This window comes from Lissotriton vulgaris, chromosome 2_1 (genome assembly GCF_964263255.1).
Source record: "Lissotriton vulgaris chromosome 2_1, aLisVul1.2, whole genome shotgun sequence".
NCBI classification, from domain to species: domain Eukaryota; kingdom Metazoa; phylum Chordata; class Amphibia; order Caudata; family Salamandridae; genus Lissotriton; species Lissotriton vulgaris.
Window position 1 is genome coordinate 308,163,335 of NC_141687.1, and position 1,153,433 is coordinate 309,316,767.

At 46.7% G+C, this 1,153,433-nt stretch overlaps 1 protein-coding gene across 1 annotated transcript; it reads right to left on the minus strand.

Moving 5' to 3' along the window:
- Positions 1-22,688: 22,688 nt before the first annotated feature.
- On the minus strand, positions 22,689-855,159 carry LOC147730242 (multidrug and toxin extrusion protein 2-like). Its single transcript, XM_086955003.1, has 17 exons — positions 854,829-855,159; positions 753,385-753,486; positions 744,395-744,463; positions 733,257-733,405; positions 715,923-715,965; positions 651,673-651,717; positions 641,682-641,779; positions 604,457-604,554; positions 539,274-539,387; positions 539,121-539,188; positions 491,901-492,009; positions 463,441-463,516; positions 358,933-359,002; positions 260,572-260,704; positions 235,771-235,865; positions 147,261-147,342; positions 22,689-24,501 (listed from the first exon to the last, which is right to left on the minus strand). The coding sequence occupies exons 1-17, from the start codon at positions 854,994-854,996 to the stop codon at positions 24,290-24,292; spliced, it is 1,731 nt and encodes a 576-aa protein (XP_086811129.1). The 5' UTR covers positions 854,997-855,159; the 3' UTR covers positions 22,689-24,289.
- Between the last annotated feature and the right edge of the window lie 298,274 nt (positions 855,160-1,153,433).

Genomic DNA, 1,153,433 nt, shown 5'->3' on the forward strand with positions numbered 1-1,153,433 from the left:
AAGCAGTACATTCATTGTTTTCAGATTGAAAATATTATGCTGCTTTTGATGCTGAAGATTTGTATTTAAATTCTGCCAATTATGCTGATCTCTTTTGTGATCAGCATTTTGGGCATCACTTTTTACACAAAACAAACATGTTACGACCTGTTCACTTAATGGGAACATTGTCCTACTCCCATAGAAGGGAGTTCTAAAACTCTTATGGATAAGTTCACATATTTTACATATTATGACGCTTCTAACCCAGGATCCTATTTCTTTAAACTTCTATTGTCATTTCAATCCAAATTTATATTAACCCACACTAAATTGATTTACGCCAACTCATTTAGGACTAAATTATCTACACATGGTTATGATCCCTGTAAAGAGACCGTTGATTTGAAATGAACCTGGGGCTCAAAGCCTTGGCAGGTTCAGGGAACTGAGGCTTGTGCATCATGCCTGCCTGATCCCAGCTCAAATTTGTTTTTTGAATGATAGTGTACCAATCCACTTGTTTTGGCCTGGAAACTGTGAAAAATATAAATACCCGATTCATTTCGTCCTTAGCGGAATAGGATGATTGGCGCACCCAGACAAATTACACTATCGATGGATTACAGTCTTTTTTCTAAACAAGACCTTCAATGTGTCTTAAATTGATTTGTCCGGGTGGTTGGTTTAACTAAAAATGACATGCCTGCCAATTGCGTTTTTATAATGTAACATCTGGTTTCATTCAGACTAGACCGGATCCTAATTACCGCCTTACACATTCGGTTACCACATACTCGGTGGGTAAATTATGCCAACAATGGTTGGAACACACCACCTTAGCATCAGTGAAACAACACCTCACATTCTTGTTGAAAGATATCAATCTGACTGACTTCATCTTAGGACCTAGGACTCCTAGATCTAAGAGATTTATTTAAGCCGCTTACAACGAAATTTGAAGACTTTTGCAGATTGAGGCAGCTCTTCGTCTGCTCCAAATTGATAGAGCGAATTTAGAAAAAGTTCTTGCAGTGGTAGACAATAGCATCAATCAATCAATCAATCAAAACACTTGATTAGTGCACAACTCACCCGGAAGGGTCTCAAGGCGCTTGGGGAAGGGGTCCGCTACTGCTCGAGCAGCCAGGTCTTGAGTTGTCGCCTGAAGGCGAGGTGGTCCTGGGTCAGCCGAAGGTGGATGGGCAGGGAGTTCCATGTCTTGGCCGCCAGGTAGGAGAAGAATCTGCCTCCGGCGGTGGGTCTTCGGATGCGTGGTACGGTGGCGAGGCTAGTAGACCGTAGCTGGAGGGTGGGCGTGTAGAAGGTCAGGCGGTCGTTGAGGTACTTGGGGCCCAGGTCATGGAGAGACTTGTGTGCATGGGTGAGGAGCCTGAACGTGATCACTTCATCAAGCATTTATATGTTGGATAACATTGTTTCATCTGTTATTGATATTGTTCAGTGATGTGTCTGTGTTGTATCATGGTCAAAATCAAGTAAGATCGGTTATGCAGTTCGCATGGACGTTACAGACTCTCAAAATGGGTAAGGTCCTTTGGGATTATTTGAACGCTTCTGCTTTGTTTTTACCATTTACTCTGACTGATAATCAGAGGTTTAGGTCTATGGAAGATGCTGCATACTCACTGACAAATATTGAACAATTGGAGCCCTTACTATTCTCAGTAGCGGAAATAGACTCTGCTGTTTGGTTAATTCATGGGTCATCGCTCTCCCTTTTTCGCTGTCTCAATTTAAATCATGCATGCAACATTTTCCGAATGGCCTTTTTGAACCACTGGGTAGTGCCTTTCTTCATGAATTATGGTCCCTAACTTGTCAGCAGGAGGATAAGAAGTTTTTCTTACAGGGGAGGACTGAGATTCCACAGTGTGACATTCCCTGGTTTGTAAACACGTTAAATTGCATGGCGCGTGTAACGTATCAGTACCGAATCTGGCTTTTTAAAAAAAAAATAAAAATAAAAAGGAACACCAATGCCATCAATAATTCTCGATTTTACCTTGCTTACTAACGGCAGTTATCTTATTTTGAACAACCAAGACTGCTATGGTTTACGGGCATTAATCCCGTATTTAGTAACAGTTTCACAGCGAGTAACTTGTTGTAGAAATGTGCTTTTTCCACCCCCAAATGGGAGTCTAGATAGTTCACTTTGCCTTCCATTCAGAATTTGAAAACAGATTTCAACAAATTGAGCTGGCTCGAAGCACTATTATTCCAACAAGAAGTGGCTCTCACTTCCGCTCGAGAGACCTTCGAGTTACAGGTAGCTAGGACATCTAGCGAGATTCAGTCCCTTCTGAACACTAACCTCACACTTCACTTTTCGGAGATTATACTTCAAATATTTAATGCGTCTTACACTAAAGGCCATGCACATTTTTTTTTAAACGTGTGGGATCCTGCCTTGTGACTTCTTTTCAGACTATATTTGGAGTAATACCGGCTTTTATTCATTCTATTTTTCCAGCGCCTTCGAGGGTTCCCCTTAGTATTGTGGTAAAGTGGTGGAATCCTGCTTCTTCTGTTCCTGCTGCGCAATGGCTGCTCAAATTGTGGTAATGCACAGACCAAGCCAATTGCAGCTGTACCGTGATCGAATTCAACAGGTTTTTGGATGCTTGCCATTAGCGACGCTTGGCATGAGATATGGATTAACTTTTCGCTTTGCCTTCTTTACTTGTGTGCAACCAGTGTTCTACTTTCGGCAATGCCCCTTCCATTGGGCTATGGATATATGCCTCTTCAGCAAGTCATGTCCAGGCACTGATTTTAATCAGTTAATAGGTCCCTTAGAGGCCCATGACCAGGCTTGTTCTGGGGATGGCGATATGGCGCATGCAGCAGCACTTGGAGTATTGGTTGAATAGGATGTCTGTGCGGCTGCGCAGAACGTCCTGCTTCGGAGTTTCATCAAAAATCACGCAAGTTGTCCAGTTCAGCTTTTGGAAGCATCTGATTGCGAGGAGTACGTTTGTTCCTTCGACCTACTGAATTGGATGGCATACCTTTTTTCTGCCGACAATAGGGATGAACTTTGAGGGAATTGCATTCTTAGGGTCACATACTTTGATGGATTGACAACCTCCTTCATAATACCTTTATTATCCTGGACACAGCACTCTTTCAATACCCCTAATAAAAGGAAAATGCTACTTACCAGTATGCATCTGTTCTTGGCATGTAGAGCTGCAGAGTCCTACACTTAGCAATAGATCGCCACCTGGTGTTGGGCTCGGATGATTGCAGGTTGTTGTCTTCTTGGAAGAAGTCTTTGTAGTCATGAGATAGGTGACTCCTCCCTTGGACAATACTGCGCATGGTCATCGACTCCATCCTCAGATTGTTTTTCGCCATGATGGGAAATGATGGAGTTAGTAGAAGTCAAGAGAAAGGATGCGTGTGCATCTAAGTAAGATGAGTACTGGAACGGATACAAGTCCGGGGGAGGCGGGAGGGCGTGTAGGACTCTGAAGCTCTACATGCCAAGAACAGATGCATACTGGTAAGTAGCATTTTCCGTTCGAGGCATATGAGCTGCAGATCCTACACTTAGCCGATTGTGCAGCAGTGTCTCCCCTAGCGGTGGTCGCTTGTATCCGTTGCAGCATACTGAAATAGTGTTTTAAGTACAGCTTGGCCCACTGCAGCTTGCTGCTTGGCTTGCACATCAACACAATAGTGTTAAGTGAAGGTGTGTATTGTAGACCATGTTGCTGCCTTGCATGTCCTCTAGTGGTATGTTTTCTAAGAAATCCATAGAGGCTCCTAGTTTGCGAGTGGAGTGTGCTCTAGGAGGAACTATTAGTGTACGTTTAGCTTTTTGATAGCATATTTGAATACACTTTACAATCCATCTGGCAATTCCTCCTTTAGAGATGGGATTGCCTTTGTGTGGGGGAGAGAAAGATACAAATAGTTGTTTTGTCTTTCTGAAGGATTTAGTCCTGTCTGTGTAGTATAGTAGAGCTCTTCTAACATCTAAGGTGTGTAAAGCCCTTTCTGCAACAGAGTCCGGTTTTTGAAAAAAACACTGGTAACTCTACTGATTGGTTTAGGTGAAAAGGAGTAATCACTTTTGGCAGGAATTTAGGATTGGGTCTAAGAACCACTTTGTTAGGATGTATTTGAAAAAATGGTTCTTCTATTGTGAATGCTTGTATTTCACTAACTGTTCTGAGAGAGGTGATGGCAACAAGGAAGGCAGTTTTCCATGTTAGAAATTGCAGTTCACACTTATGTAAATGCTCAAAAGGGGGGCCCATGAGTCTTGTAAGGACCGCATTTAGGTTCCATACTGGAGCAGGTGGTAACCTAGGTGGTATTATTCGTTTTAATCCTTCCATAAATGCTTTTATTGCAGGTACTCTAAAGAGAGATAGATGTTGTCTATTTTGTAAATACACTGCAATTGCTGCTAGATGCAGGCGTATGGAAGAATAAGCCAAATTGGACCTTTGTAGGTGTAGAAGGTTGCAAATGATATTTTGGATGGAAACATCCAGTGGATCAATGTGATTGTTGTTACAGTATATTGCAAATCTTTTCCACTTAGCAGCATAACATGCTCTGGTAGTGGGTTTTCTAGCTTCTTTAATGATATTCATATAGTCTGGTGGTAAGTTTAAGTAACCAAACTCTAGGACTTCAGGAGCCGGATCGCCAAATTTAGCTGGCTTGGTTCTGGGTGCTTTATTTCTCCATGGTTCTGTCTTAACAGGGATGGCGTGAGCCGTAATTTCTGATGTGGAACCAGTGAGAGATCTCGTAGCGTGGTGAACCACAGCTGGCGTGCCCATGTGGGGGCCACTAGTATTAGTTTGAGAGACTGTTGTCTGAGCTTGCGTATTACTAGTGGAATGAGTGGGAGAGGCAGAAAAGCGTACGCAAATTTGCCTGACCAGTTCATCCATATTGCATTCCACTCCGACCATATGTGTGGGAACCTGGCGGCGAAGGTTGGGTATTTTGCATTTTGGTGGGTGGCAATTTGGAAGAATGGTTGTAGAACTTGTGGGTGCAACTCCCATTCGTGAATCTGTTGTGACTGACGACTCAACAGATCTGCTATCTGGTTGTGAATTCCTGGAAGGTGTTCTACTGTGAGGTGTATGTTTTGAGGGATGGCCTATCTCCAAATGCTTTGTGCAAGCTGGGACAGTTGCAGAGAGTGTGTCCCCCCCCCACCCGTTTTTGTATATAATACATGGCTGTCATATTATCCGCCCGGACTATGACAGCTTTGTTTTGTATTTGTATTTGAAAAGTTTTGAGTACTAGGAAAATTGCAAGCAACTCCAAATGGTTGATGCTGAACTGTTTGTTGATTGTTCCACTGACCTTGTGTGGTATAATGCAAGAGATGGGCTCCTTATCCTGTGAGGGCTGTATCTGTCGTGAGCACTGTCTGTGGAAAAGGGTCTAGGAACGGCCGTCCCTTTGTCAAGTTTTTGGTGTTCCACCATTGCAGAGAGCGATATGTACGGCTGTCTACCAACACCAGGTCTGTGAGCTGACCTTGAGCCTGATTCCACTGATGTGCTAGACATTCTTGTAGTGGGCACATTTGCAGTCTTGCGTGAGGAACTATAAAGATGCAAGACACCATCATGCCTATTAGTTTCATCAACACTGGCTTGGAGAGCGTGCTGGCATTGAAAAAGGGAGACGAAGTTCGGAATACTTTGAATCCTGGCTTGACTGGGATACGCTAGAGCTGCAGATGTGTCTATGGTAGCTCCTAGATATTGATGAGCGTGCGAAGGCTCTAGGTGCGAATTGGTGTAGTTTATCGTAAACCCTAAGTCGTGCAATATTTGAATTGTTTGTTTTGTGTGTTGTACACACTGGTAGAACGATCTTGCTTTTATGAGCCAGTCGTCGAGGTAAGGGAAGACATGTATTTGTTGTCTTCTGAGATGTGCTGCTACTACTGCTAAGCACTTTGTAAACACTCGTGGTGCTGGTGTCACTCCAAATGGAAGGACTTTGAACTGATAGTGTTGTCCTTGTATGACAAACCTTAGATACTTCCTGTGCGCAGGATGTATAGGAATGTGAAAGTTGGCGTCCTTTAGGTCTAGTGTGGACAGAAAATCTCCCTGTTGTAGTAATGGGAGTACTTGTTGTAAAGTGATCATGCGAAAATGATCCGATTGTATGTAGTGGTTGAGGGGCCTGAGGTCATGAATTGGTCTTAATGTCCCGTCCTTTTTGGGAATTAGGAAGTACAGGGAGTAAACTCCTGTTCCTTGTTCCTCTAAAGGAACTACTTGAATAGCATCTTTTTGTAGAAGTGCTAGAACTTCCTGTTGAAGCAGAGTTATATGGTCTGTGGACATTGGACGCTGCTTGGGTGGTATGTTTGGGGGGGTTGCTGCGAGTTCTAGGCAGTAGCCATGTTGGATAATTTGTCTTACCCACCTGTCTGTTGTGATGGAGTTCCACTCAGGTAGGAACTGTGAAAGTCTGCCCCCCACAGGAGTGGAATGCTGTAGGGGAGGCAGAGGGAAGTCACTGTTTGGGAGTGGAAGAGGAGTGGTTGTTGTTATTACCTCTGCCTCTTCCCTTGTTGTTGTTGCCTCTGTATCCTCCTCTAAAGTAGCCTTTGTTAGAGGAGGTTTGTGTGTTTGTTTTAAAAAATGATGTGATCTTTGTGCCTGTTTCCTTTGAGCCTCCTCTGTAAAAGGAGTGGCGAAAAGAACTTTTATTCTGGGTGGATTGTAATGCACCCATAGACTTAGCTGTGTCCGTGTCTTTTTTCATCTTCTCTAGTGTGTTGTCTACCTCCGGTCCGAACAACTGGTTTTGATTGAAGGGCTGGTTCAGGATGGTAGTTTGTACCTCAGGTTTAAAACCTGAAATGCGTAACCATGCATGACGTCTGAGAATCACACTAGTATTGACTGCTCTGGATGCTGTGTCAGCTACATCTAGTGCGCATTTAATTGAGGCATTAGATCGAATATGCTTCTTACCAGTATGCATCTGTTCTTGGCATGTAGGGCTGCTGACATTCATATCTGTGCTTAGTGTTGGGTTCGGATGATCACACATTGTTGTCCTGGAAGAGTCTTCGAAGTATCACGAGATAGGTGGCTCCTCCCCTGGACTACAGTGCGCATGGGCATCAACTCTATCCCCAGATTGTTTTTAGCCATTGTGGCAAAGATGGAGTGTAACACTGTGAGTGATGACCATGCTAAGAGTATTTCTGAGTGCTGCAGCCGCTATAGGTGCCGGGGAGGAGGGCGGGCGATATGAATGTCAGCAGCCCTACATGCCAAGAACAGATGCATACTGGTAAGTAGCATATTCGGTTCGAGGCATGTGGGCTGCTGAATTCATATCTGTGCATAGAATACATAGCAGTACCTCCATTAGCGGCGGCCGCCTGTGCCAGCTGCAGCAGTTTGAAAAAGTATTTTTAGAACAGCCTGCCCTACAGCTGCCTGCTGTTTGGAGTGCACATCTACACAGTAGTGTTTCGTAAATGTGTGTGTGGTAGACCATGTGGCTGCTCTACATATGTCTTCTAAAGGAATATTTCCAAGAAAAGCCATGGAGGCCCCCAACTTTCGGGTGGAGTGGGCCCATGGGGGGACAGTTAAAGTGCGCTTGGCTTTTTGACAGCAAATTTGAATGCACTTAACGATCCACCTGGCTATACCTTCTTTGGAAATGGGGTTGCCTTTGTGTTGTGGCGAAAAGGCAACAAATAGTTGTTTTGTTTCGCGAAAATCTTTGGTCCTATCAATGTAGTACATTAAGGCTCTCTTGACGTCTAGTGTGTGGAGCATTCTCTCTGCCACTGACTTAGGATTTTGGAATGACACAGGCAGTTCTATAGTCTGATTGATATGGAACTGTGAAACCACCTTCGGAAGAAACCTAGGGTTAGTGCGAAGCACCACCCTGTTGGAGTGAATTTGTATGAATGGATCTTGGATAGTTAGTGCCTGGAGTTCACTAACGCGTCTCAGCGATGTAATCGCTATCAGGAAAGCCACTTTCCATGTTAAGAACTGAATCTCGCATGAATGTAGAGGCTCAAAAGGTGGACCCATCAGTCTAGTGAGGACCACATTTAGGTTCCATTCAGGAGCCGGTGGAGTCCGGGGAGGAATGACTCATTTGAGTCCTTCCAGAAAAGCTTTGATGGCAGGCACTCTGAAAAGTGAGAGATGCTGCCTGTTTTGTAGATAAGCTGCTATTGCGGACAAATGTATACGAATGGAAGCATAGGCCAGATTGCATTTGTATAGATGAAACAGATAACAAATGATGTTGTGAGTAGATGCATCTAGCGGGTTGATGTTGTGATCAGCACAATAAATGACGAACCGCTTCCATTTCGCCGCATAACATGCTCTGGTGGTGGGCTTTCTTGCCTCCCTTATGATATCCATACAGTCTGGAGGTAAGTTGAGGTAGCCAAATTCTAAGACCTCAGGAGCCAGATCGCCAGGTTGAGCGGTTGCGGATCTGGATGCTGAATGTCTCCATGGCCCAGCGTCAAAAGCCTGGGTGTAAAGTGCAGCCTTTGATGCGGTACCACGGATAGTTCTAGAAACGTGTTGTACCATGGTTGGCGTGCCCACGTCGGAGCAATCAGGATGAGTGTCATCGAGTGTTGCTTCAGCTTGCGTGCCATCAGCGGTATTAGAGGTGCTGGGGGAAAAGCGTACGCAAATATGCCTGACCAGTTTATCCATATCGCATTGCCCTGTGACTGTGGGTGTGGGAACCTGGCGGCAAAGCTTTGGCATTTGGCGTTTTCCTTTGTGGCGAACAGGTCTATCTCTGGATGACCCCACTGCTGGAAGTACGGGTGGAGTACTGATGGATGTATCTCCCACTCGTGCATCTGGTGGCTGTACCTGCTGAGCAGGTCCGCCATCTGATTGTCTTTGCCTGGGAGGTGTTCCGCCATGAGGAAGATGTTCCTCTGAATGGCCCACTTCCACATGCTCTGCGCCAGATGAGACAACTGTGGAGAGTGTGTACCTCCCTGCTTCTGAATGTAGTACATGGCTGTCCTGTTGTCCGTCCGGATCAACACAACCTTTTTGCACAGATGTACTTTGAATGCTTTCATTGCCATGAAGATAGCCATCACTTCTAGAAGGTTGATGTGCATCTTCTTTTGCTGGGTTGTCCATAGTCCCTGCACTGTGTAGTGGAGTACATGAGCTCCCCATCCCTGGAGAGATGCATCCGTTGTCAGAATGATTTGTGGCACAGGCTCCTGGAACGGTCGTCCCCTGCAAAGCTTTTGTGGATTCCACCAATGCAGAGAGTTGTATGCCCAACCGGTTACCCACACTAGGTCTTTCAACTGTCCGTGAGCCTGATTCCACTGACGTGCTAAGCACTCCTGAAGCGGACGCATATGTAGTCTCGCGTGCGGGACTATGAAGATGCAGGAGGCCATCATGCCTATCAACTGCATGAACACTCGTGCTGGAAGCGAGTATTGCGGTCTGAATTTTTGTATCAGCAATTGAATGCCATTGATCCACACTGAATTTGGCTGTGCTGTGGTTGCCAGAGTGTCTATTGGCGCGCCCAGATACTGTCGTACGTGGGCGGGCTGAAGGTTGCACTTTGGGTAATTCAGTGAGAATCCCAGATCGTGAAGGTGAATGGTGTGGGACATGTGGGCGGCACACTGCTTGGCCGACTTTGCTTGGATAAGTCAGCCGTCCAGATAAGAGTAGGCGTGAATTTTCTGTCTCCGCAGGTGTGCAGCAACTGTCGCCAGGCACTTTGTAAACACCCTGGGTGCCGTCGTCACTCCAAAAGGGAGGACCTTGAATTGGTAATGCTGATGGTGAATGGTGAATCTGAGGTATTTTCTGTGCGACGGGTGTCGGGGAATATGAAAGTATGCATCCTTCAGATCTAATGTTGCGAGGAAATCTCCCTGACTGAGCAACGGTAGGACCTGCTGCAGTGTTAGCATGTGAAAATGTTCTGACAGGATGTACTGGTTTAGGGGTCTGAGGTCCAGTATGGGTCTGAGGGACCCGTCCTTTTTTGGGATTAAGAAGTACAGTGAGTACACTCCTGTACCTCTTTCTTCCACAGGCACGAGTTCGATTGCTCCTTTTTGCAGCATGACGAGTACCTCATGCTGCTATAAGTGCAAATGCTCTGTGGACATAGGACGGTGTCTTTGGGGTATGTTGGGTGGAGTGGATGTTAACTCCAGACAATAACCGTACTGGATAAGCTTCCTGACCCACCTGTCTGTGGTGATGGATTTCAAGACTGGCAGGAACTGTTGTAGTCTCCCCCCGACCGGTGTTGTATGGTCGGGGGGCAGTGACAAGGCGTCACTGTTTGTTAGTGGCGGAGGATCTGGAGCTGTTGTTTCCACAACCTCTGCCCTTGGCGCTGTTTCCACGATAGCCAGCTCTACTTTGTTAAGTGTATGTGGTTTGCGCGCCACCTTTATTGTACTGTGTTTGCTGGGACAGCTGGCCTCTGGAGACTCCTCTATTGCTTGAGCGACGAAAAGAACCACCCCTGAACTGCTGCGACTGGATAGCCCCCATAGACTTCGCAGTTTCAGTGTCCTTTTTGATTTTTTCCAAGGTGGTGTCCACCTCTGGGAAATGGTCAGGGTTTACAGGCTGGTTTAGTATGGTGGTCTGTATCTCTGGCTTGAATCAGGAGATTCTGAGCAAAGCATGTCGCCTCAACATTACACTTGTGGTATTGGCTCTGGCCGCGGTGTCTGCTGCGTCCAGTGCACCCTTGATAGAAGCATTTGATATGAGCTTTCCTTCCTGTATGAGCATCTCTGCTGCCTCCTTATATTCATCTGGCAAGTGTTGTAACAGGGTCTCAAGTGTATCGTAATGGGCCCTGTCATATCTGGCTAAGAGTGCTTGAGTGTTTAGAAATGCGCCAGATATTGGCCGCTTGAGCTGCCACCCTTTTCCCTGATGCTTCTAGCACTTTAGATTCTTTGTCAGGGGGAGGAGCATCACCCGTTGTTTGCGAGTTTGCCCTCTTCCGGGCATTGGAAACAACCAGAGAGTCCAACGGCAACTGTCCCTATATGTAGGTAGGGTCCCCAGGCGCCGGTTTGTACTTTTTTTCAATTCTGGGGTTTATCACCCTGGCCCTTGTGGGCTCTTTAAATATGTCTCCAGCATGTTTTAAGACACCCTTTAGCATTGGCAGAGTCTTGACAGTTCTCTCTGAGGTGGAAAAGGTGTCAAACAGAAAATCCACTTCAATAGGGTCAGCATGGAGGTGGACATCATGATTTTTGGCTGCCCTTTCAATAAGTGCATTAAACGCCGCCGAGTCTTCAGTAGGCGATGTTTTTACAGCATACACATGACTGTCCAGGGCAGTGTGTGGATCCCCTGGGTCAGCAGCGTCTGCCCAGGGTTCATTGTGATCTTCTGGATCAGTGTCCACAGGATAGCTGTACTCCTCATTGTCACCTTCCCCTGTCTCCACATCAGAGTAAGTGGGCGAAACAGGAGCAGTGTCTTGGCCACGTGTAGATATAGGTTCGACAAGAACGGGTTTTGTAGTAGAATCCTTCTTCTTTTTCAATGGGATTCTATATAACTCCATAGGCTGTTCCGGGGCGATCTTTCGTTTGTAAATTGAAAGTCTACCCGTGTCAGCATTGATTAATTGTTCCGACTGCTCTTCAAGCGAGGGTTGTCGATGCTTTGTGACCAGTACCGCAGTTACGAGCTTCGGCCCCGTGGACACCTTCTTGGACGCTTCGACGGCCATCTTCGGGGCGAAGGCCTTAGGTACCACTTTCGGCGGCAGCGTGAACTGGATGGGCACCAGCGATTTTTGAGGTTTACTGGCAGGCTTTGGTGGTGGAGTATCCTTTGGTCTGACAGCCGAAGCCTTTTCTTTAATTCGCTTCAGCGATTCAGACACCTGCTTCGAGAAGGAGGCGGACGGCTGCGTCGACTCGACGGGTTCCTTCGAGCCATCGCCAGTCGTGGAGTCGAGGTTCGTACCGCTCTTAGCCTTGTCTGGTCGACGCGTAGGATCGAGAACCTTTTGAGCTCCGAGTCCTTTGTCTGTGTCGACGGTCTTTGGCGTCGATTTTGTTGGGTCGACGTCTCTGACCAGTTTTTTCGGTGTCCCAGTCTTCGGCTCGACACCCTTTAGCGACCTCACCGGGTCGATAACACCTTCATGCTTCGTCGGTGCCGATAGTTCAGAGGACTTCGAGATGACCAAAGCAATACGCACTTTCGGTTTCGCCTCTAGTGCTTTTGGCTGCGTAGACACCGAAGCTTTCTCTTTCGGTTTCGATTTGGCAACCCGTGGCTCCTTAGAAGTGTCCGAAGCCGGGCCCGAAGGCGAGGCTGTAGAACCTAGTGTAAGATCTTGGGTAAGGCCATGTGGCGATCCCTCGACCTGAGCCTTATTAAGTGTTTAGGCCCCAGTATTAGCGTTCGGGCCTAGCTTCTCGCTTGAGCTATCTTCCATGGCCCCAAAGGCCCCATCGTCGTCTCCTACCTAGTCGACGACGTCTTCAGTATCGACCATTTCAATATCCGCGTCATAGCTGGAGTCGTTCTCCGATGCGGGATCAGACAGGTTCTCTCAAACCTCCCGCTCTGCTCCCTCATCGTCCTCGGCATCGAAGATGTTCACCGGTTCAGGTGCCGTCTGCCGGGCTTCCTTGCGCGCTGCGCGTCGAAGTCGAATCGTCTTTTTGGAGCGGAAACAAGAACACGCCATACAGCTGGCTTCATTGTGATCCGGCGACAGGCACTTGTTGCACACCGGGTGGACGTCGATGTGAGGATATTTCGAGTTACACACGGGACATCTCTTGAACGGGCTCCGTTCCATGATGAGTCGCCGATAAGGCCTCTGGCGTCGACCGGGCCTTCAATGCTGAAAAGCCACACGGCTCCTCTGGATGTCCGGCTCGGGAACTGAGCTGGAACAGTACTGGGCACCGATCGCAAGAATATACAGACGATATACTAAAGGCATTTTGGCCAAAAAGAAAGTTTTTTATCGATTCCGAACTTGAGTTAACAAATATGCATCCGAACCCAATGGCGGAAAAAAACAATCAGGGGATGGAGTCGATGGCCATGTGCACTGTGGTCCAGGGGAGGAGCCACCTATCTCGTGATACTTCGAAGACTCTTCCAGGACAACAATGTGCGATCATCCGGACCCAACACTAGGCGGCGATCTATGCACAGATATGAATTCAGCAGCCCAGATGCCTCGAACATTAGTTTGCCTTCTTGTAAGAGCTCTGCTGCCTGATCTTTGTATTGATCTGGGAGATGTACCACTAATTTTCTAGTTGGTCGTAGTGAGCCCTGTCGTAGCGCGAGAGTAAGGCTTGTGTGTTTGCTATGCACCATATGTTTGCTGCTTGTGCAGCAGTCCTTTTTCCCGACACATCAATAATCTTTGATGCTTTGTCAGGAGGGGGCGTGTAACCAGAAGTTTGGGAGTTTACTCTTTTACGTGCATTTGACACTACCAAAGAGTCAAGTGGCAGATGTACCTTAATATAGACCGGATCAGCTGGTGCTGGTCTATACTTTTTTTCTATTCTGGGATTTAGCCCCCTACATCTTACTGGAACTTTAAAAATGTCCGGAGCAGGTTTAATAACTCCTTTGATCATAGGTAATATTTGAGTAGACCTTTGTGACTGCTCAAAAGTGTCTAGTAAGAAATCCTCCTCAATAGCATCAGAGTGCATTGTCACTCCATGGTAAAGGGCAGCTCTGTTTAATAGATGATTAAACCCAATACTATCTTCTGTAGGGGAAGGTTTTGCTGGGTAGTACTGAGGCTCGGGGATGTCTGGTGTAAAACCATATGCCTCGTCCTCCTTGGGATATTGGGGGTTGACATCCTCATCTAAAGGGTAGGTTACGTCATTGCCCCCACCTAAATCATACTCTTCGTCCGTGTGGTGTGATGATGCAGGAGATTGAACTGGAGAAGTCATATGTTCAATGTAAGGATTAGGAGAGGAAGAAGGTGAAAGAGAGGAAGGGTGCATTGGAGAAGTTGCACAGTCCTTTTTGGCAGGAACCACAGGTGAAAGTGGGGTGTCTGCTGGTCTTTTGTTATAGGAATTGCTTCTGGTCTTTTTTTATATGGAATTGCTTGCACATGTCCAGTTTTTAGATTAATATAGACTTTTTTCTGTTTAGGATCTGGTTTAAACAGTTCTTCTTGTTCTATAATCTTTGTTGGCGTCGATTTTTTCAGTGCCGATAGAGGTTGTTTAGTGTTCTTTGCCTTAGGAGGAGTAATTGAGTCCTGTGGTAATTTTTTCGGTGCCTAAGGTTGTCTAGGCTTGTCCGTATCATGCCTTGGAGTCTTTGGTACCGATATCGTAGAGTTCGGCATGGATGCAGGTTTTGTTGGGCCTGCAGCGCCAGAATCTGGCTTCCCTTCTTTATTTTTGGAACCGGAGGGTTTTGGAGTCGAAGCTTTCGGGTCCGGTACGGTTCTTGGCTTCGGCACCGATGTGTCCTTTGGTTCAGGTGCCGGTGCTGAAGGGTCTTTGTCTTTGGGCACCGAAGGGCGTTTTGGCTTCGGTGTCGAAGTATGATTCGGTGCCAAAGGAGGAGGTGGAATTGGCACATGTTGTTTCAGTGCCGAGGCATCGGAAGGCGTAGTCTTTTTCCTCGGAGCCGAGCCCGAAGACGGGGAGTCGGAGGGTAAATTTCGGTCTCGACTGGGCCCCATGGGCGGAGTGCCGACACTGCCTTTGTCTTGGGTAGTGTATGTTGTGCGGGGGCAGTGGTACTCACAGGTTGTCAAGATGGAATCGAATCGTCAGAGTCCTCTGCCCCTGATATGATCTGGAGATCAGGCGAGTCTTCCTCTGTGACGAGTGGAGCCTCGTCCTCGGAGATATCTTCGATTGGATCTTCGTCCTCGGAGACGTCTTCTTTGACGATCTCCTCCTCAAAGATGGCCTCCGGTGCTGGCGCTGATATCCTCATTTCGTGTTGACAGGCCCTCGGATCCCAAATGGTTTTCTTCGATCGGAAGGAGGCACAGGCTGCCCAGGTCGACTCGTCGTGTTCTTGCGAGAGACAGAGGTTGCAGACCTCGTGATGGTCGCTATGAGGGAACTTTGCTCTTCATACCGGGCATCTCTTGAATGAAGTTCTGTCCATGAGGTGTAGGCGGTACAGCGCCGATAGGCCCAATGGCCCGAGTCGACGCACCGGTATGTAGTTGGTGATGTCGAAAAGTCTATTCGATGTCGAAATAAGTTTATCTAAAGTTTCTCGCTTCGAAAATGCAGAAAAAGTATTTTCTAGCCGGAGCGGAAAACTTTCATCCCAACGCAGTGGCGGAAAAAAACAATCCGAGGATGGAGTCGATGACCATGCGCAGTATTGTCCAAGGGAGGAGTCACCTATCTTGTGACTACAAAGACTTCTTCCAAGAAGATAACAACCTGCAATCATCCGAACCCAACACCAGGTGGCGATCTATTGCTAAGTGTAGGATCTGCAGCTCATATGCCTCGAACATAGTTATTTTATTTCAATTTTTTCCCCAAACATTTTTCATTGCTTTGAACTGCTTGACTTGTGAACTCTGTTTTTGTCCTTGGTCTATGTCCTTTGACCATACCATGGCGAGGGTATTATATGGCCCTGGGGACATTGTCAACATTGCTATGTTAGCATGAGCTTTGCTGCCATAATGCTGCTTTTGTGCACGTTACTACATGCCTTTGCTTTTGCAAGACTCCGTTTGTGCCTTTCAACTGAGAATGGTCTGCTTTTCACGTTCTCTGCTAAGTTCCTGGAGTTTAGTCTGAACACAATGTGCAAGGTTGATAAACAATGCTCCTTGTTATTCTGTTCTGGTCAGCAACCAGATATAACATGCTAAACACAGCTTCAATGCTGGAGACTCGTGCTTTGATATTATGGGGTTGCATGTTGTTTTAACACACTTGGAGAGAGACCTTTCCATGGAGAAGAGCTATGGTGTTCCTATGATGTAAACATTACATCCAGGCGTTAAGGTATGGGGTCTGCTGTCAAAGCCCAGAGATCTTCCTTTATATAAATAAACGTCTTCCAGTCCGGGTGAGGGGTGGTTAGGCCTTCTAGTCCTTTCCCACAGTCTTTATATAATGACTTCCCCCTTTGTACTCTGTAGAATTGTGTAACAATGCTAATTACTTTGAGTTTATGCATTTTGCTGCTGGTAGTGGCTCGTATACTGTATTGTAGAGCAGGATTGTTTCAATAAACAAAACTATTTCAGTGACTCTGCCAATTCTTATTGTGAACAAATACGAGTGAGTGAGCGAAAGACTGTCATGCTACAGCGATTCCTGAGAGAGTCTGGAGTGTTGTCTTCTGGGTTGTCTAATCATTTGTAGCTTCTTGATGTTTGGAGAACAAATGAGACACTATAGCTAGTCTGTTTTAGGATTTTGGGTACTAAGGTGATAGGTTGGTACACCCTATACACAGAGGTCCTGTTCTACTTTGCTTAGTTCTGGGTAGGTGCAGAATCCCAGCAACAGTAGATCAAGTGTTTGAATTAAGTGAAAAGGCGTGTTGATTTCTGGAAGAAACTGGGTTTGTCCGTAGTCGTACTTTATTTTGGAAAACCTGAAAGTAAGGTTCTTCTGTTGTAAAAACATGAATTTTATTGACCCTTCAGAGCGAGGTGATAGCCACCAGGACAGCAACCTTCCATGACAGGAACTCTAATGAATAGGAATGTAATGGCTCATAAGGTGTGGACATCAACCTGGTAAGTACCACATTTAGATTCCATGGTGGGAATGGTGGAGGAATTATTCTTTTTTAACCCTTTCATAAAAGCCTCAACCAACGACTGGTATACAGAAAAGGGACTGGTGTTTACAGTTTTGCAGGTATGCTGTAATTGCAGCAATATGCAGTCATTTGGAAGTGTATGCTATCCGTGATTTCATGTAACAAATTGCATACTATCTGTTGTACCATGGGAGAGCAAGGGTGTATGTGCTGGCTATACAATAATGCAAACACAAGGAGATGATGGATGGAGTGCTGAACCTTTTCAGACACTTACCCCCAGTCACAGATCTGGGGTGAATCAATAATCATTCTTTAGCTCACTTTGCTACCTCAGTTCAGACCCAACTATATGTAAATCAGTCTTGACCCTGTGCCTCATGGGAACAGTCCAGCCCGTACTGCCAAGCCAGGTTTTCCCTGAACCGGAAACAAGCCTCCTGGGTCTGGTTTCTGGGTAACACCCTCCATCAGCCAGGCTAGCTTGAATCCAGTGGCAAAGTGAGCAAGGGACTGGGCATACCCTGCCAACTTAAGGCCAACAAAGCAATCACAAGGAGATGATGGCCGGAGTGCTGAAACTTTTCAGACACCCCAGTCAAAGATCTGGGTTGAATTCATCATCGTTCTTTAGCTCACTTCACCACGTCAGTTATGACCTAACTATGTGCAAATCAGTCTTGACCCTGAGCCTCATGGGAACAGTCCAGCCTGAACTGCCAAGCCAGGTCTTCCCTGAACTGGAAACAAGCATCCTGGGACCGGTTTCTGTGTAACACCCTTTATTAGCCAGGTTAGCTTGAATCCCTGTGCCTCATGGGAACAGTTCAGGCCGAACTTCCATGGCAAAGTGGAACTGGATTCAAGCTAGCCTGGCTGATAAAGGGTGTTGCCCTGAAACCGGTCCCAGGAAGCTTGTTTCCGGTTCAGGGAAAACCTGGCTTGGCAGTTCGGGCTGGCCTGTTCCCATGAGTTCCTATCAGACTCTGTGCAATTCGATCTCTAGTATGTTGCGTCGACGTTTTGACTGTTGGTGATGCGCCTAAATACGTGCACCAAGGGCGGGTCTTCATCAGGACTGGGTAAGATATGGACAGCCTTATATTCTTTAGATGTTATCAGTCCGTTGCCCGTCAGCCGACTGGACACCCTGGAGGGGGGGGGGGGGGGGGGGGGGGGGTTAACTGCGCCTGTACTTGTTTTTCAATAACAGTGGGTACTGAAGTTGGGCGCCTTGGCAATTGCTCGAATGCTGGATAGGAGCGACCGTCTCCTGGGATTCTGCTTCACAAATGACATTCGTGAAGCAGAATCCCAGGAGACGGTCGCTCCTGATGAACACCCGCCACTTGATGCATGTATTCAGTGCATCACCAACAGGGTCGAAACGTCGACGCAACATACTAGAGATCGAATTGCACAAAGTCGGATAGGAAGTAAAGGAAACACTTTGCCTAAGTAGACTATTGTATTGACATTCGACAACCCCGAATATTTGTAATTTGTATGTAATTTTGTTTCAGTATAATCTGTGTTAGTCTTTCAATTTCACTGTGTATAGCACCGTGTGTATTTTATGTTTGTTTTTGAACAGTACAATCAATAATTGAAATGTTTAAACATTGGGAAAGTGGTTCAGTAAATAATTACTCTCTCATTCATTTGGGATCAGTGTCTAATGATTTATACTATTACGTATGTACCCCACCAGGGACACACAAGTTTGAGAACAGGTTGAAATACCGTGTTGAAGTATACTTTTCCTCCCGACAGAACCATTATTGTTTGTCTAATTACCCGCCCAGGTTCTGAGGGTTACCCCATTATTTCTAACTGTTCCCATGAGGCACATGGTCAAGACTGATTTGCATATAGCTGGGATTGATCTGAGGTGGCGAAGTCAGCTAAAGAATGATAATGGATTCAAACCAGATCTGTGACTGGAGGTAAGTGTCTGAAAAGTTTCAGCGCTCCGTCCATCTCCTTGTGCTTGCAATACAACAATGGACACACCTTTCCACTTAGCTACGTAACAAGCTCTAATTGTTGGGTGCCTTGCTTCTCTTAGAATGTTCAGACACTCCAGAGACAACTTTAAGTTTCCAAACTCTATGACTTCAGAATTCAAATTCTGAGGTTGAGTGGTTTGGGGTTGGGATGCTTGACCCTGCATTTGTGAGTGAGGAGGTCTGGGATGTTGGGGAGCTTATCGTAAGGTACAAGGGACAGCTCCAGAAGTGTTGTGTACCAGGGTTGCCATGCCCAAGTGGGTGCAACTAGGATCATCTTGAGAAATGTCTGAGTTTCCTGGCAAGGTAAAAAATGACAGAGGCGGAAAAACAAAAGCAAGTATCCCTGACCACTTCATTTATAGTGCTTTGCACATGGACTGTGGAAGGAGATATCTGTAGGAGATTTGGTTTTTTGTGCTTTCTGCAGAGGTACATGTCCAGCATCCCCCATCACTGGAAGAAGCGATGAAGGACTCTGGGATAGAGTTCCCATTCGTGGACTTGTTGTTCAACCTGCTTAGCAGGTCTGCCACAAATTGTCAACCCCTAGGAGATATTCTGCCAGAAGGTGTGTATGATGGCGAAGGGCCGAATACCAAATCTCCTGCGCTAAGCAAGACAACTGTATATAATGTGTTTGCCCCTTGTTTTCTGGATGTAATGCATTGTAGTCACGTTGGCTGACAAACGTTTGTTTGAGTAACATTGTTGATGAAGGCTTTTAGGGCAAACTGAATTGATAGGAATTCTAGCACATTGATGTGCAGGTTTGCTGGTGACCAGTTCACAAGCCCTGGACCATTACGTCCTCCATACGAGCTCGTCATCCTATTCGATACCACTTCAACTTGAAGAACATAGGCAAGATTGCCGCCGGGTAGGAGCTCTGTCCAAAAGCTCCCGGCTAGGGAATTCCTCTAGTCATAATTCCGGGGAATTTACTAATTTTTCGGACCCATACTCATCCTGGGACCCATGGACAGCTGGCCAGGGATTGCTCCACACCGAAGAGGATTTTGTTTGACCGGTCACTGCACACACCGTGTTTCCTGGACCGACTGGGGCTAGTGGGCATTGCATAGTCTCCTTTGCAAATCTCCTGGTGGGCGCAGGGTTCTCTTCCCCGTCCCCTGCCCTTCCGACCCCTGGCTGCTCCTCCCTTCCCGATGTTTCCCGGTGCAGCGCCCGTGGAGCAAATCCCGGAGTGGCCGAGGCCTTGGTTGGGTTGCCGTCGCAGTTGTGGGGGGATGGGCAGACAGATCTCCCCGCCGGCAGTCACCTGCCTTCCGGGCACTACTTTCGTTGTTTGGCTTCCCTCAAAGCCTCCTGGGACGTCCCACGGCACCGTCTGGGACTTCTACTAAGACGTACCACGCAATTGTAGCGCTACAGACAGATCAGCAATGAGAATTTCAACGATGCTGCCGCACTAGACCCCGGAGCCGGTTTTACGAGGGATTTGGACCCCATGACCACGATCTTGTTTTCCACGACGAGTAACAAGGGAGCGAGCCCTCCGGTCACCGTGGCTGCCGCTCCTCTTCGAGGTGGCTGCCAGGGTCTGGATTCAGATTTCCCCCGTCTCTACAGTAGGTCGGGTCGGGATGCTACTACCGGACTTCGACGACCCGAGAGACAGTGGTTCGAGTGATATCGTTTTCTAACAGCCTTCCTTCCTATCGATACTGCGCCTGCCTACCCCAACCAGTCCTGCTCCTTGAGGCTGGTTTTTCTTCACGGACCTTCTTTGGCTTGCACTTTGTTGATTTTGGGGGTCTGCCATTTTTTGCCGAGGCTGTTGGTGACTAACTCTGGGCCCACCATCTTGATTGCCTTGAACGACTCCTGGATCACTGCTTGCTGCCAGTCCACGCCTCTGGTCGCCTACCTGTCCATTGCCCCTGGCTGGCCCCCTCTCGACGCGCTCTCCCACCCAGACATTAATGGCCACTAATGAGGCTCCCTTTTTTCACCCTCTCCATGTGGTCCCCCCACATTGCCGAGATGTGTGGATGCTTGATCCTAGATTTTTATGATCCACAGTGTTTCAGCACTGAAATCTAGGATGAAATTCCAAGTTTAATCTTTGAAATATCAAATCTCAATATTATGGACTATCTGTTATTTTGATATCGTCTAATTTGTCATTTTCACTTTTTTTTCTGGTGTATTCATTCAAAACAATTTCAGTTTTTTTGTTTTTTATTGAGATATTGGTCCACTTGTTATGTTATTCTATTTGCGATGTTTTGAATATGGGATTCCTAAATCTCAGACGTATGAGTATGCGTGCATACATGCTTGATTGTTTGAATGACTCATGTGTGTGGAGTGGGATGTGCTTTATATTTCTTATTTACTGTCTATTTATTAAAAATCATGAATTTAATATAAATACATTTTGATATGTTTTTGATGCCCTAATTGTGGTATGCATTTGTTAGTTGGCCAGCTTCGTAGGAGTCTTTAAAATGGCGATGTATTGCGCATTTTGACCTACACAGGTAGAGAATTTTAGTTTGAGTAAGTTGCATATTACCCCTGTTTTTCTCTACCTCCATCATACCCAAGGCCCCCTTTGTCAGAGTAGTTCAAGTTTGCCCTTGAGTCGGATTGGGATCGATTCTGGTATCATCCTCTCTCGAATCAGAGGCGCTCTCCATGTCGACGGGAACCCGTAGCCAGTGGTGCACCAAGGCTGCGGTGGGAAAGTGGTGGGGGTAAGTGTTTTATGTACACAAAGGTCTGGTGTGCCTGGGTACTCACAGCCCTTGGAGTAGTCTTAGCTTTGGGACAGAGTCCCATGTTCATGGGTGCCTCAAGTATTTCCACAGCTGGAGGTGATGGTTCATCCTGGCCCTCCTCCTCACACTAATCAAAGTCATCGGATGGTACGAAGTATGGACTGCACAAAATGACACCACCGTCTTCCTCACTGACAGTGCCGACCTGTTATTCTTCCTCTGCAGAGAATTCTGTCTCTGCCATCATCTTCAGTGAGCAAGTCGTTAGTCGCAAACGTTTTTTTGTTCTTGAATAAGTTGTAGGTTGTGCAATCCTGTTCGTTATGCTCCAACGACAAGCAAAGGTTGCAGACGTCGTGTTAATTCAAGTATGCATACTTTGCCATGCTCCATGGACACTTTCAGAAATCCATTTCTCTTACCTTCCAACTCCCAGAGCAGAGTATTTTCAGTGGCACCGAGTGAGGGAGACGCACAAGGCAGCCGCCTCGGTAGACGGTACAGCGAAGGTCGTCGGATACAAATCCGATGGTCGATGAAGTTGATGGAGAACAGAAACACGCGATTGTCATGGAGAAATTGTTCCTAGTCCGTTTCGGGTCAAAAAGTCATGAGGGCGCCAAAGTTGCATGGAGCACCAGCATTATCCATCTGAAGCCGATGTTAGAAAACAAAATCAATCTAACAATGGGGCTGTTGAACATGAGCATTCACTTGAAGAGTAGTCACAATGTCACATCACCAACAAAACACTTATTCAAGAAAAACAAGTCAGGGCCCAACACTAGATAAACAGGAGTGTGCATAGAATGCATATCTGCAGCCAACAAATGCTACACATACAGAAAGTATTGTGAAGAACAAGCTCATGAAGACACAGAATGAGTGATAAGATGAGCACCAATTCATTGCTAACAGAACAGTTCCAGTCTTGAACCACAGCTTTGCAGGTGTTTTTGTTGTAAATAGACAGCAGGAGAAGCAGCTTATGATGTAGGGGCAAGCTGTCCACATTTTAAAGCACCAGCAACTAAATCCATCTTTATTTGATAGTTCGAGAGATTTGGACAATCAACCAACATCCAAATTAACAGAGACAATAGCAGTGAAAAAAATACAGATTTATTTGTAAATAATTTTATTGGTTTGAATTTGAACCATCAAGTCCGCTTCGCAAATAAAGCTGTAATAACATATATAAAGTGCTCTCTCTAATTGTGCGTCTAGGCAAAGTGCTTCAGAATGCCTCATTATGGAAAATGTATAAACTGCAGTTTCTTTTGATTGAAATGTTAACTGACGCTTTTATGACTGTGGAAAGTTCATCTACTTTCAATTAATGATTAACTGCTGCTATAAACGCAAATATTCTACATGTGTTTGACCAGAAGTTCTTCTATTCTGGTTTTGCAAAATGTTTCAGTGGTTTTGGAGATGTATATATAATGAGCGCCCCTTTCCTCTAGGGGCATGTTTTCTTTTGAAGAAGGGACTGGCATATAATGGCGATTTAGGTATACTATTCTGGGGTACTACATTGCAAACAGCAAAATGGATTCAAGTGAGCAAGGATCCAAGCCACTTTGGAAACAGAGGTAGATCAAAGTGACATACAGGTGCGCTACTGTCAAAAGGGCAGTCCTAAATAGTAATTTTACTGTCCGTGCGGGAATGAGGGGGGTAGAGGGTTCGTGAGCAATATTTTAAAGCAGCAGGATTACATACTGATGCACAAGTAGAAACAAAAAGTGATTCTGTACCCGCTTTTTTGGCAAATTGTGGGGAACACACAAAAAACATACAACATAGGACTGTGCACCCTGATCGTGGCCCAGTTCTCCACTTGCCTGCTTTGGGGTTTTCAGCCTGAAGAATGTGGCGAAATGGACAAATCAAGACCAGAACAATAGAAGCAGAAAAGGTACAGGTGAGGCCACAGAGAAATTGGGGTTGCCCTAACACAGGAGTTAAGCCAGGCAAGACAAAACAAGTGTGTCAAAATGCACGCTTTCTATCACATGCATGCAGCTGTGGGAGAGGAGTTGGTGATGAGACTGGTAAGAAGACCCGGGGTATTAAATTACCTCAGTGATAGAGGACTTTAACTATGATTTATGTTATGTCAAAATGTTGAAGTTACAGCATACTCAACCCAATACACTACTGACTAGTATGCCTGTCAATACCTAATTATGTTTTCTTCTAAAACCATACACAGCTCAGAGAACATATAAAATTATATGGTGCTTGAAATGTAATATACAAACCAAAATTATCATGTAGATTTCGGTACGATTTTAAAATGCAGAAAGTTATAATTAGAGAGATTGGTTTTGCTCAAGCTACTATGTTAAATAATGCATTCTTATCAAGATCATTAGCGTTCAAATAAGGTTTGAGTTGTATACTAAGTTTTCCACTTTAATACTGTTCTTGATTAGTTCTTGTACTGCCTCCTCACCACCAAAATGAACTTTTCAATTCAATGATCCACAAGAGCAGAGGATTGTAGGGACACAGTCATTTGGCTGCACTCCTCAAAATATGACACGTTACTCGCATATTCTATCGACCTGCCCATAGAAGTTCCAAGGAACATCAAGAAGGCTCACAATCCTCTTTCTGAAGTCCGGATTTTCATCTTTTCAATGGGTTTCGATTTGAAGTTGGTTCTGGTTTTCATCCAGCTTACCCTTGTTGGTTTGCATCACATCACTGTCATTTAGCCATTGCCAGTTAAGGTAAGTCTTATCAACAGCCCTACAAGCAACACTAAAACAGCAGCAACCAGAGCAACACTTCTACGAAGAAGGAGGGCTTGCACAGATAACACTTCCCCAACAGTTGTCACAGCACAAGGAGGGCTTTCTTCTAGAAGGCACTGGTCATCAGTGTGGCTATCAATCAGGAAAGTCTCATCATCTTCAATTTCCACTGCAGAAGAAAATGTGTACAATTATGAACAGACAAAATGACACCATCTGTAATCTCAAGATTTTGAATCCAATCAGAGATACTAAATTGCAGGGATTAAGCATATACTAATGTTTGTTTGTGAAAATGAAAAGGTTACAGTCATTAAATAGATTCTGATTGATACTTTGCATGTTGTTGAAGTTTGAAGTAGTCAATTCTTTATTTATGTTTTGGAACTCATAAGAGATCCACATGCAAGAAATACAACATACATTTATGCATACACAGACTTTGTATAATACAGGAAAAAAAGAGCAAATACAGACAAACATTTGATTGCTAAGCCCTCTAATAGATATCTAAAGAACATTTAAAAAAGTTAAATATATTAAAGCAGAACATTTCATTCGGCGGATTGTACAAAGCATTTAAGAAAGAGCTCGCCGTCATGAGACCCAATTTTAAACATATATGTCTAAACCACTTTCTACGTGATATCCGCAAGGCGGGGCATATAAAGAGGACATGTACAATATCCTGGGTGGACATATTACAAAGATGACAAATTGCAGGGGACCCATACCATCTAGATGTTAGGTTATTTAGAGGGAGGAGGTCCTGCCTCAAGAGAAACCAAAAACGCCGTACACCGTGAGGTATGTTCCAGGAAACATACGGTTGCATTTTCTTATATAGGCAGGAATCAATAAATGGAGAGGCCTTTTTTTGCAAGAATTGCCTCACTGTCTAGGCTGAAACTCAATTTCCAAGTGGCCAGTTTTAAAACAGCCTTCAGCTGGTCAGGGGACAATGTAAATAAAGTTACTTCGTCTAATTGCAGGTATTCAACCACCTTTCTAAAATTCCTCACAATTCTAGAGTGTTCTTTCAAGGATCCCAACAATTCTTTTTTCATAAGACTTCGCATGGTCCTGGATCCCCCCACGACACCCAGTGAACAATCCCTGCTAAAGCCTGCACCCAACTACTGCGGATTCCAAACTCTAATCCAAGGGCAGCCACTGTACAGGCGGTATTTACTGAGGCTAATTGTCGGAGGATTTTCCCTCTAGAGTATGCAGAAAAATCCATTGCCCCAAATCAATTAGTTCAACACCGTAGAGTAGGGATGCAGAAATCTTTGGGCGAAAAACCTCTAGCGAAATGTCCTTTTCCCGTTGCGCTAGAAAAGGCACTCTGACTTTTACCTTGAGCCAGAGCCTTTCGAGAATTGTTAGCAATATGATCCTTATCGCTCAAATTGGCAGATATTATCTTCCCTAAAAACACATAGGAATTCACCACCTCCAATCTATGTCCTCCCACCGTCCACTTAAAATTCTCATATTATGTCTTTCTCCTACCAGCCATACACATGATTTTACTTTTGGATACGTTTATTTTCAGGTGATGGTGTTCTGCATAGCCGTGAAGTGCTTGTAGACGGTTATTCAAGCCTTTCGGTGTTAAATCCAATATCAGGATGTCATCCGCATATAACATACAATCGGAGAGCCCCCTAATACTGGGGCATTACCATCACTTGAAGACAGAAACGAAGATAAATCAGAAATGTATAGGGAGAATAGTAGTGGCACTAATAAACATCCTTGTTTCAATCCATTTGCAGTAGGTATCGCCTGGGATAGCCCTTTATCGCCACCCATTAAAAACCTGCACCAGGTATCAGAATGGAGATCTCCAAGTCCAAAAGCAGTGAGAGCATTCCAAAGGAGGATAGCTTCCTCCACAGCAGGGGGCGATCGACTTCGTCGAATGCTGTGGAGAAATCTATAAACGCAGCATAAACTCTTCCGCCTCGGACCCCTATGTATTTATCCGAAATTATCTGTAAGGTGGATAAATTATCCATTATGCTGTGTCTCTTGAGGAAACCCGTCTGCTCCAATGGCAGTAACTGACCCCCATCTACCCAGTCAGAAATTAGTGTTAAAAGACATTTCGCAAATACTTTCCCTATAGCGTCAAGCAAAGCTATTTGTCGATAATTTTGGGGCGCATTCCTATCCCCCTTCTTGAACAGGGGTACCAATATACTCCCCCCTCCAAGAAGGGAGAACAGTTCTATTTCGAAAGCAAAATCTATATACTGGAAATAAGATTTTGCTCCATGATTCGGCATCCTGTTTTAGCACCGAAACTGGGAGCTCATCAGGGCCCAAGGCGCCAGAAGAGCGCAAATCCTTTATAGCTGATTCAATGATCTTTACGGCCCAACATCGCCCAACCTTCTGTCATCCTCAGCAGGCCCATTACCAGCATATAATTGCGCAACATAACCCACCCAATCTTTCTCGGCAATAGGGGGAGGAAGGGACCTGGTTCTTGTTCCACAACCCTCACCTATGAGAGACCAACATAGTCTTACATTCCCTCTATTTACAGCCTCCCTTAACTTTATCCATAAGGAATCTTCCCTCTCTTTTTTAATTTTTAACTTTACTCTACTTCTCCTTCTTCTTAGTAGGGTTATATTACGAGACCTTTCTATGGACCTATTCAAGTATTGTTCCCTAACCAGTGTGTTTATTTCTTTATTAAGCAAGCCTAGGGAACTGGGGACAGGAATCGTATTTCTGTGCGAATTAGATTTTCTTGCGACCAGGACTACCTCCCTCATAAACCCCGCAAAATACAATATTTCCTATCCTTTCCGCCTAGGGAGTTCTTTTACAGTTTTTTCCAGTACAGTAGACACACCCCTTAGGGCCCTTGTGTTCCAGAAACATCTCCCTGTTTTAAAAACCAAAACTAACCAGGTTACCATCTAGCGACCATGGATCCGTTTTAGGTGGATTTATATTAACAGTTAAAGTTATCACATTGTGATCGCTGTTTAGGGTTTTGGTGACTATCAGATCTTTTAGAAGATAGAAAGAATCATTATCCACAGCCACTTAGTCCAGAATGGACTCACTCTGATTTGAAGTAGTCACAGTTGCCAGATTAATTCCAGAAACCTGCAATGCTTTTGCCAAGCCAGCAAGCAGGAGGAACTTACTGCAACTTTTACATTTAAGAAGGAAGCTAGTTTCCTCAGGTATTTAGATACTTCTCAATAGAGAAGGGCCAAAAACATCCCCAGCTAAGCGAAGAAATGAGCATTAGGATAGAAAGATTATGCATAGGAAAACAAGCACCCATCAGAAGAACAAGTTACGTACCTATGGTAATGGTCTTTCTGGTACATACCTTATTTAACCTCAGATTCCCCATTTAAGAACACTCCCAGGCGCCAGACTAGGTACGGAAAGTTTTCTCCAACAATACTCCTCTGCACCAGTTAGGTTATTCTGTATGGCTACATACCACTCTGGAAGTGACTGTCAGGATTGAACGATAAGGACTCTGATCGGCATCAGCGTAAGCCAAGAACTACAGTACCCAGCATGCTTGAGATGTTTGTTGCGTGCTTGACGTGAAGCGCGCAAAACTTTCAGGAAGTAAAAGCGTCTCCCGAGGAAATGGCGGGGCCGATAATTCTTGGAGTGCTCAGAGGCTGTGAGTTGTACTTTTACTGTATACCAGTAAGACCGTTTGTTTGTTTAAGGAGCAGAGATCGGAGAACCCCTTACTGGATTGGGTTATTGGATCAATGTGTACTTGAGGTAACAAAGCTCCGTGTGCATGGTTTTCCCTGTTTGTGTTCTTTCGGCTGAAGGAACGGGTTCATAACGATTCCCCGTGGGTGGAAACCGGTCGACTTGAGGTTTCTTTACGGGGAATGAATTGGTGTCTATTGCAGAGGAAATAATAACTAAAGACACACGAGTGCAACTGTGAAGTGAATAATATATATTGGTCGGGGATTCGGCCAGCGTTATATTTTCCGCAAACAAGAATAACTTTGGACTCACTGTAAGGTGTTATATTTCAAGTCATTTTGGAGCTGTAGACATTAAGCAAGTGATATTAATAACTGATTAATACTTGCCTGCTGTGCTTATTTTTCCTTTACACTATTTGATGCACATCTTTATTCACAAGTACAGGAGTGTTGAACTGGGGGAGATACAGAGGGATTTATCGACCTTCAAGCTGTGAACCTTTGTATATATAGGTATGTTGTGTGTGCTTTGATAGGACAGACAGTACTCACAGTATAGGAGTTCTATTACATATTGTGTGTTCTTTATTTACAGTCGATGAATCATTGGTCTCACCTCATTCTAATCCCCTGATTTACAGTATTCATCTTTTTCTTTACAGGTAGGGAATAGGAGAACTTTAGGGTTGGCTAGATGTATTCTTTAGTGGTGTAAGACTAATTATCACATAACAACAGGGTGTAATGTGTTAGTTCTTGTCGTTTCAGGTCTCCTTCCCTGCCGTCCCCTTCCTTTCCTTCCCTCGTGCGATTATCCTAACAGTCTGTGTTTCATCTCCAGACTCTTGGGGACGTCGTGAGGGGGACGGTATATGTACTTCAGCACAACCCCGAAGGAAATAGAAGGTGGAGTCTGACAGTGACAGAGCGAGCTGCAGAGAAGCGCCACCCTTGTGAGCAGATAAGTTTCTTCTTTTTTTTTAAAATCTTTCCTCGCCCACTGTGGGTATCAGTGTGCTGATTCCCAATTTGGGACCTTTTTAGTTATTAAAGAGGTCCCTCCACGGAACGTGGCAGTGGGAGTCAATGCAGAATCTATGGTTAGACAGAGTGCACACCAGAAGGAGTTACAGAAGGTAACTAACTTGTCCTTTTGATGGCTATTTCTAACCACATATTCCTCAAATTACAATAGATACCAAAGCAGTACGTCTCCAGATAGGCGGGTGTGTGGAGTGGACTCAGACCAAAAAGTCTTGCAGGATCATGCAGGCAAAATGTCCTTCCCTCTGGACCTGGCTATCAATACAGTAGTAGTTTGGGAATGTATGTAACACCATCCACATTTTAGCCTGGCAGAACTCAAGTACAGGCTGTCTGTATACCTTTGCAGTGGTAGTAGCTTTAGGCCTGATGGAATGAGCTCTAAGGCCTTCTGGTGGCTGATTCTTAATCAGTTCATAGCAGCTCATAGCTCTTCTGCACAGCTTTCACTTCTGTGCACCGGAGAAACCTACAAACAGCTGATCAGCTACAAGTTATTTGGTATGATCAATATAAAGGCATACGCTCTTTTAGGGTCCAGCTAATGAAGGCCCTCTTCCTCTTTTGAAAGGAGAGGCGACAAAGAACACAGTGTGGAGGGAAGTCCCGACTTTAGGCAGGAAGGCCCCAGAGGTCTCAGCCAAAGTTCAGGGAAGAAGACCACCCGAGTCCAGTTTATCTGGGAATAATGTGGTGTAGGGCGGTTGCGCTGATAGGGCCTGAAGTTTACTCATGTTGCAAGCTGAAGTAATCACAATAAGGAACACAGTCTTTAAAGCCAGAAGACGCAGGAAGCAGCTATGCACCAACTTGAACGGCGTACGCATGAGAAACATTAAGATCAAATTAAGGGCTCACAAGAAATTGCTGATTCATGGCCCCCCCTCAAATAAATGGATGTGTATAACTAAGGGCAAACTAAAGCAGTTGGGTGGCAATTGCCACAGGTGAAGGGGACTGAGAGGACTGCTGTAGAGCTGGGAAAGACTGCCTTTGCCTAAACCTCAGCCCCTGGAGAGACCTCTGAACGTTTGAAGGAACTGCTTGGTAGGGATGAGCAGACTCAGGAAGCATGATGTGGCTGGACTTTCTTTTCAACACCCCAAGGCAGAATAGGTTTTTCCAACAAAACATGAGAGGTTTGTACATGGCTGGAAAAACCTGTGGACACATTGATGCATGTCAAAGAATGTCAATATTTGTGCCAATAGCCATTCCCAGGCGATGAGTAGCATCTCAGCCAGCGCAAATCACATATTTGGCGGCATCTTGTCCACCACAAATTATCTGAGCCAGAGAGGACCTAAGGTCTCCAAGTACTGCAGGCAAGATCTCCCTGTCCCAAAGGACATGTGTGTAGCGACCCAATAAACAAACATTAACCAATCACAACGGAAGGCTTGCTAAGGAGAACTTAGGTTTGTCAAATGTCGCAATACTCTTGGACTCCCACGCCAGAGGAGTAGTGGGGAACAAACAAGGGTTTATCTTACATGTTAAAGTTTCAACAACAACGTTCTCTGGTGTAGGATCTTAAGTAAGAAAATCAGGGTCACCAGGAGCTGGTCTGTGGTGCCTGGCCACCTGCCTATTAAATGTTTGGTAGGCGCAAGGCTTTGACCAAGTGGCCATCAACATCAAGTTATGGGGGAGGGACTTGTTAAATAGAAGCAAGGGCTGGCCCAAGATTAAAAATGTCATTAAGGATGTTTATTTTGGAATTGTATGAAGGCACCTTCAAATTGAGGACCTCAGATGCCTTTCAGCCTAATACTGAAAAAGATGCACTTTTTTCCATTGATGATCCTGGTGGCGTGTGAGACCGTGTTTCAGGTACGGTATTAAGCCACTGGCCTCTAGTATGCAAGCACATTTAAAAGTTGTCATCTATATAGTAATGAGGGAGAAAACAACTCCCACCCCTCCAACATCATTACCCCATCTAGGGTGTCCCTTGTTTAGATTATGTAGATAGAAGAGCCTCTGCTGGTGGGTGAGGAATGGCAATCCGTGATTAAAGAAGGAGGATGGTGCAAGACACCATCGTAAAAGACAATATTAGACACTGCCTACATGTAAGTGAAAAGCTGTGAGAAGAAACCCCGCAAGCTAAGCGTAGACCATTCTCAAGTGCAACAAGGGAAGAGTATCTTAAGAGACAGAAGTAGACTGTTATTACGATGCAGAACAACAGACAGAATAAATACACTACCAGTTAGTCTAGCAAGAATGGAGCACAGAGAAAGCAATAGTCCACCGCAGGACGGTATGAAAAGACTGGCACTACCCTTATTGTATTGTAATTGCATTTATATAGCGCTTACTACCCCATACGAGGCGTCAAAGCGCTTTTTCGGAGAGCTACTCCGGGACCCATAGAGGATTAGTGTTGAATTAGTGTAGTGAAAGATGCAAGTACATTTTAAGTGGTGGATAAGTTAGTCAGTTATTTGGATTTGGAATGATAGCAGAAGGATAGAGGAGGACAAAGGATTGTATTTATATAGCGCTTGTTGACGCACGCTATTCAGGAAGCCTACAAAGGATTAGTGGTGAATTAATATGGTGAAATATGAAGTAATTTCAGTGGTGGATATTAGTCAGTTACTTGGAGTGAGAAGGATAGCGGAGGGATAACAGGGGAAGAAAGATTTGCATTCATATAGCACTTGTTACCCCTGATGGGTGTTGAATCGCTTTTCTGGTGAGTAGCACGTCACTCCGGAACCCATAAAGGATTACTGTTGAAAATTAGTATAGTAATTGGAGTAGTGGATATATTATTCAGTTATTTGGGTAGTATATTAGCATAGTTTAATATGGGATTTGAGAAGTGAACATGTTAGCCTGTTAATTTCGATTTAAAAGGATAGTGGAGGGATAAATATTTTTTTTCTTCTTTTTTTAGGTCTTAGTAATAGGAGGAGGCTTTAGATGATTAAAAAGGAGTTTTGGAGGGGAGGACTCAGGACTCAGCGGAAAGATTTTAGAAAAGTTTTTTTAGGTTTGATACAAGGAGGGGTAGAGTAGGAGAGAGTCTAGAAAGGGTTATTTTGGCAATCATAGTAGTGGTTTGGGATAAAGGAGACAGTGGATGTAGAGGATATATTGATAGATGTATAGGATGAATGATAGGGTAGTGCATTGGAAGGAGTAGTAGTAGAAGAAGTTTGAGATGAGTCAGAAGGTTGGGCTAGAAGATATATTGAGCGAAGTATAGGCTGAGAAATAGGGTAGTGCATTGGAAATGCTAAATTAGAAGAAAGTGATAAATATGTAGATCCATAATTACATTGAAAGTATACGTGTTGCAAGAGTTACAAAGTGTGGGGGTGTGCAGAGTATGTGTTGAGCGTTAGTGTTATTATAGTAGAGATCAGCAATAGATCCAACTCATAGCAAGCGGTGGGCGGGTTAGAAGCCCACACGTTTTTGGAATTTCTCACAGCTACCTAGTACAGTACATATTGTTTTATTAATTTATTTTTTTGAAAACCTTTATTGTGCAGATAGTAGCATACAAATACGGGCCTACAACCAATTAGGCCGGCCACGAAACAATCTGAAAAGCACATGAATCAACAAAGGGGTTTCACAGCAGTCACCCAGTATATTGCAAACAAGTAGTTCAATCGTAGAGGAGCTGAGTGTGACCGCCGGATGCAGGATCAAAGAAGGTTAATTTTATAATAGAAATTATAGCAGGATCAGTTGCAGTTTAATCATCTGAGTTCCCATAGCGGGCCACGAATCAAGCATCAAAACATTAAGGCATAACTAAAAACGGTTATCATCAATAGTCAACAGCAATCAGAATATAGATGCCATATTTCCAATCAGAACCCATTGTAGCCCGCCACGTGCCCACCGACCACCAAATTATTATACTGGTACATAACTGAGGAACCATAACGGCAAAAGGAGTTACAGTCATTATCTATACTGACCCAGAAGATAAGAAAAAGGAGGGAGCACTAAAAAGGAAGAAAAGAAGGAACGCTGTGCTGCTGCACGCGCCCCCACAGCGATAAGGGCAAGCAAAGTGACTGAGGACCACGTTGTAGGGGGCGGGGCGTGCAAGTCAGGATATATGTGCAATCAATATCGTATAAAGTAATAGTAGCTCACCCCCCACCCCCACAAGCAATCACACCATGAGAAACACGCACAGCCACGGCGTCCTAAGAAAAGGACACAAAAGAGCCGTAGAAACTAAAAAACGGTCAGAAAGAGACCCCAACCCACCCACCCCACCCTGCACCCCTGCAGAAGGCTACGGCTTACCCCCCCAGCAGCCTGCCTGTCGCCCTAAATAGGAGACCTGAAATATAGGAAAAGTTAGAGAGAGGGAAAGGAAACAAAAGAGACAAAAAGGAAAAAGAACCAGGGGGAGAGGAGCCATCAATCGAACAATTCGGCCCCTACCCCCCGCCTTCACACACATTAATGCAACGCCAAAACGAAATCGACATAGTCTCGGGTATCATAAACCTTCTAAGGAATCGTCCATATTATCGTGGTTGAGGGCACTCCTCATCTCCATCCGGCAACCATTAGTCCTCCGGGTCCAGAACCGGCTCATCCCTGTCCTTTCTTAACCATCGCTACCATACGTGGTAGAGTAGTGGGCAGCAAACAAATCAAAGTGGAGAGGCCGTATGGTCGAAACAGGACAGACCAAGGGTGCAAACCAGAGGGCTCTGGCAACCAGCGGCCAAGCAAGGACTTTTTGCGGCAGTCTAGACTTTTCAACAACGACAACGGGAACAACAAACAGTGTGGGTGCAGTCTCACCGCCCAGGAAAGTAGAGTCGTCCCCGCAGGATAACAATGGTATCTCTTCGGGGCAGTTCGAATCGGCAATCTACGTTGTTCCCCGATCAGTCGAGCAGGAACGGGCCCCGGCGCGGCGCCCACGCCCGCGCCTGCCACAATCAAGGCGACCCTGGGATCCGGGGCCGCCGGTGTACAGTCCCGCCAATGCACAGCGGCAGCACTCCTCACAGCATCAGAGGGGGACGAAACAGCACACACTCGGAGTCGAGCCGCGTCCATGAGGGACGGCCCGACAGCAATGGCGGCCGTCCTTCTATCCAGCACAAGGGCGTCGAGGGCCAGGGTCGCGCGTAGAGTCTTTAAGGCGTCAAGAACATCACCAAGCGTGGGCTCACGCTCACACGACCAGGCCCCCGTACAATTCAGCGACACAAATTCGCCGCCCTGGTTCAGTACGTGACTCAGGGCGCCGGCCGCCATCTTGCAGATTCAGCTGCGTCCTCGTGCGCCTCAACTTCTGGAGCGGGCTCTCAAGCAAGGCCACCACGGGAGCCTCCTCGAGCCCCAGGAATGGCAATCTGGGTGCAGAAAGGAGAGCCACCAAAGGGGGGACCGCCACCGCCCCGCGGGCGCCACACGCCGACTCTGGGAGCAGGGCTTCAAGATGGCCGGACAAGGCAACAAAGGGGGGTGCCTCCTACACGGTCTTCCCCCGTCCACGGCGTGTCGCACCTCACCCCGGGGCCCTCCGGCCGCTGGACCGAGCCCGATCCGTTGCCATCGGCATAACCGCACAACGGCCTCTCCCAGCCGACCTCTCCTCTCCACCAGGGGCCGCCGTCGACACCATCTCGCCGGCTGACCTCCACAGGCAAGTCCCCGGTCTCTACGCCGCGGAGGCCCCAGACCAAGCAGGGGTATAACTTCGGATCCGCAGCTCGCAGGAGCCCCCGGGACAGATGGTAAGTACAAGCTTTCCTTCGTCTTTCCGTATCTTCCCGAGTATGTTGTCTCGGGGCAGGATGCATGTCAGGATATATGTGTTGGGCAGGAAGGCTAGCGGAGCCGAGCTACATTGCGGCCATCACGGTCGCGAGCTTGGCTCCTCCTACAGTCCATATTGTTATTTACATATGGCCAATATTACCGAATGGTCATCAATCAAAATGACCAACAAAATAATATTTCTTCCATTTTCCTTCTGTAGTGCAAACCGGGTAAAGGCGCCCACTAGAAATCTACCCTACCCTAAGCGCCCTGCTGCCCGGAGATACTTTAAGAGCCTGATTACGCCTGTCACTAGTGTGCCCCATCAGCCACTGGGGAAGAACTATGAATCCCTCCCCCTCCTTGCCTGCCGGAACAGGAATACAGCACAAGGGTTGTGAGGGGGGACACAAAGCAAGGCCTCGACTTTCTCTTGGTAGCTTTGTTTTGTTACCGCACTTCCTCACCTCTTGACTCCCTGCTTCATTACATACTCCTTCCTGCACAATTCCCAGCAACTCCAGGGTCAGGTAGCTGCCGGGCCTAGCACGCCATACCCACCACCAGCTGCCCATGGCCTTCTCCCACCCCGGCCATATGGGCTGGTCTTTTACAGAGGCAGTGGAAGCACCATGAAGAAGGACACTAATCGCCCCAGCTTCCAGACTCCGGATGTTGTGCCATGCAGCAGGTCCATTGCCGGACCCACGCTTTACAACAAGTAATTTTAGGACTGTCCTGCACTTCAGACGTGAGTGAGGAAGCTTTTGTGGTTACTGTCTTTGCTTCACCAGTGTTATGCTTGAGGAAGCTTGCAGTGTCGCTGTCAGTTTTGAAATGGCTGGCTGTGTGTACATGAGGTAAGCTTAAGTTTTCACTGCTTCTGTCCGTGCTCCACCTATACTTTGAGTGTGAGGGAAGCTTGCACCACTCCTGCCTATGTAGGTACTCTGAGCTGAAACCATGACATTCTGTTATCCATGGTGCACGGGCAGTGGCAGCTGACGCAACAAAAGGTTGTTGGGCGGGTGGAGGGGGAGCTGGGGAATGGGGCAGGAGGGGCTAATAGTAAAAAAAAATATGACAAAGCTGCCAGCCACCTCGCACCTCTGTGTTCCTCTGCCTCTTGGTCCCAGCAGAGACTGGAACAGCATCAGAGACTCCCTGTGCAATACCTGCGTTCCTCTCATGCAATTACCAAGCATAAGAGCAGCACGGGGATTGGCTTGAGCGGTCTGGTTTAATTCTCGCTCAGGCACAGGGAGTCTGCTGTTTCTCCAACCTGTCTGTGCATTACAACTGGGTGGAAGAAACCTATCTGTGCATGTCTGTCTGGCTGGCCGAAGATGGACCACCAAACAGACATGCACACTTAAAAGTGCACTTACCACCCCATTCATCCTCCCTCCTATGGCTCATCTCACCCCTTCATGCACACACTGGCTCAGCCAGCACCTGAAAAATAAAACAATAAAAAATATTGGGTTTTTTTTAGCTGCTGGTTTTGAGCCAGTGGGGCGATGCTCCTCTGCCATTACGGAGGAACCACCGCTGTGTACGGAATTCTGTTTGAGGGAAGCTCCGACTGTTGCTTTCTACCCTCTACCTTTTATGTGAATGGGGGAAGCTGCACATCTGCTATCATGTTGAGCCTATTCTGTGTACATAAGTAATCTTACCTTTCCGTGGCCCTAAAGGGAAGCATGTATTGTTCTTCCCCATGCATGGTTTATGTTTAAGAGAAGATTGCATGTCAGGTGCCTATGCTGTGCCTGTTCTGTCTGCATAAGAAAACGAGTACCACTGCAGCCCATGTAGTACTTGTGTGAAGGAAATTACAATATTAATTTATTTATTGTATCTGTACTCTTTGTGATGCAGGTTTGCTTTGCTGCTCTCCCTGATGCAGTGTGTCACAGTAACGACAGTGCATCTTTGCACCAACACCAAAATCAAAACTATTGTCAGTTTTCGCTTTCTGTGCTTTTCTGCGGTTACACTGCTATTTCCATTCAAAGTTACTTGCCCATCTAGTTCTTTAAACCTGTGCCTGATTGTTTTTTTCCTTTTCTCTCGAACCCACACAACATTTTTTTAGTAATAAAATAATAAATTCTTTATGTAACATCCAACTTAACTTGTCATTGTTTCCTCTTTCTCTATTTTTAACTGGATTGTTTTTACTTTGTATTTATATTCAAAAATAAAAGTAACATTTTCTTCATATAGACCCACACACTAGTGAAAAGTGGGGCCTACTTTAAAGAGAAGCATGCTTTGTGGTGATCAGTCAGAAAAAAGCTCTTGTAGGGAGCAAGTTGTGTACCCTTTACAGCACTCCTGCTACCTCTTTCTCCCTCTTGCTCTGGCAGTAGTGCATTCACTGATGCCTTTGCCTTGGCCAGCCCCTTTCAGTATCAATTGCTCTAGCACTAATATAGTGCAACAAATTGTTACAAAACACAAGGTTTTTAAAGTTGGCCTGGATGATTAAGTGAACGTAATACTGTGTCATTCCTGTTTATTGGGTTTATGTATTTCGCATAATTTTTGTCCTTCTCAAGCTTACGATTTAGGCATAATTTTCAGGAGGGTATACTGCCAATCAACCTTCATGTAGGTGACTACCAAGCTTATTATTAGTGATTTCAATTTTTTAAGGAAAATTGCATGTATTAAGCATGATATGAAACACGTATTTTCAAGCATATATGTTTTAGAGCCAATTACTGCATCTGGTCTCCAAACAATATTCCCACACATTTTTGATGTTGTTATTCATTATTACTGCAAGGAACAGCGAATATATATTTCACTTGCTTCCCGTGTGTGCAGTTTTAATCAATTCCTTCGCCTCTTGGTACTTCAGAATCCCTAAGACAGATCGAGGACTGTAACACGCTGGTTTTCCCTATCGCGAGAAGAGTGGGGTACTCTGACCTTCTCCGGGCATGAGTAAGTAGGAGTGATGTACTTTGCAGACTGAGGTTTTTCTCTATGGTGGTGCTTTCGAGGGTCCTGAGGCTGCTCTTCCAAACCTACCTAACTGATGTGAGGGTGACCTAAGTCAAGGGTTTTTGTTGTGGGGCATTCCAGGTCAGTGGCGGCTCCTCCGCTAAGGCAGTGGAACATCGCCCACTGCCAGTTAGCAGCAAAAAAATGAAATTAAAAAACAATAGCGCATTGTTATTATCATTTTATTCATTCCTCACGCTGCGGAAGCGTGCCTGAGGGGGGCGGGGTTGCAGAGCAGGAGAGTAGTGGCAGAACACTCCTGTGAGCAATTATTTTTTGGTCAGCCCTCTCGGGATGCCCAAAACCGTCATGCACACTTCCCTTTTCTCCATGCAGGCTACATTACAGCCTGCATGGAGAACATGGCCGCACCTACAGCTCCTGTCTGAGCTCCGTCAGGCCAAGCACAATGCTGCATTGCAGCACTGTGATTGGCTGCGGGCTTCCTTCTTCCTGTTTCTCACAGGAAGCCAGGAAGAGGATGGGACACAGGAGAGGGGGCGGTGGCCAGCCAGCTGAGAGGTAAGTGATTTTTGTTTTATCCTGATTTTAACCCCCCACCCCCTCCACCCCCACCCACCCCACTGCTTCTTATAGGCAGCAGCAGCAACTGTTCCAGAGGACTGCAGGACGTACATTCCTAAACCTAACCTGTGTGACCAAACACCTATGCTTTCCGTTTTTTAAATTCCAGTGGATTACCATATTAGTGAGGGGTCTTGTATTTTTCAAATTAAAATAGGTGTTTTGGGTGTAATTCAATGTTTCTGACACAATTTTTCTTATCTGATTTTTTTAGTTTCTAACCTAGTTCCTGAAAGAGCTGATGTTTTCCCTGGTTTCTTGCACTTGAGTGTGATCAGTCCTCATCTCGTTCAGTTTCTATTTTAATGTTTTAGAGGATCTTGTCCTTGTATCTACTATTTTTGCATAGCTGGTGTTACTTGGTGTTACATCCTATCTACTGTGTCCCCGTGTTTTACATTTTGACAAGACTCATCTTCTCTCAGAATTTCAATTTCCGAGGCCCTAAGTTTCCTGACTCCATCACCTCAAGGTTTTCTACACGCAATGGCCATTGCTACACTATTATGCCTTTGAGGCTCCCCAAGAATGCTGTGTAACATTATAAGGTATATCATTTATTTTTGACAGAAGCTTTGCCAAAGTACTCAGCCTCTGGAGGAGATGACCATGTACTAACCCATTAGATAAGAAAGGCACGGTCACTCCACATGGACCAACATATGCAGGAGTGCGACCACAGAGGCCAGCTGGATACTATGCCTCCTGACTAAAGCCAACTGCTAGATGCAATAAAGTACCCTCTGCTGTATTTTATGAGAATTTCCGAAGTCACAGAGCAGTTCTGTGACCATATAGAGGAATATGACCAAACGTTGAGTTCTCTTATAAGGCCATTGAACTTTAAAGTGACGTGAAATATCCTTTCAACACACGGTCGAGGGTACTGTCATTGTACTATATGGTCACACCAATCCCACCAACCACCTAAATATTTGGTGTCTTGTTCCTCCAAATGAAAGAGATGACCTGAGGACTGCCTGCTGAAGCTCTAATGTAAAATTAAACATGCCATAAAGCAGTTAGTAATGTGTAACTAAAACTTATTGGAATTATGTTAAAGAAAATCAGGTTAACAAAGGTAGCAGCTCAGAATGAAGAGTGACACGAAGAATGGTTCTTCCTTTCCTGTAATGAATTTCAGTTTTCAAAAAATAAACATATTGCTACAAATCTCTGCTTTGGGCTGATCACTGTTCATTTTAGAAAACCAGATTATAAAAACGAAAAGTGTTTAAACAACAGCGGTCATAAATGCTGTGACCTGCCTTTCACCTTGGATGTTGACTCCAGTAACATGCATTATGTCATAGCTCAACTGTACTATCCTATTGCAGTTGAGCAGCTACTTATTTTCTTATTACAACACACTAGAGATGTCACGACTCCACAGTAATAAGGAAATTATATGCATGGGGTTTTATACTGTAATTAATGCTGCAGTGTATTTATTTAATATTTTGGATGTCCCATTGTTGCAGTGGTGTTGTCCAGTGTAGTTTGGCACTGAATGGTAAGACGGGAGTGTTGGTATGTGCTGTGTCACAGTGTGATGTGGGAATTGATGGCGTGGTGTTATGGTGCAGTCACGTAAAAGGGGATTATTTCAGTTAAGGACCAAGAGGCTGGAATCAATTAAACAAGACAAAAAACAGGTACCTCTTGGACCTGGAATGCTACAATGCTCAACCCCAGATTATCTTTTATCTGCGGGTAAATTTGGTTAGTTAAGTATATTTAAAAATGTTGATTATCAGTAACACATATTAGAGCCATCATACGTATGTCTATTTACGAGCACCAAAACTCACAGTGTGATTTTATCAGAAACAATTTTTTTACTGTTTTTTTCATTTTCACAGAATCTTGACAATGGATTTTTCGACAAAACAGTTTTCAAATGGATCTATATACAGTGATAGGAAGACAAAACATATATTACCATCGAATTCATTTGTCTTAGTCTAAATCACTTAGGTAGTCTTACTATATTTCCAAAGTATTGGGTCTCTTTAATTTCAACGAGGTCTATACAAAAGAATTTCTAGGTTCAAGGTGGAGAGGTCAGGGAAAACCTGTCAAAATCAAAGACATGTAATCTGCCTCAATCCAGCTTATCTGAGAGTCGTTTTGGTATGTGGAAAATTTCAAACAGGGAAGCCCTTGGCCTCAGTGTGGGGGGTGCTGACGCATTTCGACCTTCAAGTAGGGACCGAGAGGATTTTCAGAAGGTTTTCCTCAGGGCTGGCAAATTTTGTGTAGGACTCTGTGGTGGGGAAAGGGGCGAATTAGTTTAGCAGTATTTAGGGGATACTTAATATAACACAGTTGAATCACATGTTTCTAGATCAATTTTAGGGGTTACCAATACTTAGTGCGTATCATCGGTTGGCTTGGACTGGTTTCCTGCTCTTGGGCATGTGGCGCCTCTTTGGGTTCTTGGAACTCCTCTTCTTTTGTTGTAGAAATTTCTAAAACATTAAGGGGAGTCCTGGGTGGGAGAAATTTGAGGAGTTTAGGGGCGTTTGATCATTTGTACATAGGGCCGTCATACTACGCATTGATGTTGGGCTTGTGCAGGGAGGACCTTTAAGAGTGTACCTGTGTTTTTTTTCTGGTGCTTTTACCAACATTACTTGCAAGACTGGGACAGTGTACTTTGTTGTTGCTTGTTTGTGTCCTCCGTTGTGATCTGGTGCCCAATTGTGGGTTATGTTCATGCCGAGTGCATGGTTTTTGGTCATGGTTCATAATACGTGCACCAAATTGTGCAGCACGAGTGGGAAACTGCTGGATTCTGGAAGCTATTGTTGAGCTAGAATCAGGTTCCAGGCCGGCACAAGAGAACTTTACCTTCTATCTCCTGGTATACAGTGCTGAAGCAAGGACCAGGACACACAGGGTGGCACAGTTGAGCATTCATGTGGGCTTGGTATGCAGGGCAGCAGCTTGCAGGGGGTGAGGGTCCATATTTTCTATGCCCAGAGCAGCAGGCTGCAAATGTCGGTCTTTTGTTTTGACCCAGTTGTGCCCTAGCTGGGAGAACATGGAGCTCAAGCAGAGCAGAGTGTCCGACCATGCTCATGGATGGAGAAGCAAATACATATTCATGATGTCAATTCACCTGTTGCCAAGGGAAAAATTGGATTTGAAAGTGTGGACTTCACAAGCTCAGTATCTACATAGGATATCTTGGTGTATGTGTGTTCTATAGGAATGAAAGGTATGGCTGATATTACACTAACAAACAAAAAATATAGAGAAAGAGCTGCAAACTACTTTTGGAACTTGATAACCAGTCTTCATTATTAACCAGCATCAACCAACTCTGGGACACTGAAAGAATGAGTTAAAACCTGCATGGAATCAAATATACGGCAGGTTACATGTTGTTGCTTGCATCTTGAGCATGAACTCACTTTAGGACAAGTCTCCTGGAGTTCACACAAGGATATCTGCAACACAAGCAATAACATTCTAAGTTGTCTAACAGAAATTGCAAAGCTGAAACAAGGCTTGACCCACACTCACTTAGCTGCATAATTTAGAATACAAATCGGTACTCGATGCTTTAGATGTAAAGCTCTGCATTAGATCATTAGAAACCATATGATCTACTTTATGATTATTCAAATTTAGGAGCAGATATTACACACAAATCTTTGGAATGTCAGTCCCATCGAGTTTCTATAAAAGATAATTACTGTGTATGATAAACATAGCACCACTGCGATTTTCACTCGGTCTTTTTAGCAGGTAGAAGCTTTTGCTCTGCAGTCCAGCATAAGGCGCAGTAGCCAGCTGCGCCTTGGGTCCTGCACAGCCCTTCCTTTGCCCACCCACCTCATTGAAATGTATCCCCTCCTCTGCACAGACTTCCGCTTGCAGGAGGCAGGGTATCTCACCTCAAAAAAGCATCTGTTGCGCACTGTACTGCAAATATTGCGGAGAATACTCCATCTAGGGAAAAAACTGCACACATTGAGGCCGAGTACCTCAGCTAGATGGGATCTACTCTACATTGAATTTCACATATTGAGGCACAGTACCTCACCCGGGGCGGGGGGGGGGATCTACTTCACATTGAATTTCACACATTGAGGCAGAGTACCTCACCTGGGAGGATCCACTCTGCACTGAAGTGCGCACATTGAGGCAGAGTACCTCACCTGGGAGGATATACTCTACATTGAACTGCGCACATTGAGGCAGAGTATCTCACCTGGAGGACCTCCTCTACATTGAACTGCGCACACTGAGGCAGATTACTTCACCTGGGAGGATCTCCTCTACGTTGAAGTTCACATATTGAGGCGGAGTACCTCACCTGGGAGGATCTACTCTACATTGAAGTGCGCACATTGAGGCAGAGTACTTCACCTGTGAGGATCTACTCTACACTGAATATCACACATTGAGGCACAGTACCACACCTGGGAGGATCTACTTTAAATTGAAGTGCGCACATTGAGGCAGAGTACCTCACCTGGGAGGATATACTCTACATTGAACTGCGCACATTGAGGCAGAGTATCTCACCTGGAGGACCTACTCTACATTGAACTGCGCACACTGAGGCAGATTACTTCACCTGGGAGGATCTCCTCTACGTTGAAGTTCACATATTGAGGCGGAGTACCTCACCTGGGAGGATCTACTCTACATTGAAGTGCGCACATTGAGGCAGAGTACTTCAACTGTGAGGATCTACTCTACACTGAATATCACACTTTGAGGCACAGTACCACACCTGGGAGGATCTACTTTAAATTGAAGTGCGCACATTGAGGCAAGAGTACCTCACCTGAGAGGATATACTCTACACTGAAGTGCGCACATTGAGGCAGAGTACCTCACCTGGGAGGATCTACTTTACATTGAAGTGCACACATTGAGGCAGAATACCTCACCTGGGAGGATCTACTCTACATTGAAGTGCACACATTGAGGCAGAGCACCTCACCTGGGAGGATCTACTCTACATTGAAGTGCGCACATCGAGGCAGAGTACCTCACCTGGAACGATATCCTCTTCATTGAAGTGCGGCATTGAGGCAGAGTACCTCACCTGGGAGGATCTACTTTACATTGAAGTGCGCACATTGAGGCAGAGTACCTCACCTGGGAGGATCTACTTTACATTGAAGTGCGCACATTGAGGCAGAGTACCTCACGTGGGAGGATCTACTCTACATTGAACTGCGCACACTGAGGCAGATTACTTCACCTGGGAGGATCTCCTCTACTTTGAAGTTCACACATTGAGGCAGAGTACCTCACCTGGGAGGATATACTCTACAGTCTTGTGCGCAAATTGAGGCAGAGTACCTCACCTGGGAGGATCTACTTTACATTGAAGTGCACACATTGAGGCAGAATACCTCACCTGGTTGGAGCCTCTTCTCAGATGAGAACTGCAGACACTGGGACAAGGTGCCTACACTAAAGGAAGCCTCTTATCTGCAGGGTGCCGCTATCAGTGGGACAGAGTACCTCACCTGGGAAAAGACTGTTCTACACTAAATTGCACACATAGTGCCAGGGTGATGTGTTGCGCTTCTGGGAGCTACAATCCCTGGGGCAGAGAGCGTCATGAAAAAAAACCATGTATTTCACACAATACTGAAATCATTGGTTCGGGGCACCTTACCTGGAAGGACCCTCTCCTCGTACATCATTCCAAACACTGAGGTATGGCGGGTCTCCTACACGACGGTGAGCTCAATCTAGAAAGCAAATAAAATCTACTTGCCAACAAGTTGCAGCCTCTGCTTTGCACAGACTTGCAAACATGGAGTATATCACCGTCAGGAAGTGTCTGTTAAACTGTTCTGATCAGAAGTTCAAATAAAGCTGCAAAGTGTGTCACTACATGATGCCATGGGGCAGTGCTACGACCACTAGTGCAAGAAGGTCTGGTCTGCATACCTCGAAGTTTCCTGTCTCACATGGGTTTAATCTCAGCTCCGCGTGTTTCTTTGCACGTGACCTGATTGCCCCTTTCAGATTCATCCTCTACGCTACACAGCCTCACATACAGCTGACAACTCGAGCAGAAGGCTCGAGTAGTCAACTGCATGTCAAGCGGCAGCCCCTCGGGCCGCTCCCTGAGTCTGGAGGGCCCGACCCTCCACCAGCAGCAGCACCACGGCCAGGGCTTCATCGTGGATATCATGCCCTCGCTGCGGGGCTACCCGCAAGGGACGGGGGGCGATCTCCTTGCCGCACCCAGGACTGGCATCCTTCCCTCCCTGTACCTCAACTACTCGCCTGGAAAGGCTCCCTCTACAGCTCGCCCTGCTGCCAGAACAGCAGCTCCAGTGCAGGGAGCTACCACTGCAACATGCAGGCGATGAGTCTGTACTCGGGAGAGCGCTTCCTGTCTTTGATTTCTGAACTATGCACCGCCACGACTTCTCCTGGCACTCTAATTCATACTCACTGGGTCACCCTCATGGACTTCTTTACGTTTTTTTCTTTTGTCCTAGCCGCCATTTTGTTGCTGTTCACGGCTGCTTTTCTCTGGACCCTGACCCGCCATCCTGTCCATTCCCTCGTCCTTTCCCCTTCTCTCTCGTTTCCCCCTTGACGATCCTTAAATGTTTCTTCATTTTTCTGATTTGCCTTTTCTCCATACCCTTGTATCCCTCCCACCCTCCCTTGGTGTTGTGACTGTGTCCCCCCTCCGACCCCACTTAATGGAACTCTGCTCTCCTCGTTTTTTGGGACTTGACCTGAGAAAATCTACTATTTGTATATCTTTGTATATTGAGATAACTCTAATCACTAGTATATGCAGTAGACATGTGTACTATCTACCATTCCTATGTGACTCTTAGAGTATATCCATTCATATCCCTTCCCTATGTATATAGAGATAACTAATCACTAGTATATGCAGTAGACCTGTGTACTATCTACCATTCCTATGCGACTCTTAGAGTATATCCATTTGTATCCCTTCCTTGAATGCTCCTCCTTGTGTTAATATAACTTGTACATTTGCAATTGTTTTCTGTTTGTATCTTTTATGCAACGCACGTAATCCTGAGTCCTTATGTATCGCAACTGGTTCTTATGTAAAGCGCTCTGACACCTTCGGTGTAATATTCGCGCTATATAAAATCGCATTAAATAAATAAATAAAAATCTTGTGAACACACGTAAACACAGCTTGTCCGTGGGTAGACGGTAGTGCTGTTCACCCCCAGCCCTGCCATGTTTCCAGGAGTTGTAAAATACGGACGCCCCCAGTGGTGGCATGTGGTACTGCTGGCTGACACGCCTCCCGCCTCTGTGGGACTCGCCTTTGTTGTGAGCTTCAGAGGCTGCAGGTGAGCGGCTTCAGTGGGACTGGAGGAGGTTACTCAGCACATGACTTCGGGCGATATATGTAACCCCGCGTCACGCCTCCTCCCTGCTTTCCAGCCCCGATCCGTAGTGACACAGCAGGCTTGTGTGCCTTATGTACGTGACTGGACTCTGGATAAAGCGGCGCTCCACCTTTCCTGCTATTATCCCCTGCCCACCTTTACTGCTGCCACCCTCCCTCGCCCCGCACCCCGTGCCGGAGAGGTGGTGGGCGTCAGAACAGATCCTGTGGGGCGCCTCCGCACCTCCTGGCCGCTGGGCACCCGTCAGAATCTGCACCCTAGTTCCAAAATGACACCAACCAAAGCCTCTAACCAGTTTTGGGTCCTACGTAATAGCTTAATGTGGCCAGGTGACTTGCACACAGTGCATAACCTTGCATAGCCTAGCCGGGCATACTATATCACACAGAGCGTAATGTAGCGTATGCAGGTATTGGGTAAAATACCATTACATAACATGACACAGCAAAATAATATAGCAAGTAGCAGCATAGCATAGAGTAACATAGTATAACAGAACATAGCTAACTTACCATAGCATGCCCTAGACACAGAGTAGCATAACAACATAGCATATTATAACGTAACACATTTTACAGCATAACACATCAAACTGTTGTGTAACATCATATATTAAAGGTAAGAAACATAGCATAAAGGAAAGCATAGCACAAAACGATACCAAACCACACCAGTGATTGGGCTTTTGAAATTAATGCGCGCAACTATAAAATAAGGTAGAAAATACACATTTTACCGCAGCTTCCGCCTCGCCAGCTGCGTGGTGTGCGTAGACTGCTACTGGAATTAATCGCTTCAGGAAATGAGCACAGATGGAGGAGCGGGTCTGAGCTGTGTAAGGCGCTTGGTCGTCTGGCGCTACGTAGAGAACCATAGTATACACTAGAAGGGGGCAGCTTACCCTGGAGACTGCCGCTGAGATGTCTCGCGCTCGTAAGACCTCGCAGGAGCCCGGACCCAACCAGGACTCGCCACAGGCTGCAGCTCTGTGCGTCTCGCAGGCTCCCCTGCGCACACAGGCAAGAGAAGAGATGACAATGAAGATTAATCTACTGGTGAAGGTCAAAGAAGAAGCATTGTTCTATAGGTAAGAAACCCTTGAGAAGGAGTCAGCTGCATTAAGGTAACAGAAACCTCTGAGAGGGAGTCAGATGTATTATGGCAAATCTCAAAGGGACGCAACATTGTGAGCACCTATGAAAGAAAAAAACAATGCTGTAAATGGGAGGCCAGCGAAGAACCCACTTGGCAAGGTCCTCGCAGAACGGGGAGGCTGGGTGGGCGTTAAGGAATCTGTGGCTAGACAACGTCTCTAACAGATACATCGTTACTGAAGGTAAGTAACTCGTACATCGGATGGAGACATCTAGCCGCAGATTTCTTAACTTAGAATAGAAACCACAGCCATACTATTGTGTTTTTATCTAGGAACCTGAATCAATATTACCATTTTATGCCCTTGTACGGCTATAATCAATAATATCCCTATAATGGCATAAGAATCAGATCCATATTTCAGTAAATCGCCCTTGCAGTCCAAGGCACGGCAAAAGCAACTTCCTTAGATTCCTAGAAAGCACAACGAGTTCTTTCAACACACCAAACTTCCAGCAACCTGGGAAATCCCCGCTTGCTTTGTTTTGATTTGTAATAGAACTCCTGCGAGCAATGTAAGAACTGCCAAACTCGGCACCTTTCAGGTATAAATATACCAATGTTGCCTTAAGCAAACACACGGTGGTGGTTTTGGAGCAGAGAAGCTAATCTACTTTCCGAGAGCCCAGCTGATGCGGAAAGCCCACAGACGCTGCCCCTCCTCTTTGACGCGCTGAGAAAGACGCTGTCTTTTCTCCTGCTGAGAAAATCCGGCTCCGGCGTTTCCAGCCTACCCTTGCGGGTGACTGGGATATCGAGTCCTGAGAGAGAGATACCAGACCTCCTACATTCTATTCCCAAGGTACAGTGCTGACTAAACCCTTAGAGAGAATTCTTGAGTCAGATTCTTGGCAAAACCAACTTAACTTAAACTGCTACTTATTTACTCCTTCCCACGTATTAGGCTTAGGTCAGGTACACTGGGGTAGGGGTATTTTAGAAGCACCAGTTGAGCACGTTAGCCTATGTATATGTAAATGTAAATGTGTTGTATTTGTATAGCGCGAACAGTAACCCGGAGGCATCCCGGCGCTTGTACTCCTACCACAAGGGAACCCCTCCTGGCTTTTCCTTGTGAGGTGTCCACTCCTGGGCATCCCATGGTGAAACCAGGCATCCCTTGTGCATTGGGGGCCGTTGTGGAGACTAAGCAAGCTATTGCCCAGAGTTGCAGCGTGGGGCCCATGCTTGGATTCGGCACTGAGGCGAGAATATCTGGTCCGAGGAATTTAAGCCCGATCCCGCCGAGGCGGGAATCGAACCCTGGTCCCTGGCCAGCGTTCTGCATCAAGGTCTGCCGCTCTAACCATTGAGCCACACTTCTCCACTATATATGTATGTATATATTTTATTCATTTTAAAGTGTCTTATGGCTAAGAAACCATAACAATGCTTTTACAGTATTATTTCATAATACTCCTTTTACTTACGTACTTTACTTTATATTAAGTATTGCAGGTGTGGCAAGTCATTTCTCTTGCATGAGAAGGAAGACTGCAAGTTGAGAAAGTAAGTATCTAGCAAACCAGTGATAGTGTTGTCGCCCTTATTTCAACCTCATTTCAAATATTATCTACATAGACAATAATGATTCACTTAGACAGTAGTATATCAAAAATATTTGATTGTTTTATTTTTCATTCTATTTATTTACTGTTTATATATTTCTTTCTCAATATTAGAAAAAAGTCTATATTTCTTTTAAATAGTGTGTTGATTAATTCATAAAAAGACATATATACTTCATAGCAATGACAATAAGTGACATACAATACTCATATTAACAAAGAACAGGACATTTTACACATAAATACAAAAGTGCTATACGATATATTCAGTCGGTGGAGGAAATTTATGAAGAAGGCAAATGCGGTAGAATGGAACACAACGCGTTTCGGCCTGAGGCCTTCATCAGGTGACCGTCATTCGTATTTTACATAAAAACTGGTGTACAACATAAACCTATACAGAAAGAGATAAAAAACATATAGGATACACAAATAAATATTTATAAATGACTGATAATAGTATGCTGTCTAAACATATATTACGAGGTTGAATGAAGGTATGTTGTTTTAACAACCTTTTGGTAGTTTAGGGTCAGTTATTTTTTATATATAGAAGGAAGACTGCTCAATAAATAATACCTTTTATTGAAAACGCCTGTCTCTCTATTCTCTGCACTTTGGTGAAACTGAGAATGCACATCTGACTGAGTGAAATAGGTGTCTATTGTTTTCACACGAGTCTAGAGATTTACTCTTATTCTGAGGGAGCAAAGTTGTCATGGTTATGCGGTTGTCGGAAGCTGAATCCCTTCTTGTCTGAGCCAGGGAAGCTGGTCCCTTCTTATTCATTCAAGAAAGTTTCCAGTGACCTCTGAGCTAGCTGGCGCAAACCTAAATTAAGTCTAACATAGTCAGTAGAGACCTAGAAGACCTCAGTCCTATGTCTACACTGCTGTTTATGTTATTCCAATGCGCAGAGCCTATTGGGAAAATAGGAACTACACTACATGGCGCCCAACGTTTGGTAAGGAAATAAAACTAAAGCAAGACGTTAGAGTAAATCAGTCGTGCTTTTTCACGCAGACCCTTTTTCCCGTAAATACTCTAATAGACGTCTGGAGTGGGTGAAAGGTTAAAATCCGCCGGAACTTAGTAGGAAGAGATTCCTATGTAGAGTTTTTGATTTAGTCAACGTTGAAGGATACAGTGTTCCAAAATATTGTGCACCTAATCTTTTGTTTCCTTGGAAACCTGCTCAGCAAACTTTCATTAAAACAATGTCAAATAACGGCAACAACAGCGAAACCGATGAAGCCGCAGTAGATGCGAATCAACGGGGTTTCGATGTTACAGGGTTTAATGAAAATGAACCGGGTGCAATTATCAACCCGGCAAACATAAGAGAAACTATAACTCTAAAACTTATAGAAAACGGACTGACATCACGAGGTGGTACAGTCATTTTCGTGATAGAGGCACACGAGTATCGGCAGACAGAGGTATTCTATTCATGGATAAACTTTCCAGCGGCAAACGCTACAACACACGAATTCCACTATTACAAAATAGAGGATCCTCCGGATGAATACACTCCTTTCGAGGATGTGGAAATTCCACTAAATTACCAAGAGCACCTGCTCTGGTTTAAAGGCGCCCTAAAACATAATGATCACATCACCAGGCTCGGTCCACTAGGTAGACCAGGAGCAACGTGGCCGGTTCTAGCCAGCTACACATCACATCCAGACATCGAAAAAATGTCAGACAAGGAACTTTTAGCCCAGCTAAAATTACTAATTAAAATTCACAGACAGTTAGTCCAATATGTAATGCGGACTGCAACAGTCCAACCAGCTGTTAACATTCCACAGCTGACCCCTCATCAGGGGAACACAAATAAAATTACACCACAGAACATACAATCATGTTTTGGTAAAATAACCGCAAAACGGGAACAAATTCCATTCTGGCTAGCACAGAAAATAACTCAAATAGAGGCGGTATTACCGAATACTACCCCTACTGAGAAACACAGAATTCTGACTATATGCCTTCCAATGGGGGTCGCACCACATGTGGAGGAATGTGACACTTGGGGCACAGTCTTTGCTTCCATTTACACAAAAACACATGGTGTTCCGTCTCTGGCGGTAATACCAGATGTGCTAGGATAGATTCAAAATGCTTTAACTCTTGGTATGAAATTACTGAAAGACTTCAAGCAGGTCTCGCCTATAATATTGGCCAACATAAAAGGAGAAGCAGCATCTGTGGCGATCCGCCAAAAATTGAAAGAAACAGATATAGCTGACCAACCAATTGAACTTTCCAGAATCATAGAAAAATCCTATGAAGAACTAGGCTGAGATAGTTTGGGTGGGAAACCGGTAAAACCCCAACTACTTGAAAATCCTGAAAAGATATTTATTAAAAATAATCTAAACACTCCAAAAAAGAGCTGGGATGGAAATAAACAATCCACTCCCAAAGAAAAAAGATTCCAGTCCAGAGGAAGGTCTCCTCGGCGGAGGGAAAGAACTCCGAACCGAGAACACCAGAGGAGCCCTCTGAGAAAAGATACAACCTTAGAAATAGGGATAATTTGAAAAAGCCTGATAGATATCAAAATATTGATACACGTCCCTCTCGATCGCAGAAATCAGAAAGAAGAGGACGGTCAGAACACAGGGAAGAGCACGTCAAGTTCAAAGACAAGGAACCTGCTCAAAGTAAAAAATTACAATTTCCAAGAAAGAAGGAAGCCAGTAATAAAATAATCGAACATGCTGAGGATACTGAGGACACAGCTGAAAAACGGAGAGTGGGCACAAACAATGCTAGACAGCGCAGCAGAAGTCACCATAGCTCGCAAGATCCTGATGAATCATCTGGAGATAGTGGACACGAATGAATACATTCAGGTGGAAACTGCAGATACCAGAGTTAGCGAACCTCATAAAATATACGAAATAACATTGCATATAGAGGGAGATAAGACTAGGAAAGTAAGGGGTCTGTTTTGGGATAACCTCTCAAAAGGCTATGACATCCTATTAGCTGAGAAAGACTGGCCACCAGAGTTTGTCAGGGAGTGCCCTCATGGCGAAGAAATGATTATGCCTGCCTTCTCAAATCATATTCCAATACATAGAAAATATATATATGCCAGAAAATGGGCAGTAGCTCAAGCACCTGCATTATATAAGAATCATGTAGGATGGGATGAGGACTCTCCTCCTCACAAAATCCAGTTAAAAAGTCAACCGACTGCACAAAGACAGTACCCAATTAAGCAAGAAGCTAAAAAACAGGTCAGGGAGATCTTAGATCAACTTGAATACCAAGGGGTGATTGAAACATGCACCTCTCAAATGAACAATCCTTTGTTTCCTGTTTCCAAACCAGACGATTCCTATTGTCTAGTCTTGGACTACAGACACCTTAACTCGTGTTGCAAAACATTTGCGGTACAAAATTCGCACACTGCGGCACTAATGAATAACATAGTTCGCAAAAAATACAAAACAACATTAGACATTTCTAATGGGTTCTTGTGTCAAAATATCGCACCGGAAAGCAGGTATTTAACCGCTTTCTCAATAATGGGGTCACAGAAAAATTTCTGTCGACTCCCACAGGGATTCAAGAATAGCCCCGGATTATTCTCAGCAAGAGTAACAGTTACTACAAACGTATGATGATGAGGCATTATCTTATGTCGATGGCATCTATCTCACAGAGGACGACTTGGATACTCACTTGAAAAGAGTGAACACCATAATACTTGGGTTCGCAGCAGAGGGTTACAAATTTAACTTTAAAAAGTCACGAATTGCCCATCTAACTGTCCTATTTTTAGGATATGAATAATGTGAAGGCAAAAGCCTAGCAGACAACTTCTTAGAGAAGTGCGCTGTACTCCAAGCACCAAAAACGCTGATGAACTTACAATCAATACTAGGCTTCCTGAATTTCGGAAGAACGTACATTCTAAATTATGCAGAGAGGGTTAAACCTCTCTACGAATTAATAAAACCTGATTTCAAACCAATAAATTGGACTCAAAAACACACAGAAATTTTGAGATCGCAGCAAACAGACATGTTAGCTAAAACAAAATTAGAAACACGCGACAATACACGCAACCTTGTAATCCGAGTCATCCGAGGAAGATGCGGATTCACGTACCTGACCTCTAATGAGGGAGAAATGGTGCCAATAGCTTACAAATCACATTTGTACACACAAGCAGAAAAAACATTCAGTCTTACAGAAAATACTGTAAAGGCGGTTCAGACGGCTATAGCAAAAGAAAGAGCCCTAGCCCAAGGCAAAAGAATAACTGTTTATTCAGCAGAATCAGCCTTTGAGGCATTATTCAGCCCAGTTAATCTAAAAACGGTGGCACTAGATCCAAAATGGATACAGTGGGAAAATTCTCTTGCTGCAGAAGACGTGACATACTATTTTGTCCCGAACATGAAAAAACTGAATGATTTGAAATATGAAGAAGAATATCCTCTGCCAATCGAAATTCTGCCTCTCCAACAGTACTCTTGTATAATCTATACGGACAGATTTGTACAGCATTACAATGTAGATGATAATTCCTACAATGCAGCCTGCGCGATTGTTAAAGGTCGCTGGCTCTGCGGTAAATTCAGACTAAAAATAACAAAAACGGAATCACTGAGAAACTGTTCGGCTCAGCGAGCTGAAATCAGATCTTTAAAGATGGCGCTTGAAAATGAATATCGTCTGCCAATCGAAATTCTGCCTCTCCAACAGTACTCTTGTATAATCTATACGGACAGATTTGTACAGAATTACAATGTAGATGATAATTCCTACAATGCAGCCTGCGCGATTGTTAAAGGTCGCTGGCTCTGCGGTAAATTCAGACTAAAAATAACAAAAACGGAATCACTGAGAAACTGTTCGGCTCAGCGAGCTGAAATCAGATCTTTAAAGATGGCGCTTGAAAATGCAGATCGTGAATTCCCGACACTAATAGTGTGAGATTCGCATTTCTGCGTCAAATCTTACAATAATGATTTGCAGAACTGGGTTCAAAACGATTACAAAGATGACACAGGTGTCACAATCAAGCATAAAATGCTTTGGAAACAGGTAGTTCTGTTACAGAAAGAACTACAGAAGTCTCACGTGATACATACTCTGAGTCATCAACGTGATGGCGTTCACGTTGCAGGGAATTCATTGGCTAATACAGCCACAGCGGAAGCAAGTAAACTAGCTTCCGTAGCCACAAAAAAGCGTTCAGAAAAATACATAGACGGGGAAACCATGCTGGCGGTAAAAACGTCTTCAAAAGGCAACTGTGCAGCACTACCCGTGAGCTATCCACTCAATTATACAAACGTAATTGACGCAAACTCCGTTCCTTTTGCTTGAATTCCATGAGTGGGGGATAGAGTAATTCCAAACATGAACAGGAGAGTCTTATTAATAGCAGACGCACACATGGGTGAAGGTCCTAGGCACAAACAGATCAAGGAATCTCTGACAGAATTACAATCAGAATACTTGTGGCCGGGGACGAGCCTGCACCATTATAAATTTGCAAAAAGCTGTCCAGACTGCAACAGAGATCGCAGTAACGAGCCAACTGGAGTATTGCCATGGCCATTTTGGAAGTTAGCATAAGGCTACCTATACGTAATATCCAGCGTCCCATTAATTCCTTTTAAGACTAGATTCACTTTGAAATGTGGCCCCAGCGCTCGGCTGACGCCAGAACTGTTATAAAAGATTTGCGAGTCTTTATCGGCACATACGCAATAGCCATACTACATTCTGACCAGAGTCCTGCTTTTAGCTCTCGAGCTAATAAGGAGACCATGACCAGCATGGGCATTGAGTTGGGGTAGCCTTGTCCCTTCCATCCTGAGGGAAATGGGATTGTGGAAAGAAAAAACCGAGACATAAAGCAATCTATAACGGCAAAGGTACTAGGTACGGGTGACGGGTGGGTCCAGCATTTAATAAGTGTCCAACGTAGTCTTAACAATCTGCCAAGAAATTCTCTAAAAGGTTTCAGCCCGTACGAACTATTGTTCGGAACGAGAATGTATATTCAGGATTTAGATAGTCAGACTTCAGTGGTAGAAGATAAGAAAACATGCTTTGACATCAAAGATCGTTTGGCTGTTTTGCAGGACCTAAATGAAACAAGAAAAGCCCTGAGCAACATAAAGTTAAAACAACAGCCAACAACCACTGAAGATACACCACCTGTCCCAACAAGACCTGTCTGGAATCCAAAGATTGGGGATCTGGTCAGAGAGAAGATAAATTTGGGCCTTCTTACAGAAAAGCAGTACCTGTCTTAGCTGTCAACGGAACGAGATCAGTTGTACTACCGCCCCTTGCTGGTAAAAAGGAGATCCGACCGGGTAAAACCACAATCATGTGGCCAATAATAAGTAGTAGGCCCAGTGGACTCCCAAGAAATAGCAGAATACCAAAATTTGCTACAATCCAAGAAGTTCAAACTGAGAGACTGATCACATTTGATAAACCTGCAGTGAATACAAAAGGACTATGCAACAATGCCATGGAACTTGTGCCTCTTGAAACCCAAATTGAAACATTTCGTCAAGAAATACCAGTCTACAACGATGTAGCCTCAGACTGTGCTAATGAGAGACAAATTGAGAAAGCAATTCTAACAATTGACAGAACTGCGTCTGGCTACTTCATCAATTTCGATAACTTTTCTGAAGATCAAAGCGACCCTGAAGTAACGCCAGCAACAAAAACTTTTAAAGACAAAGCAACAAAACTCTTTCATCAACTCAAAGAAACCTATCTTATTTCTCCATGGATAGAATTTTGGATTGTGTTAGGTGTACTTTTCCTCCTGCTTTGGCTCATCATGGTACTTTGTTTGGGAAAATTCATTGAGGGAAAATACAGTACAATGGACACAGCAAGTCAGAACATCAACTTGGTCCTAAAGCCACACAAGTCATCTCACATTGAGAAAAGAGAACTATCATCAGTGAATGTCACAGCCATTCCAATACCCGGCGGGGTAGTTTGGGACAAAACGGATTACGAAATCTATGGCCCGGTCGAACTCTTGAAATATCCTCATCAGTTTAAGGTTTCATTAAGTGACTTTGTAAAACCAAGTACAGTCTCTGATGATTGGGACTTTGAAAGCATAAATAATATGATGTCAGATTTAGTAATGGCAGCAAAATTTACAGAACATGATTATTTACAGGGTTCATCGAACTATGAACAGATGTATTGCTATAACCACTATGCACACCACTATTTGCACAAATCTGCTCAACCTAGAAATGTTGCTAAATATAATCAATGGGAACATTGTGCTACCCCACCTAAAAGCAGTTCGAAAACATTCTATGAGAAATTCCCATACTTCTCAGGGTTTAACACAAGCGATGCAGACATATTTTATTACAAACTGTTAGATAAAACAGGGACAAAAACCATGCTGACAAATACTAAATTGATTTATTCGGAAACAATTTATGAAAAAATGATTACATTTGGTTTTGATTTCTGGAAGAACAACATTGAAACAAAAACCATCTGGGGTACAAAAGAATGGCAGGTCCAAGGTTTGGAAGCATTATTTCGAGCCTGCATGATCCCAGAACAAATAATGTTCTTGAATGACACCATTCAACAGACTACTTGTCTTGGCCTAGCCAAGATTAAAGACTTAAACAAACCGTCTATTCCAAAGCCAATACCTGATAATACAACCACAGATATTGAGATAGACGTATCCCAAATTTTACATCAAAACAGAACACATCCTGATTGGAAACAGTGGTTAATCTGGCCAACAGACACAAATAACTGTCAAGATAGATTCCTGAACAAAATACAGGGGCTAAAAATGACCAGACCAGACCCTAGATACTCCCAGAGACAACATCCAGGGATAGTAACAACATACAGTTTAGGGAAATTATGCCTTGAATGGCTACAAACATCCACACTGGCAGAAATTAAGCAACACTTGACTTTACTTAAAGACGGTGCTGACGCGATTTCATAATGGGACCACGCAAACAGCGTCAGAAAAGTTTCATAGCGGCCAGTATATACGCTACGTACAACGAAGCTTGGAAAGTGACTCAAATTGAGACAGCAGAGAAAATACGAGAAATTGATCGTATTAATTTGGAAAAATCACTTTCTGTTGTGGACAATGGGTTAATGACTCCGTCCTCCAGAATATATTCACTGGACAGTATTGTATCATCTGCTATAGATATAATAGATCAGGACTTACTAATGTTACAACACAGTCAGTCCCAATTACGTTCTATTGTACAGCTAGGCTGGACGTTGCAAAATCTGCATTAAGGCCATGTGCCTTGGCGTTTAATCAACACAACGTCATTGTTCTCTATCTTTAACCTTACTGATAAACAAATCAGTTTGGCACAGAAAGGAGCAGACTATACGATTCTGAGCATTGAAAAACTTAAGAGATTGCCGTTGACAATGTCAGAAAGACCTGTCATTGAATGGATAATACACAAAATAATCACAATTCCGATAACACCTTTCCAATTTAAAAATTGCCAAGAGTATATACCAGCAGGCCAGTATGAAAGGTTGGGTAAAGGGTACATTGAGTCATCATGGAAATTACCTTATACACATACATGTTATAGTGACAAAAACCAGAATGTATTTCTTAGTGGTAATAATTGTAAACGATCACTAAGCGGTATACTTCTGTGCCAAGGTGTTAATTTACATGAGGCCTGTGAGGGGACTTCAAATAACCTTTCATGCCACCAGCACGGCACACCTGCAGCACAAATAGAGCCATTCTTTAGACAACTTTCTAACGGGAGTCACGTTCTAATAACGGATCACAGCTGTTGTGGCGTGGTGCCAGGGAAAGCATATCTCGTAAGCGTTAGTTCCATGGTCACTTGCTGTATCCAAACGTCCCTACTGATACAGAGGCGATGATTTGGCCTCCCTTGGACATCTCTTCTATACCAATTGATTCTTTAAGCAGAATGAAGTCTGTGCTTTTACAGACAACAGTGCCTATTACGTCATCAAAAGAAACGTATGATCTTCAAGATGCAAGGACAATGGCAGAGATACATACACTTTTATCAACTAATTGCCCCGTGCATTTCGTAGAAATGCTAAGCCAAATCCTAAATATGTCAGATGCCAGTGGTATCGCACATGTATTTAAGACAATTTTTTCGGGACTGTTAACACCCTTCGAAGCAGTCCTGGGCATCTTTCCCAATTTTGTCCATTCGGTCTTTGGCGGCCTACCACTACTTTTGGGACTCGTAGCAGGAATTTTATTTTTGACCCTTCTGCTCCGATATGGCAAGCCAAAACGCAGACAAGACTCCAGCAACAATGGAAGAAACAATCCTAGCTATACGCTATCGGACAGCATAACTAAAGTCCTTGGATTAGCCCGGCTAAGAGATCTGAATATGACCTGGTTTGTTTCATTCAGACCTATATGGCAGAACTGCATCTTACCTGTGCTTGGATGTATGCTATGCGGAGAAGAATGCGTGTTGGACACCTGTCTTACACTACAATCAGCAGTACCAATGGATATGGATACTTTGCTAAGTCCTGTAACGGCTCATGCATCGTGTTGTCCCCAGCGGTTACCAATCCTGATGACGGCATTCGTTGAAACTTCACCACTACGATTAGGTGGCAGTGAAGCAAGAAATGAGAGCAACATCACCCAGGTACGACCTTCTGTGAGCATTGCTGATCCAGACACCGATGATAGCAATCACTCTCACGACTTCCCGGTTACAGCATTTTCAACCATGGTCGAACTTTCACCTGAAGCTGTATACTGTTTTTTTGCACATCTGTCTGAAGTAATGTTCTCCCCTGAACCGAAATAATAACTTCTAAGCAAACCCGCACACAGCGTTCCCCTGAACTCTGAATTCGACCTTCAGCTTTGATAAACAAAAGCTACTGAAAACATTTGGAACAATTTTTTCCCCGAACACAAATTTTTTTTTTCCAAATTCCAAAATATATATATATTTTTTGGCACATGTACTCTACTTACAGTAGAACTATTCATAAAGAACAGAGCTTCTATTTTTAGTAATTCTAGAGACAATATATTACCTCAGCCTCTAGCACACTTACAAGTAATTTCATTTTTTTTAAAAATATATCTTTTATTGAAATCACAGAATAAAAGGCAACTCAATTGTTACATCGTGCGTTCGGTCACATCTCGAGGATGTCTGTCATAGTCACGGGACGTATCACAATTTACAATGGTACAGTATTGCATACAGTTCAGCGATGATGTAATATAACTGTTCCTGCCGTTGCAATATATTGAACAAAATTATATCAAGAAGGAAAAAAAAAATGAACAACATGGAACAGGAACTAAGCCTAAAAGGGGACTGAAGATGGGAGTGTGGTCATCTAACGCTCGGATGCGGTGCGTGTGATCTAGGACTGGGATCTGCCGTTACATTGCGGGGCCATGGATGCCTTGGGGTGGTGTCTGTGAGCTATCTCTCGGTGTCAGGGAGGGCCGAGGGCCCGGGGCAGTGGGTGCGGTGCACGCTCAGGATGTCAGGGGGGGTAACCCTGCGTCGGTCACGGTGTGTCTACACCAGCGGGTGCTTCGGTGGCATCCTGAGGTTGGGTATTTGAGTCCCTATCGGGGGTGTAAAGGGCGCAGTCTGTGGTCGCTGTTATGGTAGGCTCTGCTTGGTTATCTTTGTGCAAAGAGCTCAGCATTTCGTCCCATAATGTCGCAATCGGGAACTTCCGCAGTCCTGCAGTTTCCTCAGTGTGTAGGGTGATGCTTTCTGCCTTCGCCCAGTTGTCTAGGGAGACACGCCAATGCGTCATCAGGGTGGGGGGTGGGCCGTTTCCAGTGTTTCGTGATCAGCCGTTTGGCTGTGATGAGGCCTAGATCCCAGAAACGAGAGGGGACTTTATTGTGTTTGGTTCTTTTGTATATGCCTAGTATGCACGCTTCCCATGTGTGTGGTATTTTCATGTCGGTGCAGCGTTCCAGTGTCGGTAGTAGTGTCTGCCAATATGTCTGGAGATGTGGACAGTGCCATAGTATATGTAGTATGTCTGCGCCCTCCAACTCACACCGTGGGCAACCAGCTGTGGCACCCGGGAAGTACAAATTAATTTTGTCTGGAGATAGATACGCACGGTGCAATATGTAGAACTGGATCAGCTTGAATCGCGCATTTCGTGGGATGTTCTTCGGGTCCGTTAATATCATTGTCCACTCCCCATCTGTCCAATCCTTACCCTGTCAGCTGCCCACTTGTCTCGTAGTGGCTGTAGGGTATGTTGCGTGTGTGACAGCAGTGCGTGGGTCAGCCAAAGTACCACATGTGTGCCGTTCCCCATTACATGCAGGTGTTGTATCAGTTGGTGCGTGGGTGGTTCCTCTGCTATTGACCCCCATTTTTGCGTGTATGCCAGTACTATGGAGGCTTGTTGTAGAAACTGCCCCGCTGGGAGACCAGTGTCGTCGGCTAGTGTCACAAAAGGTATTAGTGCGCCATCGGCATATAGGTCCGCCATGGTATCTACCCCTGTGCGTGTCCAGTGTTCCAGTGCTGCTTCCGTGATAACAGACGAGATTATGGGTGTGCCCAGGAGTGGTAACGCGGGGCGTACGGTTTAGTGTGTTTAGTAATTTTCAGGCTCCTGGTCTAGCATGTAACAGCTATGGCCGTGTGTAGTTGAGTCGCTCTCCTGGCGGTTGCCAGGGGGTGGAAGAGGGAGTGGATCTGGGCATGTGACAGCATACCAGTGGCTGTGGCTGTGTCTTCCAGGTTTCTGCCTGCTAGCCAGGCCGTCACCCACTGCAATTGCGCTGCCAAATAATAGAGCTCTAGATTCGGCACTGCAAGGCCCCCGTCGCTGCCTGGGGTGTAGAGTTTCCTCAGGGCTACCCTGGGCCTGCCAGTATTCCATATCAGGTCCCTGACCATGGTTTCCAACTCTTTAAAGGTGCGGGCTCGGACATATGTTGGAATGTTGGCAAAATAGTACAAAAGTCTGGGCAAGACGATCATTTTTGTCAGTGTCACTCTGCTCGGTACATTGAGTGGGAGTGTCTTCCAGAAGAAGATCTGGGATCTTATGGATGTTATGGTGCGCGTGAGGTTACCATCTAGAATGTCCGGGGGTGTTCTGTAGATGTATATGCCTAAATACTTGAACGTGGTGCGGTGCCATGGTAGCCGTTCGCCTTGGATCACTATCCCTGTGTCTGGGGTGTCCGGATCAAAAGCATACGCCCCTGACTTGGCCCAGTTGACCTTAAGGCCTGACATGGACCCGAAGGACTGGAAGATTTCTGACAATTCTGGCGGTATGCAGGTGAGATCTTTGACATACAAAAGTAAGTCGTCCGCATATAGCGACACTATGTGTACGCCGTCCGCCAGAGGGATGCCCCAACGCGTGCCCCTGGCGCGCAACATCTCGGCTAGGGGTTCTATCGCTAGTGAAAACAGCAGTGGAGACAGTGGGCAGCCCTGCCTGGTGCCGCGTCGGACCCTGATGGAGTCAGACATCAATTTGCTGGTGCAGACTCGTACTTCCGGATGATTGTATAGTAGTCCGACTAGTTCAATGAAGTTGTCGCCTAGTTCGAATTTGCGCAACACTGACAGCAAGTAAGGCCATTTGACCGAGTCGAATGCCTTCTCTAGGTCTAGAACCAGGCAACCCGAGCGTGGCCATTCCTGTACTGCGTAGGCCTGGACACGGAACAGCCTGTGTATGTTATGGGAGGTGCACCTAGCGGGCACAAAGCCATTTTGGTCAGCGTGAACCAAGGCAGGCACCAGGGCTGCCAAGCGTCTGGCCAAGGTCGACGCCAATATCTTGTAGTCTGTATTCAGCAGTGCCAATGGTCTATATGACCCAAGGAGCGTGCCGTCTCGGTCCGGCTTGAGGAGAGATACCAACGTCGCCTCATTCATTGACTTAGGCAGAGCTGAGTCGTCCAGCGCCGCCGAATACACCCTGAGTAGTTCGGGGATGAGTATGTCGACGCAGGCTTTGTAGTATTCCGCTGGTAACCCATCTGGGCCGGGGGCTTTACCATTCGAAAGAGCGAATATGGCCTCTCGTAGCTCATCTGCCTCTAAGGGGGCACCTAGGTCGTCACGTTGGTCGTCCGTTATGACAGGCAGCACTATGTCATCTAGGTATGATTCGATGGTCGTACGTGTGGCCAGTAGCCGAGACTCATACAGCGCACTGTAGTGCGCCACAAAGGCCCTGTGTATTTGCGCCTGGGTGTATACCGCCTGGCCGTTGACCAGGCGAATCGCTGTCACGGGCGATGTGCGCTCCTCGCGTTGTATTAGCCAGGTTAACAACTTGCCAGGTTTATCTCCGACATGGTGTGTACGCGCTGAGTGGGCCGCGTAGTTGATGTGTTTAAACCGATCTATCAATCTATCGTGCTCCGCACGTGCTTCTAGTAAGGCAGTGCTGTCGTCAGTGGTCGCCGTCTGTTCCGCTTGCTGCAGAGTTGACTCCAAGCGCCGGAGGTCTGTTTCCAACTGGCGCCGGGAGTGAGCCTGGGTGCCCAGACAGTGGCCCCTGAGGACCACCTTAAACGAGTCCCACTCTATTTGTGGTGTCGATGTCGTGCCAGTGTTGTCCTCGAAACATTGCGCTGTTTGTGCAGCTATGGAGCTCCGGAGCGGGCCGTCTAGCAGCAGATCAGGCTGTAACCTCCATGTGGGTATCGGGGGTCGCGGTTGCTCCCATAACAGGTCTAGGTTGTGAGGGTTGTGATCGGAGTGCGTGCGGCCCATGTAACAAGTGTCAGTGATGTGTGGTAGGAGCTCGCTAGACACCATGAACCTATCTAGTCGCACATGCAGGGCGTGAGCCCCTGAGTAATATGAGTAGTGTCTAGTGTTTGGGTTGCGGCTGCGCCATGCGTCGTGTATATCCCATTGCGCGGACCATGTTTGGAGCGTGTTCGCGGTGCGTTGAGCCTGTGAATTGGGGGGTGGAGGGTGTGAGCGATCCAGGGCGGTGTCCAGTGTGCTATTGTAGTCTCCGCCTAGAACCCAGGGGACTCCATGCCAGGGGGCTAGTGTGTTGGACAGTTGTGTGAGAAAGTCTGCCAGCCCAGTATTGGGCGCGTACACCAAGACCAGAACCAGTGGATTACCGTCGAGTCTGCCATGTATTGCGACGTACCTCCCCTCGGGATCTATATGTGTTTCTAACGTCGTACAAGGAACGCCCGGTCTAACCCACACTAGTGTTCCCTTAGCATAGGACGAGAAACCTGTGGCATGCAGCTGTCCGCGCCACCTACGTCTCAGTGTGGGTACTTCCGTATTATTAAGGTGTGTCTCTTGGAGAAGATCAATTTGGACGTGGTGCCGTTTGAGGTAGGAGTAAATCTGATAGCGGCGTGTTGGTGTGTGTATACCTCGCACGTTACATGTGCACATCCTAACAGCAGACATCACATTTTGTAGCAAACCCCCCCGCCCAGACCCCTCCGCTCCTCCCCGTGCACCCAATGTTCGCTATCTGGCAGGTGTCACCCACAGTCGTGCTGAGACATATAAGCATAGACCACTTCAGTGTGAACGAGGAAGGGGGGGGGGGGAGAACATGGCCAACAGAACATGTAGCCATTGAACAGTATGAACTGCCAGAATACCGAAAGGTCGGATGCGAAACGTGCTCCCGTCCATACTCTCTAGGAGAGCAACAAAGTTTTAAACTTTAGGGGGGTGGATGTGCTATACGCAGTGTCAATAGTAGTGAGTCAATAGTATCTTCGTGAGTGGGATCGCCTCAATCCCGGGGGTGGCATACCAGTCTGTGCCGCCCATGCAAGCAGGGGACCCCATTAATACACATAGAAATCATCATACTTTACGTGTCTCTTGCCCTCTGTAACTGGGCGTAGCGCCTGTAGGGCAGTGTGGCAGCCTGACGCGGGGTTCCAATGTCACCCTTGGCCACTCGTCCACCAGGGCGGGGTGTGTTCAATGCGGGTTGGCCATCCATCTGGCTATGAGGGCCAAGGGCGTCGGCCATTGTTTCACGCACTGGCACATGGGTGACATCGGGTCCGGATTAGCGTGGCCTTCTTAGGCTATGTCTCTGAAAAGTGTTAGTCCTTGTTGTAGTTAGCCGATGTAGTCCGCTGTTTGTGGAGTGATGTCCGGTCTGTTCCCCGATGTTTGAGAGTCCGGTAGTCCATAAATGGCTTCGTCATCACTTGGGAGTTCCTGCACGCTGCCACTCGCTGCCTCGCTTTGTGCGGGGGATCTGCTAAGTTCCATGACAAGGCGGAGGGCGTCTTGTTTCTCCTTCCTCGCAGCGTCTGCCTGGGGGGGGAGTTTGACATGTCATTGGTGTCGGACCGTGTCTGTTGGCGGGGTCTGCGCCTTCGTCTGCTACTCCCGGGACGTCTCCGGGGCGCGGGGCCCGTGTGTGCCTTAGGGTCCGTGTCCACTCCGCTGTCTAGCCAGGCCTCCACGTCTGTAGGTTCAGTGAAGAAGTGAGTGCGGTCTCCCGCCACCACTGGCAATTTCGCAGGGAATAACAAGGAATATTGCAGCCCTAATTACCTCAGATGCTTTTTCACCTCCAGAAACGAATGCTGCTGCCGCTGTACTTGTATCGTGTAGTCCGGGAAGAACATCACGGTTGCATTTTCAATCCGGATCTCGTGGAGTTTGCGTGTTTCCCGTAAAATTGAATCCCTGTCGAGGTAATTCAATATGCGGAGCAGCATGGATCTGGGGTTGGATCCCGTCGCCAGTGGTTTGGTTGGAACTCTGTGGGCCCTTTCTATCACAAAGTGAGGGGATAGTGACCCCCTCCGGCAGCAAATCCCTCAGCCATTGTTCCATGTGTTTCTCTGGGTATCTCCCCTCCCATTTCTCCGGGACCCCTACTAGGCGCACGTTATTTCTTCGTGCCCTGCCTTCCGCGTCCTCGGCCCTGTCTTCGAGGAATTCCACTCTGTTCAATAAGTCCTGTATCTGTTTGTGCGACTGGTCCGCCTGTGGTTTGAGCGCCTTCATGTCACTCTCCAGAGTCGTGGTGCGTTTCGACAATTTTTTATGGTCTGCTCTCAGGTGAGTCAGGTCTATGACCACGCTATCAATTTTCGTGGCTAGGGACGTGCGGGTCAGTTGTATGGATTCCTCCAATCTCTCCATGGCCGCCAGCATGGTGTCCAGTTTCGTCGTCGTTTGGTCGGGGTCGGGGCCTTTTCCAGATTTGTCCATTTTGCCCTTTGAGTTGGAGCCGCTGGCCCCTGTTCCAGTTCCGGGCCCAGTAGACATCAGTCTTTGTGGTGCGCCACCGCCTCAGCTACACGACTTGTGCTGGGAGATCCGGAGAAGGTGGTCACCTTGTCGCCGTGGCTTGCAAGCGAGTAGGGGTTGGAGAGTAGGTGGGCGCGGCGTTGCTCCGTGTGGTCCGGCTTGGCTTGGCTGCTAAGAGTTTGGGTGCGTATAGCAATATGTCGGCGCATGGCCACCAGTCGCGCTGTTGGCGTGAGTATGAATTGCGAAGATGTCCACACTCTCCACGTGGCGTCGTAGGCCTCAGGTTCGCTATGCGCTCCGAGATGTAGGCGCCGGTGTGCCCCTGCTACTCTTCGCCGTGTGGCGGGTGTTCTGGCGCCCCGCGTATGCATCCGGGTCCGCCCAGCAATGGCGTCTGTGGGGCCGACTGGTACCGTCACTCCGGCTGTCGTCGTGTACCACCCACTGCCGGTAGCGCGTGCACGACTGACCTTCTTGGGCTGGATCTGGTTTCCCAGCTCGTATGGAGGTTGATGGTGAGGCGCCGAGAATGTTGCGCCTCTCCGCCTCGGGCCTTTGTTCTCCCAGTCGGCTCCGGTCTGTCACCTGTCGACTCCCGGAGGCCTCACAGTTCCGCTGGTGGGTCACTGCGGGTGGTGGTTTCGGATGAGCCGGGTCGTGTCCTGGGCACTGCTTGGCCTCTCCAGCGGCGTGCGAAGGTTCTGTGGGTAGGCCGCTGATTGGGGCCAGGGGCGCGTGGTGAAGCCCCGGTCTGGCCTGGTCTCTCGCCGGGGCCGGATGCAACGTGGGCGGCTCCGGCGTCACGGAATGCTTGGTGCGGCGTGGAAGCGCCGATCGCCTTCAAAGTCGGCAGGGAGTCGGAGAGTGGTGTCCCATTACCGCGCCGTCGGCACTCGGCTGGTCTTAGGTCTGATGTACCGGATAATTACACCGGAAAGGGGAGCTCGGAGCGGAGCTCTACCCCAAGGCGGCCATTCACGTTGCGTGCCTAGCCACGCCCCCCTACAAGTAATTTCATTTATATGTGATGAAATAGTCTCGAGCTTCATTTCTGTATTAAGAGACATTTCATGTGTAATTTTCGCAAATCGTTCAGCTAAATATATATGCATCCTTTTTTTAGTGAATGATTACACTGCTTAAAAATGTACAGTACCTATAATCTTTAGTGTATTTGGCATACACCATTTCGAATGCAAAATGTATTTTGGGGTGGGTTGGAATACACATGCACCTTTACATGTTTAATATTGCTTAGTTTTAGTAATTGATGGACATTAGATGGGTATTGTGTTTTTATCTAGGAACCTGAATCAATATTACCATTTTATGCCCTTGTACGGCTATAATCAATAATATCCCTATAATGGCATAAGAATCAGATCCATATTTCAGTAAATCCCCCTTGCAGTCCAAGGCACAGCAAAAGCTACTTCCTTAGATTCCTAGAAAGCACAACGAGTTCTTTCAACACACCAAACCTCCAGCAACCTGGGAAATCCCTGCTTGCTTTGTTTTGATTTTTAATAGAACTCCTGCGAGCATTGTAAGAATGGCCAGTTCTTAGTGACATTTTTATTGACGTCTTATGTCCAAACCATACGTCAAACTCAGCACCTTTCAGGTATAAATATACCAACGTTGCCTTAAGCAAACACACAGTGGTGGTTTTGGGCAGAGCAGCTAATCTACTTTCCGAGAGCCCAGCTGATGCGAAAAGCCCACGGACGCTGCCCCTCCTCTTTGACGCGCTGAGAAAGACGCTGTCTTTTCTCCTGCCGAGAAAATCTGGCTTCGACGTTTCCAGCCTACCCTTGCGGGTGACTGGGATATCGAGTCCTGAGAGAGAGATACCAGACCTCCTACATTCTATTCCCAAGGTACAGTGCTGACTAAACCCTTAGAGAGAATTCTTGAGTCAGATTCTTGGCAAAACCAACTTAACTTAAACTGCTACTTACTTACTCCTTCCCAAGTATTAGGCTTAGGTCAGGTACACCGGGGTAGGCGTATATTAGAAGCACCAATTGAGCACGTTAGCCTATGTTTATATGTATTATATATTTTATCCATTTTAAAGTGTCTTATGGCTAAGAAACCATATCAATGCTTTTACAGTATTATTTCATAATACTCCTTTTACTGTACATACTTTACTTTATATTAAGTTTTGCAATTGTGGCAATTCATTTCTCTTGCATGAGAAGGAAGACTGCTCAATAAATAATACCTTTTATTGAAAACGCCCGTCTCTCTATTCTCTGCACTTTGGTGAAACTAAGAATGCACATCTGACTGAGTGAAATAGCAGTTTTCACACGACTCTAGAGATTTACTCTTATTCTGAGGGAGCAAAGTTGTCATGTTTATGCGGTTGTCAGAAACTGAATCCCTTCTTGTCTGAGCCAGGGAAGCTGATCCCTTCCTACTCATTCAAGAAAGTTTCCAGTGACCTCTGAGCTAGCTGGCGCAAACCTAAATTAAGTCTAACATAGTCAGTAGAGACCTAGAAGACCTCAGTCCTACATCTACACTGCTGTTTATGTTATTCCAATGCGCAGAGCCTATTGGGAAAATAGGAACTACACTACAATACCCCAAAGGGGAGGTGGGTCTGCGACAACAACAGAAAGTGCTAAGCACTTGAGCCGGCAACAGAGTGATTGACAATGGGTAAGGCTGTGGCGGAACAGCCAGACAGCAACCCAAATAGTTCAGACGATCAAAAGATAACGGGATGCAAGATATCCCGAAAATGTCTTAATGGTGCTGCACCATACTTGTATAATGAAATGAAAAGAACATTTATAAAGCGCGGTAGCTACCCTTAGGCGTCCTAGCGCTGCAGACATCACGCTTATAACAAAAACAGTTCGGCAACTATTCTGGTTTGTTCAAAAGCAAGGTTTTTAGAAGCCCGAGAAGTTGAAACGGCACCAGCCCTATAAGGAAGAAGGACCATTCTTAGCACAATGGCGCACAATGTGAGCTCCGACCAAAGGTTGAGAAGAAATATGAAGAGATGCAACCAGAGCCTACCAGTCTATCCCACGGAAGGCAGGCCAGAGAGGCCACAGTAAAGAACCAAAGGTCAAGAGATAGAAATGAGTAAGGTTTTTAGAATTACAGGCGGAGACAAGAAACACGCCAAGTGCACACCCAGTCCCAAAAGGGGCGAACAGGGGCAAACAGTAACAATCTTAAACACGCTGATGTAGGCCACAACAGAAACATGAGCAGAGAAAACAGCTACAGAGACCATAGGGTGGTGTAGCTGCTAAAGAAAGCATAAGATTGCCCGACCAGACAGCAGGAAGACCAAGGTGAAAACCAACCTACGAATAGATATGCAGGGTGGAGATCTGGGACGACTGTATGCCTAGCTGATACAGTAGCACAGTTGAAGGAAGGTGCAGCAGAGGCACCAAAGTAGTAAGGCGTAGAAACGGAGGAAGAATCGCAGAATATCAGACCACACCCTCTGACTGGAAGGAAAGAAAGCCTTGTCCAGAAGAGAGAATCATTCAGTAACTGAACACGAAGAAGGGAGCAGTTTAAAACTAGAGAACCACCCCAGGAAGCAGAACGTAAAAAATGGGTCTTATTGGTAATGCCGCATGCATCATTGGAAAAGTCTCGGAATAGGAGACCCCGGACAAGACCTAGCAGCCTCGCAGAGAGGTGAAGAGTGAAGAAGAACAGTACCCATGAAACTCGTGTATATATATCTATGAATACATACATATATAGAAAAAACGGGTAAGCTAGCCACGACTATGCAACAAGGTTGTAAAGGAACACACCTGGTGCAGTAATGGCAGAACTGCCTTTAAAGCGTGATGAACACCCCGAAAACCCCGAAGGAGGAGAATAAAGCAAATAAGCAAGACGACCAATGACGTATGGAATATGACGCCAAGGCACAACATTGACCACTGTACAGCAGCAGATAAGAGCACCAGAGGACGCCTGGAGGCCAAAGGAACTCCTAGGCCTGGTTGACATAATCCGAGCTAACAAACAAGTACCCCACATGGAGTATGCACACTACAACAACGGGGAACACGTTTATTAGGGCAAGTCACAGTCAGAGGAACAATCTGTGAAACACTGCCAGTTTAAAACGCATAATGTATCAAAATGATGTTTAAATGAAAGTGTAATCACCTCTGACTATGCGAAAGGAAGACCTGAGGTTTACTATCAGCCTAAAACACGTAACTAAATGAAAAGGTATCGCCCAAAGAACAAACGCCTGGGGAACACAGGACTAAAGGGAGGAAGAAGGGAGGGGGCGAAAGCCCCCAAGGAGACGGTGAACAGCCGAGTCAGGGTGTGCATCAAACAATAAAACCCCATCAAAGGGTAAATCAACAAGACTCTCCCGGATATTTTCTGGGAAGATGCTATCCCGTAACCAAGCATGGCACCGCAAGACGATAGCTCGTCCTAAGGAATCAGCAGTATCCAAGGCGGAGCGGATTGTAAACTCAGCAAGGTCACGGTCATCCCGGAGAAGATGGAGGAGGTCAGCACGAGCGCCTTCAGAGGTGGCGAAAAACAGAGACTCTGCTGAGTCTCACAGGGTAGAGGTAGCCCGAGCCAACACACATACTGTATTGAGTGACCGTAGTGCCGCACTAGTGGAGGCAAAGACTCGACTCCCGTGAGGAAGCATGAGCCGGGACAAGGAAGGGAAGGCAGTTTGTAAAACAAACCCCTGCACGTCAGGATGCACAAATAAGCAGACTGGATCATGTTGAGCAGGACGGTGGCGGTGCAACACCGAACGAGTCACCGGGTCACCAGATGCTGCCCGAACCCAGGTACCCAAAAGGGCATCATAAAGAGTGGTTTCAAAGGGCATACAAGACTCCACATTCCCTTACCCATGAAGGACATCAAGTAAAGGGTCCACTGACAAGGGCGCCGAAGGCGGCTCCATGTTCAAAATCCGTGTGGCCAAAGAGATCACTCTGAGAAAAGCTGCACCAGCCTCAGTTGCTTCCAAGGAGGGGATAGTAGCTCATCAGTAAGAGAAGGCTGTAAGCTAACCCTCTCAAGACAGTGAGGGTGTGACCAATGCCCAAGTGAGGGGAGTCCCATTGACGAATGGGGGTCCCGATGAGGCTCTTGAGGAGGTGAAGAGCCTGCCGGGTACGGGTGCTCTTGATGAGGTGGGGATCCTGCTGGATGCACAAACTCCAAGGGAGGCACATGCAAGAATACCTTTGGCATTGCCGTGCGTAAGAGCAACGCCAAACTCTCTCACGACGCTTCCGGAGAAGAGTAAACAACCCGGCATCGATGTGGTGCCAACACTGCTTTAGTAGGCGCCGATCGAGCTTTGTCCGGGGCTGAATCCACAATAAGCTCCCCTTCCGAAGAAGAAGGCACCAGAGTTGGGGATGCAAGCCTTTTGCGCTCCACCGACATCGACTCAGCCTCAACCAGAACCGGCTCCGACTCCGAAGGAAGAAGAGCCAGGGAGGTGATAAGCCCTACTTCCGAAGAAGGAGAAGGCACCAGAGCCATGGAGGCAAGCCTCCGGCGCCGCACCGGCCTCAACTACAACAGGCTCCGACTAGGAAGTAAGAAGCGGACTTTACGGCACGCCTGCCCAGAAGGCCAAGGCATGAACAAAGCGAGGCTTTGAGCACCAGCAACCACCTGCGAAGCCACAGGGAGCCCCACAGGACTATGCAGCGCAGCAGGGGTGCAATGGGTCGTAGTGGGGGACCCAGCTGGGCCGCACACTGACTGCTCCATATGGATCGTAAAAGGGGACCTGACGTCCCTGGAGGGCAAGGGCTCATCTGACGCCGGATGCGAACCCACCGGCGAATCCGTTGGGGACCCCACAGCTAGCGGAGGCCCCGAGGATGCACCAGGGACGAGAGAGGACCCAAGGGAGGCCTGCAAAGCCGTGGCATAAGCCTCCATTTGGGCCAGAGTTGCACTTCCGGAATGTTCTGGGCACCAGTGTAACTGACAACAGATGTACGTGAGGTCGAGGACCTCTGCGACAAGCACCGCAACTCACCAAGAAGTGGTGAACGACGGACGGCCCCGGGCCCCTGAGGGCTATCGACGGCGAAACCGCGTGGAAGAGGCTGTTGGGCGAGACAACTCCGACCGGGAAAGCCGTGCCGAAAGAAGATTCATCCGGCTCTCCCGCCGGGACTTCGGCTTGAGGTGTTGGCAGGCGTCGCAGTCTGTGGAGTCGTGGTGCCCACCCAGACACTACATACAGATAAGATGGGGGTCCTTCGTGGACATTTGCTGTGAACAGGAAGTACAAGATTTAAAGCCCAAGGGCATTGCACAGTGTTCCAGACGTGAAGTGTCGAAAAAGAGCCTAAAAACAGGCCAGAGCAATGCTCAACTCCGGATCTGCTTTGCACGTGGAAAATAAGGAAACTGAAGTCAGTACGCCCGGCTGGACTTACATCACCTCGCTGACGCCACATATGTGTACAACAGCAGGGCGGGGTCGTGTGTCGCCATCCCTCGGCACGCAGAGGTACTGCTTCAAAAACAATTCCGGATCCAGTCTGATGCCTGGGGATATTTTAAGTTAAGTAATCTGTAGCTAGATGTCTATCAGATTGGTGCTATGTAAAGCGCTCCGATACCCAATACCTTCAGGTCAAGTTTGCGCTATATAAAACACTGTAAAGTAAATAAATAAATACATGAGTGAAATAGAGTCCCTCAGAGTGGGACATATGCGAGGGCTTCGACATCTAACGTTTAACATAAAACTTTGTTTCTAAGTCCCAGATAGACTTCAGGTGAATTTTTCGCACAACCGAGTCGCATCCCAAACCCAAAAACCAGAGATATACCTAGTGCCGGCCTGTGACCAAAATCTATTTTCTGTAGTCACAACATGATGTGAAACCTGTCATTTGAGGAAAGGACAACATGGACTAGCACCTTAATGTGTCTGTAAGTCACAATCTGGAAGGGGAGCTCCCAATCAGTGTTGGACAACACAGTAAGAAGGGAACTGACACCAGCATGCCGAGGTGATGCTTGTATGAGGCACCACTCCGTTACTTCAGGGATGGTACAAAGCCAATGCAAAGTTGCATGGAGAAAAGTTTCTGGATCCAGCCTCGAGAGTAGTCCAAGGTGAGCATTCTGTAGCTAGAAATTTCCATCAAAATTATATTAGTGAAGGTAACAGACTCTTTCTTTAAATGGATACAATTTCCTCTCCAGATTAAGTATTATATTTAGTATCCACATTTGGAAGGAAAATCCATTAAAACGTGTTCCCTCAAGATGAGTCGAACCACCAGTCTTACGAACAATGCAACACTTAAGCATTGGAGTGAAAGTAAGAACCAGAGGATAAACCATGCAGAGAGGACCACAGAGTAGTTTTACAGATTCTTTAAATTGCAGCACCTCTCACTAATGCGGTCAGAGAATTATGAATTGGTGGAATGATCCAGAATCCCATGACAGGCATCTATGTTTGCATTTCACCAGAAAATCAGCACTCAGTAATACAAGTCACTACAGCACAAGTCTCCTCTGCTTACCACCATTCCTCTGAAGGATCCATCACATTTTACAAATGACTGTATGCCCATACAATATAACTACAATCAGAATTACAAAGCACTAACTCTACTGACAACCACATTTTGCCAAGAGTTCTTATATGGATAATACTATGCATCTGTAGTCAAATGACCAATCCTACTAATATGGTTCTTCAACTTCTGCTTAATCAAGTAACAAGATCACATTATACCTTCCTGCTGGCATATGCATATGCACTGCAGTCTCTAAGCAGATGAAGTACAAAGCTCTTTGTATGGTAAAAATAAAGCGGTTTTGAAAATCATCCTTAATTCTTTCGAGTAACAATCCCACAAGACGTCTGGGGAAAATCCATCCTTGCTGCCCCCAAGTATGAACAAGTGAAATGAAAATGGAGAAAAAACCCTCTGTCTGTGCAGCCTCAAACCAGATCTCTATTAATCAGGACGTCTACAATTCCTCCACGTTTGTGTACATACAGAGTTACATTTCAGTAACTTAACCCCTTTACTACAGAAGTAGTGCTTGAGACGGCCGTTGGCCGACAAAAGCAGCGAACGGGTTAAGTGTCATTTTATGTTCCTATCCATCGGGTCCTGGCATACTCATATGGCTCACGGACTTACGTAGATCGCTGGCCGCGGAACACACGACACCCCCTAGCAACAACAAATCTCACGCAGTGGCATGAGCACTTAGCTGGCATAGATTAAAAACTGCAAACCATGGCATCTGACATACCATGACCCGAGCGTCAGATAGTATTCCCGTAGTGTTTCACAGGCCAAGTGCTGCATACAAAAGAGAATAAGTATTTAGTGCAAACGGACACATTTAGGTCCACCTCAAACAGTACCGCAAATAACCACATTGGTCACGGATTTGTCCCCCTCCCTCATATGCCTCTTGGTACACATATAGGCTTTCCTGTTTTCAGTTTTTATTTTGGTAAATTCTGGTGGGGTTTTTCAGTGTTTTCAATACCTTAAAAAATAGTGGCCATCAGTGGTTACAGATTTTCGAGCCATTAAAAACAGAAATAATGTTTTTCCGGTGTTTATGGAATGTTTTGCCTTTAATTATTGCTTGCTTTTTGCACTGATAGGGCATGTGTATATACAGCGCGTGTAGAGGGTATATGAGGTCCAAATAAATCCAATAGGTCCAAACTTATTGTAGTACACCATACAATACTTGTTTAGTGAGTCGTTGGTCATGCACGCTCGCTCATACTTTCCTATGTGAACGTTTATCTGTGAAAAGGCCCTCTCCACATTGGGACTTGAGATGGGCAAAGCCAAAACAGCCAGTATACAATTTGCTAACTCTGGGCAATGACATAGCTTTCCATGCAAATACAGGTGCACCTGAAGATTGTCATTCTCTGAGACATGTTCTGCAACATATGCGTTGAATTGGGTGCATATGCCTTCACTTATTGACACAGTCAAAAATGAAGCAGTACTTTTCAAAGTCTGGAGAAAATTCAGAACGGATCTAGAACTTGAGCAGAGTACCTCAGGGAGGCTTCATTAACTTCAAATGCCATGGTTGGTGAGGGGACATATCTATGCATCATTGCAAGAAATTTCCTGAAGACTGTAAAATAAAATTTCCTGAATTACTCATCCACATTTCTTTGCTTACAAGTGGCAAGAAATCTAACTTGGAGCATGGTGCAGTGCCAAAGGCACTAAAAGTGTCACCCAGCCTACTGTCACCAACTACGCTGAACACTTGGTAGACAAGGGTGTTTTCAGACTCTAGTATTTTGATTATGTCCACTGTAGCAGTCATGTTTTCCTGTAAAAACCTAAGCATGCTGTAGAATGTGCTTTTTTCACAATACTGTCAATATGTCACCAAAGATCATCCCAAAGATCATCACATTTCTTGCCTTTGGCATCATCACCAAGTATAAATTCTGTAAACGGTTGCCACATGGATAATACAGCATTCACAGCCTCTAGGACTGAGAACCACCAGCTAAATGACACAGTTCGGATGGCTCAATTTGATGCCACACAAAGAATAAAATGAGAAATATTTGCATTTTAGTTCCTGGGCATAATGAAACAGTGCACCAGAATAGACTACAAAGTCAATAGCATACTTCATTAACTCTGAAGATTGTAAAGATGCTTTCAGCATACCATCTAGCAAGTGACAAGGATCTCTATACACGGAAGCACTTAAACTCAAGTATCGATTTTGACAGGTCATCATACAACTTTTTCATATATCTAGTTGAATTACTGCAAATGCAAACAATATCACTCCAAGCTTTATTGAACTTGATAGGAACTTTTTGCAGCATTCCGAATGACACTGTGTACCATGTTTACCAAACGTCGGGTGTTATGTTTTCACCACTATCTCAGATGCTTGGTGACAACACTCTTTTCACATATACCCGTCACTACACCTTGCATTGAATGTTTACAGCCTCTGGTGTTTGGCAATTCACCTACAATCAAAACTGACTCGCTAGGAAAAGGGGACAAATGTATCAAAGGATTTCAACCATTCTCTGTCTGTGGGTAAATGTTATGGAACATATTGAGAAAGATTCTTCTGAAACAAGACAGACGTTTTACCTAGCCAAAATATCAAATATGATTTTGATATTTTCTGATTCTCTACAGTTTATTAAATAACTAAATAACACCTAAAACAAGCTTCTAAACACTGCATATTTAGACCAAACACCCCAAAACTGAAAAAGCAGAAGGAAGAAGAAACAATAATTTAGCGAAACAACAAAACTCAAGCAGAATAATCTTAGTCCGGTCTTTCTTAATGCTGCCTTGTATAACAAAGTTACATTGTATTGGCCCCTTCAGGAAGAAATAAAAATGACTCTTACACTCATCTTTTCCTTTGTTTGAATGGCACTTAGTTTGTGGTTCTAAAGGGGTTTCTTCAGTGTCTATATGTTTACACTGGTTCCAGGGCCGGTCACTCCACACGCTGCGCAGATTCCCTCGTGAGTGTGCCCAGACACCCCCCGCTACACTCACAGGTTCACCGCTGCTCCCGCAGCTGAGGACTCTGGGTCCTGTAGTCCTTGCGCCTCTCTGCCCGTGAATCGCTGCTGCTCCTGCAGCTGGGGATTCTGGGCTCTGCTCTGTGTTTTGCGCCTCTTTCTTTCCTGATTCTTTCCGCCCGTGTCTCTAGCTTGTTCACCCCTTTGCCTCCGGTTTCCCACGCTTTCCCTCCGCTCACCGATCCCCGCCGCTGCTCCTCTGCGTCCCCGTCCCCTCTCCCCAGTGCCACCTTCCCATTTGCCGCCCCGCTCCCGCCTCCCAGCTGCTCCTCCCTCCCACTTCACCATTTATGGCGGACTCCACGCGTACGCGCAGCGAACACGCGCAGCGGGCGCACCAAAGGCGTGCCAAAGGCAAGCCCGTCTACGCCTGTCCGCGCCTGGACCGCGCCCAGCGCCAGAACCCCTGGCCCTCGCCACTGCCGCCAGCCCACCCGGCTGACCTACAACGCCAGCACCCTCCATGGACTCAACGCCGACCGGAAGCCCGCCTGCTACCGAGCCACCCCAAGACGCACCCACGGACCCTTCGCCTGCCAGACATGCAAGTTCACCTGCCTTCTAACCCGCACCGCACCCGCCAAGCCAAGCACCAGCAACAACCACCTCAAGTGTATCCTGCTCAACACCCGCTCGGTCCACAGGCACCCTGTCGAACTCTGGAACCTCCTAGACACAACAGCACCAGACGTCGCCTTCCTCACCGAAACCTGGATGAACGCCTCCTCAGCCCCCAACATCGCCATAGCAATCCCGGACGGCTACAAGATCACCAGAAGGGACCGCGCCAACCAAACCGGAGGAGGCATCGCCATTGTTTACAGAAACACCATCCGCATCACGACAAATGCCGACAACACCCTCACCGCCGCCGAACACCTTCACTTCCAGATACACACCGACCCCAAGACCACCCTCAGAGGCACTCTCATCTACAGACCCCCAGGACCGCACACACAATTCAGCGAAGCCATCGCAGACTTCATCAGCCCACACGCTCTCACCTCCCCCGACTACATCCTCCTAGGGGACCTCAACTTCCACCTGGAGAACAACAAGAACTGCAACACCACCGCCCTGCTTGCCAACCTCGGACTCAAGAAACTGGGAAACACCCCCACCCACCTCGCCGGCCACACGCTTGACCCCATCTTCTCCAGCAGCAAACACATCACCTTCAGCCACTCCACTGGACTACATTGGACAGATCACAGCTGCGTCCACTTCAACTTCAGGAGACCCACGGCCCACCACCACCAGCTTCTACGGGGCCCCCGTAGAAGCTGGAGCAAGATCACCACCGACCAGCTCACCATCTCCCTCAGCCAGAACCACCCTGCCTACACGACGGACCCCAACGAAGCAGCCCGCAACCTCACACAGTGGCTGACAAACTGCGCCAATAACCTCGCACCCCTCAAGAACCCTACCAACAGATCAGGCAGCAAGAAAACCTCCTGGTTCACCATCGACCTCAACAACTCCAAGAAAACCTGCCGCAAGCTCGAGAAAGCCTGGCGCCACAACCAAACAGCAGAGAACATGACAGCCCTCAAGAACGCCACCCGCAAACACCACCAACTGATCCGCACCACCAAAAGAACAATCCTCAAAGATTGACTTGACAACACCCACAACAGCAAGGAACTCTTCAGCATCGTCAAAGAGTTCTCCAACCCCAGCGCCTGCAACATAGACATCACACCCTCACAAGAACTCTGCGACTCCCTCGCCCTGTTCTTTCACTGCAAGATCACTGACATACACAACAATTTCGGCGCACAGACCATGCACCCTACGACCGATCCAGCGCCCTCCTCCACCACCCTCTGCGCCTAGACCCCAGTCAGCACCGAAGACACCACCCGCACGATGAACACCATCCACGCCGGCTCCCCTACCGACCCCTGCCCACACCACATCTTCAACAAAGCCGACTCCATCATTGCACCCCAACTCCGGGACATCATCAACAGCTCCTTCACCTCCGCCACCTTCCCGGAGAGCTGGAAACATGCCGAGCTCACCGCACTCCTGAAGAAACCCACCGCTGACCCCACGAACCTCAAGAACTTTTGCCCCATCTCACTCCTCACTTTTCCTGCCAAAGTCATCGAGAAGACAGTCAACAAGCAACTCTTTGCCTTCCTCGAGACTCATGGATCCCTCGACCCCTCGCAGTCCAGCTTCCGTGCAAACCACAGCACCGAGACCACCCTCATCGGAGCTACCGACGACATCAGGACCCTGCTGGACAACGGGGAAACAGCGGCCCTCATTCTCCTGGACCTCTCAGCAGCCTTCGACACCGTATGCCACCACACCCTGATACAGCGCCTCAGCAACACTGGGATACAAGGCACGACCCTTGACTGGATCATCTTGTTCCTCTCCGGTAGAACCCAAAGAGTCCGCCTCCCCCCCTTCCAATCCGCAGCAACCAAAGTCATCTGCGGCGTCCCTCAAGGATCCTCGCTCAGCCCCACCCTCTTCAACGTATACACGAGCCCTCTCGCAGCCATCGCACTCCCCACCCAACCTAAACACCATCTCCTACGCAGACGACACCCAGCTGATCCTCTCCCGCACCAACGACCCCGACAGAGCCAGCTTCGAGTAAGGAATGAAAGACGTCGCAGAATGGATGCAGCTCAGCCGCCTGAAACTGAACTCTGACAAGACAGAAGTCCTCGTCCTGGGACCAGCCCCCTCAGCCTGGAACGACTCCTGGTGGCCCTCGGAGCTGGGCACCGCCCCCAAGCCCTCGAACCACGCATGCACGCAACCTGGGCATCATCCTGGACTCATCCCTCTCGATGACCAACCAAGTCAACGCCATCTCATCAGCCTCTTTCTACACCCTACGCATGCTCAGGTAGACCTTCTGGTGGCTCCCCACCGAAACCAGGAAGACGGTCACCCACACCCTAGTCACCAGCCGACTGGACTACGGGAACACCCTCTACGCTGGAACCACAGCCAAACTCCAGAAAAGACTCCAATGCATACAGAACGCGTCAGCACGACTCATCCTGGACATCCCCCGGCACAGCCACATCTCGGCCCATCTGAAAGACCTACACTGGCTCCCCATCAGCAAGAGAATCACGTTCAGACTTCTCACCCACGCACACAAGGCTCTCCACGACATGGGCCCGAGTACCTCAACCGCCGCCTCACATTCTACACACCCACACGCCAGCTCCGCTCCGCCAGCCAGGCCCTCGCCACCATCCCACGAATCCGCAAATCCACAGCTGGAGGAAGATCCTTCTCCTACCTGGCGGCCAAAACATGGAACTCCCTCCCCGCCCACCTACGACTGACCCAGGACCACCTGTCCTTCAGGAAACAACTCAAGACCTGGCTGTTTGAACAGTAGCGACCCCCCCACACCCCCAGCGCTTTGAGACCCTTGCGGGTGAGTAGCGCGCTATACAAATAATCGTGATTGATTGATTGATTGACTGGTGATGGCTATTTTCCTTTTGGTGGGGTTTTATCAGGTAATATAGGTCTTAACCTAAAACCAGATAGCCTACACACGCGCATAGGCGGAGGCCTGGTAGACCTCCCCCATGCAGGCATACATTGTGCATCCCCTGACATTAAGATTTAATCTTCTCTTCTTTTTCGATTATTTGTTAATAAAGTTGTAGATAGCATTCTCCGATATAAATATTGAGGTGAAATTAATGCATTTGTGATGGTATATTGCCATATTAATACTGCACTTGCTCTCTATTTGTCTCCACCAATGTATAAGGAAATACATAATCTTGTCAATATGTCACAGTATGGAGATTTTTGTTCCCTCTCCCTGTTTGTATTTTTTTCCTTCAAAAATCAATTAAGACAATCCAGCAAAAAAAGAGATCCTCTCTGTGAGCATCAACAGATCGTCTTAGATGACAATGTTCTGCTTCATAAAATTCTATAACAGAACATAAGTCTTTCCGCCTCCTCAGATAGAGGGGTGGGTGGAGCAGAAAGGAAGAGCTGGAAGCAACTGAATTAAAAGAAACACGCTAATTCTATCTGTAAGAACGAATGATTAATTTTCTTCATAAATAATATAATTGGCAAATCTGGTGACAATGCATTGCCGCCTACTTAGTCTTCTGCTCAAGGTACTGCAATAGCATCCACAATGACCAATTAATGTGTCAAAAACATTAAACAGTATGCGGTGTTGGCACAGATCCCAGCTCTGTCAGAACCGGCTGTGATCCTCTCCTTAGATGCGCGAATGGCCTTCAACATGGTCGAGTAGCCATATCTGTTTGCGGTATTGAGACACTTAGGACCAAAATTTTGTGCTTGGGTAAAACTCCTTTAAATGAATCCACTTGCACATGTCGTAGCCAACGGCCATATTTCCAGGGATTTCAAATTGGGCCGTGGTATGCGTCAGGGATGCCCCTTGTCGCCACTGCTCTTCGCATTAATCTTGGAGCCGTTAGCAGTGTGGATACGATGGGACCCCATGATCAGGGGTCTCAGGTGGACTGAGTCTTGAGAGGACCGCATATCGCTATATGCCGATGATATCCTTCTTTATTTAACTCTTCCTTGGCGTTCCCTCATAGTTCTTCTTAAAATTTGTGAGATTTTCGGGTGAGCCTCAGGATACACAATCAACTGGTCCAAGTCGGTGCTGTTTGTCCTTAAGGGGCCCCCACTACGCCTTCCGAACGGCTGCCCATTGGTGATCACTGATGGACCCTTTAAATATCTAGGGGTGTGGGTGACATCTAGTCAGGAGATTTTTTACCATCGTAATTTACTACCCCCACTTGAACGATTCCGCACGGATGTGAAGCATTGGCACACCCTACCACTGACCCATTTAGGCAAAGCGGCGTTATTTAAAATGATGACCTTACCACGACTGCTATATATCCTGGAGAATACTCCGTTTCTCGTGCCTCTAAAATATTTTACGTCCGTAAACGCATTGGTCTCTGGTCTCCTATGGGGGGACAAACCGGCGCGCATTTCCCGGCAAAAGTTGGTTCGGGGGTGGTCCGATGGAGGCATAGCGCTCCCAGATGTCCAATTGTACTACTGGGCAGCCCAACTAAAGATTATGAATCAAAGGCTCCACGCTCCACAGACAGAGCCGGAGTTCAAGGCAGATAGATACGACCTAGGGGGCGGAGGAGTAATGGCTGCGCTCTATGACCCTAGAGGTGCGGCGGCCCTGCTGGGCCCTACGGCTCACACGGTAAAGCTATGGTACCAGGCCTCTGCTCGCCTTAAATGTAAGAACATGATCACGCAGATGACGCCACTTTGGGCGTCGCGGCGCCTCGGTCGTCTCTGTAATAGTAAAGGTTTTGAGGCCTGGGACTGGATAGGCATCTCGACGGTTGGAGACCTCTATAGGCGGGGTGCAATCCTCACCTTTGACCAGCTGGCGGCCCAATTTAATTTGGTGGAGACGGATCGTTTCCGCTACCTGCAAATCAATCATGCCCTCAAATCTGTGCTCCCGATTGAAGGGAAGCTACCAGAATCCACTGGACTGCTCACGGAGAACATGCAAAAAAAGTCGACCTCGTTGGTCTACCGTAAGTTGGTCAACAATATGCCTGAGCCCATGGAAAGATTTAAGACGGCCTGGTCTGCGGAGATAGGTGAATTCGACGAGTTGGACTGGCAGGCCGCGCTCTCTTCTCCTCGGGAGGTCGCTGTGCCGTCGCGGCTCAGGCTGATACATTTGAAACTCTTACATCGAGTATATTATACTAGGATCACACTACACAGGATAGGTAGAATTGCACATCAGTATTGTTTGAGAGGCTGCGGGGAGGTGGGGACATTCTACCACACTATCTGGGACTGCCCATTGATTGCTGGTTTTTGGTCTAGGGTTATGCAGACTATGTCACAGGTGGTTCGCGTTTCGTTACTCCCCGAACCACGCCGCTGTTTGTTGAACATCTGGGAGCCTAACGAGCTTAGTAACCCCCTTCAAGATTGGGCAACAATTGGTATTATGTACGCTAAACGAAATGTGGCTAAGGCATGGAGGTCTCCCGTGTTACCGGCGCTTAGCGCCTGGAGTACAGATCTGGACTCAGCGATGGTTGCTGAAAAGGTGGCATATCTAAATCGGAAGTGTCCGCGAAAGTGGGCCCAAATTTGGGGAGCTTGGAATGAATATCGAGGGCATACTTGTGAACCACCTCAGTTGGATATTGATACTGATTCAGAGTGAAAAAGAGAAGAGACGGGATAATCAGGGTGTTTATATTGCATAAATGTCATGATTGCATTATTGTTCTATCCCTGAGATAATATGCTGTGTCCGCAATGTTCCGCCTGACTGATCATACTCTATTGCTGTATACAATGTAATTCTTGTAAAAGCCCAATGTTTATTTTCTACAACAATAAAAATTGTTTAAAAAAAAAAAAAAACATTAAACAGTTATGCACAGACTCAACTTGAGGATTCACTGAGTCAACATCACATTTACTGACTAAACATTGGGGCATTAGCTAGATGTTATGAATGAATGAATGAATGAATACACATTAATATAGCACGTGGCTACCCAAGGGCATCCCAGCGCAATTTGACACCTAGTCATTCTTCACTAATCATGTAAAAAGAAAGGCTTTCATCTGTTTCCTGAAACAGAGGTAATTAGATTCAAGACGAACAGAGTCGGGAAGCTGATTCCAGAATTTAGCCGCGTGAAGTGAAAAACGTTGGCCACCCATACGTGCCTGCGTAATCCTAGGAACTGTCAGAAGGTTTTTATTGTTAGATCTGAGTGTCCGGGAAACCTGATACAATTGTAGCATAGGTTGTATCAAAAGGGGACCATTGCCGGCAATGGACTTATGGACGGTACACATGGCCTCAAACCAGATTCGTTGCTGCACTGGGAGCCAGTGGAGCTGCCCGAGTGCTGACTTAGCATTGTGCTAAGGCACATTCATTAGAAGTCGGGCGGCACAGTTCTGAATAATCTATAGAATCTTAATGGTTCCCTGCGGTGCGCCCAGGGAGACCGCATTGGCGTAGTCCAGCCGCGATAAAATAAGGGCTTGGACCAGTAGACGCCTACCTACAAAAGGAAGGAGAGGCAGAATCTTCCTCATAAGTTTAATCAGGCCATAACAGGTAGCAACAACGTTACGCGACTATACTGAGAAACTAAGATTAGGGTCTAGCCAGACACCCAAATTCTTAATTTGTTTTTATAGGTAAAGGGGGAGGACCAAGACAGCTAGGCCACCAAGGATCTAAATTCGGGGGAGCCGCGTGTCCCAGCATCATAATTTCCGTCTTGGAACCATTGAGTCTGAGAAAAGACAGATTCATCAATGTGGATACCTTGACCAGACAAGAAGTCAGGTTCTTGTCACTACTATCATGTCGGCTGAGGGACACAACCAACTGGGTGTCATCAGCGTAGGTGACCAATTGGACCCCCCAGGGGAGCACGATGTCCGCAATTGACCTCATGTAGATGTTAAACATGGTAAGGCTCAAAGAAGATCCCTGGGGGACGCCATACAGCAAAGGAATCTGTTTTGAAAGAACACCTTCTTGAAGTACTGCAACGGATCGATCAGAGAGAAAGGACTGCAACCACTTATGGGCAGTCCCTGTTACATCCACCTCCCTCAATCTTTGAATCATGATACGATGATTAACTATATCGAAGGCTGCGCTGAGATCTAATAAAATAATAGCAGCCGCAGCCTCCGTTATCCACAATTTTTCTGGCTTCTTCAACCACAGCAAGAAGGGCAGTCTCCCTACCCTGCTTGCTTCTAAAGCCAGTCTGATTGTGGTGCATGCATTTGTTGTTCTCTACAAAAGCAGCCAGTACGGAGTTGACATGCTTTTCGGCCAGTTTGCTAATCCCTGGTAATAAAGAAATGGGGCAATAGTTAGCCCAATCCTCCGGATCTAAGTTTTTTTTTTTAAAAGAGCTTTAATTCTTGCTTGCTTCCACAGTGGCGGAACCACTCCGCTAGCAAGGGAGGAGTTAATTACATCCAGAATAACAGGGGAAACAATCTCAGAGACCAATTTAAGAATGGAAGGAGGCGCAACATCGGCCGGAGATCCAGACTTAAGATTCTCCAAGAGTCTCTGCAAGCTAGAGAGAGAGAGGGGAGCAAATTCCTCCAACCTTATTTGTTGAGCGGATGGAGGAAGTGGTACATCACAATCAGTTTGCTGAAACAGCGATTAGATATTAAAAACCTTTGAGGCAAAAAAATTAGTAATTTCATCACAACGTTGTTGAGCATTCATCGGATCAGTAAGAGGGCCGGGAGGAGTAGTAAAGGATTTAAAACATTTTTAAAATTCCCTAGGGGAATTGGAAGCAGAAACAATCTTTTCCTGATAATAGCTAGTTTGAGCAGCTTTTATTTTGCTTTTATAAAGCCTAAGTGCTGTTCTGTAATTGGACTTAATTCGGAAAAATCCTTCCTCCATTTCCGTTCGCACTGCTTACATGACTGTTTGAGCAGTCTGAGTTCAAGGGAATACCAAGCTTTTTTATTAGAGCCTGCTCGATGACAAAATTCTTTCTTAGGGAGGGTAAGGTCCAAAGAAGATTCCAGCCTACTATTAAAATAATCATTCACCTCAATGAGATTAGGGCAGAATGCAGGAGTGGAATTGTTAAGGTTAATTACCCAACTCTACAATGAAAGTTTTGACCAAGTATGACCCCGTTTTTTAGTCTTACAGAGGGTTGTAACAAATCTCGAGGGGTCCAAACAAAAGATAACAATGAATGGTCTGACCAGGGAACTAAAATGGTCTCATCCAAAATAATATCTAGATTAGTAAAAAAAAGGATCGAGCAAATGGCCTAACTTGTGGGTGGGGCCGTCACAATTTGTCTCAATTGAAAGGCTTCAAGGCCTGCCTTGAGATAGTATGAAGCGGAGGAGTCAGATTCATCAAGGTGGATATTAAAATCACCAAGAATCGAAAAATTGGGAGGGAGACTAACATGATTTATAGCAATATCAGGAAGATCATTGCAGAAACTAGCGGGTCCTACTGGAGGGCGATATAGAAGGATTCCTGAAAAAGTACAGGTAGGAGAGAAGCCAATAGCAAAAGAGAGGCTCTTGCAATCTGATAGAAAACACCTAGTCTATCTACAGCTGTAGGTGTTTGTATATGATTGCAATTCGCCCACCCCGACCGCTATCCCGATCTTGTCTAACGATGGTGTAATTAGGTGGGAGAGCCCGAACCACATCGGCATCAGAGGCCGTATTGGTCCATGTTTCAGTAAGAAAGAGTGTGTCAGGGCATCTCTCTTCTAAAAGCAGGCAGATTTTACTGGCGTGCTTAGGGAGGGATCGCAATTAAGAAGTAGCCAAGAAAAAGATTTAACTTTCCCAACTTCTGAGGGGGGGACCAGAAGGCTTAAATTTAAAATTGCCGAGAGGACAACAATTACATTCCTCCTCCAACGATATAATGTGCATGCAGACATCTCTTATCTCACCTCTAGCCCCAAACAGTAGGACCCTGGTGTAGCTAATGCTGCCAAGAAGAATTCGACCAGGGGATCCAGCCCCTAGCCCCGTCCTAGCGCGGACGGGCGCAGATGGGCTTGCCTTAGGCATGCTCGCTGGGCGGGGGGTGGGACATGCTAGTTAAATAGGCTGGGGTAACTAGAGCACTAACCTCCCTGTTCACTCCCCTCGTCAGCAGGCAGAGGAAAAATGGGGCCGCCTGCACCCTCCACACAATCGGTACAGACCGTGGTGGACCGGGGTGCGCAGCGATAACAGCAGAACATTAGGCAGGTAGGAAATGTGCAATGATCGCAATACTAACAGAGGCAAAATAAAAAGTATAAAATTGTATTTTTAAGATTTCCCCCACCAAGCTGTTTCCCAGTGCAGGAAGCCTGCAAGTGTAAGTAACGCAGCCAATAAACAGACTGCTTAAGTAAGTTAGGTGTACTAGAGCGCTAACCTCCCTGTCCACACCCCTCGCCAGCCGGCTGAGGACAAATGGGGCCGCCTGCACCCTCCACACAATCGGTACAGACCGTGGTGGACCAGGGTGCGCAGCGATAACAGCAGAAGATTAGGCAGGTAGGAAATGTGCAAAGATCGCAATACTAACAGAGGCACAAAAAAAGTATAAAATTGTATTTTTAAGATTTCCCCCACCAAACTGTTTCCAAGTGCAGGAAGCCTGCGAGTGCCAGTAACGCAGCCGATAAACAGACTGCTTAGGTAAGTTAGGTTCACTAGAGCGCTAACCTTCCTGTCCACGCCCCTTCGCCAGCCGGCAGAGGAGAAATGGGGACGCCTGCACCATCCACACAATCGGTACAGACATTTTATTTTTAAGATTTCCCCCACTAAGCTGTTTCTAAGTGCAGGAAGCCTGCGAGTGTCATGAAGCAATATATAGTGCAGATTAAAGAATGGAAGAGTCAGTCCTTTAACTAAAGAAGCCCTTCAGTAGTCATTGTTCAAGTACAAAGACTAAAAAGTAGATAGAAAACATCACAGTACCTTTTAAGTCACACAAACATCAGTTTCACTAAGCATAAAAATGCTTAGTATTTCCTTGATCAGCTCTGACCCCGATATCTAGGACTTTTAGACATTTCATAGCCCTATAATCTTAACTGCTCGAAACCAAGCATGTAGATGGACATGTTTCTAAACCGAATGCAGAACCTTGCTCTTGCCTGTGACAACACAAAAGGCTATATTGCAACCCACACATTCTAGAAAAGGTGAGAAAACCAAAGCCTTCTTGGCCACTTCAGTGCTACCAAAATCAGGACTGATCTGAATACCATTAACCTCCTTCAGAAACCGAACAGGTGAAAATTAATGAATTAAATGCTTGTTGTACTAATACTGCTTCTCGGAAAACTGTTGCTTCCTGAAAGATACTCTGAACCAAAATAAAGAAGATTTACAGCTGGGATGGGTAGCTAGCTGATATATTTGCAGGAACACTAACAAAGAAAATCCATAAAGGATTAGTGGTGAATTAGTATAGTGAAAATATGAAGGTAATTTGAGTAGTGGATATTTTAGTCAGTTATTTGGATTGAGAAGGATAGCGAAGGGGTAGAAGGGGTTAAAAGGTTTGCATTTATATAGCCCTTGCAACCCCTGATGAGGTGTTGAATTGCTTTTTCAACAAGCAGCAGACTACTTTGGAACCTATAAATGAATAGTGGCAAATTAGTACAGAGAAAAATAACCTTAATTAGAGTGGTGGATATGTTAGTTTGTTATTTGGATTGAAAAGGATAGTGGAGGGATAGAAGTGGAAGGATTAAAAAAATGTGTTTGTTTTGGAGCTCAAAGCAGTAGGGGGAGACTTGAGATGAGTAAAAGTGAGGTGGAGAGGGATGCGTAAAAAGGAGGTGGGAGGGGAAGAGTCAGAGGGAGGGTTTAGAAAGGCTTGTTTTGGAGGATCGAATATTAAAAAGAGGTATGAGATGAAGCAAGGAGGGGTGGAGTAGAGGAGTGTCTCAAAATTGAGTTTTTGCGATCATAGTAATGGTATGGGGTTTTGGATGAAAGATAGAGTGGAGTTAATGGATAGATTGATAGAGATATAGGGTGAGAAATAGGCTAGTGCATTGGAAAGAATAGTAGAAAGAGTTTTGAGATGAGTCAGAGTTGAGCTGGAGGATATATTGAGAGCCATATATGGTGAAAAGTAGGGCAGTGCATTGGATATGCTGAATTAGAAGAAAAGTAGTAAAGATATATAAAACTTTATAAATAAATAAATAAGTAAAAGTAATAAAGATATAGATCCATACGTACATGGAAGGTATAAGGATGCATAAAGGAAGGTAGTATATCTATATTCAAGATGCATTAAATAAACTCTGGTTTTCAAGTGTTTTTTTAATATATATATATATATACATATATATTGATGTGATCAAGCCACTCCGGTGGTGAAACGCGTTATGGCGGACTTATGAAAAAATAAACGCTACTTGCTTTTTGCACATGCTCGTGTCTGCTTCCTTGGTGCCTGCTGGAAACTCGTTGCTGCACCCGATCTTTGCAAGCAGTCTCTTGGAGATATATATATATATATATATATATATATATATATATCGCTCAGAAGTCCCTTTCCTCAAAAGGAACGACAGCACTCCGGGGGTGGTGAAAATTCACAGCGGTCTTTTTTAATGAAAAATCAACAACAAACGCGTTTCGGCGTCAGCCTTCGGCAGTGTCAATGACACTAAGCACGTGACTCAATTATAAAGCTCCTTCGTGGTGACAGACATAGGTAAAGGACTAACCCTAGGTCTAATATAAGCACCATTTTGTAGTGGATAAAATGTGCACATTAACACATACAATTACCCTTCAAGTAAAGAAATCATACCGTGTATCGGTTAGAAAAACAAGTGGTAAATGCAAAAATTAATAATTATACAAATTATATAATGTGACAACATCTAGCCGTGGATCGGCATAGGTCCATTCATTATCAGTCTGTCCCTATAAGAGTGAAGCTTGAATCAGCATGACAATCAAAAGAGCGAATACACCAATGATTATATACATATATACACAAAAATACACAGAGAGATGTATATACACTAAATGGCTAACCTGACTCAGATATCTCTACTTCATGTTATCTTGAGAGCTTAGGGTAAATATAGATGATAGCCATAATACGTCTTATCTCTGTCAAGCGGGGTTAAACAAATACCCCTACATTCATCTCTTCCATATAAGACAGACAAAATAGACAAAAGTAGAAAAAAAGAAGGAGTAAGGTAAAAGAAGGAGAGGGAAGGTGGAGAGGGGAAAAGAGAAAGGGGAAAAACAGACAATTAAAGAACTATAGAAGAGACGAACAATAGTGCTGCAATATATATATAAATATGTACATATGTAATGTAATGTAATGTAATGTAAGTATGCACTTATATAGCGCGGCTGTCACTCCAAGGAGCATCTTGGCGCTTATAGCCCGTAGCCTAGGTGGAAGGCCGGAAAAGTCAGTTCGCACATCTATCTCATCTATACTGAACACACTGTGTCTAAACCAGAGTCATACAGACCGTGTCAGAAAGGTTGAAAATCCAGGTTTTCAGAGCCTTACGGAAATTATTCTCAGCAGAGATCAGGCGCAGATTGGGTGGGAGTTTATTCCAAGCCTTTGCGCCCAGCGTTGCGAGGGATTTCCCTTCTCTTGTTGAGAGTCTGAATTTGGGGATCCGTAACAGATTCATGTTTGCTGATCTGAGGGAACGTGTTGGTGCATACTGTTTAAACCAGGGGAGAAAGTATTTGGGTCCTTGTTGGTGATATGCTCTGAAGGTAATCACTAAGATCTTGAACAGTATACGTTTGTGAATGGGTAGCCAGTGTAGGGCCTTGAGAGCAGCCGAGGCAGATGACCTCCTCGGCCATTTTAAAACCAGCAGCATTTTGGACAACCTGCAAGCTATGCAGGACAGATCGATTTAGTCCTGCATATAAACTGTTGCAGTAGTCCAAACGAGAAGTTACGAGTGCTACTGTCACCGTCTTCCTGGCTGTCAGAGGGAGAAAATCAAAAAACTTTCTGAGTCCTCTGATGATGTTAAAACAAGACCCTGCCACTGCCCCTGCCTGCTGTTTGAAAGATAGGGCACTATCAAACCTGATCCCTAGGTTCCGGGCCGTGGCGATGGTATCGGGAGGGGACTCCACATCCGCTGGCCACCATAGGCTAGGGGAAAAGGGGTTTTGGGGGCCGAAGGGTATAATTTCGGTCTTCCCGGTGTTACATTTTAGGTGGTCCTCACGCATCCAAATGAAGGTTGCGGTAAGGCAGTCTTTTAGATTTTCCTCTGCCTTTCCATTTTCCCTGTCTAGTACAACAATTGTGAGTCAGTCATTTCCCCTGTGTAGCAGCCCATGAGGAAGAGGCGTTGGCCTCGAAACGCGTCTGGAATCAAGAAGGGAATCGAAAAATGAAATGGATGCAAAAAGCTGCAAGCAGCCTCGAGGCTTCCAGACCGGATGGTAGGAGCTGCATCGTGTGACCTCTGTAAAGCTCAGGGCATTTGAGAGGATATATATATATATATATATATATATATATATTCTCCTTTGGTAGATCAATAGTGAAGGAATTGTAGATAAATAGTTATGATAAAAACATTTACTTATTCATGCAGTCACTTATATACATGTTAAAAACAGAATAACTTAACTATCAGTAACATGTATATTTGTTACGCAGAACTAATGAATATCTATATATAAAACATTTTTGACAAGTATTCTACACGTTTATTCAAAGCAATACACATATATAGGTACATATCTATTGTACAAATAAATGCTTATGTACAGGGAGATATGCTGTATATTTCTATCTGTTTAGGGGTTATGTGGGGAGGAGTAGTTTCCTGAAGATAAGGTGGTTATCCGTGGATGATATGTTGGTGGGAAAGAGTTCCATAGTTTTGCTGCTTGAACAGAGAATGATGTGTCACCCATTGTTTTCTTGTATCTTGGGATTTTGAGGTAAGGTGCCACTCTAGAGCGGAGGTTCCTTTGTTGAATGAGTTTGGTGATTTTATTCCTGATGAAGAGCTGTTCCATTCTATGTATCGCTTTGTGGGTCATAAACAGCAGCCTGAACGTGGATCTTCTGGCAACCAGTAACCAATGCAGGGCTCTCAAGGAAGGGGAGATGTGGTCTTGCGGTTTTAAATTAAAGAGAAGTCTGGCAACGTAGTTCTGAATACGTTGTAGTCCTTTCATGGTCATTAAAGGTGATCCGTGGTAGAGGCTACTGGCGTAATCGAGTTTGGAAAAACAAGGGAGATGGAAGACTGGACTTTGTGTGGAAATCCCAAATGGGGCAAGATTTGTCACAGATTTTTTATAGCAACAAAGCTTGATCTTGCTAGTCTGTCCACTTGGGCATTCATCAATAGCTAGGAGTCCATGGTCATTCTGAGGTTTATTACTTCCTTCGATATTTTAGCTGGAGTTCCCAGCTCATCAGGCCAAGTGGCGAGCTGATCATAATGTTTCCAATCGCCACAAGTGAGTAAGAAGTACTAAGAAGTAAGAAGACTTACCAAGACAAACACTTGAAAGATTTCAAGAAGATAAATACACAAATTCCTTGTATTCGGACGCCTTTCTGGAAGAGTAGGGCCATACAATAGAATCATGTCTATTACCATTCTCATGAACATAATCTTTGATTATACCAAATGCACTTCACTATGATAATTGTAAATAGGATAGCAGGGGTTTTCAAACTTTTGACTTTGACGACAGCCAGTGAATCACAGCTGAAAGCCAGCTAATCACCCTAAAAATTGAACCTCCCTTATAATACACAATAAAGTACAAAATATATGAACGTAGAATATCTACGTTACTCTGTACCTGCATATTTAAATATAAGGGTGAATGTACACTACACCAAGACCTTATATTTTATTCAGAAATCAATAGGCAATCCTGTGAAATCAGTTCTTGGCTAAAGTGCTGGGATAGAAGTAGTTAATGGATTGACATTGGCCTCAGTCAGTAAAAAAGGCAGCAATTGAGCTTGGTAGGGACAAGCTGGAGACCTTGCAGAGCTTTTGTGTCAAAAGGTGACAAAGACAGTGACTGCATAAAATCCTAGAAAACCAATATGCCAGAGTACATTACAGGGAAGTACTCAATGTCTGGAAATATTTCAGCTATCCTGAAAATTGCAGGCATATCCTCTTAAAATCCAAGCAGTGGATGGGAGAACGTGCAGTCTGGAAGGGCCTTTTGAGCAGTCTACCTTTCCATACATGCATAGATCAATAAGCAGTTAGAACTCCTGCTCTCAGAGTTTAGAGCGGCAATTAATACTAGTAAGCAGCTTCTGATGATAAATACTTTTTAAATACTTAGAATTTTTTTAAACCTATCTTTATCGGTTTTATTAATACAGATTTTAAGTAAGCATTACTGTTACTTGATGAAACTATTACCCTCTTATGAGGAACCACCTTTAAGAGCTTATTTAGTGCAAAATGGTTATAATTGACAAAATAATGGCTAGAGTTATATGGGTCCATGAACTACCATGAATAGGCGTCACAAACCACCAGGATTCCAAGGACCATAGGTTAAGAACTGATGCCCTAGAGAATGGAGTAGATGTAGACCTTTGCAGTAATACAAGAGTTGTTCCAAGGTGCTCCTTTTGTGTGCTAAGCAGTTAACATTGTAAAGATGTAAGGAGGTGATACATAGTGAAAGACAGCACCCTATCCACAACAAAGTTCGTGAAAACTGTTAAAGGAACGACTGCATCACTTTGAGTAATCTGTTGGAGCCAATGATCTTGGGGTCAATATTTCCCAAACCAACATGAAATCGTTCAGCGATGCTGTCTCTACACAAGTCAAATCTACAGCCAAAGAATCAATAGGATTTCTGGAACACCATAAGCCACATTTTCGCGCTACACTTTGACAACACTTTTGCTCTGTGTTTTTCTAATCCTATGCCTCTGAGGCTTCCTCGTAAACAAACTCTGATATGGCCAAAGAATTGATGAAAACAGATTTGGTGTTGCTGAAAGACCATGAAAATATGATGTGCATGGTGTGGTCCACTTTATGGTTTAAATCGTTTTATTACATTTGAGAAGTTAAGAAGGTCAAGCATTACAAAAGCCTCCACCTACATCCACCAGCCGGTGGGGATTATGGATTTAAACTAAAGCTGTAGCTAGAGAGAAAACAAATAGAGAAGGAAAGAGGATGTTGAGGTCCAGTCCATGTGTGAGGTGAGTCGGGCATGCATCCCATTTGTAAACCTAGCGATGGGCGGACAGTAATGTCTTATTCTTGTGGGTGAAGGGAGCTAGTGAGGCGAAGCACTCTGAGGTACTTTGGGCAAGTGAGTTCTGTGAATTCTATGGTGGCCCTCCATGTTTTATCGAACTTAGGGACGGAGAGTGTAAGGCCTGCCGTGATCTTTTCCATTCCCAGTAGTTCCCACATCTTATACAGCCAATCCAAGTGGGATGGAAACTCCTCAGTGCCCCATCTAGCTAGTGATACCTGCTTGGCTGCCCCCAATGCCAACGCAATCGTTCTACCTCGCCCTGATTTGAGGGAGTACAGGATAAAAGAGGGAAGCTTTGGCAGATCTGTATGATAAATTGAGTCAATGTCTCGAAAAGTTGCCTCCCAGAACGTCTGTATTTTTGGCCAAAACCAAGGGATATGAGTAAGAGGAGTAAGAGTACCCAGCTGCCCACAGTTACGCCGGCATTGTCCGGTGCACCCGGGTTTCCACTTAGGTAGCCTTTCTGGCGTAAAATACCAGTAATAGGCAATCTTTCAAAACATCTCCTTACCAGCTGTGCTGCAGGCGGAAGCTCCAGCCCTGTATACAATGCCACTCCACTCCTTGGGTGAAAACCCATACTTCAGTTCGCCCGCCCCCCCCCCCCCCCCCTCCCCCCCTCCCCGACGCTCTGTGGCGGATTTACTGGTGTGGATAGGGGTGTTTAAAAAGGTATAGATGTCCGATAACAGCTGTTTGTCCAATGTTCTAGTGGTGTACCATTTCTCGAATTTTGTTAGTAGACGACCAGTGTGAAAGCTCATCTGTGGCTGGGTAACTTAATTTCGAATAGCTAGATATTGCCAGTATTCCTGTCAAGTGACCCTGTATCCCTCAATGAGGCTGGAAAACCCCATCATACCATGTTCATCAAAATAAATTCCCTATACGTTTACAGTTGGCCTCTTGCCAGCGGAGGCAGCTATTCCCGGTGTGAGCCAGTGGGAAGTCGGGGTTACCAATAAATGGAGTCAGAGGCGACATCAGAGGAGACAAGCTAAGTGGCAGCTTGCAGAACTGGTGATACCTACACTCCGCTCGGACGGTGCTTTCAGGGGAGCTACGGGACCTTCCAGATGTGCATACCCGCTATTGAGCGGTTTATGAAGCACCAATGTTTCTCGGATTCGAGTTTATACCATTCAAGCATATATCTGACTTGTGTGGCCTTGAAATATCGCTCTAAGCATGAGGCCCATGTCTGCTTGCTTAAGGTATGTCAAGTGATGGGCCATTCGCGATCTCTTACCTCCCCAGCTAAAGGTGCAAATGAGATGTTGCATGTGCGCTAGCAAGCTAGGAGGGGGCTAAGCGGCAGCGTCTGCATCACGTACTTTATCTGCAGGAGCGGGTCATTTTAACGGCTGCTAGTCGGCCGAGCCAGGTCAGAGTATGTAGTTTCCAGCCTGTGCGCTCGCTTCGGATCCCGGACAGGAGATTAGTATAATTCACTTGTGCAGTTTTGGTCATGGGGAGAGCATCTGCAGGCCCAAGTACTGGACACCTTCCGTAGCTCACCGGAAAGGAAACAAGAGTAGAGGGCCAGCTGACCTGCTTGCAGAAGGGTCAAGCTAAGTGCCTGCGATTTATGAAGGTTCAATTTAAAGCCTGGGGCCAGGCCAAATACTTCTAGCTCCTCCATCAGAGAGGCCAATGAGAGCTCAGGTTCAGTTAAACAGAGGACCATATCATCCGCGTAAAGCAAAATTTTGTGCACCCTATCTCCCATTTTAATCCTGGAGATCCCCGGGTGTTGGCGGACACTCTCTGCGAAGGGTTCCATATAGAGTGCGAAGAGTAGGGGCAACAGGCACCCCTGTCTCGTGCCTCTCCGGATTTGAAATGGCCTCAATGTCACACTATACACCTGGATCCTCGCCTGTGGATCTGCATAAATGCAGTCCACCCACTTCAAAAAACAGTCTCCACCCCCAAACTTGCGCAACATCTGTTTCTAGTACGGCCAGTGCACCTGGTCGAAAGCCCTTTCGTCTTCAATCAACAGAAGGACTGCAGGCATCTGAGTACTATGGGACTTGTCCAGTAGATGGCACATGCGATGTGTCCCATCGCTGCAGTTGCGCTCCGGAATAAAACCAATATTGATCAGGGTCGATCAACTCCTGCATATGGGGTCCCAGTCTATGCGCCAGTATGGTCGTAAAGTTCTTGAGGTCGACATTAAGCCATGAAATGGGGCGATAGAAGGCGCAATCAATAGGGTCCTTGCCGGGAGGCAATTCTTGAGCAAAGGATTGATAAAATGTATTTGGTTGGTGCCTTTCCCGAAGTGAGGCCTGTTATGGCCTTTAGAACATAGACAATGCGAATGTCCCCATCTAAGCTAGCCACCTCTGTGCGTGTCAGATGTCCCTGGAACCTCCAGCACATATTCCCTTGCCGCCTCCGGGTCCAAGTCCTCTGCACTATATAGCTCTGTGTAGAAGGATTCAAATCTGCTTCCTATGTCTTTGACAGAGCTTAAGAGTCCCCCCTGAGTGTACCTAACTCTCTCAATCCTGCGCTCAGTCCTCTGTGCTTGCAGCTAAGTCGCCAGGAGTTTCCCGGCTTTGTTAGCATCAGCATAGTATCGCTGTTTGGTCCAGAGGAGCAAATACTCCGCCCCCGCACCAGGTGAGTTCCCTGAAACAGGCAGACATCACTACCAGATTCATTAAGAAGTGTCAATAGTACCCTCCTCTTCATTGGGGAGTTGAGGCCTCTGACATTAAGCCTCAAAATGCTAAGTTTAACTGTCACCATAGGGTCGTATCCAAGTCAACAAGCCGCTGTGGTACCTCTTCTGCGTGTATATCAGAACCCGGGCCCACAGTCCTGCCCCTGCCCTCACCATCTGCACCCGGGCTACCGCCATGAACACACCCCACCCACCCCCCATCCTACCTGAGTATTTGGTGCGGTCCTCGCGTTTCCTAAGAGAAGAAATAAGAAATAAGAACAGGCAGAAGGATGAAATCAAGACAAAAAGGGTGCCAGAGCTTTGGCTATACTCGCACAATCGTGCTTGGGTCCATGAGTCCGATGTTTCGACATTTCCACAACGTAGTGGAGCCCGACCCGCCGAGGCCAGTTTTCGACTTCTCTGGACCAGAGTTATGCATGTAAAAACAGGAGGTGAGCAGAACTATAGAATCTACTCTTCGGTAGCTGGGGCTTTCTCAGACCGCTCTCTGTTCTGGAACTGTCGCAGCAGCGCCTCTCTCTCATGATGGCTTTCTGTAGCCATGGGTTTTGTGGGTTTCCCTCTTCTGTCCCTGTTCAACCCTCCAGATTTCAGCTTGGTGAGTGGAGCATCGTCCCCCTCTGCAGCTCCTAAGGCATCATCTTCGGTCATTTCCGGGCCCAGCACTTCCTGTGCTTCCTTAAGGGAGCGTATTGAGTGAGTCTCTTTGTCCCACACAAAGGACAAACTGAAGGGGTGACCCCATCGATATCGAATTCCCAAGTCTCATAGGAAGGCAGTGGAGGGTTTCAGGGCCTTGCGTCTTTGGAGAGGGAGTGGGGACAAGTCTTGGAAGAGTCCAATCTGGAGGCCACTTGTAGGCTACGGTCGCTCTGTCCTTGGTAGCTGCTGTGATGATTTCCTTCTGCTGGAATGAGTGAAGGCACCTCAGCATATCCTGTGGTTGTCCTACGCCACGAAGCCCAGCCCGGAGGGTGCTGTCCAACATGATGTCTTTATCCCCTAATTGTGGCGCCACAGAGTTTGATCACTCAGTCCTCCAGCTTACCCCCATCAGCAAGGGTAGGAACTCCCTTTATGCGAATGTTGGATCTTCTCGAAAATCGCTCCCAATCTTCGAGCCAGAGAAGAAACTCTGCATTACTGACTTTCAGCTCCAGTAGCTCCCGGGAGAGTTCCGTGATCTCTTCCTCTCGTTGGTCCCCATTCCATTCCAGGGAGTCCACTCAGCCCCCAAGCTCCTGCATCTCCGCTCGGACAGGTTTCATGTCTGCCGCGACGTCCCGTCTCAAGTCTGCAAAGTCATCTGTGAGGGTCCCAAAGAGTTGCTCCAGGAGGCCATGTGTAATGGGTTCGTCCGCCTGTCCTCACACGGGGTCCATGTCTGGCCCCTGGCTTAAAGGGCCCTGCTGTTCCGCCTTCTTGGACCCAGGGTTCTGTAGGAGATCTTTGATGGTTGGATCTTTCTTCCCACGGTGGGCGGTCATCTTCAGGGGACCTGCATCTCTAGCATCTGCACTGGCATCCTTCCGAGTGTCCCCTCAGCTTCTCCGGTGACTTGGGGGCATGCTACTAGGCAACGTATGACTCTCACCCAGCCGGGTGTGCCTTCCACTCTGCTTCTCCTCCTGTTGGGGGGCCCCAGGTGCGTGAAGGCACTGTGGGCCCCGGTCCTTGTAGCCAGAACGATTAAGACCTATTGGGGGTCCCTCTAGGCGCTGCCAGCACCAACAGAGGTCTTCCTCTGGGGCTGTGGAGTGGACCCTTCTCCACCCGTCATCCTCCTCAGGTATCTTCCGGCTCTGAACAGTCCGGGTATTCATCGCTTGCCTGGGCCACCCCAGCGGATCTCCGCTTCTCCTCACTGGGCTTACCCTGATGCACAGGGTCCTCCGCTATTCACCCTCTGGGCGTGCTGCAGTATGGGTCAAGTGTGTGCCTCGGCCCAGTTACGGGCGCTGACCCAAACTGCAAATCTCCACATGTGGCGTGCAAATGCTCAGAGGGGCCTAGACCTCAATTAATTATGTCCCCGCAGGCCTAAGCGCTCCTCACCTCAGCCCTTTCGATTTCATGGGCGGCCCAGCTGGCCTGGCCCCGACTACTTCTCTGGCCGGCTGCTTCTGCTTGTGGGGTGCATGGCTAAAATGGCTCCTCGTGCCCCCCCCTGCCAAACCTCCGGGCCGGGTGCAGGCCTCCGCTATACAAGTCAGCCGTGTCAGGGGGCCGCCTCACTGCCTCCGGGTGATGTAATTCCGACCCCAAGGGGTCCAAGCCACGACTCCGAGGCAGATAGCCTAGCAGCTCCACACAAGTTTTTAGTGACAGCATCTCCCTCCCCAGTCGCAGGCCTCAACTCTTCGCTTCGAGCAACCCCCAGACACTCCTCCGGTCTCTCCTGGATGTGTGGCGGGTGAGGACTCCTTCCCCCGAGATCAGGGATGCATACCTCAGCAATGGGGCTACCACAGTCTGGCTCCGCGAGGCCGGTTATTAACTTTAAGAAACTCATTGCCATTGTGATGACCAGCTTTAATGATTATAGGCCTGATTTAGAATTTGGCAGATGGGAATTTACTCCAGCAAGGCTACAGAGTAAAGTACTCAGTCGCCCTGCGGGAGTACCCACCCACCATATTTTGAGATGTCTGCCTGCCCAGCATATATCTCTTTTAAAGTTTGACAGACGGCTCCATCAACAAAATGGAGCAGTCTGTCAAACGATCAACTTTTTTTTTATTTTCTAGAAGAAAATAGCAAAACAGGATTTTATATTTGAAAATTTAAAAAAACATTGGCCTCCCTTTCTATGGAAGATTTCTCCCATGGCATTTTGCAGTTTTTGTGCCAAACAGTGAAAACTGGCCATGTGTTTGTCCACTCTAAATAGGGCGGGCAAACACAAGACCCATCCTCTAATGGCCCTTCCTCAGAGGTGTATGTATGAGGAAGATACAAAATAGTATCTGCCATCTCCATAATGAAGTTCCCTCTGACTAATTGAGGTAAGGGATCTTCGCTTTGTCGAGAGGGTACTCCATCACTGTTGGGATGGAGTACTCTCTCCGCCAAAGTCTAAATCAGGCCCTATGTCAGTAATCCTCAGCTCAATTCTTTTTTTGATAATCAATTTTATTGGGTTTTTCAAAATACAGGAAATTCACAGCTCAATTCTATACAGCTTTCTCACAAAGCTAAACTGATTATATTGCTTCTCACCAGCCCATAAATAAATTTGCATAGCTGAGGGTGAAGCAATTGCCCCGTACAGTGCCCGATGTTTGCCTGAAACATTGGTCCTGAAACATGAAGATGCTGTATCTTACACAGAAGTCAATCAGAACAGTCTGCTATAGTGTGACGGCCAGAGGCTAGTAGGAAGACATTGATGTATTTATTGGCTCACGCTACAGCCCTTCAGAGTATCTGATAGGTATTAATTTAACATATAGTAAGCAGTATACCACAATACAATACAGAACCTGCTGAACACTGACATTATCAGATACTTGCGTATTGGAATCCCCCAGCCATGTCTAAATATAAATAGCCAAGAATTGGGCTCAATTATATTTTGCGAATTGTTTTAGAAACCATCACTTTTTGATAAAAGAGTACAATAAATTGAAACTAGTGACATGAACTTCAGTTGTTATTTCATTATTTCCAAGCCCTGAGGAAGTCTTGGTGACAAGGCCTAATGAACGTGTGTTGGCTAGAAGCATTTAATATGAACAAAATGGAATAAAGATTACTTACTGCAAAAACTATCTACATAAATTAGCTCAATTTCTCTTGTGTCCTTGCAAGGACTTTAAAATGCATTTTACATTTTGCATGAATTTGGGAGGTTTTGAGGTGACTGTTCTCTCTTTTGTTCTAGCGCAGCATGGGAAGATTTAGTGATTGGTTTTTTTTACACTTTGGGATGTTGCTTGAACTGACAGTGCTCTGGCCACTTCTATTAAGAACATTTTGATGTTGGACCTGTGCAGTCTGACAATTGCCATCAGAATAAGCAGGATCGGAGAAAAAGCATAGATAAATGGTGCAGACCAGTTGATTAAAAAGGTATTACCCACTGAGTTCTATGCATGCAAATTCTTGGAATTATTCAATGTCAAAAGAGGTTCTCTATGATTTGGACGTTCTGGGCCCATTTTCTGTTTTCTTGATGGTGTCAGATGCGAAAATCTGCTTGCAGGTTTTGACTCCCAGTGATTCTATGGATAGTAGTCTCGAGCTACTTCTCCCTTGCTTTTTCGTGTATTGTGTGGTGATGGTATTGTCAGTTTGAACAATGATGTTTAAGTGTTTTTAAGTTTTACAGAGGGTAGAAAAACCTTGAGAGCTAGGAAAACCATCTTCCGCTCTAATAAGTTATTGTGGAATATTCTCTTTTTGTTGGATCAAAAATTAATGGGGTGGGCTCTCCATCCTGTTAATAAAGAGCCCATTTATATAATTTGCTTTGGTGTTTTATTTTGAAAACGCTCCTTTTACCAGATTCTGTTCTTTTGCACCCACCATGCTAGAAATAGTATCAATTGCAGCGTTAAATATCTACGGCTTACCCAGTTGCCTCTCTTCTGAGACCACTGATCTTCAAGACACTGCTGAAGAGGTCGCAAATACAATCTTGGATTCAGAACTATGTAAATGCACAATTCCACTGAAATGATTAGGGAGGCAACTTCACAAGCCATGGGACTGTGGTTGTTCTTGATGTTCCAGCATTTCTTTTGGATAGATGAGACTCGCCTCCGAAAGACTCTCTGTTTCTTTCCTGTGTCTATCTTTTCTCCCAAGTATGTTAGACTTTGGAGTGTTTTAGCAGTGACTTTTCTAGACTGCTATTTAGACCTCGATTTTGTAAATTTATTGTGGACTAAAAAACAAGCGCTGCCTTTTGCCCAGTCTGCGTTCGTGAGCTAACTGTCTATGTATGGGTAAATATAAATCAGTTTTTTCCTCAAATGGGCAGCATTGATTGCCATGCACTTTGACAATGTTCTTGAAGCAGATTTTAGTCAGAAAGCGAGGAAGGCATACCAGTACTGAGCCTCTTTTACAAGGAATCTCAAGTATTTTCCATGTTGACGTGCACATGGAATGTGAAAATAACGGTCTATCTGATCTATGGAAGAGAGCCAATCATTCCTTCTGATTTGAAGGGAAATGTGGTAAGTGGCAAGCATTCTGAACCTTTCTTTGAGAATGTTTTTTTTTTTTTTTAAGTTTCAAAGCTTTATTCGACATATGTCATAAAAGCATTCACCTAGCCCTAATACAATAAATACTACATGTAAAATACTTTCTAAAATACATATTAAACATAAATAGTCGAATAAAATACATATTAAAATACAAGACATTTCCACAATTCATATAAAATATTATATTTAAAAAGCATAGTAATTCATATGACGAAATGGGGGAATAGTAATCGACATGATTCATTATGATGTGATAGACATTAGTGAACGAGTACAGATTGTCCATGCCCAAGCCAGAAATTTTGCTACACCAACCACAAACACAGTGGAACAATCGGATTCAAGTATCCTAAGGGCTACCGCTTGGCTACGAGTGCCCATATTTAGGCACACTGGCTTTAACCATTTGCGTCTTGGACTCGAATACGGTGGACAACAGAACAACAAATGGGAAATATGCTTGGATTGTTCTTTACAATGGTGACAATGTTCATCCCAAGTTGGGGACCAGTGTTTCTTAAAAGCATTCACTGGTAATGTACCTATGCGAAATTGGAAATATAATTTTCTATCATACGGTCGTTCAATAACGTCCCAAAATAGTTCGCATGAGGGTTACATTTTTATATCCAGAAAGTGAGTTGTTAGTTTTGAACTGGAACCATTACAAAACATTGTAAAATACACCATTTCCCAATATAGTTCTTTCAACTTTACTTTTGAGGGGAAACTAGCCACGTCTTTAGTGTCCCATAGGTGTTCCAATTTCAGTTTTACAAGTAGTCCACGGAGTTCCTTTAGCCATGGGATACAATGAAAACAATCGAACTTAACAACATCCATCAAGGCTGCGGCATAGTGGCTTAGTTCAGGAGTCACCAAAAGACGTCTCCAGTATAAAAGTGGCCGAAGCCTAGCTATGTCCTCTATACTTTTCCTACCAAGATCCAATTTTAATGGGATTATGAGTGTGCTTTGTGGAACCATTACAAGCCCTCGCAAAAAACTATTTTCTGCACGTCCCAGTTCTCCCAGGTTTGAAAACCCCCATAGTTCGGATCCGTATAAACAGGCCCCTAATACTTTCATGTTGTAAATTTCGAGTGCACAATTTACCGGCTTAGTTAGCGAGGCTCGATGTTTTAAAGCGATTGCGCCTGCTGGCTGTCTAAACTTCAGTACTGTTGTGTTAATGTGCGATTTCCAATTCATATTTTCCTGTAGGATGATGCCTAAGTAGGAAAAAGAATCCACCCTTTCTAAGGGAGTACCTTTATATTTTATTACACCTTTAAAGGTGGACTGCTGATTAAGGCACATGAATTTAGTTAGGGTGGTATTCAATTCAAGGCCCCTGTCATCACAAAATTCACCAAAGGCATCAACCACTTTTTGGAGACCGCTGGGGGTGCGTGAAAGTAAGAGCGTGTCGTCCGCGAACATCAGGACGGGGACGTGGGAACCTGCTATAATTGGGGCATCACTAGGGGTTTTCTGTAGGTGTTCGACAATGCCGTTAATATAAATTGAAAATAGTGTCGGCGCTAGGACGCACCCTTGTCTCACCCCACGCTCTACTGGAAAGGGATCTGTTACTTCTCCTTGCTTGCCCCACCTGATTTTGGCAAAATTATTTTCGTGGAGACGAACAAGGAGCGTAAGGAGTTCCTGACTTAGGCCTGCGTCCGCTAGGGTCTGCCACAGTTTTTCTCTGGGGACCAAGTCGAAAGCTGCTTTTAAGTCCACAAAAACTGCATACAATGTCCCCTTCTTTAGTGTAACGTTTCTCCAGTAGATAGTTAGGAAGTGTAAAACTTGATCTACACTACTGGTTAAGGGGCGGAACCCTGCCTGATATGATGACAGTATGTTCTTTTCATCGATCCATTGTTGCAGTTTATTTTGGACTAGGCGGCCCATCAATTTTTGGGCTGTGTCAATCAGACTAATTGGTCTATAATTTTTAGCCAGAGACACTGCTGAAGAGGTCGCAAATACAATCTTGGATTCAGAACTATGTAAATGCACAATTCCACTGAAATGATTAGGGAGGCAACTTCACAAGCCATGGGACTGTGGTTGTTCTTGATGTTCCAGCATTTCTTTTGGATAGATGAGACTCGCCTCCGAAAGACTCTCTGTTTCTTTCCTGTGTCTATCTTTTCTCCCAAGTATGTTAGACTTTGGAGTGTTTTTAGCAGTGACTTTTCTAGACTGCTATTTAGACCTCGATTTTGTAAATTTATTGTGGACTAAAAAACAAGCGCTGCCTTTTGCCCAGTCTGCGTTCGTGAGCTAACTGTCTATGTATGGGTAAATATAAATCAGTTTTTTCCTCAAATGGGCAGCATTGACTGCCATGCACTTTGACAATGTTCTTGAAGCAGATTTTAGTCCGAAAGCGAGGAAGGCATACCAGTACTGAGCCTCTTTTACAAGGAATCTCAAGTATTTTCCATGTTGACGTGCAAATGGAATGTGAAAATAACGGTCTATCTGATCTATGGAAGAGAGCCAATCATTCCTTCTGATTTGAAGGGAAATGTGGTAAGTGGCAAGCATTCTGAACCTTTCTTTGAGAATGTATTTGTGAGAAAACATAGGGCTAATGTTGAGCGATATTTGATTGGCGGTCTAGAAATATCTGGAGTACACTCCTTTGATTCCCTGATGTGATGGTGCTTTTCTGGCCAATAGAATTTGAATTGCTTGAACTAATATGGGTGGTTGATAATTCAATATTGGGTTTCGTAGAATAGGCAGTGGAATTGCCTTAAAGTGGATGAAGTAGTCCCTTTTTTTAATATTCATTACCCATCTATCTGATGTAAAAAATGTGTATTCTTTTAGGTGAGACCTCACGGCTTTCCCCCTGCAGGCATGGGTAACTGTTCGTGGTGTGAAGGGGTTGGAGTATCACTGGTGGTTGCAGGAGTAATTCCTTCCACTGAAATGTGTGGTTCTCAGGTGGCAATCCTTTCTTCTGGAACAGTCTTTGGTACTATTGTTATTGACTTTGTTTTTGTATTTATTAAGGCCATTTTGGATGTTGCAATCAGCTGGAAAAAACAATGTTCTTTTCATTCTGGTCAACCTCTTTCAGAATTTCCTTCCCGCTTTTCACTTCTGTATGGAGACCAAAGAAATCTGTACCCGAGAAAGGCAGGCTGGTTATGTGGATATGGGCTTCTGATTTCAAGGAAGATAGTTTCAGCTACGTAGTTCTTTTCAGCTTGATTCCATGGCAGCATTCAGTTGCAGAGTTCAGGCACATCCATTGCAATACTAATTAACTGAATGAATACCAGGGAGCCTTCATTTAACATTTCTAGGACATCTTGCTATATGTGCTTTGGCAGGTCTGCCAGGTGAGACTTCATTCAGTTCCAAATCATAGTAGTGCTGTAGGACTCATTCTTGAGATGTGCTGGCGTTGTTCCGTACATCATCTTTTCAATCATGTTGAATATTTTGCTTTCCCTTTCAGGAGAAGCATTTGACTAGCAGCTGATTCGGGTTTAGGGTCTACCCGGAGAATTTCAGGATCTTGCTAAAGTGGTCTATACTTTTTTTGTACTAATGGTGGTTTTGGTACTGCATTGTCTCTAAACTGACAGCCACCGATGGCTGAAGAGTCAAGTATTATATTAAGCTTTGGTGCCCCTCTAACCAGTGGGGCATGGAAGCTAATGATATTGTTTACTGGCAACACTCTGAAAGGAGACTGCACTGATTATCTATCGGTATAAAAAGACAGACCAGTATCAGAGCAGGGATATTGTGATGTATTGTAAGACCTGGTGGCTCCTGATGGAGAGCCCTTGGATGATGCAGCTCTAGATGTTGTGGCGAGGCTGGTTTCCACAAATGAAAGGAAACAATTAAGTGATTTTTGCCATTTTCCTGGAAGGTGACAAGTCCAAAGTTCCTAAAGGAGTCTGTAGTATATGCATAAATGCGATTACTGGAGTAACTAAATGATATGGCCATGGTGCAGGGTCTGGACACGTAACCTCCTCTCCGCTAGAGAGACAGATGTTGTTTCCTTCCTTTCCATCTTTCTAGGAGTTGAGGAAAATATCACCTGGAGAATCTGTAGAATAGATGGATTGCACAGTGGAAGGTATATGGACTAGGCTGTAGAGACTGGGAAAGTGAGGTTGTCAATTTGTGTATCTTCAAGTCAACAGTGATCTGGATGATGAAGAATGGTGACTTTTCATCATCAGTGGTGTATGATTAGAAGTAAACTGCGACTGTGTTTGTATTGACAACAACCCTGGTACCTTTGATGTAGACTGAAATATATGGAGCTGCCTCTTTGATGTCAAAGCTGACCAGTCTGTGTGTAGACGATGTGAAGACTTTGATCTCTTTCTTAACAGAGGGCAGGTCAGGCTGACAGCCTCAACCCGGTCATCAGTGATCCTGATGTTGGGTTTTGGGACCATCGAGAATGATGATGTTTGTCTCTGGTCAAGTTTATGCAGTTGCTACTTTTCCTTGTCTGGATGCAGAGGAGAGAAGAAAATTGGCATACTGGACTGTATTGAAGGCCATAACCACCTTGTGTAAGAAAGATGGGCAGGTCTGAAGAACCAATTTATCCAGTAAGAAAACTGTAAATGGTGGGTGAACTGAAAGGAACAAAGGCTCACTGACCCTGCAGATAGAAGTAATCACTGCCCAAAAAACTATATTTAGAGTTGGAATCCAAATCAGTCAACTGTGCTCAAATGAAGTTGCGACCAAGAAAGTAAAATTATATCACAGAAACAAGGTCTATATAGGACCAAATCATCAGCTCATTGCAACACCCACTATGTATTGTCATAAACATTTAATGTATATCAACAGGGCAAGACCAAATTCATTTTTATAAAATTGCTTTCATCTTAGCAATAATGTTTATTCAAAAAAAGCTACTAATAAAATATTTACATATAAGTGCTAAGTGTAGTCAGTGAACACGCAGTGCTCAAATGTGAAAAGACGGCATAAAAATTATCACAAATATGAAAAAAAGACAAAGAAATTTGTTTCACAGAGAAATAATAAATGTTTGAAGGATGACTAAATATTTAAGTCTATTAGTAAGGCATTTTAAATAGAGTAATTTTAAATGGCATTTCGACCCTTAATGGATGAAAGGATCATCAACAGGACATAACGAGTAGTAACTGAGTACAAAAAATAAAAGGTATTATGTGGGTATTTCCACGACTGCCATTGCCTTATTTCTATAACTCTTGTAGGACTGAGCTACAATGTGTCACTGTTAGGGCGGTAGAATATGTTCTGCAGAGGTTGCCGCCAAAGGAGCCATATCGGAATTTATCTAACCAACCACAAAACCCCATAGCAGGGATTCCGAATGTTTCCTTATGATGAAATTCATTAGAAGGCACAGCCTTCTATTATTACTTGCGTAAAGCAGTTGAAAGAAACCACCCTCACAGTTTGGGAGCCTGTCAGTTGAGCCATCACTGTGAACATTTCCCATTGTTGCACCCACTTTCATAGAAGAATTGCCACCCAATATACAACACAGGGTCCACGATCAATGGGGCCACCGAACCCAATCTAGTATATTAAAGGACAGTGGTGGTGGTGGTGGTGTTGTTGTTGTCTAATGGAATTTAGATGTTGCACCATGCAGTGAAAGGGAGGTAAGATAGACTGCCCCCTTGACCCACTAAAAGAACATTTATGTGCAGCAACTGCTCCGACATGTACCAGCAGCCTAATGCTGCACAGAGGAGAATCCCATCTAAGTGAGGAGGAAGCTGTGATCACAGATAGTTAATCTTGCAGCAGGTTGATAGCGCTCCCCCCTCTGGAGATTGGAGGGCCCATCCACCAATGCACATCTTGATGCACTGATTGGAAGATCTGCACATGAGCTGAGAGACTCCCTTGATATTGTGACCGCTGCTTCCTAATTCATCCATGATCTGGTCTGAGGCACCATCAGGATGAAAGAGGCCATGACGATAAGCGGGTGCAATACCCGCAGGATCAGGATCCAGCTCGAATGAGACGGATCAGAATCATAACCCCCAAAAAATGTGATCCTCTGTGGAGAGAACGTCTTTATATGTATTATGTCATGCACACCCCATTAAAAGTCAGACTTTGGGAGTGAGGTGGGACTTTTGGACACAGTAAAACCAGTGAATGATCACTAGCAGGAAATGTTCCTAGAACATGGTCAGGGACTTTTAACAGCTATTTGTCCAACTGAAAATGTAGGGACCGGACTATGAACCTCAACTAGCACCTGCTGGTGGGAGAGATTGGGGATGCAATAACAAAAGGCAATCTCCTAAGTTCTACGCCATAGAAACCATGTCTGGCAACCTACAGGATAACAACATGCTAGTCTGGCAAGTAAAAACGTATTCTGGACGCAAGATCCTCAGGTGGCTCCTAGTCATCACCAGAAGGGCCGTCTTGCAGGCCCTCATCACAAGCAGACTGGACTACAGGAACACACTTTACCTGGGAATCAATGCATGTCTCCTGAAGAGATTACAGATAATACAAAACTCAGCTGCAAGACTCATACTCAACATCCACAGAAGGCAGTAGCGGCTGGTCAGGGTGCTGGGGGGAATAAGTGGGTGGTGGGGAAAACAGACAATACACCGAAAAATAAAAACATACAAGGAACTTACCTGCCGACCATCGCTCTTTTCCGTGTCCTTGCTGCAGTGCAGGCTCTGGATTGGGTCTGCTTCCTCCCGGAGCTCTCCTCGGCTGACTCGTGTGGAAAAGGAATGCTCTAGTACAGCGCAAAACCAGATTGGTTTGAGTAGGGTAACCCAGCACTCATTTTGAGGCTGGGGGCCTGCAGCTGCAATCCCTCAACTGTTTCTCAGCCTTGGGTTTGCAGGCTCTGAAGTGAGCAGGTCAGATTAGTTTGCTGTAGGCAGCTGGCCAATATGACCCGCACACTGGCAGTTGACTGCATTACTAGTGCAATTGCACTAATCAGCCCCGCCCCCTGCCATCACGCTGTAACAGCGCTGAGACACATTAATAAAGAACAACTTACTTACCTTTGGTAATGCTTTTTTTGGTTAATACAGTATCTGCCAGTGCATTCCTCACCTAATGAATATCCCCTGCACCAGCATTCCGCGGAATTATTTCCTAGCTCTCCACACCGACGAGAACGTCTGCTCCGCTTGCGACTCCGTATGACGTCACAGGAGCCATAAGAGAATCTCATCGGCGTGATGAAGTCCGTTCCACCCATTTTTTTCCGTGCCTCCAAGGTGAAACAGGTGGACCGACATCAAACCATAGTATACACAGTACACAACATTTGTATTAATATACACAGTATAACAAGGAAAGTTAGCCCCTTCGCCGAGGCAAGAATCCTGCTGCGTTGCGGGGGGTGGGGGTGCAGGAGGGGATGGGTAGGGGGGCTGGGGGCTAGATGGTGGGCTTGGAGCTGCTGTGCTCCTAACGGCTCCCGGCTGGCATAAATCACAGTGGGCGTGTGCTCATGACGGCCGGGAGACGTCCGAACCCCGCCCACTAATTAATTCTCCCGGCCATCATGAGCACTCGCCTACCGTGACTCATGACGGCCGGGAGCCGTCATGAGCACCAAAGAGGCTAATGAAAATCAGCATTGCCTATAAATGTCCCAGATTGAAATAAGAGATAAAACACAGGGAGAGTTATGGACTGCCCAAATGGAAGGGAGTAACTACCTTCGGCAGAAAAGCAGCCCTGGTCCTGAGGACCATCCTTTCAGTGTGTATGGTCAAAAACTGAACTTTTGAACTAAGAGCTTGAAGCTCACTCACCCTCCTTGCTGAGGTAATTGCTCCCAGAAAGACGGTTTTAAAAGACAAAAGTCTCAAAGGGCAGCGAAGAAGGGGTTCAAACGGGGAACCCATGAAAAAATTAAAACAAGATTAAGATCCCATTGGGGCATAACAAAAGGAGTAGGAGGAAATCTATTGGTGAGTCCTTTGATAAATCTCAAAACAATAGGAGACTTAAATAAAGAGGGCTGATCAGGCAGACACAGAAAAGTCGATAAGGCAGACAAGTAGCCCTTAACTGTGGCGACAGCACAACCCTGCTGAGCCAAAGAAAGAGCAAACTGAAGAACATTTGATAAGTGGGCCTTTAAAGGGTCAATAGACCTCTCTCCACACCATTTAATAAATCTTGACCATCTATAGGAGTAAGTGGACTTGGAGGAGTGTTGCCTGGCCGATAAAATAACATCCACCAAGTCAGGTGGGAGAGAGAAAGAACTCAGGTTGCCCTGTTTAATCTCCAGGCATGAAGGTGCAAGCTCTGGAGGTGGGGGTGTAGAACCTGCCCCTGCGACTGCGAGAGGAGGTCTGCCTTGAGAGAGAGACGCGGCGGGTGCAAAGAGGTGAAGTAGATCTGTGTACCACACCCTTCTTGGCCAATCCGGGGCAATCAATATAACTTGGGCCTGGTCTTAGCGAATCTTCCTCAGAACCCGAGGAATCAAGGGTATGGGAAGAAACGCGTAAAGGAGTTGCGAGCTCCAACTCAACTGAAACGCATCCACCAACGCTCCCGGTCTCGGAAACTCAAGGCTGCAGAATGACAGGCAGTGGGTGTTCGAGAGTGGCAAACAGATCCACCAGAGGAGTCTCCCACGTCCTGAAGATGTGTCGAACTACCTCTGGATGAAGCCTCCACTCGTGGTCGGCGGAGAGCTGCCGACAGACTGTCCGCACGCATGTTCAGCACCCCGACCAGATTTGCCATCAAGCAAATCCGCTCAGGAGCAGAGCTGCAACGCCTCTCTGCAAAGACGGTACAACCCTACTCCTCCCTGCTTGTTGACATACCACATCGCGGTAGTGTTGTCAGTCAGGACCTGAACCGACTGACCATGAAAGGAAGGGAAAAAGGCCTTGAGCGCCAAACGTATCGCCCGTAATTCCAGAAGGTTGATTTGAAGCAACCCTTCCTCTGCAGACCAAAGACCCTTGATCTCCAGATCCCCTAGATGAGCACCCCACCTTAGGGTAGAGGCATCCGTTATCACTGTGGTCACCGATGGTGGAAGATGAAAGGGCTTTCCTTGAGACAAATTGCCCTCCACGCTCCACCAAGACAGATCTGCTGCAGCTTCTCTGGAGATCTTGAATGACTCCCTGAGATCTACGTTGTGCTGATACCACTGCCTGCGGAGACACCACTGGAGCGCCCTCATGTGCCAGCATGCGTGGTTGACCAACAGAATGCAGGAAGCGAACAGACCGAGCAGGCGAAGGACCTTCAGAACTGAAACAACTGCTCTATTGTGGAATAAAGGAATCATCTTCTTAATGTCGAGAATCCTGAGTGGAGGTGGAAAAGCTCGACACACAGTGTCCAGTATCGCCCCTATGCACAGGTTGCGCTGAGAGGGCACAAGGTGGGATTTGGGCACATTGATTGAAAAACCCAAGCCGAACAACAGTTGAAATGTTACCCGCAGATGATGAAGCACCATCTCTGGCGACTTCGCTTTGAGCAGCCCAGATAGGGGAAAACAGGAATCCCTGACCTTCTGAGATGAGCTGCCAAGCGGGAGGACCGCAAACTGGTAGTGTTGCGACCCAACCTTAAAACAGAGATACTTCCTATGCAACGTCAGAATGGGAATGTGAAAATACGCATCCTGTAATGCGATCAACACCATCCAGTCCTCTTCCTGCAGCACTAGAAGAACCTGCGCAAGGGTCAACATCTTTAATTTCCCCCGTTTCAAGTACAAATTCAAGATCCTGAGGTCCAGGATTGGAAGTAACTTGCCATCTTTTTGGGGGGTCAGGAAATACCGGGAGTAGCATCCCTGACCCCTTTCCTGCTCTGGAACCACCTCTATCGCAGCTTTTGAAGTAATGCAAGAACCTCCTTCAGTAGAAGAAGCAAATGGTCCTCCGAACAATAACCTTGGCAAGAAAGGGAAGGGCATACCCATTCTCCACAAAGTTTAAAACCCAAAGGTCTTTTGTGACTGATTTCCAACCTTGCAGAAAGTGAGACAGCCGACCCCCTACAGGACCCATATGTTCCAGGATGGGGAATCTGGGGCTGCTTTCCAGCGATATCAGAGGCAACAGGAGAGGCAGAAGAGGAGGATTAAAGATTACGGGCAGAACCACGTTGGCGACCTCCAGCTCTTTCTCTATAAGATTTATAGAGTGTATTTTGCTGCTGCTGCTGTTGAGGTTGACGGAAGTTGCGAAAGGAGGACCTTCCAAAGCCTAGATATCTCTTGAAGGCAAAACCTCTCGACTAGGTCTGCAAAACCAAGGATTTAGCATTGGGTCTGCTATCCTAAAGCTCTGCAAGACTGAATCTGCTTATTCCCCAAAGAGCAAATCAACAAGGGTAGCCTGGACATCAGGGAAAACCCCAGAGGAACAAAGCCAAGCTTGCTTTCTTGAGAAGAACAAAGCCAAGCTTGCTTTCTTGTGGCAATGGAGGAGCCCATAATGCAAATGCTACTTACCAGTATGCATCTGTTCTTGGCATGTAGGGCTGCTGACATTCATATCTGTGCATAGATCGCCGCCTAGTGTTGGGTCCGGATGATTGCACATTGTTGTCCTGGAAGAGTCTTCGAAGTATCACGAGATAGGTGGCTCCTCCCCTGGACTACAGTGCGCATGGGCATCGACTCCATCCCCAGATTGTTTTTAGCCATTGTGGCCGAGATGGAGTGAACTTTGTGAGTGATGACCATGGCATGAAATGCATGTAAACACTGCAGCTGCTACAGGAGGAGGGCCGGCGATATGAATGTCAGCAGCCCTACATGCCAAGAACAGATGCATACTGGTAAGTAGCATTTGCAGTTCGAGGCATGTGGGCTGCTGAATTCATATCTGTGCATAGAATACATAGCAGACCCTCCATTAGCAGCGGCCGCCCGTGCCAGCTGCAGCAGTTTGAAAAAGTGTCTTGAGAACAGCCTGCCCTACAGCTGCCTGCTGTTTAGAGTGCACGTCTACACAGTAATGTTTTGTAAATGTATGTGTGGCAGACCATGTGGCTGCTCTACATATGTCCTCTAAGGGAATGTTTCCAAGGAAGGCCATAGAGGCCCCCAACTTTCTGGTGGAGTGGGCTCTTGGTGGAATTGTAAGAGTGCGTTTAGCTTTTGCATAACAGATCTGAATACATTTCACGATCCACCTAGCAATACCAGCCTTGGAAATAGCGTTACCCTTGTGGTGTGACGCAAAGGCAACGAAAAGCTGCTTAGTCTTTCTAAAATCCTTGGTCCTGTCAATGTAATACATCAGGGCCCTCTTGACGTCAAGGGTGTGGAGCATCCGCTCCGCCAGTGACTCAGGATTTTGAAAAAACACTGGCAACTCAATTGTTTGGTTTATGTGGAATTGAGACACAACTTTGGGTAGAAATTTGGGGTTAGTGCGGAGCACTACCCTGTTAGCATGAACCTGGAAGAATGGCTCCTGAATTGTGAGGGCCTGCAGCTCACTAACCCTCCGTAGCGAAGTAATTGCTACTAGGAAGGCCACCTTCCAAGTTAAGAACTGAAGTTCGCAGGAATGTAGTGGCTCAAAGGGAGGACCCATCAGCCTCGTAAGAACCACATTGAGGTTCCACTCTGGAGCTGGAGGGGTCCGTGGTGGAATGACCCTTTTGAGTCCTTCCAGAAAAGCCTTGATAGCAGGCACCTTGAAAAGTGAAAGGTGCTGTCTATTTTGGAGATATGCGGCCATCGCAGACAGGTGAATGCGGATGGAAGTATATGCCAAATTACACTGGTACAGATGAAACAGGTAACAGATGATGTTCTGAATGGAAGCATCTAGTGGATTGATGTTGTGGCTTGCACAATAAATGACAAACCGCTTCCATTTGGCCGCATAACAGGCTCTAGTAGTGGGCTTTCTTGCCTCCCGAATGATGTCCATGCAATTTGGAGGGAGGTTAAGGTAGCCAAACTCTAGGACCTCAGGAGCCAGATCGCCAGGTTGAGCTGTTGCGGATCTGGGTGCTGAGTGTCGCCATGGCTCTGCGTCAGAAGGCTGGGTGTGAGATGAAGCCTTTGATGCGGTACCACGGACAGTTCCAGAAACGTGGTGTACCATGGTTGGCGAGCCCACGTTGGAGCAACCAGGATGAGGGTCATCGAGTGCTGCCTGAGCTTGCGTGCCACCAGCGGTATCAGGGGTGCTGGGGGAAAAGCGTACGCAAATCTGCCTGACCAGTTCATCCATATCGCATTGCCCTGCGATTGCGGGTGTGGGAACCTGGCGGCGAAGCTTTGGCATTTTGCGTTCTCCCTTGTGGCGAACAGGTCTATTTCTGGATGACCCCATGTCTGAAAGTACGGCTGGAGTACTGATGGGTGTATCTCCCACTCGTGCATCTGGTGGCTGTGCCTGCTGAGCAGGTCCGCCATCTGGTTGTCCTTGCCTGGGAGGTGTTCTGCCATGAGAAAGATGTTCCTCTGAATGGCCCACTTCCACATGCCCTGAGCCAGATGAGACAGGTGTGGAGAGTGTGTCCCTCCCTGTTTCTGAATGTAGTACATGGCCGTCATGTTGTCCGTCCGGATCAACACGACCTTGTTGCACAGATGTACTTTGAACGCCTTTAAGGCCATGAAGACTGCCATCAGTTCCAACACATTGATGTGCATCTTCTTCTGCTGTAGTGTCCATAGTCCCTGCACTGTGTAATGGAGTACATGCGCTCCCCAACCCTGGAGAGAAGCGTCCGTCGTCGGATATTCTGTGGCACAGGCTCCTGGAACGGTCGGCCCTTGCAAAGGTTTTGTGGATTCCACCAATGCAGAGAGTTGTATGCCCGACCGCTCAACAACACTAGGTCTTTCAATTGCCCATGAGCCTGAGTCCACTGACGTGCTAAGCACTCCTGAAGCGGGCGCATATGTAGTCTTGCGTGCGGGACAATGGAGATGCAGGAGGCCATCATGCCGATCAACTGCATGAACACTCGTGCTGGAAGTGAGTGTTGAGGTCTGAATTTCTGAATCAGCGATAGAACGCTGATTACCCTCACTGAATTTGGCTGTGCTGTAGCCGCCAGAGTGTTTATGGTCGCGCCCAGATACTGCCGTATGTGAGCGGGCTGGAGATGGGACTTTGGGTAATTCAGTGAGAATCCCAGATCGTGCAGAAGGTGAATGGTTTGGGACACGTGGTCGGCGCATTGTTTGTGCGACTTTGCTTGAATGAGCCAGTCGTCCAGATAGGGGTATACGTGGATGTTCTGACGCCTTAGATGCGCCGCCACTGTCGCTAGGCACTTTGTGAAGACCCTGGGCGCCGTGGTGACCCCAAAGGGCAGAACCTTGAACTGGTAGTGCTGGTTTTGAATGGTGAACCGTAGATACTTTCTGTGTGAAGGATGCAGAGGAATGTGAAAATATGCATCCTTGAGGTCCAGAGTTGCCAGGAAGTCCCCTTGCTGAAGCAGTGGGAGAACCTGTTGCAGAGTAAGCATATGAAAATGCTCTGACAGAATGTACGTGTTGAGAGGTCTGAGGTCTAGGATGGGCCTGAGAGATCCGTCCTTCTATTGGAATTAGAATTGACAGGGAGTAAACCCCTGTTCCCCTTTCTTGCAGTGGAACGAGCTCTATTGCCCCTTTTTGCAGCAGGACTTGAACTTCCTGCTGCAACAAGTGTAAGTGCTCCCCGGACATAGGACGGGTTCTTGGAGGTATGTTTGGTGGGATGGAAGTGAGTTCCAGACAATAACCGTACTGAATAAGAGATTTGACCCACCTGTCCGTGGTGATGGACCTCCACACGGGCAGGAACTGCTGGAGTCTCCCCCCGACCGGTGTTGTGTGGGCGGGGGGCAGTGACAAGGCGTCACTGTTTGCTGGCGGTGGAGGACCTGGAGCTGTTATTTCCACGTCCTCTGCCCTTGACGTTGTTGCCACGGTATCCACCCCTACCCTTGTTGGTATATGAGGATTGGGTGTTAGTCTTATAGAATTGTGTGGATTGTGACGCTTGACCCCTTGAGGTGCCTCTGTTATTGGAGCGGCGAAAGGAACCACCCCGAAACTGCTGGGACTGAAGGGCACCCATAGATTTAGCGGTGTCAGTGTCCTTCTTCATCTTTTCAAGTGTGGCATCTACTTCAGGTCCAAACAGGTGGTATGGATTTACTGTTTGGTTGAGGATGGTGGTCTGAATGTCTGGTTTAAAGCCTGATATTCTGAGCCATGCATGCCGGCGCAGCAGAACGCTAGTATTTATCGCTCGCGAGGCGGTATCAGCCACATCTAGAGCACACTTGATGGAGGCATTGGTAATGAGTTTACCCTCCTGAATCAGCATTTCCGCACACTCCTTATACTGATCTGGCAAGTGCTGTAGAAGTGTTTCTAGGGTGTCATAGTGTGCCCTATCGTAGCGTGCAAGTAGCGCCTGCGTGTTTGATATGCGCCATATATTGGCTGCCTGCGCAGCAATACATTTCCCTGATGCCTCAAACACCTTTGATTCTTTGTCAGGGGGAGGAGCATCACCCGTGGTCTGTGAATTGGCTCGTTTACGTGCGTTGGAGACAACCAAAGAGTCCAGTGGCAACTGTCCCTTGATGTATGTTGGGTCAGTGGGCGCTGCCTTGTATTTCTTATCAATGCGAGGATTGATGACTCTTGCCCGGGTGGGCTCCTTGAAAACCTCCGGCGCATGCTTTAGCACACCCTTGAGCATTGGCAATGTTTTGACGGTCTTTTCAGCAACTGAGAAAGTGTCAAAAAGAAAATCGACATCCACCGGGTCGGCGTGGAGGTCGACGTCATGGTTGGCCGCAGCCCTCTCAATTAAAGCGTTGAAGGCTGCAGAGTCCTCAGTTGGTGAAGTTTTTGCAGCAAAAAGCTGCGGCTCGTGTCCTGACTGAGGGTCCTCAGGGTCGCCTCCTGCAGACCATGGCTCATGGACGTCCTCTGGGTCCGAGTATGCTGGATAATTATACTCGTCCTCCTCGTCTCCGTCACCCTCCCCAGCGTTAGAGTGAGTGGGTGAGAGGCCCAGACCCTGTGGAGATGTCGGCTCCGCAGGGCCAGATGCACCGGCAGAGTCCAACTTCTTCTTAAGGGGAATATGGAAATGTTCCAACGCAGGCTCCGGGGTGATTTTCCTCTTGAGGAGAGAGAGCTTGCCTGTGTTGGCGTCGATGATGACCTCTCGTCGCTCCTCGTCTGCCAGTGGTTGATGCCGTGGCTTCGGCACCACCAATGATGCCTTCGGCGTCAAAACCAGCTTTAAAGGCACCCCGGCCCCATGTTTCGGAGCGAAGGCCTTCGGCGCCGTTCTCGGCGGTAGCGTGAAGTGAATCGGCGTCTGCGCCTGTGCCGGCTTCTGTGAAGGCTTGTGCGGCACAGTGTCCTTTGGCCCGGTCGCCGCGGCCTCCTCCCGAATCCGCTGCAGGGACTCCGAGACCTTCTTTGTGAAGGATGGGGAGGGCCGGATCGGCTCGAGCGAGTCCTCCGAGTCCGGATTTGGGTCGGCGACCAAAGCAGCCGTCTTCGGAGCCGACGCGGCACCTCCCTTTGCTTTCTCGACTGGGATTGGTGCAGTCATAGACTTGGGGTCGTCCTGACGCTTTTTCGGTGCCTTCTTATGGTCATCGACCTTCTTGGCGTCGACGCGACTCTTTAGAGCGTCGACCAGCTTCGGCGTCGACGCCGCCGCGTCGGGCGTCTTCGCCTTAGGCTTCGACACCGTGGTCTTCGGGTCGGCCACCTTGGCGTGGCTCTTGAGCTCGACGGCCATCTTGGATTTCTTCGGCGCCGAGGCCTCTGGCGCCTTTGATCCAACCAGTGCGACTTGCACTTTCGGTTTCGATCCTGATGGTGTTGACCCCGATGGCTTCACTATCGGTTTCTGGACCGGGAGTGGCGCATCACCAATGTCCGTGGCCGGGCCAGGAGGCGGGGCCGTGGGACGAGTATTGAGGTCTTGGGTAAGGCCCGAAGGCGATCCCTCGACCTGGGCCTTATGATGGGGTTTGACCCCGGAGTCAGTCTGAGGATGCTCCTCCTCCGAGCTATCCTCCACGGTGGCAATGGCCCCGTCGTCGTCCCCTACCTCCTCGAACTCTTCGTCTCCCGCGTCGTAGTATTCCTCGCCCTCCGACGCCGGGTTAGAGTCCGAAACATTTAGGATGGTGTCGTCTTCAACATCCTCTTCAAAGATGTTTGCTGGTGGGGGTGCCGAACTCTGGGCCTGCAGTCTTGCGGCCCGGCGTAGCTTGAGAGTTTTCTTCGACCGGAACTTGGAGCAGGCCATACACTTGGCCTCGTCGTGGTCCGGCGACAAGCACTTGTTGCACACTGGGTGCACGTCGATGTGCGGGTACTTTGAGGCACACACTGGGCACCTCTTAAATCGACTTCGTTCCATGTTGAAGTAGTCTGGAGCGTCGTGTAGGCCCGTCCGCGCCGACAGCACGCGGAAGGGCAGCAGTTGATCGGAGCCGATGAATAACCAACCCGACCGATAACAATACCGACGCGAGATCCTAAAGACCTTTTGGTCTCAAGTAAGGAAAGTTAAACAACTATCGATTCCGACAGAGGGAACCGAAACACATCCGAACCCAATGGCGGAAAAAAACAATCTGGGGATGGAGTCGATGCCCATGCGCACTGTAGTCCAGGGGAGGAGCCACCTATCTCGTGATACTTCGAAGACTCTTCTAGGACAACAATGTGCAATCATCCGGACCCAACACTAGGCGGCGATCTATGCACAGATATGAATTCAGCAGCCCACATGCCTCGAACTCCTAGCTACTGAGTCAGTCGTATCTAGACCTGACTGAATAACTTGTCTAGACGCCACCTGCGCGTCTAACAGAACCTCCATAAAGCTTCCTCTTTTCTCCTCAGGCAACTTGGGGGCAGAGTCCACAAAGCATGTAAGTAATGTCCTAGAAGACAAGTGGCATTGGTCGATTTCAGAGCCACACTAGAAAAGGAGAAAACCTTTTTAGCTGACTGATCCATTTTCTTTGAGTCTCGGTCAGCTGGGGGCTATGGAAAAGCACCTGAAGATTGCTTGGAGCAAGATGCCTTCACCACCAAACTCTCTGGAGATGGATGTGAAGAGAGAAAACCCGGATCCTCAGGTGCAGTCCTATACCTTCTGGCCACAGCCTTAGAAACAGCAGGCGAAGAGAGTGGTTTGAGCCAAACTTCGAGGATAGGATCCAACAAAAGACTCATTAAATGGTAATAGAAGTTCAACTGTAGAGGATGGTGCATGCAAGATATGCCAATAAATTTGGTTTGTATTCAGCAGTAGGTAACTGCAAATCCAAAAGCTCTGCAGCTTTCCTCATTACCAAATGGTAAGGCGCAATCTCCTGAGGTGGTGAAGCCCTTGTTGAAGAGAGTTCCCACTCTGCAGAGGTATCCAAACAGCTCGCCTCCTGAATTCCCTCAAATTCATCCAGAGACTCTTCCAACTCACCTTCTTCTACCTCCTCTCTACGGTACAGCTCTCTTTCCAAAAGTCTCGGAGCTTCTTTCCGTACCTGAATCCGTGGACACGGCGCTGGTGGCATCGAACGCGGCGTCGACTGCGCCGCAACCGCTGTAGAAGAAGGCTCCGAAGGAGGCACGAGATCGAGAGGAGGGCTCACCAGATTTAGCCGAGGATTCCATTAACGGCGTCTAGGCTCTCGGCGCCGGAAATTGCCATGACGGTGCCATCGACATGTAGGACATAAAGGTTGCCTGGGCATAGTGTTGAGGCACACCCAAATTGAATGCCAGCAGACCCACTGGACCAGAAGGTGCTCCGGATGGGTATGCCGCTTTTGTAAACATGCCGTACATTGTATTTAAGAATTCGACAGATCCGCACCTGGAGCGGGGAACTGTGGATATGGGTTGAAGCCAGTATCCAAACTGGGAGTGTCCGGCATCGAAACATTCGGATCCACTGCCGGATCCATAGGCTCAGGCTGAACTTCCTGAACTGACTCGGCGTCTGAAGCTGGAGAATTCTTCAGCGCTGAAGACTGCGCCGGAGTACTTCTATGCGAAGGAGACTTCTCCGGAGTCACACGAGGATAAGGCAAAGGAGATACTAAGTCCTTACGACGACGTTGAGGGACAGGTGAAGTAGACCCCGAAGCCTTACCCTTCGACGATCGGCACAGAAAGTCATATCCTCTTTTTTCTTATGTTTCCTCGACTTTGATGTATGTGAAGTCAAAGACTTCTACATATCTTGTTTTCACCCTCTATCCTCTTTCTTCGCCTTAGCCAGAAACAACTTGGCTTTCTGTTCTTTAAGTGCTTTCGGATGAATTTTTCTGCAACAGGAACAATCCTCCACATCGTGCTCCGAAGATAGGCACCATAAACAATCTTCATGGGGGTCAGTGAAGGACATGCGACCCCACATTCCCTACATGGTTTAAATCCGGTCTTCCTCGAGGAAGACATTCCTTCTAGCAACAGTAAAGCAGAATAAACTACAAAGCAACTCCACAAATATGGAGAGTGCTAGAAAACCGTTATGCGTCAACGGCGTGGAAAAAAGGGAACAGATGTCATCATGCGTCATACGGAGTCTCGAGCAGAGCCGACATCCTCGTCAGCACGGAGAGCTGAAAAAAAAGTCCGCGGAATGCTGGCGCAGAGGATATTGATAAGTTGAGGAATCCACAGGCAGATGTATCCATCAGAAATGGTATTTATTACCATTTTGATGTGTGTGCCTGCTGTACTCGGACCAGGCGGGGCGACCATCCGCCGCTGACAGAAGGACCCACGTTACACCACACCTCAAAAAGCCACACTGGCTCCTGATCCAGAGGAGATGCTAGTTTACAAAGCTGAACTACTCATACAAAGCTCTACACAACAAAGAACTAGCACACATCAGCAAACCCATCACCTTTCACCAGCCTACCAGACCCCTGATACCTCAAAGCTACAGAGGAGGGTGTTCCTTCTCACACCTGGTGACCAAAGCTTGGAATGATCTTCCCCTGCACCTCAGGACTGAATCTTTGCTCTAAGAATTCAGGAAAGGACTGAACAGAGCACCACAAGCAGCCAGCAACCCTGGTGCCTTCAGACCCTCTCACAAATTATAAATCTGATCGATTGAAGTAGGAAACAGAGCGGCTTGCCTGTGGTATCTGCAAGCAAAGTAGAAGACGAGCTGTCCTCATCCTCTGCCACCACCATGCTCCACGGGGACACAAAAAATACTGGACAGTCTGCTGCAAAGGTTGGGTAGATGCCCCTGACAGTAAGCTAGGCGCTGGGAGTAAGCCCTGAACTTTCTGGATTGTCGATTGAACTGACAGGACAGAGAGAGCAAGCTGGGGAATTAGACTTTTATTTTTAAATCTTTTGCCTTGTCAACAAATGGCCTGGAGTCATCAAAAGGCATATCAATGAGGGATGTTTGCACTTCCTGGATGGAACCCAAAGAAGCCAGCGGTGCGCATCCAGGCATGATGATGAATCACTACATCAGTTCTCATAGCCAGATGTACACAATCAGTGGTGTCCAGTCAGGCCTGTGAATTGTACTTTGCAGTGCAGTTTGGCAAAACTCTTTAGGGAACAGTGGGTGAGATCCCGTTCACCATATCCCACTGTACGCGACTGCTTCTGTCCAAAGAGTAGACTGTACTCCGTGAATGCAAACCAAAAACTGGTGGAGAACTCACACTTGAAATGCGCATCAATGCTGTTTGATGGTCTATCAGGTAGGGAAAGATCGAAGGAATTCAGGATGACTTTCCTGACAGAACCCTGCATCACAGGCCATTCTGGTGTGGGTGCAGAGTCAAGAAGACTGGTTGGAGGGGGTAGCAAATTGTCCACCTCGTCATGTACATAATGTGTAGTATTTTTCAAGCCTTGCACGGGATTGGAGTCAGAGGTAAACAGTACTTCAAGTCTTTAAAGATATGACATCGAGCCAGATGCACTGCCAGAGAGTCTTCAACCAGCAAAGGCTGCACCATAGTAATTTCACAACAGGACACTGGACTAGAAAAACAGGTTACTTATAGATTCCTTACCTTAGAATTACCCTAAAGACTCAGACTGGATCGGGAGAATTTTTCTTCAGCAGTACACCTGCGCATCAAAAGGTGGCGTTGTTCGGCTCCGCCTTTGCCGTTGGCGTCGTGGTAGCCAGGTTGATGTCACGGCAGCTACTTAGAAGCCGCCCTCACATGCTGACATCAGTTCTGTACATTACTTTCACGCCAGAAGCGCATAGCCATGCAAGACACTGACAACTGGTGCACAAAACTAGGGCCCTAGAAGTCAGTTCGCAGAACAGGGAGGATGGGTGGGGTGGTAAGGAATCTATAACTAACCTAGGTTTCTTACAGATATATTGTTACCCAAGGTAAGTAACTTGTTCATCTGAAAGAAACCGTTAGTTATAGATTGCTTACCTTAGAGTAGATGCCCCAGCAATACCGGAGGTGGGTCTGCGAACCAAGTTCACACCAGAAAGTCCTAGAGAACAGAACAGCCACAAAAAGCCGTCTCTCCTGACTTGGCTGTCCAGGAAGTAGTGTTTAGTGAACGTGTGCAGAGATGCCCACATAGCTGCCTGAATGATGTAATTGAGGGAGACTCCTTGTCCCAAAGCAGTAGTAGCTGTCGTCGCCCTGGTGGAATGGGCGCGCAGCCCCACTGGAGGCTCCTTCTTTGCCAAGGAATAGCAAGCCTTAACGCACATAACGACCCACCTAAAGATAGTCCATTTGTGAAAGGCTTGAACTCTCTTGGCGCCCAATTAGCCCACAAAGAGCTGGTCATCCACCCGGAATTGTTTGGTGCGATCCAAATAAAAGGAAAGCACCTGCTCTGATTCCAGGCAGTGGAGCCTCTCTTCTTCTTTTGAAGGATGCGGAAAGAAGGTGGGCAAAGTAATGGTTTGGCCTATATGGAAAGAAGGAAGAAAGGTCTGGTTCTTAGTACAACCTTGTCCGGATGAACAGCCAGGAAAGGAGGTTTCAAAGAAAGAGCCTGAAGCTCAGTCACCCAGCGAGAAGAGGTGATGGCAGCCAGGAAACGGTTTTTAAGGTAAGAAGTCTGAGAGGACAGTTATAAATTGGCTCAAAGCGAGCGCACATAAGGTAAGTCAGAACCAAGTTCATTGAGGCATTACGAAGGGAATAGGAGGAAAAAGATGCCCTTGAGGAAGCGATGTACAACGGGGGACTTGAAAAGAGAAGACTGATCAGGAAGCCTAAGAAAGGCTGAAATGGTTGAGAAGTAGCCCTTAAGAGTGCCCAGAACAGAGCCCTGCTGGACCAAAGAAAAGAGGAACAAGAAAACCTCAAAAAAAGGGGCAGAAAGGGGATCCACAGCCTTCGCTGCGCACCGTGCCCCAAATTTGTTCCATCTGCAGGAAAAGAGAAGGCTTATCAGGAAGCGGAAGAAAGGCCAAAATAGCCCTTAAGGGTGCCCAGAGCAGAGCCCTGCTGGGCCAAGGAAATAAGTAACTTTGCTGTGCACCATGCCACAAATTTGTTCCATCTACAGGAGTATACCGTTTAGGTGGAGGGACTTCTGCCTGCCAAGATAACATCACAGACTTCGGGAGGAAGGTTGAAGGCTGTCAACTCTCGCCGCTCAATCTTCACGCAAGGAGGTGGAAAATGAACAGGTTCGGGTGGAGGACCGTCCCTTGCTGTTATGACAGAAGATCGTCCCGAAGAGGCAGACGAATCGGAGGATCGATGGCAATGTGTAACTGCTCGGGTTACCAGACTCTTCGTGTCCAATCCGGAGCCACAGGAATGACTTGGGCCGGGTCAAATTTGATGTTCTATAGCACTCTGGGCAGAAGTTGTATAGACAGAAAGGCGTATAGAAGACCGCAACTCCACTGGCGATGAAAAGAGTCGCCTAGCAAGTGCCGCCTTGGAATTTCCAACACGCAGATTTGCTGACATTGCACATTCTCTTCAGCGGCGAATAGATCTAACCAAGGCTCCCCCACTGCTGACAGAGACTTTGCACCACCTCCAAGTGAAGACACCACTCGTGATCCATCATGCACCTGCGGCTGAGTTTGTCCGTCTTGGCGTTCAGAGAACCTGCCAGGTGTTGAACCACCAGGGATATGCCGTGATGTTTGAGCCATGTCCAGAGACGGAGAGCCTCTTGACATAGGGTCCACAACCCTACCCCGCCCTATTTGATGCAGTACCACATGGCGATGGTGTTGTCGTACACACCTGCACTACTCTTCCCCGAACAGAGGAAAGGAATGCCTTTAGGGCAAGACGAATTGCCCGGAGCTCCAGGAGGTTGATGTGGAGCCCGGACTCCGCCAAAGGCCTCTGATCTCCAGCTCTCTCATGTGGACGCCCCAGGAACTCACTTGGTAGCTCCCTTGGCCAAGAGAGCCGTAACTTCCTGTTGGAGAAGGGCTAGATGATCCTCCGACATGCGATGGTGCTGAGGCGGCATGACTGGAGGAGTAGTCTCGAGGCGGGGGGAGTAGCCCCTTCAGACTAGCTGCAAAACCCACCTGTCCGACGTGATGGTGCGCCAGTGGGGTAGGTGATTGGGAATCCTGCCGCCCACTGGTGATTGGTGGCCCTGAAAGGTTGGACTAGGAGGATTTGGAGGCTGCTGCAGAGGGGACGGTGGACTGGCATGCTCGCTGGCCCCCAAACCAACGATGGCGGGTCCCATGTCCCCGGCCGTGCAGGGTCCGAGTAGCGTTTGCCAGCCTGTGGCTCTGGGCACAATGTAGCTGGGCACCCCTTCCGTAGCCACTAAAGGCAGACTGTGCGGGACGAGTGGTGGAGAGGCCTAAGGACTTGACCAAAGCCCGAGAATCCTTGAAGTGCTCAGGTGCACCATCTGCCTTGTTGCCGAATAGGCGGCGGCCACTGAAGGGCATGTCCATCAGCGTACTTTGCACATCTCCGGAGAAACCAGTTGACCTCAGCCAAGCGTTGGATCGAAGGGGTACCGATGTTGAAATAGTTCTGCCTAGCGAGTGCGCAGTATCCAGTCCATAACAAATTTTAAACTTTGCTGCATCTCTCCCCTTGGCGACAGCACAGGAGAGCACTGCCCGGGCCTCCTCCGGACATTGAGGCAGCACCTGCGCCACTGTATCCCACACGGATTGAGTGTAACGGCCCAACAGACATGCAGGGTTTACGGAACGCAGTCCCAAGCTGGACGAAGAAAACCTCTTCTCCTCAAAAAGGGCCAGCTTTTTGGATTCCCCATCAGGTGGTGCTGTAGGGAAGGCACTTCCTTTGGACGTGGTGGCTTGGAGGGTGTGGGATGTTGGGAGAGGAAAATGGGGTCACCCCGGCCGGGCGGTGGCGTCGGGCAATCATCCTATCCACTGGAGCCCCAGTGTTGGGCCTGGACCAGGTGTCCAAAAGCACATCTATGAGGGCTTTGTTGAACGGCAGCGAGGGCTTCGTTGAACGGCACCAGGGGCTCCGAAGACCCCGCTGCCGGCTGAAGCACCTCTGTCAGGAGGTTAGTCCTGACTACACTCGTAGGTTGCTCGAGGCTGAGAGCCTTGGATGACCTATGCAACACCACTGCGTAAGACGCTCCCTCCTCCGAAGCCACAGTAGGAGGAGACAACATAGCAAGGTCTGGAGAGGTATCCAGACCACTAGTATCCCCCAACTCTTCTCTCCAGTCCTGATCACATCTCAACTGGTCAGTTAGAGGATCCCGACACCCCTCCCAGACCACCTCACGCTCCTCTAGTTGCCAATCTGGCTGAAAAGAACCAGGGTAGAACAGGAAAACAAAAGTACCCATTGGCGTTGGATCTGGCATCGGCCGACACCGGTCCAGCTCCATGTCTAGGTCGAGGTGGAGGCCGAGGTCAAGGTCGACGCCAGCTGGGAACACAAACGGCTGTTAGCGGACATGGTGCTAGTGGATTCGGCACCAGGGGAGGTGATATGAGGTCGACCGGTGCCGATCCGGATCTAGGCCTTGATCCAAGGGGACCCTGGGGTGCTGAGGCAAAAGTGGCCAAAGGCCTAGGGCCCCCAGCTGAGTCTGTGAGGCCTGAAGGCGCGCCAGGAGAGTCGGGATGCCCAAAGATGACATGCATTGCTTCGTAAAAAGCTTGAAGCTGGGCAGGGGTTTCTCCGGGTCCCGGGAACGGAGGATCTGGCCCTATGGGCTCCCCACTCCGAGCCGCAGGAGAGGCACCACCCACATCCCTAGTCTTGACGAATGACGGACGGGGGGAAGTCAAAGAGCGAATGTGCTTCTTCGACTTCTTCTTGTGCTTCGCCTTACCTGAGGAGCGCTAAGACTTCAAAGTCGAGTGGTGATGGTGGCTCCTCAATCTACCCAGGGACCTCAAATGGCACGGAGCGGACTGCCAGGCCTTGAGAATCTTTCAGGACTGCTCCCGCAAAGACTTCGGATTCATGGTCGGCTGTCGGATAACAACTTGGGGTCGTGGTCCCGATCCAAGCACCACAGGCACATGTCGTGCAGATCCGTCACTGACATCAGCAGGACCTTGAAACTGGGCATCTTTCGTGCACCAGGAGAATTTTGACTCAAAGACGGCGTCGACAAAAGTCGCAAAAGATTCAGTCAAAAAGTGACTGGAGGTACTGCTCTCTCCGGATCTGCGCTGGCCGCCGCGGAAAAAGAAAAAACTGACATCAGCGCATGAGGGAGGTGTCTAAGTAGCTGCAGCTGCATCATCCCGGCAACCACCACACCAACGACGAACGCGGAGCCGACCGACGCCACCATTAAACACGCAGGGTTACTGCTGACGAAGATTTCTCTGGATCCAGTCTGACACCTGGGGGTAATTCTAAGGTAAGGAATCTATAACTAACTGTTTCTTTCAGATCTAGCCAAATTCGGCTCCAGATCCAATATCGGAATAGTAATCAAATCTGGAACTAGGGCCACTGGAGCCAGAACCAGTGTGACTCTTGTAAAAAAAATAAAAAATAAAAAAATGTTTTTAAGTGGAAGTATGGCGAGGCCTGGTGCCAGAGAAGAGTCAGGTGGAGATCTAATGGGATCAGTCATTACTAGGGCAGGACCTGCTGGCAGAAGTCCAGAAAGTAACTCCAGTGGATCTATAAGACTCAACAGCCCTCCAAAAGCTGCAGCAATGCCTTCTTTAAGGTTTGTACCTGCAGCAGAGATGAGGATGGCTGAGAGAATTTGAGGCACATTGGCTCTAGCTGTGGAATCAGCCATTTAGATTGAGAATGGTGCGATCTCTTCCTGCAGTGGGAGCAATTGCGGGATGACTGGCTCGGCGCGTACATTACGTCCCGCTATTTACAATGCTTGGATATGAGACAAAGAAAAACGTCATGTGGGTACAGAATGGACAATGGTACATTGTCTGCAAGGCTTAAAGCCTATGGCGAGACATTTCACCCAATCACTGTCGAAATTCTAGAATTCTGTCTGTGAGACACAAAGACCGCATCAAACAGAGTTAATGAGGTGCAAAAAAAAAAACCGGAACTGACGTGCACTCGTAGGATCCTAATACACTCTTGTGACATTATCTATGGAAGTGAAGTTATGGATAAAGCAGCCTGTTACCACTTTGTGAAGTGACACTGGAGAGTCATTATTCAGGAGAGAGGAAAAAAAAATCGAACCAGTCTGTAGCCTGGAAAGAGTACTGAAAAGGTAAGAAATCTACAAAAAGGTGTATTGATATGCACTGCAGTTCGGTTTCAAGGTTAAAAAAAATAAAAAAATTGATGTCTGTCTATCTATCCATCCATCCATCCATCCATCCATCCATCCATCCATCCATATATATCTATATATATAGATGAGGTGGGGTATCAAACTTCATCTTGCGTGAATCACATTCACAGACATGAATGTGGAAGGACAATTGTAGTTCAACTTACAAAGATCAAACCAGATGAACAAGTTACTTACCTTCGGTAACGCTTTTTCTGGTGGATACAGTATTTGCCTGTGGATCCCGCACCTTGTGACATAATAGGGCCTCGTCCGCGTGATGACGTCAGTTCCGCCCCTTTTTTCCGTGCCAGAGGCACACGGACGGACCGACATAAACAAGTGTAGTATACACAGTACACAGTATTTGAACCAACACACATAGTGTGAAGACAACTCAAAAGGTAAACATAATTAAACATTTCCATTGGAAAATTCAACATGAATACAGGCAGAAGAGTGGACAACATGGAGGCGGGTGGACATGTGGGAAATCCACAGGCAGATACTGTATCCACCAGAAAAAGGGTTACCAAAGGTAAGTAACTTGTTCTTCTGATGGATACATCTGCCAGTGGATTCCTCACCTTGTGAATAGATTCCCACAGCAGTCCCCACTCCCGGAGGAGGGTATCCACCCTTAATTACCAGAAAATCTTGGAGGACACAACGAGCAAAGTGGCCGTCCCTCCTCACTTCGGAATCTAAGCAGTAATGCTTCGCGAAAGTGTGGAGGGAGGCCCAAGTTGCCGCTCTGCAAATGTCCTCTACAGGAACCCCCTAGACAAAGCAGATGCAGAAGACTTAGCTCTAGTAGAGTGAGCTCTTATACCCATTGGAGGTTCCTTACCAGCCAGTGCGTAGCAGATCTTAATGCACAAGATAATCTATCTTGAAAGTGTGCGCTTGTGCACCGCTCTTCCTTTCCGGCAGCCTGCAAATCCAACAAAGAGCTGGTCGTCCACACGATAGTCTTTAGTCCTAACGAGATAAAAGCTCACCGCCCTCTTAGGGTCGAGACGGTGAAGCCGCACCTCTTCCTTGGAAGGGTGAGAGGGAGGATAGAAGGTAGGAAGGGTAATAGACTGCCCCAGATGGAAAGGAGTCACCACCTTAGGCAGAAAAGCAGCCCTGGTCCGGAGTACCATTCTTTCAGCATGAATGGTCAAGAATGGGGGGTTCGAACTTAGAGCTTGAAGCTCACTCACCCTCCTTGCCGAGGTAATTGCAACAAGAAAAACAGTCTTGAAAGACAGCAGTCTCATGGGACACTTGTGTAAATGTTCAAAGGGTGAACCAATCCAGTAGGTTAACACAAGATTTAAGTACCATTGAGGCACAATAAAAGGAGTAGGAGGGAATTTGTTGGTAAGACTCTTAAGGAAACGTAACACAATAGGTGACTTAAAAAAAGACGGCTGGTCCGGCAAACAAAGAAATGCTGACAAGGCCGATAAATAACCTTTTACAGTAGCCACAGCAAAACCCTGCTGGGCCAAAGAAAGAGCAAATTGAAGAATATTGGACAAACGAGCTCTTAGAGGTTCAATAGATTTCTCTCCACACCATGAAACAAATTTAGACCATCTAAAAGAATAAATTGACTTGGTGGAAAGCCGCCTGGCAGAAAGAATAACATCCACCACGTCAGGTGGGAGAGAAAAATTATTCAGGTTTCCCCGTTCAATCTCCAGGCATGAAGGTGTAAGCTCTGGAGGTGGGGATGTAGAACCTGCCTCTCCATCTGAGAGAGGAGGTCTGCCCTGAAAGGGAGACAGAGCGGCGGGCACGAGGAGAGGTAGAGAAGATCTGTGTACCACACCCTTCTTGGCCTATCCGGGGTGATCGATATGACTTGGGCCCAGTCTTGGAGAATCTTCCTCAGAACCCGAGGAATCAAGGGTATGGGAGGAAACGTGTAAAGGAGTTGCGAGCCTTAACTCAACTGAAACGCATCCCCCAAAGCTCCCTGCATCGGAAAATGGAGACTGCAGAATAACGGGCAGTGAGCGTTCTCTTGAGTGGCGAACAGGTCCACCTGAGGAGTTCCCCACGTCCGAAAGACGTGACGAACCACCTCTGGATGAAGCCTCCACTCGTGGTCGGCTGAGAACTGCCGACTGAGAATGTCTGCACGCACGTTCAGAACTCCGGCCAGATTTGCTATTTGACAAATCGGATGGTCCTGAACCCAGGACCAGAGACGCAGAGCCTCTCTGCAAAGACACTGCAACCCTACTCCCCCCTGCTTCTTGACATACCACAACGTGGTAGTGTTGTCCGTAAGGCCCTGAACCGACTGACCGCGAAGGAAAGGGAGGAAGGCCTTGAGCGTCAGACGAATCGTCCACAACTCTAGAAGGTTGATATGAAGCAACCTTTCCTCTGGAGACTGAAGAGCCTTGATCTCCAGATCCCCAAGATGAGCACCCCACCCTAGAGTGGATGCATCCGTTATCACTGTGGCAACCGATGGAGGAAGATGGAAAGGCTTTCCTTGAGACAGATTGCCTTCCACACTCCACCAAGACAGATCCGCTGCAGCTTCTCTGGAGATCCTCACTGACTCCCTGAGATCTCCGTTGTGCTGATACCACTGCTTGCGGAGGCATCACTGGAGCGCCCTCATGTGCCAGCGTGCATGGTTGAGAAGTGTGGCTCACTGGTTAGAGCAGGCAGACCCTGAAGCAGAGGTCAGACCCGGGACCAGGGTTCAATTCCCGACACGGCAGGGTCTTGAGCTCAAATGTCCATGGACTCGATAGGGCTGCTTTGCTGCGGTGATAGGAGGGGAGGTAGAGGAAGAGGGCTGATGCCTGACCTAATCATGGGGATTCATAAAAGGGGGTGGTGATGAACAGAGTGTCTGAATTAAGCAGACCACTCTTACCCAGTCCAAAGATCAGGGCTTGATCCATCACCGTTTTTTAGCTCACTGCACCATCCCAGCTCAGAACCTGGCTATATGCAAATTAGTCTGTCCCTGGCCCAGTGCATCATGGGAACAGGGCAGACCAAACTACCAAGCCAATTCTTGTACTGGGAAGGAAACAAGCTTCCGGGGACCGGTTTCTGGCATAATCATGGGTTCACACTCTGCAACTCTGGGCATTAAGCTTGCTTAATCTCCACAACGGCAGGATGCCAGGCTTTCACCTTGGGGATGCCCTGTAGGGGCTATCTCACAGGGAAAAGCCAGGACAGGTTCCCAAGGCAAGCGCGGAGATACCCCTTCGGGGGTCGACTCAGGCGCTATATAAGAAACATAATAATAATAATTATAATAATAATAACAGATTGCAGGAAGCCACCAGACCGAGCAGACGAAGGACCTTCAGGACTGGAACGACCGCTCCATAGAATCATTTCCTGAATGTCAAGAATCCTTTGAGGTGGAGGGAATACTCGACAGACAGTAGTGTCCAGTACTGCCCCTATAAACAGGTTGTGCTGTGAGGGCACCAGGGGAGATTTGAGTACATTTATCGAAAACCCCAACCTGTAAAACAACTGGGTTGTCACTTGCAGATGATGACAAACCCTCTCCGCTTTGATCAGCCAATCGTCCAGATAGGGAAAAACTGGAATCCCCGATCTTCTGAGATGGGCTGCCACCACCGCCATCACCTTGGTGAAGACCCGAGATGCAGTAGTAAATCCAAACCTAAGGACCGTAAATTGATAATGTTGCGAACCGACTGTGAAATGGACATACTCCCTGTGCGACTTCAGCATGGGAATATAAAAATACGCATCCTGCAAGTCGATCGACACCATCCAATCTTCTTCCAGCAGTGCCTGAAGAACCTGCGCAAGGGTAAGCATCTTGAACTTCTCTTGCTTCAGATAAAGATTCAAGACCCCGAGATCCAGAATAGGATGTAATCTGCCATCCTTCTTGGGAATCAGGAAATACCGGGAGTAGCATCCCTGACCCCTCTCTTGCTCTGGAACCACCTCAATCGCACCTTTCTTTAGCAAGGTCAGAACTTCCTCCTGAAGGAGATGGAGATGTTCTTCTAAGCAAGTCCCTTGGCAAGGAGGGTAATTTTGAGGGAATTCCCGATAGGGAAGAGCATAACCATTTTCTACAAGATTGAGAACCTATAGGTCGGTAGTGACCGATTCCCAATCCTGAGGAAAATGAGTAAGCCGACCCCCTACAGAACCAACATGATCCGCAATGGGGAATCTAGGGCTGCTTTGCTGCGGTGATAGGAGGGGAGGTAGAGGAAGAGGGCTGATGTCCTCGAGGACGACCTCTACTTTTTCCTCTCTACGTGTATAGAGAATTCTGTTGTTGCTGCTGCTGACGAGGTTGACCATATGAACGAAAGGATGACTTTCCAAATCCTCTGTATTTACGAAAAGAACCTCACGGCTGAGCTTGCAAGCCAAGTGATTTTGCCATAGTTTTGCTATCCTTAAACCTCTCCAGGGCAGCGTCCGCTTTCAACCCAAATAGTCCCGAACCATCAAATGGTAAGTCCAACAGAGTAGCTTGCACATCTGTTGAAAAATCCGTAGACTTCAACCAGGCACCCCTTCTAGTAGCCACTGCAGAACCCATGATCCTTGCCACTGAGTCAGCTGTGTCTAGCCCACTCTGAATGACTTGACGTGCAGCAGCCTGGGTATCATCCAAAACCTCCAGAAAGTTCTTCCTGTCTTCCTCAGACAATTTAGGCAGCAACTGTTTAGATGAGTCCATCAAAGCATGGATGTACCTTCCCATCAAACAGGTAGCATTCGTAGATTTCTACACCATACTTGCAGAGGAAAATACTTTTTTGGCAGACTGATCAACCTTTTTTGATTCCCTGTCAGCTGGTACTTGAGGGAAAGCTCCCGATGTTCTCCTTGAGCATGCAGCTTGAACCACTGGGCTCTTTGGAGAAGGATGAGCAGATAAAAACTCCAGATCACCAGGAGCCACCCTATATCTTCTTGCTATAGATCTGGAAACTGGAGGAGCAGAAAGAGGCTTTCGCCAAACATCTAACACAGGCTCAAGAATAGCCTCATTGAAAGGCAAGAGAGGCTCAACAACCGAAGAAGGCGAATGGAGTACCTCCGTTAACAAATTTGACGAACTCAGTGGTAGGGAGTTGAATGTCCAATAATTGAGCCGCCTTTCTAACCACCACGTGATCAGGGGCTACATCCTTTGAAGGAGCATCAGAATCAGGAGAAAACTCCTATTCAGGTGAAATGTCTCGGCCACTGGCCTCTCTCAATTCAGCAAAGTACTCATCTGAATCACGCAGCTCACCTTCTTCCATTTCCTCACAATACCTCCTCTCTTCTAAAACCCTCTGGGCCTCAATCCTGGAACAAATCCTCGGCACAGGAGTCGACGGATCCATAACCGACTATCGATTCGGAGACGGTGCCATACACGGATCAGACGGCACACAGCTTGCGCCGAACAGACGGCGCCAGTGAAGATGGGAATGGCGTCGGAGTCCTCGGCGCCAGAAAACTCCAAGACGGCGCAGTCGGAAGGAAAGGCATGAAAGGGACCTGGGCATAGGCCTGAGGTACCCCCGAATTGAAAGCTAATGGACCCATGGGACCCGCAGCTGCCCCAGAGGGGTACATTGTTCTTGCAAATACCCCATACATAGCATTAAGGTAATGCGAAGGGTCTTGTCCTGGAGCAGGGAATGGAGGATAAGCTCCTGGTACTGACTCCATAGCAGGTGTTCCTGTATTCGAGCCAACCAGCGCCGATAACCAAACTTCTTGTTCTACCTGCTCTTCCGGCACAGGATGTTGCTGATCTGGAGCCGGAGAATGGAGCAAATCCGGTGATGGAGCCGGCGTCGGTGATCATCGCGGGGCGCTTCAGGTGAAGCCGACTTCTCTGGCGAAACTGGACTCGATAACGAAGGAGAGACATAATCTATTCTGTGACGTCGAGGCGAGGTCGACCTTGGCGCCGCTTCTTTATCAGATCGATGCCTTGAAGAGTGCTTCTTCTTCTTATGTTTCTTCCGCTTCGAGTGTTCCGACGTCTACTTCGAGTCCGACCTGGACCCGGAACGAGACCTCGACCTCAATCTCGACCTTCTCCTACCTGCTTTATTATCCTTCTTCATCCTGGCCATAAAAAGCTTTGCCTCTCTCTCTTTCAATGCTTTTGGGTTCATCTTCCTGCAGCTTGGACATTCATTGAGGTCGTGGTCGGAAGACAAGCACCAAATACAATCTTCGTGCGGGTCAGTGATGGACATCTGCTTACCGAACTCCCTGAAGGGCTTAAAACCAGATTTCCTCGCACACATCATCGAAAGAAACAAGAGAAACAGAGGGAAACAGCTAGATATACAAAGTAACTACGGAGAGTCCTTAAAATTCGTTGGCGTCGACGGTGCGGAAAAAAGGGAACTGACGTCATCACGCCGACGAGGCCCTATTATGGATCCACTGATGTCAGCGGGGTCGCGAGCGGAGTCGTACCCTCTGTGAAGTCGTCCATGACCTCGTCGGCGTGGAGAGCTACAAAAAATTCCGAATGGCTGCTGCCCAGGGGATATTCACAAGGTGAGGAATCCACTGGCAGATGTATCCATCAGAATTTTAGTTTTCTCAGTTTGTGCCTCCTGAGGCAGGCAACAACATTATTAGGAGCAGAAACCCCTCCTGAAGCACAGGAGACCACTTCAGATTTCGAGAGGGATTGTAACTACTCATCTTGGGTGAAGTGACGGGTGAAACACTATCACATTAGCACAAAGATAAAAAATGGCTAAAGTTAAAAGCTATTTATTCCAGCCCACTGTATCCATGAACACCCAAACTGGTGCCAGTACCATGTGAACTTCTGGTTTGGGAGATGGAAGTCCTTAGCAGGAGAGCAGAGGCCTAGAGATCAATCTATCACTCACTTCCATTTCACCCTCTCCAATGAAGGATCTGCCTCCTAAAGAACTTTGGCCCTCAAAAGGTATAACAAGCAGTTGCACCTGAACATCTTAAATGCTGGTTGTGCACATCCGTGAACGTCAACACTAAAATACTGCAGACCAAAAATGCGTGCCACAGAAACCACAGTACCGACTCCTTCTTGCATTGCATGCTTAGACTTATTCATTCACAATATTTACAGAGGTCATGGAATGGCTTCCTCTTCTGGAAGCCTAGGCACAACCAAAGCTGTTAATTCCCAAAGAGCATGACTATAGCTAGACAGTAAACAACCTACTTTGTTACCCAACCTTTAAGAGTCTCTCCTTATTTTACAACATGAAGTTTTCCAGCCTAAACTTAGAGGCAGATGCCTGAACAACTGAAATCTCTGGGACTGGATGTGAAGCCAAGTATGCCGAGTCTGTTGTAGCAGACCTATATTTCCCAGCCACCATTCTTGTAGCAGACCTATATTTCCTAGCCACCATTCTTGTAACTGCTGGGTTTAAGTAAGGCTTATCCCCAGTCTGTGTGACCTGTTGCACCAAGGCCTCGTTAAGTGGTGGAAAACACTATTGGCTGTTAACCCCCACAAACTCTCCAAAAAATAGACTACTTTTGTTCCCCAGTACGATAAAATACTTTAATTTGAGGTGTTAAAATCCTAAAAAGAGTGTAACGTACCAGCATGATGAAAACATCATAATTCAGATACAGAATAAAAATTATATTAAAACATTTTTCGTTGTTGTAACCCTGGTGTGATATTGAACCAAAGAACAGCGGATTATTATAACAGCAATGTAAACATGTCCATGCATTATGTTGTAAATAAAGTGCTAATGCCAACGGAAAATGGGGAGGGAGCAAAGTTCAGAACTGCTATGCATAATTTTCAGTCCAGTTTCTAAAGTCACTATAGTCTCCTATCCCGAACATTTACTGGTATGATTGTGTTTGTGCCTAGGGCTCGTCATAGAAAGGAGCTTTGAAAGAAAGGAAGCACAAAAAAAGTTCTGAAAAAGACTTAGGCCGGCTTCTTTACACCTTTGTACCAAGTTCTATTTTTGGTGCTGTGCTGTTTCTTTCTTTTCTAGTTCTTGTGCTACTAGTGACAAAAATTTCACAGGGTTGCAAGACAGTTGAACTGAAGAACCGCTAAGGCATTTAATGACGGCCGCTCTGCAAGTCCGGATTTGAGTTTCTCTTAGGATTGGCCTTAAAAGTGACATCGTTAGGTTACGTAATGCTGGACAGATGCATAATAGATGAAGTAGTGACTCTGCTCCGTTACCCTCGAGGCGGCAGTCCAGGGATGGCCAGGTCTGTAGCCATTGTGGAGTGAGATCTTTATTTGAAAAATAACTTAATCTCCGTAAGGTCAATTTCCGCTTGTAGTAATCTCTGAAGCATTCTTACAGATAGGGTTATGGTTTCATATGCTTATAGGATGGCATCAATGACCATGCATGACTTTTACCTGCAAATAATGTTTTATTGGTTTGAAACTATATTTCTTTTTATTGATTTGTTTGCGATTTTTTCAAAACAGGGTTTGACATGGGTGTTTGCCAGGCTACCTCTAGATTTAGCATTAGAAGCGCTTGTTTTAAACATGGACATATCAAATGTTTGTTCCTTGATTGCATTTCTACCTCCTCCCAGCAATGGTCGGCAAGCATGTTGTCTTCAGCAGCCCTTATTTGCCAATAATATTTGGAAAGGACACCTTGTCAGACCTGCGCCTGGTTCGTTAATCCATATTCCAGGCGTATCTGCGCCTGAGAAATGTGTTGCGGGATTAGAAACAGTTTTTTGAACAGTCTGGACTGGGCTAGATTAAGCATTTGCGAGTCCTTGGTATACAGCATTTCCGAGCCATATGTTATCGCTGGCAAAAATTTTGGAGCCACTACCTTTAGGAGATGGTTTGTTGAGCTGCCACTTAGGCTTTTCTGTAAAGTTTTGAAAGCAAATGATAATTGTTCGATTTTTGTGTTGGCATGTTCTAGGGGTTGTTTGAAACTCAAATGGCAATCTAGAAGAACCCCCAGATATTTATATACTTCCATCTGCGAAAAGATACTTGAGTTTATCCTCCAGATGAATTTGGGGCTTTTTTTTTTTATGAGTGCTGGAAAAACATAAAACGTTAGATTTTTTTATATTGATTATTAGTTGTTCTTTTGAAATGTATATTGCTAGTTGAGAGATCAGGTGCTGTAGACCAAGCGTAGTTTGAGAGAGTAACACAATGTCGTCCGCATATTGCAGACATGCTATTGGTGTCTTTCCCAATTTGGGTGGGTCTCCATGAATGAGACTATGGTTGCTTTCTAAATCAGCTGTATAGAGGTTGAAAAGACACGGCGCCAGAACGCATCCTTGCTTTAACCGTTTTTTTGTTGGAAATTTCTAGATTAAACTCAGGCCGTCCCATTTATTTTTATATCTGAAACCAGGTTTGTGAATATAGGTGGATTATTGCTTCTAGTAATTTGGGGGGTGGTTCCCCAAGCTTTCATTTTAGCCCATAGCTTGGCTCTTGGTACTTTATCAAAGGCTGCTTTAAGATCTAAGAAACGTGTGTAGAGGATGTTTGAATTGGTAATCGCTTTCTTTGCTAAGAGAGTGAGTGCTGAAATATTTGTTAAATTCCCAATGCCGGCTCTAAACCCAGCCTGTGTTTTCGGGATTAGACTTTTGCAGCTTAGCCATGTGTCCAAGTCTGCCAGTAGATTTGTTGCGTAGATCTTAGCCTCTATATCTATAAGGGCTATCAGTCTATCATTGCTGGGGTCGGAGCGTGTTCCTGACTTATAAATGGTTTGAAAGATGCTGCCCCTCCAAGAGTCGGGAATATTTCCAGTATCTAAGCTATTGGCGAACAGGGGGGTTAGATAGCAGGACCAAAACTCTGGGTCATACCTGAACAGTGCGTTCGGTAGACCGCTGGGGCCTGGGGCCCCATCCGATCTCAAGTGTTTTATTGAATACAGAATCTGCTTTTGTGTTATCTGTACAGGTTTGACTCTCTTAGTGCATGCCTGCTAAAAATGCTGCTGTCTTTCCGTACCGCTCTGATTTTGGTATGGAGTTTGGCGTTGGATAAAGTCTTTAAGTCGGTGACTGATGCGTCCATCGATGTCCATTTTTTAATACTCCGACTCCTGGCCTCTGATATTTTCTCCGGACTGATGCACCTATTAGTCTTGTTTGTATTGTCACCAGTGCAGACTGTGGTCTGTACAGTTCTGAAATAGTATGGTTCTTCAATATGAATGCTCCAAGGTTGTTCTGTTATGTCAGAGGTAAATTGGTGATGTTTGCCATTTAGCAGGAAGTTGATTTTTGCCCAAAACTGTTGTTTCGAGTTTCTCTGCTTATTTGGGTGGAGCAAGTTGGTCTCAAAATGTTCCTTGTATGTTCGTTTGGCCACCTTTATTTTGTGTTATCTATAATTATGAGAGTCTGTTGCTTAGGTTGGGCACCATTAGTTTGAATTAACCTAAGTTTGTTCAGTCGCGTTTTTATTGCCCGTATGTTTGGCGTGTACCATGGCCATGCTCCTGTTCTGGGTGTTTTATGATCTCTGTGGGTAGGTTGAAATTTGTTATTGATATTGTTTGTTTCATTCCAGATTAACCGTTTTAGGTTGTAGAGTTGTGTCATTAATGTAAGAGAGGTCTGCTCTGACCCAATTGGAGTGATGGTTAATGTGAAAGTTTGAGGGTAATGATCGCTTTCGACTCGATCCTGAATTTAAAAATCTGTTATGTATGGAAATAGATCAGGGTCGGCTAGCGTAAAATTGATTGTTGATCCTGTTTTAGATGCAACTCTCGTGAAGGCGGCTGGACTATCCAGGGGGCCTCTACTATTTAACTTGTGTAGGAAAAGGTCATCAAATTTTGCAGAACATTTCTTACCCCTAAGGTCTTGTCTGCTTTGGTTACCCTGTCTTGGCTGTATGAAACTCTGTAGGTTGCGCTCTTGGCCTTGGGTTCAGTTCATGTTAAAATCCCCTGTTATTATTATGTCGGCACTTGGATAGCTTTTGAGCCTTTTAATTGCGGCTATTAACTGCTCTATTCTTTGGTCCTTCTCCTTTCTTACTGAATGAATATAGAGATTCAATATTAATAGGTCCATTTAAGGTGAAAGATCTACTTTGGTACATTGCATCCATGAGGAGTCTAGGTCGATGCTTATGGTTTGCCAGGAGAGGTCAGTGGATATACAATTCGACAAGCCCCCTTTGGCCCTTTCATGCTGTGCCTCCTTTTTTGCTGGAATAATATATTCTTTGTAGCTCTCAAGTTTTTAGTTTATTTTATTATGATAAGGAACTCTTTATGAGGTCCACATAAAACAACATATACATACAAAACAAGAAATACATAAAATATTATTCCATCAGAATTACATGAGACATCTTAATACAGGTCCAAAAAACATTTTAAAAAGTTGTACAGTTTAAAAGCAAACATTTCATTAGGTGGGTTAATCAAGGCTGCCTTAAATGAAGAAGCAGATAATATGTTGAGTTGTAAGCAAATTGGTCTCAACCATCTACGCCTGCAAGACATCAGTACAGGACAAACAAACATGACGTGATCTAAGTCCTGGTCATACAATTGACAGAGATCACAGCATGCCGAATGACCATACCAACTGGCATGTAGAACTTTCAGCGGAAGCAGATTATGTCTTAATAAATACACAAGGCGTCTGACGCCATGGGAGATGTTCCAATACATATACGGTTGAGCTTTCCGCAGGGTATAAGATTCAATAACAGGCGTACAACCTTTTTTCGCTAAACAAAAGTCTCTATCCTGACAAAACCCCAATTCCCAAGAGACTGACTTCAGAACAGTTTTTAATTGATGAGAGGATAATAAAAATAAAGTCTCCTCATCCAGTTTCAATTGCCGCACGGCAAATCTGAAGTTTTTTACGATCAGGGAGAAATCATTAAAAGCTCCTAATAATTCATTTTTTATAAGATCTCTTAAGGTATTGGGTTCACCTTTAGATAAAGCTACTACCCAACGTATGATACTTGCCAGACCTTGAACCCAGCTGCTACGTAAACCCATTTCCTGTCTCAAGGAAGCAGTCGAATTTGCAGTACCTACAGACATTAAACTGCGTAAAATTTTCCCTTCCGCAGAGTTTAAAAAACTCCACTTTTTTAAATCAAGTAACTCAATTCCGTATAACAGGGAGGCCGGAACTTTCGCTCTGAAAACATCTAAAAGAATAGAAAAATGCCTTCTACCTGTGGCTTTATACAGGGCAACTAAACTCTTTCCCTGAGAAATAGCCTTCCGAGAGTTATTGTCAATGTGTAATTTGTCACTTAAATTATAAGTGACAATTTTACCTAGGAAGGTATAAGATTTCACACATTCCAGTTTTTTCCCCCCCCACAACCCATGGATAATTAAAGCATTTAGGCTTCTTTCTACCAGAAAAGCAAATCACTTTGCTTTTTGCCGTGTTTATTGATAAGAAATGACTTTCAGCATATTCGGAAAGTGCTTGCAACCGGTTGTTCAGGCCCTTTGGGGTGAGATCCAAGATCAGGATGTCGTCTGCATACATAAGGCATGCAATTGGAGCTCCGCCCAAGGATGGAGCAATACCGGCGCAAGCAGAAAGAGTGACGGGTAAATCAACTGTGTATAAAGAAAATAACAATGGAGCCAAAAGGCAACCTTGCTTCAACCCATTGGAAGTGGGAATTAATTTAGATACACCACGTTCACCTCCAAGTAAAACTCTGCACCAGGTGTCAGAATAAAGGGCGCAAATTAACTTAATAAGGGAGGGGGGCATGCCTAAATTAAATAACTTTCTCCACAGCAAAATTCTATCTTCTTTATCAAAAGCGGTGGAGAAGTCAATAAAGGCGCCATATACCTGACCACCACGAACTTTCACATATTTTTCATTGATAACTTGCAATGCAGTCAGGTTGTCTAAAGTTCCATGATTTTGTCTGAAACCTGTTTGCTCCATGGGGAGGATTTTATGTTCAGATACCCATTGATTCATTAAAATAAGCACACATTTTGCGAAAACCTTACCAATGGCATCGAGCAAAGCAATTTGTCGATAATTTTGTGGTAGGTCTCTTGCCCCTTTTTTATATAAAGGGACAATAATGCTTCCTTTCCAGGAGGGGGGGACTGTTCCACTAGAAAAACAAAATTTGAACACTGGAAATAGTATTTTGCTCCAAAGTTCACTCTGGTGTTTTAATACTGAAATTGGTATTTTATCAGGACCCATCGCACCAGAGGAGCGCATATTCTTAATGGCACATTCAATTTCCTTTTCCGTTGGACAGTCAAGTATACGTGAGACATTATCAAATTCAACATTAAAAACTTGGGAATTATTATTACTGTACAACTTCTCAATATAATGAACCCACACCTGTTCCTCAATGGCAATAGGCGTAGGACTGGCTCTGGTACCACAACCTTTGCCGATTAAGGACCAGAATGTCTTGGCTTGGCCATTGTAAGAAGCTTCCCTCAGTTGAATCCAGAGGGCATCTTCCTTAGAACGTTTTAAACGGGCCTTAAGCCTAACTCTCCTTCTTTTTAAAATAAACAACTTAGCCTTAGCTTCTTGGGTAAAGAATAAAAATTGTCCCCTTACAACTTTGTTTATTTCTCTATTTAGAGCCCGCAGAGGATGAGGGACTACGAGGGATTGTTTCACACCTGGTTTCTTTTTTGCACTAGCAGTTACAGAATCTAAAAAATTAATAAAACTCAACAGCTCTCTCCCTTCCCAGAGAGGTAAATTCTCAACAGTAAAATACAAAAGAGGCACCACATTTTCAACAGTACAAGGGTTCCAAAAGCATTTCCCTGAGCTGGAATCAAAATTCACAAAATCTGTATCCAGACTCCACGGATCCACTTTCTGAAGATTAACGGAGACAGAAAGCATCAATGCATTATGGTCACTAAGATTAGACTCAATGACCTTCATATCCTTCAGTAGGTGAAAACCGGCATAATCTACCATGATAAAATCAATAATAGAATTTCCCTTATTAGATTTACGAGTATAAGCTGCCGGGGTGTCAGACGGAAGCCTCCCATTTACTATTAAGCATTCAACTTTAAGTAAACCATCTAAAATAAGTTTACCTCTTTTGTTAGATTTAATTTTGGGGGGAAACTGGGCAGATGGTATATTCAAAGACTCTTCCAATTGAATATTTCTAAACAACTCCAACCCACAGTTAGATATATTACAATTTAAGTCCCCAAACATTAACACATGCGGAGTTGGGGAGATATCCAACACTTTAGTTAAAAAAGTGAACAGAGTTTTTAAACCAGCATTAAAACTACAATTAGGGGGAATATAAATATTAATCACAATCAACAATCTACTAGGGCAATCCTCAAATACATCTTTTAGGGTTATTGCTTGAAACAGTTTCCCTGGATCTAAATAGTGAGAATAGTTCCATTGCAATCTGTTAGATAACAAGCATGCTAACCCTCCCTTAGCATGGCCTCTTCTAGTGCTGGTTGCGCTGTATTCTAAAACAAAATAGTCTTTTTCCAAGGCTAATCTTCCTTCAACCCAGGTTTCTTGCAAACAGATTATGTCTGCCTTTTGAGAATGTAAGAAACCCAATTTCTCCTTATAATCCTTGAATCCGGCACTGTTCCATGAGATAAATTTCAGCTCTCTGTTAAAAATTGGAATGTTGTTTAGAACAGGGAGCCGATTTACTCGCTAGAACTCCAGGTAACCAACTCCATTTAGATTGGTCATCCTTCACTGTCTGCTTAAGGGGAGGGTTTTTGTATGAAACTAGCCTTTCATTCTTAGCCACACAAATTTTTAGGTCCTCTGATCTAAGATTAGACCAATCCGGCAACAGCACACCCAATCTGACACTAACTCGTTTTTTCTTAATAAGAGAACTTGCAAAAATGCGTTACAGTGTCAAAAATACATTCCGAACCCCCCACAAACTTTTCAAGTAAACTCAAAATCGAAGAAAGAATTGATTCCAAAGAGGACAAAGAATTAGAAATTAGCCTCCCATTAATATTTGGAGAACCCTCAGCTAAATTGTTCAACACTGAACCTGAACAAGATGTAAAGTTTAATTGTGGAAGGGAAAAATCTAGTTTATTAGAAGGTGTGCTACTTAGGGGACCAGTACTCGAAATAGTTATTGCTTCCTCTATAGGCACACCTTTAGGGTTCCCATGTAACGATCCCACCCGCGCCCTATGGGCTGTTAGATCAATGTCAGGCAATGTAAAATCATTCCCTACTACAGGGGATTTAACTAACGAAGCTGACAAAAAATCAGTATTCACTGAAACTTTAGGGACATCCATTAGTACAACTTGGGAGGGGACAGTTTTATCAGATTTTGAGGGCATATTACCCGAAGATTCAAAGGGAACATTCTGTTTCAGATGTACATTGTTTGACGCCAAAGGCGAGCTCCTTAATACTTCGGGACTAACTAGAATAGGCAAAGATTGACTAGCAACCAAGCTTAAACTAGAGGAAACATCAATGACCCCATTGACAGGCACCAAATCGTTAGAACCTGGGATTTCATTCGGGGACTGCCGATCAGTGGGTTTATCTTTCCCTTTGTCCCATAAATTGAAAAGCTGACATTGACCTTTCAATTGCATAGAGGCTGCAATTTTGTTCCGAAGGGGGTTAGATTTGGTTTTAGACCCAGATTTCCCTACAATCACTCGCCCAGAGCGTAGTTTTTTAGCCGTCATGAGGCTGTATTAAATGGGGAGAAAGAATCAAAGAAAAACAATTGTAAAATACGAGACCTAAAAAATCCTATAATACAAAACAAATCTATAGAGGCAATATCGCACGGATTTAATACCGGAGAACCAAGGGAGGGGGCCCAGCCCAGCCTTCTTCAGCCTCTGACGGCCTCAGACGGTCCCGCCCTTCTCCCGGCGCTCTCCCGCGCGCTCCCGCGTTGCGGTGTCACAAGGGAGGTTTATAGCCGCGCTGAGGCGGGGGAGGAGCCAGCAGGGAGAGCGGGTCAGCTGCTGGTGATTCTGAGGGTCAGGCGCTCCTGGGACTTGAAGTCCTCGCCTGACCGCGCTCGCAGCCCTGCACACACCACCGCCACAGAGGCTCTGTTTGATGAAATGCCTCACAGTCACAGCGCACTTCCAGCAGCGCTAGCAGAAAACCAGAGGCGAAGCGGGACCCGCGGAGCGGGTTCCGCGAGGAGTTGTTTAAAGAGATGAGAGGAAGAGCAGCTCCAGCGTGCTCGCAGTCCAAAGCTCCCTCTTTAGTCCACACAGGCAACAGGTGAGAAAACCAACAATGAAACTAACGCGCTGGTTTTAGCCGCGCTGAGGCGGGGGAGGAGCCAGCAGGGAGAGCGGGTCAGCTGCTGGTGATTCTGAGGGTCAGGCGCTCCTGGGACTTGAAGTCCTCGCCTGACCGCGCTCGCAGCCCTGCACACACCACCGCCACAGAGGCTCTGTTTGATGAAATGCCTCACAGTCACAGCGCACTTCCAGCAGCGCTAGCAGAAAACCAGAGGCGAAGCGGGACCCGCGGAGCGGGTTCCGCGAGGAGTTGTTTAAAGAGATGAGAGGAAGAGCAGCTCCAGCGTGCTCGCAGTCCAAAGCTCCCTCTTTAGTCCACACAGGCAACAGGTGAGAAAAAAAAAAGCTCTCTAATGGGGAGTTTTTTTGTTTGCCAGGTTTCTTGAAAAAGGAGTATGTCATGATGTTGGATACATTCCACAAAATCTTCTTCTAACTTTGCACTTATGCCCTTTTGCACCTTTTAAAGGGCTCCATTTCTGTGTATGTTGTTGTTATAATGGGCTAGGGTACCGCGGGGGCTCCACCTTTTTTATTTCTATGCCCCAATTTGAGAATTCTTCCCTATGCTGCAGGATCAAGTCTGTGAGGCTATAAACGGTACATGTTAAGATTGTAGAGTCTGGACTGGTTTGGAGAGGGGGTGTGGTTTAAACTCTATACTTTACAAGTCACTAGATTTTATATGACTCGTAGAAGGTCATTCTTCTAGTAATTTTAGTATTGATCCCCTGTTCAAGATGTCATGTGGTCCCCTTGAACTGTATTGCGGGATAAGCTCTACTTTATTGCTTGTGGTTAAGCGTAGTAAGTCTGTGTGATGTTTTTTTTCCCCTTTGCTTGATTTGACGTTGCAGCATGGATTAGATCTTGATCTGGGGTTGGGGGGGGGGGGGAGAGGGGGGAGAGGGGGGCAGGACTTTGTTGGTAGTGGAAGCGGTAGCTTGGGGGCACGTAGGGATCGAGGCTGGAACAGCCTTGATTCCCACCGTCGACTCCTCCAGTTTCCCCCCCCTTTGTACGTGCTGCTCTCAACTATATCCACTTGTTTACTAATTGCTGTCTCTTCTGTGATGGCGTGTCCACCCATTGATATTGGAGGATTTTTCTGAGAATCTAGGCTGGGTGGTTTGACCTTTTAATTCCCTGCCTGAGGGTACAATATACTGTACATTTTCATTGATTGTTGATTATTGCTGATGCGTTGAATTGTGCTTACTGTAGTTTTGTCCTCCTTTGTAGTGGGGTTGTAGGGAATCTTTGTCGTTGTCATGGGCCTATTGTTACTTTGAGTTTTCTCTCTATGGTGGACCCTTGTCTTTTGTCTCCGGCTAAATTTCTTGATGGAATAAATCGATCGACCCTCCGTTTTTTGTTTTACTCTCTCACTTTTCTCAGGCGTTTTCTTTCCCTCTTAGTGAGGGGAATCAATGCGATTGATTGCTTGGGGCTAGCTTTTTCAGACAGTATGGATTGTTTTGGGCTTGCGTTGTTAGGCATTTCCAATGCTTGATTAAATGACGCCGCCTCCTGTACTCCAGGGTGTGCTTGTTTGGTTGGGTCTTCTAGTCTCCTTAAGTGGTTTAAAGTGGGGACACTTAATATTGTGGTTGGTGGTCCCTCTTCTGCGCTAAGAACTCCGTCAGTACTGCCATTCTTCTGCTGGCCGTGTTGTTCGTCTGATGCCTGCTTAGGGGTTTTGTAGGACTCGAGGGGATTGTTTAAAGGCTGTTAGTATCTGTGACATCAAGATGGGCACTGTTGCCAATTTGTTGATTATCAGGGGGCAGGGGCACGTATGGTAGGTAGTATCCCTGTCTTGTTGTACCTTTTTAATCATTGAGTTCAGTTCATGCAGGTTTGCTTCTATTCCTTGCATATGGATAGCTAGGAGATTTAACAGTTCGACTTGGATATCAAGTTTGTCTGCATGATGTGTCATTGCTTTCCCAATCGTGTCCATTGTGTTTAATAGTTGGGGCCATCGGTGCTCCCTGGAGTGTTTGACCTAATTTAGGTGAGTACTCAAGAGGCTCCATATGTTCATTGTACTCACTCTGCTGTCTGTTTCTTTGTGAGGTTTTGAGTGGCGTAGCCCCTGCCTTTAAGATACTTAACTTAATGGTATCTTGGGGCTGGCGTCTGCTTCGTTTGAAATGTGGGTTTGGGATCTTTTGAGAGGAGGGTTGTGGGGTTTATGGAGCCTGATGGCAAGAGAAATGGTTGTATTTTTCCGCCCGACCCTCTTGTTCTAGTAGATGCTGTTTTGTCGTTAACAAGGGAAAATGGACCATTGCAAACAGTTCTGAGACATGATCCTGTTGATCTTAATTTAAATTGTCATTGTTCAATGAGGCGCCTTCAGATCCTGTGTTTGCATTTTGTAGTGATTGCGAATAAAGTTGTTGTTTAAAAAGGGAGTCCCAGCTTATGTCAGGCTCCCTATGAATTAGAGCGAGTGCTGACTGGTGGTAATGGACTTGTTGAGCTTGAGGAAGTGACAGTTGCAAAGGAGGATCTTATGTTTTGAGTGGTGATGGGCTGATTCGGTCTTCTAGTCCGGATGGACAGATATCAACGCTCCCCTAACTTGCCAAATTTCCAATGTCATAATTGCTGTTGATCTTGCTACTACACGATTTATCTTTGCATAATATTTTTTGTTTGGTATTGCTGGGTATGCTTTCCTTGGGTGTCCTTTCCTTGGGATCCTCGATGTCATCTTTTTCTGTGCCTTCCATGTGGTCCTTAAAACTTCCTGAGGAGAGTCTGTGACAGACTTTAAAAAAATCTGTTATTAGAGCCCGCATACTGGCTTTAAGACCGATGTTGTGGGCGCACCTGGTTCATCCACCTTTATTCCCTCAGGAATTTTTGCTGAACTGCCTTCTGCGTCAGCTGCGGTGGAAAACTTAGCTGCACTGGGGGCATGGCTCGACTCCCCTTGCTCTGAATTATTTGGAATTTTTAAAATATCTTTCCTTGGACCGATCACAGACTCAATTTCTGTTTCTGGTTTGGTCATTGGCCGGGATAGATAGTTGGGAGAGGCCGTGCCCCTGTTTGTGTTTGTGTCAGTGTCTGTATCTCGAGTGCCCCCTCTGCCTTTTTTTATTTTTCCCTCGGGTTTCCCTTCTCCGTCTCTGGATTTCCCTGATCTCATGGTGGGCACTCTGGAAGAAAGCCTCTTTTTTTTTTGGGAGACCAAATATTCTGGTGGTTAATAGTGGTTAGTGGTGGTTGATGGTGAATGGTTAATGATGGTAGTAAGTCACTGCCTCAGTTCCCTGATTTTGCTATTTCGCTGTTTTTTTGGGAAGAATGGGTGAACAATGCCCACATAGGGGACAGCAGGGGGGACCACACAAATCCCCTTTCTGTACTCTCAACGTCTACGTATGCTTTGTGCGGGCTGGGCTAGGCTGGACAGTGCAGGGCTGCTGAAAACTGCAGCCGAGAAATGCTGCCAAAGACTAACGGCTAAATTCTGAGAGTTATCTTCTGGATCTGACGGGCGCGCCTGGGAATGTCAAGACGGAGCTGAAGCCCAGGCACGCTCTCCGGTCCGGTCCTCGGATGCTTGATTCCGTTCTGGGAAGGACATGGCTTTTGTAGTTCGGACTGGACTGTTCCCATGGGGCACAGGGTCAGAGCTGATTTGCATATCGCCATTGTCTAACCCAGGGTGGTGTGGAGTGCAAAAAAACGATGGATTTGGGCCCAGATCTTTGGACTGGGGTGAGTGTGTGACATTGATCCACATTCGGTCCATCACCTGTTGTTTTTGCATATTCCGCCCTAACTGCGCTGGGGATGCCCAGACGTGGGTCCCAGGCACTCCACACCACTGGAGTCAAGCTAGCCGGGCTGAAGAGAGGTGTTACCTCGAAACCGGTCCGGTCCTCGGATGCTCGATTCCGTTCTGGGAAGGACATGGCTTTTGTAGTTCGGACTGGACTGTTCCCATGGGGCACAGGGTCAGAGCTGATTTGCATATCGCCATTGTCTAACCCAGGGTGGTGTGGAGTGCAAAAAAACGATGGATTTGGGCCCAGATCTTTGGACTGGGGTGAGTGTGTGACATTGATCCACATTCGGTCCATCACCTGTTGTTTTTGCATACTCTGTGGCTCCGCGGCTCGGCAACACACCGGCACCGCTACACCCCCCCCCTTCGCAGTCAAGCGCTGCCACGAGGTAGCAGGTAGCTGCGAGGTAGCAGGGGGCCCGTCCTGTGCTTTTAGCAGCTCAAGGCCTCGGTGCACCAACGGGGTGGCCTCAGGGCTCCTCAGGGCTTCACAGATGCACTCCGATGCAGGAACCCCCCTGCCACTGCCACCGCCTCTGCTCAGCTGCTACTCCTCCAGGGCACAAACAAAACCACGGAGTGGATTACCAGGAGCCAGTGGTCACTGGATGCTCTCCACTCTCCCAGGACCCGCCGAGACCCGAGGAGCAGCGGGAGCCGCCTGGGCCGCGGATCGGCGCTGCGTTTTTTCATGGTTGGGTGGAGGGGAAATGAGCTGCTGGACAAGCAGGGTGAGCAGGAGCAAGCGAACGAGCAAAGCAGCAGGGTCTGCAATGCCTGGTCCTGCTCGAGCTTAAGCTACGTGCTCTGTCTTCGCGGACTTCGTGTGCAAACTCCTCCTCCAATGGTGCAAGTCACTCAGCAAAGGGTTTTAGTAAGGCTTATCTCCAGTCTGTGTGACCAGTTGCACCAAGACCTAGTTAAATGGTAAAAAACACTGTTGGCTGTTAACCCCCACAAACTCTCAAAAAAATAGACTACTTTCGTTCCCCAGTATATCATTCAATGCAAAGACATTCAGCTGCTTTTTTCATCACATCAGATAATTTCGTCTAGCCATGCAAAGATCTGAACATGCCAAATCAGAGCTAAATGATCCCTTAACCTGCAACATGTGTGAGCACCACTTGACCAATACATACCGCTGGAAATAGTTGTTGTAGTACTAGAAGTGTTTGCATTTATATCCTCCTGCACCATTTTCACCCCAGCTCGAACTTGAGCCTAAAATGCATAAACATAACAGGTCACATAAAACAAACACTAGACAAAAAATACTTGTTAACTGAGGATTAATAAGACATACAGTGGTTTGGAGAACTTGCAGAACCATACCAGATTCACGAGGATTTGGAGCCAGTTCACATTTTAGGGTAGTTTAAAATCTAATTAACATTTAAACCTGGATATAACAGCTGAGAATATAACATCGGGTAATTGATCCATTCCTATTCAGTTTACATCAATCAGTGTGCAACCAGCCATGATTTAGATTCACTATTCCTGGTCATGACCCAATGCGAATAACTAGAATGGATTAATTACTTTTGGCAATGCTCTTTCTAGCGGATATTCCAATAGATTCCTCACATTGTGCCCCAGAATCAATCTGGAAACTCTTTAGTAATAAGCACTATTGGCAACCATCACAACCCTTACCTTCAGACATGACGACATGTAACACCTTGTGAATCAATACCAAAGTAATGCCCACTCCAAGGAGGTGGGTCAGAGGTATGGACTTCACACCAAAAAGACCGAGCAGCAAGTAGAGTAGTGCCAGGTGACAATATAGACAGATGACCATGTAGCTGTTGGACAGATGTCGAAAACATGTATACCTGAGCCAAGCCTATAGCCTTGGCTGTAAGGACCCAGAGTCAGTCAGCATTCTAGTGGTTTGAATGCAATTACACTTAACACCCACCCACCACTGATGTCACCAGTCAGGTGACACAGCTATAATAAAAGTGGCCGAGCGCACGGGCTCTGGGGCAGTTGCACCCAGTATCCAGTGTCTCCTGTGTCAGAGGTTCTTGCCAGCATGAGGGCCTAGGGCCCGACTCTACAATGGCGACGAGGGCGGACACTAGCCACGCGTGCCGTAGCTGAAAAACCCCCGAAAAGAAGGAGGGAACTGCCCATGCGAAGGACACCCCCGGGAAGCGGCGCCGGCCACTGAGAGGTCCGCGCATCGTGTGGTAAGTGAAGCTGCGGCGGAGGGTGAAGAAATGCAGAAGATGGCAAAGAGACCTTGCCGCGCCAGCCTAAGGCTCGTGTCCCGGCGCAGCCAGGGAGCGTGAGGAGCCTGCCGGGAAGGTCTAAGAACACCAAGGTACAGAGTGGACCCACTGCCACCAAAAGTGCGGGACCAAAGAGACAGCGTGGGTGAAGCTGCTCTGACTGAGAGAAGCACTGCAGTGCCTAAGAGTCATTTGCAGCAAAGTGCCGATCGTGCGTGCATTTTTCCACAAAGCACACTGACACTCACCAATGCTCCAAGGAACCCTCTGGTGGAGCCTCAACGGCGCCGTGTGCCACTCGACATGCAGTCCCAGGAAGAACTTCCAGCTCCATGCTAGCCAGAAGTTTCATGACACCACGCAGCACACAGCCAAGCACCGAAATAGTGAAGGACCCAGAGCAAGGGAAAGACTGCCAATGCCTGCCAAGGAGCAACCCTGCCATCTAGTGGATCTTTTCAGTATTGCAGCAAATGAAAATAAACAAGCCTGCAACAAGCCAAAAATCCGTGCAGCACCTCTAAGACATAACCTAGAGTAGCATCAGTGCACACAAGGGATGGTGACGCCTCTACAGGAGCGCAGCACAGCAGCGCCCAAAGGAAAAGCAACATTGTCCGGGAGACCACACATGACGTGTAACACAAACCAGTACACAAGGGAGGACTGCCCAGCATGAAGGTAAATGCACAGCAACGCTAACTACGGATGTAAAAGGCGACGGCGCAGGAGCGCGCCAGAAGCGCAAGAACGCCACAAAATCCCAGGAACGCACCAGAAGCGTGTCAGGAGTGCAGCAACTCCACGCAGGACATTCCAAAGGATCGCAAACAACAACCAACCAACAACGCACAGAAGAAGCAAGACCAGAGGAAGGTCAATGGAGTGGTGACGCAACCCTCCAGAAGCAACACTTCAGAAGCACCTACATCACGCCGCAAGAGAGCACAGCGATGCCTGGTGGCCACAGGCCATCGCTGCAGGAGAATGGAAAAACAGGAGCACCACCTCACGAACCGATGGTGGTTCTGGAACCCAACAACAGGAAAGGCAAAAGCGCATGACGCAAATGCACAACAGTGCAGACAGCACTAGCCCAAAGAAGCAAGTCACAAGAAAGACCCGACGAGCGCACCCAGATGCGCACCAAAGCAAGCCGAACTGCGACGCAAAGAAAACGGTTGCGCAGACAACCCGCAGCATTGAAGTCTCAACACACGAGCAACCTGACCACTCAGCCTGGTTACAAAGCACGAAGCCGACCAGCCAGCTGGTCGCACCAAGAAGTCGACCAGCCAGATGGTCTCACCACGAAGCCTACCTGCCGGACATCGTCAGAAGGGACCAGCACGAGGTCCAAGAAGCTAGCACCATAAAACCTACCTGCTGGACATCGGCAGAAGGGACCAGCACGAGGTCCAAGAAGCTCGCACCACGAAACCTACCTGCTGGACATCGGCAGTACGGACCAGCACAAGGTCCAAGAAGCTCGCACCATGAAGCCTACCTGCTGGACATTGGCAGAAGGGACCAGCACGAAGTCCAAGAAGTTCAGCCAAGGCGCGGTCCGCGAACATGGACCAACGAACTTCAACGTCACAAGTAATGGAAGCGACTGAAAGAGGATGTGAAGGTCGCGACGCTAACCCTGAGAGTTAAGTGACAAGAAGATAGTGTCCTAGGACTAGGACAAGACCAGGAGGACACGTGCAGAGTGCGTGAGCTGCATGGGGAAGCCTGGCCAGAGAAGATGAAAGAAGATAGGGCCAGGTTACGTCACGAGAAGAAGTAGAGTGACCACTGCCACTAAGAAAAGAAGGAAGAAGAAACCAGAGTGGCACACTGCCAATGCAAGAAGAAGGAAGGAGAAATCAGAGTGGCACACTGCCACTGCAAGAAGATGGAAGGAGAAATCAGAGTGGCACACTGCCACTGCAAGAAGATGGAAGGAGAAATCAGAGTGGCACACTGCCACTGCAAGAAGAAGGAAGGAGAAATCAGAGTGGCACACTGCCGCTGCAGGAAGAAGGAAGGAGAAATCAGAGTGGCACACTGCCACTGCAAGAAGAATGAAGGAGAAATCAGAGTGGCCACCGCCACTGGAAGAAGAAGAAAGGAGAAGTCAGAGTGGCACACTGCAAGAAGAAGGAAGGAGAAATCAGAGTGGCCACCGCCACTGGAAGAAGAAGAAAGGAGAAGTCAGAGTGGCACGCTGCTACTGCAATAAGAAGCCGCCCCTGCGGTAAGAAGGAAGGTGACAGGCACTGGAACACCTGAGTGCATTGGTAGACAAGACCTGGCAAGAGCACCGGCAGCGCAGACTAAAGACAACTACATACGAGCCATTCATCCACATGGCGATCGCAGAAGAGAGCAAGCTAGACACTTGGCGACATCTACCTCTGGGGTTGAACGGAAGATTGGATGGCGAGACTGCTCAGTCCTCCGGAAGCTGAGGAACTGACCATCTCCCACCAGCCCGTGGCTACCCAGAAAGCAGAGGCCTCAAGGACTCTGGGGGCAGCAAGTCCCGCACAGGAGACAGATCCACAGTTGCGCGTCTGCAGGACCCAAGGGGATAAAAGCCTCGCGAGCAAGGAAAAGAGTCGACAACCCAACCTTCAGGTGGAACTAGGACACAACGGTGAGGCTTGTGGAGCGCCCTGCTCACGGCCCGAAGGCTATGGTAGAGCAACAGGACCGACAACACCAGTCCAGTGGAAACCTGGTAAAGAGGTCCTCCCGGACGTCTTTTGAGAGAAGAACACCGGCGAGAGGGGCATCCTAGTGAGAGGGATGTTTGCACCCACTCTCTTCACCTGCCAAGAGACACACTGAAGCCTGCCCGGAAACATCACGGAAGCAGCACGGAGGAAAGAAGCCAGAAGACAAACACCCATGTCATCCATCTCTCCAACTATTCAGCGTCACCAAGAGAGCAAAGCAAAAGGCAGGGCTAAGAACAACATCCAGACAGCACGGACAAAGTATGAACCCGCCGAACAACTGCGTACCAAGCCACAGAGAACTGTTTATCCTGGATGCGGGAACTACACTGTCTGCGGCCTGCAAGCAGCCAAAGAGACTCGTTTGAAACCATGGGTCCACTGTTATATTGTGGTGTTTTCTTTTCCCCACAGGGTTTTGGACATTTTCCGTTTGGTTTGATTTTCACCAATTTTTGGGAAAGATATAAGGACCCAGAGTCAGTCAGCATTCTAGTGGTTTTTTATGCAAGTACACTTAACACCCACCCACCACTGATGTCACCAGACAGGTGACACAGCTATAATTAAAGTGGCCGAGCGCAAGTGCTCTGGGCCAGTTGCACCCAGTATCCAGTGTGTCCTGTGTCACAGGTTCTTGCCAGCATGAGGACCTAGGGCCTGACTCTACATTGGCCTCTGTCTTGGTGAAATGAGTCCCAATGCCTTCAAGAGGATAATTTTTGGCCAAGGGATAACACAGTCTGATGGACAGGATAATCCATCACAACAAGGTCTGTTTCTTAAACGCCATCTTTTTTCTTCACACCAATGAATTCGATTACAAATCAGTACGTGTTAATCGTATCAATGTAGGCACTAAAGTTCTACTGTAGATCAAACTGGTGTAGCCTCTCCTCTTCCGGAGAGGATTATGGCAGACAGACAAAATGCAGAGAGGGTGACGAAGTGCCCTCCATGAAGGACGAAACCACTTTCAGAAGAAAAGTACTAGCTTGTTAGGGAAGACAGTAGTAATGAGGTTGGACTGACTGCGCCTGCAGCTTGCTGACACCACAGGCAGATGTGACAGCATAGTCCTTGGAGTCAGAAGCCTTAGGGCATAGCTATGAAAAGGGCCCAAAAGAGTGCACGTTAAGAATGTCCACATTAAATTGATGTCCCTCTGTGTCATGATTGAGAAATTGAGAGAAACGTGCAAAAGCCCTCTGATAATGAATATGCTACTTACTAGTATGCATCTGTTCTTGGCATGTAGGGCTGCTAACATTCACATCTAGTGCATAGATCGCCGCATAGATCGCCGCCTAGTGTTGGGTCCGGATGATTGCACCTTGTTGTCCTGGAAGAGTCTTCGAAGTATCACGAGATAGGTGGCTCCTCCCCTGGACTACAGTGCGCATGGGCATCGACTCCATCCCCAGATTGTTTTTAGCCATTGTGTCAGAGATGGAGTGAAATAGCGTAAGTGATGTCCATGCTAATGAATGAATGCAAGAATGGTCTGCAGCCGCTATGGGTGCCGGGGAGGAGGGCGGGCGATGTGAATGTTAGCAGCCCTACATGCCAAGAACAGATGCATACTAGTGAGTAGCATATTCAGTTCGAGGCATGTGGGCTGCTAAATTCACATCTAGTGCATAGAATATATAGCAGTTCCTCCATTAACCGGCTGCAGAAGTATGAAAAAGAGATTTAAGAACAGCCTGTCCTACAGCTGCCTGCTGTTTAGAATGCACATCCACGCAATAATGTTTAGTAAACGTGTGTGGCGTAATCCATGTGGCTGCTCTACAAATATCCTCCAAAGGAATATTGCCCAGGAAAGCCATGGAGGCCCCCAACTTGCGTGTTGAGTGGGCCCTGGGGGGGACCGTTAAGGTGCGCTTAGCCTTATGGTAGCAAATCTGGATACACTTAACGATCCACCTGGCTATTCCAGCTTTGGAAATGGGGTTGCCTTTGTGCTGGGCTGAAAAGGCAACAAACAATTGTTGTGTTTTCCTAAAGTGTTTGGTCCTGTCAATGTAGTACATTAACGCTCGTTTGACATCAAGCGTGTGAAGCATTCTCTCTGCCATTGTTTCGGGGTTCTGAAAGAATGTGGGCAGTTCAATGGTTTGATTAACATGAAACCGTGACACCACTTTAGGGAGAAACTTAGGATTAGTGCGCAGCACCACCCTATTATGATGAATCTGAATGAATGGCTCTTGTACTGTGAGCGCCTGTAGCTCACTGACGCGCCGTAGAGACGTGATGGCAATGAGAAAGGCTACTTTCCACGTGAGGAATTGGATCTCACAGGAATGTAGGGGCTCAAACGGTGGTCCCATTAATCTGGTGAGGACCACATTGAGGTTCCACACAGGAGCTGGTGGGGTTCTGGGGGGGATGACTCGTTTCAGCCCTTCAAGGAAAGCCTTAATGGCAGGCACCCTGAAAACAGAGAGGTGCTGCCTGTTCTGGAGATAAGCCGCTATGGCGGATAAGTGTATCCGAATGGAAGCATACCCCAGATTACATTTGTAAAGATGTAACAAATAGCAGATGATATTAGGAATGGATGCATCTAGCGGGTTGATATGATGGTTTGTACAGTAAATGACAAACCTCTTCCATTTAGCTGCATAGCAAGCTCTGGTAGTGGGCCTCCTTGCCTCCCGGATAATGTCCATGCATTCTGGGGGCAAATCAAGGTAGCCAAACTCTAGGACTTCAGGAGCCAGATCGCCAGGTTGAGCTGTTGCGGATCCGGGTGCTGAATGTCGCCATGGTTCTGCGTCAAGAGCCTGTGTGTGAGGCGTAGTCTTTGATGCGGTACCACGGAGAGCTTCAGGAATGTGGTGTACCATGGTTGGCGTGCCCACGTTGGAGCAACCAGGATGAGTGTCATCGAGTGTTGCAGCAGCTTTCTTGCCACCAGCGGTATGAGAGGTGCTGGGGGAAAAGCGTACGCAAATTTGCCTGACCAGTTCATCCATATCGCATTGCCCTGCGAATGAGGGTGTGGGAACCTGGCGGCGAAGCTTGGGCATTTTGCGTTCTCCCTTGTGGCAAACAGGTCTATCTCTGGATGACCCCACTGCTGGAAGTACGGGTGGAGTACTGATGGATGTATCTCCCACTCGTGCAGTTGGTGGCTGTACCTGCTGAGCAGATCGGCCATCTGATTGTCCTTGCCTGGGAGGTGTTCTGCCATGAGGAAGATGTTCCTCTGAATGGCCCACTTCCACATGCCCTGAGCCGGATGAGACAGCTGTGGAGAGTGTGTTCCTCCCTGCTTCTGGATATAGTACATTGCCGTCATGTTGTCCGTTCGGATCAACACGACCTTGTTGCACAGATGTACTTTGAATGACTTCAGTGCCATGAAGATCGCCATCAGCTCCAAGTAGTTGATGTGCATCCTCTTCTGTTGTGTCGACCATAGTCCCTGCACCGTGTAATGGAGTACATGCGCTCCCCATCCCTGGAGAGACGCGTCCGTTGTCAGAATAATTTGTGGCACAGGCTCTTGGAACGGTCGGCCCTTGCAAAGGTTGTGTGGAGTCCACCAATGCAGAGAGTTGTATGCCCGACCGGTTACCAACACTAGGTCCTTCAACTGTCTTTGAGCCTGAGTCAACTGGCGTGCCAAGCACTCCTGGAGAGGACGCATATGTAACCTTGCGTGCGGGACTATGAAGATGCAGGAGGCCATCATGCCTATCAACTGCATAAACACTCTCGCTGGTAGTGAGTGTTGCGGCCTGAACTTCTGAATGAGCGATTGGATACTGTTGATCCTCGCTGGATTCGGCTGAGCTGTAGCAGTCAGAGTATTGATTGTCGCGCCCAAGTACTGCCTCACATGGGCAGGTTGAAGGTGCGACTTTGGATAGTTGAGCGAAAACCCCAGACTGTGAAGAATGTGAATAGTGCTGGACATGTCCGCGGCGCACTGCTGAGCTGACTTGGCCTGAACCAGCCAGTCTTCTAGGTAGGGGTAGACATGTATGTTCTGTCTCCTGAGGTGCGCCGCCACGGTCGCCAGACACTTTGTGAACACTCTGGGGGCAGTTGTCACCCCGAAGGGCAGCACTTTGAACTGGTAATGCCTGTTTTGAATGGTGAACCTGAGGTACTTTCTGTGGGATGGATGGAGTGGTATGTGAAAGTAAGCGTCTTTGAGATCCAAGGTTGCAAGGAAGTCTCCCTCTTTTAACAGTGGAAGGACTTGCTGCAACGTCAACATGTGGAAGTGTTCTGAAAGAATATACATGTTGAGCGGGCGTGGGTCCAAGATGGGTCTGAGTGAGCCGTCCTTTTTTGGTATTAAGAAGTACAGGGAAGAAACACCTGTGCCCTGTTCTTCTACCGGCACGAGCTCTATGGCGCCTTTTTGCAGCATCGCAAGAACTTCCTGCTGCAATAAGTGCAAGTGCTCTGCTGACATAGGACGGTGCCTTGGGGGAATAGTGGGTGGAGTGGACGTTAGCTCCAGACAATAACCGAACTGGATAAGTTTCCTTACCCACCTGTCCGTGGTGATGGACTTCCAGACAGGCAGGAACCGTTGGAGTCTCCCCCCGACAGGTGTTAGATGGTCGGGGGGCAGCGACAGGGAGTCACTGCTTGTTGGCGGCAGAGGAGCGGGAATTGTTGTTGCCTCTGCCTCTGCCCTTGGTGTTGTTTCCTCTGTAACCACCCCTACTCTGTTTAGTGTATGAGGATTGCGCACCACCCTTAGGAAATTGCGCCTGCTGTGCCACGTGTCCTCTGGTAACACCTCGATTGCCTGAGCGACGAAAAGTGCTTCCCCGAAACTGCTGAGACTGGAGCACACCCATTGATTTCGCAGTCTCAGTGTCTTTCTTAATTTTTTCAAGTGTGGTGTCCACCTCTGGGCCAAATAGTCTGTCTGGATTAACAGGCTGATTGAGAATAGTTGTTTGTATCTCTGGCTTAAACCCTGAGATACGGAGCCATGCTTGGCGTCTCAACATCACACTAGTGTTGATGGCTCTTGCTGCCGTATCCGCAACGTCTAGCGCACACTTAATAGCAGCGTTGGAGATGAGCTTGCCCTCTTGGATGAGCATCTCCGCACCCTCTTTAAACTCATCAGGGAGGTGTTGTAGAAGCTGCTCTAATGTATCGTAGTGTGCCCTGTCATATCTGGCCAACAGAGCTTGTGTGTTCGAGATGCGCCATATATTGGCTGCCTGCGCTCCGACCCTTTTCCCTGATGCCTCCAGCACTTTAGACTCTTTGTCCGGGGGAGGAGCTTCACCCGTTGACTGAGAGTTCGCCCTCTTGCGTGCATTAGAGACCACCAATGAGTCCAGAGGCAACTGGCCCCGAATGAAAGTTGGGTCGCCAGGTGCCGGTCTGTACTTTTTCTCAATTCTAGGGTTCACCACTCGCGCCCTAGTAGTGTCTTTGAAAATGTCAGTGGCATGTTTCATCATTCCTTTAAGCATAGGAAGTGTTTTTACAGTCTTTTCGGCAGTAGAGAAAGTGTCGAATAGAAAGTCCACCTCTACCGGGTCAGCATGCATTTCTACATTGTGGTTCGCAGCTGCCCTTTCGATTAAGGCATTGAATGCGGTTGAATCTTCTGTTGGAGAAGTTTTAGACCCATAGGCTTGCGGGTCAGATATAGGCTGGTGGTCCCCCTGATCCCCTGAGGGCAACCATGAGTCCTGTTGTTCATCAGGGTCAGTGTTCTCAGGAAAGGTATACTGTTCTTCCTGGTCGCCCTCGCCACTATCTGAACAAGTGGGTGACGGAGTTGGACTTCTGGTTGGTTGGTAAATAGGCTCCACCAGTTGAGGGGACCTTGGGAGTGGCTTCTTCTTCTTTAGAGGGATTACAAACGGCTCCAGAGGCTGTGAAGTAATCTTTCTCTTCTTGAGGGTCAGTTTCCCCGTCTCAGCATCGATAAAGTGTTCCGACTCGTCATCCAACAAGGGCTGACGATCAGAACCGCCACTTGGTTGAGTATGCCTCCCTTCGACAGAGTCCTTGGGCACCATTCGAGGCGCAAAAGCCTTTGGCACCACCTTTTGTGGCAAGGTAAAGTGATGCGGCATGGAGGCTGGCTTCCTTGGTACAACCGGAGTAGTCTCCGAGGGCGTCTTCGGGCCCGATGTGGAGTCTTTGTCCCGAATCCATTTGAGGGAGTCTTGTACCTGCTTCGTAAAAGAAGCGGACGGCTTCGTCGATCCAACTGTCGATTTCGATCCACCCCCTGGGGAAGACTGGAGCGTGGATGATGCCTTTTTTGGCGTTGGAGCTGCCGATGCGCCGTCGGCCGAGCTCTCGCCACCGCCTACGGCTCCATGCGTCGCTGTCGATGTCTTCATATCGACCGACTTTCCTTTCGGTGCCGGGACACCTGGCTTCGGCACGGCGCCCCTTTTGGCTTCGCCGACCGGTTTGTCGGCCGACGCGGTGGGCTTGACTTTAGGCGGCACCGAGGCCTTCTTTGAGCTTTGCTGCTCAACCACCTTTGGAACCTTGGCCACATCAACAGTCTTTTTTGGCCTTGAGGTATCCGAAGAAGATGGCGTCGATGACGTAGCAGACGCCTTCGAAGATGACGGCGTCGATGACGTAGCCGACGTCTTCGGTGTCGATGGAGTGGCGTCCATCTTGGTTTTGGTCGAACCCGAAGGTTTCACTTTCGGTTATGGCGGCTCCGCAGAGGTGTCCATAGCCGGGCCGACAGGCGGGGCGGAGGATCGAGGCATATGGTCGTGGGTAAGGCCTTGTGGCGATCCCGTGACCTGAGCCGTTGTAAAAGTTGGGACGGGGCATAGCTCATCCTCCGAGCTATCTTCCATGGCCCCAAAAGGTTCTCCGTCGTCCCCTACCTCCTCGATGTCTTCGTCGAGGTCGTGGTCCTCGACCGTTTCTCCGTAGTCGGTTTCGACCTCCGCCGATGCCGGCGAAATCTGCAGGTGAAGCTCCTGCTCATCTGTTGCGGGGTCGCCGAAGATGTCCGCTGGCGCCGGGGCCGATCGCTGGGCCTCAAGGCGCGCCACGCGCCGAAGCTTGATGGTTTTCTTTGATCGGAATCTCGAACAGGCCATACAGTTGGCCTCGTCATGGTCCGGCGACAGGCACTTGTTGCACACTGGGTGCACGTCGATGTGTGGGTACTTTGAACCATACACGGGGCAGTACTTGAACGGACTCCTTTCCATTTCATCAACGCCGGGGTCTTGCTGCGTCAACAGGGCCTCGATGATCGAAGAGTCACCGACTCACACGAAATCCCACTCTAAGAGTAGGAATGAACACGAGACCGAACGCGAACAATACCGACGATAGAGTAAAGCCTTTTGGCCTTAATAAAGTTGTTTTATCGATTCCGAACAGGAGACGTCGAAATCACATCCGAACCCAATGGCGGAAAAAAACAATCTGGGGATGGAGTCGATGCCCATGCGCACTGTAGTCCAGGGGAGGAGCCACCTATCTCGTGATACTTCGAAGACTCTTCCAGGACAACAAGGTGCAATCATCCGGACCCAACACTAGGCGGCGATCTATGCGGCGATCTCTGCACTAGATGTGAATTTAGCAGCCCACATGCCTCGAACAACACATTGCGATCGACGATTTGAATTAAGAGGGCTGGGTCAAAGATGACATAAATATTTCGAACATCGCCCCATATAGAGGGTCAACATGCTTCTCCTCGCACAAGGTGACCAATATGGACTAACAGCTTGAGTAAATCACGCTTACAGAAGGGTCGTGAGCAGCCAAAATAACATCCACCGCCTTGAACACCAGATCAAAACCTCTCGGCTTAATTTCGACACATGGAGGTACAGATTGTTCTTCTAGCCATAAAACGGACAGATGGTCAGTCATTTCTGGGATGTTGGAAGGTGCTGCTGAGCAGCACGAAGGGGGAGGTGTACCCCTTCTGGACAAACTGCAGACAGGACCCATCTGTCCGATGTTATGGCCCACCAATCCGGTAAGAATTGTTGAATCCAGCTTTCAACTCGGCGGCTGACCTCAATTAAGGGCATGCTAAAAGGGTTTGGCTAGTGGGGTCACTGGGGGATTTAGGGTGAGGTCACAGCAGACAGACTTGCGAGCTGTCCAACTGCAGGGGTCGGCGTGTGCTATGGCCTTGGCCGCTTGCAGAGGCTGGAGTGACAGTTGCTAGGGATACCTCTGCTGAAACTCCAAAAGGAATTGTAGGGTGGATGCAGCTGGTGATGTGTAGCAAATAAGCCCAGGAAGCATGCTGTGGCCCTCCTCTCTTTAAAATGCTCCAGAGCTGAACCCCTTGTGTGGAAACAGTAGAACGGCACCGAAGGGTATGTCCATAGTTCCCAATCTGAGGGCTGCAGCACGCGCAGTCAGGGCATACCATGGGCACCGCACACCAAGCACGGAGTTTGGGAGCCACTGTAGCTCAGATATAGAAATACAGAACAGTTAGTTAAAAGCATTTTGAAACTGCAACATAAGATGGCAATGTTACATAAACAAAGAACTGTGTTTTTTTCTGTTTCCATGCACGTTCTTCACCTTTTTCAAAGCGTGCATAGGAGAAATACTGTTTAACCTTAGCTGTTGCACTAAGTTTTAGAGGCAATGAAAATAAATAATCTTAAGGTCTGTGCACTTTCAAGACTTAAAATGTCTCTTCTTAAATCTGTTTACTATCTGGCCCAGTGATACATGGATGTCGAGGTGCTGATAGCATGGAGGGAGTGTGGTGCTTTCAAGTGAGGAGAGAGAGGGTGGATAGTTGTGTGGTGAAGGGGGCATGCAGATGGGCCATGCTGGACGCAGTGGGGGACCGGTGGTGAGGAGGAACGAGATGGCATCAGGGGTGTGCAGGCTGAGAATTCCGGATACAGAGAGAGGCAGGGTATGGGTGGTTGGCAGTGAGAGACTGCAGATGAGAGCAGTGTGGAGGGAGAACAGGAGAGATCGGATTGGGTTTTAAAATTGATTAGTCACAGCACACTTGTTGTTGCTCATTTGGCTGGTACTATTGACAGGGATTGGCAGTGCCAATGAGTGTAGCTTGTTTTAAGCATGTGTTCATTTTTTGTTACGTGTCTACATATGATGGTGGAGTATTCACAGAGTGCAGATTGCTGCTCTGATTTACTTGCAGGAGGGTGTCACTCATTTGGCAGTGGTGTGTCACTCACACACACTGAAGTCTTTTACATGGGCAGTCTGGAGGCCTGGTAAATATATACCCACATGGCACCACTGGACATATTTTGTGATTCATGTTGGGGGAACGAACACACACACACACACACACACGAACACACACACACGAACACACACACACGAACACACACACACACACACGAACACACACACACACACACACACACACACACACACGAACACACACACACACACACGAACACACACACACACACACGCACACACACACACACACACACACACACACACACACACACACACACACACACACACACACACACACACACACACACACACACACGCACACACACGCACACACACACACACACACACACACACAGGTTTTTTCCCTCCACTTGAACTTTTTTTTCTGAGGGGTTGTCCCGGGGGCACAGAAAGAGTTGAGACAGGGACTGAGACTGCATGTTTTGTCAAGGTGCACTTTGGAAAGGCGATGGTGTTCTGCAATCTTTCACATGTGGAACGGGGGGGAGAGGGGTAGGAGGGAACTGGGCTGCCTCGCGGATGCTGCACTGCATATTGATTGCAGTACCTTCATCAGCTTCATCCTGGTTGTTTTGGGGGAGAAGGAATTAGGTACTTCAAGGGCCAGTCTGCCATCCCCCACCTGCAAAGGAAGATTTGGGATGTTGGGGAGCCATGGCCAACAGCCAGAGGTTCGGGGGAGCTGTAGGTAGAAAACATTTGGGAACCACTGTGATAAGGGACTGTACATAGCCTGAAAAGCTTGTTGACAGCAACAAGGTGTCGCGATGGATTGCGACAGTAGTGCCAATGTTTCACTCTATGGAATCTGTGGTATCCAGGCCACAAAATATTAATTTGGCTGCGATGAAGCCGTGCAGGTGGAAAACGTTTGGGTACCACTGTCATAAGGGATTGGACATAGCTTGAAAAGCTTATTGACAGCAACAAGGTGTCGCTATGGATTGCAACAGAAGTGCCAATGTTTCACTCTATGAAATCTGTGGTATCCAGTTCAAAATATTAATTTGGCTGCGATGAAGCCGTACTGTAATACTTGGGTTAGGACAGGGCAAAGGTCTTTCGGGACACCTGGACAAATGGCTAGATTGCCGAAGGAAGGTTGGTGGTGCCTCACAATTTTACGTTTTATTGGGGGAGCAGAGCAAGATTTGGCGAAGACCCCTTGGAGGGTATCAGTGAGTGCCTCACTGAAAGGCAATAGGGGTCTGTAGTGGTAATGAATTATATGATCAAGACTATCTAGCTGCAGATTACTTACCTTTGGATTTCCCCAGCGTCAGGCTTGATCCGGAAAGCTTTTGCTGAGCGACGTTGGGTGGCTCAATTCGGCTCCGCGTGACGCCGTCGGCAGCGTCAGTTATAACATTGCGGTGCCTATATAGGCGCCACCCGGAAGTCAGTACTTTTTGTACTTTCTACGCCAGAAGCGCAGAGCCACGAAGTAACTGAACTGACGTAATCGTGTGCAAAACTAGGGCCCTGAAAAGGGGAACAACCGTACTCCTACAATATCAGTCGGCAAAGCGGGGAGACATGGGTGGCGCTGTATGGAATCTGCAGCTAGATAGAGTCTCTACCAGATAATGTGTTACCAAAGGTAAGTAACTTGTTCATCTAATAAAGACTTCTAGCTGCAGATTCTTTACCTTTGAATCAGATACCCGACTCATACCATCCCGGCGGTGGATTGCAGACTCACATCCTAGACTAAAAAGTATTGCAGGACTGAATAGGCAAAATGTCCGTCCCTGCGTACTTGCCCATCAAGGCAGTAATGTTTTGCGAACGTGTACAAAGATGCCCACGTTGCTGCATGACAGATGTCTTGGACTGGGACACCCCGAGCCAAGGCAGTATTCGCTGCCTTTTCCATGGTGGAATGGGCTCTTAATCCCTCAAGGTGCTGCTTCTTTGCCGAGGCATAACAAATCTTGATGCAGAGATGTTATGTTAAGTTTATGCGTATCCCACAAAGAGTTGGTCATTCACCCGCAACTCTTTTGTGTGGTTAAGGTAGAACGACAATGCTCTTTTTGGGTCCAGTCAGTGTAAACTATCCTCTTCCTTAGAGGGATGCTGAGGAGCAAGGAAGGTGTGCAAAGTGATGGACTGACACAGATGGAATGGGGTCGAAACCATTGGAAAAAAGGATGCCCTGGTGCAGAGCACCACCTTGCCCGGAAAGCCCATAAGATACGGAGTTGAGCTGGATAACGCCTGCGACTCTCACCCTCCGGGCCACTAAGAAGAATGTTTTGATGGTCAACATCTGGAGGGGACAATTGTGCAAAGGCTCAAAGGGAGCACACATCAGGTAAGGGAGGACCAAATTAAGGTCCCACTGCGGCATGACAAAGGGTGTCGGTGGAAACAAGTGAGCCAGCCATTTAAGGAATTTATTTGCAATTAGGAGACTTGAAGAGAGAGGGCTAGCCTGGCAGCCGCAAAAATGCAGACAGAGCAGAAAGCTAACCCTTGAGAGTTTCTAAGGCAGAGCCCTGCTGGGCAAGGGTTAGAATGAATAAAAGGACAGTAGAAAGAGAAGCAGAAAGAGGGTCAATGGACTTTTCTGTACAGTATATTACAAATTTCTGCCAATGGCAGGCATATACGTCTTAGTGGAGGATCGCCTGGCCGCCAGAATAATGTTACAGACTTCAAGAGGAAGGTCAAAGGCTATCAACTGTCACCGCTCAATCTCCATGCATTGAGGTGTAGCGTTGACAGGTTCGGGTGGAGAACCCACCACTGCTGCTGCAACATAAGATCCTGCCGAAGGGGCAGCCTGACTCTCCTAGCCCAGTCCAGAACCACAAGACTGACTTGGGCCTGGTCGCTCCTGATCTTCTGCAGAACCCTGGGTAGGAGTGGTATGGGCAGAAAGGCATACAACAGGCCTGAGCTCCACTTGCGACGAAAAGCATCACCGCGTGATAGTCTCCTTGGAAATTCCAGCACGCAGGATTGCTGACACTGCACGTTCTCTTCGGAGATGAAAAAAATCTAACCAAGGTTCTCCCCACTGTTGAAAGAGACCTTACGCCACTCGTGATCCGCTAGGCATAGCCGGCTGAGTGTTTCTGCCCTGGCGTTCAGAGAACCTGCCAGGTGTTGAACCACCAGGGTTATGTTCTGCTATTCCAGGCACATCCAGAGAAGCAGGGCCCCTCTACAAAGGGTCCACGGCCCCACCCTGCCCTGCTTGTTCAGTACCACATGGCAGTGGTGTTGTCTGAAAACACCTACACCAGCTTCCCCTTGACAGAGGGAAGAAATGCTTTCAATGCCAACCGAATTGCTCAGAGCTCCAAGAAATTTATGTGGTGCTCCGCCTATGCCGGAGACCAGTGAGCCCTGATCTCCTCCTCTCCCAGATGGCCACCCCATCCCAGAAGTGTCGCATTGGTCACGACTATGAGATCTGATTGGGGAAGGGGGAGTGGGAGGGGTCTCCCGTTGACCCAATAGCGGTTTATCAACCACCACTGCAAATCTTTCGCAGTTCCTTCGCAGGTCTGAACCATGTCGGTGAGATTTCCCCGATGCTGTGCCCAATGGAATTTCAAGTCCCACAGCAGAGCCTGCATACGCCATTTTGCGTGCCTTTACAACAGGAGGCACAAGGCTATGAGGCCCAACAACCTCAGAGTAAGTCTTGCCGAAATACAGGATAGAGGCTGAAATATCGGAATCACAACCTGAATATCATGGACTCGCTGCTCAGGAGGAGAAGCCTGAAACTGCTCCAGAACAGCTCTGATGAAAAGAAGCATCTGAGAAGGAGTTAGGTGTGCCTTTGGCACGTTTATAGAGAACCACAGCAAATGCAGGTGGTTTGTCGTAGTCTGAAGGTGGGAGATGACTGCCTGGGACGAGGACACCTTCAACAGCCAGTCGTCGAGGTATGGGGGAAGATCAACACCCCTAACTTGCGTAGATGAGCTGCAACCACTGCATCACCTTGGTGAACGCCCGAGGGGCACTGGTAAGACAGAAGCGGAGCACTGTAAACTGAAAGTGCTCGTGGCCCACCTTGAACGGCAGGTAACGCCTGTGGCCCGGCAGGATGGGAATGTGAAAATGCGCATCCTGCAGGTCCAATGCTACCATCCAGTCTTACTGGTCTAGGGCAGACAAGACCAGAGTGAGCATTTTGAATTTCTCCTTTTTGAAGAGATTGATGGTCATAAGATCTAAAATAGGCCGTAGCCCCTTGTTCTTCTTTGGAATCAGAAAGTAGCGGGAATAACAACCACTGCCTACTTCTGAAACTGGGACGCTTTCTATAGCTCCCTTGGCCAAACAAGCGGTTCCCTTTTGGAGCAACTTTAAATGATCCTCCGTCATCTGTTCCTGACTTGGCAGAATAGTAGGAGAAAAAGAAAGGAAAGGTAGAGAATATCCCTCCTGGATGATCTGCAAGACCCACTTGTCCGATGTTATGGATCTCTAGTGAGGTAGATGATGACGAATTTTCCCACCAACTGGAGAAGTCTGGTCCCGCAGAATCAGACTAGGAGTGCTTGGAGGCTGCGGTTGCTCGGGGCAGTGTGGTTGACAAATTCTGGCCTCCATTCTGAGATCCGAATGCACCATGTCCACGCACGGCTTGGGCAGTCTGTGAGGGACGGTGGCTGGGGTAGGGCTGATGCGGCTGAAAATCCCTTCCGTTGCCACAAAGGGGCAAAAGGAGCAAAAGGAAGACTGGCCACGAGGAATGGAGGAAAGGCCCAAGGATCTGGCCGTAGCACGCGAGTCCTTCAACCTGACCAGGGTCGAGTCTGCATTTTCCCCAAAAAGGTGTGTTCCATTGAAGGACAGGTCCATTAAATTTGCTTGGACATCACCCAAGAAGCCAGTAGTATGAAGCCAGGTGTGGAGTCTCAGGGCCACCGTTGTTGAAATCGCTCTGTCCAGCGAATCGGTTGCATCTAACCCACACCGTATGGCAAATTTTGCTGCATCTCGCCAGTCTTTGACAGCTTCGGACAGCACAGCCCGGGCCTCCTCCCCAACTTGTGGTAGCACTTGCGCAACCATCTCCCAAAGGGAATGGGAGAAACGGCCCAACAAGCATGAAGTATTCACCAAAGCAATGCAATGCAGGAGGAGGAAAAAATCTTCCCAAGTGATTCCAACCTCTTGGATTCCATTTCCGTAGGGGCGGAATGGAATGCGCCTTGAGATGTAGAGGCCTGCACCACCAAACTCTCCGGGGTGGGGTGTTGGCTGAGGAACTTTGCGTTGCCTGGAGCTGGGCGATGGCGGCGTGCAATCGTCCTATTCACAGGAGCCTCAGTGCTAGGTTTGGACCAAGTTCCTAGAAGGATGTCCTCCAGTGCCTCATTAAAGGGCAAAAGGGGTTCGGAAGTGGAAGCCCCAGATTCAAGCACCTTAGTCAGGAGATTAGTCCTGACTTGCACGGAGGGCAGCTCCAGTCCGTGGACCTCAGCGGCCCTCTTTACCACCATGGCATAGGACGAGGTGAGAGCATGCCAGTATCTGGGGAGGTATCCAGACCACTGGCCTCCCCAAGTTCCCCATACCAGTCCACATTCTCCTCAGAGACATCCTGGTTCTCAAGAGCGTTCCCAGACTCCTCCCATTCCTCTCCTGAGCCTAGCAAGTCTTATAAATGCTCAGGCGACAACATAGAACCTCTGGGCTCTGTCGAACGTCGGGACTGGCTCTGAATGATGCTGTTCTGGCTGTGTCGTCGGGGATGAGGATGGGGCTTAAGCCACCGATGGGCACCGGCGATGTTGCAGGCACCGACTTCAGGTTTAACACTGGAGAAGGTTGTGTTGGCACGACCGATGTTGAACCGGATCTAGGATCGGATCCCAGAGGGCCCGCCAGCGTCATGGCCGGAGACGACGCTGTCAAACCCAATGGGCCCCTTCTGACCCCGCGGGGCCCGAAGGCTCTCCAGCAGGGTCGTTCTGCTCAAATACGTGGTCTCATAAAATTATTTTATTTGAGCGGCAGTCGCTCCGGCTCCTTAAATGGTGAAAGGCGCCCAGTCGCCTCTGGCTCCGCAGAACCGTGCCTCGAGCATCGGTGCTCCTTACCTCTCTTGACGCCAGACGCCAGTTGAGTTGAAGACTGAGTCGAATGGGAGGAAGAGGACTTAGGGCTCCGGGAGCAGTCCCGGTCTTCTTTGAACGGGACCGTGACCTCCTCGGAGTCTCGCTTGGCGGTGTCTTCTGTCGGGCCGCAAGTAACTTCCTTGCTCGATCCCTCAAGGTCTTCGGAGCCATCGCAAGACAGTCCGAACACGACTTCGTATCTCGGTGGCGCTTGAGACACCAAAACATATGCGGTGGGGATCGGTAACCACCATAAACCTGTCTTTCTCAAAGACATCCCTCTCACACGAAGTCAATTCCCCAAATTTCGACAAAAGTCAAGAAAAAACCTGCCAAAAAGCAGCAGAGGGGTAGCTCCTACTGGATCGGCGCTTAACTGGCGTGGAAAGAAAAGAACGGACGTCCACGGGCCTGGGTGGTGCCTATATTGGTAACACAACGTCATAACCGACGCTAAAGATGACAACTTCACGTGGAGCCGAATGGGGCCACCCAACATCACGCGCATAGTGCATTGCTCAGCAAAAAGTTTCCGGATCCAGCCTGACGCCTGGGAAACTCAAAGGTAAGGAATCTGCAGCTAGAAGTCTCTATCAGATGGAGTTCTCCAGTCAGGACATTGTTTTTAACCTCTAAGGTTGTAGCAGAAGGTCAAGAATCTTGGTCGCCCTTTGCATGACCATTGTAAGAGAAGCACTTTCTTCAGTGGCAGGACCAGGGTGTGAGACAAGGCTGGAATCAGGAGAGGTATAAAGACCACAGGAATATCTGAGGTCATCATACCAGTTTTCTTTGAAGGAGGATTAGAAAATTTCATCTTTTTCATCAAAGTAATTATCTGAATCCGTCCCAAACAACAAATACAATATATGAGATATGCCTTGTGCAGGTGGGACAATAAGCAGTTCAGATGGCGAAAGGTACAATTCATTAGAAAGTTCAGCCTCGGTCAAAGTGGCGCTGAATAGGAGTCAGAGAGTACAATGGGCAATTTGTCCTAAGCGTTGGAGAAGTTGCCACTGGCTTTGGAGCTCCTGGAACCACATTGGGTCATGGAGCTGGAGGCGGTACAGGAGCCAGAGGAGGCCCAGTGATGGGTTCAGAGGGTCCAACTGGCAAAACCGCAAACAGTATGCCAAATAGAGGACATCTCAGATCCTTGGAGCTCATAAGTACGTCAGTGGGAGTCAGAAGGGATTGGAAGTGTTGGATCACGGCCTCAGGGAACTCATGCTCTGCCTCAGTGTCGTAGATGGGCCCCATAAACTTCAGCTATGCCTAGAACAAGTTGTAGGATGACGTCAGACATCGATCAACTTTGGGAGCAAGATCAGGAGGCATGGCAATGCCCTCAAGCCTTCTCAGGAGTATTAGAGTGGCGGAAAGGGGCAGAGCCCTGCTTGGATTATTTTATAGTTTTACTTCAATTTACCCAAAGATTTAGAGCAGCCGGCACCATTCAGGGGTGGAGAGATGGCGGGGGTGGGGGTGAGGTTAAATATAAATTCAACTTGGCTGCCTGACACATCTTCCTTGCTGCTCTTCCTGGTCGCGTCTCTCCTCCTCCCACCGGCAGAATCAGGAAGCAGCCTGGAAGCACCCAGGCTTCCCAGAGCCAATCATAACGCTGTAATGCAGCGCTGTGATTGGTCTGAGCGCCGTGACTCGAGACTCAGACGGGGAATGGGGGCCTGGGCATGTTCTCCACCCAGGCACTTTCCCCTCTTCTGTGTGGAGAAGAGGGGAAAGTGTGCAATACTGTTATGGTCGGTCTGAGATGGCCGACCAAACAGTCATGTGGCAAACCACTCCTCAGCTGCTCTGTCAGCCCTGCCTCGCAAAGTTGCTGCATACTGCTGAAAAAGCAGTGGGCCGTCGCTCCTCCGCATTAGCAGAGGAGCCGCCACTGTCCGGATCCAGTTTGATGCCCATAAAATATTCAAGGAATCTGCAGTTAGAAGTCTGTCAAAAACAAACCAGCATAGGTGTAATAGGGTGGGAATAAGTTATCCACATCCTCATAATCCTCTTCTTTAGGGGGAACTTGAAGAGCATCGGAATCATACCAAAAGAGGGTCTTCAGTCTCCTGAAATACAGCTTTTGAGGCGAGGTAAAAGAGGTGTCCTTATCAGCCGGAGACTGGCATGCGGACTGTTTAGTGCAACATGAGGTGCTCCCTACTCGGGGAGGAGGCACAGCCAGGTACTGGAGGCTAAACGGGCTGAGTTCAAACAAGGGTTGATCTGCACCAGGTTAAGGACACAATGGCAGACGGCCGACTGGACACACTGATGGATTTCTGGGAACGAAAGGCAACTAGAATCATCTTTAAGCGTTGCAGCATGGCTGCCTTTAAAGGCTACAATGTGCTGTAGGATTGATGATGGCCCATGGAATTCAAGGCACATCAGCTGCAGAAGCGGAATCTGACCAGGGTCGGATTGAAGCAAGACTTATACCCTTCAAGCATCAACTATGAGACCACTCCATGACGTGGAAGCATTGTGAATTTGACGAGCCACAATTGGAGTTTTTTTATTTTCTTTTGGTAAGGTCTTTCAGCTTCACCTGTACCTTGCCAGAGGATGGTAAATGGGAATGATATTGAGACGCTGAGCAGGACCAACCTTCTTTTTTATGTTGAGCTATGTAGAGGTTGGTTTCCCACTCCCTGGTGGCCTTCAGGTGCATCAAGGGGCATTTATCACCGAGTTTGGAACCATGATGGTGCCAAGACTCCAGATGTGCAGATCTGTGACTAACATTTTTCCACAAGTGTAGCACTGTTTAAATGCGGTCATTCTGCAAGTGATATCCCTTCACACTGTAAAAGGTTTAGAATATTAATAAAAGGGATGAAAAGCAGTAGGAGTGGTGCTCTGGATTCAACTTGAAAGAACTCTGAGAGGAACTGACGTTTGTGTGCAATGGCGGCACCTATATGTGGCTCTGTACCAAAAGTGAGATGGAGCCGGAACAGAGGACAACAGCACATACTGCAACGAGTTTTAGGATCCAGACTGGTATTTCGAGAGATTCACAAAATGATGACTCTGAGTTTAGAATTATTCATTAGATGTATATGCATTACCATTTTATCTAAAAGAGGATGAACTTGTCCTTGGGTTGAAAGTTAATAGTAAACATTTGTCAGATATGGAATACTCAGGACATTAGGAAATGTTACTTTCCTGCATTTTGAGGGCATATTCCCAGCAGAGAACAGCATGTAGTGAGAAATACACTGCGTTCATTATTATTTTTTTTTTTAACCAAACAAAAAAATAAAAGACAATACAAGGGAAAACCAAGATCGCAGGGGACGCTTACAATCCTCAATCACATGGCAAGGTACAGAATCAGTTGTTACGAAAGTCAATAATGGGATTATGGGGATTCCTGCGATCCAATTCCAACCTTGGCATAGGTGGCTCACAGATCTCACCTCAATAACGGTTCCATGCCCCCTATATTTTCCCCCACTTCTTCGGGCAAGCCCTGGCTACATACACTGCTTTCTCTTTAAACATGCACCAGTCGAGATCTTCCGCCCACTTAGTGACTCGGGGTGGCTGATAGGCCCCCCAGAGCTGCGCTATATTCCGTTTGGCAACCATATAAACTAGCGTCACCCATTGCTTCTGATACTCAGTTAGATCTGTGGTTCCCACACATTCAACAGACTTCTTCGGGCTTCTGGCCTTTTCTCCGTACCCAAAACTTTCCCCAGCTTATCATGAATCTTCGTCCAGTATGTATGTATCGCCACACAGTGCCAAAGAATATGTATTATGGTGCCAGTATCACCGCACTCTCTCCTGCACTCGTCACTCCCACTGCGTTCATTCGTAGCAAGCGAGGCCCAGTTACATAGGATCTATGCGAAATGTTCAACTGCACAAGGCGAAGTCGCATCTGGATGGCGACTACTTTCGGGGAGGAAGCTGCCGCCACCCTGTCTTCATCGTCTAGTTCTAACCCGTCTGCACTCCACTGTGTTCTAATGCGCTCCAATGGGTTCTCAATGTTATTTACCAGCTTCCTATATATCAAAAAAATAGTTTTCTCAGGAATGTGCCCATCTAGCACACGATCCTCAAGAGGCGACGCCTCCGGGAGCGTCGTGCTCCTGGGGACGTGGGAGGTGAGGACATGTCTCACCTGACGATACCTGTAATGTTCAGCATTGTGTAGCCTAAACAATTGTTGGAGAGATTCAAATGTACGCACTGAATCCTTCCCCCACACATCCTTTATCTGGGTAATGCACATAAGGTCCCATTTGTCAAACCCTTTAGTGTTCCAGAGACTACCCAGCTTCTCCAAGTTTAAGAAAGGAGTGGCCAACGTCAACCTGCCTTCCCATCCAAGGTACCTGTTGGCCGCGTGCCAAACCTGCACCGCGTGGGTGGTCAATGCAAATCTACCCAGTCTGGAATACAGAACTCTATCAATCATCCCACGCGGGGCCTGGCCCCGGTCCATGGCGTAGCCTGGATCACCTGGGAGTCCATAGACAATAAGATTCACCGCCGCCAATTGCGAAGCCCAATAGTATTTTCTCAAGTCTGGGAGTCTAATCCCGTCATCATACCACGGGAGAGTTCATTTCATGAACGCTATCCGGGCCCTGCCATCCCAGAGAAGTTTCCGCTGAAGAACCTCTGTCTTAAAATAGGAGGCCGGTACTGGATCCATCGAATTCTGCAAAGCATACAGGAACCGAGGAAGAGCCATCATCTTGAAAAGAGCGTCTCTCCCGAGCAGAGAGAGCAGAAGCGCCCTACAGCGCTCCGCATCTTTCTCGCACCTATTCAGCGGGGAAGCTAAGTTATTAGCATAGCGCAATTGGGGATCCAGCATGATATAAATACCTAAATACTTGAATCCAACCGTCTCAATCTGTATTGGGCACAAATCTAGGATCCCTGGGGGTCACCCACTAGGACATAGAGCACTGACTTTGCCCAATTTATGGCCTATCCGGAGCAAATGCCGAAAATGGCGAGTACATCCAAAAAGTTACGCAGGGATTCCTTAGGACTGGTATAAAGCGTGATTTTATCTTCTCAGTCCGTCAACCAACGTAAGCCCCGTATCGATCTATCCCATCTGACCCAGGCTGCCAAGGGTTCCATCGCGAGCGCGAAGAGCAGTGGGGACAGCGGGCATCCCTGCCTCGTTCCTCTCTCCAGTGAGAAGTCACCAGATTTACAATTATTGACAACCACCCTGGCAAGGGGGTTGGCGTATAGAAGGCGCACCCAGCTAATAAACTCACTGCCAAAACCCAGTTTTGCCAATACAGCAAATAGATATTGCCACTCCACTCTATCAAAGGCCATGGTGGCGTCTAGGGAGACCAGCACCGCCGGTTCGTGGATCTTTGAGGATCCCCCAAGGACACCGTGCAATCTCCGCAAATTCAGCACTGTGTTGCGATGACAATAAAACCGGACTGGTCCGGGTGAATCAGAGTCGTGATGACTTTAACTAGTCGAGTGGCAAGAAGTTTCGCTAATATTTTGGGTTCCGCATTGAGAAGTGATATGGGCCTATACGAGGAGCATTGCGCCTTAGGTTTACCCGCTTTATGTATAACCACTAAGTTAGCCACTCTTTGATCGTAGGGATGTTGACCCTTCTCCCTGCTTTCCAATACCATGGCTCGGACATGCGGGGCAAGTCTGGCGGCATTTAACTTGTATAACTCAATCGGTATCCCGTTGGGGCCCGTCGTTTTACCGGATTTTATCTGTCTGATGGCCTGAGCGACTTCATCATCAGAGAAAGAAGAGTCCAGGAAGTTCCTGTCTTCCTCCGACAGACTCGGCATGACAATGTCCTTAACCCTTTCGATGCTCATGACGAGCTCAGCTTGTCATGAGGCACAGTTGAGCTGTGCTTATGACGAACTGAGCTCGTCATGAAACCATAGAATTCAAGGAATTTTAGCACAGGAGGGGAAAAGTCACAGCAGCCAAGGTGTTAATCATATTGCCATTCTCAGCCTCGGAATACAATTGGGATATGTGCAGTATAACTAAGGCCGCCGGAATAGTCTTTTAGCAGTTGTTTTGACATCAATGTTGGACAAATGAAGTCCTTGTAGTTGAGTATAAAGTGACATCATACGATATGGATATCTTCTTACTGGACGTTTTTTGCTTTCTTGGTACACTTCTGAGGCTCTATTCTCCATGTTCAAGAAGATGCAGGAGACTATTACACTCCCATTAAAAAGTCAAAGATACCCTTACCGGGTTGGAATTATCACCGGTCAAGCGGTAAGTCACTACACAGATAATAGAATACATAGTCTTCAATGAAAATCACTCACCTATAATTATTAATTGATATCATATATATGAAATGCGTTACTTACCTGTAACAGCAGTTATCCAGTATTGGTATCTTTCATAGATTCACATGCCTGAATCATTCCCCGTCGTCGGGGTAGGAGTCCCCGGTAAATAACAATAGTAATGTCACATAGACATATACTTAGTACTAGGCCAGTGGCCTCACATTAGTAGCCTATCTAGGTCCTTATGTAAAAAGGACCAAACTTTGGCCAGGAGCCAATCAGCTACCATCACCCTTCTCACCTTCCTGGAAGGAGCCCTAGTCCCTCAGATTTTCGTAAGCACAGTGCTAAGTAGTACCTACTGAGAGGGAGAAGGTGAGCCCTTCCAGGGGAGGCGGGTGGGTTGCATGTGAATCTATGAAAGATACCAATACTGGATAACTGCTGTTACAGGTAAGTAACGCATTTCTTATCCAGTATTATGGGTATCTTTCATAGATTCACATGCCTGAATCAGAATAGCAAGCAATAATGAGCACATTTCGCATAATACATTCGTAAAGACATAGTAATCTTATCACAAGTTGTTACACAGTTTACATGATACTCACAACCTGATAAGAAATGTGCGATAAATTACCTGGAAGGTGGGATGATAGGAAGAAGGCTCACCACTAATGAAATAGATGACGTAGGACAGCCTGCCCCACTGCTGCATCCTTCATAAGTTCAGAGTCCAAGCAGTAGTGCTTGGTGAACGTATGTGGTGTCTTCCATGTCGCCGCTCTGCAAATGTCGACAATGGATACCCCAGCAAAGAGCGCCAAGGAGGTGGAAACCGCTCTAGTGGAGTGTGCTCGTACTTTTGAAGGCAGAGGGTGGCCCGCCTGTTGGTGACAGAAGGCGATGGCCGCTGAAATCCATCTGGAAATGCTCTGTTTTGTTAAAGCTAAGCCTTTCCTGGGTCTGCTAAATGCAACAAACAATTGGTTGGACTTTCGAAATTGCTCCGTCCTGTGAAGGTAAAATTTGAGACATCGTTTGAGGTCCAATGAGTGAAGAGATCTTTCAGCCGCAGATGATGGATTCGGGAAGAAAGATCGTAGGACAATAGGTTCGTTGAGATGGAAAGAGGACGGAACCTTCGGTATAAACTTAGGGTTAGTCCGTAGAATGACCCTGTCGTTCTTGAACTGGATGAAGGGGTCTTGCACAGAAAAAGCCTGCAGTTCACTCACTCTTCTTGCCGACGTGAGCGCCAGCAATAGAGCTGTCTTCCATGACAAATATTTTAGATCTGCTCTGTGGATTGGCTCAAACGGGTGTTTCATTAGTTGAGTTAGTACCACATTTAGTTGCCATGTAGGTGGAGGTGCTCTAACTGGAGGGAAAGATCTGAATAATCCCTTCAGAAACTGTTTGATTAGTCTGTTGGTCCATAACGAAGCTCCACACGAAGATCGTCTGAACCTGGAGATGGCCGCCAGGTGGACCTTTATTGAAGCGTGTGCCAGTCCAGAATTGGCTAAGTGGAGCAAGTAGGGCAGAATTTGTGCTGGAGTAGAAGTGAACGGATGCAAATTCTGAGCTCTACACCACAAACAGAACCTTTTCCACTTGAGGGAATACGTCTTATTAGTACTTTCAGCCCGAGCCCGGGCTAAGACGACCCTGCATTCCTGTGGAATATCTAAATCCTGGAACTCTCTGAACTCAGGAGCCAAGCTGATAATTTTAGAGATGTTGGATCCGGATGCTGGACTTGTCCCTGGTTCATTGTGAGGAGATGTGGGCATGTCCTGAATAGAATTGGAGGTTCCAGCGATAGAAGGTGTAGCTCCGTATACCAGTGTTGGCGCGGCCACGCTGGGGCTATCAGGATCATGGTACAACTCTCTGCTTTCAGTTTCCGCAGAACCCTGGGGATCAGGGGAAACGGTGGAAAAGCGTAAGCAAAGACGTTGCACCATGTCATCGAAAAGGCATTCCCTAGGGACCTTTTCTGGGGAAGCCAGCTTGCGTAATGTTGGCATTTCGCGTTCACTTTCGTCGCAAAGAGATCCAGGTGAGGTTTGCCCCAACGGGAGAACACCGAGTCGAGCGTCTGCTGGTCGAGCTCCCATTCGTGGCAAAGTGAACGCTGTCTGCTTAGCGAGTCTGCCAGGGTGTTGTCTACTCCTGGGACATACTCTGCCCGCAGAGAAATGTCGTGTTGTACCAGCCAGATCCAGATTTGCTGAGATTCTCGAGACAACGTCCTGGATCGAGTACCCCCCTGCTTGTTCAGGTAGTGCATTGTGGTGGTGTTGTCCGTCCTCACAAGCACTGGGGAGTTCCTGATACGGGGCAGAAATGCTCGAAGTGCCAGGCGCACTGCTCTCAATTCCAGCAGATTGATGTGGAGTTGTTTTTCTGCCACTGACCATTGACCGTGTACTTGCAGTTCCTGTAGGAACGCCCCCCATCCTTCCAGTGAAGCGTCTGTGGTTATCACATGAGGAGAGACTGGGAGAAGAAAAGGGAGACCCTTGTTTAAGTTGTCGCCCAGAAGCCACCATCTCAGAGCTTTCTTCATGACCTGAGTGATCCTGATCCAGTCGTCGAAAGACCCTGTAGATTGGATCCACTGATTTGTTAAGGCTTCCTGTAGAGGCCGCATGTGTAGGCGACAGTGAGGAATGAGAAAAATGTTGGAAGACATCATTCCTAGCAATGATTTGAATAGTCGAACTTTGACTCTCTGCTTGGCCTGAATGTGGACAGCCAGAGTCTTCAGCTTGACCTGACGTTCTCTGGAAGGAAAGGCTTTCTCTTGTTGTGTATCCAACGTTGCTCCCAGGAAATTGAGACGTTGTGACGGTTGGAGAGTTGACTTTTCCTGGTTGAGTGTTAAGCCCAGATTTTTGAATAGATGAAGGCAGGCCGAAGAGGACTTGGCTGCGCCTATCCGAGTCGGAGCTTTGATGAGCCAGTCGTCTAGGTAGGGAAAGACTTGGTGATGATGCTGGCGAAGGTATGCCGCTACTGGTGACAGACACTTCGTGAAGATGCGTGGAGCTGACTTCAGGCCGAATGGTAAAACCCTGAACTGGTAGTGCCTGCCTGCCACTGCAAACCTCAGAAATTGTCGATGACTCTTGTGAATGAGGACATGAAAATAGGCATCCTGGAGGTCTAAGGATACCATATAGTCTTTTGGATTGAGTAGGTGTAATACCTCCTGGAGGGTAACCATACGGAAGGACTGCTTCTTGAGGTATATATTTAGGTTTCTCAGATCCAGTATTGGTCTCCATTGCTTCTTCTCCTTTTTTCTGACCAGGAAGAATCGGGAATAGAATCCTCTCCCCTTCTGACCTCGAGGAACTCTCTCCACTGCTCTTTTCTGGAGCATTAGAGAGAGCTCCTGTTGAAGTAGGCGTAGATTCTTGTGCTGCATAGGACATGGTGGGTTCGGAGGAGGATGTTCCACAAACTCCAAAGTGTGTCCGAAGCGAACTAACTGCAGCACCCAACGATCTGTTGTAATTTGTTTCCAATTGTGAAGGAAGTTGGTAATTTTTCCTCCAACTGCGAATTGTGGAGAAGAGGTGGAGGTATGCTGGAGAAAGCAGTCATTGGCGTCTGTAATTATCCTTCTTTCCTCCTTTCCCTCGAAAGGACGACTTGTTGTAGGAAGCTCGTCCTTGTTGCTGTCTCTGCTGATATTGAGGCTTGTACTGCTGAGAAGAGTTATAAGCGGACTTGTAACCTTGATAGCTGCCCCTATTCTGCTGCCCTCTACCTCTGGATCCTCGAAAGGAATTAGTTTTGTATTGTAGGGTGCCTAAGGCTTTCGCCGTGTCGGTATCCTTCTTAATACCTTGCAGCATATCATCGATATGTTCACCGAAGAGCAGTTCGCCATCAAATGGCATGTCTAGAACTTTGGCTTGCACATCAGGCCGGAATGCTGTGGCTTTTAGCCAGCCCTGGCGTCTCAAAACCGCTGCTCCTGCCAGTTGACGAAATCCTGTGGAAGCGATATCTAAGGCCACATCGATCATCTCTGAGGCAGAGCGTTCGCCCTCCAGCAAAATTTTCTTAACCTCTTCTTTCTGGTCTTCTGGGATTGCCTCTAGATATGGAGCTATATCTGCCCATATCTGTCGATTGTAGCGACCTAGTAATGCTAGAGAATTTGCAGCCCTGACTGATAGGGCGGACATAGAAGAAAATCTTTTGCCGATGGCATCAAGTTTTCTCCCCTCTTTATCAGGAGGCGCTGTTATTGCCGCTGACGGGTTGCTAGACTTCTGCTGAGCGGCCTGTGATATAACTGAGTCCGGTTTAGTCTGGCCAGTTAAGCATGCGGGAGCAGTGTCTGGGGCTTTGTACTTCCTTTCAAGTCTAGCCGGCACTGGAATGAGTGAGGAAGGATTTTTCATAATTTTAAGTCCTTGCTCCCATATATAATCGATTACTGGGATGGATCGAACAGATCTTTTGAAGGATTCCTTAAAGTCATGGAGGAAACAGTCCTGCGTTTCCGAAGCTATTTGGATGTTGAATCTCGCAGCCGCTCTCCCTACTATATTATGGAATCCCCCTAAATCTTCAGGGGGAGAATCATCCTGTACTTGCTCTGGGGATGCCGGATCCTGGTTGTTGTTATCATCAGAATCCTCATCATGTATTTCACCTTCCTCATCTTGGACTTCATCATGTCTCACTTCTTCCTCATATTCATCCTCATCAGAAGAAATTTGAGGAGGCAATTTCTCATGCTCAGGATGCACAACCAGCGGAGGTGGTCGCTGGCGACGTTGAGGTGTTGGAGCTTCCTGCTGTGCTGGCACTCCTGAAGCAGGAGCAGAAGACGGAAATCTTTGTTTATAGTCTGAAATCAGAAACTGTAGGTCAGAGACAATTGAAGCCGGGAGGCATACCATAGGCTGAACAGTGGTATGCTGCCGAACTTCTTCTTGAATTGTCACCTCTTCGAGATCTTCACAGTCTGAACTCTCATGAACCTTAATGTTAAGATGAGAGGGACTGGATGCTATGGGAAACATGTTCTCCACGTCAGGGTCTTCTGCCTCCAGAAATTGCGTTGGCAGCAGTTGCTGGACTTTGCTAGGTGAAGTCATCTCCGGTGTCACCATGCATGATGACATCTTAAAATGGGTATAGGAATACTTCAGTGACGGAGAGCCCTTTGATTGTAGATTCATTGTAGCGTCTGATGGAGCGTCTACAATAGTTGACATGTTATCATACATTCTCATCGTCGACTGCATCGACGTCGATGATGTCCTCGTCGACGACAATGCCCTCGTCGACGGCGGCGTCGACACTGCAGAAATCAACGACGACGACGGCTTCGTCGACGGTGTCCTCGTCGACGGGCTCGACGACGATGGAGTCGTCGTCGACGGTGTCGTCGTCGACGGTGTTGTCGTCGACGGTGTCCTCGTCGACGGTGTCCTCGTCGACGGTGTCCTCGTCGACGGTGTCGTCGTCGACGGTGTCGTCGTCGACGGTGCTGTTGTCGTCGACGGTGCCCTCGTCGACGGAGTCCTCGTCGACGGTGTCGTCGTCGACGGTGTCCTCGTCGACGGAGCCGTCGTCGACGGTGTATTCGTCGTTGACGAGGAAGTCTTCGTCGACGGTCCCGATGTCGACGGTGTCTTCGTCGACGGTGGCTTCGACGACGACGAAGTCCTCGTCGACGATGAACTCGACGATGGTTTCTTCATAGACGCTGGAAGCCTTGTCTTCGTCGACGATGAAGCAGACGTCGACTGGAGCGTCCTCGGCGGTTTTGTGAGAGGAATAACAGAAGGTATTGACCTACCCATCGTCGACGACGTTGTGGCAGTGGAAGCCATGGAGAAAGTAGTCGCCGTGGATGTCGAAATGGAAACTGTTGACATCGTCACAGGCAGGCCAGAAGATACCACCGCAGGCTTTTTGAAGGCTGTCATCTGAAGAGAAGGCTTGACCTTAGGATGACCCTCCACAGATTTCGGCTTCTTGTGAGGAGGCACAGCAGACTGACCTGGAGATGTCTGTCGAGGCCTTTTAGGAGAGGAGTGGAAACTTCTGAAGGAACACTCACTCTCACCTGAGGAGACTTGGTCCTTGTTCCTCAGTTTCTGGAGCCACAGAAGCAGTCGCCCTTCCCTGTCTTTCAATGTCTTGACCGGGAGAGTGCGACAAATCTTACATTCCTTGGCAGAATGCTGAGGATAGAGGCAATACAAACAGTCCTCATGCTTGTCCTCTATGTGTAACCTCATTTTACTACATGAGGCACATGGCCTAAAAAGACCTTTTTTAGGAGTAGTAGACATATTAAATACTAATACTCCTTTTCCAACTGAACTTGAAGAAAAAGTAGTCAAAAAAAAACCAAAGATATAGGAAAAAACCTGAGCAGAGCTCAGTGGAGACTCCTCTGCACGACGTGCGGTAGAAAATCTGAGGGACTAGGGCTCCTTCCAGGAAGGTGAGAAGGGTGATGGTAGCTGATTGGCTCCTGGCCAAAGTTTGGTCCTTTTTACATAAGGACCTAGATAGGCTACTAATGTGAGGCCACTGGCCTAGTACTAAGTATATGTCTATGTGACATTACTATTGTTATTTACCGGGGACTCCTACCCCGACGACGGGGAATGATTCAGGCATGTGAATCTATGAAAGATACCCATAATACTGGATAAGTATATATATTCTAATAGGAACTACAATACACGCCCTTATAACGAGAAAGGTAGGATTACGCATGTCCTATATAAGACAGTTTTTTCTTGCTTTCACATCATGCAACAACGGTGTCGGGTCTATCTCATTTCCGTCGCGTCATAGAACGTGTGTTGCAGACACCTAGTTTGAATTGGCTTGGAACCTTTGACACCATTTCTTCACATCACGTTCTTCTTCCGTCTTCTGCCTCTTGTTGTGTATCCGCAGGCATGTTTGATTCTGTTTGATTTCTGAATTATTTCTTTCGTAAATTCATAAATAACATGGATTGTTCGGTCTGCCATAGGTGGACACATACATAAATGTTATAAGAGAAACGTCGCCGCAAACCAATCACACAGTCACTTTTCTATGGCATGGGCATGTCACACTCACAAGTGAATATGTTTTTGATGAATATCAATATAACTTTCGACGGCACTGTATATAGATACTTATTACTGTTTAAACGCAGTGTGAGGAACATGAATGATATCGGATTAGGATGATACTAAATGAGATCTCGGAGTTCCACCCTTTTATCAGTATTCTAATAGAAAATAATATAAGTAGTGTTGCCTCTTCGTCCCCACCCCCTGCGCTAGACTGTGTTTGGGGATGACAGAGACATTTGTGAGGTACAAAGTGAGACAATGTAAATACATTGGGAATCACATCACCTCCGTGTAAACTATTGTTACTATGATGTAAGGATGTATGACAGAGTACACAGTACAAACACCAAGTACATTGTACAATTTTGTTTTATTTCCAGCCCTGAAGAGTCAGAGTGACTTGTACTCTGATGAAACACGTGTCGACTGGCATGGTATAACTTGAGCAATAAAAAGAAACTATTGCTCTAACAAGAAGAAATGGATATCATTCCTTCAAGACTATTATATGTGATCTGTTAATTACACTACTTTGTGTTGGAATTCAATTGAGTGTGTGCGTGGGATTTGGTCATTTATTGTTCAAAGTGTTGTGAACCAACACCTTCTCGGAGTGGTTAAGAGGGTCTCCCCTCCCCTATAGCACCACAGCCTGCAACAGGAGCAGCCAGAAAGGCAGTCAGTAACATAGCAGAGCGCAAGTATTCCCTGTAGTTTTAGAAACCCTTTGTCTTTGGAGAACTGTCAGCCTCGGTGTACTCACTGCCGGCGCTGTAGACCTTTTGATAGTATACCGCAAACTCGTCCGCCACCGCCTGCGGATCCGTGATTCTAAGGGACTCCGTCCCCTCCAATTCCGGTACCAGCCGAGATGCCCGCTCCCCGTGCTCAAGCCAAGCGATCAGTTTGCCAGCCTTATCACCGTGCTCATATATACGGCTCTGCACTGCGTTGTTCTGAGCAATTGCTTTATCTCGGACAAGGCCCCTATATTCCTCCTGCCGGAGTCTTAGGAGGTGTAGCACCTCAGGCGTTGGTGACCTAGCGACTCTCTCCTCTAAAAGTAGGACCTCAGTCTCTTTCTGAGCCACCTCTGCCTGACTTTTCTTCTTTTTCCCCGCCACCAAGGACAGGACCTCGCCCCCTCGCCACTGTTTTATATGCCTCCCAAAGGGACTGCGCCAAGTTGACTGACCCCACATTTTCCAAGAAATAACGGTCTGACATCCTGAGTACCTCCTTTTTAATAGCAGGGTCTTGTAACTGCCAGGCGCTAATAGGAGCTATCCTGCCCACTGCCGGTCCACCAAGGGCAAGCTGCAACCACAGCGGGGAGTGGTCTGAGATACCCCTGCCAAGGTACCTCACCTCCTGAATCATAGTAGCCATCACTGCCGGCAGCAGTATGTAGTCCAACCTGGACAGGCTACCATGTGCTGCCGAAATGTGAGTGTAATGCATCAACGTTGGGTTGCGAACACGCAAACTATCAACTAACCTTAGCGTATCCAGGAACTCTGGAAGCCATCTCTGCGACTGCCCAATCGCTCAGTGTGGACTACAGTCAACTTTTCCATCTAACAAGGCGTTAAAATCGCCTCCTAGGACTAGGCCACCCAGGGGCAGCGCGAGAAAGATAGAGCCTAGGTCACGAAAGGTCTCAGCTTGGAGGCCCGGTGGTACATATATCGATAAGAAGGTAATCAATCTATCTCCCACTCACCCGACACCCCCGCATATCTGCCCCTCTGATCCAACCACGTAGCCTGCACAAACATGGGGAAGGAGTTCTTGACCAAAATCTCCACTCCCCTCGATGAACCCTGCATGTGCCACTAATTTATAGCCCCCTCTATGAAGGGCTGAACATTTGTTACCAACTAGGTGTGTCTCTTGCAACATTACCACATCTGGGGAGTGTCGCCTAATAAGCTGACTGACCATCGCTCTCTTGATCCTGTCGCCCAAGCCATTAACATTCCAACTCAGCACTCTCAACCCAGATCCACGACTACTCCGCGCCATTCACGCCACGCAGAGGACATCGCGCCACCTTAAAATCACCTAACTCAAAAAAAGAGGGAAAATAAAAGAAAAGAAAGGAATAACCACACAAATACCTTCCCAACCCTCCTCCCCCCGCCCTGCACCCCTGCTCACTGCATTCGCCAAACCCCCAATTCGCAGTGTGCCTGTCGCCCCATGGTCTAACTAACCAACTATCTAAATGTACTAAAAGTAGTAACGGGAAAGTAACCGTAGCCCTGCTCCCCCGCCTCCAAAATAGCCCCCTACACCCTATGCATATATACTTCCTAAAACAGCATCACAGAGGTGCATAGCTTAATTGTCCCGACATGCTAGTCTTGCCACTCATGCCGGCGGATCTCTAGCAACAGTCTTACTTTTCAAGTCCCCCATCGCTATGTCCGGATTCACATTCCACCGCCCCGACCACAGGCAAGCTATCCATCCAGTCCGCTGCCACTTTCGGATTATCAAAGAACCAGGCCTTGCCTTCCACTTCCTCACACAAACGAGCCGGGTACATCATAGCACCCGCAACCCATTATCCCGTAGCCTCCTCTTCACTGGAAGGAAACTCAGTCTTAATTTATGGACAGTCTGGGTGAAGTCCGGGAAGAAAGAGAGCGCCGCATTTTAATATCGTAGTGGGGGTCCCGTTCTCGCTGCCTGCAGAATAGCATCTCGATCTTGGAAGTTAAGCACTCTAGCAATAATCGGGCGAGGGGGCACCAGGTTTGGGTCTCCTCCCAGGTACTCTGTGGGCCCGTTCAATTGTGAACAAGTTGCTGAGACCTTTCGGCTTGAGGTGGTTTAGGACGATGTCCTCGACAAACAGGTCTGGCGCCATACCCTCAGAGCGCTCAGGCACTCCAAGAATGCGCACGTTATTGTGTCTGGCTCTCCCTTCGTAATCGTCCAGCTTCCGATCTGTGGCTTCCCGAGAGGCTTTGAGTGCGGCACCTCCTGCTGTAGTTCCGCAACATCATCAATCAGGCTCGCCGTCTTGATGTCTAATGACTTCACCTTTTCATTCGCTTTTCTGAGATCTGCGCGTATCAAATTCACCTCTATAGTCACTGTATCCAATTTATTGTCCAAAGACTCCATCTTGCCACCTAGGGAAGACTGAACTCCGCTGACGTCAGCCGCCTTCCCCAGCCTCGACTATCGGTGTATTCCACCACCGGATTAGCTCGCACACAGCTTGGTGTATGAGGGGTGGCACAGCTCCAGTCGCGGGTGTAGAGCAGGAGGCTGCATGACAGAGCCCAAGGTATTTAGTCCCTCCCACGGTAGCAGCGAAGGGCAGCACGAACCACAAAATGGTGCCCACCCACAGGCCTGTACGCGATGCTGGTCAAACATATCGCGAGCTAGAACCAACAGCCCTGGTCAATCCAATGACAATGGAGTGCTCCGCTCATAGTGCCGCTTTACCCCATCTGGCCGTGCCTCAGGGCCTGGGTCCTGTCTCTAGCACAGCTGTCAAGAGTCCGACCACACTTCCCAGCAGGGTGTCCCAAAGTGCCTCAGCCTGGACTCAGCCGCAATGCAGGGACTGCTGATGTATAAACATATTCCCGTGGGCGAGGCCGGGGACCGCTCCCCCCCTCCGGTCCCGTCGGGAAGTCCTCGGGTAGTGCGCTCCACCTACCGGCCCTCAGACTTGGCAGACCACCTCATCCGGTCCACCGCCAGCAGGAGCACCGACCTCGGGCCAGGGCGAGCTTCTACGCGGGGGTGCTGACCGACGTCTCTACCCTCTGTCAGGTGAGCCATCCGAAACGGGCTGCCCGCGTGGCAATGCAGTTCCGGCATATTCGCGGGGCAGGCCGGGTACTTCTGGTGGCCGGCCTCGCTGTTATTGCACTGCAGCCTGGGTCGGGAAATCAGGCGAGACCCCGCAAACCCCACAGCACAGAGGCCGCAAACCATCAGGCGACGTAGCTCCAGCCGGCAATGTCTGAGCGGGACGCAGAACCCAGCATTCAGGGTTGCTTGCCCTCCGCCGCCGATTTCTAAGGGTGAGGCACAGGATTTAGGGCAGGATGTCTCCAAAGGCGGCGGGATCCCTAGAGCTACTGGCTCACGTTGCCATCTTGGGCTCGCGCATGACGGCGTGGCCGGGCAAGATGGCCGACCGGACATAATCTGTTTCGGCTCCCGGGCTACGCTGGTGTTCTGGACATAGTTATGCCTTTCTTAGCTACCCTACCTCCAAGTCAAGGTGATCCTCTGATGGCTCTAGACTTGGGCAGACGAAGAGCTTGTGATCTCCCTCTGAGACCACCCCTGTGAGCCATGCGGTGGACCCGACCACGGAGCAGGTCAAAATGGCGACCGCCGCTCTCCGAGTCGCCTCGGACTGAATGGAATGGGGAGATCCTGGTGCTGGAACCTCGCTGCCGGCGACTGCAGCTGCGATCAGACTCCTGTTGTGCTTCTGTGACGCCTGAGGTGAGGAGTGCGCAGTCGAGACAGTCAGGTGGCGAGATGCTGCGACAGCCCCTGTTCTGGTGGAGATCTATATATTATATATATATATATATATATATATATATATATATATATATATATATATACATACATACATATATATATTCAATGAATAGGTTTCACACACGTTATAGTTAGGAATTAGCATTTAAAAAACCTTAGAAATTCACTGAAAAAACCATAGGTTTCACACATGTTATAGTTAGCTGGACATTTCACTCATACAAAACCATTGAAATTCCCCCGTTATAGTTAGTTCAGCTAACTAACTCGTGTGCTCGTAATGCACTGCTGATGACGTCACATCTTACATCACTCATGACATGGTCAGTGACATCACTCATGACATCACTAATGACATCATCCAGTGATTGAGTGTCTTTCTGAAAAATAAATATTTTTTTATATGTATATCTAAAGGTTGATGGAAGAATAAATGGGCAAATAAGTGTCTAAATGATGTTTTTTTGTGAAGTTGATTGTATAACTGACTTATTAAGTGTATCTTAGTGAATACATGTATTAGTGAGTAATGTTTAAATATGTAAATATTTGTATCAGTGTCTCACTTTGTGTATAAGTGGCTGCATGGGTTGGTGAGTAGCTACATGAATGTGTATATGGGTTATTAGTTTGTTTTTTTGAGTATCAGTATGAGTGTCTGTATGTTTTGGTGGGGGGTATTACTTAGCGCATAGATGCATGAATGAGTGACTCACTGTATGTGTTTTGAAGACAGCAAGTGTGAAGGACTGTATGGATGGATGGGTGTGTTAGTGAGTGAATGACTGTCTCAATAGTATCTTTATGAGTGACTACATAAGTTTTAATCTAGTATATGTGAGTATTGATGTATATAAGAGATTATATGTGAGAGTGAGAGATTGGAAGAGTTCCTGTATAAATAAGTATGTGTTTCTATGAGTGATTGTTTAAGAGAGTAACTATGTGTACGTTGTTTTAAAAGTAAGTGTAGTGGTGTGTGTATTGCTGTAAATGCAAATAAATGGATGTTTGATAGTTTATTTGCATGTGTGAGTAACTCTATGGATGAGTGTCGGTGTGTAACAGGATGTATAGGCGTATGACTACCTATGATGAGTGAGTACATGTATGAGTGACTATATAGAACTGTTGGTGAATGAGTGGATGTGTATGTAGATTGTGGAATTACTGAATAGGTTGTTGCAACTGGTATTGGTATCTCCATTTTTTGAAAATTTTGATTTCTATTTTTGAGTGTGTGTATATCAAAGGTTATATTACGCTGAGAGGATGTCTGCCACTCTTTCACAAGGATGATGTCATGAGTGATGGCATCTGAGATGTCATGAGTGATGCCACTGACCATGTCATGAGTGATGTAATATGTGACGTCATCAGCAGTGCATTGCGGGCGCGCAAGTTATAGTAAGCTGAACTAACTATAACTGAGGTATATCAATGGTTTTGTATGAGTGAAATGTCCAGCTAACTATAACGTGTGTGAAACCAATGGTTTTTTCAGTGAATTTCAAAGGTTTTGTAAATGATAATTTTTAAATGTATAAATGATTATATTTCTTTCTTTTTATACTAATTTCTTACATTTTTATTATAAATATTTATATATATATTTTTTTACATTATATTTCATATTCTTAATGTAAAATAATAACACTAAATCCCCCCAATTTTTGTTTATAAAATAATTTTTTCCCCAATATATTACAATTAAATTCTTTATAATTCCTTTTTCAATTTTTTTTGGTAATTGCATCAAACAAGTACGGTGATCGCACCACACTCTGTACGGTAAATCGTCCTCTGTGCGTAGCCGTGCACTCGTTACAGATACGCTTTGAACTTGCGCGTCGCATCAACGCTTCTGCGTGACATCATGTACGGCGCCCCGTAGGCATACGGCGCGAAAGTTTCTAATTGTTCAAAAACATATATTTATGTATTTAATGTACATATTGAGGGAAGACATTATCTGGGACAATCATGAAAATAGTTTTTTAAAACGTTTAATAAGCGATTATTACTTTTAAAAGCAATTACGCAAATTGCAGAGGTACGTCGTACGTACTCGCACCGTAAGAGCACAGTAATAGTACGCAAAGTCATGTGACCATAAAAGGAGAGGTTTGATTGGTTCACATTACTTCCTATTCAAACTGTTGAAAGACCCCTCTCATTTTGATCATCCTACTTGGACTTTCCCAGGAGAAACATCTATTCTGCTGAGCTGTAGTCTTTTAGAACAAAACTCTACAATGGCTGCTCTTTTTGAGACTTCATCAGTACAGTCCTCTGAGGAAGACTTTGTTGCTGAGCCACCTCAGAAAAAGGGAAAAGAAGCTTTTATTTGGAGGAAAAAAATGTCATATCCGGAGGGACAGAAACAGGTGAATGCGCCAAAAGTAACGTGCAAGATCTGTGAGGTTACACTTTCCAGGGGCGACCCAACTAATAAGTACTCTTTCAGGACAGCCTCAATGGTCCGCCATGTCAAAAATGTGCATCCAAATAATTTTGCAAGGATGGCAACACAAAGGTTCCAGGAGAATCCTCAACCTGCAGTTCCTTCAACCTCAACTGCACCACCACCTCCTCCGAGCAGTCCGCTTCCTATTATTGTGCCTCAGTTTGCGGATCTTACAATTCATTTTAAATTTTGCAGAGAACTCCTTTGTTACAGTCAGCATTCTATTGACCTCATTGTGAAGAGGAAAGAAGAGCACCGTTGTCCAAAACAATAATATATATTTTTCTCTTTTGTTCCTGTTCCACAGTTTTTTTGTTTCCAGTTTCATTTTTTTTGGTTTAAAAAAAAAAAACTAAAAACTTGTTGAAAAATTACAAAAAAAATAGAGAACTAAAAGAAAAAAAAACAGTTCTTTTCAGAACTACCTCCACTGGGCTTAAGTAAGAACTATATTTCTATATTAGTGTGTAAATGTTTGTCAGACTGAATGTGTAGTGCATAAATGAATGAATGAATTAGTAGTGTATGGTTAATGTGAAAGTGCAAAACTATAAGGAAGTGCCACAGCATAAATGTATAAGGTGTTTACTTATAGTATACTGTAGAACCTCCGAAGCACTTCAATGTTACATATCCATATAAATATGTTACAAGTCTATGCTTCAATTTGCACCGCTGGTGAACTGCCTGGGTGAATTTCTATGTGTTAGGAGCGGATTTACAACCCCCTTGTGCCTCTTTTACACATCTTTTCCGTCACTTTTGTGATACAGCTGTGGTGCAAAAGATGTGCCATGGTGTCTGAAATTTACAATGTGATGCATATGGAAGGTGCATCATACTTCTAAAGACCTGCGACAGAAAGAGGCTTTCCTGCGCAGGATGGGGGGGGGATGGTGGGGGGGGGGGAGGGGGGCAGGATGGTGGAGGTGTTCTGGCATAGGAACGCCTCCTAAAAGTGACGATTTCATTCCGCCACTTTTAGGCCTATGCTAGGTCAAAACCCTTCACCTGCTTGAAACAGGTGTAAGGATTGACACAGCATTGTAAGCATAGAGCCCCAAGAGCATTTCTGGAGCTGCGTTGCGCTTGGAACGCAAATCAAGCAATGCCCCAACTTTACAATACAAATCTGTGCAGTTTTTGCCCGATAATACACCACATTGTAAATACGGTGCATCCATTGTGGTGATGTCACAGTGCACAATAACCGGCATATCTCTGGGGATGTACCACTTAATGTACATCTGCTGATTACTGTTTGAATGTAGTGAATGGATTACTACACACTGATTAATGAGTCACTACAAAACTGTAACAGGAATGACAGTGCTTGGTGGAAGTGTAAAGATAAAGACTGGGGAATTCCAAATATAAAAGGTAAATTTGCAGGTGCATAGAACAGTACATGCATAGTAAATAGGAGTTTGAACCATATACTAAGGCCTACTTTACTACATGACTATTTGGGTACTGTCTGGATGATAAGAGTTCTGCAAGCAGCTGAATGTGTAACTGCTTCACTTTTAGAACAGTGCATAAATAAGCACAGCATTGTCAGAGTGTTTGCTGTAAGTATAAGGATACAGACTGGGGAATTGAAGGTATAAAAAACAAGTGTGCGGGTGCATAGAAGACTGCATGCATAGTTTATAGCGATTTAAAGCAGTCCATGGCCTAAGGCCTATTTTGCTCCATAATTACTTGGGTACTGACTGTATGATTACGATTCTGCAAAGAGACTGCATGACTGAATTTATAAGAGCTTCATTTTTAGCACAGTGCATAGATAAGGACATTCTGCTGAATACCTCAGTACAATACTGAATCAGTAATCACAGAGTGTTTGCTGGAAGTGTAAGGATATAGATTGGGGCATTGAAGGTATACAACACAAGTTTGCCAGTGCATAGAACAGTGCATGCATAGTCAAAAGGGGTTTTAAGAAATCCATGTTCTAAGGCCCACTTTACCCCATGAGTACTTGGGTACTGGCTGAATGATTACAATTCTTCAAGGAGACTGTCTGGCTGAATGTATAGCAGCTTCACTTTTAGAACAGTGTATAGATAAGAACATAGTCCTGTATGGCTCAATATAATACTGAAATAGTAGTGTGATAGTGTTTGCTGGAAGTGTAAGTATATAGACTGGGGAATTGAAGGCATAAAAGATAAGTTTACCGGTGCATAAAAGACTCCATGCAAAGTCTAGAGGAGTTTGAAGCAGTCTATGACCTAAACCCTATTTTAATGCATGAGTACTTACATAGTGAGTGGATGATTACAGTACTGCAAATAAAGTGCCTGACTGAATTTATAACAGCTTCAGTTTTACCACAATACATATAGAAGGAAATACTGCTGAATGGCTCACTACAATATTGAAATAGTAAAGTGAGAGTGATTCAGAAAGGTCTAATGATACAGACTGGGGAATTGAATGAATAAAAAACAAATGTGAAGCTACATAAAAGACTGCATGCATAGTCTATACATGTTTAAAGCAGTACATGGCCTAAGGCCTACTTTGTACCATGATTACTTGAGTACTGACTGGATAATTACAGTTCTGCAAGAAGAGGGTCTGTCTGAATTTAAAAGAGCTTCATTTTTAGCACAGTGCATACATAAGGGCATTCTGCTGAATAGCTCACTACAACACTAAATCAGCAATCACAAAGAGTTTGCTGGAAGTGTAAGACTATAGACTGGGTAATAAAAGCTATAAAAGACAAGTTTGCCCGTGCATTGAAGAGTGCATGCATAGTGTATAGGAGTTTTAAGCAGTCCATGCCATAAGGCCTACTTTGCACCATGACTACTTGGGTACTGGCTGAAATATTACAATTCTGCAAGGAGAGTGTCTAGCAGAATGTATAGCAGCTTCACTTTTAGAACAGTGTATACATAAACACATACTGCTGAATGGCTCACTACAATAATAAAATAGCAGTACCATAATGTTTGGAGGAAATGTAAAGCTACAGACTGGGCAATTGAAAGTTTGAAAGCCAAGTTTGCAGGTGCATAGAAAAGGGCATTTATTATTTATTAACCTTACCAAAGACCCAAGCGCCAGCACACCTTTCCAAGGGTAGGATTATGATTTACAAAAGCTAGCATTTTTTAAATTAAGAACCATAAAAATAACAAATATTAATCCTTTTTTTTTTCTTCTAATGATAACAATATTTTTTTTATACGTCTTCTATTTGGATGCTTTTAATCATGAAAATGCAAAGAACACAGTTTACCGACTAATACTTTTTAAACTCTCCAACGTATGTAGATAATAATACCTTATACGTGTTACTATCGAAATCGTAACCTTTACAGCTTCACAGTTGCAAAACGTGCCATCTAAATAGGCGGAGCCACATCTTCCTTCCATAGACTACTAAACAACCAAAAACTATATAAACCACACCTACTGTGCAATTAGTTTAGTTTTCGCGAGTTATTTCTGAATCGCCGATCTCTGTTGCAGGTTCCGTTTTCTAGCATCGGATTCTCTTTTTGCGTCAACAAACATATTCCGGAGTTGTACGTTGTTTCAATATGGCATAGGCATAGTACTTAGTGTAGTTATAATTTGAGGTTATTTGTCAATATTTAAACATTTATATGTAGAAAAAAATGTTATTGCATGTTTTTCGCTTTTTCACTGTAACATCACCAGCTTCTTTTTAGAAACAGATAGATTATAACAAATATTGCTCCTTTTCTGGCTCCTTTCATCTTATATATATAGTGACTTTTTATATTATAATATTGATACTGTACTTCTCTTGAGAGCTGATGCCGACCCGTCAACGCAAACCCTAAACATTTACAATCAACATCACCAATCTTCCACTTGTTATTGTGTTTTCCCCTCGAGATCGACTGTTAATATGTATATTATATCATTAACAGTCTTGGTGATCTTAGTGGAATTCCCAATCCGTCGTCACAAACAGTAACGTTAAGTAAGCAACGTTACCGGCTTGCGGCTTTCAGTCTATTTTCCCCTTGTGATCATGTGCTGTGAAAATATATACATATTATTCTCACCATCATGATCTCAGAGGAGTTTATGACCCGTCGCCACGAAGATCAAACTTTTCACCCCCAGGAGAAAAGAAGTTCAGTAAATAATTACTGTTCGACAGTATTCCATTAGGGCTGTTCTGTTAAATACATAACTTTATTTTCCTTTTCTTTTTACTGTAACAATGGTATCAATCATTATATTATAACAGATTGTCCTATTGCTACAGAAGAGGAATGGGAGATTTTTCAGCGCCCTCTGTAATATAATGATCAAATATTAAGAAGTACTTGATCAGAAATTTTTATATATATTAAACATATAGCTATCATGCATACTTTGTTACTTTAAATATTTAATAAACCCTACATTTCTGAATGGTATTTTCTAATTTTTATTCTTATTTGCAATTCCTATTCACCTTCTCCCTAAAGAATATATAGGACCTGTACTATATATTATAAGAGTACCATTCTATATATTCTTTAGTGAGTATGTGATTTATTAGCGGAACAGTGTGCAACCTGTAAGCACTCTGACAGCACGTTTCACACTCGGCAAGACAGTTTTAATGTTGTTTTCTCTCTCTCACTCTCTGACATCATTTCTCTTTTAAAGTTATAGACACTGCTGTCTACTTTAACGTGTAGAAGCAGAGTTGAATTGAAGTTGTGAACTCCGGTGGCCGCAGTGTTTATACAAGGTAAGCACAGCGGCCTAGATATACAATGCCTCCATTGCAAAGCATTAGAAATAAGTTGGCATATTTATAATCCCGTTGTGCCACTTTTGTGTCAGTAACACAGTAGGCACTTCCATATAAACACCACCTGAACGCGGGACTATAACAGAAGTGAAATGTACTAGGCACACTGCACATGTAAAATCGTAGTGTTACCTTCCCTTGTAACCTTATTTAGTCACATATACATAACTTTAAACTCTTTTTTTCTTTTTTGTTTTGCAGATTACCTACCCAACATCTTTTGGAGTCCACATCACAATTTGTTTATAATACTGTTTTATTAAAGTTATTTTTCTAGTTGTTTATTACATTTTCTTTAAGTTACGTTTACAGTTATTGTTGTTTTAATAAAAGTTAATAAAAAAACTATATACTTTTTTTTTGGGGGGGGGGGGTGGTTGGGGGGAGAGGGGGTTGACGGTCCACAACAAAAATAATATTTATAATTTGAAGTACTATAGTAAGATGTTTGACAGTAGGGTTGAAAAGTACTGGCTGTACAATAAGTTATATTTTCTCTGGACGGACTACAACATAGAAAGGAAACAAAGTAAAACAAAACAATGTGTACCACATTTACAAACCTCTTGCAACATTTTCGCGTGCAAACCTACCCCCCTACAACATTAACTATGTGGGCTTAAATGACAGCCCCTCAAACCACAAAAACGACCACCCCTGGAGATTCCTATATTGTGTGAGGGAGGCTGCGTGGCCCACCACCTGATGCCTCAGAGTCCGCCACACCAAGACCCGTTTCCTGCAGTGTCCTGGGGGGAAACAGCCATTACAACGCGGTCATAACCACGCGTGACCGTCACCACAAATTCATTAGCACGCATATGGCTTTACCACGTATGCTTTTACAACCAGAATACATTTACCATGCATGATAAAGGCATAAGCAGGATAATGGCTTTGTGGTGACGGACATGGGTTGTAATGGCTGTGGCTTACGTGCTTCAAATGAGATTTTAGGTATGCGTGTGACCAAGTCTGATAACATCAGAGGCCAAGGACAAACACCGTGGTGTCTGTGGCAGGAAATCTCATGGATCACAGCGAAGATAGGCGGAGGGTAAAATTAAAGTAACGGGTATAATCAAAATAACAGAGGAAAACTACTAAAATGGGGGTGGACGGAGTATGTAATCAACGTTTGGCGCCTCAGCAATACGTTTCAAATAAATATTGATAGAATATGATTATTAATTTTTTTTTACAAAAGTATAGCAACGGATGACACACACAGCCCGGGAAAAGCAAGCGGCAAATTTAATACCTAAAATGAGGACAGCTTTGCTTGGCGAACTTAAAGAAAAAGAAAGAAACATGGGCTTGGAAACGAGGCTGCACATGCATACAGAGTACAACTGGTGCAAAAAAAAAAAACAGAAAGTTTCACATACTATCACAGAAATGCAGCTCTTTTTTTCACCAGTAAAGTTAGTTTTCAAAAAGAACTTTTTTTTAGCCCCAATACGCCCACGATCCCAGACAGCTCCACGCGTCCTACGAGAGACGGCATTGCTTTGTCAGAGAGAGCAGCTTACATGCTGCTCTCTCTAACGAAAAGCAATCTGCTTTCCTACTTGAAAGAGAGAGCAGATTGATTTGCTCTCTCTTTCAAATAGGAAAGTGGTTTGCTGTGGTAAAGTGGGAACTGCGACGCTCCCGCACTACCATAGCAAACAGCAGTGTCCCGGGGGTAGGCACCCGAGACACTGCAGGAGCCGGTCCTGGGAGGCGGTGGTCCCCAGGACCATCAAGGGCTCCAGGAGGGGGGCCGCGCGACCCCCTCCCAACATTAAAAAGCCCCGGGGGTGTAGGTCCCCGGGGCTGAAAGGTCATTTTACATATTACTGCCCCAGGAAGGTGGCGGTCCCCGGGTGTGTATGGGGGAGGGGGGGGGGGTGGGTTGTGGTGGGAGGAAAAGGAGCTGAAAACATACTTTTTTTTTCTTTTTAAACCCCGATGGGGTCTTACAAGCCCCATTATGGAGAAAAAAATTCCCCTGGGACTTCTAGTTTTTTTTTCTTTTCCACTATACACGTACCCCGCAATTTCTTATTTTGATCCTGAAGATCCATGTGGGACCCCCTTAGCAGGCCTAGAGGGTCAGGAAGTTTCTACACTGCCCCCTTTCCTTATTTTTCAACATATTTTACTGTTTTCTTGTGACTCCGGTCTACCGAGGCACAAGATGGCTGCCAACATTTCCTGGTTTGGAGTGTTGACAGACAGTTGACATCCAATCAGCATGCAGCTCGTGCTCGTAATTGTACGGATTTCCATACGCGTGCAGTACTTTGTCTCTAGATATCACTATGATTTTACCTTTGATTTTCTCAGGAACTACCGAACAGATTTACACCATTTAACAAAAAGCACAATCTGTGAACTTAACTCTACCTCTCCGCCAAATTAGGTGTAATTCCGTTCAGCCGTTCGGGCTGTAGCCCTGGCTTAAGGTCCCTATGGAAAATTGCATGGGGAAAACACGTTTTGGGACACCCCCTTTTTTCTCGGCCCCCACTTGACGAATCACCCCCAAACTTTCAGGGAAGGAGCGGAGCAGAGCAGGCCATTTTCTTGCAGAAATTCGCGAAGATTTGTCCACCACCGCCAAAGTTATTCCAAATAGAATGTTGTGGTTTTCCAATGGAAAGTAGGTCCTAACTATAACTACCTAGTAGGTAATATATATATATATATGTATATATATATATGTATTCACACAAGGAGTACAGCACTCCTGGATGGTTCTCCAAGCTTATTTATTAAGCTTTTTACCCCACCAACGAGTTTCACCCACGCTAGGCTTTTGTCACGTGACAGGGGACCCACGGAAACGCGTGCAGTGTGAGAACACAGTCACAATTCACCATTAGCTTCTATGGGGAAAGTTGCGGTTGAAAATTTGAAGATTAAGGACACTTAGGAGAGGGATCTGAGCAAACCCCTTTAGACTTAAGGGGTTCTAGGGTCAACACCCACGGGAGCACCGGAGTACTCTAGTTACCTCACTCAGGGAAGCCGGGTGCAGAGGTGTCTTTTGGTGTCGAAAATTGTCGTTGATTTCAATGGCGTCCGGCGGGAGCTTCGGAGATGCAGACCAGCAAGATGAATCTTAGGTGCCTGCCAAGCAGGGGAGTAATTCCTTTACTCCAAGGAAATTTTACAGTCATCTGCTTGTGTAGATCGTCGAAGTTACAGGATATCTGTAGCAGAGTTTTGTCCAGGTGTAATATAAAGTCCTGTAGCCAGGGGTTCCTTTCTTATACCCAAGGAAGGGGTTGAACATACTCTGGGGAGCCACCTATGGGAGGGTGTGGAGAGGGGGGTGGTTACAACCATTTCCTTTGTCCAGTTTCGTGCCAGAGCAGGGGCTGGAAGCCCCTGAAACCGCTTTGAACTGGGCTATGCACAGGGACACCAAATGGGCCCCCAGTGCAGACTTCAAAGCGCTCTCAGAGGGCACCCACCCAGCCCCAATACACCAAAGCCTGTTTGGGAGGTGGTTATAACTCCCTGTGACAGGAAACCTATTGTCCAGCCCTCCCCTGTTGAGTTTCGTCCAGCAGCAGGAGGCCAGACTTGTGTCTGTGGCTGCAGCATCCATTTTGTGATGCCAGAGCTCTTTTAAACTGGTACCGGGTATACCAGTGTGGACATATCTCTCCCTCTTGAATGGTGGAGTTCTACCCCCACCGCCAGGAATGGCAGGGGGGTAGGATTCCAAAGTGTTTGACACCAAACACGACCTGTTTCAGTGCAGCCATTCCAAAGTTAGCATTTACAGCAAGGTTATAATGCACCTAAGAGTATATGGTCTGGTTACATCACAGAACAGAATGCTGCAGAGGGGCCCAGCTCATGCATGGACACCCTCTAACACAAAACCAAGCAACCTGCCATCAGGATTGATAAGGCCTGCCATAGGGGTTTATATGTGCTTTGAGTTAAGGTAGATATAGGTAACCTATATCTTATTAAGGGGTGCATGCACCACCTTACCTAGGATGCAGTAGCAGTCCTGTGGTGTCATTTTGGAAGGCTTCCCTGGGTGGCATAATACATGCTGCCGCCCCTGGGAGACCTCTGGGGCTATGCCCTTAGTACCTCAGGTACCATATACTAGGGACTCACAAGGGTACCCCCGTAACCAAACTGGAGTGTACCTATAGTACATGGAATCAATTTAGAGAGGAAGCAGCTAGGCTGGGGTCCTGGACAGAAGGCCCCAGCCAGACTAATGTGGAAAAACAGTGAAACATCAGCAAAATGTGGGGGTAACCATAAGAGCAGATCCTACTCTCCTACACTGGGTCTCTCCTTGGGCAGCAGGATGACACTACGCCGTGCCCATACACCGGGTCAGCCAGCGCCCGATCCACAGCAATCTCCGGCAGCAGATGCGCCACAGTAGACCGGGGCTCACACGCCCCTCCTACACCCAGGAGGCTGCTGTTACAGGCCACTCTCTTCGGTTCCCGGCGGAAACTCTACATCTCGCTCCAAAATGCTCACAATTGCTTCCGGTACTGGGGGCTACCAATTATGAAATGCCTTTCTCAGATAAATGGACTGATTTCTCCCCAAACGGATGCGATCGGACAGAGCTGCCTCAGGAAGCGGCCATGCTGCTCGACTGTTGGCAGCCCTCAAATTTGCATTTTTAGCAGCATTCAGAATTTTCTTTCAGGTAATTTTCTACTTATAACATCAAATTTGGTTTAATTCTGTTAGGAGTACAATTACATTTATTTTTAGGGTGTGTTTGGGGAATGGCCAGGCTTAATGTTAACAGGAATGTAGATAAGGGTTTCTCTGCAGGGCAAAATATTCCTGTGGAGAAAAAGAATGTTACAAAGCAAAAATGCACTTTTTGTAAGTGGAAATGAACACGTGCATGTGGTGAAGTGTAAAGGAATGTGTGCAATCCTGAAAATGAGCAAGGGTTGCAGCTTACTCCTAGAATCATCTGAGGACTGAATCGGATATTTACACAAACATAGCTATCAGCCTGCATGTGAAAATGACAAACTTTTGAATTGTTAGTTCTGTGACTACTCTCAGTTTTTGAATCATTGAGTATATGCCAGGCCTGGTTAGCCTCTTCTGACTAAATTAAATGAAGTTAGGAGATAAATACTTTGGCACTAGACAGAGCAAGTGCCACCACGGTACATGCCAATTCAGTCTTGATAACTCTGGTCATACTATGCTCAACAGTTTTTAGGTCACTTTGTAGTTTAGGATCTCTGTGACAAATGCAGTAACCCCCTGAACTACCCACATAAAATACTGTTCTGTGATATACAACAGGCATGTGTTAACCACCATCTGAGCTACTAGTGAGTCAAAGGTTAAACAAGACAACTCTGATTTCTATCCAGCAGGAACATGATTGATCACCAAGTTGTCTTTCCCTTACCAACGGAGTCACTGAGTGCTGGGTACATTTCTGCTGCTCAGCCTGGTCGCAGCAGCTGGGGCCTGTGGGGTCACACACTGCAGAGAGGTGCTCTGACAGTGTGATGTGCTGGAGATAGGAGTCAGTTACTATTTTGGTAAGGGTCGGCTGGCACAGTGACAAAGATGTTGATAACCTGTCTGCATGAGTAGATTGTGGGTAGGGTGAGGGGGCATGATGTGGCAAGCTGTGTTCAGAGATGTGCCGTACCCTTTAGAGACATGGTGCCCGTCATCAGTGTCGCAGCAGAGACTAAATCTGCTCGGCACGAGTTTCAAAGGCTGAGGCTGGCCCTTGCAAAAGCAGACAAGTAGTTAGTATTAGCCAGCAGAGCTGCAGTGCGGGTCTGACATTGGGCCAGCCTCGTCTGCCACAACCACTGTCCCTCAAGCTGTGGCCGGTGCAGTTAGAAAAAAGTTACTTACCCGTAACTGCAGTTATCCAGTATTGGTATCTTTCATAGATTCGCATGCCTGAATCATTACCCGTCTTAGTGGGAGTTCCACGGTACATATAACAAAGTAGAGAATAGTAAATAGTACATTCCATAAGCTATCATGGCGGTAACCATGTATTCAATAGCCTATTAGCCTCATTTTACCAAAAGGACCAAACTCAAAACACAACCAATCAGCAGCCAGCACCCTCGAGAACCTTCCTAAGAGAGGCTGAATCCCTCAGATTTTCCAGCACAAGTGTAGTTAGTACTTTAATGTAGAAGAGCCTCTCCTGGGAGGAGGGTTGGTTGCATGTGAATCTATGAAATATACCAATACTGGATAACTGCGGTTACAGGTAAGTAACTTTTTTCTTAACCAGTATTGGCGTAGATTTCATAGATGAAATCTATGAAAGCTACCAATTCTGGATAACCGCAGTTACAGGTAAGTAACTTTTTTCTTATCCAGTATTGGGATATCTTTCATAGATTCACATGCCTGAATCAGAATAGTAAGCAGTTCCTTTATTTGAGGACTGATATGCCTGCTAGGGCTCATACAGGGCTGAAATGTATTTAGTTTATCGTGCTTTCATCAATGGAGGGAATTTGGACACTACAACTCCCACAATACCACAACACTGCCTCATAGGAGCAGCCCCATTCTGGGGCATGTCACTGGATAAAAGGGTGGGGCAGTGCCAGCGATAGCACGCATCATTCGTCAGTCTGAGGAAGAAGAAACTTCGAAACGCGTCAGGGGCGACAGATTGGCTGTTTAATAATTCCAGCAAGACGAACTCGGCCCGTACCGGTTATTAAAGGTGTGCACCTTCACGCTGTTGTCCGAGTGCTTCTCATAAGTAGGGCAACCATCAAGCAATATATATATATATATATATATATATATATATATATATATATATATATATATATATATATGTAAACATATAAATATTCACTGACAAACCATAGGCTTCTGTGACGTTATAGTTAGTTAGAAATTTCACTCGTACAAAACAAGAGAAATTCGGCCGTTACAGTTATTTGAGCTAACTATAACTCGCGCCCTCGCAATGCACTGCTGATGAAGTCCCATATTAAATCATTCATGACATGATCAGTGACATCACTGATGACATCACCCATGACATCACTGATGAAATCATCCAGTGACTGTGTTTCTGTAAAGTCTAAATGTTATGATATCTCTCTCTCTCTCTCTCTATACATATATATATATATATATATATATATATATATATATATATATATATATATATATATATATATATATAGATATAGATATAGATGTAGATAGTGAAGCCATTCCAAAGTTTTATACAGTTCTAAGATGCTTTATTTTGCACAGCCAAGGATTTATCCGGTGATATCTGTAAATTAGAAATATTTATAATTTTATTTCTAAATGTTGAGTATGTGGTCACTTTTAAACGGCTAACTCTAAAGTTATTTTTCCGTATTTGCACATAGAATTGTATAGTATGTTGTCCATGTTCATGGTCACATGACCTGGTCAGAGGGTGGTTGTAGGCGGGCCACCAAGCATTATAAAATCAAAAAAGTTATAACCAGTCATTGCATGTGAACAAGGGCTTGCTCAGCCTGAAACGCGTTGTGCACTTTCCACCAGCTGAACTGAAATAAAAAAGAACCTTTAACTCGATCCAGTGGTCAGTCTCCTGCTTTCTGCTTCGCTGATCCGAGTGGGGATTAGAAGTGGCGTTTGAGTTATAGATATATATATTATATATATATATATATATATATATATATATATATATATACACCATGGTGTATTGAAGAATGAGTGGGTGTATGACTGTCTGAATGGATGATTTAGTAGGTGTGTGACTGACTGTATAAGTGAGTGTTTAAACGTGTCTTACTGAATGCATGGGTTAGTGACCAAGCTGTGTGAATATCTGTATTTGTCTGTGGGTGTGTAAGCGGTTGCATGGGTTGGTGAGTAGCTACATGAGTGTCTTTATGGGTTATTGATTGCTTGTCTGATTATCTGTATGGGCGTGAGTGTCTGTGTGGGTGGGTGGGGTGTGTGTGTGTGACTCACTGCATGGATGTGTGAGTGGGTGTTCACTGGGTGTATGGGTTCAAGAGTGTGTCTGAGGGGCTGTATGGGTGGGTGAGTGTGTGTATGGGTGTAATGGTGAGTGAATGAATAGCTCAGTGGTACATGTGTGAATAACTGCATATGTGAAAGGCTGTATATGTGAGTGTTGGAGTATATAAATGATTATATGTGAGAGTGAGTGTGGCTGTATGGATGAGTGTGTGCTTGTATCAGTGATTGTTAAAGAGTAAGTATGTGTTAGTATCTATGAATAAGTGAAGTGGTGTATAGGTGAGTGAATGGGAAGGAGTAGTTTCTGTCCTGTAACTCCAGTTCTGTAGTAGGGGTATCTCTGTTATAGTCATAATCTAGTGAATAGTCCCGCCCATGTGCGTGGACCCCGGCAATCAAAAATAATCTCTTAAGTTGTCAAATCATGCAGACACTGCAAGACACATAAGAGAGAATGTAAAGACAAACAATGCAACCTATATCCACAGGCTACACTGTCCAGTACTTCAACTAGAAATTCCACCAAACAACACAGCCCACAGTTTCTACCATAGAGAAACTTGCCTCCACCAGTAAAAGACTCTGGAATGATAGAGAGGAAGGCATGGACAGACAAGCCCCATAGGCTGCCATTATGTGGCTTAAATAGGATACTGTGCCTTTAAGAGAACTTTCCAGAACTTTCTCCCAGTATCCCAGAATGCATAGCAGGTCCCTCTTACTTTCAGTTCTTTTTGAAGGCGTAGCACGCCAGACCTGTAGCATTCCTCACATGAAGAATTATCTCCACCTGGGAGGAGGGCGGGCGCTTATGACTATAACAGATACCCCTACTACAGAACTGGAGTTACAGGACAGAAACTACTCCTTCTGTAGTAGGGGATCTCTGTGTATAGTCATAATCTAGTGAATAGAATGGCAAGCCCATCCCCACACCAAAGCGGCGGTGGAGAAAGAAATGAACACCACTATTGTGCGAACAAATTCCGCAGCGAAGCCTGTCCAACCTGAGCATCTGCCCGGGCATCAGTGTCCAGACAGTAATGCTTAGCAAAGGTATGAACCGACTTCCAAGTGGCTGCTTTGCAGATTTCAGCAATCGTCACGTTACGGAGCAAGGCTTTCGTGGCAGCTTTGCCCCTGGTGGAATGAGCCTTAGTTTTACCCCCTAAGGTCTTATTAGCTTTTTGGTAACACAATTGTATGCAGGACACAATCCACCTAGAAATGGACTGCTTAGAGGTAGCAAGACCCATCCTGACTGATCCATAATTGATAAACAACTGGTCAGACCTACGAATATCTTTGGTTTTATCCAGATAAAATTTCAACACCCTCCTAACATCCAGGGAATGGAGAGACCTTTCCCCTGGAGACAAAGGATTCTGAAATAACGTAGGCAAAGTTATGGTCTGGTTGACATGAAAATCAGAAATAACCTTGGGAAGAAATTTAGGGTGAGTACGCATAACAACCTTAGCAGCATGAAATACAGTATAAGGTTCTTGGCAACACAACGCCTGAATTTCACTCACCCTGCGGGCCGATGTAATGGCCACGAGGAACGCCGCCTTCCAGGACAGGTGCTGCAACGAAGCCTTATGAATAGGTTCAAAAGGCTCCATCAACCTGGACAGCACCACATTCAGTTCCCATGAAGGCGAAGGAAGCCTGACAGGAGGGAATACTTTCTTCAAGCCTTCCAGAAAATCTTTGATCACAGGGATCTGGAAAAAGGAAGTCTGTGAAGGGCATTTCCTGTAGGCAGTCAATGCAGCAAGATGAACCTTAATGGAATGAACATTAAGGCCCACATGCATCATTGTTTCATTTTGCACTTCCTAATTTGTGATTTTTAGGGAATCGCAAATTAGGAAATGCAAAATGGGATGCATGTACATTTTTGCAAAATATTTCAGAATCGGTAAAAATCGCAATTTTTACCGATTCTCAAATATTATGCGATTAGCAAAGTGCGAATTCGCAATTTGAAATCGCAATTCAGCAATGCATATCAAGGGTGGAGAGGGGGGTCCAAATGACCCCCCCTTCACCCATGAAATGTACTTTTGAGTATAAGTTACATACACACATGTCCTAAGGACATGTGTGTCTGTAACTTTACAGTTTAAAAAATGCATGTTTGTGCTTTTTTAAACAATTTCGCAAATTACCACGAAGTTCAACTTCGTGGTAATTTGCACTTGCAATTTCAAATTTCGCAATTTGAAATCAAATGATGCATAGCATTTTAGAAATCGCAAAATTGCGATTTCTGAAATGCTATCGCACTTTTAGAAATCGCAAAAAAGTTGTGATTTCTAAAAAAGCATGATGCATCTCAAAAAGCATTTTTGGAATCGCAAACGGCCGATTTTAAGGAATCGCACCGTTTGCGACTCCAAAAATGCTTGATGCATGTGGGCCTAAGTCCAGACTGCGCCAAATGTAGAAGGTAAGGAAGGATGACATCTTCCTTGCACGTCGTCGGGTCATGGTTCTTAGACTGGCACCAGATACAGAACCTCTTCCACTTGTAAGCATAAGAAGTCCGAGTGGAAGGTCTCTTAGACTCCTTCAGTATGTCCATGCAATACTCGGGCAGATTCAGATGGCCATATTGCATCTCAAATGCCAAACTCAAAGACGAGAGGTTGGGGTGTAACATCTGTCCCCCGAACTTCGTGAGAAGGTCCGGCCTGCCCGGCAGCCGAATGTGAGGAAGGAGAGACCGGTGAAGCAGGTCCGTGAACCACCACTGTCTGGGCCATTCCAGGGCAATGAGTATCATCCGAGTCCTGGACCGGGCCAGCTTGATGAGCACCACCGGAATCAGGGGAATGGGAGGAAAAGCGTACAGAAAGCTGTTCGACCAGTTGATCCATAACGCATTCCCCAGCGTTCCCTGCTGGTAGTACCTGGATGCGAAGTCTCGGCATTTGCTGTTTTCGGCGGTGGCGAACAGATCTACGTCTGGAGTTCCCCACCTTGCGAAGACTTCTCCAAGTACTTCGTCGTTTATGACCCATTCGTGGTTTTCCTGAACCAGTCTGCTCAGTGCGTCTGCCTGAACATTCTGCACACCTGGCAGATGGGTAGCCGTTACCGTCAGTCCTCTGGTCAGGAGCCAGTGCCAGATCGCCTGCGCCTCCTGCGACAGAGTGCGTGATCTCGAGCCCCCCTGCTTGTTGAGGTAATACATCGTGGTGGTATTGTCCGTCTGTACAAGCAGAGAGTTGGTCTGGAAGGACGGAAGAAAGGCCTTCAGTGCCAAGTGAACAGCTCTGAGTTCCAGGAAATTGATGTGATACGTGGCCTCCATCGGGGACCACGTTCCTTGAATCTGTAGGTTTCCGGAGTGCGCTCCCCACCCCAGGAGAGAAGCATCCATCACCTGTCCTTGTGGAAGGGAACCCCTCTGAGGAGATTCTCCGCTGAACACCACCACTTCAGAGACTTAAGAGCATGCGGAGACAGTCGTATCTTGTCGACCCAAGATCCTTTCCTCTGATCCCACTGGTCTTCCAAGCACTCCTGCAGCGGTCTCATGTGCAGCCGTGCGTGTGGCGTCAGGAAGATACAAGAGGCCATCGATCCCAGTAGAGAAGACATCGTCCTCACTGTTGTAGATGGAGTGGTCATAAGAGCCTGAGCCTTCCGAACGAGAGATAATTGTCGCTCTTCCGAAGGAGACACGCTTGCTGACAGCGTATTAATGGAGGCTCCCAAGTACTGTATGCATTGGACCGGAGTCGGGACAGACTTGGACATGTTGATGTGCAGCCCCAGCTTGTTCAAGAGAATGCACGTCTTCTGGAAGTGTGCTCGCGCTTCCGAGAAGGAGGATGCCTTGATCAACCAATCGTCCAGGTACGGGTAGACAAACACCTTGTTCTTCCGTAGGTGTGCTGCTACCACCGCCATGCACTTCGAGAATGTTCTTGGCGCAGACTTTAGTCCGAATGGGAGTACTGTGTATTGATAATGATTGGCGCCGACTTGGAACCGCAGGAACTTCCTGTGTTTGTGTGCAATGGGCACATGGAAGTACGCATCCTGTAGGTCTATAGCACATAGCCAGTCTCGTCTCCCTGTTGCAACTGAGGGTAAATCTGATGCAACAACAGCATGCGAAACTTTTCCCTGCAAATCCATCTGTTTGCCTGTCGCAAGTCCAGAATGGGCCTGAACTCGTTCTTGTCCTTCTTGCGAACCAGGAAGAACCGAGAGTACAGACCTCTTCCTCTCTGAGACAGAGGTACGTCTTCTATCACCCTTTTCCTTAACAGGATATCTGCTTCCGCCTGAAGCTCGCGCAGCTGAAACTGCGAGCTGACCGGTGGAATTGCTGGAGGCGGGCTGGTGAACCGAAGACTGTATCCATTGCAAACAATATTCAGCACCCACTTGTCCGGAGAATTTTTTCTCCACTCTGCCAGAAAAAATTGAATTCTTCCCCCTATCGGAGTGGGTAACAGATCCGGGGGAAGTAAGTGCTCAGGGCCTAGACCCGGCCGGGCCTTTGGTCGCTGGAGCCGATTGTTGGCCTCCTCTGCCCTTCTGGCGTTTCTGGAACGGCTTACGGAACTGTTGATGTTGCTGTGACTGTCCCGAAGGTTGGCCACGTCCTCTGCCCTGCCCACCGAACCGCCGTTGGAATGGGCGGTACGATTTCTTCACTTCTGTGGGCTTTTCCAGGCCCACAGCCGTGACCGTTTCGGCCTCCGCCTTCATGCAGGCCATTTCGGCATCCGCATGTTTCCCAAAGAGGGTCTCGCCAAATGGAAGGTTGGCTACCCTCTGCTGTGCGTCCGGTTTTAGTGACGTAAGGCGGAGCCAGGCGTGACGTTGCTGGTTAACACCATGGCAAAAACCATGTGCCGCTAAAAGGGATGAGTCTGCTGCAGCGCTGATAATCTGATACGCTACCAGCATCCCTTCATTCAGCACTTCCTGGAAGTCCTCCCGCTTCTTGCGAGGCAAGTGTTCCGCAAACTGCTGGAGGGAGTTCCAGAGGGCGCGGTCGTAGCGTCCCAACAAAGCCGTGGCACTCGCAGCCTTCATAGAGGTCGCCGATGTTCCACATACTTTCCTTCCTGCTGAATCCATCCATCTAGACTCTTTATCCGGGGGAACCGTGGATGACGGGGTGGTGGCATGTTGTTTGCGGGCCGCCGTCACAATCACAGAATCCGGAGGAGGTTCCGACCTTAGAAAGGCCGGGTCCGAATCGGGAGCCCGGTATTTTTTCAGCAATCTCGATGGAGCCGCCTTCGTCACCGCAGGGGTGAGGAAAAGGTCCATGGCCGGTTCCTCCAGGCCCGGCACCAGAGGCAGCAGTGGACGAGACAGGTGTTTCTGGTGCAATGTCTCGAAAATGACTGATGTCTTAGGCGTAGGCACCGTCAAAGATATACCCAACTTTGCAGCGCCTCTCAAAAGAACATCATGGAACGCCACCAGGTCATCAATCGGAGACACCCTAGTGCCTGGTGATCCCGACAAGGTCGGCGAGTAGTCCCTGGTCCCTGAGGACCTCGTGGGAGAGCGAGATCTGTGCCTCCTATGGCGGTGTCTCGACCGCGTGGACGATCTGTGGCGCGATCGCTCCTTCCTCCTAGAGCGAGAGCGTTATCTGCCAGCCCGTGGCCGCTCCACAGGTTTCCGTGGGGGAGTCTTCCTCGGTTCCTCCTGGGGTCTAGGTTTTGGTGTCCCCTTAGGAGGTGTCGGCAGAGGAGGTAATGACGTGGACCTCGGCGGAGGGACCGGAGGTATCACCGACCGAGGGGCAGGCCCATGCGGTGGAAGCGGTGGTAGTGGTCGGCCTGGCGGAAGTAGAGGGTTGGTGGGAGGGTCCTCCTTAGGTACAGGCGGAAGTGGCGACCTAGGCCGAGATGGTGTGTATACCACCGAGTACACCGAAGGGGGCTGAGATCCAGTCCCTTCAGCAGGCGATCGCTTCCTCTTGCGTCCTCCACTAGATCCAGTCTGACTTCTGCGCCAGAGCTCCTCTTGCGCCGCTTAGGAGAGGTGGAGTGACTCCTAGACGCCGATCTCTTCCTTCTCGACGCGGAGCGTCGCTTTTCCAGCGTCGGACGTCGCCTCTGCGACTCCGGCGTCGAACGTCGCCTCCGCGACGTCGATCTCTTCCTCCACGACGTCGAACGCCACCTCCGCAACGTCGACCTCTTCTTTCTTGACGCCGTACGCCGCCTTCGCGACGTCGAACGTTCCGTTCTCGACGACGAGCGTAGATTCCTCCTTCTCGAGGTCCTCGACGTCGACCGTTGTCTCGACGGCGATCGGCGGTGTCGCCTCGACGGCAAGTGCCGATGCTTGTCGCTCCGTCTTCGACGTCGACTCCGACGTCGCCGATGACGTCTACGGTGGTTTCGACGGCGGCCTATCCAGGCACGTCGAATCGTCATGCTGTCTCGACCCGGAGCCCCGGGGAGACGGGGAACACACCGTCGTCCTCCCTCTCAACGTCGTCGTCGATGCAATCAACGCCAACGGAGACCGGGACCGTTTGCTGGCCTTCCTGCCTCTGGGGAGCCCCCCAGAGGCCTCAGCAGAGGCAGAGGGAACCTTCCCAGCCTGCCCAGACCCACCTGCAGTCGTCTCTCTTCAAGGCCTTGAAGCCTAATCTTCAGCCTGTCCCTCAGGGTACTTGCTGAAAATTGCTGGTAGATGTCACAGTCTTCAGGGACATGTTCTTCAGGGAGACAGACGATGCAGACGTCGAGTGGATCACTCTTGGCCTTCTTCCTTCCACATGCTGGGCACTTGTCAAAAAGACCAGGCATTTTAGAGCCCTAAAAAGCCTGAACCAACACACAGGGGAGAAGAGAAGCACCAAGAAAGATAAACTCAAACACTTTTATACAAAAAAGTGACAAAAAATCCAATAAACCCTTGAAACAAGGGAGAGCTCAATGCCAGGGTCCTGTTAGCAGGAGCCGGAAAAAAGAACTGAAAGTAAGAGGGACCTGCTATGCATTCTGGGATACTGGGAGAAAGTTCTGGAAAGTTCTCTTAAAAGCACAGTATCCTATTTAAGCCACATAATGGCAGCCTATGGGGCTTGTCTGTCCATGCCTTCCTCTCTATCATTCCGGAGTCTTTTACTGGTGGAGGCAAGTTTCTCTATGGTAGAAACTGTGGGCTGTGTTGTGTGTGGTGTTGTTTGGTGGAATTTCTAGTTGAAGTACTGGACAGTGTAGCCTGTGGATATAGGCTGCATTATTTGTCTTTAAATTCTCTCTTAAGTGTCTTGCAGTGTCTGCATGATTTGACAACTTAAGAGAATATTTTTGATTGCCGGGGTCCACGCACATGGGCGGGACTATTCACTAGATTATGACTATACACAGATATCCCCTACTACAGAATGGGAATGATTCTTTGCATGATTGACTAGGTGTGTGAGTAACTATGGATGAATGGCGATGTGTGAGTGTCTGTATAGGTGTATGAGTGCAAATGATAGTGTTATATTAATAAGTGACTGCATGTATGAAAATTTTTGGGTGAATGAGTAGACGTGTGTGTAGACCTTGAAATTAGTGAGCGGGTATGTAGTCATTGGTATTGGTGTCTATGGTTTGAAAATGGTAGTCTGTATTTTTGAGTGGGTGTACCAAAGTTTAGATGAGGGTGTGAGGAGGTACATCAGATTAGCACGTGGATGATGTAATCATTAATGTAATTTGAGATTTCATCAGTGATGTCACTGACCATGTCATGAATGATGTAATATGTGACGTAATCAGCAGTGCATTGCAGGGGTGCGAGTTATAGTTAGCTATAACAACCTAATTTCTCTGGTTTTATATGAGTGAAATGTCCAACTAACTATAATGTCCCTAAAACCTATGGTTTCATTCAGTGAATTTCTATAGTTTTTTTAATGCTAATTTCTAACTGTAACATCCCTGAAACCTAGGGTTTCCAGTGAATTTCAAAGGTTTTTTTTAAATGCTAATTTCTAACTATAATGTCCCTGAATCCTATGGTTTTTTCAGTGAATTTTTAAGGTTTTTTAAATGACAAATTCTAACTATGCCTACAGAGGTAGGGCATGCGAACAAAAGGCACAGAAAGAACCAAGAGAAATGCTGAGAGAGGCAACAGAAGTCCAGAAACACGAAGAAAAGTTCAGGAAGAAGCAAGAGATAACCTACAGAGGTGCAGAAAATGGCCTTGTTGCAAAGTCATCCTGCATCCCCAACATTTTACTGACTGCTACTGGTGGTAACTGACTGACTAACCAGGCCCGGAGCCAGTGCTATGCTGAAAGACACTTAGAATACAGTGAAAACACCTAAAATCACTAGGGTACACTATGGGCTGGGGTATCCCTGTGATTGGCATGACCTCCCCTGTAATGCCCTAGTACATAATATGGTAGGGGGATTAAAACTACCTATAATCAGAGGTGCAGGAAGAGGCAAGATAAGTACATTAACAGGCAGGAAAGGTGCAGAAACTGGAAATGGGGTGCAGAAAGAGGCAAGTGAGGTGCAGAAAGAAGTAAGAGCAGTGCAGAAAGAACCAATAGAGGTGCAAAAAGGGGCAAGAGTGGTAACGCAAGAGGTAGGACAGGTACACAAAGAGGCAACAGAGGTACACAAAGAGGCAGGAGGGGTGCAAAAAGAAGGAAGAGAAGTGCAGAAAGAGGCAAGAGAATTGCTGAAAGAAGCAACAGATGTGTAGAAAGAAGCAAGAGAAGTGCAGAAAGAAGCAAGTGAGGTGCAGACAAAAGCAAAAGCAGTGCAGAAAGAAAAAAAGAGGTGCTGAAAGAGGCAACAGAGGTGCAGAAGGAGGCAACAAAGGGTACAGAATGAAAGAAGAGGACTGCAGAAAGAAGACACAAATGCTGAAAGAGGCACAGGATGCATAAAGAAGGAAGAGAAGTGCAGAAAGAAGCAACAGAGGTGCTGAAAGAGGCACGAAGGTTGCGGAAAGAGGCAAGAGAAGTGCAGAAAGAAGCAACAGAGGTGCAGAAAGTGGCAAAGGTGGAGCAGAAAGAGGGAAGAGAGGTGTAAAAAGAGGCATGGGAGTTGCACAAATAAGGAAGAGGGGTGCAGATGGAGGCAAGAGAACTGCAGAAAGAGGCAGGAGGGGTGCAGAAAGAAGCGACAGGTGCAGAAAGAAGCAAGAGAAGTACAGAAAGAGGCAAGAGAATTGCAAAAAAGCAATAGAGGTTTAGAAAGAAGCAAGAGAAGAACAGAAAGAAGCAAGTGAGGTGCGGCAAGAGCAGTGCAGATAGAAGCAACAGAGGTGCTGAAAGAGGAACGAAGGGTGCAGAAAGAGAAGACAGGTGAAGAAAGAAGTAACAGTGGTACAGAAAGAGTCAAGAGTGGTGCAGAAAGAGGGAAGAGGGGTGTAGAAAGAGGCAAGAGTTGCACAAAGAGGGAAGAGGGGTGCAGATGGAGGCAAGAGAACTGCAGAAAGAGGCAAGTGAGGTGCAGAAAGAAGCAAGATAAGTGCAGAAAGAAGCAACAGAAGTGCCGAAAGAGGGAAGAGTGGCGGGAGAGGCAAGAGGGATGCATAAAGAAGCAAGACACGTGCAGAAAGAAACAAAAGAAGTACAGAAAGAGGCAAAAAGGGTGCAGAAATAGGGAAGAGGTGCAGAAAGTACAAGAGCTTTGTAGAATGAGGTCAAGAAAAGTGCAGAAAAAGAAAAGAATGTGCAGAAAGAAGCAACAGAAATGCAGAAAGATGCGCGCAGAGGGAAGCAAGAGTGGCTTGCACACCATTAGTACAAATTTAACAACCATTTTTTGCAATAAGTAACAGGTGACCATTCTAGGTTTGCAAAGGGCCTTTCACCATGCTTCAACACTTGTCGCTGCATTTCTGGTAACATTTGAGCGGTTTGAGCTAGCAACAAGGCTTTTGTTTGTTCAAATCTGCAGATTAGGGTGCAGATGATGAATTATGTGGCTAATGCAGAAAATGTATAATTGTGCGAATGTCGGTACAGCCAAACAGTCACATAATTGCAGTGGCCCTGCTCATACCTCTGACTAGGTCCACAAGTGCTCCTCAGTGATTCCATCTTTTTTTTGTCTGACTGAGTTCATAGTTGAGCTTCTATGGAAACAAGGAAGACTAAACCTGAGGTTACCACTCCACAACACAGACTATCATACCACATAATTACTCTCCATAACACATAATTCCACTCTACATAATTCCTATACACTAAATACCATATACTTTCTATCCGCATAATTTCACTGCACAACATACCACATAATTCCACTACACACAACATAGTAAAAAGCTTTTGCATTTACAACGCCAATAGCTCTAATTGTCACAAATGCAAAACGTATTACATTGCAAACACATCTTTAACTAGTAGCCTTGTTTGCAGAGCGGTGGAGAAAGGGTGCTGGGCCTCAGACCAGCGCGCAGGAATTCCGCTGCCTAGAGCTTACAGGAGGTACAAGTAGGGCTTCTTGGACCCCTAAAGTCCCTCAGGAGTAAATTGGACTTTATCCTCATCCCGTAATCTGCCAGGAGGCGCGTTTGCAGAGTGGTGGAGAAAGGGGGGCATGACCTGCGAAGACGTTTTAGCAATCCCACTGTGTTGGACTTACTGGAGGTAATAAGAAGGGTAGTTGGCCCCCAAGGACATCCTTGGGGGCCAACTACCCCTCCTATTACCTCCAGTAAGTCCCACACAGCAGGATTGCCAAGTTCTCAGAGCAGACCATGCCCCCTTTGCCCACCACTCTACAAACGCGCTCCCTGGCACACTCTTGGACGGTGATTGAAGTCCCCTTTGCTGCTGGGGGTCCTTTAGGGCCAACTAGCCTACTTCCTACCTCCAGTAAGCCCCACACAGTGGGATTGCTGAGAGGTGGACAAAGGTCACATCCCCTTTCTCCACCACACTGCAAACGCGCCCCCTGGTGCGTTCCAAGTTGGGGGATTAAGTCCCCTTGAATACTAAAGGTGCCTGGGGGCCAACTAGCTCACCAGGTACCTCCAGTAAGGGGGAAAAAACCTTAACAACTAAGTTTTAATTACGACTCACCCGAACAACGACAATCCTTAACAACAACTTTCCTAAACCACGACTTTTCTAAACCACAAACGATCTAAGACTGACAAGGCCTGACACGAAAAGCTTCTACATTTGTGATTAAGCAATTTACAAATGTGTCTGCCTGAAACGTTTGAGGTTACGAGGAGCCACACACTTTAGTTAAGCCCCTCTCCTATGACTGCTAAAAGAGAAGCATCAGTTGTGACTCCTGTTTCAAAGTAATGTCAAAATGATAAATGCACATGCACGACCGGGCAGGTGTGCATTTCAGTCGGGAAAAAGAAGAGATAAAGCTATTTAAGTTGCTCTTCCTCTTTCCCGTTCTAAAGCCTTCTTGCTGCAGATAAACACTCTGCATCGTAGTCACTCCCCTTCGCCCCCACTGACCTGACACGCTCATCGACCCCTGGCATGATTCATTTGGCACTGCAGCCACTAGGCAGGCGGGCTCTGAGGAGCGCAGGGATGCAGTCAGCTTTCATCCTGCCAGTTTTGTAGCAACGTAGGGGGCACAGCGTTACTGGGAATGCTCTGGCCTCAGCCAATAAGGGAAGATGGGGTGTGTGTTTGGTCTCACCCCACAAATACATTGTTTAAATGAATCTATGATTAGATTTCTTTTATAAAAAATGTCAAACATGCGGATAAAAAAAAAGCGGTGTAAATGTGTACTTTAAATATTTTATCGTGGTTTAGGAATTCGTTCTAAAAAAAGTAGTGGTTTGGGATTGTTCGTTGTTTAGCCATCGTATTTGAGGAATGTGTGGTTCAGGCAGCAGTGGTTTAATCATACATCTGCAGTAAGCGCCACACAGCTGGGCTGCAGAGAGGAGGCCCGTGGCCACCCCCCCTTTTTACACCACTCTGCAAACGCCTCTTGGCGCACTGATGCTCAGGTTATTAGGTCCACTTGTGTCCTGAGGTCCTCAGGACACAAGAGGACCTCATCGCCCCACCAGCAGTGCGCCAAGAGGCACGTTTGCAGAGTGTTCCCGGGGACCATATCCCCCGGGGCCTGACCTCACCGTTGGGGACCACGGGGGGAGCCCCATTACCCCCCACTGTCCCACCGGCTCTCCGCCTCCTTCGGGAGCCGGCATTGCTTTTGCACAATGGGAGCTGCTGACATGCAGTTCCCCTTGTACAAAAGCAATTCTGCTTTGGTTTTTGGAAAACCAAAAACCAAAGCAGTGTTTGCTATGGCAAGGTAGGAGGCATACTCCCGCCCTGCCATAGCAAACCGCAATGTCCCAAGGACGGGCACCCCGGGACATTGCTGGCGGTTCCCAGGGCCATTGAGGGCTCCAGGAGGGGGGCAGTGTGGCCCCCTCCCCTCATTTACATAGCCCTGGGGAGGTGGTGGTCCCAGGGGCCCTTAAAGACCCCCATATTATCATAATCAAAGCCCCAGGGAGGTGGTAGTCCTCGGGGCAGTGTGGGGGGGGCTTGAGCCCCCATACAATTATTTTCAACTCCCCAGGCAAGTGCCGGTCCCCGGGGTCTGGGGGGGCTCGCGAGGACCCCACCCTTATTTCATTATGCCCTGGGGAGGTGGCAGTCCCCGGGGCTGCGGGGGGGGGGGGACCCGCAACATAAATTGGCATGCCCTCGGACCTGGCCCACCCAGGGGCCTAAATACAATGCAGCATGGGAGCCTGTGCTTCATTTTTTTAATTTTGTTGGCCGGATTCGCGATCCCAGCACGAATTCGGACGATTTAAAAATAAAAAGAATGCTTTCTTTGACCCTGCGGGTCCTTGTGGGAGATACAGAGCTTGTGGGTGTGTGGGATTTACAGGCACTCATATAGTAGTAATCACTAATTATCTTATCTAGATCAATTCTCTGGTGCATCCAAAATTTTGGATGCATCCTTGTAGGACACCCGAGCAGGCCTAGGGGTTGATGGTGTTTGTACCCTGCCCACTTTTCTTGTTTTTCACCTTTTTTGTTTTTGTGACTCGGTTACCGAGTCGCAAGAAGGCTGCCACCAATTCCTGGTTTGGAGTTTTGGCAGCCAATCAGAGTGAATCTCATGCCAGGGAGGGTCCGCAAACCCTCCTCGGTGCTCAGATATTGATATTTTTTTTAATTTCTCATGAAATACTGAACGGATTTACACCATTTACCAAAAAGGTCGCTTTCTGGACCGAGACCTACCTTTTTGACCAATCTGGTTTAAATCCGTTCAGCAGTTCAGACAGTAGCTTTGTCTAAATTTCCTTTTTGTTTAAAATGTTTTTCTTGGTGCATGATTTGACAGTCATATATGCCATATTTCATAACAATTAGCAATTAAACAGAAAAGCATATGAAAATAAAAAAAAAGAAAAAGGAAAGTAAGAAGATCATGCCCTATTGTATTTTGTTTATTCCCCTCCCCGCTCCCAACCCAGAATCGAATCCACCCACCCTCCGATCTCACCCACCAGGAGTTGGACGCGCTCAATTATCTTTAGTTTTTTGATAAAAAGTTAGAGATGAGATAGACAATTGGAGTTTACCTATACTACGGTGCCCACATTTTAAGACCTTTAGATCGAGAACGTGATCCTCTTTTTTCACAGATAGCCTTTTCAAAATTATAATTTGCCAGTAGCGAGAAAGCCATTGGTAAAATCCAGGAGGGGGTTGGATCTCACCATGCTGAAGCCAAACAAACGAAACATCATATTGCCTATAAACACCAGTTTTTCTCCTAGCTTCCCTTGCAGTTCCTGGCCCATCCCAAGTCCAATCAAGGAAGGGAAAAGGAGATATTCAATCCCAACCACCGCCTTAAAAAAATTTGAGATCTCTTGTTTTAGACTGTTTAGAGCACCGCAGGAGGCAACCGTGATTTAGATCCTCCTGGTATAAAGCACCCAGAGGGCATAAAGTTCCTCTCCCTGTCCCCCATTTAGCAATCTTTTTTGGGGTGTAATAAAGTGAAAAACAGGATTTATTATACTGAGCCTGAAGTCGGACGGAATTAAACAGCTGAGTGGAAAAATTGACTTTCCGGAATTCCTATCTCTCCTTTCTATTTTAAGGCTTGTGCCTCCAAGTCATCCGGCAATAATGAATTGAAGAGATTATACACAGCTTCAATAGATAACGGTCCATTCTTTCTCAGGTTATCTATGATATGATTATTGATAAAGCCAGATGGGTCACAATCTATCTTACTAAGAAAATCCTGAATTTGTAGATACTTGTAAAAATTCCTCCGATCTAGTTCATACTGCTCCTTGAGATTTTCGAAAGAGAGTATATCAATTAGGTAATAAAAATCGCCGAGCTTGGACTGACCCGTATCTTACCATTTTTTTAATAATAGAATCTTTACAAATTTCTGGCACATTAGGTTTATTACAAATCGGTATATAATAATTCAGGCGGCCAAACCTAACAATTTGCAAACTGATCTCATAATTCTATGCCCTCCAATCAAAGTTTTAAAGCGAACCTTCTTACAGTGACTATCATTCAGGAATCTCCAGACCCATTCCCATGCATCTTTGCCCATTATAAGTTCTATAGGTGTAGGTATTTCTTCTAAAGTATTGTCTACTGGCTTATCACGAATAAGAGTTAAATTAAATAGTAAAGTGGTAGTCCAATTACAGTGTTAAATTTGGTAAAGCCAGTCCACCCCTTTCTCTTGGTAAAGATAGATTCCCTTATATATTCTGCTGGGAAGGAGTAAAATGTAAAGCCAGGATCCCAGTTCTGACAAACTCCATTAGTCAGTAAGTGCCTGGTGGCGACAGTGACTTCAAAGCTCTAAATCCCTTTGGTTTCCGACCGCTATAAATCCAGTCATTATCAAGAGTTATATTTTGATTGGCAGGCAAATTTATATTAAAATCTCCGTAGATGATTATGGGTAGTGGCCAAGCAGCCAATTCATTATTCATATGATCGAATACTGCAGGATTGTCTAAGGTGCTACCATAGATAGTACATATAGTGAGTGGCTCCCCATTATCTCTACGACATTCTGTGATTACCCACCTCCCATTCTGATCAGCTAGTATCCAGATAAATTGGACAGATTGATTAGCCATCAAAATTGCTACACCACGTGTCCTTGAGTTGTGTGTCGTGGCCCCTACCACTGTGTACCCCAGTGTTTCCAATAAGTGTAGCTCTTTCGATATGCTTTTCCTGCACAAAAATAACATCGGCCTGGAGTAGCCAGAGCACCGCAGCAGTATTCCGCCGTTTTTTAGGATCATTGAGGCCGCAGATGTTAATTGTTGTTATACGCAGTTTACTCATTGCAGAGTGAAATCGCCCAAAAAAAACATAACCAAATAACAAAAAACTAACCCCCAAGGTGCCAACCCCTTCCCCTCCTGAACCTACACCCATCCGCCCCAGAGCCCACCCCCCTACCACCACCTACCACTGAGGCTACCGGGCACTGCAAGGTATGAGGGCATCTGAGCAGTCGTGCCCCCGTGCTCGCCCAACCCCCGGTCCAACACCCGCCCAGGACTATCCCTCCTTTGTGAAGCAGCCCTATTTAATTTACTATTTCTATACAGTAGTCATTGCAATTACTATTATTCAATGCTAAACCGAGATATCTTTTTTCCAGTGCCCATTTCCTCACCATACTAAGCAAGACATTTCCAAAGCAATCTAGCTAAATAGCTATTAAAGAAAGGGGAAGGGTGACATAAAAAATAAATAAATTAAGAGCTATATGAGAACTCTGCATTCGTACATTGAGAGATTGTACTCTAATCTTTTAAGTCCTTAGTCTTGTCTCTTCTTAAATCAGTGATCTCTCGTAGATCAGCCTGGGCCTGAATTTCAGATATGAAGCTTCGCGTAGTTCCCTTAAATATGACCTTTAGGCAGGCTGGATTCTGTAGATATACTGTGGCGCCAAGTTGTTGAAAGGGAGCGAAAACTTGTCTCATCCTCTATCTGCGCTCAACAGTGGCATGGGCAATGTTAGGCCTGGTGAAAAAGGTAATACCATTAAATTCTTTCTTATTTGATGGCCTTGCTAGATCACAAAGTAGCTGACACAGAAGAAAGATCCAAAGTAGAGTAGCATAGCTTGTGGGTAATATGCCAAAGACGTAGGGCGTTTGGATAATGTGTTAGTGGAAAACAATGAGCATGTTGTACCTCCTTATCCCAGTCCCAGGAGTGTAATTCTAGGAAAGCTTCCTTAAGAAGCGTGATCAAAAAAGTCCAGGGATCGTTCCCTTTCACTCCCTCCGGAATCCCAAGAACGCGAAGATTATTGCGACATAGTCTGTTCTCCTGCTCCTCAACTTCCAGCATTACATCTTTAACTATGCCATCATGTTCATCTCCTTGCGTCTTCTAAGTGACAACATCCTTTTCAAGGTTTTCCGTGCGTACTTCGACTGAGGCCATTCTGTCTGCGATTTCGACACACGTTCTACCCACTTTCCTTATTGTGCCTTGTAGTTGAGTGGTAAGGCGTGATCTTCGGTTATCCAGCTTGACCTCTTCTTGAAAGCTCTCAATTGACTGTAGCACTACTGAAAGGGTGGGCTCACTTTTATTGAAGTTTCCATCTCCAATACTGCCCATAACTGTATGGTTGCCACCTGAGCACACCGTTGGATCGGACAGAGTCGATAACTGACGCAGAATAGTGCCATCTGAGGTCTGCTGTGCTACCTTGAACCCCCTCTTTTGTGACTAATCTTTTTCCTCAGGGATTTCTTTTGTGCACAAGCTTTCATAGATAATTCTGAATCTGTGCTGCTGTTCCATTTAAGGCTCCCTCCATCACTGGAAGTAGATGCGCTAGCTTCAGAAATTTCTTATTCATCTGTTAATGAATACAATTTTTCCATGTAATCTGGCGTTTTTGGCGGAGGACAATGTATCTTTTTATTTTCTCTGTTTCCGCTTAAGCTGGCAACATCTTTGGAAATTGTCCCAGTTTCCCCTGCAGCGTTAATTTCGGAGTTTTGTGGGTGATCTAAGGGACAAGGGGTTGAAGATTTAGAACCAATCTAGTTTTGTGTCAATCCAAAACTGGAAGCTGGGGTTGATTGTAAAACAGGGACAGCAGAGGTATCTCCACTGCGACTTTATGGGAGGCAACAACATTGATTGTACAGTTGTTCCTTCAGGCCTCCTCCCCCAGCCGCCTCGGCCGTTAACACATTATGTGTTTTCCCATCAATCGAGCAAAATATGTTAGAGATTAGTGGCTTACTGATGTGAGCATTTTGGGCGGCTTGGCTGGTATCAGTGGCTTTAGCATTTTTTATTTGTGCTTTTTTCTGTTTAGCAGTGCGGTATTTCTTATCAATTAAGCACATTTTTTCAATCTGCTCCCAATTTCTTGCCCCTTGTGTTTCAGGGCGTTTCTGATAATTTTCCGCTAATGCAAAATTAGGCTGCAATGCTTCAATCCCAGCAGGAGCAACCAGATACATACTTTCAGCGATTTCGACACCCTCCTCGCCATTCTTACTTGTCTACATTCTAAGTCCTGGAGACAGTGTATCCTTCGTTCCCAGCTTACGGATCGGGGGCCGCTGATGTGCCTGTGTAAAATGTTTGTTTCCCTCGAAGTCTACAGAAGGCTGTGGAAGGCCGATAGTAACTTCTCCCAGGGGTGCGTCACCGGAAAATACCGCCGCAGGCCAGCACAGGTCGAGGATGTTGGAGCGGAGCAAGACCCTGCCGCGGATGTCCAGGGAGAGTGCCTCGCCACTGCACGGAGCCAAACTCGGTCCTGTCTTCCAGCGAGAGTCACTGTAATCTGCAGGCAATACAGAAAATCTATGTATCAAGGTATAGCAGGTATTTCAAAATTGTGTTATAGCATAACAAGGGTGAGGCAAGAATGCGTCTGAGTAGCCGCCGCATTAGCTCAGCTCCGCCGATCTGACTCCCAGAAGATTTCAAAAGCCCTTGTTATGCTACTATAAAACAATTTTGAAATCGCTTTGTCTAAATTTCCTATGGAAATTAACATGGAGAAAATACGTTTTGGGACCCCCCTTTTTTTGTGGCCCCCGCTTGACGAATCATCCCGAAACCTTTAGGACAGGAGCTGACTGGAGTCCCCCATTAGTTTTTAAAATTTCGCGAAGATTCGTCAAACGGTGCCAAAGATATTGGTAAATCAAAAAATGCTTTTCCTATGAGAAAGTAGGTCCGAACTATAACTACCTACTGGTGACCGCTAGTAGGTAATATGCGCATATAAATGTGTATATATATATATATATATATATATATATATATATATATATCCAGTCTTGCCAAACTTATCCGATAAGAAGAAGGCGCTGACACCATGAATCTGAATCCAAACTCGATTTATTCACTCAATGTCTGCTTAGACGCGTTTCGGCGTTGCCGCCTTGTTCACTACATATATATATATATATATATATATTTTTTTTGTTTTTGTTTTTCCAACAAGCATTTAAGTGGACGGTTGTAGTGCTAAAATAATCCTGAATGCAATGCTAATATTAAAGTCAAAGGCTTGAACATGAAACAGTGCTGCAAGGCATCAATTTCTTGAAGTACTTTATGGGAAAAAAAAATCATACACAGATAATTAAATATATACATATACTCTATCAGAAACCTATTCCGCAGGTCTGGAACATGCTCCGCTGTTAGGGAAATGTGGTGGTGCTTCAGCCAGTTCCATAATTGTTGGACGTCCTGTGACGGAGAAAGGGAATTTCTGCCTCCCTGTTTGTTGATGTAGAACATGCTTGTGGTGTTGAATACAGGGATCATCGGTGTTTATCCGCATGGAAAAGGAAGGAAAGCCTGAAGGGAGAGAAAAATGGCTTTTAATTCCAACCGGTTTATGTGCATTTGGCGTTGAGCCAAGGACCACTTCCCTTGAACCTGCAGGTCCTGAAAGTGTCCTTCCCAGCCTTCCATGGAGCCATCTGTTGTCACTATGTAGTCTGGAATAACCGGGAGAAAAGATAGTCCCTGTGATTTCTGAGCCCACCACTGGAAAGCCCCTCATTCGTGGAGTGATATTTACCACGTCGACCAAAGAACCTGTGGTTTGAATCTATTGGCATTGTAGTTCCTCCTGAAGAGGCCTAATATGTAAGCAAGCCAGCGGCACGAGATCTATTGGTGAAGAAAGCATTCCCAGTAGAGACTTGTACACTCTTACAGAAACACACTTTTTTTCTGGACAGTTTGAGTGCTAATGCTTGCAACCATTGTTGTCTTTCCTGGGAGAGGAAGGCTTTGTTCTGAATGGTGTTCAATCTGGCACCTAGCAATGTCATTATCTGGTTTGGAAGGACTGAAGAGTTTTGGTAATTTATTGAGAGACCCAACTTGCTAAACAGGATTAGACTGTTGCAGCTTCCACTAGATGAGCAGATGATGCCTTCAGCAGCCAATTGTCTAGGTATGGGAATACCTTATGACCTTTGCTCCGCAAGGCTGCTGTCACCGACAAACATGTTCATAAAAGTCTGTGGAGCTGGTTTGATACCAAATGGAAGGACTCAATCAATAGTGGGTACCAGCCACTGTGAACCGTTGGAACTTTCTGTGCTTTGGTCGAATAGGGACATGAAAGTGTGCATCTTCGAGATCCAATGAAGTCATGAAATTGCCGCTACTGAGGCGTCGTAGGATATCTGAGAAAGCGACCATCCTGAATGTTTGACTTTTTAAGAATCTCTTTATTTCCTGAGGTCTAAGATAGGTCTCCACTCCCCCATTTTTTTGCAAATTTGAAAGAAGCAGGAGTAGAAACCTTTCCTTCTCTGAGGAACAGGGACTTTTTCTAGTGCTCCTTTCTGAAGCATGATCCTTGCTTCCTTTTTGAGTAAGTGAAGATGAGAGGGTATGATCCCCTGGGAGGGGTTTGGGAGGGATTTGAGTAAATTTCGAAGTGTGGCCATAAGAGATGAGATCTAGGACCCACCTGTTGCGCCACTGGTGGATATGCTTGGATATTTTCGCACCGGTTGGGGGAAAAAGAAATGCAACTAGTACCCTGTCGCAATCACTGCGTTAGCAGCCCTGACAGGTTGCTGCCATTGAGGAAAATCTCTTTCCAATGGGGTCCAGACGTCGACCATTTTTGGCCAGTGGAGATGTGATGGGAGTACACTGATTCTTTGATCGTCTCTAGGCTGCTTGTGAGATTACAGAGTCAGGCTTGGGCTGACCCGTGAGACACGCAGGAGAGTCCTCTGGAGCTCTATATTTTTTGTCAAGTCTCGGTAGCACAGGAACCACCGAGGCTGGCGTCTTAATTACTTTGACCCCCCTCTTGCCACATGTGATCAATTATAGGTATTGACCCGACTCTCTTTCTCGATTGCTCTTTAAAATCAGACAGAAAACAGTCTGACTGTTGTACAATTGTTGGCAAGTGAAATCTATTGGTGGCTCTGTCCCTAATTTTGTGGAAACCTCCAATATCCTCTGGAGGCGAGTAGGAAGGACGATGCGGTGGTGGGGATGGTGTTGGTGCTATGTAATCATCTCATTCATAGGTGGTCGGAGGAGGATCATGGATTTCTCCTTCCTCAGGTTCTTCAGAGGTGGTAGGATCCTCCCAGGGAGGCAGAAGAATAACGGGATGTGGTGTTAACCCCGGTGTGGCAGGAGGTGGTGGTAGCAGTGTTTGAGGAGCTACGGGCAGAGGCAGGGGCACTGTGACATTGCCCTCTTGAGGAGGAAACCTTTTTATAATCTACTAACATATTTTGTAGGTCCAGTATTAGTGTATGAGGAAATTGAACAGGTTGTTGTTCAGGCTCAAAGTATTTGTACTGTTGATACGGAGCATGAGGGGCCGGATAGTGCTGATAACACTGTTCCTCATCCTCAGTCATCGTCCTCTTCTTGGTATTTTACGTTGAGTTTAGAAGGGCTATGTGCTGTTCCAAATTGGCCTTCATCTTCATCCGAATCCTCCACATCTATAAGATGGCTGGGAGGAAGCTGTGAAATCTTTGGTGTGCTAAATTCCATCTGTGCAAATTTTTGTAGTCGACGGTAGTACAGTCATAGACGGTGATATTGCCGTAGTCGGTGGGATTGCAGTCGAAGAAACAGCTGTTGTCGAGGATGGAGGGATCGTGGACGATGGTGTCGCCGTGGACAATGGTGTAGTCGTCGACAATAGCGTAATCGACGATGGAGTAGTCATTGAGGTCTTTGCCGACATCGAGGTTTTCGTTGACTGTCTCGTCGACAAGGAGCTCTTCGTCTATGGTGCTCTCATAGACGGAGTCGATGACAATAGAGGCAACGTTAATGGTATGGAACCCGTGATACTCACCGTAGATTTAGTTAACGCTGTCAACGTTCTTGACTATGATATAGTCACTGTAGTCGATTTTGAAGTAATAGGCGTTGACTGTGATCTTGAATTTTGGCTAACTTTACCTCTGGAATGGCCAGACTACTCTGGTTTTCTTTTTGATGTTCCTGAAGACTGAGGGGATCGAATCTCTGAGGAGACCTTAGGCTGTTTCTCCTGCTTAAGAGATTCCTTGGTCAGATGAAAGACTTCTGAATGTTTCTTTCTCTTGTCAGGCTCACCCTCAGGCAACCTCAGGCAACCTGGCCCTCCTGTGAGACTTGGAGGACGTATCACTATCCACATCAGATGAAGCACTCTGCTTCTTTTTAAGCACCAATAAAAGTCTTCCTTCTGTATCTCTCAAGGATTTGGTTGAGAAAGAGCAGCATATGTTACATTGTCTTGTCTCATGGTTGAGATAGAGACAATAAATGCAATCTTTCTGTGCATCATCCACATGCACTCTTTTTTCCCCAGGATTTACCAACTCTTAACCCCTTCCATGCTCATGACAAGGCCAGCTCGTCATGAGGCACGGTTGAGCTGTGCTTATGACGAGTTGACCTTGTCATGAACAATGATAAATACCACTTTCAGCACAGGAGGGGAAAACCCCTAGCAGCCAAGGTGTTGTTAATCCTTTTTTTATTAGACATTCTTCTTAAAGGTTTAAGAAATAAACTTACCTGAAAAAAGCTGAAGAACTGAGCAGGGCTCAGGGAGTCTCCATCAGTGGCGTAACGAAACTTGAGGGGGCCCCTCCACGTACCCTGCAGGGGGGCCCCCTCAAGTTTCGTTACGCCACTGATGAAGACTCCCTGAGCCCTGCTCAGTTCTTCAGCTTTTTTCAGGTAAGTACTTAATCTGTGCCTCCCCAGCCAAAGTGTGGTGCTGAGGAGGCCTATGGAGGTGTCAATGGTCTCTGGCGGAGAACAGCCTCCACATAAACCTGTTGGGAGCTGTGGCCTGTCCACCTAGCTTTAAAAGCCTTCCTACCATCGATCATTCGGATGCTGGTTCAGGTGTTCACGAACAACACCACCAGCATGAGAGTTTAAAAGTATAATGTTTATTATCTCCACTACTAAAAAGTACTTGAAAATATGGAAAAATACAAAGATGTCAAAAAGTGTTAAATAATAATAAGGTTTAGTTTACAAGTATTGGGAAGTGGTGATACATCTTCCCAATATACAATATATTTATATATGCAAATATTTAAGGAGAACTATGGTGCAATGGGCATTAGTAAATATGATAAATAGAATTTTAGGAAAATAAGTTAAAATGCTACTTAGAATTCATAAGCCAAATAGAGAAGAAACACAGGACAATAAAACAAGCAGAACAACAAACAAGTTACTTACCTTTGCTAACGCCTGTTCTGGTAGAGACTCAATCGAACGGCAGATTACTTACCTTAGACTATTCCACAGGCGTCAGACGGAATCCAGAAAGACCTGATGATACATGTGTGCCTGGAGGTGACGGAAACGTCTCCTCGTCTGCGCCGGATGTGAGGTCACACAGATGGAACATAGCCTCTGATTCCAGGGGTTTGGGATAGGTTAGATGCATTTACAGCATCCAGTACATTCTGACAACAAGCTATGAGGTATTTATTGGGTACTTAAATGTCTAATATTCTGAAATTAATCTTTGACCAGAGGGGATTAATTACAAAGGTCAAATTATGCAAGCATGAATATTTACTGCACGTTTTCACCAGGTTTTAGCTGCGGAAATAAACCAGCAGAGAATTACAGGCGGTGCGGTAATTACTTGGAATTGCGATATATAAAGTACATCAAAGTTCAATACCCAATTTGAAATTTTGGCTTTAGCTTGTAATGGTGCTACATAATGGATAAGCAAGACACTGCCATGTTTATCTTTCGATTCAGAAAAGGGGGTGGTGATGAACAGAGTGTCTGAATTAAGCAGACCACTTTTACTGCCCAGTCCAAAGATCAGGGCTTGATCCATCACCGTTATTTATCTCACTGCACCATCCCAGCTCAGAACCTGGCTATATGAAAATCAGTCTGTCCCTGGCCCAGTGCATCATGGGAACAGGGCAGACTAAACTACCAAGCCAATTCTTCACCAGAAAGGAGACAAACTACCGGGGACCGGTTTCTGGCATTTCAGCCGTCTTCGGCCCGGCTTGCTTGAATCCTGATGGTGCAGTGAGAAAGGGACTCATGTCTGAGTATACCCTGCCACACCTATAGTGGCCAAAAACGATTCAGAAAAGGGGGTGGTGATGAACAGAGTGTCTGAATTAAGCAGACCACTCTTACTACCCAGTCCAAAGATCAGGGCTTGATCCATCACCGTTATTTATCTCACTGCACCATCCCAGCTCAGAACCTGGCTATATGAAAATCAGTCTGTCCCTGGCCCAGTGCATCATGGGAACAGGGCAGACTAAACTACCAAGCCAATTCTTCACCAGAAAGGAGACAAGCTACCGGGGACCGGTTTCTGGCATTTCAGCCTTCTTCGGCCCGGCTTGCTTGAATCCTGATGGAGCAGTGAGAAAGGGACTCATGTCTGAGTATACCCTGCCACACTTATAAGAGTGGCAGGGTATGGCAGGGTATATGGGTAAGAGTGGTCTGCTTAATTCAGACACACTGTTCATCACCACACCCTTTTCTGAATCATTTTTGTCCACCATAAGCGTGGAAGGGTATACTCAGATGTGAGTCCCTAGCTCATTGCACCATCAGGATTCAAGCAAGCCGGGCCGAAGACGGCTGAAATGCCAGAAACCGGTCCCCGGTAGCTTGTTTCCTTCCCAGTATAAGAATTGGCTTGGTAATTTGGTCTGCCCTGTTCCCATGATGCACTGGGCCAGGGTCAGACTAATTTGCATATAGCCAAGTTCTGAGCTGGGATGGTGCAGTGAGCTAAAAAACGGTGATGGATCAAGCCCTGATCCTTGGACTGGGTAAGAGTGGTCTGCTTAATTCAAACACTCTGTTCATCACCACCCCCTTTTCTGAATCATTTTTGTCCACCATAAGCGTGGTAGGGTATACTGAGGTGTGAGTCCCTAGCTCATTGCACCATCAGGATTCAAGCAAGCCGGGCCGAAGACGGCTGTAATGCCAGAAACCAGTCCCCGGTAGCTTGTTTCCTTCCCAGTATAAGAATTGGCTTGGCAGTTTGGTCTGCCCTGTTCCCATGATGCACTGGGCCAGGGTCAGACTAATTTGCATATAGCAAAGTTCTGAGCTGGGATGGTGCAGTGAGCTAAAAAACGGTGATGGATCAAGCCCTGATCCTTGGACTGGGTAAGAGTGGTCTGCTTAATTCAGACACTCTGTTCATCACCACCCCCTTTTCTGAATCATTTTTGTCCACCATAAGCGTGGAAGGGTATACTCAGATGTGAGTCCCTAGCTCATTGCACCATCAGGATTCAAGCAAGCCGGGCCGAAGACGGCTGAAATGCCAGAAACCGGTCCCCGGTAGCTTGTTTCCTTCCCAGTATAAGAATTGGCTTGGTAATTTGGTCTGCCCTGTTCCCATGATGCACTGGGCCAGGGTCAGACTAATTTGCATATAGCCAAGTTCTGAGCTGGGATGGTGCAGTGAGCTAAAAAACGGTGATGGATCAAGCCCTGATCCTTGGACTGGGTAAGAGTGGTCTGCTTAATTCAGACACTCTGTTCATCACCACCCCCTTTTCTGAATCATTTTTGTCCACCATAAGCGTGGAAGGGTATACTCAGATGTGAGTCCCTAGCTCATTGCACCATCAGGATTCAAGCAAGCCGGGCCGAAGACGGCTGTAATGCCAGAAACCGGTCCCCGGTAGCTTGTTTCCTTCCCAGTATAAGAATTGGCTTGGCAGTTTGGTCTGCCCTGTTCCCATGATGCACTGGGCCAGGGTCAGACTAATTTGCATATAGACAAGTTCTGAGCTGGTATGGTGCAGTGAGCTAAAAAACGGTGATGGATCAAGCCCTGATCCTTGGACTGGGTAAGAGTGGTCTGCTTAATTCAGACACTCTGTTCATCACCACCCCCTTTTCTGAATCATTTTTGTCCACCATAAGCGTGGAAGAGTATACTCAGATGTGAGTCCCTAGCTCATTGCACCATCAGGATTCAAGCAAGCCGGGCCGAAGACGGCTGAAATGCCAGAAACCGGTCCCCGGTAGCTTGTTTCCTTCCCAGTATAAGAATTGGCTTGGTAGTTTGGTCTGCCCTGTTCCCATGATGCACTGGGCCAGGGTCAGACTAATTTGCATATAGCCAAGTTCTGAGCTGAGATGGTGCAGTGAGCTAAAAAACGGTGATGGATCAAGCCCTGATCCTTGGACTGGGTAAGAGTGGTCTGCTTAATTCAGACACTCTGTTCATCACCACCCCCTTTTCTGAATCATTTTTGTCCACCATAAGCGTGGAAGGGTATACTCAGATGTGAGTCCCTAGCTCATTGCACCATCAGGATTCAAGCAAGCCGGGCCGAAGACGGCTGAAATGCCAGAAACCGGTCCCCGGTAGCTTGTTTCCTTCCCAGTATAAGAATTGGCTTGGAAGTTTGGTCTGCCCTGTTCCCATGATGCACTGGGCCAGGGTCAGACTAATTTGCATATAGCCAAGTTCTGAGCTGGGATGGTGCAGTGAGCTAAAAAACGGTGATGGATCAAGCCCTGATCCTTGGACTGGGTAAGAGTGGTCTGCTTAATTCAGACACTCTGTTCATCACCACCCCCTTTTCTGAATCATGTTTATCTTTCCTCAATTGGTGTACCCTGGAAGTTGCTAAATAAGAACATATTGAGGATACCACAATAGGATAGGAAGAAATGCTTGAAATAAATGTTTTTGATGATTTAATATGAGCCGAATAGTTGGTGTTGTTTTATAACGAGAATCTCACACCCAGGATCTCTGAAATCTGCATCAAAAACTGGCTTCTGGTCTTTTTTTCATTGCGATTTCCACATTTTGATTTTGCTACTCAACCAAAATTAAAAGCCAAACATACATCTTTTTAATTTAAAAAAAAAAAGGAGCATGCAAATTCGACTTATGTAAAGTGCACCAAAACTGACATTTGTTTGAGGTTTTCTCGGAAATAACATAGTTTTGTATTCCAGCTTATGTGGAAACCCTGCTAACGAGGCTTGCATACCTCGAAGCATCACCCTCTACGTATGTGATACATTTCAACAATAAAGTGTTTTAGTCATTTATTAATTACATTTCTTTTCTGAATATGCAGTTTGCTCATTCCACTGCACGTCTTTTGCCTGTAACTCTCTGGTCATACCACTCCCTGCTCGTCCCTTGCTTAAACGTCGTCTCACTGCCCACATGTTTCAGCCAGCTGCCGTCCTACACAGTCTGTCTTGTCCTTGTCACCAGTTCTTCTCAGCCTGCACCCATCAGCAGCTGTCCCTGCCCACACGTCTGCTATCGCTGTCTGCACTTCTCCCTGGCCGTTCCTTTCTTAGTCTGCACTCTGTCAGCCAATTCCCTTCACAGCCAACTCCTTCTCCATACCTTTCTCAGGCTGCATCTCTCTGACCTCTACTATCTCCCTGCCCACACCTCTACATGCCCACTCTCTCCCAACCTGGAGCCCTTCTTGACTCTCGCTATCCTGCACCTTTCCCTGCACTGACTTCATGGTCACAGGTCTCATGTCTCAAAGCTTTCCCAAATCTTGCACATATTTCTACACCCCGTACATCTCATCCAAGCAGAGGGTGCTAGGCCGGTCGCCACACCACCCACGGACATTCCTGCTACAAGGCTCGCACTCTGACTCACCTGACCTGAGGGCTGGGGCTGGACTTACTTCAGTTAGGCGCGAGCAGGACGGCCAGGCAGCAGGGCAGGGGCAGGGCAAGGTTAGCCAGGCAAGTGCGGGGGCTAATAAATTAATTTAAATGATGGCCGTCAGTGGCGGACTTCGACAGTCCGGTTTAGGAGCGGCTGTGTCTTCTTCTTGGCATGCCTCACGCACACTTTTAATTGCGTGCGCACAATACGCATGTCTGGAGACAGACAAATTCAGATCACAGCATTGGTCAACAGCTCTGTCCCCTCCCTGAAGACCGCACACATGCGTCCGGGAAAGCAACTGCAACCGCCCGCTCGCATATTTGTTATAGAGAGAGTCAGAGGCCTCGGCTGAGGCAGCACACCATTTCTTAAAAGCCTCAGGGGCCCCGGCTGGGGCCCGCACCATTTATTAAGAGCTTCAGGGGCCCCGGACGGGGCCCTCAGCGCGCATGTGCACTGTGCAGCAGTTGTTGTTGCGCAAATTGTTCACCATTTAATCATTATTACCTTCTGAGGCCCGGCGGGGGCCCGGGCATGCATGCATGCCTTGCGCACCATTTAATTTATTAAAGCTGCCGTGCGCACCGCGCACTATAACCATTCAATACCAGATGAAGTAAGTGAAGGGGCCCTGCGGGGCCCCTGGAGCGCGAGGCCCCCCCGCAACACGGGGGCCTGTGTTACGCCCCTGGACTCCATTACAAACAAGTGCGGTGAAAATCTGAAGGATTCAGCCTCTCTTGGGAAAGTTCAAGAGGGTGCCGGCTGATGATTGGTTGTGTTTTGAGTTTGGGCCTTTTTGTAAAAGGAGGCTAATAGCCTATTGAATACATGGTGATCACCATGATAGCTTATGGAATGTACTGTTTACTATCTACTACTTTGTTATATGTTCCGTGAGACTCCCACTACGACAACAGGGAATGATTCAGGCATGTGAATCTATGAAAGATACCCCAATACTGAATAATGTCACATTTTATATTAGTATTTATGCATTTTTATATAGCCTTTACATGGACATGCATAGCAGACAGCTATGACTGCACTGTCAGAAGAGACAGGACCAAATGTTAAATTAAGGGTTAGAGAAATGAACGGAGAACCAAGGAGGCCCAAAAGCTGGCTGCACTCTCAACTTTAAAGTGCTAGGAAATCGTGCTTGCACGCACCACGGCAGCGAGGCCTTAGAGCTTAAGCAAGTGAAAGTACGCCGCAAATCAATTATGAGTGGACAAGTGGATAAGTGAATGTATCTGTGACGTTTATAGTTTATTAGTTATGCAGCAATTTTAATTGCTGATGTGCAGAAGTCTATTAGAAAGTGTGGCCACGCCATCAGATTACCATGTGAAAACGCCAGAAGTCCGCTACCTGCCTCCCGCACAGCTCCTGTCCCATGGCCCAGGAAAGAAGTATAACACAACAAGTGTTGTGAGGGTGCAGTACCACAGGTTGTCACTGTGTCCCGTGAGACCTCTTTAGTTCACATGAGGTACTGAACCCTAAAACAAGGCTAGGAAAAGGATACGGCAATGGTGAGAGCTGCCGACTCGTGAGCTGGGGATCCCGGTTCGAGTCTGATGTCCGCTCACAACCCTACGATAAATGAAAGCTATTATTTACAAGCATTTGCAATGCCATCAGTCTCGCCTTTGGGACCTTATATGTATTTAGCTATGCAGCACATTAGCCTGGGTGCTGAAAAATCTACTGTTCTTTAACATGGAGGGAAAGTAAGCACCAAACTGCATGACACGCCAGGTATGGGAACATTGCCTTTCAGTGGGAAATGGTATAGTCCAAAGCTGTTTTTAATATAAAATATGTAATATCAGATGATGACCAGGCAGATGGAGGAGTTCCATGCAGCCTAGAGGAAGACGAATGCTCAAGCTGGTAGCATTCAGAAGCCAGTTCACTAAATGTAAGTTATGATGGAGTATACTACTTTGGACTGGGAGAGAAGATCTTGCCTGCACTGCATTTTCATCTAGGACATATTCATACAAATTAGAACCAGGACCTTCCATTGTCAAGGAAATTCTGGCACATTCAGATTCATTCTGGTACTCAACTTTTTGATAGGGCCATAACGGTTTGCAAAATGAATGGAGGTATTTGGCTCAAGGATTATTGTTCGCTTCCAAGCAATGAGGTTGACATCATCCACATTCCTCAAAACATTTGGCCTAAAGTAAAAGTTTAAATGAGGTGGAAGGCAACCTGATTAATAAAAAAAGCACCTGCTGGATAAAAAATAGAGAAAGAAAGAATTGACATCTTGGGAAAATGCTAGCCATATTTAGGACACAGCCTCGGTGTGAGCAAAAGCAATCAAGCATCTGGGTTTTAAATGTTTAAAGTGACATATAATAACGTAGCAGACATGACCCGCTCTCGTACTAGTAGACGTTGCATTAGTCAGGCGTAAGATGGATAATGGAGTACCTTCAGTGATTAATCAATTTGGTAACCATTTTTGTATACAGTGTCAAATTAGGACAACAAATTACCCAAGAAGTTACTGGAGAGTACAAGCATCTTTTTTCTAACAAGGGGCTGCTTCATTGTGTCATTTGGCATGTGGGTTCAAACTAAATATAAGATTATGACATGCTGAAAATATATACGTGCTTACTAAGGGGTTAGTAGTAAGTTATTTAGGGCCTGATAACAAATATGGCAGTCCATCGGACCGCTGTAGTCACGGTGGGGGTCCGCCTCACCGGCCACCTGTGATACCTTGAATGGCAACCTGTCAACTAGAGAATCGCCTTCAAACTTCTCAGGCATGCCTACAAAGCCCTCTCAAACGCCGGACCTGCATACCTCAAACACCGCCTCTTCTTCAACACTCCCACCAGACATATCCGCTCCTCCCAACTAGCCCTGGCCAACAACCCACGGATCCGCAAGACCACGGCTGGAGGAAGATCCTTCTACCTTGCAGCAAAGACCTGGAACTCCCTGTCCCTGCACCTCAGACAATCGCCATCACTCATCACTACCACAATTAAGGAAGGACCTCAAGACACGACTCTTCGACTCAACTGCAGAACCCAGTGCATTGAGACCCTCACGGGTGAGTAGTCGTGCTTTATAAGAGTACTGATTGATAGATTGATTGACCGCCAGACTGGTGGTCCGCCAGTCTTAGTACGATCCTTGATCCTGTGGCGGTGGCAAAGTGGTCTGAGGGTGCAATATGCTGGCGGTCTCACTGCGGTGGTTGTTTTAGACACACCTATGTACCTAAGATATACACCCTAGGGGCCTCCAAAGCAGGTCTGCCCGGCCTGGATTTTAGTTTGAATCCGGCAGGTGGTCTGACTAAGGGTTTGGCAGTCTTGCAGTGGGGCGCTGGCATGGCAGCCCATTGCAAGACTGCCAAACTCATATTCTGGGCCTTAGTGTTTGCGGCCCAATTGAAATCATTCGGAAGTTGGGACATGGACTTCCTTAGCCTACACTGCACCGATTGCAGGCACCTTTGGATTTCTTGTTTCAAGATTAGACATAGCACTCAGAGTAATAGTACACATTAGGGAATATATAAATAATGGCAGTTTTGCCAGGGGATGACTTTGCCAATGCACAAGTATATCATCTTCTCCCCCCCCACCCATGACAATTATCTATATACTTTTTTATTGTGTATGTTGATTTTTAAACATATAAGAAACAATACAAAGAACATACCATGCCAATCGGTACTTTCATTTTTGTACAATCAAGTACGCCCATTATAACAACTGAAAAAATACATGTATGCCTTTGCCCCTTTTCACTGTAAACATGTAATCTGCAGTCTACCCAGAATATAGCCTTAGAATCCGAAACAATATGGTACCCCGAACTATAGCAATAACATCTTGACGTTAGTCCAATCACACCTATCATATCCTATCTCCCACAACAGGTATATTACTTTATTTCCACCTCCTCCACATGTGTTAATCCCCCATCTCTCTGACTACTATTTCCCTCAAGCTCTACATCTTCAGCTCGAGCAATTCCTGCTATCTACTGTTCCACCACCCTCTCCCTTTGTTTCTCTCGAGCCCAAGACAGAAAAGGTTCCCATATATCTTTAGGTCTTGACGCGGATGGCATCATTTCCCAGAACGTGGTCAATTGCGTATGCCTGAATGTGACATCACGTAAACATTTTTTATGCTGGGGGTACCCTTCCTCCCCCACTGCATTGCTACACATCTTTTAGCGAATAGAAGCAGCATTGCATGTAGCTTCCGGCTTCCAACCGGCGTGCCTTTTACGTATCCTAGTATTCCATGGATAGGGTCTGGGACCTCTTGTGTACCAATGATCTCATGTATTGTTAGAAAAAATGCTGGCCCAGTACGTCGCCACCGGAGGACAGCTCCACGCCATGTGCAAGAACGAGGCCGCCGCAGCACCACATCTCCAACAGCCATCCTCTTCTTTTAGACCTATACTATTTAAGATAACTGGGGTTCTACAAAAGCGATGGAGATTTTTAAAATGTACTAAGCAGAGTCGGTCGTTGGGTGAGAGGACAGTGAGTTGGCTACAACAGTAGGCCCATTGTTCGTCCGTAACTGGCTCTGGCAACTCATTAATCTACGCCTGCAGAGCTTTTGGATTCGTCAGGGGGCATCGTGTTACATATTGTTGTAAATACGGGTAATTACTCTATGGGGGGATTCTGATGTTTTACATGTAGCTTTAAATGACAAGTATATTTAACATCATGAAACCACTTTCGGTGCCCACACTTTATAACCAGTGTCTGGAAGTGGATTATTACTTGGGGTGGATTGTAGTGCAACCCAAGTAATGTAACTATTATTGAATCTTAATGTAAGAAATGTGTAAAGCGTTTAGAAGAATCGCTTAAAAATAGACGACCCAATAAAAATGTATATAAATTGAGAATAATTAAATGAACAAAGTGACAGAAATCCAATAGGAGGAAATCAATTACATGGATTTGTAACATTTTAAATAAAAATGCCAACTCCGGGCAGCTGGTCGCGCTAGACCAGCACAAGGTTAAGTTTGAAGGCCAACGACGAGGGAACGCAGGTCAGATATACAGGATGAATTTGTTCTGATAAGAGAGTTACTGTCACAATTAGAACATTTCAAAGAAGGTAGAGTCTTCAACCGGGGAAAGCTACAGGCTGGATCTGAGGACAAGCTCAACGACAACAAGTTGACAAAGAAGGCGGTCTTGGTGAAACCAACATCAAAGGGAGGAAAAGCTCCTAGCGGAAAAAAGTTCAGATCTTGCGCACAGGAAGTCGGCCATGTTGATCTGATGCTGCTAGGCATCAGCCATAGTGAATATTTCTACATTCAGAGTTAGACTCAATTCAAGACGTGGGATTTACTAAGTGGGGTAAGGCTGCATCTGAAGAGGGTTTAAAGTCGTCAGTCAGGTAAGTGTCAGGCCAGCTGAATCGAATTTTCTGCTGGGAACAAAAATGTAGCAGGAGCTGCAACAAAGTTAGCACATTGGCAATGCATTCTTGGCTGGTTGATTGGCAGGCTAATGCTGGTCCCAGGCAGAAATTTAGTAAAAGGTTTTTAAGTCCTAACTTTTAGGGTTAGGTAGGAGAAGTACACTCTGATGCCAGGCATGGGTTCCAGGACCTCAGAACAGTTCTTGGGCACTCACACCAACAGAAGCCAACAGCAAGGTCAAGGGTAAGTCTAGTAAAAACTGGTAAGCTGTGCTCTTTCAGGGAAGAGCGGTACAAAAGGGGGTGGTGATGGACGGAGCATCTGAATCAATCAAACACTCACACCCAGTCAAAAGATCTGGGTTTAATCCATCACCATTCTTTAGCCCACTGTGCCACCCGAGTTCAGACATGGCTATATGCAAATCAGTCTGACCCTGGGTGTGAGTGTTTGATTGATTCAGATGCTCCGTCCATCACTACCCCCTTTTGTACCGCTTTTGGCCGCCTTAAGTGTGGTAGGGTATACTCAGACGTGAGTCCCTTGCTCACTTTGCCACTGGATTCAAGCAAGCCGGGCTGAAGACGGCTGGAATGCCAGAAACCGGTCCTCGGAAGCTTGTTTCCGGTCCAGGGAAGACCTGGCTTGGCAGTACGGGCTGGACTGTTCCCATGAGGCACAGGGTCAAACTGATTTGCATATAGCCATGTCTGAACTGGGGTGGCAGAGTGGGCTAAAGAACGGTGATGGATTAAACCCAGATCTTTTGACTGGGTGTGAGTGTTTGATTGATTCAGATGCTCTGTCCATTACCACCCCCTTTTGTACCGCTTTTGCCCGCCATAAGTGTGGCAGGGTATACTCAGACGTGAGTCCCTTGCTCACTTTGCAACTGGATTCAAGCAACCCGGGCTGAAGACTGCTGGAATGCCAGAAAAACGGTCCTCGGAAGCTTGTTTCCGGTCCAGGGAAGACATGGCTTGGCAGTTCGGGCTGGACTGTTCCCATGAGGCACAGGGTCAAACTGATTTGCATATAGCCATGTCTGAACTGGGGTGGCAGAGTGGGCTAAAGAACGGTGATGGATTAAACCCAGCTCTTTTGACAGGGTGTGAGTGTTTGATTGATTCAGATGCTCCGTCCATCACCACCCCCTTTTGTACCGCTTTCAGGGAAGAGGGCTACTGGTAGGATTTGTGTCTCTGTAGCTTAACAGCAGGTCAGCCAACTGACTCTGAAGATTTCACTTCTTTATCAAGGGTACAAACAAGTGGGAGCAGGTCCATGCTCAACAGCTGGTGCATCCCTTCTTCTGTCTTCCACAGGTAAAGTAATACCCTGAAGAGGGTGCCCAGAGGTGTCACATGAATGTGGGTGTTGGTGACTTCCGCCCCACCCCAACCAACAGGGAAATAGTTCCCAGGGGTAACTCTTCCAACTTTTGCAGCGGTTACTGTGAGCCCTACCGCAATCAATCCTACTGTGTCCCTCTCTACCTACATCCAACATGACAGAACCTTTCTTCCCATGTGCAGAGCTCCTTTACCCACCTTAGTGGTGTGGTCAGTGAAATTAACAACCCATCCTCACTCAAAACTGGTTCTTGGGGCAACTCCTCTCAAACTGGGATTGGTGCCTCATTAGCTAGAGGGACAAAGAGAGGATGGCCTATGTGTCAGCAACATCTGCATGAGACAGGTTATGCCTCTTTGAAGTTAAATTCCTGGGCACAGCCTAGATGGTCATTGTATCAAAGGAACTGGACACCTCACACACCCAAACACTTTCTCTCAACTCTTGGAGCCAATTTAATCCTCATCAAGGAGCTATTCAGTTCCTGGATGACAGTTGGAAGCTCATGCAAATGGGCTTTTATGGCCTTTAGTCAGGTAAAAAGTGACTTTTGAAAAATATCTTTTGCAAAACTGTTACTACTGAATTGACTTTGTAATAAGCATTTTCAAAAGTCTATGACTGAACTATTTAGCGGATTCCTAGGCAGAGATAAAGTTATTACTTTAGTAATGCATCCCAATGCTTTTTTATGGAACAACTAACCATGCTACAGTGGAAATAGCTGTAACGGCCTTCTCACTGTATGCACATGTTTCCCATTAACATGTCCTACTTTTAAATACCATGCACCTTGCCTTACTGGTCATTAAGGCCTACTTAAAGATTGCATATTAATATTTCAAAAGATAGTTTAGGCCCATCAAAATGTATTATTTGAACAGGTTGAATTTGTATTTCTAAAACTGAACAATCAGGCTACATTAGTAGGCCTGCAGTCATGTTTTGGACTGTCTATCTAGCAGTGGCACAATATGTTTTGCAATCCACTAGTGACATTTATCTGACTGGTCCTGGATACACTTTACACCACATACTCGGGACTTACAGGTAAGTTAAATATGTCAATTAGAAGTACAGCCAATGCCAACATGTTTTAGGGGTCAGAGCACATGCACTGGCCACTGGATAGCAGTGTACTAGTGTGCAGAATCCAAAAACCAGTATTACAATGTAGCAAAAAATGAGGGTTCAGTAATCAAGTAATTTCTGAGATGAAAATCTAATAGAGGTAAAGGTTGCTCATATATTTCAGATGAACTTTTCAATGGCCAAGTTTGCCATCTGGGAAGCAAGCATTTGTGCTGAATCCTAAAGCAATCCCAAACTCCATTCTATGGAAACTCAGCAACATGCATAATGGACCTCTTAATGTGGGATTAGTGTGAAGGTATATTCTTGCAAATACAGGAAATAACCTATTTCACTCATTCACAGTAAGCTTTGATTTCCAACAAAGATTTTTTTCCAATGTTTGTTTTTATTCAATGTGTACCATAGCCAAGTGTTCCTTAGTGCTAAAAAGTACAGTCAGGAAGACAGTTACAGCAGTCAATGAGACACACAAAGATTTGCGGAACAACAGTTTTTTAAAAACTACATGCGAAAAAGCTAGCTAATGCAGTGTACTTTCACTTGTAAACCCCTGGTAAGATCTATTTGATGTAGGATAGTAATTTATCTCACTACAATGTGAATGCAGAACGTAGAGTCTAATGTTGGACCCATAAACTACATTTTATCGACAGAAGCACACCAATTCTGAACTGTGAAATATTGGTTTTGTAAAACGTGCATGCTTTGTAAGAAAAAGGAAAAAGAACAATTTGGTTTCACAAATTCTACAATATGTCTCAAAGGATCTTAAGTTGTGAACAGGAAAAGTAACAATACATTACCTACTGGAAATGCTAATTTCATGATCAACCTTAAATTTGCCTGCAATCATGAGACGAAATAGACAACAAATGCCATTTTAACACAGGTTGCTAACTAGTATGCATCAGTCAGGCTGGTACAAAGGCCCCAGCCGCTTAGAAAGGCACAGTTTAAATGACAAAATATCAATTTCCTTCAATTTAGTATTAATAACAATACCATTTTGAAACTGGTGGTGGCAGCATGTATGGATTTTGTGAATGGATAAGTAATTACATCAGAATAACTTATAATGGTGTACCTCCTCTGCGACCTTGGTCCAGTTCATCTTGAATATAAATATTAGAAAGGACACTGCTTGCAGTGAAACACAGATGAGCAATCCTGACCACAGGCCTACAAAAATAGAGAAAACAAAATATGAATGTGAAATGTGACTTCCAGACATAAAACACCAAATATCTAACATTCCTGACACACAGCAGGACACTTAGTGCAATACAGTGATTTAAGAGAAGAACAAGAGAAGGCACCCAAGAGAAAGACAGGTGAGCAAGAAAAAGGTGTGATATGAAAGAGTTTAAGTGGTACAAGTTTGGTAGCATGATGTAAATCGCCCATTTATGAGTGCACCTCATTGGTTTTGAGTAGTACATTTTTCTTGCCACTCAGTTAAAGGCCAAGACTTTGGAGATTCAAAGACAAATAGATCTGACAACCACTGACAGATGTTAGTAAACCATATAATAAATATACAGATTTACTTTAAGTTCTTATATAGTTGCTTGTAAATCATATTTTTGCTAAAACCTTTAAGTGTAAACATGACCCATAGGTTGAATCACAATGTTTCTTAGGAACCAAATCTCAAATGTTTATGTGTCTCTGTTGAAAAGGTGGTATTGAACACCAGATAAACAGAGAGTAAATTTAAAAACAAACATAACATTAAAAAATCAGTCAAAAACCTGTTGTAATTCAAGAAATCATAATTCAGTTCTCAACTCCATACATTGAAATAATCTTATGTAACAGACTAAGTAATACATGACCCGATGAGCGCAATTCTCATGAGGAAACACTGACAAGTTCAATAAATAGCTCAGTTTAATGTATCTGTTTCTCATTATGAGATGTATTTACTTCCTGATGAAAGGACGCTCCTCCTCTTGATTGGGTCTAAGTTATGTAGGTCTTCATCAGGACTATGTCTTTGCCTGTGCACAGAGATGGGTTAATTTTTTTATCCTTCTAATTCTTAACAGAAGACCGAAGATTCGGTCATTGATTCTCCTGGTAGTCAACTAATTCATTGAAGAGCCTGCACTGTACAGCTTTTCTCATGTATTAATCCAGCAGCTGGAAGGCATTGCGCCTGCATTGAGGTGTGATCATTATAGAGATTTTTGAGGATAGCCACAAAAAAATGCAGGATGCCAATTATATACTATGGATCTCTGCATATAGTGAACAACAAGGAGGGCTAGTTACCTGTAATCGTAGGTCTCCTTGAGAACAAGCATGAATAGATCATTCTTTTAGAATGGCTTTTTTTTTTTAAAGAATCAGCCTATTACAGGCTGTATTGCTATATTGGGCAATGTGTTTAAAAAAATTGCTTTTTAAACTCACTACATAAAAAAGTGACATGAAAGGCTCTTTCACAAACTTTTTTACAAAAAAGAAAATGGAGTGAAAAGCATGGAAATGTAGCTAGATAGACTGCTGGGTGCTTGGGGGGGAGGGGGAGGGAAGAGTGGTGTACTGCTCCTTTAAGTAAGCACAACCCACTAATTCTGTTCTTCTACTTATTTAAGGAGAGCGCGCTTCTGGAAGCAGGATCATCATAAACACGTAGTAGAATATCACGCACATACCACGTGATGTGGTTTAAGAAAAAAAAATATTAAGCTATGTCCAAAAAGATACTTAAATGAGGCTTGACCGACGTAGGCACCCACCCTGGCATCAGAGTTAATACAGTATTGTCCCATAAAGATGTGGATTGATGGTAACCTTACAGATCTATGCTATGGATACGTCCTTTGACAAGACAGTAATAACAGTGTTACCCTTACCGTAACAGGCTTTTTTATACCCAATAAGGACTGACTTGCATTTTGGTAAACAACACACTATGCTAAAGACAATCCAGCTGGATATGGACTGTTTTGAAGTACCTGTACTTACAGGTCCACAGTTCATAAATAAAGACACTGATTTACAGATTAATTTATCAGGAGAAAAGGTACTACCTCTCCTCAGATCATATGTGTGTAAAGAACTTTCAGCAGAAGGAAGAATTCTGAATGAATGTTGGAAGTAAAACAGTGCGAATTACGAATTCACTACATCTTTGCCATCGTCAGCTATCATTTCCACTCAAGCATGCACAACCGTAGAATAATGGCCCTAATTTGTGTGCGACCGTGGTGATTAGCCCATCAATAGCACTTGCCCATATATAGCATTAAAACATTTGTAGCCATTAAGGAGTTCTAAAATGCTTATTACTGTTCCGAAAATGCATTTTGCAATCTAAGTGTGAATCTGCAATTAAGTGCAATATAAGGATAACAAACATTTTCATTATCAGGGGATTAGCAAAGCGGCCTATTTAATTTAACATACAATGGAAGACTTTGGAAGGTATGCAATTTTTACGCAACTCTGCCGAGCGTTCTGGGCAGTCCTTCAGTTACAAAGTTAGATATCAACTAAATATTTGAAATGCTGACAGGGACTTTGGTATCACTGAACTGGCTCAACATGAATCCATTATTGAAAACGCGTCAGGTTCCCTTAGAGAGATAGACCCACGCCCAGCTCTGCAGAGGCGGGTATGGCACGAGCCAATGACATGGTATTTTCTCTGTTTGCGGCAAAACTAGGATGTTGGCACCCCAGGGTAATTCTGTTAGCCGGAAATGACTTGATTAATAAAACATGAGCGTGCACTCTTAAATTTCAAGTATCTCCTGTCGCCCTTCTCCCAGCCACTGATTACACAAGGCTGTTTATCCAATTAACTCAGTGTTTGTTTTATTTGAGGACAGCAAACGAATGCTGAGCTTCAACGCCATTTCAAGTTTGATTAAAAAAAAATTGTGACATGAGACTGGAGGTTCCCGGGTGAGTTTGAAAAAAATTAATTACCCAGCTTGAAAAAGAACTCAGATTGTAAATCTGTAAAGTATAAATAAAAGTAAGGTAAATAAAAGCTAATCACTTAAGGATTTTGACAGCAGCTTGTAAGTTGTGTTGAGTGCTATACTGTATTGGTGTGTAAAGTTACTCTTAATGTTTTTTTAAAATTTAGCTTTCCAAATTGCGAACCATGCGAATCTTAAACAAACCGCATTTTTAGTGTTCGCTTATGGCAAAGAGAAATTGGTAGCTGTTGCAAGTGACCAGCTCACAGATGGGCTGCCACTGCTTGCTGGCTGTCCCCCATCCTGTCTTGCTCCCTGCTCACACCACTGTGTACGTCGATCAATATGATCATATGTGAAACCTTCACAATTACATTCCCACAGGACGTTTAAACAACTTTACCATGCATCCTATTTTGAGCAAAGAACTGCTTTGGGATATAGAGGTAGAAGGACATTCCAGAGTAATCTTAAACAAACCGCATTTTTAGTGTTCGCTTATGGCAAAGAGAAATTGGTAGCTGTTGCAAGTGACCAGCTCACAGATGGGCTGCCACTGCTTGCTGGCTGTCCCCCATCCTGTCTTGCTCCCTGCTCACACCACTGTGTACGTCGATCAATATGATCATATGTGAAACCTTCACAATTACATTCCCACAGGACGTTTAAACAACTTTACCATGCATCCTATTTTGAGCAAAGAACTGCTTTGGGATATAGAGGTAGAAGGACATTCCAGAGTAATATGTTCATGTACCTCGGTTTATTCCTGTTTAGCATTTTAAGAGGAACATATTTGCAGCAACAGACAATTAAAAAGCTACCATAGCTTGAGCGGACTCTCAAGGGACATAGCCGTTCTAAAAGCACATCTGGTTTGAATTATCTCGCACACGTCTGGGCACGAGAATTCAAAACGGATGGTGCCTGTGTGGGTAACCGCAAGCAATAGGCAGTGGGCGGAGCAAAGGCGGGACATGCCCGATTGCGTGCTGTCTTTCGTAGAAAGACACACGCAAAGGCCAATAGTCTCTGAGCAAAAACAAACCACACGCACAAGCATGTTGTCAGATTTTGAAGCCCACTTACAAAAAGTATTGTAGAGCAACGCATTCGCGCTGGCTCAGGCGAGACCTAAAAATAGTAGGAGGCTAGTAAACATCCTTGTTTAAGGTCTTTAGTTATTTTTAGGTCTAGCGTTAAAGACTTGCACCACATTATTTTTTCCCCCCCAAAAATCATACAATACAGTGGGCTTCATTCTTTGTTCAATTTAAACTGTTATCCACATTTTGCTTTCTTCCACCACAGCACACAGGATTGGGAATCATTCAGACCACATTTCCCAATGACTCAAAAAGCCTGGGCATATTGCTCACATCTGCCTAAAAATAGCTCCTGCCTCCTTAGTGACAAAGATGGTTCAAAGTGTGCTTTTTAACTATATATTTTTATATTAATTTTACATACCAGCTACTTGTTTTCCCAGTAATAAGATTGTGGTTCATACTCGTTTTAATGTTGGTGTTATAATGTGTTTAAAGTGTTGTAGTGCAGTGCAAATCCAGACCTTGTGGAGGAAGGAGCCATTGTCAGAATTACAACGGAGGCAAGTAGGGGACTGAATAGCCCCCATCTTCCAAAGGCAAAGGCCTGTGTAATACACTCTGTGAAGATACTTTAACTGAATCAACCTGTACCTAGAGGAGACGGCAGCATACCTGGGGCTGGCAAGGGCCTGGGTCCAATCATTGTCAGTTGGGGCCGGTAAATCCACCTCCCTCGCTGCCTTAGTCCGGTGTATGCTCGTCTTGGAGTGCGTGGTCAGAGTTTTATATAGTTGGCGGATTTTGTGTCCTCCCAGATCCCCCATTAAGAGTCGGCCCTCTAGTGGGTGGAATTCGGGTAAGGACTTAAGGTGTTTTATCAGGGGGACAGGGCATGGCGGAGCTGAAGATACTTATGGAACTGAGACTTGTGTAGGCCAAACTCCTCCTGCAGCCTCTGAAATGGTTTAGGTGTGGACCCACGCATCACATCCCCTAATGTAGATATGCCTATAGTATCCCATCTATGAAATCCGGATAGAATGGAGACGGGCCGGAGTGCGTGCCCCGCCAAAGGGGAGTCGTGCATGTCAGCATGCCCCACCAGCCCATGGACCGGGACATACATTCCAGACCTGAATTACCGTGCGGCAGGCCAGGGGAAGAGCCTCCAAGGACGAGTTACAGTATAAGAGATCCAATAGCGGGTATTCTGCCAGGAAGAGCCGCTCCACTGCATAGGCCGGATCCACTTGAGGGTTGTACCACCATTCATTGAGGACTAAGAGCTGAGACGCCCAATAATATGCCTGTACATCCGCTGCTGCAATGCCACCACAATAGGTCGATTGGATACAGGTCACTAGAGCCACCTGGATCGCCCCTCCCCCCCAGAGGAATCTATTTAGGAGCGCATTGATTTGAAGAAACCACGCCAGATCGATAGGATATGGGAAATTCTGCAGCCTATAAAGCAAGCGCGGCATTGGACACCACTTTTAAAATAGCGGACCGGACGTATATTGATGAGGGAAGGTGGGACCATACAGCCGTCTCCTCACGTACCGCCTGGAAAAAGGGGGCTATATTGCGCGTCCTATTATATTTCAAATTTGGGTCTAATGTGTGAATCTAATTGGTAAAACCATTAATAGTTCTGGCACGCTTTCATGTAACATTATTATTTCCAAGTCACTTGCCCTTTCTAGTTCTATTTAAGAATTTTTTAAATAAAAATCTTTAACTCATCTGCTGTCAAGTCAATCATGTCTAACTGCAAGGAAGCAAAACTGTTATCTGTCCATGTAAGATGGTCTTGGATCATTTGTAGCAGATAAGGTGATAGTGTTTCTACCTGCAAGCTCCCTTAACATTTGCCAAAACATATATTTTTTAATCTTCTTGACACTTCAGTTACTAAAAGGCCTTGGCTCATGTTTAATTCTATGATAAATGTATTGCATTGTGATCAATCTTATCCTATATAGGTCATGTCTCTAGAAAACAGAAGTTCAATTTTGTTTACTATTATAGTTTCATTCATACACATCAATATAAAGTTACTCGTCCACCTACATTTCCCAAAGGTATTGTTTCTGAAATTTCTTGCCATTTTCAGTGTTGTAATTTTGCATATTTGATTGTTTTCCAAAGTGATTGAGAAAATGTAAATCTCTTGCCTCTCGAACAATGGCTGTACTACTGAAAGTTGTTGTACTAGTGCAGCCTTTTTCTACTCTCACAAGGTGGCACAAAAAAAGACATTGATTAATAAGACCACAACAGGCCAATGGAAATGAGCAAAAAGATCTGAGTTTAATCCATCACCGCTCTTTAGCCCACTCTGCCACCCCAGTTCAGACATGGCTATATGGAAATTAGTCTGACCCTGTGCCTCATGGGAACAGTCCAGCGCCGAACTGCCAAGCCATGTCGTTCCAGTGGAACGTGATGGATTAAACCCAGATCTTTTGACTGGGTGTGAGTGTTTGATTGATTCAGATGCTCCGTCCGTCACCACCCCCTTTTGTACAGCTTTTGGCCGCAATAAGTGTGGCAGGGTATGCTCAGACGTGAATCCCTTGCTCACTTTGGCACTGGATTCAAGCAAGCCAGGCTGAAGACAGCTGGAATGCCAGAAACCGGTCCTCGGAAGCTTGTTTCCGGTCCAGGGAAGACATGGCTTGGCAGTTCGGGTTGGACTGTTCCCATGAGGCACAGGGTCAGACTGATTTGCATATAGCCATGTTTGAACTGGGGTGGCAGAGTGGGCTAAAGAACGGTGATGGATTAAACCCAGATCTTTTGACTGGGTGTGAGTGTTTGATTGATTCAGATGCTCCGTCCGTCACCACCCCCTTTTGTACCGCTTTTGACCGCCATAAGTGTGGCAGGGTATGCTCAGACGTGAGTCCCTTGCTCACTTTGCCACTGGATTCAAGCAAGCCGGGCTGAAGACGGCTGGAATGCCAGAAACCGGTCCTCGGAAGCTTGTTTCCAGTCCAGGGAAGACATGGCTTGACAGTTCGGGCTGGACTGTTCCCATGAGGCACAGGGTCAGACTGATTTGCATATAGCCATGTCTGAACTGGGGTGGCAGAGTGGGCTAAAGAACAGTGATGGATTACACCCAAATCTTTTGACTGGGTGTGAGTGTTTGATTGATTCAGATGCTCCATCCGTCACCACCCCCTTTTGTACCATTAAATGATCTTTGGCAAGTGTCAGGAGGTTCGGCACAGAGCCTTGAGAGTGAGGTACTTTATTCAGGTTTTTTACAATCTAAAGCCTTCTGAGAATCTCTGCTGTTTTGATCTCCTCAAGAGGAGGAAGGGGATTTCTGCACTTGCAGACAGGGCAGAATCATGGAAAAGACTCTTTGTGGGAGAAATAAAATAATATGTAGTACGAGGCAGTACTGTTCTTCCAGTGCTGTAGGTCTGAGGATAACTAAAGACATGTCTGAAAAAATATTTATCAGCATTGATATATGCCAAGTTTTTGAAATAGCACTCAACCACCCCATTTCACAAGACTCATCGTCTCAGTTATTCACCTTCACCATTATGAAAGGGGTCTTGTAGGTTAGACTTTTCTATTATAGGAAAAGTCACAAAATCCTATCAAAGCCCTAGACATTGAAAGGATTACTAGTTAACAGGACACCCTGAGAATTCCACTCTTTAAGACTCAGTTTTAGCTTACTTTCTCGAAACCATGAATAATAACTTTGAATGCTGCAGCAAAATAGTTTCCAAGATACCTCCATCACTAATAAAGTCACATACACACATGCACACTAATTGCAGAGCTATTGAATTTACCTGGTCCCAGGTAGCTTCTCCTGCCCCGGTTTTTCTGTGCATTCTGTGCTTTGTAGTCCTGATTTTGTAATTGACTCACCGGCACTGCAAATCACAGAGGGCAAATACCAAAACGTGGACTGGATGAGCTATTCACACATCGAACTGGCAAACTTGAGAGCTCTGGATCCTTACATTTGATGTAAGGCACCATCAGCCAGTCCGGAGTGGCAAACTTGAGAGCTCTGGATACTTACATTTGATGTAAGGCGCCATCAGCCAGTCCGGGGGTTTTGAAAGAGCAGCTTCCAGATCACAAACATTAAGCCCCAGTTATAGCTAAACTACATTTCCCATAATGCAGAGTGTTGCTGGCCAAAAAGCCCGGCAGGGATTAAGTTATCACACATAAATCTAGGCAAGTAGGCCATTATGAATTTGTCAAACATTTGCAAGCACCCGTGCATATCAGCAGTAGGCTAGAAATCCTTATATGTGAGTCTAACTACCACCAGTAAATCATGCTCAGTCGGGCTGTAACATATGTTACCACTAACATCCAGACTGTTAAAATATATGAAACTAGTAGTGGAGCGAGAGTCCACCACCTATACATTCAGTGCTTAATTATCCGTCTAGACCCACCCTTAACTAGAACACAAAGGATGTTTGTGGGTTGTGCCTAAACCAGAGAGGCCCATCTGAATTTTTGGACCACCCCTTTCAATTACAATGCACGAGCACACAGATCCATGTTAAGAGGAGTTTTAAAGTGTGGAAACAACTTTCACTGCAACGTGCAGGTAAAATTCAAAGTTCCCAATGGGTATTTGTGTTTCATCTGCTTTCTATGATCCCAGCCCTCCTGCTCCTGCCTGCTTACCCTACTGTGACCTGGCATTTTGGCTCACATCTATTCGCAAAAAGAAAACTGTATGTACCAGAATGCAACGTAATGTAAGCAAAAAATTAGGACTAGCTGGCCATCCTCAGACCTGTGCTGTGGTTACTTGAGCACTCTTCCCACACCTTTTCTAGGTCTACTACAAATTGCAATAGCCTAAAGCTCTGTATTCCACAGAATCAAAATGTAAGCAGGGTCACAGGTTCAATCGGTTCCAGCTCATGTCAGTGGCAGCCAGTCGGTCCTAATGGCTGATTACTAGATTAAAGCAATCCTGGTTTTTAGTCAATCCCACGGGGTCTTGGGCTGTGCGGGCTCAATTATAAAGGGAAAATTGAAACTACATGTCCCAGCAGTTAGTGGTACAAACTGAAAACTAGCGAGGCTGGAAGTCATTCTGACATAAAACATTGGCAAAGCCAACAGGTCTAGGATTTGTGCGCTAAAACATTTATTTGCTCATGAAAGCGAGACACATGCAAAGAGCAAGCAGGAGACAGAAGAATAAAGTCGTAACGTAGTCCCACATACAGAACATACAAGCACAAGCGTAGCGGTGAAAGGATAACCTCAGATAGCCAATAAGAGGTGGCGAGAGAAAGCCACACCAGTGGTCGCAGGGAAAACGTGACTGAAAGTCGCAACCCAATTGCTGAAAGAGGCTGGTCGAAGAAAGCCAATGATTAAAAGGTACGTAACGTGCACTCATGCATATTGTTAGGCATACCTCTGTTTGACTCAGACCAAAAATGGGGCCATGTGGCAGTTGCCCAACGGTGCGTACCTGCAGAGTGCACTGGAGTATATGAGGTGGGTGTTCCTGAACAAACGCGTGCATGACTTTATTCTGTGGTGAAAAGCAACTAAGAGTGCTGCAAGGGAAGTTGAAGATAATCATGGGAAATATTCATGCTCTAATGAGTTATTACTAATGACTCAACACTGTTAATCTGAGGTAAATTCGAAACTGCAGCCCACATGCGTAGAAGTCACTGCATTCCTGTGGCATTCCGGTTTGCCAAACCTTCATACCTTTCCCACACAACGTGTACATATTTGCTTCCTGTAAAACCAAAGCCATTCTCTTTGTTTTCAAAAACGCAGGGCCATCGTTCACAAGCGTTCGTGAGTCACCTGAATGTATTATTTGGGTAATGGCGCTCGTCGGGATCAGAAAGTTACGCATCCCATCGGCAAGGACATCTGAATTACTGTAACTGGTGTTCAACTCGCGCGAGTGGGCTGGTTGCATTATTTGCCGGAGAGCGTTGCATAACGACATAATTTGCACCTTGTTGCGCAGTCACCCTTCCCACACGAACAGCTGGTTAACACTTCTGTCAAACATCACGTCTCATTTTTTGTAGCTGGTGGGATGATTGCTTTGAGAAAGCTTTCACAGTCTCCTTCACATAGAAACATGAAAGAAACGTGTGCTTATTGAAGGGATTATTTTGGTGTAAAGATGTAGGTTTAAGTAGATTGTTTTGAAAATGTCAAGCTTTTTTGGAGTTCTCTGACTTATTGAATGAGTTATATGCTGTCGAATAGTCAATGTAGTCTTCAGTTAAATCGCGTTTCATGCCGCTATTTTTCCAAACCAGGCACAAGTTATGTTAAAAAATAACTGCTGTTCAGTGCTTAGTCTAATTGCTTCGAAGTAACCAAATAAACCATTGGTGTGCGCGCACCACAGAAGAGCGGGCGGTAATCGAAACTAGTGGTACGCAAGCACCACAGAGGAGCGGGGCGAGGGAGCGCGGCAGCGAGGTGAACGCGCACTGCTGCGCGTAACAAACACCAATGGAAAGTGGGCGGAGCAGAGTCGGGACATGCGCCCGCCTTTACCCAATTGTGTGCTGTATTTTTTTTTTTTAAACGTACACTGAAGCCAATTGCAGCCAGCAAAAGTAAAAGTACACGCACAAGCGTGTGGTCAGCTTTCAGAATCCCCTACATGAGGTCTCGCACTGCGCGACAATGCTGCGCACTGCAACGCTAGGCGCAAGACCTAAAAAGCATTACTAGTAAAACAGCCACTCAGTGATTTTCTTTTAATATCAAATGTTCATTGCAAGCATAGGACAGTTACGTTTAGATGGTGTTATGTTTTCTTTTGATTTTTTGGCACATGCTTGTAATAAAAAATAACAAATGTAACCCCTGTACCCTGGGGTTCCTGATTGCAAAGCGATATACATGGTCCGAGGCCTCTCCTCCCTCATTGGCAGACTTGAGGTGAGACATGGACTACTACCACGCAGGTGATGTAGATAGTGTATACATCGATAGGTTGTGCCACCAAACATAACATGGGTGTGTGGCTTGATCATCACGGAGAAATGTGATGCCCAGGTGGGTTCCATGGCTGAGAAAATTTCTCTTTTCCATGAGTCGGCTTATTGAGCAGGGGTGTTTGCTTAATACAGATTTCCCTCTTTGAAATATGTATGATTCTAAAGGTTGTATTTATTTGCATAAAATAATAAAAACAATTATTTAAATATATATATATATGCTCTGGTGAGCAAGGCGGCAGGTTCGCTGAAACGCGTCAGATCGCGGCACCCTTGACACGATGAAAAGAAAAGAAAAAAACTCTGCCGCATCTATTACTGAATCCGGTGTCGTTTTTCTCCTGGAGAGTGCTGGCTTGTGCGGTGCGCTGTGGGAGTGTCAATATATATATATATATATATATATATATATATATATATATATATCCACAAAGTTTACCACAATGGAAGAGCCCAACAGGTAGGTGATATTCGCATATTTTAATTGAAGGCTGCAAGCAGATTTAAAAACCAACGTCCTCCTTTTCTCATCGCCAGACGCGTTTCGGATATTACTCCTTCCTCAATGGCGAGTGCGTGCTGAACCCAAGACAGGATAATGCAACCAGGTGTATTCATATTGGCCTGGCCCCGCCCAGATGGGCGTGGTCCCTCTCACGGCATCATGGTATTTGCAGTTGCATTCAGTAAAACCTCTAGTGAGTCCGTCTTGAGGTGCACCGTAAAGCCTTCAATTTAAGCCACAGTGGGATGAGGAAACGTTCATTTCTGCAATCCATTGTGGTAAACTTTGTGGATTCATGTTAGCGGCTTGCCAAGCCGCGGAAGAGCCCCGCCGCGTGTCAGCGGACCCTAGGAGATGCTACCGAGCGTCACCGATGAATGGGGGTAGAGCGCTTTTGGAGACTTTAAAAGGCATTTGGATTGCAGAAATGAACGTTTCCTCATCCCACTGTGGCTTAAATTGAAGGCTTTACGGTGCACCTCAAGACGGACTCACTAGAGGTTTTACTGAATGCAACTGCAAATACCATGATGCCGTGAGAGGGACCACGCCCATCTGGGCGGGGCCAGGCCAATATGAATACACCTGGTTGCATTATCCTGTCTTGGGTTCAGCACGCACTCGCCATTGAGGAAGGAGTAATATCCGAAACGCGTCTGGCGATGAGAAAAGGAGGACGTTGGTTTTTAAATCTGCTTGCAGCCTTCAAATAAAATATGCGAATATCACCTACCTGTTGGGCTCTTCCATTGTGGTAAACTTTGTTGTCTACACTACGACTCAGACTATGGCATGCACCAATATCATGACATGGAACATCCGAGGCATGCACACTCTGTGACGCCGGTACTCTGTCTTCGCCTACATGCAGAGGCATGCGGTGGGGATAGCACTCCTGTAGGAGACTCATATGTCCCGAGTGGAGCTGGATGCCTCCATAGACGTTGGAGAGGGCAGGTACACGGTACGACTTATTCAGCGCACGTGCGGGGTACCCTGGTTTGGGTAAGGGCAGGTGTCCCATTTATATGCACCAACACTCAGATAGACCCAGAGGGGAGGTACTCTCTAGTGCGAGAAAAGCTCAACGGGCAGGAGGTGCTTCTAGATTCCATATATGCCCCCAACACGGATCAGCCTGCTTTTTCAGAGTCATTAAATCCTGTCCTCCAGCACTATATGGGCCTTCCTTGGCTGCTGGGCAGAGACTTTAACATGGTCCTTGACACACATTTAGATCGATCATTCCCGCCCCTCTGGGCAGCGACAGTGACATCAACAGTGCAGGCTCTGCGGGACTGGTTAACACACTGGGACAGCACCCTACTGACAAAATATACTCATACTACTCGTCGGACTACATATCCGCCTGGACCGAATAGTGGGCTCCCAGTCTCTACTTCCGCTTCTGACTGAGTCGGAATACCTAGGCAGAACACACTCGGCTCACAACCCCCTGTGGTTCCGGCTCAGCTGGGGAGCGGACCGAACTCCGGTACCCACGTGGTAGTTGCAACCGGCGGCACAGGAGGACGCCGAGTTTAGGTCCTCGTTGGGCTCAGCTATACTGGCCTACTTTGAGGAAAACGAAGACTTGGCAAGCGACCCCCTGGTGAAGTGGGATGCCCACAAGGCGACTATCCCCGGGCACTGCATAGGTGCCACGTGGAACATTCGCTCGCAGGTATCGACCTCTTTGTCCCGCATAGAGTCTGAGCTACTACGCTATGAGAGGGAAGGGGAGGGGACTGGCAGGCATGCGATCAAACTCGGGGACCTCCGCGGAGAACACGCGGCTCTTATCGAGCGTCTGCGATGCCACTACTTGCAGCGCATACCGCCAAGACACACGCCAAAGCAGATAGAGCTGGTTGCCTACTGGCCTGGGTGACGTGGACAGCGGAGCGCAATGCCCCGATTGGTGCCATCCGTACTGGGGGAGGAACGGTGGTATACACGCAACGCGAGATTCATCACGCGATGACAGCCCTCTACCGAGACCTCTATACAGCCAGAGGCATTGGCCACGGGCACGCGCTGACTGACTTCCTGGAGTCGGTCGAACTGCCCACGGCCACAGACAGTCAGAATACAGACATCGGTGCCCCACTCACAGTGGAGGAGGTAGGGGAAGCAATCCAAGCACCTGCGGCCAGGAAAACGCCGGGACCTGACGGTCTACCAGCCGAGTACTATAAGGCAAATAAGGACATTCTGGGGCCTCCCTTACTTCAGGTGTACAGGGCGTCGATAGATGCGGGCTGCCTGCCTCCATCCATGCGGGATGCGTTTCTGGTGTCCCTGCCTAAACCTGATAGAGACCCTGTGTCTCTAGGATCCTACCGCCCGTTGGCAATGCTTAATGCGGATTACAAGGTGCTCACCAAAATCCTTGTGGAGCGCCTGGCGCCGGCGGTCCCCCACTTAGTTCACCCGGATCAGAATAGGTTTGTTACGGCAAGGTCCACAACCCTGAACCTCAGGAGGTATTTTGGGGTGGCGGCGGAAGCAACGAGGGCCTGGCCCAGGGCGGGGTGCCTGATGCTGGACTTGGAAAAGGCCTTTGATTGCCTGGAGTGGGGATACCTTTCACCGGTACTGGAAAAGTTCGGGCTGGAAGCGAGTTTCCTGCAGATCGTGGGGCTCTTGTATAGGAATCCTGTGGTCCGTGTCAGACTGGGACCCTATACCTCGGAGACGGTAGCGGTGGGCAGGGGCACTCGTCAGGAGTGTCCTCTGACTCCGCTGCTATTCGCGCTGGCAATGGAACCCTTAGCTGCAGCCATGAGGCAAACCCTGGCCGACGGCATCCCACTGGGTGACGGGGTCCATCTGGTGTCTTTGTACGCCGATGACCTTCTAGTCTTCGTCCGCGATGTCACCAGTATACCAGAGCGACTGGCCCCCCTACTGCACCACTTTGACGGTCTTTCGGGACTCCGTGTAAACGCAGGCAAGTCATGCCTCTTCGCGTTTAGCAGCGATGTGGCCGATCCGGAGTTTAGCCTTCTTGGCACTCGAGTCCTGTGGCGAGCGGACACGTTTAAGTATCTGGGGATCCAAATCTACCATCAGCCAGCAGACCTCTTTGACGGAAACCTGGGGCGAGAGGTAACAGCGCTCAGGGCTCAAATCAACTTCTGGTCCATGCTCCCCCTGACACCTGTAGGCAGAGTGGCTCTCGCCAACCTGTCAAGGCGGACCCGGAGGTTGTGAGGGATAGAGTGGAACGAATAAAGGCGGGTATGAGGATGTAAGTGTCGCCAAGCATCGGTGAGCGCCCAATGCGTGGCCCAAGCACGGAACAACTCCGACTGTCGGAGGGCTGGGGAGCGCGGAGGGGGAGGGTTCGATCGGTCCAGGGAAGGGTCTAGCGCGCAGTTGTAATCGCCTCCCAAGACCCAGGGACCAGCAGTGAATTGGGCCAAGACTCCCGTAAGGTGATCCCAGAACTTATCCTGCTCAGTATTTGGGGCGTATATGCTGGCAAAGAGGATCCCCTGACCGTCTAAAAGCCCCTCCAGTAGAGCATACCTTCCCTCCCTGTCCACCACCCGTTTGAGTTCCCTGAAGGGGGTACCTGGTCTAACCCAAATTAAGGCAGAGTATGTCATGGCACAAAACGTCCCGCGCCATTTAGCCTGCAGCCTGCCCAATTCGGTGCCGTTAATGGGTTCTCCTGTAGGAGAGCAATTCCAGCTGTCATGTGCTTGATGTATGAGTAAACAGAATAGCGCTTACTCGGCGTGTGGAGGCCTCGTACATTGAGCGAGAGGACAATAACGTCTGATCGTGGAACTGCCATCAATCAGAGGCTGTGCAAACAACTGAGAGCACCCAGGAGGCCCGGGGGAATGTGAGGTTGTATATCGTGTACATGCCCGTGTATGCCTTGCTGCTGAGGGGAAGGGACAGGAACTGACAGGAGGGAAAACTGCTGTTACAGGGGATGGGAAACAGTCCCAATGCAGGGGATACATCACCGGGGGCGGTATATCCAAACTAGTGTCCCACTAGGGGAAGAATACAACAAGAAACTGCGGGGGTGGCAGCGCGCGTGTATGCGAGGCTGGGCGCTGATCGGCTTTTGCAGGAGTGACGTATGTCACGCGTGAGCCTACATAGGAAGAGCGCTTAAGTAGAGTCAGTGCACATTTGGTAAGTAAGGTGTTCATAAAGAGGATACAATCCAGTCACATGTTACTCAGAGGTGCTAGGTCGTCCATCCAGGATAGTGTCCATCGTTTGCGAGATGACCAGGGGGGAAGAGGCCTGACCTATTCCCGACATCGTGCCATCACTGTCACGGTCTTTCTCCGGAGTGAAGAGGTGTGGTTGGCGTTCCAGGTCTGGTGCTAGGCGTGACGAGTGCAGTTCAACCACCGCTCTCAGAGCATCTCGTCGCTCTCGCATGATCTGCGTTAAATCAGGCGATCTCGAGGGGGAGGATCCTTGGCTCTTGGAGGGGCTCGCCTGGGGGCGCTTCAGGCCACGTCTCCTGGATCTCCGCGAGTGACTGTTCTGGTCTCGCCGGGCTCCTGCCTTGGGTAGTAATGGGCAGTGGAGCTCAGCCCAATCTCGCGCCTCCTCGGCGGTGACGAAGAAGTTGGCCCTACCCTTGTGTAAGACCTTGAGGCGGGCTGGGAACACCAAGGAGTACTGTACATCATTTGCCCGGAGGCGCCTTTTGACCTCTAGAAATGCGGACCTCTGCTGCTGAACCTCTCAAGCATAATCCGGGAACACCATGATCCGCTAGTCCTCCACCTGCAAAGGGCCCGCTGCCCGGGCCGCGCGGAGCACCGCGTCACGGTCACGGAAATGCAGGAACTTGGCTAACATGGGTCTTGGAGGGAAGCCCGGTCTTGGTTCCCGGGCGGGGACCCTGTGAGCTCGTTCAATGGAGAAGAACGCCGAGCGCTCCGCCTCGGGGGTGAAAGACCTGGTCCATGACTCCATATAGTTCAGGGGGTCTGAGTTCTTAATCCCCTCCGGAAGGCCCAAGACGCGGATGTTGCAGCGTCTCAACCGCCCCTCCAAATCGACTGTGCGCCCTTCAAGGGCCGCCACGCGACGCAGGACCTCATGCAGATCTGTCCCCTGCGCCTTCACGGCGGGTTGTAGGCCGGTCAAAATCTTCTCCCCCTCCGTTACTCTGTCCGCCAGTTTGCGGTGGTCGTCGCGGAGCAAGCTGTTGTCTTTTGAGAGGGTGCCCAGACGTTCCTCCATTGATAGTCGGGACATCTCTATAGCTGCCAGCACCTGGTCCAGCTTCGCCGATAAGGTGGGGTCCGTTTGTGGCGCGTGGGTTTGTGACCATGTCTGGGTGTGTGGCATGTTCTCTGGGGCCGTTTCTAGGACAGCGGTCACCTGTGTGCCCTTAGGTTTCCCCATGCGGCAGCAGGTGGGGCGCTGTGAGTCTGCGAGGGCAGGGAGAGGCGGGCCCCCCGAGAAGGGGTCCCATGAGCAGACCCTAGTCAGGGGAGAATGCGTGGTCACGACAGGTGCAGGGTGGCCAAGGGCTATCCCACCAGGTCCTGGGCTCTCGAGCGGTTAAGTGCCCACACTCGAAGGGCGAAGCAGGGGCGTGGGCTGTGGGGTCTCCCCGCTGGTTATCATCGTCGTGGGTATCGGCAGTCCCGCCCTGGTGGTCCCCGCAACGGGGGGGTGGGGGGGGGGGGGGTTCAAGTCTCCGGATGCTTCGGCGGGGCCAGGCGGCTGTAGCAATTGTGTGGCAGGGAAAAGAAGGGGGGGCCAGTCCGAACTTCCTGGGAGCAGGTAGCAGGAGCGCATAGGCGGCGTGCGGCGATCAGGGCCTCCAGAAGTGCAGCCGGGAGCTCCTCAGGCGCCGTCCCTCTCAGACGAGCACGGGCGCCATGTTAAGATCGGGCGCCATGTTAAGATCAGGCACCTCCGGGAAACAGGCGCCGGATGGCAGCGGAGGGCGCCCCAGTCATGTAGTGGGTCTCTGCGTCGTGCCTACCTCCCGCAAGGGATGCAGTGATGACGGCAGGCTCCGCGGACCGCCCGGTGCGGCCGCCGGGTTACAGGACGCAGCGGGGGCGAGCCCTCGGAGTGCCGGGACGGCTCCTGTAGCCGGAGGGGTGTCGCAGCAGCGGGGCACAACAGCGCTCAGCTTCCGCTGGTCCCGCCGCCTGCTCCGGGCAATCCACTGGCAGTCACTTCACTGCTGTGCGTAGGGGGTCCCGGGGAGAGCAGTGTCACCGGGCCGTGGCCGCCATCTTGGGTCTCGGCGTGCGGCTCCAGTGGAAGCAGTCACGGAGAAAATTCGCCCCTTCCAGCGTCAGCAGAGTCACAGCGGTCGATGCTCCGTCGTGTAGGGGTGCTCCGGTCAGCAGTTTTGCGCTGTGGGGCTCATGGCGATCCTCGGGTCTGGATAGAGTGCTAGCCCGATCGCGGACCCTCAGCAAAACACGGCCGCCATCATGGCTTGCTTAGCCACGCCCCGTCATGCTGAATGACTGATGCAATGCTTGTAATAACAGCACAAACGTTGCACTCCCAAATGTTCTGGGACTGAACTTTGACCTTTTTGCACTTGATAGCGTTTGTCTTGTTAAACTACATTAATCCTTGGAGGTGTATCCCACTACATTTCTATCTTCCTTAAGTGGAGGACTCCAAAGTACCAAAGTAATTGCAAATAGTTATTATTCCAAAATGTTTATAGATATTACCAAACGTTTGGGTTGTGGAACATGCCATTTGTTTGCACCTATCTAATTATGCCACTTCCTCATGGGCATTTTCTCATGAACTACAATTTCATCACAGAACAAGTTATCATTTGTCATTTAAATGAAAGTAATGATATTAATTAAATATATACATTCTGTACTGATAATATTGTCTCAGTATAGGGGTAAAGAGTAACTTAGCTAAGGGTGATGGGAGCAAGTAATAGGGGCTTGTGTATAAGTGGTTAAGGAAAAGGGATTCTGGGTAAGGGGCTAAAGGGTTACATTTAAGAGTAAAAAGAGTAGAAACTGGGTAAATTGTCAAGGTTAAGGGATAACAGGTTAAGGGTAACAGAAGTAAATTAAGTGTAAGGGGCAAGGTAAGTGTAATGGATTAAGGAAATGGGATGAAGACTAAAGTGTTAACAGTAAGGGAAAAGGAATTAAGAGCAAGGGATTAAGAATGCATATTAAGGGTTAGCAAGTAAGGGTATGAATTAAGGTTAAGAGGTTAATAGCAAGGAGTTTAGTATAAGGGATCAGGGCATGAGTAAAGAGTTACTTGTTCAGGTTAGGGTATGGGGCAAGGGGTTAAGGCTGTTTAGGAGTATCTATGGGTATCGGGGATTTGATAAAGGTGACATTAATAACATGAGACAAAATAAGTAATTATTTATGGAAAGTGTAGTAAGGTAAAAGTCACAAGGTAAAGGTACAAGCAATGAGATGGAGAGGATGGGCATACCCTCAGAAAGAGGAAAAAATGATAAACGAGGAAAAAGCTGCAAATAGATGGCATAATAACAGATAAGAAAATAATTAGCATGTATTCTTTAAGCGGACATTGGTTAGATACATATATTAGTTTTCCAACTGTTTTTGTACCAAGTTATCGTTGCCTGGTGCTATAATAATAAAAAAATGTTTAACTTAACATAATTTCTTGTTCAAATTCATCAATGTCTGTGACCTTCGGTCCTCTAGAATCTCCTGAAACTGCCACACGTGAAGTCGAGTGTGGGACTAAGAAAAAATACACAGCAATGGAGCCTAGTAGATACTTGTCTGACTGATGGTAGGGCGTTGTAGTTAGTAGGGCACACTTGTCCTGGATAGATGGCAGTCTGTTCACATTATTCAGTATTCTGAGACCATTTTAAACAAAGTAGAGGATCAGTTTGATTGCACTGACTTGTAGACCTGTTCATTGAAGCAGGTTGACAGTTGTCTGCACATCCGGTACCACTTTGTGATCAGAAACTGCCTTAAGCAACCAATCGTTCAGACTAGGACAGACAAAGCGGTCTCTCCATAGAAAACATGCTGCAAGCTCAACCATGCATTTATTGAATTTTCGGCGTGGAATTATGCCCAAAAGGAAGTACCTAGTATTGGTAGTGTTTTTCAGATTTTGAATCTCAGAATTGTGCAGGTAATTGTTTTGGAAGTCTAGGACGTAAATCCAGTGTACCTGTTGTATACAAGAAAAAACCTGATGCAGCGCCAGCAGTTTGATTTTTTTTTCTTTAACCATGCCTTTTCTACTTTGAGATTCAGAAATGGGTGAAATTCTAGACTTGGAACCTTTTACTTGACTAAGGATTATCCACAGTAAGTAGATGCCGTTGTACCTCAGATGTTTTGGGACCAATTTTACTGCATTCTTCTGAAACTGAGATTCTACTTCATGTACCAGTCAATCCATGAGAATTGGCCTCAATAGACCTGGTGCTATATTGGTTAGAAAGCCAGAGAATTTGAATATGTATCCAATCTACACTACATTGAAAGCCCATTGGTCTGTTGTAAACCTCTGCCGTGAAAGGGATATGGTTGATATAGTCACTTCTACAGAGCAGTGTCTGGTGGTGTTAAAGTGATTTACCTTATGAGACATATGGGTGCTGGATATTCCTTTTTTGCAGGTCCCTTAATACAGAAAAACGGGATTATGTTGTTGCAGCTCACAAATGCTGTCCCTGCATTTTCCAGTTTGAATAACGTTGGCCCCTATGATAACCCCAAAGCGGAATTTAAGGAACTCCTTAATTTCACCAATATCTACGGACATTATAATCTCTACTTTGTTATTTATCAGTTGGACCAAATCAATTAAATAGGAACGCAAGAGGGATGCTCTTCTCAAGGCGAGGTTCAGAAGTTTCTTTTGGGCCCGAGATGTCAACAACACTAACTGCAGCAAGGAAGTTCTGCTGGGTGTTGTTGGCAGAATCATTTAGAATGTTTTGGAAACGGTCTCTGATGCAAACTCTCTCCTGTACGACATCTCTGCGCATATTTTACATCACTAAATGGGATGAGAGTCTGGAAGCAGATGACCAAACATCAGCGTCATCCTTTAAAGACGTCTTCCCTTCATAAGACTTACACATGTTGAAGACAGTGGGCATGGTGTCAAAGGAAGCAGGTTGGGGAGAGCACAAGTCACTCAGAAAAACAAAAAAATTCAATTACGTTTACAACAAAAATGATTGTCAAAATGTAGATGTCAAGAGACATCAAAACTCCTGACACCGTCATAAACTGAGTTACAGTCAAGAGAAGCCTGTAAAAAGATTAGTGTTTAATCATTCTAAGAGACCTGAAAAAAAGCGAACTGCTTGAACGATCCTGCAGGAATTGATTGGACAGATTAGCTTTTATAGAAGTTGTGTCCGTTTTCACTCTAGTCACGACTTCGAACTCACTAAAGTTCTTTTTTTGTATTTAGTTTTTTTTTAAAAATGTCCGCAGCATTCGACACGGTCAGCCACGGCATCTTGCTAGACCGGGTGTCGAGTCTTGGGATCAGGGGGCAAGCGCTTAAATGGCTAACCTCCTTTCTGACTGGCCGCTTGCAGAGAGTGCAAATGGGAGACCAACTATCTAGGGCCAGTCCAGTGACTTGTGGGGTCCCCCAGGGTTCAGCTTTGTCTCCCCTTCTCTTCAATATTTACTTGGAGCCTCTGGTAGCTGAACTAATGCAGAGAGACTGTCAAGTATTTAATTATGCGGACGACACACAACTCCTGGTTCAACTGGATAATACAAGCCAAACCCAAGACTCAGTCAAAAAACTTCTAAGGTTCACGGTTAACTGGATGGCCAACAACTCTCTTAAGGTTAACCCTGATAAAACAGAGGTACTTATCATCGATACTCCCTACAATCCCATGTGCGAGCTTTTTTGCCCCCCCGAACTGGGTAAGGCACCTACTCCAGGGAAAGTAGTGAAGAGTCTGGGCCTAAAAATGGACTCAGAATTGTCTATGGCCCCTCAAGTCTCCTCGGTGGTTGGCACCTGCATTGGCCTACTCCGCCAATTGCGGAAATTGGTACCTATTCTTTCAGTCCCGGCGCTTCAATCCATTGTGTCTGCTACTGTCATTGCCCGGCTTGACTACGGTAATTCCCTCTACCTGGGCCTCTCAAGAAAACTCATCAGGAAATTGCAGGTAGTCCAGAATGATGCGGGTAGGCTCATCTTCTCCCTTCCGAGAAGAACTTGTGCCACTCCTTTGCTGCACAAACTACACTGGCTGCCTATTGAATATCGGGTGCAGTTTAAATGTCTTTGTGTAGCTCATAAGGCCATCTATGGGGAGGCCCCCAAATATATCAAGGACCGACTGGTGAGGTACGTCCCAGGCAGAGCTCTACGCTCCTCTAAAGCTGTGAATTTGATGTCATCAAAATTCAAACTTAAGACCAGAGGAGGTAAAGCTCTGTCGGTCCTTCTCCCTCAGCTCTGGAATGAGCTTCCCGCCTTCTTGCAAGGAGACCCAGGGCTCTTGTCTTTCAGAAAACATTTGAAAACCCATCTGTTTAGAAAGACATTCCCGCAATATAATGGTCAGGCTGTGAGGAGCTCTTAGTGGCAGGGTGTTTTGTTCCCTCTGGAAAGCGCTTAGAGACGGTACACAGACAAAATATCGAGTATTAAATTTCGATATACAATTATATCGAAGTTTAAATATCGATGAGACATAATATAGAAGGTAAGTAATATCGACAGTCTTAATATCGATATTAGTAATATCGAAGTTTTAAATATCGATGTCAATAATATCGAAGTAAATAATTTCGATGTTACTAATATCGATTTTTAAATAAATTTTGTGTATATTATATTGTATTTATTATGTTTTATTATTTATTTGTATTGTAATTTAATTAAATATTGTCTTTTAGTACTGTAGCGGGTTGTGGGTTTATAGGGGAATAGGGTGGGAAGTAATTTAATTATGTTAAATTAATTATTAATTAGTAGGAATTATTAATTAATTAATTGAGAATTAATTTTTAATTAATTGATAAATATGTTCTGTAGCGGGTTATGGGTTTATAGGGGAATAGGGTGGGAAGTAATGTAATAATGTTTAAATAATTATTAATTAGTAGGAATCATACATTAATTAAAAATAATTGGTAATTATATTTAATTATTTTGGTAATTATTTTTAATTAATTGATAAATATGTTCTGTAGCGGGTTATGGGTTTATAGGGGAATAGGGTGGGAAGTAATTTCATTATATAGAATTAATTATTAATTAGTAGGAAGCATACATTTATTTTTATTAATTGGTAAATAAATGTAATTAATTGGTAATTAATTTGACATAATTCATTAATTGATAGATGTAATTTATAAGTATGTCATTTAAACCCCTACGCTATCCAACACTTTCCCTACTGTTGCACTCTCTGGAGTGGGAATAGTAATTTTTACCCCTACGCTATCCAACACTTTCCCTACTGTTGCACTCTCTGGAGTTGGAATAGTAATCGTTACCCCTACGCTATCCAACACTTTCTCTACTGTTGCACTCTCTGGAGTGGGAATAGTATTTGTTACCCCTACGCTATTCAACACTTTCCCTACTGTTGCACTCTCTTGAATTGGAATAGTAATTGTTACCCCTACGCTATCCAACACTTTCCCTACTGTTGCACTCTCTGGAGTTGGAATAGTAATTTTTAATCCGACGCTATCCAACACTTTCCCTACCGTTGCACTCTCTGGAGTTGGAATAGTAATTGTTACCCCTACGCTATCCAACACTTTCCCTACTGTTGCACTCTCTGGAGTGGAAATAGTAATTTTTACCCCTACGCTATCCAACACTTTCCCTACTGTTGCACTCTCTGGAGTTGGAATAGTAATTGTTACCCCTACGCTATCCAACACTTTCCCTACTGTTGCACTCTCTGGAGTTGGAATAGTAATTTTTAACCCTACGCTATCCAACACTTTCCCTACTGTTGCACTCTCTGGAGTTGGAATAGTAATTGTTACCCCTACGCTATCCAACACTTTCCCTACTGTTGCACTCTCTGGAGTTGGAATAGTAATTGTTACCCCTACGCTATCCAACACTTTCCCTACTGTTGCACTCTCTGGAGTTGGAATAGTAATTGTTACCCCTACGCTATCCAACACTTTCCCTACTGTTGCACTCTCTGGAGTGGGAATAGTAATTTTTACCCCTACGCTATCCAAAACTTTCCCTACTGTTGAACTCTCTGAAGTTGGAATAGTAATTGTTACCCCTACGCTATCCAACACTTTCCCTACTGTTGCACTCTCTGGAGTTGGAATAGTAATTTTTAACCCTACGCTATCCAACACTTTCCCTACTGTTGCACTCTCTGGAGTGGGAATAGTAATTGTTACCGCTATGCTATCCAACACTTTCCCTACTGTCGCACTCTCTGGAGTGGAAATAGTAATTTTAACTCATACGCTATCTAAAATGTATTTTGCTTTTTTATTAGTATTATGTTGTTAATAATTGTTATTTATGTGAATATTTTATGTAAATAAATTTATTAGTAATTTATTACATTTTTATTTGTTTTTAAGTTATGACAATAATTAATTTAGAGTTATTAATAATGAAAAATATATTATGTATTATATATTTATTAATATTAACTTGTATTACATTATGTATTAATTTTAAATATTATTGTACATTTTTAAATATGTTTATTACATTTATAAGTATTATTTTGTTAATTTTACATTTTTATTATTAAAAAAAACAATATTTTACAAAAAACAATATTTTTGTCATTCTATATTTTATTTTCGATATATTTGTACTTACCTTGTTAGGGATAGGATTTCTATATTTTTTACTTCGATATTTTTGTTCCGATATTTTTGTATATCGATATTTGTGTTATCGATATTTTGTCAGACATTCCTTAGAGACCAGTGGTGATTTGCGCTATACAAAAACAAGGTAACATAACATAACATATAAAGAGGTATTTCCAGTCACCAGAAAAAAATGACTAAGTTGCCTTAACTGGCTGCATTTTTAAATATTAAAATTGAAATAGAACATGTTCCTGTTAAAGGCACAGTTTCCTTATTTAAATTAAACTTTCAAAATTAAAAACATATTTTGAAATACGGTACCTGTGCAGGCAAGTGTGCAGATATATTCTACTGCTAATAACTATTGGAATGAATCAATAAATGGAGAAGTTGACTTTCCTAATAGTTCAGGTTTGTCCCACCTGCTAGTTTGTGCCTATGAGTCAGTTCACACAGACATGCTACACAAGAATATTTACTTCTTAAGACTTGGGAATTCTCCTTTTAGCTTACATTGGCTTGCCAACACACACAAATGATCGATAATAAGCTATTGTGATTCAGTAACGAGACCACTGTGTGTTTATACCTAGAACTCCAAGTTTGGCTGCAAACATGAGGGAGATTCCAATAGGGAATCCAATGAGATAATATCCAACAGCATTTAATATTGCACCAATTTTCTGTTTCCCTGATCCTCTCATTATTCCACCCGCTGTGGCCTGTAGAGAAAAAAAGTACAGGGTATAAGTAATAAGCCAGAAATAATGCATGAAAATATATATGCATAAATGTTATTATTCGGTAAAGTCTGAAACGCCTTAATACTTTGGGGCGGTTGCCTGGGAAGAAAGAAAAAAAGCAAATATTGATTACAAAGTACTTTAATAAAAAGTTATAGGGCACTCATGATGAATCAGATTGTTAGAAAACCTTATTAGCATTACAGGATCATAACAGTTTACACTGATATAGTAAAGTGTACACTTTCTTTTGGCCCTTTACCCCCATCATTTCATGAAGTCTCTTTTGTAGACAGTACCATACCATATCCCATACCACTTTATGAGCTCAGAACCTGCCGCTGGAGTAATTTGGCACCTCATCCTTTAAGTGAACCTTAATTCTTTAGGTGTCTTGAAGCGTGAGTACATGATTCCACCAGCTGACAGGTTTCATCCCTAATCTGGCAATCAGCTCAGCAACCAACCCAAACCCCCTCTCCCAACACCCCATCAGTAACTCATGCTTTTATATTTATCAGCTCCTTTGTTGCTATGGCTGGTAATGTTTTGGCGCACAAGTTACACTTTTGAAGACAATATGAGAGTGTTTAGTAGACAATGTATATTTTCTGTATATCTTGACTAACGTGGATATCTTACCTGGATTGTCATCCTTACCTAAATAGCATAAACACAAAGCAGCTGCTTTGCAGACCACATTAAAAGGAGCATGTTTTAGGAAAGCCAGGATGTCTCTCTTAGCTCAGACAGGGTAAGGCGAATCTACTCTGGGCGGACAGGTCTCTTGAGAACAATTAACTAAAGCAAGAAACTGTCCTACATGTTGAGGGTTTGGTTGCCCTCTTGGAGTGTGCAGGCCTCCATAACTGACAGCTTTATTGACATTATTTTCCATTTATCTACCCAAGGAAAAATAAAGTCTCTGAACATCTTGATTGGGTGGAGTTCTTTTATTTTTGCAAAATATTATTTAAGGGTAAAAAGGAGAAATAAGAAAAAAGTAAGTAATCAACACAAAACAAAGGAACCTGCCCCTGCCGCTTAGTGCCAGTGATTTGCTGCACTTAAATGCTCAGCGCTTGGCAGACAGCAAAGTCCCTGGGGTTCTAACAGCATGTCAGCGAGCAAGTGGCATTAAGAAAAGACTATGTGTCCTTATGTGGCAAATAGTAGTCCGAGAGTTGGGGGCCTGCACAGACTGCTGAGGCTTGGGTTGCTAGTTCAACCTCCGTCAATATGCCGACTGGAATGCAAGCGCATGAAAGGGGGGAAAACTGCCACTTTCAAAGTTGGTGCAGTGATTTTGAGTTGAAGAGGACTGGCGGAGTCAGAGGAGGGTGATTCTCTAATGCAGCTTGGTTGACTGACAAAGGGAGGTAGAAGAACAGAGGATGACCTGTGTGGTAAGCAGCGATCTTAGGATCTGGCATCTATAAGTAGTCCGAGGGGAAGCATTAGAGACCGATTTTGTGCATAGAAGATGACTAACATGAAAAGCAGAGGTAAAGTTGAGGATGCTGTCTTTTTGTCCCCAATGGGGGAAAAGATCAACTTTAAGGTAAGAGTCTCTCTCCTCCATAATTACTCATAAGAGAGCTGATCCTGGCTTCTCTGGAATGTACAGTGGAGTGGTATGTCAGTCAAAAGGCCAGGCTGTCCTCTTCACTGGATGTGGCTGGAAAAAACATGAGACTTGATGAAGAAAAATAGGACCCTTAAGTTTTGAATTGCTGGAAACTCAGTGGACTAGAAACCGACAGCGTTGAGATTAGGATCCTTGGAAATAGTTTTCACGAGGGAAAGGGAATGCACCATTCATTGCCAAGTAAGCCATGGAAGTGCCATATCTCGAAAAAGAGAGCAACCCAGTATACTTGGAAAGACATCAAAGTTTGGTTGTAGGATCTTCAGTAAGGCGATACACCTCCAGAGCAGTATATTCTCTAATCACTTTGAGCTATCTTGTGACTGGTCAATAATATACTGTGGGCCTAGACCAGTATTTCCAAAACTGTGGCTTGTGACCCATCAGCCAATTTGTGGGGGATCGTGAAAGTCCAGGAAATAAATGAAGATGTCATTAAATTCTATATTTATCTTGTAACATTGGCTGCGCTTCAAAGACAGACTAAATGTCAGGCTACGTCTTCTGACGAAATGCTGCTATTAAATTTTTTTTTTTTAAATGGGGTTAGCGGTTGCAAAACTACTTTCACTTTGCAGTCAAAGAAAGAAGAGTAAAGTGGATTAGGTTACAATCTTGATGTGGTACTGTGAGAGTGAAAGGAAAAGCTGTAGTTTGTCATGTTATTGTAAAGATAACAAAATGTAAATAGGCGCAAATAAAATGTACACATTCAGCAGTTAGGAAAGCAAAATTGAAGCAATTTAATTTGTAATTCTGAAGTGTGATGGAAACAAAGACTTTAATAGGAACAAAACAAATCAAGACACTTTACTTGGCGATAAACACTCACTAAAAAACGTTCTCCACACATTATCATTTGTGTGCAATATAGTTTTGATTAGTAAAATTGTGTCTGTGCAAATGTAGTGGCCATTGCAATGGAAAATGTGCTCTGTAAATGATGCTTTAGTTACAATAAAAAAAAAATACCTCCCGTCCATCAATGCTAGGTGGGTTGCAAATGTTTCTCATTCTAAAAATTGGCTTAGGTTCTAAAACCTATGGGAAGCACTGGCATAGATAATTATTAGGCCAGGTGTAGGGCCCTTAAAGCACAAGTTACTTACCTTTGGTAATGATATATCTGTAGGAAACATTAATAGTGATAGATTCCTTACCTTAGAATTACCCCAGGCGTCAGACTGGATCCGGAAAGTTTTCGTCAGCAGTACTCCTGTGCGTCGGTAGGCGTCGTTTTGTGGTTCCGTGCGCGTCTTTGGCTTCTGGATGACGTAGCTGGCAAAACTTAGACGCGCCCACACGCGCGGACATCAGTTCTGTATATGACTTTCCGCGCCAGGAAAGCAGAGCCATGCAAGAAACTGACCACTAGGGCCATGAAACAAGGACCTTGAAAGGAATGACCTTAACCATAGAAATCAGTTCGCAGAACGGGGAGGATGGGAGGGGCGGTAAGAAATCTATCACTACTAATGTTGCTTACAGATATATCGTTACCGAAGGTAAGTAACTCTGAAAGAAACACGTAGTGATAGATTCCTTACCTTAGAATAGATACCCCAGCAATACCAACCCCGAGGTGGGTGTGCGAACCAAGATCACACCAGAAAGTTCTGGAGAACAGAACGGCCAAAGAAGCAGTCTCTTCGGACTTGGTTGTCCAGGCAGTAAAGCTTGGTAAATGTGTACAGCTAGGCCCAAGTAGCTGCCTGACAGATGCCAGGCAAGGGAACTCCCCGCCCCAAATCAGTAGTGGCTGCCGTCGCCCTAGTAGAATGGGCGCGTAGTCCCACCGGAGGCTCCTTTTTAGCCAAAGAATATCAAGCCTTAATGCACACATTGAGAGATGGCCCGCTGGTGCACGGCTTGACCTTTAGTGGCACCCATGTAGCCAACAAAGAGCTGGTCATCCACCCGAAACAGTTGTGTGTGGTTGAGGTAGAATGAGAGCGTGCGTTTTGGGTCCAGACGGCTCTCTTCCACATAAGAAGGATGCAGAGGTGGAAAGAAGGTGGGCAAAGTGATGGTCTGCCCGATGTGAAAGGCAGTGACAACCTTTGGCAGAAAAGAAAGACGAGTCCGCAAAACAACTTTGTCCGGATGGAAAGAGAGAAAAGAAGGTTTAGAAAATAGAGCCTGGAGCTCACTCACTCTTCTGGCAGATGTGATGGCAACCAGGAAAGCAGTCTTTAGAGTGAGAAGACTAAGAGGACAGTTGTGCAGTGGCTCAAAAGGAGCACACATCAGATAAATCAGAACTAGGTTCAAGTCCCAATGAGGCATCACGAAAGGGACAGGAGGAAATATGGGCACAATGCCTTGCAAGAATCTATTTACAACAAGGGACTTGAAAAGGGAAGGCTGATCTGGAAGCCTTAAAAAGGCTGAAATGGCCAAGAGATAGCCCTCGATAGTGCCCAGAGCAGAGCCCTGCTGGGCCAAAGTAGGAGAAATCGAAGAACCTCTGAAAGAGGGGCAGGAAGGGGATCCACAGCCTTTGCTGTGCACCATGCCACAAATGTATTCCACCTGCAGGCGTATACCGTTTAAGTGGAGGGACGCCTGGCTGCCAAGATAACATCACAGACTTCGGGAGGCAGGTGAAAGACGTCAACTGCCACCGCTCAATCTCCACGCAAGGAGGTCGAGGCTGGACACGTTCGGGTGGAGAACCCTCCCCTGCTGCCGCAACAGAAGATCCTACCAAAGAGGGGGACCCACGCTCATACTGAGTAGCTAGGGATACCATATTCTTCGAGCCCAGTCCGGAGCCACAAGAATAACTTGGGCCCCGTCGCGCCTGATTTTTTTCAGCACTCTGGGTAGAAGTGGTATAGGCGAAAGGCATATAGTAGAATGCAAATTCACTCACAACGAAAAGCGTCGCCTAGGAAATTCCAACGCGCAGAACTGAGGACATTGCACGTTCTCTTTGGTGGCGAAAAGATCTAACCAAGGCTCTCTCCCCACTGCTGAAAACGACCTTGAACACGTCAGAGTGCTGACACCATTCGTGATCCATCATGCACCGACGGCTGGGTTTTTCTGCCCTGCTTTCAGAGAACCTGCCAGGTGTTGAACCATTAGAGACATGCCCTGATGTTCCAGCCATGTCTAGAGGTGCAGAGCCTCCTGACATAGGGCCCACGACCCCACCCCGCCCTGTTTGCTGCAGTAACACATGGAGGTGGTGTTGTCTGTGTACACCTGCACTACCCTCCCCACGACAGAGGGCAGGAATGCCTTCAGTGCAAGTTGGATCTCCCGAAGCTCCAAGAGATTGATATGGAGCTGGGCCTCTGTCGGAGACCAGAGGCCTCTGATCTCCACCTCTCCAATGTGGCCGCCCCATCCCAGAAGGGACGCGTCCGTCACCACTGTGTGCTTCGGTTGGGGAAGGGTGAGGGATCTGCCATTGACCCAATTGCAATTCGTGAGCCACCACTGCAATTGCCTGCAGTGCCCTCTGTACCTGATTGGACAAGTTGCCCCAATGCTGTGCCCCCTGAGACTTCAGGAATCACTGCAGAGCCTGCATATGCCATCTGGGATGATCCGCTACCAGCATGCAGGAGGCCATCAGTCCCAGTAGCCGGAGGGTCATCCTGACCGAAATCCAGTATAGAGGCTGAAAGATCGGAATTAGAGCCTGAATATCCCGGACTCGCTGTTCGAGAGGATAAACCCAAAACTGTGCCGAATCCAGAACCGCTCCGATGAAGAGGAGCTTCTGTGGGGGAATCAGGTCCGACTTCGGCACGTTGATGGAAAACCCCAGCAAATGCAGGAGGTCGGCCTTAGTCTGGAGGTGGGAGACAACTGCCTGGGGCGAGCCCGCCTTCAACAACCAGTCATCTAGAAAGGGGAAGATAAACCCCCGATCTGTGCAGATGAGCTGCGACCACTGCCATCACTTTCGTAAACACCCAAGGGGTGCTGGTAAGGCCAAAGGGGAGCAAAGTGAACTGAAAATGCTCGTGGCCTACTGTGAACTGCAGGTAACGCCGGTGGGCCGGCAGGACGGGGATGTGGAAATAAGCGTCCTGCAAGTCAAAAGCTACCATCCAATCTTGCGGGTCTAGAGCAGACAAGACTTGGGCAAGTGTGAGCATCTTGAACTTGTCTTTCTGGAGGAAGCAACTGACGTTCGGAAGGTCTAAGATAGGACGCAGGCCCTTGTCCTTCTTTGGAACCTGAAAGTAGTGCGAGTAACAACCATGACCTACTTCTGGTGTCGGGAATGCGCTCAATGGCCCTCTTGGACAAGAGGGCCGCAAACTCCGGCTGGAGAAGTGCCAAGTGATCCCCTGACATGCAGTGGTTCTGAGGAGGCATGGCTGGAGTGGTTGTCCCGAAGGAAGAGGGGTTAGCCCCTGCGGACAAATTACAGCACCCACTTGTCCGATGTGATGTTGTGCCAGTGGGGGAGATGATGGCGAACTCTGCCGCCCACTGGTGTTTGGTGGGCCTGAAATACCGGACTAGGAAGGCTTTGCAGTGGATGCTGCGGGGTTGAGGTGGACTGACCCGCCCGCTGGCCCCCTGTATGGCCGACGGTTTCCATGTCCGCGATGAAGTTGTTGCTGCGGTGACCTGTGGCCCTGCGAATGTGATGGGGCACCCCTTCCGTGGCCATGAAAGGGGCGAAAACGCGGAGTAGGCCGAGTGGCCGACAGGCCCAAGGACTTGGCCGTTGCCCGGGGGTCTGTAAAGCACTCTAACACACTGTCTGCTTTATTGTCAAAGAGGCGAATGCCATCAAAGGACATGTCCATCAGAGTGTTCTGGACATCCCCTGAAAAGCCAGTTGTCCTCAGCCGGGCGTGGCGCCTAAGCACCAGTGTCGTGGAAATCGATCTGTCCTGCGAATCGGTGGTGTCCAGCCCACAACTTATGGTGAACTTAGCTGCGTCTCTCCTAGCAGCAATAGCCTGGGAGAGGACTGCCTGGGCCTGCTCCGGGCAGTTAGGCAGAACCTGTGCAACTGTGTCCCACAGAGTGGGAATAACCGCTCAAGAGGCATTCAGTGTTCACCGACCGCAGCCTTGAGCTGGCAGATGAAAACAAGCTTCTTGCCAAGCTGCTCTAGCTTCTTGGATTCTCTATCCGGAGGGGCGGAAGGGAATGCCCTCTGGGAAGTAGAGGCTTGGACAACTAAGCTCACAGGGGTGGGGTGTTGGGAGAGAAAGAGGAGGTCGCCCGGAGCCGGGCGATGGCATCGAGCCACGTTCCTGTCCACAGGAGCCCGTGTTGGGCCTGGACCAGGTGCCCAAAAGAATGTCAGACAGTGCTTCATTAAAAGGCAGCAAGGGCTCTTAAGAGGTTGCCGCCAGTTGGAGCACTTTTGTCAGGAGGTTAGTCCTGACAGCAACTGTAGGGAGAATGAGGTGGAGGGCCTTGGCTGCCCTACGCAACACCGCTGCGTAACTGGCTCCCTCCTCCATAGCCACGGTAGGAGGAGATAGCATGCCAAGGTCAAGTGAGGTGTCAAGACCACTGGCTTCCCCCAAATCCTCCATCCAGTCCGTGGAGGTGTTATTAGGCCAACCGGTGTCGACAGGGGTCCAATCCCGGATCCCAGGGGGTCGTGCAGTGTCGAAGCCGCCGGTTATGGAAGGACAGGACCCCCCAGTCGGGCCCGTAAGTACGACCATGGCAGCAAGAAACTCTCCTGAGCAGGTGTCACCAATGAACCCGGAAAAGGTGGGCAGACCGGCGGTGAAATCAGACTCTGCCGAAGCCGCGGGGTAGCACCACGCTCACCCTCAGCCGCGTCGCGCGAGGGGAAGTCAAAGAGCGACGATGCGTCTTCGACTTCTTTTTGGAATGCTTCTACTTACCTGATCCTGAGTGCGAAAACTTAGATCCAGAAGAATTATGGTGATGGTTCCGCGACCGGACTCTCGACCTCCCGCAGGACCGGGACTTCTAGCGGCGCAGAATCGAGATTGACGGACTTCCAGCAACTTTCGGGACTGCTCCCGCAAAGGCTTCGGTGCCATGGTGGAGAAGTGTGGCTCAGGGGTTAGAGGCGGCAGACCCGGAAGCTGAGATCAGCCCTGGACCAGGGTTCAATTCCCCGCCTCGGCGGGTCTTGGGCTCAAAAATTCCACGGACTCGATAATTCTCGCTCCGGTGCCTTCTCGACTCACGGGTTCACACTCTGCGACTCTGGGCAATAGCTTGCTTAATCTCCACAACGGCCCCTCGCGGCGGGATGCCTGGCTTTCACCTTGTGGATACCCTGCCGGGGTTATCTCACAGGGGAATACCAGGACGGGTTCCCTAAGCAAGCGCCGGGAAACCCTTTGTGGGTAGCTGTGCGCTATATAAGCTCAAATACATTTACATTTACATTTACATGGCCCGGCAGTCGGGGCACGACTTGGGTCGTGGTCGCGCCATTAGGCAGTAGAGACACACGCTGTGTGGGTCTGTCACTGACATCGTGCGGGGACAGTCCCCACAGTTCTTGAAGCCGGGCATCCCTACGACACCAGGAGTCGATCAACTCGAAAAGATGAGACAAAAAGCCTCGAAAAACTCAGTCAAAAAGTGACAGGGGTACTAGCTCTTCCTGGATCTGCGCTTGCTGGTGCCGAAAAAGAAAGAACTGACGTCAGCGAGCGTGCGCGCGTCTAAGTAGCTCCGGCGACGTCATCCCAGCGCCAACGACACTCGTGGAGCCACACAACGCCACCTACCCAAGCGCAGGGGTACTGCTGACGAAAATTATTCAGATCCAGTCTGACGCCCGGGGATAATTCTAAGGTAAGGAATCGATCACTACGTGTTTCTTTCAGATACACCCCACTGATCAAATGACTCTCAGGTCAATGTCTTTTTATCCTTTGCATTTACAAATAATTCTAGTCCACAAGGCAGGCTCACAAGTTCAAGTCTCTCATCTGCTTGCAGGCTAAGCACTGCTTTCACCTACTGCATGGTGTTGCACTTTTAGTGGCGTGGGGGGTGCAGTTTAAGTACTCAAATTCCTAGCACCACTTTCACTTCTAATACACCATGGAGGTACCGCCCATTGGTACAGGAACCGCCAGATATGGTCACCATGGCTGGCCTAAGCAGCAGCACTCATCTTCGGCAAGGGTAGCACGCTCAGCTAGGTGCTCAAGATGTTGCAGCCTTTACACCAACTCATCAGGTAGAGTTTTACGGGCAATTGAGGCTTCTGGCCTTATCAGGCCTTTTTAGTTTCAGTGGCAATGCAACTCCTCTCCATGACACTGGCAGTTGATACAGTGATGCCTGTTCGTGAACACGATTTTGCTTAGGTCCTCACAGAGTCGGTGGCTTCTGGCTTTGGTGTAGCCAGATTTTCAGTGGTGCTTTCCACAGCAGGAACAAACTTGGCTATTCTTCCAGAACAGTATCTCCTCCAGCATGGCCAGGCACACTCCTTCACTCTTTCAGCATGCAGACAAGGCAGCTTCAAAGCACTTAAGTCACTCCACCTGCTCCTCCAGCAGAAATATGTTGGACTCGTGCTGCTGTCTGGCAGAAACCAGCCCTGGTCATACAGCAGCTCTTCGAGCATTCTGTGGAACACACCCCTCTTTGATCAAGAAAAACCTTTAACTGGAACATAGTGGGCAGCTATGGATCCCACTTTTATACACTTATACCAGGTAGGGAACATGGATTCACTGTCTAGGGTTGAAACGAATCTGACCATAAAGCCCATATAAATTATAAATGAAGCAGGCATTAATTCAGACGAGTTCTGTGGAGAGTGTAAATTTGTAATGAAAAATTTTTTCATCAAAAGAATTAATTCAAATTACAGTTTGCAGAACAACCGAAAGAGTTTAACTTTCTGGACTGATCCAGCTTACTAGTAGTAGGCCTTTGACAGGGCGTCCTTTTTGTAAGATGACTAAGAAATTTTCGTGTTCTATCAAAGTATTTTTTGTAATTTGAATGAATTCTTTTGTTTAAAATACTTTTTAATTACAAATTTACAGTCTCTTCAGAACTAATCTGTTGCATGAAAATGTGAAGATAAATTAATTCATATAAATAGCCTCTGGCTTGATTTATTAAATATGGGCTTTGAAGGGTTTGTGTTATGTTTCAGTGTTTGAGTGGTGACTCTTGCTCTAAAACCACCCACATTCTGTGAATGTTGATTCCACAGTCTAAGGCTTTTGAACTGGTATGGGTTAGTTCGCTTTCAAATGTTGTTTTCTGGCTCTTCATCATGGTCACTCTTTGTGAAAAATGCTGGCTCTCACCACAGCCAGCAATGTGGCTACCTCCAAGCAGGAATATCCACAACATTGGCACAATAAGGTGTGAAATCTTTGCACGTGCTGGTCATCAGCCTGCCTGAAGAAGCTACAAGAGACAGACAAAAGGACAGACCCTGCCAAAAACATCCTCACCTTGAACAACAGAAACTGATTTTCCCCCCACCATTTCCACTTGCCAAATATTGGTGCACAAGAAGAACTAATCGGCAACTTTTTGCTATAATGGCCCTCATTGAATTTTTAAGGGAAACCCTGCCTATATACTCCTTTGCTTCAATGTCCCTGCCTTCACTCTCAGACTCGTACTACACAGAGTTGTACTGCCACAGGCGCTACAAATTCCCTCCAAAGACACACCCTTAGTGTGCACAGATGATGTCAGAGGTTTCTGGGGTCTCTCATTATAAATGAATTACTTACCTGTAGCTCCCAGTCCTCCAACAATGTAATATTTAATATATTCATATGCATGAATCATTCCCCGTTGTAGGGCTGGAAATACATTTAAATAGCAGTTAACTGTTAAAATGGCTGAAGGCCTGAGAAATAGTGTCTGATTAGTAGCACTTACACCTCATTTGAAGAAACCCAAACATCAGCCATTGAGGTGGAAGAATCAGCTCGGCTACTCCTCCTACAAGCCAACATAGCTATTTCATAGCACAGACAAGAGTAAATTAAATATGAGCCACTGACCAGGGAGGAAGCAGGGTTGCAAATGAATATATGAAAGATTATAATGTTGGAGAACTGGAGTTACAAGTAAGTAATTAATTTCTTCACCAAAATGTAACTTTCATATATTCACATGCTTGAATCAAAATAGTAAGCAATATACATTGTAACATATATAAAAGGTGGGAAAGCAGGTTTATGAGTACTGCCTGTCCTACTCCTACATTAGTTTCTGCCTCCAACTCAAGGCAGTAGTGCTTTGGTAATGTGCGCCTGTTCCTCCAGGTGGTTTCTTGGCAGATGTCCAGCTAACACACTAGCGAAGAGTGACGCAGTTGTCACCATGCTCCTGGTTGGATGTGCCCTCTTACCTGGAGCTGTAGTTTAGCCTTACTGTGGCTAAAAGTAATAAAGGTTGAGAGTAATAGTACTACTGCCATTTGGCTAGGGGACAACCGCTTTCTAGCTGTAAAAGTCACAAGTAGCTTTGTCTGTAGACCAAATGTTTGTCTTGTCAGTGTAGAACTTGACGCATCCATGCAGGTCTAAGGAATGTCATTGTTTTTCTGCTAACTTAGTTGGATTGTGGAAGGAACTTAAAATGATTGGTGAATTCAAGTAAAAATGAGTAGGAACCATTGCACAAGTTACTTAACTTTGATAACCATATATCTGTAAGAAACATTAGTTCGTTACAGATTCCTTACCTTAGAATTACTCCCAGGAGTTCGTTGTCGGCGGCGTGGTAACCGGGATGATGTTGCAGCAGTAACTTAGACACCGCACGCGGACATTAGTTCTGTACACGACTTTCCGCGCTGGAAACGCAGAGCCATGAAAGACACTGATGATTGGTGCACAAAATTAGGGCCCAGAAAGGATGTCCTTTACCCTAGAAATCAGTTCGAAGAACGGGGAGGATGGGTGGGGCGGTAAGGAATCTATAACTAACTAATGTTTTTTACCGATATATCGTTACCGAAGGGAAGTAACTTGTGCATCTGAAAGAATAACGTTAGCTGGAGCTACTTAGACGCGCCCACATCAGTTATGTACACTACTTTTAGTGCCAGGAACGCAGAGCCATGCAAGAAACGGACCACTGGTGCCATGAAACTAGGGTTCTGAAAGGAATGACCTTCACCATAGAAATCACTTCGCAGAATGGGGAGGATGGGAGGGGCGGTAAGGAATCTATCACTAAAGGTAACTCTGAAAGAAACAGATAGTGCTAGATTCTTTACCTTAGAATAGATACCCCAGCAATACCAACTCCGGAGGTGGGTCTGCAAACCAAGATCATACCAGAAAGTTCTGGAGAACAGAACGGCCAAAGAAACCATCTCTCCGGACTTGGCTGTCCAGGCAGTAGTGTTTGGTAAACATGTGCAGCGATGCCCACGTGGAAGCCCGACTGGAGGCTCCTTTTTAGCCAGAGAGTAATAAGCTTTAATATACAACACAACCCATCGAGAAATGGTGCATTTGTATATGGCCCGACCCTTCTTTGCACCCACGTAGCCAACAAGTTGATCATCCAGCCGGAACAGTTTTGTTCGATCCAGATAGGAGAGCCTCTCTTCTTCCTTTGAAGGTTGGGGAGGCGGAAAGAAGGTAGGCAAAGTAATGGTCTGCCCAATGTGGAAGGCAGTGACCACCTTGGGAACAAAGGATGGATGGGTCCGGAGTACCACCTACAGGCAGGAAAGGAGGTTTGGAGGAAAGGGCCTGGAGCTCACTCACCCTTCTAGCAGAAGTGATGGCTACCAGGAAAGCAGTCTTGAGAGTCAAGAGACGTAAAGGACAGTTATGAAGTGGCTCAAAGGGAGCGCACATCAAATAAGTCAGCACAAGATTCAAGTCTCACTGAGGCATAACCAATGGAATTGGAGGAAAAAGATGTGTTCAGCCTTTCAAGAAACGGTTAACTACCAGGTACTTGAAAAAAGAAGGCTGATCTGGCAGCCAAAGGAAAGCAGAGATGGCAGAAAGGTAGCCCTTGATAGTGCCCAGAGCAGAGCCCTGCTGGACTAAAGAGAAAAGGAACAAGAGTACTTCAGAAAGAGGGGCAGAAAGGGAATCCACAGCCGTTGCTGTGCACCATGCCACAAGAGAATAATTGCTGCGCAAAGGTGTGCGCAGATTTATTGTGACTGGTGGAGAAGTGCCACTTTTAGAAGTTGACATTTCTGTGTGCAGTGTGTCTGCCTACCTGATATTAATTGCATTTCTGGCTTGCGATTGATAGGTGCTGGATGAAGTGGGCGGCTCCAGGAGCCAGGATGGGTCTGCCCTGTGGTGAATAGGAAGATCTGCATGTAGATGGGAGGGAGGAGTTGCACCTGGGGCCTGAATAGGGCTGTGCCTACTGACCAATCCTGATTGGTGAGCCACCATTGCAGTTATTTTGCAATGCCCACCGGGATCTGGATGTAATCGGACAGATTTCCCTGATGCTGTGCCCACTGGAACTTCCGGTCCCACTGATAGCCCGCATATGCCACCTGGCATGATTGATCAGCAGGATGCAGGAGGCCATGAGGCCCAGCAGCCCCAGGGTCATTCTGGCTGAAACCCGGGACAAGGGTTGAAAGATTGGAATCATAGCCTGAATGTCCCGGACTCGCTGTTCGGGAGAATAGACCCGAAACTGTGTTGTGTCCAGAACCGCTCCGATGAGGAGGAGCTTCTGAGAAGGAATCAGGTACGACTTCGGCACATTGATGGAGAACCCCAGATGATGCAGGAGGTCACCGTAGTCTGGGGGTAGGAAAAGATTGCCTGGGGCGAACCCGCCTTCAACAGCTTGTCGTCGAGATAGGGAGAAGACGGACACCCTTGATCTGCGCAGATGCGCTGCGATCACCGCCATCACTTTCGTGAACACCTGAGGGGCGCTGGTAAGGCCAAATGGGAGCATGGTAAACTGAAAGTGCTCGTGGTCTACCGTGAAACGCAGGTAACACCATTGGGTCGGCAGGACGGGGTTGTGAAAATATGCGTCCGGCAAGTCCAACACTACCATCCGGTCTTACGGGTAGAGGGCAGACAAGACCTGAGCAAGCGTCAACATCTTGAACGTCTCCTTCCAGAGGAAGCGATGGATGTCCCTGAGGTCCAAGATAGGACGCAGGCCCTTGTCTTACTTGGGAACCAAAAAGTAGTGGGAGTAACAACCACGACCTACTTCTGAGACAGGAACCCTTGGCCAAGAAAGCTGTAAATTCCGGCTGGAGAAGAGCCAGATGTTCCTCCAACATGGGGTGGTAACGAGGTGGCATGGCTAGAGGGACAGTCTCGAAGGGGAGGGAGTAGCCCTTTCGGACTATCTGCAAAACCCACCTGTCAGAAGTGATGGTGCGCCAGTGGGGGAGGTGATGGCGAATTCTGCAAGCCACTGGCGTTTGATGGGCCTGAAAGGTCGAACTAGGAGGGTTTGGTGGCTGCTGCAGAGGGGGAGGTTTGGTGGACTGGCCTGCCCGCTGCCCCCTGAACCACGATGCTGGTTCCCACGTCCCCAGCCGCGCGAAGGTTGGGTAACTTGCTGCGGCATGTGGCCCTGGGTGGGATGTAGCAGCGCACCCGTTCCATAGCCACAAAAGGGGCAAAAAGCAGAATGCACCGAAAGGGAGGAGTGGCCCAAGGACTTGGCTGTAGCTCGTGAGTCCTTAAAGCGCTCTAGGGCATTGTCTGTTTTGTTGCCAAAAAGGCAACGGCCATCAAAGGACAAGTGCATCAAAGTGATCTGGGAATCCCCCGGAAAGCTCGTAAACCTCATCCGGGCATAGCGACGGAGCGCTACCGACGTTGAAATGGTCCTGCTCAGAGAGTCGGCGGTGTCCAGCCCACAAAGGATCGTACATTTTTCTGCGTCTCTCCCGGCGGCAACAGCCTGGGAGAGCACTGCCCAGTCCTCTTCCGGAAACTGAGGCAGCACTTGCGCCACCATATCCCACACGGAGTGCACATAACGGCCCAAGAGACATGCAGTGTTTACGGACCGCAGTCCTAAGCTGGCGGAAGAGAAACTTTTCTTCCCAAGATGGTCCAGCTATTTGAATTCCCTTTCTAGTGGAGTGGAAGGGAAGGCGCTTTTGGAGGTGGAAGCTTGGACCACCTTGCTCTACGAGGTGGGTTGCCCAAAAGAACGTCGGTGAGGGCCTCATTAAACGGCAACAGGAGCTCCGAAGATCTTGACACTGGTTGAAGCACCTCAGTCAGGAGGTTAGTCCTGTCCACCACCGTTGGAAGCTCGAGGTTGAGAGCATCCGCCGCCCTACGCAATACTACAGTGTATGACACTCCCTCCTCCGTAGCCACGGTAGGAGGAGACAACATGCCAAGTTCAGGTGAAGTGTCAAGACCACTGGCATCCCCCAGGTCCCCTCTCCAGTCCTGCTCAGTAACAAGCTGGTCACTTAAAGGGTCTCCTGACCCCTTCCAGTCCTCCTCACCCTCCTCTGGCTGCCAAACAGGCTGAAAACGGCCAGGGTGGAACACACAGGCAAAAGTACCCATCGGCGCCAGTTCCGGCGTCGTCGGACGCCGGTCTGGCTCAGTGTCCACGAAGGGATGGAGCCAGAGGTCGACGCCGGCCGGGGAGGCAACCAGCATCGAGCGTGGTAGTGGTGCTGAAGTAAGCAGCACCGGTGGTGGTGTAGTGAGGTCAACTGAACCTGGATCCAAGGAGGTCTGGGAGGGCCTGCGGTGCCAGAGCCGGCGGCGGCAAAAACCTAGGCCACTCAACAGAGTCCGTGGGGCCCGAAGGCGAGCCGGCGGGGTTGGTCTACCCAAAGATGGCATGCATCGCCTCGTAGAACGTTCGAAGCTGGGCGGGGGTCGCTCCGGGTCCCGGAAAAGGAGGGAAACTTTGAGTCGACCCGTCGGGCTCTGCACGTGGAGCCGCGGGCGGTAGCACCACCCGCGGGCCTCACTGGATCGGCCGACTGACGAGGAGAAGCTGAAGAGCGACGATACTTCTTCGACTTCTTCGTATGCTTCGACTTACCCCGACCGAATGCGAAGAATTCGATGACTTGTCGGAATTGCGATGTCTCTGCGACTGGTCCCTCGACCTCACTCTCGACCGGGACCTTGAACGACGCGGAGCCGACCGTCAGCGTTCAAGCAGGTTTCGGGACCGCTCCCGCACAGCCTTCGGTGTCAACAACCGAGAGTCGGAGTGCGACTTGGGGTTGTGGTCACGCTCCAGGCAAAAGAGGCACATGTGGTGCAGATCTGTTACAGACATCAGCCGGTTATAGGAACTGCAGGCCTTAAAAACCAGGGCATCCCTCGCGCATCTGTTCTTAGTCGAAGACTCGAAATAAGACGTCGACAAAAGTTTAAAAAAAAACGTCGTAAAAGAATGACTGAGGTACCGCTCTTCTCAGATCTGAGCTGGCTGGCGTGGAAAAATAAAGAACGGACGTCAGCGTGCGAGGGCGGCGTCTAAGTAGCTGCCACTGCATCATCCCGGCAACCACGACGACAACGATGAACGTGGAGCCGACCGGCCGCCAACTTCCGAGGGGCAGAGGTAGTGCTGACGAAGAATCTTTCCAAATCCAGTCTGACGCCTGGTGGTAATTCTAAGGTAAGGAATCTATAACTAACGCGTTTCTTTCAGATGTTATAAATTTAGGATTTGTTCTCACAAGGACTGTCTCTTGTGAATCCAATAAAAGGTTCTCGAACAGTGAATGCTTGCTTTTCCCATATTATTTCAGTGATGTAAGGGCTAAGATAAGTGCAGTTTTCAATTAAACAAATTCTAAGTAGGCCTTGTTAGTTCAAAGGGAAGTTGCGTTAACTCGCGGAGGACAGTACTGAGCATTCAAGGATTTGGAGTTTGTCGTACAAGTGGAAATGACCTGAAAAGTCTTTTCATTAAGTGATTCATGATTCGCTACGAGAACAGAGTAGATGACAATACATTCATTCTTCTATATTTTGATATTGCAGCTAGATGGATTCCCTTTTCAATGGTGCACGTTGTCTGCAAATATTTGGAAGTCTGGGTCAGTCAAGATAAAAATTGCGTACGGTCTGAAAACTAAGGGATGGCCATAGCCAAGTTGGAGGACCAGGTTGATAAATGCCAACATATTCCCTCTTTGATGAGTTAGTTGGCCTTGATGAAAATGATCATCGTATGTCTGCCTTTTTTTGTATCGTCCCCATTCTCATGACGAAACAATTCTTCATAAGACTGTGTACACACATTATTTCCCTGCCATGGGGGAGCAAACAGCTGCCGGTTCCTTAGGAAATTCTCATTAGCCTATGAACAATGTGGCCTTGCTGCATCTTTGAGTTATACTGTACTTGCACACAAACACTTTGCCCATTGCTGGCTCCACCCTCCGCTGCATATGACGAACACTGCTATACTGCATTACCGCATGACCTTGGGGCAATAACTGGCCAACGCCCTCATGTGGCTGCCCTGAGATAAGCTTAGTGTCTTTCACTCAACGAGCCTGGGACAGCATCTGTAGTAGACAAACAACAAATACTCTATACCCCAGCACAATCTCAGACTCATTACCAACTGATTCAATTGACTCAGGAGTCTAAGGCCCTCTTTCATAGGCTCCAGAACTAGGGAATGCGTAGGACGGGTGATGTTTACCCTAAGAGACAATTTGTTGACTACTCCTCCATCGCAGCTGCCCTGGAGTGCACCCTACTGGATAGGATAACATACCTTAGGCGGAGCGTGCTCTGCTAAACACATTCTGCAGACCCCACTGTCATGTAGGGCCCCGGAGATGATCATCACTAGCCCTTCTAACAAACACCTAGTGACTGTGTTGTACTTTACTATACAGGCTGATGCCCCTGTGGTGACTCTGAAATTTGGATGGGAGGCGGACATTAGGGGAATGATTTCTGATAAGGAGTGGGAACACTGTTGTGAGCAAACTGGAACATTGTCACCAAACGGGTTGTATTAGACTTGTCAGCCTTAGGATGGCCTTCCCCCAACATTTTTGCCTACTCTCCTCCTATTTTGCTAAATTTGCCTTTGTTGGCCTTTATGACTGCTAACTAGTGCCAAAGTGCTTGTGCTCACGTCCTAAGACATGGCAAAACTGGCTAAAGGCTGACTCGTACAGGTCATTTACTTACAAGTCCCTAATAAAGTGGAAAACCATATACACATGGCAGGAAAATTAAATGCTACTAGTGGGTCGTCAGCACTTACTGTGCCACCCACTTTGTAGCCCCTTCAAACATATCTCAGGCCTGCCACTGACGCGTTCATGCAGCTCCAAACCACCAAGTAGAATTAGCAAAATAACACCTTTGCCAAGTCTAAAACTACCTTTTTAATACACATATGTCATCTCTAGGGTAGGCCCTAAATAGCTGATCAGTCAGGAAGCTGCACTGAGGAGTCCAGGACCTGCAACACAAAAAGATGATGGACGGAATGTTGAACATTGTCAAACATTCACCCCCAGTCACAGATCTGTGTTTAATCCATTGTTGTTTTGCTCACCACGCATCCCAGTTCAGACATAGCCATATGCAAATCAGTCTTGACCCTGTGCCTCATGGGAACAGTCCAGACCGAACTGCCAGGCCATATCTTCCCTGGATCGTAATCAATCATTCTAGGACAGGTTTCTCCTCAGCCAGGATAGATTGACTCCAATGGCGTAGTGAGCATGGGACCCGATCTGGGCATGGATCATGTTCCTAAGCAAAGCACCTTGCACTCTGTACTCCTAGCATAGATTCGGTTTGCTGGTTCCAGAATTGCATGATGCAAATGTTAGACATCAGAAGGCAGCTCTTATTTTTGTGCAAAAATTTAACGCACCACCTTCTTGTTATGCACCAAATGTTATCAGAAGTTCTTCACCACTACCAAGATGTATGGTTCAAAAACCTATCTGTAAAAAACAATGAACATGAGAGCGAACTCGTGCCTGGATGAGGACATTCATTTTCTTCCTTGTCTGTTTTTTCTATTTTCCTATAATACGTCATATTTGTACTCCAATAAGCTATTTATGTAGGATGTTGTTTATCCTGTTTTATGAGAATTGTGCTTTTAGGGCTGGATTGTTAGCCAATTGAAATTGACTGAAAAGGAATCGAATGTTTTCAAATGACCGTTTTAGAGTGTTTTATCATTTTAGTCCAAATGTATTTTTGTCAACATAGCTGACCCATTCCTGAGGCTTTTGCTGTCAGGCTATTGTGTGAGTGAACCTTTGATTGGACTTTGTATCATTTTTTGTTAGTTTCGGGGGTTTGTTATGCATATTGCACTGTACAATAAAATGTTTTATTGATGTTTAATTTACTTTGATTTTTGATGTTCTTTTATGGCTAATGTAGCCAAATAAAGTAGATTTGACTGACTATCACACCCCCCCCCCCCCCCCCAAAAAAAAAGCACTGCATACATGAACCTTCAATTGCGACGCGGCAGAGGAGAAAAAAAAACTTTGTCTGAATGCAAATGTTCCAATCTCCAATGAGATGCGCAATTAAAAATCTTGCCGAGCATTTTGAATGATGCATTATTTAAAAAGGCCAAGCCCTGCCTGCTCCACTTCTTATTCTCGCCATCAGCAGATGCGGTGGGTCCAGCTTTGCTCCTACGTCAATATTTGGTATGGCGTTTAGGTGAACCCCAGCTCTTCATAGGTGGAGGGGACCTCGGACTGAAGGAGAAATTCCAGCTATGGATTAAGTGCTAAATATTTTTGTTACAGTTGTAGAGGTGTTGAAACTGACTATGGCATGAGGTGTAGAGCGTTGAGCTTCTGAACAATTACAGGTGTGGAGACGTACACATTTTTTTTTCATTCACAGGAACAAAAGAGGGGGACTTTGTTAGAAGTCAGAGAGAATAACGATTATGAAAATCACAAGCAGCTTGCTACTGAGAGACATGTAATTTAAAGGACTTCTGGATAATAATGAACTCAGACATGGAAGTTAAGTGTAAAAAACAGGCGAGATAACAAGCGTTAATGCAAAAGGTAAGTGCCCTTCTGTTTGAGTGCAGGTGGTTCAAGCCTATTACTTTTCAGAATGACATATGATGTGATGAAAAAATACGGGTCACACCAATTTGCATAAACGATGTTTGATGGGTAAGGTAGTCAAGTGCTGATCACCACTCATTGGAAGTTCATCATGTTTCAGATTTCCGTCCAAGCAGTACCAGTCCTAATTCCCATTTTCTCATTTTCACTCGATCCTCTGTTATATAATCTGCTTGAGTCAGTGCAACCGCAAAGTGGGAAGTTAGGAGTATTTTGTTCCAAAGAAAACTGGAGCTCTAGACCGAATGAAAGCCTCTGCCATCCCTGAACATCTATGCTATTGAGTTAAAAGGAGCTCACCACCAGATGTATGAATGGGGTAAACAGGGAAGGGACAGAGAAATCCTGGACTGGCGTCCACATTCCTTCAACCTTTATCGGTTTAAAGGGATGGCACCACTGTCTAGATTTTACAGAATTGGTATAACTATAATGGCTGGAAACAGAATAGAGATTGTAACAATATAACAAGATACAATTATGCTTATCAGTTCTAGAAGCGAGTAATGTTACATAAGGATACAGGTGAACGACCCAGGACTCTGCAGGAACACACCATTAAGACTCCACAGAAAAATGGAGTAAAAAAGGGGCAAGGTAAGACAGGAAGGCACAGGGAAACTGGGTGAGCCGAAAAAGGAAGAAAAACAACAAACAAGAGGGCAACACAGTCGCAGGGACAAATTAGTCTGCAAGCCCAAAGGCAATCCACTAAGCAACATGTTGCAAAGGGAAGTCTAACACTACCTGTGAATAAATAGTACTTTGACTATCATCACCTGGAAATGAACCAACCCCAGAAGTGAATAACTATTGCTACACTACAGTTAGATGCCAAGTGTCCCAGCACTCTGACTTCCACGGACCCATTCTTTGGTGTATCCAGGCGCCCTAGACCTACAGTGTCCCCCGAATCCTCAAAGGAATCAGGAGGGGCCCAGGAGTCACTGGAGCTTGTGATAGGAGCCGGATATAGTCTTCAAATGGTAGAGGAGCTATAGGAATTAGAGATGTTGGCCGGTGTGGACCCTGAAGGGAAGATGATCATTTAGAGTAGAAGTTTCCCATTTGATGGAGAGAGTGAATGAAATCCACTAGCACTCAGGGCATGAAAGGGCAGAGGTGACTAGTAAATAGACATGGTGGATCACTTTTAAATGACTATTCATGCTAGGCCTGTAACTCAAAGCCATCTTCCCCATCCCCTCACTGCGTTTCTCCACTCTGAGGCTGTTGGACAGAATCATAATGTTCATTAACATATGGTGCTAACCAAATATCTTGTTGATCTTGCTAAGAAAACTGAATCCAATTCTCCCTTAAGGAGTCCTTCCCCTTCATACAAATTATGCTGTTGGGGTACCTTTATTGGTGAACTGGGTTTAAGTGGAAATATCAGAAATGGATGACGATAAGAGACTGTGGGGATTGGTTTAATTTTATATGGCATCACAGCAAGCTCTAGTGCCATCTTCTTTGAGCGTATAGGCCTTTTCATTATTGCTATCAGGACTGTTGACGTGGCAAGCAATGATGTGCAATTAATTAATGGCAAAGTCATAAACAGCACGAAAGAGTGTAAGTCATTGATGAGGTGGGTAATGAATGGTAAGCTTCAGTTGTCATTGAGTACAGTGAACCAGTTGATGAGGAAGCCGCTGATGAAAAATTTGCTTGAGACAGGGGGTGGTCTTTGATGGATTGGTGATCAATGAAGTGATCAATGAAGTGCCCAATAGAGGATGAACTGTCAACAAATAGTTTTTCGTCTGGAAAGATTTTAATATTTGCAAGTAAATTCTTGTAAAAGAAACCCTCATCAACATGGCTTCCTAGACAACAAAAAGTGTTTTGGATTCTGAGGCAAACCTTATACTATGAAGAAGAATGCATAATATCCATTGAGGCAAACTAGGTTTAAGTAGAGAACTTGACCTTTTTTGACCTGTTAGCAATTCTTTCACATATTTACTTTTCTGAGATTTTACTTTTAGAAGAATTAGAGTGGAGAGATGGGACTCTTCACAGATTCTTGCACTGAAAAGAGGACATTCTTTAGTGTCAATAGTATCCTCTTTAATAATTTCACAGATTTGGTGCAAAAAACGCCAAATATAACGGAATGTTGTTCAGTTTTAAGACACACAGTTTTAAGTGAAACCACTCTATTACCCCATGTGTAGCAGCACATGTTGTCAATTCAAAAGTGCTGATCAGGGACAAAAAACACACTCACCCTGTTAGAAATGGGATCTCTGGTTGGCTAAGGCTTGTGCCAAAGTCAGGCAGAGACCACCACTCTAGTCAGGGCTGGGGAGTTACACGCCAAATATAACCCCTGCTCACCCCCTTGGTAGCTTGGCACGAGCAGTCAGGCTTATCCCGGAGGCAATGTGTAAAGCGTTTGCACAACACACACACACAGTAGCAACACACTAGGCACACCACAAAAATGAACTCCACACAAGGTTATATATAAAAATAGCCTTTGTATTACCATAAACACATTAGATTATAATCACACATATACAATCACCTTGCGCAAGAATCACATTAGGTACTGACCCCAGGCCAACTGGCCTTCCATGGGGCTCAAATGCCCTTTGTCCAACATTATCAGGGCTGGCTGCCTAGGCAGTAAAAGCAAAGGTGTGCAAGAGTTTGGGCCTAAACGTGGCAGCTGCCTACTACTTGCTGGGCAGCTGTGAAATCACCAAGAGGAGCACAGGTATTTACTGTGCCCCATGTTGCAGAACTGCACCACGTTGCAGCTGCCCTCTATTTCACAGGGCAGCTGGGGGAATTAGGCCAACAAACAAGATCTGGCACCACTGTGCCTCTGGGTCTTGCTGGGGCTTTAGGAGTCTCCACTGGGACTTTTAAACTGACATGGCCCCAATTCCTCCTTCGGGACTTTTAAAAAGGGTGTGGCCCCAAACAAAGTCAGTAAAGCAGGGGGGCTGGCACCGGCAATGTGCCCAGACGCCCCCTCTAACAACCATGAACCCAGGAGCCCCACTCAACCGGCTAGACTGAGGGAGCCCCGCCTGTACCTTCAGCCACTGTCCGCTCCTCTCTGGGGCACCAGGGGGCTCTCCCTCGCGGGCCCCGGGTGCAGACGCCGCCTTGGTCTTCACAGCAGAGCCGGGCGAGCCTCCTTCAGTCTATAGGAGCACGTGTGGGCTCCTGTCCGCTTCCTGGTTCTTGGTACCGGAGCGCGGGTGGGCTCCCGTCGTCTTCCCGTTTTGCTTGTGGCCCCGCCCAAGTCCCAACACAGGTTGCCTGGCTTCTTGTTTCTTCCGGGTCGCGGCAGTGAATTTTTTCACTTTACGGAAGCGTAGGGTAGGCTCCCGTCTGCTTCAAAAACACAGTACAAAGTCCCTGGTGGGGTGGGCACCCACTAGGGGTATCTAAAAATGGCAGATATAAGGGGTAGGCTCCCGCACCGAAAATCTGTCGGATTGCAGGGGAATCTCCACGCTGGGGATTCCCTTAAACAGATGATCGCAGCTCAGCGCTGCAGCCTGCAATGTAGGCGCTCCTCATGTCAAAAGTCAAGCGTTTCTCCAGAATGAAAAGTAAAGTGCTCACAGGCGCTGCAGCCCCAAAGTCCAGAGAAAGTCTTTTGAAATGAAGGCGGGTGGGAGGGGGGGGGGGGCAAAGGCTGGGCCGAGGCAGGCCAGCTCACAGGCCCCCCCAGCCGGGAGGCAGTCCCCAGTGGCGGTTCCTCCTGGCGCCCAGCAGAAGCAACAGGCCCCCCTCAAGTTAGGAACACGGGAGAACATTTTGCATGGGGTCACAGCCCCTTCTTATACCACTAAATCCTTTGTCTAAACTGTAGGGCAAAAGGAGAACCAGATACAACTGATTCAGGAGCACTTTGTTTTGCTCAGCCCCCCTCCCTATTCACAGGACAGGCCAGGGACATCAGACGCACCACAGGAGGTGGAGCCAGCATTGTGGAGGGAAGGCACAGCCCTATTCAGGTCCCAGGTGCAACTCCTCCCTCCCATCTACATGCTGATCTCCCTATTCACCACCGGGCAGACACATCCGGGCTCCTGGAGCCAAGCACACCAGCCAGCTCCTGTCAATCACAAGCTAGACATGCACTCCACATCAGGCAGGCAGACAACCAGCACACAAAAGTGCCAACTTCTAAAAGTGGCACTTCTCCACCAGTCACAATGCATTTGCGCACACCATTGCGCAGCATTTATTCTCACTCGTTAGCACATACCAAACTCGCCCCTGCACTCCTCTCACACCAAGAATTACCAAGGACACACACATTCCCATGCATTTCAATGGGAGGGCAGGCCAATCTCCCCACACGCACAAGCACTTTACACTGTGACACAGTGCTAAAGTGCGCAGAAGCCAAAAACAACTAACATCAGGTCACATTAAAATGCAAAGAGTTTAGGGGTGAACCTGCCAAAAGGGCCAAGTCCAATACACCCTCTATGCTTATGCAGCAAGTCATCCACCACCCTAGCAAGCTCTATGTGGGATTCCATAAACAGATAGATTAGCAGATAGATTTGCAAAAGTAGGCTTTTCTAGACAGTAGATAGTGAATTTCAACCATATATGCCACCACATTGCAGCTTATTTAGCCATATGATGAATACCTGTGTTGAAAATATTTTATAGCAGTCTTAATAGCATGAGTCGATGACAAATTTGATAAAAAACCAAATGCCCCACTTTAAATGACCTGAGGAAAGATTATGGAAACTGGAGATCCTTTCCCCCCAAAGCCAACTGTTGCCCCTCTTTTTGTTCAATTTAATGAAACAGGTTGCAGCTAGTTTGCGGAAAGCGCTCCAACAGCTACTGAGAGAGCTGGGTGATTTAGGCTGCCCTCAGAGAGAAATCCTATGGCACCCTATGCGTTTCCTTTTATCTCACAGTGATAACATGAACAGCAAAAAGAGTTGTCATAATTGAAACGTTTATCCCCAAATATGGGTCAGAATGAAAGAATCAGGAGGCAGTTTACAAGAATAAGTATACTCCTGGGTGTGTCAGGGATGAAAAGAATGTAATACTCATGTAATTAGGCAACACTAGAACTCTACAAAGCAAATAGTACCATCAGCTCAATAACTCTGCCGCAACTGTCAAGACAGAGAATGTTGCTTTTTTTCAAACACAAAGAATCGTTTGACTAGAGTATGAAACTATACACATCACAAGTGACAATCTATTTTAACACCTTTCATTCATGTTCTAATCCACTTCATATATCCACACAAGTGCCTTCACTAAAGAAAACAAGTATGTATAAAAGCACTAAATGAAAAGAATAGACCCATCTAACACTAATTATATACTTTTTCAGTTACACAGGTTTGACCAGCTCCCTTGAAATCCTTCCACACTTAACTCATCTTCCCTCATTCCACCATACAACAGGTTCTCACTTTCCCACAGAAACGTATACTTTATTGCCAGGTGTGTCCCTGTGGAAAGAGGAGGATCCTTTTAACTCCTCTTTTGGAAACAACCAGTGCATAGATAGAAGTAAATAACCACAATAAAATTTCTTTATTTGGTTTAGAAAAAAACCCATTAAAGACAAACCTACCGCACACAATCAATAAAAACATTGTGAATACCCAATGAGCATACATGACTTTTAACTGTCCGCAAGTCACATGCAACGTTGCCAGTGCTAAAAATGCTTTGTGCATGAAGTTCTTCTACGGCACTGCTCAATATTTTCTGCTTAATACCAGACCTAAGAAATGCAATGAGGGATGCACCTTAACCAATACTACAGTGCTTTTTAAATTCAAATTTGTTTTATTGGTTTCAAGAAAAGACACAGGCAATACATTGCAAAAGAAGGGTTCCACATATAGGTAGCGTATGAGACAGACAAGCATGTCTTCTCTACAGAGCAAACTACAATCGAGATACATGGGTCCAACCATAAGCGTGAGGCAGAAGTCGTGCGTATTGAGCCTGTTAAAAGAACGTAGTCTCAAGAACACAAACCAAGAACCCCCTCCCCTCCGCAGGCCCCCCCACCCCAACCAGTGTGCTGCATTAGTGGAGCAATCATCAAGACTTCCACAATTTGCTTAGCTCGTCTCTTCATTTGGTCTGTGAGAGTCATTTGGGTTCCCTGTAAGTCGCAATAAGCGGAGGTATAAAGGGCATGTAATTTCATTAAATTCCTTCAAAAGAAGGAACAGTAATGGTAAACTAATCTTGCGGAACGTATCCACTGACTGTGTAAGTGTGGCCTGAATGCGTTCCATTCCCAGTGTGACCCAGATTTTGTGCAGCCATCCCGTGTGAGTGGGTCTAGTGGTTGTCCCCCAGAGTGACAAGATGTGTTGAGATGCAGCCTGCATGGCAATCCCCATTTGACGCCCTCGCATGGATTTCAGAGGGAAGGTGATCACATTGGGGAGGCCTAGGATAGTGTAGGCCGGAAATTTCGGGATTTCAGTGTCAAATGTGCTGTCTATATCATCTAATACCACTTTCCGGTAGTCCCTGACTTCTCGGCAGTCATAGTACCCCACTCCCCACAACCCCTCCAGCAAAGCGCGCTACGAGTTGGATTCCCTTTGTTTAGTCGAACTGGGGTATACAAGTGCGTAATCATTTCATTTCTTTTCATAGTAAATGTAGGGCCATTCCCGGTCTGTCAGTGTCCTTCCTAGCTCTGCCTCCCAGCGCTTCTGTCCTGCTGCACGACCTGACGCAAGCGGGGGTGAAAGCAGCTGATGGAATCCGATAAAAGTCTCATCTCGGAACTTTTTCGTCACTGGCCACTTTTCAAAGTCTGTCATTCGTCTGCCTACTAGTGGGGCATAATCAGGGTGTGTGAGCCAGTGCCGGAGTTGAAAATATTGCAAAAGTCGAGGTGAGACAACGCCATATCCCTGAGACAGATCGGAGAGGGGAGGAAAACCCTGCAGATCGAAGAGATGACCTGCCGACCTGCAGCTGGTACTGCGCCACTGTAAAAAGGGGTGAGGGTCATTGCCTGGTGGGAACTGTAGGAAGGTAGATCCTGACTATGGTTGCCCCCAACTTTTTGCCTTGTGTTTTAGCTGGTTTTTGACATAGTTGGCCTGGGACCCTGCCAATCAGGACCCCAGGCCTACTGCTCTCTCTGTAAAATGGATTCCATGTACCTTAGGTACATATCTAATTGGTACTGGGCCACCTTATCAGACCCTGTAACTCAGGGTATAGGTGTACCCAGGGACTACCAGGGGCTGCAGCATGTATTGTGCCACCCCTGGCTGGCCATCTAAATCTGACACAACTGGCTGCACGACAGCTGGGGCAAGGTGGTGTAATCACCCTTTGCTTTAGATATAGTATACCTATATCTAACCCTAAAATGGACACATGGATTCCTATCAGTCACTCCTATGGCAGGCCTTAACAATCCTGAAGGCAGAGTGCTTGGAATCATGTGAGATGGTGCTCTGGCATGAGCTGAGCCCGTTTGCAGCTTGCGGAACCAAGTCCTAATAGCTGTTCCATGATAACGCATACCATATACTCTTAAGTGCATTATAATCCTCGCGGTTATATGGCAACTCTGGTATCGCTTTATCAAAACATGTCGAGTAAGGTGTCATACGAATTGGAATACTAACCCCTCGCCAATTCTGGCGACGGGGTTAGCATTCCACCCTTCTAGAGGGACACGACATGTGTGTAACTGTGAACCCCGGTTAAAGTTAACTCGAGCCTCAGCATCACAAAATGGATGCTGCCACCACAGACACAAGTCTGACCTCCTGCTGCTGGGAGTCCTTCCAGCGAGGAGAGCTTGGACAAAGGGTTTCCTGTCAGGGGCGGTGCTAGCACCATCCCAGACAGGGTTTTGTGTATCCTGGGTAGGCAGGGCTGAATAGGAAGGTGACTGCAAGTGGCACCCCGGTGCTCACTATGCATAGGCCGGCTTGAACCAGTTCCAGGGGCACACCAGCCCCTGAGCTGGGGAAAGTCCGACATGGGAAAGGGGTGTAACCACCCCCCTTCCTGGTCCCACCCATGGGCAGGACCTAGTCCCGTACCGGCCCCCTTCTTTAGTATAAAGGTGGGAGCGGGGACCCTTCAAAATTAGATCTTTGAATCCTGAAACTACTTTCTACGAAAGGAACTCAAGACTTCTTCCTAAGATTTCTCCCTTGTGACTAAGGAGTAGTCACCCTGCATCTGCGGGCACCAACTAAGTAACCTGCGGTTTGCTGCACGTCTTTCCTCCGGAATCCGACCGACCAGCACGACGAGACCCGGCTTCCCTGGCACCTCTGACCTCTACCTGCATCATTAGCCATGCTGAGATTCGTGGGTGTGACGAGACCTCGAGGAACCGGCCATCTTCAGAACTGCACTACGCTTATCCAGCACGACCGCCGAGGGATCCTCGAGTGAGTGCTTTGGGGTTTGAGAAGCCCTAACCCTGAGCAGCTCCAGCACCGAAGTCCAGCCCCCCAGCATCCACGAGATCTGCGTGGGGCCCTTCTGCTCTTTGCTGCTCCCCGCGTTGTCCGGCCACTTGCCTGCTGGCTTGTAGCCTCCTTGACGACGAACGACGACATCTTCCTCGCTGGTCTGGTTGCTCCAGACTGGCCCTTGCTCCCCTCCAACAGAGGAGCACCCCGGACCCTCCTGGTCCACTCCAGACGCGATTTTGAATCCACCGCGTGGGCTTGCATTTGCCAAGAGTTGTTGCCCCAATCCTGGGTCCAGCATCGCCGACAGCAGATACCTTCGTGGGACAGCTCGCACCTCCATCCTGGTCGCCGACAACGCCTCCTGGTCCGAGAGACTGCAGAGCCCAGCGTCGCCCACTCACCTGGTCGAGGTGAATTCATCCGGTGCCATCCTGGTGCCCATCTAATCACTGGCTAGTGATTCAGAACTTGGTCCCCTCTGCTTACAGGTACCCTCCTCAGCTGATCCAGTCCTTGGATCGGCCCGGAACATCTTCACTGGTCGCCTGCCAGCAACTTCCACTTCAGGCTCCTGGTTCGTCAACGAAGAAACCCAACGACACTTGAACCCTATGCAGCCGCAGCCCCTGGGCTAGGTAAACCGAGTACCACGGTGCTCCAGCGTAGTCCAACTCTCTAGGTGTCGAGATCCACTTTCGTTTTTGACCTACCTAGTCGGGTTCGCCCGAGAACACTAACTTTGCAATTTCTAGCAACCATAGACTTTGACCCGCATTACACGTGAGAGTTCCCACTCTGCACACGGCGTTCCTAGACCTCCTGCTTCTAATCTAAGGGTTCAGCATTGTAGGCCTAACGATTCCAAAGTCTCTGAGAGTAGTACTTACCTGCTAGTAATTCCGCATTCCACTTCCATAGTATATGGTTTTCCGTGCCCCTCGGGCATTTGTGTAAATTGTGCGACTTTCAGTATTTCTTTAAGAGCTTTGTATTGTGCTTAGCGCCCTGTCCTCATAAAGAGTCCAGGGCTGTTGTGTTCTAAATAAATATCCTTTTATTTTCATAACAACTTGTGTGGTGTCCTTTCACTTGGTGTTCAAGGGGTATATGTGATGGTATAACAGCTGGCTTAACACGCCCTCTAGAGTTTAGCCTAAAGACTGCTCTTGTCCATGCTACTAGGATAGCTGGTCTATCAGGTTGACTTACAACCAATCATCAATAAGGGTTGTTTGGACTGATACATAGTGATCACTAGAATAGTGAGCACTGCATATCAGGCCAACTTCTCACAGGAACTCTGGATTGTCGAAAAGGGGAGTGAGCGGGGAGGGGAAGGTCGTAAGGTCTCTCTCAACGGCGACCGTATCCCAGACGCGCAAGACGGTGCGGGTGATGGGTGATTTCAGGAGGTACCGTGGCCTGTCTTTCCGGTGGAGAAATGGGATCTTCCAGAGGGACGTCCGGGCCATTGCCATCTTGGAACAGCCATCTTTTTTCAGATTCCGGTCTGTACCACTCCACGAGGTAGCGGAGCTATGATGCCTGGAAGTATAGCTGGAGATTGGGGATCTCAAGACCCCCGTCTTCCACGCCCCGATAGGCTAATTGTTTGTGTAAGCGCGGGCGTTTCCCCCCAGATGAATTGTTGAAAGGCACCCTGTAGGGCTGCGATGGCGCCAGCTGGAGGAATCACTGGGATAGTTTGAAAAATATATGGAATCTTGGGCAGGGCCGACATCTTCACCGATGCAATTCACCCCAATAGGGGGAGTGGTTGTTTGGACCACCTTGTCAGATCTGCGCGGATCTGGGATGTAAGGTTTGAGTAGTTTAGGGCGACCGTCGAGTCCATGGAGGAGGTAAGGGTGATACCCAGGTACGGAATCTGAGTTCTCGTCTGCAGGCCCCCTCTGTACTCTGGCGTGCCCGCATCAAAACGGGCATTCCTGACCAGTGGCAGTATCAGCGATTTCCCCCTGTTCATCCTGAAGCCGGACACCTCACCAAAGGATTCCACCTCCCCCAGAAACGCGGGGACCGAGCGTTCCGGGTGATCGAGAGCAGCTATAATGTCATAAGCGTAGAGGCCAATCTTGTGTGGCTCTCCACCAAAAGTGATGCCACGAATATCTGGTTTATCGCGGATCTTTTGCGCTAGCGGCTCCACATATAGAGCAAACAAAAGAGGCGAGAGGGGGCACCCCTGCCTCGTGCCACGTTGGATCTCGAATGGGTTCGAGCGTAGGCCACCCAGGCGAATCCGCGCCTGGGGGTGGTGATAACAGCTCGCTATCTACGATTGAAAGCGATCTCCTACCTTGAAATGGGCCAGGACCTGTTGTAAGAAAGACCAGTCGACCCGGTCAAATGCTTTCTCGGCGTCAATGGCCAACAGGGCTGAATCCGATTGTTGGAAATGGGCCTTGTCTACTAAGTGGAGGATCCGTTTAGTGTTATCACTACACTGACGGCTCGGGACGAAGCCCGACTGATCGGGCTCAAGAATCCCAGGCAAGTACGGCCCAAGGCGTGCGGCTAGCACGCCTGTAAAGAGCTTTAAGTCCATGTTAAGGAGAGAGATAGGGCGAAACTCTGAACAGTGTGTGGGTTCCTTGCCAGGTTTGGGTAGGACCACGATCACGGCTTCCAGCAAATCCGGAGGAATGGAGCCCGGGCCGCAAAAGGAGTTGAAAAGCAAGAGTAAGTAAGTAAGAACTGGAGCCAATAGCGGGCTGAAGGCTTTATAAAAACCAGCGGTATAGCCGTCCGGGACTGGAGACTTGAGGGGTCGAAGGCGGGATATAGCTGCCACCACCTCATCCACTCGGATGGGGGCCTCCATGGCGTCCGCGCTCTCCGGGGAGAGCGATGTGGTCGCCACATTCTCCAGGTATGTGTCGATGTCTGTACCCGGGACAGTATCGGCTCGGTAAAGGGAGGCGTAAAAGTCCCGAAACGCCTCCGCGATCTGTGCCTCCTCCCTGATTTCATCGCCATTCCAGTCTTTTAGGCCCTGAATCTTTGAGCGCGGGGTTTTTGCTTTCAGTGCGCTAGCGAGTAGGCGACCCGTCTTATTCCCTCCCACATAGTAAGTGTGGCGAAGGCGGTGAACTCTGCACTGTCCGTATCTAAGCTGGCCAATTGGGCTCTGGCAGCTTTTAATTGCTTACAGACTCTTGGAGCCCCGGTGCGGCTATGGACCCTTTCGAGTTCGGCGACCTGGGCTGTCAGGTCCACTCGTTTCACCTTACGGTCCTTAGCCTCCGCCGCTGCTATTGCGATGAGTTTGCCACGAGCCACCGATTTCAGGGCTCCCCACAGGGCCGGGCCGAGATCTCGGGCGTGTCATTAATGGCCAGCTAGTCAGTAATACACTTACGGAATTGCTTAGTGACCTCCAGGCGTTGCAGGAGAGTTTCGCGTAACCTCCATTTCCCAGGGGGACGTCTGATTTTGGGAATCATGAGTGTACGTTCGACAGCGTCATGGTCTGAGAGCTGCTGGCATAATGCAAATGTCGGATAGTCTGGTGGCCAAGTCAGAGGATCCGAGAAAGTGATGTAGTCTGGCATAAGTGCGGTGTACATGGGAGTAAAATGTATATTGTGACGCCCCCGGATGTTTGGCTCTCCATAAATTTACCAACTCCTGCTCGTGTAGCAAAGTCTTGCCTGCTGTGGAGAAAGTGCCTGTGTCCCCATATCTATGCCCAGATCTATCCGCGTTAGTGTCCATCACCAGGTTGAGGTCCCCCCCTATAAGCAAATGAGGATCAGGGGATCGGAGCGTCTCCGAGATGGCGCCTTTCAAAAAGGGTTCCTGTCCCGTGTTCGGAGTGTACAGGGAACCTATTGTCAGCTGCTGGCCACCTATCAGGAAGCTATATGCTAGGAGCCTACCTTTGATCTCCCCCATTTTATCACCAATCCGTCCCTGGAAGCGCCTTGACACCAAAATAGCCACCCCTGCCTTTTTCTCCGATAGAGAAGAGAAGAATTGTTGGGGTAAAGCGCAGAATCGCATCCTGTGCCAATCCTTCGCAAGTAAATGGGTTTCTTGGAGTAAACAAATCTCAGCCCCCGAGTTTTCCAGATAAGAGATCACTGCCCTCCGCCTAACGGGATTATTCAGGCCCTTCACATTAAGGGTCAATACCTTCAAGACGGAGTCTGTAATCTCGAAGTAAAGAGATAAAAAGTGTTATGTGAGGTTGATGCCATTGTGGTGTAACATGTAAGTGTATAGCAATCGATCCAGCACATTGAACCCCCCTCGGCACACTGGTTCCCACCCTGAAGCCCCTCCCCCCACTCCCAACCAAACCCCAACTGAAAACCCCCCTTCATCCCCGCTGCCCCCCCTTCTGAATTCCAATCCTCCCAACCCACCTACCCCCCACCTGAACCCCAACAGGCCTTCCACCAACCCCTCTTCCCCCCTTCCTAACCCCAACCAGGAATCCCCAAGTGCAAACCATAGTCCCAGGCCTATCAGGACGTGGACCAGGCCCATAGAGTCTCAATGTGGAGGAGTACGTAGCAGTGGCAGCCTCGTTGGCCTCCCACCCATCCCCCCGACCCTGTAGATGCACTGCGGAGTAGGCAAATCCCTCGTCAGTAGTGTCTTAGTGCGGGCCGACGTTTTTCTGACCACCTCTTGTATGGCCGCTGCCTGTTCCTGGGCCATGGTCGTCTGGTCAGGCTTAAGGTCCGCCTTAGGAGAACGTTGTCGTCGCACTTGTTGCCATCCGCCTTGTGACTGCCGTGTGGATTTACCCAGCAGGGCACACGTGTCTCAGAGCGAGCAGAGTTGGTGTAGGGCCGCTTTCCATTTAAAGATTAACATTAATGGGTGACCCCAAGAGTAGGGCACCCCGTTGTCCCGCAAAAATGTCGTGGCCACCCGGAAAGCCCTCCCCTTCTGAAGGGTAATGACCGAGAGGTCTTGGAATAGGGCTACAGTGTTGCCCTGAAAGCGGCGAGGCTGTTTCTGATGGGCCTCTTTCAGGATCCGCTCTTTCAAGGGGAAGTCAGGGAGATAGGCCAGGATGTCCAGCAGTTGCACGCGGTGCCAGGCCAACCCTGTGCGCGCGATCAATGCGAATGTCAAAATCAGCAGGTTCGCCGAGAATCTCTCTGAACAATTTCCGCATGTAGCAAGTGACGCTATTCCCCTCGGCTTTCAATGGCACTCCCCGGACTCGTACATTATTCCTCCGGGAGCGATATCCGAGATCCTCCGCATGCGATTGGAGGTCCGCCTACTGCTCCCGGAGGCGGAGGACCTCTTGCTGCAGAAGTTCCACTTCTTCACTACGAGCCTGGTTCGCTTCCTCTACCGCGGCCACCCTCTGCCCCAAGCCATCCACATCACGGCGAAGTTTGCGTTGTTCCCCAGCCAGCTCTTGTTTCAAAGTCTGGTAGTCGTCCTGCAGGGTGTTGAGTAGCGACTCCAGGAAGGCCTTGGTAATAGGGGCCCCTCCGTCCTCTTGCCCCGAGATGCTAGCTGATGTCGTTGGCGAGGGGGGATAGGGGGGGGGAAGGGGCTGGTTCTTCTCCCCCTTCGGGGTGCTCTTGACTAACATGTCAGTTATAGTGCGGCCCCCCCTGCGCCCTGTGTTGGCCATGTCGCCGTGCTCACACTGTCTGAGGGGCAGGGCAGGTTGGTGTTTTCGGTTGGGTGTGGCGCGATGAACGAGCGCCTGCCAGGTTTACCAGGCCGGGCCAGAAAGACATATGCCACTTGGAGGGGTCACCTCACTATGGGGCAGCTTCCCCGCTCTCTCCCGGAACTCCCCCAGTTGCGTCTGGCCGGCTCGATGTGTGGCAAGTAGCTGGGCACCTCCACTCCCTCTGTGCCCCTCCTCACCTGTCGATCTTGGATTCTGCTGCTGGACAGTGTGGGCTGTCGGGCAGTCTGTGCCCCCTTGTGCCTGGTGCTGGCTCTCAGCGCACCGGCTGGCCGCCTCGTCCCTGCCGGCAGTTGGGCCTGCCCAGGCCCAAAGCCGGGGCCTCGATTTTCGAGACTATCTACGTCGCCTGCACTGGCCCCAGCTCCTTGGCATTCGTCTCCCAGCGGCTGGCGAGCAGCGGGGTCAGCCTCCACGTGTCCAGGTGGGCGCCTGCCGCGGGATCCGCTGTGGTGAGCCCCTGCTGGGGTCAATGCTGCGGCTAGGCCCCACTCCTCCGCACGACCCAGGCCTGAAGCCGGGGCCTCTAGTTCCGCGTCAGGCCGCTGGGCCTCCTCAGGACGCCGCCGCTTCTGGCTCCCGATGCCGCGTTGTCCGTGCCGGGTCTCGTCTGACTGTACCGGGTCCCGGCCCTGTCGACCTGCAGTCTGCGACTCACCGCTGACACCTGGCAGGGTGTCCTCTCCAGGGCTGACTCAGCCATCTTCAGTGGGCGGCCGCCATTTCACCACACCTCCCCGGCGGGGTCTTCGCAGACGGCCGCCCCTGTAGTCGCGGGCAAGGCAAGTGGGCGACGCCGAAGAGCACAGCTTAGTGGGTCGGGAAGCCTTCGTTTTGAGGGATTTGCGGGCTAATGAAAGGGCAATACAGGGTTCAGGGCCGGGGAGCCGCGCAAGACACGTCTTGTCAGAACTCCATCTTGGCCACGCCCCACTACAGTGCTTTTTAATCTTCGTACAACTTAAACACTGATAACATGCATATTTTCTTGGATCGCCAAAAGGTCGCAGGTCTCAATTTCCTATACTCTGCAGACAGAGTAAATACTCACTGTTAGACCTGGCACCATTTGCGTGGGTCACACTTCCATTTTTGTTGTTGTCTCCTCTGTTTTTGCTGGTATTAGATGCTCTGGGCACTGTGCCACTGCGATTCAGTGCCACAGCGCAAATGCTCCCTGTGTAAATATGACTGTGAATTGGTCTATCCCTGATTGGCTTATTTGGTTTACCTGTTAGTCCCTAGTAGTGAGGCCTGTGTGTGCCCAGGGCTGATACCCCAAATGCTGCTGGTGGGCCTGCAGCGCTGGTTTGCGCCACCCACAGAAGCAGCTTGTAAAGTGTTCCTCAGGCCTGCCACTGATGTCTGCGTGCAGTCCTGAACTGCCATCTTGGCTGTGAAGTGCCCACACTTTCCTGCCCCTGAACCTTCCCTTAGCATCATGTCAGTCACCCCTATGGGAGGTGTTTTGCGTGTGTAAGGTAAGACATGGCTTGATATGTGTAGCATGTCCTGGTAGTGAATCACCCTCCATTTTTTTTTCATCGCTGCAAGGCTACCTGTTCTCCATAGGATAGAATGGGCAGACTGGCTATTACATCTTATAGTCCTATCTGACTCAGGGAACATGGCAGAAATTCGAGTTTAGTATGCCTGAACTCAGAATGATAAAATACATCTTTTAGTGAAGTTGGTTTTAACATTCTGTGTTTGAAAATAAATACAACTTTTAGAAAGTAGGCATTTTCTTGCCTAATCCTTCCAGTGTGCACTGCTGTTATGTGTATTAGCTGTCTGGGTTTAGAGGGGCAAGGCAGGCTGAGTCGGACCTGGGTTTAATAGAGAGATCTGCATTGAGTACTGGCGAGGGGTAGCTCCTTTACCTGAATAGGGCTGTGCCTGGCAAGGTGAATGCTGGCTCTACCTCCTACTCTGCATCTGATGGCAGACCCCCTCTTTCTAAAAGGAAGGATGCAGCCTGGTAAACAAAGTGCTCCAGGCCCGAGCAGAACTTGTTCTGGCTCGGTTAAATGACTAGATACTTTTGAGAACAAAGGCTTTTGGGGTATAAATATCTTTGCCCAAACCCCTGATTTTTGAATTTTTGTATGCTCCTGGATGTCAAGAGGAACCTCTGTCCTTGTAACTGAAGGAATCTGCAGGAGAGGACTGTCCTTGTGCTTGTGTGCTGTTTCTTGGATTTGCCTGCAGTAGTTCCCCTTGGACTTGGAAGAAGAGGGAAAAGGACTTTTGAGAGACTTATTTTGCTAAGCAATCACCCAGGGGGTAGAAGAGAGCTAGCCTCCTGGTGAAGTCATAGGCACACCTGACTCCCCCACTAGCCTCCTGATTCCTCCGAGCGAGGATTTCTATCTGCAGGTGAGGCCCCTGGGAGTTCCAGGGCCTCTAGTTCTACTACAGAGAAGAGAGTGCTGAAATCGTCGCTAACGCCCATTTGCAAGCCGGCGCAGCTGAAGAGCATAAGATAAGTCATCGCCCTGCTGCCGCCGAGCCTTCGCAAACCAAAGATCATCGCATCGCACGCTTGCGGGTCACAAAGTGCTCGCTAACCCCAGAGATCATCGCATCGCACGTTTGCAGCTTGTCGAAGGCTCGCTAACCCGGGATCATCGCATCGAGATCATCGCATCACGACATTGCAGAGCCGGCGCCGTGCGTCTGTCATTTTCCTCGCATCGCACCCGGATCGTCGCTCCCTCGTGGGGCACCATTTTCTTTTTTCGCAACAAAATCGCACACGCAACAGGATCAGCGCATCATTCTCTCTTGCAGCATGGATTCAATGCATCGCTGGCCTAGCGTAAAGAAGTCTGTCTCTTTGCCCCGCACACACCCGCAGAACGGCGCACCATCCTCCCTTACGGCAAGGATTCAACGCATCGCTGGCCTAGCGTTTGGAAAATCATCGCTACAGCTTGTTTGCAACATTCTGCTTGTTATGCTACGGAATCCAGGTACTTTGTAAGTAAAAGGGACCCCTACTTTGAACTGAACCCCTATTTGAACACTTTGAACTCTTTTTACAGCTTTCCAATATTCTCCCCCCCCCCCTTTTTCAGTATTGTGGCTTTTTACCGTTATTGGTCTTGTGTTAAGTCTGATACTTATTTTTTATAACCACCTTTGTAGTGTCCTTCACTGTGTTACTGTGTATGATCATAAATGCTTTACACTGCCTCTGAGATAAGCCTAGCTGCTCCTGCTACGTTACCATAGGGTTGAGCAGGGGTTATCAAAGGGTGTAGCCCCTTACTCTGACTTAGGAAGAAGGGTCTCTACTTGGACTGTGGCCCGCCACTGCCAACTAGAGACCCCCATTTCTAACATTGGTGGCAGCATTGGGATTCGAACCCAAGCCTCCGGAGGGACTGGAGAGGAGGGAGAGAATACAGGAGAGTAGCAGGTGGAAGAAGTAGATTTGGTAGGAAGTAAAGCGCTTTCCAGCCCGGGCCCTAGTGTGTCCTCAAGGGGCCTGTCTTCAGAAGAGATGGAGGACAGGGAGAGAGATGGCCGGCATAATATGGAGATGGCTAAACTTAAGATGGAGGTTCAGAGGGACCTAGAGAACAAGAAGTAAGAGGCTGAGATAATGAAGATTAAATTTGAACATGAGAGTATTGAGGGAGTTGGAGATTAAGGCAAAGAGTGAAGAGATATCCCCCTCTGGTGGCAGTATACCTGTATTGCATACTGAGATTAGAGTGTATATACCCAAAGAAGTTATTAAGGATTTCCACAAGAGTGAAGATATTTTACAGGGGTTTGCAGCATATGAATTAGCCATGGTGTCCCACCGGGTCCCTGAGAAGGATTGGGGAGCTGGTTTGTGGGGGCGTTTTGATAGCGAGGGAAGGGATACCTTGTTGGAGCTGCCCCAGGAAAGTAGAATGGTTTATGCCCACATGAAGGAAGCTTTGATGACCCGCTATGGTTTAACCCCTGAGATGTATAGGCAGAGGTTTAGGACCTGCAAGAAGTTATAGGGTACCACGTGGGCTGAATATGTGTCTGTTTTTTGCAGAGCAATGGAGCGCTGGGTAAAAGGTAGCAAAGTAGAAACTTTTGAGCAACTGTATGATTTGATTGCATGGGAGCATTTATCTAGTAACTGTTTTCCTGAGCTACGCCAGCACCTGATTGATTGCAAGCTAACTAACCCTAGGACGCTTGCTGAGGAGGTGGACCGCTGGGTGAGCACCCGGGTTCGCAAGGGTCCGATGGGAGATTTCGCCAAAGGTGGGCAGGGTCCCCAGCAGAGAAGTGGGGGGGGGACAGGGGTAAACCAAGGGAGTTTCCAAGATGGCCCCAAAGTAATTCCCAAGGGAACCAAGCATTGGTATCCCAGCCTCCCCAAGAGCAGAGGTCAGTGCTCCCGCCAGGAAGGTCTGTTCAGAGGGGGCCCATTACTTGTTATAAGTGTGGTCAAGCGGGCCACTGGTATTTTTTATCCCCAGTGTCCCCCGAGGGACCACCATGCACCAACCTGTGCACCAGCCCACCAGCTTGCTAGTGTAGCCCTGGGAGGAGGAGATGGGCGCCCCAGAAGAGTGGGACCCCATAGAATTGACCCTTGTTTCATTAGGAGACTTTGATATGGTCCCTAAACCTGCACTACCTGAAAACCCTAAGAAGTACAGGCAGTGAGTGACCATTAAGGGCCATAGAGTGGAGGCTCTAAGAGAGACAGGAGCCAGTATAACTGCTGTCAGCTCCCGGTTGGTGTCCAAAGAGCAGGTTGTCCCTCATGCATTCTACCCTGTAGTGTCAGCAGACAACTCCGAGAGCCAATGTGAGGTGGCTCAGGTTCCCTTTGAGTGGGAAGGGTCTCGGGAATTCTTCAAGAAGCAGTGATGCTTGCCATGCCAGTAGACTGTCTGTTGGGCAATGATTTTGAGAACTCCTCATGGGCTACGGTGGAGAGGAGAGCTCACTTGCAAATGTTGGGTCTGCCTGAGTGGGCGTGTGCTACCACTAGGTCAATGGCAGCCAAGGAAGGTGTTTGTTGAGAAGGATCTGGGACCTGAGAGTATTGCTCAGATCCCTGCCTTCGAGAGAAGGGGCAGGTGGCACGGGACGCCGGCCCCCTTTGGTTCCCACGGCCGAGGAGGGAGCAGACCCCAAGGGGGATGCCCTGGAGCCTACCGGGGAGCAGAGTGCCAACTGGGGGACCTACCTGAGCTGACCCATTGGCAGCAGGAAGGAGGGCCCACCAGGGAGGAGTTTTGTGAGCAGCAAAGAGTGTGCCCTTCTCTTGAGGGTATGCGGCAACAGGCTGCAGCCCAGGCAGCAGGTGACCAGTCTGATTTATTTGGAGAACGGTCTATTGTATAGCGAGCCTAAGGCTGCTGAGCTGGGGTCGGTGATGGATTAAACCCAGATCTTTTGACTGGGTGTGAGTGTTTGATTGATTCAGATGCTCTGTCCATCACCACCCCTTTTTGTGCCACTTTTGGCCGCCATAAGTGTGGCAGGGTATGCTCAGACGTGAGTCCCTTGCTCACTTTGCCACTGGATTCGAGCAAGCCGGGCTGAAGATGACCTCCTGTGTGCAGGATAGAAGGATGGGTCAGTGGAGGGCGTGGTCCTCTCCACCACCCTGGCACCCTACGAACACTGCTGTGATCTGCCTAGACGCCACTTGTCATCCAGCGCACACCGTCCCCCCGTCCGCGATGCCGATTCATTAAGGGGGCCAGGATACATACTTGGTGACTTTCTCTATCCAACATTGTGGAAAACTTGGGACACCACAACAAACACTCCGCCTGAAAATGTACATCAACTTGATCCAGGAATAACTGGAATCATACTGCGACTATCTACACCTCAGCACCAGTTTCATAGGTGCAATTTTGTTAAGGACTGTCGAATTGGAGTGACCATTCATTGTATGCCCTGACGAAATTTCCAAGGCACGAAAGGGAATGAAACGCGTTGGCTGTGCCTGTGTATTTTAAAGAAAATAAAGAATACATTAAAGAAAGAACAGAAGATTCACATAATTCATGAACTTTTTACGTTGTTGACTTTATCGAGTGCACCTCTCTATTCTTTTGTAAAATTGCTCTGACGGACATCCTTGGCAGCGGATGGTGAGAGTGGCTGCACCACTAGTTACTTGGAAACAGAAAAAGTTGATGTGCTAAAGCTTGGTCTGCTGCTGTGTGCTTTGGTTTACTAAATATAAAGTCACTATGTAGCACTGTGGCGCGCTGTCTCCAGCTACTTAAATCATTCCTCATGGTTTCTCACCTTAGTATGCCAAAGGCGCATCCGTTCGGCAGCTGCTCAGACCAGTTAGTGGGGCAGAAAGGAAAGGAGCAGCTATTAATTGTGCTTGTTGCGTGAGTGCGACGTACACGCTCGAGTGCAGCAGCTCAATTGAGCTGTCAAGAAGAAATTCATTACTCATGTTGTACACGTCATTTTCAGCTAGAGAACGTGATGTGCACGCCGTGGTGCAGCAGCTCAATGGAGCTGTCATGAAGAGAGTTACTATTGGTTTAATGATGTTGTTTTCAACATGCATGCTTAGATGCAGCAGCTCAATCGAACTGGTAAAGAACAGAATTGGAGGAGCATAGCATTTTACACAGGGAAGTGTGATAAAGTGACATATTCATATTGCAAGGACAGACAACCTGATCTCAGAGGTCACCCACTTGGACATTGCCCCATAACAGGAACTGACACTCTTGATGGATGAACACATCCACATCACTCTGGGGACTAATACATCAACAGAACAAGAGCCACGAGTGGATCAAGATACACAAATCAGCCTGACTTCCAATGACCCATCATCAACATCTCAAATTATGTACTCATATAAAGCGAACATGATGTTCTGTCAAAGGGTCTATCGTTTATTCCAACGGCTCCACCCAACAACTTCAACATTAAGCTTGAACTTCAACAATCTTTCCGGAAAATACGCCTCAAATATTAAAATATTACTTCATGAAAAATGAGCATTGGAGGAAATGTTCAGCTGCCACAAAATTCAGATCTGCTTCGACTTTCCTTCCTGCTACTTACTTGATGAGTGAAAAAATCCTTGCCTACGAGAAGATCGTGATGGAGGAGGTGATGGACCTCCTCAACAAAGAATTCATCAAATATATCACCAAGGATGAGAAACAAGGGGGGCGTGGCCTACAGCTGAAGGGAATGGTTGCATGTTGAAGCCGCTCCCGGCCCTCGCCTGAGAAAATCCGCCAATCTGTCCTGATTTTTGCTCTGGAATCCCCCCCCTAAAATCGGAGGGTTCCTGCCGTCTGCTGGTGGTCTCTGTCCTGGTGCGGCGCCGGAGGTTCGGAGACGCGGAGCGCGCTGAGCTGGATCTGGAGTGTCCTTCCTGGAGAGCGGACAAAATGGCGGTGTGAGAAGTTGGCCTGGTATATAATGCTCACTAATTCTAGTGATCACTTTGTACCATGCCAAGCAACCCTTATGATGATATTGCTGTCTTTAGCTCCACCTGGGAGGATCACCTGGTCCACCTGAAGGAAGTACTTGAGGCTCTGCAGAAGGCAGGCCTCACTATCAAGGCAACAAAGTGCCAGATAGGGCAGAGCAAGGTTGTATACCTGGGCCACCTTGTAGGTGGAGGCCAAGTTCAACCACTGGAGAGTAAGATCCAGACCATAATGGACTGGTCCCCTCCAACCACCCAGACTCAGGTCACAGCTTTCTTGGGCCTGACTGGGTACTACAGGAAGTTTGTTAAGAACTATGGGTCTATTGTGACTCCTCTTAATGATCTGACATCTAAGAAGATGCCCAAAAAGGTTCAGTGGACAGAAATCTGTCAAAAGGCATTTGATGACCTGAAGAAGGCCATGTGCTCTGCACCTATCCTGAAGAGTCCTGACTACTCAAGAGAGTTCATTGTCCAAACAGATGCTTCTGAGTTGGGAGTGGGAGCAGTGCTTTCACAGCTTAATGTAGATGGCCAGGACCAGCCCATTGCTTTTATTAGCAGAAGGCTGACCCCCAGAGAGAAACGTTGGTCAGCTATTGAGAGGGAGGCCTTTGCTGTGGTGTGGGCCCTGAAGAAGTTGAGACCATACTTATTTGGCCCTCACTTCAAGATTCAGACCGACCATAAGCCCCTCTTATGGCTTAATCAGATGAAGGGTGAAAACCCCAAACTACTCAGGTGGTCCATTTCCCTATGGGGATGGACTTTACAGTGGAGCACCGCCCAGGGACTGACCATGGCAACGCAGATGGTCTCTCCAGGTACTTCCACTTAGAACATGAAGACACAACTGGTCAAGGTTAGTCTAATGTCCCTGCGTTTGGGGGGGGGGGGGTTGTGTAGGAAAGTAGGGTCTGCTATCCTATGGTCACCCCAAATTTTTGCTTTTTGCTTCATTGGTTTATCACTTAATGTGGCTGTGGGCCTGCTAATCAGACCCACAGCCTGCTGTTCTCTCTCTAAATTAATGCCAATACTGGTTCACCTTATAGGCCCCTGTAACAGTGTACCATAGGTACCCAGGGCATAGGTGCATCCAAGGCCTACCAGCGGCTGCAGCATGTATTGTGCCACCCCTGGCCTGGCCTCCATATCGGACACAACTGGCTGATCACTCAGCTGGGGTAAGTTGGTGTAATCACCTCTTACTTAGATATGGTATCCCTGTATCTAACCTTAAACTGGACACATATGTTCCTATCAGCCACTCCTATAGAAGGCCTCTTCAATCCTGGAGGCAGAGTGCTTGGAAATATGTGAGATGGTGCTCTAGCATGAGCTGAGCCTGTCTGCAGCTGTCGGGAACCACTCCCTAAGCTGTTCCGGGATATTGCCATACAATATACTCTTAAGTGCATTATAATCCTCGCGGTTATTTGCTATCTTTGGTTTGGCTTTATCAAAACATGTCGAGTAAGGTGTCATACGAATTGGAATACTATCCCCTCGACAGTTCTGTCGACGGGGATAGCATTCCACCCTTCTAGAGGGACACGACATGTGTGTAGCCTTAACCCCGGTTAAAGTTAACCAGAGCCTCAGCATCACAAAATGGATGCTGCCACCACAGACACGAGTCTGACCTCCTGCTGCTGGGAGTCCTTCCAGCGAGGGAGGCTTGGACAAAGGGTTTCCTGCCTTGGGAGGTGCGAGCACCACCCCAGACAGGGTTTTGTGTATTGGGTAGGACAGGGCTGAATAGAAACAGACATGCCCGGGGCACACAAGGTGTCCCCGTGCATAAGCCAGTCCAAACCGGTCCTGGGACTTTCCAGACACAGGCCTGGCGAGGAGCTGGACAAAGGAAAGGGGGTGTAACCGCCCCCTTCCTGGTTCCTCCCAGAGGAGGGACCTAGTAGGTGATCCACCCCTCAGATTGGGAATAAGAGGGGGAGCAGTGCCATTGCACAGCAGATCATCCTGAATCAACTTTACTCGAAGAAGAAGACTAGACTTCGACATTCTGCTGCACAGAAGACTGAAGAGAATCTCCCTTGTGGCCTAGGAGTGGCCACCCTGTGAAAACAGGCACCAACCAGCAACTCGACGTCTGCTTTGCCGCCGCCTCCCGCCGGAGCCCGAGCCCAGAGCCTGACAAGACCCAGACTCCCAGACCTCTCACAGCCCGATCCACAGTCCCTGCAAAGAAGGGACCCGTGGAGGCACCGAGTGACGTGGGACCGGACCTCTTGGAAGACACTCGAAAAGCTGACTGCGCAGCAACCGAGGCATCCTCGACGTTGTGCTTTGGGGACTGAGAACCCCCACCACCGAGCAGCCCTTGCACCGAAGAAGAGTCCTCCAGCATCTCCACGATTTGCGTGGGGCCCTTTTGCATTGTGCCACTCGACGCGCCATCCCGGCCACTAGTCACGTGGTCAGCGGCCATCTTGGCGACGAAACCGACGAACTACACTGCGGGTCTGGTTGCTCCAGACTTGCCCTAGCTCCTGTGAAAAGGAGCACCCGCTCTGACCTTGCTGGTCCGAGTGTTAAGCATTTTTCGATTCCTGCGTGGCTTGCATTAGCCAAGGCCTGTTTGCTCCGATCAAGTTGCCGACACCGCCAACAGCGAGAAGCCTGCGTGGGACAGCTCGTGACCGACTCCTGGACGTCCTCGACCCCCGGTGTCCACGTGGCTGCAGAGAGAAGCTACACCTCAACGCCTGTTTGCACCCGACATCGCCTGGTTCCAATCTGGTTCCACGGTAGTCACTGGCTAGTGACTTTGAACATTGTCCCCTCTGCTTTCAGGTCTTCACATCTTCAGATCCACCCTTGGATCCACCGGAACTCTTCACATCGAGCCGCCTGCAGCATCTTCAGCTCCAAGCACCATCGACCAGCGTGACGAAACGCGACACTACTTCGACCCTGTGCACCCGCTTCCTGTGGGTGAGGTAACTCTGCTCCACCAGTGTTCCTACACTGGTACACATCCCAAGGGCCTGTGTCTTAAGTTTCAGCGTTCTAGGTCACTCGGAAGGTTCCGAACTAACTAACTTTGTACTTTTTACGCACCATAGACTTTACATTGGTGAGTGCGTGCACTTTAAACACTGCACCCGAGTCCCGCGGGCCTTTCCCGACTTAGTCACTGCTAGTCTCGAATAGCTCCAGCGATTCCCAAGGCCCTAGGCCTGTTTCCGTTCTGATTGGTATCTCTTATACCACTTTCTTAGTATATGGTTTAGGTGGCCCCTTGTGCAACTTTTGTGTATTTTAAACTGTCTTGTGTTTAACGCTTGTGCTTCTGTGCTCATAAAGAGTCCAGGGGATACTTTTAGTTAATAAATCCATATATATATTTTCAATATATATCTGTGTGGTGTTCTTTCATTTGGTATTCAATGGGGTTGTGTATGGTAATACAGCTGGCTTCACATGCCTTTCAGAGTTTAGCCTAAGACTGCTTTGTCCACGTTACCACTAGGATAACTGGTCTATAAGGTTGACTTACAACCAATCATCATAAGGGTTGCTTGGCATGGTACAAAGTGATCACTAGAATTAGTGAGCATTATATACCAGGCCAACTTCTCACAGGCGGCATCTATGGTGCCTCGGCCCGGAGCCTAAGAGCGGACTGTTTGTATGCAGACTCGCCGTCCCTCCCTGAACGCCCCCGCTCTTGCTGCTCCCGCCCGGGACGTCCCTGCTGCTTGCCCGGAGCCCTGTGGCGGATTTGGTCTCCGGTGACGATCCCGCGTCTGAACACGCGAAGTAAGACTGCTGTTGCGATTCAGCGCACCGGGGTGCGCGTAGGCAACACCCCAGCTCCTGGGCCTACAGACGGCCTTCTATGAACATTTAAACCTCGCGCCTCTGGGTCTCACTGAAGGTGTCCTTGTTGCCTTACTACAACTCCGGGGGGCCCTGTGATTCGAAGAGGCCCCCGCGATGAGGTGAGTGGTGGGGGCTCTCTATGGGACATTTAATGCGACGCCCCGGCTATCGGGCCTACACACCGTTCGCAATGCAGCTCTGAGGTGCCCTATGCCGGCCGCCCTACTTGGTGATCCCCTGTTGTCTATCCGGCATATCCTGAGTCTCCAGGGTCTCCAGGGCCCCCGAAGCCGGATGGGAGGTGGTGGAGCTTCTGTGGATGCCACGCAGCGCCCTGAATTCTTTCTGCGTGGTGTCTGTACCAAGGCCTGCAGGAACCCCCCTACTTCGACTGGCCTGTTTTATCACCGGTACCTGAATACGCTGATTGCACTTGGCGGCTGGCCACTCCGGCGTGGCCCTTGTGAATATTCTGCTGGCATTGCCCTCCCCCTCACCCTCCCCCCCTTCCTCTACTGACGATTTGGAGCGCTCTTCTCCGGCCTGGCATGGCGACATCCCCCTGGGGAACTGCGGCTCTCTTTGTCCTGGCCCGCTGGTCCCCCGCCCGCCTCTGGGGGCTCGCCTGAACACTGGGGCAAAGTGCTCTGGACCCTGAATCTTGTTTCCTGGCCCTGTGGGCGACGACTGGGTAGAGCTGCTTTCTGCCCCTCTCCCGGTGAATATCAACCTTGCATCTTGGCGCTTGGCATCGGTGTATCCGATCCCAGGAGCCTCTCCACAGCATCGCAGGTCTACAACTCAAGACCTATACTTTTTCTGATTGCACTCTGGTCTGGGTGGGGATTGATTGGCCCTTCCACGGTGGCGATACTGCTCCACTCCCTGGCCATAATCAGCATTCTGGACGGTGACTTCAACTCAGAGGTACCAGTTGACCCACGAGATGGCTGGCACCAAGGGTAATAGGCCCTCCACACAGAGGCAAATTAAGAAGCTCTCATGGGGCTCTAAGGGAGATGGCAAAGAGGCCAACACAGACGTGGACCCTAACAGCGCGACTCCCCCACCTGCGACTAAGTCGCCCACGCTGGAAGACGTGATGGAGGCGATAGCTGGCGTCCGCTCCTCTTTAGAGACCCGTATAGACTCGGTGAACATGGAGGTCACCTTATTGCGTGCAGACCTGCGCAAAATGGACTCCAAAGTAAAAGATATAGAAATCAAGACCACAGCGCTCTTCCCTCCAACAGCAAGTGGTTTAACTCCAAACACAACAAAAGCTGATGGATGAGCTCCTAGATGATTATGAAAGTCGCGCACGCCGTAATAACCTCCGTATCCTGGGGGTTCCGGAACGGACGGAGGAGCCAGCCACTGACCTCTTTGTCGAGGATCTTATCCTAAAGCATCTCCAACCCAAAAAGCTATCTAACTATTTTTCAATTGAGCGGGCGCACAGAGTCCCGGGGGGTAGGCCGAAACCCGGGGCTCCTCCTCGCCCTATAATTGTACAAGCGCGGAGGAGAACTTTCCTTGAGGTCAAGAAGGCTTTGAGAGCCAAGAATATTAAATACGCCATGCTCTTTCCCGCTAAACTGCGAGTTGAATCAGAGGGAAAGACATGGTTCTTCAAATTTCCTAAGGAGTTCTGGGACTGGATCGAAGGCGGGGTCAAAGGAGTACGTCCTCAAATCGTCGTCGAGCCTCAACTGACCTCTCCGGCCGGGACCAGATGCCCGGAAGTCAAGACTTGTTTAACGATGGAACTCAGGATGACCAGTGACGCTCTTCGGATGCCTCGGACTCACCCTGATGATGTTGAAAAACTGCTCTTGCTGTCTCCCCTCCTCTGGTTCAGGCACCGGGGAGACCGCCATCAGGTTCTATTCTAGTTTAATGTAATATGTACAAGACTGCCTTAAAACTTTCAGATTTATGTAATATAATGCATGTACTCTCATAGACCTTGGGTGAGGGCTCACAAGGCTCTCCACACACCCCACTAATGTTTGGGAGGGCGACAGAGTTGGGGAGGGGATAGTTTGATGTCCGCAGGCAGGGGGGCAGGGAGGGGGGTCAGGAGGGGAGGAGGGTGGATTGCTGGGGATTTTGTTCCGAGTTTGTTCTTGGTTTCAGGTTTGTTTTTGTTTGCATATTGCAGAGTCTATTTGACCATGAGGCATACTAAACGTCATTCTGAGCCCCCACGAGGCATACTATATTCGACACCGAGACATGACTGGGTTTCCTTGGTTACAGTCCCCGGCCGGTTCACTTTCGACACTGGCTCTGGAGGCCATCAGGAGGCCCATCAGCCCGTATTCTGTAAATATGTTCCTTTCTTTGAGCCGCCATGACACCCCCCCTGACTAAGACACTCTCCATTATGACATGGAATGTCAATGGCCTAGGTAGTAAAGTGAAAAGGGGAATAGTTATGCAATACCTTAAGCGCCATGCTCCTGACCTAGTTCTCCTCCAAGAAACGCACTTGACGGGCAACACATGTCAAGCACAGCACCGAGGGGGTTACAAACTACTCGTACACGCAGGATTTACTTTCGGTTCCAGAGGAACCGGTATCCTAGTCCGGAAAAGTGTTGCATTCACATGCACAAAGACGTGGGCTGATCCACTTGGCCGATTTGCCGTGGCGGAGGCCATTTGGGAGGGAAAACAGTTAAACATTATTTCGGTTTATATTCCACCAACCCTGGGAGGGGACGCACTGAAGACTTTGGAACGACTCATACTAAATCTTCCACGGGGACCTCTGCTTCTTGGAGGTGACTTCAATATGACCATGAATGACGCAATAGATCAACACCCCCAACGTTCGTCACATAGATTAGGCTCTGTTCTCCTTGACTTTACGCAAGCAATGGGGCTCGAAGATATATGGCGTTATTTTCACTCAACCACTTCCTACTTCACACACTACTCTAGTTCACACAATAATAGTTTGTGCATAGATTATTTATTCTCCCCTGTGACTGACATAGAATTTTTTCGCCAACTTAAAGGACTTCCCTGCTTATTGTAGACTTTACGCATCACTGTCAAATATCCCGAGGTTCCCATAATCATAACTCCGTGGCTTTTCAAAATCCCTGACATGAAAGACTGCCTGCGTGAACATACAGAATACTATTTTGCTGAGAACGTCGGATCCGTACACTCGGCTGTAACTATATGGGAAGCCTATAAAGCTGTGATTAAAGGAAAGGCGTTAGCTCTCAAGACTGGCTATTTACATAAGCAAAATGATCACCTAATCCAAGCCGAAACAGACCTAGTCCATCTAGAATCGATTCATAATACTGACCCCTCAGAAGAGACGACAACCCAACTTAGAGTAAAGCAACTCGAATATAAAGCACTGACATTGGAAAAAGCTCAAGCCAATCTCCTAAAAACTCGCCACCAAGTGTATGAGCTGGGTGATCGAGCTGGCAAAATGTTGGTGTGGTTGGAAAAACGCGAACAAGGGTCCAGATGGATCCAGATATTGACCGGCCCTGATAACTCTCCTGTCACAGACCCCAAAGACATAGCTGAGGCCTTTGCTGACCATCTAGAGAAGGTATACATGGCCAGAGCACACACTGCCAAAGAGTCCAAACTAATTCTAAATGAAATGCACTTGCCCACACTCTCTGAGGCTGACGTGCAGGAATTAGAAGCGGGCCTCACAGTGGAGGAGATTGGGAACGCGCTACTTGCCATAAAGTCGGGTAAGGCTATGGGCCCCAACGGTATCCCTATCGAATTCCTGAAGGGAATGGCACGGGAGGCAATCCCTCATCTGAAGGCAATGTTTGAAGAGACCCGAGACACTGGTAGCTTGCCGCCTGATCAAAGGTTGGCATCAATTGTGGTAATCCATAAGCCTAACGAACAGGCTACTGATTGCGGTTCATACAGGCCGATCGCCCTCATTAATTCCGAGGTGATGATATTAGCGAAGCTTCTCGCCACCAGACTGATTACAGTCCTCCCCTCCCTAATCCATGATGACCAGTCTGGATTCCTCCCAGGCCGCAACATGGCGCTCAATCTCCGTAGAGTCCACAACGTCATGAGTAGAATCCAGTTTATCCAGGAAGACGCGGCTATACTTGCCCTCGACGCCACACTCTCCTTCGACTTCATAGAATGGCCATATCGCTTTGAGGTCCTAATCCGCTATGGTTTCGGCCCAAACTTTATCCAGTGGGTCCGACTGCTCTACACTGATCTCTGGGGACAAGTTTACGTAAATGGTCACACATTCAGACAATTTCCCCTACACAGGGGAACGCGGCAGGGTTGTCCCCTCTCCCCAGTGTTGTTTGCACTTACCCTTGAACCATTGGCCCATTGGATTAGAGCTGATGCCTCCATCAGAGGTTTCCGGTGGAATGATGACACATTTGATAAAATCTCCTTATATACGGATGACATTCTCGTCTACGTCTCCTCCCCCAAAACTTCTATCAATAATCTTTTGCACGTCATCACCAATTTTGGCAAGTACTCTGGTTTTTCCATAAATTGGTCCAAATCAGTCTTGTACGGACTACATGCCCACCCCCTCCCCTCCCAAGGGGATATTCGATTGCTGTGGCCCAAGATGGCTTCAAGTACCTTGGTATATTTGTCACCCCTGACCCCAAAGTCTTTTATGACCGTAACCTGAAGGGCCCACTACAAAGACTCCGCAGTGACATATCCCTTTGGAGGTCACTACCTCTGTCCCTCCCAGGCAGGGCAGCCCTTTTAAAGATACTTGCACTTCCCCGCTTCCTATATGTCTTACAGAATTGCCCATTTCCCATTGCTGATTCTTATTTTATTGCACTAGAAGGAGATCTCCGCCTTCTCCTTTAGGACGGAGGCGCTCCCCGCATAGCTCTTCCCTCATTCACGCGGGGATGGTACGACGGTGGCATAGCCTTGCAGAATATGAGCCTCTACTACTGGGCATCCCAACTAGTTGCCACCAACTCATGGCTCCATGACCCGCCAACCAACCAGGCATTCCACCTCGAACGGTATCAGATGGGCTGAGAGGGTTACCTCGGTGCCTTATATGGTAAACCCTCCTGCACTCTCTATATAGGCCAGATGTCGCAAACACTAACAATTTGGCGCCGTGCACATAAACGCCTGGGTTGGTCTGCCACCGTTACCTTAGCCACCCCACTCTGGGCCTCCCACACATTAGGCTCCCTCTGTCAACATCAGAGTTTCGATAAGTGGGATATGATCGGCATTTCTACACTTGGTGACATGATTCATAAGGGTAAACTCTTGATGTTCAATCAGCTTCAGAATAAGTATGCTCTAGCCCAATCTGAGGCCTTCCGCTATCTCCAAATCAGGCATGCCATGCTCACCAATGTCCCCGATCTCTCCTCTCTCCCGCAATCCTCACCCCTTGAAGACAGACTACTTTCAGAACCCCTCCCGACCAAAGCGCTATCCCTCAATTACCGTAAGCTAACCAACAATATGCCTAACTCCTTTAAGGTTCTGAGGGACAGGTGGCAAGGTAAAATTGGGCCCTTGGAAGATGACGAATGGCAGATGGCACTGATGTCCCCGCGTGAATCGGCTAGCAATCCCAGGTTCAGATTAATACAATAGAAAACACTGCATAGAACATACATGTCCGCTCCCCTCTTAGTAAAAATTGGTAGGCGTACGACTGAGCTCTGTCTCTGTAACTGTGGGCTTATAGGTACTTTCTACCATATTATTTGGGACTTCCCAGTGATACAAGACCTATGGGTGCGGGCGACCCAGAAGATGACCGATGCCCTGGGGAAGTCTGTCCCTCTATCTCCGAAAACTGGACTCCTGAATGTGTGGGACCCCACGGATCTCACTGGCCCAGAGCAACAATGGGCGGCTTTAGGTTTTCTCTTGTTAAAACGTGAGATAGCAATGCACTGGGGCTCACCACAACGACCGCTTTTGGTGAGATGGGTTGCTGCGATGGATACATGTATGTTGTCGGAGAAAACTGTATACAAGGTCAGGGGTTGCCCAAAGAAATGGGATAAGAAATGGGGTCGTTGGAATGTTTATAGAGGCGAGCTCTGTAGCTCCCCTACAGGTGATATGGCAATGGCCAGTACTGGTCCTTCCCGCAATCAAATCTAACAATGTGTTGATGTAATGGATGACCTCAATGTCGATTTTGTATTTTAATGATTGCTATTGTTCAATTACTCTGCTCTTGTAAAAAAGGATGAGAAACAAGCCCTGTACTCACTTAGAAATAATCCATCGACTGTGGTGAAATCAGCTGACAAAGGCGGTGCCGTGGTCATTCAAAATACCTAGGATTACATCAATGAGATAAACCAACTGCTGAGTTGCACGGAAAGCTACCAACAGATAAGAAAAAATCCCACTCACGAAATCTCTGAACTTATTCGATCGCTCACACACCAGGGATTAACAGAAGGCTTCCTGACTGATCATGAATACAACTTCTTGAACAAAACTGACCTGAGAATACCTACCATCTATACATTGCCAAAAATTCACCAGGACTTGCAAAGGCCACCTGGTTGCCCGATTGTATCGGGATGTGGATCAATTTTGAACCACTGAACCAATTTATGGACAGCTTTTTACAACCATTTGTGGTGGAAACATTCCTAGGAGATACCATGTATACTATTCAATTAATGGAAAACCAACCCTGTGAAAATCAGGCAGTTCCTAGCGACGCTATACTTCTCTTGACTATACACAAATATACCCCAGGAACAGGCAATTGAAGTGATATGCATGACATTGGAAAAACGACCAGCACCAACTTGGATTCCAACCAACTTCCTGGTGGAGTTTCTAAAAATAGCCACGACTAAGAACTATTTTATCTTTCAGAACACCTATTAATTTCAATTCAAAGGTGTGGCTATGGGGGCCGGGATCGCCCCCAGTCTAGTGAACCTCTACATGGATTATTACGAGGATACATTACAACGGATGGAGGTCACAGTGTATAACTACGCCGATGACCTCCAGCTTATTTTTAATCTTTCCTCCTCATCAGCCGGTATCCACAGTTTCCAATCAGTCATGCTGTTTATCCGGGATTGGATGAATTGTAACCAACTCAAACTCAACCCGGATAAGACCGAGTTAGTCCTGACCGGTGGCAGCGGCAACCCCTGGTCCCCCATTTTTTTGGCCCTCCTCTCTCGGTCCCCCTCCATCTCCCTTAGTCTCCGTTAAAATACTAGATATCACATTAAACCAAAATCTCACACTTCACTCCCAGATCAGTTCTGTTTCCTCTTGTTTCTTCATTCTTCACACTATCCGGAAGATTTCCAGGTTTTTTTCTCTCCCGGCCCTTAAGCTGATCCTTATGGCAATGGTTCTATCGCGGATGGACTACGGGAACATCGTGTATAACGGTGTTCCTGCTTATGCCCTTCAACGCCTTCAGTTAGTGCAGAATCAGGCGGCCCGCCCAATCCATGGTTTACCAAAATTTCACCACGCCACCCCTTAACTCAAAGCACTACACTGGCTGCCTATTAAAGAGCGGGCTCTCTTTAAGATGGGCTGTATAATAATAATAGGGAAGCTTGTAAATGTAAATGTAAATGTAAAGGCATTTATATAGCGTACTACTTACCCGGAGGGTCCTAAGGCGCTTCGACCGCTGCGAAACCCTTCCTGGCTTCCCTGAGAGATGGTCCCTTAATTGGGTATCTCCAGGGTGAGACCAGGCATCCCCGGCGGTCTGGTGGGGCCGTTAGTGAAGATGAGGCAAGCTAGTGCCCAGAGTTGCCGAGTGTGATCGCTGATCAGAGTGGGCACCGAGGCGAGAGAATTATCGAGTCCGCTGACCCTGGTCCAGAAACCTGCCGCGCCGGGAATCGAACCCTGGTCCCGGGCCATCCTCTGCTCTCGGGTCTGCCGCCTCTAACCAGTGAGCCACACTACTTCACTTGGTTACGCAAATAAGCGTGTCCCCGTGCTACAACTGAAACTAACTCCGAGCAGAAGTAGGGAGAAAGCTCTGTTATCATACAAACAGGTACGTTTTTAAGTTCTTCCGGAAGCTAGATTCAGATGAGTCTAGGCGGAGATTGGGAGGCAGGGCGTTCCAGCACTTCGCTATCAGATGTCGAAACGAGCGCCCTTTTTACCCTAGGGACCTCAAGTAGGCCTCCTTTTGAGGAGCGCAGAGTTCGTGATGGTACATACTTGGTAACTAGGTTCTGAAGTGGTTTTGGCGCTTTCTTAGCAAGAATACGGTGACAGGTACAGAGGGCTTTAACCCCTTCCATGCTCATGACGGAACGGTTCCGTCATGAGCGTCGGTTGAGCTGTGCTCATGACGGAACCGTTCCGTCATGAGCCGATAGGCTCATTAGAACCTTCAGCACAGCGCGAAAATTCACGCCGCGCTGAAGGGGTTAAATTCCACTCTGCTTCTCACTGGCAGCCAGTGGAGGGTCTGAAGGGCAGCTTTGGAATCCGATCTTTTTGGGATTTTTAAGACAAGGCGGGCGGCCGCGTTCTGTAATACCTGGAGGCGGTTCATTGCCTTGCAAGTGGCTCCCAGGTACAACAGGTTGCTGTAGTCTAGGCGTGAGGTAACGAGGGCATGTACCAGAGTTTTCCGGGCGGACCTAGGAAGGAAGACAAGGACCTTCCGTAGGGTTTTTAAAACGCCAAAACAGACACCTGCCACTCGGTCTATTTGGGGTCCAAAAGACAGGTCAGTATCGAGCCAGACGCCAAGGTTTTTGACTTCCTGACGAGGCATAGGAGCCTCACCTAGGCATGGGGGCCACCACGCCGATGACCAAACAGATGGATTCCCCCCCCACCACGAGCACCTCGGTCTTGTTGCCATTTAATTTAAGGCAGTTGGTGGACATCCAGGTTGCAAGATCTTGCATGCAAGCCCTGAAACTGTCCATAGCAAGTCTGGGTGCACGTGAGAGGGAGATAGCCAGCTGCGTGTCATCGGCGTATGACACAATGTTCAATCCATGACTCACGGCAATCGGAGCCACAGGAGAGACATAAAGATTAAACAAGGTTGGGCTCAGGGACAATCCCTGGGGAACGCCCTGGCCCAATCCTATGTCTCTAGAGTAGTAATCCCCCTGGCGGACTTGAAAGCTTCTCCCAGTCAGGAAGGATTGGATCCATTGGAGTGCAGCTCCAGATATTCCTCCGTTATTCAGACACTGTAGCAAGGTGGTGTGAGCTACAGTGTCGAATGCTGCACTCAGGTCCAATAGGATGAGGGCCATGGTGTGACCCTCATCCGCCCCCTGACGTAGGGACTCCACCGCTGTTAGGAGCGCAGACTCCGTTGAATGGCAAGGTCGGAAGCCGAACTGAGTATCATGTAATAAGGCAGCCTTTTCCACAAAGTCCATCAATTGCATATTGACCGTTTTTTCGGCTACTTTGGCCAGGTAGGGTAGGAGTGAAATTGGACGGAGGTTCTCTAGTTTCTCAAAACTGATAGTTGGTTTTTTCCTTAGGGGTAGAACCACCGCCTTTTTCCAATCTTTAGGTACGGTCTTGGTACTAAAAGACGCGTCTAATAGATGTCTGATGTGAGGTTCTAATACCACCAGACTATCTGCCAGACGTTTAGGTGTGGTAGGGTCCCGTGGAGAACCCGACCTCACAGATCTGCAGATTTTTAGGAAATCTTCTGGAGGCGGGGTAACAAAGTTGGTCAATCTGAGTCTGTCTTCCATTCCCTTGGGCTTTCCACAAATTCAATCCCATTTATGGGCTGCGTTGGAAATGCCGAGTAGATTTTGTCTATTTTTTCTGCAAAGAAGTCTGCGATTTTATCGCACGCTTCGGGCGAGCAATTGTCTGGGACAGTGGCTGGTTTTCCGCTCGAAAGATTTGTAGAGCAAAAACATCTCTTTTACTGAATTACCAGCTTCACTGATTCTGGACGTAATGTATGCGGTTTTGGATTATCTATTAAGGCCATGGTAGAGTCGCCTCTCAGTCAGATAGGCATTTCTGGTTTCTTTGGAGAGGGTCCTACGCCACTCTTTCGGTTCTTTTCAGTGCGGTTTTCAAGACTCTTAGTTCATCGTTGAACCATGGGGCAGTTTGAGCACGGCCGCCAGATTTGGCTTTTAAGAGAGGAGCTGTGCAATCTAGTGCCTTATTAATCCGTTTGCAAAGATTAGTATTGGCCATGTCAGTGTCATCCCCCCCGGGGCTCCCTCCTTTAGTCAGCTCCTCGCAGAATTTGAGCTGGGAGAAGGTAGCCCATTTCCGCCTGAGGTGATACAATACTGTTGGCTGCGGGGGTCTACTTCCAGGAATTCGTATAGAAAAAGGGACCAAATGGTTATCTGACCAGGGCATAGGTATAGGGGTCATAGCTTCTACTTCCCCCCCAATTGACAAATATGGGATCCAGCAGGTGACCCAACTGATGAGTAGGACCGCTAACAATTTGATTCAGTTGGAGGGCTCCCAATGCCCGACTGAAATTCTTACTGACACTGTCTGATGGATTATTAAAATGTAAATTAAGGTCACCGAGTACCAAAAATGTGTCACTACATAGTGCGGTTTCCATAATGCCTTCAACCAGACTCTCCTCAAACTTGGCTATAGGGCCTGAGGGTCTATAAATTAACATGCCCTTTAGCGTGTAGCTATTGTTCACTTTAATAGTGAAACTCCCTGCCTCACTGTCCAGGATGGGAGAGCAGTCTAGTTGGCATCGCAAGCTTTCCCGGACTACAATTGCAATGCCCCCTCCTCTACCTATGGGTCTGTCCTGTCTATGTATTGTATATCCTACTGGAAGTGCCTCAAGGGCATCAGGTGAAGAGTCCTTGTCTAACCATGTCTCTGTTAGAAACACAAGATCCCATTGTTTCTCTGTAAGTAAATCATATAGGTCTAACTTGTGTTTCCGTAACGATCGTACATTAAGCAGACCGCAATATATGATGTAGTGCTGGTCGTATTCTTACCAAGGTCATAGGAGAAGTGACAGTATTCGCAGCCTATGTTGTCTTCCACTTGTAAATTATGCTTGCAGGACTCATCGATGTTAGGGCGTAAGGTAAGTAATTCCTGTTACTCCACCGTATGTGGTCATCCTGAGGGGCATGGAGTATGGCCCTGGACCGCGTACGATCGCGGACGGGCGCAGACGGGCTTGCCTTAGGCGCGCCCGCTGCGCTCGTCCGCTGCGCGGCCGGGAAGTGCACATAAATGTAGTGTTAGGGGGAGTGGCCTGAGGGAGGTGGGCGTGGCCTCGGGGTGCCGGGCACATGGCGGCAAGCCTGAATGGTGATCCACGTCAGCGCTAGAGTCCGCTGGGCATGAGTGCGCGAAGAGCAGCAGGTAGGCTTTTTTTAAAACACATGACTTTTCAAGCCTGTGCAGGGACGGCCCCTGCTTTCATCTCCTCTGCAATCCAGGCTTATCACCCTACTAGAGAGCTGCGCTCCTCTTCCAAATGCCTTCTTTCAGTTCCTCGCTTTAAGAAATGCAGAATGGGAGGCTTGACATTTTCCGTCCTCGCCCCATCATTCTGGAACACACTCCCGCTCGCCATGAGATCGGCTACCTCCTACATGGAGTTTCGTAGAGCCCTTAAAACTTTCCTTTTCCGGCAAGCCTTTTCGTCCTAGGCACCCGCCCTCCTGCCCTTTGTATTAGCATCCTCCAGCACCAAGAAACCGCATGGTATACGTGCGCTTTATAAATTCTTTTAAATTCAAATTCAAATACTTACCTGTATAATCTCACAAATCCCTTTTTGGAAAACATTACAGTCTGGAAGAGTTACATCGATGATGTGCTGATGGTGTGGACAGGTACGGAACAGAGTCTCACAGAATTTTAAACATGGCTGAACGAACGATCACAGGATATACAATTCACCATGACCTATAGCAATAAAGCCATAAGCTTTTTGGATATCACATTAAAAAGCAAAGAAGGAAGAACTTTTACTTCATTATATAGCAAACAAACAGAGCAGAATATCACCTTGAAGTATGACTCGCACCACCCAAGAAGCCTCCGGGACATGCCATATGGCCAAGACTGCAACGGAATTGCTAAAAAAGGAGTGATTTCTACAAAGAGACAGATGTTCTTATCGCAAAATTGAGGGACCGGGGATATCCCAAAGGCTTGTTAAACCGTGACAGAAAAAGAGATTGGTATCGCCCAAGAACGACTCTCCTAGAGATACAACTCAAAGTGGAAGATATAGAGAAGTTGGTTTGCTTGACTACATTCAATACACACAGTAATGAGATCAAGAAAGACCTATTAAAATACTGGAACCTGATAAGTACTGAGATCAATACATAGGAGATACCTATATTTGCCTTCAAGAGAGCCATTAACATCAAAGACTATGTTGTCAGCTCCTATTTAAGAAACTGAGAAAACACCAGACATCAAACAACTTAATTTACCCCCGTTAATTGGCCATTTTAAATTCAGCAACTGCAAAGCTTGTGATTTTGCAATGACTGGCTTATCCTTTCAACATGTGGACAAAACATACCATTGAACGCAGCATACTTATTGCAACAGTAACAACGCAATTTATGCTATATGAGGTCCTTGTGGCAAAATCAACATCAGCCAGACTACCCAAAAGGTCAAACAAGGATCCTTCAACAGCGCAGCAGAATCCGCTGCAAGGTCCAGGGGGCTCCCCTAGTTGAACACTTCTCCACAAGCAACTCTAACGGAGATGACCTACAATGGTGGGTATTTGAGAAAATGATTGTACACCCCGGAGGAGGCAGCATACTTTCATCAAGGAACTTAAAAGAATGCACATGGATCAATATTCTTGATTCAGTAAACATTGGGTTGAACTAACTGGATGAGACAGACAGATGATTAGACTCTAAAATCCCTAACAAACTAGTCTCCTGAGTATCTTGTTAATTGTTAGGCTTACATGCAAGACTTTATCCTCAAACTTCATATTAATTGTTTTTTTTGTGTAAATAAGGTAAATAGAATTTATGCTGTAATAATGTATCACGTTACTTTTCTGACGTTTCTAATGTCATTCTTGCAATATGATTATGTGACTTTATCACACTTCCCTGTGTAAAATGCTATACTCCTTCAATTCCGTTATTTAACAGTCGGATTGAGCCGCTGCATCTAAGCGTGCATGTTGAAAATGACATAATTGAACCAATAGTAAGAAAACGAGTTACTTACCTGAAACTACGGTTATCCAGTATTGGTATCTTTCATAGATTCACATGCCTGAATCATTCCCCGTCGTCGAGGCGGGAGTCCCACGGTATAAATATATACAAAGGCAGTGCCTAGAAAATTTCTTGTAGTAGGCTGGAAAAGCCCAAAGGCCGAACTAGGCCTCAAAACCTAGCAGCCTATCTACATCATTATGTAAAAAGACCTGAAATAGTAGCCTCAGCCAATCAGCTGTCCTCACCCTCTAGAACCTTCCCAGCTCAGGCAGTTCTCCTCAGATTTTCCCAGCACAAGTGAGAATGAGTATCGATAAAACAGAACTGCCGTGCCGGGGAGGAGGGTGGGTGCATGTGAATCTATGAAAGATACCAATACTGGATAACCGTAGTTACAGGTAAGTAACCTGTTTTCTTATCCAGTATTGGGGTATCTTTCATAGATTCACATGCCTGAATCAGAGTAGCAAGCAGTAACATCATGTCTGTCGTTAGAGGAAGGTGGGAGACAAATAAATCATATATACCCCCACACAACCAGGAAGGTAATAGAGCACAAACTTGTTAACATAACATATGCATCAAAACCTTCATAAATACATCATAGATAGGACAGCGTTATAAAATGCTTAAACAGTCAAAGAAGAATAAAAGACTATAGGAAATCTAACCTTAGTGAAGAAGATGCTGCAGTACCGCATCCCCAACAGCTGTATCATCATGAACCGCCGACTGCAGACAGTAATGTTGGGTAAAAGTGTGTACACTTTTCCAAGTAGCAGCTCGGCAAATGTTCTCCAGCGTCACTCCAGCGAAAGGGGCCGTTGACGCTGACATTGTTCTAGTGGAATGTGCTTTGACCTTTCTTGATAAAGGTTTGTTGGCCTTGTCATGACAGAAAGTAATCGTAGAAGACAACCACCTAGCTATAGTTGCTTTTGTGACAGCTTGACCCAAGGTGGCTTTGCCATAAGCAACAAAAAGTTGATTAGATTTGCGGATGTCCTTTGTTTTTTGAAGATAAAACTTCAGGCACCGTTTCACATCCAGAGAATGTAACACCTTCTCCGCTGGAGGTTAAGGATCCGGGAAAAAGGTTTTGAGTTTGACCGGTTGATTGATGTGGAATTGAGTTGGTACTTTAGGAATGAACCTTGGGTTGGTTCTAAGCGTAACAAAGTCTTTAGAGAATTGCAAGAAAGGGTGTGTAATAGTGAAGGCCTGTATTTCACTAACTCAGCGAGCTGAAGTGAGAGCCAGCAAGATAGCCACTTTCCAAGTTAGAAACTTTAGTTCCGCCTTATGAATCGGTTCAAAAGGCCTTTTTAGAAGTTGAGAAAGAACAATATTAAGATCCCACTCAGGAGGAGGAGGACGAACTGGTGGAAAAGCTCGGAATAGTCCCTTAAGTAATTGTTTGATCAAAGAGGATGAACATAAGGATGGTTTGTTGGAACTCTTCCTGAATCTGGATATCACCGCCAGATGCACCTTAATGGATGAAAAAGCTAGACCAGCCTTAGCCAAAGACAACAGGTATAGAAGGATGGCTTCAGGAGGAGCTTGAAGTGGATGAACATTATTTTCTCCACACCATGAGCAGAATCGCTTCCACTTAAAACGATATGTCTTGATGGTACTTTGCGCACGTGCCTGTGACAAGATCGTTCTGCAGTCCGAGGAGATGTTAAGATCCTTGTACTCTAGGAAGTCAGGAGCCAGGCGTGCAAGTGCAGCGATTGAGGATCCATCCGGATGATGGATTTGGCCTCCCTCTCTTGTCAACATTGACACTGTCGGTTTGAGACGAAACGGAGGTTGTTTAGAGAGCAGAAGGAGCTCCTGAAACCAAAATTGCCTTGGCCAACGGGGAGCAATGAGGATGAGAGTGCAGTGTTCCCTCTTCATGTTTTGCAGTACCTTCGGAATGAGCGGAATCGGTGGATAGGCGTACGCAAATATTCCGGACCATCTCATCAGAAGGGCATTTCCTCTTGACCCCTGTTGTGGGAACCTGCTGGCATAAAACAGGCATTTGCTGTTCTGCTGTGTGGCAAACAAATCCAGCGTTGGTGTTCCCCAAATTTGAAAGATCATCTCTACTTGATGTTGTTCAAGCTCCCATTCGTGACAGCCCGTGAACGTTCTGCTGAGGTTGTCTGCTAGAGAGTTCCGAACCCCTTGTACATGCTCTGCTCTGAGGGATATGCCGTGGCGCAGGGCCCATTCCCACATCCCCTGAGCCTCCAGCGACAGGGTGAGAGATTTCGTTCCTCCCTGTTTGTTTATGTAGTACATTTATTTGCAAGCTTATACCGCGGTAGGAATCGACTCCAAAGGAGTATCTCCGCGCCATTGGCATCATCCGAGAGCAAAGAGGGCCCAGTCATATATCCTTCCTTCCTAGATGGTTAGCCTAGTAGTGGAAAAGGAAAGTTTTTAATTTTTTCCTAAAAGGAAGATGTTCTCTGCATAGCCTGATTTCCATAGGGAGATCATTCCACAACTGCGGGCCAGCTACTGACAAGGCCCTTCCCCCTTGTCTTGTCTTCTTAAACCTGGGGACACATAACAATTCTTGATCTAAGAGATCTGGAGGGAACATATAAATTGAATTTTTTTGTCAAGTAATCGGGGCCTTTCCCTGTGAGGCACTTGTGGATGATACAGCATGTTTTAAACATCACCCTCTGTTTCACTGAAAGCCAGTGAAGTTTAGTTAACAGGGGTTTCGATGGAGTACGAGCAGGGACGTTAAGAACAAGGAGTGCAGCAGTGTTTTGCACAACCTGTAGTCTTGCAATAATCCCCTCGTTAGCGGCTAGCAGCAATCCATTGCAATAATCCAGTCTACTCAGCACGAGCGACTGTACCAAGGTTCTTCTGGTGGTATCAGGGAGCAAGGGGAACACCTTCCGAAGAAGCCCAATAACATGGAAACAGGAGCCGACCACTTGATTTGCATGTTGTTTCAGGGCAAGCTCCTGATCCAGTTTTACTCCCAGATCTTTCACAACCAATTTGGGCTCAGGGACTGGGCCCAGATCTTGAGGCCACCAGTCAGGAGTCCACAGGCGTTCAGCTTCCCCAAAGAGCATCACCTCCGTCTTGGAGACGTTGCACTGCAGAAAGTTTGATGCCATCCAGTGGGCCACCTCTTTCATCCCCCGGGGAAAGGAGTTACGTACTTCAGGTGTCATCGTTTTAAACGGAAAGAAGAGTTGAGTATCGTCCGCATACGATACCGGAATGAAACCGTCGGATCTCATGATGTTAGCCAGGGGGGCCACATAGATGTTAAATAACGTGGGGCTCAAACAGGAGCCCCTTTGAGATCTCCATGCTGGTGGTATTGTCCGTACGCACCAGCACAGACAAATTCGCAATCCTTGGAAGGAAGGCTTGTAGGGACAGAAAAATGGCCCTCAGCTCTAGGCTGTTGAAGTGCTTCTGCCTGTACTGACGAGACCATCATCCCTGGATCTGAAGATCCTGAAGGTGACCTCCCCAACCTTCCATGGATGCGTCCGTAGTCAGGGTGAACTCTGGAATGTCTTGGCGAAAGGTGAGGCCTGGTGACAAATTGTGCGCCTTCGACCACCAAAGAAGAGCACGTTTCATTTTGGCAGTCACTTTGATGCGGTCGTCGAATGATCCGTCGACTTGCCTCCACTGGCGAAGTAACTCTTCTTGTAACGGTCTAATTCTGAGTCTCGCCATAGGAGTGAGGCTGATTGCAGAGGAGCACATCCCTAGAAGGGAAGCGAATATCCGAACTGAAAGTGCCCTTCTTGCAAATATTTGTTTTGCTAGTTTTAACAGCTTGTTTTGCCGCTCTTGTGTCAAGTGCGCCTTGCACTGGCATGTGTTCAAGACTGCTCCCAGAAAGGTCAACTCTGGACGAGGTTGAAGCTGAGATTTTTTCGAATTGAGGGTCAGTCCTAGATTCGAGAAGAGAGAGAGTGTACTCCTGACCGCTTCCATTGTTGAGTTTCTGGATGGACCTTTTAACAGCCAGTCGTCGAGGTATGGGAAAACTTGTATTCCCTGGGACCTCAACATTGCTGCCACCGGAGCCAGACATTTGGTAAAGATTCTGGGGGCCGATTTTAGGCCGAATGGGAGCACTTTGAACTGAAAATGGACGCCAGCCACTTGAAACCTTAGGTATTTGCGATGTTTTGGGTGAATAGGGATGTGGAAGTAGGCGTCTTGCAAATCCAGAGAAGCCTCAAAGTCCCCTTTGTTGAGACAATTCAGAATGTCCTTCAACGTTACCATGCGAAAACTCTGTTTCTTTAGATACTTGTTGAGTTTGCGCAAATCCAGTATTGGACGCCACTCTTTTGAATTTTTCTCTACGAGGAAGAATAGAGAATAAAATCCTTTCCCTTTCTGAGAAGGAGGAACTCGTTCTATCGCATTCTTGTGTTTCATCTTTAAGGCTTCTTTGAAGAGTAGGTGAAGACGAGGGGGAGGGGGTCCCCTGGGCGGCGATGTTGGAGGCTTCTGTAAAAACTCCAGAGTGTGTCCATTCTTGACAAGATCCAGGACCCACTGATCCGAAGTTATTGTCCGCCATTGGTGGTAAAAGGCGGAGATTTTGGCGCCCACGGGAAGGGAAAGGTGAATGGCTGACATCCGGCAAAGCTCATTGGCACTTGTTGGAATCACGCCCTTGATTGCTTGAGCGCCGTTTCCCTCCTTGTCGAGAGAAAGAACCAGAGGCAGGCTGTCTGTAAGAGGATTGATAGTAAGGTTGTTTGTAGTGAGATTGGTATTGACGATTCTGTTGGTTGGAATAGTTTCCCCTGGAGGAGTAACCACGGCCTCTTGCTCCTCTAAAGGATCCTCTCTTGTATTGTAGGGTACCAAGTGATTTAGCTGTGTCTGTATCTGTTTTTATAGCCAGCAAAGCGTCATCGATGTGCTTCCCAAAAAGTGAATCTCCATCGTACGCCATGTCCAAGATTTTTGTTTGGACCTCAGGCCTGAAGGTAGTAGCCTGAGCCAACCTTGACGCCGAAGTACAGCTGCTCCATCCAATTGTCTGAAATTGGTGTTTGAAATATCCAGGGCGCAATCAATGATTTCTGAAGCTGCCCTTCCACCCTCCTGTACAATCCTGTGCACCTCCTGCTGATGATCCTCAGGGATCAAGTCAAGATATTCCGTCAGGTCGGACCACATCTGCCTATCATAACGGGCCAGGATAGCCAATGAATTAGCTGCTTTAATGGAGGCTGCTGCATTTGCCGAGAACTTCTTCCCAATGGCATCCAGTCTCCTTCCCTCCTTGTCAGGTGGTGTTGAAATGGGAGCAGAAGGATTCTTGGATTTCTGCTGCGCTGCCTGGGATATGACAGAGTCTGGTCGAGGGTGACCTATTAAACAAGATGGAGTATCCGATGGTGCTCGATACTTTTTCTCTATTCTTGGAAGAACTGCAGGAATGGAAGCAGGAGTTTTCATGATGGTGAGGCCCTCCTTCCAAATATAGTCAATAATGGGGATAGCCCTGGTAACTCTGCGATATCCCTCTTTAAAGTCATGCAAAAAGCAGTCAGACTGCTCAACTGTGACGGTCAATTCAAATCTATTAGCAGCTCGCTGCATAATATTGTGAAAACCGCCAATATCCTCAGGTGGAGAATCTGAAGGACGGGGCGCAGGTGATGAAGGCATAGGAATGACATAATCCTCCCAAGGATCTATAGGTGTATTATCCGGCAACTCGCCTTCTTCCCTGCTTTCTTCGTCATCATTAGAAGAAGTATCTGTGTCATCTTGGGGTGCTGGACCAGTATCCTGTCTCTGCGACAATGAAGTTCGCGGCGACGGAGGTCTTGGCACGTCAACTGGAATAGGCGACACATCGGGTGCAACTGGAGTTGGTGGAAATCTCTGGCGATAATCCGCCAACATAGCCTGCAAATCCTGAATTAAGGTAGATGGCAAATGACTAGTGTCCTCAGACCGAGAAGGTCTGGCATGGGGTGATTGATATGGCGTTGAATAAACGTCATGCGTATAATGACCATGGACATCATCTTCATCATCCTCCTGATATTTAATATTCAATTGAGAAGGGTGACGGGCAATCCCAAAAGGACCGTCATCCTCTTCACCTTCATCTAAATCTTCTTCCACATATGTCTCCAAAATGTGCGATGGTAAGAGTGGAGAAATGTGAGAATAATCTTGTCTCTGATACGTTTTCATTTGAAAATGAGTATATTGAATCTTTGTCGGAGGTGAACTGTGCAACAGATGAGCAGATGCCACTGCTGAAGCCATTGTTATTGGGATTTCCGTCGACGGTACTGTCGATAGCTTGTTCGCTAATGAAACCTCCGTCAGTGACAAAGATTTTGCCGTCGACTGGGTCGTCAATGGTGTCTTCGTCGAGTCCCTCGTCGACGGGACCGTCTATGATGTCCGAGGTCGTCGATGGTGTCTTAGTCGACGAACCTTTCGTCGACGGGGCCGTCGATGGTGTCTTAGTCGACGAGTCCTTCGTCGACGAGGCCGTCGATGGTGTCCTAGTTGACGAGTCCTTCGTCGACGATATAGTCGAAAGTGTCTTAGTCGACGATGATGTCGGCTTCGTCGACAGAATTGTCGTCGACGGACCAGAAGATTTCGTTGACGGGGCCATCGTCGACGGAGACGTCGACGACGGGACAGTTGGCAACTTGTTTTTAGTCAGCGATGGCTTGACAGGCGATGGCAAAAGTTGAACAGACATCAGAGGTGAGGTAATAGCCGAAGTGGTAACCGTAGAAGCAGTTGAAGAAGCAGAAGTCAAGGTAGTAGTAGCAACAGACACCAGAGAAACAGTCTTAGCCTGGGCTGTACTCACAGTTGTCATTCGTGAAGAAGCTGATGCACTCTTTGAGGGTTCTGAAGCTCTCTGAGAGGTTTTAAGTTTTTTCTTTCTCTCAGGAGAAGAACTTTCTTTGGATCTGGCTCTCTTGCTGGAGGTAGAGGCCTTGTCCTCATCATCAGTGGAAGAAGATTTCAACCACAAAAGAACCCTTGCCTCCCTATCCCTGATTGTTTTCTGAGGGAAGGTACGGCAAATCCTACAGTCCTTCACAACATGTGAAGGGTGTAGATAATAAATGAAGTCAGAGTGCTGGTCATCCACATGGATCCTCTTCTTATAGCAGGTTCCACAAGCTTTGAAAAGAGCCTTCTTTTCAGACATTTTCGAGGAAAAAAGTAAAAAAACTGAGTAGGCACTCAGGGAGACTCCCTTACACACGAAGTGCGGTGAAAATCTGAGGAGAACTGCCTGAGCTGGGAAGGTTCTAGAGGGTGAGGACAGCTGATTGGCTGAGGCTACTATTTCAGGTCTTTTTACATAATGATGTAGATAGGCTGCTAAGTTTTGAGGCCTAGTTAGGCCTTTGGGCTTTTCCAGCCTACTACAAGAAATTTTCAAGGCACTGCTTTTGTATATATTTATACCGTGGGACTCCCGCCTCGACGACGGGGAATGATTCAGGCATGTGAATCTATGAAAGATACCCCAATACTGGATAACTCTCTTCATGACCACTCCATTGAGCTGCTGCACCACCGTGTGCACATCATGTTCTCTATCTGAGAATAACGTGTACAACCGGAATAATGAATTCCTTCTTGACAGCTCAATTGAGCTCCTGCACTCGAGCGTGCACGCTGCACTCACGTAATAAGCGCAATTAATAGGTGCTCCTTTCCTCTCTACCTCACTAACTGGTCTGAGCAGCTGCTGGTCGGATGTGCCATTGGTATACTAAAGTGAGAAACAATGAGGAATGATTTAGATTGCTGGAGACAGCGCGCCACAGCACTACATAGTGAGTTTATATTTAGTCGTTTTATTATTTTTACAGCAACCGGACATGAAAGGCTATTTCACAAGACTCCAACTGGCTGGTAGAAGTCGAGTGAAGATGTAGATGAGGTTTATTATACTTCTTGTTATCATCTTTGCAATGCAGAATTACATAGTGCATTTGACCGATACAGCCCCCATTATTTCTTTTCCGATTGGAGACCTCTTTGTAATTCCTGATAAACTGATAAGAATCACTCATCAGTGCAGTCTACTCATCTCATTCTGGTAAGGAACTTTACCAGTTGTTGCTTAGAAGTCAACTCCTACACATCTCTTCATTATCCTAATAGAGGCTCTTGTTATTTGCAGATTTCATCTACTGAGGCTTCTGCATATTGGTAGGCTTCTTCCAGGCTACTAAACAGTTATAACTAATTTCTGTTTAATCACCTACCTGATCATCCTTTGTAATTAATTTCATAGGCTGTCCACTCATCCTTCCATCCTTCTATAGTCCTGAAGACCTGCTCTGATGCACTTTATTTTTGCGCTACTTCCAATAGTTCATGAAAGAGAAGGAAACACACACCAAAATAAGATAAATCCAGACGTTTGAAGAAAAACGGAGGGGGGACTCTCTTCACACACAACGTGTGGTAAAAATCTGAGGGAAACTGCCTCTGCTGGGACAGTTCTAGAGGGTGCCAGCAGCTGATTGCATTCAACATATTGGTCCTTTTTAAAAAAAAAGACATAGCCAGGCTATTTAAAACATGGCTTAGGCCATTATAGCCTATATTAATTAAATACTACTTGATTAAGTTACCATGGAACTCTCATCTCAGAGACTTAACTCGTATGTCTTAGATCGTATGTCCATCAGAGATGGAAAGCCCCTTTCCTGGCAGCTCCACACACTGCACGCACCAACAGCCTCTTCATCTCCTAAAAGCATGTAGATCCAGAAAGTTCAGAGTACCATACTTCTGCTCAGGACTAGAGTGGAGCATGAAGAGTGGGTCACAGAGCATGACACTGTGGTGCTCACATCCTGTCGAAGGGGTTTAAAGGATGGGCTTTTACAATACCACCCCTTACTTGTTCAAATGTTGCTTTACATTTCTCAATCAATGCATACTTCTCATTGTTTTTCAGGAGTTCTCAATGATGCTGTTTTGTTGGGGTACAATTTTTGCATAATACGAAAACTGCATTAAAAATGATCTCAACTGGTCTTGTCTACCAGGGAGGGCTCTTGTATTGAGTTTATCAATTTCAATTTTGGTCCACGCCCTTCTTAGACACAAGGTGTCACAGGTGACTCACCCCATTCTCAGCACACGTGAACTTTCTTTTGCATTAACTCATTTTCATTCAATATATTTTACACAGTGTTCAATTGCCGATCATGTTCCTTCTCATCTCTTTGGTGTACCAGGATCCTATATCTATCTCTTAACAATATAACCTTCACCCTCTGAACCACTACATATGCTAAAGCAAGCCCATATGGCATCCATTGTGTAGTGATATGCACCCCCAGTGCGCAAAGGATATGAGATGTCCTCATGCATGTATAAAGACGTAAACAAGGCAACATCTTTTAAAGTGCATAACATTTACGATATGTTAGAGAGAAGCTGGCAGTCTAACTACATGAATAAGGTTGCATAAATCCACAGTCTCAAGGATTTGTCTTGCTTATGTAGAAAAACTATGAGTTTGAACAAATTTAACATTTCAATCACCGCGATAATCCTTATATTACTCAATTCACCGAATAGTATCCTCAGTTCTTCTCCCAAACTCAAACATAATTTCAGAACTATATGTACTGAAGAAACAGCATCCCAGAGTACAATCGTATGCTGGAGTCCTTCAAATTTACCCAACTCATCTGTAAAAACATGAGGACAACTCTCCATCCCCTTATTCTCCTTGGTTTTCCGCTTGTTGAACTGATTTATGGAGACTAGTTTAGCCCATGACATTATCACTTCAGCATGAGAGGGATGAAAAGTTACATACCTGTAGTACTGACTCTGCCTCATAGGAATTTTCATTAAAGTCATAAATGCTTGAATTACTCCGAAGAAGTTTGCGTGAACCCCGGAATTCCTTTATGCATAGTTATTCTTCCTTGGAATTACATTGTAGAATGTCTTTGTCCATGAGTTCATGTAAAATCATAGACAATGGAAGTCTATGAGAGATGTACTTTTCTTCCTGAATGTGCATAAGGTTGCTGTATACTGTCTTAATTAAAATGAGATGCAACATCTGTGATCCTCTTCCAACACTGAGTACATGATAGTAAAAATGCAGCCGGACAGGCTTACATTAAAAGTACCAAAATAAGAGGACTGTCCCTTTGAAAAATTCGACAGGCTCAACTTCTCACAATGCTGTGCACTGGAAGTTGCCTGCCAGAGCCAGTTCATTTTTACAAATTAGAGCATATAAATAATATATAATACCTAAACATCACCAGCCGGGGAGGTAGGCAAATCGTTTAGGGTGTCAATGAAGATTCAAATAATGTAGAACTCGCAATACTGGTTCCTTTCTTCTGCACCGTGGGGTCTAAAAAGCTTGGAGAGTACCATGCTAAAAGTATAACATGCAGCTGTTGTGCATTATTAACAAAAAGAAAGCTTTAGACATTTGCCATATGGACCAGTTGTTGTCCAGCTTTTGCTTCTGCTATGAGTATGTGACTCATTTCCTTGTTGCTGCTGTCCATATGTCATAGATGGGAACGAGGGCTGTGGTTGCAGCTTTCCCTCTTAAGAAATGGACCTTGGGCCTAACAGGGAGAGGTGTGTTAGACAGCTGATAACATTGATGCATGCTACTATCCACCTCGAAAAGGATTGCTTAGAAGTACTTCACCTTGTCTAATGTGACTATAACTCACAAATAATAGTTTAATGTTTCAAATGTCCTTTGTCTTAACTAAGTAAAATCTTAATACCCTTCTAACATATTGTGAATAAAGAGTACGATCTGATCTGCTGGTGGCAACGAGTTTGGGAAGATGGTAAGAAGTGTAACAATCTGGAAATCAGAAATCACGGAGTAAGAAAAAACCTCAAGACTAGCCTATTGGTATGAAAAATGGTAAAAGGTTCTATTGTTGATAGAGCTTGTAATTCACTAAACCTTCATGCTGATGTACTTGCAATTAAAACGGCTGTTTCTTATGACAGATGCTGAATGGTCACTCTGCGTATAGGCTCAAATGGTGGGTTTTGTTAAGTTCAGCTGCTGTGGATGAGATAACATTTTGATTAGTGAAAAGATCTTTCAGATGTCCTTAAAAGTATTTAAAGACAACTGCTGCGGCGATTGCCATAAGCACTTATTAATTCTAGATGTTCTCTTATGGAATACATTTGCCACTTCAATTTAGCTAGTTGTAGTGAGTATGGAAGAATTACATCTTTCTGGCATTAAATGGGAATGTGATCCTTGTTTTAAAACCAGATGCAGAACAGTTTTACTTTCAATGCATACCAGGGCCTTGTGGAAGAATGGTTTGGTCTTTCAGCATCTCCATGCAGTCAGGAAGCAGAATCAAGCAGTGACCATGCTGGAAATGGCTATACAGAAATTCATGTACACTTCTCTTCAATAATGACTTTATCAATGTCTTGTTGGGGTCTCTGCTGGGTGGCAATGAACGGGTCGACGCAGATCTGCCATTTTCTGCTGCCATTGGCGAAGGTTCTCATTATTGATCTTGAATGCTTAAACACTGATGTATGTCTTGTTGCCCCTGAACCATCCTTTGATTTTAAAAATGCTAGATCAGAACCTATCCACAGAGTCAAAGGTCTCGTAGTCGACCTTCTACGATGCCAAGATTGGTGCCTGTGTTTTTCTCTGCCATTGGACCTCTTTTCACTAGGTCTCCAGCTGTTGGAGTCTTTTTCAGATGGTGGCAAAATCAAAGACTGGGTCGAGATTCTGATCTTTCTAGCCTCATCATCATTTTCCTCTCTTCTTTACTCATTATGTCCTGCATCATGACCCCAAGCCTGATTGATACCATACCTATCTCAGTGTTCTTTTAGACCATTTTCTTGTGAGATATAAGCAGCAGACCTCACAGACCTTGTGGGCATCTGGCACTGCCTTCCTCCTTGCACATTAAGAGTATTTGGAAAAGAAAGAAGGTATCCTAATTAAAAATATCAGTCAGTCAGGAAGAAATATCACTACACTGGACCGCAGATTGACAGACTCTACACGTCTCCGCTGGGTGCGTTTCGTTTTGCTGTCTATTCAGGAATTTAAATTTCCTTTGGTTGCACACCATCGTGATTCATCACCAGCGGCTTACACATGCTGCAGTCTAGATCCTTATTTGAGATCCACTGCCTATCACCTCTCACACTTAAGAGAGTTTCAAACGTGCTTTTTCAGGGGGTTTTTACCTGCAATAAATGGTCTGGTCCTGATGATGGTCTTCATGACGGAAGCGCTATAGACCGAAACGTCGACATCCTCATCATCTCCATCTTTGCTGCATAGGCACAAGCATACATCCATTGTCAATTAATTTCTTGGATTGTTTGCCATAACCAATTGGAGTTGATGCTTTAGTTTTGAACTGATGTGTTGATGCTACCTTTACCTCTGTTCATTACTTTTTTTGCTCTTTATTTGTCTCCCCATATCTTTAATTTACATTATTGAACTTACATAAAAAACATTTTGAATACATTTTTAGCTCTCTCCGTGTATCTTTCTCCTTCCAATAGATTGATTTCTGTTTGTGAGCTTTCTTTACATGTGATATCTTGATGGTACACCGGAGTGTGATATATACTATACAACTCCTAACTTAGCAAGTATTTTCTTAGAAAACAATTCCCTTGTAGCATCCATTGACCTTAATGATCTAACGCCCAAGCCTACAAGGGTTTATTGGGTTTCCCCTGTCATAATCATGTTTTTCAGATGGTGGCAAAATCAAAGACTGGGTCGAGATTCTGATCTTTCTAGCCTCATCATCATTTTCCTCTCTTCTTTACTCATTATGTCCTGCATCATGACCCCAAGCCTGATTGATACCATACCTGTCTCAGTGTTCTTTTAGACCATTTTCTTGTGAGATATAAGCAGCAGACCTCACAGACCTTGTGGGCATCTGGCACTGCCTTCCTCCTTGCACATTAAGAGTATTTGGAAAAGAAAGAAGGTATCCTGATTAAAAATATCAGTCAGTCAGGAAGAAATATCACTACACTGGACCGCAGATGTTAAAAGGCGTCAAGTGAAAATGCTAAAAATGATTTCCTGACAGAAAATGTTAATATTTTCAGAGATTCTGCTCTTAACAAGCCAGAAAAAGAAATGTATCTGGGGCATTTATTATTACAGAGCACTGGGGGAAGGGGAGACTCCTGGGTTCTTAAAGTGACAGGCATATTCTTAAATTACTTTTTTTGTTGAAAAATGGTATTATTTCATTTCGTACAACATTAACAATCTCCATCGATATTTGGCTTATACATTTCATACATACATTGCACCATAGCCTGACAGAATATAATATATCATTAGACGTTAATCCCTTACCATCCCTCCCATCACCAGCCTCCTTTACCTACATCATCTTCAGTCCAACCCGATCGTTGTTCACGGGCTGTTTTCAGGGGTTGAGTCAATTTGCGGAGGTTCACATATATTCCCCCTGAATTCGTTCCACTTTCCCCTAGATTCTGGACTATTTCTTAGGGCATCCTCTATGGGTGTACACCGCCCTTTCAGCCACCATAGCGACTTCCATGTCCCCTCTCCACTGCTGGTATGTGGGGAGCACTCCAGAACCCCAGTTCCTGGCAATGTTCCTTTTTGCAATTGTCATCCCAAGACGTGGCCCAATTTCGCATTGCTACGTTTAAATCTGTAGGATCCCAAGCATTCAGGAGGCATCTCTTGGGATCCGGCGGAACTTCTGCAAACCCCCCCCCACCCCCTCCACCCACCTCCGAGATCACATTCCTCACCCGTTCCCAGTAGGATTGTATACGTGGGCAGTCCTATATTATGTGATAAAATGTTCCAGTGAGCCCTCAGTTTCTCAGACATAATGAGTAAGGCGCGTGCCCCAGCTTATGTAGTGTAGTGCGCGAATAATATATGCGGGGAATCACTTTGAGTTGTATTAGTTTGAGCTTAGAAGGGATCGCTGCTTCTCGGGCTGAAGCTAGTGCGTTCTGCCAGTACCACGGTACATAAAATAGCAATAAATGCTAAAATATACATATATGTGAGAACATAACATAAGAAAAACTAGAAGTAAATACATAACTGAAACTCTAAAACAATTCCTCCATAGGAATGCATGGTAGAGAAAGAAAACACTTGTAACATATCATTGTCATTATGTTAGTCCAAGCTACAGCCAATCAGGCGCCAGCACCCTCTAGAAGCTTCTCCTCAGAAGCTCAAGCCCTCAGATTTTAGTAGCACCAAAGTGACCCAGAGTGCATGAGGAGAAGAGAGCCTCTGAGGGGAGGAGGGTGGGTCGCATGTGAATCTATGAAAGACACCAATACTGGAGAACCACCTGTTTACAGGTAAGTATCAATTGTTCTTCTCCAGTATTAGTGGTGTCTTTCATAGATTCACATGCTTGAATAGAATAGAGAGCAGTAACCTCTAATAAGATTGCTAAACACAGAATGGAAATGCATGAAGACAGTAGTAAACAGTCAAGGAGGCTGAAAAAAGCAATCTTAATAAAAAAAAAAAAAGTAAATAAATAAACAAATATATATATATATATATATATATATATATATATATATATATATATATATATATATATATATATATATATATATATATGGAACAGAGGCTCAACTTATTTGAAAAGATGACAAAGTGCTGCCTGTCCCACTGCGGTATCCGCCTCTTTGATGGCGTCCAAGCAGTAATGCTTGGTGAAGGTGTGCCTGCTGGACCATGTCGCTGCACGGCAGATCTGATGGAGTGGCACACCAACAAACAGGGCGGTGGATGAAGACATAGCCCTCGTAGAATGAGCTCTCACTGAAGACTGCAAAGTTTTGCCAGCCTGTTGATGGCAGAAAGCAATGGCCGAAGAAATCCAAAGGGCAATCGTTGGTTTGGTAACTGGGTGCCCCCGACGCAGTCGTCCATAAGCAATGAATAGTTGGTCGGACTTACAGAAGGAGGCAGTTCTGCTAATGTAAAATTTAAGGCATCGTCTGATGTCCAAGGAATGTAATCGCTGCTCCGCCGGAGACTTCGGCTCAGCGAAGAAAGTTTTCAAGAACATAGGTTCGTTTAAATGAAAGTCCGTAGGCACCTTGGGTAGGAACGATGGGTTGGTGCGAAGCACCACGCCGTCAGGTTTGAATATTGAAGATAAGGCGGTTTGATAGTAAAGGCGTGGAGGTCACTCACACGCAGAGATGAGGTCAGAGCAAGAATAAGAGCAACCTTCCAGGTGTGGAACTTAATGTCCGCCCTATGGATGGGCTCAAATGGTGAGTTCATAAGTTGCGACAGAACAACATTGAGATGCCATGGTGGAGGAGGGCGCCGAATAGGCGGGAACATCCGGAAAAGCCCTTTGAAAAACTGGCGGATAATTCTGGACGAGCAGAGGGAGGAGGAGTCATCCTGCCGGAAGCGAGAGATTGCAGCTAGGAAAACTCTCAAGGTAGCATGCGAGAGTCCCGATTGAGCGAGACACAAAAAGAACGGAAGAAGCTGCTCCGGAGTAGAGAGGATTGGATGGATATTTGCTGTCATGCACCAATGACAAAACCTCTTCCACTTGAGTTTGTAAGTTTTGATGGTAGACGGAGCCCTAGCATGAACAAGGCTCTCTCTGCAGTCTTGCGAGATATTTAAGTTGGCGAACTCAAGGTGCTCAGGTTCCATGCCGACAATTGTAGAGTGGATGGATCCGGATGGCAAACCTGGCCCTTGTCCATCGTCAGGAGATCTGGACGAGGACGAAGAGGAATGGGCTCGCACTGGGACAGAAGGAGCAACTCCGAGAACCACGCCTGTCTGGGCCATCCAGGGGTGATCAATAGAATGTGGCAAGGCTGCCTCCGCATCTTCCACAGCACCCGTGGTACTAACGGGATCGGCGGAAAGGCGTAAGCGAATAGATCGCACCAGTCGATCAAAAAAGCATTCCCGCACGATCCGGGGTGGGGATGCCAACTTGCGTAAGATGGGCATTTCCGATTCTCTGGTGTCGCAAAGAGGTCTAGAGGTGGCTGACCCCATCGATGAAACACAAGATCCAGTGTCGGCTGATGCAGCTCCCATTTGTGTGTCGACGATGTGGACCTGCTGAGGGAGTCCGCCAGGATGTTTGAAACGATGTGGACCTGCTGAGGGAGTCCGCCAGGATGTTTGAAACGCCCGGCAGGTGCACTGCCATCAAGGTGATCTGGTGACGTAGAGCCCAATCTAAAATCGACTGAGCCAGTCGAGACAAGCGTTGAGACTTGGTCCCTCCCTGCTTGCTCACGTAGTGCATGCTGGTGGTATTGTCCGTTTGAATAAGCACTGACTCCCCTTGAATTACAGGAAGGAACGACTTGAGTCCCAGAAAGAACGCCATCAACTCTAGCCTGTTGATATGCCAAGAGCGTTAGGGTGGAGACCATTTGCCCTTGATGGAAAGACCGTGAAAATGAGCACCCCAGCCGTCCAGAGAGGCGTCCGTTGTGAGCGTGAGATCTTGCACTTTGCCGAGGAAGTATGTTCCAGTCGCCAGGTTGGTCGACTGTGCCCACCATGCGAGCTGTAACTGCCACTTGGTGGTTGAAAGATCTAGAGACCTGACGCCACTGTACGTCGAGTTCCTCTTGAATGGGATGCGTCCGCAGTCTGCAATGTGGGATCAGTGCAATACAAGATGATGCCATCCCCAGAAATGACTAACGTCCGGACAGAAACGGACTGCTTTGATCGAATGAGACACACTAGGCGGAGGATTTTCTGTTGCCGTTCATGGGAAACTAACGCCTTTGAAAGCATAGTGTCCAAGTCCTTGTTTGTGCTGGTGTAAACTTGACTTGTCGACATTGATGGCCAAGCCGAGGGATTGAAACACCTCCTGACAAAGAGGAGTGTCTTGGCTCAGTCGATGACGTGATTGAGACTTGAGGAGGCAATCGTCCAAGTATGGAAAAATTTGGACGCCTCGGAGGCGTAGGTGAGCCACCAAAGGAGCCAACACCTTCGTGAACACACAAGGGGCGGAGCGGAGTCCGAAAGGCAACACCTTGAACTGATAATGTGTCTGCCCCACCTTGAAGCGCAGGTACCTGCGATGCTGTTGGAGAATTGGGACATGAAGATATGCGTCTTGGAGGTCTATGGTGGTCATAAAATCCCCGCTGGCCAGAAGACGCAGAATCTCCAGTAGTGTCAGCATGCGGAAAGATTGACTCTTTAGGTATCTGTTGAGAGCTCTCAAATTCAGAATTGGACGCCAATCTCCCGTCTTCTTGACTATTTGGAAGAATCTAGAGTAAAAATCCTCTCCTCTCTGAGATACTTTAACCACTTCGACTGCACCTTTCTGAACAAGAAGACGGACTTGATGGTAAAGCTCCTCGAGATGGGGAGGAGGCGGGCCAGACGGTGGGGTATGAGGAGGAATCTTGACGAGCTCTAAGGTATGACCTCTCATCACAATGTCCAAAACCCAGCGGTCTGTGGTGATGGAGGACCACTGAGAATAAAACAGAGAGATTCGCCCTCCAACACTTTGGGGATGACAAAAGTCATTGGCGTTTGGGGGTGGATCCTCGATAGGGTGACTTTCCTCTATAAGGTTTTGAGGACTGCTGTATGTTGAATAGTTGTTGATGGGAAGAGTAACGTTGGTTGCTCTGATTGTAGGAGTGATATTGAGATTGTCCACCTCGAAAAGTTGAGGAAGTGCCGCGTCCACCTCGAAAGGACTGTTTCCGAAATTGTAAAGTGCCCAGTGATTTAGCTGCATCAGTGTCCTTTTTAATGGACTCCAAAGCGTCGTCAATGTGGGAACCAAATAGCAATTCACCATCATAAGGCATATCCAGGATCTTGGACTGAACTGCCTGCCGGAAAGTGGTGGACTTCAACCAACCCTGGCGTCGTAAGGCAGCCGCACTAGCGAGCTGGCGGAAACCAGTGCCCGCAATATTGACTGCACAGTCAATCATCTCTTCAGATGCTGTTTGTCCGTCCTGGATGAGTTGCAGAGCGTCAGCGTCCGGGATGAGGTTGACCAGGGCAGATTGTTCCGACCACATCTGCCGGTCGTAGCGGCCCAAGATGGCTAAGGCATTCGCCGCCCATACTGTAGTGGAAGCCATGGTTGAGAATTTCCGTCCAATGGCGTCTAGGCGCCGACCCTCTCTATCTGGAGGCGCGGTGATTGGAGACGCTGGATTACGGGCCCGGCGCTGTGCCGCTTGAGTTACAACCGAATACAGCTTAGAGTGAGAGACCAGGCATGCCGGTGAACCAGTTGAAGCCTTATATTTCTTTTCATGGTGCGGTATTTGGGCAGGTAACGAGTTCGGAGCCTGCATGAGCTTAACTCCCTCCTTCCATACGAAATAGATTATTGGAATCGTGTGGACTTGTTTGAACGGGGGATTCTTGAAGTCGTAGAGAAAACAGTCCTCTTCTCTTTGTGTCCTTGGCAATTTAAAGCGCTGAGCCGCTCGATCCATCAAAAGATGAAAACTGGCAATATCGACTGGAGGGGAATCTCCAGATTCTCCTGGTTGAGGAGAGGGCGTCTGCATTTGGTAGTTGTCCCATGTCGTTTGAGGCATCATCATTATCCGTGTCATTGTGGACCTCTCCGTCCTCCCGTTCTGAAATTGCCTGAGGATGCGCAGTAGTGTGAATCTTGACCGACGTTTGAACCTGAGGAGAAGGCGTCGACGGCAAAGGCGGGGGAGCACTTGGCGAGGCTGAAGCAGTTGCAGAAGGTCTAGGAGTACCTTGAGGGGTTGGCGGAAAACGCCGGTTGTATTCAAGGACCGGCTGGACAACAACGCACACAACTGCAAGGAACTCTTCATCATCGTGAAAGAGCTATCCAACCCCAGCGCAGGAAACAACGACATCACCCCATCACAAGACCTCTGCAACTCCCTCGCTTCATACTTCCACAACAAGATCGCGGACATACACAACAGCTTCAACAACCAACCAACGCACACCAAGACCGAACAACCGCCCCCCACCACTACCCTCCACGCCTGGACCCCGATCAGCACCGAAGACACCATCCGCACGATGAACTCCATCCACTCCGGATCACCGACCGACCCCTGCCCTCACCACGTCTTCAACAAGGCTGACGCTGTCATCGCACCCCACCTGCGAGACATCATCAACACATCCTTCGACACCGCCACCTTCCCTGAGAGCTGGAAGCACGCCGAACTCAGCGCTCTACTCAAGAAACCCACAGCGGACCCCACCGAACTCAAGAATTACCGCCCCATCTCGCTCCTCCCGTTTCCAGCCAAAGTCATCGAGAAGACCGTCAACAAGCAGATGGCCGCCTTCCTCGAGACGAATGGATCCCTCGACCCCTCACAGTCCGGCTTCCGAGCCAATCACAGCACCGAGACCGCCCTCATCGCCGCCACCGATGACATCCGAGCCCTGATGGACAACGGAGAAACAGCGGCCCTCATCCTCCTAGACCTCTCCGCGGCATTCGACACTGTCTGCCACCGCACCCTAGTACAGCGCCTCAGCAACGTCGGAATCCAGGACAAGGCGCTGGAATGGATCATCTCCTTCCTCGACGGAAGAACACAGAGAGTCCGCCTACCACCGTACAAGTCAGAGGCCACCGAAGTCATCTGCGGCGTCCCTCAAGGATCCTCTCTGAGCCCCACCCTCTTCAACGTCTACATGAGCCCCCTCGCGGCCATCGCACGCCAACACAACCTCAACATAATCTCCTACGCCGACGACACCCAGCTGATCCTCTCCCTGACCAACGACCCCGCCGCCGCCAGAGCCAACCTGCACGAAGGGATGAAAGAGGTAGCCGAGTGGATGACGACCAGCCGCCTGAAACTGAACTCGGACAAGACGGAGGTCCTCATCCTGGGCTCCTCACCCTCCGCCTGGGACGACTCCTGGTGGCCTCCCGCCCTGGGCACCGCACCCAAACCGACAGACCATGCACGCAACCTGGGCTTCATCCTGGACTCCTCCCTCTCCATGATCAGGCAAGTCAACAACATCTCCTCGGCGTGCTTCAACATCCTACGCATGCTACGGAAGATCTTCTGGTGGATCCCCACCGAGACCAGGAAGACCGTCACCCAGGCCCTCGTCACCAGCCGACTGGACTACGGCAACGCCCTCTACGCCGGTACCACCGCCAAGCTCCAGAAGAGACTCCAGCGGATCCAGAACGCCTCAGCCAGACTCATCCTCGACATCCCACGAACCAGCCACATCTCCGGACATCTGAGAGACCTTCACTGGCTCCCCGCCAACAAAAGAATCACCTTCCGCCTCCTCACCCACGCACACAAAGCCCTACACAACCAAGGCCCGAGCTACCTCAACAGCCGAATCAACTTCTACGCTCCCAAACGCCAACTCCGATCAGCCAACCACGCCCTCGCCGCCGTCCCCCGCATCCGAAGAGCGACTACAGGAGGAAGGTCCTTCTCCTACCTAGCCGCCAAGACCTGGAACTCCCTCCCGACCGACCTGCGCCTGACCCAAGACCACTTCTCCTTCAGGAAGAAGCTGAAGACCTGGCTGTTCGAGCAGTAGCGGCACCACCCCACCCCCAGCGCCTTGAGACCCTACGGGTATGTAGTGCGCTCTATAAATGTCATTGATTGATCATTGATTGGTCCAACATATGCTGGAGATTTGAAATCAAAGACAAAGGCAAATTAGCCATTGGAACTTGGACGAACTGGTCTTCAGCGTGAGACTCCTGGTCGCCGCCTTCGTCATCACTGTGGGAATCTTGACAATTGATGATGAGAACAGACGGACTGTGAGCTGCCCCGAAAGTGTCATCCACATCATTACCAGAGTCCGAGTCAGGCTCAGAGGTAGTGGCAAATATAGGTGAAGGAGGCTGCAGATCTGGAGCAGACAACTGGTGGCATGGCAGTGGACGGCGATGGTGTGACGAATCAGTGCCAACAGATCCAGAAACTGAAGTAGATAGAGGCACAAGGGGCAACGAGGTAAAAGAAGATGGTGCCACCGTCGACGGTGTCGTTGACGTTATCGTTGACGGTGCTGAAATGGCCGTCGTCGAAAATGACTTTGATGAATCCAGCATCAACGGTAGGCTCGTCAACGAAGCCGTCATCGACGGTGCTGTCGTCGACAGAACTTTCTTAGTTGTCAAAGCCGCTGGCGAAGTCGTCGACACAGTAGTCACCCCTGAAGACGAAACCCTCGTCGACGATGGTTAGGTCGACGGTGTCTTCGTCGTCGACGAAGACTTTTTGATGGATTTTGTCGACGATGCTGGTTTCTTCGTCGACGAGGTGATAGGAATCTTCGACGAGACAGTCTGTAAAGCCAAAGAAACTCTCGTCGATGTAGAGGCTGTCAACGAGCTAGTCGTCGACGAGCTAAAAGCGGACGTCGTCGTCAGTGTCGTCGACGATGTATAGACTGCAGATCTCGTCGTCGACGACGAAGCATGTTTAGGTGTGGAAACATGATGTGAGGCAGCAAAAGACGCCTGAGAGCCAGGTCTCGTGGGCGCAGCAGTAGTAGGAGCTGGTGGGGACACCACAGAGGCCAAAGGTAGGGCCAGTTTCTTCTTTTTTAGAAAAGGAGAAGGCATATCCTGCACATCCCACGCTTAGAGGCTGAAGATGAGGGTCTCGATTGAAAACTCTCAGCATCAGACAGATCAGAATCCTGGTCTTTAAGACGTTGGAGCCAAAGGAGGAGACAACCCTCTCTGTCCTTTAGAGTCTTCTTAGAAAAAGTTCTACAAAACTTGCAGCTGCCAACTTCATGCTCAGGGTAGAGACAACAAATACATTTCTTGTGGGGTCCTCTTTAAAAAGACGCAATTTCCCACAAGAAGAGCAAGGTCGGAATAAAGACTACTTACTTGACATGATGAAAGTTGAGGAAACAAGAAGCAGTAGAGGAAAAACTGAGCAGAGCACGGGGAGACTCCCTTCACACTTTGTACAGTAGAAAATCTGAGGGCTTGAGCTTCTGAGGAGAAGGTTCTAGAGGGTGCTGGCGCCTGATTTGCTGTAGTTTGGACTAACATAATGACAATGATATGTTACAAGTGTTTTCTTTCTCTACCATGCATTCCTATATTCTTATGTTATGTTCTCACATATATGTATATTTTAGCATTTATTGCTATTTTATGTACCATGGGACTCCCATTTCGACGACGGGGAATATTCAAGCATGTGAATCTATGAAAGACACCCCTAATACTGGAGAAATTCTATAATGTAATTCCAATGAAAAATAATTATGCAGAAAGATGTTACGGGGTCTGTGCAACTAGAAGGGATTTATTCAAGTGTTTAGGACTATCAGTGAATATCCTACAATGCAAGACACAAACTTTATTCGCCTCCCCTTGCTTGTTCTGTACTAACAAGTCTGACCTACATTTCTCTCCAATATGCTACCTTCTCCATCTTCAAACAACTTCAACCTGGAGAACAGCCTCAAATTCTACATCTACGTTCTTTCCACATGCCTGAATATTGTGATTTGGATTGCCGTAGCTCAATCCCAGGAAACTTTTCAACTTCTTCCTCCTCTACAGTAATGAAGCCAGGACTCTTATGTGGACATTGCAGTACAGTGCATTTCTGTTCTTTGAACCCTGCTATGCGATCAGTCTCTTGATCAGTGATTAGTATTAAATCAACCTAGTTTTTCGCCTCACTGGGCTCTTAATGTGTCTCTAAACAGTTTTAGACACTCCGAAAAGACTTACACCCCCAAAGTGCCCCTTTTGCAACAATTCAAACACATTTGTGACCATGCTGGAAAAAATGGTATTTCCACCGTGTCTTGCTCCCCAGTACCGTTATAACTTTTACCTTGTTGCGGATACTCCACGTGATGTAGGCTTTTTCTAATACATGTTAGAATGCACTATCGTCTGTGATAGAAGTCGGTTTCAAATTCTGGCTCCTCCATTGCTAAAAAAAATGTTCTATTTATCTGCCGTTTGTCTTTCCAATTAGTTGGTCTCTTAATATCATCCTATCTTTTAGACCCCGATAATCACATGAGGCTGCTAATGACGTTATTGCTGTGATAAAACACTGATTTTCTGGGTTGTAGCTCTTGTTCTAAGAATCTATGTCTTTCCAGCATTACAATTCTGAGAAGGTTGAATATTTTTTGTATATTCTTTAGAATATTTCCTTATTATTCTACCTCTTAAACAGTTCCTCCCTACTCACCATTGTGAATTTTAACTTCTTTTGAGAATGCTCTCAAAGTATTTTTCTTTTAAGAAGTGAAAAAACACACCATCTATAGCTTCAAAAGTCTATTTCCACTGTTACAGTCAAGTGGAAGAATGTGAGGACAGTAGGAAGGGTGCAGGTGGTGTTACTCCTTCCTTGTCAGTTCAAGTTACATAGTGTGTAAGAGATGTTTGAGCTGTCTTTGAAAGTTATCAGGGATAAAATACTACAACACAAGAATTTACTTTCCCTTTAAACATCGTGGGTATGGGTGCTACTGCTTAAAATACTGTATTGTCATTAAGGAATTCAAGTGTACCCCCTTCTGCTTTACTGCCAATATGTGTAGATCTTTGCTCACGTACAGCTGTTTGAGGTTGGCATCTTTTTTATTGCGACCGGTAAAGATCATTTTATTTTTCCTATCGATGTGTATGCTGCACTTAGAGTAGTACTGTAGCGTCCAACTGGAAGATAGGCCATAAAACGGCTTCTTACATTGCATCTAACATGAGTAAGTATGCTTGAGTACACAGGGAGTAACAATGGCTTGTTTAACCAAATTGTGACAAGGGTATGGAATTCTAGGCCTAGTTGCCTTCCCAAAGCATAATCATAGTTGGCATCATAGTGACGGCAGGAAGACATGAAGATTTCGGAGGGTCACAAGTTCTAGCTCAACTTGGAGCTGATGCCAGTGGGATTTGTTTTCCTTTGTTCCATTCCCTCTATACTGAAAGAGCACAGTGAGAGCAGCATAGTGCATGGTTACGCTAACTGTGCTGAGACAGGTACTTAATGCACTGAAAAGGTCATACTTGTGAAGTAAGGCAACACATGAACTTAATGGAGTACCAAGCAATCACCACCATCAGCTCACTGCCTCAGCAGCAACTACCAAGACTGTGAACACAGATACTTTGTAAGCACACATGATCGACTACAGCATGGAACCATCAACATCACAAGTTATATTACAGAATGACACCTACCATTCCAACCCAACCCTCCTCCACAGGGAGACACATTTCAGAATGGGGAAAGTTGTACTCAAGGTTTAAGTTCTCATATCTCCCATCATGCTCGTTTTCCAACGCTGTGCAGGGAATGTAACAGTAGGGAACATGTTGTTGTACTCTGGAATCTGATCTTGAGGCTTCCTACCGCAAATGTTATCTACTGTTAAAACATTTATTAGTAATGTGCACAAGCTTACGTTTAAATTACACATTTGCTAAAGGCAAAACTGTTGGAGGTCTGCAAATAATAAAGTGCTGATCCAAGCTTAAGAATTGATGCCATGTTAAATGGAAAAATAATGTATTAACACGGAAGGCCTGTTTCACATTGAATGTTTGTTCAAGATGTTTTTCTTCTCTTTGCTGCAGATGTTACACTTCAGAAGCCGACTGTTAAGCTAGTGAATAGACACTTGTTTTGTATAAGACAACTGACACTAAGGTTCTCACTGAGAGGAGATAAAACAACAGGAAGAAATGCTCATGGGAAGAAGTTTTTGGACCACAAGAAACACTAACTTTTTAAGGACAAATTTCTGAAAGTCTATTATGCTCTTATAATGGAAATGTTTGCTTATTCCTAGGAGTTTGCTGATATTCTACTGGAAGATGAAAGATGATAATGTTTCAACACAGAATGTGTGTGCTCATTTTAGTGTGTGTTCCTAGAGTACTACTCAAACCCCAATAGATCCTGGGATCCTTCCCCGACCCTATGGCTGGAGACTAGACTTTGGGGTTCTCATGCTTTCACTCCATTAGAGACTCCCTTACTTATATTTTATTAAACGGTCTGCGGATAACTCTGCGCTAAAAAATACTTTCCAGCTTGTGATGCAAAAGCTTTCTGTATGTGCATAGATCTCTCTCACCAGAACTCTTCATTTGTTTTCATGAACTGACATTTTTTCTTCCCCCTCTTGCTCCCACATTAATTTAGATCAGAGAATTTCATAATGGTACTACTACTATTTTACCTGTGATTCTAATGAATATATTGTTCAAATTTTAAATTCAAATACCAAGTGATAAGTTATATTAACTTTTAATGCTAACATCTAAAGAATAATGACTATTGAATAAATAGATGAATGACTGAAAGATTTTAATATAAACCCTTTACCTCACACACACTCTTTTTATTGACAAACTTTAAAGTATAATGATTTATTGTTCTATAGATATTTGCTCCTCATTTCTCTTGGTCAACGAACAAAGGTCCATACGATCAGTGGAAGGGTATATTTAATGAAGACAGAAATTTAGTAAACCCAGCTCCGTCAGACATTACAGAAGGAATATTATCTTGAAGTCTAAAAAAAATGCATGTCTGCCGCCATAACAATCAGTTAGGCATTTCAGTTTTACAACTGGAGTTTTACCATAGATCATCTAGTTTCCACCACCTCCACAAAATACTGGCAAGTTCTTTGTTATTGGTAAACCTTTCATGAATGAGTAAGGCTGACTGGATAACACTGGAGCAGTCAATGAAGGATTCTGTAAATGCACTGACAATAGGGCCCCTGACAGTGAAAGTACATACATCATTGGAGAACAGTAAGACAATCTGAGAGTCAAGTAGCAATTGAATCAAACACAGCTTACCACTTCCCACCACATTTCTAAATTAACTGCAAAGTGTAATGATGTCTTGTTGCTAGAACTCCAAAAGATGATCGTCTGTCCCCACAGAAACATGATTAGGAAGTTTAAGCCCCTGTTTGGCGCCCCCCTTCCTCCTTTTTACATCCTCTCAGGACATGGGTTCTGGAGAATGGGCGCATGTGGACTCCTGGGAGGGCATGAGTTGCACTGGTATACGAAACACAACCAGCACAAGCATGTAGTACTGCTAGGATGGTGTTGAAGTCACTAATACACCCCTTGGTTGTATGCTGAGTGTGCCCTATGGGACCCCTGGACCCTATGCACTCTTAGTCCATTTAGCTTGTGTCGTGTATCTTTGTAAGATTAAAAAATGTCAATAAAGAACGACTTGTATAATAAAAGCAGCAACTGAAGTGAACTGCTTTGGGGGCAGAAGATGTGTTGCAACCAATTGTAAATATATTGTTAACTGGCTCTTAAAAAAAAGGGTATATTCACAAAGGTAAATCTACATGTATTGATGTACTACAAATAAAATTACGCTTCCACTTTTGAGATACTTTACACTTGTAAATGGCAAATAGCCAAAAGTAGTAAAGTTACTCAAAAGTGTAGGCTTATATGTCCACCACTTCCTAAAACAATATTAGTATCTGTAGATAATGGCCACTCCAGAGCAGGTTAAGGCTTATCCAATCATTTGTAGGAGCAGAAAGGGACTCCATGATTTAGGGAGGGTATTGCATTAAAGGTATTTTATTATTGCTACATTACAAAACACGGGACACAGAAAGGTAGGAGGAGGGCCTGAGGGATTTTAAAGACCAAGACACATTCCCTAGCTACATGTAGAAAAACAAAAGAGTGTCAGAGGGTCTAACTAATCTATGTGTGGGTCATTAAACTAACTGAACAATGTCAACTCATCTAACCAAAACAAAAAGAAAAAGAAGAATTGTTGGATACCAGTGATCACTTGCAGGTTATCCATCAGTCACCACACGGAACCGCCCTTCATCATTTGGCATTCCTGTTGTTCACAATCATTGGTACGTCACTGGCTCAGACATGGAGAGGTCAGGTGGTATAACCTCCCGAGAGCCAAGTGGCGGCCAAATAGTGGTAGAGTGTCACAAACTACCCATCAATTCGTGTGGTGGGTGACTGATTTGCAGTGCTGTGAAAAGGGGTGTGTGAAAAGAGTGAGTGAAGATATATAAAATTGGGTAAGTGAGCAATAATAAGAAAACTTTATTAGGTCATACGCTCGCTCCGCCAACATTAAAAAGCAGCATAGGTAGTTTTAACAAATATCTACCCTGATATTAAATTGGTCAACATGTTTCAGCAAACTTCTAGGGACTATCAAGTCCATTGCTTTCATCAGGACCCGTAAACGTATAGATGCTACTGCAAAAAGTGAAGTGAAGTGAAAAAATAAATTTAAAAGTGACTCAATACTTATATTTCTTACAACATGAAAAAAGATCACCTGATATGTGAGGTGTATTCTTTAGTTTGTAGAAAGTATGTTCGTCACTATAAGGGAGAGAAGAGAAAGACACAGACTAATACATGAATAATGACCACTTACATACGAATAAAGCATCATGTTAAGTTGCACATTGAGCTAATGAACAAGTGTGAAATTCACACTTTTGTCTCATTGATATTACAAAATAGGACATGGTAGTATGTCGTTTAATAACTCCCTCTTACCATGATAGTAGGAGTTGAAGGCTCCACCCCGCCTGGCAACGGCTCAGGGGTCGAGGGAAGCACCGCACTAATATAGGAAGCAAGAAACAAACAATCTCGTATGTTAATGCCTCTTGGTCTTATTGAAGAGTAAAACACATGGCAGGTATCACAAAGCCATATAAAAGGTTTCTTTGCAGCACAGTATTGATTGCCCATTAGGAATGGCAAACTGCCTCACTAGTAAAGCTGACAAAAATGTCGATGGTATGCTAGTTGAGAACGGGGTTTGTCTAGAAAAAGGGGATAAGCATCTCAGCGTCTTCGATGTTAAATGGCGCTTTACACTACTGGGAAACCAGTGTCAGCCTCACGAGTCGTGTCATTAACGATTACATCAAGCATGCGAGTTTAGAAAAAGGGCTAGAAAAAGGGCGCCGGCATTATTAAACTGAATGGCCAAGTTTCTCTAGAACAGAGAAGAGTCTCGACCCTCGCGTACAGCTTACCTCTCCGTCGGTACTCCTAAGCCTCCGTCTGAGCCAGTTGGGGAGGTGCTGGAGCCGGCGCGAGAGAAACTTTTGAAGTGTCAAACAATTGGACACTCGCGGTCACATGATGTTTTCGTCCAATCAGAACGCAGTTAGAAAGAAGTGGCTGAGTATGCGATAAAACCGCCATGCCGATAGGCGGATTTAGTCGTCACGTGTTTAGTGATGCTAGTCTCTTATTGGACCAGCGTATTGTTGATAACGCTGCTAAGCAACGAAGCAATATGAATGCCCCTCGTTCTACGCGTAAGCATTCTGTGTTTATTAAAAGCGAGTCAAGAAGAATCAGTGAATGGCCAGAGAGAAATTTTAGAAGTATCAATCACATGGACGCTTGCAGTCACCCAGAGCACAGTAAGGATGGGGTAGCAGAGTATGCGATAAACCCGCCATGCCGATAGGCGGATTAATCATCACGTGTATCGTGATGCTAGTCTCGGATAGGACCAGCGATTTGTTGATATCGCTGCTAAGCAACGAAGCAATGTGAATGCCTCTCGTTCTACGCATAAGCATTCTGTGTTGTTGCAAGCTAGTCAAGAGGAATCTTATTGCGTAAAAGCAATGAATGGCTATTCATTAACGGCTTCGCGCGTGCCATAAGTTTAAAAAGTGTGTGCACTTGCTCGGTTCTGATGGAGAATATCTGTAGAGACACTGTGTAAAAAAAATATTTCTTTGACTAGTAAATATGGGTAACTATCGTCTTCTAGAGATTTATCTAGATTGTATATCTGATTCGTGTAAATTCTCTAGACACAGTCTGACACTGATGCCTCTAGATGTTTTTAGGGCAGACTTTCAGGGTGAACAGTTTGGATTTCCCAACCAACAGTCCTCTAGACATTCACAGTGAGAGGTATAGGATGAGTCAAGGAAAAAGCTCTTATACATTTACCAATTATAGGTAAAAGGAGCGGTGGGTGGGTGGGGTTTACAGAGTGGACCATGGAATGTCGTCATTCAAACCATTCCTGTTAGTCTTCAGTTTAAACACCCACTTTTGTTCTTTACGGAGCAGAAAATTAGTGAAGTCTGTTACATGGGGAGGAATGTAGGGTTGTTTGAGCACTGTCCAAGAGAAAGCAGTGGGATCATGTTTTTTATCCAGAAAATGTGTAGTTAATTTTGTTGCCTGTCTCCTACACCGGATTGTGCTCTTGTGCTCTGAGATACGTAGTTTGATTTTACGGGTTGTCATTCCTACGTACTGTAGGCCGCATGGGCAAGTAATTAGATAAACCAATTTCTCGCTATTGCAATTGGTGAATCTGACCTGTCTCCACGGTCTATGTGCCAATGTCAATCTCAGTTGACCTAGTGGTTTGCGGGCAGGCCTGACAGGATCCACATGGGTGATGTCCACCTACCGGTGGAAGATCCCAGATGGTCCCTAGAGCCCTAGGCATTCTCATCTGGGGTCTGGTATGGACAATGCGATCTCTCAAGTTTGTACCGCGTTTGAAAGAGAACAGTGGTGTCTCACCAATGACCCAAGCACCGCCAAAACTAACCTACACGAAGGAATGAAAGAAGTTGCCGAATGGATGAAACTCAGCCGTCTGAAACTGAACTCAGATAAAACAGAAGTCCTCATCTTAGGTACATCCCCCTCTGCATGGGACGACTCTTGGTGGCCGGAAGCCCTTGGAAAAGCACCCATCCCGACAGACCACGCACGGAACCTAGGCGTCATCCTGGATTCTTCACTCTCAATGAACAGACAAGTCAGCGCCGTATCCTCATCCTGCTTCAACATTCTTCGCATGCTCAAAAAAACATTTCGCTGGATCCCAACCGAAACCAGGAAAACAGTCACCCATGCTCTGGTCACGAGCCGACTGGACTACGGAAACACCCTCTACGCAGGTACTACCGCAAAACTCCAGAAGAAACTCCAACGAATCCAAAACGCCTCAGCCAGGATCATACTAGACATCCCGCGCAACGAACACATCTCTGGTCACCTGAAAGACCTCCACTGGCTACCCGTCAATAAGAGGATCACTTTCCGAATGCTAACCCACGCACACAAATCACTCTACGACATCGGACCAGATTGCCTCAACTCACGACTGTTCTTCTACACCCCCTCCCGCCAACTATGTTCTTTCAGCCAAGCCCTCGCCACTATACCTCGCATCAACAAGACCACCATGGGAGGCAGATCCTTCTCATACCTGGCTGCTAAAACATGGAACTCACTCCCCACTTACCTTCGCCTTACCCAGAACCACCTAGCATTCAGAAAGCAACTAAAAACGTGGATATTTGACAAGTAATCCTCCTCCCATCCCTAAGCGCCTTGAAACCCTCTGGGTATGTAGTGCGCTATATAAATTCTTTGACTTGACTTGACTTGAGTGGTGGCTCAATTTCTCTTTGTCCAGAGTTCAATATGGACCAGTGTTTTTTCACTATTGTTTGTATCTTATTTGATAGTGTCCCAAAAGTTGTTACGCAGGTCAGTCTGTTGGATGCAGATTTAGGTCGTGAGGGTTCTAACAAGGCTTGTCTGTTATTATTGCTTGCCCATTTCATCGATTGTTTTACCAATCTAGGAGGATATTTCCTGTCATGTAGTTGACTTTGTAAAGTTTTTGCATAACATTCTTTGGTAGAACAATTTCTCTGCACCCTCAGGAATTGCCCATACGGTAGATTCTGTCTGAGCGACTTTGGATGGTGGCTATCGTAGCATAGCAAGGAATTCTTCGCCATTGGCTTTCTGTATAATTCTGATTGCAGGCCATCAGGTGTAGAGAAAATCCTTAGGTCTAGAAAGGCAATTTCAGTTTTACTTGCCTCTATTGTGAAGCGGAGAAAGTTGTTCCTGTTGTTGAGCCAATCAAGAAAAGACAGAAGAGTTTCGTGAGTTCCTCGCCACACAACTAGTATATCATCAATATACCGTTTCCACAACCTTATACAGGTAACAAATGGATTGGTATCAATAAGGACATGCTCTTGCTCGAAGTTGTGTACATACAAGTTAGCCAAGCTGGGAGCAAAAATGCTCCCCATGCTTGTTCCGGAAGTCTGTAAGTAGATAGTCTCTTCGAATTTGAAGAAATTTTTCTTCATAGCCAGGGTGGCACAGGCCATAATGAAGCTCACAGGAGTGATGCTATCTAAATCACGAGCCGACAAGAGAGCGAAGATGACATCCAAAGTCTCATCTTGTGGTATGGATGTATAAAGTGATTCTACATCGAGAGATACTAGATGGTCATTGGTTGAATCAAACTGTATGTCCGGAAGAATGCGTAACACATCTGTTGTGTCCTTAAGATATGTTGGCATTTCCTGCACCATGGGGCGCAGGAAATGATCGACAAAGGTGGAAAGAGGTTCTAGTATAGAACCAATGCCCGAGATTATTGGGCGACCTGGTGGTGGCCTTTGTGTCTTGTGTACCTTAGGAAGGCAATAAAAATAAGGCATGACTGGATGCTCTGTAATCAAAAAGGCGGCTTCTTTCCGCGTGACCCACCCTTCTGTGAGTGCTTCTTCCACCATCTCAGTGATTGTTTTCTGCATGTCACTCGTGGGATCTTCTCCTAGAGGGCGATATGCCTCTCTATTGTTAAGCTGTCTCAGACACTCATTCCGATAGTCACTGGTATCCATAAGGACAATAGCTCCCCCCTTGTCCGCTGGTTTGATGGTGAGATCTGTATTCGCAGACAATGACTTCAACGCATTTTGTTCTGCTCTTGAAAAGTTGAAAAAGCTGTCTTCACCTGTGGAAAATAGTGTCTCAATATCCTTTTCCACAGCCTGTTCAAATGTTAAAACTTGCACTGGTACCATGTGTGGACCAGGGTTGAAAGTGGATTTCTTCTTTAGTCCAGTATTCTTGTCTTCTAAGTCCAATTCTTTCTGATCTTGATTTGAGAAGAAGAATTGCAAACGGACTTTACGGAAAAATTTGGCTTTTTCCACATTGGTGTCAAATTGATCATTTCTGACAGTGGGCACGAAGCCTAATACTCTATTGAGGACTTTGTCTTCCAACGGGGTAGTTCTGTACGGGCTTAAATTGATGACGAGCTCGCCTCCACATTCACTTGGCCTGTCTTGTTCTTCGAAGCATTGCTCCTCAGGTTCCTCGTTTCTGGTGGAGGGCTGAAATGTACCCGGGGTTGTTGACCTCTTCTGCGTCCCCGGGGTCTTCCACGGCCAAACCCTAAAAAAGGAGGCTGTCCACCATAGTTCCCTCCAAATTGCGGCGGTGGAAATGGACCCATTGAGGAGCAATGCTTCGAAGAACAAGACAGGCCAAGTGAATGTGGAGGCTCGCCCACTGTCAGAAATGATCAATTTGACACCAATGTGGAAATGGCCAAATTTTTCCGTAAAGCCGTTAATGAATAGCCATTCATTGCTTTTACGCAATAAGATTCCTCTTGACTAGCTTGCAACAACACAGAATGCTTATGCGTAGAACGAGAGGCATTCACATTGCTTCGTTGCTTAGCAGCGATATCAACAAATCGCTGGTCCTATCCGAGACTAGCATCACGACACACGTGATGATTAATCCGCCTATCAGCATGGCGGGTTTATCGCATACTCTGCTACCCCATCCTTACTGTGCTCTGGGTGACTGCAAGCGTCCATGTGATTGATACTTCTAAAATTTCTCTCTGGCCATTCACTGATTCTTCTTGACTCGCTTTTAATAAACACAGAATGCTTACGCGTAGAACGAGGGGCATTCATATTGCTTCGTTGCTTAGCAGCGTTATCAACAATACGCTGGTCCAATAAGAGACTAGCATCACTAAACACGTGACGACTAAATCCGCCTATCGGCATGGCGGTTTTATCGCATACTCAGCCACTTCTTTCTAACTGCGTTCTGATTGGACGAAAACATCATGTGACCGCGAGTGTCCAATTGTTTGACACTTCAAAAGTTTCTCTCGCGCCGGCTCCAGCACCTCCCCAACTGGCTCAGACGGAGGCTTAGGAGTACCGACGGAGAGGTAAGCTGTACGCGAGGGTCGAGACTCTTCTCTGTTCTAGAGAAACTTGGCCATTCAGTTTAATAATGCCGGCGCCCTTTTTCTAGCCCTTTTTCTAAACTCGCATGCTTGATGTAATCGTTAATGACACGACTCGTGAGGCTGACACTGGTTTCCCAGTAGTGTAAAGCGCCATTTAACATCGAAGACGCTGAGATGCTTATCCCCTTTTTCCAGACAAACCCAGTTCTCAACTAGCATACCATCGACATTTTTGTCAGCTTTACTAGTGAGGCAGTTTGCCATTCCTAATGGGCAATCGATACTGTGCTGCAAAGAAACCTTTTATATGGCTTTGTGATACCTGCCATGTGTTTTATTCTTCAATAAGACCAAGAGGCATTAACATACGAGATTGTTTGTTTCTTGCTTCCTATATTAGTGCGGTGCTTCCCTCGACCCCTGAGCCGTTGCCAGGCGGGGTGGAGCCTTCAACTCCTACTATCATGGTAAGAGGGAGTTATTGAACGACATACTACCATGTCCTATTTTGTAATATCAATGAGACAAAAGTGTGAATTTCACACTTGTTCATTAGCTCAATGTGCAACTTAACAGGATGCTTTATTCGTATGTAAGTGGTCATTATTCATGTATTAGTCTGTGTCTTTCTCTTCTCTCCCTTATAGTGACGAACATACTTTCTACAAACTAAAGAATACACCTCACATATCTGGTGATCTTTTTTCATGTTGTAAGAAATAAGTATTGAGTCACTTTTAAATTTATTTTTTCACTTCACTTCACTTTTTGCAGTAGCATCTATACGTTTACCGGTCCTGATGAAAGCAATGGACTCGATAGTCCCTAGAAGTTTGCTGAAACATGTTGACCAATTTAATATCAGGGTAGATATCTGTTAAAACTACCTATGCTGCTTTTTAATGTTGGCGGAGCGAGCATATGACCTAATAAAGTTTTCTTATTATTGCTCACTTACCCAATTTTATATATCTTCACTCACTCTTTTCACACACCCCTTTTCACAGCACTGCAAATCAGTCACCCACCACACGAATTGATGGGTAGTTTGTGACACTCTACTACTATTTGGCCGCCACTTGGCTCTCGGGAGGTTATACCACCTGACCTCTCCATGTCTGAGCCAGTGACGTACCAATGATTGTGAACAACAGGAATGCCAAATGATGAAGGGCGGTTCCGTGTGGTGACTGTTGGATAACCTGCAAGTGATCACTGGTATCCAACAATTCTTCTTTTTCTTTTTGTTTTGGTTAGATGAGTTGACATTGTTCTGTTAGTTTAATGACCCACACATAGATTAGTTAGACCCTCTGACACTCTTTTGTTTTTCTACATTACAAAACACACCAATGTTTCCCAGTCAACAGGGAATTATTCATAGGGTGTGAGGGTTAGGATGAGGAGGTTGGAGACTGTTCCACCACTCTTACTTCCTACACTACCAAATCAACGCGTAGTGGAGGTGTGGTGGCGGTCAGAACCATTGCACTAGGTGTCCAACCACTGAGTTTTGGGACAGTTGCAACCGCCAGGGACCCGAGAACCCTGGTGGTGGCGCTGCAGTCTCAGGAAGCAATATGCATGACGGTGCGGTTTAGCACCAATATGCATATTGCAAGTTTCCCCACTGCCAGCCTTTTCCTGGAGGCGAGTCCGCCATGAAAAGGCTGGAGGTGGCGAAACAAAGTGTGTGGAGGTGCATACAGGGGGGCACATGTTGTGACCCCCTGTGTGAATGCAACCCTGTTCCTGCACAGCATGGACTGCGTAGTCCATCCTGTGCAGGAATGTCCGCTGACAGTCCTGTGGAGATGCAGTTACAAGGTTCTCCATGAGCCTTTAAAACTGCACTGCCTCAGGACCGCCACCCCACCAGAAAACAAAATACTCGTAATCTGGCAGACGGCGGTCTAGTTTGGCGGTCCTGGAGCAGGGTACTGGCATGGCGGTCTGGTCCAGGACTGCCAAACTCTTAATTGGGCTTCTAAGTCGGGGTAGTGGGGGGGTGGGAAAACCCTCTCCTGCTGCTGCAACATTAGATACCCCTTACAGAGGGAGCCTGACTGGAAGATCGATGCTCATCTCTAAAAGCTCAGGATACCAACCTCTCCCTGCTCAGTCCGGAACCACGAGAATAACTTGTGCCCGATCGCTCCTGATCTTCTTGAGCACTCTGGGCAGAAGTGGTATGGGCAGAACGGTGTATAGGAGGCCTGAGCTCCACTCGCGACAAAATGAGTAGCTGAACGAGTGCCGCCCAGGAAACTCCCACGAGCAGAACAGCTGAAATTGCGCTTTCTCTTTGGAGGCAAACAAATCTACCCAAGGCTCTCCCACCGCTGAATGACACCTTGTACCACCTCCGGATGGAGACACCATTTGTGATCCGCACGGCACCTTCGGCTGAGCACGTCCACCCTGGCATTCAGAGCAGCGGCCAGGTGTTGAACCACCAGTGAAATGCCCTGATGTTCCAGCCAAGTCCAGAGAAGCAGAGTCTCTTGACAAAGGGTCCACAACCCCACCCCACCTTGTTTGTTGCAATACCACATGGCAGTAGTATTGTCTGTGAAAACTTGAATAAGCCTTCCCTTTATTGACGATACCAAAGGCGCTGATGGATGGAGCGCTTGAGCAAAAGAAACACTCACCCCCAGTCAACTCATCTGGGTTTAATCCATCAACATTCTTTAGCTCACTCCACCACCACAGTTCAGACATGGCCATATGCAAATCAGTCTGAACCTGTGTCTCATGGAAACAGTCCAGCAACACACTGCCAAGCCATGTCTTCCCTGGACCAGAAACAAGCATCCTGGGACCGGTTTCGTGTTCATAACCCTCATCAGCCAGGCTATCTTGAATCCAGTGGCAAAGGGAGCATGGGACCCATGTCTGGGCATACCCTACCAACTTAGGGAGGCAAAAAGGCTTTTAGTGCCAGTCGGATTGCCCGAAGCTTAAGCATGTTGATATAGAGCTTGGCTTCCACCGGAGACCAGACTCCTACGATCTCTACTTCTCCCAGAGGACCACCCCAACCCAGAAGGGATGCGTTATACTCTCTACTGTGAGATCGGGGTGGAGTAGGGAGAGGGGGTCTGTCGTTGAACCATTCATGGTCCATGAGCCACCACTGCAGTTCTTTCGCAGTGCCCTCTTAAATCTGAACCAGGTTGGTGCGATTTCATCTATGCTGTGCCCATTGGAACTTCAGGTCCCACTGCAGAGACAGCATGTGCCACTTTGCATGGGTCACTAACAGGATGCAGGAGGTCATGAGGCCCATCAGCCTCAGAGTCAATCCAAGGATAGAATCTGAAACATCTGTATTATAGCCTGAATATCTTGGACTCGCCGTTCGGAAGGATAGTTCAAAAACTGCACTGCGTCCAGCACCGCCCCAATGAAGGGAAGCGACAGAGGGTGTCAGTGTGACTTCAGCATGTTGATAGTGAACCTTCGCGAATGCAAGAGGTTCGCCGTCCTCTGCAGGTGGGAGACAAATGTTTGGGACGAGCCCGCCTAAAACAACCAGTCGTCGAGATAGGAGTAGACTGGAACACCAGATCTTAAACATGTGAGATGCGACTACTGCCTTCACCTTTGTGAACACCCGATGGGCACTGGAGAGGCCAAAAGGGAGCACCGTAAACTGAAAGTGCTTGTGGCCCACTGTGAACCGCAATTAGCGCCGATGGGAGGGCAGGATGGGTATATGGAAGTAGGGATCCTGCAAGTCCAGCGCTACCATGTAAACTCCTGGGTCCAAGGCAGACAGGACCTGGGCAAGGGTGAGCATCTTGAACATGTCCTTTTTGAGGATGAGGTTGAGGGTTCTGAGGTCTAGGATAGGAAGAAGACCTCCGTCCTTCTTTGGGATCAGGAAGTCGCGGGAATAGCAACTACTGCCTACTTCGGGCCCAGGGACCCTCTCTATAGCTCTCTTGGCCAAGAGAGCATTGACTTCCGCGCAGAGCAAGGCAAGGTGATCCTCCATCAGCCAATTGTATGCCGGAGGGATAGGAGGAGGAGTAGTCTCGAAGGGGAAGGAGTAGCCCCTTTGGACTATTCGCAGCACCCACCTGTCCGATGTGATGGCTCGCCAGTGGTGGAGATGATGACGTATTCTGCCATGAACTGGCCGAGAATGATCCTGGGGGATCGGACAGGGAAAGTTTTGCGGCGGAGGAGGGGATGCTAACTTGTCTAGACTTCTAATTATGAGACCTACGAGGCCGGGCTGAGCGGCATTCACAGCCCCGCAGGGGTTGCTGAACTTGCGGAGTCTTCTGACAGGAATAGGGTTGGTGCAGCAGGTAGCCCCTTCCGTAGCCACGAAAAGAGCAAAAAGTGGATGCAGCCCAGGGGAGGTGAGGGGGGGTGGGTGGAGAGCAGTAGTGAGGCCCAAAGACTTGGCCGTGGCACTCGAGTCTTGAAAGCACTCAAGGGCAGCATCTGCCTAGTCTCTGAAGAGACGGGAGTCATCAAATGGCATGTCCAGGAGGTTAGCTTGGACATCACCCGAAGAACCAGATGTTCTCTGCCAGTCTACCTCGCGAGTCCGTCGTGTTCAAGCCATATCGGATGGTGAACACAGCTGCATCCCTCCTGTCTGATATAACTTGAAAGAGTAGAGCCAATCTTCCTCCAAGTCTCTGTGCAGCACCTGCACTACCGTATAACATATAGAATGGGAGTAATGGCCCAAGAGACAAGCAGTGTTTACCGACTGCAGCGCTAGGCTGGTGGAAGAGAAATATTTATTTCTGAAGTTTTCCAGCCTCTTGGATTCCCTATCAGGGGGTGCGGAAGGGAATGCGTCTTGGGACGTGGAAGCTTGGACCACTAAGCTTTGGGGGGTGGGTGGTGAGGATAAGTGGGTCACCAAGTGCGGGGTGATGGCGACGGGCGATCGTCCTACTCACAGGAGCCCCTGAAGGACATCTGTAAAGGCCTCACTGAAAGGCAGTAGGAGTTCCAAACTCGAGACCCCAGGTTGCAGGACCTCTGTCAAGAAGTTTGTCTTGACTGCCACTGTAGGAAGTTGCAGGTAGAAGACCCCCGCAGACCTACGCACCACCATGGTAAAAGATGAAAGCATGCCAGAGTCTGGGGAGGTGTCCAGACCACTGGCCTCACCCAATTCCTCATACCAGTCCAGGTCTTGTTGTAGGATTTCTAAGGGATCCTTCTCCCCCTTCCCATCCTTTTCCCCCATCCCTAACCCTTCAGAATAGGGCAGAGTGTACGGCATGGAGCTGTACGGCTCCGACCGCGCCTGTCTTGGCGTTAGGGAACGCCGACCCGCTCAGTGTCGTCAGGAATGAGGCTCGGGGAGGTGCCACTGAGGACCTCGGTGCCAGAAGCGATGCCAGGGAAGGTTGCTGTGGAGGTGCGCCTGGCGTCGGTCTGGATCTCCTCCGAGGCCGTGGAGTGCCAGGCCGCAAGAAACTTTAGGGACTGCTCCCTCAAAGCCTTCGGCACCATGGCCTGGCAGTCAGAACATGACTTGGAGTCGTGGTCGCGTTCTACGCACCACAGACAAACCACATGGGAGTCAATAACCAACATGGCACGGTGACAATCGCCGCATAGATAGAACCCCAAAGTTTTCTTATTAGACATCCTAAAAACACTAACTGAGTTGACAAAAGTAGAAAAAAAATCATTCGAAAAATGACAGGGGTAACTCTTCAACAGATCTCCACTGACTGGCGAGGAAAGAAAAGAACGGATGTTAGCGCGCCTGAGTGGTGGTTATATAAAAGACACGGATGTCACGCGGAGTCGACCGACGCCATCTACCAGCGCAGCTGTGAAAAATATTCCGGATCTAGCCTGATGCCTGGCAGTTCAAAGGTAAGGAATCTGCGGCTAGATGTCTCTATCAGATCACTAAATGTAGCCAATTCCTTTTTAGCCCTCCTATTTGAATCCTGCAATTCTATACCTTTAGATGACTAAGGAGACGATTTTAAGGGGAATGGAACAGGCAGTCTAAATATTGCTTTTCCACACTTCTTCAGCTGAACAAGAAAGCTTAGAACAGAAAATCAGGGGAAAGAGTAGGAGACCGAGCCAAACAACTTCAACAGCCTCTTCCACCTCCTCATCTTTAATGAAGGATGCATTCTTGTCCTCTGCATGTGTGCTAATGTCACCAGTTAATTCAGCCTGCAGGTGCTCTATGTCTTGGGCTGTATGTAGGTAAAAGATATTAGATATTCAGGTGAAAAAAAAGACAAAGACCATTCGACTTTCATCTCAGCTCTAAAGAAGTAAATATGTTTTCCACATACAAGGACAGTTTTTGCAGTTTTGGTATAGATAGCCTTAGCCGTCTCTTGCAGACGTCACTATAACTTGTACTTAGAGTGGGCCCCTTGCCAAATAAAAGGTGGCTTTCTTGCTCAGTACAACTCCCTGCTACTGATTCTGTAATTTTAGTGTATATGTAGAGTACTTGCGGTTTACCATGGTTTTGGAGTGGTTGAGTTTCACCCTTCCACTAAATCTGTCTGGGTAACATTTTCAGTTTCGCATGCCTATGGTACTTGACTTTGGGAGCTCACAGGCCTTTTCCCCTGAGAATGAATTATGAAACACCGACACACTTCCACCCATTAGGATATTCAGAGATTTGAAAGAGAAGAAAGTATTTTAGTTATCATACTGTAGATAATAAATACTCACAGCAGTTGCATCGAACAAATGGAAGGGAGCAAAGATTAGCATAAGCTGTGAGACCACTGTGACAATATCTCTGCAAAAAAAAAATACAAAATCAATCTATCTCCACCTAAAAAAATACTAAATCAATCAGAAGCATAATCCGCAATTACATTAGCAAAGCCAGCCATGCACATTCATCACTATTGGCACCACAATAGCCTTCTGCCGCTGAAGATAAAAAATGAAGATCAGTTTACATTACTCGGGTATCCAACTCTCTCTCCTATTTGACTAGGTGGACATTCTTTAGCTTTGTAACTTTCATGATCAAGTTAATGTTTCAGGACAAGAGATGTAGCTGAGTATTCTAAAATTGACATTTCTACTGAAAAGCCAGGTATGCTAACTTGTTATTTGGCATGCAACTGCAAGTTTTGTTCTCCAATTAAAGAGACAATGCACCTGGAAAAAGATTATTTGTTCTTCAGCACGGAACACGATGAAGGGCTTGAAATTTAATGTGAATATTTCCAGTGCTCTCTTATATCAAGCGTATTTAAAGCATTCCAAGAGAGAAACACTAGGCAATTGGAAGAAAATTCCCTGGTACAGAAAATTAGAGCATTGCTCAGACTAACAATTTGCACACCTTGGGTGAAGCGCTTTCAAGTGAATAAACGATATAAACGCAGATTCCTCACCTTTACAATATTCCCCAGGTGCCGAACTGGATCCAAAAACTTTTTCAGCAGTACTCCAGGGCACTGTCAAGAGGCAAAGTGTAGCTCCACGCTGGCTCTGTACATGCAGCAGAGCCGCATACAAGAGCCACCCATGCGCCTGAGATCGATTTCTTAATTGACTCTTTAAGATGCAGAGCGTAAAACAATTGCCAGTACCAGTGTGTAGATCTGAAACTTGGGACCTTTTTAAATGATAAAAAGAGGCTATTCCACAGAACAGGGAATTGGGCTGTCAGCAAGGAATAGGCAGTTACATAGACTATCCACCAGAAAGAGATGTACCAAAGGTAACTAACGTGCCTATCTAATGGATACTTTTAACTGCAGATTCTGCACCTTTAGATAGGCACGTTACTTACCTTTGGTACATCTCTTTCTGGTGGATAGTCTACGTAACTGGATAATGGATACTTCTAACTGCAGATTCTGCACCTTTAGAAGAGCTAACCAAGAAGTCCCTCCAAAAGGTGGAGGGCCTGTGGAGCGGTCTCAGACAAAACGTCTTGTAGGACCGAGCAGTTAAAATGTCTTTCTTATTGGATCTGGTAGTCAAGGCAGTAGCGATTCGTGAACGTGTGTTCCAGTACCCATGTCACAGCCTGGCAGGTATAAAAGCCAGATAGTCCATGTGCCTGTAGGAGAGTGGGGTCTGCAATCCTATGGTCACCCCCGATTTTTGCTTTTTGCTTCACTGGTTTACGACTTTCCCTGGCTGTGGGCCTGCTAATCAGACCCACAGCCTAGCTGTTCTCTCTCTAAATTGACACGTGTACCTTAGGTGCATTTACCAATTGGTACTGGGCCACCTTATCAGTCCCTGTACAGCATACCTTAGGTATCCAGGGCATAGGTGTACCCAGGGCCTACCAGGGGCTGCAGCATGTATTATGCCACCCCTGGCTGGCCATCCAAATCTGACACAACTGGCTGCACGACAGCTGGGGCAAGGTGGTGTAATCACCCTTTGCTTTAGATATAGTATCCCTATATCTAACCCTAAAATGGACACATGTATTCCTATCAGTCACTCCTATGGCAGGCCTTAACAATCCTGAAGGCAGAGTGCTTGGAATCATGTGAGATGGTGCTCTGGCATGAGCCGAGCCCGTTTGCAGCTTGCGGAACCAAGTCCTAATAGCTGTGTCATGATAACTCGTACCATATACTCTTAAGTGCATTATAATCCTCGCGGTTATTTGCCAACTTTGGTATCGCTTTATCAAAACATGTCGAGTAAGGTGTCATACGAATTGAAATACTAACCCCTCGCCAATTCTGGCGACGGGGTTAGCATTCCACCCTTCTAGAGGGACACGGCATGTATGTAACTGTGAACCCCGGTTAAAGTTAACTCGAGCCTCAGCATCACAAAATGGATGCTGCCACCACAGACACAAGTCTGACCTCCTGCTGCTGGGAGTCCTTCCAGCGAGGAGAGCTTGGACAAAGGGTTTCCTGTCAGGGGCGGTGCTAGCACCATCCCAGACAGGGTTTTGTGTATCCCAGGTAGGCAGGGCTGAGAGGAAGGTGACTGCAAGTGGCACCCCGGTGCTCACTGTGCATATGCCGGCTCAAACCAGTTCCAGGGGCACACCAGCCCCTGAGCTGGGGAAAGCCCGGACAAGGGAGAGGGGTGTAACCACCCCCCTCCTGGTCCCACCCATGGGCAGGACCTAGTCGCGTGCCAGCCCCTTTTCTTATAATAAAGGTAGGAGCGGGCCCCCTTCCCAAATTAGATCATTCTGAATCTTGAACTACTTTCCACGAGTGAATGCTTTGGGGTTTGAGAAGCCCCAACCCTGAGCAGCTCCAGCACCGAAGTCCAGCCCCCCAGCCCCCCAGCGTCCACGAGATCTGCATAGGGCTCTTCTGCTCTTTGCTGCTCACCGCGTTGTCCGGTCACTTGCCCGTTGGCTAGTGGCCTTCCTGACGACGTACCACGACGATTGCACCGCTGGTCTGGTTGCCCCAGACTGGCCCTTGCTCCCTTCCAAAGGAGGAGCACCCCGGACCCTCCTGGTCCACTCCAGACGCCATCTTGACTCCACCGAGTGGGCTTGCCTTTGCCAAGGTTTGTTGCCCCCATCTTGGGTCCAGCATCACCGACAGCAGAGACCTGCGTGGGACAGCTCTCACCTCCAGCCTTGTCGCCGACAACGCCTCCTAGCCCGTGTGACTGCAGAGTCCAGCGTCGCCCATCCACCTGGTGGAGGGGACTTCATCCTGGTGCCCACACAATCATTGCCTAGTGATTAAGAAAGAACTGAGTCCCCTCTGCTTTCAGGTCGTCTCCATCACTGATCCAGGCTTGGATCACACCGAACTTCTTCACTGGTCACCTGCCAGCAACTTCTTCTTTCAGGCTCCATAGACTACAACGTGGCTTCCCGACGTCTTTTGAACCCTATGCAGCCGCAGCCCCTGGGCTAGGTAACCCGAGCATTTCGGTGCTCCAACGTAGGTTCACTATCTAAGTGTCCAGATCCTTTTTCGTTTTTAGTCTACCTAGTCGGATTCGTCCGGAAACAGTGACTTTAGAAATACTAGCCTCCATAGACTTTGTCCTGCATCCCGCGTGAGAGTGCACACTCTGCACCCGATCTCCCTAGGCCTCCTGCTTCCAACCTTAGGGTTCTGTAGTGTAGTCCTAGAAATCCTGAAGCCTCTGGATCTTGTTACTTACCTGCTAGTATTTCGCATTCCACTTTTAGAGTATATGGTTTTGCGTGCCCCTCGGGCATTTGTGTAAATTGTGCAACTTGAAGTATTTTCATAAGAGTTTTGTTGTGTGCTTAGCTCCCTGACTCATAAAGAGATCAGGGTAGACTTGTTATAAATAAATATCCTTTATTTTTCATAACAACTTGTGTGGTGTCCTTTCACGTGGTGTTCAAGGGGTTTATGTGACGGTAAAACAGCTGGCTTAACACGCCCTCTAGAGTTTAGCCTAAAAACTGCTTTTGTCCACGCTACTAGGATAGCTGGTCTTTAAGGTTGACTTATAACCAATCATCAATAAGGGTCGTTTGGTATGATACACAGTGATCACTAGAATAGTGAGCACTATATATTAGGCCAACTTCTCACAGTGCCAAGCCAGTGGTAGCACATTTGTCCTGGTTTTAGGGCAATTCGTAGCAGATCTTAATGCAGGTGATTATCCAACTTCACAGAGTTCTCTTCTAAACAGCCTTCTCTTTCTTCATCCACGAGAAGTCCACAAAAAGTTGATTATCCACAGAGTGTTCCTTGGTATTATCAATGTACTAGAGCCCTTTGGGGTCCAGCAGATGGAGTATCTTCTCCTCTTTGAAAGGGTGAGGAGTGGCAAATAACACTTGTGGAGTGACAGATTGCCCTAAGTAAAAAGGATTCACAACTTTTGGCAAGAAAACAGCCCAAATCCTCAGCACCAGTTTGTCTGAGACTGCACAAGAGAAATGTCAAGCTCAAGGTCCCACTGTGGAATCACAAATGGTTTGGGAAGGTACATATGTCAGACTGTTATGAAACCACATGACAATAAGTTATTTAAACAAGTATGTTTAGTCCAGCAAACACAAAAAGGCTGAAAGGTCAGCCAAATAACCTTTAATAGTGCTCACTACAATGCCTTGCTGGGTCAAAAACAAAATAAACAAGATATACCTCAGTTTGACTTGTAAAGGGTCAATCTTGAAAACTCCACACAAGGCCACACATTTGTCCCACTTCCTGGCATAAATGGGCATTCTTGGAAGGGTGTCTAGCAGCAAGGATAAAATCCACAATTTGGAATTGAAGATCGAACACAACAAACTGTTGCGTCATCTCCATGTAGGGAAGTGTAGATTGTGCAAGTTCGGATAAAAGACCCTGCCCTGCTGCTGCAACAGAAGGTCCTCCCAAAGAGGTAGCCTTAAGGAGGAGAGATGCTTATGTTGGAAGTTCTGTACCACACTCTCCTAGCCCAACCCGGAGTCACTAGAATGATTTGGGCCCAGTCTTGCCTGACATTTTTCAGAACGCAGAGCAGGAGAGGTAGGGGTGGAAAAGCATGCTGGAGTCCAGAGTTCCACTCTAGCTGGAATTCATCTCCTAGTGAATGTCTTCAACAAAACTCTCCACGGAAAACCTTTAATACTGCACATTCATGACTGCAGTAAAAATCCAAAGCCCCTGTTCTCTCCAATGCCAGAAAATGCCCTGCACCACCTCGGAGTGCAGGAGACATTCCTGATCCACCAAATGCAGCTGACTGAGCTTGCCCACCCCGACATTCAAGGATTCGGCAATGTGGTTCTCGATCAGGGAAATTTACTAAAGTTGCAGCCAACTCCAGAGAAGCAGAGCCTCTTGGTACAGGAGTCATGACCCACTTCGCCTTGCTTGTTAACAATACCACATATCTATGTTGTTGTCTGCAAGAGCCTTCATCTGCCTCCTCTTGATGGACAGCAAGAAGGCCTTCAGAGCCAAGTGAGTAGCCTGCAACCCAAGCAGATTTATATGGACAAGGTTTTCTGCTAGAGAGGGCTCAGATGACCTCCCTTACCCAGCAGTGATGAATCCGTCATCACTTTCAACTTTGGGAGGGGGAAGGGAGAGGGCCTTGCTCTGGGACAAATTGCAATAGAGCAGCCACTCTTGTACATCTTATGATTTTTATCCGAAATCTGAATGGCATCATGCTTTTGGCCTTCCTTTAACCACAGGTAAGATTTATGCAACTACAGCGTGGGTAAGTGAAAATGAAGCCTGTGCTGTGAACTCCGCTTGCGGAGTTTGCTGAGTTTTCCGCACTCCGACTTACGCTGGGCTCGCGGAGTTCCAATAAAACTCCGCTCTGCACAGTAGTCTGGAGTTTCTTTCCACGGTCATCAACATGTTGGCAAGCTTGTTTGAGGAAAATCCACCCTCCCAGCGAGATTTTTCCTCATTTGCGCTAGTCAACGTCAAGTTGGTGGGCGGGAGCAAGGTAAATCAACCTCCCGGCAAGATTTGGCAACGTGGGCAAGCGGATATCTCAATGCGAGTGACCGCATATGCTAGCCACCGCTCGCTTTGAGAAACTGTGCGTTTCGGATGAGAAAGCTGCAGCTCGAGTAGCAAATCTACTTGTGCAGAAAGAAAGCAGCACCCGCTTGCGCTGTGCATTGTGCCATTCGCCATAATTTCACAGCACGGACAAACACCCGGCTCTGAAAATTACTGCAAACTGCATTTTGCATTTTGCGAATACACTCCGCCGCTTGCTGAGCTCTACGTAGCGTGGCAGAGATTTTTTTTTTGCACTTCGAACTCCACCCAGGCTTAGTGAAAATACAGGTCCAAGGTGACATCCAGTCGTTTGGGTCCAAAGCAGACAGAATCTAGGCCAGCATGGGTATCTTGAATTTGTCCTTCTGCAGGGAGGCATTCAGAGGACAAAGATCAAAGATTGGGGGAAGGCCCCCACCTTTTAAAGGCACGAGGAAATAGTGAGAATAGCAACCCTGTCCGATATGCATGAAAAACCCTCTTAACGCCTCCTTTGGACAGTGAACTTGTACCTCTTGCTACAGAATGGACGGTTTCATAATGGACTTAGATATGCTCTGATTGGGGGGGTGAGGGGGGAGATTTAGAGTAGCAGAGAGAAAGGGTAGGATCTAGCCATGCTGGACAATTTGATGTACAGGTAAGACCGATCACCACCCTGAAAGAAAGTGCTGGATCCTGCTACCCACAGGGTGGTTGTACGCAGCTTGGTGTCTGTTGTAGCAAGGAAAGAGGACTGGTGCCCTTGTTGGCCTGCACAGTGCATGACAGATCCCCATTCCATGCTATACACCGTCCCCATAAAGAAGCCCCGGAATTTCCTAAACTGGTGAGGAAACTCGCTCTGCAAAATCTGCTTTTTTTTGCTCACAACAAATTTTATTAATTGATCAGGTAGAAGCAGGTATACAGTACTCCACAAACAGGAGGTCACTGTGAAATCATCAACACATATATATTGTTGTATCCCAATCAAGAAAAAAGAAAAGTTTCTCCCTAATCCCCCCAACTCCTACAGCCACCCAAGAACCCCACTACCCGCCCCTTATCCCTCCCTAACCCCGTACTCGCGATCATGTCAAGCCCTCTGTACGTGCTATCTGGAAGTCCAGTGCCATGCGCACTCTAGGCCTGGTGTCCATCACCCAAATCTAGATTGTCGTCAGGCTCTGCCGGTGGATCAAGAGTCAAACCCCTGTAGTCTGCCCACCGCTTCCAAATTTTATAATGCTTCCTGGGACAACCTCTGGCCTCGAACACTGGGCGCACAAAACCCATAAAATAGTCCAATCCAGCTCTCCACGCACTCAGGTGGGGGGCTCGCTCATTCTTCCACGCTCGAGCCAAGTCCCGCTTGGCCACCACCAGGCCCAACAGCAAGAGATGACGTTTGTAAATATTTCCACCTACCCCCTCCAACACATGAAGGAGACCCAGACGATGGGTGCGGGGGAGATCCCAACCCAACACTTCCGACAAACAACTCCACACACCATTCCAGAACCTAGTCAAGCCAGCACACGACCACACAGTATGGATTAGGGTACCCGTGTCATCTCCACAACGCAGGCACTCCGGGGACCCGATTAGGCCCGCCTTCCACAGTCGCTCTCGTGTATAGTAGGCCCTGTGCAAGTATTTAGATTGGATTAATCGGAGTCGCACCGCACTAGCCGTCCCACGTGGGGACTCCAGTGCCTCCCTCCAGTCGTCTTCATCTAGGGGCCCTACGTCCTTTTCCCAAGCATCTTTCAGTGGGAGCAGGGAGGAGGAACAGTGGGTGACCAGCGTCTGATATATGTGGGATACCTTTTTGTCCCCAAGATCGCTCATGAAGACCTTCGCCTCCACGGGGCTGAACTCCGGTAGCGACTCCAACCCAACCAGACTAGGCGCCAATGCGTGACGAAATTGTAAGTATCTGAAGAACTGAGTGTTAGGCATGTGAAACTCGTTCCGCAAGTCACACCTGACATAACGTCCCCAAGCGAGGAAATTCCTATAGAGTCCCATCCGCCAAACTCCGTAAGCGAGGCCAACGCAGGGAGTCGTCCATTCTGCCACAATGGGGTCTCCGCCGTCAACTTCCCCCACCAACCCATCCGACGCAAAGCCTGTCTCCAAACTACAAATACCACTCGTGTGGCTGACGGCAGCCGCTTTCTAAGCCCAGCCGAATATAGGATGGTATGCAATGTGTTATTCCCCATCAGTGAGCGCTCCAGCGCATATGCCGGGTCGCCACCATCCCCATACCACCAATCATTTAAGACCAGCAGTTGCGAGGCTTGGTAGTACGAGAGGATGTCCGACGTGGCCAGGCCACCACAATACGTGGATAGAAAGCACATGCGTAGCGCCACTCTAGCGTCTCCCCCTGCCCACAAAAAGCGAACCAGGGCGGAATTGACCTGCCGGAACCATTGTGGTGCAATTGGGTGTGGATGATTCTGTAATTGGTAGAGGAGGCGCGGAAGAGCAACCATTTTAAAAATCGCTGACCTGCCATAGATGGTAAGGGGCATTCGAGACCAAGTCTTGATGTCCGTTTGGACCCTCTCCCATACCGGCAACACGTTGCGCTCCCATGAGACCGTCGCGGACTCGGACAAGAACACTCCAAGATACAATATGCCCCCGGCCGCAGTTCGCAAGGCTGACGCCCATGAACCCGTGTCCACCCAGTCACCCAGCACCCACAAGGTGGACTTACTCGGTTTAAGGTAAAAGCCTGATACCTCACCAAAGATGCGCATTATCTCCAGCATGCGGGGCCCAGATCTATTCAGGTCAGTGAGGAAAAAGAGGACATCGTCCGCATAGAGGACGATTCGATCGGTAAGGCCCCCTCCCCATACAAAGCCCCGCAGCTGCGCATCAATGCGCACCCAAGAGGCGAGAGGCTCCATGATTAACGCAAATAAATATGGGGACAGCGGGCAACCCTGACGGTTACCCCGTCCGATGGTAAACCTCTCCGAGATCGCTCCAGAAACACGCACAGACGCTGTGATATCAGTATAGAGAAGTTTGATATAGGATATAAACACCGGGCCCAGATTAAGATGAGGTAGAAGCGCGAATAAGTAGGTCCAAGTTACCAAGTCAAAGGCCCTATCTATATCTGCCAAGAGCAGGGCCGCCCGCTCTCCCGTGGCCCTTATCGCGTCTACGGCATTCTGTGCCCTGCGAATATTGTGTCGCGTCGCTCTACGTGGCATAAAGCCCGCCTGATCCGGGTGGACCAGATCGGCTACATATGGGAGGAGACGGTTCGCCAATGCCTTAGCCAACAGCTTAGCCTCGATGTTAAGTAACGAAATAGGGCGGTACGAGTCATGACGATCAGGGGGCCTACCAGGTTTCTGAAACACCACTACCTCGGCATGGCGCCAGTCAGCCGGCAGTTTACCCACTTCCCGCGCTGCCTCTAGCGCGATCCTATAATGGGACCCCAATTGAAAATGGAACTTTTTATAGAATTCACATGGGAAACCGCTCGGCCCGGGTGCCTTCCCCGCGTTGAGCTGCCCCAGTGCATCACCCAGTTCCTCCGCCGTGAGGGGAAAGTCCAATGCTTTTCGGGTCTCAGTAGAGACTGCCCTCAGGGGCAGGTCAGCGATAAATTTATCAATCGCCTCAGCCGAAAGGCAATCCTGTGGCGCATATTGCTCCGCATAATAGCTGGCAAAGCCAGCTGCCAGCGCCGCTGGGTCCGTAATGGTGACACCGTCTCCATCCGTAATCCCAGGCAGGGCAAGCGGCTGCAGAGTACGTTGGCACAGTTTGTGAAGCATAGTACAAGACTTGTCGCCCCACTGATATACCCTACTCCGCGTGGCTAACCACGCCTGCCGAGCCTCGTCAAGTAACACCGACGCGTAGGACTGCTGCGCCTGCAGAAGCTGCCGCACCACCACTGCGTCCTCCTCCCTTTGTCAACGTTGCTCCAGCGTCTCCACCCGGGGCGCCGCCTCTACTAACTTCTCGGCGCCTGCGACGGGCTGCAGCACACCACGCAATATCAATTCCCCTCAGGGTAGGTTTCATGGCTTCCCAGACTACCATGGGATCTGTGCCATCCACCAGATTTTCTCGCCAGTAATTAGCAATCGCACCACGCATGTGCTGCACATAACCGGCTTGCTGAAGGTGCCAGGAGGACATCCTCCACTGGAATGGCTGCCTCGTCCTGTGCAGGTCAACCACCACGGCCACAGGGGAGTGGTCAGACAGTCCCCTAGGCAGGATAGTAGCCTCTCGTACTCTATCCAGGAATCCACAAGGCACGAAGACATAATCCAACCGGGAGAAGGAACCATGGACTGCAGAGACATATGTGTATTCGCGGGCCCGGACATGCATGTGTCGCCAAACATCCGCCCAACCAAGCCCCTCCACCATGGCACGCAGCCGAGTAGGGACGGCAGCAGCAAGCGCCCCCTGCATCCTCCAACGGTCCTCACGCATATCCATTACATCATTCCAATCTCCACCCAGGAAATCCGGAATGTCAGCCCATACCGCAAACAAACGCTCAGCCAGGGACCACTGCAGGGGGGGGGGAGCATAAACACAGCCAAACACTATCGATTCCGTGCCCACCATCCCCTGAACAAACACATAGCGGCCCTGGGGGTCAATCCACTGTCTCTCGTGCACGAAAGCCAGCCTCCGATGGATCAGGATGGCAACGCATCTGGAGCCCCTGGAGAACCCCGCATGATAAACTTGTTGGTAGCCATACCTCTGCAGGCTCAGCACTTTTGTCCCCATCATGTGAGTTTCTTATAACAACAAGACATCGGCGGCTTCCCTCTTACCCCACCGCAATATCGCCCCCCCTCTTGATCTTGTCCAGCATCCCTCTAACATTCCAACTCACTATACGTAGTGACTCCCTGGGGAGCCCCTGGGTGGGAGCCTCAGCCATAGTCCCACGAGACCCAATACCAGAGCACCCCGCACCGGGCCCAGGCGCACAGCACATCACATCACAGAACAAGGCATTAAAGGTCGCGTGTACCCCCAACCAACCTACCCAACCCCCCCCCCTCCTCCTCACCTGCCCCCTACACAAACCCTTCAACTTCCCATCCCCGGCCCCACACCCCCCACCCCAATACCTCATAGAACACTGAAGTATCTGTTGCGGCATGGGCAACCTAGTGCCCAAAACAGAGCGCCCAAGGCCAACCATACCAATGGATCCCAATTACCCACTGAACCAAGAACCCCCCCCTCCCAAGTTAACTCCCACTCACGTAGGAGGCAAGTAGCCCCTGTATTGAGGCACCCCGAACCCTTCGCCACAGTCCCACCCAATGTCAGGAAGACAAACTAGTCGTGGCAACGTATTCAGCGTTCAATCAGCAGTACAGCAGAACTCAGGTGAAAAACTCCTCTCGAGCACATGGCCTCCGAAGAACGGCATAGATCCCCCCCAGTCTCTCAGCTGCCCTTCCCAGAGTGATCAGAGTCAGTAGGCGCAGCAGATTGAGTCGCACTGCGAGAGGTAGAGCGCTTCCGAGATCAAGACCTCCTCTGCATTCTGGTCCCCCCCGTTCCTGCGATGGATCTCTCGATCTCTCGAGTGTCCCGGGTCCAGGCCCGGTTGAGCATGGGGCCTGACTCTCACCGTTTCATCAGTCCACTTGAAAACGTCCTCCGGCGTATCAAAAAAGTGAGTCCGTGATTGGAAGACCACCAGTAGGCGGGCCGGGTAAAGCAAGGAGTATTGAATTTTCAGGCCTCAAAGTTTCGCCTTGGCGGCCAGAAAGGAGTGCTGCTGTTGTTGTACAATTCTGGTGTAGTCGGGGAAGATCATGATCCTCTGGCTTTCAAAGAGAAGAGAGTCTTTGGCCCTTGCTTCCCGCAATATCGTGTCTGTCATGAAAGGTCAGGATTCTAGCAATCACCGGTCTGGGCCGCTCACCTGCCGGCGGCTTCTGCGTCAGAGCCCGATGGGCGCGTTCAATCACAAAGCAGCGGGATAGGACATCCGGGGGGAGCCAACTCTCCAGCCACTGGGACAAGAACTGTTCCATGTTGCCCTTCTCACAACCCTCTGGAAAACCCACAAAGCGAAAGTTGTATCTGCGCGCCCGCCCTTCAGCATCCTCCACACGAAGCGCTAGGTCTTTTTGGATGTTTTCCATCCCCGCCATTTTCTGCTTCAGGGTCCCAACATCATCCTCCACCACCGAAATCCTAGACTCGGCCTCTGTGATTCGCGCCACAGCGTTGCGCAGGTCCTGGCACAGTAGGGTCACGTCCGCTCCAACCGCTCCAATCTTGGCATCCAACATATCCCTGGACTGGGTTATCGCCGCCATCAGTGCCGCATTATCTGGCCCGACCCCTGGCCTCCTGATGCTCTGGGACCCACGCTCGGTCCCGTAAACTTGTCGATGGGCCCCTGCTTAGCAGGCCCCCCCTCCCCCCCTCTGGTCATGGCTGAGGCCCACTCCGGTGCCGCCGCCCTCGGAGCGTTCGCAGATCTTCGTGGCGGGCGATCCGTACCTCCAACAACTACCAAGGATAGTTCACAGACAAGATGTCCCCGTTGCAGGCACACACTCTTCCTAGACACTGCCGCCGTCTACTACTGGGAAGGGGGGGGGAGGGGAGAGGGCATGCGCAAGGTTCTTCAGGTTGAGTGTCTGTGCGACCAGAATCTGCCAGGGCCACCTCTCTCTATAGGGTCCACCGCCCCAGAGTGTACAGGCTCGCCTCGTGGTCCTCCAATATTGCCCATGGACGCCTCAGGCCCTTACACAGCTCCTATTGAGTGCCCAGGAACACTCACACCTGGCTACAAAGTGCAGTGGATATTTGCCTACCCGTTACAAGGTGCAGAGGGAATGTCCATCGGCCCCCGGCTCCTTGGTATACGGAAGAACTGAAGCTGGAAAAAACTAAGTGTAAGGGACTTGAGAGGAAGTGGCGCAAGCACTATGATCCTCAATCTAAGGAACTGTACCGTAGGGCTAGAAACCTCTACCACACGGCCTGTTCCAGAGCTAAGGCATTTTATGTAACGGAGACCATTAATATGGCTGCCAATAAAGCACGTACCCTTTTCAGTACTGTAAAAGACTTAGCCGGAGCAAATTCGGCGGCGGTCGCGCGCCCCCTGACCCCTCAAAAATGCCAAGATCTTGCTACGTATTTTGTGGGAAAGGTCGAAACTATTCTTGCAAACATTAACCCCCCGGTGAGGGAGGACAGGGAAGCCCTTCCTTTAGAAAGCCCACTAGGAAATCGGCTGGATGCCTGGCCTTATATTTCCGTGGGCACCTTAAAACTTTTGGCGACCTCCATCAAATCAGGTTCTCCGTGCGATCCCCTCCCTATTAACATTCTGTGCCAACTGGATGACGGTGCCTTAGGAACTATTGCCGAGACACTTAATGCTTCCATCTGTCTGGCAACTGTTCCGTCATCGTGGAAGCACGCTATGGTCAGCCCTTTGCTGAAGAAGCCATCTGCCGACCCAGAGGTTCTTGCAAATTATCGCCCGATATCTCTGCTGCCTGCTTTCTCAAAAATTTTAGAGAAACATATCCATGGCGTGCTCTCATCGTACACGGAGAATAACAACTTGCTCCACTATTCCCAGTCGGGCTTCAGGGCAGGCCATTCCACCGAATCTGCCCTCTTGGGAGTCACGGAGAAGATCAGGGGACTTTTGGACGACGGGCAAACGGTTGCTCTCGTCCGGCTCGATTTGAGCGCGGCTTTCGACACTATCTCGCACAACAGACTGCTTGCCAGGCTGAGTGGGGATGGTGTCGGAGGGGCCGCATTGGACTGGATTAGATCTTATCTGAGCAACCGGACGTTTCAGATCTCGTCCTCACATGCCCAGTCGGACATTTTTCCGTCATCCCATGGTGTGCCTCAGGGCTCAATTTTAAGCCCACTATTTTTCAATCTTTACCTCCGCCCCCTCGCTGATTTAGCAGAGCGAGTAGGTCTTGAACTGATGACCTATGCGGATGACTCACAGATTATTTTTTCCCTCACCAACGCAGAATCTTCATCCCCTTCAGCTCTGAAACTTGGTCTTCAGGAGGTCTTCAGCTGGATGTCAACTAACCAGCTGAAGCTTAACGGGGAGAAGACAGAGATTCTTCTTCTGGGAAAAAATCGTGATCTGTGGCAGGAGAGGCACTGGCCGCCATCCCTGGGAGCTTTTCCCAGCCCATCTACCCAGGTTAGAAACTTAGGGGTGTGCATCGATGATTCTCTATCGATGAAACAACAGGCTAATAAAGTGGCTGGCATTTGTTTCACGATAATTAAATGGCTGCGGAAGATTATCTGGATGCTGCCTGTGGATACCCAGAAGACCGTAGTCAATGCGCTAATAACATCTAGGCTTGACTACGGTAACATTCTATATCTGGGCTCCAACTTAGCTGTAACCAGACGGTTGCAGCTTGTCCAGAACTCCGCAGCCAGGCTGTTGTGTAAGATCCCTAGGACAGCAAGGATCTCGAGCCACCTTAGAGACCTACACTGGTTGAAAGTTGAAAACCGGGTCCGGTTTAAGGCCTTGACCTACATGTTCAAGATTAGAGCGGGAACCGCACCACGGTATTTGCAGAAACTGGTTAAGCCTCATGTACCTGTACGCAATCTTCGCTCTTTAAATGGAGCAACTTTCACAGTACCCAGATTCAAACTGGCCCGAATGGGAGGTAAATCTTTTTCCCGCCTGGGACCAGTTCTTTGGAATTCCCTTCCTTTAGCCCTGCGGAAAGAGGAGAACTATGCCAGTTTTAAGAAACAAGTTAAAACCTGGCTGTTCAATAAATAACTGTTTAAATAAATAGCGGTCAATGTGTTGTCAACAGTTGCTTTCTGTGCTTTGTCCTTTTTAGCCATGGCGCCGGGAAACCCTTTGTGGGTATCTGTGCGCATTATAAATGCAAAAAATAAATAAATAAATAAATAAATAAACACTGCGTGATGTCAATCCGGGCAAGCCGGCCACTATCGCCCACTGGTCAATCACACCACTCTGGGGGGGCCCGGGGGAGGCACTCACTGTTCGTCGTCTGTCGCCAGGCACGGGCTCAGGTCTCGCCGGTCAGTCCGGCCAGTCTCCAGTCCGCAGCCCAGGGGTGCTCCGCGGCGCTGTATTCGGCTATCAGGTGCGGCCACACACCAGGGGCCGCCCCTCCTCAGGTCTCACAGTGTTTCCGCTCCGTCCGATATCGGACCTCAGCACCATCAGGCGGGAACCGCCAAACTCGAGGCCCCGGCTTCACTGGGTCCAGGTAGGCCGCTGCTCCCCACGGGCGTCCGCCGCGCCCCGATCACCTCCTTCCGCCACAGCAAGGATGGCCGAGGACCCGCTCGTTGCTCCGCTAACACCAAGCAGCCTCTGGCTCAGGCAGAGGGACAGTGCCGCCGGCCCCCGCGCGAGCTCTCTGGCTCGGGCGTGCCAAAATGGAGGCCCCGGTTTGCCGTCTGGGACTAGGCAGCAAGTCACCGCGGCCGATTCCGCTGCACTGGTCGGTGTAGGAACGCCGCTCTCTGCACCGGAGGACTCCGGGCACCTTCAGTCACAATCGCCCCACAAGCGGTCCGCTATTCGGGTCCAGGGGCCAGGATTAATGGTTGGATAAAGATCGGCCCGGCGGGAGCTCTAGAAAGCCACATCCGCCATCAACGCCCACTAAGCCACGCCCCCAAAATCTGCTTTTTTAACAAATAGATGCGAGCCATCTAAGGGCATATCAATTAGAGATGCCTGCATGTCTCAAGAGAATGCTGTGGAGCACATCCACGCATGGCACGGGAGTACCACACTAGTGCGACCGCCCTATGCATACAATCATTTGTATCAAGTCCAGCACAAATCATGTATTTGTCTGCATCTTGACAGTCATGAATCGTTCAAGCCAACGAGCCTCGAAGGTCTTCCAGAACTGGTGTGCATATATTTGTCCAACAAACTGCATTGACTGACCTCAAAGCTAGGCTAGCCAAATAGAATAATTGTTTTCCCAAGTCCTCAATCCTGTTAAGAGCTCCTACCCTTTGGAGTTGTATGGAATGAGTTGGGGGTTCACTTTGCTTGTTAAAGTCTGAAAAACAGACTCTCTGTAGTAGGATATTTAGCATGGAAAACAGGGTTCCAGGCGCTGGTCTGCGATATCTGGCCACGTGCCTATTTACCAGTGGGCAGGAACAGGGCTTTGACAAGGTGTCTAATAAGGTGTAATTGAGGCTTCATTGAAAGGGAGAAAGGGTTTAAATGTGGCTTGCCCAGTTCTGTTAGACTTCAGTAAGGACATTTGTGTTAACTTCAACAGAGGGTGGCTGTAGGTACAAGACCTTAGCTGCATGTCGAATAACCTCTGCAAATGAAGCTCTTTTATCCACTGGAGGATCAACCCTGTATCAAGAAAGGATCAGTTCCACTGGCCTTTTAAAAACTCATAATGAGGGAGTAAATTATTCTCATCCCCACCATCATCATCATATCCGGGTGGTGGCAAGCTTTTGTGAGAATTGGAGGCAAAATGATTATAAAGTCACTGAGGGGGAGTCTGCTCTCTTAGGAGCATGGGAATAGAATCCAGCTATATATTGGCTAGTTGGGCATTAGCAATTTCGTTGCACAACATTGGTTGTGCTACAAATCGTGCTGAAGTCGCTTCGGGGTCAGAAATTGGATAGAGGCCATGGAGCTGGGGTGGAAGAACAAGTTACTTACTTTTGGTAACGATGTATCTTTAAAGTACAGTTATTAGTTATAAATTTCTAACCTTAGAATCATCCCCAGGCGTCAGACTGGATCCGGAGAATTCTTTCATCAGCAGTACCCCTGCGCGTCGGTAGGAAGTGTCGGTCAACTCCGCGTCCTTTGATTACGTCGTGGTCACCAGGATGGCATTGCGGTATCTACTTAGGCGCTGCCCCTGCAGGATGACATCAGTTCTTTCTTTTTCCGCACCAGCCTAGCGCAGATCTGGAGAGAGCTTGCCCCTTAGTCACTTTTTGACTAAATTCTTTTCGACTTTTGTAAACTTCTTTTTCAAGTCTTTGACTCCTGATGCGTGAGGGATGTCCGATTGTCGGACAGGCTTCAAGCCCTACGAGATCTGTCAAAAACTGATGTCTGTGACGGACCCACACCTTGAGTGCCTCTGGTGCCTGGAGCTCGACCACGACCCGAAGTCGTACTCTGACTGTCGGCCATGAATCTTACGTTTTTGCGGAAGCGGTCCCGAAAGCTTCTGGAGGCCCGGCAGTCGGCTCCACGTCACTCCAAGTTTAGCTCGAGATGAAGGTCCAAATCTTCGCACTCGCTGGGTAAGTCGAAGCACAGGGGCGTCTTTGCTCTATGGCTCTGTCTCCGGTGCCTGACTCAGGGATTCCTTCGCGCCTCCCTCCCATGTCTGGGAGCCGGAGCGCCTCCTACTCAGCTTTGTAATGCCCCCTTGCCCAGCTTCGTAAGTTCTACGGAGCCCTCCATCGAATCTTTGGGCAGCCCGACACCACTGGCATGCCTTCGGGCCAGCTGAGTCAGTCGGGGGCCCTGGGTCTTCGTTGCTGGCTGCTCTGTCCCCAGAGGGCCCCTGTGGATCCAGGCCTGAATCCGGATCAGCACTGCTGGACCTTACTCTACCTTCCCCAGCGAAGATCAAGGTGACAACTCCCCCAGCGCCGGCCATGCCTCCAGCCGACTGTGAAGGATACACAGAATAGATAATGAGCCTCTGACAGAGGAGGAGGGCCGGTTGCTTGTTTATATATTGAAGATATCAATCTCAGAGAACTGATGTTACAGGTAAGTATCTGATTTCTGCTCCAGCATTGGATCTTTAATCAGAATAGCAAGTAGTACTGGATATGGATAAAGTGGAAACGGCTCACATTTATTGAAACAGATTAGGTAGAAATACTGAATCTACTTAAGTGTTGCTGCATTGGCTGCAGCATGCACATCCAGGCAGCAGTGTCTGGTGAAATTATGCCTGCTTTTCCATGAGGCTGCATGACAAATATCTCATATAGACACTCCAGCCTCGCCATGCTTCTCACTTAATGCTACCTTATTCTGGCTTGAAGTTTGGACTTCGCTTTACTGTGGAAAAATTTAATGTAGGATGCCAGCCATCGAGGAATTCCTTGCTAAGACAATAATGTCCACTACCTGGGTGGCTAAATGAAACAAACAACTGATCCAAAACACGAAAGTCTTTAGTCTTATCCATCTAGATCCTGATGCATCAACAGACAGCTAACACATGCAAAAACAATTCTGCTGAAGTAACTAGACTAAGACATAGTGTCGCCCTGTGTTACAATGTAGCATGGTTGGGTTGTCGGTCTTGGAAGGAAAGCTTGTAAGCCTAATATGATGGCTCAGAGCTACACAATGTTTATTTGGAGTGACTTTTCACCTCCTGATCAGAGGTGTCTTGTAGACAATTTTTGTACGTGAGCACCCATCTTTTCACCAATGCATCTGTTATCATACTAATTCTGACTGTGGTGCGTTGGAATGGAAGACCGGTATGGAGACTGCTTGGGAATTTCCACCACAGCAGAGTGTGGTCTTCCATGCTGACCCAGCTCTTGCTGTATTCAATGCTGACCCAGCTCTTGCTGTATTATTCTAATATGCAACCTACAGAGGATCAGAGAACTGATACAGGACAACATTAGTTAGGCCCAGCAATGTTTTGTAGGTCCCGCATGTAGCTAGAATACAGTGAGAGGGGCCCCACAGAACCCAAAAAGGACAGGGTGCCGCATAGGACTGTTAATTCCCTTTGGGTGCACAGATTATACAAGAATTTTTCTATGATCCATGTTTTTAGGAATAGTTAATTTGATGCACTTGTGATAAATAACTTATTAATAAAATTGTATTTATAAGTGTTTCGATATCCTGTCAATTTCTGCATCTGTGGCTTATGGCTGGATGGATGCGAGTGTGAAGATTTTTGGTGACTGGAAACAGAGCATCAGGGTCAATCGCTTCAGTGACTATCTTACACAACGCAAAACAGAGAAACTCAAAAAAGATACTAGATTTTTCAGCAGAGAGAATGTTTATCCCTATCTCGCTGAAGACTATTATACTCAATCCGATTCTATGGGACAAGATTCTTTTCCTTACCAGCAGAATTTCAGACAGTCTTAATAACAGTCACAAAATATGTACCGAAAACACAGTTCAATATTTCAGTAGAAGAACATGAAGCCTTGAAAAAACGTAAATGCTCTAGCGATATCACGATAAACAGCTGCGATAAAGGGGGCGGAATAGCTATACTAGATACTATAAGCTACATTAATAGAATTGAGGAAATGTTGAGTGATGACCCATTCTATGTTAAATTAACTAGAAATCTGACCGCAAAGATTAAAAATAAGATAAACATACTTACCTCTAAAGCGTTACGAAATGGATACATCTGTACTAAAGAATTTGGGTATAGAGTTCCCTAGGCTAGCTAGCCTATACGGTATACCCAAAGTGCACAAAAACGAAATTGACCCCCCTTTAGACTAATTGTTACAATGTTAGGTTCCGTTACGGAACCATTATCCAAATATCTTGACGCTATTTTACGGCTTACATACAAGAATTGCCAGGATATGTCCAGGATACACAGCAGATTATTAATCTATTGGAGGGCACACCATTTGATGCTAACAGACAATGGTTGGTGACCCTAGATGTTGAAAGTTTATATACAAACATACCATGTGATAGTGCCATTGCAGCAGTGGAATTGTTTATAGACTTGTACAACATTGAGTGTAATGCCAATTTCATTATTGTCTACGGATTATCCTACAGGAGAATGTATTTGAATTTCAAAGAGTATTATATAGACAAATAAAAGGGGTTAGTATGGGCGCATCTTGCGCCCCTACCATAGCTAATATCTATGTGGGGACACAGAAAGCATTGCTTAACCTGCCGTGAGGGAAACGGCCAACCTGTCCAGGAGAACTTACCCCTGCTCAGCTGCATAACCGCGCCGTGAGGGAAACGGCCAGCGCTCATACCGCCATCACCGCCATCCACCCGGTGTAGCAGCAGCTGGGGAACTACATCACCCAGCTGCCCCGGGGGAGGACGCGGCGGAAGTGATGACTCACACGCGCCAGGAGGCGCTACATTAGCAGGGAGCGCCGAAGCGCTCTGGGGACACAGAAAGCATTGCTTAACCTGCCGTGAGGGAAACGGCCAACCTGTCCAGGAGAACTTACCCCTGCTCAGCTGCATAACCGCGCCGTGAGGGAAACGGCCAGCGCTCATACCGCCATCACCGCCATCCACCCGGTGTAGCAGCAGCTGGGGAACTACATCACCCAGCTGCCCCGGGGGTGGACGCGGCGGAAGTGACGACTCACACGCGCCAGGAGGCGCTACATTAGCAGGGAACGCCTCTCGCACCTGCGAGTCGCGCGCGGGAGAAGCCCGGGAAAAGGGCGGGCCGTCTGTGGCCGTCAGTGGACTGCAGTGGACGGGCGGGCCACCCCTCTTATATCTAACTTCTGTATTAAAGGTGAGAATTTACTGTGGAGTACAAAATGAGTGAGAGTAATATCATTGATGCTGGAAATAAGGCTACTGACACTTCTGTCTCCCTCATCACTTCCTTTGAGTCAATGATAGACTCTGCTTTTAATGAAATAGTGGAGACTGAGAGAAGGTTTTCTATGGGTTCCCATCCCACTTATAATAAAACGTCTTTTACAAGTATCACTAGCTGTCTCAACGGAGACGTCCACATAAACCCGGAAATTCTTGTGGTCAAATCATCACATCCTTTTGTTGACGTGCCCACTTAATGGATGATGAAAATACTGTCACTTATATAGCACATGATTCCGCCTCTACAACACCAGCGGTAGCAACATCTAAATCCATACTGACAGTGACATCTCCAGTTTCCCCCCAGACAGAAAATGTTTCTACCATCATAACTGCTTCGCAGGATGACGTCATTACTCTGGACAACACCGACTCCAGTTGTAACAAAACGGGAAGGGAAAAACGCAAAAGAGGCACAACTAAGCAAACTGCTAATAAAAGGAAACAGCCCTTATTCCACAAAAACCAGCCGACGCCGCAAAGTCTGTGGAATAAAAATAAACCTACAGGGGCACAAACTGTCCCTACAGAGGATAAGGATTCCGCTGATACGGGCAGTACTTCTGATGCATCTACCACTCACCAGTGCGGGAATTTTAAAACCATATGGACCCAAACAGCATTAATGGGCGATAATTATAATCTATCTAGACAGAATGGGAACATAATAGAAACTATAGTCGACACCATTTTTAACCGGATCGAAAAGCAAATGATCAGTCAGTTTAATAATATTTTTAAAAGACTGGACAGATTAGACAATCTGGTCAAGACCGGGGAAACAAAAAGGAAGGGGTCAATTATCCTGGACCAAGTCAGAGCAGATCGCCTCTTGAAGGAATTGGAAAATACAAACAATATACTGTCACTAAAGTTACAGGACAACACCAGTACCCTGGGTGGGGTATTGACCAATTCTGCTTCTCTATCCCCATCTACTACGCCATCAATAACCAAACCCATAACTACTAAAGGAGGGCCAACTGTGAATGAAGCTAACCTAACAAAACCAATTCCCATACCTGCTCCCAGGAAAGTTGTTATTCCACCTACTTCTAATACTCCTGTTCCAAATAGCAACAAAGGCCCAATTAAACCAACTACAGCCACAAATACGACTGCTGCTAATAACACTGTGGGGACCGGCCCCCAAGGGTCTATCAAATCTTTTAAACATCAAGGACCAGCCTTACATTTGCCTCCTGATGCTTGTCCTTTTGTTTTGATTCTAGCGGGTGTTCCACCATTGAGGGAGGATCAGGGGAAATCATGGGTGCAACTAAGAAATAAGAGCATAGACTGGCTGACTAAACATAAAGGTGTTGGTTTCGATATCTCAAGAGAGATTATATCTGCACGTAGGGTATCGTGGGTTGGCCCTTTACTCAAGGATAAGGATGGTGACTGTATAGTTCTTAACTTTAACAACCCGGGGACTGTACGAAACCTCCTTAACAGAAACTGCAACTATTCAACCATCTCTACTGTTGCAACTATGTTACCCTTGAGTTACTTTTATAGACAATTGACCACACAACCTCGCCCACAACTTACGCAATTCCCTTTGCCATCAATGCATTTTCAACCACCACCCATGCATTTTCAACCACCATCTATGCACTTCCGGCCACCAGCTATGCAATTCCAACAACCTTATTTCCCATTTCAAACGTACAATAGATTCGCACCCCTTTCGGATCTGGATATGCAAGGCTGACCATCTCCGACTATATCTGACGAACTACCCATGACTCCGTCATCCGAACCTGTGATTGTTCCTGAAACCTCGCCTCAAAGTACCCCGAGAGAACCTCCTCAGTCCCTTGTCCATCTGCCTTTGGACTCTGAATTATCTTTAGTCAGTTGGAATATAGCAGGTTTAAATTCTAAACTGAAAATTATAGAGTGGCACTCTTGGGTTGATAATAACTGTGACATACTGTTGCTACAGGAAACTTGGAGCACAACATCACCAACTATTGAGGGCTTTTGTTGTTATAATCTCAAGGCTTCCAGGTCTCATATGGGGCGACCTAGTGGGGGATTATCTATTTGGTCCAAAATAAAATGTGGGGTGCAAACTAAGTTGATCCCTACACCAGGCAACTGCTGTTTTATGGCTATAATGTACATTAACAGATTGAAATTATGTATTATCAATTTTTATAATAATGATTTTGTTAGCCACCCAAATGGTAATTTTATATTATTGTTTAATTTTATAGATGAAATTATGGGGGGGGCAAAAGTACGGACCCGTTGATGGTATTTGCATCGGTGGGGATTTTAATGCACACATGTATCGCCATAGTCCAATATGTAAAAACGGGGAAGAATTGAAAAATCATATAGCTTGCCGTGACCTAGTAAATGTTATGGACATTGTATGTACTAGCGCATATAACATAACAACTCCTACTTTTATAGGTCAGGGCAATGCATCCACAATAGATTATATTTTCACATGTTCAAGATTAGGTGAAATAATTCTAAAAGCAGAAGTCGTCTGTTCCATTTACAGTGACCACTACCCGATTAGAATTAATCTACATAATCCCCAGACCTCAAGGGCTGCAGCGAAGCTGGTGGTAGGGCCCCAAAATCTAGCATTATCAACGGATAGACTAAGACTAGTATGGAAGGGAGTTGATAATAAAGGAATACTCTCCAGAGTGATTAAAAAACACCCCGAGACAGTTGAGACTTGTCTGTCTTATATTAGTCCCAGTAATGAGGTGGTTGGCGCTTTTGGTGATCTATGCAGAGCAATTAGAACTGAATCCTCCAAACCCGTAAGGCAGAATATCGCACAGGTACCTCGCTGGTTTGATTCTTCCTGCTCTAGGGCCAATAGGGATTTGAGGGCAGCACTTAATACCAATCCAAGGGACTCTCAACTTGTGAGAGAATTAAGATCAAAATATAAAAGTGCCTTACGAATTAGATCGGAAGCCCTAGTAATTAACCATTGGGAATCCCTCACGCGTGCGGCCAAACTGAAGGACACAATGGGTTTCTGGAAAGAAGTTAAGTCTTTAAGATCTTTTGGTTCCAACACCAGCCCAATTAATAGTAACATAACAGGCGAGGCGTGGGTAGAACATTTCTCCCAAATCTACGCCTTATCAGCTACCCCTCTAGATACTGTCCCTTTACCTCATAGCACTGAACCCCTGATTTTTTCACTATTAGAGGTTGAGGATGCAATTACTGATAGTGCTAGTAATAAAGCCCCAGGCCCCGATGGCCTTTCTATTGATCAGATAAAATCAGAAATTAATTTCTGGGCACCGCTTTTATGCAACCTATTTAATAACCTAAATGACAGCTCATTCCCCGAATCCTGGTCGAACAGTGTCATCGTCCCTATATTTAAGAAAGGCGACAGGTCTGATCCCGCCTGTTACCGTCCGATCTCACTGATCGATAATACATTAAAAGTCCTGGGAAGGGTAATTTTCAAGCGGATAAGGGACTGGGCTGATGATAACAACGTCCTCCATTGTAGCCAACTGGGATTCAGAAGTAAAGTAGGAACTGTTGAACAATGTTTAAATTTAAATTTAATTATGGCTAAATATATCATTGTTAAAAAATCCCCTCTTTATCTAGGTTTTATGGATTTGAGTTCTGCGTTTGATTTTGTTAACCGTTCTAAGTTGTGGTCACTTTTGCTCGATTATGGTTTAGACGACTCACTGGTGTATTTTCTTTCTTATTTACATAGGGATTTAAAAGCAAGAGTAAGAATTAATAATGATGGCGACTTATCTGATGATATCCCTATCAGCAGAGGAGTCAGACAGGGCTGCGTACTTGCCCCACTGCTTTTTATTTTATATATTAATAGGTTAAGTAGTACCTTGAGTGAGATCACTAAGGATGTCCCAATAATAAACGGCTCCCCTATTACTACGTTACTCTATGCGGATGACGCTGTATTAATGGGGCGTACGCCGAACGCTTTACGCATTTTAATTTCTGGGTTTGTTACCTTCATGTCCAATCTTGGTCTAAACACCAATTTTAAAAAATCCTTTATAATGAATTGCGGACCAAAGAAGTATAACATTACATCAATTAAATCCGGCAATGATACGTTAAAATGCACCAGCACTTTCCCCTATTTAGGGTTGTTATTCTCCAACTCAGGTTTATGGCACCAACATGCTGCCTTCGCGAGTAATAAAATTGGCAAATCAATCAACTCGATCCTATCCCTTCGCCAACCAAAATTGGCTGACGTAGTTACCCCCCTTCTTACCATCTATCGTACCCAATGCCGACCAACTGGGACTTATGGAGCGGAAGTATGGGGTTACTGTAACAGCTCGGCCCTCCAGGTGGAGGAAAATAGATTCTGTAGGAGGGTGTTAGGGGGAGTTCCTTGTGCTCCCACTCTGATCTGTCACAACGAATTAAGGTTGCCATATATTGCTGATTTCATTAAGTCGAGGCCTGCCCTCTTTTGGATTAAAATATGGCTAAATCCAGCGGCAACACTAACGCGCAGTATTATAACTGACTGCTTGTCTAGTGATAGATCTCATTACATACCCTGGCTTAATGCTGTTAAAAACAGTTTGCAGCGTGTGGGACAAGGATCTTTATTTAGCTCCCCTGATTCCATTATACCCGCCCACAAGAATATTATTAAACGGGCATTTATGGATTTATATACTGAGGAAAGGATGAGTTTAGAATCTATTAAACCAGTGGTCAGTAGATATCTATGTAACATTGACTTAGATGTTGACAATTCACATAATTCCTTAAGATACTTGTCAATGCCTATAGGAAGATGGAATCGGAGTCTCTTATTTAGGTTTCGGGAGGGAAGCATAGTCTATTTGCTTAGCTTCCCTATTGGCTACAACAAAAAACTTGAAGAGTTGGATTGTCCCTGTCTTCACGGTGGAAAACAAAATTTATTACATTATTTCTTTTTTTGTGGCCATTATAAATTGTATACTTGTCAATATTTAAAACCAATCCTCCGCAAGTATAATTTACGAGACTCTATTCCTGCTCTCCAATTTTTACAAATGTTACATAAAGACGATGTCATTTACTCTGTCAGCTGTTTTATAAAAGCCTGTGTAAAATCGAGGGCAAGTATGGAATATGGCTAATGGTCTATAGTATTATGCCATCCCATGTATTTGTGCACTTTATCATTATACCAGCTACTAAATAGTGATTCTACTGTAAATGTGTTTGTTTGGAACCAATTCTCGAGGGAGAACACAAGTATATTTGAAATTACGGACACCAAAGGACTAATGCTCCTCCCGTACTATGTGGTATGCTTTTTTGCACTGTATGCATTATGCACTTTATGCCATATATGCTGCTTAATCTAATTGGATAATTTGTTTTTAATTCTCAAATGAGTTTTTAAAATGTTTTTTAATGCTCTCTTTCTGTATGTACTTTTATGGATGTACTAAATCCGAATAAAGATCATTTGAATTTGAATTGAATTGAACTATGTGGCCCATTTTGAGCAACAATTCATTTTCAATGAAGTGGCCCCGTTTTTAGAGTCTGTATTCCACTGGTCGCAATATATAGACGATATTGTGTTTATATGGGACGACAATGAAGATACCTTGAGTGAGTTTACTGCATGGCTAAATTTGTGTGACATCAATTTAAAAAATGTACATCTCATGTGAGCAATACACAGATCGAATTTTTAGATATCCTAATTAAGCATGAATGTTGTCAATTACTTGCAGATCTTATTATCAAACCCTCTGCCCGTAATACTCTCTTGCACTATGACAGCTTTCACCCTACCACTCAAAAAAATAGTATCCCTTTTAGTCAATTTTTACGCTTGAGGCAAAATTGTGATAACGCGGCGATAGACATGAAGAAAAAGTTTTAAGATCGAGGCTACCCACACAGATTAGAGAGTCATACAAACGTGCTAGGTTTTTTGATCGACAACATCTCTTACAAGATACACATCAAAAACAAGAGGCCAAATTCGTGTTTGCGGTACGTCATTCGCTTTTGAATGAACAAATTCGGCAAATTGTGTACTCGAATTGGCATCTGATTAATGTAAATAGATCTAAACAGGATGAAATATTGAAACCGCTTTTTGCTTATCTCAAAAACAAAAATTTTAAAGATCTGGTTGTCAGATCGCACATGCCACCCCAAAAAGAGCCAATACAGAGAAGTTTTGAAGGCATGAATCCGATAGATAGCAACTTTAAACGCAGTATTTAGGAAGGTGGATATCGGACTATGGTTGCCCCCAACTTTTTGCCTGGTGTTTTGCTGGTTTTTCGACTTAGTTGACCTGGGACCCTGCTATTCAGGGCCCCAGGCCCACTGCTCTCTCTATAAAATGGATTCCATGTACCTTAGGTACATATCTAATTGGATACTGAGTCACCTTATCAGTCCCTGTACAGTGTACCTTAGGTACCCAGGGCATAGGTGTACCCAGGGCCTACCAGGGGCTGCAGCATGTATTATGCCCCACCCCCCCCCCCCGGCTGGCCATCCAAATCTGACACAACTGGCTGCACGACAGCTGGGGCAAAGTGGTGTAATCACCCTTTGCTTTAGATATAGTATTCCTATATCTAACCCTAAAATGGACACATGTATTCCTATCAGTCACTCCTATGGCAGGCCTGATCAATCCTGAAGGCAGAGTGCTTGGAATTATGTGAGATGGTGCTCTGGCATGAGCTGAGCCCTTTTGCAGCTTGCGGAACCAAGTCCTAATAGCTGTTCCATGATAACGCGTACCATATACTCTTAAGTGCATTATAATCCTCGCGGTTATTTGCCAACTTTGGTATCGCTTTATCAAAACATGTCAAGTAAGGTGTCATACGAATTGGAATACTAACCCAGCGCCAATTCTGGCGACGGGGTTAGCATTCCACCCTTCTAGAGGGACACGACATGTATGTAACTGAGAACCCCGGTTAAAGCTAACTCAAGCCTCAGCATCACAAAATGGATGCTGCCACCACAGACACAAGTCTGACCTCCTGCTGCTGGGAGTCCTTCCAGCGAGGAGAGCTTGGACAAAGGGTTTCCTGTCAGGGGCAGTGCTAGCACCATCCCAGCCAGGGTTTTGTGTATCCCAGGTAGGCAGGGCTGAGAGGAAGGTGACTGCAAGTGGCACCCCGGTGCTCACTGTGCATATACCGGCTTAAACCAGTTCCAGGGGCACACCAGCCCCTGAGCTGGGGAAAGTCCGGACAAGGGAGAGGCGTGTAACCACCCCCCTCCTGGTCCCACCCATGGGCAGGACCTAGTCGCGTGCCAGCCCCCTTTTTTAGAATAAAGGTAGGAGCGGGCCCCCTTCCCAAATTAGATAATTCTGAATCTTGACTACTTTCCACGAAAGGACTCTTGACTATTTCTGAAGACTCTCCCTTGTGGCTAAGGAGTAGCCACCCTGCACCAGCGGGCAACATCTAAGCGCTTGCGGTTTGCTGCACGTCCATCCTCCGGATCAAGACTGACCAGCTCGACGAGACCCAGATTCCCTGGCATCTCTGACTTCTACCTGCATCATCAGCCCAACTGAGATTCGTGGGTGTGACAAGACCTGAGGGACCGGCCATCTTCAAATCCTGCACGACGCTTATCCAGCACGACCGCCGAGGGATCCTCGAGTGAGTGCTTTGGGGTTTGAGAAGCCCTAACCCTGAGCAGCTCCAGCACCGAAGTCCAGCCCCCCAGCATCCTCGAGATCTGCGTGGGGCCCTTCTGCTCTTTGCTGCTCACCGCGTAGTCCGGTCACTTGCCTGCTGGCTAGTGGCCCTCCTGACGACGAACCACGACGATTACATCGCTGGTCTGGTTGCTCCAGACTGGCCCTTGCTCCCTTCCAAGAGAGGAGCACCCCGGACCCTCCTGGTCCACTACAGACGCCATCTTGACTCCACTGAATGGGCTTGACTTTGCCAAGGTTTGTTGCCCCAATCCTGGGTCCAGCATCGCTGACAGCAGACACCTTCGTGGGACAGCTCGCACCTCCAGCCTGGTCGCCGACAACGCCTCCTGGTCCGAGGGACAGCAGAGTCCAGCGTCGCCCACTCACCTGGTCGAGGTGACTTCATCCAGTGCCATCCTGGTGCCCACCTAATCACTGGCTAGTGATTAAGAACTGAGTCCCCTCTGCTTTCAGGTCGTCTCCATCATCGATCCAGGCTTGGATCACTCCGAACATCATCACTGGTCGCCTGCCAGCAACTTCTTCTTTCAGGCTCCAGAGACTTCAACGAGGATTCCCGACGTCTTTTGAACCCTATGCAGCCGCAGCCCCTGGGCTAGGTAACCCGAGCATTTCGGTGCTCCAACATAGGTTCACTATCTAAGTGTCCAGATCCTTTTTCGTTTTCAGTCTATCTAGTCGGATTCGTCCGATAACACTAACTTTACGAATACTAGTATCCATAGACTTTGTCCCACATCCCGCGTGAGAGTGCACACTCTGCAACCGATCTCCCTAGGCCTCCTGCTCCTAACCTTAGGGTTGAGTAGTGTAGTCCTAGCGATCCTGAAGCCTCTGGATCTTGTGTAAATTGTGCAACTTGAAGTATTTTCATAAGAGTTTTGTATTGTGCTTAGCTCCCTGACTCATAAAGAGATCAGGGTAGACTTGTTCTAAATAAATATCCTTTATTTTCATAACAACTTGTGTGGTGTCCTTTCACTTGGTGTTCAAGGCGTATATGTGATGGTATAACAGCTGGCTTAACACGCCCTCTAGAGTTTAGACTAAAGACTGCTCTTGTCCATGCTACTAGGATAGCTGGTCTATAAGGTTGACTTACAACCAATCATCAATAAGGGTCATTTGGAATGATACACAGTGATCACTAGAATAGTGAGCACTATATATCAGGCCAACTTCTCATACAGTACTTGTAAGATTTGCCCTCTAGTGATAGAGACTAAAGAATTGCACTTTAATGAGCAAACTATTATGTTGAAGGGCATGAGTAACTGTAAAACTAAGAATATTATTTACTTGCTCATCTGCCCTTGCAATAAAGGTTATGTGGGCGAGACATCGCGTACACTTAATGTTAGACTGACTGAACATAAATCAGTCATTAGGACTAAAAAAATGGCTGCACCAATAGTCTCTCACTTTCTAGAGAATAACCACACCCCTGACGATATTTGTTGGTTTATCTTAGAGAGAATCCTAACAAGAGAGGGTCAGTGCTCAGAAACAAGGAATAAAAGTGAAGTTTTTGGAATGTTTTTATTAGATACAGTAAATAAGGGTCTTAATTTAGAGATACCTTGGGAACATGCCATCATATAATCCCCAAGATGTCTTCATATAACAATCTGGTTTCTCTATATGTATATGAACAATTTAATTTATAACACAAAAAATATAACTAGATTGTTCACTGTCTATCTTTCAGAGTTTAGCCTTCCAAAACATCATAATTTGATGAAATTGATCAAATCTGGTTTAATTGCAAACTATAAATATGTAGGAGGTTTCCCTTAGCATAGCACTGTGGTTTTGATGTTGGCTTAATAATATATCCTTATGTCCCCATTGGTAATGAGTGTTCTCATATACGTAAGAAACTATTCATCTGTACGGACGCAATCTGTTTTTAACATCTTGGATTTCCTTCGTTAATTTAACTTTTTATGGGAAAAATGCGGCTAGGCTTGTTTTCTACATGGAGTTTCATTTAATATAATTATTATGCACTATGTGTGTAGTTAATATTAAAACATGTGGGGCAGGAGGAACTAAGAAATCTCATGGTTTAGAAACCACAAATAAGCGTAGCCAAGAAAAAATCTGCGCTTTTTATTTTTTATTCTCTATGGGAATTTTTTCCTCTCTCAAGATGGCGCCCATTCATTTGGCGCCCCACGATTTGACAAACGACGGGGGTTAAGTCCTCGTGAGTTAAGAGGTAGTCCGTTCTCTTATGCACCGGTGCACTTGTGTAACGATATACCTGTAAGAGACATTAGTTGGTGATAGATTCCTTACCTTAGAATATCCCCAGGCGTCAGACTGGATCTGGAAACTTTTGCGTAGCAGTACCCTTGCGCGTCGGTAGGCGTCGTCTGCGGCTCCGCGTCCGTCGTCGGCATCGTGGGCGCCGTGATGAAGTCGTCGGAGTACTTAGAAGCCGCCTCCGCGTGCTGACGTCAGTTCTTAGACACAACTTTTCCGCGCCAGAAACGCAGAGCTATGCCAAAAACCAACACTGGTGCCATGAAACTAGGGCCCTGAAAGGGGATGACCTTAACCCTAGATATCGGTTCGCAGAACGGGGAGGATGGGTGGGTCGGCAAGGAATCTATCACTAACTAATGTCTCTTACAGATATATCGTTACACAAGTAGTAACTTGTGCACCTGAAAGAGACACGTCAGTGATAGATTCCTTACCTTAGAATAGATACCCCAGCAATACCAACCCCGTGGTGGTGGGTCTGCGAACCAATAATCACACCAGAAAGTCCTGGAGGACGGAACGGCCAAAGAATCCAACCCTCCGGACTTGACTGTCCAGGCAATAATGCCGTGCAAACGTGTGCAGAGAGGCCCACGTAGCCGCCTGACAAATGTCCTGCAAGGGCACACCTCGGCCCAAGGCAGTTGTAGTCGCTGTGGCTCAAGTGGAATGAGCCCTCAGCCCCACAGGGGGTTCCTTCTTAGCCAAGGAGTAACACGCCTGGATACACAAGATGATCCACCGCAAGATGGTCCGCTTGTGCACCGCTTTCCCTTTCTTAGCACCCGTGTAACCAACAAAGAGTTGGTCATCCACCCGGAACTGGCGTGTGCGATCCAAATAAAATGAGCGGTACAAAAGGGGGTGGTGATAGACTGAGCATCTGAATCAATCAAACACTCACACCCAGTCAATAGATCTGGGTTTAATCCATCACCGTTCTTTAGCCCACTCTGCCACCCCAGTTCAGACATGGCTATATGCAAATCAGTCTGACCCTGTGCCTCATGGGAACAGTCCAGCCCGAACTGCCAAGCCATGTCTTCCCTGGACCGGAAACAAGCTTCCGAGGACCGGTTTCTGGCATTCCAGCCGTCTTCAGCCCGGCTTAAAATGAGAGCGCACGTTTTGGGTCTAGACGGTGGAGCCTCTCTTCCTCTCTCGAGGGATGCGGAGGCGGAAAGAAGGTGGGCAAGGTGAGAGATTGCCCAATGTGGAAGGCTGTGACTACCTTGGGTAGGAAGGAGGGCCTTGTCTGTAACACAACCTTGTCCGGATGGACTGAAAGGAAGGGAGGTTTACAAGATAGAGCCTGGAGCTCACTCACTCTACTGGCAGAGGTGATGGCTACCAGGAAGGCAGTCTTCAAAGTTAGAAGGCGAAGAGGACAGTTGTGGAGTGGCTCGAAGGGAGCGCACATCAGAAATGTAAGAACCAAGTTCAAGTCCCACTGAGGCATCACAAAGGACACAGGAGGGTACGTATGCGTGATGCCTTTCAGGAATCGATTAACGATAGGGGACTTGAACAAAGAAGGTTGATCAGGCAGCTCCAAGAAGGCTGAAAGAGCAGAAAGGTAGCCCTTGATAGTGCCCAGAGCAGAGCCCTGCTGGGCAAGAGAGAGAAGAACCTCAGAAAGAGGGGCATTGAGAGATCCACAGCCTTTGCTGTGCACCATGCCACCTACAGGCGTATACCGACTTTGTGGATGGACGCCTGGCTGCCAGAATGAGGTTACAAATTTCAGGAGGCAAGTCAAATGGCCTCAACAGTCGCCGCTCAATCTCCTAGCATGGAGTTGGAGACTGGACAGGTTCGGGTGGAGGACCGTCCCCTGCTGCTGCGATAGAAGGTCCTCCTGAAGAGGCAGACGAACCGAGGGATCGACTGACATACTGAGTAGCTCGGGATACCAGTACCTTCGTGCCCAGTCCGGAGCCACACGGATGACTTGTGCCCGGTCGTGCCTGATCTTCTTCAGCACTCTGGGCAGAAGTGGTATAGGCGGAAAGGCATACAACAGACCGCAACTCCACTCGCGACGAAAAGCGTTTCAGAGCGAGTGCCACCTTGGAAATTCCAACGCGCAGAACTGATGATATTGCGCGTTCTCTTCGGTGGCGAATAGATCTAACCAAGGCTCTCCCCACTGCAGAAAGAGACCTTGCGCCACGTCCGAGTTCAGACGCCATTCGTTATCTATCATGCACCAGTGGCTGAGTTCGTCCGCCCTGGCGTTCAGAGAACCTGCCAAGTGTTGAACCACCAGAGTCACGCCCTGATGTTCCAGCCATTGCCAGAGGCGCAGAGCCTCCTAGCATAGGGTCCACGACCCCACCCCACCCTGTTTGTTGCAGTACCACATGGCGGTGGTGTTGTCCGTGAACACCTGCACTACACTCCCCCGGACAGAGGGGAGGAATGCCTTTAGAGCCAGACGAATCGCCCGCAGCTCCAGAAGGTTGATATGGAGCCGGGACTCCACCGGAGACCAGAGGCCTCTGATCTCCGCCTCTCCCATGTGGCCTTTCCAGCCCTGGAGGGACACGTCCGTCACAACTATGTGCTCCGGTTGGGGAAGGGAGAGGGATCTGCCGCTGACTTAATCGCGGTCCGTGAGCCACCACTGCAGCTGTCTCGCAGTGCCCTCCGAGATCAGGACATGGTCGGACAGGTTGCCCTGATGCTGGGCCCACTGAAACTTCAGGTCCCACTGCAGAGCCCGCATCCGCCACCGGGCGTGATGCACCAGAAGGATGCAGGAAGCCATCAGTTCCAGAAGCCGCAGCGTCAACCTGACCGAAACCCGGGATAAAGGCTGGAAGATTGGAATCAGAGCCTGTATATCCCGAACCCGCTGCTCGGGTGGATAAACCTGAAACTGCGCAGAGTCGGGAACCGCTCCGATGAAAAGGAGCTTCTGAGAGGGGCACAGGTGGGACTTCGGTACATTGATGGAGAACCCCAGCTGGTGCAAGAGGTATGCCGTCGTCTGGAGGTGGCTGACTACTGTGTGGGGTGAGCCCGCCTTCAACAACCAGTCGTCGAGGTAGGGGAGTACTGAAACCCCTAACCTGCGCAGATGAGCTGCGACCACCGCCATCACTTTCGTGAACACCTGTGGGGCGCTGGTAAGGCCGAAGGGGAGCACAGTAAACTGAAAGTGCTCGTGGCCTACCGTGAACCGCAGGTAACGCCGGTGGGACGACAGGACAGGGATGTGGAAATAGGCGTCTTGCAAGTCCAACGCTACCATCCAGTCTCCTGGGTCCAGGGCAGCTAAGCCCTGAGCCAGAGTCAGCATTTTGAACTTCTCCTTCCGGAGGTAGGCGTTGACGTTCCTTAGGTCCAAGATAGGGCGAAGGCCCCCTTTGCCCTTCTTGGGAACCAGAAAGTAGTGGGAGTAACAACCACGTCCTACTTCTGGCCCAGGACGCGCTCGATGGCCCCCTTGGCCAAGAGGGCCGAAACTTCCTCCTGCAGGAGCCACAAGTGATCCCCAGATATGCTGTGGTATTGTGGTGGCATGGCTTGAGGGCTCGTCTCGAAGGGGAGGAAGTAGCCCCTCCGGACGATCTGCAGCACCCACCTGTCCGAAGTGACAGTGCGCTAGTGAGAGTGGTGATGGCGTACCCTGCCCCCCCACTGGCGTCACATGGGCTGAGAAGCACGGACTAGGAGGGTTTAGAGGCGGATGCTGCGGGGGAAGGTGTGGACTGGCCTCGCCGTTGTCCATGACCGCCTCCACTGCGATTTCCACGGCCGCCCCCGCACTGGATGTTAGTCTGCGGCGTGTGGCTGGCAGCACATGTGGGGGCGCCCCTTCCTTGGCCACGAAAGGAGCGAAAGGCACCCATCTGCTGGCGTGGGGCCTAGAGAACCAAGGACTTGGCCGTAGCCCTGGAGTCCTTAAAGCGCTCAAGCGCATGGTCTGCCTTGTCGCCAAAAAGGCGACGGCCATCGAACGGCATGTCCATCAGAGTGTTCTGGACATCTGCCGAAAAGTTGGCGGACCTCAGCCAGGCGTGGCGTCTCACCGCCACCGTCATTGCCATCGCTCTGCCTAGCGAGTCGGTGGTATCCAGCCCATACCGGATAGAATATTTGGCTGCGTCTCGGCCCTCCACAAGGGCTTGGCCGAGTTTGGCCCGTACCTCCAACGGACACTCTGGTAGCACTTCCGCCACCGTCTCCCACAGAGAGTGGGTGTAGAGGCCCAAGAGGCATGCAGTGTTGGAAGACCGCAGTCCCAAACTAAGGGAGAAGAATATTTTCTTTCCATAATTCTCATACCTCTTGGATTCCCTGTCCGGCAGAGCCGACGGGAATGCGGTCTGGGAATTGGAGGCCTGGATGACCAGACTCTCGGGGGTGGGGTGGGCGGACAGGAAACATGGGTCGCCCGGGGCCGGGCGGTGGCGTCTGGCCACGTTACTATCTACGGGCGAACCCGTAGCAGGCCTGGACCAAGTGCCCAAAAGAACTTCCGTCAAGGCCTCATTAAAGGGCAGCAGAGGCTCGGCCAAGCTTGACTGCGGTTTAAGGACCTCAGTGAGGAGGTTAGTCCTCACGGCCGCGACGGGGAGCTCAAGGCCCAAGGCCTTGGCAGCCCTCGTCAACACCACACTATACGTTGCCTCCTCCTCCATAGCCACGGTAGGAGGGGAGACAAGACCAGTGTCTGGAGAGGTGTCCAGGCCACTGGCTTCCCCAAGGTCTCCTGCCCAGTCCTCATAAGACTGACACTCCTTGGTCAGAGTGTCCTCAGACTCCTCCCAATCCTCCTCATCACCCACCTCCTGATACTCAGGGTTGTCAATCAATGGGGCCTGTTCGTAGAAGTGAAATTCTCCCAACGGCGTTGAAAGCGGCGCCCAGCGGCGCCGTTCCGACGCCGGAACAGGAGCAAGGGAGGCATCAGGGCCGGCGCCGCCCGAGGACGGCGCCGGGGGTGACACCATACGGACCGACGCCGGGGGGGTCGTAAGTTCCACTGGTGACGATCCAGAGCCCGACGAAGCACCAGTGGGGTCCCGTGACACCGGGCCTGAAAGCGCCGGCGGCGCCGGGACCGCTTGCCCTTGCGGTGCTGGGCCCGAAGGCGCCGGCGGGACCGTGGGGCCCTGCGGCACCGGGCCCGAAGGCGCCGGCGCGTTGGGCCGAAGCCCCCGACCCGCTAGGGGCCCCTGACGGGTCCGCTGGGCCCGAAGGCGCTGCGGAGACCATCGGAGGAGAAAGGGACCTCATGGCCAAGAGGAAGCACTTAATCTCCTCCGGCGTCGCGTCTCGCCCAGGGACCGGAGGGTGTGGGGCGGGTCGCGATGCCCGCGACTCCGAAGGAACTGCGTGGGCGGTGTCACCCGAACCCCCGGCGTCGGGGGGAGTCAGAAGAGCGATGACTCCTCTTTGACTTCTTGTGCTTCTTACCCGACGACGACTTCGACCTGGAGGAGTGGTGCAGACTCCCGGAGGTGTGGTGGCTTCGTCCCCGCGACCTGTCCCTCGACCTCCCGTGGGACCGGGACCACACGCGTCGCGAGCCGACTGTCGGAGTTCGATTCGCCTGCGGGACCGCTTCCGCCTGGCTTTCGAAGAGTTGGCCCGGCAGTCGGAGCAGGCCTTGTCGTCGTGGTCGACGCCTAGACAAGTTAGGCACAGGTGGTGAGGATCCGTGACCGACATCGTGCGGTCGCAATCTTCACAGTGCTTGAAACCAGGCATCCCTACGGCACGATCGGAGTCGTTAGACTTCGAAGAATAATCAAAAATTATCTCAAAAAGTTAGTCAAAATTGACTAGGGTTACTGCTTTTTCCAGATCTGCGCTGGCTGGCGCTGAAAAAAGAAGAACTGACGTCAGCACGCAGAGGTGGCGTCTAAGTACTCCGACGACGTCATCATGGCACCCACGATGCCGACGAATGCCGCAGAGCGCAGACGACGCCTACCGACGCGCAAGAGTACTGCTACGCAAAAGTTTCCGGATCCAGTCTGACGCCTGGGGATATTCTAAGGTAAGGAATCTATCACTAACGTATCTCTTTCAGATGCTGACACTTCTCGGAACGCCCAGAGGCAGAGACCCTAAGACGGACGTAATGCTGGCGCCCTGGGTTGAGGTAGGGGTGGAGACGCTGGAGGATTTGTACACGGACGGTATCTTTTTGCCTTTTGCAATACAAACGGCTGATATTGGATTGTAGGTGGGCAAGTTCCTTCTACACGCAGCCATTATGCGAACGCTTACACTAGCATGGGGCGATATCTTGAACGAGCCGCTGACACATCAGTTATTGCAGTACCTGCATGTGATGGGGAGGGATCGCATGTGATGCATTGACTGCTGCAGGCCCTGCTCATCCACGTATTGAAGCCATTACAGAGACTTTGCACATATTGGGCTGAAGACAGAGGCCGCTCCTGGACTGATAAAGAATTGGAATGCATTCTGGCTGGTGCCACATACATACAGCGAAACTCGCGATTCAAACTCATACAAACTTACATATTACACAGACAAGATCAACAAATATTTTAACATCAACACCTCTGAATGCCCGAGATGCCATCTCCTAGAGGCTGATCTACTACATATGCTGTGGTATTGTCCCCTACTTTTACAGTATTGGAGTGCAATATCGGAAACACTTGCCAACTGCACTAACACTTAGGTACCCCTCACGTGGGAGGTTTGCATCCTTGTGTTATACAAGAGAACCAAGACTAATAAGGCAAGCTCCAGGTTTTGGGATCTGGGCTTCATAACAGCGAAACAACTTATAACTAAGAGGTGGAAACACAGGGACCCACCGGAGGTATCGCATTGGGTGAAGTCCCTCAAGGTCTGGGCGCCTGGAGAGGGCACCACCCTGCACAGGGAAAAAACTGAGGGACTGCGCAAGTATCCCATCGCACAGACCTGGGACAACATGCTTATAACTCACACGTTCTGACGCCACGCCACGAATGATCCCTGCGCAGTGGGCGGGGTCTGACACCAAATGGACCGCCCAGACATAGATGATGCGCTGGCTTTGAGTGGCACTGCCACTGCGGCTGTTGGACTGGGCGAAGCCCACACACCCTTCCATGACACTGCACGAATATAGCTCCTATCATACATCATCTCAATGGCCATTCAATTGTATAGGAAGCAGAAGTGGCAGCCCACACACGGCACCAACATGCTTGCCAGATAGCACAAGAAACACTAGATAAATATACACACGTCGTTTGATGTCTCTTTTGTTTTGATTTAACATTTGTTGTTGTTAAATGATGTTGACTAATTATAAAAGACAATATCTAATGGACAGACTCGACAATTACATGTATGTTGCTCCATTTGCCTATGAAACATTATTTGATGCAATTCAAGTGCCGAGTTCGAATATGGGTAACCTTGGTCTATATACATTGATTTTTTTACGCATTGTCGTTCGCAACTATGATGAGGCGCACCAAACTCCTTGACTCTGACCCTCTGTTGGAGATGGGAGACTGTGCGGGCTGTAGGAGCCCAAGGTGACTCAAAAATGCATAAGTAACCTTACATTATGACCACGAATAACACAAATTGTGAGAAGGAAATGCCTTGATCTACGTACACTGTTATAGAAAGAGTGATGCTATCACCAAGGTGAACTATATTAATGCTTGTAAACTACTGTACCGGAAAAAATAAAAAGCAATAAAGATATTTAGAACAACAAAAAGAGGCAGTCCGTTCTCTATGTTTGCGACTACGGCCGCTACCTTGCCTAAGATGGCGCTACTGGAAAGAACTATCAGGAACCACCTGATTTTTCACTAATTGGCGTTAACACGCGGAAAAAATTGTATTAATATAGGGTCTGTGAAATGAAGCACCGTCAGTGCGATTGAACGATGCTAGACGGTATCTGAGGCTTTGTTCCGTTTCTTACTATCGATAACTAAGGAACGGACCTGCACAAAAAAGAGGTAGCACTAGGTCAGAAGTCGATAAGGCTTCTATATCTCTAAACATTTTGAGTGTATATATATATATATATATATATATATATATATATATATATATATATATATATATATATATATATATATATATGCTCCAAAGTGCACCTTGACTCTGCACTCTCGGGCGGGTGCCCAGACATGGCGGTGCTTGCAGCGAAATAAATTACGCTACTAGTTCCGTCAGTGAACAACAGAAACTAGGGCACACAGGAAGCCACCATCGAGGTAGTTTATTCAGCAGATGGTAAAAGAAACAAAGGCGTTTCAGATATACTCCTTCGTCAGTGTTACAGTGATTACTAGTCAGACACCATTTTTAAACATTCCCGCGTCACTTACAAGACAGCAACGACTGATTCACTCAGCAGGACTGTCTGTAATGGCGCCCGCCATCTTAGAACGGTCAAAATCTATGTTTTCATGTACAAACAAAGTCATGATTCACACAAACTGATAGTGAAAAAAGATATAAATATCTACATGTTTCTGTTTGAACACATTTAACATAATGGATATGAACAGAGATTGTAAAAGATCTTGCTGTGGATCGGCATAGGTCCACATATCAATAATGCGGGGTATCAAGTATAATTCACTGGAAAATTATCCTTTGAGAGAAATACTCACAGCTAACATGCTCACGAGCCCCACAAGTGGACCACAAAAGTAATACTTGAGCCGTGTATCGGCATGACAGAATCTGTTCATAAACCCTGCATATCAATATTGTCATTGTGTGATCGTTTCAGCAATAGATTCAAAGTTACCAACAAATTTCAAAACATGGATACAAAAGGAAGTGTTGACCTCATAAGTACATTACACAATGCGTCATAGTTAACTACATATAAAATACGATTCAGCTTGAAAAACAGAGAGAAAGAAAGTAATGTGCAGTTATCCCAAATGAACTGTCAGTTCTTCGCTACTATTTAACCCATGGGGCGCTTTGGTCTGCAGATCTATAATATAGCGTGATTCAAGTCTTCTCAGACGTTGTAGCCTATTTTCCCCTTTTGGGTTTACTGGAACATGGTCGATGCCATAGTATTGTAGTAGCTCTCTATCGCTCTGATGTTTCACGGCGAAATGCCGCGCAACTGGGTAATTCTCATCTTTGTTCACTATGGCCCGTTGATGTTCCAAAATTCTAACCTTCACATTATGGACAGTGCTCCCTATGTACTTGAGTCCACAGGGACACACCAAACAGTATACCACAAAAGGAGTGAGACAGGAAATAAATTTACTGATAATTTTAGGTTTCCTGCATCCAGGGATTGAATAGCTTAAAACTCTTTTGCTCGTGGCGCAGGCCTTACATTTCCCACATGGGGAAAAGCCCCTCATATCCCTCAGTGTGCCTGTTCGTGGCACTGTTGGTGGCAGATGACTCTGTACTAAGATGTCTTTAAGAGACTTAGATTTACGAAAAGTCATCAATGGTGCTTCCGGGACATCCATCCCTATGATAGGATCAGTTTGTAGGATGTGCCAGTTACGTCTGAAGATGCGTCTAACATTCTGTGCATCTTCCGAGAAACCGGTGATCATTCGAAATTGAGCCTTCTGATCTTTTTTGGACACTTCTTCTGTTGATACTCCCAAATTGTCCTTCAAGAGGTCAACCCGCGATTGAGCTTGGACTTTCCTATAGGCAGCTGTTAATAACCCTTGATCATACCCTCTGATTTTAAATCTAGATATGCATTCGGTTGCTGCCTTCTCAAAATCTACATCATGTGTGCAATTCCGTTTAAGTCTGAGAAGTTCTCCGTAAGGAATGCTTTTACTCAGGTTTGGCGGGTGACTACTCTGTGCATGTAGGGTGGAATTCCCAGCGGTGGGCTTTCTGTAGAGTTCCGTGCTCAGAACCCCTTCTTTCACAAATACTCTTAGGTCTAAGTAATTGACTGAAGTGGTACTCATCTCATGTGTGAATTTGAGATTCAGGGAGTTCTTATTTAGATCATTAATGAATTCCTCCGCCTGATTCGAGGAGCCCCTCCAAATCAGGAAGAGATAGTCGATATATTGACGCCACACAACCACATTTTGGATCCACCTGGCCTGTGCTCCGGCAAAGGCCACCTGCTCCTCCCACCAGCCTACGAACAAGTTCGCATAGCTGGGGCGAAGCAGGTGCCCATCGCCGTACCCGAGATATGTCTAAACAAGTCTCCCTGAAATAGGAAGATATTGTTGTGTAGGCAAAAATTTACGAATTCCAGTAACATACTGCTATGCTCTGCAAATTTCAAAGATCTCTTTCTTAAGAAATTGCTGATAGCTTGAATGCCCTGTGAATGATCTATGCATGTATATAAACTCGTGATGTCAAGAGTGATAAATATACACGCAGGGTCCCGGTCAATACTGTTCAACTGGACAATTAAGTCCTTGGTGTGTTTGACGTAAGAGTCAAGTTCAATGACCAGCTGGAAGAGGAATGCATCAATATATCTTGATTCTCAGTCAGTCCCCTTTTAGATGAGACAATGGGCATGCCGGGAGGGTCCACCAGGTTTTTGTGCACTTTGGGGAGTTGGTAGAAGGTCGGGATCATGGGCTCATAGTTTTTCAAAAAGAGGACTTCATCTGTCTCAAGTATAGAGTGAGTTCTCCATTTGTTGATCAGTTCATGATAAGAAGAAATACTTTCCAGATATTGTGCTCTTGTCGTCTTCTCGTAATATCTTCCATCATTCAGTTGTCGTAAGGATTCGCGGTAATATTGTTCTCTCGTCAGGCGCACAATATTTCCCCCCTTATCTGAGGGTTTACTGATGACATTATCATCCTTGCTCATGGAACTCGAGATGTTCTTCTGTTCCTTCGTCAGCTTCTGCTGTAGAGGTTGTCTTTTATTCGCACTGGATCTCAGTTTGTTCAGATCTTTTAGGACAGCATCGGAAAAAGTGTCAATGGCATCGTAAGGTAGACGTGGATTAAACTGAGAAGGAGGCTTGAAAGAAGTCACAGGTGCCTCCTGGTCAATGCCAATTTTTCTTGATCTTCCAATGATATCCCCTTATGATTGTCCAACATCTTGGTTCCTTGTGCGCAAGTCCTCAAGCAGTTCCACCATACTTAGACCATTAACGGCAAGAAAGTCAGAATCCTTTACTGAGGATTTCATTTTTAATCTTCTGGATTCCGCAATTGATGATTTCATTTCATGAAATTTGTGCAGTTTCATTTTACGAGTAAACTTATACAAGTCGATTCTTGTCTGGGTGAATTCGAATTTGTCATCGGGGCAGAAGGTCAGTCCTAATTGCAATGTTTTCTCTTGTACAGTGTAAGTTCATTGGGGGTTAGGTTACGGATGGTAAGATTAGCCTCAGTAGCTGACTCTACCACCTGTTGCCCCTGTTGCTGCGGGTTACTCTCTGCCCCGGTTTTCCTCTGCCTCTTCCCCTGCCCGCCGCCTCTCCTGGTTCGTCTTCGCTTTCTGGGGGCTTGATTTTGCCTCCCCGGAGCCATGCTCGTCTGATCAGATTGAACTCCAAAGGAAAAGGAGTCTTGATTGTTTTTTCTGTAGCCGAGGGTGTAGCCTCTTCTCCCGACTGTTCCTCCTCTGTAACTTCAGACTCCGAGGTTTCAACCCTCACTGCAGGCTGCGTGGGTTTTTTCTTGTTCATCTCTTTCCGAGGGCCATCAAATTTGCGGGCAAAAGTTAGGATTCTGCCCTGCGCGTAGTCGCGCTCATCCCTCTCGAATTATTCAAAGTGACTAGGTATCAATTTTACCCACAAAATTCGGGCAGACTTGAGTAATTTATAGCATCCTCAAAGTCAGTCTTTCAAAAATTCCATATTGTAGGACATGATGATCCAAATCCAAATGTTTCTCAAGTAAAGTAATTTTCAATCGTTCGGAATATCGGCGTTTGGGCAAATATGACCCAGGGACTCCCAGTATGCTAGGGGAATTAGTCCCCCCTCTGCAAACGCGCCAGTGGCCTGCGTTGCAGAGAGGTGTAAAAAGGGGCATAGCCTCATTACACCTCTGTGCAATGCAGCCCCCTGGCGCATACTGGTGGTTCCAGGTGGGCTAATTGGTCCCCAGGGACCCCCAGTATGCAAGGGGAATTAGTTCCCACTCTTCAAACATGCAAGGGGGCTATGTTGCAGAGAGGTGTAAAAAAGGGTGTGGCCTCATTACACCTCTCTGCAATGCAGTCCCCTGGCGCATACTGGAGATTCCTGGTGGGCTTTCAGGTCTTATATAGTTAGGAATTCGCATTAAAAAAACCTTTGAAATTCACTGAAAAAAACATAGGTTTTAGGCCTTATATAGTTAGGAATTAGCATTAAAAAACCTTGCAAATTCACTGAAAAAACCATAGGTTTCAGGCCTTATATAGTTAGGAATTAGCATTTAAAAAACCTTTGAAATTCATTGAAAAAACATAGGTTTCAGGCCCTATATAGTTAGGAATTAGCATTTAAAAAACCTTTAAAATTCACTCAAAAACTATAAGTTTTAGGGGTGTTATAGTTAGCTGGACATTTCACTCATACAAAACCAATGAAATTGCTCCTATATAGTTAGTTGTACTAACTATATTTCGTGCACCCGCAATCCACTGCTGATGATGTCACATATTACATCATTCATGACATGGTCAGTGACATCACTGATGACATCTCAAATGTGTATTCCCAGTCTGCACTTACAGATGTCAGGATGTCTTTCAGACTCAGCATTTAACTTCAATGCTGCTCTTCACAGTAGGGTTAGCTTCAGGTTGGAGCACCCACAGTAGAGATTCCAAGAGGTGTGAGCAGTGTGCACCTGGCTATCATATTAACACCTGACAGTTATCAGGAAGAGATACAAAAAGTTGGCCCCTTTTAAAAGACCCTTCACACTCCGACAACAGGAAGGAAAATGCTACTTACCAGTATGCATCTGTTCTTGGCATGTAGAGCTGTAGATCCGCATACTTTTGCATAGATCGCCATGTGGTGTTGGGCTCAGATGTTTGCACGTTGTTATTGTAGAAGTCTTTGTAGTCACGAGATAGGCGACTCGTCCTTTGGTTTGTAGTGCGCATGGCATCAACTCCATCTCAGGATTGTTTTTGACACAAAGGGTGATGATGGAGTTAGTTAGAACTAGAAAAGATGTCAATGTGTAATGTATCTAAGTGCGAGAAGGCAGAGACTTAAATGGTAATAACTACCATTTTATGTTTCTGCCTTTTTGCGCAGCGAGAAAGCAGAAGTGCCTGGTTGGGGGTGGACAGTCCTGCTCGAGGGCAGGGGGGAGTGCCTTGCCCACTGTTGTGCATCGCATATGCTACTTACCAGTATGCAACCGTTCTTGGCATGTAGGGCTGCTGACATTCATATCTGTAGTATACAAGGGGGTTACCCAACAGAGTCACTGGGACCTGGGTTAAGTAAGTATTAAGAGGAAGGGGTCCCAGTGTGAACAGGGAGCATATAAAACACGTTTATAACATGAATTAATCAAAAACAATCGTTGGGATCCACAGGGTTTTATTCACCATGGGATCAGGTGTAATTAATACACATATTGTAGCAAATGATCAACTGTATTAAAGGTCATACAGTGCCCCAGGAAGGAGAAGGGGAGTGATGGTGTGAAGGTAGGGAAGTGATGGGATAATGTGACTGTAAAATCAGCAATTCGAAACATTTTTCATGCAATAACCAGTATCGCAACAACTGCCATGGCAAAATGGCGACATTATTTAGATGGAGGCATACAACACAATGTACAAAATGTATACAAATATTCGCTTGTGTGGTTGCCGGTGAAGGAAAGACCGTCGACGTTTCGACCCTCTAAGAATGCAGGAAGAATTAGCCTTGCTGCGGGGTCTTCATCAGGACCAAGGAAGGGGCAGAGGACCAAAGGGTCAGAAAATGTCCGCTAGGTCTTTGGGTGGTATGAATCATCGCTGCCCTGCAACGGAGCACTTTGACCGAATACCGACAAATGGAAGATGGAGGTTACCGCCACTCCAATCGACTAAATACCAGCCACTCGTGCTTTGCCGTTTTTCGGTGCAGTTTTAGAAACCGCAACTGCTTCATACCACCCAAAGACCTAGCGGACATTTTCTGACCCTTTGGTCCTCTGCCCCTTCCTTGGTCCTGATGAAGACCCCGCAGCAAGGCTAATTCTTCCTGCATTCTTAGAGGGTCGAGACGTCGACGGTCTTTCCTTCACCGGCAACCACACAAGCGAATATTTGTATACATTTTGTACATTGTGTTGTATGCCTCCATCTAAATAATGTCGCCATTTTGCCATGGCAGTTGTTGCGATACTGGTTATTGCATGAAAAATGTTTCGAATTGCTGATTTTACAGTCACATTATCCCATCACTTCCCTACCTTCACACCATCACTCCCCTTCTCCTTCCTGGGGCACTGTATGACCTTGAATACAGTTGATCATTTGCTACAATATGTGTATTAATTACACCTGATCCCATGGTGAATAAAACCCTGTGGATCCCAACGATTGTTTTTGATTAATTCATGTTATTAACGTGTTTTATATGCTCCCTGTTCACACTGGGACCCCTTCCTCTTAAGACATTCATATCTGTGCATAGATCGCCGCCTAGTGTTGGGTCCGGATGATTGCAGATTGTTGTCCTGGAAGAGTCTTCGAAGTATCACGAGATAGGTGGCTCCTCCCCTGGACTACAGTGCGCATGGGCATCCACTCCATCCTCAGATTGTTTTTCGCCATTGTGGCAAAGATGGAGTGTAATACCGTAAGTGATGACCATGCTAAGAGTAATTCTGAGTGCTGCAGCCGCTACAGGCGCCGGGGAGGAGGGCGGGCGATATGAATGTCAGCAGCCCTACATGCCAAGAACAGATGCATACTGGTAAGTAGCATATTTGGTTCGAGGCAGGTGGGCTGCTGAATTCATATCTGTGCATAGAATATATAGCAGTCCCTCCATTAGCGGCGGGCGCCCGTGCCAGATGCAGCATTCTGAAAAAGTGTTTTTAGAACAGCCTGCCCTACAGCTGCCTGCTGTTTGGAGTGCACATCTACGCAGTAGTGTTTTGTAAATGTGTGTATGGTAGACCATGTGGCTGCCCTACATATTTCTTCTAAAGGAATGTTTCCAAGGAAAGCCATGGAGGCCCCCAACTTTCGCGTGGAGTGGGCTCTTGGGGGAACCGTAAATGTGCGCTTATCCTTTTGATAGCAAATCTGTATGCACTTAACGATCCACCTGGCTATACCTGCTTTGGAAATGGGGTTGCCTTTGTGTTGTGGCGAAAAGGCAACAAACAGTTGTTTTGTTTTCCTAAAATCTTTTGTCCTATCTATGTAGTACATTAGAGCTCTTTTGACGTCTAGCGTGTGGAGCATTCTCTCTGCCACTGACTCAGGATTCTGGAAGAACACTGGCAGTTCTATAGTCTGATTCATAGGGAACTGTGAAACCACTTTAGGCAGAAACTTAGGGTTAGTGCGTAGTACCACCCTGTTGGAGGGAATCTGAATGAATGGCTCCTGGATTGTCAGTGTCTGAAGTTCACTAACTCGTCGTAGCGATGTGATTGCTATCAGGAAAGCCACTTTCCACGTCAAGAATTTAATCTCGCATGAGTGTAGAGGCTCAAAAGGTGGACCCATCAGCCTGGTGAGGAACACATTTAGGTTCCATACAGGTGCTGGTGGGTGTCTGGGACGAGTAACCCGTTTGAGTCCCTCCAGAAAGGCTTTGATGGCAGGCACTCTGAAAAGTGATAGATACTGCCTGTTCTGCAGATAAGCTGCTATTGCGGACAAATGTATACGAATGGAAGCATAGGCCAGATTTCATTTGTAGAGATGTAACAGATAACAAATGATGTTGTGAGTAGATGCATCTAGCGGATTGAGGTTGTGGTCGGCACAATAAATGACAAACCGCTTCCATTTTGCCGCATAACATGCTCTAGTGGTGGGCTTTCTTGCCTCCCTTATGATATCCATACAGTCAGGAGGCAAGTTGAGGTAGCCAAATTCTAAGACCTCAGGAGCCAGATCGTCAGGTTGAGCTGTTGCGGATCTGGATGCTGAATGTCGCCATGGCTCTGCATCAAAAGCCTGGGTGTGAGGTGCAGCCTTTGATGCGGTACCACGGAGAGTTCTAGAAACGTGGTGTACCATGGTTGGCGTGCCCACGTTGGAGCAACCAGGATGAGAGTCATCGAGTGTTGCTTCAGCTTGCGTGCCACCAGCGGTATTAGAGGTGCTGGGGGAAAAGCGTACGCAAATATGCCTGACCAGTTCATCCATATCGCATTTCCCTGCGACTGTGGGATGAGGAACCTGGCGGCAAAGTTTCGGCATTTTGCGTTTTCCCTTGTGGCGAACAGGTCTATCTCTGGGTGACCCCACTGCTGGAAGTATGGTCGGAGTACTGATGGATGTATCTCCTACTCGTGCATCTGGTGACTGTGCCTGCTGAGCAGGTCCGCCATCTGATTGTCCTTGCCCGGGAGGTGTTCCGCCATGAGGAAGATGTTCCTCTGAATGGCCCACTTCCACATGCTCTGAGCCAGATGAGACAACTGGGGAGAGTGTGTACCTCCCTGCTTTTGTATGTAGTACATGGCCGTCATGTTGTCCGTCCGGATCAAGACAACCTTGTTGCACAAATGTACCTTGAATGCTTTCATCGCCATGAAGATAGCCATCAGTTCCAGAAGGTTAATGTGCATCTTCCTCTGCTGTACTGTCCATAGTCACTGCACTGTGTAGTGGAGTACATGAGCTCCCTATACCTGGAGAGATGCGTCCATTGTCAGTATAATTTGTGGCACAGGCTCCTGGAACGGTCGGCCCCTGCAAAGGTTTTGTGGATGTCACCAATGCAGAGAGTTGTATGCATGAACGGTCACCAACACTAGGTCTTTCAATTGTCCGTGAGCCTGATTCCACCGACGTGCTGAGCACTCCTGAAGCGGACGCATGTGTAGTCTCGCGTGCGGGACTATGAAGATGCAGGAGGCCATCATGCCTATCAACTGCATGAACTCTCGTGCTGGAAGCGAGTGTTGTGGTTTGAATTTTTGTATCAGCAATTGCATGCTGTTGATCCTCACTGAATTTGGCTGTGCTTTGGCTGCCAGAGTATCTATTGTTGCGCCCAGATACTGCTGTACGTGGGCGGGCTGAAGGTGGGACTTTGGATAATTCAGTGAGAACCCCAGATCGTGAAGAAGGTGAATGGTGTGGGACATGTGGGCGGTACATTGCTGGGCCCACTTTGCCTGGACAAGCCAGTCGTCCAGATAATGGTAGACGTGAACATTTTGTCTCCTTAGGTGTGCAGCCACTGTTGCCAGGCACTTGGTAAACACCCTGGGCACTGTGGTCACTCCGAAAGGGAGGACCTTGAACTGATAATGCTGATCCTGAATGGTGAACCGGAGGTATTTTCTGTGTGACGGGTGTAGCGGTATATGGAAATATGCATCCTTCAGATCTAATGTTGCGAGGAAATATCCCTGACTGAGTAACGGTAGAACCTGCTGTAATGTGAGCATGTGAAAGTGTTCTGAGGGAATGTACTGGTTTAGGGGCCTGAGGTCTAGTATTGGTGTGAGGGACCAGTCGTTTTTGGGATCAAGAAGTACAGCAAGTACACCCCTATACCTTTTTCTTCCACAGGCACAAGCTCTATGGCTCCTTTTTACAGCATGCCGACTACCTCCTGCTGTAATAATTGCAAATGCTCTGTGGACATAGGACGGTGTCTTGGGGGAATGTTGGGTGGAGTGGATGTTAACTCCAGACAATAACCGTATTGGATAAGTTGCCTCACCCACCTGTCTGTAGTGATGGATTTCCAGACCGGCAGGAACTGTTGTAGTCTCTCCCCGACTGGTGTGGTATGGTTGGGGGGCAGTGACAAGACGTCACTGTTTTTTAGTGGCGGAGGATCGGGAGCTGTTGTTTCCACGACCTCTGCCCTTGGTGCTGTTTCCACGATAGCCACGCCTACTGTGTTTGTTGTAGGTGGTCTGCATGCCTCCTTTACTGTATTGTGTCTGCTGGGACAGCTGGCCTCTGGAAGCTCCTCTATTGTTGGAGCGACGAAAGAAACCACCCCTGAACTGCTGCAACTGTAGAGCCCCCATAGACTTAGCAGTTTCAGTGTCCTTTTATTTTTTCCAAGGTGGTGTCCACCTCTGGGCCAAATAAGTGATCAGGGTTAACAGGCTGATTTAGTATGGTGGTTTGTATCTCGGGCTTGAAACCGGAGATTCTCAGCCAGGCATGTCGCCGTAACATCACACTTGTATTAATTGCCCTGGCTGTGGTGTTTGCTGCGTCCAGCGCACACTTAATAGATGCGTTTGATATAAGTTTCCCTTCTTGTATTAGCATCTCTGCTGCCTCCTTATACTCATCTGGCAAGTGTTGTAACAGGGTTTCAAGTGTATCATAATGAGCCCTGTCATATCTGGCTAAGAGTGCCTGTGTGTTGGAGATTCGCCAGATATTGGCCGCTTGAGCTGCCATCCTTTTCCCTGATGCTTCTAGCACTTTAGATTCTTTGTCAGGGGGAGGAGCCTCACCCGTTGGTTGCGAGTTCGCCCTCTTCCGGGCATTGGAAACAACCAGAGAGTCCAACGGCAACTGTCCCTTGATATACGTAGGGTCCACAGGTGCTGGTTTGTATTTTTTCTCAATTCTGGGGTTTATCACCCTTGCCCTTGTGGTCTCCTTAAAAAGGTCTCCAGAATGTTTCAGGACACCCTTTAGCATTGGTAGAGTCTTGTCAGTTCTCTCTGAGGTTGAGAAGTTGTCAAACAAAAAATCCTCTTCAATAGGGTCAGCATGGAGCTGGACATCACGATTTTTTGCTGCCCTCTCAATAAGTGCATTAAACGCAGCCGTGTCTTCTGTAGGCGAGGTTTTAATAGCATAGACATGACTGTCTGGGGCAGTTTGTGGATCTCCTGGGTCAGCAGCGTCTGTCCAGGGTTCAGTGTGATCTTCTGGATCAGTGTCTACAGGATAACTGTAATCCTCATTGTCACCATCCCCTACTTCCACATCTGAGTAGGTGGGTAAGATAGGAGCAGTGTCTTGTTCATGAGGTGTTATAGGTTCAAAGAGAAGAGGTGACGTAGCAGAATCCCTCTTTTTCTTTAATGGAATTTTATATGACTCCATAGGCTGTTCTGGGGCGATCTTTCGCTTGAAAATGGAAAGTCTACCCGTCTCAGCGTCAATGAATTGCCTCGACTGATCTTCTGACGGAGGCTGTCGATGCTTGATGGCCACCTCCGTAGTTGTAGGCTTCGGCCCCATGGACACCTTCTTGGTCGCTTCGACGGCCGTCTTAGGGGCGAAGGCCTTAGGTACCACTTTCGGCAGCAGTGTGAACTGGATGGGCCCCGACGACTTTGGAGGTTTGCTGACCGGCTTCGGGGGTGGAGTAGCCTTTGGTCCGACTGTAGTAGCCTTCTCTTTAATGCGTTTCAACGAGTCCGACACCTGCTTTGAAAAGGAGGCGAATGGCTGTGTTGACTCGACAGGTTCCTTCGAGCCACTACCAGTTGTGGACTTGAGGTCTATACTGCTTTTAGCCTTGTCGGGTCGACGCTTAGGATCGCGAACCTTCTGAGTTCCGAGTCCCTTGTCTGTGTCGACGGCCTTCGGCGCCGACTTCTTCGGGTCGACGTCCTTGACCAGTTTCTTCGGTGCCCCGGTCTTCGGCTCGACACCCTTTAGCGACCTCACCGGGTCGATAACACTTCTGTTTTGTCGGTGCCGATGGTTCATAGGTCTTCGAAGTAATACGCACTTTCGGTTTCGATTTAGTGTCCAGTGCTTTCTGTTTTGTAGACACCGATACTTTTGGTTTCGATTGGTCAACCGATGGCTCGTTAGAAATGTCCGTAGCCGGGCCTTGAGGCGAGGCTGTAGAACCAAGCGTACGATCTTGAGTAAGGTCATGTGGAGATCCCTCGACCTGAGCCTTATCGAGTGTTTTTTGGTGCGGCCCCCGTAGTAACGGCTGGGCCTAGCTCCTCGCTCGAGCTATCTTCCATGGCCCCAAAGGCCTCATCGTTGTCTCCTACCTCGTCGACAACTTCTTCAGTATCGACCATTTCTACATCTGCGTCGTAACTGGAGTCGATCTCCGATGCAGGATCCGACAGGTTTTCTTGAACTTCCCGCTCTACTCCCTCATCATCCTCGGCATCGAAGATGTTCACCGGGTCAGGTGCCGTCTGCTGGGCTTCCTTCCGCGCTGCGCGTCGAAGGCGAATAGTCTTCTTGGAGCGGAAATAGAACAAGCCATAAAGCTGGCTTCATCGTGATCCGGAGACTGGCACTTGTTGCACACCAGGTGGACATCGATGTGAGGATACTTGGAGTTGCAAACGGGACATCTTTTGAACGGGCACCGTTCCATGATGGATCGTCGATAAGGCCTCTGGCATCGACCGGGCCTTCAGTGCCGAAAAGCCACGCGGCTCCTCTTGACGTCCGGCTCGGGGACAGAGCTGGAACAAGTACTGGGCACCGATCGCAAAGACAATACCGACGATAACTAAAGGCCTTCTGGCCAAAAAAAAGAAAGTTTTTATTGATTCCGAACTTGAGTTAACAAATATACATCCGAACCCAATGGCGGAAAAAAAATCGGAGGATGGAGTGGATACCCCTGCGCACTGTGGTCCAGGGGAGGAGCCACCTATCTCGTGATACTTCGAAGACTCTTCCAGGACAACAATGTGCAATCATCCGGACCCAACACTAGGCGGCGATCTATGCACAGATATGAATTCAGCAGCCCACATGCCTCGAACACTGACTTTTTGGGCAGCCTGGGGCCGCCCAAACAGTCAGTATGAACAACAGAGGGCAAGCCACTCCCCCCTGCCCTCGAGCAACACTGCCCACTCTCCCTTTTAATCTATGTAGGCAGGCTGCTGCAGATAAAATGCCCCAGGTGGGGCGCACTTCGCTGCACCTCAAAGCGTTGTGATTGGCGGACTGGAGGGAGGGAGGCTGCCTTTCCTGGCTGGTGATGACAATGCAGGAATTCAATTCCAAAACAAAAAGCAGGACGGCGGGAGTCAGACGGTGGACCCATCCAGAAGCTGAGGTGGCAGCGGCGTAGGACGGCAAGTTTTAAATTATTTTATATATATGTTTTATTTTTTTCATTAAACAAACACCTCCCGCCTCCCCCCATATCCCCGGGCGACCCAATTTCCACCCCCCTCACTCCCCCACCCGTCCGTCATGCCGGCCGCGACTGCAGGAGTACAAATCATTTGCAGTTTTTTTACCAGTGCAAAACTGAGTGCACTGAGTTTACACACATCTGTATAATAGAACTTGTAAATGCCCAGGAAGATGTTGGCCTTCCCCTCCTAAACATCGTTTTAGAATTTTCTGTGCAGGCGTACTTGAGCCTATTGTGGTGTTGAGGTAGTACGCTGAATCCCAGAGCCCGGCACATTATTCCAGTAATCTTCCTGAAGTAGATACGTGTCTGTACTTCAAGAGCCGGTTTGTCACGGTATTATCTCACAAACTAGCCTTTAAAACTCCTTATTACAATTTCCTTGCAGATGGCGTTTTAATTGCCGTTCAAACTATTCCCCCAAGATGTTTTTTTTTTCGCAACAGTCCAGTGCTTTTTCACACATTAAAAGGAGCGTGCAATTATCTTAAAAGTAAATTGTAGCACTGCAAGCATTTGCTCCCAGTGGGTGAATTATGTTCCCAAATTAATTTCAAACTTTTTTGCCAATTTGAATGAAATTGAATAGCGTTTTTTTTTCCATTTCCTGCCTTATTTTCTATCATTTGGCGTTGGGAAAATAAAATCAAAAGTGTGTGATCCTGTGCAAAAGTCCATTCTTTCATTTTGCTGCCTTTCTTATTTGAAGTCGAACACTGCGGGTCTCTCGTCTGAGTCGCTTCTTGTTGGCCTGTGGGAAAACTAGATGCGGAGTTTGAGTTCGTTATTAATCAGTCACAGTAAAAGCGAGTGCAGCATTTGACCCATTCAAGACCTCGTGTTGTGTGGCATGGTCATTCATGCTACTGAATGCGTAGCATTAATGCTTTGATGCAGCATGGACGTCAACACCCACGCACTCGCTTCCACTGACTACATCCTCCTCAGGGACATGAACTTCCACCTCGAGAACAACAACGACGCCAACTCTGCCACCATGATCGGCAACCATGCCAACCTCGGACTCAGACAACTCGTCACCGAACCCACCCACCCCGCCAGCCATACACTCGACCCCGTCTTCTCCACAAGCACCCACGTCGACTTCAACAACACCACCGAACTCCACTGGAGCGACCACCGCTGCATAATCTTCACCTTCAAGAAACCGACCACGCACCACCGCACCAAACAGCTGCCCCGCCGCTGCTGGAGCAAAGCCACCAAGGACCAGCTGAACTCCACCCTCACCCAGAACTCACCCAGAACCCACCCACAGACCCCACCAACCCAGACACCGCCGCCTGTAACCTCAGACAGTGGATTGAAGACTGCGCCAACACTCTCGCCCCGCTAAAGAAACCCTCCATCAATCACCCCAGCAAGAAAGCTGCCTGGTTCACAAAGAACTCCAGACCTCCAAACACACATGCCGGATGCTGGAGAAGAAATGGCTCCACGACCGCACGCCAGAAAGCCACGCAACCCACAAGGATTCCATTTGCAGGCACCATCACCTAATCAGAACAACCAAGAGATCTTCCTTCAAAGCCCGCCTGGATAACAACGCACACAACAGCAAAGAGCTTTTCAGCATAGTGAAGGAACTCTCCAACCCCAGGGCCAACACCAACGACATCCCGCCCTCGCAAGGACTGTGCGACTCACTGGCCACCTTCTTCCATCGCAAGATCGCAGACATCCACAACAGTTTCAACACCTAGTCTGCTCCGACCACGACAGACCTCACCCCGAACGCCACCTGCACCAACGAGCTGACCTCCTGGACCCACATCAACGACGACGAGACACGCAAGGTCATGAACTCCATCCACTCAGGATCGCCATCAGACCCCTGCCTGTACTACGTGTTCAACAAAGCGGACGCCACCATCGCACCCCAACTACGGAAGGTCATCAACATCTCCTTTGACCCAGCGACATTCCCAGTAAGCTGGAAGCACGCCGAAATCAACGCCCTCCTCAAGAAGCTCAAGGCGGATCTCAAGTACTTCCGGCCCATCTCCCTGCTCCCCCTTCCGGCGCAGGTCATCGAAAAAATCGCCAACATGCAGCTGACCCGCCACCTCAAGGACAACAACATCCTAGACCCATCGCAGTCCAGATTCAGAATAAATCACAGCACCGAGACAGCCCTCATCGCCGCCACAGACGACATCCGGCACCAACTAGACAACGGCGAAACTTCAGCCCTCATCCTCCTGGACCGGTCAGCTGCCTTCGAAACGGTCTGCCACCGCACGCTAAGAACACACCTCCAAGAAGCCGGAATCCAGGAGAAGGCCCTGGACTGGACCACGTCCTTCCTCTCCGGCAAAACCGAGAGAGTTCCGCCTACCAATCCGAAGCAACTGACCTCATCTGCGGCATACCCCAAGGCTCATCCCTCAGCTCGACCCTGTTCAACGTCTACATGGCTCCCCTCGCACAAGTGGCCAGCCAGAACGATCTGAACATCATCTCCTATGCCGACGACACCCAGCTCATCCTCTCCCTCACCAAGGTCCCTCACATCGCCAAAACCAACCTCCATGAGGGAATGAAGGTCGTAGCCGAGTGGATGAGGAGCATCCGCCTGAAGCTGAACTCGGACAAGACGGAAGGCCTCATCCTCTGCCTCACCTCTTCTGCCTGGGACAACACCTGGTGGCCGACCACGCTGGGAACAGCACTGACGCCCACGGACCACGCACGCAACCTGGGATTCTTCCTCGACTCCTCCCTCTCCATGTCGAAGTAGGTCAACGCCGTCTCCTCCTACTGCTACAACACCCTCAGCATGCTTTGCAGGTTCTACAAGTGGATCCCGACCAAAACCAGAAGAACGGTGACCCAAGCCCTCGTCACCAGCAGGCTGGACTACGGCAACGCACTCTATGCAGGAATCCTGTCCAAACACCTACAACGACTGTAACGCATCCAGAATGCCTCTGCCTGCCTGATCCTCAACATCCCCCGACGCAGCAGCATCACCTCCCACCTAAGAGACCTGCCCTGCCTCCCCGTCAACAAGAGGATCACCTTCAAGCTCCTTACCCACGCACACAAAGCACTCCACAACACCGGACCTGCCTACCTAAACAACAGACTCCGCCCTCGCCGCCGTCCCGCACATCCAACGAACAACCTCCGGCGGCAGATCCTTCTCCTTCCTCGCCGCCAAGACCTGGAACACCCTACTCACCCACCTGCGGCAGACCCAGGATCTGCTCACTTTCAGGAAGCTCAAGACCTGGCATTTCGAGCAGTAGCAGCAGCAGCCCCTCCCCTCAGCACCTTGAGACCCTCATGGGTAAGTAGTGCGCTTTACAAATTCAATGATTGATTGATTGCTTGAACAAAAGGGAAAGACGAAGAACAGGTGAGAGAGGGAGTAAGAGGCAGGGTGAGGGAGAGAGAAAGAAAGACTATGTGAGAGAAATAGGGTGCAAGAGAGCATGATGGGGGTAGATAGAAACATGGTGAGAGAGTGCATGAACGAGATGGAAATAGTATAAGGCATTACATCTGTGAGTTATTAATGCTGAGCAGAGCTAGCAGATGATGGAAGCAGTGACAGGAGACAGGCTGTTTTAAAAAGATAGTGATAGGCACACAATCTCTAGAAATCGAAAGCCTGTAAATGGCTAAAGAGCAAAACTATTACATTCAAAGAACGCATGTGTTAGTGAGCGTGCAAAAACATCCTACCGACAGAAACTGGACATATTGGGGCTTTTCCTGGCACATAACTGGGCATACAGAGTATATGGTCTGTTACAGCCAATCAGTATGCACGCAGTTTGAGCTGAAAAGTGATAGGACTGCAACATACATTTGCAGGCTTAAAGTTAAAAGCACTAATATTTAACCAAACACACTGTGACCAATAATGTGACACTTCTATGGTGATAAATACTCATAACTGCCACCTAATAAGTTGGGGAACTTTTTCCATCTTGGAAACATGCACTAAGGACTTCTACTAAAGAGAATATCCCTCATTCTAGTTTAGCATTAATATGTGCTGGCCCCTAATTCATGTACTGTTGTAGAACCTATTGCGCCTTTTAGCTTTTTCTATGATAACTGTACAGGAAAATGCATGATTTTGCCTTATTTTTTTAAAGAAGAAAATTTACTGAGGGATAACTGCCGTCACACCACTCTGGAGTATGTCGATGAAATTAGGGCCAGGTATTACGCCTCACCTTTTTCAAAGATCACCAGCCGCCACTGTATCTAAGCAAGATAGTACTGCAACATATATAGGTGTCTGGGGGAGGCGGGTGTATGCGGATCTACAGCTCTACATGCCAAGAACAGATGCACACTGGTAAGTAGCATTTTCCGTTCAAAGCATATGAGCTGTAGATCACATACTTTTGCATAGACTATATAGCAGTTACCCCATTAGCGGTGGCTACCTGTATGTGTTGCAGTAGTTTGAAAAAGTGTTCTTAGTACAGCCTGGCCCACACCATCTTGTTATTTAAATTGCACATGTTGCGGCTTTGCAATGACATCCATGTGGATGTTTCCTACGAATGCCATGGATGGCCCTTTTTTGCGTGTGGAATGCACTTTAGGGGGGAATGGATAACGTACGCTTTACTTTTTGGTAGCATATTTGAAGGCATTTAAAAATCTACCTGGCATTTACAGCTTATGAAATAGGATTGCCCTTATGCGGTGGTGAGAAAGCTACGAAAAGTTGTTTAGTTTTCCAGTAACATTTTGTCCTTTCAATGTAGTAAAGAATAGCTCTTTTGACATCAAGCGTATGAAGAGCCCCCGTTCAGCTACGGAGTCTGGTTGAGGGAATCATACTGGGAGCGCAACAGACTGGTTGAAGTGGAAAGCTGAAATTACCTTGGGTAAGAATTTAGGGTTTGTCCTAAGAACCACTTTGTTGTGATGTATTTGAAAACATGGTTCTTCTAGGGTTAATGCCTGGAGTTCACTTACTCTTCTAAGAGATGTGATGGTCACAAGGAAGCCAGTTTCCATGTGAGGAATTGCAATTCACATTTATGTAAAGGGGACCCATCAGCCTAGTTAGCACAACGTTTATATTCCATGCTGGAGAGGGTGGAATTCTGTGAGGAATTATCCTTTTAAGGCTTTCAATGAATCCTTTGATGGTAAGTACCCTAAACAATGATAAATGCTGTCTGTTTTGCAAGTAAGCTGCTATAGCAGCAAGATGTAATTGTATATATGTGTTTGCCAGATTACATCTTTGTAGATGTAGGGGATAACAGATAATGTTTTGAGTTGAAGCATCCAGTGGATTGATAGTGTTGTTATTGCAGTAAATAACAAATATTTTCCATTTAGCTGCATAGCATGCCCTAGTGGTAGGACGTCTAGTTTCTTTAATGACGTTCATACAGTCTGGTGGGAGATTGAGGTAACCAAACTCTAAGACTTCAGGAGCCAGATCGCTAGATTCAGTTGAGCTGGTTCTGGATGTTATATCTCTCCATGGTTCTGTGTGAGAAGCTCTGGAGAAAGGTGCAGCTTTTTGGTGTGGAATTACTGAGAGTTCTAGTAGTGTCGTGACCCATGGTTGTCGGGCCCATGTTGGAGCAACCAGGATCATTGTGAGAGACCGCTGTTTGAGTTTGCACACCAGTAACGGAATGAGCAGAAGAGGCAGAAAAGCGTATGCAAACCTACCTGAACAGTTCATCCATATCGCATTGCCTTTGGACAATGGGTGTGGATTCCTGGAGGCAAAGTTTGGGCATTTTGTGTTTAAATATGTGTTGAACAGATCTATGTCTGGGTGGCCCCACATTTGAAAAAACGGAAGAAGAACTTGCGGATGAAGTTCCCATTCGTGAATCTGCTGTTGACGACTGAGTAGATCCGCAATTTGATTGTGTATCCCAGGTAGATGCTCTGATAAGAGGTATATCTTTTGAGGAATGGCCCCTCTCCAAATGCTCTGTGCTTGGCGTGAAAGCTGCAGAGTGTGTGCCCCACCCTGTTTTTGTATATAGTATACTGCTGTCCTGTTGTCCGTCCGGACGAGGACAGTTTTGACTAGGAGATGCTTCTGAAAGGACGTTAGGGTAAGAAATATGGCCAGTAACTCCAAGAGATTGATGTGGCTTTTTTGTTGAGGGGTCCACACACCTTGAATGGTGTGGTTTAAGAGATGAGCTCCCTAGCCAGTGAGCGATGCATCCGCTGTTAGTACTATTTGTGGAACCAGGTCTAATAACGGCCGCCCTTTGGAAAGATTTTGTGTGCTCTGCCATTGCAGAGAGCGATATGTGCGGCTGTCCACCAAAACCAGATCTGTAAGATGACCTTGAGCTTGGTTCCACTGTTGTGGTAGACACTCTTGTAACAGACTCAATTGGAGTCTTGCATAAGAGACAATTAAGATGTAAGAGGTCATGATCCCTATTAACTGCATGAATACTCGAGCTGGTAGTGAGTATTGAGATTGAAATGTTGTTATGAGGGCTTGCATACTGGTTATCCTGGCTGGATTGGGGTATGCTTGGGCTTTGGAAGTATCTACTGTTGCACCTAGATACTGTTGGGTGTGGGACGGTTGGAGATGTGACTTGGTGAGGTTTATTGTGAATCCTAAGTTGTGCAGCATCTGGATTGTGCGGTGTGTTTGTTGTACATGTGAGAAGGTGGACTGATATGCAGTGCTCACTATTCTAGTGAACACTATGTATCAGTCCAACAACCCTTATTGATGATTGGTTGTAAGTCAACCTTATAGACCAGCTATCCTAGTAGCGTGGATACGAGCAGTCTAAGGCTAAAGACTCGAGAGGGCGTGTTAAGCCAGCTGTTATACCACACATATACCCCTTGAACACCAAGTGAAAGGACACCACACAAGTGTTATGAAAATAAACAGTGTATTTATTAGAATCACAACAGCCCTGTACTCTTTATGAGGACAGGGTACTAAGCACAAAACAAAACTCTTACGAAAATACTTAAGTTAGCACAGTATGTACAAATGCCCGAGGGGCACGGAAAACCATATACTCTGAAAGTGGAATGCGAAATTACTAGCAGGTAAGTACAGTACTAATAGGCTTTGGAATCGCTAGGACTTGACTATAGAATCGGTAGATTACTTCTAGGAGGCCTAGGGGACTCGGGTGCAGAGTGTGCACTCTCACGCGTGATGCGGGACAAAGTCTATGGTAGCTAGATTTCACAAAGTCAGTGTTCTCGGGCGAACCCGACCTGGTAGGAGGAAAACGAAAGTGGATTCTGACCCTTGGATAGTGAGGCTATGCTGGGGCACCGAAATGCCGAAGTTACCTAGCCCAGGGGCTGCAGCTGCATAGGTCTCAAAAGACGTCGGGAATCCTTGTAGACGGACCAGGAGCCTGGAAGAAAGATGCTGGCAGGCGACCAGTGAAGAGAGTTCGAAGTGATCCAAGCCTGGATCTTGAAGATGGACGATACCTGAAAGCAGAGGGGACCAAGTTCGTGACTGCTAGCCAGTAGTCAGGTGGCACCTGGAGGGCACCAGATGGTAGTCACCTCGACTAGGTGAGTGGGCGACGCTGTGCTCTGCAGATCTCACGGACCAGGAGGCGTTGTCGGCGACCAGGATGGAGGAGCGAGCTGTCCCACGATGGATGAAGCTGTCGGCGTCGCTGGACCCAGGATTGGGCAACAAAGCCTTGGCTAATTCAAGCCCACGCGGTGGACCCAAAATGGCGTCTGGAGTGGACCAGGAGGGTCCGGGGTGCTCCTCTTTTGGAAGGGAGCAAGGGCCAGTCTGGAGCAACCAGACCAGCAGCGGTGATGTCGTCGGGCGTCGTTAAGAAGGCCACAAGCCAGCCAGCTAGTAGCCAAACAACGCGGTGAGCAGCAAAAAGCAGAAGGGCCCCACGCAGATCGTGGAGATGCTGGGAGGCTGTACTTCGGTGCTGGAGCTGCTCAGGGTCGGGGCTTCTCGGACCCCAAAGCACTCACCAGAGGATCCCTCGGCGGTCGTGCTGGAAAGAAGTCGTGCAGTCTTGAAGATGGCCGGTCCCTCGAGGTCTCGTCGCACTCACGGTTCTCAGCTTAGCTGTAGAGGTGAGTAGAGGTCAGAGGTGCCAGGGAAGCCGGTTCTCGTCGAGCTGGGCAGTCGGATTCCGGAGGAAGGACTTGCAGCAGACCGCAGTGTTCTTAAGATGGTGCCTGCGGATGCAGGGTGACTACTCCTTAGTCACAAGGGAGAATCTTGAAGAAGAAATCTTGAAGTCCTTTCGTAGAAAGTCGTGTCTTGATTCCAAAGATGATCTAATTTGGAAGGGTCCCCGCTCCTGCCTTTATCCTAAAGAAAGGGGTGGGTACGCGACTAGGTCCTGCCCTAGGGGTGGGACCAGGAAGGGGGGTGGTTACACCCCTCTCCCATGCCGGACTTTCCCCAGGCCAGGGGCTGGTGTGCCCCTGGAACTGGTTCTAGCCGGCAGATGCGTAGTGAGCACCGGGGTGCCACTCAGCAGTCACCTTCCTGTAAAGCCCTGCCTACCCAGGATACACAAAACCCTGTCTGGGATGGTGCTAGCACCGCCCCTGACAGGAAACCCTTTGTCCAAGCTCTCCTTGCTGGAAGGACTCCCAGCAGCAGGAGGTCAGACTCGTGTCTGTGGTGGCAGCATCCATTTTGTGGAGCTGAGGCTTCGTTTAACTTTAACCGGGGTTATGTTATGTTATGTTATGTTACTATAGTTTTATATAGCGCAAATCATCACTGGTCTCTAAGCGCTTTTAAAGAAAAAGGTGTTACAGATATGGTGGTCCTAGACATGAACTTCCACACACAATGTTTGATATTATTTCAAAGAAACTTTCTCAATTCTTATTCCATATGCAAAATTAATCCTGCAATGAAGCATTTTTGAAACAAAAAAGAAAAAACAATAGCCCAAAAACAAACAGATGTCCAGTATACACACAAAAGATTTGTTCAAAACGTTTTAAAAGTAAAGGAGAGAAGACTCTACTGTTCATTCTCAATAAAATTCCTCTTCATGGAACAATACATAAATATGCAGTTATTACGAAACAAAAGGGGTTCACAGTTACATACATGTCGTGTCCCTCTAGAAGGGTGGAATGCTAACCCCGTCGCCAGAATTGGCGAGGGGTTAGTATTCCAATTCGTATGACACCTTACTCGACATGTTTTGATAAAGCAATACCAAAGATAGCATTTAACCGCGAGGATTATAATGCACTTAAGAGTATATGGTATGCGTTATCATGGAACAGCTGTTAGGACTTGGTTCCGCAAGCTGCAAACGGGCTCAGCTCATGCCAGAGCCCCATTTCACACGATTCCAAGCACTCTGCCTTCAGGATTGTCAAGGCCTGCCATAGGAGTGACTGATAGGAATCTGTGTGTCCATTTTAGGGTTAGATATAGGTATACTATATCTAAAGCAAAGGGTGATTACACCACCTTGCCCCAGCTGTCGTGCAGCCAGTCGTGTCAGATTTAGATGGCCATCCAGGGGTGGCATAATACATGCTTCAGCCCCTGGTAGGCCCTGGGTACACCTATGCCCTGAGTTACAGGGTCTGATAAGGTGGCCCAGTTCTAATTGGATAATGCACCTAAGGTACACATGTCAATTTAGTGAGAGAACAGCTAGGCTGTGGGTCTCAGGCCCACAGCCAGAGAAAGTCGTAAACCAGTGAAACAAAAGCAAAAAATCTGGGTGATCATAGGATTGCAGACCCTACTCTCCTACAGTACACAATTGCGACATGACTTGGCTTTTATGAGCCTGTCGTCTAGGTAAGGAAAAACATGAATATGTTGTCTTCTTAAATGGCTGCTACCACTGCGAGACATTTTGTGAACACTCTGGGTGTTGTTGTGAACCCGAATGTAAGGACTTTGAATTGGTAATGTTATCCGCCCACAATGAACCGTAGGTATCTCCTGTGAGCACAGTGAATAGGAATGTGGAAGTAGGCGTCCTTGAGATCTAGAGCGGCAAGGAAATCTCTTTGTTGGAGCAGTGGGAGGACCTGTTGTAGAGTGACCACGTGTCAGTGGTCAGATTATATGTACAGGTATAAGGGTCTGAGGTCTAATATTGCCCTGAGAGAGCCATCCTTTTTGGGAATAAGGAAATAAAGAGAGTAACCCCCCGTACCTTGCTGGTGTAGGGGAACCGGTTCTATTGCATATTTTTACAAGCGAGAGAGAACCTCCTGCTTGAGAAGCGTTAGATGTTCTATAGACATTGGGCATTGTTTGGGAGGTATGTTGGGGGTGGGGGGGGGTAGAAATAAGTTCCAGGCAGTAACCATATTGGATAATTTGTCTTACTCACTTGTCTGTGCTGATGAAATTCCAGACAAGTAGGAACTGTGATAGTCTTCCCCCGACTGGACTGGAGTGGAGTGGTCCGGGGGGAGTGGAGGGAAGCCACTGTTTTGTGGTGGGGGAGTTGCCCCTGTTATGGCCTCTAAGTCCCTCTAAAATATCCTCTGCTAGGGGAAGTTTGAGTGGGGCTTCTATAAGTGGAAGAAGTGTCTGTATCAGTGGTCTTTTATGCGCCTCTTTAAGAGGAGCGACAAAAAAACCTCTACTATTTGTTGCTTGTTGAGCCCCCATGGATTTGGCTGCCTTTGGGCCTTTTTCATCTTTTCTAAAGATGTGTCCACATGGGGTCCAAACAAGTGTTCCTGATCTAAGGGTGATTGAGGATGGTATACTGCACCTCTTGCTTAAAACCCGATATGCGCAGCCATGCATGTCTACGTAATAACACGCTTGTATTAATTGCGCTGGATGCTGTATCTGCAGCATCCAGGGCACATTTTATTGAGGTGTTCATGATTAACTTTCCGTCTTGTATGAGATAATTTGCTTTGGTCTTCTACTCATCTGGAAGATGTTGCATGAGTTTTTCAAGCTTATGCAACAGTGGACGCGGGCAAGCTGAAGCGCTTTTAATCTTTAAAAATCACAAATTGTTGCTGAACTGTTCTTTTAAAAATCCTGAAGAATTTTGTTTTAAATGCGCTCGCACTTTACTTCGCTTACCTTTCTTCCTCACTAAACCACACTGCTCCCCGGTCCACTACGGTTTGTACCGATTGTGTGGAGGGAGTACTCAGCAAGATTTCCCACCCACTTCCGGGCAGGAGACCAGAGGGCAGAGCTTCTTCACTATTTAGCCCACATGCCACATGCCACAAGCTTCGCGCAGCGGATGTACAACTGCAGACACTCATGAAATGTAGCAGTTGAACACATTGACTGTCCAAGAGAGAACATGGCGGCCGGCGAGTAGCAGGTCGCGGAGGCGCCCGTATGTCAGGAGCTGATCTATACTAAAAAAAAAATATGCGTATGCTGAAGTCTCAGAAATTTAAGTAAGGTGTTTATGCTTTCCAGAAAAACGCTAAAAAATTGTACTATCATCGAGGAGTTGTACCTTGGAGTTGGTCTTGTGTATCTGCCTCCGTCGTCTTGCCGGTCTGCGTCTCTGTGGCGGTAGCAGTCGGGGTCCTCGGCGTGGTTTGGCGAGGCTGGTGGTTGTTGCTGTGAGCATCCCGTCAGCCCCGGGACAACAGGCAAGGAGGTTTTGCCCGGAAAAAACACCAAAGAAGATCCACAGGCCCGTGCACAGACTACATGCCGCTCTGGGCGCGTGCAGCTCGGGAGCTGGATCGGGGAAGGAGGGCCGTGGCTGTGCTCCCCTTCAAGGGTGGGAGAGGCAGGGGCAGCACAGTTACGGTGCCAGAGAAATCAAGTCAGTTTCGGTTCCTGAGCGGAAAGGAGGCAAGTGGGGAGAGCCACGGAAGGGAATCTGGAGGCTGAGAACTGGTGCAGAGTATCTGGAGCGTCTCAGGTCTGCGAGGAAGGTAAGACTGGGTGGCAAAGGGATGCAGAGCGAGGCTGCATGTCAACAAGTTCAGGTTGGGGTTGGACCAGGTATAGGAGCACAAAGTTAAATACACACATGGTGGACCCCCAAGGAGGCGAAGATATAGAGAATTCTGCAATACAACAATCCATATTTAATAAAAAACTGCTATTGCAGAATAAAGTGACAAAAGGTTTTAATCGCAATCACATTTAAAGCTTCTAGCAAAAAGAACTGCTTCTTTGACTAAAGAAACTCCTCATTTAACTCCTTCCTTGAGAAGTTATTTCAAAGCCACCCCTAGAACGTTAGTATTAAAACCAGTAGAGCAGCACTCTATATTAGATCTAAGTGACTTATTGTCTAATCTCCCCACCTGCAATAGATTCCTTCAACTAATGGATGAGGTAGAGCTATTAGCTCCAGAAATGGCTGACAAAGTTGACAACAGTATGGAGGCAGCAGAGGTGGGTCAGTGACATAAAGACAATCATATAGTGATACCAGAAACACAGAATTCTTTGGATAATTTGCAGCTCGAAGACTATTTGGGAGTGCATGAGGGAGCTTATACACAGGTCACCTGAACTATGCATTATGATACTGGGAGTGAAAATCAGTCAAGATCACTGTGTGATATGCTGCAAGCTCTGGTTAAAGAAATGAAAGATAGATTCTCAACATCGGAAAGTAATCAAGTAGATATCAAAAACTCATATGAAAAAATAGAAACCAAGACTGATTCACTTGCTGCCAGGACCACAGCCTTGGAACGGACTGTAACCGAGTTAACAAACCAGATGGAAGAGAATATAAAGAGTATAGCGGCATTAAAAAAAAAGATCTGGAAACACAAGACAAACTAGAGGCTTTGGAAAATGATCAAATGAGAAATAACATTTGTTTGCTTAAAGTGCCAGAAGGAGTAGAAGGGAGTAAAATGCAAGAGTACATAGTGAAATTAATAAAGCAAGCAACACATGTTGAGTGCTCGGAGGAGACTTTCATGGCAGATATGCAGAGAGTACACAGGGATCCTTTTAGGCTGAATCCCAACAAAACGAGGCCAAGAAAAGTCCTACTACACTTTCTGACAAATAGCCTGAAAGAGGAAATACTTAATAAAGCACTAAAATTAAACTCTTTGACTGTAGATGACATAACATTCTAGATAAGATCAGATGTCACAGTAATTACAGCTTCCAGGGAATGGGAACTGGAAAAATAGCTGGATCCTTTTTTAAATAAATGGGTTCTATGGCACAATTAAAATTCCCAGCATCATTGAAAGCAACGTACAACAATAGAATGAGGGTATTTAGAAGAGTGGAAGATGCAGAGACTTTTCTACAATCTATATCAGGGGGAATAGGAGGGCGAGAGATGGACAAATAGCAACTCCCGGGATATGGATGATTGTTAAGTTTAGTATAAACTTGGACCATCTTAATTCATCTCCGGCTCTTGCCCTGCCTTGGACAGACCACTTTTTGGTGTCCGTAATGTGGCAATTTGATAGTCCTGCTGCGGTGGCCCCAAGGGTTCACACTTTGGAAAGAGCCTGGTTGAGGCTCCCAGTTGACATCTGGGCGGCACATCTGGAGGCTACGCAGCCCCTTCAGGGAGCTAACCCGATAGTCGCTGATGCGAATTTATACACCTGGCTTTCGGACTCGCTGGACACTCTCCTACCCAAAAAGAAACAACTTACGAGGGGCAAGAGAGTGGGTTCCGCACCTTGGTATTCGTCTGAATTGAGAACCCCGAGGAAGGGATGCAAGAGGCTAGAGCGGTCCTGGAGGAGAGACTGGAGTGAAACGAGTCGGAAAGAATATCATGCGGCTCTGAGCAGGTACAAAGCTGCTATTCGGGTGGCTAAATCTGGATTCTTTGAAGAGAGAATTGGCTCTGCGGCCAACTCTTCTAAAGAGTCATTCAGGGTCATTAAGGAGCTACTGAATACCCCCGTACCTCTGGTCATCCACGAGGACCCTCGCAAAAAATGCACAGAATTGGCCTCCTTTTTTAAAACCAAAATCGACAACATACTGGCTTCCCTTCCCCGGCTAGGTGAGGCTTCTTCCTTGGATGGTAATCCCAGTTCTCAACTTAAGATGCAACCGGTGGAGCTGGCCTCTCTTGGTCCGGTCACTACGGAGGAAGCTCTTTCGGTTTTGAGGTCCATGAAGAGTGGCTCCCCCAAAGACCCAGTACCTATTAAATATCTTAAACAGGTGGCCTCTACCATCTGCGGCCCAGTGATGGACCTTATAAACTTGTCCCTCACTCAAGGGGTAGTTCCCCCTAGTTGGAATGGGGCAGTGGTCAAGGCTCTTTTGAAAAAGCCCAACCTTGATCCCGCCGACCTCGCCAACTTTCGGCCTATCTCCCTGCTGCCGGGTATTAGTAAGGTGGCTGAGAAGCTGGTGAACAGTCGCCTCTCGGACTTCTTGGAAGCTAACTCCCTCCTGGGCGACTCCCAAACGGGTTTTCGTCCCGGTCAGGGGACTGACACCGCCCTGTTGGCGGTCATGGAGAATGCAAGGAGCATTCTGGATTCGGGGGGATCAGTGGCAGTGATCCTCCTGGACCTCAGTGCTGCTTTTGACACCGTGGACCATCAGGTGCTTCTCCAACGGCTGTCGGGGGTGGGGGTCACTGGTTTGGCTCTCAAATGGTTTGCTTCCTTCTTGGAAGGTCGCACATTTGAGGTGTGGGAAGGCCATGAAAAATCATCTTCAATCCCTCTCCAGTGTGGTGTGCCACAGGGCTCTTCATTGAGCCCTACTTTATTCAACGTTTATATGGCCCCCCTGGAGAGTGTGGTACTGCCGCTGGGTATTAAAATCATCAGTTATGCTGATGATACTCAGCTGGTGGTAGGCCTTTCCCAGTCGGCGCACCATCCCGACCGGCTGCACGCGTGTCTTGAGAAGATCTACACGTGGATGTGCAGCTCAGCACTAAAGCTAAACGGCTCCAAGACGGAACTGATGCTGCTGGGGAACTCTTTTCCATCCTTGTCCCCCAGCAGCTGGCCTGACTGTCTGGGACCGGTACCCACCCCCAAGCAGGAGATCAAGAGCCTGGGGGTGTGGCTGGAGCAGGACCTTTCATTTAAAACTCATGCTAAAAAGACTGCTGGCGTGTGTTTTGGCCTGCTCCGTTCAACCCGGAAGATCTTACCTCTGCTCCCAGTGGCCACTAGGAGGCTTCTCATCCAGGGACTTATCATCTCGCGGCTGGATTTCAGCAACGCTTTATTCCTGGGCGCACCCGAATCCACCCTGAACAAACTGCAGCAAGTGCAGAATGCGGCCGCCAGGCTCCTGACGGGTCTCCCCAGGCGTCAGTCTGCTCGCCCGGCGTTGAGGGCATTGCATTGGCTCCCTGTTAGGGACAGGGTGAAATTCAAGTCACTCTGTATCGCCCATAAAGTTCTGCATGGGGCAGGTCCACCCATTCTGGGGGAGATGGTTCAACCTTACAAGGCCCCCCGCTCCCTTCGCTCTGACCATCAACATCTTCTTCAGGTTGGGAGGGTAAAGAAGGCCAGAACGGGTGGCAGAAGGTTTTCGATAAGCGTGGCCACCTTGTGGAACTCACTGCCCCTACAATTGCGCTCGGAAGACAGTCTCTTCCGGTTCCGTAAACTTTTAAAAACTTTTCTGTTTTCTGCTTAACCCCTGCATTCTTTTGGTAGTGTTATCTTTCTGGTGAGCGCTGGGATGCCTACTGGTAACCAGGCGCTGTACAAAACTCAGAATAATAATAATAATAATAATAATAATATAAAGCTCCTGACCTAAGAAGAGGTGCCCCACACGCCTAGGTAGATGCCATGGAGGAGGTAAGGTGGCGTTCTCCTGGGCAGGGTTCACTAAAGGGGTTGAGGGGGGAGCACAGGGTGGGGAGCAGTGGGAGAAAATAAAAAAATATATATGTTCAATCGCCAAATTGCTAGAATAGAAGATTTTAATAAAAGTGGAGATCAAGGGAGTGGCCGGCCCAGTGGATAATAAGAATTTTGGCTTAAAGGTGTTTTCCTGGAATCTGAATAGACGAAGGACAAAATATAGGATGGAAAAAATATTTCAGTACTTAAGAGATTTATCAGAGCAGATATTGCAAGAGACACATTTGTTGGAAAGTGAATTAAAGTCTCTTTGTAAATCCAGAAAATGGATACATAGTGTAATTTGCACTACGCAACAATACGCAACAACACGTAACTAAGGGAGTTCCTATCATTTCTTTTTTAATTCTGCTATTTCCCTTGAGTCAAGTACGGTGGATGAAATGGGGAGATGGGTCATTGCTAGGGTCAAATGCCATGCATTCAAATTTATGGTGGCTGGATATTATGGCCCAAAAACGGACGATCCAGGGACCTTTAGAGGTCTGCTGTCCGAATTGTTGAATTATACAGATCCGTTAATATTGGCTGGAGACCTCAATGTGGTCCTGGATCATGCTCTTGATAAATCGCAGAGAAGTAGAGCTAGTCTAAACTATAAAACGGCGGCACTGATTAAAAACACAATGAAACAGTTTGCTAGGTATGATGTGTGGAGGAACAAGATGGGCAAGAAAAGAGGCACATTGACTGTCCACATTGTGGGTTTAACTTCCGGCCGTTCATTAAGGCACAGAACCCCCCTGCAAATTGTTCCATTATAAAGATGTTCTTGCTAAACTGCAGGTCGTTCCCTAAGCATGCCACTAAAATGGCCTTACTAAAGGAGGAATTAAACCTGATGCGCTCTTCTTTACGGAAACGTGGCTTAATAATGAGTCTCAGCCGGTTTTCACTCAAAATCTCCCTCACGCCTACCTCATACAACGTGAGGACCATTGTCTATAAAGACCATTTTAACTGCTGCATTTCCACAGACCAGGTACAAGACTGCGAGAGTCTTTTCTTCTCCACTGACTTCTCCCCCACTATCACCTTCTCTGGGCTACTAATCTACCGCCCACCCGGGGCCCTAGGTCAATTCCTCCTTACCCTCCCACTAACCATCACTAATATAGCCTGCTCGCCATCCAACTTCACAGTATTGGGGGGATCTTAATATTCACCTAGACAACACCTCCGATCATACCACTAATGAATTGACCATGAGCCTCTCCGCACTTCAGATAAAGAAACTAGTATCCAAACCCACCCACATTAAAGGCCACTCACTTGACCCCGTTTTTAGAAACTGCACCAAACTTACATCAGGAGTACCGACCCCACTACCCTGGTCAGATCACTTCCTCATTCCCTTGACCTGGGAAATACTGGACCACACCCTTTCTCCCAATTCAACCTCATGCCGGGAACGCAACCGGTCCAAGCTTCCCAGAGAACTATGGATCTCAGCCCTCGAAATTTCCAGACCTAACAGGGACCCTTACTCTATTTTAGCCAATGAGAAATGTGATTGCTGTATCCAGTGCTCCTTAGACTATGTGCTCCCCATGAAGCACACCCACAAAAAATGTAGCACAAAGACGTCTAAATGGGATGTCAAACGAAAGCAAAAGGATAGTGCCCTTTTGCTAAAAGACCCCTCACTCACCAACCTGGTTGGTGACATGCTTCATCATCGGGGTCCCACCCTGACGGCCGAATGCCATCAGGGTGTGCTGCGGCACCAGACTACAGTGGAGCTGGTTTTCTTGAGAGAAGTGCAAAAAAAAAAAAGGGTGATGTTAAAAATTGTCCTGGTATAACTAACTTTATTCATAAGCTACTGGACAATAATAAAAACATAGTGGAGATACTGATGGGTAATAATGACCGTGAGTATCTATGTGATAGTAATTAAAAAGGGTCTACATGTTTCAACCTGTTAGCAGTAAATCCCAGGTTTTCGTCAGGACCAGAATAGGAAAATGGATGGTCCACACACACTAAGGTGTACCCAGTCCTAGATTCCTGTGGCCTTGCTGCAAAAATCTGCAGTAGGCAGCCTTAAAAACCTAAAATAGGCGAGGAAAAAAGACCTATGGGAGGAAAAGGAAAACCAGTTACAAACAAACCCAATACGTGCCTGTAACGTAGTGTAGGTTCGCACATGTCAGCATGCTTCATGAAAATCCCATTCAGAATGAGAATGTAACAAATATCGTGCCTGGCGTGAACACATGCTTGTATTATGGCAATACAGTGCTGGCTGGCGGTATATCTTTGTCAAGGCGTGCTATAATTTAGCCATCTTCACGAGCTCACTCAGTCACACTGATCAATAAAGGTGTAATTGGTGGCTGTGGTCTACTTTTAGTCGGAGTCACTCGCACAAAATTTATAGGCAAGGTGTCTAACAATACTCACAAGCATTAGAGTGAGTGGAACATAAATGCATGCATTTGTGATTGTATCATAAAACAAAACAAGCTGTCATAGGGAGAGATCTTACTCCTGTTGTGGGTCTCAAATGCTTCGTGGGGGCAAAGGGAAGGCTTGTTCAATGGTGAAACATATTCTGTGTTGTATGAACAGAAGGTCAAAGAACATGCCAAAAAAAAAACCACACACGAACGGGGCCCATTACGAGCTGGTAGGCGGTGTGTGAGAATAACTGGGCTCGCTGCTATAGCAAAGCTCCATGTGCGAGAAAGGAGCGCGTTATTCAGGTATGAAAGAAAAACTTACATTTTCGCTGAACGAGGTCGGTGTACCTACGTGCCTCTCTGGTGTCCCCGCTACTCCGTCTAACTCTCCAAAGGAAATCTTTTGGATCGCCAAAATCCTTTCAAAAATGCCTCAGAAGCAACCACCCACGGATGATGCTTAGTCCTGATGTAACAATCTGGTGGAGTTCTTCCACCAGAAAATACAAAATATATACTCCACCTTTACGCCTAACCAGTCTGTGATTAACTTTGGCCCCCACCAATAGCACAGGATGCGGAACTCAACTACATTGCAGCTATTCCCCTCCCTGGACTTTGTAAACTCAGATTCCATCATGCACTGGATAAAGTCGGGCTCCCCTTAAACCCAGCGCCCCGTGCTTTGTTACCAGTCACAGAAAACATCCTACCAACGGTTCTTGACCTGCTGAACGCCTCCATTTCCTCCAGAGTGGTTCCCCTGCCATGGAAATGTGCTATGGTAAAGGCTTTCTCAAAAAAGCCCAATCTTGACCAGAACAACCTGAGTAACTACCGCCCCATCTCCCTCCTTCCCTGGCTGAGCAAGATTTTGGAAAAATATGTCAACTCGGTATTGGTAGAGTTTCAAGAAACCAACAATCTACTCCATCTTTCACAAACTGCTTCCGTCCCCAACATGGTACCAAAACTGCCCTCCCCGCAGTAACTGAAGAGGCAAGGAGGATCTTGGAGGTTCTGCGGCAATCATTCTTCTCAACCTCAGTGGTGCATTTGACACTGTAAATCACGAAACGTTGATTCTGAGACTTGGGAACCTGGGTGTGTCAGGCAGCGCCATCGCTTGGATACAATCCTTCCTAGGTGAACGATCCTTCCAGGTCTTTGAAGGCGATGTGGTCTCCAAATGGATGCCCCTCAGCTGTGGTGTGCCTCAAGGCTCTTCCCTGAGCCCAACACTATTTAATAATTACGCAAGTCCCTTGGCAGATATTGTCCGTCCTTTTTGGCATAAAAGTCATCACCTACGCTGATGACACTCCGCTCGTGGTCAGCTCTTGGTGGCATTAAACCACCCCGAAAAGTGACCAAGCCACCTAGGCAGCGGTCTTGAGAAGGTTGCCAAATGGAGGGAACTCTCTTGCTTAAAGCTCACTGGGGAAAAAAACGAGCTTATGCTTCTCGGGAACTCCCCCTCTCTTAACTCTTCGCAACACTGGCCGAAATGCCTTGGCTCCGCTCCAGTCCCCAAAGACCAGATCAAAAGCCTTGGCACATGGCTGGAACGCTAACTCAGTTGTAACTACCAAGCAGCAAAACCTTCGGCTGCCTGCTATGGCCTGCTGAGGATGTTACGTAAAATAATCCCCCTTCTCCCACTTCAAGCAAACAAAATCTTGGTCCAAGGTCTTACGCTATCCCGCCCGGATTATGGGAATGCCCTGTATCTAGGGGCCCCACAATCCACCATACGCAAGCTCCAGATAATCCAAAGCTCGCAAGCTCCTCCAGACCCCCACCCTCGCCCCCCCCCAACGACAGTCCACAGCTCCCGCCCTATGGAACATCCACTGGCTACCGGTTAGGGAGAGAATCCAATTTAAAGCCATGTGCATTGCGCACAAGGCTTTCTGGAAGATGGGCCCTATAATCAGCCAGTCCATGATAACTCCCTACCAGCCCAACAAGCCCCTCCGCTCAGCACCCTCCTCCATCGCCCTACTACCTAGGATAAAGAGAGCTAGATGCGGCAGATGCTCTTTCTCCTACAACTCTGCCAATCTTTGGAATGCTCTTCCCTGACGCATGCGAACGGAGCCCAATCTCCTACCCTTTAGCAAACTTTTAAAAACTCTACTTTATAACAATTATCTCTGAAACCGCGGAGTCTTTTCTCCTGTCTGTGTCCGTCTACAGTGCTGGGATGCCTCAGGGTAGCTATTGTGATATATAAATGTTTTTTTCATTTAATTTCATAATAGTGAGCCCTGTCGTACAGCGCAAGTAAGCTTCTGAGTCAGCAATGCGCCAGAGGTTTGCTGCCTGGGACGCAACCCTTTTACCGGATGCGTCTAGGAGCTTTGATTCTTTGTCTGGTGGAGGGGCATCACCTGTGGTTTGGAAATTTGCCCGTTTGCGGGCATTTGCCACTACCAATGAGTCCAGAGGGAGTTGACCTTTAATATAAGTTGGATCGCTTGGAGCCGGCTTGTATTTTTTCTAAATCCTAGGATTTAGCACCCTAGCCCAGACAGGATCTTTAAAAACCTCAGAGGCATGTTTAATCATCCCCTTGAGCATAGTGAGAGTATTTGTCATTTTTTGTGGCTGGGAGAATGTCTATAATAAAAATATCCTCATCTAGAGGGTCTGAATGGAGTTGAACCCCATGGTATTGCGCAGCTCTATTTGTCAGTTGCGCAAACCCTACATCATCATCTGGGGAGGATGGTCTGGAGGGATATAAATCTGGGTCAGGCACATCTGGGACACTGTAATCGTCCCAAGAGTCATGAGGTGGGGTGATGTGGGTCTATTCCTTCATCATCCCCCACATATCGTCATCATCCTCTTGTGGTGCAGGTGAAAGAAGAGGCACTGGAGACTGTGCTGGAGAGGGTATAATGTTTGCTGATTGTGGATGTGGAGAGAAAGGCCTCAAAGGTGAGGTTGACTAGTCTTTTTTCTTGGAGGGTATCTCAGGAGTTTCTGAGGTGTCCAATTCTCTCTTATTAGGTGGTATGGAGGTGAATTGGCCAGTAATGGGGTCAATATGGAGTGTTCTTTGCTTAGGATCGTGTGAATCTGGATAGAATCGTTATTTGGACCCGCTGTAGTTTTTTGGGCGCCGAAGACTGCGGCTCCGAGTGGTGTTTTGGCCTGTCTTCCTTGGTTTTTGTCTCCTTTTGCGTAGGTGGAGTTTTCGACTCCGAAGATTTAGTTGGTTTTTTCGTCTATGAAGACTTGGATTGAATTTGCTTCGGTGCGGAAGAGTCTCTTACTTTTGGTTTTGCTTCAGGTGCCGTAGATTCTGGGGTCGACGGGACCTTGGTTTTATGTTTCGGTGCCAAAGATGTTTTTTCGGCACCGTGGTGTGGCTTGCTCGATCCCTAGCTGCCTGAAGGCTTTGTGGGTTTCGGAGCCGGGTCCGGAGACGGGACTTCTTTAGTCTTGTCTAGTTGGCGACCCAGACCCGAAGGTGAAAGTGTTACCAGGCCTTTTGTGTTTTCGGGATCGGGCGTCAACGTCAGTACTCACGCTCTGTTGACTTGGGGTAATCGTCTGGTCTTCTGACACCGAATCGTCGGGTTCGGAGACCATGGTCTCTTCATCTCCTGTCTCTAGTTCCGGATTTTCGGTGCCTGCCTCGAAGATGTCTTCCGGTGCTGAAACTGTTGATCTGGACATTTCGTGAAGTCGAGCCTGGAGATCACGTATGGTCTTCTTATACCTGAAAGAGTCATAGGCCTGGCAGTGTCGACTCTCGTGTTCTGGCTAGAGACAAAGGTTCCAGACCTTGTGGAGATCTATGTGTGGGAATTTAGCCCCACACTTGCATTTTATTAAATGAAGTCCTTGCCATATGCTGGTTGATGGCGGCGATCGGCCCAACGGCCAATGTCGACGACCGGACTCGAAAGGTTCTTTGGAACTGGATACGCATCGAGAGAGAGATCGCAATCTAAACCATACAGTTGATCGGTGAGAGTTTTTGCGCGTCGAAGGGGAATCTAAACTACGTCAACGCAGAGCGCAGCAAATTACATCCGAACCCGATGGCGGAAAAAAACCATCTGGAGATTGGAGTTGATGCTTATGCGCACTACTAACAAAATGAGGAGTCACCTATCTTGTGACTACAAAGACTTCTACAATAACAAAGTGCACACATCCTAGCCCAACACCAGATGGCGATCTATATAAAAGTATGCGATCTGTAGCTCATATGCCTCGAACCACGGTTCCACTCTCTTACGAGCCAACAAAAGGTAGTCTCCGGCAAGACTAATCACCAGCCCTTCTGCTCACTTGGCGCACCAATCCTGGTTCAGGACAAGTCCAGGAACAGACTCTTGTCAAATGCAGACCTAGAACCATCATACTAGATTACTGTGAGGATTGTGCAACAAATTGGAATGTCAGCTACCTGAATTTGGGCATGCATGAAGAGGGACACAACTGTACACCATGCTGCGGAATTTCCCGTCACCAAAGGTGTTGTGAAGAACATTTTGCACACCAACTGAGTCAGAGACTGATCCAAATAAGTTGGATACACAAACGATCTGCCATTTTGACATGATGCTTTTCTCTTGTTAATCTGTAAAAGGAAGGCGAAGGAGGATCATAATATTATAGAGGAAAAGTACCAGAAAGACAGTTGTTGGATAACGGAAGATTATGCAAAGCCTCAAAATAAATACAAAGACTTTCAAATAGAGTGGCCAGAGCACAGCACGCAGATGGTTTGTTATTCAGATTGATCATGATAGGCTTAAGAGCATACAAGCAGCACTACACTGGAGTCCATTGGAGTTGCTGGATTAAGAAAGCAGAGATAATAAGATTACAAAAATATTAGAATACGCAAGGTAGGCTCTAACTACAGCTTAAATGGTGGGGTAATAAGCTGTTTTGTGAAGAAAAGGAAGGATTTTTTTCAGAATATTCAAGGATTTAAAAGAAAAGGATGAGAATTTTTAAATCTGGAAAAAAATGAGCGCGCCTCCAACAAATCCTAGAATTTGTTTTACTGCCCTTACCAGTGTGGGGCATTCACCAAGGGCAGTGGGCTACCAGTCCGAAGCCCAAAAGGATAGGAAACCTCCTCTTACCAATGCCTCAGTTTTGGCAAAGTTTAGCTTTAGACAATTAACAAATAGTCTGCCACTGCCTTAAGCTCAATAAGAAAGGTAATGCAAGTAGCATCAACTTGACCATGCAATCTCAGAATTATCTGTGTCCTACATGTTACGAATGTATGAAAGCAGACATTCCATAATTGAACCACAAATTCACCACATCATGATCCAATAGTGTTCAAAGAGCAAAACTGACATAGTTCAACCAGCAGTTGCACACAAATTATCCAAAGCACCGCAATAGTTCAACCTCACAATGGATTTTACAAGAGTGTAGGAGGTGCTAACACTTATATTGGATGATGACTGGAGTAGCAGCACCTCATACATCTTGTTAAATTAATAATCTCTGGGGTAGAAGACATTACCCAGGTACTACGTGATGTAATAGTACTACACAAATACCTAATCAGAATATGAAAAGGAGTACTAAGCTAAGGGTACCTCTCTGTTCCTTCAATCATAATGGAAGCCACTGAATAAGTCTACACCCCACTCTGAAACAGCATAAAGCTTCAATGAACTGCAGGAAATAAGTGATCCATGGGTCAATTTCTTCTGTACATTACCAATCACAAATGGATTCATCTGTAGTTGCATGTGAACATTTAAGGCATGGATTTTATGGTTGTGTAGTGGTCTCTGGAAAAATGTTAACTTCTCACAGAGCCATCATTGTGCACAGAAACAGAGCCAGGATAGGTGAGGTGGGGGGATCAATTGGTGGCAAGTCAACTCTCAGCCTCTACTCTTAGACTTCCAATAGGAGAGCTAGCTGTGATGAAAACAAGTTACTTACCTGTAACTTTGGTTCCCCAGTATTGGTAACTTTCATAGATTTCCATGCTTTGTATCATTCCCCATCGTCGGAATGGGAGCCTCGGTAAATAAAGAAATAACAATCATAGAAACAAAAGAGAAATTAGGCCTAGGCCTCATCTCATTTTGTAGCATATTACCCTCTTCGTGTAAAAGAGCCCAAACTTTCCGCAAGGACCAATCAGAACAGCCTCACCCCTTTGGAACCTTCCTGAGAGAGCTCAGAGCCTCAGATGTTCGAAGCCGTTGTGCAAACAGGCACCATCTCAGTAAAAGGCCGAGCTTTCCCCGGGGAGGCGGGTGGGCTCATGGGAATCTATTAAAGTTACCAATACTGGGAAACCAAAGTTACAGGTAAGTAACTTGTTTTCTTACCCCAGTATTGGAACTTTCATAGATTCCCATGCTTTGTATCAGAATAGCTAGCAGTAAATCACCAAAGCACATTTTGTAAGATACAAAATATAACCATATAACAATACTTATAGCTAAATTGTAACCAAGAGATAAACATTGCTGACACCAAAAAAATGTGCTTACCAGGATGGAGGGATTGTAGGGAAAGCTCACCTCTCAATGAAAGATTCCTAAGGACTGCTTGACCAACAGCAGCGTCGTCTCATCCTGCAGACTCCAGGCAGTAGTGCTTCGTGAAGGTATGTGTACTGCTCCACGTTACTGCCCTGCATATGTCCCTGATGGCGACTCCAGAGAAAAGAGCCACGGACGAAGCCACAGACCTTGTGGAATGTGCACAGACTTTTCTGTCCAGAGGCTTGTCCGCCTCCTGATGGCAGAATTGAATCGCACTGGAGATCCAGCGGGAAATGCCACTCTTTGCCAAAGGAATACCCTTCCGTGGTGCGCTGTAGGACACAAACAATTGTGATGATTTTCGAAAGGGCCGTGTGCGTTCTAAGTAGAATTTCAAGCATCTTTGAACGTCCAATGAGTGTAATGTGCGTTCCACAGGCGTAGAAGGGCGCGGAAAGAAAGACTAAGATCAAGGGTTCATTTAAGTGGAACTCAGACGGCACCTTCAGAATACATTTTGGATTGGTGCGAAGGATAAGCACATCCTTTTTGAATTGAAGGAATGGATCCACTATGGAGAGGGCTTGAAGCTCACTAACTCTTCTAGCTGATGTTAGCGCCAAGAGCAGGGCCAGTTTCCAAGACAGGAATTTCAAGTCCGCCTTGTGAACCGGCTCAAACGGAGCTTTCATGAGTTGAGCCAGTACAAGGTTGAGCTGCCAAACTGGCGGAGGTGGGCAAACTGGAGGGTACATCCGAAACAAGCCTTTCAAAAATTGTTTAACAATCCTAGAGGACCATATGGACGGGCCTGAAGAGGTGCGTCGAAACCTCGATATTGCTGCAAGATGTACCTTTACAGAAGAATGTGCCAACCCAGATTTAGCCAATGATAGTATATATGGCAAAAGTTGATGAGGCAGGGATTTGTAAGGATGGAGACCCTGTCTTTGACACCACAGGCAGAATCTCTTCCACTTTGCCTTGTATGTTTTATTAGTGCTTGGTGCTCGAGCCTGGGACAAAACTTCTCTACACTCCTTGGGGAGATTCAGATGACAGAATTCTCTGTGTTCAGGAGCCACGCTAATCAAGTGCAGCGACTTCGGATCCAGATGGAACACCTGCCCCATATCCCTCGATAATAGGGACGGAATCTGTCGCAAGCGAATTGGATGATCCTGGGAGAGTAGAAGGAGTTCTGTGTACCAGAACTGGCGGGGCCACGCCGGCGCAATGAGAATCATCTTGCATGGCTCCGCTTTCATCTTCCAGAGTACTCGTGGAAGGCAATCGAAAGCGCGTTCCCCAGAGATCCCTAATGGTGAACTTTGCTTGCATAAAACCGGCATTTGGCGTTCACCGGAGACGCAAAGAGGTCTATGGTTGGGGTTCCCCAGACCGAGAACACACTCTCCAGAATGGATTGATTCAATTCCCATTCGTGATTCACCTCTGTCTGGCGACTCAGGGCATCCGCCGTGACATTGAGAGAACCTGCCAGGTGTTCGGCCTGCAGATTGATCTTGTGAAGAATCGCATAATCCCAGATTCTTTGAGCTTCTTTGGACAGAGTTTGTGATCTTGTTCCTCCTTGTTTGTTGATGTAGTGCATGGCCATCGTATGGTCCGTCCGGACCAGCACAGTTTGATTCTGAACTCTGGGAAGGAAAGCCTGCAAAGCCAACCGAATGGCCGTCAGCTCCAACAAGTTTATATGGCACTGGCGTTGATCTGGACTCCAGTGTCCGCTGACTTGAAGCTCTCGGAGCACTGCTCCCCAGCCTTCTAAAGAGGCATCCGTGGTCATGATCAGGGGGGATGGAGAAATCCTGAATATCAGACCTTCTGCGATATTGTCTTTTACTAGCCACCACTCGCATGCCTTTCTAATTTCTGGCGTCACAAACACCTTGTCATTGAAAGAGCCCTCTGCTTGGCACCATTGTTTGTCTAGCTCTTCCTAAAGAGAACGCATTCGCAGCCTGCAATTCAGTATTAATGGTATGCAGGATGACATCGACCCGAGCAGGGACTTGTAGAGTCTGACTGAAAGGCATTTCTTTTTCAGCACCTGGCGAGCCGAGCCGATCAATTTTTGTTGACGTTCTTCTGACAGACGAGCTGTGCAACGCTCTGTGTCTAAAATGGCCCCAAGGCATCTTGTGGACCTGGAGGGTTGCAGAACTGACTTGATCTTGATAAGCTGAAGGCCCAGGTGACTGAACAACTGTATGCAAGTTGACACGGCTTGAGAAATTTCCTTGAAAGATGGAGCCTTGACGAGCCAGTCGTCCAAGTAGGGGAAAACTTCCAGGGATTGTTTTCGTAGAAAAGCCGCTACTGGTGCTAACACTTTGGTGAATACCCGTGGTGCAGACAGAAGGCCAAACAGAAGCACCTTGAATTGGAAATGGCTCTCGCCTACTGTGAAGAGAAGATATTGTCTGTGAGCTGGGTGTATCGGTATGTGGTATCGGTATGTGGAAGTACGCATCTTCCAAATCCAGAGACGCCAAATAGTCGCCTGGGTTCAAAAGAGGAAGAATATCTTGGAGAGTAACCATCCGGAAAGAAAGTTTGATGAGATAAGTGTTGAGCTCTCGCAGGTCTAATATGGGGCACCAAGTGTCTGCCGTCTTCCGAACCAGGAGGAACCTGGAATAAAAGCCTCTGCCCCTCTAAGAGAGGTACCGGCTCTATTGCCCCCTTGATGAACAATTGGTGGGCTTCGAGATGTAACAGTCCCAGATGTTTTGTGCGGTTGGCGCCAGGAGCTCTTTTTTTCGAGGAAGATCTTTGAATTCCAACGTATGGCCACTCTGAACAATATTCAGGACCCACTGGTCCGATGTTATCCTCTTCCAGCTGGTCAGACAAAAAGATATCCTGCCCCCCACTGATGTTACTGGGAGGGGAGGAACAGTAGTAAGAGCCAGGAGGCAGCTGTTGCCTCTTGGCATTGTCGCGTCCCTGGCGGTTCTGACACCCTCGCTGAGGTTGGCGAGAGAAAGATGCCGATTGTCTCTGGCGTTGATTCGAATATTGGGTCTTATAAGACTGCGAAGCCTGCGAGGAATACCTTTGCTGGGTGTAGCCTCTATAAGAAGAGAAACCTCTGCCCCGTGCACCACTGAATGGGACCTTTCGATAGTTCAGTGATCCCAATGACTTCGCCGTGTCAGTATCCTTTTTTATACTTTGCAGGGCATCATCAACATGCTTACCGAAAAGCATCTCACCATCAAATGGGAGGTCCAGGATCTTATTTTGGACCTCCTGTCGAAACCAGGTGGCTCTCAACCAGCCCTGACGGCGTAACACCGCTGACTCTGCTAAGGCACGAAAAGCCGATGAAGCTATATCCATAGCACAATCAACTACTTCGGAGGATAATTTTTCTCCCTCCATCAGAACTCTCTTGGCCTCTTCCCTCGCGGAGTCTGGCAGTTGTTCCACAAATAGCTCCAAGTCACACCACATCTGGCGATCGTATCTGCCTAGAATGGCTAGAGCATTTGCTGCTCGAACAAGCAAGCTGGCCATGGAAGAAAACCTCTTCCCCACGTTATCCAATCGTCTACCGTCCTTGTCCGGAGGCGTAGTCAAAGGCGTTGAAGGGTTCTTGGATTTGCTTTGCGCGGCCTGCGAGATCACAGAATCAGGTTTAGGCTGACCAAGAAGACAAGCAGGACTGCCGTCTGGAGCCTTATATTTCTTCTCCAGCCGGGGAAGAGCAGGGATAACAGTGGCCGGATTCTGCATGATCTTGATCCCTTCCTCCCACACATGTTCAATTATGGGAATGGATTTTACTGATTTTCTGTATTGTTCTTTGAAATCATACATTCAGACTGCTCCCTTGTAATTGGCAGTCCGAACCTCTTCGATGCTCTCTCCATGAGGTTATGAAACCCCCCTATATCGACTGGCGGCGATACGGACGTATCTCGACCAGTGGCGTCAGGATCCTGTAGTCCACTGTCACCGGGATCAAAGCCTGAGTCCTGCAATGGATCAGTCAATGGATCGACCTGTACTTCCTCATCGGAAGAGGTATCCTGCAGAACGGTATAAGCTGGCTCGGGGTCCGATGTCCGTGAGAGGACCGCTGGTATGACCACCGGTGGTGTCAGAGGTACCACCTGTGAAGGAGGAACTACGACAGACGTTTGCGCCTGCTGCAGCACCGGAGCTGGAGGTTGTGCATGCTGTACTGAAGGTTCGGACGGAAACCTGGTTCTGTAGTCCTGCAGCATCATCTGTAGATCAGAGACTAGAGAGGCCGGCATGGCCACCATGTCCTGTCCCAAACCTGGAGGACGTCTCTCCTGAGGAGCATAGTGATGCACCTGTTGGTAATATGAATGTTCATAGTATTCCTCCGTGTCGGTCTCTTGCAATTTTACATTTAAATCTGAGGGACTGTAGGCATCCCCCTAATGGCCTCCATCTTCCTCCTCCTCATCCGTCTTGTCATCCAGAAGCATTGTTGGTGGAAGAGACGAAACCCTTCTAGGAGACGTCATTTCAGGTGTAATTTTCAACTTCTGTATTGGAAATTGCAATTTCTGACCCGTCGACGGTGTCGTCGTCGAAGGTGTGGCAGTCGTCGACGGATGGATTCATCGACGCCATACTGGACTTCGTCGACAGAGTCTTTATCGTCGTCGAACTAGTCGTCATCACCATCAGTGTCGTCGTCAAAGTCGTTGTGGTCGTCGACGAAGACTACGTCGACGACGAGGCCGTCGACAGCACCTTCCCTGACACCATCATCGACAACGAGGAAGTAGTCATGGTCGACGAACCAGGTACCTTAAATGACGACTGAGTCGTCGACGTCGATGCCGCTACCGACGACAGTCCCGTCGACGGAGCCAAAGAAACACCTGTTTTTGTCGTCGACGGATGCCGTTTTCTCTCAGGCATGGTCCCTGGAATGACTGACGAGTATTTTTCAACAGTTTTTTCCTTTTGGAACGGAGGAGAAGTGATAGAAACCTCCTTTTTGTCCTTAGTGGCAGTCACCAATCCAGCAGCCTGTCCCAGCCTCTCCTTTGCACTTCCGTGAGGAGATTTAATTGGACTAGCCCTCTCAGACCTGTCAGAGATCTTATGAGGGGCCTTGAGAGGGGGCTCAGCCGAAGCAGAAGGAGGAGACCTACCCCTCTTCTTGGATCTCCGAGATGAAGACAGATGTTGAATCTTCTTCATCCGATGAGAGCACCTCCTTCCGAGTCTTCATCTTATGAAGCCAAGTCAATAGTCGACCTTCCCGGTCTCGCAACGTTTTGGTAGAGAAGGTTCTACAAATCGTGCAGTCTGTGGCCTTGTGGTCCGGGTATAAGCAACGAATACAGCTTTCATGCTTATCTTCAACAAAAAGCCTCTTTTTCCCACAAGACGCACGGGACCTGAATAAGGCCTTCTTCTCCTTGTCAGACATATCTTGTTTGTAGATGAAAAGTTGAAGAAAAAAGTAGAATGGAATGAAAAAACTGAGCAGAGCTCAGTGGTGACTCCCTAGCACAACGTGCAGTAGACACATCTGAGGCTCTGAGCTCTCTCAGGAAGGTTCCAAGGGGTGAGGCTGTTCTGATTGGTCCTTGCGGAAAGTTTGGGCTCTTTTACACAAAGAGGGTGATATGCTACAAAATGAGACGAGGCCTAAGCCAAATTTCTCTTTTGTTTCTATGATTATGTTATTTCTTTATTTACCGAGGCTCCCATTCCGACGACGGGGAATGATACAAAGCATGGGAATCTATGAAAGTTCCAATACTGGGGTAACATGGTCTTTCATTAAAGTTAACAATAGGGAAACAACCAGATGAGGAAAACTATGCAACATTCATATCTGTCTCAAGATGGACGCGAGCTAGAGGAGCTCCGCAGCTTTCTATCTTTCACCATTAAATAATCCAGACAGAAATCTGTGTGTGCAGACACAGAGCTACACCAGCACCAGACTGAAGACTCCAGCGGTACATATAGAACACAACCACAATCTTTTAAAGTGTGCAAAGCAGAGAAAGGGCGCGCTGGGGCCTGCAACCAAACTTGATTTGTGGACCGAGCCGCGACTCGAAAGAAGCAAGTGCCGACCTGCAAGTGCTGCGTCCGGTTGGGAGTCATTGCGCCGCTCGAGGTACCTTCTGTAATTCCCTGAGGTAAGGGAGCCACCAGCATTATGATACACCCAAGGAGGGGTTGAGTGCAGACACCACACAGTGAAGAGTAAGGCGGGGAATGGCCATATTGCAGAGCTGATGGTGACTATGGGCGGATCTCGCCGATATCTCTGCATATGACATTATAAGGAAGGACAGGCTGTCAGTATTTCGGGGACCCCCATGAGTCACAGAAGTGTCGGCCCACACCCGAGATAGGCATCAGTGGAAGAGAAGGGGGCAAGGCCTGCACGAGATCCACAGCCGTTCTCATTCCTTCAGGAACCACCCCTGACCCTGTGTGGAGAATTCGATTAGAGTCCACACCCAACAGCATATTTGACAGCGGTGCATTCAGAGGTGGACCATGAGTTCTGAGGTGGCACTGAAATTATTGGCAGCTCGAGAGATGACGCACTAGGACCACTCTGCCAGCAGTACACTAGACACTGGTCCAGACCAGGCACGCCATACGGAAGTAAGGTAAGATTCTAGGGAGAGAGAGGGCTCACTAAATGAGGTTGGAGGTAGATTACGGTCCCTCAAGAGAACCCTAGAAGAAAGGGTGTGCAGTTCCTAAGTGAAATACCAAAAAGAGAGAGTACAGAGAGATGAGCAGGAGTCCAAAAATGTGCTTTAATAGAGTGGCTCTTACCTGATTAAAATTGGAGTGGCAACTTATATCTTAAATTTAATAGTTCAAGACTGTAGTGCTCTACTCAGTAGTGGTCAACATGTTTCTTGCCATAATGTCTGAGAGGTCAGATGGCAATTCATCAGGACCAATATGTGAAACTATCTTCAACACGAGGTAGAGATAACTATCTAACTACCACGTCAGTTTTAGCATAATTACCTAAAAGCAGGACCGGCGGTGGGGTTGGTGACAAGGTGCAGTGACGCTGAAATACAGGATAAATTATCCTAGAGGTGCCACAGTCCCGTCGGTACTGTTGAGGCACAAGTGGATATTCAACAGGATTACCCTCCAATTTTAACCAGGTTGGAGCTACTCTATTAAAGCACATTTTTGGACTACCGACCCTGTTTTAATCACACCTTCATTCTGTAACATCTACATTTACTTAGGCCCCTTACCTCACCTAACGACAAGGAACAAAAGATCTCTGCCAAAGAGCCCCATCATTGGGTGCCCATCGGGTATTGCAGCGCCGACCCGACGAGGAGCATTCCCGATGATGAAGCATGACACCTAGCTGGCTGGGTGCGTGAGGGCCTTAGTTCCGAAAGGAGCAATTCCCCCTTCCTGCTGATTCACTTCTTGAGTTTAAATTACTCCCTAGTGAATCAGTACACCTCATCTCTCTGTACTCGCCCTTTTGGTATTTCACCTAGGTACTGCATACCCTTTAGTTCTATGATAAACTTTGGGCAAGTATGCTGGACTTAAACAAAAGCCCTACCTGATCCCCCTTGTTGATATACCTCAAGAGAACCCTGACAGGCCGAGTTGGGACCCCGCTCCCTGCAACAGGGAGCAGGCAGTATTGAAGGGGACTAGAGGACGAGTCGTGATGGGCTATCCGCCCCACCCTCACCCCCCCCTCCCTCATCCACCCCCACATCCCCATCCCCTCCCCAATCATTCTCTTATCAAAAGGTGCCCAGGATCAAAGGACACAAAAGCACCCACCAAACCAAATTTGACAAATACACCAAGCATAAATCTACTGATACGGAGGGGGCATCCAATGCAGACATAACGGCTGGGTGAAGAACAGAAGGAGAGGACTCCACCCTGAAAGACATTATGGCAGCAATCAATGGGGTGTGTACGTCGCTTGAAATACAAATGGAAATAGAAATGGATTCAATTATGGCAGAAGTAGCATTCATTAAAGCTGACCTACAAAAGAATAGCAAAGGAGTAAAACTATGGAATCTGTCACTTGCAACCTTCACCAGGATACCAAAACAATGCAACAACAAATCAAAGACCTACAGGTAGCCAGCAAAGGTATGGAGCTTAAGCTTGCTGAATATGAGGGAAGGTCACAACATAATGTTAGAATTCTGGGGGTCCCGGAGGGTGCGGAGCAACCAGCGGCCAATATTTTTGTTAAAAGACTGAATACCTACGGCCCAAGTGCCTTTCCAATTACTTTTCAGTGGAGAGGGCCCACAGAGTACTGGGTGGCAAGCCCCAACCAGGAGGCCCGCAGAGACTGCTTTTGGCTAGAATTCTCAACTTCAGAGTCCGAGATACTGTATTGCATATGGCCTGCAATGCCCCACCGGTTAAATATGAAAACTGTGAGATAACCTTTTTTCTTGATTTTACAATACATGTTAAGAAACAAAGACGTTCTTTCCTGGGCATTAAAAAGGTTCTTAGAGACAACCGACTGAAATACTCAAGGTTGTTTCCAGCAAAACTGCATATTGAATCAGAAGGAAAGGCATGGTTCTATGACACCCCAGTGGCGACAAGAATGGGTGGAAGGATGGAGACCAGCGAAGGAAAACCCCCTAAGCAGTGGAGGGAGAAAACCAGTAGACAAACCGGCTCAGCCGAATGAGTGACACTGCCGGTGGGGCAAGGGATCTCTGAGAGACCCAGGCACTGAATGGTCCGCAACTGCAGCAGAAGTGTGAAATCCACGATAGAGACATTGGGTGGCAAACGGCACAGTCTAGACTGTGCGCATAAAAGCTGGAGATCGGCTAAGTGATGATATCCTTTAATTCTATAAGTAACTGTGTTGGTGCACTTGTATTCTTGCACACAGATGGTGGTAGATGAAAGATCAGACAGTTCACCCCCCTATATACAGTAGAATAGTTTAGGGTCAGGGTGCCAGGCACTCTGCATAGCTGGGGATATGGGTAGGTTTACACCCAGATCGCAGGGACGCAGAGAGGGGGGGTAGTTGGTCGTTTATATGTTTAAAATATTGTTTAGATGACAGACAATTGATTGTTTTACTACGAAAGAGAAGTAACAGCATGTAATAGCGGAATTCCCACTTGGCCTACCACGTTCTTTGAGATGTCACCACATAGACCGAGAGACGTGGTGGTTCTAGGGGCCCTGGGGGTGCGGGGGAAGGGGCCAGTACTAGACACAATGACTCCACCAGTAGACAAAGGACTTAGATTACTATCCTGGAACGTCAATGGCTTGGTGGACAGGCTTAAGAGAGGGATTGTAGTCAAATTTATAAAGTGGCACTCCCCTGAAGTAGCTCTCCTATAAGAGACACATTTAATGGGTAACACGTGCAAGGCACTAAATCCATGGGGATACACACTTACAGTACATTCCGAATTGTCTTCTGGATCTAGAGGAGTGGGAATCCGAGAAAGGCCATCCACATATCGATCGATCGCACCTGGGTGGACACACAGGGTAGATACGCCACGTTGTCAGGGACCTCAGAGGGCCGTACGCTCACTAAAGTGACGAGGAATATGCTACTTACCAGTATGCATCTGTTCTTGGCATGTAGGGCTGCTGACATTCATATCTGTGCATAGATCGCCGCCTAGTGTTGGGTCCGGATGATTGCACATTGTTGTCCTGGAAGAGTCTTCGTAGTATCACGAGATAGGTGGCTCCTCCCCTGGACTACAGTGCGCATGGGCATCCTCTCCATCCTCAGATTGTTTTTCGCCATTGTGGCAGAGATGGAGTGTAATACAGTAAGAGATGACCATGCCTGAGAATTATCTTGAGTGCTACAGCTGCGACAGGCACCGGGGAGGAGGGTGGGCGATATGAATGTCAGCAGCCCTACATGCCAAGAACAGATGCATACTGGTAAGTAGCATATTCCGTTCGAGGCATGTGGGCCGCTGAATTCATATCTGTGCATAGAATAATGCAAATGCTACTTACCAGTATGCATCTGTTCTTGGCATGTAGGGCTGCTGACATTCATATCTGTGCATAGATCGCCACCTAGTGTTGGGTCCGGATGATTGCACATTGTTGTCCTAGAAGAGTCTTCGAAGTATCACGAGATAGGTGGCTCCTCCCCTGGACTACAGTGCGCATGGGCATCGCCTCCATCTCCAGATTGTTTTTAGCCATTGGCAGAGATGGAGTGAAGAATGTGAGTGATGACCATGCTATGAGCATATGTATGTATATGATAAAAATCTGCAGCTGCTACAGGCGCCGGGGAGGAGGGTGGGCGATATGAATGTCAGCAGCCCTACATGCCAAGAACAGATGCATACTGGTAAGTAGCATTTGCAGTTCGAGGCATGTGGGCTGCTGAATTCATATCTGTGCATAGAATACATAGCAGTCCCTCCATTAACGGCGGCCGCCCGTGCCAGCTGCAGCAGTCTGAAAAAGCGTTTTTAGAACAGCCTGACCAACAGCTGCCTGCTGTTTGGAATGTACGTCTACACAGTAGTGTTTAGTGAAAGTATGTGTGGTAGACCATGTGGCTGCTCTACAGATATCTTCTAAGGGAATGTTACCTAGGAAAGCCATAGAGGCCCCCAACTTCCTGGTGGAGTGGGCCCTCGGTGGGATAGTGAGAGTGCGTTTAGCTTTAGCGTAACAGATCTGGATGCACTTTACTATCCACCTAGCAATCCCCGCTTTGGAGATTGCGTTTCCCTTGTGGTGAGTAGCAAAAGCAACAAAAAGTTGTTTGGTTTTGCGGAAATCTTTCGTCCTGTCTACATAATACATCAAGGCCCTCTTAACATCAAGGGTGTGGAGCATGCGCTCCGCCAGCGTTTCTGGGTTTTGAAAAAACACCGGCAATTCGATCGTCTGGTTAATGTGGAATTGTGATACCACCTTGGGTAGGAATTTAGGGTTAGTGCGGAGCACCACCCTGTTAGCATGTACCTGGAAGAAAGGTTCTTGGATGGTGAGCGCCTGCAGCTCGCTAACCCTCCTAAGCGATGTAATCGCTACTAAGAACGCAACCTTCCAAGTCAGAAACTTAAGCTCACAAGAGTGCAGTGGCTCAAAGGGAGGACCCATCAGCCGTGTAAGAACCACATTGAGGTTCCATTCTGGAGCTGGTGGGGTCCTTGGCGGAATGACCCTTTTGAGTCCTTCCAGAAAGGCCTTGATAGCAGGGACCTTAAAGAGTGACAGGTGCTGCCTATTTTGGAGGTAAGCTGCCATAGCAGACAGATGAATACGGATGGAAGAGTACGCTAGATTGCATTGATACAGGTGGAAAAGGTAACAGATGATATTCTGAATGGAAGCATCTAGCGGGTCAATGTTGTGGTTAGCACAGTAGATGACAAACCTCTTCCATTTAGCCGCATAACAAGCTCTAGTAGTGGGCTTCCTTGCCTCCCGAATGATGTCCATACAATCGGGGGGAAGATTGAGGTAGCCAAACTCTAGGACTTCAGGAGCCAGATCGCCAGGTTGAGCTGTTGCGGATCTGGGTGCTGAATGTCGCCATGGCTCTGCGTCAGAAGGCTGGGAGTGAGATGAAGCCTCTGATGCGGTACCACGGAGAGTTCCAGAAACGTGGTGTACCATGGTTGGCGAGCCCACGTTGGAGCAACCAGGATGAGCGTCATCGAGTGCTGCCTGAGCTTGCGTGCCACCAGCGGTATCAGAGGTGCTGGGGGAAAAGCGTACGCAAATCTGCCTGACCAGTTCATCCACATCGCATTGCCCTGTGATTGCGGGTGTGGGAACCTGGCGGCGAAGCTTTGGCATTTTGCGTTCTCCTTTGTGGCAAATAGGTCTATCTCTGGATGACCCCACCTTTGGAAGTACGGTTGGAGTACTGATGGATGTATCTCCCACTCGTGCATCTGATGGCTGTGCCTGCTGAGCAGATCCGCCATTTGATTGTCCTTGCCCGGGAGATGCTCTGCCATGAGGAAGATGTTCCTCTGAATGGCCCACTTCCACATGCTCTGAGCCAGATGAGACAGCTGTGGAGAGTGTGTGCCTCCCTGCTTCTGGATGTAGTACATGGCCGTCATGTTGTCCGTCCGGATCAACACGACCTTGTTGCACAGATGTACTTTGAACGCCTTTAAGGCCATGAAGATTGCCATCAGTTCCAACACATTGATGTGCATCTTCCTTTGCTGTAGTGTCCATAGTCCCTGCACCGTGTAGTGGAGTACATGCGCTCCCCAACCCTGGAGAGAAGCGTCCGTTGTCAGGACAATCTGTGGGACAGGCTCTTGGAATGGTCGGCCTTTGCAAAGGTTTTGTGGATTCCACCAATGCAGAGAGTTGTATGCCCGACCGCTCACCAACACTAGGTCTGTCAGTTGCCCATGAGCCTGAGTCCACTGACGTGCTAGGCACTCCTGAAGCGGACGCATGTGTAGTCTCGCGTGCGGGACAATGGAGATGCAGGAGGCCATCATGCCTATCAACTGCATGAACACCTTCGCTGGAAGCGAGTGCTGGGGTCTGAATCGTTGGATCAGCGCCTGGATACTGGCGATTCTCACTGAATTTGGCTGCGCAGTGGCTGCCAGAGTGTTGATTGTCGCGCCCAGATACTGTCGCACGTGGGCGGGCTGGAGATGGGACTTGGGGTAGTTCAGAGAGAAACCCAGATCGTGCAGGAGATGAATGGTGCGTGACACATGGTCTACGCACTGTCGTTCCGTCCTTGCCTGAATGAGCCAGTCGTCCAGGTAAGGAAAGACGTGGACGTGTTGGCGACGGAGATGCGCCGCCACAGTCGCTAGGCACTTCGTAAATACCCTTGGTGCCGTGGTGACCCCGAACGGCAGGACCTTGAACTGGTAATGCTGGTCTAAGATCGTGAATCTGAGATACTTTCTGTGGGAAGGATGCAGGGGGATATGAAAATAGGCATCTTTCAGATCCAGCGTAGCCAGAAAATCCCCTTGCTGAAGCAGGGGAAGCACTTGCTGCAACGTGAGCATATGGAAGTGCTCCGAGAGTATGTACCAGTTTAGGGGCCTGAGGTCCAGGATGGGCCTGAGGGATCCGTCCTTCTTGGGAATCAGGAAATACAGGGAGTAAACCCCTGTTCCCCGCTCTTGTAAAGGAACGAGCTCTATTGCCCCTTTTTGCAGCATGACTAGAACTTCCTGCTGCAACAAGGTCAAATGCTCGCCTGACATAGGACGGCTTCTTGGGGGTATGTCCGGCGGAATGGAAGTAAGCTCTAGACAGTACCCGTACTGGATAAGGGACCTCACCCACCTGTCCGTGGTGATGTTCTTCCACGCCGGCAGGAACTGCTGGAGTCTCCCCCCAACCGGTGTTGTATGGTCGGGGGGCAGTGACAAGACGTCACTGCTTGTTGGCGGCCGTGGACCTGGAGCTATTGTTTCCACGTCCCCTGCCCTTGACATTATTGCCTCTGTAACCACCTCTACCCTTGTTGTTGTACGGGGTCTGGGTGTTACTTTTGTAATACTGCGTGGATTGGGATGCCTGCCCCCTTGTGGTGCCTCTGGAGTTTGAGCGGCGAAAGGAACCACTCCGAAACTGCTGACTTTGTAAAGCCCCCATTGATTTGGCAGTTTCCGTATCTTTTTTCATTTTTTCCAGGGAGGCATCCACCTCAGGGCCAAACAGATGGTCAGGATTTACTGTTTGATTCAGTATAGTAGTTTGGATGTCGGGTTTGAACCCCGAAATTCGAAGCCAGGCATGGCGTCTAAGTAACACACTTGTATTGATAGCTCTGGAGGCTGTGTCTGCCACATCCAGTGCACATTTGATGGATGCATTAGTAATGAGTTTACCCTCCTGAATAAGCATCTCTCCTGCCTCCTTGTATTGGTCAGGCAAGTGTTGTAGGATGGCCTCTAATGTGTCATAATGGGCCCTATCATAACGTGCAAGCAGGGCTTGGGTGTTAGATATTCTCCAGATGTTAGCTGCCTGAGCAGCAATCCGTTTGCCTGAGGCTTCAAAGATTTTTGACTCTTTATCTGGGGGAGGAGCGTCACCAGTCGTTTGAGAGTTCGCCCTCTTCCGAGCGTTGGAAACAACCAAGGAGTCCAATGGCAAGTGTCCCTTGATATATGTAGGATCTGTGGGAGCTGCCTTATACTTCCTGTCGATTTGAGGGTTGACCACACGCGCCCGTGTGGGCTCCTTGAAAACCTCTGCGGCATGTTTAAGCACCCCCTTAAGCATCGGCAGCGTCTTGACCGACTTCTCAGCCACCGAGAAGGTGTCGAACAAGAAGTCCACATCCACGGGGTCTGAGTGTAGCTCGACGTCGTGGTTGGCCGCAGCTCTCTCTATCAGAGCATTGAAGGCCGCCGAGTCTTCTGTCGGGGACGTCTTGGCGGCGAAAAGTTGAGTGTCCTGACCCGACTGTGGGTCCTCGGTGTCGGCTCCGGTGGCCCAAGGCACATGCTCCTCCTCCGGATCCGAGTACGCCGGATAGGTGTACTCAGCATCTTCCTCGTCCGCATCGGCTGCGGCTGAATGCGTCGGCGAGTGCCCCAGTGCCTGGGGGGACACAGGTTCCACCATAGCCGAAGATCCTGCAGAGTCCTTCTTGTTTTTAAGAGGGATCTTAAAGGGTTCCAACGCCGGCTCCGTTGTGATCTTCCTCTTGAGGAGCGACAGTTTTCCGGTGTTGGCGTCGATGAATACCTCACGACGTTCCTCTACCGCAAGCGGCTGGAGTCGAGGCTTCGGCACCGCCAAGGCAGCTTTCGGCGTTAATGGCTCCTTAGGGGGTCCGCCCAGCTTCGGCGCGAAGGCCTTCGGCGCCGACTTGGGTGGTAGGGTGAAACGGATAGGCGTGTGGCCCGTAGTAGGCTTAGGCGTGAGCTTAGGCGCTACAGTGTCCTGAGCGGGAATCACACTGGCTTTTCGAATCCCCTGCAAGGATTCCGCCACCTTCTTTGTGAAGGCTGGAGAGGGCTGGACCGGCTCGAGCGATTCCTCATCGTCGAGATCCACATCGACTGCGGGCACTTTCTTCGGTGCCGGCGCCCCATGCCTATTTGCGTCGTCGCCCTGACGCTTCTTCGGAGCCGTCTTCGGGTCCACGACCCCTTTCGGCGCCGACGCATCCGCGTCGGAGGACTTTGCCTTCGGCGCCGACCCAGAGGCCTTCGGGTCGGCCATTTTGGCGCGACTCTTCAGGTCGGCCATTTTGGTTTTCTTTGGAGTTGACGCCTCCAGAACCTTCTTCACCAGCGCAACTTTCGGTTTCGGTTTCGCATCCGATGGTGCGTGACCAGTTGGCTTCACTTTCGGTTTCTTAAACTTAAGTGATGGATCAGCAATGTCCGTGACCGGGCCCGGAGGCGGGGACGTAGGACTCATAGTTAGATCTTGGGTAAGGCCCGAAGGCGATCCCTCGACCTGGGCCGTATGAAGGGGAACAACCCCTGAGTCTGGTTGGGGATGCTCCTCCTCCGAGCTATCTCCCATCGTGGCACAAGCCTGATCGTCGTCCCCTACCTCGTCGGAGACTTCATCAAAGTCCTCCTCACCCGCGTCGTAGGTCTCCTCCTCGAACGCGGGACCAGAGTCCGAGTCTCGCGCGTCGTCTTCTCCCTCGACAGATTCCTGGAAAATGTCATCTGGTGGGGGCGCCGAGGCCGATAATTGAGCTTGGAGCCGATTGGCCCGGCGAATCTTTAAAGTCTTCTTGCTCCGGAATTTCGAACACGCCATGCAGGTGTCCTCGCGGTGATCCGGTGACAAGCAGGTATTGCACACAGGGTGCACGTCGAGGTGTGAATATTTGGAGTGACACAGCGGACACTTTTTAAATGGAGTCCGCTCCATAGCAAGAGGTGTAGTGTAGGCCCGTCCGCGCCGAAGGCACGTGGAAGGGCAGCAAGAGATCGGAGCTGAGAGTCAGAAAGAAACCCGTACGCAACTATACCGACGCCCAGCCTAAAGACCTTTTGGTCTCGAGTAGAAGTTGAACAACTGTCGGTTCCGACAGAGGGAACCGAAACACATCCGAACCCAATGGCGGAAAAAAACAATCTGGGGATGGAGGTGATGCCCATGCGCACTGTAGTCCAGGGGAGGAGCCACCTATCTCGTGATACTTCGAAGACTCTTCCAGGACAACAATGTGCAATCATCCGGACCCAACACTAGGTGGCGATCTATGCACAGATATGAATTCAGCAGCCCACATGCCTCGAACATAGCAGTTACCTCCTTATCAGCGGTTGCCCGTGCCAGCTGCAGCAGTCTGAAAGAGAGTTCTGAGAACAGCCTGTCCTACAGCAGCTTGCTGCTTGGAGTGCACATCTACGCAGTAGTGTTTGGTAAATGTATGTATGGTGGTCCATGTGGCTGCTCTACATATATCCTCTAGAGGAATGTTACCTAGGAAAGCCATGGATGCCCCTAGCTTGCGTGTGGAATGCGCTCTTGGGGGAACTGTTAAAGTGCGTTTAGCCTTTTGATAACAGATTTGAATGCATTTAACTATCCACCTGGCTATACCGGATTTGGAAATAGGGTTGCCTTTATGTCGTGGAGAGAAGGCAACAAACAGTTGTTTAGTCTTTCGAAAGTCTTTTGTCCTGTCTATATAATACAGGAGAGCTCTTTTGACATCTAAGGTGTGCAGTGCTCTGTCTGCCACGGAGTCAGGGTTTGGAAAGAAAACTGGCAGTTCTATGTTTTGATTAATGTGCAACTGCGAGATTACCTTTGGCATGAACTTGGGGTTGGTGCGCAGCACCACCCTATTAGCATGAATTTGTAGGTAGGGCTCTTGAATTGTGAGGGCTTGAAGCTCGCTGACTCATCGCAGCGATGTGATGGCTATTAGAAAGGCCACTTTCCAAGTAAGAAACTGTATCTCACAAGAATGGAGAGGCTCAAAGGGGGGCCCCATGAGCCTGGTGAGAACGATATTTAGATTCCAGACAGGCGAAGGAGGGTGTCTGGGAGGGATCACCCTTTTAAGGCCCTCCAAAAAGGCTTTGATGGCAGGCACTCTGAAAAGTGAAAGGTGCTGCCTGTTCTGAAGATAAGCGGCTATAGCAGCCAAATGTATCCTGATGGAACTATACGCTAGGTTGCATTGGTACAGATGCAGTAGGTAACATATGATGTTCTGCGTGGATGCATCTAGCGGATTAATGTCATTGTTGGAACAGTAAATGACTATTCGTTTCCATTTGGCTGGATAGCACGCCCTGGTTGTAGGCCGCCTTGCCTCTTTGATGATGTTCATACACTCAGGGGGCAAGTTGAGGTAGCCAAACTTTATGACCTCAGGAGCCAAATCGCTAGGCTCAACTGTTGAGGATCTGGGTGCTGAATGTCTCCATGGCTCTGAGTGAGGAGGCTGGGAGTGAGGCGCAGCCGTTGGTGAGGCACCACTGAAAGTTCCAGGAACGTGGTGTACTAAGCCTGCCGTGCCCACGATGGAGCAACCAGGATGAGCATCATGGAGTGCTGCCGCAGTTTGCGCTTCACCAGCGGTATGAGTGGGGCTGGGGGAAAAGCGTATGCAAATCTGCCTGACCAGTTCATCCATATCGCATTGCCCTGAGACTGCGGGTGTGGGAACCTGGCGGCGAAGCTTCGGCATTTTGCGTTCTCTTTTGTGGCGAAGAGGTCGATCTCTGGACGACCCCACTGCTGGAAGTATGGCTGGAGTACCGAGGGGTGGATTTCCCACTCGTGCATCTGATGACCGTGCCTGCTGAGCAGGTCGGCCATCTGGTTGTCTACTCCCGGGAGATGCTCCACCATGAGGAAAATGTTCCTCTGAATGGCCCACTTCCACATGCTCTGGGCTAGGTGAGATAGCTGCGGGGAGTGTGTGCCTCCCTGTTTCTGGATGTAATACATGGCAGTCATGTTGTCCGGCCGGATAAACACGACCTTGTTGCACAGGTGCAACTTGAACGCTTTCAGTGCCATGAAGATTGCCATCAGCTCTAGCAGGTTCATATGCATCTTCTGCTGTTGTGTTGTCCATAGTCCCTGCACCGTGTAATGGAGGACATGCGCTCCCCAACCCTGGAGAGATGGGTCCGTCGTTAGCACTATCTGTGGGACAGGCTCTTGGAACGGTCATCCCCTGCAAAGGTTTTGTGGATTCCACCAATGCAGAGAGTTGTAAGCACGACCGGTCACCAACACTAGGTCTTTTAGATGCCCATGAGCCTGGTTCCACTGTCGTGCCAAGCATTCTTGAAGGGGACGCATGTGCAGTCTCGCGTGCGGGACTATGAATATGCAGGATGCCATCATACCGATCAGTTGCATGAACACCTGCGCAGGGAGTGATTGTCGAGGCCTGAATCTCCGAATGAGCAACTGCATGCCGTTGACCCTGGCAGAGTTCGGCTGCGCTGTTGCCGTCAGAGTGTTCAATGTTGCCCCTAGGTACTGTTGCACATGGGTTGGCTGCAGGTGTGACTTTGTGTAGTTGAGTGAGAACCCTAGACTGTGAAGGAGGTGAATCGTGCGCGACATGTGGCTGGCACACTGCTGGGCTGACTTGGCCTGAACGAGCCAGTCGTCCAGGTAGGGATAGACGTGAACATGTTGTCTGCGAAGGTGCGCAGCCACGGTCGCTAAGCACTTGGTGAACACTCTGGGGGCAGTGGTGACCCCGAATGGCCGAACCTTGAATTGGTAATGCTGATTGTGGACGGTGAACCTGAGATATTTTTTGTGACTTGGGTGAATGGGAATGTGGAAATATGCACCCTTGAGGTCCAGGGTCGCTAGGAAGTCGCCCTGACCGAGCAACGGCAGGACCTGCTGTAAGGTTAACATATGAAAGTGTTCTGAAAGGATGTATTGGTTGAGGGGTCTGAGGTCTAGAATGGGCCGTCCTTTTTTGGGATTAAGAAGTACAGAGAGTACACCTTTGTACCTCGTTCTTCTGCAGGCACGAGCTCTATTGCCCCTTTTTGCAGCATGGAGAGTACTTCTTGCTGCAATAAGTGCATGTGCTCTGCGGACATAGGACGGTGCCTTGGGGGTACGTTGGGGGGGGTGGAGGTTAGTTCTAGACAATAGCTGTATCGGATAAGTTGTCTCACCCACCTGTCCGTGGTAATGCCTTCCCAGACTGCCAGGAACTGCTGGAGTCTTCCCCCGACAGGTGTTAGATGGTCGGGGGGCAGTGACAAGGTGTCACTGTTTGCTGGGAGCGGAGGATCTGGCGTTGTTATTGCCACGTCCTCTGCCTTTGGCGCTGTTCCCACGGTATCCACAACTGATATTCTTTGTGTAGGTGGATTGCGTGCTCCCTTTGGTGTACTGGGCCTGCTGTAAAGCCTGTCCTCTAGAGGCTCCCCTATTACCGGAGTGACGAAAGGAACTGCCCCGAAACTGCTGAGATTGCAGAGCCCCCATGGATTTGGCTGTCTCAGTGTCCTTTTTTATTTTTTCGAGTGTTGTGTCTACCTCGGGACCAAAAAGGAAGTCCGGGTTAACCGGCTGGTTGAGCAGAGTTGTTTGAATCTCGGGCTTGAAACCAGAGATGCGGAGCCATGCGTGACACTAGTGTTTATGGCCCTAGCTGCCGTGTCTGCTGCGTCCAGTGCGCATTTGATGGACGCATTAGGAATCAATTTCCCTTCTTGTATAATCATCTCTGCTCCCTCCTTGTACATATCAGGCAGGTGTTGCAACAACTGTTCTAGTGTGTCGTAGTGCGCCCTGTCGTATCTAGCCAACAGGGCCTGTGTATTGGAAATCCTCCAAATATTAGCAGCCTGCGCTGCCACACGCTTTCCTGACGCCTCCAGAATCTTTGATTCCTTGTCCGGAGGTGGAGCGTCACCACTAGTTTGTGAGTTTGCCCTCTTGCGGGCATTGGCCACTACAAGGGAGTCCAAGGGGAGCTGGCCTTTGATGTAGGTGGGTGTCCACTGGAGCAGGCCTATATTTTTTCTCAATCCGTGGGTTGATAACCCTAGCTTTTGTGGGTTCTTTGAAAATGTCCGCAGCATGCTTGAGGACCCCTTTAAGCATAGGCAAATTCTTAGTGGAACGTTCAGAGGTGGAGAAAGTGTCAAACAAGAAATCTTCGTCCACAGGTTCTGCGTGCATTTCCACGTCATGGTTGAGTGCTGCCCTTTCTATCAAAGCGTTAAACGCCGCCGTGTCCTCAGTTGGCGATGTTTTGACGTTGTAGGACTGGGCGTCTGGTGCAGCATGTGGATCATCAGGGTCTACAGTTTGATCTACAGCCTCAGACCACTGTTGTGGTTCACCCTGATCAGTGTCAGTGTGATAAGCGAAGGCCGCTTGACCATAGTCTTAACCCATGTCCTCCTCACTTTGTGCTGGAGAATATGCCATTTGCTGCGAATAGTCCTGAACGTGCTTGAAGAGAACTGGTGAGGTGGCCGAGTCCTTCTTCCGTTTAAGAGGAATTTTGTAAACCTCCAAGGGATGTTCAGGCGCGATCTTCCGCTTGTGGATGGTTAGCCTGCCTGATTCCGAGTAGATAAAGAGTTTCGACTGGTTGTCGTACGAGGGTTCGTGGAACACAACCCCTTCGGGGGTGGGCTTCGAAGGCACCGACGACGTCTTGGAAGGTTCCGCGCCTCTGTGGTGTTCGAGATGCTTCGCTCGAGCTGTTGGCGGAAGACTGAACTTAATCGGAGGGTGTCCGACAGTTTTGGAGCTTGATGTAGTGGTCGATTCGAGCTGCTTCAGCGCCTGAGTAGGACGCTTGCTTGATGGCGTCGACTCGAGCTCCAGGCGTGTAGCATTTCCAGCCTTAGGCGTCGACGAGACCTGCTGTTTCGGGTCGGCGTTGGCTTTCGGCTTGAGTTGTTTGCTGAGCAATGGCTTGAGCCCTAAAATCTTCGGCTCGACGGCCTTCTTCGTCTGGAGGCCTTTGGCCTTGTCGCCATGTTTGTGCGTCGACGCCGATGGCGTCGAGGTGACGTGTTTGCTGGTTGAGCTCTGCTTCGACGCTCCAGTCTTCGAGGCGACAGCCACTTTCGACGCCGAAGGGTCGTCGATAGTCTTTGATTGGACTGGCGTCGACGTCGAACCGACCACCATTTTAAGTAGTTTCGGTTTTGATTTCGGCTCTGTTGGTTTCGGTTTCAATTTAAAGGAATCGACCGATGGCTCCTTGGATGTATTCTTAGCCTGGCTTGGACGCGGGGCTATAGAACGTGTAGGAAGATCTTGGCTAAGGCCTCTCGGCCTGAGCCGTAGGGAGCGCAATGTCAGTTATAGGCCCCGCTACTGCGGTTGGGCCTGGCTCATCACTGGAGTCATTGACGGCTCCGATGACCCCTTCGTCGTCCCCTACCTCGACGACGTCTTCTTCGTGGACGTACTCCTCAGCTTGCTCGTCCACCTCGAAGTTGGAGTCATGCTCTGACGCTGGTTCCGACTGCTCTTCAGGAACCTTTTCTTCTTCATCTTCGACGCCTTCTTCGTCACCGGCCTCGAAGATGTTGACCGGTTCGGGCGCCAACTGTTGCGCCGACTGCCTCGCTGCACGTCGAAGTTTAAGCGTCTTCTTGGAGCGGAACTTCGAGCAGGCCATACAGCTGGCCTCGTCGTGCTCGGGGGACAAACATTTATTGCACACTGGGTGCACATCGATGTGGGGGTATTTCGAATTAAAGACGGGGCATCGTTTAAACGGGCTCCGATCCATCGCCGTCGTAGTCTGGGCCTGTGGTGTCGAAGCGAGAACCAGCTTCCGACGTCCGGTTCGAAGAACTGGAAAGGAACAGGCACCGAACGAGACAATACCGACGCTTTGAAGGCCTTCTGGCCTTAAAAAAAGAGTCAATACAAAGTTTCCAAACTAGAGTCGAGACCTGGGAAACTTACTACTGAATATCCCGGAGCAGCGACTCCTGATAGCAGGAGACTTCAATGCTGTAGTTTCAGGAAGGCTCGACCGTCATCTCCCTCAGCACTTACGACCCACCCAGTTACAACTCCAAGAATTTATGGGTGCAATGCTTTTGGTAGACATGTGGCGCACACTCCATCCCAATGAGATACAATTTACGTTTCACTCAGGGGTTCACAATAGTCTTTCTAGGATAGATCATGTATTCACCCAGGCTGACCAGGTGAGAAAAATTAAAAAGGTAAAACATCTGGCGAAGGGCATATAAGATCACTCCCTAGTATGGTCCAGGGTTGTAGTGGGAGAGCAGCAAGTGGGAAGATTGGCACCAATTAATCAGTGGATCCTCAAAATACCTTCAGTAAGAGAAAGAGTCACAGACAGTATAGAACTCGACTTCCAGGAGAACAAAGGCTCAGTAGGGTCGGCCCAGAAGTTCTGGGAGGCTTTCAAGAGTGGTAAGGGTATCTACGCAATAGTGGGAGCTCTAAAAGAGAAAAACAGAGATTATTAGGCTGGAGGAAAATATCTTGCAACTGGAGGGAGAACCTATGGGAGATCATGCGGAGGAGGTCAAACATCAGTTAGATACAAAAAAGAAGGCATATTAAGACCTGGTCACAGAGGCAGCAAAAGCACTAAACAGAGAAATAGAATATATGAGGCAGGGGACAAGGCAGGGATACTACTGGCATGGCTCGACAAGAGTGACCAAGCTAATCGGCTTGTAGCGGAGATTATTACTTAGAGAGAAGAAAAACAATGCAATCCGCAAACAATAGCAGATGAGCTTGGGTTACTCTATCGAAAGATAAATGCGTCCACCAATATTCGTCCAGAATCTGAATCGAGAGCCTTACTGGCGAACATGCCGCTACCAGCGCTCACAGCTGGTGACCTAACATTGCTTGAAAGGAAAATTATCAAATGAAGTAGTACAGACAATCAGGGGCCTACGGTCAGGGAAAGCGATGGGACCTAACGGCCTCCCAATAGAGCTCTATAAACTGGCAACTAACACTATCGCCCCCTTCCTCAAAGATATGTATATAGAAAGTAGGGAAATGGGCAGCTCCCAGCAGACCAGAGACTAGCCATTATACTGGTAATTTATAAAGAGCGTAAACCCCAAAACAAAAGCTCCACGTATCATCCCATCTCTTTGCTTAACGGAGAAGTTGAGATCCGAGCAAAATTACTGGCAACGCGCCTTATACAAGTAATCCCGCATCCGGTACACTTCGATCAATCAGGTTTCATGCCGAAAGAAATATATTTATCAATCTTCGATAAATACATGGGGTATTGGGCAGGATAGATACACTGAAGGAAGATGCAGTGGTGATGTCCCTAGACGCCACGATGGCCTTCAACACAATCGAGTGGCCATATTTATTCGCAGTACTGATTAAAATTGGATTTGATCCCAACTTCATAAGTTGGATAAGACTTCTGTATAATGACCTGCTAGAGCAGCTGGTAGTTAATAATAAAAAGATTCCCAAACTTTGCTCTCAATAGAGGGACTATGCAGGGTTGCATTCTGTCACCGTTGCTCTTTGCATTGCTGCTGAAGCCGTTGGCGTGTTGGATATGTAGAGACCCATTGATAAGGGTCCTTAGATGGGTGGAGAGTTGGGAACAGGGGTGTGGAATTTTAAAAAATAACTACTTGTCCATGGGGCAAGTTGCTTCATAAATCTACTTGACTTGTAACAAAATCCACTTGTCCATTTTTTTGCCATATAATGCGACAACAAATTATGGCAGCAATCTCATTATATAAGAGCTCTGATATAGCCTTTCTGATTATGCCAGGGCTCATACCATAGTAGAGTTAGAATACTAACAATTCCCTTATTTTGTCACATTTCTATGATCTACTTACTGAAGGTAGTGGTAAGCAATTGTTCCAGGGTTAGAATGCCCTTTAGAATCTCTGCAAACCTATTACCTTTTATCTTTTAGGGTTTTCCCCAACTCAAAAGATTTTTGCATGAGCAAATGTACACATGCATATTTGCTCATGCTAAAATGCAGTTCAAAAATATTTTCGAGGAGTACTATTTCTTGGCCTACTTCTGTAAATTCTTGTGAATTCACAAAAGATGTACATCCGCACTTAATGCAAGGACATATACCATGGGTGCACTTTTGAGACGTTCACTAATAATTGGGCCCCTTATTGGGTCTGGCGTTAACCATGACCTTTTGTGTTTAGTAAAATTCTGTCTCTCTCTCTTGCTTTGTCTTTTGGCTGGCTTCACTGTGAGTGACAGTATTCTGTTCTTTCACAAAGAGCATATTGGCTCACCAAGTAGTTTTGTTCAGTGCTACTACAGTGGCAATGTGTCCTCTGTGAGACCAAAAACAAGTTTTGCTTTTGCCAATGTTTGTTATAATGGTGAAAGCCCAGCAGCTCCCACACCAATAAGATTTAACAAAAAGCATGCCTAAACAAGATGCACATTGACAAATTGAAAAGGCTGACTACCAATTTCAGACTTACTGGCTTTGCCAGTGCTTGGGTATTTTTGATTCCCGTAATCTTATTGAAACGGGTTACACTGATTTTCCATTATGAATAAATGCCAGCATGCAATAACACTTTTTAATAAATGATGCTGCAAATAAATGGTACCTAAAATTTTACAGTAGTTTAGCTAAATGTATTTTTCCTATTTCCATTTTTTGTGAACATTTTAATTTGAAAGCAAAGAATCATCAATCTTGCTTTCAAGCTTCTGCGAACATTTGCATCTAATCAGAAATCATTCTGGGAGCATTAAACATAGCCTCATATTGCTAAACTTTGAAAACGTGTGAATACATTATTATACTAGAACCATTGTCAGAAGTGCAGTCTGAGCTTACTACATTTATTTAGAGCGCTCACCCTAACAAAGTCTTTGCATTAATGAACCATAAATACAAGTTCGAACTGCATTAACACATGTATACAAATATTACCTAAACTGCAGACAATGTCCTTCCCTGATTCATAATGTGGTACTGTAAACCAGCAGCCAAAGGGTTTGTGCTGTAGAGGGATGGGTCTACTTGTCCCGAGGACAAAATGCACATGAAAACTTGTTGCCCTTGACCCCAAACAATATGCCCTGGGTGTCGGGCTCTAGGAATTCCACATCTCTGTGGTAAGATCGTCTCTCCCATTATGCAGAAGACATTACTGTATTTGGCGTCACCCAGTCGTTGATCAAGGGAGTACTCAACATATTCTCGATTTTTGGGAAATATTCGTTCTATACAATACAAAATCCACAATATTAGTGTTGTGGAGAGGGTTCCCCCCGCAGCCTGAAGGATACGTAGTGGAGAGAGCAGAAGAGGGCTTTAGATACCTTGGTAATTATGTCACTAATGATCCTGCAGGATTCTACACTCAAAACCTCTTGCCCCTGTTGTAGCACTTGAGATCTGATGTTCACCACTGGAAAACTCTTCCGCTGTCACTTTTGGGCCGTGCAGCGTTATTCAAGATGATTTCTCCCCTGTGCTGTTTGTATGTGTTACACATTGTTCCATTTCCCGTTCCCTCCTCCTAATTCAAAGCTATAGAGAGCGAGCAGAGGGATCTACTGTGGGTGGGGAGTGGCTTCCCAAAAGCTGATGAGGGGTTGGTATGACGGAGTTATAGGACTCTCTAACATTAAGAAATATTCAAAAAAAGAGTATCAGTTAGCAGAAACAAAACAATTTCGCTATTTACAATTAGGACACGCACTGCGCAGGCAGATTAAAGAGGAGGAGCAACTCCCTGAATATAGCCCATTGGAGGACAGGCTAGTATTGGACCCAATCCCCGAAAAAGCACTATCCTGTACATATAGAAAGATTATCAATAATTCCCCGGATCTACTAACAAAGCTGCGGGAGGCATGGGAGTCTGACAATGGATTATTGGAAGATGATGACTGGGCGGAAGCTGTGCAAAGCCCTAGAGAGGTAGTGATCAGAGCACAATTCCGACTGGTACAGTTAAGAATTCTCAATAGGTATTACTCCACTAGCACGCTTATGTTTAAGTTAGGACGCACTCTCACGGAGGGCTGTCAACGGGGATACAAACCGAGGGGAACCTTTTTTCACATAATTTGTGACTGCCCGGTAATACAACGGTTCTGGGGGAAGGTAACGCAAGTAATGACAGAGGTCATTGGGCAGACAGTTCCTGCAGAGGCCAGGTGGCATATACTCTGTATATCAGGGGAACAGACGTGGTCAAAGTATCAAAAAATCTGGCTACTGGTGGCGTCAATGGTGGCCAAGAGAAATATCGCTCGGGCCTGTGGAGTCACTCAACCACCACATCTGAGAAGATAATTTATGAGAGCAGAGGTTGCCCCCAAAAAATGGGAAAAAGTATGGAAGCAGTGGGACACATACAGGAATCCATAAGGGAAGTTAGACTACTGAGGTGGGGGGAGGGACTGGGGGTGCACAGGATTGGGGTCCTCCTAAAGTTGTTTGTTGATCTATGAATGTTGCCGTACCAAAAGATTGTAAAGTATGATGCAAGGGGGGGGGGGGCGCATATGCATAAGCAGATATTGAGAGAAGTAATGCTGTACAATATCACTGACGTATGTTAAAAGGAAGTTTTTTTTAAAAAAAGAAATAATATTGGGTAGCAAAGCTTACTGCCATCAATCATTGCATATATAGGCCACAGGATGACCCTGGATATTGAATGGATAGGTGGATCCTTCCAGGATGGAGCTTCCATAGAGCGCTATACACCAAGCTGTTGCGATTCCAGCTCACAGGCCACACCAGAAAAGCAGTTAAAATATGGAATACGGATAATAAGATCCTGGGATAGGGAGGGATAATCACACTAGCCACACCGCCATGGAATTTGGAAAATTGAGAACCTTGAGGACGCGTGGGGAGCTTCTCCCTTTTGCGCAATTGCAACAAGACTATGAAATTTGCAAACACAGAAAGGTTTAGATATATACAGATCATACAAACCCTGCAAGCGATAATCCCCAAGGGTGAGGTGTCCACTGAGTCCTATCCTTTGGAGAACATAATTCTCATAGATTCCATGCATAAAAAAGCAATCTCCCTGACCTATAAGAAACTGGTCAATAATGCGCCCGATCCCCCTTCCAACTCAACATGAATTGGGAAAATGATATTCCAGATCTGGAGGAAGATGCCTGGATGGAGGCGCTGGTATCCCCAAAATAAGTAGCGATTTCTTCAGGGCTCAAGTTAATACAACTCAAGGTTTTACACAGAGTATACTTCATGGGTCCTGCATTGGTCAAGATGGGGTATAGGGAGGAACCCAAGTATAGAAGGCAGTGTAACCTAGAGGGTACGTTTTTTCATATCATTTGGGAATGTATACATATACAGGGATATTGGATAGAAGTATTTCGATGCACAACTAGGGACACTCTTGGAACCAGGGGCCAAAAGGTGCCTTTTGAATGTTTGGGAACCCACAGATTTGACGAGTAAAGAAAAAAACTGGGCAGTGTTGGGAATGGCAGTAGCCATCAGCTGAGGCCTGGAAGAGGGACATGGATTGGTGCATGATAACTAAAAAACTGTTTATGAATCTCGGCGCGGTCCTAGGAAATGGAGGGAAATATGGGGCACATGGAATGTGTACTGAGGAAACATTTGTGCATCCCCTCGCGGTAGTGCGCCCCACTCCCCCTCCATCCCCTCCTCCCCTTGATAAGTGTGTAGAAGTCAGGATAGGAGTGATGCGGTTTAAACAGCAGGAAACCGAGCGTTACCTGAGCAATGTTTTATTTTGTCATCAATAAAAGTTCAATAAAAAATGTTTTAATCCATCTCAGCAAGGCATTGATATCCTTTAAATACAGTGCAGGCCAGCTTACTGGGGTATAAATGGGGTATTTGTGTGTTCACACACCCAAGAAAAGCATTTTACATCAATCTGAATACAAATATGATTGAGTATTCGTGCCTAGCACTATAGGAAGAACAAATAAACAGCACCAAAGCACATGCATCCTTGATCATATTTTTCTAGGGAGAAGCAGAATGAACTGAATATTATATTCATACTTACTGCCTTTATTATGTTGTCAATCTGTACTTAGAGACTGCAGAGTGGGGAACTAGGTGTAGGGTGTTAACAGACCGGGTGGGATCCAAAATTAGCTGTATTTTAGTAGACTGTAGGAAGTCTTTATAACCACAGACCTAATTTACGAACTTCTTTTATAGAAATTGAATAAACATGGCAGACAAATCGAAGCGCAGTGGTTAGATGAAGAGAGTAAAAAGCAGTATGAAAAATTACCTACTTGTCTCTGGTAAATATATATGCCACCACGTCTTTGGATGATGCAATCAAAACTCCACTCACAATAGCCCAAAAAACTGAAGGCAAAAAAACCAATATAAAGTATGAGCATAAATGACACTTAAAATGCACTTAATATAGTAGAAACTGACAGAATGGCACGAGCAAGGAATATATTTTGCGAAATACTATATATATATATATATATACATATATATATATATATATATATATATATATATATATATATATATATATATATATATATATATAGAGAGAGAGAGAGAGAGAGAGAGAGAGAGAGAGCGAGAGATCGAGGGAGAGGGAGAGAGAGAGAGAGAGAGAGAGAGAGAGCGAGAGATCGAGGGAGATAGAGAGAGAGGGATAGAGATAGAGATAGAGAAAATTGTCAAAATTAGTATATTCTGAAATCCTGACGATCACAAGTGCAAAGTGTTGTTTCACCAAAATATTTTTTCAAAATGATCGTGAGATACAAATATTGTGATGTTAAAAATACCGTGGGACAATATAGAAAGTAAGTATATTTAGTATCTTATATTCTTTTAAGTACATTATTGCGTTTTATTCAATTCAATTCAAATAATCTTTATTTCGATCGTTGAGATCATAAAAGATGTGCTAGTAAACAAGCATTAAATCATTAAACATTTTTTTTAAATATATTCATCAATTTTAAAATTCGAGAAATCATTGTTCACAGTTGCAAAATACATTTTTAGATTAGATTAAGAACTAATTGATCGTGCCGCATTGGAGTCCCTTATAATTCTTGCACGTGATCTCCACATTGCTGTCAAAAATTTCGCCATTACGAACACAGTTGGAGCTGTAAGGTTAGTTTTAAGCACTCTGTAGGCTGGGGCATAAGTTCGAAAGCCCAAGTTCCTTAAGTAGGGGACCAGCCAATAGCTCCTAGTTTTACTGTAGGCTTTGCAGAACAAGACCACGTGTAGGTCACTTTCCAGCTTGTAATTGCACGCTGGGCAGTTGCCCGAGTCTTGGTTACCGTCCCAAGTTTTGGACCTCAAAGGGAGGGAGCCGTATCTCCATTGCAGAAAGATCTTTCTTACGTACACAGGGGACATAGCATCTAAGACATATTCAGGACTGTAGTAGTCTTTTACTTTGGTGAATATATCGGTTAGAGAACCTTCCCGAATTGAACTCCTAGATCTTTGTAGCATAAGGCTATAGAACAGTTTGGAAAGTTCTTTCCTCGGGAGCCTTACAGACATTAGCTCAGGATTACACCATAGCTCTGGGACTCCGAGGGTCATACACATGTCCCTAATGTACTTGAGCCATGGAATTTTGGTCACTTGTATTGATCTGAGGAGCTCCTGTAATTTGCTTCTGTAGTGGCCCAGATCCTGGCTGCTCCACAACCGCCTCCAGTAGGTCAAGGGTTTGAGGCTCAGTTCTTCGCTAATTGGGCGCAGTGCCAAGTCCATTCTCAAGGGAAGTAGGGGGGTACTCAGAGGAAGGGCCGCCAATTGTCTGATAAAATTGTTCTCTGCAACCTGTATAGTTTGTAGCGATGTGTGTCCCCATAGCTCAGCCGCGTAGGTGATGCCTCCTTGTGCTTGGGCTTTATAAATGTGTATTGCAGGTGCCAGTGGACGAAGGGAGGATTTTTTTAGCAATTCTTGTGATAGCACTAGCCCTCTGAATTAGTTTTGTGGTTGCCTTTGTTTTGTGTGGCAACCAAGTTAAATTTTGATTGAGTGTTATGCCCAGATATTCAATCACTTGGACTCTCTCTAGGGGTGTAGATCCCAAGCGGGGATTTGGGCAACTTTTGGGTTTGTGGCTGAGGATCATGAATTTAGTCTTCGAGGGGTTTATTTCTAATCCCCTTTCATTACAAAACTCCAAGAATCCGCCCAGAACCCTCTGTAGCCCCATTGGTGTTTTTGACAACAGCAGGGTGTCATCCGCGAACATGATCGCTGGCACCCTGCTGCTGTTCAATTGCGGCGCATCGATGTTAGGGATTCTGCACAAGTGTTCTATCACCCCGTTCGTGAATAGACAGAACAGGGTCGGCGCCAACACACAACCCTGCCTTACCCCGCGTTGGACAGGAAACCTACCTGTCAGCCTACCGCCCTTTCCATATCTTACACGGGCGTAGTTGTCTGTGTGTAGCCTGATGAGAATCTGGAGAATGTCTCCAGGGACACCCATATCCCCCAGTACCGCCCACAACTTGGCCCGAGGGACCAAGTCGAAGGCGGCACGGAGGTCCACGAAGACCGCATACAGTAACCCCCCTTCTAGATGTGCTGTCTTCCAATATAGGATATTTAATCTGAGTATTTGATCCACTGTTGACACTCCCTTCCTAAATCCCGCTTGGAGAGGGCTTAAAATTTCAGTCTCTTCCATCCAGTATTGGAGCCTATCCAGGATTAGTCTTCCAAACAACTTTTGGGTTACATCAATGAGGCTGATTGGGCGATAGTTGGCGGGGAGCAGGAGCGACCCTTTTTTATATATCGGGACCACCTCCGCTCCCAGCCAAGTATCCGGTAATTTCATTCCCCCCAGCACTGCATTGAATAAAACCATCAAGTAGGGTGCCCAGATCCCAGGTTCCTGTCTAAAAAGGTCCCCCTGCACCCCATCTAGGCCCGGGGCTTTTCCAGAAGCAAGCCCCGCTATAGCCACCTTTAAATCTTTTAAAGTGAAAGGGGCAGATGTATATGTAGTGAGGCTAATAGATGTTGGTGTTACTAACTCATCGTTTTCAGGGGCATATAGTTGTTGAAAGTGATCCTGCCATACATTGGCAGCAATGTTGGGTTCAATTGCAGAAGGAAGATCCCCGCTCCCATGGTTGATTATTCTCCAGAATCTACGGGAGTCCCTTTTAGCTAGGGACTCTGATAGATTCTCCCAGTGCTGTGTGTCCCACTCTATTTTAGCGTTAGCTATAAATGATTTGTAGGCACTCCTTTAAAAGCGGATCTCCTCCCTGGCGCCTCATTCTTTTATGGTGGAAAGGAGGTCTCGTTTTGCCGAACGACAAGTGCTGTTGTACCAGGAGTTTTTGGTTTGTCCCTGTGCTCTTGGGCGGCCTGTGCTGAAAAGGTCAGCTTCTAGCTTCTTAATTAGATGAGTGTGAACTTGAGCTAAATCCTCACTTCTATCTATCGAGGAGTCTAGATTCCACAGGTCAAAAGCCTCTTCAAGGATGGGAATGATCCCAGCATAGAGAGAGGCAAGCTTTTCTCCACTGGAGGCAAGCTTTTCCCATTTTATCCGCCTCCTGTTGTTCTCTAAAAGGTGTCCTCCTTTCAATTTCTCCTCGCCTGTCACAGTCACCCAAGGGATGGTATACTCCAGTTCCAAGGCGTTGTGGTCACTGTCGTGCCTGGGTATTATTTTAAAGTCCACCACCCTTTTCCATGCCTGCAACTGTACCAGGAAGTAGTCTGTTCTGGATTGCCTCCCTGCTTTATTAAATGTACATTTGGACGGGATGTCGGACCTAGTGCGGCCGTTACAGGCTCTCAAACCATGGGTGAGATTTAAAGTGTTTATCTGTACGGCAAGGGATGTCCATGCTCTGGGAGTGGGTGCTTCAGTCTGAGGGACCTGCCAACTTGAATCTTCCTCTAGGGAGGGTCCATCAAGTAGACCAGGAAGTGGCTCAAAGGTGAATTGAAGTCCCCCACTATTAGGTAAGACATATCCGCAGGGATGGTTTCCAGAAGGCATGACAGAGCCTCTATGGTTTTGGAAGTGGACGCTATTTTGACTGGCCTGGAATAGATGTTTATAACCATTAATTTAAAAGGACCCGGCCATTCAAGTAAGACGGCCAGTATATCTACCGAGTCTACTGGATATCTTGAGGCTCGGCATCCTATGTCCGAAGCCACCCAGGTTGCTAAGCCTCCAGAAGGTCTGCCTTTCCCACCCCAGACAGCGGGGATTGAAAATGTCTGGAAGCCCCCGAAGGAGGTCTCGTCCCTTGACCACGTCTCTTGAAAGAGACAGACGCTTTTTGGTTGCGTTAGATCGGCCCATGTGTCCGAATCTATTTTGTTGGTCAGGCCAGCCACATTCCAGGAAAGAATTTTTAGGGTTTGTGGGGCATTCTGGGTGTCAAATTCTTTGGCCGTGGGACTTATGTTTTCTAGCAGAGGCGGACTATCCATTTGCCCTTCGTCCATTGGTGGGTCATCTAGGCTAATTTCCCTTTTATGTAGCTCCTGGGATAGGTCCGGAGTCCCAGTAGTGGGGTTCTCCTGCCTGCGAATAAGGGAGGCATAATTGCCACGTTCATACCCTGTCGATTGTGCTTGCGCCCCATTTGTGGAGGCCAACTGTCAGTCCACCATTTCAAGGCAGTCATAATGATTGAACTGTGGTGGAAATGGTGGCTGATAAAATCTCGGGGGCCATGGCTCCTCTCTATCAAATCCACCCCTTCCCCTCCCTCTTCTCTGGACAGTTTCCCATCCATGGGGATCACTATATGTATTTGGGCGGTAGGGGGGTATTTGTGGTTGGTTAAAGGGAATTCTCCTCCTTCCCTGGTTACCCTCCCAGTTGTCCTGTGAATTCTGATAATGACCTCTGCTCTGGGCATTAGTTGCATGATCATTAGGTGGATAAAAAAACGAGAGAGGGACTGGGTGAATAGTACTCCCTTCATCTTCCAACGATGGACTACAGATGAATGAGACTGTTCTTGCTTCACTAAAACTCACCAATAGGCAGTCACCACTGATTGTTTTAGGTCTCTTGCCTACCCATGAGACTCTTCTTACCATGCGAATATTCGCTGGTCATACCTCTAGGGAGGGGTCTGTGTTTTGAAAGCCAATTGATGACTTTATTTTTTAGAGACTCCCCTGTTTCATACGAGTCCGATTTTAATTCGGGTACCCCAATTAAGTTAGCAGTATATGGAGCAACCTCAGGTGGAAGATTGACAGTGACTGTTCTTGTTGGTTTTACCTTTGAATGATTCGAATCGTGTGTATCTTGATTGGTGATCAGGGGAGGTATGGGGGAACTCATGTGTTGTGAATTCAGCTGCGCGTTATCATTAGCTAAAGTTGGTCGCTGTTGCGTAGTATGGGATTGTTTGGTGGGGCCAGAAGTCACTAGCGTTGCTGATTTGGGTTTTGATTTTGATGGATGATTACTATGTAATTTGGTATTTTTGTCACCCGCTGTAGTTGTTATTACTGCCTCGTTACCTTTTGCAAGTTTGTGAGGAACCGAGTTACTGTTATGTTTCGGGTCAATGTTGGGAAGCGTGGGGCGGGAAGTCCCCGGTTTCCAACAGTCCATAATCTGTAAGGCGGTTTTCTCGATTTTGATTAATCTCGCCTCCATTTTCATCAGGCGAGCTTCCAGAGGGTTTATAATTGACTTCAGAAGGTGACCTATGTCAGCTAATGTTATGTCCTCTTCTGCTGAGAATTGTGTTCCATAGTGGGAAGTGGCTGGTCAGTGAAGGTGTCACTGGGCGGTTGCTGAGAGGGATCAATCGCTATCACAGGTGAGGTTCTTTCCTGGTTAGTGTGGTCTGGGCTGGTTGTGTTATGTGTTTCCCCTATTTTTCCTTTTGCTTTTTTAGTCTTCCTTTCCTTAGTGGTCTGTTTCCCCGGTATCCTTTTTTGAATGGCACCCTCCCTTAACCCCCGATTAGCACTAGGTGTCCCTACTAAATTTGGGGTATCAATTGTTGTGGTCGATTCTTCCCTGAGTGAGGTGGGGCATTGGATGGTTAGATCAGTATCCTCCCCCGTGTTTATTAGGTTAGGTAGTTGGGTGATTTGCGTTAGAGGCAATGAGAGAAGACTCATGTCCTCTAAATCACTTATTGTTCCCTCAGAGAGATCTATGCTAGTGGGTCGATGTGCCCCACCACAAGCACCAAGTTGTGAAGTATCAATTATCCGCCTGTCTTCAGGAGTTTTTGCCATCGCTATAACACCCATCGATGACCTCCTGACCCACTCTATTTCCTGCGAGATTCGTCTTTCTAGAAGGGTGATATCGTCTATCAAGAGAGAACCTGCTTTCAGAAAATAGTTGTCAATTTTACCTTGAGTTGGGGCAGTTGTTGTGGGGCCATTAGCTACCTGGTTGGCTTTGCTCCTGGTCTCCATTTTGCTCATAGGGGGCAATATTGCTCAGGGGCGACTAAGAAGATGGCGGTGATATAAATTTAGCCGGGAGGTAGGTTTTGGGGTAATACCTGATGTGAATGGGGTGGCCCAGTCCAGTCTCTAACGTTCTCGAACGGCCTCAAACGGCCCGCTCTTTGCCCGGTCTTCGCCCCGAGCTTCGTCCCGCGCGCGTCCCACTGCGCGAGACGGGTTGCCTGTTTATATCCTCCCGGATGGGGGGGTGGGGCCGCTGCGGGAAGAGGCTACAGGTGTGCAGACTGCCTCGCAGTCCCGCAGCGGTGTGGGCGGTCAGGGCGGGTCCTGGGATCAGCAGCAGCAACTCTCCGATGAGAGCCGCTTCCAAGAGTGAAAGCATTCGAAATCCAACAACGAGCAGGTCAGCACAAGGGAACCAAAGCGGCCAGCCAGGTCAGCCCCACTATTCTACTTATGAGCAGCAAATATTGTGATGTTAAAAATACCGTGGGACAATATAGAAAGTAAGGATATTTAGTATCTTATATTTTTTTAAGTACATTATTGCGTTTTATTAGCTTTTGCTTAATAAGATATTATTTTAATGTTGAGTGTGTATTTTTTTATTGAGTTAAGTTTATTTTTGTTAATTTGGTGATATATTTAAAGATTAAGCTAATTTTATTTGAATTTATTTATTAGCGAGTTATTGAGTATGTCAGGGTATCCAATGAGATTTTTTTAGTATTTCATTTTAGCAGCTTATAAAACATTTCTATTTTTACATTGTTACTTTTATTTGCCATTATGCAAATTATCTTAATTGTACCTTATTTTATTTGAACATTTTAGTTGAAATGTTAATTGGTTAGATTATTGATTTTGTTAATTGATGGATTTTAATTGTTTATATTAACAAACAGTATTTTTTTTTAGAATTATATAATAAACTAAAGTGTATTGTTAATTGTTTTTAAGCATTTTAAATTGATTTTGTTTCAAAGTTGATTCGCTGGGTGTTATATTTTCCAGACAGCAGGTCGGAAGTGTTTTAAATATTGATAATTGTTTTTAATGATTTTTCTAAACATTTTTAATTTTCTTAAATATTCTTAAGTGCTAATGGATTCATTTTGATTTAATTAATGATGTACATTAAAAAGAACAATGGCACGCTGCACTTGGAAAGAGCAAAATTATCAAGATTCATTATTCCAAAACTCAGGGGCAAACAAAAAGCCAATGTGTTTCAACATTCAAGGTCTTGCTCCCAGCTCTATAAGTCCTTTATAGGTATCCATTTAAATACTCCAATCCATGCTACATTATGGTTCAATGGGGAGATTTAGCGCACAGAGTTAAAAAAAAATTATAAGAATCATAATTAGCATACATTTCCATCCTCAGGAACTCTTTCAACCTAACAAAGAGATCGACACTCCAACAGCAGTTTAAGGAAGATTTAATTATACAAAAGATGTGTTCAACGCGTTTCGGCTCGTCTGAGCCATGTTCAAGGCAAACAATGTTGTGAATGCTCTGCATTTAAGTACACAGTTACTTCAGAATTTCTAAACATAGATGAAGGACACAACGGTAAGGTCAAAAACTGTTGCAAATATTTGTATGGATATGGCACATGTATTCGTGAATATGATTTAAAGTAGAAAAAATATTACAATGTTATAATGCAATCAATCATGGTAATACCAACTCGGAAGGCTGGGGAAAAAAGCAATCACAGTTATAAGAATTCTAGTACTGCGAGTCACATAACACACTACATTAAATATTGCCTCTTAACTAGAAAGACGGGTCACTCGTTCAGTTCATGGATGCTCCATCTTTTAGTAGATAAAATGCGCTAACCTAATGCACCAATGCAGTTCTTGATATAATGTCTAGGTACGCACAACAATCTTGTGTACCTCCCAAGTGGGGAATAGCTATACCTTCTCATTCTACCAATTAAACAAACATATTACTAATTTCCAAAATATCAAATGAAGATGAGGTCTTGCAAATTGAACCTGGGTAGGATTTCTGTCTTGAGTTATTTAGGTCACTATCGGAGTCAGCCCGACTCACTAAATGCAACATCGACAGTTGAATAGTGACTGTTTCAGAGTGGTCTACAACATGGGTGAGTGATGCATTTGATTATGGCAGAGGAGGAATGTCTATTGAGGGAGCAGGCAGCAGATACATTATTTGCAGATACATTATTTGCAGAAAATGCTAACAGTAAAGTGGCAACCCCAGCCGACAAAGCTTGGGTCAGGATTTAAAGAGCAAGTTATTACTTTTAGAGACATTGACAAAAAGAAAACTCTCCAAATGGTGGGAGGGCACTTCATTATGGATGTGGGGAGAATAACAGGCTTGAGGATAATGATCATGCCAAGTTATGAATATCCTCATCCAGATCTCCCCAAAGAATAGGCTGAATACAATGCAAACAGCTTAAAAAGAATGTTAAAAATATCGATTAAATTAGCTGATATTGAAGGAATGGAACTGTTAGCGCAGATAAAACCAATAAATGAACAGTTAGAAGAAGCATATAAGGAACAGATCAGAAAGTTAAAGTAAGAAACGAAGGAGAGGATCAAAAACATATGAGGTCACAATTAAAGCAAAAAAGGCAATCAAGTTCCAAATAGACAGTTTAAACTATGAGAGATGGCAGCTTTATACGTACGCCAGAAGGTTTGAATCCATAAGACAACAAAGATTAGGCGACTACAACAAAACCAGCATTTACAATGCAATAGGTCTCGCATTTGCAAGAGTTTGAGCTATTGGCATTGTAAATGACAATGTTTTTTATTTATGGTCTTCTTTGTCACATAAACGTCTTTGTGTTTTAGTGGGTTGGTCAAGTGGAATTCTTGTTTTAGATTTACATTTCATTTATTGCAATAATAAGTTAAGTTCACATTGTATTTTCATTTTGCAAGTTGTAAAGAAAGGAGATGTGTCATATTGTACTTAGACAGTCTCAGTTAGCCAGGGACTACAGTGACACATGAGCATTCTATAGAGGACAGGTTATCATTCCCAGATTTGAATAAGGCGACTGTTGGGTAAAGCTGTGCGTGGCTGAAACGCAGTTGGGTGCTTCTCATCTCTGAGTAAATAAATATCCTGGAACATCTAAGTGATTTATTTGGTACGTGTGATCTTTATATTCAGGACGGTCTTAAAAGCATTACAGGCCGCTGGGCAAAGCAGTGCACTGAGCCCTGCCTAACAACCAATCACAGGAATAAAAATGTTTAACAGAAAATTTGGATTAAATTCTTCTTCATGGGGCCCCTATGCTTGTAGGTTCTTCAGGTAACTGCCCAGCGTGTCTATGTGTTAAAGAGGGCACTGCTTACAATACTAAGACAGTTACTTTATACAAACCCTCACACTGTTGCCACCTTTGTTTCACCTGGTCTTTCACATCACTAAAGTGGATCTCACACCAGGATTCTTGGTCTCTTATTGATTCCTAGCTTCATGCACTAGTGTTATTCTACTTGCACTGTTTATGCCAATTAAGTGATACCCTGAAAATCTTAATGGGAGCTGTGTTGTTAGCTAAGAGATAATTCTCATTTTCCATTTTAGCATCCAGGTACCTTACCCATTATTAAATATTTTTTGTATTCCTGCGCGGTTCCTTACAGAATATCTCTGGGACTGGAGAAACTGTGGGGGAGATTACACGGTTGATAAGGATAACCGTGCAAGATTTATCAATGGAAGGCAAAGACCTGGAATATAGAAATGCTTCCCCGAGAGACAGACTGCGGTGAAGGTGACTGTTTCATGAGACAGTGACCTAATGAAAGCAAGACTTGGAGGGCAAGGCTAAGTAAGCTTGCTTTGCACAGTCTCAGTTCTGACACACATTGGCGGTTAACAGACTAGCTTCTAGACCGTTCATGTTGAGGATTCGCCTTCCACACCACTTATTTGGAAATATATGTTGCATTACAACAACCAGTTTTCTAAATGCCAGATCTACTGGGGGCCGGTTTGAAAATGAGAAAATAATGTTATCCCTGGACTTAATAAATCATAACATGTAAAATTAAACCTAAAGGTTTGCACACGTTGCACCAGCACAATGTGAAAAAATGACAAAGAGTTCAAATCCACCTCAGTCAGTAATACAGTACTCAACGCACTGCGCAACATTCTACACACCCCTAACTCTAAATTACTGACATTATATGACTTAGAATGAAAGGACTTAGTTCACAATCTTCTATTTGAAATTGGCTGCAATGTTAAATAAATAAAGTTTATTTACATACTGGTTGGAAAATGCAAGCGCGGGCACCGTGCAGATACACAAGCTGAGGGGTAGGGTATACCCAACCCCTCCGCTTATTGTAAATGGATTCGTCTGCACTTGTATGGGCGGACTTGTAGGACTCTTTGGTTTTTTTGCATTTCTGGACGGAGCATGCGCAACGTTGTTAACCTAGCCAATTGTATCGTTGGTGCTGGAAGTAGAGCTTTGTCCGTACAATCTTATGTTGTGATACTGTCCTGTAGCCATGCCGGTGAAAATACATGTTGTATACCGGTAAGACGGCGCAGCTGTGGGTGGAACTGCAGCAGGGTGTGGTGTAAATGCAGCAAGATGGGGTGTGAAACACGGCGCTGTGAGCGTTTACCTTCACACTGGATCCGCTGATGCAAGTGTCCGCCTCCATGCTCTCTCCCCGGTTCTTCTTGCACGAGGGGGCCTGCAACTTGTATGTGAAAGTGGGCTTTACTGGAGCCTCGGGGCCTAGCAGCATTCTGTAACATGCATTATGGGCGTTGTAGCAAATAAATATAAGGCCACGGTGATTGCAGAGGTGTTGCATAAGAAGCAGGAGGCACGTAAACGTGCAAGTTACTAGATCTAGTAGGGGGGGCAGAGGGGATGGGGATGTGTGTGATGGGGATGTGTGTGCTTGTGTGTGTGTGTGCGCGCATGCATGTGTTTGTGAGCGTGTGTGTATGCAGTGTGTGTGTGTGTGTGCGTGTGTGCCTGCGTGGAGTGTGCACGCGGCGGGTGGGAGGGGGTGTTTCTATGTGTGCCTGCGTGTGTGTGCGCATCTGTGCGCACGTGTGTGTCTGCTTACAAGGAGCTAAAAGGGAGACAGGAGATGGTGAACGCGCACGCGACCTGATCCGATTCCGCAAGGCTGCGCATGCCCATCTCTTGTCTCCCTTTTAGCTCCTTGTAAGCAGAACCGCCGACAATAGGCCTCGCTCTGCGAAACCTAGGGATCAATGAAGGAACCTGCACCTCAATCGCTGAATAATTTTTACATGTGGAACCGAGGACAAACCACAGACCGATAGGACCCTACAAAAAACAAAAATAAGGAAATAAGGAAAAAACAGGCGAGGGGAACAGGGAAAAAGAAAACCGTGGAGGACAGTTCAAGAGGACAACAAGGACCAGCAAGAAGTATTGCCAAATGTAAGAACAGTTGTAAATCTCACCAATTAAGTTCTAACAACAGCTGAGAGACAGATTCTATATTTGGGACTCTCATACTGTCCAGAATCATGCTTTAATTATGTTCAGTTCAGGGTAGAGCTGTATAAATGTAGAAGATGAAATGCGTTACTTACCTCTAACTGCAGTTATCTAGTATTGGTGTCTTTCATAGATTCACATGCCTGAATCATTCCACGTCGTCGGAATGGGAGTCCCCGGTACATAAATAAAGTAATGTCCTATAGACATATAGAGAAATAGGCCTATAGGCCTCACATTAGTAACATATCTATGTCCTTTTGTAAAAAGGACCAAACTCTAGAAAAGAGCCAATCAGCCGTCACCTCCCTCTAGAACCCTCCTGGAAGGAGCCTCAGTCCCTCAGATTTTCGTACGCACAAAGCTAAGTAATGTGAATGTGAATAGGCTTTTCTAAAGCGCACTTACACTCCAGGGAGCATCTTGGCGCTAGACATCACTGTCCCGACAGAGAGGGAAAAAGGGAAGCTGCTTAGGTAGATCCTAAAATATAGATCCTGGTCTATGGGAAGAAAGAGATTTTAGATTAACGCTAAGCAGATTGAGTCTTCAATATTGAAGATCCATGTTTTAAGCATTTTACGAAAAACTTTTTCGGACTGGATCAGGCGCATTTGTGGTGGGAGCTTATTCCAAGCTTTGGCTCCCAGTACTCCGATAGATTTTCCACCTTTTGTGGTTAGTCTGAATTTGGGGACTGCGAGTAGGTTTAGGTTGGATGATCTGAGTGATCGAGGGGGAGTGTATCTTCCAAACCTTTGGGACAGGTATATGGGTCCTGATTGGTGGTAGGCTCTGAAAGTAATGAGCAGGATTTTAAATAGCACTCTTTTGTGGATGGGTAACCAGTGCAGGGTTTTGAGTGCTTTTGAGGCAGATGATTTCCTGGGTAGTCGTAGCACCAGGCGGGCGGCGGCGTTTTGCACCATCTGCAATTTGTGCAAAACAGCTCTGTTTGCGCCTGCATAGATGCTGTTGCAGTAGTCCAAGCGTGATGTGATGAGGGCTACTGCCACAGTCTTTCTAGCTGTTAAGGGAAGGAAGTCAAAGAATCTTCTAAGACCTTTAATGATATTGAAACAGGACCCTGCCACTGTACCTGCTTGTTGCTTAAAGGATAGGGCTTCATCAAACCTTATCCCTAGGTTACGAGCTGACGTGATGGTATTAGGGGGAATTTCGGCGTCTTGAGGCCACCAATTGGAGGGGGAAAAGAGGTTGTTTTGGCCGAAAGGGAGGATTTCAGTTTTACCTGAATTACATTTGAGGTGGTTTGTTCGCATCCAATCAAAGGTTGCCGTCAGACAGCTTCGTAAATTTTCCTCTGCTTTGGAGGAGTTGCTGTCCAGTACTAGGATGAGCTGAGTGTCGTCAGCGTAAGATATCGTGCTGATGTTGAAGGATGTGATGAGTTCTATCAGGGGGGTCATATAGAGATTGAACAACACGGGGCTCAGGCTTGAGCCTTGTGGTACCCCTGTTTTTATGGTTTTTTCATCCGAGCAGTATTTTCCTAGCACGGTTACTTGTCTCCTATGGTTTAGGAAGTTTTTCAACCATTCGAGGACGGTTCCTGCTAGCCCTGACTCTGTCGTATCAGGCGTATCACTGATAGAATTAGGTGAGCCCTTCCAGGGAAGGCGGGAGGGTTGCATGTGAATCTATGAAAGACTCACAGGTAAATTACAGGTAAGTAACGCATTTCTTATCCAGTATTATGGGTGTCTTTCATAGATTCACATGCCTGAATCAGAGTTTCAAGCAATGCACAAAGCACATTTTGGATGGTACAGTATATGCAAGTCATTAGATAATAACATATCAAGCGACTAATAGGAGCATATAGTTGTAAGCAATAAATACCTTCAAATTGCACAATAGAGAAATGTGCGTACATGAGAAGGATGGAGGGATGAAAGAAGGCTCACCTCTAGTGAAACAGATGACGAAGCACTGCTTGTCCCACCGCAGCATCCTTCATAAGCTCCATGTCCAGGCAGTAATGCCTAGTGAAGGTATGTGGCGACTTCCATGTTGCCGCTCTGCAAATGTCAATGACAGGCACACCTGCGAAAAGTGCCATGGATGTGGACATCGCCCTAGTAGAATGGGCTCGTACTTTAGAGTGCAGGGGAGGTCCTGCTTGTTCATGACAAAAAGAAATAGCTGCCGAAATCCAGCTGGAAAAGTGCTGTTTAGTGAGCGGAAGACCTTTCCTGGGCTTGCTGTAAGCCACTAATGGCTGATTTGACTTTCTGAAAGTCTTTGTCTTGTCGATATAACATTTTAAACACCGCTTGAGATCCAATGAATGCAACGACCTTTCCGCTGCAGTACTGGGATTTGGAAACAAGGAACGCAAAACCACAGGCTCATTGAGATGGAAATCCGATGGGACTTTTGGAATAAACTTCGGATTTGTCCGCAAAATCACTCTGTCTTGTTTAAATTGCAGAAAGGGATCCTGAATCGAGAAAGCTTGCAGCTCACTCACCCGCCTCGCGGAGGTGAGCGCAAGTAGGAGAGCTGTCTTCCAAGAGAGATATTTCAGGTCAGCCCGGTGCACCAGCTCAAAGGGATGCTTCATGAGCTGATTAAGGACTGTATTAAGGTGCCAGGTAGGTGGCAACGTTTTCACCGGAGGGAAAGTCCTGTATAATCCTTTCAAAAATTGTTTGATCAGTCTGTGAGACCAGAGAGTAGGACCTGCTGAAGATCTCTTGTAACGGGATATTGCAGCCAAGTGGACCCTGATGGAGGAGTGAGCAAGGCCTGACGTTGCCAAGTGGAGAAGATAAGGCAAAACTTTTTCCGGAGAGGAAGAGTAAGGGTGCATTCTTCGATCTTTACACCAGATGCAAAACCTCTTCCATTTCAAAGAGTATGTTTTATTGGTGCTATGTGCTCGTGCTCGAGCTAGGATGGCTCTACAGTCTGGTGGAATATTCAAATTCTGAAGCTCTCTGAACTCAGGAGCCAGGAGGCTAAACTGAGAGATGCCAGATTCGGATGCTGGACTTGCTGGTTGCTCATCGTGAGCAGATATGGACACTGTTTCAGGCGGATCTGTGGCTACAAAGATAGGCGGTGGAGTTCCGTGAACCAATGTTGACGTGGCCAAGTTGGGGCTATTGAAATGAGAGTACAAGGCTCCGCCTTCAATTTCCTGAGGACTCTGGGAAGCATCGGGAATGGTGGAAAGGCGTACGCAAAGACGTTGCACCATGCGATTCGAAAATGCATTCCCGAGAGAACCTGACTGGGGACGCTAACTTGCGAAGTGTGGGCATTTGGCGTTGGATCTTGTGGCAAATAGGTCGGTCTGTGGAGTGCCCCATCGCGAGAAGATTTGGTTGAGGATCTCCTGATCCAGTTCCCACTCGTGCGATGTTGTCTTTTGTTTGCTCAATGAGTTGGCGAGTACATTGTCCATGCCTGGGACGTACTCCGCCCGAAGAGATACCTTGTTTGTGATTAGCCAGTTCCAGATCCTTTGCAACTCATGAGAGAGTGTCAGTGGGCACGTCCCTCCCTGCTTGTTGAGGTAGTGCATCGTTGTAGTGTTGTCTATCCGGACGAGCACAAGGGAATTCTTAATTCTTGGAAGGAAAGCCTGAAGGGCCAGGAAGACTGCCCGCAGTTCGAGGAGATTGATATGAAGCCCTTTCTCCAAGGGAGACCACTTCCCGCTTATCCGCAGCTCTTGCAGAAAAGCTCCCCAACCTTCCAAGGAGGCGTCTGTTGTGATAATATGAGGAGCAGCTGGAAGTAGGAATGTCAAGCCTTGATAAAGAATCCGAGATGAAATCCAACATTGCAGGGCTCTGACTATCTGGGGAGTCACTTTCTTTTTTTTTTTTTAAACTTTATTGTGCATTTAAATATGATTACACACGCGGGCCTACAACCACAGGGGCCGGCCGGCCGCTAGCAAAAGTAGAGGCAATCATTGCATACCACAGCTCCTTCGCCGACATCCCTGAGGTCCGGCAGCCATGCAGGATAAGAGTCGTAGCAACACAGGATCAAGCCATGATAAAGTATTATTTTGTTTTTTATAAAAGAAAATGAGAAATAAAAAGGAAAAAGAAAAACAAACAAGTCTCAAGGAATAGGACATTGTATACGAAATTGTGCTCGTACAGGAGGGACCCTCATTTGCAAAGTTGAGCCAACTAGTAGGTGGTGGAGGGGGTCAGGGGAGCCAGTGGGTAGGTCAAAAATGTGTTACAAAGTTTAAACTAGACACGGAATGTCGGATCAGGAGGAGGAGATGTCTGGATTGTTCTCGAACGGGGGTGTACAAATGTCCCCTCGATAGGCGTTCCACTGGCTCCAGATTTTGGTCCACGCCCCCGGCTTGCCCCATGCCAAATACACAGTCTTCTCTCTAAACATGCACTAAACCATATTCTCCTTCCATACTGACACAGTGGGCGGCCGCCGCGAACCCCATAACTGTGCGATATCTTGCTTGGCGATCATGTTCCCAAGGGTCACCCACAGGGTCTGAGCAACATTATAATCATTCGGCTCCCACACATTCAACAGACATCGCCGGGCTTCAGGCAGAAGAGCAACTCCGGTAACACACTCCATCACTGCATGCACACGATTCCAAAACACCGTCACCTCCGGGCACTCCCAAATAATATGGAGGAAAGTAGCACTCATTCCACATCCACGCCTACATAACCCATCAGAAGAAAAATCCATAGAGACCAGACGAGGACCGGTGACATACACACAATGGAGAATCTTAAGTTGGACGAGACGGAGACGGGCAGTAATGGCCACCTCCTTAGGTGAAGATAATGCAGACTGCCAGTCTTCATCGTTCAGCTCCAGCCCATCCCCAATCCAGACTTCCCGGAGACGTACAAGGAGATCTGCCCGATTATTGATCAACTTCTTATATATTAGTGAAATCGTACTATCAGGCAGATAACCATCGAGCACACGATCTTCCAGCGGGAAGGACTCAGGGATATCGGCATCGACGGGGAAAACCGAGGTCAAGGCATGTCGAACCTGTGCATATCTAAAAAACTCCCTGTCACTCAACTTCTATTCATTCTGCAATGTCTCAAAAGACTTAACTGCACCCTTAGCCCAGAGGTTGCCCACTCTGCTGATGCCAATCATATCCCATTTTTCAAAACCTTTCGTTGTCCAGAGACATCCTAATCTCTCAGACGCATACAAAGGAGTCGCGCGCGTCAGTCGATTCTTCCAACCCAGGGCAGCATTGTGTCACACCAGACTCGCACAGCAATCCTAGTGGGACCTGTCAGATTTCTCCCTGCCACCTTGGAGTAAAGTGCCCTATTGTAATTCCCACCCAGCAACTGATACTTGTCCATCTCAAATGCAGGGTTTGGGCTGGGTGCATACATTGCGTGGTTAATCGCGCTCAACTGAGAGGCCCAATAATATCGCCTGATATCCGGGAGCGGCATGTCCCTGTCATACCAGGGGAGGGTTAGCTTGGCGAGAGCGATTCTTTCACGTCCGTCCCAGATAAGCCGCCTCTGCAAGTTCTCCACCTCCCGGAAATAGCTTGCCGGGATGACATCGAGTGAGTTCTGAAGTGCATACAGAAAACGTGGCAGGGACATCATTTTAAAGAGCGCGGCACGACCGAGCGGCGACAGTGGCAATCTACGCCAACGAACCACGTCGAGCTTCAACCTCCGGAGAGGGGGGAGCAAGTTGTGTTCCTAGCGAACAGCAGGGTCCATTGATATAAAAATCCCCAAATATTTGAATCCCGTCTGCGAGACCTGGATTGGTAATCTACGAGGCAAGGGGGGAAAGATCACCCGAAATTACATAGACGCAGGATTTAGTCCAATTGATAACTAGACCCGAGTTCTTGCCAAACGAGGTGAGAACATTGAACAAAACATTAAGCGATTTTCGGGGGGAGGTGAGGTATAATAGGATATCGTCAGCGTAAAGCGAGATCCGGTCTTCAAAATCTGGAGTCCACTGAATACCCTTTATCGAAGGCTCCCATCGGAGCCAAGCTGCAAGAGGCTCTAAGGCAAGCGCAGACAGCAGGGGAGACAACGGGCAACCCTGTCTCGTACCCCTCCCAAGAGTAAATGAATCAGATACTCGGCCATTAACGACCACCTGAGCCAGCGGTTCCTCGTATATAAGTCTCACCCATCCGATAAACTCAGAACCGAAACCGAATTTCGCGAGGGCGGCCCAGAGGTACGGCCATTCTATAGTATCAAATGCCATTGTGGCGTCCAAGGAAGCTAAGATGGCCGGCTCTTGAAGAGACCCCGCCTTTGCGAGGACACCATGCAAACGCCGCAAGTTGAGTGCGGTGTTACGATGCAGTATAAAACCAGATTGGCCCGGATGGATCAGGTCCCCAATCACCGTAATCAGCCGATTAGCCAAAACTTTAGCTAGTATTTTAGGTTCAGCGCTCAACAGGGAGAAGGGGCTGTACGAACAGCAACGATCCCGAGGCTTTCCCTCCTTAGGAATTACCACAATTATAGCTAAACCCTGATCACAAGGGAGGGAGCCAAGGTCTCGCGACTCCAGGAACATATCTCGAAGATACAGTTCGACTTTATCGGGCGCAATTTGTATAATTCGATGGGTAGACCGTTCGGGCCCATGGCCTACCAGAGCGAACGGAACGAATGGTGATTGCAATTTCATCTGCAGACAATGGAGCATCCATTAGGTCTCGGTCAGCCTCTGATAGACGTGGCAGCGCAGTATCACGTAGCAACAAAAGAGAGTCTTCCTCATCCCTATCAGAGACAGGTGAATACACTGTACGAAAATAGTCTGCAAAACACTCCGCTATATCACTCGGATCAGTCACACACTCTCGATTCAAATTCTGAATCACGGGGACCACACGATTCACCCTTTCTTTCTTATCTAGCCACGCAATCAATTTACCCGCCTTGTCCCCCACATCGTACAATCTGCCCTGTTGCTCCCTGTGCATTATTTTGGCAGCATCAGTGACAAGGGACCTATAATCCAACGGTTTCAAACCAATGGCGTGGAGTTTATCATGAGTAACGCTAGATTCCAAGTCACTCTCCAGCTCGATTATGTCTGCCTCAAGACGCAGAACTTCTTGATTCTTAGCTTTCTTGGCTTCAGAAATCAAGGACCAGGCATGCCCACGAATGACAGTCTTGAAGGCCTCCCATAGCGACACAGAAGAGGACACAGACCCCTCGTTTTCAAGGAAATAGTGATCCAGGGACTTTATCAAACTAGCACGGGTCTTGGGATTACGTAAATACCAGGGGCTTATGGGAGCGACTCGCCCTGCACTACACACTCCAGTATCCATACAGAGCCATAATGGGGAATGGTCTGAAATGCCCCGGGCAAGGTGTCTGATCTCTCTGACAAAAGGGGACTGTGCCGCCGGCATGAGAACGTAATCAAGTCTGGAAAGACTTCCATGTGCCCCAGAGTGAAAGGTGTATTGTCTCTGTGTTGGGTGCATCAACCTCCAGCAGTCCACCAAACCAAAAGTCTCCAAAAAACCACTAAGCCATGACTGGGACTTAGGAAGATCTCTGGGGGGGGTGACGGTCTAAAGTACCAGTAACAACATAATTAAAGTCCCCGCCCATAACCAGAGTACCATCAGGGAGTCCCAGCATTACTCGCCCAATATCTGAAAAGGTGGAGGTCTGCAGACCCGGCGGAACATATACAGTAAGCAAGGAAACAGTCCTACCCTCCCATCTACCAGTGAGGGTGGCGTAGCGCCCCCTGTCGTCAAGGATTACATCATCTATCTCCAGTGGGAGAGAGGACCGAACAAGAATGCCAACACCCCTATAACCAATGGTGAAACCAGAGTGTTCAACAAGATGGTAACCCCACCTATTCATGGCATGACACGTATTTCCCACCAGATGCGTTTCCTGTAAAAGAACAACATCAGGGGACAGGCGACGCAAGAATTGCAGCACCACTCCCCGTATTATTCTATCACCCAACCCATTGACATTCCAAGATATTAGCCTCAACCAACTACCCCCCATCATAACAAGAGGTGTAGAACTCACCCCACAAAGAGCACAGTATTCGAGTCATAGAAAAGGACAATACGTTGCCTTGAAAAAGGAAAACAAACCCACAAACACTCGCCCCAGCCCCCAACCAACTCCCATTACAACTCACCCCACCCTGCACCCGACTAAAAAGCCACCCCAACTTGCAGTGTGCCTGTCGCCCTACCATTACCCCAATCTACAAAAAGACCCTGGAGGAGGAAGGAGACCCATCACCCCCGCCACCCTCGAGTAGACAACAATAAATACAACAATGGTAAAATTATAGAACCCAGCTGCAAGGAGTAAAGTGTTCGGAAATCAGGGACCGCGTCGTCACTTCTGTTCTGGCACGCCACCCTCGGCGCCACCAGGGCGCTCAGTTCAGTCGTTCCGGGCAGGCAGAGAATTCAGCCAGTCACTCACACTCTCTGGCCGATCAAAGAAAAATGTCCAGTCCTCGTACTCGATACGAAGTCTAGTAGGAAACAACATAGCATATTTTAGGCCCAAGTCTAGAAGTCTTCGCTTCACACCCTGAAAACCCATCCTTTGCCTCTGGACGAGCTGAGTGAAGACCGGCTAAAAGTGGACTGTAGCGTTGTCGAATTTTACCGGGCCGCTCACCCTCGAAGCCTGCAGGATAGCATCCCGGTCCCTGAAATGAAAGAGCTTGGCAATGATAGGCCTCGGAGGGGTGCCCGGCCTCGGCTTTCCACCCGAAACACTGTGGGCACGCTCCACTGCAAAGAACTTGCTCAGTCCAGTAGGGGCAAGATGGTTCAAAACGAGGTCCTCCACCAGGAGGTCCATCGAAGGATTCTCAGGGTTTTCCGGGACACCTATGATGCGGATGTTGTTGCGTTTTGCCCTATTCTCAAAATCCTCCAGTCGATGAGACATAAGATCGTTGGTTGAGTTCAGATTGCCGATGTCCGTTTGAAGGTCCGACACATTGGCCGTAAGGCTAGAAGTCTTCAAATCCAATGATTTCACTTACTCGTTAGTTTTAGACAAGTCGGCTCTGATCAAGGTGACGTCTATGGCAACTGTGTCGATTTTATGAGCCAGAGCCTCATACTGTTGGCCGATGGTCGCCTTCATATTGGCAATGGCGCTCATGACATCTTGAAGAGACAGTTCAGTAGGTGCAGTTGAATCTTAATTGGCGTCCTCCGAGGTACGGTTGGCGCCACCGGGGGACCCTTTAGGTTGGGTATACCGATCCATGATATTGGTTTGGACCGGTCACCCGCGATTGGGCGCCTTAGTTTTCCGTTTCTCTGTGTCGGCCCTAGCCTCCATACTGGGAGATATGCCCCCGGAGGGGCCCGTGAGATCTGGTGAAAATGGCCGCCTGCAGGCAAATCACCAAAAGTCTACAAAAGTAGGCTTGTGTGGCCAAGGTGACAAGGCAGTTCGACACGGAAGCATAGAGGATAGGAGGCACACACTGAGAAGACAGAGCCTGGACGGATCTCCGACAGAACGGAACAGTCCCACAGTCAGACAATGCCAGGACACGAAAGTGAAACCGAAAGTTAATGCAGGGCTACTGGGGGAAGACCCCTCAGCCGTTGTTGTTCAACTTCGTCCCGGCGTGCCAACTTGCCAAGTCCCCGGCTTACCGCAAGGCGTGCCTCAAAAGTTCGGAGAAACATAACTTCGGTTCCCAAAGTCCAAATCAAAATTTTCAAAGAGCAAAAGTTTCAGCTGAGGTTCATCTTCAATAACCCATCTGAAACACAGTGAGGAATCAGGAGGATACACGATGACATCATCCCCAGGAGGGACTTGAAAAGGCGGACCATCAAGGCCTTCTTTGAAGCCACTAGAACAGCTAGTGCCAGAAGCTTGTTCTTCCTCTCTTGGGTTGGGAAAGCATTCTTCGAACGCGTGTCCAGGGTTGCACCTAGGAAATTGATGCACTGAGAAGGTTGCAGGACTGATTTTTCCTGATTGAGTGCGAGACCCAAACAATGAAAAAGCCGTAGACAGGCGTCAGAAGACCGTGATGTGTCTTCTAAGGATGGAGCCTTGATCAGCCAGACATCCAGATACGGTAAGACTTTGTGATGGCGCTTCCGGAGATATGCCGCCACTGGGGAGAGACATTTCGTGAAGATGCGAGGTGCAGACTTGAGCCCAAGGGCAGGACGAGAAATTGAAAGTGTCTGCCTGCTACTGCAAATCTTAAATATTTTTTGTGATTCCTGTGAATCGGGATACGGAGTAAGCGTCCTGAAGGTCTAGGGACGTCATAAAATCTTCCTCTTCCAGTAGTTGTAGACCCTCCTGGATCGTCACCATGCGAAACAACTGCTTATTCAGGAATTTGTTGAGAGCCCTGAGGTCCAAAATCGGTCTCCACTTATTCTCTTTTTTCTGCATCAAAAAGAAGGGAGAATAAAATCCCTTTCCCCTTTGAGATGGAGGTATTTCCTCTATTGCTCCTTTTTGGAGCATAATAGAGATCTTTCGCAGAAGCAGCCGTACATTTTTGTGATGCATTGGGCGGGGAGGAGTTTGGGGAGGGATTTGCATGAATTCCATAGAATGGCTGAATTGCACTAATTGAAGGACCCAACGGTCCGTGGTAATCTTTTTCCAATTTTTTAAGAAGTGGGAAATCTTTCCTCCAATTTTTAATAAGTGAAATGAAGTCTGGACTGGCTGAAGAAACATATCATTGTCTACGTCCGTTGTTCTTTTGCTGTCCTTTACCTCGAAAGGACGACTTGCCATAAGAAGATTGCAGACTCTGTTGTTGGCGATGTTGATATTGGGGTGACTTTGGCCTGAAGAGTATGAAGACCTGTATTGGAAATTTCCTTTTTAGGAAGACTGCCCTCTTCCTCAAGATCCACGAAAGGACTGCTTCTTGTACTGGAGACTGCCCAAAGCTCTTGTAGTGTCTGTGTCCTTTTTTATATTCTGTAGTGCTTCATCAATTTTAGAGCCGAATAGTAACTGGCCATCATGGGGCATGTCCAATATCTTCGTTTGCACCTCAGGACGGAATGAAGTTGCTTTCAGCCACCCCTGGCGTCGCAAGACTGCTGCTCCAGCCAACTGGCGTAACCCTGTCGTAGCGATATCCATCGCACAGTCTATTATTTCTGACGCTGATGTTTCACCATCTAGGAAAATCTTCTTCACCTACTCTTTGGATGTATCTGGTAACTCTGACAGATATGGGGCTATATCCGCCCATACTTGCCTCTTATAGAGTCCCAAAAAGCGCTAAGGCATTTCACCGTCATCGCTGACATTGAGGAAAACATTTTCCCAATGTTGTCCAATCTTCTTCCTTTCTTATCAGGAGGAGCCAATAAAGGGGCCGAAGGATTCCTGGAGTTCTTCTGGGCCACCTGTTTTACCACTGAATCCGGTTTGGGATGTCCTGTCAAACAGGCCGGTGCAGTATCAGGCGCTCTATACTTTTTGTCCAACCGAGGTATCACTGGAGGTACAGAGGAGGGATTCTGCATGATTTTAACGCCCTGGCTCCATAGACAATCGATAATAGGTATTGACCTAATTGATTTTTTGAGAGGTTCTTTGAAGTCATACAAAAAGCAGTCTTGTTCTTGAGAGACCATCGAGATCTTAAAACATTGAACAGCCCTCTCAACCACATTCTGGAACCCTCCAATGTCGCCTGGTGGTGAATCAGCGGGCGCGGGCACTGGAGATGCAGGGGAGGGAATGACAGTCATCCCAGTCATCATGTACGGATTGAGTATCCTGCAGCTCTCCCTCTTCCTGTTCATCTTCTCCTTCCTCATCATAAGTTGGAGGATGTGGTAAATAAAATCTCTCCGGCTGAATATTCAAGGGTGGAGGCCGTGGTCTTGGAGACAGAGTTACTGTGGCAGGCAGAGGATCTGGAGACTCTGGAAACATCTGTTTATAATCCTGAATGAGGTAACGCAAATCTGTAACTAAAGATGCTGGAAGACAAACCATAGGAGTAGGTGGCGGATGATATACCGCCTCCTGATCTGAGCTCTGACATTTCACATGAAGCTCCGAAGGGCTTGTCGCCATCTGGAACATGTCACCCTCTTCTGAATCTTCCTCCTGGAGGAGACATGCTGGAGGAATTGGTTCAACCCGGCTTGGTGATGTTAACGACGGCGTCAGCGCCCTTTTTGTGATTTTTAGGCGTACGCATGTCGCTTGTAGGCCAGAATCCATCATCGTCGACAAGCCCTGACGGTGTGATCGTCGACGGTGGAGCGTCGACAGTTGTAATAGTCGGTGGAGTCATCGTCGACGGGGCCGCAGTCGACGGCAGAGATATTCCTTCGTCGACTGTATTTGTCGACGAGCCCTTCGTCGACGATGCTTTCGGCGATGGTGTTGAAGTCGACGATATTGGCTTCGTTGTCGAGGTAGTCGCCGATGCGGTCGTCGACTAGGTCAGTGCCGACGGGGTGTTCGACGACAACGGTATTTTCCTGATGGCTATAGTCGACGACAAAGCCTTACCTGCCGTCGACGATGGGGGTCGAAGTCGTCGACTAGGATAATGACGACGATGCCGTCGATGTAGAAACAGTCGTCGTCGACATAGATACATATGAAGCTGCAGACACGGCTTTCTTAGACGATGAAGATGTTGTCGACGATATCGTCGTCTGGCTTCTTGAAGGTGTGAACTTCCTTCACAGAAGTGTTCTTAGCCAGAACCTCTGAAGACTTCTTTGATGTCTTCTTTTGAGGAGGAGCCGTAGGGTTAGGAGAAGCCACCCTTGGTCTCTTCAGAGATAATTTTGAAGAGACTGAAGAACCTTCACTTTCCTCAGAGGAATCAAGGTGGTTTCTGTCTTTCAGTCTCTGGAGCCAAATTAAAAGGCGTCCTTCATGGTCCTTGAGGGTTTTAGTGGAAAAGGTACGACATACCTTGCAGTCCTTCGCAGAATGGTCTGGATACAGGCAATGTAGGCAGTGTTTATGCTGGTCATCAATATGTAGCCTTTTCTTTCCACAAGAACCACAGGCTCTAAAAAGACCCTTTTTTGGTGTGTCAGCCATATTATAGAGCAGTCACTGAAGAAAACAGGAGAAAAATATCCCAGAACATTGGAAACCAGTTGTGAAGAAACAAACCTGTACAGAGCTCAGAGGAGACTCCCGTAGCACAACGTGCGGTAGAAAATCTGAGGGACTGAGGCTCCTTCCAGGAGGGTTCTAGAGGGAGGTGACGGCTGATTGGCTCTTTTCTAGAGTTTGGTCCTTTGTACAAAAGTACATAGATATGTTAATAATGTGAGGCATAAAGGCCTATTTCTCTATATGTCTATAGGACATTACTTTATTTATGTACCGGGGACTCCCATTCCAACGACGGGGAATGATTCGGGCATGTGAATCTATGTAAGACACCCATAATACTGGATAAAAATTAAGCTACTGAAAATGTTTGAGATGGACAAGGGTAGCAGTACCAGCAGGTATGGCAATACAATAAGCAATACGAGCATTACTGAGAGCAATCTTTTGGTGGCAGATGTAGGTCTTATGAGAGATCTGATAGCGTTACAGGAGGAGGGAGAGAGTGAAACTTATCAAATCTGTTCTAGCCACTGAATTAACTATCCTAAGTGTGCGGGAAGAAATGGGTGCTACCTTTAAATTCAAGTCGAAAATTGTCCCACAAACACTCTATGATAAGAAACCTTCAATGAGATCATAATCAGAGCGCTAAAACCTATATGGAATAGGGTCACCAGAGGTAAAATTGGTAGAGGTAACAAGAATCGTTGTACCCTCTACTACCAATCGTCACTGTACCCTCTGCTGCCTGCAAAGCATCCACCAAACGTCTAAAAAAAGAACCTCCTTATCCTTCTAAACAGCCCTCAACAGTCTCTATGGACCTTCTACTAGAAGAGATTTGCGTTCTACGTCCCTTTGTAGAAGAAACAAACGAACTACAGATTCTAACGGAATGATGGTCAAGATTAGAAGAAAGAATCACCACAGTGGAGCACAATATTGAATCTCTATGTTCATCCTGTACTAAGGTACAAGCTCTTCCATCTCCGGTGACGTCGCTTCAGAAGCAAGTATAAATCTTGAAAACAGGAACAGACTAAACAATCTTCGAATATACGGTCTATCGGAGGGGGCAGAAGGCTCTATCTCTTTCTTCAAATAATTCCTTCCAACAATACTTAATTTACCAGAGGGCACCCTTCTTAACATTCAGCGCGCCCATAGACTAGGCCCTACACTTGCAGGGACTTCCAATATAAGAAAACCGAGAGGGGTCATCTTATATTTTCTGGAATATACTGACTAGCTTAAGATCTTGTTTAGACGGGTCATTCAAACGAATTTCATGGTCAGGTAACCTTCTATATGGCCTCATCCCCTCCTACTCTTTATGGGTTTTAGAATATGTAGGTATGATCTTCTTTCTTCTTTTATTCTATTATTCTTTCTTCTAATATTGTTCACATTAACTTACCTTTTCTTTAAGCCAACATTGTTCCCCTTCTTTATTCCAGTCTCCTATCACAATCGCCATTCTCTATTATCTCCCTATTCCTAGCTCAAACCTTTGAGTTTCAATGTCAATATATTGGTACTCAAGTTACACGCTTTCTTTAATATTGTTTGCATTATTGTTGGGTCATTCCATTATTTACTTTATATTCACATTTTAGGTCATTAAAACATTTTACTTGCAATACCAAAGGCTTAAACTCCATCAAAAGACAGCAAGTTTGATCAGATTTATCTAAATTCGATGTTAGTATAGCTTTATTGCAGGAATACCATCTTAAAAAGACTATCAAGGAGGTTAATACGAAGGATCTATATCTAATGTTTACACAAAAAATGAGTAATAGTGAAATAGAATTTCTTGATGTAATGGTACAAGTAGAGGAGCATAAATTAAGAACGATATTGCATAGAAAGCGGACAGTGGGTAACAGTACCGTACATGCTCAGAGCTTCCACCCCCATTCTCTCATCAGAGAGAGTTTTTCAGAGCCAGGAGACTAGGTACCACTGAGAAGGAGTATGAGCGAACTGAGAAGGAAATGAGTGACCGATTCAAACAGAGGGTGCACGTTAGAAATTCCATCTGACAGCAACAGAGAGGTAGAAAAATCAGGAAGGAAGAAGATTGTTTAACAGATTTAAAAGAGAAAGGGGACACAACACAGATTCCTAACAACATTTACACTTGTAGATGAGGTCTGCATGGAAAAGACACTGGCATTTAGTCCACAGTAACCCTTTATAGGAGACAAATTTGGGTGACGCTCAATGATTAGTTATAAAAGCGCAGCATCAATGAGAGATCAATTAGTTAAAGGTGATGTGAACCGAACACAAAAGAGTGGCGCATGGTTGAAAGATAAAGAAGGTTCTGTAAGGTGTACGAGATGCAAAGCCTGCAGACAAAGAGAGAATAGAACCTCATAAGACACTATATGCAGGAAGAGTATTACTATTAAAGAAAGAATAACTTGTAAAATTGGTTTTGTAGTATAGATGTTGGAATGTCCTTGCACTAAGAAATATATAGGGAGCACAACTTTACCTCTTCATAAAAGAATCTTGCAGCACCTGAGGGCAATAAAGAACATGGACTTAACTTATGCAATGGCTAAACATTTTGGCAAAGAGCATGGAAGGAATTAAACAGAACCGTGTTACAGGGGTTTAATACACGTATCCAAACGTTGGTGGGGAGGCCGTAGGAGTTGGAGCTGTTGAGACTGGAAGCTAGACTGTTTATAGAAATGGACAGAAAAGAGCCCAGCGGCTGAATGCTGCGGAGAAATTATACCGATTTCTATCAAAATTGTCTGCTGTTTGACGAGCTGCCTCATGTTTTTAACCTGACAGTAGACGTTAAATGCACTTTGAAATGTATTCACTGCTTTTGATTATCTTTTCTTTTCTAGATTGGGGCACTAAGAGTAGCACCGGTAGGCAGATGCATTACCCACTGGGGTGATATGGTGACCTATTAACTCAGGACAGAAATCAAACCTCCGGTATGAGCAATTTGCAAGACTTAGTCTTCATTTGATATTTTGGAATTTAATATGTTTTCTTAAATGGAAGTACGAGAAGCACGAGAAGGAATAGCTATTATCAAGAACTGAATTAGTACATTATATTTAGCACATTTTGCCTACTAAAAGATGGCGGATAGGTGAAATGAACGAATGTCCCGTCTTTCAAGTTAAGAGGTAATATTCTTTGTAGTGTGTTATGTGACTCGCAGTTCTATAAATCCAACTGGGAACTTAAATGCAGAGCATTCACAACATCATTTGTCGTGGATAAGGCTCGGACCAGCCAAAACGGGTTAATCACATCTTCTGCATAATTAAATATGCTTGAAACTGCTGTCGGAGTGTCATTAATTTTGTTACATTTGATGTCAAATATATATTCATTTTAGTTTGCAAGTTCTAATCTTTTGGTAACTTTTATTAATTTAAATTAGTCAACATTTTTTAAATTGATATATTGTACAATATTAACATTTTAATATAATTACAATATTTTGTCACACTATTTTTGCCTTTGCTTTGTAGTCAATATTTTGTCCTCTACCTACAAAGTTATTTTTGACCCGAAATGTTTTGTCAGACAATCTTAAAATATAAGCAACACTTTAAAAAAACCAGACTGTGAAAATGGGAAATGATAATTGTGAAGCTCAGTGGCCTGAAAGTCAAACTCATGAAGGACTCACCTGTGCACAGCAAAGCTATACTGGCTGATCTTTTTGCTTGCTGAATATTACCAGCTCCAAGAGCGTTTCCTACCCTGACACTTCCAGCCACACTAAAGCCAGCAGGCACCTAAAATCCAACAAAACAAGAGAATTAATCTATTTCCAATTTTTTGACACTTTCAATACAACATTTCCAACAGAAAATTTCTCTACTGTAGATTTTGGTATACGATCCTGAAGGGAAGGAGAATAACTGGGGAAGAGGGGACCAGTCTAGGACACCACCCACAGAACTTCCCCCAGAAGCATTACCGTACGTGGTCATACTCACTGGGGTCCCAGAACTGCCCAATGGTAAAAGAGAGGGATACTCACAACTAAAAAATAAAATCACGCATTGGCTCTCTCTTTATAGACCCAAACCCATTGCGATAAACGGTGAGATAGTCCATGTCCGGCGCCTGTCTTGGCTGGGGGGCAGAGCAAAGGACATTGGTGGCGATGTCGTGGTCATAAATTTTAGAGACAGGAAAGCCGTACAACATATCCTGAATTGGCCTTACGGAAATGAAAAGAACTGCATAGTACCACGCCCCCTGACATACTTTTACCCCAGATCCACTGTCTTCCCCCCACAATACTATAATAACAATACCTTTTCCTCTTCCCAGTTCCCTAACATCGAGTCCGCTCTAAACCCTGTATACATGCACCAACTGGCTCCACCACCAGCTATACACGGGTGGAATACCATACCTTTTAATCATAAAACAGGTTTCAATGGGAACATGTCAAATTTGTTACCATTTACGCCCCTAGAGCTTTCCAACAGGTTCATGGCCTTTAGCGGCCTAGAGGACTGCGATTGATGTTTAAGGAATGCAGAATCTATGGGGAGTGGGGTAAGTGCTTCATGTACTTCAAGGTCACCTGAGAAGCTAGGGGGTCGCTGCTATGATAAAAATTCACACACTGCCCAAACAATCGCTGTTAAAAACAGTAGTCCCCCTAAAGTACCATCTACAGTGTTTTCTGGGGAAATCGAGGTGTCCTCCACACCCCTACCAGATATAAGGCTAGTTAATAGCGATACATCTGAGCATCGGGAGTCAGATGCAGTGAGTACCGTGGGCCCGGTGGTGGTAGGCGCAGCGCTGCCTACTTCAACATCCACCCAATTAACCAGAGAGTCTGTTACTTGCCCTGTTCTCAATGACAGTGTAAATTTAATCTCTTGGAATATTGCAGGCTTGGCAAGTAAGTTACAAGATCCAGTATGGCTAACATTTATTAGAAAATTTAGCATTGTGTGTCTCCAAGAAACCTGGATAGAGGATAACAATGTTCATATGGAGGGTTTTCTAAGCTTCATTACTCCAGCAGTTGCCTCGACCAGGGGTAGAGCCAAGGGTGGCTTGGCCATTTTTATTAACCAAGGTCTGCGATGTATTACAAGCAACTACCATAGTGTAAATTTGAATTTACAGAAGATTGATTTAAAAAATGGCAAGATTGTGTTGACACTGGTTAATTTTTATAATGCTAACAGCAGTAATGAAACTTGCAATATTGCCTCCCTAAACGATATTCTGAGCAAAAATTTTTACAATGTATCACGGCATTTGTTGATAGCAGGTGATTTTAATGTTCAACCATGTGGTAACCCAGCTAGTACGCCAATGGGGTCCTTAGGGTGTTATAATGAGGAAGGTTTTCACTTCTCCCACAGTAGGGGTGGCAAGAACCTAAACGACCTAATGAATGAACACAATTTGACTGTAGCTATGTCGTTGGTCCCCGATATAAAAATCTTTGACACCCCAACCTTTAAAGGGCACGGGCAGGGTTCTTTTATCGATCATATATTAATATCTCCAGATGCTGTTCAATGGGTCCTGCATTTTTCTATTCTCACCAGTATATACAGTGATCATAATCCCCTTGTTATAAACTTGGGCGGACCATTCATTGCAAAACGACAGTCCCGCATCGATCATGGTATGCCAAGGTGTGTAAATGGCAGGCGTCGCATTAGATGGTCAATGGTAAATCAAGATACCCTGTACACTAACATAACCAGCGCATGTGAAGAGGAGCTGTCCGTTTGTCTTTCACCTGATTCAATCCCCTCGAACATTCTGTCTAGGTTCGAGGGGCTGGTCGCCAAAATTGGCTCCATGCTCACAGCGCCAACAAAGGGTCATAGTGAGAATAACTCCAAATGGTTTGACCATAACTGCTCAAAGGCAAGAAGGGATCTGAAACTTGCATTAAAAACTAAACCCAGAGATCGTGAACTGATAAAAAATCTTCGCCTGGCCTATAGGAAAGTAATAGCCATTAGAAAAAAGGAAATTAAGGCGAACGTTATTGAATCCCTTTTAGACCCATCTGTGTTGGGGAATAGCAGCAAGTTCTGGCAAATAATTAACAAACCTGTGTTTGAAAATCCAAATGACACAGCCATTGGAACAAACATCCCAGAGGGGGAGTGGGTGTCCCATTTCAGTACAATTTTTAAGAGCAATGAGCAACGGGAAGTCCCTGACCTTTTAACTCCAACTGCGACTCCACTGTGTTTCACAGTACAAGAGACCGTTAGGGGAATACAGGGTCTAACCACCAACAAGGTCCCGGGTCCGGATGGATTGCCGCCGGACCTGTTTAAGTCTAGTATCCCTTTCTGGGCTCCGGTTCTCACGGCTGTAATAAATGCAGCGGTGACAACTGGATGCCCAAGAATTTGGGGTCTTTCGACTATAGTCCCCATTTTTAAGAAGGGCGATCGCAGTAGCCCGTTATGTTACAGGCCAATCTCTTTACTGAATTCAGTAGTTAAAGTGGTAGGGGGGGGTAATTCTTAACAGGTTATCTACCTGGGCTAAAGAAAATAACATCCTTTCACCCATACAATACGGGTTCAGACCAGATCATTCGACCATTACGCAGTGTCTGAACCTATACCTTATTCTAAGTAAGTATACATTGGCGAGACAAGGCACTGTCTACATGGCCTTTATGGACTTGTCGTCCGCTTTTGACTGTGTAGACAGAAGCCTATTATGGGCCACTCTGCTGAGAATGGGTGTAGAGAGGAACCTTGTTAATTTCCTCGCTGATCTGCATACAGACACAAGGGCGAACGTCCGTTACTCCCAAGACCTTAACGTAACGGATGAATTTAAAATAAATCGGGGTGTCCGACAAGGTTGTATCTTGGCCCCTTTTTTATTCAACCTGTATATTAATGAACTGGAGGAATCTCTTTTACTTGTAGAAGCAGATTACCCCTTAGTCGAGCGCAAAGGGGTACCTGTATTACTCTACGCCGACGATGCTGTTCTTATTTCTAGAACAGCAATCGGCCTCCAGAAATTATTAAATTCCTTCCACAAATTTATGGAGTCACGTGGTTTAAGCATAAATAACTCCAAGTCCTTCGTTATGAAAGCAGGTAAGGGTATTCGGAAACCTGACCATTTCAGTATAAATGGGGAGAAAATTCCATCAACCAACTCCTTCTCGTACCTCGGGGTCCTGCTAGATTACAAGTTATCATGGGGCCCAGCAGTCTCCAAAAAGAAGGGAGAAACAACAAGGGTCAATGCGGCCATCCTTGGCTTTGCAAAAAAAATCGTCAATTGCCCGTTGGCCGCATTGCTTAAATTGTACCAGGCAAAAAGCGTTGCTGTTGCCTGTTATGGGAGCGAGCTCTGGGGCTATCGTAAGACCAAAGACCTAGAGGTCACAGAAAATAACTTCCTAAAAAAGATCCTAAGACTGCCCAGGGGTATTGGGAATTACTCAGTACACGAGGAGCTGGGGGTACCCTATCTAGGTGACAGAATAGCAGTAAGCCCAGTCACATGTTGGTTGAACTGTTGGCTAAACAATGAAATTCCATTAACACATGCCCTACTGAAAGAAGCTTTACAGCTTGATGGGAGATTTAAGGTACCGTGGGTAAAGTATATAAAGGACAGCCTAACGGCAATTGGTCGTCAGGACCTGTTTTATGCCCCAAACACAATTAGAAAATCTGATGTGAGCCTGGTCAAGAATGCCATAGTTTTGTTAAGATGTACCGACAGAGAAGAGGTCGAGATACAGAAGGTCAGCGTTAGGAAACATCTATTGTTAAAAACATGCTTGCAAACAGAACCTTACCTGACATGGCCTATGTCTAGCTATGAGCGGTTTCTGCTAACAAGGTTCCGCTTTGACCTCTATCATCTCCTATTGGCATTCCCAAGTGGTGCTCAACGGGGCGAAGTGTTGCCAGCTTGTGGCTGCGACGGAAAGTCTCCTCAAGATCTGGCACACTTCCTTTTTATTTGCCCCTATTACTCTACCCCACGGAAATTATACCTTAAACCGTGCCTTAAAAAAATGAGTTTCACACAAATTAAACCCGCACTTTATTACCTACAACTACTGAATAGTGACTGTACTTTGTATGTAACTTTTTTAAAAAAGCCATCTGCTTTAGGAAAAGCATGGATGGCTAACCATGCTGCAAAAAATTGCTGGTGCTTTTTAAGATCACAGTTATTTATATTTTTAACCATATATTGCCCATGCTCCTATTGTCTGATATATTGTACTGTTTACTGTGTCATTATTTGCCATTTGAAAATGAATTGTGTGTAATGTTTTTAACTGTGTACTTATAAAATGCACTTTTATGATTGTAAAATCTACAATCTAATAAAGATTATGAATTGAATTGAATTGGTATACGATCTAGTAGAGGCACTACGAGTAGGAATGCAAAAGTAAGGAAAGTTACCTGTAATTATGGTTAATAATCATGTCAATCTTCACTGAAGTCCTAAACATCGAATCGTACCACCCACATGTGAGATTCCAACTTATTTTATAAAAGTGATTAGGGAGGACTCCTAAAAATAAAAAAACATTTCTGGTCCAACCTACAAGCTACATCAACAGAATCTGTATTTTCTCTTTAAAAAGTAAACCTTAAGTATCAGTACATAACATACATTAAACAGGACTAAGTAGGTAGCAGAATCATGAAATAATACTAATATGCATCACATAATGTAAGAAAGCCTGGCCAACTTGGGTATCTGTTCTAAAATCTGAATCTATACTGTAACGTCTAGTAAAAATGCCTAAGGACTGCCATGTAGCTGATTTGTATATCTATGAAAAGGGAACATTTCACGATCAGGCAGTTCGGGCTGGACTGTTCCCATGAGCGGGGTCAAGACTGATTTGCATATGGCTGGGTCCGAGCTGGGGTGGAGTAGTGAGCTAAAGAACAATGAATTTAACTCAGATCTCTTAACTGGGGGTGAGTGTTTGATTTATTCAGCATTCGGTGTTTCAGCCTAATTTTTGATTCTGTGAATTTTCTAGTCTGCATGCGGGCCGAAAAGGAATGCACACATAAAAGGACGATTCACAATATTTATTTGGACATTGCTCTCCTGCATGGTCAGTCGCAGCACATCTTCTGAAACTAATGGCATGACAATACTCGAATATTGTTAAATCTGTGGACTTCATAGAAGCGAGAATGACATTGTATGACAGCATCACACCTTCCTGTGCATATTCAGCAAAATCTTGTCAACCCTCCTCTGGACTGCCATCTGAGAAAGACTAAAAAGACTCAGAGTTGTCAAAACAAACTAATTAAGCGCCAGTGCCATCTTTCTCTGCAGTACTTACAGTACCCACACATTTTCCCGCCAATCAAATCATGCCTCTTACTCTTCTTTCAGGAGGTAGCGGCACTTCATTGGTTAATACATGATTCTTTCCTACTGAAGAAAGTATTAAAAGCTGCATTAGGATCCAACCTTTGACAGAGGGGCGTGCTCAGGAATCCATTATTTATTCAATACTCTAGGGTGCAGCCATTTTTTGTCATTCCTACAGTTAAATATATTTCTTCTGCCAAACTCAGGAAACCTAGCACCAACCGGAGCAACTGTCATGGTTGTGGTCTCGACTAAGGTTTTTTGAAATATTACTGAAATCGCTGCTTGTTGGGTCGCCAAAGGAATATCCAATTTCGCAGTTCCCCTTATCAGGGCATCTTGGAATGTATTTATATAATTAACTTATAAGACATGTAAAAGAAAGCCAGAAGGAGAGTGAAGAATATGACACTGGTGTATCATAATGTGCCTTCTGCCATATTCCTTTTTGGAGGTTAAGGAGTTTTGTGTTCTCTTTCTCAAATGCTGTTGAGGTTGATCAGTGGACTACATTGGTGATGCAGTCAAAGGGGCCAATATATCAAAGGGAACCACCTGCAGGGAGTGCAGACAGAGCAGGATTAACAGGTTTCTAAGATACCATATCATCTCAAAGTAGGACACGGACGTTCGTGCAGGCACAATCACCATCTGTGAAAGACCAGGAGAACAATCCAGAGGTAATAGTGAGCAAAGGTTAATCGGAAGGAATCTGTGGGACTGACCACTCAGAAGAGCCCGTCATGGATGTTGACAATTACAAACCCGTCCTCTGCCATGGAACCCCTTGGCCTGGATGTTGAAATTTTCACAATCATGTTCAGTGACGAGAACAATGATTTGACTCTTCATGCTTCGACAGCAAATGCTTATAATTACGGTGCTCCAACATCCAATGAATATACACAGGTTTAAATAACAAGTTACTTACGTTCGGTAACACATTATCCGGTATGGACTACCTAGCTGCATATTACTTTCCTTTGAATTTCCCAGGCATTAGGCTGGATCCGGAAACTTTTTCTGATCAATACCCCTTGTGCGCGGTGTCGGGAGGCTCAATTCGGCTCCATGTGACGTCGTTAGCAGCGTTGGTTAGGCCGTTGGGGTGCCTATATAGGGGCCACCAAGGCGTGCAGATGTTTTTACACACCAGAAGCGCAGAGCCACAGAGTAACTGTCGTAGTTGTGTGCAAAGCGAAGGCCCTGAAAAGGGGAGTAACCCTAGCCCTACAATATTAGTCTGTAACGCGAGGAGGTATGGGTGGCGCTGTAAAGAATCTGCAGCTAGATAGAGTCTCTACCAGATAATGCGTTACCGAAGGTAAGTAACTTGTTCATCTGACACATTTGTAGCTGCAGATTCCTTACCTTTTAATTAGCTACCCAAGCAATATTATCCCGGCGGTGGGTGCGGACCAATATCTTAAACTATAAAGTCCTGCAGGACAGATCGGGCAAAATGCTCGTTTCTGTGGACCTGACCACCCAGGCAGTAGTGTTTGGCAAACGTGTGCAATGATACCATTGTTCTCACCTGACAGACGTATTGGACTGGGACACCCGAGCCAAGGCTGTAGTTGCAGCTTTTCCCCTGGTGGAATGGGCCCTTAATCCCTCGGGGGATACTTCATTGCCAGGGCGTAGAAGATCTTGATGCAGAGAATGACCCAGCAAGAGATCGTCCTTTTCTGTACTGCCATTCCCTTCTTCGCTCCCACGTATCCCACACAACATTGGCTGTCCACCCAGAACTCTCTTGTGCGCTCAAGGTAGAACAACAATGTTCTTTTTGGGTCAAACCAGTGGAGACACTCCTCTTAGAAGGGTGCGGGGAATCAAAGAAGGTGGGCAACGTGATGGACTGACCCAGATGGAAAGGGGTCACAACCTTTAGTAAAAAAGATGCTCGGTGCGATACACCATTTTGTCCTGAAAGGACATAAGATAAGGAGGCCAGCAATGCACGCATGCAGCTCGCGCACCCTCCAGGCCGATGTAATCGCCGCCAAGAATGCTGTTTTGAGGGTCAACAGCCTTAGGGGGAAATTGTGTAAAGGTTCGAAGGGATCACACATCAAACAGATGAGGACCATATTAAGGTCCCACTGTGGCATAACGAAGGGGGTAGGTGGAAACAGGTGAGCCAGCCCTTTCAGAAATCTATGTACAATGGGAGATTTGAAGAGAGAGGGTTGGTGTGGCAGCCGCAAAAAAGCAGACAGAGCAGAAAGGTAACCCTTGAGTGTTGTCAAAGCAGAGCCCTGTTGGGCAAGGGTCAGAATGAACAAAATACAGTAGAAAGAGAAGCAGAAAGAGGGTCAATAGACCTTTCTGTACAGTATAATACAAACTTCTGCCAATGGTAGGCATATACAATCTTAGTGGAGGGCCACCTACAGACGTTACAGACTTCGGGAAGAAGGTCTGCTGCTGCGACAGAAGATCCTCCTGACGAGAGAGTCCGATCGGAGGATCAATGCTCGTTCTCAGAAGCTCTGGATACCAGACTCTTCTCGCCCAGTCCAGAGCCACAAGGATGACTTGGGCCCAGTCGCTCCTAATCTTCAGAATCCTGGGCAGGAGTGGTATGGGTGGGAAGGCGTACAGCATACCTCATGACAAATGGCATCACCGAGCGATAGCAGCCTTGCAAACTCCTTCGGAGGCTGACAAATCTAACTAAGGTTCTACACACTGATGCAAGAGCTTGCCCCACCTCCGACCAGAGACGTGGTTAAAGATCCACTAGAAGGGGGAAGGGGTGTCCCTACGATGGTTGGGAACACACTGGTTGTTTTTTGGTACCCCTCACACACCAACAGGCCCCTTGGTGTCATGCTTCATCATTGGGGTCCTCGCACCCCTCTACGGGATGCGGCGTGCTGCGACCTACGGTTGCGTGGGAGCACTTACAGTGGCTATGTGTGGTGTGGGTGAGGGAATTTATAAGTGAGTGCTGTGGTGGGGGTTTAATAGTGAGTGAAGTTTAAAAAGTGCCTGGCTCGTGGGGTAACAAAAAACTTTATTTGGCCCCGGGCTGGTACTAATAGAAAGGTGAGAGAGGAGGTATTGGCGTAACCTATGTGCGCCACCTCCTATGTGTGTGTCAACATGTTTTGGTGTAAAAACACCTTTTTCAGGACTGGGGTACACAAATCCCCACCTTACTCACGTTTCTCTACTTTTTCAGATTTTTCATATGCTAAAAAAGTGAAATTTACAAGTGCAGGTAATATAATGTACCTACTGGATAACCGCTATTTAGCTGACCTGTAAGGAGAAGGACAAAAATTTGGGAAAAATGCTGGGAGTGAAAGCTGGGGCCTGAATTTCTGAATTAGCAATTGCATGTTGTTGACTCTGGCAGAGTTTGGTTACGCTGTTGCCGTCAGATTGTTTATTGTCGCACCTAGGTACTGTTGTACATGTGCGGGTTGAAGGTGTGATATTGGGTAATTCAGTGAAAATCTTAGACTGTGTAGGAGGTGAATCGTGCGGGACATGTGGCTGGCACATTGCTGGGCTGACTTTGCCTGGACAAGCCAGTCGTCCAGATAAGGATAGATGTGGATGTGTTGTCTCCGAAGGTGCGCAGACACTGTCGCCAAGCACTTGGTGAACACTAAGGGGGCAGTAGTGACCCCGAAAGGCAGGACCTTGAACTGGTAATGCTGATTGTTGATGGCGAACCTGAGATATTTCCTGTGTTCTGGGTGAATGGGAATGTGGAAATATGCGTCCTTTAGGTCTAGGGTTGCTAGGAAGTCCCCCTGACTGAGCAATGGTAGAACTTGCTGTAAAGTCAGCATGTGAAAATGTTCTGACAAGATGTACTGGTTTAGGGGTCTGAGGTCTAGAATGGGCCGGAGAGACCCGTCCTTCTTTGGGATTAAGAAGTACAGTGAGTACACCCCTGTACCCTGCTGTTCTAAAGGCACGAGTTCTATGGCTCCTTTTTGCAGAATGCAGATTACTTCTTGCTGCAATAAGTGCATGTGCTCTGCGGACATAGGACGGTGCCTTGGGGGTATGTTGGGTGGAGTGGAGGTTAGTTCCAGACAATAGCCGTATTGGATAAGTTGTCTCACTCACCTGTCTGAGGTAATGCCTTCCCAGACCGGCAGGAACTGCTGAAGTCTTACCCCGACCGGTGTTACATGGTATGGAGGCAGTGACAAGACGTCACTGCTTATTGGTGGCGGAGGATCTGGCATTATTATTTCCACGTCCTCTGCCTTTGGTGCTGTTCCCACGATATCCACCCCTATTGGTCTTGTGATAGGTGGCCTATGTGCTCCCCTTGTTGTATTGGGCTTGCTGTGATGCTTGACCTCTAGAGGCTCCCCTGTTACCGGAGCGACAAAAGGAACCGCCCCTGAACTGTTGCGACTGCAGAGCCTCCATGGATTTTGCTGTCTCAGTGTCTTTTTTAATCTTTTCAAGGGTTGTGTCTACATCAGGACCAAAGAGAAAGTCAGGGTTAACCGGCTGATTGAGTAAAGTTGTTTGGATCTCTGGCTTAAAGCCAGAAATGCGTAGCCAGGCATGCCTTCTAATCATCACACTTTTGTTGATGGCCCTAGCTGCTGTGTCTGCTGCATCGAGCGCAGACTTGATGGATGCATTTGAAACTAACTTTCCCTCCTGTATCAGCATTTCTGCTCCCTCCTTATAAGCATCAGGCAGGTGTTGTAGTAGCTGCTCTAACGTGTCGTAATGAGCCCTATCATATCTGGCTAATAGGGCCTGTGTATTTGAGATCTTCCAAATATTAGCCGCTTGAGCCGCTACTCGTTTGCCAGAAGCTTCTAAGATTTTGTATTCTTTGTCCGGAGTAGGAGCATCACCACTTGTCTGAGAGTTGGCTCTCTTACGAGCATTAGCCACCACTAGGGAGTCCAACGGGACCTGTCCCTTGATGTACGTAGGGTCAACAGGTGAAGGCCGGTACTTCCTTTCAATCCTGGGGTTTAAAACCCTTGCCCTTGTGGTCTCCTTGAAAATGTCAGTAGCATGCTTGAGGACACCCTTTAGCATAGGCAATGTCTTCACTGATCTTTCTGAAGTTGAGAAAGTATCAAACAAAAAGTCTTCCTCCACTGGGTCAGCGTGCATTTCTACGTCATGGTTATTGGCTGCCCTTTCAATTAGTGCGTTAAACGCAGCAGTATCTTCAGTAGGCGAGGTCTTGACGGTATATGACTGAGTGTCAGGCGTGGTGTGTGGCTCACCAGGGTCAACAGGGTCAGTCCAGGGTTGAGGTTCCTCTTGATCTGTGTCAGCAGGATAAGTAAATTCATCCTCATTGTATCCCTCCCCCAAATCCTCATTGGTGCGTGTGGGAGAATAGGCATATTCTTGTCCATAGGACTCCACAGGTTCAAAAAGAACAGGTGAGGTGGCAGAATCCCTTTTACTTTTGAGAGGGATTTTGTATGACTCCAACAGAGTTTCTGGGACGATTTTCCGTTTGTAAATAGTGAGCCTGCCAGAATCTGAGTCTATGAACAGTTTTGACTGATTGTCATAGGAGGGTGCTTGGAACACCACATCCTCCTCAATGGGCTGAGTCCTGGAAACTACCGACACCTTTTTGGCCATGTCGGTGCTTTTTTGTGGCTCGAACGTTTTGGGTCGAGCGGTCGGGGGCAGTCCGTACTTAATTGGTGGCGTAAGCATTGGAGACGAACCGACCTTCGAGGGTGGCGCCGTCTTCGATCCGACCGACTTAGTCTGATCACTAGTTTGCTTGCGCCCTTGCGTCGACTCGAGCTCTCGGTGCACAGCAGGCACGCTCTTTTGCTTCAACGCGACATGCTCTTTCAGGTCGAGTTGGCTCTTTTTTGCCTTGTGTCCTTTGCTCGAGTCGCCATCTTTGGACGTCGACGCCGACGGCGTCAATGCGACGTGCTTGACTGTAGATCTGATGGCCTCTGCGTCGTCTCCTACCTCGACGACGTCTTCCTCATTGACGTAGTCTTCTTTGTCCACATCATAGTTAGAGTCGTGCTCCGACGCAGGGTCCGACTGCTGGTCAGGATCCTTTTCATTGACGCCCTCGTTGTTATCAGCCTCAAAGATGTTCTCGGGGTCTGGCGCCGTCTTCTCCGCCGACTGTCTTGCGGCGCGTCAAAGCCGAAGTGTCTTCTTTGACCGGAACTTGGAACAGGCCATGCAGCCGGCCTCGTCGTGGTCCCTGGATAGGCATTTATTGCACACAGGGTGCACGTCAATGTGAGGGTATTTGGAGTTGCAGACGGGGCATCGCTTGAACGGGCTCCGTTCCACCGTCGATTGTCGTCTGGGCCTTCCGTGTCGAAAAGGCAAACGGCCTTCGACGTCCTGTTCGAAGAACTGGATTAAATACGAGGCACCGAACGAACACAATACCGACGCCCCGAAGGCCTTTTGGCCGTACGAAAACTGTTTTATAAATCGATTCCGAACTTGAGTCAAGAAAGTACATCCAAACCCAATGGTGGAAAAAAACAATCTGAAGATGGAGAGGATGCCCATGCGCACTGTAGTCCAGGGGAGGAGCCACCTATCTCGTGATACTTCGAAGACTCTTCCAGGACAACAATGTGCAATCATCCGGACCCAACACTAGGCGGAGATCTATGCACAGATATAAATTCAGCAGCCCACATGCCTCGAACATGTGGGTACTCAGGCGGAAAACCCAGCGTTGTTCTTTCTCAAATAGACCCTGTTCCGTGGGTAATTGCTCAATTACCGTCCATTTGATGTCATTGACGCAGTGCTCCATCTCTAGGAAGTGAGCCACCATCTTAGTGGTACTCTTTTTGCAGCGAATGTTACTCTTATGTTCATTGAGTCGTGTTTTTACGGCTCTGGTGGTCATGCCAATGTACTCGAGGCTGCAGGGACATACAATCATGTAGATTATGTTCTTGCTGTTGCAGTTCATAAATTTACGTTAATCCCATCTTGTTCCATTGGCAAAGGTCAGCTGCTTACTTTTTCTGGTTAGGTGGCAGCTTGCGCAGTTACCACAAGGAAAATGTCCTTGTATTGGAAGTTGTTGCTGTGGGTTTGGGCGGGTGTGGACTAGTATGTCTTTAAGGTTCTTCCCGCGTGTCAAGATGCGCCGCATCCCGTAGAGGGGTGCGAGGACCCCAATGATTAAGCATGACACCAAGGGGCCTGTTGGTGTGTGAGGGGTACCAAAAAACAACCAGTGTGTTCCCAACCATCGTAGGGACACCCCCTTCCCCTTCCTAATGGATTCTTTTTGTTTATAAAACTAACCCAGTGAGAACGAATCAATTTAAGTTAATTCTCTCCCTCCCCCTTTTGTTAACATTTGTCTACTATCAACACATTACACACATAGAACACACACTCAGCTATACCAAGATGGAATCAGAACACGGACTCGCATTCGGCGAAGAAGTCATTGACGAGATCCTGGCGGCCCTCAACCCGTTTGAAGGGCTTAGCAGCACTGAACCAGGACCCAGTGTTGTAGACTGGGATGAACTGATGAACCTGAGAAAAACACAAATAAGGGCAGCACTTCATGGCCTGCTAATGACCGAGTACCTGAGGAACAAGATAGCACCACAGGGTCTCTTGGTCAAAAATGAGCCCTTCATCTTCCAGAATGACAACGTTTTCAAAAAAGAATGGTCACTGATTTCGTGGCATTGTACACAGGATTGGTTGGTACTCATAGTAAAGACCGCCACAAGAATCACGCAAGAATTGAAATTGGACATACAGAAAATTGAGGTACAACTAAAAACTTATATAAAACCTGCAGAGCTCAAAAGAAGGCTAGATGAACTAAACCAACAAATGGCTGATTTTGAAGCAACGCAAAATTAAAAAAACTGGGCAAAGACAAAGATCGATTCACTCCCGAGACAGCATATCCATATACTAAGGATGACTACATCTCAAGGAATGTGAACAGTGACAATGAAAGTGATGGTTCTGACAGTGGTTCCTCTGGACCAAGCACCCACAGCAACCAACGACAGAGGGGCTACCAGAGACGACGGGGCCAACAATACCCAAGGCAACGGGGATGGCGAGGATACCAACCCCGACCATACTTTCCACATTTCACAGGACCAACACCTTTCACACCATTTAACTTTGGACAAGGACCAACAGGACCTATGTACCAGCCATGGGGCTCAGAGTTTGATCCGAACTTCTACAACAACCAGCCTTTTTTATGGAGACGCCAAGGAACACATAGAGGACGGAACAGAAAAGGCAACACAGTGATTTTTAGAATTTAGAATTTATTTTATTGCACAGTTAACAAAAACTCACAATTTTAAGCAATAGATAAAAAGTCATTGACTGCTTAAAAATCTTTTAAAAGAAGTATTGCACATTAATAAAATCACTAGGAGTCTGTAGTAAATTAGTGAGTCTTTTTCCTGTTGGCCGTGACCTTAATACTTGTAGTTCTTATGATTTGTAATGCCGTTGGAGAAGTCGCTATTCTCTTGATATGATTTTTGCACCCAACTGTCTTTTCGTTTTGTCTTATGAGTGATTTCGTCTTTTATTGTGATTGCCGTGGCTTTGGTAGATTTTTAAGGCCATTAGTAGAGTCCGCTATTCTCCTGTTGCGATTGGGTTATTCCACCCAAGTGTTTCATTTAGTTTTTTGGCCACTATGTCAAAGAATTTGACTGTTCTACAGTTTAACTGGGTCTCTTTAGGGTTGAAACAGAGCATCACTGCCTGCCTACAGGTTTTTACGCCCTACTGGTTTCATATGGGCCGAAGCATGGAACGCCTTGTGTCCACGAGAGCTTCGCAGATACAAATAATGTGTATAAGGTCCTCCTTCGCAGATTGGCAAAGGCGACATGCGTTTGATGGATTAGGCCTTTTCCAAGGTACCAGATGACGTGCTATGGGTATGTTGCCTAAGCGCATGTTTAGGAACTTATTTTTTGTTTTTTGTGTGATGTGTGAACACAGTGATGTGGCAAGACCCCAACCAGGGAGACTCCAGGGTGAACACCAGAAGCATGACAGGAGCCCTGCAGAGCAACCCGTCAACCAGGCACAAGGGGACCTAGTGGTGAACATCACACCATGGGAACTTACGCCTACTCAGAGGGCCGTACTAAATAAAGGCGCGAGTTTCGTCCCAACTAATAAATTGGACTCCTTCAAACTCCACATGGAAATGCAGGAATTTTTAAGAAAGATCAAGCTACAGGTCTTCTTCAAGGATAAGGAGAGTGTCCCAGAGACAGACACAGGATTGAGACTGAAGTCGACCTTCACACCACCATATGCCTTACAACCCATCGAGGTTTTGGCTTTCGAGAAGGCAGTAATGACTGATCTTAAGGATTTAGACCAGTCTGAACGCACGGTCTTTCACAACACAAGCAAGATGGAACAAGAGGCCATCCGTGAGCTAACCAACAACCGTGACTTTACCATAAAACACGCCGACAAAGGCGGAGCCACGGTGGTACAAACAACAACAGCATACAACCAGGAATGCCTTAAACTGTTGTCAGATAGACAAAACTACACAATACTGACTGTTGACCCGACAGAATCCCTGAGAATAACCATAGGGGGGATGGTAGAGGAAGCTTTGGCACACATTTGGCTCTCCAAAAAAAGAGTCTGAGTTCCTAATACAGAAAAGCCAAACAACACCATACTTCTACTGTATCCCGAAGATACACAAAAACCTGGACAATCCCCCAGGGAGACCTATCGTCTCCGGTATAGTTCCATCCTAGAACCTCTCTCGAAGTTTTCAGATGCTTTTCTCCACCCACTCATCCAAGGAACAGACACGTATCTAAAGGACACAAAATCAGTTTTACAAATGCTAAAAGATCTCACCTTTGATCCAGAGAACGAACTTCTGCTCAGTCTAGATGTCGAGAGCTTATGCACAAGCCTTCCACACGATGAAACAGTAGCAATAATCAAAGAAGTCCTGTATAGCACCCGCTGTTGATACCAGACTCCAAGGGGAGTAGTAATGGAATGTATCACTTTAGCTTTGACAAAAAACTTTTTTGAATATGATGAGATGATTTACCTAGAGTCATGGCACAAGCATGGGGAGTACATTTGCGCCGAGCCTAGCCGGACTATATGTACACCACATGGAAACAAATAAAATTCTCAATCAGAACAATCCCTACAGACAACACATACTAACTTGGAAAAGATACATTGATGACATCTTTGTGATCTGGCTGGGGAACCACGAGACGGTAATTCAGTTCATGGATTGGCTTAATACCCAAGACCGCTTCCTCAAATTTATACACTCAGTTTCGAATGAGACACTTGTCTTTTTCGGTCTCAACATATACCATCAAAATGGGAAACTAGAAACTACTACACATTTCAAACCGACAGCAAGGAACTGTCTACTCAGATACGACAGTTTTCATCCACGCCATCTACTGATGAACCTCCCATACGGGCAATTCCTCCGACTGAGGAGAAACTGCACGCAAGTGGACAACTATAAATCACAGGCCCAAGATCTCAAAGTCAAACTGCAAACAAGACATTATCCAGACAGGATCATTAATGCAGCCATGAAAAGGGCTAGGAACAATAACAGGGATGCCTTTCTGGAGGACAGAAGCGGACCGATCACCAAACAAACAAGACCAATATGTGTCACAACATACAGCTCCCATTCAAATGAAGTGTCGAAAATCGTGAATAAACATTGGCGCATCTTGACATGTGGATCACTGGAGATTGAGAAACCAATGTATTCCCACAGACGCGGGAAGAACCTTAAAGACATACTAGTCCACACCCGCCCAAAACCACAGCAACAGCAACAACTTCCAATGCAAGGAATACAAGGGCATTTTCCTTGTGGTAACTGCGCAAGCTGCCACCTAACCAGAAAAAGTAAGCAGCTGACCTTTGCCAATGGAAAAAGATGGGATCAACGTAAATTTACGAACTGAAACAGCAAGAATGTAATCTACATGATTGTATGTCCCTGCAACCTCGAGTACATTGGCAAGACCACCAGAGCCGTAAAAACATGACTCAGTGAACATAAGAGTAACATCCGCTGCAAAAAGAGTACCACTAAGATGGCGGCTCACTTCCTAGAGATGGAGCACTGCGTCAATGACATCAAATGGACGGTAATTGAGCAATTATCCACGTAACAGGGTCTATTTGAGAAAGAACAACGCTGGGTTTTCCGCCTGAGTACCCACATATCTGGGCTGAACGATGCCATTCCCTAGGGCCAACTGAAACCTTGAGCTACCCGCATGAGAAAACATATCTGTATGTATCGGCCTGGATTCACAGCCATTGTAACTCACCATTTTTGAATTTGAACTAATTTTGAATCCTAACAATTACCGTATAAAGAATCAGAACATACTGAGCCCGGTACACTCCATAGTGAAAATTGGGTAAACTTAGTCGACAGAACGATTGTGGGAAGTAATAGATCAAAGGATAAGCTAATTTCTTTAATTTTACTACCTTTTACTTATTTCCCACTGATCTGACTAAGTATGTCACAACCTTATCGAAATCGGGCTAACCCGGTTTTTTCAGGTTATCTATTTTTGTCAAAATGTAATATCTACAGCACAGTAGACACGAACCCTATTCCACTTGGAAAAGGATTAGCGCAAGTACAAGCTTGTCCGGGCATGCGTGGCGAAAACCAGGGCCTCGGAACCCAATACGCATGCGCTTCTCTTAGTAAACAAACGATTGCGCATGCTCGGTTGCAACATGAGCAGATAGAAAGCCTCAATTACCGGCAAACCAAATACGGGCTTACCCGGTTCCCCAGATTGCTAATAATTCCATTAGGGGCGAGTCACAAAAAGTATAAAAGGGCCCTTTGCAAACACCACGGCACAACCAACGGAGCCGGAGTTCGGTCGGCTGGACTCAACCTTCTCTCCACCTGTAAGTTCAAGCGTAAAAGGCTTGGAGGCCTTAGATTTGCATCACAAGCCCCTCGCCTGTGGAACTCCTTTCCACCCGACTTACATCACATCACCTCCTATCCGGTGTTCAGGAGAGCCCTGAAGACGTGGTTGTTTGCACAGGCCTATGATTAAAATCCTCATGCTCTGCTGTTAGTCTCAGTTAGTCCCAAAGCGCCAAGAAACCGCTGGTATACGTGCGCTGTACAAATATCTTTTTCATGTCATGTCACTTGCACCAACTTCCCCTTGACAGAGGCAAGAAATGCCTTTAATGCCAATCGAATCGCCTGCATCTCTAACAAATTTATGTGAAGCCCCATCTCTGCCAGAGACTAGTGTCCCCTAATCTCCACCTCTCCCAGATGGCCGCCCCATCCCAGAAGTGGCACATCTGTCACAACTGAGAAATCTGGTTTGGGACAGGAGAGGGGTCTGCCATTAAAGCAATCACGGTTCATCAACCACCACTGCAGATCTCTCAGAGTTCCTTCCGAGATCAGGACCACGTCGGTGGGATCTCCTCGATGCTGTTCCTATTGGAACTTCAGGTCGCACTGCCGAGCCTTCATACACCACCTGGCATTCTTTACAAACAGGATGCAGTAGGCCATGAGGCCCAACAGCCTCAGAGTCAGTCTCACTGAAATCCAGGATGGAGGGTGAAACATCTTAATCATAACCTGAATATCCTGGACGCGCTGCTCAGGAGGATAGGCCTGACACTGCACTGTGGAGCATCCGAGGAGGAGTCCGGTGTGACTTTGGCACGTTTATAGAGAACCCCAGTGAATGCAGAAGGTCCGCCATAGTCTGAAGGTGGAGGACGACTGCCTGGAATCAGAAAGAAGCGGGAATAACAGCCACGTCACGCAGAACCGAATGGGGTCACCCGACGCAGCACATAAATGGTATTGCTCAGCAAAGGTTTCTGGATCCAGCCCGACGCCTTGGAAATTAGAAGGTAAGGAACCTGCAGTTAGAAGTCTATCAGATTTTCAACTTCAATGAACCCGTAAGTGCAGACCACAGGAGACCAGCGCAGTGACCAGGAGTCAAGAGCTACTCACTGGACAGGCAGAGCGGACTCCATAAGTAGTCTTGGGAGGGGTTGTTGGGGAGGCAGAAATGCAGGGAGCGAGAGCAGTGTTTAAGCGGGATGAAAATGGCAGGAACACCAGCAGAGGGAATAAACGAAGTGAAACCCAAATAAGACAATTAAAATAACATTAATACTAGACCACAGTAGTAAGCCAATGAATTGAAATTAGAATGAACATATTAAAATTAATTACAGTAAATAAGCCAAAAAAAATAAAACTCCTGCTTTAGACCAGGTGTACCTGTGAGCCGGGGGCTCAAACTAGGGGCTAACAGTGTCTGGGAGCATGGTCTCAGACTAGAGGAGCTGGGAGGGCCACAGGAGAGCAGCGCAGTTGGTCAGGCTGTTGAAACCCCACACCGGACGGGCCTATATCACTGAGATTCGCAACCCTGAAGGACAGATTCTCAGGAGCACAAAGGAAATAAGAGATGTATTTTTATCATACTACATAAACCTGTACACTTCCCGGAGAGACGATGATGGCTCTGCACAAGCTACCTACCTGGCACAGATTGGGGTGGTCTTGCTAGAAAAATGTATGCAGGAGTTCCTTGCGGAATCCTATTTTAAAGAGGAAATTTCCAGCACGATAGAGCGATCAATGGATCCACGGCCCCTAGACTGAATGGATTTTCTGGAGATTTTTTTTAAGGCTTATAAAGACCTATTGGTACGGCATTTGCTCGAAGTTTATAATCAAGCCTTTGAACAAAGCGAACTGTCCCAGACACTACGGGAAGCAGAAATTATACTACTTGCAAGCCGGATAAAGATCTGTGGTCATGTGGAACATATCCACCTCTCTCGCTCCTGAACTTAGATTATAAAATCTTGGCCAAATTGATTGCATCGGGGGGAGGAGCCAAGATGGCGACCGGAGCGGACGTGTAGGCTCCCGGCTCCACCGGCCCGTGAGCCCCGCATTGCTATCCTGTCTGAATCCTGCTCTATTTTCCCGGCTATCCGACCGGGGAATATTTGCTGACTTCGCCGATGTCCCTCCGGAGTCTCTGCTCGTCCGGAGTGCGGAGATAGCCTGCTAATCGCTCCGATGCCTTGGACCCTGATGTATACCGCCGCTGGATGCCAGGCCTCGCTGGAGCGGTGATGGCTGGCCTGCCTACATGATGCCCGGAGCCTGGGAGGAGCTGCGCACTACTGTCTCGCAGACCGCTGCGCACGGATTGCCTTGGATCGCTGTCTGCTACACCTATCTCACGCCTGGAGGGTACAACGCACGGAAAGTACGGCCCCTTTGTTCAGCGCTGGGTGAAGGCTGCTCCAACTTCGCTACGGGGCTTGCCCGGAATCGGTGGTTTGCCCTCTCGCCCTGACTATTTGTCCTTCTGGTGGCGCTTGGCTGCAGCTGATGGTGACCGGGGAGGGGGCAGCTGCTGTTTTTCTGATGCATCCCCCATGTTCCTGCAACCGGATTAATGGCATGGCGGACATATTTGCTGAATTGCGGGGAGGAGAGGATCGCCCACCCTCGCCCTGGGACTGCGGCGCCATGGTTGGGCTGGGAATCGCATCGACTATCCCCTCATGTGCTCCAGATGCTGGGGGACCGCAGCTTGCCCCTTCCTATGGCGTTATCCTGACTGCCCTCGCTGATCTGCGATCGGCGCTGTCTCGTGGCTCCCACAGGCTCCGCCAAAAACTAGAGGATATAATTTTCGATTCAGGACAGACGCAGAGGGACTGTTCCCAGCAGCAATTGCAAACTACCTTGCTGGTGCCTGAGTTCGCTACTGTGTTACCAACTCCCATCGACGGTGATGAGACCCGGGACGATTTGGACGCATTTGGATGGCCGTCTACCTACTCTGCCTGTGATACTTTGTTTCCCCCTCCGGGAACTGCTACTTTGTCTTCACTGCCGCTATCAGCGACGAGACTGCCGGCTGCGCGACTCCTTACCCTCTCGACGGCTCCTCCATTGAAGACTCCGCTCTCCCAGCTGTTTTACAAGTATCGCCAGGATGACTCGAAGGCCCTTTTTGCTGACACCGACGAACTTTTGGATATTTGGTACCGTTTTCTTTGGTTCTGTGGGTCTCCCCCTCCCTCTTGGCGCCCATTTTGTCTCTTTGTTACGGAGGGGGCTGGCGGTCATCGAGGGGTGTGCTCGGAGATCTATCCGAGATCGGGCCAGGGTTAGGCAGTCTCTTTATGGTACTGCTTCTTGACTTGCGGGGTTTGGGTGGTGATCTGCAAGGCAACGATTTACTATATTGAAAATGCGGTTCCTGATATGTGTTGACCCTGATCTGGATTAGCAACGGCCATTTTGTCCCTGGGCATTTCTTCATCATTGAGAGCGGCCATTTTGCCTCTTTGTTCTCACTGGAACTGGCTATCCTCTTCTCTCTGACGCTTTCGGCTCCTCATGGGGGGCGGGTACGTGGGGCCGCCCAGGATCGGGTCCGGGCCGGGCGATTTCTTTACTGAGATGTACACATTGACGGGCGGGGACCGGAGTGGGATTGCTCTTAGTCCGATTTATTTGCGCATTTTGAAATGACTTTCCCTACCTACAGACTTGCTTGCTTCCTCTGTATTGCTGGTGATACCTGGGGTGGGGGATGTTTACGGGGCTGGTGGAGACCGGGAGTATGCTGAACTTACCTCCTCCCGACTTTTCCGAGGGTTAGAGACTGGGATGGTCTTTTCTCACTCTCTCTACTCTCTTTCCCACTTGGGGGTTCTCTAGGGGCGACAGGCATGCCTATTGGGGGGGGGTGGGCCGTGGCCTTCCGCTGGTATGCAGGGTGGGGGGATGGGACGTGTTTTATGTTTTTCTTTGTTTCTATGGCCCTCTTTCTTTCTCTTCTCTTCTTCTATTTATCTATTTCCCTCTTCTTTTCTCTTTTGGGGTCGGGGTTCCGTGTTCCTTGACAGATAATAGCTATCCTGGTCAGAGATTAGCTTCGACTCCTTTCGTAGTTTTTCAAATTGAATTCGACAAAATCATAAAATTAAACCTTTCCTATCCTTCTGCTGTGGTTCCAGGTTCCACGCGATACTTTTTGTTCAGAGACTGCTTTAACGAAGTTCTGCCTAATTGGATTCTTTCTTATCCTTTTACCGTATGTCATAGCGGCCGGCCCCGCGGGGTTGTAGGCAGACGCTGTGTATTGTGTTTTTTATAAATAAAGGTTTTCAAAAAAAAAAAAAAAAAAAAAAAAATTGATTGCATCGTGTCTAGCCCTGTTATTAGGCCAATCATTTTCCCAGCTCAGTCTGGTTTCATCACAAATATCGACCGCCCTGAATCGGTAGACGCTATTTGATGTCCTGCATAGAATTTCACAAGGAGGTGCCTGTTGCGGAGATATTCCTTGACTCCGAAAAGGCCTTCGATTAGCTGGAATGGCTGTTCTTCCTGGCAGTGATGCACAAAATGGGCACTCCAAACTGTTTTATAGCTCTCACTGCGCACCTATACCATAACCCCACTGCTAGGCTCCGCTTGAACGGTACATTGTTGCGGTCTTTCCGCCTTTCTCGGGGCACCAGACAGGGGTGCCTGCTTTTCCTGTTACTTTTTCTTTTCGCAATGAACCCTCTGGTTAGGCACTTTCAATAACGTCACCTTTATAGAGGACTACAGTTCAAGACCGGCCCTTTGCTTGTGTCTCTCTAAGCGGGTATTATACTTAATGTATTATTCGTTTTGGGTTGCATTCTGGCTTGTGGATTGAGAGAAATCTGTGATTTTTCCTATAACTCCAGTCACCAAGAGATGGGACTGTAGGTTCCCTCTTGACTGGTGCTCCGACTTGACGAGGTATCTAGGGATACATATCCATACAGATACAGACCAGATAATTGGACTGAACTATGGCCCCGCGATGCATACTCCAGAAGAGCAAGACGAAAGAGGGCCTTGCCTCCCTCTCTCACTGGCAGGGCAAGTCGCCTTGATCAAAATGTTAGTCCTCCCTCGTTTTATTTACTTGTTCAATAATATTCCGATTCTGCTTCCCAACAGCTTTTTTCCTAAACTTCGGTCCCATTTGATTAACTTGGGATGGCAGGAATCCCAGGGTCAGATGGGATGCTATGACATTGCCTTATGCCAGGGGAGTTTTTGGGGTTCCGAACTTTAACATACATTACCGAGTAGCGCAGTACAGCTTTTCGCACTCCTGGTACCATCCGGATGCTAGATTGCCCTACTCAAGACCTGAGGCTGATCTGGTGTTGCCTGCGCAACTTCACACAGTATTACCTCAGGGCCTACCAAGAGACCCTAGAGACATTCAAACCATTTCCAAGACCAGTTGGGACTGGCGGAAATTGGTTAGAATCACAACCGCGAATACACTATATTCCTCTGAAATTCCAGTTTTGAATAATGCATGGATCCCCATCATGACTAAAAAAAGTGTAGCACACTCTAACCAAATTTACAATCAGCAAGATCATTAGCCTATTTCCAGATGGCCATGTCTCCGACAGAGGCAAGAAGGATAGATTTAGTAATGCTACATGTATGAACACATTCATCCTTCGATGGGTGCGAAGTAGCGCTTAGGGCTACACCCACAGAATTTCCCTTGGCACCAGCCGACCCGTTAACTACTGTATGCCTGGCTGGTTTCGAAAATGTATAGTTCATGCATGACACTAGTTCCTGGAAAGGACACCAAGATCAGGGAGGCTTGAGAAAGGAATTTAGGGCATCCTAATCCAGACACACACATGGAGTTCAGCTGTGCACAAATTGAAGACGTTTCCTTAAACAGTAGCAACCGGTTATTACACTTTAAATTCTTATGAGGGTCTACATGTCCCCAGAAACAATACACACCATTGACGCTAGCAGGCCACACATGTTTAAAGTAAGGTGCATCACACGCAGACTTTGCACACTTAGTTTGGAACTGCGCAAAGATTGGGGCATATTAGCGTTCGATTTGCGCTGAAATAACTAAGATGATTGAAGGGGATGTGGCTCTCTCACCAGAGTCTGCATTATTGGGGTGTGTACTAAGCTTCTAAGCCAATTCGTAAATTTACTGCAATGGCCTTCCTGGTTGCCAAGCAGGAGATTGCCCTTATATGGGCCTGCAAGGCCCCTCCCACGACCAAGGTCTGGCTCCAGAGAATAGCCTATTGTAACATGAATAGTGATCTGTAAGCGGACACCATACCTGCAGCGTCGCGTCCAAAGGATAATTAGGGCCCCTTCAAAGGCCCACTTCACAACACCCTGACGGGCTGGTCCCCACAGGAGTGGGGTGACACTACAGGGTGGGCATACGCCTCTCCGATGCACCCATTGTTATGTATACTTCATGGAGGGGGAGGGTAACTCGACCTGGCTCCAGGGCTTAGCCTACTATAACATGAATAGGGATCTGTACACGGACACCATACCTGCAGCGTCGCGTCCAAAGGATAATTGGGGCCCCTTTAAAGCCCATTTAGTGGACATGAACACCCCCCACTTCACAACCCCCGGACAGGCTGGTCCCCACAGGAGTGACTACAGAGTGGACATACGCCTCTCCGATGCCCCCATTGTTATGTATATTTCATCTGGGGGGGAAGGGGGGGGACTCAACCTTCTCAGATTACAGATGATTACAGTGGGGTTGGAAAGCATCTGTTGTCTGGGTGTTCTGGTTACATAGGTAGGCAGTTACCGATGCAAAGCCGGTTGGAGGGTGGGGGGAGACCATCTCGGTAAATGTATTCATTGTATGATTCAACGTGGAGTTACCTACTGCGGTGCAGCAGTGTACTATATATGTGATTTCTGTGACTTTTTGTATTATGGAAATGGAAAATAAAGTTGAAAAAAATAATAATTTAACTACTGTGGCATTTCTTCAGAGCCTGCTTTTGAGGGTTTAGGGTTTATCCTTGTTGCTTCCCAGGTCCGAGCCCGTTGTCGAGGTACTCAGCAATTCTCCAGAGATCCCCGTCACTGCGTTTAGTACACCCCTGCGCTCCGCTGCCGTCTGCGAGGTGGATGGCTTCCGTAAACCCAGCCGTCGGCGCCGTATTCGTTGCGATCTGCGAAGCTGGGAGTCTCTAGCCAACTCCTGCACTTCCCGATCGCCCTTGCCAGCCTTGTAGGACTCTAGCCAGGCCCATGCTTCCTCTGGTGTGTCATGGAAACAGGTGTTCCCATCCAGCGCAATGCGCAACTTGGCAGGAAAGAACAAAGAATACTGGATACCCTCTGCACGCAATTCTTTAACAGCCTGGAAGGACATGCGGCGTCGCTGAGTGTCGAGTGAATTATCCGGGAATAGAGTAACACTGCTATTCTCAACCTGGAAAGGGCCATCCCTACGAGCCCTCTGAAGGAGCAAGTCACAGTCCCTAAAATGTAGCAGCCGCGCCACCACCGGCTGCGGGGGGCGTCCCTGCAGCTGAGGTCTAGCAGGGATGCTGTGCACTCGTTCCAGGGTGTAGAAAACTGACAATCCCTCAGGGGCCACCACCGTTTTAAATCAAGTTTCCAGGTAGCTCACCATGTCCGATCCTTCTATCTTTTCCGGCAGCCCCACCACTCGGATGTTCCGCCTATTTCTTTCTTCGGCGTCTTCTGCCGCCGTTCCAGCACCGTTATTCGGTCCAGAGCGTTCGCGATCGTCGCGGTCAGCGCGGTCTGTGCAGGGTCAATCTCCTGGATCTTGTTTTCCACTTGTTTCACCCAATCAGATAGTTTTGAGTGATCAGCAGCTCGCAGCAGGCCCAATCCCGTTGCCACTTGCGCAATGTCCTGCTGGAGGGCGGCGCGAGAATCCGCAATGGCAGCCAGAATTTTATCCAGTTGGAGTTGGAGCACCGGAGCATGCGGCAAATCCTGCACATCCCTAACCTCTTAAGGCGGGGATTCGGTGTAAGAGTGTGGCAGGTCCTCCTCCTTTCTCCCCCGGGGTTTGCCTATGGCTGCGATTGTCGGAGCACTCCAATGCCACGTCGCAGGCTCCCCCGACGCACTCCGGGCTATCCCAAGGGCCAGTCCCCAGAACCAGGGTGTCAGAAAGAGGTCTCCCTTCACTCTGCTTGGTTCTTCAAGGCCCACCTCTCGCTATGTTGTCAACGGGCCCGTCTATTCCGCCGCAGAGTCCACGGAAGACCCGAAAGGGCTACAGCAGGCAGGGCCCTCGGCCAATGTTCCTCCCAGCTCAGAGCGGTGCGCAGTTTCGGTCAGGGACTCCACCAAGAAGAATTCCCCGCCTCCGCCATGAGGCCCATGCAGGCGTATGTTCAGCCCTGCAGGCTCCCCCCAGTCCTCCAAGCTCGCCACCACCGCCCTCGCGAGGCTCCTTCAGTGCGCCTCCGAGCAAGGGCGCCCCCGACTCATCACAGTTCTGCTCCGAGGGCCAATTAGGGTCCCCAAGGCCATCCAGTGTCCCCCACAGCACTCAGTTCCAGCAGCCACCGCCGCCCAGCCTCCACAGCTTCAGGTTCTGCCCCCGCGGCGTAGGCAGCTCAGCAGCGCCAGCCGGCGCGGGCCGCCCCGCCGCTCAGTCTCTGGCCCCCCGCGGCCCACACCATCACCGCTCCTCCAGGTGAAGCTGTCCCGAAATGCTCGCCGGGGCAGGCATCCCTGATCTGGTGCCCCCGGGGGACATACTGGTGCACCGCCACAATCCTCCTGCGGCTGCACCAGCTCCGGTGTTTAATGCACCAGGCAATGCGCCAGCAATTCACCACTTGCGGCACCATTCAGAGGCCCTCAAAGGGACGGCTCTGCCATTTTGATGACTTCTCCGCTGTCGGCACGGTCCCGGGGGGCTCGCTTCTCAGTCCCCACAGGTGCTGCCGCAGCTCACCAGAGTCCTTAGGGCCGGCTATTTATCAAGACCAGACCCTCACAGACGTGTGGGGGGGTCTAGGGGGCCACTCTACAGGATAAGTGCCGGGTTCCCTAGCGGAGCTCAGAGCTCACACTGCCGGTCGCCTCGACATCCAAACCACGTCCCCCAATGATGTTTAAATTCAAGACAGAGGCCCCACACAAAGCCTTGGTCCATGCACAAATCTCTACCCCTGGGCATAATGGGTGAAAGCAGGGCACACTGCCAGGCTTCAAAATGGCCCCTTGTCCCCCAGCCACATGGCCAGGCCCTGCCTGGACCAGGCCTCAAAAAGGCCCCCACCCACATGGCCAGGCCCAAACAACACCCCAAAAAGTAAAAAAACACACAAAAATCACCACAATCCAATGCCATCAATGCACTCAATGATGTTTAAATTCAAGACACCCCACAGAAAGACTTGGTCCATGCACCACTCACTACCCCTGGGCATACTGGCTAGTAAGGCTGTACAGGCAACCCAAAATTAAAAATCCACATATAACAGTGAGCTAAAATTCCATGACATAAATGAGATTTAAGTTTTAAAAAAACCTCACAGAAACAGTTGTATCATGCACCCATGACTAACCCTGGGCCTACTGGATGCTGTGGCTACCCACGATATATTTTTTTTAAAGTTGTGAAAAAGTTTTATAATTTTAGTTGCAGCAACTGCAATGCCCCAAACAAACAACACCAACTTACTTGTAAAATCTGAAATTCAAAAGTGATCCAAACTCCAAAGTCCAAAAAGTCCTCAACTACAAATATCCAGCAGCAGCCACAAAAAGTAATCGTTCCAGCTCCATATCCAAATCAAAAGTGACCAGGACATGGACAAAGCACTGGGAGGAGCCTGCTAGACAGGAACAGGAAGTTGAAGACTCTGGGGCACTTCCTTCCTCCCACCTCCCTAACCCTCAAAATGGACTCCTTGCACAAAAAAGTACTGCCAAATGTCAATCAGAGATATTCTGATAAAAATCATGATTTTCAGAAGGTTTATGCTGCCTGCGGTGGATTTCTTGTGCAGAATTGCAATTTTTGCAAGTTCGGGAACGCGGGCTGTTCAAATCTCCCACCGGAAGTTAACTGCCCGCCGCAACTACGGCGTTGCGTGATCGCGGGCCCTTATGACGTACTCGCGTTGTCAAACTCTCGCTGTGCAAGATGGCGGGCCGCAATTACGTAATCGCGGTCAAAATACTCTTGCACAATCACGCAGCAAGATCCAGAATGGCGCAGCACGCGCAAACCGGGAGAAAAACAACTTGGCGAACTCAGAATCACGGTAAGTCAACACCGCTCGCGCGATATTGTATTTTTCAAGTGCGACCAAGCAAAAAATTTTGCCAGTTTGCGGATTTTGGGGCACATTTGCGCGATTCGCAGACCGCGAATTAGCCAAAAATCCGCAAATTCCGCGAACATAACGAATTTTGCGCCCACGCTTAGTATATACCGGCGTATATGAAACGTTTATGACGTGGTTTACGAGGTCCAAGTAAGAATTCTCGTAAGACAACCCCACCTTTAAGTAAAGTGAGGTGTTGTTTTATATCTGGGAGTGTGGAGTTTTGTAGCCATTCAAGGCACAGTTTTCCTACACTGTAAGTTATTATCCCTGGATGTTGTCTCTGGACATATCATGGATCTGGCCGAGTTACTGTAAACCCTTGTCTTGTTCAGGAATCTATCTTGACAGATATTTGTGTCTGTGGGCCGGATTAACCATTTTTCCCATTCAGGATTACTTTCTGTTTTGTTGTAAAATATAATTTACGTCTACCTCCTCATCTGTAGTTCTATTACTATCAGGTGTGGGCTTAGGTATGGATGGTTTGTTTAAATCTTTTATCTTAGCCAGGCCAAGACAAGATGTCTGTTGTACAGTCTCATTTAAGAGCAGTATTTGTTCTGGGATGATGCAGGCTCTGAACAATGGTTCTAAACCTTGTACTTTACAGTCTTTTGTGCCCCAAACAGTTTTTGTCTCAATGTTGTCTTTCCAAAAGTCAAAGCCTAATGTGGACAATTGAGCATAAAAGGCCGCAGAATAAATCGGTTTAGTATTTGTCAACATACTTTCCACGCCTGTCTTATTAACATTTTTAAAGTAAAAGCTTTCTGGATTTGTGACATTAAAACCTGTAAAGTATGGAAATTTTCTCTAGAATGTTTTAGAGCTACCTTTTGGAGGTGACGGACAATTTTCCCATTGATTAGATGTTAACCCATTTCTAGGGTTTGCAGATTTGTGCAAATAAAGATGACCACAATGATTAAAACAATACATTTCTTCATAATTTGATAAACCTTCTAAGTATTCATGTTTTGCAAATTTTGCTGACATTTCTAAGTCTGTCATCATGTTATTAACAGGGTCAAAGTCCCAATCATCAGAAAATGCACTTGGTGAAACAAAATCACACAAGGAAACCTTAAATTGGTGTGGAATCTTCAGCAGCTCCACAGGGCCATAAATGTCAGAATCGGTTCTATCCCATGCTATACCACCATGTAGAGGAACGGCTGTGATGTTCACTGATGACCGGTCTCGTTTACGATGAGATGATTTGTGTGGTTTCAGGAGCAAGTAGGTGTTCTTACTTGCTGTGTCCATTTTACTATATTTTCCATCTATCAGCTTTCCCAAACTTAAAACAAGAATGAGCCATAATAGGAGAAAAAGTACACCTAACACAATCCAAAATTCAACCCATGGTGAAACTAGATATCTATTTGCAAGCTGGTGACAAAATTCGGTTAATTGTTCCTTGAAATGTTTTTGCTAGCGTTGTTTCTGGCTCACTTGGATCCTCAGATAACGTATCAAAGTTGATGAAATACCAAGAGGCAGTTCTGTCAATTGTTGGTATAGCATCCGGATTATTTGAAATTGCTGGAGCTGCTTGTTCCCTTGACATGTTGGTATAGTCAGATGCTACATCATTGTAGAGGGGAGTGTCTTGACTAACTATTATTTGTGTTTCAAGAGGCACAAGTTCCATGGCTTTATTGCATAGTCCTTCTTTTCTCACTGCAGAATCTTCAAACGTGATGAGTCTTTCAGTTTGAACCTCTTGGATAGTAGCAAGATTTGGTCGTCTGCTACATCTTGGGAGTCCAGCAAGGGGCGGCAGTAACACTGTTCTTGATCCGTGGACTGCTAGTACAGGTACTGGTTTTCTGTGAGAAGGCCCAAATTCCTTCTTATCCGCTATTTTCTCTCTGGAATCCAGACAGGTCTTGCTGGGACAGGTGGTTTTTCTTCAGTGGTCGTTGGCGTTTCGATAGTGTTGCTTAGACTTCTTATAGTTTCATTTAAGTCCTGTAAAACAGCCAAACGATCTTTGATATCAAATGTTTTTTGTTCCACCACTGAAGTATGACTATCGAGGTCTTCAACCAACATTCTAGTACCAAAAAGGATTTCATATGGAGTGATTCCACCGAGAGTATTTCTTGGCAGGTTATTAAGACTACATTGGACATTTATTACATGTTTGACCCACCCATCACCCGAACCTAATACCCTAGCAGTTATAGATTGCTTAATGTCACTGTTTTTTCTCCCCACAACCGAATTTCCCTCAGGATGGAATGGACTCGAAACCCGTAATGCAGCGCTCAAACTGGCCATGGCCTCTTTATAAGCCCTAGAGCTTAACACAGGGCCCTGGTCAGAATGTAGCATGCCGATTGCGTATGTGCCGATAAAGACCCGCAAATCTTTTATAACAGTTTGGGTGTCAGCGCAGAGGCCACATCCAAATGAATCTCGTCCTAATATTTGTGGGACCGCTTTTGTCCAAGGAGACGTCGGAGTGTGGATAGTCTAATGCTATCTAACAATGGTGTCTGTACTGGGCTGGCTACACTGTAGTCAGGAATCTGGTGGCACTCCAAGCTGTGATCTCTGTAACAGTCATCGCAATTAATCCCGAATCCGTATATGTGATCTTTCATCCCTGGCCACCAGTACATCTCTTCAAATTCTAATAGAGATTTTGAGATCCCTTGATGTATCAGACCCTCTCCCATATGTGCTTCATGAATCAGAGCACCTCTCTGGTTCCTGTTTGGAATTACCCTATCCCCCAATCCAGGGATTCGAGCAAAAGGAACAGAGTTTGCATCAATTATGTATGTATATTAGAGTGGATAATTTAGAGGTAACGCAGCTCCGCTGCCTTTGCTCGTAGGATTGACAGCATGGTTTCACCGTCTATTTTTGTTTTTCAACGAGTGATTGTAGCTACGGAAGCCGTTTGTACAGCTGCCTTCATGGCTTCATCAGCCAATGAATTCCCTTCAGCGTGAACGCCATCACGCTGATGACTCAGCGTATGGATCACGTGAGTCTTTTGTAGTTCTTTCTGTAAAAGAACTACTAGTTCCCAAAGCCATCTATGCTTGATTGTGCCACCTTTTGAGTCTATAAAACCATTTTCAACCCAGTTCTGCAGATATTCATTGTAAGACTGGACGCAGTAATACGAATCCCACACTAGGAGTATGGGAAATTCGCGATCGGTATTTTCAAGCGCCAGCTTGAAAGCCTGTAGTTCAGCTCGCTGAGCTGTGCAATCTCCTAGAGATTGAGTTTTCGTGACCATGGGTCTGAATTTACCATCGCGCCAGAGACCTTTAACAATCGCGCATGCAGCACTATAAGCTTGTTTTCCCCCAATTGCGGTCTGTGCTGATCCGTCTGTATATATTACACATCCGTAATGTTCTAGAGGCAGAATTTCAGCGGGCAGAGGACATTCTTGTTAGTATTGGAGAAATTCTTGTGTTTTCAAGTAATGATCAAAAACGTATTCAACGTCTGTCGCAACAAGAGAATTAACCCATTGTATCCATCTTGGAAGTAAAGCTTTTGCATTTGGAATGCTTGCCTTTGTCACTGCCTCTAAGGCAGGTACATAAGTAACAACTTTTATGCGTTTTCTCTGTCCGAGGGCTCTCTCTTTTGCTACTGCAGTTTGAACCACTGTCAGAATTTTTTCTGTTGAAGTGAATTTCATTTCACCTTGTGTGTACAAGTGTGACTTGTAAGCTATTGGTACCTTTTCACCTTCATTAAAGGTTAGGTATGTGAATCCGCATCTTCCTGGGATGATTTGGATTACAAGGTTGCGTTCATTCACGCGTGTCTGTAAATGTGTTGTTGCTAACATGTCTGTTTGTACTGATCGCAAAATTTCTGTGAGTTTTTGATTCCAATTAGTAGGTTTGAAATCAGGTTTTATTAGTTTGTTGAGAAATTTAACCCTTTCTGTGTAGTTTAGAATACAAGTTCTTCTGACATTCAGGAATTCTAAAACTGACTGTACATTTTTCAGTGTTTTTGGAGGTTGGAGCAGCGCACATTTTTCTAAAACGTTTGCTGCCAGGCTTTTGCCTTCAATTGAAAGTTCTTATCTCAAGAATAGAACGTTGAGGTGGGCAATTCTTGATTTTTTAAAATTGAAGTTGTACCCCTCAGAGGCGAAACCAAGTATTATGGTGTTCACCCTTTTCAAGTGCCTGTCCAAGTCATCATCTGTAAGATAGATGAAATTGACATAAGATAATGCCTCATCATCATACCTTTGTAGTAACTCTGTTACTCTGGCTGAAAATAAACCAGGACTGTTCTTGACTCCCTGGGGGAGATGACAAGAGTGTTGCTGTGTCCCCATCATTGAGAAAGTGGTCAAATACCTGCTTTCAGGTGCAATGTTTTGACAGAAGAAACCGTTTGAAATGTCTAATGTTGTTTTATATTTTTTGCGCACAATGTTATTCATCAGTGCTGCACTGTGTGCATTTTGTACTGCAAATGTTTTGCATCAGGAGTTTAAATGTCTGTAATCCAAGACTAGACGATATGTATTGTCTGGTTTGGAGACAGGAAACAAAGGATTGTTCATGGACGACGTGTATGTTTCAATCACCCTTTGGTATTCAAGTTGATCTAAGATCTCCCTGACTTGTGTTTTTAGATTCTTGTTTAACCAGATACTTCTTCTGAGCGGTTGGTTGATTTTTTTAACTGGATCTTATGGCGAGGAGTATCCTCATCCCATCCCACATGGTTTTTATATAATGCTGGAGCCTGGGCCACAGCCCATTTTCTGGCATAGGTGTATTTTTTATGAACAGGAATATGATTTGAGAAAGCTGGCATAATGATCTCTTCGCCATGTGGGCACTCCCTGACAAATTCAGGTGGCCAGTCTTTCAGCCAGAAGGATGTCATAACTCTGATAGTTTTTCACAAAAGAGTGCTTTTATTATCCTAGTTATGTCTCCCTCTATTCGGAGTGTGACTTCATATAACTTGTGTGGTACACTAACCCTGGTATCTGCAGTTTCAACTTGAATGCATTCATTCAGATCCACTGTCTCCAGATGATCCTTCAGGATCCTGCGAGCTATGGCGACCTCTGCTGCACTTTCCAGCATTGTCTGGGCCCACTCTCCGTTCTTGAGATCCTCGGCATGTCTGATTTTAATACTTGCTACCTTCTTTTTGGTGAATTGAGTTTTCTTATTTTTTGGAACATGTTGATCGTCTTTGGACTTCACATGTTCTTCTTTGTGTTCTGATCGTCCTCTTCTTTCGGATTTCTGCAAGGAAGTCTGAAAGGTACGAGAGGAACATGTATCAGTATCTGGATATCTATCAGGTTTTCTCAAATGATCCCTGTTTCTTTATACCTCTTTTCAGAGTGCTCCTTTTGAGGAGATCCACCTCTGGACTGAGAATGCTTCTCTTTAGGAAGTGAATGTCTACTATTTTCCTATTTCATTTTAGGAGAGATGAGATTGTTTTTAATAAAAACCTTTTCAGGATTTTCTGTTAGTTCGGGCTTTACTGGTTTCCCTCACAAACTATCTCTACCTAGTTCTTCATAAGAGTTTTCTATTATTCTGGCAAGTTCATATGGTTGCTCAGTTACATCAAGTTCTTTTAGTTTTTGGTGGATTGCCACAGATGCTGCTTCACCTTCAATGTCAGCTAATAATATAGCCGAGACCTGGGGGCGCCAGGCAAGATGGCCGCACGAATGTGAGGCTCAGCCAGATCGAGCAAAATCCGTTTCAAAATCCTGTCTAATCTGTTCTTGTGACACCCCAGCGTAGCGGGCTTACCTTTCGGGAGCGAGGCAGCAGCTGCTGCCGACTGCTCTGCCGGCTGAGCCCTGACAACGTGGTGAGCTGGGACGGCCCTGCGTCGGAAGCCCGCCTACGGGGAAGGAATCCTGTGGTGCCCAGCGTGACTTCCGGAGGGGCTTGGCGGCTGATTGGCCCCGTCGGGACTAGAGGACCGGTGCTGGGCTGCAGCGGAGGAGAGAGGTCGTTGTCTGGGTCGGTCCCGGGCGTCTGCCGGTTGCGGTGAGTGGGGAGGCGGCCTGGGAAAGCCCGGGGCTGCGGAGGTGGTGCTGGGCCGCACTGGGCCGCTCCGCGCGAGCTGCGGCTGGTGGGGGCGGGGTGCGTTCCGGCGCGGCTGTGAGGGCCGATATGACCGGTGTCGGCTCTGTGGTGCTGCGGAGGCTCTTGCGGCATACTGCCTGGGTCTGCGGCGGTGTAGGAGCTGCGGGTGAAGGCGGACTACCCGACGTGGTACTGCCGAGCGGCAGGGCCTACCGGGAGGCCGGGGCTCTTGCTCTGTGTGTGGTGCGATCCCCATTGGTAAACAGATTTTTTGAGCTAACCAGAATTGAATTTGTTCCCCTTTTGCGGGCAATTTACCAATGACTGATTGTATAGTCTGTGGTGTAATTTTGTTTATGTTCCCCTGATGAGGGGTGTGCTGTGGCATTCTTACAGCAGGTTAGACTGTTAAAGTCCGCAAAACATATTGTACCAATTGTCGATGTATTTTTATAATTTTTTTTAACTGAGCTAATAGTTCTGGACCTGTCATTTGTTCAATGGAAGGATGTGGTGTATAGCTGGCTAGTACCGGCCATGTTGCTCCTGGTCTACCTAATGGACCGGACCTGGCAATGTGATTTTGATGTTGTAGGGCTAGTACCGGCCATGTTGCTCCTGGTCTACCTAATGGACCGGATCTGGCAATGTGATTTTGATGTTGTAGGGCGCCTTTAAACCAGAGCGATGCTATTGGTTAGTTAATGGAATTTCAACGTCCTCAAAAGGAACGTATTCCGCTGGGGGTTCCTCTATCTTGTAGAAGTGGAACATATGTGTTGTTGGATTTGCTTGCGGAAAGATTATCCATGAATGGAATACCTCTGTCTGCCGATATTTGTATGCCTCTATGACAAATATTAGCCTACCACCTCTCGGTGATAGGCTATTTTCTATAAGCTTTATAGCTATGGCTTTCCTTAAGTTTTCCGGGATGATTATAGCATCATCGTCGTCTTCATTAAACCCTGTAACGTCAAAGCCTGGTTGGTTTGCATTTACTGCAGCTCCACCGGTTGCGTTGTAGTCGCCGTTAAGTGACATTGTTTAATGAAAGTTGCAGAGCAAGTTTCAAGGAAACAAAGATAAGGTGCACATTAATTTTTAAACACTGTATCCTTCAACATTGATTTACCAACAACTAATACATAGGATTTTATCGTCCTACTCAGTTATGGCAGATTTTTTATCCTTTAACCCACTCCAGACGTCTATTGGAGTATTTTACGGGATAAAGGGGTATCTGTGAAAAGCACAATTGAGTTACTCTAGTATCTAGCGCTAAATTAGCGCCTTACCAAACGTTGGGCGCCATGTAGTGCAATTCCTATATTCCCAATAGGCTCTGCGCATTGGAATAATATATCCTATAGATGTGACGTAGGACTTATGTCTACTAGGTCTCTATAGAATATATTAGATTTAATTGTGAGTGGCAGCTAGCTCAGAGGTCACTAGAAACTTTCTAGAGTTCACAAGAAGGGATTTAGTTTCTGACAACCGCATAAACATGACAACTTTGCTTCCCCAAGATAAACCTGATCTTCAGAGTCGTGGAAACAATAGATAGATATTTCACTCAGTCACTCGCGCATTCTTCGTTTCACCAGAGGTGCAGAGAGATAGATAGATGGACGTTTTCAATAAAATGATTTATTGAACAGTCTTCTTTCTAAAGCATAAGAAATGAACTGCTACAATCGTAAAACTGGTTGCAAAATAGAATGCATACAGTAGAATGAGTTGAATAAAATAATACTGTAAGAGCATTGTATGGTTCATAAACCATAAATACATAAATAACAAAGGCTAAAAGTACTCAACTGGTGCTTCTAAAATACACCTACCCCAATGTACCTAACCTAAACTTAGTACGAGGGAAGAAGTGAGGTGTAGCATAAATGTACTATTCTTTGCCAAGAATCTGTCCAAGATTTCTCTTAGGGTCTAATCAGCTCCGTACCTTGATTTGGAATGAAGAAGGTCAGGCTCAGGACTCGATTTCCCAACAACCCGCAAAGGTAGCTTGGAAACACTGGAGCTGGATTTCTCGTCAGGAGAAAATACAGCGTCTCTCTCAGTGTGTCTGCTGGAGGGTCGGCTTCCTTCGAAACTTGCTGTAGCAGAATGCGTCGGGCAAGTAGACTGCTCCAAACCACCATGTGTTTGCTATGGCAAGTGTGGGCATATTTATACCTTGAAGGTACAGAGTTTGACATAAAGGTGGACATAACGTCATCAAAGATTCTCAATTCTTTGAAAACTCCATGAGTTCTTGGACAAGTCAGTTCTCGAGCAAGGGGAAGTCCCTAGCTGCTGAAGCCGAGTTTTCCAAGTAGATTTTCAGAACTAGTGGAAGTAGCCCTGCCATTATCTGGACTGCAGGAGCTATGTCTAAATATGGTTATGATTTCTATGCCTATATAAGGATATGGTGATTTATACCTATATAAGTGCATGAATCTGGAAAATTACAATAGGGTCCTAAAATGGTACACAACAACATACCTTATGCAAAATGTATACTATGTAAATATATAATACTGATTTTCCAGGACAGTGGACACCATGACATTTTATAAAAACTTGTTTCCCTCAAGCGAAAGCTTTACTGTGTAAAGTTAATAGTATCATAGTCTGCACTACACATAAGCCCATCTAATTGATTTATGCAGTGGGCTGGGCAAGCTGTTTTTTTTTGTTCGGCTAGTAGATTTCTGTAGCTTGTTGTTCCTTGGACAACTTGAGTTTTTAAATAATTCCACATCCCTAAACACACGGTATTTTATTATGGGGGATGATGGAAAGGAGCAAGGGGTGTCTATTGACTTCCACCATCATAGTAGTTACCTTCTATGAGGGTGCAGCAGCTTTTTCCTGCTACAGCTGCCATTGTTGGCCCTACAAGTCAGAGTATTAAACCCTTTATTGATGGTATGTAGACATGGTTTTTTTTTGGTATTTCTGAAATTCCCTTTTCTTTTCAAGGCCAACTGCTTTTACAATGATCTGTTCTTCACAGAGACCAAAACCACTGAGGCGAGAAGTGTCAGGGCAGAGTTCAAAAAGGTCTGAGGAGACAGATTATTGGTGCCTGGAGGTGCTCCTGAGAAGGCTGCAGCATGCGGCTGAAATTCCTGACAAATCTTCCGGAAGTGCACTGGCAAGGAAGTTAGTGGCAACACATGCTCCTTGGTGCACTACACCTCTTGTGTTGGGACAACCTCCTAAGAGCAGATGAGCCTTCAGAGAGGCTAGCGTAGCAAGGATCAGTGCTTCAAAGGTCTTCAACTTCGAATTTTTATCTCTAGTGTTTCAAAGGAGACTGACTGTGTGTTTGAATAATAGGAGAAGCTGCTTCCTGTGATTCTGTTTATGTTTAGGGAAAGGAAACACATCTGCACCAGCACAGTGTTGCATGTGCCCGTGAGGGTTCACACTGCTCATCCCACACCAGACGCAGTAGTGTGTGAGAAATTTCTTTAACAATCTTTTCCTGCTGCACTACAGCTCTCCAAACTGAGAAAAGTACCCAAATGAGCACTGGTTAGGGAGTTGCACACAGAGGATTTTCACTACTTATGGATAGGTTTTCTTAATCCTTAAAATATTGTGTCCTGGTATTAGGACAGTGTGGGGAGAACAGAATTTTAACGACTATTACAGAACAGCTACATCTTTAGGCACCGAATGGAAACAAGGTGGAAGCAGAAAAGGACAGTGAGCAAGGCAAAACACTGCATGGATTGGCATGCAAGCAGACAAAAGAAAAGCTGACTCAACAAATGTTCCCGATTCTGGGAGGATTCAGTATAGGGCAGATGTGGTACAGAATGTGTGTGCAAGCTGACAGGAGGATATAGAAGTACCAATGTATTAATACTCTGAAAGATATCAGGTGTCTAGAATGTGGACAACTAGACTAATGAAATTGCTTCAGATGACTGGATACCAACGATCAACAGAGGAGCTCTAACAAAAGAAAGGCAGCACAACATCAGGCAAACAATCTGCAAGAAAACCAGGGGTCTTGGTTAGGAGGAATGGATCAACCTCTTATTTGGGGGTAACGATATCCATCAGTCTATTGAGTACCAAGCACCATTGCTATAAATTTAAGCATTCAACCAATGAACACAGACCAACAGTGATTGTGGGTGAAACCGATAAATTCGTATTGGATTCCCATCAAAGTCTTGTTGTGATCATTACTATCATTTGGTCATCCCTCGTGGATGGTGTGTCTCTAGATCATTGAGACGTTTCTACCATACCCACTGTCGAAGTTGGGTTAGGACCCACAATCACTCCGAGACCATGTAGAGACTAATGTATGATATATGATGGGAACAAGTGCAGTGCAACAAACCAAAAAGTGTTAAAGTGGGGAATATAAAATAGGATAGAGGACAATAAGAGAACCTTTAATAGGAATTGGCCTCTTCCTTATTAAAAACAGGAACAGTGCTTATAAAGACAGTTATAAACAAATAACTGCATAGGGGCCAACATGTTTCAGCCTTCAGGGCAAGACCCTAGGCTTTCTTCAGGGCTTCAATTGATTAATGCTACTGCAGTGTAATGAGGGATGTGATTTTCCTACAAAGAATAATAAGTCGACCGCTCCCATCACCACGTCGTGATTAACCAGCTGCGCCTCCCGTGTCCGCATTGTCGCTCCCCCCTGCCATGCCACATGCCGAAGGAAAACACCCCCTTATATTACCTGAGCTCCTTAGATTAGCGACTGCACACTTTCACTGAAATTTAATAATGCCATATAATTTTATTCTGTCAACCCTGGGATGCGAACCTTGGTTGCCTGCTTCACAGCCATGGTGCCTTAACACGCAACACGCTACTATTGTCTGATCCAGCGAAACCTCATCGTGCCTTCATCATCATGCCGTGAGCCTAAACGCTCTCATTGACTCTTCTTTTACTATGCCACAGATTTTCTTCACAATTGCCCGACATTCATCATATACATTTTTTTTTTTAACGCGCCTTTAATTCAGGGTCTGGACAGCAGCGTGCACGCAATCTCTTCAGGTCATCATAACAGCTGAGACCTTTACCCTGCCCCAACCCCCTTTCCCCGCACACGTCCAGGTTAGGCTGGGTTATATTGGCATTTGGGTGGCACTTAATTTGTTGGAAGATAGTTGACAAACACTCAGTTGCTAGTGCTTACTGCTGTAGAAGAGACTTTTCAAAACGTGCCTTTGAAAAAGAAAACAGACTCCATTACACTCATAATTACACCGATTTTAAGAAAATGTCAAACATAAGCAATCTGAAACCTTGGCAGCTATGGGAGAGTCCTGCTCGCGTCGTCAGACATGCCAGGCCCAGCTCTACAGACAAACAAAACTGCAGCTAGAAGCCTTATCGCTAAGCAACTCTGCCTTTCTTCTGCTAGGTCTCTGCTGTTAGAGCTCAGGGCACAGCAGTCTAGTCATCACCTAGAAGGAGAGCCTGTATACACAGCATACACTTGGCTAGCACTGCATATCTCGCAGAAAAGCACTTGGAAGCTTGAAGACGCATTAACGAAGAGGTCAGAAATGTCTTTTTTTAGTTAAAAAAATATTTTGAAGTTCACTGGTTACGTGTTTTTTTTTTTTAAGACAAGTTGTGTTCTTATTGTATTCAGGTTCGATGCAAGGGACATGAATATTGTTGCACATTGCCTAGTTGCGCAACTCCTTCCTGTAAACGTGGTTACTTTCTTAACCTGTCCCAGCCAGCCTCCCTTTGGCATACAAACCCCAAAATTCTTTATTACCATCAGCACATTTCATTCATCATCGTCAAAGTGAAATGATGGGCTCCTGCACAAAATTGTCTCTTGGAGCATTTTTATTGCTTTTGTTAATGACAAACTTTCAGCGCAATTGTAATTCATGTTCCTGACACCCAGGCAATACCACGTTTTTCGTATTGCGTTTATCGGCTGGGTGTCTGCAAAATAAGATACAACTGCCCTGTGCTTTGGAGCAATTTTAGTTTTTCGTTAAGTCAAACAGGTGTAATTATTGATGTTTATATGTTTTCTTGCCAAATTGCTTGATTTTGATTGCGAAAAAATGTCACTCATGCTTGTTATCTGTCCCTCATAATTACACTGAAATTATGAAAATGTCACAAGTAAGCAATCTGAAACCTTGGCAGCTATGGTATCCTGGTGCTTGCGAGCCGAGGACGGGACATTTAAACTAAAACCGGCAGAAAGGTTCCTCCGCCGCAAGAGCACTGTTTGTGGAATGGAAGGGGAACTTCATATGCAAGAAACCGAAAGGTGAGCAGTTTACCTTGCAAATGAGCGATGGAATTAGCAGGCATAAAACGTATAAGTGCAATAAAACTCACTTTCTTTCAAGACTGGTGTTGTAAAACAGGCAATTGGTTTAATCTTAAACTTCAGTATTATCAGGTTGGGGGGGGGGTGAGGTAACTGTTTGATGGTGTGCTTAGAAGCACGTTGACTTTTTGTCAGGAGAAATTTAAATGTGGTCGAGATTTTGTCAGTCTTCGTTTCTGAGCCTATAATTTTGCAGTCAATGTGCTTACGTCTGGCCTGGAAACGCCTCATGTTATCCCAAACGTAATGAAAAAATAAATACAGGGCTTTCGGTTCCACCAATTCATCCATTGGTCTGTTCATACTGTCAGTCAGATTTACTTCCGCCCAGCATGGTATGGGCTCAGTGCGTCAGTCAACTTGACCCATTTGCTGATGTGCACCGTTAGTGACAGCACTTTACCAGCGTGTATGTGCTTAGCCACCTGAAAAGGATGGCACTTCAGTATCAGGGGAGGTATGTCAAGGCTGCTGAGACACTGCTTCAGTTTCAGTGTTTTATACATTTGGCAATTTATTTTTGGATATTGCAAATGTTTATAAAAAAGGCATACAAAAAAATGTTCATACTTTTCAAGGCCTGGTCTATTTTCTTTGCCAATCCTGGTTTCATCAGGTTCTCAGAAGCTACTCTGGGTCGTTCAAGGACCTGTGGAGACTTATTGATCTGTTTCCCCATGTTTTGATGGTTTTAAGCTTTGCTCATGCTATGTATCTGCATTGCAACATCTTATCACACCTTATTGTTGGTTATTCTGAAATGGAAATACAGTGTGACAGAATGACAAATGAAGGGGTGGATTTGAGTACTGGGATCAGAGCTGTTCTGCAATTCATTGTAGTGGGAAGTGTGTGACACTCAAGGAGGGTTTGGTTGTGATCTGGCCAGATGTTACCCCTGCACACTAGGGTTGCTTTGGTTTAGCGCATGGTGATGTGCGCAGGTTAGTGAAAAAGCTAAAAACGCATTCCTCTGGCACTTGGACGGTTAGCAAAGCAATCCGCGTCCTGTCATTTGTACATCCCGACATACCTGTCAACAAGGAGGCGGCCTCATGCCCTGACCACAGAGCTGATGACGCACCACACAAAGTCTTCCTGTACAGACTGTGCAGCTCAGGGCCAGCTTTAGCACTGGTGGCATCCAGTCAATAAAATGATCTTCAACAGCTGGTAACTGTATGGCACCAACTTATGATGCATTTGAGCTAAAAACGTTTTATGTAGAGATCTGCAATTTATATAGCAGATGGCGGATTATGTGGAAAGGGCAGCAAATCCATATTTTTGTGGATGCAGCTCCAGATTCCTGCCATATTTTCAAAGTAACTGATATGTAAATGAGTCCTATTTAGATTTGTGGCATGTAAATATATACTATACACATATTCTGAAATTGTATCATGGATCAAGCCTTGCTGGCTCAGCCGCGTATTGATGGCCACCGCTGACTTAGATCATCTATCAGTGAACATTTAGGGCATTCAAAAATTTGAATGACCTGAAAACATCCTACAGCACCCCATTGTTCCCGCTCTACATTAATTAACCCTGGTGTAATACATACTGTAGCCCTTATATAGTGTATTCAACTGTGTAGCCTTGGACCGTGTCATGTATGTGCATGTAACTTGCATGGTAGAGGTAACTAACAGCAGCGATACTACGGGTCTCTCTGACCTGTTTCAAGTGTTCAACGTCCTTTTTCCCCAGCACTACAACCCCCCCCCCCCCTCCCCCTAGGGGGCGGCAATTTGAGGGATAGCCCCGGGCGCCACAAGCTCTAGCTACGCCCCTGGGCATGACCACACGGAAGGTCCGCACCCGTGTGCTTGAACATAAGAGCTCATTTAGATGTAAAAAAAAGTGTTTCAAAACTCACCAAGCATTACATTGAACATGATCACAATGAGTCTGATTTCAAATGGACAGTTTGGAAAAACCCTTCATACTGTCGTACGTAGGGGACATATCCAAATTTCTGTTCGTTAAGGAGCAAAAATGGATATTTAAGATGTCCAGTGATAGTCATGGTCTCAACGATGAAATACCTTGGACCAGCTTGTAATATATATATTTTTGTAGGGGCATTACACACCTCAGGAAGACTGTACGTTCACTAAGAGGGGGACCTAATTATGATTACTAATTCTTCCTTCCTTTTGAACCAACAAGAGTATTAAGTGGGGTCCTTTTGGTCTCTATAAAGAAAGCTTGGACTAAAACTTCCTGTACTATTGACATACCAAAGCATGCAACTTTGGAGCGTGTATGTGGGTGCTTTGCTAGTGGTACTACACTACCTAGTTAATAATCTTCTCGCCTAATTCCAAGGTCCTGTATATAATCCTACTAATCTTATACTTGGCCCGTTGTGCCTCACGGCCCGTGTGACGATCGGCCTATTAACTACAGAATAATATTATCTGACGCCAGCTGGTAGTTTCTTTCACAACAACATGACAGCTGTTTTACAAGCAAGTGGTCTTTGTTAGGTTTATATATTATTTGTAGACCTGTCGGTATTGTTCCTAATGCATTGAGCTGCTGCAAAATGGATTAGCATTTGTTTTCGGTCTGTTTTAGCGATCTTCTGAATACGAGTATTTGCCATCTGTTATCTCAGTGTTATGGAAACGGGTGTGTATATTAATTCCCAGATACACGTCAGGATTCGCGTTAACATCGCGATATTATATCAGCTGTGCTTGTATGAGCCTTTGCACGGCTCTTCATTAGACAGAATATAGTGCTCATTGAATCAAAGTGCTACTTTTCTGTAGCATAGGCAGTAAAGGAGAGGAGTAGGTCTTTTAGTTCACTTATACTAGAGAGTTTTACATACTAACAACCTGGCTCCAAGTTGATAACTACAGAAAGACGTGCTCTGACGTCATCTGGTAGTTCTTACAGATACGGGACGCGTGGACTATATAACACGAGTTTCTTCGTAAGTCCCGGTTTTTAGCGAGCTGAGTTTACTCTAAGGGGAACGTTTTCCATGAAAGTTGAGCTCTCCTACTGCTATTATGCTACAAGGGATATTATTTGGCTTTTTGAGCTTTTAGCGCTAGAACTACAGGACGGAAATGAATGATGTCATCGAGTAGTTCTTGTAGTATCGCGAGATTACGCTCGAAACAATACTTCAACGCTTTTTTCCTTTTTCTTCAAACAGGCCATTGGTCTAGACCTAGTACTCTTATCTGCATATATTCGTGGAAACCGGCCATTGGTGTTTCACATGGTTGTGCATTAGACATTGGTCAACTGAATGCAGAGTTTCAATAGGATTACACATCAGTAGAGTCACTATTTAAATCCCTAACAGCTGTCCAGTCGTTGCCTCCCCCTGACTCAGGATAAGCCAGAGGCAACGACAGACAGGTAGGAAAAGTCTCTCTTTGTACTTTATAAATGCATGGGTCTGTTTTTTGGATGCCTTCCTCTGGAGAATCTAAATCAAGAAGTGTTTTGGAGATTTTTACCCTTATATCATTTAAACAAACAATAAACCAAATTTTGTTATACATAAAGTAAAGAAAGGTTGGAGGTTATGCCCTAGTCTTTCTCAAACTTCTTTATTTCACTATATAAATAGCAGCTCTGGTTTTTCACCGTCTTGGGTGTGTCTTAAATTCACCAGTGAGAGGTCAAAATGGGCAACTCTAGGTTGTGAGGGCAACAGGTGGTGGTTATATAGCAAACTAGCAGGGGCAGCACTGAAAGTCCCCGGCTTTATGCTTAGCCACTTTTTTCTTCACATCTTTAGAGCGGGCCTCCTAATTCCTGAGCCCGGTCCAGGAGAGGTGAGGTCCGACCTCTGGTCTAGCCGGGTGAGTGATAAGTAAAAAAATGTTTTACCTACATTTGGTATTTAGCATTTCCTTTGTGATACGGGTATCCTCATATGGTGTTTTGTTTTTTAGGTGGGAGACCGTTTTGGATTGACACGGAAACAATTCCGGTCACATATATCCTTTTTGCATTATTTTATTATTATTCTTTGTAGAAAAATCACATGCCTCGTTACACATGCAGTAGCATTAATCAATTGAAGAACAGAGGCCCTGAAGAAAGCCTAGGGTCTTGCCCTGAAGGCTGAAACATGTTGGCCCCTATGCAGTTATTTGTTTAAAACTGTCTTTATATGCACTGTTCCTGTTTTTAATTAGGAAGAGGCCAATTCTTATTAAAGTTTCTCTTATTGTCCTCTATCCTATTTTAAATTCACCACTTTAACACTTTTTGGTTTGTTGCACTGCACTTGTTCCCATCATATATCATACATTAGTCTCTACATGGTCACGGAGTGATTGTGGGTCCTAACCCAACTTCGACCGTGGGTATGGTAGAAACGTCTCAATGATCTAGAGACACCATCCACGAGGGATGACCAAATGATAGTATTGATCACAACAAGACTTTGATGGGAATCCAATACGAATTTATCAGTTTCACCCACAATCACTGTTGGTCTGTGTTCATTGGTTGAATGCTTAACTTTATAGCAATGGTGCTTGGTACTCTATAGACTGATAGATATCGTTACCCCCAAATAAGAGGTTGATCTTTTCCTCCTAACCAAGACCCCTAGGTTTTCTTGTAGTATACTTTAGTATTGGGGATTGTAACCTAGGCTGGTCTATAAACTTCCCTCAGACCCTTTACACATAATAGGTTTACATATATAGACAATCTGCTAACACACAGCTGTTGATCCAGGGCTCTCTGCCCATAAAAAGTATAATGCTCTACAATTGTCCATACTTCATAATGGCAGGCTCTTTACTCGAGTATCCTTCTAATGCTATATACGGTTTCTTCTTTTCTTCGTTTGCCTATGGTTTTCCTTTTCCTATTTGACTGACCTAGTAGGGTAACTCAATTCTACTTGTGTTCTTGCCTATGGCAAATAAGTGTCCATCTAGTCATATTGCGAAGTACTCGTATTATTTACAGAACTGCAACAGACAGCCTCCAGCTACTACAGCCTAGATGCCAGGATTTGTTGTTGGGTTTATTTTAGCTTATTTTCCTTGTTTATTATCGTACCAAAAAATAAATTAGTACAATGGCAATTCTAGGTACTGTAAGAGGTCAAATCGTTCTTTAGAGAGAGGAAAGTGGGTTGTGAAGGGGAAATATTGAATGTGAAACATGAATCATGGAGATTCAATAAACTGGATGCCTTATCCCCATATAGATTGATTAAAAATCAACTAAAACATGTTGCAGACTTATGGTTCGGGATGTTGTGAGCAAAGACCAACAGAATATCCACCTTAAAAATAATGTCTGTTTTCAGTGAGGAGTTGGTTGGCATACTTCAATAGCATTACTGAGTCTGTAAACTTTGTTGATCTTGCTTGCCATATGGTGGGAAGTGGAGATTATCCGCACCCATTAGATTAAAAAGTACAAGAAAGAAGTTGAAGGTCAGTCTCCGAAATAATGTTTCTTGAGGCACTGACTGACTGACTACTTTAGCACTTTAAAAGATAGAGAAGCCTTAAGGGAAGCAACTTACTGTCAACACTGCTTTATTATTTCACTTTGGGAAGGTCCTTGAATGCTTGGGATACTGAAAAAATTTTTGGATCGGGACTGATCGTGCTGTATTCAAAATTCACTGTTTCATAAGTTCCTTGTAGTTGAGAAGACTTCCCTGCCTACATGTCCTCTGTTTGCAGGATCAGCGCCAGTTACAAGATCCATTATTATTTGAACTCTTGGTTATTGGCCCACATCATTTGTTTCATATGCTTTTGGGTTATATTTTGTTGCAAATTTTCATTTTGTGAGTTCAATTGTGAATTCAGAGGGAGTTATTTTAAAAGCTCAATCTGCATTTTCAATTGTCCAAATGGCGAATTGTACCCAAGCTCAAATGCTTACCTGAGAATCTCACTGGAACAGAGGCACCTAGAAAGTCATGATGCTAAACTAGTTTAATTTTATTCCCATGCAATATCAATTGTTTTTATCTTGTCCAAGCATTTAGCAGCAAATCAAATCATAAGAAACCTCTTAAAAAATACTAGATCACGATGCAGTATCAGTCTACCCTACTGCTTAGAAACCAGCTACCCTCCAATTATATTTGACCCGTACACTGAACCACAGCCTATTGGCTGTGTTAAAGCTTTGCAAAATTTTCAAGTGACTCTCCATCAACACCAGGAAGACTGTGACCCCAGGCCCTCATCTCCAGCCGACTGGACTACTGCAACTCATGATATAAAGGCACCACCAACGAACTCACGCAAAGACTCCAGACGAGCCAGATCCCAGCCGCCAGACTGATACTCAACCTGCCCAAGAGAACCCACATCACCCAGCACCTGAAAGATCTCCACTGGCTCCCTTTCCCATGCCTACAAAGCCCTCCACAATCAAGGACCCACCTACACGAACCACTGCCAGTACCTCCACCGACCCCCCCAGGAACCTCCGCGCACTCGCCCAGGTCCCCTGCATATGCCGCACTGGAGGACGCTCTATCTCCCATCTCGCTGCCAAAGCCTGAATCACCCTCTACCTCCACACCCTTGCTGACCCATTTCAGTGAGGAACTCAAGACCTGGCTCTTTAATTGATACCCGCAGCAGGCACCTGGATATCCTCTCGGGTGATAAGACGCACTATTCAAATACCACACATACATATATTTAATTCCTTTATGGTTGCTAACACAGGGTCCAAGCGCTTCAAAAATATAAATATGGTCATGAAACACTGCAGTAATAGAAGCAAAATGAGACCATGAATGGCATATATATTTAGAGGGAAGTGGGGGGTGGGTTGGGTCTGCAGATCTTACCATGTAGGCTGCTGTGGCCAGTTCCAGCATTATGGCTTGTGCTCCGAGCTCAGTGATGCTTATAAGACCTGAAATGATGGAGGTTTATTTTTTTTTAAAGAATATATTTAAACAAAAATCTACCCCTTGTTATATCTTAGTATGCTGACCAACCTGCTAGAAAGCCTCCAATTTCGAAGGTCCACCACTCAATGCACACCATGAGCATGCTTGGAATAGCCAGTTGTATAAAGGGACCCCATTCTTGAAGACAATCAGTCGTCCACCCTAAAGAAAGAGGGGTAATAAGGTAATTTAACGGTGTATAGTTGAAAATATTCTTGTTGATAATACAGTAGTGAGAGATCAAGGAGTAGAAAGGAGTATAAAGAAAAACATAACTTTTAAGATTTTGTGGAATTTATCCACTGTTCTAGCAAACTTGAGACTGCAAAAAATGTGAATTTATCTAGGTACATTACTTAAAATAAAATTGTTAAAAATATCAGTACATGCTGTTTTTTAAAACGAAACTATGTACCAGGTTATTCCCTCTATCAGTAACAGAAATACTATATATGTATTTTAAGTTGTGTCACCTTCATGCAATCAAACTATTTATTTTCAAAATTGTGAGTTCGCACTTGTGTGCTGTAGTTACTTTATTTACAGGAACAAATTCTCTGTAGAGTGTTTCAAGTTTTAAGTAGCTACTTTTAGAACGGTTCTTTGAGAGGTTTACATTTTGCAAATTCTTTCAAGGTGGTGGTATTACAACTCCATTTAAGGCAATAACAAGAATAAACAATTATACAAATTCTAAAGTCTATAGGTTAAAGTGAAAACGACAGACCCTAAACTGCCTGTATTTCACATCTTACTTCACCCCTCAAAGGGTTAATCTTTTATTTTTTATTTGTTAAAAAACGTTGGGAGATAATAGCAGAAAACTGCTTTCTCAATTAAAATCTTCCAAGGTGATTTTATTCTGCTTTGTGGAGACTGACTTGGCTGTACTGTCCTGCTTTTCCAATTTTCTGTTCATGGATCAACTTTGCTCAACACCAACCGATGTGAAAAGCTTTATCATTGATCTTTTAATTGCGGAAAAATAAACTACAATTGAATCACCAGTATCGGTTGGTTGCTCAGACCACTTTCATGCTCCGTTCTCTCACCTTTTGTCTTAAACCTCACCAATTCCATCACCCCAAAAACCCAAAATATGGGTTAGAGACCACAAGGAAATTAGCATGTTCAACATAATAACCAAAACTAAAAGGGCACCCCAGAAGAGCTAGAAATGAACTTGCTGACATATTAATAAACTCTCTCACAGATCAATACACTAAAGTCATAATTGTGATCATAGGTGTAGTCACCTGTGCCAAAAACGAAAAGACATATGAAGTCTGCCAGTGACACTTAAAACAATAAAATGAAGAGAGAAAACGTATTTGGGCCATTGCATGTCTTGGGCACCATAAGCTGTTGTGGAGGAACCTTTAAATTATATGCAACAAATGCAATAAAATAAAACATTTAAAATCCAGGATGCATTTTTGTGGAGATCAACCAGGCAAAATTCGATTTTGTTAACAGACAACAAAGTCCTCTCATTCACTCAAAGTCACTAACGCCAAAGAAATGTTTCCAGTTCTCCGACATCATACTCCATCTCACACTGCCAAAAAATGACCCCAGGCTAAATGTTTCCTCCTGCGTCCCAGGATGCTTGTTTCCGGTCCAGGGAGGACCTTGCTTGGCAGTTCGGGCTGGACTGTTCCCATGAGGCACAGGGTCAAGACTGATTTGCATATGGCTGGGTCTAAACTGGGGTGGCATGGTGAGCAAAAGAACGATGGATTTAACCCAGATCTCTTGACTGGGGGTGAATGTATAATTTATTCAGCATTCCGTCCATCATTTGCTTGAGTAGCACTTACATGTAATCAGAGCCCTCATTGGAAGCCACAGGAATTACAGTACTCCTGCCGGTATGCAGGGATCCCAGAGAACTTTTTTCATTTCAAATATAAACTATTTATATGGTGACAAAATGGAATTTGTAAGGAAATTCTTTTTTATCTGTAGCAACTCTGCGCAGCTTGTCTTGCTGAATATTACATAACTGTGCACTATCATGCCATCAAGTTTTGGGTGCAAGATATTACAGTTCTTAACTTCAAGTGTTTAAGTCTGTTTTTAGAACGACTCATGAGCAAGAATCCAGAAAATATAATGCATCCGCTCGTAGCGTGCAATGTAGATTACTATATAATTTCCATATTGGAATTTATCTGCTAGTATGTGTTTAGTACAAAATGCTTAGTCAACCCAAGTAGCAACCCCTCTACTTTTTATGCACAGGGAAGGTGGGTGGCACATGTGAATCTATAAGACAACAAAGCAGCTGGTTATGGGGGTGGGAGGGCAAATGGCTGCCTTCTCACCTCACCAAGTGCAAAGGAAGGACCTTTTACAAATTATTGAAATTCCGGGGTCCACCCTACTGATCTTCCTGAATGAGGAAGAAAAACACCTCCTCGACACCCAGGCCACTATTCCTGCCTTGGGAATTGTTTTTCATACCTCATTAAGGCCAATCACTTTCTGAGCAGTTGAAGAAGACCTAACGCAAATTAGCCATCAGGAGCTACAGGCAAGGAGAAGGAGATATATATATATATATATATATATATATATATATATATATATATATATATATATATATATATATATCGGAAATAGATATATATCAGGGGAGTGGAATATTAAAAAATAACTTCTAGTCCATGGGGCAAGCTGCTTCATGAATCTACTTGACCACTTGTTCATTTTTTTGCCATATAATGCGACAACAAATTATGGCAGCAATCTCATTATATAAGAGTTCCGATATAGCCTTTCTGATTAGGACAGGGCTCATACCATAGTAGGGTTAGAATACTAACAATTCCCTTATTTTGTCACATTTCTATGATCTACTTACTCTGTCTGAAGGTAGTGGTAAGCAATTGTTTCAGGGTTAGATTGCCCTTTAGAGTCTATGCAAACCGATTACCTTTTATCTTTTAAGGGTTTTCCCCAACTCTTCTCCAATCTTTTCCCATACTGAGAAAAACATTCAACAGATTTTTGCATGAGAAATCTCCACATGCATGTTTGCTCATGCTAAAATGCAGTTCAGAAATATTTCCTAGGAGTATTATTTCTTGGTCTACTTCTGTAAATTCTTGTGAATTCACAAAAGATGTACATCTGCACTTAATGCAAGGACATATACCATGGGTGCACTTTTGAGACGTTCACTAATAATTGGGCCCCTTATTGGATCTGGCGTTAACCATGACCTTTTGTGTTTATTAAAATTCTGTCTCTCTCTCTCTCGCTTTGTCTTTTGGCTGGCTTCACTGTGAGTGACAGTATTCGGTTCTTTCACAAGGAGCATATTGGTTCACAAAGCAGTTTTGTTCAGTGCTACTACAGTGGCAATGTGTGCTTTGTGGGACCAAAAACAAGTTTTGCTTTTGCCAATGTTTGTTATAATGGTGAAGGCCCAGCAACTCCCACACCAATAATATTTTACAAAAAGCATGCCTACAGAAGATGCACATTGACAAATTGAAAAGGCTGACCACCAATTTCAGACTTCCTGGCTTTGCCAGTGCTTGGGTATTTTTGATTCCCGTAATCCTATTGAAACGGGTGTGAGAAGTTGGCCCGATATGCAGCGTTCGCTATTCTAGCGACCGCTATGTATCGTTCCAACGACCCTTATGGTGTTTTGGTTGTAAGTCAACCTATAGACCAGCTATCCTAGTAGCGTGGATACGAGCAGTCTAAGGCTAAAGACTCGAGAGGGCGTGTTAAGCCAGCTGTTTACCACACATGTACCCCTTGAACACCCAGTGAAAGGACACCACACAAGTGTTATGAAAATAAACAGGATATTTATTAAGAATCACAACAGCCCTGTACTCTTTATGAGGACAGGGTACTAAGCACAAACCAAATCTCTTTAGCAAATACTTCAAGTGCACAATTAAAACAAGTGTCCGGGGACACGGAAAGGTTAAGGTCTCGGGCGGACCCGATAAGGCAAGTCGGAAGCGAGGGACTCGGGACCCTAGAGTAAGGAGGCTATGCAGGCACCGAAATGCCGAGTTACCTAGCCACGAGGGCTGCGGCTGCACAAGTCTTACAGGCGTCGGGGTCTTCGCTGACGAGCCAGGAGCCGGAAGAAAAGGAGTTGCTGGCCGGCGACCAGTGCTGAATAGTTCGTAGGGATCCAAGCCTGGATCGGAGATGGAAGAAACCTGAAAGCAGAGGGGACCAAGTTCGTACTACTAGCCAGTAGTCAGAGGGTACCAGGAAGGCACCGGTTGGCCGTCACCTCGACCAGGTGAGTGGGCGACGCTAGGCTCTGCAGTCTCACGGACCAGGAGGCGTTGTCGGCGACCACGGTGGAGGTGCGAGCTGTCCCACGAAGGATGATGCTGTCGGCGTCGCTGGGCCCAGGATGGGGCAACAAGCCTTGGCAGGTCTCAGGACCACGTGGTGGGCCTAAGATGGCGTCTTGAGTGGACCAGGAGGGTCCGGGGTGCTTCTCGCAAAGATGGAAGCAAGGGCCAGTCTGGAGCAACCAGACCAGCAGTGAGGATTCTCGGATGTCGTCAAAGAAGGGCACAAGCCAGCGGCTAGTGACCAGACAACGTGCTGAGCAGCGAGCAGAAGGGCCCCACGCAGATCGTGGAGATGCTGGGAGACTGCACTTCGGTGCTGGAGCGACTCAGGGTCGGGGCTTCTCGGACCCCAGAGCACTCACCAGAGAGTTATCTCGATGGTCGTGCTGGTTAAGAGCGTGCAGGTTCTGATGATGGCCGGTCCCTCGAGGTCTCGTCGCACCCACAGATCACAGCTGAGCTGATGACGTGGGTAGAGGTCAGAGGTGCCAGGGAAGCCGGTTCTCGTCGAGCTGGGCCGTCGGATTCCTTGAGGAAGGACTTACAGCAAACCGCAGAGTTCTTAGTTGGTGCCCGCTGATGCAGGGTGACTACTCCTTAGCCACAAGGGAGAAATCTTGAGAAGAGTCTTGAAGTCCTTTCGTAGAAAGTATTCTTGATTCAAAGATGATCTAATTTGGAAGGGTCCCCGCTCCGGCCTTTATTCTAAAGAAAGGGGTGGGAACATGACTAGGTCCTGCCCTAAGGGTGGGACCAGGAAGGGGGGTAGTTACACCCCTCTCCCCTGCCGGACTTTCCCCAGGCCAGGGCTGTCGCCCCTGGAACTGGTTCTACCCGGCAGATGCGTAGTGAGCACCGGGGTGCCACTCCGCAGTCACCTTCTCGCAAAAGCCCTACCTACCCAGAATACACAAACCCTGTCTGGGACGGTGCGAACACCGCCCTCGACAGGAAACCCTTTGTCCAAGCGCTCCTCGCTGGAAGGACTCCCAGCAGCAGGAGGTCAGACTCGTGTCTGTGGTGGCAGCGTCCATTTTGTGGAGCTGAGGCTTTCGTTAACTTTAACCGGGGTTCACAGTTACGTGCATGTCGTGTCCCTCTAGAAGGGTGGAATGCTAACCTCGTCGCCAGGGTTGGTGAGAGGGCAGCATCCCGATTCGTATGACACCTTACTCGACATGTCTTGATAACGCGACACCGAAGTTACCGATGTGGCACGCGTTATCATGGAACAGCCATTGGGTCCTTTGTCCGCAAGCTGCAACCGGGCTCGGCTCGGGCCAGAGCACAGTTCACACGAGCCCACGCACTCTGCCTTCAGGATTGTCAAGGCCTGCCATAGGAGTGACTGATAGGAACTCGGGTGTCCATTGTGGTTAGATATAGGACTACTATATCTAAAGCAAAGGGTGATTACACGACTTCGCCCCAGCTGTCATGCAGCCAGTTGTGTCAAATTTAGGAGGCCAGCCAGGGGTGGCATAATACATGCTGCAGCCCCTGGCGGCCCTGGGTACACCCATGCCCCGAGTTACAGGGTCTGATAAGGTGGCCCAGTACCGATTGGTAAATGCACCTAGGGTACATATCGTAACTTAGAAAGAGAACAGCCAGGCTGTGGGTCTGATTGGCAGGCCCACAGCCAGAGAAAGTCGTAAACCAGTGAAACAAAAGCAAAAAATCTGGGTGATCATAGGATTGCAGACCCTACTCTCCTACAACGGGTTACACTGATTTTCCATTATGAATAAATGCCAACATGCATCAACACTTTTTAATGTAATAAATGATGCTGCAAAGAAATGGTACCTAAAATTTTACAGTAGTTTAGCTAAATGTATTTTTCCTACTTCCATTTTTAGGTTTCGCCTAAGTGAAAGCTGCGCACTGCGCAGCTTTTCGCGCAGGCGGAAACCTAATGAGAATAGTATGTGGCTTAGGAATCCGCCCTCTGTTCCATTGGCTAGCTCCATAAATGGAGGCTAGCCATTGGAACAGAGATCTGTCCGTCATGCCCGGACCAGATTCGTGGGCGTTCCCGCGATTTCTTCCCTCTCCACCCTTTCCTGATCATCATCGCGGCGGTGGGTGGGTGCTATTTTTTTTTTTCACGTCGGCCTGTTTTGTTCTTTTTAGAAGTGTCTGTTGCTGGAGTTGGCTTAAGTTCCCACGAAGCTATCAGGTAAGGAGCATTTTCTTCCCCCCCCTCCTGCTGTCCGTGTGCCTGTCCCCGGCCCCCCCTCCCGCTGATACCTTCGGGTGTTGTTCGCACTATGTAAAACTCCGGATAATGGGGGAAATGTGTTTCTTTCAAACTGCATCTAAACTCATGCAGTGCCAGCCGCACAAACGCCGCGGAACACCAGAGTCTCCACAGCATCAAAATCGGCCCTCAGGACATTGCTGGTTTTGCATTTTTTGGTGTGTGTGACAAGGGAAGGTGGAGCGAATCCTCGCCCTGCTCTGCACGGGGCCCTCCGGCACAATGGGAAATGCAGGGAGCATGGACTCCACCCAGACGGACTTCAGAGCCCACAGCATGCCCCTGAAGCTGCCCATGCCTGTCCCCGCCGAGCTGGAGGAACGCTTCGCTGTAGTGCTGGTGAGTCTCTCTGAGCCGGGCTGCATCCGACACCCCTGCTTGCTCTGGACACAAAGTGCCACACAGACCACAGGCACTCACTCAGCGCTGAGCATGGCCTGCGGGTGGGGAGAGGTGGATCTGTGAAGAGCCTGGAGCTGTGGGGTGAAAATGCCTCCTCACCTACTGACTTTACTACTTCTCACAATTAGTAGACTTTACCACCACTACCCACAGCTAGAGGACTGTACTACTCACCACAGGCGGGGACATAAAATGAAGCCTGTTCACAACGAGATTGTATTTTCACTGCCTAAGGTATTTGAACTTACAGTCGTTGTTTCCCTGCTCGCAGCCTTAACGCTTCCTTTTCTTAACCACTGCATTCCCGACAGTCAGAGTACTTCAGCTCACACCCGCAGGTTATCTGCCATCTTTTCCCCCCCAGGTGCACGCCTCCTTTCACACAAGGTGGATCTCAAACATGGAAGTAGATAGACATATATTGTCTGTCCAGGGCAGGGTTGGTTGCTTTGGGACGGGGTAATGGAGCAAAACTCTTGCAAGAACAGATTTTCGATCTTCGGCCAAGAAGGGAGAAAGCAGGGACCCCCCGCCCCAATCTGGTGTGCAATATAAACATGTGCTCTTGTTCCCTATGTTGGATGGGCTTCGTGCCTGGGTCCCTTCAAGGCAAGGGTTTCACGAGCCTAGCACATCTCCACATTTCAATCGTATAAAGAACTGTGACCGAGCAATCTGCATCTCATTTGCAACTCAAAAGGACCACTGTCATTTTAGAACCCCAGTTCGAGCTGCTGGGAAGCATTTGACCCCACACCAGGCAGCGGGGTGTTTTTTAGCCGCTGAGGGCTTCGAGTTACCTTTCTCTGGGACTGTGTTGGGTTTTGTGTACGTCTGTGTAGAGCTGCTCGGAGTATTGGTTGCAGGTGTTGCCCCCTTGCTGAGTCCACTTTATTACCACCAGGGTGGTCTCATAAGTGATGCATTGGAAGCTGTGATTCCAGGGAGAATGCTTATCCAGCCCCTCTTTCTCTGAGTGCAGTAGAGTGTGGGCGAGCTGGGAAGGGTGTGGCTGTCTCGAGTTATACTCCAGTGAAATTTCAGTCACTAACACACTGTTTTGATACTGAAGGCATGTTTTTTGGTCCCACTTTCTGTTTTCTCAGCTTAACCTCTCTGTTTCGTGTTTTTTCTTCTTCTTGGATACCAGGAGTAGATGATTTTTATCTTGGATGTGTCATTGCCATTCTGAAAGTTTTTGCGTAGTTTCTGTAAGAATAACAGCTGTATGTCCAAGAAGTGAAACTGCGACTCGGACAGCTTCGAGGTCCTTTCCCCTGGCCATCCCATTTGTCACCTCATTCCCAGTTAAGTCATTTGTTATCCTTGACAGCAGGCATGGCTGTAATTTCCTTTTGTACAACAGGAAGAAATGTCTCATCTTGCAGTTTGTTTCCGCACATGTGGAATAAATGCATGACATCTTTAACAAGTCAAGAAGGTGGCACCCTGTTTACCGGCTGATAACTCATGTCATCAAGGAGCACCATTTCCTGTAGTAATTATTTGCATTTTAGGAATTTTAGTTTAGGTTCATTTCAACTGGACTAACATTAAAACAATGATTTGTAAATGGAAATCACAGCATTGGAACATAGTGTCCTTGATGACAAAGTCATCTGGTAACCTTAATTTTAACTGGTTTGATTAAGTATTGGAAACCCTATTCCTGAGTTCATGATATCTTATTTCTTTCGTTTTAGTCAGATATATGGCAGTCCCACAACTTCAAAGTACTTGTTTTCCATTCCTGTCGCTGCCTTTATTACTAGAGACCAGAGCAGCAACAGCAAGTCCAGGCGTACCAACTGCTACGCCCAAATGATGTCAATGGTGGTAAATCCGATGTGAGGGCGGGGCAAGCAGCTGCGTAAGGAGGGTCTTATAAAACTTTGACCCAACGCCATTGGAATCCCTAAATCACATCAGGAAATCCCCTATGGGTGCTTCTAGTTACAGCCCCAGTGGCCAATCAAAGCCCCATTTCTACATAATTTAGAATGACCCATATCCTGCATCTCGCTTACCCCTGTGTCTGGGGTACTCGCCTCCTCCTCCTCCGGCCAAGCTCGACCCTCCGTCACTCTCACCCCCTACCCAGAGTGCTCCGTCCCACACTCGCTTCATCGCTCCATTATCGGCAGGGCCTCTAAGGCGCAGAGCGTTGCTGCAGTTTTACACACTCACTCGAGTCTGGGGTACACCTCCTCCACCTCTGGCCAAGTTCGACCCCCCGCCCCACGTACGCAGCTCTCCCTTCACGCTCGTTTTCCTCCTCTCTTTCATCACTTCTCCCTTACCCTCCCTCTATTTCATGCTAGAGGATTCATGCGAGCCTCAGCTGGTAAAACTCTGCCTCTGTGCCACCCCTGACCTCGGTGTGGGGCTCTTTGCATGTGTGTGTGGGGCTCTTTGCGTGTGTGTGTGTGTGGGGCTCTTTGCGTGTGTGTGTGTGTGTGGCTCTTTGCGTGTGTGTGTGTGTGTGGGGGGCTCTTTGCGTGTATGTGGGGCTCTTGTGTGTGTGGGGGGCTCTTGTGTGTGTGGGGGGCTCTTGTGTGTGTGGGGGGCTCTTGAGTGTGGGGGGGGCTCTTGAGTGTGGGGGGGGCTCTTGCATGTGTGTGGGGGGGCTCTTGCATGTGTGTGGGGGGCTCTTGCATATGTGGGAGGGCTCTTGTGGGTGTGGGGGGCTATTGTGGGTGTGGGGGGATATTGCGTGTGTGGGGGGCTCTTGCGTGTGGGGGGGCTCTTGCGTGTGGGGGGGCTCTTGCGTGTGTGTGTGGGGGGCTCTTGCATGTGTGTGTGGGGCTCTTGCGTGTGTGTGTGGGGCTCTTGCGTGTGTGTGTGGGGCTCTTGTGTGTGTGTGGGGCTCTTGCGCGAGTGTGTGTGTGTGTGTGGCTCTTGCGTGTGTGTGGGGGGCTCTTGCGTGTGTGTGTCGGGGGGCTCTTGTGTGGTGTGTGTGGGGGGCTCTTGTGTGGTGTGTGTGGGGGGCTCTTGTGTGGTGTGTGTGGGGGGCTCTTGTGTGGTGTGTGTGGGGGGCTCTTGTGTGGTGTGTGGGGGGGCTCTTGTGTGGTGTGTGGGGGGGGGCTCTTGTGTGGTGTGTGGGGGGGGCTCGTGTGTGGTGTGGGGGGGCTCTTGTGTGGGTGTGTGTGTGCAAATGCAATAAGTCTCGCATTTGCGACAGAGTAAGCTATTGGCATTGTAAATGACAATGCCATTTATTTATCTGTTTTCAAAACCAACACATAAATAAAAAGTTTGTCATTTACAATGCCAATAGCTCTAACTTTTCCGAAGGCGAAACCGTTGCATTGTAAATGCTTGTTTGTGAACATTTTAATTTGAAAGTAAAGAATCATCAATCTTGCTTTCAAGCTTCTGAGAATATTTGCATCTAATCAGAAATCATTCTGGGAGCATTAAACATAGCCCCATATTGCTAAACTTTGAAAACGTGTGAATGGAATATGCTACTTACCAGTATGCATCTGTTCTTGGCATGTAGGGCCGCTAACATTCATATCTTGTGCATAGAATAAATAGCAGTTTCTCCCCTAGCGGTGGTTGCCCGAGCCAGCTGCAGCAGCCTGAAAGAGGGACTTAAGAACAGCCTGTCCTACAGCAGCTTGCTGCTTGGAATGTACATCAACACAGTAGTGTTTGGTGAATGTATGTATGTTATTCCATGTGGCTGCTCTACATATGTCCTCTAATGGAATGTTACCCAGGAAAGCCATGGACGCCCCTAGCTTGTGTGTGGAATGCGCTCTTGGAGGGACTGTTAGTGTGCGTTTAGCCTTCTGATAACAAATCTGGATACACTTAACAATCCATCTGGCTATACCCGATTTGGAAATGGGTTTGCCCTTGTGCTGTGGTGAAAAAGCAACAAAGAGTTGTTTAGTCTTCCTGAAATCCCTCGTCATGTCTATATAGTACAAAGCTCGTTTGAGGTCTAATGTGTGCAGTGATCTTTCTGCTACTGAGTCTGGATTAGGGAAGAAAACTGGCAGTTCAATAGTTTGATTAATGTGGAACTGAGAAACTACCTTGGGCATGAATTTAGGGTTAGTGCGTAGCACCACCCTATTTGCGTGAACCTGTATAAAAGGTTCTTGAATGGTTAGGGCTTGCAGCTCGCTAACCCGTCTCAGCGACGTGATCGCTACTAAGAAGGCAACCTTCCAAGTGAGGAACTGTATCTCACAAGAGTGGAGATGTTCGAAAGGAGGTCCCATCAGTCTGGTCAAAACAATATTAAGATTCCAGACCGGTGAAGGTGGTCTTCTGGGTGGAATGACTCGTTTGAATCCCTCCATAAAAGCCTTTATGGCTGGCACTCGGAACAGTGAAAGGTGTTGCCTGTTCTGTAAGTAAGCCGCTATTGCCGCCAAATGAATACGTATAGAGCTGTATGCAAGATTGCATCTGTATAAATGTAACCGGTAACAAATAATGTTCTGTGTTGATGCATCCAGCGGGTTTATGTCGTGGTTGGAACAGTAAATGACAAAGCGTTTCCATTTGGCAGCATAGCAGGCCCTAGTGGTAGGCCGTCTTGCCTCCTTGATGATGTCCATATAAGCAGGAGGCAAATTCAGATATCCAAATTCTATGACTTCAGGAGCCATATCGCAAAGTTTAACTGTTGCGGATCTGGGTGCTGAACTTCGCCATGGCTCTGGGTGAGAAGACTGGGTGTAAGACGCAGTCTTTGATGAGGCACCACGGAAAGTTCTAGGAACGTGGTGTACCATGCTTGCCTCGCCCACGTTGGAGTAACCAGGATGAGAGTCATCGAGTGCTGTCTGAGTTTCCGTGCCACCAGCGGTATGAGCGGGGCTGGCGGAAAAGCGTACGCAAATCTGCCTGACCAGTTCATCCATATCGCATTGCCCTGAGACCGCGGGTGTGGGAACCTGGCGGCGAAGTTTGGGCATTTTGCGTTCTTGTTTGTGGGGAACAGGTCGATGTCTGGATGCCCCTACTGCTGGAAGTACGGTTGCAGCACCGAGGGATGAATCTCCCACTCGTGCACCTGATGGCTGTGTCTGCATAGCAGATCCGCCATCTGGTTGTCCTGGCCCGGGAGGTGCTCCGCCATGAGGAAAATGTTCCTCTGAATGGCCCACTTCCACATGCTCTGAGCCAAGTGTGACAACTGTGGAGAGTGAGTACCTCCCTGCTTCTGAATGTAATACATGGCCGTCATGTTGTCCGTCCGGATCAACACGACCTTGCCGCACAGATGTATCTTGAAAGCCTTCAGTGCCATGAAGATTGCCATCAATTCCAGCAGATTGATGTGCATCTTCTTCTGTTGATCCGACCATAGTCCCGGCACTGTATAATGAAGGAGATGCGCCCCCCCACCCCAGGAGGGATGCGTCCGTCGTGAGCACTATTTGTGGTACTGGCTCTTGGAACGGTCGTCCCTTGCAAAGGTTGCGTGGATTCCACCAAGGCAGAGAGTTGTACGCACACCCGGTCACCAACACTAGGTCTTTCAATTGTCCTTGAGCCTAATTCCACTGTCTTGCTAAACACTCTTGGAGCGGACGCATGTGCAGTCTTGCGTGCGGGACTATGAAGATGCAGGAGGCCATCATGCCTATCAACTGCAGAAACACTTGCGCCTGTAGTGAGTGTTGTGGCCTGAATTTGCGAATCAGCAGTTGCATGCTGTCGATTCGCACTGAGTTCGGCTGGGCTGTAGCGGTCAAAGTGTCCAACGTCGCTCCCAAGTATTGCTGTACTTGAGCGGGTTGAAGATGCGACTTGGGATAGTTCAGAGAAAATCCCAAACTGTGCAGAAGATGAATTGTGCGGGACACGTGGCTGGCGCACTGCTGGGCCGACTTCGCTTGCACAAGCCAGTCGTCCAGGTAAGGGTAGACATGAATGTGTTGTATCCGAAGGTGTGCCGCCACTGTCGCCAAGCACTTGGTGAACACTCTGGGAGCAGTGGTCACTCCAAAGAGTAGCACCTTGAACTGATAATGCTTGTTCTGTATAGTGAACCTGAGGTATTTCCTGTGTGCCTGATGTATGGGTATATGGAAATATGCATCCTTCAGATCCAGAGTTGCCAGGAAATCCCCCTGACTGAGCAATGGCAGGACCTGCTGCAGAGTCAGCATGTGGAAATGTTCTGAAAGGATTTATAGGTTCAAGGGTCTCAGATCCAGAATGGGCCTGAGAGACCCGTCCTTCTTTGGGACCAAGAAATAGAGAGAGTACACCCCTGTTCCGTGCTCCTCTAGAGGCACCAATTCTATGGTCCCTTTTTGCAGCATGCTGGCCACTTCTTGCTGTAATAAGGTTAAGTGCTCTGCGGACATAGGATGGTGTCTTGGTGGTATGTCGGGTGGAGTGGATGTCAGTTCTAAACAATACCCGTACTGGATAAGTTGCCTCACCCACCTGTCTGTGGTAATGCCTTCCCAGACTAGCAGGAACTGCTGGAGTCGTCCCCCGACCGGTGTTATATGGTCCGGGGGCAGTGACAAGACGTCACTGTTTGGTATTTGCTGAGGACCTGCTGTTATTATTTCCACGTCCTCTGCCTTTGGCGCTGTTACAACGGTATCCACCTCTATTGTTCTTGTTAAAGGTGGTCTGTGCACCACCTTTATTGTACTGTGTTTGCTGAGATGTTTGCCCCCTTGACGGCCTTCTACTACCTAAGCGACTAAAAGAACCCCCTCTGAACTGTTGAGACTGCAAGGCCCCCATAGACTTAGCCGTCTCGGTGTCCTTCTTGATCTTCTCAAGAATCGTGTCAACGTCAGGCCCAAACAAGAAATCTGGGTTAACAGGGTGATTGAGCCAACTTGTTTGTATTTCTGGCTTAAACCCTGAAATTCGTAACCATGCCTGCCTCCTTAGCATTACACTAGTGTTAATGGCCCTGGCCGCAGTGTCTGCTGAATCTAGGGCACAATTGATAGAAGCGTTTGATATCAGTTTCCCTTCCTGAATCAACATTTCCGCCCCCTCTCTATATGCATCAGCCAAGTGTTGCAACAATTGCTCTAGGGTGTCATAGTGAGCCCTATCTTATCTAGCCAGTAGAGCTTGTGTATTGGCTATTCTCCAAATATTCGCTGCCTGCGCAGCAACCCGCTTCCCAGAGGCTTCTAACACTTTACATTCTTTGTCTGGGGGAGGAGCATCACCACTTGTTTGTGAGTTCGCCCTCTTCCGGGCATTGGAGACAACCAAAGAGTCCAATGGCAATTGACCCCTAATATACGTAGGGTCCACAGGAGCAGGCCTGTATTTCTTTTCAATACGTGGGTTCACCACCCTTGCTCTTGATGTGTCCTTGAAAATGTCATTGGCGTGCTTAAGGACACCCTTCAGCATCGGCAGCGTCTTTACTGATCTGTCCGACGTAGAGAAGGTATCAAACAGGAAGTCCTCCTCAACTGAGTCCGCATGCATGACCACATCATGGTTCAACGCTGCCCTTTCAATTAAAGCGTTGAACACCGCAGTATCCTCTGCGGGGGCTGTCTTCACTTGGTAAGACTGGGTGTCCGCCGTGCCTTGATCTTCGAGCACATCCTGCGAGTCATCCTGATTAGAATCATCAGGATAGTTGAATTGCTTGTCCTTCTGGTCATCCCCCCCTCCATCCTCAGTGCGTGTGGGGGAATGAGTAAAGGCTTGTCCATAAGGCCTTACGGGCTCGAAAAGGACTGGCGAGGTAGCAGAGTCTCTTTTCCTTTTGAGTGGAATTTGATAGGATTCCATCGGCTTCTCCGGCAAGATCTTCCGTTTGAAAAGGGTGAGTCTTCCGGTTGCAGAGTCAATGTACAACTTCTTTGAGCTTTCAGAAGAAGGTGGAGTGGAACAGACGCCTTCAGGAGTGGCGGTCGTTCCCTTAAGTTTTGACATCATTTTACCAGGGTCGGTGCCCTGTGCCGGCTTAGACGCTTTAGGTCTTACAGTCGGAGGCAGTCCAAAAACTATAGGTGGAGGCTCCGATGGCTGTTTGACTTTTTTCACGGCTATCGCCAACTTCGAGCCAGGTGTTGCGCTGGGATGCCCAAAATGGCCGCGGCTTGATGCGTCACGTTCCAACGCGGCCATTTTGTGCTCATCTTCGAGAACCTTCACCAGCATCAACTTGTATGCATTCGGACTGAGGGGCGGCTGCGACTCAAGTCCGTCTTCAGTGTCCACGCCCCCGAGGGCAGCCTCAGATGACGTCGCTCAGTCTCTTTGGGCCTTTGGCACCTTCTTGGATGTACCGATCTTCGGGTTGGCACCCTTCTGTGACCCCGAAGGGGCAATGACACGCTGAGCCTTCTTAGGATCCGATGGAACGAGGCTTTGCGAAACAAATACTGGTTTTACCAGTTTCAGTTTCGGTTTCGATTTGTCTTTAGTCAGTTTCGGTTTCGCTTTCGAAGGCGTACCCACCGAAGGCTCTGAAATATTCTTAGCCGGGCCAGATTGCGGGGCTGTAGAATGAGCATAAAGATCTTGGCTAAGGCCTTCCGGCGATGCTTCGACCTGAGCCTTTGACAAGACAGTGTCACTTTTGACCCAGGAAGGTTCAGTTAGGTCCTGCTCATCGCTCTGCGGCTCCAATGGCCATACCGTCGTCTCTTACCTCGACGGCTTCATCGTCTTCGATGTTCTCATCGTCTACCTCTTCTCCGTAATAAGAATCATGACAGGAGGCCGGGTCGGAGAAGTGCTCCGGTTCCTCCTCTTGGACGCCTTCGTTGTCCCCATCCTCGAAGATATCCTCCACATCCCACGATCTCCGCGCCGGTAGTCTCGCCTCACGTGGAAGAGCGCTCGGCTCTTCCGACCTGAATTTCGAACAGGCCAAGCAACTCTCCTCGTCGTGGTCTGGAGACAGACATCTGTTGCACACAGGGTGCACGTCTGAGAGAGGATACTTCGCGTTACAGACCGGGCAATGCTTAAATGGGGCCTGGAATTCCATCGTCGATGTCAATCTTCGATCGGGCCTACAAAACTGGGAGCACACTTGCTCAAGTATCCGGGAACTGGATAAAGTAACTCAGAACCGAACGAAGTACAATTCCGACGCTTAAAGAGGCCTTTTGGCCTGAAGAAAACAAGTTTTTCCTATAGGTTCCGGACGAGAGTCACGGAACAAATCCGAACCCAATGGCGGAAAAAACAATCTGAGGATGGAGAGAATGCCCACGCGCACTGTAGTCCAGGGGAGGAGCCACCCATCTCGTGATACTTCAAAAGACTCTTGCAGGACAACAAGGTGCAATCATCCGGACCCAACATTAGGCGGCGATCTATGCACAAGATATGAATTTAGTGGCCCACATGCCTCGAACACATTTTTATACTATAACCACTATCAGTAGTGCAGTCTGAGCTTACTACATTTATTTAGAGCGCTCACCCTAACAAAGTCTTTGCATTAATGAACCATAAATACAAGTTCGAACAGCATTAACACATGTATACAAATATTACCTAAACTGCAGACAATGTCCTTCCCTGATTCATTATGTGGTACTGTAAACCGGCAGCCAAAGGGTTTGTTCTGTAGAGGTTTGGGTCTACTTGTCACAAGGACAAAATGCACATGAAAACTTGTTGCCCTTGACCCCAAACAATATGTCCTGGGCGTCGGGCTATAGTAATTTCACATCCCTGTAAAATATATATATATAAGTAAATTCGCCACATAAACTGAAGCAGCCGCATCAGCCCTGGAATTGAATGACGAAAGAACAGACCCAATGTTAAGTGCTTAAGCGCAATTTTCAAAATGGGTAACAACATGGAAAAAATACTTCATTCACATGTGTTTACATCAAAATGCATTTTCACAATACAATGTTAGATGCACATACGACCAAAATATAAAATATATAAATACGTATTTAAATATTTTAAAACTCTGATATCTGTCTCTGTATAAATACAGGTAAAACAATGAGTAGGGATGATAAAATCTGACATCCACCTAAATCATACGATTTTTTGGTCTCACTGCTAATTTCACATCCACGAATGTACAGTGAACATTGTAAATAATTGAGCCCCAGTAGGCTAAGACCCTAAGAAAAATGCTCTCATTTTTCAGTTGTTTTCTTACTATCGGCAAATAAAGAAGTGCAAAATTTAATTTTTCAAAAGTGCTAGTGCAAGTGCTGATTAAAATTGACAAAACTATTTTTCAAAAATAGAGGTAATGATAGATCCCCCAGATACCGCTCCGGGGTTGCCCTCTTTACTGCAAAGCTCATTAAATCAACATGTGAGGTAAAACCGGCACCTAAATATTGAGAAAAAATTCATCAAATACAAACAAATACCATACTGAATCCAGAAACAACTCTTAAATATTATGTGCTGTTGTGAATCAGATTGTGGGATATTCCTGACTACGTTTTACCAAGGTTATTAATATATCCTTACATTGTTGTAAACACTACAGGAACACCCAACTAGGATTCAATGCGGATGAGGTCTATAAAGTAGCAAATCGTGAACAATTTACAAACAAGTATATAGATCCTCTGTTGCATTCAGCCCATAAGGTTGCTTACTGTCTAGCTCCAAGATGTATCTCGTTTCGAGAAGGCGAAGCCTCGCATCTCGATTTCCACCTCTCTTCATTGACCAAACTGAATCAATTACATAATAAGACAGATGCATGGGATTGGAACTATGCTCGTGTTCAAAGTCCTAGCCACAGGGTAGGCCTGATCTTTGTTGTTTATAGCTCTAATGTGCTGGAGCACACGCTTGTGGACCGGAAGGCGAGTACTACCCACATACCTGAGTCCACAAGTGCACTCCAGCACATAGACCGCATAGTCTGTTTTACAATTCAGGCGTTTGGTAATTTCTCTGGGTGTTTCTGAGAATGGGACAACATATTTAGTCTTGTTGACCCTGTGTTTACACGCCTTACATTGTGTACATTTCCTAAAGCCGCTGCCTAGGGCCTTCCAAGTGGTCGAAATTTGTGGTTCCAAGGTATTTTTGACCAATGATTTGGCCATAGATATTGATTTCCTGAATGTGAGGAGTGGTTTGTTCAACACTTTATTGCCAATGATTGGATCCCCCAATATGAGGTTCCAATTCTGATTAAATATTTTTCTGATGGCTGAGTGTTGCCGGCTATACGCTACAATCATGCGAGGTCTGATTACTTCCCCAGCCGGGGTTGTATCAACCTCCTTGTTTTTAGGGATAAGTGCATTTTCTCGGAATATGAGCTGCGTTCTTCTCTGGGCAGCCTCAATTATGGCCTTGGAATATCCCCTAGCAAGGAATCTACACTTACTCGCCTCCTGTGCAACTCGCATTCTTCATCACTGCTGCAAATCCGCCTGATACGCAACATCTCACCATAGGGGATGCTCCGTATCAGGTGGCGAGGATGGTGACTTGCAGGATGGTATTACCCGCAGTGGGCTTTCTGAATAGTTTAGTTTGTATGCGGTTATTTTCAACATAGATTTCCATGTCTAGAAAATTGACAGTCCCTGCATGAATGCATGATGTAAATTGTAGATTTAAGCTGTTAACATTCAGCCTGTTGACAAACTGAATTGCTGCCTCCTCCGTCCCCCTCCAAACAAAAAATAAATCATCTATATATCTGATGTAGGTGACCACATGCTGCTCCATGATTATGCACAGATCCCCCGCCAGGACCTGTTCCTCCCATAGCCCCATGTGCAAACATGCGTAGCTGGGGGAGAAACAGGCCCCCATGGCGACACCTCTTACTTGTTGGTAGATTTGATTATTAAACAAGAAGAAATTCTGCTCTAGACACATTTGAACCATGGACAACAGCATCCTGTTATGCACCCCATAATATATAGGACGTTTGTTCAGGAAATGTTCAATCGCCTTGAGACCATCTCGGTGTCCAATAGAGGTATATAACGATGATACATCGAGGGTCATAAGCAAAAAGTCTAGACCCCACACCAACTGTTCTGTTTTACGAATGAAGTCTGTTGAATGTTGTACATACAACCCCAGTCCTTTAACCCAATCCTGTAAGAAGAAATCTATGTACTTAGAAACATTCTCCAGAGAACTGTCAATGGCAGATATTATTGGGCGCCCAGGTGGTTTGTTACAGTCCATATGTACTTTGGGGATTAAGTAAAAGGATGGTACCACTGGATGCTCTTTTTTCATTAATCAAAATTCATCCTCAGTGATAATTCCCCCGCTCCTCCAAGCCTGGAGTTTCGCTATTTGGTCCCCCCATGTTGCTCTTAAGGTAGGCCAATTGCTCTTTCTGTAACAGGAAATGTCATTCAGTTGATTCTCTGCCTCCTCCAAATACAACTTACGGGGCCAGAGCACAACATTTCCCTCCTTGTCCGCCTGTCACACCAATATGTTGTTGTCCGCGCTCAATTTTTTAACTAGTTGAATATAGCTCCAATTTTGTTTTGTAATTTTGTGACGTCTACTGTTGGTGGCAATATACACAGATGTTTTAGCTCCTTCACCACCAAGTCATGATAAACGTCAATGTTATTGTGGAGCATTATCGGTTGAAACGTGGACTTGGGTTTAAAAGACGTTAAACCTGCAGCTGTATATATATATATATATATATATATATATATATATATATATATATATATATATATATCCCGTACATAAGATCTCCCTATGTTTGGATTTAGAAAATCATCCGGCACTCCGTGGTAGGGTAAAAAACATATATATATTATATATTATATACATATATATATATATATATATATATATATATATATATATAAAAACAAGACCCTTTCAGGCACAGAGTGACGCATAAATTATGCAAAAAAGAAACAGAGAACTCTGGGCAGTTCTCAAGTTTAGGCGGATATCCAAATGTAAATTCCCTCAGTTGAAATGCGTCACATGGCGTGTAAAAACTTCTTTATTGACAATGCAGCAATAACTAACAGCTTTACGGACACAGCACAGTCTTGCCAATAGTTCCCCTATGCGTTTCAAGCATCCTCACCCTTGTTCATAGGATGGCTCTGTGAGGAGTAGCAGCGGAAAGCATAATTGCACTCGTGATGTTCATATAAACCCTGCCCAGCCGGGCATGGCTGCACTATGCACTCTGGGACCTGAAGTCCTTTGCATACAAGTACCGCTGTGCACACTCCTTCAATTTGATTGAATTCCCCCAGTGGGTTCCTGCATACCTCTCGGATGTTTGCCTGCTGAAATTCCATCCTTGGCAACATACACGTCATTCCATTAGCGCTGTTTTCATGACAGCGCCTGACCGGCTCGTCCGCAGGGGGACATCTTCGCCACCTGAGAAGGCCGCTAACATATCCAAATGCAAACTCCCTTCGTTGAAGATGCCTCACATGGCGTGTAAAAACTTCTTTATTGACAAGGCAGCAATAACAAACAGCTTTTTCGGACACAGCACAGTCTACCAATAGTTCCCCCACGCGTTTCAAGCGTTCTTGGCCTTGTTCACGGGATGGCTCTGTGAGGAGTAGCAGCGGAAAGCGTAATTACACTCGTGATGTTCATTTAAACCCTGCCCAGCCGGGCGTGGCTGCACACCGCACTCTGGGACCTGTACCGCTGCTCACACTCCTTCAATTCGATTAAATTCTCCCAGTGGGTTACTGCATACCTCTCGGATGTTTACCTGCTGAAATTCCATCCTTGGCAACATACATGCCATTCCATTAGCGCTGTGAGGAAAAGTGTTCTTCTGATCGGCATCATTTGTACCGGGACTCCATTGTTTTTTTCATTGCCATCTCGTGTCAAACACTTCCACACGACCCACCTGGTCGTTTCTGCTGATGCCTGAGAAAAATCTAACTAACACGACAACAGCCATCTTGCAGCCTGCAATTCTGCGTAGGAACTGTCGGACACCCAACCCCCCTGTTCTTTGCAGTTCAACTGAAAGCCATGAGACACTCACACCCTGAGTAATTGATTTGTTTTCCATCTCCTGCCTGCTCCCAGCCTGGTAAACATCCTAGACACCATGATCAGGTTATGTGGCCTGCTGGACCTTGATCAGGGTGATTAATCAATGACCTGAAAGACTGAGCCTTGATCAAGTCAAGTGAACAATAATTTGTGTACCAAGCCTTGACCAGGTCACCATCTACAAATGTAGTCTGAACCTGGTTATCAACTGCAAACACTGCTCGGATTGAACAATGAACTAACAGCCAAAGGACTGGAATGAAAAAGTATAAATGGCTTGTAAGCTGCGGATTAAAGCAGCAGCCTCGTCTGTCTCGTTTCCAACGAGCTTGGGACTCTGTTCCATAGCCTGGGCTATTTGAATATATGCGGGTTCCTCCTGCAGACGAAGGCTCCTGTGTCTCTTTTTACTAAGTATGGAGGGTATGGAAGACTTGGGCGGTTTAGCCGCCGAGACCCAGTAAGTGGGTTATTCCGGTTCTTCAAATGGAGCCTGAACAGGGAATCCACATGCACGAAGGTCAGGCCCGGTGGATGTGAGGGGGTGCACGGAAAGACTTCGACGGAGGTACCCTACCCGAGGGATTCTTGCAATCTGGTAAGCCGAACGACTCGCCCGCTGTTCCTCCCCACCCGGTCTCAGCCACTTTTTCGCTGGAGTCCCCTAGCAAATAATGACACAGCCCTACATCTGCAGAAGATAACTACCCCCATAAGGTAAGGGTGGACTGATCACCCACCAAGTCGAATATGCTACTTACCAGTATGCATCTGTTCTTGGCATGTAGGGCTGCTGACATTCATATCTGTGCATAGATCGCCGCCTAGTGTTGGGTCTGGATGATTGCACATTGTTGTCCTGGAAGAGTTTTCGAAGTATCACGAGATGGGTGGCTCCTCCCATGGACTACAGTGCGCATGGGCATCGACTCCATCCCCAGATTGTTTTTAGCCATTGTGGCAAAGATGGAGTGTAACACCGTGAGTGATGACCATGCTAAGAGTAATTCTGAGTGCTGCAACCGCTACAGGCACCGGGGAGGAGGGCGGGCGATATGAATGTCAGCAGCCCTACATGCCAAGAACAGATGCAAACTGGTAAGTAGCATATTCGGTTCGGGGCATGTGGGCTGCTGAATTCATATCTGTGCATAGAATACATAGCAGTCCCTCCATTAGCGGCGGCCGCCTGTGCCAGCTGCAGCAGTTTGAAAAAGTGTTTTTAGAACAGCCTGCCCTACAGCTGCCTGCTGTTTGGAGTGCACATCTACACAGTAGTGTTTTGTAAATGTGTGTGTGGTAGACCATGTGGCTGCTCTACATATGTCTTCTAAAGGAATATTTCCAAGGAAAGCCATGGAGGCCCCCAACTTTCGGGTGGAGTGGTCCCGTGGGGGAACCGTTAAAGTGCGCTTGGCTTTTTGATACCAAATTTGAATGCACTTAACGATCCACCTGGCTATACCTGCTTTGGAATTGGGGTTGCCTTTGTGTTGTGGCGAAAAGGCAACAAATAGTTGTTTTGTTTTCCGAAAATCTTTTGTCCTATCTATGTAGTACATTAGAGCTCTTTTGACGTCTAGTGTGTGGAGCATTCTCTCTGCCACTGACTCAGGATTCTGGAAGAACACTGGCAGTTCTATAGTCTGATTGATATGGAACTGTGAAACCACTTTAGGAAGAAACTTAGGGTTAGTGCGGAGAACCACCCTGTTGGACTGAATCTGTATGAATGACTCCTGGATAGTTAGTGCCTGGAGTTCACTAACTCGTCGCAGCAATGTGATTGATATCAGGAAAGCTACTTTCCACGTCAAGAACTGAATCTCGCAGGAGTGCAGAGGCTCAAAAGGTGGACCCATCAGTCTGGTGAGGACCACATTTAGGTTCCATTCAGGAGGTGGGTGTGGTGGAGGAATAACTCGTTTGAGTCCCTCCAGAAAGGCTTTAATGGCAGGCACTCTGAAAAGCTAGAGATGCTGCCTGTTTTGGAGATAAGCTGCTATGGCGGACAAATGTATACGAATGGAAGCATGGGCCAGATTGCATTTGTATAGATGTAACAGATAACAAATGATGACGTGAGTAGATGCGTCTAGCGGGTTGATGTTGTGGTCTGCACAATAAATGACAAACCGCTTCCATTTTGCCGCATAACATGCTCTGGTGGTGGGCTTTCTTGCCTCCCTTATGATATCCATACAGGCAGGAGGCAAGTTGAGGTAGCCAAATTCTAAGACCTCAGGAGCCAGATCGCCAGGTTGAGCTGTTGCGGATCTGGATGCTGAATGTCGCCATGGCTCTGCGTCAAAAGCCTGGGTGTGAGGTGCAGCCTTTAATGCGGTACCACGGATAGTTCTAGAAACGTGGTGTACCATGGTTGGCGTGCCCACGTCGGAGCAACCAGGATGAGTGTCATCGAGTGTTGCTTCAGCTTGCGTGCCACACGCGGTATTAGAGGTGCTGGGGGAAAAGCGTACGCAAACCAGTTCATCCATATCGCATTGCCCTGCGAATGTGGGTGTGGGAACCTGGCGGCAAAGCTTTGGCATTTGGCATTTTCCTTTGTGGCGAACAGGTCAATCTCTGGATGACCCCACTGCTGAAAGTACGGGTGGAGTACTGATGGGTGTATCTCCCACTTGTGCATTTGGTGGCTGTGCCTGCTGAGCAGGTCCGCCATCTGATTGTCTTTGCCCGGGAGGTGTTCCGCCATGAGGAAGATGTTCCTCTGAATGGCCCACTTCCACATGCTCTCAGCCAGATGAGACAACTGTGTAGAGTGTGTACCTCCCTGCTTTTGTATGTAGTACATGGCAGTCATGTTGTCCGTCCGGATCAACACGACCTTGTTGCACAGATATACTTTGAATGCTTTCATTGCCATGAAGATAGCCATCAGTTCTAGAAGGTTGATGTGCACCCTCAGCTGCTGCGCTGTCCATAGCCCCTGCACTGTGTAGTGGAGTACATGAGCTCCCCATCCCTGGAGAGATGCGTCCGTCGTCAGAATAATCTGAGGCACAGGCCCCTGGAACGGTCGGCCCCTGCAAAGGTTTTGTGGATTCCACCAATGCAGAGAGTTGTATGCACGACCGGTCACCAACACTAGGTCTTTCAACTGTCCGTGAGCCTGATTCCACTGACGTGCTAAGCACTCCTGAAGCGGACGCATATGTAGCCTCGCGTGCGGGACTATGAAGATGCAGGAGGCCATCATGCCTATCAACTGCATGAACACTCGTGCCGGAAGCGAGTGTTGTGGTCTGAATTTTTGTATCAGCAATTGCATGCTGTTGATCCTCACTGAATTTGGCTGTGCTTTGGCCGCCAGAGTTTCTATTGTCGCGCCCAGATTCTGCCGTACGTGGGCGGGCTGCAGGTGAGACTTTGGATAGTTCAGTTAAAACCCCAGATCGTGAAGATGGGGAATGGTGTGGGACATGTGGGCGGCACACTGCTTGGCCGACTTCGCCTGGATAAGCCAGTCGTCCAGATAAGGGTAGACTTGACCGTTCCGTCTCCGTAGGTGTGCAGCCACTGTCGCCAGGCACTTTGTAAACACCCTGGGTGCCGTCGTCACTCCGAAAGGGAGGACCTTGAATTGATAATGCTGATTCTGAATGGTGAACCTGAGGTATTTTCTGTGTGACAGGTGTAGCGGAATATGGAAATATGCATCCTTCAGATCTAATGTTGCGAGGAAATCTCCCTGACTGAGTAACGGTAAAACCTGTTGCAATGTGAGCATGTGAAAGTCTTCTGATAGAATGTACTGGTTTAGGGGTCTGAGGTCCAGTATGGGTCTGAGGGACCCGTCCTTTTTTGGGATCAAGAACTACAGCGAGTACACCCCTGTACCTCTTTCCTCCACCGGTACGAGCTCTATTGCTCCTTTCTGCAGCATGACGACCACCTCCTGCTGCAATAAGTGCAAATGTTCTGTGGACATAGGACGGTGTCTTGGGGGTATGTTGGGTGGAGTGGATGTTAACTCCAGACAATAACCGTACTGGATAAGCTTCCTCACCCACCTGTCTGTAGTGATGGATGTCCAGACTGACAGGAACTGTTAAAGTCTCCCCCCGACCGGTGTGGTATGGTCGGGGGGCAGTGACAAGGCGTCACTGTTTGTTAGTGGTGGAGGATCGGGAGCTGTTGTTTCCACGACCTCTGCCCATGGCGCTGTTTCCACGGTAGCCACCTCTACTTTGTTTGGCGTAGGTGGTCTGCGGGCCTCCCTTACTATATTGTGTTTGCTGGGACAGCTGGCCTCTGGAAACTCCTCTATTGTTTGAGCGACGAAAAGAACCACCCATGAACTGCTGCGACTGTAGAGCCCCCATAGACTTTGCAGTCTCAGTGTCCTTTTTCATTTTTTCCAAGGTGGTGTCCACCTCTAGTCCAAATAAGCGATCAGGGTTTACAGGCTGATTTATTTATTTTATTTTATTTTGAATTTTGTAGAGCGCGCAGCTACCTCCGACGGAGGTGTCCCGGCGCTGAAGACATAGTCTCAGGAGGGTGGTGGGGAAGTACAGAGGGGTCTTAGATCTGTGAAAATAACCAGGTCTTTAGTTTTTTTCTAAATAGGGGTTCGGACGTCAGGAATCTTAGTTCAGTGGGTAGCTGATTCCATAGTTTGGCGGTTGTTACTGCCAGGGCCCTTCCCCCTGTACGTGTGAGGCGAAAGCGGGGGCAGATCATGAGGCGAAGATGATTAGATCTCAGGTTTCTTGGTGCTTGTGAAAACCTCATTCTGTGACGTAGGTAGGATGGGCCTCTGTCATTGAGCGCTCTGAAGGCCAGTGTTAAGGCCTTGAATTGGATACGGAGTTTTATTGGTAGCCAGTGAAGTTTGATTAGATGGGGTGTGATGGAATGGCGATAGGGGACATTGCAGACAAGCCTGGCCGCCGCATTCTGGACTTTTTGAAGTTGGTGGATGAGGTAAGTGGGGGCGCCTACGCATAGGCTGTTGGCATAGTCCAGATGAGCGGTAATCAGGGCATGGACCACCGTTTTGCGGGACTCCATTGGGAGGTATGGGATGATTTTTTTTATCATTCGGAGTTTGCCGAAGCAGGCTGAGGTGACTTTGTTGACTTGAGTTTTGCAGGAGAGGGAGGTGTTGAATTGAAAGCCAAGGTTGCGTGCGGTTTGAACTGGTTCTGGGGGGGGGGGTTGAGTTCAGACGGCCACCAGAGGTTGGAGGGTATAGGCGATTTTTGATTGAAGAACAGTACCTCGGTTTTGTCTGTATTGAGTTTCAGGTTGTTGGCGGGCATCCAGGCTGCGATGTTGAGCATACAGAGGCGGAAGTTGGTAAAAGATTTTTCAGTGTGTTCTTTGAAGGAGAACACCAGTTGGGTGTCGTCAGCGTAGAAGGTTACTTTGACGCCCCAGGATTCTACAACTTTGGCCAAAGGTTTGAGGTATACATTAAAAAGGAGCGGGCTGAGGGCAGAGCCCTGTGGGACGCCCCAGATCAACTGTTTTTTGGAGGAGAGAAAAGGTCCTAGCATCACTTGCTGTATTCTGTTTGTGAGAAAGGATTTTATCCATGCAAGTGGGGGTCCGCTAATACCAACTTCTTGTAGGCGGGTCAGGAGTTTTTCGAGCGAGATGGTATCGAACGCTGCGGATAGGTCGAGGAGGACTAGCATGGCCTCCTCTCCCTTGTCCGTGCATTCGCGGATCGATTCAGATACCTCGAGTAGCGCCGACTCGGTACTGTAGTCCGGTCTGAAACCTGACTGGGTGTCGTGGAATAGGGAGTTGGATTCCAAGTAGTGTGACAGTTGTTTTTGGACAGCTTTTTCCAGAACTTTTGCGGGTTTGGGTAGAAGTGATATTGGCCTGTAGTTATTTAGACAGGAAGGGTCGATGCCGGTTTTTTTTGGAGAGGGATCAGCATGGCGTGTTTCCAGGCTGCGGGAACAACCCCAGTGAGTAGTGAGGAGTTCCAGATGTCAAGTAGGGGGTTAATGATGATGGGGGCAATTTCGTTCATGATAAGAGCTGGGGCTGGGTCCAGAGGTGAGCCAGATTTACATTCCAGAAATAGTTTTAGAGCAAGTTCTTTGCTAAGTGGTTGGAATGAGGTAAACGCATGAGTGCTATTGGGGATTGGGTCTTTGGTGGTATCGGAATCTTTCTGAAGGATTGCTGCCGCTATGTTGGCAATTTTTTCTTCAAAAAAGTTGGATACGTTTTCACATAGTGTCTGTGACATGGGCACAGGGGTCGAGAGTGCGCTGGGGTGAGTGAATTCTTTCACTATATTGAATAGGGCTTTGGTCGAGTTTTTTGCTTTGTCAATTGTTTCAGAAAAGTAAGTGCTCATGGTTTGGCGTTTGAGTTTACGAAACTCTTTAAGGCTTTGACGATAAAGGGCTTTAGCTCCGGTATCGTAGTTCTGTCTCCATTGTCGTTCTAGCTTTTTGCACACGCTTCTGTGTGCCCGTAGTTTTTCCGTAAACCAAGGGGCCGATGGTTGTTTTCTACGGGAGGACAGGCTTTGAAGAGGCGCTACTTTCTCGATGGCGGACGTGAGGTCGCTATTTAGTGTGCCCACAGCTTTGTTGAGGTCGTCCGGGAGAGGGCTAAGACGGTTCTGGTAATTTGGTTCTAGGGTAGCAAGTGTAAGTTTGTGCCATTTTCTGCCCTGAGATCTGATGGAGGACTCTTGTTTTGTAGCTAGAGTCAGGGGTAGCTCGAAGGGTATAAGAAAATGGTCGGACCATGGTAGGGGTAGTGAAGGGAGGATTTGGAGTTTCTCGCTGTTCGAGAAAATAAGGTCAAGGGTATGGCCTGCTTTGTGAGTAGGGCCTTTTACTTTTTGCGTAAGATTGATGTTTTGCATGGATTCGAGGAGTTGGGAGGCGCGGTTACAGCTACTTACATCAACGTGGTGGTTGAAGTCTCCCAGAACCATGAAGTGGGGATGTTTGAGGGAGAGATCTGCTGTTGCAGCCAACAGCTCTTGGACAGCCGATTGAGAGGTGTTCGGGGGGTTATAGACCAAGATCCCTGAGCAGACGGCCGTGGAGGAGTCAGTGATAGAGAAGTACAAAGCTTCAATGGGGTTAATATTAGAGATTTTTCTTGAGGTGATTTTCAGGTGCTTCTTCAGAATCACCGCGATTCCTCCTCCTGTTTTGGAGCCTTCACGGCTGAGTCCCGTGAAACTGTAATCAGTGGGTAGAGCTAGAGCGATGTCAGGGTTGGAGGAGTCTTTAATCCATGTCTCTGTTAGGAACAGTGCGTCCCAGGCTAAGGTAGACAGTAGAAGCCAGATGTCATTGGCGTGACTGGGTAGAGAGCGACAGTTCACCAAACCCATGGAGTAGGTGTTGGTGGGGGGGGGGGGGGGGGTTGTTTGGTAGTTGGTGTACTATTCCTAGTACGAGTCCAGTCAGGACAGAGGGAGAAAGGACAGTTGGGGCATTTGTGCCGGAAGGGGCAGGGTAGGGGAAAGCTACAGGTGATGGGAGACGAGCAGGATGTCTTACCTAGGTCTAGTAGCTGTGTGCTGGTCCACGTGATTCTTGGGGCTGGTGACTGACTGGCAGCGTGGCTGTATGTATGTATGTATAGGCATTTATATAGCGCACTACTTACCCGGAGGGTCCCAAGGCGCTTCGACCGCTGCGAAACCCTTCCTGGCTTCCCTGAGAGATGGTCCCTTAATGGGTATCTCCAGGGTGAGACCAGGCATCCCCGGCGGTCTGGTGGGGCCGTTAGTGAAGATGAGGCAAGCTAATGCCCAGAGTTGCCAAGTGTGATCGCTGATCAGAGTGGGCACCGAAGCGAGAGAATTATCGAGTCCGCTGACCCTGGTCCAGAAACCTGCCGCGCCGGGAATCGAACCCCGGTCCCGGGCCGTCCTCTGCTCTCAGGTCTGCCGCCTCTAACCAGTGAGCCACACTTCCTCACCTGGCCCTAGGCCCGGAGCTGGCGCGGACGGGCGCAGACGGGCTTGCCTTAGTATGGTGGTTTGTATCTCGGGCTTGAAACCGGAGATTCTCAGCCAGGCATGTCGCCGTAACATCACACTTGTGTTAATCGCCCTGGCCGCGGTGTCTGCTGCGTCCAGTGCACACTTGATAGATGCATTTGAGATAAGCTTCCCTTCCTGTATGAGCATCTCAGCTGCCTCCTTATATTCATCTGGCAAGTGTTGTAACAGGGTTTCAAGAGTATCGTAATGAGCCCTGTCATATCTGGCTAAGAGTGCCTGAGTGTTGGAAATGCGCCAGATATTGGCCGCTTGAGCTGCCACCCTTTTCCCTGATGCCTCTAGCACTTTAGATTCTTTGTCAGGGGGAGGAGCATCACCCGTTGTTTGCGAGTTTGCCCTCTTCCGGGCATTGGAAACAACCAGAGAATCCAACGGCAACTGTCCCTTGATGTAGGTAGGGTCCCCAGGCGCCGGTTTATACTTTTTCTCAATTATGGGGTTTATCACCCTGGCCCTCGTGGTCTCTTTAAAAATGTCTCCAGCATGTTTCAAGACACCCTTTAGCATTGGCAGAGTCTTGACAGTTCTCTCTGAGGTGGAGAAGGTGTCAAACAAAAAATCCACTTCAATAGGGTCAGCATGGAGCTGGACATCATGATTTTTGGCTGCCCTTTCAATAAGTGTATTAAACGCCGCAGAGTCTTCAGTAGGTGAGGTTTTCACAGCATACACATGACTGTCTGGGGCAGTGTGTGGATCTCCTGGGTCAGCAGCGTCTGCCCAGGGTTCATTGTGATCTTCAGGATCAGTGTCTATAGGATAGTTGTACTCCTCATTGTCATCTTCCCCTGTCTCCACATCCGAGTAAGTGGGCGAGATATGAGCAGTGTCTTGGCCATGTGGTGATATAGGTTCGACAAGAAGGGGTGACGTAGTCGAATCCTTTTTTAATGGAATTTTATATGACTCCATAGGCTGTTCCGGGGCGATCTTTCGCTTGCAAATAGAAAGTCTACCCATGTCTGCGTCGATGAATTGTCTCCACTGCTCTTCAAGCGGAGGCTGTCGATGCTCCGTGACCACTTCCGCAGTTGTGGGCTTCGGCCCCGTGGACACCTTCTTGGACGCTTAGACGGCCGTCTTAGGGGCGAAGGCCTTAGGTACCACTTTCGGCGGCAGCGTGAACTGGATGGGCGCCGACTATTTTTGAGGTTTAGTGGTAGGCTTCGTTGGTGGAGTATCCTTCGGACCGACAGTCGAAGCCTTCTCTTTAATGCGTTTCAGCGATTCCGACACCTGCTTCGAAAAGGAGGCGGACAGCTGTGTTGACTCGATGGATTCCTTCGAGCCACCGCCAGGCGTGGACTCGAGGTTCGTACCGCTCTTAGCCTTGTCTGGTCGACGCGTAGGATCGAGAACCTTCTGAGCTACGAGTCCTTTGTATGTGTCGACGGCCTTCGGCGCCGATTTTTTCGGGTCGACGTCCTTGACCAGTTTTTTCGGGTTCCCAGTCTTCGGCTCGACACCCTTGAGCGACCTCACTGGGTCGATAACACCTTTTTGCTTTGTCGGTGCCGATAGTTCAGAGGACTTCGAGCCGACCAAAGCAATACGCACTTTTGTTTTCGATTTTGCCTCCAGTGCTTTCGGTTGCGTAGACACCGATGCTTTCTCTTTCGATCGGTCAACCATTGGCTCGTTAGAAATGTCCGAAGCCAGGCCTTGAGGCAAGGCTGTAGAACCAAGTGTACGATCTCGGGTAAGGCCATGTGGCGATCCCTCGACCTGAGCCTTATTAAGTGTCTTGGTCTCGGTCCCCGGTCGGGCCTAGCTCCTCGCTCGAGCTATCTTCCACGGCCCCAAAGGCCCCATCGACGTCTCCTACCTCGTCGACGACGTCTTCATTATTCACCATCTCAATATCAGCGTTGAAACTGGAGTCGATCTCCGATGCAGGATCAAGCAGGTTCTCTCGAACTTCCTGCTCGACTCATCATCCTCGGTATCGAAGATGTTCACCGGGTCAGGTGCCGTCTGCTGGGCCTCCTTGCGCGCTGCGCGTCGAAGTCGAATCGTCTTCTTGGAGCAGAAACGAGAACAAGCCATACAGCTGGCTTCATCGTGATCCGGAGACAGGCACTTGTTGCACACCGGGTGGACGTCGATGTGAGGATATTTTGAGTTGCAAACGGGACATCTCTTGAACGGGCTCTGTTCCATGATGGTTCGTCGATAAGGCATCTGGCGTCGACCAGGCCTTCAGTGCCGAAAAGCCACGCGGCTCCTCTGGACGTCCGGTCCGGGAACAGAGCTGGAACAAGAACTGGGCACCGATCACAAGACAATACCGACGATAACTAAAGGCCTTTTGGCCAAAAGGAAGGTTTTTTTATCGATTCTGAACTGGAGTTAACAAATATGCATCCAAACCCGATGGCGGAAAAAAACAATCTGGGGATGGAGTCGATGCCCATGCGCACTGTAGTCCAGGGGAGGAGCCACCTATCTCGTGATCCTTCGAAGACTCTTCCAGGACAACAATGTGCAATCATCCGGACCCAACACTAAGCGGCGATCTATGCACAGATATGAATTCAGCAGCCCACATGCCTCGAACCTGTATGATTCTGTTATTGACTTTCGCAAAAGCTAAGCTGTTATTAATTTTTGCCAAAGTCAAGAAAGCAAGGTACATTTTTTAAAACCCGCTGGTGTATGTTATCTGTTTTTAAGCATGCCAGTCAGTAGTAAGTTCAAGAAATTATGTTATATGTGTACACAGGACTCCCAGCTGGAGGCGGCTTGTCCGCTTCCTCCAGAAGGGACCCCTGGCCATACGATGTATGTTAAACATGGCCCTTCTGCCATTATGTTTTCCTTATGGGTAAAATATACGAAACAAAGCAATATGCCCTTCTTGCAGAAGTTCCAAGAAAGGTTTGTGTACTTTGCACTACACGAATAAACCAGAACACTCTAGTTGTCCCTTCGTAGTCCTCATAATAAATCTAGAACACTCTGCTCTTCACTTCATAGCCCTCATAACTTAATATTTTTTATTGTAGAAATTTGATATTGCAGTGGCCCAAATACTCCAAGACGCACTACTACGGACCGTCTTCAAAAGTATCCTTAATTCACATTTAACTGGAGTTGTACAAAATTAAAGTCGGCACTCTATAGATGTAAAGAGGGGATGGCCAGCAGTCTTCAGAAAGTGCTAATACTGGCCACAGCAACATCTTGAGCCATTGTTTTGGGGGAAGGACAGCCTTTTTTAAACCTGTTTTATGGCTGAATAGTTTCTTTCATTTCAGGTTTATAACGCTTTGCATTGTATTCCAAACAATAACATAGGGTTTTATGCGCAGGCAAAATGCAGTTTGGGAGACAATAACGTTTCAGCACGCTTGACCGTCCTTGTTAGTGCAAACAAGCCAGTGTTTGATTTACAGAGTCGGGGAGAATTGGAGAAGCTGCTCGTTGTGCGGATTATGCGTGCCTGCCTGATAAAGCCGCGTTTGCATATGCATGCATGTTTGCCCACTTGGCCCCTTTCCCTCTGCTTGCCGTGACTTTATTTATTGGGAAGTGGAATGTAGGGCGAAGAGGTCGCCTAAGCCCAAACCACAGACTTCTGAGTCCTAGCTCCCAGTTTGAGATATGTCATAAGAACATTGATGTCATGCACTTCCTCACTTTTTTTTGTTTTTATAATTTAGTTTTGACCAGTTCTCAGAGACAAAATCCAGTTCTGTGTACAACAACAAGCTTTATAGGATCCTTTTGATATTAACACTATCACTGCTGCAGCAATTCCCCCTCTGTGCTGAAAGTGCTTGAAATCGATTGTTCATGACGAGCTCAGCTCGTCATAAGCACACGACCAGTGTACTGCATGACGAGCTGAGCTCGTCATGAGCATCGAAGGGGTTAAAAGATTTTTTTGTCCAGAATCCTATGCATTTGGAGGTACATTCTCACTATATCGGGTAATTACCGTGAAATGCGTTATTTTTAGCACTTTTCCTCCACTGCTATGATCTACTTTACTAACACTTTTATTATTCTTAAGATAGCTAATATTGCTCGAATTAACCTGTAACCCTCTCTCCCCGCCTTTGCAAAATGCTCTGAAGTGACCTCTGTCCCGTCCCTCCGCGGGACACATAAATATATGAAGCATGTTTTTTCATCTGTACTTTAAAATGCCCGTGCCAATCCGAGCCCAGATTTTGTTGGCAATGCGAAACCGCGAAGAGGGTGGGGCGGGGAGAAATAACAAAAGCCTTTCAGTGCTGACAAATGTTAAGTGTCTGTGCTAGCTTTGCCTGTTTCTAATTTTATTGCTTCGGGAATTGACTCCTTGTTGTTTCTATTGTATTAGCATTCCACCTTTTTTTTTTAACAACACCACATGTTCTGCTACTTTTAGAGGCCTTGCAACAGGGCCATTCGGTTGGTTACATCACAAGCACAGTTGCAGCAACCTCCAGGCAGTGGTATATTCAAGTTCAGTAAATATTATTCTCTGCAAGAAGCTGGGAAATTACATGGCTTCGTGATTATGACAGAATACAAAATAAAAAAATGAGTATTTCTTTCTGCTGCTTTTAATTGATATGTTTTTTTCTATGGTTGGTAATGGAATATGGGGCAACTAAAAAGAGGACCTGCTAGGTACTCTTGCATCCCAGTGAAGGGTTCATCTGTACTAGCTTGGTTAAACATATCTTTATAATTCGAGTTGATATTTTAAGATCATCAGCAAAGCACTACATGCTGCTTTTATGTATGTGACAAATCGTGAGAAACAGATGTGGGAGCCTACTACCTTGCAGCGGAGACAGATTTTAGTTAGGCCTGTCTAAAATAATTTCCTACTTAATCATTTCTTTCCATTGTACCTGGGGCTTCAGCACTTCAAACGCTTGCTTTTGTTATAAGTTCAGAGGTAATGTAGTGCAGGCTGCAAATAAAATGCAGTGGCAGTCCATTGACCACGCAGCTGCAATGCAATCATTTTCCAGCCATAAAACATTTTACCCATTTTCCAATTGCATTTTGAGCTGTGACCATCCATAGAATGTGTTTTCAGTGGTGAGAATTACAGAGGTCGCTTTACAAGTTCCTTCCGTAGCCAGTTGTGCCATTTGCTTTTGAAAAATATATCTGTGCTTAGTAGAAAACAAAGGACAGTACGTTGGGTAATAAAAACCCTTTAAAACAAAGAGCTCTTAGATTTTTTGAAATAGAAAGTGCAAACGTTTGAGTGGACCACAGCGTGTGGAATTCATTAATAAAAAGACTAGTTTTTCTGACCAATGCAATATTGTTCGTAGATACGTCAATGCAAACTATCCCTTAAGTTACTGTAAAATAAGAGACTAAAAGTGAATGTATTTTCTATAGTGCTCAAGAAATTAGCTAATGCTATGGATGAGCCGTTTAATGATTCTCAGCTCTCTATTATTTATCACTTAAGGTTATTAATACTAATAAGGGTATTGGGTATGTTTCTTCTGTAAACAGTCAAGAAAATAACTTTCTTGAATGTACTAGGATAGACGTTCTCACCATCCTGACTAAAGAGGTGGCAATGCTATATTCAGAAAGATTTAGATTTGTGGGTTGCAATTCACTTTCTGTCTTAGTTGTTAAGTTTAAAGGAAAGGCAAATGAAAGATTTGAAACATTAAATGGAGGCAGAAATTAGCCGATGGGAAAAAGCAAAGTAGAAAAAAAATTGTTAGTAATGAACAATTAACTGTATATTCTGGGAAGACACACCATGTGTGATGTTGCAATATATTCTAGGAAGCCCAACCGTTAATAAAGGTAGGATGCATTCTAGAAAATCAAACCATGTACCAAGCTAAGATGCATTCTAGGAAGCAAGCCATTTATGATGGATCTGGGTCACTTTTGAACAAAAATTCTTGGCCGAAATAAAAAATGGTATAGAGATGATACGAAAGAAGTTGGTAGTAGTTTGGAAATAACTGGCTGCGGTCTTTAGCGCATAAGGAAAGTGAAGAAACAGTCTTATGCTGACAATAGTTCCATTAAGCCCTGAAAGCGTTTATTCCTGCCTAGCAGTAATAGACAACCAGTTGCTCTTAGTAGTTTACCATGAAATATTGCGGGATTTGTTCCCTCTTGACCATGGTCCCAGCGACAGCCACTCATTTTTTTGTTATCGACATGAAGAATGCGTTTTTCAGCATTCCCATACATCCGGTCAGTAGACATCTTTTTGTTTTTCTCCCTTGGAGGGCGGAGTTTCCGGTTCTGCCGCACCCGCCCGCCCCCAAGGTTTTACTGAAAGCCCCAGCATCTAAAGTCAGGCTCTCAAGAATCAATTGGACTCCCTGACGCTCCCAGCAGGAGCCACTCTGTTGCAATATGTAGAAGACCTCTTAATTGCAGCCACTTCTGCGCCACTTTGTGAACAAGCAACAGTACGTCTGCTTCACCACCTTGCCTCCCACAATCATAAGGTTTCCTTGAACAAATTGCAATTTTGTCGAGAGAAAGTGACCTATTTAGGTCATCTCCTCTCGAAGGAGGGAAGGCAACTTACCACTGACAGAGTGGCCCTTATTACCTCCATGCCTCCCCCTTTGACACAGAAACAAGTACGTGCCTTTATAGACCTCACTTCCTATTGCAGACAATGAATCCTTAACTTCTCGGCCATTGTCAAACCTCTTTTTAGCTCTCACTTCTAAAGACATGCCAGAGAAAGGTTTTCCATGGACAACTGAGCATGTGGCTGCCGTTCAGACACTCAAAGATGCCTTGTGTACAGCTCCAGTGTTAGGTAGCTTATTTTTCAGCTACACTTGCTAAACCTAGCTACACTACTCCCTACTGAGACACAAAGGAAAACTTTTGACCCTTATGTGATTAAATGTAAAGCCCACCAGAAAGTGAAAAACTAAAAGGGGAAAAATAGTAGCCGAGACGGGTGTCGCTTGGGTTGATGCTCTGCCCTTAGCCCTACTGACCACAAGAACAACGGCCCACACCAGGATAGGGCTATCTCCCCATGAAATTGTGTTCGGGAGGCCTGCCAATGTATGGGGTGTCCCGCGGCCTAAGAAACTGTCTGACATTGAATACCGTGTATTAACGGATTATCTGTACACTCTTACTAAAACCTTTCGTACTCTATATCACCAGGTGCATGAGGCAATACCTGACAAAAGCGAGGGCCCAGGACACATTATTCAACCTGGTGACTGGGTCCTGATCTGGAATTGTCAACAGACTAAGAGCCTCGAGCCCCGCTAGACACAACCCAGTCAGGTACTACTAGCCACCCGCACCGCCGTGAAAGTAGAAATTCAGAAGAATTGGGTGCATTCATTGCACTGCAGGCATGTGCCTCTACCCCATCCCCTGTGATCAGTGGGTGAGAGAAGGACTAGGAGACTCAGAAACAGAAACCGTCCCGACGTTTGTCCCACTCAGCGATGCCAGACTGCATTCTACATCTACGGAAGCAGAGTGACAGCATACTGAAAGGAAGGGTGGAACCCACCCTTACCTCTGCTCAACACCAAGAACAATTGTTTCCCGACCATAATGTCCCTACTTCCGACTGATACAATTTGTGCCCCCGAGGAAGGCTTGCCCTTGACTTCGCCAAGTACCTATAGGCTGTAAGGCTGTGATCTTCCCCGGCTGAGAGTAGTGCTGGTGTGTCAGACTAAGGTAAGCCATACGGGCCCTTGGCACCTGCGCCCAGTGAAGCAACCACCAATCACAGACAGCCACTAGAGGTCCCTGGCTTAGCACAATGGCCGCCGTCCAAAACACCCGAATCCAAAAACAAGAAGTCAGCCTGCGACATAGTAAATGCTTCATGGTCACCGTGGTGACGCTGTTGGTCTCCCTCATCCGGTCTATCCTTGGTTGGCTGTTACTAATCTACCATCCTGTTACCTCACCAACTCTTACCCCGACTACTGCAGAATATCAGTATTACACGTTACCAGCCCACGAGTCACCCGGCCGTGCAGAATTCTTCAACACCTTCATCCAAATGTTGCATCATCACCAGCTGATCATGAACACTTCCAACTGCTGGGTGTGTGGACTGATGCCACATTCCATGATACACCCTGTCCCATTCTTTCCCTTCCCCTTTTCCATCTGTGGGTCTTGTCTTGCATGGTGGATGTTGATGCAGGAGGCCTACACCGTCAATGGTACTGCCAATTCTGCTCTTGGAACATTTCGGGATGACTTCTGGCGGAACAGATCTGGCCATGCCAATGCTCCTTTTTACCCGACCAGCTCATCCACAACGCTACTATCACCAGATGAACTCAGTGAGTTGGTAGTATTCAACTCAAATAATAGACAAACATTTTCAAGATTCCGTACAAGAAGAATACTACCTAATGAACGAAACACTATGAATGACATAAATGTGCAAGGCTGTGTCTGCATTCATGGCCTAGGTACTAAGAAAGTTGGTACCAGTACATGTGATATAACAAAAACTTTAATCTCTACATCTCCTCCGAAGCTGTTGGCATCCCCCAACACCTATTTCATCTGTGGCACTGCCGCCTACACTTGGCTCCCCCGTAACTGGTCTGGTACCTGCTATCTGGCCTTCCACCTTCCACCAACGTATTCCACCCATGGACAATACCACCTGTCAATGAATGGAGATCTGTGCCGCTCACATCAGCTGAGGATACAGCCGGCCAGGAAACCGGGGACTTCTTTAAAGGTCTCCTTCCTTTCTGGGGCCCCATGGCCAACAGTCGGGCTGTACGAGGACTGACCAGGGTCCTTGAAGCCACCATCACAGTAACAGCTAGTTCCCTCTCCAACATCACTGCAGAGCTACAGGCGGACCGCCTTATAATGCTTCAGACCCGCATGGTCATAGACGTCATCCTTGCTGATCGTGGTGGTGTGTGTAAATTGATTGGCTCCAGCTGCTGCGTGTACATCCCAGACAACGCACCTACAGTGTACAATGCCATCCAATGTCTGCATTACCTTTCTTCCGAAATTCATCTGGGTGAAGGCAACTGGTCCCTCACAGGCTGGATATCGGGCCTCCTTTCCCAGTGGGGGTGGAAGATCCTCATCTTCCTTGCCTTGGGAGTAACTGTCCTGGTCTCCTGCTCTTTGTGCTTTCAGTGTCTGCCAGTGCTCTGAACAATGTGTGTCCAGACCATCAAGCCTCCACCCGCTAACATTCACAACACCAATATGATGATAATGCTCCAACAAGAAACTGATGGCCTTATGACCATTGACATTTCTTAAAGTATTTGCCACTCAATGGCAAAAGGAGGGTCTGAGGAAAAGTGTTCGTCTGATCGGCATCATTTGTACTGGGACTCCATTGTTTTTTCATTGCCATCTTGTGTCAAACACTTCCACACGACCCACCTGGTCGTTTCTGCTGATGCCTGAGGAAAATCTAACTAACACGACAACATTCATCTTGCAGCCTGCATTTCTGCCCAGGAAATGTCGCACACCCAAATTTCTGCCCAGGAAATGTCGCATATCCAACCCCCCTGTTCTTTGCAGTTCAACTGAAAACCACGAGACACTCACACCCTGAGTAAATGATTTGTTTTCCATCTCCTGCTCCCAGCCTGTTAAACATCCTTGAAATTGTGATCAGGTTACCTGGACAATGGTCTGACTGCTGGGCCTTGATCAGGGTGATTAAACAATGACTTGAAAGACCGGGCTTTGATAAAGGTGATTGAACAATGACCTGAAAGAATGAGCCTTGATCAAGCCAAGTGAACAATGATTTGTGTACCAAGCCTTGACCAGGTCACCATCTACAAACGTCGTCTGGACCTGGTTATCAACTGCAAACACTGCCTTGATTGAACAATGAACTAACAGCCAAAGGACTGGAATGAAAAAGTCGATGACACGCCCACTTTGGCAGAACGTTTATAATCACGCTGCGAGTGCAGCATCACTTCTTGCCTCCCCAGCTCCGAATTGCCCAGCAAGTGAGAAAGGGACGGATGTCTTGAAACGCATTTTGCAAAAGATGGCAGATGAGATACACTGCGCCTGAATCCTGTGTTTGAATTCTGCAAGCTGCCAATAAAGAATAAGACCACGCTGCGCGAGGCTTTCCAATCGTTTGGGTGTTTTGCATTTGGAATATATATATATATATATATATTTTAATATAGTTCACTTCTATGACTTTACTCATGGTGAGCAATGGTAAAGAGCAGAGTGCTAAATACTGCAAAACAGATTGGGCAAAAATGGGGGTTTGGGCCCGCGGGGGGCAGAACTCATGGGAATTTTTTTTTTGTACTGAGGCAAACAGGTGGACATCGGATTTGAAACAAATTTAAAAGAACAAGTTGAGAACAGCAAGATTCAGTTTGGTAAAATTGTTGTCCGTCCTTGGAAGGGCTTCTGCTACTAGGTTGATGTTGAGCTTGATAGCCCAATACAACATTTGTTGTGCAATCTGAAACAGACGTAGGGAGTATTCAATCACTGTTTCTGAATGTAATACATGATTTTGTCGAATTGTTTGTGTGTTTCAGTACATTCTTGACACACAGCTGTCTGGAAAGCTTTCAGTGCTAGAGACACTACTTTTAACTCCAACACATTGATGTCTAGTATTTGTTCTGAATTGTTCCATTTCCACTGGACTGTGAATGGGATAGATGTGCTCCCCGGGGAAATGTCCATTGTTCTGCAAGGCAGGGCATCTGCAAAGTTTGGCTCTACAGAAAGAATGTGAATGTCCCATCAAAGCAACCTGTGCTTGACCTAAGGCAACAATGTTAGATCTTCCCAATATCCAGATTCTTGCTACTAATGGGACTTCAGACACTCTGGCAAAGGACAAATTTGCAGAAGTACTTCGGGGTTACCTCTATACAATAAACCATTAAGCCCAATATCTTTAGTATTCTCACCTTCAGAGATTATATAATGTCTGGAAAACTGGAATCTGTCTCTGAAATGCCTGACAGCTCACCACCGTTGAGGAAGCTTGGGTTAAGCCTGTGCTAAAGGTTGCTCCCAGAAAATTCTGGGTCTGCAGTTGATATAAAAGGGTTATTTTGGCAAAGACAGTGATACCTAACTGATGAAGATGGGACAGATGCTGACAAAAGGACCAGTGTCTTTTGTCAGCATCTGATATGTGGCCTAAATGGGAACACCAGATAGTAAATCAAGTCAAGTCAAGAAATACTTTATTCGGTTCAATTTACAAAAACCATAAAAGTACAACACACATAAAAGTGGTCCACAAATCACCGAGCAGCATGACAATAAGAAAAAGCAGCATTCTATAATTAAAAAGGAACATCAATAAAAATTCACAAGATAAAAAACTTGATTCAAGTTACAGTGGGCAATGTTCATGGTGGATGTTCTACGACCAATTGATCTTTTTGCCCAATCTCACCGCAATGGTTAAGAACTTAGCCACATTATAAATTTCCCAGATTTCTGCTAACAATTGGAGATACAGTAAAGCTGGTTTGACCTGCCTGAACCCTTTAACAGGGGTATAATAACATTTGTTCTAATGTCTTTAAAAAATCACAAAAAAACAAGAAGTGGGCAGTATCCATGATTGAATAACCGTCGCAATTACATAGATTCAAATCCAAGTCCCTGGTCCAGCTGGGGCGGCCTGAGATTAATAGGTGGACTTTGTTCAGTCGGAACTTGGTTAAAAGATACCTGTGGTTTGTGTTGTTAACAACCTTCAGGTAAAGTTCCAGATCATGGTCAGGAGAAGCAATCAATTGATGAGTCCTGACGACAGAGGGCTTTAACAGCTCCCTGCCTTCTCTGTCCATTCCACTATACAGCAAAAAGGTGTTCTTTGTCCACTTCAGATCAGCTTTCACCAGGGCGGATGGTTTGTGAAACAGTTCGGGCCGTCCCAACTTTACACACATTTGTTCTACATATTTCAGCCAGGGAATCTTGTTCTAGTGATCTAACTTTAGGCAGTCCTTCAGGATTTCATGGTTGACTTCAAGCTCTGGATTGAGCCATACCGATATCCATTTTAAAAGGGGGGCCTTAGCAATTCGATCCTCCAAATAATCCACGCCGCATTCCTGATGGACTATGAAGCTGGCCGTGGATCTTGGCAGGGAAAGAATTGATTTTAAAAAGTTATCTTCTATGACTTGAAGAGATTTAATAGGCCTAAAGCCCCACAGGTCTGCACCATACACATCGATGGCAATACATTTAGCAGCATACACTTTTAAAACTGCCTCTATGGGCTTCACCCCCAATTTGCGTGAAAAACCCAGCACCGCGGAGATGGAGCGTGCCAAAACTTTTTTTTTCTCCAGCATTTGGGGGTGCCATGTGGAACAGTCATCGAAAACAACCCCCAGATAAGGAAATCTGGAAACTCTTGACAGCTTGTGGCCATTACAGTGCAGCATCATCACATTTTTTTGGGCCTTTGCTTTGTGGCCTACCACCAGATAGTAAATCATTTTGATAAGAGTAAACAAATTCCACAGCCGTAGAGATGACCTGTCACCATGGTTAAGGTATTTTATAAACCCTATTGGTAAAAATGTTATGCTGAAAGATAACACTCAGGTCTTTTGACCTATTATACCCAAAGGTATTTGTAACGACTCTGTAGCATCTGGATATGAAAGTAGGCATCTTGAGGTCGGGAGCCACTAGGCAATCACCTTCTTCCAGGTACATGATCCAATATATGGTTTGCAGGAAGATGTTCAGGATCCATTTATCCAAGATGGGATGCAGTGTGCCATCCTGCTTTGGCAAGAGGAAGTACATGGAGTACACTCCTTCACTTTTTGGATGTAAGAGCATTCCTCGTTTGCCTCTTTTCTAGTTTTTAGTGCCTAATAGCAATAATGGTGTATGTTCCGAGTTGATTTTGTACTTTTGTGGCAGGATATTTGGGGATAGGTTAGTGAGCTTGATGCCATGCAGTACTATGGACAGTACTCATTTGTCTGTAATTACCCTTTTCCAAGCTTGAGGAGAGTCCCGCAGCTTTGCCCCTTGAAGCTGTTGTGTGATTTGGTGGGCATAAGGAGTCACTGTTTGGCTGTAGCGAACCCTTCCCAGCGAAGGTAACCTTGGCTTCTGCATGTATGGCAGGGAAAATCCCGGAGAAACTCGCATCGATCCTGGAAGATACTCCGGCGTTGATGGCTTTACAAGAAACCTGGACAAAACAACCTTTTGATCAAAGCGAGCATTTTTTCTACGATATTCCAGCAGAACCTGTAAGGAGGGGCAACGCTAAAGGTGGTCTTGCATTTTTTAGATGAGGACTTCTTTTGGGATCAGGAAGTCATCCCTATGCATCTAACGAACATAAAATGCATCAAGGTCAAGCACTGGAATGAATATCTGGACACCTCACACAATCTAATGATTTTTAATGTTTGTATCCCTCAAGGCTCCAAAATGGATGCTCTTTTGATAGAAATATTTGAGGAAGTAGAAAAGGTGGTGGAAGCAAAAGGATTCCATTCCGTTTTTCTAACAGGAGATTTCAAATGGAAAACCTCTAATGATCTTTTAGAAAAATGGGGAAATGGTGAACAAGAGGAAGCTCCATCAATCCCAACACCACCATTTGCCCCAGGGATCAAATTAGACAATCGAGGGGAAATTATACTCTCCTCTCTTCCAGCAATAAATGGAGTCATCCTAAATGGATGCATAGAAGGAGACATACCCGCATCCTGCACAAGAAAAGATAACTTTAGCTCTTCAACTTTCGAATATATAATTTGCAGCCAAAATCTGTTCGGGAGAGTATCAAACCTAAGCACTAAATTCACACAGGGTAGTGATCATGCAATATTACATCTAGTAACAGGAATAATAGTGCAACCTACCTCTCCTGGGCTTATAATGCACACAAATCGTTCTGTACTGTGAATCAGGTGCAATGGCGATTGACATGGAACTCTATAACTTTTAACAATATTAATTTTGCTATTGGTAACACAAGTATTACAGTCCATTCATTTCTCAGACCCAATAAAACATTTCAAATTAATAATGAATAAAATGGAACAATCCCTGCAAAAGAACTGAAATCAACGGAATCCTCCGTTGAAAAATCATAAAAGAATGAACCCAGATAAAAGAGCAACAGCAATAAACAAATGTATCAGTTTCTACAATTCTAAGCGATAAGACATCAAGTAATCAAAAATTAAAAAACCTATGCCGGAGGGAATAAGAAAAATGACAGAAGTCTCAACAGGACTAAAACTGGGTTGATATTCAGATTGCAGCCAAGTGAAAAGTTAATCGTTCATACTGGAATTTAATAGCTGAAGAAACCGGTACAAAGAAATGCCTGCAAGCTTCACCAGTTCCACCAATCGAATGGGAAAAATATCTCTGCGATTTATACAAAATAAACTTGAGCCAAGAAAGTTAGAACCAAGTAAGACAACATTGTATGTTCGTTAGACGCATAGGGATGACTTCCTGATCCCAAAAGAAGTCCTCATGTAAAAGAAATGCAAGACCACCTTTAGCGTGGCCCCTGCTTACAGGTTCTGCTGGAATATCGTAGACAAAGTACGCTTTGATCAAAATGTTTTGTTGTCCAGGTTTCTTGTAAAGCCATGAACGCCGGAGTATCTTCCAGGATCGATGAGAGTTTCTCCGGGATTTTCCCTGCTATATTCCAGGACGCAATACTCCGACTTCTGTTAAAAAGGTAACTTATTTTCCCTTACCTGCTTGGGGCTGTTTATATTTTCTGAGATCCAGGACCAGTGATTTTCTTTGGGTGCAATCTAATTTTTAATTATGTTTCTGTTCGTGATCTTTCTCTCTCCATTCTTGATTGAGATAGTTATATTTTCATTTGGGGTGCTGACCGGATTTTCTGAACCGCTAGCTTTTTGATCTGAATCCTGAATTTTCATTTTATTATTTTCCTGGAATTTTTCCTGCAATTGATAAACTATGTTATGTACGGCTGCTACGTCGTATCCTTTTCAAGTAGGTTATGGTAACCAAACCCTTAGAACTCAAAAGCCATATCACAAATATGAGCTGCTGACGGTTGGGGTGTCTGATAGTGCAGTGGTTTTGTGTGAGAAGATCCAGCCTGTTGTGGGGCTTTTCGTATGGGACTATAGAGAGACATAGAGAGAGACCATGGCTGGCATGCCCCTGTTGGTGCCACTACGAAGAGCATGAGGGATGTTGGTCTCAGACTCCTGACCATGAACGGTAGGAGTGGGAGAGGGGGGAAAAGAGTAAGCAAATATTCCTGACCAACTCGCATAGTGCGCTGCCAATGGACTGTGGGTGTGGTAGTCTGGCGGCGAAATTTGGGCATTTTGCATTTTCTGCGGTGGCGAACAGGTTTATATTTGGGAACCCCCAACGCTGAAAGTACGGGAGTAGGACCTGGGGTGGGGTTCCCAGACGTGCATTTGATGGTGCGACCTGCTGAGAAGCTCCAACCAACTCTTGTTCACCCCGGGAATGTGTTTAATTCGCAGACGTACTCTAATGTTATCACCCATCACCAGATACTCTAGTCTACATAGGTCAGTTGTGGCGAATGTGTGCCCACTTGTTTCTCTCAGAAAAACATGGCATTCGTGTTGTCCATGCATAACAGGACTGTCTTACGTTGGATGAGCAGGTGAAAAGCCCAGGGACTGAGCTGGATGGCCAGCAGCTACAAGTGATTGATGTGAAAAGTTTGTTTGCCAGCAGTCCACAGACCATGAACTGTGAGATGATTGAGATGAACTCCCCCAAACTGCAAGTGAGATCCCGTGGTGGTAGTCTACAGGCCCCAAACCAAACTAGGTCCTCTAGAGGACTGGCCGCTAAAAACCACTGGGCCACGAGGCACTCCTGTAACAGGCACAGGTGGAACCTGGCATGAGGGACCATATGTAATACAAGGTCATCACGACTAATGAACGCATCACAGTTCTGAATGTCACCTGATGATCTCGCTGAAAGGGTTAGTAGGTTTTTGACGTCTTGCTAGGGTAAGCCTTTACCACATGTGCATCTAGGAGCGCCACAAGCAAGGGCTGTACTTGAAGGGGCTGGAGGTGGCATTTGGTCAGATTGATAGTGAAGCCAAGATTGTGAAGGTGTAAATTGTGGTATGGGCGTGCGCTAGGCAGAATTGCTGCATGACGCTCTTGATCAGCCAGTCGTCTTGGTAAGGGTACACGCAGATGTAGCTCCTTCAGAGCTGTGCCTTTGCCTCTAACCTTTCCATTGTTCCCCCTGTATCTACCCCTATACCAACCCCGAAGAGGGGGATTGCGGAGTCGGCCTAGTGAAGGTGTCAGAGGTTTCTAAAGCGGGGATCTTGGATTCACCACAAAATTGTGAGCACCAAAAAAATATGGAGAGGCAGTGTTTGGAGGGTGTCTTGGGGAACAGTTTAGTATTAGAACAATGGTCATCAGGATAAATATAGACTCCAATCAGTGCTATACTAAGAGTGTCCAGCCGGATCAATACAGTGGGACACAATGTTGCATCCTACATAAACACATGACCAGTACACTTTAGGACAGGAACATATCAGGCAAGAGAGGGTAGCTTGTGGAATATTGAACACAATTTCTAACAAGCTTGAGGAAACAGTAAATCCACTTTTTTTACCAGATTTGATTAATGTGCAACCTGTTGACATTAGTTGACGACGTTTCGATCCAATTTGAAAAATAGTAGGATCATCATCAGGACAGCAAGGGTACAAGCCTGAATAATTAGAGATTGCCTCAATAAGGCTTGCGGAAGATAGCCAAATTATTATGATTTTCTGAAGATGAGTAACCTGGCGTTTAAACTGTGAAATATAGAGTTCCAAAGCAGCCAGTGGCGATGCAAGTTATGTTGTTTGATCCAAGACTCGATGAGAGGGATCTCTAATTGATTATTACGGGAAATGATGGAGTTGAGTGAGAACAGAAAAAGATTTCCATGTACAATGTATCTAATTAAGATATTACTGTAACAGAGGCAGCCGGGGAGGCGGGTGGCCGTGTGTGAATCTGCAGCCCTACATGCCAAGAACAGATGCATACTGTTAAGTACTATTTTCCGTTCGAGGCATATGGGCTGCAGATCACACACTAGTGCATTGATTGTATAGCAGTTCTCTCCCTTAGCGGAGAGTACCAGTATCTGTTGCAGTGGTTTGAAATAGTGTTTTGAGTACAGCCTGGCCATCACTAGCTTGTTGTTTTCCTTGCACATCTACACAGTAGTGCTTTGTGAATGTGTGCGGTGTAGACCATGTAGCTGCTTTGCAGAGATCATCTAGAAGAATGTTCCCTAAAAATGCCATTGATGCCCCTAGTTTACGGGTGGAATGAGCCCGAGCGGGAATGGATAGTGTGTGTTTGCTTTTTAGTAGCAAACTGTGCATTTAACAATCCACCTTGCAATCCCAGTTTTTGAAATGGGATTACCTTAGCGTGTGGAAGAGAAAAGGACGCAAAAAGCTGTTTTGTGTTACGAAATGGCTTTGTCCTATCAATATAGTAGAGGAGAGACCTATTAACATCTAATGTATGGAGAGCTCTCTCCGCAACTATTTGAGGTTGGGAGAAGAATACTGGCAACTCAACAGACGGATTGAGATGGAATGGAATGGTGAAATTACTTTTGGAAGGAATTTGGGATTTGTCCTTAGAAACAACTTTGTTGTGATGGAGTTGCAGGAATGGTTCTCGACTTGTTAGTGCCTGGATTTCACTCACCCTTCCGAGTGATGTCATAGCCACTAGAAAAGCAACTTTCGATGAAAGAAATTGTAATTCACACTTATGTAAAGGTTCAAATGGAGGACCCATGAGCCTGGTGAGAACAATGTTCAGGTTCCATACCGGGGAGGGTGGTACCCTCGGAGGAATTATTCTTTTGAGACCTTCCGTGAAGGCTTTGATGGCAGGAACTTTGAATAATGATAGATGCTGTCTGTTTTGAAGATAAGCTGCTATAGCAGCAAGATGTAACCGGATTGAGGAGTATGCTAAACTGCATTTGTGGAGATGCAGCAAGTAGCTGTTCTGGATGGAAACATCTAGTGGGTTGATGTTGTTATTGGTGCAATATATAACAAATCTTTTCCATTTAGCTGTGTAGCAAGCTCTAGTGGTGGGACGTCTAGCTTCTTTGATAACGTTCATGCAATCGTGTGGGAGATTGAGATATCCAAATTCTAAGACCTCAGGAGCCAATCGCTAGGTTGAGCTGCATGGGGTCTGGATGCATGATCTCTCCATGGTTCTGTGTTAGCAGGTGTGGTGAGAGTTGCAGTTTTGGTATCACTGAGAGTTCCAGTAGTGTGGTGTGCCATGGTTGCGTCACCCATGTTGGTGCAATGAGAATTAGTGAGAGGGAGTGCTGCTGCGTCTCTTCCACTAACGGAATGAGTGGGAGAGGCGGAAAAGCGTATGCAAATGTGCCTGACCAACTCATCCATATCACTTTGCCTTTGGACAATGAGTGTGGATACCTGGCGGCGAAGCTTGGGCATTTGGAGTATAGGTGTGTGGCGAACAGATCTATTTCTGGCTGTCCCCATACTTGAAAGAAAGGTTGAAGAACTTGCGGATGAAGTTCCCACTCGTGAATCTGTTGTCTCTGATCACTCAACAGACCGGCAACCGGATTGTGAACTCCTGGTAGATGTTCTGTTAGTAGGTGGAGGTTTTGAGAATGGCCCACCTCCAGAGAGCTGTAAGGAGTGTGTTCCTCCCTGTTTTTGAATGTAGCACATGGCTGTCATTTTGTCTGCAGAGAGCGATGTGTCGCCGTCTACCACTACCAGATCTGTTAATTGACCTTGAGCTTGGTTCCACTGGCTTGCTAAGCACTCTTGCAGGGGGCGCATCTGGAGTCTTGCGTGAGGTACTACGAAAATGCAAGATGCCATCATTCCAATTAGTTGCATGAACACCCAAGCTGGTAGTGAGTGTTGCGGTTGAGATTTTTGTATAAGAGCTTGCATGCTTTGTATTCTTACTGGATTGGGGGTTGCAAGTCCTTTGGAGGTATCTATTGCGGCACATTGATACTGTTGAGACTGGGATGGTTGGAGATGCGATTTTGTTTTGTTTATAGTGAAAACAGAGTTTGTGTAAGTGGTGAATGGTCTTGTGTGCGTGCTGGACACATTGCTGGTATGACTTGGCTTTTATTAGCGAGTCGTCCAGATATGGGAAGACATTGATTTTTCCCTTCTCAAATGTGCTACTACTACTGCAAGACACTTTGTGAAGACTTGAGGTGCTGTAGTAACTCCGAAGGGGAGGACTTTCAACTGGTAAGGCTGACCGTCCACTACAAACCAAAGACACTTTCTGTGAGCTTGGTGAATGGGAATGTGAAAGTTGGCGACTTTGAGAGAGGAAGGACCTGCTTTAATGTGACCACATGGAAGTGGACTGACTATGTAAAAGTTTAGGGGTCTCAGGTCCAGTATAGGTCTGAGGGAGCCATCTTTTTTGGGAATAAGGAAATATAGGGATTAAACCCCTGTGTTTTGATGATTTAGTGGAACTGGTTCTATTGCATGTTTGTGCAGTAGAGCGACAACCTCCTGTATTGGGAGTATGAGATGCTCTTGTGACATGGGATGGTGTCTGGGTGGTATTTTTGGAGGAGTGGAAGGGAGCTCCAGGCAATAACCTGACTGAACTATTTGTCTCACCCACTTGTCTGTTGCGATGGAGTTCGAGAGAGGTAGGAATTGTTGTAATCTCCCCACAACCGGATTGGAATGGTCTGGGGGAGGGAAGTCACTGCTTGGGGGCGGAGGCAGTACAGGTGTTGTTACCTCTGCCTCTACCTTTAGTATTGTTGCCTCTGTATCCTCCTCTGTAATAACCTCTATTGGGCGAGAATTGGGTGGGGGGTTTGTAAGAAGAGGAGGCAGTATTGGTAGGGAAAGTTGTTAAGGCGCCCCTGTAAGAGGAGCGCCGAAAGGACTATCTGGGAGTTTGATTTTGCAAAGCTCCCATGGATTTTGCAGGGTCAGTATCCTTTTTCATTTTCTAGAGAGCGACATCAAACGTGGGACCACACAGATGTTGTTGGTCAAAGGGTTGATTGAGAATACTGATTTGTAATTCTGGTTTGAAACCAAAAATACACAGCCTAGCATGTCTGCATAAAAGTATGCCTGTATTTATTGCCCTTGAGGCTGTGTCAGCAGCATCTATAGCACAACGGATGGAAGTGTTCGTAATGACCTTCCCTTCCTGTATCAAATCAGTAGCCCTGGTCTTGTATTTGTCTGGTTGATGTTGTAGAAGGGTTACAAGCTCATCGTAGGTGAGCCCTATTGTATCTTGCCAACAGAGCTTGGGTGTTTACAATTCTCCAGACGTTGGCTGCTTGAGATGTCATACGTTTGCCTGAAGCATCTAAGAGTTTGGACCCTTTATCAGGGGGTGGAGCGTCCCCTGTTGTCTGAGAGTTAGCTCTTTTTCGTGCGTAGGAGACCACTAAAGAGTCTAATGGTAGTTGGCCTTTGAGATAGGTGTAACCTTGGGGTATACAAGGAGGGAAGAAGCCACTGTTAAGGTCTTTGTAAAGAGGTTTATTGGGGTTATTATGCAAGACAGCACATTTAAAGTCAATATACAGTTCCAGGGGACTTGGGGTAACTTCCTGCTTTGTCTTCAGGTGGAGTCTCCACAGCTCGGCCTTTGCGGCTTGCCCGGTATCCACAGGAAAACAAAAGAAAGGTGGCAATTACTTCACTGCCTGGCTTTACTTAATTGAAGGGGAAGGGAGTGAGGATAACTAATGTGGAAAGAAAAGAGACTGAACCACCATCACCAACGACCTCACATATATGGAACCCGAATTGCTGTGAAGTGCACAAAGCAACTGGTGTGTCCTGGTCCCTCCCGCTCCCTCCGTTACCCGGTTCCCCTTTCTTTACCTTTTACCAGGTAAAGTGATGACATGTCCAGTCTTTGCGTCAATAAGAAGAGTCTTTTGCCTTGGATCTGGACGGATTAGCTCTTCTATGGGAGAATCCTTTCTCAGAAGCGACTTGGCATGTTCAGGATCGAGCTGTTTGCTGGGTTTAGCAATGTTCTGTACAGTCTTAGGAGTAGATTGTGTTTTCGGTTCCGAAGACTTGTGGTCGGAAGCTTTTTTCGGTTCTAGTTTTTTCATCGGATCAGAGACTTTTTTCGGATCCGGAATTGTTGGTTCAGAAGCGTGTGTTGGGTCGACATGAAGTGAAGCATGTGGGTTGTGTGTTTTGGAGCCGGTCAAATGGTAGTGTGTGTGTGAAAGGTACTACAGGGGGGAGAAGTGAGGCATGGGAGCAGCTGTTGTGGCGGAGTACAGTGTTAATTGCATGCAGGAGGGAGGCTGTACAGTGATGGTGTTTGGTAGACCAGCGTCTGTGGTGCTGTGCAAGGTCCAGGCACAGACGGACATGCTGTTGGAACGACCTTGGCGTGCCAGCAGCACAGTGTCACAGCGGCAGCCATTAAGTAGGTCTGAGGGGGGGCGGAGGGCGGTGCTAGGAAAGGATGGGTAAAGGAGGCGAGAGAAGGCACACAAGAGATTCAATAAAGGAGCTGAAGAAGCGGAAAAACGTGGGAAGGCGAAGGCAGGAAACAGTAAGATGAACCAGAGGAGAGCGGGTGCTAAGGAAGAGCGGGTGCTAAGGAAAAGCGGGCACAAGGAAAACAGGCACAAAGAGAGAGAGTAGAACAAGGGCAAAAAGAGATACAAATAGAGAAAGAGTGGAGAGTGGAAGAGGACGCAAAGAGTGGAGAGTGGAAAACGTGCACAGAGGGTGGAGAAAGGGCACAAGGCTGAAGGCAAAAGAGAAAGAGTGAAAAGAACAAAGAGAAGGGCACAGGAGAGTAGTACGGAGCAGCTAGAAAAAAAAAAAAAAAAAAAAAAAAAAAATCGCAAGAACAAGGCAGGGCCACAAAGCAATGAGGCTGGGTCCGAAAGGCCCTTAGATGGTTGGAGGACCAGTCTAAGGGCCGTTCGGACCCGGCCTTGGCCCTGGGACCAAAGCATCTGCTCAACAGGATCACACAGCATCTGCCATTTAGGTCCTAGTGCGTGGGGGCAGATGGCGGGGCTAGGGAAGGGTGGGGCGCAGGAAACCAGAGAAAGCATGCGTGGGAGATGCATGTAAGGAGTGGGGGGGAGATGGGAACAAGCAAGAGGGGGAGGCGGGAACGAGCTAGAAGAAACACAAAGAGAACAGGCATGAAGGAAAGGCAGGTACAAAGAACACAGTCAAAAAGAGAAACAGAGAGAGAATGGAACAAGGGCAAACCGAGCCACGAAGAGAGACGGGAGAGTGGAAAATGGGCACAAAGAGAAAGGGAGTGGAAAACGGGCACAAGGACGAAGGCAAAAGAGTGAATCATAGTGAAAAGATAAAAGAGAAGGGCTGAGGAGTGAAGGGTAGAGGAAGGAACAGAGTGAGTAAAAAGAAGGAGCACAAGAAAGTGGCGGGCAGCGAGGCTGGGCTCCAAAGTGCCTTCGTCTAGTCGGACGACCAGTCCAGGTAAGTGGGAGCTGGGGCTATTAGTCTTTTAGCCAATAAAGGCGCGATTTGTACAAACTTCTTAGTTTTCTTCTATTTATTTGTACCTATGCCCAATAAACATTTAGGCAGTAACAAAAACTATTATGATTTGCGCATGTGCAGCACACCTATACAGAAAAGTTTTCCAATACATCACCATTTACGGGCAGTCCCATAATAAATAGCACAATGGCACTGGAGGCGTTCTACATATCTGTCAGTTAGCCTATTTCATATATAACTCAAGCAATATTGCTTGCATAATATATGTTCTATGAACAAAACTGAAATTTAAGAGTCTAAATCTGGTGTTACTAGACAATGTGTGTATATGTAGGAGTCTCCTGCTACTGCCCAAATGTCAAATATATTTTAAAATTTGTGTCCCCACTTTGTTCATGTTAATAACTTCTGTTTAATGGTGTCTGTTCTATGGCCATGTATAGCCTCATGATGACTTCCTGTTTTGATCTGCTAAGGCTAATAGTTCTAGCACTAATGATATTTGTGGCAACTCCTGAGTAAGGCCTTTTTTGCTATTCTGTGAATAGCATGATACTTAATGAACCGCCCCATATCTTACTGGAAAGTCTAATTCAGGAGAACACTTGGTTACAACATTTTGATTATGCCTGAGACCATACTTTGAAATGTCACTGGCACTGTTGTACTGCTGCCCTACACATCACTGAATGCTGTGATCAGAGATATTCTGGATGGTGAATTTGGTGGAGATTTGGAGTATATTGGAGAGTTGATGTCCACTCATGTGGGTATTGGATTTGGAATTAGTTTTCTTCTCCATTTGAGAGAGAAGCCGAATGATAGGTTACAGATTGCCGAGCACATGATCCACCCGAACTGGAACTGAACAAAGAGGTTCAGATTGCAGTTCTGGATAAGCAACTGCAGCCTCCAAAGATTGACAAAGCCCAATCTATTATGTTGAAATTCTCCTGCTGACGTGATGAAGTCCGACTTGCCACAACTGTGAATCTCTACGGAGGGTTCCTAGTGAGATGAAATGGTCTTTACTGGACCTTGAAGTGGAATCATCATCTCCGGAAGCACTGGGCATCCCACAGACCTTTGAGCATGTCACTGCCCTGCAATCGTAATTTTCTAATATCATGTGATCTAAATCATAATGTGGGGATGTGAGATGTCAACAAATAAGACGTCAAGTGATACAATATCAAAAGGACAAGCAACAGCTTGTGCCTCAATGTCAAACCATGCCTTGACTTCAAATGATGTTTCATGTCATCACAGAGAACTAAGCTGTACCTGTCGTTGAAGGAAAGCAAGTTGGGATTATCAAACGGGACTCGCTCGAATATATGTTTTGAGATCTTTGAGATTGTGAGGGTAATGTTGCAGTGGAAGGAGCCTCTTCCAGAATTGCATTAGATGGCTCTTTCCATATCTACTTGCTCCTCAGATCTTCTACTTTACCTCCGAGGCAGATGTCATCCCGGTCGTTAAGAGTTTCCTTTATTATTTTCAGGCACAATTCTCAGTCCTCTTGGTGCTTGAGTGGCAGACAGATGGCAATACAAATGTAATTTTCAGTTTTTCTACCACAGACATGGCACTTCACAAATATTGAAGGAATGATGAAGTTACTGTCATGGAATAAGTAACCACAAGAGGGACAAAAATAATGAGCTGAAATGCATTTGGAATACAGGCAAAAAGCGTGGCAAAATTGGGTGGAAAAAACCCTACAGCATTCTGGGAAGACTTCTCACGCAAACCGCAACAAAGAACTGAGGATGTGCAACAATAACCAATACAGGAGATAATGGCATATGGAAGCTGCTGATCGTACATTAAAAATCTAGTCTATGTTTTCCATCTTGACATGATCACTGCATAGCTGGTTTCAATTTATTTCATTTTCTTCATGGTTTTTTTTTTTGCAATAAAGTTAAAAGTAAAAGTTTAGGTTTGTGCTGCAAGGCTGGTTAAGTATTTCTCTTTTTAATTGAAAAATACCAACATTTTTAAAAAGAGAATCAGAAAATGTAGCCTTCAGGTAGACTAGCCTGTGTAGATTTCCATTGACAAATGTAAAAATTGTTACAAACATATCTTTGAAGTTAAAAACTTCATTCAGGACCCCGGTAAGGTTGTAATGTGGCAGCAATTAGGTTAAGCATTAGCAGAAGACATCCTGTATTTAGAGACTATCTTGTCAGTTTTGTGGATTCCATTTTGTATTTCTGTCAGCCATTTTGTTTGCCATGTGCTCTATCCTACCTTTCTGTTAACTGCTCTGAAATCTAGCTAGAGACGAGATATATTTAGCATCTTCCACCTTCGCACAAGCTCAGTTGAGCTTGCAGCTGCTGTAGTCTGTAACTGTCAGGATGTGTCCACCAGAATTAGCAAACTGTTAGCTCCTCCCACTTGTTGCCTGTACATTTTCAGTATGACCATATATGTACCTACAACCAGCATTTTGTACTTGTACTGCCTTCATTTGAGCCCCTGTGTGGGTATAAAAGGACCAAGCTCCTTCCATTCAGTGTGCTACGTGAATGTATTTCCACCTCGTGAGGTTTACTAAACTCTGTCTTTTCTATTCCCGTTTCTGTGCCAACTTCTTCCAATTGGTCTGAGGACTCTGTGCAGAGAAGGGAGAACCCCTAGCACTGGTAGGCCTTGCTGAGGCCCACTACTACAAATTGGCGCTTCCAACGTGGGGCTCATTGGCGATTTTAATGCCCGAAGGAATGGTCGAGACGAAGGATTGTAATCTTGCTTTGGACGCGATCGCTGCTTGAGGAGACCAGAGTCTTGGCAACCACTGCGTTTTTCCTTTCTTTCTGATTTGACCATCCAGGTGGCACTGGTCCTCAACTGAGAATCCTTCTGTTGATTCACCGTGCAGTGACCATTTGGTCGATTTGAGAACTTGGCAGTTGGAAACTGGACACCATTTGATTGGTAAGAGCTGTTCTGCGGCACTTGCTGTTGGTTTTTTGATGACTGATTGGTAAGGTAGTTTAGTAACACTTACTGCGGCTTTTGTTTGTAAGATTGGCCAATATTAGTATTTGTTTGATAATTATATAATCCATTGCAATTCATATAGGCAGGTAATGAGATTTTTCTCTATTTCAATTTGTTTGAACTATGCAACGTACAAAGAGTACCTTAAGCGTTACTTTGATTATAATACTGCATATTCTGCACTATTTTTGGCATGCCTGTTTCCAGCACACTTCGTAGGAGGTGTTGCTTTTGTAGTGGTACCGGTTTGAAACTAGACTATGCACAACCGTCTTCCCCCAGAGGGTACGCCTAATAGGGACATGTATATTAGTTATGGTATTTCTTCCATAATGTATAGCACATTATGGAACAAATACACTCGTAAAGATCCTGAGTTGCATTGGCCTATGCATGGGTTATTTGATTTGCGAAAGATTCAGTATGTGGAGCAACAATAGTTTAAACGAAAGGCTAGGCAAGATATGTTTGGCTGTGTGCGAATGTGGGAGAAAGAAGTACATGAGCGAATGAAGCGTGAGCAAGCCTTGATTGAAAAAGAACAACGTAAGACCATTGATGCGAAAGCATTGGAAATGAAAAATAGGGAAATTAAAGAAATTAAAGAGAGGAAAGATAGGGAGCGTCATTTACAGGTAAATGGCCAATACGCTGTTCGTAGACCTCTTTATCCTATTCTTAATAAACCCCAAGATGATTCTCTCTTTTTAGATCGTTGTCCACCTCCGTATACTCTTCCTTCTGCTCCTCATGAATCAGATGAGGACTCTTCTACAGATCAGGACAAAGCTCGGGAAACTCGCTCAATGTTATCTGCTGAACGTGCGTCTGAGATTAGAACTAAAGCTGCTTCTGAACATTTAGATAGTATAAAAGATTGGCAAGAAAGGGAGCAAATATATTTTACCATTACATTTGCCGCAGAGGTTAATGAACGGTTTAGAAAATATTCGGTAGAAATGGAGCCTGATGATGTAGCAGCTGATTGTAAACAACTACGTGAAGGTCTTTTTGTCTTCCCCCAGGTGGCTGGCACGATCAGACGCTTGGTTAAACTGCGTGTGGACGCAGTCCGTTTGAGAGAAGAGAAAAAGGCAGCAGTCGCAACTGCACCAACATCCCGAATCAACATGGCATGAACTTCTACTCCTGAAACAGATAAGAATGTTGTAATTAATGTGAAACCCATGCGGGAAGCTGCGCCTTTATATGTTCCTCCAAAGGGAACGGGTACAAGTGATGATAAGACTTCTGCAGATGCAAAAGGGTATTTTATTTATAATTGGGTTTACACTCCTTGGAATAGAGCAGATGTTATGGCCCTTAAAATGCATTGCCTGATCTGCAAAAGAATCCAGCAGTCTTTTATGAGGAAGTTGAGGGTGCCATTAGCTCTTGTACTATGACTTTGCCTGATATTGATTTGTTTTTTGGACTAATATTACCGCCTGATATGTGAAGAACTGTGCGTAAAGTTGATGATCGCGCGACATTTGGAGCATTGTGGAAAGATTTAGAGCAGTTAGATGAAGATAGAGAACCTGCACAGAAACCGTGTCCGTTAATTTTAAATCTTCCGGCAGCTAAATTAGTTAAGTTAAAGACGATCATTCCCCCTAAAAAGATAGATTGGACAGTGTTAGTGACTTGCAAGCAAAAGGTAGATGAATCAGTTTCTGACTTCCTCACACGCTTTGAAAAAGCATTCCACGATTTTAGTGGCAAGTCATTGACAGATGACACGGGTAGGCATCTGTTTGTCAATAAATAGGTCTCAAACCTTTTGCCAGGAATAGCTATTGAGTTCATGGACTACCTCTTCTCCGGTTTCTCTCCTAACTATGCCTCAGTATTATGACCGACAAGAATTAGAAGCTAAAAGTAATGAGGATAAAAAGTCTAAAGAGTTGAAAACAAAGGTTATGTTGGCTCAAGCTTATGGCCCGCCTTCTAGAGGTAATGATAGAGGTGGGAGTGGATCTTATGGTTCGTCCTTTCCTTCCTATACTCGTTCGAATGTGTCTGTCGATCAGTGTGCGTACTGCAAGAAATTTGGACATTGGCTTACTGATTGTCCAGTACTGCGTGCTCAGCAGTGTCCACGTGGTCGGGGACAAATGAGAAATCGCTCAGGATATTCAGGGCCTAGAAGAAGCACGAATGATCGTGCTAGGTTTGATACTAATACACGTGGGCAGGATGGGTTTAACACTTTTGATAGAAGGAACCAATATCAAATGTCAGACTATGTGCCGTCTGATTTACAAGATTCTGCTTATGCATAGGATTGCCTAGGATGGGGTAAGGAATCAGTTGAAGTTCCAGTAGATCAGAGGGGTCCCTATGTTACAGCACATGTTTTGGGTTCTACTGATCAGTTTCTGGTGGATACAGGAGCTATTCGTAACATCTTGTCTAAACACTTGGTTCCTAGGGCTCCCCTGTCTGGCTTAACTATTACATCGATAGGTTTCGAAGGAACACCTTCCCTTAGCCCGCTGTCACAACCACTTGCGTTCCATGTTGATAAATGTACTGCTCCAGGATCATTTTTGCTCTCTCCAAACACACCAGATAATATAGTGGGGCTTGATATGCTCAAATATTTCAGGGCTACGATACGATGTTCTCCGGAAGGAGTACGGGCTATTTTGAATGACAACTACCCTGTGATTGAGAGATCCTGTATTGTTAAAGAGGACATTGCATTAGCTTCACTCCCTAGTACATTGTGGGCTACTTCAGACACTGATGTAGGACAAATGGTTATTCCGCCAGTACATATTAGGGTCAAGGAGGGTGCATCTTTGCCAAGACTGCCTCAGTATAAAATTTCTAGAGAAGGAGAAGAAGCACTTACACGCATTGTTCACGATTTGCTTAAAGTGGGGGTTCTGGAATAAGTCCCTTACAATGTTTGCAATAGTCCGATTCTTCCCATTTTGAAAAAAGATACTGACACCAGGATTTATAGATTCATCATTGATTTAAGAGAAGTCAACAAGATTGTAGCACCGCAGTACCCTGTGGTTTCTGACATAACGGCATTACTTACCATGGTCCCTCCAACAGTAACTACATTTTCTGTAATCTATTTGAAGAATGCTTTCTTTTCGATTCCTATTCATCCTGATAGCCGATATTTGTTCGGTTTCATTCTGAATAATCAATCATACAGATTTTGTAGAGTTCCTCAAGGGTACACTGAGAGACCGAGTATTTATAACCAAGCCTTAAAACAACAAAATTCCTTTACTTTGTCTAAAGGAGTGGCTCTCATACAATATGTCGATGACATCTTGTTGGCAGCTGATACGCCTGAGCAGTGTGAAAAATGTACTTTGTCTTTGCTTTCTTTTCTTGCTACACACCATCATAAAGTATCACGAAAGAAATTGCAATATTGTAGACTGAAGGTAACCTACTTAGGTCACCTCCTGTCTAAGGAGGGCCGTGCATTGACACCAGAATGCATTCAAGCAATTTTAGATACCCCAGTACCTTCCACACAGAAAGATGTCTGTGCGTTCATTGGTTTGACTTTGTTTTGTAGGCAATGGATATTGGGCTTTTCACACATTGTTAAACCGTTGCTAGAGCTTTTGACTAAAAACACTCCGATCCCCCTTCCATGGACAGATGAATGCCAAAACGCTTTTCATCAGTTGAGACAAGCTCTTTGCTCTGCACCAGTGTTAGGCACATCAGCTTACACGAAGGCGTTTACACTCTATGTACACGAGAAAGATGGTTGTGCATTGTTAGTTTTAGTACAGACACACAGGGACAAGCAGCGTCCCTGCGCATACTTTTCAGCTGTCCTTGATCCTGTTGCTCGTGCGTTGCCTGGGTGCTTCCGTTCAGTTGCAGCGACAGCTGTGTCCATTCGTCAGAGTGAAGGGATAGTTTTGTCACACAAACTATTTGTGCTAGTACCCCATGCAGTAGATGCCCTTTTGAATCAGACTAAGACAACACTTAACTAATGCTCGTCTGACAGGATACGAATTGACATTGTTAGAACCTCATATTACCTTGAAGAGGTGTGCGACACTGAACCCAGCCACTTTGTTGCCATATCCTGCGCCTCAGTCTCAGTCAAAGGAGCTTCACGATTGTATATTCCTTACTGAGGAACAGACAAAGGGTCTTATCGATTTACAAGATATGCCCCTTTTAGATGTAGATGGGGAACTGTGGGTTGATGGGTCCTGTTTGAAGTTACCAGATGGCACGACTTCAGCTGCTTATGCAATTACCATGCTTGAGACAGTAGTGGAAACAGCTCGCATACCTCAGAAGTCGGCTCAAGCAGCTGAACTAATAGCTTTGACACGAGCGCATGAACTTGGCACTGACTTGTGTGTGAACATTTACACGGATAGCTGCTATACTTTTGGAGTGGATCATGATTTTGGGCTACTCTGGAAGGAGAGAGGCTTTCTTACATCCCACAGGATGCAGATAATGCACAGAGAATTAGTACATAATCTCTTGACTGCACTTACATACCCAAAGAAAGTTGTTATTATGAAATGTAGCGCACACAAGAAAATCAATGACAAAATAGGACAAGGCAATGCCTTTGCAGATCGCGTAGCTCGTGAGACTGAGTTGCAGCAAAGCACTACATCCATGTACGTAGTAAAATCACAAGCGGAGCGTTGGCATGACGCTGGAGAAGAAGTATTGGATATACAGAGAACTGTTTCTGTAGCAGAACTTGAGCAATGGGCTTAAGAAGGAATATTGGACGATGAGGGTTGTTGACGTAACAAAGAAATGAATAAGTGGAAATTGCCTGCAGCCTATTTACAACCTATGATTCAAATGGCACATGGGCTAGCACATGTTGGAGATCTAGCAATAACTGAATTGCTTACGCAAGTTTGGGAGCATCCTGAAATTCCCAGCATAGCTAAAAGAGTAGTACAGTCCTGTTTGATCTGTTGGCAGTATAATCCTAGAAAAGGGACACTGACTCCTACAGGAGGGTTTGCTACACCAACCGCACCTTTTGAAGTTTTGCATATGGATTACAACCAACTTAAACGCTGCAATAATTTGAAATATGTCCTACTGGTGGTATGTGCCTTCAGCAAATGGATAGAGGCATACCCTACAAAGGATAAATCTGCTCGCACCACAGCAAAGGTGCTTCTAAAGGAGTTTTTCCCTAGATATGGTGTTTGTAAGCTTTGGTGGAGTGACCACGGACCTCATTTTATTGGGCAAGTTGTTGAGTATGTCCTGAAAGGATTAGGAATCAAACAGATTCCATACAGTCTTCCACCCGCAATCAGCCAGATTAGTGGAAAGTTACAACGCTACTTTAAAATTGAAGTTGGCGAAAATACTGGCTTCTACGTCTTTAAAATGGCCAGAAGCACTACCTTTGGCATTGTTGTCCAGAAGATCGGTGCCACACTCACGATCTGGGCTTACACCGTATGAGATAGTATTTGGGAGACCAATGAACATTTGGGCAGTTCCTAAATCACGCCCCATACATGATGTTCCTTGTGTTCTGTTGAGTGAATATTTGGCACAGTTAACCGACAGTTTGATCTCTATTCATCAACAGGTTCGAGAAGCGCTTCCTGACAGATCTACAGGTGAGGCCCACGAACTCCGTCCTGGCGACCACGTGATGGTCAAGATCTTCGACAGATCAAACAGCTTGGAGCCGAGGTGGCAAGGAGCAGAGCAGGTGCTCCTTGCGACAAGGACAGCAGTTCGAGTGACTAACAAGAAGAATTGGGTCCATAGCACACAATGCAAACGTGTGTCGCCTGCCTTGGTGGAATCTGCTGTGCTGACGGACCATCAAGAGATTCTGGAGACGGAGAAATGTCAAGTTAGCTCACCTGACGAATCTGCGGAAGTCTTCCCGGACCACACGATCGCTAGAGACCAAGGAAAGAATCTGCTTTGCTGAAAAAGATAGGTTGAGCTACCGCCCTGGGTTAGTGAAAAGCAGACGTGCTATAATTTTAATAAATGCATTACGAAAGCGGCAAGCGTTAAGTAAATAAATAATTACGCGTATTTGCTATACTTCAAGCGGAGACGTGCTATACTTTTAATAAATACATTACAAAAGCAGCCAGCGTTAAGTAAATAAATAAATAATTAGGCGCGGCCGGTATAGTTAAAGTGGACGTGTTATAATTTAAATATATACGTTATTAAAACCAGAGGGCCTGCTGAGATGTCGTGGGAGGAATAAGGAAGATCATTTAAGAAAAAAGTGCTTACCGACTTATGAAGGAGACCGTGTAACGCCACAAGTAAAAGATCCAGTCCTCGTGGGAGGTAACAAACGTCGACAAGGCGGTAACAAGGAGCGACTAACGAGCCTCGTATTCAATCATCGGAAGCCAGCATTTACCAAGGACAATGACACCAGCCAATGAAAAATATGGGAGGAGAGTAGGCGAGGCTTCCACAGCATACTCTACTACAGCATGCCTCGCAGAGCAAGCAGCGCATGCGTGCTGCTGCTAGGCTCAACCTAAACAAACATGTGATGACATGTTTGCCACTCGGTGGAAGGCACGTTGCAAAGGTTGACTGGTCCCATTTCTGTTGCTTATTGCTGTAGTTGGGTGTTAAACTAATACTAATGCGATATAACCTTTTTCCACAAAACTAAACGGATTTAAAATGACAAAATGAAGGAGCAATACTATCGCAGGATGAGCTATTCCTCATAATTTGCTTTTTCTCACTGCATAATTTAGTCAGCTTTACCACATAACTTGGTAATCTCATGCCACATAATTACAGTAGCCCAGTCTTTAACTTGTTAGCTAAATAATTTGATGGGAGTGCTGCTGCAAAATTCACCACATTATAATCATGTCAATGAATACTTGGTGGGGGGTATAAATCCAAAACCCATGCACAGCATCAGGCTTTATTTGCGCCTTTTAAATATTTAATGAGTAATCCTTCAGAACCCTTTAAGCCAATATTTGTAGCAATTGAGCTGTAAGAAACAAAATGAACACCATTGTTTTAATCAAAATGTTCTTATAGTCGCTATCACTTTCAAAGGTTACCAACTACCAGAGACTGCACTGGTACTGGACTTCTTCTCCTACCCCTGAAAGTACAGTTTCGCCTCCAGTCATAAAGGCTGCATCCCAAGCTGAGGGAAAAGAAACCTGAGGTGCTGGACAATGTGTGGGGGTTCAACTCACCCTGCTTCCACCACTTTCACTGAATCTTGGTTTTCAGCAACAGTACTAAGCATGCTGGGACATGAAGGCTTGAAATGTAAATTGGGAATAATACTAGGGGGGGGCAAAACATGCGTAAATCTTCGTAGCGGAATAACGCACAATTACCGCACAATTGCGCAGAATTAATCGAGAAGAGTAGATCTGCATTTAGTGCAATTTTCCTAGCATAACAATGCTCCCTCACATCCACAATGGACGGAAGAATACATTTTTTACTTATATATAGTGGTAAATGCAATAGACCATGTCCAGTTATGGCGAGTCGCATACGCTAATTGTGCACTAGCGGTGGGATTTTCCCCCAACTTACTACCAGCATTAAGTGCTAGTTTCTTAGCACAAAATACACCCTTGCATCTAAAATAAACAAAAGTATGCGTTTTGCCCTAAAGAAATAGCACTATATGCAACATAACACAAACAAAAGTCGTTAAATGTGCTGTTCTGTTAGTTTTTTTTGTTCCAAATTACTCTTAATTATGGGAGTGGACATAGTTCAGTTATTATCTGTAATTGAGTGTCAAAGATATCCGATTACTCTGGGGTCATTACAATTACTCTCAGGCATAGATAATACAAGCCTGCCTCAGCATGTACAGTACTGTTGACCACAACATCCCGTATGGCTAAAAGTCATAAAAGTAATCCACATGAAATCAGGTTTGTTGACAGCTGAGCGGACATCACGCAGAAGTGACATGATTTATTTTCCCGGCTAAGCCCATTACGATCTCCCATGGTAGGGAAGCTTGCTCCATGAAAGATTATGAGTTGATGAATGGCTCAGCATATTTTGAGAGGCAAATGCTTTAAAGTAACCGCTGGTTGGAATTCTCCTAATCTTGATGTATCGACAGTAAGAAGAGGGGGCCCAAAGGAAGTAAACTATGTCACATAGCGGGAAGTGACATTAAAGGAGTACATTAACACTGCCAAATCAAGACATAGTATAGTGTCTACATCCTATCGGCGTGTTCCTATACTGAGCATTATATACAAATAGTCAATGTTAATATTCTTTCGCCATTCTGACACCGAGGAAAAAACACAATTAGCAAAAACATTAGGGTAATCTGTATCTCCTTAAACTAAAGAGAGGAATCAAACACATATGCTTCTCTAAGCGCAATAACTAAATGATAACAATAGTATAGTGCACACGTTGCTGACAGAATGTGTTCCTGCTTTAAGCACAGAATGCAAAAAGAGCATTGCTTATTTTTGAAATGCCTCCTTCAACTAAACACATAATTGCAGATAATGCCGTATGTGAAGCCATTTATACATGACACAAATAGTGTTCATAACAAACAAAATATTACCATCTATGTGTAGTGTTTTGTCAATGCTGCATCGCCACCCAAACTCTCCCAAGTATATGCAGAACTTTTCACCTCAACACCAACTTTAGCAGCAGACTTTGCTTGGATATGTTAGCAGATAACCTTTGTGCCAGGAGACGAGGTACACTTTTGTTGTGTTACATCAGATGAAGATGATCCCAGTTTCACCTCAGACCCAGGTGGCACTCCCTACAGATGCTTCTTCATCAAAGCATCACCTGCACTTTTCCCCGCGCTAAGATAAAACGGAGCCTGAACTGCAGAGCGCGTGCTGTGTGGATTGGGGATAGAACCACACCTGGGGAAGCCACGGGGAGGAGCTCGCCGAGTCTCCCCCTCTCATCTTCCCTCGAGAGGCCTCTTCTGGAATTGATGCAGGGGGTGTTAGGGGCCAGCGGCACGGTTGTGGTCCAGATTGGCAGCGCAAGGTGGGGCCCGCTGGGCATTGCCCATGACGGGTCCAATTTGTTCACCCAGCGTCCCACCAGCTTTGAAGACTGCTTTTCGCATAATGTGGCGTATAACTCTGATAAACATCTGTTCTCAATCCCAGACCTTACAATCATAAAGCGCGCACAGCATCAAGGGGTTTCACTCGCAGTCCTTTGTGTTTTTGTTTATTTTTGCATGATTATGATGAGGGGAATTATTTGTACGCAGTTCAGATTTATCTGCTTGAAGAGTGGCTCTCCGCAGACATTGCTTTCCCAAAAGGAGCGAACCGTATGCAAGAATTTAGAAATACTCTTGTTATCTACTCAAAGCTTGTATTTAAACTCAAACTGCCAGTTGACCTTTTTACATTTCAGGATTTTTCTTTGCCGCACAATGAGACGGCATAGAAGACATTGATGCAGCGTTAAAAATGCCACTTTATAGAGACAGCTCTGCACTAACAAGAACAACAATTCCTGGCAACATCTTACAGCCTTATAGCACCATCCTCGCCATTAAAGTATGGATTCCCAGCACCCCACAGGCGTATACAATCAACACATAACCACATACTTCAATATGCTGACGGTTAACACCAATAGTTGTCAGCAGCAAAACATTCACAACCAAATGCTCCACTGGGCATATCTGTCCCATACAAATAGCATACTACAAACACACTGCAATATGACGCCACTGCAAGGCTTACCTGGTACTAGGAAAACAAGCATTGGCCGCACAGCAGTAAAACCGCGCGGCCGTGAAAACGATCATCTTAAAAGCACGAGCCTCGCGCTGCAGTAGGGGAGGTGGCCAGCGCGATTCCTTTCGGGAGCATGCGACCATATGGCGCCGTGGGCTCCCAAAAGGAAATCGCCAAGATGTGCACGCATTACATTGGAAGCAATGCAACACATGCATGTCTTTGCCTCCAAAGCTGTGGTGATGGCTACAGGTCTCTGTCCTATGCAACGTATGCGCGTTGCGTAGGCGAGACCTAAAAAAGGACATGAATGCCTCTACTTTCCGAAAATTTTAAATGCTAACCATAGGCATGGAATTGGATTTATGCTACTAGGACAAACTCCTAGAATACTTTAAAAAACAAAAAAAAATGTTTAGCCTCTTAAGTGCTGCGTCGGCCGACGGCAGCACTACCTCCCCAGTGCTGCGCACGACCATTGGACGTCCATTCAGCACTAGTTCCAATGGACAGCGCAGCACTGGGGAGGGATATTTGCGCCGCATCTAAGGTGTTAATGCCAGTTCATAGCATGAAGCCATTTTGCAAGCATGTTTTCCTTATGTTTCCTTATTTTCTGTAGAAAACTGTAGAAATCTCATAACTGCTTTTTAGTATATTAATTTTAGCCACATTATACTCATCTAACTAACAGCTCTGTAATACTGCACGTGTATCTTTTCTTGTACTCCTTTACATAATTGTATGGAATGTCAAAGAACTCAGCTACACAGCTGAATTTGGTTTATGCTGTATAAAATAAAATAAAAAACTGTGGGTAATGCTGGGCAAATTCTTAAATAAAACGGTATTTTATAAATTTTTAAATACAAAAAGTCTTTCATCAAAGTGAATAAATGTTTTCCTACATTGAGTCTAAAAAAGGTAGCTAGAAAACAATCATGCACATTCATAGAATATACCTCACCTTCCCAGGTTTCCACATATATTTTTCTGCACCAAATGAAAAGGAAAAGCATGCCAGATAAGGCAAACTGGGAGCAGGTGTTCGCCCATGCAGAGCCTCTACAAAGAGAAAACAAACAACACATTTTAGGAGTTTCCCAAAATGTTAGATTTTTATGGCAAGCTCCTGTTTTTCTTTAATGAGTTACTAAATCATTTCCAAACCTTGTCTGACGTGATCATAAATAGTATCAGGATATGGATATTCAAATTTCCATCTGAGTCATAGGTATTGCAATTGTTTGTAGCCATTAAATAAAGCATTTCATGCTCATACTCCTCTAATTTTATGAGGCATGTTGCAAAAATAAAGCTCATTACAATTAGAAACGAACAAGTTACTTACCTTCGGTAACACATTATCTGGTAGAGACTATTTAGCTGCAGATTCCTTACCTTTCAATTTCTCGGATGTGAGGCTGGATCCAGAAACTTTTGCTGAGCAATACTCCTTGCAAACGACGTCGGTCAGCTCCGCGTGACAACGTCGGCATCTGTTATGATGTTGCAGTGCCTATATAAGCGCCACCCAGGCGCGCAGGCGTCAGTACTTTTCGTTTTTTTCCACGCAAGAAGCACAGAGCCACAACGTAACTGACGTAGTCATGTGCAAAACTAGGGCCCTGCTGAAAAGGGGAGTAACCGTAGCACTACAATATCAGTCCGCCAAGCGGGAGGCATGGGTGGAGCTGTAAGGAATCTGCAGCTAGATAAAGTCTCTACCAGATAATGTGTTACTGAAGGAAAGTAACTTGTTCATCTGATAGAGAAGTCTAGCTACAGATTCCTTACTTTTGAATCAGATACCCAATCCACACCTTCCCGGCGGTGGGTTGCGGACTCACATCCTAAACTAAAAAAGTCTTGCAGGACTGAATGGGCAAAAATCTGTCCCTGTGCACTTATCCAACAAGGCAGTAATGTTTTGCAAAATTGTGCAAAGATGCCCATGTCGCTGCCTGAACGATGTCTTGGACTGGGACACCCGAGCCAAGGCCATAGTTGCAGCCATTCCGCTGGTGGAATGAGCTCTTTATCCCTTATGGGCTGCTTCTTTGCCAAGGCAGAACATATCTTGATGCCGATAACGACCCAGCAAGAGATGGTCCTTTTCTGCACTGCCCTTAACATTTTTGCTCCCACGTACCCCACAAAGAGTTGGTCATCCACCCGCAACTCTTTTGTGAGGTCAAGGTAGAACGACAATACTCGTTTTGTGAGTCTAGTCTGTGGAGACGCTTCTCTTCCTGGAGGCATGCAGGGGAGCAAAGAAGGTGGGCAAAGTGATGGACTAACCAAGATGGAAAGGGGTCACAACCTTTGCAAAAAAGGATGCCCTGGTGCGAAGCACCACCTTGTCTTGAAAGGAAATAAGATAAGGAGGCGAGCAAGAGAACGCCTGCCGCTCACTCACCCTCCGAGCAGATGTAATCGCCCCTAAGAAGGCTGCTTTGATGGTCAAAAGCTGGAGGGGACAAGTGTGCAGAGGCTCAAGGGGAACACACATTAGATATCTAGGGACCAAATTAAGGTCCCACGGTGGCATAACAAAGAGCATGTGTCGAAATAAGTGGGAAAGCCCTTTTAGAAATCTATTTACAAAAGCAGACTTGAAGAAAGAGCACTGGTCTTGCAGCCGCAATAAAGCAGACAGAGCAAAAAGGGAGCCCTTGAGAGTTCCCAAGGTAGAGCACTACTGGGCAAGAGTTCGAATGAATAAAATGACAGTAGAAAGAGGAGCAGAAAGAGGGTCAACTGACCTTTCTGTACAGTATAATAAAAATTTCTGCCAACAGCAGGCATATAACTATATAATAGTGAACGGCCGCCTGGGTGGCCAGATTAACGTGCAACACACTCAAAGTAGTAGGAAAGTATACATTAAAATAGTGGCACGTGGGGGCGTGGCTAGCAGCCAAGCATGGAGGCAGCCTAGCGTGAGAGCTCCTGAGGGCACTGTGGCCTTTTCATAAATCCGTCACCTTTATCCGCTATCGGCGGCGGCGATCAGGTCCGGACACGAAGCAGTGTCACCGGTCCAACTTTCCAGTGAATCTGAAGACCGGAGCCTGCCGCAATCCGCGCGGCCAATTCTGGGCCTACCAGCGGAGGGACAGCACCAGCCTTGCGTGGTGCGCTGGCCCGGCGGAAGTGAGGCCGAGTCGGCCTGGGGGGGGTGAACACGTCCCGGCTCCTGCCCGACAAACCGCAACATCACCTGGGGCTATCGACTAGTGGCATTGACCCACGGATTCCACACAGGCGTCGGCACGTCACCTGTGCAGGGCTGGCGGCAACACACATACCGTGGAAAAGCAGACTCAGACTGGAGCGCGCCACGCGGCGCCGAATCCTCACCTTCCCCCCCTCCCCCCCCCCCGGGAGGCCTGGCGTGTAGCGCGAGACGGCAACGGCGACCTTCGCGCCTCATCGGCCCGCAGGATCGAGGTGTCAGCGGCAGCGAGCCCCGATCAGCGGTAAGGAGCACTGGTGCCCCCGGGGGACGAGGACACGTAGTGAATGTGGTGAAGCACACGGGGACCCACGGAGGAGGCTCGGGCCCACGTATTATCCCAGACGCAGCAGCCAGGTGCGGGGGGGACACGGATCCTATCTACCAGGCGGGAGAGCTTGCAGCCTGCCTGGCCCATAAGCGGGGGTGCGGCCGCCGAGAACCGGACCCTCTGCCATCCGGTGTACAGACGCGAGGAGGTCCTGCCCAAGAGACGCCACCTGGGGGCCACCGAGACTGTCCCTGCGCGAGCGGGGTCTATTGAGGGGCATAAACGCAAACCACGAGACGCGACCCACAGTGAAGCGCACAGAAGCACGCGCAGTGACCGCAGGCTCTGCCCGACAGCGCTACCACGGCTGGTGAGGCCCGTAAAGTAGAGGAGGGAAAGGTGGTACTCCACTAACGCGTGCCGGCCTACTGCTCCCTGGTTGGTAACTAGGAACTGCGAGACAGGTCAGAGCGCTGTTCGCGACTCAGTAGGACAAGGCTACGGATTCCACGAGCCCCAGAATCATGGCGGGAAAAGGAACAAGAAGCGGGTCCACGCAGGCCAAACTGGACAAATTTGCCTATGGACAGCAAAGTCAGCCGCACAGTACGGGGCGCAACTCCACGGGTAATGCCCATGACGCAGAAGGAAACAAAAAAATCACGTTGGAAGACATTATGAGAACCCTCTCAGAGGTTAAAACAACAGTGGGCGCCATCTCCTCCGAGGTCTCGTTGTTGCGGGCAGACCTTCACAAAATGGCGGAAAGGGTGTCTCAGGTGGAGGTGGTCACGAAATCTCTTGTGGAAGACACGTCGGACCTGCAAGTGGCCATGGAGCGCATGCAGAAAGTCACCAAGCTCCTGCACGATAAGCTGGACGACCAAGAAGGGCGCTCGCGGCGCAACAACGTGCGCATCCTTGGAATTCCAGAAACGGAGGGAAAAGGGGCCATGGACCTCTACGTAGAGGATCTTATAAAGAACAAACTGCAGCCCAAAGGCCTGTCCCACTTCTTTTCGGTAGAGAGGGCGCACAGAGTTCCGGGAGGTCCCCCCAAGACAGGCGCGGCGCCGGTGCTGGCAAGGCTTTTCAACTTCCGTGACAGGGACGCGATCCTGCAGGCGGCGCGAACCTCACCACCGGTGAAGATCCAAAATGCAACTTTAGCTTTCTTCCCGGACTACACAGCGGAGGTGGCCAGGCGTCGTAAATTGTTCACGGAGGTGAAAAAGGCACTACGAGATAGAGAATTGCCGTACTCCATGCTATTTCCAGCTAAATTACGGATTGTGGCCGAGGGAAAGACATGGTTTTTTGACACGCCGGAGGTGGCGCAGGAATGGCTGGAGGGCTGGAGGCCAGCAGGACGGCGACACCGCTCACAGCGGGACCGGCCGTCACAAAGTGCCGGTGAATCGATGAACAACCAGACCTCTCAAATCGCCCCGTCAAGAGGGAGCAGAAGAAACGGAATCAGATCTTGAAAGAGACCCGCTGGACTCTGGACAATTGGCACCGGTCTGAATCCGGACTGTACTCATTTGGGACTGAGTGTACCGCGGAGAGCCTTAGACCTGGCGTAGCTGAGTAGGGTGGGCACAGGCAGTGCCCGTGGGAGACTCACCGACCCCACGAGCAAGCAAGATGGTTGGGGAAGGACTGAAGCACTCTGCAAAGTTGGGGAAACGGGCGGGGGTCTGTCCGTGGAGCAGGGTAGCAGGGAGGGGGGATGGGACTGTTAAATTTTTGTTAGATTTCATGTTCTTGTTTGTTGTCATCACTCAGCATGCACACTTTTCTACCACCTCGAATGTCGCCAGCTTCCTACATAGTGGGGCGCCAAACAATACTTGTGCCTGCCCTACGGGCACACTACATGCGACATTCTCACATCCACTCAATGGCCAGGCCACTTCATAACTTACCCGCTGAGGGCTCCCCTGTAACGACAATGGGGGTTCCCCCACTACGCATGCTAACCTGGAATGTCAGAGGCCTGGGAGACAAAATAAAAAGAGGCTTGGTACTGCAAGCCATAAAGCGACAGAGCCCAGACCTGGTCCTCTTGCAAGAAACTCATCTCTCGGGGTCCACCTGCAAGGCACTTGATAGGCGCGGCTACACAATGGCGATCCATGCAGAATTCACCACCGGCTCCAGGGGGACGGGAATACTGGTGAAAAAAACAGCTCCCTTTATCATAACACATCGCGAGGCGGATGACCAAGGCCGCTTTGCTGCATTACATGGCCAGTGGGAGGGCAGATCTCTTAATATAGTATCAGTATACATTCCCCCAGCGTTACAATCTGTGGCCCTGCCTGCCCTAAGCAAATTTCTCCTCAACCTCCCTGAAGGGGACACGATTATCGGGGGGGACTTCAATGCCATTATGGATCCACTTATGGACACCTTTCCCTCTAGGACCCGGCCACGAGGAACTGCATCACTCTCAGATTTCGTGGAAGCCCTGGGCCTGGTAGACATCTGGCGGCATCTACATACCGAGGATAGCCAGTACACCTACTACTCAGCGGTACATAATAGCCTGTCCCGTATAGACTACTTTCTGGCCCTGGGGTTGGGACTGGGAATGGTAGAAGCAGTTGACATCCTGCCCAGGGGCATCTCTGACCACTCTCCGATTGCACTATCTCTTACCACCGGGGGGAAAAAAGGTGCTAGGATCTACCCAATTTACCCCAACTTTTTAAAACTCCTGAAGATTCGGAAGAAACTTACATTGGCCACGACACAGTATTTTGATGAAAACACAGGGACGGTAGCGTCCCCGTCAATCTTGTGGGAAGCGTACAAAACAGTCCTCCGGGGGGCGGCCATTGCAGCCATAACGGGGCACAAGCGGGACTCCCGGAAGGAACTCACAGCATTAGAACTGGCACTCAGCAAAGCTAACACTGCACACATGGCAAACCCCTCCCCATCCACGACACACACCCTCACGATTCGGCAACAGCAATACCAGGCTCACCTTACAACGACAGAGAAAGGGTACATCGCAAACACAGCACACAAAATATACGATGTGGGGGACAAAGCGGGTAAAATGCTGGCATGGTTGGATAAGAGGGGAAGTGGAATGAAAGGTATTCAGAGATTGCGCGCGGAGGACGGACGGACCTTGACGCACCCAGAAGACATAGTTCATGCCCTGGCGCAACACTATCAGAAAATATACACCCCAGACAGGGTTGTCACACGGCAAATGGCGGCAGCGACGCTAGCAGACATAGCCGTCCCCTGCATCACGCAGGAGGATATGGAAGCCCTAGAAGTAGACCCAACGGTAGAGGAAATTCAGCTAGCAATCCAGGCATTACAGTCTGGAAAAGCACTGGGGCCGAATGGGATACCAGTGGAATGGTACAAATCCATGGCTCCGGAACTCAGTACCCCACTGCTGGCCATGTATTTGGAAAGCAGGGAAAAAGCAGAATTACCACTGGATCAACGCACGGCCACGATTGTGACGATACCCAAACCAGGGAAACCCCCGACTGAATGTACCTCGTATCGCCCGATATCATTGCTCAATATTGAGGCCAAGATATTGGCTAAGCTTCTGGCCACCCGCTTGATGCCACACCTCAGTACATTGATCCACCCAGACCAGTCAGGCTTTATGCCTCACCGGAGTACAGCGCTGAATCTACGGAGAGTGCATAGTGTAATGGCTCGTGCGCACCTACTCACAGAGTGGGCTGTAATTCTTTCCCTCGACGCTAAGATGGCGTTCGACCTCGTTGAGTGGGAATATCTCTTCATGGTACTCGAACGTATGGGATTTGGGCCGAAATATATAGCATGGATAAGACTGCTCTATACGAAGCCAGTCGCACAAGTAGTGGCAAACGGCCACATATCGCCGAGGTTCCACTTAGGTAGGGGAACTAGACAGGGTTGCCCCTTATCCCCCTTACTATTTGCGCTAGTGCTGGAGCCCCTGGCTATTCAGATTAGGACCACACCCTTATTTGCGGGCATTAAATGGGAGGAAGGATGGGAGGACAAAATCTCACTATACGCCGACGACATGCTCATCTACATGACTGCACCTGACGACGGGGTCCCCGCCCTGCTAGAACTCTGTAACGCCCACGGGCACTCGTCGGGCTACACCCTAAACTGGTCAAAATCGGTCATGTACACGTTAAAAGGCCCGGCACCGAGGTTGCAGGATGGCTGTCCTCTGATTGCAACAACAGTCTCATTCAAATACCTAGGTATTGTCATCACGAGTGAGGAGGCGAACTTTTTCACTTGTAACTTAAAACCACCTATCGAACGCCTACGAGCCGATGTTAAACACTGGGCGGCCCTGCCCCTGACCCTACTGGGCAGGGCAGCGCTATACAAAATGATGGCACTCCCAAGGCTCCTCTATGTCCTAGAAAATACCCCGCACCTAGTACCGCCGCGATACTTCAAGCAGATCGTAGCGCTGGTCTCTACCTTGCTCTGGGATACTGGCCCGGCTCGTATAGCATACGACAAGCTGGTCAGAAGCTGGTATGAAGGGGGAATAGCACTACCTAACATCCAGCTGTATTACTGGGCGGCCCAGCTTAAAGTAATAAATTCTTGGATCCACGCCCCGAGAATAGACCCGGCCTTCAGGGCAGACTGGTCACAGCTCGGAACGGACTGTATGCTGTCAGTGCTTTACAACAAATCGCAACTCAAGAGTCTGATCGGTCCGACACGACACACAGCGGCCCTATGGCACATGGCGCAGGCCAGATTGGGATGGGCAGGTAGGATCACCAAAATTACACCATTGTGGGACACGAAGGCGTTGGGAAACCTCAGAAGCTGTAAGGGATTTGAGCGGTGGGACTCCATAGGAATCTCCACGGTGGGGGACCTCTGGGAGGATGACACAGTCATACCATTTCCACACCTACAGCAACAGTACAGCCTAGGCCCCACAGAAACATTCAGGTATGTGCAAATAAGACACGCATTACTCAGGGCGATTCCTGCAGGTACCCCTTTGCCGGACTCCTCTCCACTAGAAGATAGACTACTAACAGAATTCATGATCCAAAGCGCGACCTCACTCACGTATAAAAAGCTAATCAATAATCTCAAAGACCCCACACTGAAGCTCAAAGACAAGTGGGAAGGGGATATAGGTGAGGCGGATGAATTTGAATGGAATGAGGCACTGGCCTCCCCAAGAGAGGTTGGCATCTCGTGTAGGTTCAGACTGGTGCAACTTAAAATCTTACACCGCATCTACTACACCAGGACACTGCTTCATAAAATACAGAGAGCGCCACATCCATTTTGCTTGAGGGGATGCGGGGAAGAGGGATCACTATTTCATACAATATGGGAATGCCCACAGATATGGGAATTCTGGAGGCAGATAATGCGCACGATCTCCCAGGCCCTTAAAATTTCTGTACTGCCTGAACCGCGCAAATGCCTCTTGAACATCTGGGACCCCAATGACCTGGGTAGGTACGAACTAATTTGGGCCACTTTGGCCATGACCGTGGCCAAGCGAGATATAGCGCAGAAGTGGGGCGCACCGGAACTACCCACCACGAGTAGGTGGGCTAAGAACATGGACATCCTGATGGTGACTGAAAGGGCGGTGTACGTCCTCCGTGCGGCGCCCCGCAAATGGAACAAGGTATGGGCGGCATGGAATGACTACAGAGGAGGAATCTGCGACCCTTTGCCAGAAGGGGACGACCCAGACTCAGAGGGGGAGGAGGAGTAATGAAACAAAAGGAAGGTACTCACCTCAGCGGTACATAAGTACATTGTTTCTTGAACTGACCTGGCTGTGTAACGTTGGCCACACTAAGGATCTTGCTGGTTGAGGAAATGAGTGGAAGCACTCTGGTGATGATGACACATGTTTGGGGGGAATGGGATGTTGATTATTTCTGTAATATGGAAGCAATGTCACGATTGAACGAATACTCAGGGGGGAACAATATCAGATTACAGTTCAAACGACTGGAACACATGTACTGCATTTATGAATCTTCCGGGGTTTAATACGTCACAGAACTTCAGAATGCCATGATTCCTGCCACTTACGAAACGTAAATATACAAAATGTAACCACAAACGTATGCATGTATGATACTGTCTGATTATTACTCCTGCCTGTCAATAAAGTTTTATAAAAAAAAAGAATTAAAAAAAAAAATAGTGGCACGTGCTCAATATGACAAAACTGTCGTCGCTCACAAAATTGTGACATACTTCATCATTGGGCTTGCTTACTAACACCCCTGAGCAGACAAATGCCTGGGGTGGAGCAATAGGGAGGGGAAGACAACACAATCAATCAAATTTTGGGATCACTGAAGAAAAGTGCAGCCAGTGAAGAGTGTGTTGCAGTTATCGATTGTGGAGGTCGGAGTAGGGATGTTACCTCTCCCCCTTTCAGGTTGTGTTAAATTTGCCAAAATAACATTATAGACTTTGGGAGGAAGGTCAAAAGCTATCAACTGTCACCACTCAATCTCCATGCTTGGAGGCACAGAGTTGACAGGTTCTGGTGGAGAACCCTTCCTGCTGCTGTGATAGAAGATCCCCCTGAAGGGCCAGCCTGATCGGAGGATCGATACCCATTCTCAGCAGCTCTGGATACCAGATGATCCTCGCCCAGTTTGGAGCCACAAGAATGATTTGGGCCCGGTCACCCCAGATCTTCTTCAGAACTCTGGGCAGGAGTGGTATGGGTGTGTAGTGAAGACAGGGTTCTGCTTGCACACATTGCTATGTTACCATAAGTGTATTAGAAGTTTAAACACCACTTTGCAGCTTTTGCACACAACACTACTTGTAACTGTTGTTGTAAGTTAAACTGCTTGATTTTCTTCGCATGAGAACGGTCTGTTTTTCACATCCCTGGAATTACACTGTGACCTTAGTCTGTACACTGCGTGCAGAAGTCTTCAAGGGCATATTTACAATGTATGCAGTGATTCACTTTGATTGTCCCATGCTCTAGATACAACAAGCCAACAGCTGCAACCAACTGAAATTCTAGTGCCTTTAATATTGCACTGCATGCATTATTTGGGCACTTGGAGAAAAAACCTTTCCAGAGGCAGAGAGCTTTGCTGATCCTAAGATGTGATTCACCTCTGCTGATCTTGGAGGTATGGGGTTCCCCAATTCAAACCTAAGAGACCTTCTATTATAAAACCTAGCTCCGAGTCGGGGAGGGTGGTTCAAAAAGTGTTATACGACCTGTTTCCATTATCATTATAACATGATTTCTCCCTTTGTGTTTTATGGAATTCTAACAATGCTGATTGTTTTATTTATAATCATATGCCTGCTTGTGTTAGCCAAAATACTGCAACTTAGAGCTCGTAGTTAAAAATAAACATTTTAAACTTTTCTGCGTCTCAGATTACTCACTTTGTGGACTGGTATGAGAATAAAAACGAAAGAGTGTTCTTGATTCCCACCATTCCTTGAAAGTATCCTAAGTCACTTATTCTGGGTAGCTACGCTGTAGTACGGAGAACTAAAGAGACACTGATGCTAGTCGGATAGGAGTTCTGGGTACTGAGGTGAGTTTTTTGGTACACCACAATTCACCGAGGTCCTGGTTTCCTGTGCATAGTTCTGTGCAGGAGCAGAATCCCCGCAACATGGCGCACCTAACGTTTGGTCTTATATTCGAGACGCTTGATTAGTGCTTATATCTGTCCACAATACCCTCACTACTGTTTCCAGGTTACAGGAGTGATGGATTAACCTACCTATATGAATGTGTCATAGGTTCATTCAAGCTTGAGATTTATAAAAAGGTACACGTTTGAATTACTACCCTTTTTCTGCTACAATTCATAAAGATTGTTTTTTCTGTACTGTGTCCTTAGGAGTGATATAGATATAGCTCAGCATAGTAGAGTACCACTCCGAAATCATTTGGTGTGGTTTGGGTGCCCGCTGATGATATAGCAGAGCTCTTTGTGGCGAGTGCTGATGCAGCGTTCCCATTTGAGCTTTTCTACTCTTGGGTTACGTTTCCCGCTGTGAACTAGGATGATGGTACATCCCATTCTTACACTCACTCAGTGGCGCATGCGATGTATGCACCATATAGGACACATGAGATTCCGATTTCTGCTTGGCAGCCTCAAATTTGGTTTAATGGCGGCCTCCCCCACACCGCAACTCCGGTACGGATAGGTCCCTTGTCTAATCCTGGTACCACGTGGCCAGTCTTGACACCACATCCGCGTTATCTAACTGTCCCTATAGCTGAGTTGCGACAACTCTATACCTGCGTTGTTGCAGTACATATTGCTTTAGTGCAATACGTTTCACGCAACATCTAGGCGGGGGCACATGGGGCTGTGGCGCATCCTGTTGTACCACCCGGGATAACAATCAGTCCTTTCATGGTTTATTCGGTAATGGGCAAGCACCCCAAGGATAAGGACGAGATGCCTTTTAGGCTTGCAGAGAAAATTGACCATCTGGAAGCGGTGTTTCCTAATACAACTTCTGTGGAAAAACACAGGATTCTGACCATTAGTTTGCAGAAAGACTTGGTGCCTGAGGCAACCGATTCTGAGACATGGGGTAAAGTTTTTGCGGCAGTTTATGCCAAGTGCTTTGGCACAACGTCTAGGACTGTCCTGCCCTCCGTGATCAAGCGTGTTCAGGATCAACACGGTCTGGAGGCGGCTGTCGAGTTAGGAATAAGGCTTGTTGGAGTGTTTTGGAGTAGTTGCTGATTGCTGATCTCATCCTTGCTAACGTCAAGGGAGATGCGGTTAACTTTCAGGTGTCTAATGCTTTGCGTCTTATCCCCGAAGCCGACAAACCCCGGCAGTTGCCGAAAATGATTGCGGAGGCTTATAAGACTATTGGCCGCAATAGGTTGGGTGTTAAGCCTTTTGCTAAAACAGCAGCTCAACTGCAAACTCTGGCTGCTAAGTCTATCCTGTCTGCGCCACCAATATCTGTGTCTACTGAGCACTCATATGATTTGCGCGACAGCACGAGAATAAGGACTCCTGATAAGATTTCAGGTTCCTCATCAACGTGCTCCTCGTTCTTCACAGGAAACATCGGGGTCACAAGCCGGTGGAGGAGAACGCGGCAGAGGCCGGGGTGTCCCTCAAGGATGTGAGCAGCCCCGCCTGGCTGACAGTAAAGGCAAGCAGGACGGCTTTCAACGTCAACGCCCACAGTTTAGAAAAAGAAGGTTGCTGCATTAACTGCAAGGTATGCCACGGATAGTGAGAACACCGCTTCGGAACCGGACATGGGCGCTAGCGCTGCTAGACAGCGCAGCAGAGGTTACAGTAGTGCGGCAAGCACTGCGTCCATATCCATTTTTTTAATATATTTTTTTATTGAGAGTTCATGAAGACAATCAACATTTCAAAACACATTCCTACAGTACTGGACACATAAATACAGCAGCATGTTCAAATTTCATCAATTCAGAGCATGATTTTAAAGTGCAATGTGCATAGGTAAAACCGGTCTAACAGACTAGTATTAAGAAAATGTAGTTCAGGTTGGATGTTGTCAGAGAACAGACAAGGATTCGAATACACTCCAGAATTTTTCATATTTCTTAAGAACCCCTGATCTCAATGCATATTTTCTTTCCCTGCCCTGGATTCGTAATAATTTTGCCTTCCATTCCTGAAATGTTCGTACTAGCTCTGTTTTCCAGGACTGCAAAATAAGGGATTTAGCTATTAGGGAAGCTATGAAGAGGGGCTCGTCGTGTGGGGTGTGAATTGAGGATCAACCTAAGACAGGAATTAAGTCATCGAATATTATAGAGTCTTTCAGCTCGATAGAGAGGTATTTTTCAATTTCCTTCCACAATGGCTGAATTTTTGAGCACTCCCAGACAATATGCTTCCAGGTACCTTTTTCTTCGCAACGAAAGCATTTGTCGGCAATTTGGGGAAAGATATTGTGTGGGAAAGAAGGGGTTCTGTAAATTAGCCATTTATCATAAAATTGCATACGTTTAAAATTGGCACAGCAGAAAATGGATTTATTACATTTGTTTATCTTATCCCATAACTGCGAGCTAATTTCAATTTCTTCCCTCTTTTTCCACCTCTCAATAATCTTACTGGAAGATTCATGTCCATTGTTTTCTTTTAGGACTATAATCCAGGTGCTCAACCTCTTCAGTAGTTTAGTATTCAAAGCTGTGGAGACATTTTGTTTTTTAAATAGATTCCCTATATCAAGCTCTCTAAGTTTTGAAATAAGCATAAGAAAAGACCAGTTTAGAATTCTGTTGTGTGTTCCCTTGGACGCTGACGCCTCCCAGCTGACCCTCCCACGCTCAGCCCCCTCCGCCATCCATTTAAGTCGAATGCCCCAACACGCAGCGTCCACGCGCTGCGGCCGCGCCGAAGGTGCGCCAAAGGTAAGCCCGTCTACGCCCGTCTACGCCCGTCCACGCCCGTCTACGCCCGTCTACGCCCGTCCACGCCCGTCTACGCCCGTCTACGCCCGTCCACGCCCGTCTACGCCCGTCTACGCCCGTCTACGCCCGTCCGCGCCCAGCGCCAGACCCCCTGGTTCCCTTAAGTCCCAGCCCACCCGCATTACATACGATTCCTCCTCCCTCCTTGCACTAAACCCCGGCCGACTCCCCAACTGCGCCCAAGCCGCACCTGGACACACCCATGGACTCTTCACATGCAACTCCTGCAAGTTTGACGGCACAAAACAAATTCCTCATCCACTAACACCAAACATAGATCTGACGCCAACCACCTAAAATGCATCCTACTCAACACCCGATCGGTCCACAGCCACGCCATCAACCTTTGGAATCTACTAGACACCATCTCTCCAGACGTCGCATTCCTAACAGAAATTTGGATGAACGCCTCTTCAGCCCCAGACATCACCATAGCCATCCCGGAAGGCTACAAGATCATCCTAAAAGATCGCACCATCCAAACAGGAGGAGGCATCGCCATCGTCCATAAGAACTCCATCCGCATCTCAACCAGCTCGGACGTCAACCTCTCTAGCTCCGAACGCCTTCACTTCCAGATCCACACCGACCCCAAGACCACACTCAGAGGCACCCTCCTCTACAGGCCACCAGGACCCCGTGCACAATTCACTGAAGACATCACTGATTTTATCACCCAACACGCCCTCTCCTCCGAGGACTACATTCTATTGGGAGACCTCAATTTTCACCTGGAAAAGAGCAACGACAACACCACCACCCTTCTGGACAATTTCGCCAACCTCGGACTCAAACAACTTGTTAATACCCCCACACACCACGCAGGACACACTCTCGACTCTATCTTCACCTCCAGCAAACATATTTCCTTCAGTCACACCACAGTTCTCCAATGGACGGACCACAGCTGCGTTCACTTTGTTTACAATAAGACCACAACCCACAACCATCCTCAACCTACCCTGCGAAGAAACTGGAACAAAATCACCATCGACCAGATCTCCACATCGCTTCTTCAAAACCCCCCTGCCCACTCATCGAACCCCAACCAAGCAGCCATTAACCTCACTCAATGGCTAAGCAACACCGCCGACAACCTAGCACCTTTGAAAAAACGTCAAATCAAACTAGGCAGCAAAAACGCCCCCTGGTTCAACGAGGATCTTAAGAAATCCAAGAAACTCTGTCGCTCCCTTGAGAAGGCCTGGAAAAAAGACCCAAACACCAACACCAGGGACGCCTTCAAAAACGCCACCCGCATACATCACCAATTGATCCGGACTGCCAAGAAAACCGCATTCAAAGATCGACTAGACAAAAACGCCCACAACAGCAAGGAATTATTCAACATCGTCAAAGAGTTTACCAACCCCACTGCCAACTCCAACGACATCACCCCCTCTCAAACCCTTTGCGACTCCCTAGCTTCGTTCTTCCACGACAAAATCGCAGACATCCACAACAGCTTCGACAACCAACCCGAAGACCAACCCACCCAACCCTCTGCCGTACCTTCACCCCCCTTGAACATCCTTAATGACTGGAACCCAATCTCCACTGAGGACACCATCCGGCTGATGAACTCCATCCACTCAGGATCCCCCACAGACCCATGCCCTCACCACATCTTCAACAAAGCAGACTCCATCATAGCACCACACCTCCGAGTAGTAGCCTTTGGTCCGACAGTAGTAGCCTTCTCATTAATGCGTTTCAGAGACTCCGACACCTGCTTCGAAAAGGAGGCGGATGGCTGTGTTGACTCAACGGGTTCCTTCGAGCCACCACGAGGTGTGGACTCGAGGTCTATACTGCTTTTAGCCTTGTCGAGTCGACGCTTAGGATCGAGAACTTTCTGAGTTCCAAGTCCCTTGTCTGTGTCGACGGTCTTCGGCGCCGACTTCTTCGGGTCGATGTCCTTGACCAGTTTCTTCGGTGCCCCGGTCTTTGGCTCGACACCCTTTAGCGACCTCACCGGGTCGATAACACTCTTCTGTTTTGTTAGTGCCGATGATTCGGAGGTCTTCGAACCGCCCAAAGTAATACGCACTTTTGGTTTTGATTTAGTGTCCAGTACTTTCGGTTTTGCAGACACCGATGCTTTCGGTTTCGATTTTCATCGGTCAACCGATGGCTCATTAGAAATGGCCTTGAGGCGAGGCTGTAGAACCAAATGTACGATCTTGGGTAAGGCCATGGGGCGATCCCTCGACCTGAGCCTTATCGAGTGTTTTGGTTGCGGCCCCCGTACCAACGGTTGGGCCTAGCTCCTCGCTCGAGCTATCTTCCACGGCCCCAAAGGCCTCATCGTCGTCTCCTACCTCGTCGACGTCTTCATTATCGACCATTTCCACATCTGCGTCGTAACTGGAGTCTATCTCCGATGCAGGATCAGACAGGTTCTCTTGAACTTCCTGCTCGACTCCCTCATCTTCCTCGGCATCGAAGATGTTCACCGGGTCAGGTGCCGTCTGCTGGGCCTCCTTTTGCGCTGCGCATCGAAGGCGAATCGTCTTCTTGGAGCGGAACCGAGAACAAGCCATACAGCTGGCTTCATCGTGATCGGGAGACAGTTACTTGTTGCACACCGGGTTGACATCGATGTGAGGATACTTGGAGTTGCAAACGGGACATCTTTTGAAGGGGCTCCGTTCCATGATGGATCGTCGATAAGGCCTCTGGCGTCGACCGGGCCTTCAGTGCCAAAAAGCCACGCGGCTCCTCTTGATGTCCGGCTCCGGGACAGAGCTGGAACAAGTACTGGGCACCGATCGCAAAGACAATACAGACGATAACTTGAGGCCTTTTGGCCAAAAAGAAAGTTTTTTTTATAGATTCCGAACTTGAGTTAACAAATATACATCCGAACCAAATGGCGGAAAAAACAATCTGAGGATGGAGTGGATGCCCATCCGCACTGTAGTCCAGGGGAGGAGCCACCTATCTTGTGATACTTCGAAGACTCTTCCAGGACAACAATGTGCAATCATCCGGACCCAACACTAGGCGGCGATCTATGCACAGATATGAATTCAGCAGCCCACATGCCTCGAACACATAGCTAAAACTGCCCAGAAAAGAAAGAGAAAGTAGAACCAATGGAGGTCGGGTGAACCCGGGGAAGGGTCTTAGCTACAGGAGGAACAGAATCCCGATATAGAAAGACTATTCGCCTTAATGGTGGACCTGTTGATGCCCCGTTGGATACGGGATGTCATCACACCGTAATATCCCGAGAACTTGTCCCCCTCAATCACATTCGGAGTGAAACTCAGATACAAGTGTCTTGTGTCCACTGGGAAGTCTGAATGTACCCTGTAGCTAATGTCCTTCTAGAAAGAGATGGAGAAACAGGTACGATTAGTCGGTATAGTACCAACCCTCCCAGAAAAAGTTATATTAGGTACAGATCTACCCCGGTTCGATGAATACTTAGCTAACGCATCAAAAAAATCCCCTGAAACAGAATGGCTACAAGAAGCACCCTTCTCAAACTCTGAGTTCCCACAGATGAAACAATGTTTCAAAGTCAAAATCATAGAAAAGAAAAGACCGGATAGCCTATACAAAATCCCTATGTCCCCCTGTTACTGGTCTTCTTTCTTCCCCAGAAGAGTGGCCGCCCCGTAGCTTTAGGACAGCTCAACGAGATGACAGCACTCCGACTCACGCGTGGAATCAAGCCTACAAACAAGACCTCAAGAAGGTAGGAACATATTTCCTTATCAAGGGAGGTCTCCTTTATCAAATCAGTGGGTCTCCCTCTTCCAGAAAAGAACAGCTCCTAGGCCCCCTTTCTTTTAGGGAACAGGCCTTACACATAGCAAGGCCGGTGGTGGACACTATGGACAGGGTGAGGCATACCGGCACTAACAGCTCACTTCCTCACACTCGGCGGGGATCAGATAGATTTAGTCGGGTCCGACATCTTGGGTTGGGTAGTGAGGCGAGGCACTCCGCGGCCATCTTGCGTAAGGCAAGAGGCTAGTAGGCGGTCCTCCGCTCAGCGTAATAGTATTTAGGATGGACAGTCAGACGCGCAGCACTCGCGCGCAGCGGGCGCGTCGTAGGCGCGCCGGAGGTGCGCCAGAGGTAAGCCCGCTTGCGCCCGTTCACGCAACGGACGCGCTTAGGGCCGCTACCTCTGGCCCCTCTGGCTCACTCCGTATAGCCTACTCTCGGGCTGAGCTACTTAGACTCAGACCCAGTCAGAACCCGGTAAGGCAACCGGCCAATGCCTATGCTTCAACTACTAGGCAAATTTCCTGTGGGTTGCTTAACGTTAGATCCCTTTGCATGCACCACACGGAAATTGCCTTTCTCATTGAATCAGAAAAACTCGATGTCCTTTTCCTCACAGAAACTTGGACTCAGGAAGACTGAGGTTGAACTTGGCCTAGCCTGCCCCTCAGGCTATAAAATCAGTCACACCCCGCGCACACTCAATCGAGGAGGGGGAATCGGGTTCATCCATAAAGACTCGCTGACCCTTTCCCAGCTGAAGATTCGAGAGGTGCCAGGATTCGAACTGATGGGATTCTCGGTCAAAAAGCAGGAGCTGACACTTTGCTCGGGCGTCCTGTGCTATCGTCCTCCAGGACCGGCACCTTCAATATCGCTCCTTATTGACCTGATTTACGAGCTCTCCAGCTCCCACTCCAAGTTACTGATTCTTGGAGATTTTAACCTGTGAGCAGGCGGCTCACTGGACAATGCATTTTCCTCCCTTAGCCAAGCCTGCAAAGACATCAGCCTGGAACAGCTGGTGAATGTCACCACGCATCGGAAGGGTCATATCCTGGACTTAATATTTGCGGATCCACAATGGGTATCAATAGATGATATTAAGTGCCAGTTTTGGACAGACCACTTCCTGATTACGTTCTCTCTTTGCTTAGAGGACTACACCTTGCGGGAGGCTGGACTATCCCAAGCCAAGTTAGGGAGACCTTGGTCCCGAATACTCAACATCTCTCCATTACCGAATATCTTAGGGAAGGACTTTAAGCTTGGCAGCTCAGCTGAAGAGAGCTACACTCTCTTTAGCCAGTCCATCTCGAGCTCATTGGATAAGTTGGCACCCCTCCGGAAGTCACGAGGGAGGGTGAACCGAGCTAGCCCTTGGTATACGAGCAAACTACGCCAGCTTAAACTTGGCTGCAAACGCGCAGAAAGAGCGTGGAGGAAACAGTACTTAGATTCGGAGAAAACTGTGTTCCGGACCGCTTTACAAAAATATAAGGCACAGATCAAGATGGCTAAAGCGGCTTATCTTGAATCCACCTTGAACCAGGCCCCAAACAAGGCACAGGCCCTCTTTAAGATCGTCAGAGACCTCGCCCACCCTATGTGTGCGGCCAACACCGTCCCCACATCGCAAGCTCTATGTGATTCGCTTGCTGATGCTTTCGAGGAGAAAATCTGCAAAATCCTGGAGGGTTTGCAGGATCCAGTCAATCCTACCACTGGTTTGGGAGCTCCGGAGGCGATGGCCAGTCGACCCCTGCAGAGGGTTTCTCACCTCTGTTTGGAAGCTTCGGCCACGCCTTCCAGTCGACCCCGACCAGAGGACCACGCACTCAGCCTGGGAGCTCCGGCGATAGAGTCCAGTCGACCCCAGCTGAGCAGCTTTCCCCTCCCCTCCTTGGAGGAGTTTGGCAGCCTGGCTCTCTCGATCTCATCTGGCTCACCTCTTGACCCTCTCCCTCCAAAACTCTGGAGGGTGTTTCAGGAGGAACTTTTCCAGCCTTTGCACTCCATCTGCTGCCAGTCGTTTGAAACAGGGACTGTACCGGACTGCTGGAAGAAGGCAGTGGTATCTCCGCTCTTAAAAAAATCTACGCTTGACCCTGCTTGTCGGCCAATTTCCCTGCTTCCTTTTCCAGTTAAAATCATGGAAAAACTGGTCACCCGCACTCTGTCCGGCTTCTTAGAAGGTAATACCTGGTTGGATGAGACGCAATTCGGTTTCCGCCCAGCTCATGGGACGGAATCCGCGTTAGTGACCGTGTTAGACAATCTGCGGGCGCGAGTCGACAGTGGTCGGGCAGCCTTTCTGGTGCTGCTCGACATGTCGGCCGCGTTCGACATGGTCAGCCATCCTACCTTGATCATGAGGCTGGAAGAGTGCGGGGTCAAAGATAAGGCCAGGGATTGGCTGATCTCTTATCTGGACAATCGTCAGCAACGGGTATCGCTCCCTCCCTTCAGCTCAGAGGAGCGGAGAGTAGGACAAGGAGTACCCCAGGGCTCAGCCATCAGCCCCATACTCTTTAATATTTACCTCCGCCCTCTGGTCCAGCTTATTAAATCATTTGGGATCTCCGCATTTAATTATGCGGATGACACCCAGCTGGTCTTTTCACTGGAGGGACAGGATGCAGTCCCATTGGAAACCTTCCACCGGTGCATGCAGGCTACAGCGGAATGGCTCCGATTGAACTCGCTGCAGTTTAATGGGACTAAGACAGAGGTCCTGTACTGTTCCAACGACCGAGTTCCCCGGGATCTCCCAGACGACTTCTGGCCTTCGTCATTCTCAGAGACGGTGTCAGCTGCACAATCGGCGCGCAACTTGGGTGTCATTTTCGGGCCCAACTTGCAGCTAGATCTGCACGTAAATAAGACCACCTCAACGTGCATGATGCTGATCCGCATGCTGCGCAAAGTCCTGCGCCTCCTCCCTGAGCAAGCCAGACCCGAAGTAGTGCGGAGTACCATCTTAAGTATACTCGACTATTGTAACGCACTACTTCTGGAGGCCCCGATAACACTACTGGGCAAGCTACAAAGGGTGCAAAACATGGCTGCCAAACTCACCCTCTCCCGCCCCTACCACAGCTCATCCACGGCAGCGCTACAGGAACTTCACTGGCTGCCGGTCCATCTACGCGTTTGCTACAAAGCAGCTTGCATTGTGTTCAGGGCTATCCATGGCCTGGGCCCGGTCCCCTTGCAGAAAATGTTCGCCTGGTACTCCCCACCCCGAGCCTTACGCTCCTCTTCATCCAGGTCACTTGTAGTACCGCGTTTCCAGAGAGTGAGGATGGGCGGCCGATCGTTCAGAGTAGCGGCGGCCAAACTCTGGAACTCCCTGCCGATATCTCTAAGGAGTTTTGAGGATCTCTCAACCTTTAGGAAGGCGTTAAAAACCTACCTTTTCCCCAGGACAGGCTAAGTCGCTGAAATTGTTGGTTTCATCGTTCAAAGCGCCAGGATGCCCTTGGGGTGACAGGTCTGCGCTCTACAAATATACCACGATACGATACGATACGATACGATACAAGAGCATACACTACACGATGTATTAGAGAAGTTCTACTGGCCTGGAATTTATAAGGAGGTTGCCCGGTTTTGCACCGTGTCAGTTATCAGCTGGTCAATCCCACCACAGATAAAAGGTCCCGTTAAGACCCTTACCGATAATAGATATTCCTTTCAAACAGGTAGGCATGGACCTGGTCGGTCCCCTTTTTCCCTCATCCTGAGGTCACAAATACATACTAGTCCTGGTCGACTACGCAACCCGATATCCTGAAGCGATACCCCTTTCAAGCATGACTACTTCTATGGTTGCTCAAGCCATGATCTCTTTTTTTTTTCCAAGGGTCGGTTCCCCGTGGTGATCTTAACCGATCAAGGAACACGATTTATGTCCCGGTTGATGAAAGAAGTCTGTACCTTATTAGGTATTCGCCAAATCAGTACCCCGGTTTACCAGCCTCAGACTGACGGTTAGGTAGAAAGGTATAATCGTACTATAAAGACCATACTTAGGAAATGTATCACAGATTCAGGGAAAGATTGGGACAGTAAACTCCCTTTAGTCCTATTTGCTATACGCACCCATGAGCAATCATCAACTGGATTCAGTCCCTTTGAGCTTGTCTTCGGGCGTAAACCTTGTACTCTTCTAGACATGGCAGTGGAGCAATGGATAGAGGAAGAGAAGGAAGACAGACCTCTGTTAACATACTCCACTGCCCTAAAAGAAAATCTTATGTACCTTTGGGAGAAGGTTAACCAACATCTAGAAAAAGCCCAACAAAAACAAAAGAAAAGTACAACAGGGATGTTCGAATCTGCCAATTAGCCGTAGGTGATAAGGTTCTTATATTGATGCCTACCTCTGAGAAGAAACTAACTATTAGCAACAATACGCAGTAGCTTATCTAGATGATATTGTGGTATATAGCCCTAACTGGGAGACACACTTAGCACCTCTTATGTATCCTCACCTCTCTCCAGCAGGCAGGTTTAACACTAAATCCCAAAAAGACTACTCTGGGGACCAACCGTATTGAATATTTAGGGTATTCTATTCAAAATGGAACACTACAACCACAACGCACCAAACTGGAAGCTATACAGACCATATCCTGACCAACCACCAAGGATGTACGAGCCTTCCTTGTATTGGTAGGCTATTATCGACGCTTCATCCCCAATTTTTCCTCCATAGCCTGCCCTCTAACCAACTTGTTGACACAACAGTATACCAATAACCGATTAGAGTAGAGGGACTCCCAAGAACATAGCTTCCAGACTTTAAAAACTTTATTATGCCAGGCTCCGGTACTAATGTGCCCCAATTTTGATAAGCCCTTCATCCTACAAACAGATGCTTCAGGCCGTGGATTGGGGGCAATCCTTTCTCAACCAGACCAAAAAGGTGAATTAAGGCCAGTGTTGTACCTTAGCCGTAAATTGTTTCAGAGAGAATTTCACTACTCAACAATGGAAAAAGAGTGCCTGGCGATCAAGTGGGCTATGGGAGTCCTGCAATACTATTTGCTAGGTCGACCTTTGTTTCTGATAACTGATCATGCCCCTCTCACTTGGCTTGCTACACACAAAGACACCAACCCCAAAATACTTAGATGGTTTCTATCTCTACAACCTTTCTCTTTTCAGACAATTCACGCACCAGGCCGTGCTCAGGGGAATGTGGATTCTTGCTCTCTTGAGGGTACCAGCCATATGCAAGCGCCCTGACAACAAGGAGGACTCACCCTGGTAACATTGTGATTCCATACTGCCAGGAAGACCTTCGGAGCATCCCTCCCAGAGACTGAAAGACTGTACCTGAATCTAAGGAACATTTTTTTTTGTCTCTTCTTCCCCTGACCCTGAACTTTCCTCATTTCCAGTGACAGAACCACCTAAAGCCTAAAACTAACATAAAAATAAAAAGAATCCTCATTTCCATTGGTGTCTCTGCAACCTATACCTGGGGGAGAGCTAAGAGGGTCTGGTTTTCTAATTGACACTTGCGACTCCCACCGACAACCATTCTTCCAAAATAACTGAAGAACAAAACCAAACAAACAATAGTATCACTGTAGTACAACGTCATGGTTGGTCTGTGATGAGGACGGGCTACTGTGGGCAGGGCCAGAGACAGATCCCCAAGCCTCTCCTCCCAAGAATCACAGTCGACCAGTGTGTTAGATATGAAAGAGATGAAGAGCCCTCAACCTGGGGCCACAAGCGAAGAAGGGCAGACCTTCAGACAAATACTCAACCAGGGGGTCCCAAGTGTAGTTGAACCCTGTTCTCGTGTTCTCTACTATGTCTGCCATTCTTTCCATTGCCAGAGCTCACCATAGCCTACCATGTCATTGTGTTAGGGAGGGGGCCTCCACCTTTTTACACGCTGCAGCTATTGCCATTTTGGCGGCCCCTAAGCACAACCTTATAACAGAACGGTCCCTGTGGGTTTGGCGTTTCAAACAAGGGTCCCGAATTCCCAAGAGAGTGTGTTCCAGTGTAGTGGGAACTGGGTAACTCAGAATCGTCTTAATTTGGGATAAGATTTCTTTCCAAAAGGGGTGGATTAAGGGACAATCCCACCAGATATGCTTAAAATCTCCCAGGAGCCCACAGCCTCTCCAACATCTATCAGAGGTGTTAAGGAATATTTTTAACAAATTCTGAGGGTGTAAATACCACTCAGGCATAATTTTATAGTGAGCCTCTCTTAGAAATATAGAGCAATTTTATTTGGAAATGTCCTTGTGACTAACCTCAAAGGTCAACATCTCCCCCCCCCCCCACCCCCCTCAAAAAGAATCAAGATTATAAGGCAACCCCCTCCTGCCAAGCTTTGAACACACCCTCCTGATGAGCCAGTGGGAACTCGAGATTAAAGTGAATCGGGGTGTACAGGCAAGGCGGTCAGGGGCACGGATCGGTTAATGTCATTCCACAACTGAAGAGTGGTAGCCGTGGGGTTACTCATATAAGCATTCAATGGTCGATTTTGTTTTGCCTTCCAGAGAAGGTCCCAGATCATCCTACCATCTATTTAATGGTCCATATGGAGCCAGAGTTTTTCCGATTCACAAAAAGACCAATCTGTGATCACCCGGAGTTGCGCCGCCCAATAATAGCCCAAGAATGCTAATCCCCCTTTCACTCTCGCCTTAGTGAGCAGACGGTAGGATAAACACACCCTTTGCCCCTGCCAAATAAACTTAGTGATCATCTTTTTCAGGTCAACAAATAGAGCCCTTTCCACCGGGATCAGTAGGCCCTGAAAGAGGTAAAGCAGCCTGGGAAGAACATTCATTTTACCAGCATTAATGTGTCCTATCCAAGAGGTATAGGAGGTTCTCCACCTGGTCAGATCCGCCTTAAGCTACCACAGCAATGGAGGATAATTAGCCACATAGATGTTCGATAGCTTAGGGTTATGTTTAACGCCCAGATACATGATGTCTTTATACAGGTTTTGAAAAGGGGAAAGTTCTTCCACTACTCTCATGGTTTTCCTAGGTAGTGTCAGGTTGAGGAGATAGGACTGTGATAAATTTACTTTAAACCCAAGGCCTTTTCAAAAGAGGTAAGCTCATTTTGGATGGCCAGGAGAGAGGACAACAGCCTTGTAATTGGGAGCAACACATCTGCGAAGAGGGAGACTCTGTGTTAGTCTGTCCCAGAGGGCACCCCACCTATGTCTGAATTGTCCCCGATTCGTTTGCGAAGGGTTCAGTACTGAGGCCAAAGAGCAGGGGAAATAGCAGACAACCCTGTCTGGTACCCCGCAAGAATCTGAAGCTACCCCATTTACAAGAACCCGCGATCGAGGAGCGGAGTAGTTAGCCCGCACCATGCCTATAAAGGTCTCATTAAAATCAAATGTCCTCATTGTTCACGTCAAGAAGGCCCAGTCAACCCGATCAAAGGTCTTCTCCGCGTCTAGCGAGAGAAGGGCTGCAGGATTGCTTTTCTTCTGGACCTTTTTGATGATGTCCTCAGATTGTCATGTGTTTGTCTCCCCTTAATGAACCCTGCTTGATCCGCCTTAATGAGATACGGCATGACATTCCCTAAGCACGTGGCCAGAATTTTAGAGTATAATTTGATATCTAGGTTTAGGAGGGCAATAGGCCTGTAAGAGGCACAAATGGTATGGTCCTTTTTCTGGTTTGGGGATAACTTAGATTAATACTTCCCCCATTGGGGGTGGGGTCACCTGTTGCATGGCTGCAATATCATTAAATAAGGACACCACACTGAGAACCAGCTCTGGCGAAAGTATGATAGAAGGGAGCATTTTAGCCATCAGGGCTGGGAGCTTTTCGGAATTCAAGTGTGTCTATTGCCTTTTGTACCTCTTCACAGGAAATAGTTCTACTTAAGTCCTCATTCGTGGCAGCTGGGATCTGTGGAAATACGAGCGCTTCTAAGTATTTCTCTTGGTCATCAACAACCAAGGGGTCCGCAGTGTATAGGGTCCGGTAGAAATCCCCAAGGGCTCTGGCCTGCTCCTCCTCACTTTTCTGAGATGACCCATCTTTAGTCACATTCTGCGCTATATACTCTTTTTTTCTGCTTCGCTCTAAGTTGTCTTGCTAAGAGGGCTCCCACTAGGTTTCCCCCTTCAAAACTGAGGGCTTGTAGTCGCAGGAAAGTTTTATCTGCCCCATTGGTGTAAATAGCTTGTAATTTTCCTTTTAGCTGTGTGACTTTTCTTAGGTTCTGAACTGAGGGGTTGACCTTATGAGCCCGTTCTGCGTTTTGTAACTCCCCTTCTTGGAGTATTCTTCCCTCCTTACGTTGATTTTTTTATGTGGTTGCCAATGTGATGCACTTCCCCCGTATGACCGCCTTGAAGGCATCCCAATTATTGGCAGGAGAAGTCTTTGCGGGGTTGTTAAAGTAAAAATAATTCTGTGATTGCTTTTCTTAAGTCGTCCCTAAGGAGCCGATCCCTGCTGAGAAAGTTAGGGAAGTACCATCTAGCATGTTTGCCACGTAGGATGGGGGGCAATCTAGCACTATCTCTAGAGGGGCATGATCTGAGAGACTAATCGGATGGAAATGACATCCTGAGAGCGTGTGAAGTAGGGATTGACTAATGATTGCATGATCTATTCTGGAGTAGGTCCTGTGAAAGTAAAAGGAGAAGTTCCTTGTCAAAGGACGAAGACCCCTCCAAGCGTCGTAAAGACCCAAGCCCTGTAATGCCGATTTAGGTGTCTTGCTAAACACTACCTCTGTTGCCCTATTTGGATGGGTAGTGTCTAGCGACGGATCCCATATAGAGTTAAAATCTCCCAGTAACAGGATGTTCCCTGTAGTGAATGCCTCCAGTGTGGCCAGAAATGTATTCAGGAACTCTTGCTGCCCAAAATTAGGCACGTGCGGAGACTGTTGTGAAAGTGCACGATCTACCTTTCAACTCACCCCTGATCATCAGGAATCTCCCTGCCTTGTCTGATTTTGAAAAAGGGACAGAGGATTGGAAGAGGATAGCCACCTCATTGTGTTTCATATGTGCGGATAAACTAAAAAACTGTGGGAAGGCCCTGTGTTTCAGCCGCTGTTCATCTTTTTTTGGAAGGTCGGTTTCTTACAGGGCAGTAATTTTTACATTATAACCTATATAAACTTCCACATGCTATGCCTCTTATTAGGGGGAGTTAAGTCCCCTCACATTCCAAGATAAAAAGTTCACCGACATTTTTCATAAATAAAATCTCCTATCTGCTCCTCAGAGTTTGCCCATTAAAACCGCAGACTCCTCCCAAGCCCCCCGATCCAGACCACATAGTCCGACCGAAAAGTTCTGTGATACCAAAACATACTCCACAACAACGGCAGATGGATGCTGCTTCCTCAAATTCCATACAATGGAAGTTTTTGCTGTCCAACGAAAAGGCCAGGCCAAAGGGATATGTCTAGCGGTACTTTATTTTGAGCTCCCTCAGGGCTTCTGTCATCGTCCGGACCTGCTGGCGACGAGCAAGTGTTGCTTGGGCCACATCTTGAAAAAACACAGCAGGAAACATTCTGAAACGTTCTTTTTTCAAGAGAACATACTTCCTGGAGAATAAGTTCTTTGATTTTGAAAGAGCTGAATTTTGCCAGTTCATCCCTGGGTTTTCTGGGGTCTCCTGGTGGTCGCGGCCCCACCCTTTGGACCCTCTCGAGCCGCACCTCTGGGCCATTCTCTCCCAGCATTGACGCAAACATCTCCACAATGAAAGACTCAAGGTCAGGTCCCTCGCAGACTTCCTCCAGGCCCCTCATCCGGATGTTGATGCATCGAGATTCTCGAGGTCCTGGCATTTGAGTATTGTGGCCCCAAGTTGGTTGCGTAGGTCAGCAGAGCCTTCTGCCAGAGGCTGCAACCAATCAGCCAGTTCCTGGCACTTCGCTTCCAGGTCTAAGGTGCGAGCCCCAATTGAGTCACATCTGCTTGCAGGGCCATCAATTTTCCTCCCATCTCTGCTTTAAAAGCGTTGAACAAGGCCACCGTATCCACCTTAATATCCTCTCGGAGCTCCATTTTGAACTCCCTCAGCAACGTCATCAGGTCCTCCCTTGTAAGTACCATGTCGCCACCTGTAGGGGCCCTCCCTTCTTTATCCGCGCCAGAGGTGGTTGGGGTGAAGTAGTTAAACTTTAGTGTTCTGCGCTTTCTTTGGCGGCATTTGGAACCAGGACGCTGTCAGCCTGAGGCCCCCCTGTAGTGAGGTGATGAAATAGCGGTGTGGAAACTCAGTAAGACGGCACGGAGATCTTGCTGCGCCCTGCCGATCCCTGGGGCCCCCCCAACTCACAGCAATCGGTGCACCCAGTGCTCCATCCATACACCATGGTCTCACACTAGACACCTCTCGGGGCTGTGGGTGGCTCCCACAGGTTAGAACAGGCGTTGATATGCAGGGGTCTGTTCTGAGGCCCAGTCATGAGGCTATATGTTTAAGACTGAGGCTGCCTGACCCCCGCCATATTAGGGTGAGGCAACTCAGCTCCAGGGCTCCTCTGCAGATTCAAGCAGATCATGGCCTCCGCGCTATCTGGTGTAGTGCGCAGAGTATTGAATCTCCTGGGGTGGTGTAGCTTGGGTGTAGCGGCCCAAGAGGCATGCGGTGTTGCAAGACCGCAGTCCCAGACTCAGGGACGAGAAGACCTTCTTACCGTACTGGTCATACCTCTTGGAGTCCCGATCGGGCGGAGCCGACGGGAATGCGGTCTGGGAGGTAGAGGCCTGGATCACCAGACTCTCGGGGGTGGGATGGGTGGACAGGAATTTGGGGTCGTCCGGACAAGGACGGTGGCGTCTGGCCACGTTCCGATCAACAGGCGAACCTGAAGCGGGCCTGGACCACGTGCCCAACAGAACGTCTGACAAGGCTTCGTTAAACGGCAGCAGTGGCTCCAGTGGGCATGACTGCGGTTTGAAGACCTCAGTGAGGATGTTAGGCCTCACAGCCGCGACGGGGAGCTCAAGGTGTAAGGCCTTGGCAGCCCTCATCAGCACCACAGAATAAGCAGCTCCCTCCTCCGACGCCACGGAAGGAGAAGAGACAAAGCCAGGGTTAGGAGAGTCGTCCAGACCACTGGCGTCCCCCAAATCACCTGTCCAGTCCGGGTCATACTGGCACTCACGTGACAGAGGGTCCTCAGACCCCTCCCAACCTTCCCCGTACTCTTCATCTTCTCCATACTCGGAGTCAACGATGTAGACCGGCTCCTCGGGGTTCACAGGCCCCATCGGCGTCGAGCCCGGCGTCGATCGACGCCGGTCCGACTCCGCGTCCGGATTCGGGGAGGGTATGGGGACGACGACGCCCGGAGCCGGCACCGGCGAACCGGCGCCGCGCGGGGACGGCGTCGGGGGCAACCCCGATGGAATCGGCGCCGGACCGGCCGGCAGGCCAGCCGGCGCCGACCCCAAAGGCCCATGCGGCGCCGGGGTCGGAGCCGTCGGCGGCACCGGAGCACCCGATGGCGTCGAGTCAGGGACACCCGACCCGCTAGGACCCCCAGACGGAAGCACTGGGCCCGAAGGCGTCGTAGGCTTCGTCGGAGGACTGAGCGCCCTCATGGCCATGAGGAACGCCTCAACCTCCTCAGGCGTCGCACCGTGCCCAGGGACCGGAGGGTATGGGGCAGGCCGCGCCAGCGACTCCCGCGGAGCCGCGGGGATGGGGTCACCCGAACCCCCGGCCGCGTCGCGCGAACGTCGGGGGGAGTCGGGGGTACGATGACGACGCCCCGACTTCTTGTGCTTCTTACCTGATGAGCCCGACGAATGGTGACGACTTCCGGAGCGTTCGGCGCGGCTCCGCGACAGCTCCCGCGAACGCTCCCTGGACCTCTGGCCGGACCGGGACCGCTCCCGACGCGGGGCCGACACCCGGAGCTCGAGCAGCTTGCGGGACCGCTCCCGCCTAGCCTTATTGGTGAGAGCCCGGCAGTCGACGCAGCCGTCCACGTCGTGGTCGGGCCCAGACACCGGAGACAGAGTCGGTGATGGTCCGTGACCGACATCGTGCGGTCACAACCGTCACAATTCTTGAAACCGGGCATCCTACCAGGCACCAAAAAGAGATAGAAAGTTGAACAAAGTTGGTCAAAAGACCTGAGTGCTGCTCTTCGGATCTGTGCTTACTGGCGCGGAAAAAAGAAGAACTGACGTCAGCGCGCGGAGGCGGCGTCTATATACTCCAGCGACGTCATCACGGCGCACGACGCCGACGACGGGCGCGGAGCCGCAGGGGACGCCTACCGACGCGCAGGGGTACTGCTACGCAAAAGTTTCCGGATCCAGATTGACGCCTGGGGATATTCTAAGGTAAGGAATCTAACACTAACGTCTTTCTTTCAGATATTGCTCCTCATGGGGTACTCCTCCTCAAATTATGGGCCCCCACTCCTCACCTCGGGGACCATGCAGGGTATTTGATGTACTTGGATGGTCTGCGGCGGTGACAGTTCACGTTCAAATCATTAGGCAGGTCTAAGCGTCAAGCTCATTCATAGCAGCTCATCGCGGTCACTGCCGGTTTCCATTCTGCATGTTAGTGCCCCTCCCAGCGGGGATCACTGCCGCCGAACTCCTCCTGAGGCTGGGCTATCTTGAATTGCGCCCTGCAGCCCCAGACCTCACAACAGAGCTCTGCAGGCAGAGTCTAAACCACTTTCATCGCCAAAAATGTCCAGCAGTGTTGGGGACCCGGTTTGGAGCTTTTGTAGGATGTAAAATGCCTACTAACTGTCTACAATCTTCAGGCCTGGAGCGGAGCTAAGCAGAGTTGCGTTAGTTCGACCATGATGGTTGGCCGCGCCTCCCCACATCACATTTTTACAGTGAAAACTGACCCCTTTTTTGCAAAGTGCCTAGCTATAAATTTTGACCCTAGGTCTGCCGGCACCTAGGTAAACCTTACAAACCTATCCATTTTTGAAAACTAGACACCAGTGGAATATAGGAATGGTGACTTGTCTGGCTCTCACCAGGCTCTGTTACCCAGAATCCCTTGTAAACCTCATATTTTGTAAAACAAAAAATATATATATATTTCCTCACATTTCTGTGATGGAAAGTTCTGGAATCTGCGTGGATCCACAAAATTCCACCCACCCCGCATTCTTTAAAGTCTTCCGAGAAAAATGGTACCTCACTTGTGCGGGTAGGCGTAGTGCCTGTGACCGGAAAGGGGCCCTAAATGTATTGTGGGGACTTACCCATCATAAAACAACCTGGTTTTGCAGGGGGGGGGCTAACCTGGGTTTAGGACCCGGCTCAGCGGCCATCTAGGGAAACCCACCAAACCCACACATTTCTGAAAACTAGACACCCTGGGAAGTCCAGTGAGGTAAGCCTTGCATGGCTCCCCCAACGTTTCCCTACACCGATTCCCCTGCAAACCTCAAATTTGATAGTAAAAAATAAAATCACATTTTTTCTCAAATTTTTGTGGGGGAAAGTTGTAGGATCATCAGGCTGTCACTAATTTCCTAGCACCCAGCTTTACCCCAGGTCTCCCGATAAAAATGGTACCTCGCTTGTGTGGGCAGACAGTACCCTCAACAGGCAAGGGCCCTAAACATATTGTGAAACTTCAAAATGACCCATCATAAACTGCCCTGGTTTTGCAGGGGCGGAGGGGCATGAGTTTTTGGCCCCGGGCTCAGCGGCCATCAAGGGAAAACTACCAAACCCACACATTTCCGAAAACTAGACACCCTGGGGAGTCCTGTGAGGTATGGCTTGCGTGGCTCCCCCAAAGTATTTTATTAACGTATGAACTGTTTGCGCTAGCAGATAATGCATTAAATAGGAAAATATGTGTCTAGTACAACAAACCTATAATATTGTGAAAAATGGAGCACAACCATATAACTCCAGTGGCCCTGAGTGCAGGCTAGAGCGTCATGATTTTTTCCCCTATATCTTTCATTATCCTAATGTTGCTAAATTGGGTTCATTTGGGTAGAAATCAATTATTATTAGTTAACTTAACTCCTAACCATGATGTTAAATTTTAAATTGCGAGATTGTGCTTACCCAGACCAAGCACTCTTAAAAACGACTACCTATCAGTATGGATGACGTGACGCCTGCACCTTGACATCCTCTTTGTTTTATGTACCATTTCCTAGAGAATTATTTACGCATGTATGATTCACTGTCTCTGTACAATGTTTGGGTGAAGTAAAGGTCTCCGACACCCTACTCTGGTTAAGTGGCGCCATAAATCTAAAGAAAAGCATGTGATAGAGACTGGTTGTGGCGAAATGAGGTTACTGGGGGGCGCCAACCAGAATTGTTGCACCGGGCGCCAACAGCGCTAAAACCAGCCCTGGTAATATGAAACCAACCTAAACTAGTAATCTATATATGTTTTTTTTTGTTGTGGCATACATATTAAAGCAACCTCTTTGGCAGGTGTCACCCTCTTTTGTAGAGTGACACAGGGGCACCATGTTCCTGGGGCACATCTTTCCTGTTTCTGAGCTTTCCTTTTATCGATCATTGTTATAAGATGGGTTGGCCCTATTGGAATAACTAAAAAAAAATAACCAAGACTACAAATCCCAGAAAGCAGTGCTGTGTAAAAGCAACTTACAGGAAAAGAACAGTGATTTACCCGTGACATCGCACCATCTTCTCATCAGTGTACCCAGCCGTATTTTACGGTCTATAAAAATACCATGTTTGTACATACATACATAACAAACACAGTCTGCAACTAACATGATGTATGTGCTTTGGAGACACTAACTATTGTGACAAAAAATATTCTAAACTTGAATCGACTGTATGTTATTCAACGGAATGAGATTCTGTGCCTGAATTTAGAAATAACACTACAGTGTAAATGTATAGCTGTGAGTTAAATCGCCTCAGCTGCATTTTACCAGCGTGAAGATTGGACATCCGACGACTCATATGGTTCACTTCCTATACGTAAGTGGTCATATAAGTTGCAAGTAAACTGACTGTGAAGAGATTAACTGGCATTATGTTTGACATAAAGTTCAAGTTCCAAAATTTGTATAGCGCACTACTCACCCAGAGGGTCTCAAGGCGCTTGAGGGAGGGAGGTGTTTTACTTATCGAATATTCAGGTTTTTAGTTGCTTTCTGAAAGAGAGGTGGTTCTGTGTGAGGTGGAGGTGGGTGGGGAGAGAATTCCAGGTTTTGGCCGCTAAGTAGGAGAAGGATCTTCCCCCCCATGGTGGATCTGTGGATGCGCGGAATTGCGGCGAGGGCTTGATTGGACGATCGTAGTTGGCGGGAGGTGGTGTAGAAGGATAGACGCTTGTTGAGGCATTCGGGTCCTAGGTCGTAGAGAGCTTTGTGTGTGTGGGTGAGGAGATGGAACGTTTTTCTCTTGTTGACAGGGAGCCAATGGAGGTCTTTCAGGTGGCCGGAAATGTGAGCATGCCGAGGGATGTCCAATATAAGTCTGAGGCGTTTTGGATGCCTTGGGAGTTTTTTCTGTAGTTTGGCTGTGGTTCCGGCGTAAAGGGTGTTGCCGTAATCCAGTCGGCTGGGGACCAGTGCGTGGGTGACCATCTTTCTTGTTTCGGTGGGGATCCAGCGGAAGATTTTTTTGAGCATTCGTAGGATGTTGAAGCAAGATGATGAGACGGCGTTGACTTGTCTGGTTATCGAGAGGGAGGAGTCCAAGATGAAGCCCAGGTTACGTGCATGGTCCGTAGGTATGGGTGCGGTTCCGAGGGCCACCATGAGTCGTCCCAGGCAGAGGGGGATGGCCCTAAGATGAGGACTTCCGTTTTGTCCGAGTTTAGTTTTAAACAGCTGTTCTTCATCCACTCGGCTACTTCTTTCATTCCTTCGTGTAAGTTGGTTTTGGCGGTGTTTGGGTCTTTGGTTAGGGAGAGGCTCAGCTGGGTGTCGTCTGCGTAGGAGATGATGTTGAGGTTGTGTTGGCGTGCGAGGGGACTCATGTATACGTTGAAGAGGGTGGGACTGAGTGATGATCCTTGTGGTACGCCGCAGATGACTTCGGTGGCCTCTGATTTGAAAGGGGGGAGGCGGACTCTCTGAGTTCTTCCGGTGAGGAACGATATGATCCAGTCCAATGCTTTTCCTTGTACTCCGATGTTGCTGAGGCGTTGTATGAGGGTGCTATGACAGACTGTGTCGAAGGCTGCGGAGAGGTCAAGTAAGATGAGGGCAACTGTTTCTCCGTTGTCCAGTAGTGTTCGGATGTCGTCTGTTGCTGCGATGAGGGAGGTTTCGGTGCTGTGTACATAGCATAACAATATTTAACAACAAAAGAGTGACTATTAGTACAACCTAAAAACCAGTTGAACAGAACAGCAAAGGACAAAAACCAGTGTTTGTAAAAGAACCCTCACTCACCGACCTGGTCGGTGACATGCTTCATCATAGGGGTTTCTTAACACCCAAATCGGATGTTACTAGCTACTTTATAGAACTAGTCAACATCCGTCTCACTCTTTTTAATGGTCTTTGGTCAGCCTTTAATAAAATAGTGGATAGGCCAGTACCAATCACCTTTTAAACTCACCTTTTTCATTTTCACCACCCATGCACACACGCCTTTGAACATCCTGCTCCACTGTGAACCAGGCGTAGAAGCACTCCAGGGAGGCATTCGGCCTCTCTGGTGGAACCCTATGATGAAGCATGTCACTGGCCAGGTCGGTGAGTGAGGGTTCTTTTACAAACACTGGTTTTTGTCCTTTGCGGTTCTGTACAAACGGTTTTTAGGTTGTACTAATAGTCACTCTTTTGTTGTTACATATTTATTTACAGGGGGTCTAAGAGTGCCTCCCTCCCTCTCTCTCTTGTTGTTATATAGGACATAGCATAACGTCACAAAGCCTCCAACATGACTCAGTGAGTAAACGCTCAATGCTGAGCAAAGCAGTGGTCTAAATCTCAAGTTTGATTCCGGGCTAGGCAAAGTCGGTCTTCCATCCTTTCCAAGCCATTCATTTATTTGCTTGCCCTCCCCTTAATCTCCCCCTGCCTACCCCTTACCCCTCCCACAACACTGCTCGCAGGCTCCCACCTTTCCTCCGAGGCCACTGTTTGTTTTGCTAATCTCCTATCCCCACCCACGTTTGGTTAATTTTCGCGTGATTTGAAGTGCAGTGCCCTCATTTAATCTCTTCTCCCCACTCCCCTAGCACAACACTGCTTGCCTGCCCCCACCTCCGTGATCACTGTACTGATTTCTTATCTTTATGTTAAACTAGTAGCTTTCGTTTATGTTGAGCCGACACCAGACTCGAAAACGGAGCGCCAGTTCCAGTCTGCAGCTCTCACCACTGCACCATATCCCTTTCCCTATCCATGTTGCAGGGTGCAGTACCTTATGATGCCAAAAGAGGTCTCAATGGACACCTAGTGACAGTCTATGGTACTGCACACTTTCACTGCTTCGTGCACAGTACAACAGTAAATGTTTCATTGCCTGCAATAATGTGCTGCATTGCTAAACACTTTTAAGGTCCTAAATGAGAGACCGATTGCATTGTAAATGCTTGTTTTACATTACTGCTGGCAACCCGGAATGGAGGTGATCACATTTTGTAAGCTTGCATAGGGTGACAACTAATGCAATCTAGTCTGTTGTGTACAACACTTATATTTGTAGCTGGGGATGACTTTAAGGTAACACGATTAGCTCTTTTTAGTTACAAGGTTAGAGGTTTCTGACATCAAGTACTAACTTATTACTAAACCTAACTTTTACATAATTTTAAACTTTTTTTTTAAGTTCTGTTCTTTTAAATAATTTTCTTCCAACTCCTCAATCAGCACATCTTTTGGTCAAGGGTTTGGCCACAGGGTTTGACCTCTGGCTGGGTCCTGTACCAAACCACCCCCATATGTACCCAACCCCCTGTTGTGCATGGACAAAGGGAGTACATGGAATTGGATTGACTGCCGGGCCCGGTGCCCAAACCCCACTGTGCCAACTTGCAATTACCTTTTTTTTATAATAACGAATCTCTGATACCGCTGTACTAGACATGTAAGCTTTAACCCCATGGTACTATGCATGCCAAGGTCATAATGGCGCCTGCCAGAGTACTGTGGTAACCACGGTCCTCGGGGAAGGGCATTTCTCTGGGTCTCCACACCGCAAGGGCCTGCCCACTTATTCCTTTCTTCACCATCTACATCAGGACATGGGGACCGTGTCTCGGAGCCCTATAATCGCGACTGCAGCATTTTATTCAGAGATGTGGCAAGCCAATCACATTGTGCAGTACCAAAATGTCCAATGGGATTAAAAGCTGCCTCAACCAATCAGAAGACCTTATTTTTTCATTACTGCGGAGCAACCATCCAGATATACTTAACCTTTTCTGAGCATTAACCAATTCACACTCCATCCAAGCCCCTCTTGATATGCTAATTTGTCTAAAACAGTTTTACAATGGAAGGAGATAAATAGGTTGAGGAAAATCAGAAAAGGGCGAGTGATCTACGCAGCTGCTTGTCAGTATGCACATTAGAGCAAATGCTTCCCTTTGTCTCAGGTATTTTCCACATGGAACGAGCAAAGCCTTAAGTGCTTTCTGCAAGTGCATTTTCCTGAAGTGCAGCAGTTATGGAGTAAGATCTTCTGAAAATTCAGCTTTAGTCATGAGCAGAATGCAAAACAGGTCTTCCCACTAGGTACAGCATGGCGTTTCTATATGACATTACTGATGTGCAACTGGGCATTTACTGAGCATTCCATGTGCAGCTCCGAACTCGTCAGAGAAAATGCTGCCAGGATTCAGTATCTCAGTGGGCAAAGGGATGGCCATTCCAAGGAACTCGAATGGTATTTTAGCCAAGTTCATAGCTTTGATTCTATAAGCAAAACAACGTTACAGGGCTTGTACCACAAAAGGAAGTAAGAATATGAATTTACTGAAGACACATGAAGCCTCTTTGCTCCCAAGCTGTGCTTGACAACACCTTCTATTGACGAGCCTCGTAATCGAGCAAAGCAGAACTTTTTCTTTTCATGTTCCTGGGTATCTCGTGTGTATTTGTTATCTGGAGACATTGCATTGCTGTAGAGCAAATGGTTGTGAATAGGAAGTGCTATAGCAGAGGTATTTTTGGAAAGTATGAATTTTCAGATTGTGTTATAAGGAGCAAGTCACATCTGTCACAGGATGGTATTGTGGATACTGAATGTGTATCTTGAAAATAAAATAGACTCTTGCGCTTTCTCCTTTTTGCATCTCTCGTTTTCAAGACTGGCGATATCATGGTTTTGAGGGTTACACGGACTTCCTTTGATAGGGAGTTTCTTCTAGGTAAATTGGTACGCTTGCAGGGATGCAAAGGTCCCAAAGATGAAGCACACTTGTAAGGGCAGCCATTATATGTTGTCAGGAAATAAAATGTTGCTGTACTTCTACTATCTTTTGAGTTGTAGAGCAGCATGCGGGACAATATTCATATGTGCAAGGAAACAACAAAGAACGTCTTAAGTATCCTTGTGGTATAGCTTGGTTGTGTAGTCTGAAGTCTGCTGCAGTAAAGTACATTATATTGTTTGAAATTTCTTAGCAATATGAAGTCCTAAGGTTCACCATGGATGACTAAAACAAAGGATTTTGCAGTAGGTTTAGATATGAATAAGTCCGGTTTCATATAAGAGTCAGTTTAGGATCTTATCTGGTTTGATTCAATTGGAAAGGAGAATTAGTTTGTCTTCATGAACCTCAATTTGAAACACACACTAAGCATCAAGACAAATATGGGCAAGCGCCCTTGAGTTGCTTTGAGGCATTTCGATGTAATTGTGTGCAACCAGCGTACTAGTAAGTTTGGATCCAGTAAATGGGCAGGAAGGTCCAGAAAGCGTTATCTAAAGATCACAAACTGTCAGAAAAAAATGGATGGATCTTTTGTGTATGCTTTGGTCACTGGTAGCTGCTTGGATCTAGTCGTTCTGACCAAGAAGTGTTGTTTTGACAAACAGTATAATCAGTGCAGTACAGTGTAATTAAAGGCCTTGCATGGTGACAGAACGTTGATTAAGTTGTGATGGCGCAATGTGTCAATGTCTGATAATTAATCAAGTAGGGGCATTAGAACCTGAGTGTGCATTGTCTGCAAAGGGGAAGGTGTCATCCACAACTTGGAAACCGGACTCAGAACTGCCAATATGGTGGGAGGGAGTTCATGTGGATATGAGCTTGCAGTAGGGCAGCTACTGCTTTTACAATTATCATTTTGTGAAGGGCAGGTGGGGGATAAGACAGTGAACAGGATAGAGTTCGTTTTCCTCACTACCAGGAGGTTTTGTCTACAGTCATTTGTGTAACTAATCCTTAAATAATGAGCGGTGAGAATCACATTCAAATCATAATATAGAGCTGTGCTCTCACTGACCAGGTGAGCTCACTTCATACTTTTCATGTAATAACCAGAAACCAACAAGTACTTACGCCACTCCGAGGCCCATCGCATACAGAAGTATGGCATTGACAACGATGTTAAGGACGTTTACAACACCGCCAGTTATAACCTGAGGCCAAATCACTCCCTAAAAAAAGAAAATGGCAGAAAAAAAAACTTGTAAAAAACTTTCTGCAATCTCACTCATACCCAGCTCCAAGTGTCCCAGTAATGCCTGTTGAGAGTTCATCAATAAGCTGTGCACGTATGAAAAATTGTGTAGACTCTTTTCCCCAACATGTTTGCTTCATTGATAAATTCAAATTGCATAGGGGTCGATTTAGACCTAGGCAAATGGGGTAAAGGCAGTCAGGGTGCCAGAGGACTTTAGGTCTGCCACCCTGCCCTGACTTCAGAGTTCACCATCGGCCCTGTGGCGAATAATATGGGTCTGTATGAACTGCCACCATGGCGGATCATACAAAGCCATTAAAAGGTTTGATGTGCCTCTGACATTAGGGACCTACGCTTACACTAAACTTTAAAAAGTTCAGCATTTTAAAATATTGAAGTCGCTAAGTGAGAGTTTGCTGTTGGAAAAGAAAAAAAAGACTAATGGCCCCAACACCATGGTGTGGGAGTTCATCTTTTATTTTTACTGTCCCTCAAAGCAAAGATAACCCTGGTAGTGACGGTTATAATTTTTTTTTTTTAAAACAGTAAATAGGTGGATGGTTTGATGGCTTCGCTCCGGTGGCCAATAGTCACTGGGGGCACACCATTGGCGTAAACCCGGCCCAATAAAGGACAAGGGGGACCTACAGTTGGGCAGACAGGGTACTCGGTGTTTGTTGGAATGAGTACCCTGCCCATCAGAATCTAAATCAGGTCCTTAACCATTAATGCAAACGTGGCCTTTAGGAGAGAATATCAGGCACCTGGAAGCAGGAGTTAACTAACGAATTTATAAAAGTGGTATGGGTGCACCTAGCATTTGTTGACATGACTAAAATCGGTCAAATGCTGCAGCAAGCATATTTTTGACCCCATGAGACAAGCACGTTGTGTCACTAAAAGGCAAATATGTTGGGGGGCAGAGCTAGGACCGGCCGCAAGATGGCCGCCTGCTGAGGAGGCTCTGCCGGACGGACGAAAATCCAGCATTAATCCATCCACGCTGCAGGGCATCGGGACAAGCAAGACTATGTCCAGCCTCACTGTGACCACTGTGGTGGCGACTGCATCAGGGCCCAAAATACATCCATTTAAGTGGTGCGGCCTGGGCCCTGGCACGGCCGTGGGCATTTTGATAGTTTGAAGGGGAAGGCAGACAGGCATGAAGAGTGACTTGACTAGCCTAAACAGCGCTGAGTTTACGCACACCTCAGCTGTGCAGTGACTACTTCAGATGGAGAAGGTCCCTAAAGTTATTTGCAATAAGAATTAAGATTTGGGGACATATGTATGAAGCCCATTTCCCGTTCGCAAACAGGCCGTTTCTCAGAATCGGCTCGTTTGCGAATGGGAAAAAGCCTTTTGAAATGTATCATCCCAAAAGTCACTCGCAAAATAGGGAATCACAAAATTTGGGATTCCCTATAGGCTAATGCATTTAAGGAATCGCAAATTGCGATTCCTTAAATGAAATGTAAAGAACACCCATATTTGCCATTGCGATGGAGCTTCTTGTGTCACCTCTGAGGCATCATTCACATTGTGGGCTTGCGTTCCGGCCCAGGCAGATTCTTGTTTCCACGTATTCGGACAATGTCACTATATATTAGAAACCCATCAGATAATGTGGGCCCTCTTCTCTGGGAATTCCTTTGCTTCACGAGCATAGCTGGTATCACTAATAACTGGACGAAGTCCATCCTATATCCGTTTACAGCGGCCACTCAAACCTTCACCCCCAACTTCCCACTGACATGGGCAAGGGACTCCGTCTGCTTTTTCGTTGTTTGGCTCAGCCAAGACTTTGATGAATTGTGGAGGGAAAACTATAGCCGACCGATGACGTGGCTCGAGGAGCAGGTGGCTGTCTGGTCGAAGCTGCCGCTATCCCTCTCCGGGAGACTGGACATTGCAAAGATGGCTATACTTCCCAAATTTTTATATTTACTTATCAATCTGCCTCTCCCCCTACCGGTCTGTTTCAAACGGAAATGCGGATCTATTCAGGTCTTGTTGGCGTGAAACAGCAAACAACCAAGGGGTGTGAGAGATCTTGACGCTTCGTTTGAGCAGGGTGGGCTGGGAGCGCCCGACATGGGCTTGTACTTACTCAGGGCCCAGGCACATTATGCGCTCTTCTGGCTGCACCCAATACAATTTCATACACACACTGCACCTGAGGCAGATAATGTGGCCCGGTGTCCCTTACAGATGGTCCTATATGGTCCTGCCAGCGTGTGAGAAACCAGGTGGACACTGTGGCATGCACAGGGTGGGCGTGGAATGAGAACAGGAAAAAGGCATGGCTTGATTATATGTTTACAACAAGGGGTGGTGAGGGACAGAGTCTCTGAATTAAGCAGAAAGCTCTCACCCAGTCAAGAGATCAGGGCTAGATCCAACACCGTTGTTTAGCTCACTGCACCATCCCAGTTTCAGAACCTGGCTGTATGCAAATTAGTCTGTTCCTGTCCCAGTGCATAATGGGAACAAGGCAAACCAAACTACAAAAGCCAATTCTTACACTGGGAAGGAAACAAGCTCCCGGGGACCGGTTTCTGGCATTACAGCCGTCTTCAGCCCGGTTTGCTTGAATCCTGATGGTGCAATGAGCAAGGGTCTCACATCTGAGAATACCCTTCCACGCTTAGGGTGGACAAAAATATTTACAACAAGGGGTGGTGAGGGACAGAGTCTCTGAATTAAGCAGAAAGCTCTCACCCAGTCAAGAGATCAGGGCTAGACCCAACACCGTTTTTTAGCTCACTGCACCATCCCAGTTTCAGAACCTGGCTGTATGCAAATTATTCTGTTCCTGTCCCAGTGCATGATGGGAACAGGGCAAACCAAACTACAAAAGCCAATTCTTACACTGGGAAGGAAACAAGCTCCCGGGGACCGGTTTCTGGCATTACAGCCGTCTTCGGCCCGGTTTGCTTGAATCCTGATGGTGCAATGAGCAAGGGTCTCACATCTGAGAATACCCTTCCACGCTTAGGGTGGACAAAAATATTTACAACAAGGGGTGGTGAGGGACAGAGTCTCTGAATTAAGCAGAAAGCTCTCACCCAGTCAAGAGATCAGGGCTAGATCCAACACCGTTTTTTAGCTCACTGCACCATCCCAGTTTCAGAACCTGGCTGTATGCAAATTAGTCTGTTCCTGTCCCAGTGCATGATGGGAACAGGGCAAACCAAACTACAAAAGCCAATTCTTACACTGGGAAGGAAACAAGCTCCCGGGGACCGGTTTCTGGCATACTATAGGTGTGGCAGGGTATACTCAGACATGAGTCCCTTTCTCACTGCTCCATCAGGATTCAAGCAAGCCGGGCCGAAGACGGCTGAAATGCCAGAAACCGGTCCCCGGTAGCTTGTCTCCTTTCTGGTGAAGAATTGGCTTGGTAGTTTAGTCTGCCCTGTTCCCATGATGCACTGGGCCAGGGACAGACTGATTTGCATATAGCCAGGTTCTGAGCTGGGATGGGGCAGTGAGATAAATAACGGTGATGGATCAAGCCCTGATCTTTGGACTGGGTAAGAGTGGTCTGCTTAATTCAGACACTCTGTTCATCACCACCCCCTTTTCTGAATTGATTATATGTTTGCCCCACCTATTCCCACTTCAGGACCTCCACTACTTCCAATGGTTGCTGTTCCCGAGACATGAGTGCATCTGCGTAGACTGCAGCTGAACACCTTTGGAGTGGCATACCCAGATGGCAGCTTTGGGGCCCCCCCAGCAGATCTTTCGAGATCCTCATTCAATCACCCTATCAATCAGGGGTTTATAAAGCGCGCTACTCACCCGTGAGGGTCTAAAGGCGCTGCGGGGAGGGTGGGCAGCTCCGGTCAATCGCAGAGCCAACTTTTGAGGTCCTTCCTGAACGTGTGTAGGGTCGGGGAGCGTCTGATGTTCACGGGTAGTTCGTTTCAGGTCTTGGCTGCGATGTAGGAGCAGGCATTCCCGCCTGATCTGTTTCTGCGGATGTGAAGGACCTTAGCCACGGCGAGGTCGGTGGAGCAGAGGTTCCTCTTGGGTACTTGGAATGATACTCTCTCGTTGAGGTATTTGGGTCCGAAGTTGTAGAGGGATTTGTAGGCGTAGGTGAGGTGTTTGAAGGTGACCCTTTTCTCGTCGGAGAGCCAGTGGAGGTCTTGTAGGTGTTGCGTCATGTGTTTGTGACGAGGTGTCTCGAGGACGAGTTTGGCCGCGGCGTTCTGGATGGTTTGGAGTCTCTGTAATAGAGCTCTGTTGATTCCGGCGTACAGGGCACTGCCGTAGTCCAGTCTGCTGGTTATGAGCGCATGGGTGACGGTCTTACTGCAGTCGGGGAGATCCAATTGAAGGTCTCACGAAGGATGCGCAGGCAGTTGAAAACTGGTGGAAGGGACAGAGGACGGAGTAGATCTGGAGAGGGAGAAGTAGTGATGATGCTGAGGTTTCGTGCATGGTCTGTAGGAGTGGGTGGGTTTCTGAGGGCAGAGGGCTACCAGTTGTCGTCCCAGGGAGAGGTGTGGGGTCTGAGGAGGACCTCTGTCTTCTCGGAGTTGAGCTTTAAGCAGCTGTCCTCCATCCAGGCTGCCACATTCTTCATTCCTTCCTGGAAGCAGAGTCTGGTGTCTTCAGGGTTCTTTGTGAGTGAGTGAGAGGATGAGCTGGGTGTCGTCGGCCTAGGATACAATGCAGAGTCAATGCTGTCCAACAATGGCGGCAAGTGTGGCCATGTAGATGTTGAAGAGCGTGAGGCTGAGTGATGATCCTTGGGGTACTCTGCAGTTGATATTGGTGGGTTCGGAGAGGAAGGGAGGGATTCTGATCCTCTGGGTTCTGCCGGAGAGAAAGGATTGGATCCAGTCGAGGGCGGCTCCTTGTCCCCCGCGTCGTGAAGTCTGGCTGCGAGAGTGCGATGTGAAACACTGTCGAAGGCTGCGGAGAGGTCTAGAAGGATGAGGGCTGCAGTGTGTCCCTGGTCTAGTAGCATGCGGATGGCGTCCGTGGGAGCGAGGAGGACAGTCTTGGTGCTGTGGTTGCTGCCAAATGCAGTCTGGGATGGAGTTGTCTTCTGTGAAGGTGGTCAGCTGGGCGTTGACGAGTCTTTCTGTGACTTTGGCCGCGAAGGGGAGGAGAGAGATGGGCCGGTAGTTTTTCAGGTCAGTTGGGTCGGCTGTGGGTTTCTCGAGGAGGGGTTTGACCTCAGCCCGCTTCCAGTCATCTGGGAAGATGCCGGACCTGAAGGAGGCGTTGATGGTCAGACCTAGTTCGGGTGCGATGGTGGCGGCGGCACTGTGGAATATATGCGGTGGGCAGGAGTCCACTGGGGCTCCTGAGTAGGTTTTCTTCATGGTGGCGGCGATGTGTTAGACAGTGGTGGATTCCTAGGCCATGATGGTATGCTTGTTGGCAGCGTTGGGTTGGGGGGGAGGTGGGGGGTGTTGTCCGTCGTTGGTTCGCTGAAGTTGTCATAGAGGGCCTTGATCTTCAGATGCAAGTTTGAGCTGAGTTTGTCGTAGAGTTTCTGGGAAGGTGCGAGGTCGGTGGCTTCGCTGGAGGGTTTTGAGAACTGTTGTATGACGCTGAACAGTTCTGTGGCATTGGTTGCGTTGGTCTGGACTTTGTCTCTTATGAAGGTCCGTTTGGTGTCTCTTATGAACTGGTGGATTCCTTCAGGGCGCTTCTGTGGTTTCTGCACGCTTCAGTGGTTTTCTGGTCTTGCCAGGTTTTCTCTAGGCGTCAGCAAGAGCGTCTGGCTTGCTGTAGTTCTGTGGTGAACCATGTGGCCTTCGGGGGCGTTGTTTGGCGGGGAGAAGGAGGGGTGCGAGCTTGTTGGCGCAGCAGGAGATCGAGCAGTGAAATTCTGTGGCTGTGGAATTAGTGTCGGTCTTGGGGCTGAGGGGGTTCTGGAGGAGGGTGGTGTTGAGGAGCTCCTCGGTGACTTTGCTCCAGTTCCTTCGTGGCGGTTGCGGTGCGAGCTTGGGTGCGGAGGTGGTGTTGAAGGTGAAGTGGAAGCAGTTGTGGTCTGTCCAAGGGGACTGAGTGGTGTGGCTGAAGCGGATGTTAGTGCCCTCCAAGATCAAGACATGGTCGGACAAGTTGCCCTGATGCTGGGCCCACAAACTTCAGGTCCCACTGCAGAGCCCACATCTGCCACCTGGCGTGATGCACCAGAAGGATGCAGGAGGCCATCAGCCCCAGAAGCCGCAGCGTCAACCTGACCGAGACTCGGGATAACGGCTGAAAGATCCGAATCAGAGCCTGTATATCCCGAACCCGCTGTTCGGGAGGATAAACCCGAAACAGCGCCGAGTCTAGAACCGCTCCGATGAAGAGGAGCTTCTGAGAGGGACACAGGTGTGACTTCGGCACATTGATGGAGAACCCCAGCAGGTGCAGGAGGTCGGCCGTAGTCTGTAGGTGGCTGATGACTGTCTGGAGCAAGCCTGCCTTCAACAACCAATCAGAGGTAGGGGAAGACTGAAACCCCTAACCTGCGCTGTTGAGCTGAGACCACCGCCATCACTTTCGTGAACACTCGTGGGGCGCTAGTAAGGCCGAAGGGGAGCACAGTAAACTGAAAGTGCTCGTGGCCTACCGTGAAATGCAGGTAACGCCGGTGGTCCGGCAGGACGGGGACGTGAAAATAAGCATCCTGCAAGTCCAACGCTACCATCCAGTCCCCCGGGTCCAGGGCAGCTAAGACCTGAGCCAAAGTCAGCATCTTAAACTTCTCCTTCCGGAGGAAGCCGTTGACGTTCCGTAGGTCCAAGATAGGGCGTAGGCCCCCTTTGCCTTTCTTGGGAACCAGAAAGTAGTGGCAGTAACAACCACGCCCTACTTCTGGCCCAGGAACGCGCTTGATGGACCCCTTGGCCAAGAGGGCCGTAACTTCCTCTCACAGAAGATTCAAGTGATCCCCGACATGTGGTGGTACTGCGGTGGCATGGCTGGAGGGGTCGGCTCGAAGGGGAGGGAGTAGCCCCTTCGGACGATTTGCAGTACCCACCTGTCCGATGTGACAGTGCACCAGTGGAGGAGGTGATGGCGAACCGTGCCCCCCACTGGCGTCACATGGGCCTGAAAGAAGGGACTAGGAGGGTTTTGAGGCAGATGCTGCAGGGGTAGGTGTGGACTGACCTCGCCGTTGTCCCCAACCGCCGCCACGGCGGTTACCACGTCCGCCACCGCGCTGGATGTTAGTCTGCAGCCCGTGGCTGGCAGGACGTGTGGAGGCACCCCTTCCTTGGCCACGAAAGGAGCGAAAGGCAACAGTCCGCTGGCACAGGGCCGAGAGGCCCAAGGACTTGGCCGTAGCCCTGGAGTCCTTGAAGCGTTCAAACGCACTGTCTGCCTTGTCGCCAAAGAGGCGACGGTCATCAAACGGCATGTCCATAAGGGTGTTTTGGACATCAGCCGAAACGTTGGCGGACCACAGCCAGGCGTGGCGGCGAATCGCCACCGTCGTTGCCATCGGTCTGCCAGGTGAGTCCGTGGTATCCAGCCCACGCCGATGGAATACCGTGCCGCATCTCGACCCTCCACAAGGGCTTCGGTGAGTTTAGTCCGGACCCCCTCCGGACATTGTGGCAGCATGTCCGGGACCGGGTCCCACAGAGAGTGGGTGTAACAGCCCAAGAGGCGCGCGGTGTTGACTGACCGCAACCCCAAACTAATTGAGGAGAATATCTTTTTACCATACTGTTCGTACCTCTTGGATTCCAGATCGGGGGGAGCCGTCGGGAATGCGGCCTGGGAGTTAGAGGCCTGGATGACCAGGCTCTCGGGGGTGGGGTTGGTGAACAGGAAGCAAGGGTCGCCCAGAGCCGGGCGGTGGCGCCTGACCGCGTTCCTATCTACAGGCGAACCTGTAGCGGGCTTGGACCAAGTGCCCAGAAGAACGTCTGACAAGGCCTCATTAAACGGCAGCAGAGGCTCAGCCGAGCTTGCCTGCGGTTTAAGGACCTCAGTGAAGAGGTTAGTCCTCACGGCCGCGACGGGGAGCACAAGGCCCAAGGCCTTGGCAGCCCGCTTCAGCTCCACACTATAGGCAGCCCCCCTCCTCCGTAGCCACGGTAGGAGGGGAGACAAAACCAGTGTCTGGGGAGGTGTCCAGACCACTAGCCTCCCCTAGCTCACCTGTCCAGTCCTGAGAAGACTGGCACTCACGTGCCAGAGGGTCCTCGGACCCCTCCCAATCCTCCTTGCCACCCATCCCCTGATATACAGGGTCAAAGGATGGGGCCGTGTCATAGAAGTAAAAATCTCCTAGCGGCGTTGAATACGGCGGACCAGAATCAACGGTAGGACCGGGGTAGACGGCGCCCTGGGACGGCGCCGGAGGCGACACCCTGGAGGTCGGTGTCGGTGAGGTTGTGAGGTCGACGTCCCGGATCGGGAACCGGTTCCAACGGGACCCTGCGGCGTGGGGACCCAGTCGGGGGCGCCTGGCCCGAAGGCGCCTCGATCTCCTCCAGCATCGCGTTCTTCCCAGGGACCGGCGGGGGTGTCAGAAGAGCGATGTCGCCTCTTCGACTTCTTGCGCCTCTTACCTGAGGACTTCGAGTCCGAAGACTGATGACGACTCCCAGAACTGTGGTGACTCCGGCCCCGCGACCGGTCCCTCGACCTCCTTCCGAACCGGGACCTCGAGCGGCGCGGGGCTGACTGCCAGAACTCGAGTCGCTTGCGGGACCGCTCCCGTCTAGCTTTGGACGTCACGTCAGGGCCCGGCAGTCGGAGCAGGACTAGTCGTCGTGGTCGGGGCCAAGACAGTGAAGGCAGCGGCGATGGGGGTCGGTAACCGACATCAGTCGGCTACAATCGACGCAGGGCTTGAACCCGGGCATCCCTACCGGCACCGTCAGAGTCAAAGATCGAAAAAGTTAGTCAAAAATTGACTATGGGTACTACTTTTTTCGGATCGGTGCTTGCTGGTGCGGAAAAAAGAAGAACTGACGTCAGCGCGCAAGGGCGGCGTCTAAGTACTCCGGGAAAGTCATCCCGGCGTCAACGATGCGCAAGGGTACTGCTACGAAAAAGTTTCTGGATCCAGTCTGACACCTGGGGATATTCTAAGGTAGGGAATCTAATACTAACCTGTTTCTTTCAGATTGTGAATTACCAATTCGGTAAATACCGAATCGGTAATAGGGGGAAGACCTACACTGGTGGCAGGGTGTCACATTGATACCCTGTTGGACCCCTGAATAGTGATGGGTGCACATGTGGCAGACATACATGTCCTAAGGGCATGTATGTCTGCCACATGGCACTGTTAAAAATTTCAAACAATTGCTTTTTTCACAGTTTTCGATATTTACCACCAACTTGTAGTTGGTGGTAAATAACAAATCCTAAAAGGAGAAAAGCACTCATTTGAGTGCTCCGTACATTAAGGATTCTCAGCCATATTCATCAATCTCCCGTTTTGCGAGGCCCTAATATCGAATTATAGCGATTCGCTATTAAGGACTCGCAAAACGGGATTCATGTAGGATTAGCAAAAATTATTGCGATTCCTACTGATTCCTTATTTGCGATACCATCATCTATGGTCCATTACAAACACAGAAACTTTAAAGAAGCATGTCAATATATTAATCTGATCGAGAGGTTGTCACATGCTAATTAGGCGAACATTGAGTACATGACAACAGGAACATTATGAGACCTCACAGCCCTACCAAATATCTGCTTAGTAGGAACAAACAAAACAACATGCAATCAGACACTTCACTAGTAAGTAGCCAGAAGAATTTCGAACACTCACAATATAATATTGTTGCTCTTAATGCAGCTTCACATAACACAATTATAATATACTCCACAATGTTGCAGAAAGAAAAGTTAAAAAAATAAAACTTTAAGTACCTGATTCTGTAAATATCTGGTCTGCAGCTGATAGAGGAACACTGCCTATAAATAGAAAAATACATGTTCCAAATTTAAAAAGTGCGAATTAAAGCTGAATGATTCATGTAATCAAGCTTTCACTCTTCCTCCATAGCAGACATCTACAACTTTAGGAAAAACCATCTAAAATAAATTAAACCTGAACATAACATTGATATCACATTTTTAGGTTGAGCGTGAGCCAGCACGCAAGCGCTGCCAAGAGCTAGGGTAGTGGAGTACGGAGAGAAGCTTTTGTAGGGCATCGCATTGAGTGAGGTTTTAATTATTATAAGCTGCTTATTTTTTTAGCTTTTACGGTCTGAAGCCCATGAAATATAAAACTCCTGTTTGAGGTAGTGTAAGGGAAGGTGGCTCAGCATTCGGAGTCTGCGCACATACTGTAATCGGAGGCATAGCTCTAGTGTCTCAGGTCTGTTTGTGCGACATCTGTGTAACCTGACCTCGAAAACTGCAGTTGTGAAATTCGTGCAATGGAGGAAGGTCTGTCTGCGGCCTTTTCTTTTGATATAACCAGTGGTCGAAGTGGGGAAAAAAAAGTAGGGGAACTGTGGGTGGAGAATCAGGGGGCGGGAACAACCGAAGATTGAATCAGTGGGCGGAGTCAGGGGTGTGGCTAGAAAGAGCAAAACATACCAATTTTTAGTACGTTTAGCATTTCACTGACCAGTTACAGCTTATAACGTTATTTAATTAAAAGAATGGATATGTTTATTTGAGGTTTAATTCAGGAAAAAGCAAACACTCATAGGGAATACAGGTTTATGTAAAGCATGTGAAATATAAGCAGGAACAACATGTTACCTTAATGCTTTTACTCTCATTGTTCAGAAATCCATGATTATTTTTTGTCTCAAACATTGAGGTCATGAATGCAGGGCTTCTCCTATACACATGTGTTAAGCAGGGCTCAGAAGAGAAAGGGACTCTTCAGGAGAATCTAGACTCACAGAAACCCACAAAGGCTCCTTCATATTCATGTCAGCCAGCTGGCTGCTCAATCATAATATAGTAAAAAGAACAACTGGTGGACAGAATGCAGAGCAATATCATACATTCACCCCAGTGCAGAGAGATGGGCCTAAATCCATTGTTTATTTGCTCACATGCGATTTCAGTTTGGACCCAGCCATATGCAAATCAGTCTTGATCCTGTGCCCAATGAGAACAGTGTAGCCCGAACTGCCAGGCCAGGTCCTCCCTGGACTGGAAACAAGCATCCTAGGACCGGTTTCGGGCTTTCAGCCCTCATCAGCCAGGATAGCTTGATTTCATTGGCATGGAGAGCACAGGACTCATGTCTGAGCATACCTGTCCCACTCGGGGTGACAAATGCAAAAAGAACAATTGATGGACAGAATGCAGAACAAGGTCATACATTCACCCCAGGTCAGAGATCGGGGCTTAAATCCATCGTTTTTTGCTCACCATGCCATTCCAGTTTGGACGCAGCCATATGCAAATCAGTCTTGATCCTGCGCCCAATGTGAACAGTCCAGCCCGAACTGCCAGGCCATATGTATTCAAGTGTTCTTTCATTCGGGAAGTGAACACAAAGCAGTACCCACTGAACTATACACATAACATATTGCTCTTTGATATGCATGGTACATGTTCTTTGCAGCAGGCATATTACCCCTCTGCACTACCTTAGATGAGTAAAATAGCCACCAGACAAAACATGCTCTCATCTCCCTCCAGCAGGTACATTGATCACCAAAGTTATCTTGGCACTTGTATTGTTGACCAAAACCTGCTGAATATACAAATAACTTTGCAGTGTTTTTTAAACTCCTGCACTTGTACAAAACCGGTCCCCCCAAACTAAACTGGCCCCCTACCCTTCCAGTCGCCCTGGGAAACGCCTACTCCTGCCCTTTCACTGCTCCTGTCCAGTCAGTACTCCTGCTCATGCTCGATCAACACTCCTGCTTCGCCAATTCCCCCGACCCCTCCCTTCTCCTGGCCCGTCACTTCTACTGGCCCGTCACTTCTCCTGCCCGTCACTGCTCCTGCCCTGTTCACCGCTCCTGCCCTGTTAACCGCTCCTGCCCCGCTCACCGCTCCTGCCCCGTTCACCGCTCCTGCCCCCTCACCTTTCCTGCCCCGTCACCTCTCCTGCCCCGTCACCTCTCCTGCCCCGTCACCTCTCCTGCCCCGTCACCTCTCCTGCCCCGTCACCTCTCCTGCCCCGTCACCTCTCCTGCCCCGTCACCTCTCCTGCCCATCACCTCACCTGCCCGTCACATCCCCTGCCCGTCACATCCCCTGCCCGTCACATCCCCTGCCCGTCATGTCACCTGCCTGTCACTTCTTGTGCCCGGTCACCTCTCCTGCCCTGTTGCCTCTCCTTCCACGTCTCCTCTCCTGCCCTGTCGCCTCTCCTGCCCCATCACTGCTCCTGCCCCATCACCGCTCCTGCCCTGTTCACCGCTCCTGCCCCGCTCACCGCTCCTGCCCCGTTCACTGCTCCTGCCCCGTTCACTGCTCCTGTCCTGTTCACTGCTCCTGTCCTGTTCACTGCTCCTGTCCTGTTCACTGCTCCTGCCCCGTCACCTCTCCTGCCCTGTCACCTCTCCTGCCCCGTCACCTCTCCTGCCCCGTCACCTCTCCTGCCCCGTCACCTCTCCTGCCCCGTCACCTCTCCTGCCCCGTCACCTCTCCTGCCCCGTCACCTCTCCTGCCCATCACCCCACCTGCCCGTCATGTCACCTGCCTGTCATGTCACCTGCCTGTCACTTCTTGTGCCCGGTCACCTCTCCTGCCCTGTTGCCTCTCCTTCCACGTCTCCTCTCCTGCCCTGTCGCCTCTCCTGCCCCATCACTGCTCCTGCCCCATCACTGCTCCTGCCCTGTTCACTGCTCCTGCCCCGTTCACTGCTCCAGCCCCGTTCACTGCTCCTGCCCCGTTCACTGCTCCTGCCCCGTTCACTGCTCCTGCCCCGTTCACTGCTCCTGCCCCGTTCACTGCTCCTGCCCCGTTCACTGCTCCTGCCCCGTTCACTGCTCCTGCCCCGTTCACCGCTCCTGTCCTTTCACCGCTCACATCCGGTTACTGCTCTAGCTCATGTCCCGTCACCTCTCCTGCCTCATCACCTCTCCTGCCTCGTCACCTCTCCTGCCCCGTCACCTCTCCTGCCCCGTCACCTCTCCTGCCCCGTCACCTCTCCTGCCCCGTCACCTCTCCTGCCCATCATGTCACCTCTCCTGCCCGTCATGTCACCTGCCTGTCATGTCACCTGCCTGTCATGTCACCTGCCCAGTCACCTCTCCTGCCCTGTTGCCTCTCCTTCCAGGTCTCCTCTCCTGCCCTGTCGCCTCTCCTGCCCCATCACTGCTCCTGCTCCGACACTGCTCCTGCCCCCTTCACTGCTCCTGCCCCGTTTGCTGCTCCTGCCCCGTTAGCACCTCCTGCCTCGTTCACTGCTCCTGTCCTTTCATTGCTCCTGTCCTTTCTCCGCTCCTGTCTTTTCACCGCTCACACCCGGTTACTGCTCTAGCTCATGCCCCGTCACCTCTTCTGCCCCGTCACCTCTCCTGTCCCGTCACCTCTCCTGCCCCGTCACCTCTCCTGCCCCGTCACCTCTCCTGCCCCGTCACCTCTTCTGCCCCGTCACCTCTCCTGCCCCGTCACCTCTCCTGCCCCGTCACCTCTCCTGCCCATCACCGCACCTGCCCATCCCATCACCTGCCTGTCATGTCACCTGCCCGTCACTTCTTGTGCCCGGTCACCTCTCCTGCCCTGTTGCCTCTCCTTCCACGTCTCCTCTCCTGCCCTGTCACTTCTCCTGCCCTGTCGCTGCTCCTGCCCTATCACTGCTCCTGCCCCGTTCACTGCTCCTGCCCCGTTTACTGCTCCTGCCCCGTTCATTTCTGCTGCCCCGTTCACTGCTCCTGCCCCGTTCACTGCTCCTGCCCCGTTCACTGCTCCTGCCCCGTTCACTTCTCCTGTCCTTTCACCGCTGCTGTCCTTTCACCGCTCACACCCGGTTACTGCTCTAGCTCATGCCCAGTCACCTCTCCTGCCCTGTTCACTGCTCCTGCCCTGTTCACTGCTCCTGCCCTGATCACCGCTCCTGCCCCGCTCACCGCTCTTGCCCTGTTCACGCTCCTGCCCCGCTCACCGCTCCTGCCCCGCTCACCGCTCCTGCCCCGCTCACCGCTCCTGCCCCGTTCACTGCTCCTGCCCCGTTCACTGCTCCTGTCCTGTTCACTGCTCCTGTCCTGTTCACTGCTCCTGCCCCGTCACCTCTCCTGCCCCGTCACCTCTCCTGCCCCGTCACCTCTCCTGCCCCGTCACCTCTCCTGCCCCGTCACCTCACCTGCCCGTCACCTCACCTGCCCGTCACATCACCTGCCCGTCACATCACCTGCCCGTCACTTCTTGTGCCCGGTCACCTCTCCTGCCCTGTTGCCTCTCCTTCCACGTCTGCTCTCCTGCCCTGTTGCTTCTCCTGCCCTGTCGCTGCTCCTGCCCTATCACTGCTCCTGCCCCGTTCACTGCTCCTGCCCGGTTTACTGCTCCTGCCCCGTTAATGCCCGTCACTTCTTGTGCCCGGTCACCTCTCCTGCCCTATTGCCTCTCCTTCCACGTCTCCTCTCCTGCCCTGTCACCTCTCCTGCCCCATCACTGCTCCTGCCCCATCACTGCTCCTGCCCCATCACTGCTCCTGCCCTTCATCATCCCCATAAGGTCACCAATCATAGACTTCAGAACATTGGAATATTTTCTTAAATCACTAACAGACTCCTAAATACTGGGGTCAAACGCCGGGGCTGTCATTGCTTGAGTTGGAAAAGATTTGTCTGCACAGATGGCGTCATTATCAATGGGGCTTTGCAGGGGGGCGAATCTGTTAGTACATGCAATTATTAAATCTGCCAAATCATGTGCACATGGGTCAGGAGGTGGTGTAAATACTGCTTCCAAATATGAGCTTACTCGTTTGGTTATGGGTGCAAAACCACTCTTGCCCTTGGGTTTCTCAAACATCTTTGGAATGGTGTGTGTTACACCGGGGCCTGTATGGGGAGGACAACTGTCAACAGAACTAGAAGTGGCGTGAAAACGGCCCCGGTGCACCTCCGGGCCGAGATTGCCGGGAAACAGTCTGGTAGGCATTGATGAACGTTGCTTCAGCAGGTAAACACTGTGAATATCACTGCCACAAAACCCAACTAATAGCAGCTTTAAATTGGCATGTAAATTTGCTGGCAGCGTCCTCACAAATGAGGTGTGATCACTGGCTCACAGCAGCCGCAGGGCCATCAGAGTAGCCGTTTTCGCACCATGCTACACTGATGGCCCTTTCAGTCTCACTTTGCAGGCCCATTAGACCCAGCGGGGAAGGGGAGGAGTTTGGACGCAGTGCAGAGGCCTTCTGAATATTCACGTTGCACCACTCATGCGTGAAAAAGAAAAAAAGGTGTACTTTAAAGTATGGCAATTTTACAGTCCTCGGTACGCTCTTTCAAAACTAAGAAGTAGGGGAACGGACTAACATAATTTTAAGAAGTAAGGGCACGCCGTGCCCTCCCGTCCCCGCCCACTTCTAACGCTGGATATAACACCTGTGTCTTTAACGTCTATGCGAAGTATAGGTAGATCTGCTGTCTGGTGACTCCATCTTCCCGCTGTCTCCTCTGCTTCTTCCGCCTCTCCTGGAGGGGTTTTGCTTAAGTCAGCGTGGGCACACACTGTCCACACACACACAGCCCTCTCTCGGTTAGCTGTGCCAAGGTGGCGTCGAAAGATGGGAAGGCGAGTGCAGATGTCAGGTGGCGGGAATCTGGGCCTGCAATGGACCTGGCATGAACACTGGCAAGGGACGTGCTTGGTGGCAGGAGATGACTGGGCAGGACCCTACTTGGTGAAATCACAACACATTGCTAACGCAGGCATGGTTTCACCTACAAAGTTTGTCAACCAAGAGACAAGTTGCACCGCCACCAACAGAAGAGGCATCCAGCAGCGAGTGAGAGTTGCAGGAGTCTAGAGCCCTGGCGAGGGGGAGCAGAGCCGGAAAGGTATGGAACGGTCACTCACAGTGGCGTACCCTTAACAGCGTGTTACACGGATTAATTACCTTGACATTACATTCCCTGCATTACTTTTGCACTAAAAGTCAGACTTGAGGTGCATTGGCAAAGCTGTGTCGGAAACTCAGTTTTGAAAAAGCATGCCATTGATGCAGTACTTCTGCAAAGCTGTGCAGGTGTTCGAGTCCTCGGGCGCAGATTTTCCAGCAGGGCTTATTTGTGAAATATTTACAAAGCTTTCAAAAATGGACTGGTGCCCGTGGCAGCTCTGGACATTTTTTCCGTACAAATCCCAGGGGGCATGGAGCAAGCGAGCACTGCGAAAGACCGGACCATCTCTTTGGTGGACATTCACTCCCACCTTAGCAGGTTGTTTAACAAGCATTTGCAATGGAATAGGTCTCACAATTGCGAGATATTGAGCTATTGGCATTGTAAATGACAATGCCTTTTATTTATGCGTTTAAAAACCTGCAATAATAAAAGGCATTGTAATTTACGAAATCAATAGGTCAAAGTTTCTAAAATGCGAGACCTATTGCATTGCAAATGCTGGTTTCATGTACGGGCACATTAATTCAGCCTGACGAGGCTGGTTGAATTTTCTTCAACTTTAAACTCTGAACATCTACAATATATAAAACTGAAGATAGTCCACAATTCATCCCGGCAGGCCGGCCGGAGGGCATTCACGTAACGAACTCCCATTTGCGTTGGTAACAGGGTTGGATTGGGATTAAAAATCGGCCCTATAAAAAAAAAAGTGGCCCACATTTGCATAACACTGTTTCGGTTAAGTTTTATTGAAAATAAAAGGGGAGGGGGGTAAAAAAAATGCACCGATTAGCTCGCAGTGGTGAAACACACCTGAATACAAGCGAGCCCACTTTTGCCCCGGCCCCCGGCCCCCTGCCCCCGCTCAATAATCATATATTAATGGGTCGGCCCCAAGCGAGAGAAAGGGAGTGACACCTCTGCCCTTTGATAAAAGGGAAGTAATTGATGCCCATCTGCCTCCTGAAAGGCAACTCAGGCACCCACAGGGCCACTGGCAGCATCCGAAGAACGCAGAAAACGCTCAAAAAAGCAGCCCACAGCTGGAACAGACCACCGGCCCCTTGGGCATTGCCCGAGTGCCCGCGTTACCAATCCGACGCTGGTTTGTAACCCGATCCGGCCACGTGTGTTTAACAGGGACAGAAGAAAGCATGTGGCCAAGAGGGTGGGACCTCATAAGCGGGCCTCTGATCTGGGGCCTAAGCACTTAAAAGAAACAGGGACACACTCGACTAAGCGGATAATTGACTGCCACCCTAGTACTGTTAAAAACTGTTTACATTGTTTTTAAACTGTTTACAATGATCCGTAGTTTACAAACTAGCTCTACTGTGTGGAGTTTGCACACCGGTCAATCTAACTAAGCGGTCAATTTTAAAGATTGTCGGCACAAAGTTGGTGCTGAATATTGGCTATATTGCGTAGTTTGCACACTAATTTCAATGTCAGGACAGGAGGCTCCCATTATGCTTTCTCATTTCTTTATTAGAAATGCTCAGCAGCCAATTAGAAAACCGTATGTAAAACAAAAACTACAATACCCATGAACACTTGGGTATCACATGACAGATCATAGAGTCACCAGAATAAAAGGTCACAGAGAATACCAAATTCTTTTTCTTTGCTGCTCCGCAGCCAGTTAAGTCCATTTATACCATTACTGCTTTATTCACGTGTGTTCATGGCTTATTTCATGCTTAAAGTGCTTACTGTTTTGCAGTTTCTCTACGCGCTTTGCCTGTGCCCTGTTTCAGCCGGTTTCCACTGTCTCGTTCGGCGCGTGTTGTCCTTTGTTGTTTCCGACGTTGTAGGGAGCGCGCGTTCGCCTCCCCGGTTCGGGCGCTACGCGCCCGCATACTTCTGTTCTTGTGGAGCAGGAGATTAGGGGCAGAGACGCTCACACGTGATGCGCGAGTGCGTCTCCATTCTTCCTGGCAGGCGGCCGTTACAGCGCATGCGCAGCAGCCATTTTCGGTGTTTTGTTGCTGATAGCAATATGCCCACAGCCTGCCTTTTGCCCCTCTTTACGCCCAAAACTTGAAATAACTTGTTTGGGCTGTATAATTATCATAGGCTTTGCCTAGAGTGGCTCATTTAAGCAAGCCCTCCCTCCACACTTGATTTTGTTGTTTACACAGGTTTCTGCCTGTGTGCTGTTGGCTTGCTGTGGGGTTTGGTCACTCCACTTTCATTGTGCCTTTGGCCGCCTTGATTTCAGTCTCCTCTGTGGGCATTGTCGCACTTTGTGTGAATATGACAGATTACTATGAAGAGGATGACTACTATTATAATGATGACGCCTATGGAGCAGGATTTGGTTGAGGCTTTGGATCAGGGTGTTCAGCACTGTCAACAAAGCGCTTGTTCGCACGATTACTCCCTTGAAACGCCACTTTTCTCAATATGCACAACAACAAGGTTGGTTACCGTCCACTTCCACTCGTGCTTCCTCTAAGTCTCCCAGTAACCCCCATAAGTCTTATTTTCAGAAGTTAGCGAAAGCTTTATCCTCTGACCGGTCTTCTACTAAGTCCTCCATGGGGGCTGCTACGTCCCAAGTTCAGCAAACTGATACTGATGACACTCATTCCTCTTCATCTTCTGATCAAGATGGTCCACCACCTTCAAAGAAAACTCGTAAGGAGCACTATGTTGATGCTCCCACGCATCCTCCCATACTCACATTTGAACCTTAAGAGATCGTTCACCCCAATTAGTTTTCCTGGCTTCCGTCCCTAGCCGTAGCAGAATAAGTTCAGGCACATATTCGTCAGCCTTTTGAAAAGGATGTCAGAGCTCGCCTTCGGTCCGAGTGTCCGCATCCTGGTTTGGCCGACAACTTAGCTGACACTCCGGATGTTGACCCTACAATGGTCACGTATCTTAAAAAGTATGCCAGGGACCCCAAAAAGAGTATTGACAGAGCATGGCGTTCTTGCCAAGATAAAAAGTTTGATTTACTGGGTCCTCTTACTAAAATCCTGGACCTGGGGTTTCAGGCCAAGGAGTCCTACGCTCTGGTGGATCCGGATGAGTTGATTGAATGGTCCCAAAGGGCTATTTGTCAATTGGGAATTGTTAATTGCGAGATATCTTGCGAGCTGCGCCGCTCCATTCTTCTTAAATTGGATCCCAAATTGGCAGAACTATCCTCGTCTGAGTCCGGTACGCTGGCTCAAGGATTACTATTTGGCCAGCCTTTCCTGAAGGAATTGACGAAATTTGTGGCTATCTTCAGTGGGCTGGATAAGGCTCAAGCTTCTCTAAGAATAGCCTTTAGTCCAATTTTTGCTAGGGTCGGACGACACAGGGGACGATAGTTCGGCCGAGGCTCTAACCAGAATTCCCAGCGAGGATTCCAGTCCCAAAGAGGTGGAGGACAGGATTCCGGTTATAATAAAAGAACCATCTTGTACCCCTCCAGCAAAGGGAGAGGTCTATATGAGAACAGAAGATACAGCGGAAATCAATGAGGTCATCAGGATTCCAACATTTCAGGTGAGGTTGATTCCGGCTTTGGAATTTGTATTAGGGGGCAGGATTCAATTTTTTCTACAAAATTGGCGTCTGATCTCGAACGATGCATGGGTGTTGAAGAATGTTCAGGGTTACAAGATAGAATTCTACCATCCCCAGCATCAGTCCCACCCTCCTGATCCCCTTGTTTTTCCCCTTCAAGATCAAAAGTTCATTTCAGCAGAGATAGATTCCCTTCTGACAAAAGGGGCAATTCTTCGAACCTTCCGCCATCCCAAGGGTTTTGTGAGCACAGTTTTTCTGGTAACCATGCAACTCTAGTTGCATGGCGAATTTCGGGGTTCGCTGGCACATCCCAGGCCTTTCGCGAGACGCTACCAGATTTATCAGCGAGGCTTGGTCACCCAACACTCACAAACGTTATGCAGGGTCTTGGAAGCGATGGTGTGATTGGTGTGCTCAACGGGAGGTGGATCCCGCTTCAGCAGATGTCTCTCTGATGGTTAATTTTCTGGCTTCCATCGCCTCATTTGGTCTTGCTTATCGAACGGTTAATAATTTCCGTTCAGCCATTTCGGCGGGTCATATCCATATTGATGGCAAGCCTGCGGGTGAACATCCATTGATTTCTAAGTTGCTTAAGGGTATTCGCCTAGCGAAACCTCCTTGTCCGAAAATATGTGGCTCTGTGGGATGTTTCCATTGTTTGGCGATTCTTGAAAGCCTGGCCTTCCAAATCTTTGTTATCCCGCAAACAACTTTCAGCGAAACGGACAATGCTATTATGTCTTGTTTCATGCAAACGCGTGTCTGATGTACGGGACTGAACCTGGCAGGTTGCAGTTTCGCGCCTGTTCCAGACGCACTAAATTTAGAACGTCTTCTGTTACCTATCCGTCTTTTCCCAATAATCCCAACCTTCGCGTAGTTCAATCTGTTAAGCATTATGAGGTGAGTACTACTCCTTTTTGTCAGGATATGCAAGGTCAACTGTTAATTGCTTTACAGAAGCCTTTTCGTCCTGTCGCCCCAGCTACGTTGGCCCGTTGGGTCAGATGGCTCATGTCTGAGGCTGGTATTGATGTCTTTACCTTTGGTGTACATTCTGCACAAGGGGCTATGGCTTCTAAAGCTTTTTCAATGGGAGTGACTTTGATTGACATCATGAAGGCCTCTGATTGGTCGTCTGATTCTGTGTTTAAAACCTTTTATTATAAACCGATTGCCCATATTGCTTCTGTTGTGGTGGATCAGATTTGAATAAGCATAATCGGAGCCTCCTGTCCAGACATAGAATTCAAAATTTGCAAACATACGTGACAAGAATTTTCAATTCTATTAAGGACAAGGAGGCAAGGATTATCCCACCCATCTTTCTACATTTTACATGTGTTACCTTGTTATTGATTATTGCTAAATGCATATGGTATTTTGTTTATTACTGCTCCTTGTTTTTACCCCCCCTATTTTTTGATCTTCTGTGCACAAAGTATGTGTATTACGGCTCTATGTCTCTTTTCAGGTTCTGACCCTAAATAGAGGTTTATGTCCAGCCTGGTTCATCATGCCAGACAGTTATCTTCAATTCCCGGTTTTCTTCCTCTTCATGGATTTCTGGTGCCGCTGGTTCCTTCCTTCTGATCTTCATATTGGACTGCCATTTTTCATTTTGAACAGTTTTAGTCGCCAAAGAAAGAGGATTTGGTATTCTCTATGTGACCTTTTATACTGGTGACTCTATGATCTGTCATGTGATACCCAAGTGTTCATGGGTATTGTAGTTTTTGTTTTACATACTGTTTTCTAAATGGCTGCTGAGCATTTCTAATAAAGAAATGAGAAAGCATAATCCTCGCCTCCTCGTCCTTAATAGAATTGAAAAATCTTGTCACCTATGTTCGCAAATTTTGAATCCCCTTACATACTTAGTTGCCTCTCCCCGGTCCATCTCAGGATTATCCAGTTTGTGTGGAGGGAGTAACAGGCGCCTTCCGGTTGGTCGGCGCTCTAGTTAACCAGTTCCCTCCATGTAACCGGATGCAGGGAGGTAAGCGCAGCGGACGCGCCCGTCTGCGCCCTTTCGGCACCAGGAACCCTGCCAGTTTTATGCTGGATCGAAATTCATACACCAGGCAGACTTATTCTAGTTAGGAACTTTTCAGCTGTAGGGGATGTCCTCAGTCCTGGTGTCAATTTCAACCCCGCAATAGGGCAGAGACTACAATTCTACCGGAGGGTTATTTCTCTTGTAGGTCCTGCCGGAATCAGAGTACTCAGCAAGGATATGCTCAAGAACAAAGTAACTTGCATGGCTTCCCTCTGAACAATAACCCCTGTACCCTTTCTGATGCCATCCTTTCCCTTAAAGATACAGAGTGGCCACAAACTAAGTCTGGTCTCAACTGGAAATGCTTCTTGGGCAATGTTAGGTCCCTGCCAAAGCATGCGGTCGAGATATGAGACCTACTTACTTCAGAGAAACCAGACTTCGATTTTCTGACGGAAACATAGCTCAAACCCACTTCCACTCCTATTACGATAGCACTCCCAGAGGGCTATAAGATTCATAGACTAGAGAGACAGACCAAAGTGGGTGGCGGGCTGGCTTTGGTTCATAAAGATTGCATCAATGTTACTATTCTTGAGCAAAGGTGCAGCGATTAGATGGAAATTCTAGTCTTTAGGATAGATTTACTGCCACAGTATAGTTGGAAGGGGGCCGTAGTGTATTGGACTCCAGGTACCTTGGTGGATTTTTCAACACAGCTCATGGAACTGATTGCACCCCATGCAATTTCCACAAAAAATTTCCTATTGTTAGGAGATGTTAATATTCAAAGGGAGTGCCTGGACAATCCTGAGGTGGCATGCTTTGTGGCTGACCTTGCTGCTCTAGATTTAGTTAAAATAAACGACGGTCCAACGCATGAGGCAGGTCACACACTGGACATTGTCTTCATCAATTCATCTCATATTATATGTGACCCTCCCCAGCCGCTTACTTGGTCCGAATAATGCTCTTATCTGCTTCCAATTACAGGGCCCTAAAGTACAAGCAGCTCCCCGCCCTGACCCTAAATGCCTATATAGACAATGGCATACACTCACTCTGGATTCGTTTACAGCTGCTTTTATTGCACCCTATGAAATAGAGCCAATGAATGTAGAGGATGGGCTGTCCCGTTTTAATGCAGCGACTATATTGGCCATAGACCAACTTGCTCCCCTGAAAGTATCATCCAATACGGTCAGGCCTCTTCAGATGGCCAAGTTTACACCCGAGCTTTGTAACGAAAAACTACAATGTAAACATTTGGAGAGGAACTGGCGTCGAAATCATAAGGGGAATGACAAAGAGATATAAGGTCTCCTTATTCCAGTACCACAAGAATATTAGAACAGCACAGAGAGTCTTTATTGCCCAACAATTAAATCAGGCAGGGAAAGCTCCTAAAGCTCTATTACAGATTCTTAAGTCTTTCGTTAATCTGAAAGCTTGAGACCTCAAGGAGGCCACATCGCAAGCCCTCTGCGATGCAAAAGCGCAACATTTTACGCAAAAAATTGAACTTATTTATAATAAGAACACATCAGCTAATAGCCTTCAATCAAAAGACTCCTGCCTGTATGAGGAGGCAGCAGTTGAAGGGCTTCTCCCCCCTCACTAGGGAGGATGTTGAAGCTCTACTCTGCACTGTGAAGTCAGGCTCTCCCCTTGACATCATTCCTGCCAAAATTTCCTCCGCCATTTCAAGACAACTCTCTGCACCCATCTGTTGCCTTCTCAACCTCTCCCTAAGAGAGGAACACCTCGCGCAGGAATGGAAGACGGCACAGGTCATACCCATTTGTAAAAACACGAACGTTCCGATGGAAGACCTTTCCAATCTACGGCCCATTTAATTACTACTCCTTGTGAGTAAACTCCTGGAAAAGTCTATTAATAAACAGCTATCAGACTATGTCGAGTCCTCAGGAAGCCTTGACACATCGGAATCGGGTTTTAGGCCTAAGTACAGCACGGCGACAGCCCTGGTGGCTGTCACGGATAACATCCCTGTGGCCTTAGATGAAGGCCAACCCACTCTTCTTGTGCTGTTAGACCTCTCGGCCGCGTTGGGTTGATCATCTGCTTAGGAGGTTGGTTGTTTAGCCTTGCGGTAGTTGACAAGCTTTCCCACTAATCGATCTCAACCTCGGACCCTTTTGATCTAGAACCACAGAGCTGACCAAGGGAGTGCCACACAGCTCATGTTGGAGCCCCACCTTCTTTAACATATATGTCGCTCCCTTGGCTGCTATCCTGAGGCTCTTCGGGTTTACACCGATCTCATATGCGGATGATATGCAGCTTATCTACTCTTACAATAAATGTACCCTCTCTGCCCAGGCTACCTTCTCTACGGGCATGATAGCGATATCTAATTGGATGAGGAGTAACTTCCTCCAACTTAACTCAAGGAAGACCGAGATCATGCTTTTTGGTGAGGCCTTATTGCTATGGTCACCAAACTGTTGGCCACCGGATCTCGGTTCTCCCCCTGCACTCAAGACAGTTGTAAAAAATCTTGGTGTCTGCCTAGATAAGGCGCAAACCTTGTAGGAACATGTGGCCCACACTGTCGGCTCCTGTTTCCATGTACTGAATCTGCTGAGACGCGTCTTTCCTTTTCTTCCAGACTAAAAAAAAACTCTCAACCCGGCACTGGAATTAAGCTGACTGGATTACTGCAACACTCTGCTGGTATCAGCTAATGAGTCTTCTCTGGATCGGTTGCAGGTAGTCCAGAACACCGCGTTACGTCTGGTCTTAAATGTACTTTCTAGAACTGCCTCTGCCCCGTTGCTTCAACAGCTCCACTGGCTACCAAGTTTAAAATTTGCTGTATCGTCCATAAAGCTGTGTTTGGCAAGGGCCCTGCTTACCTTGCTGAGAAATTCATTCACTATGCCCCCGTTAGGGATCTACGCTCAGGATCTAAATCTCTTCTTGTAGGTCCCCGGGTCAAGCGGTCTAGGACGGGGGTTGGGGGGGCCTTTTCGCATCTTGCACCTCGGAACTGGAAAGAGCTCCCTATACTTTGAGACAATGTGCAGATCATCTTCAATTCAGAAGACCTCTTAAAACAGCCCTGTTCTAACTTTTCTACATCTCAGCTTTCACCTGCATGCTCCGCAGCACAGATACCCCTTCAGGGGTGATTCAGGCGCTATAGAAGTCTAAAAAATAAATAAATAGGGGAGACCAGGAACCTAAAACAACATCCTAGAATTTTTTGGGGCTGTTCCAAACCAGGCCTAATTTTTAAAACATCTGAGTTCACACCCCTTTAAAGAAAACTTCATAACAACGTAGTAATAATAATCAAGTTCTCCTCTCAAAACGCAGCTACCCAATAAATCACCTGTTGAATTTATGTTCGTCTTCGAACCTATCTGGTGCACCACTGCCTTGGAGGTAGGTCTGCACTATACAAATACTACATACACACAAATTTAATGTGTGTGTAGTGTTAATGTATAACTTGCTTCCTACCCCCTGACGAGACGTGCAAGTACTTTACTGATGGGTTGTGCAAGGAGTTCAGAGTTAGTTTCTAGTGCTAGTCGATGTATTCCAGTAATTTGTAGATTAAGGCACACTATTGGAGATTGCTAAACCGATTGGTTGCATTCTGTGTACAGCCGAACGGAAATCGGGTATTACTAATTGATGCAGGTTTTTCACTTGTGGATAATTTCACGTTCATGATGGCGTCTTTGTGATTGGGAGGTAAAGAGAAGCATGCAGTAAAATATGTTTGCCCTACCATGAAGTTGAGTAAGCACGCGGTTTTGCAAGCGTATTCATGCTGAGTAATTGGAACTAGTACGGTGAGTTCAGTAAAGTTTAGCTGCAAAGTTGAGAAATATAAGACAGGGGTACCATGGAAGGCGCTGCTTCAGGTCAATTGTTGGAAGCACAAGCCTATTATAGAATTTATGAGCACTTAGGAATGGTACCCATGTGGTGCCATGTTATGAGCACAAATACTAGAAGAATTAAAGAACAGGAAGAAACAGACAAGAAGCGGAGGGGCAACTCAAGTCTCCCAACCCATACGGAGACAGTGGTGACGGCATGGCGGAAGGCAACGAAAATGACAGGGTAAGCAGCTAGGTTCTCGGAACAAACCCCACTGTGTACGGAGATTTTCTGTTGCAGACTGCACGCCTAAAAGGCCTCCGTGGCTGGAGTAACATTGGTTTAGATCTCCTGGGGGATGTTTGGAAAAAGGGGAGGATGCTCTACTTTCCTGTCGTGCAATCGAAATATTTGATGGGGAGAGGGAAATTTTAAGATACCTGCAGGTCAGGCATGCATTACACTGCTATCTGAAGGAGCGGGAGCAGTTACCGGAGTATTCTCCGTTAGAAGACAGGCTTCTCACTCACATACAAAAATCGAATAAATAACACGCCAGATCCGTTGGTACCGTTAATAGAGGCCTGGGAATCCGATGTTGTACTCCTTGAGGATGATGACTGGGTGGCGGCCATATAGAGCCTGGTTCAGTTTCGGATTCTTCATCGTTCCTATGTCCCTAGGACAGTGCAGCATCGCATTGGGTATTGTGGAGATGCAAAGAGACTGGGACGCTCTTTCACATCCTGTGGGCGTGTCCTCTGATACAAAGGTATTGGGAAGCCATTGCGCAGGTCATGCCCGAGGTGGTGGGCTCCGAGGTCCCTGTGGACGCCAGATGATTTATCCTGGGAGTGACAGGGGAGGTATTGTGGCCCAAATGGGCTACAACCTGGCTCATGTTGGCGGGGTGGTGACAAAACGAAATATAGCCAGACTTTGGGGGGCTGTTGAGGTCCCGTCCATAGAGGGCTGGAACAGGGATCTCGACTGTATCAGAGTAGAGGGTGCCCTCGTAAATGGGAAAAGATTTGGGAGGCATGGATGACATACCGGGGGGACTTGTGGACCGATTGAGGGGTATTGCCCACCATGGTGCTGGGAGGTTCAAGGTTAACCAGGAGTGCCACAGACTATTAGCGAACTAAGGGAACTCTACAGCATGAATACTGCAATATAACTGTTTGGCTGACCCATTGCTATGTATATTGTCTCATTGAATGGAAAGCTTTTATTCCTGTTAAATAGGTTTAAAAAATATATATATCTACATATAAAGTTCATGCGCGACCTCATCCTTAGTCCGACACAGTAATGCAGCAAGTTAGGACACCTGGGGAGACCTATGGGTATATATACATCACATCTTGCTAAGACAGACCGAGGAGACCAGTACTTCCCGGCAGACACACAGACCAGAGACGCTGGGGCTCCTGCATAAAGACACTCCAGCTCGCAGTGATCTAACATCCCTCGCGGGGTGTCCAACTCGAGACCAGGGTCCCACAGCCTCTCAATTTAGCTAATGGGGTTGACTTTATCCTAGAGAGATTCTTGGCTTAACACCTACACACATGCTAGGTACACTTAGGTACATCTAGTTAGAGAGGCATCGTAGGAATACGCATCTTTTCATTATCATGTATTTTATGTACTTGTATGTATTCATAATCACTGTAAGCTGGTAGAGCTTTACCATCTGTTTACTTTCATAGTGCTTCTAATTCTATACCTCTGCTACTGTCTAACAGTTGTTGCAGCTCATCTATTTTACACCAGAATAACAACTGTTTAATAAATACTTATTGAAAACGCCCAGCCAGTTTATTTTGTGTATCTCTCTGCGACAGACTAAGTAAGCACGAGTGACTGAGCAAAAAGTAGTATATTGTTCCCACGGTCCAGAGGGATCAGGGTCGTCATGTTCGCTGGTTGCCAAGAACTATTCTCTCGTTGGTAAGAGGAGATTATAGTGGCACTGTGAGCTAGCTGGTACAAAAGGTCAACATACCTGGTGGGGGTGTACAGAATCAGTCGGACACCAATCCTGCAGTGTATGCTGTCTAAACCCGCAGATCCTGTATAGGTTTTTTAGGAACTACAAGACAGCCTGAACCACAAAACTGTGCGCAGTAGGCTGACGGGAAAGGCAGAACAGATCTACAGGGGCAAGATGGTGCCTGTGAGCTATAGACTGGTCCACTGAGGCCTTTGAAACTGATTTAGCCCAAGTGGCAAACAGAATATCAAAAGTGTCTTCATTGAAATACAGGATCAATGACCACTTTATCAGAAGGAAGTTGTGGCTCTAAAACAACGTCAACTCTTTGCAGAAGTTGAGCAAAAGCCAAGCTACCCTCCAAAGAAAGGTGAGGAGGCCAAAACAGGCCCAATGATCAGGAAGAATCAAGGCCACTAGCTTCACGGAGGATAGAAACACAATGAAACTCCAGAGGAGGCTCAGTCATGTGATTACCCACATCGCCAAAAAACAGTGTTTAAAGGAGAAAATAGCAGGGGGCTCCTCTAATAGTGGAGGAAGATAGCCCAAAGAGGACTGATCCACTGATGAGGTTCTCAACGTCGTACGGTGCAGAGAATGCAACACCTTGACGTGAGAGAGAGGAGTCAAAGAAGGTCTATCACAGATTCGGAGGACCCAGCTGACCAGAGGGAGGACCCACCGGTTTGAAGTCGGTCGAGGCCTCACCGACCTCCCCAGGACCAAGAAGCTCACCAGAGGGAGGTTGAGAGCCGAAAGTGGCATGAATGGAGAGATAGTATTAAGCCCCCCACCCGCCCCCCCCCCCGGCAATACGGGAAGGCGAAGCCCAGATTCTCGCTCGGACTCCGAAGTCAGAGGAACAGGAAGAGAGTCAGGGACACCGTGTATGTAGTAAAGTTGGTGAAGGCCACAGAGCAAACTTCCAATGGCGTAACTTACCTGGTGTCCGCAAGGATGAAGGACTTAGGGAGCTGCCCCTTGAGTGGTCCGCGAAAGAAGAAGAGGACCGCAATAGACGAGGGGTCATTGACCACCACGTCGCCAACAGCGTCATGTAGTGCTTAAGCAATGTAGAAAGCTAAAAACACAAGCCACACCGTGTAAGGGTGCACGCCCAGACACCACATATAAATAAGATGAGGTTGGGGGGTCGACATCATAGATCACAGGACCCGGAAGATATTCAGCAAAAAAGCACACTGTTTCACTGACTTTGAGCAGCTGGAGCACTTGAAATGCAAAGATCTTTTGATTTAGAAGAGTTATCTGAGCTCACAATCGTGTACGGGGAAGGATTGTCTTTGCCACAGGTTCCCATTCTTTTGTTGCCTGTAAAGTAATGAGTGTTTTTTAGTTTGGAGGAAGAGGCCTCAGACTGTTTCTTCCCTTTGTTTTAGTATGACCTCTACCTACTCGATCAAGTTATCAATAGTGCCAATTGTGAAGTTGTCAGCAGATTGTCTTTTAGCACATTTCCCGACTGGTCCTGGTCTCGTAGCAATATTCTGGGCCTTTCTTTTGCCCATTGCAGTAATAGGCAACTCAAACCCAGGTACTCGCGATGACTGTCGAGAGGTCACTGCGGGTGTACGAGCAGGAATGGTCCTTGCACGTAAGAGTGGTGGTGGAGGGGTAGGGGGTTCTGCAGACAGAAAATTGAATAAATAATTTACCCTCGTCATTCATCGCGTTCCCGCCCTACTGCTCTTACCTGCACACGCCGCTCCTGAATAGGGAGCACGCTATAGAGCGCTGGTGTCTGCCCCCCCCTGCTGGTGCTGCAAGCCCCTCCTGGCGCTGGGAAACCTGGGACCTGCACTCCCAAGCAGAGATCACAGCATCCTGCCCTGCGGATGTAGGGGCCAAGCTATATTGTGCTGGTGTCCGCCCCCAATGCTGCTGCTCCAAGCGCCTTCTGGAGCTGGGAAACCTGGGACGTGCAGTCCCAAAGCAGAGATCATGCAGAGTGTATAGTACTGGTGTTCTTGGTGATTTCTTTTGTTCAGAAATTCCAACTCCTTTTGTGCCAAAAAACCTTCATTGAGGCCACGGGTCATGGTCTGGTGTATCTTTAACTTAATGTTGAAAAGTGGGTTGGCAGGTAGTTTAGTATAGTGATGATTACTGAGTTATCTGATGATTTCAGAGTTATAGGCTACTCTATGCTTTATCACAATCCCGCCCTCCCACCCCGGTCTGTAGGCCTGATTATAATGGACTACTGCGTCCTCGTTTTTTTGAGTGATACTCTCCAAGACCATGAGATATTGTATGGGGTGTAGGATCTGGTGGTACTCAGAAGGTTAATGTCTTCCTAGTTGCTCTAAGCTACTACTAGTGCCTTCTCCTGGGTTGTATGAGCTCTCTGAGCCCCAGAGGATTCAAAGAAAGTGACTAGTATCTGGTTCTTGTACCTGCCCCAGGTAGTGTTTCTTCTTGGGGGCTGTGTCTGTGTGTAGTAGTTTTGGTAAAGGTAGGGATATGCCTTTTCCTTGCTGAAGTTCCTGATGTCTTTTTGTATTTAATCTGCCTTCTTTTTTAACTCAATAATTTAACCATGATAGCCAACACCACTTGCACTTGTACTGTTGAAATTCCTCCTGCAAGTGAACCTCACATAGACAACCCTGTAAACAGCCCAAACGATCTGAGTATGATAGATAACATCACTTGTACTGTTGAAAATCATCTGGGCAACCAAATACTACCGTCAGCCACAACAGATACTGTTCCACCTCAAGTATCCAGGGAAGAGTCATTGAGGGTTATCACGTGGAACATAGCCGGGCTAGCTTCCAAGGTAAACACACCCGCATGGGATGACTTTCTCAAACAGGGCTACGATATCATATGCCTACAAGAAACCTGGGATAGGGCTGAAGTACATGTCGAGGGATATACCTCTTTTAACGTGCTGGCTGTGGCTTCGCAGGCTGGTCGAGCCAAGGGGGGGTTAGTGACACTGCTATCTACAACATTGACTGAGTTTTGGGTCAGTGACCAGGCAGTCTTAGGAGATTATGCTTCCGTTCTACGTGTGGCCCATAGTGGATACAGAGACCTAATAATAGTGAATTTTTACAACAACATTGCCGGGCATAGACAGGGGATGTTTATTTCTGATATCGAGCAGGCCATCGATGTAATGTTATCAAGTTCATCCAAACCAGCTGCAATTTTGTGGGCCGGAGACTTTAACATCAAAACATGCACTTAAGGGGGCATGCGGCCACAGGGAGGAATACTCTGGAAGGCAAACAACATGTGTATACAATCATTTCCCGCACAACATCCTTGGCAGTGCTTTGAATAATTTATTGGCCAAATATGATCTGGAACTCCTTGAATGTAATATGAATGCAAACAATGCCAGATGTCCAACTTTCCATGGAAGGAATAGCCAATCCTTTATTGACCATATCATCGTATCCTGTTCTGTAACCTATATTAATGTTTGGGTAATTGAACAAACGGTCAGTGACCACAATAGTGTATCTGTCGAATTACTGGGCTGTGGGTCAAAAAGGAAATCCTATGGTCAACCCACTCAGGACATCTCCGTAGGAAGGTCGAACGGGACAAGGGTGAAATGGACAAAAGCCGACCCCGCTAAAATTGTCACTAATGTAATCACAAACTGCTATGGAGAGGTGGAGTACTGTCTATCCCCAACACCATGCCCAGAAATCTTGCTGTCTAAATTTCTAATTATTACGCAAGCCATCGAGAAATCATTGACACGCAAAACACGGGAGCCAAGAAAAGTTAAGACAGCATGGTTTGATGACAATTGTGCCCAGTCATTAAAAAGGTTAAAAATTTCGCTTGATGCCAAACCAAGAGACCCTTATAAGATCAGGGAAGAGCGTTATAACTACAAAATTGCACTAGCCACTCGGAAGAGAGAACTACAGGACGAGGCATGGGCTAAATTAGATCAGGCTGCAGAAACAAAAGATCATAAACTTTTTTGGGACACTGTAAACAGCCCGTTCTTAAAGAACGACAACATTCCCGAACTAACGTCGCATGTCAGTTGCCAAGCCTGGATTGTACACTTTACTGGGATTTTTAATTCTGATTGTACCTTTAATTCTATTCCGGTTTCAGATCTTAATGTTTTAACTGTAATGCCAACCTGTTTTAAATGGGAGAAATTATTGTTTTCGGTATCTTTAAATGAGGTGCGGGACGCAATTGAGAAAAGCAAGGGGGGGAAAGCCCCGGGCCCTGATGGGGTCCCTGTGGACTTTTTTAAATCCAAGATTGATTTATGGGCCCCTATTTTAACACGCTACTTTAATGCTGCTATTGAGGACGAGCTACCAACCTCATGGGGTCAATCTATTTTGGTGCCACTTTTTAAAAAAGGTTCAAGGGCTGAAGCACGAAACTATCGCCCAATTTCCCTCTTGGACTCGTCACTAAAGATACTGAGTCGCGTGCTTCTGGCAAGATTGGAGTCCTGGGTCGAGGACAAAAATGTCCTGTCACCAATTCAGTATGGGTTCCGAAGGGGCATAGGAACCATGGAGCAGTGTGTGAACCTTGAGCTTATTATCGGCAAGTACACAAAAGCCAAGGAAGGGAATTTGTTCATGTGCTTTGCCGATCTAAGCTCAGCGTTCGATCTAGTGGAACACACACTGCTCTGGCCAACATTACTTGCCATGGGCGCACCCCCCGAAATTATTCATTTGCTGGCCAGAATGTATAGCAGTTTATCAAGTAAAGTCAGATTCGGACCGAATGGAGAATGCACCCCCTTTTTTAAAATTGGTAGAGGAATTAGGCAAGGGTGTGTTCTCGCCCCCTTGTTATTCTCCCTTTTTATAAACCAGGTCGACCAGTCCCTACAAGAATCTTTTGCTGATGCCCCCATGATTAATGGTAAACAAATACCCGTCCTCTTATATGCGGACGACGCGGTCCTGATTTCCAGGACCGCGAATGGGCTCCAAAAGCTAATTGACAAATTTAATATTTTTATCAAGGGCAGGAAGCTTAAAATTAACAAGGGTAAGACTATGACCATGACCTGTGGAAAGAAATTAAAGAAAAGTAAGTCATTCTTCCTTGATGGGGATACACTTGAATCTGTGCAACACTTCTGTTATTTAGGCATTACTTTTTCAGGGGATGGGAGACGGGTAAACGAGCAATCCTGTGTAGGCATGAAGATGACTAGAAATACAAACTATTTTCAGATTCGCTTCCAAACTGGGGGGGCGCAGAATAAGAGAGATGATCTCCATCTATAATTCCAGGTGCATGTCCTCTGCTCTATACGGAGCAGGGATATGGGGATATAACTCGCAGATTGCCCTGTCCATTCAGCAGGAAGAAAACAAGTACCTTAAACGTTTATTATGTCTCCCTGCTTCAGCATCAAACGAGATCACCCATAGGGAGCTGGGTATACATCATGCTACAGATTTGATTGCACTACGTCCCCTTTCCCTCTGGCGATCCATTTGGGCTAAAGATGAAACCAAGTTTACTCAGGAAGTAATTTTAGACTGTATTAAATTGGATCAGCACTCAAAAATTCCTTGGCTAAAACACATTTTCCATTGGTACAAGACCCTTTTTGGTCAGGATATTTTCAAAGATATCCCAACAGAATTAGTTTTAACGAAGCGTGACCTCAAAACCACCTATATGGATCATGCAAAAGGGATTAGAATGAAGGGGTATGCTACACAAAGTACATTCAAATTGTACCGGGAATATAATTTAAGCACAGGATTCCCATCTTATCTTACATTTGTCAATATTAACTCCCATCGCTTCGTTCTGGCACGCCTGAGGCTGGGCATAGTTCACCATTTGGTGGCTTTCCCTACTGTAAAAAAGCCCGGGTCATGTCCGTGCCCATGCGACGGGAAATCTAAACAGAGTATCTGCCACTTTTTACTATTTTGTAATTTTTATACTGGTTTTAGAAAGTTTTATTTAAAGCAATTACTTTTAGAATACAGTACGCGTAATATAAGAGCTGCAATGCAATTGTTGTTTGACCTGTCGTCCCCGAATGTGTGTTACCGTGTAGCCATCTATGTTCTTAAATGCATCGGGCACAGGAAATCAATCATTATATGATCCCCGTTGGTAAAGACACCTATTGACCAACTGTGAGCTACTGTTAAACCACATGCATTTCTCTTATACATGAATTTTGGTTATTCTGTACTTTATACTTGTCGTGTATCCGGGTAATGATTGTCCCCCGGCTTTGTACCCTTTTGGACTAACGCCTTTTTTAAAATTTCTCGTATTCAAACTGCTGCTAAAATACGTAAGAGACTATAAAAACATTGCACTTTAGTCATATCCTTGCATATTTCGCATATTTTGCACATACTATTGCACTTTATGCCCAGCGTAGGCCTTTCTCTGATTTGTACTACCTCACTTAGCATGTTTTGCACTAAATTTTTAAATTGCTGCTAAATACTATGTTCAATTTTTTGCATATTTTGCACATACTATTGCACTTTATGCCCAGCATAGGCCTTCTTTGTTTAGTACCATTCCACTTGGCATGTTCTGCATCAAACTTTTACATTGCTGCTACATATAGTGATCAATTTCTAATGTATACAAATGCGATATATATTGCAGGTTTTAACTTGATTGGCTTGGATATCAATGTATTTGTTTTTAGAAAAAGTTTCATTTTCCCTTTTACAAATGTGACCTCAACTGCATTTATGAATGTTGCTATATGGTTGTACTTGTACAAACCGAATAAAGCATTTTGAATTGAACTCAATAGTGTAAAATTCTGTAGTAGTTTTATTCAGTTTGTCCAGTGCTGATTTGACTTCTTCTACATAACCACAACCTAAACATTTCTTTTCGGATTCTGTGATCTCTCTCAGTTCTTCCTTACTGTGATCAAGGGCCGTTTCAATTCCTAGAACCATCCAGGGCATTGAGCTTGCAGTGGCTATATGACTAAAGCCCTCTTTGAATTATGTGTCCTCACAAAAAGTAACAGGGTTGTTGCAGACTTGAAGTTCCAGGGGTAATATGTCAGTCGTCAAATATTCTGTGAGAATACAAGAGTGTAATTCAGTTCCCACATGTTTCTTTTTGGCTATTTCTAGTTTCTCTATAATTACTTGCCTAGGGCTGGGTAATGTGTGGAAGTACTTGAGGAAAAAAAGAGGATCCACGGATGACTGGGTATGTACTCTTCCGAGTACAGCGGTTCTTCTCTATTTGACATGGTCTGTATGGGTAATAGAAGTGAGCGATATGGAAGGATTAGTCACCACTTTGAGCTTGTCAGGTCTCTAAAGTAACCTGAGCCTCGAACATATAACAAATTAAAAGGACAAAGAAAAAACAATACATACAGAGAGCCCAAAACTGGGTTAAGCAATAGATATAGCAGTAATTAACTGTATATGGTGCCCTTGTAATTCAATTTACTTTGGACAGATGTGCAAACAGGTAGAGGCCAGGACTGGCTAACAGTGGAGCCGCGTTAGTTTTGGCAATGAAACCACTCCACTGGTACCGCACTATTTGGAACTCCATCTCTCACTGCAGAAGATCAATGATGGCAAGTCATGGAAAAGGCTCATTCATCACAAGGATGTGGAGACACACAGATACATCTTGCAACGCTTTGAATGTAAATGGATTGACAACTTGATTCCATTAAAAAGAGACTTAACTCGGTAGAGGAGTGGAGCAAATGTATTTCACTCGTGAACCAATGACTTACAACCTGTTCTTTGCGCCTTGTCCTTTAAATTTTTAGTTCTAGCTCTGCCTTTTTTTTTTAAGTACCTCCTCTTAAACAGGCACAGCCCTATTCAAATGCAAGTGTCAGCTCCTCCCCTCCCAATCTACCTCAGGAAGGCTCATCAGCCTTGTGATGGGCTTTCAGGATGCAAATGTCACACCCACACTCCCTTTGTGTGACTGACTAGAGGAAATGCACAAAGCCCAGTTGTCACCCTGGTCCAGACATGTATTCAGAGACCGGTAGACACAGGATGGTTAAAAAAAAGAAAATGCCTACTTTCTATGTGTCATTTTCAGACCTACAAATTAAAAAACAACTTTACTAAAAGATGTGTTTTTTTGTGATTCCAGAGGCATCAAACCCCGCCTGGCCTATTGGGAATTTTTCTGCTGTCAACCCCCCCGCTGGGATATTGGAATTCAAGGTGGGACTGCAGCGGTCATAGGGCACCCAATAGTGGGTGCCCTCTCACCGCAGAGGGGCCGGACTAGTGTCTGGTGCGGCTAGTGGCGTGGGGTGGTCACCTCAGCCCACTAACAACCGTACCTCCTGCCAAAACTGGGGGCCTTCAACGTTGAAACAGGGCAGAACATACAACATACCACATACAACATACCCGCGGCGCGCCAGGGGCGCTTTGCCACATAGATCCACCACAACTAAGGACAAAACGTCTGGGGAGAAGCCGGTTCACGGGGCTGGGGCCAAGTCTACAGATGCCGAAGAGGGCGCAGGTGCTCCGCCAGATAATGCCGCAAAATTAGCAGTGATTCCCCAGACAAGAATGGCATTGGAGACCCATATAGGCTCAGTTGGCTCAGAGGTGTTATTGCTGGACCAAGACCTCAGGGAAGCAGTCAAGCGCCTCATGGAGGCAGAAACTAGAGTCTCAGGAGTAGAGGATACAGTCTCTTTACTGCAGACCAACGACTCCTTGGCAAAACTCAAACGCCTCGCAACACGAGTGGAAGACGTAGAAGGGCGGGCCTGTAGAAACAATCTTTGCTTGGTGGGCTTCCCCGAATACTGCAAAGGCAAGCACATGGAAAAGTTAATCTCAGAGTGGGTCACCTCTTGGTTGCCAGGGAATACCCTTTCCCCTGCTTCACTGTGGAACATGCGCATAGAGCCCTGCTAAGTCCGCAACCCATGATTGCACGTATTTTAAACTATTGTGATCACAACTCACATAGAATCATGATATTCCCAGAATATACAAGAATGGTCTCTCAGCAGCGACAATCTTTCCAAGCAGCCAAGGCACGCCTAAGAGAGCTCAAAATTGTATACTTGCTCCAATTCCCTGCTCGTTTGCGAGTTGCCTATGGTTTGCGTACTCTGTTCTTCGATACACCAGAAGCAATCTTTAGCTGGACAGATGAATGAATAAATGAAACAGCACTTATTAAGCGCCTAGCTACCCGGGGGCATCCAAGCACTGAAGGCAGTAAACCGAGAGGCATCATGGCAACACTGAGGGGAAGAGCCAAGTTTTTAGCAGTTTCCGAAAGGCGAGATGGTTGGGTTCCCTCCGTAGGCGGAGAAGGAGGGAGTTACACAGTCTAGCGGCATTATAAGAGAACAGACGACCGCCACTTCTGGCTTTCTTAATCGTGGGAATGACGGCCAGATGCAGATTGTCTTAGCACAGCCGGCTATTTGCCAGGTAAGGCTGAACAATGGAATGGTTGATCACTGGTCCATTTCCAGTTAACATCTTGTGGACGATGCACATAGCCTTAAAGTTAACTCTCCCCCAAACAGTGAGCCAGTGGAGGGACTTCAAGGTGGGTTTTGCAGATTGTCAGTTCGAGGTCCCCAGAAGAATCCTCGCTGTGCAGTTTTGCACTGTTTGGAGTTTTGTGAAGGTCGAGCTCGGAGCTCCAAGGTAAAGGGCGTTCCCGTAGTCCAAGCGGGAGGGAATGAGTACCTGTACCATAAGCTTTCTTGTCTGGAAGGGGAGAAGTGGGAGCACTTTGCGGAGCATCCTTAGGATGCCATAGCAGGAAGCCGCAACATTCTGTGCCTGGACCATAAAGCAGAGGTCTTGATCAAGGCAAATGCCCAGACTCTTCATCTGGGTCTTGGAGGCAAGGACGGGTCCCATGCAGGCTGGCCACATTACATCCGCTTCAAAGAGAGAAGGATTGCCAAGGAGCATCAACTCGGTCTTGTCACCATTCCATTTTAAATACGAGTGGTTCATTCACCTGGCTATTTCTTCTAGACAGGGACAAAGGCTAATAAAGGCATTATAAGAGTGGTTCAGTGCTAGGACCAGTTGGGTGTCATCAGCGTAGGTAACTATGTGAACCCCAAAAGGTAGCAAAATCCCCGCAAGCAGAGCCATATAAACATTAAAAAGGGTGGGACGATTGCTGAGGGACTCCGCAGGAGAGGCATGGATTTTGAAGTGACCTCAACTTCGAACAACTGGAAGGATCTCTCTTCCAGAAATTATTGCAGCTATGTTACACCTACTCTGGGCACCCCCAAACTTCCTAGTCGAAAGACCAAAATTTGGAGGTTGACCGTGTCGAAGGCTGTGAGGAGATCTAAGAGGAACACAGCCGTGGAACCTCAAGCAACAAGAATCTTTTTAGACTCTTTGACAATGGCTAACAAAGCAGTTTCTGTTCCCGGACGCGGACGGAAGCCAGTTTGAGAGGGGTGGAAAAGGTTGCGGGATTCCAGAAAAGTAAAGCGCCGAGTTGACATGTTTCTCCACTATTTTACTGATCCCTGTGAGAAGAGAGATGGAACAATAATTACCCAAGAGATCTGGGTCCAGACTTGTTTTTGTTTTTTTAAATGAGACATCACCATCGCTCTTTTCCACCGAGGTGGGATCACTCCAGTGCAGTTTGAGGCATTAAATCAAATCCAGGATGATCAGGAAGACAGTTTCCACCACTTGCTTCAAAATATTAGGTGGAGTTGGGCCTCTAGGCGACCCGCTCTTCACGAGTGTCGAGATGGTATGGAATGCCTCACGGTCCATCAGGGGAAATGCCTCCAAGGAGTGTTTGCTGCTTTGCAGACCAATATCCACCGAGTGGGAATTGTTTTGGTTGTCTACCAAGGAAAATGACGAGTAGATATTTAGAATTTTATTATCAATGTAATCTGCAAGTTCATTGCTGCGTTGGCCAGTGGCATCAGGTATATCTGGGGGTAAGGGGACTTTTAATAATTTTTACGCTATGCAAAACGTTTCGCGGGGAAATTGGCTGCCAGGAAATTCTTTCCTCATAGTATGAGGCCTGAGCCAATTTGATTTCAAACTTATATGTTCTAATGGCCAGCCTGTATTGAGATTTCTTGTTTAAAGAGAAGTCCTTTCTCCAAGCCATTTCGAGTTTTACAGATCAGTTTTAATTCCCGGAGCTTATGGAAGTACCATGCCATCCTATTGGACTCTACTTTCATTTGGGTCATTTTCTTCCGGAGGACATGATCTAAAGTGCTCTCAATCCAGTTGTTGAACAGATACGAACCAAGCCACACACCCCACCTCGTCACAATTCAGATTAGTCATCCGGTGAATCTCCTTGTCTGCAAACACAGCAAAGGGGCAAACAGCAGCACTGCTCCAGGTCTACATAGAGCTCTAACATAAGTGACGACTAACAATGAAGCACGCCAGCAGCGGATGTCTCGACGCAGAATAAATTAACCTAAATGTTGGTCAAAGGGAACTCAACTGAAGTACAATTACTGTGACATATGCAGTTAACTATTATTTGATAGCGGACTGGAACACCAGTACCAGTTTCTTTTCTTTTAAATTGCCACTATAGCTTTTGATTGTTCAGGAATCCATTGGAGGAATATGCTGTCAAACTCCAATCTGAGAAAGATGCTTCAATTTCTCAGCGGTATTAGGTAGGGGTTGGGTGGGCTGCGGGTTGCTTTGGTTATTGTTTTTACCCAATGCTTAGATGCTGTAATGCTAGATAGGTGCACTACTGTGCGATTGCATCCATATAACCGCTTATTACATGTCAACGACGCCTCAAAAAATCTGAGACCTCACAGGGTCAACTGCATATCATGAGTTGGAATATAAGGGGTTAACTGGATAAAATTAAGCAAGGTGCAATACTTCGTCAAGCAAAGCGGTCAAGAGCCAACAGAATACTATTGCAAGAGCACTAAGACACCTGCCTAGCCCGATTTGGCTATGACAAAGTCTTTCATGTGGTATTTATGCGGAGCTCTATGGGAGTGGTCCTTTTAATACATCTTCGAGTCCCATTCATACACGCACGCAACTGGATCGACCAACATGGGAAATAAATGATTGTCCAAGGCATTATCTATGGAGAACAGATCGTGATAGAGTTTATCGCCCCCCCCCCCCCCCCCCACTCTCTCAAACCTTCTTGATTGCCTAATAGAAGTATGGGGGCTACTGCTGGAATGCCTCGTAATTATGGGTGGTGACCAGAATGATGTAATGCATGTATCCACCGATTGGGGGCGGCCCCCAGGGGCCATGGAGAGGCTCAAAGAATTAAAGCTACAGTCCCTCACAAACAGAAAGATCAGGAGGACATTGTGAAGTGTAGTTAATCTAAAAGAGCCTGGAATTTCCCTTGATCAAAAAAGTTCCTCGACTTTCAATCCATGGTGATACACATGCATGCTGGTTCGAAGAGGCCAAATCTAGGTTCAGAGGAGGTTAAGGCTCGCACTGGTCTTACTCTATGTGCTATTTGTATCTCAGGCATAGGTGAAAAGTCAGTCCCTAAGGGGGTTGGCAAAAGGTCATGAAGAAAGCCTCTAACATCTGTACCTTCTGCTTTTTCAAAGACCCTGAAGAAGCATACATTATCCGTACGACTTCGGTCCTCAAGGTCCACAACTTTGAAGTGCAAAGCGCAGATTTCCATGTCCTTGTTTAGCTGGAGCTCAACCCTAAATTCAAGAGAGAACAAGCGGTGATCCAGCTTCTGGACTTGGTCATGGAAACCAGATATCTCAGCACGAATTGACTTTGGCTCAATGGTGAGGTCATTTATTTTCACGTCCATTGTCTACAGCCTATGACCCATTGTAGTTACCATCTTGAGAATCAGGTCCATTGTGGACATTGAAGGTCCTTGCGAAGAGGATAAAGGTTTAGTTTGATTATTTTAAGACTGCTCGGTGATAAGCAGCTGCCTCGTTGATTTTTCCGGACGCCATCATGTGTGTTGATCCTTGGCGACGGACAAATCCAAATGCAGGTAACTTGTTTTAGTCCTTTATGTGGGTGGGGGTGGGCTGTCAGGTGGTTTTGATTTATTGAGGGTTTCTTTAATAATGTCCAGTTGTACTAGGGAGCTAGGATGTATTCAATATAATGAACTACAGGCTGATTGCATCTGGTTACAAACGCCAAAAGCCAAAGCGCTCTTTCAGGTATCAACTTCTGTTGGTTAGGCCTAATAGACTCCTGGCTCGGACATGAACTAGTTACGGGCACAAGTGGCCAAAAAACAAATTTGTGAAAGAATAGATTGCACTTAAGTCAGATTGTCACTCGGTCAGGGGCCAGCTGTTCTCCACGAGAAAATGTTTGGTAAAAAAGATTAGCTCCCGCTCGTGGCCGCTTGCTCAACTGTTTTGGGGTGGGGAGGAAAACACTCTTTCAAACCTTTGGTGCAGTTTCTGGATCCTATAGCTTATTTATGAATTAAGGCTATAGGTTTCTTCCTCAATTGTCTTATTTTTACTCTGGCACAGGATAGATGTGAATATAAAAGATCCATCAATGCCTTGACTGAAGCTGTAGAAACTTTGCTGAACTACTCACTTTGAGATTGCCTTCAGAGAAAAGCTGCTAGCAAAAGTAGTGATTCACTCTGTGCAGCCTCTCCGAATCAAATGTCAAACTGTAAAGATATCAAGATTCGAGGAAGAGACATCATCCGTATCACTCCATCATCATCATCCTAGAAGCAAAGGATCAATTGCCAATGCACAGCTTCTCTTTTTTCTAGAGAAAAGTTTAATGTTTAATATGGTTTATTTATCACAGCCTGACAGCAATATATCGACTTCAAAGAGCAGCAGAGTGTAAAATATAAACAGCACTGTATTTCCTATTATATTTACGTAGGATGGGAGGGAAACTACTTGCATATGTATTACCATCAATTTTACCGCAGTCTAAGCACTATTCAGCCAGCCTGTGTTCACTTGTAGGTACTGTGTGTCACACATTTTTTTTCAAAACCAGCTTCAATGGAGTAGTGATGATTGAGAGAGGGTTGTCGATGCACTCCGTGGGCCTAAATGGTTGGCGTCACCCTAGATGCAGGCCTGGCAATTCCAAGGCAGACAGAAGTCTCTGTCCTGCTGGAGCTCACAGCTCAATACACAATGCCCCCCAGGACGGCCCAGTGCATTCCCCACACAGGTGGGTGTTTTTTCCAACGATTGCTTTGGATAAAAATTGCCTGTTTTCATCTCCTGGCACAACAGAACTGCAGCTTCAGGTGGCCATCTTCATCAGTTGCCAGTGCTCGCCTCAAAAACGTTTTTTTCCCCAATAAACGTTGCTGTGAATGTTGAAAATGCGCAAATCTGAAGCAAAATTTAAAACAAAAAAAGTGCGGGCTCCTGTGCTTGTTTTATTAAACCCACAGGGTGAGCCAGAGTTCATGGGGGTTGAAGATATGTTTTTTGGAGTCTCTGAACCGAATAAGGTCGCAGGGACGCATTCCCCAGGGGCCACCATTTTATTAAAAGTGGAGGGGCTGTTGAGCCGCCCTCCCAGAGTAGAATAAGGCTCTAAGGCTCCATCACCAATGCCAAAATGGCTAGAAAAAGGGAAAGAACCACATAGGCACCCTAACCGAATCTAGAAATGACCAGAGTACCCCATTGACCAGGGCCATGTAATTACATACAAGGAGGGATGCGTGTCCAACACGCCTTTAAAAGGCCTTGGGGATGCTCATTTACTATGCCCCATGGAGCCCAGCCCCAGGACACAGTAGTTTCCCTGCCTGCACCGGCATGAGTAGGGAAACCTGTGTAAGCAACCGCCTGGGAGGAGCATTTTCAATCTCCAGCTAACCAGTAGCAAACACTAAATCTTCTCCCAACAGGCACATCTTTAACAATGCCCCCTCTTATGTTCTGTTCCCATGCCCGCATTAATGTGGGCAGGGAAACAGAGCCCATCTTGCTCCCAACTGGAGGGAGCAGCATAAATACAGCTGCTCGCTCTGAGTGAGAGCAACGCCAGCTCAAGCACCTTGTGGCGAACTGGCTTGGGCTACCAGGGCCTGGGTCTCCCCCAGTAGCCCCCAACTCTGTGTTAAGTGGGCACCACCTTCAACTGATTTGGGCTCCAGGGAATGGACTTCAGGTGCCATTAAAGGCTCGGGATGTAGGGCCGCGCACCCCACACCCTTTATTAATTATTCAGTCCCGGGGAGTGGGGGGTATTATGCTCGGGGAGGGGGGCCACACTCTCCTGTCCCCTTAGAATTCAGCCTTAGGGGATGAGGTCCCCAGGGCATAATGAGGCTCAGAGATTGGGGCCACGCACCCCTCCTTTTTGGTCAATGCAGTCCTCGTGGCCTGATGAGGCTTGGGGAAGGGGGCTGCACTCCGTCCTCCCCTTAGAATTCGGCCTTCGGGGATGGGGTCACCAGGGTGCATCAAGGCTCAATGTTGGGGGCCTGAGCGCCCCCTCCATGTTTTGGTGACTTTGGCTCTGGGAGATGGGGTCCTAGCCTATGGCCGAGTACACCACAGAGCATGTCCAAAAGAAGAAGCTTGGGGATGGCTGAATGCGGGGGAAAGGGGTAGTTGGATTGACGCATGGTAAATAAATAATACTTAGGTTAAAAAACTAAAAAACAAAGGTGAAAGTATTGTTATACTTCGGTGAAATGTTTAGTAACAACGTACTGTTTTATACTCTTAATAGACGCAAGGAAAAAAGTTACTACATTTATCATACTGTAGGAACTAATAGCAAGTGCACATAATCCAAAGTACACCTAAATTAATTTGTGGACTTTGACGTCCTTTTCCAACATTGTATCAAAAATGTTTTGTGATTTTAGATGTATTTACTAAATCTAAAACAAAATATCAACTGTACTCAAAGACCTTTTAATCGTGCTTTGTGCATTTTCTGTTCAAGCATTCTGTCATTGTCAGGCAAACTTTACTTTGGACAGGGGGCGTAGCCGGACCAGTGACCATGATGCCCGCTCAGAGCTGAAGCTCTGCGGTGAACCCGCACACCAGCTTCCAGAGTGGCGCTTTGCCAGGCTATATTCCCACCAAAAACAACGATTCCGCAATCGGGATGCCTGCGGATAAATTGGAACTAAGAATCGCCTCTCTCCAGTCCTGAATGGCAAAGAAGGAGTAGTTTCTGTCCCGTAACTCCAGTTGTGTAGTAGGGGATATCTCTGTTATAGTCATAATCTTGTGGTAAATTAAATATTACCCTGTCAGAATTTCTATACTTAAACAAAGGGTCATGCATATAATGAGAGGCAGAGTCCGTGGTGTCCGATTCAAAAGGGCTTTATTTCAGTAACTCGAGTTAAGGGAGAATCGGGTTCCATCACCACTAAGGTTCAGGAAGGGTCTTCTGAACTTTATTCACAGAGTACAATATTTATACATTGAAGATACATTGACTTGCATAGAGAAGGAGGAGCGCTCCAGGCAGAACAAGAGAAAGAGAGATATAAGAGCATGTGGGCGTGCAAAAGGGCGTGTAAGGAGGCGTACACATGGGCGTTCACTTGAGGAGTCATAGGCGAGTCATAGGTGGGTGGATACATGGAGGGGGTCTGCATGGTCAGCTGGAACCATTACCCTACTTGTGTACGCAACTTGGTCATGACGTGCAATTAACGTGTAACTGGGGGAAGCTGGGGGGAGCTGACTTTCGTTCTAGTAGAGAAGCCTTCAGTGTCAGGACGACCTGCACGTTTGGTATTATCTGATATCTTAAGTTTGGAGGATGTATTGTCTGAAGTAAAGGTCGCTCAAGCAAAGGTTGCTCATCACCAAGAGCCGGAGTGTGCATATATTTCTTCGTGCATTGCGTGGGGGCCATGGGCTTTCTATGGATGCAAGCTCTGTAAATCACTTAAACTGAGACAGAAAGGCTAGGCCCTATCTCTGAAGACGGGTTCTGTTTACCTTCTTCACGAGGCAGGAATGTGTTTTCTGTGGAGCATGCAGATAACTGTGTGCAAAATACTGTCTTGGCAGGCCGGACTGGGCCCCTCTCGGCTGAGCCAAAAGTATGCGAGAGGTCAGGGATACGTAGCTGAGCTGCAGCTTTCAGAGCGTCTGGAGGCAAGAAACCTGAATTCGGAGACTGGCTCAGGCTGAGCCACAAAACGGGTTCATCTCGATGATAAACGTGCACAATGCAAATACATTGGCAACATAGGCCTCAGTGCAGAATTAACGTTTCTTTCATGGAAGGCTTGGTAACTGACATTCTAATGTGGGACGGAAATGCAGAGACATTATTATTGCAAGCATGAGAGGGAAAATGCATGGGTGACATGCACATACACTAAACGTGGGGTACACGCAGGAGACACATTGGCCATGTAAAATTTCTATTTCCTCATTCCCTCCTTGTCCCCTACTGTGCCCTTCAGGACACATCTATATTCATGAGACCGTATATCTGATCATACAGCATCATTTGTTCATCTTTTTTCTTTTGTATACGTGGATGGGGAATACAGGCAGTGGCACACAGGCTGCAAATCGCCGGGCCACATTGCAGACAGAGACAGCAACCGAATATCATAAGCAGTATCATTCCTAGAACGACAACACTTTCCATCCCCATGCCGATATTACACCCCAGAGCCAACCGGACCAAGTCCATGTGCCTGGGTCTTGATGTATCTCGTGAGCTATCTTGTGGAGCCTTGTTATTGCTGCGTACACAGATGGCGCGTTATTAGGAATAAACACGCAACAACTGGAGCTGATCACTCTACAAGCCCCGCCCCTATCTGCCAGGATGACGTCAAGAACAAGGCGATTCTGTAGAACAACAAGTCGCATGGCAGACTGCTCCTCGGTCAAGTTCGCCAGGGCGGATGCAGTCTCATTCACTACTGCTTCTAGGGTTCTTGTTAACCTGCGTATGAGTTTACTGTTTTGGACGGGACCTATGAAGAAAAAGAATCCTTTATTGAAATCTGTATATTGCTCCCAAGCTGTCTCAGTCTGATCAATCACTGGGGAATCGGTCTACCTCCTGTATCTAACATGTACTAGTCGTGAATCTCGATGATAATGGGATGGGGCCAGAAAGACGGGTGGCAGTAGGAACGCTATATAACATGTCCCACCCCAGTCTAAGGGCAGATGTACATAGGCTGTCTGACCGCAAATGAAATAGGAATGGCGGGAGGCTTTGAAAGAAGACTTTCCTTTATCAGTAAACTTGACTGTAGCATTACACTCGCTGTGTCCCAAATGTACCGATCCTTTCTTTCTAACACACAATTCACCTTTTACTGGTAGGACTGATATAAATGGTGGACCTGTATTTTGCTCGGGCTGGACATTCAGAATCATAAAGCCAAGGGAAGCATTTCCTTGTTCGTACACTTCATTTTCTAGATCGGTCCCCTTCCTTTGGGGAAGACCGTCTTTATCTGGAAAACATGCCTCATGCATTACTGTATTCAAGTTTCCCCATATCCAGACACCCTGGGAAACTGCGGACTTTCTGTCTAGTGATGACATTAGAGCAAACCATGCTCCGCACGAACCATTGTGCGAGAACGGAAAAGGAAAGAGGGGCAGAACTCCCTTCGTTTTCTGATAAGGTGGGAGTCGGCCACATACCCAGCAATCTGTTACATTGCTGGTCTGATGAGAATGGTGCAACATCCGAATAAAAGTATTGTTGCGCAGGGCTAGTCGATATGACAGTTCATGGGGTGGCAGATCACTGAATGTATGCTCTGTGGTGTCATTAATGGGAGAGTGTATACGTGAAGAAATAGGAGGAAAGAAAACATGTACTGTCAAGCTGATACATATTATAGTGATGCACAGAAGAGACATAAAAATCAGAGTTACTATACATCTACTGCGTAATATCTTGCAGTATTTCTCTCTCATCTTGCTCTTTTTACTATTCTGGTCTACGATCTTATACATGTCAGGAACCTGTCTAACCGATTCACCACCTAGTGGACTTAAACAATTAAACGCTGTCTGACTTACTAGATCGTAACTTGGACCTATATTCTTGTTGCGGAGTCTTTTCTAGCAAAGGGGGCTTAAAGTCTGTATTATCGTTACTGTCTTTAGTCTTGATCAAAGTTCCAGAATTTCCAAAGTATTTCTTGCAGTGTTGGGCATGAAGCCATCCTTTACGTCCTTCGACCTTGACGGAAGTCCTCGTGGTGAGCAATACTAATTTCGGTGTCTTCCAGCGCAGCTCAAGGGGGCTTGATCGATCAAAATTCCGCACATAATGAATATGCTACTTACCAGTATGCATCTGTTCTTGGCATGTAGGGCTGCTAACATTCATATCTTAGCATTAGATCGCCGCCTAGTGTTGGGTCCGGATGATCGCACATTGTTGTCCTGGAAGAGTCTTCGAAGTATCCTGAGATAGGTGGCTCCTCCCCTGGACTACAGTGCGCATGGGCATCGGCTCCATCCCCAGATTGTTTTTCGCCATTGTGGCAGAAGATGGAGTGAAAAGTGTAAGTGATGTCCATGCTAATGATTGAATACAATAGTATATCTGCAGCTGCGACAGGCACCGGGGAGGAGGGTGGGCGATATGAATGTTAGCAGCCCTACATGCCAAGAACAGATGCATACTGGTAAGTAGCATATTCAGTTCGAGGCATGTGGGCTGCTAAATTCATATCTTAGCATAGAATATATAGCAGTCCCTCCATCAGCGGCGGTTGCCCGTGCCAGCTGCAGAAACCTGAAAAAGTGTTTTGAGAACAGCCTGTCCTACAGCAGCTTGCTGCTTGGAATGCACGTCAACACAGTAGTGTTTTGTAAAGGTATGTGGTGTAACCCACGTGGCTGCTCTGCAAATGTCCTCTAAAGGAATGTTCCCTAGGAAAGCCATGGATGCCCCCAATTTGCGTGTGGAGTGCGCCCTTGGGGGTATTGTTAAAGTGCGCTTGGCCTTGTGATAACAAATTTGGATGCACTTAACAATCCATCTGGCTATGCCTGCTTTGGAAATCGGGTTGCCTTTGTGTTGTGGTGAGAAGGCAACAAAAAGCTGTTTTGTTTTCCTAAAGTGTTGTGTCCTGTCTATGTAGTACATCAACGCCCTCCGTACGTCTAACGTATGGAGCATTCTTTCCGCCACCGTTTGTGGGTTTTGGAAGAATGCCGGCAAGTCTATAGTTTGGTTGAGATGAAACTGTGACACCACCTTTGGAAGGAATTTGGGGTTAGTACGTAGCACTACCCTATTTGGATGAATTTGAATGAATGGCTCTTGTATTATGAGCGCTTGTAGCTCACTAACACGCCTCAGGGACGTAATAGCAATCAGGAAAGCTACTTTCCACGTTAGGAATTGTAGTTCACACGAGTGCAGTGGCTCAAATGGTGGTCCCATCAGTCTGGTGAGGACCACATTGAGGTTCCACACCGGAGCTGGCGGTGTTCTTGGGGGAATGACTCGTTTCAGACCTTCAAGGAAAGCTTTAATGGCAGGCACTCTGAAGAGAGAGAGATGCTGCCTATTCTGAAGGTAAGCTGCGATGGCGGATAGATGTATCCGAATAGAAGTGAACGCTAGCTTGCACTTGTAAAGATGCAACAGATAGCAAATGATGTTAGGGATAGATGCATCTAGCGGGTTGATGTCATTGGTCGTGCAGTAAATGACAAAACGCTTCCATTTTGCCGCATAGCATGCTCTGGTTGTTGGCTTCCTTGCCTCCTTGATGATGTCCATGCATTCAGGAGGTAGGTTGAGGTATCCAAACTCTAAGACTTCAGGAGCCAGATCGCCAGGTTGAGCTGTTGCGGATCTGGATGCTGAATTTCTCCATGGTTCTGCGTCAAAAGCCTGGGCGTGAGGCGCAGTCTTTGATGCGGTACCACTGAGAGTTCGAGGAACGTGGTGTACCAGGCCTGGCGCGCCCACGTTGGAGCAACTAGGATGAGTGTCATCGAGTGCTGCCTTAGTTTTTTCGCCACCAGTGGTATCAGAGGTGTCGGCGGAAAAGCGTACGCAAATTTGCCTGACCAGTTCATCCATATCGCATTGCCCTGCGATTGCGGGTGTGGGAACCTGGCGGCGAAGCTTTGGCATTTTGCGTTCTCCCTTGTGGCGAACAGGTCTATCTCTGGATGACCCCACCTTTGGAAGTACGGCTGGAGTACTGATGGATGTATCTCCCACTCGTGCATTTGATGGCTGTATCTGCTGAGCAGATCCGCCATCTGATTGTCCTTCCCTGGGAGGTGCTCTGCCATGAGGAAGATGTTCCTCTGAATGGCCCACTTCCACATGCTCTGAGCCAGATGAGACAGCTGCGGTGAGTGGGTGCCCCCCTGCTTCTGGATGTAGTACATCGCGGTCATGTTGTCCGTCCGGACTAACACCACTTTGTTGCACAGATGTACAATGAAGGACTTGAGCGCCATGAAGATCGCCATCAGTTCTAGATAGTTGATGTGCATCTTCTGTTGCTGCGTCGTCCATAGTCCCTGCACTGTGAAATTGAGCAGATGAGCTCCCCATCCCTGGAGAGATGCGTCCGTTGTTAGGATAATCTGTGGCACTGGCTCCTGGAACAGTCGGCCCTTGCAAAGGTTGTGTGGAGTCCACCAATGCAGAGAGTCGTATGCCCGACTGGTAACCAACACTAGGTCTGTTAATTGTCCCTGAGCCTGTGTCCACTGATTTGCTAAGCACTCCTGGAGCGGGCGCATATGCAACCGTGCGTGAGGGACTATGAAGATGCAGGAGGCCATCATGCCTATCAACTGCATGAACACTCTCGCTGGAAGTGAGTGTTGTGGTCTGAACCTTTGGATTAGAGACTGCATGCTCTCTATCCTGACTTGGTTTGGTTGAGCTTTGGCCGTCAGGGTATTGATTGTCGCACCTAGAAACTGCCGGACACGTGCCGGCTGAAGATGCGACTTTGGGTAATTCAACGAGAAACCCAAGTCGTGAAGGAGGTGAATGGTAGTCGACATGTCTGCGGCGCACTGTTGTTCCGACTTGGCTTGAACGAGCCAGTCGTCCAGGTAGGGGTAGACATGGATGTTCTGCCTCCTGAGGTGCGCTGCCACTGTCGCCAGGCACTTGGTAAACACCCTTGGGGCCGTGGTGACTCCGAAGGGTAGGACCTTGAACTGATAATGCCTGCCTTGGATTGTGAACCTGAGGTATTTTCTGTGGGACGGGTGTAGTGGAATGTGGAAATAAGCATCCTTGAGGTCTAAGGTTGCTAAGAAGTCCCCTTGGTTTAACAAGGGAAGAATCTGTTGCAGTGTAAGCATATGGAAATGTTCTGACAGTATATACAGGTTGAGGGGACGGAGATCCAGAATTGGTCTGAGAGATCCGTCCTTCTTTGGAATAAGGAAGTACAGGGAATATACCCCCGTGCCTTCCTCCCCCACTGGCACGAGCTCGATTGCTCCTTTTTGCAGCATCACCACCACTTCCTGCTGCAATAAGTGCAAGTGCTCTGCGGACATAGGCCTTTGCCTTGGTGGAATGTTGGGTGGAGTGGATTTTAACTCTAGACAATAACCGTACTGGACAAGTTGTCGCACCCACCTGTCTGTGGTGATGTTGAACCAGACGGGCAGGAACTGCTGTAGTCTCCCCCCGACAGGTGTTAAGTGGTCGGGGGGCAGTGACAGAGAGTCACTGTTTGCTTGGGGTAGAGGAGCGTGAGTTGTTGTTCCCTCTGCCGCGTCCTCTGGTGCTGTTTCCTCTGTAGCCCCCCTTGTTCTGTTTGGGGTACGAGGATTGTGCTCCACCTCTAGAGAATTGTGACTGCTGACCCATTTGTCCTCTGGTGACTCCACGTGCACCTGAGCGACGAAAAGTATTGCCACGAAACTGTTGTGATTGAAGGGCCCCCATAGATTTGGCAGTTTCGGTGTCTTTTTTAATTTTTTCTAGGGTGGTGTCAACATCTGGACCAAACAGTCTATCAGGATTGACTGGTTGATTAAGTATGGTTGTCTGAATGTCAGGTTTAAACCCCGATATGCGGAGCCACGCCTGTCGTCTCAGCATGACGCTAGTGTTAATGGTCCTAGCGGCTGTGTCCGCGGCATCCAGTGCACACTTTATGGCTGCGTTGGAGATCAGTTGTCCTTCCTGTATAATCATTTTGGTGCCCTCTTGAAACTGTGGAGGCAGGTGTTGCACAATTTGCTCTAGGGTGTCGTAATGCGACCTATCATAACGTGCCAATAGTGCCTGTGTATTTGCAATACGCCAGAAATTGGCAGCCTGCGCAGCTACCCTTTTGCCTCCTGCCTCTAGCACCTTGGACTCTTTATCCGGGGGAGGAGCTTCACCCGTTGTTTGGGAGTTGGCCCTCTTTCGGGCATTTGCGACCACCAGGGAGTCAAGCGGCAACTGTCCCCGAATGTATGCAGGGTCTGCAGGTGCTGGTCTGTACTTTTTTTCAATACGTGGATTGACCACCCTCGCCCTGGTAGGCTCTTTAAAGATGTCCGCCGCATGCTTGAGGACCCCCTTGAGCATAGGCAGTGTCTTTACAGTTCTTTCAGAAACTGAAAAAGTGTCAAATAGAAAATCCTCTTCAACAGGGTCAGCATGCATGTCCACATCATGATTAGCAGCTGCCCTTTCAATGAGTGCATGGAAACCTGCAGAATCCTCTGTTGGGGATGCACGTGTACTGAAAGGCTGTGGGTCTTGTCCCACATTATGGGTGTCTTGGTCACCAAAGTCATCATATGAATCCGGCTGTGCATCTGGTTCATTGACTGGGAAAGTGTATTGGTCATCTTCACCATATCCCTCACCGTCAGAGGGGTCTGGAGACGGAGTTGGGCTCCCTCTTAGAGGGGACTGGATAGGTTCCATGAGGCCTGAGGCGTCCTGTGGATACTTTTTCTTCTTCAGGGGGATGACATAGGAGTCCACCGGCTGTGAAGTTATCTTCCTTTTGTAAAGGGTCAATTTGCCTGTATTAGCGTCGATAAAACACTCTGAATCCTCTTCTGAGTCGAGTACTCGACCTGAAAGTGCCCCTGCCGTTGAAGAATCCGACTTCTTTGGTGTCGATTTTGTTGAGAAGGCCTTCGGCGCCTCTTTTGGCGGCAGAAGGAAGAGGAGTTTACTGGCAGATTTGACCGGAACGTCTATCGCCTTCTGTGGCGATGGCGTCGGCGCCGACGAAGCAGCGGCTTTCTCCCTAATTCTTTGTAGTGAAGAAGCGACGAGGGACGTTTCATTCACAGTGGCCTTTGGCACCGACGAGGAATCCTTGATCTTGCCTTCGGATCCGACGTTCTGTTGGCCCTTCTGAGGCCCTGGATCGATGCGCAGATGTGCCAGCCTTCGATCCGTGTGACTTCGACGGCTCCGTTTCTACCACGCGTCCGACCAACGTCCCAGTTGGAGTCGGAGCCGTGCCGCTGTCTTTGGCGGGCTTTGCCGGCGTCGCAGCGGTTGACCTGTGCGTTCCGCCCTTTTTAGAGGATCCCCCCTCTGGCACCGATTTCGACACTGTGGAATCGACAGATTTCTTCGATCTCTGTGGACCGGAGGTCGAGGGAGTCGATGAAGCAGCGTTTTTATTTGTTTTTGGTGGTACGGCCGCCATCTTAGGGACGCTGGAGTCCTTAAGTTTCAGTTTCGTTTTCGGTTCGGCCATTTTAGGTGTAGTCGATACCGTAGGTTTCAGTTTCGGTTTCGATACCGTCTGTGCAGCAAGTATGTCCGTGGCCGGGCCTAAAGGCGGGGCCGTGGCTTGCGCGACGGGGTCTTGGGTAAGGCCGACAGGCGATCCCGTGACCCGTTCTGTATGTCCGTAAACTTCGGGGCATAGCTCATCCCCTGAGCTATCTTCCGCGGCCCCATAAACCTCTTCGACGTCCCCTACCTCGTCGACGTTTTCAAGGCCTTGATCCACGACTCCGTCGTCGTCTTCCGGATCCGCCTCGACCTCCGTCTCGGGCGGGGAGATTTGAAGATGATGGCTCTGGTCCTCTTCTTGCTCGTCGAAGATGTCGTCCGGTTCCGGGGCCGTTTGGTGGGCCTCAAGGCACACCGCGCGCCGAATCTTGAGTGTCTTCTTGGACCTGAAACTTGCACAGGCCCTGCAGTTTTCTTCGTTATGGTCTGGTGAAAGGCATTTGTTACAGACCGGGTGCACGTCTATATGTGGGTATTTGGCCCCACAGAGCGGACAGAGCTTAAACGGACTCCGCTCCATGCTGGAAAAGTTGCTGTCGAGTCGCGATGAGGAGGCCTCGATGTCCGAAAAGCAAAACTCCGCTGATTCCGGCTCCGAGAGACGGAAGAACTCGAGACCGCACGCAAACAATACCGACGTAATAAATACAAGGCCTTTTGGCCGAATAAAGTTATGTTTTCTCGGTTCCGACAGAGAGACGTCGAGACCGCATCCGAACCCAATGGCGGAAAAAAACAATCTGGGGATGGAGCCGATGCCCATGCGCACTGTAGTCCAGGGGAGGAGCCACCTATCTCAGGATACTTCGAAGACTCTTCCAGGACAACAATGTGCGATCATCCGGACCCAACACTAGGCGGCGATCTAATGCTAAGATATGAATTTAGCAGCCCACATGCCTCGAACACAAAGTTTCCAGGGACTATGGCATGTTCCTTGACCTGGGTGTTGTCAGGGAAGGCGGCGGCAACCTGTGAACGACAAGAGAGTAGTGCAGACATCAAGGAAGCCAGGTAATCTGTCAGCATGTTACTGTCAACATCAGTTATTTTCTTAGGCATAGGCGTACCCCACATATTCGGTGGTCTATCGAAAACCACTTCATAAGGAGATAGGCCTGTTCTGGAATGAGCTACCATACGCATGTAAAAGAGGGCAACCGGCAACGCTACCATCCAGTCCACGCCTTTTTCTGCACAAATCTTTGCTAATTTCGTCTTAAGAGTCTGATTATGGCGCTCTACGAGTCCGGCTGTTTCAGGGTGTCGTACACAATGAAACTTCCACTGATAGCCTAACAGAAGGGACACTTGTTTCATTAATTCAGAGGAAAAGGGCTGACCATTATCTGAGTACATGACACGGGGCAATCCATACCTTGGGAAGAACTCACGCGCCAATTGCCTGGCGGTGGTCACAGCAGTATAATCTGGGACTGGGTACGCTTCTGTCCATCTAGATAGTGCACATACAACTACCAGGACATACTTGTAACCTCTGCATCTGTCCATCTGGATATAATCCATCTGAAGGACTTCAAAAGGATGGTCAGGAGGATGAAATCCGCCTTGTTCCACCGGAATGCCTTTGCCTGGATTGAACTGGCAACAGATCATACAGGTACGTACTTTCTGTTTCGCTGCTGCACGCAGGTGCTTGTTAAACCAGATATTCTGTAAGCTGTCTAGCATTGTAAATCAATGTGGACTAGCTAGTTTAAGGGGGGGAGGTTTTTTAAGTGACTCAGGTACGTCAGCAAATAGATAAGGAAAGAGCACTGTTTTCCTTAGAAAGCCCTCACCCACCGACCTAGTCGGTGGCATGCTTCATCATCGGGCCCACCACAGTGGCACCGAATGTGCCCCGGGTGTGCTACAACGCCAGGTGACTGCGGAGCTGGTATATTGCTGAGTGTGCAGTGAAGGGGTGTGATAAGTGAAGTTTAAAATGCTATACAGGAGGTCCCAGCACCCGAGGGTTAACAATATTTAATAAACTGGGCCTTTGTTAGCAGGTTAAAAAGGCAAGAGGACGTTAATGGAGTGTTACAATGACCTCCGGCGTCCAGTGTGGTCTACATGTTTCAGCCAGTGCCTTTTATTTCTAAGCTGGTTTTCCTCAGGACCAAAGAGAAATGTGAAAAGGTGCAAAATTATAATTTAAGTGTGTGTTTGATTTTTTACTACTATGTGTTGCGCACGCTAAGGCGCTATAACTGTTAGAGGGGGATTCCCTCAAGCTTTTCTACACAGAACACATAGGACAAGGACAAGACGTACAAGGGAGAGTCATATTAGGGTTGCATGAGTTAAAAAAACACTGTTTGCCGACTTTTAAGGTGGTGTGCGACCTATATGCGGCTAGAGTGAGCTCATGGAGACTCCATGGAGCTGGTGAGGGTATAATGAACCGTTAGTGAGGGGTGGTGGGCTAAAAAACGAAATCACAAGGTGAGGTACAGGAAAGTATAGGTACTAGGTCCTCACTCTGTTATTTCTCAGTAAAAAGCCTCATGGGTCGCCTGGCAGAGAAAGAGACCCTGTGAAGATAAATCAGATATGCAAGGCTATCTAACCTGTAAGGAGAGAAGTTTCTTACCCCATTGGCAGGATAGGAGGTTTGTTGTTACTCACGAGTAGTTCGGTCTGGTTCCTCCTGGGACCTAGTAGTCCATCCGCGGCGCCCGATATGTGGTAAATGGGCCGCCTTGTTTGTAATTTATACTCGTCTCTTAATCTAATTCACCTGTTCGGGATAGAAAGAGAGGGAGGGATGCGCGCTGACCGCCATGTCATGGAGGTCCTATCTGCGCAGGTGCGAAAAAGTAGCGAGCGTAATAGCGCATGCGCGAAGCTATCGTGCGCGTCTCCACGCATGCGCGAAGTCGGGTTGTCTTCGCGCATGCTCTGTGTCTCGCTGTTTCTGTTTACACAGCGAGCGCTTGTCTAATTCTAGTATGCGATTGCCGGTTGGGCTTCATAAACAGTACATGAACTGCCAAGTACGCGTGGGGATGTTAAACGTGTATTTTAAATTATGTTTCAAAATGCCACTATGGTTTTAAATAAGGAAATGAGATATGTGCATAGTACGCACTGGGGGACATAGGGGAGGACACCGTGGGAGAAGGAGGGTCAAAGAGGCGGGCGCTCATGCAGGGGTACACTGGCACTAGTAATCTACCTTGTATAGGTGATATGAGGAAAGTGATCTACAGTGATATTAGGTAGTATTAGTACAGCTAGATTGTTTTGCACACGCAAACCAGGAGAATGTATGGAATGCACGCAGTGCTGTCAAGCAGTGCTGTCGAGTGGTGTTGTTACAGGCTGTGATTATACAGTTAGGCTATTCCATGGAATAGCGTCGTTCAGGCCATGGATGTGAGTGGCTAGCCGGTATATCCAGCGCTGTTCTTTTTGTAGAAGGAATCTCTCATCTCTGGTATTGTCAAATTTCTCAATGACGGTCCAGGTGAAGTCATTTGGAGTATGGTTGTGGGTCAGGAAGTGGTCTGTCAGCTTGCTGATATTTTTCCCACATCTTATTGTACTTCTGTGTTCAGTCATTCTCGTGCGTACTTTTCGGGTTGTCATGCCGATGTATCTCAGGCCGCATCTGCAGGTAATCAAGTATACCAAGTTGGTAGAGTTACAGTTCGTGAACTGTCGCTGTGTCCAGGTTTTACCTGGTTCCAAGTTAAGTGTTTTGGTCGGGGATGTTAAGTGGCATACACTGCAGTTGTTACAGGGTTGGTGTCCGGTGATTTTGGGCAGGCCCCATGCGTGGACAATAGTGTTGTCTTTGCTCTGAGTTGTTGTGCGTGGCCTGGTGTTTACCAGTTGGTCCCTTAGATTGGTAGCCCTTTTGTAGGCAAACCGCGGTTTTACCCATTGTCTGGTGCCGGAATTGATGATTCTCCAGTTTCGCTGTATGATGTTTGATACTTGGTTCGATACTGTATTATACGTTGTTACGCAGGTTAGGACTGGATCTTCCTCAGGTTTTTCGAAGGTTTCTAGGAGTGCCTCCCTGTTTTGATTCCTAGCTCTTTTGCGGGTTTGGTTTATTATCCTGGAGGGGTAGCCACGGTCCCTGAGTTTGTGTACCAGGTCGTTGGACTGCTGTTTATAATCCTTGATGTTGCTGCAATTACGCCTGATGCGTAAAAACTGCCCGTAGGGCAAGTTTTCCCTCAGGTGTCGGGGGTGGAAGCTGTCAAACCTTAACAAAGAATTTCTTGCTGTGGGTTTGTAGAAGGTGGTGGTAGTAAGTTTTCCATTCTCAGGTCTGATGTTCAAGTCCAGGAAGGGTAGTTCAGTGGCACTGCTGGTGCAAGTGAAGCATAAATAGGGGTCTAGTTGGTTAACCCAAAGCATGAAGTTGTCCAGTGATTCTTGCTTTCCTTTCCATATTAAAAATATATCATCGATATATCGACGCCACAGTCTTATGTTGGCGGAGAAAGGGTTGGTTGGTTTTTGTACGTGTATGTCTTCAAAGTGGGCCACATACAATCCTGCCACGCTTGGGGCAAAAACACTGCCCATAGACGTTCCATTTGTCTGCAAGTAGTACGTGCCTTCATATTCAAAGTAGTTCTCTTTAAGAGCCAGGGCAGCGCAGTCTAAGACAAAACTTCGGGGGGTGTTGTGTTCCCAGGGGTTTGTCATAAGGACATCATGTAACACTTGTAGTGTTGCGTCCTGTGGTAGGCTAGTGTATAGACTTTCTATGTCTAGTCCTGCCATGAGTTCTGCGGTAGGATCAAAGTCAAGTTCCTGAATCACACCTAGTAGGTGTTTGGTGTCTTTTATGTAGGAGGGGGTCTTTTGGACCAGGGGGTTTAGAAAGAAATCACAGAACCGGGATAGGGGCTCTAAGAGTGACTTTATCCCGGATACGATGGGTCTCCCTGGTGGTGGAGTGATGCCCTTGTGTATTTTGGGAACCGTGTAGAAGTAAGGGGTCTTTATTTCTTTGGGGCATAGATAGTCCGCCTCTTGTTTAGAGATATGTTCGTTGTCTCTGGCATTAGTGACCAATTGGTTGATGGTGACTTGTAGTTGTTCAGTTGGGTCTTTTTTGAGGCGTTTGTAGTTCCTGGTGTCACTGAGGAGCCTCTTACACTCATGGTCATAGTCCGTTTTGTTCATGAGGACTATGCCTCCGCCTTTATCAGCTGGTTTGATAACCAGAGTGGGGTCACTCTGTAGGCGTTGGATGGTGCTTCTATCTTTGTTGGATAGGTTATTGAAAGTGTCTTTTTGTTGGAGTTGTTGTACATCCGTGTAGACTGCCTGTTCGAACGTCAGGATTTCGACCGGAATGCTACCTGGTGGGGGGGTGAAGGTAGACTTCACTCTCAAGCCAGTTTCATTCGGCGTACCTCCTGCTTCTGTGATGGTATTGTCCTTTTACTCGAAGAAAGCCTTTAATTTGAGTTTTCCGAAAAACTCGGCGAGTTCTACATGTAGTTTGAACATGTCCAATCTGGGTGTGTGGACAAATGAGAGGCCTTTATTAAGTACTTCCATTTCTTCTGAGGTTAGCTGTGTGTCTGATAGGTTGAACACCAGTGGACATGGGGGTGTTATTTGCTGGTTCCCGGTTGTTCCCTGGTTTTGTTTCTTGTGTTGGAGCTCACAGGCTCTTCCTCGGGTGCCCATTGGACGTGTTCCGGGTTCCGTCTCTTGCCCCGACCTTTTCTGCCCTGGGATAAAAAAGGATACCGCTGGTTTTGGTTTCCTTGAAAGAAGGGCATATTGCCTTGGGGGTACATGTGTGGGTACCCAAAGTAAGGAGGTGGACTATCTATGCCCCAAAGAAATAAAGACCCCTTACTTCTACACGGTTCCCAAAATACACAAGGGCATCACTCCACCACCAGGGAGACCCATCGTATCCGGGATAAAGTCACTCTTAGAGCCCCTATCCCGGTTCTGTGATTTCTTTCTAAACCCCCTGGTCCAAAAGACCCCCTCCTACATAAAAGACACCAAACACCTACTAGGTGTGATTCAGGAACTTGACTTTGATCCTACCGCAGAACTCATGGCAGGACTAGACATAGAAAGTCTATACACTAGCCTACCACAGGACGCAACACTACAAGTGTTACATGATGTCCTTATGACAAACCCCTGGGAACACAACACCCCCCGAAGTTTTGTCTTAGACTGCGCTGCCCTGGCTCTTAAAGAGAACTACTTTGAATATGAAGGCACGTACTACTTGCAGACAAATGGAACGTCTATGGGCAGTGTTTTTGCCCCAAGCGTGGCAGGATTGTATGTGGCCCACTTTGAAGACATACACGTACAAAAACCAACCAACCCTTTCTCCGCCAACATAAGACTGTGGCGTCGATATATCGATGATATATTTTTAATATGGAAAGGAAACCAAGAATCACTGGAAAACTTCATGCTTTGGGTTAACCAACTAGACCCCTATTTACGCTTCACTTGCACCAGCAGTGCCACTGAACTACCCTTCCTGGACTTGAACATCAGACCTGAGAATGGAAAACTTACTACCACCACCTTCTACAAACCCACAGCAAGAAATTCTTTGTTAAGGTTTGACAGCTTCCACCCCCGACACCTGAGGGAAAACTTGCCCTACGGGCAGTTTTTACGCATCAGGCGTAATTGCAGCAACATCAAGGATTATAAACAGCAGTCCAACGACCTGGTACACAAACTCAGGGACCGTGGCTACCCCTCCAGGATAATAAACCAAACCCGCAAAAGAGCTAGGAATCAAAACAGGGAGGCACTCCTAGAAACCTTCGAAAAACCTGAGGAAGATCCAGTCCTAACCTGCGTAACAACGTATAATACAGTATCGAACCAAGTATCAAACATCATACAGCGAAACTGGAGAATCATCAATTCCGGCACCAGACAATGGGTAAAACCGCGGTTTGCCTACAAAAGGGCTACCAATCTAAGGGACCAACTGGTAAACACCAGGCCACGCACGACAACTCAGAGCAAAGACAACACTATTGTCAACGCATGGGGCCTGCCCAAAATCACCGGACACCAACCCTGTAACAACTGCAGTGTATGCCACTTAACATCCCGACCAAAACACTTAACTTGGAACCAGGTAAAACCTGGACACAGCGACAGTTCACGAAGTGTAACTCTACCAACTTGGTATACTTGATTACCTGCAGATGCGGCCTGAGATACATCGGCATGACAACCCGAAAAGTACGCACGAGAATGACTGAACACAGAAGTACAATAAGATGTGGGAAAAATATCAGCAAGCTGACAGACCACTTCCTGACCCACAACCATACTCCAAATGACTTCACCTGGACCGTCATTGAGAAATTTGACAATACCAGAGATGAGAGATTCCTTCTACAAAAAGAACAGCGCTGGATATACCGGCTAGCCACTCACATCCATGGCCTGAACGACGCTATTCCATGGAATAGCCTAACTGTATAATCACAGCCTGTAACAACACCACTCGGCAGCACTGCTTGACAGCACTGCGTGCATTCCATACATTCTCCTGGTTTGCGTGTGCAAAACAATCTAGCTGTACTAATACTACCTAATATCACTGTAGATCACTTTCCTCATATCACCTATAGAAGGTAGATTACTAGTGCCAGTGTACCCCTGCATGAGCGCCCGCCTCTTTGACCCTCCTTCTCCCACAGTGTCCTCCCCTATGTCCCCCAGTGCGTACTATGCACATATCTCATTTCCTTATTTAAAACCATAGTGGCATTTTGAAACATAATTTAAAATAAACGTTTAACATCCCCACGCGTACTTGGCAGTTCATGTACTGTTTATGAAGCCCAACCGGCAATCGCATACTAGAATTAGACAAGCGCTCGCTGTGTAAACAGAAACAGCGAGACACAGCGCATGCGCGAAGACAACCCGACTTCGCGCATGCGTGGAGACGCGCACGATAGCTTCGCGCATGCGCTATTACGCGCGCTACTTTTTCGCACCTGCGCAGATAGGACCTCCATGACATGGCGGTCAGCGCGCATCCCTCCCTCTCTTTCTATCCCGAACAGGTGAATTAGATTAAGAGACGAGTATAAATTACAAACAAGGCGGCCCATTTACCACATATCTGGCGCCGCGGATGGACTACTAGGTCCCAGGAGGAACCAGACCGAACTACTCGTGAGTAACAACAAACCTCCTATCCTGCCAATTGGGTAAGAAACTTCTCTCCTTACAGGTTAGATAGCCTTGCATATCTGATTTATCTTCACAGGGTCTCTTTCTCTGCCAGGCGACCCATGAGGCTTTTTACTGAGCAATAACAGAGTGAGGACCTAGTACCTATACTTTCCTGTACCTCACCTTGTGATTCGTTTTTTAGCCCACCACCCCTCACTAACGGTTCCTTATACCCTCACCAGCTCCATGGAGTCTCCATGAGCTCACTCTAGCCGCATATAGGTCACACACCACCTTAAAAGTCGGCAAACAGTGGTTTTTTAACTCATGCAACCCTAATATGACTCTCCCTTGTACGTCTTGTCCTTGTCCTATGTGTTCTGTGTAGAAAAGCTTGAGGGAATCCCCCTCTAACAGTTATAGCGCCTTAGCGTGCGCAACACATAGTAGTAAAAAATCAAACACACACTTAAGTTAAGTTTATTATAATTTAGCACCTTTTCACATTTCTCTTTGGTCCTGAGGAAAGCCAGCTTAGAAATAAAAGGCACTGGCTGAAACATGTAGACCACACTGGACGCTGGAGGTCATTGTAACACTCCATTAACGTCCTCTTGCCTTTTTAACCTGCTAACAAAGGCCCAGTTTATTAAATATTGTTAACCCTCGGGTGCTGGGACCTCCTGTATAGCATTTTAAACTTCACTTATCACACCCCTTCACTGCACACTCAGCAATATACCAGCTCCGCAGTCACCTGGCGTTGTAGCACACCCGGGGCACATTCGGTGCCACTGTGGTGGGCCCGATGATGAAGCATGCCACCGACTAGGTCGGTGGGTGAGGGCTTTCTAAGGAAAACAGTGCTCTTTCCTTATCTATTTGCTGACGTACCTGAGTCACTTAAAAAACCTCCCCCCCTTAAACTAGCTAGTCCACATTGATTTACATATATAATACTGGGGATACGGGCTAGCTTACCTAGTCCTCTCTCTCTCGTTGATCTGTATAGCTGTCTAGCATTGCCTTTTCTCCCAAGTGTGCTGGACTATGTGCTGTGTTTATGATGACTTGTACCATAGAGTCTGGGAGAAACCATGTAGCTTTGCCTTTAGTCATCCAACCCTGGTCAGTCTGGACCCCTCCTTGTTCAGTCCATTTCTTTATTTCATCTGAAGTGGCATGTGTCTGTATGTCGAGTACATCTTGTGAAGGATCCCTGACGGTCATGCTTTTTGTCAGTAATGGTACCTCTGTCTTTGTCGTGTCTGTTGGTGTCTGGGCTGTAAGTTTAGCAGTTCGGTCTGCCAGGTCATTTCTCTGGGAAATGGTGTCTGTAACTTTGGTGTGTGCTTTGCATTTCAGGATGGCTATGGCTGTAGGTAAATGTATTGCTTCTAACAGAGCCTGAATAAGCGGACCGTGCTGAATTTTAGCCCCATGAGAGGTCAAGAAACCTCTCTCCCTCCATAACACTCCGAAATCATGAACAACGCCGAATGCATACTGTGAATCCGTATAAATGTTCACTTTCAAGTTCTTGGCTCTTATGCAGGCTTGTGTCAGAGCGATGAGCTCTGCTGCTTGTGCTGACAGTGTGTCTATTCTTTGTGTCTCTATGACTTCAGTATCAGTGGTCACGGCATATGCGGGCACTAACTCTCCTGTGCTTGTTCTCATGCATGAACTATCTACATAAAGCGTCAGGTCAGGGTCTGGCAATGCAATGTCTGTCAGGTCTTGTCTGGGTTTCGTCACTGTATTCATTACTTCCACACAGTCATGTGGTGCAGTGTCTACTGTACTTGAGGGCAAGAGTGTAGCAGGGTTGAGAATATTGCATCGTCTGATCTCTATGTGTGGCTGAAATAACGTCAGTTCATATCCTGTCAGTCTCGCTACAGTCAAGTGCTGTGTCTGTGTCCTGTTCAAGAGAACTTCCACTGCATGTGGTACCTGGACTATCAGGGGGTGACCCAACACTATGGAGTCACTTTGTCTTATGGCTAGGGCTGTTGCTGCAACTGATTTCAGGCACGCAGGCAGAGCCTGGGCCACTGGATCCAGTGTACTAGAAAAATAAGCACAAGGTTTGTGTTTTCCTGCTTGATCTTGTGTAAGGACAGATAATGCTGTTCCATCTCGTTCAGTGACAAAAAGCATAAAAGGTTTGCTGTAACAAGGAGTCGCTAAACCTGGTGCTTGACATAAGGCTCTTTTCAATTCTTCAAATGCCAGGGTATGATCTTGTGACCAAGGGAGGACAGTCGAAGACGCTGCCTCCTGTGTTGTCAACTGTATAAGTGGTTTGGATAGATAGGCATACTGGGGAATCCATTGTCTGCAGTATGAAGTGAGGCCAATGAAGGCCCGTACTTCCTTTTGTGTCTTGGGCTGTGAAAGGTTAGCAATTAACTGAATACGTTCTTGTGTCAGCTGTCTACCCCTCTTGGACAGCAAGTGTCCAAGGTACACCACTTGCTGTACACAGAATTGTAACTTCGAAGGGGACACTTTGTGCCCCTTGTCTGCCAGAAAGTGTAAAACTGTCAGTGATGCATTTTCGCAGTCTGGTTCTGATCGTGCTGTAATTAATATGTCGTCTACATACTGGAGCAGTGCAGTGTTGGTAGGCATGTCAATACTGTCCAACTGTCTTTTTAATGCTTGGCTGTAAATGCTGGGACTCTCTGTAAAACCTTGGGGAGCTCTCGTAAATTTAAAGCTGCGTCCATTTAAACTGAATCCGAAAAGATACTGACTATCTGGATGAATTGGAACACTGAAAAAGGCATTCTTCAAGTCAATTATAGTAAAGAACGTTGCCTCAGAATCAATAGCAGTCAGTAATGAAGAAATGTCTGGGACCACAGGGTATTGAGGGACTATACATTTGTTCAATTCTCGAAGGTCAACCACTAGTCTGTAAACTGGTGGTGCATTAGGGTCTGTTTGTTTAAGAATGGGGATGACAGGTGAATTACATACATTCGAGTCCGTCTCCACTACCACCCCTTGTGCAATGAGCTTGTCAACAATTTTCAGTAAGGCGACTACGGCATCAGGTGGTAACTTGTATTGTCGTATACGTGGTAGTACTACTCCTGCTTTGAGAGTGACACGGTGTGGGGTAATGTGCATGTAACCTACGTCAGTCGGACCTTGTGCCCATAGGTGCTGCGGTACATTCTGGAGTCGGTGGTCAAAGTCCCTCAACACATAATGTCCCTTAAAATCACGTAAGAACAATCGTACTCCTTCCGGAGAACAACATATAACTGCACCTAGTTCTTTTAATGTCTTTATACCAAGCAAGTTTTCTGGACATGACTTAGTAAGTAACAAGTCTGTGGTACGTGACAATGGACCAACCCCTAGGGAAACTGGTTTCGATACTTCGTTAACAATAGGCTTTCCTGAAAATCCCAGGGAAACATTCTGTGAGCCTGAGAGGGGTGCCCCTGGAACCTCGTCATGGCTGATGGTAGTTCTGCTCGCCCCTGTGTCAATCAGAAATTATCTGTCCTTTCCCAATACACGACTATGTACATAGGGACCCTCTTGATCTACAGGAACTTCAATAAGGGGCAAGCCAACTTCCCTCTCTAGGCTGTTTCATGAGAACTGTTGGTATTCTGGATAGTCTGACTGCGTGTACTATAACATTTGTTGCGTGGCATTAACAGGTGGTGGTGGTGGAAAATTCGCTACTGTCTGTTGTGTGTTCTGTGGGGTGCTATTCTGCCTAGGAGGATGTGGTCGTTCTTTTGTCTTGCTTGTAGCTATATTGTGTTTCAGGACAGCACAATCTTTTACAAAGTGACCTGGCTGTTTGCAATAATTACAGTTCCCTTTAACAAGTGTCGTGACATTCTTGTTCGTATTAGCTGGCACCGTTTGGGCAACCAGCACTTTCATTTTTGTCTCTTTCATGCGTCTCTTTTCATGATCCTGCTCTTCTCTAATTCTGTTCTGGTGATACTGTAGCATTTGCAACATTTGTGAAGGGCTATTTGCTTGCCAAGTACTCTCAACCTTCAGAACTCTATTCTTGATCTGGGGTAAAGAATTCTCTACTAATTTGCTCACGAAAAGATGCGGATATGACTCGCTACTGGGCTTAAGGCCACTATTGATAGAAAAACATTTCTCGAATCTAGAATAGAAATCACTTGTGTCCTCGTCTTGTTTCTGTTTACAGGCTGAAATAGCATCCCAGTCTTCCTTTTTAGTAATCAATAGTCTCGGCAGAACCTGTATTAGGAGTTCAGGTAGTTCTTTAGCTTTGTCCCCAAGACCAACACCTGGGTGCCGGCCTTTATCCTCTGTTTCCAATTCTGCCCAACTTAACTTTTTCTCTCCCACCTCCCAGTCTTTTTCTTTAAGCTTTTCATAAATACCAGCAGGCAACAGTACTTTCAATAGTTTTAGAATGTCAGCGTACGTGTAATCCCCTATGCGGAGAATGTCTTTTAATTCACGCTGAAACCCTCCCGGGTCTTTATCATGGCAGGGCAGCATCTTTTTCATTTCCAGTATTTCTAATTTCGTCAAGGGGGTGTAAACATACACTCGTTGAAGCTCACCCGCTGTATTTTTGACGGGATGTACCTCTCGTAGGGGGTTCAGTCTGTCTATGTATAGGTTCTTTCTGTCATGGTGTGGGGCGGGAAGCATGCATGTGGTCAGAGAACTTAAGTACTTATGTCGTTGATCCAGAATGACATTAATTAAATCAGTACCTAGACCTGTCCATCTCTCTAGAAGTATATCGTCCAGTAATTTATACAAGTGACCAGGATCAGAATATTGGCTCTCATACAACGTTATCAAATGTTGGACCATGTAAATACCGGCCAAACGCTGTTCGTTCGGCGGAAGGCTCAAAAAGGTCTGGGCCACTATATCATTGCTATATATGTTAGAATTGGACACCCATTGGACGGCTGACCGGACCAATTCCTTTTCGTGTGGAGTGTAGGATCGTTCACACTCTATCCGTCGTTTCAGTGCTTTGTCAGTAGCTTGGAATAGATTCTCAAGGGAATATCTTTCTTTTATAGAATGTCCCTGTTTACGGTAATCGAGGCACTTAGGCCTGTCAAACTGTCGTGCTTTGCCTACGTAATTCATTTTGTCCTTTGCCTCGTTTTCTGGCTCAAAATCTTCCGATGATGACTCAAACTGCCCGTCAGACTCTTCACTGTGTATTTCTAAGATCTCCTTTCGTATTTTCTTGTACATACATTCTGTCTGTCCCTGTCTATCATGCCGACCGGCATCTATTTTGTCACTCCAATCCATCAGACCTTGCTTTACATCTTTGTCTGGTTGGTCTTGTTCCCTGATCAGACAGTTAATCATAAAACGTAGAATGAAGTTCTTAACCTCCACCTTTCTGTGTTCCATGGCCTTTTCTATACACTCGGGTCCCTCCCCCGTTCTAATGAAATGGTATATTTTATCTAGGTGTTCCTTCATTTCTGGTAATGTGACCAAATAGTCGACAGCATGTCTTAATCTTAGTGAAAACACGAGCATTGAACCCTCTCCTGGTACTGGATCGTATATACAGCGTGGAATTGTTACACCTACAGAATACTTAAAAGGTGTTGATGCCGCTTGTGGCGTTCGTGGTGGCCCTAGCGGTGCTTGTGGCGTTGGCGGTGGCCCTCCCCCTACGGCCCCTGGCCCTACGTCCTCTTTCACGGTATGCTGGAGCTGTAGGAGCTGAGCCGCTGATAGGGCGGAGGGAAATCTGCGTTTACATAGTCCGGTGCGGGCTCTTCTAGATAGGAGGAAATAAAAGCTTCTGATGCTGTCGGCTTCTGTCTACGTACTCTAAAGGGAAATGGTGGTGGCGTACGCAACCTACGGGGTGTTTCGGAAGGGGTCACTTTAGCTAGTTCTTCTGAAAGGACGGGATAAATACCAGCAACGAGGGCATTTCTTTCTCTATCAGCCTGTTCTGCCTTGACCTGTTCCCCCTCCTCCCGCAGTTCTTTTTCTTTGGCTTTTTCCGCTGCTTGTTTACTTCTCTCTGCTTGGTGGAATTCTTTCTCTGCTCTCCTATGCGCTTCTTTACGCCATAACTCGATGGCATCTTTCTGTGACGGTCTTACTTTCCTTTTCCATAGCGCTTCCTTTACTTTCATAATGCATTCAGAATTCCATGTTCCTGAGGTAGGCCATCTGTACTTCTCCTCTAAATCCTTCGTGTAATCTACCCATAAGTCTAAAAACAATATGGCATCTAGCCCGTGTTTGTTATACATATAATGACCAGGTGTGTCTCTAGGCGGGACGGGAACTGGCTCTTCGAGTATCCCTTTCCTGGTCCCTATCTGACGTAATTTCGAAAACAAGTGGCATGTTGAAACCGACACAATGAAAACACAATACACACTAAAATAGACTGACTGAAACAATCATTCACACTACAACACTAAAACAGATACATTCTAACTGATACATGGGGAAAAACATGAACTTGAAAACAGTTAACTTTATGCACTGGAATACAGTACAACCATACCGGTCTCATAAAGAGACACGTCTTTACCGTGCCCACCGAAATGGACCCGTCTTTACCGTGCCTGTGTGAACGGACACGTCTTGAAACTTTAATCTTTATGCATTCCCAATAACGGTACTCACCGGGAAGCAGAACTTGAAGGCCTCGGAAACTCGATACTGCGTGAACTCGGTACTGCGGTACTGCGCATGCGCCTCGGAACAGGTGGGTCTCTGGAAACCTCGGACCTTGCTCTCTCACGGCTTGGGCTCTGGTTGGGATGATCTGCAATCCTCACCGCCTCGTGTGGATGCCTGGTCGCAGTCCGTCTCCTCCGTGGGCCTGAGGGAGTAAGCAGGAAATCCCGCTGGCGTGTACACTTTGAAGTCCGTCACGGCTGTAGAAGGGGGCAAGGGCTGGACCTACATCGCCGGCGCGTGGGGAAGGGGACTTGTCCCTATTCGGGCGCCAGAATTATGTGGTAAATTAAATATTACCCTGTCAGAATTTCTATACTTAAACAAAGGGTCATGCATATAATGAGAGGCAGAGTCCGTGGTGTCCGATTCAAAAGGGCTTTATTTCAGTAACTCGAGTTAAGGGAGAATCGGGTTCCATCACCACTAAGGTTCAGGAAGGGTCTTCTGAACTTTATTCACAGAGTACAATATTTATACATTGAAGATACATTGACTTGCATAGAGAAGGAGGAGCGCTCCAGGCAGAACAAGAGAAAGAGAGATATAAGAGCATGTGGGCGTGCAAAAGGGCGTGTAAGGAGGCGTACACATGGGCATTCACTTGAGGAGTCATAGGCGAGTCATAGGTGGGTGGATACATGGAGGGGGTCTGCATGGTCAGCTGGAACCTTTACCCTACTTGTGTACGCAACTTGGTCATGACGTGCAATTAACGTGTAACTGGGGGAAGCTGGGGGGAGCTGACTTTCGTTCTAGTAGAGAAGCCTTCAGTGTCAGGACGACCTGCATGTTTGGTATTATCTGATATCTTAAGTTTGGAGGATGTATTGTCTGAAGTAAAGGTCGCTCAAGCAAAGGTTGCTCATCACCAAGAGCCGGAGTGTGCATATATTTCTTCGTGCATTGCGTGGGGGCCATGGGCTTTCTATGGATGCAAGCTCTGTAAATCACTTAAACTGAGACAGAAAGGCTAGGCCCTATCTCTGAAGACGGGTTCTGTTTACCTTCTTCACGAGGCAGGAATGTGTTTTCTGTGGAGCATGCAGATAACTGTGTGCAAAATACTGTCTTGGCAGGCCGGACTGGGCCCCTCTCGGCTGAGCCAAAAGTATGCGAGAGGTCAGGGATACGTAGCTGAGCTGCAGCTTTCAGAGCGTCTGGAGGCAAGAAACCTGAATTCGGAGACTGGCTCAGGCTGAGCCACAAAACGGGTTCATCTCGATGTTAAACGTGCACAATGCAAATACATTGGCAACATAGGCCTCAGTGCAGAATTAACGTTTCTTTCATGGAAGGCTTGGTAACTGACATTCTAATGTGGGACGGAAATGCAGAGACATTATTATTGCAAGCATGAGAGGGAAAATGCATGGGTGACATGCACATACACTAAACGTGGGGTACACGCAGGGGACACATTGGCCATGTAAAATTTCTATTTCCTCAATCGAGTGAATAGTCCCGCCCATGTGCGTGGACCCCGGAGCAATCAAAAATAATCTCTTAAGGTATCTAAAAATGCAGAAATGCACAGACACTTAAGAAAAAATTAAAGACAGATAATGCAGCCTATATGGAGTGGTGTGGCTCACTGGTTAGAGGTGGCAGACCCGGAAGCAGAGGACGGCCCGGGACCAGGGTTCAATTCCCGACGCGGCAGGGTCGTGGACCAGGGTCAGCGGACTCGATAATTCTCGCCTCTGTGCCTACTCTAACCGGGGATCACACTCGGCAACTCCGGGCATTAGCTTGCCTTATCTCCACAACGGCCCCCCACATACGCCGGGGATGCCTGGTTTCACCTTGGAGATACCCAGCAGGGACCATCTCACAGGGAAAGCCAGGACGGGTTCCCCAGCAGTCTACAGCGCTGAGATACCCCATGGCGGGGTGATACATGCGCTTTACAAGACAAGATTACAATACATATAAACATGCTACACTGTCCAGTACTTCAACTAGAAATTCCACTAAAAATCCACAAACAGCAAAGTCTGTCCAGATTTCCCTTGCTTTAGCAGCAAAAAACCTCTGGAATGATAGAGAGGAAGACATGAACAGACAAGCCCCATAGGCTGCCATTATGTGGCTCAGAACAGGATACTGTGCCTTTAAGAGGACTTTCCAGAACTTCACAGTATCCCAGAATGCACTGCAGGTCCCTTTTACTTTCAGTTCTTTTTGAAGGCGTAACACGCCAGACCTGTAGCATTCCTTACTTGAATATCTCTGTCTCTATCTCTCTACCTGGGAGGAGGGTGGGCGCTTATGACTATAACAGAGATACCCCTACAACAGAACTGGAGTTACAGGACAGAAACTACTCCTTCTGTAGTAGGGGATCTCTGTGTATAGTGATATTCTAGTGAATAGAATGGCAAGCCCATCCCCACACCAAGCGGCGGTGGCGAAACGAGAAATTACACCACTATTGTGCGAACAGATTTCGCAGCGAAGCCTGCCCAACCTGAGCGTCTGCCCTGGCATCAGTATCCAGGCAGTAATGCTTAGCAAAGGTATGGACCGACTTCCAAGTGGCCGCCTTGCAGATTTCTGCAATTGGAACATTACGGAGCAAAGCAGTCGTGGCAGCTTTGCCCCTGGTGGAATGAGCCTTAGGTTTTCCCCCTAGGGTCTTATTAGCCTTTTGGTTACACAGTTGTATGCAGGACACAATCCACCTAGAGATGGACTGTTTAGAGGTAGCAAGACCCATCCTGACTGATCCATAATTGATGAACAATTGGTCTGACCTACGAACATCCCTGGTCTTATCCAGATAAAATGTCAACATCCAGGAAGGATTCTGAAAAAACGTAGGTAAGGTTATGGTCTGGTTACCATGAAAATCAGATATAACCTTAGGAAGAAATTTAGGGTGAGTACGCATAACAACCTTAGTAGCATGAAATACAGTATAAGGTTCCTGGCAACACAACGCCTGAATTTCACTCACCCTGCGGGCCGATATAATGGCCACGAGGAACGCCGCCTTCCAGGACAGGTGCTGCAACGAAGCCTTATGAATAGGTTCAAAAGGCTCCTTCATTAATCTGGACAGCACCACATTCAATTCCCATGAAGGCGAAGGAAGCCGAACAGGAGGGAACACTTTCTTCAAGCCCTCCAGAAAATCTTTGATCACAGGGATCTGAAAGAAGGGCATTTCCTGTAGGCAGTCAGCGCAGCAAGATGAACTTTAATGGAATGGATATTAAGGTCAGACTGCGCCAGATGCAGAAGATATGGAATGATGACCTCTTCCTTACACGTTGTCGGGTCATAATTCTTGGACTTGCACCTGAAGCAAAATCTCTTCCACTTGTAAGCATAGGAAGTCCGAGTGGAAGGTCGCTTAGCCTCCTTCAGTATGTCCATGCAATCTTCAGGTAGATTCAAATGGCCATATTGCACTATCCCAGGAGCCATGCCGCCAAACTCAAAGAAGAGAGGTTGGGGTGCAACATCTGCCCCCCGAACTTCGTGAGAAGGTCCGGCCTACACGGCAGCCGTATGTGAAGGAGAGACCGGTGAAGCAGGTCCGTGAACCACCACTGCCTGGGCCATTCCGTGGCAATCAGGATCATCCGCGCCCTGGACTGGGACAGCTTGATGAGCACCGCCGGAATCAGGGGAATGGGTGGAAAAGCATACAGAAAGCTGTTTGACCAGTTGATCCATAGCGCATTCCCCAGCATCCCCTGCTGGTAGTACCTGGAGGCGAAGTCTAGGCATTTGCTCTTTTCGGCGGTGGCGAACAAATCTATGTCTGGAATCCCCCAACTTGCGAAGACTTCTCCTAGTACTTCGTCGTTTATGACCCATTCGTGGTTTTCCTGAATCAGTCTGCTCAGTGCGTCCGCCTGAACATTCTGCACACCTGGTAGATGGGTAGCCGTTATCGTCAGTCCTCTGGCCAGAAGCCATCGCCAGATAGCCTACGCCTCCTGAGACAGAGTGCGTGATCTCGAGCACCCCTGCTTATTGAGGTAATACATCGTGGTCGTATTGTCCGTCTGTACAAGCAGAGAGTTGGTCTGGAAGGACGGATGAAAGGCCTTCAGTGCCAAGTGAACAGTTCTGAGTTCCAGGAAGTTGATGTGATACGTGGACTCCGTCGGGGACCACGTTCCTTGAATCTGTAAGTCTCCAGCGTGCGCCCCCCACCCTTGGAGAGAAGGATCCGTCACAATAGTCTGAGTGGGAATGTCCTTGTGGAAGGGAACCCCTCTGAGGAGATTCTCCGCTGAACACCACCACTTCAGAGACTGAAGAGCATGCAGAGACAGTCGTATCCTGTCGTCCCAAGACCCTTTCCTCTGATCCCACTGATCCTCCAAGCACTCCTGCAACCTTCTCATGTGCAGTCGGGCGTTAGGAAGATACAAGTGGCCATCGATCCCAGTAGAGAAGACACCGTCCTCACTGTTGTAGATGGAGTGGTCATAAGAGCCTGAGCCTTCCAAAGGAGTGATAATCTTAGCTCCTCAGAAGGAGACACGCTTGCTGACAGCGTATTGATGGTGGCTCCCAAGTACTGAATGCACTGGACCGGAGTCGGGACAGACTTGGACATGTTGATGTGCAACCCCAGCTTGTTCAAGAGAACACACGTCTTCTGGAAGTGTGCTTGAGCTTCCGAGAAGGAGGAGGCCTTGATCAACCTATCATTCAGGTACGGGTAGACAAACACCTTGTTCTTCCGTAGGTGTGCTGCTACCACCGCCATGCACTTCGAGAATGTTCTGGGCACAGACTTCAGTCCGAATGGTAGTACTGTGTACTGATAATGATTGGCGCCGACCTGGAATCGCAGGAACTTCCTGTGTTTGCGTGCAATGGGCACATGGAAGTACGCATCTTGTAGGTCTATAGCACATAGCCAGTCTCCCTGTTGCAACTGAGGATAAATCTGATGCAACGACAGCATACGAAACTTCTCTCTGCGAATCCACTTGTTTGCCCGTCACAGAATGGGCCTGAACTCTTTCTTGTCCTTCTTGCGAACCAGGAAGAACCGGGAGTACAGACCTCTTCCTCTTTGAGACAGAGGTACATCTTCTATCGCCCTTTTCCTTAACAGGATATCGGCCTCTGCCTGGAGCTCGCGCAGCTGAAACTGCGAGCTGACCGGAGGAATTGATGGAGGCGGGCTGGTGAACCGAAGACTGTATCCATTGCAAACAATATTCAGCACCCACTTGTCCTGAATAATTTTTCTCCACTCTGCCAGAAAAAATTGAACGCTTCCCCCAACCGGAGCGGGTAACGGATGTAGGGGAAGTAACCGCTCAGGGTCGAGACCCAGCCGGGCCTTTGTTCGCTGTAGAGGACTGCTGGCCCCCTCTACCCTTCTGGCGCTTCTGGAAGGGTCTCCGGTACAGCTGCTGTTGTTGCTGCTGCTGTCCCGAAGACTGTCCTCGCCCTCTGCCCTGTGCACCAAACCTTCTCTGGAACGGGCGGTAGGCCTTCTTTTCTTTTATCTTCTCCAAGCCCACAGCCGTCATGGTCTGGGCCTCCGCTTTCATCCGGGCCATCTCATCGTCGGCATGCTTGCCGAACAGGGTTTCCCCCGAGAAGGGCAGATTGGCCACCCGCTGCTGGGCCTCCGGCTGGAGTGATGTGAGCCTGAGCCAAGCATGGCGCCGCTGGTTGATCCCATGACAATACCCATGGGCCGCCAACAGAGAGACAACCGCAGCCGCGCTGATGACCTGGTTCGAAACCAGCATCCCTTCCTTGAGTATCTCCTGGAAGTCCTCCCTCTTAAATCTTGGCAGGAGTTCCGTGAACTGCTGAAGGGATTCCCACAGGGCACGGTCATACTGCCCTAGCAGAGCCGCATCGCTAGAGGCCTTCATGGCCGTGGACGCCGTTTCACAAGCCTTCCCGCCGGCTGAGTCGATCCATCGGCTCTCCTTATCCGGCGGTACGGTTGAAGACTGGGAGGTAGAATGTAGCTTCTGAATTTGACACAGCCATTTTAGCCCTGAGAATTCGCAATAGCGATGAAACACGAGTCGGCTGGCTGTTTGACATATTAAAGGACTCCAACAAACTACTCTCCTTCTGGAGTTTCCGAAAATCTTCTGTCATTTTGTTTTTGTACCAAACGTTGTATGTTACATAACAAATGTTCTACTGTTGTTTGAGTGCATTGGGTAACCCCGTTATTTCTATCATTGATAAGGAATTGAAGGGGTGCTGCAAACAAATTAAACTAGTGTGCGGCAACCACAGACACAAACTTCTACACTTCAAGATACTTTGATGGGCCTATGTTACAACACAACAGATGGTTAGAATCAATAGCACCTACTTTACGCATTGCCCCAATTGCAACACACAGGGGGCTACGTTCATACACATGGTTTGGACCTGTAGTGCGATTAGCGCTTACTGGCAGGAGGTACATGAACAGCTCCAACAAATGACCGGGATGCAACTGACAACTTCCCCTTTGCTAGCATTGATGATACATTGCCCAAAGGCACACGCAGATTTGTAGCAATTGCAATGCTTCTGGCAAAGCAGGAAATAGTTATTCGCTGGGGCATTCAACAAAAACATACAGTTAAAGTATGGCTCAAGAGCATGTCCTGTGACACCAACAGTGACTTATACGCAAGCCTACAGCCACCAACATCCTGCCCCAAGGACGTTTGGCAACCTTTAAGAGACTATCTCCAACAGCAAGCAGAGCAAGACACACAATCCATTGAAAGGGGGCAGGAATAGAGTCAGGAAATTTGTATACTGGGGAAGGGCTTGAGAGAGCGTGGTAAACTGATTATTGATGACGGGTGGAGGGTTTATATCATCTGCAATCTCTATATATTACTCAGTGGGGTGCAAGCGGTTATGTACTTATAACTGGACACTATCCTAACTGTGGATGCAGATATATATTGTAATGGATAGGATATGTTTTATTTGATTTGGGAAATGTCGGACTATCGCATCTTTGTTTACCGATATTTCACTGCTTCTGCATGTTGTTAAAATAAAGCAATAAAGAAATTAAAAAAGATATAAAAAAAAACCTTTACCTTGGACAAACTGTACTTGTCTGATCAAGTATCACAAAAAATAACAATGCATGCGACAAAATGTTTAACTTTCATGCAAAAAAGTAACTAGTACTATAGGAAACTTACAGGAAGTGCAGGGATGAATATCATAACATACAACTGTGTTAATCTGAAAAAACAAGAAAAAATAACATTTGGAGGTTAGGACCGGTCACTCACACTCCAGACTCTGACAACATGCTTTAATGAATTAATCATTTTCTACCCTTTGAATATGCCTCAACTTGACTTTTCTAAAGCATTTTAATGACATACAGAACACAAAACCAGTATCCGATTTCAGAGGCAATGTGCATAAGAAGCATAAACAGAATAGTGATCTAAGAACATGTATCACATTTAATTGTATAGAACGGCCACCACTAAGGGCACCCAGTAGAAGCCTTTCCTTACATTTTGTATAATCTAAACACCCAGCTTCTGGCGCGACCACTAAACTACAGCCAAAAAAACTGTGAGGTGCGCTTTAGACAAGTATAGATTGAGTAAAAGGTTTCTGAATAGGACCCAGGCCAGGGTTTTACTCCAGCAGTCTCCAAACTAAACTCACTGCACCTTCAGAATTAAAGGCTTTTTTTTTATAATTCAGGTCCTTTGCTGCTAAGCAGTTAGACATAAAACACTAACTTGCACATCCGCCACATGTGAGCAGTTTTAAACCCACCAGAATGTGTGTGTGAATGAGGTACTTGTATAATGCAAACCTCTTAGACGTTCCCTAGATCGCAAGCAGGATTTCACAAAATGTACTACTGTTCAGGCAGCCACACCAAATCGTTTGAGAGCATCCTTTTACTAGAGAATATGACTTACATGCATGCAAACGAAACGTTTTTTCCTTAATGAATAAATGATTAAATCGAAGTGATAAATCTAAAGAAAGACGGCATACAAGCATAGGTTATTGGATTCAGGGCTTAATGGCTTGATTAAAGAATAAAAAGATACTGTGTGAGAGTGTCAGACCCCGTTCATGGTAACACGGAGCAGGCAGGGGCCACAACCATAGGGGTTCAAGTGTGGGGCCCATCCTATGGCTCTGCACACGAGGCAAAATATAAACTTTTCTTTACTTGACTCAAATTAACAAGAGTGAGCATTCACAAGCATCTCTTGAAGATAATGTGGGGGAGTCCAACAATCAACCAACGGACCCAAGAAAGTGAATGTACAGAGTGCAGGAAAGAAAATACTTCAATCCCAATCAGTCAAGTGTGGCACATTTAGCTGTAATCACGCCTTGAATGCGTTATTAACACACCTGATCAAATAAATCTGGCACATTGCGTTTATGAGACAGGCAATGGTAATTGCTGTCAGCGCACACATCAGTTTGCTTATCCAAGGTGTGCCAACTAATTGAACCAGGAGCAGTGTAGTCACTGTACGGACTCTAGTGCCCTCCTCTACCCCAACTAGACCATTTTCTAGTTTATTTAGAATCTCTCATTGTAATAAAGCTGTGACATTGTCAATAAAAATAACTGAGATGGGCCAAAGTTTAAAAGTTTACTTAAAGAATATAAATCAGAAATGTCGAAGCTGGACCATCAATCAGGTTAGCACACAGGCATATACATCATAAGTACAAACAACCTGGTAAAGTTGAGTAGAAAATATAGCATATATTTGCCTTCTAAAGTGTGGAAAAGGTGAACTCTCAACCGTGGAAATTAAGGTCCTTTTATAGAATTTAGACAAATGATTTCATACATCCACTACATAAGAAGATGATTCCTAAGATGTGCATTAATGGGGAACAAACGGGAAACATTTTACTACAGAATACATTTGAAGATTCTCTAATAATACTAATACATTAGACTCAAACGTTCTCAAAGTCTATTCAGGTCACCTGAGTAGATACAAAAGTATGTAATCAGACAGGGATAGCCAAGTTGTCCTTGATGAGGTACATCACATTCAGAATGACTGAGAAAGCCTCACATGGTGTATTATTTTTTTTTTTAAACAAACTTTGATTTTACATACATAGTCATATATCAGAATTCGACATCAGAAATATTAACTCTGGAGGTAGAGTCCACTATGTTCTACATGCTTCAATTGACTGAAAGGAGCGCCGCTAACCAGAGCCCCCTCTCCCTCCAGCTCCGGTATTTACCCCATGATGTAAAGGTCTAACCATCCATGCTTGGCACTATTTAGCTTGTGAACTTAATACCCCATGTTACCCTATTCCACCTCCTCCCATCCACCTCCCCCTCCCCTCCCAGGTGTGCCACTTCCCAATGAGCAACTGCTCGGAGCAGTCAGGCATGCCTCCGCTTCCATACCATAGATCTTGGGGTCAGTTCATCTAGCAGAGGTCCACCGCCGGTGCACCCATGCCTTACATCAGATAACTTGGAAGCCAGCCCCATGTCATGCTTCAATATTTATACTTTATCCTGAGGCCTCAGGGATATCCTCCACTTGGTCCTCAACTTCCATATCCTCTATGTTCTTCAGCGATATCACCAGCACCTCCCATGCTCTCGCCGTCTCCTCCGCTCTCTCATTCCTAGCTCTTTCCGCTCCCTGCATTCTTGCTCTCCCCTCACATTCTGCCTATTTAACAAGTTGTCGGCCATCTAGTCATATTCGGGCCCTTTTTTGCCTTCCAGGGCATAGCAATGTACCTTTTAGCTGGAAAGAACCCCAGATCCAAAAATGTGCCTGCTATTTTGTTTTTTGCTGTGTGGGGATACCAATGCAGTAGACAGACCTTCGGTGTTGCCTCTATTTTCCTACCAGTTACTTCAGCCAGTACCTTGGTGATCTCTCCCCAGAAATTCCCCATCCGTAGGCAGCTCCAGAACATAGGGTAAAAGTCTGCACCCTCCATATTACAACACGGACAAGCCGCCAATTGTGTCTTGAAGTACTCATTAATCTTTGCTGGGGTAAGATGCGCTCTGTGTAGAACATAGAAGTTTATTAGCTGGAATCTGGCATTCCTGGTACTTTTCATGCCTTTTCCACTAATTCCCCCCCCAAGTTTTTTTCAGTGATATCCTCCCCAAGATCCACCTCCCATTTTTGCCTCAGTGCCGTCAGTGGGAGTGCCATTTCTTGGGTCATGAGCTTGTATAAGCATGTGACCGCCTTAAATGTCCCTGCTGCCGTCACCACATACTGGGACCACATTGACAACAGCAGTTCAGTCAACCCCCTCCTAAGTGCTTTCGTATGGCCGCAGTAAGAGCTGTATGTAGAAGGAAGTCTCCCCGGGGTAAGTCAAATCGCTCCTGGAGGTCTTGGAATGGAATCATGGCACCTTCCTCATACAAGTCCTAGTGTCTTAAGCCCCTTCTCTCCCCAAGTTACTAGTTCCCGCCAGGTTCCTCCATGAGGCAACGCCACGCAGAGCAGCAACAGGATTTCTGGGGCGTATGGAAACGTAACCTGCACTCGCCTCAAACTTCTATTCCAGCATAACCACGCTGTTCGTACTTTCAGAGGGAGAGTATTACTTCGCATGGGTAGTTTTAGCACAATTTGGGATAGTGGTCTCAGTGGTGGGAAGCAAAGACTCAGCTCCTCCTTTCCCCTGAGCCTACCTGACATCCATCTGGTGAACCACTGCAACTGTAATGCAAGGTAATAGGTCCCAAAACGAATATGCCCCTTACCAGTATGCATCTGTTCTTGGCATGTAGGGCTGCTGACATTCATATCTTGGCATTGATCGCCGCCTAGTGTTGGGTCCGGTTGATCGCACATTGTTGTCCTGGAAGAGTCTTCGAAGTATCGCAAGACAGGTGGCTCCTCCCCTGGACTACAGTGCGCATGGGCATCAACTCCATCCCCAGATTGTTTTTAGCCATTGTGGCGAAGATGGAGTGTAACACCGTGAGTGATGACCATGCTAAGAGTGATTCTGAGTGCTGCAGCCGCTACAGGCAGCGGGGAGGAGGGCGGGCGATATGAATGTCAGCAGCCCTACATGCCAAGAACAGATGCATACTGGTAAGCAGCATATTCGGTTCGAGGCATGTGGGCTGCTGAATTCATATCTGTGCATAGAATACATAGCAGTCCCTCCATTAGAGGCGGCCGCCTGTGCCAGCTGCAGCAGTTTGAAAAAGTGTTTTTAGAACAGCCTGCCCTACAGCTGCCTGCTGTTTGGAGTGCACATCTACACAGTAGTGTTTCGTAAATGTGTGTGTGGTAGACCATGTGGCTGCTCTACATATGTCTTCTAAAGGAATATTTCCAAGGAAAGCCATGGAGACCCCCAACTTTCGGGTGGAGTGGGCCCGTGGGGGGACCGTTCGAGTACGCTTGGCTTTTTGATAGCAAATTTGAATGCACTTAACGATCCACCTGGCTATACCTGCTTTGGAAATGGGGTTGCCTTTGTGTTGTGGCAAAAAGGCAACAAAGAGTTGTTTTGTTTTCCGAAAATCTTTGGTCCTATCAATGTAGTACATTAAGGCTCTCTTGACGTCTAGTGTGTGGAGCATTCTCTCCGCCACGGACTCAGGATTTTGGAAGAACACAGGCAGTTCTATAGTCCGATTGATATGGAACTGTGAAACCACCTTAGGAAGAAACCTAAGGTTAGTGCAAAGCACCACCCTTTTGGAGTGAATTTGTATGAATGGGTCTTGGATAGTTAGTGCCTGGAGTTCACTAACGCGTCGCATCGATGTAATCGCTATCAGGAAAGCCACTTTCCATGTTAAGTAAGAACTGAATCTCATATGAATGTTCAAAAGGTGGACCCATCAGTCTGGTGAGGACCACATTTAGGTTCCATTCAGGAGCCGGTGGGGTCCGGGGAGGAATGACTCGTTTGAGTCCTTCCAAAAAAAGCTTTGATGGCAGGCACTCTGAAAAGTGAGAGATGCTGCCTGTTTTGTAGATAAGCTGCTATTGCGGACAAATGTCTACGAATGGAAGCATAGGCCAGATTGCATTTGTATAGATGTAACAGATAACAAATGATGTTGTGAGTAGATGCATCTAGAGGGTTGATGTTGTGGTCAGCACAATAAATGACGAACGGCTTCCATTTCGCCGCATAACATGCTCTGGTGGTGGGCTTTCTTGCCTCCCTTATGATATCCATACAGTCTGGAGGCAAGTTGAGGTAGCCAAATTCTAAGACCTCAGGAGCCAGATTGCCAGGTTGAGCTGTTGCGGATCTGGATGCTGAATGTCGCCATGGCTCTGCGTCAAAAGCCTGGGTGTGAGGTGCAGCCTTTGATGCGGTACCACGGATAGTTCTAGAAACGCGGTATACCATGGTTGGCGTGCCCACGTCTGAGCAACCAGGATAAGTGTCATCGAGTGTTGCTTCAGCTTGGGTGCCACCAGCGGTATTAGAGGTGCTGGGGGAAAAGCGTACGCAAATATGCCTGACCAGTTCATCCATATCGCATTGCCCTGCAACTGTGGGTGTGGGAACCTGGCGGCAAAGCTTTAGCATTTGGCGTTTTCCTTTGTGGCGAACAGGTCTGTCTGGATGACCCCACTGCTGGAAGTACGGGTGGAGTACTGATAGATGTATCTCCCACTCGTGCATTTGGTGGCTGTACCTGCTGAGCAGGTCCGCCATCTGATTGTCTTTGCCTGGGAGCTGGGAGGTGTTCCGCCATGAGGAAGATGTTCCTCTGAATGGCCCACTTACACATGCTCTGAGCCAAATGAGACAACTGTTGAGAGCGCGTACCTCCCTGCTTCTGAATGTACTACATGGCCGTCATGTTGTCCGTCCGGATCAACACGGCCTTGTTGCATAGATGTACTTTGAATGCTTTCATTGCCATGAAGATAGCCATCAGTTCTAGAAGGTTGATGTGCATCTTCTTTTGCTGCGTTGTCCATAGTCCCTGCACTGTGTAGTGGAGTACATGAGCTCCCCATCCCTGGAGAGATGCGTCCGTTGTCAGAATGATCTGTGGCACAGGCTCAAGGAACGGTCTTCCCCTGCAAAGGTTTTGTGGATTCCACCAATGCAGAGAGTCGTATGCACAACCGGTTACCAACACTAGGTCTTTCAACTGTCTGTGAGCCTGATTCCACTGACGTGCTAAGCACTCCTGAAGCGGATGCATATGTAGTCTTGCGTGCGGGACTATGAAGATGCAGGAGGCCAGCATGCCTATCAACTGCATGAACACTCGTGCCGGAAGCGAGTGTTGCGGTCTGAATTTTTGTATTAGCAATTGAATGCCGTTGATCCTCACTGAATTTGGCTGTGCTGTGGCTGCCAGAGTGTCTATTGTCGCGCCCAGATACTGTCGTACGTGGGCGGGCTGAAGGTTGAACTTTGGGTAATTCAGTGAGAATCCCAGATCGTGAAGAAGGTGAATGGTGTGGGACATGTGGGCGGCACACTGCTTGGCCGACTTTGCTTGGATAAGCCAATCGTCCAGATAAGGGTAGACGTGAATATTCTGTCTCCGTAGGTGTGCAGCCACTGTCGCCAGGCACTTTGTAAACACCCTGGGTGCCGTCGTCACTCCGAAAGGGAGGACCTTGAATTGGTAATGCTGATTCTGAATGGTGAATCTGAGGTATTTTCTGAGTGACGGGTGTAGCGGAATATGAAAGTATGCATCCTTCAGATCGAATGTTGCGAGGAAATCTCCCTGACTGAGCAACGGTAGGACATGCTGCAGTGTCAGCATGTGAAAGTGTTCTGATAGAATGTACTGGTTTAGGGGTCTGAGGTTCCAGTATGGGTTTGATGGACCCGTCCTTTTTTGGGATTAAGAAGTACAGTGAGTACACTCCTGTACCCCTTTCTTCCACAGGCACGAGTTCGATTGCTCCTTTTTGCAGCATGACGAGTACCTCCTGCTGCAATAAGTGCAAATGCTCTGTGGACATAGGGCGGTGTCTTGGGGGTATGTTGGGTGGAGTGGATGTTAACTCCAGACAATAACCGTACTGGATAAGCTTCCTGACCCACCTGTCTGTGGTGATGGATTTCCAGACCGGCAGGAACTGTTGTAGTCTCCCCCCGACCGGTGTTGTATGGTCGGGGGGCAGTGACAAGGTGTCACTGTTTGTTAGTGGCGGAGGATCTGGAGCTGTTGTTTTCACGACCTCTGCCCTTGGCGCTGTTTCCACGATAGCCACCTCTACTTTGTTTGGTGTATGTGGTTTGCGCGCCACCTTTATTGTACTGTGTTTGTTGGGACAGCTGGCCTCTGGAAACTCCTCTATTGTTTGAGCGACGAAAAGAACCACCCCTGAACTGCTGCAACTGGAGAGCCCCCATAGACTTTGCAGTTTCAGTGTCCTTTTTGATATTTTCCAAGGTGGTGTCCACCTCTGGGCCAAATAAATGATCAGGGTTTACAGGCGGATTTAGTATGGTGGTCTGTATCTCTGGCTTGAACCCCGAGATTCTGAGCCAGGCATGTCGCCTCAACATGACACTTGTGTTAATGGCTCTGGCCGCGGTGTCTGCTGCGTCCAGTGCACACTTGATAGAAGCATTTGATATGAGCTTTCCTTCCTGTATGAGCATCTCTGCTGCATCCTTATATTCATCTGGCAAGTGTTGCAACAGGGTCTCAAGTGTATCGTAATGGGCCCTGTCATATCTGGCTAAGAGTGCCTGAGTGTTTGAAATGCGCCAGATATTGGCCGCTTGAGCTGCCACCCTTTTCCCTGATGCTTCTAGCACTTTAGATTCTTTATCAGGGGGAGGAGCATCACCCGTTGTTTGCAAGTTCGCCCTCTTCCGGGCATTGGAAACAACCAGAGAGTCCAACGGCAACTGCCCCTTAATGTAGGTAGGGTACCCAGGCGCCGGTTTGTACTTCTTTTCAATTCTGGGGTTTATCACCCTGGCCCTTGTGGGCTCTTCAAATATGTCTCCAGCATGTTTTAAGACACCCTTTAGTATTGGCAGAGTCTTGACAGTTCTCTCTGAGGTGGAAAAGGTGTCAAACAGAAAATCCACTTCAATAGTGTCAGCATGGAGCTGGACATCATGATTTTTGGCTGCCCTTTCAATAAGTGCATTAAACGCCGCCGAGTCTTCAGTAGGCGATATTTTTACAGCATACACATGACTGTCCAGGGCAGTGTGTGGATCCCCTGGGTCAGCAGCGTCCGCCAAGGGTTCATTGTGATCTTCTGGATCAGTGTCCACAGGATAGCTGTCTTGGTCACGTGGAGACATAGGTTCAACAAGAACGGGTGTTGTAGTAGAATCCTTCTTCTTTTTCAATGGGATTCTATATGACTACATAGGCTGTTCCGGGGCGATCTTTCGTTTGTAAATTGAAAGTCTACCCGTGTCGGCATCGATGAATTGTTGTGGCTGCTCTTCAAGCGAGGGTTGTCGATGCTTTGTGACCAGTACCGCAGTTGTGGGCTTCGGCCCCGTGGACACCTTCTTGGACGCTTCGACAGCCATGTTAGGGGCGAAGGCCTTAAGTACCACTTTCGGCGGCAGCGTAAACTGGATGGGTGCCGGCGATTTTGGAGGTTTACTGGCAGGCTTTGGTGGTGGACAGCCGAAGCCTTTTCCTTAATTCGCTTCAGCGATTCCGACACCTGCTTCGAGAAGGAGGCGGACGGCTGCGTCGACTCGACGGGTTCCTTCGAGCCACCGCCAGGCGTGGACTCGAGGTTTGTACTGCTCTTAGCCTTGTCTGGTCGACGCGTAGGATCAAGAACCTTCTGAGCTCCGAGTCCTTTGTCTGTGTCGACGGTCTTCGGCGCAGATTTTTTCGAGTCGACGTCTCTGACCAGTTTTTTCGGTGTCCCAGTCTTCGGCTTGACACCCTTTAGCGACCTCAACGGGTCGATAACACATGCTGGCCCTGAACAGCTACAAACTGCAGACAGCTTGTAGGGCCGCTAGATTTTGCCAAAAGGCACTTCAGCTAATCATGAACACTGAGGTAAAGGACGGCACAGGACCAAATCCGACTGTGCGAAGTGCAAATACAACTGCAAAATCACTATGTACACAGACATTTTAGAAAGTTTCTCTATTTTAATGTATCTCTAGTTTGTACACTTTAATTTTAAAGTACAAGTTGCTTTTTTATATGAACAATATCGTAAAGGTTTTAATTAACTATATACAATAAAAAATGTACTTTACCTCTATGCTTCGTCGGTGCCGATAGTTCAGAGGACTTAGAGCCGACCAAAGCAATACGCACTTTCGGTTTCGATTTCGCCTCTAGTGCTTTTGGTTGCGTAGACACAGAAGCTTTCTCTTTCGGTTTCGATTTTGCAACCTGTGGCTCCTTAGAAGTGTCCGAAGCCGGGCCCGAAGGAGAGGCTGTAGAATCCAGTGTAAGATCTTGGGTAAGGCCATGTGGCGATCCCTCGACCTGAGACTTATTAAGTGTCTCGGCCCCAGTATCAGCGCTCGGGCCTAGCTCCTCGCTTGAGCTATCTTCCATGGCCCCAAAGGCCTTATCGTCGTCTCCTACCTCATCTACGACATCTTCAGTATCGACCATTTCAATATCAGCGTCGTAGCTGGAGTCGATCTCCGATGCGGGATCAGACAGGTTCTCTCGAACCTCCCGCTCTGCTCCCTCATCGTCCTCGGCATCGAAGATGTTCACCGGGTCAGGTGCCGTCTGCTGGGCTTCCTTGCGCTCTGCGCGTCAAAGTCGAATCGTCTTCTTGGAGCGGAAACGAGAACAAGCCATACAGCTGGCTTCATCGTGATCCGGCGACAGGCACTTGTTGCACACCGGGTGGACGTCGATGTGAGGATATTTCAAGTTGCACACGGGACATCTCTTGAACGGGCTCCGTTCCATGATGGTTCGTCGATCAGGCCTCTGGCGTCGACCGGGCCTTCAGTGCTGAAAAGCCACGCAGCTCCTCTGGATGTCCGGCTCGGGAACTGAGCTGGAACTGAACTGGGCACCGATCGCAAGACAATACAGACGATAAACTAAAAGCCTTTTGGCCAAAAAGAAAGTTTTTTTATCGATTCCAAACTTGAGTTAACAAATATGCATCCGAACCCAAGGGTGGAAAAAAACAATCTGGGGATAGAGTCGATCCCCATGCGCACTGTAGTCCAGGGGAGGAGCCACCTATCTCGTGATACTTCGAAGACTCTTCCAGGACAACAATGTGCGATCATCCGGACCCAACACTAGGCGGTGATCTATGCACAGCACAGCAGCCCACATGCCTCGAACTCAGGAATAGCCAGAACACCCTGAGATCTTGGCTTCATAAGCACTCCCAAAGCAACTCTTGAGTTGTCCATTCCCCCATAGGAAGCCCAATATTAGAACACTTTAGACTACCAGCCTAACGCTATCTGTTGCATGCGTGTTCCGGTCTTAAAGCATTTACCCTTTTAAAATGTTTTATATTTTATTTGCTGTTGCTACGAGGGGCATAAGGAACAGGGGATTGTGTTTATGTATTTTCATTGCGGAGACTTCTTTTTTAGACTTTTAAAAAAAAACTTCACTTACTTGCACTTTAAAATCTCGCATTTTTGTTGCCAAACAAGAACTTTCCTCCCGGCACTCGTATTTTCTGGTCAGCGCCATCTTGGTCAGCGGGCTAGCTGGTTGGTTGCTCATCACACGCGTCATTATTTAGAAAGGGTGGTGCAAGCACACAGCAGGCGCACCGATGGTGCACCAGAGGCAAGCCCGTCTGCGCCCATCAGCACTCCGATCTCACTCAGCGCCAGCCACGCTCCCAGTTTCACTCAGGGACATGCCAGAATATGCTATTCAAGGGAACAACTTCTCCACATAGGTAAGAGGAACAGCAGGGGGACACAAGAAGCTATGGCTAATAATGACAATACTACTGTAGTCAACCAGACCCTGGGTAGATTAAAACTGTGACCTGATCAACAGCAGGTTCTTAGTGAAACACTATCAAGAGGTGTCAACTGTGCTAGAGTGCCTGGACATAGATGTAGATTGTTTTTAACTGAAACTTGGACTAGTAACAACTCTACTGTAGAGCTAGGATTCGCATGCCCAGAAAGTTACAAAATCTTTCACAAACCGAGGCCGCTGGGGAAGTGAGGGGGTTTGCGGTGATCTTCAAAGAAAAGTGGGATTTTACCCCGCTACACGTCGACGATGTTGAGGGTATTGAACTATTTAAGTGTTAACAGGAATAAACACCCAATATCAAGCTTTGATTGACACCCTCACCAACTTGACCTTAACACACTTAAGGATGATTATATTGGGTGATTTTAATCTCTGGGACAATGGGAACCTAGGACCCCCTCTCAGAGATCTGAGGCAAACCTGAGAGAGCCTTAATCTGCACCAATTGGTACATCAGCTGACTCATCAGGGAGGGCACACCCTGGATCTTCTGTTTGCCAACCGGAGCAAGACAGAGGTGACTGAAGTATTACCTCAATGTTGGACCGATCACTTTTTAATCCATTTCAGGATAACATTGCCCGGCTTAGCCAATAATCCAAATTGGTCAGTAACTTATCATAAGGGAAGAGAATGGGCTAAGCTGGTAAAAAATAGACAATACCCGACATTCCCAGAACAGAATTTATCTGCTTCTAGTAAATCAGTGGAGGAAAACTATCAAATTTACTGTCATCATATAAACCGCACCCTAGATCAGATTGCTCCAGCAAAAAGGCTGAAGAACAGAAAGAAACCCTCAGCCCCTTGGTATAGTGAAGAGTTAAAACTGCTGCGGAAAAAATGCAAACAGGCTGAGAGGAAATGGAGAAGGTTGTACGTGAAATTAGACCAAAAAAGAGCTGAAATTGCTGCAGGCCTCATATAAGGAAGCTATCTCTAGGTCCAAAGCAGAGTACTATGCAAAAACCATCTTGCAGACGCCTAATAGTACAAAAATGCTCTTTAATAATATAAAGGACCTATCCAATCCAGCATGTATGGGCAATAAGGTGGACGCGGCGCAGAAACTTTGCAATGATATCGCGGTCTACTTTAATGAAAATATTAATAAAATTATTGGGGGTTTAAACTCCTACAACAACAGCAGTCTGGATGAGGAAAATAAACTATCTAAGATATTAGCAGAAGAGCAACAGATCGAGGCATTTATTAGCAGTCAGCCGCCTGCTCTAGAGTGCTTATAAACTCTTACTGAGGATACATTTAACAACCTTGCTCAAAGTTTATCCCCGGGCTCCCCTTTGAATCCTCTTCTGCATGGGATATGGAAAGAGTTTCAGCTAGAACTATTCCCATGGCTGCGGCAGATCTACTGCCAGTCACTGGAAAAGGAAACTGTTCAAGAAGTTTGGAAGCAGCAGTGGTGACCCTGCTGCTCAAGAAACCGTCTCTGAAGCCTAAAAAGTCCAATGAGTTTCATACCAATCTCTCTCCTGCCATACCCAGTAAAAATTCTGGGGAGGGCAATTAGTAAATCTCTGTCCTATCTGGAAGAAAACCATCTGCTAGATAAGGACCAATTTGGGTTTCGACCAGGGCATGTTACTGAAAAAGCTCTAGTGACAGTACTTGACAACCTGAGAATGCGAGCCAACAATGGTAATCCGTCCGTATTAGTGCTACAGGATATGTTGGCCACATTCGACACAGTGAATCACAATATACTGCTGAAAAGACTAGTGAACATAGGAGTGATAGGACGGGCACTGAAGTGGCTGCAATCATATGTGACGGCAGACAACAGGTGGTAACCATCTGTTCACATCTCCAAAGACCCCTGTGTGACACTGGGGGCCAAAGGGCTCTGAAATAAGCCCTATTCTATAAAATATCTATCTGCACCATCTGATCCCAATTATTAAATCCTTTGGAATCGATCTAGTCAAATACGCGGATGACACACAATTGGCATCAGGAGTGCATGTATCACACCTCTAACTGGCTCAGGAAAACTCCCTACAATTTAATGGAGATAAAACCGAGATAGTATACTGCTCCACTGCCAAAATGACGTCTCTCTTGAAGTCAGAGTTCAGACTCACCCCATGGATAAACCACTGGCTCCAGCTAGAACAGTATGAAACCTGGGGGGCTTTAATGGATGATAACCTCCGAATAGAGCCACAAGTCAATAAAACAGTTAGTACTGGATTCTCCCTGATAAGAGCACTACACCAGATTCTCCCACTACTGCCCAGTGCTACTAGAAGCTAGTAGTGAGGAGCATAATTTTAAGTAGACTGGACTACTGCAACTCTTTATACTTGGGAGTAATACAATCAGTGTTACTGAAGCTGCAAAGGATCCTGTCCATAGCAGCCAAATTAGCATTAAATAGGCAGCGCAGGTCCTCAATGACCTTAGCTTTAAAGGACCTTCACTAGTTATCCATCAATGAGAGAATCCAATTCAAATCCCTCTGTATTGTGTTTAGGGCAAACCAGCAACGGCGGATGGGATGCTGGATGAGGGTTAAGATTAAGAAGGAACTGGAGATGCAGTGCTCTGATTTGTCGACTCCTATATACAGGTTTGCTTTGTAAATGGGGAATGGGATAAAGGTGGGAGGAGGACGAAGATCTGAGGAACATATTTGTACGAATCCTAAGAGGAGGCTGGACTTTAAGATGGGCATATGCACGTTCTCCTGACTCTGTAATGCCGGGGACTCTGGCTCTGTGCTCCTTGGGGGGAGGAGGGGGAAGTGGCAGAGGTATCTGCTCATAGAAGGCTCAGAGGGATGCTACGACTCGGGGTATTGGTAGCGGCTACCCGTTGGTATCCAACCCCCCCTCGTTGCCCATAAGGCTTGCCCGCAGTGTCTACTGTCGGGCTTAACAATTGTTTGACAGTTGTCATGGTTTGGACGGGGACTAGTTGGGGGCTTCTAGGTCCTGTTCTTGGGAGGGTGGGGGGCATGGGGCAGTTGGGGTACAGTTTGGAAAGGGCCATCTCCGGCGCGGCAGCAGTGAACTGTTTTTGTTCACACCGAATGCTATGGGACAATAGCTAAAGCGACTAATTTGAAATGTGTGACCTGGAATGTGAGGGGGCTCCATACTATGACCATACGACAAAGTTAATGCTTATTTAGTGCGTAGGGGAGTACACATTGCCCGACTCCAAGAAACACACTTAACGAAGGCCGAGGGGGTAGCGCTACAACACAGGTAGAGGGGACAAGTGTCTTTCCAGTTGACTAAACAGGCAATTGACCCTGATGGGAGGTTTGCAGCCGTAGAGGGGAAACTGAGAGGTAGAGACATTGCCTTCTGTAGCGTATACGCACCCAACGTTGATCAACTGGGCTTCCTAATGAAGCTATCTGGGGCTTTAGCGCACTACCTAGCGGGTCCATTGGTGATGAGGGGGGATTTCAATTCCGTGACAGATGTCTCTCTGGATAGGTCACACCCATGACTCCCCCACACACCGTTTGACCGGGGGTAGGCGAGACTGGCAGATGCGCTGGGGACTGCTGGACGCCTGGTGGGTGCAACACCCGGGAACTCGGGATTACTCCTATTTCTCCAGTATGCATGACCTACATGTGCGGCTAGATGCGATCCTTTGTTCCCCGGCAGTAATGCCGACTATTGTGAGAACTGAATATCTTGCTAGGACAGTGTCGGACCACAATCCCCTGCTGGTCACCATGGATTGGATGGCCGGGATCTCACGTGTCCCCACTTGGAAATTACGCCCGAAGCGCTAGATGACCCGCTTTTGCATGCTGCATTGGAGGAAGGAATAACGCAGTACTTTGCGGAGAACGCTGGTACTACTGCAACTAGGGCGACGGAATGGGACGCTTTCAAAGTGGTCATCAGGGGACTCTGCATAGGGAAATATGCAGGAGTCCGGAAGGTTCTCCTGAAAGATCGGAACCTAAACTTCGCGAGGCAGAGATAGCGAGACCTGGACACCCTGAATTGCAGGGGGGAGGTTAGCACCGCCAGGGAGGAAGTTGCGGTTGAAAGGGAACGCTTCGTAATTTTGATCATAAGGCCTACACAATGAGAGCGCATGAGGAGGGGGACAAGGCAGGAACTCTGTTAGCCTGGGTGGCCAATCCTATGAAGAGGGGTTCCCCAATTATCACTTTGCAAACAGAGGAGGGGACCATGGCCCATACCCAAAATTACATCTTGCATTGCTTCCAACGCTATTATGAGGCGCTTTATCAGAGTAAACTGGGAGCTGGGGACCCTGGCGTTGACACCTTCCTGGAGGGACTGACTTTGCCGAGCCTCGACGAGGAGGAGCAGGCAAAGGGATTGGGCAAGGATATAGAGCTTGGGGAAATCCGTGGTGCAATTAAGGGTATGGCACATAATAAAACTCTGGGACTAGACTGCTTACCCATTTAATTATATGGGAAATATGTCGATCTATTGGCACAGAGACTCCAGGAGGTCTACAAAGAGGCCAGGGAGACGTGGCAGTTACCCCAGTCAATGCAGGAAGCGCTGGTGATCCCACTGCTGAAACCAGGGAGGGAAAGTGAGACCACGGCCTCCTATAGACCGCTCTCGATGTTAACCACCGACTATAAGATACTGAGCAGCATTCTGGCAGCCCGGTTGTACCCTATATGACCGCACTGGTCTATGAGGACCAAGCTGGCTTTATACCAACGCGGAATACTTCCGCAAACATCAGGAGACTAGTGAGGGTACTGGACAGTGCTCATTCGGAGGCGCACAAACCAATGATACTGTCAGTGGACATCGAGAAAGCTTTCGATAGTCTCGAGTGGGAGTACCTATATAAAGTCCTGGATCGATTCGGGCTAGGTGAGGGCTACCTGCAATGGACGAAGGTACTGTACACCTCTGCGGTGGCCAGAGTGAGGATAGGTTTGGTAATATCGTCACAGTGCTCGGTAGAGCGGGGAACAAGGCAGGGATGACATCTTGGGCCTGAGAGTCAATTGGACCAAAACATGCCTGTTCCCGGTGAGACATGGGGAGACCAGACCGCGCTTAGCCCGCACGGTACACTGGGACCCCACCTGCCTAAAATACTTGGGCGTGCACGTCTATCACACGGCGGCGGATATGCTGGAGGGGAATGTAGGCCGAGGCGTGCAGGCGCTGAAGGGTAGCATAGCCTTCTGGACCACGCTCCTGTTATCTGTCACGGGCCACATATCCCTCCTAAAAATGGTGGCACTCCCCAGTTTCTTGTATTATTTTCGTACATTGCCGGTGTGGATACCTAATTCCACTTTCAGGCTGCTAAAGTCCTTAATAGTGTCCTTTCTCTGGAGCACGGGACGGCGCAGAGTGGCACAGGCAACACTCATACGACTCAAGGCTGAGGGTGGACTGGCGGTCCCAGACTTTGAGCTATAATATATCGGCTCAGCTACAGGTCTTCACTCAAGAATTAGCGCATGAATTTAGGGGTCCGGAACACCTGAGAGACAGGGGGACACCACGCCACATCCTTTCCTACATAGCTTTGCAACAGAGACCTAACTGAGAAGAAAACGATCAGACTCTGCTGGAATCGCTCTCAACGCAGAGCAGGAGTGCTTCATCCATACGCTCCTGAGATGCCGCTTGGGATGATTACGGCATTACCTCATGGCGGGGACTGGTCGCGACTGCAGAATTGGGATGAAGCTGGGGTGAAAATGTTGGGAGACCTTTAGGAGGATGGAGCCATGCTGCCCTTCCAGACTCTCCAGGAGAGATTTGACTTGCAGAGTGGAGATTTTTTGCTCCATGCAGCGGTGACTAGAGCGATGCAATCCCTAATGCTGATGTTTATGTGCAACCCCGTAAGGCTTTACTATACAAAATACATTGATTTGGGGGAATATTCAGCATGTGGTTAAGTAAACAACAGTACCACGTCTTACAGCACAGTTCAAAGATTTTGAGTAAGTCATATTCCATCATACATCATTTGAATGTAATTTAACACCTCATATTGATCAACCCTTCTGCAGAACTGCCCTTTCTAATTTCGAAGGATTTTCCTCTCAGACATTCCTGAGCATATACTGAATTTATTCGAAAAAGCCTTATGTTGTGTTCTGTCTTTAGAACACAATAGGATTTAAGATGGACAAGAGTAACCGCAAGCAGCGGTCACTGACTTCTCTTCTAATTAGACTTGAGGGAAAATTAGTATCCAACCATAGCACAAAACAGTTGCTATAATGCATTAAAATATGCTTCCCTGCTGCTACAGGTTTTATTCTTAGGAAGCAGCCATTCTTTGCATAGTTGTGAAAAAGACTGATTATTGGAATTGTACAAGAGGCACAGAGGACATCACTAAATAATTTCTGTTCACCATTATAGATCAAGTGACGGAACTGGTAAGATTTTCTAGCCAAGTTCAAACTATCACAATGAGTATCTAAATATTTAAATGTGCTTGGGAGCGAAGTGTCTTCATCACAACGCCTGATTTGGTTGAAATCAGATTGACAAAGTAAGATCCAATCTGGCTCAATGCCCTTAAAAAGCTAAGGAAAAAGTAACATACTTAAGTGTAATTCAGATACCTGGCCACGTCTGGATCCTGTTTAAGGAGTAGTAATATTTGCTCAGTGTTAATAAAGAGGGCCCAGCAGGGGAAGCAGAACAGCATCAGAATAAGGATTCCCCTCTGCAGGATCGTCCCAACTCGTTTCAAATTCTTTCCCCCGTAGGTCTATAGGATAGAATACAAAACAAAGAGAAGTAAACACTAAGTTGTTGAAGTACACAAACGAATTTCAGGGAAAAGTTACATTATTCTTTATAACCCTATAAAAGCATAATGTGCCTGTAAAAATGGCCATATCCAATGTGACACCAGAAATTCGGACCACGACGCACCATGACAAGGCCAAGTCCTAATCTAACAGGTCCAATCTAAGGTCCTTCTATGGTGGTGACATTTTTTAAATTAGAAATGTGAAGGTTAAAGATAAACATTTTTAGCCGAAATACCGACTCAAAAATATTGTGGCCCAAAATAATTAAGGTAAGTGCTTTGTTATTGTAATAGATTTACCATTACATCAGAGTGTAAAATAATGTTTATTTATTAGCTTTTTTTTAATTATAAAAGTTATTGTAAAATTATTATTTTTGAAAAAATACTCAACTATACTTTTTGGGAGGGTTGTTTTGAGATTTGTTGTTTTAAGAGAGTTAGGTGGTAGAGGTTGTTATTATTTATATATTTTAATTGATTTGTTGCTAATTTTATGCATTTGAATTCTATATTTTTGAAAAGATTTTGTATTTAAAGTTAAGTTTGTTGTGGGGTTCATTGGGGTATTGGGTGGGCAGTTTTGTTTTCAAATACTATATTCATTTACGTGGACTAATTTTTTTTATGTTTCAAATTGTTTCAATGATGTATGGTTTGTAGAGTAATTTATTCTATTCTTAAGGCAGGTGTAGGGTTTGAGGGATTGGGAAGTTGTTTTTTTATTTTAAATAAAAGATTATTGTATTATGTTGATCATTTATAATGCAACACATTTTATTTTAAATTAATTTAAACTGAGAAATATTACTTTCCCCAATGTTAATTAGACTGGAGTTCGAATAATATATACGACCATCTCTGAACCATCCTAATTTATGTACTTTCCTGGACTGGAATTGGACTTGTGTTAGCATAGTAAATCTGACCTCACCAATTTATGCACTTTCCCCAAAGTTTATTATTCTGTAGTTACAATAGTAAATCTAACACCCCCCAATGAATGCACTTTTCCCACTGTTTGTTATGCAGGAGGTAGACTATATATTAAATCTAACCTCAATCCAATACAATGGTTCAGCACACCACACAGTATACAATTGACAATAATAGTTAAAACAGTAATCAGGAAAAGCAATTCAGTAGGACTTAAAGTTTTCTTTCTTGCTATTGATCATTACGTGAGAAGAGCACATAACACTTAGCAATGGCGTCCATAACCGTGATAAATGCATCTATTAATCTTTTATAAAAGCCGGTTTTACATTGGGCTACAACCAATGTATTGCTAGTCTTTCGCTATAACGGTGGTGTTAACAGGGTGGTATAGCAATGCTAAAAACATCAGGAGAAATAACTCACAATTACGTTTTATTTCCTTTTGTGCTAAAACGCCATTTTATAATAACGATAAAATAAGATAGCGCGTTTACAACGTTTAAAACAATATGGGCAGTACATTGTAACCTTCTAAAGATAAAACTATGAAACTAATGCTCCTTAGCAAAATACTAGTTCTCAGTTTGAGTTTACTACAAGATGGCGGCCGTTTTTACAAGCTTTGTTGCGCCCGTGTATAACGAGCCCCCACTGGGATACAGCTGATGCTAATTTGCGGGCTATTTAAACCCATAATTCCCGCATGTATCTCGAACCACCAACTCGAGACTGGGACCGAGGGAGAACGCCACGCTGTTCGTGTTTGAAGTAAGTGAAAGACTGGGGGAGCTTTGAATCTATTATTAGAAATGCTGGCATTTTGCCTCCCCCTTAGATTAAACACTCTATTTTAACGGGGGTTGGGAACTTTCCGTCTCCGTCAAATGGCACTGTTGTTTTATTTAGATGGACGTATGATCAATTTGAGGAGAGAGAGTCAGGATCCTTTCAGTCTCCGTTTGGATACTTATAATCAAGTGGGGGAAAGGATCACTAGTCCTGCGTAAACCAAGGTTTGCAGGTACGTAACAGGGTGTATCCCAATAAAAAGACCCTCATACACGTGTTTTAAAGTTCTTGGGTTCTCGTAGCGGTATATGATGTGTCCCCGCTCTTGTTTTACACGTGCGTGCGTAATCCTTGGGTCAATTCTTTGTGTGCACCCTCCGCCAGGAGGTTTTACCTTTGGTTTAAGGCAGTAGTGATCGTAGAAAAGTGGGTGGTGGGGTAGTGGTGACAGTTTTTTTTAAAAACCCGGACAGCCAGATAAGGTACTTTAATCGGTCTGGATTCGGGTACAAATTATTCAAAATTGTGCTTGTGAGACTTGGCCCTTTCCCCAAAATTTTTCACCTTTTATTCCCCTTTTAATTTAGAATGCTCTCATGGTAACAACAATGTATAGGCCTTGTGTAGTGAGGAAAGCCCTGTGTAGCTTAAAACTAGTGTTAAAATGCAGGTGTCTTATACCCCTAACATGGCTGCCACTGACCACTGCTGCTGCAGCGGGGTTTAGAGGGCGCATTCTAGTGGCTAGGGCCTGGCTGGAACCCTCCAAACAATGTATCGACTTAGCCTGCCAGCCTGCCCACAGGTAGAATGGTGGAACCTCCTGGAAGCCTCTGGAACCTTCTGGAAGAGGTGAGGTGACACCAACTGCCACTACCAACTGTCAACTGGCAGTATATAAGGAAAGGGAGGGAGACTTTCCTGTCAGAGTGACTGAGGGGAGACCTGGGGGAGGAACCTACGCAGGAGTTTAGGCAGAGGGGCCTAGTCAGGGACTATGATACTGGAAGTGACAGGGCTTAGAGTGCTGCCTTACAAGTATTGAGGACTCCTGTAAATCCCCCCTGACCTAGCCCAGCGGAAGGGAACCCCCAGGGACCACTTGAAGGGATTGGCTGAGAAGAACTTGGAACACCAGCCACCAATTTATCCGCCCCTTCAAGGAACTAAGAAACTAAACATCTAACCTAAGGGCGCAAGAAACATCACGCCAAGGAGAAAACTAAATCACCCAGGACTTTTGAGGAACTACCCAGGTTGGTGCTGTGTTGCTCCCTGTGCCCCCTGACGCCACCTGGGGGTCCCTGCGCTAACCTGCCACTGCTGTGTGGCTTGACCTGTGAACTGCCTTTATTTAAAGTCAGCTACTGCTGAAGCGCTAGCCTCCAGAACTGCCTGAATTTGGCCCCAGCGCTAAGGCTGTCATCTGCTGTGCCCCTGAAAGCGCTATAGTCTATTGGTGTAAGCGCTATTGACTGCCTATATTAAGCGCTGTCTTTTTCCCTCATCTGGAGAAGCGCTGTGGTAGTGCCTCAAGTGCTTTCTTGTGTGCCCCCAGAGGAGCGCTGTGAGGAGGAATGCGCTGTACCACCCCTGCTGGGCCTCCATCTGAGCGCTACGAAGTAATTGATGAGCGCTGTGGTAATTGCCTGTTGTGGCCCATCGGAGCGCTGTGAAGTGCCTGTAAAGCGCTGTGAAGCAATCTGCCCAAACGTTGTTGATCGCTCCTTTGATGACCCCTGCTGAAGCGCTGGAGGAATGCTGTAATCTGCCCTCCCCCAGGAGCGCTGTAAAGTGCCTGTAAAGCGCTGCCCTTAAAGCGCTACGAAGTCCCCTCCAAGCGCCTACCTGTAGCCCCCTAGCGAAGCGCTGTGATCCCCGAGGGCCCCTGCTGAGGCGCTGACTGGGCATTCACCGCCGCGGGCCCGGTTCGACTGTTGGGCCTTCCTGCTGTTAACTGCCTCGTTGCGGCGGCCCCCGATGTGAGGAGAGGGTCGCCGGAGTCCGTGAGGGCCGCGTTAGGCCCTGAGGCAAGAACCCCCGCCGGAGTTTCAATCAGGCGCACTAGGCCGCTGAGGCCGAGGAGATCCTGTGTCATGTGACGGGGGAACGCCGCCGTGTCACCGGCCACGCCCCCGTCATTGCAGCCTGAGACTGAGGGAGACTGCAGCGCCAGAGGTCGTAAAGAGCAAGAGCCCTCTCCGAAGTGTTGTGTCTCCCCCAAGGATGTCCCTGAATGAACCCCGGGCCCCCGGAGGCAGAGCGAGGCCCGGGAACAAGAGGAGCTACAACCGGAGGGCTCCAGTGTGGGGTAGGAGCCCTCCCCTTTTGCCTGTGATCACCGCAAGGGGCCCGGAGAAGGCCTGAAGCGACAGGTAAATCCCGGGGAGGAGGGCGGAAGGTCTTGAGATCGCCCCTCCCCGGGAGAACACTGGTACCCCCATTGTGCCCCGAGTGACTGTGGGGCCCCTCAACGTGGATTTAGGCGGCCCTGGCCGGAACAAGGGGAAATGCTTGGTTGCCTGATAAGGCTTGTTAATTCAGCCTATCGTGCTGTTCCCCTACACCAGAGAGTTGTTAGCCCGGCCCCATAAGTTGTTTTAAATGAATTGTCGAATGAAATGCCCGCTCTTGTTATTTGCAGGGCCTTAATTAAAAGCTTCCATGAAATGGTTTTTATGCAACATTTTGACGCCAGGTTGTAATGCAAGGTTCTAATGCCCTGTTTTCAATTAAAGTGCTTTATTCCATGCACAGCGAAATGCTCATTTAGAGTGCTTCATAAAATGCATAATGAAATGCTTATAGGAGCCTAGTGAGATACTTGGGGGGCTGAGTACTGGAATGAGGGTAATCTCCCAATAAAAAGCTGATTCCTAAACAAGGTACTGGTTATTGTTACCTAAAGGAAATGGGTACCCTTGCCTAGTGAATTGGGGCCCGAGCTCTAATTAGATGTTTTGCCTTTATAAGGGGTACTACCCTGATGGAATGCTTGGTTGATTGCAGATGTTACTCCGGTTCCTTCCCTGTAATGTTTACTCCTGATTAGGGGGATGTTACCTATGCTTGGGGAAGAGTTTTGAAGTGGTTATTCCTGCTTGAAGCCAGGATTATTCTGAACTATAGAAGTTTTATTACACCCCTGCCCCAGTGTACTAACCCCTACTTATTTACAGGGTTACTCTTGGGTGGTGAAAGGGTTATGCCTGCTTAATGTAGGTATTAGAATGTTGATTCTGACCTGGGAGGTGGAAACGCCAACAGCTGCATAATGAACTGTGTCTGCTGACTAACGAAACATTTATTCATGTTGGTTGAAAGGTGGAGCACATGCCTACAGTTTTGGAGTGAGGTGCTCCTTGCTTTAAAGAAATGTTTAGATTTACTAAAAGGTTTTACATGCATAAGCCAAGTCCACTAAACTCAGGCTAGTTTGCTAAAATGCTGGTTTTCCCCAGTGAGGTGTTTTATTCCTAAATAAGGAGATGGTTAAACCTACACAAGGGGATATTTATTTTTAATGAAATGTTTTGCCTCTTCAGTGCTATATTTACTGAAAGCTACAGTTATTTATTTACCTATTTATGTTTAGTGAAACATGGGTGAAATACCTGCAGGAACAAATGCCATGTTATTTGGTTGTCTCCTTAATGCATTTTTACAGGTGCTGTCAAGAAGCAAGGCGAAGGATAGGCCTGTGGTTTTCCTAAAATATATTCACCTAATATCTGATATTTATTGAATATTTACTATTTATCTAACTAATATTTATTGATCCAATATTTAATATCTATTGATTATTTAATATCTATTCATCCAATATTGATTGCAAGTTTTGAGACATATGTATTTTAAATGAACTTGTGATTTCCCTGATCCTGCTCTATCTATCTATCTATTTATCTTAATACAAATTACTTGTTTTTTATACAAGCACTGCAGTGAAATCATTTATTGTGTGCCCATGTTTCTGTCTCAGTGTGAGTGTGTGCTGCATGATCACTTAACACATGTGCTTTCGGATGCCTACCCGCTCGTGCCATGCTACCCTAGGGCACTGGTGACCAAAGTTCCAACAGTGCTGCTGTGGAATCTGTTATGAATTCAAGCGCATTGTTGCTGGGCAGAGTCGGCACAAGTATGCAGGCAAGGATGAGAAGGAACCAGTGAAACCTCCATCCTAAAAGCCGCGACCCCCGAAGAGGCAAATTGCTCTGTTTGTAGAGGTACAATGCGACCTTCTACTGCCAGAAGAATCAGGTTCTAAATTTACCTATTCTTTTCACTATTAGTCACTTCACCACCCCCTGGTCCTGAAGAAAGCCTACTGACCTTTTGGCACTTACGGCTGAAACATGTCGACCTTTTTAACCACAATTATAAAGTGCGCTTGAATTCATAACAGATTCCACAGCAGCACAACTGGCGAAGGGTGCACACAAATACTTGACCCAAGGATTACGCAAAAAGGGTCAGGCTCAAGCAGGAGCCCTGCGGGACCCCCTTGTATCGTTAGTAGTGGTGGATTTAAAGGTTCCCATAGTGACAGTCTGAGTTCTGTCAGTCAGAAAGTTGGTGACCCACTTCAGGGTCAGCCCTCGAACGCCTATATCCTGGAGTCTATCTAGTAGAATCTGATGGGAAATGGTATTTCAATGCAGCTCACAGGTCAAGCAGCACTAAAAGTGCTGCTTGACCCTTGTCCAAGGCCATACGGATGTTGTCAGTAACCTCAATAAGGGCAGATTTGGTACTGTGCTTAGCCCGAAAACCAGATTGAGAAGCATCAAGATGGTTAGAGGTTTCCATGTACTTGGACAAGTGTTTATTGATATGTTTTTCAATTAGCTTGGTCTGCAGGGGTAGTAGAGATATAGGTCGGTAGTTGGTGAGTTCAGTGGTGGGAATCTTGGTTTTTTTTCCGTATGGGTATAATTTGAGTGTTTTTCCATGCAGGAGGGAGGCTACCAGAACATAGGGAACTATTAAGGATAGAACAAATGGGAGGGGCGTGCTGGTCAGCAAATTTGGCCAAAATCTTGGTGGGGATGATGTCCAGAGGGGAGCAGGATTTGGTAGTCTCAAGGAGGGATATGACTTCCATAGGACTGAGATAGGGGGAAGGAGTGTAAATGTGAGAAGATGATGTGTTTGTCAGAGGGCCAACAGTGGTGGGGGAGGAGATGGTGTTGGCATAGATGATATTATGATAAATGGAATCTATTTTTTGAGTGAGATAAGATGCAACATTATTGCATAGCGACTGTGAGGGAGATTCCGCAGTATCACAGGCACTGGGGTTGGAATAGGACTTAACTATATTAAATAATGTCCTGGAGTTGGTACCAGCCTGCTCCAATTGATGAGCAATATGGATTTTGCTCGCATTTTTGATGTTTTTAGGATTATTATGATTATTATTATTATTGCATTTGTTACGCGCGACAGCTACCCACAAAGGGTTTCCCAGCGCGAAATTTGTGAAGAAGTCTGAGTCTGAAAGAGGAGACTGCCTAGATGTTAAATAGCCAGGTTTTTAAGATTTTGCGAAATTTAAAGTAGTTGTCTTCGCTACGTACTAACAAAGGCAGGGAATTCCATAACACGGGCCCTTGATATCCAAAAGAACGACCACCCATACGGGACAACTTGATTTTAGGGATGACAAACTTTCTTTGAGTAGTGGAACGCAAGGAGCGAGAAGGGCAGTAAGGGCGGGCAAGCTGCATAAGGTATTTCGGGGCTTTAGCGGAATTAATTTTATGCATAAACATAATGCTTTAAACTTGATTCTATTTTCAACCTTCAACCAGTGAAGGTCTCGAAGATATTTGGTAGTGGGGGTATATCTAGGAATCCTGCATATTAGCCGAGCCGCTGAGTTCTGGATTACCTGTAGTTTACAGGTGGTTGCTTTGTTAGAGCCTAAATATAGGACATTCCTGTAGTCAATCCTTGAAGTAATCAGGGCACTGACCACGGTTTTCTTTGTATGCTCAGGCAGCATCCAGCATATCTTTTTTAACCATTTTAAAATGACGAAGCACGTGGTTGCAGTTCTTTCAGCTTGTTTGTGCATCTTAAGAGTCATCAATGTTGACACCTAGATTACGCGCCTGTGAAACTGGAACAGGGAGCCTGCCCATCTCATTTGGCCAGTGTTTTGGGCCCCACAGGTCTTTATTTTTACCTAAATTGATAACCTCCGTTTTTCCCCGTTTAGTTGGAGGAAGTTATCCTGCATCCAACCAGATATTTTCATTAAGCCGCTTTTTAGGGTGGATGGGGCATCCATATTCTCAGATGTAAGAGAAAATTAGCTGTGAATCATTCGCGTATGAATACATTAATAGACCTGCTTCTTCAACTACCTTAGCTAGGGGGCACATATATAAATTAAATAAAAGGGGACTTAATATGGAGCCCTGGGGTACGCCATGCTCAAAAACATGTGCATCTGAGCATGCTGAATGCGAGAAGACCTGTAACGTCCTTCCAGTTAGGAAGGAGATGAGCCACTCCAACGCTGACCCACGAATACCGAGGGAGCAAAGCGTGTTGATTAAGACCGTGTGTGACACAGAATCAAAGGCAGCGCTTAGGTCGAGCAATATCAGGGCCACTGTCTCACCTTTGTCTATGAGGCCCCGGATGTTTTCGGTGATTCCTAATAGCGTGGTTTCCATCGAAAAACCTGCTCTAAACCCAGATTGACAAGGGGGCAGCAAGTCTTGCATGGTGACAAATTCTGTCAAGACTTGATTCACATGCTTCTCCAGAATCTTGGAGAAAATGGGTAATAACGAAATGGGCCGAAAGTTAAAGGGCTGATTGGGATCTCCTCCCGCCTTCTTTAAAAGAGGGTGAATCATGGCGTGTTTCCAATCAGAAGGTACGGTGCTCTCTTGCAAAGAGGTGTTAAGTAGATTAGTAATGATGTCAAGTGATTGAGGTCCAAGGTTTTTAAGTATCGCACAGGGTAGAGGGTCTTTTGGTGATCCTGATTTGATGGTGCTAAGTAGTTTAGTTAAAGTTTCAGTATTTAGTCTAGGCCAGCTATCCAAGATGCTTCCAGGAATCTGAGGCACATCAATATTGGATCTGTTGGTAGTGTTATCGGCAGGTAGAGGCAGATGTGTAGTATCAGGGTGGACACCACTCATCTGGGCTGCCATAATTCCTTGATGGATTTTATCTACTTTTTGTATGAAAAAAGACGCTAGAGCTTCACATTGTATTTTGTTTAGGTCTGGGGGTGCAGCTATGGTTTTGGATCCTGCTAGTTCTTTTACCAATTTAAACAAAGTTTGGGAGCGATTTAGGGCCCCCGCAATGGTGGAGCATACATAGTCTGTTCGTGCCTGATTGCAGAGGCTCCGATATTTAGTTAATTTGCTTTTGTACTCTTTTTTCATCTCCAGTGAATAGTTTTTCCTCCATGATAGGATGCGAAGGCAATTTTGTAACTAGATTGGTCTTGTTCTCTGTGGGAGAGTCCCCATGTCCATTCTAATTTCTTTCACCAACTCTTTTCAGGGCGTAGGGCAGGGGAATACCAGTCAGAAGCAACAGATTTGGGGGAGTGGGTGAGCAACTTCAAAGGTGCTGCCATACATTTCCTACATTTCTCAGTATGGGAAAAGATCAATGAAGAGTTGTTGAAAACCCTTAAAACATTCAAGTTAGTAGGTTTGCACAGACTCAAAAGGACATTCTAACCCTGGAACGATTTCTTACAAGCTACCTTCAGTCCCAGTATGTAGCTGCGGAAATGTGGCAACGTAAAGGGATTGCAAGTATTCAAACACTTCTATGGTATGAGCCCTGGCATAATCAGAGAGGCTATATCACAACTCTTATATAATGAGATTGCTGCCATAATTTGTCGCGGCATTACATGGCCCCAAAGGGACAAGTGGATTTTGTTACAGGACCAGTAGATTTATGAAGCAAACTGCCCCATGGACAAGCAGATATTTCATTAAATTACACCCCCCGAAAGTGTGGCTGTGAGAAAACTCCTAATATGCTTGTCGGGCCCCAGTAGCCCGCCAAGCATATTGCGGCCTCAGGCCCACGACGCAACAGCCGGGGAACAGCAGTTTCTCTGCAGTTGCAGTGGATACGGTGGTCCCAGAGAGGTCTGCCCGCATTAATCGTAAATGGGCAGTCGGGAGACTGCCACCGTGAGTCTGGCGGTCCGTGGACCGCCAGACTCATAATAAGGCCATTACAATTTATGAACTGGATTTTCCATAGTCCTCTTCTCTAATATTGTCATTACTTCAAGGCAGGTCCTTTGTTTGGATTCATGAACTCTGCACTATTTACTACAGTTTGCATTATATACACACACCTGCGCAAAGTCGATATTTTTGTCCATAATACTTTTGTAGTCTAGATGCTCATTCTTGTACTTCACGCAAAGTATTTATAGCCAATAGTTTGGTCTCAATATTTATTTAGCGTTATTTTGTATTATGGTATTTTTTAGGACGATATTCTACTTTCCAACCAAATCAGAAAGGGCTCAGAAAGGGCTGCACCCTCAGTAACGGCTGGATTTAACTGAAGCTTGGATCCAGTTCATTTATTAACATGCAGTAAAGTGTCACTTATAGCTTGGGTTCATAACAAACTTTATGGGTATGATTGATGTACGGCGATAATAGATTTGTTACCGTCAGTTTTTGTTTTTCAATAAAATTATCTAAAAAATCAACTATATAGCCAGAGTTTTTTTGTATAGGGATCTAACACTCCTGAACAATTTTCTCCTGCCTCCTTGCATTCTTACTGCCCTATTCGTAGAGAACCTAACCTGTGATCCTCTACAGTTGGGACAGAAAGGGAGCATTAGTTAGATTTTCTTGAAAGATTACATGTACTTTTTGCAACATCCTTATGAAATACACAATGAAGCACTTCGAGTAATGTTTATCTTGCTGTTGTACGCAGAATTTTATTTTGGCCAAAGCATTTAAGTTCCCTTTTTCGAGGTGCAATTTCACACATACATTAATTTACCTAATTATGAATTAATTTACCACTTAACTGACACCTTTCTGGTCATAAACACGAGTATTTTGAAAAATACAAAAAACCCTAGTGAAATCCAAAATCAAAACAGTACAAAAAACCCTAGTGAAATGCAAAATCAAAACATCAGTTTATTCACTGACATTCTTACACATAAAAATGGTCCCTTCTTACCTGGGATATTAGGGTGTCACAGGCGGAGGACAGTCCTGAACCAACTGATATTCCAGTAACATTTATTATCTGTAAACCACATGACAACAATTAGCATTCACTTTTAAAAAAAAAATGTTATACAAACTTTAGAAAAGCTTTGGATTTATGAGTGAGGTACTTTGAATATTTCTCTGGCTTTACTTTTCGTTTCAACCCATGCAGATTTTCATAATACCATGCACATTCTGCTATTACAAGTACCCAGCATTCTCGATGGCCTGAATTACAAGACCTTGAACCCACGGACATCTTGAGGATTTTGGGGGACACGGGCCAAACAATTTGGGGACTCCTGCTCAGAACAACTAATTTGTTTATATCATTTTCTGCTCATTCACGACGACTTTCGTCGTATCACTGACAACCCTTGGCTAGCTTACACCCTAGCCGAACCCTTTAACAGTTGGTAAATTATTAGAGTGCATAAGAGAAACAGAAAAACAAGTGGCCTTAAAAAGCCTGCTGCATGTGGTTCAGTGGAGTGTCCATCAACTTTCAGGCCTGTGCCATGGAGTGTTTTTTTGTATTTATTTCTCTCTCAGAGGACCTATGAATTAGGAACTGTACCAGCCCAGCAGCGGCTCCAGATGGATGGTTCAGTCATGGTTCAGTCATGAAGGAAGCACAGACTGCTGCTCTGCAGTGCATAGTGACACACGTGGCCTACCCTCGGGCCATACCTTCACAAATGCACTCCCCAGCTAAACTGCACCCAAAAAAGAAGAAAGGATAGTGAGTCTACCAAGCCATCAAGCCACAATGTGTGGGGTGGCTATACGGTCAACATTATTTGGGCATATTTACCGCAATCTGTGCTGAATGGGACCGGTATTAGGAGTCAGCAGGCTGGTCTGGCAGCAGCTCCACAAGGACGATGCATTCACAGAGGGCACATACAATGACAATCTTTACTGCACAGTAAGTGCCAAATGCTGCATAACGGCAAAGGCCTGGGAAGTTGGGCTGGGTCTGTGAAATTAGAAAGTTTAAAGTGCTTGCTAAATGTAGCCAGATTCTAACAGGTATTTCTTGATTAATAACTATCTCTCAAGTAGAAGCTGGGATGATCGGACAGACTTGGCTTGCTGGAGAAAAAAACAAAAGTAAGTAAACAAACTGGTTATTGTAAAACTCTAAGCAGCCTGGGGCTGCCCTGAAAGCTTAAAGAAGGTCCCCCTTGAAAGGTGGTGGCCCTGGGTCACAGCCCACTTTGACCATGCCTTAAAATTATTCTGCTTGAACTATACGTATACCCCACAACCCAGTTCCATACCAATCAAATGCTATGTACATGGGGTTTTATGATCTGAGTTTTATAACATACAAATGCATTTAATTCGCGGCATCTGTTGATAGTAGAGGGTGGCTACAAAGGCTTATCATTCTAGATTTCAACTTAGTGTTGTTGAGAAAATACGCATTACAGAAATGCCACAAAAGCGCATATTTCAATATTTGAGCAATTATAGCAGCATTATCACCTTAATTGATTGCCCTTGGTCTAGAAGGCAGATACTCAACAGGAGCATCAGCAACCCTTCATTTGGCATATCAACCCTCTACTCCGTATTCCACCTCAAATTCAGAAGTTGGGATTCTTTTAATGCTAAAACAGAAAACACAGTTTGGAAGGGTGGGAGACTTTAGAACATGGTATAAGAGCTTCACCAGCAGTCCTGGACTGCGGTTTAAAATTATACTTCTAACATTAAGTCGCCTAGAAAATGTGCAGTCTACAAGGCCAGGCTGAATTAAGTGTAGAACGTTTGATCTCTTGCGCTCCTTTGTCTACATTCGTGGGCATCTTGATATATTGTCCCTTGTCACCCGAGTAGCTAGGTACATTTTGGCTCTAACTTTGCAAAATATATTTTTTCTCTGGTGTTGGAATCTTCTAAATTAAAACCCTGAGACGCTATATATATTTGGATAGATATACTATCTTCTGTCTCACACTGCCTAGTTTCTTCACACACCATACTAGGTTTTAGGTCCATATACTAGATCAAATATTTGCTTATGATTATTTTATTTCCAATCTTCTACACCTGATAGTTATGCGATATAACCATGTTGTTTTACAATTTGTTTGACAGCACTCACGCTTTACCTATTATATGGTCTGTGTCATGTGTGATTAAGTGATTGAAAACAGACATACAACAAAAGGAAACTGATGTCATGGTTTGTCGTTCATGCTGTCCATCCTCAAAGTAGATATTAGTCAATATTGGAAATGCGGTCTTAAAGGACAATAGGTGGATTAGGGAACTCAATGCATTTTCTTGTAATTTAAAGTTAACAGTGGAGCGACAAGCTATTGCTTTATTATAGGGGTATCTCTATAGGTCTGCAAAATTAAGGTTATGAATGCCTGTAACTACCCTGAATAGGATTAATCTTGTGACTATAATTAGAATGAGAAGTGTTCAATTTTATATGGTCTTATCATGTACACTAACAGAATTGAGTAACTAACTCTTGAAAATTATGGATTTGTCAATTTACCCATAATTAATTTTCTCACTTCGTGAGCTGTATAGCGAAACCCATGGGCATTTGGAGAGATCTCTCTTGATTAAGTACTTAAAGGACATGGAGTATTGTTTCGCAAATCAAAAATATTTTGGGAGAAACAACTATCGCGGTTATGATTGCTCCTCATGTAATTTATATTTAAGTCATGTCAGAAGGGATTATACCCTCTATTATTTTTTTGTATAATTAGTTCTTTAAATTTAAAAAGATGAATAATCTTTCTCTTAAGTGGGAGTTTGTAGCATAACAGACTAAATTTGATCTCTTTGAATGATTACAGATTTTAAGAGATTGGCATTAGGTTCAATTTTAGATTATAAATTATAATAGAAATTGATATACCACACTGATTCGGCAGGTTATGATTTAATGGTTTGACAAGATGGCTGTAACTACTTACATGCATTTATATTAATATTTCATCTTTTGATTAAAAAACATTTTTATAAATTTGTTATTTTTGCCAATGAAGTGGGTGTTAACTAAAAAATTCAAGTATGTACTGAATTTGAAATCGACTGCCGGGTTTTAAGCATGGCATTGAATGGCAACTGCTCGTTCTGCAGATTTCATGACTAATACATACACTATACTATGGTGTAGAACCTGTGGTGTAAAGACCCCTGGGGGTCAGCAAGGTCTACTCAGCTGGTTCACGACTGTTCTACCAAATTCATTTCAATATTATTTAATACATTAAAATTTATAACATATATACAAATAAATAAACAAAATAAAACAAGTATGTACTGAATTTGAAATCGACTGCCGGGTTTTAAGCATGGCATTTAATGGCAACTGCTCGTTCTGCAGATTTCATGACTAATACATACACTATACTATGGTGTAGAACCTGTGGTGTAAAGACACCTGGGGGTCAGCAAGGTCTACTCAGCTGGTTCACGACTGTTCTACCAAATTCATTTCAATATTATTTAATACATTAAAATTTATAACATATATACAAATAAAGAAACAAAATAAAAAAATTGATAACGTTTTCCCTTTTTTTTACATTTGTGAATTAAACAAAATATTTAAATATATGAGCATTTCTCCGGTGAATACTTGTTTTTGGTATTTTTCTGCATTGTTTTGTAGTTCAAATCATAAAAATGACTTTGGCTGGGGTTCCCAAGCTTCCATTAGTGACTCCGTGATGGTCCCCATACTCCAGTAATTATTCAATGGCAGTCTACAGAAGTCAAAAGGTAAAGAACCGCTGCTCTGGTCATTGTATAACATAGCAGCTGTGTTTTCTTGATTCAAGAGCGACTTAAGATGGCACTGATTTGTGACACCTTTGCAGGGTACATTATCATTCTAAAACACATTTTCAACCTAGTGTGATTCTTTTTCCAAGTTTTAATGGATTTGACAAATAATCTTCAGGGGTACTTGTAAAGAGAAAAGAGTGAGGATTGATTCATTATATGGGTTTTGTTTTAGACAAGCAAATCGTGTAGTGACTATCTACTGTATTATGCACATACACCATTGTGGTGGAATTTGTTCAATGTCCCAGTAGTTGAGCAATCAAAGTGCAACACGGTTGAGTGGCCGAAACATTATTATTATTATTATTATTATTATTATATTTAATAATTTTTTTCAATATATTTTGTTGTAGAATTACTGAGAAACTGTCCCAATTTATAAAGTTTATTTTGTGGGTGAAAATATTTCAGTATCTCAGATTAATTTAGCAATTAAAGAGCAATGTGACTCGCAAGCCGATCCATTATGGTTACAGCTTAATTGGAGTCTCATTTGATGTTTGTAGAAATATTAAGGAATAATTGCTGTGCTCTTTGGACTAGGTTAAAATGAAATGATTTGATATGGTGTATTAGATAAGCACTTTTAGGGTTGGTGTAATTATGCAATATCAACTTAACAGTAGTTTGCTTAGGCACAATAACCCATGCCTTTATTGTTACAAATGTAAGTTAAGATAGAGCATAGCAAACAAGTTACTTACGTTCAGTAATACTTTCTGGTAGATACTAATTAACTGCAGATTCGCTACCTAGTGAATATTCCATAGACGTTAAACTGGATCCAGAAACTTCGAAAACAGTACTGTAGCATGCCAGTAAGTGTGGTACCGCTCACATCAACGCCGTTCAACTCCGGAAGTGACAAGCGAAGTTGCTTAAGAGCGCCACCCATGCGCGCGGCAGTTGCTTTCTTAGGCTGCCCATATGGGAAAGAGTACGGTTCAAAGAAAAGAAAGGAGGAAGGGAAGGAGAGGAATCTGTGGTCACATAGAGCATCCACCAGAAATATGGTTACTGAAGGGGAGTTAACTTGTTCTTATGATGGATGCTTTTAATCGCAGATTTCTCATTTGAATTTGCTTAGGCCAAAAAGTTCTGCAGGATTGAACGGGCAAAATGCCCCACTCGACGGACCTGGTGGTCAAGGCGGTAGCACTTCAAGAATGTGTGTACTGATCGCTACATAGCAACCTGACAAATGTCTGGACAGGCGCTCCACGTGTCAATGCAATGGTATCAACCTTGGGTTTGTGGATTGAGCGGAATGACCCTGAAGTCTTCTGGAGGCTACTTCTTAGCCGGTATGAAGTATAACTTTATGCAGAGAACATCAGGGACTGAGTCCCGCCCATGTGGAGAAGTCACATTGGAGACTACGGATAGCTGAGCACCTGGCCCTAAAGATCGTCTGAGCAAGGCAGTCCACCTGTGTTACAGGTGACACGGTGTGGCATTGCAGCATTATGGGGAGAGGGTGCCTCTGGTGAAAGTAAGGCACCCTCTCCCCATTTCACGCCAAATGTCTAAGCGGTTAAGTGAAGAGACAGGGAGTGGAAAGATGAGGCCCAGCTACCAAAGCACACTGTGTGCACATCAAAATTGAGAGCGAGCAGACTGCTAGTAACCAGCAAAGTGGCTTGGCATTAATTGCACCATAGAGGAGAAATACAGCCTCCAAGGGTATCCAAAAGTGCAAGCCTGGCACCACACCAGAAATATAAGTGTGAGAGTCATGCTCCACCCCAGCGCCGACTTGTGGTACCAACTTTAGGTTCCCAGGAACAATATACCCGACACAGGCAGGAGGTGCAGAAGGACTGATTCGAGGCTTGGAAATATAGGCTCTACATGAAAGACATCAGCATACAAAGGAAGTTCAGTGAAGAAAACTCTATTGCAGCAACATCTGGCGGGTGACTAGGCACCCTGCCTGCTGACTGAGCACTTGCCGTGAAGACCTATTATGCCACTGCGACCGATAAACTAAAAAACATATTGGCAAAGGAGATATTCACGAGGTCAGCAACAGACAAATCTGTCCCTCCAAGCAATGCCAAGGAAAAGCAATGAAAACGCTGATGACAGCAAGAAGAGAGGAAGAAATGATAGACCGCAATCACATCAGACTTTATGGAGAACCTCTTCCACAATCTTCAAGAAATTATAGAAGTGTTCTGATTCAATATCAAATAGGATAGACAGGACAAGAAGAAAAAAGAAAAAAAAAGGAGGTCAATTGGCTCGCAGAGAGGGTTTTGCAAATGGAGGCCACAGTTGACATGAGAAAAGGTTACCTTCTGCTAGGGCCGCAAAGCCCGCCTCGCCCTCAGCTGTCGCTGCTTTCAGGTCCTCCCACCGGCAGAGCTCCAAGCATCTTCGCCTTTCATGCAGCCGGTGGGTCAACCTCACCCAGCCAAGGCACCGCCATGAGGGGCCCAGGCGCCGCCCGTCCTGCGACCGGGAACAGACAGTGCCACGGCACGGCCCAGTCGATGGTGGCCTGCTCACTCGCTCTCCAGTTCTGGCTGATCTCCCGGGGAAGCTCCCCGGGTGCAGGCCAGTGCCCCACACAGCTGTGCTACTTTGATGCTTATCTAGGGATCAATAGGGCAGGATTAAGCAGGATCTCGGGGAGTGCTAGCAGGGAGCTCTGAGGCTCACGTCCTGTCACCCACGTTGCTTGGCCACACACCCCTCAATGCCAATTTAAGGGGGAAGTTAGGTTTCAATAGCAGCAGTATATGCTGCAAACGCAAGCCAAGAATCCATAAGTTACTATTGCTTGAGAAGAGCCTGATTACAGCGGGGGTGTTAAGAAGGAATTGGAACTTTCTTCTAAATGAGAAATTAGAAACATAGCAACAAAGCTATATAGCGATCGTAGCAGTCTAATGTGGGACTGCAATGATTCGGAGAAATAGAGAGCCCGGATCAAGTGGACTACTCACACTACTCCTCGGCACATAAGACGTATGCAAGAATAGATATGTTCCTCTTAAATCACTCATGTAGATCTCTTGCATAGAAAAACTGCTGAACGCTGTAGTATATCCCTGTATGATCATGCACTTATGATTTGCAAACTCCACTGAGGGAGGGAAGACAGTTTAGAGACCTAGCACTTGGCGTTTGAACGACGCCACCTTAAAAGACCCAATCGCTAAAAGAAAACATGTTTAGCGATAACAGAGTACCTTGAACAGAACGACACAGGGGAAACAGTTATGAAAATTAGATGTGAAACCTTTGAAACAGTCATTTATTTAGCTTTTCATTTCCTTCAACCTTAAATCTGGGAAATTTAAATTTCGGCTCGGGACCAGACAGGAAAGCATTCAAACAGCGGGATAATAATAGATGCAATAAACTTCGAGACCTGTCTGGCAATGGGAAAATGAGATGTTTGAGATAATTAAAAGAGAATATGAGATAACAGAAAAAGAAAGTTTGAGATGCACCCATATTTAGCCCTGGATACTAAATAAGGGTTTTCAGCAGGAGGCAATGAGAAGCCTACCTACTACGAGAAACTCTTACTAACCACAGACATGGATGCTCATGTCACCTTCAAAATATAAAAAACTACTAGCTTACCCGTTGTGTGTTGCTGCGATCTCAGAAGAAAGGAAATTTAAGGAAACTTGATATAACATTCAATTTACATTGTCATTTTTATTGAAACTTATTCATTTTAATATGGAAAACATTTTAAAGTGTTGTTTTAATTCTGTTTATTTATTCGAGTGCTTGTGGATACACTGTATTTTTTGTTTTTCCATCTGGTGCGTACACAAATAAATCCGAAGGTTTTCCGATGCGTGAGCTGGCCACATACAGTTGTCCATGTGAGAAGCACGGATTCTCCAAATCTAGTCCACACACTTGCAGCGACTGTCCTTGTGCTTTGTTGATGGTCATTGCGAAAGCGAGTTGCACAGTAAACTGTAAACGTTCAGTATTGGAAAGATTATGAGGGCCCTGGGGGCCGATGTTTAACACATTTTTCATTTTTTTTGCCAGAAACCTTTGAGGGAGTGTACTCAATAACTTAATATTTTTTTGTTTGTTTGTTTGTTTTTTAAAAAAAAATGTGTTTGTTATTTTTGGCCAGACTTTCACGGGAGTGTACTCAACAACTTCCCAAAGTTTCATGGCGATCGGATGAATGGTGTAGTAATGCATAAAGGACAAACAGACATACTTTCGTTTTTATATAGATGTAAGAAGATTGAAGCCGGAGATAGAATAGCAGGAAAAGCTACTATATGACACAAGAGGTTGTCTTCTCAGACCACGAGTGGGCATTATACTGACACATACAAGTAGAGTAATGTAAAAGGAATAGATGCAAGCAGAAAACATAGGTGGCACTAAAGACCTGCACTGTCCACCGAAACAAGACCGACTTATGCTGGAGATGGTGTGGGCAAAGAGGAACAATCTCACATATTTTGTGGGGAACCCCAAGGATTAAAACATTTTGGAAGGATTTGCTGGACAATATCGATATGATCACAAGTATACAATACACCAAGGGTGTGGCAATATGGTACAGGACTGGGCACATGATTTTGTATGTGGAAACAGGTACACTACTACAACCCTAATGAGGGTACTTCTCTCATTTGCAATACAAGCAAGCTTAGCTAAATTTAACACAACTGCCCCACCAACAGTGACAGAATGGTATCAAAGACTACGGCGAACTGTGGCAATGGATAAAATACTACATGACAGGTTACAGAACCAGTTTGCAAACATTTGGGCTCCCTTGGAGAGTTTTTTCCAGAGGCAATAGATCACTCACATGCCTGCGGGGCTTTAAAAAGGATACCGAAAGAGATGACTGGATAGATTATTTCAAGCGTTTGCTAAAATGCTTCCCACAAACAAAACGATTCGGTTATTTGCTATAGCCAGTATACTTGTAAACTCTCTATTCAATGTTACTCTGGAGGAGGTTGAGGGTTATTAGGGGGGGATAGTGGGAGATTAACGAGTTTTGTTTCACTCTCATTATAATGGGTTAAAACATCGATATTTACTAAAACATAAAAATAAAATATCGCAAATAAAGTTAGTTTGCTTATATCTTCTCTAACAGCTATCATATTTCATAAAAATACTTACAGCAATGGCAAGGGTCACAGAGTCCAGCTCCACCTTTCCAAGATGCCCACAAAATATCGAACTTGTTACACTTATCATAAAGACCATGAATGTTGAAAGAAACTAACAGTGGGAGACAAGAAAGGAAAAATAGTTATTACTGATACAATATTCATACCATGTATACAACATGATAGCAACAATATTATTTTAGGTATTATAAAGCGTCATTAGAAAAAGAATGTAATTTTACATAAGTGGTAAAAATGCACAATCCTATCAAGGGATCACACAGTACACTGAAAATAGAGCAAGAGGTTGCAGTGTTAATACAAAATAGTGTAAGTGGGTTTTAATTGTTTGCTCAGTGGGTGAAGACGTGTTGCCCAGTCAATGGGAGAAGGAAGAAAATTATAAAGGTAGATAGAGTATCCATCAGAAAGATCGTTACACGCACAAGTAACTTTGCCTTCTGAAGAACTTCAGTCTTCAGATTCCTCATCTGTAGAATACATTTCATAGCAATACCCTCCCACAGAAGAGTTGATGGTTGGGTAGACAATAGTAAATACTGCAAAACGGATTTGGCAAAGTGCCATCCTTGTGCACTTCAAAATCTAGGCAGTACTGCTTGCCTAAGGTGTGAAGGGGCTTCCATGTTGCTGCATTGCAGATCTCTATGGGAACGCCTCTGGCAAAGGCAGAAGTGGTGGATTTGTCTCTGATGTAATAGGCTCAGATTCTTTCCAGGAGTGCCTTCAAAGTCAAAGAGTAGAAGGTTTTTTGACAGAGGATGGTCCATCTCGAAAGAGGACAGGTAAAGGCTTTCTGTCTGATGGCCCAAATTCTTTCTTGTCCACAATCTTTTCTCTGACCAGATTCACGACTTTTGGGATCCAGGCAGGTCTTGCTGTGATTGATTTGACTTACCCAGTAGCAGTGAGTTTTACTAGCACTCTGCTTTGTAGTGCCCGGAATTCATTAAGATCCTGTAAAACAGTCAAACGTTTATTGATGTCAAATGGTTTTCCATCCATCACTGTGCTTTCATAATCGAGATCAGGTACCCACATTCTCGTCCTAAATAGGACTTCATAAGGAGCGACACCTCCTAGGTAACTTATTGGCATAATATTGAGTGCCCTCTGGACCTCATATAAGTGATTGACCCAAGTACCACACAAAAGTAATACTCTGCAGTTAAAGATTGCTTTAAGTCTCGGTTTTTCCTCTCCACACAAGTATTTCCCTCGGGATGGTACAGAGAGTAATACCGCAGGGCTAAACCCAAACTTTCCATGGCTTCCTTGCAAGCCCTAGAGCTAAAAGCGGGGCCGCAGTCAAAATGTAAACTGCCAACTCTGTATGTCCCAATAAAGACTCACAAATCTTTTATAACAGTTCGAGCTTCAGTCGAGCGCGGAAGTCAAACCCATAGGAATCTAGAGCATGAATCCACTGCTACCATGATACACTTGTAAGCCCCATCTAATCGTAGGAGGCCGCAGTGGTCTAAATAGACACAAGCGAGTGGTCTGTGATATCAATAATGGCGTTTGTGCTAGGCGTGCTATGGTGGAACCCTACATCTACTGACAGATGTCGCACTTTAAAACAAAATACATTTTCTGTTTTGTTGATCCTGGCCACCAATAGAGTTGTTTCATTAAAGAAAATGTTCCGTAACCCCTATGTGTGCAGAACCCAGACCCTCATGTGCAGCTAGAATTAAACCTAATCTGCGATCCATGTTTGGTATCACTCTATCCCCAATCCTGGAATTTGAGCATACGGAATGTTATTCGCTTCAAACTTGTAAGAGTACTTGAGTGGAAACTCTTTCCATAAGGCTGTGCTTTTCTTGCGTGAATCAATGACAGCTACCATCAGCTGTCTATACTGTTTTGGAACGAGTGATCGCAACTATGGCAGCAGTTCGTACTGTCCCTTTTGCAGCTTTATCAGCCAATGAATTCCCTTCCAGTTCGTTTTTCAACTCATCTACCTGTTCCGTTCGCGTTTTATGCTTGATTGGGCAACCTTTTGAGCCTTTAACTCCATTCTGACGCCAGTAGTGAAGCTAATCATTTATTTTTTATTTATTTTTATTTTTTTGGGTCTTCAAAACTGCTTTATTGCATAGGAAAGATAGTACACAGCTTCTTGCGCCTACAACCGGCGGCAGCATGACAATCTTATATAACACAGCCTTGTGACCGACATCCCGGGGGCCCGGCAGCGTATCACAGGATCAGGCGATAGTAGTAGCGCATCCGGCGGTGCCAAGCATCTGAGGATGTACTGCAGCAGAACAGTGTTTTCAGTTATTATTTTTCTTTAAGTTGAAAAAACTTCCCAACATTCAACAAACTAAGAGCTTTATAGACACACTCGGATATGAAGGCCCGAGCCGATAAGAGTAATACAGATAGGCAAGATCGTACTCATCTTAATAGTCGTATAACAAGAGTCCTGGCGGCATACAATCAACGCTATAGTAGGCATCATGCATGGTGTCACAGAGTGTAATTGAATGTAAGGGGGGTGAGTACATGTCATGGGTGGCATGGAAGGGCCCTGGAATGAGCAAGGGGGCAGGCGTAACCAAGAGAGAGGTCTATGGTTATGAGCGACATATGGGGTGCGCTGGGCAGGGCGGTGACCCACGGCTTGGGAACAGGGAGACAACCCCTATCAGAACCGAGATGAAGTGCATATGTATTGACGAGAATTGTGGTCCCACTTTAAGTTCCAGCAACGTCGCTAATCATCAGTCTGTGCAAGTAAATAGCTCACTAGGGGGCCCCAAATATCATTAGGCCGACTCATGACCGGTAACAATTCAGCGAAGGTAGTATGCTGTTCCTGACAGTAGGTCAAGTCTGCTATCCAATCCTTAAATTTAGGTGCCCTGCCTCGACCCCAACGGCACGCCACCCGCCTCTTAGCCAAGAGCAATGCAGGATCGACAAATTTCCGACAGGATTCAGGGATATGCGGAGTATGCCCGAGAAGTGCCATCAATGGGTCCATAGGCACAGTGCCCTTTGTCATCGCGGTGAGGGAGTCCGTTACCTGTTGCCAGTAATGCTGTACTAGAGGGCATCCCCACGCCAAATGCAGGAAGTCTGCGTGTTCGGCATGGCAGCGCCCGCATCGGTCATCGTCCGCTAAGCCGAATCTGTGTTTCCGCACTGGTGTATAATACATCCGCTGTAGGAATTTGTAATGTATGATTTTTAGTCTACTGCTTGCGGAGATACAGGACGTGAGGGTGCAGCAGTATTGCCATTGCTCATCAGTGAGGTCAGCAGTTAGCTCAGCATTCCAATATATCCGGGCACCAGCCTCAGGCATTGGGGCCGCAGCCCTGAGCGGACGGTAAAGGCCAGAGACCAGATGTGCCCCTTCCTGTGAACATAGTAGGAAATGAAGTGGAAGTAGAATTTCAGGTTCATCAGGGAAATCAGGCAGGATGTCCCTCATCCCTGCGCGCAGGCGTATGTAATAGAAGACTTCAAGCGGGGTGCGGATTTGAGATGCAAAGAACAACTCTGCAGACTTAAACTGACCGTTCGAGAACAGGTCGCCCCAACAAGAAACTCGTACCCTCGCACATAGGGTGCGAAAACCCTGTTCTTGCAGCAGGGCGAGATCAGGATGAAAAGTCAGCGGTAGCTTGGGTGAATATGGCAGGCGGCAGGACAAGCTCTTGGCAATACGGCGCCATGCGTCAAGTGTACACAATACTGAGGTGTTCGGTGTAGGTATGGAGGATTCCGGGCAGTGGAGCAGCCCATTGAGCGGAATAGGATGTACAATCCAATCTTCCACCGCAATGTGAGGCATGAAGGGGGTAGGGGCCAGCCAGTGGTAGGCGAACTACAACGCCTCAAATAATACGCTTCAAAGTCAGGGACATCAAAGCCTCCCTTGTCATATGGAAGGATGAGCGTGGACAACTTCAACCTTGGGTTCTTATCCCCCAGAACAACCGCCGCAGCTCCGACTTCAGGGTTTTGAAGAGAAAAGCGCCAGGAAAATAGGGAATGTTAAGGAAGAGATAGAGAAAGCGGGGAAGAATCACCATTTTTATAAGGGATGCCCTGCCGGCCATGGAAAGCGGCAAGGTTATCCAACGGTCTACTGTGGCAGCTAATTTAGTGATTGCTACTCCGTAATTGGACCGTAGTGTTTCGCTCCTATCTCGGGAAATTTGTATCCCCAGGTATCGAAGATCGGTCCGACACCACTCCAGCGGAAAATCAAGGGGAAAATCAGCAAGCGCTTCCGTTAAAGGGAAAAATTGCGACTTGGACCAATTAATGTGTACACCTGACATTCCGCCGAACAGAACAAATTCTCGGAGTAGGGGGTTAAGGTGCAACTCAGGGTGTTTAACATAAAGCGTGATGTCACCAGCGTAGACAGACACATCGATTTGTCGCTGCAAGCATTGTACCGCCCCCTCCCGATGCAGTTGACGTAGGTGACAGGCGAGAGGTTCAACAGCTATAGCAAACAAGAGGGGAGATAGGGGCATCCCTTGCGCGTGCCTCTAGTAATGTCAATAGGGTGCGAAAGACGACCATTTACAAGTACTCTCGCTGTGGGACGAGTATAGAGCAGGCGGACTCAGGATATGAAGAGTTTCGGGAACCCCATACTAGCTAATACAGAAAATAAGTAAGGCCATTCGAATGCCTTGGAGGCATCAAGGAAGACGGCAGGGACCGGCATGTCGGGGGTACTGTGCGGAGTAGAGAGAATAAAGTGCGGAGGTTATGTGAGGTAGAGCGGCCAGCCACAAACCCAGATTGATCGGGCAGTACAATCCTGGACATGAGTAGTGATAGGCGAGTAGCCAGGACCTTAGCGAGTATCTTGACATCGCAATTTAGGAGGGAAAGCGGGGGGTAAGAGTTACAGGAGCTGGGATCCTTATCGGGCTTCAAGAGGGAAGTAATAACCACCTCTCGCATAGAGCCAGGGAGAACGCCGTCGCCCAGCGATTCCTCGTAAACCACTCTGAGGACAGGAGCCATAATATCTATGTATGCCTTATAGAATTCAGCTGGGATGCCATCGAGGCCGGGGGGCTTGCCGTTCTTGAGGGACATAATGGCCTCGCGAATTTCATCCAGCTCGAAGGGGGCCGCCAGAAACGCCCTGTCCCCATCGCTGAGCCAGCAGAGCGCCACATCTCCCAGATAAGCAGCATAAGATGTATCGGACACTGTGTCAGAAGTATAAAGTGTGTGGTAGTGAGATGTAAAGGTATTAAGCAGCTCGTCCGAGTCCCTGACTGTGGTCCCGTGTGTGTCAGTGAGTTCAAGTATGGTGTTGCGTTCTCGTGAGGCCCTCCTGAGTGTCGCAAGTACCCTTCCTGGCCTATTTCCCTCACAGTATTTTCTGGCCCGACAGTGTTTCCCACGGAACTTAGCCTCCCTAGTAGCCTTTTCCTCATACTTTGACAACGTGTCCCTAAAAGCAGCGTGTGTATCAGGGCTATCGTCCGCCACCATGCAGAGTTCTAATGTTCGCAGCTCCCTGTCTAATGTGTGAATAGTGTTTTGAATATCTCACAGGACCCCAAAGCTTTTGGAAATGCAGTATCCTCTAATGGTCACTTTAAAGGCCTCCCAGATGTGTATGACCGAATTCACTGACCCCCTATTTCTGGCGAAAAAGGCAGCTATCTCTTCACCCAACTCGATTCGGAACAGACTATCCAACGGGATCTCAGGCTGGAGTCTCCAATGAGGTCTGGGGCTATTCCACCCGGGAACGCGGAGGTGTAGCAGCACGGGACTGTGTTCAGAGTATGTTCTTGGCAAATGGGTCACCCTTAACACCTCTGTGGTAATCCCTCTGGTAAGGAGAAAATAGTCCAGTCGCGCCCATGTTCCCGTGTGTGAGGTAAAGTGTGTGCCTTCCTTCCCATGGGGGTGTAAATGCAGCCATATGTCCACCAGGTCGCCCTCTGTGATCACTCCCTCCAGCGCCTCGCGTGCCCATATGCTCACTCCATCCGCCCTATCTAGATGTGGTATCAATGCCCAATTGAAGTCACCACCCCAGACAACGTGGCGAGAACCAACATCCATGATTGTGCCCCATAATGTGGTAAAGAAAGCGGGTGTATCTACATTAGGAGCATAGCTGACAACAAATGTGTATGTGTTGCGACCCAGTCTGCCCCACAATAGAGCATAGCGCCCCTCACCATCCACCAGATCCCCGCATTTATGAAACGGCACACTACGAGCAATAAGAATGGTGACTCCTCTCGCATAAGTGGAATAAGAGGAGAAGGTGCGGACTCCAGCCCACTTACTCGCAAAGGTGTCCCCCCCCCTTTGGTGACAAATGGGTTTCCTGCAACATGGCCACCTGGACACGGTGTCTATTGAGATAAGCGATAACATTCCGACATTTTGTAGCATCATTAAGTCCTCTAACATTCCATGACATGCAGGTCAATTGTGCGTTAGCATTCAAGGTAGCCATAGACAAAAAAATAGCAATTTAACCAGTCCTAGCCTATGCAATGAGACTAAGCCTACTCTAAATAGCCGGCATAGGTAATCACGACAGTGCATAATTCGAACAGACATTCCAAGCAAAAAAAGCCTCTCCCTGATCCAACCCAAACCCCCTCCCATCCCAGCATCCCAATCATGCCAGTAGCCACCATTCCCCATCCACTGTCCCTCCTCCCTCCCCCTCCCTTCCAACACCTGCAACAACTTCAACAAAATAAAGATTCGCATGGGGAACACCCTGTATGGATACAACATAAAGTTCGCACAGCCACCTCATCTGCCCATGGCCTCCGAATCTGTACCGCCCTCGGTGGAGGCCAGGGCAGGAGAGTGGTCCTTGGATTACGTTACCACAGGAGTGATGAGGCAGCGTGGTTCCGTCGTGCGTGGTCGCCTCTTTTCATGCACTCGAAGCAAGAGTCAGTGTATGACAGTGCAGGTGAAGCATAAAGTTCAGTAGATGCAAGCGATCAGTGTTCATCCGCTGCCGAGGATGGGTCTTCGTCTTCTAGATCCGCTGCAGCATTGCGCTCCTCCCTACGGGCCTTACGGATCGACTTTAGGAAATCTTCTACTTTTTGAGGGTTCGTAAAGAAGCGCCGTTTCCCCTGGTGTGTGATCCGCAGCTTCGCCGGGTAGAATAGAGCATAGTCCAATTGAGCTTCTCGCAGCTTCTTTTTCACAGGGATGAACTTGCGTCTCTCTTCCTGCACCAGAGGGGTGAAGTCCGGATATATGGAGAAGCTAACGCCATTGTATTGTAGGGTTTGCTGAGATCGGGCCGCCCGCAGTGAGACAATCGCGATCTCGATAATTTAACAGTTTAGCAATGATCGGCCTAGGCGGCAGTCCGGGCTTAGGAACAGGTGCCAATGATCGGTGTGCTCTCTCGATGATAAATTGAGGTGAGAAAGCGTCCTCTCCAATCGAGCCTTTGAGTAGTTTTTCAAAATAGAGCTCCATCCTGCCCGTGTCTGTGGATTCCGGAATGCCCGTGACGCGTATGTTGTTGCGTCGGCTGCGGGCTTTCAAATCCTCGTTCTTGGCCGCTATGACTGAGCAAGTTGTCCATCCTGGCCAATTGTGTGGTGTGGGTTGAGGCGATATCATCATTATCGGATATGCGCTGTTCCATAGCCGTTAGCCGCTCCTCGTGGCAATCCACTTTATGAACCAGGGCATCCAGCCTGGCGGTGACGCCGTCAACCTTTTCCACCACAGTGGCAAACCCCTGCCTCATCTCCTGGAACAGGCTATGCAAGTCCAGGTCTTTAGTGGGAGTAGCAACGGCCCTCGAGGTCGCATCACTTGGCCCGGGGTCGGCAGGCCCCAATTTCGTGCCTTTATTGGCACCATCAAAACTCAGTTTCGTTTGTCGATTTTCGGGTCGCACCATGTTGGTGGCTGGACGCGGCCTCTCCGCTGCCTCGTGTACGACCGCTGCTGTGTGTCCAGGTGTCCGCTGCGGGGGCGGCGATACAATCCCAACAGGGGGCGCGTCTGTGTGCAGATATAACTCCGTGCGGTACGAGCCGGATAAGGCACCTCTAGTGCACGGTGATCATTGCTTGGGGGAGGGTAGAGGCCGTCCGTCACTCTTCGCGCCCTCAGTCTTTCCGGTGGAGATGGGGTACAGGGTCCGGTGGCAGCAGTGCTACAGCTACAGTCGCCTTGTGAGAAAGTAGGCCCCAAATTCAGCCCCGCTTTGTGAAGGTAGGTACACAGGCCACCAGACCTTGGTAATTGTGGAAGGTAGCGTCCAATGTGGTCATAACAGTGTCAGAAACCCCTCTGCAGCCCAAGCGTGGGACACGACCAGGCCCTGCAGTCCTCCAGCGGGGGGTGATGCAGACAATGAGGTCCTAGGGGGCCAGTGTCCCCTCCAACGTGGGCAGGCAGGGAGCATGAAAACACAGGATCGTCAGGGAGCCCTCCTGCAGACCGGCGGGCTGGTAAACACGGCAACGCTCGGCCTCCCCACCGCCTGCGGGGATCGCAGAGGCGGCCGCCTTTGCTTGGTTCGGGCGTCTCTAACTCGCAGCTCCAGGAGTCACCACGCTACCCTGAGCTCTCCCGCACTGTTCAGTGTTTCGCTTCCAGCTGGGCAGTCCCGAGTCAGTCTCCTAGCCGGGTGCGAGGCGCATAGGAGAACGATACTGCCGCACTCCGGCCTCAAGGTCCCATGCAGATGTCGCTCGGACTCAAAGCACTCATTTGCGATCTGGGCCTACCTCCTCGTGGCCAGCCTCGGGGTCGCGCAGTCTGCCACAGCCGGTCTCCTCCGCTCACGGTCTCCGCGCGTGCTTGCGGTCGAACTTCAATCGTCACTACCGCCGGTTCCGGACCACACAACGGCTTCAAAGTCAGGTCGAGTGTAGTGGGCACCCCCCTACAGCAGATGGGGGGTGAATTTGCTGGTTTCTCACCCTGTGGCACAGGATAATTTACGGATAAATTGCCAAGGAGCGGGAGCTACTCGATTAGGCAGCCATTCCGCTTGTGCGCCCTCTAGCGCCCCTTGTGAAGCTAATCATTGTACCACTGGAATACTTCTTGAAAGTAGGTCCTCTGGTAACTAAGGCACAAACATCTGGGTCACGTCCAGAGGATTGTGTTTATGCTGTACCTGTGCTATGTTGTTGTAGCGTATGAAGAGACAATTGGCAATCAGTGACTTTAGTCCCATACTGCATGATAAAAAGGTATTATTCCCTCCAGGCTTCCAGGTACTTTGAATCTCTAGCAAAGGACAATGTCAGAAATGTGCTAGCTGACTGTCCTGTAGAAAATAAGGTCTGTATGATAAGGCATTCCAGTGAGTAGGGAGCAGAAATGGTGAATCTCCTGAAGTACAGCTGTAGCATCATGCCACTTGTATGGTAACAGCTGGAGCGGAAGTGGGCTTATCCCACACTGTCAGGAACTAATCTAAATGGGAACTTGGAGTAGTTCCTGACAGTGTGGGATAAGCCCACTTCCACTCCAGCTGTTAGCATAAAACGTTCTATGTTAGGGTCTGCCGGCAGGAGGAGCTCAGTGAGGACATCAGCTTTACCTCTACTGTGGGGAGTTGAAGATCAAGTGCCTTAGCTGCTTTCTTTAGGACTGTATGGAGTGAGAGCACTTCTGGGGTAGGGGGCCCAGTCGGGAATTCCATCACAACTCAGGCAGGATGTCCAACCCACTGGCTGAGAAGCGGCCTGTTAGTTAATAATTTTGTCCATTGTCATCATCATCATCATCATTATCTCCCAATGCAAATATATTCAAAGGGCCTGAATCCAATACAAACAGGTCATCTATTCTGTTCCTGTATTCCTCTTCCCCATATGAGTGTCTATGCTTTTCTCCTGGATCCTTTATTTTACCTCTGGTGTCGGAGGTAGCGGTGGAGGTAACACCGTTGATGGTGCAGGTGGTTGAAGCAAGTTGTATCTTGAAGTTCTCATACCCAAACCAGGTAAGACCCCGGAGGCGTGTGCCTCTTACCGCCCAATGTCATTAATAAATATTGTATATCTAAATAATTGCAAGGTATTGACCAACCACTTGACTAAAGTGATAGCACTGTAATTCACCCAGATTAGAATGGCCTCATGCCAGCCCAAGACACCACAAACAAATGGACAGATTGCAAACATTCTCCCCTAGTCAAAAGATCTGGGTTAAATCCATCGTTCTTTTTCCCAGTACGCCACCCCAGTTTGGACCCAGCCATATGCAAATCAGTCTTGACCCTGTGCACCATGGGAACAGTCCAGACCGAACTGCCAGGCCAGGTCCTCCCTGGACTAGAAAACAAGCATCCTCGGACCGGTTTCAGAGTAGGTCACCCTTCTTCAGCCAGGCAAGCTTGAATCCAGTGGCACAGTGAGCATGGGACCCACGTCTGGGCATACCCATCCTACTTAGGGTGAAAAGTGTTCCAACAAACAAATGATGGACGGAATGCAGACAATGCAAACATTCTCCTCCAGTCAAAAGATCTGGGTTAAATCCACCGTTCTTTTACCCACTACGCCACCCCAGTTTAGAGAACCCAAGACACCAGACACTATATCAAATCCTTAGTTAGTTATACTGCCAACATGTTGACATAGTTGAAAGAAGCATAGGAAAAAATATATGAAGGTTTCTGGGCAATGGGGAGTGGCAGGAAGCCAGAATGTCCCAGTGTTAAGAACAGGTTACCTCCCTTCGTTAATGATATATCTGTAAGAGACATATATTAGTTATAGATTCCTTACCTTAGAATTACACCCAGGCATCAGACTAGATCCAAAGAATTCTTCTTCGTAACAGTACCCCTGCGAGTGGGTAGGTGCAGTTGGCGACTCAGTGTTAGTCGTCAGCATCGTAATCGCAAGGATGACGTTGCTGTATCTACTTAGACGCTGCCCCTGCACGCTGACGTCCGTTCTTTCCCACACCATTCCACGCCAGAAGCACAGAGCCATGCAAGACACAGACCACTGGTGCACAAAACTAAAACTAGGTCCCTGAATGGGAGTCTCTAACTCTAGAAGTCAGTTAACAAAACTGGGAGGATGGGTGGACGGTAAGGAATCTATAACTAATATTGGTCTCTCACAGATATATTGTTACCGAAGGTAAGTAACTTTCATCTGAAACAGATTATTAGTTATAGATTCCCTACCTTAGAACAGATATACCTGGAATACCAACCCCAGAGGTGCGTCTGCGAACTAAGTTTACACCAGAAAGTCCTGGAGAACAGAACAGCCAAAGAAGCAGTCTCTCCGGACTGGAGTATCCAGACAATAATGTTTAGGGAACGTGTGCAAAGATGCCCATGTGGCTGCCTGGCAGATGTCATTAGGTGGAACTGCACATCCCAAAGTAGCAGTGGCTGCCTTCGCCCTGGTGGAATGGGTGCACAGTCCTACTGGAGGCTCCTTTTTTCGCCAAGGAATAACAGATTTTAATGCAAAATACGACCCATCTTGAGATGGTCCGTTTTTGCACGGCCCGACCCTTCTTCGCACCCACATAGCTAATAAAGAGTTGATCGCCCACCCGGAATTGCTTTGTGCAGCCCAAATAAAAGGACAATGCACATTTTGGATCCAGAAGTTGGAGTCTCTGCTCCTCCATGGAGGGATGCAGGGATGGGAAGAAGGTGGGCAAAGTGATGGTCTGTCCTATGTGGAAAGAGGTAACCACTTTGGGAACAAAGGAAGGTTTCGTTCTAAGGACAACCTTGTTCAGATGAACAGCAAGGAAAGGAGGTTTAGAAGAAAGGAACTGAAGCTCACTCACCCTGCGAGCAGAGGTGATGGAAACCAGAAAAGCAGTCTTTAGAGTCAAGAGTCTGAGAGGACAATTATGTAGTGGCTCGAAAGGAAAACACGCAAGGTAATTCAAGACTAGATTCAAGTTCCACTGGGGCATTACGAAAGGAATAGGATTAAAGAAGTGAGTAATGCCCTTAAGAAATCTATTTACAATAGGGAGCTTGAAAAGAGAAGGCTGATCAGGAAGGCGAAAAAAGGCCGCAATGGCCTAAAGATAGCCCTTAAGGATGCCCAGAGCCCCTGCTGGACCAAAAAAGAATGAAAAAGAGAACCTCTGAAAGAGGGGCAGAAAGGGGATCCACAGTCTTTGCTGTGCACCATGTCACAAATTTGTTGCATCTACAGGCGCACACCGTTTTAGTGGAGGAACGCCTGGCTGCCAAGATAACATTATAGACTTCGGGAGGAAGGTTGAAAGCTGTCAACTGTCACAGCTCAATATCCACGCAAGGAGATGGAGGCTGGATAGGTTTAGATGGCGGACCGTCCCCTTTTGCGACAGAAGATTCTCCCGAAGAGGCAGTCTGATCGGAGGATTGACGGCCATATTCAAGAGCTCTGAATACCAGACTCTTCGTGCCCAGTCCGGGGCCCCAAGAATGACTTTGCTCCAGTACCGCTTGATCTTATTCAGTACTCTGGGTAGAAGTCATATAGGCGGAAAGGCGTTTAGAAGACCGCAACTCTACTTGCGACGAAAAGTGTTGCCAAGGCGCAGAACTGCTGACATTGGCGAACAGATCTAACCAAGGCTCTCCCCACTGCTGAAAGCGACCTTGGGCCACCTCCAAGTGAAGACGCCATTCATGATCCATTATGCACCGGCGGCTGTGTTATTCTGCCCTGGCGTTCTGGGAACATGTCAGGTGTTGAACCACCAGGGACATGCCTCAATATTCCAACCATGTCCAAAGACAAAGAGCCTCCTAACATAGGGTTCACAACACCACCCCACCCTGTTTGTTGCAGTACCACATGGCAGTGGTGTTGTCTGAACACCTGCACCACTTTTCCTTTGACAGAAGGAAGGAATGTTTTCTGTGCAGGATCGCCCAGAGCTCCAGAAGGTTGATGTGGAGCCCGGAATCCGCCGGAGACCAGAGGCCTCTGATTTCCGCCTCTCCCATGTGGCCGCCCCATCCCAGAAGTGATGCATCTGTCACCACTGTGAAGTTTGGTTGGGGAAGAGAGATTTCTGCAGCTGACCCAATCCAGGTTCGTTAGCCACTACTGCAATTGGTATGCATTGCCCTCCGAGATCTGAATGTAATCAGAAAGATTCCCCGGATGCTATGCCCACTGGAATTTTAGGTCCCACTGCAGAGCCCGCATTTTCCACATAGCATATTCAACCAGCAGGATGCAGGAGGCCATGAGGCCCAGCAGCCTCAGTGTCCATCTCACCAAAACCCAGACTAGAGGCTGAAACATTAGAATCATAGCCTGAATATCCTGACTCGCTGCTTGGGAGGATAAGCCGAAACTGTGCTGTATCCAGAACCACTTGGATGTAAAGGAGCTTCTGAGAAGGAATAAGGTGGGACTTCGGCACGTTGATCGTGAACCCCAGCAAATGCAGGAGGTCCACCGTAGTCAGGAGACGACAGCCTGGGGCGAGCCTGTCTTTAACAGCCAGTCGAGACAGGGAAAGACTGGAACCTCTGATCTGCACAGATGAGCTGCGACCAAAGACATCACTTTCGTGAACACCCAAGGGGCACTGGTAAGGCCAAAAGGAAGCACGGTGAACTGAAAGTGCTTATGGCCCATCGTGAACCATAAGAAACATCTGTGGGCAGGGAGGATGGTGATGTGAAAATAAGCATCCGACAAGTCCAACACTACCATCGAGTCTCCTGGGTTGAGGGCAGAAAGTATCTGGGCCAAAGTGAGCATTTTGAACTTCTCCTTTCGGAGGAAGAAGTTGAGGGTACCGAGATCTAGGATAGGATGCAGGCCTTTTTCCTTTTTGGGCACCAGAAAAAAGCAGGAACAACCACCACGTACTAACTCTGGCACAGGAACCCTCTCTATGGCCCACTGGCCAAGAGAGTTGTAACTTCCTCAGGGAGAAGCGCCAAATGATCCTCCGACAAATGGTCGGAGGATGGTGGCAAGTAGGGAGGGGTATTCTCGAAGGGGAGAGATTAGTTCCTTCGGACTAACTGCATAACCCACCTGTCTGACGTGATGGACTGTCAGAGAAGAAGGTCATGGTGAATCCTGCCTCTGACTGGCTGATGATGGGCCTGAATCGTCAGAGTAGGAAGGTTCAGAGGCAGTGGCAGTGGCAGAGGGGGAAGGGGTAGACTTGCCCATCCACGGCCACACAGAGGCTGGACAGTTTGCATGACTCACTGGCTGGTCTGGACAGGATGTGGCTGGGCACCCCTTCTGTAGCCAGGAAAGGTACAAAAGGTAGACTGAGGGGGAAGAGTTTTAGCTGTGAAGTCAAGGATCTGGCCGTAGCACGAAACTCCTTGAAGTGATCAAGCGCGGAGTCTGCCTTATCGCCAAAAAGGAGAGTGCCATCAAAGAACACGCCCATCAGAGTAGATCGGACATGCCGTGAAAAGCCAGAAGTTCTCAACCAGGCGTAGCGTCGTAATGCTACCGACAAGGCAACTATTCTGCCTAGTGAGTCAGTGGTGTCCTCTGGGCACCGAGGCAACACCAGTGCAACAATATACCAGATGGTATGGTTGTATCGGCACAAGAGGCAAGCAGTATTCACCAACTACAATGCTAAACTGGAGGAAGAAAACATCCTCTTCCCAAGATGGTTCAGCTTCTTGGATTCCCTATCAGGGAGTGCAGAAGGGAATGTGCCATTGGAAGATGAGGCCTGGGCAACTACGCTCTCATGGGAGGGATGTTGCTCAAGGAACGCTGGGTCGACTGGAGCGGGGCATAGGGCAATTGTCCTGTCCACAGGAGATCCTTTACTGGGTCTGGACCAAGTGCTCAGAATGACATCAGTGAGGGCTTCACAAAAGGGCAAAAGGCATTCGGAGTTAGAAGCTGTTGGCTGAAGCACCTCTGTCAAGAGGTTAATCCTGGCTACCACCGAAGGGGGGCTCAAGGTCCAGGGCCTTAGCTGTCCTTCTCACCACCCTTGTGAAGGATGCCCCCTCCTCCGTAGCCATGGTAGGGGGGAGAAAGCAAGCCAGTGTCAAGGGAAGTGTCCAACTCACTGGCCTCACCCAGGCCCATCCGCCAGTCCATGTGGTCTTCAAGCTCGTCTGTTAAAGGGTCCAGCATCCCCTCTCAATCCTCTTCATCACCTCCTGGTACAAAATCTACACCGGGGAGGAACACAGGGACAAAAGTCCCTCATGGCGTCGGAACAGACACCATCCCGGCCCCACGTCAGAGTTACAACAGCTTTTGGGACCCTTAACGCAAAGCCTTCAGATTCCTTGACCAGCACTCGGAGCATGACTGTGTCACGGCTACACCCCAAGCATCAGAGTCACACATAGTGCGGATCCGTCAAAGACATCATCCGATGACAGAATCCGCAGGGCTTGAATCCAGTCCTTCGCGGGACATCTCAACACACCAGGAGTGCAAGAATCAAGAAAAAATGTCGACTAAAGTCATAAAAGAGTAGCCAAAAAACAGCTAGTCACCTACCGACGCACAGGGGTAATGCTAGTGAAAAATCTCCTGATTCACACCTGATTAATCTTTATATGGCGCCCCTGATCCAGTCTCTCAAAGATAGGAAGGTATCGGTTTTCAACTATGAAATTGATCTATAGCTCATCTTTAGGATTGACAATTCCCATAGCTCTGTCATTGATTTCCAGGACACCATGTTCTACATCCAAAGCTGGATGGATCACAACCAACTTAAAATAAATCCTGGTAAGACAGAGATCGTCCTTACCAGGGACAGCCATAAACACTGGGGCCGACACTACTGGCCACCTGAGCTTGGATCCCATCCCCTTTCTTCTACATCGGCTAAAACCTTAGGAGTATCTCTTGACAGTGACATCTCATTGAAAACCCAGGTTGATGCAATTGTGTCCAAGTGTTTTTTTCAAATGCGTAAAATTATGAAAATACACCGCTTTCTTACTCGGGATGCTCTGACTAAGGTCATAATAGCTACTGTCCTATCTCATTTGGATTATGCCAAATCTGTATTTAGGCATGTGTAGCGGGGGTGGTGGAGAAGAATGAGAAGCACGGAGACCGGAGCGTGGTATATAGGGCTTTATTTTGATAAAGGTCTTTTTTTTCTTTTGGGAAGTTCTTTCATTGGCTAGTATAGCTGGGTTGATGCTTCCTCCTCCGGTCTTCGTGTGGGGATTACTTTTCTCTGGGTCACGGTCCTGCGCTTCTTCGGTTGCACCACCGAAGTACATGCGGAAAAATAAAAATGAGGTCTAACATTAGGAAGGGACCTTTAATAATGAATACCCATAGGGTGCCCGGGGTGTGAAGGGATCACCGTGTCTCATGCACCTAAACTTGTCAAGTGATTAGTGAGGGTCTTATTCTAGGACATCAGACCACTTAAACAAGGCAAGGGCATAACAGGCAGGCTCCTAAGGTTTTTACACGGTATCGTCCGCTTCCCAAACCACCCAGTAACGCCCTGTCATACCTGGTGGAGCCACACTCCCTGGTGAGTGTGGCTGGGCGGCTCGCTATGTCGGTGGCCTCCTGGCTTTCCCTTTTCCTCTGTCCGGGTTACCGGCTGCGTCTCTTCTGTTCCTCCCGCCTCGGTTCTTCGGACAGCTTCTTCTCGGTCCTCCGGTACGTCTCTCTGCTTCCCGACCAGCTCGCACTCCTCAGTCATCGCTCCGGTGACGTCACACGCCATCCTCTGTACTTCCTGGGTTTTCACCAATCCGGTGGTGAAGACATCAGTCCAGGGCGTGGCTTCGTCCTGGACAGACTCCCAGTTAAAGGAGCCTTCACCTTCCTCAGCGTACTCGTCAGGCCAGCTGATCACAGAGTCGGAACGTGAGTTGTCCTGGTTTGGGGAACAAGAGGGAGGGGCATCTGTGTCAGCGACCCACCAGTCCACTATAGGGGTCCCTTCTACCGAGGGGATGTCCTCCCTGCTACAGCATGCCACACTGCCTGCTTAAACGATTGCAGATGGTCCAGAACCACGCAGCCTGACTGGTCTTTTGACTACCTAAATGGCAATCAGCAACCCCTCTGTTGAAGAAACTACATTGGCTCCCCATTGCCCAGCGCTGTGCTTTTAAATCAAGGTGCCTTATTTTTAAATCCATGCATGGCATTAGCCCAGTGTTCATCAACAGCATGATACTCGGGCACACCCCTTTGCGCAATTTAAGGTCTACCCATCTTTCACTTCTTTACATTCCTGCATTTATTTGGGTCCGTCAAGGTGGCCGTAGATTTGCCACCCTTTCCCCCAAACTGTGGAACTCCCTCCCGCTGAAAATACTGTCTTGTACAGATCGCTAGCAATTTAGGAAATCTCTGAAAACCTGGCTATTTGCACAGGGTTAGCTTTCATGTTCCTCTCCGACAGCTTTTGGAGCCTTTAGCGCCATGAAGCCACCTGGAGTACGTGCGCTCTATAAATTTTTATTAACATTAGCATTCAGACTGACGCCTGGGGGGGAATTGTAAAGGTGAGGAATCTTCAACTAGAAGTTTCTCGCAGATAAATACTGCAACATTCTTCATGAAAACCAATGAAAATTCCTATTGATGCCTTGAGTGAAAAGAAGGAGGCACCAGCAAGAGGTCCCTTCCCTTCTCTCACTGAGTACCGTTTTTTACGGGAAAGCCTAGGTGGAAAAAAGAAGCCACCATGAGAAAAGGAAGAGGCAGAAGCAGTAAACAAGAAAGAGACAAACCAGGAGAGGAGGCAAAAGCCCAAAAAACGAGACGCCATACAGGAGAGGACAACAGCGTTCCAAGCACAACAAGTAATGGGTGAGCAAAACAATAATCTATCCAATATTAACATTTCCTCACATCATGTTACTCCTGAGGAACACTCAGTCCTAGAATTAGGTCTATCCTCTGCCCTATGGCCAATTTTAACTTTCCCAGAGCCCGAATTGATATATTTTTATTTATAAGAAGGCTTAAACTCCTTAAAGTGCACACTTTGAAGCAAGGCAGTCTCACCCCTTCGGGGATCTTGCAACCTGACACTGGGGGTAGTGACGTCAACTTACTGACCGTGTCTGACATTGAGACTATTGCCAAACTTCGAGAGTTTGAACTGGGCGGTAAAGACTGGGTCACAGATCGCAAACATTTTGACAATATGGGTATTGTGATTGATTGCAAATCCAGAAATTATTTTAAACCTAAATCCAGGTTCAACCCTGTGACCCTACACAATGGTATTGACACGTACCAGGAGACAATTCTATCTGATCTTATGGCACTTTGGGAAAAACAAAACAATCCGTTTGTGAGCAACCCAACACCTGCACAAAGGGTGGGCTTACAGTCTCTCCAACAGGCCAACACCTTTGTTATAAAGCCCTCTGGTATCTTAATAAATACAGGGCTGTAGCCAAGCGACAGTTAGAGTACTCAGGGAGCTGAGGTCTAACCAGGAAGAATATAGTAAGACGATTACTCAATACCATCAACTCCTTGATACGTGGCATGGGCAAGGAACTTTGAGACGTAACAAGTTCCTATCCCTTAGATGAAGAAACCCATGGTCCCAGTCTTTTACATGCTCACCAAGGTGCACAAAAGTGTCACTGAACCACCGGGCAGACCAATCACTGCTGCCAACCAAAGCTTGCTGGAGAATTCCTCAATCTACCTAGACTACTTTCTTTGTAAATACGTATTTAACTTGCCTTATTGCAGGGACACCATGGATTTTCTTTCTAAGATACAGGGTATTCCATGGAAAGAATCGTATATGTTTTCCACGACTGAGAAGATTTAGGCTTGTAAGCTTGTAAATACTTTTTTAAAGACAGAACTCTCTCTCTATGTATGACCACACAATGTTATTACTTGACATGCTAAGTTTTTGCCTACATAACAATTGTTTCCTCTTTGAAGACCGATGGTATAAACAATACACCGGGACTGCGATGGGAAGCTGCTTCACCCCCAGCTACGCCTGTATCTTCATGGGTTGGTGGGAGGTGGAGCACCTATGGCACCAAGGCAATGACTGTTACATGGACAACCTCATCCTGTGGACCACCTGCACTGATATTTTTCTGATTTGGGATGGTCCACAGGATGCGCTTCTTAACTTCATTGCGGGGTTGTCTTTAAATGACTTGAGCAAGGTCCATGCAACCACTAATGAAATTTTAGATGTCCTGGTATAGGTTGATAATGACTGTGTACATACCAGTCTGCTCAGGAAGGCTACTGCCGGGAACAGCATGTTGCATGCATGGAGCCACCACCCTGATTGACTCAAGAGGCGTATCCCTTACGGAGAACTCCTCAGAGCCAAACGCAATTGCAGTTCCACAGAGGCTTACATGAGGGAACAACTGAATGTTATTGGCCGTTTCAGAGAACGAGGCTACTCTGGCAAAACCATAAAAATAGCATCGAGAAGGCCTCAGTGAGGGACAGGGACAGCCTTTTGGTCCCTAGGACACATAACAAGACCAAACAGGAAGTGAGGCTTATCACCACTTTCTCCAACAACTCACAGGCCCTACACAGGATTGTGCGTAAACATTGGCATTTAGGCAAGAAGTGAATATAGGTAGATTGGTGAGCCCCAAACCTCACATCACATATCGCAAATGTAAATCCTTACAGGACACACTGGTGTATAGCCATTTAACACAAAAGAGTAACACATCGGGCATATGGCTAAGGGGACTCGCAGGGTTTCACAAATGTGGCCAGTGCAAGGCTTGCAGCAACAGTCGCAATTTGAAAAGCTACCAGCTGCTGGTCGGTAGAAGTGAGAAAATAGTATCATTCATTAATTACAATACTGAATTTGTTGTGTATGTCCTGGTCTGTGTTTGTGATTTGTGCTATGCTGGTAGCACCATTTTTCCAGTTAAAAACCATATTCTAGAGCACTTGCGCACCGTTAGGAACAGGGATCTGACCTATACAGTTGCCAAGCACTGCGCATTGGAACATGGGGATATCACTGACATTAGTTCCAAGATACCTTATTTTGGAATATACAGGGATCCAGTTCATCCCGAGGAGGTGACCGTGAACGCAACAAACGCCCCCTGGAATCGGAGTATATCAACCGCTTACAGAGCAAGCTCCCCGGAGGCCTCAACCGGGAGGAAGACCTTCACGTCCATCTAGGGTAGAGGAGATACTATATACAAGTGGTGCCCTTACACCCCCTTTTTGGACACTGTATATATTGCTATCTTTCTTTGTTTACTTACTGGATGTATGAAAATCGAAACCCCTTATGGGTATTTTCACCATCTCTACCTATGCGGCCTCCAAGTCCTCAGCCTTGGCTGTTGGGACTGTTTTGCCTGTACTTTAACTCCCATGAGCACCCACCTCCTTTCACCCCTATTTCGATTCTCCCCCTTTTTAAATGCATTTTCATTGTTACAGCTGGACTGTCACCCCCTTTTCAAGCAGCTGCTTGAATCAGTGGTGTCTACCTTTCCACACTCTTCCTATACAGCACCTAGGGTGAGGTATCGAGAGTGTTTTTCTTCAATTGATTTTATTTGTTTATTCACTTTGCCAATTATATTTTTTTCTTTAATTAACAGTGGGGTCATGTAGTCTCTACATCAGGCCGGTGATGCCACTTGGCATTCAACTCGCCAGACATTGCGATTGCTTAAATCATCTAGTTTGTCTAATTATTTCTTCTCCTTCATTGTATTATACGGCCACTGGGCGTAGTCACCATGGGTGGAATTGCGGTCTCTAGTACCACGAGGAGTTTATCATTAGGAAGACTTGACTAGAGAACTAGTATAATAATTTGTTTAGAGCCCATTAGCTTCTTGCTGCTCCTGAACGTTATTAATGTTGCCTTACACATTTGTGTAGGGGGCCTCCGTGAGAATTATCATATCCCCACTTTTTTGCAAACCAGCTGGGCTTCAAATTATTTTTAATGAAATGCTGTTGATTCACGTTATATAGTGTTTAACTTATCATGCATGTCTTGTACAAGTTGCATGAAAACGTGAGCAGAGTCTGTATTTATTCTTTCACAGACCTCAACGTGTGTATTTCTTTTATGTTTAAACATTATGTTTGACCTTAACTTAAATACGGCCACTTCTGGGTCAGAAAGTGACTTTGACAAACGCATCAGTCAATAAATGTCATTCTTTAATAATTATCCTGAATGAGACTTTACCTTTCGTTGTTTGACTGAAGGATTCTGCAAATATATATATATCTACATATATAAATAAAAATGTAAATGTTAGTTTGTTCAAAATCGAAAATCTCTGAAAGTTCTTCAACGATTGCTTTGAACGTTTGACACAATGTTGGATTCGATTAAGCGCGGGTTTTTATATACAGAACGTTTGATTCCAATAGGCGTGTGTCGAATACGCGCATGTTTTTAATCGAAAGACCGAACAGACACACAAAAATGTCAATGTTCGTTTGTTCAAAATCTTAAATCTCCGAAAGTTCAACGATTGCTTTGAACGTTTGACACAATGTTGGATTCGATTAAGCGCGTGTTTATATATAAACAACGTTGGATTTGAATACGCGTGTCCAATAGGCGCGTGTTTTCAAATCGAAAGGACTAACAGACCCTATTGATTTGGTTGCTGCGCAACAACTATAAGGGACACAGAGACAATAGTCTACATATATTAGGATGGACATTTGGTGTCATGTTGGCAGACCGGGAAGTGGGTGGAGGAATCAGGGCGGAGTTGGTTCACTTTGCAACATTAACACATTTATATATACACGACGTTGGACTCGGACACGCGCGTGTACAATACGTGCGTGTTTTTAATCGAAAGGCCGAACAGACCCTACCGATTTGCTTGTTGTGCAACAACTACAAGGGACGAATAGAGACAAGTCACAAAAATATATTGTGTACCCACAAGCAATGTGAAATTAAACATATTAGAAACGTGCGCTTACTCTTTTCTTTATATATAGAGAGATCTATATATATCTATATCTCTCTATCTCTCTATACCTATATATATCTCTCTATCTCTCTATACCTATCTACCTCTCTATACCTATCTATACCTCTCTATACCTTTCTCTATATCTCTCCATCTCCATATATATATATATATATATATATATATATATATATTTACTAGCAGCCCATCCCGACCTTGTCTGGGAGCAATCCGGCTTCCCCCGACCCCCCCCCCCCGCACTGACATTGTCCAGCAGCCCGGGACCCTGCCCGCCCCGACATTGTCCAGCAGCCCGGGCCCCCGTCCGCCCCGTCCCTCGCCTGCCCCGACCCCCGCCCCGTCCGTGGGTCCCCCAGAGCCTTACCTCAGACGCCGCTTCTCCCTCGCGCTCCTCAGTTCAACGCTCCGCCGCTCATCGCCGCTCGTCACCGCTCCTCCAGCCTGTCCGCTGGTCCTCACCGCCTGTCTGCCGCTGGTCACCGCTCCGTCTGCCGCTGGTCACCGCTCCTTCCCCGCTCCATGTCCGCCACTCCTCCTCACGCTCCTGGACGCCGCTCCTCCCTGCGCTCCTGACGTCAGCACGCAGGTAGCGGCCGGCGCTACTTCGAAGGGACTACTTTTTTTTTTAAGGTACATTTTTTAAATAACGCATATTTTTATAGTTAATATAGCCTATGTCCATCTGCACACCCTGACGATTACAATGATGTATCGGGTGTGTGGATTGGAGCTGTGGTTCCAGAGTTTTCCCGCCTCAAATGTTCAAAGTTCTTGCTTTCTAATAGTAGTGTATATATATATATATATATATATATATATATATATATATATATATATATATCCTACTGGCGGTGGCCAGTAGGTAGTTCTAGTTAGGACCTAGTTTCAATAGGAAATTCACAACATTCTATTGGGAATAACTTTGGCGCCGGTTGTTGAATCTTCGCGAATTTCTCAAAGAAGATGGCCCGTTCCGCTCCTTCCCTGAAAGTCTCGGGAAGATTAGTCAAGCGGGGGCAGAGATAAAAGGTCCCAAAACGTGTTTTCCCCATGTTAATTTCCATAGGACGATTAGACAAGGCTACAGCCCGAACCGCTGAACGGAATTACACCAAATTTGGCAAAATGGTAGAGTCTGATACGCAAATCGCCCTTTTGTTTAAATGGTGTAAATCCCTCCAGTTGTTGTTGAGAAAATCAAATTTGAAAAAATGTATATATCTATAAGCGCGCACGGGTCCGCGTACCTGCACACGTGGTGCGCGCACCATACGCGGACCTCTCCGTGCACGTGCTGCATGCTGATTGGCTGCCACTGTCTGTCAACACTCCAAAACAGAAATTGTTGCCAGCCATATTGTGCCTCGGTAGACTGAGGCACAGGAAAGCAGAAAAACAAACGTGTAGAACTCAAAAAGGGGGCAGGGTAGAAGCACCCTGATCCCCTAGGCCTGCTCAGGGGGTCCCACAAGGACCCTCAAGGCCCAAAAAAAATTTTTGGGTTTTTTTGGGAAAATCGCGGGGTATGCGCACCGTGTGTGCGTACCTCGCTTAGGTACGCGTATGGTGCGCGCAACCCGCGATTTAAAAAAAAAAATGTGGGGGCCTTGGGGATCCTTGTGGGACCCCCTGAGCAGGCCAAGAGGGTCAGGGTGCTTCTACCCTGCCCCCTTTGCGTGTTTTCCACCTTTGTTTCACTGCTTTCTTGTGCCTTGGTTCTACCGAGGTACAAGATGGCTGCCAAGACTTCCTGTTTTCGAGGATTGACAGACAGCAGCATGCTCATTGGCTGTCAACACTTCTAACCAGGAAGTGTTGGCATCCATCTTGTGTTAGGTAGACCGAGCACAAGAAAGCAGAAAAACAAACTTCTAGAACAAAAACAGGGGGCAGGGTAGACACACCATGACCCCCTAGGGCTGCCCAGGTGGTCCCACAAGGCCAAAAAAGGCGCAAATATATATTTTTTTAAAACCCGGTCTGTTTTTTTTTTTAAATTACCCCCCGGGGGGATCAAATTGCGAGGGCATAGTGATAAAGAAGTCTGAAGGGGTCCCCAATCCCCCCCACACTGCCTCGGGGACCGCTGCCCCCGGGGTAAAGCAATGCAGCCCCCTGGCGCATACTGGAGGCTCCTGGTGGGCTAGTAGGCCCCCAGGGACACCCAGTAGGCCCCCAGGGACCCCCAGTATGCAAGTAGAATTAGTTCCCCCTCTGCAAACACGCCCGGGGGCTGCATTGCAGAGAGGTGTAAAAAAAGGGTGTGGCCTCATTCCACCTCTCTGCAATGCAGCCCACTGGCGCATACTGGAGGTTCCAGGTGGGCTAGTTGGCCCCCAGGGACCCCTAGCATGCAAGGGGAATTAGTTCCCCCTCTGCAAACACACCAGGGGGCTGCGTTGCAGAGGTGTGTACAAACATTTATTTTTATGTAATTTAAAAAATAATAGATCTAAAAATAAATAATTTCTAATAATGTAGTAAATCAGTATAAAAAATATATCAATTATTACATTTAAAAATCATCATCAGTGATGTCATGAGTGATGTCACTGACCATGTCATGAGTGATTTAATATGTGACGTCATCAGCAGTGCATTGCGGGCGCGCGAGTTATAGTTAGGTGAACTAACTATAACAGGGGAATTTCATAGGTTTTGTATGAGTAAAATGACCAGCTAACTCTAACTGGTGTGAAACCTATGGTTTTTTCAGTGTATATATATATATATATATATATATATATATATATATATATATATATATATATATCCACAGCCTTGGCTCCAAAATCGTAGCCCAATGGCGCTCTTGTCACCGGTGCCGACTACAAAGCAGAGCCCCGCTTTCATGTAATCTCCAAAAGCTATCCGCCGATAGCGCAAGTCAGCACTCAACAAAGGATATGTTTCCCAAATTATCACAATTTATTTTCAGAAAGCAGCATTCTTCGCACAACACCAACGCGTTTCGCAACCCACTGTTGCTTGATCACGATCAAGCAACAGTGGGTATTACTTTGGTAATATATATGAAGATCATTTGTAGAAGCATAGTTCATGTTGAAACCTGTTAAAAGTCCGTGACTTCGCGCTTAAGCATTTCATACACAGCTTTCATCAGCAAGTGGAAATTCCTTCTTGCAACCCTTGCCTGCTCACCTTAGTTTTACATGTGGATTCCTTTCCGTCTTTTAACATCAGGTTTGCAAGGCGGGCCGGGCTCACTGCTTAATTTCTCCAACACAGTTGCTCCGAAAACATGAGCCTCAGACCCTGCAGGGTGGGTCAGCGTTGCGGCATCGGAACCATCCGCATTAAATCCAAACACTACCTCCCTTCTTCTTAGAAAGGCACACCGACACCGGATGAAGTTGGTAGAAATGCTTTTAATCCATACGCAGAGTCACACAGGTCAAATACACCCAACGCGTTTCTCCTCTTACAAGGCTTGATCACGGGTGGAAAGTTTCTGCATTTAAAATGCCTGCGTGATTTTCACCACTGCCTTTATATCTTCTTGCAAAAACAACTACAAACAGGTGAGTTCGTTTTTTTCTCCCTCTCCTTCATAAACGTAGCTAGGCAAAACTTTATTGTCCTTCACTTGCACAGTTGCTACTTTGGTAATATATATGAAGATCATTTGTAGAAGCATAGTTCATGTTGAAACCTGTTAAAAGTCTGTGACTTCGCGCTTAAGCATTTCATACACAGCTTTCATCAGCAAGTGGAAATTCCTTCTTGAAGGAGAGAGAGAAAAGAGCATTTCTACCAACTTCATCCGGTGTCGGTGTGCCTTTCTAAGAAGAAGGGAGGTAGTGTTTGGATTTAATGTGGATGGTTCCGATGCCGCAACGCTGACCCACCCTGCAGGGTCTGAGGCTCATATTATATATATATATATATATTTTTTTTTAGACCAAGTTCCTCATCAAAGAAGACGCCGCGCACCACTTCATAGTTGGTTACTGTGCTTTATTTCTCTGTAGGTTTCTCCCACCTGCACGTTTCGGACTATACCAGTCCCTGATCACGGTATACAAACAGTAGTCCCTTGTTTGTTATGCATATTTATACTAGAAAACCCTCATGGCAAGTTACGATGCATTATGGGTATCGTAGGCAATTGCAGTTTTGAGTTATTTAACAACAATTATCATCATGCCTTGAGTCAGCAAGTTTTATCTTTGCAATTCAATTAGGGTAGATATTGGTGACATTTAACCAATAGTAAGCTGTTTCCACATATAGTATGTAAAAATCAGTTTTGAGCGATGGACAGTTTGACATTCTTGCATGATGTCCATTAGTTACATTTGTGGCTGAGTGCCTTATTTCAACTTGACCCAATGAGCAAATTTAGCTAGCGAACCGTTGGCATTTTGATAAATAAAATTTAAAACCATTATGCTTATGTTACCCATTAACTCATACTGTGCATGAAAATGCTTAGAATACTGAGTCTTATACTTGATTGAACATTACACTTATCATAATTACATCAATAGATCATATGTCTCTGGTAGTCACTTTTTCCAGTCTGTTAGAAGGTTCATTTGTGCAATTTTTACAGATGCACGTACATCTCATCATCCCCATTCAAACCCATCGGGGTCTTTGTTTTGAATCCGATTATCAATTTAGATTTGAGACGTCGTAACTTTGTAATTCGATCTCCAACACTCATCATCATTAATCACAGCTATGCCTGAATATGAAACATCCTTCCAAGTCTTTCAAGGGTGTGTTTTCAGATGTTTAGCTATCGCGTAGCTGAAGTCATCATTGGTTATTGAGCGGATGAGTTCTAATATTCGCTTTTTTAGAGCACACGTTGTTGATCCAATATATTTTTTCCCACAGAAGCATTGTAGTTGGTATACAACGAATTGTGATTCGCACGTGATTTTGTCTTTAATTTCAAATTTGCGTCCTTTAGGATCTGTCAAGCTTTTGAGATTTTTACCAATCTTACATGCTTTGCATGTTGGACATTTTGAAAATCCCAACTGTCTCTTTTCTAGCCACGTCAAAGGTTTGATTATCCGAAAGTGGCTGTTGACCACGGTATCTTGTATTGAAGGCGCTTTTCGGAATGTGGCCTTTCTCCTATTAGTGTTCCAATGTCAGTGTCTTTTTTGAGCATACTCCAATATTTTGTCAGGATTTGTCTTGTCTAGAAGCTTTCTTTCGAATACGTGAGAATCATTCATGGTTTTTCATCATTCATTTCTCTCTCTTCGGGTTTTGGTATAAGTGTTTCTGTTCTTGTTTTGTTTCTCACTCTTTGTTCCCCTTGTATGATGTCTGAATGTTTGTATCCACGGGCAGTGAAACGGTCTTTTGTTTCTGCAAATTTAGTCTCCATTTCATGCTGTTCTGAACAATTTCGTCTCATTCGGAGAAACTCTCCGTATGGGATGCTTCGTTTTAAAGAAGTCGGATGAAAGCTAGTACCAAAAAGGACACGGAGGTCTTTTTTCTAAAGACTGTTGTTTCCAGTTTGTCATTTTTTATATAGAACTTGGTGTCTAGAAAGTCAATTTCTTGTTTCTGAATATTATAGGTGAATTTCAAACCTACTTCATTTTGATTCAGAGCATCAATGTATTCGACCAGTCTTTGCTTAGGACCTTTCCAGAGGACGAAGAGATAGTCGATAAATCTCAGCCATAATACCACATCTGTGGTGTATTGTTCATGAATTTCTCCCCAAGCTATGTATTTCTCCGACCATCCCATGGTGAGATTGGCATAGCTTGGGGAAAATGAAACCCCCATTGCACATCCACAGACTTGAGTGCAGAGATTCTTGTTGAAAAGGAAAATGTAATTGGTCAGGCAGAATGTTATCATCTCTATCAACATGTTTGTGTGTCTTATTTCTGAGATTGAACGCTGTTGTAAAAAGTATTTATTTGCTTGAAGTCCAACATCATGTTGTATCGATGTATATAAGATTATAAAGATACAACATCTATTGTTGCCAACCAATATTCCTTGTGCCAATGGGTGTTCATGATGTATCGTAGAAAATCCCCGGTGTCTTTAATAAATGAACTTAGAGAAGGGACAATGGGTGCCAAGAAGTAATCAACATACGATGCAACGTTTTCACATAAAGATCCACAGCTTGAAATTATCGATCTTGGAGGTGGGTTGTGCAAAGTCTTATGGATCTTTGGTAAGAAATACATTGTCGGTGTTGTGGGGTGTAGTACTGTCAAAAAGTCTTTTTCTTCCTTACTTAGTAAGCCCTTATCATGCCATTCATTGATTTTCTTATGCAATGTTTGCATCATATTGAAACTTGGATTCGTCAGCAGTAATTCGTAGTTGGTTTGATCATTAAGTTGCCGATCAGCTTCTTTTACATAGTCAACTTTGTTCTGAATTACTATGTTTCCCCCCTTATCTGCTGATTTAATTTCAATGAGGGGGTTAAGCTGCAACGCCTTCAGAGCCGCTCGTTCTTGTTTACTTACATTCTCTTTCTTGTTCTTCACATTCATCATCATTTCTAATTCTGCAATCACAAGATCATGGTATACATCTATACGATTTCCAGGATGTATTATGAGGCAGAATTTGGATTTTCTTTTAAAGTTGGTTTTTGAACGTGATGCTATATGGATTCCCATGTCAGTTATCATTTGAGTGTTGCTCATATCTGTGTCTTCTATCTGATGTGTTAGTTGGTATGCTGTATGCCATGAAAGATGGTGGCTATTTCACGGTCCCGTGTTTGGCACACTGCATTAACATTGTTGTTCAAGACTTTCTGAAAAATAAAAGCAAAGTCAGCAACTTACTAACCACCTGCAGAAGAATATGCACACATTTCAACCATTCTTTTAAATCCATGAAGCAGCTGAGGGTCATTCAACGTGAGCATAAAATGCCAGTCAAAGCACTCATCCAGGAGGTGCCAACACGTTGGAACTCAATTTATTACATGCTTGATTGTCTGTTTAAAAGGGGGTGGTGATGGATGGAGCATCCGAATCAATCAAACACTCACACCCAGTCAAAAGATCTGGGTTTAATCCATCACCGTTCTTTAGCCCACTCTGCCACCCCAGTTCAGACATTGCTATATGCAAATCAGTCTGACCCTGTGCCTCATGGGAAAAGTCCAGACCCGAACTGCCAAGCCATGTCTTCCCTGGACCGGAAACAAGCTTCCGAGGACCGGTTTCTGGCATTCCAGCCGTCTTCAGCCCGGCTTGCTTGAATCCAGTGGCAAAGTGAGAAAGGGACTCACGTCTGAGCATACCCTGCCACACTTATGGCGCCAAAAGCGGTACGAAAGGGGAACTGTCCAGCCCGAACTACCAAGCCATGTCTTCCCTGGACCGGAAACAAGCTTCCGAGGACCGGTTTCTGGCATTCCAGCCGTCTTCAGCCCGGCTTGCTTGAATCCAGTGGCAAAGTGAGAAAGGGACTCACGTCTGAGCATACCCTGCCACACTTATGGCGCCAAAAGCGGTACAAAAGGGGAACTGTCCAGCCCGAACTACCAAGCCATGTCTTCCCTGGACCGGAAACAAGCTTCCGAGGACCGGTCTAGAGAAGAGGAGTGAAGAGAAGAGGAGAGATCCTATTTTCTAGTCTGATACCATGTTATGTACGAGGAAACTGGCACACAGAAATCGTGAAAACAGCTCAGTGAACACAGAAGCCCTGCCCAAAGTACCTGCTCTGTTTGAGACACGGGCCGAAAGATAGCAGTGTTAACTCAGGCACTATAAAGCCATAGAGTATCAAACTCATACTGAAAAATAATACAGAGAAAAAGCAGAGGAAAAGGTCAAATCCGGAAGAAAAGTAGGCCGACTGTACTGCTCCGCCTGAGTGTATCATGGTGATAGTCCAGCGAGACTCCTCATTTATCAGTCTCATTTGCTAGGCACCTGCTGAATGTGGGAAGTGCAAGCAGCCAATTTTGCCAATATTTTAAAGTGTGTTCAATTCTCTCTCCATTGCTGCTGTTCCTTTGTTGTCAGAAGCACAATGGAGCGGAAGACAGCATCAAAATGGTCACATGACCTAATTCCAACTCGGGTCAAGAGGGTTCTTCTCCTCTGCCTTCCTCCAGACAAGAAGATGGTGTTTTAGATGTGAACATTTTATAGCTAATGGCTAATGAACCTGTAGAGATAGCATTTGTCGCAATAGGTAATCAGCCTTCAGCAAACCGCCTAAAACCTTTTCAAATGCAAATCCGGAGTCTGATGACTCAGATGATGATGAAAGGGGGAAAGGAGGGGGAGAATATATGAAGGAATCCAAACAAAGAGGTTCTGTCACATTTGATAGGCGCTCAGTCATTTATCACTGTTGTTCCTTAACTGGAGAAAGAGGACTTCTTACAACATAGGAAAGGAGCCGGAGGATGTGCCCATTCAGAAAGTAGTGAGAGAATACCTTGAGATTAGGCAGAGGTGGAAAAGTCAAACGTTCAACTATTTTGAGGAACTGCAAGGGGTGGGAGGGTAAATGAAGACTGTATTACGGAGCAGCAGGTCAGATTCCTATCTGACATAAAATGTTACTTCGTCTGCTGCGACGGCTCCATCTGGATCCAGATTTCAGTTAAACGCAACACATTTGGCTTTGGCCCGGAAGGCCATTAGCTCCAAAAAAGGAACTTTAGTCATCTCCCCTTCAAAGGCTCCAATCTATTTGGCCCTCAGCTTGAAGATCTTGTTGAGAGGAGATTTCTGGCCCAAATTAAACCACCTTCAAAGTATATCTTCTCTGTTCTCTACCACCGCATGTTATGTTAGTCCGACTTGTATAGAGCAGCAGCTGCCTCAGCAAAGAGGCGTCCCGGCGCTTACTACAGGTAGACAGCAAGAACTAGAGGCTAAACCGAAGGCAAGAGATGAGTTTTTATTGCCTTCCTAAACGTCAAGTAGTTATCCAGACTGCGAATGTGAAGGGGGAGAGAATTCCAAAGCTTAGCCACTAGATAGCGGAAAGATCGTCCCCCGGCATGTAGACGTTATACCCGCAGAACCAGAGCCAAGAATGACCCCATAGTGCGCAGATAGCGCAAGGGTGTGTAAGGTACCAACACGTCAGACAAAATGCAAGGGGAGGAGAACTTTAAAGCTTTTTCCATGGCCTGTAAAATCTTAAATTCTATGCACTTGGCCACCGGCAGCCAGTATAATCGTCAGATTACCGTCAAAAAGTGGAGTCTTCTAGGGAGACCCAAAAGGGTTCTGGCAGCCGCATTTTGGACCCTTTGTAGGCGCATGATCTCAGCTTTATTCACACCCAAAAAAAAGGGAATTAGCATAGTCAAGCCTTGACAGTATAGCCCCCTGGACAATCAGTTGTCTGGTGGATGGGTCAGAATAGCCAGAAGGGGTTTAGTGTGGTCCTGAAAACTGAGGGTTGAATCGATCCATACCCCTAGGTTTTTCCTCATCAACTTAGGGGTGGGTGCACTCCCCTAGGGTATTAGGCCACCAGTTCCCCCTCCAAAGTTTGTTTTTTCCCACCAGCAACACATCCGATTTATTAGCATTGAGCTGGAGGCAGTTAGCGGTCATCCACTCTGCAACCGCCGCCAGACCACTCCTAAATTTAGGGGCATCCTGCGTGGCATCGACGAGAACCACCCCCAACTGCATGTCTTCGGCGTAAGAAACAATGGAGAGGCCCCTGTACCTGGCTATCACTACCAGAGGTTATATATACAGATTAAAAAGTACGGGACTCAGGGTAGAGCCCTGTGGCATAGCTTGTCCAACAGACTGGACACGTGAAAAGAAGGGCGCAGCAGACAGCTGAAAAGTCCTTTCAGAGAGGAAAGATCTGAACCTTTCCAAGGCAGCACTACTGATTTCTGCCTCCTACGGGCGATTTAAAAGGATCTGGTGGCATACAGTGTCAAACGCGGCACTGAGATCCAACAAGATTAGTGCCACTGTATGACCCGCATCTAGAATGGTCCGCAGATGTTACGTAACAGGAAGGAGCGCTGTCTCCGTACTGTGCCCTGGGCGGAAACCATTCTGCCTGTGATCCTGGATGCCGTTGGTATTTAGAAAAGCTGAAAGGATGGTGTTAATGTGTGCCTCAGCAATTTTAGCTGCCCAAGGTAACAAAGAGATTGGACAGAAGTTTTCTAATTTTGCTGGGTCCAGTGATGGCATTTTTGAGAAGGTGGGCAACCATAGCATGTTTCCATTGCCTTGGAACCGTTGCTGTGGAGAAGTAAAACTCAACTGGCACAAAGGCAGCGCAACCACAGACATAGATTTTAAAAACTGGTCCAACTTAAGAGGATCTACAGGGGAGCCAGATTTAATTTTGCTGCAAAGCAAACAGAGGTCTTCCTGATCAACAAGAAGAAACACCGTCAAAGTGTAAACAGTGGGAAGCCTGGATACAGGACTAAGACTAACAGGGGCCTGAGGAAAGGAATTTTAGTTTGTCTCCACCTTTTTTACGAAAAAGGTGGCAAGATCCTCAGAGTGCTACTTGGACGTGATTACAGAGGCTGTAGGGGTTTTTCTAAGAATGTCACAGGCCTAGCATGACCAATGAACCATTAGAATCTCTGCTGACGTCGTGCCTGCAAGTCCCTTATGCATAGTTTTCTGAGATGGTCTTCTGCTTCTGGAACTTCTTGACCTTCCATACACGTTTAAAAACACCAATCAAACTACTGCAGTCACTCATACTGGACTAAGCTCAAGGCATCCCCATTGATCTCATCCATCCTTACCTCTACCCCTCCCCCCTTCCTTTCTTACTTACTTACTTTCATTCTACTTGACAGGAGATAAAATGGTGTGCTTCCTGCAAGGGGTTCCAACTGTGGCTTGCAAAGAGTTTACAAAACAGTGTGCATGATGCAATCGCTCTCTGCACACTAAACATATTCTTCACATATATGACAGGAAAGACAGAGCCACACAAAACAGCTACAGGGTATAATGCTACAGAGACATATGAATCTCTGTGGCATTCTAAGGAATTAAATCTGGCCTGAGCGGGGAGGAGCTTCGCGGGCAAGCAAGATGGCCGCGTAAGCTCGGAGCTCCGCAGACCCTCCGGCCCTCCGCAATAATCCTGCCTGAAATCCTGATCCACGTAGGTGGATTCTGAATGCTGACGGGTCACTGATGCGGGAACTGCCTCCCGCGTTCAAATCGGAGGTTCCTACGCTGAGCTACGTCGTGTGCTGCCCCTTGCCAAGGAAGCGCCATTGTCTCCTCGGTCTCCGCCACTCCGCTGGCTTGGGATGCGTAGTGCTGGGTGGTGATCCCCACTTGCGGAATTTCTTATACCACTGTGCCATCTATCACTGGACTTTGCTGCACCTCTGCTCTACAACCTCGGCACGGTGCACCTTGGGCTCGGAGCTGTGTGTGGTGGCCCCACGGTCTCATCGGACCCAACATGGCGGGCAAGGGCGACCCGGACAAGACAGTGAACAAAGGAGTTCGAGGCAAGTCCCAAGTGCAACAGAACAGGATTGATTGATATGCTCAACTCCGCATATCGCCGGCACCGGGAGCCTCTGCTAAGGACATCTCCACATCGGGCTCGCCGGATGGATCCGAGCCCACCCTCAGTGATGTTATGGGGGCCATCTCGGGCATCCGAGCAGAAATGCAGAAACAGCATGAGGTCCTGACCCACAAGGTGGACACACTGGCGGTGGATCTCACTCTCATCAGAGCCGATCTGGGTAAAACCAACGATCGGGTGAAATCACTGGACTTGAATGCCTCGAGCCTCACCACCGACGTCTCGGACCTGCAAACCGAGGTCCGGACCCTACGACTCGCCTCTGACCAAGTCTTCAGGAGACTGGATGAATATGAAGGTCGTGCCAGGCGACAGAACGTCCGCATCATTGGCGTTCCAGAAGGGTCGGAGGATGCATCGGCGGACCTGTTCGTTGAGGACCTGATACAGAACCATCTTACTCCCCCCGGGTTGAGCAAATTCTTCTCGGTGGAGCGAGCGCACCGGGTGCCAGGTGGCCCGCCAAAGACTGGCGCGGCACCTCGACCCATCATTGCTAGGTTCCTCAACTTCAGGGACCGGGACGCAATTCTACAGGCGTCCAGGAGGCATGGTCCGCTACAATACCAGAACTCAGAGGTGAATTTCTACCCTGACTTTACCAGAGCGGTGCAGAGACAGCGCCAGAGCTACGGGGGAGTGAAACGGCGACTGAGGGACATGGGACTCAAGTACTCGATGATGTTCCCGGCCAAGTTGCGGGTCGAGCACGACGGCCGTGCAATGTTTTTTGACTTTCCGGACAATGTTAGCGAATGGCTCGACACCCTACAACAGCGAAGAGACGACCGGGAGAACAGCGAAGGGGGCGCTGCTGGTGGCGCAGATTTGTGAGGACTGGCTCTATCAAGTGGACACTGGCGGTTGGTGGTCCTGCTATATGTGACACTCGTCTCCTTTTTTCAGTGTAATAGCAATTTGAGATCCTGTCGTTTCATGGAGGGCGGCGGGGGGGTGTCCGCGGGGAATCCTTACTCCTCTTGGGGCTTTCTGTAGACTAGTTAATGGGGCGACAGGCACACTGCTGATTGGGGGGGCTTTTTAGTCTGCTGCAGGGGTGCAGGGTGGGGGGGTGTTTTGGGACAAGTTCGAATGTCTCTTAGAGTGTTTTTGTTTTCTTTCTTTCGGCAATGGGTGATGTATATTGTTGTACTTTCGATTCTGCAAGGGTCTCTCGGGCCGGGTGGGGGAGGTTGCCACGATGATGGGGGGTAAGAAATTAAAAGTTATCAGTTGGAATGTCAACGGGTTGGGTGACCGAATCAAACGGGGAATTGTGCTTCAAATGCTCAAGCGTCACATGCCTGATGTGGTTTTTCTGCAGGAAACTCATTTGATTGGGAACTCATGCAAAGCGCTCAGTCGCAAGGGGTACAAGATGGTGGCACACTCGGGGTTCACTTCAGGCTCTCGGGGGGCGGGCGTTCTTGTCCGGGCTTCCCTGCCGCTGGAGATTGACGTCACTACGATAGATGATAGAGGACGTTACGCAGCGGTGGCTGGGCGGTGGGAGGGGAGGACCCTCATCCTACTTTCAGTTTACGTCCCGCCTGGTCTACAGACTAGCACGTTCCAGGACCTTGGTGGCGCCATTTTAGCTCTGCCTGATGGCTTACTTATTGTTGGGGGTGACTTCAATTCCGTCTGTTCTGGCACTCTGGACCGACAACCATCTAGAGATCTTCGCCAATCACAACTGTGGCTGCCCTCATTTATAGACTCAATGGGCCTTGTTGATAGTTGGAGACTCTTACACCCTACGCTGCGTCATTACTCCTTCCTGTCCAGCGCGCATGGTAGCTTGTCCCGAATAGACTATATCCTTACCTTGGCAGCTCACGCTACGGCCGTGTCTGAGGCTCGTTTTCTGGCGCGTGGAGTTTCTGACCACTCACCGCTCCTGGTCTCCTTTGATTTCGATATTGCTTTGTCGGTGCGACCGGCAACGGTCAACCCCTGGTACTTTCGTAACCCAAAGAGCCGTGCTCTACTAGCCAAGGCGATAGACCGATACTTCTCTGAGAACGAGGGTTCGGTCGGGTCGGCCGCGACCCTGTGGGAGGCTTTCAAGACCGTCCTGAGGGGCGAGGCATTTGCTTTGATAGCGGAGGCCCGTCGGAGCAGAGACGCCGATCTCCTCTGTATCGAGGAGGAAATCTTGAACCTCGACGCCCAACTGGACCCTGACCCTAACCCAGACCTCCTCCATGCGCTTTCTCTAAAGCAACTGGAGTACCGCGATCTCGCTACGAATGCCGCCCAGACCCTGGCTAGGGAACAGCAGGGCCGTATTTATGACGTGGGAGACAAGGCTGGCAAACTGTTGGCCTGGTTGGACAGGAGGGAGCTGGCCAGTCGGGTAGTACCTGAGATCATGGGCGCGGATGGCAGCCCTGTCACCAACCCCTCCGCCATCGCCGAGTCGTTTGCCGACTATTTCAGGGGTGTTTACACCTCCTCCTCTGACTGCACAGAGGCCGACGCGGCAGAACTTCTCTCGACCGTGGATCTTCCCTGTCTTACAGAGGAGGACCGCGATGATTTGGACAGGGACATCACTTCTGATGAGATTGCCCTTGCGATCCGCTCCTTGAGATCTGGCAAGGCACCGGGTCCCAATGGAATTCCGGCTGAGCTCTATAAGATACGGCCCGATGTGGTCTCCCCGCGTCTTCGTGCTATGTTCCTAGAGGCGAGGGACGCCGGCGTTCTCCCACTTGATCAGAGGGTGGCCACTATCGTGGTCATTCACAAGGACGGTAAACCAAGGGACGTGTGTCGTTCATATAGGCCTATTTCCCTACTGAACACCGAACCAAAGGTCCTCGCCAAATTGCTGGCTAACCGACTGGTTGGGATTATTGGCGACCTGGTGCATCCGGACCAGTCGGGCTTTATTCCGCACCGTAACACTGCCCTCAATCTGAGACGACTTCACGGCGCCCTGGCTAGGGCGCATACTCTCACGGAGCCAGCCGTGCTGGCGTCTCTAGATGCCACCATGGCGTTTGACTCCATTGAGTGGAATTATCTCTGGGCGGTGTTAGTTAAGTTCGGTTTTGGCCCGGTCTTCCTCAGCTGGGTGAAGCTCCTATATGCCAGCCCAATGGCTAATGTATCTGTGAATGGTCGCCTGTCGACGACCTTTGTCCTCCACAGGGGTACCAGACAGGTCTGTCCCCTGTCGCCTCTACTATTCGCCCTGGCTCTGGAGCCCTTGGCGGCCACTCTGCGCTACCACCCTGACCTCCATGGTATCACCTGGGCACCGGACTTTGAGGACCGTATCTCCCTCTATGCGGACGACATCCTCCTATACCTGACGTCCCCATACCAGTCACTCATCGTCGCCTGCGACGTGCTTGAACACTTTGGGAGATACTCTGGCCTGATTATCAATTGGGCCAAGTCCTCCCTGTACGTATTGAAAGGGGACACGCCGCGCCTCCCTAGAGGCTGCAACATCCAGGTGGCCACACAGGGCTTCAAGTACCTAGGGATCTACATCTCTGGGAACCCGAAGGTTCGATACGACCAGAACTTGCTCCCTCCACTGCAACGCCTTCGACGCGACGTGGAGGGTTGGCGTAAGCTCCCGCTCTCCCTGCTTGGCCGAGCGGCCCTGTTTAAAATGATGTCCTTACCCAGATTCCTGTATGTCCTACAAAACACCCAAGACCCGGTACCGGCCCGATACTTCCGAGAAGTTGAGAGTCTTCAGCGGGCCCTGCTCTGGGATGGCCGACCTCGGGTGGCGATCACGAAGCTTACGCTCCCGTGGTATGACGGGGGCATAGCACTGCCGGATGTACGTAGATACTATTGGGCCTCCCAGCTTACGGCACTCAATCACGGGTTTTATGGGCCGGTAAATAGCCCCGGTTACGCTATGGACAGGTGGCTCATGAGTGGGGGTAATTATTACTGCGCCCTTTACTCCGGATCTCTGGATCGGCGTATGTCCGGTCCCACCAAGACGGCAGTCTCTACTTGGCGTTCGATCACCAGGGTGCAGGGATGGCAGGGCAGACTGACCAGTTTCACTCCCCTCTATGAATCCGATATGTTGGGCAGGCTATGGCACACCAAGGGCTTTGACAAATGGGACCTTATTGGCATCACCAGGGTGGAGGATGTGATTTCCAGGGGGACTATTAAGACCTTCCCCCAGCTACAGACTGAGTACCAGCTGGGTGACTCAGAGTTCTTTCGATACGCGCAGCTGAGGCACGCCTTGCTCTCTGCTATGACCCCTGGGGAAGACATCCCGGAAAGCTCACCGCTGGAGGACAGAGTGCTGGATGGCCATATGCCAGATAGCGCAATCTCGCTGTCCTATAAAAAATTTATTAATGTTCGCACTGACCTTCTCCTTGGGCTACGAGACCAGTGGGTGGCGGATGGCCTGGAGATCGATGAGGAAGACTGGCAGAATGCAGTGTCTTCCCCTAAGGAGGTTGCCATCTCATCCCGGCTCCGTTTCGTCCAATTTAAAATCCTGCACAGGGTGTACGTTACTGGCCCCCGCCTAATACACATGGGCTACTCGCCCGACGGCCTATGTCGTCGAGGCTGTGGTGCCCTCGCCACCTTCTTGCACATCCTCTGGGAATGTCCGGCCATAGCGTCCTACTGGAGGAGGATTCACAGGGTCATGAGTGAAGTGTCGGGTGTGGGGATTGCGGCGGAAGCCCGTAGGTGCCTCCTTAATGTTTGGGAGCCGACGGATCACAACACAGCCCAAACTCAGTGGGTGACTCTAGGCAATATGGTGGCCAAGAGAGACATCGCTCAAAAGTGGGGGGCCAATACGGCACCCTTGGTGGTGCAGTGGAAGGCCAATATGGACTGGTGTATGCTCCGGGAGAAGACCGTCTATGTTGCCAGGGGTAAACCCAACAAATGGAACAGGGTGTGGGGTGCCTGGAACTCTTACCGGGGTGATGTGTGTCTACCGCCTGAGCCTGCCTCACTGGATGAGCACCTGTCACTGTGACCTAGGACACCAACTGTATACGATACCTGAGTAATCCTATCTTTCTCCTCCCCCCTTCTACCATCCTCTATTCTTCTGTGCTTCTGAAATGCTGGTCTCTTTCTCCTCCTGGCCTTATACTCCTTGCTGTATTCTCCTCCCATTGCCACTTCTTAGCGCCGTTTGGCGTTTCTTCATGGTTATAAAATATAAAATAAACCTGTAATTTCCTGCTGTACCTGAACTGCACTATTATGCTCTGTTTATTATGCTGCCTTGCCTCCGGGATGTCAGGCTGAATAGCTGTGTGCTTTCGTGAAATAAAGGTTTTCAAAAATTAAAAAAAAAAAAAAAAAAAAATCTGGCCTGAGCGAAGTAAATGCAGATTTTTTTAATCAAACCTGGAAAGTTGTGTGGGAGATATAACAAGACAATGAGATACTTATAAATAAGGACCTGGTGTACTATTATTTCATTCACTTTCTGCAAATGGAATATTATTTTGAGCACAAAATTATGTGAAAATAGGTAGGCTCACAAAACATTAAAACAAAGGGGTCTGCAGAACAACTTGCCTAATTAATATATATTAAGCCGCTGCACTTGGGCACAATCACAGGAATGCTGTCCTGCTAGGGTCAGCAAACCACAATATGCACGATAATGTTTAAAAAAAGAAGTCTTAATTAAAAAAAATGCAACCTTTATTCCTTAAAGAAAAAGGGGTGCATTACAATAAAAACCTTGTAAAAAGTTTGAGTTGGCAGTGGTCTCATGCACTACGGTCTACTTACCCACAAACTGTGCTCAAAAATGGAAGGGGTTCAAAAGGGATTTGCCCCTTTGCGAATCGGTTACCACCAAAATTAGAGGGTTGGCAGCTTTTCAATATATTGCAACTCGATTACAGTTGCAAAACATGGCGACATGAATTTGGAGAAAACAGTAACAAACTCTTAGCGTGGAAGTTTAAAACTGAGTCCAACAGAAATAAGATTATGTCTATAAGCTTAATGGGAGAGAAAAGGGAGAAGACCTTCACTTTTGTTGGTAGACTCATACTTAAAGAAGTCACAACCTCCGAAGCTGGACGTTGATTCCCACGAATCATTAAATGCTGCTATTACAGTGGAGGAGGTCTTGCAAGTAATTAAGAGCTCGAAAAGAGGGAAAACGACGGGCCTGATGCAATTCCCAATGAGATCTACCCGGTTTTGAAGGAATCTCTAGCCCCTAAACTAGCAGATCTTTTTAATTCTATTTACCTATAGGGTTCCCCAATCCAAAAAACCTGGAATGAAGCAATCAGTCTGATTTTAAAACCTGGGAAAGACCCTTTAAAATGTAAGTCATACAGGCCATATCACTCCTCAACAAGGACTATCAAATATTTACTCAGATACTGGCACAAAGACTTGGGTCTCTCTCCAATAATATAATCCATAAATATCAGAAGGGTTTCATGAGGGGAAGACAGCTGCACAACCTTACACACTAACTTATTGGAGCCATTGATATTGCAGCCAAGGAAAAAGTCACTCATGCGGTTTTTACATTCGGCGCAGCAAAAGCGCTCAACCGCGTAAACTGGTTATACCTGCAGAGGGTTATCTATCATTTTGATCTAGGGAGGTTTATCGCAAATATATACTCGGCTCCGGTGGGGAAAATACTTGTAAATGGTAGAGTATCAAAAGGCTTTCAGATCAGAAGAGGCACTAGGCAGGGTTGCCCACTCTCCTCATCTCTTTAATCTATATATAGAACCTTTAGCCAACATGATATGGTCCTCTGAAGAAATTATAACTTTTAGTTTTAACGGTTGGGACCTGAAAGTGTCGTTACACGCCGACGATTTAATGATCTATATGCGTAGCCTGAATGAATCTCTTGATAGCATAAATTGCTTATTATCGGAATTTGGGAGGATTTCCGACTACCAAATTAACCATCAAAAAACGGAGGTTATGTGCTGGAACATAACGACGCCCGATAGAATCTAAAAATAAAATAAAATATCTGGGGATCGAAGTTCCAAGAAATATTGAAGAAACTGCTCAAGAATCTCGACTCTAAAACTAAAGAAATGAGGAAATTGTTAAAATCATGGAGTGGTCTACACCTCACTTTCATGGGGAGAGCAAACGTCATCAAAATGGCCATTCTACCATAGTTAAAATTTGTATTTAACGCAATTCCCCTGGAGTTCAATTCAGCGGGTATAAGAAAGATACAGAGTGAAATCAATACCTTTATATGGGCACCTAAAGGGGTAAGGCTTGCCTGGAGAAAGCTCTGCCAAAAGAAAAGCCTGGGGGGAGGGTGGGGGAGAATCGCCAGCCCAGACTTAGCCATGTACTGCAAAGCCTTTCAATTAAAAATATTAGGATTTTTCGTGCCCATGAGTTTTATCCTGCCTACTGGAAAGCAGTAACTGACTATGATCAATGTCTCTATAAATTCGGCCACCCTAAATACTTTAAAAAGATCCGACTGAAGCTACTAAGATCAGCATATAAAACTTGTTTCGAGATAAGGAAAATATAGAAGTTTTCGTATTATAGCCCTTTGGGTCCAATATGGAATTTGCCGGGTACACCAGATTGTCGGAAAGACTCTCTAGCAGGCCCTCTGAAAAAAGCAGGAATAGAGAAGTGGGGAGACCTTCTGGAAAATGGGAATCTTAAGTGTTGGGACTTTAGTGGAAAGAACTAATAATGAAATATCGAGATTTAAATATCATCAGAAGGCCAGCTGGGCTAGAGATCAAGTTACACTACTGGACCCTTGCTGGAAGCTAGAGGAAGATATACAGAAAAATCCAACTCAAAAAGAAGTATCGAAGTGGCACTGGCACCTGATAAAGGGAAATGAGGCCGATTTTGACACATCTGATGTTGTGTGGAAGAAAACCTTTCCGGCTCAAGACTTGCAACATCTCTGGCAAGGATCCTGCACTTTTTTATGGCACATTACTGTTTCTGCACCTCTTAGGAAAAACCATCTTTTTACTTTGCACAGGTCGTATTGGACACCCGAAAAATTGTCAAAGATGAATATACAGGTGATGAAAAAGTGTCCTAAATGCAGCGAGATGAAGGCTAATGACATGCATATGTTCCACACATGCGTTTACCTTGACGCTTACTGGCACGCAGTTGGTAAGTTTGTTGATAAAGTCTTAGATACCAATATCATGGTAAGTGCTTTTACTATTATATTTGGCATTTTAGACAAAGATGATTCCAACATTAATTTAAGTAAAAATTAGAATCATTTTCTATTCTCTTCTATGTTACTAGCCAGACGTGAGGTGTGTAAAAACTGGATTCTTCCATCACCTCCTTAAGTAGATGATTGGGTTAGAAGCAGTGAACAAGTTTAGAAATCTGGACGAAGTGAGAGGTAACAGCAAACGCACAAAATATTGGGAACTCTGGGATAGGGCTATGTGGTAGGGTAGAAAGGGGCGTCCAATGATTTAAAATAACACGATCAAGCAAGTTCTCAAGTTTCTTTATGGTGGTACACTGTTATTTCAAAACTTACTGGAACTTGCTGGTTCTCATGACATGTTCTCACCTTGTCTCCTTGGGCGTTCCCCCGTGCACGATTAAGAGGTGACCCTGTTGCCATAACCATAAAGATCGTATAAATGAGGACCAAAAAAACAAAACATTGCGACATCAAGGTCAGAATCACTTCTTGAATGGGAAGTCCAAAATGCTCCTCTTCTAAATAGCAAATCTGAAATAATATCTAAACCCATTAAGCAATTTCGAAAACCTTTTCTGAATCGCTAAGGGGATTTAGTATATTTAAAAAAAGGTTTTAGCATTTACACATCTGCCGATTTACTGAAGAGGCTCTGAATTACCTAGTTTAACTCCATTCTTTAAGTCCCATTTTAGTTGCTAGCACAGAGAAGTGGTTTTCTTTGAGTAGGCAGTCAATCTTTCAGTCAAATGAGGGAGTTTTAGCCCCTTCCATGCCAGACATTTTAAATGACGTAAAGTGTAATTTTGACACCAGATCAACTATTTTCCCCAGTATTGTAAAACTATTGCGTTGTAAATCCCAAATGTAGCTGCTCTGCCAAACACAGAGGGAAAACAGGTAATAAAGATTTCCTGATCTATACTGTGTACAGATCTGCGTGCTAGATCTTTTTTGTCACGCATCCTTCTCCCCTACTTTAATGTCCAGTGCATCTTCCTAAATTTCATTCCACTAGACTTTCCTGCCCGGCAGTAAATCATGTTACCCTAAATCAAGTCTTTCTTGTAAACATGTAGAAGGCAAGTGAACATGGAGCTGGAGAGTGCAGTGTAGTTAGTAGGTTCAAACTTGATTTGAGTGAGTCTGATGTGGTTGTTGAGGCAGCCTTGTTCAAAATACCCCACCACTGGTGCCACAGTAGGTACCTCTATTCAAGATAATGTTTGCCAACTGTTTGTTGCCTCAGCATTCCACCGACAGTTGGATCCTGCCCATCTCTCTCTCATTTCACCTTATCTCAGTCTTATTTTTCTGCTGGCAAGGAATACCTCCTGTCCAGTATCTTAAAGGCCGGTAAAACCAACAAAAATAAAAGGGAAAATATTACGTTCAATCGAGGCAGAATTTCCCCCGTTACAAAAAAATGAATTCTACACACACTCTTGTTCGGTACCAGCTCCTAATCTTCCCAATAGCACAGAATATCAAAGAAACATACCAGAATCTCTTTTTTTCTGTAAAGGTGGAAACCCGGTTACATATTCACGGCATTACCTACAATCATCCAAGTTGGGAACATGTTTATTTGGCTGGCTGCACTTGGAGCCACTGAGCAATAGTCAACCTAGGCTAGCTGGTGCAGTCAATGAACCCTGAATGTTCCAGACTTAAACGTGCCAAGAGGCAGGTCAGTATATTTATCCCAGGAAAATGTATTAAGATCAGAAATGCTAAATATCCAACACTGTATTTATTAATTTTACTGCATCGTCAATTTTATAATGGTGCAAATTGAACGTATGAACGTATGTTTGTATCGCATGCTAATAAAAGTAGGATTAAACCTTATTTTACAGGGCCAAGCATGGCCTCTCAAACGGCAAAAAAATATTTAACAACCAGGGTGTCGGAAATGCTGACTCATGTACCTCACGTGCACTTTGTACTATTTCAGGTTTTGTTGCTTGGATACAGTGAAACTTTGGGCGTTACCTTTAAAGTAACCAAATCCCAGTGCAGACTGAACATGACAAACATCAAATTCTGCACAAGAGTTAACCTTCAGTGAGTTAGACTGGAAGGCCTTATAAACATTTGCTGAAAAAATATAGAACTGCACATTTTCAGGTTTTTATTCAATCCATGGGATATATATGTTTAACCACTTGGATGCTAATGCTTCTCCCTATAGAATGGTAGGCTCTTCTTTCACATCTGGGGCACTTCATGCATAACTTTTCTTAACCTTTTTCCCTTGCTTCCTATTTTTTTCCAAGTTGGTGTTTGTAAAAGGTACCCCGGGGGTTAGTGAAATTAGTCATTTTAAATCCGTTTGATTTGGAAAAATGGGAGAAGTTGCAAGAACGGAGTGCAAGAATTGGTATTCACAAAAGATTTGCTGTTGTATGATCGCCAGCTTTACAGTTTTTGTGGTCAGCATTTCCTATTTTAGGGCACGTGGCGGCCCCCCCTAATCCCTGGGCAAGGGACATAGGCACTACATATCTCTACACCATGTGGTGCCATGTCGTGTAAGGATATGTGTGGGGTGTCTGTTTTGTCTTGTGGTGGGTGCTACAGAGCGCAGCACCCGCCACCATACAAAACCTGGGCAATACGACCACCACAGTGGTCGTCGCATCATAATTTTCCCTGTGGGACCCCACCTTGTAGGCAGGCGGGCAGTCCCAAATATGATACGACGGAGGACGGACTAAAGTCCGTCCGTCATCTTAATGACTCCTATAATTCTGAATTCACCAGGAGATTATTTTTGTAGGTTTCTCAAGGTTTCCCAAAAAAACTAATAGCTGAAATCAAAATATATTGAATGTGAGAAAAAGAAAATAGGAACATTTTTTGTACTGAAAGCAGATTTGGGAAAGTAATATACCATTCCATCTGGTGGCAGAGATGTACAATGTTTTGAGTTGTATCCAACAGTGGCGGCTGATAAATTTTGAAAGTGGCAGGGCGTAAATCACTGCCCACATTTCGAACACAAATTAGTTCAGAAAGCAATGCAGTGCATAGAGTGCAGAGAGGGTTTGGGCCATATAAAGTGGCCTCCGCAACTCTATGACACTTTGAAAACTGATTCGCCAAATAGCTGTAGGTTGGACAAGCAATTTGAAATGACATCCTTAGACTATTCCAGTACAACAGATTTTATTTCCAGAAATGCTTGTGGTGTCTTCTCACACCCACCAAAAAAATGAAAACAATGGATGAAAACGACATAGTTTTCCTAAAACAAAAGATACAACACTATTTTAGTTGCTCATTTTCTGACAGCAGTGAGGCAAGCTTCACTCAACACACAGGTAGACCACATGCAGCAATAAATCCAGTAACTTTCACATACTGAAGTAACAGTTCAAGTTTCCCTTATACACAGAACAAAGTTCACACAAACAGCAGCAGTGCAAGCTTCCCTTACATGCTATAGCAGGTTCCGCTTACTAATACAGAATGTTTCACATAGGCAAAAGCATAGTACTAATAACTAGTCTTGCAAAGAGAAAGGTATGGTTCAAGCAGCAGTGGCAAGTTTCCTTAATAATCACAGAAGAAATGCAGTACTGGAAGCATAGGTGTACGCTTTCATCATAACAAGTTGCAATCTAGCTAGCTCCTCAAACATACACACTGCAGGGCTGACACAGAACTGATGCAAGCTGCTGTCTCACTCAAATAACAGATGCTGCTGGAGAACCAGTGAACAATGGCAACATAGGCTCAGCAGAATAGCTGAAACAGTTTATAGCGCAAATAAATGACAATATTTGCAAAGTTTAAAAATACAGCAAACTATATTTCTGTAAAATGTAATCATAGCTGGAAAGTTGCCCCACTTGCCCTCATGCTTGACTTCTTCAAATAAGATCTATTTTTTAGTTAACAATCACTTGCCCGCTGGCTGTAAATCTTGAGTCATTACCTACAACATTATAAAAACAAAAGTATAAGTCCCAGAACGTAACCTGTTTAACTAGCTAAAAGGCAGGACGGCCGAAAGGGTCACTGATGACAGAGCACTATCTAATTTTCAGACTTAAAATAATGACAGCAGCAATCTTTAAGACAGATGAGTCACTTTTATCTTTTGTTTGCTTACCACTTCTCTGGGGAAGTAAAGACAACACGATTTTCCTAAGGAAAACTCAAATCCACTAGTCCGCCCCTTCTCCATCCTTCACGTTCTTAATAGTTGTGTGAGAAAACAATTAAGCTGATGTCATTAGATATTGCCCCGTGCGGAAAATTGCACTTTACAAGTTAATCTTTGTCTTCTGTGATTATTTATGAAAGATAAAGGAGCCCTCGTGCCCGTTTAAATTCTTAAAAGGGAGGCCTCAAAGTGGTTACAGTCCAAGAAGGAAAATTAACACTGACTGTGACGCGGAAAACGTTTCTGAAAGTGCCCTTTTTTAGGTCTCGCCCTGCGACGCATCGCGAAGCGATGTCGCAGCGAGACCTATAGCCGTTCACTTTGCTTACAACGAGGCAAGAGGAGAAAAGAGATGTGCACGCGCCGCCTGCCGTAATCGGATCAGGTCGCGCGCGCATTCACCATCTCCTGTCTCCCTTGCAAGCCTGCAACACACACAGGCACACCTCTCCCTGCTTTCGCTCACGCACGCACACAGAGAGACACACACACGAGCGCACCTACACACACGCACACACACGAGCGCACACACACACACACAGAGACACACCACACCAACCCCCCCCCCACAACTAACCCCACTCACCGCATCGGCGCCATTCCAGACTCTGCAGCCTCCGCGGGGCTCTCCTTCGGGCATAGGAGCCCCGAGTCACCACTGCTCCTCTCTGGGCCAGCCACTCCATGGGCGCGGGCTTCAGAAGATTGAAGTCCCGCCCCACAACAGGTTTCGGTTTCGCTCACGTCTTGTTCTCTTCTCAGAGATGTAACTTGCAGTGTTGCCAGCTTCACACGATCATAACCGATTCCCGGGGGTGAGTAGCTCCACTATTTGACCATCTATCCATGATGAAAATCAAGTTTTATTTATAGAAACTGTGAGTCCGTGAATGAATGATTGATGGGCACTTTTATACGCCACCATCAACTCTCCGGTGCTTTCTAGTGTGGAATTTTACACAGACTTCTTTTCCCGAATAACATGGAGAGGACTTTACAAGTTAGTGTCTTTTCAGTCAACACAGACCTGGTATTGAATGAACCTTGTTGACAGCCTCAAGGTCAGAAATGGAAATGGCGTGGTTTACATAGTCCACCTGTGCATTGCATCGATTAGGCTCCAGGGATTTGGAGGTTTGTTTTGCTCGTGCCTTCCGGAGGAGGGAGGATGGGGGTGGAGTTCGCAGAAGGTTGTCTGCTCTGGCACCTAATAGAAGAGTGGTGCATACCACATGTAAAGTGAGGACTTAATGCGTGGTGTGTGAAGGTGTAAAAAAAAAAAAAACAAGTGGGTGCGCTGCTAAGTAGGCCATTGTATGTGACTTGTGGGGAACTGTCATACTACTTAACCACCAACATTTGTTCTCCCTTTCTGTTTACATCTCGGACCACGCAGTCAGCATATTTCCACAGAGGAGGAACCAATTTCCTTTTTTTTGAGTAATTTTCGTGTAAGATGTCTATTGCTGGTCTGGGCTCATGGTAGATTACAAACCAAGATTTTATTCAAAGGGAGTGATTGCTAGACATCTGCAGACGGTATACGACTCCCCCTAATGGTTCGCTGGGTCAGGTGAAACCTAAAAAAAATAACTGTGGCTTCCTTCCCATATTTATCTGTGCAAGAAACATTTCGCTAGGTATGTCCGTGGCTGCTGCCATATCCCGTATGCTGGTCGCTCCTCCCTCTTTTTGGACATTGCATCAGTTTTTCATCTCATAAGTAAGCATGAGGTGGACGGGAAACAATATATACAATAGCATTCCTGGGGGATAATAGGCTGTGGGGCAGTACAGTCAATAACGGGGAAATAGGTCAAGAGCATGGGATTGTGGAACAAAAGACTGGTTGTCAGCTAGATGGATCAGTGGGGCAGTAGAGAGGAGAAGATAGGTGGGGCAGTGTGGCATTACAGAAATGGGTCAGTGGGGCAGTACAAGTGTTCGGCAGATAAGTAGGGACGTTAGGGCGTTTAGGGACAAAATGGTGAGGACAGGGCTACTGCAGCTATTAACGGTAGGACAAGAGACTACTACGCTGCTTTTAAAAGGGACAAATGCATCGGACAGAGGTCTCTTTCTCACCAGACAGCCCTCTAGCTCCACGACTCGAGCTACAGCCAGAAGATGGTGAAATGCTCCTATCACAGTTTGCTAGGAAGGGGCGGGCACCCTACTTTGCCTCAGGAGTCTTATTATGAAACTGTAATAACCGGTTCAACCGTCAGTAACGACAGGCAGCAATTTAAGTGGGCCGGGTCCTGCAGGTGCAGAGCAGCAGCAGTTCTAAAATCCAGGTGCCGAGACGGGTCCCTACTGGCCCTCCATTTTGCCCTCATCGTCGGTGGAAAAAAATCTTAACTCTGCAGCAATGCTACCCTCCACTGCCTTTGATGCAACTTCAACGACACTCGCTATAGTTCTTCCACAGTCCCATCATTTCTCAACGTAAGCATTTTCCACGTTATATACAACGAAGCAATAGTGTTTGGATATTGGTCTTATGCAAGTAACGACCATTGATAAAGCCATTAGTCCTGGCTCGCTGTAAGTGCAATGTTACGTGTTGTATTATACATCTGGATGCAATAACAGAAGCAGCAAAATACCCGTTGGGAGGCACACTGTGCTAAGCACAAATTTTTAGCTTATGTGTCATTAAACCACGCCCTTAATGACATCGGACACGTACCTTTGAGTCCCCCCAATTTATTCATCCCACTTACAGCCCTGGCGACAGGCCATATATGAATTCTGTCTGCTCTCTTAAGAGGCGTGGCTCCGGGAGCGCTGCTGCGCCCTAAGAACAGGGATGTATGTGCCATCAAGTCAACCACAGCAGCAACACCACATGAAGGCTGCTAAGGAACGGGTTCCTAGGGGCTCAAACAACGCAAAGAAATGACGTCAAAGATTGCTTAAAATGCGCCAGTAAAGAGTCTGTCTACGGGGATCTGCCCTGTCCCAGGACACAGTTTTCACACAGCAAACAAAACAAGTTTGAGCTATTGGCACTGTAAATGACAATGCATTTTTTTATGCTTTGGTTTTTAAAACAAATAAAAAACATTGCCATTTACAATGCCAATAGCTTAAACTCTCGTAAATGCGAGACCTATTGCATTGCAAATGCTTGTTTTAACAAGCCTTTTATCCATCTCTAACCACAAATCACTTACCAGCATTTCATCAAAGTTTTAACTCCGATCCGATGCCCTTTCAAGGCCATTATTTGGGACACAGATTGCGCAACAGATGACAGGTCAGGCCAGGCTAGGTCCGTAATGATGAAGAAAGGGAACTGGACTTCAGAAAGTTTCAGATTTTGTAGTAGTTGGCTGCAACAACTTTTGCAGGTTGGAAAGGCAAGTTAACCCAACCGTTTTCTATAGCGTCATAGGGTGGAGACCGTGATGCTAACCCACCCCTCACTATGACGACGTTAGAAGGGGAGGGGTGGCAACATTAACTGGCATGCAGCCAAGCCCCTGGCTGATGCTCATACTGCCCAGGGCTGCACAAATTTATGCTACTGTGTGTCAGGGGAGGAAACTGAAGGCCCCAGATAATGGCAGGCAAGGGCAGTAATGGCTTAATCCCTTGGACTTCCACGATAGCTTGCGCATGCTCTCTAGTGTCTGCCTGGCTGCCTGAGTCGTACGTTATGATGCAAGTACTCAGCAACAGTCACTGGCACTAGGATATCGGCGTTGGGTGTGTGCAAGGAACGTTTTTTTCCTATGTATGTGGCGTGCACACTAATAATTAAATAAGCACAATACACAACGTGTAATGTGATTATTATTTAAGCAGTGTTGATGCTGGAGGGCACATAAAGCACGAAAATTAGGCGGAGCAGCCGCCCCTGGATCCAAGAACCTGCAATACCCAGAGCCACCAAGCCATAGCATACTGTGTTAATTAATATACATTGGGTATTAATGCTATGCACAAAGGTTTGGTGTTTTAAATAATATGTACTTGTTCAAGGGATGTGAGGTTTGAGAAATCTACTTGTTCTGTAAAATAAACGATCCCATTGAAGCCTAGCAGTTATATGACAAATTCCAGCAGCGTTCTTATTATAGTGCCGCTTTAATAATAACCTCTATGATTATGTTCGAGCTCATACTACATCAGGGCTTGGATTCTAGCGAGGCTCAGATTTTGCCACTTTTCTGCATTACTACGTTAAGGGTTTTGAAGTAGGTGGAATCCAGCAGTTCCAGGGAAGGAATGACCTGTGAGCAGTGGCGGATCCTCCATGGGGGCGTTTGGACGCTGCCCCACTGCTTTCTAGCCGTGCGAGAAGGCAGAAACAAATAGTAGAGAACTACCATTTGTTTCTGCCTTCTCGCATGGCGAGAAAGCAGAAGTTCCTGGTTGAGAGAGTGGGCGGCGTTACTCGAGGGCAGGAGGAGTGGCTTTCCCACTGTTGTGAATACTGTCTGTTTAGGCAGCCTGAGAGGCTGTCCAAACAGACAGTATTAACTGTATTGAGAAGAGTGGGCAAGCCGCTCCCCCCTGCCCTCGAGTAACCCCTCCCACTCTCCCTGCTCTCTGTATGCTGCAGCATACAGAGAGAAATGACGTGGTTGGCTCAGCCGGCCGAACCAATCACAGTGCTGTGGTGAAGGGGAGGAGGGCTGCCTGCAGCCTTCCTGCGTGACGACGAGCACGACTCGGAATTCAAAAGAACAGGACGGCGGGAGTCAGGAGTCTGGTGGTCGGTGGAGCATCGTTGTCGGAACTTGAAGGCGGGAAGAAGGTAAGTTTGACTTTAGTCTAAAAAAAAGGTAACATTATTTCAATTGGTGAATTCAAATTAAGTTTGATCTTTGTCTGTGAGTTGAGAGTGACGAGTCGCATTTTAGTCCTGGACGGAAGAGGCTGCAGAGGCCTGCTGCTACCGGCTATCGCACGCCTCTCCAGACCTCGCAGTAGCAAAAACTCAGTGAACTCTGCATAAGAAAATAACAATAACAGCAGCAGTTAACTTTCCCATGTTTTTATGCGTTTTATTATGTTATGGCACATTTTAATACTTAGTTAATTATTGAACGTAATCCAACTGGTCATCATTATGTGCAATGTTCAGAGCAGATACAGTTGGAGAAGAGGCCACCTGGTTTAAAGAACTCTCGAGCTGTTTAATAGGACTCTTATAACAGGTGCCTGGAAAATAACTTGCAACCGAAAAGGGGCTGATAATAGTAATTTTACAGAGGGCCAAAGAGTGACCAAAGCGTGTGCATGATTTTAGGTATACGGACATACAAGTTCATTGTCAGTGTGCGTCGTGCTGTTAGATCGCTTCCACCAAGCACAAGCGTGCCCGCCTTCATTTTTTTTACCATCCGGCTCCCAGTATCAGATGCACAGTGCTTCGCCTGCTGGACACTCTGATTATCATATTGAGCTAACCCGGTTATTTGTGTTAGATTAAAATAACCTTCCGAAAATCCTTTAGCCTTATTCTGAGCGTGCCAAATAATGTTAATTTGCAGTATTTTGCATGTGTGATCTTCCAGTGTTTTAATGTTTGCAGAGTAAAAAAGGAATAGCTAAGCAGTGCCAGAGGTGCACCATGTTAATTTTTCCAGTGAGAGGACTCTTAATTTTGTAATGACTTCTGCCGCAGTGATTTATAGTAAGCGCCTTGAAAAGTGAACTTCTTAGTCAAAGAAAGCCCTGCTAATATGCATGCGTGCTGTGAAAATAACGATGTTTAAACCAAGTTAAGGCGGAGAAGAGGCCTGGCCTTCTAGTGTAAAGAGCCCTTGTGATGTGTGCCTCTTTATTAATTCGGGTAACAGGCTTGCTTGCAGCGTTACGCTGTATTTCTGGCTGTCAGCCGTAGAATAAATGGGAGAAGGGGGCGGGGTGAATTTCACATTTAATGGTTTATGACTTGGTGGGGGTTTAGGAAGGATGACTGGAGGACACACATCTATTGACTTCAGACACTCAGGAGACATGAGACTGCTGCAAAACAGAAGGTGAAAGAAGCAAACTGGAGTTGGAGGTGTGTGGGGAAAAAAGAACAAGCATTAGAAATTCAATCGGGCTCGGATTTATTTGAGTTTGAGCTAATGGCATTGTAAATGGCAATGTCTTTTCGCCATGTGTTATGGAGTGTGTGCATGTGGTGTGTAGTGGAATTATGTGGGTTGGATTGTAATTTTAGCAATGGTGGCATGCTGTGCTTTAGATGAATATGTTTAAAAGTAAAGTGTACCATACTGCGATTGCTACAATAGTTAATTGTGGATGCGTTAACAATTGATGCGTGCACTGATGGCTGGTGGTGTGTGTGCTTGGTGGAAGAGTGCTCTGCCGGCTGGAGGTGGAAGGGTGCACTGACGGCTGGCGGGTGTGTGCTTGGTAAAAGAGTGCACAGATGGCTGATGGTGTGTGTTTGGTGAAAGCGTGCACTGACGGTTGCTGGCGAGTGCGCCTTGTAAAAGCATACACTGACGGCTGGTGTTGTACGCCTGGTGGTGTTTGTGCTTGGTGAAAGAGTGCATTGATGGCTAGTATGTATGTATGTATGTATGTATAGGCATTTATATAGCGCACTACTTACCCGAAGGGTCCCAAGGCGCTTCGACCGCTGCGAAACCCTTCCTGGCTTCCCTGAGATATGGTCCCTTAATGGGAATCTCCAGGGTGAGACCAGGCATCCCCGGCGGTCTGGTGGGGCCGTTAGTGAAGATGAGGCAAGCTAATGCCCAGAGTTGCCGAGTGTGATCGCTGATCAGAGTGGGCACCGAGGCGAGAGAATTATCGAGTCCGCTGACCCTGGTCCAGAAACCTGCCGCGCCGGGAATCGAACCCTGGTCCCGGGCCGTCCTCTGCTCTTGGGTCTGCCGCCTCTAACCAGTGAGCCACACTACTTCACTAGTGGTGTTTGGCCCTGGTGAAAGCGTGCACTGACAGCTGGTGGTGCGTTGTTGTGTGTGTGGTTGTGTGTGTAGTGGTGAGTCTGTGGGGGTGAGTCTGTGGGGGTGAGTCTGTGGGGGTGAGTCTGTGGGGGTGAGTCTATGGGGGTGAGTCTGTGGGGGGTGAGTCTGTGGGGGGTGAGTCTGTGGGGGGTGAGTCTGTGGGGGGTGAGTCTGTGGGGGGTGAGTCTGTGGGGGGTGAGTCTGTGGGGGGTGAGTGGTGATGAGTGTGTGGTGGTGAGAGAGTGGTGTGTGTGTGTTATCTGTGTGTGGTGTATGTGTGTGTGGTGTGTATATGGTGTGTGTGTGTGGTGTGTGTGTGTTTGGTATGTGTGTGTGGTGTATGTGTGTGTATGGTGTGTGTGTGGTCTTATGTGTGTGGTGTGGTGTTATGTATGTGTGTGGAGGACTTAGTTTGAGTGTTTGTTTCCTGCACACTCACACACTGTCCCTACACATTCACACACTGCTCACCCTGCACACTCACACTGTTCACCCTGCATAGTCACACTGTTCATCCTGCACACTCATCTTGCACACTCACACAATGTGCACCCTGCACACTCGCACACTGTTACTCTGCAGTCACACTCACTCTGCACTCACTGTCTCTGCACTCGCTCTGCACTCACCGGCACTCTCGCACTCACCGTCACTCTCGCACTCACCGGCACTCTCGCACTCACCGTCACTCTCGCACTCACCGTCACTCTCGCACTCACCGTCACTCTCGCACTCACCGTCACCCTCGCACTCACCGTCACCCTCGCACTCACCGTCACCCTCGCACTCACCGTCACCCTCGCACTCACCGTCACCCTCGCACTCACCGTCACCCTCGCACTCACCGTCACCCTCGCACTCACCCTCGCACTCACCGTCACCCTCGCACTCACCGTCACCCTCGCACTCACCGTCACCCTCGCACTCACCGTCACCCTCGCACTCACCGTCACTCTCGCACACACTGTCACTCTCGCACACACTGTCACTCTGCACACACTGTCACTCTGCACTCACTGTCACTCTGCACTCACTGTCACTCTGCACTCACTGTCACTCTGCACTCACTGTCACTCTGCACTCACTGTCACTCTGCACTCACTCTGCATGCGCTCTGCAGTAACTTACACTCAACTCACTCACCGTCACTCAGTAGTCATTCTACTTTCCCTCTGCAGTTATTCTGCACTCACTTCTGTCAATCTTTAGTAACTCACATTTTCCACTCACTCTCACTCTGCACTCACTCTCACTCTGCACTCACTCTCCAGGGTTGAATTCAAAAAATTATCTTTTCTCTCCCTTTGTGGTCAGTGTCAGTTCTTCTGATATATCCTGCACTGGATATATTGTTTTTCTTACACGTATTCAGTACATGTTTCAAAGTAATTGTATTCATGACAGAATCATTGTTTTTTGGTCAATTACCCACCCAGGTTCTGAGGGTTACTGGGTTATCCCATTATTATAATGTTATTCCTCAGTAGGGTCACGGAACTCGTTGGTGACCTGCAATATCCTTAAAAATACCTGACAGGCGGTACTTTATCTCATTTAAAAGATTTATATTTTACATGCTCAGATGGGTGAGCTAATAAATCCACATGCCACCCCAGTAACCATTTCAGGAAGCTGGAACGCTAAGGACGGAAAGAAATTCACAAAGAAAATCACTATCTTTAAAGTAAGTTCAAAACATAGCATATATGAGGAGAGTTTTAAGGGGCTTCATGTGGTGTGTCAGGCATGCATCCAGAAAAGAAAACTTTTCTCCAACATTATCTCTGCTGCTAGGAGAAGTAGATTTTTGGCGCAAAACCATGGATTTCCCCCTTGATGCAAAGTAGTGCATAGCACTACTTTTGATTACTTTAGGTCTACTTTACAGTGCGAGTATTGTTTTGCAATTGAAAGTAAATCCCAGTACAACACTTAGGGCCTTTTTCACGACAAAGTAAAATGTGAGGTGCCGCAAGCCATTTGGCTGCATCGCGCTGCTTCACTTTGGAAGAAAAGGGTTGCTTCATACCTACAATGATATGACCGATCCCTTTGCTCTGCCCTGCATTGGCGCACAATTGGCTGCCATTCACCAACGCAGGCACCCTTGTACCATGGTGCAAGGGTGCCTGCATTGGCGCTAAGCTGCCAAAAGGACACCAGCACAGGGGAAAAGGACTTCCCAGTAGAGACTTGGTCACCAGCAGGACATGGGATCACCACGCCACACTGCGTTAATAGACAATTTACTGTTCCATTTTCAAACTATTATTCAAACTGAGATATTGCAACTCATGACACACAGACGGTCATTTGAGTACTGAGTAGGCCTCTTCATTACCAATTGTCCTACACTGGACGCACCACTGATGCCCTTTGTCTTGGCACGATGTTCAAAGTGAATCGGAACGTCCTGAAGAAGCCCATGTTTGAGCGAAACGCATTGGCTGTCTACATTGATGCAATTTGAGCGTTGTTACAACGCATGCTTTTACAACGCATGCCTTTACGACGCAACTTTTACAACGCAAGTCGTTACAACGACTTGCGTTGGGGGGCGCTGGATAGTGAATAGTTTAATTTACTATTCCAACTCCTGTCCCCGTGGATAGTAGGGCAGGTGTTAGATAGTAAATTACAGCTATTCCCTATCCTAGAGCGACCCCCAGCGCAAGTCGTTGTAATGACTTGCGTTGTAATGGTTGCGTCGTAAAGGTAATGTGTTCTAAAAGTTTCGTTGTAAACGCTGTTCCCCAATTTGAGCATACTGAAATAAATTATTCAAGACTGCAATCAACGACTTTGTGTGTATCTATCTGTATACCTATTTTCGTTTTGCATGAGTATATTGCCTCTCATCCACCCTATTTGAAAAGGACAGGAATGGGCTGTAGTGGATAATTGTGGCACACTCCTCCCCTTTCCCTGTGATGCAGGGCAACGTAGCAAGGTGATTTGATGTGCTCCCCTGCCCCACAAAAGTCATACATATGCCGCTTTTTTTTTATATAAACGCCATAATTGTAATGACGATTACAACAAACCCACTAGACGTTCTCGGATGCAACCAGGGCTTTAAGTGGGCCGGGTCTGAGCACCGGCAGTGTTTTTAAGGAGGTTCGAAACGGGTCTCTATCGGTCTCTGTTTTGAGCCCTGGCACAGGCGTCTGTGGGTTTTTTTCCGGACTGCAGTGACAGTAGTTTGCTGTCACTGCAGTCCGCAAAAAAGTGCCAGGGCGCAAAACAGCCCGATAGAGACCCGTTTCGAGACAGCAAGTACATCGATGTGCGCTGCCCACACTGCTCTGCTCACTAGTGGAGAAGTTACAGCATGAGGTCATGCCAGGTGAGCGTTGTGGGAGAAGGGAAATCCTTTAAAGAGTAATTTTCTCTCTGGATTTCCCTTCCCTTACTAAAACTCAGGAGCAGCAACATTAGGGTCTCCAGGGCTTTAAGTGGAAGCTTTTTCAATATTATATACAAGCCATAGTTGCGGCCTTTTTATCTTATGCAACTAATAACCATTGACCAAGCCAATAGTCCTGACTTCCTGTAGGTATGATGTTACTTGTTGTATCACCTATCTGCATGCAATGACAGAAACAGCAAAATAAAAGTTGGGTGGCATACTATTCTAAACACAGATTTTTATCGTAAGTGTTTAAAGCCACGCCCCTATTTACACTGGCCACGCCCCTTTGAGAGACCCCCCCCCCCCCAGTTTTTTAATCCCACCTTAAGCCCTGGATGCAACGTTTCGTTAGCTAAAAAGCCAGAAGTGGATGCAGCCTCACACGCCACGTGGAAACCCTTGACAACCATGAGTAAGGAAGACAGCAAAAAGTGAAAGAAAAAGCCAACACATTTACGTAAGCTCAAACAAGAAGCCTTCTTAAACAATATGGGGTATGCCTTCACAGAGAAATAAGCAGAACAGCCCCTCCGAACCTCAGAAACAGAATGAAAGCCTGCTACCGAGTACTTTTGAAGACTAGCGCCCATTTAATACTAACAATACCCGTGCAGTTCAATTAAAATATTTGTACGTTTTTTATGACCACGTTTTATAAACAATATTACACACTTTAAAAAGTAACCTCGCTACTGGTCAGTGAAGGACACCTACAGCTCTCGATCACAGTTTCCTCACAGTAATCTAGCACATAGTTGTGAAGAAGCTGTCTGACTGGTTTTGTTGTTTCAGCTGGGCTGTGGCAAAGGGAAGCCGGCTTATCAATTCAATTAGGTCTGACTCCGAACATTTTTTCAGGTCAACATGTGCGCCTGCTGATGAGCCGACAATCAACGGTAAACGTGCCTAAGGAGTGCTTTAAACGGCCTAGTTAATTATTGCCTTTTAGACGCTGACGGGATAATCTTAGACTGTGTAAAAACGCCACTCTCACGCCAGCTGTAACTACCACAGAGTGACACAGGCACGTGCAGGACCCTGCAAGGGAATGCCACGTCTGAGTGGCAGGCACAATATCTCGGACCTGTCTGCGTTAAAAAAATACACATTTCGGGGCATATTTACAAGCCCCTTGCGTCACTTTTCCCATGTGAAAAGTGACAGAAAAGTGGCGCAATGGCTTGTAAATATGCCCCTTCTTTGTACAAAAAGATAAAATAAGGGAGGTGTTAGAAAACACATGCATGTATGTCTCGCGTCAGTGCCATTCATGAAAATCGACATAAGTGAATTGCATTAACCAGAAATCCCATTCATATAATTCAAACGTATTTCATTAAGAAATGAGTGAGAGGCCTCCGGTTTGCTAATGGGCATCATGTCAAAAGAGACTCCTAATCTTCCACGACTCACAAACCATAATAGGAAAATGGTTCCGCCGCGTTTATATGTAGGACTAGTTATGTTTACAGAAGTATATAAATCCAGTCAGCGCTGGGGGTGCGTGTTTCATAGGTTTCCGGCGGAGAGGCTAGAAAACAAAGAGGCTTTCCGTGATTGCTGAACGATAGATAATTCTATGCGAACAGAATTTTAAGTCCAACGAAGTTCGCCTCACCTGGGGGCATCTCAACCAAGAGGTTTAGAGAGCTGTCTGTTAAACAGAATCTCTGGCTGCTTTTCAGATTCCCCGTTTCGTGAGGATGTGGTCTCACGGCTAGACTGTCTACTTTGGAGCTGGAAAGTATGGTTCAAGCCTCGGGCCGAATCAACATCCTGTGATTCTGGCCAAATCACTTAATCTCCCTGTGCCTACCAAATAAATCCAGGCTGGCCCTGTAAACACAGCAATATGCCTCTGGACAGGGCACAAGTCCTAAAAAAAGAAGTGGGGGGACTCTCCAAGGTAGGCGTGGTCACAGGAAGTGACATCACGACAGGAAGTGACATCACGAGACAGGAAGTGACATCACGAGACAGGAAGTGACATCACGACAGGTAGTGACATCACAACAGGAAGTGACATCACAGCAGGAAGTGACATCGCATGTAAGGCAGATCTATCGCGCAATAGTATATAAGTAAGCCCAGTCATTTCCAAAAATATTCAACCATTTGCAAACCTATCCATCATGTATCCTTCCATCTATCATTTCACTCATCCATCCCTTCATCCATCCCCTCATCCATCCTTTCACTCATCCTCAATTATCCATCCATCCATCCACCCTTTCAGCCTATCCATCTGTACACTTATCCATCCACTCTTCATCCCATCCATCCATTCACTCACTCATCCATTCAGCCATTTACCCTTTCACCAATCCAGCCATCCTTTCACTTACTAATCCTTCCACCCATCCACTCTTTTAGTCATCCATCCATCTTCCCTTTCTCTCTCTATCGACCCTTTCACTTAGCCTTCCTTCCATCCATCCATCCACCCACCCATCCATCCATCTACTCATCCACTCATGAATCCATACATTGCCCCTTTCACTCATCCATCTATCATTTCACTCCTTCACACATCTATTCATCCTTTTGTCCATCTACCCTCCCTTTCACTCACTCATCCATCCTTACACCCACCCTTTCACTCATATGTCTATTCATTCACCCTTGCACTTATCAATCCATCAATCCATCCATCATTTCACTCATCCACCTACCCCCCATCATCCACCCACCCACTCATCCATCCTTTCACCCACCCACCATCCAATCCACTGATCCATCCTTTCACCCACCCACCATCCACCCACCCACTCATCCATCCATCCTTTCACCCACCCACTCTCCATCCATCCATCCTTCTCCTCATCCATCATCCTTCCCCTCACCCATCCATCCCATCCATTTATCCTGCCCTTCATCCATCCATCCTTCCACTCCATCCATCCATCCTTCCACCTCATCCATTTATCCTTCCTCTCATCCATCATCCTTCCCCTCATCAATCATCCAGCTACCCTTCCACCCATATATCCAGCTATTTACATTTTCTCTCCATCCTTCCCCTCACTCATCAATCCATCTATCCTCTCTCATTATCCATTTATTGAATGTTTCATTCATCCATTCACCCTTTCACTAATGCATCCAGCCATCCTTTCACTTGCTCACTCGCCCACCTTTCCATATTAATTTTGTGCTGAGCCCTTTTGAGAAGAGGCCCATCAAGAACTTCACCTTCGCTGCAGGGGCCGCTCCAGGACTGGGACAGAAGCCACCCAGGGCGGAGACAGGATCCACCACAGGGGGGGACAGGAGCCATCACAGGCGGGAGGGGGGTGGGGGGGTGGACTGGAGCCACCACATGGGGGACAGGAGCCATCACAGGCGGGTGGACTGGAGCCACCACATGGGAGATCACAGGCCTTTTCTTTTGCGCAGGGACAGGAGCAGGAGTCATCACAGGAGAGGGAACGTGATCCACCAGGGTGGGCACAGGGGTGGGCATGCAGTATTCTAGTATCATCTTGGGCTTCTCGCCCCCTCCTGCACAAGACAACGAGAAGACAGGCTCTCTGTCCAAAATGCCATCCCCCACTGTGATATACAGTACTTACAGGAGATACTCTAAGAGAACTGATTGAACTGATTGTCCTCCATACTTTGTTAATCAGTGTGGGTGCGATTGTGCCATTTCTTTATTGTACTACATTATGCATGTTTGAAGAACCGAGGTTTGCTTACAAATTAGTGACAGTAATTAAGCTCTGTGAAGAGAACCACGTGCTGCCTTGGTGTAATCAGGGGTGTAATCTGGCCGAGTCTAGGATGTTTGGAGCCCTGGGTAGAAATTGAATGTGTGAGCCCCCCTCTAAATAGCAGAGACATGACACATTCAGGGCTGTTTGCATGTGAATGGATGCCCCCTGCTCCTGAACCTGCAGCCCCTCTGTCACTTTCAAGCACCTCTTAACAGCTCATCAAGGGCTGGAGGTGTGAGGGTTGCCATCCCGCTGTGCCTACAGTGCTGCTGGGGGTCTGCGCTTCCATACGGCATCGGAGTCAAGAAGGGAGGTGGGGGCAAGCTGTGCCCGGTTAAAATTACAGACAAATGGTAGGTGCAGGGGCGTGGTGACCACCGGCGTGCTTGGTAACTTCCCGGATTCAGCCAGCCACTCGCCCACCCGGAAATGCTTTATTTTCTTTGTGCGCGCCGCGCTCCTGTTTTTTATTTAATGGTGGACTCGGTTTTGATTTACTAGGGTGGACGGCGTCCACCCTGAAAAACCCTCGGAAATAAGTGGGGGGATGCCGTCCACCCGCGTGGTACCCCGACTCGTGCCCTGCCTCTGGATAGCACTTCAATCGCACCTCCCCGAAGCTGCCTGTGAACGCACATCATTAAAAAAAAAAGCCTCGGCCTCGCGCGGCGCGCCACTGCAGCCATATGTTTTCAATTATCTCAACCTTGACGACGAGATAATTGATGATATATGGCCTTCTGCTGCTCGTGCCCGCACAGAAAATGCAGGAGGTGAACCAACTCTACATCAAATGGCCTATTGCGTGCTGTCTTCTAAAAAGACAGGCATGCGAGGCCCAATTGCCATCCAGATGGCAAAAAAAAGAATGAAATGTGTGGCATTTTACAAGCGCTTTTCTGCGAGCCCTTACAAGAGGGAATCGGACTCCTCCCACTGCCTGCGGCAGTGGCGGAGGCCTCGCCCTAAAAACGTCTCTTAAAAATATACAGCCTTCAAGATTCACAAGAGTTTACAGAGGTAGAGTTGAAAAACGTCCTCCTAGCAAACATTTGCTCATTTTTCAGGTCTGAAGTTTGCAAAGACTTTTTGAATTTACCAAAAGGATATATGCACAACATCTACTTGTAAGACCTTTCAGCCAGCCCATTTAGACGTTGGTCTCTCATTGTGTGATTTAAAATGTTCATCCGTCCTTTACAGCATGCGTCAGTGGGCCAGCCCACTTCAGTCTACACACAACTTCATAGTGAGCAACAACATTCAGCCATTTTGCAAGGAGCATATCCACAAAGTAGTTCCCTTAAGTGCCAGGGTCGAATATGGCGATGGGTGCTTTTTGAGACCAAACTTATTTTTGGCATGTAGCCCTCTTTTTATTTACTTCAAATTGGAGGCTGCTGGCCCAGCAGCTTTCCAAACAATGTTTTTTGCAAACACCATATCAATACAAAACTAACATTGATTAAGCAAAAAGTCCGACCTCCGGCGCAGACCTACTGACTTTGCCAATGCTCGTTTTATTCTTGACATGCATCAGAAATAATGTACAATAGTATGCCTCAGAGAAATGTTTTATAAAGTGGCACAAGTGTTTAGCAAATGTTTTTTTAAACTTACAATAAATTGTGGTATACATTTTACACTAGAAGCAAGCAAGCAATTACCAGTTTTACTGTCATGCTTCTGCATGTATTCACATATAATCTGACTTAATGGATATGGGTCATACACGCCACTTCAAATTTTTAATTATCCATAGTGCCATGTGGTTCTGAAATAGTATTTTGCAAAAAGTATTTTTGTGGACATTGATTTGCAATAGACAAAACTATAGGCACATTCAACAGATGATAGCAAATGTCTTACCATCTTGTGTTCCTGCATTCTCCCAATGAAAACCATGTGAAGGGGAGTGTGCATAAAATACACTTCGGGAGTGGTAGGTAGCTGGTTAATTAAGCCACGGTTTAACTTGGGCCCCAGGAAGTCTATAAGCCCCAGGCATTTCTGAAAGTTAGCGACCTAGGGAGTCAATAATGGTTTGGCTTAATGGATCCTACCCATAGCTGCCCAGATTTCAGATTACTATGGTTAACATTTTGATAATTTCAGAGTAATTATGAGTGACATTTCAACGACTATGATTGACTTTCTCGTGAGCAAAATCAAGCAATGAAGACGAGAGAAACATATAAATATCAGAAATTACACCCAATTGAGCAACGAGAAACTCTAAGAAGATCTTAAAACCTCTGCAAAGCACCAGAAATGGAAGGACGGGCACTGCACGACTGAAGTCCTCAGTAACCAAGGACAGGCATGCACTGCAGCTTCTCAGAAGAGGACCTCAGTGATCTGAACATTTATGACTGAGTGCTAGCCCAAAAACCTAATTTTATAGCATAGCAAGTGCTACTAGAAGATTATACCGTCACTCAGTCTCAGGCATAATCAGATACTTTTGCAATAAGGTAAAAAAACAAGCATTTGCAATGCAATATATCTCGCATTATAAAAGTTTGAGCTGTTGGCATTGCTAAAAATAATGCAACACTAGCAGCTCCAAGATTCAGTAATGAGAGACCTATTGTATTGCAAATTTTTTTATATAGCACCAACTTCAGTGAAAGGTTGCATTGAGTACAGTGTAATGATGTGTTGTGTTATGTGGCACAGAGTGGTTTTGTGTTGAGTGTATTTATCTTGCATTAAGCAGAGTAATTACGTGACGTTCAATTATGTGTTCTGCTGTGTGTGATGTAGTGTCAGACCTGAGTGTGATGTGCTCTGCTGTATGTGATGTGGTGTCAGGCATGAGTGTGATGTGCTCTGCTGTGTGTGATGTGGTGTCAGGCATGAGTGTGGTGTGCTCTGTTGTGTGTGATGTGGTGTCAGACCTGATTGTGTGATGTGGTGTATGTGATGTGGTGTCAGACTGGAGTGTGATGTGCTCTGCTATGTGTTATGTGGTGTCAGGCATGAGTGTAATGTGCTCTGCTGTGTGTGATGTGGTGTCAGGTCTGAGTGTGATGTGTGCTCTGCTGTGTGTGATGTGGTGTCAGGCATGAGTGTGGTGTGCTCTGCTGTGTGTGATGTACTCGGAGACAGAATCCAAATTTTACATGAAGGGGGAGGACAAAATGCAAAATGTTTTCAAAACGGTTATTGGCAGACAAGGTGAATTATGGAGTGTCACTTTAAGCGGTGCTCTAACACCAGGGAATTATGCGACTGAGATATATATTTTACAATAATGCGCATTGCTGAGATATATATTTTTGGGGGGCGTGGCTTGGACGCCGATGGCGATGGTCGCCTGAGAGCTCGGCTCCGGGACTGAGCCCGCTTTTATCCTGCAGATCGAGGATTTTGGGGCACCCCGACCCCCACAAATCGAAGATCGGGTCGGGGCCGACCTGGTGAGGCACCCGTGGACACCCGAAAACTGGTTGTTCTGACGGAGCAGCGAAGTTGCGGAGGAATCGGAGCGGAGCCCAAGATGGCACCCGGACCCTCTCGATAGGCTTCTCCGAGCCCGGGGTCTCGGCAAGGCTATCAGATCTGCATGATTCTTCTCCACGTCTCATCTTCCCGAGCAGTGACCATCCGGCTGACGGCTTGGGAGTGTCTGGGCACCGTGGTCACCCCTGGACTGATTGTTAGCCGCTTTCCTCGGCGCAGGCTGGTCGCGTACGGCCGGAGGCCCGGAGCGGAACGACGATACCACTCGAAACGAGCGGCTGCCTCCCGCCGCGCGCCCGACTTCGCCGGAGCCCTGAGAACTTTATGGGCGACACGGCGACTTGGCGCCATAGGGATTCCGGCCGCACTGGTGATTCTGCTTCGAGGTCCTCCTCGACCCGACGGGCCTACCCAGATCGGCGCCGATCGCCCCCGCCTCCCCCTTGGTGGCCCCCGGGGACACAGCAGTGGTGCATCCCGAAAGATCGGAGAAGTGGTGGGACTTGGCGAGGACGATCGAAGGCCCTCTTCAATACGACCACCCGCCAAGGGACCTACAACCGACGCCCACACTTGGTGGAGTGCCTACAGAGCTTTCTCCCGCGAGGCACATCCGCCATGGGGAAACCAAGGGGGCCTAAAGGAACCACCCCGGCCGCCTCGGACACGGAGGCCCCGGACAAGGACGACCGAGTTGACCCGGAGTGCTCTGGTAGTCCCCACCTACAACAGCAATTCGACCGGGTCCTGGAGGCGATCGCAAACACGAGATCTGCCCTACAGCAAGACATCGCCTAGGTTGCGACGAGTTTGGGCCTCCTCAGGGCGGACCACGGCAAGCTCTCGGAGAGAGTCAAAGAGGTGGAGAGCTCAGTGAAGGTCCTGGAGCCAGCACAGAAGACTCTGGCTGCAACGATGAAGGATGCCCTGTCCCGGATCGATGCCTTGGAGAGACGGGCAGAGGACGCTGAAGGGCGTAACAGACGGAACAATATTCGTGTGGTGGGCCTACCGGAAAAGATCGAAGATGGCGATATGGTGGCCTATCTAGAAGATTGGCTCCGGAACACGGTGGCCCCGGAAGGTCTGTCCTCTTTCTATACCCTGGAACGAGCACACAGGGTGCCGGCGAGACCACCGCAACAAGGTCGCTCCCCACGCCCGGTGGTGGCGCGTTTATTGCATTTTCGGGACAGGGACCTACTCCTCAACGCTGCCAGGCGCAATGGCCCCTATCAGGTGGAGAATAGCCAGGTGAACATTTTTCCAGACTATACTTATGAGACCCAACGAAAGCGGACCTCTTTCCTGGCGGTCAAGCGTGAACTTCGGAGCGAGGGTATTCAATACTCGCTCCTCTTTCCTGCGAGGCTCTGCATTATCCTGGATGATAAAACTCAGTTCTTTGATACTCCGGAGGACGTCTGTACTTGGCTCGAACTATATAGGGCTGGCAAGGATGGTTTCGGCTCCTCATCCCAGTCAAATACGGGGCCCGGACAGCAACGACGATCCAAGAGACTCCGGAGCCGCCGCGGCAAACCGGGCAAGCCCTCGACTGTAGAGACTATGGCGGAGCGACGAGGAGTGCTGGAAATGGTTTCTAACCTGTCTGGTTCACAAGGCGGCCCCATTGTTGAAGAATCGGAACCGGGCGGTGAGGGGGCTCCTACGGACTCAGAAGGATCGGAGACTGATAGTGTCCACTTGCCAGTGGTTACTCCGGACTCGGCTGAGGGCATGTTGGACGGGCAGGGATGATTGGGTGAGCTACTTCCATTTGGGCGGGGGTTTGCCGGGGGGGGGGTTGTGGAAGGTGCGGTTAATGCCATGACCCATTGGTGGGGTTGGGGGGCCCTGTTCTGACTGATACTTTTGACTTGGGGCTCGACTTAGTCTCGGTAAACCGAGACTCGATGGCCCATTACTGGCACCCGGCCCGCACCTAGCCCGTAAGACTTTCCTGCGGTGGCGACCGCAGGAGTAGTAGGGGAACGGGGGTTTCTGGGGACACGGTTTGGATGGGAACTAGATGGTGCTATTTGGGTCCTATTCTGGGGTGGGTGGGGAGGGGTTTGTTTCAGACGGGTGTTGGGTTGTTGTTGGGGAAAATGGCCGCCATCAGTGTTGATTTGATTGTAGCTTGTTTTTTGTATGAGCGTTGTTGGGGGAGCCCGGGAACGACGGTGTGGGACAATGGCTGAGATCGCTAATGTAAAATGCATCACTTGGAATGTACGGGGGCTCCACACTATGTCCAGACGTCACAGGGTTCACGCTTATCTGGTGCGTAGAGGGGTGCAAATAGCGCTGCTGCAGGAGACACATCTCACCAAGGCGGAAGGGGCGGCGCTGCAACGTAGGTGGAGAGGGCAGGTCTACTGCACTTCATACTCCGCTTACGCGAGGGGGGCGCTGATATGGATAAGAGCTGGGGTTCCCCTGTAGGTCTCGAAATCGGTGGTGGATCCGGAGGGTCGCTATGTAGCTATCTCTGGTACATTGGGGGGTAGGGCTCTGAATATTTGTTGTGTTTATGCACCTAATGTGGACCAGCTCGCCTTCCTCTCCGGGTTGTCGGGCTTCCTGTCGGGAACCCTCTTGCTAGGTGGTGATTTTAACTCGGTGGTGGATGTGGATGCCGACCGCTCACACCCCCCCTCCCGGACTCTCCAGTCCGGCGGGTGGCTAAAGGTAGGAAGGAATGGCAGACGCACTGGGGGCTTACGGATATCTGGCGAGCGCAACACCCCGTCTCTAGAGATTACTCATTTTTTTCTGGCCTACACGAATTACATGTGCGGCTGGACGGATTTCTGGGGTCGGCGGAGTTGGTGTCCGCGGCGGTCCGCTCTGAATATTTGACTAGGACCATCTCTGATCACAACCCCCTCCTAGCGGACTTCCGTTGGTTCCCCGGGACCCCTAGTGTGCCTACTTGGAAATTGCGCCCAGAGATATTAGAGGATATAGTCTTCAAGGCGGACCTGGAGGACAAAATTTCTGATTATTTTGCGACCAATGGGGGCACTGCTGGTTCGAGAGCGTCAGAGTGGGATGCGTTTAAGGTAGTGGTCAGGGGCTATTGTATCTCTAAGAAAGTGGGAATGCGACATGTCATTCTTGATGACTTGACCACGGCTGACCGGAAACTCCGCAAGATGGAACTTCGCCGTCCCGGCCATCCGGAACTTCAGGAGCGTACTGCTGCGGCGAGGGAAGCGGTGGCAGCGGAGGTCGAAAGACTGCGCTGCTTCGATTACAAGGCCTACACTACCAGGTCGCTTACGGAGGGGGATAAGTCGGGTGCGCTTTTGGCTTGGTTGGCGAATCCCACGCGCCGGACCTCCCGGACGATGTCCATGCGCACCGCGGAGGGTCTTGAGGTGTACACCCAACCGGAGATATTAGATTGCTACCAACGTTACTACGAACGGCTGTACCGCAGTAACCCGACCCGAGACCCCACCCTGACTGATGATTATCTGCAACCCTTAGAGATTCCTGCGCTGGAGCCCGACGTGGCGGAGGCCCTGGGCTCCGATATTGAACTGGGGGAAATCCGTAGCGCCATTAAGGGGATGGCGAGAAATAAGACCCCGGGCCTTGACGGGCTCCCGGTCGAGTTTTACTCCACCTATGTAGACCTACTGGCGCCCCGACTGCTGATAGTCTACAAAGAGGCGAGGCGCTTGGGACGGCTCCCCGGCTCGATGTGTGAGGCCTTGGTAGTTCCCCTCCTCAAACCTGGTAGGGAGTCAGCTGACCCGGCGTCTTACCGACCATTATCAATGTTAACGGTCGATTATAAGATCCTAAGCAGCATATTGGCATCGAGGCTGCTAGGACACATGCGCTCCTTAGTACACGAGGACCAGGCGGGATTCATACCCAAACGTAACACGACCATGAATATTCGCAGGTTGTTTCGCTTGCTAGAGGAACCGCACGCGGAGGCCTTGTGCCTGTTGATCCTTTCGGTTGATCTAGAAAAGGCCTTTGATAGCCTAGAATGGGACTACCTGCGCAGAGTGCTGCTGCGCTTTGGTCTGGGGGAGGGCTTTGTCAGGTGGACCACAGTGCTTTATGCCTCAGCGTCGGCCAGGGTGAGGGCGGGCCCGCTGATCTCCCAACAGTACCCAGTAGAACGAGGCACGAGGCAGGGATGCTCGTTATCCCCATTGCTCTTCGCGTTAGCGGTGGAGCCACTGGCGCTGTCAGTCCGGTCCGGAGCTTCTTTCGGCGGCTTGTGGGCCTTATCCAGCCAGCACTATATCTGACTGTATGCTGATGACCTGCTGCTCTTCCTTGAGAATTCGGATACTGCTTTGGATGGGGCTGCTGAGGCTCTGACGTCTTTCGGGGAGGTCTCGGGCCTTCGGGTGAATTGGGCCAAGACCTGTCTGTTCCCGGTTCGTAAGGGAGCACCCAGACCCGACATTAGCAGAGAGATTAGGTGGGATCCTAGCTGCCTCAAGTACCTGGGGGTATACATATACCATGACCCCGCTGATCTTTTGGACGGCAATATAGCCCGTTGCACTCGCGCGTTGCGGGGTAACATGGAGTTTTGGGCTACCCTGCCACTTTCAGTGGCGGGGCGGATTGCACTGTTGAAAATGGTGGCACTTCCCCGGTTAATATACTACTTTAGAGCACTTCCGATTTGGATCCCGCCGGCCACCTTTCGGCTTTTGAGATCCATGGTGGTGGGGTTCCTCTGGGGTTCGGGCCGCCGGAGAGTGGCTCTCAAGACTCTGATGAGACCAAAGTCGGAGGGAGGCCTTGCGGTGCCAGATTTTGAGAAATATTACCTGGCAGCTCAATTGCAGACCTTCACCCAGGAAGTTGCGAGGGAGTTTCGTGGCCCGGAGGTTGGGGGGGTAGGGGAATGCCCAGGCATGTTATTTCCTTCATCGCACTACGCCAACGTCTGGCCCTGCAGGACCTGACGCTCGAAGAAAAGACTATTAGGCTATGCTGGAATCGCGCCCACGCCCGGGGGGAGCTACGGCTCCCATATGCACCGGAAATACCGCTGGGGATGCTGACGGCCTTGCCACACGGGGGAGACTGGTCGCGCCTAGGACAGTGGGAAGATGCAGGATTACAATTGGTGGGGGACCTTTACGAAGACGGGGTGTTACTGCCCTTCCAGGAGATCCTGGACCGCTTCGACGTTCCCCGAGGCGATTTCCTCCTGCACACGGCTCTGGTTAGAGCGATTCAGTCGCACTGGAAAAGTGGTCTAGAGGAACCGCCCACGTCTCCGGTGTGCCAGTACGTTATGATGTCCGCGGGGACGGTCAAGGCAGTCACGTGCTTATATAATAGATTGATTAACGAGGGTTTGCCCCCACTCACCACACTACGGACCCGTTGGGAGGCTGACATAGGGAAAGAGATACCGGAGACGACGTGGTCACAACTCATGCGCCGAGCCTGGAAGGGTGCACGCCATGCCCGGTTTCAATTGGTTAATTTTTATATACTCCACAGGGCCTATTTGACCCCGGGAAAAATTCAGCAATACTTCGCCACAGACACAGCGGATTGCCCCAGATGCCGAGCACCTGAGGCTGACCTCATTCACATGCTGTGGTCCTGCCCGGTGCTGTCCTCATACTGGCTTTTGATCGAGGACACTCTTAATAGGGTTACTGGGAGAACCTTGTCAGTCGATGCGGCGGTGGGGCTCCTACACTGGTTCCCGCATAACCCTAAAAATAAAATTTAGCAAATTTATTGATCTGGGGCTCGTTCTGGCGAAACGGGAGATAACTAGGAATTGGAAGGCAAGAGTTGGTCCAACAGGAGCTAAATGGCACAACGAACTTTTGAAGTGGGCCACAGGGGAGAGCACTCTGCGATACCAACTGGCGAGGCGGCAGCACAACGAGAGGGCACTAGAAGCAGCATTGGAATGGGAGACAATAGTGCAAGCCCTTAGAGATTACTGCGCTTCCAGCGATTCCGAGGGTGATGATGCAGCACAACTTGAGTCCCGTTAGGCGTCCACGACACTGTTCTCTATACAGTCACCTGGGATGTCTTCCCACAAGCTCTTCCTACACGTACCACTATACACTGATGGCCGGGATGGGTGGGGGGAGGGAGTAGAACCTAGAGACTGTTGGGCGGGGAGTTTTTTCTGTTAGGTTGATCTAGAAAAGCAGATGAAGGCCGTTGGATTATCCGGATCAGCTTCGACGTCATACCGGTTCCCCTCCTGTGTTCCTTCTCAGAAGACGCCGCCCGACCCTCGCGTTGTGGGCTGAATGGCTGTGTATTCCAGATGTCTTCTCATGGGGGATCGGATGTTTTTACCTTTTCTTCCTGCAATTGTGTTGCTGATCTGACATGTAACTTTGGCTAATTCCTGCAATAAAAATATATTAAAAAATTTGCATTTTGTTGATTTGTGGGTTGTCAGTGTAATAGGTTTGTTAAAATGGTGTAACACAAATTGTGGAGAGGAGTGTCTTGCACTCCCAAATCTCACAAATATAAGGCTTTGGATGAATTTGAGACACTTTAAAGGGCAGGGCTCCATTGCACCTCAGAAGCTTGTGTCAGGTCTCTCGGTTGCCTTGCGCGATAGATGTGATGGAAGATTATCCAAGAACAAATCAAATGAAAGATAAAAATATATTCAAACTCTTATGTGCGGAATTCACTAGCAATATGGTATCTGTTTGGGCTACTAACAAGACAGAGGATTGACAGGCTTAAGAACAAGCATTGGCATAGCCAATAGGTCTCGCTTTTGGGACCTTATAAGAGTTTAGCAATGCAACAGTTGATGTTGCATGCTGGATATCTAAACACTTCTAAGGTCCCAAAGGCGTCGAGACCTATTGGCTATGCCAATGCTTCTTTTGTTTGTTGGAAGTTACCAGTGGGTGTCTCTCCGACATCTATGAATGATCGTGTGAATATTGTCTTGGCTCATAGGAATCTCTTACAGTCTACCACCTTCAAATATTACCCAGCCAGCCGGCAGCCTCGAGCAAGCCCTGGGCAGAACTTCAGCATTAACAGCGACCGATAGACAGCTGCTGCTAAAAAGCAAATTTGATTAACACTCAGCTGGCTGCACTTTCACGGACTCCACTTACTTGCGAGGCGAGCCACAGCAATTAGTTACCGTGGCGGCAGTAAGCCAAACGACTCACTCCCTCAGCCAACGCGGGGGATGGTCATGATGATGGATTTAAAATTTACCATGTGGTAGAATGAGCAGCTGGATCCCACAAACTAGGCAGCTGACAGCAGGAGTCCGCAGTGCCTAAGTCTGACTCTGTGACTATGTCACTCAACCTGACTGGTTGGTTGATGTCTCGGTAGTAGCTACTGGGCACTGCCTCGACGTGATGTTATGTAATCATGCCACTGCAGGAATCGCCTTCTAGTGATGCACTGAAGCAGCAGCTAGTCGGCCAGCTGAGACCCCAAGCCTAACGGGAGCAGCACATGCACGCCACAGCCCACAGTCATGCACTTCAGCTTAATTATAGCAGCATCAGGCAGCGCTAAAGGCTTGACAGATGATGCTCTACACCCATTATGCGTGACAATGCATTTCAGTGCAGGGATGCGGAGCACCACACACCTCTACGGGGACTGGCTGGGGAGGTGAAGCTGGAGGAATGCCCAGCCTGGGACACCTTGCAACTGTGGTGTTGGCTGAAGACTCCTCGTATCCGTCACGTCTGCCCTCCAACGACGCTCCAACATGGGAGGGGACAGGCAGCCCTTAGACCCCAGCAAATCAAATTAGACCAATACATGGCCAGACCGGGAAACAGCAGGACAAAGTGGGGGGTGACGCCCATGTCCCAGGGCCCCACTGGCGCTCAAATACTGGCATCCATCAAAACGTCCAGTGCCAGTGTCCAGGTTAAGATAGATTCAGTTGCATTAGACGTGAATCTCCTGTGGGTAGACCTCCATAAAGGTAGCGGATAGATCCAAGGCAACGGAACAACATATTTTCCAGATACAGGAGGAACTGTCCTCTCTTAGGGCCATGGTGGCAACTCTCATGACATGGATGCAGAAACTAGAGGTGCATGCAGAGGACGCAGAGGGGCGCTCCAGGAGGTGCAACATACAATTTGTTGGATTCCCGGAGGACTCAGCACCCGAGCTATTCTTAGATGGCGTAGAGATATGATCTCAGATTCTGCCTTGTCCTTTGTGTTCATAGTGGAAAGGGATCACAGCTCTCTGGCACTGCATCCGCCTACAAGGACACCACCTTGGACATGGATAGCGAAACTACTGAACTACAGGAATAGGGGCGTTATCCTCCACGGTCAGGATGCAAGTGGACCCAAGATACAACAATCATGTTATCGTATCTTTCCGTATTATACACAGCTGGCCCAGAGAAAGCAGCACTCAGTTGCTGGGGCTAAACAAAAAGTGAAAGCTGTGGGCCTGACATACATGCTGCTTTACACCGCAAAATGTAATGTGCTCCATGATGTGCTAGGACTGGCTGGAGGACCGTGGCGAGGGTCGCACCCCTGAATGTGGTCCTGGGGCAGAGAATACAGGACCACAAGGATGCCAAGCCGATGCGTTCTAGGAGACAGTGGCGATCAGCCTTAAATGTCCAGGTGGTGTTTCCCCAAGATGGCAGGAGAGCAACGGAGGACTGGTGTGAGGACAAGAGTAATCGTGTCTCTTGTGACGGCGAGAGCACAGTCCCACTTAGGTCCCGGGTTCAGAAAATTCCTTGTGAACTCAAATCAGCTCCCTCTCGGAGTAGTAAAGAATTGAATATTGTTCCACAGACTGAATAAGAAGGTAAACACCCAAAATAGGGGTGAAAACCATAAACTAGGGACCAACACCCTGATAAATGTCAGAGCGACCCTTGTGGGCGCATAATATTGGCAGAAACATGTTGGTATCTGCAGTGGGGCTATAGGGGTCGTTACCTCCCCTTTATATCCCCGATCTTGTTTTGTAATCCTACCAGGGGTTAACAGACAGAATAAAATATTAAGTGTTGACCCTTAGGTTGTTTTAAGTATATGTATCTGCACTGTTTGGTCCCAAATTACAGGGGAGTACTTTCCCCTTCTTTAACTTGCGTCACGTAGTTTTAGGTGTTTGTGTGTTCGGTCACTTTTTCTTGCTTTCTCTACCCTCACCACTGTTCTTCATCAAAAAATCATTGCGCTCCATCTGGAGTGTTGATCTGCACCTGGATGTATGATGCGACCCTATGATGAAGCATGACACTGCTAAGTGTGTGAGGGCAGTATTAAGACATCTATTGTCTTTCCCTTGTTTGTCTTGGGTCCGGGTGGATACGAGATTCACCAGTCCCATGAGGCTAGCTACATGAATTGTAGCACCTGTCTATCTGGGATCCCAGGGGATAGGATATTGTAGTTAGTACTTCTCTGTTGAGTAAGATTTATAGGAGAGGGAGGAGGCCAGAACACTGGTGGAGGCAGTCACCTGGGTGACTTTGACAGAGGCCCACGGAACAAGATGGCCGCAGACTAGCAGAGTTCCAAACTGAGCCTGGAGAAATCCAAAAATAATCCTGACCCAGAGGGGCATTTGACTGCCGTCAGCAGCTCTGAGTAAAGGGGATATATACACTGTGCTCTGACAGCGAACAGCACCATCTAACGTTGCACTGGCACGGCACAAAATAGTGTGCGTTGGGCCCTGGCAGCGAGGAGCGCGGCGCAGGGCTGCCATGACTTGCGCCGAGCCCAGACCACACCAGCATCTGACGAGAGGGGCGCAGCTGACCCACGGAGCAACCACTGAACGAAAGGATCCTATCTCAGAAAAGGTGAGGGAAGAGCCTTCTATATGGGCTCTGTCGTAAGGCCTAGGAACAAAGTGAAACCGTGGTCGCTGCTGAGGAACACGCTGCCGGATCCGATCAAGCGGTCATTTGTGAAGGTGATTGTACCCACGGCCAGGTATGGCTGGGGAACCAAGGCCTCTGCCGAGACAGCCCTTAGGACGGTCGAGAGTAGTGGAGTGGTGCGGCCGCATAGGACGGTCGAGAGAAGTGGAGTGGTGCGGCTGCATAGATCATACAGATCCGGTCCGGGCGCGGGAGATGAGAGGTGGCACGGGGAAACCCTCCCCTCCTCAAAAAACTGAAGGAAAGGCCATAGATTGGGAGCAGAATGGAGCGGAGCCAGGCGGCGTTAACTTGTTGCGGCCAAAACTGCAGGCCCAAGGTGGGGGTAGCCCAGGAGACCTTCAAAAGAACACCACCCCTCCACCCCCCAAAAAAAGCAAAGCTTTAATTGAGACAGCCCTGGCGCGGAGTGGGAGTGCACCTGGCAGAGGGTAAAACTGGGCAGGCGCCCTGTGATCAGTCTGGTAGGGGGGACCCCCCTCCATCCACTTCCTTTTGGGGTGCCTCCCTTTGTCTCCGTCTCACCCCGCATCAGAACTGAAAAACAGTGGACTGGACAGGCAAACTGGGCTGGGGAACAGCCCATAGCTACAATCAGGGTGGTACCGGCTGACCCACAGAGACAAGTGCGGGATACAGAGTATCAAATGGAGGAGTTGCAGTTCCCCACACGTGGACCGTGGCGACAGACACAGAAGACAGAGGACAGAGGAAGAATGGGGAAGCCCAGAGGAGCGGGCTCCATTCAGTCTTATAAAATTGACAATTACGCCAGCACGAAACTTGCTACGAACGCTGAGGAGGAGGATGGGCAGCGGACCCTTCATTAGCCACAAATTTATGCAACAGAACAACCACATGGCCGCACGGCTTGAGGATCAGTCTGGTAGGGGCATTTCGCTTATTAAAGCCTATAAAATCCAGATTATAAATTACGCTGACGATACGCAAATGATCCTCTCCTTTGAGGGAGAGGAATCGACACCGGTGGAGGTATTCCACAACTGTCTGTGGGAAACGTCAACAATTCCCTTCAGTTCAACGCTGGGAAGACGGAGGTGCTTTTTAGCGCTGGGAACAAGATCTCCCGTTTGTTTACAGGGAAATTTTGGCCTCCTGAGACAGTGACTAAAGTGCGGCCAGTGGAATCAGTCCGTAACCTAGGGGTTATGCTCGATCAGAAGCTCAGCATGGAGACTCATGTCATAAAAATGGCCGCCTGCTGCTTTGCTATTCTGCGGTCTTTGCGGAAGATCTTGCCACTACTGCCATTTCAGGCTCGCGCCCAAGTGGCAAGGTGTACAATCCTTAGTAGGTTGGATTATTATAATGCCCTACTGCTGGAGCCCCCTGGCTTCTTGCTGGATAGGCTCCAAAGAATGCAATCAGCGGCCGCTAGGTTGGTTCTGGGGCTTCCTAGGAGAGCACATGCGCCGGCAGCCCCTGCGAAACTGCTTTGGCTCCCGTTGAGACAGAGGGTACAATTCAAGGCCCTTTGCCTGGTTTTTAAGGCCCTCCATGGAACAGGCCCTCTACCCCTGCAAACCAAATTCACGTGGTGCACCCCAACAAGGCAGCTTCGATCTTCAGCGGCTAGGCTGGTGAGAGTGCCTAGATTTAGGAAGAACAGATCAGGGGCTAGATCCTTTGAGGTGGCCGCGGCAAAGCTGCGGAACTTGCTCCCGTGCGAGATTAGGCATACTAGGGAGCTTCTTCTCTTCAGAAAAAAGGTTAAAACTTGGCTGTTTCCTAGGTAAGTGCAATCTGTCCATTCTGTCCTGTCCCGCCTGACACGAGTCCGCCCTTTTGAGCCACCAAGCCAGGATGCCTGCAAGGTGATAGTGCGCTTTATAATATAAATAAATAAATAAATAAATTAATTATAAGATGAATAAATATACAGTTAAAACAAAGGAATGGGAAACACAATAAGGAAGAATAATTCCTATGTAACACTGCCCAAAGGGGAATTCTTTCTTGACATTTGCCCACCGAGACAAATACCTTAAGGCAGACTGGCCAGCTAGGAAAATTCCTAGAGGCAATGGGATTGGGAGACATCTGGAGACACTAGCACCCAGGGGAGAAGAAACACACTCATTTATAAGCCGCAATGGGAAGCCTTGCTGTGCTTGACTATCTTATTACGCAGGCCCCCAGACTGGGGAAATTTGACGACATCACACGTGGCTCTCGGAGTATCTGATCATTCAGCAGTGGATGCAAATTTGTCCTGCCCATTAAGAAACCACACATTACCGCAGCGAATAAGCCCATGGTTTTTGAAGTGATGAAGATTTCAGGGAGAGAATGAGAGAAGGGGCAGAGCAATACTTCACTAATATTGACGGGTCAGTCGACCCAAAGGTGAACCTGTGGAAAGCATTCTAATCAGTTCTCAGAGGCAGAGCCCAAGTGAAAACTGGGGCCATCAAAAAAGAAAAACACCTTAAATGCCTTGCCCTCGAAAAAGATATATTACAATTAGAGGCTTGAGCGTCAGGAACGGACCCACAAGCAAACTCAATTAGGCACCGTCTAAAGTGCGACAAAAGGAAATCCGGGACCTGCTGGAGGACAGCACCAGAGCACGGGCATTGGCTGCGCAACACAGACACTAAGACACAGGGGATAAGGCAAATAAGTTGCTGGCCTGATTGGGACAGAGCTTGTCAAGCCTGAAGACGGCCGCTCACTGAGCGAGCTCCTTCAGCCGCATATCAAAATCCTTAATATACTCGCATTACATACCTGAAAGTCGGTGCCACCAGATAGGTGGTCCGGATCCGGAAAACTGGGCTCTGTGTACTGATCGGATCGCCTGCAGCTGTGATGACTAGGTGAGGCCTAGTGGACACTGGCGGAGAGACTGGGCCTCTCACAGGGTGCCGTCAGAGTCTGCTGCTGGAGGGCGAGTCGACCCCTGCCACAGAGAATACTGTGTGCTGCCAGAGGGGAGCGCACCCCACGGAATGCCCATCTTGTTGTGACCCCTGAAGCGGCGCTGCAAGGAAGGAGGAGATTGAACGCAGACGAATCGTGGCATGTCCGCTAAGGCTGGGCACCCACTGCCTCAAGGTTCAACTGGGAGGGGTGGAGGGCCGTTGATTGAAGCGGGGAAGGCCAACACGAATGAGCGACAAAGACCGCAAAGACACGGGCGCCGACACCCCGGGGGCGCCCTGACTGCCGAGGTGGAGGTGCAGATCTGAGCTGGAGGGAACAAACTGGGGATGCTGCCCTGGAGCATGCTATCGCTGGAAGGCCTGGCCCCGCTAAGATTCCTGGCTGTGAGGCGGCACAGCAGCGGCAGAGACACGGGCAAGAGATGCTACCTTGGCGAGCCGGTGGAGCGTGCGGGACTCGGTCTAGCTGTGGTTCGCCTGCGCTGCGGTGAACTGGGGACCCAGATCCTAGCCGGCACGCCGGAGCCTGGGCTGATCAAGACAGAGTGGAAAAAGGATATTCCATGAGGGAGAGGGCCTGAAACCCTGCTATCCACTGGGAGGTATATAGTCTCTCCCTCCAGATCGGCAATCTATGGACTCAGACGACATTGGGATATAATATACCGCACAGAAATGAAAGGGACCATGGGCACGGATAGGTGGAAAAGGGCACACAACGGATATTGACACCAGCGCCATAAGTCTGCACAATGATCACTGGGAAAGAAGGGGAAAAATAGAAATAAGAAAACACAAAACACAGTACTGAACATTTGAATGGGCGTCCCATTGCCTCCGCACCACAGATACACCCACCCATGTTGGCAGCTGCCTGGACCACCACCCCATAAGATCATGGGGAAAGCAGATAAAATACAGTCGAAACGGAAAACGGTGGGACCGCGCTTGGAAGTTCAGGAAGTCACGGATACTGCCACATCCTCTCCTGATACAGAGATGAGCGGTGACCTAAAGCAAATTTTAACGGCTATGCAAACCACCTTATCTGACATAGATGGCAAAATAGACACATTAACATATCGGGTAGATCGCATGTCAGAGCGCCTGGATAAAAATGCTGAACGCATCGATATGGTGGAATGCAGTGTCACACTCTGAAGATACCAAACAGCAGTTTAGTGCCAAATATGAGAAAATGGAGAGAGCCATGACAGCTCTTCAGGCGAAGACAGAGGATTTGGAGGCGCAATCTCGCAGAAATAATCTTAGAATAATGGGGATTGCAGAGACGGCGAACACTGGCAACATGGAAAGATATATAGAAAAGCTCTTAGCGGACCTATTGAGCAGAGATCTTCTCGGAAGTGTTTAGAGTAGAACGAGCGCACAGGGTTCTGGCGGCCCCCCCCCCGACCACGGCCCATAATAGCAAAGTTTCTCAGTTACAGAGATCAGGATGCTGCTCTACACCGCACTCTGGAGCTACAGATCTTGAGACACGAGGGTGCAGAAGTCTCCATATACCCGAATTTCATACCCCAGGACTGGAGGCGCAAAAAAAATTCATGGTGGGGAAAAAAAAGCTCCAAGATCTCAAAATACCATACGCAAAGCTATACCCAGCCAACCTCGGGATCACGGAGGACGGCAAGAAGACAAATTTTAATGATCCCAAAGCCTTGCTATAATAGGACAACAGAATAACGGAATTGAGTGCGGTTGCGTACTGCTTGAATTTAGGTAAACAGACCGCGCATAGTTGGTGGAATACGGGAAACCGAGGCCAGGGTGAATCACACTGCCTGTACCATGTAAGATACAGGTAGGGAGTGTCAGCCCTACAGGACCAAGGAGGCCTGAATTCTGGGATAGAAACCTATTGAGCGATTGAGAGCAGTTGGAATCACATGACGCAAGCCCATAGACTTTGCTTTACCCTTGTCCTGAGGAGGCCAGAAGAAATGGACGGCTGAAACGCATCCGCGTCAACAGCTTTATACAGAGCAGTCATCATAAAAACAAATATGTTGAATTGTTTAGAAGCATGTTAGTTGATAAGATATAGAGGTGTTGTACCGCACGTGCAAGAAGGACTACCTTCAAGTGTATCACTCAGACATTATGAGTGAACAATAGTGTTTTAATTATCTTGTTGGGTATATATGTCGCAAACAGATCAGGGGGATGATGAATAAAAATTGGCCAATTTTACACACAGATGATGTGCTGGCCCCCATAAATCGCCAATAGGCCTGCTGTGGCCTTTAGAAAGGCTAAATTTATGAGAATGGATCTTAAAACAGACAGTGTCTTTGAGGTAGAGAAGAGGTCTTGGCTTAAACCCAGGAATGTTTTTTTTAAATGTTCTATGTGTAGAGCCTGCAAATTCGTTGGGGTAAACGAAACAAAATACAGAGTTCCGTTCAGCCCTAATGAGAGACCAATTACAGGACCTTTTACATGTCGCACAGAATTTGCTACATATGTTTTAACTTGCACATGGGGTCCCCTCATACATTGGGAGCACAAAATTGCAGGCACATGCCCGTATTTTACAGCACCTTCGGGCCATTGTCAACAATGACTGTAGCTATCCGGTGGCACGACATTTTAAAAAGACATATGCCAATAATTTGGAGGGTCTTAATTATTTTGTTATTGATGCCGTTCCGCCTCTGCAGAGAGGTGGCAACAGAGAAAAATTCCTAGACAGCTAGAGTCAACATGGATTCTTGAATTTGACAGTAAGGCTCCAAATGGTCTTAATAATACGGAGGACCTACACAATTTCTTAGAAGACATTTGTAGTGTACTGCATTAGTTTTTTAATTAATGTATGTCCTCTTTGTCCCAGCATAGCACTGTAAGGCTGACCATTTATGTTACCCCCCCCTTGTTTTTCCATCTGTAGGGGTTGTACATATTTTAATCTGCAGCTTCCAGTTAATTTTTATGTACATAGTAGATTGGTTAATATGTTTGCATATAGACACATATAGTGACATATACAAACCTTTCTTGTTCCTTTGTAGATATGATGTCCAGTCCTTGGTTGCTGTCTCTGAACTATATGAAATATGTCTTCAGATATACACTCTTTTTATGGTCATACTGAAGTTGCATCTTACCACCAGATCGCCCATAGTTCCAATCTTATTGAATTATATATATTCTTTTTTTATATAGTAACTATTTGCACTTTAGATCACAAACAATTTTTAGCATGGTTTTTAAGGACTGATATTTTTCGTCATTAATAATAACCATATACCATCATTTAGGCCCCAGAAGTAGGTGGCAAACTCAGGATTGCGTATTTTGCACACTTGCGATGTTTTGCACATTGGCGAGGTTTTGCACACTATGCATTTAGCACTGATGAAACAGTATTTTGCACAGGAAGCCATCATATAGCAATGCGCTATGCACTTTGTTAGCATATTTTGCACAATTCAGCTTAATCTGCATTTAAATAAGGATTCATGTACTTATTTGGGTTATCATGTTGATGACGTTCAACAGAAGTTGAAAAGATTTGCAGTATTTTGTACTGGGTACATCGCACTTAATTTAGAATTTCTAATCAGTATGCTGTAGGTATTTATGTTACAGTATTTTTTCTATGTCCATATGCAAAACCATGTGACACGAATGGGGTGTGTATTTATTTGTCAAAATCTCATGTGTAGCATACATATGATCAAGGCCAGTTTGGCTGGCCGAAACGCGTAATGGCAGGTTGCGGGAGCACTGCATACGAAAATGAGAAACAATAAAAAATAACCTTGAATCACAGGAAGTGGTGTTCGTGTGTCTCTTCATCGCAGTAAGGAGGTTGAGGATGTCATTGGATTTAATGATATATATGTATACATATACAAACATACATACATGCATGTTTTTCTTCTTTTCTCTTTTTTGTTATTGTATATATATTGTTGTATGTTTTTTTCATCAATTTATTTTTCAAGTGATATGTGGGTCAGAGACTAGTCCGATGGCTTGAATGTGTGTGAAATTAAATTGAACATTGGTCCTTGTAAAATTATACAGCAACGTCAGGGTATTACATTGTGCCCTTACTGAAAATAAATTGGATATTCATCCCTCCGTACTCCCTTGTTCTTCATCAACAATATGACAACAGGGCGCATGGCAGAAATCACCAAGAGGCAGAGCAGATGACCAGAATCAGACGTCGGACCCAGAAGACAGGAAATAATGACCTGCTCTGAGACACTGGCGTCACCTGCAACTACGGTGGCATCAGAAGGGGGATTTGGGGGGCAGCCGAGCCACGAGGTCTGCCCCCCGGGCAGGTTTGGGAGGGGGAAGGGGTTTCATGGGCGCAGCCATTTTGCCGCCGGATGGGCTGCCTGGTGGAGCCCAAAAGCAGCCCAAACATTACTAGCAAGCCCAAAACGAGCTACATAAGGGGTCTTCACTTCCGCCCAGCCACCATTTTAGGTATTGTAACCTGGTGGCTGGGTGTGAAGTTGTTTAGCTTGTCGGTGCTAGCTGGTTTCGTCGGTTGTCGGATCTAATTGTAGTGATGGCAGGCGCAGACGATATAAGAGTGCTTGAGGCCATCCGCCTGCTGAGTGAAGCAGGGCAGATGGACCTCTTGGTGGGGCCGCGGGAGGCGCGGCCGGTGAGGCAGGCGTCGTTTCGGGTGGCGGCGGCCGTCTTGGCCTGCTCGCCACCGAGGAAGAGGCAAAAGCTGCAGGTGAGTCGCCGGGGCCGCGCCGATGTCAGGAGCGCGGCCCCGGTTGACGGAGAGTCGCGGGCGGGGCGCGTTGCCAGGGGCGCCTCGCCGCGTTTCCAGGGGGCGGTGGGAGGCGGGGAAGCGGGCGGGCTGCAGGAGGGAGAGGCCGAGCGGGCACGCGTGGAGTCGCGCAGCCGCCCGGGTGTTAGCGGAGGGGCCGGGAGGGGAGGCGGGGCCTCGGTGGAGAGCGAGGGAGGGGCGGGGGACAAGGAGGATGGAGCGTGGGTGGGGCGGGGGGGAGAGGAGGAAGGCGAGGTCGGGGAGGAAGCGTGGGGGAGGACCAGGCCATGAGGAGGCACGATGAGAGCCCCTCGCCGGCCCGGCAGGGGGCGGGGGAGAGGGGCAGGAGTGCGGTGAAGAGAGGAGGGCAAGGGGGAGGGGCGGGGGCGCAGGCAGGGGGCGGGGTGAGGTGGGGATGGCTGTTGGGGGGTTGGGGGGTGACTAGGGGCATAGGGGGGAGGGGGGGTCCCCGCTTCTTTTTGATTCGGAGGAAAGCGAAAGGGAGTGGGAGGGGCTGGATGTGTTTCCGTCGTGGGAGGAAGGGATCAGAGAGGCCCGCATGGCGGCGGAGGGGAAGCAGGCGGGGGAGGCGAGGGCGGAGGAGGCGGGGCCGTCGGGGCGGGCAGAGGTGGTGTATGGGCGGGGTGGCGGCGGGGGGAGGGTGGAAGGGGGGTGGGTCGGGGCCGGGGGGGGACACCGCAGGCGACGCAGGGGCAGGAGTAGGGGGGCTCTGTTGGAGCGAGGACGAGGAGGAGGGGGGCGGGGGAGAGCTGGGGGAAGTGGCGCTGGGCGGACGAGGCGGAGCAGTGGCAGGGGAGCAGCACACCAGCAATACCTTTTTTATTGCAGGGAGTTAGCCGGCGAGGGGAAGCAGACTTGGTACGGCTTGGGGCGGCCCAGCGACACCAAGGAGAAGGGAGGGCGGAGCCACCGGCGGAGAGCCTGGAGACCACGCGGGATCGCTGCGCGGCTGGCTCAAAAAGGCCCCAGGCGGGCTCGCCGGTCCCAGCACCCACAGGGCCCAAGCGGCTTGGGGAACAGCAGCAAGCCTGGAGCAACGACAAGGAGGACTATTTTACTTTGAGCGAGGGCAGAGGCGAAGGGAGGGCCTCTGGCAGGTTTCGGTCGGCGCCGCCTGGGGCGCGCCGGAAGTATAGATGGGGAGGTGTGGAGTTGTTAGAAGGAGAGGATAGTGCAGAGGAAGGTGAAGTGAGAGAGGGGCCGGGCGGACGGGGGTCCGGTAATGGTGTTGGTTCTTTGTTACAGGTGTCACGGGGCCTGGGTGCTGCGGCGGCCCGGACACAGTCGAGAGGTAGATCGGCGGACAGGAGAGTCGAGGAGAGACGAGGGGATGCTTTGCTTGCAGGTAAAAGCGGGATGACGCAGCGGATGGTGTCGGTGGGGGTGGGGGGAGGAGGGGAGGTGGGGGCGGGTGATCGGTTATGCAAGGGGAGGTATGTGGCGGACCGGGGTGTGGGGACGGATGGGGCTGCGCTTGGGGGTATGGGCGGGGACACTACGGGGTTGCCGGAGGGGAAGGTGGAGAAACCGGATTTAGGGGGCAAGGCAGACAGCGCGGCAGGGGACAGCGCAGCAGCGGGCAGCGCAGCAGCGGGCAGCGCGCCGGCAGAGGAGGAGGGCGCGAAAAAACCTGACAGCAAAGAATTAAAGTTTAAACGACTTCCTTATATGGGGGTCACAAAGCCGCTAGGGGCGCATTTGATGGCAGCTACTAAAGAAAAGATATGGAAGGGAGAGTATGTGGAATTGTTGAAGCTGTTGCATAGGGAAGTCCGGTCGAAGGAAGGGTCAAAAGAGGAGGAATACGAGCTACAGAAGCGCCCGAGGGTGCCGCTTACGATTGAGAACTGGACGGCGGCATTTCTGATTTTCGCGAGTGTGTATTGCGAGAAATTCCCGGAGAGGTCGATTTCCCTGTTCAAGTACATGGACGTTATCCGAAAGGCGCAGATTACTGGGGGGGGGTTTGCGTGGGCGCAGTATGACGAGGAGTTAAGGACAAGAATGGCGTGGGATACGGAGGCGAAGTGGGGCGAGCTGGATTGCGATTTGTGGCAGCACACGATGGGGCTGGCGGGGTCGGGCAAGACTATCTTTACCGCCAGCGGGCTCCCCATAATATATCAGCCCTTTCAAGGGCGCCCCACCCGAGGAGGGGTGGAGGCAGACAGCGCGGCAGGGGACAGCGCAGCAGCGGGCAGCGCAGCAGCGGGCAGCGCGCCGGCAGAGGAGGAGGGCGCGAAAAAACCTGACAGCAAAGAATTAAAGTTTAAACGACTTCCTTATATGGGGGTCACAAAGCCGCTAGGGGCGCATTTGATGGCAGCTACTAAAGAAAAGATATGGAAGGGAGAGTATGTGGAATTGTTGAAGCTGTTGCATAGGGAAGTCCGGTCGAAGGAAGGGTCAAAAGAGGAGGAATACGAGCTACAGAAGCGCCCGAGGGTGCCGCTTACGATTGAGAACTGGACGGCGGCATTTCTGATTTTCGCGAGTGTGTATTGCGAGAAATTCCCGGAGAGGTCGATTTCCCTGTTCAAGTACATGGACGTTATCCGAAAGGCGCAGATTACTGGGGGGGGGTTTGCGTGGGCGCAGTACGACGAGGAGTTAAGGGCAAGAATGGCGTGGGATACGGAGGCGAAGTGGGGCGAGCTGGATTGCGATTTGTGGCAGCACACGATGGGGCTGGCGGGGTCGGGCAAGACTATCTTTACCGCCAGCGGGCTCCCCATAATATATCAGCCCTTTCAAGGGCGCCCCACCCGAGGAGGGGTGGGGGCAGGAGCCAGGAACCAGCCAGGGACCGCGGGGCCCTGCTGGGACTTTAATAGAGGGGCGTGTGCCAGGGAACACTGCCGTTTTCGACACGAGTGCTCGGGGTGTGAGAGGTATGGGCACCCTGCGACACGATGCTGGGGCCCGCCCGGTCAGCAGTATGGCGGCGCACACACGGCGACGGGAGCGGCACGACCCGGGAGTGGGCAGCAGTCGGGAGGCGGCCGGGGTGGTAAAGGGCCTGGGCCGAAGGGCTCATACGCCGGTTAGAGTGGATAAGTTGACGGCGGCCCTACGCAATTACCCAGACGCGGGGGCCGCGGAACGTCTACGGTGCGGTTTTCGAGATGGTTTTCGGCTGGGTTACGAGGGTCCTCGGGTGCGTCGGTGGGCAGACAATTTGCGGTCAGCGCGGGAACACCCTGAGGTGATACAGGCTAAACTGGACAAGGAAGTGCAAGAGGGGCGCATGGCGGGGCTTTTTGAGGACTGGCCGATGCCGGACTTGATTGTGTCACCTATAGGCGTTATGCCCAAGAAGGAGGCAGGGCAGTTCCGGCTCATACAACATTTGTCGTGGCCGGACGGCGGGTCTGTCAATGATTTTATCAGTGAGAGCGAGGCCACAGTGGTGTACTCCTCGGTGGAAGCGGCGATGGCATTGGTGGTGAAGGAGGGAAGAGGCGCAGTGATGGCCAAATGTGACATCAAGTCGGCTTTCCGGTTACTGCCTGTTCACCCAGACGACTGGGGCCTACTGGGGATCCAGTTTCACGGCCGCTGGTATGTGGACAAGGCGCTGCCGATGGGTTGCTCAATGTCCTGCGCGCTTTTTGAATGTTTTAGCACGTTCCTGCAGTGTTTTTTTACGGAGCGCACGGGTCACCAAGGAGTCACGCACTACCTGGATGACTTTCTTGGTCGGGGCGCCGGACTCCACGAACTGCCAGGTGGCTCTGGAGATCATGGTGGACCTGGGGGTGCCGCTGGCACCGGAGAAGACAGTGGGGCCAGGCACGGCGCTGTCATTCTTGGGCATCGAGATAGACTCACAAAGGATGGAAGCACGGCTGCCGGCGGACAAAAAGCAACAGATGCTGAGGCTGCTGCAGGTGATGGTGGCCAGACATAAGGTGGCAGTGTTGGACGTGCAAGTGCTGCTGGGGCACCTCAACTTCGCGTGCAGGGTGGTGCGGGTCGGTAGGACGTTCTGCAGAAGCCTGGGCCGGGCTTTGGCGGGGCGGAGGCCTCCACATCATCGCGTGCGCGTGTCGGCGGGGGTGCGGGAGGATTTGCGGATGTGGCGTTTTTTCCTGCACCAGTTCAACGGAGTGCCCTTACAGCGGGACGTGGACTTGGTGTGGGATGTGCAGATCTTCTCGGACGCGGCGGGTAGCGAAGGTTTCGGGCTCTACTGGAACGGGAAGTGGTGCGCAGAGAGGTGGCCCCCGGAGTGGTCTGGGGGCGGGAGGAGCATTGAGTTTCTGGAACTCTTCCCTTTGATTGTGGCGATCTGGCTGTGGGGAGAGGTGCTGGCGCATCGGCGAGTGACGTTCAATGTGGACAATATGGCGGTGGTGCAGGTGGTGAATCGCCAGTCCGCCAGGGATGAGCAAGTGCTGAAGCTGCTGCGGGTGTTTGTGCTGGGCTGTTTGCGCCATGATATTGCTTTTCGCGCGGTACATGTCCCTGGAGTTGACAATGACATTGCGGACGCTCTGTCTCGTTCGCAGTGGGGGAGATTCCGTGGGTTAGCCAAGGACGCGGAACGGGACCCGACTCCACTGCCGGCGCGGATGTGGGACATAGGCAACACCGGATGTTGCAGCTGGTTCTAGGATCCTTGGCGGAGTCAACCAGGACAGCGTATGTGGCAGCCTGGGGGGAATTTGTGGCGAATGGGGCGCGGTGGCGGCCGCCGGGCAGGGACAGGCAGGAAGAGGTGGTGCAATACTTGCTGGAATTGATTGGACGGGGGTTGTCGAGAGTGACGATAGCGGGTAAGCTGGCGGGGATCAGTTTCATGGGTAAGCTTCTGTGGGGATATGCCCCGTCCGCAGGTGAATTGGGGTCCAGGATGTTGGAGGGTTGGGCGCGGGAATGCGGGCGGGGGGGGGGGGGGTGGGGGGGAGGTGCGGCAGCCGGTGTCCGTGGAACTTCTGGGCAGAGTGGTGTTGTTGCTGCCGCTCGTGTGCAAGGATGACAGGGAAGCATGCTTGTTTGGGACGCTGATGGTGTGGATGTTTGCTGGGGCCTTCCGGGTGTCAGAGCTTTTGGGCTCCAAGGCTGAGCGGGGTGTGGAGTGGACGGAGGTCCGAGTGGAGCAGTCGGAAGTGCGCTTGTGGTTGCGTAAGTCCAAGACGGACCAGAGGAGTGTGGGGGCCTGGGTGACCATGGAACAGGGGAGAGAGGGCTCTGAGTGCCCGGTGGTTTGGGGCAAGAGATGGAGGGCGGTGGGGGGTGCGAATGGTCTGGTGTTTCAGCACGCGAATGGAAAGGGGGCGACGGGGCGTCAGTTGTTGGGAGTGTTGCGGAAGGCATTGGCGAAATTGGGAGTGGATGGGCGACATTTTGGCACGCATTCCTTTCGAATAGGGGCGGCATCCGAAGCACACCGACGGGGGCAGGGGAGGGGGGCCATCATGCGCCTGGGTAGGTGGACATCAGATTGTTATCAACGCTATGTGCGCCGCGCAGACCCTGCGGAGGCGCGCGGTTTGGAATTGGGGGGACAGTGTTGATTGACATATGTTTCTACTTCCAGGTTCGGTGGCGGGACCCTCGTCCCGAGAGATGTTGATCTGGATTGTGGGTCACTCGTTTGTGAAGAGGGCGAAGCTGCAGGCGCAAAACAGCTATTTTGGGGATGGTTTGGGGTTCAATCCTGATTTGTTCAAGGTGTGTTGGTCCGGGAGGGGGGGGATGAGGTGGAAGGAACTGGTCACAACCCTGAATGGTTTAGTGTGCGGGGGCGGTGCCCCGACGTGTTGGTCCTCCATTTGGGGGAGAACGACCTGGTACAGGAGACAGGCCTGGTGCTGATAAGGGCGATGCGGCGGGATCTGGCGGAGCTGCGCAGGTGTTGGGCGGGGTGTACGGTGGTGTGGACCGAGTTGGTACCGCGCAGAGTGTGGCGGGGAGCGGTGAAGCCGCAGGCGGTGGATAGGGCGAGGCGTAAGATAAATGTGGAAATGGTGCGTTTTTGTCGTCATTTGGGTTTCACGCGCATATGGCACAGGGACATCAAGTATGATGCGCCGGAGATGTTTAGGGGAGATGGTGTGCATTTGTCCCGGATGGGAATGGACCTATACCTGTTGGAGCTTCGGGAGGTATTGGCGAAGTTGTTGGGGGTGCGACGGGAGTGATGGGTTGGTCACGTGCGCGGAAGTGACGGGGTGGGGGGGGGGCAGGGAAAGGGGGGATGAGGTGTAATCACCTACCCCGCTTTCCCTGGGTGGCGGAGTTTGGGTTGATGTTGGCCAAGTTTGGCTGGAGTTCGGGTCTTTATAATGATGTTTGGGGATTTGGGGAGCGGGAGCGGGGAAAGGGAAAACAGTTTTGGAGTTACATTAGAGGGGCTTAGTTACAGTTGCAATAAGGCAGATAGGTCTGCAGGTTTGACAGGGTTTGGAGTTAAGATGTAGAGGAGAAAATGGATACAAAAAATGATGTTATGGAATTGTATATCTGTATATGCAGGGTGGGGGGATTGTATCATGTGGGGATCGTAGGGGTGGAGGGAGACACAAACCTAAGGGGTCAGGTAACTCGATGTTTAGAGAGGTGTTAGTTTTGTGAGGCGGTTGCCAGTTGGTAATACATGTGATGTGCACCTGTTTCAAATAAAGCGGCCTTTTACACACAAAATGGTAGTCGGTCTTGATTGCCCCCTTCATCCCTCCCAAATGAGTGTAATTACATAAGATAACTGCATGAACATTGTTACAAAGTTAAATTTAAGGACATTAGATGTGATTAGGAGTTTTAGAGTGAAATTGTGTTGGTCAGGGGACAAAGCCGTTTTCAGATGCTAAATGTAATTATGTTGAGGCAAATACATACTAGAAATACGCGGCCCCCAGGTATCCCATCACTGGGCTTATCGGCCGGCCGCTCCTACCCACATGTGTATAACATACCACGTTTCTGAAGCTAAGTGGGGACTGTTGGGGGGGGGGGGGGGGGTGGGAGGGGAAACCAGTGTCTGGGTAATGTCTCCACTGCAACTGGGGTAACGGAGTGGGTGGGGGAGGTAGGGGGTAAAGGGGAAAACAATGATCAAAGACACGATCACAGCAGATAACGTCATTGGTATAATGAGATCCTTTCAACAAAAGTCCACACATTCTGTCACTATAACGAGTGGATGGCCATGGGTGGAGGTAGCCTGTCTCCAGGAAACCCATCTCACTGAATTCTCATAAATAAGAATGGGTGCTCGCTGGGCGCCCACCCGGATTGCCTCCTCTTATTCCGCCTATGCTGGAGGGAGTGATACTACTAGTTAAGCGCACCCGGCATCCAATTTACCATAATACACTCAACGTAGACAGTCAGGGATGATACATCATAGTCGAAGGGAATTTTGGAGGCACCATATTGACTTTAATTGATACATATGACCCGAACACTGATGACCCTGCATTTTTTGCACAAGTCTGGGCAAAATGATGGCTGCTGTAACCTGAAGAAATACTCTGGGGAGGAGATTTGAATACATGTTTGGACCCAGTATTAGATAGGTTCACATGCAATGACATATACAGCAAATAAGAAGCCAAGATGCTCAGAGAAGGTATGGAGGAATGGGGGATGGTGGACTTATGGTGACTGCGAAATACGATGCACAGGGAGGGGACCTGCATTTCCACAATTCACAATACATGGTCTAGGATAGACTATTGGACAGACAGTTGCGCACAGGAATCCGCAATGCTAGATCAGGTGTTCCGGACGGAGCTGAGATAGGCTATCGCAGAGTATTTCGCACACAATGTTGATAGACGCTCTCAGCTCCTCCTTGACACTCCTCCCCGTCCCCCCTCTCCTGTTTCATCCCCCATCGCCTCCATATTACACCCCTCCAAACCCCCACACCCCCTAATAGCCGTCAAAGTCTGACACCCCATACCCTCCTTATTACTCCTCCTCCCCTCTTCCCTAGTCCTCCATCACACTACCCCGCTTACCTCCACCCCTTCCCTCACACTCTACACGTCCAACCCACCCACTGCTTCCGCTTCTCCCCTTGTCCCAAATACTCTGCCTCCACCTACCCCCCTTTCCCCCTCTCCCTTCACAAGTCCAGCGATTATCGATCCTAACCCCCCCTCTCCGGCCCATTAACCCTTCACATCCCCAGGCCTTCCCCATTCTCCCCTCACCACAGTACCTCCCATATCATCCCCCATTAAAACTACCACACCACGCTTTCCAGCCTCCCTACCTAGCCAATGTGCCCTTTCCCCGTCCTTCTGTCCAGAGACCCCCCCACATCGCCCTCCCCTTCCTCCATCCTCTACTGCGTAAACTTGACTACAATCTCTATACCTTAACCCCTAAACTAACACTGCTCAGAAAAGACTTCAACCAGATAAAATACATCAAACACTGTAACTGCCCCCCTTGGCCTTTTGCTCCCAACCCTAGGCGCAGAATACACCCTTACTCCAACTTTTGGTCGACTAAGCACCTGCTCCCCACCCTGACAGACCCTTCGCACCTCAAATACCTACTCCGCCCCTGATCTCTCTGCCCTATGCAATGACTACCTTAACACTCTCCCACCCTCTGACCCTTCCCCCCCTCACTCCAACATTCCTGTCATCATGGGAACCTGAGGAAACCCGGAGTCCCAGAGCTCCCCCAGACCCCCCCCCCTCAACTCACCAGCATTCAACTCCTCCCTGCCCTTAATCCCAAACCTAAACCCCTGACCTGCATGCTCGTGAACTGCCGCTCAGCGGTTTGTCATGCGACGGAAATCTCCGAAACCATCCTCAACGAGGATCCAGACATTGCCTTCCTTACTGAGACGTGGCTCAAAGACCACTCCACACCAATCCTTGCCCTCCTGCCCCTCCTGGCTACTTTATTCTCAGACATGACGGACCTAATAAAATAGGGGGGGGGGGGGCTTGCAATAATTTTTCAAGAAGAACTACTGAATACTTGGGAGCCAAACTTAAAATAAAAAACGTCCCTTCGATTAGACTCCATAACATATACCACCCTCCTGGCGAACACTCCCCTTTTGCAGAAGAACTATCTGATCTTATCACCACTTCGCTACTTTGTTCTAACTCCAATGATATCTTCCTTGGAGATCTTAACCTCCACTGGAATGAACGCAGTAACCCTACAATAATCCTTCTCAATAATCCTTCTCAACAACCTTCTAGAGATTAGTGACCTCAAGCAGATTTGCAATGCCAGCACTCACGCTAAAGGAGCTACTCTAGACGCCATCATCTCCAAGCCTGATCTAAGATCCTTATCCAACATCATCCCCATTGACTGGTCTGACCATCATCTTATCCTGTTCAATATCTCCCTCCCAGCCCCACCCTCCACCAAGCAAAACACTAAGACTACAACTGTGTCCAGAAATCTTAGGCAAATCCCCCCTGGAGTGTTAGAGCATGAGCTCCAATCCCATCTCGGTGGCACCACCATCTTCCTCCAATGCAAATGAACTCACCGAGCACTTTAATAAAACTCTCTCAGGTCTTAGACAAGCTCGCCCCCCCCTAAAAACGAGAACGCAACGAAATGTGCCCTCTAAACAATGGTTCACCCTTGACCTTAATAAAGAAAGGCGCTCCCTAAGACTGGCTGGAAGAACTGGGAGACAAGACCCTTCCCCTTCCCATCTTGCTCTCCTTAGAAATGCCAGAACGTCCTACAAAAAAACACATCTTCTCCAAGAAAGCCTCTTGCTTACGTCTTCAACTCTCCCGTGCCATAAATCAACCCAGGGAACTGTTCAACATTATTAGAAATCAAACCTCCCCTGCACTGCCTAACCCGGTGGCCTCCATTAGTAAATGCATAGAAATCGCCAACTTTTTCAGCAAAAAAACAAAAACAAAAAACAATTCGCCAAAAATCGACCGCGATTTCCTCCACCCTCTACCCCCACCCACCCAACAACTCCCCTGGATTCCCACCCTCTATCCTCCTCTCCCTACAAACTCACCTCAGATTCATCCACTCCCCCTCCCATCGCTCATCCCCCCGATCCTCTCCCCAGTATCCCACCACCTAAAAATAATGCCTCATGGCACAATTTCCTCCCCGTCCCTGAACAAGAAGTCTTCAGCATCCTAAACTAAACTCAAACCATCCTCCCACACTAAAGACCCTCTCCAGTCCACACTAGTCCAAGATCTCAAACACGTTATTGTCTCATACTGGACCATCATCATTAACACCTCCCTTGCAACAGGAAAAGGTCCCACTTCACTTCAACTCGGACAAATCACCCACATCCCCAAAAACCCTAAAGCTGACCCCAATGACCCTAACAATCTCCGCCCTGTCTCCAATCTCCCACTCCTCTACAAAGCCCTTGAAAAATCCGCCCTCCTCCAATTGGACAATTACATTGACACATTCAACCTTAACCCCCTTCAATCTGGCTTCCGCAAAGGCTGCAGCACCGAAACCTCATTGCTAAACATAGTAGACAGCACTCCCCTTTGTCCAGGGCTAAGTGTATGTTATCTACTTATTCTCCCTGGCCTTACTGCTACTTTCGATACAGTCTACCATCCCACCTTACTCAACACACTCAAAGATTGCTTCGGCATTAATGGCACTGGCCTTAGCTGGTTCACATCATACTTCCAACACAGAACACAACAAATTAAAATTCAGAACAGCCTCTCTAAACCTACTCCTGTCTCCCTAGGTGTCCCTCAAGGATCCATCCTCTCCCCGGGCCCTCTTCAACCTCTTTATAGAACCCCTTACCCTTACCCTTATACTTAAACAAGCAAATATTAACTACCACCTTTAAGCGGATGACACAACTGTACTATAAAATTAAATCACATGCAGATATCCTTCACCTTAACTCTACACTAATCAAAATCCAAACCTGGTTTCATAACAACCATCTTAAACTCAACACTAACAAAAACGAGATCATTCTCTTCTCTCCCCAAAACAACTCTCTCCAAATCCAAACATGGATCGCTGACCTCAATGCCCTAAACTGCCATCTCTCCCTCACAGAGTCTGTCAAATCGCTCGGTATCACCATCACTAATAAACTCACACTAAACATTCATGTTAAGAACTCAGCTAAAAGTGCACTCTTCACTACCTTAAAAAAGTCAAACCTTTTATCCCAGCCAATGACTTCAAACTAATTATCCAATCGCTGGTCCTATCTAAAATTGATTACGGGAATGCCCTTCTGTCCGGTACTCCCAAAATCCACCTCACCCCCATCAAATCCGCCCTCATCCTCGCAGCTAGATTAACAACCAACAGTAAACGTTTTAACCACATCTCCCCTACCCTTAAGACCCTCAAATGGCTCCCCATCGAAGGCAGATCTTCCTACAAAATTGCGTATATCACACACAAAGGCTTCTATCGGAACTCTCCAACATATCTCTCATCGAAACTCAAAAAAGCTGGCGGCACCAGATCGCTGAAAAGCACTAACACCCTTCTGCTCATTCCACCTCTTCTAAAAAAAAGCGCATCGAAATCCCGATCCTTCTCAGGCAAGACCCCTACCATCTGGAACGCCCTCCCCAAAGACCTCCAATGCAACCCCTCCTTTGACAGCTTAAAAAAAGACCTTAAAATCCACCACCTCACTAATTTCTTGGGTTAACTAGATGCTAGACCCCCCCCATTGCAGACCGTCGCCCCCCCAGGAACCTGTATACCATGTCCTCCCTTCTACATTGTATAGCTTACCTTCCCCATTGTCACACGGTCATAATAATCTGCTATCTATTACAAAATATGCATGACACTCAGTACGGTATTCTATTTATGCCCTTTATTTCATGATATCCGTTGTAATTTGCTCCATATTCTGCTTATTATTTTACTTATGCCTTTATTTTCATATGATGTCTGATGTAATTTTCTTCATATACTGTTTATTGTTATTTTAGTCTCCCTATATTCAATGCTGATGTGAAGCGCTCTGATACCCTTGGGTATAGCCAGCGCTATTTAAAACCTTTCAAGTAAATAAATAAAATTAATAAAATGTTGCAAAGAGCAATTAGAAGCCTTTGCAGAAGAACTGTCGGACGCATCTGGCCCAAAAGACTTTTGGGACCCGCTCATATAGTACTTAAAATCTGTAAAAGCAGATGAATAGACGCTCACTGCAAAATAAAGTGTATGGGAGACCCTCTCACGCCTCGGCAGATATAGTGATTTCAGTGGACATCACAAATTGAGATGTACATTATGATGGAGTGTATATGGGTTGTAACTGGCGATACCAAACATGGCATGTCAACAATACTGTATTAACTGTGTGTCCTGGATGCAGGAGATATGGACTTTAAACATTGTATAATTACCAAGTGATACGATGTCTGAGCTGTGTTGTGGGTCTGATCATCAAAAAACATGTAAAAAAAAAATTGCTGTCCTGGTTAGACAACTTGTGGGGGATGACTTCCTGGACTGGTAGATGAAAAGGGAGGTACATTTGAAACTGCAGCGGAAATAGCGGAGGAGTTTGCCAGACACTATGAAGTGATGTACACATCCCAATAGACACATACAGAATGGGATTGCATGGAAATTGTGTGTGACATTTCCCTTCCAAGACTCTCAGAGGAAGACAGGCAGATGCTAGAGAGTGACCCAACTGTTGAAGAAATGATATCAGAGTCCAAAGCCTTTCAATCAGGGAAAGCTGCAGGGCCGAACAGACTTCCTGTGTAAATGTATAAAACTATGTTGGACATAACTGCAGAACACTTACCAAATATGTTTGAACCGGCACAACAAGAGGGCATACTTCTAGCCGATCAAAGGACAGCGGTAATCACGGTAATACCAAAAACAGGCAAACCACCAATGAAGTGTAGGTTGTACAGACCGATCTCACTACTAAACTATGAGGTTTTAAGGTGCTGACTAAACTCCTGTCTATGCGACTGGCCAGTGTGATCACATCACTTATACACCCAGACCAATCGGGGTTTAAGCCTCACAGGCGAAACTAGATTAAATCTCTGCAGGCTATTTGGCATACCCACCAGACGGAAAAATGCCCAACAGAACAATCAGCGTACCGGTCCTTAGACGCCAGAATGGCATTCAACAGTTTGGAATGGAACTACCTTTCGCGGTCCTCGAAGGGCCAGGCATGGGTTATAAATTCAATCTCTGTATGTAAAAACTATCATACACGTACCAATGAAAAGTTTAAGGAAAAAAAAAGAAGAAAAAAAGTCTGACTGAACTCTCTGCTTTGTTTCACGTAAAGTTGTCCACTGGCACAGGTTCAGTGATGTTCCACTGGCCCTCTCTGGCTGAGTATCGACTGAGGTGGGACTGCCTGGCTGACCTATGGTGGATGAGAGAGATGTCCTTCGGAGACCACTGCCGGGACTATTGGCAATTAGACTCTGGTAAACTGGTAAATTTTGGGTGAGAGTGGGTGTTGTTCTTTTATCAACCCCATTTTAGGTTGGACACTGCTTGGGTGTTAGGGGCTGTGGGTAGGCGACATACCTCTCTTGCCTTATGTACAAATGAGTGTGCAGTTGATAGGTTCTTCACATCTGTGAGGGGAGGCGGGAGAGCGGTGTAAAGGATGTCAGTTTGGGGTGAGTATGAAGGGTTCTAGTTTAGATAGAAAGTAGACTATGCGTCACTACACCACATCAGCCAGGAAGCCGGAGGGGGCTGCTCCTGCCCGCTGGTCAACACCACACAATGCAGGATAGGTTACATGGCATACAATGCCTCCATAACTTGTCCTGGAATGTCAATGGGCTGGGCAACAAGGTGAAGCGAGGTTTGGTTCTGCAGTATACAAGACGCCAATGCCCCGATAGCATTTTACTTCGGGAGACACATCTGAGGGGGACAAAGTGTTGTTTCCTGTGTAAAGGTACCTACACTGTCCTAGCACATGCGGATTTGCCTCCACTTTAAGGGGAGTGGAGATACTGGTCAGAAAACAGCCCATGTGTACAATCTCCATAACCAGTGTGAAAACTAGCTGAAATCGCTGTTAGCATGAGCTGAAGCCATTTTGTTTGTAGCAGCCATTTTAGCTAGCCATGTGCTCACCATGTGCTTTCTCCCTCTTCCCTGTTGCCTACCTTTGTATTCTGCTTGAGTCATCAGTTACAGTTAACTCCTTTAGCACTGAGCCAGAGGACTGCACATGCTCAGAAAGGCCTGTAGATTCTAGAATGCGCCTGCTCTTCAAGTAACTGTCAGGCTATTTTAACTAATCATAGCAACTACTCCTACTTTGTTAACTAATTATTTTCTGTTAGTCCATATATGTAAAATAACTATTCTTGTGTATACTTGTACCGCCTCTTTCTGAGTCTTCATGCTTACTCTGGTATAAACTGGCCATAAAAGGCCCATGGTTTCTATACTCCATGGGCTACCTCATACAGTGGCCTGAGAGTACCGTATTGACGTAGTCTCCCTCAGGTGAGGTTAATAAATGTATTCTCTTTAATAGTACAGCTTCCGTGCCAATCTCTTCTTTGTTGGTTTAAGGACCGATGCATCAGTGAGCCCCTAAAAAGGCTTTTTATTGCACACCAGGATTGACTAACATGGACGATATATTGGAATTAAGCGAGTCTGGGGCATGGCGCCCCCAACGTTGGATTGTGTCTATGTACCACCTCGCTTTCAGCAGTTGGTATAAGACCAGGTGGCTGTGTTCCTTCTGGAAACCACCTTGGCCATGGCCTCAGTGACTTGGGGAGATGCCACCACCCCTCACGCAGGAGCTACTCCTACTTTTACGGAGTGCATGGGATGTTTTCCTTGCCTGATTAGCGCTTTGTCCCCACGGGAGTGGTGATTAGGGTTCCGGAAGCGGACTATCTGGCTCTAGGCCTGCTGGATGTCTCCCGGCTTTGGGTCACTATGAAGGGCGTGGGTCGTCCACAATGAGGGAGTTGGAGACTGAATGCATGGGACCGGAGGGAAACCGAGGTGGCAAACAAAATTACAGTGGACTCGGATGTATTTTGGGGAGAATCAGGGATCGGTTGATTTAGCTGTAGTTTTGTGGGAGTCGTACAAAACTGCTGTGGGCAAGGTGCAGAACACGCTTGCTCAGAACAAAAAGAGGTGGCAGAGATTGAGGGTCTGGAACAACAGATCGTGGCCCCTTGAGAACGCCCCTGGGCCCATACAGATCCCACTGCTCTATGCTCCCTCAAGGTGCCACGGCACACATATCGAGACCTGGCCACAGGAGAGGATTGTAACCAATTGCTGGCAACACAGCATTGACTCTATGATGATGGCAACAAGGCAGGCAAGTTATTGACCTGGCTCTGTAGACAGGAGGCATCATCCTGCTGGATCTACTGGATGGAGGCAGTGCCAGTGAGTTGTGATCCCTTTCCACTGTAAACACAGATGACAGGGCAGTAGCCGGGATCTTATCTCTAAACCATCTTTTTAGGAATAGCTTGGGTGCTGGGCCCTTGGCACTTTCGGGAATACATATCGTAGGTTGCACCTCCTGGAGTGCCCCTCTGCGTCCTCTGCACAAACCTCTAATTTCTGCAAAAAACAAAGCGTGAGAACTCTTGTGCCAGCTCACATTGTGACCGTTCTCCCCGCAGTCCGCTACTCTCTGCTGCCGGTCTACCTGCTACCTGGTTTATGACTCCTCTGCTCGTTTCTTGCCCCATTTTGCCTTTTCTGCTAATATTTCTGCCCTCTGTTTTGTCTTTTTCTGTTTCTTTTCTGCCCTCCGTTTTGCCTTTCCTGCTCTCAGTTTGCCTCTTCAACTAGTTTTTCTGCCCCCACATCCCATTGAGCAGATCTTCATGCCAGCTCCCCTGCGACAATTCTTCCTTCTAGCTTGCCCTCAGTCTGCTACCCTCTGCCTGTCTTCGTTCTGCAGTTTGAGCCTCCTCTAATCGTTTCTTGCGGTTTTGCATTTTTGGTTTGTTTTTCTGCCCCGTTTTGCCTTTTGCTCTCGTTTTTCTGCCCTCAGTTTTCTCTTTCCTGCTTGTTTTATCTAACCTTTTTTGTCGTCTTCTGCTCGGTTTTGCTTTTTTGGCTTGCATTTCTGCCCTCTGTTTTGCCCTTTTCTGCTTGTTTTTTTGCCCTTTGGCCTTATCGGTTTGTTTTTCTGCCCTTTATTTTGCCCTCTCCTGCTCGGTTATGCCTTTTCTGCTTGTTTTCTGCCCTCTGTTTTGCCTTGGTCTGTTAGTTTCTATCCTCGGTTTCTTAAAGACCTGGCTTTTAGACTGAGACCTTGCACCCCAATGCCTAGATACCCCCAGGGGTGACAGTGCTGTGCTCTACAAATGAATGGACATGTTGGTCTTCATAGACCCCACCAACCTGTACCGCTCTTTACATGCATATATCCTATCAGGTGAGTTCAGGGGTTGACAGGAAGGAGGCCAGCAGGGTCACATTCAGCTGTAGAGCCCTCATTTTCCAGACCACTGGGGCCTAAGAGTAATGGTCTTTGCGAAAAAGAAAAGTGGGATCCTTGGATAGCATCAAAGAGGCGGCCCAGAGGAAGGGAAAAATATGGGGGGTAATTTTTTCATTTACAAATGGACTAAAACAGTTTCCCCTGAGAAAGATGGGGAAATATTGGTTCTTTTTTTATTTTAAAAGTATAAAAATAGCTTATACAAATGAGGTGGGGGTGATGGGAGTCTATGTTTTAACAAAGGGCAGCAGAGACTGCCCGCTTCGCAAGGCAGTTGCTATCATTAATGAAATGTGAGCAGTGACACTGGGGCCCAGGATTGTGAGGGGCTTAGTGCCTGCCAGTTATGACTGTCTAATGATGACAGAGAATGATTTGCATATGGCTGGGTACAAACTGGGGTGGTGTGGAGTACACTTATTTTTTCTACCTTGTTCCCAGGGCCAGTAATGTCTATAAGATGTTATAAACAAACTCTCCATTCTGTCTTGTGGGAACAGGTAGCCTTGCAAAAGTGAAAAATGAAATTGTCATTATTTCTCTATCAGGACATGCCACACACACCAAGGCATGTCCTACCTTTCACTGACAATGCAGCCTACCAACTGGGGTACCTTGGGCCTACCTTAAGGGGTGGCTAATATGTCGAAAAGGGAAGGTTTAAGGACTGGTAAGTGTGTGCACTTGCCAAGTCGACATGGCAGTCCCAGACTGCACGCAGGCTCTGACATGGCAGGCCAGGGTTACATTTTACAGGCTGCTTCAGTGGGTGGCACAATCAGTGCTGCAGCCCACTAGCAGCATTTGATTTACAGGCCCTGGGCGCACACAGTGCACTGTACTAGGGTCTGACAAGTAAATCAAATATGCCAATCATGAAATCACTAATCCATAACAACAATTTATAAAGAAATCACTTGCACTTTGGCACTGAACAGCAGTGGCAAAGTGCCCAAAGCATCTTGACCAGCAAAACAGAGTCCAGCACACAGCAAAAACACAGGAGGTAACAGCAATAAATGGAAGGGTGACCCACGCCAATGGTGCCAGGTCAAACAGTCGGTATAACTCACTAAGTCATGTGGACTTAATAAGCCGCATCCCCTAGAATCAAGAGAAGCTGAGCGGCTAGTAAGAAATAAATATGAGTGGTGGGTGCATTAGATGGTTCAATTAAATTGCCTTTATGCTTAGATTCACCTCACGAACCGCTATTGAAGGGAGGTATATTAAGTCAGTTAAACTCACTAAGTCATGTTGACCATATGAATGTTTTTTTCTATAAATCATACTGATTTTGATAGCTAAACCAGTCATAGTTTAAGTATTCTAATCAAGATTTAGTATACAACACGTGGACAGGTACCTGTTTAGAATGGGGTATTCTACTATTTACCAATTTCAGTTTTATCTTTCCCCGCTTAGGGGTTGGAGCTCACCCCCCCTCCCCCCTGTCTGACACTACTCCTATGATGTGAGAAGATGTTTCTAATATTTCAAACTGCAGTTCAATCAAGGAAGTATCATAATTGACCCCCAACTAGCGTTATTGGAAAGAAATCAAAACTTCAGGAGCAAGGTTGTGGTATCCTGGAAAGCACAGAGATTTCTTGAGAAGTACACAGAAACATGTGAACGGTCTTTATTTAAGGTATGAAAATATAAGTGAGACAAGTATGTACAGGAGGTATGGATAACAAAAGGGAACTGATTATTCATATGGACCCTCCTCCTGTCAATCAGGGACTATAAAGAGGCCCTTTTTAATCGATTTGAGTTCAAAATATCCCGACTTATAAGCTTACATTGGAACAATGTGGGGAATACCACGGGAAGTGGAGAGTGCTGCTGGTTTTCATTTTTGCGAGCATAGCAAAAGGGTGAGTGTAAATGAAGTACATTACAAATGAGTAGGTTATACTTAAAGATGGGCTTGCCCCCGATTTTAATTGGAATGTCCTGGGACTGATTAAAGGGGATGTTATTGCCACCAAAGGGATGAGGCATCTGTGCCGAGGATAAAGTACATGATGTTTTTTTGAATAAATAATTGGATGAAGTAGAGGGACTCCCGGGTGAAGAATATTTTTTATATTAGTTTGAAATATGAATAATTTATAGTATGTATCTATATAGCCCCCTTTCTTCTAGATGGTCTACAAAATGTCTACTATATTGATGTGGTAGAACAATACCCTAAACAATATTGTCCTGAAGAAGGTGGGATTTATTTAATAACATCCACCGAAACGGATCAACGCTGGGTTAGAACTGGATCCAATCACTAGGAGTCACAGAGATGAATTGACTTCTGTACTCACCGGGACAAAAACACAATGTCAAATATTGAAACAGACTATGCAACAGCACTTTAACGACTGTGCAAGAGTGTCTCCCTGTTCGTATTTGTGGGTTTGATCTTGCGATTTTAAGAGTCTTGTTGTTTTTATATATCTAGGGTAGGGGTTTGGATATTGCATTTTACATGAATTGTTTATGGTCTATTGAATTGTTTACAGAATCAGGAGTATCAACTATTTTATTATATAATATTGTTTAATTAACCTCTTGGCTGCTAGGTGTTTTCCACTCCTGTGCTGACTTTTTTTTAATTATCATTTTACATGACGAGCTCAGCTCGTCATCAGCACAGCTCAACCGTGCCTCATGACGAGCTGAGCTCGTCATGAGCATGGAAGGGGTTAAAGCATATGAGGCTGTATTTCAATTTTGGCGGCATATGAGTTTACTTTGGAAGGGTGCTTATGGAAATGAATGCATGAGAGCGAATGTATGTGCCTCCATAGGTGAATGTAATCTTACTGTATGTGATTGACTCTGAAGGTGAATGTTACTTTATCACGAGTGATTATGTTTATCTGATTCCAAGGTGAAGTACAATTTTTCTACTGATCACTAGTACCCTGTTCCCTTGGTGTGTGGGGATACCTCTCTAGTGAGTAACTATACTTAACTTAGTCTTAGTCAGTAGTTCACTATGATTACATTCTTGCAGCATTCTTGCAGTAAACTAGTTTAAGCAGAATGATCACAATATATAACCAAAACACACAACTTTTATGTTTTGACACAATTTAATTCTGTTTTGCAGTTTCCCACAAGAACTGTAGTATATTTCTTTACAAAGCATTAAGTCTGCTGATTGAAGTGCAGCTCAATCAATATTAAATAATGCTTTGTAGTGTTGTACCTACTGTTGCATGCCAGTTGTCTTTATTTAAAACTGTGAGACAACACAAAACCTGGTACTAACAGAAGTCACCATACATAATGGGCCACTTGCCAACTACAGGTTGCTGACCCAGCCATACCATAATGCTGTTGTATAAACTGACAGTCATCGGCACAGTATCACTACTTTGCAATGCAGGTTATGCTAGTTGTCTTTATTTAAAACTGTGAGACAACACAAAACCTGGTACTAACAGAAGTCACCATACATAATGGGCCACTTGCCAACTACAGGTTGCTGACCCAGCCATACCATAATGCTGTTGTATAAACTGACAGTCATCGGCACAGTATCACTACTTTGCAATGCAGGTTAATCCATGTCTTCATGGCAGTCCTTAAATATTACCTGCTATGCTGATAAAAGAAGCTTGACGGTAGTGATACTGTACATTTATTTGCAGCACTAGTGGAGAGGTTACGGCACGACGTCATGCCAGGTGAGCGTTGTAGGGGAAGGGAAATCCTTTAAAGAGAGTCATTTTCTCTCCGGATTTCCCTTCTCTTTTTGAAACTCAGGAGCACTAACATTGCGATTAATGCAGACATAGTACGATTTAAGAGAATAAATAATGGAAATATAGTTCATCCTTGTTATCCTGTATTACAGCAGAGGGGGGGCGGTACGAGGAAAACATCCACAATCAAGCCGGTTGTTACGTACGCTACAGTAGCGTGCAGAGTCGGGGACATTTCCAGGCATCTCCCTCCTCCGTAAGCTCTCGCACAGTGTATCAAACAGACAGCGTTCACCTCGTAAAACCCCACTCGTCTCTCACCACAGGTCCGGCTAAATGGCAGAGCTCCCGAACTTCCGTCCATGGCTCCAGCGGTAGAACACGGCGGAGCATCGGACCACAACACTGGCCGCAGCCCAGGCCTCGGCTCCAGGACACAAGACCAGTTCCCAGCCCCATGCTACTCCGGTCAGAGTCCGACTCCGCCATCTTCGCTACAGCTATAGCAGTACGGTTGTATGTTGCAATTGTTCTAAGCAGCAGGCTAAAAAAATGATTCCCATCCCGCCTGCCCTACCTCCTCCCACCCACCCACCTCAGCACGTGGCAGGGGCACGTGTGTCGGCAGCAGTTTGTATAGTCATTGCCCACTGACGTCACCTCATTCACTGTACGTTTCAGTACGCGTCTAATGGGTTACGCCCACGTAGACTGTCTTCGCAGGGCATAACCGATTCTCACTCAAGCCACATCCATGCTGCTGCAGGCCAAGTATGTTGCTAAAAAAATACCGTTAGGGACGCGATTACGGTCAGCTACGTTAATTACAATATATCACGGGATTCCTGTTTTCACATAAAATAAAACCAGTGCGTGAGTTAGAGTTTTATTTATACTTCAGTGTGAACATACCTGAAAATAAAGTCCATTTATATGCCTCTTGCTATCCCAGTGATGTGATACAAACAGTGCTTTTCGGAGGAACAGTGTGAGTTGGTAATGGGGTTGTGTTGAAAAGACTCAGACAGGTAAGTTTTGAGAGTCTTTATTTAGTTCAAGCACCAGCCACCAGCTCCAGCTGCCAGCCTGCAGTTAAACTGGAACAAACTGTCCCACACAGAATGCAACCATGGAGATATAATTAAGCAGTAAATGGCAAATAAACAACCCAGGCAACCCATAAGTGCTGGCAAAGTTCAAGAAACGAGACAATAATAAATAATGATAAGGCACTAGAATAACATAGAAAATTCAATATAATAAGTTTGATAAAATGTCATGAAAAAGTTCATTGACATAATGATGAATTAAAAAACACACAATAAAAATATTTCTTTCAATAGATATATCATTTGTGCATGCAGTATGTATTGGTAATGTTCCCAATGATGCAGAAGGGAGATGGTTTCCGTCTACGCGTTTCAACACGTTGAATGTGTCTTCCTCAGGACACAACCATCATGTTTCTAAAATCAGATAAACAGTGTTATAAAATATTCCTCCATTTTAAGCAGTGCACCACAATTAATACATTTTTCTATTTTGAACATTAGAGCCAGAACTTTGATAGCTTAAACATGATATACCGCATTATATCAGTTCATTGTCTTTTTTAGATAGTAGCTATTTGCAAGACATAATGCAATTTAGAAAATACATGTTACATCTCATTGTGTTAGAACATAATGAGAAAAGGAGAAGCATAGAAATGCCAAAGAAAGAGTCGAATTTGTGCATAGATACACAACAGAAAAGAGGAAAACTGATTCAGCTCCAGTCGATAGTCTAAATATACATATACTTATTACAAAAAGTCAGGGTTTCTATTTTGACCTATTTAAGTGTATTCAGATAAGTTGTTCCAATATTGCTGTGGGACACAGAAAAAAAGAGGGGGGTTAACTATTTGCTAAAGAGTGCCATATACTATCTATGATAATATTGAAGAAATTAATATTAAAATTGGTATTGAAATTGGTATAAAACGCCAAAACTTACCAACACCTGTATATTGAATTATTGCAGAAAAAAGGTGTGATAATAAGTCTGGTAAAATTCTAACGACAGAACCTTTGTGTCTGAATGATACCAAAAGAAAAAAACTAAATTGCAATGATAAGCCAAAATGATAAGCCGTAACTCAGAGTGACAACAGCCAGATATTTAACATGTTGTGTCCGTCAAATAGTTCATTCGTGCAAGTTTATCTGGTGGCTAATAGTGATACTACTAGTTGATGAAAGAAATTGTTACATGCATAGTTGACCAAAAATGCATTTAGACAAGTATATCGAAAATAGCTTGTAAACAATAGGCTGGGTACCGCACATGACTGTACCTAAAGGTTTTCACTAATTAAACACTATAATTGAAAATTGGTAATAAGCCGTTTTTGGCAAGAAATACCTGGAATACTGCCAATGGATGATAAAGCCACTCCTTTGGCGGAAGTATGATATTGGCGTATTGTTGCGCTAGACCGGTACTGATAAAAACATCCTTGTTTACTGTAAAAACACAGATATGTATTGTTAGGTTAACTATTTCCCTACAAGTGCACGGCGTGAACATCAACAGTTTCAAAGGGCCTATTTGTCTTGTACCTGATTTTAGGAAGAATCTGTTTGTTTATTCATGAAATGTTCGCACTTCAGATTAAGAGGGTCGGAGCAGGGTGTTCTATAGCGGGGGTGCGTCTATAACTGCGTCAAAATACTGCGGGTAGATGAGAGTCCAGTATTAATTGATTTATATTTACAGAAAGGCAACTAACAACATCCTGACCTAGTCTGAAAAGTGCACGAAAAGATTACCATTTACCTTAGTGTAGTCTGCAAAACCGACGGCTATTAATAAGATGTCTGTACCACCAGGACCCGTGTTTGTCCGAGCTTAGTCACAAGAAATAAAGTGCTGTTTATCTGAAGATGAAAAACAAAATGAGGTATGAAACATTGCAGCAAACCCATACTGCGGGTTTCTTTAGTTTTGTCAACGTGTCCCATTTACCTGATTTGATATACCGAGCAGTCCGGCCGTTGATGAAATGTGTATGCGGCTAGAACCCGTACTTGTCCAGATGCGGGGGCAGAAGATAAAATACCGGCTATCTGAGGGTGAGGAGACAGACAAGGTATAAAACATTACACCAAAACCATATTTCATGTCTCTCAGGACCTGTCCCATGAAAAGAAAGGTACGCGGCCATTACCTATGTTAAAATACGCGTTACCGGCTGGAGTGGCGTCTAGTGCTTCGTCAGAGTAAATCAAACTTGATACCGCGCAAGTGATTCGCTTATATACCCCGCGTGGGTATAGATGACTAGGGTGGCCAATCCTGCCTCTTAAAGTGATATACATCCACTGACCAGTGATTAGAGAAAAAAGCTGTATAGCGATATGTAGTGTCCTCGCATCTAATTTAGAGACACACAAGGGTCAGCGGTCCATTACTGGAGGTGGCGGGAAGGAAAAAGGCATGATAAAAGTCTATGGTTGGCTATACTCTTGTGTAATGTATATCAGTAGACCATGAATATCAGGTACCAAACCGCAGTTTGGAAGTGGTGGTTTCTTTGGGGGAGGGTTCACATACAGTATGACTTTATATCAGGGGTCCCCAAACCAGTCCTGGAGGGCCGGGTCCATGCCAGATTTTATAAATAACTATATGTATCTCAATGGGGATATCCCAAAAAATTTGGCATGGATCCGGCCCGCCAGGACCGGTTTGGAGACCCCTGCTTTATATAATAGCATTTTCCCAGGGTAGTTCGTTATTTAACCCATGGGTAAAGGTACCCAGGGAATATATCCAGAATACTTCTTTCTTTTTCCGGATTTTGTCTCCGCCATTGCTGTTCAAAATGTGGATTTTCTCCAAAATCCGCCATTTGATATCTGAAGGGGAGTGTTTGAATTTGGAGAAATGGCTAACTAATGGGGCTGTATACTTCAGTGTTTTAATAGCAGACCTATGCTCAGTCAGCCGAGTTTTCATTGCTCACGAAGTTTCCCCTACATAGCCCAAATTACATGGGCATATGATCAAATATACTATATCGCGTGTGTTGCATGTCCATAGTTCTTTGGCCTGTATATTAAATTGATTGAAAATAAATGATTCTCCTGTGAGAATGCTGTCACATGACTGGCAAGAACCGCATCGTGAAGTGCCTCTCACATGATTGGTCCCGTCTATTGATTTCTGCATGAAAGCGGGGTTACTAGTCGATTCCGTATAGCGCGATCGAACTATAAGATCCTTCAGATTCTTGTTGCGGCTGTGTGCAAACATTGGTTTTTCCAGCTTTTTTTGCATCTTGTCCACATTTAACAGATGTAAGTTGGCATTAATAACTTGTCTTACAGTGGCATCTGATGTGGAGTGCTTGGTTATGCACACCAACTTAGGTTCCTGCTTCTGTTTTTGAGACTTGAGTAAAGCGCCTCGATCGTAAAACCGTGCTCTTTTATATGCTTCCCTGACTAGGCGATGGGGATAGCCCCGTTCAAGGAATTTTTTCTTCATTGTTGTAGATTGATTGTCATAGTCCTTCACGTTTGTGCAGTTGCGTCTCACCCTGAGGAACTGGGAAAACGGGATACTGTCCTTCTGGCTCCTCAGATGGTAACTTGTAAAGTGAAGGAGGGTATTCCTCGCCGTAGGTTTGGTGAATAAATCCACCTCAAGTTTGTTAGAGTTATGTCTGATGTGAATCTATGACAGAATTTCGACAGACAGAATTTCGACCTACACAAATATCGGCGTGATTATATCGATAGCAAAAATATCGACGCCCTATGTACAACATGGTAAGTACCAAAATATCGAAAAAAAAATATCGATGTTAAAAATATCGTTGTTAAATATATAAATGTTTTTTTAAATAACATAAAAAATACTGTAAATAATAGTTATTAATTACTTAAACATATTTAAATATATATAATAATGGTTAAAAAAATAATAATACATATTTAATTTTAAAAATAATAATTAAAAATCATATATAATATATAATTACTTAACAATAATTACTATTCCCACTCCAGTGGGTGCAACAGTAGGGAAAACTGACCCTGAACCCTAAAAATACCCCTTTACCCAAAAACCTAAAACTGACCCTGAACCCTAAAAATACCCCTTTACCCAAAAACTAAAAACTGACCCTGAACCCTAAAAATACCCCTTTACCCAAAAACTGAAAACTTACCCTGAACCCTTAAAAAACCCCTTTACCAACAAACTGAAAACTGACCCTGAACCCAAAAAAGACACCTTTACCCAAGAACTGAAAACTGACCCTGAACCCTTATAAATCTCTTTACCCACAAACTGAAAACTGACCCTGAACCCTAAAAATACCCCTTTCCCAAAAACTAAAAACTCACCCTGAACCCTTAAAAAACCCCTTTACCAACAAACTGAAAACTGACCCTGAACCCAAAAAATACACCTTTACCCAAGAACTGAAAACTGACCCTGAACCCTTAAAAATCTCTTTACCCACAAACTGAAAACTGACCCTGAACCCTAAAAATACCCCTTTCCCAAAAACTAAAAACTGACCCTGAACCCTTAAAAAACCCCTTTACCAACAAACTGAAAACTGACCCTGAACCCAAAAAATACACCTTTACCCAAAAACCCAAAACTGACCCTGAACCCTAAAAATAATCATTTACCCAAAATAAATTAATATTACAATTAAATTACTTCCCACCCTATTCCCCTATAAACCCACAACCTGCTCCAGCAGTAAAACATATAATTTAGTTAAAAATATAGATAAATTATCAATTAATTATTCTATTAATCAATTAAAATAAATCATTGCCAATTAATATTCCATACCAAAATAAAGTAACCATTAAAAAATAATTTTGTCATTACAAATAAATTACTTCCCACCCTATTCCCCAACAAACCCACAACCCGCTCCAGTAGTAAAACATATAATTTACTTAAAAAAAATACATAAATTAGCAATTAATTAATCAATTAATCAATTAAAATAATTAATTGCCAATTACTATTGAATAGCAAAATAAATTAATCATTAAAATATTTAATTACAAATAAATTACTTCCCACCCTATTCCCCTATAAACCCACAACCCGCTCTGGTAGTAAAACATATTATTTACTTTTATATATTGCTTTTTTATAAAAACATATTAAACACATATTATAACAATTAATTTAAATACTTAACTAATATTTCTAACACATATTAGTGAATCGAAATTACTTACATCGATATATATGCTATCGATATAAGTAATTTCGATATTACTTACCTTAGAGTCGATATTCTGGCCATCGATATTCTGGACATCGATATTCTGTCCCATCGATATTACCAACTCAAAATTAGTGTAAGTCGAAATAACAAAATCGATATTTTGACTGACTACCGTCTGATGTAAATATCCAAAAACTCTACTTGAGATGAATTGATGTGGGCAGTAAAGTGAAGGTTGCTATCAGTAAGATTGAGCTAACTGAGTCATTCTTGTAAGGTCTGTTCCCCATTGGTCCAAACAAAAAATATGTCATCAATGTAACGGTCTCCAAAATTAGAGAGTCTCCCAGGGACCAGAAAGGACTGGGTAATTAGAACTATATCAAAATATTTCCTTTCTGTGTATTGATCTTTCAGTTGGTGACCATACGGCCTACACACTTAAATTGTTGTTACATTATATTTACCATCATCTGATTACCAATGGAACGCCACACATCAATATTATTCTTTATAACTCTCAAAGTTTTATTAAAATTTCATTAAAATGTTGTTTTGTGAAGAAATTTCTTTAGAATCAAACACATATTTCATTGGTACACCATATAGATACAGTTATATTTATAAATTTATAAATTTATAAATTTATAAATTTATAAATATAACTGTATCTATATGGTGTACCAATGAAATATGTGTTTGATTCTAAAGAAATTTCTTCACAAAACAACATTTTAATGAAATTTTAATAAAACTTTGAGAGTTATAAAGAATAATATTGATGTGTGGCGTTCCATTGGTAATCAGATGATGGTAAATATAATGTAACAACAATTTAAGTGTGTAGGCCGTATGGTCACCAACTGAAAGATCAATGTAACGGTACCAGTTAGAGTTTTATTTACACTGCAGTGTGAACATACCTGAAAATAAAGTCCATTTATATGCCTCTTGCTATCCCAGTGATGTGATACAAACAGTGCTTTTCGGAGGGACAGTGTGAGTTGGTAGTGGGGTTGTGTTGAAAATACTCAGACAGGTAAGTTTTGAGAGTCTTTATTTTAGTTCAAGCACCAGCCACCAGCTCCAGCTGCCAACCTGCAGTTAAACTGGAACAAACTGTCCCACACAGAATGCAAGCATGGAGATATAATTAAGCAGTGCATGCATCTGCTTTGAAACATTACAACACATCCCCTTTACAGAGAAAATAAAAGTAAATAACAACAACTAAAATAACAGAAGAACCAAAGAAGAAATTAGTCAACGCTAATACATTTCTTTTAACACTATAACATTTAAAACACTTATAACAAAAGTATTTAAACTTTTGAATAAAGGAATTAAAACATTTCGTAGTCCTCATATTGTTTTGGAAGACGATGAGATCTGGAAGGAAAAGGAAAAGAAGAAGAAGTTGAAGAAGAAGAAGAAGAAGAAGAAAAACTTCCACTGGGAAGCTCCATAGATGGAGGTGAAACATCTGAAGGTGATATATCCGGACAAGATGGAAACATAGATTTATCTCCTTGAAACTTTATCAGACGAGACATACTCTACTTACCACTGTACTGTGACAACATTTCTAAATACAGCCACAATAACAAAAGGTCCCATGAATTTTGAGATACCTTTCTTGTGCCAGCGTGGTTTCTTAACCCAAACCCACTCTCCAATTTCCCAATTCACCTTTTTAGAAAAAATGTTTTCATCAAACCTTAGCTTATACGTATCCTGATATGATTTGATCCTCTCACTCACCTCCTCCTCATTCAAAATGGGACCTTCAATTGGAGGTAACCAATTAGGATTGAGTTTCAAAGAAGCAACCCTGCCACGTAATATCTGAAAATGCGAACCTTTGTAAAACGCAGTTAACAGTTGTACGATGGGCCACCCATGTGTCTCTTAAAATTCCTTTCAAGGGAAGTCTCGACACTACTGCTCTTTGAACACATGCTATAACCACTCTGTTCATGCGTTCTGCTACATCATTAGCCTGTGGCGAATATAAGGCAGTTCTCTGATGTGTTATGCCATACTCATTCAAAAACTGGAGACCATTGTCTGTAACAATGTACTTAGGAATTCCTTCTGTAGCAAATTCATCCTTAAGGGAATCAATTACTGTTCTTGTATTTACTGAACTGACACACCTGGTAGAAACCCATTTTGAAGAGTAATCTACTAACATGATTACAAATCTGTCACCAGGAGAAAATAACTCAGATGGACCCATTAGATCTAATCCCAGTTTCACCCAAGGTTCTTTGGGAACATCAACAGGAGATAAGGGAGCACTGCTAACCGCACGTGATTTGTCAGAAGAACTACATTCATTGCACTCCTTGACCACCACCTCAACCTCCCCATCCATTCTTGGCCACCAATATCTCTCTCGTAAACGAGTCTTGATAAGGCTTCTGCCAAGGTGTCCTTCGTGGGCTAAATTAATTAACCGAGATCTAAGTGCTACAGGAGTAATTATTCTCTCTCCACGCATGAGCTGTCCCTGAGAGAGAGTAAGCTCATTCCTGACCACCCAAAAGGGAAATAAATCAGAGTCCACATTCTTCCTGTCTGGCCAACCTTCAATAACAAGGCGAGTTAAAGATGGAAACAACAGATCTTCCTCCCTGGCACTTTCCCATTCACACTCAAAATGGAGTATTCCTTAACTCACGCAACTCTAAAGGTATCAACGTCAAGCAAATTCTCAGTGTCTTTAATAGGCAATGTTGACAGACAATCTGCCACTTTGTTAGCCATACCAGGAAGATACTCCACCGAAAAGTTGAACTCTTCAAGGCCTTCACTCCAATGCTTTAATCTAGGAGTGAGTCTTTCACTCTCCATAGAGGAAAACACTTGCACCAAAGGTCGATGATCAGACCTTACCACAAAGGGAATGCCCCACAAATAGAACTTGAAATGTTTGACACCCCACACTATAGCCAAAGCTTCCCTTTCGATGCAAGAATAATGCTGTTCAGGTTTCTTTAAAGCCCTGGAGGCAAATGCCACAACCTTTTCCTCACCACATACCATTTGCGAAAGAACTGCCCCAATACCTGTTGAAGCAGGAGCATCGACAATACTTTTCGCTAAATCCAACTTTGGCTGAATGCCCTCCCCCAATTTCACATGTCCCAAATACCTTACAGAAGACACACCAATTTTACATTTCTTGCGATTTACAGTTAAACCCCTGTCAGCCAACCTACGAAGAGTGTTTCTCAAAGTTAAATCATGAACACTGTCATCCTTCCCATAAATTAGAATGTCATCCTGGAAAAATATGACATTTGTGGTAAATTTTATATTACCGTATAGTTTTTGCCATATAATTACAAGTCATAAGGATAGCTAAAATGAGAGGCAGAGTCCGTGGTATCTGAGTCATACGGGCTTTAATATAATGCTTCGAAGCATGGGACATCGGGTTCCATCACCACTGAGGTTCAGGAAGGGACATTCAACATTTTATTAGCATCACACATTATATATAGTAAAACAGTATACATGGAAGTGAATACAGTAGGCGTAACAGGTGAAAAGAAAGAGATAAGAACACATGTGCGTAACAGGAGGCGTGTAAGAAGGCGTACACATGGGCGTGCACTGGGCATGTCAGAGAATCGTCACAAGAAACGTCACATGTGGGAGGGTGCTTTAGAGAAAGTTGCAGAATCAGCAGAAACCTATGACCTGTATGCGCGTGCAGCTGAGCATGACGTGTAACCGGGGAGAGCTGGGGGCTTTGACTTTTGCACGAGTAGAGGAGACTAATGTCTGGGGTGTCAGAACGACCTGCACGTAAAACATATCTGATATCTCATGTTTGGAGGATGTAGTGTCTGGAGTAAAAGGTCTCTCGGGCAGGGGCCGTTCAACACTGAATGCTAGGGCGTGCATATGAATCTTCATGTAGAGTGCGGGGGCCATGGGCCTACCATGGTAACGGGAGCAGTAAATTACTTGCATGGAGACAGGAAGGCAGGGCCCTTTGCTCTGCAGCCGGGAATATGTTTACCTAATTCACTAGACTGGAATGTGTTTTCGAGGAGGCTGGACAGATAACTTGTAGGTGAAACATCATCTTGGCAAGCGAACCAGGCCGAGCCGGGCACCGCTCGTCTGAGGCAGGAAGTAAGGCAGAGGTCAGGGATGCATACCTAAACGGCAGCTTTCAGAGAGAGAAAAGAACTCGGAGCCTCGTTAAGGGCCTAGCTCGACTGGGCCAGAAAACGTGGAGGAAAACGTGAAAGTGCACCATGTAAAGACGTTGGCACCGTAGGTCTAGAAGCCTAATGAATGGGATTTTTATGCATGACTGGATAGCTGACATGTTAAGGATGGACGCAAATGTATTTGCGTCTTTCTAGCATGAACATAATAAAAGTTACACGACATACAAGGAACATGGGTGCATGGATAGGGTGCGAGTGGGGGACACATTAGTTACCTGAACATTTCTATTACCTCATTCCCTCCTTGACCCCTACCAAACCCTTTAAGATATATCTATATTCATGAGACCATCTATCTGTTCATATAACATCATTTGTTCATCCTTTATCATTCGGGAACGGGAACGTGCACTAGGACGGGGAATACAAGCTGTGGCGCACAAGCCGCAAATCGCTGGCCCACATTGCAAACAGAGACAACAACTGACCAGTATTATCCCTAGGAATGATAACAATTTCCATCCCCAAGCGGATATCACACTCCAGAGCCCACCGGACCAAGTCCAGGAGCCTGGATTCTGGTGAATCAGGTGAGCAATTTCGTGAAGCCGTGTGATGGCCTTATACACGGATGGCGCGTTATTAGGAATAAACACGCAGCAACTGGATCCGATGACTCTACAAGCCCCGCCCCTATCGGCCAGGATGACATCAAGGACAAGGCGATTTTGAAGAACAACAATTCTCATAGCAGATTGCTCTTCGGTCAGGTTACCTAAAGCAGAAGTAGTTTCGTTCACTACCGCTTCCAAAGTTCTAGTCAATTTTCGTATTAATTTACTGTTTTGGACAGGACCTACAAAGAAAAAGAATCCTTTATTGAAATCTGTGTATTGTTCCCACGTTGTCTCAGTCTGATCGACAATCGGGGTCTTGATCTCCCTTTTATGTCTTACAGTCACAAGGCGTGAATTCCTATGATAATCAGGTGGGGCTAGAAAAACAGGTGGCAATAGGAACGCAATATAACACGTCCCATCCCAATCAAGGGGCAGATGTACATAGGCGGTGTGACCACAAATGAAATAAGAATGGCGAGAGGCTTTGAAAGTAGACTTTCCTTTGTCACTGAATTCGACCACAGTATTACAATCACTGTGTCCTAGATGTACTGAGCCATTCTTTCTGACGCATAATTCACCTTTCACTGGCAAAACTGTTATAAACGGCAATTCCGAATTAGTCTCGGACTGGACGTTCAGGATCATGAGATTGAGGGAAAAGTTACCTAATTTATACACTTCATTTTCTAGATCGGTCCCTGTCCTTTGGGGAAGACCGTCTGCGTCTGGGAAACATGCTTTATTCATGACTGTATGCAGGTTCCCCCAAATCCAATTGCCTTGGGAAACTTTGGACTTACTGTCTAGGGAAGACATTAAAGTAAACCATGCACCACATGAACCATTATGTGTGAACGGGTAAGGAAAGAGAGGCAGAGCTCCCTTGTATTTCTGATAAGGTGGGAGTCGGCCACATACCCAGCAATTGGTGGCATTGCTGGCCTGATGAGTATGGTGTAACATACGAATGAATGTATTGTTGCGCATTGCTAATCGGTAGGACAATTCGTGAGGGGGCAGGTCGCTGAAAGAGTGTTCTGCAGAATTATTAGAAGAAGTATGCATATGTGAATCAAGAGGAAAAAAAACATGTAACATTAAACTTATGCATATGATCGTAAGACTCAGAAGAAACATGAAAATTAATGTTATTACACATCGACTGTGCAAATCTTTACAGTTCTGTTCTCTTTTCTTGATACGCCTATCTCTCTGACTACTTGGGTCTATCTTATACATGTCAGAAACCTGTCTAACCGCTTCACCCAGGGGGGGACTTAAACAATTAAACGCTGTCTGACTTACTAGACCTTAGCTTTGCACGATACTCCTGTTGAGGAGTTTTTTCTATCAGGGGGAGTTTAGAGTCAGAGTCCAAAAGTGGGCAGTCCTTAATCGGAGTTTCTGGACACAGTCCGTGAATTTTCTTAATGTGGCTGGAGTGCAGCCATCCCTTCCGTCCTTCCAACTTGACCGCGGTCCTCGTCGTCATCAACACCAACTTGGGCTGTTTCCACCTCGGCTCCAGCGGACTTTTCCTGTCAAAATTCCTCACGTAGACATACTCGCCGGGGACGACTTCATGCGGTTGTACTTGGGTGTTGTCTGGAAAGGCAGCCGCGACCTGTGAACGACAAGATTGTAGTGCAGACATCAAGGAGGCCAGGTAATCTGTCAGCATAGAACTTTCAACATCAGTAATCTTGCGGGGCATAGGCGTACCCCACATATTGGGAGGCCGCCCGAAAACCACCTCATAAGGAGATAGTCCGGTTCTGGAATGAGCAACCATGCGCATATAGAAGAGGGCAACTGGCAATGCTACTATCCAATCTACACCTTTTTCAGCACAAACTTTGGCTAGTCGTGTTTTCAGGGTTTGATTATGTCTCTCTACGAGACCAGCTGCTTCAGGATGTCGTACGCAGTGGAACTTCCACTGGTAACCTAACAGGAGTGAAACCTGCTTCATGAGCTCGGACGAGAATGGCTGTCCATTATCTGAGTACACGACACGGGGCAAGCCGTATCGCGGGAAGAATTCACGAACCAACTGCTTGGCAGTGGTCACGGCAGTGTAATCTGGGACTGGATATGCTTCTGTCCATCGGGAAAGGGCACATACAACTACGAGGACATATTTAAAACCTCTACATCTGTCCATCTGGATATAATCCATCTGGAGGACTTCAAAAGGATGGTCAGGAGGATGGAATCCACCTTGTTCCACGGGAACACCTTTGCCTGGATTGAACTGACAACAGATCATGCAGGTACGCACTTTCTGTTTTGCTGCTGCTCGTAAATGTTTGTTGAACCAGAGGTTTTGAATGCTGTCTAACATGGCTTTTTCTCCTAAGTGTGCTGGACTATGTGCTGTGTTAATGATTACTTGAACCATAGAGTCGGGGAGGAACCATGTGGCTCTTCCCTTCGTCATCCATCCCTGATCTGCCTGGATCCCTCCTTGTTCAGTCCATTTCTTGATTTCGTCGGGAGTAGCATGTGTCTGTATGTCGAGTACGTCTAGAATGGGATCCTTCACTGTCATACAATGTGTCTGTGATGTCACGTCAGTTTTTGTCATGTCCGTTGGAATGTCTGCTGTCTGAGCTGTGAGTTTAGCTGTTCGATCTGCCAGGTCGTTACCCTGAGAAATAGTGTTGGTGGCTTTAGTATGTGCTTTGCACTTCATGATAGCAATGGATGCAGGTAAGTGTATTGCTTCTAACAGAGCTTGAATGAGGGGACCATGCTGTATCTTGGCGCCATGAGAAGTTAAAAAACCTCTTTCTTGCCAGAGGATACCGAAGTCGTGAACAACTCCGAATGCATACTGTGAATCTGTATATATGTTTACTTTCTTATTCTTGGCAAGTGTACAGGCTTGGGTCAGAGCGATGAGTTCTGCTGCTTGAGCAGACAAGGTGTCAATACGATGTGTTTCTATGACTTCAGTTTCAGTGGTCACTGCATATGCGGCCACTAACTCTCCTGTGCTTGTTCTCATACATGAACCATCCACGTAAAGTGTCAGGTCGGGGTCGGGTAATGCAATGTCTGTCAGGTCTTGTCTGGGCTTCGTTACAGTATTGATGACTTCTACACAGTCATGTGGTGTCGGATCAATTGTGCTCGAGGGTAACAATGTGGCAGGGTTTAACGTGTTGCATCGTCTGATCTCTATGTGTGGCTGAAACAATGTCAATTCATATCCTGTCAGTCTTGCTATAGTCAAGTGCTGAGTCTGGGTACGGTTCAGAAGAACTTCCACTGAGTGTGGAACTTGTACTGTCAGGGGATGTCCTAACACTATGAAATCGCTTTGTCTGATTGCTAGAGCTGTTGCTGCAACTGATTTGAGGCACGCAGGCAGAGCCTGGGCCACTGGATCCAATGTACTAGAAAAATAAGCACAAGGCTTGTGGTGTCCTGCTTGATCTTGTGTGAGCACAGATAATGCTGTGCCATCGCGTTCAGTAACAAAAAGTGTAAAAGGTTTTCTGTAACATGGTGTCGCTAAAACTGGTGCTTGACATAAGGCTTTCTTTAACTCGCCAAAAGCTTGTGTATGTTCCTGAGTCCAAGGGAGGACAGTCGAAGTCGCTGCCTCCTGTGTTGTCAACTGTATGAGTGGCTTTGGTAGATATGCGTACTGAGGGATCCATTGTCTGCAGTACGAGGTGAGGCCAATGAAGGCCCGTACCTCCTTTTGCGTCTTGGGTTGTGGCAGATGTGCAATTAACTGGATACGGTCTGGTGTCAGCTGTCTCCCCCATTTGGACAGCAAGTGCCCAAGGTATACCACTTGCTGGGCACAGAATTGTAGCTTCGTAGGGGACACTTTAAGCCCCTTTTCGGCCAAGAAATACAAGACAGTCAGTGACGCGCGCTCGCAGTCACGTTCGGTCCGTGCAGTGATCAACAAGTCATCCACATATTGGAGCAGAGCAGTGTCAGTAGGCATGTGGATACTGTCTAATTGTCTTTTCAGTGCTCGGCTGTAAATACTAGGACTTTCCGTGAACCCTTGAGGTGCACGTGCAAATTTGAAGCTTCGGCCATTTAAAGAGAATCCGAACAAATACTGGCTTTCAGGATGAATGGGGACACTAAAGAAAGCGTTCTTGAGGTCAATTACAGTAAAGAACGCTGCTTCGGAATCAATAGCCGTCAATAAGGAAGATATGCCTGGCACTACTGGGTACTGAGGAATGATGCATTTATTCAGTTCTCGGAGATCAATCACCAATCGGTAGACTGGTGGTGCATTTGGGTCAGTTCGTTTAAGAATTGGAATGATTGGAGAATTACATACATTGGAATCAGTTTCAATAACTACTCCTTGAGCAATGAGCTCGTCAATAATTTTCAGTAAGGCTGTTACAGCTTCGGGTGGCAATTTGTATTGTCGGATTCGGGGTAGTACAACTCCTTGCTTGAGAGTGACACGATAGGGAGTAATGTGCATACAACCTACATCAGTTGGACCTTGTGCCCATAAATGTGCTGGTACATTCTGCAATCTAGGATCAAAATCTCGTAACACATAGTGACCTTTGAAGTCACGTAGGAACAATCTCACGCCTTCCGGAGAACAACATATTACAGCACCTAGTGCTTTTAGCGTTTTAATACCAAGTAGATTTTCAGGACATGCTTTCGTAAGTAACAAGGCAGTAGTACGGGACAATGGACCAACTTCAAGTGAAACTGGCTTTGACACTTCGTTAACAATAGGCTTTCCTGAAAAACCCAGGGAAACATTCTGTGAGCCTGAGAGGGGTGCCCCTGGAACCTCGTCCTGACTAATGGTAGTTCTGCTCGCCCCTGTGTCAATCAAACATTTTCTGTATTTCCCTAATACCTGACTATGTACATAGGGACCATCTTGATCTACAGGAACCTCGATGAGGGGCAAGCCAACCTCCCTCTCTAGGCTGTTTCATGTGTACTGCTGATAATCGGGGTAATCGGACTGTGCATACTGATACATTTGTTGCGTGACATGTTGTGTGGCAGCAATAGGCTGCGGTTGGGGTACAGCTACTGTCTGTTGTGCTTGCTGTGGCGGTTGCGTGTTCTGTGGAACATGCTGTGGAACGTGTTCTGGTCTAGGTGGACGTGGTCTCTCTTTAGTTTTGCCTGTAGCAATGTTGTGTTTCAAAACCAAACATTCATTTATATAGTGACCTGGCTGTTTACAATAGTTGCAATTCCCTTTAACGGGAGCTGCAGATTGACCTTGCGGTGCTGTACCCTTTTTCTGACCGTCAGCTGGAACAGATTGGGCAACTAGTACTTTCATTTTCGTGTCTCTCATACGTCTCTGTTCATGATCATGTTCCTCTCTAATTCGGTTCTGGTGATACTGTAACATTTGTAACATTTGAGAAGGGGTATTTGCTTGCCATGTGCTCTCGACTTTCAATACTCTATTTTTAACTTGTGGCAAGGAATTCTCGACTAATTTGGTCACGAAAAGATGAGGATATGATTCGCTACTTGTTTTCAGACCACTATTTATAATGAAACATTTCTCGAATCTAGAATAAAAATCACTGGTGTCTTCGTCTTGTTTCTGTTTGCAGGCTGAGATTGCATCCCAGTCTTCCTTTTTAATTGCCAATAACCTCGGTAAAACCTGTACTAATAATCCTGGTAATGCTTTAGCTTTGACCCCAAGACCTAAACCTGGGGTACGTGTATTTTTTTCGTCCTCTAATTCAGCCCAATTAATCTTTTTATCTCCCACCTCCCATTCTTTCTCTTTCAGTTTTTCGTAAATACCAGCCGGTAACAATACCTTTAACATTTTCAGAATGTCGGAATATGTATAATCCCCCATAAGTAACATATCTTTTAATTCACGGTGGAAACCTGCTGGATCTTTATCATGAAAGGGCACTATTTTCTTCATTTCGAATAGTTCCATTTTGCTTAAAGGTGTGTATACGAATACTCGCTGAAGTGTACCCCCTGCAGCCTGGACGGGGTGAACTTCTCGTAAGGGATTCTGTCTGTCTATGTGGAATGGTTGTCTTACTGGGGATGGGACAGAAACAAAATGTGGAGTCAAGAAAGTTCTGTATCTGTGTCGTTGTTCTAGAATGGTATTAATCAAATCGGTACCTAGGCCTCTCCATCTTTTTAGGAGTAATTCTTCCAATATATTATATAAGGGACCTGGATCAGAATGCTGACTCTCATATAATGAAATGAGATGCTGGATCATGTACATACCAGCAAGTCGCTGTTCGTCTGGGGAAAGAGTCAAAAACGTTTGTGCTACTGAATCATCTTTGTATATGCTGTCATTTCCAGCCCATTGGACTGCTGACCGTGCTAATTCCTGATCTCGCATTGTACGAAGTTCATGGTAACCTATTCTTTCTTTCAGTATTTTATCGCTGACTTGAAATACATGTTCAAGAGAACATTGTTCTGGTATGGGAGAAAGGAAACGTTTCTTGTTTTCTAGGCGAATTGGTCTATCAAAAGGTCTATCAAAAGAATACTGTTTAGGAAGTTTCACTCTACCAACGTACGCCATTGTTTCTGGCGTTTCGTCTTCAGGCCTGTCTATCTCCTCCTCCTCTGTAATTTCATTCTTGTCTGACTCGGCTTCCCTTTCAGCCTTCTGTCTGTCATGCATCGTTACGATTTCTTTACGGATCTTTCTATACATGGCATCTATGCAATTTTGTTTATCATGTTTACAATCTGCAATATTATTACTCCATTTCATCAGTGCATCCATCTCTTCTTTGACAGCACCTGGCCGATCTCGTTCCCTTATCAAACAATGAATCAAAAATCGTAAGATCAAACCTTGTGTCTCAACTTTCTGATATGCCATGGCCTCGTGAATACATTCTGGTCTTTCCCCTGTTCTAATAAAATGATATATATTGTCTAGATGGTTAGTCATTTCTGGAAATAGCATCAAATAATCTGTAACGTGTCGTAGACGTAACGAGACTAACATCATGTCTCCCTCCCTGCCGGGTACTGGGTCATATCTACAATCTGTAATATACTGTCTAAGGCTTTCGTATGTAACCGCTTTCGGCGTACGTTGCAATGCTAATTCTCTGACTGTCATTCGTCTTAATTGTGGCGGGGTGCGAAGGTGGCCTCCTACGGCACCTCCTGAGGTGGAAGCGAGGGCATGAACTGACTGGGTTGTAGCTGCTGACGTCATAGTGGGTATAAGAGGTATATGTAACGGGGGTGGACTCTGGGTTGCAGCTGTCCCAAAAGGATTTAGAGGACTAGTAGTAGGGGGAACAGTAACAGTAGCAGTAGCAGTAGGGGAAGTGACAACAGGCGCGGGAAGCGAGTCTTGGAGACGTGGAGGGGTCGTGGCTTGAACAGTGTGTTGAACAGACGGAGCAGGCTGCTGTATGTTTTGAACAGGCGGGAGAGGTTGCTGTACATTATTAGCTGGGGGTACGCGAACATTGGTTTATGCAGGAGCTACGTCATCTAAATAGGAAGAAAGAATAATGTCCGCTGCGGTTTGTTTGTGACGGAGTTTAGTCGGAACCAATGGAGGTGGCAAGTTACGGGGTACTTCCGGGGTCGCCTTAGGCAGGCCCTCGGCAAGAACTGGATATAGTCCTGTAATAAGGGCATTTCTTTGTCTGTCTTGTTGTTCTATTCTGACTCGTTCTCCTTCTTCTAGTAACTCTTTTTCCCTAGCTTTTTCAGATTCTTCTCTACTCCTCTCTGCTTTCCTGATTTCTTTTTCTGTTCTTCTATGCGCTTCTTTACGCCATAATTCTATGGCATTTTTCTGGGATTGTCTGGCTTTCTTTTTCCATAACGCTTCTTCTACTCTCATGATGCAATCAGCATCCCATGTCCCTGAGACAGGCCATCTATACTTTTCTTCCAGACCCTTGGTATAGTCTGCCCACAAATCTAGGTACAGTATGGCATCTAAGCCATGCTTATTATACATAAAATGTCCAGGAGTGTCCCTAGGCGGGACAGGAACTGCTTCTTCTAATATCCCTTTCCTGGTTCCTATCTGACGTAACTTTGAAAACAGAGGCATTGTCGGATTGCTTTAAACGTGGACACAGTCAACACAGTAATGAATAGCAAAAACAATCATTCATACCACAACATTAAAACCACATTAAAACATATTACCTGATACATAGAGAACACATAAAAACTGAAACTCGAGTTGCAACACTGGAATACTGAATCACTGAATTTACTAGATGCACTGCTAAAACAGTACAGACAATACCGGTCCCATAAAGAGACACGTCTGACCGTATTCACCTAAGTGAACACGTCTGGACCAGGCCTGTGTACCCAGACCTGTCTTGACCGGGAACAAATTAATGAACCCGTCTAGATGCGTTCCCAACAACGGTACTCACCGGGAAGCAAGAACTGAAGGCCTCGGAAACTGGACTGGACTGGACTGCTACGACATCTGGCTGCTACGCTTGCGCTTCGGAACAGGTGGGCCTCTGAATACCTCGGACCTTGCTCTCTCGACTAGGGGCTCTGGTCGGGATCCTCCGCATTCCTCACCGCCTCGTCTGGACGCCGGACCGCAGTCTCCGTCTCCTGGGCCCGAGGGAGATAGCAGGAAAACCCGCAGGCGTGCACGGTTCCGTCGCGGCTGTAGAAGGGGTCAAAGCCTGCGTAACATCGCCGGCGAGTGGGGAAGGGGGGGGTCCCTATTCGGGCGCCAAATTATGTGGTAAATTTTATATTACCGTATAGTTTTTGCCATATAATTACAAGTCATAAGGATAGCTCAAATGAGAGGCAGAGTCCGTGGTATGTGAGTCATACGGGCTTTAATATAATGCTTCGAAGCATGGGACATCGGGTTCCATCACCACTCAGGTTCAGGAAGGGACATTCAACATTTTATTAGCATCACACATTATATATAGTAAAACAGTATACATGGAAGTGAATACAGTAGGCGTAACAGGTGAAAAGAAAGAGATAAGAACACATGTGCGTAACAGGAGGCGTGTAAGAAGGCGTACACATGGGCGTGCACTGGGCATGTCAGAGAATCGTCACAAGAAACGTCACATGTGGGAGGGTGCTTTAGAGAAAGTTGCAGAATCAGCAGAAACCTATGACCTGTATGCGCGCGCAGCTGAGCATGACGTGTAACCGGGGAGAGCTGGGGGCTTTGACTTTTGCACGAGTAGAGGAGACTAATGTCTGGGGTGTCAGAACGACCTGCACGTAAAACATATCTGATATCTCATGTTTGGAGGATGTAGTGTCTGGAGTAAAAGGTCTCTCGGGCAGGGGCCGTTCAACACTGAATGCTAGGGCGTGCATATGAATCTTCATGTAGAGTGCGGGGGCCATGGGCCTACCATGGTAACGGGAGCAGTAAATTACTTGCATGGAGACAGGAAGGCAGGGCCCTTTGCTCTGCAGCCGGGAATATGTTTACCTAATTCACTAGACTGGAATGTGTTTTCGAGGAGGCTGGACAGATAACTTGTAGGTGAAACATCATCTTGGCAAGCGAACCAGGCCGAGCCGGGCACCGCTCGTCTGAGGCAGGAAGTAAGGCAGAGGTCAGGGATGCATACCTAAACGGCAGCTTTCAGAGAGAGAAAAGAACTCGGAGCCTCGTTAAGGGCCTAGCTCGACTGGGCCAGAAAACGTGGAGGAAAACGTGAAAGTGCACCATGTAAAGACGTTGGCACCGTAGGTCTAGAAGCCTAATGAATGGGATTTTTATGCATGACTGGATAGCTGACATGTTAAGGATGGACGCAAATGTATTTGCGTCTTTCTAGCATGAACATAATAAAAGTTACACGACATACAAGGAACATGGGTGCATGGATAGGGTGCGAGTGGGGGACACATTAGTTACCTGAAAATTTCTATTACCTCACATTGGGCATCCCTTTTAAAACCAATTTTATTATACGTTGGAAGCAAGCAGCCGCTGAGGCCAACCCAAATGGCATCCTGATAAAACGGAAAGCCCCTAGCCGTGTAACAAAGGATGTGAGATGTCTGGAATCCGGATGGAGGGGAACCTGATGGTAAGCTGAAGATAAGTCTAGGACGCTGAAGTCTTTTGCACCATCAAGTATGGCAATCGATTCGGAAATATTAGGAAGTGGTTGACGATCTACCCATATCCAATCATTTAGGCTTCTCAAATCAACACACATCCTAATACTCTTCCCTCCATCCTTAGGGGCCAAAACCACTGGAGCCAACCATTATGAAGATTTGTCGCCAAATGTTATAATTTAAATAAGTCCATTAAATGCAGAGGTGTAGAAAAAAGGAGGAGGATTTATTGATGGAGATATAGATGGTAATAATCAAGTAAGTTAGATCTTAGTGCGAGCCCCACCAGGAGCAGCTCCCTTGCTGCTCAGCCCATACTTCCAACTGACACTCATCTCACCAGGCATCCCAAACATTCCATTACATCACATGCACCAGCATTCCACAACACATCCACTCTCAACACATGCATTCTGGCTGAGCAGCAAGGCAGGGAATGGGAAGGCTGTATGGCACTGAATACAAGATACCACACAACTGAAACCAAGTAGCCATATTGAATGAGTATAAATATACAACATATCTTCTCCCTTTACAGATTAAAAAATAAAAGACTCAAACACATTGTAAGAGTATGGAAAACACGAAGAAGAAAACATATAACACATAGAAGGTCGGTGACCTCATGGACTTACAGATCACGAATGAAGAGAAACAGGATCAAGATGAGAATGATGAAGAAGATCATGATGACCACCTTCTCCCCTTCGATTGCAAAACATTAAGAGCCATCTACTCTCTACAATCCGTCATTGTGGCCATCAAAAACGGAAATAGACAGTTTACTTTCTCCAATTAGTGTTTATCCGTCGTGGCTTTCCGCTCATTGTTAAAGATAGAACATTTCAACAAGTGCCTCAATGGGTCAAAAGTTCTGGAAGGATGCTCCCTTAGAAAAATGTAAAGGCCGCACGCATGCAATTACACGCAAGGTGACGTGCGAGATGACGAGAGTGCGTGCGTGCGTGATGACAAGGTGATGACGAGTGCTGGGTGACGAGGCTCAATACGTAATGGGCTACATCCTCGTCTCCAGTCACTCACCGTAAAATGGGAAAAATCTTCAAAATTACCCAGAAATGAAGCGGAGCATCAGAGAAAGTCAGGAAACGCAGGAAAGGATTTGTCGATGAAGGCTGATCAACACTGCTTCACTCGTCTCACAAAGAAGCGCTGTGAGGTGAAGTCATCCGTGAAGAAGCCGTGGATTCGTCGGAAATGGGGAGAGCTGGTGGAAACTTGTCCCCTGCAAGTTTTCCCTCATCGCCAGTGTTGAAAAGACTCAGACAGGTACGTTTTGAGAGCCTTTATTTAGTTCAAGCACCAGCCACCAGCCTGCAGTTAAACTGGAACAAACTGTCTCACACAGAATGCAACCATGGAGATAGAATTAAGCAGCACATGCAGCTGCTTTGAAACATTACAACAGGTTGCGTGGGGGTTGCTTTTTCCTTTCTCATTTTAAATGCATTCTGAATTGAGATTAAAGAAACCCAAACTGTGTTTACACTGTCCTCTATCCTGCATCGATGTCACAATACAGAATGTGACAATTGTTGCTGAGGTTTTCTGTTCTAAAGAAAGAAGTATGAGATTCACTAAGTGTATTCCCCGAGACTTCCCAAATTCTACTTTAACAAGGTCATCCCAACAGTCCCAGGCGTTTGATGTACAGTTTCTCAGTTAACATGCTCGAAGAGTCTATGAGAATGACCGAAATGCAATGTAGTACTACCATGACAGAATCTTCAAATGCATTTTGTAGTAAAACCTTTCTTCTTGTTTATTCCCCATTGGTGCATAATGTGAGAACCTTGTGTAGAACATATGAAAGTTTTAGTCTAAAGTCCTATACAAGACGTGTAGTTCTCATACCATGGTGCCCCTTGCACACCCACCTTTAAAAGGTAAATCTATGCCAGATTTCATATGGATTCAGTGGAGAAGTGTGGCTCAATGGTTGGAACGGCAGACCCTGATGCAGAGGTCTAGCCCGGGACCAGGGTTCAATTCCCCGCCTCGGCGGGTCCTGGGCTCAAAATTCCACGGACCTGATAATTCTCGCCTCGGTGCCTATTCCAATCATGGAGTCCCACTCTGCAACTCTGGGCAATAGCTTGCTTAATCTCCACAATGGCCCCCACAACGCTAAGGATGCCTGGCCTCCACCTTGGAGGTGCCCAGGAGTAGATGCCTCACAGGGAAAGCCAGGATGGGTTCCACAGCGGTATTCGTACGAGACCCTTGCGGGTGAGTAGTGCGCTATACAAGTATCAATTTTTTACATTTACATATGGACCTGTTCTCAGTTCTTTGTCCTTATTACCTCTATAGTTTTATGCTGAACTTATAAAAGGAAAATTCATGTATTGCATATTAATTTCTCTACATACAATCTCAAATGACAACTTTTGTCTGCCATTCTTAAGAGAATGTTCTAGCACTGATTGAATTTGATGCAGTGTGAAGATGGGTCAAAAACTATTCCATATACTTACATAATTTCATAATCTCACGGACTGTTTTCTCTCTGGGCCCATTTTAAACCACTTAACCTAGATCCTCCAATGGTAACAGGGACTTGGATATCAAGAGAACATGTGGCAAATTCTTACAAGGACCTGGAATTAGAAGATGCCAAATTCATGCTGACAACAAGCAACCTTTCTACAGACATTGAATAATAATTCTTATGACAAGTTTTACACCAACAATGACTCAAATACAATACATTTTCTCATTTATATTGTTTATCTAAGACTCACTTTAAATGGTCAAGAAACACAAATCACTTTAGCTTTTGTTCATAGTAGTAATAGTACAATTAGTCACACAACGTCATACAAAATCAGAAAGTTGACATAAGCGGATCACCAGGGGATAAAAAGAGTGAGAGACATATGGAAAAGTCAAGTTCAGCATTCAGGTTATTCAAACCAAATATGCAGAGTTGAAGCGTAAGGAGTCACAAAAATGACTCCATAAACTCTCCAGCCGAAGAGTTATACCTTCTTACTTTACCAGCTGGCAAAGTACAGGTTGAGTCATTTCAGAAAGTTCAGTTCCAAATGGGTTTGGCACAGGGGAAAAAAATCAAAGTTCAGTTCAACAGCATGCCAGGCAAGGAAATTGAAAATGATAACCAGCACCAACTCCTCCTCCAAGGGGCCAATTGTACTTCCAAAAGTTCTCAGTTTACACCCACAAAGTATCAGTTCCATCGTACTCTATAGTTTTCATTGGTTGTCCACAGTGGGATGCTCATGGTGTGATCAATACCTCACTAAGAAATCCGGATGCATTAAGTAATCCTTTTTGCTAAATCATCAATTTCAACAACTTCATAATTTCCATCCTTTCCTGGGAAGTAAGGAAATTCATTTGTTCACTGTCAGTCTGTTCCCAGACACTCTCTCTGGGTTTGCAATTATAGTGATACATTTCTGTAAAAAAAAATTGCTGAATCGGAAAGCATAAAAATAAACTTTTGAAAAAGTTCTCATTGCACCTGAAATGACTACTTTATCTAGATTCTGTTTTTAACGGGGAAAAAGAAACATTTGAGGCCAACACTAAAACGTGTTAAATCATGACCATGTTATGATTAATAATAAATAGACGTTAATATGAATAATTCAGTTTTCTTAGAAAAATGTACTCATTCTTTTCTCCAGAAGTTACATGTGAATATTAGGTACTGCTAAAAAAGATCATTTCACTCATTATTATGTCTCAAAGAGATTATTATGCATCACTTTTGTTATTCAAGTTTGTTTTTACATATTACTAGAATAAAATAGCAAGACTTGTTGTCAATTGTCTTAAACTAAGCATTTGAAGCGTCTTTCTATTGTTTCATGTATGTAAGCATTCTTTTCATTTATCACAGGTAATCAGCAGCACATTTTCTGAGCTAACCATATTTGATTTCTTAAACGCGTATTTACATTGTATAAGCAGATACCTTTTTTTCCTCTCTCTTTACTTAAGCATTTCACATTTTTAGGTTTTCAGAACACTTCTGCATACTTTTATGATGCATTAAAAGATCTCATGTTTTATGTCATCAACTATTTTGGACATTTTATTAATAATAGTATAGTAAATCTCCTTTAATAGTGAGACTTGATAGAGGCAATCATCTTTAAACTTTTACGCACCATCACTTCCACCTTTGATGGCGAATTAAGCCATCACACAATTTTTATCTTATCTTTAATCAGAATCTGATGTTACATTCAAATCCAGTTGTCTTTACTTGTTTCAGTCTCATTTGATCCATGATTTTCATCTCATCATTAAAATCACTCTTTTAGTCTTCCAATTCCTGCTCTATTTCTTTTTCGCCCTCTAGTTTCTTTAGAACTCCCCTTATTTTTACAATATCAAAATATTAGTACTATTATTAGTAAGCCAATAGCAATTGTTATTAATGGAGTTAGTATTTTTCCACAAAACATCCAAGTGCTGCAAACCAATTTCCCACAGAAGAAAATATTCTCCCATTAGGAATACAATCACCAAACACATTCAACAAAGGAACCTCCGCTCTAAAGGGGCATCTCGGCTTAAAACCCCAAGATACATGAAAAAAGCCATGGGTGGCACATCCTTCTCTGTTCAAGCAGCTAAACCATGGAACTCTTTACCCCCCAACATAAGATCCACGACAACCACGTTATCTTCAGAAAACTACTCAAGAATTGTTTCTTCCCCACATAAGCACCATACGCAAACAGAAATTTACAGTATATCCCTCTGTATATAAGCATTTATTTTCACTATAGATAAGTGTCTGTCTTTGTGTATTGCTTTGTATAAACATGTAGAATAATTATGTTGTTAAAAAAAAAGATATTTGGTCTACATGTACTTATTTCCACTCTGCATCTATGTACCTTCCATGTACTTAGATCTGTGTGTCTGTTACTTTTCTCCTGACAAAAGCATATCCAATGCACTACCCTATTTCTCATCCTGTACCTCTATCAATATCTTTAATCTACATATACGTACCTCCTTTATGCATCTATAAACTTTCAATGTACTTATAGATCTCTATATTTATCACTTTCTTCTAATTAAGCATTTCCAATGCACTACCCTATTTCTCAGCCTATACTTCTCTCAATATATCTTCTTGCCCAACCTTCTGACTCATCTCAAACTTCTTCTACTACTCTTTTCCAATGTACTACCCTATCTCTCACCTGATACATCTATCAATATATCCTCTACATCTACTCTGTCATTTATCCCAAACCCAAACCACTACTGTGATCCCCAAAATAACCCTTTCTAGACTCTATCCTACTCTACCCTCCTTGCATCTTCTGACACTTCATTTACTATACCGATCCCCCTAACAAACCTTTCCAAAATCTTCCCTCTGATTCTTCCCCTCCAAAACTCCTTTTTATTCATCCAAATGCCTCCTCCTACTGCTCTGACCTCCAAAAAAATCCTTTACTCTTCTGTCCCTCCACTATCCTTTTCAATCAAAATAACAGAATAACATGTTCACTTCTCAAATTTAATATTCCAGTATACTAATTCACCACTAATCCTTTATGGGTTCCAGAGTAGCGTGCTACTCACCAATAAAGCATTTCAACACCCCATCAGGGTTACAAGCGCTATATAAATGCAAACCTTTTTCCTTTTTTCTACCCCTCCCCAACCCTTCTCAATCCAACTGACTAACATATCCACCACTCAAATGAATTTCATGTTTCACCATACTAATTCAACACTAATCCTTATGGGTTCCAGAGTATCATGCTACTCACCAAAAAAGGGCTTCAAAACCCCATCAGGGAAAGCAAGCGCTATATAAATACAAACTTCTATCCCGCCACCTACCCTTCTCTATCCAAATAACTGAATAACATATCCACCACTCAAATTATTTCATATTTCACTATACTCATTTTCAACACTAATCCTCCATGGGTTCTGGAGTAGCGTGCTACTCGCTAGAAAAGCGCTTCAAAACCCATCAGGGGTAACATATGCTATATGAATGCAAACCTTTCTTCCCCGTCTATCCCTCCGCTATCCTTCTCACTCCAAATAACTGACTAATATCCACCACTCAAATTACTTTCTTATTTCACCATACTAATTCAACACTAATCCTTTATGGGTTTCTGGAGTAGCGTGCTTCAACACCCCATCAGGGGTAACAAGCGCTATATAAATACAAACCTTTTTTTCCTCTTCTATCCTACCGAATCCAAATAACTGACTAACCTATCCAGCACTTAAAATTTACATACATGTTTCACTATACTAATTCAACACTAATCCTCTATGGGTCCCGGAGTAGCGTGCCACTCACCGAAAAAGCAATTTCACGCCTCATATGGAGTAGTAAGCGCTATATAAATGCAATTAAAATACAATACAATCTGATTTCAATTCTGTTAGATCTTTTCCTAAATTAGTAATATTTCTTATATTTCCCTTCAAATCTTTACTTTTGTCCGGGATAAAAGTGCAACATTGTTAAACTTTCAGCATGCAACAGACTCCGCCTTCTTTTGCTAAGAGTAGGTCTCAAGCAAGTCTGTTTTGTAAAACCATAGATTTAATAGCAACCATTTCAGTATCAATTACTAAAAATCCTCCAGTCGTATCTGTTGATAATCGATCTACTACTGTTGATAGTTTTCAAATTTTGTTTAATTTTATTATTACCCCGACTGAGGGTATTACAGCTCCAAAAATATCCCCAATAATTTCAGCAGCACTTAATCCTCTTCTAAAGCGTGCAGGTTTTCTTTAATTGATTCCATTGTTTTCATCAACATTGTAGATTTTAGGAAAAACTATTCCCATATATCAACATCCATACCAATGCTTGGGTAATAAGTAATAAGCATTTTTTCCACACACAAAATACACTCCAGGAAATATTGGATCCGATCCTGCTAAAAATAAACCCCATCCTCCCAAAAGTAGGAAGGTATGTTTACATTCACTGGAACCAATGAACTCATTATTATGCTCTGTTTTGCATCTTAGGGGTCCATTAGGATGCCGGACGGATCGCCACCGCCATGCAGTTGGTGGCAATCCGTCCGCCATCCCTGCCCGTCCACCACCTTTCTTCCCCCCGCCATATTACAATGGCGGGGGGGACCGTGGCGGAGGGGAAGACCATCCGCCACTTTTCCGCCGCAGTCGGTTTGAGACCGCGGCAGAAAAGGCCTGATATGGTGGCGGTGTCTAACAGACACCGCCAGCCATATTAGGATGGCCGGTGAGGAATGCCTTTCTGTCGCGGCAATGCCACCACGGAAAGGCATGCGGTCTTTGCTTTGGGGGCCCGTTGCGGGCCCCCAGGGTGAAGGGGGGTGCACATGGGGGGTACCTATGGTACCCCCCAGCATTTCAAAGTACACCATGACAGGCACCGCGTGGTGCCTGTTATGTTGTGCATTGAAATGTACAACGTGCATTTTTTGCATTGCGGCGGCCGGTGCTTCAAGCACCGTCCGCTGCAATGTAAAAAAATGCGGGATGCACCCGCCACTGTGGCGGATGCATCCTAATTGGGGCACAGTTCCTCCGCCCTTGTGGCAGACGGTACCAGCCCCCGACAGGATGGCGGACGGACAAAGTCCGTCCGCCATCCTAATGGACCTCCTAGTTTGCAGAGCCTTCCTTTGTGTTGTCAATGCAGCTTATGTATCTTGTTGTTTTATAATCTACCTCTCTCTGAGCCTATGGAGGTGTTTTCATTTGTTTTTCAGATTTCTTTTATATTTCTTGCCTACAATCTTCTACTGAATTAATACATTCCTTTTCTACACTATGTAAAGCACAGGTCAGATTGTGTTGATGCACATATACAGTATCTATAGGTGATGTAAGATGAAAGAATTCCCCCATTATCTCAGCATCTCGTGCCCCAGGCACTTTATTTGGATTTTTCCTTACCGGTACCTTTGGGAAAATCAAGTCATAGTTAGAGTAGTAAAATTGAAATTGTCCTATACCATAAAACAAACTTGATTGTACATTATAAGATGTACCATATGTTAAAGGTATGTGAACCTCTTCAGACACCGAAGTGGTAATTGCTTGCATACATAACAATCTCTTGCATTCATAGTATTAACATACTCCTAGAGCAATTTAGTAAACACATTTAAGGAAAAATCGCCAATTGAACGATTATGATGTAAATCATCACTTGTTAAATCCTTGTTTATTTCTACTCTTTCTTTCAGTTTAGTCATTTCAGTAGTTGTGGACAAGTGTAAATTAGTATTTGTATTTAAATAAACATGATGAGGTAATTTAGTATTATCAACAAGACAAAAATTAGAACAAAAGTAATTAAGAAGCAAGCACATATACCCTTACATTTTAGTGAAACTAGATTGTTGTTGACGATCACAAATTTAGAAGCATTAATAAAATAAAAAATAAAAAATATATCTTCTTCTGCAGCGTTTCAATGGCAGAAACTGTAAGCACAGTGTGACGTGCACACCTTCATTTGTATACCTGCCCATGGGTGTGGCAAAATGCAAGGCATCCTGGCTCTTGTAGTGCGCCGTTCATTTCTTCCCCATGTGGATGTGCAGAACAGTTCAAATTAGCCAATGTCTTTCCCATGTGGGTAGATGAGAATTGCTGCGATTCTGTGCCCCGCTTTGTGACTGACAATGAGAGTGAGCGGGTGCTTCCTGCAAAAACGCCAGCCCGGTCCTCAATCCTCATCCAAACACTTCCGCTTCTGGCAGGACCCGCTCTTCCGCGGTGGGCCTCTCTTCACGACCGTGACCGGCCGTTACACATCCACAGAAAGCAGGTTTGCACATTTGAAGGATGCCACTCGAGGAATATCGTTCTCTTACATTTATTGTCAGCCTGCAAGCAGAGAAAACATCAGCCACTGTCATCTAAGTTTAAACGCCGGACGTGTTTCGGGAACTTCTTCTCCCTTCTTCTGCAGGGTTTCAATGGCAGAAACTGTAAGCACAGTGTGACGTGCACACCTTCATTTGTATACCTGCCCATGGGCGTGGCAAAATGCAAGGCATACTGGCTCTTGTAGTGCGGCGTTCATTTCTTCCCCATGTGGGTGTGCAGAACAGTTCAAAGACATTGGCTAATTTGAACTGTTCTGCACACCCACATGGGGAAGAAACGCTGCAGAAGAAGGGAGAAGAAGTTCCCAAAACGCGTCCGGCGTATGAACTTAGATGACAGTGGCTGATGTTTTCTCTGCTTGCAGGGTGACAACAAATGTAAGAGAACGATAGAGTGGCATCCTTCAAATGTGCAAACCTGCTTTCGGTGGATATATATATATATATATATATATATATATATATATATATATATATATATATATATATATATATATATATATATATATATATATATATATATATATATATATATATATGCTAGCAGCCAGCCCCAGCATTGCCTGGGGCAGCATTCCAGGCTTGCGTGCACCTTACCTCAGCGCTTGCTCCCAGTCGCACAAACCCAGGCCCCCGCTCCAGTCCGCCTCACTTCACCGCCCCCACTACTCTCACTTAAATGCCTGCACCCTCCAGTCTGCCTCACTTCACCGCCCTCCACTACACCAAGCCAGTCTACACGCCCCGTTGCAGTCCTCTATCCCGCTCCATTACGCCTCACTTACCGCTCCTCCCCGCGTACTTCACCACTCCTCCCCGCGTTTCACATACCTCATGGCGCTGCAGTTTTGCTACGTTCCCCGCTCCTCAATGCGCTGTTGTCCTCCATTCCGCTCCAGTCCGCCTTACTTCACCGCTCTTCCCCGCGGTTCACGTACCTCATTCCCTCCAGTCTGGCTAAGTTTTCCACTCCTCCCCGCGCTGTTGTCCGCTCCTCCTCGCGTTCCTGTCCTCCGATGATGTCAGCACGCACGTTGTTAGCACACACGGCCGGCGCTACTTCTTAGGGACTACTTTTTTTTAATTGTCTATTTTTTAAATAACGTTTATTTTTATTTTTTTATAGCCTATGTCCATCTACTGGACCCCTCCTTTCCAACGCTGTATTGGGTGTTGCGATTGGTGGTGTACTTTTTGAGTTTACCTGGCTCAAAGGACACAGTTCTCTCTTTATAATAGTAGTATAGATAAAATCTATATCAATAGGCTTTTTGCATCAGCTTTTGAACAGCTTCCAGTCACACCCTTATTTCTTCGTTTCTCTTCGGCCTTCTTTGTTTTTTTGATTCACCTTCTTTACAACAGTTCTTTCATGGTGGTTTGTATGAGTCGCAGTTTTTATTGCAAAATGCGAAGAACTCATTTTCCCAGTAGCGTGCAGCAGCTAAATATGTCCATTCTGGAGCAGCATATCTCTGACTTGGCAACCATGCTCTTTTTGTTCTTCAGACTGTAGGCTCTTCTCCGTCAGTATCGCTTTGTTCAGACTGAATAGAAACTTCAATCACAGTGGATGGTATTTTTCCTGTAGTCAGTACGTGTCTCAGTCTTTTAGATTTTCTGGGCCAACAGTCGCCTTTTCACATTTGTTTCTCAGGTATAGAGTTCACATAATTTGAGTCGACATTTCTCTTGATTATATCCCCCTCACTTCTCTGATTCTTGTAGCCATAACTGCTGTTAAATGTGGTGGTCTACCTTATTGGGTGCATGCATCCCACACTTGTCTCTCGGTACCAACCGGTATCAAATCTCTTTAACTCTCATTTACAACAGTGTCTCAAGACCTAGTAGCTGGTGCCATCTCTACTCTGTGTGCAGTCTGATAAGGACGTTTCTCTGTTACCACCGGTTCACCCCCACAGATCCCACACTTTCAAGAGGACATGGGACTCTACAAGTGTGGGCTGCATGCACCCAATAAGGTAGACCACCACATTTAACAGCAGTTGTGGGTACAAGAATCACTTGATAAGGCGCAAGCCAACGAGCTTCCATACATGATTTTCACACTTGCTTCTTAATGAGTACTCAGTTGCCTGGGCACAAATCGTGGCACTTCTCCCGTTGAACCGGCAGTTGTGACTTATCCAACTTGGTGAGACACAGAAAGTACCACATCAGCCAATCCTTTACAATAATCGAGAATCATCAGAAATATTCACAAGCTGATTTGCTGGGATTGTAGCTGCCTCATAGCCCTCTACCTGAGTATTTTGTGAGGGGACAGTCCAGTTCTTCTATATGGGATACTCCGCAAACTCATCTACACCAAAGGCAACGCATCAGGCCATTTCAGGGATGTGGATGCACACACTTTCACTAGTCTGGAATTTATCATCCCATTCACCTTTTCTACCACACCGAAAGTCATGAGTCAACCCAATACAGCGGAACTGGGCATAACTCGTGATTTTTCCTGCATACCTTTTTAAGTGTATTTTATGCCAGTACTAGCTCTTTAAAACTGGCTACTATTCGATGTTTATCCTACCAAGCTTAGTAAGACCACCTTATTGCTGCCCAGGAACTTTAAATTAATGTACGGAGTATAGTAAACAAGCATAGCGGGGGACAAGAATAGGTCGACAGCCCAATTTGTCATTTTATTAGTACCTGAACGCTCTGTCGCACAAGCTTATTAGTGTTTTGGAGGCTGTAATGATCATGCGTGCACCTTCTTATGAGGATTTTAATGGTGTTTTATTTTCAGTACAAATGTGGATTTTTATTGTTGTTTTACACACAGTACTATGACTCAGGACTTTTTATTCTTATTTAGTGTATGCAAAGGTTTTAATTAATCACTCATAATAAAAATGTACTTAACTTTACTTGCACACCCGAAGCCTCCGGGCGTTATACACAATGTAGATTTTGCTAAATTTGTATTGCATCACAAAGCATTCGTATTACTTCATTGTTGAAGTGTGTTCCTCTATCAGATTTCAATAAGACTGGAAAACCACACCTAGGTATCAATTCTCTACGAAGCAGTTTAGCCACAGTTAAGCTGTCATTGCGCCAGGTGGGGTAAGCCTCAATTGAACAAGAAAACCAACACACAGTCAAAAGTACATATTTTAATCCATTACAAGGGGGCATTTCGATAAAGTCCAGCTGCATGTGAGTAAAGGGACCTCCTGATTTTCCAATGTGACTCGTACTAACCACTGTCTTTCTGCCTGTATTTATTTGTTGACAAAGTTCACATCTTTGACACAGACTCTCTGCAATGGCTCTAAATTTTTTGATTGTACCAAGTTTGACGAAATAGACGTAGCATAGCATCTCTACCTAGATTTGCAGGTCCATTTCAAATCTTTCCCATCGGTGACAGCAGGCTATTTGGCAGCACAGGTCTCCCATCCATGTAAACCCAAACCTCATCTTCCTGTCTGCGGTTACACCCTGTTTTGATCCACCCTTCTCTTTCTGCCTGTGGCACTGAATCTTGTAATTTTCTGATATCTTCCCAAGTCTCAACAACTGAAAACATTAATCAGCATTCTGTATCTTCAAAGTGTTTCTTCAAAGATTCCACATTACATGCATACGAATTTAGGGAACAATAATGCTCAGTCTTGTTGTCATATCTATTGCCAATGGTGACATAATCATATCAAGTTTGGTGGCGGAACACTTCACCACTGCAATCTGGGCCGGCAGTTGTAGTGCCATCAATAGGCTTTTTACATACTCTCCATTTCGGACAGGTGAACCTGAAGAGCTCATAAACCCCGGTTGAGACCACAACTGCCCAAAATCATGCACCACCCCAAAACCATATTGACTATGAGTGAATATGATTACTCTCATTTGTTCGGTAATGCTGCAAGTTCTGGAAAATACGATCAATTCAGCCACTTGTGCTGAATACACTCCTTTAAACCATGATTCTTCCACCACACCCACCACAGTACAAAACGCATTTGCAGCTCGCAAGGTACCTCCTGAATCTCTCAAGCAGGATCCACCTACACACAGTACATGATTTGACTCTGGCAATGGTGTATCTTGTATATCAAGTTGTGGTTTGTTACACATCTCTCTTGCATCAAGACAATCATGATCAGCTTCTTCCATTACAACTTCAAGTCCAGGTAACGGCATCAAGGTAGCTGGATTCAAACTCGTACATTTCATCACAGTCACGTTCTCTGCACCCAAGATCACCTGCTCATATTTTGTCAACTAACTACTCATGAGATGTTCAAGTTTGTGTAAATAAAATCTCAACTGAATGTGGCACATACACTTTCAACGGATGTCCCATCACAATGTTCTCACTCTGTTCCAAACTCACACATGTTGCAGCAACCGCTTTCAAACATCCAGGTAAAGCAGCAGACACAGGATCTAGTGTAGCTGAAAAATATGCAACAGGTCTGGGTGCAGTTTCATACATTTGCATTAGAACTGATATGCCTAATAGGAGCCCTCTCTTTAGCCTCCGTAGACTATATGGGGTGCTTCACATGACGAGCGATCCCACTGCCCAATTTACATCTATATTCATGTTTTGATTTGTATTAGTCAGTGCATTTCCAGTAGGGGCTATGTCTCTAATCCAGTCATCAAGTTTCTTTGGGCTGGCCCTAATGAGGTACTCATTTCCAATCTCTGTGATTCTCTACTAATCTCTACTGGATTCAACAATACTTGTGAATCTGTTTTCTGACTTCCCGTTTTTAAACTCTACCATTAATCATTCACTGTCCTCTGCTCGGCGTTTCAAGGATCTTCATCGAAATATTTATTAATGGATCTAGTCCCTCTTCGATGGTGGAATTCATTCCTCGGCACTCTTCATCACTATTTTCAAGAGTCTGTACTCTTACTGGGGTACACATCATTCACTGATCTCTCACGATCTCTCTCACTCCAGGTAAAGTATGTATTTCTCATACATTTTCACTTGGAACTGTTATAGCACACATCCGTGTAACTCCTCACCCTGTCTGATGAAGAGGAATAACTGAACCAATTGTTACAGGTACTGATAGTGGTGTATCAGGATTATTTGTCATAACTGTATTGGAAAATTCTCATCTAAAAATATTCTTTTATAAACTGGATTTAAATCTGCTGGTGGATCTTCTGGTCTTAAACCTACAAACGGATAGGTCTCTGAATTATTCTGTTCTTTATTATAGGTGGAGGTCTATTCAGCAAAGGTTCATTCAACAACTCATCATCTGTATCTTCTAAATTCTCATCTGTTCCAGGAAGTACTTGAACCTTTTGCTCCTCTATATGTGTCTTCTTTTCCTTACATTTCTCTCCTTCCTTTTGTTCAGCTACCTTTACCAGATACATTCGGGCTCCCAAAGCTACATTTTGTCTCCATATCCTTTTCTGGGAATACCATTTTGCCTGTTCATATCGATTTATTGTATTTCTATATCTTATCCGACATTTATTTTTTTCTCTCTGATGTGCTTCAAGCTCCCACTACTCAAGGGCTTCATACTGTATAGGCCTAGCTTTCAAATCATTCATCTGTTATGTTATGCTATGTTATGTTATCAGTTTCTTGTAAAGCGCACGTTCTCCGGGTGGTTTCATGACGCTGGCTCTAGCGTGTGCTGGGACCGTTGGAGGTGTTAGGTGAGGGCCTGTTTAAATAGCCATGTTTTGAGCATTTTCCTAAAGCTCAGGAGGTTGGTACAAGATCGGATTTCTAGTGGAAGGGAGTTCCAAAGTCTGGGGGCTAAGACCGCAAACCTGTGGCCACCCTGGCGTTGTAGCTTATATGAGAGGGTGGTCAGAAGTTGAAGGTTGGCGGATCGAAGGTTACGGGAGGGGTGTACCTAGGTAGGAGGCGTTTGATAAATTTGGGGCTCCGGCCGTGGAGGGACTTGAAGATGATACAGGCCGTCTTGAAAGCTGTATGTTAGGGGAATGGGAGCCTGTGGAGTTTTTTTTAACAGGGGTCTGGCAGATTGCCATCTGGGTTGTTGATGAATCAGTCTTGCCGCCTGGTTCTGGACTTGCTGGAGCCGTTTACTGAGGAAGAGTGGTAGGCCAAGGTATATAGAATTGGCATAATCTAGGTGTGATAGTACCAAGGCTATCACAACCTGAACCAATGCAGAGTGAGTGAGCATACGGCTGATCTTCTTGATCCTGCGTAAATGGAAGAAGCAGGTGGAGACCACTGTGTCCACTTGGGTTTTTAGAGATAGGTTGTTGTTTATGATTACCCCTAGACTCTTGACCAAGGTGGATGGGATGGGTGGAGGCAAGTTCCGCTGGCCAGTAATGTGGGCCCCAGAAGGTTTGACTGTTCCCATTCCGAACTATCTTGGTCTTACCGGGATTCAATTTCAGATGGTTATGGTCCATCCGCTGGCGAATGTGGAGCATGGTACCCTGGAATTCCAGGATTGATTCAGAGGAGTTGTCTATCGTAAAGATGAGATGAAGGTCGTCAGCCTAATTGAAAGTGGTAGTCTATCCTTCCTTCAAGGACTGAATCAGGGGTAGAAGATACAGATTAAACAGCAAGGGGGAAAATGAGGATCCCTGAGGGACCCCACATGTAGGGGTTGGCTTAGGTGCAGTGAATGGGGCTAGGTGTACCGCTTGGGTGCGGCCATTGAGGAAAGACCCAATCCAGGTGAGAGCTGAACCCTGGATGCCGGCCTTTTTAACAGGGTCCATTAGGATGACATGGTCAACCGTGTCAAATGTGGCCGAGAGATCTAGGAGGACCAGGGCCTGAGGGATACCTTTATCAGCGTTTTCTTATAGGGTATGCCAGGATCACATTCTCTGTAGAGTGAGCAAGATGGAATCCCGCTTGGTGAGGGTCTAAGTATTCCGACTGCTCAATAAAATTGGACAAGCATGTTGTTACATGGGCTTCAGGGACCTTAACCAAGTAGGGGAGCAGGGAAATGGGCCTATAGTTGGATAAGTTCTGAGGGTACGTTCCCATCTTCTTTAGGAGGAGAACCATGACTGTATCCTCGAATGCTTTGGGGACCTTGCCCTGGGAGAGGGATTTGTTAAGGAGGGTCATGATTGGGGGAGGGAGGGCCGCAAATGTGTCCTTTAGAATGTGTGGTGGACAGCAGTCCCTGGGAAAGCCAGAGTTCACTCTGGATAGTAAGAGCTGCAAAGACTGGGCATCTATGAGGAGAAACTGATTTAGGGTTGAGGGGTTTGATATTGTAGCAAGGGGGTCTCCTTGGAACAGGAGCTAGAGATACTGGCTTTAATGTTAACGTTTTTTTACAAGATATAATTGTTTAGGGAATCATACAGGTCTTGGGTCTTAGTGGGTTTGGGTAGGATTCTCTCGGCATTAGATAGCTCGTTAACTATAGCGAAGATCTCCTTTGATCTATTATTAGAGTTCGTGAATCTAGCCGAGAAGTAAGCAGCCTTGGCGGAAATAATGGCTTTTTTAATAATCTTTGTGGGTAATCAGGTAATGATGTTTTCCTTCGGGTGTAGGTGAGTCTCTATTTCCTCTCTTTTTGGCAGAGAGCCAGTTTTTGAGCTCTTATCTCAGAAGAGAACCATTTCTGAGCTTCAGAACGGCAAGCGAGTTTGAGTTTTTTAAGCGGGCGTGTTTATTGCTGGCTGCTAATAGCCAGGCTGAGATGTTGGCTTCAAAGAGATCCGCATCTGGATCGAATGTCGGGATGGAGTTAGTTAGGCTGTCCTGGAATTCCTGTTCATTAAGAGTGCTCCATTTCCTAATCATGCCCCCCTTGATCATGGGGGTCTCACTGCCGATGGGAATTGAGACCGTAAATTTTATTAGAGGGTGGTCAGACCAGATACACGGTAAGATTGTGGCTGTGGAAACCTTGAGGTTGGTGAACCAAACCTGGTCCAGTGTGTGACCTTTGATTGGTGTAGCTGAGGAGATGTGGCGGGTGAAGTTAAGGTTAGATAGTAGTTCAGTCAGTTCAGTGGCATTGGGCCCGCCAAGTTCGTCGTTGCACCAGTAGTTTCAATCGCGTAATGAAAGTATTTCTGCATAATCCGTAGCAATATTGGCCAACTATTCGCTCAAAGAGAGGGGGAAAATGGCATATGTTAGTGGCTCTGCGCTGGAGTCAAGCTTGATGACTATGTTGTCTGCTGCGGGGAGATTTAGGAAAGACGTGGATGTGAATTTGTGATCTTTATTGATGACGGTGGCTACTCCGCCACCCACTTTCCCTGGTCAAAAGGGATACTATAGCCTACAAACTTAATGAAGTCTATACCTGGGCTAAGATTTATTCAAGGAGACGTTTTGACCACAAAAAAGGTACCCCTCATCTGATGAAAGCACAGTTTCTGATCAAGAGATGACCACCAAAAGACCACCTGCAAGGGCATTCTCTTCAGCAATACAATCAGCTGGACCATAAACAGAAATATCTTAAGCATCACCTGTAGCTCCTCAGATTCCTTTTTTATCACAAGCCCCGGATCAAAGTCTCCCTCCAATATTAACAGACCGCAGTGCCCTACCGCCACCAGAAAAAGTAGGCGAGGAAAAAGCCGGAAAATATCTTCAAAGTGGCAAAACAGTAGTCTAGTGATTAACATCTCATCCCCAACGCTCAACACACAGCAACAAAGGATTTTAGCCCATGGGATGTCATTTGTCCCTACCAATAAGACCACCTGTTTGCAAACGGAAGTGGATTTCTACAAATTCATGAGATTATTACGGTTACAATTTTTTTTTACCAATGTAACACCTCCTGAACAAATGTCTACATCCTCTGTCCGGCAAATCCCTTCAAACTGAGGAGTACCTTTATCCCACCAGTATCACACAAAATCTTGAACTCTTTTGAGATTCTGTACAGAAGGATTTGTCCCGCATTAACTACCAATCAATGAAATCCAATAATCACAATAAACAAGAAAGAATAATCATCAAATCTTTAGCCAACAATCAGGAAATAATGTTGCAGTCGGCCGACAAAGGTGGCGCCATCGTCGTCATGGACACAGCATTTTACATAGTCAAAGTGAATGCTCACGTATCAGACACCAATATTTATATGCAACTCCCCAATGATCCACTAAACACCTGCAGAATATGCTCTCTCAACTACTCAAGGAGGCTCTTGATAATGACTGGATTACTGACCAAACTAAATCTATCCTTACAACTACTAATCCAAGACCTAAACTATATATGCTTCCTCAAAATACACAAAAACATCGTGGATCCACCATTTCGTCCTATTGTTTCAGGATGTGGCTCCATTTTTGATCCATTGGGGAAGTTCCTAGATCATTAAATGCAACTTTTTGTTCAACACTGGTGCTCATACATCAAGGACACTACACACTTCCTTGAAAAATTGGAATCCTTCCATGGATAGATATTTCTGACATCATACTATGTACCATAGACGTCACCGTGTTATATACATCGATTCCGCATCATGCGGGTCTAGAAGCCGACGAGTAGCACTACTTGGTACAGATGACATCAAGATGGAAAAATTGTTCATTCTGAAGTTGCTTACATTTTGTCTCAACCACAGTTATTTTGAGTGGCAGGGATGCTTAATCTATGCCCAACTCACTGGTACTTCTATGGGCTTCACCAGAGCCCCAGCATATGTCAACACCTTTATGGCTTTGTTTGAAATGGAAAACATCATGAATAACCTGAATTGGTGGCAAAATATCAAAATGTACTGCAGGTACATAGATGACATTTTCATTTTATGGACAGGTACCAGCATACAACTAAGGTTGATGATTGATGAATTGAATTCCGTAAACCCAAGGATACAATTAACATACAATATCCAACAGCAAAGCATCCAATTTCTAGATGTTTTGATCTCTAAATCACCTGACCTACTGAAATTTGAAACCGCAGTTTATCAGAAACCGACTGACCGGAATAGTACTCTCGCTTATTCCAGTTTCCACCCAAAAAGTTTACTAAAGAACCTGCCATATTCACAACTAATTAGAGTGGGTCTTATTTGCTCAAACCCTGTGTTCCTAGAAACAAAGGAACAAGAATACCTTGATCGATTTAAAGCACAGGGTTACCCAGAAGACGTGCTTGATGAATGCCTTACACGACCAAAGAAGACTAACCGTTGTGATTTGCTTCAACCAACACTCAAACCACAAGACAAAAGATTGGTCTTTGTATACAAATACTCCACAGCATCCACTACTATCAGAAAAATCATCAATTCAAGATGGGAGACGTTACAATATGAACCAGACTTCAATGGCATTTTTGAGGAAAAAACACTCTATGCCTACACACGCGGCAACAATCTACGATCACTGCTAACAGCCCCAGCTAAAACAATACCTGACACACAATACAAAGGAACTATCAAATGCATTCATTGCAATAATGTGATTATAGGCAATATTCTGACTCACCCACTGACTGGCAAAAAAATCAGTTTTAGGCCCACTAGTGACTGTAATTCTAAAAATGTTATATATTGCATTAAGTGCCCGTGTGGCAAGGCCTACGTATGAAAAACCGAGAGAAAAATCTAAATTAGAATTACAGAACATAAAAGCAGAATAGGAAACCATAATACCACTTCACCCTTAGACACACACTCGGAGGAATCTAGGCAGATCTCAACTAAGATTTCAAATAATAGAATCTGTATCATTACATCCAGGTTTAGATCAGGCCCAAAAACTCTGTATGCGATTCCATTTGTTGCAGTTTTGGCGGTTAGAAGTTTTTTTGCACTGCGTTACTTGTTTCTTATCATGGTTGCGCTGTCACTCACATTACGGAGTGCTAAGGGTATGTTTGTGTTGTGCTTTAACTTGAAGAATCTTTCGAGACATTTTGTCTATGGTCCAGATGAAGGCTAATCATAGCCGAAATGCGTAGGCCGTCCTTTCTTTGCACGTTTGCACAATGGTGTTTTAAATAAACGTAATCTGCAACGTACCCTACTGTGGTGCTGTGACTTTCACCGAAAAAGGAGAGGAGGCAATGGAATCCAAAGAATATAAATATGTGTATATATATATATATATATATATATATATATATATATATATATATATATATATATATATATATATATATATATATATATATATATATATATATATATATATATATATATTTATTTACTCAAAGTTCAACAAATGATGGCACTCCACTCGGGAACACTTTTAAACAGCATTTATTTCAGGCTGTGCAGACCTACGCGTTTCGAACGTGGCGTTCTTGATCACGGTAAAAGTTTGAACAATGGGTCCCTTTTCACTTTTGGCATATATACACATTACTCCCTATGCATTATCGGCGTTGTAGTTAAATTAACATCATTTAACTTTCAAACAACATTCCTAACTGTTTTGAAAAAATACGGAAATGACAAGGATTTCTATAAATCTTTCAATGTTTCTCTATTTGTTACTCGGGCTAAGTGCCCTTTTGATGTCATGCATAAGGTGTTGATTTCAGCTTTTTGTGTAGTAGTGAAGTTAGTATCCAAGTGTATGTGGCTTTAGCGGTGGAGAATGTATCCTATGTGCTATTATTAATTTTGCAGTGTTGTTCGCAAATTGTCTACTGTTATTAGCAAAGAAGGATAGCTATTCCGTGTTTCTAGGGCTGAGTGCCCTGGCCACCGCTATTAACTTGCCACTAGTACTTGGATGTGTGTTATCACTTTGTTGTGGTACTCTTGATCTTCAGAAAACAAGGTATAACATGTTTCTTATATTACAAGTGTCAGTTATAAGTGAACATGAAGTTCTGTATCTGCATTCAGTCCCGTAGGTTGTGTGGTCTTGAATTTCATGATTAGTTTCGATTCTAGTCTCCTTAGTTGCAATTTTCTATCTCCTCCACGTTCGTTTAGAGGAATTGCAGCTAAGCCAGAGTATGTCATGTTTGTCCAAGTATATCCTGGGTGGCTCATCATGTGCTTGGCCATTGCATAGGTAGGGTCCTTTTTCTGTATAGCCCTCGTGTGTTCCAGGATCCGTTTTTTCAGAGGGCATGTCGTGCTCCCTATATACCTTTTTCCGCATTGGCATTGTAGTAAATATACTGCAAATGGAGTTTCACATGTAATTTGCTGTTTTATTTCAAATTTTCTGCCAGATGGTTCCAATAGGCTTTTGAGATTTCTACCGATCTTGCACGCCTTGCATACTAGGCATTTTGTAAAGCCTATTTGTTTTGATCCCAGCCAATCTCTCTCTTTTCGTATTTCAAAGTGGCTGTGCACCAGATGGTCCGATAGATTGGGTGCTCTTCTATATGTGATTGATGGTGTGTCTCCTATCTCTTTTCCAATGTCAATGTCCATTTTCAATACGTGCCAAAATTTGCTCATGATTTTTCTAATCTTGAAGCTTTCCTTAGTATACCTGATTATCATTCTCGGGTGTTCTTCCAATGTATTTGTTTCCATTTCAATCTCATCAGTTGTCGAGTTCTGGTTCGGACTTTTTCTTTTTCCTAGTTGTGTTCTGTTGTTTGATGCCAGCATTTCTTGTCTGTTTTTTGTTCTAGCCGCTATTTCCCCTCTTTTTATGTCAATTCTTTTGTAACCTCTCTGTTGAAATCGTATTTTTGTTTCCTCAAATTTGCGCTGCATTTCGCTTTCTTCTGAGCAGTTACGCTTCATCCTTAATAGCTCACCATAAGGTATACTTTTCTTTAAGCTGTTGGGATGGTAGCTTTGTCCATGTAACAGATTGTTGGTAGCTGTTTTCTTGCGATGGACAGTTGTCTCCAGTTGATTATTTTTAATGTAGACTTTGGTGTCTAGAAACTCAATTTCTTTTTTACTGATGTTATAGGTGAACTGTAATCCCACTGCGTTTGTGTTCAAGATGACAAAAAAGTCTTTGAATTCCTGTTCAGTACCTTTCCAAAGCAGGAAAAGGTCATCTATGAAGCGGATCCATAGTGCCACATTAGCCATATATTGGTCGTTGTCTTCTCCCCAAGCTTTGCACCTCTCCCACCACCCCATCATGAGATTAGCATAGGGTGTAATGTGTATATATGGCAAAAGTGAAAAGGGACCCATTGTTCAAACTTTTACCGTGATCAAGAACGCCACGTTCGAAACGCGTAGGTCTGCACAGCCTGAAATAAATGCTGTTTAAAAGTGTTCCCGAGTGGAGTGCCATCATTTGTTGAACTTGGAGTAAATAATTTACGGGATCCTGCCTTGGTCCCGTGGTTTGGCACCAGCTTCAATGTGCTCCCCCCATCAGTGATGTCATTTGAGATGTCATCAGTGATGTCATCAGTGATGTCACTGACCATGTCATGAATGATGTAATATGTGACATGATCAGCAGTGGATTGCGGGTGCGCGATATATAGTTAGTGCAACTAACTATATATGCGAATTTCAATGGTTTTGTGTGAGTAAAATAAGGTTTTGTAAATGCTAATTCCTAACTATATATGGTCTATAACCTATGGTTTTTTCAGTGAATTTTCAAGGTTTTGTAAATGCTAATTCCTAACTATATATGGTCTATAACCTATGGTTTTTTCAGTGAATATATATATATACATACATACATTGTTGTGGCTTTGTTTAAACATATTTTGGTTATGCCTTCTGTGGGAAAACGAACTACATTATTTCCCATGCCTGTAGAGACCCAATCACTGTAGAGTGAAGTGCATCTTCGGTTTTAATGAACTGTAAACCTTTAAAAGAGGCACCAATATGGCGTAGCTCAGGTTGATGAAGGCAGCTTGACTGCCGAAACGCGTCCCTGTTCGTGTGAATGCTGTAACTAAGAAAATTAAAAACGGGAAGAACCCCCACAACAACGTGTGCTGGCTCCTCAATGTAATTCAGTTGGGGAATATATATATATATATATATATATATATATATATATATATATATATATATATATATATATATATATATATCTCAAAGCTCCAAGGTCCCCACCTGTTGGAGACACACTCTGAAATCCACGTTCAATGAGGTAAAAGTCGGATCGGCCGGCGGATCCAGTTTACAGGATGCCTGTTAATTCACGCCAGACACGTTTCGTGCTCATTGCACTCTTCAGCGGCGCAACAGTCATTTTGGCATGGAGGCCACACCTCCCACTTAAAAATATGAGCCTTCCAATGGGCGACTCGAATGAGTCCACGTCGGTTTGTTAGTCTTGTAGTGTGTGCTTCAGTTCTGTGCCGCTGTCTGACATGTTTCAAGCCCACCAATGGGCCTCCACTCGCACATCCGGCTTGTCAATCCTCCATGGATGCCTCCACATTGAGACTCCGTGATTCGGAGCTCCGTGGCCCCAAATTTCCGGGTGGTGCATCTCCCCCGGCTGGGCGGCTGTATCTAAATCAAAGCTCCAAGGTACCCACCTGTTGGAGACGCATTCTGACATCCACTGCAGCAACCTTCATGAGGTAAAAGCCAGATCGCCGGGTGGATCCAGTTTACAGCATGCCTGTTGATTCACGCCGAATGTGTTTTGTGCTCATTGCACTCTTCAGCGGCGCAACAGTCATTTTGGCTTAGAGGCCACACCTCCCACTTAAAAATATGAGCCGTCCAATGGGCTACTTGAATGAGTCCGTGTTGGTTTGTGGGTCTTAAAGTGTGTGCTTCAGTTATGTGCTGATGTCTGAGATGTTTCAAGCCCACCAATGGTCCTCCACTCGCACATCGGTCTTGTCAATCCTCCATGGATGCCTCCACATTGAGACTCCGTGATTCGGAGCTTCGTGGCCCCAAATTTCCAGGTGATGCATCTCCCGCGGCTGGGAGGCCGCGTATAAATCAAAGTTCCATTGGTTCCCACCAGTTGGAGACGCACTCTGACATCCACTGCAGCAACCTTCATGAGGTATGAACTTTTAAATAACATTGGGGTGAAAAATATCGAGACAGCAAAATTGGACCCTACTGGAAGTGAAGAAATGGTACTTCAAACCCAGCATACAGTTTACTGGAAAACTGAAAAAGTAAGGCACTATGGGAAAAAGCTTAAGTGTAAAAGTTTGAAGTACAGACCGGATTTTGCATGCTCCCCTTTCTCTATGAAGAAGGTGCATGTTGCAACAAAACACATCAGGGAATAATACCAGTTGAGGTTGTGATAGTGATTTTGCCAATAAAGGATTGATTCTATCCACGTGGAGTGGCGCTCCCATGATCCGGGGCACTTTGGTGAATGGATTTACACACGGCAGGCTCAGAGCCGCAGGAGATGCACCGCCTGAAAATTAACTCAGGTCTGCGAGGCTGTCAATGCAGCAGCCTGCCATCGCAATGGATTGCAGACAGTAGATCAAAAGAGTAGCCCTGAAGCCCACTGGAGGGCTATGAACTTTGAAATAACATTGGGGTGAAAAATATTGAGGCAGCAAAATATGACCCTACTGGAAGGGAAGAATTGGTACTTCAAACCCCAGCATACAGTTTACTGGAAAACTGAAAAAGTAATGCACTATGGGAAAAAGCTTAAGGTAAAAGTTTGAAGTACAGACCAGGTTTTGCATGCTCCCCTTTCCCTATGAAGAAGTTGCATGTTGCAACAAAACACGTCAGGGGCTAATACCAGTTGGGGCTGTGACAGTGATTTTGCCAATAAAGGATTGATTCCATCCTCGTGGAGTGGTGTTCTCATGATCCGGGGCACTTTGGTGAATGGATATTATTCCTAAGGCACACAAAAACAACATGCAACCACCTGGCAGGCCTATCATCTCTGCAAGAAACAGCATCCTGGAAAACATCAGCAAGTATGTTGACTACTACCTACAAGAGCATGTGAAAAATCTATCCTCTTTTATATTAGACACTGGGGACTTGCTCAAAAAACTATCAACTTTCAAATGGGAACCAGGTTACCTGTTGGTCTCTATGGATATAACATCCTTGTATACTAGCATCTTTCACAGGGATGGCACAAGAGCAATCCAATATTACCTGAATAAGAGACCAACACCATGCATTGAACACTCAAAAATGATCATTGATATAATTAATTTATGTTTGGACAACAATGTTTTTCTGTTTTCTAACCAACTGTTTCAACAAACCAGAGGAGTAGCCATGGGGGCCTAGCTATTGACTTTAGTCCCATCATTAATACCAAAATAAAGAGGTGGTTAAGATATATTGACGACCTCCTCTTTATTTGGGACGGGTCCACCAGCGAGGTTGCTGAATTCATTGAAGAACTTAATGTAAACAACTTGAACTTAAAGTTTACTAGCAGCATCAGCGCGGTGTCTGTAAGTTTCCTGGATGTTGAGATCTTTGTGGCCGATGGTAGATTGGAGACTAAGCTCTTTAGAAAACCTACGGCTGGAAATTCCGTGTTGCATGCTGCAAGTCAACATCCAGCACACCTGATACAGAGCATACCCTACGGGGAGATGCTCCGTATCAGGAGAATATGTAGCAGTGACACGGAATGCCACAAGGCCCAAATGGAATGTCAGACTAGGTTCCTTAGCAGAGGCTACAACATTGATACTCTGACTAAAGCAATTAAGAGAGCTAACTCCAAAGACAGACAGCAACTGTTATTCCCTACAGTGGACAATGTTCCAATTTCAGTATCTGACAATGAGACACAAATTATTTTTGGCTTCAGTACCCAACACAAGGCCATTCACAGGATTGTGAAAAATAACTGGTCACTCGTAACTAGTGATCCGGTTGTTGGCCATTTAGTGAAGGGTACTCCGAGCATTGCCTACAGAAAAGCCAGATCCATGCAGGATAGTCTTGTATCCAGTAGCCCGGAAATTAGAACTAATACATCTTGGCTAGATAGCAGTAGGGGCTTTCTGAAATGCTTTGCTTGCAAAGCCTGCAAAAATGGTGTAAGCAGGAAAGAATATATGACCCCTTTCAGTACAGACCCCGTTAAAATTCGACACAAATTGAATTGCAGAACCGAATATGCCGTATATATTCTGGAATGTCCCTGTGGCCTAAGGTATGTGGGGAGTACCAGGCCACAGGTGTACAAACGGATTCTGCAACACCTCAGGGCCATAACTAATGCCGACTCAGCGTACCATGTGGCACGGCATTTTGAGGAGTGTCATGCTAAGAATGCAAGTGGGCTCAAATACTTTGTAATTGACACAGTACCACCTCAGAGAAGGGGTGGGGACCGTGAAGCTCAGTTGCGTAAACTTGAGACAAGACATATTATCCTGCTCGATACTAAAATACCTAATGGTCTCAATGCCAGCGAAGACTGTTATACTTACTTATGAAATTGGAAACATCTCAGAAAATCTTGTATTTAATCATTGTAATTTATTGTTACATGTCATGGAAAAATGAAGTTTATGCCTTCCACAGTCGATCTTAGAGCACAATTAATATTATATATCACTTTTTTATGTTATCTCACCGGTAGCACTATTAGTTAATATACATATATATCTTTCTTATTTTATTTATTTTGACCATTGTTAGTAGACTCATTCATGCATTTTATATGACATGCGTTGCTTTGCACAAATTTCATAGTTAGCCCACTTGGTCTTAATGAACCTTACGGTCACTCTTTAATACGGTGACGGAATTGGTTTTAGCTTCCCTGTAAATATGTGTTATAATTGGTTAGAGATGTTGATATTTTATCATAGCTGACCTGGCATTTTATACACATTTTACCATGGTTTTAGGGAAGCCAAGTCTTTTATCCTTGCAATGAATTGGAATATTTATATTTTAAAACATTTTAGATGGGGGGGAGGAGCCTAGCCTGCGACCGAGATGGCCGCCTGATCCTTCGGCTCTGCCGACCTTCTCGCTTCCCTACCGACCCGAGGCTTATCCTGGCACCAATCCTGCTCCCGAGTTGCGTTTTCGGGTCTGGGAAGCGAACCCGATTCCAGCGGTGTGGCTCCCTCGTCGCTCCCTGCGGTGGACGCGGTGAGACGTCCCTGCCTTCTCCCGCACGCTACCCGTCGCTGGTGGTTCTTTGTTCTTTGAGATCGGCTGATCTCGCACGCAATAACGGCGGCTGCAGTGGACGGGGCTGAACCGGCCGACGGAGCGCAGGGTCTGAAATGTGTCTTCCCGCTGCTGTGTTACATCTACATCGCTCATTTCTACGTGAAGGGCAAGCTTTTTGAACTCGCAACATTGTATCGCCGCCCAGGCTTGATACTGCTTTGCTTGCTTTGTCTCGCTTTGTGAAGCGGCGGGCGCCATTTTAGACGCCGATCATCTGCAGCTCGATCCTGCTACCTCGGGCTTTAATTGTTGCCACAGCAGCTGCTAAGGTAGCGTCTCTGCCTGCATATGCATAATGGTCTGTTGCTCTGTGCCCCCGGCCCAGCGATGCTGTACAAGATGCCGTCGATGTGCTCCGCTCTGCGATGGTGATGTGGAGGACCAGTTTAGTGGGCTCCTGCGAGTCTCAGTGCCCAATGGACAGAGGTCTGCAGTAACTTTCCCTCCCGAGGCACCAGTGGGAATTGTGGACATTTTGGACGCTCTGGATGACTTTCGTGCTGCTCTACGCAACAATGCCTGCGACCTAGATCACCGTCTGGATGTTACTCCTCTTGTGGTGCCCTTGCCCGACCGACCAAACTTGCACTTGCGGGACACTGTGCCACATCCCGTGTCCGATTCCTGTGGACTACTAACCCCGGGACGTTCGGATGTGTTGGAGGTATACGAATCCGATATCCCCGACTTGCTGTCCGTGATGGAGATGCAAAGGTCAGATGTCTGTGTGCTCGTTCAGGGGATGGGGTCTCGTTCTCAGACGCCATGTTTGGTTACGTCTCTATGGTCGGTCGGAGCTGCCTCCTATGTTCCTCTGCAGCTGATGCTAATGCCCATGCCTGGTGACCTGCTTCAGCGTGCTGTCCCCCTCTACATCACTCTCGCACGCATGGCATTGGACTGGACAGTCTCTGTTGAGCGGCGGCATGCTCTGCTGGGGTCGCTTCGATTGTTTGACCCGCTCAAGATGCCTACGGTACAGCTGGACTGCGTCGATACTCCTGATCGCAGGGGCCAGGGTTGAGCTCCCCCTGTCAAAGACTGCGGTAGCGTGAGATGTTGGGACTGCGGGGGGTGGACGGCGGAGCCGCCTATTGTTTTTTTTGGTTCGGGGATCCGGGGGGTGGACGGCCGAGGTCTTACATGCTGATTGCTTGAATTTTTGTATATGGCCCTCCTCCGGTCTTATGTGATACCTTCCTTTCTTTCTTTCTTCTCGTTCCTTTATCTATATTACGAGTACTCTTTTTGGGGCGACAGACACACTGCTAGGGGGGGTAGGCCATAGCCTCTGCATGCGTGTAGGGTGGGGGTAGGGGGGTGGGGTCTTTCTTTTGTCCGCTTCAGTTTCTATGGGCCTCTTATTCTTCTTTTTGGTTCTCCTTTCCTCCTCCTTCTTTCTTCCTTGGGTCAGTGGGGTGGCTCGGTGCGTGGGGGGTGGCGACTGGCATGTAGCATATCCTGATTTAACTATCCTGTCGTATTGTTCTCATGCCGCTAGCTGATTGCGTATTTTGGTCTTTGGATTTCCTTTGTTTGACCTGCCCTCTCATGATATTGGTGGACTGTTGGAACACTGATCCTTTTATTGTCTATATTTTGGAATATATAAAACTTTAAAATTTAACCTTCACTCATCCTGTTGCTTGGTAATGCGCAGATGTCCAGTGTAACCCGTATTGATTGCTATTTCATGCTCAGATATTACCGAGTTCTCAATTTGCTTGATACCTTGCATCAAATATGTGTCGAGGCCGGCCAGGTGGTTGTAGGCCCGTATTTGTTTTACGGATTACTGTGCAATAAAGGTTTCAAAAATTAAAAAAAAAAAAAAAAACATTTTAGATAATTATTTATTGTGTTTTATTATTATTCTCAATTGCAAAAGATAATGAGCAACAACCATGTGTACTGTATTTGTGTGCAAAGTTAATGGCAAGAATATGGGATTGTAGAAATTGCCATGTGCGTTATTTTAACGTAAGGAAAGCATGCATGCAGTATCTTTTCTATGTGTATGCATAACAATGGCACTGTGCACTTTAAATTGGTCAGTCCGCCTCCGTGACGTTGTCATGTGATCAAGGCCTCGTCAGGCTGAAACGCGTCATGGCAGAGTGGTGTTGGGTTGAGAAATAAATAACACGCACCAGATACTGGGTTTGCCTCGTCTTTTTACCGTGTTACTGGCTGTTGAGACGACAACGTACCGAATATATATATATATATATATATATATATATATATATATATATATATATTACCTACTGGCGGTCGCCAGTAGGTATATATAGTTAGGATTTTTTCCCTATGGGATTTCTGAAAATTCTATGTCTAATAACTTTGGCGTTTGTGGACGGAATTGGCGGAAATTTTCAGGAAAATGGCACATTTTGTTTCTGAGCAGCCCCTGAAAATTTGGGGGGTGTTCGGCAAGGGGGGGCTGAGATAAAAGGGGGGTCCCAAAACGCGTTTTTCCCATGTTAATTTCCATAGGGCGGTTGGCCTCACTTTTAGCTCGAACGGCTGAATGGATTTGCACGAAACTTGGCAAAATTGTAGGGACTGTTAGCCCGATGTGCCTTTGCTAGGTCTCAATATATGTGCTCCAGTGGATTTTGAGAAATTAACGTTCAAAACAAGATATATATCTGTAACAGCGCTCCCGGCTGCGCTCCGGTCCGCTTACTTTTCGCGTAACGGAACTTTGTGATGCGAAGCTGATTGGCTCTCCGGTGTCTGTCAACATTCTAAACAGTCCGGAGCGGCCGCCATCTTGTCTCTCGGTAGGATCGAGAAACAAGAGGAGGCCAAAACAAAGGGGGAAATTACCATAAGGGGGCATAGTAGATCCTCCTTGACCCCCTAGGTTTTATGTGGAGGTTTTAAAAGGGCCCAGCAGGGCAAAAAAAAAACATTTTTTTTTTTTTGCGTGGTGAGCGCCTAGTACGCGAACCGGAAAGCGTTCTGGGCAGCGTACTATAAGTATAAAAGAATGATAGACTTTTCTAATACTGTATGTTAATTGTTTGTTGTTTTTGTTGATTTTTTTGTTTTCTTTATTTTTAAAGTATTTTTTTTATTTTGATTGTGTTTCATAATTCATTAAACTTTCTAACATTTAATAAACATATAAAAATAAATAATGTGTCAAACAATTTTTGAATTAAGAAATTAAAATATACGATTTCAGTTTGCTCCGTGGCCGGCCCACGTGGTTATAGGCCCGTATTTGTATACTGACATTTTGACAATAAAGGTTTTTAAAACAAAACATGGTAGTAGTATTTACATTGGTAAAGTTTTTACTTTTAGTCACTGTTTTCGAATCAGTAAAAGGCAAGTGAAATAAAGCAGTCCAATTACATGACGGATAAAAGGTATAATACGTAGGAACGCAGTAAAGATAAATGGTCAAGGGCAGTTGTGTTTTCCACTCCTGCAACATAAAGTGATCCATAAGAATCTGATAATCAGGCGTATCGGCGACTAAGACAGCAGGCCGAGCCTCTTTTACTCAACGGCTCCGTCATGGGACGAATAAACGCCCTTTTTCTCGAAAAAGGAATATATTTTACTTGCAGGACAGTTGTAAATTTTCCGGGAAAGTACATTAGCCTGGAACATTATAACATATATGTTTAAAAAAAAATAATGTTCGAAACCAATAAAAAGCGTAATTTTTAGGTCATATGACCAAGCTTTTCATCATTAAAATAACAAAAGTAAAATGAACCAATGAAAAGTTTTCTTAACAAGTCACATGACCTGTTATGCTTACGTTACGCGCTGCGCGCCGCGCCCCGGATCACTTCCGGGTGCGCTAACGCGGCGTGTCATATAACGCATTACGCGACAACGTAGGTCAAGAATATAGTCAAAATGTCTCCACCAACTAGCGTTCGGAACACAACCCCTTTCAGCAGTCCAAAAAGTTCTGTTAAATGACAATAGAGGGGACAGGCAACAAGAACCATCAGTCAAAGAGGGGAGGGCAAGTTCTTCTCTACCGGGTCATGTTGGGGCGCTACCGGAACTGATCGAATTGGTAGTCTACAGTGTTTCTGGATGTTTCAGACTGAAGCTGGCGTCAGCATGAGAGCACCACCATCTCGTAGCTCCGTCGTGGCTATTCCACGAGCAATCATGGCAGCCGCTCCCCACCAGAAGCCTGCGGGAGTCGGGGGCCCCCAAGACTTTTGTAGAATCTTCACGGCTGAGGGGACGCTTTCGAGAATGGGACCCAAGCCCTATCAGGGAAGCGTCCGAGTTCCAAGGTGTCCCAGGGCCATTTTAGTGGACCACGCCCAAATCTGAAGAGCCGGCCGCCATTTTGAGAGTCCTGTGGCAGCCGCCTATCGTTGCATCGCAAGAGCGGGAGCAACTCAACTACATGGTGAGCGAGACGCTGTAGTCGCAAGAGCGGGCAGTAAACAGCTGAATGGCGGAAGAGGCACAGTGTAGCAAAAGCGGGCGGAATGGCAACTAAAACGGTAAAGGGGCGCCCCACTACAGCGTGTCTTCAGGTCAAACGGATTGTGGGATAAGGTCCAGAATAGAAGAGTCATCACAAGGCAAAAAGTTCCGCCGGACCCCGGGAGCCGGCCGCCTATGTCGGGGGCGATCTCAGGCTACACCAGTGCTATAAGACTTGGGGAGGGGGTCGGAGCCAAGCGTCTTCTCCGAGTCCGTGCCATCACATCGCCCCTCGGGGGCCTCCGTCAAGCGGTTTAGGGAGGTACCATATCACATTGTTTTCAAATGCAGTCAGGTCCACAAACGGCCCCCACTTACTTTGAGAATAGTGAAGCTGCAGTACGTGCAAATAAGCTACAGACAGTGTTACAAGCGCTGCTCAGAACTCTGAACTATGGCACCCAACATCCAGAACTTATGCCATTTGAGAATGGCAGTGACATCGAAGCAACTCAGAGTCCAAAATCATGAACGTACTTTCACGTATGAAAATCTTACTTGGGGAGGGGGCAGGAGCCAAGCGCCCCCTCCCAGTCCGCGACACCACACCGTATGTTTTTAAATCTGAAGCCATCGTTCTACAAACTCAACCAACCTTGGATGAAAAAAACTAGAAGAATGTACAAACTGAAAACCAGTTTTGGTCTGCATAGCATCAGCAACAACGCTTGCTATCAGAGTGCATGAGTTTCATGCTCGATCGATTGAGCTAGCCGGATCGGGCAACAAAAAGTATAAAATAGTTATGTAAATAGTTATTTAATAAAATGTTTTACCCTGTTACTTTGCTGGTGTGTTGTATATATTTTTAATATTTGCATAGGGTTTGTCGTTATTTTGGGCGGGGTGGGTGACGGAGCCGAGCTGTCTTGCAGCCCTCATGGTGTGGAGCTCAGTTCATCTCACTATTTTCGTATTTCTCATGAAGGGTTGTTCCTAATGTTTCTATTTTAGCGAGGTCAAAAAGAGATCCAATTAGTGGCCTACTGATTTTGCTCGATTACTTTTATTTTTTTACACGATTTTTCACTATCTGCAAAGACTAAACAGAGTATTGCGACTTTGTGCTTGTTTGTAAATAGAGAATGAACCAAAGAGAATCAATTGTAAAACAGTAAATGCTTGGATAACAATCAATCAAATGGAGAGACAAGCAGGCACGACGGATTACAACGGGGGTAAAGGCCTGCGTTAACTACCCTTCACTATCTGCAAAGAGAGAGTACTACTAAGAGAAAAGAGGGGAGGGGGGGGGCAGCGTTCAAAGCACATCAGCGTGCATAAACACGAAAAAGTTTTTACCTATCACGTACTTGACATTTGACAGCTTTTGATATTTGCTATTAAAAAAACCATTGAAATTCACAGAAAAAACCATAGGTTATAGACCATATATAGTTAGGAATTTGCATTTACAAAACCTTATTTTACTCACACAAAACCATTGAAATTCCATATATAGTTAGATGCGCTAACTATATATCGCGCACCTGCAATCCACTGCTGATGATGTCACATATTACATCATTCATGACATGGTTAGTGACATCACTGATGACATCACTGATGACATCTCAAATGACATCACTGATGACAACATCCAGTGACTGTATGTTTCTGTAAAGTTAAAATATGTCTTACATATTGAAGAATGAGTGGATGTATAAGTGTCTGGAAGAAGGATTTAGTAGGTGCATGACTGACTGTATGAGAGAATGATTAAATGTGTCTTAATGAGTGCATGGGTTAGTGACTAAACTATCTTAATTTGTGCATCATTATATCTGTTGTTCTACAAAATGCTGCATGTGTTGATCAGTAGCTATATGAGTAACTGTATGGGTTATTGATTGGTTGTCCAAGTATTTGTATGGGACACTGAGTGTGTGTGTATGGGTGGCTGGGAGGTGTGTGACTCTGTACATAGATGTGTGAGTAGTTGATTCACTATATGTAAGGGTTCAAAACTGCATGTGGAAACAGCTGTATGGGCGGTTGACTGTGCATGAGTGTATTGGTGAGTGAATGGATATCTCAGTGCTACATGTCAAAGTAAGTACATATGTAAAACACAGTACATGTGAGAGTTGACATATATAAATAACTGTGCATAAGAGCCAGTGAATGTGTGAGTGGCTGTATGGATCATTGTGAACATGTATCAGGGATTGTATAAGAGAGTAAATATGTGTTAGTATATGTTTGAATACGTAAGGTGTGTATAACTGTATAGTTGAGAAAATGGAGGTGTGATTGATTTTTTGAATAACTGACTAGGTGTGTGAGTAACTCCATGGATGAGTGACAGTCTGTGACTGTCTGTTTACACTGATTGTATCTAAGGTTATATTAGAGTCTGAAGAGGTTCATGGTATTATCACATGAATGATATCATCAGTGATGTGATCAGTAATGTCAAATGAGATGTTATCAGTGATTTTATCAGTGATGTCATTTGAGATGTCATCAGTGATGTCATCAGTGATGTCATTTGAGATGTCATCAGTGATGTCATTTGAGATGTCATCAGTGATGTCATCAGTGATGTCACTAACCATGTCATGAATGATGTAATATGTGACATCATCAGCAGTGGATTGCGGGTGCGCGATATATAGTTAGCGCATCTAACTATATATGGAATTTCAATGGTTTTGTGTGAGTAAAATAAGGTTTTGTAAATGCAAATTCCTAACTATATATGGTCTATAACCTATGGTTTTTTCTGTGAATATATATATATATTACCTTCTGGCGGTCGCCAGTAGGTAGTTATAGTTAGGACCTAGTTTCCATAGGAAATCCTCAACATTCTATTTGGATTAACTTTGGCCCTGGTGGATGAATCTTTGCGAATTTCTCAAAGAAGATGGCTCGGTCTGCTGCGCTCCTACCCTGAAAGTTTGAGGGGATTGGTTAAGTGGGGGCTGAGATAAAAGGGGGGTCCCAAAACGTGTTTTCTCCATGTTATTTTCCATAGGACATTTAGACACGGCTACAGCTCGAACGGCTGAATGGATTTATACGAAATTTGGCAAAAAGGTAGAGTCCGGCTCGCAGATTACGCTTTTGTTTGAATGGTGTAAATCCGTTCAGTAGTTGTTGAGAAAATTAAAGTTAAAGTCAATTATATTTCTATAAGCGCGCTCGGGTGCGCGCACTAATGCGGCTGTGCGCGAGCGGAATTTTTTTTTGCTGTGTGACGTTTGTGAACATTCGATTAGAAGGAAATCAGGAAGTGTTGACCGCCATTTTGTTAGTGCGAGTGAATATATTGTAGATTTCAAAGAGTTGGAACATAGAAAGGGTGCAAGGTAGAGATTGTCTGGCCGCGTAGGTTTTCTCAGGGGGTGCAGTAAGGCCCTTGAACGCGAAAAGATTAAAAAAAAAAAAAAAGTTGCGGGGTGCGCGCACTCGGTCGCGCACTCCTGTTTACAAGAGTGTGAAAATGGAGATAAATCAGAATTTTGAGTGCTTAGATATAAGGTGGCTCTGAAAAGAGCCCTTGTGTTAATTGAGTTTTTTCTGCATTTATAAGTAAGTTCCGATGCAGAGTCTCATATTACAGAGGAAGATTCTGTTTTCCTCATCCGTGAAATGAACACCATCTCTCCTATAGACGTCTTGCATGTTGTAACGCAAGTTGTTGTGGTAAATAGAACCCATGCTATAATCTCTGAGGAAAGCAGAAACAGATTTAATTATATGTTTCCTTGCTTTCTCAATTTGTGCACAATGTTGATTGGACCAATTCCATTTCTGTCTTTGGCATATATTGGAATATACCAAGGTAGTTCGAGGAAAAAGTGTCATCAATTGTCGAACGGTGTCTTTTAGAAGCATTTCCAGACGAACCCCAGTCAATGTGCCTAGATTGTTCCCACCACAGTGCACAATTATAAGGTCAGGTTCTGGGAGATGCATAAAAGTTTTCACCAATGGTATCAATTGGTGACATCTCAATCCTCTCTGGCCAATCCACTTTATCTGCACATTTGGTAAATCAAGGTTGGAAATTCGTCTGTTTGCTGCACATTTTCCACTCCAGTGAATATAGCTGTGTCCTAAAAGCCAAACCTTCATTTTCAAGGCAGATGCACTCGTACTCCGATGGGTTCTTGAAGTGGAATGGTAGTTAGAAGCTGAAAGTCAGGATAAAAAAATGGATGAGGCTTGGTGTGGTTGAAAAAATAACAATGATTGGTTGATTCTAATACCTCAAGATTGAAGACTACGTTGCATGTTAATGTTTATGTTGAACGAAAACTACTATTGGGTGTTAAAAAATGACATGTAACAGAGCTGTGGATAGGCAGGTGTTTTTGGAGGGAAATCAGCATTCTTGGTTTGATGTAGAACAAAGTGTGGTTTGTGGCCGCGGCCTGCACTGGTGGGGGTGGGGTGAGAGGGGGAGGTGGTCGAGTAAAAGAAAATGAAAAGTTGTGACCATGAGGTTGTACACAGTTTCGTGTAGTACAAATGTGAAACCGTCGTCAAAAAGTGGTAATGAGTAAGGTATTCATAAACTTTCGGTCCGACGACAAAATAACAGTGTGGTTTGTGGCCGTGGCCTGCACTGGTGGGGGTGGGGTGAGAGGGGGAGGTGATCGAGTAAAATAAAATGAAAAGTTGTGACCATGAGGTTGTACACAGGTTCATGCAGTACATGCCTTCATACATTGTGGTAGCAGACCGAGTATACAAATATCTCTCTCCCTCCTGCCGTTTGACTCCATCTTAATCTCCCTTCACTTTCCGTCTCCGTTGCCCTGTGTTATCTTACTGTGTGTGTGTCTGTCTGTGTCTGCCTTCAGTCCGGGCTGAGGAAGTTTGCTGTGCAGGCACACACAGATAGTCGCATCAAAGTACTTGGCAGGTTTTCAAAAAACTATTTATATAATTGAGATGCTTTTTTGAAGCACTAGTGAATGTCTACTTTCACAATTACTGCTCGGTTGGCTCCACAGAGCAGAGGTTATGTCGTATTTGACTTCTTAGTGCTTTTGCATCTGCACTGTGTTGTCTGGTGGCTGGCGGAGAAGTGTTTGTTATTGTGGAGATGAAAGCGTGATAAGTAGTGAAATTCGACATAGTGTCTGGTCTGTAGAAGCGGAGGAGCAGTGATTAACACTGAGTCAAGCGGAACTGCGGCGGTGCTTGGTAACAGTAATACATTATTTTCTTACAGAGGTACAACTGTTTGCATGGTCCGCGACCCACTAAGAAAGGGTTGACGGGCCGTCATAGGCCTGCGGGTTCTAGTATGAGTAAGTCAGGTCGACAAAAGAAAGCATGAAGTTAGTACAGCTGAGGTTACGTGGAACACATGAATATTCTTTTAGTATACAATTATTTCAGTTGAGATTATGGATTAAAAGAGAGAATGTGTATATTTCAAATGTTTATTCAGAAATGCACTGTTTTCAAGGCAAGTCTCTTATCTAATACGAGTACAGACATTGTAAGAAACAAAGTAATCGGTATAGTCACTAGTACATAGAATACAAACGGTATAGTTGATGTAAAAAGAATATGGTTTAGCAAAATTAATTGTACACTGTTATGAGGAAGTACATTATATTTTATTAAATCTAAGAAGGTGTCTTGCCTTTCAGTTTAGGAAAGATACATGAAAATGCTAGTGGTTAGACATCAGCTCATTAACAATCAGCTCTCTGCAAGCGAAGCACTATCAAGTTTGTGTTATGCTATTGTGTAAGGAAAAAAAAGGCGCCAAAAGCGAGAAGTTGGCTGGAGGTGCATGTATGTAATCTGTTGGAACGTTCGCAAATTAGTGTTGAAAAGAACTACTGTATTGACATATCTTTTGAAGGTTTCAGTACTCCATCTATTTTTCTCGTATGCATTAAAAATATTTCAGTACATGGAAAACTAAAGCAGCAGAGGTGTGTGAGGCGCAAATAAGCAGTTCAAAGGAGAAATGGAATTTTCACTTATAAAAAACTCATGCTATTTTTACACATTAATCAGGGCACATGTAGCATATATTACCCAGTTTTGCTCCGAGTACGTTTGAAATAAGATAAGATAAGATATGCAACTGAATTGTTGACATTAGAGTTTAATAAAAAGTTAAGTTCGAAATCGAGTAGCTGAGGAAAAAAAAAATTGTCCACATAAACCACAAAAATCTGACCAGCAGGAAATTATAATGTCCACTGTTAGTAAAGCCAATAGGTCTGTTGATGTAAAAAAAAAATCCAAGAAAACGTGAAAAAGATAGGGAGGCAAAACAAAATGTGGACGTCAATGGCTTGCATAAGAGTCATCCTACAATTGTGTAGGCGAAATAAGCAGCTACCGCTTCTAAAAGGAAGTCACTGTTATCATCCGAAAACATGTCAGCCATCCAATTGAAATGAGGAAAGAACATACATGGTCTTTAATCACCGGAGCCTCTAGTACCATCAGAGGGCAACTCGGTGTGTTTTCTATGTAGCTGTGTGCCAAGAATTCTTGCGCCGCTGCGAATATATTCCAATGACCCAGAATTCCTTGTATCGCTGCAAAGGCCATAATCCCTCCGTTGGAACAAAGCTGTTCATGATCAATTAACGGATTCATGAGATGATTGTAATTCACTTCAGGAGGTACCAAGTTGCAGAGACATAAGTCCAGGGCCCACATGAAATCACAGCTCAGGTAATGAAATACAGGCTGCACACAGGTGAAATAGGAAAATCGAAATTATAATCGATATGATGCACTCAAAGTCGAGAGTGGTAGGATGCCGTAGTAGTCAAGCATCCTCTGGCGAAATAGTTCTAAGTGCTCCGGCTCGTTTGCGAAGACAGGAGGGACATCCATTTTGTAATAAACAAAATAGGAACACAAAAGTCGCAGCACTGGTAGTAGAACAGGAAGTCCTGAAAAATAGGTCGCCGACTATGAAGTGAAGAGTAGAAGAATGACTTCAAATAATTTCTGGCAGACAAGTCACTAAACCATTGCTTAGTAGTTATAAAAAAAATAGGGCTGTCTTGAAGTAGAGGATGCGTTAAAAATTAAGGGAGTCACCTCAGCATATTGTAAAGGAAGGTCACTATTTTATAAGGAATGCACTTCTCTGTGAATATTAGCTAAGTGAAAGATATGTTTGGGAACAGATGGTAGGGTAACTTGTTTTTGTGACAATAAGGCTGTTGTTCATGTCTTGTGATTCAAGGCCGGAATTCGCGGCCAGATGGAAACATCAAGATTCCCATGCGGGGGTAGATAAACTACATTCTTACAGGGAAGCATATGCAGAGTGATTATTACCGCGTAAGCTTTGCTGTTTAAAAAGTCATAGTAATTTTCATTACATGAAAAAAAAAATAACCACTGTTGAAGAATAAAGAAAAAGTCGGCATTATAGCAGGCACTGGTGTATCTTTGAAAAGACATGCAACATTACAGCGCTTCTAGTTAAATAAGTCATGTGATTGAAAGTGCCTGCATGTGAACGACTAATTACATGTCGTTTCTATAAAGATTTAGGGGCAGATTAACATGCTCCGTGCGGCAGTTTTGCTTCACTTGTCACATGTTAAAAGTGATGCTAAAGTGGCGTAAGGGGATTGTAAATCTGCCCGACATTTTTTTGCCGTCTCAAAGGCATTTGTAAGTGAAAGGGAGCGACTTAGTTTTATGACTGTAGGAGGTGCTGAGCCGCTGGTATCTATTTATGTGAAGAAATTTATAGAATTTAAAGACTGAAAAAACGGGAAAGGTAGACTAATTAATTTGTGCATTAGCCATGTTGCAGTTGTGACTTCGGATACTAAAAAGGGAAAAGTGTTTAGGCGTTGAATGTGGAACATTGAAAAAAAACGTGTGTTATGGAAAGCAAACGTGGTTTGAAAATGAAATGTAAAGGTTTAAAGCAGGGGTCTCCAAAGCGGTCCTGGAGGGCCAGATCCATGCCAGATTTTAAAAATTACTACATGTATTTCAATGGGGATATCCAAAAAATATGGCATGGATCCGGCCCTTCAGGACCGGTTTGGAGACTTCTGGTTTAAAGAGAGAGGAGAAAATTAAGATAGTTTCAGGGCTTTAAGTTGGCCGGGTCTGTTCGAGTTGCAGCACAGGCAGTTTCTTAAAGGTAGGCTTGCTGTCTATTGGGCTGTACTTTTGAGGCCTGGCATAGGCAGACTTTTTAGTTAAGTTGTGCAGCTATTAATCTGTGTCAAAGGTATTAGTACTTAGTTGCTGTAGGTATGATGTTACATGTTGTACCATACCTATATGTAAAAATTTAGAGGGCAAAATTTACAGTGTGGTTTGTGGCTGAGAGCTGCAATGGTGGGTGAGAGTTCAGAGGGGAAAGTGTTGGGGCTAAAAGGAAAAAAAGAGTTGTGAGTTAAGATTATGCAGAAGTTCTTGTAACAGATACTTTCTTGCACTAAGTTAGTGGAGTCAGTATACATATATCTGTGTTGCTGTTTTCTTTTTCTCAACATACTGTTTTTGTGCTGTTTACTTTATATATTTGAGTGTGTCTGGCTCGCCCTCTGTATCTCTGTCTACTGTGCAGTTTTTCTCCATGTTGCCTATCCTTTGATTTTTACCGTTGCTGTCTCTCATACATTTTCTCTCTATGCAGTTGTTGTTCTCCCTCACATGGGCCTTTAATTATGAAGGCCTTGCGCCGCTGGTGCATCACTTTTAACATGGGAAAGAGTGACGTATCTGTGGCGCAAGGCTTTCATAAATGAGACGCTTTGTGTCCTATTCTTTTTGTTTCTCTTGGTCTCTTTGTGTTGGTTGTGCTTTTCACTATATTTATTCATTTCTGTGATTGTTTTATTTTTGGCCTGAAAGCACTCTTACCTTCACTGTCCCTTGTGATATCTCTCTCCTTCTCGTGCTCTTTTTGTATGCTTCTCTGTGTCCTGTTCCCAGTCTTCCTCATAGATTGTCTGTATGGTGGTGTATATCTCTTTTCCTCTTATTCACTCTTCTTCTCTCCATCTTTCTCTCTCTTCTGCTTTGTTTGTCCATCTCTGTCTTCCTTCTGCTCTCTCTCACCCTGTTGTAGTGTTTGCCTGCTGTCCTCTCTGCCTCTGTACCTCCTGTCTTTTGTCTTCTTTGTTCTCTGTCTGTTATTTCTACTTTGTGACTCTGTCTGTATGGTCATCTTTTTCATTATTGTACCTTCCCTTTCTTTCTTGACTTTTCAGTGGTGGTGTTATTTTTCTGCCTATCTGTTTGTGCTTTGAATGCTAGTCTGTCTCTTTATGTTCCTCTTCCTGCTACTGTCTCTCTCTTTCCTGTAGTCTGTATCTCTCCTGTCCTGTATCTATTTTTTACTCTATATTTGATATTTTATTTTATATTTAGTTATGTCATGTGTTGAATAAACAATTATTGAACTTAGTTAGGCATTAGGATATCTAATGGTAGAGAATCTTAGGGAATTTATCTGTTATGCTTGTTCTTTGCTACAATGGCTCTATGTTGTGTAATAAATATGTCTGTAATATGTTAATTAAATTTCATTATTTCTCTTTTTTATAGTGTTTGGTGCTGAACAGCATAACCTGCCTTCCACTTCGCTGAATTTCAGAAATTATATTCTTTTTTTCAGGTGAGTTGGTATTTTTGAAAGGCAATTTTTTTGGGTGCACATTAAAATAATAAAGAAGATTTTTTTTAATATTTGTAAAGTTTCGGTTTGGACCATGATTTTATCTTCTATTTTTGCCATGTCTGTATCTGCTTGTACTAGATATGTATTTTGAGATATTTTTCCACTGACAGTTGAAATTATCTTTTTATGGGCCTGGTGCATGTGTTCTTTTTGATGGAGTTCTGGTTTACGTATCATTTGAGTATAATTCTTTCCGGTTTCCATGGAATAATTCTTGCGAAGTGTTCATTATTTTTGAAATCATGCTGTATTATCTTTGGCAGTCTTTTTTCTTCATTTACAGAGGGGTATTATGATATGGCTCTTGGTGTGATGGGCATCTTTCCTGCATATCTCTGACTGTACTATCTATAGGCACTATTTTACATATATTTGCAGAGCTTTATTATGATGTGGTTCTTCATAGTTAGCATGAAATTTTGTATATGCTATGAAATTCACATGCTGAGTATGCTATTCAAACATAAAAGCAACTGTCTCTGTAGGAAGTAGTAATCTGTTAAGTGAATGTTATGGTTTTTACAATGTGAGACTTCCCTTCAGAGTGTATATAGTTTGAATAGCACTTTGTAGTGGTGAACTCAGAAAATGGATCTCTAAAAATTAATTATAAAATTTATCAATATTTCTGATATCTAGAAAATCTAAAAACAAATTTTACAGTAAAATGTCTTTTTACAGCAGTAATTATTTAATGCAAAAAAAAGGAACAGTGTTAATGTTTAGGGTTATACTGCTAATTTGTTTTCAAAACAAGAGGAAGGTGCTATCTTAATATATGTAGTTAATAAGTTAGAAATTATAAAAATATATGTAGTTTAAAAATTAGTAAAGGTACTTTTAAGTTATATATTTATGAAAAAGATATAATTTAGTCTTTATATTTTTTTAAAAGGATACAGAAGATCGAAAAGTAAATAGAGATGGAGAATTGTTCTCAACAAAAAGAAATTCATTTTGAAATTATTTATGAACTGATGGAGGAGTTATTAGAAGCAGTGTTTCAGGAGGAAATAAAAAATGAAAATTATGACTTTATGGACATTTCATTGGACTCTGCTTACTTAGAGATGGTGGAAGGGGATGAGGAGTGTTTTGAAGATGAGGACTATGAATTACAAGAAGTACCTGATGACGTTATGCTTGAAGTTCTTTTAAATTATGAACTTTTAAATGAATAAAATTATTTTTGATAGTAAAGCATTCTTGAAGACATTTTTCATGTCCTATTCGTTGTTCATCTGCTTTATGAGAGTGACAAGACATGTTCTCATGAAGTGTATAGGAGATTATAGTAAAAAAAGATTAAAGCACTAGGATGACCCATAGTTCTTGAAAAAAGTGTACTGTTTGTATGCTTTAAAAAATAGAATTATAAAATACGTCTATAATGTTAACACAGCTATGGACTATCATAAATTTAGAACCAACATTCACAACAGGATTTCCTACTCTGTTCAGAGACTGTTTCTTTGTCTTTATTCTACTTAGAAAATGAATCTGTGGTTTTAATTTGTATGTTATATGCTGGTAGCCAACTATAATATTTGTTATGTTTGTGTTTTACAAATTGTCATTTTCATCAGAAACGTAAATTAGTATGCCGACCAGAAGTGAAAAAAGAAAGCTCTATAAACGGACATACAATTTGAAGAAGAAAGAAATTCAAGAATTATCAAAACAACAAAGGACGGATAAAATGAAGAGTGCTCCTGGTAAGAAAACCAAAGCTTTTTTAAGAAGATTATGTCAAAGGAAAAGTGTTATCGATAACGTTCAAAAGGAAAAAGAGTTATCAGTATCTAGAAGGAGAAATGGAACAAAACATAAAAATGTTTCTGGAATCAGCAGAGAGGAAAATGTTTATAGTAAAACTCGGACGAATCAGTTTACGGAAATCAGGAAGCGTATGTTTTATAACAGAGTAGTTTCGAATTTATTAAAAAAGGAGAAAGTTTGTAAAAGAAGATCTGCTTTTTATAAGAAGAAAGAACATATAAAGGGTGTTGTTCAGCGTGCGTTTAAAAAAAAAGAAAATTATTTATTTTAGTACTTAATAGAATTAATACACTAAATAAGGCAATCCGAGTATTAAAAGCTAAAAGTAAATGGAAGAGACACATAAATAGAAGTAATTTTTGTAAAGTGTTTTCTGGGAAGTGGATGCATACTTCAACTTCTGAGCCATTTTTTAATGATAAGAGTTACTTTCAAAGTAATGATTTGTTGCATGCAGTTGACACCAGTGGTCGAGCATATGAGGTAAAGGATGGTTGTGTAATTGAGAAAGAGAAAATTGTGGTTAGAAATGGAGAAGAGGTGATGGCTGGTGAAGTTTTGGATCGACGTCCTAATGTTCCTGTTTACAGTTGGAATTGTAGTAGCATTTGTAGTGTACGACAGGTATCAATTGATTTCTTTCGCAATTTCTTACGTAACTATACTAAGGAAAGTCTTTAAAAAAATGTGTAATGTTGCAAGAATTAGATCATTGCAGAGTGCGAGATAAAATAGGTCTGCAAGGCCATTCTCTGGCTTGTCTTTCTAAATTCTAAAAAAATATGCCAGAGTGTCTTCCATCACTTCAGGATGTTAGCAGTACATCATACGAAAATGAGAGAATTAGTGAGAAAGTCGTATTATGCAAAAAGTCCAGCACTTAAACTTAAACAGTTAAATAGTGCTCTTTTGCATGGATGTGAACTAGATGTTAAGAAGATTTGTGGAGAAATTGAGGTAAGTTATTTTGGTCCAGAGGAAGATAATGCAGAAACTGATATAATTATAGAAGGAAATGTGTTAGAAAATGTTGGAAATTTTAATATTGAAAATTTTGAACAGGAAATAACAAAGTTTAAGGTCATTGCAGGTGAGAAACCAAATTTGTCTTGTGTGTGCTGTCGACGCATTCATTACAAAAGTCAAAATAGGTTAGTTGATTTATATTTAAAAAGTGAAGATGAAAGTAATAGTCAATGGAAAGATTTTGCAACTTCTCTGTTGGTAGAAAACTATTTTGATTTGGGTTTTGAGCAACGTATTTGTAAGTATTGTTATAATAAATTAAATGAAAACAGAATGCCTGCTAGAGCTGTTCATAATAATCTTGAGTTGATAAATATTCCATCGGAACTGATGGATTTAAATACTTATGAGACTATTCTGATTCAATGTGTACATCCTTTTCAGGCTATTGTTCGTATGGAGCCTAAGACTGGCAAATTAAATCCTTCAGATTCACAAAGAGGATTAAAGGGTAGAGTTGTATATTTTGTATATATTGTATATATATTTATATATGAAACTTGTACATATTTTCGTTCCCCCTTATTATGATTGCACCCCATGATTGAATGGTGCAATCTTGTGTATGTATACATTTTTTTCTTATATAATTTGCACTACTGCACTTTATTTCAAGTTGTTTCACAAGGACAGCACTTGTAAATAAGTCACTATAAGATGGCCGCCATGTATTTGTCAACTATGTTGCCTAAATCGGTCTTTGACTATTATTATCAATCATGTGATGCATGTATAGTTTAAATGTATCCATAGAGCGCTAAGGAAACTGACATTGCAAAAGTCAGTTGGCGAAACGCGTCTGTCAAAATGCGAGCTTGCTCACTTGCGACGCCTCTCCCAGCCACTTCTTGACAGCGGTCCGTGACAAGGCAGGCAGCCTCTTAACAAATACTCCACGGCGGTTCTCCTTTCTGAAAAACAACTGTCACGGACACCCAAGAGATTAATGCAGCAAACCTATATTTATTAAGCACTCAGGTCTGGCAAGATTAACACTCAACGCGTTTCAGGATCACTCCCTTGTTTGTGAGAGATTACAAAAGTCCTGAATTGTAACTCGGAATTTGTAATTTATTGCCTGGTTTGCCCATGCTCCAAAAGATACATCGGGAGCACAATTAACCTGGCTAAAAACGTATCTTGGAGCACATGCGTGCCATCACAAACAGAGATAAAAACTATCTGGTGGCACGCCACTTTGAGACCCACCACAAAAGCAATAGGGACCTATTTTCTTTTTACCTGATCGATCAACTGGGTAAAAAAGATCGAGGTGGTGACAGAATAAGATCATTAAGGCCACTAGAATCCAGGTATATAATTGACCTCTAAAGTATGCAGCTTAAAGGATTGAACAACGATGAGGAACTCTGGGTCCATCTAGAATGATTAAGTCTATCCCTCAAGCTGACACTATGAAATGCAATTGTGGTTTCGCAGCCAAAAACTTCCACCCCAACTATATAGATTAGGGGGCTATCCAATTGGGTAGTTGGTTGTGAGTCTATACCATCGTACTCCAATTTTATATCCGCCTCTTCTTCTCTTCCAATAATTTATCTGGGAACAAATGATTCATGATTTGTATTATAGGCCCATACAGGGCAAAACAAAAAAACAAGGGAACTAACATTAGTCGATCAAGCCCATACAGGGCTAGACGTAACAGAGAATACACAAGTACAGCGAGATATCTAACATAAAAGAATATCGATACATCAACAAACGATCTTATGCACTTTGATATTGTACTAAAATGAAATACAGACAATGTTGAGCATAAACCTTGTTATTTCTTTTGTAAAAATTGCCCGAGCACTTTATTGTCACCATTTCCCCGGTGTACAGAATGTTTTAATGTGTTTAGATGAAATGAAAAATTGCACATTATAAGATGGCCGCCATTAACAGCACAGCGAGGTTTAGTCCTTTCTTTATGTATAAGGATGGGAGGGGATAAAATGGTGTTTTGCACGAAAACATGTTTGACACTGACGAAGCCTAAAGAGTGAAACGCGTTTGTCAAGGGGGCAGGGGGGTCTGCCAATAAATCTTTTTTTATAAATCACAGACTTGGAGTGCCGTCTATTTTCTCACTCTAGGAATCTGGAGTGTGTGGCAGTTATATATATATATATATATATAGATAAACTCGTTCCACCACTCCTGCACCCCCTCATACCTGGGACTCCACAGGAAAAAAACTAGAGCCGAGCCAGACGGGCAGGTGAGAAGTTCTATTCAGTTCTTCAGCAGCCTTCCCGCATTATGCATTTCAGCCTACCCAGAGGCCTTGGTCACATAAGGCCCAGTGAAAAACAAACAACATTTAAAGTGCAAATTGCATGAAACCTGACACATGATTGGTTGTCACATAAAACCAGCAGCATGGGCACAGAAAAAATACTTACAGGTTCACAGATGTATTTAAAAACCCAATGATTGTAAGTAAAAAGATTGCACAATAAAACAAGTCATTATTAAAAAGAGCCAATAAGCTTTTTTTTTTAAACAATTTTATTGATACAAAAATAAACAATGGGCATTTTAAAAGACATTCAATGCATACAGTAATAGGGCAAATCAAAAGGATGAGTAAAAGCAAATGCAGCAATACATTTTTAAAGAAAACAGTACAACCGTGGCAGCACATCAGTCCCGCCACCTCGCTTCCAGGACCCCTCATCTCCCTCCCCCTCTATTCGGAATCACTATCACTGTCTAACTGTGGCGGTTAGCAAATTAACCCTCTATATTCATTCCACGCTCCCCAAATCCTGGCCCACTTCCGCAGACATTTCCGATTCAAATACACCGCTCTTTCGGCTACCATCGCTGAATCTAGATCAGCACACCAGTCCCTGAGCGTCGGCACCATGGGAGACCCCCAAGCTTTGGCTATATTACGTTTACCATACATAATACCTAGTGTGGCCCAGTCTTGCATGGGGTTACTAAGATCATTAGGCTCCCAAATATTCAGCAAACAGCAGCGCGGTTCCGGAACCAACGAGACCTGAACAACTTGCGATATAGTCCGCATAACCTTGGACCAAAAACAGGCAATCAGGGGGCGGTCCCAAATGGTATGGAAGAAGGTTCCCTCCTCCCCACAGCCCCGCAAACAATACTGATGTGCAATTCTCCCTATCCTGTGAAGAGTGACCCTAGTATAATAAACTCGGTGTAAAACTTTCAGCTGTATCAATCGGAGCCGTGATGACACAGCAACCTCCTGAGGAGAGGAGAGTGCGGCCTGCCAGTCTGAATCATCAAAGTCACCTATCTCCGCAGTCCAGGCTATTCTTTGCCTCATAGTGGGATCAGGCATGTTATTGACAAGCTTACGGTAAACCAACAAGGTCACCTTTTTGAGCATATGCTCTGTAAGTAGTCTATCTTCTAATGGGGTGGATTCAGGCAGCTCTTCATCAGATGGAATCATTGACTTGAGGGCATGGCTAACCTGCAAGTACCGGAATCGCTCCATATGCACTAAATCGAATTGGTCCACTAGTTGGTCAAAGGTAAGGACAGCACCCCGCCTCCAAAGACCTCCAACCGTTGAGATGCCAATCATGTCCCAGGCCTCAAATCCCTTACTGTTGCAGAGCCGGCGGAGGCGGCCCGATAACCAGAGCAGCGTCATATGCGTGATCTTACCTTTACATTTAAGGAGGGCCGAGGCCTACTGGGCCGTGGGGCCCAGTAGGGCCGCCGCACTTTATGGGTCATAGAGCGCAGCCAGCACTCCTCCGCCACCCAGGTCATACCTGTCCGCTTTATACGCCGGTTCAGTCTGTGGAGCGTGGAGCCAGTGGTTTATGGTCTTTAACTGGGCTGCCCAATAGTACAATTGAATAGCTGGAAGTGCTATGCCTCCATCAAACCAGCCCCTAATTAACTTTTGCAGGGAAATGCGCGCTGATTTGTCCTCCCAAAGGGAAGACTTGAGACCAGTGCGTTTATAGACGCAAAATATTTTAGAGGCACGAGAAATAGAGTATTTTCAAGGATATACAATAGTCGTGGTCAAGTCATCATTTTGAATAACGCTGCTTTCCCTAGTGGGGTCAGTGGTAGGGTGTGCCAATGCTTCACACGGAATCGGTCAAGTGGAGGTGACAGATTTTGGCGAAAAAAGGCCTCCTGGTTAGGTGTCACCCAGACCCCTAGATATTTAAAAGGCCCATCAGTGATCATCAGTGATCACCAGTGGGCAGTCAGCCTGGAGCAGCGGTCCTTTAAGGACAAACAATACTGACTTGGACCAGTTAATTGTGTATCCTGAAGCCCTTCCAAAAAATTCACAGATGTTAAGGAGTATTATGATTGATCGCCGCGGAAGGGTCAAATAAAGAAGGATATCATCAGCATATAATGATATGCGATCCTCCCATGACTCAGTCCAGCTAAGACCTTTAATCATGGAGTCCCACCGTATCCACGCCGCCAGAGGCTCCAGGATCAATGCGAAGAGCAGGGGCAACAAAGGGCATCCCTGACGCGTGCCACGACCAAGTTGAAAGTCCCTGGAGATATGGCCATTAGCCACTACGTGCGCGAGGGGTTTTGTATACAATAACTTCACCCAAGCACAAAACCTGGGGCCAAAGCCCAGATGTCGAAGAACCGCGAAGAGATAAGGCCATTCGACCAGTCAAAGGCCATTCGGGCATCCAATGAAAGAATCACCGCCGGCTCCGAGAGACTAGGCATCTGTGCCATTACTGCGTGGACCCGTCTCAAATTGAGAGCGGTGTTTCTGTTTGGCATAAACCTGGATTGGTCCGGGTAAATAAGCGCTTCTAACTTTGGGGTCAGTTGAGTAGCTATCATTTTTGACAATATTTTCGCCTCCGCATTTAACAATGAAATCGGGCGATACGATGTACATTCGTCCCGGTGCTTCCCAGGTTTTGGTATGGCGATTATCATGGCTGTCCCCTGGTCTCTCGGCAATTTCCCCCTAGTTAAGCTATCCACAAACATCCTCAACAGATGCGGAGTCGCAAGATCAGAGACGCACTTGTAAAGTTCTATGGGGACTCCGTTCGGTTGCAAGGAATGTATCGCATTCAGGACCTCAGATTCCAAGAGTGCGGCGTCGGAGTCTGAGAGTGAGGGCATTTGTATATGCTTGATATAAGTCTGCGCCTCTTCTGATGGCATATGGGTAGTGGGGGTATAGACTGTCTCACAATAGTCTGCTAAGGTATCTTCGATGTCCGCGGGAGCAGTGAATACCCCACCGAGTTGCGGAGCTGCGCTATCGTCCTTTGGGCCTTGTCCTTATTTTCCAGCCAGGCCAAGAGTTTCCCTGCCTTATCTCCAACTTCATAAATGATGTGCTGCGTGCGCAGGAGCCTCTGTTGAACCTGAATCCGCTGATATTCAGTGAATTCAGCCTGTTTGAGGCGCAACTGTTGCGCAGTCTCCTGAGTAGGGTCTATCTCGTGTCGGGACTGTAACACAGCCAGGTCAGCCTCAATCACCCGAAGGTCCTCATTCACAGCTCACTTGTGACCCCTTATTAAAGCTATTGCTTGGCCCCTTAGCACCGTTTTATATTCCTCCCACAGGACACCCGGCGAGCTAACAGTATCTGTATTTTCTTGGAAATAAAATTTTGTAACCGTGACCAGCTCTTTTCTAATTTGTGGGATCTGCAAGTAGCTGGGGGAAATCGGGAAAATACGCCTCCGGGCTTTCACATAAGAGGAATAGATCATGGAGACCGGGGAGTGATCGTAGATACCTCTTGGGCCTATCAGTGCCTCCGTTAAATGGGGTAGACTATCAGCTGAGAGGAAGAAATAATCAATGCGGGAGAGACTATTGTGTACCCCCAAATAAAGAGTGTACCCACGTTCCCCGGGATGTTTAAATCTCCACCCATCCATGAGGCCTAGTGCCTCCACAAAGCCAGCCAGTCGAGACTTACCCGACCCCGGCATTCTGCAGGGATGGCTGTCAAGCCCATCGTCTACAACCGCATTGAAATCGCCCCCTAGTATGAGCTCATCCTCCGGCAGCGTCAACAAAAAGCAATTAGGGCGGGAAATGCAACAACATGAAGGGCCGGTGGAATGTAGACTGTCACCACATTGATCCTCCTCCCCTCCCATAAGCAGTAGATGGCTGCAAATTGCCCCTGTGTATCCTTCCATACCTGTTGTACAATAAAAGGAAAGCGTTTGCGCACCAATATGCCCACCCCCCTGGAGCAAGTAGAAAATTCAGAGTGTACTGTCATCGTATATACCCAACGGTCTAGAGCCCTACATGTTGACCCCACCAAATGCATCTCCTGAAGCAATACTACTGCCGGGTTTGTACGTCGTACACATTGCAACACTTACCCCCGATTCATTTTATCCCCAATCCGTGCACGTTCCAAATAAACAAGGTCATAGGAGACACCGGGGTCATAGCCGGGGCGCTAACGTCTGTTATCCTGCCACCCAGTTCCTCGTCTGCCATCATAATCAGAACATCCTGGAGAGCCCATCACTGCATCATGCATCTTGCCATAAAGAACTTTGAAATGCAGCCCTTAAACAAAACGAAAAACAAAATTCAACAAACCCTCCCTCCCCTCCGTCACTGTAATCACAATTTGCACATTATCACAGCAGTCAATACCATCAATTACTCTTACCCCAGAATCCCCCTTCCAACTCCCCTCCACCCCTCACCCTACTCCCCTGCCTGTGGACCTCAAACTGCCCACCCCCCAACACCGCAGAGTGCCTGTACATCCCCCAACCATGCCAAACACGCAGAGGTGAAGTGATCTCCTCCAACCCGTGGCAATCACATTGTCTATAATGGAATATCTCTTACCATTTTGAGACACAACCTTTAGAATAGTATCATAACATTGGAAAATCGCAAATCTGACCTGTTACATAACCGGAACATTGAGCCCAGGCACCCCTCAAAGTCCACACCCGTCAAATAATTCCTACCCTCCCAATACATCCATCCGCCCGGTTCTTGTGAATGTCACCATAGGTCGGCCCGACAGGTGGCCCTGAATATCACTCATTCCTGTTCGTCCAGGGCACTGGCTTCCATCCCGGCCCCTGTCGCTGAAATGTCAGGCTCCCCACCCCTCCTCTGATCTGCCTTGTTTTGGCGGGTACCTCCCGCGTCGCCGACCTTCGTCCAGCCCTCCAGCCATTCCCAAGTTACATCAGGAGAGTGAAAAAACCACGGTTTACCGTCCCATTCCACTCTCAATTTGGCCTGGAATAGCATGGCGTATTTGATTTCCCTGCTGTGGAGTTCCTGCTTAACGGCCTGGAAGCTGCGCCTCTGTGCCTGGACCCGCGCAGTAAAGTCAGGAAAGAAGGAGACCTCATAATTGTCAATGTTCAGCGGAGGACCCGCCCTGGAGGCCTGCAAAATATTGTCCCTATCTCTAAAATTAAAAACTCTTGCAATCAGGGGTCTCGGCATGGCCCCAGGCTTGGGTCGCCCGCCCGGCACTCTATGAGCTCGCTCAATGGAGAAATAAGTGGAAAGAGCCTTAGGCTTCAGATGTTTCGTGATCAACACCTCCACAAAGAGGTCCGCCGTAGGCCCTTCAGTTTTTTCTGGAACCCCAAGGATTTGTATGTTGTTCAGACGGGCCCTTCCTTCATAGTCATCCAGTTGCTGCGCCATGCGAGTTTGTTTCTATTCCAGGTCGGACACTTGACGTTGCAATTCAGAGGTATCCTCCTGTAGCGCCGCTGTCACCACCTTGAGCTCTTTCACTTTTCATTCATTTGTTTAAGTCTGCGCGGAGCAGGGAGACCTCAGTTGTGACAGAGTCCATTGATGTTCTCATACCCCCTATGGCCGCCAGGACGTCGTGAAGGGTTGGTTCATTGACCGGAGTGGGCGATGCTTCCACGCCCTTTTTGTTCACCCTCGCCTTTGTCTCCTCCTTTGTTCCAGGCAAATTTAGCCAACATTGCCTGATGGGTACTGCGGGAACCTCTGCCCCCTGTAGCCATCTTCTTCATTGGCATAGAGAGCAAGCCAGGGGAACGCGCAACGATAATAGCCCTGGCCCGCTATGGTATCTCCCAGGTCTAATAGGCAGGTAGTGTACACTTTGGGTAATCTGCGGCACTTCGGAGCCAGGTCGCATTCATCAGCAGCGAACAGTGTCAGGGGGTGTGCGTACAGCACGCGACGGCAGACACCGGTGTCCCCGCACACTGGCGCCGCAGATCAGGCCGCCAAACCTTACCCTGTCCCACCAATCAACACTACTTCACAGGTAGGGATGTAGGAGAGCGCCCCTAGGGAATGCCACCATCCAAAGAGGGAGGGGCTAGAAGCACCCCTCTGTAAACAAAGCCGGTGTGGGGGTGCGAAAGTGCGGAAATCAATTGCCCCCTAGCCTCTGTTCCATGGCACGCCTGTCCCATTAGCGTATCTCCATTCTCTCAGTCCACAACCCGAAAGTGCCCAGAAGTCCACTCAGTGCTGAACCATGGGTCCGGGGAGGTGCCTGAAAAGGTATCTTAGGGCAGCACCTCGGTGGCGGCACGCAGGACCGGTAGGCCGCCCAGGGCTCCGCAGGAATGACATGGAGGGGGGAGGGAGGCAGGCCCATACGTCAATGCCAGCACCTGAACGCCTCCAAGCTGGCCCCTGCTGTATTACCATCGGTCACACTCCCATCAGTCCTGCAGCATCGCCCACCAATGATCACCAGGCCGCAAATCCGGGGGCGCAATTAGCACCGCACCTCAGGCCGCCACCTCTAAAGTCCAGCCAACCGGAGAAAGTTCCCGCGGGGGCCGGTGTCCACAGCCCCCGCGGCACCCCCACTCTCGATGGTCCAGGCGGAAAGAGGTCTGCATTCAGAGGGGGGGGGGAAGGAGGGGACCCGCAGCAGTCCGGCAACGCTCGCACTCGGTGCCCCTCCCATTGTCAGTCAGCACTAGGCCCTGAAGCCGGGGCCTGAATTAGTATCACTCCCCAGGCCGATCCATCCGCACCTGTAATAAGTCCGGGAATCTGCAATGGGGTCCGTCCCATGGCGTCCCTCAATGTCGCTCCCCCGCAGTCAGGGAGTCAGGTCGGTGAAGACAGGCAGCCAGGGGAGAAGAGGGGTCTCCTGCAGAGCCTGCCGCACCCTAGCTCGGTGCCCAAGCCGGCGTCGCCATTTTGTGCAGTTCAGCTCGCCGCCTCTCGGGGACCACGGCCCCGCAAATCCTCCACCGGAGCTCTCCAGAGGGCGTCGAACAGCAGATCTCACCGCCGCTGCCCAAATTTGCCCGGATCTGCAGGTTGTGTCCGGAGATTAAGCCACGGGTCAAGCAGGGCACACTTAGGCTACGGCCATCACCCTCGGCCGCTAGCCACGCCCCTCCAATAAGCTTTTTTAAGACTAAACAAATGGGGATACTGATGACTAAAATTCATTTATAAGACATCCCCCACATGTGCAAATGCTATGCAAGTGTGCAAAATAGAGCAAATACAAGAATATATATATATATTTTCAAGCAAGAGCTTGGGACAGTTTGGTGCTTCTTCATTTCCTGCTCCAGGGGTTCCGCAAAACATCATTTGTAAAACACCAATGCTCCCCGTATTCCTCCACCGACCTGAGCTGCTGACATTACATGGCATCCTGGGAGTTGTAGTTCGCAGGACTATGAACGAACTACAACAGGGGAACTGCATTAGACAGGGGGAGGAGCGGACCCACAACAGATTTCACAGCAATTCTTCCACTCTGGTGTTGGGCGCTGAAGAAGGCGAAAGCCGAAATGCATTCGCCGCCACTGGAGCTGTTTTAAGTAATTAAAGACTTTCCTACCTGTTCCCCTCAGGCCTCCGCTTCTTCTTTTGGAAGGGGTTTGTTTGGATATATATATATATAGCATTATGGGATTTGCGGTCCCAGGGAGTGAATAAACATATTTCCTTATGTAAGTTCAATGTTCTGTCATTTATTTAAAAAGCATTTTTAGTCTGTCAGTAGGTTAGGCGTGGTTGAGGCAGGCAATGTATGCATAGAGACGCTGTACTGTACAGACGGGAAACGTTCCTTTCCGCAGCCTTTCACTCCATTCAGGAAATGGTGCTCATTCCGCGGCGGGCCGCCGCGTTGAAATTATGTCCACTAAAATGCCCCAGCATTGTGAATGAGCACTCGACAGCGCCCCATCCCAACAGGTATTATAGTGCCTCGTTGCAGCCTGCCACACTCAAGCCACTGCTATATTGATGGTGCTGACGTGTTTTGATGCTGACACGCCTCTTCTTCATGGGCTGTAAATAAACAGGCATCGATGGTTCACTCTGTTATAGTGAGCTTTTTATTTGAACAACGCCCTCAGTGGGTTGGGCAACATGCCGTCATCATTTTTGAAGCATTATGGGATTTGCGGTTCCAGGGAGTGAATAAACGTATTTCCTTTAGTAGGTTCATGTCCTGTCATTTATTTAAAAAGCATTTTTAGTCCTTCAGTAGGTTAGGCGTGGTTGAGGCAGGCAATGTCTGCATAGAGACGCTGTGCTGTACAGACGGGAAACGTTCCTTTCCGCAGCCTTTCACTCCGTTCAGGAAATGGTACTCAAATGTACCTTGACAGAGCTGTGAAGCATCGTCCCGGATTTATCTCCCCACTGGTAGCCTCGGCTGCGCGTAGCCAACCAAATCTACTTTGCTTCATCCATCAACATGGACGCATAAGACTGCTGCTCCTGGAGAAGCTGTTCCACCGCTTGTACCCCCTTCCATACTCCCTCGGAGCTCCAGTGTCGCTATGTTAGCCTCTGCTCGTACCAAGTCCTGCCTACGCTTCCTCCGTGCCGCTGTGCACCATGCTATGTCCACCCCCTAAGTGTTGGTTTCATTGACTCCCAGACCGTACTCACCTCATCCACTAACCCTACATTGTCTGCCAAAAAATTAGCAATGGCCTCCCCCACATGCTTCTGATAGTCTAGTTGCTGCATATGCCATGTGGAGAGGCGCCATCGAAACGGCCTCCTCTCCCTACTCAAGCCTATGTCCACTGTAATAGGGGAGTGATCTGATAGAGCCCACGGCAGGATCGCCGCTGCCTCCACCCTATGTTGCACTGCACCTGGCACAAAAAGATAATCCAGTCTAGAGAAGGAGTTATGGACCGCTGATACATATGTGTACCCCCTCGTATTGCCATTTAGATGCCGCCATGTATCTACCCAGTTCAGACCTCGCGCCATACCCTGAAGCTTAGTGAGGGGACCAGCCACTTCACCACCCCGGGGACGGAACCTATCCCTCTGGCTATCCATACCGTCATTCCAGTCTCCTCCTACCACTTGAAGTGCATCTGGTAAGTCAGCACATATACTGAGTAGCTTTTCAATTAGGGACCATTGTAGGGGAGGTGGGGCATAGACACTCCCTAACACTATTGATTCCTCACCTATGGTACCCTTTATGATGGCTTATCTACCCTGGGCATCTATCCAATGAGTTGAATGGACATAAGGGACCCTGCGGTGAACAAGGATAGCCACCCCACTCGAGCCTCTCGCAAATCCTGCACGGAATACTTGATGGTGTTTTGGTGCCCATAAGGTGAGTTTCTTGGAGGAGGAGCACATCTGCCCCAGCCCTCTTCGCATGCCTTAACACTGCCCCCGCTTGATCTTATCTAGGATGCCCCGGACGTTCCAGCTGAGGACTCTAAGGGAGCCCCCACACCCGGGGCTCTACTTTCAGACCCTGCCATCAAGGGACATCAAAATGTGAACTTCCAGCCAGTGGGCCCGACTCGTACCGTCCAAACTTCCATCCAGACTCTCAGGAGACCATGCGACCCCACCTCCCCGGACCCTGCCCCCATCTCAAACCCCAACGGCCACCCCACCCCCCAACCCCACCCCCCCATACCGCAGCAACATTGAAGTACCTGTCGCGGCATAGCATGATGCCGACCCCCAACGGGAGGCCGGAAACCATCTATCCCAATGGATCCCCATTACCTACCCCCCCAGAAACTCAACTACCTCCTAACAATTCAGGGTGTTGCCCACCCATAACGTCCCCCCACCCCGCTCCCTTGTGCCCCCTAGTGCCTCTCATTACGGGAGGATCAGCACCAGCCAACCCACACATCCCCATTACTATACCAGTCAATGCTAGTAGACAGGGTACAAGTCCATCAACATACAGCAGGATACAGGAGGGTCGCAGCCATATATTGCCCCCAAGTCAGTGAGGTGCTGTCTCATGTTCCATCGACCTGGTTGTCTAGGCTTCCTTTCCCCCCTTCCAATGCACTCTCGGAGGTTGTGCGCTGTCTGGACCTGGAGCTCCCATTGTTCCTCCGTCTAGTCTCCCGGGAGCCTGTGACTGTGGCACGCCCTGCGAAGAGTCAGACTCCAGCCCGGGGGGTGTACGCACTCTGATCCGTACTGTTTCATCCGTCCACTGAAACACCTCCTCCGGGGTATTGAAGAAGTGCGTGCGCGACTGGAATATCACCCCAATCAGGCCGGGTACAACAAGGCGTATGGGAGTTTCAACTCGCGCAGTCGGGCCTTGGCCGCTGTGAAGGATTGCCGCTGTTGCTGCACCATGCAGGTATAGTCAGGGAAGATCATGATCCGATTATTCTCATAGAGTAACGGCTCCCTTTCTCTGGCAATTTTCAGGATAACGGCCCGGTCGTGGTAATTCAGAAGTTTAGCGATCACTGGCCGTGGTCGTGCACCCTTCGGTGGTTTCTGGATGAGGGCCCTGTGTGCCCACTCTATCACAAAGCAGCGGGAAAGCGACCCCTCGGGGAGCCAGCTTTTCAGCTACTCTGTCAAGAAGCCCTCCATGTTGCCCTTCTCACAGCCCTCAGGCAAACCCACAAGGTGTTGTGCATGTATCTAGGACCCTAATTAAGACATTCCTGATTTATGCCCTTATGTGGTTATAACAAATCATATCCTTATAAAGGCATAAGAATCATATCCATATTAAGTAATAACCAATGCAGTCCAAATACGGCAAGGCTACTCCCATAGACTCCTAGAAAGCACAACGCGTTCTTAAACAAACCAAGCCTCCATGAGCCCGGGAATTCCCCCTGCTTCTGTTTTGATTTGTCCTAGAACTCCTGGAGTCCTGAAAGAACTGCCAGTTCTTAGTGACGTCTTATGTCCAACCTTACGTCAAACTCGGCACCTTCCAGGTATAAATATACCAGCATCTGCCTTAAGTAACACACGGTGGTTTGGAGCAGATCGGCTATCTACTTGCCCGATGCCCTGCTGATGCGAGTGCCGGAGGAAGCCGACCCTCCCTGCTGACGCACTGAGAGAGACGCTGTCTTTTCTCCTGCCGAGAAATCCAGCTCCAGTGTTTTCCGGTCACCCTTGTGGGTTGCTGGGAGATCGAGTCCTGAGAGAGAGATACAAGACCTCCTTCATTTTATACCTAAGGTACGGATTCAGATTCTTGGCAAAAACTGTAACTCATTTACTCCTTCCCACGTACTAGGCTTAGGTTATGTACACTGGGGTAGGCGTATCTTAGAAACACCAGTTGAGTACGTTTAGTCATTATTTTATCATTGTATGTATTTTATCCATTTTAAGTATCTTATAGCTTAGAAACCAAATAAATGCTTTTACAGTATTATTTCATAATACTCCTTTTACTGGACGCACTTTACTTTATGACAACTATTGCAATTGTGGCAATTCATTTCTCTTGCATGAGAAAGAAGACTGCTCAATAAATAACCCTTTTATTGAAAACGCCCGTCTCTCTATTTCTCTGCATTTCTGGTGAAACAAAGCATGCACGATTGACTGAGTAAAATAGCTATCTATTGTTTCTGTGACTCTGGAGATATACTCCTTATTCTGGAGGGAGCAAAGTTGTCATGTTTATGCGGTTGTCAGAAGCTAATCTCTTCTTGTCTATTCAGGAAAGCTAAACACCTTCTTGTTTACTCGAGAAAGTTTCTAGTGACCTCTAAGCTAGCTGGCACACACAATTAAGTCTAACATATTCAATAGAGACCTAGTCGACCTCAGTCCTACGTCTAAACTATTGTTTATGTTATTCCAATGCGCAGAGCCTATTGGGAATATAGAAACTACACTACAAAGGCGTAGGTTGTTCCGTCTCGCGCATCCCTCTGCATCTTCCACGCGGAGAGCTAGGCCTTTCTGGACCGACTCCATGGTAGCCACCTTACGCTTCAGGGCATCGACATCATCTTCCACTCCGGTGAGGCGCGTTTCTGCTTCTGTGATACAGGACACAGCGTTCCTCAGGTCCTGGCGCAGTAGTGTTACATCGGACCCCACGGCACCTATTTTAGCGTCCAGCATATCACAAGATTGCGTTATGGCTGCCATCAGGGCGGCGTTGTCCGGCCCGGCCTCCTGACGACCACCTGTTGCTCCCGCACTCCCACCAGGGCCTGTGAATTTGTTCATGGGGCCCTGTTTCGGGGGGCCCCCCCGCCGCCTCCTCGTGTCATCAGTGCAGGCCACCAGCACCGGCCTCCCCAGGAATCGGCTATTAGCACTGTCGTAGGGGTATTACTGTGCTTTCCAGTCATTTGTGCGCATCTTACCCCACTGTCTGAGGAGCCCCGTCAAGTTTGTGCCTCATAGACCTTAAGACCAGCCTCAGATCAGGTGCCCCTCTCTATCCGCCTCTCCGCCGCGGCCCGACCCGACCGCCGAATAGGAGGGGGGTCGTTTCGGAGGCCCAGGCTCCGAAAGTTTCACCCAAAGCGCCACCCTCGGGGGCCAACACAGGCTCTCTTCACCGGTCTATATGCAGCAGTACTCTTGGGGCCAGGGACCCTTCCCAGCACCTGCCCTGTGTGTGCGTGCCAAGAGAGGAGGATCAGAGGCTGCCGACGTCGTATGTCCTCCAGCTCCAACCAGGCCGTAGCTTGAGGATCGCCTGATATTTCCCACTTCAGTCCAGGCAGTGGCCCAATTGTCAGTACTGCCCGAATGTACAGATGTGCAATGTAATTCAGCCCCCCACACGCCTCCCACACGCCGCTCACCGTCGCGGCGCAGTGGAGGGGGGGGGAGCTTCAGGCCGATGTCCAGTCCAGCCCAAGGGTGTGTGGCAAAATTGAGTCCCGGCGTCACCCGCACCTGTCGGCCTCTCCGCGGGTCTGCCGCCTGAAGCCCTGCGTGCTGGCTTGGGACTACTGTCTCCGGACAGCTCCGGGATCTGTGTCGTGCCGCCTGGCCTCTGCCCTGGTCTCAACTACTTGCGGACCAACCCCCGCACTGCTGCTGCACTTCGTAATGCCGCCGGGACCGCGAAACTCCAGGTCCCGGCTTGAGTCACCCAGGTAGGCCTCACCCCTCGGGGTCTCGTGCTGCTGCCTCCGACGCTCATTTTTGGCCCAGACAGCTCGTGTGGCTCAGCGCTGGTGTTCGGCACCAGAATCCCTTGGTTGGGGTACTTAGGAGCGGGGGGAAGGAAGGATAAATGATCGGATTATGGCATGGCGGGACGGAGCGTCTCTAAGCTGCGTCCGCCATGATGTCGCGCTAAGCGACGCCCCCAATCTTGTAACTTTTAATTTGTCTCTAAATAGTAATTAAATATAATACGGATGGTGTTTTTTATTAACTCTTAAAAATAGTATTTATCAATTGATAAATTGTTTAATTATGTTCCATTTTATTTGATTAATTTTAGGTTATTAATAATACTTGTGAGTATAATCTACACATGAAAACTAACGTTTGTGAATAGGGGCCTCAGTGTGAAGCTTGAATTTAGGTCAAGACAGTACTGTTGTCAGTACTGTAGGGTGTATCTCTATGCACATACACTTCTTCACTCTTACCAACTGCCTGCTCATAGGTGCCCCTCCAAGTTTATCTGTGGTCCCTTGTGTGCCCCTCTCAAACCTATTTCTAATAACGCCACTGATTCAGAGGCTATCCGAGTCCGTATCCAGGACTGAAGGAGGAAGAAAGGCATACCCAGAGTGAAACTAGTAGAAGGGGTGAATTAACATCTGAACCACCTGAAGCAGTCAATCCCTGTCGTTAAGAGACGTAGCTAACATTGGTGCATTAGTGTTTTTCCTTTTATACAAATTGAAGTGTGCCTTCCAGCAATCACAGTCAGTAACCTAGTGGTGTTTCTTCATCATTGACAACACACTTTTCAGTAAACAGTATTACATTAAGTATTATCCAAAATATGTTTTAGTTTACACTACTTCATTGAAGTACAAAGGTTATTTCATTAAGGAATTCGAAGTACCAAGGACTCGCTGCATTTTCAAATCTTGTTTAAGCAAACAAGCCTAATCTTTCAGTCATGAGATTCAACCTATTCGGGGTAACACATCATAATTGTTTTTAATGTATGATCAGGTGGGTGTTATCTTTCAACTGTGCTCCAAAATCACTATGACCAAAAGACATGTGATAAAGGAACAATAATTTCAATCCTTTTATAGGACAGCCTAGAGACAGCTTTTGCTGTCTTACTAGTCTCATGTTTTCAATTTTTTTTATAATCTTGGTGATCGAAATAACGTTTATAATGTTTTTCCAGAAATTCATATTAAAATACATGCACATTGCTCCAAATATAACTATAGAGCTTTTCAACTTTTGTATTGAAGCTCTTGAGAATTCTAATGCACTGTACAATGATCACATCCAGATTGACTTGAAAAACACCTCTATTGAAGACATACTAACTGTACAATACTGTCTTGTGAGGATTTTTCACTGCATGTATGCCAACATCTTCAAACTGAACCCTGATAAAACATACTACATTTTCGTTCACCTACTCTCTCTAACTCTCTCTAAGGCATGCCTAGGTGTTTGTTTAGATCTTCACATCAGCATATCTTTACCTGCTGAACAATCAGCTGTCAAAGATTGAGCCACTCTTTTTGGTATCGGGTTTCTCAAACTTTTTCTTAAACATAACTTCAGAGTAATTGGTCAATCACCAGTGCTCTCCAAATTAGATAATAGAATTCTGTTCTTGCTGCAGGACCTGTGCCTAGACTAGCTCCCATCAAAGCACCTCTGGCTCTGAGAATTTCGACCACATCACTCCTGTCTTCAAAGATCTCAGCATCCACATACAATTAGTCAGAATAGAGGATCCAGGAGGTTTGTTATGTACTGAGTCACTGTGATGGGTTTAGATTACGTACAGGAAGAAGTGGCGCTTTGGCGTGTATCTTTAGAAGTTTAGGATCATAGCCTGTGAGTCCACGGTGCAGACAGGTCAGGGGGAACAAACCCAGGAGAGAAACAACCCCTGCAAGTGTGTGGGTCAAGACCCGCACAACATATTTGAGTCAAAGTCCTGTGCACACGTATAAAGAGTTATTAGGATTTGATGTCAAAACCAAATATATTTAACACTGTTCATAGGAAAAATAAGGGAGGTTGACATCCAGGGTTTCATGTGGAATAGGTTATATTTCAATTTGATCAGTACAAAAGAAACAAACTAACCGACATGTGTTTTGTCACACCGCTACGGTAGCTCAGATCTCCTCAGCGGTTTGCCTCCGTGTCTTCACACCACAGGCACCAGGGATTCTGGATTCCCTTTCCCTGCATTACCCTTTGAACCCTCACCAGACCACGACCGGGTTGGAATTAACATCGGTTCCGCGATGTTTTCGATTTATCGTTCAAACCTACAGCACTGAAGAGGCACATCTGTTACATGGTGTGACGAAACACGTGTCGGCTGGTTTGTTTCTTTTGTACTGATCAAATTGAAATATAACCTATTCCACATGAAACCTTGGATGTCGACCTCCTTTATTTTTCCTATGAACAGTGTTAAATATATATTTGGTTTTGACATCAAATCCTAATAACTCTTTATATGTGTGCACAGGACTTTGACTCAGGTTTGTTATGTACCTTTGGTAACATCTACAACTAAGGTCTTCTAAGGTTAATAGTCATTACAAATTATTTCATTTTGAGTGTGATCCACTTCATTTCCTCTGCTGTCTTCAGTATTCTCTGTAATGTCTTTTGAATCTCTGTGGTAGATTCTTCTAGCAGAATGTAGGTGTTAAGGTCCTATATATGTGCCTTGACCTTTCTTCTATAATGTTCAGTGTCCATCATCACCAATCGTCTGCACTGGTCTGCCATTTAAAGAGTGAGACCCTGCTTATTGGCCAATAAATGTAGGGCATTTTCTTTAGCTTCTGGCAAAATGAGTTTGCTTCGGTGACCTACTATTCCAATTTAGTTTAGTAAAATTCTTAGGCATCAATGTTTCAATGGTATCCTAAGGTGGAGATAAAAAGGTACTGCAGTGTTTAAATTGCTTTCAGTTCATATCTTCTGTTTCCTTGTTTTCATTTTTGAGTTTTACAGAGAAGTTCTTCAGATGGATTTTCCCCTAAATGTATACATTGCTATGTCTATTTCCAACAAATTGGTGTCATATGTAGGCACTTATGATGTGTTTCTTGCTAGGAATTTCTTTGGGTTTTGGAGATATTGACATTTAATTCTTCTGCTTGCTCCTCAGATGTCTTTCTTTTTCCTTTTCCTCACTTGTTTGGATTCAGTCTGGTTTATTCTTTGCTGCTGGGCTTGTTGAGAAGAACATCATGCCCTTTTGTAACTTTGTTTATATATGACCACATTCTGTTATTTGCTCTTTGTTAGACCCGTCTGCTTCTGAGAGTCCCCTCACCACTATGATTTCTTTTGTTCCCCTGTACCTCCCAAAATGTGTCGCTTTTCTTTGTCTACCAGGACCTTTTGTGTGCTGTTTCATGGGGCTAGATGTTCCTTGACGCCCAGTTGTTCACAAGGTTTTTGGCACCTATTTACAAGACACCTGGTGAAACCTGTGACATTATAGACTGGGATTGGCAACCTGTATGAATGACCTCAAAATGGTGGCCATCCATTTCCCTCATGTGAGTGACTCCCCTTGGAGCCTCCATGAACCTTGACCTTTCAAGGTTTTAGCGCCCTTTTATTTGGCGCGCATTCCTGACAGGAATTACCTTATTTCCCTCAGGTACACAAAATGGCTGCTCTAGAACCCCAGTATGGTGGCTGTTAGGGTCCCAAATATCCCAGAAGTGCCATGTCATTGGCCTAGCCCAAAGAAGGTTCTAGAACCTACTGGCACGAGCCAGCACCTCAGGGCATTGGCTATATAAGGTCCAGTCCCTGGCTGCCATTTTAGATGGTACCAACCGAGAACTCACCCTTACTCACAGGTTATGTCACAGAGAGCTCTCCATGGATGAGGAAAAATACCCATCAGTGAGTGGCAGGAAAAGTGGGACTGGGGTGTGCAGTGCAAAAAGAGGTGTGCACTGCACACCCCAGTCCCACTTTTCCTGCCACTCACCTACATCGAGTGGTATACCACACAGATGTCTCTTGTACTCATTGAGGATACCCCCTACCACCGGGTTGACCTCTGAGGAGAGTACTAATAACCTCTGACGGGTGGTACGGATAAAATCCCAAATGATGAAGGGCGGATCCGAATGGTGACTGATGGGTATTTTTCCTCATCCATGGAGAGCTCTCTGTGACATAACCTGTGAGTAAGGGTGAGTTCTCGGTTGGTTCTCTTTATTTGTGGGCACATTTACCTGAGACCCTCTGGTACCTTTGTTGTTTATTAGTTCTGCTGGGGATAGTACCCAGAGCCTGGTCTTTAAAATTCCCCTAGGTCCTCCTCCACCGTGTTGTTTTGTTGCCATTTTAGATGACCAGAAGACTAGATAGGATAATGATGTTCCAGATCTAGGTGAAGAAGGAGATACCAGACTTGACACCAGATTGACACCTGCCCTGTTGACCCCTGAGGCAGCTGGTAGCGCGGGCAGTAGAGCAAGCAAGAGTCACTGGCGTGGATCCTGACTGGCGTTCCAGTCAGCCGTGTGTGCGGTGACCTCGCGCCTACAGCGCCTGCCCAGCGAGTGCCTCGTCACCCCCAAAAGACTGTGGCTGTTTTTCGTGTGCCTTCCCCGCCCCCCCGGTGGTGAATTACGACCGACTCGGGACGCGAGGCGAGAGCAAGATCGCCGTGACCGCGAGCGTCTTCTGTGCCCCTTGTGTGACAGACGCCTCCAGCGAGGAGCTCGGACGTCTCCGAGCTCCACCGGCGTAGAGTGCTTCCTGCGCAGACTGAGGTGAGGTGGTGCGCCGGGGCGGGGAAAGGCCGGCCTTCGTTGGGCGGGACTACTGTCTCTGCCCCTCCCCAGTGCATCGGCAGCTGTAGCTGTGGGCGGGAACCATCCCTGTTTGAGGAAGTCGGAGGGAGGTCCGTGGAGCCCCTGAGAACCCGTCGCTGGCGAGAGAAGTGCTGAACCCGACTGAATCGCTTTTCGATTGCAGCCGATGTGAGGTGTGCCCGTTTCTTCAGGTGGGAAGCGGTGATATAATGGAACTGTGAACCGGCATTTACTTGACTGAGCTCGAAGATTGTGTGACCTCTTCGGCAGCCCCGTCGTCAGTCTAAAGACTTTGAACTGGTGCCGCCTGAGTGCTAGCAGTAACAAAGCCCCTAGGCGCGCTTAGACCCCACCGGCAAACAGAGAACTCAACCCGGTGGCAGCCGAGTATTAATGAAGTGCTCACTGTGTTTCCTTGCTTTGTAGATATACGCACTTATCCCCCGAGTGATTCTTAAAGAGTCCCAACACTCTTTTGTGCCCAGAGAAGCCTGTATTCATTAGCAGTGAAGTCATCATAAACTGTAAGAGTAATCTTTCTATCCTGAAACGTATTGCAAGTTAAAGTTCCTGAAATATTTAATTGGTGGCAGCGATACCAGAATGAACATGTGGTTGTTTATTTAAATGAACCAGTATTTATTCTGCTGAACAAAAAGTGATATTTATTCTATTTATTGATGATATTTATTCCTGATATTTATTCTATTTATGGATGATATTTATTCCTGATATTTATTCTATTTATTGATGGTTTTTATTCCTGAGATATCTACTGTATTCAACCCGAAATCAAAACCCAGCAAATTGTGGCCAAAAGAAATGAGTATGTGCTTTCCTAATTGATCCCCATTCACGACAGAGAATTTTTACATAAAGGAAACGTATTTTTCTACAACAGTGGTGTGGTGTCCTTCTTTTTGGTGGTTGTTCGAGGAGATATTATTGGGTCAAAGCCGGCTTAACACGACAGCCTTCACTTGCCTTGACACTTGAGCCAAGCTACCCCCTTTGTGCTGGGCTTTCCCATCGCAGGTCCAACATAAAATTGGTGCTCAGCGGGTGGGATTACGAGCCGTGCTTGTTTTGGACCCCATAATAATTCCGTGTGCGCCACAGGTACACACCCGGAGTTTTCCCCCAGCGGCCCTCCAATTCAATATTTTGCTTTTTCCAAATTCTCTTCTGGAGGTGGGTGGAGGTGACCCTCAGAGTTCCTATCCTTGTAACCTACTTTGAGGTGGTTGTCCACACTTTTCACTGACAAGATGGAATTCGATATGTCAGAGCTGGAGACCTATACCGTGGCGCAGCTCAAGGAGTTCTGTCAGGAAAGGGGAGTGTTCGTTAGGCGAGGGGCCAAAAGAGAGGAGCTCCGCATTAGTCTGCGAACCTGGGTGGAAGCGCATCCGGATGGTATGGTAGAGGAGGAGGAGTCAGACAGGGATACTGTCGTTGAGAGAGCTGCGGAATGTCCCCTGGGGGTGGGTGAGATGATAATCAGCCCCAAGGTAACCTCACGGGAGGGCAGCAGTGCATCAACAGGAGGGTTGTCAGAGACCGAGTTAGCTGATAGAAGAGAGGAAAGACAATTGAGGTGGGAATCAGCTAAGCTGGATATGGAAGGGAAGAGGATGGAACACGAGTTCAAGCTACGAGAACTCGACCTCAGGGCCCATAACATCACTCCGGAGGGTGTCGAGTCTAAGGAATTTGCCAAGGAGCTCAGGCCTCACTTGCCCAAGGACGTGGTCGCTAGCTATACCGTTGGAGATGACATAGCTAAGTGGCTGGCAGCCTATGAGGTCTCCTTAAGAGCCCATGGGATCCACGAGAAGCATTGGGGTGGTGGATTGTATCGCTACATGCCTCCAACAGGTAGGGATGCCCTATTGGCCCTAGACCGGGAGGATCAGGTAGACTACCCCGCCATGAAGGTGGCGCTCATCAGAAAGTTTGGGTTGACCCCTGAGAAATACCGGTAGAGGTTTAGGGGCAGCCATAAACTGAGCTCACAGAATTGGGTTGACTTCCTGGAATATGCCAAGAAAGCCCTGGATGGGTGGGTCCAAGGTAGTGAGGTGGAAGACTATCGAGGGTTGTACAATCTCATACTCAAGGAACATCTACTCGAGAAATGTCTTCCTAAGCTGAGGCAGCACCTGGTAGACAGCAAACTTACTTGCCCCCGTAAGCTTGCTGAGGAGGCGGACATTTGGGTAAGTACCCGAGTGTCCACGAAGGGGATGGGAGGAGATTCTCAGAAGTCCGGACAGGGTGCCCCTCAGAAGAAAGAGGGGGGAGATAATAAGATACAGGAGTTCTCCAAAGGCCCCCAAAATAACTTTAAGGGGAAAAGTTTCTTCTCCAACTCTAAGGATAGCCCGCAAAAGAACCCTAATCCTGGCCAGAGTCAGCAGCCAAGGGTTGTCCATTGCTTTGAGTGCGGTGGTGTTGGACATTATAAGGGAGACGCGAAATGCCCAAAGAGACCACCCCCTACCACTGGAGGAAAGGCCCGGGAGTTGCTAGTGTAGCGCTCGGGGAGGAGATGCCCTTAGTTAAGGGGAGGGAGTGGGCGGGTGTCACCTTAGTATCCCTGGGTGATCGGGAGATGGTCCCAAAGATCCAGGTGCCCCCAAATACTACCAAGTATGGGCAATGGGTCACCATCAATGGCCATAGAGGGGAAGCTCTGAGAGATACAGGAGCCAGTATGACTATAGTCAGGAGTCATCTGGTGTCCTCAGAGCAGGTGATTCCAGGCGTACTTCATCCAGCCGCGATGGCTGACGGCAGAATGAGCCACTATCCCGTGGCTGAGGTTCCCTTTGAGTGGGGAGGGGTTGCAGGTTCACTTCGAGTTGCCGTAAGCCCCGCTGTGCCAGTCGATTGTCTGCTGGGCAATGATATGGAGCACAATGCTTGGAAGGAGGTGGAATACCGGACTCATTCTGAGATGCTGGGTACACCTGATTGGGCCTGTGTGAGTACCAGGTCGGCGGCTGCTTGGGAGGAGAAGTCGCATGGGTTGGAGCCTGGAACAATGGCCCACCCAGCTGCCGATGAGGTAGCATCTCGAGGACAGGAGGAGCCTGCCTCGATGTCCGTGCCCCGTGAGACGGATAGGCCATCGGAGGAGATGGACCCGGAGTCCGCGGAGGAGGACATGGTTCCGTTGGAGGATCTGCCTATCCCCGCTGAGTGGCGAGTGGAGGGAGGACCATCCAGGGAGGAACTGAGCAAGGGACAGAGGGAATGTCCCACCCTCGAGGGTCTGAGGCAACAGGCTGAAGCCCAGGCAGCAGGTAACGAGTCTGGGAACTATCGTGTTTACTGGGAGGATGGACTCCTCTACAGTGAGCCCAGGGCGCCAGTGCACGGACTGTCACGGGCCCTGGTAGTCCCACAGTGTTACCGAGCCTTCCTATTAGAGTTGGCTCACGAGATTCCCTTGGCAGGACACCTGGGACAGGACAAGACCTTTGCACTGCTTGTCCCCCACTTTTATTGGCCTCGAATGAGGGTGGCGTCCGATACATACTGTCGGTCGTGTGTGTCATGCCAAGCCAGTGGGAAAACAGGGATGAAGCTGAAGGCTCCCCTGGAACCACTTCCCGTCGTTGGCACCCCCTATGAAAGGGTGGGCATCGACATTGCTGGGCCCTTAGATCCGCTGACAACATCCGGTCACAGGTTCATCCTGGTACTGGTGGATCATGCCACAAGGTATCCGGAGGCAATACCTCTGAGAACCATTACTGCACCGGTAGTGGTGAAGGCCCTGATGGGGATCTTTACCCGAGTGGGATTCCCCAAGGAAGTTGTGTCTGACAGGGGGACCAACTTCATGTCAGCGTACATGCGGGCAATGCGGAAGGAGTGTGGGGTGACCTACAGGTTTACCACTCCTTATCACCCACAGGCCAATGGCCTTGTGGAAAGGTTCAACAAAACCTTAAAGGGTATGATCAGAAGTCTACCCGAAAGCCTGCGGAGGAAATGGGACGTCCTCCTACCCTGTTTGCTCTTTTCTTACAGGGAAGTGCCGCAGAAGGGAGTGGGTTTCAGCCCCTTTGAGCTTTTGTACGGGCACCCTGTACATGGACCTCTCAGCCTGGTGAGGGACTCCTGGGAAAAGTCTCCTCGGAAAGTTCCCCAGGACGTGGTGAGCTACATGCTGGCCTTCCGGAGCCAAATGGCTAAGTTGTGGAAGCAAGCTTCTGACAACTTGGAAGCCAGCCAGTCTGTGATGAAAGCGTGGTATGACCACAATGCTCACCCAGTGGAGCTGGAGCCTGGTCAGAAGGTGTGGGTGATGGAGCCTGGAGAGCTGAGTGCCCACCAGGACCGTTGGACAGGCCCCTATCAGGTGTTGGAGAAGATGGGCAAGGCTACCTACTTGGTGGACGTGAAGACCCCACGGCACCCACATCGGGTGCTACATGCCAACCACCTCAAGCCCCACTACGAGAGGCCCGAAGTCATGTTGGTTATGGTGACTGATGGATTAGAGGAAGAGGACACAGAGCCTCTCCCTGACCTTTTTGCGTCTCAAGAAAAGGATGGGTCGGTGGAGGGAGTGAAACTCTCGCCATCCCTGACTCCCGAGCAGCAGGAGGAATGTCGCCAGGTCTGGGGGTCATTCGCTCCTCTGTTCTCCCTTGTCCCGGGTAAGACCCACCTGTGTACCCATGATGTGGACACAGGAGACAGCCCACCTGTGAAGTCCAAGTCTTACCGGCTGTCTGACAAGGTGAAGGCCAGCATTCGAAGTGAAGTAGCTAAGATGCTGGAGCTAGGGGTCATTGAACCTTCAAGTAGCCCTTGGTCTAGCCCGGTGGTTTTGGTGCCCAAAGCTGCTCCACCTGGCGCCACACCAGAATTACGATTCTGTGTGGATTACCGAGGACTAAATTCGGTAACCAAAACGGATGCTCATCCGATCCCACGGGCGGATGAACTGATTGACCGCTTGGGAGCTGCCCAATATCTCAGTACCATTGACCTCACTGTGGGGTACTGGCAGATTCCCATGACTGATGGAGCCAAGGAAAGGTCAGCCTTCTCCACACCTGATGGACACTACCAGTTCTGCGTCATGCCCTTCGGGCTCAAGAACGCTCCTGCCACTTTTCAGCGGTTGGTGAACACGATCCTCACCGGGATGGAGTCCTTCTCTGCTGCCTACTTAGATGACATAGCTGTCTTCAGTAGCGGTTGGGAGGATCACTTGCAGCACTTGCAGGCTGTTCTCCAGACCCTGGAAAGGGCTGGCTTGACGATCAAGGCCAGCAAATGTCAGATTGGACAGGGGTCGGTAGTGTACTTAGGTCACTGGGTGGGTAGGGGAAAGGTGCAGCCCCTTCAGGCGAAGATTGAGGCAATCATGGCCTGGAAACCCCCCAAGACCCAGACTGAGGTCCGAGCCTTCCTGGGCCTCACAGGTTACTACAGACGGTTTGTGAAGGGGTATGGCACTATTGTGGCACCCCTTACTGAACTCACGGCCAAAAAGCAACCCAGGAGAGTCATCTGGACGGAGGCTTGTCAGCGAGCCTTCGACACTCTGAAACAAGCATTGTGTAACGCTCCCATTTTGAAAGCTCCAGACTTCACAAAGGGATTCATTGTCCAGACAGATGCATCCGACATTGGCATTGGGGCGGTGTTGTCGCAACTCAATGAGGAGGGTCTGGATCAACCCGTGCTCTTTCTGTCACGGAGACTGCTTCCCCGGGAACAGAGGTGGAGTACCATTGAACGGAAAGCCTTTGCGGTGGCCTGGGCACTGAAGAAGCTGCGACCATACTTGTTTGGTTCGCACTTCCTCGTTCAGACAGACCACCGACCCCTTCGTTGGCTCATGCAGATGAAGGGGGAAAACCCCAAACTGTTGAGGTGGTCTATCTCCCTACAGGGAATGGACTTTCGGGTGGAACACCGGCCCGGAGTTCACCACGCCAATGCAGACGGTCTCTCCAGGTATTTCCGCCTTAGTGTTGAGAACTCCCAAGGGGTTGGGTAGCTCTCCCCACTTTCAGCTGGGGGGGACGCGTGTTAGACCCGTCTGCTTCTGAGACTCCCCTCACCACTATGATTTCTTTTGTTCCCCTGTACCTCCCAAAATTTGTCGCTTTTCTTTGTCTACCAGGACCTTTTGTGTGCTGTTTCATGGGGCTAGATGTTCCTTGACGCCCAGTTGTTCACAAGGTTTTTGGCACCTATTTACAAGACACCTGGGGAAACCTGTGACATTATAGACTGGGATTGGCAACCTGTATGAATGACCTCAAAATAGTGGCCATCCATTTCCCTCATGTGAGTGACTCCCCTTGGAGCCTCCATGAACCTTGACCTTTCAAGGTTTTGGTGCCCTTTTATTTGGCGCGCATTCCTGACAGGAATTACCTTATTTCCCTCAGGTACACAAAATGGCTGCTCTAGAACCCCAGTATGGTGGCTGTTAGGGTCCCAAATACCCCAGAAGTGCCATGTCATTGGCCTAGCCCAAAGAAGGTTCTAGAACCTACTGGCACAAGCCAGCACCTCAGGGCACTGGCTATATAAGGTCCAGTCCCTGGCGGCCATTTTAGATGACCAGAAGACTAGATAGGATAATGATATTCCAGATCTAGGTGAAGAAGGAGATTCCAGACTTGACACCAGATTGACATCTGCCCTGTTGACCCCTGAGGCAGCTGGTAGCGCGGGCAGTAGAGCAAGCAAGAGTCACTGGCGTGGATCCTGACTGGCGTTCCAGTCAGCCGTGTGTGCGGTGACCTCGCGCCTACAGCGCCTGCCCAGCGAGTGCATCGTCACCCCCAAAAGACTGTGGCTGTTTTTCGTGTGCCTTCCCCGCCCCCCCGGTGGTGAATTACGACCGACTCGGGTCGCACAGCGAGAGCAAGATCGCCGCGACCGTCTTCTGTGCCCCTTGTGTGACAGACGCCTCCAGCGAGGAGCTCGGACGTCTCCGAGCTCCACCGGCGTAGAGTGCTTCCTGCGCAGACTGAGGTGAGGTAGTGCGCCGGGGGGGGGGGGGGAAAGGCCGGCCTTCGTTGGGCGGGACTACTGTCTCTGCCCCTCCCCAGTGAATCGGCGGCTGTAGCTGTGGGCGGGAACCATCCCTGTTTGAGGAAGTCGGAGGGAGGTCCGTGGAGCCCCTGAGAACCCGTCGCTGGCGAGAGAAGTGCTGAACCCGACTGAATCGCTTTTCGATTGCAGCCGATGTGAGGTGGGCCCGTTTCTTCAGGTGGGAAGCGGTGATATAATGGAACTGTGAACCGGCATTTACTTGACTGAGCTCGAAGATTGTGTGACCTCTTCGGCAGCCCCGTCGTCAGTCTAAAGACTTTGAACTGGTGCCGCCTGAGTGCTAGCAGTAACAAAGCCCCTAGGCGCGCTTAGACCCCACCGGCAAACAGAGAACTCAACCCGGTGGCAGCCGAGTATTAATGAAGTGCTCACTGTGTTTCCTTGCTTTGTAGATATACGCACTTATCCCCCGAGTGATTCTTAAAGAGTCCCAACACTCTTTTGTGCCCAGAGAAGCCTGTATTCATTAGCAGTGAAGTCATCATAAACTGTAAGAGTAATCTTTCTATCCTGAAACGTATTGCAAGTTAAAGTTCCTGAAATATTTAATTGGTGGCAGCGATACCAGAATGAACATGTGGTTGTTTATTTAAATGAACCAGTATTTATTCTGCTGAACAAAAAGTGATATTTATTCTATTTATTGATGATATTTATTCCTGATATTTATTCTATTTATGGATGATATTTATTCCTGATATTTATTCTATTTATTGATGGTTTTTATTCCTGAGATATCTACTGTATTCAACCCGAAATCAAAACCCAGCAAATTGTGGCCAAAAGAAATGAGTATGTGCTTTCCTAATTGATCCCCATTCACGACAGAGAATTTTTACATAAAGGAAACGTATTTTTCTACAACAGTGGTGTGGTGTCCTTCTTTTTGTTGGTTGTTCGAGGAGATATTATTGGGTCAAAGCCGGCTTAACACGACAGCCTTCACTTGCCTTGACACTTGAGCCAAGCTACCCCCTTTGTGCTGGGCTTTCCCATCGCAGGTCCAACATAAAATTGGTGCTCAGCAGGTGGGATTACGAGCCGTGCTTGTTTTGGACCCCATAATAATTCCGTGTGCGCCACAGGTACACACCCGGAGTTTTCCCCCAGCGGCCCTCCAATTCAATATTTTGCTTTTTCCAAATTCTCTTCTGGAGGTGGGTGGAGGTGACCCTCAGAGTTCCGATCCTTGTAACCTACTTTGAGGTGGTTGTCCACACTTTTCACTGACAAGATGGAATTCGATATGTCAGAGCTGGAGACCTATACCGTGGCGCAGCTCAAGGAGTTCTGTCAGGAAAGGGGAGTGTTCGTTAGGCGAGGGGCCAAAAGAGAGGAGCTCCGCATTAGTCTGCGAACCTGGGTGGAAGCGCATCCGGAGGGTATGGTAGAGGAGGAGGAGTCAGACAGGGATACTGTCGTTGAGAGAGCTGCGGAATGTCCCCTGGGGGTGGGTGAGATGATAATCAGCCCCAAGGTAACCTCACGGGAGGGCAGCAGTGCATCAACAGGAGGGTTGTCAGAGACCGAGTTAGCTGATAGAAGAGAGGAAAGACAATTGAGGTGGGAATTAGCTAAGCTGGAGATGGAAGGGAAGAGGATGGAACACGAGTTCAAGCTACGAGAACTCGACCTCAGGGCCCATAACATCACTCCGGAGGGTGTCGAGTCTAAGGAATTTGCCAAGGAGCTCAGGCCTCACTTGCCCAAGGACGTGGTTGCTAGCTATACCGTTGGAGATGACATAGCTAAGTGGCTGGCAGTCTATGAGGTCTCCTTAAGAGCCCATGGGATCCACGAGAAGCATTGGGGTGGTGGATTGTATCGCTACATGCCTCCAACAGGTAGGGATGCCCTATTGGCCCTAGACCGGGAGGATCAGGTAGACTACCCCGCCATGAAGGTGGCGCTCATCAGAAAGTTTGGGTTGACCCCTGAGAAATACCGGTAGAGGTTTAGGGGCAGCCATAAACTGAGCTCACAGAATTGGGTTGACTTCCTGGAATATGCCAAGAAAGCCCTGGATGGGTGGGTCCAAGGTAGTGAGGTGGAAGACTATCAAGGGTTGTACAATCTCATACTCAAGGAACATCTACTCGAGAAATGTCTTCCTAAGCTGAGGCAGCACCTGGTAGACAGCAAACTTACTTGCCCCCCTAAGCTTGCTGAGGAGGCGGACATTTGGGTAAGTACCCGAGTGTCCACGAAGGGGATGGGAGGAGATTCTCAGAAGTCCGGACAGGGTGCCCCTCAGAAGAAAGAGGGGGGAGATAATAAGATACAGGAGTTCTCCAAAGGCCCCCAAAATAACTTTAAGGGGAAAAGTTTCTTCTCCAACTCTAAGGATAGCCCGCAAAAGAACCCTAATCCTGGCCAGAGTCAGCAGCCAAGGGTTGTCCATTGCTTTGAGTGCGGTGGTGTTGGACATTATAAGGGAGACGCAAAATGCCCAAAGAGACCACCCCCTACCACTGGAGGAAAGGCCCCGGGAGTTGCTAGTGTAGCGCTCGGGGAGGAGATGCCCTTAGTTAAGGGGAGGGAGTGGGCGGGTGTCACCTTAGTATCCCTGGGTGATCGGGAGATGGGCCCAAAGATCCAGGTGCCCCCAAATACTACCAAGTATGGGCAATGGGTCACCATCAATGGCCATAGAGGGGAAGCTCTGAGAGATACAGGAGCCAGTATGACTATAGTCAGGAGTCATCTGGTGTCCTCAGAGCAGGTGATTCCAGGCGTACTTCATCCAGCCGCGATGGCTGACGGCAGAATGAGCCACTATCCCGTGGCTGAGGTTCCCTTTGAGTGGGGAGGGGTTGCAGGTTCACTTCGAGTTGCCGTAAGCCCCGCCGTGCCAGTCGATTGTCTGCTGGGCAATGATATGGAGCACAATGCTTGGAAGGAGGTGGAATACCGGACTCATTCTGAGATGCTGGGTACACCTGATTGGGCCTGTGTGAGTACCAGGTCGGCGGCTGCTCGGGAGGAGAAGTCGCATGGGTTGGAGCCTGGAACAATGGCCCACCCAGCTGCCGATGAGGTAGCATCTCGAGGACAGGAGGAGCCTGCCTCGATGTCCGTGCCCCGTGAGACGGATAGGCCATTGGAGGAGATGGACCCGGAGTCCGCGGAGGAGGACATGGTTCCGTTGGAGGATCTGCCTATCCCCGCTGAGTGGCGAGTGGAGGGAGGACCATCCAGGGAGGAACTGAGCAAGGGACAGAGGGAATGTCCCACCCTCGAGGGTCTAAGGCAACAGGCTGAAGCCCAGGCAGCAGGTAACGAGTCTGGGAACTATCGTGTTTACTGGGAGGATGGACTCCTCTACAGTGAGCCCAGGGCGCCAGTGCACGGACTGTCACGGGCCCTGGTAGTCCCACAGTGTTACCGAGCCTTCCTATTAGAGTTGGCTCACGAGATTCCCTTGGCAGGACACCTGGGACAGGACAAGACCTTTGCACTGCTTGTCCCCCACTTTTATTGGCCTCGAATGAGGGTGGCGTCCGATACATACTGTCGGTCGTGTGTGTCATGCCAAGCCAGTGGGAAAACAGGGATGAAGCTGAAGGCTCCCCTGGAACCACTTCCCGTCGTTGGCACCCCCTATGAAAGGGTGGGCATCGACATTGCTGGGCCCTTAGATCTGCTGACAACATCCGGTCACAGGTTCATCCTGGTACTGGTGGATCATGCCACAAGGTATCCGGAGGCAATACCTCTGAGAACCATTACTGCACCGGTAGTGGTGAAGGCCCTGATGGGGATCTTTACCCGAGTGGGATTCCCCAAGGAAGTTGTGTCTGACAGGGGGACCAACTTCATGTCAGCGTACATGCGGGCAATGCGGAAGGAGTGTGGGGTGACCTACAGGTTTACCACTCCTTATCACCCACAAGCCAATGGCCTTGTGGAAAGGTTAAAAAAAACCTTAAAGGGTATGATCAGAAGTCTACCCGAAAGCCTGCGGAGGAAATGGGACGTCCTCCTACCCTGTTTGCTCTTTTCTTACAGGGAAGTGCCGCAGAAGGGAGTGGGTTTCAGCCCCTTTGAGCTTTTGTACGGGCACCCTGTACATGGACCTCTCAGCCTGGTGAGGGACTCCTGGGAAAAGTCTCCTCGGAAAGTTCCCCAGGACGTGGTGAGCTACATGCTGGCCTTCCGGAGCCAAATGGCTAAGTTGTGGAAGCAAGCTTCTGACAACTTGGAAGCCAGCCAGTCTGTGATGAAAGCGTGGTATGACCACAATGCTCACCCAGTGGAGCTGGAGCCTGGTCAGAAGGTGTGGGTGATGGAGCCTGGAGAGCTAAGTGCCCACCAGGACCGTTGGACAGGCCCCTATCAGGTGTTGGAGAAGATGGGCAAGGCTACCTACTTGGTGGACGTGAAGACCCCACGGCACCCACATCGGGTGCTACATGCCAACCACCTCAAGCCCCACTACGAGAGGCCCGAAGTCATGTTGGTTATGGTGACTGATGGATCAGAGGAAGAGGACACAGAGCCTCTCCCTGACCTTTTTGCGTCTCAAGAAAAGGATGGGTCGGTGGAGGGAGTGAAACTCTCGCCATCCCTGACTCCCGAGCAGCAGGAGGAATGTCGCCAGGTCTGGGGGTCATTCGCTCCTCTGTTCTCCCTTGTCCCGGGTAAGACCCACCTGTGTACCCATGATGTGGACACAGGAGACAGCCCACCTGTGAAGTCCAAGTCTTACCGGCTGTCTGACAAGGTGAAGGCCAGCATTCGAAGTGAAGTAGCTAAGATGCTGGAGCTAGGGGTCATTGAACCTTCAAGTAGCCCTTGGTCTAGCCCGGTGGTTTTGGTGCCCAAAGCTGCTCCACCTGGCGCCACACCAGAATTACGATTCTGTGTGGATTACCGAGGACTAAATTCGGTAACCAAAACGGATGCTCATCCGATCCCACGGGCGGATGAACTGATTGACCGCTTGGGAGCTGCCCAATATCTCAGTACCATTGACCTCACTGTGGGGTACTGGCAGATTCCCATGACTGATGGAGCCAAGGAAAGGTCAGCCTTCTCCACACCTGATGGACACTACCAGTTCTGCGTCATGCCCTTCGGGCTCAAGAACGCTCCTGCCACTTTTCAGCGGTTGGTGAACACGATCCTCACCGGGATGGAGTCCTTCTCTGCTGCCTACTTAGATGACATAGCTGTCTTCAGTAGCGGTTGGGAGGATCACTTGCAGCACTTGCAGGCTGTTCTCCAGACCCTGGAAAGGGCTGGCTTGACGATCAAGGCCAGCAAATGTCAGATTGGACAGGGGTCGGTAGTGTACTTAGGTCACTTGGTGGGCAGGGGAAAGGTGCAGCCCCTTCAGGCGAAGATTGAGGCAATCATGGCCTGGAAACCCCCCAAGACCCAGACTGAGGTCCGAGCCTTCCTGGGCCTCACAGGTTACTACAGACGGTTTGTGAAGGGGTATGGCACTATCGTGGCACCCCTTACTGAACTCACGGCCAAAAAGCAACCCAGGAGAGTCATCTGGACGGAGGCTTGTCAGCGAGCCTTCGACACTCTGAAACAAGCATTGTGTAACGCTCCCATTTTGAAAGCTCCAGACTTCACAAAGGGATTCATTGTCCAGACAGATGCATCCGACATTGGCAGTGGGGCGGTGTTGTCGCAACTCAATGAGGAGGGTCTGGATCAACCCGTGCTCTTTCTGTCACGGAGACTGCTTCCCCGGGAACAGAGGTGGAGTACCATTGAACGGAAAGCCTTTGCGGTGGTCTGGGTACTGAAGAAGCTGCGACCATACTTGTTTGGTTCGCACTTCCTCGTTCAGACAGACCACCGACCCCTTCGTTGGCTCATGCAGATGAAGGGGGAAAACCCCAAACTGTTGAGGTGGTCTATCTCCCTACAGGGAATGGACTTTCGGGTGGAACACCGGCCCGGAGTTGACCACGCCAATGCAGACGGTCTCTCCAGGTATTTCCGCCTTAGTGTTGAGAACTCCCAAGGGGTTGGGTAGCTCTCCCCACTTTCAGCTGGGGGGGACGCGTGTTAGACCCGTCTGCTTCTGAGACTCCCCTCACCACTATGATTTCTTTTGTTCCCCTGTACCTCCCAAAATTTGTCGCTTTTCTTTGTCTACCAGGACCTTTTGTGTGCTGTTTCATGGGGCTAGATGTTCCTTGACGCCCAGTTGTTCACAAGGTTTTTGGCACCTATTTACAAGACACCTGGTGAAACCTGTGACATTATAGACTGGGATTGGCAACCTGTATGAATGACCTCAAAATAGTGGCCATCCATTTCCCTCATGTGAGTGACTCCCCTTGGAGCCTCCATGAACCTTGACCTTTCAAGGTTTTGGTGCCCTTTTATTTGGCGCGCATTCCTGACAGGAATTACCTTATTTCCCTCAGGTACACAAAATGGCTGCTCTAGAACCCCAGTATGGTGGCTGTTAGGGTCCCAAATACCCCAGAAGTGCCATGTCATTGGCCTAGCCCAAAGAAGGTTCTAGAACCTACTGGCACAAGCCAGCACCTCAGGGCACTGGCTATATAAGGTCCAGTCCCTGGCGGCCATTTTAGATGACCAGAAGACTAGATAGGATAATGATATTCCAGATCTAGGTGAAGAAGGAGATTCCAGACTTGACACCAGATTGACATCTGCCCTGTTGACCCCTGAGGCAGCTGGTAGCGCGGGCAGTAGAGCAATCAAGAGTCACTAGCGTGGATCCTGACTGGCGTTCCAGTCAGCCGTGTGTGCGGTGACCTCGCGCCTACAGCGCCTGCCCAGCGAGTGCATCGTCACCCCCAAAAGACTGTGGCTGTTTTTCGTGTGCCTTCCCCGCCCCCCCCGGTGGTGAATTACGACCGACTCGGGTCGCAAAGCGAGAGCAAGATCGCCGCGACCGTCTTCTGTGCCCCTTGTGTGACAGACGCCTCCAGCGAGGAGCTCGGACGTCTCCGAGCTCCACCGGCGTAGAGTGCTTCCTGCGCAGACTGAGGTGAGGTGGTGCGCCGGGGGGGGGGGGGGGAAAGGCCGGCCTTCGTTGGGCGGGACTACTGTCTCTGCCCCTCCCCAGTGAATCGGCGGCTGTAGCTGTGGGCGGGAACCATCCCTGTTTGAGGAAGTCGGAGGGAGGTCCGTGGAGCCCCTGAGAACCCGTCGCTGGCGAGAGAAGTGCTGAACCCGACTGAATCGCTTTTCGATTGCAGCCGATGTGAGGTGGGCCCGTTTCTTCAGGTGGGAAGCGGTGATATAATGGAACTGTGAACCGGCATTTACTTGACTGAGCTCGAAGATTGTGTGACCTCTTCGGCAGCCCCGTCGTCAGTCTAAAGACTTTGAACTGGTGCCGCCTGAGTGCTAGCAGTAACAAAGCCCCTAGGCGCGCTTAGACCCCACCGGCAAACAGAGAACTCAACCCGGTGGCAGCCGAGTATTAATGAAGTGCTCACTGTGTTTCCTTGCTTTGTAGATATAGGCACTTATCCCCCGAGTGATTCTTAAAGAGTCCCAACACTCTTTTGTGCCCAGAGAAGCCTGTATTCATTAGCAGTGAAGTCATCATAAACTGTAAGAGTAATCTTTCTATCCTGAAACGTATTGCAAGTTAAAGTTCCTGAAATATTTAATTGGTGGCAGCGATACCAGAATGAACATGTGGTTGTTTATTTAAATGAACCAGTATTTATTCTGCTGAACAAAAAGTGATATTTATTCTATTTATTGATGATATTTATTCCTGATATTTATTCTATTTATGGATGATATTTATTCCTGATATTTATACTATTTATTGATGGTTTTTATTCCTGAGATATCTACTGTATTCAACCCGAAATCAAAACCCAGCAAATTGTGGCCAAAAGAAATGAGTATGTGCTTTCCTAATTGATCCCCATTCACGACAGAGAATTTTTACATAAAGGAAACGTATTTTTCTACAACAGTGGTGTGGTGTCCTTCTTTTTGGTGGTTGTTCGAGGAGATATTATTGGGTCAAAGCCGGCTTAACACGACAGCCTTCACTTGCCTTGACACTTGAGCCAAGCTACCCCCTTTGTGCTGGGCTTTCCCATCGCAGGTCCAACATAAAATTGGTGCTCAGCGGGTGGGATTACGAGCCGTGCTTGTTTTGGACCCCATAATAATTCCGTGTGCGCCACAGGTACACACCCGGAGTTTTCCCCCAGCGGCCCTCCAATTCAATATTTTGCTTTTTCCAAATTCTCTTCTGGAGGTGGGTGGAGGTGACCCTGAGTTCCTATCCTTGTAACCTACTTTGAGGTGGTTGTCCACACTTTTCACTGACAAGATGGAATTCGATATGTCAGAGCTGGAGACCTATACCGTGGCGCAGCTCAAGGAGTTCTGTCAGGAAAGGGGAGTGTTCGTTAGGCGAGGGGCCAAAAGAGAGGAGCTCCGCATTAGTCTGCGAACCTGGGTGGAAGCGCATCCGGAGGGTATGGTAGAGGAGGAGGAGTCAGACAGGGATACTGTCGTTGAGAGAGCTGCGGAATGTCCCCTGGGGGTGGGTGAGATGATAATCAGCCCCAAGGTAACCTCACGGGAGGGCAGCAGTGCATCAACAGGAGGGTTGTCAGAGACCGAGTTAGCTGATAGAAGAGAGGAAAGACAATTGAGGTGGGAATTAGCTAAGCTGGAGATGGAAGGGAAGAGGATGGAACACGAGTTCAAGCTACGAGAACTCGACCTCAGGGCCCATAACATCACTCCGGAGGGTGTCGAGTCTAAGGAATTTGCCAAGGAGCTCAGGCCTCACTTGCCCAAGGACGTGGTCGCTAGCTATACCGTTGGAGATGACATAGCTAAGTGGCTGGCAGCCTATGAGGTCTCCTTAAGAGCCCATGGGATCCACGAGAAGCATTGGGGTGGTGGATTGTATCGCTACATGCCTCCAACAGGTAGGGATGCCCTATTGGCCCTAGACCGGGAGGATCAGGTAGACTACCCCGCCATGAAGGTGGCGCTCATCAGAAAGTTTGGGTTGACCCCTGAGAAATACCGGTAGAGGTTTAGGGGCAGCCATAAACTGAGCTCACAGAATTGGGTTGACTTCCTGGAATATGCCAAGAAAGCCCTGGATGGGTGGGTCCAAGGTAGTGAGGTGGAAGACTATCAAGGGTTGTACAATCTCATACTCAAGGAACATCTACTCGAGAAATGTCTTCCTAAGCTGAGGCAGCACCTGGTAGACAGCAAACTTACTTGCCCCCGTAAGCTTGCTGAGGAGGGGGACATTTGGGTAAGTACCCGAGTGTCCACGAAGGGGATGGGAGGAGATTCTCAGAAGTCCGGACAGGGTGCCCCTCAGAAGAAAGAGGGGGGAGATAATAAGATACAGGAGTTCTCCAAAGGCCCCCAAAATAACTTTAAGGGGAAAAGTTTCTTCTCCAACTCTAAGGATAGCCCGCAAAAGAACCCTAATCCTGGCCAGAGTCAGCAGCCAAGGGTTGTCCATTGCTTTGAGTGCGGTGGTGTTGGACATTATAAGGGAGACACGAAATGCCCAACGAGACCACCCCCTACCACTTGAGGAAAGGCCCCGGGAGTTGCTAGTGTAGCGCTCGGGGAGGAGATGCCCTTGGTTAAGGGGAGGGAGTGGGCGGGTGTCACCTTAGTATCCCTGGGTGTTCGGGAGATGGTCCCAAAGATCCAGGTGCCCCCAAATACTACCAAGTATGGGCAATGGGTCACCATCAATGGCCATAGAGGGGAAGCTCTGAGAGATACAGGAGCCAGTATGACTATAGTCAGGAGTCATCTGGTGTCCTCAGAGCAGGTGATTCCAGGCGTACTTCATCCAGCCGCGATGGCTGACGGCAGAATGAGCCACTATCCCGTGGCTGAGGTTCCCTTTGAGTGGGGAGGGGTTGCAGGTTCACTTCGAGTTGCCGTAAGCCCCGCCGTGCCAGTCGATTGTCTGCTGGGCAATGATATGGAGCACAATGCTTGGAAGGAGGTGGAATACCGGACTCATTCTGAGATGCTGGGTACACCTGATTGGGCCTGTGTGAGTACCAGGTCGGCGGCTGCTCGGGAGGAGAAGTCGCATGGGTTGGAGCCTGGAACAATGGCCCACCCAGCTGCTGATGAGGTAGCATCTCGAGGACAGGAGGAGCCTGCCTCGATGTCCGTGCCCCGTGAGACGGATAGGCCATCGGAGGAGATGGACCCGGAGTCCGCGGAGGAGGACATGGTTCCGTTGGAGGATCTGCCTATCCCCGCTGAGTGGCGAGTGGAGGGAGGACCATCCAGGGAGGAACTGAGCAAGGGACAGAGGGAATGTCCCACCCTCGAGGGTCTAAGGCAACAGGCTGAAGCCCAGGCAGCAGGTAACGAGTCTGGGAACTATCGTGTTTACTGGGAGGATGGACTCCTCTACAGTGAGCCCAGGGCGCCAGTGCACGGACTGTCACGGGCCCTGGTAGTCCCACAGTGTTACCGAGCCTTCCTATTAGAGTTGGCTCACGAGATTCCCTTGGCAGGACACCTGGGACAGGACAAGACCTTTGCACTGCTTGTCCCCCACTTTTATTGGCCTCGAATGAGGGTGGCGTCCGATACATACTGTCGGTCGTGTGTGTCATGCCAAGCCAGTGGGAAAACAGGGATGAAGCTGAAGGCTCCCCTGGAACCACTTCCCGTCGTTGGCACCCCCTATGAAAGGGTGGGCATCGACATTGCTGGGCCCTTAGATCCGCTGACAACATCCGGTCACAGGTTCATCCTGGTACTGGTGGATCATGCCACAAGGTATCCGGAGGCAATACCTCTGAGAACCATTACTGCACCGGTAGTGGTGAAGGCCCTGATGGGGATCTTTACCCGAGTGGGATTCCCCAAGGAAGTTGTGTCTGACAGGGGGACCAACTTCATGTCAGCGTACATGCGGGCAATGCGGAAGGAGTGTGGGGTGACCTACAGGTTTACCACTCCTTATCACCCACAGGCCAATGGCCTTGTGGAAAGGTTCAAAAAAACCTTAAAGGGTATGATCAGAAGTCTACCCGAAAGCCTGCGGAGGAAATGGGACGTCCTCCTACCCTGTTTGCTCTTTTCTTACAGGGAAGTGCAGCAGAAGGGAGTGGGTTTCAGCCCCTTTGAGCTTTTGTACGGGCACCCTGTACATGGACCTCTCAGCCTGGTGAGGGACTCCTGGGAAAAGTCTCCTCGGAAAGTTCCCCAGGACGTGGTGAGCTACATGCTGGCCTTCCGGAGCCAAATGGCTAAGTTGTGGAAGCAAGCTTCTGACAACTTGGAAGCCAGCCAGTCTGTGATGAAAGCGTGGTATGACCACAATGCTCACCCAGTGGAGCTGGAGCCTGGTCAGAAGGTGTGGGTGATGGAGCCTGGAGAGCTGAGTGCCCACCAGGACCGTTGGACAGGCCCCTATCAGGTGTTGGAGAAGATGGGCAAGGCTACCTACTTGGTGGACGTGAAGACCCCACGGCACCCACATCGGGTGCTACATGCCAACCACCTCAAGCCCCACTACGAGAGGCCCGAAGTCATGTTGGTTATGGTGACTGATGGATCAGAGGAAGAGGACACAGAGCCTCTCCCTGACCTTTTTGCGTCTCAAGAAAAGGATGGGTCGGTGGAGGGAGTGAAACTCTCGCCATCCCTGACTCCCGAGCAGCAGGAGGAATGTCGCCAGGTCTGGGGGTCATTCGCTCCTCTGTTCTCCCTTGTCCCGGGTAAGACCCACCTGTGTACCCATGATGTGGACACAGGAGACAGCCCACCTGTGAAGTCCAAGTCTTACCGGCTGTCTGACAAGGTGAAGGCCAGCATTCGAAGTGAAGTAGCTAAGATGCTGGAGCTAGGGGTCATTGAACCTTCAAGTAGCCCTTGGTCTAACCCGGTGGTTTTGGTGCCCAAAGCTGCTCCACCTGGCGCCACACCAGAATTACGATTCTGTGTGGATTACAGAGGACTAAATTCGGTAACCAAAACGGATGCTCATCCGATCCCACGGGCGGATGAACTGATTGACCGCTTGGGAGCTGCCCAATATCTCAGTACCATTGACCTCACTGTGGGGTACTGGCAGATTCCCATGACTGATGGAGTCAAGGAAAGGTCAGCCTTCTCCACACCTGATGGACACTACCAGTTCTGCGTCATGCCCTTCGGGCTCAAGAACGCTCCTGCCACTTTTCAGCGGTTGGTGAACACGATCCTCACCGGGATGGAGTCCTTCTCTGCTGCCTACTTAGATGACATAGCTGTCTTCAGTAGCGGTTGGGAGGATCACTTGCAGCACTTGCAGGCTGTTCTCCAGACCCTGGAAAGGGCTGGCTTGACGATCAAGGCCAGCAAATGTCAGATTGGACAGGGGTCGGTAGTGTACTTAGGTCACTTGGTGGGCAGGGGAAAGGTGCAGCCCCTTCAGGCGAAGATTGAGGCCATCATGGCCTGGAAACCCCCCAAGACCCAGACTGAGGTCCGAGCCTTCCTGGGCCTCACAGGTTACTACAGACGGTTTGTGAAGGGGTATGGCACTATCGTGGCACCCCTTACTGAACTCACGGCCAAAAAGCAACCCAGGAGAGTCATCTGGACGGAGGCTTGTCAGCAAGCCTTCGACACTCTGAAACAAGCATTGTGTAACGCTCCCATTTTGAAAGCTCCAGACTTCACAAAGGAATTCATTGCCCAGACAGATGCATCCGACATTGGCATTGGGGCGGTGTTGTCGCAACTCAATGAGGAGGGTCTGGATCAACCCGTGCTCTTTCTGTCACGGAGACTGCTTCCCCGGGAACAGAGGTGGAGTACCATTGAACGGAAAGCCTTTGCGGTGGTCTGGGCACTGAAGAAGCTGCGACCATACTTGTTTGGTTCGCACTTCCTCGTTCAGACAGACCACCGACCCCTTCGTTGGCTCATGCAGATGAAGGGGGAAAACCCCAAACTGTTGAGGTGGTCTATCTCCCTACAGGGAATGGACTTTCGGGTGGAACACCGGCCCGGAGTTGACCACGCCAATGCAGATGGTCTCTCCAGGTATTTCCGCCTTAGTGTTGAGAACTCCCAAGGGGTTGGGTAGCTCTCCCCACTTTCAGCTGGGGGGGACGCGTGTTAGACCCGTCTGCTTCTGAGACTCCCCTCACCACTATGATTTCTTTTGTTCCCCTGTACCTCCCAAAATTTGTCGCTTTTCTTTGTCTACCAGGACCTTTTGTGTGCTGTTTCATGGGGCTAGATGTTCCTTGACGTCCAGTTGTTCACAAGGTTTTTGGCACCTATTTACAAGCCACCTGGTGAAACCTGTGACATTATAGACTGGGATTTGCAACCTGTATGAATGACCTCAAAATAGTGGCCATCCATTTCCCTCATGTGAGTGACTCCCCTTGGAGCCTCCATGAACCTTGACCTTTCAAGGTTTTGGTGCCCTTTTATTTGGCGCGCATTCCTGACAGGAATTACCTTATTTCCCTCAGGTACACAAAATGGCTGCTCTAGAACCCCAGTATGGTGGCTGTTAGGGTCCCAAATACCCCAGAAGTGCCATGTCATTGGCCTAGCCCAAAGAAGGTTCTAGAACCTACTGGCACAAGCCAGCACCTCAGGGCACTGGCTATATAAGGTCCAGTCCCTGGCGGCCATTTTAGATGACCAGAAGACTAGATAGGATAATGATATTCCAGATCTAGGTGAAGAAGGAGATTCCAGACTTGACACCAGATTGACACCTGCCCTGTTGACCGCTGAGGCAGCTGGTAGCGCGGGCAGTAGAGCAAGCAAGAGTCACTGGCGTGGATCCTGACTGGCGTTCCAGTCAGCCGTGTGTGCGGTGACCTCGCGCCTACAGCGCCTGCCCAGCGAGTGCATCGTCACCCCCAAAAGACTGTGGCTGTTTTTCGTGTGCCTTCCCCGCCCCCCCGGTGGTGAATTACGACCGACTCGGGTCGCAAAGCGAGAGCAAGATCGCCGCGACCGTCTTCTGTGCCCCTTGTGTGACAGACGCCTCCAGCGAGGAGCTCGGACGTCTCCGAACTCCACCGGCGTAGAGTGCTTCCTGCGCAGACGGAGGTGAGGTGGTGCGCCGGGGGGGGGGAAAGGCCGGCCTTCGTTGGGCGGGACTACTGTCTCTGCCCCTCCCCAGTGAATCGGCGGCTGTAGCTGTGGGCGGGAACCATCCCTGTTTGAGGAAGTCGGAGGGAGGTCCGTGGAGCCCCTGAGAACCCGTCGCTGGCGAGAGAAGTGCTGAACCCGACTGAATCGCTTTTCGATTGCAGCCGATGTGAGGTGGGCCCGTTTCTTCAGGTGGGAAGCGGTGATATAATGGAACTGTGAACCGGCATTTACTTGACTGAGCGCGAAGATTGTGTGACCTCTTCGGCAGCCCCGTTCGTCAGTCTAAAGACTTTGAACTGGTGCCGCCTGAGTGCTAGCGGTAACAAAGCCCCTAGGCGCGCTTAGACCCCACCGGCAAACAGAGAACTCAACCCGGTGGCAGCCGAGTATAAATGAAGTGCTCACTGTGTTTCCTTGCTTTGTAGATATACGCACGTATCCCCCGAGTGATTCTTAAAGAGTCCCAACACTCTTTTGTGCCCAGAGAAGCCTGTATTCATTAGCAGTGAAGTCATCATAAACTGTAAGAGTAATCTTTCTATCCTGAAACGTGTTGCAAGTTAAAGTTCCTGAAATATTTAATTGGTGGCAGCGATACCAGAATGAACATGTGGTTGTTTATTTAAATGAACCAGTATTTATTCTGCTGAACAAAACGTGATATTTATTCTATTTATTGATGATATTTATTCCTGATATTTATTCTATTATGGATGATATTTATTCCTGATATTTATTCTATTTATTGATGGTATTTATTCCTGAGATATCTACTGTATTCAACCCGACATCAAAACCCAGCAAATTGTGGCCAAAAGAAATGTGTATGTGCTTTCCTAATTGATCCCCATTCACAACAGAGAATTTTTACATAAAGGAATCGTTTTTTTCTACAACAGTGGTGTGGTGTCCTTCTTTTTGGTGGTTGTTCAAGGAGATATTATTGGGTCAAAGCCGGCTTAACACGACAGCCTTCATTTGCCTTGACACTTGAGCCAAGCTACCCCCTTTGTGCTGGGCTTGCCCATCGCAGGTCCAACACTCTTGATATAGATGGTCTTTCTTTTTCGGATGTGCTACCTTTATTTGATTTAGCATTGCTTTTATTTCAATTTCTCCTGGTTCTAGAGTAAACCTTTGCCCACTCATCCATTTTATAATCTATTTTATCACGTTAAAATGTTTACATTTTCCAAACATGAATTACATTTGTATACATGTTGAGTTAGCTTTTGAGTTCTACGAGAGTTTTTTGCCATTCAGATTCTTCAGTTTTTTAGTTAGGTCAATTTTTGCACTCCTATTAGCCTTTTTCTTAGTAAGTAGATTTACATGTGAATTATGACTGAGATGCAGCTCTTTTTTTCTGCCTTTTAAAAAAATATATATTTTTTTATTGGATTTTCATCTTGTTAAGCACAGCAGCATACTGGAGTAATCATGCAGAAAACAAACATACATCTGAGATATACTCATAATATCAGAACGGTTAACACAGAGAATATACCAACTATAAGAATAGAATAAGCTAGAGAGAAAAAAATACATTTCCCAGCTATAAGATTAACATCCAAATTAATTATGCCTCACAAGGCAAACGATTCCCCGCAATATGGATGAGGAAGCATAGCTTAAAACATTACTGCTTCTCCTTCCGGCTTCAGATGGGTTCCTATATGCGTTTCCCAAGTATTCTCCCCCTTTTGCCCTTCCTAGCATAGATCCCCTTCTCGAGATTATACACAGAAAGCAATCTAGAAAGCCATTGTTGAAAATATGGTGCTGCTTTGTCCAACCATGCCGTTGTAATACAAATACAAGCACCGCCATGGCCATAAATAGAAAATACTGTGAAGGACATTGCTTATCTTCTCCATTTACCCCTAGTGTTATTAAAGACGGCGTAAGAGAAATCTTAATTCCTAGGGTTCTATCAAGAAAGGATTCTAAAGCACACCGCAAAAGTTGTAACTGGGGACAGGATGCGAAGATGTGAACTATTTCTGCGTCTGAGCTATCACATCGCGGACATCTAGTGCCTGTTGTTCCTCCCCACTGGGCTATCCTTGCAGGCGTATAATACAAAGAATAGATTGTTTTATATTGCTGGGCCTGTAGCCCTGCAGAGCACAAACTAGTCCGCCCTAACTCTAGTGAATCTTAAAAACAGTCTTGATCTACCCCAAGCTTGTCTGCCCACTTGTTCCCATATTTTCCAAGATCATCCTCTTTCATTGCAGACAACTCGGCATAGAACCTTCATATAGTACAATCTGTACCACTCTAAATCACGTCCAATATATTATTTTTACCAAAACCAGCGGGCCCACTCTGTTTATTTGCTAAGAAACTCCGTATTTGTCAATACTTAAAGAAATTCCTACTATCGATACCATAACCACCCTGTAAATCGGAGAACTAATATATTCCATTAGACTCCATCAAATCGCCCAATTTCCGGACTCCTCGTCATCCCCATTCTACCATTACTGAATCTGCAAATATTTCTACCGGTAGGGTTGGATTCTTTGTTAACCGAGAATAGGCATTAAACCTACCAAGTCCGCTTTTTTTCCGATACAACGCCCACACCTTATAGGCCGCCATCAAGATCTTGAACCTGGTTCTTTTAAAATAACTAGGATCAGTATATTTTAGAACACAATTCTCTGCCTCTCTGCCTATGAATATAGATTATATATCTATAGATCCCAGTTTGACCTGGGGATCAGAGGAGTCCCTCCCCCCCAAGACACCACCCATATACTGAAGGGCTGTCGCCCAATAATACATCTTAAAATCAGGGACGGCCCAATCTCCTCTAACCCTAGGTAAAGACATAAAGCGTAAAGCCCTCGTGGTTTTCCCATGTGCCCAAATAAATCTGTTGATGAAATGCTTGTGCGCCGTAAACCATTTAGTCTCAAATACAAGTGGGATTGCTCTAAAAAGATAAAGAAATTTGGGCAAAAGAATCATTTTTACTACGTTACACCGCCCCACTAAGAAGAGATGAAGATTATGCATTCTATCCAGATCTTTTTTAGCTTTAGATAGTATAGGCTCAATATTCCTATCCAAAGTCGTATCCAGATCCGCCGAGATGTTAATCCCTAGGTATACAGCGGAGTCAACTACCCGTATATCACTGCACACAACCCCCTCATTCTTAAGTATCAGAGTCTTAGGGCCGTTTAGCGCATAACCTGACACCTGACCAAATGCAAGAGCTTCTGACTCCACTACAGCTATGGCATTCGCAGGTGATGGGGTCACTATAGCAACGTCATCTGGGTACGGTAGGGTTTTTAATTCTAAACCCTGAACCTTTATAGGGGGAATTCTGCCATTTGCTTCCATCTTACAAATTAATGGATCGATATATACCGCGAATAGAAGCGGCGAACAAGGGCACCCCTGATGAGTGCTGCGCTTATTTTGTAAGGGAGTCGTATATCCTCCATTGACTCTAAGTCGGGTTAAGTCAGGCTGAAGGAGCTTTATACAGAGCCTGGATTGCCTAAATGAATCCCCCCCCCAAAACCACGCCACTTCAAGGACATCCAGCGGTAGTCCCAGGAGACGCAATCAAATGCTTTTTCCGCGTCCAGCAACATAACATCTCCTGAGACTTCAGTGGCATCGAAAAGAGTAATAACCTTGCGAACATGCTGCGTGGTACCTCTCCCCGGGATAAAACCATGCTGAGTAGAACTAACCAGTTTGCCTTAAAGAGCCTAAGAGCCATGGCCTTGGAGAAAATGTTTGCCTCAGCGTTCATGAGAGTTATTGGTCTATAAGACCCTGGTTCTATAGGTGATGAATCTTTTTAAAAAAAAACACTATATCAGCACCCGCCCACGATCGTGCAACAGAAATTCCCGATTGAGCCTGCAACACTGTGTCAATCAAATCTGAGCTGATTGCCTCCTGGGGATCTGATCGGGACCCACAGCTTTACCCGATGGGAGATTGTTCAAAGCCGTAATATTCTCTTCAGGAGCCAAGGGTGCATCCAATGCCTCTCCATCTCCCTCGGACAGCAATAGAGCAGAGATATCCCTAAGACACTCTTGGATTTCCGTGTGGTCTTTTGGGTGTTCATCATTATACAGCATAACATAAAATTGCCTAAAAACCTCTCGGATCCCATCCGGATCAATGACTGTCCCCCCCTTTCCATCCAAGATCCCCTTAACTTCTCCTACGGCCGCTTTCTGTCTTGTGCGTACCGCTAAAGTATGCCCCACACGCTCGCTTAGTTAATGGCATTGCTCCTTTCTTACCATAAAAGTAGCAGCTGCCTAACTAGCTATAATCTCCTCTGCCTCAGCCTTTGCCCACGTGACTTTGAGTAGCGCCTGATCCAAAGGAGCCCTCGTAGCAACTGCTGTATTCAATTCCTCCTCTGCATTAGTAACTGCTTTGGACAGCTTCTTGCATCTTAAATCGTCCTGCTTTTGTCTATATAGGCTAAAGCTCAGTGTCTCCCCGCGAATACCCGCCTTAAAAGCATTTCAAGTTACCCCTGAAGAAGTGCTACCTCAATTGATATCCCAATAGCCTACTATCCAATCCTTCATGTGTTGGACATACCTTTCATCTTTCAATAATCCTCTCTCGAAGGTCCATATCGGCTCGCGCCTAGCCGCCCTTGTAACCTGTAATGTTAAGACTATCGGGCTGTGGTCAGAAATAATCCGAGGTAATTTCTCAATCTGACTTCTTGACAACAGGAAGTTTGATATAAAAAAATTGTCAAGCCTAACACAGACCTGATGTGGAGCAGAATAGTAAGTGCTGCCAAGATCATTGAGCTTCAGGTGTGCCCATACATAAGTTAAAGAATTATTCCTAGCCAGGCTAACAATTGCTTGACAGGTTCTTTTCTTTCGACCCACATATCGATGTCCTGCTTCCGTGCCCAACACCCCATCCCACTTATATTGAAATCTCCACTGAGGATAACATGTACAGTCCATGAAGCCAACTCTAAATCTAAGAATTCAAATATATCCGGATCATCCTCGATTAACCCATTAACTGATCCTAAAGTAAAGGTTTCATTGTTTATCATACATTTCACCAAGACCCATCTGCCCCATTGGTCTTCCATTTTTCTCTTAACTATGACATCATTTCTTCTAGACATTATAGCAACCCCTCTAGTCTTGGCCCCCTGTTTCATATATGCAATCAAATGAAACCCCAGCTGCTCCAATAAGTGCCCCCTTGACCCCTCTATATGCGTCTCTTGCAAGCAACAAAATCCAGCCGCATTGATCTTAAGATAGCTGAGACTTGTCGTCTTTCAAGATGATCGTTTAGCCCACAAACATTAATCGAGGCAATCCGTATGCTCATTGAAACACATCAAAAACCTGTCCCAACCAGTTATCCACTAAATCAAAATTCAGATTCCTCTTCTACCATTCTAGGCTCCCTGTTTCCTTATTTTTAATCAGTTTGCTACACCTCCTGTGTCCACCCACAAATCTCCGATGCTGTGCTGTGCTGTACCCTGTGTGCCCTTTACCCTCCAAGCCCCAATCGCCCCTCAGAGCCCTCCCCTCCAGGCCTCCTCCCCTTACAGGCAAATAGGTCAGCAATGACCTATGTGTTGACAACTTAAGCCTGCAGCTAAGTCGCAACCCCCCTCCCCTTATATCCACCCTTCGTGCCCCCTCACTCTCCATTGCCAAACCCCTGAATAACCCTAATATCCATCAGGACCCCGCCCTTATCTCCCCTTCTGCTCCTTCAGCTCTGCCAAATAAAGGGGGCGACCCCTGAGCCTGTACCCAGGCGAGGTCACCCCCACACACCACTGCGTCTGCTTCGCTTTGCTTTGACCTGTGTGACTCTGCCGTGGCTTGTTTGTTTTGCCCCTCGTGCCTGTGTGCAACGTCTGCCTCGATTCTGCCGTGACTTGTTTGTTTTTGCCCTCGTTTCCCTGTGTGGCATCTGCCTCGTTTTACCCTGACTGTAAGTTCTGCCTGAGTCGTGTGTTTTGCCCTGCGCTTGTTTCTCCTCTTTTTCATCGTTTTTCTCGTTCCCAGGGCGACCCAGCCGTCGCTGAGCCGCCCTCTGACCTCCTTTTTCCCACCGCTGACTCCCGGCGGCCCCGCCCCCCTCCTGCCCATTCGTCACCCCGCTCCCGCCACCCAGCTGCTCCTCCCTCCCGGCTCCTCAATTATGTCGCTCAAGTGACCGCGCAGCGGGAGCGCCGATTGTGCGCCGAAGGCGCGCCAAAGGCAAGCCCGTCTGCGCCCGACCGCGCCCGTCCGTGCCAAGACCGCGCCCAGTGCCAGGACCCCTGGCCCCCACTGATGCAAGACGACCCGACAGACCTACGGCCCCGCCTCCCTCAACGCACTCAATGCCGGCCAGAACCCCGCCTGCTGCCGGGCCGCCCCGAAACGCATTCACGGACCCTTCACCTGCAGAACCTGCAAGTTCACCTGCCTCTGAACCTGCACCGCACCCGCCAAGCCAAGCACCAGCAACAACCTCAAGTGCATCCTGCTCAACACCCGCTCCGTCCACAGACACGCCGTAGAACTCTGGAACCTGCTCAACACCACATCCCCAGACGTCGCCTTCCTCACGGAAACCTGGATGAACGCCTCCTCAGACCCCGACATTGCCATCACCATCCCGGACGGGTACAAGATTATCAGGAGGGACCGCGTCAACCAGACCGGAGGAGGCATCGCCATCGTCCACAAGAACACCATTCGCATCACGACCGACTCCAACGACACCTTCGCCGCCGCTGAGCACCTCCACTTCCAGATTCACACCGACCCAAAGACGACCCTCAGAGGCATCCTCATCTACAGACCCCCGGGACCACGCACACAATTCAGCGAAGACATCACGGACTTCATCAGCCCACACGCCCTCCGCTCCGCCGACTACATCCTCCTAGGGGACCTCAACAACAAGGACCGCAACACCGCCACCCTGCTGGACAACCTCGCCAACCTCGGACTCAAGCAACTGGTCAGCACCCCCAACCACTACGCCGGCCACACGCTTGATCCCGTCTTCTCATCCAGCAAGCACATCACCTTCAGCCACTCCACCGGACTCCACTGGACCGACCACAGATGCGTCCACTTCAGCTTCAGAAGAACCACAACCCACCACCACCCGCAACAGGTTCCTCACAGAAGCTGGAGTAAGATCACCGCCGACCAGCTCACCACCTCCCTCAGCCAGAACCCAACCGCCAGCACAACGGACCCCAACGAAGCAGCCCGCAACTTCACACAGTGGCTGACCGCCTGCGCCGACGACCTCGCACCACTGAAGAACCCTCCCAGCAGACCCAGAAGCAAGAAGGCCTCCTGGTTCACCGACGAACTCAAGGACTCCAAGAAGACCTGCCGCACCCTCGAGAAAGCCTGGCTCCTCGACCAGACCACTGACAACATGACCACCAGCTCATCCGCACCACCAAGAGGAAATCACTGAAGGAACGACTGGACAACAATGCCCACGACAGCAAGGAACTCTTCACCATCGTCAAGGAGTTCTCCAACCCCTGCACCGGCAACAACGACATCACTCCCTCACAAGATCTCTGCGACTCTCTCGCCTCGTTCTTCCACTGCAAGATTGCCGACATCCACAACAGTTTCGGCGCACCATCCACGCACCCAACCGTCGAACGAACGCCTCCCACCGCCACCCTCCGCACCTGGACCACGTTGACCACCGAAGACACAGCCCGCCCGATGAATACCATCGATTCCGGATCTCCGACCGACCCCTGCTCCCACCACGTCTTCAACAAGGCCGACTCCACCATCGCACCCCAACTCCGGGACGTCATCAACACCTCCTTCAACACCGCCACCTTCCCGGAGAGCTGGAAGCATGCCGAGCTCAGCGCCCTACTGAAGAAACTAACAGCGGACCCCACCGACCTCAAAAACTTCCGCCCCATCTCACTCCTCCCTTTTCCTGCCAAAGTCATCGAGAAGATCGTCAACAGACAGCTTGCCGCCTTCCTCGAGACGAACGGATCCCTCGACCCCTCGCAGTCCGGGTTCAGAGCCAACCACAACACCGAGACCGCCCTCATCGCAGCCACCGACGACATCCGAGCCCTGCTCGACAACTGGGAAACAGTGGCACTCATCCTCCTGGACCTCTCTGCAGCGTTCGACACGGTCTGCCACTGCACCCTAGTTCAACGCCTCAGCAACAACGGCATCCAAGAGAAGGCACTGGAGTGGATCATCTCGTTCGTCGCCAGAAGAACACAAAGAGTCCGCCTCCCCCCGTTTCGATCCGAGGCCACCGAAGTCATCTGCGGCGTTCCGCAAGGATCATCACCCAGCCCCACCCTCTTCAATGTCTACATGAGACCTCTTGCACGCCAACACAACTTCAACATCATCTCCTATGCCGACAACACCCAGCTGATTCTCTCCCTCACCAGAGACCCGACACCGCCAGAACCAGCCTACACGAAGGGATGAAAGACGTCGCCGAGTGGATGAAGAACAGCCGCCTGAAACTGAACTCAGACAAGACAGAAGTCCTCATCCTGGGACCATTGCCCTCCGCCTGGGACGACTCCTGGTGGCCCCCAGCCCTGGGCACCGCTCCCAAGCCAACAGACCACGCACGCAACCTGGGCTTCATCCTGGACTCCTCCCTCTCGATGACCAGACAAGTCAACGCCGTCTCCTCATCATGCTTCCACACCCTACGCATGCTTCGCAAGATCTTCCGATGGATCCCGACCGAAACCAGGAAGACGGTCACCCAGGCCCTCGTCACCGGCCGACTGGACTACGGAAACACCCTCTACGCCGGAACCACAGCCAAGCTACAGAAAAGACTCCAACGCATCCAGAACGCCTCCGCCCGACTCATCCTGGACATACCCCGACGCAGCCACATCTCCGGCCACCTGAGGGACCTGCACTGGCTCCCCATCAACAAGAGGATCACGTTCAGGCTCCTCACCCACAAGTCTCTCCACGACCTGGGCCCCAAGTACCTCAACGACCGCCTGACCTTCTACACGCCCACCCACCAGCTACGGTCTAATAGCCTCGCCCTCGCCGCCGTCCCACGCATCCGAAGAGCCACCGCCGGAGGCAGATCCTTCTCCTACCTGGTGGCCAAGACATGGAACTCCCTCCCCATCCACCTTCGGCTGACCCAGGACCATCTCGCCTTCAGGAGACAACTCAAGAGCAGTAGCGGACCCCTTCCCCCAAGCACCTTGAGACCCTTCCGGGTGAGTAGTGCGCTATACAAGTGCTATGATTGATTGATTGATCTCCGAAAAAAACATTCTAACATGCCCCTTGACTATTACTTTAAGCCGTGCTGGGTACAATAAATAGGCATCATAACCAAGTCCCTGAAATGGAGCAACCAACTGTCTTAACCTCCATCTCCTTTCCATAGTGGCGTGGCAGAAGTCTGGGTGGGCAAAAAATTAAATACCATCTAATGCCCTTCTGGCATCAGGCTTTGCCTTGTCCATGATTTTCTGCCAGAGAAGGTAGTTGCCAACGTACACAAGTATTCCCCTAGGTCTATCAGCTTGAGACGCCCCTTGCTCTTTCCTTTGGGTCAGGGGGACCCGATGTACTCGCTGCACCTCCTTCTCCCAATGCCAGATATCCAGTTCAGGAAAGGCCCCCTTCAGCAGGGTGATGACAAAGGACATGGCATCCTGACCTGCAATCCCTTCAGCCACCCCCAGTAGCCTGATGTTATTGAGCCTCTGGCGGTTCTCAAAATCCTCGAGCTTCTACTGTACATCCTCCGTCGCTTTCTCTTGTGCCTCTTTGAATGTCTGCCACTTGTTAACATCATCCTCTAGTCTTCCCGTTCTATCCTCCACATGGGTAACTCTGTCAACCCATGCCCTCATATAATGTATTTATCTTTCTAAGAGAGGCCTGTATCTTTTTTGTTCCCTGTTTTGCTCGCCGGCTCTCTGACCTGGCTTCTCCCTGCATTTGTTTTAAAGTCGTATAGAGAAGATCCATTGAGGGAGTCTGTGGTGGGCTGCTTGGGTTATTCTGACCCGCGTGCGCGTTTATTACACCATTTTCCTGATATACCTGGGATGTGGCTGAATAGTCCTAAATAAGTTTTCTAGCTGCATCCATGTTTGATGGGCTCACTGTTGCCTTAGATTTAGATTTAGATTTGGGCCTGTTTGACTGATGAGTGGTCCTATGCGCTCTCTACACCGATGAGTTTACCCCTGAGTCAGAATCACCAGATAGACTGTATATCGTCATTGAGAGAGAAAAAACAATCCCCATCGGGTGAGCAAGTGACTGCATTAGAATGGATAGGACTTTGTATTTGCTTAGAGATTGCCACTCCTAGAGTTACTGGTAGGATTACTGGAGGAATTACTGCCTGGGTACTAGGTTTAACACTAGCGGGAACATTCTCGTCTCCTGCAGCCCCCCCATCAGTATCCAGCTCAGAGCCCCGGACATTATGGTATGAACTGCTCATTTCCAAACTGCTCAGAACAGAACTTCCTAACTCCAGGCTCTGTGTGTCCTTTGCTCGCGGTCTGCCTGCTCCATCTGCAAGCTCACTGCTCGGCTCCCTTTGTCTATCGGAGGGCCCGGCTTGAAACTGCAACATTGTATCATCGTCAAGCAGGGTTTCAAGGTTTCCGGCATTCTCAGCTGTAGGAGCCCCCCACAGGCTCTGCCGACGTAGCGGAGAATGACTCAAACAAGGTAGGTTGCCGCAGTGTACTTTCCCTGGATTGGTTGCCACCATCCTGTCCAGTTTTGGTAGTCTACCGAGTTGTGCCGCCAGATGTCTTACCCTTATTGCCGCCATTGAGAGCACTACTGCCGCTACCAGTATCCTCCGAATCATCTGTTTTCTTAGAGACCGCTCTACGAGGCTGCCCATTTCTTTGCAGAGATATACCAGGTGCCGCAGCCTCCTTCTGCGTGTCTTTAGGATCGTTAGCATCCTTCTGATCTTTCTGCTCCTTCTGTTGTTTGGCTGCCCTCTGCGCCATTCTGCAATCGGCGCTCCTCTAACGATAAAGCAACCTCAACGCACGGTCAATCCTGCGGGGTACAAATATTGCCAACTGAGCGACCTGACGAGCCCCGCACGCCAGCGGCTCGTGTTCAAGCACCCAAAAAGGTAATTGTTTCAGGCAAATGGTGACAGGGAGCATCCTTACATCCCCGCTTAGATCAAAGGAGGTGGGAGAGAGATCTGCAACTTCTTGCTATCTTGTCCCCGCGGCCATCTTGCCTGCGCCTAAAATAGCTCCCATCAAAGCACCTCTGGCTCTGAGAATTTCAACCACATCACTCCTGTCTTCAAAGATCTCAGCATCCACATACAATTAGTCAGAATAGAGGATTTAGGAGGTTTGATATGTACCTTTGGTAACATCTACAACTTAGGTCTTCGAAGGTTAATAGTCATCAAAAAGAATTTCATTTTCAGTGTGATCCACTTAATTTCCTATGCTGTCTTCAGTATTCTTTGTAATGTCTTTTGAATCTCTGTGGTAGAATCTTCTAACAGAATGTAGGTGTTAAGGTCCTATACATGTACCTTGACCGTTCTTCTATAATGTTCAATGTCCATCACCACCAATCCTCTGCACTCGTCTGCCATTTGAAGAATGAGACCCTGCTTATTGGCCAATTAATGTAGTGCATTTTTTGTAGCTTCTGGCAAAATGAGTTTGCTTCGGTGACCTACTATTCCAATTTAGTTTATTCAAATTCTTAGGCATCAATGTTTCAATGGTATCCTAAGTTGTGTGTCATATTTGAGATAAAAACGTACAGCAATGTTTAAATTGCTTTCACTTCATATCTTCTGTTTCCTTGTTTTCATTTTGATGTTTTGCAGAGAAGTTCCTCAGATGGAGATTTCTCATAAATGTATACATTGCTATGTCTATTTCCAACAAATTGGTGTCATGTAGGAACTCATGATGTGTTTTTTGCTAGGAATTTCTTTTGGTTTTGGAGATATTGACATTTCATTCATCTGCTTGCTCCTCAGATGCCTTTCTTTTTCCTTTTCCTCACTTGTTTGGATTCAGTCTGGTTTATTCTTTGCTGCTGGGCTTGTTGAGAAGAACATAATGCCCTTTTGTAACTTTGTTTATATACTACTACTTTCTGTTATTTGCTGTTGATAAAGATGGTCTTTCTTTTTCTGATGTGCTACCCTTAATTGATTTTGCATTGCTTTTATTTCTATTTCTCCTGGTTTTAGAGTAAACCTTTGCCCACTTTTACACCTCACCCATTTTATAATCTACTAGCTTACCCGTCGCGCTGTGATCTCAGAAGAAAGGAAATTCAAGAAAACTCTTTATGATAACATTCAATTGACATTGTGTCATTTTTATTGAAACTTATTCATTTTAATATGGAAAACATTTGAAAGTGTGGCTTGAGCAGTGGGTAATCGATCTGTTTCTAATCTTGATTCTCGTTGCTCGTTCGTTTGAGAAGTACGGGCTTGAGCAGTGCGTACTCAATCGGCTTCCAATCTTGATTGTCGCTGCTTGTTTGTTTAAGAAGAACGTGCTTGAGCAGTTTGTGTTCGAACAGCTTCTAATCTTGCTTCCCGTTGTTCGTCTGTTTCTGAAGCTTGTAATGCCTTTTTCTTTCGTGCTTCAGATGTAGATCGACCAATCAATTTCCGTTTGGTGGGCATTACTGTCGACGATGCTCGCAAATACGCTGACAATTTCAGTATTCGAAAGATTATGAGGGCCCGGGGGGGGGGGCGATATTTAAAAAACATTTTTGCCAGAAACCTTCGCGGGAGTGTACTCAACAACTTCCCAAAGTTTCATGCCGATCGGATGAATGGTGTAGTAATGCATTGAGGACAAACAGACAGACATACATTTGTTTTTATATATATAGACTATCTTACCCGTCGCGCGTTGCTGCGATCTCAGAAGAAAGGAAATTTAAGTAAACTTGTTATGATAACATTTAAATTACATTGTGTCATTTTTATTGAAACGTATTCATTTTAATATGGAATACATTTTAAAGTGTGGTTTTAATTCTGTTTATTTATTCGGGTGATTGTGGATACACGGTATGTTTTGTTTTTCCGTCTGGTGCGTACATGAATAAATCAAAAGGTTTTCCGACGTGTGAGCTGGCCACATACAGTTGTCCATGTGAGAAGCACGGATTCTCCAAATCTAGTCCACACACTTGCAGCGATTGTCCTTGTGCTTTGTTGATGGTCATTGCAAAAGCGAGTCGCACCGGAAACTGTACATGTTCAGTGTTAGAAAGATTATGAGGGCCCTGGGGGCCCGGGGGGCCGATATTTAACAATTGTTTCTTTTTTCTTTTGCCAGAAACCTTCGTGGGAGTGTACTCAACAACTTCCCAAAGTTTCATGCTGATCGGATGAATGGTGTAGTAATGCATAAAGGACAAACAGACAGACATACTTTCGTTTTTATATATATAGACTAGCTTACCCGTCGCGTGTTGCTGTGATCTCAGAAGAAAGGAAATTTAAGTAAACTTGTTATGATAACATTTAATTTACATTGTGTCATTATTATTGAAATGTATTCATTTTAATATGGAAAACATTGAAAAAGTGTGGTTTTAATTCTGTTTATTTATTCGAGTGATTGTGGATACACGGTATGTTTGTTTTTCCGTCTGGTGCGTACATGAATAAATCAAAAGGTTTTCCGACGTGTGAGCTGGCCACATACAGTTGTCCATGTGAGAAGCACGGATTCTCCAAATCTAGTCCAGACACTTGCAGCGATTGTCCTTGTGCTTTGTTGATGGTCATTGCACAAGCGAGTCGCACCGGAAACTGTACACGTTCAGTATTGGAAAGATTATGAGGGCCCTGGGGGGCCGGGGGGGGGGGCGATATTTAACAAATGTTTCTTTTTTTTTGCCAGAAACCTTCGTGGGAGTGTACTCAACAACTTTCCAAACTTTCATGCCGATCGGATGAATGGTGAAGTAATGCATAAAGGACAAACAGACAGACATACTTTCGTTTTTATATATATAGATTTATCATGTTTACATTTTTACATTTTCCAAACATGAATTACATTTGTATACATGATGAGTTAGATATTAAGTTCCACGAGAGTTTTTTGCCATTCAGATTCTTCAGTGTTTTAGTCTGGTCAATTTTTGCACTCCTATATGCCTTTTTCGTATGTGAAGTATGACTGAGATACAGCTCTTTGTCTCTGCCTTTCAGTACACAATAATGTGCCCCTGTAGAATTTCCTGTGAAGTAATGACTTAACCGAGAACCATGGAGTATCTGGCTAAATTTCTAAATAAGGTGCAAATAAAAATTGCCCAACAGTTATGCATGCAGCTGTCAGACCTTGTTTGATTGTTGAATGTTTCATATTGGTTAATGGTTTAGTAATGATTTGTTGATTTGTAAATACTCTTGATTTTGATGAAATAAGATGCATATACTTAAAGGGTCTATTATTCAGCATGTTTCTATTAATCATTGTCTCTATGATGTAAGACCTTATATCATCTATATTGTTTGTCTGCAAATATATCATAATTGAAAAACACACACGTAATCTCCTGGCAGAGGGTTGAGATCCAAAATGCACTTGGCTGTTTTAAAGCAATGGAAAAAGCGTATTCTGTTGGAAATTAGTACACATTGGGAAGCATGCCAATTGTCATGATATAAAATTGTTTTATTTTTTAACAATTTCCGGATGGATGAAAATGCCCTGAGTAAGCTTTATGATGTCATATAGTTGTGCAGCCGAAGTTTCCATTTGTATGCCAATAAATTGCTTTTGTCTGTAAGTATAGGCACCCACTAACAGAGGGTGCACCCGGCTTGTGCACTTCAATCAATCTAAAGGTTGAATAAATGGTATACTAAGCTAATCCAAAACTTTCATCCAGAAATTCAATCAACACCCCCTTTCTTTCATTTAAACATCTCCTCAACAAACTTAGCGTAACACAGCTCTTATAATTACCCTTCTAAAGGTGCCTTACTCATGTCATAATCAAAGTCACTGAAAATCTCCCTTTTGCAGCAGCATTAACTAGCTTCTTTCACAATAAAACAGCCCCCTCAGGTTCACTCACATGAAATTGATCTACATCCAACTCTGGCAACTCCTAATTTTCAGTTGACTTCTACAAGGAGAGAAAATATCTTACTTAAATGTAATGAATAGGAGAGCTGACAAAACCCCTACATTTTTCTTCACCTTTAAAACCACTAGTAAGAAATACAAGCAGGACACCATAACCTCAAAAGCTCTATTTTTTCCAATTCAAGATCCATAATTCCATTAAAAATCCAAAAGCCTTATTTGAACTGATCAGCCACAACTAAATACTCAGACCACACACCAAAACTCACCTATGACAACCCAACACTAAGTGTGAAGAATTACACAAAAGATGTCCTCATGAAGATTACCTGAAAACAAATATATCTCATCTTCTTCCAGTTGTTATACCATCATTCCTTAGTCCTCTTGTTGCTCTCAATAGTTTGAATTAGCCCCAGTGTCTGAAGGTACCATAGACAAAAGTAATCAAAAAATGTAAAGACAAAATCATCAAACCGGTGGAGGAGCCAAGATGGCGGGCTGAACGCCGCCGAGTGAAGACGTGCATGTGTTGGTCTGCATCGGTAAACTCATTACGCTGCCTTAATGAGTAAAATTTACACTTTCTCAATCTGAAAGAAAGGTGAAAGAAAGGAAGTTTATTGTGCCCCTGCACTCACTGTGAAAAACGGCTGGCGACTGGCTGGAGACCGGAGTTTTTGGCGGGGGCTGATGCGTTTGGCGATCGAGGAAAAGAGAAAGAAAGGAAGCGCTCGCACACCTGTACCTACCGAGAGGAACGGCTGGAGACCGGTTGAAGACCGGAACTTGGCGGGGGCCGATGCTCTGGAAACTGCTGCAGCAGGGCGGCAGGAGATTGCTTCGCTCTTGGATTCACGTAGCGAGCTTCGCTCGCTTATCGCCGCCCTCTATCTTTGCAGTCGGCTGGGCGTTCCCAGCCCCGATACAGCAGAGCGCACACCTGAGGGCTTCCCTGGTTACACGGCCAAGGCTGCAGAAACGGACAGAAACAGTGGAAACGGCAACGGTACATGAATCAATGTCAACGCGCCAGACCAGATCCAGGAAGACCGCTTTGACGTTAAAAAAAGCACTTTCAGGTACTATGACTGCAGTGGCTGTAGGGGTAACGGTGGTAGGCACCGTAGGGGATAAAAATGAGATTAATAACTCTGCTAAATTTAAACAGCACTCAGAATATTTAAAGACTGCAGATACAAAGGGAGGTGCTTGTGCTAGTGGCGAAGTAAATGTTGATTCAGATGTAACAGAGATACAATTAACAGGCAAACAAAAGAGGAATGGCAATGACAAAAGTGAAAAAAACGGGGATAAATCCGATGGGATATTGGTAGATAAAGAACTTGCTGTACCAATAGTGCCTATAGTGCCCACAGTGCCCATAGTGCCATGTAACAAAAATGGGGAGACTCTGGCAGAAAAAACTACTCAGGAGGCAATTCAAGATAATGGGCTTGCTACTGAGACACGCGGTGGCAAGAAAGGATCGGATAAACTACCCATGGATAAGGGGCCAACAAGTTTAGTATTTAAAGAAGCCAGTGAGATAAAACTGGCTAAGACAAGTGAAATTGCCAAAAATATGGAGGTTGCAACAGAGAGAGACTTAATAAATAGCCCACTGCACACGGTACAAGACCAACCGGGAGGCTCTGCACACCTTAATGTTAACACCACGGCATCAGCACTGACGGACAAATTCAAATCAAAGGAGAAAGAGAAGGAGAAAGAGGGTGTGATTGAGTCTGGGGCTAAATCAGATGAAGACTCAAATGTTGACTATGAGGAACTATCAGAACCTGAAGAAGAAGGGCTTAATGAGGCCTCCAAAGCGATAGTTAACAAAAAACTGTTGTCAAGGAAAGCCAAGAGAAAGGTCAAGACTAAACAAAAAATCCTCCTACTAAAAACAACAGGTAAAGAAATGGTAGAAAGTAAAAAAACTCGATTAATAGACGACAGCCCTCTGAGAAGATGGATAGAGGCTAAAGATGGGGTTAAGAACATGGCCCTAAGACTTTCGGGGGCCAGCCCCGATGAGCTGAATGGCCAACTTAGTAAAATACAAGAGGACAGCCTAAGTAACGCCCTAAGCTTAAATCTGAACAAGCCTATGGATCCATTAACTGACTCTAGCTCGAGCGCACTTCCCTTGAACCAAGAGGTATCTAGTAACATGGTTAAAATCTCGGAAGAAGGAAATGGGGACTTAAGTACTGAGATTTACTCAGGGACTTCTAGAGCTTCTCCTAACGGTATCTCAGATATCTCGCAGTCTCATACCATACTAAACGACGCTGTGAAATCCAGTGAGGAGCAAGATCTTGAACTCTCAACCCTTAATTTTGAAGCGATAAATGAAATAAATGAAACTATAGTATCCAGTTTGAGGAAAACTCTAACGCAATTAGAACACAACTCTGATGCTAAACCAGGAGAAAATGTGGAACACGATTTTTTGGTTGATGTGTCGGATGAGACAAATTTTGAAGAAACAGTACCTGATCCATCTATTACACAAACTAGTAAATCTTCTCAGCAGAGCGCTTCTGACACTTCAAATCCTACACCTCCGAAAGTTATATCAATGGAGGCAATTATGCAGATTCTGATAGAGCAGAGAGCAGAGATACAACAACAATACTTTCAACTAAGAGAAGACAATACTAAAATACAAGGAACTATGATGGATATCTGTCAGAATTTAGGAGGAGTAACCAAAGAAATAGAAGATATCAAATCACGAATAGTGGAGGTGGAGGAAGATGTGAGCCAAACTACATCAATTGTCAGACAAAATACTTCAAGAGTGTCCCTTCTGGAAGCTAAAGTGGAAGACTTGGAAAATAGGGCCCGGAGACAAAACCTTAGACTTTTCGGAATACCTGAAGGAATTGAGGGGTCAGACCCGAGAGCCTTTATGGTTAAACTTTTCCAAAGGGCCTTCCTGGACCTCACGGATTGGGATTGGGACTCCCAACTCCAGAGAGTACATAGACTTCCTCTAGTCCAAAGAAACACTAATAGCAAATTTCCAAAACCTTTTTTGATTTATTTTGGTAACTTTCTTTTGCGACAAGCAGTAGCATTAAAAGCAAAACCTAATAATCCTGTTACCGTTGATAACTTCACTTTTTTTGTGAAGTCAGACTTAACTAAGGCCACTATGGATAAACGGTGGGAACTTCGGAAGCTGATTGATGCCTTTAAAAATTTAGGATGTTTGGCCTATCTTCAAGAGCCTGCTCGCCTTAAGGTTATTCGTGATGGGCAAGTGGCCTTCTTCACTGATCCTCTATCTGCGGAACAATGTCTGGAAAAATTTTCCCGGGACAATGAAAAAAGAAACCAAAAAGAAAAAGAAAATTAGTGTTGCACTCTTTTGTAAAAATTTAAAGGGACAGGTTTATATATATTGATATGTTTATACTTCTTCTCTTCTTTTTTTTCTTTCTTCCCTTTTGCTTTATGTGTTTTTTTTGGGTTTGAGCTAAATATAGATACAATAAGGCATGAATTAAATATGGTTAGAGCAGCCACTCATGCATGCTTCTTCACTGTGCTGCCACCCCAGCGGCAGCAACGCTAGAGGGGAGCTCCCCCCCAAGAAACGGGCCGCAGCAAGGGAGGGGGTGGGGTTGCCACAAGGGCAGGGGTGGCAACGGGTGTCGTGGGTGGGGGGTGGTGATAAAAGTGAAAAATATGATTGCAAGATTTGACGCTTTATTTTTGCTTAAGAAAAGTAGGAACGAAAATTTAAAGAAGGTAAAACACATCGAGGAAAAGGAGAACAACATATATAAGACCAATATCAAATAAATGCTTAAGCTAAGAATCTTATGTTGGAATGTAGATGGCCTAAACAGTAAAAGTAAAAGAAATTTAGTACAAGAAGAGATTAAATTGTATAACCCTAATATAGTGCTGCTGTCAGAAACTCATATAAAATATCAAGACAGAAAGGTGTTAACCCAACTAGGCTATGAATTGGTTACTTGTACCTCTTTAAATGAGACCATAAGGGGGGTTGCTATTTTAAAACAAAGAACACTCCCATTAGAGATAATTAAAACTGCCTCAGATATTAGAGGTAGATGGGCAATAGCACAGATGCAAGGAGTGAAGGTTAAGCTGGTACTTTGTGTGGTATATGGCCCAAATATTGATAAGCCTAAAATTTATGAAGACCTAAGCCTAGAACTATTAGAGTGGGAAGGGGAAACTATTATTGCTGGAGATTTTAACTATGTTATGAACTATAAAATAGACTCTACGGGGCCAATGAACTTTAAAAGAATGTATAAAGTAAGAGCTGCAATTTTAGAGCTTGCAAGATTAAACAACATTAGAGATTTATGGCGGTCCAAACATCCTAGGGTGCCAGGCTTTACTTACTATTCTGCCCCACACAGGTCATGTTCTAGGATTGATATGGTATGGGCCTCGGAACAAATCTTAGAAAATTGTGTGATTGAAATCTGCCCCAAAGTCACATCGGATCATAACCCTCTTCTTTTGGATGTTAATATTGAAAATCAGAATGTAAAACCACGAAAGTTCACTTTTCCTAGACATTTGTTAGTTGATCAAACATTTATCTCACTAATTAAAAAACACATACAAGAATTTATTGAATTAAATGTTAATACAGCTAGTATCAATACGGTATGGGACGCTTGTAAGTGTAGCATTAGAGGGTGTGTCCAGCAATATGTATATAGGCTCAATGCAGAAAATCATAATAAGAATAAAGATATGACATCTAAATTGTTGGACCTGGAAACACAATTGGCTGAAGCAACTTTGCAATCAAAAAATAATATTGAGTTGCTTAGAGCACAATTGGCGGAACTACAAGCCGGACTCAGAAAAGTGTTGAGAGAAAGATATGCAGTTAAATTACATAAATATAAGTTAGATCAATATGAAGGTGGTGACTGTATCGGAAAAATATTGGCTTTTAAAACTGCAGATAGAAAAGCAAAAACTAGAATAAAGGAAATAATTGGATCAGATTCAGTGATATATGGGCAAGAGGATCAAATATTAAATCAATTTGTTAAATTTTATCAACATTTATATACCCCAGAGGAGCCATCGAATGAAACAGAGGTTGTAAAATATCTTGATCAATACCTAGGACCATCGCGAGCGTTAAACCACGAAGTAATTCAACAATTAAACTCTAATATTACTACTGAGGAGATTAAACTGGCTATCGACCATTTACCATTAGGTAAGGCGGTCGGTGAAGATTGCATACCAGGTGAATTCTATAAACTGTGCTATCAAGAGCTGGCTCCATTACTACAAAAAGTTATTAATTCAATTATTGTTTCTAAACAATCACCATCTTCATGGAAACTTGCTAAAATCATATTTTTTCTGAAAAAGGGAAAACCGGAAAAAGAGTGTGGTTCATATCGGCCCATATCTCTACTCAACTCTGATGTGAAAATTTTTTCTAAAATTTTAGCTAATCGGCTAGCGCCCCATATGCCGGACATTGTTAATCCCCAACAACATGGCTTTGTGGTTGGTAGAGATACCACATTGCATGTTAATACTTCCATAACCGCTCTGGATGTAGCTGAAACTACTAACACCCCACTCGGTATGATAATGTTAGATGCTGAAAAAGCATTTGACCGAGTGGGGTGGGAATATCTGTGGACAGTATTAAGTAAAATGGGTATAAATGGCTCTTACCTAGATTGGGTTAAGTCACTCTATGATGATCCACGGGCCGTGATCAGCTATGGAGGTATAGATTCTGACAACTTCAAGATTGCAAGAGGTACAAGACAGGGATGCCCCCTTTCCCCATTATTATTTGCCTTATCTTTAGAACCCTTTTTAAATGCTTTAAATGATCAAATCAATATAATTCCAGCTCAACATGGGGATATAACCCTTAAATTAACTGCTTTTGCGGATGATATCGCAATATATACATCGGATGTTTGTAAAGCTATGCCCGCAATTATAGAAGAAGCACATAAGTATGGGAAAATCTCCGGGTATAAATTAAATGTTAACAAAACCCAAATTATACTCAACTATACTCCGGTTACATGTACCTACAAAACCTGTAAAGAAGCCGTATACTTGGGTATTAAGCTTACTGCTAAAGTGGAGAAAATTGTGGAAATAAATTATGGGTCATTCCTTAAAGAAACGGCTGCGAGTTTTAAAAAATGGCATAAGATACCTTTGAGTTTGTTAGGGAGATTAAACCTGATAAAGATGAAAATCTTACCCAAGCTACTTTATTTGTGCAGAGCTATACCGCTACAACCAAATAAGCTTTTTTTTAGAAAATTGGATGGCATCTGTAGTAGCTTTATCTGGGGGTATAAAAAGGCACGAAGGGCGGTAAAATTTTTGACACTACCAATCTCTAAAGGGGGACTTACCTTTCCGGATTTTAATCGTTATTTTTTAGCTACTTTTCTTTTACGCATTAGGAGCCTATTAAAAAATACTCCCTCTTTATTTTTTCATCAATACATGTTGGGGGCTGACGCCAATCAATTTCTACTACGGGTCCATGATCCAAACTATTTCAAAAGAGTAAAATTTAAGACTGCAAAACATGCCATACGAATTTGGGATAAAATTCTGTACATTAGTAATAGTTCATTCTACAATGCTGAACTTAGATTATGGAACAATCCGGGCCTTCCTGATATATTTTCAGACGATTTGGGTAATCGGTGGATAAGACAGGATATAATCACATTAGGAGATCTTTATGGTACTAATGGTTTGAGGGACTTCGAGAATTTAAAAATTACAAATGGGCTTACGGATGACATGCATTTTAAATATAGACAACTAAGAGATTTTTTCTGTAATAAATTGAAAATAACGGAAGCTAAACAATCTGATATTATTGAGGGTATTTACTCAGAAAAAACTAAATCATTAATCAGATTGGGATATCAATGGCTTATTAAGGAGAAGGGAGAAAACACAACTCAAATCGCAGTCAAATGGTCTCGTAGATTAAATCAAAACATAAACTCAGTACAGATTGGAAATGCCCTAACTCATTTAAGTGAAATAGTTCACTCGTCTAATCTGAAAATGCAACTATATAGGACAATCACGGAATTGTATTATACGCCACAAAGAATATCCAGCTGGGCACATGGTAACTCGTTGACAGATAAATCTAGGTGTGCTAAATGTAACACTGTCGCGGCTGGAATTGAACATATGTTATTCTCATGTCCTGCACTCTCCAATTTCTGGAATCGCATATCTTACCATCTTCAATTTAACCAGATAAATTCATCGGATCTCACTGTACAAATGGTTTTATTAGACATCCAAGATAGGAACTATCCCAATAAGGATCTTTTAACGATTCTGCTAGCATGTGCTAGATTAACAATAGCTAGGGTCTGGATATCTAAAGAACCCCCTAATGTTGCGGATTGGTTAGCATTGGTTTATGAAATTAGAACTATGGAATTTTCTTTAGCTAAACTTAGGGGTCCAAAAGCTCTTCTGAGAAAAGAAAAGATATGGAAGCACTTTTTTGAAGGCCAAGAAGCGTGATTAAGTTTAGTTTTGTCCTTCTGTTCTAGCAGTTTATTACTTTAATAGTAGAGCTAATGTGAAATATTGGTTTAATAATTAATTATACGTTGTTTCCATTCCTCAATTTTAGTTGCTGCTCATATCAATTGTATTTGTATGTTAAGTATGGAATTGAATTGTAATGAATCATGTCATTTCTTGCAAACAATAAAAATGTTTAAAAAAAAAAAAAAAAGACAAAATCATCAAACCACATCCCAGCAAAGATCTTCAAGGCCACCCACCAATCCGGTTTTCGCAAAAGTGACAGTTCTGAAAGTGTGACCTGAAATACTTGATAACATTCACAGGATATTTGACAAAGGTGGCGTCTTTCTACTCGTCCTAATTGATCTCTTAGCAGCCTTTAGCAGTATCAGCTACCAAAGACTCATCCATCAAAGACTCACGCTTGTGCTTTAAAGGAAAAATCCTCAACCAGTTTGACTCTTTTGTCAACACCTGCAAACAGATTGAGATTATGCTCAATCACACTAAACCCCCTGACCATCACATGTGAAATCCTTTCCTGAGCTATCCTTGCCCCCCACTTTTCAACCTTTACATTGAGTTACTTAAGGATCTAATGGATGGTTTGGGTGTCAAAACCAATGTGCTGCTGAGACTCAGACCTACCTTAAAACGAATTCCCATCAGGACATTTGCATCTCCCTCATGCTCACTCCAAATAAAAAAGAATTCATCCTCCTGCAAGAACCAACCATCGCAAATTAAACAAAGAGTGGCTACTGGAACATCAGTCTGTTGGATTCAACTGACTCCTTTCCTTGGAAGTTAACTCACTGGCCATCCAGATTGAGCCCTCCCTACCTGTGACATCACACAACAGTCACATGACTATGTCCTGCCGCAAAGTCCCTCTTCTCAGTAAAAAACGAACACCATTCCTGCATTTCTTTGTACTCGTGGTCCAATCCTTACTAATTCCCCAAATCAACTACAACATGATGAGTTCTCATCAGAGCCCCAAAATCCTCTCTGGCCCGCTTAGAGCTAAGAGCTGACCTTCATTCACTTCTGTATTGAGAGACTTGCACAGACTCTCCATTGAGGCTAGAAATAATTCCAAAGTAGCATTTATAACATTTAAAGTCATCCACTCCCCTCCTTCAAATCATCTCTAATCTGTTATAAAAATCTCACGTGTCTAAATGCACTTCAGATTCAAAGACATTTTCACACTCAAATCTAAAATCTGAAAACCCAATTGGCCAAATCACAATACTTTTCTGGGCTGGCTCCCACCCTGTGAAATGATCTCCCTTCTGAAATGAATTGCCTTTTTGACACCCAAACTTTCTGATAGACACTCAAAATTTACTTTTTTTACTTCGAACTGTTCAATGCATACTTTGAGACCAGAATCTTGTTGTTGTTCTCTGTAAAGGGGTCTGACACCTCGCAATAGAAAATCTTAAATTGATATAACAAATACATGCGCAGCATACTGGCAGCCCCATTTTGAATGTGCTTTATACGACTGCATACATAAAATGGAATATATATGTATTTATCTATGCATACCGGTAGGAGACAGTCAGAGCTTACCGAACTGGAAGATGGCACACTGTAATGCGGCTCCTTCGGCCACACCAATAATCTAATGAAAGTGTGCTCTGAAATAGCCCCGTAGAGCTATAAAATTGCTTGCCTGAGTTGCTCAAATCTTGCGACAGCGAAGAATCTGGTAGGAACGACAGGACACCAAGGTTCAACAGAAATCTTTATTCGCCTTCCTCCACCGCTGTTGTTAGAATAACCTATTACCTCGTACCCACAAAAGTCCCTGATAAATCTGACCATGGCATGTGGGCCCCAGGCGTCTAACAAAAGGTAAACAGGTAAAAGGTATAAAGATAAATAGCACCTTAACAGAAATTGAATACATTCCATAACTATATATTTATTATCAGACTTTAAATCTCCCCCATTTGGTTTGAAAGTTATAACATCATGAAATAACATTTTGAAGGCATTCCCACATTGGGCAATGGGCGGCACGGCAGATTCTTCCTATACATTGTCAGCTAGTCTAGGATTACTTTCGCCCATAACGCAACTCCCTTGTGAATGATTGGCTTCACTGTCAGGCCTTTGATGGCCAGCATGTGATTCAGACTCAGTGGCTGATTCGTCTAAGTTGGTCCTGGTACTTTCCCTAACAAGGGGTTGTTTGATATTTTTTCTCACATTTAGGGGAATACGAACATTACGTGACACATTTCACCACCCCCCATTTTTAAACCTAATGGCAGGCTCACTTTCCTGACCACTTATGGGTCTCCAACCTTGTTTGACCTGTCTTTACTACAGGATGTTTGATCCATACCAGGTCCCTTACAGCTACAGTTATTCTTAGATACTGCTCTCCTTTCGTCATACTATCTTTTCATCCGGGTTTGTTTTTCAGCAACTACCTCATGCAACCTGTCCTTTGTTTGCCTAGAATATTCTACAATGAGGGGATTTCGTTCAAAAACAATACTTTAGGTCAGCTTATTTGTAGGTGCATGATGTCCTCTTAACAGTTCAAATGAAGTAATACCAGTGACTGTATGTGGAGGAGCAGAGTGATTAGCCCACAAGCTATTGCTAATTCTACTTTTACATGAATCTTACCCTGAAATACTAATAGAGTAGTTTATTTGATCATACGGTTGGCTCGTTCTACCTGCCTGTTACTTTGGGGACGTTAAAGAGATGATTTGCAGTGATTAATGACGGAGGCCTTAAAAAATGCAAACTGTGATCCATTGTCAATTACAATTTGGCGTGGGAAACTGTGTCTAGTAAATACTGTTTTCAGAAAATGAAAAACATTACTAGTGGTGGGATTATGCATGAATTTCAACTCCATTCGTTATGGTAATTAATACAAACTATGCCATATCCCTATTTAGTGGTAATGTATACATTGGTATAATTAAATCTGTTCCCACCTCTGCCAGGTACCTTCAGAAAAAGGTACAAGTGTCAACGGACATGCTCATGTACATATAGTTATATCTGCATCTTTACACACACAGCAGTTTTGTACCAATCTTTTAACATCCATGAAAGGCCCTCAGAACTCTACTCCTAATCTTTTATTAGTAGCTGACATCCCCGTTTGTCCCTCATCAGATAACTGAAGGAGTTGTGGTCTAATATCCAATGGGGGTATACAGTTTATCATTTCTCAGAATTATATCTTCGACAATTATTAATTCATCACCTACTTTCCAATATGGTATTAAGGTATGATCCATTTAGCTTATTTCTGACATCCTTTGACAATGTTTTTGGAAACTAGATGATATTCAACATCAGTACAAACCACAGACATCCATTGCTTTTTGCTTACTGCACTTATGTCACCAGGTTCATCATACAGGTAAGCCACTGGAACATCATCATCCATTTCACTCAAATCACCATCTTCAACTCCTTCATTGCATTGCATACTTGATAAGGAATTTGCGACAATACTGGATGTAACAGGCAAGTATTCTATATCAAATACATATTTGTCAAGTTTGCAAGCAAGTGATGTGATACAGGAGGCTACCTTATTAATACTACATTTACCCAATATACTTGCCAAGGTTTTGAGGTCTGTGAAACTGAAGAAATGTTTACCCCACAGGACACTCTTAAACTTTGCAACAGCTCACACACAAGCTAAAAGTGCTGTCTCAATCACTAGGTATTTCAATTCAGGTTCTTTCAATTTACGGGAAGCATAGGCAATAAGTTCACTTTCTTGCTGTGTGTCTTGACTTAACACTACTCTAAGACCAACTTGACTGGTATTCATGGTCACAATTGAAGGAAGTGATTTTATCAGATGATTTCTTTTTTTTATTTTAAATATTTTTATTAAAGTTTTTCCCCTTTTTCTTGTATAGGGCACGTAAATTCATTAACGAGATACAGGAATATTGCAAAACACACAATACACAAAATATTAAAGAAATAAAGCCAAGAAAAACAGCTTCAAAGCCTAGACACAAAATTCTATACATACATAGACAGAGGTTTTTTTTTCCCCCTCAAATTAGTCCATCTTGACACTACCTAGGATCTCCTTCCTTCCATCTTTGTATGGGTTTCCATATTTGTATTCCTAATTTCTTTCCTCTTTTGCCCCTACTTGCATATATTGCTTTCTCAAGATTGTAAGTTGATAATAATTTGGCTAACCATTGATGGAAGGTCGGTGGTAAACGGTCCAACCATGCTGAAGCAATACACAACCTCAGTACTGCCATGGCTACAAAAATGAAATACCCATATTGTGTCTGCCTACCAATATCATCTACTCTGAGCAGAACTATTGCCTGTGTTAAATTAATTTCTATTCTTAATGACCTTTTAAGAATAACTCAATTTCATCTCGTGTTGTTTGTAAATGAGTACATGTAGCGAACATGTGCACTAAATCTGCCTCAGAGCTGTCACACCTGGGGCAGGTAATATCAGTTATCCCTGCCCATTGCGCTATCCTGGCAGGCGTGTAATACAGTGAGTATAGTGTTTTATAGTGTTGCTCTTGGAGTGCTGCTGAACACAAAACTTTCTGCCCCATATCAAGTGACATACGAAAACATTCCTTTCCTATACCTAGCTTCTGTACCCATTTATCATCATATTTCTCAAGGTCATCCAGCTTATGTTCTATCAGATCAGCATAGAATCTTTTAATTGTGCAATCTGCACCATCCTGAATAATGTCCAGAATTGAATTCCTCCCAAATCCTGCCGGCCCTCCCTTTTTTGTCAGCATAAAGCTTCTGATTCGCAAAAATGTAATCATCATTCCCTGTGCCCCCATCATATCTCCCATCTTGATTAACCCGTGTCTTCCCCATTCTGTAAACAAAGCATCTGCAAATATATCACCAGGGAGTGTATAATTATTGATCAATCTGGCGTACGCGTTGTTTCTCCCCGGGCCAAACCTTTTCGTAAACTCCTTCCAGATATTATGTGCTGCTATCACCGTTTTAGATTTGGTCCTTTTAAAATAACTGTGATCAGTACATTTCAGAGAGAGTTTCTCCGCATCGGCACCCAAAACCAGAGCGTAGATGGCTAATGTTCCTATCTCGTCCTGTCCTTCCACCTCTGCTCCCCCTAGTAAGCCTGTCATATATTGTGGGGCGGCTGCCCAGTAGTACAGCCTTAAACAGCCTTAAATCAGGTAGGCCCACCCACCTCTATCCCAAGGTAGAGCCATAAATCTCAGTGCTCTTCTGGTCTTACGATGTGCCCACACAAACCTGTTTATCATATGTTCTAGGATCCTGAACCACTTCGCTTCAAACAGCAATGGGATGGCCCTGAATAAATAAAACACTTTGGGAGAAGAATCATCTTAACGATGTTGGTGCACCCTACTATGGAGAGGTTCAAATTATGAAATCTCTCTAGATCCTTCTTAGCCTTGCTTATTACTGGTGTTATATTTGCCTCCACTAAGCTATCTAATTCAGCCGTTATCGTTACACCTAGATATACTCCCCTTTGGATCACCCGAGAGTCTAAACATTCCACTTTGCTATTATTAATAATCTGCGTCTTGGAAGCATTCAAGGCATATCCGGAAACCTGGCCAAAATGCAATGCTTCTATCTCAACCTGTCTTATAGCTTCTGTTGGGTCTGGGGTGATGACCGCCACGTCGTCGGCGTAGGCCAGAATTTTGCAATGCCCCCTATGAGTATCTAATGGACAAATACTATCATTTAGGTCCATTCGTCGTATAAAAGGGTCCATATACATAGCAAACAGGAGTGGGGAGCATGGACATCCCTGCCGTGTTCCTCTCCTTATCTGAAATGTGAGCGTGTATCCTGCATTTACCCATATACGAGCAGTCTGGGCTGTGTATAGTACTTGCATCGCTTTAACAAACCCCCCCCCCCCCAAAGCCAGCCCTTTTAAAAATAAACCACAAGAAATCCCAGGCGACCCGATCAAAAGCCTTCTCAGCATCTAATAGCATCCCTGCCATCGGATCTCCTGAGACTTCTGAGGCATCAAAAAGGGTTATAACCTTTTGAGTAGGGTGAGTTGTGCCTCTCCCTGGAATAAAGCCATGCTGATTAATGCTCACCAGCATATCTATTATCCTCGGCACCCTAAGTGCCAAAGCCTTGGAATAAATCTTTGTATCTGCATTCATAAGCGTAATTGGCCTGTATGAGCCGGGTTCTTTAGATGGTTTACCCTTTTTTTAAATTATCACAATATCTGCCCCTGCCCAAGAAGTCGTAATAGATGCCCCTGTCTGCGCCTGCTGCATTGTAGTGATCAAATCCTGACTAATTACTTTCCAGAAAGTTTTATAAAATTCAATTGGAATTTGATCGGGCCCTGCGGCCTTACCAGAGGGGAGACTAAATAAAGCAGCCATAATCTCTTCCGAGTCTAGGGGTGCCTCTAATCTCCTGACTTCTTCCTCAGGTAGACACCGGGATATCCTACAAATAATCACATATTTCAAAGGGGTCCTTTACTTGCTTTTGATCATATAATGTAATATAGAATTGTCTAAAGACTTCTCGTATCTCTTCAGAATCTGAAAATAATCTCCCAGCAGCATCTTCAATCTCCCTTACTTCCCCCGTGGATACATTCTGTCTGGTACGAATCGCGAGGGTGCGGCCAACAGATTCATTAAACTCGTAGCACCTCTCTCTGTTTGCCAAATACGTTTTAGCAGCCTTATTAGCTATGCTTTCCTCTGCTTCCATCTTTTCCTTAGCTACTTTAATAGGCACCTGGTCTAATGATGCCCCAACTATCACATTCTGGATCAGTTCTTCCTCTGCATCTGACACAACCTTAACTAATACTGCCATTTTTCCCTGTTCCTGTTTCCGTTTAAATGTGCTAAAGCTTACTGTCCCCCCCAAACAGCTGCCTTAAAAGCATCCCACACAATCTCTGACGCCGTGCTACCCCTGTTAATGTCCAAGAAGCTCTTAATCCATTGAGTCATATATAGGATGTAGGCATCATCTTTCAATAACCCTCTCTCAAAAGTCAACACCCAGTCCGGGCTCTTACTTGTTACAATATTCAGAGTTAAGATCAGAGGATTATGATCCGAGATGATCCGGCGGAGTCTTTCAATTTTAACTTTAGATAATAGGGAGTTCAATGCAAAAAAGTAATACAACCTTACACATACTTTATGGGGGCGAAATAAAAGGTAAACCCTTGTTCACTAGGCTTTCGGCTTCCCCATACGTCTGCTAGTGCATTATTCCTTGCAAGATTGATTATTGCACGACAGACTCTTTTTTTCCTGCCCTGATATCTCCCACTGAGGTCCAAGCCCAGCCCCCCTGCCCCGTTAATGTTGAAGTCCCCGGCTAATATAATACTTGGGGACCAGGTGGCCAATTCCAGATCCAAAAAATCTAAAATATCCGGGTCATCTTCCGTCGAGCCATACATAGAGCCTAGGGTAAGCCACTCATCATTGATTTTACATTCTATAAGCACCCAACTACCCCATTGATCTTCTAGTTTCTTTCTTATTATAATGTCCCTGCGTTTAGACAATATCGCCACTCCTCTGTTTCTAGCCCCCTGCTTTGAATATGCAAGTAGACGGTATCCTAGCTGTTCTAACAGGTATCCTTTTGCACCCTCGATATGCGTTTCCTGAAGGCATACGAAATCTGCGTTCAAGGTTCTTAATAATGTAGCCACCCGCTGCCTTTTACTGTGATCATTCAGCCCATAGACATTTATTGTGATTATTCGAGTACCCATTAAAAAACATCCGGTGATTGCCCTAGGCAGTTATCCATGAAAAACATTTTTGGGGCGTTTTTCCCTTCCTCAACTAGCTCAACCAACTGTGTTCCATCACTGTGAAAACCCTGTAACCTCAGATTTGTGTTTCTTCCCTGTATACCCAAACCCACTCTCGCTAAACCGTGCCCTCTACCTCCCTCCCCCTTCTCCCCCCGGACACCCTCCCCCTAACCCCCCTTACGGGCAAATAGGTCAATCCTGACCTATATGTGACAGCTGTAGCCCCAGGTGCCCCCCCTCTTCCCTGTAATCACCCTGATACATACTATGCCGGTGCTGCTGCTGCTGCCGCTACCCGACCTAATAGCAAACTTGCTACATTAGCTATATCTTCTATCGCTGTTAGTGAGCCTTCTGGTTTGTCTGCCTCAAGGTAACCGTCATGTTTTTTTGTCCCCCTTTTCTTTCTTTTGTCTCAGTTAGATATGCCTGGGCTTTGATTTCAGAGAAAAAACCCTAATCTGCCCGTTGTCCACCACTTTGAGCCGACATGGAAACATCAGATAAGCCTCACAGCCCGCATTCTGAAAAGGAGATATTAATTGCCTCATTCGCCACCTTCTCTCGACTTTGGTGTGGCAAAAGTCTGGGTGGACAAAGAATGTGGTACCATTATAGGAACGTCTGGCTTCAGGTTTGGCTCTATCCATAATCTCTTGTCTCAGTAAGAAGTTCCCCACATACACCAGAATTGCCCTAGGTTTATCAGTTACAGGTCCTTTCTTTTGTACAAGAGGAAACCTATGGGCACGCTGTATTTAATTCTCCCAATTCCAGACTGATAGCTCCGGGAAAGCCCCCTGAGTAGATGAATAACATATGCTCGCACATCCTGCCCTTCCTTCCCTTCTGCAACCCCAAGAAGTCTAACATTATTCTGCCTTTGGTGGTTCTCGAAGTCCTCGAGCTTCCATTGGACGTCTGCTGCCATCTTCTCCTGGTCCTCTTTAAATTCCTTCCACTTCTTCGAGTTTCCCTGTCCTTTCTTAAACCTCCGTGACCTTTGCTGCCATGTCTACGTAAAGTTTATTCACTTTCTGTAATGATCCTTGTATTTTTTGATTCGCCTGTTTGGCCCTCCGAGATTCAGACCTAGACTCCCCCTGCAATTGTTTTAGGGTGGCGTACACCAAGTCCATAGTTGTGGTCTGTGCTGGGCTATTGGAATGAGAGTGGGGCAGATTACTTCCTCCTTCCTGATACAACTGAGAGGTAGCAGAGTAGTCCCAATCCAGCTTTTTAGCCATCTCAGGTTGCGATGGACTCACTGTAACTTTTGACCTAATACGAGATCTGCTCTTTATGTTCTTGGCTCTCCGCTTAGTATATGCCTTATGAGCTTCTGCACTATCGGGCGTTGATACATCAGATTCCGATTCGGAGTTTCCTATATCACTTTCAGACAGTGAGACTGATTCATCCTTATCCACATCATCTTCCTCATCGTCATTTATAGAATAGAAGCATTCATCACTGGGGGACTTTGGTTCAAAGCCACTTAATCTATTCTTTGTACAGGGGTTGTACGCTTACTGAGTACTCTCAAGTTTCCTCCAGTGTTATTGCCTAGAGTCGTAATGTCCTTGGGACGCGCTACTTGCACCAAATCTGTGTTTATAGCCCCGGTATTTTTGACAGTCCCCTTAACCTGCGCGAGTGTAATTGCAGGCAGTAGATTAATCAGTGCTCTGGGCGTTCTGTACAAGCCCTCCCCTACGGCCCCCCCACCATCTATCAGGATCTCAGCCCCTGTCCCAGTTTTTCCTACTATTTCCTGTCCAGCACCATTTGTGGAAATAGCCGGGAGTTTGCCCCCCCCCCACCAGCACTCTCCTTACCGCTTACGGTTGAATCAATGGAGGGTTGCAGTTGACCGTCCGGACCTACTCCATTATCCTGCACCCAAGAGACCTGTTTATTCTGTTCCAGCATCCGATCACTCCGCTCTGTCGATTCCAAAGAGACCGCTGGAGAGAACGTCAATCGCGGCATCTCATCTGTCATCCGAGGGTCGTTATCGTTGCCTGCGGCCTCCATAGCCACCCGGTCATCATTGCAGCAAGGGCTCGGCTCTCGCAATCCACCAGCGTTCGTATCCGGAGCGCAGGCCTTCCGAGAGGGGGAGAGCGCCGGACTCGATGAGGAAGCCGCGAACGACTCATGCAAGGTAGGCTGCCGCATGTTGCCCTCTTTAGCCAAGGCATCACCATTCTGACGCTTCGTACTCTTCTTACTATTCTGGCCCTTTTCCTTTTTCTCTTTTGGCCTCTCAGTGATAATGCTTTCTCCGTCTTCACTGATGTCTTTCCCCACATGTCTGTGAGATTGTGCCATCGACCTAAGATTAGTGTTAAGGGTCGTCACACCGGGATTGCAAAGGACAGCCTTGTCCTTTTCTTTCTCTTTTGGCTCCTTCTGTGGTTTTGGTCCTCTCGGGCCATATCTTGCATTGAGCAGTGTCGACCAGGACAGGGGATGCCCTTCTTCACACTGTCAAACCAGCAAAGCACTCGTGGCTGTGGCAGCTTAAGTTTACCAGAAGATATCCAGAAAAAGAGGCACTGAACCAAATTCAACGGATATAGCATGCTCCAGCTTCAGGCAGCAGCGCACACCAGCAGCATATCAAAAAGTCTGTGGGAGAGGGAGAGGAGGGACTGCTCCCTACGGCCTGCCAGCGGCCATCTTGCCTGTCTCTGCTCAGATGATTTCAATGAGGGTGCAATCTCCTTTTTAAGAAAGTGCACATTTGTGACATGGTTGCTCTCACTTTTTACCTGGTACATGATGCGATTTTGACTGAAAGTGCGCTGGGTTCCTGCTAACCAGATGCCCAGTGCCAGAGCTCTTTCCCAAATCTGTACAATTGTTCCCCCAATTGGCAAAACCTTTAACACACTGTGTACGTCCCTAGTCAATGGTACCCTGGTACCTTGGGCATGAGGTACTAAAGATGGTCCCTAGGGGCTGCAGCAAAAATTATATCATCCTATGGGACCCTTCACCAAGCATGCACAAATGCCATTGCAGGCTGTGTGTCTTTGTCCTATTAAAAGTAAAACCATGACATGTAGTACATCCCTGTGTGCCATGTCCCTAGCACTGCATGTAATATTTGTAAGGCACTCCTACAGCATGCCTTACAGCCTTAAGGCAGGGTGCTTAACATTATATGTGAGGACATATCTGCATGAGAAGATATGCCCCTGTTCAGATGGGTCCTAATCCTGCCAGTGCAAGTACCCAGAGATGCCATCTAAAACCATGTACTGGACACTGGGGAAAATGATCTCCCCAGATACATGATTGCTTCACTGAATATAGGTATGTTTGGTTCCAAACATCTCGTCTTGATAAACCCAAATTGATGTCGATATTGAATTTATCAAAACATGCACTCATAGGGCACCTTAGAGGTGCCCCCTGAAACCTACCACCCTCTGGTGTGCTTGCTGACTGGATTCTGCCAGCCTGTCCCCTGAGACAAGTTTCTGACATACTAGGGTGAGAGCATTTTGCTCTCAGGAGGCCAGGAACAAAAGCCTGTCCAGGAAGAGTCTGTAACAACCACAGGATGGCCTGCTGATTAGCCTCATTGGGTTGGTGAGCTTCAAAGTAGCCACTGCCTTTGGAATGCAAATCTGGCTTCCCTCACAGGAAAGGAAGAGTGGTGCCCCCTGAAAACCTACGACCCTCTGGTGTGCTTGCTGACTGGATTCTGCCAGCCTGTCCTCTGAGACAAGTTTCTGACATCCTAGGGTGAGAGCATTTTGCTCTCAGGAGGCCAGGAACAAAAGCCTTTCCAGGAAGAGTCTGTAACACCCACAGGATGACCTGCTGATTAGCCTCATTGGGCTGGTGAGCTTCAAAGTAGCCACCGTCTTTGGAATGCAAATCTGGCTTCCCTCACACGAAAGGAAGGCACCCCTCACTTTCGGAACCCACTTGGCACCTGGACAAGTGGAAAAATTAGCTAGTCAGGTAGGTGTGCTACCCCGGGCTAAGATCAACCCGAAGGTACGCTAACTGCAAGGTAACCATCTTTGTGATGGCATACCTAGGAATTCTGGGACAGGATTATGCCCACTTCCCACAAAAAGAGGTTATTTAGGGGAACAGTGACTCCAAGGATCAGTAGCCCATTGGCTATTACCCTACACTCCCCTAACACCCCTAAATTTAGTATTTAGGGGAGTCTGTGGCACCAGAGAAACAGATCCTGATGACCTAAGAAGAGAGAGTACACTGAAGAGCCACAAAAGCAGAGAAGACTGAAAAGAGCACCTGACTTGGCCCCAACCCCTCCGGCCTATCTGCCTTTCTTGTCGAAAACTGCACAAATTCGACTTGCCCTAAAGCTGTGACTCCAGAAACTTGGGAGGACTGCCTGCCTTTGAAAAAGACCAAAGACCTCGACTGAACAATGGACTGCACTTTAATATGTTCATATGGAACTTATTGTTACTATGATGTAGACTTATTTTGTTTCCTTCTCAGAGTAAAATGAATTAATTATACATTTGGCTTTGGATATATCACTACTAGCTTTCTTATCCATTCCAAATGAGTATCCCATTTACTGCAACTCCTCTACGTTTTTACCATTTTAACGTATTTATTATTTTTAATCACAAAGAAAGGTCTCATTTGGTAATGTATTGCCATTAGTAAAGTTTGTGGACAATTGGCACCTTTTGAAAAGTTTTTATAAATGTATGTATTATAATGTGTGTATGTATCTTGTATGGTTTTTTAAACCGAAATAAAGATTACTGAAACTGAACTGACATGCTCCAGAATCTAAATGATCTCATAGACTTTATGAATGACGTGAGATGCTGGGAATCCTTATGCAGTAACACCTAATGGCATAACGTAGTGAAATCAAGTGTAGACATTTTTTTAGCATCACCCAGTGTTGCCACTAATATAGGAATGCTGGGTAAGGGTTGCATTTCCATGATTATTTGTCTATTAAGTTGTCTTAAGTCTATGCATTTTTCTTTGAAATGACTAATGGGGATAGCCATGAAGACGTGTCTACTGGTTTGGTTATTTCTTTCCTTAACCATTATCTAGGATGTTTTAACAACTTCTCTTATTGTCAGAGCAACATTCCGTATTTTCTGTTTTACAGGAACTGCATTTTCTTTATGTTTTATAATATGCTGAAATCCTTTCAGGTGTCCCAATCTTTCCTTGAAAACTTGTTCACATTTTTTTTTGGTTTCCACAAGATGCTTGTCACTTATAGCCAAATACATAGGGAGCTATATAAGGATTAATCATAATGCGTAATTGTCTATGCTCAGACCATACAAGAATGTTCACGTCAGGGTTGACCACATATACCTTTGTCTTTCTTACTCTGTCTTCAGATTTTATATTTGCTTCAAAAACTCCTACTAGATGGATACTGTGCCTTCCATAAGCTCCTGGTTACATTTTACTAGGTTTAAGTGTTTGGTTTTCTGGAATTATTTGTATTCTTCTCTTTAAATTATAATAATGATAGATTATGTGTCAATTAAAATTTCCATTGGTAGTTCATGAATTTGTAAAGTACACTTAGGTTGATCATGATGATCTAATTCATTGAGAAGATTTGCCATCAGAACTAAATCATCCCAGTGTTCCTCAAGATTGCTGTTTAAATAGGACCCTTTTAATTTGTACAACTGAATGAAAAAATGGTCCTTCATGCTACTCTCAAAGCATTCCTTATCTAAAGCAGGACAGTATTTGTTGGATGCGACATGACTGTGTGATCCACAAAAGCATTCAGCCTTTACATGCTCATTTCGTTTTTGTGCAGGTGACTCTGTTTTGCCCCTTTTTGTTTGGAACATCTTCCATGCCATTTTGTTGCATACAAATTGAATTGATCTCGCGAGACATTGTTTCAGGTCTCCTTCATTTTTTAAATATGCTTTTATTAACAATGTAAGACATAGTGATTGCTAAGAAACAATGGAACTCACAGTGTGGTAATTGCACATACAGGTGATTATTCAGATACACACCATGTAATGTATCAATCATATTCTATATGCAGAGCATCTGAGTGTGGAAATGGCTCACTGTCATCTGTAGGGAATAGGGAGAGGTAGAGGTACAGAAAGGGGGAGAGGGGTTAAAAAGAGGGGGAAACAACAATGTAACAGTGTGAGAGCTCTATGGTACATGATGCTTATAAAGGAGTATTTAAGGATCCATACATTCATCTGTCCCAGCAGCAGCAAGGGACGACACTGCAGCCAGTCCTGTAAAAGTGTTGTTACTTAAAGGAACCAGGCAAGCAAATGCAGCTGTCACCAGCCATGTCTCGAGTAAGGGAGTGGTGGGCAAGTTGGATACCTGGGAGCCTGGTGTGGAAGCTGGCAATAGCGCATTCTGGTAAAGTTGTGTATGCAGGTGTGGTGCCGAGGTGAGGCAGCTATGGACACGAGGAAGAGTGCCAACACGATCAGCAGGGTGTCAACCATTGATGTTACATTGGAGAAGCCGGGTCAGTATATGGTGCTCACTTATGTAAGTGTAGCACCCTACCCTAACCCTGGGGACCCCTATGGTGATTTTAGGGGTTTAGATAACATAGAAAGCTTTCTAAGTGGTTGCTATGGAGAGTAGCCTCTGGTTTAGTCTAGGAGAAGTGCAAAGCAGCTTGGTTTACCAGTATCAAATTGTTTAGTGTAGCCTAAACGAAAAAGTACCACACACTGTACTTATAAAAATAAATATTTATTACAATCACTCACTAACACGCCTAAGAAAGCTCGGACCAGGTGGCCCGTACACAACCTTACTCTGCCCTATCTGGCACTTGGTTGCTTTGATAGTGAGGCCTGTCTTTTGCAGGGCATCTAGGACATTCTTGAGGTGGACCAGGTGATCTTCCTAGGTGGAGCTAGAGAAAGCAATATCATCAAAATAGGCTACAATGTAAGCTTCAAGATCTGTGAGGACTTTGTTCACCAACCTCTGAAATGTGGCAGGTGCATTCTTCAAACCAAAAGGCATTATAGTAAACTGATAATACCCACTGGAGGTTGAGAAAGATGTTTTTGGCTTGGCATCCTCAGAGAGTCTGATCTGCTAATTGCCGCAGTTAAGTTAAATGTACTTGAGAACTTGGTTTGGGCCAAGGTGCCTATGAGTTCATCTGCCCTAGGAATTGGATGGGCATCAGTCCTAGTGACTGCATTGAGGCCCCTGTAGTCCACACAAACCTCATCTCTTTCTTGCCATCTTTGAGTTGTGGTTTTGGCACCAGTACTACTGGGCTAGCCCAAGGGCTATCTGAAGGTCCAATGACCCTCAATTTCAATGTTTTCTTGACCTCAGTCCGGATACAGTCTCTGACATAGTCAGGCAGTCTGTACATTTTGTTTTTTACAGGCAGACTGTCACCTGTGTTGACTTCATGGGTACACCAGCTGGTTTGACTGAGTGTCAGATAGAAAATGCCCTTAAAATGACTTATGACTTTGCCTGCAATCAGCTTGTGGCTGGGCAGGTAGGCTGCCTGCCAACACTACTCCTTCAACTGACCCATCAACAGGGTTATGAGAGAAGAAATCAGGTAGAGGGTCACTCTATTCTTCCTGTCCCTCATGAGTAGCCATGAGTAGACCCATGTCTGCCCTGTCCACAAAAGGTTACAGGCGGTTCACATAGAGTACCCTATGGGGATTCCTAGGAGTGCCAAGGTTCACCAAGAAGGTGACCTCACCTTTCTGTTCAAGGATGGTGTAGGGGCCACTCCATTTGTCTTGGAGAGCTGCTGGGGCCATAGACTTCAACGCCCACACTTTCTGGCCTGGCTGATACACACTCAGCACTGCCTTTTGGTCATGCCAGACTTTTTGTAGCTCTTGACTGGCCTCAAGGTTTTTACTTGCCTTCTTCATGTACTCAGCCATGCAAGAACGCAAGCCAAGGATATAGTCCACAATGTCTTGCTCTGGAGGCTTGAGAGGCTTCTCCCATCCCTCCTTTACCCGACATATGGGACCCCTAACTTGATGCCCAAACAAAAGTTCAAAAGGGTTGTAGCCAACCCTCTTTTCTGGGACCTCTCTGTAGGCAAAGAGAAGGCAGGGTAATAAGACATCCCATTTTTGCCTGAGCTTTTCTGGGAGTCCCATGAGCATACCATTTAGGGTCTTGTTGAACCTTTAAACAAGCACATTGCACTGTGGATGGTAGGGTGTGGTAAACGTATAATTTACTCCACACTCTTTTCACAATGCAGTTATGTAACTTGACATGAAGGTGGTACCTCTGTCAGTTAGGACCTCCATAGGGAAGCCCACTTGGAAAAGATTCCCAGGGGGGCCCTAGCCACCACAGGAGCTGTGGTAGTCCTGAGAGGAATGGCCTATGGATATCTAGTGGCATGGCCCAACACCGCTAGTATATAACTGTGTCCAGATGCTTTTGGAGGGTTTAAGGGACCAACAATGTCTATTCCTATCCTCTAAAAGGGAACCGCACCAACTGGCAGTGGAACTAAGGGGGCCTTTATGGTGCCACCTGACTTGCACTGGCTTGGCAGGTAACACAGGAGCGACAAAACTACTTTGTGTCTTCAGATATGTGAGGCCAGTGAAAGTGAGGGACAAGCCTGTCTCAATTCTTACTTTGCCCAAGCTGTCCTTCAAGGGGAATGCTGTGTTCTAGGGACAGAAGGAAGCCCCTGAACCTCTGCGGTATGACCAACCTCCTGGGGGTACCAGGCTTGGGGTCTCTTCATTCAGAGTACAAGAGCCCATCTTTCCAGTAAATCCTGTGGGGTCCACTGACATCCCCTGCTTCATCAGCAGCAACCTACTGTCTGAGTTGTTCAATAGAGGGTCAGGATTTCTGCTCCAGACTTAGATCTGCCCTGGAAGGGCCCCCTGCCCCCCTGCCCCAAGAACTCTGCCTGGTCAGGCCCAACTTCCTCTGGGACAGTTCCTTCATAGGGGCTGAGATCCCCTCCCTCAGGAGACTGATCCTCACTGGCAGTTTGGGAGGAGGATAATTCCTTCGCTGCTTATTAAACCCCTGCTTGCACTAACACCAAAATATGTGCATGGGTGGCCTCCCTGGGAATGCAGTGAGACGCACGCCATAGGAGCTCTGGCCACTCGCTGCTTTTGAAAGCATTTACAGCGGAGCCATAGCTCTATGGGGTGCTATGGGGTGCTTACATGGCGGAGAGTGAGAGGCACCGGCGGACAGGAGGAGAGCTTCTGGGAAGTGGCAGCTGTGGTGGAGCGGCCGCTACACCTTGGCCTCCCGACCCGGACTGAGACGACTGTCATTTTGAGGTGCCCAGGCCTGGGCCTTCTTAGTGGCTGAGGGGAGCTGTCCTAGGGCCCTCCGGACCCTGCGAGTGATGCGCAGCTTTGAGAACGACGGCGGAGTATCTGGGGTGCCTCCTGGGGAGCAGACGACATTCAGGACCAGTCTGGTGGGGGAGTGTGGATTTCTGGCCCTCATGGTCGCAACTGGGCCGTCATCTTAGCTGTTGAGCCCTGGACATCCTCCGGCGCTGTGCGCTACTGATTGCCTTTCCCAGCCCTGCGGACGAGTCACCAGGGCAGCAGAGCGTCTGGGACACCCAAATTTGTGCGGAAGGCGACCAGCATTGACCCAGCAGAGAGCGTGGACTCCCTGCCCATGGTGGCTGAAACCGGAGGCAGCCACCATCTTGTCTGTGGCGTTCCCGGGTCACCCGGTGCTGAGGGTAGCTGCTATGACCTGCGGATGGTGGGCCCTGACAGACGATGGGGGCCCAGTGGGGGGCTTCCTGCTCTGACACCACAGCTGAATTGCAGGGCATCAATATGTCCCAGGCTGCTGTGACCGTCGTCCTGGACCTCGCCCTCCCCCCTGGAACTGGCGTGAGGTGGGGAGCGGTTGACACAAGCCCCTGAGGTGGTGGCTCCATCCCACATCGGTTGGCTAGGCGGCAGGGCAAAGCTGGGGCACGTCTGGTAAACGTGGGCGCTTGGAGGAGTTAGCAACACCCCTTCAGCGATTTGGCCTCGAAGTGGCGACTCCCCGGTCTGGTGGACCTACGGACCGTTGTGGGCCTCTATCCTTCCCCGCCCGGCCCACGCAGCTCTCATACTGGACCCCGGCTGCACTGAAGCACAGCGCAGGTGAGGTGTAAGAGGTGGGGGTGCTCTTTGCTGAATCGCCTTCCCAAATCTCCTCCCCTGACCCCTGCACCTCGCTGACACCACACCGCCCCACTGCATTGTGCCTGTTTGAGGCCTACCTCAGCGGACTGCCCTCTAGGCAACTGAGAGCTCGATCGACCCGATGACAGGGGGCCCCTAGTAACTGGCCTCCTTACCACTGGCGTATCCTCCGTGCGTGCTGCGGGCCTTATTAGCGAGGTTGGCCACTACAGCCCCACCTGGGATGTCTGAATGATCCACAGCCTCTGTTCTTTCTCTTGCTGAGCCTCAAGGACAAGTGCATCTAGGACAGTAAACCCTTCGCTCAGCGCCATCTCCCGGACGCAGGTGTTAAGCCTGCGAACATAGGGGTTCTATCCGGCCTAACCCCTACCGACTGACTCTCCTGCTTGGGCACTGAGAATACCATGAAGCCTGCCCTGTCAGCATATCGATGACGCGGCATACACCCATTGCGCTGACAGGTCTAGCGGGCGAGTAGATACGGGCGGTGACGCTCAGCCTTTGGTGGGGCTGACTGTGCCCATGTGGGACCTGGCTCCTTGGTGGCAACCTCCCGGCCTAGCGGGCTTGTGGCTGGGCATGAACTTGCATCTCTCCATGCCCCGTGCATACCGCTACCTGCTGGACTCCTGGAAAGCGCACCTTCTGAGCAGGTGAGGAGTAGGGGTGGGAGTATCCCTGTATACTGTGATACTAATTAACTGGCCTACATCGTGCTGCTAACTGCAGGCGCAGTTTGACGCACTCTGACCCACGCTAACTGAGACAAAGCAGGTGCACTTGGCACCCTAACCTACTCTCTAACAGCTCCTTAATCACTCACTAGCTCACACACCTGGCACTGTTGAGAGAAGGACGCACACTGGAGATGACATGCACCAAAGCAGGGAAGGACTCAGCGGCACCCCTAAAAGATAATCCTATCACCGCAATGTGGGGCAAGACGGGTGCACTGACCTCTGGGGAGGAAGCCTTACAGACTGGAGGGGACTTGCCACCTGTCACCCAGATTTTTATGGCTAACTTCATGACAGAGCTTAAAACTGAGATAGGCTCTTTGCGTACTGAGGTCCACTATTGTGTCTGGGAGCTTAAGAAGGAGGTCACGGAGAAAGAGTGGATGGCATCAAGAAGACTGTGGATGCCCGAACCAAGGACCAAGAAAAACTCTGGCAGTGCCTGGCCACCCGGGAGGAACAGCATATCGAGCTGCAACGGAAGCAGGAAGACTTGGAAAATCGGAGTCGCCGTAACAACCTCCGCATCCGGGGGGTTCCTCTCGGGGCGGAGGGGAACAACAACATGACCTACATGGCGCAGCTCCTGCACGAGTTCTGGGAAGATGATGATCCCTCTCCGTCTGCCCTGGATCAGGCCCATCGGGTCCCCTGCCCGCTGGCAGACCGGGTATTCTCCTAGACATCCTGACCCGGGTCCACTTCTTTACAGAAAAAGAGGCTATACTTAAGGCAGCACGGACCAAACTGGACCTCACCTACAATGGAACCAAGATTCAGATCTATCAAGACCTAGCACCCACCACCCTCCGGAGGTTTGAGATTTTAGATCTGTGTCTGACAAACTGCAAAGACTGAATATTCCATACCAGTGGGGTCATCCATTCAGTCCAAGCGCCGAATGGTAAGGTCCTTTAAAGAAGCAGCGTAGCTTCTCCACCTCTCCTCAACGCTGCCTTCCAGCCCTACACGTCTCCTGCCCATCGCGCGGGCCCCTGCCAAGCCATCATGGTCTACCGTACGCCGCCTTTGGCACTCCCCACATCCTGATGAGCAATCATCTTCACAAGCCAAGAATTACATTATTCAACATAGCCGGACCCTAGAAGGGGAAAGATCTGCAGCTAACTCCTGACCTCCATCCCCTTGACTGACTGGAACCTCACCTCCACAAATGGCAGAGTACGCCGACCTCAGAAATTGTCTCAGAACCCAGTGGGGTTGGCGCCCAACCCCTGGAATAGACCATACCCGAGCTCCCTACCTGCAGTGTTGATGGTACTGGACTATCCACCCAGATGACTTCACAAGCGGCTGACAACCCGCCCCCTACCTGTTCTTGGGAGAGTGACTTCTTCGGGATCACCCGAGCCTTAAGGTCTCGGCTGACCCACGACTGGAACAGGATATTTTGGCCTGGTTGGCCAATGTTGGTTATATACTCTTTGATTGTACATATCTGTTCTCTTTTCTTCCTTTCTTCCTACTTTTTCTGTACCTTTCACTATGGCGGGTGGGGAATCCCCTCCAGACGGTGCCCTCCCTTTGACAAGATTGAAAAGCCCCTGCGTCCCCCCCCCCACTACCCCACTTTGCTTTCTACAATGGCATGATGGACTACCCCAGGTTTTGACACAACCATGGCTGCTGCCTGCCCCCTGAAGATCTTATCCCTTAATGTTAAGAGACTTAACTCCCCCAACAAACGACATCAAATATGGCGCTACCTTTTACAACATAACCCAGACATCATCCTCCTTCAGGAGACTCACCTTCTTAAAGATGATACCCCACGCATGGCCCATCCTAGAAACTCTCTTCAATTTTGGGCTAGGTGCCCACTAAAATGGCTTGGGTGGCAATCCTTTTCAGATCTGGCATCAGGCAGGGGAATCTAGGGTCTTCCGTACTACGGATGGTCGCTTTATCAGGGCTGTGGTCCGGATTGGACAAACGCCTCTTTATACCATGCAATGTGTATGCGCAAAACCAGGCGCAAGACTCCTATCTCCGGACGATCTTGCGGGTGCACGTCCCACAGGACGACCCCTTTCTAATCGTAGGGGTAGACTGCAACATGGCATGGGACCCTAAAATCGATCGCAGTGATGCCTCCTCTCATGGGACGGGGCTATGTCCTCAGCCCTCCGGAGGCAAATAAAGGAACTTGGTTTACTGGACTCTTGGTGCTATCACTCCCCTGAGACACGTGACTATTCGTATTACTCACACGTACACTGCTCGTATTCGCCCATAGATTATATTTTTATCTCTCAAAACTTGATCAGCGATACGCTTTCGGCATACATGTCTGCCATCTTGATCTCTGATCACACGGATCTTGAACTCCTCCTGCAGGATCCGGCCGCTTGTCCCTCCCATACCCCACGACGGAGTCTACCACTGCATATTCTGCGGGACCCAGTGGATGTGGCGAGCATACGGACAGCTGTCGACTCCTACTTTGTGATCAATGACATTTCCGAAACTCCCTTCCCTGTAGTATGGGATGCATTCAAGGCCACGACCCCGGGCCATTTCACATCTCTTGCGATTGCACGGGAGCGTGAGGCCCGCCTCCTGGAGGATAACCTTTCCAAGGACATTAAGAACTTGGAGAGACAGGACCAGGAGCACCCCACACTCGCACGCAAACGCCACCTTGCTAATATTCGGGGGCAACTCCATTCTCTCTGAACAAACAAGGCTGAGAGAGCCCTCTTAACGTTAAAACAACACTTTGAGGGGGATAAGATGGGTAAGGTATTCGCGAGACGCTTGCGAGCACGTACTGCAAAAGTGCACATAGCTAACATCCAGACTGCTGATGGCGAGAGGGTCACCACAGAGCTGGCCAAACGCGAAGCCTACCAGGCATATTACTCAACCATCTAGACCACGGACGAACCATCCCCGTACCGGGTAAAAGATATCCTAGATAAATTCCCCAGGATCCCAATCAGTCCCTACCATGTGAAGCAGCTGGAAGAACCCCTCACACAAGAGGAGCTGGCAAGTGCGCTGAAGGACCTCCCCCTCTGTAAATCACCAGGCACGGATAGCCTCCCATTGGCTTTCTATCGCCTGCTACTGCTGCAACTCCAATCCTACCTCCTAAGACTGTTCAACTCCTTTTCCGACAAGGAGGGACCTTCTTCGTCTATGGGAATGGCAGAAATATCCCTCATCCCCAAACCGGGTAAAGACCCCACCGTGTGCTCCCCCTTCCATCCCATAGCCCTCTTGAACACAGACGTTAAAATCTACAGTAAAATACTGGGAAAGCGCTTCAACCAACACATGCCCGGACTTATAGAGCCGGACCAGGTCGGCTTTATCCGGACTCGCAAGGAAGCAGACAATGTGCGCAGAATTGCCATCTTGTGGGGAAGGCACAACATTGGAACATACCGGCATGCCTTCTTTCGCTTGATGCGGAAAAGGCATTGATCGAGTTGAGTGGACCTTCCGAGCTGTGCTGAACAAAATCAGACTAGGCCAGAACATGATAGCTAGGATCATGGTCCCCTACCTCTCTCCGCAGGCTCGGGTGCGAGTCAAAGGCCAACTCACAAACCCCATCTCCATACGCAGGGGCACACAGCAGTATTTACAACAAGGGGTGGTGAGGGACAGAGTCTCTGAATTAAGCAGAAAGCTCTCACCCAGTCAAGAGATCAGGGCTAGATCCAACACCGTTTTTTAGCTCACTGCACCATCCCAGTTTCAGAACCTGGCTGTATGCAAATTAGTCTGTTCCTGTCCCAGTGCATGATGGGAACAGGGCAAACCAAACTACAAAAGCCAATTCTTACACTGGGAAGGAAACAAGCTCCCGGGGACCGGTTTCTGGCATTACAGCCGTCTTCGGCCCGGTTTGCTTGAATCCTGATGGTGCAATGAGCAAGGGTCTCACATCTGAGAATACCCTTCCACGCTTAGGGTGGACAAAAATATTTACAACAAGGGGTGGTGAGGGACAGAGTCTCTGAATTAAGCAGAAAGCTCTCACCCAGTCAAGAGATCAGGGCTAGATCCAACACCGTTTTTTAGCTCACTGCACCATCCCAGTTTCAGAACCTGGCTGTATGCAAATTAGTCTGTTCCTGTCCCAGTGCATGATGGGAACAGGGCAAACCAAACTACAAAAGCCAATTCTTACACTGGGAAGGAAACAAGCTCCCGGGGACCGGTTTCTGGCATTACAGCCGTCTTCGGCCCGGTTTGCTTGAATCCTGCTGGTGCAATGAGCAAGGGTCTCACATCTGAGAATACCCTTCCACGCTTAGGGTGGACAAAAATATTTACAACAAGGGGTGGTGAGGGACAGAGTCTCTGAATTAAGTAGAAAGCTCTCACCCAGTCAAGAGATCAGGGCTAGATCCAACACCGTTTTTTAGCTCACTGCACCATCCCAGTTTCAGAACCTGGCTGTATGCAAATTAGTCTGTTCCTGTCCCAGTGCATGATGGGAACAGGGCAAACCAAACTACAAAAGCCAATTCTTACACTGGGAAGGAAACAAGCTCCCGGGGACCGGTTTCTGGCATTACAGCCGTCTTCGGCCCGGTTTGCTTGAATCCTGATGGTGCAATGAGCAAGGGTCTCACATCTGAGAATACCCTTCCACGCTTAGGGTGGACAAAAATATTTACAACAAGGGGTGGTGAGGGACAGAGTCTCTGAATTAAGCAGAAAGCTCTCACCCAGTCAAGAGATCAGGGCTAGATCCAACACCGTTTTTTAGCTCACTGCACCATCCCAGTTTCAGAACCTGGCTGTATGCAAATTAGTCTGTTCCTGTCCCAGTGCATGATGGGAACAGGGCAAACCAAACTACAAAAGCCAATTCTTACACTGGGAAGGAAACAAGCTCCCGGGGACCGGTTTCTGGCATTACAGCCGTCTTCGGCCCGGTTTGCTTGAATCCTGATGGTGCAATGAGCAAGGGTCTCACATCTGAGAATACCCTTCCACGCTTAGGGTGGACAAAAATATTTACAACAAGGGGTGGTGAGGGACAGAGTCTCTGAATTAAGCAGAAAGCTCTCACCCAGTCAAGAGATCAGGGCTAGATCCAACACCGTTTTTTAGCTCACTGCACCATCCCAGTTTCAGAACCTGGCTGTATGCAAATTAGTCTGTTCCTGTCCCAGTGCATGATGGGAACAGGGCAAACCAAACTACAAAAGCCAATTCTTACACTGGGAAGGAAACAAGCTCCCGGGGACCGGTTTCTGGCATTACAGCCGTCTTCGGCCCGGTTTGCTTGAATCCTGATGGTGCAATGAGCAAGGGTCTCACATCTGAGAATACCCTTCCACGCTTAGGGTGGACAAAAATATTTACAACAAGGGGTGGTGAGGGACAGAGTCTCTGAATTAAGCAGAAAGCTCTCACCCAGTCAAGAGATCAGGGCTAGATCCAACACCGTTTTTTAGCTCACTGCACCATCCCAGTTTCAGAACCTGGCTGTATGCAAATTAGTCTGTTCCTGACCCAGTGCATGATGGGAACAGGGCAAACCAAACTACAAAAGCCAATTCTTACACTGGGAAGGAAACAAGCTCCCGGGGACCGGTTTCTGGCATTACAGCCGTCTTCGGCCCGGTTTGCTTGAATCCTGATGGTGCAATGAGCAAGGGTCTCACATCTGAGAATACCCTTCCACGCTTAGGGTGGACAAAAATATTTACAACAAGGGGTGGTGAGGGACAGAGTCTCTGAATTAAGCAGAAAGCTCTCACCCAGTCAAGAGATCAGGGCTAGATCCAACACCGTTTTTTAGCTCACTGCACCATCCCAGTTTCAGAACCTGGCTGTATGCAAATTAGTCTGTTCCTGTCCCAGTGCATGATGGGAACAGGGCAAACCAAACTACAAAAGCCAATTCTTACACTGGGAAGGAAACAAGCTCCCGGGGACCGGTTTCTGGCATTACAGCCGTCTTCGGCCCGGTTTGCTTGAATCCTGATGGTGCAATGAGCAAGGGTCTCACATCTGAGAATACCCTTCCACGCTTAGGGTGGACAAAAATATTTACAACAAGGGGTGGTGAGGGACAGAGTCTCTGAATTGAGCAGAAAGCTCTCACCCAGTCAAGAGATCAGGGCTAGATCCAACACCGTTTTTTAGCTCACTGCACCATCCCAGTTTCAGAACCTGGCTGTATGCAAATTAGTCTGTTCCTGTCCCAGTGCATGATGGGAACAGGGCAAACCAAACTACAAAAGCCAATTCTTACACTGGGAAGGAAACAAGCTCCCGGGGACCGGTTTCTGGCATTACAGCCGTCTTCGGCCCGGTTTGCTTGAATCCTGATGGTGCAATGAGCAAGGGTCTCACATCTGAGAATACCCTTCCACGCTTAGGGTGGACAAAAATATTTACAACAAGGGGTGGTGAGGGACAGAGTCTCTGAATTAAGCAGAAAGCTCTCACCCAGTCAAGAGATCAGGGCTAGTTCCAACACCGTTTTTTAGCTCACTGCACCATCCCAGTTTCAGAACCTGGCTGTATGCAAATTAGTCTGTTCCTGTCCCAGTGCATGATGGGAACAGGGCAAACCAAACTACAAAAGCCAATTCTTACACTGGGAAGGAAACAAGCTCCCGGGGACCGGTTTCTGGCATTACAGCCGTCTTCGGCCCGGTTTGCTTGAATCCTGATGGTGCAATGAGCAAGGGTCTCACATCTGAGAATACCCTTCCACGCTTAGGGTGGACAAAAATATTTACAACAAGGGGTGGTGAGGGACAGAGTCTCTGAATTAAGCAGAAAGCTCTCACCCAGTCAAGAGATCAGGGCTAGATCCAACACCGTTTTTTAGCTCACTGCACCATCCCAGTTTCAGAACCTGGCTGTATGCAAATTAGTCTGTTCCTGTCCCAGTGCATGATGGGAACAGGGCAAACCAAACTACAAAAGCCAATTCTTACACTGGGAAGGAAACAAGCTCCCGGGGACCGGTTTCTGGCATTACAGCCGTCTTCGGCCCGGTTTGCTTGAATCCTGATGGTGCAATGAGCAAGGGTCTCACATCTGAGAATACCCTTCCACGCTTAGGGTGGACAAAAATATTTACAACAAGGGGTGGTGAGGGACAGAGTCTCTGAATTAAGCAGAAAGCTCTCACCCAGTCAAGAGATCAGGGCTAGATCCAACACCGTTTTTTAGCTCACTGCACCATCCCAGTTTCAGAACCTGGCTGTATGCAAATTAGTCTGTTCCTGTCCCAGTGCATGATGGGAACAGGGCAAACCAAACTACGAAAGCCATTCTTACACTGGAAAGGAAACAAGCTCCCGGGGACCGGTTTCTGGCATTACAGCCGTCTTCGGCCCGGTTTGCTTGAATCCTGATGGTGCAATGAGCAGGGGTCTCACATCTGAGAATACCCTTCCACGCTTAGGGTGGACAAAAATATTTACAACAAGGGGTGGTGAGGGACAGAGTCTCTGAATTGAGCAGAAAGCTCTCACCCAGTCAAGAGATCAGGGCTAGATCCAACACCGTTTTTTAGCTCACTGCACCATCCCAGTTTCAGAACCTGGCTGTATGCAAATTAGTCTGTTCCTGTCCCAGTGCATGATGGGAACAGGGCAAACCAAACTACAAAAGCCAATTCTTACACTGGGAAGGAAACAAGCTCCCGGGGACCGGTTTCTGGCATTACAGCCGTCTTCGGCCCGGTTTGCTTGAATCCTGATGGTGCAATGAGCAAGGGTCTTACATCTGAGAATACCCCGCCACGCTTAGGGTGGACAAAAATATTTACAACAAGGGGTGGCGAGGGACAGAGTCTCTGAATTAAGCAGAAAGCTCTCACCCAGTCAAGAGATCAGGGCTAGATCCAACACCGTTTTTTAGCTCACTGCACCATCCCAGTTTCAGAACCTGGCTGTATGCAAATTAGTCTGTTCCTGTCCCAGTGCATGATGGGAACAGGGCAAACCAAACTACAAAAGCCAATTCTTACACTGGGAAGGAAACAAGCTCCCGTGGACCGGTTTCTGGCATTACAGCCATCTTCGGCCCGGTTTGCTTGAATCCTGATGGTGCAATGAGCAAGGGTCTCACATCTGAGAATACCCTTCCACGCTTAGGGTGGACAAAAATATTTACAACAAGGGGTGGTGAGGGACAGAGTCTCTGAATTGAGCAGAAAGCTCTCACCCAGTCAAGAGATCAGGGCTAGATCCAACACCGTTTTTTAGCTCACTGCACCATCCCAGTTTCAGAACCTGGCTGTATGCAAATTAGTCTGTTCCTGTCCCAGTGCATGATGGGAACAGGGCAAACCAAACTACAAAAGCCAATTCTTACACTGGGAAGGAAACAAGCTCCCGGGGACCGGTTTCTGGCATTACAGCCGTCTTCGGCCCGGTTTGCTTGAATCCTGATGGTGCAATGAGCAAGGGTCTCACATCTGAGAATACCCTTTACAACAAGGGGTGGCGAGGGACAGAGTCTCTGAATTAAGCAGAAAGCTCTCACCCAGTCAAGAGATCAGGGCTAGATCCAACACCGTTTTTTAGCTCACTGCACCATCCCAGTTTCAGAACCTGGCTGTATGCAAATTAGTCTGTTCCTGTCCCAGTGCATGATGGGAACAGGGCAAACCAAACTACAAAAGCCAATTCTTACACTGGGAAGGAAACAAGCTCCCGGGGACCGGTTTCTGGCATTACAGCCATCTTCGGCCCGGTTTGCTTGAATCCTGATGGTGCAATGAGCAAGGGTCTCACATCTGAGAATACCCTTCCACGCTTAGGGTGGACAAAAATATTTACAACAAGGGGTGGTGAGGGACAGAGTCTCTGAATTGAGCAGAAAGCTCTCACCCAGTCAAGAGATCAGGGCTAGATCCAACACCGTTTTTTAGCTCACTGCACCATCCCAGTTTCAGAACCTGGCTGTATGCAAATTAGTCTGTTCCTGTCCCAGTGCATGATGGGAACAGGGCAAACCAAACTACAAAAGCCAATTCTTACACTGGGAAGGAAACAAGCTCCCGGGGACCGGTTTCTGGCATTACAGCCGTCTTCGGCCCGGTTTGCTTGAATCCTGATGGTGCAATGAGCAAGGGTCTCACATCTGAGAATACCCTTTACAACAAGGGGTGGCGAGGGACAGAGTCTCTGAATTAAGCAGAAAGCTCTCACCCAGTCAAGAGATCAGGGCTAGATCCAACACCGTTTTTTAGCTCACTGCACCATCCCAGTTTCAGAACCTGGCTGTATGCAAATTAGTCTGTTCCTGTCCCAGTGCATGATGGGAACAGGGCAAACCAAACTACAAAAGCCAATTCTTACACTGGGAAGGAAACAAGCTCCCGTGGACCGGTTTCTGGCATTACAGCCATCTTCGGCCCGGTTTGCTTGAATCCTGATGGTGCAATGAGCAAGGGTCTCACATCTGAGAATACCCTTCCACGCTTAGGGTGGACAAAAATATTTACAACAAGGGGTGGTGAGGGACAGAGTCTCTGAATTGAGCAGAAAGCTCTCACCCAGTCAAGAGATCAGGGCTAGATCCAACACCGTTTTTTAGCTCACTGCACCATCCCAGTTTCAGAACCTGGCTGTATGCAAATTAGTCTGTTCCTGTCCCAGTGCATGATGGGAACAGGGCAAACCAAACTACGAAAGCCATTCTTACACTGGGAAGGAAACAAGCTCCCGGGTTCCCATGATGCACTGGGCCAGGGACAGACTAATTTGCATATAGCCAGGTTCTGAGCTGGGATGGGGCAGTGAGATAAATAACGGTGATGGATCAAGCCCTGATCTATGGACTGGGTAAGAGTGGTCTGCTTAATTCAGACACTCTGTTCATCACCACCCCCTTTTCTGTAGCGTTTTTGGCCACTATAGGTGTGGCAGGGTATACTCAGACATGAGTCCCTTTCTCACTGCTCCATCAGGATTCAAGCAAGCCGGGCCGAAGAGGCTGAAATGCCAGAAACCGGTCCCCAGTAGCTTGTCTCCTTTCTGGTGAAGAATTGGCTTGGTAGTTTGGTCTGCCCTGTTCCCATGATGCACTGGGCCAGGGACAGACTAAATTGCATATAGCCAGGTTCTGAGCTGGGATGGGGCAGTGAGATAAATAACGGTGATGGATCAAGCCCTGATCTTTGGACTGGGTAAGAGTGGTCTGCTTAATTCAGACACTCTGTTCATCACCACCCCCTTTTCTGTATCGTTTTTGGCCACTATAGGTGTGGCAGGGTATACTCAGACATGAGTCCCTTTCTCACTGCTCCATCAGGATTCAAGCAAGCCGGGCCGAAGAGGCTGAAATGCCAGAAACCGGTCCCCGGTAGCTTGTCTCCTTTCTGGTGAAGAATTGGCTTGGTAGTTTGGTCTGCCCTGTTCCCATGATGCACTGGGCCAGGGACAGACTAATTTGCATATAGCCAGGTTCTGAGCTGGGATGGGGCAGTGAGATAAATAACGGTGATGGATCAAGCCCTGATCTTTGGACTGGGTAAGAGTGGTCTGCTTAATTCAGACACTCTGTTCATCACCACCCCCTTTTCTGTATCGTTTTTGGCCACTATAGGTGTGGCAGGGTATACTCAGACATGAGTCCCTTTCTCACTGCTCCATCAGGATTCAAGCAAGCCGGGCCGAAGAGGCTGAAATGCCAGAAACCGGTCCCCGGTAGCTTGTCTCCTTTCTGGTGAAGAATTGGCTTGGTAGTTTGGTCTGCCCTGTTCCCATGATGCACTGGGCCAGGGACAGACTAATTTGCATATAGCCAGGTTCTGAGCTGGGATGGGGCAGTGAGATAAATAACGGTGATGGATCAAGCCCTGATCTTTGGACTGGGTAAGAGTGGTCTGCTTAATTCAGACACTCTTTTCATCACCACCCCCTTTTCTGTATCGTTTTTGGCCACTATAGGTGTGGCAGGGAATACTCAGACATGAGTCCCTTTCTCACTGCTCCATCAGGATTCAAGCAAGCCGGGCCGAAGAGGCTGAAATGCCAGAAACCGGTCCCCGGTAGCTTGTCTCCTTTCTGGTGAAGAATTGGCTTGGTAGTTTGGTCTGCCCTGTTCCCATGATGCACTGGGCCAGGGACAGACTAATTTGCATATAGCCAGGTTCTGAGCTGGGATGGGGCAGTGAGATAAATAACGGTGATGGATCAAGCCCTGATCTTTGGACTGGGTAAGAGTGGTCTGCTTAATTCAGACACTCTGTTCATCACCACCCCCTTTTCTGTATCGTTTTTGGCCACTATAGGTGTGGCAGGGTATACTCAGACATGAGTCCCTTTCTCACTGCTCCATCAGGATTCAAGCAAGCCGGGCCGAAGAGGCTGAAATGCCAGAAACCGGTCCCCGGTAGCTTGTCTCCTTTCTGGTGAAGAATTGGCTTGGTAGTTTGGTCTGCCCTGTTCCCATGATGCACTGGGCCAGGGACAGACTAATTTGCATATAGCCAGGTTCTGAGCTGGGATGGGGCAGTGAGATAAATAACGGTGATGGATCAAGCCCTGATCTTTGGACTGGGTAAGAGTGGTCTGCTTAATTCAGACACTCTGTTCATCACCACCCCCTTTTCTGTATCATTTTTGGGGCACACAGCAGGGCTGCCCCCTGTCCCCTCTGTTGTTTGCCCTTGTGGTAGAACCTCTGGCCATGATGATTAGACAAGCTACAGAAATAGATGGCATCCTCCTTGCAGGTCAGCAAAACAAAGTGCCACTCTTTGCCGATGATCTTATCCTCACGCCATCACGCCCGCACGTCTTCTTCTGGCGCTACACTCCTTGCTGCAACCCTTTGAGCTGGACTCCAGTCTTAAAATCAACCATGAGAAGTCCTGGGCCCTGAACCTTACGATCCCTGAGGAGGAGATACCGGCCCTACAAGCCCTCGTCCCCTACCAGTTGGCCACAAGCTGCATTCGATATTTGGGGCTTCAACTGACCCCCTCGCTAGCCACATGGTCCCAAACTAATTGGCGGGAATGTAGGAGACCATCTTGGAAGACCAGAGGGTTTGGAAATCCCTGACAGACTCCTGGCTAGGCCGTCTGAATGCTATCAAAATGTTGGTGCTCACAAAAATCCTGTACCTGTTCCAGTGCCTACCTACCCCATCCCGCAGCACCAGATCCAGAGCCTTCAATGAGACATCACCGGCTTCATCTGGGGCGGGCGTAGACCACGATTCTCCAACAAAGTTCTCATGCTCCTACTGGAATACTACTGGAATACTACTGGACCTCCCACCTTTGTAATCGTTTCTGAGTGAACAGCGATTGAGAGTGAAAAGGTCTGGTTCCATATGGACAGGGCAGTAACCGGACAAACCAGTTGGGACCTTTCCTGGCTCCATCGGGCTGCACGTTCCCGCAGCGCTTATGTTGCCGTGCCCACCAAGACGGCACTGGACATCTAGGACAGAGTAGCCGTACCCAAGAGGCTCATGACCTTCTCTTCCTCTCACAGCCCACTTGCAGGAGCGGCTTGGGCTCAGTTGGGGAGTCGGCCGGGGTTTAGGGCCAAGAGGGTGGAGCCGTCATATGTAATGCGGGTGGGATGGGTGGTACGGGGGCCAGGGGGTCTGGCGCTGGCGGCGGTCCAGGCGCGGACGGGCGTAGACGGGCTTACCTTTGGCGCACCTTCGGCGCGTATGGGGCGCGATCGCTGCGCGTGAACGCTGCGCGCAAAAGCATCTGTCATATGTGGATGGTGGAGGGGGAGGGGCGAGGGAGGGGCCGCAGGGAGGTGTGATCGGGGTGGGGGGCGGGCTGGCAGGCACAACAACAAAGAAAATGGCCGCAAAAACACAGCGCGAAGCACCAATAGATCGGCACAAGTGGAGAAAGATATTATATGCGTGGACAGAGGCACCTCTAAATGTGCAAGCAGGCAGATACAATTATAATTAATTAAATAATATCGCAGCAGGCAAATTAGTCTGTCACTCCCGAGATGTGGGTTAGGCTAACAGCTCAATGTCGCTACCGGAGTGCAGAGCACAACAAACACAGCTGAAGGTAATGACAACAAAGCGCTACGATACCCAGAGTTAAGGGAGTCTAGGGGGAGCGACCGATGCTGCACGAGTCAGGTTGGTCACAGCGGACGCACACGCAGGTCCGCTCTAAACTATCCGTGGGAGGGAGGGGCCGCAGGGAGGTGTGATCGGGTGGGGGGCGGGCTGGCAGGCACAACAACAAAGAAAATTGCCGCAAAAACACAGCGCGAAGCACCAGTAGATCGCCACAAGTGGGGAAAGATATTATAACCGTGGGCAGAGGCACCTCTGAATGTGCAAGCAGGCAGATACAATTATAATTAATTAAATAATATCGCAGCAGGCAAATTAGTCTGTCACTCGCGCAATGTGGGTTAGGCTAACAGCTCAATGTCACTACCGGAGTGCAGAGCACAACAAACACAGCTGAAGGTAATGACAACAAAGTGCTACGATACCAAGTCAAGTCAAGTCAAGTCAGTCAAGTCAATAGATTTATATAGCGCGCTACATACCCAGAGGGTTTCAAGGCGCTTGAAGAAGGGTGGGGATTTACTTGTCAAAAATCCACGTTTTGAGTTGCTTTCTGAATGCTAGGTGGTTCTGAGTAAGGCGAAGGTGAGTGGGAAGTGAGTTCCAAGTTTTAGCTGCTAGGTAGGAGAAGGATCTGCCTCCCATGGTGGTTTTGTTGATGCGGGGTACAGTGGCAAGGGCTTGGTTGGATGATCGTAGCTGGCGGGAGGGGGTGTAGAAGGATAGTCGTGTGTTGAGGCATTCGGGTCCGATTTCGTAGAGTGCTTTGTGTGCGTGGGTTAGGAGCCGGAAAGTAATCCTCTTATTGACGGGGAGCCAGTGGAGGTTTTTCAGGTGATCAGAGATGTGTTCTTTACGCGGGATGTCTAATATGAGCCTGGCTGAGGCGTTCTGGATGCGTTGTAGTTTTTTCTGGAGTTTTGCGGTGGTGCCGGCGTAGAGGGTGTTTCCGTAGTCCAGTCGGCTCGTGACCAGAGCGTGGGTGACTGTTTTTCTAGTTTCGGTAGGGATCCAGCTAAATGTTTTTTTGAGCATGCGAAGAATGTTGAAGCAAGATGAAGAAACGGCGTTGACTTGTCTGTTCATCGAGAGTGAGGAATCCAGGATGACGCCCAGGCTCCGTGCGTGGTCCGTCGGGATGGGTGCTTTTCCAAGGGCCTCTGGCCACCAAGAGTCGTCCCAGGCGGAGGGGGAGGTACCTAAGATGAGGACTTCTGTTTTGTCTGAGTTCAGTTTCAGACGGCTGTGCTTCATCCATTCGGCTACTTCTTTCATTCCTTCGTGTAGGTTGGTTTTGGCCGTGTTAGGGTCTCTGGTGAGTGATAGGATCAGTTGAGTGTCGTCGGCGTAGGAGATGATGTTGAGGTTATGTTGGCGTGCGATGGCCGCGAGGGGGCTCATGTAAACGTTGAAGAGGGTGGGACTGAGTGAGGACCCTTGGGGTACGCCGCAGATGACTTCAGTGGCCTCTGACTTGAATGGTGGAAGGCGGACTCTCTGGGTTCTTCCGGAGAGGAACGAGGTGATCCATTCCAGTGCTTTTCCTTGGATTCCGATGTCTTTGAGGCGCTGTAGAAGGGTGCTATGGCAGACTGTGTCGAAGGCTGCGGAGAGGTCGAGGAGGATGAGGGCGACTGTGTCTCCATTGTCTAGTAGAGTTCGAATGTCGTCTGTTGCTGCGATATGGGCGGTTTCGGTGTTGTGCTTGGCTCGGAAGCCGGATTGTGAGGAGTCGAGGGATTTGTTGGTTTCGAGGAATGCGGCGAGCTGGTTGTTGACCGCTTTCTCAATGACTTTGGCCGGGAATGGAAGGAGTGAGATAGGGCGATAGTTTTTGAGTTCGGTGGGGTCAGCTGTGGGTTTCTTCAGGAGGGCACTGAGTTCGGCATGTTTCCAGCTTTCCGGGAAGGTTGCGGAGTTGAGGGAGCAGTTGATGACGTCTCAGAGGTGCGGTGCAATAATGGAGTCTGCTTTGTTAAAGATGTGGTGAGGGCAAGGGTCTGTGGGGGATCCTGAGTGGATAGAGTTCATCAGACGGATGGTGTCCTCAGTGGAGATTGGCTTCCAGTCATTGAGGATGATCAGGGGGGGTGGGGGTCCTGCAGGGGATTGGGTGGGTTGGTCTCCGGGTTGGTTGTCGAAGCTGTTGTGGATGTCTGCAATTTTGTTGTGGAAGAATGAGGCTAGGGAGTCGCAGAGGGCTTGAGAGGGGGTGATGTCGTTGGAGTTGGCTGAGGGGTTGGTAAATTCCTTGACGATGTTGAATAATTCCTTGCTGTTGTGCGCGTTGTTATCTAGACGGTCCTTGAGGGCTGCTTTCTTGGCATTTCGGATTAGTTGGTGGTGTATGCGGGTGGCGTTTTTGAAGGCGTCCTTGGTGCTGGTGGTTGGGTCTTTTTTCCAGGCCTTCTCGAGGGAGCGACAGAGTTTCTTGGATTTCTTAAGGTCATCGTTGAACCAGGAGGCCTTCTTGTTGCCTAGTTTGATTTGTCGTTTTTTCAGTGGTGCTAGGATGTCGGCGCTGTTGGATAACCATTGGGTGAAGTTGGTGGCTGCTTGGTCTGGGTTTGAGGAGTGGGCGGGGGGGTTTTGAAGAAGCGATGAGGAGATCTGGTCGATGGTGATTTTGTTCCAGTTTCTTTGCAGAGTGGGTTGGGGGTGGTTGTTGGATGTGGGCTTGTTGTAGGTGAAGTGAACGCAGCTGTGGTCAGTCCAAAGGAGAGCTGTGGTGTGACTGAAGGAGACATGTTTGCTGGAGGTGAAGATAGGGTCGAGTGTGTGACCTGCGATGTGGGTGGAGGTAGTGACAAGTTGTTTAAGTCCGAGGTTTGCGAGGTTGTCCAAAAGGGTGGTGGTGTTGCGGTCGTTGTTCTTTTCAAGGTGAAAGTTGAGGTCTCCCAAAAGGATGTAGTCCTCGGAGGGGAGTGCGTGTGGAGTGATGAAGTCTGTGATGTCTTCACTAAATTGTGCGCGGGGTCCTGGTGGCCTGTAAAGGAGGGTGCCTCTGAGTGTAGTCTTGGGGTCGATGTGGATCTGGAAGTGAAGGTGTTCAGAGTTGGCGAGATTGACGTCTGAGCTGGTTGAGATGCGGATGGATTTCTTATGGACGATAGCGATGCCTCCTCCTGTGTGGCCGGTACGGTCCTTGCAAATGATCTTATAGCCTTCCGGGATGGCAATGGTGATGTCTGGGGCTGAAGAGGCATTCATCCATGTTTCTGTTAGAAAGGCGACGTCCGGAGAGAAGGTGTCTAGTAGATTCCAGAGGTCGATGGCGTGCCTGTGGACCGAGCGGGTGTTGAGCAGGATGCATTGTAGGTGGTTGGGGTCGGATATCTGTTGTGTGTTCGTAGATGAGGAGTTGTTCTTGGTGCCGTCGAACTTGCAGGAGTTGCAAGAGAAGGGTCAATGGGTGTGTCCAGGAGCGGCTTGGACGCAGAAGGGGGAGCGGCCAGGGTTAAGGGCTAGGAGGGTGGTGGCATCGTAAGTAATGCGGGAGGGGTGGGCATTACGAGGACCAGGGGCTCTGGCGCTGGGCACGGTCCAGGCGCGGACAGGCGTAGACGGGCTTACCTTTGGCGCACCTTCGGCGCGACTGGGGCGCGATCGCTGCGCGTGAACGCTGCGTGCGGGAGCAACTGTCATAAGAGGTTGGGGAGGGGGGAGGGGCGAGGGAGTATCAGATGGGAGGCGGTTGCGTGGTGGAGGGGGCGGTCTCTGGGCAGAACAACCACAACAGAAGCAAATGGCAGCTATCACGCGATTTTTGACCCGGTTGGAGGAAGGAGCAGAGGTATGAGCCAAAAACGCTGATAAATGGTCAGCAAATGCACGTTTCAGCAAAGGAGTTCAAAATAATCAATTAATGCAGGCACAGTTTAGCACAAGTAGGCAGGCACGTTCTAGCGCTAAACGAGGGCAGCAGCGCTATGCAGGCAAAAGAGAAAGTGAAGAGCAGCGTCAAGGAAGCTCAGCAGCGCGATGTAGACGATACCAGGCAGCTCAGGGCAGGAGTCAGCGAGGGCAAGAGGGAGCGACCGTACTCAACGAGGTCGAGGTGGTCACAGCGCTATGGTGGGCAGGGGTGAGCTTACAAACAAAGTGGGAGGGAGTATCAGATGGGAGGCGGTTGCGTGGTGGAGGGGGCGGTCTCTGGGCAGAACAACAACAACAGAAGCAAATGGCGGCTATCACGCGATTTTTGACCCGGTTGGAGGAAGGAGCAGAGGTATGAGCCAAAAACGCTGATAAATGGTCAGCAAATGCACGTTTCAGCAAAGGAGTTCAAAATAATCAATTAATGCAGGCACAGTTTAGCACAAGCAGGCAGGCACGTTCTAGCGCTAAACGAGGGCAGCAGCGCTATGCAGGCAAAAGAGAAAGTGAAGAGCAGCGTCAGAGTTAAGGGAGCCTGGGGGAAAAAAGTTAAAAGTTTGGGTTTGGCATAGTGTGCCGTCTGACTGGTATTTTGCTGTTTTTGTCATTGCATCCAGATATATATGATACAATATGTAACGTGACACCTACAATTCCGGACTATTGGCTTTGTCAATGGTTGTTAGTTGCATAAGATAAATAGGCAGCAACTACGGCTTGTATATATGATTGAAAAAGCTTCCTCTTAACGCCCTGGTGATACCACAACAATGTTGCTGCTCCTGAGTTTTAACAAGCACTGGTATAGCCAATAGGTTTCACCTTTGGGACCTTTTGAGTGTTTAGTTATCCAGCACAATATCCTTGGAGCAACAACATCAACTGTTCCATGGCTAATCACTTATAAGGTCCCAAAGGCGAGACCTATTGGCGATCCCAATGCTTGTTGGTTAAGCTCTGGTGCTGAGATCTATCTATCTATCTATCTATCTATCTATCTATCTATCTATCTATCTATCTATCTATCTATCTATCTATCTATCTATCTATCTATCTTTTTTATGCACTGGAACGACACTCAACGTCATACTGAAACTTCAGGCTTGGGACGATGAACTTCGCAATGTAAAACATGCAGTGGCCAAGACTAGGCAGTCGCCAGTAGGTAGTTACAGTTACAACCTAGTTTCCATAGGAAAGGCATTTTTGATTTCCTAATAACTTTGGTGTCGTTTGATGAATCTTTGCAAAATTCTCCCCTAAAAAAATGTCTTTCCAGGTCGGCTCTTATCCTGAAAGTTTGGGAGTGATTCGTTAAGCGGGGGCTGAGAAGAAAGGGGGTCCCAAAACACGTTTCCCCCATGTTAATTTTCATAGGAAATTTTGCGATGAGCTACAGCCCGAACTGCTGAACGGAATTACCCCCATTTGGCAGAAAGGTAGAGCTTGGTTCAGAAAGTGAACTTTTTTTAAGTGGTGTAAATCCATTCAGTAGTTTTTGAGGAATTCGAAAAATAAAAGTAAAAAAAATCAAGTTCCCATAGGAAACTTTGTGCAAGGCTACAGCCGAAACAGTTGAACGGAATTACCCCAAATTTGGCAAAAAAGGTAATGCTTAGATCAGAAAGCTCGGTTAGTGATCCTTGTTAAGAATCAATCAAAAACTGTGGAATTTCAATTTAAACAATTTGTTTCAACAAGACACAACATACAAAAAACAACACAAGGTGTATTAGAAAAATATAATTTTATCCAAAAGAATTTTAAAAGAAATCACTTCATATACAGATAAGTGAACAAACAGAAAATTAGGACTGTGGGTACACACATAAGTCAATTAATACGTGACTCAACAGAACCTAAAAAACACCTATCCCAAATCACACTGAATAAAACAAGACGGGGATAAGATGAAATGTCGACGTTTCGGTTTCCTATGAATTAATTACTGAAACCATCTTCAGGACTGAAGTCAATTGGGATCTGTATAGAGAAAATTGCAATCTGAAATAAAAATATTTACAGTTACAAGTCTAAACTGACTATAAATATAACACCTTGGTGACATAACAAAGGACATTTATAAGACAACAAATATAAATCAAACAGTGACATAGTGATGTAAAACATTACAAAGACATATTGGACCTAAATTTCATTGGACTAATCATTTCAATATAAACATACGTACATTTTGTTCGGGTTAAATATTGATCCACATAAATCATAAAGTATTTTGAGTACTGGCTTATTAGATAGTGGGTCATTTAGTAAACCGGCAGTAGTCTCTGTAGCACGATAACCTTACTGATCATTTGCATATCAAAAAAGAAAAACTTTGCATTTTATGCTATCATGGTTATACATTTCAGTTCATGATTATGCCTTTCAGTTCATGAGCCACCAAATGTAACATTGGAGGGTCACAAAATTCAACATTTCATTTCTGTTGATATGTTTCTTAGATTATCTCCGTATGGTTGATTATACATCTGTGTCTGAACTCTCCATGTGGAAAAAACTTCTCTATGTACCGGTATTAGTTTCTGCTCACCGCGTCTAAGCTTCATTCAACATACCGCTTATCAACAGGTATGTTGTCTGCTCTTTGTCCTAGTTACAAGGCGGCCAATAAACATGTCTGGATAAATAGGCATAAATTATCATGATCCTTACGTTTTCACCCATTAGGTGTGGCCAGAAACCTCCCTTCTTTTAAATAAAAGCCAGCATCAATACAGCGAAGCCCACAAACTTGTTTTTAAAGTCAAGAAGTCAACTAACATACCAAATAGGTAAACCTTTTAGTATTCTTGTACTCCCTTTGAATTATAAATAAGTCAGTTCATATAGTAATTTTGATATTTATATCTAGAAGCGGTTCCACCTTGAAATTAGACCGTGGCAGCCCTCAAGCAATCATAGTCGGGCAGTGCTAGGAAGTCAGGTAATTGAGATCCATCTTTGATTTGATTTCATATAGCATCCGCTCGATAGGAAAAGAATGATGTTTAACATTCATAATAGCATTGTCTCTTCCTTTTCTTTTCTTAAATGGCCATGTTCAGACAGAAATGAAATGTTGAATTTTGTGACCCTCCAATGTTACATTTGTTGGCTTATGTACCGAAAGGCATAATCATGAACTGAAAGGTATAATCATGAACTGAAATGTATAACCATGATAGCATAAAATGCAAAGTTTTTATTTTTTGATATGCAAATGATCAGTAAGGTTATCGTGCTACAGAGACTACTGCCGGTTTACTAAATGACCCACTATCTAATAAGCCAGTACTCAAAATACTTTATAATTTATGTGAATCAATATTTAACCCGAACAAAATGTACGTATGTTTATATTGAAATGATTAGTCCAATGAAATTTAGGTCCAATATGTCTTTGTAATGTTTTACATCACTATGTCACTGTTTGATTTATATTTGTTGTCTTATAAATGTCCTTTGTTATGTCACCAAGGTGTTATATTTATAGTCAGTTTAGACTTGTAACTGTAAATATTTTTATTTCAGATTGCAATTTTCTCTATACAGATCCCAATTGACTTCAGTCCTGAAGATGGTTTGCGTAATTAATTCATAAGAAACCGAAACGTCGACATTTCATCTTATCCCTGTCTTGTTTTATTCAGTGTGATTTGGGATAGGTGTTTTTTAGGTTCTGTTGAGTCACATATTAATGTACTTATGTGTGTACCCACAGTCCTAATTTTCTGTTTGTTCACTTATCTGTATATGAAGTGATTTCTTTAAAAATTCTTTTGGATAAAATTATATTTTTCTAATACACCTTGTGTTGTTTTTTGTATGTTGTGTCTTGTTGAAACAAATTGTTTAAATTGAAATTCCACAGTTTTTGATTGATTCTTAACAAGGATCACTAACCGATCCTTCCTAAAATTAGTCTAAATAATCAAGTACGCATGAAATAAATTCCCTTCAAGGCATCTTCACCCATTCATTTTCATTACCCAAGCCCTCAAGGGTATACTTGGGTTGCTCACTTTTTGTAAATTAGATCAGAAAGTGACCTTTTTATTAAATGGTGTAAATCCGTTCAGTAGTAAAATGTTCGCTATCTGGGCGGAGCCTAAGTCCCGTGCACGAGCTTCACTGTGATTGGCTGCCAACACTCCAAACCAGGAAGTGTTGGTAGCCATCTTGTGGCTCGGTATTAGTGAGTCGCTAGAAAACAGAGAAACAAAGGTATAAAACAAGAGAAGGGGACATGGTAGAAACACCCTGACCCCCTAGGCCTGCTCAGGGGGTCCCAAAAAAGATTTTTTTATTTTATTTTATTTCGGCATGTTAGAACAGTGGTGCAGGGACAGAACAGGGCCTGACAGAGCAGGTGTGCAAACGCACCTCTGTGGCGCTTACTGGAGGTAGCTGGTGGGCTAATTGTCCCTCAGGGACCCTCAGGACTCAAGGGGACTTAATCCCCTAATTTACAACATACCAGGGGGTGTGGTTGCACAGTGGTGCAGGGAGGGGGCGTGGCCTGATGTGACTAGTGTGCAAACATGCCCTGTGGCACGTTTTAAGTTGGGGGATTAAGTCCCCTTGAATCCGGAGGCTTCCTGGTGGCCAACTAGCCCACCAGGTACCTCCAGTATGTGCCAAGGAGCTGCGTTGCAGGGAGGTGTTCAGAGGCAACGCCGCTTTTTACACCTCTCTGCAACTCAGCTCTTTGGTGCTAACTGGAGGTACCTAATGGGCTAGTTGTCCCCCAGGGACCATCAGGACTCAAGGGGAATTAATCCCCCAACTTAAAATGCTCCAGGGGGCGCATTTGCACAGTGGCGAAGTGAGGGGGTGGGCCTGACATAACAAGTGTGTAAACTCACCCCCTGGTACATTGTAAATTTGGGGATTAAGTCCCCTACAATACTGAGGGTCCCTGGGGGCGAACTTGCCCACCAAATACTTTCAGTATGCACCAGGGAGCTACGTTTCAGAGAGATGTTGAGAGGCCACACCCCTTTTTAGACCTCTCTGCAACGCAGCTCTGTGGTGCTTACTGGAGGTAGTTGGTGGGCTAGTTGGCCCCCAAGGACCCTCAGGACTCAGTGGGATGTAATCCCCCAATTTACAATGCTCCAGGGGGCGCGTTTGCAGGGTGGTGCAGGGAGGGGGCTGTGGTCTGATGTGCCAGGTGTGCGAACATGCCCTGTGGCACGTTTTAAATTGGGAGATTAAGTCCCCTTGAATCCTGAGGGTCCCTGGGGGCAAACTGGCCCACCAGGTACCTCCAGCAAGTGCCTGGGAGCTGCGTTGCAGAGAGGTGGTCCAAGGCCACTCTGCAATGCAGCTCTGTGGCGCTTTCTGGAAGTAGCTTGTGGGCTAGTTGGCCCCCGAGGACTCAGGGGGACTTAATCCCCCAATTTACAATGCACCACAGGGTGAGTTTGCACAGTGGTGCAGGGAGGGGGCGTGGCCTGATGTGACAAGTGTACAAATGCGCCCTGTGGCGTGTTTTAAGTTGGAGGATTAAGTCCTCTTGAATCCTGAGGGTCAGTGGGGGCCAACTGGCCCACCAGGTACCTCCAATATGTGCCAGGGAACTACTTTACAGAGAGGTGTTCGGAGGCTATCCCCCTTTATACACCACTCTGCAAAGCAGCTCTGTGGCGCTTACTGGAGGTAACTGGTGGGCTAGTTGGCCCCAAGGGACCCTCAGGACTTCTCAGGACTCAGGACTCAAGGGGACTTAATCCCCCAATTTACAACGCACCAGGGGCTGCATTTGCACAGTGGTGCAGGGAAGGGGCGTGGCCTGATGTGACAAGTGTGAAAACGTGCCCTGTGGCGCGTTTTAAGTTGGAAGATTGATTCCCCTTGAATCTTGAGGGTCCCTTAGGGCCAACAAGCCCACCAGGTATGTCTAGTATGCACCACAGAGTTGTGTTGCAAAGAGATGTAATAACGGGCATAGCCCCATAGCGCCTCTCTGAAATGCAGCTCTGTGGCACTTACTGGAGGTACCTGGTGGGCTAGTTGGCCCCCATGGACCCTCAAGATTCAAGGGGAATTAATCTCCCTACTTAGAACCCACCAGGGGGCGTGTTTGCACAGTGGTGAAGGGAGGGGGCGGGCCTGATGTGACATATGTGTACTTATGCAATCAGTCCGCCAAAACTTGAGCAATTATAAATTCATCATGCACTCTCCTTGCAGTACTCTAATCATCCACTCAGTACCCATGTACTCATGTAATAACCCAGGTACTAACTCATGGCAAATACAGAGGAGGTCATGCTAATCACAGGGGTACCCCAAAGCATAGTGTTCCCTAGTATATTTAGGTATTTTCACTGTATTCTAAGTGTCTTTTAGCATAGCACTAGCTCCGGTCCTGGTTAGTCAGAGCCAGTGACCACCAGTACCCGTCAGTAAACAGTTGGAGGCACAGGAGGACTTTCTGTTCCTCTGTTGGTTCTGTCTGCACAACTCTTGCTTCTTCCTGCACTTTTGTTGGTCTTTCTGGACTTCTGTTGACTCTTCCAGTATTTGTCTTTCTTCTTTCTGTGCTTTTCTTCCTCTTTCTTCACATGTCCTACCTTTGTAGGCATAGTTAGAAATTAGCATTTAAAAAACCATTGAAATTCACTGAAAAAAACATGGGTTTCAGGGACGTTATAGTTACAAATTAGCATTTAAAAAACCTTTGAAATTCACTGAAAAAACTATAGGTTTCAGGGATGTTATAGTTAGTTGGACATTTCACTGATACAAAACTATAGAAATACCGCCGTTATAGTTAGTTGAGCTAAATATAACTCGTGCCCCCGCAATGCACTGCTGATGACTTCACATATTACATCATTCATGACATGGTCAGTGACATCACTGATGACATCACTGATGACATCACCCACGTAAAAATCTGATGCACCTCCTCATACCTTGATAATACTTTTGATACACCCACTCTAAAATACAGACATTTTCGAAACAATAGAGACACCAATACCAGTTACTACGTACGCACTCACTGATTCATAGGTTTACACACACAACTGATCATTCACCCATACAGTCACTCATTGATGCAGTGACCCATCAATACAACACTATTATAGGCACTCATACACCTATTCAAACACTCACACACCGCTACTCATCCAGAGTTACGCACACATCTAGTCAGTCATATAAGAATCAATCACACTTCTATTTACTCACCTATGTAGTTATATACACACAACCTCACTTATTCATACAGATATTAACATACAACTACTCTCTTATTCAATCACTGATACAAGTACACACTGATCCATACAGCCATTCTCACAATCAATGACTCTCATGTATAGTCATTTATATACTCCAACTCTCACATGCACAGTGTTTTACATATGTAGTTACATGGACATATAGCAATGAGATATCCATTCACTTACCAACATACCCATACACGCACTCACCCCCCATACAGCTGTTTCCACACACCCATACCCATACACCCAGTGAATGAAACACTCACTCATCTATGCACAGAGTCACACACCTCCCACTCACCCAACACACACTCAGGCATCCATACAAATACTCACGCAACCAATTCAATAACCCATATAGACACATTAATGTAGCTACTCTCAAACCAATGCAGCAGCTTACACAGCAATAGACAGACTGATACAGACATTCACACAGTTTAGTCTCTAACCCATACATTCAGTAAGACACATTTAATCACTCACTTATCCAGTCAGTCATGCACCTACTAAATCCTCCATACAGACACTTATACACCCACTCATTCTTCAATACAACTTGGCCAATATATGTATAAAACATATTTAAACTTTACAGAAACACACAGTCACTGGATGATGTCATCAGTGATGTCAATTGAGATGTCATCAGTGATGTCACTGACCATGTCATGAATGATGTAATATGTGATGTCATCAGCAGTGCATTACGGGGGAAAGAGTTATAGTTAGCTCAACTAACTATAACAGCGGAATTTCTATGGTTTTGTATGAGTGAAATGTCCAACTAACTATTTCGTACCTGTTTGCTATCATTTTTTCAGTGAATTTATATTCACTGTCACAGTGTGACTGAAACACGTATCCGAGCCCTATACTTAAATACACGCTCACTGGTCAAGCATCATATTGATCTCTTCCTCCTCCTCACCGATGAAAGACCTGATATTCTCATACTTACCGAGACCTGGCTGAATGATGACTCTCTCCCTGACATCTTAGCTGCTCTGCCCCCGACTACTACCTGCTCAATACGAACCGACCTTCTGGCCACACCGGCGGCGGGGTGGCAGCTGTCATCCGTAAGGAGCTTAAATTTACCTCCACTTCCTCTTTTACTCTCACTGACGTGGACAATCTCATCATTAAGCTAGAGACCGGAGAGGGTGCTCTTACCATCATCATTCTTTATCGTCCTCCCTACCCTATGCCTTCGTTCCCTGCTGCCCTCAGTGAACAGATAGCCAATCTACTTATTTCATCTGCTCGAGTCGCCATCTTTGGCGACTTCAACTATTGGTATAATGACAAGGAAGCTGGCCCTCATGCGGCTGAGCTATTTGAAGTCCTCACCAGCTTCAACATGAACCAACACGTCACTTCCCCCACTCACACTGGGGGTCATATTTTAGACCACATCTGGACTCATAATCTCACTCTCTCCTATCCTGTGATCACCCCTTGTATCTGTTCTGACCATTACTTGATCGATACAGTGATCACAGTCAGAGGTTGCTTTAAGGTCCCTCCCATGGCCGGTGGGACTGCCCGTAAATGGAGCACTCTTGACTCTCAGGCATTCCTCTCATTCTTGGCTGAGACTCGTCCTTCGTTATCTAAAACTGCGACTGTCCACACTCTGGTGGAAGATCTTACTGGCTGGATCATCAAAGCCAGTGATCGCTTTGCCCCTCCCTCCAGCTTCCCCCGTTCCCGGCACAGTAAGTCCCACAAGTGGTTCAACTCCACCCTGAAAGCTCAGCAACTCGAACTGCGCCAGACGGAGCGTAGGTGGAGACGTAATTATCTGCCCATCGACAGAGAGCTATATATCGCTGCGAGAAAAAAATATAAAGATGCTATTATTGCAGCTAAAGCTCTTCACATCTCGGAAAGGATTCTCACTGCTCCTAACAAATCTCAGGAGATCTTCTCAATCATGAGGGAGCTTACGTCTGATGCAAGGACTCTTCCTTCTCAGACCCCGACGCAAGAATCTTGTAATGCCTCAAATAATTTCTTTATTGAAAAAATTTCCAAGATCAAGAATACGATTCCTTCAGTCCTCCCTGATGATATGCCAGCTTCCCCCCCTGAAAACCCGCTCTCCTTGCTTTCTTTCCCTGCCCTCGACCCCAGCACTCTGGCAAAACTTGCTGCTCGAGTCAAATCTGGCTCACCTAATGATTGCTGTCCCCCCTCTGTCTTTCGCGACATCTGCCTGTCCATACCGGACTGCATCTTGCCTTTATTAAACGCCTCATTGGAGGCAGGAGTAGTACCTAATTCCTTCAAGGAGGCTGTCCTTGTGCCCTTACTGAAGAAGCCTGGAGCTGACCCGGACGATCTCGCCAACTATCGGCCTATCTCCCTCTTGCCCTACCTATCCAAACTCCTGGAGGCACATGTTACTGGCTGCCTATCTGAATTCATCGAGCGTTCCAACTTTCTCGAACCTAATCAGGCTGGGTTCAGACCAGCCCATTCCACCGAGGCTGTGATCTTGGCAGTTATGGATACGCTTAGGGCTAATGCCGATAAAGGGACATCACAGGCGCTTGTTTTACTGGATCTGTCGGCTGCGTTCGACACGGTGGACCACAACATCCTTATCCACCGTGCCGAGCAAGCCGGCATCCGAGGCCTGGCCTCTGCCTGGCTCAAATCCTTCTTGTCGGGCAGAATGCAGGCGGTCCGGCTTGGTCCCTTCACAGCCGCACAGGTCCCATCCATCTGCGGAGTGCCTCAGGGATCGTCCCTGTCCCCTCTGCTTTTTAATCTCTATCTTCAGCCGCTCATTTTTTCCTTGAAGAGGTGGAATATCACCGTATTCAACTATGCAGACGATCTGCAAATCATTTTCCCGCTTAACACCCCCAATGCAGCCCTCGATTGTCAAGCAGTGATGCTACACATCCAACATTGGATGAACTCCCACCAGCTTAAATTGAACCCGGGGAAGACCGAGTTAATCCTTCCAGGAAACAGTCTCACTCACTTGGGCCCACAGTTCTGGCCAACTGAGCTCGGCTCCCCGCCCGTCCCGGCTAAGTCAGCAAAGAGCCTCGGGGTCATAATTGACTCGGAGCTCTCTCTTAAGCCTCAGGTTGGCGCGGTTGTATCATCATGTATGTTCCAGCTCAGAAAAATTAGGAATGTTTCCCATCTCCTGACACCAGAGGCCCTGATACAAGTCCTGATTGCCCTGGTGCTCTCCCGCCTGGATTTTTCAAACTCCCTGTACTATGGCCTACCTAAATTCCTCCTTAATAGGCTCCAGATTGTACTGAACCAAGCGGCAAGGCTGGCCTATAAAACCCCGAAGTGGCAATCCGCGAGACCACTGCTTCACAGACTCCACTGGTTGCCGGTGGAGCAGAGGACTGCATTTAAGATCGGCTGCCTGACCTTCAAATCTTTATTCGGGACCTCCCCTGCCTTTCTCAAATCACTGGTCATTCCTTACCGTCCGGTACGCAATCTTCGTTCCTCCCATCGCCTTTTGCTAGCTGTCGCAGATTTGCCTACCTTGCCCCCGCCTTCTGGAACCAGTTACCTCTCCCTCTTAAATCTGCCAATTCCCTTCTGGCTTTCAGAAAACTCCTGAAAACTCACCTCTTCACACAGACTGGCTAGACCCCCGTCTTTTCATCTCATTGGCACTCAGCCAGCGCCAGGAAACCTTCCGGTGTCAGTGCGCTATACAAGAATCCCCTAAGATAAGATAAGATATATATATATATATATTTATATATATATATATATATATGTATATATATATATATATATATATATATATATATATATATATATATATATATATATATATATATATATTCACTAAAAAAAACATAGGTTTCACAATCGTTATAGTTAGGAATTAGCTTTTAAAAAACCTTTGAAATTCACTGAAAAAACCATAGGTTTCACACCAGTTATAGTGATGTCACTGACCATGTCATGAATGATGTAATATGTGACATCATCAGCAGTGGATTGCGGGTGCGCGAGTTATAGTGAGTCCAACTAACTATAACATGGGAATTTCAATGGTTTTGTATGAGTAAACTGTTCAGCTAACTATAACTGGTGTGAAACCTATGGTTTTTTCAGTGAATTTCAAAGGTTTTTTAAAAGCTAATTCCTAACTATAACGATTGTGAAACCTATAGTTTTTTTTGTGAATTTCAAAGGTTTTTTAAAAGCTAATTCCTAACTATAACGTTTGTGAAACCTATGGTTTTTTCAGTGAATTTCATAGTTTTTTGAAAGCTAATTCATTTGTATATCGACTTTGTAACCTACGATTATTTTTATTTGTTAGCTGTTTTTTACAACAATTAATTATATTATTTAAAAAAAAAAAGATTTGTTAAATGTATATATATATTTTTTTTATTTTTTCCCAGTGTGCTCTGGGTACATGCACCGGTAAGCTCTCCCGAGAGCACCCCGACTGCGCTATTTCTGCGTTCGTTAAAGAAAAATATGTATGAAAAGTAAATAATAACGCAAGACATTTAGTACCATACTTATGAAAGCAATATTTTTAATTTACGAAATGAAAATGAATTTAAATTTCCGTAAAGCTATCAAAACGTCACTCTTGCGCGCAGCGTAAGCGAGTCAAGTCATGTGACCTTAAAATAACTCTTTTCATTGGTTGCTAACAGTTTTTTTTACAACTAATGAAAACCCCACCCTTTTCCTTCACTTCTTCTTTCACTTTGGTGAGAGCAAGACCTCTTTTTTTCTGTGCTAAGAATTTGTGGAGAGAATGGCTGCCAGACCATCCAGCCGCAGTGAAGAGTTAGATGATGTCTTCGATGAAGAGCCTCCTTAGCCGAAGGTGAAAGAACATTTTATCTGGAAACATTTTTCTATACCTGAGGGGTATAAAAAAGTAAATGCACCAAAAGTTGAATGCAAAATCTGCCAAACTGTACTTTATTGTGGAGACACCCGAAAGAAGTACAGTTTTGGTAATTCAACTATGATTCGCCACGTCGAAAGGAGGCACCCCCAGAACTATGCCCGGGAGAGTGTTAGGGCTCTGGCACGAGAGGCTCCCAGGGATGGTGCCTCTACTTCAACCGGAGGACCAACAACATCGGTGAGGGGGCGATCGCAAGAGCTGATTCCAAACATTCAGCCTGCTTTTAATAAAGGCGTTCTTAAATGCAGAGACTGTGATCAGCTACTTTGCTATGGGGAACAAAGTGTTCTGCTCATGGTTCGAGCATTGGAGAACCATCGCTGCCGTTCCCAGCCCTAAATTTTTATTTTTTTATTTTTTGCTCCTGTTGAGCAGTTTCCCATTCCCTGTTTTTGTTCCTGTTCTGAAAAAGGAAAAAAGAAGGAAAAAAAAGTTATTTTCAGAACTAACTCCAATTCTCATCAAAGAGCTGTGTTCTTAAAAAAATGAAAAAGAGTAAGTGAAGTGGAGTGCATTGATAAAGGAGAGGAAAATGAGTAAGAAAGCACAGAAAGGGACGAGAGGAGAAGGGAAGTGAAGTAGGGGGACTGAAAGAAGGTAAGTGTGGGGAAGGAGAGTGAGGAGAAGGAGAGTGAACATGGGGAATGTGGATATGCGAAGAAAATGTAGTAAAGGAACGGGGGGGTGGAAGGGTAAGAAAATAGCAGTGATGTTTTGGAAAGAGTGGAGATACAGACTGGATAAAGACAAGTAAGTGTGAGACCAGGTAAGTAAGGCAGTGAAGAAACAGAGAAAGTGAAAGAAAAAATAAGAGTAGAAGACTGAAGGCCTCATTTTTGCACCTGCCTCACAGCAGGCGTAACACTGACGCAGGTCCTTTAACAGGGGCCTGGCCCCATGTGAAAGGATGCATTGCTGGAGTTGTGTCACTTTTGTGACACACTCCAGGAATGCATCACTTTTGAGCTTACAGATACGTCAGGAATGCTGACGGATCTGTAAGTACTTGCGACATAATGCGTCATAAATTAAATACGACGCATGAGTAGAAGACTGAAGGCCTCATTTATGAGGCCATGCGTCACTTTTATGCCACCGGTGTGTCACTTTTTGTGACGCACCTGTCCTGTAAAAAATGCACCTCGTTCAGTCATATTTACAAAGTGACGCATCTAGGTAGATGCGTCACTTTGTTAACCCCTGCGCCACATTATACCTAAGTCAGGTGTAATGTATGCAAAAGGGGCATATTGACGCAAGAAAGTGTCGTAGAGGTGACGCAGTGAAAGCTATGAGATTTTACGGCATCACTTTTAGGACGCCGTTGTGTCAAAATCTTGCGCCTGTCTCACTGCAGGCATAAGACTGATGCAGGCCCTTTCACATGGGACTTGCCCCATGTAAAAGGATGCATTGCTGGTGTTCTGTCACTATTCTGACACACTCCAGCAATGCATCACTTTTGCGCTTACAGATACGTCTGAAATACTGACGTATCTGTAAGTACTTGCGACATAATGCGTCATAAATTAAATATGACGCATGAGTAGAAGACTGAAGGGCCATGCGTCACTTTTACACCACCGGTGTGTCACTTTTTGTGACGCACCAGTGCTGTAAAAAAATGCACCTTGTTCAGTCATATTTACAAAGTGACGCATCTAGGTAGATGCGTCACTTTGTAAACCCCTGCGCCACATTATACCTACGTCAGTTGTAATGTATGCAAAAGGGGTGTATTGACGCAAGAAAGGGTCGTAGAGGTGATGCAGTGAAATCTATGAGATTTCACTGCGTCACTTTTAGGACGCCGTTGTGTCAAAATCTTGTGCCTGTCTCACAGCAGGCGTAAGACTGATGCAGGCCCTTTCACATGGGACTGGCCCCATGTGAAAGGATGCATTGCTGGAGTTGCGTCACTTTTGTGACACACTCCAGCAATGCATCACTTTCCTCTAAACACTCAACATTATTTTTTTACTCTATTTTTTTACACTGTTTTTCCCCGTGGTGCACCGGAGAGCGTACCGGGGAGCGCCTCCAGCGCTTACCCCGCGAAAATAAAAAATAAAACAACATTTTTTTAGCCCTTCAAGGTCCTTCTAAGCCCCCTCAGAAAACCTAGGGGGTTAGGGGGTGTCTACTCTGCCCCCTTTTAATTATTTCCCCCTTACTTTTTCCCCTCTTGTGTCTCAATTCTACCTAGACACAAGATGGCGGACTCTCCGGACTGTTTAGAATGTTGACAGACGCCCGACAGCCAATCAGCTTTCCGCTTGCGCACTCCCGTAGCGCGCCGGGTGCGCTCCCCTGTACGCGCACCTGTGAACGCTCGGAGAGCGCCTATAGATATATATGTGTTTTTGAAGTAAATTTTCGTAAAAACCACTGGAGCAATTTTCACCAAATATAGCAAAGGCACATCTGCGTACCAGTCCCTAAAATGTTGCCAAGTTTGGCGTAATTCCGTTCAGCGGTTCGGGCTGTAGACCTGTCAGACCGTCCTATGGAAATTAACATGGGGAAAACACGTTTTGGGAACCCCCTTTTTTCTCAGCCCCCACTTCACGAATCCCCCGGAAACTTTCAGGGAAGAAACGCAGTGGAGCTGGCCAAAATTTTGGAAAATTACACACAAATTCCTCAACCGGCGCCAGAGTTATTCCCAATAGAATGTTGCAGATTTCCTATGGTAGCCAATCCTAACTATAACTACCTACTGGCGACCGCCAGTAGGTAATATATATATATATATATATATATATATATATATATATATACATATATATATATATATATATATATATATATATATATATATATATATATATATATATATATATATATATATATATATATATATATATATATATATATATATATATATATATATATTCACTGAAAAAAGAAAAGACAGAACTGAAGGATATGTGGGATGACATTTCACATGAAAAGAGCCTCAGTAAGAAGTTGTACAGTTTCAGTCTAAAGATGTTGTCGCATCGAGAAATTGGAGCATACGAATGTTCTGATCGGTTATCTTCAGCAAGTCTCTATGCCAAATCTAGGAGTATAATTCGGGTGAGTCTTGGTCTTGCTGCAACACGTAATTGAGTTCTGAAACCTGTACGGGAAATTGAGTATTTGGCGGAGAAGGAGCCAAACAGTACAGATATTTTGAAGACCAACATGTTGGATACATATTATCCAAATAGAAGCAGTCATCTCGAGAATGTTTGTCTGTATGAGGTTCTACAAAATTACATATTCAAGAGGAACATCAAAGAAGATATTGATAAAGGAGTGTATGCTGTAATTGGAAGTGAGGGATGTCTGGTCAAGCAAGGAAAATGCCAATTGGTTAATCATCGAAAATTGAATTGCGAATCTCCTGAAAGAAAAGAGTTTTTCTATTTAGCTCTTTTGCAACTTTTCAAGCCTTGGCGTGCAGAAGAGGAACTGCTTGGAGATTCCATCTGTTATGAAGATTCTTTCAATGCAGCCAAGGAGTCCATAGAATGTCCTGTTTTTCCAAAATATCTAGAAATGTTGAATGCAGAAATCGAGCAGGAAGCAACAATTGCAGCCGAGATTGCTAGAGACAGTTCTCAGGACAGTCAGAGTTCCACTTCATTGAGTCAGGATCCACTAGGAGGACCAGTTATCGAAAATTAAGCTGCCACTGCCATGATTGAAGTGGAAAGAGCCATGGCACATGCTCAGGAAGATGTGGTTAACTTAGAAGATTTGGAAAGACAACTCAACGTTGAGCAGAGGAAAATATATGACGAAGTTACCAACCAAATTGATCATGGATTAAGTCAGGAGAAAAAACAGTCCTTATGTACGTCGTTGAAGACTGTCCGACTGTACGTGAGTGGAAAAAAGTTTCCTCCTTAAAGCAATTTCATGTTATTTGCAGAAAAGGACTGAGTCATCGCTGTCTTGTGTTGTCACCGCTCCAACTGGTCTGGCAGCACATATCATTAAAGGTATTACTTTGCATCGTCTACTGATGCTGCCAGTGGAGCATGATAACAAATTACAATACCACAAGTTATCTGGAGATTCTTGTTGTGAAGTTTCAAGAGTCCTAAAGAAGATGAAACTTCTTATCATTGACGAAGTAAGCATGGTTTCCAATGTCATGCTTACCTTTGTGCATTTGAGAATGCAAGAAGTTCTTAAAACAGAGTATGATGTGTTATTTGGTGGCAAACACATCATTGTTTTCGGTGATCTTCTGCAGCTGACACCAGTGAAAGGACAACCAGTGTTTAAACTACTTACGCATGATGATACCAGGAAGTGCCTAGGGAGCATAGGCAACGTTAATATATGGTTAAACTTCAATTATGCTGAACTGCGTGAAAATATACATCAGGCGAAGGATGAAGATTATAAGAATATTCTACAAGATGTTAGAATTGGAAAAGTGACTGGGCATGGGAATGAAGCTTTACATGCACGATTATTGTCAAATTTGTATCCAGATGAAGACGTTCTGCCAGAGAATATTTTTCAGAAAATGACTGAGAAGAAATCTGGGATATGTTTGATGCCAACTCTGCAAGAATGTTCCATCTTCAACAACAAAATGTTGAATTTAGAAAACCAAGACATAGTGAAACTGGAAGCTATTGACAGAATTGAGCATATGGGAGCAACAATTATTTTGTCTGAAAATTTGAAATCTAAATTGGATTCATTAGAGAAGACTATATCTAAAACTGTGGGTTTTGAAAAGACTCTGAATGTGTGCTTAAATTGCCGTATCATTTTGAGAAGGAATTTAAATGTTGAAAGAGGTCTGGTAAATGGATCAATGGGTAATGTTGTTGATTTTGAGAAATACAGAAATAGAGATGGAATTGAATTTATAAAAATTAAATTTGATGGCATTGAGGATGTACAGCAAATTGGTCGTTGCTCTGCTAGGTTTTTGCTTGTTAAAGACTTATATGTTCGCCATAAGCAGTTTCCTGTTTGCTTGGCATATGCGGTGACAATCCATAAATCGCAAGGTTTAAGTGTAGACAGTGCTTTGGTGAATATTGGCAGTTCTGTGTTCAAGGAGGGTATGGCTTATGTGGCATTATCACGAGTCAGAACTTTATCTGGATTGTACTTGATTGAGTGTGATGAGACAAATATTTGTGCAGATCTAGATTGTGTTAAGGAATACAATAGTTTAAGAAGAGAGTATGCGCCACATTTGCCTCAATATCCTTTGTTTGAAAAACGTGTGGTAGGCCGGAAACGAAGAATTGTGACCAATAGTAGGGAGGTTGTAGCAAAAACACGAAAAGTCGATGAACCCGAAATTTTTAGCAGAAAGAAAATGGATGCTGTTCAAGATGTTGTTGGTTTTCAATTTGAAAATAGTTCTGGTGTCAACTGCTATGCTAATGTAGTGGTTAATGTTGTCTTTTCTCTAGAAACTTTAAAAGAACAAATTGTGGTCAATTCGGATCGAAGATTTTGCTGTTTGTTAAATTCTGTGTTAGAGAAATGTAGCACTGATAGAACAAAAATAGAAAGTGTATCTGAAATTCGAAATCTCTTAGATAAATGTTCAGGTCAAACGCAATTCTCTCAAAATATTCAGCAGGATTGTCAGGAGTTTTTAATGTATATGCTTGATGTTTTGCAAGATGAAGGTGTAGATGTAGATTATCTGTTTGGCCTTTCTTATCAATGGCAGCATGACTGCGAGAACTGTAGGCTATCAAGTACTACTAGTGTAGACTCAGAAAGATTTATATATTTAACTTTGCCTGACAGTAAATCAGTATCCTTTAATAAGCTAGTAACAGCAGCCGATCAAAACATGGAGTGTAGCCAATGTAACTCTGCAATGCTGTCCACATTATTTATACGGAGTTATGGCCAGTATACCATTTTAATGTTCCAACGATGTAGGTCTGATGGAACTAAATTGAGAACTTTAATTAAAAATTTTGTGGCTTCGCAGTTGTCAATATCAGGAAGGACTTTTGTAACTGCAGCAATTATATATCATGACGGTCCTTCAACAACTTCAGGACATTACACAGCTTATTTAAAATCTGGAAACGGCTGGTCATTCTGCAATGATTCTGTTTTAACTTTCAAAAAACGTTTACCGTTTGACTTAAAAAATTCTTACCTAGTGTTTTTACAACCAAAATTTTAGGGAAGGAAAGTGGCCTACGAAGATTGGAGCAGTTGATAAATTTTAGTCTGCTGTTTTAAATTGCTTTGTGAATTAGAGTGATCATAATAAATAAAAATGTAAAGTAGTCATAGAGATACATAACTGGTCTATAATGATTCAAAGAGTTGATATGATTTACTCTGTTGTTTAAAATTGCTTTGTTAGTATCTGAGATCAAGAGAATGGAAACATTGGAAAAGTCATAGAGGTAGTGTAAGTGTGCCTCATAGTAAACTAGAAGGGGAGATATTATTAGTACAAGATTGTGAAAGTGATTTTGGACGTTTTCTTTCTGAAAGTCGGGGAAAAAGAAAATGACGGTATTTGCTTTGAGGAATTCCAAGAGATTAAATTGTCTCTTACACGATTTGGCCTTGAGGAGAAGTGTGGTAGAGAGCAAAAAGTCATTTATTGTTTCTAACATATTACTCAATAAGAAAGAGCATTTCTTTCAGAAAGTGGCGGGTACGGATTTTTTAGAGCACAACAGAGTATAAGCTGTTCATCGCATATCATTCGACGTCATGGAAAGTAAGTGTACTTTTGATGAGTTCTGATTTCTGATTTATTATATTATATGGGTTTTTTTTAAACACAATCATTTTGATTGTGTTTTTTTTCCCCGCTGTTATATGATTAATACCTTCAACTCACTGTTTTTAGTGAAATTTGATATATTCTGAGAACAGAAAAAATAAACCATTTAACATGTATAATTAATTCTATATTTTGTATTGTGATTTTAAATTTGTACTCATCTTGTCTCATGCTCACTTGTCTTTTACTACCTTATATCAATTCTCTTTACATACTCACATTGCCTTTTGTTTTATTCTCTTTCACCCTGGTTCTCTAACTCCACTTATCTTTCAACCTTTGTTTCCTTATTCCAACTCTGCTTTTTTCTTTTCTCTCATGCACCATTTTCTAGCTTTTAGACCCTCTGCTTCGCTTCTCTTTTCCATCTTTTCTCCCTTTTGTTTTCGAAATTAAATAATTTTGGGTTCTCCTTTTTTCTTGCAATCAGTTAGTATAACTCACCTTCACTCATTTATCTTTCTTTGTTGCTTCACTCAGTCTGTATCTGACACTCTTTCCTTCACTTTCTGTGTCCTCTCTCTCCCTCACTATCTTTTCCTTATTCACCCTTTCCTTATTTAGATTACCTTACTCACATTCTTTTAGTATCTTACACATCTTCAGTTTATTTTTCTCTTCTATCCTTCTTTTCTGTCACTGAATCTATCCTCCTTTTTATTCACTTAGTAATTTACTCTATTTCTATATCTTATTGACTCTGTCTGTCTTTCACCGTTACTTTATTTTCCTTTCTAAATCTTTATCTCTAACTTTATTTCTTTGTAAAATTGTATGATTTTCAACCTTATACCTTGTCTTTTCTATTTTTTAAATACATGTTTTAATATTTTTCAAATTTTTGTTCTTTCTTTCACAGATTGAAATTAAAAAAATTATAAGTGATGGAGTTAACAACAACTATAAAGTAAGTATTTAGTACTTTTTCCCTTAAATCTCTATCACATTCAACTTCTATTACTTCCACTGCTTTATTTCCTTAACCCTCAGTTTCCTTCCTTTGCTTTTTCCCTCATTCCTTTTCAATTACTTACTTACTCCACTCCTTCCACTTCCTTAGGACCCGTACCCTCCAGATATGCCCCCGTCGCCCAACTACCCTAGACATGCAAGATCCCCACATTTGAAATCACCAGAGATTCAGGTGGGGTTAAAAAGGCCATGTTTGGGGGCGTGGCTACGAGGGCGACAATGGCGGACGCAGCTTCTTAGAGCTCCCGCCGGCCCGCCAATTATCCTTAAGCTTATCCTGACCCCGAACCTACTTTTGGCCACACATCGATATCGGAGGCAGTGGTGGACGGAGTGCACCCTCCAGTGCCGCATTTGGGGTCCCTGGCTAGCGTGCTTGGCGGCGGCGGCGCCCCCTGGGCCTACGAGCCGCGTGGAGAGCCAGGGCCTTGATTTCGTGCCGATCCCGGCCGGAGGTTCCAAACGTCGGCCGGCTTGCTTGCCGGCGGGCCCTGTGTTCCTGAAATGGTCGGCGGCCGGGGGGCCGGGGTAAGAACAGCGGAGCCTCCTGCCACCTACGGGACACCGACACGGCTGAGGACTGTAAGGGAGCGGTGTTGGTTGTGAGCCCTCGAATCGGGGAGCCAGTCCCGTACCCCTGAGCTGCCGGTGGCCATACTTGATTCGGGACTGGAGGCGGAGTATCGGCGCATGGAGGGACGCGCTCAGCCTGGTGGCCCAAGTGTGTGGACCCCTGTAGCTTGGCCCCCAGGTGCGGTGAGACCTGTGGCCCCGGGGGCAGTGTGGTGCCAGAACTGTCCTGGAGGGCGCCTCTCTGCTGGGCATACGTGTGAGGCGGCCTGGGGAGCCCCGGGGAAGACGTCGTCTCCTCTGTGTGGCGACCAGACTGGGGGCCGGGATGGCCCAGTGAAGCGGCGTTGCCTGATCGTCCAGTGCCCTGCTGTGCCCGTCCTGGCCCTTAGATACAGGCGGGTGTCCGGAGCCGGTACGGCGGTGGCGGCCGGTGTGGAACCGGTGGGTCGGGGCATGCAGTATCGTGAACGCATGGAGGTGAGGAGCTGGATCTCATACAGAGATTCCTGTTAGGGCGGGGGAGCCCTGCCTGAGGCCCGGGGTCGGGGGCTTTGCTGTGGTCCTGGCCCGAGTAACGTTGGTGACATTTGCACGCTGGGTGCCTGGTCAGTGGAGGCGCTTGGTAGTGGTGATCCGGGGCGGCGAAGTACCCTGCGGACCTCCTGGCCTTGGTGTCAGCGGATTTAGGCCCTCTGGGTGGACCTTGGTTTCGACCTGCGGAGTGTGGAGGGTCGGCCACGGGCACGGAGCAGCCTGCCTGCATTTCCTGACCATGACCAGAGGCGGGGGTGGCAATGGTTCCGCCAAGCAAGGGCCAATTGATAAATATACTGGACCCAGTGGGGGATCTGGGGCTACTGGGGGTGGACCAGACAATGCGGCCCTGATGGCAGCCATTACACAGTCAAGGGACATGTTGGACGCTAAGATCGGCGCAGTGGGAGCTGATGTCATGTTACTACGGCAGGATCTCCGCAACGCCGTCGCCCGCATAGCGGAGACTGAAACCAGGATCACGGGAGTGGAGGGGGCTGTTGGCGCATTGACACAGAAAGTGGCAGAGATGGACAAAATCCAGAAAGGGCTGGTACTGCGCGTTGAGGATGCAGAAGGGCGAGCGCGGAGAAATAACCTACACTCCGTAGGATTTCCGGAGGACTGCGAGAAGGGGCCCATGGATGCATTCTTGACACAGTGGCTTGAGAGCTGGCTTCCCCCGGATGTCCTGTCGCGCTGTTTCATAGTGGAACGTGCACATAGAGCCCTAACGCAGAAACCACCGGTGGGGGAACGGCCTCGGCCGGTCATTGCTAAAATCCTGAACTTTCACGATCAAGACACTATACTCCGGGAAGCGAGGGCCAAAGAGACTCTGCTGTATGACAATCACAAGATTATGATCTTCCCAGACTATACCAAACAGGTACAGCAGCAGCGCCACTCCTTCCTGGCGGCGAAGGCCAAGCTGCGTGGCCTGAAGATCCAATATTCATTGCTGTATCCGGCCCGCCTTCGAGTTGTCTTCCACTCCAAGACCCACTTCTTCGATACCCCGGAGGCTGTGTTCAGGTGGACGGATGAGACGCTCAGGCTCCGGCCGAATGCTCAGCCGGGCCTGGGCTCCGGGCCATCGCGTGAGTCATCACAGGAGAGGAGCGACACTGCCGTCAAGGGTAAACGGCACAGGAAGTCTCAGTCACGACGACACTCCCTGTCCCGTGGTGGCCTCCCGGATGGGACCCAGCCCGACACCGATCAGTCAGGGAAAGAAAACTGAGCACCATGAGAGTTTGGCCTTCGATACTTAACCCTCGTCCTTTGTTGGAATCTACAGGGGGCCCGGTGTGGCTGCTTCATCGGTCGAGTGGATATCGTCAGCCGCAGTGTGACCTGAACATTGGCTTGGCTCAAGGGAAATGACGCCCGAAGTGTCTGACTGCACTGATCTACTCGTGTTCTGAAAACTGTGGTATAATGGGGTTCGGGGTACTGACCTGTAGGGCGGCCCAGTCCTCCCAAGATGGGGGGTGGCCCTGGGAGAAGGTCCTGTTAGTTGGGGGGAGTAGTTGGGATCCATTGGTATGGTGGGCTTTGGGCGCTCTGTTTTGGGCCTGAAGCTCCCCATGCCGCGACAGGTACTTCAGTGTTTCATGGGGTATAGGGGTGGGGGGCAGGGAATTGGAGTTGAGTTGTTGGTGGGGTTGGTGGGTGGACGTGGGGGGGGTAGTGGGTATACTGAAGGGGGTGTACGTGATTTCTGCTGCATTGTTGTGTATGGTATTGGGTGCCTGGGCCGGGTCCTGGGGGCCTCAGAGACTTTTCCATCGAGACAATGGTTGACGTATCAGGGCAGGAACTCGCTGGTGACACTATGCGAATATTGAGTTGGAATGTCAGGGGGATGTTGGACAAAATCAAGCGTGGGGCAGTCTTGCGCTGGGGTAAGAGAGACTCAGCCGATGTGATGTTACTCCAAGAAACGCATATGTTGGGTACAAAGGCACTGAGTTTGCAGCGATTTGGTTTCCACCAAGTATTTCATGCAGGGTTTTCCAGGGGCTCGAGAGGGGTGGCCATTCTTATCCACCATAGGCTGTTATATACCCACGAACGTCACTGGCTTGATCCCCAGGGTCGGTATGTATTTGTGAAAGGCATGATTGGTGCGGAGCTGGTGGTATTTGGCAGTGTGTATGCCCCCCCCCTTTACAATGGTCCTTGGCAGAGAGACTGTTTGAATTGTGGGCCGAGATCCCAGACGCCTTGGCCGTGATAGGTGGTGACTGGAACGATGTTGTGGACGTGTGCCTGGACTGACAGAGGTCGCAGGGGGTCGCAGCTACGGCCTCCCCTACGTGGCTGAGGGCAATGATCGATGGGCTGGGCTGGGTGGATGCCTGGAGACACTTGCATGCCAGGACGCGTGAGTACACGTATGTGTCTGCTGTGCATGGCTCCTTCTCACGGCTGGACTGTGTGTTTGTACCGGGGGCCTTCCTCGATAGGGTGAAACGGGCTGCAATTCAGCCTCGGGGGCTGTCTGACCACTCCCCTGTCGCTGTGCGGATTGCATTGCACAAGACGCGCCAGCCATTTCGGTGGCGGATGTCCTCGTGCCATCTCCAGCGGGCAGACTACACACAGCATATGCGTAGCGCGATTGCCCACTATTGGCAGGAGAATCTAGCGGAAGGGGTTGATGGGGTGACAGTCTGGGAGGCCATGAAGCCCACTCTGAGAAGTGTTGACATTGCATGGTGTGCTGCCGTCCGTCTTACTCGACGGGAGGCCATTGTCGCAGCTGCGGAGCGGGTGGAAGTGTTGGAGAGACGGTGTCCGGGGGAAGGGGACGAATTGGCGCTACGACTGCTCCTGCAAGCGCAGCAATCCCATGCCTCGGTCTTAATGGACGAGGCCAGACAAGCGTGGCTGGCCACACGGAGCAGGGTTTACCAGTGGGGTGACAAGTCCTGCACCATGCTCCATAGGCTGTATCAACAAACGCTGCAACCGATCACTCTACCAGGCCTCACTGACGGGGAGGGAACAGCCATAACGGACCCTGCGACTCTTGCGGCGAGCTTTGCTACCTACTATGCGGAGCAGTATGCTCCTCGGGACGGTCTCCCACCGGATGCAATTGATCAGTTCATTACTGACTTTTCCCCCCGTGCGATATCAGATGAGGCCAGGTTAACCCTGGACCTCCCCTTGACGGCGGAGGACTGGGGGATGCGCTGGGCCAACTCAACGTGGGTAAAGCGCCGGGACCGAGTGGGTTCCCCAGTGAATTCTACAAGAAATTCCACTTACAGCTTGGGCCGCACTATAGGCGGGCGTTGGAGGTCGCGCGGGAAAGGGGTAGCTTGCCGTTGGACTGGCGTCAGGCGGAAATTGTGGTTTTCCAGAAGCCAGGTAGGCCCCCCGATTGGCATGAGTCATATCGTCCCATATCCTTGCTCAACTTCGAAGCCAAATTGTTGGCCAAAGCGCTGGCGAACTGTCTTCTCCCATATGTCACGGACCTGGTCCACCCGGATCAGGCCGGCTTCATGCCACATCGGGCGACGCGCCACAACATCAGGCGTGCACAGGCGGCGGTGGACGCTGTGGGGGCAACCGGGGAGCGGGCAGCGTTGCTGCTGGCAGATATCGACAGGGCGTTCGATTCGGTCAGCTGGACTTACCTCTTCGCCCTCTTGCCGCGTCTCAACTTGGGCCCGGTGTTCATCTCATATATTAGGCTGCTGTACACGGACATCACCGCCTCGGTGCGCATCTCCGGGGCGATTTCAGAGAAGTTCCCAATTGCCAGAGTGACCCGACAGAGATGCCCCGTATCCCCTTACCTCTTCGCACTGGCCATGGAACCGCTGGCGGCGTGGGTGCGCATCGATGCACAGTATCGTGGCTTTGTGTGGGGGGCGGACCTCTCTTGACAGAATCGCGCTATAGGCGGACGATGTCCTTTTCTTTATGACTGACCTTCACCGCTCTGGCCCCCGAATACTGGAAATAATGCAGGTCTTTGGAGAAGTGTCGGGACTTCTCCTCAACCCGCGCAAATCGACCCTGTGGGTGCTGGGTGGAGAGTTGGAGACGTACCCCTGGGCTTCGGCCTTGCAGGTGGCGGTTGGTGGTCTAAAATACTAGGGAGTCTTCCTGTCCGAGTCTGCCACAATTGCATGGGAGCGCAATGTACTGCCGGTGTGGGACAGAGTCCAATCGGACGTCAAAACCTGGTCTCGCATGCCCCTTAATATATATGGCAGGTCTGCAATCTTCAAAATGGTCGCCCTCCCACGGCTCCTATACCAATTGCAGAACCATCCGTATAGGATTGACCCACAGTGGTTCCGTTGTGTGAATTCAGTACTGGGCCGCTCTCTGTGGGCCGGGGGTGCTTCCAGGGTGGTGCTGCGGACTTGCTTTTTATCCACGTACTGTGGAGGTCTGGCTACTTCAGACCTCCTGTCCTACTATCAGGCCTCCCATCTGTTGGTTCTGAATGAGTGGTGGTACAGCGACCAGAACGACCCGGCATACGCACTGGAACACTTCTTGATGGGTGATGCCACGCTACATACACTGTTGTACTCGGCTAGGCGGCGGAAGAAATTGCTGCGGGTCACTCAGGTGGTCTTCGTGATCTGGGGACAGGCGCTGCGCCGCATGGGCTGGTGGGGTAGGCTGACGGCAGAGACTCCACTATGGAATAATGGACAGCTTCCCGCACTTGCTTCGTTGTCGGGGTTTGGTGGCTGGGACGCCATTGGGATCTCCTCGCTTGGCCATGTTCTTGCGGGGACTACCCTCAAATCCTTTCAGGACCTCAGCTCCGAATTCAGCATGTCCAAGTCCCAATTCTTTAAATACCTACAATTCCGTCATGCACTTGCACCGAGTCTGGTGGGGCTAGACCAACTTCCTGAATTTAGCCCTGTGGAGGCCAAGCTCTTCATGGGAGATTTGGGGGATAAGAAAGTCTCCAAAATATACCAAACGCTTGTCACTCACTGCTCCTCTTCTCTCCTATCGTTGAAGGCCTCCTGGGAGACGGATATTGGCCCTTTGGATGAGGATGACTGGAGGGAGGCCCTTGAGTCCCCTCGTGGGGCTGCCATAGCTGTACGACTCCGGTTCATACAGTTCAAATACCTACATAGGGCCGATTACACTAGGGAGAGACTGTGGAGGGCTGGTCTCATTGCTGCCCCGGAATGCCTGCGCTGTGGCACTGAGAGAGGCACGCTGTTGCATACTGTGTGGTCAGGTGTGGGTCTGACCCGATTCTGGAATGGGGTGTGGAATTGTTTGTCAGAGGTAATAGGGCGGGACCTTCCTCACACACCCAGGCTGGGTCTCCTTCATGTCCTAGAGAATGTAGGTGAAAACATCTACAAGCGTCACCTTCTGCTGCTGGGCCTGGTCGTGGCCAAACGAGATCTGGCGAGAGCCTGGAAGAGCGACCGTGCCCCCCCACTTAGCGCCTGGAAAGCGGGCTTAGACTTCCTTGTGGGGCTAGAATTGCCTGTGTTTGAGGCCAGGGGATGCCCCCGGAAACATTACAAGATCTGGAAGCGATGGGCGGACTACAGGGGGTTGACCTTGGTTGATTTAGAGGATGTACAATCTGCCGATGGAGACCTCGGGCCTTGGAGGGTACTTGATGCCTACTGTGCTTTACCTGTATACTGTGGTGGAAAGTGAACACGTGCACTGGGTTAGGGTGGGATTAGGAGTGGGTAGCGGGGGGGAGTTTATCTTTTGGGGTACTTAGCGGGGCATGGGGGTGTGGGAGGGGGTGATTTAAGAGTTTAGGCTATATATACATACTGTTACATGTATGCCGTTGACAGCGTCCTCCTGATTGTGGAGAACTGTACATATGCTATGCCTAAACTTTTAATAAAAAGCAGTTGTGAAAAAGGCCATGTTTATTCACCACATTGTATAAATATGACAAGCAATAACATGCACATCTAAAATCACAAGTTATAACATAACTACATTTATGAGCATATCATGCTCCATCACCTTCCCAACCCTAAGGGAGGAACACCATCTGGTTCGCATCTCGCAACTGGGTATCCTACGCCAAGTGCCGTGCACCTGCCCCTTAGAGTGTTGGGTCCCACCCTTCTATCCTTGTCCGCCATTACCGGGGCCCACCTCTCGACCACCAGGCTGCCCAGGGTTGCCTGGGAGGCTCGAATTCTGTCGCCCTAGCCTCCCCAGCCGGTGGTCACTTCCTCCCAGTGGAGAGCTTGCCATATCCCCCCTCAGAGCTGGCCTATGGAGCCCGGCAAGCGGGCTCCCATCCATCTTGTTTAGCCACTATTTACTGATCGCAGGTCTCTTCTCTGCCACAAGGGTGGCCAAGGCCCACAGGTCTGACACCCTCCCCACCTGCGTTCAGAATAAATGACCAAAGTTCTCGGATAATCATCCGGTGCTGGAGGTAGCGTAAGCGGGCCTTCACTGAGCACAACCTTGCTAGTTCGCCGTTCAATCGCCTCACCGAGACGTTCAAAGATCTAGGACACACTCCTGGGCCCCATGCTCTGCGTGATATCATGCCAGACCAGACTATTCTTGTCGATGGGAACTCATGCCCCAGCCAGGCAAACTCTGCTAGTAGGGCTTCCTTGAAGGCCAAGCGCCCTCTGTCGACCATGTCGTTGCCACCCAAATGTAGAATAATCCAATCCGGCGATTTGTGCTCTCGTGCCCTGAGCTCCTCGACGATCCGCCTCAAGTGTCGGATACGCATCCCTCCAACGCCGTGCCATACGAATTCGGTCTCGCCCAATGCGGCCAGTTTCACCACCTCTCTTCGCTGCAAGCGCACCGCCGCGCGACGCACGAAAGAGTGCCCGAGTACCCATACCACGGAAGCGGGCATACTAATCAGAAAGGAGAGAGATGAAGCCGTTAGACACTGCACACATATGTTTTTACAACAGTTCAGGCCTCACATATCGCTTATAGCAGTCAGAGGTCCAGCGACCTACACCTTTCACTTCGTTGGGGGCGAGACCGGCCCCTGCCGCCAAAGTTGCGGCGCCAATCCTAAAGGAATGAGAAGAATAGCCCACTGCTCCCAGACCCAGTTTCCCCAAGGCCAACCTGAATACTGCTTTAAATTGGTATTGCGACAGGCAATCCCCATTTTCGTGGACGAAGAGAGCCGACCCCCCCTCTGCTGGGCGTCGGGCCAAGTACGCCTGCATACGGGATACGGGGCAGGTTGCTATCCGTGGGGCTGGAAGCAAACGGATGGTGACCCCCCTTTCCTGTTTGGTCTGTCTTGGAACGTCCCAACCGCAGTACTAGGCCCCCGAGGAAAGGGAGATATCCCTGAACTGCAACCCTCCCCCATGGTCTACCTTGGAGGCCCCAACTATCTCACCCAGGCGAAAGGCCCAGTAAAAGGCTAGGCAGAATGCCGCCCCCAGCATGATTCCCTCGAACGATGACTGGCAAATAACAGGCAGTACCCCCAAAATATCAATCAAGGTCGGGAGATCCAGAGGCCTACGACAGTCCCGCCGTGGCCCGTCCAATCGGGCCCAACCCGCTAAAGCCTTCCCGATCAAGAATGAAGCCCCAGGGTTCCACTCCCCCGCCAATTTAGCGAAGAAGCCTATCACTGCCAAGGAGGCCCTAGCATAGGACACTGATTTGCCCTGATCCCGCAGAACCTGTAAGAAGGCATACATTGTTTCAGTTGAGAAGATCCTAGCCTCTCCGGCTTGTTCCACAAATGATCTGTAAACATTAAACTGTGACTGATAGGCATGTTTGGTGCGGTCACACAAAGCGGCACCTACCAGCGGGGCTCCAGTTTTCCACAGTGACGTAGGGAACGTCGTCATGCGCTCTTCCGCCTGGGGTGGAACCTCCTGAAGTCCTGCAACTTGGAACGAGACAAAGCTACAGCAGCATGGTTATCAACACCAGGTATATGCGCAGCCTTAAAGGTCAAATTCAATTTCAAGCATGCCAACACCAACAACTTCAGCAACCTCAGCACATGTGGGCAAGTCGCCCCTTGCCGATTGATAACCTGAACCACTGCCATGTTATCCGACCAGAAGGTCACGACCCTGTCCCTGAAGCGCTCCGCCCAAACCGTAACTGCCACTCAGATGGGAAAAAGCTCTAGAAAGGCTAAATTCTTAGTCAAGCCTGCTAAGTGCCACTTCGCTGGCCAAACCGCCCCACAACAGGCAGGGCCCAAGATTGCCCCAAAACCAACACTTCCAGCTGAATCGGTGTATAATCCTAGCTCCACACTGGACACAAGCGGCGCGGGCCATACTACCCGCCCGTTGAAATCTGCCAGGAAGTCTTGCCACACCATTGAGGTTTTCCTTAACCCCTGCTTTTAACCTCACCCGGTGATGCTTCTGGGTAAGACCCACCATCGCTCTGGCTATAGACCTCGAGAAAGGGCGTCCCATGGGAATGATACGCAAAGCAAAGTTTAGCTGACCCACAAGAACTTGTAACTGATGCAACGTCACCTTCGGACACGCCAAGGCTACCTCAATGGCTAGGGAAAAGGCCTTCACTTTATCCATTGGCAATCTACATTCCCCCGCTACTGTCTCAATTTCGATGCCCAGGAAGGACATGCACGTGTCGGGGCCGACTGTCTTGCTCGGTGCCAGCGGCACCCCAAAATCCTTTAGCATAGCCACCAGCTGACTTAGGGCCAAAGCGCAGGCATCCGACAATGCGGGACCCATCACCATGAAATCATCTAAGTAATGCACCACATCTGTACATCCTGACTTTTGCGAAAACACCCATTGCAGCATGGAGCTAAAGGTCTCAAAGTACTTGCAGGAGACCGCACAACCCATAGGCATACATCTGTCGTGATAAAATTGCTGTTGGACCTGAAAGCCTAGCAAATGGTAGTCCTCAGGGTGTACCGGTAACAAGCGGAATGCTGACTCAATGTCGGTTTTCGCTAACAACGCTCCACGGCCTAGCTCCCTCACTTTCTGAACCGCGGCATCGAAGGACGAGTACGTCACTGAACACACTGCCGGGTCGATGGCATCGTTTACAGATGCACCCTTTGGTGCAGATAAGTTATAGGATCATTCTGAATTGTCCCGGCTCCTTCTTGGGCACTACTCCCAGAGGGGAGCACACATAGTTCTCCCAGGGAGGAGCCGGGAACGGGCCTGCTACTCAGCCTAAGGCCCGCTCTTTTTCCACCTTTGTGGCCACTACTGAGGGATGGGTTCTTGCTGAAACTTGGTTCCTACACTGAGTAAAAGGGGGGACATGCGATGCTGGGATACGGAAACCACTGGAAAAACCCTCGAACAACATCCTAGCAGCTGCCCTGTCTGGATACCTGTCCAACCAAAAGATCAGCTTCTCAATATCAACAGGAGTAGGCAGTTTAGACTTGGGGAGGCTTGATATCCTTAGAGGCATTACCCCCCCCCGTTCTTTGAATTTCTTGTTGCACTTTGGTTCGGGATGAGACTGGTGACCGCAGTAGGCGCATGCGTGTTTAAACTTGCTCTGCCCGGGGGGCCATGTGCACCCTTTGCCATTGAATGCCCAGCATGTACCTTTCTTCTCGCCCGACCCTCCCTGGGATGTCCGAAAGGGCTGCCTAGCCGGGTGTTCCCTAGTGCTCACGCTCTCCAACCAGGCATTGACCTCAACCTGATCCCAACAAATGGAGGGGTTTTCCTCCTTCGCCCAGCGAAACTCCCTATCATATGTCAACCAGGCTGAACCACCATGCATGGAGTGAGCCTTCACGATCTTATTGGTATAAAACACCAGCGGAATCGCCAACTCTGGCCTTCTTTCCAACAACACTGTCATATAAACGTGAAAGCCGCACAACCAATTGGTAATCGTCTCCTCAATAATAGGTCTCCGCTCTCGGAAGGAGTGTTCTTTCCCCTCCCTGTCTTTGTAATCTTCCTCTCTTCTCTTAGGCCTGATAAGGGAGAATATGTCTACGTAGGCAACCTTCCAAATCTTCTCTCGCATTTCCACACTCACATGCGTAGCTAACATCCCTGACTGGGACAATACGTTCCACTGACTAACCCCCACTTCGCTGCTCCTTGCTGCAGCGTCACCAGGCTTACCTCCTGTAGGTGTTACAGCTATCGCTGTCGCGGGGAGATGGGCTCCAATCGCTACACTAGGCAACGCCTTGCACGACTCGACTAAGAGGGCCAACTGCCTCTGAATGTCCTGCAACGCACCCTGTACTGTGGCCAGAGGGGCCCCCACGGTGCCGCCGCTCCAGCGCTCACTCTCTCCAATACTTTCTCCGGAGCTGATAGTTGGCCCACTAATGTGGAAACCGACGCCAGCAAGCTATCTAACGGATCGCCCACGGCTGCCACTGCGGCCACCGGCTGCGGTGGGAGTGGGGCCTGGGGGACCGTGACTACTGGACCCGGGCCTCCCGGGGCCAACGCCTTCAGCGCCTCTCTAATCTCGGACAACACTGAACCCACTGGGTCTACTGGCGCGGGTACATTCGGAATGGGGACAGAAGGGTACACCTGCTCTGCATCTAACGGAGGCGTGGGGATGGGACCTACTGATCCCTCGTCCTGTTTCTCCCTGATAGGGCTAGGCCTACCCTTCCCCTGCCTGGCTCCCCCTTTCCTTTTAGGCTGTGCCTTGGGTTTCTTTTTTAATGGAGGATCAGCGACCTTTGGTGGCACCACCCTGCGCGGCCGCTCTACGACCTCGGGCTGATCCCCCTGAGAAGAGTCGCTCTCCTCCCCGCTATCGGGAGCCTCCTTGCTCAACTTCCTTTAGCAGTAATTTCATAATCTGTGCCAATTCAGGCTCAGAATCCTTCCGCTTTTGTCCTCCCTTTTTGGGCGCCATGCTAACTATCTCGCGCTTCGCGTTACCTTGCTATAACACCTAGTGCGCCCTTCGTTCCCTGCTCCCGCACCCCTAAGCACCGTTCACGCCGCCCGGCAGGAGCCCGCATCCCGGGGTACCACGCACACAGCCGTAAGCCCTGTAAGGTAGCGACACTCCTATCCCCTCCCAGCACCCACCGTGACTCACGGCTGCCCACGAGGCACCCCGAGGCACTCGACCCCTTACCTGGCTACACGAACGATGCTCGAGCCTTCTGCTTCTAGAGTTTCAGAAAGCCGGCCCGGATCACGAGAATGGCCAGGTGCCGACGTAAGCAGTCAGGTATCAAGGAGTGATAGCGGGAACAGAGACCCCAGTCACAGGGAGTTAACCCTAAATAGGCCCAGAGTCTCCACCCCCTAACCCTCGGGTCATGCGATATCGCCGGACCGGAAATGGGTCCGCCGGACGCCGATTGGGCCGTCCGCCCGACCAACCACCAGAGACCAGGAGCGGGCAGGGTCCGGAGAGGCCGGGTCGTAAGTGCGCGTGTCGCGATTCTCCGCGCTTGTCATTGTCAGTCCCTCTGTTCTCACAGTTCCTCACTCCTTTTCACTCAGTCTGTCTCTCTAACACAAACTGTCACTGTATCTTCACTCTTTTACAAGTTGTTCTTTATGCTTTCTCTCTGTAGTTCAAGCACACCATCTTATTTTCATTTTTTTGCTGCTTCAATTATTCTTTTTCTATCACTTCTTCTTTTCTTCTTTCTGTTTTTTCTCTGTCATTCCACATGTTTTAATCTTATTCACTATCATACACCTTGTTTTAATCCTATTTACTTTCACTCAATGTTTTTTTAACACCTTCCCTCAGGGTTGTTGTTTTAGTCCGGTTCTATCCCTACCTCTTACTCCACATCCTTTACTCTCTTTCTTTATAATTTGATGATTCATTCACATTCTCCAAGTAACTCTTGTTTATTATTCTTCTACACTCTTTTTTCTTACACTTCCTTTTCTATTTTCTTTTTCTCAATTTTTCCCTCTTACAACTTTTCTTTGTATAATTATCTATTATACAGTATCTCTGTGTTACTCCCTCTAGCTGTCTTTCTTTTAACATTATTCTCTCTGTCTCCTTCCCTTATATTCACTTTATTTTTTTTTTATTTTTTTTTTGGTACGCTTCCGGTTCGCGTACCGGCGCGCGAACCAGGAAGCGAATCAAATAAAAAGAGATTGCAAGAGTGCTAAACATTTTAGCAATTTTTTATAAATGGGAGGTAGTTCTGAAAAGAACTTTTTTTATTGTTTTTGTTGTTTTATATTTTTTTATTATTTTTCTGAACATTTTTTTTGTATTTTTTGAACAATTTAATTTTGTTTTTGTTTTTTGAGGGGGAACAATGAAAAACAGGCATTAGAAACGGCTCAACAGGAGCAAAAAAAAACACTTTTTGGGGCGTTTGGAGCACTTGTGATTTTCATATGCTCTGTTCATAAAATTTACACTCATCTCGCCGTAACAAAGTAATCCCCCACAATAAATGCACACTAGCTTGATGTGTGCAAAATTGGTCTGGATACTGGGGACCGTCTCCCTCGCCTCTGGTCCCGAAAGACTTTCCTGTGTTGAGGTGGTGGCCACAGGAGTTGGTGGGTTTCCACGGAGGTTACGCACCTCAGCCACGCCGTAATTTATTGGATGCCACCTTTGCATGTGGCGATGCATAATATAGTTCCCGTAACTATATTTTTTATCTGTGCCTCGGGACAGAACTTCTTTACATATCAGGCATGTGACATGACGGGCATTGAGCTTTTTTTGGCCTTGAGGAAATGTAAAAAGTTGCCAAATGAAATTTTCTTTGTGGTGGGATTTCCGGGGCTGTTCAAGCAAGAATACTCTCTCGTGTACCTCCTCTTCCTCTTCTTCCTCCTCTTCCTCAGGGTTGGGAATGAACTGGGTAGGTGGTCCTTCCTTCCTAGGAGGTGGTGGTGGTGGTGGGGGTCCACCAGCTGCAGCTACTATTAAAGATATCTTTTAATAATCAAAATAGGTCTTCCTCTCACAAAGTCGAAAGTCAGAGTGAGAAAAAAGGTGGGGGCTTTAATCATTTGGGAAAAAAAAATGTTCTAAACCAATGAAAAGTGTTATTTTTAGGTCACATGACCTAGCCTTACATCATTAGGAAACCAAAAGTGAAATGAACCAATAAAAAGTTTTATTAACAAGTTACATGACCTGTTACGCTTACTTTACGCGTCCCGCTACGCACCCGGAGCGCTTCCGGGGTGCTGCGCTTCGCGCCTCGGTTCGCGCTCCGGAACACTTCCGGGTGCGCTAACGCGGCGCGTCATAAGACACATTACGCGGCAACGCGATACGTTGCGCTTACGCGACGCGTCACGATGTTGTTTTCTAATGCGGCAGTTGCGCTAACGGAACGTTTACCGGTTCGCGGACCGGGTCGCGGCACCAAATTGAGCTAACGGAAAGCTACCAGGTGTGCGGACCGGTAGCGAAACAAAAAAAATAATTAAAAAAAATATATACATAAAAATATTATATTAAAAACATATAAAATATATTTTTCGATTAAAAGAAGAATACATTTTACAGCTTTTGATATTTGCTATTAAAAAACCATTGAAATACTGAAAAAAACAACATAGGTTATAGACCATATATAGTTAGGGATTAGCATTTACAAAACCTTGAAAATTCACTGAAAAAACCATAGGTTATAGACCATATATAGTTAGGGATTAGCATTTACAAAACCTTATTTTACTCACACAAAAATTGAAATTCGCATATATATGTCACTGACCAGGTAATGAATGATGTAATATGTGACATCATCAGCAGTGGATTGCGGGTGCGCGATATATAGTTAGTGCAACTAACTATTTATGCGAATTTCAATGGTTTTGTGTGAGTAAAATAAGGTTTTGTAAATGCTAATCCCTAACTATATATGGTTTATAACCTCAGGTTTTTTCAGTGAATTTTCAAGGTTTTGTAAATGCTAATCCCTAACTATATATGGTCTATAACCTATGGTTTTTTCAGTGAATATATATATATATATATATATATATATATATATATATATATATATATATATATATATATATATATATATATATATATATATATATATATATATATATATATATATATATATATATATATACATATATATATATATATATATTACCTACTGGCGATAGCCAGTAGGTATATATAGTTAGGATTGTTTTCCATAGGAAATCCGCAACATTCTATTGGGAATAACTTTGGCCCTGGTTGATGAATCTTCGCAAATTTCTCAAAGAAGATGGCTCGCTCCGCTCCGCCCCTTCCCTGAAAGTTTGGGGGGGATTCGTCAAGTGGGGGCTGAGAAAAAAGGGGGGTCCCAAAACGTGTTTTCCCCATGTTAATTTCCATAGGACCTTTAGACTCGGCTACAGCCCGAACGGCTGAACAGAATTATTTGAAATTTGGCAAAATGGAAGAGACTGGTTCGCAGATTACGCTTTTTTTTAAATGATGTAAATCCGTTCAGTATTTGCTGAGAAAATTGCATTTAAAATCAATTATATATCTATAAGCGCGCACGCGTGCGCGCACTGTCCCCGCCTGCCTGCCTGAAATGGGGCCGCCGCGCTGCCCGCGGCGACCCAGAAGTGCTGGGGCCGGCCGGCCAATCCCAGCGCGCCGGCTGGAAATGCCCGCCCCCGCCGCGAGGGGGAAGAAGGAAGATGGCGGCTGACTTTGCAGGGCTCCCCTGATGGGAGGGAGCCCTGCCACCTGTAAGAGAAGCGTCATCTGCCCAGCTGACTGCCCAGCTCGTTTTGGTCCCCACCTGCCTGCCTAAAATCGGGCCGCCGCGCTGCCCGCGGTGACCCGGAAGTGCTGGGGCCGGCCGGCCAATCCCAGCGTGGCCGGCCGGCAATGCCCGCCCCCACCCTTCATCATGACTCGGCTCGGTCAGCACGTCATGTCAGCCCAGGGAGGTCCGGTGCCTGCCGCGGAGGGAGCGCTGGCCGCCTCCCTCTGGTGCTGTCAGTGGAGCGCGGTCACAGCACTTTCCCTCAAACTGAGGGAGGAGACAGGCAGAGACAGCGCGGGAGGCGAGAGCCTGCCGGCGGGCTTTCTGTCCTTTTCTTCAGCTGCCTGCGCACTGAGAGAGGACGGCTCAGTCCCTGGCTACCCCCGCGCTACTACCACAGTGTGGCTACATTCCATACCCCAGCGAACGTTGAGGTACTGCTCGTTATTCTCTGTACCTGAGGTGAGCAAGTGGCAAGCAAACTGCAGTTTTTTGAAAAAGATTATGTAGCCCACTACAATAACTGACCACTAAAATTTACAGAAAGATTCTTTTGTTTACAGTGGCACAGCACACACTATAAATGACTGGTGCAGACACGAGTCCTCGTTTTGTATAACAGTACGAACAGTTTAGAACAGGACTAGGTGCTTCAGTTTCTGGTGCTTTGCTTTCCAGCAGTTTTAACATCTTCTTAGTATGTCTTGTTGCTCAAATGGGTTTAACTGCTCATATTTATATGTTTTCCTGTTTTTCATTGCTTGATTTTGGTTGCGACAAAGTGTCCCTCATATTTGTTGAAATGTCACTCATAATTACGGTGAATTTATGAAAATGCCACACACAGCAATCTGAAACCTTGCCAGCTAGGGTTTTCAGCCACTACTGTGCTTAAATAACCATCATGCATTCACCAGCCATCCATCCATGTTCCAGCCAACAATCATGCATCCATCCAACACCCACCCACCCTCCCACCCACCATTCATGCACCACATCCATCCACCCACCCATCCATCCATCCTGCATCCATCCATCATTCATGCATCCATTCACCCATCTATCATGCATGCATCCATCCATGCATCCACCCAACAATCATTCATCCATCATGCATCCAACCATCGTTCATGCATCAAAAATCGGATCCCTAGGGCTGCTCAGGTGGTCCCACAAGGATAGTAACATATTTAAACGTTATCCGCTAATAGAATTAGCATTTTCAAAACCTTGCAAATTCACTGAAAAAACCATAGGTTTCTGCCCTTACATATCTATATATTAGCATTTAAAAAAACAATGAAATTCACTGAAAAAACCATAGGTTATACACTATATATAGTTAGGACTTAGCCTTTAAAAAACCAATGAAATTCACTAAAAAACCATAGGTTTTAGGCCTTATATAGTTAGGAATTAACATATAAAAAACCATTGAAATTCCTCCTATATAGTTAGCTGGACATTTTATTGACATAAAACCCAATGAAATTCCATATATAGTTAGTTGCAATAACTATATATCGCGCTCCCGCAATCCACTGCTGATGATGTCACATATTACATCACTTATGACATGGTCAGTGACATCACTGATGACATCACTGATGACATCTCAAATGACATCACTGATGACATCATGACACACCAATACCAGTTACTACATACGCACTCACTGATTCCTACGTCTACGCACACATTCACTCATTCACCCATACAATCACTCGTACATACAGTCACTCATTATTACAACACTGTCATATGCACTCATACACCTATGCAGACACTCACACTTTGCCACTCATCCATGGAGTTACTCACACACCTAGTCAGTCCTGTAAAGAATCAATCACACTTCGATTTCCTCATCTATACAGTTAAACACAGAACACCTTACTTTTTCAAACATATACTAACACATACTTACTCTCTTATACAATTACTGATACAAGTACACATTGATCTGCACAGAGTCACTCGCCTCCCAGCCAGTTACACACACACTCAGTCTTCCATACAAATACTTGGGCAACCAATCAATAAGCTATATAGCCACTCATATAGCTACTGATCAACACATGCAGCAGCTTGCACAACAACAGACATATTGATGCACACTTTCAGACACTTTAGTCATTAACCCATGCATTCAGTAAGACACATTCATTCACTCGCTCAGTCAGTCACGCACCTACTAAATCCTTCATCCAGACACTTATACATCCACTCATTCTTCAATATGTAAAACATATTTAAACTTTACAGAAACACACAGTCACTGGATGATGTCATCAGTGATGTCATCAGTGATGTCACTGACCATGTCATGAATGATGTAATATGTGACATCATCAGCAGTGGATTGCGGGTGCGCGATATATAGTTATTGCAACTAACTATATATGGAATTTCATTGGGTTTTATGTCAATAAAATGTCCAGCTAACTATATAGGAGGAATTTCAATGGTTTTTTATATGTTAATTCGTAACTATATAAGGCCTAAAACCTATGTTTTTTTAGTGAATATATATATATATATATATTCTCACTGAATATATATATATAATATATATATATATATATATATATATATATATATATATATTATATATATATATATATATATATATTCACTGAAAAAACCATAGGTTTTAGGGATGTTATAGATAGAAATTAGCATTTATAAAACCTTAGAAATTCACTGACAAAACAGGTTTTAGGTTCGTTATAGTTAGTTGGACATTTCACTCATATAAAACCTGAGAACTTCGGCCGTTATAGTTAGTAGAGCTAACTATAACTCGCGCCCCCGCAATGCACTGCTGATGACGTCACATATTACATCACTCATGACATGCTCAGTGACATCACTGATGACATCTCAAATGACATCACTGATGACATCATCCAGTGAATGAGTGTTTCTAAAAAGTTTAAGAATGTTTTATGTATGTATGCCAATGTATATTGAAGAATGATTGGTTGTCTGAGAACCTTTATAGGTGCCTGAGTGTCTATGTGGGTGGGGGGTGTGTGACTCCCTGCTGAAGTGAAAGAGCCACTTTTGTAGTCTGGCACCCTATGATGACCTCCATCAAGCACCATTTTAATTGATTTTAGTGTGTTATTTTACCCAAGCCTTAATGGAGGATGGTCCTGCATATGCCTCCTTCTCTACTGTTCTATAATCTTGCTGTCTTTCAGTGGGAGCTGATACGGAGTGGAACAGTCGTGCTAAGAGTAGAGCATGTAGGAATGTGTAATGTATTTTGCATTGGTGAGATTTATAGGTTCTTACTATTGGCTTTGAAATGACTTCATATCTCTTTGCTGTCTGACTTTGGCTTGCTGCTGTGTGCACAGAGGTGCTTGTAAGTTGTTTGGGTTATTCCTATTCAAGGACTTTCTGTTTTTCTAGCGATTGTTTTTTGTTTAGTGTACTCTGGAAGGCCTTGTGAGAGTTTCATCAAGATAAAGGTTGGAAGGAGTCAGAATGTAGAACGAGACGTAAGAGCTCCTTATTGCCAGGGGATGCTTGCCTTGGAACTTGGCCAGTTCTGGTAAAATTCCTCTGGCGGTGGGAGGAAGTCTTTCATGAATCTTCTAGTGTGTTTAAAGCTGAGGGTTGCAGGCTGAGAGATTGGGAGTTTGCATTCCGAGCAAGGACAGACGTGTCTATCTCGGATTGAACCAGTGGGCAGTGTATGTATCAGGTGATGTATTGAGTTTATTGGCTATTGCCGTTGTGAGGTGTTTTCTTTGTGGTGTGGCAGGTGCACATCCAGAGTGATCCTCTACTGTATATATATATAGTTATATATGTATATATATATTATATATATATATATATATATATATATATATATATATATATATATATATATATATATATATATATATATATATATATATATATATATATATATATATATATATATATATATATATATATATATATACACACATATCTTTCTGATCTCTTGCCGGATATCTTGTGTATCTTATCTTATATCAGTTATTGCTTGTTTATTAATCAGTATTGTAGTTTGCTCAGTTATTGATTTTTGCCTTTAGATTATAAGTTTGCTACATATATTTGAATCTTATGCATTTGGTATCTGAGATAGCCTTTGTTTAGAGAGTATTATGTAATAAACCCCAAACCTTATTCTAAAAGTGATAGAGCTTTCATTTTGTTAAATAAAACTCCTTTTGAAAAGGTGCTGTGTGTTTTGTGTTGAAGTCTTGCTGTGCCTGGGATGGTAAGACATGCTCAAAAGTGATATTATTTAAGAGTGCAGAGGTAAAAAGTACCCCACCTTGGGTGAGTGCTGGGTCTTTCCTCAGCCTAAGGGGGACCTTGCAGTTAGGATCTGTCCTTTTTGTGAAATGCAGATTCAAAACACCTGCATGGATGTGTGGGCGGGTGGCTCACTGGGTGTATGCGTTGAGTGCATGTGTTAGGGAGTGTATGGGTGAGTGAGTGTATGTATAGCTTTGTTGGTGAGTGAATGTATGTGTTAATGATATATGTGCATGTAACTACATATGTGAAAGGCAGAATTTGTGAGTATTGGAGTTTATAAGTGAGTATATGTGATAGTGAGTGATTGTGACAGTGGCTGCATGGATAAATGTGTGCTTATGTAATTAATTGTTAAAGACAGTATTTATCTGTATGAATAAGTGATGTGATGTGTGTATAACTGTATAAGTGAGTAAATGGCAGTGGTAGAGAAATGTATTGTTTGATTAATAAAAACTTATTACAATGGTGAACATGCGAACAATATAAAACATGTGTCATGAATAGTTGTTAAAATATTTGCGTTTGAACCATCATAGTGGGGTTAAATTGTAAGGTTTCATTAGAGGAACAATTTAAAAACCTAAAACCTATTGTTAAAAGTGGTTGAAGTCCTTGGTTCTCCATTCCGTTTTTTTCATCTAATCGAACCACATGCAGATATTTGCTATTAAGAATTAACAATTAATAAATTTGATTGTGTAGTTCATAGTTTGTGGTAGGGGTCCTGGGGTTACAGACCGTTTATTTACTAAGCCCCCTACATACAACGTTTCAACAAATTCCAGAGCTGCACGCGAAGAGCAAATCAATTCTACGCCGGGGCCATTGCCGGCTGTTCTTGTGTAATACAGAGGACTATGCAAGTCGGAAGGAATACAGCGTGAGTTAGCCATTGATGGCTTACATGGTCTCGCAGTTTGTACATTTTCTTGCTGTTCCTGTTACAAACTTGGTGAACCTGATGTTAAGCTGTGGATTGTCCGGGTTCATGGATGCAAGAATAGCCTGACGGCGTGTTCGAATACCAAGTTTGTTCCATTCGTTTTTTAACAATTTCCTCCGGTCATCTTGAGCTGCAGGACAAAGGCATACCACGTGCTCGATTATTTCTGGACTGCTCCCGCATCCTCTGCACGTTACGTTTGAATTTGTGTTTCGCCATCTCGGCAGGTGATACAGGAATGGCCATTTACCCATCCTAAGGGCCCAAAATCTTTTTTCCACAGCACTGAGTAGGTACATGACAGGTGTAGACCATAATCCCTGGCTTAAATCCTGATACGACTGACCAGGCATGCTTGCGTTGGACCAATTGTGCTCTATCCGAGTGGAAGGACCAGAGACGGACATTTCTTTTGATGTATGATTTAAGTACCTGCTGCGGTGGATTGGAGGCCCAGATTTCTTCTATATCGAGGAGTTTTAAGGAGTCCTGCAAGTAACGCCTGTGTGGGCTGCCAATTTGACCAGCTGAAAGTGCCAGCCACAAGAGGGCCTCCAGGCTTCCCTCTCTGGAGCTGCGCAGCTTGTTGCACAGCCTGATGTAAGCTCCACGCCCTATTGCTTGGTGGTCTTGAAGACCAAGTTCAAGACGTACTTGAGCGGGGGAGGAGGATTTAGGCAGGCCCAGGACCTGTTTAAATACTCTTGTTATTATTTTGTTCACGTGACTGTTGTCTTTCCCCTGCATGATCTCCTGGCTGTAAGTGAGGAAATTGATCATTTTTGCCTTTATTACAGTTATAAGTGGGGTTAGACTAGGACCTGACAGATGTTTTGCAAGAGTCTTAAATGCCACCTGAATTGTCAGGGCTTTAGCTTCTACCTCTTCTCTGTGTTTAGAGAATGTTCCTCTTCCATCCAGGTGAACCCCCAAGTACTTATAGGAAAGGGCTCTGTCAACGTTTTTGCCTTTGTACTGCCATCCATAACCTTGATATTTTCTTTGCCCAAAGGTCATTGCCCTTGTCTTGGTTAGGTTCAGTTCCAGATAATTTTCAATGGTATATAGGGACAGCTGATCAAGAAGTCTCTGCAAGCCCACCCTAGAGTGGCTAAGCAGAACCAGATCGTCTGCATACAATAGGTTATTGACCCTTTTCCCAGCAAGTTTTGGAGGATGGGAGTTAACTTTGTCAAGTAACTCTGACAGGTCGGAAATGAAGAGGTTGAAGAGGTTGAAGAGTAGGGGCGCCAGCACACAACCCTGTTTAACTCCACGAGTTGTTTGTATTTTCCTAGAGATGTGTGATCCATCCCCGAGTTTTATGCGAATCCATGTGTTGCAGTGTAATGCGATTATGGCTTGTAATAGCGTTGGTGGAATCCCCCATTTCTGCATTTTGAGCCATAATCTGTTTCTGGGAACGCGATCTAAGGCGGCCTTGAAATCAACAAAACAGCCATGCATCAGTGTTCCTGAAGTGGACACTTTATCCAGCAAGACAGAGATTGCGAGCAGGTTTGTTATAGTGCCTGATTTTTGCACAAATCCTGTCTGGTTGAAAGGTATAAGATGTTTTTTTGCACCCCAGGGCGCCAAATCCTGAAGAAGCAATTTAGCGTAGTATTTCAATTCCATGTCCAATAGGGTGATCATCCTGTAGTTTTTTGGGTCCGATCTCTTACCACCTTTGTAGATTGGGTGTATATTAGCTCCTTGCCATGATTCTGGCAAAACCGAGTTAATCTGGCAGTAGGAAAAAAGCGGAGCCAACTTGTTTGCCCAAAATTCTGTGTCCCGTTTAAACAGAGACTGGGGCAAACCGTTTGGCCCTGGCGCTCCATCTGAGCGGCCCTCTGTTATAATTTGGGCGATTTTTCCCATAGTTGTTTCTTGGGTTATTGGAGCGCTCTATGGGCTGTGGCAGAGATTTTGTGTTGGTTGTAGTTGGTGCCCTTATGAGTGATTCAAAAGGGGGTGGTGATGGACGGAGCATCTTAATCAATCAAACACTCACACCCAGTCAGAAGATCCGGGTTTAATCCATCACCGTTCTTTAGCCCACTCTGCCACCCCAGTTCAGACATGGCTACATGCAAATCAGTCTGACCCTGTGCCTCATGGGAACAGTCCAGCCCGAACTGCCAAGCCATGTCTTCCCTGGACCGGAAACAAGCTTCCGAGGACTGGTTTCTGGCATTCCAGCCGTCTTCAGCCCGGCTTGCTTGAATCCAGTGGCGAAGTGAGCAAGGACTCACGTCTGAGCATACCCTGCCGCACTTATGGCGGCCAAAAGCGGTACAAAAGGGGGTGGTGATGGACGGAGTATCTGAATCAATCAAACACTCACACCCAGTCAAAAGATCTGGGTTTAATCCATCACCGTTCTTTAGCCCACTCTGCCACCCCAGTTCAGACATGGCTATATGCAAATCAGTCTGACCCTGGGCCTCATGGGAACAGTCCAGCCCGAACTGCCAAGCCATTTCTTCCCTGGACTGGAAACAAGCTTCCGAGGACCAGTTTCTGGCATTCCAGCCATCTTCAGCCGGCTTGCTTGAATCCAGTGGCAAAGTGAGCAAGGGACTCACGTCTGAGCATACCCTGCCACACTTATGGCGGCCAAAAGCGGTACAAAAGGGGGTGGTGATGGACGGAGCATCTGAATCAATCAAACACTCACACCCAGTCAAAAGATCTGGGAAGACATGGCTTGGCAGTTCGGGCTGGACTGTTCCCATGAGGCACAGGGTCAGACTGATTTGCATATAGCCATGTCTGAACTGGGGTGGCAGAGTGGGCTAAAGAACGGTGATGGATTAAACCCAGATCTTTTGACTGGTTGTGAGTGTTTGATTAATTCAGATGCTCCGTCCATCACCACCCCCTTTTGTACCGCTTATGAGTGATTCGGCATGGATTCCTCATGTCTTCGCATCCGTTATGCCGGATAATTGGTCAATTTTGGGTTGAAGAGCAATGGCTGATGGTCTAACCAATGGGGTTTCCTTTTCTGGTTCGTCAAAATGTGTTATTAGATAGGATACCCAATCGGTTTCTGAGATATTCGCGCTGCTTTGTCTTCCTTGTTTGCGTGTTTTAGAATTAACAAGTGACCAGAAAGACTTTGGATTTCATTCTTACTTGCATGTATCAGTTTTAGCCAGAACTGCTCAGATTGTTTCTTTTTCTCAATGAATATTGCCTTTCGGAGTGCTTTTTGAGCTTGCTTGATGTTGTTTAGGTTATGATTTACTCCTGGGAGCCTGCGTGCCTGTCTTAAGGTGCTGTTACGTGCTGATTTTAATTTCCTGATTTCGGCGGTTGTTATAGCCTGATTTCCTTTTTTGTTTTTCGTGTGATACGTGGAAATTTCTTAAGCAGTTCCCGGGAGAAGACTTCCCATGATGTTATGGGCCGTGATGTGTCTATCCTTATGCAATCATGCTGAGATCTACATTGGCTCATTATTGCCGGGATGGTTGAGTCAGTCCATTTCAGCTTTTTGAGATTTTCAGTGTAGTTACCCTCTGTGGTCTGGCTAGTCAGGGCGTAGTGAGTTAGGTGGAATGACAAGGTGGTCACTTGGGGGCGATGGTTGCTATCTCCTCGGACTGCTTTGGTGTAATTCTCGATGAAAGGGAGGATTTCCTTACTACAGACAATGTAATCTAGAAACCAATGGGTTTGACCGTTTGATCTTGTCCAGTTGGGAGGATTGTCATCGGTAAAGCGACCGTTTATGATTGTGTTGCCCAAAGTGGTAAGTTGTAGCACCATATATTTGCCTAGTTTGCTGTATTTATTACCAGCAAGTTTTGTTTGTTCCATGGTGTCTGGCCACGGTACGACGAATTCTTCCGGAACTTCTTGAAAGAGATTTGTATTGTAGTACCCGGAGACTATACAGGCTTGTCTTTTGTAGTTGCTTTGTATGTTACACTAAACCTGGGTTAGATGGTTAAACTTAGTTTTTTTCTCCCTGGTGCTTGGTGAAATGTAAATATTGATCAGGATCAGTTGTTCAGTCTGTGTAGAGTTGTTAATCAATACGCCAGAAATCCAGTCTTCTTCAAATGTCAATTGTTTTATATTAACATTTAACTTGGTTGAGATGTAAATTGAAAGGCCGCCACTGGGTCGGCCGGACTTGTGCAACTTCTGGGCAGGTGTTCTATACTCCAGGTATCCTTCTAGTGGAAGGCTAACCAAAGACCATGTTTCCTGCAGTAGTATAACCTCGTGATCTTTAAGAAAATGTATCACGTCTGGGGATTGAAGTTTTGATGGAAGGCCGTTGATATTCCATGAAGAAATTAGGCGACCGGGTTGGGTTCAATTGTGGTTACCGCCATCCAAGGCCGCTGGCAGCCAGGCCCAGTCCGTAGCTGTAGTTTTTGCCTCCTTAGTTTTTGGGTGGCTCACCCTTGCTGGGGAACAGCCTTTGGCTGATATTAAGACTGAGAGGGATCGTGGACCCTGGTTATCTGGTATGGCCGGGAGTATTGCCAGGACCGAAGGGTAACGCGGTTCTTCTTGCGGGGCGACTATAATGCCCCATTTATTGAATAGGGCTGACCTCGATGCTACTTCCTCCTTAAGTGCTACAGTTGAAAAGGTGATTAGCGTTGGTTCTGTGAACTGATTACTCCTCATCGGTTTGAACTCAATTGAGATTATATCGGTGGATTCAATATGACTCAATTCAGGGATACATTTAAAAATGTTCAAAATGTTTCCTCTGTTTAAAATGTCATGAGGTCCTTGACTATGATATTCAGGAACAAGTAACAGTTTGTTTTTTAAATTGTTTGGAAAGGGGTCCTGGCAAGGGATCTTATGGTTATCTTTGACCCTTGTTTGGAATAGGTCGATTCTCCTATTAATGTCGGGCGATTGTAGCCTGTATTCCGCATATTCACCGGTGGTCTTGTGATTATCTTCAACCCTGATTTGCAATAGGTCGGTTCTCCTTGATGTATATGGCGATTGTTGCCTATTTCCCCCGTCTTCACCTCGGAGATCATAATAAATTTTGTTAGATGTAGACTTGCCCGTTTGCGATCTTTCCGGTTTCTTGAGTAGGGTTATCTGTATGTTCTCCTTACGTCTTGACCTATACTCGTTGTCGTGCTGGTCATTGGTTTCCTTATCTTGGTTTGCCTTTGGTACGCTTGCTGTGTTCATTTAGTCTGTCGGGTCATCTGGTCCAGTCTTAACCCCTCCCATGGTTGTGATGGAACCGTCTGTCACGAGCCTCGGGTGGGCTGTGCTGGTGACGGAATGGTTCTGTCACGGCCCGCTCACCGCGCCAGCGCGGCGCGAATTCGGCGCCTGCGCTGACGTTCTAAAGAGCGGGCGGGGCCGTGACAGAACCGTTCCGTCTCAAGCACAGCTCACCCGCGGGCCGTGACGGAGTGGTTACGTCACGAGCACGGGAACGCCGCGCGGCCCCGCCTCCCCCTTAGCGCTGCAGCGGAATAGCCGCCGCAGCGAAGGGGTTATTGACATGGGATAGTGTTTCAAGATTCAAGACCTTTCCCTGTGCATCCAAGGTCGAGGGCTGAAGGGGTTTTTCTGGAACTTCTCTCCTAAGCCCTGATTGATCCTTGCATTTTTTGCTGGTGGCGGAGGCTATTAACGCCTTGTCGGTTAATGCTGTAGATGGTTGTCTTGGTGATTTTTGAGGCAATATTGAAGTGTTGTCTGAGCCTACTGTGCTAGTTGAACTAGATCGTGTCTAACCCTTTTCGGTGTGCGCTGGATTGCTCGCCATAGTTGGGAATACTGAGCTACGTTTTTGCGTTTTTTTCCATATTCTCTTTCTTTCTCTTTTGCTCAGGTGTTGTTTTTCGGGGGGTTTATTCGTTAATCCCGTAACTGGACAGGCCTCTCTGTCATCAACAGTTTGCAGTAACTCGGATCTAGATGGTTTGTCTAGTTTCGGCGTGATGTTATTTTTCTTTTTTAATTTGGTCGGAAAAAAATGTCATACTCCTTGGCTACCACTCGTTTATCTTGATTGTCTAGAAACGGAACTACTGCAGGGTCGTTTGTTGATCAAATGTCGATTTTTGCTGGGGATGCCTTATGGCTTTTACCGTGGTTGTTATGATTTATAATTTCATCGTTGGCTTCCTGAGTGGTTACATTAATTGGGTGTGGACCTGACAGATGTGGTTGTACTTGTGAACCCGGTGGTAATTTCTTTCTTTCTGTCAGAACCAGAGCAAGAAACTGCGGAAGTGCTGACAGGTCATCAATTATTGGCGAACAGCAGCATATTGCTTGGTTCAAGTTAACTTTGGATTGTGCTTTGGTTATTAGAGTGTTTTGCCTATCCCAGCTGTATATACTGCAAGTGTGTTTAAAAGTTCAACTTGAATGTCAAGTTTATCTGAATGGTAGTTTAGTGCAGTCACTGTGGATTGTAGTGTTTGTAGGAGCTGGGGCCAAATGATGGTGGATTCAAATACTGCTGGATCGTGGGCTTCTTTTGCAGTGCTTGTTTTGTTATGGTCTGTCTTAAAAAAGGATAGATCCAAAAGGGAATGGTAGTTGAGCTCGCCTGTCTTTGTTTCAGGGGATTCATTATGGGCAAAGACAGGTGGCGTTGTTGGTGTTAACGACGTAATGTTGCCTGAGGGAATTCTGGTCCATTGAGCTGCTTGGGGGTGGATTCTATTTTGTTTACGAGAGAGCCCATGCTATATGGATTTGTTCCCTGCTGCGTGGGTGGAGAGTCATCGCTGGAGATGGTTATTGGTGGTGAACGCTGGTCCTTGTTAGGTTGCAGCTCTTGTAATGGCGGGGATGTATTTCCTGACCGGGTGTCTAGCCTTGGCGTGTTTTTCCCGGGTATAGTGGTACTTCCCTTGTTAAATGACCATCTTGGGATGTAATGATGGCCTGGTTTTGCAAATGGTCATGAACCACGGCCTGTACTTTGATATGAGCTGGTTTGGAATCAGTACAAATTTGAGGCAGCTGTATAGGTTGTAACAATGTTCCGATGGGGTCGGTTAGGACTTGAACTTTGTTTCCTTGTTTCTTAAAGAAGTCTCTGAGGGTCCTCTTTTTTACGTCATTAGTAGATTTGTCCGATTTGTTAAACTGTTGAGTTGGGGGTGGGTGGGTCGTTTGAGTCTTGATAATACAGTCTATAGGGTTGGGTCTGTGTTCAGAGTCCTGCAAGTGGGTTGGTGATGAGGGTGACGCCGGGAGGTGGAGTTGCGCTGTCTCCAATTCCTCAAGTGGATCTGTAATTTCCTTGTTCAACTTCTTGCGTTTTTTTGCGATCTCTTTTTTCAACCTTCCAGGCCACATTATAATTTGAACCGCAAAGATGTGGAGAAATTGGGTGGGAGTGTTTACTCTTGGTTTTTAACTCTCTCTCCCTTCTCTTGAGGTCTTGCGCGTGGCTTCCGCTCACTCACGGCTCACTCAGGACTCTCAGCGGGTCTCTCCCGCGGTCCACGGTCTGCCTCGACGGGTCTCTGACCATGGGTTTTACCGCTTCGCCCTTCTGTTCAATTCAATTTACGCAGCTTCGCAGCTTCTCAGCTCACCGTGGCTATCGGCTGTCAGTGGCTCTCGCTTCAGCTGGGCTTCGCTGGGCTGGAATCGGCGGTGCGGCAGCTCTGTCCTCTATCCTATGTCCTTTGTCACTTTGGTTTTCATTTTTCTTTATTTGGTACTTGGGCTACTAGGCGCTTCTAGGCGCTTGGGCTTTTAGGCGCTTCTAGGTGCTTCTTGGTGTTTACTTCACTTTTTTTTTTGTTGCTCCACACACTAGGTAAAGAGCAAATAGAGAGCCGATGCCAGATTCCGGCTGCAAACTGCAGTGAGCTGCGGTGAGCTGCAATGGAAGTTTAGGAGTGAGTAAGTGAAATGATAAATGAAACAAGCATTAGAAATGCAATAGGTCTCGCAGCATTAGAGTTAGTGCTTTTAGAATTGTTTATGGGTTTTTTTGTAAATCTTTAGCATGAGGTTGAGGGTGAGTGAGGGTGAGGGGTTGAGGGTGAGTGAGGGTGAGGCTGAGGTGGTGAGGGTGAGTGAGGGTGAGTGAGGGGTTGAGGGTGAGGGGTTGAGGGTGAGTGAGGGTGAGGGGTTGAGGGTGGGTGAGGGGTTGAGGGTGAGTGAGGTGAGGGGTTGAGGGTGAGTGAGGGTGAGGGTGAGTGAGGGTGAGTGAGGGTGAGGGTGAGTGAGGGTGAGTGAGGGTGAGTGAGGGTGAGGGTGAGTGAGGGTGGGTGAGTGTGAGTGAGGGTGAGTGGGGGTGAGTGTGGGTGAGTGTGGGTGAGGGTGAGGGGTTGAGGGTGAGTGAGGGTGAGGGGTTGAGGGTGAGTGAGGGTGAGTGAGGGTGAGGGGTTGAGGGTGAGTGAGGGTGAGTGAGGGTGAGTTAGGGTGAGGGGTTGAGGGTGGGTGAGGGTGAGTGAGGGTGAGGGGTTGAGGGTGGGTGAGGGTGAGTGAGGATGAGTGAGAGTGAGGGTGAGTGAGGGTGAGGGTGAGTGAGGGTGAGGGTGAGTGAGGGTGAGGGTGAGTGAGGGTGAGGGTGAGTGAGGGTGAGTGAGGGTGAGTGGTTGAGGGTGAGTGGTTGAGGGTGAGTGAGGGTGAGTGAGGGTGAGGGTGAGTGAGGGTGAGGGTGAGTGCGGGTGAGTGAGGGTAAGGGTGAGTGAGGGTGAGGGTGAGGTGTTGAGGGTGAGTGAGGGTGAGTGAGGGTGAGGGGTTGAGGGTGAGTGAGGGTGAGTGGTTGAGGGTGAGTGAGGGTGGGGCCGAGGTGTTGAGGGTGAGGGTGAGTGAGGGTGAGTGAGGGGTTGAGGGTGAGGGGTTGAGGGTGAGTGAGGGTGAGGGGTTGAGGGTGGGTGAGGGGTTGAGGGTGAGTGAGGGTGAGGGGTTGAGGGTGAGTGAGGGTGAGGGTGAGTAAGGGTGAGTGAGGGTGAGGGTGAGTGAGGGTGAGTGAGGGTGAGTGAGGGTGGGTGAGTGTGAGTGTGAGTGAGGGTGAGTGGGGGTGAGTGTGGGTGAGGGTGAGGGGTTGAGGGTGAGTGAGGGTGAGGGGTTGAGGGTGAGTGAGGGTGAGTGAGGGTGAGGGGTTGAGGGTGAGTGAGGGTGAGTGAGGGTGAGTTAGGGTGAGGGGTTGAGGGTGGGTGAGGGTGAGTGAGGGTGAGGGGTTGAGGGTGGGTGAGGGTGAGTGAGGATGAGTGAGAGTGAGGGTGAGTGAGGGTGAGGGTGAGTGAGGGTGAGTGAGGGTGAGTGAGGGTGAGGGTGAGTGAGGGTGAGTGAGGGTGAGGGTGAGGGTGAGTGAGGGTGAGGGTGAGTGCGGGTGAGTGAGGGTGAGGGTGAGTGAGGGTGAGGTGTTGAGGGTGAGTGAGGGTGAGTGAGGGTGAGTGAGGGTGAGGGGTTGAGGGTGAGTGAGGGTGAGTGGTTGAGGGTGAGTGAGGGTGAGTGAGGGTATGTATGTATGTATGTATGTATGTATGTTGAGTTTGAGGGTGAGTGAGGGTGAGGTGTTGAGGGTGAGTGAGGGTGAGGGGTTGAGGGTGAGTGAGGGTGAGGGGTTGAGGGTGAGTGAGGGTGAGGCTTACATTGTCTAGTTCTTCGGTTCGGTCCTCGTGTTTTCTCCGCTTTGCCAAACCGTGTGATCTTTGGCGCGGCAGCGAATGCCTCTGTTTCTGTTGTCGTATCTGCTGGTGCTACCACGGTCGGTGCTTAGAATGAGGGCGGACATCTTAATGCCAAAGCTGCTTTAAACGACACGTCGATGACAGTTTCCACTGGCCCTTCTTTTCTTTTCTGTTATTTTAAATGCACGGTGTTGTGTAGACTAAAGTTGACCTTGTGTCTCCAACGCTGGACACAGTTTTTACAGATGGGCGTTTCTTACAGCGGTAATTTTTTTAACTAAAATGCACATTTCTGCCGAGTGCCCGCAAAGTCCAGATGTCCTTCGTATGCCCTTGAGGGGATTAACGTCCTCCTGCCAGAATACACTTCCTCTGGTGGGTTTCCATGGTTACCCTCATTACCTGCCTGCTGAAGAGGAGCCCTTGGTTCCAATTGAGCTTTTTAACTCCATATCAGGGGTGGGCGGTTCCTTTCACCACAACCTTGATGCCGCGAGGAGACCAAGGCAAAAAAAAAAAATAACAACCCTTGCTCACAGCCAAGCAAGCAGATGTCGCAAACACAGTCTGTATTCTGTCAACAGCCATTAACGCTTCGAAAGGCACCCGGGCCTGGCTGCAATCAGTGGGCCCAGGGCGGCCTGCGCCACTGCAATGAAGAGAGGATGTGTGTATTATTGTTCAAAATTATCCCCACGGCGCGGCCGCCTGGGAGCTCGGAGCACAGATTGCTGGTGGCGGAGCACGAGCCTGTCCTGTACACAGTCACAGCTTTCACCAGGATGACGTCTATGTGGCCAGAGAATAACAGGAAGTGACCAAATCGTGCACGTGCTGGTGGGACCAGCCACAAACACAGCCATTATCAGCGTTCTCCAACATTCCTGGCTGTCAGCGGGTCTCGGCCTGATACTAGACCAATCCAAAATGGCGTGCGCCTGTATCCCAATTTCAACACAGTAGCGGGCGCACTGAATTTGTGAGCGGCCTATATCCTGTGCCAACGCGACTGTCACTGATCAAGGTAAACTTGGCTCTCATGCACTGTGACTCTTAAGGAAACTGAGCTCAGAGCTCATGTCACTTTGATACACGCTGAGAGCACGAACAAAGAGGGAAGACATGTAAAGAGACACACGGCAGGCAGGCAGGGGAGGAGAGTAGGAGGAGGAGGGGGGAGGAGAGTAGGGGAGGCACGGCCTAGCGGCAGGCAGGCAGGGGAGGAGAGGAGGAGGGGGGAGGAGAGTAGGGGAGGCACGGCCTAGCGGCCGTGCAATCAAGTAGTGAGGGGGCAGAGCTGGGGGAGGCTGTGAGAGAGTGTAGGCAAGGCTAGCGGCAGGCAGGCAGGGGAGGAGAGGAGGAGGGGGGAGGAGAGTAGGGGAGGCACGGCCTAGCGGCCGTGCAATCAAGTAGTGAGGGGGCGGAGCTGGGGGAGGGTGTGAGAGAGAGTAGGCAAGGCAGGCGGCTGGGGGCATGTGCACGCGCATTTAAGCTCAATGCGCATGCGCATTGAGCTTAAATTTCTCGTGCACTGCAAGGAATCGCCACGATTCCTTGCAGTGTGGATAAAGAGTGGATAAGTGCCAATACTCTCGCCTTGCTCGATGCGCATGCGCATCGACAGGCGAGACCTAAAAACGGCGGGGAAAAGGTGACTCCTTCCCTCCCTGCTAAGGTTTGCTGGGGAAGACTCTGCTCAGCCCTCGAGTGGTGGCCCCCCTGAGTTCTTGGAGGCTGACCACTGGTTGTTAGGTGGTGGTAAATGGTGTCAGGAGACTCGTGGTGGCTCGCAGTGGAGTGAGGTCGAGCGGAGCACACGGGGAGGACCACGGGCAAGCCGGACCTAGTCTGACAGCCCTCCGGTTAACCCCCCGGGCTCTTACTCTGCAGCCGCCTCTATCGGCAGCCCCACTCGTGTCTTGGCTCTCACTTGCGTCCTCTGCCCCTCTCCCACAGGTCGGGTGCTGCCCGCCTCTCCTCGCCGCTGCGGAGCAAGGGGGGAAAGGGGGGCATGGGGGCTCGATTCCTAACCTCGGCCAGGGATGCGGGCAGGGCTGGATTACTGCTGCGGGCTGTCTGGAGGAAAAATCCCGCCGTCTCCGCCTCGCAAGCCTCGCAATGCAACGCTCTCTCTTAGTTGCTTGTAGTTCACTGTGTTTCCAAATATCTCTCCTGCAAGGATGTGTTTAGCAAGAAAACACTGTACTGTACTGTACTGTTCCGAGTACAGTACGCATTCTGCAGAGTGCAGTATGTAATAATTCAGGGATTGGTAGCTTGGTGCTGGCAGGATTATTCCCGCAAACTGCAAGTGCTATTGATGACTCCACGAATAACTGCAGAATTGTAGAGTTTCACGGATGGCAGTGCGTCAAAAAACAAGTCAAACTTGACTAGAGGAGTAAGGTTCTGGGAGCTCCTTTGCCAGGGAGAAACCGTGAGTAGTTCATTGATTAGCCCAGCATATATCTTGACTGGGCTTTCATTGTCTTTTCATCTCAATTATTCAATTATTCGGTTAATCAATGACTCGGTTGTTCAACAGCTCCTTTTCAAGTTTACAGGAGATGCCTTGATATGCACAATAAGCCCAAGCGGGTCCCAGCCACTTTTGTTGGCAGTGTGCTTGATAAATGAGCAGTTTGAGCAGTTTTTAGCTGATTATGGGGCAGTACATGGCAGTAGCAATAGCAGGAGTCGAGCGAGGTGAGGCACGGGTTGAGGGGCTCTCTCTCCCCCTCCCTTCCCGTCCGCCTTCTCCTACCTCAGCTCTCCACAGCTCTCCTCAGCTTCCTCTGCCTCTTCTGCCTCCGTTGGTTTCCTCCACCACAACACAAACTTTTGGCAGCCCCTGCCTAGCTGAGAACCTCAGCTCCTCAGGTGTCTTCGGCCGTGTCCTGGACCCGGCGTCTCCTGCACTGCCCTCATTTGTTTCGACACAAGCTCTCAGCTCGCAGGCTGCCCCTCCGTCGACAAGGCTGTTCGCCGCCTGCCAGGCTCAAATCACAGGGATTGTGCGATCGAGTCGGAAAAAACTACGTTCTTCAGCAACTCTTTGGGAGAAGGGCAGTGTGTGTGTCTATATGGGTGTATGAGTGGATGTATGAGTAACTGCATGGATTAGTGGGTGGATGTGTGTGTAGACGTATGAATCCCTGAGCGGGTATGTACTAACTGCTATTGGTCTGTCTATGGTTTTGATATTTGTAGTCTGTATTTTAGAGCGGGTGTATAAAAGGTTTTATTAGGGTGTGAGGAGGTGCATCATATGATGACATGGATGATGTCATCAGTGATGTCACTGAGCATGTCATGAGTGATGTACTATGTGACGTCATCAGCAGTGCATTGCAGGGGGGTGAGTTATAGTTAGCTCTACAAACTATAACGGCAGATTCTCAGGTTTTATACGAGTTAAATGTCCAACTAATTATAAAGTCCCTGAAACCTATGGGTTTTTTAGTGAATTTCTAAGGTTTTTTGAAACCCTAATTTCTAACTATAACGTCTCTGAAACCTATGGTTTTTTCAGTGAATTTCTAAGGTTTTTTAAACGCTAATTTCTAACCTCAACGTCTGTAGGAGGGTGGGATCTGCTTACTATGGTTACCCCCACTTTTTGCTGGTGTTTCACTGTTTTTTTTACTTTAGTCTGTCTGGGGCCCTTCTATCCAGGACCCCAGCCTAGCTGCTTTCTCTCTAAAATGATTGCATGTACTTTAGGTACACTCCAGTTTGTTTACTGGGGTACTCTTGTGAGTCCCTAGTTTATGGGACTTTGGTACTAAAGGCATAGGTACCCCAGAGTCTTTACAGGTGCTGAAGCATGTATTATGTCACCCCTGATAAGTCTTTCAAAATGACAGCACAGGACTGCTACTGCAGCCTGGGTAAGGTGGTGCATGCACCCCTTACTAAGATATAGTCACTCCTATGGCAGGCCTTGTCAATCCTGAAGGCAGAGCGCTTGGTTTTGTGTGAGAGGGTGCCCATGCATGAGCAGGACCCCTCTGCAGCCTTCGGAGCCTATTCTCTGAAGCTGTTCTGTGATGCAGCCTGACCATATACTCCTAAGTTCATTATAACCTCACTGTAAATGCTAACTTTGGAATGGCTGCATGGAAACATGTTGTGTTTGGTGTAAAACACTTTGGAATCCTACCCCCCGCCAGTTCTAGCGGCGGGGGTAGAATTCCACTCTTCTAGAGGGAGAAGACATGTACACACTGGTCTGCCCGTTAATCGTTTGAAAGAGCCCAGGCATCACAAAATCGATGCTGCAGCCACAGACACGAGTCTGGCCTTCTGCTGCTGACCGAAACTCCGGTAGGGGAGGCCTGGACAATAGGTTTCCTGTCACAGGGAGGTGTAATCACCTACCAGACAGGCTTTAGTGTATTAGGCTGGGTGGGGGCACTCCAGGAGTGCTTTGAAAGTCTGCACAGGGGGCACACTTGGTGTCCCAGTGCATAGCCCAGTTCAAACTGGTTGCAGGGGCTACCAGCCCCTGTTCTGGCGTGAAACTGGACAAAGGGAAATGGGTGTAACCACCCCTCTTTCCAGACCCTTCCACAGGTGGTTCTCCAGAGTATGGCCAACCCCTTTTCTTAGTATAAGTAAGGAACCCCTGGCAACAGGACTTTAGATTATACCTGGATGAAACTGAATCCTAGAACTTTGACGCTCTACTAACGATTAGAGGACAGAAGACTCTCCCTTGGGGTCACGGAGTGACTCCCATGCTCAAGCAGGTACCAACAAAGAAATCACTGGTCTGCATCTTCGAAGTTCCCACCGGACCCCGAAGTACCTGCAGCCCTGGAAGCAGACTTCCAGACTACTCTAAGGCCGACACAAATACCCAGCAAAGCTGAGACCCGCAGCCCTCACGAGTGACTTGGAACCATGACCCTCGACACCGTGCACATTTGCAAAGTGCTTTGACTTCCCGATCTTTTCAGAAGTTGTGCTTTGGGTTATTTGTAGCCCAAGCCCTGAGCATCATCTGTACTGAAGATCGTGGGCCTACACTCCACAAGTGTTCCGTGAGACCGCTTCTTGCATTTCCGCTTGAGGCTCCTTCGTGATCCCTAGTCCATTGACTGGTGAGTCCCCTCTAAGGTAACTCTACTTTTCCTTAGGCTTTCCTGGTTGCTCCCTCAAACCTTGCTGGTCTGCACCAAAGCCTATCTTTGCTTTCTGCATGGTTTGCTGTTGCCACGGCTTGTTGGGTCCAATATGGAAACCGACACCGCAGTACTCGACATCCTTCGTGGGACAGCTCAAATCCAGAGCCTGGTCACCGTCAATGCCTCCTGGTCCTCGTGGCTGAAGAGTCAAGCTTCACCTTCTTCACCTGAAATTACCTGACATTGGTGGGCATCTGCCTATCGTCTTCCTGGTCACTGGCAAGTGACCTAGACTCTGTCCCCTCTGCTTTCAGGTTCCTCTCATCTTTGATCCAGGATTGAATCACACCGGACAGTTTCCACTTGGATGGCAGCAGCACTTTGCAGCAGATCGACATTGAAAATGATGTCAAAACATGACACAAAAAGAAACCTATGCACTCAGCTTCCCTGGGTGAGGTAACTTGAGTACTCTGGTGCTCCCATGGGTGTTGACTATAGAACCTCCTAGTTCTAAAGGGGTTTGCTCCAAGTCCTTTTCTAAGTGTCCTTTATTTTTAAAATTCCAACAGCGACTTTCCCCATAGAAGTTAATGGTGATTCGCGACTGTGTTTCGACACTGCACGCGTCCCCCGTGGGTCCCCTATGTCACTACCTTTGGTGGTTCCTGGTGGCCCCAGCTGTTCTACAGGCTCTACGCCTTGTCTCTATGCAAGTTGTGGTTCTTATACCACTTTCTTAATATATGGTTTGGTACGCTCCTAGGGCTCAACATATATTGTGCTAATTTACTGTGTGTTAAATACGTTTACTAAATGTACTTTTGCATCTACCCTCATGATAGGACTAGAGGGATGTGTTTAGAATAAATCATATATTTTATATATATACCTGGTGTGGTTCTCCTTTCATTTGAGCATTCACGAGATTATAGACTGGTAAAACAAGCTGCTTTGCATTCCTTCAAGACTTAGCCTGAAGGCTGCTCTCCACAGCTACCACTAGGATAGCTTTCTATAAGGTTGTATTTAAACCTACCATCATCAATAAGGGTCGTTTGGACTGGTGTAATGTGCCCACTAGAATAGTGGAAAGCATATGCCAGGCCAACTTCTCACATTCGAGTTATAGTTAGCATTACTAACTATAATGCCATCATTTCTCAGGTTTTATATGAGTGAAATGTCCAACTAACTATAACGTCTCTAAAACCTATGGTTTTTTCAGTGAATTTCTAAGGATTTTTAAATGCTAATTTCTAACTATAACATAGCAGTCGCGTTTGCTGAGTGGTGGAGAAAGGTGAGTGTGGCCTCTAAACACCTTTTAGCAATCCCACTGTGTGGGATATACTGGAGGTAGCAGGAGGGGTAGTTAGCTCCAATGTCAACCTTGGGGGCCAACTATCCCTCCAGCGAGTCCCACACATCAGGATTGCTAATTTGTTATATCAGGCCCGCCCCCTCCCTGCACCACTGTGCAAACGCACCCCCTGGCGCGTTGTAAATTGGGGGATTAAGTCCCCTTGAATTTTGAGGGTCCCTGGGGGCCACCTAGCCCACCAGGTCCCTCCAGTAAGCACCCCTTTTTACACAGAGCGGCAAATGCGGCTTCTGGTGCACAGCTGCTAGGAGCATGAAGTCCACTTGTGTCCTGAGGTCCTCAGGACACAAGAGGACCTCATTGCCCCACCAGCAATGCACCAGAAGCCGCGTTTGCTGGGTGGTGTAAAAAGGGGCGTGGCTCAGAACACCGCTCTGCAACACATCTCTGTGGTACTTACTGGAGGTACTTGGTGGGCTAGTTGGCCCCCAGGGACCCTCATGATTGAAGGGGACTTAATTTACAATTACTTTTTAAACTGAATATTGTGTTATTCTTTGCTTTTTAAAAACATTCTGTGGCACTTTCTCTCACCTCCTCTTGAGGCACCGACATCCCCTGACCCTTCTTCCCGCGCAGCCGAGTAAAGGCGCTGCAGCGGGTCGCAGGAGGATCCCTGTCATCCCCGGAGCATAGGCACGCCCACTTCTCTTAGGCCACGCCCCCATCCCCTACATAAGCCGCGCGCTCGCTGACTCGCGCTGTAGGGTGATGCAGCAAACTCCTGAGGCGGAAGCCGGGAGCTACAAATGCTTACTTTTTAAACTGAATATTGTGTTATTCTTTGCTTTTTAAAAACATTCTGTGGCACTTTCTCTCACCTCCTCTTGAGGCACCGACATCCCCTGACCCTTCTCCCCACGCAGCCGAGTAAAGGCGCTGCAGCGGGTCGCAGGAGGATCCCCGTCATCCCCGGAGCGTAGGCCATGCCCACTTCTCTTAGGCCACGCCCCCATCCCCTACATAAGCCGCGCGCTCGCTGACTCGCGCTGTAGGCTGATGCAACAAACTCCTGAGGCGGAAGCCGGGAGCTACAAATGCTTACTTTTAAAACTGAATATTGTGTTATTCTTTGCTTTTTAAAAACATTCTGTGGCACTTTCTCTCACCTCCTCTTGAGGCACCGACATCCCCTGACCCTTCTCCCCGCGCAGCCGAGTAAAGGCGCTGCAGCGGGTCGCAGGAGGATCCCCGTCATCCCCGGAGCGAAGGCCATGCCCCCATTCCCCTCCCATATTACGATGTGCTTTCCATGGAAGCGCAGCGGACGGGCGCAGCGGGCTCGCCGTCAGCGCGCCGAAGGTGCGCCAAAGGCAAGTCCGTCTGCGCCCGTCCGTGACCGCCCGGGACCAGGGGCCATGCACCCTGCCCCTGCTCTATCTATACCTCAGCCCAGTTACTGTCATATAACAATTTGCAGCTCATTGCCCCCCCCTCCTTCAGCGAATTATTTCCCTGGGTATTTCTGTTCTTTCACCTACTTTACCCAGTCCTATGCCGCTCATCTCCCGGCCTACTACCTTCTCCTCTCCTGCCCTCTCCCCTGCCCTGCCGCCACTTATGGCCTCTGCGTATTTGCTAAACACCAGATCGGCTGGTAAGCATCAGCTCGAACTTTTTAATTTACTGAACACCGAGTCTCCTGACTTTCTGTTTTTAACAGAAACTTGGTTCTCTGCCGACTCTCTTCCTGATCTACTATCCACCCTACCTGATTCCAACTACGCTCTTCGGGCGGATCGCCCAGCAGGCAAATCAGGTGGGGGGGTGGCGATGATAATTCGTTCCACCCTTCAATTCTCGCTTCTCCCCCACCCTCCCATTCCCGGTGTCGGTTTTTTAGTTGCTCGTTCTACTAACCTTCCGGCTCCCCTCACAATAATCCTTATGGATCGGCCCCCACAGAACATGCCTTCCTTTGTATCTACTCTTCAGGAAATCCTTGCTACGCTCGTGGTTAACAACTCATCCGTGATCCTCCTGGGTGATTTTAATTTCTGGCCAGGTGATCCAAAGGAAGACCAGTTCTCACGTTCACTCTCCCACTCATGTCCAGGGCCACATACTAGACCAGATCTGGTCGGCCAGATGCCCCATATCTTGCCCTACTGTTCTCCCCTGCATATGGTCCGACCACTCTCTGATCTCCTTCTCCATCCAGCTTGAACCTCCAGAGAGACCCTTTGTACCCAGGAACATCTCGGCCCGCAACTGGAATCGAGTTGATCTTAGTTCCCTTGGGGCCTCCCTCGCTCTTTCCCCTCCTGATTTTGCGAATCTCTGTCTTGATTCTCAAGTAGGTGCGCTGAACCACTGGTTATCCTCCTCTTGTGATTTGGTCGCTCCCCTAAAGAAAGTTAAGGCCTGCCGCCCCCATGACGCCCAAAAATGGTTCACGGATGAACTCAAAAACCTCAAATTGGACCTTCGGCGCTCTGAACGCGTTTGGAGGCGCAATTATTGCCCTCTGCTGCGTGCTAAATATAAGACTCTATTAATCAACTACAAAAAGGCCATCCTCTTTGCCAAAATGACCTATTGTTCAGAAATAATCACCTCCGCAGCCAACAAGCCTAAGGAGATATTTTCCACTATTCATAATCTAGTTTCCTCGGATAGGGCCAACCCCAATCTTATTCCCTCTCAAGATCTTTGCATTTCCCTAAACAATTTTTTTCTAGAGAAAATAAAAAAAATCAAATCTAATATTCTTCCAGTCACAACGCCGCCCTTTTCTATTGCTCTTCCCTCACCCTCCGCTTTTCTTTATCAATTTCCCCACATTTCTCAGCATGCCTTTTTTGAACTCCTTCAGAAAGTCAAGTCGGGCTCTCCGACTGACTGTGTTCCAGCTCGTATCCTGAGAGAGCTTCTTACCCACTGTCCCGCTCCCCCCCTTTCTCTCCTTAATGCCTCCATTTCATCTGGTCTAGTACCAACATTCTTCAAGTCAGCTATAGTTTTTCCAATTTTGAAAAAACCTGGTCTGGACCCATCTCTCCTATCCAACTTCAGACCCATCTCCCTCCTCATATACCTCGGGAAGATCCTAGAGAGCCATATCACGATGTGTCTCTCCACCTTCATCAAGGGAAACCATCTTCTGGCCTCACACCAAGCGGGATTCTGCCCTGTCCACTCCACTGAATCAGTGGTCCTGTCCGTTCTAGATGAGCTCAAGAGCAAGGCTGACCTTAATCTGCCCCAAGCCTTGGTAATCCTTGATTTGTCCACTGCGTTCGACACGGTCGACCATTCCATTCTACTTGACCGTGTCCGCGCAGCGGGCATTCGAGGCACTGCCCTCTCCTGGCTCACCTCTTTTCTCACCGAACGGATGCAGGCGGTCCAGCTTTCTGGTTTCTCTGCCCCCTCCCGCCTGGTTCCCTGTGGTGTCCCCCAGGGTTCTTCCCTGTCCCCCCTCCTTTTCAATCTTTACATTCACCCTCTCATCCTTTCTCTCCTTGAAATGGGGGTCTCCGTATATAACTATGCTGACGACCTCCAGCTGGTATTCGATCTTTCCTCCCCCTCTGATTCCTTACCTAAATTTCATTCCACCCTAACCTTTATCTCCGAGTGGATGAACTCCAACCAACTCAAACTAAATCTGGACAAGACGGAGTTGGTCCTGACTGGCCACACCATTTCTCCCTGGTCGGCTGCCTTTTGGCCTTCTACCTTCGGCTCCCCGCCCACGCCAGTGGTCTCTGCTAAAACCTTAGGCATTAAAGTCAGTCGGGACCTCTCCATGCACGCCCAGATTAGTACAGTGGTATCTTCCTGTTTCCTCACCCTCCGGATCATCCGGAAAGTGTCCCGTTTTTTTTCTTCTGACGCCCTCAAACTTATCATTTCAGCTCTGATTCTGTCCCGTCTTGACTACGGAAATAGCCTCTTCGTAGGCATTCCAGCCTACGAACTTCGCCGTCTTCAGGCTATTCAGAACCAAGCTGCCCGTCTCATTTTTCACCTCCCCAAATCCCTTCACATCACCCATGTGTTGAAATCTCTCCATTGGCTTCCCATCCGCCAGAGAGCACTTTTTAAAATCGGTTGTCTGGCCTTCATGGCCCGTGCTCGTACTGCCCCGGTCTTTATCAATTCTCTTATCAGCCCCTACATTCCCAACCGTACTCTCCGCTCTTCCAACCAAGCCCTCCTAAATGTTCCGCGTTTCCGCAGATCCAAGACCGGAGGCACCCGCTTCTCCGCACTAGCCCCTTGTTTCTGGAACAGTCATCCACTGCCCATCAGATCAACCCCAGTCTACATCCAGTTCCGTAAGGCCCTTAAGACCCTCTTTTTTTTCTCAAGCGTACTCCTGCTAAACCTCCTCAGTAGAATTCCATCCTCATCATCTGCCTACGTCAGCGCCAGGAAGCCGGCAGGTCACAGTGCGCTTTATCAAGTATTTTCAATTTCAATTTCAGGGTGCCTAGGATCCCTTCTCGCAAGAACGTGATCAGGAAAAACTGGTATGATCCCACATGGCGGGAGCTGAACAAATGCTCTCACAGGGTGGGAGCACGCATTTTATTCCCTGCCTGCACTTCAGAGAAAAAAATTGCCTCCTTCCGGGTGGAAGCAGAGCTGGCTCCTGCTGATCCCATGATGGTTGTATGCAGGGGGAAAGAAGGGCTGTGGGGCTCTGCGGCTCCTCCCCTGGCCCCTAACGGAAGATGACTTGGAGGTACCCTGGGAGGCAGCCACCTTAGGCCCCAGGAGATACCCCTCCCCCTTTTTGTTTAAATCTTTTATTAATTTTCCAAGCAATAAGAAAAACAAGACCCCCAGCTCCGTGGAAACCATGCAATATGGACAACAAGTGTCGTAAGTAGTAGCATTGCCAAGGTAAGATGAGCAGAACAGGCCTGTGGGAATGAACAATAAAGGGGAAAGAAGAAAATTCAAAGCAACCCCCTCCCCTTTAAATGAAGATGTGCATTGGGGAATGGGGTCCTGAGGCCAGTGTTGGCTCAGGGAGGGGGGGAACTGCACACCCACATCCCCTTTAAATTAAGTTGGACCGTCGAGGATGATGCCCCAGGGCCGGCGTTGACTTGAGGATGCATGCACAATGCGTGCTAAGGGCACAGAGCGTTGGCAAACACTAAAGCTTGTCTTTTCATAAATGATACCAATTGGCTTTTCCAGTGTTCGTTCCTTGTATATTTGTGACATGCTTCACTTGTCTGGGATTGTGCATTTCACTTGTATATTCCTCTTTGGGCATGATTTTTGTGGACAGGACAAGTTATTTGCTGCTAATTCCCTATGTGGAAATCGTTAACACTCATCTTGTAATTATATATTTTTTAATTTCTGTATACAAATTAAGAACTTAGCAATTCCAGTGTCCTCATGCAAAGAACCTTGCATATAATTTTACATCTTACTTTTTCCACATGCAATTTTACTGACCTTTATTACTATCTGTGATTTCTCCACATCTGTAAGTACTTTTAATCTGTAGGAGAAAAATAAATGCATTTAGCTGAATTGCTCTTTGTTGATTTGAGGAACATAGTGTGATTTTAGGGAATGGAAACTGCTAGTTCAAGGGCCCTAGGTACATTCCTGGTCCCTTTTAAGCGGACTTCTGGTATGCAAATGGCTTAAGGACTTTGTGTTGTAGCTCAATAGTAGGTCCTTCGGTCTGTTCTTAAGTTGTAGGTTGATGATTGTACCTTCTCTTACATCTGTTTATCTCCATATGGTTCTCTTGAACAGCCTCGTAGAATATAGAATGTAATATAAGGGAGACAGGCCTACCTTACCACCCATCTGAACTTCCAATTGGATCAGTACCTATCCAAACTTCCCATTTCATTAGGAGCAAGCCTTACTGAGGGGCCCTGTGAAACCCAACTTGTTCTGATCCACTACTGTGCTCACTGTAACAGCTAGCTGTTCCCTGCTGCCTCTTCCTGGCTATTGTGGAGTCAGGATACAATTCTGAATGCTTAATTTCTTGTTAGATCTTTGCACCTGGCAAGCTTGTCCAGAAAGAACGTAGAGCCTGCTGACAGGATCAGGGGTAATGGTAGAGAGAGAGACCTGGCAAGAAAGAGGATGAAGAAGCAGGATTAGAGAATTTGAAAGACTGGTCAGTTGGGGCTGGGACATAAATGTGGGAGACAGCCATTTCCACACGGTTTTTACACCGCGGTACCATTACAACGCGTCAATCACAACGCAAGTTGTTACAACGACTTGCGCTGGATGGCGCTATGTACTAAGGAATTGCATGATTTACAATTCCAACACCTTCCCTACTGTAACGTGGGCTGGAGTTGGAATAGTAAATCATACTATTTTAAAATCCAGCACCTCCAGCGCAAGTCGTTGTAACGGCTTGCGTTGTGATTGACGTGTTGTAATGGTACCGCGTTGTAATATCATACAACCCATAAATGTATCAGATAAGACTGGTCAGTCGGGGCTGGGACATAACGGTATCAGGTGGGCCTTCCTGATTCAGAGCAGAAAGAGAACAATAGGAGTGAGCCCCCAGGCAAAGTTGGTGGCCTTGGGGGATTTCGAATCCGAGCCATTTGTGCTCCCCTGCGGAGTCCCTCAGGGGTTGTCTCTGAGTCCGACCCTTTTTAATGTTTACGTCTCCACCTTGGCACCAGTGATTAGATCCTTCGGATTTGATCTCACATCCTACGCTGACGACACACAGATTGTGGTGTCGCTGCGTCCGGGTGATCTGGACAGCACAGGAGATCGGTTTAGATGCTGCATGCGGGAGGTGAGCAATTGGATGGCAGGAACCTGTCTCAAGCTCAATTCGGCTAAAACAGAAGTGCTGCTGTTTGGAGCAAGAGACAACTTCTGGTCCCCGCGTTTGAAGCTTCCAAGGCAATTTAAAAGCTGTCAGTAACACTGGTCAGTTACCTCACAACTGATTAGTGGTGTGGCTCTTCAAATGTTTGTACACTCCACTGTTTGCTCTTTGTCTGAACCTTTGTTGTGGTGTTCCCCTTCCCTTACTTCATCTCACTCATTTTGGCTTTTGCTACTGCATTCAATGTCCAACAGATCATGCTCTGCTCTGAACCTACCTGGCTGGCGTTTTTAAATAGTGCTTCACCACATAACACCTCATTGCCTTCATAGCTTCTGCGCCTCACTTGATTCTCTTCCCAGTTTTCAGGCTTGCTGGTGTTTCCCTAACCACTACCCCCATTTTCCACCAACCAAGAGTGTTGCTGCTGAGCTTCTGTTACTCAAAATTGAATCACTATCCAAGGATGGAGTCTTGGGATTAACATCGGTATCTATCAAACATATTCTTTAGCTATTGAATCCCATACCCAGTATGATGTCTGAACTGACCCATGATAATATTTTGGCAGCCTTCCAGATCCCAAAACCATCCGACCTTTGCGATGTACAATACATTTTTATTTCACAGTTTAGCTGATAAAGGGGGATTGCACATCAAGGAAGGTTATTGCGAGGTTTCCATGCTGAGGCATGAACAACCTGTGGAGTCCTAGGGCCTTTTTTAACATATGTAACTAGGTCCACCTCAACAGGTTGGCTCTTTAGAGGTTCTTGTGCTGTCTCCTTGAGAGCCCCTAGATCTTCAAGATTCTTGCAGTAGGATTCGCTGGAATGATCATTGAGGTTATTCTAACTTGGATAGGGGTCTTCACGTCAATGGTTTTATGTTGTCACTACCTGGACATTTCTGTGCCTAGGAAGTGGTGTACAAGTAAGACAGCTTCTGTCAGCAGGCTTCATTCAGTTTCTTTGCTCATATCACATTTCCCTAACACGTGACTAGGGTCTCTTTTTTCTCTACCATCAGCTTAGCCCTCTACATGAAGTACAATCATTTAGGCATGAACCTTTTAGCAGTTTGAAACATTGCTTACCCGCTCTTGTTTCTATTCAGAGGTTCCAGTGGAGGGAGAGTGGAGACTTGGTGTACTTCTAGTCCTTTTTCTGTAGATAATTTTCAAGGCCAGGCCGCCCTTCTTGTCATTTAATGCCTAGACTCCAGCCTCATTTTAGGGGTGGGTGAAGAATTCTGATATGTTAGTAGAGTTCGACAAGTTTTGACCACTCTGCACTCTGCTTTGAGTACGGACTTCCAGCAGAACACTGCCAACCGCCACGTGGAAGAGTTTTTCCTTAAGCGCGGCTTGCCAATGTTAATTTGGTGAGCACGACTTTGCATCCCGTAGAGTGATTTTCAAGCGCCAACATCTCTCATTACGGACAATTGTGGCTGGTTGCTTCCATTTGTGTTGAGAAAATTGCCGCTCGTTGTAAGAAAGCTGCCGCTTGAGTGGAAAATCTACTTGAGTTGCAGCAAAGAAGAAGAGCTCTCTGGGATCCTGTGTGGTGCCATTCTTGCTGTTTTTGCAAAAATTGTAGCTCATGGAACTCTGCTAAATCTCCCAGACTTTTCAGGTAACTCTGCAGAATTCCACGGAGTGAAGCTCTTTGAGTTCCGTCCACCCCTACCTCAATTTTGCTGGGTGAGTGCATATGGGATATTAAGAGTATTCTTTCAACAGGAGTTTAGATGATGTTTTGTGTATTTCTTCCTTTTCAGAGTTTGATCGACTTATTCATTAGGTGGAGATGTTGGGAGGGCTGTTATGAAGTTGATCTAAGTGATTTTACTTCTCTAAATCTGTGGTGTTTGGGATTAATCCTCCTAAGCTTAATAGGAAACCCCTATGTGTGTCTGAAGGTTGTTCAAGCTTGAAGCTTCAAAAAGGATCACCTCACAATCATATTTGTCTTTCTTAGAATGCCATTCATTAAATATGGCACCAGCAGCTATAATTCCTAATAATTGTAGAAATGCTGTTACAGTACTATTACAACAAGGACCCCTCTTGGGTGGGGGAATGTTACCTTTGTGGTTGAGACCAAGGAAGCATATAAAACAGAGGTATCCTATTTTTAGGTTTACTTTCCTGACACTTCACAGACATTTCTCACTCCAGCTGCATTACCAGGTCAATATTGACCTTATGAAGATTCAGAAATACCATTGGTATATCAGGAGCATCAGGATTGGTTTCAAGGCACCCTGCCACATACACTAAACAATGTAAGACTGGGTCCCCTCTGCAATGAAAGGGCGAACTGGCCAGTCCTAGCTGGCTATACACCATATCCAAACTTAGCACCATTAAATGTTGCAGACTTCCTGTTCTTTATGCAGGTTCAGTTAGAGTATACAGACCATTAACACAGTTTGTTATGCACACAATAATGGCTGTTCAATCGTTGCAGCCTCAGTTAGCTCTCCCTTCAATTGGGCCAGTAATTATTAATGCAATATGGGTAAAGTTCCCACCGGACAGGCGGAATTTCCATTTTGGAGTGCACAAAAAATAATCCAGCTAAAAGCTGTGTTTCCTCATATGTGACCTCAAAATAGACACAGAATTCTCAGAATGTGCCTACCACTTGGTATCGTTCCCCTAGTGGAGGATTGTTCCACCTGGGCACAGACTTTGCTGCCATATATGCACCATAACATAGATACACCATCCATTTCTGTTTTGCCTGAGGTGCTAAAACAGATTCAAAATGAATACCGGCACCTTTAACCTGGATTTGAGGATTTGAGGATGAAATTAATTGGCAACTTTGCCAGATTTTCCTAAATTATTTTAAGTATTATAAAAGGGAGGCAGCAGCACTGATAGAACACCAAAGCCCTGTGCAGGTTCCCATTGTGAACCAGGAGCGCGAATTACCAAACATTATTGCTGATACCTATTTAACTTTTGGTCGAGATAATTTGGGCGCAACACCTTATAAGCTACTGCTTAAAGGCAAATCTGAAAAAGATAACACCAAGCAAGCAACTGAGTATTCTAAAAAATGCTGGGTCAAACAGAAAAATAAAGATAAAACAAAAACATGGGATGGATCTCCGCAACCAAGTACACTGAAAACTTCATAATTTACGCAACCGCGACTCAGTTAAAAAGCCTGATAGGCATATCTACACTGATACTCGCCCTTCTCATTCTTTTCAGTACTCACCCAACAAATGCTCAGTAAGAGGGGGATGACCGAAACGTAGGCATGAAGAGTATGTGAAACCAAGAAAGGACTCATAACGCTTGTCTAACATAAAATAAAATAAGCAAAATTTCTACAACAAAACCCCAATTGAAAAAGAAACAAAAATTGGCAGATATTTTCACTAATGTGCCACTCATATTGAGAACACCCCTTAAGAACAAGATGTGGGCATTGACACTGCTTGACAGTGCAGCTGAAGTCACAATAGTTTGCTGGAATTTTCAAGAGTTTCTAGTTTTGAGAGCAACTAATAAATGTATTCAAGTTGAAACACCAGATCAGTGGGTTTACCCGCCCTATAGACTTATGATTTGAATTACTAGAGGGTCGATATACCATGTTCTATGAAAGTAATTTGCGGAGAAAATGTAACCAACACTTATGACATTCTCTTGACTGAAGTGGACTGGCCGCCTGAGTTTGATAGCAATGTCCCACAAGGGGAAGATGTATTCATGCCTTCCTTCTCTGTTCTTGTCCCTGAAGCTGTCAAATACGCATATGCTACAGAATGGGCTCTTGCACATCATGTATGCTGGGATAAAGACTGACCTATCATGTTATACCCATAAGGTCCAGCCCGCAAGTGCAGCCACAATATACAATAAAACATGAAGCAAAATGCACGGTTACAGAAATTCTATTACAATTAGAGTATCAAGGCGGGATAGAGCCTTGCATTTCATCAACAAGCAATCCATTGTTTCCGGTAGCAATACTAGATCATTTCTATCTCCTAGTCCTAGTCTTAGACTGAAACAGTTGTACACACAATTTTGCAATTCAAAATTCAAACAGTGCAGCTCTAATGGAAAATATAGCCACATAAAACAGAGACTTATTAGCATTTACCACTTTAGGAGTCCAGAGCAAATTCTGCTGACTTCCTCACAGGTGTAAGGGCAGCCCAGGACTAGAGTGAATCAATCATTCAATTAGTCGTAGCTAATCACCCATGAGGGTATCCAAGCACTGGGATCCTTCTGCTATCAGTCAAAGAGCCAGGTCTTCAGTCCCTTTCTGAATTCGTTAGGAGAGGATGCAATTTGGAGGTAGAGGGTAAGGCTGTTCTTGGACTTTGTGTCGAGGTAGGAGAAAGAGAACCCTCCCCTGTGGCTTCGACGAATGTGGGAAGTGTGAGTGAGGGTGAGCGAGGGTGAGAGAGGCAGAGCACAGGTGTCTGGAGAGTTAGTGGAAGTTCAGGTTGTGGCTGATGCATGCTGCTCCTTGGTCATAGAGAGCTTTGTAAGCGTCTATCTGCATATTGAATTGCCATCTTTTCTGGACAGGGAACCAGTGGTGGTTACTGAGGTGAGGGGTGATGTGGATCCATTTGGAGGGGTTGAGAATGAGTCTGACAGCTGAGTTCTGTATCGTCTAGAGTCTCTTTCGGAATGGTGACGGTTTTCCTGGTGTCTATGGGAAGCCATCTGAAGACCTTTCGGAGCATGTGAAGGGTGTGGCTGCAAGCGGAGGCGACTGCTTTGATCTAGCGTTTCATGGTGAGTTTGCTGTCCAGGCTGATGCCATTGTTGTGGGCGTGGTCTGTTGGTGTGGGCCTGAGTTCCAAAGGCCACCATAGATCAGCTCTTCAGTCTTGTACTTGTTGAGCTAAAGCCAGTTAGTCTTCATCCATTCTGCGAAGTTCGACATGCAATTGTGGAAGTTGGTCCTGTTGGTGGAGGGGACTTCTGAGAACGTAGGGATGAGCTGGGTATCATCTTTTGTAGGAAATTATGTTAAGACAATTGGTTCTGACGATGTTGTCCAGCGGCATCATGTAGGTGTTGAAGAAGGTGGGGCTGAGGGATGAACATTACAGGATGCAGCAGATGATACTATTAGGTTCTAACATGAAGGGGGTAGGCTAGTTTTATGGGTTAATTCTGTGAGGACGGATGCGATCCATTTGAGGGTGTCTCCCTGGATCTCGATTTGATGGAGTCTCTTGATAAGAGTGGGTTGGGATAGGGTGTCCAACACTGCTGAGTGGTCGAGGGGGATGAGACCCGTTGTGCCTCCCCAGTTGAGAAGGGTTCTGATGTCGTCGGTGGCAGCAATCAGGGTGATCTTGGTGCTGTTGTTGGCATGGAAGCCGGTCTGGGAGGTGTCCAGCAGATTATTGTTCACCAGGTGTTGGGTGATATGTCAGTTGAAGGACTTCTTGAAGACGTTGGTTGGGAGGAGGAGTAGAGAGATGGAGGCGGTAGTTCTTGAGATTGCTATGGTCGGTGTAGGGTTTCTTCAGTAGGGGTCTGACCGCTGTGTGTTTGTATTGATCGGGGAAGGTGGCTGTAGTGATGGATGTGTTGAGAATGGAGGTGAGTTTGCAAATAATTTTTTTGCTCCTGAGGTTAAAGAAGTGGTGGGGGTAAAGGTCCATGGATGCTCCAGAGTAGATTGAATCCATGATTCAATGGTGCTCTGTTTGGTGATCTATTCCCATGTGGTGAGCAGTAGGTTGATGGTGGCATCAGTTGGTGCAAGGAAGTTGTGAATGTCTGTAGGTTGGGGTTCCAAGTTCCTGTAGATAGTGGATATCTTGTTGTGGAAGCAGTCCACCAGGGTGTTTCAGATGTCCAAGGAAGGGGGGACCGTCTTCTCAGTGGCTGACCGGCTTGAGGTAATATAAATTTTTATGGTCAATTATGTCCCCTAACGTGAACCCCACCGTCTCCATGTACGAGCTTAAAGTGCATGTAACTTCCCTCCTCGACCTGCTATGAAGACGCAAATACATTTGCGTCCAACGTTAACATGTCCTCTTTCAGATCCACCATGAATGGATCGATAATTCAGTTCCTAAGTATGCCTTGCCAACGTCTTTTCATGGTGCACTTTCACGTTTTCCTAGCTCTGCAGAGCTAGGCCCTGATTTCTGCCATCGAGCCCTTTCTGTTCTCTGCCTCCTGAAAGCTGCAACGTGGGATACATCCCTGACCTCTGTCCTACTCCCTGCGCGGCGAGCGGTGCCCGGCTCGGCCTGCTTGCCTGCCAAAGACAGTATTTTGCCTTCAAGTTATCAGTATAGCCGAGTTCAGCTCCTCGAAAACACATTCCAGTCTAGCTGAATAGAAAAACATTTCCCCGGCTGCAGAGCAAAGGGCCCGGCCTCTCTGTCTCCATGCAAGTAATTCATTGCTCCTGTTACCATGGTAGGCCCATGGCCCCTCGCATTACACGTAGACACGTAGTCACATATGCACGCATTAATAGTCAGTATAGAGTAGCCCTTGCCCAAGAGACTTTTCCTTCTAGATAATACAGTTCCCCAAACACAAGATATCAGATATGATTTAGGAACGAGTCGATCTGACATGCCAGACTTCTGTCTCTTTCCTCTAGTGCTAAATGTCAAGTCCCCTGCACCCTCCAGCCTCACGTCAGTCACACGTCATGCTGCTGCGCGCGCATCCTTGCTACAGATTTCTGCTGACACTACAAGATTCCACTATGTATCCACCCACTTGTGACTCTTTCATGTGACGTTTCTAGCACACACCTCTGTGTACGCCCTCATGCACGCCTTTCTGTTACGCACATGTGTTCTTATCTCGTTTCTCTCAGCTGTTACGCCTTCTGTATCCATCACCATTATATGCATTTACTATAAATTATGTATTCTGTCAATAAAGTATGCTCTATCCCTTCCTGATCCTTTATGGTGAAAGGAACATGATACCCTGGTTCGAACCATTCCATTTTATGGAATAAAACCCATTTTGAAACTCAGATATCACGGATTTTGCCTCTTATTTTCGACTGAGTTATTTTATTGAACTTTAATGCATAGAAATTCAGACGGTAAATATTTATTTACCACATTAATTTGGCGCCCGAATAGGGACCCTCCCCCACCTTACGCGCCGGCGGTGCGTTGCAAACCTAGCCCCCTGCCACAGCCGAGACGGACAATTACGCGTACCCGCAGGATTTCCTGTATCTCCCTCTGGCCAACGGAGGTGACTGAGACTGCGATCGACACCCAGACGAGGCGGTAAGGAGTGCGGAGGATCCCGACCAGAGCCTAGCCAAGAGAGCAAGATCCGAGGTGTTTAGAGGCCCACCATTTCCGACGTGCCTGTGACGTCACGAATTGAGTCGAGTCGAGTCCAGTCCGGTCCAGTCCAGACGAGTTTTCCGAGGCCTTCCGTTCCGTGCTTCCCGGTGAGTACCGTTGCTGGGGACGCATCTAGACGGGTGCACTACTATGCATCCGGTCAAGACGGGTTTGGGTACACAGACCCGGTCTGCACTGTTTTAGCAGTGTATCTGTACTGTTTAGCAGTATATCAAGTAATTAGTGTCTTCAACAGTTCGATTTTTTGTTTCATTATAGAATTCAAGCCTAGTTAATCTGTGTTCAAAATGTTTCTATGTGATTAATGTCGTGGTATGAGTGACTGTTTGATATACATTACCGTGTTTTTGTGTCAAAGGTGTGTTCAGGTTCAAGTAAGTATCAAGTACCGAATATCAAGATGCCACTGTTTTCCAAATTAAGACAGATAGGAACTAGGAAAGGGATACTAGAGGAAGCGATTCCTGTCCCACCTAGGGATACTCCCGGAAATTTTATGTACCACAAGCATGGCTTAGATGCCATCTTATATCTAGATTTATGGGCCGATTATACTAAGAACCTAGACGAGAGATATAGATGGCCCGTTACAGGGACATGGGATGCAGATTGCATCATTAGAGTAGAAGAAGAGCTATGGAAAAAGAAAGCCAGACAATCTCAGAAAGACGCTATAGAATTGTGGCGTAAAGAATCGCATAGACGTACAGAGAAAGAACTCAGAAAAGCCGAGAAACATAGCGAGGATTCAGATAAAGCCAGAGAAAACGTGCTAGTTGAAGAAGGAATACGAGTTAAAGCAGAGCAAGTAGACCGACAACGAAACACCCTTGTGAATGGTATGTATCCTCTTTTGGCCGAGAGTTTACCTAAGGCCACTCCGGAAATACCAAAAGATCTGCCCCCTCCATTGGTTCCGACTAAATTACGTCACAAGACCGCAGCAGACATTTTTATTTCTTCCTATTTAGACGATGCAGCTCCTACCTATACTACTGCACCTGCCCATATACCCGCACCACCTGCACCTGCTGACGGTCTCCTACCCCAAGACCATCCGCTCCCAGGTCCGCAACAGCAGATCCTTCCAGCCCCGCTACCCGCACCCCTTCCCGTTGTCCCCCCTGGTATCCAACAACTGCATCCATTAAATCCTTTTGGGACTGGCGTGGCCCAGGACCCAACCCAGCTACAGCAGGTACAAACCCTACAGCCAGGTTATGCTCAAGCCTCCGGTTCAGGAGGTGCTACAGGTTATCGAACACCCCCACAGATACACCGAGTTACAATGAGAGATTTAGCAAAGGCTCGAACCCCGAAAACAGCTTCGACCGAACAACTTAGAAGAGAACTTACAGACTGCAGATATGACAGAGTGCCTGGTACGTCAGGACCCATGTTGTTGGCGTCCATACGTTTGAGACGCGTCACAGATTATTTGATGCTACTACCCGAAATGCCAGAACATCTAGACAAATTGTATTTCTTTATCAGAACAGGAGAAGGACCGGAGTCTGTTGCCGACGCCATGTCACGTCAGAAAGTCGAGACTAAAGGTTTTATAATGCGATTTTTGGTTAACTGTTTAATAAGAGAACAAGATCAGGCAGGTTTTCCGCAAACTGAGATGAAAAGACTGATCAAATGGAGCTAGAACATGGTGGAGGGTAAACATGAGAAGGAGAACAGTATACATATTATGGTTAAAAAGATCCGTAAAGAAATAATAGACATACATGCCCAGCGAGAACGTGAGGAAGATTTTGAATTAGACGATCCACTTTCCTCGCAAGAGGAGGCAGAAAGTAAACAGAGAATGTAGCAGAAACATCACAACAGTCAGACAAAGAGCTGATAGCATATGTAGGTAAGGGAAAATACCTTAAGAAAACAATACGTCCAGAAAGCAAAAGAATTTTTCTCTCTGCTATATCAAACCCGAGTTCTCCTGAACATATGTTTCAGGCTACCGATAAAATACTTCAAGCTCGAATGGGGTACCACGTACTCAATTCCATGGATGAGCAAGAACTAGCCCGGTCCGCAGTACAATGGGCTAACGATTCCAGTACATATAATGATGATGTAGTAGCTCAGACGTTTTTGAACCTTTCCCCTGATGAACAAAAATTAGCTAGTGTATACATGATTCAGCATCTCATTACGTTGTTTAAAAGCCAGCATTCTGATCCAGGTCCCTTACCGGACATATTAGTAGAACTGCTCTCTAATAGATGGAGAGGCCTAGGTACTGATTTAATTAAAGAAATTCTAGAACATAGACACAAGTATAGTGCTTTCCTGAAACCTCAGTTTATGTCAGCTCCACCACCCTCAGAAAGAAAAATGTTTTACTTTGAAAGACAGAATCCCTTACGGAAAGTACATCCGGTCAGAAAAGACGATAACACATTAGAACGTGTATTTGTATATACACCCCTCACTAAAATAGAATTATTGGAAATGAAGAAAATAGTGCCCAGTCATGATAAAGACCCCGCAGGTTTTCACCGAGAGATTAAAGATATGTTACTAATGGGCGATTACACTATACAGATATAATGAAAATGTTAAAAGTACTGCTGCCTGCTGGAATTTACGAGAAACTGAAGGAGAAAGAATGGGAGGTGGGAGATACCAAGATTGATTGGGCTGCACTAGAAGTTGAAGAAAATGGTCGTACTGCAGGTTTAGGCCTTGGGGATAAAGCTAAAGCATTACCAGGTTTATTAGTTCAGGTTTTACCTAGACTGTTAGCAACTAAAAAGGAAGACTGGGACGCAATCTCAGCCTGTAAGCAGAAACACGATGAAGACACTAGTGATTTTTATTCTAGATTCGAGAAATGTTTTATTATTAACAGTGGCCTGAAAACAAGTAGCGAGTCATACCCGCATCTCTTTGTATCAAAATTAGTCGAGAATTCCCTGCCTCAAGTTAAGAACCGTGTTTTGAAAGTCGAAAGTACATGGCAAGCAAATACACCGTCCCAAATGTTACAAATGTTACAGTACCACCAGAATAGAATTAGAGAAGAACAGGACCACGAACAGAGACGTATGAAAGATACGAAAATGAAAATGTTAGTTGCTCAGTCAGTTCCAGCTGACGGTCAGAAAAAGGGTATGACACAGTCAAATAATACGGCGGCTCCCGTTAAAGGGACATGCAACTATTGTAAACAGCCAGGTCACTATGTGAATGAATGTACGGTTTTGAAATACAATATAGCAACAGGAAAAACTAAAGAGAGACCACGTCAGCCTAGACAGGACCAGGTCCAACATCAAGTTCAGCAACATATTCCACAGAACGTCCAGCCAATGCCTGCTCCACAACAGACAGGACAGACAGTAGCGGTACCACGTCCACAGCCCATTGCCGCGACACAGCAAGTTTCACAGCAGATGTACCAGTATGCACAATCTGATTACCCCGATTATCAGCGATACTCATGAAACAGCTCATTGATTTTCCTGTAGATCAAGAGGGTCCTTATGTACATAGTCAAGTATTAGGAAAGGATAGAAAGTTTTTGATTGACACAGGGGCAAGTCGAACAACAATAAGTCACGATGAGGTTCCAGGGGCACCCCTCTCAGGCTCACAGAATGTTTCCCTTGGATTTTCAGGACAGCCTATTGTTAATGAAGTATCGAAACCTGTTCCCCTAGCAGTTGGTCCATTGTCACGCACTACAGACTTACTACTCACGAAGTCATGTCCAGAAAACCTGTTAGGTATCAAGACACTGAAAGCTCTAGGAGCTGTAATATGTTGTTCTCCGGAAGGAGTTAGATTGTTTTTGCGTGACTTCAAAGGTCACTATGTATTACGAGATTTTGATGTCAGATTGAAAAATGTACCAGAACATTTGTGGGAGAAAGGCCCAACTGATGTAGGTTGTATGCACATTACACCATACCGAGTGACACTCAAGCCAGGAGTTGTACTGCCCCGAATCCGACAATACAAGTTACCGCCCGATGCTGTAGTGGCTTTACTGGAAATCATTGAAGAGCTCATTGCACAGGGGGTGGTTGTAGAAACCGACTCCAATCTATGTAATTCCCCTATCATTCCGATTCTTAAACGTACTGACCCGAATGCACCACCAGTTTATCGGTTGGTGATTGATCTGCGAGAATTAAATAAATGCATTGTGCCACAGTACCCTGTGGTTCCCGACATCTCATCCTTATTGACTGCTATTGATTCAGAAGCGACGTTCTTTACTGTAATTGACCTCAAGAACGCCTTCTTCAGTGTCCCCATTGATCCGGAGAGCCAATACCTTTTCGGTTTCTGTTTAAATGGCCGTAGCTTCAAATTTGCACGCGCACCTCAAGGATTCACAGAAAGCCCCAGCATCTACAGCCAAGCATTGAAAAGACAACTTGACAGTATTCTCATGCCAGTTAACACTGCCCTACTGCAGTACGTCGATGATCTGTTGATCACAGCTCGTAGCGAACCTGAATGTGAACATGCATCACTGACGGTTTTGCATTTCTTAGCTGACAAGGGACACAAGGTGTCCCCTTCCAAGTTACAATTCTGTGTTCAGCAAGTGGTGTACCTTGGGCACTTGCTGTCCAAGAGGGGGAGACAGCTAACACCTGACCGCATCGAGCTAATTGCACACTTACCGCAACCCACGACACAAAAGGAAGTGCGGGCCTTCATTGGCCTCACCTCTTACTGCAGGCAATGGATTCCCCAGTACGCATTTCTAGCCAAGCCACTTATACATTTGACAACACAGGAGGCAGCGACTTCGACTGTCCTCCCTTGGACTCAGGAACACACACAGGCTTTTGATGAATTAAAGAAAGCATTCTGTCAAGCACCAGTTTTAGCAACACCTTGTTACAGCAAACCTTTTACACTTTTTGTTACAGAACGAGATAGCACAGCATTATCTGTCCTCACACAAGACCAAGCAGGTTCACATAAGCCGTGTGCTTATTTTTCGAGTACATTAGACCCAGTAGCCCAGGCCCTGCCTGCGTGCTTAAAATCAGTTGCAGCAACAGCCTTAGCAATCCGACAAAGTGATTCCATCGTGTTAGGACATCCCCTGACAGTACAAGTTCCACACTCTGTGGAAGTTCTTTTAAACAGAACACAGACCCAACACTTGACTATAGCACGACTGACAGGTTATGAATTGACATTGTTCCAGCCACACATAGAAATCAGATGCTGTAACATACTCAATCCTGCCACATTGTTACCCTCGAACATTACAGATCCAGCTCCACATGACTGTACAGAGATCATTAATGCAGTAAAAAAACCCCGACGAGACTTGACAGATGTTGCACTGACTAACCCAGACCTGACACTTTACGTGGATGGTTCATGTATGAGAACAAGCACAGGAGAATTAGTGGCCGCATATGCAGTGACCACTGAAACTGAAGTCAAAGAAACACACCGCATTGATACACTGTCTGCTCAAGCTGCAGAGCTCATTGCTCTGACCCGAGCTTGTATAATAGCCAAAAACAGGAATGTTAACATATACACAGATTCACGTTATGCATTTGGAGTTGTACACGACTTCGGTGTACTCTGGCAGGAAAGAGGTTTCTTGACCTCTCATGGAGCCAAAATCCAACATGGTCCCCTCATTCAGGAATTATTGGAAGCAATACATTTGCCATCAGCCATAGCTATCATGAAGTGCAAGGCACATACTAAAGTTACAGATACCATTTCCCAGGGTAACGATCTGGCCGATCGAACCGCGAAACACACAGCTCTGACTCATACACATGCAGCGGACATAACAAAGACAATAGTTCCGACACCAACACATTGCATGACAGTTAAGGATCCCGCACTAGATGTAATTGACATACAGACATATGCTACTCCAGACGAAATAAAGAAATGGACTGAACTAGGAGGGATCCAGACAGATCAGGGATGGATGACGAAGGGAAAAGCTACATGGTTTCTCCCTGACTCTATGGTTCAAGTTATGATCAACACTGCACACAGTCCAGCACACTTGGGAGAAAAAGCCATGTTAGACAGTTTACAAAATCTCTGGTACAATAAACATTTACGAGCAGCAGCAAAACAGAAAGTGCGTACTTGCATGATTTGTTGTCAGTTCAACCCAGGTAAAAGCATCCCTGTAGAGCAAGGTGGATTCAATCCTCCCGATTACCCTTTTGAAGTCCTCCAGATGGATTATATCCAGATGGAACGATGTCGAGGATTCAAATATGTCCTCGTAATTGTATGCGCACTTTCCCGTTGGACAGAAGCATATCCAGTCCCAGATTACACTGCTCCGACCACTGCCAAACAGTTGGTTCGTGAATTCTTCCCACGATACGGTTTGCCTCGTGTCGTGTATTCAGATAATGGCCAACCATTCTCATCCGAATTAATGAAGCAGGTTTCACTCTTGCTAGGATATCAGTGGAAATTCCACTGCGTCCGACATCCCGAGGCAGCAGGTCTCGTAGAACGCCACAATCAGACACTGAAAACACGCCTTGCCAAGATCTGTGCCGAGAAAGGGGTAGACTGGATAGTCGCCTTGCCAGTTGCATTGTTTTACATGAGAACGATTGCACACTCTAGAACAGGGCTATCCCCGTATGAGGTGGTCTTTGGTAGGCCACCGAATATGTGGGGGACGCCTCTGCCTCGCGAAAAATAACCGATGTTGATAGTAACATGTTGACAGATTACCTTGCCTCCTTGATGTCTGCACTACAATCTTGTCGTTCACAGGTAGCTGCAGCCTTTCCCGACAACACCGAGGTGAAGCCACACGAGATTACTCCGGGGGACCTCGTTTTTGTGAGAAATTTCGACAGGAAGAGTCCGCTGGAGCCCCGCTGGCAGGAGCCGAAGCTTGTTTTACTAACTACAAGGACAGCGGTGAAGGTGGAGGGCCGTAAAAGGCTGGCTCCACTCGAGTCATATAAAAAAATATAATGGACTGCAGCCAGAGTTAGACTCCCAGCCCGGCCCCATCCTAAAGACTGATACAACACTCCCACTGGCAGAGAAAACTCCTCAACAAGAGTACCGATCAAAGTTGAGGTCTAGCAAGTCAGACAGTTTAATTGTTTAAGTCCTCCCCTAGGTGAAGCGGTTAGACAGGTTCCTGACATGTACAAGCCAGACCCCAATAGAGAGAGAGATAGACAGAAACAGCTCAAGAAACGAGAATATTGTAAATCTCTTAGTAGTCATTGTATTGTGACATTATTGATTATGTTTTTTCTGAGTCTTACGATTATTGCTGCAAGTTTGCTGCTACACATGTATTTCCCTATTTCCATACAGGCACATTTCTTTCCAAATAGCACTATCGAGCATACTTTCAGTGAACTACCCCCGCATGAGTTATCTTACCGGCTTGCGCTGCGCAACAATACTTTTATCAGTATGTTACACCATTCCCATCAGACCAGCAATGCTACCAATTGTTGGATATGTGGCCGACTTCCTCCCTATCAGAAATACAAGGGAGTCTTGCCCCTCTTCCCGTATCCGTTCACACATAATGGTTCCTGTGGTGCCTGGTTTAGTTTAATAAATTCTTTAGACTCTGAGTCCATAGTCTACAAAGGCAGTTGGGTATGGGGAAATCTGAACACAGTTTTGCATAAAGCATGTTACCCTAACAAGGAGGGTCTTCCACAAAGGACAGGGACCGATCTAGAAAATGAAGTATATGGATTAGGTAATTATACACTTAACCTCATGATTCTAAATGTTCAGTCTGATACAGGACCAGACTTACCCTCTATGTCAGTATTACCCGTCAAAGGCGAATTATGTGTCAGAAAGAATGGTTCAGTACCTCTAGGTCATAGTAAATGTACTACTGTGATCGAATTCAGTGATAAAGGCAAGTCTACATTCAAAGCTACCCGCCATTCCTATTTCATTTGTGGTCATACAGCCTATATACGTTTGCCACTAGATTGGGATGGGACATGTTACATTGCATTCCTTCTGCCACCTGTTTTCCTAGCTCCACCTGATTATCATAAGAACTCCCGGCTAGTACCTAATAGACACAAGAGAGATCTCCCGATTGTCGACTATACTGAAACGGCATTGGAACAATATACAGATTTCAATAAAGGTTTCTTTCCCTATTTGGCAGCTATCTTCAATAGCAAAGCAATACGTCACTTAACCAGAACCCTTGAAGCAGTGGTAAATGAAACTACTTCCGCCCTAGGCAACTTAACAGAGGAACAGTCTTCTATGAGAATTGTTGTCCTTCAAAATCGTCTTGTTCTTGACGTCATCCTGGCCGATAGGGGCGGAGCCTGTAGAGACATCGGATCGAGCTGCTGTGTTTTCATTCCAGAAAACGCACCGTCAGTATATAAAGCCATAACGCGTCTACATAAGATTGCAAGTCAGATACATCAGAATCCAGGTACCTGGACTTGGTCCGGTTGGTTCTGGAGCGTGTTATCAGCCTGGGGTTGGAAAGTCCTATCCTTCCTCGGAATAGCCCTTCTCATGGTATTCAGTTGTTGCCTATGTATACAATGTGGGCCAGCGATTTGCGGCTTGTGCGCCACATCATGTTTTCCTCATCCCAGTCCACGCTCTAAATCCCGCCTGAAAAAGGAAGAGCAAATGATGTTATATGAACAAATAGATGGACTAATGAGGATTGATATATCATGAAGGGTCCGTAGGGGACAAGGAGGGAATGAGGTAATATAAATTTTTATGGTCAATTATGTCCCCTAACGTGAACCCCACCGTCTCCATGTACGAGCTTAAAGTGCATGTAACTTCCCTCCTCGACCTGCTATGAAGACGCAAATACATTTGCGTCCAACGTTAACATGTCCTCTTTCAGATCCACCATGAATGGATCGATAATTCAGTTCCTAAGTATGCCTTGCCAACGTCTTTTCATGGTGCACTTTCACGTTTTCCTAGCTCTGCAGAGCTAGGCCCTGATTTCTGCCATCGAGCCCTTTCTGTTCTCTGCCTCCTGAAAGCTGCAACGTGGGATACATCCCTGACCTCTGTCCTACTCCCTGCGCGGCGAGCGGTGCCCGGCTCGGCCTGCTTGCCTGCCAAAGACAGTATTTTGCCTTCAAGTTATCAGTATAGCCGAGTTCAGCTCCTCGAAAACACATTCCAGTCTAGCAGAATAGAAAAACATTTCCCCGGCTGCAGAGCAAAGGGCCCGGCCTCTCTCTCTCCATGCAAGTAATTCATTGCTCCTGTTACCATGGTAGGCCCATGGCCCCTCGCATTACACGTAGACACGTAGTCACATATGCACGCATTAATAGTCAGTATAGAGTAGCCTTTGCCCAAGAGACTTTTCCTTCTAGATAATACAGTTCCCCAAACACAAGATATCAGATATGATTTAGGAACGAGTCGATCTTACATGCCAGACTTCTGTCTCTTTCCTCTAGTGCTAAATGTCAAGTCCCCTGCACCCTCCAGCCTCACGTCAGTCACACGTCATGCTGCTGCGCGCGCATCCTTGCTACAGATTTCTGCTGACACTACAAGATTCCACTATGTATCCACCCACTTGTGACTCTTTCATGTGACGTTTCTAGCACACACCTCTGTGTACGCCCTCGTGCACGCCTTTCTGTTACGCACATGTGTTCTTATCTCGTTTCTCTCAGCTGTTACGCCTTCTGTATCCATCACCATTATATGCATTTACTATAAATTATGTATTCTGTCAATAAAGTATGCTCTATCCCTTCCTGATCCTTTATGGTGAAAGGAACATGATACCCTGGTTCGAACCATTCCATTTTATGGAATAAAACCCATTTTGAAACTCAGATATCACAGATTTTGCCTCTTATTTTCGACTGAGTTATTTTATTGAACTTTAATGCATAGAAATTCAGACGGTAAATATTTATTTACCACAGGCTGGATAACTCTCTGATAGTGTTGAAGAGTTCCTTGCTGTGATTGGAGATGGCTTCAATGCAGTCGTCCTTGGCACATTTATTTTTGTCAAAAGGCACACAAGCAGAAGCACAAAGTGACAAAATAACAGGCACAGATAACAAAAGAATGGGACACAGAGGTCAGCAAAAAGAGGCAAAACAGCTGAAGCACAGAGCTATAAGCTGTTGGGGGAGATGGCACAGGTACCTACTCAATGGAGTTGTGCTGCAGCCTACATTAAGTAGGTTCTGGGAGGGGTGCTGGGAGGCGGGGAGTGGGAGGCAGGAGCAGTAGGAAAGCGAGTGGCAGAGTGGGCCAGCTAGGAGTGCAACAGTAAGTGAAGCACAAAAAGCACACAAGAAGCACAAAGTGGCAAAAAACAGCAACAAAATCAATTAAACAGGCACAGATAACAAAATAATGGGACACAGAGGTCAGCAAAAAGATCAGAGGGAAAAACAACTGAAGCACAGAGCTATAAACGGTGGAGGGAGATGGCACAGGGACCTGTGACATCAATTTTACATGTAATTCACTCAGAAGTATTGTATTACATTGATGACATATACCTCAAGGACCATGATGTAAACACACATTTAGCCAGAGTGGATCGCATAGTTTTGGGATTTGCTGAACAGGGCTACAAATTCAATTTCCAGGAAACAAAAATTACTTTTCTCAGTGTCCTACTTTTAGGCTACAAATTGTCTAATGAAGGTAAAAGACTTGCACCACTTTTTTTGGAGAACTGTGCTCTACTGCAACTACCAAACACCATTAAAAATCTTAAATCAGTGTTAGGGTTTCTCAAACTTGTTAGAACATACATACCAGACCGTTTTACGAACAAATTTGGCCTGACTTTTCCAGTACACATTAGATATCAGAAAATACACACACTCTAACTTGATGATCCGTATGATTGAAAGATCCACTGGCTACACATATGTCAACTTTAATGAAGGTGATACTGTACCGATTGCTGATAAATCGCATTTATACTCCAATGCTGAAATGCATTTTGCATCAACAGAGAAAATATTGACTGCAGTTCAGATAGCTGTTATAAAGGAAAGACCATTGGCTCAGGGGAATTGCATAATTTTGGTTACTCCTATTCGAGGCTTAGAAGCTGTTGCCAAGGCAAGCATTCCAAATGAAAAAGTCTTACATTTAAGATGGATACAATGGGCCACCTCCTTAACAGCTACTGATGTTGACTATGTCTATGACCCTACTTTTCACACAACAACTTCTGCATTATGAACAAGAATATCCTTTGCTTAATGACACTTTGCCTCTTGATCAGTATGATTATATAACATATACGGATGGTTCAGCTCAGATCACAGTTGGAATTAAACAACAATAGAAGAACTACGAGTGCCATCACTTCGTGGACCCTAGGAGGCAGCCCTTTCATCTCTCACCCGCATTGCCTGCAGCTGGGAACAATCTACTAGCTCTATATACCACATTTCCAAACCCCCACAGCTTGGGAGCAGCAAAGCAGGACTACGAGTCCCATTAATTTGTGGGCCCCGGGAGGCATCCCTTTCTTCTCTTTCCCACATTGCCAGCAGATGGGAACAATATACTAGTGCTATATAGCGCATTTTCAAACCCTGACGGCGAGGGAGCAGCAGAGTAGGACTCTGAGTCCCATCACTGCGTGGGCCCCAGGAGGGGGGTCTTTCATCTCTTGGCTACATTGCCAGCAGTTCGGAACAATCTACTAGCACGCTATATAGCTCATTTTCAAACCCCGCAGTGCTGGATATGCTCAGGCTTAAGCTTGATCCAAGGGCAGGCTTGTCTGTGCCTGTCCATGGCCAAACAAGGCTGGGTAGGGCTCCCTATCTTAAAAGACAGAGAGATTATCAAGACACTTTTAGCACCCTAACTGAAGGGTGAGCATCTGTAAAAATGAAAAGCTACTGGGGGTTTCACTGTTGTACAACCCTCAGTTACGATCAATAATATGCTTGAGAGGGTTGTTGATATTGTGAGTAATTTAATCAAATTAACTGAACATAGGCTCTCCCTTGATCATGAGATATTAGAGATTTCCTGTCCAGACTGTGATTCTGTTGAAAGTGGCACTGGACCTAGGGTTGAGTCTGACCAATTGGCAATTCATGTTTGCCCTGATAACAGGATACATTGTCAATGTTAGGCCGCACTTACATCAATTTGTTTTCCAATGCCACAGCCTGTTCCATCCATGGTGGTTAAAAGGAAAAGATACCCAGTAAGGATCAAAGCGACAAAGAAGAAGCAAGCCTCACTGATTAAAAGTAGCAACACCCCCTCCTCAAGCTCAGATTACGGTCACTCAGGCTTATACTCCCATGTCTTTAGACTCTAGAAATCTTGAAGCCCTATATGTAAAGTTTTAACACAATTTGAAGGGGAAATTATAGCACTAATAAGCGCTTGGAGAGGATTGAGAGCCTTGTGGCCGGTGCTCTGAAGCATACTTGTACCATGCACCCGGGAAACACGGATTGCGACTCCTCTTCTAGTGATCAATTACCACTGGCCAACAGCGGCAATCAGGGCCAGTCGGGCAGGATTAGGAATACTTACTTGTCCTCTGAGGGGATCTATAGACCACTCTAGAATAACAAAGCTACGGGCCCATCCAAGTGCTTGTGTCAAGCCCACTCGAGTCCCCCTTGCTGTACTTGAGACTCCTTGAACTTCAAGTGACACAGGCAGCTCTTTGGCTGTACCATGCCAAGACATTTTGAACCTTCCTCCCGCAGTCTGCCCCTATGTCTTAATCTTGGCCGGGGTTCCTCAATTAACTAGTGGACTGCAAGAGTCATAGGATCAGCTGTGAAATAAGGCTGCCCATTGGATTTACAAGCAAAAACATTTTGACGTTTGAGGTTTGAATTTAGTCATAATAGCGGGGTGAGTAAACTAGCTTAGACAAACCAAAAATACCATTATGGGGTAATGTCATTTTAAATTTTGGTAGACCTGCATGTGTATGAGACATATTGAATACTAGCTAACTCTTTAACACACCAAAGTCCACGATTGTTACTCTCCCTCTTGGTTATTTTTATAGGCCACCATCTTTTTCTCAGGTATTTGCTTCCAATCCTCAAGCGGGTACTCTCAAAATAGGGGCAGATCAGATTCTATAATTAGGGGATTAAAGGCACCATTAGAGTTAAAGAACAGATTTCACCCCCTGGGGGATTTAGATTGCAATGACTGACCTAAAGAAGAGTCAAGCTGCACCCCTCAAAGTCCAGTCACGTCGTTTGATTGAGCGCATGGACCAACATTCACCTTATTTTAAAATTGGTAGATGGAATATTACAGGTCTAGACAGCATAAGAGAAAATTCTATTTGGCCAGAAAAAAAAGAGGATTGGATGTTGCGGGATTGCAAGAGACCTGGGAACTTGAACATTATTTTTTTGTAGATGGGTATACCTTCTTTTTTGTACCAGAAAAAACCTCATTAATAGGTAGAGCAAAGGGTGGTCTACTCACATTAATTTCCTTGGGCAACGAGTGTACTATCACGCAGATTGTTACTGGGTCGACTAACCTCCTGGTGGTCAAACTAGACTTTAAGGGTTTATGAAGCATTTAGTTATAGACCTTTTATAATTCTCATGAGCGATACTCTCTTATAGAAAACTATGTGATTTCTTACGGTCTTTTGAGGGTATACATAAAATCCTTATTCAGTTATTTTAATATGACATTTTAATTTACATCTATGTCTATTGAATTGCTATGATACTGCTTGTGCATTCGACATGGGGCCAGAACTGAGCAGTTATTTTGAAAACTCTGGTGAGGTAGCATGTTGGATGAGCTTTTGGCTGATTTTAACCTGGTAAACATAACTGGGAGTGAGGGGGAGCCTATTGGTCCAACTTTTAAGGGAAGACGGGCTACCACGATTATTGACTATGTTTTTATCTGAGCTTATCTGGCACAATTCATGTACAGTTTTGAAGTACAGTGGTCTGTATTTAGTGACCATAACCCCTTGATCATGGGTTGGGGAAGGCAAAACAAATATGATGGTAGATACTCGTCCAACTAACAAAGAGATTATACAGCATGGTCAGGGGCGTAGAGTAAAATGGGTAAAGGCCCAACACAGTTCCTTCCTTAAATGTACATGTACATGTAAAATCAATTTCCAACTATGTCTGAGTGATTCTGGGAGAGATGAGTTGCTCTTGGATGAACAAACAGTCTTGGTCAGCATTTAGGGGTGAGATGGTTTGACTCTGCTCCAAAGGGCACCGTAATTAGAAAATGGTTTTAAATAAAGCTTCCAGAGACAGGATAAAGATAACAAAGAGACAGAAGGAGTATAAGCTTGCTAAAACTACCAGTAAGAGAAAGATCAGGGTGGCAGCTTGGAAAAATCTTGTGAACCCCTCTACTTTAAGTAACAGTGCTACATTTTGGGACATTATTAACCATAGCTTTTTATTGGTGAAATAAACAGAGTGATAGTCTGTACTATCCCTGCAGAAGCATGGGTTAAACATTTTTCAGGGATTTATGGCAAATCAGAGATAGCTATGTCTATGTAATCACTGGTTATTTCCAGATTGGATGCTGTTATGTGTTTCACAGAGGAGGAGGTGGGGGGTGCCATTATGACCATGTCTAAAAACAAGGCCCTTGGCCCGATGGAGTCTCTGCCAATTAATTTATATATGATATGCCGGTTTGGGCCAATATTTTAACCAGATTTTGTAATGCAGCCTGGAGGACAGGCCCCTTATCTCATGGCAACATTTGGTTATTGTACCTGTATTCAAGAAGGAGGATAGGTTGAACCCTAGATGCTATAGGCCAATCTCTTTATTTATTCTTGTTTATTTATACATTTTTATATAGTGCGAATATGATCCCGAGGAATATCAGAGCACTTCCCAATCTCGGTTGGTCAAGGTTAGGTAGGCGTCAAATACATAACAATCAATCAATCAGAGTACTTGTATAGCGCGCTACTTACCCGTGAGGGTCTCAAGGAGCTGAGGAGCCAGGTCTTGAGGAGTCTTCTGAAGACAAGTAGGTCTTGGGTCTGTCATAGGTGGGTAGGGAGGGTGTTCCAGGTCTTGGCGGTGAGGTAGGAGAAGGATCTGCCGCCGGAGGTTGTTCATTGGATGCGGGGAACAGTGGCGGGGGGTGAGGCTGGCGGAGCAGAGCTGGTGGGTGGTGGTGTAGAAGCTGAGTTTGCTGTTCAGATAGGCTGGTCCGGCGTTGTGGAGTGCTTTGTGTGCATGGGTGAGGAGCTTGAAGGTGATCCTCTTGTTGATGGGGAGCCAGTGTACGTCTCTCAGGTGGGGGGTGATGTGGCTGCGGGGGGGACGTTGACGATCAGTTGGGCGGAGGCGTTTTGGATGATAATAATATACTTTATTTAGATATATAAAAACATATCTTTAAAAGATTCTTCCAGCGCATTAATACAGTCTTATAACTTAAAAGAGATTAATAAGAACAAGATAAAATGGGGCCTGCTTAACAGTGCTTACAGCAACGTGTCAGTTTAGTAATTAGCACTCCCAGAAAATGCAGATAAAATTAACTACATATTATTCTGCACAATGGTCCAATTTTTCTAAAAGACTATAAGCATGCTGAACAAATTTGGCCAATTTTATGTTTAAAACAGTGTTCTCTATGGACAGAGCAGCAATAATTGCGTGTCTACAAGTCCGAACTCCCAACCTGTTCCAATCCGGCCTAAGTAGGCGTCTGCGTTGGAGGATAAAACAAGGGCATATACAAAGCACGTGCAAAAAAGTTTCGTTTGCTGACCCACACCCTCTGCACGTTTGCTCAGCCCTTATTTGCCGCCAAACAGGGAGGTTTTGAAGGAAGCGCCAGTCTCCCAGTCTTAGGGCGATCAAACATCGCTTTAGCTGATAGGGGAATGTTGTTGAAAGGTAAATTGCCGGGGATAGTCGTTTATAGCAGTTTTGGATGCATTGTAGTCATCGTAGGTGTTTGGCTGGGATTCCTGCGTAGAGTGTGTTGCCGTAGTCCACTCTGCTGCTGACGAGGGCCTGTGTCACCGTTCTTCTTGTTTCGGTCGGGATCCACTTGTAGATCATGCGGAGCATGCGGAGGGTGTTGTATCAGGAGGAGGAGACAGCGTTGGCCTGTTTAGACATGGAGAGGGAGGAGTCGAGGATGAATCCTAGGTTGCGTGCATGGTCAGTGGGTGTCGTTGCTGTTCCCAGTGTGGTCGGCCACCAGGAGTCGTCCCAGGCTGAGGGGGTGGGTCTGAGGATGAGGTCCTCCGTCTTGTCCGAGTTCAGCTTCAGACAGCTGTTCCTCATCCAGTCGGCGACAGCCTTTATTCCCTCGTGGAGGTTGGTTTTGGCGGTGTGCGGGTCCTTGGTGAGGGAGAGGATGAGCTGGGTGTCATCAGCGTAGGAGATGATATTGAGGTCGTGTTGGCGGGCCATGGAGACGTTGAACAGCGTTGGGCTGAGGGATGAGCCTTGGGGGATGCCGCAGATGATGTTGGTGGCCTCTAATCGGAAGGGCGGGAGGCGGGCGCTCTGGGTTCTGCCGGAGAGGAAGGACGTGGTCCAGTCAAGGGCCTTCTCTTTGATTCTGGCTTCTAGGAGGTGTGTCTTTAGAGTGCGACGGCAGACCGTGTTGAAGGCGGCTAACAGGTCCAGGAGGATGAGGGCTGATGTTTCGCTGTTGTCTAGTTGGCACCTGATGTCGTCTGTGGCGGCGATGAGGGCTGTCTCAGTGCTGTGGTTTCATCTGAACCCAGACTGGGACGGGTCCAAGATGTTGTTGTCTTCCAGGTGGCGGGCCAGTTGCATGTTGACGATTTTCTCGATGAACTTCACCGGGAACGGGAGCAGGGAGATTGGCCGGAAGTTCATGAGTTCCTTGGGGTTCACCTTGGGCTTCTTGAGATGGGCGTTGATTTTGGCATGTTTCCAGCTTTCCGGGAATGTCGCTGTTTCGAAGCAGATGTTGATGACCTTCCGTAGTTGGGGTGCGATGGGAGCGTCTGCTTTGTTGAATATGTGGTGTGGGCACGGGTCTGCCGGAGATCTTGAGTGGATGGAGTTCATGATCTTGCGTGTCTCGTCGTCGTTGACGTTGGACCAGGAGGTCAGGCGGTTTGCGCTGGTGGTGTTCACAGGGGAGGTGGGTTCTGGCGTAGTCGGGGCGGTCATGGTGTTGAAGCTGTCATGGATGACAGTGATCTTGCGGTGGAAGAAGACAGCCAGTGAGTTGCACAGTTCTTGTGAGGGCGGTATGTCGTTGGCGCTGGAGTTGGAGAGTTCCTTTACAATGCTGAAAAGCTTTTTGCTGTTGTGTGCGTTGTTATCCAGGCGGTCTTTGAAGGAGGATCTCTTGGCTAATCTGAGGAGGTGGTGATGTCTGCGGGTGGCATCCTTGTGGGCTGCGTGGTTGTCCGAAGTGCGTTCTTGGAGCCATATCTTCTCCAGTTTTTGGCATGCACGTTTGGAGCTCTGCAGGTCGTCGAACCAGGTGGCTCTCTTGCTGGCGTGGTTGTTGGTGGGTTTTTTGAGTGGGGCAAGGGTGTTGGCGCAGTTGTCGATCCACTGTCTGAGGTTGCGGGCTGCGGTGTCTGGGTTGGTGGGGTCGGTGGGTGGGTTTTGGGCAAGGGTGGTGATCAGCTGGTCTTTCAGTGACTTTTGGGTGCGGTGGTGCGTGGTGGGTTTATTGAAGGTAAAATGGATGCAGCGGTGGTCGGTCCAGTGGAGTTTGGTGGTGTGGTCGAAGGTGACGTGGGTGCCTGTGGAGAAGACGCGGCCCAGCGTGTGGCCAGCGGAATGGGTGGGTGCGGTGACGAGTTGTCAGAGGCAGAGGTTGGCGAGGTTGTCGATCAGGGTGGCGGAGTTGGCGTCGTTGTTGTTCTCGAGGTGGAAATTTAGGTCCCTGAGGAGGATGTAGTCCGTGGAGGCGAGTGCGTGGGTGCTGGCGAGTTCGGCGATGGAGTCGCCGAATTAGGCTCAGGGTCCGGGGGGTCTGTAGATGAGTGTTCCTCTGAGGGTGGTGTTGGGGTCGGTGTGGATCCGGAAGTGCAGGTGTTCGGCGGTGTTGAGGGTGTCATCTGCGTGGGTGGACTTGTGGACGATGGCTATTCCTCCTCCGATTCCGTTGGCGCGATCCCTGTGGGTGATCTTGTATCCGTCCGGGATGGCTATGGTGATGTCGGGCACCGAGGAGTCGTTCCACTAGGTCTCAGGCAGGAAGGCCATGTCTGGGGCGGAGGTGTCGAGCAGATCCCAGAGTTTGACGACGTGTTTGCATGCGGAGCGGGTGTTGAGGAGTATGCAGCGGAGGTGGTTGGGTCCAGTCCTTTGAGGTTTGGTGGCTCTGTCGCAGGTGAAGCTGCACGTGTGGCAGGAGAAAGGTCAGTGAGTCAGTTTTGGGGCGACTTGGAAGCAGATGTGGTTTTGGCCGGCGTTGAGTGCGTAGAGGGTGCTGGTGTTGTAGCGGAGTCTGGTGTTGTGGCATTCACAGGGTCCAGGGGTTCTGGTGCTGGGCGCGGTGCAGGAGCGGGCAGTCGCAGATGGGCTTGCCTTTGGCGTGCCAGCGGTGCTCCAGCTGCGCGGCCTCGATAAGAGGGGGATAGGGAGGGAGGAGCAGTTGGGAAGCGGGAGCAGGGTGGCCAATGGGGAGCAGGGGTGTGGGGCCGCAGGGATGCAGTGGCGGGAAGGAGCAGGAAACGGTGGGAAAACAGGCGGGCGGCAGGGAACAGTTACGAGGAAGCTGACAGCCGTGTGGTGGCGTGGGGAGCGACCTGCCTGCGAGCAGGGTCAGAGGTCGCTCCTACACCACTGCATGCCTCCATAAGAGGGGGAGAGGGAGAGAGGAGCAGCTGGGAGGCGGGAGCGGGGTGGCCAATGGGGAGCAGGGGGGCGGGCCCGCAGGGACGCAGCGGCGGGAAGGAGCGGGAAATGGCAGGAAAACAGGCAGGCGGTAGGGAGCAGGTAGGAGACAGCTGGCGACCGTGTGGTGGCGTGGAGAGTGACCTGCCTGCAAGCAGGGTCAGAGGTCGCTCAATTACAGGAAACAATTACAAAGGGTACAAATCCAACATCAGAGTAAGCCCAGTAACTTCAGGCAAAAGATCGGAGCACCTTTAAGGTAAGAACTTGCACATAAGGAATCGTTTTACTTCAATTTTGAAGGGCAACCGTGGAGGTGAGACTGGGAATTGTAGGGGGGGGAGAGTTCCATATCCGTGGAGCTAAGCCAGAGAAAGCTCTTTGACAAGTTCTCTTTTTTCGAAATATCTGTGGTTTCTGAAGGAAGGTGTTAGCGCTTCTTGACGGTCTACCACCTCCAGATAGTTCCAACTTTTGGCATAGTTATTTGGGGGTTTTGAGATGGAGAACTTTGTGCGTAAATCAAGCGATCTTTAGCTGTATTATTGCTTCAAAAGGCAGCCAATTCAGCAATTTTAGAACAGGGGAGAGGTGTGTAGATCTTTAAGTACTTGTGGTCAGTCTGGCCGCCGCATTCAATACCGCTTTAAGTGGGGCCAAGGTATATTTTGCGAGGCCTCATGGTGTAGCACTGCCATAATCTAGCTTCAGTAGAATCAGCGCTTGAATAACCTGCTTGAAGTCAGCTTGTGGGAGGAAAGGGTTGAGATTCCTGAGTAGTCTCATCTGGTGATTCGCTCCCTTGCAAACCTTACTAATGTGGTTCTTCAAAATTAAGTGTTTGTCCAGGGTGATTCCGACCGATTTGGCTGAATCAATGATGACGGGGGGAGTTGAATGTTAAATTGTTGGGTAGAGTGATTTTGGCCAGGCTTGCAAATTGGTTAGGACAAAGAGAGATGATCTCTTCCCTTCAGTATGGCTTTAGACGGGTAAAGGGCACAATGGGCCAGTATCTCAGCATTTGATAATTGGGAAACACTCAGAAGCCAAAAAAGGGAAGATGTATCTAGCTTTCATGGATCTATCAATGGCCTTTGCCCAAGTTAATAGAGCCAAACTATGGTCAATGTTATTTGATATAGGTATTCATTGGGGCATTGTTACTTTTCTATACGTCCTTCATCAGGATTTAGATTTAGATTTAACCACAATGGGTCCCTGACAGCACTAGTAAAATTACATATAGGATTTTGGCCTAGCTATTGTTCATCTCGTATATTAGCAACCTGAGCACATTTCTATGTAATGTTACAAAGGATATTGTCTGGGTAGGATCGCTGCTGATTCCTCACCTTAAATATGTAGACAATATTGTTCTGCTAGCTAGAATGGTGGTGGGTCTTCAAAGGCTTCTCAACTCCTTTATTGAATTTATGACATCTCTTGATATGGACATAAATCAGTCAAAATCACATATCATGGTTAATGGACAATCAAATAGCCGCCACAAGAAATCTTTCGATGCAGAGCAGGAGGTGACTACAGTGATTACATTCCCATATCTAGGGGTCCTCTTTGTTGAGAGACGAGTCCTACCTGAGTGCGATGACTTCATCTCACCACCGTTTTCTTTTAACTCATTTTAGACTAAATCTTTTACATTGACTTTTAGCAGAATCTCAAGGTTATCATAAGATCGGAAATCAGAGGCCATGTTCTTGTGACAATTTCTCAACCCAAGACATTATGCATTTTATATTTTTTGTGACCATTATAGTATCTTTTTTGTTTAATCTGTTTATTAATTTTGACAACAAAAAGAAACAATGATATAATACACTTGCCTATCACGTATATAAGTGTTACATGGTTCTCTAGATCACTCCAGGGACTTCCATAGCAGTCCCAAACAGCTCTGACATTAGTCACAGTTATTCATTTGTAGCGGTTCGTACATAAAAGTCCATCTGCGTAATCGATTTCGTCTCTGTAAGTACCACACCTACAATTGTCACAATAAGGCCAATCATGCAGACATTGTACAAATGCGTACTCTAAGATTTACGACCCATTTTTGCATGCGTAAACGGGTTAGTGACCCGTTTGCGCATGCAAAAACTGTTAGGGCCATGTACAAACCCAATTTAGTGAGTCGCAATATATTTGCGAGTCACTAAATGGGAATTGCATCTCGCAACCCTATATAAGAGTGTTTCAGTGACCGCAATTGCAAAACACTTTACCAATATACCGCCCTCTTCAAGAGGGTGGTAATGCAGTCACAAATGGGGAGGGGTCCCTAGGGGACCCCTGCCCCTTTGCAAATGCAGGAGAAAATATATTTTTAGGGGCAGGTAGTGGTCCCAGGGACCAGTACCTGCCCTTAAAAAATGAAACGAAAACATTTAATTTTTCTTTTTTTAAATGAATCCTTTAAGGAAAACGGGATGCATTTAAAAAACTGCTTTATTTAAAAGCAGTCCTAGACATGGAGGTCTGCTGAGCCCAGCAGGCCACCATACCTGGGAGGGCCAGCCATTCCCAATAGGGTCTCAAATTACGAGTGCCTCATTAATATGCATGAGGCATACAAATTGCGACCCCATTGGGAATCGCAATCAGTGTTGCAGGCACTGTTGTACATACCTATTTGCGACTCGCAAAGTGTGAGTCGCTATTGCGATGCAATTTGTGAGTCGCAAATTCCTTGGTCGTACATCTGGCCCTAAGAGTGTTGAACCGAGACCCATGTTGATACCCCTCAATGTGGAATGTATACAGTATAAACACTTGCAGCTGTTCTTTCAACCAGTATCATATTTATTATGAAAAAACACTCAGATTATAACACATTAACATGAGGAACATTCTCAACCTTCGGCAACCCCATCGAGGATACAATAAAATCATTATCACCAACATCATTACTTTGCCATTAAGTGTGATTACATATACACATGTATCTACACCCCACTAAGCATTACATCCCTATGTTAGTGCGCCCGGTTCGGCCTGTGCCTTATCCTCTCAGCTATTCTCCTAATTTTCTGTCTGAGAGTGCTCATCCACCGAGTCAGGAGATATGTTAATTTGCAGAGTCACCATAATAGGTTCCAATTATCTGTAACGGGAAATTCGCGCAGCTCCAAGGTGTCCTCCCTCCGGAGGGACACTGCCTCTGCCCTTGCACAGTTAAGGACAGAGCTGGTCCAAGCTATGAGCTGTGGCGGGTCTTTGGATCTCCATCTTTTCATTAGGAGTCTTGTTGTATCTTATATCTTCCTGCTGCTCAGCTTGTATGTATGACTTGTGGAATGTTAGATGATTGAAATGTTAGTGTGCTGTGAATGTCAGTTGGGTGAGGGCTGAGCAGCAGGACAGCTGCTCCTGATGGGGTTGTCATTATAACTTACTACTCAGCATGAAACAAGTCTGCTTACTTTTCCAATGGTTTACCTCACCGGCGCCCTCTGTGACGTGACAGCACTTCATGTCGGATGGCTCGTCTTGATTTAGTGCTTATTATGGACGAGAACCAGCCGGCTCTACGTCAAAAAGCGTGCCTCCATTTTGTTTGTTGTCAAGTCGTGATAGCGCCAAGGCTGTTTTCGAAATGACATTTAGTGTTAATCTTGCCGTTCGTGTGGAGAGAAAGGTACTGTCATCGTTTTCCGTTTAGCATGTGTTGCTAATGGGATTACAAGAGGGTTGACAACATAAACACAACGGCAACAGTGCTCATGGAAAACGAATTTTAAACGGCTAGGTGCACAGATGAAAACCGTTTTGAAGAGTTAATTTGCTCTAGTTTTGGAATCTGGTTTCAGAGCTAGTGGTTACAAGATCTGCACAAAGGTCCCAGAAACAGCAGCGAGTTTGTCAATAAAGAAGAAGCTGTACAGTAGTGGGCCTGTGAGCCCAGAAGTGACTGAAAAAGGAAAGTGTCCCAGAACTGGAAACGCAACGGAAAACATAAGAATGGTGTCAAAAGTACATGTTTGAGACAAAGGTCTCAGGACTTCACCATAACAGGATTTAGGTTTATTAAGGTGTTATGTATGAGTGGTAGGCCTTTCATTTGTTTGTGTTGTGTATGGGGTGACTGCAGTAGGGTTAAGTCTCTAATTTTTACTCTTTGGTTGGGTGGTATGACATGTATGTAGTAGTGTCACTCAGTATTAGTGTAGTTTGGTAGTTGGTGTAGTGTCCCTCACACGTCAGGGTTGTGTTGGGAATGTGTTTTGCCTCGCACGTCATGCTTGCGTGGCAGTGGTGTCCCTCACACGTCAAGGTTGTGTTGGGAATGATTTTTGCCTTGCACATCATGGTTGCGTTGGCAGTAGTGTCCCTCACACGTCAGGGTTGTGTTGGGAATGTGTTTTGCCTCGCACGTCATGCTTGCGTTGGCAGTGGTGTCCCTCACACATCAGGGTTGTGTTGGGAATGTGTTTTGCCTCGCACGTCATGGTTGCGTTGGCAGTAGTGTCCCTCACACGTCAGGGTTGTGTTGGGAATGTGTTTTGCCTCGCACGTCAAAGTTGCGTTGCCAGTGTCCCTCGCACGTAAGGTTGTCTTGCGAGTGTATGGATTGTCTATTGGCGTTGTTGCATTGCTGTTTGGCGTATGAATGGGTTTTGTGAGTGCTTGTTATTTGTTAAGTGGTGTACACGTTGTTTCCTGATATATATGGTGTAAAGGTTTGTTCTGGTGTCTGTTGCTTGTTGTACTGGTCTGGCCAACTGGTATGATTTGTGGCATATGGATGCAGGATGTAGGTTTGTTGTTTATTTCAGGAAGTAATGTGATGCATGTGATGCTTGTTCAGACTGTTGTGCGCGTGTGTCGGAATGGAAAGGGACAGGATGTGTCTTCTTGCGTCAGTTTTTTTTTGTGTCATTGGTTGTGAAGTGAGGTTTGTAGGTGCCTATCGTTTACTGAATATATTGCACATTTCATCTTACTGGTGCTGTGTTTATTGAATCTACTGACCAATTGTACTTGACATGTTGTCAATGTTTTATTTGTTTTTTTAAATTTCCCAACGAAGGGAGCTATGTTGTATCTTATATCTTCCTGCTGCTCAGCTTGTATGTATGACTTGTGGAATGTTAGATGATTGGAATGTTAGTGTGCAGTGAATGTCAGTTGGGTGAGGGCTGAGCAGGACAGCTGCTCCTGATGGGGTTGTCATTATAACTTACTACTTAACATCATAACTTAATAAAGTAACTTACTTATCTATAGTTCCAGCCTCTTTCCGATTACTTCAAGTCTATTAGCGACCATTATAGTATCTTGAGGCGGCGCTACATTTTACCATTACTTAGAGGGAAATGTTTCTAGCCGGTGTAGCCATCCTTGAGTTATCTGCAAGCGTTGCAAACCGCTGTAGTGTGCTTGAATGTGGCTTGTTTTCTATCAGGTGTGCCAAGAATAAGAAAAAAAAAGCTGCACTGCTGAAGGGGGGAGGTCCTCTTTCTAATACTTTTATTACCCTATTTATGATACAATGTGTTTATGTTAGTTTTAGTCTATTTATGTAACCTGTTCAGGTCTATGTATGGTTTTAATGATCCTTTAAAAAGCTGTTTTAAATCTCATGTTGTTGGAAATGCTGATCAGCACGTTGGCCTCGAGATAGAGAAAAAAAAACTGGAGTTGTCAGGCACATTTCGTTTTTTTGCTTTTGAAGAAATGTTTTAGAATTGATTTTATGAATGATCTTCAAGTGTGTTTAAATTCTGTAAACTTGAGATTTTTTTTTTTAAAGTTTCAAAAACCTTTATTTAATGCTTGCACATTACATTGGTGAAGGATTCCACCTCCATCAGTTACAGCTTTTGGTTGTCCACAAAGTCTAATCCTTACTCAGCAAGTCTCAAGAATACAAAATAATCCCTCCTACCCCCCATCCACCCCCTAAAACAAAACTCTTCCCAGCCCTACATTTTAAGCCGTACAACAGTGTATTATAGGGTACAGCAGCATGCATTTCCGGAAATCGGAGTCCTTAATGTCCCCAGATTGATGAGTCAGTTCATACAGCTCTTAAATATATGGGGTTATCTTCTCATTCATATGTTACTAGATAGCTCTAGTCACTCACCACTCATTTCCTACTTCAGGGTGCCAGTGTATCATCCCCATCCAAATGGACCAGTGGGCGTACCTAGTTCTCTCCCTCCGCCCCAGCTGCATCCTCCTCCCCCTCCCGGCCATCATCCATGTCTGACCCTTGTGCTAGAAAGTATGCATTCAGCGCCCCCCAGATATCTTTCGGGCACGATTTCAGAGGTACGAGCTCAGCATAGTAGTGCAAATGTTCCTGCCAAGTAGATAAATCATGTATCCAGTCCTTGAACTTAGGAGCACGGCCCATTCTCCACCTACAGGCTATGCAGCGCATCGCAAGAAACAGGCCCAAGGCGAGATATTTTTTGTGAACTGTGCTTATATCTTGGGTAAGGCCCAGGAGGGCCACCAGTGGGGTCTGCCATATTTGCACTCCTATCATGGCCGACATGCCCTCAATAACCTGTACCCAATATTCCATCAATTGTGGGCAATGCCATGCCAAATAAAAAAAAATCCTCCTCTTCCCTCCCGCACATGCACATTTGTCATCCTCCTGCAGGCGTAACTTGTATAGTTTTACTGGGTTGTGGTATAACCTATGTAAAAATTTTAAATGGATAAGTCGCAATCCACTGCTAGCTGTGACTGCCTCTGTCTGCGTGCAACTGAGTTCCCATTGCTCATCTGTCAGAGGAGCCTCTAGGTCTTTATCCCATTCCATCCGAGCACGTGGGGTCTGGGAGGATGGCGCTGTTTGTATTTGCTTTTACAACAAGGATGTGACGTGCTTAGGTGTGTCTACTTGCAATAATGCATGTAGAGGTTCTAGAGTGATCAGCTCCTCAGGGAATGCTGGGGTTACATCTTTAACGCTTTGTCTAAGTCGTATGTATATGAACAGGTCCATGGTGGTAGGCGTGTGTGCACCCAAAAATTGCTTCCTGGTACGAAACTGCCGCCCTGTATAAAGTTCCCCCCAAGTGTTGTAGTGGATACTATCCAGCAACCTGCGGTATATCCCCTCATACGTGATCTGCAGCAGAGGGTGGCCCAGCAATGTCATCCTATGGAAGTACATCATGGGGGCCTCCAATCTATTTGCAATGCCTCACCACACAGTGATGGTACAATCCACCGTGGACAGAGAGCGTTCGTGCTCCTTCACTGCCGTGAATAGATAGCATGCGGGAGGGGTTGGTGCCATATAGCCATCCTCAACAGCCAGGTGCGGCATAAACGGAGGTGGATGAAACCAATAGATAGCAAAGTGTGCCTGGGCACAGTGATAATAGTATTCAAAATTAGGGACTTCAAGCCCTCCCTGGTGATACGGTGAATCATCAGTGTTGCAAGGTTGAGACATGCCTGTTTCCCTCCCCATATGAGTCGCGTGAGCTGCGCCTTAAGCGTGTTAAAAATGAACCTCCCAGGATGATACAGTATTTTAATAAATAGATCTAAAAATGTTGGCAATAGTACCATCTTAATAAGGGATATCCTCCCTGCCATCGAGAGTGGTAGTCGCACCCATTTGGTTATACTATGCATCACCTTATCCATTGCGGACCCATAGTTTGCGCGCATTAGTAGGTCTTTGTCCCTGGTTATGTGTATACCCAGGTATTTTAATTTGTCACTCTTCCATTCCAGGGGGTAGTCCAGTTGGTGTGGGATGGTCTTGTCCGTCAGGGGAAGTATTGCAGACTTAGTCCAATTTATTTGTATTCCAGAGATGGCCCCAAATTTAGTTATTTCCCGCAGTACCGGGTTAAGGTTTTCTCTGTGTTTTTTGATCTACAGAGTCATATCATCGGCATATAATGAAATGATCAGCTGCCTAGATGGGTAGACCAGTGCCCTCTCTTTGTGGAGTTGCCTTATTTTTGCGGCTAGAGGTTCAATCGCCAAGACAAATAAAATTGCGGGCAGCCTTGCCTTGTGCCTCTGGAAATAGAAAAATTGGTGGATCTGGCTCTGTTCAGCAACACTATGGCTACTGGTAGCTTATATAGCAGTTGCACCCAGTTTAAAAATACAGGGGGCATCCCTATATATCCCAGTGTTCCTATGAGGTAGTCCCACTCCACCGAATCAAAAACCTTAGTGGCATCAAGGAAGACTGCTACCGCCGAACTGTTGGGGTCTATGTCCTGCATTGCTGCTAAGAGTGGTCGGAGGTTATGTGATGTGGCACGGTTTGGGATAAACCCTGCTTGATCCGGCAACACCAGTCGTTCCATCAGAATACTGAGATGAGAAGCCAGGACTTTGGCAAGGATTTTAGTGTCACAATTCAGTAATGAGAGGGGGTGGTACGACTCACAATAAAGCAGGGATTTATCAGACTTTAGTAAAGAAACTATCTGGGTTTCACGCGTGGTTCTTGGTAGGCAGCCCTCCTCCCCTGCGGCAAACTGGGGTGTATTCTCTGGGTTCAAATGCGTTTCTTGAAAGAAAGCTATCTTGATGTGATTCCTGTCTAAACATCCTATTACTTGTCTTTTCTTCCTAGGATTGTTCAGACCACGAACATTCCAGGATAATATGTTTAGTTTACCTGCATCGTGTGCGGTGTCTGCCATTTCCCCGTCTCATGTATTGTAACTGGAAACTCACTAATGTACCATTTGTGTTTTGACTAAAATACCGACCATCTGGGCTATACCATCCTCCCCCCACCCACTTCGACATCTCCAACTTGCCGGGCATACACACCCTCCCAAACATTTAGAAACTTAGATAAACCAGTTACCAAACATCAGTAAAGGAAAAAATGGGGGATCGCCCACGTAGGATAGTCACTAGGGGCTCACGACTTGCCCACTCCCCTCCTCTATTTCACCCACATACCACTCTGCTTCGGCAGGGGGGCAGCTACTGTGGGATGGAGGCGAGTGTCCGGGCGGAAAATGTTACAGTGCAATGGCTAGTTTAAAACCAGCTTAAAACAGTTCGCAAGGGGTGAGTCCGTTAGCTGTAGTCTTATTTACACTGGTAGGAGCATCCATCTTCAGTCTGGGTTCAAAATCGGTGATTGGGACCTGGAGCTTCTGCGAGCCTCCGCCTCCGTAAATGAGGCTCGAGGTATTGCTTGAGAATGTCCTCTGCCTGTTGTGGATTTTGGAAGAAATGCTGCTTCCCACGATGTGTTATTCTCAGTTTCGCCAGATACATCATGGCATATGGGATCTCTTGAGCCTGCAGTGTTTTCTTTACAGCTACAAATTTGCGTAGTACCGCTTGCACTGTCTGTGTGAAATCCGGGAAGAATGCTAAGATGTTTTTTTCATAGAGGACTGGTTTCTTCTCCTGGGCTAGGCGCAGAACCGTGTCTCTGTCCCGGTAGTTTAGAAAGTGCACTATTACTGGGCGCGGCGGCGCTCCTGGGGGTGGGCGTGCAGCCAATGATCTATGTGCTCTTTTCACCGTAAGGTGCGCAGAGAAGGAGTCTCGCCTAAACAGTTCAACAACAAGCTTCCATGCAGCCTATGTTGGTCGTATCAGCCAGGCCAAGGATGCGGACATTGTTCCTTCTGGAATGGGCTTCTAAATCCTCATTCTTCTCTGCTATTATTTTAAGCAGCCTATCCATTTGTAGAAGATAATCTTTATTTGCCATGGCTCCATACTCCAGCAGATATCCTAGTTTCTGTCTCTTTGCTCCGTTGATCATGTTGATCTAGTTTATTTGCCACCGAGTCCATCCTTGCATTCATAGTATCTATTTTCGCATCAATAGACAACAGGCTTTGCTTCATGCCAAGTAGTAATGTTTTCCAGTCCTCTTCTTGGTTTTCCATAGTATCTGAATCTGTCTGTTCTGGTGAACCAGATTTTGGCATCTTGCACGATTCAAATGGCATTTTCGTCTGCTTGGTATCAGTGCGCCCCATGATGCCTGTCCGTTGCCTGCTAAAATGTTCCAAGCGAGATTTGTATCCACTTGTCCCCCTCCACTCTACGTCTTGAGATGGCCACCTACAGGGCCAGCTACATGATGTCTCCAATACGTTAACCTGTTCAGGCAAGGCGCACTAGAATACACACCCTCAGCATCATATGTGTCCCCCTGGATTCAGACCCACACAGTTGAAGGTATTAATGTTCAGGCACCTACTGTGCCCAGACCAGGTCTCACATATGTCTCCGGTCATGACAGATTGCTTTAATGGCATCCGTTCCTCTCATGTGTATTAGCTGCAGTGTTTAACTGTCTGCCGCTGTGATGAAGCACCTTGCACCACCGGATCGCGTTCTTTGTTTCTATGGGTTCCTCCCCGTGTCCAGAATCACGAGATTACTACCAGCACTCCCGCTGACGCCCTTCAACTGTCAGGACTCTTGCTGCTCCTCCTGGCGGCCTCTATCTGATTCTGCCAGGTGCGGCCACTGTCCCTTCACTCTGCGCTCTGAAACGGCTGCCCCCTGTATCAGCCACTTGCTCTCCCCAATACTGGAAACTGACCGTACAAAGCACACGCTGCGGGATCGCTCACTCTGTCCTCTGAGGTGGCCCCGCCTGTACCATCGTCGATTCCCAATCAGCAGTCACTCTTGCGCCCCACCGGCATTCAAGACTCGCGCTGTTTCTCCTTCCAGTCCTTCCCACAGTCCGTCATTTGCCTCAGCATCGGTTCAATGTTCACGCCGCTTTCCGACCCCGTTATCGCTCACCTCGGGGGAGTGTAGCAGTTCACTGTCCCAAATATCCCAGCCGCAGCGACTCAGCCCAGTTGCACTCCGCACCACTGCTGTCACGAAGGCCGGGCCTGCGGTTGCCCGCCCGACCTTGGACTTTCCTGAGTTCTGCCGCCGTCGCTCAGCTCCAGACTTCCAGACTCGCCCTCGGCTCAGAATCTCTTCGGTCTCCACTCCTCAACAATCTGCTCCCGCCACGTATTAATCACACGGCAGGTATCGTTTACAGCTCCGGTTATCATTTATATACAGTTATGGCCTCTTTTGCCTCTCAGGATAGGTATAATGAATGTTTGTCCGCCCGGCTTGGCAGGAGCCTTACTGGTGTGCGGCCATCTTGGTCACGCGCCACCTAGTGCCTCCGTAAACTTGAGATTTCTTAGCTGTACTGAGATTAATATGACATTTTTAAAATACTGTACAAACTATAATTTTTTTATTTTGCACTTTATGGGAAGCAGTTGATTTATATGAATTGAATGCTGCTTTATATTTTTCCTTTTATGGATTTTTATTAATCCAAATAATGATACTGAATGCACAACATTACACTGCATGTGTAGCAGTAGGTGGTGTCATGGAAATTGAGAATTACAGCCACAAAAAAAAAACATTCACACAATCCTTAGGTGATTGTACTGCTCAGCTGGCTGAACTGAAACCTTTAATTCAGGCACTAGAGAATACTGATCCTGAATTCACCACACTAATAGTACGTGATTCATATCACTGCACCCAGTCTTTTATTGAAAACTTACATTATTGGTGCTTGAATGGATTCAAGGACCCTAAAGGGAACACTGTCAAGCATAAATTGCTTTGGTTAAAAGATTGCTTGCCACGGGTTCATGTGATTCATACATTGAGTCATTAGCGTGTTGGAATACACATTCAAGGGAACTCCCTGGCTGATGAAGCCGCCACAGCAGCAGTTCAGACTGCTGTTGTAGCTACAATTGTAGTGTGGTTTGTGGGCCTCTTTTTGCTTGCATGTTAAGTTAGCATGGCTTATTAGAAGTTTAAACGCCATTTTACCTTTTGCTGCTTTTTGCACACAACACTGCTCAGCTGTTTTTGCAAAGTTAGCAGTCACAAAGGTCTATACATGAGAAAAGGTCTGTTTTTCGACATCTCTAGACATATATTGTGCCCCCAGTCTGAATAGTGAATGCTGAGCCGTCAAGGTTATCATAACATGTGAGCCTGTTTATCGGCGGGTCCGTGTAACACATTCTAGACACAACATTTTGGCAGCTGCTGGCCGAGCAAGATTGTGGCGCCTTTATCATAAGCACACTTGCCATAATTTCACCCACTTGGAAGATTTCAGGGATGCAGAGACTAGCCGATGCAGATGTAATTTACACTTACTGAGCGGACAGGTAATGGGGTCCCCCAAAACAAGCTCAAGTGACCTTCTTTAGTTTATAATACATAGTTCCTATATAGGGAGGGTTTTTAAACTAGGCGCTATATCACCTGTTTGCACTATCATTTTAATATGATTCCTCCTTTTGTATTTTATGGAGTTGTAACCATGCTGACCATATTATTTTTAATCATATATGTCTGCTTATGTTGACTAAAATACTGCGCATGAGATCACGTCTTCAAAATAAATATTTTAACCTTACCGTGTCTCTTTTTACTCCTGTTGTGGACTGGTATGAGAGTATAACAAAAGAGTGTTCTCACTTCCCACCATTTCTAAGATGGTCCTAAAATGCATGTTCTAGGTTGTCTAATCATTGGTTACTTTGCTATAGGACGAAGAGCTAATGTGACACTGATGCTAGCTGGTTGGGGTTTTCTAGTACTGAGGTGAATTTCTGGTACACCACAATTCACTAATGTCCTAGGTCTCTGTGCACAGTTCTGTGTATGAGCAGAAATCCTTGCAACACAATTACTCATTCACACACAAGGGTGAAAGGTGTATTGAATGTGCTTTTCACTAAAAGGACACACCCAAACCCTGCACTCCCATCTGGGAGGCAAATTTACCATTGCATCTTTGAATAAGACACTTTGAGCAGCCCCCTAAAGACGAGGAAAAGTCGCAGCACTCCCTTTAGGCGAAGCAAGACAACAAATTCTTGTGCCTTTAAAACAACACACACATAATGCAAAGTGTTGAAAATGGTAGGCCAAATTTATCAGTAAATGCAGATTCCCAAGTATCAATTAACTACAATGAACAATTGAAATAAAATGCAGTATATACAAATAGCAAAGAGTAGAATATATATATATATATATATATATATATATATATATATATATATATATATATATATATATATATATATATATATATATATATAAATGGTTAGGAACACCTTATCGATTAAATTTGCATCATCCTTGCCAACTCAAGCTGGGGAAGCCCTTCAACAGCCCAGGAAGGAGTTCAATCAGGACTCAAGTTCCGTCACCTCCACAGCAATACGTCTATTCTGTGGTGAACTTCTACCTGGCCCGCAAAGGCTTCCAGCTTTAAAACCATAACTCAACATGAGGCGAAGCTTCTAGAAAACCTCGCCCCCTTCTCATGAGAACAAACCGAGCTGGCTGTACCAGTCTGCGTCACGGCCAGGATGGAGGCTGGCCAAGCTCCAGTATTTTGACTTCAAGGCAGAGTTGCACATTCCACAGATAATATCCTGTTCACTCTGGTCAGTGAGAAGCGAAAAACTAGTTAAGAGCAGAAACCTGCCCTCCCCACTTTGCAGCTACATGCGAGCAGCAAGGCAAAGCCAGAAAACAATATGACATGAGGCCATGTCAAAGCCAATAGTAAGCAGTTATAATTCTCATAACCCAAACAACTTGCAAGCACCGCTGTGCATGCAGAAGCAAGTCAAAATCAGAAAACAAGATGACATGAGGCCGTGTCAAAGCCAATAGTACTATTGTACTCTGTGACAGCTCCCACTAAAAGACAGCAAGATTACAAGACAAAAGAAAAGCAGGCATATGCAGGACCATCCTACATTAAGGCTAGGGTAAAATAACACACTAAAATCAATTATAATGGTGGTAGTCGAAGGACATCATAGGGTGACAAACCACAAGAGTGGCTCTTTCACTACATTCCACCCCATGACCTTTGTCTATCACCATTTACATATATCAAAACTGACTGAAAGCACAAGTATAATACTGTGAAATCATAAAGACATGTAATAATCATTTCAAAGCTTATAGAAATAGCTCAAAATGGAGTCAGTTATGGAAAACGGAGTTACTGGTCATTACATCTTTCCTTCACTTATAACATTTCATTTCTTGACCAATGACTCCTATAACATATCGGTCTAAAATCAAGTACTTGGGGACAAAGCATAAACAAGAGATTAGGCACACACTGAATGTAAAAGCATAAAGATACCAGGATACATATTGTTAATGCTATCCCACCTAGAACAGAGCGAAGTTTACCAAAATCTGGCAACCACCCGAACAACCAATCAGACCATCCTTTTTCTACATCCTGCTTGACTTGTATAAAGCATCAATGTGGGATTGTCTTGACTTAGAATGATCTGAAAGACTAAAGCAACACATCCCTCAAAGTCTGAACATCCATGATCATGCTTCAGGACCAAATAATCAATAGCGGCTCTGTTCTGTAATATATCTCTTCTAGCCCCGTACATCTAGTAATAACTCTGCTAAAGCAATTGATGTATTATTCATATTTTTCACCATTAAATATCCCAATTTACTAATAGCCCTAGAATTATACATGGTTAGACCTGGAATTCCAGCAAAAATAATATATTCAGACTTAGATAATAAATGAACTTCAGAGCCACAATGTTCACTAAGCTGAACAGCTTCTCTCGTATTTCAAGCATGTGATGCTGGATCTAATGGAAACATCATCAGATCTAATCTAGTAAAGGCACACGGTCCACCTGTAATGTTTGCTGGAATATACATATAAATAACATTACCACATGAGAATAACCACCCTACAGGCAGTTTGACATGCCTGAAATGACTAGCAGCAGATACTAAGGGGTCCATTACGATGTTGGGCGGTTTGCCTCCGCCAGGCTGGCGGTGGCCACCGCCGGCCTGGCGGACGCAAACCGCCCGACAACGCAAGCCCAAATCCCCCCGCCATATTAGGATGGCGGAGGGGAAGGTGGCGGTGCAAAATACCGCCCGCCTGTTTTCCGCCCCGGTCGCCTTGCGGCCGGGGCGGAAAACGAGTAACATGCAGGCGGTGTCTGTCAGACACCGCCCAAAATATTACAATGGGCTTTTTGAAATGCCTTTCCGTGGCGGCAATGCCGCCACAGAAAGGCATGCGGTGTTCACTCTGAGCCCCTGTGGGCCCCCAGAGTGAAGGCCAAAGGGGGATGGCACATGGGGGGGTGCCTTTGCATAATCGAAGAGGCAGGCACCGCGCGGTGCCTGCCGCTTCGATTGTGCAAAGGCGTGCTTTTGTTTTTCACATTGTGACGGGCGGAGCAGTGAGCACCGCCCGCCACAATGTTAAATTGAGGAATGCGCCCGCCACTGTGGCGGGCGCATCCTAATGGCAATGTCGGGACCCCCGCCCGCCCACCATCCTATCGTGCCCCTATGTGTTTGCACACCATGTGATTGTGCACATTCTCACAAACTTTGTCATTTCGATGTTTGCATAAAGTTTTTTCTTGCCATGTAATGGTAGGTTGAGTACTGTCAAGTCATATTTTAGCACATTTACCAATGGTAACAGGGTCGCAATTCAAAATATAGTAAATTTCGCCTTCAGTCACATTAAACATGATCACTTGGGTCATATTTTCCAGTCATTGTCAGCTGTTTCCGGACAAAATCGGCAGAACTCATAAGGTGAGAGATGAGGCTTTACATCATGTTACTCCACTGCCTCGTCTGCATTTGTGACAATAAAGATTTGCAAAAGCACTTCAACTGGGGCAGGTATAGCTACAAGGCATGTGGAAACGATATCCATAGTACTCTTCATGTTCGTCATGCAGAAGTAAGATCTGTTGAGGACTGTCTGTGCAAGATAAGGCCACACATTATCAGCTCATGTTAGCAGCACGATAGGCTGACCACTTGGGGTAAGGGGCTCCTCGTCCTCCCCAACCCCACACACACACGACCACACCAGCACCAGTGAGCGCAAGCAGAGCACCGACACCCCATACTGTGATCTGAAAGAACAGAATCCAAAACAGGTATTATTCATTCTCGTAAATAACATTTATCAGCAGGCACATGTTCCCATTTTTCCTGCCCTGGCTTCATAATCAATAGGACATTGTCCTTTCCTATTGCAATGATTTCTGCCTGTTCGGGGGGACTATTTGAAGACTCTACCTACACTTTGACTCCTGGGTTTTTATCAGTTGAGCCAAACCCTCCTTCCCACGAACGGTGAGGAGGGCTGGGGCAGTCCCTTTCTTAACTACCCCTCCGTACACTGGCATGATCACCTTTTGAGCAATTCTGTCTCCACATTGTATTATCAAATCTGCATCACCACTATTAAGTAGGATGACTTTGAATTCACCTTGATAGTCTGCATCAAAGACTCCTCCCAGCACTTGGATGCCATTTGAAGCTGATCCAGATTGAGGGGCAATCAGACCAAAGTGCTCTGGGGGTATCTAAATTCCCGCTCTTGTCTCAATGAGACGGTACGGGGCCAACGCTCCAGGAGCTGTCTCCCAGAAAAGAATGGTATTGGTGGCCACATGAGGCTGAATCTGCAAAGCTGGAGTTAACATTCACATTAAAGGTGGTTCTGCATTTGCTAAACGTCTATTATTTAGTATCTGCAATACTTCACTCAAATCATCTCTCAATTTTTCAAAGAGCCATCAGACAACTTTCTCAATTGATTTTTCAACAATCCATTCATGCGCTCAAACAAACCCTCAGCCTGTGGATAGTATTGGATATTGAAAATTCACTCAATGTTGTGTTGTACACAATATTCCTGCACCAATCTGCCTTTAAAATGAGACCCGTTGTCACTTTGGATCTGTAATGGAATTCCATAGTACAAAATCAGCGAGTCTAACATTTTCAATGTATTCACCTGAGTAGCACGTTTACATGGAAATGCTATCAAATTTCCAGAGTATGTATATACTGCCGTGCACGCACATTGACATCTTCGACTAGTTGGCAGGGGCCCAATTTAATCAATCTGCCAAATCTGTGCTGTTAAATTTCTTCTACCTAGCTGTCCTCTCACTATCTGTGGTACTGATCTATGTTGGGCATGCTGACAAACAGGGCACTGCCAAATCACAGTTTTAAACAAATCTAGGGTAATGTGTATCACTCTATTCTCTGCCCACCTGCTAGTAATCTGTTTTCCAAAGAGTCCGCATTTCTGATAAGCCCACTTCGCAATATCAACCAGGTCAGAATCCTGCGTTGCCCCACAGCCTCTGAAATCTTAGCTTTTTCATCTGTGAGAGAATTAAACCAGCTGTCAAGTGAGTCGGTGGAGCAATGAGCATGACACACAGTAACTGTACTTTGTGTCAACATGGTCCAGATCTGTTTCCACAATTCCTTACCCCACACTTCCTTTGTATTTATCATCCAATTATGAGCATGCCACGTGGGAAGCCAAGTTGCTAGCCCGTTGGCTGTAGACCACGAATCAGTGTAAATATGAAATTTTCCTGGCAATTCTTGCTTCAAAGCTTTGGTACACAGCGTATAGTTCTGCAATCTGACTACTCTTTCCTTATCCAGTAATGGTCAACGATTTCTGGGTCACAGGATTGTATGACACCGCCTTCCAGTGCCTCTTAGTCACTACATACCTGGCTGCACCATCAGTAAACAACACATGCTTCTTGTCCTCCACGGACAATTCACTAAATGGCTTACCCCACGTTACAGGAGACTCCTGTATTTCAGGTACATCATGCAACACCTCTGTCTCTTCCATTGGCACCTGTGCCACCTGCTCATGCAACACTGCGGTGCCTTTGGGACCTACTCTGGGCTTATCCTGTATATAACACTTCCATTTCATTATGCTGGCTTCCTGTGCATGTCCAATTCTGTGTGTCTTGAGTGAATTCGTCACCCACTGCATTATTGGAATTTCAGGTCTCAAAATTACATTGTGCTGTAGGGTCAATTACTCCATATATACCAAAGCCCAATAGCATGCAAGCAACTGTTTTTCAAAGGGGGTGTACCTCTCTCCAGCGTCTGGATATTTCTTAGCCCAAAACCCTGAAGGTACTTTTGTTCTTCCCTGCTTCTGCCACAAAGTCCAATTAGCCTATGGTCCTTGCACTGTCACATTTAGCTCAACATCCCCTTCTCGTACTGGCCACAAAACCAAAGCGTGCTGTATAGCTTCTTTTGCTAATTCAAATGCAATCTGCTGTTACTCACCCCATTCAAATTCATTTTTCTTTCACGTAACTTTGTACAAAGGGGCCAAAATCTGACTCAAGTGAGGGATGTGCTGTCTTCAAAAACCAAACAAACCAATGAACCTCTGGGCTTCCTTCCTGTTTCAGGGCCCTGCAAATTCTCTGATCTCTTGTTTCACTTGGGGCACCACCTCTCTGTATCCCTGATGCCACTGAATACCCAAAAACTTCACACTTTGAGATAGTCCCTGTAATTTGGCGGGATTTATCTCCCATCCCTTGCTCTGCAAATGCTCCACAATCCTGTCTAACTGAGTTTGCACTTGTTCTTGAGTTTCTCCCTGTATCATCACCTCATCAATGTAATGATAAAGCTGTACTCCAGGAATAACTGACACCTCATCTAAATGCTCTGCCACCAGCCGTTGACAGATTGTGGGACTATGCAAGTACACTTGTGGCAAATATTTAAATGTAATTTGTCTACCATTCCATGAGAAACTGAATTGCTCTTGACATTCAGGGGCAATTGGTATAGAAAAGAAAGCATTGGCATTATCAACAGTTGTATACCAAGTCCCAGGGTGCTTCTGTATTTTCGCAATTAAAGTAACAGTGTCTGGGACAGCAGCAGTCAAAGGAGGTGTATGCTTGATCAATTCACACACAATAATCAACTGTCATGCACCAAGTATTGTGACTTTTGCGCACAGGCCACACAGGGTTATTACAAGCAGTGGTGATTGGGGTCACCACCCCTGCCTCTATCAAGTCCTGTATGGTTGCATTGATCTCTTTATGCCCTCCCGGAATTCTATACTGTTTCAAATGAATTACCTTTGTAGCCTGGGGCACATTCACTGGGGGAATCTTCAAGTGACCTACCCTTACAGCGCCAACTGAAATATACTTCTTTGATCCAAATTGATGGTACCCATCCTCCAAATACAGAGTCAGTCCCTTTGAAATATCAATTCTAATAATATATTCTGGGAGGGGCACAATTAATACAGTGTATTCTCTATTTGGTATTCTCCCTATTTTCATTTGGACCTTGGTCTGCACTGCTGGTGTCTCTTTACCATCTAAGCCTGTAATTGTGAAATACTGTCCTTTAAACTTTCTGGGATTTCTATATATCAAAGGGCTCAGGCCTTCTGAACATTACGATGTTTCCAATGAATGTCTATGTCAACAAAAAGTCTATTGTCTTTGCCAGTCCATCTCTGTACTGGAGCTTGACCTATTTCCTAATCTGCTTTGTATCTGTGAAACCTAGTTAAATCTGGGCACAATTTTTCATATCCTCTAAGGAGAAAATCCTCCTCCTTCGGGTTCTTAGTGAGCCAGTCACTTTCTAAATCTCTCCCTTCCTGTCTGCTCGAGCAGGCAGGTCTCTCCCGCTCCTTTTTCTGCTCCTTGCTCTTGCGTTTTATTTTGTCTATTCACTCTCCTGCTTCCTTCCTTCTTATCCAAACCTCTTTTCCGGGACATCTCCCACAGACTTTTGGTCTCTATTCCATCTATCTTCTCCTTTTCCACTCAATCATTCAACAAAGCCATAAACATGTATCTTCTAGACAGCCTGTAATTGTCTGTACGAGTCTCAGACGTGGAAGCTCTTTCAATCTTTATCCAGTCTCCCAACTCTCCTAACTCAGGGACTGCCTCAATCACCTGTGCCAAAGTATTACCAGTCTGATTGATTAGCAAAGTCATCAACATTTGTTTGTATGCGGGGGAGCTGTATGAATTATTCTATTTCGCACAGACACATTCAACAGCCCATTCATCAACCTACGAGCATTATCCAGAAGAATAGCAGTTGTCATCACCTCCTCCTTAAGCCTCTGTATAGCATCTCTCAATGTATACCTAGGTTTGTCATTCACTGGCCAGTCTGACTCTGTTGGATATTAATGACTACATCCAATCACAGCCAACTGCAACAAGCTGATTTGATTGTTTTCAAAGTGTACAGAACTTCACTGCATCTCCATGATCTAACATTACTCCAGCAGCGCCTAGATAAAACAACCGCACCATCCACATAAGCAGAGATTCTCTGGGTCTCTGTCGGAATCTGTCTGAAATGTCCTTAATCGCATGCTGAGTAAAATCCCCCATACAGTCCATCGGGTAATTTGAACCACCCTGTATCTTCCGACGATATTTGGGTTGCGCCTGAATCACTTTGTGTTCCATTGACTCATCCTGCCTGTCAGCCTGATCATGCTTGCCAGCTTTATCACAATCTCATCCAGAGTCTGAGAACTCTGTGGAATTCCAAATATTTCCAGCCCACGTTTTAGGGTTCCAGTCAATTCCAACCTTTGCAATAGCTAAACGTACGTTTCTCTTGTTAACCCTTCTTCTCCTTTTCCTATACTTGTATTGCGCGATACGAACGGTGGCCTTTTCTGCCACAGTCTGGTAGGTTTCCAACTTATCTTGCAATGACTTATTCTGACAGATTAACACCGTAGAGGCATTTTTGGCTTCAACATACTGTTTCTCTCATTTTTCAAATCCACTCTGCAGCTGAACACATTTTTCATGCATTTTACAATAAGCACTTAAGAGGATACAACCCCTTCTTCCTAACGTAGCGAGCTCCTCTCCTTTCTTCACAAGCACTTTTTGCAAACACGCAACCACTTGTGCTTGCTCAGCATCAGCTAAACACTCCAATTCTCACTCAGTCCAGCACAATTAGCCCTCTCATGATCCAATGCGCTATATGGGACTACCTCCCATCCAGGTATATCAACTGGTAACTGGGAATTCGCTTGCAATTTTCTAGAAAACATGTTTATTTCCCCCTTTTAAGTTCAATGTTCGAATCCTGTGAGAATGACGCCAAGATGTAATGAATTTGCTTTTCACTAAAAGGACACACCCAAACCCTGCACTCCAACCTGGGAGGCAAATTTACCACTGCACCTTTAAATAATACAGTTTGAGCAACACCCCCTAAAGACGAGTAAAAGTTGCAGCACTCCCTTTAGGCGAGGCAAGAAAACAAATTCTGGTGCATTTAAAACAACACACACAAGTTGATTAATGCAATGTTTAAAACAGTAGGCCAGATATATCAGTAAAGGCAGAATCTTAGGTATCTATTAACTACAATGAACAATTGGAATGAAAGCAGTAAATACAAATAGCAAGGAGTAGAAAATATATATATAAAATGGTTAGGACCACCTCACCGATTGAATTTGCATCATCCTTGCCAACTCAAGCTGGGGAAGCCCTTCAACAGCCCAGGAAGGAGTTCAATCAGAACTCAAGTTCCGTCACCTCCACAGCAATACGTCTATTCTGTGTTGAACTTCCACCTGGCCCCCGAAGACTCCCAGCTTTAAAACCATTACTCAACGTGCGGTGAAGCTTCTAGAAAACCTCGCCCCCTTCTCATGAGAGAGAACCGAGCTGGCTGTACCAGTCTGTGTCAAGGCCAAGATGGAGGCTGGCCAAGCTCCTGTATTTTGACTTCGAGGCAGAGTTGCACATTCGACAGATAATATCCAGTTCACTCTGGTCAGTGAGGAGTGAAAAACAAGTGAAGAGCAGAAAGCTGCCCTCCCCACTTTGTGAGCAGCAAGGCAAAGCCAGAAAACAAGATGACAAGAGGCCATGTCAAAGCCAATAGTACTGTTCTACTCCGTGACAGCTTCCTCTAAAAGACAGCAAGATTACAAGACAGAAGAGAAGCAGGTATATGCAGGACCGTCCTACATTATGGTTAGGGTAAAATAACACACTAAAATCAATTAAAATGGTGGTAGGCGAAGGTCATCGTAGGGTGCCAAACCACAAGAGTGGCTCTTTCACTACAGATAGTGACATCATAGTTGCTGTCAATGCTTCACACAGCAGCACTCTATTACCTAAAAAGTATCCAGCAAAATACTTCTATCTACTGAGTGCTCAAAACATACCTTTTGCTCGCATTCTCAGAGTGGGTGATCGAGTGATACCCAAACAGGACCGCAGGCAAGAATTAATCAAAGCTGCTAATGAGGGATTAGCGTCTACGCAAGCAGGTGTGGCGGCTATGGTTACCCTACTACAGAAATTCTGGATCACTGACAGAACATCCACAGTCAAAATATCGAGAGGACAAAATATCGAGGTAAAAATATCGACTGCAAGAATATCGACTTCCTATCTACAAACAGGTAAGTTCAAAAATATCGACTCCAAAATATCGATAGGAAAAAATATAGACAGTCAAAATATCAAATTTTTTAAATATCTTAAAAGTAATTTTAAAGTAATATAATAATAAATATAATTAATTTAAACATACTTAAAATACTTAAATAAACTTAAAATTAATAAATAATTATTGTAACTTTAAAAAAATAATAATAATAATTTTAAAACATATATATATATGTATATATACATATTATTAACAAAACATATACAACATTTTTTCAGTAGGATAGCGAGAGGGTTAAATCTACTAATCACTCTCCAGAGAGTGCAACAGTAGGGAAAGCGTTGGATAGCGTAGGGATAAAAATGACTATTCCCACTCCAGAGAGCACAACAGTAGGGAAAGCGTTGGATAGCATAAGGTTAAAAATTACTATTCCCACTCCAGAGAGAGCAACAGTAGGGAAAGCATTGGATAGCGTAGGGGAAAAAATTACTATTCCCACTCCAGAGAGCACAACAGTAGGGAAAGCATTGGATAGCGTAGGGGTAAAAAAAACTATTCCAATCCAGAGAGTGCAACAGTAGGAAAAGTGTTGGATAGCATAGGAGTAAAAATTACTATTCCCACTCCAGTGAGTGCAACAGTAGGGAAAGCGTTGGATAGCATAGGGATAAAAATTACTATTCCTACTCCAGAGAGTGCAACAGTAGGGAAAGCGTTGGATAGCGTAGGGGTAAAAATTACTATTCCCACTCCAGTGAGTGCAACAGTAGGGAAAGCGTTGGATAGCGTAGGGGTAAAAATTACTATTCCCACTCCAGTGAGGGCAATAGTAGGGAAAATAAATACTTCATATATAAATATAAATAACATAAATATTAATACCAATTACAAAATAATTAAAATATTATACAATTTTATAAAATATATTTTTATATACTAATTTTATACTACTAATACTAATTATTTACCAATTACCAATACATTAATTTACAATATAAAAATAAATAAAAATTAGACACAAAAAATATTTAAAATATATAATTACTTACAATTACATTACTTCCCAAGCTATTCCCCTATAAACACACAACCCACTAGAGAAAATAATGTAATAAAAGTAACATATTTTTAAATTAATCAATTAAAATTAATTACCAATTATATTTTTATTAATTACCAATTATTAATTAATTAACAATTAATTCTAAATAAATACCAATAAATAAAATAACAGATTTATTTAATTATAATTAAATTACTTCCCACCCTATTCCCCTATAAGCCCACAACCCGCTACAGAAAATATATTACTAAAATTAACATATTTATCAATTAATCAATTAAAATTAATTACCAATTATATTTTATTGAATTACCAATTAATAATTAATTAACAATTAATTCTAAATAAATATCAATAAATAAAATAACATATTTAATTAATTCTAATTAAATTACTTCCCACCCTATTCCCCTATAAACCCACAACCCGCTACAGATTTATGTTACACAAAAATTAAAAATTAATATTAACTTACCTTAAATTCGATATTTTGTTGTCTATATTATGTCTAGTCGATATTATGTCCATTCTATATTTTTGAATCTTTATTTCGTCCTTTCTATTCGATATTAACATTTTCTAGTCGATATTTTGGTAGTCTATATTATGTCTAGTCGATATTATGTCCATTCTATATTTTTTATTCGATATTATGTCTAGTCGATAATAAAAACTCGATATTTTGACTCTATACCAGAAATTCTATTGGTGGCATGGTCTTTACAAGCAAACTAAACAATATGTCCTCAGTTGTGACATTTGTCAGCAAATTAAAAGTTCATCAGCAGCTGGCCCTCTGCAGACACCCCAACATTTGTCAATTTGGATCAATGCGGACCTCTGAACCCAGATGGTTCATTTAAACTCATTCTATTGGTAGTTGATTCATGTTCTAGATTTCTATGGGTGTGGCCATAGAGATTGACTGACACTGAACTGTCATTAAAGATTTGCATGTCTTGCATGCAGTAGCAGTTGTCCACTCTGGCAAGGGAACAGTGGGGCCCTAAGGCTCACTAGGATACCATGGGAACCCTGGTTGTTGCTGTGCATTCTTCTTCTTCTTATCAACCTGAAGGAAATTTGATAGTGGAAGGGAAGAACTGTGACTTAAAGCAGTTCCTAACAGCTAGAATATTAGGTTCTGGTCATAGTTGGATCCATCACTTGTATGGGGTCCAGAGAGCTTTAGATAATATGCCTAGATTATCGTTTGGTGTCCGGACCACCTATAAGGTCCTTTTTGGCTTCCTGATGTACGTTCCAAATCGTAATAACCCTGGCACAAAGGCAGCAGATACGCCCCTCAATGACTGTGTTGTTGTCTTACAGGAATTCCAAGAAGAGATCTGAAATGAATTTTTTTTTAAACTAGATTTCATTGATATTCAAAGTATTCACATCACATGTCGTACACATTTAGCGTCAGACATGTATTCTTGTCTTCATGCAAGTTGGTTTGCTCAACTTAAAGTATTTCCTTCCCTCCCCTCTGTCCCCTTGTGTAGCACTCGCTTCTGTATAGCCCTCTGTTCAGATAGTATATTCGCATGTCTCGGGCCTCTTCATGTCCCTTGCTGCTGCGGCTCCTCATATAGCAGAGAGTATGCTCGCAGCCTGACTATACTCTATTCTGTCTGGCCTTGTTCTCCCCCTCCTGTCAGGCATTGTGTGCTGCAATGTTTTTTACCCTCTCCTCTTCATGTCCATTGGCTACTAGCTCCTGTAGTAGTCGTTTCCATGCTCTTTCCCTATCTTTCTTACCTATGCCTCGTTTTGCCTCTCTGAGCAGTAGTCTTCCTTCTGTCCCCGCCCATTTTTTCAACTAATTTTTCCATGTCCCTATTCTTGATCCCCCTGGTGTTTTCCAATTCCTAGAAATCTACGTTTTGCCCAGAACACATGCTAGGTCTTAAAATTTCCCTGTCGATTTTGTCTTAGCTGAATGCTAACAAGTAATGTCCTGGTGTTTGTGGCATCTCTCTCTCAATGACATCTCCTATATTAAGCTGTGTGTAGGATGGGGCAATCCCAGAACATGTGCGTTATATGTGGTTCCTGTTCTCCAAATCTAGGGCAAGCTGCTGTTTCTACTCCGGTGTAAGGTATGCACTATGGAGAACACAGTTGTTTATCAGCTTAAACCTCGCATTTCTAGATACTTTTGGGGTCCTTTCCATTATGATATCCCAGTTCGTTTCAGGGATCGGCCTTCCCAAGTCCTCCTCCCACTGCAGTCTTAGTAGCTCCAAGGGTTTCTGCACATCTCGGCAAATTGCCTGAAGGCAGGAGACTGTTTTTATCTTCCCTACCGAGAGTGAGACATATCTACAGCCATCTAGCTTCAAGGGCTCTGTGGTGCCCATACCCCAATGCATCTGCTTGCTCAGATTGAGAGCTCTGTGCATTAGGAAGTGGCCACCTGGTAGGTCATATTCAGCCTGTGGCTCTTAAAAGGGAGCTGCTCAGAGTTTCAATAGGGATCTCCTATCACCCTCACTCCTGCCTACTCCCAGGCTTTTAGTCCCGCCCAATGTCCCTCCCTTGGAAGGTGTCAAAGCACGCCTATAAGCAGGTCAGGAGACTAGGGCATTCTGTTATCTAGCCGACTGAGATGCCCAGCATCTCGTCACCACCTTGACTTCAGTTGAGTCCCCCACAGTGCTCCTTTGCACCTTTAATAATATCTCCGCAAGTGTCTGAGCAATTGTCACAAATCAGTACTGTGCTCTGTCCGGGTTCCTCTCATCACCTAGCCACTGGAGTATCTAGTTCAATTGTGCTGCTATATAATATGCTTCAAAATCCCGGACTATCCTCTGCTGTGGCATGCTGCATCGTGGTCAGTGCTACCGGTCTGTGACCAGCTCCCCATATGAAGGATGTAATCCTCAAATTCAGGTCTCTAAATATCACTCGGAAGATCCACACCGGCAGAGTTCTGTAGAAGTATAGTAGCCATTATAGCTCCACCATCTTCAGTATGGCTACTCGTCATGCGACTGATAGTGGTAGGGACTTCCAGAAGTCCATAGAGGATCAAATCGAGCGTACTGTTCTAGCTCACATTGCCTTCCAAAAGCTCAGCGAGACAATGATATACTCTCACCCCTAGATATGTCAGACAGCTGGGTTCCCACTTAAGGCCATCCAGGTCCATCGGTGTGGGTCTATTAGGCGTCATAGGAAACAACTTTGATTTCTGTCTGTTGACTTTGAGGCCGGCTAATCTATCAAATTTCTCCAGCATGGCCTGTGCTCCTTCTAGATCCGCTGTCATATCCTAGAAGAACAGCAGCAGCTCATCCGCATATAGGGCTATGCGGTGATGTGTCTCTCTGATCGTCAGGCCTCTGTAGTCCTACCCCTCTCTCGATTGGCAAGCTAGTGGCTTCATAGCAAGACCAAATAGTAGCAAGAGTAGTGGACATTCCTGCCTCGTCCCTGTTCCACCATCTGTCTGGAGGAAATAGTCTTCCCTGTATGCACCCTGGCCATTGGGTTTGTGTAGCACAGACTTACCCATGTCAAGAAGCCCCCCCCAGGCCCATCGCAGTCATCACTTCATAGAGGAAGTACTATTCAAGACTATCAAAGGCCTTCTCAATGTCTATAGCGAACACCATTTTGCACTTTACATCCATAATTGTTAGGAGTCATAGCTTGTTTATGGCTGTGTACCGCCCTGGTTTAAATCCGGCCTGTTCCTAGTGGATAAATGCTGGCATGTGTGGCAATAGCCAGGTGTCAGTATCTTACTTACTATCTTGTAATCCATGTTCAGCTTGGATAATGGCCTATATGCCATGTGATCATGTGCCGGCTTTCCTGGCTTTTTCCTGGAACTGTGAGGGCGTTTCAAGTGCTTTCTAGCAGTATCCCTGTTCTCGGGCTTTAGCATACAACGTGACTAATCGAGGGACCAGTTCTTCTACATATGTAGCATAGAATTCTGCTGGCAACCCATGAGTGCCCAATGTTTTATTATGTGCCAAATGGTTGATGGTTGCCCACAACTCCTGCAGTGTAATGTCTCCCCCTAGCTCTCTGGCCTCTTCTGGGGCTAAGCATCTCATCCACAGTCTTTCCAAATATTCTTGGGTCTCCATTGTATTGCACTGCGCTGAGCTCTTATATAGCCAAGCATAGTACTTAGCGAAGATATCATTAATCTTCTCCTGCGTGTATTGTCTGGTGCCCTGCCCATCGTCCAACTCCACAATTGGGGAACCCTTGCCTTTAGGGTTTGCTAACCACCTTAGTAGGGACCTTGCTTTATCCCGCTCTGCCTGTGTTTGCTTCAGGTAATGCTTATAGTCATAGCACCTGAGCCTTTCGGTCTGCCTCACCACCTCCTCTTTAGCATCTTGTACTGTTTGCTGGAGCTCTGAGTGTCCTGGCCATCTGTGTTCTAACCCTCTAAGAGTCTTGTTCACCTCATCAACTTCCTTGAGGAGTGTGTGCCTGACCCCTGTAGCTTCTGCTATTCAGTGGCCTGGTAGTATCACCTTATGGGCGTTCCACTCGACCAGCGGGGAAGAGGCTGTCCCTTCGTTATCGATGAAGTATTGACTGCTGTGGTCTGAGAGGGTGCGTAATAAATATTCTGCAGTGTGTACTAAGCTTGGTATGTCTGCAGTACACAGCAATGTGTCTAATCATGTGTGTAGCTCGTGTACTGCCGAGAAATAAGAATAATCCCTGTCGCTAGGGTGGAGGATTTTCCGTGAGTCTAGCAGTCCCCATTGATGTCGCCAGTTGTTAAATACCTGTGGTGCGTGCTCTGTCAGGGGATTTCACAGTGGGGGATGGGACCTGTCCAAATGTACATCCCCCACGCTGTCAAAGTCTCCCCCACTATCGTAGTGCCAGTCAGGTATTGATCCAGGGGGTGGTTTTATGGTTAGAGAAAGCAGGTTGGTCTGTGTTGGGGCATATACAGTTCTCCTTTACCATTCGAGGTCCCTGGTTTTGCACGGACCTCCTTTGTTTACTTTTCCAACCTTGATGATTTTTCTTCATTTTGTCACATACTTCACTGCATGGTGTATGTGCAATTTCTTTGCCTGATGTACCAGACTTATCTGATTCCTCCATGGTCCTATATTTGGACTTCCATCGCACTGCTTTTCCAATTCATTTGGATTGGATTTGTTATAGTTTTCTTTATGCTTTTAAATGGACCTTATCTTCCAGATCATGCTGTTGTATAACTGGTAGCTGAGGTACGTAAAGTACAAAGAAAGCTGTCCCTTGTAAACATTTCTGCATTTCCTGTCTCTAGTGGAATTGTTTGGGATAATGTTGCATGTGTTGAAGGTTGCTATGGACAACATAATTACTCCTGGTTCTATTTCTAATGCATGGGACATAGAAACTGTCAAGAGCATGCTGTCTGAACTAGAAGTTTATAAAGCATTCACACTAAAGATTTGTATTCAAATTCTTCTAACTAAGGTCAAGTTTTGTTATCATCACTATGCTCACCATTATTTACACAGAGCTACTACTCCATGGGCAGTTTTCAATTACACACAATGGGAACATTGCCCGATACCACCAGTGGGTAGTTCAAAAACATGTTTTAAAAAGTTGGCATATTTTTCTGGAAAAAACTCTGCAGGCCCAGTTTCTTATTATTATAAGCGTACCCCTTCCCCAGCTAATCAGTTCAGTCTCATTTATTTCCCAGCTGGCATTACACAGCTATACATTCTGGATGGAAAACATTGAGTTAAAATCAATTTGGGGAATCTGACACTAGCAAGTCCAGGGCAATGATGCTTTATTTAGAGTTTGTCTGATTCCTAAACAAGTGATCTTTCTGAACAAAACAGTGCAGCAAAATTAAATAAACCTATACACCTAGCATTCCCTCTCTTGCATATTTTGACATTTGGCAAAACATTTCAAATTTTACAGAAGAACAGCTCAATAATATGGTACGGAATGGTACATATAGCTCTTCAATTTCAGGTTCAGATGAGTGGTTAGTGTGGCCACCCGATGCTAATTGTTTCAAAACACATTTTTTAACCACCTCAAAAGGATTTAAAGCTAGCAGACCGGAGCCCCAGCACATGCAGACACAACATTCAATCTATAGTGTAGAAAAGTTGTGCCAGCAAGCTTTACAACAATCCACCTTATCTGCGGTTAGGAAACATCTATCTCTCCTTTCTGATGACATGGATTTACAAGATTTCTTGTTGGGTCCTAGATCACCATGTTCTAAATGAGTTATACATGCCATATACAATGAATTTTGGGAAGTCTCTGAGCAGGAAACTGCTGAATGCTTAAGTGAAATTGACTGGGCTCATTTGTTAAAATAATTTGGCTGTTGTAGATAATGGCATGACTACATTGCCAACTCACATCTATTACTTGAATAATAATGTATCACGTGCATTCTATATAATACACAATGCCATGTCTCTCCTTGAGCAAGGACATAGTCAGCTGAGATCAATTATGCAACTGAGTTGGACATTTCAGGTTTTAAAATCAAACCATGTGCCATGAAAATATCTGAATGCAACAGAGTTGTTTTTGCCTAATAATTTAACAACGCACACAAGGACTGTAGGCAATGAAAGATGCAACTTATACAATGTTAAATATAGAGCGTTTGGAAAAATGTCCCTTTACTGTAGCTGAGACACCATCAGCTGTAGGGTTGATCCATGGGTTTAGTGTGTTACCCATATTGTTTCATTTTACACTTTAAAGTAGGCAGATATGAAGATTTAAGAGAGAGTTTTGTTTGTTCACAAAACCTGGCTTTTACCTTTCAATTACAGATGTTTGAGTACGGAAACTGAAGTCTTCCCTAGCGTAAATGAACTTGACATATCGTTCAGTCATTCTTTCGTTTGTAAAGAATGGCACTTCAAGGGGTATGCAATGCTTCCATGGCTAATTTAGGGTGTTATCTGAAGGTCATCCCTGTTTCCTTGATTTGGCCAGTGCTCTGATTACTTTTAAAGGGAAGTTATTTGATCCTGAATGACTAAGCTTGTTGTGGGATGAACACAGGAGTTCCATATGTGGTAACAGTTTCCAGGGTTGTGACTTGTTGTAATAAAGTGTTATTTCCAACCACACATAATTAGGGAAATTAGCTTGTGGCCCTCGATTCCGATTTTTAACATTAACTTTGATAAGTTGAGCAAACTGAAAGCCTCAATGTTTCAAAAGGACGTTGCACTAACATTAACACAGGAAACATTCTATCTTCAGGTTGCAAGGTCATCCTCCCGAAGTACAATCGCTATTGCGCACAAACGTGCCACAGTATTTAGATGAACTTGCACACCAAGTATTTAATGCTTCAGATACCGTGGGAGTGGTGCACTTTTGTAAAGCGATTGGGTCTGGCTTTGTTAGTTTATTCCAGACTGTATTCTGGGTGATCCCATCCTTTTTACACTTTTTGATTTCCAGGATATTTGGAGGCATCATCCTTCCTCGTCGTTGGTATTTTCATCCCATTTTTATTGCTCCACAATAGATCTTCCACTTTGCGGGCAAATGGTGATGGACTTAGCACATGTACTGCTGTGTTGTGACTGCATGATACACTGCTAGCTGGCACACCAGCAGCATCCGCTGTTTGAACTGGATATGACCGTGTATGTTCTTTGGATCTAGCTCTTAAGGCCAGTGTAGATACATTGTCTGTGGATGTGTGGTTATTCCTGGATCACACTGACACTCTGAACATGGGAAACATTTCAGGAGACTCCTAGATTATTAATTCGCCCCCTTGTTTTCAAAACAAATTGATGTTCTTGTTGTGTGCATTTTTTTATTAACAAATGTTATTGATTTTAAAAATAAAGAAGAGCAGATCAGCCAAATCATGGACATCACAGATATAAATACAGTCAATTCATCTTTATACCCCCAATCAAGATCCCTTTAAAACCCTAGCAAAAATTGTATTCCAGTCAATCGGGACCTTCCACAGCCGCCAACCACTTCCCCCACACTCTACGGTATTTCTTGGCATGCCCCTTTGCTGTATACATGGCTTTTTCTTGGGTCGCACACCAATCCACCCCTTTTCGCCACCTTTCCAGGGTGGGAGGATTAGGGCTTATCCAGGCCGTCGCAATGTCCCGCTTGGCCACCATCATAGCTGTGTTGTAAAACAACTTGTCAGACCTGGACCCATCCAGCCCATCAGTGATTCCCAACAAGGTGTGATGTGGATCATGGGGGACCTCCCAGCCTAGCACCTCTATTAGTGCCCCCTTGATGGAACCCCAGAAGTGCCCCAAGCGGGGGCATGACCAAACCATGTGGAAGAAATCGGCTAGGGCATGCTGGCATCGCGCGCAAGACGCATCAGGCGCAACCCTGCTCGGTGTAAGCACAGGGGGGTGAGGTACGCTGCATGTAGGTAGTAGAGTTGAATCAGCTTGAGTTTGGCTGAGACAGTAACTATTCTGGGGGCCATTAGGGCATCGCGCCAGTCCACATCGTCAAGAGGGCCCACCCATTCAACCCATTGATCCCTCAACTTTTCTAGCGATGTGGAGGTGTTATTGACTAGAGTACGGTAAATTCGGGAGACTCCCCTTCCCAAATCACCCATCAGCGTCTGAGCTTCGGGTGGGCTGTATTCAGGGAGCCTCGTATCACCTGTAATGTGTGTGAGGAGGGCGTGTCTCAACTGTAGATATTTACAGTCTTGAGAGGTCTGTAGGGAGTAGCGGGTTTGGAGCACCTGGAAGGACTACATCTGCCCTCTTTCTCACACGTCCCCTAATTGGGAGATAATAATAAGATCCCAAGATTTAAAACCCCGCAGTCCGCTGACTTCCCGAAGCCAGGCTCCTTGCCAAAGGGGGCTGCACTGGGTCAACTTCCCCAACCACCCTGTGTGGGGGAGCGAGGCCCGCCATGCCAAAAGCACCGAGCCCGTCACCATAGGAAGTCTGGATGGAATGGGTTCTCCATACAGCATGGCTTGGATGCCCTTTATCCCCATTTCTCTCAGCTCAAGTCTGTAGGCCGGGTCCGACCAGCCCCCATTAAACTAATCATGTATCTCTAGTAAACGTACCGCTAGAAAATACAGATATAGGTGTGTCATTCCCATGCCCCGTCATAAGAGGGAATCTGAGAGACAGCCAAAGCCACCCGGCCCCTTCCACCACTCCAGAGGAACTTTGTGATTAGGCTCTCCAGTTCCCTGAACCAGACTTTGGAATACCAGAAGGGTGTGATCTGGAGGACATAGAGGAACCTGGGGAGGATCATCATTTTGAAAAAAGCAACCCTCCCCAAGGGGTTCAGAGGCAGCGCCCTCCATTTAAGGAGATCCTCTTTAGCCCTCTTAACCAAGTGGGCCACGTTGAGGGACCAGCGCAGTTCGTGGAGAAGGGTGATCCAGATCCTCAGATACTTAAAGGACAGCCTCCGGAGCGGTATGGTGGACTGCCACTCGAAACACTCCCTAGAGAGATGCAGGGGGACTAGCACAGACTTTTCGGGGTTAAGCCGCAGCCCTGTGGCCTGCTCAAAATCATGCAAGATTCCCAGGCACTGTGGCCCGGAGGAGGCGGGGTCGGACAGGAAGACAAGCACATCATCCGCGTACAGTGCAATCTTGTCGGTGTCCATATGTGGCCATTCTCATCCATGAATACTCTCCTCAGCCCACACCAGGGATGCCAGGGGTTCCATCGCCAGGGCGAATAGCAAGGGCGAAAGCGGACAACCCTGCCTAGTGCCCCTGGTGATGGGAAAGGCCTTCGACAGTACCCCGTTGACTAGGACTTGCGCTCTCGTAGAGGACTCGAACCAAACAACGAAAATGGGGTCCAAACCCCATCTTGACCAGTACCCCAACAGATACTCCCAATCCACAGAATCAAAGGCTTTTTCAAAATCTATGGACAGGAGGGCCAAGTAAGGGGTTATCAGATGCCGGTGTGCCAGGGCCGACTGCAGTCTTCGGAGACAATGGCGGGTCCCCCGCGCAGCATGAATCGCATTGGTCCAGGTGCACCAATGAGGCCAAGTAGGGTTTCAGTCGTTGGGCCAGAATGGTGGTGTAGAGTTTGATTTCGGTATTAATCAGGGATATAGGGCGGTATTCAGCACAGGAGCGGGAGGGTGGCTGGGATTTCGGGATAACCACAATGGTGGCGATGTCCATCTCTAGTGGAAACAATCCCCGGTCTACCGCTTCTTTAAATAACTTTGCCAGGTGACAGACCAAGGTGCCTCTATAGGCGGTGTAATATTCCTGCGGTAGGCCGTCCGGGCCCGGGATCTTTCCCAAAGGGGTCAGGCTGATCGCTTCCTCAATCTCTTTCAGGGAGATGGGGCGTTCCAAATCCTTCTGGGCCGCCTGATCCAACGTGGGAAGGCGCACTCCGCCCCTGTCAAGGAGAGCAGTGACGGTCAGCTTGGGGGTCCGTGCCGTGTACAATTGCCTATAATACGCAGCAAAAGTGTTTGCCATTGCTGTAGGAGCACGGTGCACCACTCCAGCTGTGTCAACCACTTCCGGAATGATGCGGTTCACCCTGGGGTACATGGCCAACCTGTGCAGTATCATCCCATTTTTGTCCCCCCAGCCTTATACTCTGGCCACCGAGGACCGCCAAAGGAGCTTGGCTGCATCCAAGGATAATTGTCTGATTTCGCCCCGAAAAAGGCCAGTTGTCGTGCCTGGGGGGCATCCTCTGATATGGAGAGAAGCTGCTCCAATCGATGCGCCTGCGCTTCCTTGGCTGTAATTTCCTGCAGCTGCGCTTGCCTCTGGATTCTAAGCTACCATTTTGCAAAACCCCTAATGGTCGCCTTCCCCGCCTCCCACAGGACACTGACCCGTCGTTGGTGTTGAAGTATCAGATGAATTCCTTCCCGACCTCTTTCTTGAAGCACTTATCTTGGAGGAACCAGGTATTCATTCTCCATGTTTGGCGGGCCGCCGGGGGGGGAGCCCCCAAACTAAGAAGTATCGGGGAGTGGTCGCAGATCCCCCTAGGGAGGTTACGGACCCCCATTATCTGAGAACAGTCAAGCACGGGGACAAGAATCGCATCTATGCGGGCATGGATGTGGTGGGCCGCAGATGTGTGCATGAATCGGACAGTACCCAGGTGCCAAGTGTGCCACGCATCACAAAGCCCCAGAGACTTGGAGCATCTTCGTAACTGCTTTGCATTCGTCGCCCGGGTCGCTGAAGGGGGCCCTGATGTATCAAGGGCTGGGGCTAAGACTGCGTTAAAGTCGCCCGCAATGATCATACTACCTGCAGGCATGTCGTGTAGCAGGGAAGCTGTGGGTGTCAGAGTGGTCGCAAGCAAGGAGGGGGGGGCGTATAACGACAGGAGAGTGAGGGATGTACCAGATAACGACCCACATGCCGCCACAAACGAGCCCTGGAGGTCATGCACCACCTGGGAAAGAACAAAGGGCAGGGAACGCCTTCGGAGGATTGCCACCCTGCGTGAGCCCCTGGAGAAGAGTGCCAAACCCTGTTGTAGCCATACCGAGCCAGGAAAGGGCAACAATTACCCAACAGGTGCGATTCTTGAACCAGGAGATGTCTATGTGGAGACGCTGCGCATACCTTAAAACTGTTGTACGCTTGTGGCGGTCCAGCAGACCATTGACATTCCACGACAAAACGTGGAGGGATCCCGTGGGGAAGGTATTATCTGTCATGGTAGAGTGCACTTGGTCTAGGTGGAGCGCGTGGTTTTGCGTGTGCATTCTCGCCCAAGCACCAAGGGTTTTGCATGTGGGTACAGACCACTGGAACACACCCGTCCCACCCACCGGTGCTTTGTGTTAATCCATGCTGGCTGAAACAAAAGACAATACATACTAGAACAACATAACGGACCAAACCATTCCGAACCCACCCCTCACCCCCACCCGCCAACCTACACTTCAGGAACAGAAGCATCTGTCGCCCCCCCAAACAACAATAACACCCAGTATATCGGGCGAACAACGAAACTAAAATGCCTGGGAACAGGGAAGCGTGGAGGATCCCTCCTATTGCGTGGATGCTTAATGACAAAGATCAACAGGAAGTTTGAAACAGATTAGGAACTGCGTGCCGTCTCCGGCCACGGAGCTAGGCCCAGCGGGCAGAGGATGGCGCAAGCAGGGTCCCTCAGCAGCCTCGGGCTACATGAGAGGTCTGTGTCCGGACGGTCAATCACAGAGGGCTGGGTCGCGTCAACTTCGTCATCCTGCTGGCCAGAAGATCCCGAGCGCCTCCCAGGCAATGCTCCCTCCTCAACCTGGGTGGACTGTCATGAGTGACCTGGCGGTCAGTCCGAGCAGGCCCGCCTTCGATGACGGCGCCTACGGGAGCGGTTGCGGGGAGGCTGAAGAGCGGAGGGAACGGACCGGTGCACCCCATCCCTCACCTCTCCCCCTTCCATGACTCAGCCCTCGACCCGCAGAGGATGCTTCTCCGTAGCCGAGGTCCATGCCTCCGTCGGATTGTCGTAGAACAGCGCCTTGCTTTCAAAAATCACCCTCAGACGAGCCGGGAAGAGGAGCCGATACTGAATGTTAAGTGCCCTCAACCTTTGCTTGACCTCACCAAAGGAGCGCCTCTGGCCCTGAACCTCGCGGGTGTAATCCGGGAAGATCATAATGGCGCAGTTTTCATGTAAGTGCCGTTTTTGCTTACGGGCTTCTGCTAGGATGATGTCACAGTCTTTGTAGTTAAGGATCTGCATTATAATCGGGCAAGGAGGAGCCCCCGCAGTGGTTTTGGGGGCCAGGATGATGGGCCCGCTCAATCGCGAACCACAGGGACAGGGCTCCCTCGGGGACCCAGGATCTCAACCACTGTTCTAGGAAATCCACCGCAAGACCTTGCTCCGCTCCATCTGGAAAGCCCACCAGGCGGAGGTTGTTGCACCTGGACCTATTTTCCGCGTCCTCCGCCCAGCGGTGCAGCTCCTGCGTATGTGTCTGAAGACGCGCCACTTGTTCCTTAAGTTGCTGCACGTCGTCCCCCACCAAGGAGATCCTAGATTCAGTTTCCTTAATCCAGACATTTGCATTACGGAGGTCCTGCCTAATGAGCATCATGTCCACCCTAACTTAGGCAATTTTGCCTTCCGCAGAGGTCTGGGATGTGTGGATGGCTTGTAGGATTGTGGCCAGTTTGGCGGACAGGGGCGCTTTTTGTCCCGCCACCCCCCCTGCAGCCCCCTCCTCTGGGGTGGTGACGCTGTCCATTTTAGTCTGGGTGGCTGGAACCTTCGCGGTCCTGTCCATTCTGCCCATGATCCAACCCCAGGGAGGACCGGGCTCCCAATGGTCCTCAGGCTGGGCCCCTCTCCAGACCCGCCTAATGTGCGCTTGAAAAGTGGAAGGTCCAAGGGTGTTGTGCCAGATGACCCCTGGCGTGCACCTCTGCACAGCGTCCGGCTCAGCGCGGTCAGATCACCTCAGCCTCAAAGCATAGATAGGGCGCCAGGAGTGTGGGAGAGGGGAGGAGACTGGGCAATCAAAGGAAGCCGTAGCGACTAGGGCCCCCGACACCCGCCTGCCACCCGACCAACGGCTCAGTCCTCCACCCTAACCCCGGCGCCTCAGCGCCCCACTCCTTACTTCCACTTCCGGGCTCCGGAGCTCATCGTAGACCTTCCACCATCTGCCGGCGGGATCCCGCAGTGGCCACTCCAGCTTCAAGTGCAACAGGGTGGACGGGGATCAAGCTGGCATCGTCGCGTGTCCGTCATGGGTGCAGTACATCCAAGGATGAGGCACGGGCCCCTGCTCCACAGTCCCAGCCGACCTCCCAAAGGCACCGTTGACAACACTCCCCAAAATGGCTTCAGTCTCTCAGTGAGACCCACTGCTAGCAGGGCCCACAGTACATCTTGTGGCATGCGACCAGTTCCACCTTTCTCGGACATTACAGCACACCAGAGGCAACGTAATGGAGGCCTTTTCCCTGGACCTCACGCTGCTCACAGCATGCAGCCGGGTCCCCTATCCCTGGGTGTTACAGCACACTGGGGGCAATGTACCTGAGGCCCGGCCCGAGGTCAGCAACAGAGGCCTCTATATATGAGGGTCCGTGGTCAATGTCAGGAGCAAGTCGGAGGCAGGGGGGTTGGTGGATGAAGCCCTCACCTATGAACTTATGCCGCTCTGTGCCTGCGGCCGGTTCCACCGTCTCTTGGGTGTGTCTTTGTGCCATAAGTACCGTCATGGCCCCAGGCCAGGAGCCCAGAATCAGACCCTGAGGCCCGGTAGGGGCCGGACCAGCAAAGCAGGTGCAGCAGGTGAGTAGAAGCAACGGGGGGCTCTCGCAACACAGTCCCAGATCCCCCCCGCCGCCGGGCACTCTCCGGAACCCCGGGTCCGCCGTGTGCAGGATCTCAGGTTGCCTCCCTGGCAGATGTGTGGACCACAGAGTCCCAACAGCCGTCAATCTCTGTCTTTCCAATGCTCGAAATTGTGGCCAGCAATGCAGGGAAGCCAGCGGACCAGTCCTGGGTGCCTCCGATTGTCACAGGGTGCGGCCAAAGCCCCGCGCCAGGGGCCGATCCACACACCAAGCAGGGTAGGGATTTGTCGGCTACAGGCCGCCAATGCCGAGTCTAAGCTGGCAGGGGGAGGGGAATGCAGGCGAGCGTCATGCGGCGACCAGTCCCCGGCTTGCCCGGGGCTCCCCCGCTCACCGTCTATGGTTCGCCCTCTATTTCTTCAGAAGCCGTCCCCGCCAGCAGGACACACAGGCGCGAGCCCTGGCAGCTCTCTCTAATAAGTTCAGGCACCACGAGTCAGGGCACAGAGGCAGCCATCTTGTAGGTGAGGGACCCAGCAGGCTCGTCAAGTTAGAAAATGCGGGATCACTGGGCACCCACGGCCGGAATTGCTGCCAGGGGTTGCAGCAATCGATTGGCAACGATTCCTCAGGCTGTATGACTGCAGGGACAGGTGGATCTTAGGCGGATAGCGGAGGGGTCCAGGAGCACTCTCAAGGTGCGACCGCCATCTTGGCTCGCTAAGCCACACCCTTGTTGTGTGCTTTTAATTGCCATTGTGTATGTCTTTTGTTCACTTTTGTTATTAAAGTACATTTCATCAACATTTTTAAGATTGATATTTAAGGCTAGATTTTATATTTTTAGTTTGAGCTACGTCTCCCTCTGGCTAAGGAAATGGTGGGATAATGTGCAACAGGGTCTCAGTTTTAGCTACCTTTTTTTAACTTGAAATCTTTTTTTAATGGTGACTTTTTACATGTTTTACACTTACACAATAATTTACTGAGAAGTTATTGTACATATAGTTAATTTCTTAGTAAGCATTATTATCATGTTGCACATAGAAAGGAACATAGAAGGTAATACCATTGAATTTGGTTGTCCTCTTGGCAGCAGCTCTATGGCTCCAGACAAACCATTGCAACAGCTCTACACCTTTGACACAGTGCAATTGGAACAGTGCTTTTTTTTATATGAACTGCGTCTGTACCACAGTCAGTAGAGGAGCACTTCTGCTGCGAATATCCTAAAACGCTATGCACCGTGACTGAGATGCAGCCCTGCTGACTCTTACATTCATCCTGCAAAGGACAATAGCCTGTTCCATCTACACTGTCTCCTTGGCACATCATACTCAGGTGTAAGGGGTTAGGCTGTCCTAGTAGATCTGGCAGAGGATACTCCGACTATGCTTTCGATAGTGTAGGATCCCTCTGCACTATCACGCATCTGTACTACAGAGGACTGGCAGACACGTATTGAGGGCCATTGCAAAGGACAATAAAGGATTTCGGGTGCGGGAGACGATAGTCAGAAGTATCTTATGGCTGATCTTGACACTGTGGTACACTCCAAATTGCCTTTGCGGGGTCTCCATTTTTCTGAACTTTTAAATTATGACTTTGGGCTGGCACCCATTTTTGAATTTCCCCGTGGCTAACACCTCATTTTGGGCTTCTTCTACCACCACTAGAAATAGAAGAATTACAAACTGTGTGCTTCTTGTCCTGGATGGCAAAATTTCTGGAATGGCCTGTGCTATGTTTTTACCTTTAGATGGGGCAAACTCACGGCTACAGAGAGTAAACAGTCTGCTCCCTAAACTGACGCTGTTTGTTCCCAGTTAGTACTCTTTCTTTGTCTAATTCCCTTGCTCCTAACCCCTCTCCCCTGAATCTCTCCTCTTGCTTGCTACTCCGCCTAGCCCCCTGCCCTTTGGTGCCATTTGTTGCCCTTTGACTAAGCACTCCTTCTCCCCTTGTTGGGGAATGATCCAATATTTATACTCTGGAGTCTCAGCGAACCAGCTGAGATAGTCCACAGCGCAAAGGGAGCCACCCACAGAAGAGGTATGGTACGGCACCCCTTGCCAAAGCACTCCCTCTCCCCTTTTTGGGGAAGGATCCAGTATGTAGGCCTTGGAGTCTCAGAGACCCCTCTCAGAGAGTCCACTGCGTTAAGGGAGCCTCTGGCAACAGAGATGGGGAAATGATACCCCTTCCTCTGGGATCACAGCTTACTGAACTTTGGACGCAGCTTTGGCTCGTCTACCGGTTTGTGTTCCCCTTCGCCCTTCCCCCCTCTTTCCTTGCTGTATCTCTCACCCTCCACTCCTCTTTCCCTCCTTCATTCAATGTCTACTTCCCCAGCTCCAACCCCTCCCCTGAATCTCTCCACTTGCTTGCTACTCTGCCTAGCCCCCTGTCCTTTGTTGCCCTTTGACTAAGCACTTCTTCTCCCCTTGTTGGGGAAAGATCCAATATTTATACTCTGGAGTCTCAGCGAACCAGCTGAGAGAGTCCACAGCGCAAAGGGAGCCACCCACAGAAGAGTTATGGTACGGCACCCCTTGCCAAAGCACTCCCTCTCCCCTTTTTGGGGAAGGATCCAGTATGTAGGCCTTGGAGTCTCAGAGACCCCTCTGAGAGAGTCCACTGTATTAAGGAAGCCTCTCACAACAGAGATGGGGAAATGATACCACTTCCCCTGGGATCACAGCTTAATGGACTTTGGACACAGCTTTGACTCGTCTACCGGTTTGTGTTCCCCTTCGCCCTTCCCCCTCTTTCCTTGCTGTGTCTCTCACCCTTGCCTCCTCTTTCCCTCCTTCATTCATTGTCTACTTACCCTGCTCCTACCCCCCTCCCCTGATTCTCTCCACTTGCCTGCTTTTTCCCTTACGTATATATGCTTATTGTTTATCTCGACCTTACAGGTAACTATGATGCCATGCTCTTATATCTGTTTAACCTTTGTAACAATGTAACCTGCAACTATGATCCGATACTCATGTAAAGCGCTTTGATACCTCCGGGTCTAGCCAACGCTATATAAAACCTTTAAAATAAAATAAAATAAATAAATAATTATAATCACATAGTAATGTTATAATGGTTGAATTGTTTATCTTCTTCACCATTCTTATAAAGCTGGATACAATGCTTTGTTTCATCCTGCTAATAAATGCAGCTCACACTTTCTATACAAGAATGCAATTGTTTCAATAGATGTTTTAAAAGCCTGATTCGTAGCTTTCTTGTGTCTCCATTGGGCATGCAATTATAACAACGAAAGGGTATATTTGTTTCCAAGATTTCCTTAGGGAATATAAGTGGTTATGTCCGAGGTTGCGGACACCATCTTGTACCCTGGTAAGGTTATGGGGTTCAGATGGAGCACTGTCAGCTAGCTAGGAAGTGGGCAAACATATTCTTATGATAGGTGTGGACTAAGACCCCACATTCGGATGTTTATGCTGTCCAGATGCACATTCCTATTTGATTCTTAGGAACCGTCTAACACTGTTTTGAGATCTTGGCAAAGTTCTGGTGGATTCTAGTGCGCCTGTTTCATATTATTTGACATAATCCACACTTCAGGTTCAGGTGGGCCACTTTAAGGGCCTTCCTAAGCCTTAAGGCCACTGCAGGAAAGTAATTGATACTGCGAGTGGGCGTCAACCACTGTCTTGGGATCTTTCATATGAACAGTCCAGTCCAAACTGCCAAGCAGGGTGAAAATAGGGCATAATCATGCCCATAGCTTATTGTCCAGGAAGTTTTTTCTCTTCTTTAATAGGCTGTTTTGCTGCACTTCGGTCTTGCTGATTTCTGGGTTGATGTAGTATGTTTGGGTGGGTGCTTTGTCGCTATGGGCCTCGTTTCAAGGGTGGACGGGCTTCAGTCCTTCCGCCATCGTTTTGGATTTGGGACCGACCCCCTATGAGGTGGCCTTGCCACCGTGGCGGTCACACTTGCCATACTTCACATTGCGGCGGGTGCTGCTGGCTGCATTACCCGCTACAATGTAAATAAGGCACTGTTTACATTTACCTGCACTACGTGGCAGGCACCATGTGGGTGGCACTGCATGGTGTGGTGCCTGCCACATGGTGCATGGAAATGTACCCCCAAAAGAAAGTACGTGGGCTGAAGGGGGGCCTGCTAGAGGCCCCCAAGGTCCCTTCCCACCAACTTGTTCATGGCGGGTCAACCGCCATGAACAGGTGGGCGGAAAGGGATATCATTATCCCGACGGCGCTGCCTGGCATGCACAGCCGCCATGTAGGCAATGCAGTAGCTCTGAAAGGCAGTCAGAAAATAACCGCCTGTCAGAACCATGGTGGTTGGTCTTTCTGACCGCCATGTTTCTGCACGCCGTATTAATCTGGCGGGTGGAAAACTGCAGTACAATGGCAGAAGTCCCGCCAGTGACAGGCGGTCGGTGGTGGGCCTTCTGCTATCGTAATGAAGCAATATGTTTTGATGCAGCTACTGGGCTGATATTCTGGGCAAGCATCCGCTTTCTGGTTGAACAGGTTTGGGGGGCTTTCATTTCAGCATTTTGAGCAGTCGAAAGAATGAGAATAATACTGAATCTGTGGTATGATCTATGGGATTGAGTTGGATATCTACTGCTGTGGTAGATATTCAGAATTTGAGGAGTGATCTAATGAAAGTGATGAGAATGCATTGAATAGATTACTTATAACAATCATTATTACTTTAACTCTCCCATACCTCCCACTGGGTTGTTATATTTGGCTTTGATCTTGAGGTGGGCTCATCTCATAGTTTTGGCTCATCTCATAGTTTTAGTACTGGGACTAAGAAAGGACACCCGGGGAAAGTAAGATTACAACTGAGTAATCCAACCATTATTCTTCCAGTGAGAGCTAAAGCTGTCCTAGTAAGACCTATATGAATACCATTCAGATACTTTTAAAACATGGTCATCAAACTTCAAAGGTGCAATTATGATTAGGTTGATACATTTTCTTCACAAATTGATGAACAAGATTTTTAAAATCCCTGTGGGAGTGTCTTGTCACCTTAACCACTGCCATTTACCCAAACTGAATCTCCTTATGGTTTCAAAATCTCTTATTTTAGCACTAATTTTACCCCAATTCATTGCTACTGGGTGCTCTCTTGTATCCCTGTGAAATGCCTTATTTCATTGAAACAAGAGATGTTAGTTTTACATTTGCATTTTGCAGCACCATTTGTCTTACTTACAAGCACTAGAACCCTGATAGACATCTTTTTTAATCTCAGCAGTGTGTGGTCACTTCAGGTTCATCATGCCTTAGGTGTTTTTTTCCACAGCACTAAACTGTGCCTTGTGCACTGATATCTTTACTATCAGGATTTTATTTTAGGAGTCAAACGTTATTTTATTAAATAAAATGTATTTTGTGACACTATCTGTCACCAATACTGAGACACTTTTGCTTGCAGCTGAAACACCTACAGTGAGATTTGTGTATTTTGCTGGGTAAGTTGTTTAGTGAACGAATTTCGAAAGCATTTAGCGAAGTAGAAAAACAACAAACTGAAAGTAAGTACTGGGTTGAAGAACATAAATCCACTCGACTCAGAGACACCAGAAGTGGTAATGTATTATTCATAACATAGTATGAAATGGGGATAACATAAAGGTGTACACATTTTGTGTGGCTTTTGGTTTGCTTTATGATTTGCTCCTTGTGATTGCATATGAGCGAATAACATTAGACTACTTGATAAGTAGTCTGATTCGGGAAACCCTGTCATGGGTGATACCATCGACACTATGGATGACCAGGGGATGTGACTTCACTAGTGCTTATGGATGTTGCCCCACTCATATGTTCGGCCCCCAATTAATTGTGAGTAAACTATACATTTTATAGTTTGCTTTCTGGTTCTGCAAGTCGTAGTCAGTCTTCTGCTGTTGGCGGACACAGACTGTATTGTGTTTCAAGTGCCAGGCTGATGTTGAGGTGGATCCTGGAGTGCATCACATGTGGGCCTCAGGGGGTGGAGCATAAAATATTGACAGAGATTACTCATCATCAGTAGCCTGAGGGCCCAGGTGCACATTTCGGGTTGGACTGCTGCCTTTCTCTGGCTCACCTGATATGCGCACAAGAGGCCTCTCGCAGAGACTTTCCACCTGCACATTACTGAGCCGGGATGAATCCAAGCCGTAGTTCCCGGTCTCAGTAATGAGCAATGAGTGTGGCTGGCCGAGTGTAGTGAAAGAGCCACTCTTGTGGTTTGGCATCCTATGATGACCTTCGACTACCACCATTTTAATTGATTTTAGTGTGTTATTTTACCCTAGCCTTA

Excerpts from the sequence above, each read along its gene's own strand:
- LOC147730242 (XM_086955003.1), bottom strand. The coding sequence starts at position 854,996 with ATGGCGGAGTCGGACTCTGACCGGAGTAGCATGGGGCTGGGAACTGGT. Across the intron at positions 744,464-753,384 it reads CTGTGACCCTTGCCATTGCT|ATAATAAATGTTACTGGAAT; the intron begins GTAAGTATTTTT and ends TGTGGTTTACAG. Across the intron at positions 492,010-539,120 it reads TGGCCACAGCAGCCTACATG|GTGCCTGCTGGCTTTAGTGT; the intron begins GTAAGATCTGCA and ends GTTGGATTTTAG.